The sequence below is a fragment of the Artibeus jamaicensis genome, unplaced genomic scaffold, assembly GCF_021234435.1.
Source record: "Artibeus jamaicensis isolate MK-2021 breed Jamaican fruit bat unplaced genomic scaffold, CSHL_Jam_final contig_3206, whole genome shotgun sequence".
NCBI lineage: Eukaryota > Metazoa > Chordata > Mammalia > Chiroptera > Phyllostomidae > Artibeus > Artibeus jamaicensis.
Genome location: NW_026521757.1, coordinates 1567533 through 2690145, shown reverse-complemented (window position 1 = coordinate 2690145; position 1122613 = coordinate 1567533). Strand labels below are relative to the sequence as shown.

At 36.2% G+C, this 1122613-nt stretch overlaps 4 protein-coding genes, 2 long non-coding RNA genes, 1 other non-coding gene and 2 pseudogenes across 8 annotated transcripts; 5 read left to right on the top strand and 4 right to left on the bottom strand.

Moving 5' to 3' along the window:
• Positions 1-11021: 11021 nt before the first annotated feature.
• LOC128627131 (very large A-kinase anchor protein-like) lies at positions 11022-49520 on the bottom strand. Its single transcript, XM_053663541.1, has 4 exons — positions 49455-49520; positions 38032-38609; positions 20966-21032; positions 11022-11453 (listed from the first exon to the last, which is right to left on the bottom strand). Exons 1-4 carry the CDS (start codon positions 49518-49520, stop codon positions 11022-11024), a joined length of 1143 nt encoding a protein of 380 aa, XP_053519516.1.
• A 14159-nt stretch (positions 49521-63679) lies between these two features.
• Positions 63680-63882, bottom strand: LOC119039022 (uncharacterized; annotated as a pseudogene).
• An 11235-nt stretch (positions 63883-75117) lies between these two features.
• On the bottom strand, positions 75118-131327 carry ARL6 (ADP ribosylation factor like GTPase 6). Its single transcript, XM_053663540.1, has 9 exons — positions 131071-131327; positions 129637-129694; positions 127938-128087; positions 118279-118340; positions 117751-117819; positions 112405-112499; positions 90115-90244; positions 84912-84967; positions 75118-77908 (listed from the first exon to the last, which is right to left on the bottom strand). Exons 2-9 carry the CDS (start codon positions 129652-129654, stop codon positions 77883-77885), a joined length of 606 nt encoding a protein of 201 aa, XP_053519515.1. The 5' UTR covers positions 129655-129694; positions 131071-131327; the 3' UTR covers positions 75118-77882.
• LOC119039964 (U6 spliceosomal RNA) lies at positions 114390-114500 on the top strand. The gene has a single exon (XR_005080762.2). It is a non-coding gene; the product is annotated as a U6 spliceosomal RNA (small nuclear RNA).
• A 16557-nt stretch (positions 131328-147884) lies between the features above and the next one.
• On the bottom strand, positions 147885-1059859 carry EPHA6 (EPH receptor A6). 2 transcript variants are annotated; one of them, XM_037132782.2, is made up of 19 exons: positions 1059393-1059859; positions 991418-991482; positions 905954-906617; positions 685667-685822; positions 665313-665648; positions 507395-507519; positions 465907-466069; positions 423691-423799; positions 418189-418259; positions 415031-415156; positions 374042-374227; positions 317665-317790; positions 300192-300253; positions 269990-270199; positions 187837-187986; positions 160924-161117; positions 158480-158551; positions 149539-149688; positions 147885-148404 (listed from the first exon to the last, which is right to left on the bottom strand). In XM_037132782.2, the coding sequence occupies exons 1-19, from the start codon at positions 1059775-1059777 to the stop codon at positions 148290-148292; spliced, it is 3465 nt and encodes a 1154-aa protein (XP_036988677.2). In that variant the 5' UTR covers positions 1059778-1059859; the 3' UTR covers positions 147885-148289. The 2 variants fall into 2 exon arrangements, with proteins under 2 accessions (XP_036988677.2, XP_036988678.2); XM_037132783.2 differs by lacking the exon at positions 158480-158551.
• Positions 323424-326778, top strand: LOC119039950 (ubiquitin-conjugating enzyme E2 C-like; annotated as a pseudogene).
• LOC128627129 (uncharacterized) lies at positions 402051-414012 on the top strand. The gene is made up of 3 exons (XR_008391241.1): positions 402051-402372; positions 412681-412768; positions 413768-414012. It is a non-coding gene; the product is annotated as an uncharacterized LOC128627129 (long non-coding RNA).
• Positions 477340-478314, top strand: LOC119039956 (chromatin target of PRMT1 protein-like). Its single transcript, XM_037132785.2, is given in 1 exon segment — positions 477340-478314. A coding segment is annotated over 1 exon segment (747 nt). The 5' UTR covers positions 477340-477436; the 3' UTR covers positions 478184-478314.
• LOC128627130 (uncharacterized) lies at positions 851061-866941 on the top strand. Its single transcript, XR_008391242.1, has 3 exons — positions 851061-851146; positions 863207-863260; positions 866898-866941. It is a non-coding gene; the product is annotated as an uncharacterized LOC128627130 (long non-coding RNA).
• Positions 1059860-1122613: the final 62754 nt, after the last annotated feature.

Sequence of the window (1122613 nt, the reverse complement as noted above, 5' to 3'; positions counted from 1 at the left end):
ACGGAGTAAGATGGAGCGGATACTAGCTCCTGTACTCATGGGTGAAAATCCTGGCAGATCTATGGAGAAACAGCACAATAAACCATCGGTTACCCAGAATTTATGAAATTGAAAGACCAGAGATTGTGACCAACGCTGAAACACCAGACGGCGGCAGAGCCAGCTACCGGAGCTGGGTCTCACGTGGCCCCTGTACTGCCGCCAGAGCAACAGGCCTGGGAGACGGGGCCTCAGGTACGGAAGCCGGACACTCCAAGCCCCTGTGACGGTCCTGGGAGACAGAGGAGTCAGGAACCAGAGCGGGGACACCCCTTGTGCCGATGCCATAGCTACTAGCCTGGGCAACGGAAGGGTCAGTTGCAGGAGCTGGACACCAAGGGCCCCTGTGACGCCGCCATGAGACAGGCCTGGACCCTGAGGGAGCCAGCTACGGGAGCCGGGAAGCTCAAATCCTGTGCCGCTGCCATAGCGACGGGACTGGATGCCGGGGAGTCAGGTACGGAAGCCGGGACTCTCCAAACCCCTGTGACGCAGCTGAGGAGCCAGCTACGGGAGCCGGGAAGCTCTCAAATCCTGTGCCGCTGCCATAGCGACGGGACTGGATGCCAGGGAGTCAGGTACGGAAGCCCGGACACTCCAAACCCCTGTGACGCAGCTGAGGAACCAGCTACGGGAGCTGGGAAGCTCTCAAATCCTGTGCCGCTGCCATAGCAACGGGACTGGACGTCGGGGAGTCAGGTACGGAAGCCTGGACACTCCAAACCCCTGAGACAGCCCGGGGTGGCAGAGGATTCCTCTACGGGAACTGGGAGGGTCACAACCCCTGTGCTGCTGCCATAGCAAGGGGATTGGACACTGGGGAATCAGGTACGGGAGTCCGGACTTTCTAAGCCTCTGTGCCACTACCATAGAGACAGGACTAGACGCCGGGGAGTCAGGTACGGAAACCAGGACACTCCAAGCCCCTGTGACGGCCCTGGGCGGCAGAGAGAGCCAGATACGGGAGCCAGGACATTCCCAGCCTCTGTGTCACTGCCCTAGTAACGGGCCTGGGTGCTTGAGGAGGCGGCTACTAGAGCCGGGACATTCAGCAGTGGTAGGCGACCAATGCAGAGACCAGTGCGAGGACCAGCGTGAGTGTAGGTGGAGACGAAGAACATCAAGAAACTTCAAGGAGTCTGTACCACTGAACTCACAAGGAACATACCACAGAAGTTTACACCATAAAACCAGTGTTTCAGAACAGATCAATTTTGGAAGCAGAGACTAACAAGAAGAGTCTCAAACAATGGGAAGACAAAGAAACAATCCCCAAATGAAAGAAAAAGCAGAAACTTCAGAAAGAATGTTAGATGAAATAGACGCTGATCAACTATCAGACAGTGAATTCAAAGCACTGGTTATTATGAAGTTCAAAGAGCTCAAAGAGCTCACAGTAGCCACCAGAAACTACAGGGAAATTATAATGATCTCTCTGCAAACTACAGCAACATCAAAAAGGAAATGGAAACCATCAGCAAGAGACAAGAGGAAATGAAGAATACAATTTCCGAATTGAAGTACACAGTAGAAAGTTTCCAAAGTAGAATAGATGAAGCGGAGGATAGGATTAGTGAGTTGGAGGACAGGGGTAGAAAGCATCTCACAGAAAGAGCAAGAAAATGAAAAGAGGCTCAGAAAGAATGAAGAGGGATTAAGAGAAATGCAAGACAATATGAAACGTAATAATATACGAATAATAGGAATACCAGAAGGAGAAGAAGAAGAACAAGGGATAGAAAACGTATTTGAACGAGTAATGAGAGAAAATTTTCCTAATTTGATAAGAGAAAAGTCTCACAAATCCAGGAATCACAGAGAGTCCCAATCAAGAGGAATCCAAGGAGGCCCACCTCAAGACACATCATCATCAAAATGGCAAAATTCCAAGACAAAGAGAGAATCTTAAAGGCAGCAAGGAGAAAAAAGAAATAACATACAAGGGAGCCCCAATAAGGTTAGCTACCGACTTCTCAATGGAAACACTTCAAGCAAGAAGAGAATGGCAAGAAATATTTCAAGTAATGAGAACCAGAGGCCTACAACCAAGGCTACTTTTACCCAGCAAGGCTCTCAATCAAGATAGAAGGCCAAATAAAGAGCTTCCAAGACAAAAGAAGTCTAAAAGAATATGCCTCCACCAAACCAGCTCTACAAGAAATACTAAAAAGGACTGCTTTAAGGAAAGGAAGGATAAGAGGGAGACAGAGAGGAACACAGGCACAAAAATGGCAATGAATAAGTACCTATCAACAAAACCTTAAACGTAAATGGATTAAATTCTCCAATCAAAAGACACAGAATAGCTCAATGGATAAGAAAGCATGACCCACACACTATGCTGCCTACAAGAGACTCACCTCAGGACAAAAGAACCATCACAGACTAAAAGTGAAAGGCTGGAAACAAGTTTTCCAAGCAAACGGACAAGAAAAAAAGCTGGGGTAGCATTCTCATATCAGACAAAATAGACTTCCAAAAAAAAGGCTGTAAAAGAGAGACCCAGAAGGTCATTTCATTATACTCAAGGGAAGAATCCACCAAGAAGACATTAACATTGTAAACATATATGCACCAAACATAGGGGCATCCCAAATATATCAAGAAAATCTTAGAGGACTTCAAGAAAGATATTGACAGCAACACAATCATAGTAGGGGATTTGAACACCCCACTATCAAAAATGGACAGATCTTCCAAACAAATTATCAAAAAAGATATTGTGGCATTAAACAACACCCTAGATGAAATGGACTTAACTGATATATATAGAGCCCTTCATCCCAAAGAAGCTAAATACACATTCTTTTCAAATGTACATGGAACATTCTCAAAGAGTAGACCACATGATAGGACACAAAAAGGAGCCTCAACAAATTCAAGAAAATTGAAATCATACCAAGCATCTTCTCTGACCACAAGGCACTGAAATTAGAAACCAACCCCAAAGAAAAAAACCCAAAGCACCCAAAAACATGGAGACTGAATGGTATGCTATTAAACAATGAATGGGTCAAGAATGAAATTAGGGAAGAAATCAAAACATTTCTGGAAACAAATGAAAATGATCGCACAACAACCCAAAACTTATGGGACACAGCGAAGCAGTCCTGAGAGGGAAGTTTATAGCAATACAGGCCTACCTAAAGAATATAGAAACATTTCAAACAAACAACCTAACCCTACGCCTGCAAGAACTTGAGGAACAACAACAAAGACAGCCCAGAGCAAGCAGAAGGAAGGAAATAACCAAGATTAGAGCAGAATTAAATGACATAGAAACTAAAAGCACAATTTTAAGGATCAATGAATCCAGGAGTTGGTTCTTTGAGAAGATAAACAAAATAGACAAGCCTTCAAGTAGGCTCATCAAGAAAAGAGAGAGGACACAAATAAACACAATCAGAAATGAAAAAGGAGAGATTACAACTGATACCACAGAAATAGAAGGGATTGTAAGAAATTACTATGAAGAACTGTATGCCAAGAAATTTGAAAACCTAGGGGAAATGGACACATTTCTAGAAAAATACAATCTTCCAAAACTCAGTGAAAAAGAAGCAGAAAATCTAAATTCACCAATAACAGCAAAAGAAATTGAAGCAGTAATCAAAAAACTCCCATCACACAAAAGCCCACGGACCAGATGGTTTCACAGGAGAATTCTACAAAGCATTTAAGGAAGAGCTAACCCCTATTCTCCACAGACTATTTCAAAAAAAATTCAGAAGAATGGAAAACTCAAATTCTTTTATTGAAGCCAGCATCATCTTAATTCCAAAACCAGATAGAGACACAACAAAGAAAGAAAACTTCAGGCCAATATCGCTGATGAACATAGATGCTAAAATCCTCAACAAAATATTGGCAAATCGCATCCAACAACATATCAAAAAGATCATACACCATGATCAAGTAGGATTCATCCCAGGAATGCAAGGATGGTTCAATATTCGCAAATCAGTAAATGTAATACATCATATAAACAAAAGCAAAGACAAAAATCACATGATCATATCAATAGATGCAGAAAAAGCTTTCGATAAGGTACAACACCCATTTATGATAAAAACACTCAGCAAAGTGGGAATACAAGGAGCATTTCGCAAAATAATAAAGGCCATATATGAGAGACCTACAGCCAATATCATACTCAACGGGAAAAAACTAAAAGCTTTTCCACCAAGATCAGGAACAAGACAAGGTTGTCCACTTTCACCACTTCTATTCAATATAGTATTGGAAGTTTTAGCCACAGCGATCAGGCAAGAAAAGGAAATAAAAGGCATCCAAATAGGAAAGGAGGAAACAAAACTGTCACTGTTTGCAGATGACATGATAGTGTACATGGAAAATCCTATAGACTCACCCAAAAACTCCTCAAACTAATTGATGAGTTTGGCAAAACAGCTGGTTATAAAGTCAATATCCAGAAATCAAAGGCATTTTTGTATACCAACAGTGAATCAGCAGAAGCAGAAATAAAGAGAAAAATCCCATTTGATATAGCAAAAAAGAAAAATAAAATATCTGGGAATAAACCTAACCAAGGAGGTAAAAAACCTGTATGCAGAAAACTACACAGCCCTGAAGAACGAAATCAAGGAAGACACAAACAAATGGAAACATATACCTTGTTCATGGATTGGAAGAATTAACATTATCAAAATGTCCATACTACCCAAAGCAATATACAGATTCAATGCAATACCTATTAAAGTACCAATGGCATATTTCACAGACATAGAACAAACACTTCGAAAATTTATATGGAACCATAAACGAGCTCGAATAGCAGCTGCTCTTTTGAGAAAGAAGAACAAAGTAGGGGGGATCACAATACCTGATATCAAACTGTATTACAAGGCCACTGTAATCAAAACAGCCTGGACTGGCATAAAAACAGGCACATAGACCAATGGAACAGAACAGAGAGCCCAGAAATCAACCCAACTCTCTACAGTCAATTAATATTCGACAAAGGGGGCAGTAACATAAAATGGAGTAAAGATAGCCTCTTCAACAAATGGTGTTGGGAGAACTGGACAGCTACATGCAAAAAAATGAAACTTGAGCACAGACTTACACCATACACCAAAATAAATTCAAGGTGGATAAAAGACTTAAATGTAAGTCATAACACCATTAAAGTCCTAGAGGAGAACATTGGCAAGAAAATATCAGATATTTCACGCAGCAACTTCTTTACTGATATGTCCCCTAGAGCAAGGAATGTAAAGGAAAGAATAAACAAATGGGATCTCATCAAAATAAAAAGCTTCTGCATGGCTAAAGAAAACAGTATTAAATTAGCAAGACAACCAACTGTATGTGGAAAACATATTTGCCAATGATACCTCAGACAAAGGTTGTAATCTCTAAAATATACAAAGAACTTACACGACTCACTCTAAGAAGACACCCAACCCAATTAGAAAATGGGAAAAGGACTTGAACAAACACTTCTCCAAGGAGGACATACAGAACATTCAGAGACACATGAAGAGATGTCTCAATATCATTAGCTATCAGAGAGATGCAAATTAAAACCACAATGAGATACCACTTTTACACCAGTCAGGATGGCTATCATAAACAAAGCAACAAACAACAAATGTTGGAGGGGTTGTGGGGAAACGGGGTCCTTAGTTCACTGTTGGTGGGAGTGCAGACTGGTACAACCATTATGGAAAACAGTATGGACTTTTCTCAGAAAAATAAAAATCGACCTGCCTTTTGACCCAGCAATTCCACTGCTAGGATTATATCCTAAGAATCCTAAAACATCAATATCAAAGAACCTATGCACCACAATGTTCATAGCAGCACAATTTACAATAGCCAAGAGTTGGAAGCAACCTAGGTGCCCATCAGTAAATGAATGGATCCAAAAATTGTGGTACATATACACAATGGAATTCTATGCTGCAGAGAGACAGAAGGAGCTACTACCCTTTGCAACAACATGGATGGAACTGGAAAGCATTATGCTGAGTGAAATAGGCCAGGTGCTGAAAGACAAATACCATATGATCCACCCTTAACAGGAAGCTAAACAACAAAACAAACAAGTAAGCAGAAAAAAAAAAACCCCAAAAAACAAAGACACTGAAATAGAGAACAAGGGGATAGTGACCAGAGGGGAGAAGGAAGGGAAGTTAAGGGGAAAAAAGGGGGAGGGATTTGGAGGAACAAATAAGGAAGGACGAGGGACGAGAACTAAGGGGGGGGAGGAAATGGGAGGGGAGGTGGGGAGCAAGGGGCGGGGGAGGCTGGGATGGGAAAAATAGACAAAAAACTGTACTTGAAAAATAACTAAATAAAATTTAAAAAAAAAAAAAAAAGTCACTAATGTAGCCCTAGCCAGGGAGTGGGCAACTTTCGTCAAACGCACTACAAACCGTTTTGTGCTTTCAGCAGGCGTGAAGAAGCACTACCACCGGTAATGTGTGGCGGGCCTCTGGTCACGTCAAAGTGCCGGCAGGATGGTTCTACTGTGTGGAAGGGCTGTCTGTTCCTACGTCCCAGCAAACAGTTGCAGGGGACCATGCTGTCGGGGAAGACTGACACTGTTTATGGCTCACAGGCCCCACTTGCCCGGGATGGACGGGAATGCTCACTCGCACCTGACTGCAACAGTGATCCACACTTTTAGCCCCGCTGAATATATTATACACCTTTGTCTATATTTACAATGTTAGTCATGGTTACCTCTTTGAATATAGAAATAAGTAAATTGTTCCACGCTCTGACCAAAGCTTTGAATGCTGCCACTCAAGCCATTGGGGCCATCAGTCAGGCGCCAGGACAAGTTAGAGATGCAGTGCTAGAGAACTGTGCGGCTACAGACCGCTTCCTCTTAGGACATAATCATGGACCTGAACAATTTAAAGGACCTGGCTGTTTCATCCTGACTGATAATTCACAGCTCGCAGAGCATAAGGCAAAGCAAGTAACTGAAGTGGCGTCCAATATAAGACAAAAAGAGAGATTCTTTGGTGTTGATTTGTCTAACTGAACCTCCTGGCTGCCTAGTGTTACTGGTCTTAGAGGCATTTATTACTCCCATTTGTCTCGTCTTTTTCAGTAGCACAGCTTGTTGTTGCATACAATGTGCCTTCTTCTGTGGATCTGCAGTGAAGTGCATTCCCAACCCCTACCACACTGTCCAATGCTAACGTACATGCTCAACAGCAAAATGGTTACTTCCATATGGCACTGATCTCACAGAGATAAGACAGTTTAAATTAACAGTGGGGAAGTGCTGGGGGAACTCAAAAGCTGGAAAATGTTTAGCATTAAGTTATAGTTAATAAGCTTATTAATTAATGCATCTAGACAGCCATTGTCCCAGGAACGGGGATGTATAACTGGACCCACCTGACTCCAGGAGACCCACAAGCAGTTCAACCTTTGTGTGCCGGGAGACTGCAAGCAGTCAAGATGGTATCTGAGCCTCTGAGCCACTGTGCTCCAGGGATAGATGTCCCCAGCCCAGAACACAGATAAAGAATCACCAAGCAAGAGATGAAAAGGTACTAGGAAAACTGCTGGACTGCAGCTCCTATCTGATTAACATTTTCCCTGAATTCCAAACCCCTTACCTACTTTCCTCCTGAATTCCAAACCCCTTACCTACACTTTTCTTCTCTTTACAAAAAAGTTGGCTAGAGATGAAACACAAGCCGGTCTTTAGGGATACATGACCTGTTGTCTTCTCAGATCGCCGGCCATCTGAATAAAGTGCCCAAACAGATTCAATCCTTGTCTCTACCTCGTGGCTCTGGTCGTGACAGGCAGCATGAACACAGATTTTTCTGGTTTCATTTACTGCCTAGCCATGCTCCTGGTGGGCTAGACTCCATGCTGAGAACAGTATTCTCTTTTTTTTTTTTTGCCAGCAATGGCCTAATAAAACCTTTCTTTTAAAAAGACTTGTGCCCATGGAAGTTTTTTTGTGGTTGTTTAATGACTTATTCATAAAAACCAAAGAAGAAAAAGCACAAACTTTCCATTCTACCCAATTCCCATATAACACCTTTTAAATCCTCATCATTGTGAATTCCTCTAGAACCAAAATCACCTGGAGAGGCTGTTAGAAGATTGCTGGGCCCCATCTCAGAGGGGGGAGGAGTCAGTGGGTCTGAATCAGAAAATCTGCATTGCTAATGACTCCCGGGAAGCCGATGCTGCTGACCCAGGGGCCACATTTGCAGAGTGCGGCTCCAGACAATCCCTTCAACCATTTTTTCCCTACTGGTGGCAGTTACCTACAAAGCATTTTCTATAAGACTGTCAGCTGATTCCTCAAAAGAAACCCTGCAGGCAAGAAGGGGCTGGAAAGAAGTATTCAAAGTTATGAAAGGCAAGGACCTACATCCAAGATTGCTCTATCCAGCAAAGCTATCATTTAGAATGGAAGGGCAGATAAAGTGCTTCCCAGAAGGTCAAGTTAAAGGAGTTCATCATCTCCAAGCCCTTATTATATGCAATGTTAAAGGGACTTATCTAAGGAATAAAAGATCAAAAACTATGAACAGTAAAATGACAATAAATTCACAACCACCAGCAACTGAAACTAAACAAAAACGAACTAAGCAAACAAGTAGAACAGGAACAGTATCAAAGAAGTGGAGATCATAGAGAGGGTTATCAGTGGGGAGAAGGAGAGTGGGGGGGAAAGGGACAGGGAATTGAAGCATAAACAGTAGGTACAAAACAGACAGAGGAAGGTTAAGAATAGTATAGGAAATGGAGAAGCCAAAGAACTTACATGTACGACCCATGGACGTGAAGTAAGGTGTGGGGGTGGGGTTGGGAATGCTGGTGGGAGGGGAATAAAGGTGAGAAAAAAAAGGGACAATTGTAATAGCATAATCAATAAAATACACTTAAAAAAACTAAGATATGTATTGCCCTGGCTGGGTGACTCAGCTGGTTGGAGCACCGTCTGGCACGCCAAAAAGATTGCGGGTTTGATACCCAGTTGGGTTGTATGGGAGATAACTGACTGTTGTTTCTGTCTCACATCAATGTTTCTCTCTCTCTCTCAAATCAATAACCATCCTTAGATGAAATGTTTTAAAAATAAAATAAGTAGCTTTTATTTTCTTCTCCAAATTGTTAACCAATTTCCCCATGTCTTCCTTTCTACTATAAGAATATATAACGCCATCACATTCAAGAGTCCAAATAAAAAATATACAAAATACATGTATGCAAGTATGTCTACTGTTGGGCCCAGTTATACAACCCAGTTCTTGGAAAACTGGCATTTCCCATTTAAATGTAGCACATGTGACATCAGTGCGATGTGGCCTCTAGCACACTCACACATGCGATGGGCAGGCCCCAGCACGAGGCTCCTGACAGGCCGACACCGACCTTGCTGGCTTCTCGTCCTCACGGCTGTGAGCCGGGCGGGTGCCCACCTCCTAACCTCACCTCCTAACCTATGAGGAACTGACTGAAAGCGCACATGTGACCCTTTGAAATGACGAAGATTGATGGTCCTAAATTCTCACCTAAATCTGACTATAGGATTCTTGATGACCTCTTCAAATAATAAAAAACGATTCTCAGGTACAGGTTAAATTAAAATAAAAAAATTCTTATTGGTTTTGAATGAATACTTTTGTTACACAAAATGTCTAATGGACTCCATGTTGTTATAAACATTTTGGAGGGTAGAAAATATTCCTTCTATTGCAAATTGATGCGGCCACTATGAAAAGCAGTGTGGAAGTTCCTCAGAAATTTAAAAACAGAACTACCATACAACCTACCAATCCCATGTGTCTGGGTGTTTATCTGAAGAAATCCAAAACACTAATTTGAGAAGATACATGCATCCCTATGTTCACAGCAGCATTATTTACAACAGTCAAGATATGGAAGCAGCCCAAGTGTCCCACTGATGGATGCTGGATAAAGAAGAAGTGGTTCAGATACACAATGGAGTACTACTCTCCTATAAAAGAGAAAGAAATCTTACCGTTTGCAAAAACATAGAAGAACCTAGAGGTTTTATGCTAAGTGAAATGAGTCAGAAAAAGACACATACCACAGGATCGCTTACATGTGGGATCTAAAAAACAAAACAAATAAAACAGAAACAAACTCATAGATACAGAGAGTAAACTGATGGTTGCCAGATTAGAGGGGGCTTGGGGGGTTGAGTGCAAGAGGTGAAGAAATTAAGAAATAAAAACTGGCAGTTACAAAACAATCACGGGGATGTACAGTGCAGCATAAGGAATACAGTCAATAACACTGTAATAACCATGTGCAGCGCCAGGTGGGCACTAGACTTACTGGGGTGATCACCTCATAAGATACAGAAATATCTAACCATGAAGCTCTACACTTGAAACTAATAGAATATTGGATATTAACTGTAATTGAAAAATAAAAAAAGAAAATATTCCTTCTTGCTCATGTGAGTAAAAGAAAAACAAGTCAGTGACAAGCAAAGAACACAGGCGCGGCACAGTTCTCCTTAAATCTGTGTAAGGTTTTGGTGTCTTCGAGTGGTGAAAGGTTCATGAGCCTAGTTGTATAGATAGAGTGGATTTAATTTCTCTTCTTAAGCTCTATAATTGTACTCCACGAAGAAAAGATACCGACAGAACATGAATACAACCCTTCGGGCCACATCTGTCTCCCAAATTAGGACAACGAACACACTGCCTGTCCTAACACAGGAACAATTCAGACCCGGAAAACACTCCCACTCAAGAAAGTCTTCAATTAGAGGTAAATCCTGTACTATGACAAATACTAGCACCTCAAAGGTATTGGTGTCAGCCCCTAAAATAGCTCGAAAGGCCCAAGATCACATGTATGGTACACAGAATCATGCAACTTTTTTATATACTAGTAGGAACATCCCTGAATACTTTTTCCAATCCTTTTGATTAATAGAACTAGAGATTAAAAGCTAAGTCCAAAGGCTCAAATTTTGGCTCAAGTAAATTTTAAACTCACTTTATGAAATCACTGGTTTCCTGATCGCTGTCTTGCGTTGTGTCCAAAGAAAAGGCGTCCGAGAGTTCAGTGGTGGAGTCCTGTCCATCTGTGGCAAGTGCCTGCGTTCCCGGGGAGCTGCTGGTGGTTGCCCCCTCCTCCTCCATCCCTTCCTCATGGCGGTCCCCAGCACTTGGCAAACTTTCCTCAGTTCTGTCATGGTCCTCTTTTAAAGAGGATTGCTTGGCCTCGCCCAGGGATGACTTGCCAGAGATACTGAATAAGTTACCAAGAAACTGGAAGAAGCTTTCTTTTGGCTGCCGGTCGCTTTCTCCTGTCTTGCTATCTGAGGTGGAACTGGAAAGGTCGTTTGGCTTTTTGGCATCTTCTTGCATCGGCAGAGCAGTCAGCTTCTCGGCATGGTTCCTTCTGTGCTCACTTTGGGGAATCTTTGAAAACAAAATAGCAATAACAGCGTCACCATTAAAATAACGCAGATTGGTGGATATACATGATACACTCTGTGCTAGACCCAGGGATACGTTTATGAATAAGCCTGATGGCTTTTGTTCCCCTGGGAAGTTTGCAACCTGCTGAAGGGCACAGTCCGCACACAGCCTTACAACGCTACATAGTAATGAAATGTCAGGGAGGAAGAGGCACAGCGCACCTGGGAAAACCAGCCCGTGTGGTGGTGGGGAGAGCGGAGCAGGTAACTCGGGGGATGCTTCCTAGAGGACATGACCTGTGAGGGAGGCCTAAACAGCGACTTTGTGATGCTTGTGCATCTTCCCTCCCTCTCCCCTGGCCCTTCCTCTTCCTCCCCTTCTTTCTGCTCAGTGAGGAACCAACTTCTAGGTAGTTAAATGTGAGGGACAAAATGAGAAGAGTGAAAGGTTAAGTATGGGGGCCTAAGTAAAGGAACAGATCCTGGCAAACTTTATGTGTATTTAAATTTAGCCTTTACTATTGCAAAGCTAATAGTATTTTCAAACACTTAGTACAACAGACAAATAACACCTAAACAGACTTGATCATTTCAGCATTGCATTAACTTGCACAGCTGCCACATTGTGTAAAACTGTTCTTTAAGAAGGCCAGGAAAGATAGCAACATGGCACATCAATTCAGAGGAAAACTCTTCGTGGTAAGAACAAAGCTCTGATATGCATGTTCATGCAAACCGTGCACAGCACGGGGATTCCTGCAGATATTTCTGCTTCCACGAGTGCGTTTTACCTGCCCATAACTAGGTACTAGTAAAGCAGACTGATTCACGTGTACTCTGTGTGAGGAGAGATTAAACTGCTGTGTCAGAGAACAAGCTGGCGTTCCGCCTCACGCTCTTCTCTAAACCTTCATTAGCTTCAGGCCAATGTACCAACGTGCTCTGCCTTCCAAACATGCTCACTCACCCACCTGTAAAAGGAATGTGCGCCTGACCGTATCTGTCAGATGCTATGCTCACTAGGTGCTTCCAAAAGGAAAGCTCAACTGTGACTCAGAGAAAGATCAGGACACCAAGGCTCAAACCACCTTGGGGCACGGAAGGTTCTCGTGACAAAGTTTTGCAAGAAGCTGATCTTCAGGAAGGCAAGAGGACTGTAATTATAATGTTGTTTGTTCATCTCATTCCATGTTTTAAGCCAGATTCAAAATAGTTTAAAGGAGTGCTCCACTAACTACTAATAAAATTTAGCATATGAAAGGTTCCGAAAATACATGTGTAGAACCCATTAACCCAGGAAATGAATTGTGAGCAAATGATATTTTAAGTTTTCCCACCCTGGGTGTCAGAGTAGTTTGGAGTACTCTGACACACAGCATTTTTCTGTATGTTAGGACGTTAATATAACTTGTGAGTCTCTACATTTAGAAGATGACCAGCCTTTGAGAGTCACTGAAAGCCTCACCTTTTACTGGTTGCAACTGTAACTCGATCCCACTCCTGCAGCCAGCCTTCCGCCATTCCATTCCGGAGCCCACACCCAGCGGGGCCCTCTCCTCACCCAAACCGCACAAACGCCCACTCTGAGTTTGGCAGCACCAGGTGTGCGAGGTGACACTGTGAAAATGCTCATGTGTGTGAAAGAGCCACATTTTTTTGTCCTTTACTCCCTTTCATGTCTTATCATTTCCAGCCCCAAAGTTTCCTTCCGAGTCAAATGAACTAACACTGTAACAGTAACAGAACTGTGATTTTTTTCTGTAACTAGTATACATGACAGCTCATCCTCGGTAAGCCACTTACTACAACAGCAAAGCAGGGTGGGGCAAAAGGAGGTTTACAGTTGTTCCCATGGAAAAATAATACAACGAATAATAATAAAAGTTTCATATACTCACAACTGCAAACCTACTTTTGCACAACTCTGCATTCTGAAAAAAGCTTAAGAGCTTAAGGGATTCACAGAGTCTTATCATATTGGTGCAATGGTTTAAAAAAGGGAGATTTAAGAGACAAGGAGATCACATTTTTTTGACTATCAACAAAATCTCAAGACAAATAATTTCTGTCAAAAACAGTGTTTATTTCACCACCTAAATTATTTTCACTTGATAATTCCTTTCAAAGTACAATAGACTAGTTTCTAAACTAGTTTCGCTAAATTAATAAAAGCTTTCACGTTTAATTTTTACAGTTTTTTATATATACAATAAAAAAAATCACCGGTTTCTCTTTCCCCTCAATTTTTAGCTTCTTTGCTTTTCCAGAATTCCTGTATCTTAAGTTTACTAAAGAGCACTTTTTTTTCAGTTTCCTAAAAGGTCATAGTTGCTTAGTTTTTCCTTAATAATCTTATAAGACATTTTTATAAATAATTAAAATCCACTCAGCCAGAAAACTGCATCTAAATTTAAAAACAAAAACTAGCAGAAAAGAGCACTGCTATTCCAAGTAAACACAATAACATTTTGTATTTATGTAATTAAAATTTTAAGTTTGTTCTAAACCAGCTATTTGCCCTGGGCTTACACAACACTTATATTAATTAATATCTGTTTCTTCCTGTAGAACGTGAAAGCCACAAGGGCAAGGAATTTTGTCTATTTTATGCACTGCAGTTATCTCTAGCACCTTGAAAGGCGCCTGACAATAAGAGCCAAAAATGCTCCAGTAGGTGTTGGGTCAGCACATGGAGGAATGAGGGGAATGAGGAGCATTCTCCTCGGAAAACGGGGGAAACAGTCACGGCGGCCGAGGAATCTGTGAGGACGCCCCAAGTCCCAGGTGCTGCCGGGCAGTGAGTGAGTGGCAAGGAAACAAATGGAAACAGTTGCAAGTGGAGGGGAACACTCCTGAGAGATTTTTTTAACTAATAAAAGTGAAACACGAGGTGACAATTTAAGATCCAAGACACACGAAATTGTTTTTTGTTCCTGTTTTGTGGCTCAGCTCCTATCTGGTGGAGAGGGAGGGACGCTGGCCGAGGGAGAGGATGGGCCCCGGAAGGAACAGCAGGGATGAGGAGATGAACAGACCAGCATGGTCTCTCATACTTACTCTAGTATTATACATTTTAAATTAAATTTACTGGGGTGACGTTGGTTAATGAAATGATAGGTTTCAAGTGTACAATTCTATGACACATCATCTGTATACTGCATTGTGTATCTAATATTTCTAGTAAGTATTAGCCTTGGAGAAGAACAGGGACATTTCCTCTTCCAAATAAAGTGGAAAGAAAGTGGCTGAAGCCTGAGCAATTCTGTAAGCAGAGAAGACAAGGGGGGAGGTCTGACAATCAGCCCTGACCTCAGTAAAGTGGGGAGAGGGATGACAAGCTCAAGGAGGGACTCGGGGGTGGAGGTGGGGCTCTGAGGAGACTTGGAACAGTGTTTCTGGGCAATGCAGCAATAGGCCGAGACCAGGTATACCAAACAGCAGTCAAAGTGAATGTAAACTTTAAAGTGTCCACTAATAAACAATGAACAGCAAGACACTATTCTAGGTGCTTAGCTGCAACAGTGAAAAATACACCCAAAGCCCTGCTACATTCTAGTGATATAAAAGCTGATTTGCGGGTCTGGCATCTGTTTGTCTGTCATCTCTTCCAGTAACCTCTAGCAGGTGCAGGTGCTGTGGCACGAGGAACACAGTCAAGGGATGAAGTCGAAAGAAGAGCACGTTGCGTGGAAAATAGGGAAGGGGCAGGTTACCCTGTACTGTCTCCAGCACCTGGCTTGGTCTTCTTTCCACCTCAGGCTCCACCTTCACTGTACACAGTAAGGAAGGCTGACCCCTCAAAACACCTCACCCCTGTTCCTCAACTCTAATGACCCCCAGCTCCACTGTGCCTCTCCCTGCTCCCCGGGCCCTGCGGGGCTGTCTCTGCCCAGGACGGCCCTCTGAACCTCACAGGGCAGGCATTCCCAGTGCTCACATCCCCTGCTCTTCCCAGCATCCTACCCAGTGCCCCAGGGGGACCCCCCACGCCAGCTCTGCTGCCTCTGCACAGCTCCTGTCCTTTCTTACTCGGTCCCCCTTTCAGTTCCTACAAGTGTTCTTATCTTTTCTGTCCAAACCTCAAATACGGCCAATAACCTCAAAGCCTCTTTTGTTTGTTTCTTGGTCATCCCCACCCAGAAAAATTCCAGTTTTATCTTTTCCATATAAATGAACAAGTCGTGCGTTAAAAACCCTCAGGGAAATGCACAGCTAGACAGATTCAGACTGCCAGCAATTCACAATTTACAGCCCCTGCTGGCTATCGGTCTGCGACCTTCCCCCATTCTCCAGGGCAGCTAATCCTAACCTTCCCCACATCCCTAAAACTACCCCCTCCACTGTCCACGCCCGCCCTCGTCCTATCTTATGGAGACACCCCTCGCGGTTCTGACTGCACCTCCCTCTACCTGCAGGGCAGCAGCAGCGCCCACACTCGCCCTCCTCCCCCACGGCCACTTCCCCCACCAGGTGTCACTTCACATCCCCGTGTCTTGTCGGGAATCTCAGCTCAGCATCTGCCCCTCAGTAAGCCCACCATTCCGAAGTGTGTGTCCAGACACAGCCTTCTCCTCACTCGTCACTACCAACCCTCCTAAACAGGAGTGAGCAACCCCGCCATCTTCTTTCCCGTTCCCCCCAGTCCCTCATTAAGGCCCAGCATCCTGGCCTCCTCCCCACAGTGCCGTGGCCCTGATCTGTCTCCGAGACCCTGTCCCACTTCATAATTCAGTGCACTTCTTTTTCCTGTCCTGGTCTTCTGTGTTGTGTTTACATCTTCTTATGAGATCATTTCCCAGATTTGATTAATCAGATGATTCCCAGATCTGTACTCTCTGCCCAGACTGTGTATCCAACTATCGACCAGATATCCACATCCACCTGGAACTTCAGGCTCAGTACATCCCAAATGGAGATGACCATGCTATGCCTCCGTTCTTCCATTTTCTGTAAACCGTAACGTCCCCACTTGTTAAAAAGGTCAGACAGAACGTCCATGACCCCGAGAGGACTGCCAGCAATGACCTAACTTGTTTCCTCCCTTTACTGCTACAGTCCCCCAATCTACTCTCCAGACTAAAGGCAGAGCAATCTCTTACAATTCTAATGTGGTCATCCTTGAAGGCCTTGGGCTGTGCACTGCCGTCAGGATAAAACCCGAGGTCTCTCGCATGGCATTCAGGATCCCGGTGGATCTAGCGCCTGTGTTCTCCAGTTTCATCCCCGTCACCCACTATGTTTACAGTGTCTAACGGCGTCGTCCGCACTCACTCATCCTCTCCCCTCTCCTGCCTCCTCCCCTGCCTGTCTAGGAATTGCAGTGCTATTCCTCCTGCTGACACCATTTATCTCTCGCTCTCCCTGACTGGGAAATTCCCACTAGGTTTTCCAGAGTGGAAACTGCCCACGTGTGATCTTCCCATGGACACCCCAAGTCTTTTGTCTTCCCTGTCACCGTGGGGCGAAGGCAAACAATTTCATAGGCTTCCATGTCACGAGTGGGACTACTACCTAAAATTACCAACAGTTACTAGAAGCTGGCACTTATATGTAAAAGGCAGCTGCTTACTACAGAACTCCAGTTAGCTTTCTCCCAAGACCTGTGCCCACACACAGTACTTGGCAAATTTGCCAGTAACTGAAATTCCACCACCAAGAGTTGCAATTTTCTCAATTTTGAGTAAAATATTTATTATCAGTTAATTATTACTGATATATTGAGTTAGCTACAGTTAGATGATGCTAAACTTCTAAATAAAAATCATTTTTTATTTACTTTTAGCATAATGAATTCAGTTTCTGGTGGGTTATCTGTTTAACTTCATATTGACTACAGACATATTTGCATCAACAATATTTTTCAGTAAATGGATTTTACAGAGATGAGCCATTTATCCTGCTATTGTTAAAGTAATTTTGCTTAAAAGATTATATTTTTATCACAGAATTATTTTTCCACTAAAAATTAGAACAAGCAAACAAGTTGGCTATCAGGTATTTTGCCCTAAGCGAGTCATCATTTAACATAAGGAATAAGTTATCTGTAACTTTCATGTCATGGCACACCAATGTTGTGACTGGTTCTGAGATGTCACAAATAATTTGTCACTAAAATTAGTTAGCAAGCTGAAATGTCACTCTTTAAAAATGCTGTAGAATGGAAATGAAGGTTATATATCTGTGATGTTACTTTCAATTTGTCATGTGCATGTAATTTCTGATAAAGGAATGTAGTTATATCTGTGTGCTAAATAAGGGCCCTTAACTCCAGGTGACCCGAGACAGTCATGTAGCACGTGTGTCGGAGTAGAAGTTGCTGACCTAGACGGGGAAGTGAGAGCTTCCGGACACTTCAGTCTCTCCCTGGACGCCCTCCAAGCTGCCTGCCGTCCTGGTGCTGGAGCCCGGAGGGAGGGAGACCCAGCAGATGAGTCTGTGCGGGTTCTTTAGGAGGAACTGCTTGGGGCTTCAGCAGTTTCTCCCACTGACCAATCCCTGCCGGTTTTGCAGCTGGAAGTTGTGGGGACTTCCTGGCACTGGAACTCTGGGCTGGGGGGCCTGGTGTGGGTCTGGGACTCGTCCAAGATATCTCTCCCCAAATTCTGTCCAGCACACTTGAATGTGGGACCAGCCTGTTCCTCATCTGCATCTCTCCTACCAGTCTGGATGGATGTGTGGTTTCTTTAATTCTATAGTTGTCAGACTTCCACTCAGCTGAATTTCTTATGGTCCTGAGTTTCTGTATTTTAGCTGTAATCTTGATGTGGTTGTGGGAGGAGGTGAACCATGTCTGAGTACGCCACCATCTTGACCAGATATAAGAACTGAGTTTACTCTTTCTTATAAAAAAGAAGGTTGCTGTAAAATAGTAGGTTGTGTTATGCCAGCAGCAGCCTCAAAGGGTGTTTACATCTCCCGATTGCATCATCTTGGCTTGTGCTTGATTTAATCTTATGTTTTGTGTAGTAACGTGCTGTACAGGTTTGGAGCCTCGGAGCAATCGGCCGTACCGTCCAGCCCAGGTGTGCAGCAGGCTGCACCGTGTGGGTCTCCGTAAGTGCTCCCTATGGTGTTTGCACAAAGACAAAACCGCCCAATGGCGTGCTTCGTAGAACACACCTCCTGCCATGAAGCTGCACGTGACTGTGTAGCATGTGACGTTTTAAGAACTAAAAATATCTAAATGTCTGAATATAAAGCTTCCATAGTCTCTATTTGTTTAAAAAATGCAATTAATGTTTGTAGCTGAAGTTTATAATCAAACAATCTTCAATATCTTGATTTGGTATCTCAAAGTCAAATACTCACAAAATGTGTTAGAGTATTCATTATATATATAGATCTTTTACATTTCAGACTCAAAAAAAATGTTGTACATTTTCTTCTTACCATGAAATTTGGGTTAACAAGATGGAAGTATGGCAAGAAATGTCGCATTACAGTGGAGTGCTGTTCTCAGAAAACTATTCATTAGAAGGAAAGCAGATGCATGTTTTATGACGCTTGCTAAATGCCAAAACTTAAATTGAGACTATATAAAACAAGATCATAAATATTGTTGCTAATCTTTCCCCTCAAAGTATAGGACTATTGGTATTATCAAAATATACATTGAGGCCTGGCAGCAGCAGGTCCCTGCAAAATTCCTACGAGTAGTTTCCAGCTGATAAAAGAAAAGTTACACGTGCCAAAATGCTCAGGCTACCCCAGGGAGGGTTCCACGGTGCGCTTTCTGTTAGGGGCGACCTGGGCTGCCCACGTATAAATAAACTTACAGGCCCCAAATCACAAGGAGAAACAGCATCATGACTGAGTCATATTTGCCGGGGGGACCCAGGTCCCAAACTGAAATGATCACAGGCACTCAAAACAAGGTATCAGGATTAGATAGAAAAGATTGTAGTCATGGAGGCCCAGCAACAGGACCTTCATATTATAAGGCCGGGCTGCTCTATTTCACCACCATATATATTTACCGAATCTACAAAAACGCAACTTTGTAGGTGAAATCTCTGCAGGTGGAAAGTAGCACGATTAGAAATTAAAGTCTGAAGGCCAAGTCTGAAGACTGAAGGTTTTCACAGTGAGATTAGAGCTGAAGTGGTAGACTGTCAGTTACAGGCTGAATAGAGCAACAAGTAGAGACGCAGAAGGGAGAAGGCGACAGGAAGAGGAGGAGGGTTTGGTGAAGGTCAAGGGTAGGTAGAGAGACAAGGAAGGATTAAGGTCGGGAAAGACGAGAGTTGGCAGCTACAGAAACTTCGAGGTCTGAGATCTCACAAGTAACACTTCCTGTGAAGCAATTCAAGGGCAAGGCTGTATAACAAAATTAAAAGTGAGAATCTTCAAGTAGGGCAACTCGAGACATGTAAAAACAGGAGAGGAGAGCCATCGAGTCTGTGCAGTGATAAGCCAGCAGGCTGGCTAACAACTCGGCTGCACAGGAGTCCGCGGCAGATGTTATAAAACTTGGGAGCAGGATTTTGCAGACAAACTCACAAAGGAAGGAAGGAAAATGAAGGAAGCAAGGTATCCTGATTTGTTCTTTCAATGAAGTTTTTAAAAAGCCATATACTGATTTTTCTTTCAAAAAATATTTATATTGTTTACGATGACAGGGAAGGCTGGACTAAAGACCAAAACTGCTTTATCTTGACCTTATTTAATGCGTCTGGACTTTATACAGTGTTTAAAAGTGCCCCACATCAATAATGAAGACGTCGGATGACTCCCTGGTCCTTCCACTGACCGGGCTAACTTCACTGAGATCCTTCGAAAGTACACACTTTTCCTTGATGGCCTGTCACAAATCATGTGTGAAGACAGCGACTGGGACCGAACTCTATGAACGTGGGAGAGCCACCACAACCTGACACACACCAGGCCTCATATCACCAAATAACACAAGCTCCTAATTTATAGAAAACCTCTGAGTAAAAAGAAATATTATAAGGTTTCATGATTTTTATGGGTTTTTTAACCATACTTGTCAGTAGGTATCTAGGCAGATGTACAGCTGATGCACACTTTTGAAGCAAAGAAAGCTAGTTCAACGTGAGTTGACCAAACATACCATCACATGCTAGAACATGTGAGAACATGTTATCAACTTCTACTCTCAAAGGCACTATTAGCTGTCAGTAGCACTTGAGGAAATGAAACATAAATCGAAGACCTTCCCAGAGAGAAAGAGGCTGTGGAGGTCAGGTGGCGCAGTTTATGGACAGAAAACTACGAAGTGAAGAAGTTAAATGCCTCGGCTACAGGCCGCGCAGCTGGTCAGCGGCCAGGCGGGGATGAGCCCACCACGCTGGTTCAACCTTCTCAGTTCAGCCCCTCGCCCCACTTCCACCCCAGCCCAAGGCGCGAATGTCTGATACAGCTGGGCTGGATGCCACAGTAAGTGCTCTTTCGGGAATGTGAAATGAGATGACAGAATCTAGAAAATAAGAATGAGCAGAAGAAATTAAGAGAAATATTTGCTTAATATAAAATATGAATGTAAAACTATACCTTTACTGCTTCTGATGAAAGTACATTTTCCTTTTTCTGACTTGTACTCATGGGCTCATTTTCAACACTGAAAAATAAAAACCACAGTTTCTTTTGAAATTAAAATAGAATTACTAAAACAGACAGTTCCTGTGTTTAAAGCAAAAATTGAAAGGTCCTTTATCTGCAATTCTCGAAGGATTCATATACAAATTGTTACACTAAGAATATGTTGATTTGAATCTGTACACTTAAAAAGGCATAAAAATGCTCATCCAGAAAAGATAAAGGAATCAAGTTGCATGAATTGCCCATTAAAAACAATCATAGGGATATAAAGTACAGCATTGGGAATACACTCGATACTACTGGAATAACTATGCGTGGTGCCAGATGGGGTCTAGACTTATTGGGGGATCAGCTCATAAGTTACATAAATGCCTAACCAATACATTGTACACCTAAAATATAACATTGTATGTCAACTGTAGTTGAGATTTAAAAAAAATGCTCATCCGGGCTTCAAAAATTTTTGTGAGTCTGCTGTGCGTTATATTTTCTTACACTGATCACCAGCATCACAGTAGCGAGCAGCAGTGTACAAACAACCGTCATAACCTTGGGAAGTACTGGCACTCTGCTTTTATTTCTATTAAGGCTCTCCACAGCCTGATTTTTTTTTTTTACATGCCTATGCTGAGTATTATTTGGAATATGTTTCTACACAGCAAATTTTTATAAACGCATAGGGTTGCCCAGCAAGTTCGGGGAATACTCAAAATAGATGCAGGCTCATCTAGCCCCAATGTGCCCCAGACGGCACCTTAAGAATCTGATTTTCCAGAGAGTCGACTTTAATTGTCTTGTTAGGAACACTTCCACAGATGTCCTTTCAGATGGCATGACAAACCGCTTTGCCTAGTAGGCACATATGCATTTTAGGTCTAAACATGTATATCTCTGTAAGTTATCTTGTTTCCAGACTTTCGTAATCCCAGACAAATTAAGTAGCTCCCCTGTAAAGGGCACCCTGACTGCCTCGGTACACCCGGAATGGTGTTTGGCCTCCAGGATGTTAAGAACAAGTAGGTCAGGGACACTGTAAAACTTGGTCTCGTAGGAAAGGCTGATACACAAACTAACAATACAGTTTGATACAAGTTGTAACCGCTCAATGAATAACACACTGTGGAGCACCGAGGAATCCAGAAATAGCAAAGCCCAAAGCCGTCTGCTCAGTAAAGTGCCCACAGGGGAGGTGCAAAGGCAGGGGGGGAAATAGCGAACATGGCATTTTGGGAAAGCTGCGTTCTGTTTGTTCTCCATGTGAAGTTGGAGCGCAGGGACTTGCAACAGGCAGAGGAAGTCCTGCTGGAGAGGAGACGAGACCAGAGGTTAGTGGATGCCTGACTAGGAAGAACCTGCCGGACTTGTTACAAAAGCTGACCTTTGTCCCACTAGCACTCAGGCAGGGGACCAGCACAGAGCAGGAGGATGACAGAATGTGGAAAAACACGTGGAAACACATGGAATCCGGGGACTGGTGTAGTGGGAATGTGAAGGGGGAGGTGGTGCGGGCTCAGCACAGATAAAGGCCACCCAGAGCAGACTGGATGGAGAGAGGGGACCAAATTCACGCTACTGAGATTTTCCATCCATAAAACCCAGTTCAATTACTCAGAGTCAAGAAACAAATGGTAATGATCAAAAAACAAGGAAAAGATGGCAAGATCGCGAACACCTGGAAACTATAATAGATTAACTTTTATTAAGTCTCAGACTCTCTTGCAGGAATAGATGGATTAATAAGACACAGCCATGCTGTTAAGCCTTTTAAATGTCAGTAAGAAAAGCAAGCATGTAAACCAGACAAATATATAATCTGTGTGTTCAATGTAGGGAAATTCTAAGGTTTCCCCAGGAAAAACCAGAGCCAAAGTAGAAAATAAAATAATATTGTACAATACAGAATTGTGACCTATATACCTATGAATATCTATATAGTAAGAATGTCTCAAATAGTTATTTTTAAAATAAGTTGGTTCTTATCTCTTTTTTTCTACTTTACTAGACTTATCTTTTGCCAAGGTTGTTTACAATTCAGTTTTTTAACACTAAAGGTCAATTAATACTGGTCTACCTAAGCTCAAATCAAAAAGAGCTTGGCAAAATTCATGTAAAAAGAGCATGTTATAGGGATTTGGGGCATAATTAAGAATAAGACTGCCCTTGATGATTTTATAAGTGTATTACCTAATTACAACCTATTTTGAATGACATACCTAATATCTACCTACACATACAACAAGCATTTAATTTCAGTCTCCTAGTCCCTGCTTCCAGACTTCTGAAATTCCACCTATTTAGAGCATTTATAGGGCTTTCTATTAACTTACTGCCTTAGTGAGATTGTACATGAAAAGGTGAAAATTCCTTTCCAGTACAAATGCTCTGTGGAAAGTGTAACTCCGGGACCAGGGGATTAAAGCAGAACTCAGTACTTTCCAGTAGCTGTAATTACTGCCCTGCTAAGAACACACACCAAATACCAGAAAAACACCCTTGTAAGTCAGCACATAAGTTACTTTGTATTGAGCCAACAGTTGGAGAATTTAAAACTGAAATCACCAAAAGAAGTTAATACCTGACACTTGATAAAACTTTCTGAAACTTATATATCCTGTGTTTAAGTTTCATGAATCTTATTGCTAAACCCAATTTCAAAATGTGTTGGGTTTTAAGGCAAACAACACATTTTAAAATTTTGGTTTAGTTATCAGAAGCACTGCTTCGGTGAAAGCTTTCCCCATGCCATCCCCAGACTGAGACAGTCCCTACCGAACCGGTGTCTAGCTTCTTTCAACCGCTCTGCTCCAACCCGTTCTTCCTGGGTTAATCTGACCAAAAGTCCTTCAGCAAACCTCTCTCAGGTGATAAATACAATGAAGAGTCATTAACACAGATATAGTTATTCATGATGAGGTCCACAGAACCCCTCCAGCTCTTTGGAAATGCCAAGTTCACATGCCGGCAAACCACCTTCCTCTCCTGCCCACCCTGTCCGACCCCTAACCGTGCATCATCCAGTTCTCCTTCCCTTTTCTTGTACTCCCACCACCCCTCACAGATGCATTTCTGCTCTTTAGTAAGATGGTTGGTTGTCCCTGTGTCTAACTAGAATTTGAACCCATTAAATTAAAAAACTATACCATTTATGTCTCTATCTCAGAGCCTAGCCTTGTGCCTGGCACTGTGAAGGCACTCGAGTACCATTTGCTAAATGAATAAAAAAAACTGGTATCAAACAGGTTCTCCATTTGTGCCTGCTTAATCAGAAACACTGTTACATTGAAAATGATGTAATGAACACAATATTCTTTTTTTTCTTAATGAAATGTATGAGTGTGTGTGTATAAACATGTCTCTTGAAAAAAATGTACCATCCACTCTCAATTCTGCATCACTTTCTCTAAAGGTATGAGAAGAGGAGAGATGATAGAGGAAGAAAATTATTCAACAGGAACAAGGTAATTTTCAGGTGATTTAAAAACAAAATATCAAAAATTAAAATAGAGTAGATAAAGACACTAAAAACAATGGACGTCTGCCTGGTGAAAACAAACAAACGAAAAGAGACTCAAAAGGTTTGGAGTGGTACTCTCAGACTTTTAAAAATACAAGGGAAAGAGAAATATGTTTAAATTCCAATAATCTCAAGCCATATGAAAGATGACAAGCATTTCCACTGTTCCTACAATGTAACCCCCTTTGGGACATTTCAATAGCAGTATTTTTAGAAAGCATGCATTTTACTCAAAGCAGGGGTGAGGGGCAGGATTCATAATCACACGTAGGCACAAAAAAAGACCACCTTGCATTTTTTAAAAAATAGCTCCATCTTACTTAGCTAACAGAACTTTGGAACTTAGTCCTTCAAAATATCCTAGATAAATATCAAGGTCAAAATAACACAGAAGCTCCTCAGTTTGGAAGCAACCTTATTTAGAGCTGAAAACCAGGACCCAATGTACAGCCATTCAGCATCCACCAGACACAAAATAAGCCGTGGGCCATGGAAAAGGGGCACGTTAACGTTCCAGAGGTCAATTTCCACAGAGGAGAACCCCTATCTGGTCAGTTAAGATACATTATGAGTTTTTATTAATTCTAACATGATTCCCTAAGCCCTAGCAGATAAGAAGCAGAAAATGGCACAAGTACGCAGAGTCTCACACACTCAACAGCCATGCACTGCCCCCGTTTTAGGGGCCGGCCCCGTCTTGGTGCCAGGGGTGGAGCAGGGAACACACCAGGCACAGCTGGTGCCCTCACCCCTTTGGAACCCCCGTCCGGGCACCCCACAATCACCTGGCAACTGTGTTTATAAAGCAGATTTCTGGGCCCAGTTGGCACTGATTGTCAAGAATGCCAACTGGTGTTGGGCCCAGGAATCCACATTTTTTCCTTCTTTTTTAAATCCTCACCTGAGGATATGTTTATTGAGTTTGAGAGAGAGAGGAAGGGACAGAGGAAAGGAGAGGGAGGGATGGGGGCACAGAGGGAGAAAGGGAAGGGGGTGGGGGTGGGAGCAGGGAGAGAAAGAGAAACATTGGTTGGTTGCCTCCAGCACAACCCCTGACTGGGGATCGAACCCGCATCCAAGGTATAAGCCCTGACTGGGGATCAACCCCACAACTGTTTTAGTGCACAGGATGACGCTCCAACCAAGCCAGGGCAGGAACCCACATTTTCAACAACCCACTCCTCCTTGCCTGGGTTGCTCTGATACAGGTGGCCCTCGGACCACATTTTGGATAGACGACGGTGCTGGAGCGTTCCACATGACGCTAAACCGAACAACTGGGAGTTGGATAGGGAGGAGAAGAATCTGGTCAGAAGGCTCCCCACTTAATATTTAAATGTATTAACTGCTGATACTTAAAGAGTAGATATCAATTACTTAGAAAGCTCACTCCTGTTGGAAGGCATTACCCATTTTCCAACACTGACATTTCAGAGAGCTTCCGGCCCCAGCAAAGAGCCGCTGCCCTAAAAGCACGCTGAGCATCGCAAGTACGGTGTGAGGCCAACAGGAGAAAATCCCGCTCTGCCAGAGTACACCGCAGATGGGCCTCTGCCACGGCCAGCTCCTCGTGTGGTAAGAACGCGACTTCCTAGAGGTGGGCAGAGAGCCCCGAAGGACCAGTGCACACCGGCCCTCGGAGCCGGGGGGCAGGCACAGAGAGGCAGCGTGGGGTTCTTCACTCTGCCCTCCCCCAGAACACGGCCGCCTCTTCCTCCATCTTTTCTCTCACGTGCCAATACTGGGCCACATCAGAAAAACCTGGAAATGTTAAAGAACTGAATACAGCTTCTGTAACTGCCTTCAGGGGGCCTGCCCGCTTTCTACAGACACAAGAGTCTAGGATTCCTTGCCATTCCCGGAAAGGAGGCAATCTTAGGTGCTGATGACGTCACTGGCAGTAATTCTGAGTGTCCTGAAACACACGGGCACTTCAGAGAAGGCAGTCCCTGGTTTGGGACTGCCCGACATCTAAACACTTCGGTGCACTGTCCACGGGGATTTTCCACCATTCCCGGGTGCCTCTGCTGAAGATTTCCCTCCTCTTCTTCCTCTCCATCCCACTCAGCTTGCCACTGGCCGGAATCATCTTCCCATTCCAGGCTTTCACTTCCACCACCCAGGTGTGGTCTGCAGTAGAGGAACTGGTAGTATGCGTCTCTCTCTATGGCAACGGCACTAGGCTTCCCGGCCCTGGCACATAGGTCCTCACCGCAGTGCCCACCTGACACAACTACTACTATGAAAAAGCCAGAATCTGGCTTTCCCTCGAAATGGGATCAGGTCGTACTTCGGCCCTCCAGGTGGGACTCCACTCTGAAGGACGAGGTGAAAAAACAGTATGGAACAAAAAGGGGTCTTTTACCGACCCACCCCCATTCCCACTGTCATTAGTAGCAAAATGCTTTGCAAAAACTCAGAATAGACATGTGTCTGTTTTAGGGGCAGTCCCTTAGAAACAGGTACCTTTCTGGATCTGATTTTTCAAATATGTAAGCTGAATGGTTCAGACCAGCTCTCTGCCAGATCTCAAATCCCATACGATCCTCCAATAGTAGGTTCAGTGGAAAAAGAAATGGGGAACCTGACCCTGAGGCTTTCGTGGTAAAGGAAGAGACTATGACCAAGAAACCAGCCCAGAATCAGTATTAATACCAGGGCAGCACAACAAAGGGGCAGCAACTTCTCCTGCCCCTTTACGGGCCACCTTTGGGCCTCTCCTCTCTTCCCTTAGACTCCACTCTCTCTGCCTTCCATTAGGTCGTTAAATACACGGCGGAGACTCCATGGCCACACCCTCCCCAAGGGTCTGCTCATGCCTCGAGGACCATTATACTACTTAGGGAATTTTGTTCTTAGAACCACAGCTTCACATGACAACCCTAGCATTCTCTTTCCCAGTGACATACAGCGGGTACACTATGGGTCAAGCTGGCTTTTCCACACTGGCCTGAGCTGTGTCCAGCATCTCCAACCCTGCTCCTAGGGGGGGATAAAGTCAGAGTTTGACACTGATCATTCACAAACAACCATCTGGAAAACTGTCCATTCATAAATGGTGACAGCCAGTGTTTGGGTTGTACTTGTATTTTTTTAATGACCATTAACAGAATATAAAACAGGTGGTTACAGCACTATTTCTGGGTTTCAAATTAAAAGGTAACTAAAAGCTGCAATCAAACAGCATGTATTTTAGTTCAAACATCTGGCACTGGAATTTCGGAGCTCTTTGGAGAAAAGTCGTGAGACGGGAGGAAAGGTAACAGACATCATCGTGAAGCTCTGTTGCTTTGCAGTCTTAGACTCTTCTGACAGCCCTTTCTCCATGATGTCAGCCCCTCTCCTGTAATTTAGGTGCCTTCCTTGAGGCTAATTTACTTCCTGCCCCCCACCTGACACCCCCACAACAAGACCCCTAATTACAGTTCAGCCACAGGCTACAGAGCAAGTATTTCAGTATGTGACGTATAGCTGAGCTGTCTGTGTGGCACTAGTGACTGACCTATTCTCCCGAAGTCCTCTACCTCACACCCACAGATTTTCTGAATATTTGTGACCCACACCCCACAGGAATTAATAAGTACCCTGAATCTCTTGCTGTGATGTGAACTCAAACAGTATCCTAGCTGCCTTCTAAAGCGGGCCGCTCGTTCACATCCCACGCAACCGACTGTCCTGAGGGAGGGCCACGGACAGGAGAGGCTGTGCCTTCCCAGAGGTCCCAGAGCCTGACCTGCCTCACCTCTGACCTGTAGTTCAAGTCCTTTCTGCTCTGTAAATTCTTCCAGACACTACTAAAGCCACAATCTATGTGAGTACACATGCACACCCCCCCCCATGCCCAAGTGATACTTTCAAAAAGTAACCAGTAAACGCAAGCCCCAGTCCCTGTCAGAGCCTACCCGTGCTGGCCCCTGGCTCCCCTCCCCAGGCCACCAGCATCCTCTCTCCCTCCCATCCTGTTGTTGGCCCACTCTGGCTCCTGTGCCATCACCATCCTGCCCCAGGACCTTGGAACTGGCTGTTCCCTCTGCCTGGAAAGTTCTTTCCTCATATTTGATTGGGTCCCATTCCCAAACATCATCCAGGTCTTTGCTCAGATGCTACACAACTTCCACAACCGCCCTGCTGACACCTCACTCCAGGGCACTACTCGCATCGCGTCCCATCCCTCACTCACTGTTTTACTTCAAAGCACTCTCTATATTAATTTATATACCTCGCTTATTTGCTGCCCTCTCCATTAGAACACAAACCCCATGTAAGCAAAGATACCTTTAGTTATTAAAACTAAATTCTGAAAAGTAATGACACACCTAAGATTTTTTAAAGGGTCAAATTAATATTGCGTTTATAATTTGTATAAATATATGTACTGTTGTAGAACATGTTACAGCACCATTCTTAAGTGAAAAACCAGCAACAACAAATCTCAAGGTCCTGAAGACAGCTTTAAGTCTTTGTAAAAACACGTGTACGTGTAGATACATGCACAGGAAACAATTCAAAAGAATGGTACTTGTCTATGAGTGTGCTTTTTTCTTTTGATTGTCTTACAATTTCACAATTGTTTTACAAAAGCATATAGTTACTATTAAAAAGACAAAAATACAAAGTACTATAAGTGATTTTAAAAAGCAAATAAAAAGTTTGTGGAGGAGTGCAAGCAATAAATTTAGACTAGACAAATAAGAAACAGTAATAGTTGCTATATAATGGTATATAATAGTTGCTGTATAATGGTAATGGTACATAACATACATAATGTCTGTATCATAGTCTAGGTAACATTGCCAAATAAAGGCTGTGTCTGCCCGCCCACCAGAATGAAACTGAGTGCCTCTCGGCAGGCACTGCCGGCCTAGCCTCACCCAGCGCAGCGCCCTGCCTCAGGTGGGCACCCTGGTGCTGACGGCCAAGGTGGTAAAGGACTGAGCATTTACATCTCACTTAACCTGTTCCAGTGATCAAAATGTAAAATTTAAAATAGTTCATTACTTGTTGTAAGAAGCAGGGCAGTTACAAAACATCATGATCTCCCCACTAAGGTAGGTCCACATTGGGCATACATTTTAACAGGAAGCGTACAGCAGGCGTCTCTAACACACATCTGGGGGAAAGGACGGGAAGCCGGCCTCCACGCGCGCTCGGCGGTGCCGCATTCCTGGTGCGCCTGTCATCTGCCGCTGCTGTGCGTGCGCCTGGTTCCAGAGAGCACGTGAAAGAGACTTTCCTGAAAAGCGTGCTGTAATAATGAAACCAAAACTGTATTTTACGTAAGTCTAGAGACTGGCCTTTGATTTAGTCCCCAAATGATAGCAATTATTTTGGCTGGGTTAAGTAAAGGGAAGTGGGAAAAGGTGTAAAATAGCTTAGTCCTCATCCACCATAACCAGAAGTCAATATAAACTGTCTGAAGCTTACAAATCTAAAACGAATAGTAAAGCATTCTTTAGACGCATGTGCAGAGAAATACAAGAAACAGCTCAACTGAGATTAGAACAGTTTCCTCTAAGAAGGGAGTCTCGAGAACGGGCTCCACGCCCCCCGCGTGTCTCCTCGGTACTTAGAGGGGAAGGAAGGCCAGTGCCAGGTCTGCCTCGCCCAGGGGTGCGCGGGTGTCAGAACCCAGGCTGCTCGGTGCTCACGCCGGACCCCCAGGGACAGCACAGGGCCTGGGACAAGTGGTGCTAAATGAATTCTCGGTAAACAACAGTGAGGTTTTCAATCAAATGAGCAAGCAGGATCACAAAGAGGCATTAACCAATTTCTTTATTAAAAAATTATTTTTAGAGAAAGGGGGAGGGAGTGAGAAAAGAAGGACAGAGTCGCAGATGTGGGAAACATCGGTCAGTTGCCTCCTGTACCTGTGTCCTGACCAGTCCAGGGACCTCACTGGCTACCCAGGCGTGTGCCCTGATCTGATGGTGACCCTTGGTCCTGTGGGGATAACGCCCAACCCACTGAGCAACACTGCTCAGGGTCCAGTGCATTTTCATAGATGGCTTTTTCCGTAAAACAAAAAGTTTCCCTGATCCATAACACATTCTCTTTATTTTGTACCCTATGGAGTTTTGGCTAGTCTGCTAAAGCTGGAAGCGACCTTACATGTGAGGGCCACCCTCCTCGCTTTACAGCCGCAGAGTCTGAGAGGCCTACTGACCTACCTGCCCAGAGTCCACGGTGCCACTCAAAGCAGATGACAGGTGACCTCACAAAAAACAAGATGAGCTGATATTTTTGAGGTTCTGTTTACTCCACCCAGTTTTACATTATAGACTAATAGTAAATAGACCTCATTCATACTTGCAGAAAGTACCAAAACAGTAAATCATTCTGCATACATACATAAAGGCCATGTATTTATAGTCTTAATTTTAACTTTTCAAATATGTAAGTTGAATGGTTCAGACCAGCTCTCTGCCAGATCTCAAATCCCATATGATCCTCCAATAGTAGGTTCAGTGGAAAAAGAAATGGGGAACCTGACCTTGAGGCTTTCGTGGTAAAGGAAGAGACTATGACCAAGAAACCAGCCCAGAATCAGTATTAATACCAGGGCAGCACAACAAAGGGGCAGCAACTTCTCCTGCCCCTTACTTGACAGTCACTGAGGCCACCTCTGGGCCTGTCCTCTCTTCCCTTAGACTCCACTCTCTCTGCCTTCCATTAGGTTGTTAAATACATGGCAGGGACTCCATGGCCATGCTCTCCCGAAAAAGTTCATTCTTTCTTTAGAGAATTCTTGCCAACTCAGGATCATAAATTCTCTCCCCCTCCCTCTGTTTTATACACAGATATTCACTTGGTTTTAAGCCTTTTTTTGCTCATATAGATAACTCACAATTTTTCAAGTATATAAAGGTATAAAGCAAAGTCTCCCTTCTCTTCCTCAGTCCTTCATCCTCTTCTATCTCCTCCAAATGGTTAACACAACACAAGTAACAGACATATTTCACACTCTCCCATTTTTTATATACAGGTTGGGAGCATACTATACACAATAGTTTGCATCTAAGCTTTAAAAAAAAACTTAATGTATCTTGGCAATATTTCCTTATCAGTGCATAAAAAGGCTTCCTACACATTGTGACAGCTGTGTAATAATATTCCATTACATGGATGTACTATGATTTATCAGTTAGTCTATTATGGATGAGATCTGACTTTATTTTTCACCTTTTGATTATTAAAACAACATCGCAATGACTAAACTTGTATAGGCAACTTTGGGCCTATTCGCACACCGTGGATGTCCGACAGAATTCCCACAGGGGAACCGCTGAGTCAGCGTCGGTGACTGCATGGCACAGACAGGACTCGTCCACTTTCCCTCCGAAGTGGTGCGTCAATTTCCACTCTCCCCCCGGCCACCCTAGTGTCTGAAGTCCCACTTTCCTGCATCAAACTTGTTGTGCTTATCAAAGAGCTTACATGTAGTATCTTGCTATAGTTTAACTTTGTATCTCTACTGAAGGAGACTGACCCTTTCTGGGTTTGAATATTAATTTATATATTGTATAAATACATACATTTTATTTTCCTTTCTCTCAACTGCCAGGACTATAAATTCTTTATTGCACAGAGAGAGCACTGACCCAGGCCATCTGGGCAGAGGTCCAGCTGTGCACCATTGTCTTTTATGTCCATTCAAAACCATTTTCTAAGGCCAGCCTTTTTTTTTTTAAATGGGTCTTTCCAAGTTAAGCAGAGGAAGCAGTCACATAATGCTAAAGGCTTTGAATTCAGGAAGGAGAATTTGACCCCTGATTCTGTCACAGATGCTCTGGGAGTTTGATTAGCTATTGAACTACTCCATGACTTAAATTATGTATCTGTAAAGTGGAGTAAAGATACCTCTCTTATAAGGTTGCTCTGAGGATTGAGGGAATATAAGTATAGGTTTACAGTTGTTTATAGGAAAATAATACAATAGTTAATGAACAGTAATACAAGAATAAACTCTGTGTTTTGCGTGCTCATCCCTTTTGTCATCACAAATCTGGTCAGGCAAAAAACCACCTCACTAAGCAAAAGCTGTTTCACTGTTTCCAATGAAATGCTCCCAGGGGTTAAATACTGAGGGATAGTCCTGCTGGCATAGTACCATTACTTGGCCATTCACTATTGACAACTAAATAAATATTGAGTTATTTCTGACTGCAAACTTCTAATTTGTTTCTCTATCGACATCAAGCTATCGTGTGTGGGGATCTCCCCGCACTTGGACTGTCCATTCCTGGAAGGATGTGCTTTTCTGCCTCCATCTGTAGGACTTGCTGAGCCTGCGGAGTCCAGGAGCAGCAGGCGGACAGAGGGAAAGGACTTCCACTCACCTCCTGGCACAGTGACTATCACACTGCCCTCCTGCACTGGCTCGGCGAAGCGTGCAAATCAAACTGTGCTCAGAGAAAACTTAACAATGTGGGAAGGTATTTCGAAAGCCCGGTTAAAGTTCTCGTACAGAATTTGACAGTCATGAAGCAGTGAATGTGTTCTCAACCAAACAATCTGCACACACCAAAAACATGGTCAGCTTATCCCGAGAGAACAGAGGCACGTGTTTATCTCCTCCGTTAATTATGACCTCTTTAAGGACAGTTCTGGTCATTCATTCATTTTTGTATCCCCACTGCTTAACACTATACTTCACACATGGCAAACACTCAATTTAATAAACTGAAAAGACTCATAATAAATATGACTTCTTTAACTTTTATTTCATGCTGATCCTCTCTTCAGGAAAGAACCCACATTATTTTCCCTGAGTTTAAATTTTCTTCGACCTGTGTTTTCTTGCTAACACAGTGGTGCTAGCATTTCTGGTACATCTGGGCTTCAGTGTAAATTCATGAGAATTCTAGGTAGGAAATACTTTATCTTGAGGGAATATTCTCCTCTTGCTTTACAAAATTTGCTATTACCTTTTTAATGAAAGAGAAAACACCAAAACTGTTACCATTGTTTCAATGCCGTTGAAAGTTCTGACCACGTAAATTTACTGCAGGCCGACCCGAGGCATGGGTGCAACTCTAACATGTCTGGCAAACGACTGAGTTTGTTTTCAAGGAACGCCCTCAGTGAGACACAGAACCCTCGGAGTAGCCAGCTGCCACACACCCTGTTAAACTCGAAAGAAAGATACTGCACTTGGAAAAAAAACACTCCAGTTTCAACACTCTGAAACAGCCCGCATTTCTACTCCACTGCCAGGAGTGGCTTCTGTGCTTTCCATTAACCTGCTCAAGATTCTTAGAACCTCAGCACACCACTGAGGATGTCTGGAATTTTCCAGTCGCCTTTAATTACCACAGGTATGCACTGCTGATGTGGGCCTTCAACACCACACAGGTATTTCCTGTTCAACTAAATTAGTTATTATTTTCTATCGTGCTTTCAAACTGATGAAAATAGAGTTACCATGAAAATTCAGAAAACAAAGCTCCCTTTCCTCACACAAAGCACCATCAGTGGTTGGCATTTACCTTGAAGGCCAACAGATCTCATGCACTGGGACATTACTGAGAATTTTTATGAGAATATCTCCTATACAATGAGCCATTAGCATCCTGGCATCACTCATTTAATCACCTCAGCTATGCTGACAAGCAAACACTCTCTGAACTTCAAATTGAGAGGCAAACACTATCTTAGAGACATTTAAGATCCTCCACGTTTCTAAATGCCCAAGGATGGGGTGTGTACTAGCCAAAAACCACTAATAAGTGCTTTAACACCCCGGCGACACACAGAAATTCAGTCTTCACCTGACCTAGGTAAGGGGACACCAAGATGAATGACACAGCCCCTGTCTTTGAGTCTAGTGATGCTGACTTACCTTCTATCAATAACAGTACATTGGGACACACAGTGGATCAGCCCAAAAGAATATGAGACGGGCCACAGTGCCACCCATCCTTGATCAAAGTAAAGAAAGGTCCAGTTTACTTACATACCAATGTGATTTGAAGGAGCACAGTTCAGAAGGGTGGTGGATACAATGGACTGAGAAAATGAACCAGAGCTTTTGAGCCAGGGAACCCTACGTTCTAATCTCACCCCTGACCCTTATTCCTCTCCTAGCTTTCAGTAAATCATTCTCCACTGGGACTGGCATCACTCCCCCTCCCCCCCATGTGGGTGGAGTTTGGGATTACTCCGATGACTGGAGGATGCCACTGGCAATTAATGGGCAGGGTCACAGATGCCAAAAATCTTGCCGAAGACAGGAGAGTCCAGTGCAACAAAGAACTGTTGCACCCAACATGCAGCAGTCTCCACCATTAAGAACTCCCCCGCCCTCAGTTTCCTTAATTGTCAGAATAGTGGTAAGCATACCAAGCTTCCAGGCTGAGGGTGAGGTTGAACTGAGATGCTATAAATAAAAGCACCAGTCCAGAAGTGCAGGCAGCCCGTGACAAATGCTGTTCTCACCTTCCTACTCCTCTCCTGAGTTACACACATTGTACAGAGTTCATTACAAACAGGTCTGTAATGTGTGGTATAGCAAAGAAAGAGTTGAGCACTTTCCCAAAGCAGGTAGCCTCCAAATTTCACATTTTAGCAGTACCTGTTCAACAGGCTTTTGCAAAAATTCTCTAAACTTTAAATCAAGAACCAACCACTCTGCTAGAGACCTTGACAATCCAGGTCCAATCTAACTTTCTTACCACCTTTTTCACCGCTTCTGTTACAGCCCCGAGCAGACTGTAACCACCTGCGGGCCCTGGCGCAGCACGTCAGACCTGTTTCCAATTTATCGTTATCTTCCCGTCCAAATTTTCTACCTAAAGAAACACCACCAATGCCTGTGAGGCTCCTTAAAAACCACGCCCACCACAAAGACCCCGTGTTCTCCCCCATCACTGCTAATGAGCCTGCTCCCACGTGCCATAAACACGAGTCACCATAAACACGTGCCATCACTTCTCCCCCATCACTTCTAATGAGCCTGCTCCCACGTGCCATAAACGGGGCTAAACATGACAGCAGTGATCCTCCAACTGGGAGCCATGAACTTACACTTCTCAAGTATCCTATGTAAAATCTCAACTGCAGTTCTCCTTTCTATACCGGGATGGGCAAAAGTAGGTTTATGGTTGTGAGTATGCAAAACACAGAGTTTATTCTTGTATTATTAATTATTGTATTATTTTCTACATGAACCGCTATAGACCTCCTTTTGCCAATCCCCATGTAATCTAAAATAAATGAATATAAGCACTTTCTGGATCTGGACAACTACCTAGGAGATGAGTGCTAAGACAAGCAATTGGAGTGCCTACACTGGAATTCGCATATACAAGTGCCAATGCTAACAGGCTTCTTTAATTGCTAAAGGTTAATGAGACTAGAACAGCAGCAAACTCAACACACAGATGATGTATTCATACCACATGAAGTCCAAACAACTTACAGCACACCATTGAAGTTCTACAGCCTCACCACACCAACCACCACATGTCTGAATGGACTCCTCTGCCCCTAAAATCACCAGTACAAAAGGTAAACCTGGCTCCCATTAAATTAAAAGTTTTTTACCGTCTCTAAGAGAAACAGCCAAAATACCCTTTCATTTTGAAATAAGATCACAGTGACAAATCACAATTCTGTTTCCAATCTTGTTAACACCAGGGTGTTGTGTTACTCTGACATTTGGTACCACTAAGCATTTCCATTTGTTTCATTGAACTTTCAATGAAGGCTTTGTTTGTGTTTATATCCTTGAAAAGAAAGATTTAAGCTCATTTCAAAGGTAAAACACCCACACAAAGGATTATCTGCTATCCCCATAACATCTGGCTAATTCTTAAAAAGATGAGGGCAAAATTACTGTTTGTATAAACACAATTAAAATTTTCATTGTTAAAAAGCCACAGGTGTGCCTGAGGTAATGAGCGTAGAGAAGTCGTAAGTGGACAAGAGACTAGTTAGCTGGTAGAGTGGTTAGTTCCAGAGAGATTAGATTTGAGAAGTGCCTAAAAGCCAAAATAGTGCAGAAAGGCAGGCAGGGTTTCAGGACAATTCTGATAGAAACCCGCAACTGGTCTACCTATTCCTCTCTGCCAAGACTCGAGGTTGCACCTTCTGCTGAGTCTACTTGGGATTTCTTTTAAACACTGCTTCTACATTATCAGAGATTGTCATGTTCTCCCAGTGATGGCAAGCACCTCGGGCTCTCGGCCCACACCGGTAGATCTGACATTCTGGTTGAGCTCTGTCAGACTTCACAACTATTTTTAACTACTGTGTAACTTTGCACTTTAAATTCTCCGTTAACAGTCAGGGTAATAAGAGCTGAAACTTTCCAGGAGAAGTCTACCAATTTAGTAGGAGCTTTCTTGAAAAGATTTGGTATTTGATTAACAGATGTGGGAGTTTATTAACAGATGGTAATAAAGCAAAGGTTCCACAAGTAGGGAAACGGAGGAACACAAAACCGACTAAATCAAATCACAAAACTAATACAAATGGTACCAGCTCAGTCACAATTACGGTTCTTTCCCTTCCAGTTTTCTTTGAAGCTCTCCAGCAAGTCTTTAAAATATGAAATATATAATACAGCTTTCTGAGGCCTGTCCTTCTAATCACATGGGTTACATACTCTTCTAGCACAATTTGGGGAAGGAGAGAGCTTGACACTCCCTTCTCACCAACAGTTTAAAATGGGAAGTTGTATTTACTTTTAACCTCTCTCCTTCAGGACGGTGAAAAGACCCAGGAAAGGGTTTTTTCCAATCAGACGCGTCTTAAAAAATCGATTTTTACAGCAGGTGGAGGAAGGAGAAAAGATTACAGAGAAGGGACACGTTTTCATGACTGAAATCAGGCAGTTCGAGCCCTAGTTTCTGGATTGTTTGGGAAAGGAAATGTTTCCGAAGACAGGAAAGAAAGAAAGGGGGGCAGCACCACTTAAACGTCCAGGTAATGGTAAATAAAACTAGCGAGATTTTCATACGTTGATGAAGTCTTGGAAACTCAGACTCACAATTTTTTAAAAAAACTCGTTTTTTGAGAACATTTAAATAAGCCGACAAAATAATAGCTGTGGGGTGGCGGCCCCGAGCTTCGCCTTCCCCGCACCGGGGTGCTCGGACTGCGCCCCCTCGACCGGCTGAGGGCTCGGCCCGCTCCCTACCGTTTCCCACTCCTGCCGCCGGGAAGCCGGGACTCGATTCTGCCCCGAACGTGGCGAGCAGACGCCAGCGTGGACCGGACCTACCCACGCGGGAGGGAGGTGGGGAGCACCCCGGGCTGCGGGGCCCTTGGGGGGCGCGCCCGGCCGCGAGCCGCCAGCTGCGCCCACGTCTACCAAACCCGAGAAGGGACAGATTCGGCCCAGGAACTGGGCGAGGAGGAGGAAACTTTAGCAATGGAGGAAGGAGAACAGAAAGTGGAGAGCCAAGTGCAGCCTGGCACGGGCGCGGCTCGCGGCGGGCGGGCGAGGAGCCCCGGTCCGGCGAGTCCGCACAGGGCCCCCGTCCCCGACGCCCGAGACTCCCACCTGGTAGCGCCCCGGCCCGCAGCAGCCTGCGGCTGGCTCGTCCCCTGCCTCTCCTCCTCTTCCTCTTCCTTGTCCCGGGAAGGGCTCCGGGCAGCAAAGAACCGGGAGAAGCTGTGCCAGGGGGCGCCGCCCCTCCTCCGGCCACCGGACATCTCCCTGGCACCACTGCCGGTCCCGGGCCGCCTGCGGAGAACGGGCGGGGTGGTGCTCTGCCTCCGTAGCCCAGCCTGGCACCACGGGACCCGGGGAAGGTTAGACCGACCGGGGTGGACCGCCGTTGAAGCCCGTCCAGCCGGCGGCGGCGGGAACAGTGCGAGCCCGTCGTTCTCCCCGCGCTGGGGCTCCGGGCGCTGCTCAGCGGCTCCGCCTCCCGCCCCCGCTGGCCCGCCCCGGGGAGGAGCCAGAGGCCGCAGCCCCCGCCCCCTCCCTCCTGACTGGCCTCCCCGCCTGCGGAGGCCGGCAGGGTCCACCGCCTGTGACAGCCCTAGACCCAGGAGCCGGCCACCCACAAGCTGCAGTTTAGGCTGCAGCCTATATGGCTTAGTGCTCAACTTTAACTTCCTATTACGATTTGTTTTCTAGACCCCAGTCACTGCACAGAACATAAAAGACATTTATGAACTAACATTTGTGAAAGCACCTGTTAAACTGAAGTGCCAGAGTGACCTGGGCTGTTTTACAGCTAAAAAAACAGGTCCTCCGAGTTTCCACCCGGCCTGCAATTGATGAGGTTACCCCAGGGTCCGGCCTCAGAAGTGAAGGAGCTGCCTGTCTGGGTCTGTCAATGACCTGTTTCTTATTTGGCTGGCTTACTTAATGTGTGGAGTAACTTTTTTCCCCTAAGCCAGACATGCTTTAAATTTCTCATATTTCATGTTACATGCTACTGCTATTTGAACGCGCATGCAAAAACGGACGTGATCAAAGACAAGTATGAGTCACCCTGGCTGGTGTGGCTCAGTGGACTGAGCACTGGCCTGTGAAACAAAGGGTCACCAGTTCAATTCCCAGTCAGGGCACACGCCTGGGTTGTGGGCCAGGTCCCCAGCAGGGGGCGCTCCAGAGGCAACCCCACATTGATGTTTCTCTCCCTCTCCTTCTCCCTCCTTTTCCCTCTCTAAAAATCAATAAATAAAATCTTTTTAAAAACCCAATAAGTATGATTCAAACTTCTAAGTTTCTGTTGCTGAAACAACACAGCAGTATGGTATTTTTTTTTTAGTTTTTGTGAAAAACTTCGTAAGTGCAAAAAGCTGTACCTAATTAATGTAGACAGCTTGATGAGTCTGGAGTTAAATGTATACCCGTGAAACCAGCATTACGATCTATGCTATAACCCTATTCACTACCTTAAAAAGTTTCCTCCAGCCCTCTTAGTTATTATTACATTTTGTGGTGAGAACACTTCATTTAAGATCTGCCCTCTTAGCATATCTTGAGTACACAATGCAGCACCATTAACTGTAGGTGCTGTGCTGCACGGTAGGACTCTAGGACTCAAATAGCTGAAACTTGGGACCCTTTGACTAACACCTCCCTGTTGCCTCTTCCCCTTGCCCCTGGCAACCACCGTTCCAACTCTTGCTTTCATGAACTTGACTATTTTAGGGTCATTTATATGGTACGGCATTTTATATGTGGTACCATATACATGGTACCACACAGTATTTATTCTGTGCCTGACTTATTTCACTGATGCAGTAGTATGGATTTTCTTAGGGTTTATTTTTTTTTATACTGTAGTGGCTAGTACAGAAAGCATTTTGGGCTATTCACCCTAGGGAGCTCATTTTGATTAATTTGTTTTAAAGCCAAACTACCCTTTGAAGGGTATAGAAATAAGAGAAGTGATATGGCATGCTTGTTCACTAAAGGTCTTATATAAATAAATGACTTCAAAATGAAATGTCCAATGCAGTTTTAAATTGGGACAGGAAGAAACCTTAGGGCCATCCTTCCTCTAGCTTTGGAGGATTGGAGTAGGGGAGAAGGCTGTTTGAGTAACTCCAACCTCTGGAAGCTCTCCAGGCCATTTCAGCACCAGCTGATGGCTGTTGAGCCACTCTGTTACTCCAAAGCTGCCTCCCAGAAGCCCCTGGGCTTCTACTAACTGAAACAGAGCCCAAGGCACTCACCCTAATTTGTTTTGGCTCCATCTAAATCAGTCCAGTTTCCTTCAGCTGGGTTTATCCAAAACTATCAAAACTATCTCTTGAGACTGACCACTGTGTTCTCTTGCAAATCTTGCTGCCTTCTTTGAAAGTCCGAGAAAAGGAGAACGCTAGAATAATACCCTAGAATAAGACAAGTAAATTTCCCAATTCTAACCATATTATTTTAGGGGAGAATCTCCATTAAAGGTTCAGAGAAGCCCAGGAAGCCTAGAGAACAGGAAAGCAAGGAAGAATATGAAACAATCTGTTCCCTCCAGCTAGAAGGCCCGGAGAATTATCTCCCTGAAAGAAAGTTAAATGACTGCCAGATGTGTTCCCCACTGTACTGTGACCAAACCAGTCCCTACCCTTAATGTCTGTCCATAGGGGCGATTGTTCACAAAGTCTTTCTAAGGATAAAGGTGGGTGGAAGCCGGTAAGATTTATTACTGAATTATGGTTTTAACTAATAATAACATTTCTTTAAGAATAAGAATCTCTATTAAAAATAGCTCTCAAGGAAAATGCTGTCATAGTCATATTTCTTCACTAGCCACCAGCCCTAAGTGAGAAGGTATCAGAATCACAATGTGTAAAGTCCTTCATAAAAACGTCCAAGTGTTGGTGGTGATAGTGTAAACAGTAGAAATAATGCTAATGGCCATCCAGATAGAATCCCTTCTATTAATGCTAATCCCTTCTAATATATGGTAAGCTTGTAACCATATAAGATAATATAAATGTTATTAGAGGTCCCTAAACTAAACAGTTGGGCAATATAGAACAATGATTGATATATATATATATATATATATATATATATATATTTCCTCAAAGCCACTAATTCATGAATGAAACAATGACTAATCTTCACTTTGTGGTCAAACAAAGCACTGGATTGAAGTGTAATACTTACGGTGCCCTGCATCCATTAAGGGGAACTTTGTCCATGAAAAATTAGCTTAAAGCCATAAAACAGTGACTCCTAAATTTGTTTTTACTTTTCTAATATTTTTCAGTTCCTAGATGTCATATCCTTATATTATGAACTCATAATAACATTTCTGAATACTAAGTTCTGAGACTGAACTAGGAAGTCTGTAAACATGTGGTAGTTGTGAGGATATGAGAGATGCTAATTTAGCGCAGTTGTCTTCACTCACTCAGTTATTCAGAAGACATTTAGTGAGTACCAACAGTAGAAGCGCATTTGCTGTGAAGCTGTTGGAGCTGAAGCCGCAAGGCCCCTCCCTAGCAGTCTTTTGCAAGGTGAACTCAGGAATGTGATCACATGTGCCTGTGTTTTCATGACATTTACAAAAGCAAATGTTTTAACTGAAGTTCACTAAGACCACAATTCCTTTCTACCTGGATTTTCCTCCATCACACCATTCCTAGAGTCAGTTGATACTGGAGTTATTGGGGGCATTTTGGGATCGCCTCGGGAATTTGAGTTGGGAATACATTTAGTTTGCATTTGGTGGGATATATTTATGTGGTCGTAAACTTCTCCAGAATTATTGCATAAATTCCAGTTTATCTATCGCGTAACACAGCAAACATTCCACCCAAGAGACCAGAGATCCTATTCAAAATGTAAACACACCCTAAGGCTCCTGACTCTGAAAATGTGGGCAGTGGAGGTGAAACCAGGTTGGAACTGTAGCCAAAGGTGACATGGGAAACAACTACAGGCGCCAAAAGACAAAACTGAAAGAGGAAGAACCGCTTTTAATTAACATAATTTCATAACAAGAACGTGTTCAACAGTGCAGTGTATAAAATTTTTATGATTGTAAGCACACCAAACTTTTTAATAAAAATTATGTAAGATAGAATTCATCGGATTGCTGGTTTGTAGGCACAAACCTGTGGCAGCTCCACAACAGTGAGTGTGAGTATGTGGTGTTACACATTTACATAGCTCTTCTAGACTGAATTCTTTCCATTATATGTTTAGAAGATGATAGTACAAATTATTGTCATATGAAAGTCTATCAAAGTGTATACTGCCAAAAATACAAGAAAATACCATATTATAGAGGTATGCTGGGCAGTTAATGGCCAAAAGTACTTTCTAGACTTTCTGATAGTTGTAATATTAGTCAACCTTTTAAAATTGGTAATTTACATGACTTATTTTTATTTGCTTTTGCATTTAATCTTAATTTTTAATTTTATATCATTTTTCTTTAAAGAGGGCCCCCCAAGCTGTAAAATCTTCAGATACCACAAAATGTAGTTCTGTCCCGAATGCCAGCTAGGTATCAGATACATGTGCATTCTTAGAGACACGCGGATGAGCAAGACCAAGTGCTTTCCCTCCAGGAGCACGTCTGATGGAGGAAACATGAACAAAGAGGGTGTGACATGGGACATCTTTCTAAGGGAATATGTAAGTTACATACATCTAGATATATATCGCTCTATTTCTAGATATGTGTGTGTGTATATATGTGTGTGTATATATATGTGTGTGTATATATATGTGTGTGTATATATATGTGTGTGTATATATATATCTTTCTAAGAGATCTCTCTCTCTCTCTCTCTCAAGGAGGTCTTACCTAGAGAAAGTAACTGTGAATATTCTCTATCTCCACCTTGTGCGACCATCACAACTTCCATAAAGTCTGTAATTCTATAGCTTATTTGATATGTCAGGAAACCTGAATGAAGTCCATCACATTCTAACTCCCACAGCATAGCACTATTTACCTCAAAAGTAGCAGAATGCACTGAAAGTGCTGATGCCCAAGCATTTAAACAACGATGCAAATATAGTTTAGAAATGCTAAGCTTTTTGTTCTGAGAAGTCCACCAGAGGGATAAACATTGTATATGTCTCAGAACACAGTATTTGCTGGTGGCAGGTGGCCCAGGAATATTAAGACAGCTGTCAACATCAAGGAAAGCACCAGCCCATGAAAAGTGAGCAGATGTATTGGGGCACTTCACTAGCTGACTCCTAGAATAATTGCTGTTTGTGGCCAATGAGGCAATGTCATGCTGCCCATGGCAGCAAAAAGCTATTACTGGATATAAGCGCTCAATTAGGAGATGGGGCGGAGGAGTATCCTTCACTTTCCTTTGTTTGTATAGCTCAAGTTTTTATTAAGAACCACCAGAGTGAATGAGAAAGGAGGGAAAACATGTTTGCATTTCTCATTCTGTTATGTTCTGAATATTGTGGTTCGTAATGGGAAAACGCATCCATCTTGCTGCTTCAATGAGAGCAGATGGTGAAATTTTTAAGTAATTGGTTATTCAGACTTCTTATCAGATAGAAGTTTTATTGTATTATTTGTCTGATTTATTTCTAGAACACATGGAGACTGAAGTCTTTCAAACTTCAAGATCTTTTAATGCTTTAATTAAGATGTATTTGTCTGACTCCTTTTACTTGATATGATGATGATATTTACAAAGAGAAATGAGTTCTTTATAAAAATATGACATTAACATTAACAATTACGTATTTATTTCTCAAACAGTGTAAAATTAGCAAATACCATCCACTGTATTCTAAAAAGCATAAATAGAAGAAGGATTTCTTTGGCAAACCTAAGAAACTCAGTTCCTATATTCTGTTTTCCAAATATTTTATCTAAATACACCAGGTATGTATGTGCTGTGTACATACATATGTAACATACGATTTTAAATGGATCTATTCTGTAAAGAATGATTATTTCATAAATTTCTGAACTGCACTGTTAGTGTTGATTATACATTTTATAATCTCTTTATAAAATTAAAAAAATTTTGAAACAAAGCTTTAGGGTAAAAAGATAATTGTCTTGTGAATTGGCTTTCCTTTTTCCTAATTGTGAAGGTTTGGAACATACATGTCCCAGATGCCTGAGTTTTCTTACTATGTACATGTTCTTCCTGGTTATATTTGCTACAGTTTAAAAACAAGGCATAGAAGCAGCTGTTCTTGTGAGCAAATGTTTTGATTAGAGTGAAAGCAGCTGGAAACAATACTTGCTGACATATAAGATGAACCACAGTTTTCATATGGGGACTTGACCTAATCTAAAATTAAGATTAGCATTACTTTCCTCACATGAATTTTCTTTGTATAGAAGAAAAGTCTATTCACTTTGCTTATCATCTTGGGTGAAATACTGAATATGGTGCTGAATATAAACTTGACATACTTACCTATAGAAATCTTACACACTTCATTATGAAGTAACATTATTAACACACTGTTGAAAAAAATTTATTTTAAAATACTGCTAAGTGCTTCTGGGTGAAAGAAGGTGAAGGGATTAGCCAAAGAACATACATGCATGACCTATGGACACTGACAATGTGGGGATGGCAAGGGAGAGTGGAAGCTGGGTGGAGGTGGCAAAGTGGGGGAAATTTGGGATAGCATTAGTGTCAACGATAAAAATTAAAAAATTGCTAAATGCGACTTCTGGCCAAGATGGAGGTGTAGTGCCTCCTTGCATAATCAAAAGAAGGACAACAACAAATTTAAAAACAAAAAAACAACCAGAACTTCCAGAAAATTGAACTACATGGAAGTCCGACAACCAAGGAGTTAAAGAAGAAACACTTACCTAGACTGGTAGGTGAGACAGAGGCAGACAGCTGGGCAGAGAAAACTTGTGGCAAAGCAGCTGGCTGGAAGACCAGGGATCCCACATTTGCATGCAGACAAGCCAGGAGGAACAAATGGGGAGCAAGACAGACCATGCAACCCAGAGTTCCAGTGGGGAAATAAAGCCTCACAGCTTATGATTGAAAACACCTGTGGGTGTTGAGGCAGCAGTGGGAGAAACTCCCAGCTTCACAGGAGAGTTCAATGGAGAAACCCATAGGGTCCTAGAATGTACACAAATGACCCACCTGGGAATCAGTACCAGAAGGGCCCACTTTGCTTGTGGGTAGCGGGGGAAGTGACTGAAAACCAGCGGAGAGTGGAGCAAGCAGCACTATTCTCTCTGAGGCCGCCCCAACATGCAGCACCAGAACTCAGTGAGGGGGGTTGCCCTGCCCTGGTGAAAACCTAAGACTCCGCCCCTTACTGCATAACAAATGCACTGAGACAGAACAAAAATGACCCAAATGAAAGAACAGATCAAAGCTCCAGGAAAAATACAACTAAGTGACAAAGAGATAGCCAACCTATCAGATGTACAGTTTAAAACACTGGTAATCAGGGTGCTCAAGAATTGGATGAATACGGTCGCAAATTTGAGAAAAAAATGAAGGCTATGGAAAGTGAAATAAAGAAAAATATACAAGAAACCAACACTGACGGAAAGGAAACTGGGAATCAAATCAATGATTTGGACCAGGAGTAAGAAATAAACATTCAACCAGACCAGAATGAAGAAACAAGAATTAAAAAAATGAGAAGCTTAGGAATCTCCAGGACATCTTTAAATATTCCAGTATCTGAATCATAGTGGCGCCAGAAGGAGAAGAGGAAGAGCAAGAAATTGAAAACTTATTTGAAAAAATAATGAAGGAGAACTTCCGCAATCTGGCAAAGGCAATAGACTTCCAGGAAATCCAGGAAGCTCAGAGAGTCCCAAAGAAGGTGAACCCAAGGAGGAACACATCAAGGCACATCATCATTACATTACCCAAGATTAAAGATGAAGAGGGAATCTTAAAAGCAGCAAGAGAAAAGGAGACAGTTACCGACAAAGGAGTTCCCATCAGACTATCAGCTGATTCTCAAAAGAGACCTTGCAGGCCAGAAGGGGCTGGAAAGAAGTATTCCAAGTCATGAAAGGCAAGGACCTACATCCAAGATTGCTCTAGCCAGCAAAACTTTCATTTAGAATGGAAGGACAGATAAACTGCTTCCCAGATAAGGTCAAGTTAAAGGAGTTTATCATCACCAAGCCCTTATTATATGAAATGTTAAAGGGACTTATCTAACAAAAATAAGATAAAAAATACGAACTGTAAAATGGCAACAAACTCACAACTATCAACAACTAAAACTAAAAAAAACATCCAAAACTTAGAAAATAACCAGCACAGGAACAGAACCACAGAATTGGAGATCACATGGAGGGTTATCAGTGGGGAGTGGGAGAGGGAGAGAGGGGGAAAGGTACAGAGCATAAGTAGCATAGACAGTAGGTAGAAAATAGACAGGGGAAGGGTAAGAATAGTATGGGAAATGTAGAAGCCAAAGAACTTATATGTACAACCCATGGATATGAACTCAATGGGGGTAATTTGGGTGGGAGGGGGTGTGCAGGGCAGAAGGGAATAAAGGGGAAAAATGGGACAATTGTAATAGCATAATCAATAAAATATATTTTAAAAACATCACTAAATGTAGTAACAAAAAATGCACAAGGATCTTGCAAAACCAAGTGTTACTATATGGAGGATAGTATAGGGGCTGAAATTTTGATTTTTTAGAAATGTAGCAAGTACATTTTTCGATGACCCTCCCATTTTCATTTGAAAGCTTTGTAAAAATTCATCAAGCTATAATTTAAATGGTTTTGCAAAAATATACAAAAACACCCTATATCAAATATTTTCATCAGTCTATACTAGCAACTGGATTCCTTCTTCACTCTCCTGGTCAATTCTCATTAATAAAGAAAAAAGTTACTAAGAAGTAGAACAGAAGACAAGAAGTTACAATAGGATTATTTTGAATCCATTATTAAAGTAAAAAGATAATTCTCACATGAATTTCATATTAACAATCATTCAAAAGTTTCATTTATTTCTATAGTCTATCTTCTACTTTATTTTTTGTGTGTTTTGGTTCCATAAATAAGTACCTCTAGGTAGTCAGCTTCCATTATATGTCATTCGGGTTACTTCTTATACAGGTAAATGCATTGACATAGTACTTTGAATGATCAAGTCTAGAAGACAATTATATAAATAGTTGTATTTATGAGCCTAGCAATTGTTATTAATTTTAAGTAAATTTAAAAATTAACACAACTTCCATTTGGTTTGACAGGAACTCCACTGCAGATGATCGTCATGTACATCATCAGATGAAGTGGCTGACCACACCACAGCATAGAATCTGTCCCTGTAAAACTGTCAACCTTGTGCAACCTGGAGGGAATGAAAAATAACATTCATTTAAAACCCTGCCACTTTCGTTCCAAGTCTGTCTAGCATTTAAGGACATTCCATAGGTATATCTGGTCTCTGTAGCTTAAATAGAATACAGTCTAGCTTAGGAAAAAATGTATCTTTAAATAAAATTTAATAAGCAATTACTGGCAAAACCCTACCTTTCTGGGTGAGAAAGGTAGTCAGAAACCTTTGAAATTTATACGTTCACTGAAAAGTCAATTAGTCAGTCCACACTTCAGAAAAACAAAACAATCAAGATAATGGAAAATTCTGAAATAAAATCTAGAATCTAAAGATCACTGTCTCAGTATTTATTCCTCTAGTGTTAGGGGCTCCGAATTAGATAGGAAAGTTGGTGGCAGAATATACAGGGTCCAGCACAAGTAATGACTGTTATTTACTACAAAATCATAAGCATGTAATTCTCTAACAGAACAATATCACACTCAAGCACACCATATGATGTTTTAGGTGAAATGTTCAAATTAAAACTATGCATTATTACACCCATATTATTACCCTACCAACCACACTTAAGCAGGCCTCACTTCTGCCGGACCCTGCATATCTAAAAATCAAACAAACAAATAACAATGCATCCTCCCACCCATTTGTTACACATTTATAAAAAACTTCCATGCTCTGTATTTGGTGACTGGAATACATACTGTGGGGTCATTAATAGTTCTCACAAATCACAGCTCCAGAACCCTAAATCAAAGAATTCCACGACCAATATGAACTAAAAAGCAAATTAGTGACAGCTCATAGATGGAGAGCAGGCTGACAGTTGTTGGGGGTGAGGGATTGGCCAGTGGGAGACGGAGGGATTGAGGAAAAAAGAAAGAACTTGGATAGCACTGTGGTGAATGCTGGGGGGGGAGGTGGAGGAGGCTGTAGGGGGATGAATGGCAGTGAACACTCAGTCCAGTGTACAGATGACATGTTGTTGTAGAACTGTGCACCTGACATCTGTATAATTTTGTTAACTAATGTGGCCCAAATAAATTCAATAAGAAGGAAAAAAAGGAAATTCTATGGCCACAACCAGTTAAAACAGCGACTGAGACTGATTTATATTGGGAATATCTTCACCAGTCAAAAGCAATACCGAGGCCCAGTAAGAGCACACACACTGGGCCACCACCGGACGTGCTACGTTTCCGCCTGGTTCAGTGAGGGAGTATTGCAGTAAAAGGGAGCTCTAACACTGTGAATCATCAAACACCCTGTGTGGAGACACTCAGTGGCTTTGGTATGCTAATACAAAACTTCCTTTAAGCGAACTCTTTGCTATATTCTTTAAAATAATTGCACAAGTAAAAAGCGAATGACAATAATAATTAATAAGAAATATGCAGGTAGAGAAACTGCCGCTCTGGTCCTGAAGCAACCTACATGATCTGTTTATACCTGCCAGGTACTGACCAGACAGGTTAGACTAGTAAATCAGGCTGGGGAAGTCTTACTACTAAGTATCTAATTTAGGACCAAAACCAAGTGCATACAAGAATAGAACAGTTTGACACTCTTATGCAAGTTGCCTTTCTCACAGCTGATTTCCTTACATTCATTCTAAGAGTGGTCAGGTTGGTATCAACAGCATGTGGTAAGGTCCAAAAATTCACCTGGCCCGTCTTTAGGATTAGTGGTTAAGGTGTTTCTTTCCCCGCTACAAACTGGCAGCAATACTGCATTGCCTAATATTACATCTACAAAGTTCAAGATTTCTGTGATTAAAATCGTATGTACATACTCACATTTCTCAAACTGGCTGCAATTATCAGCATACTCACAGCTGATTATTATAAGAGTGAGACAATTTCAGGCTTTCTTTTTGAAAATAAATTATTTATTGTATTCTATTCTGGTTCTTAACGTAAAGTGTCATTTGCTCTATATCACTTTTTCATGGAAAATTATTTTTCTCTAAAGATATTTTTTATTTTGAAATTACTTCATACATTGCAAAATTACAAGAGCACAAAAAACCTCTTTTATTCCATGAACTACCTGAAGGTATGTTGTTAAAATCATTGCCCATCACCCCTAAATACTTTGATGTGTAACTCTTACAAACATGACCTATTTCCTGAAATCCTAAATGACCACAATACAACCCTCAAAAGAAGAAATTAGTGTTGCTACAGCCTATCATCTTACCCTCAGACCCAATCACACTTTGCCAACGGTCCCTTTCATGCCCCGCAACAGCGAACTGATCCAGCGCTGAGTCACGTGTCGCATTTCGTTGTCACGTTTCGTCAGTCTCCTCTGTTCTGGGCAAGGTCCTCAGTCTTTTCTTGCCTTTGACAACTGTTACACTTTTGAATATGATAGGCCATCTCTTATGGAAGAGAAAAGTGGAGACATCTCTCTGACTGGGGGTATCTGGTGTTTTCTTGTGGTCACATTCAGGCTACACATTCTTGGCAAAACTCTTCCAAAATTAATGTTATGATATTCTCGTGGCTGTGGTACGTGATTTCAATTTGGACCATTACAGATGATACTTACTTGGGCCACTCAGTGAATTTCATTTTAACTCAGTGGATTTTTAAAAGCATACCTGTTTACATTTTTAAGACAGTTACTTAAGGACGGTATAATTTCCACTGTCTACTGGAATTGATATCAGTTCATGTAAAATGTAAACATTTTGTAAGCTCAGGTCCTTTCGACCCCCAGCAGTTACAGTGCAGAACCATATGTCATTTGTATTACAACTATGTAGATTCTAAAACCCATAGGAATGTGCTGTACTTTGTTGCTTTAAAAAGTCACTTTAATGACATTAAAGTAAAACTCTTTTATATTTTACCCAAATATCTGCCATTTGTCATTACTTCCTAAGAATTAATTCCCCTCTGGTATCGTTTTCCTTCAGACCGAAGAATATTTCGTATAGTAGTTCAAACCTGCCGTGAACTTTTTTCTTAGTTTTCTACCTTAAAATTGTGGACAAACAATATTCCCCAAACTTTAGAGATATTATCTTTTTCTGGCGTAGATGGGTTCTGGTAAGAAGTGCAGTCGTTCGTATCGCTGTCACTCTGTGTCTAAGGCTGACTGGGCCCCACCTGCCCCCACGCGGGATGTTTTTCAGACTGTTTTGGTTTTCCACAGTTTGCCATTATATGCCCAGGATTTTCGGTTGTTTTGTATTAATTCCATTTGGGGTTTGCTAGCTTGTTTGAATCCATAAATTATTTCTTTCACTTGATCTGGGAAGTTTTCAGCCATTATTTCTTCAAAAATTTGTTCTGCACCATTCTCTCTTCACTGTGTGGGGCTCCAGGTACATATTTAAAAATTTTTGATATTATCCCACAGGATCCTGAGGATCTATTCATGCTTTAAAAAAAATATTTCCCTTCTCCAGGTGGGAAAATTTGTATTGATCTAATTCCAGTTCATTGCTTATTTCTTCTGTCATTTTCATTCTATTATTAGCTCTATGCAGTGATTTTTAAAAGTCAGGTATTTTATTTTTCAGTTCTGCAATTTCATTTAGTTTCTTTTCCTATTTTCTATTTTTATTCTGAAAATTCATGCACCTTCATACACTATAATTGTGTGTTCCTTTGCTTCACTGAGCTGAGTTCCTACAGTTTCCTCCAAGTCCTGACCCGACCCCCCCATCGGGGTCATCTCCGCGCTGGCCTCCATTACCTTCACCCTGGAAAATGGGTGACGGTGTTCTGGTTTTCTTCCTATGTCCAGTAATTTAGGATTGTCTCCTCGATATTTTGAACGCTATGCTGTGGATACTGTGTATTCAATAAATTCTGAAGAGTGTTGTCATGTTGGTTTTGTAGGGATGTCACACTGCTTAAACTACAAATTTGGCCTTGCAGACATTAGATCAAATGTCATTTAATTATTTTAGCCTAAACCTGCTCTCAGTTTTCTGTTTGTGTGTGGTTTGGAGCTCAGCCTGAGACTGGGAAAGTTGATACCCAGAATTTTAGACTCCTGTTCCCCAGATTTCTGCTTTTCCAAACCTAGACTCCCTTCACTGTGTGAGGCTTTGGTTGTCCTCTTTTCTTCAGGCCAAAAAACCTGGCGGGTTTTCCGTCAGAGTTTTGGCCACCCTGTCCCGTGACTGTGACTGTCCTCAGGCTAAGCCTCAACATGGGAAACTCGCCCCATCCCAGAGCCTTCTTTTCAGTTTTAACTCCTCTCCAAAGTACGTGCTTCTGTTCATTCTCAAGAACCTTTAGGTAATGGGAATTTTTGTTGTTGCCCAGAGTTTAAGTTCTCTGTAGAGGGACTGATCTATTAGGAACTTGTTCCACCATAACTGAAGGATTCAGTCTAAACTTATTTCTAAAACAATGAAAAAGATCACATATTACTAGCCTAGAACCTCATAATTAGAAGCTTAAGGATGTCTTTAGGAATAGAAGTTGAATTAACAAAATTAAATATAACCTTCACTGACATTCCAATTTTATTTCTTTAACATACCCCCAAAATCTGTGTACCATGGGCAAATCATAGAATATTGGCTTTCAGTATCCAGCAAATGTGGGCCTAATGTGCACCACGCAATGTCCTTGGCACTTGGAATGCAGTGTGTGAATAAATTCCCTACACTCAAGGAGTGTATATCCCAGTGTGAAACACCAACAATGAACACACAAATACATACAACAATTTCAAGTTGTGGTAAGGTGCTATGAAGAGAAGAGAAAGGGGGTAAAAGGAGGATTTGCTGGTTTGAATACGATGGATGACAACTCTGAGGAAGTGACTTGAGTAAAATGAGAGGGCGACATGCAAGGATCCAAGGAAAGGTGTTTCAGGTAGAGAGAAGAGCAAAGGCAACGGTCTGGAGATGGGAAAGGGCCTGGCTCATCTGGTGAATGGGAAAGCGGAGTGCAGTAAGTGAGGGCAACAGTTATCGGGAAGGAGCCTAAGACAGTGATTTCTAACTACTGCACCACATGAGTTTTTTAAACCTGCAATACCTATCTGACTGTTTAGCCAGGGGCACTGACCTCTTTCCCCTTAGACAGTCAAATTAAAAAATCACAACAGCCAACACAATAGCTATAATGGTGTGAATGAAACAAATGATACTTATTTTTTAATTGTCAGATTGACAAAATACATTTTTGTGTGCTGCAGAATTTTAGTAATTAGCTTATGCATGCCATGAGGTGAAAAGGGTTGAAAATAGCTGGCTCAGTTGGTTGGATCACCATCCTGTACGCCAAAAAGTTGAAGGGTCGACTCCCAGTCCGGGCACACACCTAGGCTGCACTTTCGACCCCTGGTCAGAGCACGTACTGGAGGCGACCAATCAATGTTTCTCTCTCTCTGTCTTCCCTTCTCTCTAAAAGCAATGAACACATCTTCAGGTGAAGATTAAAAAAAGGGAGAGAGAGAGATGTAGCCAGAGCATGTTAGATAGGGACTCATGTAGACCCTTGTCGAGTTTTTGATTTATTCTCTCTGTGATAGGAAGCTATTGAGAGGTCAAAAATAGGAGAGTTATATATTTTATGTTTTATTTTTAGTTTCATAAACACTTGATTTATTTACTACCAGAGAGAGGAGAAAGAGGGGGAGAGAAACATCATTGTGCAAGAGAGACTTTGATTGAATGCTACTCACATGACCCCAGCTGGAACCTGTCCTGCAACCCAGGCATGTGCCCTGACCGAGAATAGAACCAGAGACCTTTCAGTTCATGGGCCAGCACTCAATCCACTGAGCCACACCAGCCAGGACATTATTTTTAAAATAGGAAAATGAGACTGGTTGCTGTATAGGGAGAGCACTGTTGAAGTGGAAGGGAGGCAGGGGTTCTAACTAGGAACACTAATGGAGGGGTGCGAGGTCATAACCATGTTTTATTTTGAAGCAGGATTTGCTGATGAATTTAAAGAGAGACATGAATGAAAAAAATTTTCTCTTTTTCATATTTTAATTGTTATTAATGTGATTATTGATTTATGGCACAATGGGTCATCATTTGCATTGTGTCATTTTCATTGTTTTACTTTGCTATCGATGAACACATTTTCACTCACTGATATTTTTTGGTTGGCTAAATAAACTAACACAGGTTGGTACATATAAAGGTAGAATCTTAGTACATTTATTTGCAAAGTGAATGAAATTTTGATTTTGATATGCAAGTTTTTATATTTTGGCATGCCTGTGTAACTGTGAATACTGTGTTTACTCAGTTCTCCCACTTCTCCTGACATAGTCTGCTGTAAGTTTCAGGATGGGGTTCAACCCAGGGCCATTGGTTTTTACTTAACAGCAGGAAGTGAAATTGATGATCAGCACTGTTAAAATATAGCCACCCCAGGTATCCAGAATGTGCACATATGAATCAAAAAGTACAAAGTTCAAAATTTTTTGAGACATGAACACTTTAAAACATACTTGGCATTTTCATAGAATGGATATTCCACAAAACTGTTCAGGGTATTACTTGTATTAATAAATTCTAATTTCATTCCTTGCTGCTGTGGCTCAGTTGGTTGGAGCATCATCCTGTAGCCAAGGGGTTTTGGTTAGATTCCCAGGCACATGCCTGGGCTGCAGGTTCGATCCCTGGTCAGGGCACATATGGGAGGCAACATTTTGGTGCTCCTCTCTTGCATCGATGTTTATCTCTTCCTCTCTCTCTAAAAGCAATGGAAAATGTCTTTGGGTGAAAATGAAAAATTGTAATTTCTAAGTAGAAACACTAGTATTCTTTAAAATTAATTTTGTAAAAGATTATTTTTTCAGAGAGCCCTAAATTGATCTTGATACAAACATACATCCATCTGTATTTAGATAGATATGTACACATACTAAATTGCAAAAAAACAGTAGGGGAATAAGAAATAATTCCATGCTGCTGGTACTGATCTGTTTCAAGTTCTTTGTCTAACTCCTAGCTCATTTTACCATGGCTGGTTAAGGCCCTGGAAGAATATTCCCAAACCTCCCAAACAACAATTTGTTACCTCAAAAAGCTGGTTTACAATATAGAAGCTCTTCTATTTCTTGTACTGATCATTACCTAATAACGAAATCAGGATAAAAGATAAGAGACTATGTGAATCAAAGCAAGGTACACCCCAGGCCGAGAACCTCTTTCAAAGCTATGGTAGTTGGTAGTTGTTTTTTTTTAAATCTTCACCTAAGGGGTCGGGAGAGGGGGAGAGAGAGAGAGAGAGAGACAGACATCATCTGTTGCCTCTTGCAAGTGTTCTGACCAGGTAGCGGTGCATCCTGATCTGAAATCAAAACCACAGCCCTTTGGTGCACGGGTGATGCTCAGAGTGACTGTGCCACCAGGTCAGGCAAAGCTGTACCGGTGCTCCTGTTTTGTTGTTTTCAAAGAACTAGCTTTTGGTTTCATTAATTTTCTCAATTGTGTTTTCAATTTCATTGGTTTCTGCTAAAATCTTTGTAACTTCTTTCCATGTGCTTGCTTTAGGTTTAATTTTGCTTCTTATTTCTATTTTCTTAACATAAAAGCATAGATTATTTACTTGATTTTTTTCTAATTTAATGCTATGTAGTTCTCTTTGAGTGCTGTTAGCTATACTCCACAAATTTCAATATACTACATTTTTATTTTTGTTTAGTTACAAATATTTTCTAATTTTCCTTGAATCATTGTCTTTGATCTTTGGATTATTTAGAAGTGTTTTGTTTAATTCTATATGTTTGGAAATTTTTTAATGTTAGTGATTTCTAGTCTAATTCCTTCATGATCAGAAAACATACTCTGTATGATTTCACATGTTTTAAATATATTAAGTTTTTTTATGACCTATGATATAGTCTATCTTGGTGAATATTTCACACACACTTGAAAAAAAGTACTATTTTGTTGTTGGACTGAGTGTTCTTTATGTCCTTCAGACTAGCAGGTTGGTGTTATTTTCAGTTCTTTTATAACCTTGCTAATCATCTATCAGTTCTATCAATTATTCAGAGATTAATAAAGTAGCAGTCATAATCATGGATCTATTTTTTTCAGTACTGTCAATTTTTCTCCATGTATTTCAGAGATGTTCTTCGGTAAATGCACATTTAAAATTGTGTTTTCTTAGTGGCTTGACCCTTTTATCATTATGTAATATTCATCCTTATTCCTACTATACTTTTTTGCTGTTTGCTCTGCTTGGTCTGATAGTAATATAGCCACTCCAGCTTTCTTTTGATTAGTGTTTGCATCCTAAATCTTATCCTACCTTCTTACTTACCTATATCATTATATTTGAAGTGAATCATTTGTAAATAGCATATACTTTGGTAATGCTTTTATCTATTTGATTGATTTCTTTCAATTGGTATGTTTAGACCATTTACATTAAAAAAATTATTATGCTTTGCCCTGGCTGGTGTGGCTCAGTGGATTAAGCACCGGCCTGGGGTCAATCCTCCAAAGGGTCACTGTTTGGTTCCCAGTCAGGGCACATGCCTGGGTTGCAGGCCAGGTCCCCAGTGGGGGGGCACATGAGGCAACCACACATTGATGTGTCTCTCTTTCTCTTTCTCTTTCTCCCTCCCTTCCCCTCTCTCTAAAATAAATTTAAAAATCTTAAAAAAATTATTATGCTTAAATTTTGGTCTACCATTTTGTTATGTTTTCTGTTTGTTCTCTTCATTTTTTGTTACTCTGCTTCTCCCTCTGTGCCTTTTTTTTTTGGATCATTTGAATGTATTTAGGTATTTCATTTTAACTTATCTTTTTGACTATACTTCTTTGTATAGTTTTTAAAATATGGACTTGTTTGATATTATAACAAGTATACTTTCACAGTCTACTTAGAAATTATATTTCCAATTTCAAGAATTGTGTTAGCACCATATTTGACCCTTTATTCTTTCCCTTGATTTTGTAGTTGTCTTATAAATTACATTTACATACAGTGACTCCCATAACACAATGTGTTCAACTGTCGAACACACTGTTTTTTTATACTCACCTAAGGACATTTTTTTACTGCTTTTTAGAGAGAGAAGAAGGTAGGGATAGGAAGAGAGAGAGATGACAGAGAGAGAAACATCAATGTGGAGAGCAACGATTGGCTGCCTTCTTGTACATACCCTGACTGAGGATTGAACATGCAACCTGGGTATGTCACTGGCTGGGAATTGAACCTGTGACCCTTTGACCTATGGGATGATGCTCCAACCAACCAGGGCTCAAACACATTTTAAAGAACACAAGATGTCTTTGTTTCTTTCTGGTACCATTTCTCTTCTATTTGGAGAACTTCCTCTAGCAATTCTTTTTTTTAAAAAAAGGTTTTACTTATTTTTAGAGAAAGGGAAAGGGAGGGAGAAGAGAGGGAGAGAGACATGGATGTGAGAGAGAAACATCGATTGGTTGCCTCTCACATGCCCCAACTGAGACCACCCCACAACCTCAGACGTGTGCCCTGCCTGGGATTGACCCAGCGACCTTTTGCTTGGTGGAATGACACCCACCCAACTGAGCTACATTGGTAAAGAATCCTTTAGCAATGCTTTTAGAGCTGGCTTGGTGCAATACATGCTCTTACTTTTCTTACTCTGACAGTGTCTTTATGTCACCTTTGTTCTTGAAGGATATTTTGCTGGATATATTATTCTAAGTTGACAGTACTTATTTTAAAGCACTTTATTTTTTAAATATATTTTAATTGATTATGCTATTACAGTTGTCCTGATTTTCCCTCCGTCACTGCCTTCCACTCGGTACCTCCCATTCCCTTTGGCAATCCACCCCCGCCACCCCCCTCAGGCCCCTAGTTCAGGTCCATGGGTCATACATGTAAGTTCTTTGGCTTCTCCATTTCCTATACTGTTTTTAACATCCCGTCTATTTTGTGCCTAAAAATTGTGCTTCTTAATCCCTGATTGTTTCCCCCATTCTCTTCCTTGCCCCTCTCAACTAATAATCCTCCAAATGATCTCCATAGATGTGATTTTGATTCTGTTCTGCTTGTTTGTTTAGTTTGTTTTTTAGATTCAATTGTAGATAGTTGTGAATTTATTGCCTTTTAAATGTTCATAATTTTGATCTTCTTTTTCTTAAATAAGTCTCTTAACTTTCTGTATAGTAATGGTTTGGTGATGATGAACTACTTTAGCTTTACTTTGTCTGGGAAGCACTTTATCTGCCCTTCGATTCTAAATGATAGCTTTGCTGGATAGAGTAATCTAAGTTATAGGTCCTTGTTTTTCATCACTTTGAATACTTCTCGTCAATCCCTTCTTGCCTGTAAAGTTTCTTTTGACATATCAGCTGAGAGTCTTATGGGAACTCCCCTGTAGGTAACTAACTTCTTTTCTCTTGATGCTTTTTTGATTCTCTCTTTATCTTTAATCTTTGGCACTTTAATTATGATGTGTCTTGGTGTGGTCCTCTTTGCATCCACCTTGTTTAGGACTCTCTGTGCTTGGTGGACTTGCGTGTCTATTTCCTTCACCAAATTAGAGAATTTCTTTCATTGTTTTTTCAAATAAGCTTTCAATTTCTTGCTCTTTCTCTTCTTCTTCTGGCACCTCTATGATTCAAATGTTGGTATGTTTGAAATTGTCCCAGAGGCTTCTTATCCTATCCTTGTAGTTTTGGATTCTTTTTCTTCTTCTTGTTCTGTTCGAATGTGTTTTTCTTCCTTATGTTTCGAATCATTGATTTGATTCTTGGTTTCATCCAATCCACTGCTGATTCCCTGTTAACTTTCATTTCACTTAGTGTAACCTTCATTTCTGTGTGGGTCTTTTTTATGTTTTTGAAGTACCCAATGAGTTCCTTGAGCATCCTGATAACCAGTGTTTTGAACTCTACATCTGATAGGTTGCTTGGCTTCATTTTGTTTCGGTCTTTTTCTGGAGTTTTGTTCTACTCTTTCATTTGGGCCATATTTCTTTGCCCCTCATTTTGGCAGGTTCCCCACTTCTTCCTATGTAGTAGGTAGAGCTGCTTTGACTCTCTGTGTCTTTGTGTCTTCACCCCTCCTACCCATCTGGATGAATGTGACTTCAATTCCTTGGTTGTTGGATTTCCATACAGCTCAATTTTTTGACATTTCTGGGTGACAGTTGTTTTATAATTTAGTTGTAATTTTTGTTGTGGTTGTATGAGGAGGAAAGCAATGTTTACCTACTCTTCCATCTTGACTGAAGTCTAGTGTTGAATATTAACTTAAAAGTTGGAAAATCCAATGTCCATATAATTAATTTGCAAATAAACTTTTGTAACCCATTTATAAGTTCGGAATCATGTTCTGTCAAGTCCAGGTTAATTTGATCCGAGTCCTTGCATTTGTTAATTTCTGGCTGTGGCTGTAAACTGTCATATGTACAGAGTCAGTCTGAAGTTTGGAATTTAATTTTTGAAAATATAAAATATCTTGATCTTGAGGAGCTTGTTGAGGAGTGGTCTGGGTCTGTTCACATCAAGTCTCCCAGGTGTCTTGTGTGCTGTGTGGTTCCCTGACTCCCTCAGAGCCCTGAGTCCTCCATGTCAAGGGGTTTCCTTATGCAGTGAGCTTCACCTGAGGTGGAGTCAGCAGATGGGGATAGAGGTGTGCAGCACTTTCTCCTCCCTGATTATCAAGTTCTGCTCCCCAATGGCTTCCTGAGAGACTCAGTCAACTTTGAAGACCAGTGAAATTTTGAGCCCATTTACATCACCATGAATGCAGCTCGCTGCAGCCAGGGAGATGCTTCATCTTTAAGAATTCATGATACCCATGGAATGGTTGAATCAACTATATTTCTTGGTTAGAGATTGTGTCAGTCTGGCTTGATTTTTCAAAGTGTGATCAATCCATTCCCACTTTGCTCCTACAGCTGGTTGTAGTTAGTATTCCAAAGTCTCTGAAGCACACTCCTCTGTAGGGTGTACATTCCCCTGCTGTCCCCTCTTGCATCAAGCTAACGGGAATGTTAAGATCATCTTGGCCAGTCCCTTCTTTTTTCAAGGGAAGCCACGTTCCCATTGAACAACTTAAGAAAGCTAGTTCACATAGTTTGTTTCAGCACATTTCTGTTGTTGAAAGACTAGTTGAACCATCTGCTGAGTCTTGCCAGCAGAGAATATTTGTTGGATGGTGCAAGCAATTGGGCATTCAATGAGGGGATTCCCTTCTAGTGCGGTCTGTCTTGTTCTTTGTGGTGAGGGGGTGCTCGGCTTCATGTCTGTGTTTGGATTCTATTCAATGAGCAGCTGCTGGATGTCCTGTCTGTGCTTAAAGTAGTTTAAAAAGTGGTACACCACTTTCTTCTAAATTTAATGATTTCTAATGAGAAATCAGCAGTCATTTGAATTTTTATTTTCCTATAAGTAATGTGTCATTTTCTCTAGCTGTTTTATTTTCTCTCTCTTTTAAAAAAATTATTTAAGATTACTGTATTTCCTTCCAAGAGGAACATTTTTTGTTTTTGTTTTTTTTTTTTTAGATTTCACTTACATATTTTTAGAGAGAGAGGAAGAGAAGAAGAAAGAGGAGGAGAGAAACATCAATGTGTGGTTGCTTTTCATGTGCCCCCTACTGGAAACCTGGCCTGCAACCCAGGCATATGCCCTGACTGGGAATTGAACTGGCAACCCTCTGGTTCAAAGCCCATGCTCAATCCACTGAGCTACACAAGCCAGGGCTTCCCTGGCTGCTTTCAATCTGAACTTCTGAAATCTGTAGGTTATGCCCTTCACCAAAATTGATAAGTTTTCAGCTATTACTACTTCAAATACTTTTAATTGCTTTGTGTTCCTTTCTATCCTTTTGGGGTGCTAATTACAAGAACGCAGACTTTTTGATATTGTCCCGCAAGCCCCCCAGGCTTTGTTAATTTTTTTATTCCACCTTTTTTCCTATTCAGATTGGATAATATCTATTAATATACCTTCAAGTTCAGAGTCTTTCCTCTCTCATTTTCATTCTGTAATTGAGCCCATGCTGTGAATTTTTATTCATCATTTTTTTAGTTTAAAAATTTTCATTCATTTGTTATTTCTAGTTCTATGTTGAGACTTTCTATCTCCCCATTTATCTCAAGAGTGTTCATCTTTACTCTGAGCACTTTTATAATAGCTGTTCTAAAGTTTTTATTACCTAACTCTAACATCTGTGTCATGCTGGCATCGGCATTAGCTACTTTTTCATCTCCCATGTGTTTTTCTGTTTTTTTTTGTATATTTAGTAATTTTGGACTGTATACTGAACATTTGAATATTAAGTTATGAGTGCCTGAATTTTATTTAAATTTTATGGAAATTGTTGAGAATTTTATTTTAGAGGGCAATCTGGTTGGACTCAGGCCCAAAGTTCCAACCAGTCTTGTTGTAGTTTCAATGTAATTTGTTTTTTAAAAAAACTTCAGTTTTATTTAGATCTAGCTCATGTGTATGTGCCACCCAGTAGCCAGTTTTGGATTTGGGTCATAGGTAAACTGTAATTCTGCTCTCAAATTCTGTCTGCTATTTAATGAGGGTAAGGCTAAGAATCCATAAATGACTTTATGGGCTTGCTTTGCTGATCTCTTCCCTCCCCAAACTTTACAGTTCTCTGGGTTCCCCCCTTTTTATCCTCTATTCATAGAGCTGGGGCTTTATGTACCCCACCTGACCATGTGCTTCTGTGAATGCATCCCCATCTGGGCCAAGCAGTGGGGAGACAGAACAAAAGGAAGGAGGATTTACCACATCCTTTTGGGACCACAGCGCCTTTGATTATAGCACACGATTCCCCTTCTTCAGAATTTTAGCTGTCCACGGTCTCCCCACTGCGGGCACACAACAAAATGTAGAAAAGAAGAGTGGAGTATTTCCTTACTTTCTGCTGATCATTGGGAGACTCCTTACCCACTCTAAGTGAGAATTAGAGAGTTTTTCCCAGAACTCTGCCTGCACAGATGACCAGTTCTGGGTTTTAGTCAGCCTTAAGCACAGGAAGAGGGGATGAGAAACTCGTGGCATGTGAAACTTGTCTTCTTCAATCTGCCTGTTACCTTTTCCTTCTCACAGTCCTCAGGTCCGTACACTCAAATAGCTGGTCTCTGTAGGTTTTGTAATTGGGAGATAGGGTGAAGTGTGCTTATTCCGAGTTACCCTTAACCTTACTTCAAAGGCAGCTTTTGATAAACTCATTGCCACTACGCTTACCTGAGGGTGATGTTTATGTGCTTCACAACGCTAGGACATCAGGATGTGGATAGTGCCTAGGTGGAGTTAGGAGTGTGTGGGGAATCTTTGTGTTTTCTGCTCAGTTTTGCTGTGAACTTAAAACTGTTCTAAATATAAAGTCTATTTTATCATTTTATTTAATCCTCACCCAAAGAAGACATGTTTATTGATATGAGAGAGTTGGAGAGAGAGAGAGAGAGAGAGAGAGAGAAAGAGAGAGAAACTAGAAACTGAACCTGCAACTTTTTGGTGTATGGGACAATGCTCCAACCAACTGAGCCACCTGGCCAGGGCTAAAGTTTATTTTAAAATGGAAAGAAAATGTCCTAAGTGAATGTTTCTCACACTTCAGCATATTTATTTACCATAAGTGATTGATCGAAATTTGAGAACTACTGTTGGGACATAACCTGGGTTCCCCAGAAAGCACTGCTGAAGCAGGAGGGTTCTGTGCTGTTACTTTATCAGGGAGTGAAGTTCTGGAAAAGCAGAATAAAGCAGGTTAGGAGGGAGGTGATATGAGGACATGCTATGTAGCTGTCTGCTGCTAAGTGTGACTAATTGTTAGATTCAGAGGAACCATCCCAGAAGCTATAAATAGTGAGTCTCGACTGTCCATGATTGATGGGAAGCATAGAGAAAGGGAAGAATTTATTCACTGGCTCCTGTCTCCCACTGGCCAATGGTCCCCCTGCTGGGTGATGCATGAATGGTCCTGCTGGGGAAAAGGGAGCCCAAATAGGGAAGCTCCAAAACAGGGAAGGGAAGACGTGGGGCACAACTGAGTGCTTATCATCCGGCGCTGACAAGGAGTGGCAGCGGAAACGAGATGCCGAGCCTGAGATATTCTGATGTGGTTCATAAAACACATCAAAACAGTATTTTGTTATACAAAGAACTTACACGACTCCACTCTAAGAAGACATCTAACTCAATTAAAAAATGGGCAAAGGACTTGAACAGACACCTCTCCAAGGAGGACATACAGAATATCCAGAGACACATGAAGAGATGCTCAATATCGTTAGCTATCAGAGAGATGCAAATTAAAACCACAATGAGATACCACTTTACACCAGTCAGGATGGCTATCATAAACAAAGCAACAAACAACAAATGTTGGAGAGGTTGTGGGAAAAAGGGGTCCTTAGTTCACTGTTGGTGGGATTGCAGACTGGTACAACCATTATGGAAAACAGTATGGAATTTTCTCAGAAAAATAAAAATCGACCTGCCTTTTGACCCAGCAATTCCGCTGCTAGGATTACATCCTAAGAATCCTAAAACATCAATTTCAAAGAACCTATGCACCACAATGTTCATAGCAGCACAATTTACAATAGCCAAGAGTTGGAAGCAACCTAGGTGCCCATCAGTAAATGAATGGATCAAAAAATTGTGGTACATATACACAATGGAATTCTATGCAGCAGAGAGAAAGAAGGAGCTACTACCCTTTGCAACAACATGGATGGAACTGGAAAGCATTATGCTGAGTGAAATAGGCCAGGAGTTGAAAGACAAATACCATATGATCTCACCTTTAACAGGAAGCTAAACAATAAAACAAACAAGCAAGCAGAATAAAAACCAAGACACTGAAATAGAGGACAAGGGGACAGTGACCAGAGGGAAGAGGGAAGGGAATTTAAGGGAGAAAGAGGGGGAGGGATTTAGAGGAACAAATATGAAGGACACAGGGACGAGAACTAAGGGGGGTGGAAATGGGAGGGAGGTGGGAGCACGGGGGGGGGGGCTGGGATGGGAGAAATAGACAAACAAGTGTACTTGAAAAATAACTAAATAAAATTATTTTAAAAAACAGTATTTTGAGAAGTTAAGGAATCTCTCAGATTAGTGGCTAAGTTTGAGGCACGAAACTACAAAGTACTGTCGCTACATTTTTCACCACAGCTTTCTTGTGGGTCAGGCTAGGTAGGTTCTGGCTGCCTAGGTATTCCCCACAAAATTCTTTCTAGGTGATTTCATTTGAACCACACTAAAGTGCTATCATTCAGCCACTCTGGGCCAATGGCAGTGTCATGTGGTTCGATTTAATAGAATACGTTAAGACTTTCCACAGGGAACTGTAGGAACTACTATACCTGTTTAGAAAACACTTCAGATAGAAATCAGAGTAAGATCTCAGATGGTGAGTAAATATTCACGACAAAAGTGACTAAGACAGTCACTAGTCATGAGAGGAAGATAAAGATAAATTCTTCAGTAAAGAATTATAATAGAGACTCGAACATTCAAAACACAATTGTGCCCTGGCCAGGAAGCTCAGTTGGTTAGAGCATTGTCCTGATACACCAAGACTGTGGGTTTGATCTCCAGTCAGGGCACACACCAGAAGCAACCAGTGAGTGTATCAGTAAGTGAAAAAACAAATTGATGTTTCACTCTTTAAACTGATAAGAACAGATACTACACTTGATCTTAGCCAAAAGGCCGAGAAGCGATTGATGTTTCACTCTTTAAAAAGATCAATAACTGTACCCCCCTACCCCAACTGTTGCAAAGCCATGTCAATCTCTAATGCGTTTATTTTCTGGCTTCCAGGCTGTGTCCTGGGATTACTGGAATAAACAAATGTACAATTAGTGAGACATCTACTCATCGACAGGACACAGACTTGAAAACGACCTGAGATCACGACTTTTCTGAAGGCCCCCATGAGACAGTTCTATTCCAGATGCCAGGGCCCTAACCTCTCCCACTTGATAACTATTCTTTGTAAGAAGATAAAAGATTTAGGTTCCTTCTTTATAATTAGAGAGTTTACACTTGTAGTTACACTATCAAATTATTCTTTTCTGACTGCAGTTGATTAGAGGACTACCTTAACAGATTCATATACAGTGATATTAATTTAGGCCTTTTGAAGAACAATTTGAAGTAGGACTAAAGAAAAAAGTTAAAAATGAGTTAACTGAACTATTTCAAGGTTTTCTTAGTATAAGAGACACTCTTAGTATTATGATTTAGCATTTTATTTTGAACTAACTTTAGTATGTAGATATTCTTTCTCAGTTTGCTTATGGGAAGTAGAATACATAAGTAGATATGTAAATAAACATAATAAAAATAAGGATGTAATTAAGTTAGAGTATTATATAACCTTTAAGGCTAAATGAGGTCTTCTTGCAGTGCTAGTAATTCTGATGTTATATTAAAAGGAAATATAATTGTAGGCTTTCTAAACACAGTTGTTGCTTGAATATTATTCTACTGCAGGGCAAGCCCTATTCAGAGAAAGACTGAGAGGCTGTCCACTTACCATGGAGCAGAAGCCTCAGGCTTGTCCTGATCTCTCTTTACAAAGAACTATAATCTATTCCTTGTTTCTTTCTATTTTCCAACAAGCTCTGTGATGAATATTATTTCTACTTGTTAAATGTAGAAATCTAATGAGCTGATAAATACTGCCTCATGACTATATAAAACCAATATCCCCTCATAAGCAGCTAAAATATAATTAACATTTAAAAATTGTTGGGTGTTAGATACATGACATATTAGAAAAAAGAACTTAAAATGTTTTATTTATTTATTTTTTAGAGAGCGGGGAAAAGAGGGAGAGAGGGAGAGAAATAGCAATATGTGGTTGCCTCTTGCATGCCCCCTGCTGGGGATGTGTCCTGCAACCCAGGCATGTATTGTGACTGGGCTTTGAACTAGTGACCCTTTGGTTTTCGGGCCAGCACTCAATTCACTGAGCCACACCAGCCAGGGCAGAAAAGACAACTTTAATATTAACAAGATATATGTTGATATAAGGTCTTAGAAATTTTTATTGATATAAAGTTTCTTTAAAAACCTTGCCCTGCTATCTAGAAATAAAATTATTCACAGTATGGGGGTTTCAGAATGTGGAAAGGTATAATTAGTGATATTTTGTGAAGCTACAAATTAAACTTACAAGTTAGTAAACAGTATTTAAAATACTAATAATCCAAGATCTAAAAAATGCATGAGAAATGATCAAATACAGAATAAAGTTCTAAGAAATGGCAAGAGCAGATGAAGAACTGATGTATCACATTAAAGAGTTACAAAAACCCCCCCCAAAACTGCAACAGAACAGCAAGCCTTAAAACATGGCAAGAATAATATACTCGCAAGATATATCTATAAATCTGTTCATGTAAGCCCTGGGAGGAAAGTTAGTAGTCACAAAACTGAGTAAAGTGTGAGCTTCTGATGTTAGGATGGTGCATCCTGATATCATCACACATTATTGTACTGTGCCTAAGTAGATAGAGCTTGAATGTGAAATCGGCTTTAACTCCAACTTTAGTGATTACATTTAACTGGAGTAAGCATACACCAGAGGTGGCAAACACAGACTTGTGGGCTAAATCCAGCCCTCTACCTGGTTTTATCTGGCCCTGTACCTTGTTTCTACCTGGCAGCAGCACCGAGCTCCTTGCCCCTAGATAAGGAGTAGTTACATTTACACAGTCCTAAAGTTACATTCAGCCCTTTGAAGGCAACCTTGAGGTTGAGCTGGCCCCTGGTGAAAATGAGTTTGACACCTGTCATACACCTATTTTAGTAACATTTTACTATAACATTATGGTATTTCACAAAATACTTGGGAGGACTTATGAACTTTTTCAAGACAGATGAGAAGGAGGGAGGGAGAGAGAGAGAGAGAGATTGATTTCTGGGCCTAGTCTTTTGTGGCTATATTTATTTCTCTAAGTCAAAACACAAAAATTTAGAATACTGAGGTACACCCATGAATTATTTGTAATTAAGAAAATATTTTTAGCTATAGTTTGCTCCCTGCGGTCACCTAAAATGCATATGAACAAACTGAGTGAGAAATGTTTCCACATTTTACCATATACATTTCAAGACAATCAACTAGTTATCATTTACCTCAAAATATTGGTAAAAATCATGAAAGCTGAACTCCAAGCCAGATGCATGGGGATAATCTTTGTATGATTTACTTAAAAATATTATCACATGGTTGTTTCAGATTCTGCCCCATCTGTTGATACCAATTTAAAGAAAAGGAAGAAAAAAACCTTTAGAGGGCTGAGACATCAGTCTTACTGGGGGAAAAAAGAGCATGCCTTTTCAGCCATTTCATCTTTTTTTTCATCTTTCATATGATTAAAGTGATTTCGGTTCATTCCATCCAATTTTAAAGCAGTCCATAGCTTTTTGAGATGCCTTTAGAGGTTAAGAATACAGATTCTGGAGCCAGATTGTCTAGACTCAAAATCTGGGATCCTCTGTTTATTTGCAGTATGACTGTAGGAAAGTTATTTAACCTCTCTTGCTTCACTTTCAACATTTATGACAAGTGTTGGCAGAGTTTTTATGTAAAGCACCTGACAGTAGATAACTTTAGGCTTTGTAGGCTGCATATAGTATCCACTGCTTCTCCATTTTCTTTTGGAAAGGTTTTAGACTTCTAGAAAAGATGAGGGCATAGGTAAATGTGGTACTCCCATCCTCCCACAACCACATCAAAATTAGAGCTAAACTACAGAACTACCATTCAGAAATACCTTAAATCTAGCAGAATGAAACTTCCACAACTAGGGATTTAAAGACAAGACTGGTAGGAGGGGCAGAAATGTAGAATGGGCTGGTCCCATACCCACATGTGGCAGATAAAATTGAGAGGGATATCCCCTGAGGACCGAGGGGTCCCAGTTAAACACCAGGCCTTCCAGCCCAGGGTTCCAGTGCCATAAGAGAAGCCCCATAACTTCTGGCAGTAAAAGCCAGTGTTATTGTGGCTGAATGAGACAGAAAGTTTCTGGAGTCCAAGGCAGTTCCCCTCATAGGAACTTACTTGGACACCCTCCCTCTGAGCTCCAACATGGGGGCAGCAGCTTGAAAGGCACCAGAGACAGAGAAAATGAACTGTCTGGATCAGGACAAGAGCTGGGTTGGCAGAGAGGCCATTACTCCTTTGATGAACCCTCCTTCTCCTACTACAGAGCTGGTTGGCAGGCGCTGTTACTGAGACTCCACCAATAGGGCTCACATTGTTTGATCCACCCTGGTAATTTCCTGAGCCGTGCCCTGCTCAGTTTGAGGACCCACTCAAGCTGTTTCCAGCGCTTTTTCTATACTAATACCTGTCTTGGCATGAGGTCTGCTTTCCTAAAGTCTCTCAAACAAGCAGCATTTGGCCTCAGTGAGCCCCATATGCCTAAGTGGCCCCAGGCCTGGTACTAGCAGCAGCCAGCCTTGGTTTGCATCTTTGCCTCTCCTGGGCACCTCCGAGCCCAGCACAAGTAGCAGTCATCTGCAGATCACTTTGTAGCGCATGCTGTGTGGTCCTGGGTAGGACGAAGGCAATGGCTGACCTTGACCTGCACCTTCCGGGAGGCCCCAGAGCCAGTACATCTGGTGGACAGCTTCAGACCATATTGAAGCACCACCCAATCACCTCCACAAGCAACTTTCTTAAGGGCTGGACTCAGCAAGCACCAGAGCCCTGATGAAATAAGTCCTGCTCTTGGGGGGTGGGACTGTACCTCCCTGTACAGCTGATTATTTATGGTGGTCGGTGGTTGGAGCCAATCCTTGCAGCCCATGGACCTGGGGGTCAATCCCTCGCACTGATGTGTCAATAGCAATCAAGGTTCAACTATAACTGGAGGGTGTACGAGCCCACATGGGGTAGAGGGGCATACCTGTTATGCCCCACTTGGGTGATGGGGGAGGCTGTGCGATTGGACTCTACGGGACACTTACTACAAAAAGCAACTCCACCAAACTGGAGATGTAGCAGCTCTACCTAATTCATAGAAACAAACACAGGGAAGCTGCCAAAATGAGGAGACAAAGAAACATGGCCCAAATGAAAGAACAGACCAAAACTCCCAAAAAAGAACTAAACAAAATGGAGACAAGCCATTTATTAGATGCAGAGTTCAACACACTGGTTATACAGATACTTAATGAACTTAGTGAGAACCTAAGTTGTTGTAGACCACTCTGCCTGGTTCTAGGAATTTTATCTCAACCCCTTATGGCTAAGGGTGAGGGATGACCTCTGGAATGCCAGCTGCAGAAGACAAAGCTCGTCTCTAGTAGCAAACGCTGCCTCAGTTTCCTCCCTGCCCCCAAAACTTGCTCGGAAGTCAATGACGGGTAAGACCCCTCACAGCAGGGGGGCAACCTAAGCCAGACTTGATCACTTGGGTGGCCTTCACGGAAGGACTTGGGGGGGAGGGCTGCAACAAAGAGCAATGGACTCTCGCCCCCCAGCTTTGATAAAGCCTGAGTCCCCATGTTCTCTGGAAGTGCTTTCTGGCTCTAATCCCCTTAAGTATGAATACCTGATGGGGATGGGTGCAGCTCCTTGCCTTACTAGAGCGTGTCCAGGGAACAATCTGGCACCACAAAGGCTTCCTGATAAACCTGTGAAATCTGCTCTGCTAAGAGCACTTTCATTCATATGTTAAGGGTTCGAGCAGGAAACCCTAAAACTCTGTTCCTGACAGACTCTGACTCATACCAAGCCCTCAGATTTCTTTGAAATGTTATCTACTGTTTGATCCTTGCCGACCTGTATTTCTGTGTATTACAACCCAATAAAAGCCCCTGAAGGAGTGGGTTCAACACCATTTTCCCCTGAGAAACTGGCCATTGCTCAAGGCCTTTTTCCTCTGGGAAAATGGCCACTTCTCCTCCCCAAGCAGATCACATCATGTCTCAGTCATAATTACTTTCATCCATGGCAGTCGGGGGGACTTGAGAGGAAAGTTGCCCCTACACTCAGTGGCACATACACACACACAAAACATAAAAAAGAATCATCAGTCAGAAATGAGAGATACACAAACTGAGCTGAAAAGTAATTTACAGGTAATCAATAGTAGAGTATATGAACCTGAGAGGCAAATCAGTGATCTGGAATATAAGGAAGCAAAAGATACCCAATCAAAACAGCAAACCACCCCCACTCCTCGCAAAACCCAGCCTGCCAAAATGGAGGTGTATGTAGATATACTGTGCCTCCTCGCACAACCAAAAGGATGACAAATTTAAAAACAAAAAACAACTAGAACTGCCTGAAAATCAAACTGTATGGAAATCTGACAACCAAGGATTTAAAGAAGAAACATTCACCCAGACCAGTAGGAAGGGCAGAGAGGAGTCATGGTGAGGCACTGGCTGGCGAAGCACGTGGTCACACACTTGTGTGCGAATAAACTGGGAGGAACAACTGGGAAGAGAGACAGGCCATGCAACCCAGGGTTCCAGTGAGGGGAATATAAGGCCTCAAAACCTCTGACTGAAAAAAACTGTGGGTGTTGAGGTGGTGGGAGAAACTCCTAGCCTCATAGAAGATTTCGTCGGAGACCCACAAGGTCCTACAATGTACACACCTTGGAATCAGCACCAGAAGGACCCAATTTGCAGGTGGGTAGTGGAAGAAGTGACAGAAAACCAGCTGAGCAAACGGCACTGTTCCCTCTTGGACCCCTCCCCCACATATAGTGTCACTATGCAGTGATGTGGGCTGCCCAACCCTGGCAAATACCTAAGGCTCTGCCCCTTACTACATAACAGGTGTGCTGAGAAAAAAAATTGGCCCAAATTAAAGAATAGATAGATCATAACTCCAGAAAAAATACAACTAAGCAATGAACAGACAGCCAACCTATCAGATGTACAGTTCAAACCACTGGTATTCAGGAGCTCACAGAATTGGTTTGGTATGGCTGCAAAATAGAGAAATAAGTGAAGGCTATGAAAAGTGAAATAAAGGAAAATGCACAGGGCACTAACAGTGATGTGAAGGAAACCAGACTTGAATCAATAGTCTGGAGCAGAAGGAAAAAATAATCTAAGCAGAACAGAATGAAGAAACAAGAATTCAAAAAAATGAGGAGAGGCTTAGGAACCTCCAGGATAACTTTAAACATTCCAACAGCTGAATCATAGTGGTGTCAGAAGGAGAAGAGGAAAAGCAAGAAATTGAAAATTTATTTGAAAAAATAAAGGAGAACTTCCTCAATCTGGCAAAGGAACTAGATTTACAGGAAGTCCAGGAAGCTCAGAGAGTCCCAAAGAAGTTGGGCCCAAGGAGGAACACACCAAGGCACATTATAATTATATTACCCAAGATTAAAGATAAGGAGAGAATCTTAAAAGCAACAAGAGAAAAGATAGCAACAAGATAGTTACTTACAAAGGAGTTCCCATAAGGCTGTCAGCTGATTTTTCAAAAGAAACCTTGTAGGCAAGAAGGGGCTGGAAAGTATTTGAGGTCATGAAAGGCAAAGACTTACATCCAAGATTACACTGTACAGCAAAGCTTTCACTTAGAATGGAAGGGCAGATAAAGTGCTTCCCAGATAAGGTGAAGTTCATCATCACCAAACCCTTATTATAGGAAATGTTAAAGGGACTCATCTGAGAAAAAAATGATCAAAAGTATGAACAGTAAAATGACAACAATTTCACAACTATCAACAACTGAACCTAAAAAACAAAACAAACTAAGCCAACAACTAGAACAGGAACAGAATCACAGAAACAGAGATGACATGGAGGGTTATCAGCAGGGAGGGGGAGGGGGAGCGGAGAGAAGGGGAAAAGGGACAAGGAATAAAAAGCATAAATGGTAGGTACAAAATAGGTGGAGCTTAAGAATAGTACAGAAAATGGAGAAGCCTTATATGTACAAACCATGGACATGAACTAAGGGGGAAATGCTGGTGGAAGGGGTGTACAGGGCAGAGGGGAATGAAGGGGGGATAATGGCTCAACTGTAATAGCATAATCAATAAAATATATTGAAAAAGCAAACCAAAATGAGGATAGTATAAGAAGTGTCTGAGACAATTTCAACTGTACCAACATTTGCATTATGCAGGTGCTGGAAGGAGGAGAGAGCAAGAAATTGGAAACCTATTTGAAAATATGACAAACTTCCCTAACTTGGTGAAGGAAATAGACACATTCAGGAAGTACAGAGTTCCAAAGAAGATGAATGCAAAGAGACTAGAGGCCCACACCAAGACACATCATAATTAAAATGCAAAAGATTAAAGACAAAGAAAGAATCTCAAAAGCAGCAAGGGAAAAGCAGAAAGTTACCTACAAGGGAGCACCGATAAGACTGTCAGCTGATTCCTCAACAGAACCTTTGCAGGCCAGAAGGGACTGGCAAGAAATATTAAAAATAATGAAAAGCAAGGACCTACAACCAGGATTATGCTACCTAGTGAAGCTATCATTTAGAATCAAAGGACCGATAATGAGCTTCCCAGACAAGATAAAGTTGAAGGGGTTTATCACCACCAAACCAGTATTACATGAAATGTTAAAGGGGGGGGGGGGACTTCCGCCAAGATGGAGGCATAGGTGGAGACGCCGTGCTTCCTCACACAACCAAGTTTAGAGACAACTAAATATTAGCAACAGAAAACAGCCAGAACACAGAAAATTGAACTTTTCGGAAGTCTGTTAACAACAAATTCTTCAGCCTGACCAGTAAGGGGCGAAACCAGCAGCTGGTGGATCCGGGTAGCACAGGAAAACTCGGTCAGATGGATTCAAGTGCGCGGAATCCAGGCGCAGGGTTGAACCTAGTGAGAGACCCAGCAACCGCAGGAAAACAGCGAGGGAGCAGGGATGCGGGTTGACAGTGGTCGTGGGTTGGTGCGCGGATAGACAAGCGAGGGAGTGGGCGATTGGACCGGGACCCAGAGGGTCTCCACCGCAGGTGGCAGCGGAGGGTGCCACCATTTCCCCGCTCTGACCCCACCTCCACATATAGTGTCATAACCCAGCGACTCTGAGTGGCCCAACCCTGGCGAACCACCTAAGGCTCGGCTACTCACCCAGTGGCGTGAAACAACAGAGGGGGTCGCCATTTCCTGGCTCTGACCACGCCCCCACATATAGCGTCACAATCCAGCGACCTGGGAGTCCAAGGCACCGTCTTCTCACACTTAAAGGGTGTGAACAGACCAAAAATGGCTCAAGAACTCAAAGCCCCACAGCCTATAAATCTAAGTGGTGAAGAAATAGCAAAACTCTCAGATGCACAGTTTAAAACACCGGTGATCAGGATCCTCACAGAACTGGTTGATTATAGCCACAAATTAGACAAACATATGAAGGCGAAACTAATTGAAATGAAAGGAATTGCACAGGAAACCAATAGCAATGAAAAGGAAACTGGGACTCAAATCAATGGAGTGGACCAGAAGAAAACAAATAATGGCCAAACAGAAAAGAGTCAAGAAGCAAGAATTCAAAGAAATGAGGAGAGTCTTAGGAACCTCCAGGACATCTTTAAACGCTCCAACATACGAATTATAGGGGCACCAGAAGGGGGAAAGGAACAGCCACCAGTAGAAAACTTATTTGAACAAATAATAAAGGAGAATTTCCCCAATCTGGCAAAGGAAATAGACTTCCAGGAAATTCAGGAAGCTCAGAGAGTCCCAAAGAAGTTGGACCCAAGAAGAAACACACCAAGGCACATCATAATTACATTAGCCAAGATTAAAATGAAGGCGAGAATCCTAGAAGCAGCAAGAGCTAAGGGGACAGTCACCTACAAAGGAGTTCTCATCAGACTGTCAGCTGATTTCTCAAAAGAGACCTTCCAGGCAAGAAGGGGCTGGAAAGAGGTATTCCAAGTCATGAAATCCAAAGACCTACAACCAAGATTGCTCTATCCAGCAAAACTTTCATTTAGCATGGAAGGACAGATAAAGTGCTTCTCAGATAAGATCAAATTCAAGGAGTTCATCATCACGAAGCCCTTATTATATGAAATGTTCAAGGGACTTACCTAAGAAAAAGAAGTTAAAAAAACATGAACAGTGAAAGGACAGCAAACTCACAGTTATTAATAACCACACCTAAAACAAAAGCAAACTAAAAGGACAGCTAGATCAGGAGTGGAACCATAGAAATGAAGATCTCAAGGAGGGTTAGCAACAGGGGAGTGGGAGGAGGAGAAGGGGGGAGAAGGTACAGAAAATAAGTAGCATAGACAGTAGATAGAAAATAGATGGGGGGCAAGAATAGTATGGGAAGTATAGAATCTAAAGAACTTGAGACACACGGTCATAAACTAAAGGGGGGGCAATGGTGGGGGCGGGGGGGTAGGGTGGAGGGGAATGAAGGGGGGAATAGAACTGTAATGGCATAATCAATAAAAAAATAAAAAATAATTAAAAAATGTTAAAGGGTCTTCTTTAAGAAAATGAGATGAAAAATATGAACAATGAAATGGCAATAAGTACATACCTATCAACAACTGAATCTAAAAAACACACAAACAGAACAGAAACAGACCCAGATACAGAGAACATTTTGATGGCTGCCAGGTGGTAGGGGGTCAGAATGAGTCAAAAAAGGTGCAGGGATTAAGAAATACAATTATTAACAAGCATGCCTAAAACAAAAACTAAGCAAACAACTAGAAGAGGAACAGAACCACAGAAATGGAGATCACATGGAGGGTCATCAACAGGAGTATGGGAGGAGGAGAGAGGAGGGAAAGGTACAGGGAATAAGTAGCATAGAAGGTAGGTAAAAAGAGACAGGGGGAGGGCAAGAATATTATGGGAAATGTAGAAGCTAAAGAACTTATAAGTATGACACATGGACATGAACTAAAGGGGGGAAATGTGGGTGGGAGGGGGTGTGCAAGGTGGAGGGGAATGAAGGGGGGAAAATGGGACAACTGTAATAGCATAATCAACAAAATGTATTTAAAAAAAGAAGTACAAATTTGTTGTTACAGAGTAGTCATGGAGATGTAAAGTACAGTATAGTAAACAGTCAAGAATATTCTGATAACTACATGTGGTGTTCAGATGGGTATGAGGTGGCTTTAAAAATGTAAAAATCATTAACTCAGGGGAGCACAAAAACACCTTTGTGTTGAGATAAGGTCTTGCAAATCTTGCAAAGCCTGTATTTGTAATACAGATAAGAACAGCATATACCTCATAAGGTTGTTATGAGGTTTACATAAATTAATACATACAAACCTTGGAGATACTGTGGATTCAAACCCAGACCACCACAATAAAGTCAGCTGTAATCCTTTGGTGGAGGGTCTTGCCTGCAATTTGTAAAATGTGCAACAACTATGAAGGGCAATAAAGCAAAGCACAATAAAATGAGGTATGACTGTATACAGGATGGGGAATAGTAGGTTTACAGTTGTCCATGTGTAGAGTAATGCAATAATTAATAAATAAGAATAAACTGTGCTTTGCAAACAGAGAACTGTATAGGCTTACTTTTGCCCCACCCTATGTAAAGTGCCTAGAAAATGCATGATGCATAGTAAAAGCTGTAAAAATGTTTATTACTATTATGTTCCCAACCAAATTACATGTTCAAAATACCTACCATTCCTGTATGACTTCTAGCATTACTCGGTGACTTAAAATGTGGAGAAAGATTTAATTTGTCCTTGGTTTACTAAGTTGCCAGAAAACAGTTTAGCACGCATGTTGAGAAATCCTCCAGCGTGGCACTGAAATTAAGTGATCGAAGGAAGGGTCACGGTCCTGAGGAAGTCCCTTGCAAACCCCAGCAAAAGCATCCATAAGGAGGAAGACTCAGTATGAAATGGAATAAGTTGCCCGAAACAAGTCAGTTAAATACAATAACCATTTCTTAATCATTGTATCTCTCCAAGCACAGAAATAAACAATCTACTTTTACAACATTAAGTGAAATTTTAACATTAGTTTTATTTTTAAACTAAAAAGAAGAAATAATTAGAAAGCAGAAATATGCACAAAGTCAGTTAAAATGCTATGTTTTAAATATACCAGCGTTACATGCAGGATGTCTTAGGTATTTGCAAGAATAAAGAACAATGTGGTATGCCAACAATTCCAAAGGAAAAAAAAATAACTTGAGCAATCAGGAGACAGGTCATAATTTTTAGCAGACAATCTATAAATGAAAAAGAAATATATAAAACTCAGGCCTTTTGTGATTTACAAAGCACAGGCTGAACAGGGCCACATATAAATATTTAAATGCAAAACATACAATAGGATAAGTTCTGAACATTTCATGAGCTGTTATATTGAAATGCAGAGCTTATAAATTAAGCTTGGCTACACAGTGACGTCTAAACATGAAAAAACATCTGCTTGAGCTTTATAATGCAATAAATTTTAATTGCATGACGTTAAATACAAACACAACAACCTCAGCTTATATACACTTATATGGCATCCTATGGCTACTGTTGCCCAATTTGCTTCTACATAATCTTGACATGAAATTGTAGAGTAAAAATGGATGTTTACATAATGTAAACCAGATCTGAAGATCATAAAAACAAAGGAAAAGGTACTTCTATTTTGCCTAAATATTTGCATAAGTGTGAGTTACTATAGTTTGTAGAATACTAATTAACTGAATACCAACATGAGAATTATTTTTATCGGTCAATTGTGTCCAGAGTTTAAAATGTGAAGTGATAATAGACTTAAAAGAAGTAGCAAGAAAAAAGCAGCAGTCCTTCATCTCTGACCACCTCCCATTCCAATCCTGGTCTCCCTCCACAGTGAGACACCTTTCAATCCTTTTAGCTATTTTTATGGCAGGTATCTGTCCATTTCTAATATCTGTAACACCCTTGTCTCCTGAATCATCTATTTTAAACAGATTGTTTGGTTCTGAATCCCAGCGCCACCATTCCCTAGCTCTGTGACCTTTGGCAAATTTTAAAAACATTTTTAGGCCTTAATTTTCTTGTCTAGCAACCAAATAATAGAGCCTACCACATAAAGCTACCGAGGATTAAATGATACCAAATCACATATATGATATACCTTGCTCAAAATATAGTGATTGGAGTGATAACTATTAGTATCGCTATTATTACCAAATGACGGATGAGGACTTGAATTCTCTTAATCGCCCCTTTCTGCATCTTCCTAAAATTGTTAAGGAATAACAGTTGTTGTTGTTGTTTTGGTATATCACATTCAGTGTTTTCATCATTATGTCCCTTTTATATTTGAGTCAATTCAGTTACTGAGTCTCACTTTTTATTCTCATCAAAACAATTTATAAATGGCTGGCAAGGTAGCTTAACATGCTAGATCACTGGAAGACCCTGAGTAACTCTCAATTTGCTAAATTCCAAATCAATGGGATTTCAGGACTATGAGAAAGTAAATTACAGAACTTTTACTATAGCCTTAAAAATTTTATTCAAATCTCGGAAATATACAACAACTGCAGTTACTATAACACCTTTTTATTACTCACCTTTTGCCTGTTTTTTTTTTTAAAAAGTATTTTCACAGCTAAGGATGTTTAAGATGTTACAAACCAAATATTCTACTTTTTCTTTATACGCAAAAATTTTCAGAATTGATACCACTGCTTTGTACAGTTTCCTAGTGTTTGATTTAAAATCAAAGTTTCTATTTAGAGTTCATAATTCTAAGTGGTCTTTAATTAAGTTGTGAGAATAACACAATTTCCTACTGTAGAGACCTGAGATATGTCTAAAATTCTAAAGAACATTTATGTAGCAGTTTATGTTCAGAGAAAAAAACAGTTTGGTGAGTCACAGTCTATTTTAACAGCATACTATAGCAAACTGGGGGAATTTTAAAGAAATAAGCAGTCAGTTATAATTATTAAAGAATTACACATTAATTTTTATAACCCAATCTGAAGATAAAATATTTTCACTCAGCCAATGAAATAAAATTAAATGTGATATATTAAAAGATTCTCAAATGGTCCCTCATTAAATTTTAAGTTCTCTGAGGATAAGGAATGTATCTTATTTACCTTGTATCAATCACCATTGTGTAGGATAATGCCAGACTAGTACTGGTATAGAGATGTTTAATACACACTCATTGGACAAAGAACTTCAGCATAACTTGGTCTCAGATCTACTAATGTCTCATAGTAAAACACCAACGTCGCATTAACACAGCATTATTCTTTCATCATAAACAAAGCACATTAGTTGGTATATCACATTTTGATTTACTGATGGTGATATATAGTAAAAACCTAAACACACATTAATGAACTATGGTCCCTTATAAATATTTAAAGTTCCTTTTCACTAGCACAATCATACTGCAGTCCTACTATAAACCTAATTTTTAGAAGATAACTAAAAAATAAAATACATTTAAAATATCATAATTCATGATGAGATAGTGAGATGGATTTAACTGAATAAACATTCTTACTACAATCAAGACCTTTACCAAGAAGTTGATAGTTTGGGAAGCCCTTCTGAGGATTTGTTTTCATATAATTAATGGCCAGATTAGGATATCTGTAATCCTACATTCTTATAAAGTTTATTCAGAGTCCATAAATACGAGCAGATCATAAAATGTTTTTAGATGCACCAATATCTTTACAAAAATTTAATGTATTCAGTTTGTCTTAAGATATGTTCCTTGAACTGAGAAATGCCAAGGTTTCCAAATACTATCTTTTCAAGTCTTCGCAGTCTGGATCTGATCTGGTAACAAAAACAGACAAGAAATTATCAGTCTCTACAGGGCAGAATCTATTTTTTAACATAATCTGATGCAAATCTATAAGAACACAGTAGACATCTATGTACACTTTTCAAAAAATGTAATCCATACTAGTTTTAATTTTCATGTAAGTTGTGTATGCACAGTCTATCAACTGGCTCTGTAAGTCTGTGTAAAATCAGCAGTACCTCACGTCATCATCTCCTTCCTCCTTTATAGGCAACTACTTCCAACTCCCTTTTAAGTGATTACCTCTTTATGTCTAAGTAATATCTTTTATTATTACTTATTGAAATATCAGTTCCTTACATTTAATGAGGCTTCAGCTCTCATGTACCCCCATTCTGGTCTCTGCAACCCTCAGAATGCTTTCAATACTCCTCCTTTCCTAACATAGTAATGTAGCCATTAGTAACATAATGACTCTGTGCTGTTCACAGTTGAGACATGTGGTATAATGTTTACTTTTCCTGTCTTCAACTTTATTTTGTTTTCCATGGTGTTAATTGTTCCTTATCCTCACCCCTCTCTGCTTTTTAACATACTTAATACTACTTCAGTCCCACTACTCTATATTGTTTAAGCTTTTGTAACTATGAAGCACATTACATAGCCTTATCAATTTCTCTAGAGTGCTCCATAACTCTCTAAACTGTCTCAGTTGTTTTCTATGTTTGCCCAGTTATTTTAATACAAGGTCTTTCACTGTCATTCTAGGATCTCCACTATCACTCCCTTGTGCTAGTCTACTTGTTTCATGACTCCTTATTTTTTTCTCCTTGGCTTATTCCCTTGCGTCTGAAGAGTACACCTTTCAGTATCTACCTTAGTAAAAGGTATAGAAAGTAAATTCTTGAGACTTTACATGGATGGAGATGTCTTCATTCTGCAGTCACAACACACTGATACTGGCTGAGAACACAGGTGCCAGGACTGTTCCAGGCACTGCCCAATTATGTTACAGCTTCCAAGTGTTGCTGCTGAAAAGTATGATGCTATTCTGTATCCTTATCCTTTACACAAAAACTCTTATTTTCTTCTCAAGAAATTTGTAGACTCTTCCATGGTCTTCAGTGTTGACCTTTAATAATGATGTACCTTGGTGTGAGAACACTTTCATCCACTGCACTGAGGTCTCAAGAGGCTTTTCAACTAAAAACTCATCATTCAGTTCTTGAAAATACTGTTTGATAATTTATTTGATGATTTTTCTCCCCTCTATTTTCTCTGTTCTTTCTGAAATTCCTACTATTAAGATATTGGGCCTCCTAAACCTGACCCCTTACTTTTTTATCTTTTCTTTCCAATTTTCTATTCTTTGTCTTTTTGCTCTACTTTCTGAGATTGCCTTTATTCCTTTTTTTAAATCCTCATCCAAAGATATGTTTCTTGATTTTAGAAAGACAGGAAAGGGGAGAAAGGAAGATGGGGGAGGGAGGGGAGGGAAGGGGAGAGAGAGAGAGAGAGAAAGAGAAAGAGAAAGAGAAAGAGAAAGAGAAAGAAAGACCAATTGGTTGCCTCCCTTCCATGCCCTGACTGGGGATTGAACCTGCAATCTAAGTATTGGGTTGGCCAAAATGTTCGTTCAGTTTTAAAGTAATCCATAAAAGATAAATTTTTCATTTTCACTAATAACTTCATTGAAAAATGTATCTCACTGTTTTGTTCCACTACCTTCTGCCATCTTTCATGTAGCTTCATGAGTTCATCTTCCCAAAACTTTTTATCTTTTCAAGCAAAGAACTGTTCCAGGTGCCTTTGGCAGTCTTCCAGGGAATTAAAAGTTTTCCATTAAGAGAATTTGTGTAAACCAAAATACGTGGTAATCTGAAAATGCAATGCCTGGTGGATACAGCACATGAATTGGAACTTCCCATCCAAGCGGTAACAGTTTTTCTCTGGCCATTAAACATGTGGTCTTACATTATCCTGATGGGAGATTATGCATTTTCTGTTGTCTAATTTCGGACGCTTCCTGTTGAGTGCTGGTTTCAGCTGGTCTAACTGGGAGCAGTACTGTTTGGAATTAATGTTTGGTTTTCTGGAAGGAGCTCATAATAGACAACTCCCTTCCAATCCCACATACAGAACATCATCTTCTTTGGATGAAGACCAGCCTTTAGTGTAGTTGGTGGTGGTTCATTTCACTTGCTCCATGATCTCTTCCATTCCACATTAGTAAAGTATCCACTTTTCATCACCTGTCGCAATTTATTTTAAAAATGGAATACTTTCCTTAGGTTTAAGTAGCGAATCACATGAAGAAATATGGTCAAGAAAGTTCTTTTTGCTTCACTTATGGGGAACCCAAACATCAAAGCCATTAGCATAACCAAGCTGGTGAAAAGTGATTTTCAACACTCAATTTGGATATTTTGAGTATGTTGGTTATCTCCCACATGGTATAATGTTGACTTTTCTCAATTAATGCCTCAATTTGATTGTTATCAACTTCAAGTGGTCTATCAAATGGTAGAGCAACATCCAGCAAGAAATCTCCAGCATGAAACTTCACAAACTACTTTTGACACATTTGATCAGTCACAGCACCTTCTCCATACACTGTATAAATCTTTTTGTGTTTCAGTTGCATTTTACCTTTCTTGAAATAATAAAGCATAACATGCTGAAAATGTTGCTTATTTTCTTCCCTCTTCAATGTTAAAATGCTACACAAAAATTCACCAATTTTGATAAGTTTTTTTAAATGCATGCTGATAAAACAGCTGTCACAATACAGTCTAATAACATTGTTTCAAATGAAGTTGAAGACAACTAAGTGCTACTAGAGGTATTTTATGGAAAAAACTGAATGAACCTTTTGGCCAACCCAGCACGTGCCCTGACAGGGGATTGAACTTGCAATGTTTTGGTGTACAGGATGATGCTCCAACCAACCAAGCCACCTAACCAGGGCTATTTATCTTCTTTTAACTGAGTTTTCCATGTCTAGTATTCTATTATTATTTTCCAAAAGCTCAGTTTTTGATTCTTTCTTTTTGATGCTTGTTTTTTGAAATGTTCTAAGTAAATTCCACTTTCTCTAACCTAACTTTTCCTGTTCATGTTCCATGATTCATGTTTTTGTCTTCATATGCCTGATGACCCTTTGCCACCTTCCCACATGTATGAATAAACACTGTATGGCTGATTGGAATTTTGATATGTGCGTTAGGTTTGTCAAATATGGTTTTCATTCTAGTGCCCCTAGCTGAGGAATCTCCTTGGGAATTTCTGATGTTAACACCACAAGGTCTTCTCTCTTAGGCTTCTGATTCCTCGGAAATGACTTTCTATTTCCTGCCTACTGCCAGCGTCTTCTGAAAGATGCACAAAGCAGAAACGAATGAAATATTTGGTATGAAAACTTCGGTCACTCATCATTTTCAGCTCAGAACTACTACATGCAGTTGTGCTAGTGCAGAGATAGGCTGTCTGACTCTGCAGAAGATTAACCTCTAGTCCCCTTTTGGAATAAAGATGGAAGACTTTGTCTTCTTTTCAGCCCCAACTTATCTGATTTACATTTTCACCAACATCGAGCCCTTGAGGGGATGCGCAATATAAATTAGGATGCTTTCCAGCTTTCCCCAGTGCTAGCTCAGTATTCTGCTTTCTCTGTTAAGGGAAAGGTCTTTAGGTCTGGTAAACCATTCAGCAGTCATCTGATCTGGTAAGTCATTTAACATTCATCAGATATTCAGCTTCCAAAATTTGGTTGCCATTTTTGTCACTCCTGTTCTCTTTGCCCTTGAGGGTTAATGTCTTTAAACAAAAGTCCCTTTATTCTTAGTGAGATTTGAGGAGGAGATGAAACTAAGTGTGTGTTCGATCCTTTTTCTCTGCAACAATCATATGAATAGTTTATAAGTCCTCTATTAAAATCTGAAAGTATTAACCTTTCCCATCCAAAGTGATAAAATGAGTAAGTTGCCTTTTTCACATGGGAGGATTTCTTTTTATAAATATCTTACTTCAAAGTGTCAGAGCTAGAAAACAACTTATATCTCTGTGATGATCTCCATATATTCTCGGTTGGTTTTTAAAAAAACACTTCATAATCTCCTCAGGGATTCTTGTCTTTGGGCTGCAATTCAGAGGTAATCACTGGGGCTCCTTCCAAAAAAGAATGGAATCACGGCACAAAATGTGTCATTTAATATTTTACCCCTGGACTTTCAATCTTAACTACTAAATAATAAGATTAAATTGGTTCAAGGGCCTTCTTGTTTATCATGCTAGGAAATTTCAGAATTTTGGAAGCAAAATGAAGAGATAAATCCAGAACATCTTTCAGAGTTAGATTTACATAAAAACTTATGCCTAATAAGTTAGTTATAGACACAGGCAAATCTCCTACACACTGTTACTTATTTTGTAAAATAGGTTTCTGCCTCTTTTGAAATCCAGTGAGACAGGAGCATCAAATTACAAATTACTATTACATAAGAATTATGACCAAAGGATCTCCTATTCAAACCCAGACTGATAAACTTTTTAATCTATGTACAAAGTTTCCTTCTTTATTAAATAGAGCAGTTGGTAAAAGGGTAGGTACATTTAACATTTATTGAGTGTTTTCTTATGCTAGGGATTAATACATACAGTGTTTCATTTAATCTGTACAATTCTGACGTTTTATTTTTTAATTTTACAGATGAAGAAAATAATATTCATAAGATAAAGGATGTTAATTAATAATAGTTAGTGGAATGAATACAGTAGACTCAAGGGCTCAGGTGCTTTTTAAATACTATTCCATGACACCTACATAAAACAGGGATTCAACTAACCATGCAAAGAGCTGTTGCAACAGTTATATAAAACCTGGCAACACAAGTGCACAAAAATATTTCCAACAATGTACCTTCTTTGCAAAGACTTGGAAGGGGAGATGAAAAGATAATGAATCAGAAAAGTCAGAGATACAAAAATTAGGTGACAGACAAGAGTTGGCAAATGGCACTGTGGTGATGGATTATTACTAACACCTAGTGGCCTCATTGTGACAAAATATGTACTTCCCTCCCCCTCAAAAAAAAAAAAAGGGAACAAGCTATGATGTAAAATTCAGATGACTCTCTCAACCTACTTTTTAGTGATTACTATGCTTTGAATTACTTTGGTATGAACAATTATAGGGTTTGATCCACACTATATCTTCACTGTGAGCAATAATAAGCACTTGTAAAGAAGAAATCAAGGCTGAAAATATGTTTGTCTGTAACACTCCTCTGCAACCTATGTTTTATAGGCTGTCCCTATAAAACAAAAGGAATCAGTCCCTTGACTACTTCTTTACCACAGTCTATGAAACTAAGTTGGTGTGTTCACAGAAAAATTCCAATAGTTATTCTGAGAACCACTAGAAGTTCTCAATTAAGTTTCACTTAATTATAAAATTATGACTAGGCCTGGCCAGGTGGCTCAGTTAGCTGGAGCGTTGTCTCTGTATGCCAACAGGTTGCAGGTTTGGTCTTGGTCAGGGCACACACCTAGGCTGCGGGTTTGATCCTCAGTCTGGGTGCACAGGGGAGGCAACCACTCAATGTCTCTCTCTCTTTCTCCTCCACCCGTCTCCTTCTCTCTAAAATCAATGAAAATATCCTTGGATGATGAAAAAAATTATGACTAGAATTTTCTTTGCAGTTTATGGTAAATATCATGATGACTCCATAAATACAATGGAGAAAAATTGGTAACAGTCTGTGAAATTAACTAAAATACCATATTTTACTGATAATGTATAAAAATATATTTAGTACTTTGAATCAAAGCAATATTATTTCAATGCACAGATAAACAGGCTACTCTTGCCCATACATAAATAATATTTTGGGGGTTCAAAGATCCACCATGACATACAGAGGAGGGAAAAAAACCCACATATAACTGGAATTAAAAGGACAGTGTCGAAGAATTCAGTTGATAGCCATAAGACTAAAACTTGAATTTATAATATCTTGTTATTCACCCTTGTTCAGAGCAGGAGATGCCTAATATGAATGATTCTCAGTTGTTCTCACAAATGAAAATTTCTTGGCTTGACCCTCATGGCCTGTAATAAGAACCTAATGAACTCAGTTTCATTTACTTCTGCTCCGTGTGGATATTTGTGCTTCAAGCCGTTCCTGTAACTAGCAGACAATGTAAACTTAGGAAAAATGATGTATCTCTTAAAAAAAAGATTTTATTTATTTATTTTTAGACAGAGGGGAAAGGAGGGAGAAAGACAGGGAAAGAAACTTCAATGTTGCCTCTTGTGCACTCACTACTGGGGACCTGGCCCACAACCCAGGCATGTGCCCTGACTGAGAATCAAACCTGTGACCCTTTGATTCCCAGGCTGGTGCTTAATCCACTGAGCCACATCAGCCAAGGAAGGAGAAGTGATGTATCTTTTTTTTAAATTTATAAAATGATGTATCTTAATTTATTCCTTGACATAGTAAGCATGTACTAACCTAATATAAGAATTTTGAAGAATAACAAACAGAACCAAAATATACAAAGCATCAATAAAATACCAGTATTTACAATTCTAAACATGGGTGTTAAAGGTTATATAAACATGTTATATGTAAATGAAGATATATATGGAGTAAAGCATTCTTAAAATACATGCCATGCAGACTTATTTTAAGTTATTGACAGTAAGGTCTAGAATTTGTTCCAAACTTCAAATGTGCTTCTATTACTAGCTCTCATGGAAATTTATTGCTATAAATTAAAATTATTTCTACAGTTGTCATGTAATTGTAAAAAATCAAACACTTTACTTCAATAAATTTTTTAGAAAAATGTAATAGAAGTAAATGGAGTAAGGTACTGGATACTTACTGTAGTGCATTTTCTGAAGGCAGAAATAAATGAAAACAAGGGGGAAAAGGCAGTGATAGAATAAAAAAATGTTAAAAAAAAGGAAAGACAAATGTGAATGGAAAGGAAATAAAGGCTGAAGATGAACAGTGTTTTGTGATGTACCTTGAAGCCAGTCTACACCTTCTTGCAGTCCTTCTCCTCTTATGGCATCACTAGCACTGAAACAAAGTCCGTAAGAAACACAGCCATTTCATTATATCACAGAACCACAAGAATAAACAACCACAACTTTTCCACATAGCCATTTAATATATTCTAGTAACACATTTCTGAACAAAACTGGTTAAGCGCCGAAGCTGAATGTACATGGAAAATAAAAGTCTAAGTGTTCTGGAGGAGGACATGAGAAAATTATTTCTAACTTGTACTGATTTAATTGGTATGACATTTTAAAAAGTGTATCAACAAAAGTTATTACTTTAGGAACAGTACTCAGACTGACATTAACAAAACATACTTTGAGTTATTTTTTCCAGTGGTAGAAATGTTTTAGAGTCCCCTCCTTCCTACTTTGCCCAGTGACTAAAGAGCAGTTATTTATTAGAAATATTTGACTTAGGATGTCATTTAGCCATAGATTGAGTGACTTTATTTGAAATGGAATTTGATACCTATAGGGTATAAACCTATAATTATAACTTTGGTAAACTGGTATAATAAAAAAAACCCAGGAAATTTTAGTAATAATAATTTAAGCCATTTTTCATTGGCTTAAATTTTAGTGTCTGTAACATGGGGGAATATTTTATCATTGACCTCATATGGTTACTATGAGAATTAAATATTTGAGGTATACAATTAAATAAATAAATTAAGAAAACAAATATTTGAGATATATATACACACATGCACACACACACACATTTCTATATCTATATATCTATCAGGGTCTTTTCAAGGTCTTTCTATTCTTGGGAGTAAATTTAAATCCTCACTGTGATTATTTTATAAATAATTATAATTAAGTTATATAAACTAAAACAAAATGCTAGAAATTTTTTGAGTATCAATCCTTCCCAAGACACAGTCGGATAGCTTCTCATAATATTTTACTGATCAAGTAGTCATTTCCTTTTAAAATATAATCATGTAAGAGCAACAGAATACATAATTCGATTTTCTGAATTAGGGTTCCTTTTAGTGTGTTGAAGCATGATTTTAAAATATACTAAAACAAAGTGGCCCTGCCCCGGTGAACAACCTACAGCTCTGCTCTTCACCCAGCTGCTAGTAACAGCAGAAGGGGCCGCGCCATTTCCCCACTCTGACCACGCCTCCACATACAGAGTCACAACCCAGTGACTTGGGAGTCCAAGGCTCTGCTCCTCAGACTTAACGGGCACAAACAGACTAAAAATGGCTCAAGAAGATCTCAAAGCCCCAGAGCCTATAAATCTAAGTGATGAAGAAATAGCAAAACTCTCAGACGCACAGTTTAAAACATTGGTGATCAGGATCCTCAATGAACTGGTTGATTATAGCCACAAATTAGACAAACATATGAAGACGAAACTAATTGAAATGAATGGAATTGCACAGGAAACCAATAGCGATGAAAAGGAAACTGGGACTCAAATCAATGGAGTGGACCAGAAGAAAGCAAATAATGGCCAAACAGAAAAGAGTCAAGAAGCAAGAATTCAAAAAAATGAGGAGAGGCTTAGGAACCTCCAGGACATCTTTAAATGCTCCAACATCCGAATTATAGGGGTACCAGAAGGGGGAAAGGAACAGCCACCAGTGGAAAACTTATTTGAACAAATAATAAAGGAGAACTTCCCCAATCTGGCAAAGGAAATAGACTTCCAGGAAATCCAGGAAGCTCAGAGAGTCCCAAAGAAGTTGGACCCAAGAAGAAACACACCAAGGCACATCATCATCACATTAGCCAAGATTAAAATGAAGGAGAGAATTCTAGAAGCAGCGAGAGCTAAGGGGACAGTCATCTACAAAGGAGTTCCCATCAGACTGTCAGCAGATTTCTCAAAAGAGACCTTCCAGGCAAGAAGGGGCTGGAAAGAAGTATTCCAAGTCATGAAATCCAAAGACCTACAATCAAGATTGCTCTATCCAGCAAAACTTTCATTTAGAATGGAAGGACAGATAAAGTGCTTATGAGATAAGATCAAATTCAAGGAGTTCATCATCACCAAGCTCTTATTAGATGAAATGTTCAAGGGACTTACCTAAGAAAAAGAAGATAAAAAACATGAACAGTGAAAGGACAGCAAACTCATAGTTATTAACAACCACACCTAAAACAAAAGCAAACTAAAAGGACAGCTAGATCAGGAGTGGAAACATAGGAATGAAGATCTCAAGGAGGGTTAGCAACAGGGGAGTGGGAGGAGGAGAAGGGGGGAGAAGGTACAGAAAATAAGTAGCATAGACAGTAGATAGAAAATAGATGGGGGGGCAAGAATAGTATGGGAAATATAGAATCTAAAGGACTTGAGACATATGGTCATAAACTAAAGGGGGGGAATGGTGGGGACGGGGGTTAGGGCTGAGGGGAATGAAGGGGGGGGAATAGAACAACTGTAACAGCATAATCAATAAAAAAAATTAAAAAAAAGAAATATATGAAACTAAAAAAATAAATAAATAAATAAAATATACTAAAACATATGTACTAAGTTACCTATAAGAGTTAATTTGATTCTAATCAAATCAGAAATTACTTCCAAGGAATTACTTATTAGATTATGAATATGACTTATATCTTAAAAATAAAGACAAACAGCATGGGATACACAATTATTCAAAGCAAACTATGGATTATCTGTATCAATAGCAAAACATCAGTAATTAATACTTATATCAGCAAAGATGAATATATTGATTTTATCACACCACAGTCCCGAACAAGACTACAGTATCAAGTAAGTAATATATTGGGGAAATCCTTCCCTTTTGGTGGAAGAGTCACTAACTACCCTACTAAAGGCCCTGCATCTTTTCCTACTCATTCCCAACTGTCTGAATTCTGCTTTCCTTTCAAATAAGCCATAAGACCTATAACTAAATAAAAGCCAAAGTCTTCACCATGTCCTACCAGGCCCTATGTGATATGGCCCCTGGTTATTGCTCAGTGGTCTTATGTCCTACAAATCCATCCTGGATGTCTCTGCTCCTGTCAGCCTGGACGTCTTGTTATTCCTGAAATATACCAGATATTGCACATTTTCACCCAAGAGCCTTCTCACTACCTGGCCTCTTTATTTGGAAAGGTTTTTTTTCCCCCCAAATCTTTGTGTAAACTCCTCCCTGACTTCAACTACATGTCAGAGAGGGAGTATCTCTCATTATTTCTTTTATCTAATATTATCCTATTTTATTTTTCTTCACCTTTCCAGCTGACATTTTATAGTTATCTATTTACCTGTTTTATTATCTGTCTACCTTACAAGATTTTAAATAATCAAACAACATACATATCATGTCGGGGACTGAGTCACAGCACACACAGGAAGAACAATACTGCAATAAGATCCTGAAAATAAGAGTTGACTATATGTTTAGTACACTAGTTCAAAATAAACTATAAAAGTTTCTTTTAATTTTTCAGACTATACTTCTCTATAATCTTTTGTTGCCCAGCAAATTTACTTGTACCTGTAGGAAGAGACATGCAATATTTTATCTCTACATCACTGCGCATTACCTTTACCTCTAAAACTGGAAAAGAATACATCTATTTTCAATTTTATACATGCATTAAAAATAAAAAATCTTAACAAATGAAGTTTGAAATTCACTAAGTAATTGAAACTTAGAGATGTCCAGTTTGAATTAAGAAAGCAAAATCACCAATTTAAAGAAATACTTGGCATTCTTCTGTAAGTTATACATAAAACATGAAAACTGGAAATGTAATATTTTGCATTGTCATAGCATTAGGATATTACTTTTTCTCTCACTGAAAAATATTTAGATGTCACAACTCAGTAAGTTTTTAAAATTTCAAGTGCTAATTATTTTAATTAGAGATTTTTTTCACTTGCAAAATTAACTTCCTCCTCAAAATTAGAAGTAGGACTGCATCTTTGACTAATTAGACTCATGTTTTTGAATGTATTACTTTCTATCAAACCACTCACAATACTTAATACAATGGAAAAATTAAAATTATTCTACTTTAGACATTATCAACATAGATGTGATTTACCTAAATGATGTACAGATATGCAAAGGTTCCATCTTTGGATATTTCTCTATTCAAAATCCCTCCATTCTTCACCAACAAAATACCACAGAACCTCAAATTCTAACCCAAGACTTTTCTTCTGATTCCAAAGAAGGGAGGGTTTTACTTGAGATAGATGGTGTTTCACTCCTGAGTAGGGGAGCGGGAGGCCTTGAGTACTGAGGAGCTTCCAGGGCTTTCTCAGCTCTCTTCTATTACTTTCAGCACCAAGGGCAGCTCTTCGAGTTCTTTTCTGAGCCCTACTAACTCCTTGCTTTGTATTTTCTCTGCTACAGGCCATGGATTTCTCTGCCTCTGTGTTCAGCCTTTCTCCATATATACCATCTTATAAAAAGGGGAAACCTCATAGGGTAAGGGAGTTCAACGACAGGTTGTGGTAGGCATTAAATACTAATAATGTAAAATAATTTCAGACATTATTTATGAATTCAATCTTATTAGTATGTCCAAGTAAGATTATTATTTCCATTTATATTTATTCAAATAAACAAGTATTTATTGTGAACCTACTAAGTACCATGTACTACAATTCCAGGGCTTAGAATGAAGAAAGCCTATAAAACCCCAATTTTCATGGTGCTAATGCACTAGTATAAGAAGACAAACTATAAAACAAAGGAAAAAAAGGGAAAAGGTCACATAGCAACATAAAAAGCAAAGAAAGGTAAACATGAGGCAGGGTAAGGTAATGATTGTTTTAGAGCATTATCAGGAGAGGTTCCTGAAGGTACTCAGCACAATTATTTTGGAGAATAATATAGACAAAGGGCGTAACAAGTTGAAACACCCTCAGATGGAATTGTGGTTGGCTTATTCAGTGTGTAGAAGGAAATCAGCAGGGTTGAAGTTGAGTGAGTAAGCAGGTTGTTTAATTTATTTTCTTAAAGAACTGTTTATATTTTTCAATGCCTCAAAAGATTTGAAAGGTTTTAATAGTAATATAGTCATCAACACCTGCAATGCCACATTCTATAAAATAAAATCCTTAGCTTATATCCTACCATGTTAGGTCATTTATAAAATGAACTTAGAAAATAAACACTGAAGCTTGGAGATTTTTTCAAAATGACAAAATGAAGAATAAATCTAAAACTTTACCAAATATGCCATGGCTTATCTTTGATGTTCTCTAAACACAGCAACTGAGACACTTTCACGGATGTCACTGCATCTCTAAGGTCCATTTTGTTTGCAAAGAATAAGATCGGTATTCGGCGGTGCTTAATATCTGAAAGAGAAAACAAGACTACCATCACACTTTTAGTCTTCCGGTCATTTCCCCCCAAGTCCTTAAAATCAAAATTTACTAAAATTATTTTACAGTCACTTCTTATTTCACTCACTCACTCACTCATAAACTTTTAAAGACACAGACTATCAGGCATGTGTTTGAGTGATATCACAATTTAAACAATATTTCTCCCAAGATTATCTGCTCTCTGGCTGGAACTTTAAAACAAAGACAAGTGTTTGTGGGGTGGTTCACTAAGCTGTCCCCGAGTAGTGCCTACAAAAGGTCAAATATTTTGTTTCATTTTTTTCAACACAGAGGCGGCAGACTTCAAATAGAAGCAGAAGGAAGATAAAGTGGATCTTGATTTTAGTTACAGTATTGTAAGTAGCAAACTAGATATTTTAACAATACATTTTACCTTGTTACAATGTTGAAAACATTGCTCACTATTTTGAATAAAGAATTTATTTAAATAGTTAAAACTCAGAAGACACAAAGTGGTATTCAGTAACACAGTGTCCCTCTCACCTCGGTCCCAGGCCATTCACTTGTCCTCCCTTGAAGCAGCAGCTGGTAGTATCCATGATATGGTATATTTTTAGAAATATTTTACATATTTGAAATTAATTATTATATATGATTCTTTATACAAATAGTAGAAGACCATTCTCACTTTTTAAGCCTTTTGCTTTTCACTTAATTTCATATCTTAGAGACTATCCATTATCAGTACATTAGTTTCTTCATTATTTTAACTATTGTGGAATATTCTGTCTTTTAGTATTGTATTATGTACCATAGGTTATTTACTTAGATGTAGCTGAGATATACTGCTGCAAATATTCACAACAATAAACAATGCTGTAATGAATAAACTGTAAAAAAAAATTGTCACTGGATCAGTGTGTCTGCTGGGCAGATTTGAGAAGTGGGATTGCAGGCTCAAGGGGAATGTAAATTGCAGTTCTCTCAGATGGGATTACTGACCTGCCTTCCCTTAAACAGTAAGGGAAGAGAGTAAGAAGTACTATCAGGACAACAAACTCACAACTATCAACAACTGAACCTAAAACCAAACAACTAGAACAGGAACAGAATCACAGAAATGGAGGTCACATGGAGGGTTATTGGTGGGGAGGGGGTGGGTGGAGAATGGGGGAAAAGGGACAAGGAATAAGAAGCATAAATGGTAGGTACAAAATAGACAGGGGGAGGTTAAGAACAGTATAGAAAATGGAGAAGCCAAAGAACTAATATGTCTGACCCACGGACATGAACTAAGGGGGAGAATGTGGGTGGGTGGGGGAATGTAGGACAGAGGGAAATAAAGGGGAGAAAAAAATGGAACGTCATAGTATAATTAATAAAATATACTTTAAAAAGTATAATCAGAATATGTTTACTTACACAGTTTTTATTTTATTTTATTTATTTATTTTTAGAGAGAGGGGAAGGGAGAGAGAAAGAGAGGGAGAGAAAGATCAATGTGTGGTTGCCTCTCATGAGCCCCTTACCAGGGACCTGGCCTGCAACCCAGGCATGTGCCCTGACTGGGAATCAAATTGGTGACCCTTTGGTTCATGGGCCAGTGCTCAATCCACTGAGCCACACCAGCCAGGGCACACTGTTTTGAGAAAAGTGAAGAAAAGTTCTATTCAAAAGATGTTTATAATTCCTTTGTTATAAGCTATCTTGGCATGTTATTTCCCCACTTAGCTATTAACTTTTATTTTCTAATTTATTCATAGAAATACATTAAGTAGTAAGGAAATAAGTCTTATAGCTATGATATGAAATACAAATATTTTTTTTGCTTGTCATTTGACCTTGACTGCACATGGTCCATTTTGCATTTGAAATCTTTTCATGGAGGCACAGTCATTGATTTTTTTAGGATTCTGGGGTTTGTTATAGTTAGAAAGTCCTCTTCTTGCTCCAAAATTATTTTTCAAAATCTCCCATAGTTTCTTCTATTGCTGTAACAGTGTAAATTTTATATTTAAATGTTTAGTTCATGGGGGGAAGATGGTGGCCAGGTAGGAGGAAGCAGATTCTACTCCCTTCTACACAGGAGAAAACCCTAGCCGATCTACAGAGGAAAAGAGCAGACAGCCAACAGTACCACAGCATATATGAAAATAAGAGACCAAAAATTGTAGCGGACACTGAAAAACTGGACAGTAAGGAGAGTGCTTCAGGACAGTAAGTTCCTGGGACCAGGGTGGCTGCAGTCCCAGGCTTGGTATTTGTTGGGTCTGCCACAGGGTCCTGGGGAGAGAGCCAGGGCAACTGCTCCCTCCCCTGCCAGACAAGGTTGCAGGAGCACCGGGAGAGATCTGGTTGCTTAAAGTCACAGAGAGGGGAATAAATACCAAGTGGCAAACACAAGGGGGCTGGGAGCACCCACAGAGTTTGTGGATGCTGGTTGGGGAGAGTTGAGAGTCTCCATGTGAGGGGACCTGACTCCAATAGTCACCAGTCTGGCTGGAGAACTGGGCTGAGCCAGAGGCCAGGCCACAGTACTGAGCAGCAGGCTGGAGTAGGAGGAATTTCTCAAAAAGAAAAAGTATTCCAAGTCATGAAATCCAAAGACCTACATCCAAGATTGATCTATCCAGCAAAGCTTTCATTTAGAATGGAAGGGCAGATAAAGTGCTTCTCAGATAAGATCAAATTCAAGGAGTTCATCATCACCAAGCCCTTATTATATGAAATGTTAAAGGGACTTACTTAAGAAAAAGAAGATAAAAAAGATGAGCAGTGAAAGGACAGCAAACTCACAGTTATCAACAATCACACCTAAAACAAAAACAAACTAAGAGGACAGCTAGATCAGGAGTGAACCATAGAAATGAAGATCACATAGAGGGTTAGCAACAGGGGAGTGGGAGGAGAAGGGGGGAGAAGGTACAGAAAATAAATAGCATAGACAGTAGTAGGAAATAGATGGGGGAGGGCAAGAATAGTAGAGGAAACATAGAATCTAAAGAACTTGAGATACGTGGTGATAAACTTAAGGGGGGAATGGTGGGGGAGGGGTGTGCAGGGTGGAGGGGAATAAAGGGGGGAAACAGAACTGTAATGGCATAATTAATAAGATATATTAAAAAAAAAAGTGAAACGAGAGACTGTTTGGGGAATTCTCCAGCAGCAGCACCTCTGGCTCCCCCCCACCCAGCCTGGCAGCTATCCGAGGTTGTGAGAAAAGGTTGCACGGGAGGCCCGGTGCACCGCCTTGGCACTGGGAAGGGTGCTCGCCCAAACCCCTGACACCAGGGCAGCCTGGTGGAGAGTGTACCCAAGCCCACAGAGGTAGCCTGGGGGGGAAGAACACTCTGAGGAAGACCTGGATCCCACACCCAAGGCGCCAAGGAGAGGTGCCAGGCTAGCTCTGGGGAGAGTGCCTGAAGGTGACTGAGTGCATATCAGGAAGGGAGAAAAGCCATACCAATGGCCCCTCAGTCTGCTGCAGCCAGCAAGACCAGAAAAACTGGTCTGGCCAGTTTGTAAACAACAAGAGTTTTTTTTTAAAAGTAATTTTTTATTTTTTAATTTTTAGTATTTTTTATCTTTCAATTCCTTTTCCCTCACTTTCCTTCTTTCTTGTTTTATTCCTTCTTCTTTCCCTTCCAATTTTATCTCTTCTTCCTTCCTTCTTCTGCATTTTTTTTAAATACCCACAAGTGAGACAGAAAAACCTGGAACTGTGAAAAGACCAGAGGTGGACCAAAAGAGGGGGGGCACCCCAACGGCTGAGACAGTGAGACAAATTTCACTTTGCTATTACGAGAACCTGCAAGTTATTGCATATTTGTATTATTATTTTTTCATTATTCTTACATCTTTTATTTTAATAGTATTTTCGTATTTCTCTTCTTTCTGTATAGTCTTCTCTGCTTGGCTGGTTATATTGTATCATTTGACAGATTTCCCCTGTTGTCTCATTCATAGTGTATTTGCTAGTTTACTGTCCTTCACTTCACTGTGTGCCATTAGCACACTACTTAAGGTCCTATACTCCCTATTCTTGTTATCCAGTTCACACAGATTCTGTCATATGATTGTTGCTCTAATATTATTGTAAATAATAGCTGTTCCATACAATTGTAAATGCTTCACAACACCCCTCCTGGATCTTAGCCCACTTCACAGTTTCCTGAACTCTATTACTGTACTGGTTAACTCTATTTGCTCACACACTACACCTATTTACTATCCTTTACTCTCACCTTATCTCAGAATCTGACCTCCCACAACCTCACTGCTTTCTAGATCCAACTCACAATCCTTCCCTCCCCAACAAGAGACTTATCTTCTTTTCATCCTTTCTTAAAAGTGGCTAGTCGGGTGGAAGATCACCATTAACATTATACATAGCCAAAGGATCTCCTATCTCTTCTCTACTGGCTGATACTGTAAATATCATAGAATACTCTCTTGCTGTTTTAAACTATTTTGCCTTGCCCTCCAACTGATTACAAAAAAAGAGTAGGTGAAATCTGTGAACACCAGGATACTCGCTGGAAGAGGAAACCCAACAACAAAGGAACCACCAACAGATAACAACAGAAGAAGGTGAAGGAGGGAGTGAAAGCCACAGTAACCTCAATCCAAAACCTATCTGGAAATACAACTCAATAGTCGAGAAATTACCTAGTACAAACAACTGAACAAGAGCAAGACAGAATCCTCATAACCTTGTATACTCGGAAGACCCAGCTTCAACACAACAACTGCCCTCACCAGCACAACAAAATACAAGAGGTGGTGGACAGAGTGACCCTCAGTTAACCAGCTGGTGGGAAGGATCCACTAAAGAAAGACTCAACAACAATCAAAACTCAAAGACAAACACAGAGCCAACTTAAACAACAGCCCAAGACCAGTGAGCTCAAGAGATCAAGGAGACTGCACCACTGAAACTCACAGGTATCCTACCACAGAAGTTCACACCATAAACCCAGGGAGCCAGAACAGATCGATTTAAGAAGCTGAGGCTAATAAGAAGAGTCTCACAAACAATGGGAAGACAAAGAAACAATCCCTAAATGAAAGGAAAGGAGGAAGCCTAAGAATCCTAAATGGAATAGAGGCAAGTCAACTATCAGATACTGAGTTCAAAGCAATGGTTATCAAGAAGCTCCATGAGCTCACAGCGAATTACCAGAAACTACAGGGAAACTATAAAGAACTTGCTGCAAGCTATATCAACATGAAAAAGTAAATAGAAACTAACAACAAGGGCCAAGAGGAAATGAAGAATACAATTTCTGAACTGAAGAACACAGTAGAAGGAATCAAAAGCAGGGTAGATGAAGCAGAGGATCGGATCAGCAAGTTGGAGGACAAAGTAGAAAAAAACACCCAGAAAGAGCAAGAAAAGGAAAAGAGGCTCAGAAAGAAAGAAGAGGGATTAAGAGAAATGTAAGATAATATGAAACATAATAATATCCTTACAATAGGAACACCAGAAGGAGGAGAAGAAGAGCAAGGGATAGAAAACCTATTTGAAAAAGTAATGAGGGAAAACTTCCCTAATTTGATGAGAGCAAAAGTCACACAAATCCAGGAAACACAGAGTCCCAATCAAGAGGAACCCAGAGAGGCCCACTTCAAGACACATCATCATTAAAATGGCAAAATTCCATGACAAAGAGAGAATCTTAAAGGCAGCCAGGGAGAAAAAGGAAGTAACATACATGGGAGCCCCAATAAGGTTAGCTGCTGACTTCTCAATGGAAATGCTCCAAACTAGAAAAGAATGGCAAGAAACATTCCAAGTAATGAGAACTGGAGGCCTGCAACCAAGGCTACTTTACCCAGCAAGGCTCTCAATCAAGATAGAAGGCCAAATAAGGAGCTTTTGAGACAAAAGAAGTCTAAAAGAATACACCTCCACCAAACCAGTTCTGCAAGACATGCTAAAGGGACTGATTTAAGGAGAGGAAGGAAAAGAGAGGGAGAGGAACACAGGTACAAAAATGGCAACCAGTAAGTACCTATCAATAACAACCTTAAACATAAATGGATTAAATGCTCCAATCAAAAGACATAGAATAGCTGAATGGATAAGAAAGCATGACCCACACATATACTGCCTATAAGAGACCCACCTCAGGACAAAAGACCTATACATACTGAAAGTGAAGGGCTGGAAACAATTTTTCCAAGCAAACAAACAGGGGAAAAAAAAAAGCAGGGGTAGCAATACTCATATCAGACAAAATAGTCTTCAAAAAAAGGGCCATAAAGAGAGACCCAGAAGGTAACTTCATAATACTCAAGGGAAGGATCCACCAAGAAGACATAAACATTGTAAATATATATGCACCCAACATAGGAGCACCCTATGTCGGGTGCACCCTTTATCTTTAAATACATAAAGAAAATCTTAGAGGACTTCAAGAAAGATATTGACAGCAACACAACTATAGTAGGAGATTTTAACACCCCACTGTCAAAAATGGACAAATCTTCCAAACAAAATATCAACAAAGATATTGTGGCATTGAACAATGCCCTAGATGAAATGGACTTAAGTGATATATATATCTCCTTTCATCCCAAAGGAGCTAAATACACATTCTTTTCAAATACACATAGAACATTTTCCAAGATAGACCACATGATAGGACACAAAACAACCTCAACAAATTCAAGAAAACTGGAATCATACCAAGCATTTTCTCCAACCACAAGGGATTGAAACTAGAAACCAATCCCAAAGGGAAAAGCCCAAAACACTCAAAATCATGGAGACTGAATAACATGCTATCAAACAATGAATGGATCAAAAATGAAATTCGGGAAGAAATAAAAAAGTTTCTGGAAACAAATGAAAATGAACTCACAACAACCCAACACTTATGGGACACAGTTAAGGCAGCACTGAGAGGGAAGTTTGTAGCCATACAGGCCTATCTGAAAAAGATAGAAACCTTTCAAACAAATGACCTAACCCTACACCTACAAGAACTCGAGGAACAACAACAAAGACAGCCCAGAGCAAGTAGAAGGAAGGAAATAACCAAGATCAGAGCAGAATCAAATGACATAGAGACTAAAAGTACAATTCTAAGGACCAATGAATCCAGGAGTTGGTTCTTTGAAAAGATAAACAAAATCAACAAGCCTTTAGGCAGGCTCATCAAGAAAAAACAAGAGAGGACCCAAATAAACACAATCAGAAATGAAAGAGGACAGACTACAACTAACATCACAGAAATACAAATTTTTATGAATAAGAAATTATTATGAAGAACTGTATGCCAAGAAATTTGAAAACCTAGGTGAAATGGACAAATTTCTACAAAAACATTATCTTCCAAAACTGAATGAAGAAGCAGGAAGCCTGAACAGACCAATAATAGCAGATGAAATTGAAGCAGTAATAAAAAAACTCCCATCACACAAAAGCCCTGGACTGGATGGTTTCACAGGAGAATTCCACAAAGCATTTAAGGGAAGAGCTAACCTCTATCGTTCACAGACTATTCCAAAAAAATCCAAAATGATGGGAGACCCCCAAACTCTTTTTAAGAAGCCAGCATCATCCTAATCCCCAAACCAGATAAAGACACAACAAAGAAAGAAAACTTCAGGCCAATATCGCTGGTGAACATAGATGCTAAAATTCTCAACAAAATATTGACAAACCGCATCCAACAATACATTAAAAAGATCATACAACATGACCAAGTGAAATTAATCCCAGGGATGCAAGGATGGTTCAATATTTGCAAATCAGTAAATGTAACACATCACATAAACAAAAGCAAAGAGAAAAATCACATGATCATACCAATAGATGCGAAAAAGCATTTGATAAGGTACAGCACCCATTTATGATAAAAACACTCAGCAAAGTGGGAATAAGGGGAGCATTCCTCAACATAATAAAGGTTATATATAAGAGACCTATAGCCAACATCATATTCAATAGGCAAAAACTAAAATCTTTTCCACTAAGATCAGGAACAAGACAAAGTTGTCCATTTTCACCACTTCTATTCAATATATTATTGGAAGTTTTAGCCACAGTGATTAGACAAGAAAAACAAATAAAAGGAATCCAAATTGGAAAGGAGGACACAAAACTGTAATTGTTTGCAGATGACATGATAGTGTACATAGAAAAGACTCCACCCCAAAACTGCTTGACCTAATAAATGAATTTGGCAAAACAGCAGGATACAAAGTCAATATCCAGAAATCAAAGGCATTTTTGTATACCAACAATGAAACAGCAAAAGCAGAAATCAAGAAAAAATCCCATTTGATATGGCAACAAGAAAAATAAAATACCTAGAAATAAACCTAACTAAGGAGGCAGAAGACCTGTATGCAGAAAACTACACAGACCTGAAGAAAGAAATCAATGAAGACACAAACAAATGAAAACATATACCGTGTTCATGGATCAGAAGAATTAACATCATCAAAATGTCCATGCTACTCAAAGCAATTTACAGATTCAATGCAATCCCTATTAAAGTACCAATGGCGTATTTCACAGACATAGAACAAACACTTCAAAAATTTATATGGAACCATTAATGGTGCTGAATAGCTGCTTCAATTTTGAGGAAGAAGAGCAAAGTAGGAGGGATCACAATACCTGATGCCAAACTGTATTACAAGGCCACTGTAATCAAAACAGCCTGGTACTGGCATAAAAATAGGCACATGGACCAGTGGAACAGAACAGAGAGCCCAGAAATAAACCCAAGTCTCTACGATCAATTAATATTTGACAAAGGGGCAGCAACATAAAATGGAGTAAAAATAGCCGCTTCAACAAATGGTGTTGGGAGAACTGGACAGCTATGTGCAAAAAAATGAAACTTGAGCACCAGCTTACACCATACAGCAAAATAAATTCAAGGTGGATAAAAGACTTAAATATAAGCCGTGACACCATTAAAGTCCTAGAGGAGGACATAGGCAGGAAAACCTCAGATATTTCACACAACATTTTTACTGATATGTCCCCTTGAGCAAGGGACATAAAGGAAAGGATAAAAAATAAGATCTCATCAAAACAAAAAGCTTCTGTATGGATAAAGAAAACAGTATTAAAATAAAAAGAGAACCAATTGTATGGGAAAACATATTTGCCTATGATACCTTAGACAAGGGTTTAATCTCCAAAATATATAAAGAGCTTACACGACTCCACTCTAAGAAGACAAGCAACCCAATTAAAAAATGGGCAAAAGACTTGAACAGACACTTCTCCAAGGAGGACATACAGAGGGCCCAGAGACACATGAAAAGATGCTCAGTATTACTAGCTATTAGAGAGATGCAAATTAAAACCACAATGAGACACTACTTCACACAAATCAGAATGGCTATTAACAAAGCCATTTGTTATATGGCTATATGTTTATATGGCTATAAACAAAGCAACAAACAACAAGTGTTGGAGAGGTAGGATTGCAGACCAGTACAACCACTATGGAAAACAGTATGGAATTTTCTAAGAAAACTAAAAATGGATCTGCCTTTTGACCATGCAATTCCACTGCTAGGATTATATCCAAAGAACCCTGAAACACCAATCCAAAAGAACCTATGCACCCCGATGTTCATAGTAGCACAATTTATAATAGTCAAGTGTTGGAAGCAATCTAGGTGACCATCAGTAAATGAATGGATCCAAAAACTATGGTACATTTACACAATGGAATACTATGCAGCAGGAAGAAAGGAGTTCCTACCCTTTGCAACAGCATCGATGGACCTGGAAAGCATTATGTTAAGAAAAATAAGCCAGGCAGTGGAAGACAAATACCATATGATCTCATCTTTAACAGGAACCTGAACAACAAAACAAACAAACAAGCAAAATATAACCAAAGACACTAAAATAGAGAACAGGCTGACAGTGACCAGAGGGGAGAGGGGAGGGAATTTCAGGGGAAAAGGGGAAGGATTTACAGGAACTAGTATAAAGGACACATGGACAAAAACTAAAGGGGGGTGGAAATGGGAGGGAGATGGGGAGCACTGGGGGGGTGGGCTGGCATGGTAGTAAAAGACAGAAAACTTTACATGAACAACAATTAAAATAAAATTAAAAATAAATAAAATACAGGCAATTTCATTATGATACAAATAACTGATAATGGATATTAATTTGGCATTAATAATATACAAAGTAAGTACTACATTGACATAAAATAGAGGTTACTACCTAATGATCTGGTAATTACATCAGAGGGCTTATTTATTTGTTTCTATGGAAATTTCATAATTAATTGGTATTAACATTTTTGACTTGTTACATATCTATTATTTTAAAATTTGATTTTGTAGTTACTGTGAATAAAAAATTCAAAATATATATTAAAAAATTAAATTTAAAAATATAAATGTTTAGTTCAGCTGGAATTTATCCTGGACCACAGAATGTCAGAATAGATAAAAAAGCAAGACATAACCAAATAATGTTTACAAGAAACCCACTAACAAGCTGAAGGTGAAAGGATGGAAAACATGCACACATATAAGCTTAATAAAGCATGGCTACACTACTATCGGACAAAGTAGCTTTAAAAGTTGAAGGCTATTATCAGGAAAAAAGGCAGTAATATTATAAAAGGGTCAATCAATCAAGAAGACAACATGATTTTAAGTGTATATGTATCTAATAAACAAGCTCCCAAACACATAAAGCAAAAATTGATATTAAACAGAAATACAAAGAAATCCACAATCATAGGTGGATACTTCAATATTCTTCTCTCAGAAATTGACAAATTAACAAAAAAATTAGTAAGAATGTGGGAGATGTGAACAACACTATCATCAACTGTCATTTATAGACTTCGTCACCCAACAACAGAAAAATACATATTTTATTTGATTGCAGATGGAACACTTAACAATTAGTGTTCCATCATATATTCTTGGGCCATGTATTTCAAAGGATGAAATCATAGAATGTTCTTTGATCAAGTGGAATTAAATTAAAAGTCAATAATAAAAGATACCTATAAAATTCCCAAGTATTTGGGAAATTAAAAAATATATACACTATCAAAGATTCCAAGAGTCAAAGAAGGACTCACAAAGTAAGTTAGAACATACTTGGAAACAAATAATAAAGAAAACAAAGTTATCAAAATTTGTAACATGTAGCTAAATCCTTAGAGAATGTGCATTTCGGTAAATGTTTATGTTTGAAAGGGTATAAAATCTATGATTTCCACTTCTATCTGAAAATGAGACAGTGAAATACAAGGTAAGTACAGACAGTTCATAATAAATTAAGAGCAGAAAGTTAATGACAAAAGAGAACATTTAAAGGGCCATAAGTTCTTAGAAAATTAATAAAATCAACAAACCTTTTAAAAGATTGAGCAGGCATAAAGGGAGAAAACATAAATTACCAGCATCAGGAATGAAAGAAAATATATCATACATATCTTGTGGACATTAAAAGGATAATGAGAGGATGTTATAGACAATGTTATGCCAATAAATCTGACAACTTACATACATTAATAAATTTGGTCACAAGTTACCAGAAGTGACCCGGAAACATAAAACTTTAACATTCTTTTATCATTCAAGGACTGGAATTCATAAATAATGCCTCCCACTTCTTCAACATACATACCCAATACTGACACAAATGGCTTCACTAGTATATTCTAACAGGAAGAAATAATACCAATTCCATACAAACCGAAAAATAAAAAATAAAAAGAGAAAATACTCTCCAACTTACTTTATAAAGCCTTTATAACCTTGATACAAAATCAGATGAGGACATTACAAGGAAGAAAATAAAAACCCCCAAATGGGTGAGATCAGCAGCATGTCAGCATGAGAGGATCTCCAGGTCTCTCCCCCAGAAGTTAAAAGTGGGACACTGAGGATTCAACCAAGGATTCCCTGCTCAACACGCAATCATGTCTGAGACATCATGCCTTCAGACAGCTGAAGGTCTGAAGGACTTACTTGAGCAAACAGTGGCGACAGAATGGTAGGGATGACAGAGAGAGAAGCCACAGGTAGCCAGGCACTGGCTGCAGGTCCTAGTGGTCATGATGGCAGTGAAGGGCTGGGGTGCAGTTGTCACCATACAGACAAGACTGGAGGGGCACACACTGGCTGGCTGGTACACACCTGAGGTTGAGCCCAGGGTTAGGGACAGAGAAACAGTACAAAAAAAACTCACACTGCGTTTCAACCCTCCTAGCACGGAACAAAGTGTTCTGCATGTACAGAAATTTGCCCGCCCCTATCTCTTTGTGGCCTGCCTGGCACCTTTATTCTCAATTAGACAAATGGAGAAAGGTCTAGAGAAAAAAAAGTTCCAGTGTAAGTGGTCTGTATTCATTGAAGGTAAACTCAGAAGGAAGAAAAGAACTACGAGACACAGGAATGGCTTCTTATTGCACAACCATTATTCACCCATCACCTACCCATTGCAGAACAGCCTGGTAGAAGCTGCTAGGTCAACTCAGAGCAGCCCTGCCAGCGGCTTCTGGCTATAGCACGGCGGTGTCAAGAATACAGAGACCCAAAGACTGCCGTTTCCAATACACAGGAGTGGTACCCTGAGAATGGGGTGACCAGCTGGGAAAGGGGATGCCCATCTCCTTGGGGAACATGGAACATTTCTCCAAGGGGGAAGTGGTGACACCTTCCCACAAAAATGCCAGAAGCCCCTGCAGTACAAGTAAGAGAAAATAAAACTGTGCTTCAGCGCCACCTTCTGGAAAACAAAAGAAATACCTCTACTTAATCAACCTGCTTAACAATGAAGTGTAAAAATTTTTCTTTCTATTGTTGTTCAAGTACAGTTGTCTTCGCTTTCTCTCCACCACTTTCCTCTCCCCACCCACCCCCTACTCTCAACCCTTCCCCCCTTTGGCTTAGTCCGTGTACTCTTTATACATGTTCCTTAAAGACCCTTCCCTTTCTTTCCCTTGTTATCCCCCTTCTTCTCACCCTCCCCTCTGGTTAACTTGTCAGTTTGTTCCTTATTTCAGTGTCTCTGGTTGTATTTTGTTTGTTTGTTTTGTTAATTAGATTCCACTTATAAGTGAGATCATATGGTATTTGTCTTTCACCACCTGGCTTATTTTCACTTAGCATAATGCTCTCCAATTCCATCCATGCTGTCACAAAGGGTAGGAGCTCCTTCTTTCTTTCCGCTGCATAATATTTCATTGTGTAAATGTACCATAGTTTTTTTGACCCACTCATTTACTGATGGGCACTTAGGCTGCTTTCAGCACTTGGCTATTGTAAATTGTGCTGCTATGAACATCGGGCTACATAGGCTCTTTTGAATTGGTGTTTTGGGATTTTCAGGGTATAATCCCAGCAGTGGAATTGCATGGTCAAAAGGCAGATCCATTTTTAGTTTTCTGAGGAAACTCCATACTGTTTTCCACAGTAGCTGCACCAGTCTGCATTCCCACCCACAATGCACTAGGGTTCCCTTTTCCCCACATCCTCTCCAAAGCCTATGAAAATTAGTATTTGCTTAATCCTGAAAGATGTGTATTGTATACTCGAGCTGTCAGTTTCCTAAAACACTATATTGGAGGTTTTGATTCCTTTTCCTATGTTGGTGAATAGAACAATTCAGAAAAATTGGTAATTTTTAAATCCAGGAAATAGCTATTTTCCTCTGAGTGTTTCTAGCCAACCCTAATATATTCAATTAGCAAAAAGTTTGAGTCAAGAAAAAACTTCAAAACTTCAAAAAACTTAAACATGAATGATCCACAGGCAAAGAGCAAGGTGAACAAAACTAAGAGGCAAAAGTAAGGGTAATTAAGGAAGTACCATTGTGATAAGGCTCTGGTGGCTATTTTTGGCTCCTTTTAAAATCTTCAGATTTTATCTTTTTTCCAACTCTTTAAACATTCTTTCCATGTAGAATTTTCTCGCTTTATTTTAAATATAGTGACATAAGGAGCTAGTTACTGAAACTTGTCTGCTGAAAACACCTTACTGAACTATCTGGTCAGTGCACATATATAGCTGTCTGTCTATTCTCACATGGTTTCATTACTAAGGAAGTAGACAAACAATATCCAGTGTGAAAAAGACATGCCTGGACAAATAAAAGAGAATGCTAGTCATAATGAATCATAGCCATGGGCTCATTATAAAACATTTACTCATAAAATTTTATTAGAAATTTAAAGAAAGCCTTATAATCAAGGACATACAGAAGAAACCACTTTACCACAAGATTGGTAGGAAATATAGAGGAGGGCTCCCATGGGCAGTAGCTGAAGTGCCAGAGGGATATTTCAGTGGCCAGGGGGTTCCCCCTGAGAAGTGTGGGGTCTAAACCCCAAGCTGGCCTTCCAGCCTATAGCACCAGAGCTGGAAAGGGACCTAGATAATATCCAGATTTGAAAAGCAGCGGAGTATCTATCTGCCAGGGAGAGACAGCAAGAGATGCAGACAGCCTCTTAAAGTGCTAACACATAAAATTTCCTTTGCAACCACTTACCAAAGCTGCCAAAATGGGAAGACAAAGGAATAGACCCCAAATAAAAGAATAAGAGAATTCTCCAGAAGAAGAACTGGATGAAATGGAGGCAAGCAATTTATCAGAGTCCAGAGTAATGATTATAAGCATACCCAACAGTATGAAAAAGGACATGGGAATCAGTAAGAAATAAAGAATGTAGTATCTGAAATAAATAATACACTGGAAGGAATACACAGTAGGCTATGTGAATAGGACTGAATTAGTGATTTGGAAGACAAGGTAGAAAAAACAATACCCACGCAGAGCAGCAAAAAGAAAAAGAATTAAAAAAAGAGGTGAACTCAAGAAACACCTTGGACAACAGGAAGTGCAACAATATCCACATCATGGGAATACTAGAAGGAAAAGAGAGCAAGCAAGGAATAGAGAACCTATTTGAAGAAATAATGGCCAAAAACTTCCCTAATTTGGTAGAGGAAAAATTCACACAAGTCCAGGAAGATCAGAGAGTCCCAAACAAGTTGGACTCAAATAGGGCTACACTGAGACACATCATAATTAAAATGACAAGGCTTAAAGACAAGGAGAGAATCCTAAAAGATGCAAGACAGAAGCAGGTAATTACCTACCAGGGAGCACCAATTAGATTGTCATCTGATTTCTCAGCAGAAACATTTCAGGTCAGAAGGGAGTAGCATGAAATACTTATAGTGATGAAAAGCAGGGACCTACAATCACAGCTCCTTTGCCCAGCAAGGCTATCATTTAAAATCCAAGGAGAATGAGGAGCTTCCCAGACAAGAAAAAGCTAAAGGAGTTTGTTAACACCAAATCAGTATTGCAACAAATGTTACAGGGCTTGCTTTAAGAAGAAAAAGAGAAAGAAAAAAAACAGAGAAAAACATTCTGACAATAAAATGGTACTAAATATGTAACTATCAATAATCACCCTAAATGTAAATGGCTTAAATGCTCCAACCAAAAGACATAAGGTAGCTGAATGAATAAGAAAACAAGACCCACGTATATACTGCCTCCAAGAGACAAATTTCAGATCAAAAGATACACACAGACTGAAAGTAAAGGGATGGAAAAATATATTTCATGAAAATGGAACAGAAAAAAAAGCTGGGGTAGCAGTACTTATATCCAACAAAATAGACTTTAAAACCAAGGCTACAGTAAGAGTCAAAGAAAGATTCTACATAATGATAAAGAGAAAAACCCAGCAAGAAGATATAACCCTTGGGAATACTAAGTACCTAACAGAGGAGCACCTAAATATGTGAAGCAAATCTTAATGGATATAAAGGGAAAGATTGACACAAATGCAGTCATAGTCAAAGATTTTAACAACCCATTGACCTCAATGGTTATTATCTTCCAGACAGAATATCAACAAGGAGACAGTAGCCTTAAACAACACACCAGGTCAAAAGTATTTAATCGATATTTTCAGAGCATTTCACCCCAAAGCAGCAAAATATAAATACTTTTCAAGTACACATGGAATGTTTTCTAGGATAGACTACATGTTAGGATACAAAACAAGTCTCAGTAAATTTAAGATAGAAATCATATCAAGCATCTTCTCTGACAATAATGCCATGAAACTAGAAATCAATCACAAGAAGAACATTGAAAAGCATGCAAAGACATAGAATCTAAACAACATGTTGTTAAATAATGAATGGGTCAACGATGAGATCAAGGAAGAAATCAAAAGATACCTTGAAACAAGTGAAAATGAGGACACAACAACCCAAAATCTGTGGGACATTGGGAAGCAATCTTAAGGGGGAAATTTGTATCCTCGCGGGCCTATCTCAAAAAACAAGAAAATGCTCAAATAAACAATCTAATTTCAGTTTTGAAAAACGACAAACAAAGCCCAAACTGAGTAGAAGGAAATAATAAAGATCAGAACAGAAATAAACAAAATATATTAAACAAAATATAAGTCCAAAAAATCAATACAAAAGATCAATGAATCCAAGAGCTGGTTTTAAAAAGATACACAAGATTGACAAACCTTTAACCAGACTCATCAAGAAAAGGAGAAAAGACCCCCCAAAAAATAAAACAAGAAGTGTAAGAAGATAAATAACAACTGACACTGAAGAAATGCAAAAGATTGTACGAAAATATTATGAACAATGATATTCCAACAAATGGGACAATGTGGATGAAACAGATAAATTGGTAGAAACATTCAATCTTCCAAAACTAAATCCAAATAATCAGAGAATCTGAATAGACAGATTACACCTGGTGAAATTGAAGCAGTAATCAAAAAACTCCCAACAAACATAAGCTCTAGACTGGATAGCTTCAAGGTGAATTTTACCAAATAATCTGAGAAGAACTAACACCTCTACTTCTCAAACTATTTCATAAAATTTAAGAGGTGGGAAGGCTGGCAAACTCATTTTATGAGGCCAGCATTATCCTAATTCCAAAACCAGATAAAGACACTACCAAAACAGAAAATTATAGGCCAATATCCCCGATAAACACACATGCTAAAATCCTCAACAATATATTAGCAAACCGAATATAGCAATGCATCAAAGAGATCATATATCATGATCAAGTGAAATTCATTCCAGGAATGCAAAGTTGATACAACAGTTGCAAATCAATAAATGTGATTCACCATATAAAGACAATGAAGGATAAAAACCACATGATTGTATCAATAGATGCAGAAAAAAGTATTTGATAAAATCCACCATTGATTCATGAATAGAACTCTAAACAAAGTGGGATAGAGGAAACATATATAAACATAATACAGGCCATATATGACAAATCCACTGCCAGCATCTTACCGAACAGGCAAAAACTACAAGCGTCCCCCTTAAGATTGAGAACAAGGCTGGGATGTCTGCTTTCACCCCCGTTAATTGACATAGTACTGGAAGTCTTAGCGACAGCAATCAGGCAAGAAAAGAAATAAAAGGCATCCAAATTTTTAAAGACAAAATAAAACTACCACTGTTTGCAGATGACAAGATACGGTACATAGAGAACCCAAAGATTCCAGTAAGAAACTACTGGAACTGATCAATGAATTCAGCAAAGTAGCAGGATATAAAATCAGGGTCCACAAATCAGTTGCATTTTTATATGCCAATAACATATTAACAGCAAGAAAAATTAAGAAAACAATCCCACTCACAAATGCTACAAAAAGAATACAATACCTAGAAATAAACTTAACCCTGGATGTAAAAGACCTATACTCAAAAAATTGTAAGACACTGAAGAAAGAAATTGAAGAGGATACAAATAAATGGAGGCACATAGTGTGTTCATGAATAGGAAGAATTAACATAATTAAAATGTTCATATCATCCACGACAATCTGTAGATTCAACACAATTCTATCAAGATTCCAATGACATATTTCACAGAACTTAAATATTTAAAAAATTTTATATGGAACCACAAAAGGCCCCATATAGCAACAGTGGTCCTGAGAAAGAAGAACAAAGTTGGAGGAATCATTACTTAATATCAAAATTACTATAAGCCCATAGTATGGTACTAGCATAAAAACAAGACATATAGATCAATGAAATAGAATAGACAGGGTAGAAATAAGCCCACACCTTTATTTTCAAATTATCTTTCACAGAGGAAGCAAGTACATACCACAGGCCAAAGATAGTCTATTCAATACATGGTGCTGGGAAAACTGGACAGGTATGTGCACGAAAATGAAACTAGACCACCTTCTTACAACACACACAACAATAAATCCAAAATGGGTCAAAGATTCAAATGTTAGACACAAAACCATGAAAAAACTATAGAAGAAAACATAGGCAGCAAAATCTCAGACATTACTCATAGCATTATTTTATTAGATATATCTCCCCAGGCAAAGGAAGCAAAAGAAAAAATAAACAAATTGGATTACATCAAACTAAAAAGTTTTTGTACAGCAAAGGAAATCATCAACAAAATAAAACACAACCCACAGAACCAAAGAATAAGAGAACATACTCAATGATATATCTGATAAGGGGTTAACATCCAAAATTTATAAAGAACTTACAAAACTCAACACCAAAAAAAGAACCACCCCAATAAAAAATGGATAAAAGATGTGAATAGATATTTCTCCAAACAAGACAAACAGATGGCCAATATACATATGAAAAGATCCTCAATGTCACTAACCATCAGAGAAATGTAAATTAAAACCACAACGAGTTATCATCTCACACCTGTCAGAATGGCTATCATCAATAAATCAACAGTGTGGGGAAAAGGAAAACCCTTTTGCAGTGCTGATGGGAATGCAGATTGGTGCAGCTGCTGTGGAAAGCAGTCAAAAAATTAAAAACGAATCTGCCTTTTGACCCACTGATCCCACTTCTGGGAATATATTCAAAGGATTCCAAAAACACCAATTTGAAAGAATATCAGCACCCCAATGTTGACTGCAGCACTATTTACAATAGCCAAGATATGGAAGCAGCCCAAGTGTCCATCAGTAGATGAGTGGATAAAACACCTATTGGACACTTACACAATGGAATACTACTTGGCTGGGAAAAAAAATTTTAGGCTTTGCAACTGTATGGATGGACCTGGAGAACATTACTGTGAAGTAAGCCAATCAGTCAGAGAAAGACAAATACCATATGATTTCACTCATATGTAGAATCTAAATACCAACCTACACTAACAAGGAAAATGGGGACAGACTCACAGATGGAGAGCAGGATGACAGCTAAGTAGGGGGTGGGGAGTAGAGGTTAGAGGTGGAGGGATTAAGGAACAAGGATAAAGGACTCATGGTCATGGACAATAATGTGGTGATTGCTGGGGGGGAGGGGATTACAGCAACTAAATGGTAATGGAAAAAATACATTAAAGATTAAAAAAGTGAATTGAAGAAAATGTACAGTTGTAAATCATTCTTCCTCTTTAAACAAATAGTTAGCATGAAAAAAATAAAAATATGGAAGACCTAGAACTACCAAAATAACTTTTCAAAAGCAGACTAGAGTTGGAGGATTTATCCTATCAGACTTCAATATTTATTATAAGTCTCCAGTAATCAAGGCAATGTGAAAGGACACAAAAGAGGTCAATGGTACAAAACAGAGAGTTAAGAAATAGACCTGACATATATACAGTTAAATGATATTTGACAAGGGTGAAAGTCAAGTGATTTCCAATTCAGTGCAAGAGAAAATTTTTTCAACCCATGGTATTTGGGACAATTAGATATCAGTGTGAAAAAAGGCACAAAAATGAATTCAAGATAGATCCCAGACCAAAACATAAAAGATGAAACTGTAACACTCCTAGAATAAAACATATGAGAATATCTTAGCAATTTTCAGATAGATTTATTAAAGAGTACATAGAAAACTTGTATATATATAAAAAATTATAGATGCTCAAAATTAGATACATACATTCTTCAAAACATTCTGTGAATTAGACAAGCTACAGACTGAGAAAAAAGTCTTTAAAACATATATTTAACAGAGGCTTTATATCTAGAACACATCAAGAAATCTTATATATCAATAAAATGAAAAACAACCAAATTAAACAAATGGGTAAAAGATTTAAAAGGACATTTTAAGAGAATGTACAAGATTGGCCAAGAGAACATGAGAAAGTGCTCAACATAATTAGTCACCAGGAAAATGCAAATGAAAAGCACAAAGAGATCTCAGTGCACAGCAGAAAAGCTAAAATGAAAGAAACTTTATATCAATCACTGGAGAAGATGTGGAGCAACTGAAACTCTTACACGTTGCTGCTGTTGAAATGCAAAATAATATAACCTCTTTGAAAAATAATCTGGCAGTTTCTTAACATCTATCCTATGTCTCAGCAGTATCATTCCTAGGATATTTGATATGAGAGAAATGAAAACATATCTCTACAAAAAGCCTTTTACAAAAATTTTCAAAGCAGGTTTGTGCATAATAGCCCTAAATTACAAACAGCCTAGATGTCAATAAATAGGAGACAAAATAAACTGAGGTATATTCATATATTACAAAGCAATAAAAAGGAGTGAACAAATGATACGTAAATCATGAGTGACTATCAAAAACACTACACTGAATGAAAAAATCCTATGCACAAGAATGTATGTACTTCTCCCTCCATTCATATGTAATTATAGAATAAGCAAAAATAATCTGATAATAAAAAATCCGATTAGTAGTTTCTTTGGTACCAGGTGTGGGGTTTTGATTGAAAAGGGCCTTAAGAGAATTTTCTGGGATAATGGAGTGTTCAGTTTCTTGATAGGGAGTATAGTTACATGTGCATGTGTTTGTCAAAATTACTGAAGTACAGCTTAAGTCTGAGCATTTCACTGTGTACAACTTACACTTCAATTTAAAAAAGAAATTTCATATACACTTCGGCTATGCAATAGTACATAAAGACACATGGACAAAACTTCCCTGGAAAAAATCAAGCATCCCATTATGTTTGAAGCAAATTTTGTAGGAATGATTTTATTTTATTGTCAAACATAGTAGTTTTTGAGGAGAGTGGAAAGATTAAATCAAAGGGAATACATAATAAAAAATGCATTTTTTATCTCAATACAGATAAAAATAAGGCTGGATAATTATTCCCCCAAAACATTTGAATGCACTTGAGGTTGTCAGATAAAAATACTAAAGATATTGTGGTTAAACTGCAAGAATTGTTAGAAAGCCCCATACTACTCCTGTTTTATTTCTAAACAAATCCATCTTCTTTTAAACCACCATGCTATTTTAAAAGTTTGAGCACAAAGACCACTTAAAATCTTTTTTCAGGCATGAGAAAAGGCAGAAGTGCAGAATTCCACAATATATTCTGGAACACTGCTGTGTGGAATTAAAAAAGACTATCCATCAACAGGTAAATAAAAGATATGCAATCTGGCTTAAAAGAATTTCCATCACATAGTGTTATTTGAGAATAGAATGATGCAGGAGTAGCGGTACTCAAAGCCCCACACCCTATAGAGGAGGGGCGGAAAGTAGGTTTACAGTTGTTCATATGGAAAATGATTGATAAATAATATAAGAATAAAATCTGTGTTTTGCATACTCGCAACTGTAAATCTGCTTTGTCTCACCTTGTACATACCTTTGGTGCCTATGTGTGTGTATAATATTGAGAGCAGATGTAGATATGACTAAGGCATAGATAAAAGTATGAAAAAAAACACCAACTTGCTAATACTGGCATCTTGAAAAAATTTTAAGAGTGTTCCAACAATAAATATGTAAGAAATGCTGTGATTACACATACATATACAATAAACACATGAAGATAGTAACCAAAATCATTTTAACAAGTGTCAAAGTATACAGATTTTCACTTTCTTCCTCATTTTTATTTCTATCTGCATGTTTTACTATTGACATATGTTATTTATATAACCAGAAAAAAGTGGAATTTTTATTTGGGGGGAAATAAACATCACAGACCTGAAGAATACTGCAAAAAGCTTTGCAATTAAAAAAAAAGTATGGTGTTATAGGTAAAAATGTTCTGAGTTATGCATAATGGTTTAAAATTTTAAATAAGAGATGATTGTATAGTGCGAGCCCTACTTTTTGCCAACATCAAAGAACAAAACATACCATATGAACAGACCCCAAAGGCTGATCACAGACTGATGGGCATACAAACATACCTGGATGGTTCAGAAGAGTATCAAGTTCTTCTTTGGCCACAACCATTCTTAATCTATCACTACTATCAATGACAAAAATAATGGCTTGTCCATCTCTGTATAATATAAAGAATGACAAAAATTAAAAATAAACTCACACATCTTCCCATGTTTACTATCTGTTTGCATGCCCTAACTGGTGCATTATCTCTCCACATCCTATGTCCATTTATCATTATAGGCTTTGGTGCTGTTTCTTATTAGTTCATATGAGTGATTACAATATTAACCATTACTGATATTTCATATAAAATAATTTCATTTCACTTCAGTGATAATACAGTATATTTAATGATTTAAAAGTTATTTCATAATTTAAAAAAATTACAAGTAACACCACAACCCTATAACAGACATGATAATCATTATTTTTTGGGTAAATCAATGTTGACATGCATAATCATGTATGATTATCTATAGCTATAGAAATGGAATCCTGCTGTTGTACACACTGCTTTTCTGACATGTACGTACATTTCACTGATCTTTTCTGCAGTACAGTTTGAACTACTTTTAGTGTCTCTCAAATAATTTTTACCATAACGATAGTGAGACATATATTTTATATTAATATGTAAGACATATAAGTATATGTTAATATATTTGAAATAGGTCCCCTGACACAATATTTACAAATAGTTTTTATTTTAGTCCATTTTATTTTTTTTCAGCTGATACCCAGCCAATGAACTAGTTTAAGGATTCACTTACCGACCACAGTGGTGCTTCAGAAATCACTGATTCCCTCTGCGCCCTTTCTTCTAATAGTTATAAAGTATTTCACTGCATGAATGTGTCATCAGACATTGTGTCGAACTTCTACTGTTGGACTTATTGTAGATTATTTCCAATTTTCATTATTATTGGAAACCTCCTAAATACATTTTTAAAATTTCTTGAAACTTTAAAGATCCATTCTTAGGAATAAAATTTCTAGGAATATATATAAAATTTAAAGTTTTAGATAAACAATGATAGATTGTCTTCCAGAAATGCTGTATGCATTTATATCACTATCTGCATTTTTCCTATCCACCTGTGTTATGGCTCCTATAATTTTTTCGATCTTTGTCATTGTAACAGTTATATTATTTGACCTATATTTTATTAAATGCTAGTGAAGTTCAATATCTTTTCATGTATTCATTGGACATTTACACTTTTTTTGTGAATCACTTATTCCAGTCATGAATTAAGATTTTAAAGTTCAATGTCATTAATAATCACATAACTATAAAAATAAAACAACTTTTTAGTACCGCTGTCTTGTATCACTTAAAAATGTAAATGCAGATTAGCAGAGTCACACACTACCAATGGATACAGAAACTGGTCCCACTGGAAACATCCAACCAAAGCTTTAAAAATGTTCAATCACATAAACAGTGACAAAGATTTATGCAGCCAGATGGTAACTGAAGAACTGCTTATAATCTTCAAAAACCAAAAGTAGCCGTCATATACAAATAGAGAAATGACATGGCAAATTTTGGCATAGGCATATGAAAAATGTTAGGCAGACATTAGAGTTATAGTCTTTGTATGTTTTTCCTGATTCACCTGCATCATCGAATATTAACTGAAAAAGCAGAATAAAAAACTATATATGGTATATGATTTAGAAGGTTCCTTTCTCAGTTATATAGAAAGTACATTACATATTCCAAAACACGATCTTTTTAATCTTTCAGCCTAATGCATTAAAATGCACTTAATAATAATCAGAAAAGCATAGAGATACATAAAAATAAATTTACTATTACTGTAGCCTCAATGGTAACCATCTTACCATTTAACCTACAATTTATCTATAATATTCCTGAATTCAGCAGCTTCTTCCAAAAAAATTTTGAAGGGAAGTTAAAATCAGAAAAAAAACTTGCATGTTTTAAAGTACTATTTTCTATGTACTTTTGCTTTCTGTAAAATAATTAAACTAAGTTTTAGTGCACACTCTGGCAGCACATATACTAAAACTGGAACAATACAGAGAAGATTAGCATGGCCCCTATGCATGGATAGATGACACACAAATTCATGAAGTGGGCCATATTTAAAAAGAAAAGTGTTGGACTTCTGACCAAGATGGAGGTGTAGGTGGGAACACTGTGTTTCCTGCACAACCAAAATTAAGGACAACAAAGATTTAGAAATAAAAACACAACCAGAACACACAGAAAATTGAACTGTACGAAAGTCTGACAACCATTCATCCAGACCAGTAAGAGGCGAGGAGTCAGCGGCTGGTGGAGAGGGGTCCTGGCAGGAAAAGGCAGTGGCTGGCAGACCTGGGCACACAGGTGGCGTGGGACTAGCAGACTCTGGGTGTGGGGAGGAAATCAGCAAACCCAGTGAGGTACGCAAGGCTGCTGGCTGACCATGGTCACACATTTGCACCCAGATAAACCAGGGAAAAACAGGCAGTGAGACAGACTGCGCAACCCAGGGCCCCAGTGATGGGAAATAAAGCCTAAAAGCACCGACTGAAAACACTTGTGGGGGCTGAGGTGCCAGGAGAGACTCCCAGCCTCACAGGAGAGTTTGTTGGAGAGACCCACAGGGTCCTAGAATGTACACAAGTCCACTGACCTGGGATCCAGCACTAGAAGGGCCCAATTTGCTTGTGGGAAGCAGCGGAAGGGACTGAAATACGAGTGGAGCAAGTGCCATTATTCCCTCTCTGACCCTGTCCCCAGAAACAGCATCACAACCCAGCTGGGTTGCCCCGCCCTGGTGGACACCTAAGGCTCTGCCCCTCATATATAACATGTGTGACCAGACCAAAAAATTATGGCTCCAACTGAAGAACAGATCAAAGCCCCAGAGCCAATACTTTTAAGCAACCAAGAGATAGCCAACTTATTAGATGCACAGTTCAAAACACTGGTGATCAGGATGTTCACAGAACTGGTTGATTTTGGTCTCAAATTAGATGAAAAAATGAAGGCTACACTAAGTGAAATGAAGCAAAATGCACAAGGAACCAATAGTGATAGAAAGAAAACTGGGACTCAAATCAATGGAGTGGACCAGAAGGAAGAAAGAAACAACCAAATAGAAAAGAATGAAGAAACAAGAATTCGAAAAAATGAGGAGAGGCTTAGGAACCTCCAGGACATCTTTAAATGTTTCAACATCCGAATTATAGGGGTACCAGAGGGGGAAGAGGAACAGCCACAAGTGGAAAACTTATTTGAACAAATAATAAAGGAGAACTTCCCCAATCTGGCAAAGGAAATAGACTTCCAGGAAATCCAGGAAGCTCAGAGAGTCCCAAAGAAGGTGCACCCAAGGAGGAACACACCAAGGCACATCATAATTATATTACCCAAGATTAAAATGAAGGAGAGAAGTCTAGAAGCAGTAAGATATAAGGAGACAGTCACCTACAAAGGAGTTCCCATCGGACTGTCAGCTGATTTCTCAAAAGAGACCTTACAGGCAAGAAGGGGCTGGAAAGAAGTATTCCAAGTCATGAAAGATAAGGAACTACATCCAAGATTGCTCTATCCAGCAAAGCTTTCATTTAGAATGGAAGGGCAGATAAAGTGTTTCTCAGATAAGGTCAAGTTCAAGGAGTTCATCATCACCAAGCCCTTATTATATGAAATGTTAAAGGGACTTATCTAAGAAAAAGAAGATAAAAAAGATGAACAGTGAAAGGACAGCAAACTCACAGTTATTAAGAGCCACACCTAAAATAAAAGCAGTCTAAGAGGACAATTAGATCAGGAGTGGATCCATAGAAATGGAGCTCACATGGAGGGTTAGCAACAGGGGAGTGGGAGGAGGAGAAAAGGGGAGAAAGTACAGAGAATAAGTAGCATAGATGGTAGGTAGAAAATAGACAGGGGGAGGCAAGAATAGTATGGGAAATGTACAAGCTAAAGAACTTGTGACACATGGACATGAACTAAAGTGGGAGAATGTGGGTGGGAGGCTGTGTGCCGGGTGGAGGGGAATGAAGGGGGGGAACTGGGACAACTGTAATGGCATAATCAATTAAAAAAATAAAAATAAAAATAAATAAATAAAATAAAAAGGGTTATTTTTTAAAAAGTAGGTAAAGTAAATACAATTTTTGTAAAAAGACTTTTTACCACCTAACTGGGGAAGAAATTTTAAAAATCTTACACTGAAAGCTCCAGTTTTTCTAAATAAAAGGATAAAAAAGCAGCTCATATTTCTCCAGGAAATTTAATGCACAATATCACAACATGCCACTTTTCCTTTTCCAAACTGACCCTCAAATCTGAAGCACTCTTTTCTCTCTACCTCAGAGGTCCTCTGGATCAATATACAACTTAAATAGGTCTTCAATTTATTAACATACGCATTGAAAAGAATATCTGAAACAAATTTTCTTGGTTCCTATCTGAGAAACACACTGTTCTCAAAAGTTTATTAGCAGGAAAAGATTACCCAAAATCACAATGTGATCTGGCAGTAATCACACACCATTTTACTGCTAGAGTTAAGGACAAAGGGGCATTTAGTCAAGGTACATTGTTTGTAAGTTTCAGATTCTAAAAGTGAGTTACACTGCTTTTAAATGAAGAAATATCCTAGCTATATTAGAAGTTAATTAATTCATTTTAACACCTAATGCAAACCTAGAGAGGGTATAACACATCTGGATCCTAGTAACTTGACAGCTGTTAATTTAATGTGATTAGTGAGTGCTTGACTCACCTAGGCTAAAAAATACCCTTAGAATTGCTTATAGAACAAATGGATGGATCAACTGTTATAGAGTACGGTTATTTTAACTAAATTTACTCAATAAATATTTACTGACCTATATGCTCATCATCATAGTTGTCCTTGAAGAAATCATCTGAATGAAAAATAATCCCTGCTCTTGGGGAGGAGTTCACAACCTCACTAGGAAGGCAGCTACAGCACATGACTTTAGGATACAGTGAGTGTGACTGGAGACGTGAAAGTACTGCGTGAACACTGGGACAGGGTAACTGGGTGAACAGTGAGCTTTCACAGAGGGAGGGACTTTAGTGCTAGTCTTTAAAGAATGATATATGAACCCAAGCAGCACCAAAGAATTAGGGTAGAACAGGGTGTTAAAAAAGGAGAGAACAGAATATGCAGAGGTTCAAGGTTATGAAAGACTTCATGCATATGAGAAGTAATGTGAAGTATGATGATACTTTTTTAAAAAATTAGGGCATGTGTTTAAATTATATGAAAAATAAACACTGCGACCTAGCCCATGTGATCACTTGGATTTCCAATCATTATTTGTATTACGATATACCCATCTAGTTAACCAACATTCACAAACATACTTACTTATAGTAGTGTTCCCAGAGATTTCTATATCTTCCTTGACCTGACATGTCAAACACTGTAAAAGACAAACTAGAAAAAAAAACACAAAAAGACTCATGACTATATTATAAGCTATGAACTTTGAAGTATAACTTTCACTTAAACTTTTAAATTGTTTTCAATCAAGAACACCACTCTTGAATATACAATATTCAACTCAGGCCACTTTTCAAGTACAAATGCCATAAAATAAATGTATTGAATAGAAGTAAGATTTTGTAGTGAATAATATTAAAAAAAAAACCCAAAAGATGTTCTTTGTTAGTGAGATTATCAGCATTTGTCTAAAGTCTAAATTCTAAATTCTGAAAAATAATCCAGAGGTAGTGGTACAAATATTTTAATACCTAAGAACCTCCAGGTTCTTAGGTATATGTCTGAAAAAACAAAAAGATTATTTTTTCTTACAGTAGGAGGAATGACTAGATCTAATATAATCATGTTTTACCCGCAACTTCTTAGTCACAAGTATAATGAGGTGAAAATTACCTGGATGATTTGAATTTCTCTATGCTGAATCCTATTGTTGGAACTATATCTTGAGATTGAGCCTTTAAGAGAAAAGATAAAACTTAAAAATTAGTAATTATCAGACTTCTGGTCAAGACAGAAGTGGAGGTTCTATCTTGATGGGTCCCCTCCTCACACAACCACATCAAAATTACAACTAAACTAAAGAACAACCATCACTCAAAACTGTCAGAAACTGAGTTGAATGGAACTCTGACAATCATGAAGTAAATAAACCATATCCATCCAGACTGGCAGGAGATGTGGAGATGCAGAATGGGCTGGTCCCACACCCATGTGTGGTGGATAAACATTCAGGGGGGATAATCTCGGGATATCCCAGCCCCACACCAGGCCCCCCAGCCCAAGATTCCAGTGTCAGGAAGATAAGCCCCCATAACTTGTGGCTTAAAAACCAGTAGGGTTTGAGTGGGTGAAAGGAACTACTAGAGTCACAAGCAGTGCCTCTTAAAAGGCTCACACACAGACTCACTCCCTCTGAGCTCCAGCACTGGGTTAGTAGCTTGCAAGGCACTAGTGGCATGTGGGGAGGAACTGAAGTGTTTGATATCAGGGCAAGACTGAGTGATAGTGTCACCCAGACAGAAAGGCCAGCAGAAGCCATTTTTCCTTTTCTTTTTTTTAAAAAAAAATTTTTATTTATTTATTTTTTAATTAATTTTATTTAGTTATTTTTCGAGTACAGTTTTTTTGTCTATTTCTCCCATCCCAGCCTCCCCCCCATTTTTCCTTTTCTGAGACCTCTACACACACAGCCACACAGCCACAGAGCCACAGAGCAGGCAGAAGGGAGCCACAGCTGAGATGCCATCAACCAGGCTCACACAGTCTGCTTTACCCTTGGGAATCACTGAAGCTCCGCCCCACTCAACTTACGGTCCACCCAAGCTACTAATAATGACTTTTCCATATGAATGACTGGTCTTGGTTCAAGTTTCATATCTTCCTAAATTCTCTCAAATAAGCACAATCAACCTCAGTGAGGCCCTAGCACCAGTACTTCTAGCTAAGTGGCCCCAGGCCCAGCACTAGCAGCAGCCAGGTTTGGATCACAGTACGGCTTCACCTGGGACTTGCAAGCCCAGCACAAGTAGCGGCCATCTTAAGAGTGATCTGTAGCTCATGCTGGGTGTCCTGGGTGGAACACAGGTAGGGGCTGACCTTGGCCTGCACCCCCCAGGAAAGCCCAGAGCCTGTGTACCCAGTGGATAGCTAAAGACCACGATGGAGCACCACCACCCTGCCCCAGCACAACTGATCCTCCATGGAGGGTGGAGGCTGATAGTCAGTGGTCACAACCAGTTCTTGCAGCTGACTGGCTGGGGTAAATCCCTCCCATTGACCTCCCCAGCAATCAAGACTCAACTACAAGAGAAGGGTATACTCAGCTCACATGAAAGGTGCACCTTGAGTAACCAGCTTCGGTGATAGGGGAGTCTGTGCCACTGTACCCTACAGGACACCTACTAAAATATGCCACACTACCAGGACATGGAATCACAGCAGCTCTATTTAGTACATAGAAATAAACACAGGGAGGCTGCCAAATTGAGGAGACAAAGAAACATGGTTCAAATGAAAGAACAGATCAAATCTCCAGAAAAAAGCCTAAACAAAATGGAGATGAGCAATTTATCAGATGCACAATTAAAAACATTGGTTATAAGGATGCTGAAGGACCTTAGTGAGTACCTCAATAGCATAAAACAGATCCAAGCGGAAATGAAGAATTTACTAATTGAAATAAAGAACAATTTACAGAGAATCAGCAGTAGGGTGGATGAAACTAAGATTCAAACCAATGACACAGAACATCAGGAAACAAAAAAACAACCAATCAGAACAACAAGAAGAAAAAGAAATTAAAAAAAAAAAAGATAGTGTAAGGAGCCTTCAGGACAACTTCAAGCATTCCAACATTCACATCATGAGAGTGCCAGAAGAATAGAAAGAGCAAGAAATTGCACATTTGTTTAACAAAACAATGAAAGAAAGCATCCCTAATCTGATAGGCATGCAAGTGCAGGAAGCTCAGAGACTCCCAAACAAGATGGACCCAAAGAGGCCCACTTCAAGACACATCACAGTGAAAATGCCAAAGGTTAAAGATAAAGAGAATTTTAAAAGCAGCAAGAGAAAAGAAGTTAGTTACCTACAAGGGAGTTCCCATAAGACTGCTGATTTCTCAAAAGAAACTTTCAGGCTAGAAGGAACTGACAAGAAATATTCAAAGTCATGAAAAGTGGGGACCATTAGCCAAGACTGCTCTACCCAGCCAACTTGTCATTTAGAGTCAAAGAGCAGATAAAGAGGTTCCCAGACAAGATTAACTAAAGAAGTTCATCATCACCTAACTATTATTATATGAAATGTTAAAGGAACTTATTTAAGAAAAAGAAGATTAAAACTGTGAACAATAAAATGGCAATAAACATGTACTTATCAACAAATGAATCTAAAAAACAAACTAAGCAAACAAGAAGGACAGAGAGAGAATCATGGATATGGAGAGTGTTTTGATAGTTTCCAGATGAAAAGGGGGTGGGGGGAATGGATGAAGAGATGAGGGGAGTAAGAAGTACAAATAGGTAGTTACAGAATAGCCATGGGGATGGTAAAGTACAGTTCAGGGAATGGAGTAGCCAAGAAATTACACGCATGACCCATGGACCTGAACAAAGGGGTGGGGACTGCTTGAGGGAGCGGGGGATCCTAGATGAGGGTATACAGAGAGAAAAATCAGACAACTGTAACAGCAAAATCAGTGAAATATAATTTAAAAGAAAAAAACTGTTATGATCAAAGATGACATTTTTCCTGAGCTTAAAAAAAGCATCCTGATTTTCCAAGTCTAAAATCTGTTACTAAGGAGATAGTAGGATTAGACAAAATAATAATTTTTACAGGGGTAAATTTATAGAAGTTTAAGGTTTACTAATTATGAATTTGTATAACGCGTATTAATTCACATTTTGTGTGGCTTGCTGCAAGTTAACATGGACTTAAAGTGGTTTTATAAGTCACTCTGAATTCACATGTAGGACTTTCTAATCTTTCAACACATATTTACCAAGCTCATATGTGCTATGGGCACTGTCCTCTTGCTGGCATGGTGAATCTACCCAGGCCCTGTCCCATGGAGTTTATAATCTAGAGGAGATAAACAGCAATAAAGAACTACTAAGTTATAAACAAAAACACACTTTTGGGCAGTGATAAGTGTAACAAAAGGTAACTGGAGGTTGCAAGATAATGGGTCAGGGGGTTGTTATGAGGTATGGAAAAAGGGTGCTCAGGTACTTCTCCGAAAAGCTTCTCTGAAGAGGTGACATCTGACCAAGGAGTAAATATGAAGAGGAAAAGCTATGACAAGATCTTGGCAAAGGACATCCCAGTGCAACAACCCTAAGACAGGAAGAAACTTACCTCTTGGGAAAAGAAGGCGGCCTGCATGTCCCAAGTGTATTGCCTGATGGATAGAGCTGTATGCAATGAAGTAAGGGAGGAAGGGCCTCAAAGGCCACAGTGGGGAATTCTTCGTGAAGAAACGGCAAGGGGGTAAGAGTACAGCAAGAGACTTGCTGACAAGTCCCACAGGCCAGTAATATGCCTTACACCGATGAGTTAACAAGGTGTCTCCCTACAGTTCCACCATCAAAACTGTTTCTACTTTTGAATAAGACTCATCCACATCCTGATCAAGATGCCCAGGAGTTACTCTTGACTCCTTTCTATTTTATATTCTCTGTATAACCTTTCTCTGAGCTTTACTGGTTCCCTCTTACTAACATGTCAGGCCTTATCATTTCTTGCTTTGAATTACAACAGCTTTCTAATTTCTAATATGCTACCTTAAAGAAGTTACTTAATTTCTCTAAGCCCTAGTTTTCTCTAATTTAAAACATACTATGATCCTTAACTCATAAAGCTATATGAAAATTAAATGAGCTAATGGATGCAAAATACTCAACACAGTGTCTGGCCCATAGTAAATACTCAATGAATGTTTGCTATTATAACTACTGTCACTGATGTTATTCTTGTCCACAATTTTCTCCATACTCCCACAAGTACAATTTTGAAAATCCCCCTTCAGTTCATCTTGTTGTTTTTATGTGAAAACAGGAGAGACGGAGGGCAAGTTGCTGCCTCACATCATTATGTGCACTTTGCTAGTCTATTCCTGGAAATTTAAAATTAAAATGGAAAGACAGAAGCTGAAAAGTCACTGGAGCTTGGACACTTGAATGTTAACATGCTAGTGAAAAAGCATGCTCAGAGCTGCCTTGGTTTTGTCTTTCAGAAGTTTGTTTATTCAGCTTTTTCTTCCATCTTTCAAGTGCCCAGTATTCTTCCAAAAATAGCTTTCTTTTTGTTGATGTTAGAGTTTATTTCCTGCTACCTAGATTCCTGCTGTATAGCTTAGGGCTCCTTCACTGCACCAGAAACTCTGAAATAAAGAGTCTCCTAATTTCTAAAATACCCTACTGCTTTGACTTTAAAGTTCTTCATGTGCCAATCTTGTGATAAAATAAACCATCACCTTTTATTAGGAAAAACATACCAATAGTAAAAAAGTAAGGAAGTTAAAGATTTAAGAAATCTCTGAAAATAGCAGCCTTGTTTTCACAGGATCGTAAAACGTTCATACAGCCTTTCCTAAATTGTTTAGCTTTTTCACAAACTCTTGTTTCCAGAGAAGCTCCTTTTAATTTGCTGTTTTACCTAATAGGGATAAAATTATTCAACTTCCTTTTTTCCCTTCTTACTTCTCAAGTTCGAATGGAAGACAATTAGAAAGAAGAGACTCCACAAATGAAGCAGAACAGAACAAGATAAGTCAGCTGGTGTTTCCACATTCAATTGGGATTCATTCTCCTCTAAAGAATTTCAAAAAATAGTCTCCAACATTACTCTCCCTCTGCTTTATCCAGAAGAAATGCATTTTGGTCATTCTCTAAACTGGAAAGGGGATGATGCAAAGTAAACAAAGAGTATAGGAATTATTATTGCCTAAGTGGGATAGACCACTTAGGGCTAAGACAGCCCAGGGATAGACCAACATCAAGAAAAGGAGATTTCTGAGAGAGACCCTATTTGGTTAGCTTCATTAAGTCTTAGTAAAAATGATGTGTCTGGTGCCTACCCAAAAATAAAAACAACAAAAAAAAATCAGCCATCAGTCCATTTGTCCAAAAATATATTTTAAGTACCAAGCAATATTGTACGTATTTGGGATTCAGTTTTGACCAATATAAGATCCATGATCTTATAAAATTTAAATTTAAATTTATGAAGGAAAATTTAATACACAAGTTATCTCCCATCCAAGTCACCTACAAAGGACTTCCCATCAGACTGTCAGCGGATTTCTCAAAAGAGACCTTACAGGCAAGAAGGGGCTGAAACGAGGTATTCCAAGTCATGAAATCCAAAGACCTACATCCAAGATTGATCTATCCAGCAAAGCTTTCATTAGAATGGAAGGGCAGATAAAGTGCTTCTCAGATAAGATCAAGTTCAAGGACTTCATCATCACCAAGCCCTTATTATACGAAATGTTAAAGGGACTTACCTAAGAAAGAGAAGATAAAAAACATGAACAGTGAAAGGACAGCAAACTCAGTTATTAACAACCACACCTAAAACAAAAGCAAACTAAGAGGACAGCTAGATCAGGAGTGGAAACATAGAAATGGAGATCACATGGAGGGTTAGCAACAGGGGAGTGTGAGGAGCAGAAGGGGGGAGAAGGTGCAGAGAATAAGTAGCATAGATGGTGGGGAGAAAATAGATAGGGGGGGAGGGCAAGAATAGTAGGGGAAATATAGAATCTAAAGAACTTGAGACACGTGGTCATGAACTAAAGGGGGGGAATGGTGGGGGAGGGGTGTGCAGGGTGGAGGGAAATGAAGGAGGGAAACAGACAACTGTCATTGCATAATTAATAGAATATATTTAAAAAACAACAACAACAAAAAACCAAGTTATCAACTGAATATGCAAGATAATTTCAGATTACTTTAAATGCTAAGAATATAAAACTGTATGATAGCATTTATGTTGAGAAATGAGAGAAAAAAATGAGAATTTTAGTAGAAAGGTGTTTATGGAGTGCATCTCTAAGAAAAAGCTGACACCAGATTCTTGAGAAGCGTGATCAGGTTAAAACGTGCCCCTTCTCTCCCTATTCGTCAGTTTAGAAAACATCAGCAACCTCAATTTATAAACAATAAATAAACATTAGGACAGCTTAATAGTAAAAACCAGTGTGGGTCCAGGAAGTATTTAGTTATCTAGAAACTGATTTTATCCTTAAAAATTATAAGGGACTACTTTACTATAAAATGAAATTTGCAAATTTTTAAGAGCATTTCTGATATAGCATTGTAGATTTCTACAGTTCAGTTAATTTATTAAAAATAAAGTTTCTAGGTCCATTTCTCCACCTGGAAGGACACTGGTGTTGAGGAGAATACAACGACCATGTCTTCCAGTGCTTTGACAAAGCCTCACACGAGTGGCCTTCTGGCCAAGTGTCTGGGATTTCATCTGGTGGGAGCCATCCTTGTATCCCTGGGGGCTGCAGCTTCCTATAACTTTGGTGTGGCTGAAAAAAGAAAGAAGGCATATGCAGGTTTCTGCAGAAATTATGATTCCAGGAAAGATTTCGAGATGAGGAAGCCTGGTATCTTTCAGAGTACAAAGTGATCCTGGAATGTAAAGAATTTCTCTGGGGTGAATTCTGTAGAAGGCTGTCACTGACCTGTGTTCCTGAACTATGTGTGAAACATGAATATTTGAGCTAAGGAAAAGTTTCTCTTGGTAAATAAACAATTAAGAAATTTAAAAAATAATATTTCTAATACTAAACTCACAAGAGGCTCTTCTTTGGTTCAAAGGTAGGGAGGAAGCAATTGTTTTTATCTATACCTTTGTGACAGAGGTTTTGAGGTCTTTAAGAAGTCCATTTCAAGTGGCCTCTTGGCTATTGTCACCAAGGTTTTTTTTTTTTTTTAAAGCAAAGCAACTTAGTCAGCTCTCAGGACTAGAGGCCAACTGCTGTGCGGAGAAGGGCAGTTGCTAGTTCTCTAATTCACCAGAGACAACAGAAAGACAAAGATATCGTAAAGCAATAGAAGCAATTAAAAAGCCTTAGTTATTCGTTGTGCACCCAGATTTTCCTGAGGGCTCCACCTAAACTGGTGTACGAGGCAGTGTCAATAGTTCTTCTGCAAGACCAGACTGAAACGGGAATATCAGAATCTTTCAAGATGACAAACTGAACACATGCTACTTCTTTCCTCTTTTGTCCCAAAGCTCTAGAAATGACAGAAGAAATTACAAAAGAAAATTCATAACTAAGTTAAAAATGAGCAAGTGTTTTCAAAGTACCAAACACTGTTTACAGAGAAAGCTATTCCCATACATATCAAAGATGATTCTTACAGTAATATGTGTTGGGACAGAAATCACTACACTGTTGGGGATGATAGAGGATGAGACTGTAATTTCTATTTTGTTCTTGGAAAGTTATTTCTCCCATTTGATATAGTAGGCATGGGGGATGGGGAGGAGTTGGTCCCCCCCACAGAGCTATTAACTGTGGCTCTGGTTTCAATCATTTGTATTTACTTGTAACTATTTTTACTAAAAAAATGATTTTGAGGCCAGTTGGGTATGGTTCTACCTATTTACCATATATCCATTGTTCTCTAAACTCAATTCTGGACCCCATCCAATTAGATAGGATGCTGCACCTTTGACTTACAGACCAATAAAGAAATTTCTTGTAATCACCCAGGTCAGGAGACACACACACACATTCTTCCCCAGTAAGGAAAAGAATCTGTTTTTCCCTGTTTCCATACAGAGAAAGCACTATTAGAATGATGTCCTAGTTTCTCTCTATCTCCTTGCCCAATTTATTCCTTTCTATGGGGGGAAATAAATTACTTCTCTGCTTAGTTTGTACAATAGAACTGAACCTCCTTGGTTCTGTCTGACTCTTTCTTATTTGAGAGCTATGTACTTATTGCAAGCATGTGTTCTCATCAGTTCTTAGCTATGCAGTAAACCTAGAAGAGCTGGATTTTCCAAGGAGGAAATCTTGACATTCCGACTAAAGAGAGTGTTGGGAAGTTCTCTGGCCGGACCTAAACTTTGTCTTCCAAAATCAACCTCTTCAATAAAGGTGACATTATTTGACGTCTGGCTGACTTCAGCATGTATGTTATCAACTGATTCCCAATTCAGCTGGGAGCCCTCTTAAAACGCCTATATTACCTCCCAAATCCATTTTCAGCTTCTTATCCCAGCTACTTCAAACTAATTCCCACTTAAAAATATACCAGTAGTTAGTTGTTTTTAAATGGCAAACTCATCTCTGTAGAAGAAAAGAAATAATGACATTTTCTCAATTCAGAAGCAATTTCCAACTAAATAGAAGTAAAACTGAAGCTGTTGCAAAACAAAATGGAGCAGGAAGTCATTCTGCCCAAACTGAAGCACTGTTTGGAGGCCCGGAAGTCCACCTCTAATCACCATATTAAGGAGCAACATTTCCCACTCTCTACTCATTTGGTCAGTGTGTGTACCTGTCTGCCCTATCTGTGCAGTCCATATTGCCTTTTTACTCAACATTTTTCATGAACTGATTAATGGTTTTTACCTAGATGTATTTACAACTGTGAATGTTGCCTACTCAATATTCATTTTCTCCTGCTTCCATACCATAGGACCCTTATTATTTTTGAAAGGAGTAATGTGCCCTGCTTCCAAGACCCAACCTTATTTAGAGATAGGGGTAGCCAATGAGGTATAAGTAAGAGTTATTAGTTGGAGCTTCTTGGGAAGCTCTTCAGAGAAGGCTTGTTTAGGAAGAAGGCCTATTCTTTTGTCCTGTTCTTTCATCCTCCTGTGACTTAGAATATAGATATGACAGCTAACCAAAGTGACCACATGGAGATCTTTCAGGCACTGAAAATAGCAAAGCAGAAAGTTGGGAGATAACTCAATCTCTTGTGACCATGTAGCTACTATACCTGCCTGGGAATACGAAGTTTCTTTTTTTTTTTTAGTCCAATGTTATGTGGGTTTTCTTTATATGTACTCGAACCTTGCTTTAACTGGTGTGTCGTGTGTTGAATACACTAACTTTATATATTGTATTTTTCATTTACTAAAAAATTATGCTTACATACTTATTACTAAATGACTTAAAGGTCATCTTGCTTACTACTACTGATTCAACACAGTCTTGGGAAACTGATTATTCATGGGACCTATAAAAATGATTCACCTTTCCTTTTGTTTTGTTCCTCTTGTAAAGAGAGAGCCAAAAGAAGGCAAAATGACCTGAAAGTAAACTTGGCAAATTTGTAAAGATCTTTTGAGAAAAAAAGACATTTGGGAAATATTCCAGTTTAAATAATCAAGACTTACCTATATATCTGCATAAAATATACTGCAAATTATGGCTGACTGATACTTATTACTTTAAGCTACAGTAATGTTAATAGGATTTCATAACATGTAGTTATAACAGCAACAAAATAAACTTGCATATGAACTTTCTCTAGCAGAAAATACATAGAGCATCTAACAAAGATACTTACATTTGAAGGTTTGAGTTTGTTAATGATTGTTGTTTTGCCACTATTATCCAGCCCAAGGCACAAAACATGAACCTCCTTCTTCTTCAGACCAAGCAACCCTGAAAGTCTGTCTAGTAATCCCATAATATGATTCAAATATTTACAAGCTAGCTGCAAGTCAGAAAAAAAAGTACATTACTCACAGGCACTTTAAGTTTGGAAAATATGAGCATAATATATGATAATATAAAGACACAACGATGTGAAAACCATGTCAATGTACCTTTGCATTTAGTAAACAAAGTATAAGCTGATTACCAGAAAGGAGCCTTAGCTAAAATGCAGATTGGCAGTTTATAACCCCTGGCAACACAGAATAATGCCCTTGAAATAACTGTACATTTCTCATTGTAGTTTTATAATATTTAGGAAGAAAAAGTGGTATCTACCATTTTTGATACATGAAAATATCTGCAGCCCTTTCTAGAAATCTGGAACAATGTACTGGCAATGGGGTTCACGTGGAGCCTAAGGCTGAAGCTGAGAAAGTAGAAGACAGACCAGAAAAACTGAGATTCTGGCTACACCATCTGAGCCACAGGCTAAATCTTTTCCTGAAGCCAGCCATATTGTTGTATTTTGCAAGAATATGAAGTAATAAATATTAAACTCACTGTTTTTGTTTGCTTATGTCCAGTATAGGCTGCATCAATAGAAACAGAATTCTAATATATTTATCTTAATTTTCCCTTAGTTCTTACACATGTTTATGTTGTCACTACAAATTCATTTAGAAAGAAGTTTATGTGTAATATACATACATATGTATAAACAACTTTATCAAAATAAAAATGTTAAAACTGTTATTCATCTGAAATAGCCTATTAAGTATTATCTTAAAAGAACTTTAATTAGTATACCCATAAAGAATAAGAAACTACATACTGATCCTAGATTTTAATCTAGTTTTCTTAAATATTGTTAAAGTTTATTTAACTCATTTATTTAATTCAAATGACGTGAATTGGTCATCTGTTTATCCATTCTTTCTTTAGGAAAAAAAATTCTTCCAATGCAAACTGAAAAATAAAAAAACCTCATTAGAAATTCAAAACAGAAGTATTTTAAGGTCAAATAAAATGGCTGAAGACATATTGCTCATTATGTGATAACCTATATATACCTTCTAAGGTACTGTCAAATTTAGACGTCAGGTTTCCAAATGAAACTTCCCAAAGGTGTATCCTTTAGATCTATCACTTACCGAAACATTATTATGTGGTGGGAGAAGAAAGCCCTCAACTGCTGAAGGGACTGCTACTGCAGTAGTTCTAATACACTCATGTCCTAAATATTTCCTATTACTCTTTGGACTGTCATTTTCAAAGTTCTCTAAATATTAACCTCATTTATTTGATTTATTCTCACCTCCATCTGAGGTTCCAGAAGCCTGTTATCTTACAGCTCCTTCACTATTTTTTTAATCTCACACAATCTCAGACAAGGCTATACTTTGAAGGATGTGAGGCTGCAGCAACTTAAAAGATAAAAGGCTTCGAAGACAACTGCTTTTGAAATGAGGCTGCATCATCAGCTTTGCTTAGGACCCTTGGGAGATCATTATGGATAGAAGTTTCAAAACTGAATTCTAATCATGTGCAGGGGAAAAAAGTGACCCATCTTAGCACGGGGCCTTATCGCAGAGCCACAGTTGCCTTACCCAAGGAATGGGGTTCATGTCAGGTTCTCCATTTGTCCAACTTGAATCAAGTTTTCTCCTTGTGATGAAGATTTAAATTTCATTCAGTTCATTCCTTTATATCTCAGTTTAAGATGAGCATTTCTAGAATCTACTTTAAGCTTGCCTTCTGATAACATAAAATAATTCACAGAGACAATTTTAATTCAAAGTAAATTTACTATAACTCACTGTTGTTTATTGTACTAAACTTACTGATATAAAGACACATAATTTTCCATTTCCCATACAATTTTTAATAGATTAATAAAAACATGACCACTTCTCACTTCATTCCCCTCAGGACATTTACTATAAAGCATCGATTGTCAAAAGCTTGATATTGAATATTCATTTTTCAAAGAAACTTGGGTTGCGATTTTCCATCTTTTTCATGGATTATCAAACACCCAGTGCTTGAGACATTCAATTTAAAAGAACAGTCAGTTGTTCTAAGAGATGTAGTTACATTTATTGAACTTGCTTTATAGACAACTATCATATGCTTCTATTTCTTAATAAATATACATTTCTCTAAATTTACTTTTGCTTGCATGAAAGAAGGAAAAAAAGATATGCCAAGCCACTCAACATTTATTTTATCATGCCGTAAGTGCATAGCGGGAGATACAATGCAAGTTTTCTACAGCTTCCTCCTCCCTCAGCCATCGTTCTCAACCCTGGAATTAACTACTGGATCAGTATATCTGAAGGGAGCAGGGCATCTGTATTTTAAAAAGCTACACAGTGTTTCTGATATACAGTCACTAGTAAGAACTAATGGCTTTCAGAATAAAATTCCAAGCTTTCATACACTTTTAAGGTGGTTCACATTTTGGCTCCAATCTACCTTTCCAGTTTTGCATCTTATTGTTTTCCTCTCTCTGCACACTAGTTAATCAAATTCTCTTAGCTGTTATCCAAGAAACTACTTTGTAAATGTTTACTTGTTGTCGGAAAAGTCCTGAAGAATTAGGATTTTATCCACAGTTAAGAACGTGGAAGATAAGCTGCAGAGATAGTGGTCGGGGAAAGAAAATACCAGGAGTGGTACTCTGTAAACTGTAAAAATGTGTCTAGAGTGAATTATAGTACACTAACTACCTCAATTAAACATTTTTATTCAACTTTCAGTTTTTGATTATGAAATTTCAATTACACTTCTCACGCACCGAATAACAACGCCAAAACTGTGTAGTGTTAAAAATCAAAGATTTGCCCAACCAGTTCAATGAGTTTTCTGGGATCCCTAGCGGTCACTGCATAAATCTCCTTTTCTATCTGTCACAAATTAAACTGATTACACATAATGAAAAACATGGGAAAGAGTTACCCCAAAACTGACCGGGGCAGGAGCGGGGGCGTGGGGAAGGTGAGGGGCCCCGCGGGCTGCAAAAATTGTAGGTGGGGAACTACCTGGTCTTTGAGGTTAGTTCTGTGGGCCCCGGAGCTGATGAGGGGCAGGAATGGACACGCACTCGCTCGTTACAGTCTCTCAGGATACCTGGTCCTGACCAAAGCCGCCGCCTCCACTAGTTGGGCGAACGGTAGCCCGAGTCGCAACCCACGCATCCGTCCAAGGGACGGCGACTGGGCGTGTGGCGTTCCCTTGGCAACCGAAGGTACTTCCGGTCCGGAAGCCACCCTTCCTCCGAGATCAGAGCGGGTCAGCCGCATTCGTTTTGCTTACCGGACTGTAGAGCTCCCGAAAATGTCACACGAAGGAGTATGAAAGAGGGCGGCACGGTGGCTTGGTGGACTGCAGCCTTCCCACAAATTGTTCAGTCCTAGAGGAGGATGATGGGAGTTGTAGGCGCGCGCACGGACTGCTGGGAAGCGTTTGGCCAACGCGCTGTTTTAGGGCGTTTCCCTCCTTACTTCGCCAGCGGGTTCGGTTAGAGGCTCCCTAGGGCAGCCTCTGGGGGTGGTGACCAGAGCACGGAGGAATCTCTGGGTTGTTCCCTGGCACGGGCGCGGCGTGATGACAACGACGGCAGGACACGATGGTGCTCACTGGGGCAAGATGTGTGCCGCAGTAGCCTCGCTGTCCGACACACCGAACCGACCCTCTTTCTGGGCTCTCAAGGCCTCAGACCCCAGAGTACCGGCGAAGTAAAGCTGTTAGTGTGGGTGGACAGAGGAAATCAACTCAAAAGCGTTAAGCAAATGAAGCATTAAGCATGCGGGGTATGCCGGTATCCTGGCGTCCCAGCTCTGTGATCTCCAGAGATTACACGAGGCATAATCTCCTGTGAGGGGATTACAGTCCCCAGAGTCAACAGGGCAGGTGGTCAGTAAGAAATTTATAGTCTCTTGAAAGTAGGATTTATAATAGCACATGATCCTATAATTGGAAATATTTTGACATACACGTTTTTACACATTTTTGTTACTGCTCTTCCCAATGTTGAGACTACAGATGCAATAGTTTTAAAGACCTGGGATTTTTTTTTTTTTTTTTTTTTTTTGGTCAACCTTTCAATCTTCCTAGACCCGCCAACCTCAAATCCCCAGTGCATGGTGTTCCTGAGTTAGGTGTTCTTCAGAGTTTTCATTTCTCCTCCTTGTTACCTTGTGTATGGGATTTATCCCCTCTCCAATTACATAGTGGTATGTTTACTACCCTGCCTGTTCTTTGGCCTAGTAATTAATTTGGCCTATTAAATGGAGGGTGAAAAAAGAGACTAGGAGTTTTACAAAAGTAATGATGGGTTATTTGCAGATCTTGGTCCACCAATAGATGAGTGGACAAAAAAGCTGTGGTACATTTACACAATGGAATACCATAATGCAGTCTAAAAAATAATTTAAAAAAAGGAAATCTTACCTTTTGTCACAGTATAGATGGACCTGGAGGCTATTAAGCTAGTTGAAATAAGCCAGTCAGAGGCAGATAAATACCTTATGTTCTCACTTATATGTGGAATCTAATGAACAAAATAAACTGATGAACAGAATAGAAAGGCATGGAGACCTGGAACAGAGTGATAGCTGTCAGAGGGGGAGGAGAACTGGGTGAAGGAAGGTGAAGGGAGTAGCTAAAGAACATACATGCTGAACCCATGGACACGACAATGCAGTGATGGCCAAAGGGAAGGAAGGGGTGAGAGCTGCTTGAAGGTTGGCAAGTGGTGGAGAAATGGGGGTATCTATAATAGTATCAACAATAAAAGGAAAAGAGTAATGATGGGGGAGGGGTGAATATTACATGTATGACTATGGGGTGCTTTGTCTTTTGTTACTTTCCCAAAATTTCAAATGTGGTTATTTTTACAATTAAAAAAATGTGGTTCTACCCTGGCTGGTGTAGCTCAGTGGATTGAGCACGGGCCTGCGAACAAAAGGATCGCGGTTCCATTCCCAGTCAGGGCATGTGCCTGGGTTGCAGGCCAGTTCCCAGCAGGGGACGCACAAGAGGCAATCATACATTGATATTTTTTTCCCTCTCTCCTTCTCTTTCCCTCTAAAGATAAATAAATAAAATTATTTAAAATAAATAAATTAAATAAAAAATGTGGTTCTGGGCTGCTAACTCTGTTGATAAGGCAAAAACTAACAAAAAACAAAACCTTTATATAGTTGCATATTTAAAAACTGAATTATAAATGTCCTGGGAGTAATTGAGCATGCAAATATATGTTTTCTTTCTCACCCTGTGACTTTAGGCCAATTAACACTCTATCATGCTTTCATTTCCTCACCTTCAAATAGCCACAATCTACTCAATAATCTAGAAAATGCAGTTTTTAAAATATGAACCTTTAAAAAAAGTAAGTATTTCACATGTTGAATCCCTTATTTTGATGCTTTGCCAACTGAAACAGCTCTCAAGAGTATACTCAAAGCTCAGTATAAAAATTGTTTCAACTTGATTTAAGAAGTTAGTTTGGCTCTCTTCATTTTATTATGAGATTAAGCAGCTTTAAAAATGGTATGCGATTTTCTAAATGCTATTTCAGATACCTGTATAAGGGAAGAAAGTTTCAGGTACTTTGTTACTAGTTTAAATTTCATACTGGCTTTTGGAACTGTAGTAGAATTAGAGGTAAGAGTAAAAAATGATGAATACAGCACTTTATGACAGCACTCATGACAATTTTAATGTATTTCCTTATTAGAAGCTTTCAAAGTAATATAGAAAATTCCTGATTTGTAATTTATTGGAAGTTTTTGGAGTGAATGTTGATAGTGTAAAGCGGTTTGAACAGTTAGACACTATGTTGATCGTTTGGTCATCTGCAGTTTGTAGGCAGTGGTATCTCTCCACTGAACAATTTCCTTGAATCTCACAAAACATTTTGCCCATATATAATCACTACAAAACTGTGTACCCATTGTTTATATTGATTTAGGTCAGTTTGTCTTGACCATAATGATATTATTATGAAAAATTATACCTATGATTTTATATCCAGAATTACTAATATACTAAAGAGCGTCTAGATTTAATAGACACTTAAAAATACATTATATTAAATATGCATCAATACAATATAAAAAAGTCACAAATTCAACCACCAGAACTGTAACTTTTATTTGCTAATAGATATTTTAATAAACAGGCTTACTCCATCTGTAAGACCCTGATAATGCCTCTTAGGAAATCATAGAAAAATAAAATACAATAACTAGTAATTTGTACTTTGTACAAAAATCTTATTATGTTGCTTAGCATGTAGTTTTGCTAAACACCATATTCTTTCAGCAAATAGATGACATATGTAATGCAATACACCACAATCCCTCACTGAGAGCTGAGCATTCTTTAACACTATCGACTTGTAGGTATGCCAGCACATGAACATTTACATGGAGCAGTATAATATTAGAGTCAATTTTTATAAGATGGGAACAATACCACCTTCAAGTAAGTATTGACTACTTTACTGTAATAGTAAAGTAAATAATAGGTAGGATTGCAGTGTCATTCTTACCACCCCTATACTTTGTTTATCTCTCTACCATAGTGTGATACAACAGAAAAGAGAATACAGGCTGTGTCAGGAACCTGAGTGGAAGGCAGAAATAGAAGCTCTAAATAGTGATGTAATACCAAAGAGAAAAAAATACATTGCTGCACTTCTTTATTCTCACAAACAGATCTTTCCCCTGCCCTTTGCAAGAGTAGACGGGTACAGTGCTAGGTTCATAATTAGTGATAAATAACTTTGACATGTTACAAAGAAGATTTCAAAAATCATTCTTAATTATAGGAAGGAAAAAATGTTTTCAGCTGTAGTTTTTATTCATCAAATATCACTCTATGAGGGCTTAAATGTCAACTTAGATGTTATCTAGGTATTTTGTATAAAGATACTATTTAGTATTAATAAACTTTTTAGGATTTGTACTGTAACAATTTTCTTACAACTATTTTGAATGCACTGCAGCTGTCGACATATACCATTTAATATTTAAAATGGCCATTTAAATATTAAATGTTTAATGAAATACATAATTACATGTGCATGTATATCATATTTTTGGCTATGCTAAATTAGCAAAAAAAGAAAAAAGGAGAGCAATCTTATTCCATTGTTCACAATCTAATTTTACAATAAATTCAAAGAATAAATATGCATCTATAAATTTCAACACATTGAATTACATTCAGTCTATCCAGAAATAAAGCTCCATACACAATGAAAAGATCACACTTCATTCCTACACATAGGGAGGGTACAGTAATAGAACAACCATATTGCCTATTTGTTTTTTCCTAAATGACAGATGGTATTGATGTTTTTCATGTCATGTGAAAATAAACAAAAAATATTGTTTTCATAAACAATTAGAGCCTGATTATCTTTAAAAAAAATCAGATGGGGGCTCAAACTCTCCAAAATAGTATTTTAAGAAACTGACAGCTTGAGTATACAATATAAATTGTTCAGGATTAAGCTAATTTTAATTTTCATAGGCTTTGAACTAGAACAGAATAGCTACAAAACATTTCTGCCTTTTACTCTGAAATAGGCAAAAACAAATAACAAAACATGAGAAGAATCAATGGCATTGAGAAGTCCTCACTTCATCTCGACATATGGAAGACTGTTATCAGAGTCCTTGGAAAACACAGAATTCAGTTTCAGATCTTCCAAACAAGATGTCTCAAGAGTAGTTAGTAAAAATGGCTTTAAAATATTTCATACAATAGGTCTTTTTTTGCTATGATGAATAACATACAAATATTCACTGACTATGCGTATGTAATATACATGTATATATGCCTGTGCATATATATACATACATACACATACAAATATATTCACTTTCTCCATTTCCAAATATATACACCTGTCTCCTCTAATATATACTCTCTTCCTGTCCCAGTATTGACTTTTATCTCCTCTTGGTAAAATAAAACTACTCACATAATAACATCCTTACTTTTCTACCACAAATGTATCAAACTATATACATATTACACACTTTGCTCCCATTACAAGTCTATGCATCTTATATCAAAAACTAACCTCCCTACTTAGGCTATGAATTCTAACCCTTCTCAAGGCTTTTCTATAATTATAGTCTCTCTACCGGATCATTCTTGTTAATATATAAAGATACTAAAGGCTCTTTCTCTAAAAACACGCACATGAAACCAAAACCTTGACTCCATATATCTCTCCAGCTATTGCCCTATTTTTCCTGCTTCATCTATGATAAAACTTTTTGAAATAGTTGTTTATGACACTGATTCCACCTCCTTTCTGAAAATGTCTTTCTGATAACTTCAACAGGCTTTGACTTCACTACTTCATAGAGATTGCCCTTTTCAAAATCTTAAATAACTTCCATGTTGTCAAATGCAATGGGCCATTTCTTTACTCTAATCTTGACTTCTTAAAAGCATTAAATCCAGATGACCAATCCCATCTGTTTTTTCTCTATTTCACCTTACACTTCTCATTGTCCTCTCTTGGTTTCTAATTCTTTACCTAATTTATAAGCATTGGAATGCCCTAGAACTCAATTGAGGCTTATTTCTCTGACAGTTTTTTTCCTAGGTGATTCCCAAATTTTATATACCGTGTATATACTGATGACTTATAAATATTGATGCTAAACCTGATTGGTCCTGAAACTCTCATATACAACTGTGTGCTTGATACCTCCATCTGAACATCTGACAGACATCTCGGGCTTTATGTGGGTAGAACCAAACTCTTGATTTTCCCCTCCAAACCTGCTTTTCCTGCACCAAAATGGACTCAGTTTCTTATTCTCCAAATGTAGAACATATCTTTGACTTTTCTCTCTTTATCCCTCACACCCAGGCAATTATTAGCAAGCCCTCTTTACAAACATACCCAAAATCCATCCATTTCTCTCCATGTTCTGTACTTGCACTTTAACAAAAGCCACTGTTTTTTATTTTTCTCTCTTTTTTGATTAAACTATTGCAGTAGGCTCTAAATGTTCTTTGACCCTATATAAGTTTTGTCTTTGTCAGCTCATTGACTGTGTACCAAGTACACTGTTCTCCTCAAACACTCCAAACTCCCACACATTAAACTATTCCCTCTGCTTGGAATGCTCATCCTACAGATTTCCTCATGACTGGTTTCTTTATGCTTTTCAGACAGTAGTTTAATGTCACATCCTCAGAGATTTCCCTTGACACTTAACATAAAGAAGCAATCGTCCTGCTATGTAACATTAACTTAATCATCAGCATAATACATATCACTATTTCTTTATTGTGTGTCTTCACTACTAGGAGATCATTCCATGAGACAAGGGCTTTTGCTTATCTTGGTCACCCTGTATTGTCTGTCAGTGTTTAGAACAAGACACTGATACATGATAGTGGTCAATAAGTAGTATTTAATGAATGAATGGACTTATAGATAAATATATCTCTAAAATAAATTGAGCAAAAAAGAAAAAGGACTCATGGACAAGGATGATAGTGTGGTGACTGCCAGTGGGGAGGAGGAGTGTATAAGGGGACTAAATGGTAAGGGAAAAAATACAATAGAAAATTAAAATACAATAAATCACTATGTTTGTATATATACTACTTTTAAAATTTAGGAATTATACAATTTTGACCAGCAAATAGACATTACTTCCTGTAATATTTTTGTTTGTTATATCTGTTCTTCATAGTGTAAAGAGCTTTGACTAGACAAATCATGATTTACTGTTATTGTTCTCTACAGATACCCAACTTTTTCATTTGATAGTAGAGTGATCAAGGTTGTATGTTTAAGAAAAAGAATGTTTTACCTCTTCAAAGGGATTTTTGGAAAAAATAAGCAGTTTACACAAAAATAGGATGGATTTTCACTTTTGTTTGAAGTATCCTATTTGGTGAAATTTTAAAAATTCATTGAACAGTTAGCAGTGAAAAGTAACTATAAAAATAGATGTTTACCATTTTGAATAAACAAAATCTAACGAAGGATTTCTGTTTGTATTTCCATTCATGAGAAAGTAAAAAGCTTGCTTTCTCCAGCAGACTTTATGGGATATTTGTCCAATATTTGATAAAAAAAGTAACTTCAAAGATAATAACTTCTAACCACTATGTTATGGTATTTGGCTTCAATTTCTTTGGGAATTAGAAAGTTACAAGCATTATGAGGCTGAATGGAAATATAAAAAAATAAAGTGGCTCTTAAAAAAAACACTTAAAGTAATTGAAAAGAGAAAGCAATTTCCTTGAAAGAATATAAACATTTACAGATAAGATATAGCACAAAATTAATATATTGGTACCATATTTTTTAAACATTAGAGATTATGTGTAAAATTTACATAACTGCATAAAGCATAAATTGCATCTAAAAGACTACCCTTTCAACTTAATTATTTTTATCTGCCTATTATATGCATTCACTGTTTTACATTTAATAAAGCAGAAGAAAAACTCCTAATTTTTTATGGGAGTGACAGTAATATGTCTAAAGTGCTTTGACAGTCCAATATTCAATGTATTTTGGGGGGCAAATTCTTCAATTATATATGTCTTAAAGTCAAAAGAACTAGTGGTATGGAAATATTAGTAACAATTGTGGCCATTTGGTCTATTATTAAAATTTTAAAAATATTTTTGATATTTTGGTAAGATTCCTTTTTAATTTTATACACCAATATGTTTTTAAATAATAAATTTATATCCTGCAATTATTCAAATTTTAAATAACACAATCTAGGATGGAGGGTGATTAACAAAATTATTAATAATATATAAGAAATATTAGTGGACTTATTTGTTTAGAAATTCCCATCCTCAAAATGTATTTTAGTTTCAAAGTTACCAGTAATAGTAACATAATAGGGTTTCTGTTTTTTTTTTAATGAGGTAATTTATAGTTTTAACACAAACTCCTCTTTGTATTACCGTTTCATCTTTTTCTCAATTTTAATGGAACTTGGTCTGTTTCCACATTCTGCATTTCATGTTCTGCCTCTGATTTTTAAAAAATGAGGTTATTATAGAAGGTATAACTAACATTTTTAGGAAACACAGACTGTTAAGTAACAATTATTCCTTCAAAATTCAAAATTAAGTGATTTAAATTTACACAGTATACAAAATGAAGCCCAAATATAGTTTGTGGAAAATGTCCAAAGAAATTTTTATCCTGTAGTTATTCAAATGTTCAATAATACAATCTAAGATCGAGCGTGATTAAAATGATTAATAATGTATCAGAAATAAAAGCACATATAGTAACATTTAAAATGATTTTCATATTTGTAGGACTGCTCAGTTATTGTGTCACCCTCTACCCCAAATTTTCCATTTTATGTTTTGATTTTTTTCTCTTGGAGGCCTAAAAAACTAAAATTATATCAAAACTGCATATTTGTCAAAAGAAAATTAGATTTTTGCATAGTATAGATATATTATTATAATTTTCATTAAACACATACATATGGCATTGGAAGAAACATCACATTAAAGCAAATTAAAACTTCAATGACAAACCTTGATGTACATTAAACCTTATTCTCCAAGCAGTGCAGACATTTTTAAAAAGCCCCAATCATTATCATATTGTCCATAAATTTAGTATTGTTTTAAAAATACTTTTGAAGTTATGCAGTAGCAGCTCTCGGTGGCTTTTTAAACAAGTTAGATTTAACAATGCTCATGTCAATCACATATACCAGAAACATAGCTCATTCAGTTATAAGTTAGCAAAGGAGAGGCCATTCACTGATTTTTGTCATAGAACTTGTAAAAACCACAATTTTAAGCAGATTTATTTTAAAGACAAAAATAACGTAGCATTAAGCAAAGTTTGTACAGTCAAAGAAAAACATTACAACTTTAATATTGATATTACTGGACAAATAATTCTAAAGATAGCAGAAGTTAGTACTTTGTATGAAAAAAAACTAATAGAGTTAATTATCTTCTGGCTTCTCTCTGACTGAGTTAAGATGAGTTTTAATTAAAATTTAACAATAGCAATTTCTATCTAAATGTGTACATTTCATTCTCCAAATTACTAAATGTGGAAGAGAGACTTTTATTATAAAAGCAAGAGAAGAGGACATTTTAAATGAAAAAATTTTGAAACTGTATTGTTTACTCATTTTTATGATTTAGCACTAGTCCATCTATCATGATTTTAAAAAGTTAAATGATATTGGTCTTTTAGGACAGAGGCAAATTAAGTCTGCACAGAGATGTTCACATCAATGTTGCTTGTCATGTAAGCTTACATTTAACTCATGAAATCAAGGAACCAGTGAAAACAAATTTTCAAAGTTAATAATACTTAAATATAAAATTTGAATTTATATATATGCAAATGAAGTTTCTCATGTCTTAGGAGTTTTCTTTATAATAACATATTATCTTGGAATAAAGATAGTTTTCCCTTCAATGAGGGCAAATGAGATAGAGAGTCTGATACTAACTGAACAGGAATCTTGAGACTGGGTGGTTCTCCCTTCACTGTTTTAGAGAATACCTTAAGGCCATATCTCAGTTGTTCTTATTTATTATCTGAGTTGATAACTTATTATCTTAACCCGAAAATAAGTTTATAATGACAGATTAAAGACAGCCAGAAGTTACACATCATGGAGAAACATGAATAAGAACAGAGCTTTACTTAAGCGATTTTTGCTAATTCTGATCCTTTTCTAATTTACAACTTCCAGGAAACAGTGTTGTCAATCTATACTTTTTTTCTTTCTAATATAAAGTGGAAATCTCATCTTTATATGACATTTAAGAGTTAGTTTTCATGATCAGCTGTCAGGTACTTCTTTAAAAGTAGTAGAATTCTTTAAAGATTTTTCTTTTGAAATGAAACAAATAGAAAATTCTTTCAATTAAAAGTTCTCTTTGAGATTTAATACTCTGATTAACCAGTGAAGAAATCCAAGAACTAAATTGGCTTTGTTTAGGGAAAAAAACTCTTTCAGTGGGAAAGTACAAAACCATAATAAAATGCAGGTATCATTGAGAGATACACAAAACTTTGTATTTGCCAAATTCTTTTTTAAAAGTGAATTATTTTACTAGTGCTTTACTACTCTTAGTAGTTGAAAATTTTCTCTTAATATTTTTCTTTCATTTTTAAATACAGTAATTTTGAATCAACACTGATAAGCTTAAGGCAGACTTTCAAATCTATTCTAAAATCCTGAAAGAGCAAATGCCAAGTGAACAAAACTCTCCCTTTTGAATTAAGAATAAAGAGAACCCTAGTCTTTTGATTAAGATATAAACATCCTCTTAAGCACATTTCATACAAATCTATCATTAATTTGAAATTTGATTTTAATTATTAGTTGAAAGAAAATTAGTTAGAACTACATTTTGATGACCTGTATCTTCTTCTGGATGTTTTGACATTTCCCCCATTTTATTCCAGACATAAATATCATGTTATGCCCATATAACCTAAAATTATTTTTTTCACTCTAAGAAACCTCTGAGCCCTGGCTGGCATGGCTCAGTGGATTGAGTGGCAGCCTATGAACGAAATGGTCACTGGTTCGATTCCCAGTCAGGGCACATGCCTGGGTTGTGGGCCAGGTCCCCAGCTGGTGGGGAGAGGCAACCACACATTGATGTTTCTCTCCCTGTCTTCCTCCTCTCCCCTCTAAAATAAGTAAATGAATCTTTAAAAAAAATCTTTGAAATGCCCAATACTTATCTTTTTGTTAAAGGGAACAGTAGGAGAAAGATGGATATTTACTTTTCTGTAAAAAGATGTTTTGTACCTGAATTTTACCTAGTTATATGTTAGATCTAGCCATGGGTAATCGTCTCTTTCTTTGCTAAATGTATCACATTTGAAAGAATTTTATGCAACCATTGCAGGTTCATATTTATCATTACATTTACTAAGACTAGTGAATTGGCACAGGCAAGAGATTAGTCAAGAACTATTTTTGACAAGGGGCTGATGTTTTCTAATTAGAAGCACTTTTGAGGTAGTGAACCTACACATGAACTGAAAAGTTTGCCACAGGGCAATAAAAATAAATCTGTGACTCTTGGGGAGGATGTAATTAACAAGAGAGATTGTCTTAGAGACCCTGGCAAGCATGCTGTCATCTGCCAGAGGAAGTATAAGGTGTTCTATGAAAATTTAAGGTCAAAGTTATTTCTTTTCATAGATATTACAAATGCAATTCACACTGGACAAAGTCTTATTTACTTATTTAATATATTTTTCCATGGAAAGAGCTAACATTAGTGACATGGCAATTGCAGCAAACATAGCAAGTTGGCTCCAGTCTTTATGTTTTAAGCTTAAGAATTGCTTGAAGGTCAGGACAATACAGCCAAACTCATCTTTGACATAAAATGCATGGGTGTAGGAGACACTTGGTAAACTGAACTAAATAAAGTTTATACTGCCTTTATTGAACATTATAAAGATTGAAATTTTGTTGAAAACGTTGGCTGTAAAACACAAAAGTTAGGTGTTTTAAGTACCTGGTGTTCTAATGGAAGAATACCAGTTTGACCCAGTAAACTCCTCTATCTTTTGAAATCTCCACATAAAAGCGCTGAAATATTTTTGAACTGAACATGAATGGAGTTAGATGTGGTAAGGCGGCAGCTGGTAGATGGGATTTACCACATTTGTGTGCAGATAAACCAGGAGGAACAACTGGGGAGTGAGACAAAATGCAACCCAGGGTTCCAGTGTGGGGAAATAAAGCCTCAAAAACTCTGGCCGTGAAAACCTGGGGGGACTGTGGCAGCGGGAGAAACTCCTAGTCTCACAGGAGAGTTCGTTGGAGAGGGCCACGGGATGCTGGAATGTGCACAAGCCCACCTACCTGGGATCGGCACCTGAAAGGACATAATCTGCTTGTGGGAAAGTAGGGAAGTGACTGGGAGTGGGGAAAGAGCCTAGCAAGCTAGTAAGTGGCACTGTTCCTCCTCTGACCCTCCCTCACATACAGGGCCACCACCCAGTGAAGTGGGTTGCCCTGCCATGACGAATACCTAAGGCTCTACCCCTTACAATTTAGCAGGTGTGCTGAGACAAAGGAATATGGCCCAAGTGAAAGAACAGATCAAAACTCCAGAAAAAGACCTAAGAAGCAAGGAGATAGACAACCCATCAGATGCAGAGTTCAAAACACTAGTAATCACAATGTGCACAGAAATGATTGAGTTTGGTGGCAATGAAGGAAGAAATAAAGGCTACACAAAGTGAAATAAAGGAAAATACAGAGGGAATCAACAGTGAAGGGAAGGAAACTGGGATTCAAATCAATGATTTGAAACAAAATAAAAATATCTAACTGGAACAGAATTAAGAAACAAAAATTCAACAAAATGAGGAGAGGCTGAGGGACCTCTGGGACAACTTTAAATGTTCTAACATTTAAATCATAGGGGTGCCAGAAGGAGAAGAGGAAGAGCAAGAGCAAGAAACTGAAAACTTATTTGAAGAACTAGTGAAGGAAAACTTCCCCAATCTGATGAAGGAACCAGACATGCAAGTCCATGATGCTTAGAGAGTCCCAAAGAAGTTGGATCCAAGAAGAAACACATCAAGACACATCATAATTACATTACCCAAGATTAAAGAGAAGTAGAGAATCTTAAAAGCAGCAAGAGGAAAAGAGACGGTTACCTACAAAGGAGTTCCTATAAACTATTAGCTGATTTCTCAAAAGAAACCTTATAGGAAAGAAGGAGCTAAAAAGAAGTATTGAAAGCCATGAAAGTCAAGGACCTACATTCAGGATTACTTTATCCAGCAAAGCTATCATTTAGAATGGAAGGGCAGATAAAGTGCTTCCCAGATAAGGTCAAGTTAAAGAGTTCATCATCACCAAGCCCTTATTATATGAAATGTTAAAGGGACTTATCTAACAAAAAGAAGATCAAAACTATGAACAGTAAAATGACAACAAACTCACAACTATCAACAACTGAACATAAAAAAGAACAAAAACAAAAACAAAGTAAGCAAACAAGTGGAATAGGAACAGAATCACAGAAATGGGGATCACATGGAGGGTTATCAGTGGGCAGGGGGAGGAGGGAGAATGGGGGAAAAGGTACAGAGAGTAAGAAGTATAATTGGTAGGTACAAAGTAGACAGGGGGAAGTTAAAAGTAGTATAGAAAATGGAGGAGCCAAAGAACTTATATATATGACCCATGGACATGAACTAAGTTGGGGAAGAAATGCTGAAGGGTGTGGGGGTGCAGGGCAGAGGGGGGTAAAGGGCAGAAAAAAATTGGGACAACTGTAATAGCATGATTGTAAAATATACTTAAAAAAGATGTAATATGAGCCTGTAATTTACTGGAATTTGAGGTTGAAAAAGTTATGGCAATCATACTAAAAGAAGTGCTTCATTTAATTTTAATCTCTTTGTTATATAAAGACATGTACACCAACTATGAGATGATAGTAACAGTTTTGATTCTTAAACTACTAATTTCTTTTAAATTAAGAAATTTCTTTAGCTAAAACTATAAAAAAGGATCATCATCATCCATTTGGAAATTACTTTCCAAAGCATTTAATTTCCAGTTAATGAAAAGCCAGAACTCATATGTTTTGTGAGCACAAATGCTCCCATTTGTATGGTAGGACTCAGAATGTTAAAGTATGACATTTGCAACATTCCCTTCTTCCCTCCGTCCCCAGCATCTTGGATGGAGATCTGTAAGATCCCGTTGGATGTGCTGTGCAACCTCAATTTTGCTGACAGGGTTGAGGGGTGGAGTGGCAGGAGCTGAGAAATAAAAAGAGATGGCATGGAAGAATAAAGGGAGAACAAAGGGGGCTCAGAAAGGAAGGTTTAGAAAAAATTAATAAAGGAATAGAAAAAAGATACCCAGTGTTCATGAAAATTTTGAGATAAGAGATTTAACTGACTACAGAGTAAAAATTTGGTAGGGAAAGAAATAAAAATGAATTTTTAAGGAATTGAGGTTGAGAGATAGAGAATGTAATTCATTCTTTGCCACCTCTTCGGAAGATTTTCTGTAAAGACTACTTTTCAAGGATTGGATTTGGATTTGTTTTCCACTCATGGTCTGAGACAGGCCTTAAAGCTGGAGTGGGAGTCTGTTTTGTTCACGTGATAGCTGAGTAGATTTTGAAGGGTAGCACAGAGTGAAACAAGAGAAATCATCTTGATTATGGCATGCATAACTTAACTTATCAACAGGTATAAGATAAAAGCACAAAAGTGCTATAATTCTTGATTCTTATTAAGCTAAGAACTTTGCAATTTCTGATCACTTTTGTAATTGGACGATTTACATACCTCGTCTCTCTTTTTGATTGTGCATTGTCTTTAATTTTTTTTACAGATATGCCTTGTAACTATAGATTGCAAATCAACCACCCAGAAAATAGGAAAAAAATGTTTCTTTAACTATCTGATTTTCAAAATTCAAAAAGTCCCTCAGTATAGATTAGAAAATTCAAAATGATGAGGTACATGAATATATCTGCACATGTTACTTATCAAAGATTATTACTGAAGGCTTGTGATTTATGCAAGTTGCTTATTTTGTTCCTATAATTTAGTTCTATGCTTATGCAGACTGAAGTTTTAATTGCTGAATATATATACTAGTAAATCTCAAAATATTTCATGTAAAACTTTCAAATGTACTTGGTGATTTATCTGTTAATATTTCTGGATATTTTAATACCTTTGGGATCACAGAGTCTGTCACTGATAGGCAGTAAAGAAATAGATATCCTTATTTTTTAATGTTTCATTTTAATATTGCACACATATTCCACCCTTTCTCTGACCATAAAAAGGCTAGAAATTACACTCTTAGGATTATCATGTTTATAGTTCTGAAAAATGTAAATGTAATTGTAAAGAAATTTTAAAGAGGATTTGTCATAAGAGACAAAGTGAAAAGAGAGTTTATAAAATAGACAAAGATATTAGAGAAGAAAAATAGAAGTATAAATTAGCAGATATAGGATAGAATCAGAGTTTTTTAAGAAAAAAATTTAACAGAGAACTTTAATATGGCAAACACTAAATGCTCATTCCATAGAAATTTAAATATGTCACCAAAGTATACAGATGTTGCTTATAGAGTCCTTGGAAGACCATAATTATTCTATTCCTTATTTTGCTAAATACCTTTTTTATTGTATTATAAAAATAAATATATGTGGTTAATAAATTTAATCTGTTTTACATTTCTTATTTATTTGTTATTATTTAATATATATTTGAAGAAAGGTAAATATGGACATTTTTTGTGTCCTCTAAATGTGTTCAGAGTTGTGGAGATGTGTCAAGCAATCTGCAGAGAGTCTATGAGTGACAGGACCATGCAGGCGACGGCTGGGAAATGCTACTAGCTGTTGCTGACACACTTAAAAAGTGATGGATTTCCCATTTTTTTTTTAGTATGCCTCAAGGAATACTTTAAAGACCTTTTTTAAAGCTGTACACATTTTTTTGAAATGAGAAGAATTAAGTTGTTGTAGGCAAAAATCAGGAGATAAATCAATAAATATGTGGAAAGACATGGTCTAGTAGCACAATCAACAAATCTGAAAATAAGGTTAAAAAATGAGTCTCCTTTAACAGCAAAAAAGCTACTTCCACCAAACAAATGTGATTCAGGTGGGGATTTGAGAATGTGGGTAGGCACCTTTGTCTTTGAGGTCAAATGAAAACTGATGTATTAAGTTGGCATGTTTAGACAGCCTGGCCGTTTGGTTTTTTCCTTTAACGCTTTCTCCCTCCTCTTGCACTCAGCATGGCAGTTATTTTTTGAGTTTCACAAGAAACAGCTGATTTTATAATTGGGTTTGTTCAAAATACAGCACTATTTTGATACGCTGGCTCAGCTTAGTTCACTAAAAATATATATATTTGCCTTTTCTGACAGCCTTGAGGAGGTTACGGCCATAGCACACCTTAGCTGTGTTCACGGTTTTACGTTACTGTATTATGAGCCCAGGTTAACACAACATTTATATACGCTCATGTGTTAGATCCATCTGTGTCCTCCTTGGCGTGTGCAATGGTATACCTGTCTCTTGGAAGGTTTGGAAAACAGCTCAGCACGTTCACGTAACTTATTTTATGAACAAAACAAAAATTCTTAAACTTGTAAAATGCATTCATGTCAAACAGTCAGCTAGATGTGTTTATGTTCTCAGGCCACCATACAATGATTATAAAATTCTGTTCAAATTAAATCAATTCATCTTTTTCCATTAAACCCAAAGCTATAATTTTAGATCTTTTATTCCAAGCAATTCTACTGAGAATAACTAATTTTATCAGTGCTTTGATGATTACTTTTGAAAACTTGTGAAGAAGAACCAGGGGAATAGTGATGGTTTTACTCTATAATTCACTCCGGGGCAAACTTTGGAGAAATGAACTCACTCATGGTCTCTCTAGGGGTGATCTTTACAAGGTAGTAGAGAAGTGTACTATAGTTAGTAAAAAATTAGAGGGGAAAAACCTCTAAACTACCACCTACTATGCAATATGTAGGACACTATAAAGTTTATTTTTAAAAAATTGACAAACCCAGTCTTAGAAGATTTGAAAGCACAGAATGTTTCTCCCTTCCCCTCCCTGATAACCCCCTTCTCACCAGTCACACCTGACAGGAATTCACTACATAAAGTCATTGCTCATTTCTTCAAATTTAACAACATCAGACGTCAGCAGTTAAGCCATTATAAAACAAGGTAACCATAAGACCCATAGAGTTAAATATAATTATCTGACAAATAAATATATATGTTACTTTGGAAGCTACTTGATCACAAAGCATGAAAATAAGGTCGATTATTTCTTTTTCATCTACCATTAAACTCTAAATACATCACCAAGGAAGACACACCTGGGCAAATTCCTTTGCGTTAAGTCCCTGAACACTTCCCGAATACTGTTATACAAAGTTACACATCCATGCTGAGTTATTTACCATTGTGTAGCGATAATCTGCAGTGGGCCAGGGTTTTATTTGCAGGTTATTCGGAGAGGAGCTATGAAGCATGATTTTAAAATCCAGGTTGGAAGCATAAACAAAAGGCGTGTGCCCTGTAGTCTTAACAGGAAACTGCAGTTTGTAAAGTGATGTTTGGAGAATCAGGTGAGAGGGTAGTAGAGAGGATATCTTTCATTACAGAAATGCTGAGGCACAAGACACCGGAGCTTGTAGTACTTTCATACATGAAATCCTTTCTCCTGTATGTGCATCATGTGTAAACGTAACGTCTGTATACTGCTGACTATTCGTCTCTGGTGTCCAATGAGTATGACTCCAATTCTTCTAATGTCACTGAGAGAGAGAGAGACAGAGAGAGAGAGAGAGAGAGAGAGAGAGAGAGAGAGAGAAGGACAGCAGAGGAGAGGAGAGGAGAGGAGAGGAGTGGAGAGGGAGGCAGGGAAGGAGGACGAGAGAGAATAAAGAATATGAACATTTAGATCTGGTAAGTATGAGAGAGAGGAAATAAACATTTAGGTATGGCAAATATGTACCATATCAGAATTACTTTATAAATTTGCCAAAAATTATATATCTGGTAAAATGAAAGTTTAAGCAGAAATATAAATGTACATTAAGAGTTTGTTACTTTTTTCTTCTCTCTGGTGCCAACAGACGCATCAAGTTAACCTCAACTTTAAGGTTACAAGGAACATTTCAAATTCAGGCATTTATGGAATATTCAGGCATTTATGGAATATCCAGACATTTCATAGGCCTAAGGTTATATAACTTAGGTAATTATATAAATTTTCAATAGTTTTAAAATAATATGTAGGGTAGAATGTATAATGGACTTCATTTGAGTTCTCAGAATCTTTCAATAATATAAAAAAGAATGTTATTGTATTATATCAAATTATATATTATCATTATTATTTTAAAACAGTGGCAGTTTCATATGGCTTAACCTACTGGATTTAGTATCTAATCTTTTAAGCACATCTTGAGTACTTTTATTGCACCCAGGCAAATGATAATCTTTGAGAAAGTGGGAAAATGCCTGGCCGTGATAATATAGAGAAGAAACTCTGAAATGGCATGATAATATTGTATGATTACAATGACTACATTTGATGAAGTAATAGAAATTTACTATACAATATTAGCATATGTGAGTAATAAATAATTTGCTAAGGTAAAACTATGTTATGTAACATCTATGATATGAATGAGTGTAACATGCATTTTAGAAATCATTATAAAATTTTAAATAGCTATTTACATTGAATATATTCTTTGAAAGAATAGTAGTTAAAAGTGCAATGTCCAACTTTCACTAGAACGACATTCAGAAATTGTGGGGAAGGAGGTGGAAAGGCCATGGTAGCCTTAGGAAAGGTAGTTTAAATGTGGAGCACTTGATACAGTATTTGAATTTAGAGTCTCACGGTTGGAGCATCTAAATCCAGTAATAATCCTACTTACTCGATGCTCATTCTTGAAATCAGGTCAAAAGTTGTAAAGCCTGCTGCCATAAAGTTATTCTTGTATTGCCCCATCTTTATTGAATCCAGCCAGTCACCCACTGTGACAAACAAAGGATATTCAGGAATTTCACCAGGGGATTCTGGAATTCTGCAAGAAACAAAACAAAACAAAACAGTGGAGACATTTTAAAGCCAGATGAAGCAAAAAATACCCACCTTCCTTTTTTCCTTTTATAATACTAGTTATTTATTTTATTTTTAGAGAGGGGAAAGGAGGGAGAAAGAGAGGGAGAGAAACATCAATATGTGGTTGCCTCTCATGTGCCCCCTACTGGGACCTGGCCCACAACTCAGGCATGTGTCCTGACTGGGAATTGAACTAGAGACCCCTTGGTTCCCAGGCTGGCACTCAATCCACTGAGCCACAGCAGCCAGGGCAAAATTTATATTTTTGTTTCTCAGATCTGATGCAAAGGGCATTCCAGTTAGAATAGTTTAATAGTTTTAATATAAAAATAATGTAAAGGTATTATTTTAGAAAGGATTGTGAATATATACACATATATGCAGTATATGTGTGTGGTATGTGTATATAAATGCATACACAGTGTATGCACAGAATAGTTTTGTGTATATAAATTAAAGTCAGACAGAGGAGATAAAATGGAAACTATTATTATTCTCCTTACTAAATAACATAAAAATTAATGTTAACAATCTAATGTATAGTTTTAAAAAATACTTGATAGTGAAAGTGCTTTTTATAGTAATAAGCATGTTATTAGCCTTTTAGGGTAACACATATACATATAATTTTTTTAATGATTAGATCTAGAGTCTATATTACATAGAAAGCAGTAGCAATTTTTTGTAATGATTGGTGTTTGAGTCAAATCAGCATTTTCTAAGTAATAAAATCTTTCTTATTACAAGTAAGCCGCTGAATTATTTTTATTAGAATATTTAAAGTTAATCCAACTTTCATTTACTTTGCTTTTAATTATTTATAAAGTTAAAGAATGAAAGAATCTGTAGAGACTTAACGGGAGCCACAGTTTTTAACATTCACATTTGGGGTACTTCATTATAATGTTTTACCACTCATATTTGAACTATTATAGCTTTGACTAGAAACTGATAATCCATGGGCAGATGTGATTAAACCATGTGAAATAAGAATATTTCCAATGTGCACAGAATAGCATATGCCTGCTGTGTAACCCTGGTACTGTTACGGGGACCTTTGTAACAATGTCAACCATAAAAATAAAGGAAAAAATTACAGGGATAGGAGTTAAGCTCTAAGGTCAGTGCACAAGGTAAAAACTGAAAGAGAATCTTTAACAGTCAAAATTACCCTTATAAATCTTTCAAATTACCCTCCAATGACCAGGACCTAGGCCTTTGGTAGCACAAAAGACGAAGACAGTGTGCATGGCCGTACAAGTTGTGTGTTCTGTCACTCTCAGGGATTGAAAGGTGTCCCTTGAAACTGTTCAGGACAGAGTCCCCACTAAAGGCCCAGAATTTATTTCTTTGCTTTTTCTTTGATTGCTACATTGATTTTCTTTTTTCTAAACTGGGGTCTAGTTGAAAGTAGGGATAGGGTGAAGAGAGATGATAGGCTAATTCAGGGGCTTTTGTGCTTCATAAACATATAACTGGAATTTATATAAACTCAATGCATGCATCTTGTGACTAGGCTGTGGTATGTATTGAGTCTGGTTACCCTTAGCAGTGACTTGTGTCCTTTTTACTGTTTCTCAAATCTGTGATCGTATTTCCTGTCTTAGAGGCTAAGCCACACTCTCTTCTCCTGTACTATAAAGTGCAGTGATACTTGACTGTCGACTGTTTCATTCTAAATATCAGAATGATTCATGATTTGACCCTAAACAAAGATTAGTCATGTCCAGAGGCTGAAAAACTATTATAGTATCTACCAGTAAATAATTATTGCTATTATTTCTTTATTTCCTAGAAGTGTCTACATTAATAAGTATTGGCAAATAAATAAAAGTTCTTATATAAATACAAAATAATAAATGTCTTCATGGAAAACAGAGTTAAACAAGGTTTTTACCTGTAACATTTCTCAGAGTATCCAGTGTGAATATGTAAGAGGATTCAGAATTGTTTCTGCATGATTTTCCTAAATCATCTGACCAGTTTCTACGGGGCATGGGTTTAGGGAATACTGCTGTAGTAACGTCACTAAGTTTAAATATCAAAATGTCTAGGGTATCCTCATTGCTTACTTACATAAATAAAACCACACATTTAGAAAACCTAATGTCCTATTTAAAAAAATCTAGCTCTTATATCTTTCAATAGCTTGTCAGAGAAGTTTGTTGAAATTGAACAAAATTAAAAGAATACATTTCAGTGAGTTGCCCTTCATACTCTTCAATTCTTGATGCACAGGCAGAGTCAGATGACTTCCGCTTCTCTATCTCCTGAGATGATGCCGGAATAACTCCTAAGCTTTCTCAATTTCATATAATTGGTGAGTAGAAATGTAATTTGCTAATTTTATGTCCTTAGTATAGAGATGTCATGGAAGGACGTTCTATATACTAAATGACTTAAATAGTCTATTTCTTTGTTGAATAGCATCCACTATTTGCTCCCAGAATGATTCAGTACCATAATCCCATTTCTCTCCACACGTCTTTGGCAGCCTGGTCACTCTCTTGCCCTTTATATGACTGCATTGACAGTTGATTTAGTAAGGTCAGGGACCCCTCACTGTTCACAGCCACGGTGCAACAGCTCTTCTTTCAGCTTATCACACAGTTGGAAAATGCTGCCTGGTTTCTGGCTTCAAGGGCTGGGAACCACCAGCCTCACATGAATTCTCTGGAATATTACCTAATAAACAATAAGTGCCCTTTCTTATCAGCCACATACCGTGAGAAGTCCAGTCAGCTATTTGCTGAGCACTTAGAAAATTCTGCTCTTTTGTGATTAGTGGGAGCTGCCCACCTGAGCAATGTCTTTATAGCAAAATCTGTAGCTCACATTTAAAAAAGCACATATTCTACAGAATAGAATATCTTCTATAGAATAGAAGATCAAGAGGAGGGGATAGCTTTAGGAAATTCCAAGCATAAATTATGATCAATTTAGATTAGGGGAAGGGCTGGAATATAGCTAGAATAGATAATGATACAGTTTAGATGCACTAAATACATACCTTCAATACATCTTGATATGTAAAAAAAATAGTGCTGATCCAGCCAAGACATGTTTATTCTAATGGGTTCTTCGAGTTGACAATAGTACTAGTCTTTTAATTTAGAAAGTTCTTAGATAGCTTATCAGTATGTATCAAAACTGACATTAAAAAGCAAGAAGGTTTTGGTCCTGGCCAGGTGGTTCAGTTGGTTGGATCATGGTCCCGTACACCAAAATGTTGCAGGTTTGATCCCTAGTCAGGGGACATTCCTAGGTTGAGAGTTCCACCCACGGCCACGTTTGGGAGGCAACAAATTGATATTTCTCTCCTCCTACACTTTCTCTTTCACTTCCTCTCTCTTTAAAGATCAATAAACATACTCTCAGGTGAGAATAAAAAAACTTAAAATGCAAGGTTTTTCAGACAAACAAGATAGGAAGAGAGAACTGACTGATAATTGCCAGAGGGCAGAGGTCTTGGGGGACTGAGTGAAAAAAGTTGGAAGAATTAAGAACTACAAACTGGTAGTCACGAAAGAGTCCTGGAGATGTAAAGTGCAGCATAGGGCATACGGTCAATAACATTGTTATGACTATGTGTGGGCAAGGTGGGTACTTGAAATATCAGGGAGACAATTTTGTAAAGTATATGACTGTCTAACCACTGTGGTTATACCTGAAACTAATACAAAATAATATTGAATGCAAACTGTAATTGAAAAATAAAATTTAAAAAAAAGCAAGAAGGTTTTTATCCTAAAAAATTTTCCATGTTTTATATTCATCATGTAAATATAATAGTAACAGTTCTATTACAAATAACTCAAGAAAGTAGTGTTTGAGAGAGACTATTACAAGGCAAGATCTTGTTTGAATAGGAAACCATTACATTTATTATATGCTTAAAGGCTTTTTTCCCCTTACTACTCTAACACAGCTTCTTTTTTCCTAGCCCTTCATTTATATGTGGTTAGCAGAACTGTACAGAGTCCATTCTATTTTATTCTCTTTATTTCAAATATTTATAAATATTTTGCATGCTTCAATAGTTCTCATAACTACCATCCAAATGGGTGTATACTATTCTATATGTTAATGCTTAATAATTATTAATTCCTTGAAATTAGACTCTTAGATTGCTAACAACATTCTTTTATTATAGATGATTATACAGTCTTAAAGCGTGCATCTTTTTTGCTTCAGTTGAATTACTTCCTTGGAGAAAATCCATAAGTAAGGAAAAAAATACTTTAAGAGTTAAGTTAAAAGTCTCTAATGGCAAGAGCCATATCTCACTATTTTCCTGTTTTCTGTAGGCCTTAGCACAATGCTGAAAGTACTACAGGAATTCATGAAATAAATGATGATTTAGACTTAAATATTCCTTACAGAGAAGTTTGGTCCATGACAGAATGGCTGATTCACATGGAATAATCTGTGATGTAACAGCCAGCCTATTAAAGAAAATGTGATTTACTTAACATGTTTCTTGTATTGTGAAAATGTTTGCTGTCTCTGTCTTTATAGGTTTCAGAGTGGAGGAAGAGGCAGTTACAGGTGGAGTGAGCTAGCACAGGGTTATGGGACTTAGCACCACAAAATCAGCACTGCTCTTATTCAATATCAATGCTTTCATGTGAGTTTCTCTTCTCATGACTCAGGGACTACAGCTCATACTAGTTAATCCATAAAATAATCTCCTAACATACATAGTACCCACCTAACCTTTGAAGGAAGAATTTATTTAATTGGATGAAAAACACTTTTTTTTCAGTCAATTTGAACACAAGTTAAATTAATAAAAGAATTTTGATATTCTTTTAAAATTTTATTGAAAATGCTATAAAATTCATAGAACCATGTCATATATCTTGTGACTACTTCATGCTTATGGTCAATATCTGAACTTCAACAGTATTAATTAGAAATATGAATTATTTTGGTCAGCCTTTTATTTTCAGAAAGTCATCAAGATTTTTTAATTGATATGATTATTCAATTCTCATAATAAGCTTGATAATTGGTGAAAAGTATGAAGAAATGAAATTCAAAGCAAAATTTACAGTTATAGGTGTGTTTGAACATTAGGAGAGATAGATACAGAGCCAGAAAAATAACTGTTTAAAAAGTTCCCATAATTCTGAGTACCCGGCACATGGTCTCTATGGCTAGAGTAATAGATTACTGAACCTCAAGGAGAGCCTATTTGTGTGAAGAAATAGATTTCATATCCCATGCCCACTACAATTCATTAGCAGTGGTTGTCAAAATGTGGTCTTTAGAAGAATACTGAGGCAGCATTTGGGCTCAGTGGGAAAGTGTTGTGATGATTAGTAATGTCTGCCATAATAAGGGGGGAAAAAAAAGAACCCAAAGCATATTTTGCCAACACTGGAGAAATTCAATCTACAAAAGTGCCTGAGGATGTAATTCTGGAACTATGTTCTTGACATTTTTTTCATTTCTCTACTATATTGTAGTTTCTACTTTCTTTTTTCAAGCAATGTTCTTCAAGTGGCTGAGCATTACAGGAGAATGTTAAGGGGATAGAATATAGGGACTATACATTTGCTACTTACTCCCACAAGACTAAGAGCATATACTCTATGTCCTTGTATTTGTAGTGGAACATAAAATAATGGGTTTTGTCCCACTACAAATTCTTTTTGGGATTTTAAATACCCCATTTATGAAGTTGATTAGTCCAGAGAACAATCTATCTGGAAATGTAAAAATGTACCTTCTTTCTTATAATCACATTTTTGAAACAGTGCTGTATTGGGAAAATCTTGGCATTTTGTGTGATTATATACTGTGTAGGGGAAAGAACAGGGTTTTGCAGTCAATGTATCTTGTTCAAATTCCTGATCCACTAATTATTTGCTGTGTGCCTTTGGGAAGTTAACTTCTCATATAAGGAAATGGAGGGATGGAGATAATAACAGTGAGAAATAAATGACCTAGCAGATGAAGTGCCTAGTGCAATGACTGTCACATAGTAGGTTCTCAACAAGTAACAGTAAAATTTATCATTGATAGTGTATATTAGATTTTGTATCAACATTAGTATTGGAATTAACATTAGTATGTATTATCTTGCACTAACAGTTCATGTAAATTGAATTTAGATTTTCTAATAGGTAGGAATTTCACACTTCCTGATTAATACTTAATGTTCTGTTTTCCTTCCACAAAGCTTTGCTAATCCCTTAATTCAACACTGGGTTTTGTCCAGTAGTTATTTCTCTGTCTAAAAAAACATCATTAAAAGTGTTCATTAAGGAAGTCAAACAAAACAAGTTTTCCATGAGCTGGTGTCTACAGATAACGATTTAGCAAGTGCTGATTATGTACAGTACAGGCAGCACTGAGCAGGATCTCTTCAAAATGAATGGGAAAATTTATGTCAAGCTCTTGAAAGTTACTGCCCTCTGAAGACAGCATTATAAGTGTTTTATTAACTGGATGGAGGGAGGCAATACCATCTATTTTTACAACGTTAACTCATAGTTCTCTAAAGTAGAGTTTCAGAATTAAGATACTGGTTTGAGTTTTTCCTTACCATCACGATTCACACATTACTGGAAGCCAAGTGCTTAAAAGTTCAATTAGATTTATATATAGTACTAAGAAAAGTGGTGGTTCCAGTTCCTAAAAGCTAAAACATTATAAAACTTAACTATGGTCCAATGGTTGGTGAGAATATTCCTAAGTACTTCAGCCTGAGCGGAACATGATTTTTGAGGCAAGTGACTATCAAAGACTGGTTCGTCTGGTCAAGCACTGCCTTCCTCCTTTTTTTAGCAGATGTCAAGGAGCTCATAATCTGTAAAATTCTTTGATAGTGACATTCTGGGGCTCTGGAGCAGAAATGTAGGAAAGTGTTATTTTTTTTATTACATTGCAGCACTGTCCAAAGGGCTGGCCAGTTTATTTCAACATAGTGCACTCAGAAGGCTGCAGTGTGTGGAGAAAGGGATGGGCTTGAATAGATAGGAGAATAAATGTGGGCGGGGCTGGGAAGTTAGGGCCGGGCTAAAGAACATCCATATAGCCATCAATCCACTTTGCGTTATTAAACTGCTGGACCCCAGATGTGACCCTGGAGTCTATGGGAGTATGCTTGGCTTGAGGCTGAGAGTATCTACCAAACTGATCATGAGGGTCAGGGGAGAGGGAACAGGGATGCTTCAATTGCTATGGCCAGGCAGCTATTCCTGTTACCATTCTCCACATAGCCTTGGCCTCAAGCTGGGCATTTTCTCCCATCAGCTGTGCACCATGTGATAGCTACAAATGATTCTTTGAAAGGAAGGTTATAGGGTATCATTGTAGAATAAGTTAAAGTGAAAGTAGCTTGAAATTCACACTTACTAAAGAATGACTGCCTATATTATTAAGGTACTTTTGCAAAATTATTTTTCACTATCAATTGATTTAAGGTTGTACGTATAATAGCACTACGCTCACTTATATGTCCACATACCTTGTTGAATAGGAGAGAAAGCAAGAATGTTGGGAACTGCATGGAACTCTGAATGCTCCCATGGGAGTGTGTTAGGCACAAGAATATCAGTATTATTTGGAGACGCTGCTCCAAATAATGAAAGCTGTCTCTGACCAACATTATTTCTATTGGGTGTTCTGTTTTTTGAAAGAATATATTACGGACATAAGGTTATGAAATTTCCAGTGTTAGTATACAATTATTAAGCTGTGGGTTTCCCAACCTTCCTTGTGCCCCTTTGTTACTTTCATCTCTTCCCCTTTTACTACCCTGTCAAGAGAAAGGATAAAAGCTTCTAAGGTGAATCCTTGAGAAAAAGCAATTAGAGTAAAACAAAAAACACGGGGACCTAGTGGCTGAGAGAGCTGTGTCAGTGTAAAAGTTTGCGAGAACCCTGGGAGCGTGAAGATAGTAGAGAAAAGGCAGGTGTAGGAGAGTTTAAATAAGAGTCACTATGGGTTGTACACTCAGACCCCTTTTCCAGTCTGAGAGCTGTATGGGAGCAAAGGCTGCAATTCTACACCTGGTCACATTTCCTTAATCCAGTATCACTCTGGGACAAATGCTGGGCTTTGAGACTTGGGGGATGGAGGGGCAGTGTCACAGTTTATAAGCATAAAAACAAACCAGGCATTCTTTAGCTAACATTACTGTCCTTTAATTTCCCATGTCTCTTCTCACTAAACTGTCTCAGTGAACTGTCTTTGGGAACAGGGACAGGGTGAGGGTAGCATTGGAGCTAGACGGGGAAACCGTTCAAGTTACTGTAAAAATAAGAAGGCTGATAAAGCCTTCGAGCATAATATTAAGTACCTTTCAAACTCCGGTTCCTTTTGTTTCTCAAATAAAAGTGTGTTAGGGGAAAAAGCAGTAGTATACTTCGTTTCTTTGTCAGAAACAAAGAAAACCAGTCACAAAGACTCCCATTTGGTTTCCTAGAGATGAGACTTGAGGGTTGAATTAAACTGCCAAGTGTATATAAAGCACCAACTCCTGGCCCCTGTGGGCAGTGCCTCACAGATCCTGCCATGCACTGGCTGGGGCGCTGGTCACTGCACACCCCATGAAACCTAAACCTCTGGCCCGCAGGCATGAGCCCTCAGCTCGACTTTACCTTGCGATCATGCTGACTTTTGGTATTTTCTCATCTCAGATTCCTCATCAGTATTTTCCGAATGTGATGAACAGTTACAATCTTGATAAGGCAGGGAAGAAATGGTTTTATCTGCTTTTCTTCAAAAAAGAAGGCTCTTACCTGCCTGCTTGTACAGCCATAGAACAGTTAGGGAGCTCTGCTGACGGGCACTGGCTGTGGGGTCCGTTGACCCTATACCACAACAAGAAGCCCAGAATGAATGATTTTAGTGTGCAGGTGCTAATGTTCTGCTTCATTAATGCAGACTTGCTCCATGAGCTCTTTCCACCAGCTCCTTCTCCTCAGTGTTAAAGCGTGCCTGACTCTTCCATAAACTATATAAAGGCAAAAGCTAAGAAACATTGTCTCCAACTACTTCTCTTTCTCTTCAGAGACAGGTTTCTTGAAAAAACAGTACTTTTTATTGCTTTTCCCTCTGACCTCATATTCAGTCCTCCATTGTAATCTGTCTTAAACAACTTTATTGAAAATGCTCTCGCAAAGGCTGCTAACTTGAGCACCTTGTTACTAAATTCAATGGGTATACTTCACTTTTTATTTTCCTGAAGCTTTGTGGGGCCTCAGTAATTACACTCCTTGAATCTCTCCCCCTTTTCGGTTTCCGTGATACCGCTCCTTCCCTGTTCTCCTCATCACCTGTCTGGCTCTTTTTTCTCAGTGTGCTTTGGTACCATCCTTTAGTTTACCTCTTGCATCTTTGTATTCCAGAGGGTTGTATTCTTTCCCTCTGTTAATTCGTATTCTTCTTTTTTAAAAAATACTTTATTGATTTATTTTTAGAGAGAAGGGTAGGGAGGGAGAAAAGAGGATGAGTAACATCGATTGGTTAGACTGAACATGCAACCCAGGTATGTACCCCTACTGGGAAATGAACTGGCCTTTTGCTTTGCAGGACAATGCCCAACTACCTGAAGCCACACTGGTCAGGGCTAATTTGCATTCTTTATATTCTCCATGGGTTGTCTTAACTATACTTAAAAGTTCAGGCACGATCTGTATGCTGATGATCTTCAAATTTACATCTCTAGCCCAGATATTTTCACCTGAGGTTCAACCTACAAATATAAAGGCCTGTAGGACATCTCTACATAGAAGTACCACAGGCATCTTCAAGTCAGCATGCTCAAAATGGTGTCATGTCTATTCCCAAAATTTGTCCTTCTTCCTCTCTCCCTTAGTGGTAATATCATCAACCAGCTTGTCTAAGAAAGAAACTTGACAAATGTCCTTGATTCTTTTCTCCTCTCTCCATATACTTAATCAATGACCAAGACACATTCATTTTCCTTGCCTAATAACAAATCCTTTTTTAAAAATCTCATCACCCTAACCTTATTCCCATTTCGTAAGCAGGCCCTGATCTTTTTCTTGCTTGTATTGCTGCAAATATATAATTGTCTCTGTTTCCAGTCTCTTGTTTTTTGCTCCCAGTCTATATCACCCCTAGAGTGATATTTCAGAAACACAAACGTGACCATTTCATTATCCTGTTTAAAAATCTTCTGTGGCAGCCATGGCTTTTAAAATCCAGAGGGCCTTCCATCCTCCTGCCCCACCCCCGCTTTACAGCTTCCTGTGTCCGACTGCCTCAGGGAAGATGGGCTAGAGTAATAGTTTAATCTCTGGCTATTTCGTGCTTGGCTTCACTTTACTAAGGCTGCCAATCACTGATTTAGAGGTGAACTCTGATGTGCTCTGCTGTAAGCTAAGGCCTGCTTCAAGCAGTTCCTAGAACAGCTTTTGGCCTTATTGTCACTTAAACACCTGTACTGATTTGAACCTGTGGCCTAAAGTTAAATATCCTGTTGGCCATTCCCTGCTTTGGTTATTTTTAAGTCCAATTTGGCCTAAATAAGGAAATACATTTTCAACTTAATAATATTTTAAAGGTAATAATTTCAGACACAGAAGGCAGTTTTTTTCTTCTATTCTCCTCTTCTTATAATTGCTTTTCAAAGGGAGGTGAGTAGATCTCAACTCTGCTGACTTATAAAATGGTGTGTGAGTGCCTTCATTATCCTGTCATCTGTCTTTCTCTGGTTGTAGGCATGGAAAGTAACAATAGCTGGGTGTGATCATACCAGCAGGAAACATCCTTGCTCCTGGCTGATTCACAAATTGCCCATCTTGCCTGCCATTTAAAATAGAGGGACAGAACACATATAAAATGGACAAGAAAATTAAAGGGGCTGCAGGCATGGTACACATTCTACTTATAAGAGAAAGAATCAGTAAATAAAGGATATGTAAATACCAAAGTAAATACCAAAGACCCACACAAGAAAAGTATAAAGAAATCCAGAAAGATTACACATGGAGAAAAGAAAGAAGAACTTGTTTTCTCATAGAAAAAAATCATTTTTTCTAAAATATTAATAAAATGCTTTTTCAGCTGTTAAATAAAATATAGTTTATACACAATTTTCTAAAAGGTTGGCAACTAGGTGGTTATCAAGGCAAACTTTCTCCTATCTGTTAGTCTTGTCTACAGCCTGAAAGAAATTATGATTGTCAAGGGGGAAAATCAACTTTATGCATCTTACACAAGGATGTCCTCCACCAGAGTGTGAAGGGCACTGGGATTGCGGATCAGTTTGTCAAGGAAGCTGACGATGTCAGTAAATTTTGGTCTGTGGTTTCTCTCTTTCTGCCAGCAATGGAGCATCAGCTGATGTAGAGACGCTGGACAGCCCATGGGAGCCGGAAGTCTGTAACCTTCTTCAATGGACAGAATGACCTAAATGCAAGCATACAAAGGTTATTTTCTTACTTTTGGGGACAGAGAACACATATGCTAAGTTATGATTTCTTTTTATGAATGAAATAGAAGCCAAAATATTGGTAAGCATGAAAACTACTTGTGAATTCAAATGGTGTAGACAAGAATATGTACAAAAGTTATGAGAAGAAATTGCAAATATTTCTGTAGTACCTTCTGATGTCCCTGAGAGGAAAATATGTGTTTTAAACATGTGCTATACAGAAGGCAGATTAAGTTTCATCACAATGCCAAACAATAGTGTTTGTATGATTTAGCTGGAACATCTCAAAACAATTAGGACATTAGAAAATCAGCATTTAGGGCAAGCCATGTCTGACAAATATTTTAACAAAAATGTACTTCTGCTGAAGCACTAAATTTCTAAATAATTTTTACCCTTTTACAATAAGTCACTGTGTATTCTTTTTCTAGTTATGATTTCTTTTTCCTTCTTCACTGCCTATTGAATTCCTATTTACTTATTTCTGCCTTTTCCTTAGTCTGATTCATGATTATAAGCCCTCTCATGACATCTAAGATCATTTAATCTTTGCAATGTTATTATTGCCTACTTGAAGGCCACAGAGCACCAGGAGCTTAGCCTGAGCATCCTCTGGGCCAACACTCTCCAACAGAACTGTCTGTGATGATGGGAATGTTTTCTTTGTTCAACATGCTAGTAAATATGGGGTACCTGAAATGTGGTTAGTAGGCCCAAGGGACTGAATTTTTAGGTTTAGTAAGTTTTAATTAAAATTTAAATAGGCACCTGTGGTTAGTGGCTACTCAATGACACAGTGCAGCTCTAGAGAAAGAACTCTTTATAAGAAGCCAAAGTTAAGGACAAGAAGATGATGATGGCTTTTTCTCTTTATGTATTTAGGGAATTATATTAGAGATAAGGCAAGTTATTTATTTGCTTAATATGTGACCCACCTGGGAATTTCTTAACAATGCGATTAAATTAACCTTGAATTTATGTAACTTATTTTTTTATAACATGTTCAAAAGTATTCATCTGAGCCTTTATTCTTATATTATTTCTTTTAGAAAGGCAAAGGAAAGGGTCCCCCCCATTTTTGAGATGGGAAAACTGAGGAGAAGATAAATATTTAAAGACAAACATAATACAATCTCACCCTTGTCCCCTGTTAACAACAGAAATATAAAAGTGCGGGACTTCTGGTTAAGATGGCAGTGTAGGCAGGCATGGCTCATTTCTTTGCACAATCACATGAAGATTACAACTAAAACATAGAACAAGCATCACTCAGAACCTTAGAAATCCAGTTGAATGAAAATTTGACAATGATGGAATTAAAGACACCACATCCATCAGGTTGGTAGGAGGGGTGCAGATGCGGAACAGGCTGGTCCCTCATGCACATATAGTGGGTAAAAATTCAGGAGGGATATCTCAAGAGCAAAGAGTCCCAGCCCCACACCAGGCACCCCATCCCAGGGTTCCACCGCCAGAAAGATAGGCCCCCACAACTTCTGGCTGAAAAACCCAGTAAGGATTGAGTTGGTGGAAGAAACAGCTGGAGCTCTGAGCATTTCCTTGTAAAGAACCCACACATGGACTTGCCCACTCAGGCTCACTTCCTCCGATCCCCAGCAGTGGGACAACAGCTTGAAAGGCAGTTCTCAGTGGTATACAGGGAGAAACTATGCCTTGTCTGGCATCAAGGAAAGCAGAAGACATTGTCCCTTTTCTAACACCTCCCCCCACAGAGCTGGCAAGCTGGTGCCATGTCTGAGACTCCATTAACCTGGCTAACACTGACCTGCCTGGGAGATCCTCAGAGACTCTAACCCACCCAACTAATGGGCCCACCCAAGCTGCTTTTCTGTATGAATGGTTGGTCTTGGCTCATGCTTCACAACTTCCTAAATCCTCTTAAACAAACAAGAGCTGGCTTCAGAGAGCCTCAGTCCTATCACTATCAGCAGTCAGCCTAGACTCACAGCTTGGCTTTGAGTGGAAATCTCTAAGCCCAAAACAAGTAGCAGCCATCTCATTGCTTTATAGCTCAGGAAGGGTGGTACCAGGCAAAATACAGATGGGGGCTGACCTGGGAATGCACCACTGGAAAATCCCAGGGCCAGTGCACCCAGGGGAATGTTACAGACTGTCAGAGCACCACCATCTTGCCCCTGTACAGCTGATGCTTCATGGAGGGTGGAGGTTGGTGGTAAGTGGTCATAGCCAATCCTTGCAGCTGACTGGTCTGGGTAAATCCATCCCATGATCTGTCAACAGCAACCAAGGTTCAACTACATGAGGAGGATATACTCAGCTCACAGGAAGGGCATACCTTGAGCACCCAGCCTGAGTGATACAGGAGGTTGTGCTACTAAACCCTACAGGATACCTACTATATTAGCCACACTACCAAGGCATGGAGTCAGAGTAGCTCCACATAGTAGAAACAAATGCAGGGAGGCTGACAAAATAAAGAGACAAAGAAATATGGCCCAAATGACAGAACAGATCAAAACTCCAGGAAAAGAACTTAACCAAAATGGAGTTGAGCAATCTATCAGTTGCAGAGTTGAAAATACTGGTTGTAAAGATGCTCAAGGAACTTAGTGAGGACCTCAGCAGTATAAAAAAGATCCAGTCAGAAATGAAGTTTCCAGTCTGCTCTCTAATTGAAATATAGAACAATGGTATAGAGAATCAACAGTAGAGTGGATGAAGCCAAGAATCAAATCAATGATTTGGAACACAAGGAAGAAAAAACCAATCAGAACAACAAGAAGAAAAAAGAATCCAGAGAAATAAGGAAAGTATAAACAGCCTCTGGGACAACTTCAAGAGGTCCAACATTTGTATTATATGGGTGCCAGAAGGAGAATAGAAAAAGCAAGAAATTGGAAATCTACTTGAAAAAATAATGAAAGAAAACTTCCCTAATTTGGTGAAGGGAATAGACATGCAAATCCAGGAAGCACAGAGATTCCCAAACAAGATGGATATAAAGAGGCTCACTCTAAAACCTCATAATTAAAATGCCAAAGGTTAAAGGTTAAGATTCTCTAGTCTTAAAAGCAGCAAGAGAAAATAATTTCTCTAAAGAAACTTTGCAGGCTAGAAGGGATTGGCAAGAAATATTCAAAGTCATGAAAAGCAGGGACCTATAGCCAAGATTGCTCTACCTAGCAAAGCTATCATTTAGAATTGAAAGGCAGATAAAGAGCTTCCCAGACAAGAGAAAACTAAAAGATTTCATCATCACCAAACCATTATTATATAAAATATTCAAGGGACTTACTTCAAAAAAGATTAAAGCTATGAACAATAAAATGGCAAAATATACAAATCTATCAACAATTAAATCTAAAAAAACAAAGGAAGTAAAAAAGAAAAATAGTCAAAATCATGTATAGGGAGAGCATTTTGATGCTTGCCAGATGGGAAAGCAGTTGTGTGGGAATGGGTGAAGAGGTGAGGGGACTAAGAAGTACAAATAGATAGTTACAGAATAGCCATGGGGATGTAAAGTACAATATAGGATATGGAGCAGTTAAAGAACTTTACACGTAATCCACGGATATGAACAATTGTGGGGGATTGCTTGAGGAAGTGAGGGGTCCTGAGTGGAGGGGGGCAAAGGGAGAAAATCAAGACAACTCTAATAACATAACCAATGAAATATAATTAAAAAATAAAAATACAAGTGTTAATATTGCTAACAGAAGAATATCCTTTATTGTAGCACCATGTACATATGTTCTGTAATTAAAAAACACATTTTAATCTCTTTAAAAATTGACACTATTTGACATGGCTTTAAAATATACATGATTTATACTAGAGGCAGTTTGCAAACAGGAGCTATAAAATGCCTTTAGGAACTTCTTACCTCCAAAGCTCTAGTAGTTTTATTTTATTATTATTTTATTTTATTTTTTATTTTATTTTATTATTTTATTTTATTTTATTTATTTTCTAATAGGGAATTTCTCATAATCCTATCAGTGTCTTTGTGACCAGAACACATTAGTCTACCAGGATACTAGCATTTTTCTATTTGTTTTCTACTCCATTAAGAAAAGGATTTTTTCTTATCTGTTTTCTGGCTACTTTTGCTACCAACTAGGCTTGGGTATAAGACATTTTGCAACATATTTTAGTACAACAGAATGTGTGTAAAATGCTTGTAATACATCAAAACAACAGTGGACAGTTTCTAAAGTTCTAAGAAAAATAGGATAGAATTCCATTACAGAAAGGCTTTAAAATCTCACTCTAGTCAATTTACCAGTTATTTAATTATATGTGCTTAGAATAAAACAGATGACAAGTGAGGTTATATTCTGAGAAAATAGCTGTCTTTACTGAATATCTATCATGTGCTAGGTGCTTTGAATATTTTTGTTTTTTGCTTAAAATAACAATATGGTATGTATGTATGTATGTATGTATTTATTTATTTATTGTTGTTCAACTACAGCTGTCTCCATTCTTAAACAAAAAGTTACATAGAGTGGTTAGGAAAATTGCCTAAATTTATACAATATAGGTGGCAGATATGGAATTTGAACTTAGTTCCTTTTAGCTTCCAAAATTTTCCTCTGGCCATTCTGCAGAAATGCTTTTTTAGTTTCATGATATAATACCTTCCTCTGCAATTTTATATCAACTTACACAATTATCATGCTATTTTTGGTCATAGCATCTACTAATAAAACTTTGGTTATTTTTAAAAGATTTTATTTATTCACTTTTAGAGAGAGGGGAAAGGAGGAAGAGAAACATCAATGTATGGATTCCTCTCCTGAGCCCCCTACTGGATGGAGACCTGGCCTACAACCTGGGAATTGACCAGGAATTGAACTGGCTACCCTTTGGTTTGCAGGTTGGCACTCAATCCACTGAACCAAACCAACCAGGGTAAGACTTCAGTGTTTCTATTTGGATATTAAGTTAAATATTCTGGCTAAATATATTTAGCCAGAAATAAAATAATACTTTCTGGAGTAAATAAGAAAACATGTTTACTTCTCTGGCTGAACAGATTCCTTTCTGAATGCTTCTGAGTTTTGTACACATTTTTATTATTTTATATATTGCATTCTATTGTAATTTTTCATCTGCCTTTCTTTTAAGGCTTTGTATACTTGAAAACATGGATCATTTCTCTACAATTTGCATTTTCATCATTTAGTATGGTACCTGACACATTAATAAATGTTATTGAGATTCTGAAGAGAAGATGGTGACCAAGTAGGTGGAAGCTGAGTCCACTTGCTCTTGCCCCAACTCTAATACTCAGTGGATCTTCCAACAAATAAACGGAACATTCTACAGACTTTTAGTTGATATGACGTTTAGAAGCCAAGGAGTACAGAAGATGCTTCATAACAGGCAATAAGGAGATTTTATAGGTAGAGGGAAAATACCCCATATGTGGCATTTGCAGCCACAGAGAGCTTAGTCAAAAATCACAGCTTTGTGGCTCTTTCCTAACCCAGGGCAGAGAACCCTGAAACTCGGGCTGGAAGTGGCTTGGATACATAAAGTTGGGGAGATTCGGGCTACATGCACACACAGCAAGCAACACATCTATAGCTGTACTGGGAAACACCAAACAGGAGAGTGCCAGAAAGAGAGAGAGAGAGAGAGAGATTTTATCTGCACCTGGGTTGGGCAGAAGCAGGCTGTGGCCAGCTGTGACTGTGAAAGACTTTTGGCTTTTTGGAGAGGTGATATGTGTGGAAAAGTGGACAGTGAGTTACTACTGTAGTGAGTGTGCCCAGAAAGCCTTTTTTATTTTTATTTATTTAAAAAAATTTTTAAAGATTTTATTTATTTATCTTTAGAGGGGAAGAGAAGGAGAGAAATATCAATGTATGGTTGCCTCTCGTGAGTCCCCTGCTGGGAACTGGCCTGCAACCCAGGCATGTGCCCTGACTGGGAATTGAAACGGCGACCATGTAGTTCACAGGCCTGTGCTCAATCTACTGAGCTACACCAGCCAGGGCCCCAGAAAGACTTTTTTAAAAGGAGGGCTGAAGCATGCTGGGCAGGGACCCTGCCTTGCCAGCAAAGGAAAAAGATTGAAAGCACAGTTTACTCTCACTGGGTACAGCTGGGCAGAGAGATCAGAAAGGTGCACAGCAAGGGGATTTCTTGACCACAGCCCAGTACTGTTAGCAGGCCAGGAGGCTGTGCAGGGTGGAGAGTTTGGGACTGTGTCTGCTACAAGGGCAGTCATCTGGGAACTGGATGGGCAAGAGCTGAGCACCAGGAAGAACAGAAGAATATAATGTCTGAAATGAAAAATATACTAGAAAGAATTAAAAGCAGGCTGGATGAAGGAGAGGACTGGATCAGCTGGCTGGAAGACAAATTAGAAAGAAATACCCATACAGAACAACAAAACAAAAAAAAAGAGTCAAAAGGAATGACTTTAAGGGAACTTCAGGAAACATGAGCCATAAAAACATTTGTACCATAGGAATATGAAAAGAAGAAGCAAAAGAGAAAGGGAAAAAAACTGCTGAAAAATAATGACAGAAAACTTTCTTAGCTTGGTGAGGGAAAAAAATCATGCAAGGTTCAGGAAGCACAGAGGGTGCTAACCAAGATGAACCCAAAGAGGGGTATTCCAAGAGACATCATAATTAAAATGGCCCTGACTGGGAAATTTTAAGGACAAACAGTGAATCTTAAAGGCAGTAAGAGAAAAATACTTAGTAAAATAAAAGGGAGATCTGATAAGACTAGCAGCTGATTTCTCAACAGAAACACTACAAGCCAGAAGGAATTGACATGAACTATTCCAGGTAATGAAAAGCAAGGACCTACAACCAAGATTACTCTGTCTGGCAAGGCTCTCATTTAAAATGGAAGGTGAAATAAAGAGCTTCCCAGACAAAAAAAGTCTAAAAGAGTACATTTCCACAAAGCCACATTACAAGAGAAGCTAAAGGGACTGCTGTCAAAAGGGGGAGGGAGAGAGGGGAAAAGAAAGAGAGAGAGAGAAGGAAGGAGATAGAGAGGGAGGGAGCAGGAGAGAGAGAAACACAGGTATGGAAAAATGGCAATGAATAAGTACCTATCAATAATAACCTTACATGTAAATGTATTAAATGCTCCAATCAAAAGACACAGGGTAGCTGAATGAATAAGAAAACATGACCCACTTCTATGCTGTCTACAAGAGACCCACCTTAGAACAAAAGATCTATACAGGTTGAAAGTGAAGGGATAAAAAAAATATTCTAAGAAAATGGACATGAAAAGAAAGCTATGATAGCAATATTTTATCAGACAATAAACTTTAAAACAAAGGTCATAAAAAGGGAGCAAAAAGGTCACTACATAATACTTAAAGGAGTAGTCCAACAGGAGGATATAACCCTTGTAAACATATATGCACTCAATATAGGAACACTTAAATATATAAAGAAAATCTTGGAGGACTTCAAGAAAGATATAGACAACAACTCAGTTATCATAGGGGATTTTAACACCCCGCTGTCAACAATGAACAGATCTTCCAAACAAAGAACCAATATGATATTTTGGTGACACTCTAGAATGACACTCTAGAGATCAAATGGACTTAATTGACATATATGGAACCTTTTCCCCAAAGAAGCAAAATACACATTCTTTTCAAATGCACATGGGGCATTTTAAAAGATAGACCACATGGTATGACACAAAACTAGCCTCAATGAATTCAAGAAAATTGAAATCATATCAAGCACATGTTCAGATAACAATGGATTGAAACTAGAAACTAACCTTAAGGAAAAAACTCAAAAACATTCAAATACATGGAGATTGAATAACACATTATTAAACAATGAATGAGTCAACAATGAGATCAAGGAAGAAATCAAAAGATACCAGGAAACAAATGAAAATGAACTCATAACAACCCGAAATCTATGGGACACAGTGAAGGCAGTACTGAGAAGGAAGTTCATAGCAATACAGGCCTCCCTAAAACTGAAAAATCTCAAAGAAACAACCTAACCCTACATCTGCAAGAACTAGAGGAACAACAACAGACAAAGCCCAGAATGAGTAGAAGTAAGGAAATAAGATCAGAGCAGAATCAAATGACATAGAGACTAAAAGAACAATTCAAAGGGTCGACAAATCCAGAAGCTGGTTCTTTGAAAAGATAAACAAAATTGACAAACCTTTAACCAGACTCATTAAGAAAAAAAGAGAGGAACCAAATAAATAAAATCAGAAATGAAAAAGAACAACTTACAACTAATACCACAGAAATACAAAGTATTGTAAGAAATTACTATGAACAACTATATGCCAAGACATTAGAAAACTTGGGCAAAATGGATAAATTTCTAGAAACACACAATCTTCAAAAACTGAATCAAGAAGAAGCAGAGAACCTGAATAGATTGATAACAACTACTGAGATTGAAGCAGTGATCAAAAAACACCCAGAACACAAGCCCTGGATGGAATGACTTCACAGGTTAATTTTACTGAATACTTAAGGAAGAACTAACTCTTATCCCTCTCAAACTATTTCAAACAATTGAAGAAGAGGGGAGATTCCTAAACCTTATGAGGCCAGTATCATCCTAATTCCAAAAATAAAGATACAACAACAACAACAAAACTATAGGCCAACACCTCTGATGAACAGAATGCTAAAATCCTCAACAAAATATTGGCAAACCACACCCAGCAATACATTAAAAAGATCATACATGGTAATCAACTGGGGTTCATCCCAGGGATGCACAGATAGTACATTTGCAAGTCAATGAACGTAATATACCACCTAAACAAAATTAAGAACAAAATCACATGATCATATCAATAGATGCTGAAAAAGCATTTGATAAAGTACAGCACCCATCTATGACAAAAACACTCAGCAAAGTGAGAATTGAGGGAGCATACCTCAAAGTTATAAAAGCCATATATGAGGAACCTACAGCTGACATTATAGTCAATGGGTAAAACCTAAAAGCTTTCTCCTTAACATTAGGCAGAGGACAAGGGCGTCTGCTTTCATCACTTTTACTCAGCATAGTACTGGAGTTCTAGCCACAGTGATCAGACAAAAAAAAAGTAATAAAAGGCATCCAAATTGGGAATGAAGAAGTAAAACTGTCATTACTTGCAGATGACATGATAGTGTCATAGAAAACCCTATAGTCCACCAAAAAACTACTCAACCTAATAAGTGAATTTAGCAAAACAACATATACAAAGTCAATATTCAGAAATTGATGGCATTTTTGTACACCAACAATGAAACATCAGGAAGAGAAACTAAGAAAAACTCTCATTTACTATAGCACTAAGATAAATAAAGTACCTAGGAATAAATTTACTCAAGGAGGTAAAAGACCTGTACTTGGAAAACTATAGAAAACTGAAGAAAGAAATTAAGGAAGACACAAATAAATGGAAGCATATACCCTGTTCATGGATTAGAAAATTTAACATTGTTAAAATGTCCATATGACCCAAAGAAATATATAGATTCAATGTAATTCCTAATAAAATACCAATGACAAATTTCACAGATATAGAGCAAATATTTCAAAAATTTATATGGAACCAAAAAGACCCTGAATAACTTCAGCAATCTTCAGAAAGATGGACAGAGTATGAGTGATCACAATACCCAATGTCAAACCATACTACTCAAGATGGATTGAAAGCATAGCATGATAGCAATTGAAGTCATCTATAGAGGAAATATTAAAATATTGGTGTCTCATACAGCATCGTCCAAAGTGATCTTGCCATCTCACTCTCATTTGCCTAGAGATTGAGCTGGGTGAGATTGGGGCTTGCTTTCCTGAGGCAGAGAGACTGAATCCAAACTCAGCTTCCTGTAATATTAGTGGCTCTTGCTCTTGTCCAGAGGTGTTACTGTCTCCCATTGGCTTCAAAGTCCTTGGCTGCTGGGAGCTGACCTTCCCAGACTGCTGTAAATGGTTGATGCCCAAATCCAGACTGGTTGGTGCTAAGCAGGCTATTTATTCTCATTGACAGAGTTGCTCTCATGATAGTCCTATAAGAATAGTGACAAGAGAGGGTGGCCTTTCCCCTGAAATCTTTACCCATAATGTGTTCAGTGTGTGTCTGGCTCCAGTATGCCTTTCTGTGGGAACAGTGGGAAAATCTGGGGACTCATGACTTTTTTTCTTGCTGATCTCTGGTTTTTAAGTTTTCCTCAGTTTTTAATCTTGTGACCTTGTGAAATTTGTCTTGAGCCCTAGTTATGACAGGTGTCAAACATTTAGGGTTCTACCTCATAAAAGAATAGTAATAACAATAATGATAACAGTGATAATCATAGTGACATCTAATAATTGAGTGCACTTCCAGGTGTCAGTTATAAATGATTTGTGTGTATCAACTCTTTTAATCCTCTCAATAAACTGTATGGGGTAGGTACTATTGTTATTCCCATTTTATAAACATGGAACTTAAACATTCAGAAGTTTATTTTATTTTTTCTGATTCTTTTTTCCTTTTTGTTGAATCTATTGGGGGATAATACTGGTTAATAACTTTAACCAGTATTAATAAAAATTAATAACCAGCATTGAGGTGTACAATTCTACCACACATCATCTGTATAGCGTATTATGTGTTCACCACCCAAAGTCAAGTCTCTGTCACCATTTATTCCACCTATACCCTCCTCCTTTTTCCTCCACTCCCCTACCCCAGCAATCACCACACAGTTGTCCATGTCCATGAGTTTTGCTCTCTCTCTCTCTTTTTAATTTTTTGCTCAATCCCTCTAACATTGGGAGGTTTAATTTGCCCAAGACCACACACCTGAAATTTCTGGCTTCAAAGAGAAGAGGTTCAAGCAATGTAACTCACAAAAATGGTTAAAAGATACATCTTTATAATGGATTTTTAACTTACTCATCCAAACAGATATATTAGTCACTTAAATGTGCTATTGAGCATACTGTGCATAAAGGTATAACAATGGGTAAGAACTATTTCTTACTTTAGGAGATGCATAATCTAGTGAAGGTGCCTGAGGAGTATGACTATGGTAAGTACCTTGTAGGCCAAGAAGCTATGGGAGCTTGTGGAAGGAGCACCTCACATAGCCTGTGGGAGGCTTCTCAGAGGAGGTGCGCTGAATCTTAGAGGATATACAACACATATGGAAGGCGGCATGGTCAGTTAGATGGGAGGAGAGGCGATGTGACCCAATCGGGAAATGAAAGTAGATTCATGCAGCTAGAACAGTTTTCAGAGAAAAAAAATGGTGATATTTGAGGATGCAAGGGCAAGTGAAGTTTATATTACTTGAGGTTATAAATTATTTTGAATGCTGTAAACAAACTTTTTGCAAAGGGAAAAGGGTTTTAGCAAGTAATTAGAGTTGCCTTTTGGCAGTTCACTCTGGCTGCAGAGCAGAGAATGCATTGGAGGGGGCAGGAGGCCAGGAAGGAGGCTTGCAGTGATCCAGGAGAGAGATTAGAGAGGACTTAGTGGAGACTGTCGTTGGTGCACGAGAAGTGGACTGAGTTGGCAGGCATACAGGTGTGGGGTGAGATTAGATGTAGCAGTAGAGGCAGAAAACAAGAATAATTTTTGGGTTTTTGGCTTGGTCAACTGGCAAAGACAGAGGACACGGGAGAAGCAATTTGGGGGATGGAGTGAAGATGAGTTCAATTTTCTATGAGCTTTCTAATTTCAGATTCAAGAAACATATATTATTACTTTGAGAGCTTATTGTGTGCTGAGTTCTGGGCTACACTTTTTAACGTAATTTAAGGTCTCAAAATACCTGATTGTATGAATATGGTTATGCACATTTTTATAGGTAAGAAAACCGAAGCTCGAACTGATGAACAGATTGAGTTAATATCACATAACTAGTAATTCCTGTAATTCTCTCAAGAACAGACTAGTATTACCATCTTGGTAGTGTCTGAATCATGGCAGTGGTAGAGACAATCTGATTAATTCTTGAGACACATCCCTGACCCATTCCCCTGGAATTAGATCTTAAGCCCTCTCTTACCCTCCTGCATGCTGCGTGTTTTGACTCTCAACTATTTGCTTATGACTTCCATTGCTAAAGCTCTAGCTCAGCTTTCTCTCCAAATTTCTATACCTATCACTTATACATAAAGTTGTCATAGAGGTGTTGTAGATTAATTCTGGTTAAAACTAACCCTGTTTCTCCTTTGGGATTTCTGTCCTTTGCAAAGTTTACCACAATTTTTTTTTAGTGAGATGAGGCAGTTATTTGGGCATCTGCTTTCTCTGATGCTGGTTCTACCACATTAACATATTATAAATCTGCTTTATATTTAAGCCCCTCTACAAATGACTTATTTCTCATTTTGATCACTGCAATAGCCTTAGCCTCCTAACTAGTCTTGTCTCTCCTCCTGCAATCATCCTCCAAGTACACTCACGCAATCCTACTGAAGTGAAACTGAGATTAGACTCCTCCCATGCCCGAAATTTTGCACTGGCTCGCTATGACCCTGGCTCTGTGTCTACCCCTGACTCTGTCCCCTTTACCCCTTTGGTCTGGCCACTACAGAATGCTTGCAGTTCCTCAGCTGGGGAAGCTGAGTGCCCCCTCAAACAGCAATTGTTTCTTTTTTCCATCTGTTCCCATAATTTAGGACAAGCCTTATCAAGTCAAAGAAGAGAGCTCCAATTGTCGTGGATGTGACTTACAAAAGCTATATTTTGGGGTCAGCTCCAGAAAACCTTTAGTATTTGTTTTTATCCTTGCAAACATTTCTTTTGTGAGACAGAAAATACTTTACAGGTATTTTCTGATTCCTTAATTAAGGACTGAGAGAGAGCCTGGAGCATATGGGTGCTTTGTCTAGAAGACTAATTGAGGTTTGTTGTTTTAGGATCTGAAGGGGTGATAATTAACTAGAAAGAATTTTTTTTAACACTTCACTTTTATGATAGTTGTAGGCTGTCATCTTTTGGAGAAGAGTTAAATAAGGTTATACCTTTATTTTAAAATGTAAGGCAAAAATTAAAGTGAAAAAATATGAAAATGACTGCAGTGATAATTTCCATGCAGAGGCAGAAGGAATTAGATTCTGTCAGAAGGTATTATCTAAGACCTGGCTGGCGATTCTAAATATATCGTGCTGGCTCCTTGTCATTGACACTGCAATTTTTAACAGCCTAGAATCAACATGTAGCAGACTATCCTACTCTTGCTAAATCTGATGAGTTCTCCAATTGCCTTGACAGTTTCTGAATCAAAGCAGGCAGTGTGCACTTTTATTAAACCAGGCAAACAAGGAGCAGACAGTCAATAGGAAGACACTTAAACATCCCTGAACAAAACCTTGAACAAGGATTGTTTCAGTTGTGCAGGGAATCACATTTTTATAAAACTGTCGAATATTTCAAAAAGAGCAGCACATTGAATTTAGTTATTTATACTTTCTTTTAATAGAAACTATGTCAAAATTTTAGTAAAGACTAAAATGTACTGTAGTAAATGGAATGGGAAATATTTTTATTTTTTTCTTTGTCTCTAAATATTTTTCATGGCTTTAGGGAAAACTTATAATTTTGAGTAGAAGGGGCATGGTGAAGCAAAGAGTCCCAGTGCACACTTAATTTCTGTGATAATGATTACCTGTACATTTAGGATATTAGATTTATAGTGCAGCAATTTATAGTGCAGTATTAATAAAAACACTGGTAATGCATTTTTCTTATATTTAATATAAAGATTGTGTTTACATGTGTAAAAAAAGACAGAAAAGAAGTGGTTATAAGTAAATAACATTTATGATCTTATATCTATTTTCTTATTCGATATTTTTCAAGATACAAAATTTATAATTTGGTGAAAAGCAAACAAAATGCAAGAGAAATTTCAGTGTACATTAAGAGGGGATAAAGTAGTTTCCTACATACAGACCAAAAGCACTTTTTCAGAGACTAATTTTTACTACTTAAATAATTATGGCAACCCTGACTGAGTCCTGTGACTGTTGGTTGGGTGTTGTCCTGTAAAGTGAAAGGCAGCCAGTTTGGTTCCCAGTGAGGGCACATGCCTGGGTTATGGGTTCAGTCCCTGGTCGGGGTGCATATGAGAGGCAACTGATTGATGTTTTTTTTCACATAGATGTTTCTCTCCCTCTCTCCCTTCCTTCCTTTCTCTCTAAAAACAAACAAATAATTATGGCATGGAAGCTCAAGATTTTCGTTAAACTTAAAGATAAAGTCTTTCTCAAAATTTTATACTTAAGACAGTTCTCAAACCTCATTTTAAAAAATATTCATTTATTTATTTTTAGAGAGAGGAGAATGGAAAGAAAAAGAGAGGGAGAGAAACATCAATGTGTGATTGCTTCTTGTGCACCCCTCTGCAGAGGACCTGGCCTGCAACCCAGGCATGTGCCCTTATTAGGAATTGAACCAGTGATCATTTGGTTCACAGGCCTATGCTCAGTCCATTGAGCTACACCAGCCAGGGCTTAAACCTCATTTTTTGAAGTCACAATAAAATATACAGGGCCTGTATAAAATGGAGAGTGCTTGTCCTTAGTTGGTTACTGCCTTTAAGATTGCTGCATGAGTGGACAAAATGGGAAACAATATGAAGTGTAGGACTTCATAGGTTAAAAGGTTATAGATAACATGGTTTATTATTTGGAAAATCTTTATCCTTAACAGTTAAAGTCAACCTTTTTGAGACTGATATAACTAATACCTTCAATCTAAATATGCTTCTGTGTGTAAACAGTGGGAAGAGCATTAGGGAAGGAGTCATCTGAACTGCATCAACATCCAAACTGTCACTGACAAGCTCTGTCATCGGGCAAGCCTCTGTCTCTTCATTAGTAAAGAAGAGAACTGGATTCAGTACTTGCAATAGTACATTTCAGCTCAAAAACCTATGTTTCTAGTATCATTTAAACTGAAGGCTAAATCTGCAGGATCTTCGGTAGCATCTCTAGATCTTAAAGTTCTGTAACCTTCAGATCTAGATTTGGCTTCTAAGTACAGGGAGACAAAAAATCCAGATGGAGCCAGAGTATATCCTGATAAATTGAGACCAGGAGGATTTGGGGAACCATGATATTCCTTACTATGCCAATTCTCCTCCAATAAATTATAGTTTTTGGAAATATAAAGACATGTTCCAAATCTATTTATTTAAAACATTTTTTCTTTAAGAAGACAATGTTCTTAAAACTCAGGGCCTTATTTTTCTCAAGTGCTTTTTGGGAAAAAGCCAAATATTTCTTCAATTATTATCAAAATGGTGCATCATTTTGATTTTAGAAAGATATTAGGCAACATATATAATACAGGCAATGGAAAGATATTAGGCAATGTATATAATACATTTCCTAAACCTACTAAAATATCCAAAAGCTATGCACAATATTTTATGAGTACAAAGGAAAAGGGGATTTTAAAATGTCTTCTTTGTAAATGTTCTGAAGAGCACAAAAGACAAAATAAAAATGTTAAAGCAAAAGACTGTAAATAAATTTTCCCCAAACAGAAACCAAAAGTGTAATTAGTTTTTTTATAAAAATATTGCTGGCATGTATACATTTTACAACTTTTTGGACATTTAATAAAAAATTCCCTTGAGAGTTCCAGCCAAGATGGACACTAGATAGAAACCCTTTACTTCCTTACAAAACCAAAAGGAGGATAACAACCAATCTAAAATCAATAAACAACCAGAAGTGCCAGAAAAATCAAACTCTATGGAGCTCCAACAACCAAGGAATTAAAGAAATAGTCAACCAGAACAACCAGACCTGTAAGAACCACAGCCCAGCAGACCATGTGGGCAGGGCCCGCTGAGAGAAGATGCAATGAGGCGGCAGACCCTGCCAGTGGGGCTGGCTGAATGGGAAACAGACTCAGAGGTGGCTATGGACTACAGCGGGGGTTGCCACAGTGGGAGAAACTCCCAATCTCACATGAGAGTTTATTGGAAAGGGCTGCATTGTTCCTTCTCTGGCTTCTCCCTCACAGGCAGCGCAACGCAGCACAGAGGGTTGCCTTGCCCAGTTGAATATCTACAGCCCCGCCCCTTACAACTTAACAGGTGCATCTAGACAAAAAAATGTGACCCAAATGAAAGAACAGAGCAAAACTTCAGAAAGAGCTAAGTGATGAGGAGATGGCCGACCTATCTGAAGGAGAATTTAAAGCCCTGATAATCAAAATGCTCAGAGAACTGATTGAGCTTGGTCAAAAAGTGAAAAAAATCAAATAAAAGATATTCAAAATGAAATAAAGCAAAATATTCAGGAAACCAAGAGTGACAAGAAGGAAACCAGGACTCAAATCAATGATTTGGACCAGAAGGAAGAAATAAACATCCAACCAGAACAGAATGAAGAAAGAAGAATTTTTTAAAAAATGAGGAAAGGCTGAGGAATCTCTGGGACAACCTGAAACATTCCAATATCTGGATTATAAAGGTGCCAGAAGGTGAAAAACAACAGCAAGAAATTGAAAACTTATTTGAACAAATAATGAAGAAAAATTTCCTCAATCTGGCAAAGAAAATAGAATTCCAGGATATCCAGGAATCTCAGAGAGTCCCAAAGAAGTTGGACCCAAAGAGGAATACACCAAGGCACATCATCATTAAGTTACCCAAGATTAAAGATAAAGAGAGAATCTTAAAAGCAGCAAGAGGAAAGGAGACGGTTACCTACAAAGGAGTTCCCATAAGGCTGTCATCTGATTTCTCAAAACAAACCTTGCAGGCAAGAAGGGGCTGGAAAGAAGTATTTCAAATGAAAGGCAAGGACCTACATCCAAGTTTACTCTACCCAGCAAAGCTTTTATTTAGAATAGAAGGGCAGATAAAGTGCTTCCCAGATAAGGTCAAGTTAAAGGAGTTCATCATCACCAAGCCCTTATTATATGAAATGTTAAAGGGACATATCTAAGAAAAAGAAGATCAAAACTATGAACAGTGAAATGACAACAAACTCACAACTATCAACGAATGAATCTTAAAGAAAAAATAAGCAACAAAAACAAAAACTAAGCCAACAACTAGAACAGGAACAGAACCAGAGAAATGGACATCACACGGAGAGATTTCAGGAGGGAGGGGGAGGGGAGGAATGGAGGAGAAAAGTACAGGGAAGAAGAAGCATAATTGGTAGGCATAAAATAGATGGGGAGAGGTCAAAAATGATACCGGAAACAGAGAACTCAAAGAACTTATATGTATGATCCACGGACATGAACTAAGAGGGGAAATGCTGGAAGGTTGGGAGGGTATACGGTGGAGGGAGGATAAAAGGGGAGAAATTGGGAAAACTCTAATAGCATAATCAATAAAAAATACTTAAAAGTTTCCTTGAAAATTACACTGTAGTAATAGCATATTGGTTATTGGTTTCCTCTACTTGGAACTTTATTATTTGAATTATTTACTATTACAATTGATTATATCTCATAATACCCTCTATTACTCTTGCCTCAGCAGCAGGCATGAATCACATTAGTGTAACTGGTATATGTGTAATTAAAAGACTTCTATTGCCTAGGTTCCACTAGTAGGGATTATTGAAAAAAGGGGAGAAAGAAGATCACTTCAAAAATTGCTTTTGTAGACTATAAACTCAAATAAATGCAAAAATTCTTTCTGTAATATGGAAGTTGAAATAATGGCAATGGGCCTTTAGCAATTTACTGTATCTTACACAGACCATTACACAAGGACCATTACATAATAAAGCAGAGTCAGGAAAATCTAATCAGAGACTGAAATCGGAAATGGCTGGACTCTCTGAGTCATAAAATCATACTGCATTTCTAGGTAAGTGGATTCTACACATCCACCATTCTTGGCTGAAGTAGTGACGTATAATTGAGAAAGGTTATAGAATTATGGGGACAAACAAGAAATATGGTAAGAGCTTATTTTCTTCCTCCTCAAGTTTTGAAAAAAATATAGAATCGATTCAGATAATATCAAAAGATTACTTCCAACCACTTCACCTATAAAAAATAATCTTATAGCTACATTCTATTTTTTCCAGTTAAGCTTTTGAAAGCAAATTAAAGCAAAACTCATTACTATATAAAATTTTTTGAAAAGTAAGGAATAATACAACACAAAAATATTAAGCAGCATTATGTTTCCTAGTGAATCTCAAATGAAATGCTTCTTGAAAGTGGTTCTTTTTGGTTCTTTTTGCTACAAAACTGAACTAGCTTTGCAGCATATGCTTAACCAATACTGTGCCCAGGAGGCACTTGGGTTTCAAATTGCTTCAAGGAGGATTTTTAAAAATATCATCACATTAGGGAAAAACAAAACAAAACAAAACAAAACCCAAGACTCCAGCCTTGTGTTAGATCATTAGTGTGAGCCAAGTCGCCTCTCATTTACGTGGTGGTTGTTTTTCCCCTACATTTAGCTCTATGGGGATTTGGTTATTTAATGTTGCCTGCTGCTCATATTTTGCTTGCATTTTCTTCTGTTAAGCACATTACACAGTGTAAGTTTGGAAGATCTTCAGTGCCCTTTGTATCATCTTTGGACCTTGTGTAGCTCCTAGCATTAACATGTACTCCCCTATGGAGTAAACAGCAATTATCTTGAATTTGGATGAAAATAAGCTAAAAAAAAAGGAACAAAGTGTTCAAAACAGCTAGAAGTTGTATACCTTCAATGTGCCTATGACATGTTTCTTGTAATAGGCTAAATATGTTGGTCATTAGAATCTGATTTTAAGCTACTGCTACTATTTTTAGAAATTCATAAATGTGGTACATACTATAAATTTTTAACATCAAGATACAAAATACTGCAGAAAAGATTTATAACTCCAAACAACAGTGAGTCAATCCACATTTTTTTGCTAATAGAAAACAATGAAAACACTTTTCTTGTGACAGGGTGGCATACATAATTAAAGATGCTTGATCTCATTATGCAGAACTTCTGTGGTATGGAGATGCCTTTAAAAATTAGACAGCTTAGAGAGTGAAAGCAGGCACTTTGGAGTGAGCAGGGGCCATGAACTTCATTCTATCATTAACTAGCTAGTAACTTTGGGTAAGTTACTTAAATTTTCTAGATAGCCTCAGTTCTTTCATCTAGTAATAATAGTAAAAACAGTATTTCTTTTAGAGAATTATTGTGAAGGTTAAATGATCTAATAATCTAACATACTTGGCTCATAATAAATAAGTTATTATTATCACCACTGATTAATCACTATGTACAAGGTCCTTTACATACACTATCTCTACTTTCTTCAAATCCTGCAGTTGAGTGTTTTGAATCCCATTATAGACACTATCTCAGAAAGCTTAAACTACTTGCCTGAGATTACATGGCCAGTAAATTGTGTGTGGAGCTAGTATCTGAACTCAGGTCTTTCTAGCTCTAAAGCAGTGGCTCTTAACTGGGAGTGATTTTGTACCCCATCCTTGACTGGACAATGGATGAGGACAATTTTGGTTGTCATGCCTTGGAGGGTGCTACTGGCATCTATTGGGTTGAGGCCAGAATGCTGCTAACCATCCTACAATGTACAGGACAGCCCCTCCACCTACACACACAAAGAATTATTCTGCCCAACACATCCATAGTTCTGAGGCTGAGAAACTGTCCTCTAAAGCTTTCATGATCTTTCTAATACACCTGCTGCTTCACTAGAATACAGTGATGTGCAAAGTTAATAATTTAGAGCCATTTGGGGTTTTAGGCCAAGATGAAAATGTAGGTAGATATACTTTGCTCCTTGTACAACCAAAAGAAGGACAACAACAAATTTAAAAACAAAAAATAACCAGAACTGTCAGAGAATTGAACTGTACGGATGTATGCCAACCAAGGAGTTAAAGAAGAATCATTTATGCAGACTGGTAGGAGGGGAAGAGACGGGCAGCCGGGGTGGAGAGGATTTGAGGTAAGGCAGTGGCTGGAGGACTGGGGCAGGCTGGGCAGCAGCTGGTGGACCAGGCAGTCCCACATTTGAATGCGGATAAACTGGGAGGAATGACTGGGGAGCGAGACAGAGGAGACAACCCAGGGTTCCAGTTAAGGGAAATAAAACAACAAAACCCCTGATTGTAAAAACCTGCGGGGGTTGTGGCGGTGGGAGAAACTCCCAGCCTCATAAGAGAGTTTGTTGGAGAGACCCACAGGGTCCTAGAACTTACACAAACCCAGCCACCCAGGAATCAGCACCAGAAGTGCCCAATTTGCTTGTGAATGGTGGGGGAAGTCACTGAAACCTAGCCAAGAGCCAAACAAGCAGCATTATTCCCTCTCGGACCACTCCCCAGCATACAGTGCCACAGTGCAGCAACTTGGATTGCCCCGCCTTGGAGAATATATAAGGCTACACCCCTTACTACATAACAGGCCTGCCAAGACAAAAAAATATGGCCCAAATGAAAGAACAGATCAAAGCTCCAAAGTAGAACTGAGTGGTGAAGAGATAGACAAAATATCAGATGCACAGTTCAAAACACCGGTAATCAGGATGATTACAGAAATGTTTGAGCATGGTTGCAAAATAGAGGAAGAAGTGAGGGCTACGCAAGGTGAAATAAAGGAAAATGTACAGGGAACCAACAGTGATGGGAAGGAAACCAGGACTGAAATCAATGATTTGGACCAGAGGGAAGAAATAAACATTCGACCAGAACAGAATGAAGAAACAAGAATTCACAAAAATGAGGAGAGGCTTAGGAACCTCTGGGACAACTTTAAATGTTCCAACATCCAAATCATAACGGTGCCAGAAGGAGAAGAGGAGAAACAAGAAATTAAAAATTTATTTGAAAAAATAATGAAGGAGAACTTCTCTAACCTGGCAAAGGAAATGGACTTTCAGGAAGTCCAGGACTCTCAGAGAGTCCCAAAGAAGTTGGACCCAAGGAAGCATACACCAAGGCACATCATCATTACATTACCCAAGATTAAAGAGAAGGAATCTTAAAAGCAGCAAGAGAAAAGGAGACATTACCTACAAAGGAGTTCCCATAAGGCTATTAGCTGATTTCTCAAAAGAAAACTTACAGAAGAGAAGGGGCTGGAAAGAAGTATTCCAAGTCATGAAAGGCAAGGATGTACATCTAAGTTTACTCTATCCTGCAAAGCTATAATTTAGAATGGAAGGGCAGATAAAGTGCTTCCCAGATAAGGACAAATTCAAGGAGTTCATCATCACCAAGCCCTTATTATATGAAATGTTAAAGGGACTCATCTAAGAAAAAGAAAATGATCAAAACCATGAACAATAAAATGACAACAAACTCACAAGTATCAACAACTGATCCTAAAAAACAAAGATAAAACAAACTAAGCCAACAACTAGAACAGGAACAGAACCAGAAAAATGGAGATCACATGGAGCATTATTGGGGAGGGGGAGGAGGGAGAATGGGAGAAAAGGTACAGGGAACAGGAAGCATAAATGGTAGGTACAAAATAGACAGGGGGTGGTTAATAATAGTATGGGAAATGGAGAAGCCAAAGAGCTTATATGTACAATCCATGGACGTGAACTAAGGTGGGGGAATGCTGGTGGGTGGGGGGGTGCAGGGCAGAGGGGAATAAAGGGGAGATAAAAATGGGGCAACTGTAATAGCATAATCGATAGCATATATTAAAAATACTAATTTGTGGTCATTAATACTGCAATAAGTAAAGTTGCTCTTGAAAACAGCATGCACTGAAAAAGGACAGCATACTATACCTCTGGCAACACAACTGCTTTCCTTTGGGGAATTCCTCACTCCATGTGATTTTGGGGAACTTGCCAATCACAGTGCTTCCCTGGCCTCTGAGTGCACAGGCTGGTATATCAACCCAGCTGGGCCAACCACAGTGTCCATTTCCTGGCATGATTTTGGTTCAGGGTTGAGCAGGGCCCTAACAGAGTCAGGCAGAATTCTCTGATAGTGGCACATAAATTTTCACAGGCGGATGGTCTCATTTTGCTGAGGTTTTTGAGCTGGAATGCTCAACTCTGGAGTGTAAAGGATACAGCAAAGAAGAGCTTTGCAATAGGAGAAAAATCTGAGGACAACAGATCTCCGAGGACAACAAACCCAGAAAAGCACTAAAAATCCACATGGTCCTTGAGATGGAGCACTGCTAAGCTACCTTCTTAGTCTCATGCATGAAAAAAATGTTAATTTTTACCTTCGTTTGACTTGGCTTTTTGTTGTTTATAATCAAAAGGAACCTGAATAACAGAGTATGCATGCTTTCTTGGCATATATTTTTAAAATAGCGATGCTGCATTCACACAATGTTATTTCTAGTTCAAAAAAGGTAGGAAGGCCCTGTCTGGACAGCTCAGTTGCAGTGTCATCCCAATATGCCAAAGTGGTGGGTTCAATCCCTGGTCAAGGAACATCCAAGAATCAACCAACGAATACATAAATAAGTGGAACAACAAACACCCCTCTCTCTCCCTCCTTTCCTCTCTCTCTCTCTAAAATCAACTTTAAAAAAGGTAGACAGCATGAGGTCTTTGAAGTGTGTACAATCTATTTGGTGGCAGGGGAAAGACTTGTAAATGCCAGAACTTCATCTCTTCACCTACATACTGGGCTCCTGGATAATAAGGACTGGGTTATCTAATTCTGCATCCCTAGCCGCATGCGTGCCTGGCCCAGTGACTGGCATGTGCACCTGCTGTTATGTTTCTTAGGCCTTTCATGGACTAGTCTGGTGCACTCTATTTTTCTCATTTCCTTTTTATACAATACCACTGACCTTTGGGAAACCTTATATTATTCACTAAAACAAATTCTGCAGGCTCAGAATTGTTTGTATAAAAAATGCCACAGTCTGCAGAATGGAGGGACTCTTTCATCAAAACTATGCAAAACTTCCTAAACTCATTAAAAATCATAAAGCATGTTAACATTCCATGTTTAATTAAGCCATAGCTGGGCTAAACTCATCAAACTGTAGTAAAAATATAAAATATTCAAACAGAACATAGTTGAATTTTTATTGTCTAAAACATTACTTTCCTCATTTAAAATGCACCTTGGTTGCAGAAAGTCAAACATAAAATCATACTTTGACCACAAAAATAAGAAGTGCAAGACAGGGAATAACCAGTGTTTGGGGAGGAGCATCTGGGAAAGTTTTCATTAAGCTTCCAAATGGAAATTCTGGTTATACCATCTTCACAGATATGTCGACTTCCTACATATTAAGCCAAAAAAAATTTCAACTCTTTTTATTGCAGCAGAAAAAAAAATCACAAGATTTGTAAAAGATTTTCACTCTTACTGTTTTCCTTCAGTCTTGTATTGACCTTAGCACCTCAAAGGTTTGGCTCCTTCCCATATCCCTTGCCCCCATCCCCTGAACTTGTTCTCTAAGTTTCAGATTCTTGCTTGAATATACTTTAGTAAGCACTCGAAGACCATGAAGATAGCCAGCTTAACTCCTCCCTGGTCCCTGAAAAACAACCAAGCTCTGGGTGGAGAGAGTTCAGCCTTGTGCTGTGGGCACTGGCAATCCTGCATGAATGAGAATGGGCTTAATGTTAAGAGTCTATTCCTGGCTGTAGTAGCTTCCTGGTTCCAGACATAGTCTTTGTGGCCAAATGAGGTTTAGTAGACAGAATTGCTCTCTAAATGGTCATCTTGACTATATAGCTCATCATTATCCATGGCCAGAATGGCTGGGTAAACTGCTGGGCAAGATCCAGGAAGAAATGGATGGACAAGAGTGTTTGGATTCTTGTAGGCAACAATTGACATTTGGGGTCTATGTTGGAAACCTCACATTTGAGCTTTTTCCTTCAGAGGCTGCTCTTCTAGGGGGAGAAAAAACCAAACCCTGTTTCATCTGGTATCTTCACTTGCACCTGCTCTGCTCTGTGGAAGCCCTATCTCATTCTTGGCACCTCCACAGCAATTCAGGCATGTCCTAAATTTCAGAAAAGAACACTTTGAATCACTCCTTTGCTGAGTCAAGTATGGTAACTATTTCTGCAGACATTATAAAATACTAGCATGTAATAGTCCTGTTAAAAGGGATATTACAAATCATTTAACCCAGTCCTTTTATTGTATTTATTGGTCATTAAACTTGGGTACTTTGAAAAGTTAAGTGACTTTCATGGATGCTTATCGTCTCCATAATAATGGCCACAGTCACTAAATCTGTGGTACAATGTACCCCAGGTAGTGAGGCAATAATCAGGGGCAGGAAAAAACCATAGAAGTTCTCTTTATGTTTATTTGTCTTATTCTATTATAAGAATGACTATTTATGAAGGTCTAATAAGCATGATTAATTAGGACTTTTATGGACATAAAGGAGTGAATTTGATGAATGTATTTTATAACGTATGACATACTTAAAATCAAACCGCCAGCATTTCTTATCCTGAGTTCTTGCTTTCCCCCAGAAAGCATTGATTATCCTCTCACATACTGGATCTTTTACTTATTTACATTGTTTACAGCGTGCCTCCCTCTGGCCAGAGTGTAAGTCCACGAGGGCAGGAAGTCACTGGGCCCACGTGGGGAGGCACCTGGCCTATGAAACCCAAACCACCAGGAAAGAAGCAGCTGTTCCCTCTTCTCTTCTCCTTGCCCCCGACTTATTCTAGAAGGTGATTAGCATTGTCTTCTACAATCACTGTTAAATCCCTTATTTTGTAATTTTATGGAAATCATGTTGCTTCTCTATGCCTCCTTTTCATAATCAAGTTGGACTGGGGTTGAACTTGATAATCCTCATGATCCCTTCCAGGTGTAATGTTTGTTTTTTGTTGTATCTCTAGTTCTTGAAGCAGAGAAGTCACCTAATAAATATTTTTAAATGAATACATGACTACATCAGTATAGTCGTTCTTATATATAATACACAAATATATATATATCATGAGCTGTGAATGCTCAAGAACTTTTTATTGGGCAGTGTATATTATTAGTAAAGTTTGGAGGCTTCTGAGTTAGGCAATTTTTCATTTGAAGTTTGTTAGGAAACTGGTTAAGGGGGTTAAGGCAAGGACTAAATGGGGTGCCAGTTAAGGAGTGTACTTGAAGGAAGAGCTCTTCTCTACAGTGAAGACTTGAACCCACCTGGAGGAGAAATTTTTATTTTGGAGATTTGCTTGAATAGGCTACTTTATCAGGTCAAACCAAATCAAGAGGGCAAGCATGATCTGGGGTTAGAGTGGGACAGGAGCCGTGGTGCTGAGCCCAGGGCTTCCGTTATATTGGATGACTGGTTAAGAAAAAAAAAGAGTTCCTTCTGGGACCGAAGGGTCAAGTTGCTGCCTGTGACATTCCATTTTAAGTAGCACTGGAGTGATAGTTATAAGCTGTCCCAAACAAGGCCCAGTGGCAGGGAAGAGCAATGATTTCCTTCCATTAAAATTCCCTGAAGAATAGTAGAGAGACCCTAGGCAAATGACCTGGATCCCAAGGTCTGAGTGCTGGGAGTGGAGCAGAGGTGGCTCGTTACAGGACACTCTGTTACTTCAAAGGCAGATGCCCTGCAGGACCTGGCCATGCTGGCTTTGTGCTTTGATGGTGGGCTTTGGCGAGTGATGACTGACCGGTGTGTACAACCTCAAACCTGCTGCCATGTACGTTTTTAGACCTGGCGATTTCCACAGAGTGAGGGGGCATCCACAGGACCCAGTAGGACTCAGCTTTGAAAGTAACACTCGAGGCCAGGGAGGAATAGGAACCACAGTAAGCTAACCCAAATCCAGTGTTCTCTACACTTAGCAAATTAAGAAAGGATAAACTTCGTGACTATGTTGTTCAGATACTCAGACAACTTGAAGTTGAGATGGATCAGTGAGGTGTAAGGTGTGGAGGGGTTGCTCAAGCAACTGATTAGAAAAAAAAGGAAGGAGATGTGATAGTAGTCATACTCTGGGTGTGTTCAGGGATTGTCTATAGTTACCTTGTCTTTGTTGTTAACTGTGAGCATTCAGAATCCCATCAGAGGCGATTTTTTGTTGCCATTGTCTCAGAAACCATAGATACTTTGTGGAAGGCAAGTGAATAGAATGAGTGTGAGTTCTGAGGTGAGGAAATGGGGAATTAAAGTATATTTTCAGTTCTGACAGCACACTTTTTTAGCCAAGGTACTTGCATTTTCTGACTGCTGTCTCTATCACTCGGGACAAGTTGTAGGGGTCAAATGGATGTTAACCATCTTATTCTGTAGTGTTATCTACCACCAAGGTAATTTCTATGGATATAACAGAAACAAAACAGATTGCATAAAGGGTCATGTACGTAGCTTTAAAGAGGCATACCTGATGGCATATACAGATAATACAGTGCCTGAAAGCATTCATTCCCACTAAGCAATATGTAGTCTAAATTACTTTGCTGTTTACAGTGGTATATTAAATTGCCCTAAGGATAACAGGTTAACATTACTCTTTCTTGTTTGTCCCTCGTAGGTTGAATGCAGTACAAGCACAGTTATGCTGCCTTAGAACAATGTGTGTGAACGCCTCAGAGGTGGGATGTGGATCAACTATTCACATGGCAAAGCCCATCAGCTGGACCCTGTGACACCAAATACAGTTCAGCATGAGGTTACTTAGCTCTTCAAACTCAGCCACAGGCCCCAACAACTCTCAGGAAGATAAGGCCTAACCTGAGTGAGGGCAAAAGGCACATTTCCCCCTCAGTGCCCATGTGTTCACCCTCACAACATAGCGGTGTTCAGCTGTGGGCGGCACTTACATCTTGGTTAGACATCTCCCAGTACGGTCTCTCTCCATAGGACATGACCTCCCACATGACAATGCCATAGCTCCATGCATCGCTTGCTGAGGAGAATTTTCTGTAGGCGATGGCTTCTGGGGCTGTCCACCTTATGGGTATTTTCCCACCCTGGAAAACAAATGGGAGATTTCTCAGCTGGGTCACAAGTGTATTAAAAGCAAAATGAGCCCTGGCTGGTGTAGCTCAGTGGATCGATTCCCAGACAATCGCGGTTCGATTCCCAGTCAGGGCACATGCCTGGGTTGCAGGCCAGTTCCCAGCAGGGGACACACTAGGGGCAACCATACATTGATATTTCTCTCCCTCTCCTTCCCTTCCCTTCTAAAGATAAATAAGTAAAAAATCTTCAAAAAAAAAAAAAAGCAAAATGACATTCCAATTAAATATCTTGTTAGAAAGACCTAAATACTGCATGACAGTATTGATATTTTGAGTAAAAATAAAAAGAAAACTAGAATAATGTTAATGTCGCAGAAATATTTCTCCTATAATAGTTATTCAGTGGAAACAGCTTTAATGGGGAATAAGTCACACTTCAGAAATATTTTACTTCATTCATTAGAGAAATTTATTTTCACTTTAGATTCACACAATTAAACACACCATCATGCTGTTTGAAGAAAGTTTTAGATTATAGGACATTAAAACTGAACATCACTCAACATTCATTAAATATTATATTGCATGTATAAATAATAATGATAATAAGTTCTAACTTAATTGAAGACAAATGGTTAAATATAGAACTGTGACATTCTCTACCAGTTCAATGTTTGTTAGAACCTTATTTCCTTTCCCGCTTTCATTTTCATCTGCTGTGATTACATTTATTTTAAATTAAAAAATTCTTAACATTATACAAGAGCACTTGAGAAAGATAATCTTTCTTTATAGCCTTTTTAGGCTAGTTCATATTTTTGTTCTTCAAAATTCAAGTTAACGTCAATATATTAAAGAGATTAAATGGAATGAATTTAATCTATACTATTTAGGTATTAAAGTCGGCTATTTTGTTACACTTATTTTTATCAACATTTATTACATTTTATCTCTTGAAGCACTACAAATCCCCTTTTTACTGTGATGACAAGAATAAAACAATTCATTTGTTTGATTTACAATCTTTGAAATCTTTGCAGCTCTGAACAGCAAGTTGAGGGGACGAGAGCAATCCTGGCGCCGCTAGATGGCGGAAGAGAACAACGAGCTGCTCCAGACAGAGGTCTCACACCGCCTTCACAGTAAATTATTTTGACAGTCAGAACCCAGTATAATGAAACTGTTTTAACATGGTCAGCACTTTCATCTGATACCCAGTGTGCACCAAGTCTGGTGCCAGGGGCGAGTGGGGGCTGGAAGGAAATAAAGGGTACATTCTTTGGCACTTGAGTAATTTAGATCAGACATCTTTAAAGGTGAAGCCATTAATCAAGTCATCTAAACGCCACTTATTTAGTAATCTAAACACTACTTAATTGAAGAGAAAAATAGATTAAATTGAAATAAGAAAAATTAGATTTCACCAGGCAAATGCCAACGTTAATGGAACCTTCATTTTAAAGAACTGTAGCAAAAAATTGGTAGTAGGAACCTTGGGGAAAACACCTTGAATTCAATCACCTGAATTTACAGGTGAGTAGACTGAGATGAGGGTTTAAAGATTTAGAGGTTTAGAGAGTCCTCCCCACATTAGTAAGCACATCATCTCTAGTAATTTCATCACAGTAGTATTATGGGGCATTGATAAACAGATGTAAATGCTTCAACATGAGAGAAAAGTTCAGCCAAACTAACTTCAATGTTTTAACATTGAGCATTCATAACCATTTATACAGTAGTATAGTAGAACAGTCTGAAACCTGGGGTTTTCGTCTTTGGGGCAGCACCACATTAAGACCAGAAAATAAAATTTACAAAGTTGGTAATACTAGTTTAAGAGGGTGGTGGTTGGGAAATAGATTTGCAAGGAGAGGATTCAATCTTGATCTCAAAGTAGAGCTTCCGGATAAAATATAGGCCCACAGTTAATTTTGGATTTCAGATAAATAACAAATATTATTTTTAGAATAAGTATGTCCCATGGTGAAATATGGTACATACTTATGTTCTAAATATTTCCCAAATATTTCCCGAGATGTATTTATACTAAAAAAATATTCATTGTTTATCTGAAATTCAAATTTACTGGGTGCCCTTTATTTTTATTTACTAAACCAGGCACTCTTAACACAGAGCATTACAAAATTCAGGAATGGGGACATTGTCAGTCCAACAGAACATGGAAGTAGTGTTCTGAAAAGACCAGTGTGGTCTGTGCTTGCGGAGGGACAAGGACACTCAGCCTTGTGTGGGTGCAGCAGCACTACAGCGGCCTCTGTTGCACTGCCTGTTTGTGGCCAAGGTGCCTCAGCCTTGGCTTTGCATTTGAAAGCCAAATCTGTTGATCTGATCTCAAAACAGACACAAGAACAGCAGTCTCATCTGGCATTTTTGACTCTAGATCTTTCTTTGTCTCTTCTGGCAAACAATATTGTAGAAATGTGAATTGCTAGTTTGCTGGGCTGATTTTTTGCTAAATCTTTGTGTGCTCCATTAAGACAGACTTATAAAATAGAGTTAAGGGTTATTTCATGTGCATTCACTTGTAAACTCTATCTCATATAAATAATTTACATATAAATTTATATTTCATATAATTTGATATATAAATAACTTTATCATGTTCCTCTGTAAGATTTTACTATTTTCTTCAAGGGCGAGGTATTATAGAATGTTTGATTAATAGCATTGCTATCCTCAAAATCCATATTTTGAAGCCCTGACCCCTAATGTGACTATATTTACAGATTGGGTGATTAAAAAGATAATTAAGGTTAAATGAGGTCATAAGGTAAGGCCCTAATTAAGTATGACTGGTGTCTTTATCAGAAAATAAAGTCACAACACAGGTGTGCAGGAACAGGAAAAAGGTCAAGTGAGGACACAGCAAGAAGATGGGCCAATGCATCTTTATTTGAAATTCTATTCCACTGTCATTTTGTAATAGAAAGTGTAAGCTAGAATATATCTAAAAACAAAGTATAAAAATTAGCACAGAAGTTTTAAGCAATAAGAAAAATAAAGTACCTAGGAATAAACCTAACCAAGGAGGTAAAAGACCTGTACTCAGAAAACTACACAACACTGAAGAAAGAAATTCAGGAAGACACAAACAAATGGAGGTATGTGCCATGCTCATGGATTGGAAGAATTACATCATCAAAGTGCCCATACTACCCAAAGCAATTTATAGATTCAATGCAATCCCTATTAAAGTAACAATGACATATTTCACAGATATAGAACAAACATTTCAGATATTTATATGGAACCATAAACAACCCCAAATAGCTGCAGCAATTTTGAAAAAGAAGAACAAAGCAGGAGGGATCACAATACCTGACATCAAACTGTATTACAAGGCCACTGTAATCAAAACAGCCTGGTACTGGCATAAAAACAGGCACATAGACCAATGAAACAGAACAGAGAGCCCAGAAATTAACGCAAGTCTCTATGGTCAATTAATATTTGACAAAGGGAGAAGAAGCATAAAATGGAACAAAATAGCCTCTTTAACAAATGGTGTTGGGAGATCTGGACAGCTACACGCAAAAAAATGAAACTCAATCACCAACTTATATAATACACAAAAATAAATTCAAGGTGGATAAAAGACTTAAATATAAGTCGTAGCACCATAAAAGTCCTAGAGAAAAACATTGGCAGGAAAATCTCAGACATACCACACAGCAACATCTTCATGGATATGTCCTCTAAAGCAAGGGACATAAAGGAAAAATAAACAAATGGGATCTCATCAAATTAAAAAGCTTCTGCATGGCTAAAGAAAACAGCATTAAAATGGAAAGAGAGCCAACCATTTGGGAAAACATATTTGCCACTGACACCTTGGACAAGGGCTTGATTTCCCAAATATATAAAGAACTCACATGACTATACTCCAGAAAGTCAAAAAACCCAATTAAAAATGGGCAAAAGACTTGAACAGACACTTCTCCAAGGAGGGCATACAGAGGGCCCAGAGACACATGTAAAGATGCTCAGCATCACTAGTCATCAGAGAGATGCAAATTAAACCACAATGAGATACCACTTCACACCAGTCAGAATGGCCATCATAAACAAATCAACAAATAAGCATTGGAGAGGATGTGGAGAAAAGAGAACTTTAGTGCACTGTTGGTGGGAATGCAGATTGGTGCAGCTACTGTGGAAAACAGTATGAAATTTCATTAGGAAATTTGGTTTCCTTAGGAAACTAAAAATGGATCTGCCTTTTGACCCAGCAATTTTGCTGCTGGGATTATACCCTAAGAGCTCTGAAACACCAATCCAAAAGAACCTATGCACCCCAATGTTCATAGCAGCACAATTTACAATAGTCAAGTGCTGGAAGCAACCTAAGTGCCCATCAGCAAATGAGTGGATCAAAAAACTGTGGTACATTTACACAATGGAATTCTATGCAGCAGAGAGAAAGAAGGAGCTTATACCCTTTGTGACAGCATGGATAGAACTGGAGAGCATTATGCTAAGTGAAATAAGCCAGGTGGTGAGGGACAAATACCATATGCTCTCACCTTTAACTGACATAATTAACAAAAGAAAAAAACAAACAAAATATAACCAGAGTCATTGAAATTAAGAACAATCTAACAATAGGCAGAGGGGAAGGGGGAGGTGACAGTGGGGAGAAAGGTCTTCAGAAACTACTATAAAGGACACATGGATGGAAGCAAGGAAGGGAGGTGGGTTTAGAGCGGGTGGGAGAGGGAGAAAATACAGACTACTGTAATTGAACAACAATAAAATAATTTAAATTAAAAAATTAGCACAGAAGTTTTAATATAGGAGATACAATTCTAATTAACAAAAATGCATGGTAACATGAATCTGACAGTATGCATAAACTAGAATAATTCTGAGTATACATGGGATTGACATAAGGAAGCATTCAAATCTTTTTTTCTAGCGGGGCCATATACACTGGATATAGTTTACATCTAAGTGCAAGATGAGACAGAAAGGAAGAGGTCATTAAGATTACTGCATGATCTCTATCCCTTTATTTACTTTAGAAGCACAAAGGCCTTCTTCTTCTTTTAATTTAATGTATGAACTTTGTGGCTTAATCTCTCTGCCTATTTTTGCCCATGATTTTGAATCACAGATGGAGGTAATGCATTAAGGTACTTTTTTTTTCCCCCCTCAAAGCATTAACCACCAGATGTTTGTTTCAGGTTTCAGGAATGAACAAATAGTACTTTAGATTTGAAATCACAATGATTGGAACATTTTATCTTGCTTTACCATATGCTTGTGAGAACAAAAAAAGTTACCAAGATGCTGATCAAAATGACTGAGATGTAACTCAAAAGCCTTTGCATTTACTATTGCTCCTTTACAGGGCAAGCTTCATTACTTAGGATAAAAAGAAAAAACGGGAAGTAAGCAAACTGGATCCCCACTGTAAGAGCTGTTAGCAACCCTTTTTCTTTTCTTCTCGAATAATATCCAGGGCTGGTGCCTAATAAGCAGATAATTAGGCTGTAGCAGAAAAAGTGCTGAAGAGGAAACCAGGAGCCTTGTACACCTGTAAACCTTGAGCCCCAGGAGTGGAGTTGTATTACAGGTATATTTAACTAACATCTCAGTTTTAGTGCCTAATCCTCTAATCTTTAACAGAGGACACAATCAATTGAAATATAGTAAGGTTACAGAGGCTTAGTACTGAAATCAGGTGAGAAATTCCACTGAGAAACTAGAACACACAAAGAAATCTCTTCATTTCTTACTCACTGGATGGGTACCTTAAAGGTTTGAATTGACAACAATCTACCTGCAGACTGACCTTTTCTTATTTCCTCAGTTTATCTATGTGGTACCCAAATTTCAATAATTATAAGAATTACAGTACAAGGACTTCCGCCAAGATGGAGGCATAGGTGGAGACACTGTGCCTTCTCACACAACCAAGTTTAGAGACAACTAAATATTAGCAATAGAAAACATAGTCAGAACACAGAAAATTGAACTTTTTGGAAGTCTGTTAACAACAAATTCTTCAGCCTGACCGGTAAGGGGTGAAACCAGCAGCTGGTGGGGCGGGGTTGCACAGGAAAACTCGGTCACATGGACTCAAGTGTGCGGAATCCAGGCGCAGGGTTGGACCTAGTGAGCGACCCAGTGAGCGACCGTGGGGAAACAGCGATGGAGCAGGGCTGCGGGTTGACTGTGGTCGCACATTTGTGCTCGGATAGACAAGAGAGGGAGTGGGCAATTGGACCGGGACCCAGCAGGTTCCCACGGCAAGTGGCAGCGGAGGGCACCGCCATTTCCCCGCTCTGACCCCACCTCCACATACAGCGTCATAACTCAGCGACCTGGGAGTCCAAGGCTCTGCACCTCACACTTAAAGGGCGCAAACAGACCAAAAATGGTTCAAGAAGATCTCAAAGCCCCAGAGCCTATAAATCTAAGCGATGAAGAAATAGCAAAACTCTTAGACGCACAGTTTAAAACACTGGTGATCAGGATCCTCACAGAACTGGTTGATTATAGCCACAAATTAGACAAACATATGAAGACGAAACTAATTGAAATGAATGGAATTACACAGGAAACCAATAGCAATGAAAAGGAAACTGGGACGCAAATCAATGGAGTGGACCAGAAGAAAGCAAATAATGGCCAAACAGAAAAGAGTCAGGAAGCAAGGATTCAAAAAAATGAGGAGAGTCTTAGGAACCTCCAGGACATCTTTAAAAGCTCTAACATCCGAATTATAGGGGTACCAGAAGGGGGAAAGGCACAGCCACCAGTGGAAAACTTATTTGAACAAATAATAAAGGAGAGTTTCCCCAATCTGGCAAAGGAAATAGACTTCCAGGAAATCCGGGAAGCTTAGAGAGTCCCAAAGAAGTTGGACCCAAGAAGAAACACACCAAGGCACATCATAATTACATTAGCCAAGACTAAAATGAAGGAGAGAATCCTAGAAGCAGCAAGAGCTAAGGGGACACTCACCTACAAAGGAGTTCCTATCAGACTGTCAGCGGATTTCTCAAAAGAGACCTTACAGGCAAGAAGGGGCTGGAAAGAGGTATTCCAAGTCATGAAATCTAAAGACCTACAACCAAGATTGCTCTATCCAGCAAAACTTTCATTTAGAATGGAAGGACAGATAAAGTGCTTCTCAGATAAGATCAAATTCAAGGAGTTCATCATCACCAAGCCCTTATTATATGGAATGTTAAAGGGACTTACCTAAGAAAAAGAAGATAAAAAACATGAACAGTGAAAGGACAACAAACTCACAGTTATTAACAACCACACCTAAAACAAAAGCAAACTAAAAGGACAGCTAGATCAGGAGTGGAAACATGGAAATGAAGATCTCAAGGAGGGTTAGCAACAGGGGAGTGGGAGGAGGAGAAGGGGGGAGAAGGTACAGAAAATAAGTAGCATAGACAGTAGATAGAAAATAGATGGGGGGCAAGAATAGCATGGGAAATATAGAATCTAAAGGACTTGAGACACATGGTCATAAACTAAAGGGGGGTAATGGTGGAGATGGGGAGGTAGGGTGGAGGGGAATGAAGGGGGGGAATAGAACAACTGTAACAGCATAATCAATAAAAAAATAAATTAAAAAAAAGAGAGCATAGATAAAAAATGTACTTGAAATGTAACTAAATGAAATTTATTATAAAAAAAAGAGAGCAAATAGGCAAGCCACAGAATGAGAGAGGATGCTTGTAGCACTACTGACTAACAAAAGACTTGTATTTAGAGCATATATAGAGTTCCTGCAAGTCATTAAGAAAAACAGAGACTGAGATGGGAGAAATAGACAGAAAACTGTACTTGAAAAATAACTAAATAAAATTTTTAAAAAAGGAAAAAAAGAATTACAGGACAGAAAACACACATACTATGGTTAAAGACTAAGTTGAGGAATTTCTAATGATAATTTTGAGTAAATAATATTTTCTTTATAAACTGAATATTCTAAGTAGAGCTGCAATTCTACTATATAATCCATTGTGTGAACTTGGGCAAGTCTTCACTCTGAGTCTTATATTTCAGACCGGCAAAATGATGGGGTCTGAATTAATGATCATTAAATGGTAAACAGTAATGTTTTAATATTTGCCTACAGTATCTCAGCTCCCATTAAACTGTAAGGAGAGAGGCCTTATGAGTTGACATACAGCCTGTGTGAACAGATAGCCTCATGACAGTAATGGGAGAGAAGCACACTTTTACATCCAGACCAATAATTAATGGTTATGGGAATCATCCTAAGTGGTAAGGAAGAGTTTAAAGAACTCAGTTGCTTTTTAGAAAGAAGACAACAGCATGAATAACATGAAACCTATTAGAAAGGTATGGAACCAGAACATTGACCTTTTTTTTTTTTTGAGAATTTTTATGAGTTGATTTGAATGAAACTGACAGTTGCTGTGAAAGCAAAATCTCAAGGAATTTACTTTTTAAAAAAACTCTTAATGGCTAACTATTGGTTATGTGGAAAACTCATTATATGAGGCTTACTGATGTCCAACAAAGGAGGAGTTAGTGTGCTTAAAGATCACTTTACATTATAATTCATTATCAGTCAGATTATCTGTGGCAGAGGTAGTCGGTTTTGGCAGCATTGGTGGAGTAATCAGAACTGTGCCGTCTTCTGTCTTAATTCACTACAGTTCCTGGGAATTCACAGCAAATCACAGAAAGGTCACACACACAGATGCAAGTTGTACAGACAACCCTCACTAGGCGGGTATTTTTCTTTCTCTTGAGAATTACTGATCTTGAGAAAGAAGTCCAGCTCTGAGCACTTATTTCTAGTTTGTATTCCCAAATCAACAGATTATTATATTAAAATATATAACTATATCACATTGTGTAAGCCTTTTAAAACGGAATCCCCACTCCTCTGAGAGGGATGTGTATTCTCTTTTTTTCATTGAGGTTTACTGATCTAGGCAACTCTAGTACTGTGTGAAGTTTTATCCTTTTATGAAATATGAGGATAATATCTGTCTATCCTTGAAGAAAGACTGAGGACTAAGATGGAATAAATTCATTTGGGGTCAAGAATGCTTCTCACATTTTTGGCTTCTACATAACATTTATTGAATGGATTAAATGAGATAGTACACATGAAGCACCTCTTAGTTGCCAAAACGTAGTAGGTTCTAAGAAAATGACTTGTTTGCTTAAGTTAATGTATTTAAAATTTGTGTTTTGGGGGAGTCTGTTTGGCTTGCAGCCCAGACCAGTGTCCTATTCCCTCATCTGAAGTCACCGAGCCCACCCCCTACAGTGTCCAGGCTCAGGGGTGATCTCTTCAAACAAGGGCTTTTAAGTGCCGGAGGCACCAAATCGATTCTGCTGATGGGCAAGCTTTAACTCAGTTCTTGTAATTTACCATAGATCAGAGCTTGTCCAGTTTGAGGAAAACCGTGTATCGAGGCCCACAGACTTCGGAGGCAAGCTTATCTTTCTGCCACTGTCCCACCAGTGCCCTTCCCAGACTGAAGAGATATCTCATTCCTCTTATTCTTTCATGGGTAGAATTCTGTCATCAAAGAACATTCTTTGTGGTTGGGTGTTGGCAGCCTGATTTCTGCCTACAGCTGGACCTGCCCGATGATGACGCTCTCCGGATTTCTTGCCTTTTCCTGAGAGTTTCTCTTCCGTTTGTGGGGTTGTGACACTGGATAAGTTACAAAGCTTCTCTCCTCAAAAATGCACATGTGCAAACACACACGATTTTGCATTAGCGGATGGGATTTATAGATGTCAGACCCAGACACTCCTGCTGTAAGCATACGGCCCATTTTTTGGCATAGTGTTTTAAAAATATAAGTCATTGGTTCAAATAACCAGTTTTTAGAGGATAAACACTGTAGAAATCTGTGGTAAATAGCATCATTTTAGGCCACAAACATATGAAACAAACTTCCCAACAGTTGTTTTTTGTTCTAGGTTTTTGTTCCCTTCACCAAGGAACTTTGTTTGGGAGCTCACTGATGTCTCAGGGTCTTGATTTTATGAATCCAGAGCTCGTCAGCTGTTTGCCCTTGGGCTGAGATAGGTCTGCAGTTAGGTTTCCTTTTTTTTTTAAGTGGATCTAAATGTCTTTAGACAGAGTGTCGGCTCTCCAGAGTGCCGTCACTCCACTCTACTATCTCGCGAAGTCTTTCATTAGGCACACTTGACCTATTTCCATTATCTTCCTGGCTCCTCTAGACTTTGCTGTCACCCCCCAAGCTAACTTTAATCCAGCCTCTTGTTCTGACTATGAAACAATTATCTACTTTCAAATTTATTTAGATAACATTTTTCATGAAAAATAGGGACAGATGAGAAATGACTTCAAATAAACATAAATTGCTAACTTGCTTTGTTTTCTACTCTCTAAAAAATTTTTTTAACTGTGAAAAAAATTTCTCAGTCTCTTCTTCCACTATCTACCTAAACCACACTACAGGTTTATTCATTAACAGTCTAAATGTATAAACAGCTCTGTGAATGCTATTTTTTTTTGTTCCTGTAGTAAAACAGAGCTCATAGTACTATTCAAAGCCTCAAGAATTAGAATCCTTTTACCTACTCCTTCTAAATTGCTCCTGAAAATAATTCATTGTTGTCTCTTTCTTAGTACTCAATTTCAATGAGAACAGAGGTGCTACATCATTAAGCGAATAGCGTTATTCTGGGGACATCTGTTAAATTAGATTTTCTAATCCACCCTATTGAGCAGATAAAGCAGGACAAAATGTGACTGTAATGGGTGAAAATTAAACACGTACTTTATTATGAATATTGCATTGTATCTGAGGGTACATATGTGAACACCACTGACAGTATCAGCAAGGTTTTGAAAGTGACCTATTGTTTGTTATGGTTTTATGACAACACTGTATGGTAAGGGCCCCAGGGGGTACTAGCAGAGTTAACAATACAGTTCCCGTTCTTCCAGTAACATTCTAGACAGTAACATTCTTTCTTATTTCATCTCTCTGCAGTTACTCTCTCTCAATTTTCTTTCTAATCCCATTCTGTGGAAGACTAGCTACCCTCCCTAATCCCACCTAATCCCTCCACAGTGTATTTTAATGAAGTTTTCTCAAGCTTCTCATCTACAGTTGTTTTGACAAAAACTTATGGAAATTAGCACAAAGGTAATAGTTTTAAAAATTGTACCACATAAATCATAAAAGGAAGTAAAGAACTAATTTTTTGGCCACTAATATTGAGGCATTTAATACATTAAATACAAGTTTAATATATAAAACAATAATGTAATTCTTCATATATATACCACTCGAGTATTTACAAAACATTTTTTTATCTGAATGGCCTCAGTGATGTAAACCACTGAAGAGTAAATATTTTGCTTTCTTATCAAATTTCCCTGTGAGAATAATACCAATCAAAAGCAGTGGTTAATACTTACACTACCTATTTCTACTCATAGTTGGATGCTATTTATTTGAGGAAAAACTCAGATCCTGCTGTCGGGAAAAGAGACTGCATGAAATAAGGTATGTTTTTATTCATATTTAAACTAGTATTGTTTGCAAACCCTGTTTGCAAGCAAATATTTAAATAGGATAGAGAAAGTACATAGGACTCCGGGGCATACACAGTGCTGATTCTCATAAACGAGGGTGTTTACTTAGGAGAGAGAGCATGCAATGTGGAGAGACAAAGTGGCTTTAGAGCCAAACACCTGGCTTCTAATCTCTCTTTTTTCACTAATGTGTTGTGCGAGCTTGGACAAGTTACAGATTCTCTGTAAATTGAGCAGGTTGGACTGTGTGATCTGCAGTTCATGTGAGAGCTTCATATTCCATGATTTTTTAATACGCATAATACTGTAGTAAGTTAAAGCAGAAGGGGCAACCTCCACTTCTGCCTGAGGAAACTGAAAGGGTTAGAGCTGGGCCCAGTCGCTGCCTTGCCATTCTGCCCACAGGCACTTCATACTGTGCATTAAATTAGGCTCTTCCTGACAGATCCACAGAGCTTTGATTGAACATATCTGAGGCGCAGGTCTGTTCGTGTGATGTTGGGTGTACTGTTGTGATACATCAGTTCAGAGCAGAACTGTGACCTCTAATTACCCATTGTCAGGAAGGCTAGCTCTGAGTGTAACCCCGGGGACAACAGACAAGATGACATAAATGACATCTTTAGAGGCAGTCTGTTTGGGACCAGCTACTCAAATTGATGAGCACTCAACAAGAGGAAAGGCTGAGGGAGCGTTGCTCTGCAGGAAGGACAGGGCACTGGTGCTCGTAGCCAAAGGTGGGGAAGAACCTGAGAGGAGCCTGGAAGAGCCTGGAGCTGGAAATGCCAAAAGATGTTTACGCCAAATAAACCTACTTTAAAGGTAGACTTTGGCTGGGAAAATTATTAAAATGCTAGTATTTTCAAATAAGTTTTAATACGGAGACCCCCTGATTAAAGTTGGAGCACAGTTTTCTTTACATCCTGAGGGGCTTAGCTGAGAAAATGTACAGCCAAACCTTTGTTCATTCCCTTATTTCAACATGGAATGCTGCCCTGTCAAATTTCCTTTTGCTTCTATTTTGTTCATGACTCAAGTGACTGCTCCCCTTAGGCCTGCTTATCCCACCCACTGTCTGCTTCACTCATTTGGCACGCAGTGTCATATACCTTCTATGTACTGCCATTTAGTTTTTAAAAATGTAGATGTACTGTCTTCCAGAAAGGAAATGAAAATCTTGGAGGGACTTTAATTCTTTGAGATCTACTTCACAGCATTTAGCATGGTGCTATGATATTAATAGGAATTTGATGATTATTTGCTGAGGGAATGACTGGATGAAATAAATTAGGCAAATGATGTAAAATGAAAAGCACAGTCTCAGAATCATATTGTATAACTGGAATTCAAATTTTGCTTTTAGTTCCTTCTTAGTCATCATTATGAACTTGGTTAATAAAAAGTAAAAAAGAAAGAGAAATTCCCCAGTCTGAGTTTTTAGTGCGTAACAAGCATTAACCTGAAGAGGCACTGAAGGTCACTGGTGGCATTCATTCATTCATTTATTCTTTTACAATCAAATGTTTTTTAAAACACATCTCATGTGCCAGGTGCTTGAATCACAAAGACATCCTCCTTATCCTCAGGGAGGTCATGTTGCAGTAGGAGAGACTGGTGCAAACCACGAGGCAGCACAGAGGGTACGTGTTATGGACCGCTCTGCCTGGTTCTCGGAATTGTAACTCTACCCCCTGTGGGTAAGGAGTGACCTCTGGAATGCAAGCCACAGGAGACAAAGCTTGTCTCTGGTAGCAAATGCTGCCTCAGTTTTTTCCCTGCACCCAAAGCATGATTGGAAGTCCTTGAAGGGTAAGACTCCTCAGAGGAAAGGCAACCTAGGCCAGACACGATCACTTGGGAGGCCATCATGGAAGGACTTGGGGGGGGGGCTGTGACAAAGAAAATGGACTCTCGTCCCCTGCCTTTGACAAAGCCAGAGTCCCCATGTTCTCTGGGAGAAGCACTTCCGGGCTCTAATCCCCTTAAGCCTGAATACCTGATGGGGACAGGTGCAGCTCCTTACCTTGCTAGAGTGTGTCCTGGGGAAAAATCTGGCATCACAAAGGCTTCCTGATAAACCTGTGAAATCTGCTCTGCTAAGAGTGCTTTCATTCCTATGTTAAGGGTTTGAACAGGAAACCCTAAATCTCTCTTCCTGACAAACTCTGACTCAGACTAAGTCCTCAGATTTCTTTGAAATGTTATCTACTGTTTGATACTTGCTGCCCTGTATTCCTGTGTATTACAACCCAATAAAACCCCTTGGAGGAAAGGGCTCAATGACTTTTTCCCCTGAGAAACTGGCTACTGCTCAAGGCCTTTTTCCTTTGGGAAACTGGCCACCTCTCCTCCCTGAGCAGATCATGTCTCAGTCATATTTACTCTCATCCATGGCCCATGGGGAGACTTGTGAGGAAAGTTGCCCCCACAGGTACATGCTCTAACAAAAGTCTGCAAGACTCATTTGGGCGCAAAAATGAAGGATCAGCTGTTTGCGATGGTTATGGAGAAAAGCAGAGAGGCATCAATTACGTATATGTAATGTTTTAGGTAGAATTTAACAGAAAAGTGGGAGTTCGACTAGTAAGTCAAAGAGACCAGGGCATCCTTTCAGAGAGAATTGTGTGTGCAAAGGCGCAGAAGGGTGGGAGAGCATAATGTGTCCAGGGGACTGCAAGTTGCCTGAAACTGCTGCCCATCAGAGTGAAAGGAGAAAACCAGTGGCTGTGAAGAGGGAGCCATCAGCTGTAGCCATGTCATGGAAGGCTTGATTGGCCATTTAGAGTAGAGTAGAGTAGAGTAGAGTAGAGTAGAGTAGAGTAGAGTAGAGAAGAGTAGAGTAGAGTAGAGAAGAGAAGAGTAGAGAAGAGTAGAGTAGAGTAGAGTAGAGAGGAGTAGAGAAGAGTAGAGAAGAGTAGAGTAGAGAAGAGTAGAGTAGAGTAGAGTAGAGAGGAGTAGAGTAGAGTATAGAAGAGTAGAGTAGAGTAGAGTAGAGTAGGCAATAGGCCTTCACAATGTCACAGTAAGTGGAAATGTGTGCCTAGAAAATAGAGTTTAACAATGTGGGATGTATCAATCACTCTTTTTGTATGCTAAATTATACACAGTTTGGTTTGATTTCTTAGTTTGTTTTCACCCTAATTTTGTTGTGTCTTAAAGATCTGTTTCACATAGTTAAAAAGTGGTGTAAATAGCTGCTTTAAAATTTTTTTTAAGTATAAGAGGATGACAGGGATCCTAAACCTTTCTTTTGACCTTCTGCACTAAATGTCCAATAAAACAATAAAATTACTTTTAATTTTGGCAGAATCATCTTGCAATATGTGTGTGCAATCATGCATCATACCCAACAGGTTGAAAGGTATAATTTTACTTGCATCATGTATGCACTGTTTTAGAGCAGATTTTCCAGTGAACAAGTTTTGGAAAAGCAATGCTTTTAAAATAGCTCCCAGCTCATCTTGCTCAGGCTTAAGCATATCATTTGGGTTCTGAGCCTTGTTCACTGTGGACAGCAGATGGCTCTGGAGGACATCACTGAATAGTGTAATACGACAAGATCCGAGGTACTGGGCTGCAAGTGGAATGAAGTAACGAATGATCTCTATCACCTTCAAACGGTATCACAAGCCAATGGCACTGCTTTAAATAGAAGAGGGCTTATCTCACCCTGAGGAGGGATCTTTGAAGAGATCAACGTGGATTTCTATGAGCCCTTTCCATTTTTATCTTGTATGTCTTCTGGCTCTTTCTTATTTCACTCTGTACTCTTTTCTACCTGTCCTTTTTCTGTTGTTCTTTACTGTCCTGTTTTATTTTATTCTGTTCTTGCCAACAACTATTCAATATGTGTTCAGAATATAAGTTCTCTGAGGCAGGAACTTTGTTTGCTTGGTTCCGTGCTGTCTTCTCAGAGCTTAGAAGTTAGTCTGGGCATAATAGTACTCAATTAGTATTATTTAAAGGAATGTTGGAGATATTGCATAAGGTCATGAAAGTACTTTTCATCTAATGGGTGATAACGACACATAATACATGGTGCTATGAAATACGACAGGTGCCACTGGAGGGGAGAACCAGGGAAGGCTTCCACGAGAATATGATATGCAGGCTTGCTTCTTATGGAAGATTGGAGTTAGGTGAATAAAGGTGGTGTGGGAGGATATCAGGAATGAGAGGAGGAAAGGCTGTGGTCCAGACCAAAGAAGAGCAGGTACAAAAGAGAGCGCATGACAGATTTAGAGGTACTGAGAGAAGCTGGGTGGGATTGGAGAGTAGAGTGTGAGGTGGGGGACTGAAGAGAAAGGGAGGCTGGAGAAACAAGCAGGGGGGGAGATTATGGGGGCTTTCAAGATCATGAAGGGCTTCCTAAGGCATTCAAAGAATTTGGATCTTTCCTTGTGGCATTGGGAAGCCACAGAAAGGCTTCAAGCAATGTGGTGATGAAATTAGGGGTTTTGTTTTATTTTTCAGATGACTTGGGCTGCATTGTGAATTGCTGGTGGGGGACTAGGGGACTCAGAGAGGGAAGACTAGAAGCAGAAAAATATTGCCATGTCTAGGAAGTTAGTAACATTATTTAGTAGTTCTATAATGTCACATATAACACCTGATTTTTATACATAAAACCACCTATTCAATTCCTCTGATTAGATATTTTCCATATTTCTGAGAAGAATGGAGCAACATTTACTCTGTTTAACCTGTCTAAATGGATGGTCCAAATCAATCATGTATACAAAGCAGAGGGAGAAATATTCTACAACCAATTTTGGAAAGTTCTCTTCTAAAGGACCAACATACACTATAGAAACACCATTCACATACAGTTCAAATTTATGTATTACAGCAAATCCTCTAAGGACCTGCTTATTAGACTAGAAAGATTTCTTACAATATTTAAAATGAATAATATTAAAATGTTAAGAACAATCTAGCTTTTAATATTAAGCCCATAATGGTTTTTGTATTGAATTTACAGTTTAAGTAGTTTACCTGGAAGGGAAGGACAAATGTCCAACTTCTCATTTTGTTTGTTTTGTTTTGCTTTCTCACATATATTTGTGTACTGGGAAGAAGAAAGAAAATTCACTCAGAAAGGCGCTTTTTTGGTATTGTCATTTATGAAATTCTATAGAACCAATTTTCGTTATTTTTTCCCCATCTGACAACAAATTTGCTCAGGAAAAAGGACTTCATGTGGGCTCAATGTTATACTCCAGAGAAATAAATCCAAGGTTAGTTGCTGAAGCAATACAAATCAAAAACATCATTTAGGGTTACCAAGTAAGCTTCCTCCATTATTTAAGCACAAAAGAAGATAATTTATTTGATTGTGTTTCTGACATGGTGGATTTCATCTGCCTCCTCAGTCTTACTTTTGTATTTTGCTTTGTTTTGTAGGTCACTGGTGATTTTAAAGCTAGCATCGGCTGTAAAGCTTTATGTGATGTGCAAGTTGCTATGTATTCACTTCTGCTTGTCATATTATTGCTGTAGGTAAACATCTTTCACAGCATTAAATTTGTGCTCGTATCTCCCTGGTAAACAAAACTGAACTTAAATCAGACCCCCGAGAATTCAGGAAGAAAAAAGTATCTACTGTAGAAAAATACCTGAAATGTTAAACTCAATATGCTACTTAAAAAAAAAAATCTCATTTGCAGGAAACTCTTTTCATTTCAGGAAGGCTATTCTCATATTTTTCATTTGAAACATGACCTTGGTCACCTCTAATTAGTCCCGGGTAGACATTTGCTAGCTGGCCCCAGAACCGCTGGGCCAGTTTTGCATTACGGACAGGCTCTTCCCAGATGGTCTCCCTGTGGAATTCAGAGGAACGAAAGCAGCACAAGCTGCCTGTCAGCACTGCCTCCCCAGGTGCCGGCTTCCTGCCTGACTTCTGCCAGTGCCGTCAACCTTCCACTTTCACAGGCCCTAAGATGATCCCGCCTTCCCTTTCCCAAGTGCCTCCTAAGAAGGAAAGATGAACTCTTATAATTAAGGAAAAACAGACGTTTTACATTTAGTAGAGAGAGCACTTCACGCTGTTGATGGTAAAATGAGGATGACAGCCCAATTGTACTAGACTTGGGTTTCTTTATTTAGGATATGTTGTTTGTTTCTGAAGAGAAAGTCCTAGATATTTTGGTAGTTCACTCTCCTAAATGATGAATTTTACAAGCTAAACCGTAAAAACCATGTGATTCCACCAAGCTATGGGAACTCAAGCCAGAAGAATGATATGCACACTGTCCCTTAAAAGTGTAAACAGGAAGAGAATAGGGATAAGGGAACTAGTGTTTAGTGGTCTGTATCCATAATGACAGGAAAGGCTGAAAATTCATCATTATTAAGAATTATAAGAACTATATTACATTTAAAATAAATGGAAAAATCTATTTCTAAGAGTTTCACTCTTTTCTTGATTTATAGATCAGTGTTCTTACAATTCAAATTTTGCTGAAACATGCTACAACTCCTCTTGGAATTATCATGTTTCTAAGAAAATGCAAAACTCCACACTTTTATCCCTTTTCTAAGTGTTCAACTATTTTGATCAGATTCTTAGTTTCCAAAAACTAAGTAGAGTAGAGTAAATTCCAAAAGTATTATGAAATTTAAACATTGCATCCATTTTTGTAAAATAAGACTTTCTCATTTTGTCCAATGGGAACTTTTGATAAATAATAAAAATCTTCATTAGTATTTTTTTTGTACCAAATCACTTTAGCATTAAAGGAGAAAAAGTTCTTCCCCTGTTCTAATACACTGATCTTCACAAAGGTTAAAAGATAATAAAATATCTGATAAAAATGCATAGGTTTGACCCTCAAAATCTGTGTCAGTGAAAGGGAAGTGAATATTTCTGAATGCTAAAATCTGTGTTACAATCATATTTTCATAGCAGGCTGATTTAAAGAGCTTTATATGACAGTCAAGCTATATTAGCCTTGACAGTACAACTGGGTGAAGAAGATTTAGAACTGTTTTTATATTTAATTGGAGTGTAAAGGTCAGACTGTCAAAGCAGGATACTCTTTCCAGTTGTCAGGAAGGGCTGTCTTTGAAACACTGAATTAAGATAAAGACACCTGACATTATTTTCAGCTTGCCATTCAATTTATAAATTTGGCAAAATGGCTAGGCATCTCCATACATTATTTCTATCACCTGTGATTTAAGGACTTGATTGCATCACACTTTATGGGGGGTGGAAATGGAAAAGGAAGTGAATATGAATGTCAAATAAGTATAAATCATTCGGGGTAACAATCCTGAAAGCAGGTAGTCATTATTGAACAAATTCAAATAGTAATACTAGATTTAGTAAAAAAAACCCCAAAATTACATATATATATATATATATATATATATTTATATAATACACACATAAAATGTGTAACCTGTCGTGAGAAAAATGTTAAAGTAGAAATACGTTACAGGAGACTATCAAATATACAAATTATGGAATCTTCATATTTGTTGCTAGTCTGAAATATGTATTAAATATCAGGTATAATAAACACTTGATAATTTTTTTTTGCTGAAAGAATATAGTTAACTGTCAATGTACTCTACATCAGGAAAGTAAGGAATGAAATGGCTTGTCTGGCTCTTTGCTCTCTTCCCTGTCCCCACAGCTCTCTGATCTCCCCAAGAAGAAATACTCAGCCATCGCTGGCTCAGCAAGAATCCTCTGGGGCCACCATTGCCTCCAGACTGCACAGCCCCTAAAGCTGTAAGACTCAACATTGAATTAGCTTGTGGGAATCCTTCTTGTCCATTGGGTTTTTGAGATCAATCCCTGTCCAAGTATCCCTACCTGGATACCTGTCCTACCCCTTATCTAGTATATAGGTCCCATCAGAATAAAGTGATACTAGAGTTCTTATTTCTAAAATCCATGAACTATGTCTAGCACAGATTATGTGCCTTTTTGAAGTATCACTCCTAACCTGCTACCAAATGGCCCGGACATTGTGTTCTGCCCAGCAACAGGGAAACTCTTTTCTATACCCTCTGACACACTCACCTGGCCCCTGGCTTTTGGCCTGTGATGTGGCCTATGTGAGGTTTCCTGATATTCCACTCTCTTCTACGCCTTTCCCACTCCTTCCCTGCTCTGGCCTGCCCTGTTTCACCCTCAGTGGAATGCTGTTCTAAAAACTCACATCTTGGACTTCTGGCCAAGAAAAGGTATAGAAAGATATACTGTGCCTCCCCACACAACCAAAAGAAGGATAGCAACAGATTTAAAAACAAAACAAAACAAAAAACAACCAGAACTGCCAGAAAATTGAACTGTATGGGAGTCTAACAGCCAAGGAGTTAAAGAAACATTCATCCAGACGAGTAGGAGGGGCGGAGATGGGCAGCTGGGGTGAAGAGGTTGTGCAGCAAGGTGGTGGCTGGAGGACCCGGTCAGGCAGAGCAGTGGCTGGTGAACCGAGAAAGGCGGCAACTAGTGGACCAGGCAGTCCCACATTTATCTGTGGATAAACAGGGAGGAAAACCTGGGGAGTGAGATAGACTATGCAACCCAAGGCTCCAGCGCAGGGAATAAAGCCTCAAAAGCTCTGACTGAAAAAACCCGTGGGGGCTGTGGTGGTGGGAGAAACTCCCAGCTTTACAGGAGAGTTCACTGGAGAGATCACAGGGTCCTAGAATGTACACAAACCCAGCCACCCTGGAATCAGTACCAGAAGGGCTCAATTTTCTTGTGGATAGTGGAGGAAGTGATTGAAAGGCAGCTCAGAGCAGAGAAAGTGGCACTGCTCCCTCTTGGACCCTCCCCACACGTACAGTGCCACAATGAAGCAACGTGGATTGGCCTGCCCTGGCGAATACTTAAGGCTCCACCCCTTACAACGTAACAGGCATGCAGAAACAAAAAGCTGGCCCAAATTAAAGAAAAGATCAAAGCTCCAGAAAAAATATAACTAAGTGATGAAGAGATAGCCAACCTATCAGATGCACAGTTCAAAACACTGGTAATCAGGATGCTCACAGAAATTATTGAGTATGGTTGCAAAATAGAGGAAGAAGTGAGGGCTATGCAAAGTGAGATAAAGGAAAATGTACAGGGAACCAACAGCGATGGGAAGGGAACCAGTACTCAAATCAATAATTTGGGCCAGAAGGAAGAAATAAACATTCAATGAGAACAGAATGAAGAAACAAGAATTCAGAAAACTGAGGTGAGGCTTAGGAACCTCCAGGACATTTTTAAACATTCCAACATGTGGATTACAGGGATACCAGAAGGAGAAGAGGAGGAGCAAGAAATTGAAAACTTATTTGAACAAATAATACAGGAGAACTTCCCCAATCTGGCAAAGGAAATAGACTTCCAGGAAGTCCAGGAAGCTCAGAGAGTCCCAAAGAAGGTGGACCCAAGGGAGCACACACCAAGGCACATCATCATTACATTACCCAAGATTAAAGAGAAGTAGAGAATCTTTAAAGCAGCGAGAAGAAAGGAGAGAGTTACCTACAAAGAAGTTCCCATAAGGCTATCAGCTGATTTTTCAAAAGAAACCTTATAGGCAAGAAGGAGCTGGAAAGAAGTATTGAAAATTATGAAAGGCAAGGACTTACATCCAAGAAGACTTTATCCAGCAAAGCCATCATTTAGAATGGAAAGGCAGATAAAGTGCTTCCCAGATAAGGTCAGGTTTAAGGAGTTCATCATCAACACGCCCTTAAAATATGAAATGTTAAAGGGACTTGTCTAAGAAAAATAAGATCAAAACTATGAACAGTAAAATGACAACAAACTCACAAGTATCAACAACCCAACCTAAAAAAACAAAGACAAAAAAACTAAGCCAACAGCTAGAACAGGAATAGAACCAGAGAAATGGATATCACATGGAGAGTTATCAGTGGGGAGAGGGAGAAGGGAAAATAGGAGAAAAGGTACAAAGAATAAGAAGCATAAATGGTAGGTACAAAATAGATAGGGGGAGGTTAAGAATAGTATAGGAAATGGAAAAGCCAAAGAACTTATATGTATGACCCATGGACATGAACTTAGGTGGGGGAATGATGGTGGGAGGGGAAGTGCAGGCCAGAGGGGAGTAAAGGAGGGAAAATGGGACAACTGTAATAGCATAATCAATAAAATATATTAAAAAAAGAAATAGAATGAGTTTTACAGAAAAATCCCACATCTTTTCAGAATTATATTTCTGAAAACTTATTGGTGCCTTGGATTATAATATGCAAGATGGAATATTTTATGACACTGAAGAAAATTATATATAAAATATATATTAATATATGCATATATTATATGTGTAGTATGTATGTCTGTGTATATTTCTTTTTCCTCTATACTTCTGTAGTACCAAGCTAAAATAAAGTCATTTATGTCAGGGACAAAATGGAGATGGTTAATGTAGGTACATAAAGGAAACTTAACCTAACTGTATAGGAATTTATAGCTTTTCTCAGAAATTGGCAGAGCACACCAGCCAATCACTGTGGCCAATGGCCAAGTCTGTTCACCTAGCTCTGGACTTCCTTGTTCCCCTACTCAGCTACCCTGATCTAAATCAGAAAAAAATATCAGTAGGCAATCAATCAACTGAAAAGCCAAATAAGTTCTGCATTTATCCCATAAAAATCCCTTAGTCTGTGAGCAACTCGGAACTCATTGCTCCTGTAGCCTTGAGTTTCCCGGCTTGCAGGTTGTAAGCTGTGTAATAAACTCATCTTTCTTCTTTGTTTTATCCAGTGTGCAGTTTAGTTTTTGACAGCCCTATACCCTAGATGTTGGCAGACATTAAAGGAGATAGCTCTTTCTTAGTGGCCTTGGGTTTTGATATCCTGTTCAGCTGAGCCTAAGGAGTTGATTTCTGAAAAGTAACATAAATATTAGGGAATGTGTCAGCTTCTATCAGCCTGATATGCCTCTTGGACCGTGCTGCTGTCCCTGAGGGCTCACTGGGCGCTGGCCTTGGGAATGCCGAGTTCACCTCCACTCATCCAGGTACATCAGCTTTAGGCACATAATCTGTGACGTCCACCACCTGTGGACTTGAATGATATACCACACTGAAGAATGTGAAACTTGGCATCCTTCGTGGTCATTAAAGGTGCCAGTTCACTCAGCTTGTAATCATGGGGAATTAATTCACAGCAAGGCAAACATTGGCCAATGGGGAACAGGAGACAGAGAAATCCTTCTTTCTTCACCTGAATGATTTCAAAGTGAGGTTTGCCTGTATAGCCCTTTTGGAGGAGTTCTGCGTGGCTAGTGGGCTTGTCTCTCTATCGCTGTGGCTTTTCATGGTCCCGTGAAGAAGTAGCAAGAACAGTGATACATCATGATATTTACCAACATTCTTTCTTGCCTCATTTCCATGCTCCCTCATTCTAGCTGCCCTGGTTGTATACCTCTGAAATAAAGCTTCATCATTTTAAATTCTCTTCTGAATCTCTGTTTTGTAGGGAACCGGGGCTAAGACAGTTGCCACAGAATCAACCATGCTGTCATCCCTTGAAAATTCAGGGTATTTATTCTAGTCATATGCAGTTGAAGACACAATATAGTTAGTAAAATGCTTACCTGAACATGTGTTATAGAAAATTGTGGTACAAGGGAAGTAGTGGCATAAAGTTATTAATTTTTGTGTTTTCTAGACATTTCTTTGTGATTCTGTGAGACATAGCTTATTCTTCCAGGCCTTGTGCTCCTGCTGAGCTACGTTGTAACTTCTGTGTGGGACTTGGGAATTGCACATCAGGTTCCTTTTCTCATGTCCTGTATTTTTCTATTCACTATCCCGGGCAATAAAGTGTAGAGGTTAAAAGCCCAGGTTCTCAGGTCACTCTGCTTAGACCTCGATCCTGCCTCTGTTGCTTAGGGGATTTGTGTATTTTGGACAATTTCCTTTTTTCTTTATAACTCAGTTTTCTCATCTGTAAAGTGAAGGTAATGATAATACCTTATAAGGACAATTTCTGGATTAAAGAAGGGAATGCATCTAAAATGTTTGCAATAGTGCTTTGCTCATATAGGAATAATTATTAGTATTGTTTCTTTTCATATTTCTTTTCTGCTTTATGTACTGTGAAGAATATACTAATGAGAACAATTTCTGCCATTTCCAAAGGGGACACGATATGCCATACCTGTTATATATTCTTTACTTCTACCTACAGGGACAACTGTGATATCCTTGTTATATATTCTTTATCTCCACCAAGAAGGACAGCATTATAATATAAGTTGTTAATTGTGAGTATCTGCCAGAAGTGGGAGTCAGTGAAATAGTTCTTGAGTGGATCAACCTGCCATATGCTTCTGAAATCTACTCATCTGTATACACCTGGCTGTTCCCATCTATAGTGACTAATGTTCCTTTTTTGGAATTCACATATGTCAGAATTCCCAAGAGGTAATCCTGTTCCATAACCTACCATGACACTTTTCTTACTGGCTATGTGACACTAGGTCCCCAAAACATTTTTGAGCCCCACTCTGCTCATTGAGTGATTCCTCAGACTTATTAATCCTTCATAAAGTAATTGTTGCCTGGCAATGTGCTGGGACCTGTGCACATAAAGATAAGTAAGGCACAGATCCCGTGCTCCACTTACTGATGGTTAATAAAGACAGTCGCCACCATTGGCAGACAAAGAAAATGAAGGCCAGAAGAGGCTGGAAAACTGCCCAGGGCCACATTACCAGAAAGAGTGCCAGATCTAAGGCTTGGATATAGGCTTTTGTCTTCAAACCAGTGCTCTTCCATCGTATAGTGCTGCTCTTTTGTCAAAGGTCGACAGAGTGCTGAGACTTTTTTAGAATATAGAATATTGTAAATATTCTATAAATGTAAAGAGCTCTACAGAGTACCTTCATTATATTGTAATCTTGTAACTTATTGTTTCACTGTTTTGAGTACTAAAATTTCAACTTTTAGAGGCAAAGACAAGTTGAGGTCACTTTCCCACGAGGGGCAGGAATTTCGTAGGTAACAAAGCACAGTTTTACAAAAATACCTTTATGTTAAGAGATTGTGAATGGGCTTGCTTGTCGCTGATGCTTTTTCTTCTCAAGACAATGACTGTATCTTTACTAGTAAATAGAGGAATAAAACAAACATATACAGGCTATTTTTAATGCTTCAACTTTATCTTAAAATTTTATTAATAATTTACTTCATTTAACATCCCAGTAAAAAACTAAGACCAGCACAATGGTAAAAGATAATGCTGAAAATACTCATTAAGCCTGTTTTGGGAGTGTTCTTTGGCAGTTGTAAATGGAAGCAGGGTGCGGGGCGGAGGGCTGGCAGCTCCCTGACACGTGGGACAGACTGGACACAGTGAGTGCTGGGCGCAGACAGCCAACATGCTGTTGGTCCTGACGAATATGTTAGATGCCCTGGAAATTGATCACACACCTCCAAGCCAAATTGCACACTGACAGGCTGATACCAACTTCATCACGATCCTGGAAGCACTCTAGAACAGGCCGCCCTGCTGAAATTGCACCCATAAATCAGCTGAAGTAAAACTCCTTTCATGACCCTGAAACATTTTTTGAGGTCTGGAACGCATTCATCTTTTAAGGTTTTTAGTTCTGATGAAGAGACTTACCCACTCATTCTTAGAAGCCATACGTCTTGTATTGTTGGCTCTTTGACTACAGAAAATAGCCTTTATTTTTGTAAAAGGATATTAAAGTAGGGCTCTTTATGTCTCAATTTCAGTTGAGACCCAAAAAGGCCAAGGAGAAAAAAAATAATACATAGTAAGTATCCTACATTAGAAACTGTCCTACATGATTCGAGGGTTGAAAGGGAGATTTAAACACAAAGGAACAAAAACACTGGTGTTATCGCCAGTGGCTGAGTACCCAGATCACTGAGGCAGAAGATGCTGAGATGAAAATAATTGTCTTCGGAGAAGGCGATTGTGGCATCCTTCATGTCAAATCTAGTGAGGGCCCTTGATAGTAACACTGGGAAAGTTTTTAGGTGACATTGGAATTTGGAGGAATACAAGGCACTTGCTTTGAATCTGGGCCTAGAAAACCCTAAAGGTGAGATATTGGTTATAACAGGTTTTTGACCTGTTATAATGAGAGAACACCAGTGTGTAGCTCTAAAACTGAGAGTAGTTATCTAGTGCTGATACTAAACCCACAATTCGGTGTTATAGTCCAGAGCATACACAGTAAAGCTATGGCTGCCAGGGCTTGAGTGTCTTGGCTCTCTCTCATTTCTGGGTCTTGTAACACTGGGTAAATCAATCTCTGTGTGTTTCAGTTTCTTCATTTGTAGAATTGGGATAATAATACCATCCTTTTTTTTGGGAAAAGTTTAGTAAGTTAATGCATGTAACAAAGCCTGGACCATAGTATGAACCCAGGAAAAGTTAGTTATTGTGATGATCACTATGTCAGTATCCAGCTGTGCTCTCACTGACAACAGGCAGAGGGTGTACTCCTTGTGAGTCAGATATGGATCTTGTGGAGTGGAGCCAGTTTACATTTTCCTCCCAAAGGGACTTTGTTCCAAGTCCCAAAGGTGCCAAAACAGAGGTGAACAGTTGGAAAACAGAGGGTAACAAAATGATCATAGCTCTAAAAGACACACAGTCTATCAGGAGATCTTGTAGTGACTGGGTGGGAATGGGTCAGTCCCAAAGAACCTGTGAAAGTATTCTATGATACAAAAAGTCAGTTTTAATTACCCAGTATGCTCAGATCATCAATGCCAAATCAAGAGAGTACCAGTCAAGGAGAATCTATCATGCTGTTTACCCATTATTCTCCCCATTGTCCCTCTGATTACGAATGGATCAGAGACCTTCGCTAGAAAACTGTGAGGAAGAAGAAGCACTTAGCTTTTGAGACCATTATAGAACAAGTAATGCTAACAAAATTGTTTTCTATTCACAAACCATGGTGTTCGACTTTTTAAATCTGGGTATTTGGTGTCAGACACTGTTTTTTAAAGATTTTATTATTTAGTTTTAGAGAGAAGGGAAGGAGAAAGAAAGAGAAAGAGAGAAATATCAATGTGAGAGAGAAACATAGATCTGTTGCCTCTTGCATGTCCCCAACTGGGGACCTGGCACACAACCCAGGCATGTGCCTTGACCAGGAATTGAACTGGTGGCCTTTTGGTTTGTGGGACAATTCTCAACCCACTAAGCCACACTAGCCAGGGCCTATTTTGTGGTTTTAAATATAAATAGTTACAAGAAAACTATTAGTTCATTCAATTAAGCAAGTCTCTTTTGCTGCCCAGTGTATGCAAAGTTGTGTGCAAAACAAGATGCTGTAACAACAGCAAGCAACTTATATGCTGAATATGGTACCTGTCACTGAGCTACCGTTTCCCGGTATGTCTGGGTGTTCAGTGACTTGCGACACAATGCTTACATCATTACAAAGTAGATATGGAAGGCAACCAGTGGTCTACAACAGACAGCTCCTTATAAGAAGTTCTGAGGTTTCTTAAAGATAATTAAGTAGAGCTAAATCACTGTCAAATGTGTGAATAAAGGACAAAGGATGAATTTTGGTTCATAGTTAACTATGTCCTCTCGCTACGGTAATAGTATTAAAATTGACAGTGCTTTTATAACCTCACCTTGTGGACTCATCTTTCTTTAACTTGTTTTCACTTTTAAAGGACATTTAATATACCATGCTACATGAGTTCTGGCATTAGGATATCACCAACCCTATTAATCAACTGAGTCTACTTGTGGTTTTCCACAATGGTGTCATTCTTTGAGTAATGTGAAATCAGATACTCTCTCACTGATGATGTATCTCACTAAATCACTCTCAGAGTGCTGATAACATGATGACAATAACATATTAGCATAATTTATCATCACATGTACCTTTGCTCTGGGGGTGTTTTATTGTGATGTATAATACACCAGCTGTCACTCTGGTGATGTATTACAGCAAGAATTCCTCAGGAAAAAACACATTTTGATGGAATACTATTCATATCAGATGGTACTGCCCAGGGATAAACAATTGAAAAAGTTTGACTTCATTTGCTATAGAATCCACATGAAGGTCAAAGGCACTGCAAATAGTAAAAGATAGTTTGAAGACGAAAGGTATCTATCTCTTCAATATAGACCAGTTTCTATAAGTTTAACTTTGAGTTCAAAGTAGGTTAAGGCTGATTTTTATCCCTAGTAAATACTTCATTTCCAAATCAATGCCAAAAGTTTCGGCAGCCCTGACACTATGCAATAGAAGTTTCTGCAGCCTGCGGTCCTGTTTAACGAAATGATGCTCTGAAACAAGATGTGGAGCTGGCTCGGGGCAGAAGTAAGGTGACTTCCAGTGATAGATTAAAAGTGAACGCAATATATTATAATACTTTTCCTGAAATTTGGCCCTTTGAGCTACCCCATAGAATATTACACATGAAAGGGACTCATAGATATCATCTATTATAACTGTGGCCCAGAGAGAATAAGACTTACTTTAGGTCACACAATAGTGAAAGTAGAAAAGGAACATGAACTAGGTTTTTTGATAATTGTTCCAGTGTTTGATATAAAATAATTAAAGTTAATTGTGGACCATTGGTAAATTACATAGCTAAAACAGGGTACAATGGGGATAATATACTGAGTACAAAAGAGTTCTCTATCTCGTCTTTGGGGGAGACCTTCATGCAATCAGTGTCTATTTCAGCACAACTATAACCATCCACTAGAAAAAAATGATAATTATGATAATGATGATGATTAGAATAGCTAATACTTACTGAGCACACACTGGACAATCTGATAGACATTTTGCTGAAATTATTTCATTTTGCCTTTTCAATTTGCCTGGACACTTGTCTGAGATACAGATTCCAGAAAACAATGGCCTTAAATCTACATATACTATCTTATCAACGTCATTTCTTCTTCCATACAAAACCCTTGTTCAATGGTGAAACGAAGTTCATATGTCTTTGATGCAATCAGTCTTGCTGATAATTGCACCCATGAAATCATCCTAATTAATTCTCTAAATAGTAGAAACAGTTGTTCTTCAGAAGACTAGACTTGATTTGTTTTATTTATTCTAGGTTTTTATTAAGAAAATGGTTTAAGAAGGGGAAGGGTCACTAAGGAACATGTATAAAGGCAAAGCCAAAGGTGGGTAGGATTGAGGGTAAGAGGTGGGGGTCATTGGCGGGGAAGTGATGGGCAGAAAATGGAGACAACTGTATTTGAACAACAATAAATTTTTTTTTTTTTTTACCATGTACTGGTACTGCTGGTCCAGACAGCTGAATTTCTCTGCTAACAGTTTACATGCCTCTCCCTGTTTGGCTGATGGTCTTCAGCATTTTCCCTGCTGCCTAATTAAAGTAATGGGGCGCCCACACTGGCAGGTCCTCCACATCTCCTTGTGTTCTATGCAGGGCAGAGCGCTTCATATATGCTCAGTCTTCTTTATGAATGCCTGTCTCACTGAACAAGACAGTATTTTCCTCATTTACCTTCTTTATTACTATCAGGCCATCAGGACACCTTGACAAGGGCCACTTACCAACTACACACCATTTTCTGAGTCAATACTGTAGCTGCAATGTAAGCATTCCAGGTGACCCTAAGAAATGGTAATAATATTACAGCTTTTAATAACTTAATAGATGCTCATAATGTTCTTCTTAATTCTAAAGGTCAGGTAACCATGGGTAATGGCAGAGTGCACACAAGATAATGATCTATTGGGTAATGCTATTTAATGTGTGACTTTGTGCAGAGACTGCCCACAGTCTCTTTTTAATTTGAAGAACAACAGGGCAGAAAATTGAGGTCATTGATAACTGAGCCCCCTTCGTGTGAGAATGAATAGAAAGACCTAAGGTTTCAGAGAAGTTTTCCAGCAACTTTCCACTACCATGAAAAGACGTCACTGTAAATCAAAAGCAAACAAGTCACACACAGAGATGTTTCAGTGTTTTATCCAAGGCACTGTAAATCACATGAGTTATTCAGGAAATGGCAGTGAGGTCCCATAGAACATCTGAGCTAGCTGAGGATTCAGTACTGAGGGGTCAATTGGTTTAGGAGAAGAATGGCCTTTTGGAGATTTATAGCATTTTTGGCAGGTCTACCATAAGAAGGCTTGAGTCAGAAGAACCTTGTTTTTGAAATGCTCCAAACATTACCTTAAACATTCTGATCAAATGCAGATTATTTGTAAAAGTTTGCTATATATATACCAAAGTACGTCTTAATAACCTATTACTAAAAATGCCTTATATAAGGAAGAGGGGAGTTAATTACCTTCAGTCAGAAAAACTGCATAACTGCTAAGAAAAAGAAGAGGAAAGACATGTGAAAATGATCTGTTTTAACAGAGTTGGCTATAAGAAAATAAAAAAGTCCCACGTAATAAAGAAGGTGCTGACAATGGATTTCAAATTTTAGAGTACAGATTTGCTAACTTTGGACACATGGAAACGAGTCTGTTAAAATTGTATAACCACTCCCACTATGGAAGCCTCTTTTGTACCCCCGCTACCAAATATACTCAGATCCAAGGAAAGGCTGTGGTTGTTGGGCAAAGCATTGAATGCAGCAGCCATTTTTCCAGTTCTGTGAATCTTTTCTATGACTGCTCTTCTCTGTTTTTGAGAAAAATTTACTTTCTCATAAAATAAGTTTCTATTGTTAAAAATACACATTGAGAATACCAGAAGGACCTATAAGTGGATTTTCTCCTTTTTCTGCTCTGGGTGTCATTGGTTTGTGACCTCCCAACCTAACCGTGTTCATATCAATTCACAACTATTGCCTCAGTAGATGTTTTAATGTGAGGCGATCAATAAGTTATTATATGAATTGGGTGTTAGTGTTATTAGAGCATAAAATTCAAATACATTCTTTTCTTTTAACAAAGATGTTTTACTATGTGAATATAGGTACAGTTAAGAAAGTCCAGAACTGTTCCCTCAATCATACCCACATTATTTATTGTTTGAGATAATTTATTTGGTTTTCCATGTGTAATTCAGGCAAAAAGAAACAGAGCAACGAGAAGAGAAAGTGGGCTAAGAACCTTCTGTTTTGACTTCAAAAAATCAAGCCAGGTTGCAAGGGACCCACAGTAGCCAAAACAATGATAAGAAAGAACAAAGTCAGTGGACTCGCACTAATGGATTGTAAACCTTAACCACAAAACTTCAGTAATCAAGACAGTGCAATACCGTCATAAGAATAGATATGCAGATATGTAGGAAGGCAGAGTCATTGAGTGTCCAAAAATAAATGGTCATAAATAAATATTTATGGTTCATTTAGAAAGAACGGTCAAGACAATTTAGTGAGGGAAAATAGCCTTTCAATAAATCAGATGAAGCAGCTGAATATCCGCATGCAAAAATAAATACAGATACTTATACTGCACACACAAATTCACTCAGAGAGGAAGATAGATTTAAATATTAGAGCCAAAACTTTAAAAATCTTAGAAGAAAACATAGTCGTAAATCTTTGTGACCTAAGGTTAAGCAATATTTTTTTTAAAACATGACACTAAAAGCACAAGTGATCAAAGAAAAATAAAATTGACTTCATAATAACTAAAACTTTAGTGTTTCAATTGATGCCATCAAGAAAGTGGTAAGACAGCTAAAATAATGTGAGATAATATTTGTAAATCATATATCCAAGAAGGGACATGTATCCAGAATATATGAAGAACTCATAACTCAGTAATAAAAGAACAACTTAATTTTAATAATAAGTAAAGGATCTGAGTAGACATTGTTCAAAGAAGATATATGAATGGCTAATAATGATGTTCAATATCATTAGTAATTAGAGAAATGCAAGTGAAAGTCATAATGGAATACCACTCTACCCCCACTGGAACAGCTGTCATGAGAAAGACTGACAATACAATGTTGGCTTCTAAAAAGTTCAGTGTAAATTTACCATGTGTAAGTCTACTATGACCAGCAATTTCTATTCTAGGTATGTATCCAAGAGATGTAAAAACATATGTTTACACAAAAACTTGTACACAAAAGTTTATAGCAGCGTGATCCATAATAGCCAAAAGCAGAAGAAACATGAATCCATTAGTGATGAATGGATAAACAGACCAGCAGTATATCCATGTAATGAAATATTACTTGGCAATAAAAAGGAATGAAGAATTGATACATGTTACAAAGTAGATCAAATTTGAAAACATTATGCTTAATAAGAGAAGCCAGTCACAGAAGACCACATATTGTATTATTCCATTCATATAAAATGCCAAAACTGCCATATTAAATATGAAGATAGAGAGTAGCTTCTTGGTTGTCTAGGGCTGCAGAGCAGTGGGAGGGGGCCAGTGGTAGGAAAGTTTCTTTTAGAAATGGTGAAAATGTTCTAAAATTAGGATATGGAGATTGTTGAACAACTCCGTAAATATATGAAAAGCTGAATTGTACACCTTACTTGAGAGAGCTTTGTGGTGTATAAAGTATATATCAATGAAGTTGTTAAAAACAAAAGAGCAATCCAAAGACTGGCTCACCGAGCAGCTGGAACGAGGCTCGGAGTTTCCAGCTGCTCAGCTGCAGCCCACATGGGGCTGCTGGGAGAGTCCACAGAGCTGGAGCCAGATCTGTGAAAACTCTCCTCACCTCCTGTGTAGGCCCTGAAACACCAATCGAAAAGAACCCATGCACCCCAATGTTCATAGCAGCAAAACTCACAATAGCCAAGTGTTGGAAGCAACCTAGGTGCCCATCAGTAAATGAATGGATCCAAAAACTATAGTACATGTACACAATGGAATTCTATGCAACAGAAAGAAAGAAAGAGTTCCTACTTTTTGCAATAACATGATGGAACTGGACAAAAACTAGGGGAGGTGATGGAAATGGGAGGGAGGTGAGGAGGGCTGGGGAGTGGGCTGGGATGGGAGTAAAAGACAGAAAATTGTACTTGAACACCAATTAAATTTAAAAAAAGAAAATAAAGGAAAAAATAAAAAACAAAAGCAAATGAGTAAAAACTAGCTTCCCAAAGAAAATGAATTTTTATATATGTAGCCAAAATCAAACATATTTTTCAGCCCATCATCAAATTTAAGGGAACTGGACATACATCTCTCTATGACACTGCAAGGACAAACTGTTGGCTGCACTGTATTTCCTGGGACTTAGGAATAGCTCAATGGCACAGATGTTTGAATGAACACAGACCATTTGGCCAATCTCTAATACAAATATAAAGTTTGCTTGTTATTCTGTGAAACTTCATGTGATTCTATCCATCCCCATTATGTGCAGATGGTATAATTTGGCAAAAATGCATTTACTTCACATGGTATCTATTTTTATGAGTTTAATGTGTGTAATATGCACATTGAACAATTTTGTGAGATTGTATTTTGACAGCTGTCACATGCATGTGCATTTCAAAAAAACATCAAAAGTGACGAATTTTTTGCAGCCATTTTAATATCAAAGAAAAGAAGATATGCAACATTTTCAGTGTATTATACTTTATTATTTCAAGAAAGGTAAAAACACACCTGAAATGCAAAAAAAAAAAAAGATTTGTGCAGTGTATAAAGATTGATCAAACATGTCAAAATTGGTTTGTGAAGTTTCTTGGTACTCTTGACATTTTGGGCCAAATAATTTTTTGCTGTGGGGCCGTCTTATGCCCTGGAAGATATTTAGCAGGACCCCTGGCTTCTACCCATGAGAAGCAAATAGCAGGAGATAGTCGACATACTAAAAAAATGCACATCAATAAAGTTATTAGTGAAAATAAAAATATGTCTTATTTTATGGAAAGAACTAAACAGACTTTATGGCCAACCCAGTAGAAGTAGGCCACAGCTCATTCATTACTTTTTTTAAAAAGTGATAATTTAGGGAAGTGAGTAGAAGTGCATGTTACTTTTTAAGAAGGTGATTTGGAAAGGATCTGTATTACCAGGTGGTTTCATATAAATTCCAATGAATTATGATGAAACATATATTTGACCCAAAGAGAAGGCATGAAAGATAAATAAAAGTAGAAAACTATATACCAAGTAACTGTGGAAATATACTCCTAGAAATAAAGGTAGTATTTCTTGAAGTGCACTGCAATATGTGATTAGAACTTTCCATTGGCAATTACCATACTTCATATGTGAAAAACAGGGAGTAATAATTGGAACTTATGGTAAATTGTGTTATTTGGTCACAGGCCTCCCTTTCCTCCCTGCCCTGGCCACTGATCACTGTGAATGAAGATTGTTCCCTGCCCAACTAACTCTGAGCTTGGCAGACACCCTGCTTGGCCAATGCAATATGAGTAAGGAAACATATGGCACATCCAACCAGTGCTTTAAGATGCATACATCATTCTAGCTATTACTCTGACACTCCCTTGCTCTACAACAAGAAGGACATGCTCCAGAGAGCTGGTCCTCTTGCCACCTGAATCCCAGAATGAGAAATGTGGAGCAAACCTGAACTGAACTGATATTTTGTTTATTCATTTTTTAAGTTGTTGTTCTATTATAGCTGTCCCAATTCCCCCCTGTGGCTCTCCCCTGCCCCACCCACCCCCCTGCTCCCACAGTCAATCCCCACCCTGTTGCTCATGTCAGTGAGTCATTTATACTTGTTCTTCAACTAGACCCTTGCCTTTCTTTCTTCCTTTATCTTCCTTCCCTGTCAATTTTGGTCCCCATCAGTTTGTTCTTTGTTCGCATGCCTCTGGTTCTATTTTGCTCATTTTGGTTTTTTTTTTGTTGTTCATTAGGTTCCTGTTATAGGTGAGATCATATGGTATTTCTCTTTTACTGTCTGGCTTATTTCACTTAGCATAATGCTCTCCAGTTCCATCCATGCTGTTGTGAAAGGTAGGAGTTGCTTCTTTCTTATTGCTGCATAGCATTCCATTGTGTAAATGTACTATGGGTCCTTTTTACATGTTCCTTGATTACCCTTCCCCTTCTTTCCCCCATTATCTCCCTCCCCCCTTCCCTCTAGTTACTGTCAATTTGTTCTTTATTTCCATATTTCTGGTTATATTTTGCTTACTTGTTTGTTTTGTTGATTATGTTCCACTCATAGGTGAGATCATATGGTATTTGCCTTTTATGACCTGCCTTATTTCACTTAGTATCATGCTCTCCAGGCCCATCCATACTGTCATGAAGGGTAGGAGCTCCTTCTTTCTTTCTGCTTTGTAGTATTCCATTGTATAAATGCACCACAGTTTTTTTGATCTGCTCATTTACTGATGGGCACATAGATTATTTCTAGCACTTGGTTATTGTAAATTGTGCTGCTATGAACACTGGGGTGCATAGGTTCTTTTGAATTGGTGTTTCAGGATTCTTAGGGTATAATCCCAGTAATGGAATCACTGGGTCAAAAGGTTCCATTTTTAGTTTTCTGAGGAAATTCCATACTGTTTTCCACAGTGGCTGTACCCAGTCTGCATTCCCACCAACAGTGCACTAGGGTTCCCTTTTCTCCACATCCTTGCCAGCATTTATCTGTTGATTTGTTAATGATGGCCATTCTGATGGGTGTGAGTTGCATCTCACTGTGGCTTTAATTTGCATCTTGTTGATGGCTACTGATGTTGAGCATCTTTTCATATGCTGATGGACCCTCCATATGACCTCTTTGGAGAAGTGTCTGTTCAGATCTTTTGCCCATTTTTTAATTGGAACACATGTCTTCCTGGTGTTGAGTTGTATGAGTTCTTTATATATTTTGGAGCTCAAACCCTTGTCTGAGGTATCATTGGCAAATATGTTTTCCCATATGGTTGGTTCTTTTTTCATTTTGATGAGGTTTTCTTTAGCTGTGCAGAAGATTTTTAATTTGATATAGTCCCATTTATTTATTCTTTCCTCTGTTTCCTTTGCCGTAGAGGATGTACTGGTGAAAATATTGCTGTGTGGAATATCTAAAATTTTCCTGCCTATGTTCTCCTCTAGGACTTTCATGGTATTGGAGCTTATATTTAAACCTTTTATTTATTTTTGAGTTTATTCTTGTATATGGTATAAATTGGTGGTCTGGTTTCATTTTTTTGCATGTATGATTTCAGATCTCCCAGCACCATTAATTAAAGAGGCTATTTTTACTCTATTTTATGCTTCTATCCCCTTCATCAAATATTAATTGACCATAGAGACATGGGTTTACTTCTGGATTCCCTATTTCGTTCGTTCCACTGATCTATGTGGCTGTTCTTATGCCAGTACCAGACTGCTTTAATTACAGTTTCCTTGTAGTATAGTTTGATATCAGGTATTGTGATCCCTCCTACTTTGTTCTTCTTTCTCAAGATTGCCAAGGCTACTTTGGGGTCATTTTTGGTTCCACATAAATTTTTGAAATATTTGGTCTAAATCTTTGAAATATGTCATTAGTATTTTGATAGGGATTGTACTGAATCTATATCGCTTTGGGTAGTATGGACATTTTAATGATGTTGATTCTTACAATCCATGAACATGGTATATCTTCATTTATATTTATCTTCCTTGATTTATTTCTTCAGTGTTATATAGTTTTCTGAGTATAGGTCCTTTACTTCCTTGGTTAGATTTTCTCCTAGGTATCTTATTTTCTTTGTTGTTATAGTAAATGGGATTTTCCCCCTAGTTTCTGTTCCTGTTATTTCATGTTTGGTGTACAAAAATGCTTTTGATTTCTGAATATTGACTTTGTATCCTGCTATTTTGCCAAATTCACTTATTAGGTCAAGTAGTTTTCTGGTGGAGCCTATAGGGTTTTCTATGTATACTATCATGTTGTCTGTGAATAATACAGTTTTACTTCCTCCTTTCTAATTTGGATGCCTTTTGTTTCTTTTTATTATCTGATCCCTGAGGCTAGAATTTCCAATACTGTGTTGAAAAATGTGGTGAAAGCAGCCATTTTGGTCTTGTTCCTTATCTTAAGGAGAAAGCTTTTACTTTTTGCCCATTGTGTGTGATGTTGCCTGTAGGTCTCTCATATATGGCCTTTATTATGTTGAGGTATACTTCCTCTAATCTCACTCTGCTGATTATTTTTATTATAAATGGGTGCTGTACTTTATCGAATGCTTTTTCAGTGTCTATTGATATGACCATGTGATTTTGTCTTTCCTTTTGTTTATGTGATATATTACATTTATTGATTTGTGAATATTGTACCATCCTTGCATCCCTGGGATGGATCCCACTTGATCATGGTATATGATCTTTTTAATGTATTTCTGGATACTGTTTGCCAATATTTTGTTGAGGATTTTAGCACCTATGTTTATCAGCGATATTGGACTGTAGTTTTCTCTCTTTGTTGTGTCTTTGTTTGGTTTTGGAATTAGAATAATACTGGCCCCATTAACATAGTTTGGGAGTCTTCCCTCTTCTTGAATTTTCTGGAATAGTTTGAGAAGAATAGAGGTTAGCTCTTCCCTAAATGTTTGGTAAAATTCTCCTGTGAAGCTGTCTGATCCAAGGCTTTGTGTGCCTGGAGTTTTTTGATTACTGCTTCAATTTCACTAATTGTTATTGGTCTATTCAGGCTTTCTGCTTCTTCTTGATTCAGTTTGGGAAGATTATATCTTTCCAGCAATTTGTCAATTTTGCACAGGTTGTCCAATTTCTTGGTACACTATTGTTTATAGTAATTTCTCACAATCCTTTTATTTCTGTGAAGTGACATTTTAAAGAGTTGCCACAGCTGACCTGCAGACTCATGAATGAGAAACAAAGGCCTGTAGTAAGCCACTGAGATTTGGGGGGAGGGGCTCCTTTTACACAGCATTATTACATAAATAGCTCTTTGTTTGCTTGTTTTCCCCAAACTTTTAATAATAATAATATTACTAAAAACACTGATGGTTTCAACAACAGTATAGGATCTGCTGTAAAAGAAACTATGTGGAAAGGTGTACGTCATGCCCAGAAAGGACAATACATACAAAATAACTTAAATCTGCATCCTTTCTCACAACTCCTTAGTCATTTTGAAATAGGGGATATGCCTATTATATTTCATTATATTACAGTCTGACAAATTAAAATGAAACAAAATACTTGATTCCAATTAGAACTTCTTGTAAAACACTAGCATTTTTGAATACACCATTAAAGCTACCATGTCAATGTTTTAACAAATATACAGCCACCTGTACTTCTGTCCGGAAAACTGAACACAGATTGAGATAAGACAGTAGCCAGTTGTAACAGCACAAATGTTAAGTTTGTTTTTATACTGAGGGATCTATGGCAGACTAAAATACATAAAGCACTCGAAAAGTATTTAATTGGAAAAGAAAGCAAAATAAGACCTTTGACACTAAGAATGAAGACAGGATATCATACCAGTAATTAAAGTTTGGAAAAACAACTTTTATGAGCAGGAGAGATATTTCAGGAGAGAGGACTTTCATTTGTCCTTTTCATGCACCATAAGAGACAAAGAGCCTGACACATAAATCATTGCAGGTGAAGTACAAGTAAGACTTTCTGCTGGATGGTGGTAAACAACTTTCTGAATCCTGAGAAACAGAATTTTTTCCATGACATATACCCTGAGACACAGAGTTTTTCCCATGAAATATAGTATATATATATATATATATATATAAACATATATAATATACTATATATTTAAATATAAGTATATAAATATGAGTGTTTATATTTATATAAATATATATATTTTGCTGTGACACAGGTGAATAACATATACCCTAGTGGAAATGAAGGTAGTAAGGCATTTACTAACAGATGCCAAAGAACACAGTATCTAAGATCCAGTGTTCTCAGATGGCTATAAATGCTTCTATTTTTACTACAGTTCTGAGTTATTTCAGTAAAAACACTTGAAACCTTATCCAGCCATAAAGCTATAGCACCATGTGTCGTTATAAACAAATGTGGACACAAAAGCCCGGAAAGATAGATAATGCATGTCAGCTGTAAACACATCAGTGAATGAAACCAAAGGTCTTAGGCATTAGAGAGGATGCTGATAAATTCACAGGCTGAGAGCTGTAATAAACATAACCTGGCAAATTATAGTCTGGTCCTGCCCCTATAAAATCAGGCACATGTGTAGAGTGTGAATTTCAGAAGACTTGCAGTGTATCCATCCCAATGAATATTTTATTTGTTCGTCTCATTTGTGGCTGTGATTGTGGCTTCCTTGAGGACAGAGGGTAGATCTTATTCCTGTTTATCTCTGCAATTCCTAATACTAGCCATCTGCCAGGAATGCAACACATTTTTATGAAAGAGAGGATGGTACAAGGTAGGGGAAGAAGGGCAGAAAGAAAGAAAGGTGGGAGGGAAATAATAAGAGAAGGAGGGAGAGAGGAAGAAATTAAAGGACTGAGAGGCAGGCCAGGTATTGATCATTGGCAATGAGTAGTTATAGTTGTTAGATACCCAATAAAGGACACCTTCATCTCCAGATAATTCCCTCCTGCAGTGTGTGGTAGGTGAGTTTCTCCTTTTCACTTTTGTGATTAGACTGATGTGATAGCACATCATAAATAAATAACTATATTCATTTATAATTTATTTTTTTCATTTTTTTGTTTTTCATATAATTTCTAAATGTACTTTAGAAATGTTTGTTGAATGAATAGAATGATTGAGAGATTAAGCTATCTTGCTCATTAAACTAGAAAATGTGTGGATTTTGCTTGTGTTATTTGTCATAACTTCCCAGCTAGAATACAATGCTTGGGATAAAGCAATTTGCTATTCCAGGATTTAGGAATTTACCAAATAATTTACAGCAAAGGACGTAGAAGCAAGGTGGCCAAGCTTGTGGTTTCTGGAGCCTGGATTTGAATCTGAGCCTCACATTTTATTATTTGTGCAATCTTTGACTGGTTAATTTGGTGCATGCTTCATTTTCCTATATGTGAACTAGTGATAATAGTACTTGTAGTAATGACTGATTGCTTACAAATATTTGTTCTTCTAAGTAAATGAAGAGATTGTTTTTGCTCACTTATTTGAAGTTAGGATTGGCCAAATGACTTGCTTTGGTCAATAAAATGTAAGTAAAAGTCATGGGTGTCACTTCGAATCAAAACTTTTAAAGAGTTGACATGTTATTTGTCTCCCCTTTCTGCTCGTTATGGTGACTGGAGGTATTCCAGACGGTGGAAGCTCTGTCATACTAAGTATCTAAGTGACAACTGAGTAGAGCACTATTTCTAGCTACAGAATGTGAAGAGTAAGCCAGAAATAAACCTTTATTTTATTAAAGCCAGTGCTGTATAACATTGTCCATCATGCTTGATACGGTAACTTCTTTGAATTGTTGTAAATACATTTAAAGAAGTAAACACATGCAACATCCTTAGAAAACATTCGGTAGGAGTTAATTGTTACTCTTGTTTTAGGCTGTTGCTATACTGGAACTGCATACCATTGGGTATGTTTTTGGTTGCGTAACATTGCTCACTTCTTCGTTTGACAACAGTTTTATACTACGATTATTTTATAAAGAGAATACAAAGTGTATACAAAGTGTATTTAGTCTTTCCTCTAGATTGGTTGGTCAAAATTTGGTTTTATTAATATCAGTTTAGAAAAAATTTTTTCAGCTTCATATTTTTTATGGGTGATATCATATAAATTTTTATGATGGTTGCTAAATTTGGGAAAACCTATCAACTTTCTTTTATCGGGCAAATTGGCTGTTTCCAGTACTGCTGCAGATTTGTACTCTACAGAATCAAGAATTGTTGTGATAAATTCTGTTTCCTATAATACCCATTAAAAGTGATTAAAAGGTATATGGTGCTTTAAAATTGTATACACTGCGCTAGTAAATACATTTGTGACAGGAGAGATCTTCTGTTTTGAATGAAGTTTGATAAGAACTGAATCCTCTACTTACAATTTTCCATATCTGATGATTGAAAAAGAAATTGAACAATCTAGTTTCTGTCTCCCTGCCTTTCCACCCTTGTTTCTCCTTTGCTAGTAACATTCTTCCATGACTGTAATGCATGTTCAATCACGATAATGATTCTGACCTGCGCTGTTGTATCACAGTAGTGATTGAGCATGGTGAGTAAAGGTGTATTTCTGGAGACTGTTCCTGTACCAGGTGGCTGGAAACCATTCCTACTCCAGGTGGCTTGCAATAACATCGCTGTCCATGGAAATAACTGAGGAACACATGACTATAGCCCATTGAAATACAGTCACATGTTCCCACTTCAACACTCTGATAGCTGAATTCCCCCAATGCTCATGGTCACTCTAACATTGGGAGAAACATCATGGAGGGTAACTAACTCAGAGTGGAGTCAGCAATTTTAACCAATTGCAGTTAAAACATCTTCTGCAAATTTTACAATAACAGATGATCACAACGATATGTTTCTATAGCTCTCCTTAGGGTCTTAAAAAGAACCTCAAAATTTAAGCTTTGTTAACTTCACAGTGAAGTTTTTTCTATTCTTAGGGACTAGGTATTTGTTCTCACATTCATTCTTTCATACATCCATTGATTGGAAAGTATTTACTGAACATGTAACATGCATTGCAGATACACATGTGCATAGAAACAACGCTCATTCTCAGTGAGCACACAGTGTCCTAGAGAAGTGGATAATTATCAATACATAACGAGCAATAGATCCACAGAGTAGCAGATACTTTTTAATATGTGTCCAACAAACATTCACCAAACTTTTTCTTCCTTTTGAGCAGAACTTGAAGGAGTGTTGGGTTATTCACACTGTTTCATGCCACCCATGTTCACAAAGCAGTGGGTGGAATCCTCTTCTCTTTGCCTGTGATTGATGTGGAAATGGGCATTGGCCAATGCCATACGAGCGGAAGTCAGCCCAGGGGCTTCTGGAAATACTCAGTGAGCGATTTCTCTTCTTTCTCTGAAAATAAGTCTGGATGGCACGACTACAGCTGCAGCAGTCATCTCGCAGAAGGGAACGCTCAGCTACACACCGGGGCAGTGCAGTAATAGGCACAAACGTCTGTGAGGCTTTTTGCAGTGGTGGCAGGCAGCTGACTTAACCAACCCCCAAGCTACCCTGTCCTGGGATTGACAATGCTTCAGGAAATTTAGAACTCAAAAAGAAAAATTTTAATAAGCTAGAAAACTTCAAATTAAATGGTGACAAGCTATTTCTGCCAGCTACGCTCCTCTCTGTAAAATTATAAAGTTTCGTTATTTTAATTTTAGTACAAATATGAAAAGCAATTGAATACCTCAGAGGGCAATTTGATTATCCTTTTTTATAGTTACTACATCTGCACTAATGTGTTGGGGGTGATTACGCTGTTTATTTTCTATAATTTTTCCCAATTAAGAGTTATTACCAGGAGCTATCTCTGTTGAATGAATGTGGTTGCATATATCAGAGGACATGTAGGAATGTGAGGCAGACGATTACAGAAAAGGCCTCTTTTGCAAAAAAAGATTGCATTTATTTATTTTTTAGAGACATGGTAATGGAGGAAGAAAGAGAGAGAGAGAGACGTTGATGTAAGAGAGAAACACCCACCAGTTGCATTTTGCACACGCCCCAACTAGGGACCAAGCCTGCAACCCAGGCATGTGCCCTGACTGGGAATTGAACTGGTGACCTCTCACTTTGCAGTGTGACACCCAATCAACTGAGCCACACTGGTCAGGGTAGAAAGGTCTCTTTTTTACAATGGTCAGGAATTAAAACATCCCTTGAATGCAATTAAAATGGTACACATTCACAAGAGCATGGTGTCAATAAGGGCTGAGTTCTATGACATTAGGAGTATTTAACTTAATTAAAAATTATAATTTGAAAGTATTGTAAGACCTTTTTACTTAAAGGAGAAACAGATATTTCTAAAGATTTCTGACTCAAAAATGCAGATACATCCAATAAAAATGATATCTACAAAGGGCTATAAAAAGTTTCTATAAATCTTGTAAGAATGCACTCAAAATGGAAAAGAAGATGTCCTTTGCTACATCTTTGCTCAAGATGTAGTCAGGTTACAGCCAGCTGCTGACATTTGTTACATTTCAGTTGTAACTACATGGGTCACCTCTGTGTTTATAAATACATACAGCCCAATACAAGAGAACACATTTTGTTTTGAACAATTGAGTAGTGACAGGTAAGCTGTCCATAGAGTACACAGATGTTAGGTCAAGAGGAAAATGAGCTCTTAAATAGTTTTTCAGTGTCCTTCACTGGAGAAATAACCATGGGACATGGGCATTGTGCACAGTAGGCCTCTGTGTTAGAGTTCGCACTACTGGGAAATGTATTGCCTGAACCAAACGCACCCTTTATTGAACACAGATGATTCAACCACAATGTGATAGGGAGATCATTATTTCTGCAAAAGGGTTTTCAAGATGAGCAGTGAGGAGTCATAGTCTATGGTGGAAACTGAGGTGTTACTTGCTCAACATTATAGAAGTATATGGCAGTATAAACGTATTTTGTGTTCTTCATGTCAGTAAGCACAGGGTCAATAGAAAAGGGCATGCTTTAGGTGGGATATTCACACCAACACTTCTATATATATCTTCATTAATCCCTGGGGATTATTTACTTTCCTAGAATCACCTTATTTTTAGCTTTCAAAGGTGCTTTGAAAAATGAACTACTGAGGGATCAGAATTGAGACATTTCATCACCATCTCCACACCTCTGACCTATTTAAAGGCATGATTTTTTTTTCATGTCATTCACCTTCCTCTGATAGATTAGACTTGTGAGGGTTGGCTACTGCCTCATAGCCTATCAGGTGATCCGAGACGTAGTCTATACAAGAAGAAAAGGAATAGACTTAACTTAAATTATATTAATTTAAATTATACTAGATGGGCTAACCATTACTAAGAAACAATTTGGGGGCTAAGAGTCAGTGTGTGATACTGCTCACATGTCTGACTGTCTATGAGACTGATTACTGGTTATGTTAAATGACCAGTAATATATATATATATATATATAACTGGTTATGTTATATATATATATATTATAGATAATAACTGATTATCTGTAAACTTCCAACTGCTTGGCAAATAAGTATTAAGCTGGGAAGGCTTTAGCAAACTCTATTGTTATTTGAGGCCATATAGATCAATATCTCTAAAATTACATGTGCAATACAATTATGTTACAAATGATTCAAATTATACAGAATTATACATGTAAGACATATTAGCTTCTGGTCACCCCTCTCCCAATTAGTAGTAATTGCTGAGTTTGGTATCATATTAAGTTTGTTTTAACATAACTGTGTTCTTCATTTGTAATGTAGCATTTCATTTAAAACAGATCAGAGCGTCAGATATTTAAATAATTTAAAGAAAATTTGCAAGTCACTGATTCATTTATTCAGTAACATATACAAATTTGTATAAATAGTATTATGCTCAAAATTTAAATTTACAACATGCTTTTAATTTTTTCATTTAACAATATGTTTGGGAGATCTTTCCAAGTCAATCCATGAAAATCTGCCTCATTACTCATCATTATTCAGCATTTAAATACTGCCTGCATTGTATTTCTTAGTATGAATGTATAAGTATGAATTTAAAATTCTTGTATTACAGGATATTTAATTTTTGGATTACAGGATATTTAATTTAATTACAGGATAACAATGCCGTTCTCAATACCCTGCAATAAGTCTGTTGTCATATGAAAATATTTCTGTAGAAGAAAGTCATAGTTGGCTAAAAGTTGCCAACTGGAATTTTGAGATGCTGCCAAATGCTCTTCAAAACAAGTTTATTAACTTATACTCCCACCAGCCATGTGTGGAAGTGCTTATTTCCATTTATCACTGTCAACTCCGGATGTTATAAATCTTTTTAATTTCTGCCAGTCCAATCGTTGAAAATACTGTCTTGTTATTTTAGTTTGCATTTTTCTGATCACTAATGAGGTTGAGCAGCTTTTTACGTTTACTGTCATTTGTATTTTATCTTCGGTGAATTGCTTCTTCCCCCACCCTCTTATTTTTTATTTGGCTATTTGTTTTCCTTTTTGATCCATGAAGCTAATGTCTTACCATAGTTATCTTTATCTATTTATCTTTGCTGTTTGTTAATACTGATGCTGATTCTGTATATTTTTTTATGCATGTGTGTTGTAGAGCCATTATTTAAAAAGCTTAATGGATTTTCATTGCAAAAGTAAAAATATAAAAACTTTTTACTTCCCTTTCAAAGAAAGTGCTTTTAATTTCATGTCTACTGTGGCACATTCACATAATGGAATACTACTTGGACACAAAAAAGAAGGAACCTTTTGTGACAGCATGGATGGACCTGGAGAGTATTATGCTTAGCGAAATAAGCCAGTCAGAGGAAGACAAATACTGTATGATTTCACTTATACATGGAATCTAATGAAGAAAATAAATGAAAACAAATAGAAACAGGCTCATAAATACAGACAACAGACGGGCAGCTGTCAGAGGGGAGGGTGGTTGGGGGGCTGGGTGAAAAAGGTGAAGGATTAGGTAAAACCAAGACAAACTCATGGTCACAGACAACAGTGCAGTGGTTACCAGAGGGAAAGGAGGGTGGGGGCAGGTAGAAGAGGATAGAGGGGATAAATGGTGATGGAAGGAGACTTGACTGGGCTGGTGAGCACATGATTCAGTACACAGATGGTGTATTATAGAATTGTACACCTGAAACCTATATAATTTTATTAACCAAAACATTTGGTGACTGACATAAAGAAACCATGACAATATAACTAAAGTGATGTCTTGGCAATTTTGGGTTGAATGTTTATATCTGAAATTACCAAGAAGTTGGGGAACCCAACCATTTGTCACATTTGTTGTGTGACTCATTAATTCAGCAATACTCAAGTATCTATGCTACAAACAGTAAAATATAAAAATAAGCATGTTTTAGATGCCTTCTTCAAGGAACCGAGAGTCGAACTAAGAGACAGGTATTTACACAACGATGTTGAGATCTCAGGGAACGTGGCCTGTGGCTGTGTGCACGTGTGTGGCACCTTGTGAGCCTGGCCTGCTGCAATTCTGTTTCTGCAAGGGAACTCTCCCAGAGAAAGCACAGTAAGGGGTAAGGGAGTGAGTATTATGAGCTTGACATGGCACACAGTCCTTAGACATAAGAGAACAGAGGTGAGTCTGAGTATATGTGCCCATGACTATAATTTCCTGGCCCATTTCCACCACGTCTGAGTTTTTTACTGACCCGAGCAGGAGGAAGGAGAGCTGAAAGTCAGAACTGACAGATATCTCATTAAAATTCTGAATGACATCAAAGATACAAGAAATACTTGAGAAGCTCTGTAATCAAGTAAAACTCTAATTCCCACCCGTACCCCACATCCCCACGTTTCTGAGGCAAGTCTTGGTGAGGGTCACACAGGAGCATGTAGGGAGCTGGTCACACACCCACATGACCCTGGACAGGCAAGGACTTGAGTGCAGCTTCCTTGTTCTCTTTTTAATTCACGTGCCTAAGAAAGGAATACATTCTGCTAGAAGACTTAGAGGTCAACTGCCCTACCAATTACCATAAAGTATTGTGTCCATATAAAATGTTTTTTTATTCTGAATATGTTTACTGGATGCCTGTTTATATTGGCAAAATATAAATACAGATCTTAATAAAAATACACAAAGAAAAAAAGAAAATAAATTGTCAGTACAAGGCAAGCAAAAGATTGTATGGTCCAATAACTGTGGGTCACAAAGTGTTAAAGAGAGGCCTTAATGTTGAGCCTGACAAGAGCTTTTAATAAATAAGTGCTTTAGTGAGTCAGTGACTGAGAAATATAGAACTCAAAATTACTTAGAGACAGACCCTCTGTAGGGTGTCCAGGGAAGCACTTCTCGGAGAGGGATGCGTTGGGACACTGAAGGGACTGGTACCTCTACAAACATGTTTACATTGAAGACAAGATGAAGGTAAACACTAAAATAGTTAAAGTTACTTATTCTTAGAAATATTTAAAAGCAAGTGATTGACTAGGGACTGAATTAAGCAGATAATTATATTCCAGTTAATGATTCTCTCATTAAGCAGGTGCCATATTATAGTACGTTAATCAGGCATGAGGCACTTAGCATTAGTTTTAAACAGCTTCCCACAGCCTTGTTTGTCAAGCCCACCAGTACCACAAAATGCATTTCCCATATTAAAAACAGTGATTTACTGCTTTATGCACTTTGGGGAACCACTGCACTTTGTTTACTACTACACAGAGAGCTCCATGATTATCTCACAGTTCAGAGAAACTACCAGGCTCTATTAAGCCCTCCACATTCCAAATTTCTACTGAAATGAGAAAGGGATTAAATAAATTCCAGATTAATTACTAAAATCTCAGCAGTAGTGGGGCAAGAGAAGTAAAAGCTAGGCAAAAATTTCCTTCCGTGAATTGGTAGGTACACAACATATGTTTGAAAGCAACTTAAAGGTAATTGCTAATAGAAAACTTCTAAATCACTAATGAATAATAAAGAAGCAGTTATTTTGATTAATATAGGAACATAAAATAATGTTTTGGAAATCTAAGATGGCAAAATAACACTAAGCATATCAGTTACCACAATAAATGGAGATGGTTTAAATTCTTTATTAAAAAACAGAGACTCTTAGATTGATTCTCATGTATACATAAATGTATACACTCACCTAAGTAAATGTTAGAAAGAGTTTATAAAAAATATTTTGTGTCAACCAAAAAGTAAGATCAAGGTTTGTACTATTCATATCAAGAAGAATAATAGTTACATAATTTTTTATGTAAAGTAGTCAACACTGAAATATATAAAGCAAAAAACTATTAGAGTCCTGGGAGAAATGGACAAAAATACAACCATATGAGAGATATTTACTTCTCTCAGTTTAAATGCTAAGTTTTGAGGGTCAAAGACTAATAAAGCAAAACTTAAATAACCTCCTCAGGATTTTTTACCTCCATAGCAGGAGTGAAGGGAGGTCCCAGACACCCCTAATATTCATAGTTTTACCTGTACAATCTGCCATGAGAACCACAGGACCAATCTCATTGGCAGATTAATCCTCTTGTGTCATTCATCACAGGAACGCCAGTCTCCCCAGCCACCCCTTACCTCAGTCATTCTGGTCTTCACTCTGAAAGCCTTCTACTGTGCCCTCTGAGCCTCAGATTCCATTATAAATTTCTTCTCTGATGTTTTATCTATTTCTTGTTAACTAAAATCTGAATTTTGCTTGAGAACACATGATCCTGTGTACAACTTTCACGGCATAAATGGTTTTCTAGTCTTATGTGCCATTGTTACTGGGCTGGGATAGATATTTCTCTCATCTTCCTCAAAATTTCCAACTTGGAGACTCAATTCACAAGACTTTCCACTTGCCACCCTCTTTGCTGTAGTAATTTATTAATACCCCAGACCATCCCTCCTCATTTCCTGAAGATTTTTGCTTCTGATTACAGCCCCTCTCTCCAATGCTATTCCTTTCTCAATTGTTAATTTTATTTATCAATTGTAATTCAATTCCTGGCCTCTCAGTTCCTTTAATCCTTCTTCTTCTCCATCTTACATCAATCATTTATTCTTATGATCATATCCTAGACCTCTCTGTCATCAGAACTGCACCATAATCTCAATTTCAAGCAGCCCACACTTGAATCACTTTATCTTTTTCATTCCTCCAGTAGCTTGTCTCCAATCATCCTTCAAGTTCACCAAGTCCGGGAATCCACTGGTCCTACTTTTTCCATTTCTCTTAACCCTTTCATGTCCTTATTATATCACTTAGCTTAAGTTTCATCAGTATTTTAATAATTCCCTTGAAAGCACTTCTACCCTCTTTTGTTTTGTTGAACTTGACAAGAGCCCAACCCTGCTTACTCCAAATTTAATACACACCATTGACCTTGGCTGGAGAAATTCATACCACCTTGATGACTGGCTTCATTTTAAATTCATGACCACTGACCTCAAGTGAGTCTTTAAAACCCTATTTATTTTCCTCAGCCCACATTTCCAATAGAAATATAATGAAAACCATATGCATAATTAAAAATTTTCTAGAAGGCCTACTAAAAATAGAACAAAAAGATTAAATTAACATCAATATATTTTACTTAATGCAATATACTTAAATATTATTTCAACATATAATCTATATAAAATATAAATAAGCTATTTCACTTTTTTAATCTCATTTTTTCAATCTATGAAATCTGATGCATATTTGACAAATATAGCACCTCTCAATTTGGATGCTAAACATGCAGAGAAAATGTAGAATCTATATTTAAATTTCATAAAGTTTATGATTAAGATCATAGAGTTACATACTCAAACTTTCCAAATATCCTTAAGTTTTCTAAAGAATGGAGTAACATTTATTTAAAAATCAAAATAAAATAGTCAGAATTGAATATAATTAAAAGTTCATTTCCTCAGTCACACAAATCATATTTCAGCATTCAGTAGACACCTGTGGCTAGGGGGTTGCCACACTGGATAGCAAAATACCTCAACGATTTATTTTCCTGCTGTCCTAGATGATTCTTCCACATCTTATTCTTTCTTCTTAAACTGCTTAAAACCTCCCTCAGCCTCCACTTCAGCTGATTAGATTTCCAACAAGACTGAGAAGCTAGCTGACGAGACCTTCAACAACAAACCGGCATGACCACAGTTAGACCCATGGCATCTGTTTTCTTCTCAGTATTAGAGAGACAGTTTGTACTCCTGTCTATAGCCAGTCATTCCTCTCGTGCACTACATTCTGATTTTTTCTTGTCTACTCAAGAACATAATTTCAGGAAATCTGTCCTTTCTTTTCCACATCTATTTTTGCTTCCCATAATCACATAGGCATCTTAAAAAAGGCCTATTGATCTAATTTCTCCTTCTCGTCAGTGCCCCATTTCTCTTGTTACCCTCTAGCAAATCTCCTTGAAAGAGTTATCTCTATTTCTTGGCTTCTTTCCACCCTCATCTTCCTTTAAATCCATTCCAGTCAAACGTTTGCCCCTAGTGCTTCACTGAAACTCCTCTTTTAGAGTCTCCAATGGTCTCCTTGCTGCTAAATCAAACAACCAGGTCTCAATTCCCAGCTTCCCCGATAGCGCCTTCCCCCTCGGAACACTTTCCTGTGGATCCCACTACACCACTCCTTTTCACTCTTCTTCTGCCTGTGTGCGTATTCCCTTTTGAGTGTCCTTCTCGTCTTCTTCCCAACCTTCCAGCTCAGAGTGTCCCGGGACTCTTATTCTTTGTTAAGAATCCCACCTGTTCTCATGTTTTAAATACCATTTATTCAATATATGCCAGTGACTCCCATATTTCCAGCCTGGGCCTCTTTCCTGAACTCCAGCCTTACATATGTCTTACACACCTTTCTGCCCAACATCTTCACTTAGATATCTAAATGGCACATTTGACAGAACATAGCAAAAATCAAACAATTTTTCTCCCCTGTAAATGCTCCTCCATGCATTCTTTTCTTTTAGGTTCCTATGAAGTCTTGGAATTTTCCTTTTTTTAATATCCAGTGAAGCAAGAATGTTGCTGGCTTTACCTTAAGAATACACCCAGAACTGGATCACTTGTAGAACCACCTATGATTTTTTTCATTCTTGCATACATTTTACAATATAGAAAAGGCAGTCATTCTTTTGTGTTTTAAGTTAAAAGACTACAGGCTGACATCCCTTATAACAGTAGTTTGTTTTCGATGTAAGATTCAATTTATCTACATAAGCATTCCTGAAGTTCAGTAAAAAGATCTGATGGAATAAATTAGTTTTTGTTCTTATAAGGTATATAAATACATGTTTAGAGATTACAGAGATTATGTTTCAGATAAGGTCATCGCCCTATGTACCATAAAAGAAATTTCAAAGTTATACTAATGAAGTTAGTTAGACTTTGGTCTTCTAGGGTCTAAAATAAGAGTGATGCTATGTAGATTCCTTGGGTGTCACTGTTTTTAAAAAAGATCTCATTTATTTACTTCTAGAGAAAGGGGAAGGGAGGGAGAAAGAGAGAAACATCAATGTGTGAGAGAAACATTGACTGGCTGCTTCCCACTGGGGACTCTGTGTGCAGGCCAGGCATGTGCCCTGGCTGGGAATTGAACTGGCAACCCCTCGGTTTCTGGGATGATGCCCATCCCACTGAGCCACACCAGTCGGGGCTGGATGGCACTTCCTATTGGGTCTTTGTTGCTCTTCACATCCAACACCTGCAGGTTTTGTTTAACCATAAAATGAGAATTGAGGCAGGTCTCTAATTGCTCTCTGCTGTTCTCGTTGTGAATTAAACGAATAGCAGTGTTCTGCTATTTCTTAGTTCGTCTCCTGCAATGTATATCTGATTAGGAGCAAAAGCCCCCATATGGCTGTGTATCTTGATATATTAGAATCTTCCAAGGTTCTAACTGCTCATGTAATCTCACCCCAAATTCTGATGCACACACCTTATCTCCTGGCTGAGAATTCCTGATGCAGTGAATAAAAAAAGGTTGTGCTATACCCTTCAAACTGACAAGGATGCGACAAGATGAAGGACCACTGGCTGACCAGTTTGTGGTTCCAGAGATTGCTTTAGGAGACAGCAGTGAATAATACAGTGCCTGCTTCAGTAAATGGTTTTCCTGTCTCCTTTTAATTGAATCAACCAGTTATTAGACTCCAATAACCATTTCGTAAAGTGGTTGCAATAAGCTGAAGCCATTGTACTGTACTTTTCAAGGAATTAATTCAAACTCAGTAATTAAATTTTCCCGATTCCTCTAAGTCACAAGGGCTGCAACACTAGCAGAAATCAGCTGGAGCAGGTCCGGTCTAGAGAAAACTTGTTTTCATTCTCTTTAGTTTGAAAATGCAGAATATGGGCCTATTAATTAAGAAAATGATTAGCTAGATTATCTAACTGCCTAAAAATAAAATTGTTTCTTGTAAAACAAGAAGTACCCACATATTCTTAAGAGCTGCATACTCAGTTCAGATAAAACTGAGTTGCTGAAAAGAAGTACATTGCAACTGTTCTTGCTGAAGTGTGTTACGAAGCATTAGTAAATGAGCCGGTATGAATCAATGGAGCCTTACAAAAATCCTTAGGTGAGAGGTAGGATTGAGACAATATGTGCACTTGGTTGGAAATGCGGTTCCAGGTTCTTAGAAAAGAAACATGGTGTTGTTAATACGCTCCCATTACCATTCACATAGACATTATTTCTTGGGCAATGAATCACCACCTAATCAGATAGGTTTTTATTTTTCTTGGTATAGTGTTGTGTTTAGCTTTTAAGTTTCTTTCTGCTTTTCTGCATACAAATCACTTTAAGTATAGCTAGCTCTTTCTTACAAAATGCCATCTTCCTTTAGAATAATTTTAAAAAGATTTCTGGAAAAGCTTTTATACCCTACTAATACATAAGCAATATCATGTAAATCAAGCATAAAATGTATTGTTGTTAATAGTAGATAAGTATAATTTTAAAAAATTATTGCAGAAAGCAAGAGGTGTTTTGGCAGACCAGTTGCATATGGAGCAGCCCGGTCCCAGTTCCCATGGCCTGGCCAGTCCTGCTGGGGCTGAGTCCTTTGCTCCTCGGCCACTCAGAAGTTCATCAAATCCACAGCAAAAGCTTTGGAAAAAGATGAACTTCATCAATGGGTCTGGTCTATACTCACCTATAAAACAAGATGCACTCTGATCAGGGCACTTGTCTTGAAAAAGCTTGTTTTGAGGCCCTGAAATTGTCATAAACTTGTCCTTACATGTGACCTAGCACCCCAGTTACTAGCTTTAACCTGATCCTAACTTTTCTTCTTTGAGATGGAGTTAGGCTGCTGGCAAGACATCTAATTAATACCCATCTGTATAATCCCAGAGGAGCAGTAGTGGCTAATTTAGTTTATCTGACATCAGTGAAAAGTGGATGGGAATGTGATCCATTCAAAACAATAGTTTTAACTCCCCTCCTCCCCTGACCTATGTGTGAAATTTGCAGAAATGTCCTGCTACTCCCCTTCCTCGGAAATACCAAATTGTGTCTTTTTCTTTTTCCCTTCTTTTTTCTTCACATGAGAATTATTGAAGGGATAACTCAGAAATGGGTTTTTACAGACTAAATATATGCAACTCTGACTTTAAAGAAAAGAAACAGAAATTAGTGTTGAGGAAGTGGTAAGATGATAATTAATCTTTGAAGAGATTTCTTCATTTAAAAGGAATCATTTTTAAGAAGACAGGGTTCTGTTAGCAGCCACTTTCCCCAGGGACTTTATTTACGGTTAGATGTACAGGCATTTAATTTACACAGATGGGGTCTGCACGCTTCTACTGTGAGGTCTGGGGAAGTTTTTCCCAGTGAAGTTTTCATTTCCTTCTCATGGCCCAGATTCATTTTCACTTTGGAACATGAATGCATCAAAGCTGAGGTTTCAATATAAAAAAATCCATTTCAGCAAAATCGGTTTTAAGGAAAAATATATGGTCAAGTTTTTTAAAGAGTAAGTTTCTGCTTTCACGTGAGCCTGAGAGTAGCGGCTTATGCAACGTGATGACAATGAAATAAGTCTCACCAGGAGCTGGGGGCTCATTCTACAAAGTCAGAGGTTTTTTCCACCTCTCTCCCTCTCTCCTTTTTCCCCTCCTCCATCACTCCCTTCCTCCTGCAGAGGACTTCTCCCCCCTCTCCCTTCTTCCTTCTTTCCTTTTTCTTTCCTTTTTCCTCTTTCCTTTCTGCTTTCCTTTAAAACTAAAGAGCAGCGGGCTGAGAATGCAGTAGTGCATTTCCACTTTCTTTCCTGCATTTGGCTATTTTGCCTCCATGTGACTGACCATCACCGTTTTCTCCGATAGTGCAGTTCTTCTTTTGTGTCTAAACTCCCCCTAACGACCCTCCCTAACATGTTACAAGAATTACAGTAAATAAATCCCTGTTCTTGAAAGCCAATGAAACCACCTAATTTGTAGAAATAAGAATCATTTGGAAAAAACTGGCCATAGCAAAACACTGTTCAGGAAAGATGGGCACGAAGAAAAGTGCTGGATTATCATTATCAACACAAGAAATATGCAGCAGAAAGCAGCTTCCTTTAGAGGAAGTCAGAGTATTATTTGGTAGACCTGTAAAGGGACTTTAGGTGATTTAATAGGTAAAAACCAGAACTTGAAATTGGAATTGAAAAACACTTATATAATTTGGTCCCCTTGGCCAGGAAAGCAGCAATACAATTTTGAATCTAAATTTAATTGGGATTTAACTAGATTCTTGGAAGCTTTTCCATTTTTCATCTGGAAAGCACAAAGTGCTCATCCTTTCAGGAACAGTGATGGACTGCATAATCTAATAGTGCACAGTGTATCCTAAATCAAGTTCACAGCCGCCACAGTGGGGCAGCCAGAGGTATTCCAACTAAAATGAGACTCTAAACAGCTTTGAAATGTGCATAGGGAAGGAGGCTAAACCTTTTGGATAGAAAATGGTCAAAATCATAGCTTCTATTCCTACTTTAAAAGTGTCTTTGATGTTGAAAAATCTGTGTTAGAATTTCATCTTTTGCCCCAAGACTGCTGCAGCAGTTTCTTAACAATTCCTGCTTACACAGGGTACTTTAAAACAAAAAGCATTAAATGATTTTGGCCTGAGTTTATAAAAAGTCAAAGGCATTTTAAAGTACTATCTTTCAAGCAAACAATACCAAGATTACAGTGAGGGGAATCAATATTAAAGAATAATAAGGCAATGTGTGAATTAAGTATATTATATTTGACTTCTATCAAGGACTGTGTCACTTGCATAATTCAATTTATTATGCTCTCATAAACCTATACTTTCCAACACATAGTTCTCACAAGCAACTCTGCAATCAAGCAACGATAGACTGAAGCCAGTTTTTAAGAAAGCATTACAGTGGCTAGATAAGAATTTATTTCACCTGCTACTCCCTCATGAACATGTATTGAAGTTCACAGGCCATCAGTCATTGTTCCCTTTGTCCCCTGTACGTTACCTTGTCCCTTTTGGAATGATAGAATTGAGAGAGGGGGCAGGCAATGATTGAATAGAGCAGCTATTTGTGAACTGAAACCCCATGTCTCCTAGGAAGCCACCTGTGATACAGACAGGCCAGGTTTAGAACAAACCATGTAAGTGGGGTTACTTATACTTTCATAGATGGGAAAGCTGAGATGCTGGGTGATATACTGAAACATGTATGGTCAGTGACTGAGTTGACACCGTATAGGGGTCATTCACAAAGGATTCTGAAAGAAGCTACTATAAACCCTCTGAAAGAGCCTCTACGACAATTAAACTCAGATGTTGGAGGTCCTTTACCATCCTGTAGTTTCTAGATATGATGAGTGAAACTCTCATTTGTGGAAGAACTAAGAATCCTGAGTAAACAAATAGTAGCAGTTTAATAAAAAAATGAGAGAAACTTCATGAGATCTATTCTGAAGAAAGAAACAGAAGTTTCTGTGTGATGCAGGTGGTGGTCACTCACAAAGAACCTTGGTGGACAGAGAACGTACTAGTGTGGGGTGAATGTGCTAAGTGGTAAAAGTTCATGAAGGTACTAGACATTGTTTAAATAAAAAAGGTGTATTTTAAACTACTGTTCAAAGGCATTATGAGTCCCCACATTGAGTTGTTTTTACATTACTCGAAAGTGACTGATCCAGACACTGTACGTTGCATGGCAAGACAGTTGCAGATATACAAGAATCTGCCACTGGGTAAGGAAGGTCCTAAAACTAGATATGTTTATAACCATATTACATGGCAATAACCTCCCAGGAGGCCAGAGAAAACACCACTGAAAGAAAGATGATGGAAAAGATGGCAAAGTAGGTAAGTCTTTTCCACCTGGGTACTAGTGATGGCCAAATATTCTATTTTCTCCTGTATTTGTGTGGATGTAGCTGAGAAGAAAGAGTTACCTTTGTCCCTTTACGTCTAATTTCTTCACAATTTTGGCTAAGGATACCAGTCAAAGGCATTTTCAAACCCTTTTGGAAAACATTTTTTTACTATTTATACCCAATAATCTAGCTGTATTTATGGCATTTTATATGGCTATTTTAGCAGTATATATTATACATTGTTAAGCTAATTATGAAGTATTTTATTTCTCAGTAGATGGGTAAAGTCAGTCTTTTCTGTCTTGTTCGTTTGGTGCATATTACAGCTAGCTCTTTCTTACCTACGAAAGGGATGGTCCTTTTGGGTGGAATATTTATTGCACGTAAAATCCCCCAACTACATTTCAATATGCCTAGAAAGTAGGCCTTTCATCAAACTTGCTAACCAGTTGCAACAGATGAGTGATTTGTTCCCTGGAGAAATAGCCAAAAGGCATTAAAGGGAAGGCAGAAGAAACACAGTCTGGATATCCATCAGCTAGTTAATTCACACCTGAATAATTGAGAGTGAGCTTTACATTAAATATTTATGAAGGTTCCACAATGTGCTGAGAAGTAGATGCACCAAGTAAAAAATACCAAATAAAACCATCCTGCACACAGTTTATGTTGAATATGGATCTTACTGAACACACAAAATAGAGCATGTTTTCCAATTTAGGTGTGTGTGAGAATCATGAGAAGGAATGTGTCTGTTAAAATTTGTAGATTTTTAGATGAACCTTAGAGGCGTTTCTCAAGAATCTGCATTTTTAACAATTTACCCCAGATGATTCTGAAGCAGGCAGTCTAGAGACGTCTCTTGACGAAAATATCAGGGAGAGTAGTGCTAGGAGGCACGAGAGAAGAAATCAGAGATGTACTGACCTATGGATTGAAGAAAGAGAAGAAGCCCAAAGAGAATGATTATTAGTATAAAGGAGAGCGTGGGCATAAAGAAAAAGAAAAAGGGGAGGATAGATAATAGAATAATGGTATCATAAAAGATCTTAGTGTTGTAGAGAGTTACTGTAATGTTCTGATGTCTATGCTTTACTGTAAGTTACTTACAGTTAGTGTAAGTTACACTTTAGATGTTTGAGATGTGAACAGTTATTGGGATCTCATGGCTCAGCCACAGCTCACCAGCATTGTAAAAGGAAGCCCAAACTTCAGATGAGGCTCATATAACTGACTTAGATATTTATAGTAAATTAGTACCACGACTTTAGTTATTAGCATGGTGAGTGTCAGGAAAAGGAATTGCACTGTTTAAACTGGTGGGTTGTTAATCAGTATCATGGGTGTGAGAAGTGGGTGTTCATTGGTGAAATTAGTGGCATTGAAGATACGTGGACTGGCTAAAATATTTTAGGGATAACTTCTTCCTCCTCACAGTCAGGGTACAGGAAGTGCAGAAAAGCCCATAGAGATCCTGCTGCCTGAGGGATGAATTATAATCTCTCAATAATCCCTAAATGGTTTAGACAGTGAATCTGAAAATGTCTGATCGCCCAGTCTATAATGCTAAAGGATCTTGGTTTGGGATATTATGTAAGTTTCTTTGAATGATATTTCTCTGGCACTATGTTTAGGAATCCCTTACCAGAATGGAAAGTTGGGACTTCATCGATCTTACAGAACAAATTATATGAATGTCCCGTACCTGTCTGTTAATAAATTTGTATGAAAATTGTCAATGCGTGAGGCTGAATTATTCTCATTTGCTCTAATTTTAACTTGAAGCAAGTTCCTAAGCATGTTTCCTCATTCTCAGTCACCTTAAGTGCTTTGGTTGGTACCATTATCTACTAAACAGACTTTGTTAGCTGTCATAATCCAATTAGCATAGACCAGTTCTCAACACAAATGTAAAAAAATAGAACTTTAATTTGGAGAGAAATTTGGTGAACCCTTCTTTGTGAGCTTTCTGTTGTAAGAAAATCTATAGTTTTTGTGTTCTCTCAGTATGGCAAGTGTATTCACTGTACTGATCTTTTGGTCCCACAAAGATATGAAGGGGTCAACACAGGCTTGAATAGAAGTAGCTTCCAAGGCATGCACCTTCTGCTGGGTAATTCACTTCTCTAGTCCTCCATGAAAAAGAGCAAATATGAGAAATAGGGATAGATTTTGACATTTCAGATGCTGGTCCACTGTGCTCTCTCCAATGGGCCGTGATCTCCAAAGTATTTCAGATCTTGCCAAGGGTATTCTCTATAATAGGTATTTTTCTCTTATTTTGATTGTATCAATCCATCCCTCTCCCCAAGTAATTACTGATAAAAAATAATTAAAAGCTAATCAGAAAGCTCAAGTTGTATGTTCCTCAATTTTCTCTGCTTAGATATTCTGAAGCAATCAGATGCTTTCATCATATCTGCCTAGAAAAGAAGTCACATCAGTTAATATCTTTCAAATTTATTTTTATATAGGCAGTCAGATATGAAGATGTTCAAATATTCAAATTATATGATAATTTGTTTTTCTACATTGGGAGTAAAAATTTAAATGGGAAAATTTCCCATTTAAATGGGAAAATTTTAATGGAAATGTATCTATATCTATATACCTATAGCAACATCTTTTCTGAGGTGGCATTGTATAAAACAAATTTGGAACATGTAATGTTCCAAATACCCTTCTGTGATAAATGGTAAAATTAAGTATGAGGTTATTTCAAAATAGCAAAGACTCAAATTGTGGAGCAGCAGATTAATTAAATGATAGACATTGTGCATGTTTAAGAATGTTACTCTAAAATGTCACACTTTCAATAAAAGTAAGAGATTTAGTTTGGATATTCTCTCACTTTTATAAATACACGATTTATTAGACAATGTCAGCATGCAGAGAGAAAGTGGAAGATATTTATAAATAACTTTGTATATGTTTGTCAAAACTTACCAGCTCATTATCATTTTGAGATATGATGCTTCTGATTAATAAACCAAAAAGGAATGCATGCAATCAAACTTCATATGCAAGCCAAAATAAACCCAGCATTGGAAGTCAGAAGAATGCATGAGGGAAACTAATATGATAATGTTCCAAAGCTACACTGTGTGGGAAAAAAACGTGCTTTCCTATTTAATGAAATGAGGTAGGTAAGAGAGTACTTAAAAGAGAAACTAGCTGGAACATTGCATGTGACGTCAGAACACACTCTGAAGAAAAGGGCTCAAGTGGAAAGAGAAAGGGTGATGTGTTCAGTGTTTTCAGTTGAGTTCAAGAAATATTTATTGGGTCACAAACTAAAGCCTCTTCTCCAGAAGGCTGTTTTCACTTCAAGGAAAGATAACATCTCATTGCTTCTGACTATTATGGGTTAAGCCGTGTCTCCCCAAAATTCCTATGTTGAAGTTATAATGCCAGTATATCAGAATGCAAATCTACTTGGAAATTATACTGGAGGAAGGTGGGCCTCTAACCCTGTATAGCTGGTGTCCATATGAAAAGAGGAAATTTAGACACTAAAACATTCACAAAAGGAGAATGTGGCAGAGATAGGGACAGTGTTTTCATAAGCCAAGGAACATCAAAGATTGCCAGCAAACTGCCAGGCACTAGGAGGGAGGCATGAAACATTTTCTCCCTCTTCACCCTTAGAAGGAACCAACCCTGTCCATGATCTCAGACTAGCCTCCCAACCTGTGAGATAGTAAATTCCATTGTTTAGGCCACTCACTTTGTGATACTTTGTTATGTCAGCCTTTGCTCTATTCTCAGAGCCTACAAACAGTTATTCTATTGTAAAAGTCAAGAATGCCATCAGCAGAATTTTGTCACTTAAATCATAATGTTCAAAAGCCTGGAAACAGAAATAGAAAATGGAAAAAGGTAAGTTACCCAGGACTGCTGAGGTTAAAGATGAAGGGGACAGATGATTTGAGGCATTAAGGTACACTCTTGATGTGGGTGACCACGGGATCAAGGCTGGGAAGACAAGTACGGGAAACAATGTGGGAAGGGCTGTGTGCCAGTGAGGGGCAACAGGAATTGAAAAACTGGAGAGTGACATTACCAAGATGGCGACATAGTTGGTTCCTGACTTTGCTCCCTCCTACATGAAGAACAAGCACCATGGAGGTGAGGCTGAAGTGCTCCCTGCACCACAGAGACCACGACAGGCCGCATTAGAAGGGTAACAGAAGCAGCTACAAGTTGACCATATTGCTCATCCCCAAGGCCAGCTCGGCACCACCTGGAAAGGTTTCTCCTGAGCCTTCTGTTGCTCTGGAAGGAAAACACCTGGGGTGGGGGCAGTGAGTCAGCCCCCCAACACTGTGGGAGCACCATGGGGATTGTGGAGAATCTGTGGGGTTCAACTGGAAATCTGACTGTCACTGAGGGGGAAGAGGGGCTTGCAACAAGCAGCCCACGAATTATGGCAGACCAAGTTCATGCCTGCAGTGCCCACTGACTAATCCGGGCACCCAGTACCCAGGTGGTAATCCCAACCAGTGGCTGTGCTCATCTGCAGAAACAAGTCAGGGGTGTACTCTGACCAGGGAAATAGATGGGATGTAGAGCTTCCTGATTCTGATCCTCAAATGAAAAGTTTTCCTGGCTCAATGGACAGGTTTGCTCAGGCAAGGAGACAAATCGCAGCCCCATCTGTTGTGGAGAGTATCTTCTGTCTATGTCTAACCAGAAGGGCTGGTGACAACCCCTGGAAGCAGAGTGGCCCACTGGCACTTGAGCTGAGAGGGGTGTGGGCAGAGCTTATAGTCCCCAGAGAAAAGCCAGTTGCCCTGTTTGGTCAGAAAACTTGGGTTGCAGGTGAGCTCAAACAAATTAAGACAACAAAGAGTTTTACCTGTTGTAGAACTGCTCTTGCTGTGCCTGGGTAGGGAATCTACTTTGTAGCCCTGCTGAATGCAGTATTTGTTTTTTCTGACCAAAGAACTTAACCAGGGTAAATGGGAAGCTGTGTAACCCATTCGATTAGCACTAAGCATAGTGGCACTTGAAAAGAGAGCACAGCCCATGGCTTGTCCTGTATTTAGAGCAAAACTGGTGGACTCACTTGACCAGGGAATGCAGTGCCCACTCTGGCCTGATTTGGGTCCTCAAACAATGATCTGTACAGGTGCCTGGGTCCCATCCTGCCACTCTGCCAAGGCAGGGAAGCTAATTCTTAGCTCCATCTACTACTCAATATGGTATGCAGTCCTGACCAGCTAGAAAGCCTGACCAGGGAATCCAGGCAACCGGCACAGCCCATCCTACAGCCTCACTTGCATAGGGAACCAAATCAGCAGTCCTACCCAAACCTTTTCAGGCAGTGTCACCCCCACCCAGCCCTGTTCTCAGAGCTCAGATAGTTGCCTTTCCCCCAAACAGACCATAAAAATAGGCTCCGCCTGCCCAAGGATATTACCAGCAGACACATCAAGAAACACAAACAGAGCTGACTAGTAAAGATGCACCTCTGACAAACCAAACCTGCAAAGTCTGGAAGAGGAGCCCAATTACTCAAATGTGGAGATACCAATGTAAGGAATGAAGGACCATGAAAAATCAGGTAAACATGACATCGCCCAGGGAAATTCATAAAGTTCCAATAACTGACCCCCCCAAAATGGTGATCCATGAACAAAGAATTCAGAATCCTCTTAAGTGATTATATGAAAATTATATGGAAAAGAATACATGAACGAAACAAGAAGTTTGACAAGGAAAAAGCAATAATCAAACAAACAAATATTCATATTATGGGAATTCCAGAAGGAGACAAGAAAAAGAAAGTATATTTAAAGCAATGCTGGTTGAAAACTTCCTGAACTTGAAGAGAGAAATGAACATCCAGGCTCATAAAGTGCAAAGGACCCTAAATAGTTTCAACTCAAATAGGGCTGCACTGAAACACATTAAATTGCCAAAATTCAAAGACAGAGAATGAATTCTAAGGGAAGCAAGAGGAAAAAAAGAGAAGTTACATACAAGAGAACCTTCATAAGGCAAGGAGAGCATTGGATGACATTCAAAATATTGAAAGAAAGAAACTGTCAACCAAAAATTCTGTACCCAGAGAAGGTGTCCTTCAGAAACACAGGAGGGATAAAGACTTTACTGAACAAACAAAAGCTGATGAAATTCATTACCACTATACATGACTTACAAGAAATGATGAAGTAACTTTGAGTAAATGAATGCTAATTACATCATAAAAACATAACAAGGTAGTGTAAATCACACTGTAAATGGTAAATATGTCATTATAGTTAGATTATGTAATAGGGTTATAGTAGTATATAATTTACTTATGATTGCGAAGGAAATGAAAACACTATGTTGGAAAAAAAGTATGAAGCCCCTGTTCACAGCAGCATTATTTCTGATAGTCAAGACAAGGGAACAACCTAAGTGTCCACTAGTGGATGAATAGATGGATGGATACAAAAATTAAGATATATATAAAGTACTTAGATATATCTCATACAAAATTAAATATTTTTCAGTTGAAAAAAATGAGGAATTCTTACCATTTGTGACAACATGGATGGAACCTGAAGGCATTCTGCTAAATGAAATAAGTCAAACAGAGAAAGAAAAATACAGTGTACATTCACTTCCATGTGGAATCTTAAAAAACAAAACAAAACAAAACAAAAATGAACCAAACTCATAGAGAAAGAGGTCAGGCTTGTGGATACTATAAATGGAGGGCGGGGGGATGAGGAATTAAAGGAAGGTAGTCAAAAGGTACAAAGCTCCACCTGTAAGATAAGTAAGCACTCGGGATACAATGTACAACATGATGATTATAGCTAACACCGCTCTATGTACGTGGGAAAATTAAGAGGGTAAATCCTAAGAGTAATCACAAGGAAAAAATTTCCCCCATTTTCTTTTTTTTTATGGCATCTATATGAGAATATGGATGTTAGCTGAACTGATTGTGGTAAATATTTCACAATATATGTAAGTCAAATCATCATGCTGAATGCCTTAAACTTATTGAATGATATATTCCAATAATTTTTCAATGAAACTGGAAAAAAGAATAAGGAACCTGGGGATAACGGGAACTTTGTTTTAAGAATTTCTACTCTCTTATCTCTGGTTTTAGGTACTTGTGCCCTCTTTGAAGGATAATGTGAAGACGCTAGCATCTTTTCATTATTTTTAATATGCCAATATACATCTTAATTTTAATGCAAATCATGTGGTCATCACCTTGTCAATCTTTCTGAAAATTCTTTAAAATATTATAAAATATTTCAGACACAGAAGTCACATAAAGACTAATAAAGTGATTACTCATATATCCACCATTTGTCTTTATAATGCAGCTGAGCCCCAGGGTTTCTCCTTCAGATCTCATTCTTCCCCCCTGACTCCCATCCCCTCGTACCTACTACTCTGAACTTGGTGTTTATCATTTTCATGCAGTCCTGCTTTGTATTTCTCTTCCAAAGTCATTCAGGTTAGAAACAGGAGGGTTGGAGTCTCTACAACTCCACCCCTGTCGGTTACTGGTTCAAAGCTGTCCGGAGTGGGGGAGGGATTGAATTACAAGTTGCTTTCCAGTTCTTCTTGCCTGCAGGCAAGGTGCGGGAGTAAGCACATTGGGGGCCTTTGGACTTAAAAGGGGTAGGGAGACATGAGGAATATGGAAAGCGCACTATCAATACCAGCCATATGTCCCATCATGTGGAGATGCCACACTTTACCTATTTTCTTGTTGATGGACATTTAATTCAGGTATATATTTTCAGCAGTAGATTCTAAGACTGTGCCATAGAAATAGGCATCTTTAAGCATTCCCTAAAGGTTTATTTCATGTTGCACTTTAAGAAATAATGTCCCACATAAAGTTCTCTGAGAAATCAGCTGAAGGGTGGAGAACTGTTTATTCTGGATGGTTAGAGAGGAGCTGAGCTGGGAGATGAGCTGGAAGTCCTTTGCACAGAGGCAGTTTATTTTGATGCTTTGCTCTGGATGCTGCAGGTGAGGGCTCTTTGCTGCAGTAGAGGATGGCACCTGTGTCCCAGCCTCCTATGAGACCCTCAATGAAGAAGAATCCTCCACTTCCTAAAGTTCTTCCAAGCCCTTTGTAATTTTCCATCATATACCTATTTTATCCTTGGTTATTTTGTTCTATGTTTGAAAGCATGTTTCATTTTTACTTTCATTTTTTTCTCACTTGTTTAATTAATATATATTTTTTAAGTGAGCATCAGGAGATACTTGCATAAGGAACAGGCTGATTGCTCAAGCCCAAAGCAAAAGAGGCCTAATATCCGTTTCTCTTTCCTCACCTCTCTCCTCTTTCCACTCCCTCAGCTCTTAGATTCTGAGAGGTTAAAAAGAAAGATCTCTGTCTTTTATTCAAGTTCCAGATGGTCTTTTGGACCTAACAAGAAACTCTGTGGGCTGAGTTGGCAGCCTAAATTGTACACATAAACAATGCTTTTGACATTTCGACATACACTAGGGGGAGAAGTAGTTTTCCACTCCAAAAGCAAAGTACTTTTCACAGCTCTGCCAAGGAGCAGTCTCTCAGGGCAGTGCTGCTTTTGTATGTGCAGCCGATGCACCATGTATGTACAGACTGAGGACATCCGTGAGAGGCAATGCAACTGTGTAAACCTCCAGCTTGTGCACATTTGTGTAAGCCCAGAAGAGAAATTGTGAAGAATATGATTGGGTAGGAATGCTTAAAAAGGACTCTTAAAATGAAAGAAAATCTTACAAAAACTTTAATTTTAGGATTCTTACTTGGATGTTAGAATTTCCTTTTAATGGCCTGGCTTAAGAGTCACTAACCAACATGTAACAACCACCACAGAAAACAAACTAATTTTCTTTCAAGGGAAAATTTATACTTCTCCCAGTTTTTCAGCTCTTAATTAGTTGGTTAGTATTATGGATTAAATGTCTGTATCCTCACAAAACTCACATGCTAAAGCCTTGGCCCCCAGTGTGGCAGTGTTTAGAAGTGAGATTTTGCGGGGCGATTAGGGGTACAGGAAGTCATGGGGGTGAGCTCCACAATGGGGTTGGTATTCTTATAGGAAGAAAAGAGGAGAGACTAAAGCTCCTTTCCAGCCACATAAAGACACAGTCAGAGGGTGGCTGTCCGCAAGCCAGATAGACAGTCCTCACCAAGGAACTGAAATAACAGTCCAACCAAGGTCAGATCTCCAGTTTCCAGAACTGTGAGAAATAAATTGCTGGTTTTGAAGACTCCCAGCGTATGGCAGCCCAAGGGGACTAAGCTTTTGATTGATAGAATTATCAATAGGTATTTTAGTCTGGATGTCCACAAAACTTGCTTATACTACTTAAAAATGATATAATTTGGAGCTTAAAAACCAAAGTGTTATGAACTATGATGTGTCTCAGCAACAGTGACCCATCCATCATAAACTCCAATGTCCTAAGAAATTTCCTGAGCATCTGGAGGCAGTGAAGGTACAGCTGAACAATGAATGTTAAGGTATTTCTTAAGATGCGCAAGGGGGTTAGACACACCCCCAAGTAAGCTGACTAACATCAAGGAGCACAGTCCTAAATATGATTCTTTTCTCTCTGAACTCCTTTTGATAATGTTATATGAAAAAATATTTTTTATCAATATTTTCATTTATATAAAAAGTAGAGTGCAGAAAGAGACCGGCAGTGCTCTGGCACCACACAATGAAATCGCATTTCTGGATTTCTAAAGACAGCAGGGACTTTGTATTTTCTACTTTATCGCAGGAAGCAACTCTCCTTTGAAAACAGTGAAAAAGACTGGAACTAAAGTGAACTTTGAGCAAATGTACTGATAGAAATGAGAAGACATAAAAAAGTCATTAAAAACTAAAAAAAATCATAGATTAGACCAAAATAGATGTTTTGGACACCTTTTCAAATTTTTACTGAGAAAAAAATTGGGATTTAATATTAGGATGTCACCCCGGCTAGTGTGGGTCAGTGGACTGAGAGCCCACCTGCAAACATAAGGGTTGCCAGTTTGATTCCCGATCAGGGCACACACCTGGGTTGTAGGCCAGGTCCCCAGTAGGGGGCACGTGAGAGCAACCACCAGTGCTTCTTCTCTCCCTCTCTCTCTCCCTTTCTCTCTCCCTTTCTTTCCCTCTGTCTAAAAATAAGTAAATAAAAAATCTAAAAAAAATAATATTAGGATGTAATTTTCTTGTATGCTGAGTAGACTCATGATTAATTTAATATGTAGTAGAATGTATTCTGTTTTATTTTCATAACATGGATTCAGGCTATTTTAAGTAATCCTTTTGTCATTCCAGCAAATCCAGAATTGAAGAATATTCTCCAGATACTGCCACCTACAGACACCTTTGCTGGCAGATGCGCTGTGACGGTGGCAGCTAAGATTCTGGCCCAGCACAAGCAAAATCAGGCAGGTGGTACGCCCTACAGAATGCTGTTTCATGGTACGTATTTCTGTCACATTGTGCCACATTCACCTTTCATTTATGTTTTTATTCTTGTTTGTCTATCTCTTGCAAATTGTAGCCTACTTTACTTGTCTTCAATTCTATCTTGCATTGTTTTAGGCAAGCTAAATTCAGGCTATTACAGTGAGTGACAAGGGACTTTACATCGTGGTTCTAACACCTTTCAGATTACAAAGCTCAGGTTCAGCCGTACTGCACTTCCTGTCACTGTGAATGGGGGGCTCTGCTACCATGTAGAGTGAAGAGATAGAAGGAGTTGTTTAAAAAACATTTTCATTAGAAACTGTATTGGGGGAAATGTGGCTTAGATTAGTTTTAAAAATTCAAAGTTAGAAAAATAGTAAAAATTGATACATGGTAATATTTTTAAAAATTCAGAAATCAGTGCAAAATACCAAAGGGAATATAATGAATGGTATTATATTTTAAGATTTTAATTATAATCCTTTTTTTCTGTCAATGTTTTATAACTTTTCAAGAGTAGAAATTTGAAAAAGAGGAATACTAATACTTAGTCAGAAACAGAATTCAAAAAGTCTAGCTTTGTTCCTGTGACTTCCTCATATTTACTCATTTCAGGGTAAGGAAAATGACTGTTTACAGTTTTCCATATGATCTTACCAGGTGCTCAAATGGCTTATATTTTTATGGGATATTTCCAATACTCAGATAAATTGTAAGAATGTTGGCAGGATGGGAAATTCTTACTTGAACAAATGTTGCCTAAATTCTTTGATTATATAATTTAAAGTATGATCTGTGGCAATGCAAGAAAATAATTTAGAAGTTTTATCCAACATTAATTAATGTATTACTATCCTCATATCTAAAATAAATTTAGAAAAACATATCCATAAAATAAGTACCATTTCTTTTTCAAAGTAGTGGCCACAGTTGTTATTATTTCTGGTAATTTTCCCAATACAATAGAAAATCCACTGGAGAGAAAATTTTAATATTCTTTTCAGATTTAACCCTTGCCTGCCTCTGTCTTCATAAATTAGGGATTAATCGGGTTGCTGGGTTTTTATCTCTCCTTTCCTCTTTTTATGTAGTAATTAGACATAAGCTACTAGGCCCAAATCTGTAGAATTCACTCATTGCCTTAAATCTCCTCCTAAATTCATGGTTGCTGTCTTGCCCTTAGAGACATCTTCATGGTCTCTTAAATATTCTCAGAACTGTGAGTTTCACTCAGATGCAGGAAAACAGCATTGGTGCTTACAAATGTTGGTAAAAAGTCCTCATGTTTCATTTTCTTTTCCACTTAGTTTCTCTCTGCTTCTGCATTTCACCTGATCTGTTTTGAACACACACTGCATTCTTTTACTTCAGCAGTTCCTTTTTCTGATTTTACATTGGATATATTCACTAGGATTATAGTGCTACTTATACGTTAAATTTTGAAGTGAAAACAATGACTAAGTCTTAATAAAGTCCAGTTTTGGAATCCCAATTTAAATCTCAGAAACTTCTCAGTTAAATATTAGGAAACAGTTTTCTCTGATCCTCCCTCCCTTTTCAGGAGAAAACAGTTCTGAGTTATTAAGCCTTAATAAATAACACATATGTAAAATCTTTGTCCATCAGTGCTTATTAAAATGTGCATGTTCTATCTCAGTGAACTACGAACATCGCTTTTCCTTGATTCCCAGCAACCTTTCAAGTGTCCTACCACGTTTGTTGACCACAAGGGGGTGAATGTGCACAAATGTGTCTTGGCCTTTCTTTATCACCATTTGAGGAAGATTTCATGAACGTTTTGCTTGTTTTGATTTATCATGTTTTATGTCTTTTTCCCCTAAGTATAAGGAGTGTTCCTAAGACTATTGTAGTTTTGAGTGTTGACTTTGGAGAGTGAATTTCACTTTAGAACCAGAAGAGACAGTCTAGGTTAATACTGTAGAAACGGCAATTCTATAGGCTTTTTCTATGTCCCATAAAGCATGTTGAAATTCAAGGAAAACCCAATCATTCCAAGTATCCTGAAACCCCAGGAGCTTTAGAGATATTAAATATTCAATGGCATAATTTGTATTTATTCATAATTGTTTTAACACTGAGATAAAATTCAGCCCCTGGGGCAACTAGATGACTCTGTTCTCTGTGATAAGTTGTTCCTGTTTTGGCTACAGGTTATAGTTATATCAGAGTTTAAAGTATTTTTACAAAATTGTACAGGTTTTCAACAAGTGCCCAGGGAGGGCATACATTTCTACATCAAACAATATTGGAGAAAATAATTATCACAGGTTTCTCTCTTTCTCTTTAAAGCAGATACGTTAAAAAGAAGAAACTACGAGAAGGCAGCAAAGGAAAAACTACTGAATTCATCACAACAAATTCATCACAACAGAGAAAAAAAATGAACCACAGGGCTAACAATTTTCCTCTTTATTATTAAGCATGTTTTACCCTGAAAACTATCTTCTGTGAGAAACTGAAAACAAAATACTTGGGCTACATGAAATATATATTCAAGGAATAATGTCAGAGAAGCCATGGGTTGTTGGTGTGTGGTATGTTCTCTCGTAAATGTAACCGCAACAACTCTAACTGCCCATCATCAGTGTCACTGCCCTCTCCTGCCCTCCCGCCTCCTACACTGTACTGGCAATGTTTTCCCCTGCTTGCGACTTCTGTCTCATCCAGTGATGTGTAGGCTGGAGGAGGAAATGACTGGATATGTATCTAAGGGTGCAGTAGGGCAGTTAATCAAGATGGGGCCCTTAGATAACCTGTCTTACAATCATCTGGGTATTTATTAAAAATCCAGATTTGCAGATCATGCCTTGTTACTACTCCTTCCCCTCACCCCTTACCTCCTACCTACTGAATAAAAATGATCTCTAGGTCTGGAAACTGAGATTCTGCATTTAAAATAAGTGTGTTTGGTGATTCTAATGTGTTCATCTCAATAGTGCTATAATCCATACTTTAGCTTATTATCTTAATTATCACATCATTTCTGTAGAGAGTAAACAGTTTCATTATTCTATTAAAGATGTGGAAATTAAGGCACAAGAATTTTAAATGAATGACCCATGTTTATTCACTGAATTATGGCCAAGCTAAGATTAAAATTATAACTCTAAGTTTATAACCCACTGTTTTTTTCCAGCATATTATGTTCAGGGGTGAGCAAAAGTATGTTTACAGTTGTAAGCAAAACACAGAGTTTATTCTTGTCTTCTGTATTTTTCCATATGGAAAACTGTATACCTACTTTTGCCCACCCTGTATATAATGTTTTCTCCATTACTGAATAATTCCCTACTCATCTTGGGCTATTGAAATGCTTTGATTATGAAACTCTGGGGAGGATGGGGTGGAGATGAGGATAAAATAGCTTACCCTTAGATTTGTTAGTTATTAATCTATTTAAAAATATAACTTAGTTCTGATGAATTTATCATTTTCTTTTAATAGCAATTATTTTTAAAAGCAAATGTATTTGCAACTAAAAGCCATAGCCCGAAGACTCTTCTAAAAAATAAGAAATCATAGCCTTTATTTTAAAAAAACCCTTTACATCAATAAAAAAGAAGATAATGATTCACTCTCTATCAAAAGAAGAGAATTAAGGACCAGAATGTGTTAGGACCTAAACAATGCAATAAATACAGGCAAATGTAGAAAACATTATCTTTAGGTAAAAGTCATTCAGCAGCTGCCTATTTGTGACACATATTGTACACTGATTAAGAGCACAGTTAAACAACTGAATAATGTGTGTGCTTCATATAATAACACCCTGTTCTTACTGCAGGTTTAAAGAAACAAAACGAGGTACAGTAAAACCTGTGTGTCAATGTTAATTGGAACATGTCATAATCTGAATACATGAAAAAGTGATAGATCATGGACTCATTCAGAACTGTCCTTATATATAGAGAGAGGTCTCAGGAGAGTCCGGGGGAGCCTCTTTGCAGCCACCTTTGGGGTGGTCTTCTTTTGCTTTCCTGTAATGAACAACAGCTACCATGTTTGCCCTATGAAAACGTGATTGGTAAGTACCTAGCATAAATCTACCACGGGATAGTCAGGTGGGAAAGTAAGAGTAAATGGGGGAAAAGTATTTCTTAATAAGGATGCTGGTAAATTTTTATAATGTTTGGAATTTAATTTTATGTCTTGTAAAAGCACAGTTCAGATTTTGTAGTGCTTTATCTAGCTTTCAATCTCAGGCTTGGAAAGGCGGATGACTGAGGGGCTTATTGATAAGCCCCGGGGTGGCCATGAGGGACAGGGAGTGAATTTGAAACCCTCTGGAAGAATTTGAGGGCTCTTGGAATATGGCCCAGAATTCCATTTAAAAAATCAGTAATGGTAATGTCCATTTCCTTAATCTCCTTATCTTTCATTTAAAAATAAATGTTGCCCAGTGAAATGACTTCCAGCCATGTTTTGATTAGACAAGTCACATTAAGACAATCAAACAAAGATGTTTAGTCGCTGACTAATACTGGGATGAAGACACTTCAAATACACTGGTCAGAAAGGTATCTTGGCACTTTGCCAGAAGCTACTTCTCATTCTATTTTTATAAAATATGCTATTTTTTCATATCATGAAAGTAAAATATTCATCACAGAATAATTTAAAAAGCTTGAGAAGCACAAGAAAAAACATTTTGAGATATGTTTATACTGGTAATATATATCACTGAAGACTAAGAAATCTTTTTATTTCTCAATCTTCAAAGACTTTCAGTTACTGCTACCCATAGCCTTCTGCCTGGGTGTCTGGGATGAGGGATAGAAGGGAATTTGCAGTGGGCAGTACTGGAAGAGGATTCACTTGTGGGATACACACCTTCCCTTAACATGGTCATTACTGCAATGGTTAATTGACATTGTTGTCAATGTAATAGCCGTGTGACTTGTACCTATTGCTTAATTTTGGGGGCCTCAATTTCCTTGCCTTTTTTCCTAAACACACACACACACACACACACACACACACACACACCCTGTGGAGCTATTGACCCAAGATATCCCAAGTCTCTCCACCAGTATTTCTTTTTCCTACTATCAGTTTATATTAACCTACCATCATTTCTTGTCTAGGGTGGTGCAAATGAGTCTCCTTGCTAGCGCTCTGCTTGACCCTCCACAGTTCATTCCCCACATATCAGTGAGAGGGAGCTCTTAAAAACATAAATTCTGTTCTGTCATTATCTGCTCTTTTCCACGATCCCCACATTTGTATAGAATCTGGCCCCTCATCTCCCACATTCTCCCCTATATCTCAACTTGTCAACCACCTGGTCTTTTTTCTAGTCCTAGAATATGCCAAGCTTGTCTTCATCTTATAAGCTATCTGTGCTTTTTCCCCTCACTTCAGAACATTTGGCTTCATATCATTTCTTGGCTGGCAGGTACCCTTATAATTTTCAGGTCTCATGTCAAATATCACCTCATTACAGAGGTGTTTCCTGGCCATGCTGCCCAAGGCAGCTACTCACATTTATTTATTTATTTACTAACTATATATCCAGTATTTATCACTATTTTTAGATTGGTTTTTAACCTTATTATCTTTTTGCCCAGCATACTCAATACTGTAAACTCCATGAGAAAAGCTTGTTTACTAGAATATCTTTGATGCCCAGACAGTCTGGCACACTGCAGGCACTCAGTACATATGTCGCATAAAATCTAAGATTATAATTACACATTCCATGGCATAATTATTTAATGTCTGTCTTCTTCTCAGTTTCTAAGCACTTTTATTTCCATCGTGTAACTTGTTGCCTAATGATACTAAAGAATGCATGTTAAATGAATAAATTAAGATGATTACATTCTTAAACTATATATATATATATATATATATATATATATATATATAACCTTATATAATCTCATCAGTTTGTATGACTGAGGCAATATTTTACTTAACTCCTCATTTTGTCATTTTTCTACTTATGGTATCTACTAATATGAAAGTTCTTAATATGTTGATTGTGTGTCAAAATGTTTTCAGATATAAGTCATATAAAGTCACACAATGCCCAGTTATCAGGAGCTCAAGCAAATTAGACATTTAATTAAACAAATAGCTGGACTAAGTGGCTTCTGCATTGACACAGGAGCTTAACAATTTCATCAGAGAACGAGGCTCATTTGAGCTTCCCACTTGGCCATCCCCGGCAGCATGTTTGTCTCCCTGGCTTGCTGCCTCATGACTCCGGAGATGACACGGCTCTGAGCACTATGTCCTTCCAAGACTAAATTCAAGGAGATAAAGAAAAGAAAGGGCTAGTACTAGAAAGCTCTCCATCCAAGCCTATGTCTGGTAGATCTTAACCAGAAATTTTTCCAGAAGTCACCAATCGCACTTCCCTTTATATTTAAGTGACCAAAGTTTAAAATTTAAGTGGCAAAGAGAATAGTATATATATAACTGGTTTATAGAAATCATGATTTATTATAGAAGCCATTATTTCTGGGCTGATGACAAACATCTAAATTTAAAGGTTTTATTAGTGAGGAAAAGATGACAACAGACATTGGGAAGGCAGTTAACACGGTCTGTCACAAACAGCACAAATAATTAATAACTGTTTTTAATTTATTTGCCATTGACATTAATCTCTTCACACTGGGAAAAACTTTTCCATAGTGTTTTCTTGTAATTTAGCTTGCATTTTAATATTTTTCTTTCTAGTTTTTTTATTTTCAGTGGAAAAAAGCATTTTTCTGATATCAGAGATGAAACTCACAATTTAGCATTAGCAATGATTTTGTTGCTTCAGATGGTATCTTTAAAATTCTAGGTGTAAAGTCAGCAGCTTTGTGTTCATTGTCTGACTTTGTTTCTTTTTCTGTACAAGCAAGATCGACCAATGAGCACTGTATTTTCTGCTTGCTGAACATCTGCTAATTGATCTTCCAGTAAATCAATTTAGTGTGGGTTTGCTCTGACATCACTGGGAGCAGGGAGAGTACGCTGAATTAGACAATGGCAAACACAGAAACAAAACACAGAAACAAAAGCCCTTGGTAGTTCTTGTGGTTGTTGGTTAATCATCAAGGTATATACTGAATACTCTGAGAAATGTGACTGGCATTTAATTATTGCTCATTGATTAGCATTTAGAAGGATGGTATGTATTTTGGGTATTTGTAGGTATTAAAATACTATGTATTATGTGATTTTGTGAACCATTTGTCTCAGATCCCATGCTGTAGGTATCCTTTTGTGCTCAAAGCATTTCGTAGAGTGTTTTCAGATTGTAAAACAGAATTTCCCCCCTTGTTTGTGAATACCTTGATTCATTGTTAAAAGTGCCTTGATATTTATTAAATTTGCTGCTTTCTATTGAAATTTTTCATCTCTTTTTCTTAAAATTACTTTAAAAAGATTTTATTTATTTATTTTTAGAGAGAGGGGAAGGGAGGGAGAAAGAGAGGGAAAGAAATATCAATGTGTGGATGCCTTTCACATGCTCTCTACTGGGGACCTGGCCTGAAACCCAGGTATGTGCCCTGACTGGGAATTGAACCAGCAACCCTTTGGTCCAGAGGCCTGTGCTCAATCCACTGAGCCACTTCAGCCAGGGCATCACCTCTTTATCATGCATTAAGGATTGTTTTAAACTCACTCATTGGTGGGTTGTAGTTCACAGTGGTATCAGAGAAGAAATAGATGTAATTTCACTGATAACAATATTCTTATAGTTTCAATTATTTTTTTTCTTCTGGTTTAATTATCAGCAATTAATTAAGCTTCCATTAAGTAGTATATTATTCTAGGTGCTGGAAAGCTTTAAAAAATGTAAAAGACAAACCTCATGTTCTCCAGCATTTTATACCAACCTAGAGGGATTCACAACTTTTAGAAAAGAAAATAAGCAACTACTGGTAAGTCACAAACTAAGCCTTCAGTGCTGAATAAAAATTAGATTTTCTCAGTGGTTACTTGTCTTCAGTAATGCCTTCCCAGGTCTGAGGCCTTCAGGTCCTTGTTTGAAAATGTGTGACAGAAAGACAAAGGGCTTATACCCACCTATAAAGAGTTTGTTTTTGTACATGCTTTGCACAAATGACAAATGGAGTTTTTCCCAAAGCAACTCTAGGAAGCTCACTGAGCTTCCTGATAGCCATTGCTTTGAACTCAATATCTGATAGTTGACTTGCTTCTATTTCATTTAGCATTCTTTCTGAGGCTTCCTCCTTTCCTTTCTTTTGGGGATTGTTTCATTGTCTTCCCATTGTTTGTGAGACTGTTCTTGTTAGCCTCAGCTTCTTAAATTTATCTGTTCTGACTCCCTGGGTTTATGGTGTGAACTTCTGTGGTAGGATACCTGTGAGATTCAGTGGTGCAGTCTCCTTGATCTCCTGAGCTCACTGGTCTTGGGCTGTTGTTTAAGTTGGCTCTGTGATTGTTTTTGGATTTTGATTGTTGGGTCTTTCTTTGGTGGGTCCTTCCCACCAGCTGGTTAACTGAGGGTCACTCTGTCCACCACCTCTTGTACTTTGTTGTGCTGGTGAGGGCAGGTTGTGTTGACGCTGGTTTTCCCGAGTGTAGAGGGTTTTGAGGATTCTCTCTTGCTCTTGTTCAGTTTTTTGTTCTGGGTAATTTCTCTACTACTTAGTCATATTTCCAGATAGGTTCTGGATTGAGATTTGTATGGTTTCCACTCCCTCCTTCACCTTCTTCTGTTGTTACCTGTTGGTGGTTCCTTTGTTGTTGGGTTTCCTGTTCCAGTGGGTATCCTGGTGTTCACAGCTTCCACTTACTCTTTTTTTGTGATCAGTTGGAGGGGAAAGGCAAAATGGTTTAAGACGGCAAGAGTGTATTCTATGATATTTACAGTAGCGGTTCTTGCGTAATGTTAACGGTGATCTTCAACCCGACTAGCCAGTTTTAAGAAAGGATGGAAAGAAGATAAGACTCTTGTTGGGGAGGAAAGGATTGTGAGTTGGATCTAGAAAGCAGTGAGGTTGTGGGAGGTCAGATTCTGTGGTAAGGCGAGAGTAAAGGATAGTAAATAGGTGTAGTGTGTGAGCAAATAGAGTTAGCCACTATAGTAATGGAGTTCAGGAAACTGTGAAGTGGGCTAAGATCCGGGAGGGGTGTTGTGAAGTATTTACAATTGTATGGAACAATTATTATTTGCAATAATAATGGAGCAACAATGATATGACAGAATCTATGTGAACTGGATAACAAGAGTAGGGAGTATAGGACCTTCAGCAGTGTGCTAAAGGAACACAAGCGAAGTGAAGGACAGTAAATTAGCAATACACTGTGAATGAGAGAACAGGGGAAACCTGTCAAATGATACAATATAACTAGCCAAGCAGAGAAGACTATACACAAAGAAGAGGAATACAAAAATACTATTCAAATAAAAGGTGTAAGAATACTGAAAAAATAATAATACAAATATGCAGCAACTTGCAGGTTCTTTTTAATAGCAAAGTGAAATTTGTCTCACTGTCTCAGCTGTTGGGATGCCCCCTCTTTGGGTTCAACTCTGGTCTTTTCACAGTTCCAGATTTTTTTGTCTCCCTTGTCGGTATTAAAAAAAAAAGAAGGAAGGAAGAAGAGATAACATTGGAAAGAGAGAAATAAGGAATAAAACAAAAAAGAAGGAAAGAGAGGAAAAAGGAATTAAAAGATTAAAAAATAATAAAATAATAAAAATAAAAAATAAAGAATTACTTAAAAAAATAGCCTCTTGCTGGTTTCAAACAAACCAGTTTTTCTGGTCTTGCTGGCTGCAGCAGGCTGAAGGGCGACTGCTTTTGCTTTTCTCCCTTCCTGATCCGCACTCACCCCAGGGCTAGCCAGGCGCCTCTCCCCTGGGCTTTGAGTGTGGAATCCAGCCCATCCTCAGAGCACACACTCCCTGGGGTTAGGGGTGTGGGCTCGGGGGCCTTCTGCTGAGTGCACTCTCCCTGGGTTTCGGGAGTGTGCTCGGCCAGGCTGCCTCCAGGCCCACGGGTTTGGGTGCGCACCCTTCCCAGTGGTATGGGGGTGTGCCGGGCCTTCTGTGGCCAAGTGGGGTGGGCTGGGTGGGGAGGAGGCCGGGGCTGCTGCTGCAGGAGCATTCCCCAAACAGTGTCTCTTTTTTTACTTTTTCTTTTTGAGAAATTCCTCCTACTCCAGCCTGCTGCTCAGTACAGCGGCCTGGCCTCTGGCACAGCCCAGTTCTCCAGCCAGACCAGTGACTATCAGGGTCAGAGCCCATCACTGTGCGACTCTAAACTCTCCCCAGCCGTCATCCTCCACAGACTCCGTGGGTGCTCACAGTCTCTGTGTGTTTGCCACTTAGTCTTTACTCCCCTCTCTGCGACTTCAAACACCTAGGTCCCTCCCGGTGCTGCCCAAACCTTGTTTGGCTGTGGAAGGAGCCACTGACCCGGCTGTCTCCCTAGAACCCTATGGCAGACCTGGCGGGCGCAGGGCCTGGGCCTGCAGCCACCCTGGTCCCAGGGACCTTACTGTCCTGAAGCACTTTCCTTACCATCTGGTTTTTCAATGTCCGCTACAATTTTTGGTCTCCTATCTTCCTATGTGCCAGGATACTGTTGGTTGTTTGCTCTGTTCCTCCGTAGATCAGCTACGTATTTCTCCCGTGTTTAGGGGGAAGTGGAATCTGCTCCCTCCTACCCACTGCCATATTCCCTCCTCTGAAGGTAAATCTCAATTTCTCACGTCAAATTCAAGTAGTTAAAGGCAGAATAGAGAATGAAGTAAAATAATTTTCAGCCCACTTTTGTATATGTTGAAAATACTTATTCTTCAACCTGGACAAGTCTCAAGATTTAAAAATTCATGTCAAAATGTCAAGACAGTTTATAAACACTTGAATTAGGTAAAGGAGGAAGGTTGCTCTGATCTTTTCCCGACTTAAAATGCACATGTAAATATGTCTCCCTCATGCTGCTCCATTATTTTCTATAACTACTTTCTTGTTGGGTATAAACATGCCTACTTAGACTGATAGGAGATTTGACTTTTTTTCATATTTTATGTAGAATAGAGGAGGTTAAGAGTTGGAGAATGGAGGAGGTCTTGTGAATGCAAAATAAATAGAACTAACACGTGACAGAACTATGATTATGTTGTCAATATGAGGCTCTGTATTTCAACTAAGAAAGTACCTACTGGGAATTGCTATTGTCAAATTCAAAAGCAAAATTTGCCCTGAATAATACAAAATAAACATAATTGAAAGTTACAATCAAGGAATCTTAACTTTTAGAAAATATTGTGATAAACTGATTCTTCAATTTTATTTTGATCTCATAATATATGAGGAGTTATTCATTATAATTAAAAAATCTGAACAGTAGCTCGCATTATATTTTAAGTAAAACCTATCTCTTCAAATGGATAAGCGTGAGCCAGAATACATCTTTCAATATACTTTTTAGGTAAATAAGACCTCGTTTTCCTTTTTGAGAGCAAAGAAGCTTAACATTTTAATGTAAGTTTAAGACTGGTGACTTAGCAATATTCAAAGGAGAAAGTCATCGTTCTGTCTTAGGAAATATAGCAGTTGTCCACGTAAATGTGGGGCAGATTCGGAAAAGGAAGAGATTTCTTAGCATCTGCATTACAACCAGACAGGAGATCATGTAATCAAATGAGAATAATCAAAACTCAGAAAATTTCATGCAGATTATGTTACATCACTAACTATATACATTGCTAACTGTATATGTATCATTAGGTGTGGTTCATAATCATTCAGCAATCTCCCCTGAATGCCTGGTATACTTTCATAGAATTGGCACATAAAAGCAAGGACTCATCCTCATCTAGGTCATGTTTATGAGATTTTTTTTCCCCTTCTATCTTTAGCCCACAATGCATATTTCTTAGTTTTCATGTCATTACAAGTTATGAAGTTCCCTTTGCAAAGGCTTGATATACACACATTTTAGTACAGGCTTACCAGGAAAATCTGCTACTACTCTTGCAGCCATCATGCTATTTTGGTATTTGCACATCTGTTGGTTTTATTATGCTTAACTCTATTTGGTTACTCTTGGTCCTCTTTCTGTATAGTTTATCCTTTCTCAAGATTCCCTTTATGACAAAAATTCAGACACAGGCAACAGCATGATGGCTACCACAGGGAAGGGGAGAGGGCACAGTAAAAGGTAAAGGGGGTCAAATACACGGTGATGAAAGAAGATTTGACTGAAGGTGGTGGGCACACGATGTAATATGCAAATGATGTATCAGAATTGTACATGTTAAACCTATATAATCTTATTAACCAATGTCACCCCAATAAATTTAATTTAAAAACTCTTAAAAAAAGAATCCTTTTGTTTCTGGTTATTGGCCCTCCAAGGAAAAGGGCCTTATATATAGTCACTCCACAATAAGCTGGGTTGCACACATGCTGAATGACTAGGTCTTAGATCTGAAGCGGGGTATGCAAAACACTCTTAAGCTGTAAGGAGAGATTTCAGTTTATGTGTAGTCATAAATTACATCATTTTATTTTATGCAGTGCAGTTTATAATGTAGCTAATATGTTCTTTTATATTAATGTATACACCTTCTAAATAGGGTACTAATGGACTCAGCACTTGGCAGGGTAATCTATCTTGTCACCTCTCGGTCGGGTCTGGCCACCCGGTTCCAGTGGCCATCCTGTTTATCTGCCACATGCTGACTGACCTGCTCAGTGCAATAACCTGCTCTGGATTCACACTGCTCACTCCATCTTTCCAGCCTATCTTTTAATTAACCGGTTCTTACTGCTCTTTGCTGTGGTATGTGGCTCTCTACATTGGTAAAGTCATCTTAATGAAAACGTCCATGTTGAGTACTGTTCTAAGAATTATTTTCTTGAAGATTACAAAAAATAATTTTTATCCATGATGTTTTCCTATTTTTAAAATCCTCCACAAGCCTCCCTCTCCTCCTAACCTTTCTTAAACAGAGATTGTAAAACCATTTATAAATAATGAGGAAACAGAAATTATACTTACACAGCAAGAGAAAAAAATCAAAATCATTTATGGTAAAAGATATATTCTAACAAATGCGACTTTAGAAAATGAAACCATACTTTAAAAAACATACATCAAGGGAGCTTGCTCTTTAAAGTTATTTTCATATAAATGTTTTTATAAAACAAAGAATCATTTTCAAATAAATGCACATTCTTTTGCAGTATTTTATTACTCAAGGTTTGCTTGAATTGAGATATATCTTCACTAGGTAGTTTTCTAACCATGTCATTCATTTTAACAGGACATAAAAATATTTAGTGCCTAAGTATATTTATATATAGTCCAAAAATTTTACACAGAATTTCATCAGAATGCCAGTGCTCAATCTAGCATTATGCTATGACTTTGAGACAGCGTATCTGTGACCTAAAGCCACATAGCCTTTCGGATCTATAGTAGTAATGTCCTAACAGGTCTCCTGGTAACCGGTCCTCCTGTCCTTCCTCCCTTCCACTGCCCTTCCCTCCCCTCCCCTCCCCACCCTTCTCCTCTTTTACCTTCCTTTCCTTCACCTTTCTTCATACTGTTTTTACTGATAGCTTCTAAGATGCACATGCATTTGATTTCCCTATTTAAATCAATCAATGTCTGTCTCTTAATCCCTATAGAAAAACCTTGAAGTATCACCTAACTACCTTCACAACCTGGCCCCTCCACTTCTCTTCACCCCCATCCCAAATTGTTCACATTTTCATCACTGTGACCATTCACTCTGCCAAATTTCCATACCTATTTATCTTTCTGTTTCCTGTACTCAGACCTTTCCCCCAACTCTCTGCCTAATGGAATCTCTTAATACTGTTTCAAATTTTATCTTTTTTGTGAAGACTTCTTCAGACCTGCGCACTTTTGGTACTTCCATATTTCTTTTTCAGACTGCTGGGGCAACACTTAACTCAAGGAAGCACTGTTTATCCTGACACAGGGTAAGCCTCTGAAGGGAAGAGCTCTGTCATTTTAAGAAGGGAATGTCCATGTTTGTTATAAATTCAAGTAACTGGTGTATGATGGTTTGTACCCTAGGGTCCTCTGAGCATTTAGGTATTTCTGATTTTTTAAAAAAATGTGCTTGATGACACTATTTACTATTTAATTGATACCTGTTAAATTCAGAGACATTTCTTAATTGAGACATAATGTATAGCTTTTAAGAGATACTTTTTGGAGAGTTAATGTACTGGTTACTTAATTTTATGTTTAATTCTGCAGTCAAATTTACATTAAAATAGCACTGTTCTAGGCCTCTCAGTCTCTATAATCATGTAAGACAGAGAATATCTGGAATGTATATGTCAGAACTGACCCAACCAAACATATGTATACTTTAAAATTTTGATTACTCTGTCAATTTTATTAGTTCCTTAAATTTACTTTAAGCTTCCCTTTTTAAAAAGCAGTTGAAGGATTATTTAACAAAGGATTTCAAGTACATCTATATAAGCATAGAAAGAGCCTAGTGGTTATTTCCTATTAATTATTTCCTATCTTCATTTTTTGTAGATAGTATTTGTTGCAATTTTTATAAACATATGCTTTATAATACTTGTATAACTTTAAACATTATTCTCCAAGGTTGTAAATAACATGCATAAGAAGAAAATCTTAGCTGCATTGTTTTATAACTTGAAAAGTTGCTTCAAGTTATAGTTATAAAAATAAAAGAGAAGAAAATAAAATTCTTAAGGAAAATAATTTTGACCTTTCCAATTACAAAATGGATTTAAAATACTGTTCATTTCTAAAATATACAATCTATTTTTAGACTTGATAGACTTATTTTATGAAGCTTTTTGGTCAAAGTAAAAGATCAATAGACACTATTACCTTATACATTAGACTCTGAGAGATTGACTTATTTTCATTGAAACCGTATTTCTTTGTTAGAGAAATTAATGAAAATATCATTGATTAATTAATATGGAACATTTCTGCAAAGCAAACATAGTAAGGGCATAACCTGTTTCATTCATAATATTAAACATGTACCTAATATAAAGTAATTTTTTACAGTGAAGTTTCAAAATATTCTCATAGAAATAAAATAATAGGGAACTAAATAATGGATTTGCCTCTTGTGAAGTAATGTGTAAGGCTAGAAAAAGAGAAGAGGATAAAATATCTAGAATAATTTTGCTGACTTATTTTTCATTGAATTTGACTATCAAATGAGCCAATGGTAAGAGGTTTGTTTAAAAATAACAGAATATAGTATAGTTTTATAAGTTATTAGCTTTAAGATAACAGAAGAGAGACTTTGAGACTGAACTCCTTAAAACAATCACCAAAATGATCAGTGGGATGACATAGTTTTAGGGCATTAGGAAATGCCTAAATGATATATTCTCGACTTATGTAGAGATCATATAACTTACATGTTAATTTGGTTCTAAAGTTTTAGCCTTTTATTCTGGCTCACATTTTCCCCAAGTATCATTCTAATAAAGGTTTAGAGTGTACTTATATGTCTTCAGAGGAACTTATACACATTGCTCATTTTTAAGTATGATCAGATTATTCCATAACATTTGCTGTGAGGAAAACAGATGTCATTTCATAACCACTGGCTCTTCACTGCCACTGACTTAATTGATGGCACTGTTCTTCAATGCACGGAATGCCATTTAAAGGAGATAATTACTGGATTACCAAAAATAGCTCAGGCAAAACAGATTTGTGTGAAGGCATGGACGTTATGATTATATTAAAATAGCCCTGGCTGGTGTTGCTCGGTGGACTGAGTGCTGGCCTGCAAATCAGAAGGCTGCTGGTTTGATTCCTGGGCAGGGCACAGGCCTGGGCTGTGGGCCGGGTCCCCAGTGGGGGCCACGAGAGGCAACCACACATTGATGTTTCTCTTTCTCTCTTCCTCCCTCTTTTTACTTCTCTAGAAATAATTAAATAAAAATCTTAAGAAAACCCTGATTATGTTAAAACAAAGTTCCATTATAATGGAAGAAATAAGACAGTTAAATATAAGAAGGTTTTGTTTTAATCAGGCATTCAGATAAAATAAATATTTTTCAATTAAATAACGATGTTAAAGTGGGAAAATGACAAACGAGAGCAGAAAATTAGAAAAACAAAACAGAATTACTCTAGTGATATCAAAACAACAAAAGCAAACAAACATACTATATTGGAAAGGAACAGGTAAACTTACAGTTGTTGTATAAGCAGCTTCTGGATCATCTTCCAGCACCCGGGACAGACCAAAATCAGAAACTTTGCATACTAAGTTGCTGTTGACCAATATATTCCTGGCTGCTAGATCCCGATGAACATAACCCATATCAGAAAGATACTTCATTCCTGATGCAATGCCTCGAAGCATACCGACCAACTGGATGACTGTAAAGTGGCCGTCGTGTTTCTGGAAGAGAATTCAAATTATATTGATTTATTTTAATTTAATGTGTGCATACATGCTCATGTGTGTGTGTGTGTGTTGTATTAAATAAAGTCTGTGAACCTATTTTACTGGATTCAGTGAATGTAAGCATCAAGTTTTCTGACCACTGACTATTTTCACAACAAAATGAAAGAACCTGTTTGACATTTAAAGGAAAGAAAACTCTAGCTGGAAGTGAGGAAGGATAACAAGTAAGGGATAGAAGGGAACCAACTAATTAACTTCCAGAAAAAAACATCTGCAAAAACTTTAAGAAGAGGGAAGTAAAATCAAATAAGGTAATAGCAAAGCTTATGAAGAAAACAGAATTCACTTTCCACAGTTGTGAGCGCTGAACCAGCCACACAGGTGGGCAGAAGGCCTGTAAAACCTAGGACTGGATGAAAGATGTGTGATAACTGGAAATATGGTAAAAACACGTCATTAAGGAAAAAGAAAAAATGGTTGTATAAACAAGATACAGGCTTAGGAAAGCTGCAAGAGAAAAAAAAAACACGCAAATAGGAAATAACTACATTTTCTCATTCTTTCATTATATATGGAGAGCAAATAGGAAGTTGTTGGCAAGTGACTGAAAACAGGTCTATTTTAGCTCCCAGTTGGAAAAGTTGAAATATGACCAACAGGCTGGGTGCAGCATGGGTATGTAGCAGTCGATCCCTTGAATATTTATTCCTCCAACCTTGATTTAAAAATAATAAATAATTTTTTAAAAACGTAAATGCATCCAATTGTCATCCATACAAGATGTGTACACAAATAAGACCAGATTCAAATATTACCCTAGAAATTAGAGAAAATGAAAATAAAAGAGTTTTAAGATTGAAAAATAATACAAATTGTTCTACTTAGTTATTTGGATATTGTTGTCTTTAATGAAGATACAGAGAAACAAGAAAGATTCTCAAGTTGGTTTATACATCAGGTAACATTTATTCATGAATGATATTAAAAATGAATATCTAGTAAGAGATTATAGGGCCATATTACCTTGTACAGTGTGGTAGATGCATACATAAGTATCTTAAATTCTGCAAAGTTAAGCAGTTTTCATAGATATCTGACTTAAAGCTACAGAGCATCTTAGAGACGGCGATGATTTGACTATATCACAGTGTCACAGTATCCCATACAGTGATGATTCATTGGTCGGTCAAAGGAATAAGCTTATACCACAAATGAGATACACTTTGTTTTACAATATCAACTTATCTCCCTGATAGCTCTGTGATAACATCACCCAACTGAAGTGCAGAGTAAGGAAAAGAACCCTCTCTTAAAAGAAATATTCTATGGCGAGAGTATCCATTTAGGTAGGCTCTTCTGTATAATTAATGTATAAAAGATAACTTAGCGAAGAAAATCTTTGATGTTATTAGCTCTTAATGCTTCCAATCCATCTTCTCAGACAGCGTACTATTAGATGAAATCTGCCTCTTTTATCATGTGCCCTACCTACCTCTCCTCTATTAGGAATCTCAAAGACTTTGAGTAGAATTGAAATCATAAATTCTTTTGGCCAAGAAAGGATTACACTAAGTTTAAAGAGGTCATTCTTTTACCTATTAGAAAGTGAAGTTTCTTGGTGCCACAGTGTTGTCAATGCATTATTTCTACATAGTAGGAAATGTTAATAGACCATCTTAAAACTAAGAAATGCATCCTTACCTGTACTATGAGACTAGAATAAGTCAGAGTTGTAGTGAGAATCACATACAAAACAAACAGTGGCCACTGATTTATTTTAATAATTATTATTTAATAAAACTGTTGATATTATAATTTTATGTAGTTTTTAAAAATTTTAATGAGTCAGAAAATTCACTTTTCTAAAAAATCAATTGGCAACATAAACTCTATGTCATAAGAAGAAGTAGTTATTTAACAACAGGTTGAAATTTAATTTTCTATTTATTCTGAGGGTGGTACAAAGCCCCAAGTTATTTTTAAAAACAATTTTTAGAGCAGTTTTACAGTCACAACAAAATAAAGAGTAAGAGATTTTTTGCATATGTTCTGCTCGCACACATGCATAGCTTCCCCCATTATCAACATCTCTCACCACAGTGGTACATTTGTTACAATTGAGGAACATGCACTGATACCTCATCATCACCCAGAAGTTACAACAGGCTTCATTCTTTGTGTTGAATGTTGTATGAGTTTGGACAAATTTATAATGACATGTACCCACCATTAGAGTATCATGGAGAGTATTTTCACTGCCCTCTGTGAAATCTTCTGTGTTCCACTTATTTACCCTGGAAACTCCCAACCCTGGAAACCCTTGATCTTTTTACAGTTTCCATAGTTTTACCTTTTTAGAATGTTAATAGTTGGAATTATACAATATGTATGTAGCCTTTTCAGATTGCCTTCTTTCACTTAGTAATATGCATTTAAGGTTTTTCTCACATAAACAAAAGGAAAGACAAAAATCACAGGATCATATCAATAGAGGCAGAAAACACATTTGATAAAGTACAGCACCCATGTATCATAGAAACAGTCAGCAAAGTGGGAGTAGAGGGAGCATTCCTCAACATAATAAAGGCCACATATGAGAGACCTACAGCTAACATCATACTCAATGGGCAAAAAGTAAAAACTTTCCTCTAATGTCAGGAATAAGACAAGAATGTCCTCTTCCACAATTTCTATTCAACATAGCACTGGAAGTTCTAGCCAGAAAAAGAAATGAATGGCATCCAAATTGGAAAGGAGGGAGCAAAAACTCTCATTGTTTGCAGATGACATGATAGTGTACTTAGAAAACCCTATAGACTTCTACAAAAAAACTACTTGACCTAATAAGTGAATTTGGCAAAACAGTGGGATACGAAGTCAATATTCAGAAATCGAAGGCATTTTTGTACACCAACAATGCAATGTCAGAAACAGAAATTAGGAAAAATATCCCATTTGATATAACAACAAGAAAAATAAAGTACCTATGAATAAACCTAACCAAGGAGGTAAAAGACCTGTACTTAGAAAACTATACAATACTGAAGAAATTAAGGAAGACACAGAATAAATGGAAGCTTATACTGTGCTCATGGATTGGAAGAATTAGCATCATCAAAATATCCATACTACCCAAAGCAATTTATAGATTCAATACAATCCCTATTAAAATACTAATGATATTTCACAGATATTGAGCGGACATTTCAAAAATTTACATGGAACCATAAATAACCCAAATAGCAATAGCAATTCTGAGAAAGAACAACAAAGTATGAGGGATCACAATATCTGACATTAAAATATATTACAAGGCATTGTAATCAAAACAGTCTGGTACTGGTATAAGAACAGACACATAGATCAAGGAAAAGAATAGAGAGCCCAGAAATAAACCCATGTCTCTATGGTCAATTAATATTTGACAAAGGGGACAGGAGCATAAAATGGAGTAAAAATAGCCTCTTCAACAAATGGTGTTGGGAGATCTGGACAGCTACATGCAAAAAAAATGAAACTTGACCACCAACTTACACCATAAACCAAAATAAACTCAAGATGGATAAAAGACTTAAAGATAAGTCATGATTCCATAAAAGCCCTAGAGGAGAACATAGGCAAAAAAATCTCAGATATTCCACACAGCAATATTTCCACTGATATATCCCACAGAGTAAGGGACATAAAGGAAGGAATAAACAAATGGGACTTCATCAAAATAAAAAGCTTCTGCACAGCTAAAGAAAACATCAGCAAACTGAAAAGAGAACCAACTATATGGGAAAACATATTCGCCAGTGATGCCTCAGGCAAGGGTTTGATCTCCAAAATATACGAAGAACTCACATGACTCCACTCTAGAAAGATAAAGATCCCAATTAAAAAGTGGGCAAAGGACCTGAACAGATGCTTCTCCAAGGAGGACATGCAGGGGGCCCAGAGACATATGAAAGGATGCTCAGCATCACTAGCAAATTAAAACCACACTGAGACCTGGCCAGTTTGGCCAGTGGGTTGAGGCTTGGGAACCAAAAGCATTGCTGGTTCAATTCCCAATCAGGGCACATGCCTGGGTTGTAGGCCAGGTCTCCAGTTGGGGACCTGTGAGCAGCAACAACACATTGAGTTTTTTCTCCCTCTCTTCCTCCCTTCTCCTCTCTCTAAAAATGAATAAATAAAGTCTTAAAAAAACCTACATCCGAACATACTTCACACTGGTCAGAATGTCCATCATAAATAAATCAAGAAATAATAAGTGCTGGTGAGGTTGTGGGAAAAGGGAACCCTAATACACTGTTGGTGGGAATGCAGACTGGTGTAGCCACTGTGGAAAACAGTATGGAATTTCCTCAGAAAACTAAAAATGGAACTGTCTTTTGACCCAGCAATTCCACTGCTAAGATTATATCCTAAGAACCCTGAAATACCAATCCAAAAGAACCCATGCACCCCAATATTCATAGCATCACAACTTACAATAGCCAAATGCTGGAAACAGTCTAAGTGTCCATCAGTAAATGAGTGGATCAAAAAGCTGTGGTACATTCACACAATGGAATACTATGCAGCAGAAAGAAAGGAGTTCCTACCCTTCCCCACAGCACAGATGGAAATGGTGAGCATTATGCTAAGTGAAATAAGCCAGGCAGTGAACGACAAACACCATATGATCTCACCTTTAACTAGAACCTAATCAACAAAAGAAACAAGCAAGCAAAATATAACCAGAGACATTGAAATAAAGAACAAACCGACAGTAACCAGAGAGGAGGTGGGAGGAGATAACAGAGGGCAGAAGGGGGAGGGTTGTGAAGGAACATGTATAAAGGACCCATGAATGGGGACAATGGGGGGAAGGACAGAACATGGTGGCTGGAAAATGGAGACAACTGTACTTGAACAGCAATTAAAAAAAGTTTTTCTATGTCTCCTCATGGCTTGATTGCTCATTTCTTTTTAGTGCTGAATGTGATTCATATTACATTGTCTGGATATACTAAAATTTATTTACCCATTCCTCTTCTGAAGGACATCTTGGTTGCTTCCAAGTTTTGGCAATTATAAATAAAGCTTCTATAAGCGTATGGGGTTATAATGTATTTATGGCTGTAGGCTTTATATGTGTATAAGTTTTCAATTTCTTTGGGTAAATGCCGAAGAGGGCAATAGCTGGATTGTAGGGTAAGAGAATGTTAGGTTTGTTAGAAACTGCCAATCTATCTTCCAAAGTGCCCGATCCATTTTACATTTCCACCAGCAGTGAAGGAGGGTTTCTGTTGCTCCACACCCATCCAGCATCTGGGTCAGAGTTACTGATTTTGGCCATTCTAATAAGTGCACAGTGTTGTCTCATTTTAATTTGCATTTCTCTGATGATCTATGATGTGATCATATGATGATATATGATGAAGAGGCACACATGAAGTACCTCTTTTCAGGCACTTTTTGGCCATCTGTATATCTTATTTTGTGAGGTGTCTATTAAGGTCTTTGGTTCATTTCTTAATCAAAATTTTTTTTTTTATTTTGAGTTTTAAGTGTTCTTTGGATAACTATTTTTTACTACATGTGTCTTTTGCAAATATTTTATCCGGGTCTCTGCTTTGTCTTCTCATTTTCTTCACACTGTCTTTGCAGAGGAGAAGTTTTAAATTTTAATGACATCCAACTTATTAATTCTTTCTTGAGTTGTGCCTTTGCCGTTTTATCTAAAAAGTGATTGCCATATCCAATGTCATCTAGGTTTGCTCTCATGTTATCTTCCAGAAGTTTTATGCTTTTGCCTTTTACGCTTAGGTCTATGATCCATTTTGAGTTAATTTTTGTGAAGAAAGTAAGGTTCTGTGTCTAGATTTGTTATTTTGCATGTACAAAGATATTTATTATGTTTTATATAACAGTGAACCATTTAATTACCTACATGCCATTCCAAATCAGTAGTTTCTTTACCTTTTTATTGTTGTTCAAGTGCAAATGTATAGATTCAATTTTTTACATGTGGATGTCTAATTGATCCAGCATGATTTGTTGAAAAGACAAAATTTTGCTCCATGGTATTACCTTTGCTCCTTTGTCAAAAGCCAGTTGACCATGCTTATTATCAGGTCTCCATTCTGTTCCAGTGATCTATTTGCTTATTCTTTCACCCACAGCACACTGTCTTAATTACTGCAGCTTTATAAGAAGCCTTCAAGTCATGTAGTCTCACTCCTCCAACTTTGTTCTTCTTCAGTACTGTGTCAGCCATTCTCAGTCTTTGCTTCTACACATAAACTTTACAATCAGTCTGTTGATATCCACAAAATAACTTACTGAGATTTTGATTGGGATTGCATTAAAATTATGCATCATATAGGAAGAACCAACATTTTCATAATATTGAGTCTCTCTAGCCATAAACATGGAACATCTCTCCATATATTTAGTATTTTTGTTTTATTTATCAGAGTTTTCTGGTTTTCCTAATAAACATCTTGTACATACATTGTTAGATTTTATTTCATACCTAAGTATTTCATTTCGGGGGTGCTACTATATAAATAGTATTGTGGTTTTAATTCCAAATTCCACTTGTTCATTGCTGGTATATAAAAAAGCAATTGACTTTTTATATTAACTTTGTTTCCTGCAACCTCACCATAATTGCTTATTAGTCTAGGTTTTTTTTTGTCATTTTTTTTCAGATTTTTCTATATGTCATCTGTGAATACTGACAGTTCTATTTTTTCTTTCCCAGTTGTATGCTTTCCCCTGCCCCATCCTGTCTTATAGCTTAGCTGTAGAAGACCATTCTGTGTGGCCGGGGCCCAGCCCCCAGTGGCAAACATTTACTGCAAAATAACTTCCTAAAATCCATGCTAAACCTTCCAAGGACAATTGTAACTGATTCAACCACTTTTCCCTTTTCATCTGCAAATATCCCTCTTCTGTAATGTAATTAGAGGTATTGGCTCCTTTGTTGTCTGTAAAAGGTAACCCCCTGAAGCAATCGGTGCATAGTAAATGAGGACCATCTTGTAATGTGCTGAGAAACCCAATAAAAGCTGGTCATGGGAAGGGCCAGAGCTTTTGCTCCCCTTGAGAGAAAAGCCATGCTGCCCCTTTTCCTCCTCCGGACTTGGTAGTCCGAGTGCACGTCTAGTTTCATCCATAATGACGCAGACACTGTGGGCCCATGTCCACATCAATTAGCTAGGACTTCCAGTATGACATTGAGAAGTAGTGGGAGTGGACATCCTTGCCTTGTTCCTGACTTTAGTGGGACAGCTTCATGTTTGTCACCAATAAGTATGATGTTAGCTGTAGGTTTTTTTGTAGATCGCCTCTATCAAATTTAGGAAGTTCCCCTGTATTCCTAGTTTACTGAGAGTTTTTAGTATGAATGGGTATTGGGCTTTGTCAAATGCTTTTTATATAATCAGATCATTTCTCTTTTTAGCTATTTAATACAAGTGACATTAATTGAAGTTAAAAAGTGAATTGAAGCATTAATTGAAGCAGTCTTGCATTCCAGGGTTATATCACTTGGTTGTGAGGTATAATTCTCTTATACAATATAGGCTTCGATTTACTAATGTTTTATTCAAAGTTATTTTTTAACAGCTTTATTAAGATATATACCATATAATTTATGTTTTAAAATTTTCAATTATAGTTTCATATGGCTTGCATTAGTTTCAAGTGTGCAGCTTAGTATTTAGACAATCACATACTTTATGAAGTGTTCCCTCTGATATTTCTACTACCCACCCGACACCACACACAGTTATTACAATATTATTGAGTATATTCCCTAGGCTTCACTTTACATCCCATGACTTTTTGTAAGTACTGGTCTGTACTTCTCAATCCCTTCACCTTTTTTACCCAATTTATACTTTGATAGTACATTTAATTATTTTACTGTATTCACAGAGTTGTGTAACAATCACCATAATAAATTTTAAGACCTTTTCATCATTCCTCAAAGAACCAGAATACTCATAGGCAGTCGTTCCACATTCTCCCCAAGTCCCCCCACCAGTCCTAGGCAATGATTAATCTACTTTCTATCTCTACAAATTTGGCTATTTGGGATATTTCATATAAATGGAATCATACAGTGTGGTCTTTCATGACTGTCTTTCATTTAGTATAATTTCAAGATTCATTTATGTTTTAATATGTAGCAGCAGTATTTGACTATTTTTACTGACAAGTGATATTGTATTCATTTTATTTATCTATTCATCATTTGATAGATATTTGAGTTCCATTCTTTGGTTATCATGCAAGATATTTTTTTTGTTATATATTTAACTTCCTTTGTGAGAACATTTAAGTTCTAACCTCTTAGCAAATTTTAATTATATAATAGTGTTATCAACTATATATGTTAGATCCTCAGAATTTATTCTTCTTATGACTGAATATTTGAACCTTTTAAAAAATCTCTCTCTACTTCCCCCACTCACCCCACTCAGGGCAACTACTCTTCCATTCTTTGTTTCTGAGTCCAACTTTTCTTCTTCCCTCCTTTCCTCCTTCTCCTCCTCTTCCTTCTCCTTGTCTCTTTCTGTTCATTTTTTTTTTTAGAATCAACATAGAAGTGATACCATGCAGTAATTGCTTTTCTGTTTTCCATAATGGCTGTACCAGTTCCTATTTCCACCAATAATGTACAGGGTTCCCTTTTCTCTGCATGCTCACCACCATTTTTACTGTTGTCCTTTAGATAATAGCTACCCTACAGGGGAGAGGTGATATCTCATTATGGTTTTAATTTGCATTTTCCTGATGATTAGTGGTGTTACATGTCTTTTCATCTACTGTTGTCCATTTGTATGTCTTTTATTTTTTGAAAAATTTTCTTTTCAGGTCCATTGTCCACTTAAAAAATTGAGTTGTGTTTGTTGCTCTTGAGTTATATGAGTTCCTTGTATATTTTGGGTCTTAGCTCCTTATCAAATATATGGTTTGCAAAAGTTTTTTTCCCATCCATAGGTTGCCTTTTCATTTTGTTGATCTTTTTTTTTGCTGGTAGAAGCTTTTTAATTTGTTATAATCATATTTATTTATTTTTATTTTGTTGTCTTGTTTTTGTTACCACATTCTCAAAATCATTGCTAAAACTAATGTCAAGGAGTTTATCTCATATTTTTGTCTAGGAGTTTCACAGTTTTGAGTTTTATGTTCAAGTTTTTCATTCATTTTGTGTATGGTGCAAGATAGGGATTTAGTTTCATTCTTTTGTATAATGGCTGTCCAGTGTTCCTATTACCATTTATTGAGGAGACTATTCTTTCCCTATTGTATATTTTGTGCTTCTTTTATTAAATTAATTGATTAGGTATGCATGGGTTTATTTCTAGGGTCCCTATTTTGTTCCACTGTTCTATGTGTTTGTTTTTATGCCAGTGCTATCCTGTTTTAATTATTATAGCTTTGTAATACAGTTTGAAATCAGAAAGTGTGATGCCTCCAGCTTTTAAAAATTTTTTGAGATTGTTTTGGTTATTTGGGGCCTTTTGTAATCCCGAAGAAAGTCTAGGATTAATTTTTCTGTCTCTGTAAAATATGCCATTGGAATTTTGAAAGAGATTGCGCATTGATTCTGTAGATTGCTTTTGCATAGTATGAACATTTTATGATATTAAGTCTTCTAACTCATGAGCACAGAGTATCTTTCCATTATTTGGATCCTCTTCAATGCCTTACAGTTTTTTAAAAAATATATTTTATTTATTTTTAGAGAGAGGGGAAGGGAAGGAGAAAGAGTGGGAGAGAAACATCAATGTGTGGTTGCCTCTCATGTGTCCGCTACTAGGGACCTGGTCTGCAACCCAGGCATGTGCCCTAATTAGGAATCGAACTGGAGACCCTTTGCTTCACAGGCCCGTGCTCAATCCACTGGGCTACACCAGACAGGGCAATGCCTTACAGTTTTTAGTGTAAAAATTTTCTTCTTTCTTGTGTAAATTTATTCATAAGCATTTTATTCTTTTTTGATAAAACTGTACATGACATTGTTTTCTTCATATTTCTTTCTGATAGTTTGTTAGTGTACAGAAATGCAATTGATTATTGTATATCAATTTTGTATCCTGTAAATTTAGTGACTTTATTTATTACTAACAGGCTTTTTTGGTGGAGTCTTCAGGGTTTTCTATATATAATATCATGTTATCTACACATACAGACAGTTTTACTGCTTCCTTTCTGATTAGGATACCTTTTAATTCTTTTTGTTGTTTAATTGTTCTATCTAGATCTTTCAGTATTATACTGAACAAAAGTGGTGAGAGTGGGTGTCTTTGTCTTATTCTTAATTTTAGAGGAAAAGCTTCTAGCTTATCACAGTTGAGTATGATGTTCACTGTAGGCTTGTCATTTATGTCCTTTATTTTGTTGAATATGTTCCCTCTATAGCCATATTGTGGAGTTTTTAAATCATAAATGGATATTGAATTTTGTCAATTGCCTTTTCTGCATCTATTGTGACGACTGTATGATTATAATACTTCATTTTGTTAATGTGGTGAATCATATGAATTGATCTGTGGATGTTGAACCAACTTTGTACCCCTGGAATAACTTCCACTTGACCATGGTGTATGATCCTTTTAATGTATTGCTGAATGGTTTGCTAATATTTTGTTGAGGATTTTTTCATCTATGCTCATGAGGGATACTGGCTTGTAGTTCTCATTTTTAGTATTATCCTTGTCTAGCTTTCCTACCTGGCTTTGTGAAGTAAGTTTGGGAGCATTCCCTCCTCTTCTCTTTCATGTAAGTTAACATTATTTTAACTGTTCTTATTACCGATATTTGAAAAGGCTTGTATTAATTGCTTTATTATCAGCAACATAGCAATCACAGTTCTAATAACAACAAGTAGCATTATAAAATGAGCTTTTAGTGTTTAAAATGAGCTTTTAGTGTTTAAGAAGAATGTAAACCACTTTCTCTGTTATTTCATGGGGCTATCCAATGTAGCATATTTATTATTTTCAGTTCACATGACCACAGTCTCTTCAGATTTGGCCCAGAATGTGGAAAAGGGGCTGGGCCCTCATACCCCACATCAATCAATCATTGATTCAGGCTGCCCCGTAAGAGTGTCATAGCCTTGGGTGAAGTAGCTTTCTCAATTCAAGGGCATTTTCCAGAGAGGCACTGAGGAAAGAACCACCAGCTTCCAAAATTCTAGAACCTATAGAAATAAGGGAGTTGATTCCGAGAGTTTTTCCCAAGAAAGTTCCTTCATGAAAGCCTCTAAAGAATCTGCTTCCCATGAAACATAATCTGTCTATAGACAGATATAGAAAATCTATCTATCATCTATCATCTATAGACTGTGGGCTTGATGAATGAGAAGCTCCCAAAATAGTTCTATATATTTTTTGAAACTTATATTTCAATTGTTGCCACATTATTCCTAGGAAAAAATAGCTAACATTCTTTAAACACTACAAACCAGTCACAATTATTTGCTCTTTACTGGTATTATCTCATTTAATCCTTGTAACAACCCTGTGATATGTATACATGTTGTTTTTATCTTCATATTATAGATAATCAGACTGAAGCACAACAAGATTTAATAACTTAGTACTTCTAAAGTCAGGATTTGAATCCAGGCAGTCTAATTCCAGAGCCTATATTCTTATTAACTGGAATTGTCTGAAAAAGAGTTAAACCAAACTTTGGCATAAAGACCCAGTCTAGGCTGGTTTGGGAAGCATAATTTGGCTTAATCAAGCAAGGTGTAAAAGGGCTCTGAGACTATTAATCCAAAAACAAACAAATAAGAACATTCCAGATAAACCAAAAAATGATGATTTATTTATCTATGTTTGGTTGAGAGGAACAGTCTCATTTATTCATACTTGAGTTATGGCACAAATCTATTTCTCTACCAATGATGAAACTGTCTCCTTCAAACAAAATCTATATTCTTTCTTCTAGTCCTTAACAACAGAGCCTCCTCAAATGTGGTTTAGGACATACTGGTTTTTTTGAATTTGGTGGGTGGTTAATAAAAGGTGATTGAATTAAATAGCCTTTGATACTATTTTGTAGGGCACCAGTTGCTATTGCTATATTCTTCTTATTGTGTTGTATAAAAAAGACCATTTTCTTTTCTTAAGGTTGGATATGTGTTTTTTCCCTTTTAGAGAGCAATTCTATCACAGCATCCACTATACAGCTGTGTCTTGTGTCAGCACTTGATAAATATTAATTCAAATTGAATTGAATTGTTTATGAGGGGAGGAGAAAAATGTGAAAGCACTGAGATTTAATATCTTTGGGCTTCCTACTAGAGATTAATCAAAAAGAAACTATGAATTTTTTAATGACATATGGTTATTTTCCCAGGAAGGCAGATTCAGATGAGAGAGAGTGGATGTGGCATATTTACACTGCATCTCAGAGCTCAGTACCAAGAATTCAAAGTTTGTCTTCATCCTTTCTCTTCGTTTCTCAACCTTACTGCTGATAAACCTGGTTAAACCTGGAGCTTAACCTCTAAATGACAGAGAGGATGAGGCTGATTGGAAGGTGTTTTCTGAAGGTTATATATAATGATGTCTGCAACTTTGAAAATTGCAGAACTGTACCAGACTCTCTAAGACCCTAGAGCACAGCATGCGTCAGATCTGAGCAGTCACTGGCGCGCCACATTGTCTCCACAGTAATGCAAGCTCTTGACCATGGTTGTCAAGGCTACGCCTTCTAAGTTGTGCCCCACGGACACTTTAAGCCTCTCTTCATCTATTCATCTTAGGCTGACCTCAAGTACTCAGCCTGTACTTAGGACAAATGTAGTATTTGAGTGCTATGCTGTCTTGATGTAATCACATTATTGTCTAGCAACATTGAAAAGGCATACATGTATTTTTCAACATAATAAATGTACTTAACAAATATATTCTATGAGATACAAATATCACCCTGCCACTCATTCATTTAAAACCCTTCAATGACTGAACAAAGTACAGTATTCAATACAAAGTTATGACCCTTGCTCTTGTCTCTAGTTTTATAACCTTCTTCTGATTTAATTTTTTGTGTTTACTCCATACTTACAACTATTTCATATTTAATGTACTTTATTCTTCCAGGAATACTCTTCTAGTCTTCTGTCACTGGAGGTTTTTTTTTTAATGATAAGTATTATCTCTTTTAGGAGGTTCTTGCTTAATCCCCAAGTTCTTTCTTTCAACAGTACTCTTTGAACATCTACTATAGGCCAGTTACTGCTTAAATTGCTGGAGTCAAAGTAAGAAGCAAATGGAAAGGTACCTGCTCCAGTTGTACTTACATTTAATTAGAGGCAGGGAGACAGAAAAGAAATAGGTAAAAAAATAAATGAGATACTTTCAGATAAAGAGAAACTATAAAATAAAAAATAAATAAAATGTGTATGAAAGGGAATGAATGACATGTTGGAGCCTGTGACTAGTTTTCTAGCATGTAAAAATGACTTAAGTCAGGAATGAGTTTGGCATGCTGAGGAAATGAAAGCCAATGAGGCCAGAACTTGTTGTGAGAGAGAGAGAGAGAGAGAGAGAGAGAGAGAGAGAGAGAGAGAGAAGAGGTAGGCAGAAGCAAAATGCAAAATGAGGTAGGGTCTTGTAAGTCAAGGTGAAGAGTTTGAAATCTATTCTAAAAGTAATGAGAAGTTAGAGAAGAACTTAAGCTGGGGAGTGATACATACATTCTGACTTGTGTATGGAGAATGGAAGCAGAGAGATCAATTTGGAAGCTATTAGAGTCACACAGGAGAGAGAAACTGGTGGCTTAAATGAAGTTTGAGATCTGCTGTGGGGGCCATAGCAGCAAGACCTGCAATAGACTGGATGAAGGGGGAGATGGGTCAGGAAAGTGGGGAAATAAAGATGAACCAAGTTTCTCACTTTAACGCCTTCAAAGCATCCTGTCTACACCAACATTGCCTCAAACCATGTGTGTCTGTGTCTGCCTCTCACACTGTTTTGAACATAATCTTTTTTAAACATAACATTATCTAGGGTAATGAGCATATTTTGCCTTATTCATCTTCGAAATCTCAGGGCCTAGATTGGCACTCAGGGCCTAGATTGGCACACAGTAGGTATTTGACAGATATTCACTTGATGGAATTGAATTAGATGTATTTTTCTTTTGATGGAGTGAAGTACTTCAAGCTTTTAGTCAGTAGTTAGATAATCTTGAAGTACTTTTCATGGTAAGTTAAATTTACTGTAAGAGATTCTTTTAGAAAATCATGAGTAAGTACAAAGTATTTAGTATACTTGCAACCATCTTCACTTCTGAGGGCAAGACTCTGGTTTGAATCTAATTTTGAGGACCAAATTCTTATATTTTTTTTTGCTGCAGAGTAAAGAAAAGGGGGCTAAGTGTGTCCTCTGAATTTCTGCTATATTTCTTTCTAGGTCTTCACTGGAGAGTCATAGTAAGGTGGGTCCAGCAACAGAACAGCCTTGCTCACTAGGAAGGGTCTGTGCACCACAGTATAAATCACAGCCTTCAGACTTCCTTGTTGAAAAATGTGCGCTGCTCCTTGGTATAGAGTAAATAATTGTAATGATTCAGTGGCTTGAAAATGTTAAAAATAAGCGATAACACTACACCTGGTAGATGGTAAATTACTATTCTGGAGAAAAATTAATAAAAATTGTATATCGCCATTCAACAAACATTTATACAGAATCCAATTCATTATACAGTGTCTTAGTTGCAATAAATAAATCACCTTCCAAAGATTCCTCACAAATTTGGTGCAATAAACACTATTGAATAATGACAATTAATGCTTTAAAATGAAGAATGAGAATGTTTGGTTTATATGTATGTCAAAACACTTTTTTTTTGTTTCACTAACCATGAGTTACAAACCATGGCACCAAGCTTTCAAAACAGAATGACAAAAATAGAAGGGTTTGCTGAAGCCTTGTGAAATTATTACTTCCAAATGCTGACTTGAGCTGTAAAATGGCTGAGTAGAAAATGTAACTTACTAAGCAGCTTACAAAAGATCAAGGTATATGAACAGTGGATGCTGCTTTATAAGCCTCTCATCCCCCCTAATTTTGTGTTGGCCACAGGCCTTTCAGAGAAAACTAGATGTTGTCTGCAATGTAATTGGTCTGTAAGGGGCAAAAGATGGGAATCTATTCAGAGCTACAACAACAGAGAGAAGCTAACTTCTGTGTTCCTAATCGTTTCTTAGTGCAGAAATATCCTCCCCACAGTGTCTGCTTGTTCTCACTTCTTTTTGTTTTTCTATCTGAAATGCCACTATTAAAATTTTATTCGGACCAAATTCATAGAATCAAAGGCTATGGGGAGGGGGATATGGGGTGGTTATTAACAGGAACAGTTTCAGTTAAACAAGATGGATAAGCTTTAGAGATCTGCTGGACAACACTCTACCTGTATTCAACAACACCATATCGTACACTTGAAAATTTGTCAGGAGAGTAGATATTATGTTACATGCTACTATGAGAATAAAATAAAATAAGTTATATTTGGGCTTGTAAGTACATATAAAAAGATGTAAAATATTATGAAGAGATTAAAGTCGTATTTGTGAATCACTACTAGTATAAATTAGTCTAACCTAATATCCAGCTAAGACCTATGGCAAATAAAAAAAGGAATCTTAGATTTACGCTGTAGTAAGGGTCTAGTTTACAGGTCTATGAGGTGGAAAAGGGCCTAGACAGACGAGAACATGAAGAATGGAGTGGATGCCACAGAAAAATGGCCTTTAAAAATTTTTGCTCAAGGAAGTCATGTGAGGAGAGGAAAAACATAGTTTAAAAAAATTTTTTTGAAGGAAATTCCTGGCCCCTTTTGTATTAGAAGCTACATCCTTTAGCTGTAGTCTGTGTTAAAGAGGCTTTTATCGGTTTGCCTAGGGATTTAAGCAATATCTTTAAAATACATATGTATGGGAAAATGCATTCTGAGTTCTCAACAATTGATTTATAAGTGACTTTACAGAAAACAGTCTTTGGGGAATTACTTCCATTAACTTAAGTTTAAAGTTAAAATTCAGTTTTTCTATGTTTCTAAATCAGAAAGTTGTCCATCCTATAACTTTTTAAAATGGACCTGAATTTGAAAAAAAAAAGGCTAAGGTTATTTACAGATTTGAAAAGATCAAATCATTCTTTTTATTTTTTAAAAGATTTTATTTATTTATTTTTACAGAGGGGACGGGAGGGAGACAGAGAGGGAGAGAAAAATCAGTGTGTGGTTGCCTATGATGCGCCCCTTACTGGGGACCTGTTCCGCCACCTAGGAATTTACTCTGACTGGGAATTGAACTGGCAACCCTCTGGTTTGCAGGCCAGTACTCAATCCACTGAGCCTCACCAACCAGCGTGATTCTTGTTGTAAGATAACCATTGAACAAGTAAGGGTCGATATGTCTTTTTTACTAAAGTCTTGGTTCTTGGGGCCTCCTCACCTGAAAATCTCATCATAATTTCCTATAGAATATTTACTAAACCTCTCTGGGCTTTTCTTTTGTAGTCATCATGGGTTTGGACTTAAACTTGGCAGAGTTATATTTCAGTTACAGAAGGGAGAGGCCACCAAATTTATTTTAATCATAAGGAAACTAAAAAATGTCACTTATAATATACCTAAAAATTCTAGCGAAAAAAGTAGATAGAGATTTGTGAAACATGACAGTTGGATTTCAGAATTACATGTTAAGAATTTAAAGTAAACCTGAATATAATATAGCTTGGAAAGCCTGCTACTGAATTTGATTTTTTTTTTTGCTTAGATTTGTATAAAGGTAATCTACTCCAGCTACTATGCGCTGCATTTAAATAAAGCCAAAAATAAAAATAAAAAAACCCAGCCCAACAACAACTTTTTTGTGTGGCATTTGCGGCAGGTTGTCACAGAGTGACACAGTCTTGATGAAGCGTCATTAGAGTTCATCAGAATTCCCTGTGGAAGTTTTTGCAAAATAAACTTGCTTCTAAGTCTGCATATGTATTTCATAAAATCTCTCCAGGATGGTGATTTCAATTTACAGATGTGGTTGAGAACCACTAGTTTCAAGTCTCATATTCAGTTCTATAAATTCAAAATCTCTAGTGTGGTCCAAAAGGGAATGTAGAAATAACCATAGAAGAATTTAGAGAAATGCATGGAATTTCTCTATTCATCACTATAATTACAAATTACATACCAATTTAAAAATCAATGTAAACTCCTGTACACAAAAGGAAGATCAACAAGGAAAATAAGAAAATCCCATTTTTATGGTACCAGGTGCTACAAAGGATACAACCTATTTATTGTACTAAAATGTTTAAAAAGATAAATTCGAGCTATTGAAAGTTAGTGCTGTAACTTCTAATTTAAAAACAGGAAGTTCGGCCAACCTCCGCTGGGTTCCCAGCACACCCCGCTTTCACATATTTAAGTGTGTACCGTCATTATTGGTTGTAGATTAGCATCTGGCATTACTCTGGCACAAGCATGATAAATAACAATAGTCTACACAAAGTTTCACTTTGTTTTCTGAAAATATAATTAAGGGGATGTAGTTCAACTATAACTTTTATGTTTTAAAAATAGGTATTGGTGAGTAAATGCAGCTTCACTTTTTTTTAGTGCTGAATATAAAATGAACTTAATGTAGTTTAATTTTGCTCTTGTATACCACCACAAACATAATTCCATACAACAGAATTCACAAGAAAAGTGTGCTAATAAAATATAGCTCTCATTATTAATATATAACTAGCATAAGGTAAGATGCCATCTTTACTGGATTTATAATTTGAGTACATAAATATTTAAAAGACCCCTTTAATTTTTTAAATTAATATTTGTTTTGCATTTGTTCAGGGAAACTCTTCAGATGACTCACATTGCTTTTGGTGATAAGATGCATTTATATGTATTATTTAAATACTCATATTGCTGAGGTACATCTAGATTTTTTTGAATGGTGAAAATTAAAACTATTTTTAGCCACTAGAAAAAACGGACCAGGAAGTAACACAAAAACTAATTTAAAACTCTTGGCAACATCTTCTGAAATATACTACTACTATTACTACTAATAATAAACATTATGAAGACTTTCATATATGCCAGACACTATTCTAGGTCTATTAGTGATTTAATATTATAATAACCACCATATCTGTAAGAAGTAGTTATTGACTATCATTAACCTTATTTTGTAGATAACATTTACCCTTGAATCTTCTATTTCACCTATACACTTTATCTAATCCACCAGCAAATCCTATTGGCTCTAACTTCAAAATACGACACAGAACCCACTATTTCCTTCAATCAACGGCAACTGTCTTCATCTAAGCCACGGTCAATTTCTTACGTGTATCACTGCAAAAGCCCTGTCATTCCCCTGCACTCATCTGCGCCTCCACATAGGCTGTCCTCAACACAGCAACCGGAGCACCCCTTTAAAAAGTAGATTATATTGTGTCTTTACTCCAAACCCTAAAATAGCTTCCCATCTTATTTAGAAAAGACTCAAAGTGCAGCCAAGTTTGAGAACCATTTTCTTCCAAGATTTGAATCCTTTTCTGTACCCACCAGCTCTCTCTGATTTATCTCTACCACCTTTCCCCTTAGTACATTCCTCCAGCCACCATGAGAGGGTGACTACATATTTTATCATGTTAACTGTCGAGTAAAAGGGTTACTATTAAAAACTATGAAGAGGTGACAGACACAAATCAGTACTGTCTTAGGCAACAAGCACACAGTCTTAGAGCATAAGGACTTAATTTACAGTTCGATGGGTACAAAACGCTTCTACCTCAGGGCATTGGCACTTGCTCTTCTAACTCTTTGGAACATTTTCCTCAGGTTCCACTTGCTGTGCTCCCTCGTCTTCATCTGTTCTTACACACATGTCACCTTCCATGAGGCCTTCCCTGTCCACTCAATTGAACGTTGAAACCCAGTCTCACTCCCACCTCTGCTTCCCCTGCTGTGTTTTACTCCCCTCACTGATGTGCCATGTACTTTGCTGAATTTCTTTCTTTTTCACTAGATTTTTAATTTTTATTTTGTTGACTTTTGTATGTCAAGCTCCAGAACAGCACCTGCCTTACTATATATAGTCTGTGAACATATATTTATGCAAAAAAATGAATGCATGATTACCAGCAGTTTAACATGGGGAAAGTTACCTAATTTGTTTTGCCTCAGTTTCCACATTGGTAAAATGGGATAATAATAATGTCTACCCCATAATGTCATAATAGTCACTAGGTGAGTTATTGCATGGAGTTGAAATAACGCCCGACTTATAGAAAGCACACACAAAAGTTATCTAAATTGGTTAATTAAAGATATTCATCTTTGTTTTTACTTTAGCCACTGATTCTTAGGTTCACACCAGACACAGTCATCTCTAAAACTGCTTCATTTCAGAAATCTTAAATATCAATCTAGTGCATCGGTAAGCTGGCCCTGATTTGTAGCATTTGGCAATGTCTGTCATGCAAATACTTCCATCATGACCAATTTCAGCTACTAACAGTTTAACAACCAGTTCTCCAGATTTCCAACTATTAAATAATTCTCTCTTGCAAAATGGTATAATCTGGCTCTAACAAACCATTGCCAATATACTGCTTTCTAACCACATTCTTCTTTTCTCGGTGTACTCTCACCCTCACACGCAACTACTTCCTCTTTTACATAATAAAACCTTCCAGCACATAAATTTCTATTTCTTTAAAGCCAACAGAATGGCTATCATTAATAAAGCAACAAACAAGTGCTGGCCAGGATGTGGGGAAAGGGGGGCCTCGTGCACTGTTGGTGGGGAGGCAGACTGGTGCAGCCGCTGTGGAAAGCAGTGTGGAGATGCCTCAAAAAATGAAAAATGGATGTGCCTTTTGACCCAGTGATCCCACTACTGGGAATGTGTCCAAAGGAACCTAAAACACATTTGAACGAACATAAGCACCCTTATGTTTATTGTAGTATGATTTATAATCGGCAAGATATGGAAGTACCCCAAGTATCCATCAGTAGATGAGTAGTTAAAATAGCTATGGGACATTTTCACAATGGAATACCACTCAGCTGTTAAAAAGAAGAAAAATTTACCCTTTGTGGCAGCATGGGTAGACCTGAAGAACATTATACTAAGTGAAATAAACAGTCAGAGAAAGACAAGCATTGTATGATTTCACTCATATGTGGAATGTAGTGAACAAAGTGAATCAATAAGCAAGATAGAGACAGACTCATAGATAGAGCACATGACAGCTAGTTGGGGGGAGGAGTTTGGGGGGTGGAGGGATTGAGCAAAAAGATAAAGGACTCAAGAACATGCACAACAGTGTGGTGATTGCTGGAAGGAGGGGATATAGGGGTACTAAATGGTAATGTAAAACTATAATAAAAAACAAGTTCATTATTAATTAAAAAACAAAGCCTATCAGTCTTTATTTCCTCCTTTATCTAGCCTGGATTCACCAGTTGCTTACCTGAACGAGTCTTTTGCCACAATCCCAATTCCACTTTAGTTCTCTTGTTTTTCTGTTCTACCTGCTCTATAGACAGTACCGTGTCCTGTCTCCATTCTTATATATGGGGTTGAGCATTCCTGCAAAAGCCATGGGAGCATGCACACCACTGCCAGAGCACGCTCAAGCTCTCCAGCATCAGCAGGATGTCAGCATGACTGGTTAGTGATGCTACTTTTTCCACGACCCCAGAACGGGGCTGGCATGAGTGCAGGGAGAGTGCATGTAACAAATAATAAAAATTGTTGGGTCAGCAGTCCAGAAGATCCTCTCCCGGGCCACCTAATTTGCATATCATTAAAAACCTTGGTAAAAATTTTTAGTTGTTCTTTCTAGGGCCCAGACAGAAACTGTTTTTTCAAAGTAGAACCCGCTCTTAACGATCCTGCTCTCTTCCTGATCAGCTACTTTTCTTTTTTTACTCCAGTAATTATTCTATACATTCACTTTAAACGAAAGTTTGCCCTCAAACTCCCACATATACTGTCTCCCTACTTCAGGTAGAAGTGCAATGTCATCTGGTATTACTTCCTTCAATTTAATACCTATTCCTCGTAAACCTCTCTAGATGCACAACACATGGTCCCTTCAGTCTTGGAAGATGTGGACAGCCTTCTGCTGCTCCAAGTCAGTCCTCCACCAGGGTTCTTGGCTTTGTAGCTTCCAATGTGCTAAGATGCTTTGCCTTACCAACGTGTTTCCTTTGATTCTCTATCCCTCAGTGTATAAATTGTCTGAATTTTTTTCTGTCTTAAAGGATACTATTGATTTTTCTTTTATTGTTTACTAGCGTCTGATTTCTCTCTCCTTGCCTTGCTATCTTGCTCACTTTTTTTCCCTAAAAAAGGTCTCCACCTACCACATCCTACTGATCTTTCATTCTCCCTTTGCCCTCTGTAGTCTGGCCTCTGCCTGAAATTATTAAAAATGCTCTTGTTGAGATCACCGAGGACCCCTTAAGTGATAAATCCCAAGGATGCTTTTCAGTTTCTGTCTTTTGGTTTTTCTACTGCATTTGATACAATTGCTTAATCTCCTGCCTGAAATGCTCTATTCTCGTAGGTGTGGGACTTGATGTCCTCATCTTCCTCACTGCTCCTCTCTGCCATCTCATTCTTAGCTGCCTTGGCAGGTGCCACGCTGCTGCCACCTCAGGTTGACATGCCACAGAATAACAGCCTTGCTCAATCAACTCCTTTCCTTTTTTCAACTTCTTCCTAGGAAATATCATGGTTTGGCTTCAATAACTGTTTATGTTATCGGCTCCCAGATCTTTATCTTTAGTAAGAATTTTCCCACTGAGATTCAGATTTATATTCTAATTGTGGTCTGGACATTTTTACTGCGTGTTCCATAGGCACCCCAAAAAGTAACATCACACATATTAAGCTCATCATCTTCTGTCAAATATCAGCCTCTACCCAAGTGAAGATGCTGTTCCTGGTCTGCATCTCCATTTCAGGTGGTAGCGCCAGCTTCCACACATTCTTTTTGCTTCCAAGCATCCTTTCCTGAGCATGTCTTGAGCTATGGTTTCCTTTAAAAATTTTTTATTTTATTCTTGTTTATTCTATTACAGTTGTCCCAATTTTCACCCTTTGACTTTCTCCAACCCCATGGTTTCCTTAATCTAATTTTGTTTGCATTTGTCTTTATTAATTTCTCCCTTTTTATATGTGTGATTTATGGATGACACTCCTTGCTTGCTCATGTGACTGTGCTGTGTAAATCATGTACATGCATCTTTTCTCTCATGTTGGAGGGTCAGAGGCTGCATCATGAACATAATGTATCTTCTTGAACTGAAACCTATGGCATTATATTTTTGTATAACTGAAACAAATCATATTCAACAAGTGTTATAAAATAAAGGGATAACTTTTTATGGTTGACATATGATATCTCAATTTAAAAAAATATTTTATGACTATTTTTGTAACTGATTGCTAGTTAATATTATTATAAACATGCAGGCCAGAAGACTTAGGGACAAGCAGTTGTTAGGTAAGTGTTACCGAAAGTGATTGTGAAATCCACATGTACAGTGGAGGAAAACAAACAGAAACGATAGTCAAATTTGCACCTAATTCACATTAGGAACTAAGTGCAATTGGAAAAGGTAGGAAAATCTGCACATTACTAGGGTCAGACTTTCCAGGCAGCCAGCCTGCTGTTCCATTTTATATTAAAATGAAAAGCAAACACATAGTGACATACCCACCCACACCCCTTCTCCACACGAATGCATGCACATGTGTGCACGCACACACACAATTACTCACACATACACATGTATCCACACCACTACTGCCAATATATATCTGGAAGACTGTCCATAAGAATCCAATACAGTATAAGATTTATGAATCTACTGCAATATCACAGACAGCTGCCACCACCACTGGCACTGGATTGTAATCTTGTATTTTGTTTTGCTACCACCGTTTCATATAAACCAGAAATTGAAGTGATTTTGAAGTAGTGTGGGAGGCCAAAGGGAAATCTTCTCTGCCTCCAGAAGCACAGAGTACTATTAACCAGCCATGAATGTCTTCCCTGCTACGCAATGCACTTCGCCATGTCATTCTCCTGTGTTCACAGAAGCGGCAATTACCAAATTCTACAGCAGCAGTTTGAAAAATGACTTTGCTTTTGAGAATTTATGGGATATATAAAAATATATTTACATTATATATAAATATATATCTATATGTTTACATTATATATAAATATATGTCTGAAAAATGACTTTGCTTTTGAGAATTTATGGGATATATAAAAATATATTTACATTATATATAAATATATATCTATATGTTTACATTATATATAAATATATATCTGAAAAATGACTTTGCTTTTGAGAATTTATGGGATATATAAAAATATATTTACATTATATATAAATATATCTAAATATCTAAATATATATCTATAAATATATTTACATTATATATAAATATGTATCTATTATACCTACAAATATAATGTATAAATTATATTTAATTTATATATAAATATTATATACATATTTCTGCTTGCATGGAATGTTGAGTGTCTGCTGTTGACATAAAGGTTATAAAGCACTTTGAGGTTCTGGGATAAAAGAGATGACTGTAAAGGAGTGCCAGAATATTAATGAAGGGTAAAAACAGAGTATTTGGCCCTATTCCCTACCCCCCTTTTTTAAAAATAGAAATTCTGTGTGCAGAAGGAACACATAGATGGGAGATGGCAATGGACTTATAAGAAGTACATAATAAGCAATTTAATAAAAAGATAGAATTCATACTGTATGAGAACATGGCTTTTTGAGTTGGAGATGAGTTTGGATCCTCACTCTACCACTTATAATGTGTTAGACATTATAAACTTCACAACAATCAACTAGTACATCCTTATAACATTTGTATGGGGTAAGTGATGTTAATATTTCTATTTTAGAGATGAGGTAACAGAGGCACAGAGAAGTTAGTTACTTGCCCAAGTTACAAGGTCACACAGCAGCGAGTGGTGGAGCCAAGATGAGCCCAGAAAGTATGTTAAAAGTTCTCGCAGTAGTATAATGGTGGCCACCACTAATTGAAAAGTTACTCTTGCCCAGACTCCCTGGTATCTTACATACATGGTGTCTAAGAGGTGAAACATATTGATGTTTAAATTTTAAATGATGAAGTATGTCACTTATGAATATGTAGTAGGATATTTATAGGTAAATATTTTATTTATAATATATACATTTATAGGTAAATATTTATAGGTAAATATATATATTTACCTTTTCTTTAAAATTATTTTAATTAACTCATAATTTGGCATGATAAAAAGTATATCTGAAGCTTACATTTCTCTCTTACTTTGCTTGTGGCAGTCATTTGATCCAATTTTCAGGAGCAATTTAGATTGGGTATGTGTTACATTATTTGCCATTATACTTAACTCTAGGATATAGCTGATATAAATATAAAAACCTCCTCCAAACATCATTAGGTAATAATGTATATCTGATAAAAATGAGTTTTTGGGTAAATATAATGGAAGGGCATAAGTATATCTGAATTTCAGGCACCATAGGTGATCCTGATAAATTATTCTAAAATAATTTGGCACATTTACGGGAGAAATGAATATGAACTATAAAATAATACTTTATAGCTGAGAATGGCTGTAGGAAAAACAAATAGCTCATGTCCCCAAACACCTATGGATTTCATTTTGCATTGTGTGGGGACTATTTCTTCATAATAACTTGACGATTCTGCTGAATTCAGCTTCTAACATTCTAGCTGGACATCCAGTCCAGTCACAGTGTGAATGGTCACCGCTGCTAATATTGAAAGCAGTTGCAAGAAGAGAGCATGGGGTCAAGAAAAATCAATGAAAATGAGGTCCAGAGAGAAAGGTGAGATACACACACAACTTGTCTGAAATAACATGGAGCAAAACATGAAGTGAAGAAACAATCTGGAGATGGTTTATCCTCATAAAAATGAAGGATAAAGTGACATGATACATTTCAAATAGCCAAAGTCCAGTCAGTTCGTAAGTCAGAAAAATGGCTATGTCTTTGTAGATAGATATATTTTAAAAACTACAGTGACATTCAAATATGTGATCTCTGCTGGGGATGAAAAATATTGACCCTTATGATTATTTTTCATATATTTTTACTATTAATGAACATTTTTACTGCCTATGATGGCTTTTGAAATGTTAAACATATTATAAATATATTTTAAAGTATAACTTCATGGTGCCTTCTCAGCTCTTTCTGTACCACCACAGGCATACCTCACTTTATTGCAGTTCACAGATGCTGCTTTTTGGAAATTGAAGATTTGTGACAACCCTTTGACAAGCAGGTCTATTGGCACCAGTTTTCCAATAGCATTTTCACACATCATGTCCCTGTGTCACATATTGATAATTCTTGCCATATTTCAACATTTTTATTATTTTTATATTTGTTATGGTGATCTGTGACCAGTGGTCTTTAATGTTACTGCTATAATTGTTTTGGGGTGTCATGATGGGTGAACTTAATAAATGTTATGTGTGTTCCTACTGCTCCTTCAATCAGGTAGTCCCTCATTTCTCTCTCTCTCTCTCCTCTCCCACCCTGATCTCTCTCTCTCTGTCTCTGTCCCCTTGAGCTTAGTTATATCTTTTGACACAATGATATTGAAATTAGGCCAATCACTAACCCTACAATGGCCTCTTAAGTGTTCAAGTGAAAGGAAGAGTAGCATGTCTCTCACTTTAAATCAAAAGCCAGAGATACCAAAGTTTAGTGAGGAAGGTATGTCAAAAGTAGAGAAAGGCTGAAATCTGGGCTTGTGCCAGTTATACAAGTTGTGGATGTACAGGAAAAGTTCTTGAAGAAAGTGAAAAGTGCTACTCCAGTGAACACACGAGTAATAAGAAGGTGAAACAGCTTCATTGTTGATATGAAAAAACAGTTCTAATGAACTGGACAGAAGATCGAACCAGTCCAACGTTCCCTTAAACCAAAGCCTAACACAAAGCAAAGGCTGAGAGAGGTGTGGAAGCTGCAAAAGTTTGAAGCTTTCAAAAGTTGGTTCATGCGGTTTAAGGAAAGAAGCCATCCACATAACATAAAAGGGCAAGGCGAAGTAGCAAGTGCTAATGAAGACGCTGCAGCGAGTTATCTAGAAGATCTAGCTAAGATCGTCAATGAAGGTACTAAACAACAGATTGTCAGGGTAGATGAAATAGCCTTCTACAGATCTTATAGCTACAGAGAAGTCAATGCCTGGCTTCACAGCACTAAAGGACAAGAGACTCTCTTGTTAGGGGCTAATGTGCTAGTGACTTTAGGTTGAAGGCAGTGCTCATTTGCCATGCCATAAATCCTAGAGCCCTTAAGAATTATGCTAAATCTTCCCTGCCTATGCTTTATAAATGGAAGTACGAAGCCTGGAAGACAGCACATCTGTTTACAACCTGCTTTACTGAATATTTTAAGCCTATTGTTGAGACCCGCTGCTCTGAAAAAAAAATTCTTTCAAAATATTACTGCTCCCTGACAATGTATCTGGTTACCCAAGAGCTTTGTAGATGTATAATGAGATTAATGTTTTTATGCCGGGTAACAAAACATTCATTCTTCAGCCCATGGTTCAAGGAGTCATGTCCACTTTCAAGTTTTATTATTTAAGAAATACATTTCATATGGCTATTGCTGCCATCGGTAGTGATTCCTCGGATATATCTGGGCAAAATCAATTGAAAACCTTCTGGAAAGGATCCACCATTTTAGATGCCATTAAGATCACTCATGATTCATGAGAAGACATCAGAATATCAAAATTAAAAGGAATTAGGAAGAAGTTGATTCCAACCCTTATGAATGATGTGAAGGTTTAAAACCTCAGCGGAGGAAGTAACTGTAGATGTGTTGGGACTAGAACTGGAAGTGGAGCCTGATGATATGACTGAATTGCTGCATTCCCATGATAAAACTTTAATGGCTGGGGAGTTGCTTCTAATGGATGAGCAAAAGTGTCTTCTTGACATGGAATCTACTCCTGGTGAAGATGCTGCAAAGACTGTTGAAATGATAACAAGGATTTAGAATAGTACACAAATTTAATTGATAAAGCAGCAGCAGGGTTTGAGAGGATGGACTTCAATTTTCAAACACGGTCTATGGGTAAAATGCTATCAAACAGCATTACGTGCTAGAGAAAAATTGCTTGTGAAAGGAAGAGTCGATGGATATGGCAAACTTCATCATTGTCTTATTTGAAGAAATTGCTACATCCACCCGAACCTTCAGAAACTACCATTGTGATCAGTCAGCAGCCACCAACCTTGAGGCAAGACCAGCAAAAAGATTGTGACACTGAAGGCTCAGATGATGCTTAGCACTTATTTTTAGTAATATAGCATTTTTAAATTAAGGTATGTATGTTGCTTTTGTAAACATAATGATATTGCAGAGACTTCCACTAAGATGGAGGCATAGGTGGAAGCCCTGGGCCTTCTCGCACAACCAAGTTTAAAAACAACAAAGTTTTAGCAACAAAAATGCAGCCAAACCACAGAAAATTGAACTACACGAAAGTCTGACAACAACAAACCCTTCAGCCAAACCGGTAAGAGGGGCAGAGCCAGCAGCAGAGCAGGGTCGGGCAGAAAAGATCCACTGGACCGACCTGGGCGCAAGACCCAGGCACACTGGCAGCCAAGGGTGAATCCCAGGTGTGGAGTAGTGGGTGGACCCACTGAGGGCTGACCACGGTCACACATTCAAGTGCAGATAAACCGGTGAAGGACCGAGCGGTGAGACAGACCATGCAGGCCCCAGTGGTGGGAAGTGGCAGAGGGGACTGCTATTGTCCTTCTCTGACCCCGCCCCCACATACAGAGTCACAAGCCAGTAACCTGGGTGGCCCTGACCTGGTGAACAACTAAAGCTCCACTCCTCATACGTAACAGACCAAAACATTATGGCTCAAGAAGAAATCAAAGCCCCAGAGCCCGTAACTCTAAGTGACCAAGAAATAGCCAAACTTTCAGATGCACAGTTCAAAACACTGGTGATCAGGATGCTCACAGAACTGGTTGATTTTAGTCACAAATTAGAGGAACATATGAAGGCTAAACTCATTGAAATGAAGGGAAATGCACAAGGGAACCAATAGTAATGGAAAGGAAACTGGGACTCAAATCAAAGGAGTGGACCAGAAAGAGGAAGAAAATGACTAAACAGAAAAGGATGAAGAAATAAGAATTCAGAAAAATGAGGAGAGGCTTAGGAACCTCCAGGACATCTTTAAACGCTCCAACATCCGAATTATAGGGGTACCAGAAGGGGAAGAGGAACAGCCACAAGTGGAAAACTTATTTGAATGAATAATAAAGGAGAACTTCCCCAATCTGGCAAAGGAAATAGACTTCCAGGAAATCCAGGAAGCTCAGAGAGTCCCATAGAAGTTGGACCCAAGAAGGAACACACCAAGGCACATCATAATTATATTAGCCAAGATAAAAATGATGGAGAGAATTCTAGAAGCAGCAAGAGATAAGGGGACAGTCACCTACAAAGGAGTTCCCATCGGACCGTCAGCTGATTTCTCAAAAGTGACCTTACAGGCAAGAAGGGGCTGGAAAGAAGTATTCCAAGTCATGAAATCCAAAGACCTACATCCGAGATTGCTCTATCCAGCAAAGCTTTCATTTAGAATGGAAGGACAGATAAAGTGCTTCTCAGATAAGATCAAATTCAAGGAGTTCATCATCACCAAGCCCTTATTATATGAAATGTTAAAGGGACTTACCTAAGAAAAAGAAGATAAAAAAGATGAACAGTGAAAGGGCAGCAAACTCACAGTTATTAAGAACCACACCTAAAACAAAAGCAAACTAAGAAGACAGCTAGATCAGGAGCAGAACCACAGAAATGAAAATCACATGGAGGGTTAGCAACAGGGAAGTGGGAGAAGGAGAAGGGGGGAGAAGGTACAGAAAATAAATAGCATAGAAGGTAGGTAGAAAATAGATAGGGGGAGGGCAAGAATAGTATGGGAAATATAGAATCTAAAGAACTTGAGACACATGGTCATAAACTAAAGGGGGGGAATGGTGGGGGTGGGAGGTGCAGGGTGGAGGGGAATGAAGGGAACAATAGAACAATTGTAATGGCATAATCAATAAAATATACTAAAAAAAAGAAAAAATGATATTGCACACTTAACAGACTACAGTATAGTGTAAATGTAACTTTTGTATGTATTTGGAAATAAAATAATTGTGTGATTTGCTTTATTGTGATTATTAGCTTTATTGTGATGGTCTGGAACCAAATCCACATTATCACCAAGGCATGCATGTATATAAAATAAACGATTTTGTATATATCATACATATAAGGAAAAGTCACTTTAAAAAGGACTTTACAATTTTTTGCTCTAGAAAAAAATCTCTGCTAGACTTTTATTCTTTTGCACTTTGCTTTCTGAATAGTCAGCCAAATGAACTGAAGAGGGACAAACTTGATTAAACCAGTTTTCTGATATTAATCTGAGTCATTATTGATCAATATACACAATTGAAAGAGTTCGGCATTACAGATAATGCACAAAATATACTAATGAGTTAAGTTTGAGAAGGCAAAATAAATGGCTATGTAAAGTAACAAAGTTTCATTCTAACTCATTCTTTATAACATCATTTGAAATACAAATACATTAACATGGCAAGTAAATTTATAAAAGAAAGCAATTACATTATGTGTATATTCTCCCATTTAGTAACACTTAGTAATATATCACTGTATCAGAGAAATGCACCCTAGAGAAAATGTTGCTATTCTTCATTAAAAAAAATCCCTGAATCACATTATGCAAAAATTAATTTATGATAAATGATTTAAATCTAGAACTCAAAATAGCTTATTCAAATGCCATTAGAAAAGAATACCTCACCCGCAAAAAGGAGTCCAGGGACCCGTTCTCCATGTACTCCACCACGATCATCACTGGCCGGCCTGCACAGAGAGGAGAACACAGGGTCAGAGCAACGGGAGAACCCTGCGCTGCAGCTAGAGCTTTCCAGCTGTGGCGGCTAAATTATTTGTATTTTGTTAATAGGAGTTTCATTTTCTTACGTGTTGCTACTCATTATACGCAAGTACTCATTATACACAAGCATCTCTCCATTTTTTTTATAGCATTATCTCTTTTGAGTTCATAGAAAGAACATGAATTACAATTGAATTACAAAAGAATTAAGTACATCCTTTTCTAAAGCCCTGTGATCACTTGTTTGTTTAGATTATATATTTTTTGTCCTGAGCTGTTCCTTAAAAGATCATTGACAAGCTAAAGTCAAGGTTATAACAGTTACCACAGCTTTTTTGACACTCGTGGTTTGACTTCTCCTAGTGGTGCAGCAATTATGGCTGAATTACATTAGACTGAGCATTTCTGAAATATTACTAAGGCAAAGTAGAAAAAGATAAAATCATAAATTCTCCTTAAGAAATTATAAACCATCGGTTATAGTCTGCTTTTAAGGGCTTTAAAGTAGAAAAATGTCAGTAGATTGATGAATGCTACAAAGTTGGTGGGATTTGTAATAATGCTTGATCATCTCTTTATTGGAGATATATTAAATCAAGAGAACAATAATGGCAGTACATGAAAAATAAGTAACTCTGATTTCATAGTCTAGTGGAGAAGCTAAAATCAGCAACTAAACATAATTTCTTTTCTATCGTATCTATTTGCAATTGTTACAGCTCCTAATGCACCTACTAGGTAGAATATTTGACATAAATAACTTTGATTTGCTTCAAAGTAAAGAATCTATTTGTTCTGCCCAATTTCCCAAGTTTAAAATGATAAACTCATTTCAGAGAAAGGGAAAATGTTATTTACCTGAAAATAAACATGTATGTATGACATATTTACTTTTTTACATCTTTATTTCTTGCTTCTCATTGGAATTTTTTAGCAGTTTAACCTGCACTGTGCACAGAGTTTTTCCTCGTGAGTACAAAGAAGATCTAGAAAGAAATTACATGCACCAGTCATGGAAATACTAGGTCTCATGTAATTCATGTCCCTTTTATGAACTCAAAACCTTGTGGATTACAAAGGGTGATGGCAACAAATTAGTAAATGTCTTCAAACGCTAGATTTTTACAGTTGAGTTTATGTTTTAAAGAAAGATATTCTAGAGGTTAAATGTGGTAATAAAGTTATCAATTTATCATGCATCAAATTAGAACCCAAAGAAGACATTTATTTTGTTGAATTTCTACAATGTTCCTTAAAGTCGTCAATTTCACCCAAATACAGATCAGGACCTTTATCAGAAAATATGGAGGTCAAATGAGCGGTCAGCACTATTGTAGGCAGTAACCCAGAAGATCAGGTTTTAACTCTGAAAGTTTGTTACGAACTCTTTTATTTGGCCATTGGTAACAAAGAGCTTAGGGATAGGAGCCTGATGCAAACATTTGGTTAGCATGCAGGGGAAAATGAAAGGTCATCTTAATACTTAAATATAAAAATATGAGACCAATATTCTACTTTGAAGTAAAATGAATTATAGGTGTTAAGGGAAAATGTTGGGCTACTTCAATAACTGCCTGAGTTCTCTGCCCATAGTCAAAAGTTTTCAATCTATCTTGACCGTTGTGCTAGAGAAACATATTTTTTAAAGATTTTATTTAATTAATTAATTAGTTAATTAATTAATAGAGGCAGGGGAGGGAGAGAGAAAGAGAGAGAAACATTAATGTGTGGTTGCCTCTCATCTGTCTCCTACTGGGGACCTGGCCTGAAACCCAGGTATGTGCCCTGACTGGGAATTGAACTGGGGACCCTTTGGTTCATAGGTCAGCACTCAATCCACAGAGCCACACCAGCCAGGGCAAGAAACATAGTTAGATTTTTAAAATATATTTTAAAATATTTATCCTCTCTCTAAGAATATCAGTCTCATTAGAATAAAAAAAGTATGCAAGCACTTCACTTATATTGATACATACTATTATTATCCCTATTACACAGACGAGAAAATTGAGGGATAGAAAATTAAACCACTCGCCTAAAGTCAAACCACTGGTAAGTGGGAGTGTCAGGCAGTCTGTCTCAGAATTTAAACTCTTAGTCTACATGTCAGGTACCTCACAGCCACTATTTATAGATCAAAGCTGTAAGGCCGTTAAGTCAATCCTCATCTTTCCTAACAGGCCTTATCATTTCCTGATCCGTCAGTTGTTGTTACAGCCTAGAGCTCTCCTTCAGCCTCCCCTTTTGGTATTTCCCTGCCAGGATTACCTCCCAACTTGTTCCTCTCCGTAATAATCTCGCCTAACCGCACCCCAGAATGTATACACTGCACCTGTCCCTTGAGAATCTCCCACAGTGATATTTTCTATAGTTGCATTCCCACCACGTCTTTGTCTGCACTATGAAATGTGCATGGTTCTATAGTTTTTCTTAACTTCCCATAGATGCTTTGTATCCCTGTTCCCTGGGTGTCTTGATGCCACCTCCCACACCACTGAGCCGAGCAGGTGCTGCAAAGAAACAAGCTGATTTTTCTAATCAGTTTCACAATTCCTAAAAAAAGTAACCCTGAAGTATTTCAGCAAGATTCTGATCTACATGAATACAAAGTACTTTGAAATTAGTTCTATTTATAGTTTCTTGGGAGATAGTTTCTGCAATTCTAAAATTCATTACTGACAAGTTTAATCTTCTCATTAAAGACAATAAAGGATCAAACCAAGACTCCCTAGGCTTCTTGTGAATTAGAAGCTTCACACCTGAACTCTGCATCTTTTGTATTTTGTCCAGCAGCATCAATTGAGAGCAGCTGTTACTAAACTAAGGAGTTTCTTTTTTTAAGAATATTGTTGGCATCTAACCTATAATTTGTTTCCCAGTGGTATCTGATAGGGGAGTTAGTCACACTATAAAGATTAAAAGCAACTTCACAGTTCATGATTACATTTTATAATCAAGGAAATAGATAAGTTTAAGGGAAATTATGGAAGTTAGGATGGTATTCTTTAAATACTTGATTAGGTGAGAGAATTCATTGGTAACAGTGCTGTTTTGGTCTTATTTTTTAATATGTAAAAACTATGTGTTGCACTATTGCTCTCAGAAAATGTATTTGGAGGTGATTAATGCTAATTTTTACATTTTCAAAATATTTCACTTTTCATTTTTTACAATTACTCCAAGATCCTCATCACAAGAATTAACTTAGTATCTGCATAGGACTGACATTAATGGACAAACTCTAGGATTTAAGTCTCAGAACCCACAGATTGTTTTCAGAAGCCCCATCAGTCTGACCTGAGAAATCTTCAAAAATATTTCTACAGATCACAGGCAAGAAATGATTTTCTTTGTTTTTCCCTAACTAGTCCAGAAAAGGCTATAGATATTTTATTTATTTTTAAGAGTGTATTTTGATTTTATTTTTTCTGTTACTATAAATCAAGATCTTGTAAGAAATCACACATTTATACTTTGAACACAACTGATCATAAGATCCCGTGTCATTTTTTTTCTGTTGTGAGAACAATTGTTTTCTTTAATTGGAACTTTTATGAACTATTTACTAATAAATATTACTCAAATTGGCAACTTCCCAATAATTACATAATTTAATATAGATAGTATTAAGAAAACATATGATGATAAGTACATACTTTTCTTGTGCTATTGTTAAAGCAAAAAAAAAGAAAGTAATTCTTTAAATCTTGGGGAAAATATTTTCTGAGTAAAATACTATTTTTCTTTTTTGCTTCAGTGATGATTTGTGAAAGAAGGGGATTATAGAGATTTAATATTTTCATATAAATAATGAGTTTGTGCTAGGTGTGTTGAAGTATTTTGTATCAGTTTGGCAATTTCTAATGTGCAGTCAGTAATATCAAGAATCATATAAAAATCAAAGAAGAAATAAGGAGCTTCCCAGATAAGAAAAAGATAAAGGAGTTTGCTAACACCAAACCAGTAGTGCAACAAATGTTAAAGGGCTTGCTTTAAAAAGAAGAAGAAAAAAGGAAAGAAACAAACCCAGAGGAAAATAGTCTAACAATAAAATGGCACTACATACATATCTATCAACAATCACCCTAAATGTGAATGGCTTAAATGCTACAACCAAAAGACACAGGGTAGCTGAATGGATATGAAAATAAGATCCGCATGTGTCCTGCCTCCAAGAGACACATCTTAGATTGAAAGTGACACACAGAATATAAATGAAGAAAAAAGATATTTCATGAAAATGAAAATAAAAAAAGCTGAGGTAGCAGTACTTATATCTGACAAAATAGACCTCAAATCCAAGGCTATAGTAAGAGACGAAGAAGGACATGACATAATGATAAAGGGAACAATCCAACAAGAGGATGTAACCTTAGTAAACATTTATGCACCCAACATAGGAGCATCTAAATGTGTAAAGCAAATCTTGATGAACATAAAAGGAGAGATCAATGGAAATACAGTCATAGTTGGGGATTTTAACATTCTATTGACTTGAATGGATAGATCATCCAGACAGAAAATCAACAAGGAGATAGCCTTAAATGACACACTAGATCAAGTGTATTTAGTAGATATCTTCAGAGCATTTTACCCCCAAAGAGCAGACTATACATACTTTCAAAGTGTACATGGAACATTTTCTAGGATAGACCACATGCTAGGACACAAAACAAGTCTTAGTAAATTTAAGAAGATTGAAGTCATATCAAGCATCTCTGAGACCACAATGCTATAAAACTAGAAATCAACCACAAGAAGAACAAGAACAACACGCAAAGACATGGAAGCTAAATACCATGTTATTAAGTAATGAGTGGGTCAACAAGGTCAAGGAGGAAATTAAAATATACCTTGAAACAAATGAGAATGAGGGCATAACAATCCAAAATCTGTGAGACACTGAGAAAGGAATCCTAAGAGGGAAATTCATAGCATTGCAGGCCTATCTCATGAAACAAAAAAAAGCTCAAATAAACAATCTAACTTCACACTTAAAGGAACTTGAAAAAGAACAACAAACAAAGCACCCAAAGGGAACAGAAGGAAATACTAAAGATCAGAGCAGAAATAAATGAAATAGAGTCTAAAAAATGATACAAAAGATCAATAAATCTAAGACCTGGTTATTTTTCAGTACTTTTAAGCTGGTTACTTAATATACTTCTTCCTCCTCTGTTTCTGCTGTAGACATAGTGAAGTATAGTCTCAAATAGATTTGATAATAAATGAAATAATTTTCTTACCCCTCCTTGGCATTCAAAAGATATAGGTGATATACATTTGAACAAAGCTATAGTATATTAGACATTTTCAGTCACAAGATAAGTACTAAAATGGGGGAATTATTTTCTCTTGTACTCTTGCCTGGTGATTATCAGATCATATCTCAAGCAAACTGTTAATATTTCTCCAGAAGTTTTTATTTCCTCTCACATTCCTGTTTTGATTAAAACATCACCATCCATCTAGTTACCCAGGTTTAACCTCTATTGTAATATTGTAATATTGAACTTCTCACTTTATCAAACCCCTCATGGTCTGTAAGTTATTAAGTTGTGCTCTACTATAGAAAATTATCCCTGCCCACATGCTGCCTTTGTTTTGCTCCACTTATTACAATAATCCTTTACTAGTTGTACTTGCTAGTGCACGTACAACCATTATATTGAACATTCAGAGTGATATATCAAATATGTATTTATAATGCCTACTATGCATTATTTCTGGTTTCTGGAGAAACATCCTCAATGAACACAAGATCCCTGCTGTCATGGAGGGCATAGCGGAAAGGGGGATAAACATAATGAACTGTCAATTACAACAAAAGTCTAATATCCCAATCCCCTTTAAGGGCTTTTTTAGTTATTGTGTTGTTTGCTGCAGGATTAAAGTCTAAATTGCTTGACAACTAAGTTCCTTTACAATCCTTCCTTTACCTTTGTTTCTAGTATCATCTTTTACCACCTCCTACTCCCCTAACTCCTGTTTTTCAAATTCTCTAGGTGACTTATGTCTCCTAAAGTCTGACTCTACTTGCACCTTCCTCTCTTCTTCGGAAGGCTGCCTTCCCAATATCTCCACACGGCAAACCATATACTTAAAAAAAAATGAGCACAGCTCTGATACCATCTCCATTGTCAACTCTCTCATGAATACTTCCCACTTTAGAAAGACTTGATTGTTTACTTTCTCCTCCTTTTATATCTTAATCCAATAATTTCATAACACTTCTGGTACCAAGTTGATGTTAACTGGGTAGGTGTCTGCCTCCCACTCTGAAATGCCCTCGAGGTCAGGACTTGTGCTTAACACTTCTCTGTAACTTCACCATTGAGCACACAGCTAGTCTCTAGAGCAGGCACTCAATTATATTTTTTGAATGAAATGCCAGAGGAAACACACACATAAAGGTGTTCTCTAAGAATAATTCTAGACCAAGAAAGAGATACTGAAATAACTGAATGACAAATTGATAAAGCCTAAATTATTTGCATTGTAAAATACAGTTTTGAAGAAAAAGCACATATCAAATTTCAGCTCTAATACCTTAGCTACATGAACTTGGGCATGTTATTTTAGCTCTCTCAGTTTTTGCATATATAAAATGATATATTACATACTACATATGATTTTTCAAAAGCTTAGATGAGAAAGCATACAATTAGTACTGTGTCTCGCGATAGTATGCACTTGAAAATGCTGCTGTACATTTACTTTGATTCTCTTGTGTGCTTTGTCCTTCTTGTTATATTTGTTTACTCTGCAGCAAAAAGTAGTTTTATAAAAGCGGATCATTTCCTTATTTTATTATACTGTGGTGTGGACATGAACATTCTTTTATATCCTATACCACAGTAAAAATGACTGAGTTATGTTTTATATGATAGTAAATTCCTAGTTTTAGCACTGAAATTCTCATGTCCCAGACAAACTGGGATGGTTGGTTACCTTATTCCTTGTGTACTAAGCATAGTGTAGTTAGAAGCTGTGGGATTAGAGTCAGATAGCAGGATATTGAAGACTTTTTTCACTTTGGGCAAGTGAGCTTTAATAACTCAATTATTGTCTCCCTGCCTCAGTCTCTGCATTTGTATACTATATATTTCTTATTTGTATTTTTGTATATTGCATATTATTATATAATAACAGCAGTTAGTTTAATATCTCCTTCATTGCCTGAGGTATGATATTAAATGAGATGTGTTTAAAATATAGAGAATAGTACCTGATACTAAATATTAAAGTGCACAACAACAGCTCAAAGAATGAATAAATGGGAATATTATATCCTTCTTTACTGACTAATTGTTTAGTTCTAAGCTAAAAATTGGCTTCTGAGTTAAGAAGGTTCATTATTAAACCAAGGTCAATATATTTAGGAGCTTTCCTGATGATCTTAAAGCTCATTTTAAATCCTATACATCTGAAATCAACAGGTCTGAAGTTGCTTTAATGAACAAGATGGTTTCTCCTAAGATAATCAAAACATGTATTTTATTACTATAAATAACATATTATAATATATATATATTTTAGGAACAGCTTCTATAGAAAGTGTATTTTCATTTCCATCTATCAAGCTATGTTGTATCTTCTATGCTCTGTTTACAGATTTGTACCTGTAACAACAGGTATTATGGTAAATCTGGAATTGATTTTAACCTTGCAGTTATTTGAAACTTCTAAACCTATAAAACTATGTTAATTTTGTTCTCTTGATTTCTTCATTTTGCTTTTTTAAAATTTAGAGGTTATTCCAATGTCCTTGGGGAAATGCTGAATACATTATATTATTCGGTGATAGAACAGTTGAGCAGAAATTAGGAGGAATGACCTGCATTACAAAAGCACTAGCATTTCTTCATCTGGCTCGTTCTAGAGTAAATAGAAGGAGTGAGGCTAAAGATGGGGAACACAGCTTTCCTGCCAATTCTAGGGAGCAGTGGCATGTCATCTGCAGCCATTACTTTCATCACGCTCAGTACTGTCTTTCTTTCCACTGAAAATTATCATTGGGGTGAAAAGATTTCTTCTTAATTAGGAGTGTCTCAATGACAAAGAAATTGCCAGAGATGCCTGATGTGGGAATGTGTCATCACTATAAGATACTAACCATATTGCAAAATTTTAATCACATGAATTTTTAATCACATTAAAAAATGGCTTTCCTGATTTCATATTACATTTATATTATAAGGAGCGATGGGGGAAAATGGAGACAACTATATTTGAATAACAATTAAAAAAAGATAAAAACTAAAAGTCATATAATGATAATGATCAAATTAAAGTCATTTTTTGAAATTGATTTTTGATTTTTTTGCTTTCTGATTATTATAAAAGATATAACTGATTATGCAATAATCAATAGTTTAAATACCACTAGGTGGCAATGAACAAAACATATCAGTATGTGGGGACAGGAGGTAGGTGGAGGTAGAAGAGGCTATAAGGGGGATAAATGATAATAGAAAAAATATAATAAACAATAAAATATTAAAAAATATCAGAGAATTCTCATGACTTAAAAAACTATATGATGTCTAAGTTCAAAACCAAATTAAACTGTATGTGAAATAATTTTATGCTGCCTTTGTTCATTGTATGAAAACCGTTTGTGGTAGATAATTTAAAAATAGATACTCTAATTAGTACAGATATAATAATAACTGACTTAAAAAATATGTTCCTCAATGTACTAGGCACTTTTCTAAGGGTTTTACGTGTGTTAACTCATTTAGTCCTCACATAAACCCATGTGGAGAGTATAATTACTGGTTCAATTGAGCAGATAAGGTTACCAATGTACTGAGAGTTCAAGCGACTTGTCCAGACACACAGTGTGCAATCGGCAGAGCTTGGGCTTGGAGCCAGGCAATCTGGCCTGGGTCTGAGTGCTTGGCCATGTTGTTACTCATCCGAATAATACTTGGCTCCATCTGTAATCTGGAGAACATAATGTATTACCCTAAATCTCAATGCCTTATCTTAGAAACACATCCTGGAAAGGCATGATGGACTGGCACTGTTTTGCCTTTGTTTTGTCTTTGAGAAGTTCTAGAATTTGAAAGCCCCAGAAAGCCCTCTAGTATTCTACATAAATAGGAAATATGTGCTAAGGAAGTTTGCTGAGAAGAAACTTTAGATTTTGCTTTCCTCATCTTCCAATATCAGTTGATGATAATGATTTTAAGGTTCCTTTACGAGTCAATTTATTTTTAATTATCCTTAATATTCATATAAAAGGATTAAACAGACCGAATTTTATGGGTTGAAATTTCAGGTTTAAAAGTCATACATGGGAACTTTAGGAGTAACATGTGATATATTTCTACAAAACCTCTGGGAAAGACACTGGGAAAACTACTAACATATCCCAAATGTCTTAGAAAAGAGTTCTGAAGCTTTTGGAGAAAGTAAAAATATTGTATTTTCCAGAAGTGCTTCAAATGCTCTGCTTTGCTTCTGGCTTCAAAAGTGTGTTATGGTTACAGAAATGATAAAATATTCAGCTTTTAGGTCTTTTGTATCATGCAATAATCAAAAGGAAATTAAAAAAATTAAGAACTAACCAGACAGGCCATAGTTGATGTGTCTTAACTACACAGGTTATTTATGGCGAAACTTTAATTATAATGGAGAAAATGTTTGTTAAATGAATCATACACATGATATAAATTAAACTACTAACTAGTTTCCTTTTTTTCTTCCATGAAAAATGTTATATTTTAGTCTTTTCTGAAACTCTTGTAAGGAGTATAATTTCTACTTTTTAATTCAATTTTGCTAAATACACTCCCTGTATGACCTCTGTGAACAGAACGGGGAAAAACCATGATTGTGCCATAGGGCAACTTCCACTGTGCTTCTTCTTATAAGGTAGAAGAGCGAATGCTGACAGGAGACATAATTGGAACAGGGGTGGTCTGTCCCCACCTCACTCATGTTCCTAAGTGACCCAGCAGCTCACAAGGCCACTCATGCATGCTGCCCTGTGGGAGTCAGTGTGGTTCCCCAAAGGGGACGAGGCATTTGAGTAGTTCAATTTCTTGTAATGTTTCCAATTTACGAGAAAACACATTGACACGGCAATCCCTACCAGCGCAAAGACTAAATACTGATTCTCATGGATACTCAGTTAGTTTAGAAAGCCATGTAAAGTTTTTAGAATATTTCTTTGGGAGAAAAAATACTCTTGGGTAAATCTTTTGAACGTGTTGGTAGTGTCTTTGAGTAGGACCAAAATAGACAGCCCAGTTTATAATAATAAAGCAAGATCTCTAGGGAATAGATATGTTCTCAATTGAGAATTTAAGCAGTCATATATGTAAGATCCAGATTTTTAAGATTCAAGCTTATTCAAATGATAGGAAGATAAAAGAAGCACTTGTGCTAGTCGGAAGGCGGGAAGGCGGAGTAAGGCCAAAGGCTAAGACTATTTAAAGAATGTGAAAATAGAGAAGTAAAAAGAACTAGAAAAAACTGGGAGATTACTCAAAGGCTCTTTTAAGATTTTTCATGTCTTTCTGGCAGTACAAAAAAAAAAAAAGAAATTCTCTTTGTAAATGTTGAAGACCTTGATATCAAATGCATCCTGCAGCTCTGTATTTTTTTAATGCACCGCCAGTCTTACATAAAGATGACAGTGCTCACTGTGTCAGTTAAATATAGCTTTATATATAGAACATTGACTTTTTAGGAACACAAGTTTTCTTCATTTGCAGATTCAGGGTTCCAGAAACCTTCTGAAATTGTATGCAAACATTTAGAAAGGAGTCAAGGCTGTAAGACAAAAGAAACGTTTATGTTCATAAGAAGGCATAGCTAAGGTCAAAGGCTAAAACTGCTTGGAGTCTGATAACAGAGAAGTAAAAAGAACTAGTAAAAAATCAAAAATTATTCAAAGGGTTTTAAGGTATTTTTTGTCTTTTTTCATATACATTTTTTGAGAGAAGAGAGTCTGTGTCACTTTTGGCCAAGAAAGAAAGCATAATCCATAAGGAATCTGAATTCGCGACCTATACCCCAACATTATGGCCATCTGTTCACAGGATTTCTTAAACTCATAAAACTGCAATAGATTACTGTTTTTAATAGACTGAATGTTGTCTGAAGGTTCAAATTGTACCTTCAATTTTGTAAATGTTCTCATCCTGACTTTTTTTATTCCAACTGGTATCTTCAAGTTGTCTTAAGCTTGACATTATCCCGCTAGCTCCTCTTGTGCTTGTTTTAGAAGCTATCAGTACATTCCCAGATGTGTTCTTAAATGGTGGTTTAACCCTTCATTAACAGTGTTAAAAGTATTTTAAAGGGGTTGCTTAAGGCTCTATCACTAAATACACTCACTCACATCACCTTCCTTGTGCTTCTGTGGCTGAGCCTGTTCTCTTTGTCATTTTATCAGTGACCCTCTCTTCTCCACCCCTCTTCTGAGTCCTGAAATAGAATAATCTTGGTCTTCTGCCCAGTCCGGTCCCAGAGTCCCCAATCTAGTTTCTAATCATTACAGTTCTCCAGAGTTCTCTTCTGAAGCCTGCAGCTGCACAAACTTTTGGAAAGGAGAGTTCTCTAGGGGAGAACTGCACGGATGGGCACTGAGTGGCTACTGGGGCTTGAAATCACACAAATGCAAAGAAATAAAGAAACCGGGAGTTAGAAATTCAGGTGAAGGTCTTTCTTTTTACCACAGTTTACATTTTGAATCATTTATGAAGGACTATACTTTGCAAATTTAATCCAATTTTCCTATTCCTTTTATAGTTAGCTTTTTTAAAAAAGATTTTATTTATTTATTTTTTAGAGGCAAGGGAAGGGAAAAAGAAAGAGAGGGAGAGAAACATCCATGTGTGGTTGCCTTTCATGCGTGCCCTCACTGGGGACCTGGCCTGCAACCCAGGCACGTCCCCTGACTGGGAATTGAACCAGCATCCCTTCAGTTCAGAGGCCCACACTCAATCCACTGAGCTACACCAGCCAGGGCCTTTTTTAGTTAGCTTTTGGTTTCAGTAGTACATGCAAACATTCACTCATTCACATGTGTACATCTCATTCAGGGTATTGGCAACATTCTCAATTGTAGAAATGTATAAAATATACACCTTCCAATGAAAGAAGATTTTTCCCCTAAAATTTTATTAAAAAGTAAACCACCATCTCTTATCTTTTTACATATATTCATTACAACAATATTTTGTTAAAGATAAAATATGTAAATTATCATATACACTGCAAAAATATAAAAAGAATTACTCTCCTCAGAAGAACTATAGTCAACAGAAGTTGTCTTGTCAAAAGTGATTTTCAAATGTCAAATTGTGAACTTAAAACAAAGTTATTGACTTTTTTAGAATGCCTGAACATATAAAGAATTAAAATGAGTTACTTTGATTTTTGTGCATTGCAGTTTGATTGTATTTAAAAGGTATAAACTTTTCCATATTTGATTTCCCTTGGCATATTGATTTCACACCTATTTTCCTTAACTCATTATGCATTCCTCAAAAGTCTGCCATCTAGTCTCACGTATTTGTGGTATTGCTTTTCTGCACTGAAACCGGGTAATATATTCATATCCACTAGATCCTAGAGTCTCTGGAGCTCCAACATTATTTGTCATTCCTGGCTTATTTCTAACATCTACACTATATGTCTTCTGAATAAAAAAATTACTTGACTTGATAAAAATGCATGTGATATTTTCTCTGACTCCAGATCAGATAAGATTTCACATGAACTGTAATAAAGAAAATATTGATAATCATTATCAAATTGACTTTGAAGACATTTTATTCTTGGCTCAGCATGGTAAGCTCTTTGCTATATAAATGGTCTGGATGGATTTGTTATTGGTTTGTAGAAAACTGGATTGCGAATTCATTTCTCAACTTTGCTAGTCAGGGGACAGTGATGAGACTATGAAAAGGTCTGGCTATTTGAAGTTAAGGCTCATCCAAATCTCTTTCCAAAGGGTAAAGAAATAATATTAAACTTCATTATTATATACTACGTATTTGAAAATCTCATTTTTGAATCTCAATGTGTTCATATTTCCCCTGCCGTTTGACTCAGAGTAGGTAGAGGTATTGACAAGACAATAAGGTGAAGACAACTATTCACTCCATCTTTGCTATTTACTTTGAACCTAATATGTGCCGTACAATGGAAAGGGTGTTGAAAGGTAAACATGTCAAAAGAGGTGATCTATGCACAGCACTGTACTTAAGACACAGGTAGAACTGCTGAGATGGGGGTTCAGAAGGACTGTTCCTCAGTCACCAGCCAAGACTAACCAGAAAGAAAGTCCTACAGAGATCTTCAACACTGATTTTCTTTATTCAGAATTTCCCCATTTCTAAATCCCACATCCTGCCCGTTTTCACTGATTCCTCTTTCATAAACTTCACTTATAATTGATAAAGCTTGTTAGTTTAAAGCATACATTTCAGTTTGGCCAAGAATCCAATCTATATACGCGAGTGACTTAATTTGTGAAAAGTGTTATTTTTCAGTCTCCCACAAGCAGACAGAAAAATGCAAGCTAGAATTTTGTTGATCTAAATCATACTCAACCTAGGATATTACTTTCTAACTTATCATCAGGTAATGAATATTCCTTTATATTTTATAAATAAGTTTAGTTTTTAAGACACATAGTGATATTGGATCTTATGTAAATTTAAGACACTTGTAATGTCAGGTGGTTATTGTGAAGTGACAAAGAAAACCTAATCAGTGAAATGTCCATATGTTACTTTATTATTATCATTGCATAATTTTATTTTTCACAAACTTTATTACTCTGCTTTCACTTGTGTATGTTAAGCGTGTAAAACCCTTAATAACATACAGACTTTGGGTAGAGGCAGAGTCTGTTACAAGGTGAGTCACCAGCCTAAGATCCTGTGTATAATGAGTAGTCAATGTCATGCTGAAATTCTCTACCCCACTTTGAAGTACTGTTTGACTACAGAATTAAATTAAGAAATAATTAGATATAGCAAAGAGAGAAAGCTTATCTTTTTTTAAAAGATTTTATTTATTTATCTTTAGAGGGGGAGGGAAAGAGAGAGGGAGAGAAACATCAATGTATGGTTGCCTCTCATGTGTCCCCTGCTGAGAACTGGCCTGCAACCCAGGCATGTGCCCTGACTGGGAATCGAACTGCGATCCTTTGGTTCGCAGGCCTGGGCTCAATCCACTGAGCTAGACCAGTCAGGGCAAAAGCTTATCTTTTAAGAGTATATGCCTGATAACATATTTAGAATAGGCACTTTCATTGTTTTCAAGGGGTAGAATTTGATTTCAATAGGGAAGAATACAGTGAGAAGGACGTGTATATTAAAAATATAACTTCGGTTATGTCATTCTAATTTTTCCTCTCTCTCCCCATCTCCTCTTCTCTCCACTCTTGTCCCCTCACTTTCCACCTTTTGCTCTCCCCTCTTCTCTTCTGCGATTTTCTTACTTTATTGGGTGACTACTGTATGAAAGACATTGCATTAAATTATATGGATATACTTGCTATTCAACTTTCAGCCAATTATTTCCTGGTGTTTTTCTTTATCTGAAACTAAGAATAATAAGCCTTTACTAGACATTTTTAAAAATGAGAAAGTTTATATAGAGTGGTTTCTTGGTATCTGCACTGGATTGATTCCAGTCCCTTGCCCACAACCAGGATACCAAAATCCAAGGACACAGAAGTCCCTCATAAAAAATGAGTTGCACGTGCGTATAACCGAGGTAGCACATAGGCTACAACAGGGTACGCCTACACATCATTTACATCAATTCAACACAGTGCTCAGGGAGTGGCAAATTCAAGTTTTGCTTTTTGGAACTTTCTGTGTTTTTTTTTCTTTCATCTGCAGTTGGTTGAATACATGGATGCAAAACCCCTGAATATAGAGGTTCAAATGAAAACAATATAAATAATTGACAACTGTTACATAAATACTTATTTTAGGCTTTTCTGCTTTCTGGGTCGCATGATTCAATAATTCTGATATTGAAGTTAGTGTAAAAAAAAGTTAAGTGCTGTAAAATATCACTCCTTGATAGCACAGTGTGATGTGAATGTGAAGAAACTATTATATACAAGACATCTATCTCATTTAAAACCGATTAAAATAAGTAACTGGGAACTAAATTAGGATTGTCATTAGGATAAGTTTTGTGATTCTTGAAGGATACAGCAAATGTTTTCAGGGATCCTCAAAGTACTGTGACATATAGTCAACTGGGAGAAAGCAAGTTAATTATTGCCCAGTGGACATCAACCTGTGGCCGGCTGTTTGCAGTGCCATGGTAGAGGTCAGGTGGGGACTGCTTCCTGCCCTTGAACTGCTATCCAAACCTTCCAGGGCATTGGTTCAGCTACTGCATGGCAGAGAAATATTTTAGGGTTTTTAAAAAATATGAAACAATAAAAACTCATGATTATGACTTCATTCCTTTTTACAAAAAATTATAAAGAGAATTCTTGGGAAATAAGCTATCGTTAAATGGAAGAGGATAAAAATTACCTCGGAAATCACAGCAGTCATTACTGAAAAGTAGTGGAGAAAGCATACAAGGATCACTCACAGGAGTTATATTAGCTAGGAAAAGTGAGTTAATTTCAGTTTGGGGAACAGAAACAAGCTTAGATCTATAAACATTTTATGAAGCCATTTTGTTACACCTGATTTATAGTTAAGTCATGAACACTGAACTGAGTTTTCTCTACTAAGAAAGCTGGAGGTGAATTTGGCATAAAGCCTAGAAGAATAGAATACTAGAGTGTTCTTTTAGTTCCCTCTCTGAAAAGTGATTTCTGTGTATGTGTTACAGAAATATAATACTGCTTCTATCATTCTCAGGGGCTAAAAAAACAACTTTTTTTAAAAATCAGTGATGTTGAATTGAGTAAGTCAAGTAACAATTGAACTTTCTTATGTCATTTCTGCCAAACATACCTAATTCCACAAGATCTGTCATTGAAAGTTAAGAGTTAAGCCATTAAAATCAAATAATCTATTCTTCTATTTCCAACCACTGAGATATTAATAATATATATGAAAGCTACATTTTATATTTACAACAATATCATCATCAACAACAACAACAACAACAACAAAATTCCTGTGCAACTGATCTCCTTTTCATTTCTAGGGAGAGAAGAAGTTGGCAAACACTCCTTAGATTTAAAAATGCTAATTTTCAATTCACTCAATCTTGGTCCTTACTGTGGTGGTGTGGTGCTGTTGGTCAGAGTCAGACCATGGCAGCAGTTATCCAATCACAAAACCAAATGACATCAAAGCATATTTATAGCTTGTTAACATTTTGTATGTTTGAAGTAGACAAATATAATTAAAAGGTGAAAGAACAATGTCAATGTAATGTCCAACTGTCATTGGAATCTTGGGCTTTGTTGGTATAATTTTGCTAGACATGTGCATATTGGGATTTTGTTTTCATTGGATTTCCCAGGCTTTTCACATGTTCTCAGTACACTGCCACCTGGGCCAGCCGTCCTGAATACGTTGGTGGCATCACCATAATTTGCAGTATAATTACTGATTATGATAAAAGGACAAGAATTATGGTTAAAAACCCCAAGAGTCAATATCTTAATGCTATTTTGTTAAGACATATAAAGTATAAAGTAAGTTTGCATCTTTCACATGGGAGGGAGGCACCTTGTTATTTTACAAAATGACAGAGAAAAAACAATTTGTGATTACAATAATACCATGGATAACCCATGAACTGATTTACTAAACTTTAAAATTGCATTTTAAAATGTTCCACATTCTATATTTTGTTTCTCTCATTGATAGAATATGGCTTTGGTCAGGTTGTTATTTTTAGGGAGAACAGGACATTAATTTTTTTTCTAAAATTTCTTTCAAATTTGCTACTTTTTGGCTTTTCATTAAATCATTTTTATTTTATGAAATGAAATTTTAGTTAAATCTTAACTCACCAGAAATGGAATTACTTTTTCTGTTAATAATACTCAGTTTCAAGTGATCTTTTCTGGCCAGTTCTAAGTGGCAATAGTAACTTAAGTTCATCCTTGTTTTATTCTTGAGTTACGAGTTTGGGACCTGAAGCTCCAGTTTTTATCTATGTAAAAACTCGCCCTAAAGAAGAGGCAGCACTGTGCTAGTTGGGTGTTCAGGTCACAGATGCTTCCTCCACTTCCTTGACACCATTTCAAAGCACTGGGTATCATAAATGGGATTCCTGCCTTTAAAAAAAGCCACTTGCATTTCTTTCAACAATATGGCTTAGAAATACTTATTTTTGTATTGTAGATCTATCAACTGTGACCACCGTTCTACTGCTGTATATGGTGGCAGAAAATTTCACCGGAAATACCTACCAGCAGGAATCCTGGGGGGTAGTGATCCTTCCGCTGGCACTGGATTCGGAGCCTGGATGCTGTTTAAAAACCCTGCCCTCAGGAAGCTGGGGCAAAACGTTTCCACCCCAATGGCCGGGAAGGATCCTTTTAAGAGATAAAAATTGACATTAATCAAAGTTTCCTTTCTGGAAAAGTTGTTTATCATTTCATTGGAATAGAACCTACAATCAACAAAGACATTAAGCCTTACAACAAAGTTATGAAATTAAAAGGAATGGAATGCATTTTCATCCCAAAATTTTAAAAGCAATCTAGGTTTTTTTGAAAAGTACTTTAGTTACAATTAAAGAAAGTTCAGACGCATTAGAATACTAAGATAAAATTTCTAAACATACACTTGACAAAGGCAAGGTACATTCTTAAGTTATTGATGCTTTCTGTTTGCAGAATTCATGTCCACATGAGTTACAGATATGCAGAATACAGCCCCAATAGTATCTGAAATTAATGCTGCGCTAGAAAAAACAGTGCTTTATTTTAGGTATATTAGTATTCATGCTTAAAATGAGAAAAAACTTTTATACCTTATGTAATTGCATGTTTTTGAAAAAGCAGGAAGAAAAACAACATACACTATTCTTAATCTGATACTTTTCTATTTGGGACAAGACATGAGAGTTTGCAATGGTAGAACCACATGCTTTTCCATTTTTAAGATGGCCATTGTGAAGCAAAAAAACCCACAAATCACTAGGAAATTTATCTATAAAATTATATAATGAATCATAAAATGAAGGAATGTCAGAGCACACACACAAAAAAAACTTTAGAGATCATCCAGTCAAAATAATCTCACATTATAGATCAGCAAACTGAGACCTGTAGAGGGAAAGTGATATCACATAGCTGACTTCCAGGATACATTTTTTTTCACTATAGACTAAAAGTAAATAACGAGCCACTTCCTGTTTGGGAGATTGTTCTCTGAATATAAATTAGAAACCCTGCACCTTGGGATTGTAGTAGCATTATTATTTTGGGTTTTCAATGACCTTTAAAGCCACACAAATAATTCGGAAGAAAATTTAATACATATGTAGGATTCAGGACCTGGGCAGTACTGGTAATTGATATGGTAGATATAAGTTTAAATCAAGATAATGCACTAAAAGCAAGTTACACTGATTGTTGTGAGACGAGCATCTTCTCTGGGCCCTCTGAAACCCCCTCAGGGCCAGCTGTTTTCACGGGTGCGCCTCCGAGATTTCTCCGCCCCGGCTCAGATTTAGCAAGTCCTTTTTTTTTTATTTTTTCCCCCTTCCCCTCTCCCCTATTACCCCTTCCTGTCCCAAGTCCTTTAGTTTGGGAGAGACTTGATTGTTTCTTGACACAAATTTTACACTTCGAATAAGGCACAATGTGCAGCTTCTTTGAACTTTGTCTAGGATTAAAGGGATCTGGTATGCCATACTCTATATATCTGGTTTCTATGAAGATACTTGTTACTAAAGAGAGGCCAGCATTTCTTAGATCTTCAGAGGTGTCTTTATGAAAGAGCAAAGTTACAAAGAATGTGTTAATAGGCGAGTTCTATTCATTGCACGCTGGATTAAAGACACCATTGAAAGAAAACCATGTACTACTGTGAACAAACTGGTTTTGTTGTTGATTTCATGGGGTTTAGTGAAATTGTCCAGCAGAGCTGATGTTTCTTAAACATTAAGCGGTGTAGCCAAAGTGCCAAGTCCTAAGCCAGAAATTGCTCTGGGGTAACTTTTGATGAATAGTGAAACTAATTTCTTCATTGTTACTGCATAGGGCATTTATCACTGAGCTCAAAGCTAATATGTGTTCATGCGCAATGCTTCATCACTGTCTGAGAAAATGCCCATAATGAAGGCGCAGCACTGAATACCAGGTGGAGATAATTATATCACATATTTGTACAGCATTCTTATTTACAGCTACAAAAGAAATGGTGATTTTTCAACAGGGAAAATAACTGCAGGAAATTCAAACTTTATTATATGCTGTGAAAAGCAAAAATAATCCAATTTTAGCTGATTATGGATTTATTGAAGCCAAGTAATAGGAAGCCTAGTTAAAAATACTAAATCACACAGAAAAAAAATATAACATAATTATGCACAGGAAACCAAAGGAATATAAATGTAATTATCTTAAAGGAAATTTGAGGAAAAACAAAAGCATGTAGAGCAGTGACTCTAAATAATATTAATATGCTTTATATTTGGAGATGTTTATCTGAGTTTTTTCTATTTTTGCCAACATTATTCCAAACTGTTAACTTAGAAAATACTTTTATTTTAACTCCTTGAAAGAAACTAAATACAAATATAATTTTATTGCCATAATTACATCTATTATTTTCCTTGTGGTTGTGACAGCCTGTCAGATTTAATAGCAGTTTTCATTTTCATAAAATTGCTGCATCATTTATAATGGCTTTACTATGTTTCTTTACCATGGGTTAAAAGATCTTTTATTTGCTGTGGCATATTTTCCTTAAGGAACTGTCATTTAAAAAATATCCGAAACAAATCAACATACAAATAGAGAAACTGTTGTACATTCAGTTGAGACATCATATTATGTGATAATAATGCCTTATCATTTTCTCCTTAAGGTCAGTCATGTCGATAGAGATTGTATGAAACATCACTGCTCTAAGTTTTCACATTCAATTCAATCAGGAAAACTGAAATTATTCTTTGTTATAATTCCCTTATCTCTTATTCTACAAGAAATTAAATTCACAATTTTTTTATATTTGATATGGTATACTTTGAGTTTTGGTTGCCCTATTGATTAAGTTGCTGACTCTCTTTGGCTTTTTTTTAAAAGTAATTGTGGAATTAATTAATTAATTAATTATATTGTAGCTGAAGAATAAATAATGTCTAATACTGTAGCAGGAGAAATATAATTTTTCATGAGTATTTTGTCTTTACTTACATTCAGTGGACTAATTATTTGTTAACATAAATTTTTACCTGATGAGAGTAAAAATTACAAGCCATTATAAGCTTAACATATAAGATGTGTCACTTAACACCTCTTTCCAAATCTCAGATACTGGAATTTCCAGTTTGCTAATGATCTTGACTCAGTGGGTTAAAGAGAGACCAGAATGTGACATTAGCTTTGCACTGTTTCTGATACAGAGTTACAAGATAACTGGGCATCCTGAAATTTTGTGTTACTCTGGCAATCCTACTCTGGTAAAATTTCAAACAATTACATATAGCAGATGGACAATAGACACTATTACCTACTGGTGTGAGGTAATTTGATGTGAGACATTGGCTGCATGGGCCAGGGATTTATCTGTCTTTCATTAGCTCAGTGGTTCTCAATGACCCTTAGGGAGCACTGCAAATTGTGAGTGGGAAAAGGCGTTACCTCTGTTCAGTGGGTAAGGGCCAGGATGGATGCTAAAAGCATGAGTGGTATCTGAACTGCACAAAGGAGAATTCTCTCTCAAAATGCTAGTAACACGTCCTGAGAAAAATTGTATGGGAGTAAACAATCTTAGAAAAAGTAATTGCTAGCCCATTGGTCATATCATGAGACCACAATGTGAAAAAGCAGAAGTTGATATGGCTTGTATTTTCAAATCTGCCTGGATCAGTGAATGAAGGATATTGGTTACTCACATTATGTAAAAATAATCTGGCCTGTAAACAGTTTTTAAAGAATTAAAATAAATATATTTAATACAAACTATGAAACAAAATTATTTTTTACATTTGGTATTGCAGCAATGTCCTTGAAATAACTTTACACTGGAAATTAGATATCATTTAGAATTTATGTTAAGAAGAGAAACTATGAGCTCATGTCTCAATTTTCTCATCTGTAAAGTGAAAAATTTCCTCATCTGTATAGCAACTGATCCTACCTTGTGGGACCATTTGTGAGAATTAAATGAAAGTAAATGATTATAAGTATATGACAATATTATTAAGTAGTGATAATTAAAAACATAACCCATTTAGGTGAGAAATTGAGATAAAAATTGATTAGATCTTCTAATGCAAAATGACCCTACTTATGTAAAAACACAAATCCCTAACAGAAAAAATCTCTTCTTTGAAGATGATACATATATAATTTATTTTTGATGCCAAAAGGTTTAATATGGGCAATAATATGAATCTTTAAGATACGACTCTTTCTAATTGTTAACATTAGGTTGTATTTTTGCAGATACTCATTTTGATCTATTTGAGAACAAAAAACACACAGACATATAGAAACAAACAATTTAGAACGGGGAACAAAATACAGGCACACGTGTATGTATATTAAACAGAAAGAAACTTTGGGGAGATGCCCGCACGAGGCAGAGTGCGGATGGATGATGTTCTACTGAGCTGTCCACTTCGAAGCCTGTATGGCTTTGTGAACCACTGTCACCCCAATAAATTCAATTTAAAAAATAAATAGCTATAAGTAAAATATACTCATAACACTCCTGGTAAAGGGCGCTCAAGCATTTTTATTGTTAGAAGATATGATCAAACAACTTTATTGCTTGATCATATTGTCAACATGATAAAAAAAATCGAGAGACAACATGCTTAAACAATAAAACAGTGAAAAATGCCAAAGTATTCATGAAGTAAATAATTTACTTCAAGGGCTTGAACAGTTAAGGCAGGGCCTTGAGTTCATTTGGCCCAAAGCAATGATCCTAGAAGAGCATGTTGCTCCTTACATGGTGGTCCTCAACCCTGACTATACATTAGGGAATTTGTGATAAGAGCCTGAGCAAAGACACAGAATATGGAAATTCCATGCCTTCAATGCCTAAAATGAGTCCTTTGTCAGCGACAACATGATATACAAGAATAATCCAATCTGATGTAAAAAGAGGTCACAGAAATCATTGAGGACAGTATTAAAAATGTGGATTTGTGCTGTACGACAACCAGCCAGGGCCTGAACGAGCAGCAGTTTATGTGTGTTGTGACTGTGTGCGGCCTGAGTGTCATCTGGAGTCAAGTATTGAAATAAACTAAACTTACAATCACACCCTATAGTAGTAAATTTTACAGTGTTAATATAATGTATAAAATGAATATTACCTCAAAATATTTTAATTTCTTTTATTTTATATTTTATAATAAATATGAAGCCATAATACAGCAAAACAGAAGATCCATATGAAATAAGTAAATTAATATGCATATAGTAGAGAGCTTTGGCCCCAAACGTTTACTGATGAGGGCATGTTAAAAAATTTTAAGAGCTGAGAATTGACCATGTATACATTCAGAGCAGAGAGCCTTTCTTCATTCTCTTAAGTATCCAGTATTCAGTTCTGTCTGGTACCTAGTAGCTGCTCCATGATTGTGTGGTGTCGACTAATGATGGTACCTCTGAGCCATACAGTATGAACAGCTTTATAATGCAATGAAAATATAGTCTGTTAAACCAGATGCTGTGCCAAGGACTGTTTTCCCTGAGGAATGTTCACTTCTGAACCTTCAAAGATTCTCTGCCTCTCTCTTTCTCCCTCTCTCTCCCTACCAATTTATCTATTCACCTTTCTATTAATTTCACTTGTCCTTTTTCTGTCAGGCCACATGTGCCCCATCCGCTCCTTGTGTATCTCATGTTTTCTTTCCTGTATGCCTCTCTTCTATTTTTGTTACAATAATTTGTGACTTCACACCATTCTCTCCTCCACTGAAAGAAGAAAACCATAAGCCCATCATATTTGCTTGAATGATGCTGTCTAGTTTACTATGATGGTAGAAGAAGCCTCAGACTTTATCAGTTACATCACCAGCAAAGTAGACTAATGACAACAAAAAAGAGGCATTTTCATGGAAGGCATTAAACAAAAGCATCTTTCACTTCATGGAGACCCTCATTTGGGGTCTCTTTACATAATAAGATGTAGTCTAGGAAGAATTAAGCTGCTCTGTCCAGTTTGGTAGAGAAAGTATTCCTGCCTCGTTGTGGTGTGCAAGGTGGGCCAGCTGGAAAGCTAAAATGGGCTCTTCTAACCTGATCAGAAGATGCACAGAATAGGGTTTCAATAAGCGAGTAAATAGATGAATGAAAAGTGACAAATTGCTCCTTAGGACTCTAAGGAAGTGCTCTGCTTGCACAAATGCTTCTTGGACCAATAGCCACTTTCTAGTGACTGGAAGAGAGCTAATTTTCAATGAGGCTTAGAATGTGAGAGTGAACTATTCTCCGTGTGAATAACTCACTTATTTATGCTTTAATTCATCCGTGGACTTATTCCTTTATTTAGTAAATACTGATTGAGACACTTATTTTTTAAACCTGGTACCATGATACACATTTCCAGCACAAAATATAGGACATCAAATAATGTTTGGCACTATTATTTTCAGGAAATGATTGTAACTGAGCTAAGCCAAAGACACAATTATAGAATTCTCTTCATTTCCTAAATTCCAATAAATTGAAATATGCCTACAATTAAATTGGTATTTTCCTCTCTAGCTGCCTTCACAGCCGGTATCCATGCAGAGTCTTCAGCACCAAAAGCAGGTTGAAATCATGGAGTGGCCACTCTTTTGCCACTTTAACCCCTCGGTCACTGCAATACAAGCTTCACAGCTTTCTTAGCCTGCTGTTGCTCAGTAGGTCACAAGAGAAGTACTGAAGTGAAAAGGGCAGTTTCATGGTTAAAACTTTATGAATTATTTCTTCAGTGCTAAAATTTGTTTTCAGTTTCCCCTCAGTTGTTTTTAAACTTGAAGAGGCATAATAAAATTATGGTTGCTATAAATTATTTTAAGTATAGCATTATCAAAGATAATTACAATATTTTGAAACTGATTAAGAAAATATTTACTGAAAAATACATTTTAATTTATATTTAAAATAGAGGTCTTTTGACATTTTAAAAGCAAATATTGTAAATGCCTGAGTTTCCTCAACTGGTAAAATGATCATTGTGGACTAGAACTGCCCTAGATTTCCTTTAAGCTCTAGAAGATTTTTTTACATAATTTTTATTTTATTTGTTACATTGAATTAAACCTCTATTTTCCCAAAACGTGGGTTATATCCAGTGGTTTTACCTATCTTTAGATTCAGTGGGACTTGGAATGTTAATTACCAAAAAAAGCTCCTAAATAAATCTGCAATGTGATAACATGTATGAGGTGTTTTTTTTTAATCCTCCTCACCAAGAATATACTTATTGATTTCGAGAGAGCATCTGTATGTGCCTGAACCAGGGACCAAACCTGCAACCCAGGCAAGTGCCTTGACTGGGAATTGAACACAACCTTTTGGTGTATGGGACAATGCTCCAATCACTGAGGCACACTGACCAGGGCCATCTATCAGGTGTTACAGTGAAAATGCCTAGGCTTGAGGCTAGGCAGAACTTTGAATTCTACTCTACCATTCACTAATTGATTAATCTTAGATAATTTATCTACCTACTCTGCTACTAAGTTTTTTCATTTGAAAAAATGGAAATAATAATACACATATCATGTTACTGTAATCTTTTAGGAAGGCCTATTAGTGGCTGACGGTACTGTTTAGTAAGTGAGAAATAAACGTTTCTCCGTTCCCATCTTAATTTCTTAAATTTGACCTATCATTTCATGACTCTAAGCCTCCATGACATTTCTTGTTCCTGGAAAGCCCTTCTGCTCTCTGGCTGCTGCCCAAACATGCCCAACATAACCTGGGAGAATTTGCTTTTCCCTCCTCTGTGCTCCTGTACAACCTTAGCTGCTATAATGAAGGTAGAAGACTGTTATAGGTACAGTGCTTGTTCGTTTGCAGTTTTGTGAAACCAAACTGAAAATCCTTTAGGGGCCCGTCCAGTGCCATAAATAAGTATATCAGGTTGGCCACAAAGGCATTAAGTCAAACTGAAAGATAAACATTCTGGCTAAGGAGACTGAATTCAAATAGTGTGTGGATGATGTGTTGTGGAATTGCGCACCTGAAATCTGTATAATTTTGGTAACTAGCGTCACACCAATAGATTCAATAAAAAAATAAGAGAACACCCTAGAAATAAATAAAACACCTCTTAGCTGACTTCGGCCCCTGGGCTGCCGGTTGGCGACTTTGGCTGACGCGTTTGTCTTCCCTGCCAGGTTGCGAGCCCTGAACAATGATGCAGGTCTTATTCTCCTCTGCACAGCCAATCCCAGAGCTCATGGTAGATGCTCAGGGTGATATTTACTGAGTTTAATTGAAATTAGCTTCATCTGAATAGTTCAGAGGCATTTTGACTTTAGCTGGACAAATAACAGATTGAATTTGTCAATGTTAGAACTTTTACCATGTTTACTCTAATAATATAAATATCCTATTCTCAAAACTGTGTATAATTATTAAAGTTCAATGAGATGTATGACCCTCTACTTTAAATGCTAATAAAGGATGAAAATCTAAAATTTCTGAGATTCTGGAGTCCTTTTATCTAAGAATTGGTGAAGGGGTGAACTAAACTCGAAAAACATATCCTCCCGAGATACAGTCATGTTCTCCGAGTTCCTGTGTCCCTGCCAGTGCCGCCCAGGGGGGCCTCCAGGACTGTGACCCACCTGCTGCCAGAATCACTCCCGAAGGAGCTGAGCACATGGGGCACTGGCCGCCCCCATGGGCAGAAGGTGACAGCAGGAGCTGGTGACCCTCACAATGTCTGGCAACAATAATTTCTGCCTTCCCTGAATCAGACAACCTTTTCAAATGGGTGGGGGTCCTCCATGGAGCAGCTGGCACAGTATAGGAAGACTGAGGTGTGAGCTCTCCCTAGAGCTCCCCAGTAGCTGCCTGCACCATTTCCCACAGTGAAGTGCCTCATGCCCTGCTACCCGCCCCCACCTCAGACACCCAGGGTGACATCAGCCTGGACATGCCACACGATGAGCAGTCTGCTCTGTATGAAGTCAGGACCATCCTGTCACCACCCAGAGCCTGCTCAGAGAACCTAACATCGATAGCCTGTTGAACACGCAGGGGGCTGAGCTCTGGAAAAGCCCCACCACCTTTGAGAAGTACCTTCAAGAAACCTATGCAAAGCAGGACTCCAGCCAACAACCTGAGGTGTTCAGTCTCTCTCTTGGTGCTATGTTTTTATTTTTTCCTTAGATGGTCTGTCTTGCCTTGATTTCTGTACAGGACTCTGTATTTTCAGCTGTGGTGTCATATTTGTTTGTCTATGCTTTTTTTAAAAATAAAGTCTCGGAGCCCCCGTAAGATCTATCTATCATCTATCTATCTATCTATCTATCTATCTATCTATCTATCATTTATCTATCATCATCATCTATCCACACATACATACAATGAGGGGGGACTAAAATACCCCATAATTTATTTATAAAAAATTGCATATTTATTCTTAAATGTTTAAACTTCAGTCGCCTTCAAAGTCCTCTCCATTTGATGCAATACACCTACTGAAACATTTTTTCTGTTTGAAACAGTTTTTGAACTTGTCAATTTTGATGCCTTTTAGTGCTTCTGCTGTTTTTTTGTTTCACCTCTTCCGCTTTGGCAAAATGTTTCCCTTTGAGGATTTTTTTCATCCAGGGAACCAAACAAAAAGTCATGTGGGCTGAGATCAGGTGAATCAGGTGAATCATGGCTGGGGCATAGGAGTCATGGCATTTTTGGTCAAAAACTGCTGAACACCCAGAGCAGTGTGGGCAGGTGCATTAGAAAATCACCCAGCATGAAATGGGCAAAGGTGCTGAAATAGTCTTCTAAAAAATTCACTGAAGCTGAACACAGCCTCTCACAACAACACCAGCTGGTACACTGATACCGATGGGTTCCTAGAACACTCACCTAGTGGGCCAAGCCTGTGCTATAAAGGGCCTAGCCTCTGGAAGATAATTCCATTTGGGGGGAGACCTCTTCATGTATGTATACTTTTCTTAATAAAAGAAAAGCATGTCCTTTCAACTAGGCCTCCATACAAGGCCTCGGTTGGTGGATTCTTACATAGCCTTTTCTTTCTGAGGTTAGACTCTTAAACTATATGTTCTACAAAAAATGCTTTTATACCTCAGGTGCCATGGAGTCAGCTAAGGAGCTGTTAAGTAGCATTAATCAATGTGTATATGAGCTAGATCTAGTCAGCTTCCCAGGCAAAGTACGCTATGTACTTAATATTTATGAACAATGGATTTCTCTGTCATGTTATTAAAGGGAGGTTTGTTCCTTTAACTCCCTTGGTAAGGAGGTCACGAGGCAGCCTGCCTCTGACTCTGTAATTTTCAAGGCTGCCCATGGACCAGTCAGTCCGGCCATTTGTTGCTAGCATGTCCCCTACTGTCAGGTGTATCATTGTTACTGCCTCATATAAAAGCATGACAGAGAATGCTTTGGACTTAGTTTCATTTTCAAATATCGATAGCACCCTTGGCAGTGCTATTCACAGACAAATGTGTTAATGTGTACCAAGCATTTCTCATTTAAGGCTAAGATACTTAAGTTGCTTTCAAAGTTCTGTTAGCTCTTTCAGTTCGGAGTGGTTCTCATTTGGAATCTATGTGGTGTAGATTAGATGGCAGGATAATTTGGTTTAGTAATTGCCATTTCGAAATTTGATTGGTCTTGAAAATAATTTGGGAACACAATTAGGGCTGAAAATAATTGAGAGTAGCCATCAGAGAACAAAACTAATCAAGATGCTAATGACTTTACATCAATTCTGACACCATAAACGTATGATGGGCAGGGCCCCGTGACGGTGGTGATGGTGGCGAACATGCACGCTCTTTTCCAGGTGGCCACCTTCTGCTCGGGGTGAGCATGTGGGACTCCCGTCCACGTCCCTATCAGGCATCACGAAACCGCCTTCGGCGACACCTCCCCGAGTCCTTCCTGTTCAGATCGGTTAAAAAGATTTTCAACATCTCCCTACTGTTGAGCACACACCCAAGGTAAAATGGTTTCAAAATTTTTCACTTTTACTCCAAACACAACAGAACATTCATTGCTATTTGGATCTGTTGCTCCGGCTTTCTGGCAAAAGCGAGGATGCCTCGTCTTGCCGCGACCCGTTGTGAACGCCCCGCTGGGGCGTTGCCCAGTCTGAGAGGTTTTCCTGCCCCCGCCTCCTCGGTGCTCCCTCCGCAGGCAGCAGCGCTGCCCTCGGAAGCTTCTAGGCGCTGGAGTCAGAGGGGCACAATTCCAAAACTTTGCTGAAACGCAGTTTTGTGAATGACTGTATGTACATCACTTTAACACCCTTAGCCTCAGTTTGGGTAACATGTGGACACAGTCTGTGATGAAGATAATGATTCAAGGTAGTGTCTATAAAGTGCCTGCAAAAAGTAGTCACTACCAACCTTATGTGGCTCTTTTTCCTCCTTCACTTACAATACTATCACATTTTCCTTGTAGTATAATTCTGTTCGTGACAGGTCTTACAATAAGTTCCTTGAAAGATTTCTCATTTTTGTATTTCCAACAGAACCTGGCATGTTATATTGCATAGAGGAGTCAACTGTGAAGGAAGCCTTTAAAAACAAAAATTATAATGAATGTCTATGCCTTCTTTATTCATGACAATGTTACTGATAGTTTGGATAGCAACTTTTAAGGTGAAATGATAAAATTCATACAACTGGTTTATATGTTAGTCGAAATATTATTAGAATCATAACAGTATGACATAGAAAGCCATCTGTCTAGCTCATGTCCTTAAACAGACAAATGGATGGATACTAACAACCAAGGACAGGACCTCCACACATACGCTCCTTCATTGTCTTCAGTTTTGCATACATGCTCTCTCATTTACATATTTAGGGAGATTTGAGGGCAGAGTAATCTAAACTATACAAATCCAAGAGGAAAGGGAGGCACAGAACCACAGATGATATTCTGTGAGGGGAGACACTCAAGCATTTATTCTCTGTGGACTTACTTCCTTAGATACAAGCCATCAAATCTCACTATGGCCTGCAGTAGCGATTTTCTACCAGTGTGCCGCAGGAATTTTTAAGGCATACAGTACCTGACTATTTAGTCCTGGGCACTGACCTCTTTCCCCTTAGATTGTCAAATAAATTAACCTCAGCCAGCACAACAATAGCCATCCAGTGTGGATGAATCAAAATTATACCTATTTTTTTTTCAGATCGGCAAAAAATATATTTTTGGTGTGCTGTAGAATTTTAGCAATTACTTTATTTATATCTGTCATGAGATGGAAAAGGTTGAAAATTGCTGGCCTAAAAGCAAACTAATACCAGTTTGTTGGGGTCTATTTTCAAATAAAATGGTAAGTATGTAATGAGCTTGAAAAGAGTCAGGCATTATCCAGCTTACTGTACCTTTTAATTTTTTATTGAAGCTATTACTTTTTTCCTAGGCTTGATGCCTTTTAGGCCTATATTAATCTAACTTTCTGTTCTGATCTGCGGTAATACTTATTCCTGATATTAAGGGAGAAAGTGGAAGCAGACTCAAAGAAGCCTGATTTCATTACTTTTAAGCTACATGAATTGGGCATGTCAAGAATACGTGAAATAATATCTCCCTGCCAGTCTTCCAGCTGCCTGCTGTGCCACTGTTCTCACTTCTGTCTACCATTAGGCTCTGCTTGGCAGGCCATTAGGCTGAGTTCAAAATGAGGATCCAAGTACAGCATGTCCCATGAAAATTGGGGAAGGAAACTCGTGGAGAGCTAGCAGGTGTTAACTCACTGTGGAAAAATGCTACCAAAGTGTTCTTCGGAGCTAGTTCTAAGGCAATTTCAGACCCTTGTATCATTAGATTACTGGTTCACTTAACATACATGCTTTTTATTACATTTTAAATACTGCCTTGGATGTAAATTTGGGTAGTTTGCTAAAATGTTCTGCTAGTGGTGGTAAATGATCAGTTTCTTGGATGTAGTGTCTGTGAGAAAAACGGCAGCTTCTGACATGATATATGTGGAGAGGAAAACATTTGGAAGCAGATCGAGTGCACTTTATGTCTGCGTGGGCTCTCTGGGCACCCAGCCACGTCCAAAGCTTTATTTAACAAATTAATGCCCCACAAAAAGTAGTTTATGCTTTGGACGTTAGTCTTCAGAAGAGGAACCAATAAATGTCTGGAGTTAATACATAAAAGAAGAACAGGATTACATTGAAATTAAAAAGAACATTTATATTTGCAAGTGAAAAATAACTTACATTCAATTTTATTGCTATTTAAATACACTCATTTTGTGTAGATGTGTTAATAGTTTCAGAGAAAGATGGTTGTTTATTTTTAAAGGGCCAAATAATTTCACTATATGGTCATGAATTTATCACCCAAATTTTACAGTTTCAGAGTTTAGAGAACAATGATGCATTTTTGTATATATTTGATTTATTAAAAATCTGAACAAAACAGCTCTCACTTAGCCTTTAAGGAGTGGCACAGGTGCTCGTACACGGAGCAGATCACTGGGTAGTCTTATTGTCCGAGGCAGGGGGTAAGTACCGTGTCACGTGAATCACCCTTTAGCATCAGTAAGATTGGGCCAGTGGAGAAGTGAGGTGATGAAATCACTCCCCGGAAGAAAGCTGCTCACCATGTGAGGCAGATGGGCAGATGTAGTGTGCTGGATGAGGTAATTTACTAAATGGCACCCTGGTGCCCTAGTAGTCTTAATTCACTTCAGCTGAATGAGCAGTTGGATCAAACTCAATCATGGAGAGTGACCCATTCATACTCAAAGGCATATAGATCTCAAATTGAATGCTCTTTAATTGTGTGCATATAACCCTGAAGTAACCTGGATACATGGTTGGGAAAATATCAGTGAGTGTGACCTAATTACAAAGCCCCATTTAAATTTGCTTTTCAAATCACATTTTCACAGTACCGAATGGCAGTGATCTAAGGAGATGAAGTATTTTCAGGAGAGAAAAAGCAAGTCACAATATCATTGCTTAATTGTAATCACAAACTCTGAGTTTGGAGAGAGGCCCAGAAAGTTTGCATTTAAGCATAGATGTGGCCATAATCTAGAAAATTGTATTTACAGAAAAGAAGTTCTGGCAAAGATAAACAGTGGAGTGTAGAATAAGGCTTGTCAAGAAATAAACAATGTTTGGTCATTTTTTTCTTCCTTCTGGTCCACTCCATTAATTTGAGTCCCAGTTTCCTTCCCATCACTATTGGTTTCCTGTGAATTTCCCTTCATTTCACTTAGTTTAGCCTTCATTTGTTCCTCTCATTTGTGACTAAAATCAACCAGTTCTGTGAGCATCCTGATCACCAGTGTTTTGAACTGTGCATTTGATAGGTTGGTTATCTCTTGGTCGTTTAGAAGTATTGGCTCAGAAAAGAATGAAGAAACAAGAATTCAATAAAATGAGGAGAGGCTCAGGAACCTCCAGGACATCTTTAAACATTCCAACATCCGAATTATAGAGGTACCAGAAGGGAAAGAGGAAGAGCAACAAGTGGAAAACTTATTTGAATAAATAATAAAGGAGAACTTCCCCAATCTGGCAAAGGAAATAGAATTCCAGGACATCCAGGAAGCTCAGAGAGTCCCAAAGAGCTTGGACCCAAGAAGGAACACACCAAGGCTCATCATCATTATATTAGCCAAGATTAAAATGAAGGAGAGAATCCTAGAAGCAGCAAGAGATAAGGGGACAGTCACCTACAAAGGAGTTCCCATCAGACTGTCAGCTGATTTCTCAAGAGACCTTCCAGGCAAGAAGGGGCTGGAAAGAAGTATTCCAAGTCATGAAATCCAAACATCTACATCCAAGATTGATGTATCCAGCAAAGCTTTCATTTAGAATGCAAGGCCAGATAAAGTGCTTCTCAGATGAGGTCAAATTCAAGGAGTTCATCATCACCAAGCCCTTATTATATGAAGTGTTAAAGGAACTTATCTAAGAAAAAGAAGATGAAAAAGATGAACAGTGAAAGGACAGCAAACTCACAGTTATTAAGAACTGCACCTAAAACAAAAGCAAACTAAGAGGACAGCTAGATCAGGAGCAGAACCATAGAAATGGAGATCACATGGAGGGTTAGCAACAGGGGAGTGGGAGGAGGAGAAGGGGGGAGAAGGTACAGAAAATAAGTAGCATAGATGGTAGGTAGAAAATAGACAGGAAGGAGGGCAAGAATAGTATGGGAAATGTAGAAGCTAAGGAACTTGTGACACATGGACATGAACTAAAGGGGGGAATGTGGGTAGGAGGGGTGTGCAGGGTGGAGGGGAATGAAGGGGGGAATGGGACAACTATAATGGCATAATCAATAAAATATATTTAAAAAAGAAATAAACAATGAAGAGGACACATGTCTTTTCTGGTAAATGACATATTTAGATCAAAGAAAAATGATTGCATAAAGATAAGCTTGTATATATATCATGTGTGTATGTGTGAGTATACTTACGAAGTATTGACTCACCCAACTTTTAATACGATTGCATATAACAAATGTATAAAGCTTTTTCAAACATTCAGTCTTGAATGAAACAAATGATTGTTTTCATGGGATTTTTAAATTTGATTTGTAATGTGTATTTTATGAAAAAACATGAATCTCCACTACCTGAAAATATCCTGTCTGAAACAACTTTTAAAGACTGATATGCTTACAGCATATGCTGGGTAGTCCACAAAAAGAACAACCTCAGCTCACAGTGGATGACTTAGGAGGGTCCTGAATCTCTAGCCATGATCTGACCTCATGGTGGCAGAGACTAACAGTGGAACATAAAGATGAAGACCATATTTTTCCAGCTTCCTTATGCATCCAGATGAAGCTATATGATTAAGGTCTGACCAATGCCTGTAAGGGAAAATGTCACTAAATGGAGAAAATATGACCATGTTTACCCTTTCCTCCTTATGCAGTGTGCTAAAGGTAGCCTCTCAAGAAAGCAGAATCATAAAAATATCCTATCTGCCATAGATTGCTTACCTATGGGTGTTTCATACATGGGGGAAATAATTTTTATGCATTTGATCTGATGTTATTTGGAATTTTTTGTCACTCCTGACATAATCTAGCCATAAATGGATAGATTAATTTGTCTTCTCTTAACATTCCTGGTGCTTGAACTAACTGCACCAATATCCTATGATGACTTCATCTGACCCTTTGAATTTGAAATAGCCTTCAAATTTATCATTTTGGCTATTTTGGACTATTTTACATCTCCACCATTGGACTAATTTTTAGGAGGCCAGTATCATGTGATCTTGTTCATCTCATCCCTAGATCACAGGTGGCCAACACAAAGCCTGTGTGATGAATCTGGTCCTTTTTGCCTTGTGTTATCCAGACCAGCACCTTGTTTCTACGTGGCAGCAGTGCCGAGCTCCTTGCCCCTAGTTAAGGAGTAGTTACATTTACACAGTCCTAAAATTACATCCGGCCCTTTGAAGGCAACCGTGAGGCTGATGTGGCCCCTGGTAAAAATGAGTTTGACACCCCTGCCCTAGCTGTAGCTGCTCCCTGGACTGAGTGCTTAAGGGAAAAATCCACTAAATAATTTTTGTGCAATCTACAAATTTCTTAAAACTGTATAGAAATATAGTTATGTTTAGACGAAACTCATATGCCATCAACCCCTTTTACAGAGGATGGATACCTTTTCCTTAGAAAAAAATTGACAGAAAAAAATCTTTTGAGATAGTCCTCCTATTCAAAAACCCATATTTCTTAGGATCCCAAGGATTTAAGAATCATACTTCCTATAATCCATTCCCAAACATACACACATACCCCTGTACTCTTTAAGTAAATGGACTTAACCTTTCAGCTAATTGCTAAGTTGGAAACTTGAGGGTTATTGAGACTTCTTTCTCACAATCACCTTCCTATCTTTGGGGCCATGTTGATGGCCCTATCTTTGGGCCCATCGATTCTATATAGTAAATGTTTTTCTTAGTCATTTTTCCATCATCACAGCAGATGCACCACCTTATTTAAATCCACTATTATTTTCTACTCTGTATTATTGTCACCACTTTTGAAAATTTTTTCTGTTACAATTGCCACTCAATATTCTATTAGTTTCAGGTATACAGCATTGTGGTTAGATATTATTATAAACTTATGAAGTGATCCCCCAATAAGTCTAGTACCCACCTGGCACCATACATAGTTTTTACAATATCACTGACTGTATTCCTGATGCTGTACTTTACATCCCTGTGCCTATATTGTAACTACCAGTCTGTACTTGTTATCCCTTAAACTTTTTGACCCAGCCCTCCAAACCCCCTCCCCTCTGACAACCATCAGTTTGTTCTCTAATTAGCAGGCTATCACTTTGTTGCTCCTATCTCCAGTTTAACTTCTCTCCAGTCTCTCTTATATTCAACTGGTAGAGGATTTTACCAAGATGTGAACACATTTGATTTCCCTTTTAAAACATTTCAAGGCTCCCCATTGATTTAAGAATAATGCTTACAATGTAAATTATGCTGTAATGCAAAAACATATTCTTATTAAACTTTAAACAGTTTAGAACAATGAAAATTCTTTCATCATGTATCGAATCCCAGCCCCTACTGCTATCACTGTGATGCGTGTCCTCACAGATGTTTTTGCATGCCATGTGTTTCCATACCGAGATATGAAAATAGTTTTGTTTTGTAAATTTTAAAAATAAATATTATACAAAGTATCTTACAGTTAACCTACCTTTTTATGTTTAAATTTAATTACGTGTTTTGGAGACCCTTTATAATATTGATAAACTTGCTTCTTTTTAACTGCGTCATAATATTCACTCTTAAAAATATATAATTTATCTAACCATCTTCTTCCTGGTGAGAATTTAGGGTATTATACATATATCTAGAATAGTTACACAATTGTGGGGTTTCTGATTTGAACAATATGTTCATTTTAAAATAAGGCAGACTTTCAAATAATCCACCAGAAGTCTGTGTCAATTTATGCTATCAACAGGTAAAAAAAAAATTTAATTTTGGTTTTCATTTGTATATTATTGAATACTAGTGAAACTGAATATATTTTCTGATTCTTACTGAGCATCATATTAGTTTTTATGCAAATTGGCTGTTCATATATTTGTCCTATTTTATGTAATGGGATATTTTAAAAACAATTGTAGAAATTTATCACATAAATTCCATATTAATCTTTTGTTTAATAAATATAGAGTTTTACTATCAGTTACTTTTCAACTTGTCAAACTCTCTGGCCACATCTACCAAAATTGTTTTACTACATCTTTTGCCACCAGAATAAGAAAATGCTTGTAGGTTTGTAAACCTGTTAACCTATTTCACATTTCTGTACCTTATTTTTACATGCTTTTTGTGCTAATAATATAGCATTTCCTTGTCTTTCTAACCAAGCTGTTATCATTCTTTAAGACTCTGCTTAAGTATTACTTCCTTTAGAGCTCTTCCTTTTATTCTCAGTCCTTCTTAGTAGACCCACCATGCTTACCCTGAACCTCATTCACTTATGTATCCATATCAATGGACCCAATTACTAATGCTCTACTTCTGTCAGTCTGTTGGACATATATACTCATGGACTAGAAGCTGAGCCTTATTTGTATTGGCATCATACTAGCTGCTCAATATGTGTTTGTTTTAATGACCCTATCAGTTCTGCCTTTATTATAGCTTATTAAAACTATTCCTCTGTTGGGTAATGAAACATGGATTTCTCCTAGAAGAATGCACAGTTCTTTCTCAAAGTAACTAAATAAATACTTTCTTCTAAGTTGCTTAAATTAAGGTGGGTAAAAATGACTTGGTATACATTATGTGATAGGTTAATAAATAAAATGAAAGAAATATATCATGGCTATCATTCAGGCAAGGGATCTTAGAATTGAGAAGAGCCTTAACATCTTAGACATTCTTACACTATTTTATTTGCATCTCTATGACTATGCTCTGTGGGTCAGTCTGTTTCATTGCTGGGCTTTCCTAGTTAATATATGATCGGTGCAAAATTTGCTTTCATGCAACTTCCATCTAACAGTCTGAACAGTTGCACGTGGTATATGTAGAGACCTATTATTTTTGCTTTCATTTTTCCTACATTTTTAACTGTATAAAATGCATATCTTGATCTAGCAGACACTTATTTAAAATATCACCGTCCAAATTACCTTACTTTTGGAAAAAACGTACTTTGTCAATTACCTTCAAAATGTGTTATTGGGAACTGATCCTCAGATATAGATGTGAAAGGACTCATTCACTCCTTAAAAATGGTCCTTTTCTTACATCAGTGGAACCAAAGATGTAGTTGGCTTTTTTATAATAGCTATGTCACACTGCTGGCAATTATTCAATGTGAGATCAACTAAATCCATTAGTGTTTTGTAGAGGACCAGTATTAAAGCCTTACTCTGCTTAATATAATCTAAAAGTACACTGTCTTATAATTATTCTTTTAAGTTTCTCTTGCTTGTTTTGGGCCTTGTAAGGCATACTGAATTCTTTATATACAAGGAAGAAAAAGATCAAGAATCCCATGAGTACTCTCAACCATCTCAATAGTCCCATAGTTTCCAAACCAAGTCATTGGCAGGCACAGTTATTTAACACAGACACACTTGTTACTATATAGCTATAGGAAGAAATGTCAGACAGAGAAAGACAAATGCCATATAATTTCACTTATACATGGAATATAAAAAAACAAAATAAACAAATAAAAGAGAAACAAACTCGTAGATACAGAGACCATGTTGATGGTTGCCAGATGTGAGAGTAGTTCAGGGAATATTTGAAAAAGAAAAAGCGATTAAGATGTACAAATGGCCAGGTACAAAATAGTCATGGGGATATAGTATATAGCATAAGGAATATAATCAATAATATTGTATTAGCTATGTATGGTGTTGGATGGATACTAGACCTATTGGGGGATCACTTTGTAAGTTTTATAATAATGTCTGAAAGCTATACTGCACACCTGAAACTAATGTCATACTGTATGTTTAAGATGGCAGAAGAGTAAGTGGAATCTAAGTCACCTCCTCCCAGGACCAAATGGAATTACAGCTAGATGAAAGGAAAGGTTATTCATCCTGAATAACCAACTGAACACTACTAGAGAGAAGTCTTAAAGCCAAAGATATACGGAAGAAACCACATCACTACAACAAGACTGGTAGAGTGTACGGAGGCAATGAGAGGGCTGTCTGGGCTCCCACAAGTGGTGCCTGTGTGTTGGAGGGATATTTCAGCAGCCAGCGGGGTCCCCTGAAGGGGTGTGGGTTCTAAATATCAAGTGAGTGTCCCCAGAAACTCTAGAGCACCAAACCAGGTGCAACCTGGATTACATATGGCTATGAAAAACAGTGGGGTTTCTGTCCACCAGGGAGATATGACTAGAGATGCAGAGAGCCTCTTAAAGCATCAATGCACAAAATTTCATTTGCAGCCACTTACTCAGGGCTCTGCTAGAGGGAGGGCAGAGTAGATTAGAGATGCTTGAGGAAAGACTGGGGTTAGTGGCTCTGGAGAGGGAGCTGGAGAAACAGCTGCCAGGATCTCTGGGCTGAATTCCCAATACTGCAGAAGTCATATCTCTCAGGCAGAGCGCTCCCCTCCAGGTGGCAGCAGAGGGGAAGCAATAGCCCCACCTACAGAATGCCTCTCACCTCACCCTGTGGAGCTTAAGCCAGATTGCTGAGTATGGCTGGAGGTTCTTTCAGTGATTTAGCTTAACAGCAAAAGCAGATCTCTGGGAGCATTGAGGCTTTAGCTGACCCTCCCCAAAGCCTGGTGCAAGTAAAATCCTACCCTGGTGCACAGCCTGGTTATTTCTGTACACACCAAGGCACAGTAGAGGAAACCATAAGCTGTGAATTGCTAAGAGCTCCACACAGGTTGCCCAGAGCCAGGCACAGGCAGCATCTGACATAGGTCTACACCAGAGTCTTTGCAGGTCTACCTAATACACAGAAGAAACACAAAGAGCCAGCCAAAATGAAAAGACAAATAAACAGGCCCCAAATAAAAGAACAAGAGAATCCTCTAGAGGAAGAACTAAATGAAAGGGAGGCAAGCAATCGATCAGATTTAGAGTTTAGAGTAATGATTATAAGGATACTCAACAGCATGAAAGAAGACATACAAACTATAAAAAAGGACCAGTCAGAAATAAAGAATGCAATGCCTGAAATAGTACACCAGTAGAAATAAAGAGTAGGTTAGATGAAGCAGAGGATTCATTAAGTGATTTGGAAGACAAGATAGAAAAAACAACCAAGCACAGAGGCAAAAGAGAAAAAAATTTTAAAAATAAGGAGAGCTTTAGAAACATTTGGGACAACATGAAGCATAACAACATCCACATCATGGGAATACCAGAAGGAGAAGAGACTGAACAAAGGATGGAGAATGTACTTGAAAAAATAATGACTGAAAACTTCCCTAATATGATGAAGGGAAAATGCACACAAGTCCAGGAAGCACAGAGAATCCCGAACAAGAGGGATTCAAAGAGCCACAACAAGACACATCATAATTAACACAGTAATGTTTAAAGATAAGAGGATAATTCCAAAAGTCAAAAAAGAAAAGCAGTTAATTGTCTACAAGGGAGCTCCAATTAGACTGTCACCTGATTTCTCAACAGAAACATTTCAATTCAGTCCAGAAAGGATTGGCATGAAATATTCAAGGAGATGAAAAGTGTGGACTTACAACCAAGGCTATTTTACCCAACAAAGCTATCATCTATTATTGAAGGAGAAATAAAGAGCTTCCCAGACAAGAAAAAACATAAAGGAGTCGGTTAACACCAAAACAGTACTGAAATAAATGTTAAAGGGATTGCTTTAAGAAGAGAAAGAAGAAAAATAAAAAGAAAAGCAGAAGAAAATAGTCTAACAATAAACTAGCAATACACATTATCTGTCAATAATCACTTTAGATGTAGAAGGCTTAAATGCTCCAACCAAAAGACATCAGCAGTTGAATGGATAAGAAAACAGGACCCATATATACATTGTCTCCAAAAGACTCATTTGCAATCAAAAGATACACCCAGACTAAAAGTAAAGAAATGGAAAAAGATATTTAATTCAAATGGGATGGAAAAAAAAGCTGAAGGTGCAATATTTACATCAGAAAAAATAGACGTTAAGACGAAGACTATAGTAAGAGACACAGTAGGACACTACATAATGATAAAGCGAACAATTCAACAAGACGACATAAGTGTAGTTTATATACCCAACATAGTACCACCTAAATATGTAAAGCAAATCCTGATGGTCATAAAAGGAGAGACTGACAAAGCTACAGTCATAGTAAGGAATTTTAACACTCCACTGACTTCAGTGGATAGATGTTCCAGACAGAAAATCAACAAGGAGACAGAGGCCTTCAACAACACATTAGATCAAGTGATTGATATATGCAGAGCACTTCACCCCAAAACAGTATACATACTTTTTAAGTACACGTGGAACATCCTTGTGTGGTCTATCCTTTTCTAGGATAAACCATGTGCTAACATACAAAACAAGTCTCAATACATTTAAGAAGATTGAATCACATTAAGCATCTTCTCTGACTACAACGTTATGAAACTAGAAATCAATCACAAAAACACTGAAAAATATGCAAAGACATGGAAGCTAACTACCATGTTATTAAACAATGAATGGGTCAGATTGACAAACCTTTAACCAGACTCATCAAGAAGAAAAAGGACCCAAGTAAATAAAATCAGAAATGTAAGAGGAGAAATAACGACACCAAATAAATACAAAGACTTGTAAAAAATATTATGAACATCTATATGTCAAAAATAGGACAACCTGGATGAAATGGGTTAATTCCTAGAAATACACAATCTTCCAAAACTAAATCAGGAAGGATCAGAAAGTCTGAATAGACAGATTGCAACTAATGAAATTAAAGCAGTAATGAAAAAATTCCCAAAAAACAAAAGCCCTGGACCAGATGGCTTCAAAAGTGAATTTTACCAAACAGTCTGAGAAGAACTAACTCCACTTCTCAAACTATTTCAAGAAATTCAAGAGGGAAGACTCCCAAGTTCATTTTATGAGGCCAGCATTATCCTAATTCCAAAACCAGATGAAGATACTACCAAAAAAGAAAACTATAGGCCAGCATCCCTGATGAACATAGATGCTAATATTCTCAACAAAATATTAGCAAACTGAACATAGCAATACACCAAGAACATCATACGTCACGATCAAGTGGGATTTATTCTGGAAATGCAAGGTTGGTACAACATTCTCAAATCAATGTGATACACCATGTAAACAAAATGGAGGGAAAAAACCCCACATGATTATATCCATAAATGTGAAAAAGCATTTAATTAAATCTAGCACATATTTATGATAAAAATTCTCAGGAAAATGCAGAGGGAACGTGCCTAAACATAATAAAGGCCAAAATGACAAACCCACTGCCAACATCATACTCAAGGGGCAAATATACAAGGATTCCCCTTAAGATTGGCAACATGATAGGATGTCCACTTAACTTCTCTTATTCAACACAGTACTGGAAGTCTTAGCCAGAGCAATGAGACAAGAAGAAGAAATAAAAGCCATCCAAATTGAAAAGGAAGTAAAACTGTCTTTATTTGTAGATGACAAAATAATGTACGTAGAGAACCCCAAATATTCCATCAAGAGATTAATAGAACTGATAAATGAATTCGGCAAAGTAGTAGAATATAAAATTAATATCTGGAAATCAGTTGCATTTTTATATGCTCATAACTATCAGAAAGGGAAATTAAAAAAACAATCCCATTCATGGTCACTTCAAAAACAATAAAATACCTAGGAATAACCTAAGCAAGGATGTAAAAGATGCATACTTGGAAAATTATAAGACACTGAAGAAAGAAACTGAGGAAGAAACAAATAAGTGGAGGCACATTCCATGTTCATGGACAGGAAGAATTCACATCCTTAAAATGTCCAAACTACCCAGAGCAATCTATATGTTCACCACAATTTCTATCAAGATTTCAATGACATATTTTACAGTACTAGAACAAATATTTCAAAATTTTATATGGAACTACAAAAGGCCTCACATAGAAACAGCTATCCTGAGAAAGCAGAACAAAGTTAGGGGAATCATGCTACCTAATATCAAGCTATAACTTAAGACCACAATAATCAAAATATCCTGGTACTGGCATAAAAACAGACACATAGATCAATGGAACAGAACATAGGGCCCAGAAATAAACTCATGAGTTTATATAGTCAATTAATGTTCAACAGAGGAAGCAAGCACGTTAATGGGCTAAGGGTATTTTACTCAATAAATGGTGTTGGGAAAATTGGACAGATACGAGCAGAAAAATGAAACTAGACCACCTTCTTATACCACACACAATAACAAATTCAAATGAATTAAAGACTTAAACTTGAAACCATAAATCCTAGAAGAAAACATAGGCAGTAAAATCTCAGACATCACTTATAGCAATAATTTTTTATGATATATCTCCTCAGGCAAGGAAATAAAATAAGTAAATGGAACTATATCAAACTAAAAAAGTTTTTGTAGAGCAAGGGAGATCACCAACAAAATAAAAAGACAACCCATTGAACAGGAGAACATATTCACCCATATATTTGATAAGAGGTTAATATCCAAAATTTATAAAGAACTTATAAAACTCCACACCAGAAAAAACAAACAATTCAATTAAACAATGGGCAAAGTACCTGAATAGACACTTCTCCAAAGAGGACATACAGATGGCCAATTAGACATATGAAAAGATGCTTAACATCACTAATCATCAGAAATACATATTAAAACCACCATGAGATATCACCTCATGCCTGTCAGAATGACTAGCCTCAATAAATCAATGAACAACAAGGGCTGGCAAGAATGTGGGAAAAAAGGAATTCTCATACACTGTTGGTGGGAATGAAGATTTGTAGATTTGTGCAGCCACTGTGGAAAACAGTATGGAGATAACTCAAAAAATTAGAAGTGGATCTATCTGCCTTTTAACCCAGGGACTCCACTGTTGGGAATGTATCTGCAGAAACCAAAAACCTAATTCCAAAGAACATTAGCACTCCTATGTTCAATAGCAGTATTATTTACAATCACCAAGATTTAGAAACAGCCCAAGTGTCCATCAGTAGATGAATGGGCAAAACAACTATGGGACATTTATACAATGGAATACTACTCAGTCATATAAAAGAAGAAGAATTTGTATTTTGCAATGACATGGATGGACCTGGAGAACATTGCTAAGTGATGGAGAACAATGCTAAGTGAAACAAGCCAGTCAAAGAAAAATACCATATGATTTTACTCATATGTGGAATCTAATTAACACACTGAACTAACAGGTAAAACAGAAACAGAGTCACGGAGAGCAGGCTTACAGTTATTGAGAGGGATTCAGGGGGTGGTAGGATTGGGCAAAAATCATGGACATGGACAACAGTATGTTGATAGAGGGTAATATAAGGGGGATAAATGGTAATGAAAAAAATATAGTAAAAATACTGTATGTCAACTATTTTTTGAAAAAAAATTTAAGAGTTTGGAACTATTCTTATGAAGAAATTTGATTGTTTTCTTGCCTTACACTTAACTCAGCAGTACCATATATATACTGGTATAATTTAATCTATGTGGATTTTGTTATGAAGATATGGACACAAAGTAGACTTTTACCTAACACAATAAAAGGACATGAGCTTCAGAGTCAGACAGACATGGATCAAATTTTGACTTTGCACATATAAGCAGAGTGATATTGAGCAACTCACTTAACATCTCTGAATGAAGCTCCTTATTTGTGAAGTAAGGAAAATAATAATTACTTCTGTAGTGTTTGTGAGGGCTGGTAAAACTAGATGTGAAAAATATGAAGCATAGCATCTGGCACATAGTAGCTCATTTGAACAAGCAAAGGAGAAAGATAACACACCAGGAGAGCTTGTCTCTTTTGAGCCAGCTATATAAGAACATGAAGGAATCGTGAAATAAAAAATATGTCATACATATGACTTAAAATCTGGCAACCAGAAGGCTAGGAACCATATGAGGTATCGTTTATTATGATTAACTTCTGTTACCTGCATAAGGCCTTACATCAGTGTGACTATTGTGTAAACCCAATAAGAATTAAAATAGCAGCATAAAACAGAATCAGAAAACAAAAAAGGGAGCAACTAGGAGATTAGTGTTTGAGGTGACACAGGCATTAATCAGAACCATATAGATTTTTGGTTCAAGAAAGCTTCTACTTTAGATAAATTGCCAAGATGAAAAGGATAGCGTGCATATATGCATAAAATGCTGACTGAGGAAAAATGTAAACCGGATCAAAATAACCTTCTCGTGTTGTAAACAGAAAGTGGCAGTAGCGGTGTAATGAGAAACTGCTGGTGTGCTGCACAGTGCGGTGGTGGTGCCGGCTCCCGGCTTCTCTGCCCGCAAGTTTCATTGACCTTCTACATTTCGCATTGACCTTGATGCTTATAAATGCCGCGGGGCTTGGCAATTAGTCTTTTGTGAACAGAGAATTCATTTGTTTGTAAATTCTTAACGTTTGATCTCAATTAAGAGATATTTATTGAGACCAAATGTTAAAGCTGCATTGTGCCCATAAGAACTGTTTACAAGGATGGCAAGAAAGCAGGTATTATGACTGTTGGGCTGCTGGCTACCAGTCTGAAAATTAAAAGCATTCCTTAGAATAAACATCCCTCTGTTATGTTATGTGCACCACCACCACCACCATCCAAAAGGGGATACTGAGACATCAAGTTCACAGTGAGTCAGAGTGACAGGTGAATGGGGGTCTAACGTGTCTGCATGGGGTGTGAAACGGAGGAAAAGTTACTGAGTTTCAAGGCTGACTTTCTTTTGGTCTCAGGGAAATAAGATTTATGACTTACATGTAGTTTTTGCCTTTTGAAGGTTACACAACAATAAAATAATAACAAAAATGGCACTTGAGATGTGAGTGCAGTAGCCAGGTCACTGAGAGTGACTTTTCTAAAAGCACAAGAATTCAGCTTGCAAATCAGCTTCAGAATGTATCAATTAGCTCTTAAATTTGGGAGCAATTACCTGACATTCAATTGTTTCAACAGAAGGTTTTTTAATGTTAGAATTTTTTTAAAGGAAAGTTTTTCTGATGAAGCTTCTTTGTGTCATCCCCTAAAATCCCATTTCTACTCTCTTACCTCTGGCCATTACTTCCCTTAATTTGATGATAGTAATTGGCCCCTCTGCTTCTACTCTTTCCCTGTCAGGGCTTATTGAGCTCCCAGGCCACCCTGGCAGCAATATTTTGTAACAAGTGAAGTTGCTACCTTAGCTGGCAACTTCCTACTATGACACTTATGTGTGTATAACATCTTATACAAACTTATGTTATATAAGAGTCCAGGACATATTATGTCCTGGACTCTGCCTGCCCACTTCTGTCTATCCCAGACTCTGTCTGTGAATTTAGGCTTTCAGTTTCAAACTCTTTTTTCTCCTGACTCTATGTGGACTATTTTAGGCTGACCTCCCTCTTGCTGACCCTCCAGCTCTTAACAGAATCTAAAGATAATTTCTCTGTTGCCACATCATGGCCTCTAGACTCTACAATTATTGGTAGAAGGAGACTATTTCCTTGAAGTGTGGCCTTGATTTTAACCTCTTACCTATTCTAGCAATTTTGTACACTATCCCCTTCAGGAAGAACTGTCAACTGTATTCTTTAAAACTTTCTAATCTTAACAAACTTTCTAATCTTAAATACTTTCTATGACATCTTGAGTGGGGTTAAAATATCATGGTTTAGCAGTGAAGGCTTTCCTCAGTATGGTCTAACAGTTTATATCCTTATTTCTGCGCATATAAAGGTAATGCTTAGGCAGGTTGAGGTACTCCCATCTCTAAGAGACAGGAATGTTCTTATCTTGCACCTTTGCTCCAGCTGCTTCACACGCCTGGAGTGTTTTCATTATCATCTCCTGGCCATACCCCAGGCATCCTTCAACTTCCAATACACCACTCTTTTTCTCCATCAAGTTTTCCTAACCAATCAAGTCTATGAATCCCTCACATTTGCATTTGTATCAAAACTTATTTTATTATATTTTTTATTCTACTTATTGTGGACTTAAATCATCATCTGCTGGTAGTAGCTGGGGTAAAATAAAAATTGTAGTGTGGTCCAGTAACATTGCCAATAAATCCTGCGTATTAAAGATTTTTTTTCTTATAGAACTTGATAGGTTTGATTCAGAAAAAGCCATGATGACCTACATAATCCCTCTGTGGTCCAACATCTCAGAACGGAATAAAGCCATTAAGGAGTAAAAACAAATCACAGCAAGCATTTACAAATAATATTGTTATTATCAATAAGTGGATGTATTTTTATGTGTATATTGGAAAGTGCCAGGAGCTACAGAAACACTGATTTTAATAACTTAATTTCAGAGTTTTCAATATGCAGACAAAAAAGAATTCTTCACAATTAAAAGTGTTGCCTCTAATCTTATGTTATTAAAATAATTAATTTTTTTGTAGGTTTACACTTAAATTTACACATACCACATACATATATACTACAAATTTGTGTGGACCAGGGAATTTTCTCCTTGTTTGGACTGGATTCACTTCTGCATGCTCTCCATTAAAAAAAATTAAAATAATTTTTTAAATTTTAATTATAGTTGATATACATTATTATATTAGGTTCAGGTATGCGGCCCAGTGGTTAGATATTACATAATAACTGATCATCCTGATAAATATCACACCCATCTGGCACCATGCATAGTTACTAGACTATTTTTGACTATATTCTCTATGCTGTACTTTACATCCTGACTATTCTGAAATAATCATCTGAATTTCTTAATCCTTTTACCCAATCCCCAGACCCACTCCCATCTGGCCACTGTAAAAATGTTCTCTTTATCTATGATTCTATTTTTGTTCCACTTATTTATTTTGTTTTTTTAAGTTCATTTGTTTGTAGATGTGCATTTATTATCATTTTATTGTTCATATTTTTATCTTCTTCTTAAAGAATGCCCTTTAACATTTTATATAATGTTGGTTTGGTGGTGATGAACTCCTTTAGTTTTTTCTTGTCTGGGAAGCTCTTTATCTGCCCTTTGATTCTAAATTATAGCTTTGCTGGGTAGAGTAATCTGGTTGTAGGTCTTTGCTTTTCATTACTTTTAATATTTCTTGCAACCCTCTTTAGGCCTGCAAGGTTTCTGTTGAGAAATCAGCTGACAGTCTATGAGGAGCTCCCTTATATGTTACTAACTACTTTTGTGCTGCTTTTAAGATTCCCTGTTTTTAACATTTGGCATTTCAATTATGATGTGTTTTGGTGGGGGCCTCTTTGGGTTTATCTTGGTTGGGGTCTCTCTGCACTTCTTGAACTTGTGTGTTTACTTCCTCAACCAAGGTAGGAAAGTTTTTTTTTTCATTATTTTTTCAAATAGGTTTTCAATTCCTTGCTCTCTCTCTTCTCCTTCTGGTGTCCCCATGATGTGAATGCTGGTATACTTGAAGTTTTCCCAGAGTCTTCTTATACTATCCTCATTTTATTAGATTCTGTTTTCTTTTTGCTCTTCTGATTTGGTGTGTTGTGTTTTATTATATTCCAAATATTATTTGATTCTTAATTTCATCCATTTCACTGTTGATACCCTCTAAATTATCTTTTATTTTAATTAGTGTTTCCTTTATTTCTGTTTTTTTTTTTTATGCTGATGAGGTCCTCACTAAGTGCTTTGAGCATCCTAATAACTAATGTTTTGAACTTTGCATCTAATGGATTGCTTGTCTCCATTTTGTTTAGTTCTTTTTCTGGAGTTTTGGTTTGTTCTTTCATTTGGGCCATGTTCCTTTGTCTCCTCATTTTGGCAGACCCTTCCCCAGTCGCCCAAGCTGGGTACTTAAAGTGTGTCCACTGTGTGGGCTGTGACACCTTCCTCTTGCAGTTGAGACTTGATTGCTGTTGACACCTCAATGGGAGGGATTTACCAAGGCTGATCATCTATAAGGACTGGCTGTGACCACTGACCACTGACCTCTGACCACCTTGGAGAATGAGCTGCGGAGGAGCCCACTATACAGAACAGGACTTTCTCCAGTAGGGCTCTGGTGCCTGCTGAGTCCACCCCTTGAGTGTGTTACTTGTGGAAGTGGTTTTTATATTCTTATTTAATCTTCATAATACATTCTTCATAATATATATATTCAGTTAATATTCTTAACAAGTCAATGAAGAGCTATTTTGTTTTTCAGAGAAAAACCCATCCCAAGTTTTTCAGAGAAATAAAATAACTTGACCAAAGTCACTTAAATAAGTGATCAAGAAGAGAATCCAATCAACTTGATTTTAGAGTCTATGCTTTTAACTATTGTCAATGTATACAACATCAAGTATTTATTTACTCCCAAGTAAAATACTTCATTGGGGAACAATTGGGCTCATTCAATATTTATTCTTACATTTGTTCATACATTTATTACTTTACTTTCTCATTTTGTTCATCAATTTAGCTGACATTCACTAAGCACTTATTGTGTGCCACATGTTGAGATATATCATGGAGAATCCCTGCCCTTATGAGGTACTTAGAGGACACAAACTTGCATAAAATAATATGGGCAACACTGTGTTTCAGGTGCTATGCTAAATATTTGAGTAGTAAATAAAAGGAATAAAAATAAATAATAAACAATATACTATATTTGAGTAGGGACAAAAAGATAATCATGATTCCATATGGAGGAGGGAAGTCTTGATTTGAATCTAAACAGGGAAAGAGTTTGCCACTGGGAGAGTGAAAAGAAGCATTCTGTGCAGAAGGAGCTGCTCTGGAGAGCTGGGTGCTCTCTGGGAGCTTTACATGGTTGACTAGAAGCTGGTGCATCAGGAAAATTAACAAAAATGATCCCAGGGAGGACGCAAGTGCTGGGTCAATGGTGCCTTGAACATTCTGCCAGAAAGCTTAGATTATGTCCATCAATCTGTAGGAAAACTTGGAGATTTTTAAGCAGGGGAGTAAATTACTATTTTGCATTTTATAAAGACCACTCTCACAACAGTGGCAGGTTGAACTGGAAGATAGCAAAAATGGAGGCAAGGATACAGGATCATGATTCTCTATAATTCAGGAAAAATGATGGGAGATTCAATTAAGTTAGTGATGGAGATGAAAGTGGGACATAGAAATGAGAGCAAAGAAGGTAGAAACAAGAGAGCTTGGATTAGATGTAAGGACTAAAGAAAAGGGATAATACGTAGTAACTCCTGAGTTTATGCTGGGGAGGAAATATACATGGTTTCCATTTTGGACACACTCTGAGCTGTGCATTTGATATCTAAATGCAGAAGGCAACCAGCCATTGCATATTTGTAGCTCAGGGCAGTGGTGTTGGGTTGTGACTATGAATTTGGTATTGCAGGAATGGCTATTGACATCCTCAGTAAAAAGAGGATAGAGTTGATAAACAAACACTGGGATCCATCAAAACTGAAGGTTAGAGGAAAAGGAGGACATGCAAAAGACAGAAAATAGCCAGTCAGAGAAAAAGGGAGAAAGCTGGAAGAAAAAGGTATGGAGTAAGGTGAGAGAGACTTTCTGGAAGGGAATAGGCAAAAGTGGTGAGTGTTATAAAGAGCTACCATGAGATGAGTAATACTAATCCAATGGTTGTTGAATATTGTTTTTTAAAATGTCAATAGACTTAAATATTTAATACAATATTTAGAAAACATTAAAATATTTTTCAAATTTACTTCTCCATGGCTGATTCCAGTTTGGCTGTGTTAATTTCCTAGAGATGTAATAAAGTAGCACAAACTGGGTAGCTTGAAACAACAGAAATTTATTCCCTGACAGTTCTGGGTGCTAGAAGACTGAACTCAGAGTGTGGGCAGTGTTGATTGCTCCTGAGAGCTCGGAGGGAGAATCTGGTTCCATGCTTCTCTCTTGGCTTGTAGAGGGCTGGCATCTGGTGGTGTTCCTTGACTTGTCAATATCTCACTCCAGTTTCTGCTTCCATCTTCATATGGCTGTTTTCTCTCTATGAGTCTCTGTTTTCACATAGCATTCTCCTCCCTGGCTGTCTTCTTTTTATAAGGACACCAGTCACAGTTTTTCTTTTTTATTGAATTTATAGAGACATTGGTTAATAAAATTATATAGGTCTCATGTGTATATCACCATTTTGCCCCTGATGCCCTCTTGTACCTCCCCCTCTATTTCCCTCTGGCAATTACCACACTACTGTCTGTGTCTATGACTCTTCTCTCTCTTTTTTATTTTTTGCTTAATTTCTTCACCCCCTTTATTCAGTCCCACAACCCTCCTCCCCTCTGACAGCTGCCAGCCTGTCCTCTAGGAATCTGTTTCTATTTTGTTTGTTAGTTTATTTTGTTTGTTAGATTCCACCTATGAGTGAGATCATATGGTACTTGTCTTTCTCTGACTAGGACACCAGTTGTACTAAATTAAGGCCCACCCTACTCCATTATGACCTCATCTGAACTAATTATATCTGCAACCAAATAAGGTCACATTCTGATATACTGCTGGGGTGGACATCAGTATATCTCTTTTGCAGGATGCCATTCAATCTATACATGGACACATATACATTATATTAAATATTCATAGCACTATGTAATAAAGGTATGATTAGTCCTATTTTATAGGTAATATTGACAGATTTCTTCTACTGTCTTCTATGTGAAAGATGTCCTTTAAAATTATGTAATAGAGCAGACCTGGGTTTCTTTTTGGCGCATGAGCCTTCATTTATCAAATACTTTTTCTTCATCAAATCACTCACAGAATTCCAATGATAAAAACAACTTTAACATGATTTCCATATGAAGAAAGTAGACTCATAATGGCTTGAAAAGCTTGGTCAAGGTTATATAATTATATCTTCCTGTCTTCATTCCCAATGCTCCTTCCACAACAATACAATATTAAGTGTACCAAGTGTGGTGTTATTTTAAGAATAAAAAATGAACCCAGTTGAAATTAGTGGACATCTCCTGCCTTTGCTTACTGGCAATCCATTTTCATTTGGTCTTGGAAGAGCACATTGATTTCCCTTAAAAACTAACTCTTCTCTCATTTCTTGTGGTTTCTATCTGGTAGTGGTAGGGTTTAAAACTTCCCCTTTATCCCTGTTGAGCTCCAGAGGTGAACCTATGGCACGTCAGGCCAATGAAGCTAAATTCCAAGCCTTTGTTAAAACTATTAGGGAATAAAGGGCTATTGTTTATTGGAATTAAAGTAAGTAGGGAGGTTTGTCTCAAGATAGAAGCGCTGCCATATGGCTGGAGCTCACCCCGAGAGCTCACCATTATAGAGTAAATAGAGCATAGCCAGGAGACTTAAAAACTCTATTTTTTCTTTCTTTCTTTCTTTCTTTCTTTTTTAAACTTTTATTGTTGTTCCAGTACAGTTGCCTCCATTTTTTCCCCACCACTCTTTGCACCCTAGCCATCCCCACCTCCCACCTTTGATCCCAATTCCCTTTGGTCTTGTCCATTTGTTCTTTACAGATGTTCCTGAAAACTCTTCCCCATTTCCCCCACATTATCCCTTCACACCCCCTCTTTTTTAATTAAAAACAAAACCTTAGATCCAGCTATATTGGCAGCTAAATGATACTGGATTTCGAGTTACAGGGTCAATACATTCTCTTTGGATTGAGACAATATGATTTGGATATCTATGACTGCTCACATTTTCCAAATAAACCTGGATAATCAATGTAATAAATTTACTTCAAGTCATCATGCCCCAAATTGGATTCAAGTCAATGGTATTATGTAATACTAGCATAAATAAGTTATAATATTTCGCAGAATCATTTTTTAATCCTCACCCCAAAACATTTTAAAATTGTTTGTTAGAGAGAGAAGAAGGGAGAAACATTAATGTGAGAGAGAAATGCCGATCGGTTGCATCACTCCTGTGCCTGGACCAGAGATTGAACACACAACTCAGGAGGTGCCCCAACTGGGAATCAAACCTGGTTACGGAACAACGCTCCAACCAACTCAGCCACACTGGCCAGGGCTAGCAGAATCAATTTTCAGTCTTTGGTTTCTTATTAAAATTGAGGGGGTTTGATAAGTTTAGTATGGAGATTCTCTTCCAGTATTTACTTGGTAAATTCTATGAAGGCTCTTTCTTTTTTTATGAGGTCTTCAGTAGGAAAAACTTGAAAAATTTAAAATAATAATGAATATGTGGGAATATATATTTACATTAATAATTTATAAATTATGGTATTCTATATTAATATCTAATCTATTCAATGTACATTATTATATATAGGTACTATCAGAGCTTACTGACTATGACCTCTTAGAGTCAGAATTATTTAGAAAGCAAAATAAAAAATTTCTCTTTAGAGTTTTAAATCATACATGCAGTTATTCCAATACAGATTCTTCTATCTTCAAAAGCTTTAACTATCAATCATAATGATCATCAGTAATACTAAGGCTGTTAATATTACTACAAATGCACAATTAATTTTTTCCTTTAAGCTAATTTCCTTGAATATTTGTAATCTACTTTATATATTGTAGCATCTGGTTAGTGCCAAGGGCTTCAAGGAGCTATTCTTGACTGCTCAGAATCCTTTTGATATTTATTCAATTGATTTTTTTTTATGTGCTGGTGAAATGAAATGGTCTAATTCTTTAAAAAAGAATTTTGGCAGGAAGCCCCTTAGGCTCACTTGTGGTCTTTACTACTCTCTGTAAACGGCTTCTCCCTTGGCACAGGGACTGGATATTATGAAAATCATCTCTGTGCTGATGAGAGTCACCTCTATCCTTCATTTCCTACTCTGTTTTTTGACATTGGGAATGGTATTTTTCAAGTTTTCTCTGCCTCTAAGGTACTGTATATGCCAGACATTTACTTGGAACATGCCTAAGCTTTCATTCTCTTATGACCTCTGATTATGCGCAATTGCTCTTGAAGGGTGTAATAGCTGTGGACGGCTTTTTCAGGTTTGACATTAGCCTCAGAGATCTTTGCACATTTAATAGTAAACCTCTATATTGATCAATCCAGAAAAATACTACCATTCTTTCTTTTTTTCTTGCATGTCATCCTTTATGTATGAATTATTTACCTTTGGTAAAAGAAAATGTTGGATAACATTTTTTGTCATGACCTATGTATCATGGTTTTTAAAACTCAATATGATTTGTAATTTTTTAAAACAGTTGTATTTTTTATTTTAGACAGATGGGAAGGGAGAGAAACATCCGTGTGTAGTTGCTTCTCACACTCCTCCTACTGGGGACCTGATCTGGCTTGCGACCCAGGCGTGTGCCTTGACTAGGAAACAATAGGCCACCCTTTGGTTCACAGGCCAGCACTCAATCCACTGAGGCACACCAGCCAGGGTTAATCTGCATTTTTAAAATCTATTTACTCTTTCTTTAAATGTCAGTCATGCAGGGTCCTTGTCCTGGAGGTGTTGAAAACAATTTGGAAAGAATATGCAATGTAATATATAGATGACATAATATAGAATTGTAAAGTTGAAATCTATATTATTTTATTAACCAATGTCACTTCAATAAATTTAATAAACTAAAAAGTTTGCCTTTATTGTAGCTGAACCAGTTTTATACCCCATTTATAAATATGCAATTTTTAGTGTATGTTGTGGTTATACTAATACATAGTATGTACCATCTAAAGTATATAAATTTGCCAATGTATTTACATTTTATTGTGATAAAAATTAAGTGTAATATTTTATATTATTAACATATTATTAGCACAATAAACAGATAAAAATATAAATACTTCAAAATGGTATTAAACAGCAACTAAAACATTTACCAGCTCCTGTGTCCCTTTTGCATCTAGGAGTAACTAGTTTTTACACATTTTTTATTTGTTCTTCCAAGGATTATAATAATTATAAGTAATATGGTTTTAATGTTTTTTTTGATATATCTGATTTAAAGACTCAATAACTCCCTAGGAAAATATTGACTTCTTCCTGACTTTTGTTAGTTATTGTTAGTTGTTTTTAGTTTTAATCCTACTACTGAACTCAATGCTTTTAGATAACATTTAAACTTCTATTAACTGTTCCATCAACATCTCACGATGTGAGACGAAAAGATGCTTAACGTCAGTAATCATCAGAGAAATGCAAATTGAAGCCATAATGCAATAACACCTCATGCCGGTCAGAATGGCCATGATTAATAAATCAACAAATGAGTGCTGACGAGGATGTGGAGAAAGGGGAACCCTTGTGCACTGTTGGTGGGAATGCAGACTGGTGCAGCCACTGTGGAAAGCAATATGGAGATATTTCAAAAAATTAAAAATGGATCTGCCTTTTGACACAGTGATCCCACTTCTGGAATTGATACATCTGAAGAAAGCCAAAACACTAATGCAAAAGTACATAAGCACCCCTATGTTCATAGCAATGTTACGTGCAATTGCCAAAATATGGAAGCAGCCCACATGCCCGTCAGTAGATGAATGGATAAAACAACTACGAGACGTTTACACAATGGAATACTACTTGGCCACACAAAAGAAGAAAATTTTACACTTTACTACAGAATGGATGGACCCGGAGAACATTATACTAAAGTGAAATAAACCAGTCAGAAAAAGACAAATACCACAGATTTCATGTGGGTATTTAGATTCATATGTAGAATCTAAAGACCCACTAACATGGAAAAGAGAGACAGGCTCATGGTGAGCAGGATGACAGTTATGGGGAGGTTGGGGGGTGGAGGGATCAAGCAAAAAGAAAATGGGATTAATGGACATGAACAACAGTGTGGTGATTGTGACAGGGGATAGGGGGTGTAAGGAGGATAAATGGTAATGAAAAAATGCAATAAAAATAAATAGTAAAAAACCCTTAATATGAAGGACACAGTGGTCCCTCTTCCCCTTTTCCTCTCTGCCTCCCTCCCTCTCCTCTCTCTCTCTTTCTCTATCTGTACCTGTTTATCTGTCTCTTTCTCTTTGTCTAGCATGACTGTGACTTTTCTTTCCCATTTTTTTTCCTTAAGCATGTAGCTTTGCTTTCTTTCTCTTAAGCTTTAAGCGCCCCCATCCTGCTTTGTTGGTCTTGGCAACTTACTTTCTGAGTCCACACAGCCCAGTGGGCTCACTTCTTCCACTTCTCTGACTTGCTAAATAACCTTTTGCTTGTATTTGAAAAAAAAGAAAGAAAAAAGATAAAATATTTCATGTCCCTACCTGAGCCTCCACCTTCTTAATTGTTGGCTATATAATTACTTCTAAATTTGTATAATCTCATAACTCTATTATTAATATAATTTTGTTTCTTTCTTTGCTTATAGATTGACTCTAAACATTTCATACTAATAAATAAGCATTGTAATAGTATGTCTACATAAATATTATTCTTACCAAAGTCCACTATTTTTATTCATTTGTAGAGAAGGAAGTACAATTCTATCTCTAAGCCTATACTTTGGAGAAAGTTGCAGACCTCAAGGTTAAATTAAATGAAAGCTTGATTCTTATACTCTATTTATTGGATAGATCATCCTACATTACAGTTTGCTTCATAAATGAACCAGGAAACTTTCTTGTAAATATATCTACTTTTTCTGATGTTTTTAGATAAATTGTGCTTCTATTGGATTGGCCAAAAAGTTAGTTTGTTTTTTTCCATAAGAAGGTTCTAGAAGTGCTTAATTGTCTAACTTCCTTAGACGCAATTTTGTTAGATAGTATTGTGACAACTGTCATAACAGTGTGCATTAAAAAAAACACCAAAATTGGTGAATTCTTGTGTAGTAATTTTAACATTGGAGATGGGAAAAATATATAAAACATTTTCAGTATATTATGCTTTGTTATTTCAAGAAAGGTAAAAATGCAACTGAAATTAAAAAAAAAAGATTTGTACAGTATATGAATAAGGTGCTGTGACTGATTGAATGTGTGAAAAGTAGTGACTGACTGAATGTGTGAAAGAAAAGTGGTTCATGAAGTTTTGTGCTGGAGATTTCTTGCTGGATGATGCACCATGGTCAGGTAGACCAGTTGAAGTTGATAGCAATCAATTGAGACATTGATGGAGAACGACCAACATTATACCAGGTGGAAGAGAGCTGACATATTCAAAATATCCAAAGCAATAAAGTTACTGGTGAAAATGAAAAAAATATGTCATTTATTTCATGGAAAAAGCTAAATGGACTTTAGCCAATGGCCAATGTAATATACTTGCATTTCTATAATTAATTTGACACCAAAACAGCTAAAGTGATGGTTTTTAAAATATAAATTTTTTTCTTGTTGCATATGCTACATTCTGAGCCTTTTCTATGTTTTGAAAAGAAGTTACTCAATGGATATTTTCTCAACTGGTAATGGGTAGTTGCTGAGAAATAAATTGTATGCCTGCCATATTACCAAACTCAGAGCTGTTCAATAAGATTTTCAGTGATGATGAAAATATTCTACATCTGTCCTGTCCAAACTAGTAGCCACTAGCTACGTATGGCCATTCTGAAAATGTGGCTCCTGAGACTAAGAACACAAATTTTAAATTTTATTTATAAATAATTTAAATTTAAATGTAAGTAGAAACGTATGTTTAGTAACTACTCACTAGTGACTAAGATGCTCTAGCTTCACAATCACACAAAACCATTCTTTTATCTAAAGACATTCTTTTGGTGAGTTAGGACTACTCTTCTAGTTCCATCTAATTGGTCTCAGGGCATTTTGCATAGCTATGTTTATTTGGTTTTGTGTGTGTGTATGTTTATGTACCAGTTTTAAAAAACATCCAACTCTATTTCATATTTTTTAAAAGATATCAATGATGATCTCAGAACCAGAGAGTTTCTTTCTTAATCCTTGCATGCCTTAATGATTCTTTGTTTTTGATCTTCACACTGGATAGTTTGCTGGATTATTTTTTAATGGCAACTTGTTCTTAAAATATGGATGAGGCATCTTTTCTATTCTCTCTGAAAACATGTTTTTTTTTGCTTGCTTCCTTCTTTCCTTCTTAGGTTTTCTTATGTTTCCTGAATAATTTTTATGGTCATTATTTGCATTTTCACTTGTTGTTACTTCTCTTTTGTGCCCTTGGTTTGGCACACCCGGCTGTCCATTCTTCTTCATTTCTCTGACGATGCTGACTAAGCTGTCAACTGGCAGGTCTGACTCTTAGGATGCACTCATGAACAATGAATAGGCAGGGCTACTGATGCCTGGTTCCATGTGAAAAATAAGGGAGCTCCACTCTGGGGTGGCAGCACCCACATTAGAAGCTCTATTGCTCCTCAGGTAAGTTGTTTTCCTTCTTCAGAAAGCCGTTTCCCCTTTAGCTTGGGGATGTATGCTACCACTTCCGGTGGCTCCGAATACAAGGAAAAGTGGAAATAAAGTGTAGTAGGGGGAGCAATAGCAGTTTAGTAGAAGTTTCCTCAGTCACACTCATTTCTGAGCACTTTCCTCCCTTCACTCTCTCTCCTGATTCAGAACTTCTTTGTTCCTAAAATATGAGTCTTGAAAGTTTTTCTTGTGGATTTTTTGAGCTGTATGCCCTGTCTTTCTGGTTCATGTATATTTAAAAACCATCTATTTTCTGGTTCTATTTGCACATATTCATCAAAATCTCTAGAAGTCTTTCTCATTATTCTTGATTATTCTTAATAAGTCTTAAGATTTATTTCCCTTTGTGTATTGTTATTATGATGTTAGTGGAATTTTGAATGCAACATAAAGTTAATTCAAGTTTTCATCTTGCTCTTATTAACAGTATTTGTGTGTATTATGTAATACTAATGTTACCTGTTATGTGTATTGGGAAGTACTGGTAATATTAATAGTTTGGTATATTTTACCTGATATGGAAAAATCTCTTTCATTAACCTTTTATGCTGTTTACTCAAACATTCTGAAAGTCTGCTATTCATTCATCTTTATGTATGCCATGTAACAAAGATAAATACTATTATTTCTAATATTTTAAAGATTATGGCATATATTTTGTCCTTACCTATGTGCATGTGTCACACATATATTGGTTAGTTTTACTCCCAATTTCTACAAGCCATCAATGAGTATTACAGTAAACAATTCCTTAAAAATTAAAAGTACCTAAATTATTCTACGTTGTCTCATCATTAGTATGCAGAGAAAATGTTCACTTTAATACATATATTCACATTCAATCTTTTTATATTCCTTGTAAGTCAGAGAAGTTGATCATAATACTCATTTTTATTTAATATATACCAAATATTACATATACAGGGTCAAGCAGAAGTAATGCCTGCTTGAGTGTGGTTGGTAGGATAATAATATGGGCATAATAATTTATAGTTTTAATTTGAACATTTCACCTAAAATGTCATATGGTGTGCTTGAGTGTGATATTATGTTACAGAATTACATGCTTTTAATTTTGTAATTAAAGATTTTTTTATAAAAAAGGGGCATTATTTGTTCCAGAGCCTATATATTATCCACAAATATTGAAGGACTGACTTTTTAAAAATAAAAGCCTCTTAAAGTATTATTTTACTTCCATATTTCTTTTCTAAGATACATTAATATTGCCTTATACCTGTATATGCTTGCAAATATGTACTTATGTGTATAGAAGGTAGAAGCATAGCAGAAAGCACAGGAGAGGGAAGAAAGAAGGCAAGAGACAAAACAGCCATGGCATTGGGAGACATAGGAAATAAGCAAATGTGAGGGGTAAACAGTTAATGTCTACGATTTACTGACTGACTGAATGAAAGATAGCCCAGTGGCTGGGTAGAAGGCTCACCTCTCTTTCAGAATCTAAGGTGAAGGCTATCCATGTTGAAATTGTCTTTGGGAGTCCAGTAGCTGAGTGAATGTGCTTATCCACCAGAAGAGAGAAGGTGCTGTTTCAGTTAGTTGCCTGTGGCTATGGAAAGAGCTGCCATTCCTGCTTGAGATGAATACACTTTCAATCAGCTGCAAAAGGACCTCCCATTCTAACTGCAGAATTGCATGGCCTCTTTTCCTCTATCCCCTCAATATACACCAGCAGAAAAGAAATCAGATTAATATTTTGTTATCACCAAGTTGACTACTACTCACCCTGTATCTATGCTGAGGTTACCAACCTTCTGGCATTAATAAGTAAAGTTAAGTGGAGTTGAACAAAAAAGACCAAACTGAACCAGCGCAGGTGACTCTTTGAAGACACATGTAGTTGTAGTTGATGAAACAGAAGAGTAGTTAAAAATGTGTGCTGACAATTTTTAAGGTGATACAATAAGATGTTGTGAAGGGAAAAGGAAAATGCGTTAAGGAAATGAAAATAGGAAAGGACACTATGGAAAAATCAATGCTTATTTTTAGAAATGTGGAAGAATTATCTTGAAATCACACAAAAATGAAAAACGTCAAGTGAAGATTTAATACTTAGAAAGGAGGATAATTCAGCATATATAGTGGCATATTCTGTTAGCTCCAGCAGAAACTAAGAAAAAATTGAGAAGCAATTTTCAAAGAAATAACTGAAGAAAATTACCCTCAAGTGAAGAAAAAAATGAGTTTTCAGTTTTCAAGTGTACACTGAGAGTTAAGATTAGTGAAAAGAGAACATGTTCTTGGACGTATAAGATGAAGAGACTATCTTATACATATCCAGATAGAGATAAACACATTAAAATTAGAATCCCTGGTTAATAATGAGTTGTACACTCTACTGGGAAATTAAGGACATGAACAGGCAATTTTCAGCAAAAGAAATGAAAATAGTCAATAAAGATTAAAAATGCAGCCCTGACTAGTGTGGCTCAGTTGCTTGGGCGTTGTCCCACAGAGGGAAGGGTCGCCAGTTTGACTCCTGCACAGGGCACATGCCTGGGTTGTGGGTTTGGTCCCCAGTCAGGGCACATGTGAGAGGCAACTGATGAATGTTTCTCTGTAACATTGATGTTCTTCTCTTTTTCCCTCCCTTCCCCTCTCTTTAAAAATAAATAAATAAAATCTTTGAAGATTAAAAATGCAAAATAAGTCATGTAGTCAAATATATGCAAATTGAAACATTAATGAGGTGTTTTACAACCAATTGTGTGGGCAAAAATACAAAAGATAAATAGCAGGTAAGGTTAAGAAAAAAACTCAATAGGGACTCAATCCTTTAATGTGATGCTAACTTGGTACAATATTTTGAAAAGTAATTTGCACCATCTCTTTTAAAATAATATTATATAAAAATAATACTTCTGACTTCAGAATTATACTTCTAAGAATCAATCCTATGATCATAAAAGTATGATCTGGATGTAAATTATAGTTTAGATTATAACAGGAGAAAATGGAAGCAATCAAAATGTCTATTGTTAAGTGAAAGCTTGAATAAAATATACTCATATAATTTAGGAATAAGATGAATAAAAAGAGAGAGATTTGTATGTACAATATCGTGTTGCAGCATGACTATGACCCTGCCAATATCCATTATTTTATTTTTTTCAAAATTAGATGTAATTCACATATCAGAAAATTCACCCTTTTAAATGGTTTTTAGTTTCGTGATTGTAGCATATTTACAAAGTGGAATGTGTACCCAGATTTGTTTCGATTGGGTGTGATAAGAAACACAGCTGCAAAATGACAGTCAAGAAGAAAGAATGTTTCATACTCCAAGATCTCAAGAAAACAGAAGCAGAGCACATCACACAGTCCACATGGGGAAGGAAGCACTGGGGTTGGTTGGGGGGGAAGAGGGAGGGAGGGCAAAATGTGAGTAGGAAGAGCCTTTGTTGGGGTTTAACAGGAAGAAAGGGGTGAGGCAATATAAGGAAGCTAAGCAAGTTTAGGACTGACTAGTTTAAATCATTCCAGCAGGCTTCAGGGGATTAGAGGCTGCCCCTTGTTTGCTGATGCCTGGCCCTGAGGCAGCTATGAGGTTGGTAGGTTGAAAGCACATAGGCTGTATGTGGCACAGTGGGGTCAGAGGGGAAAGAAGCACAAGAGAACATCTGAGAAGTACACAGAGTCCAAACCATTAAACACCTCGTAGGCCAAAGTAAAGATTCGATTTTTTCCCCAAGTATAGTTTGCAAAAATTTAACAACAATCACTTTGGCTGAGTGTGAAGAATAGGCTGTGGTGAGTATAAGAATCGAAGCAGGAAGAGCAGTGTATCAGGCTATTGGGTTTGTCTTTGGAAGATTTCTTTAATTCAAGTATTAGAGAGCCACCAAGTAGAAATTAACAAGTTCTCTAATGTGTTCTTTTAACTGTATTTAACCTGACCACTGTAAGCGAGGTTTACAGGATAAGGTTCAATTTGGAGAAGACAAAAGGTTGTGAGACACTTAAAAACAAAAGAAGCTACAGCTTTTTAAAATAAAAATATATAGAATATATAACTCGACAATCATTATTTTCTTATTTCTATATCAATTTTGGGACAAAGTTTAGAAACTTCTACACTAGTATTTATTGTACTAACCACCTCTAATGTTACTTACCGAGATTACTGTTTGAAGTATATTTATTTTGTCTTTCTGTGATTGACTTGATAAAGCTTCTAAACTGTAGTGTCTTTATTCAAAATGTCTCTGAATAATATGTCATTTTTTAAAAAGTAGATTTCTGATCTATTGTGACAGAGATATCTTTAACATGCAGAAATATACTCCTTATTTCGTTAAATTTACAACTAGTTTCTTCATAAGCCATCAGAGGGACTCAAACTTGATTTAGAAAGAGGTTTGCTCCATGCATACCAGCTTCCCTAAGAATCATTTTTTCTTTCAGTCTTCCTGGTTTGCTCTCAATTTCTTCATTAGTAGGAATAGCAGAACCTATAATTAGACTGAAAGGCTGGTCTCCTCAACAACTAAGAACTTCCCTGTAGCTAAAACTGGGAGACATGCCCAAGGACTGGTAGTATTATTTTAGTTATAGGGACTGTTTTCATTTGTTCCACCTTACGAAAAATGGTAATTTTAAGTTTTACATGTTGTTTAACTAAAACTTTCATCATTTGATAAATGCAGTCTTAGTTGGAAATAGTTTCTAAGTCCATTACTAATGAACTCTATGACCATTCTGGCAGGGACATTTGGAACATGAGAGTTGACATAAGGGAAACCTTTGTTTTAGTTTTAGTAAGTTTATTTAGCTAACTTGTAAGAAGTTATTACATTAATTATAAATGATCTTTTAACGGAGACTCCGTTTCTCTATTTTGGGGAAGAAACCGAGAAACCCCGTTAGGCTCACCCCGTTCCTTCCCCTTGTTAAGCAGCCCTTCACTTTGCTGAAGTTTGAGCAGCAGCCTTGTGCCTCCGACCCAGAGCTGTTTTCCCCAGGGAACATCCTGGAATTTCTAGCAATGAGATATAATCTATTTTGAAGAAATTAAATTACAGGAACTAACTAATGGAAGGCCTTTTAAAAAATACTTCCATTTCAATGTAATAAAATGCTTCAGTGACTTCATATATGAAATAGTGACAAAGTCAGAGAGATGCCATAGCTTTTTGTATTCGTGATTGATGTACCAAATACAATAGCTTGTTCCATATAATATATGGCTATACCAAAATAAAAACTGAACTTGTTTCAAGATTATCATACCATTCACGTTTAAGGAAAAGGTCAATGCATTAGTTTTGAGGCTAAGAATCCTGATAGAACCATTGCATCTGAAATAAAGAAAAGAAAAAAAATCACTGGCGTCTTGGTTGACATTTGTGATGAGTGGAAAAAAGAATAAACCCACTCACAGTAATTGATGTATCCTAATAAAAATGTCAGTAAGTTCACATCATACTGTATCTCAATCACCAGTGAACAAAGGTGTGCCTACTTTTATTTATCTGACCTACAGAACACAATAATATATTTCTTTAACCATTTCAAAACTGGGATTGAGTGTGTAACATGAGATACAGGTGAAGTAATGTGAGGATATATATGAAATGAGTTAGTTGTGGTTCTACTTTCAAGTTACTTCTGGTCTATGACAGAAAAAGACATATATGTATCTAAATAATTATAACATAATGTAGACAGTTAATATTTCAGAGGGGAAAAACACAGCTAAAAGTTATTGCTCTTCAGAGAAAGGAAAAACTGCAAAAGTACAGAGAAGCACAATTATGAGAAAAGCTGCCAATTTCAAATGAATGTGACTAACATAAAAGAATGTTAATATTTAGAATTGAACTAGAAGTCTCTGAAAATTAGGCTCCTTCTTTTTTTTTACTTCATTCTCTTTCCCCCTTCCCCTTTCCTTGCTTCCTTTTCCTCGTTTCTTGACATTTTCCTTTATCCATATGAATATACTGATATATTCACTGTGTGCTCAGCACCATGCCAGGTACCACAGTGAAAATAAACACTGTTCTCAACAGATTATAACCTCTCCAAACTCCCGCACCAATGTAATACAAGACACCATTCTTTATTTAAAGCAAACAGATTTAAAATATATATTATGTGGTGTATGTTGAGATTTGGAATTGGGGAGATTAAGGGAACAGTGAGGCAAAGCTAGAACAGAAAAGAATATTAAAACTGAGTGGAGAAAGTGGGATGGCCAGTACACTGAGTTTATAGCCCTTTATTATCAGAAAAGTAAGAACTACCATAAAACAAATGAAACTTTTCTGGAAAGATTTTGTCTGCTCCAAGTCCATGAGAGCAGCTTCAGTAACAAAATAGAAAACTAAAGCCACAAATGTATAGAGAAAGCCCATCTCCTTGCTTCTCTCAGCACAAAACCCAGCAAAATTATGGGGTCTCAAAGACCCCAGATAGATGCATAAATGGCAGGATAGCTTTGCTCTACTGAAAGGCAGTGGCTGGGATGGTGAAGCTTCTGCAAGGGCTGTGGCAGTGTGTAGGGGAGGTGGGGTCCCAACAAGGGTAGAAGACAATCTAGATGCTGCATTGCTTCAGCTAACACACTGGTGCGACTGTCCAAGATAGAGCTTAAGGGCACTGGAAAAGGTGCTGACCTTCTAATATAATGAGGTGAGGACTAAGAAAACAGTAGGCTTTTGGACCATGCATACAAATGGTGATCATAGTACAACATGCTGAGTGTAATGTAGATGTTTCACCCAGTAAAGACATTAAGAAAGTATGTTTCATATAAACTGAGTCACACCTTATAAGCAGAGTTAACAGTGATGGAGAAAGAGAAAAGGGAGGGTTTTTGAAGAACAGGGCCATATGTGATCAAATATGTAAAGTAAAAAATGGGAAATTACTAATGATTCATAGTTAACAGAATGTAAAGTAAAAGGTGGAGAGGGAGGCAGATGAGGCAGAAGGTAGGTTGTGAGCAGAAGCCAACCGTACAAAGTCTCAAATTTCTTTATTCGGCAACATGAATTTTGTCCTATGGGTGAGGGAAAGCCACTAAAGGGTGTTAAACAAAGATGGGAACTTAACAAGGATTAAAAACAGTTTTATATTCTAAAAATGCAATAAATGGTGGCAAAATGGTCTATACACAAAAACCTCACACTTTATGTCAAAATTACCCCACACTTTAAGCAAAAATCAACTCAAAATTAACTCAAAATGGACCATAGATCTATATATAAAGTATAAAACTAACAGTTCTAGAGGATGGTAGAAGAGAAAATCTTTGTGACCTTGGATTAAGTAGGTTTTAGATACCACACCAAGGAGCACAATCCATAAAAGAAAAATGTCTACAAATCATATTTCTGACAAAGGATTGTATCCAGAAAATATATTTTAAAGACTTTTAAAAGTTAACAGTAAGAAAAAAATCTAATAAAAGAAAATGAACAAAAACCTAATAAAAGAAAATGAACAAAGATATACTTCATCAAAGAAGACATATGGATAGTAGATAAGCATATGAAAAGATGATCAGAATCAACAGTCATTAGGGAAATGCAAATTAAAATAACAATGAGATACTCATATAAAACCATTAGAATGGCTGAAATATTTTTTAAATGAAAATATCAAGTATAGATGATGCAGAGCAAATGGAACTCTCATAATTATTAGTGGGAATGTAAAATTGTACATCAAATTAGAAATAAGTTTGGCAGTTTCATACAGAAACATAGGAGGGGGAGCAGGAGAATGGGGGAAGAGATGAGGGGATTAAGAAATACAAATAGGTAGTTACAGAATAGCCATAGGGATGTAAAGTACAGTATAGGAAATGGGGCAGCCAAGGAACTTATATGGATGGCCCTGGACACAAACAATGGTGGAAGGATTGCCTAAGGCAGTGGGGGCTGCTAGGCGGAACGAGGCAAAGGGGGAAAATCAGGACAATTGTAATAGCATAATCAATAAAATATAATTTAAAAAGCATACCTTCAGACAAATACCATATAATTTCACATATATGTAGAATACAATGAACAAAATAATTTAACAAGCAAAATAGAAACAAGCGTAGATTCACAGAACAAACTGACAGCTATCAGCAGGAAGGGGTTTAGGGGGTAGGGTGAAAAAGGTGAAAAGATTAAGCAAAAAAAAATATATATATATGATGCATAGACACAGACAACAGTATGGTGATAGCCAAAGGGCAAAGGGGGGTGGGAGGAGGTGGAAGTGGGCCCAGGGGGGATAAACAGAGTAAAAAAAAAAATCCTTAACTTTGGATGGTGAGTACACAATGCAGTGTGCAGATGATGTTTTGTTGAGTTGTACACTTGAAACCTGTATGGTTTTATTAACCAGTGTCATCCCAATAAAGTCAATTAAAAAAACCCAGAACAACCCGTCCTCCCAAAATACATTTACCATATGATCCAGACATTCCACACCTAGGTATTTATCTAAGATAAATGTAAATACATGTTTATGCCCAAACCTAGTATGAATGTTCATAGAAGTTTTATTAATAATTATCTAAACCAAAAACAAGCCTGATGTCTGAATGCAGAACCAAACTCTGGTGCATCCATACAAAGGAATAATACTCAACAATAACAACAAACAAGCATGAATCTCAAATGCATTCTATTAAGAGAAGGAATATAGACTCAAAAGGCTCTGTTTTATATAATTCCATTCATATAGCTCTGCCTTAAAGAAATATTCCTATTAATATAGAAAGAGGTAAATAGGAAAATCACCACTAGAATATAATGGTAATAATTGTTGCAGGTAAGATCTATTCTGAATGATAAAATTAGTGGGGAAAATTTGAGGATAAACAGGATATTTATATAGTCTCTCCCAAAATATATATGAAATACAAAAGAGAAACTGTAATTTATAATGAAGTAATCCAGACGATACTGCTCTAACTCAGTGACCCGTGTTAACACCCCCAGGAATAAGGCAGATGGACATTGTGGCCCCTGAAATAAGGCACCAGGAAGAGTGCACTCCTTTAGTGACATTCTCACCGGAATGCACACCCACACATCCAACCATGAAAAAACAATAGACACACCCCCAAAGGGGACATTTCACAAAGTAACTGATTAATACTCTTGAAAAGTGTGAAGGTCAGGAGGACAAGATCGAAGAATCCTCACAGATTGGAAGATACTAAGGAGATGAATCAAGGGAGAATGAATGCAGTTTGTATGGGAACTATATTATTTTCACTGTTTTTCTGTGTCTGAAACTATATTAAAATAAAAATTTAAGAAAAGTCACAATAACATCCTAACAAAATAAGCATTCAAATATTAATCATGTGGTCTATAAGGAGCTTGCTATATTTCCACTAATTAATTTTATGAATTTTTTAAAATTAGAAATCACATATGTGGGGGGGGGGAGGCAGAATCATTTTCAGTGATCAAGACTTCTACTGGTCTTTATCCAAAGCTACATAAGAACATCAGGAACCTGGATGAAAGTTCCTGAGTGCTGGCTAATGTCTGCCTCATCTTGCAGCCTGGTGGGAATGTTCTCATTCTGAGTGCATGGATGAAGATGCATGTTTATAATATAAAATTATCTATTACTCATCTTAAATTCAGAGTCATCAAACTTTTGACCAGAATGAATTGCATCAATAACAATTTTGAATGTATTTTTATTATTGAAAATGAGTAAGATTTTATCCTTTAGACAGCTCTATTCAGTTTTATTTAGAGGTATTAAAAGGCAACATTATGTGTGCATGAAATTGTATTCATATTCCCCTTTCTTAGTTTTTACAATTTATAGTGTTATCTTCCCAATGAGCCACTTGTTACCAGATTTTTTTAACCTGCTACTTCTTATCACACCCTACCCAATAATTATCAGGCCTATTTAGACAAGGGAGAGAATCACAGGAAGAGGCTAGTGAGAAGTAGATCCAGGGAGGTGATTAGAGTGAATGACCTTGAGAAAACCCAGTTACTTAAACACTGAAGAAACAAGAACAAATTCTTCTGACGACAGAAGTATGTGTCCTCTTGGAAAGAGGGAAGCACACTCTGGCAGAAAGAAAATTAGCCGGTGATCCCAATTAGCCCCAGTGTTGCTTGAACAGATAGGATACACAAGACCTTCTGACTATGGCATCTTGGTACTGTTTGTTAGTCACAACCGGCTCATTTTTCATTATCAATATGTATATATTATAATTCACAAAGGCAAATACTTTGTCATGAATACCCTGAGAATTCACTGAGGCTCCAGAAATTGTACAAGAATAATTTATCACTACTTTCAGTAACAGAAAATACTAAATATTAAGAAAAAAGAGAAAATATACCAAATCATGATGTCTTCTCTTTTTGCTGCCTCTCATCGTTCCTTTTCCCTTGGGTTTTACGCTCTCATTCTTTCTCTCAGTTATCAACAGTGCTTTTTGGGTGGCAGCAGCTTCTGTCATGATCTCTAGGTCCTCTTGTGTTCTCAGTGATACAGTCTTTCAAACTTTTCCTGATCAGTTTTCTTCTACACTTTTATCAGGAGCTACCCCCAGCCCTCTCTCCCCATCATCTCAGCAAGTGATCTTGCCTCTGACATCACTGGTAAGAGGGAAAGCTGGTGACTCCAGAGGCAGCTAGGCCTTCTGCGTACCAACAGTCTTTCCATATCATAGTTATCTATGTATCATTCAGGGCCAGCTTGGTCCATTTTCTTCCAGCTCCTCAAGGATTTAAATAGGAAGAGATGCAAGAGAGAAATGAGTATAAGTTTTGAGATGCTTTTGTCATTTAGTATGAATGCAACTTAGAATTCAAGAGAAGGGTGAAGAATAAAACCAGAGGAGGCAGATGCAGGAAACTGACTCACAAGGGAGCTATTTTAGTTTTCCTATTCAGTGCCAAATGCCTAATGCTTAGAAAGGTGTGCAGCACAGAGTAGATAGGGACATAAAGCATTACTTGAATTAATGAGTCACTTAAAGAATGTTAAGCATTTGGGATTTAAGTAAAAAAGCAATATAATCTAATTTGCTTTTTTTTAATCCCTTAATCTGGTTGCAGTGTCCCTCACTGTACAGTCCATGCGACCTGGCCTCCACCCTGTACTGTAATGGGCTGTCCCCTCCTGGCTGCTTCAAAAAACAGATGCTTCTCAATCCTTATCTTACTTGGCTTCTTAGGTCATTTTATTCTATTGATGTCTCCCTCATTCTTAGAAATTTTGCTCTTCCTCTTTCAGGTTCTGCCTCCGTCTTCTGCTTGCCTATTGAGATGGTTCTCCTCAGCCTCCCGGGAGACCCCATCCCAGAAGGTTGGGTCTCCACTACCCATTCGTTCCTAGGAGTTCTTAATTTGTGCCTGTAACCCAGATGTCCACCCAGGCTCCAGAGACTTCCTGGAAGTCTTTAAAGGTTCCAGGTACCTCAAAACTTACCATGTCCAATTCAGAATTCATTATTTCCCCTCCAAGTCTGTTATTTCTCCAGAGTTTCCTTTCTGTTTCCCTACTTAGGTAAATCAGACACTTGGAAGTCATCTCAAACTATCCCCATATACGGTCATTAAAGTCTCTTAATTTAACCTAAAATATCTCTTAAATATACTCCCTTCTTTTTGTTTACTTAATCTGTTTTCTCATTTTTCACTTGGATTACTATACTAGCCCCTTTATTGCTTTTTCCTGCCTCCAGTTTTTTCTTTCAACATGTACTCTGTCCTGTTATTATTTTGCTTCAGCTGTTTGGATGTTCTCCTAACACATCAATTAGGCTCTTTCTTAGCATGATTGTTTAAAACTTCTTGTTTCCTCTGCCTTGAATGCTCTCCCACCAAACCTCAGCACTGCTTGCTCTTTCACTTCACTTAGGTATTTTTTCCTCTTTACCTAAGATAACATCTATATACAGGGTGGGGGGAAAGTAAGTTTACGGTCATAATACAAGTACATAATACAATAACTAATAAATTATAATACATGAATAAGCTCTGTTTTGCGTACTCACAGCTGTAAACCTACTTTTGTCCACCCAATATTTAGACTTATTTTTTTTTGCCTCCAGTCAGCAGCAGAAGTTCTTTTTTTAATACATAATTACAAGTGACTAGAATAGTGGGCACCCAATAAACATTCGCTGAATGAATACATGAATAAATTAATGAGCAATTGTATCCGATATAGCACATGCCACGCACTGTATTGGGAAATAGTAGCTTACTTGTTTGATGTTCCCAGGGGACTGTCTGCTACGAATGAGCTTCTTGGGGTGCCAAAGCCTTCTTTTCTGTTATCTCTAGGTTTTAATCAGCAATAGTATCTAATACCTGAAGACGCTCAGTAAATGTTACTTGGAGAACACAATGAAACAAAACTCTTAACTAACCTTAGCTAGTAGGGTAGCTGAATTCCAGAAGAAAAACAACCATCTAATTTATTTAATCAGAATCAGTTTTGCAGAATACTTTACCCCCTACAAAATGATTTTGCTTACAGGAAAATTTTACCTACCCTTTCTCCTTTACAGATGCTCAGAACAAAAACCTTATTAGGAGACACGTTTTGTGCCTGCCGGAACCCCTCCGCCTTGCTCTTCCTAGATGAAGAGCCTGAAGCTGGAAGTGGGTGATTATCACTGACACAAATTTTCCTTATGAACATCTTGATTCTTTTCTTTTGGCCCAGGAATAAAATATTAAAATATTATAGATAGATTTGATTCTTATTGTTTTCTAGTCCTATATGTACTTTTTAATCCTTCATGCAGAGGAAAACATTGAAGCCTAAACATGCTGAGTGACTTGTCCACATCCTAGTAGCAGGGAATGACAACCAAGTGGAGAGGCAGGCGCCATGCTGGTGGAGTAATGCACTACGGAGTAATGACAAATAGAATGTAAACTTGGGACCAGAGAGGAAGTTGTTGCACATTTAATGTACAATGTACTTAACTGGGCTGAATGGACTCCCTGACTTCAAATCCATGAGGCATCAAAACCATCTAGAAGGGATCCACAAAGTTTGAAGTACTTTTATTTTTATTATTAGTATTTTTACTTAATTGTTGTTCAAGTACAGTTTTCTGTCTTCTACTCCCATCCCACCCCGTCCCCCCAGTGCTCCCCACCTCCCTCCCAAGTACTTTTAAAGGTTTTGAGCAGGCATAGCGCTTTGTGTTACACTTTCTGTAACATCCCATGGAGTCTTCCGGAATGTTCTGTGATGAAATGACGCTATGTTTGGGAATTTGTTTGCTGTCTTGGCTGGCTTCTATTCCTTCTTACTGAACTTAAATTTACATATTTGAGTCAGACTATCTAAATTTAGTAATAACCTTCGAATCTGGGATACAGGCACTTTATTACCTCTCCTTCTGGTTCTTCCATCATCTTTTCAAATTGCATAGCCCATTCTTCTGGAGTGTGGTGTCTGAACTGTATTTCTTCATAATTTAACCACAATTCGTGTATTTTTACAGAAGGTTAGCTGTTTCTCTTATGGCTATGTAGTTCATGAGACTAGTGTATACATCACCTGTTATGAATTGCTACTATCCATGTTGCTAATGGCTATAAGTCTCTTCTCTAACTGATGGTTTCTATTTGTTCTTGGAAAAAAAGTATTTCTAAGCATGGGATTTAGCTTGATTAATCTTTTTTTTTTATATCAGTTGTATCTTCACAGGTTAATGAAATTGTGATGTGTATCAAATAAACAGGTTTAACTTTTATCAGATACACTTTTTACATAATACAGTTTTTAATTATGTAACTTTCAAGTTTAAAATAAAAGTGATTATATGAAAAAATATGAAAGAGTAAGTTTTCCAAAGAACTTTGTGATATGTGCCTGAGGTAAAACCTATACAATAAGATAAAAGTATGCATATTAAAAACTTATAAAAGGATCTGATGAAGATTTTGATCTATGACTTTGCATTAGTTTCCTCTGAGAGTCTATGCATTTATTTCTCAGAGCCCCAGGGCACTCTACTAACACGACTGTAAAAACCTGCATTACACGTTTATCTTTGTCAGCATTATGTTCTGTGCAGTATGATAGCCCTTAGGGAGCATTAATTGCTAGCTCTCCCATAGCTACTTAAGGGCAATCCTAGAATAATTACCATGTATTTATGGGAATGAGGCATTTATTTATTTATTGCCTTTCTCCTAAAATACCATGGTACTGGAGTCAAGAAGATAACAGTATAAATATGCTCACTTATGTCTGTGGGAATTATTCCTTTCCCTATCTCCACTCTGCAACAATGCAACACCCTTATATGGAGCTCACTCTTGTAGACTAAAACTATGGTATTGCCATTCAAAAGCATATTGAATCTATCCTTTCTCAATTATTTTTTATTTTTTTATCCCCTCCACCTCTCTCTCTCTCTCTTTTGAAATGGACAAGGACCTTTACTTTGGGATCATTATAACTTTGGCTGTGTTGAGGTCACTGGTGACATTTTTGGATAAGATTGTTAGAAATGTAAAGTAATGACTGTGTTAGTTGTTTGCATGTTTATGTGAAATAAAATGAATATTTCAAACTGGCAGGCAAGTGCCACAGGCAATCTTATTAAACCTATTTAGTTGATTTAGAATAAAGAATTCCTACTACTTCATAGGGATAATAAATCTTTTTTCTTTTCATATACTTTCATGTTTTTATAACATGTAAATAAAACACATAGGAATGCATGAAAAAGTCACATAATATGATTTAGCAAAGAGAGAAAATAAATTTATGATACTTTTCAGGCTTTGAATTTATTGTTGGACACTCATTTCCAGATATTTCATGCATAAATACACATAAGAGGAATTCAGCATCATACTTAAATTGTTATTTTAAATGCTTTGCAAAGATTCATAACCCAGCTTTAAATTTATCTTTTTCTTCCACAGAGATATAAAACAAAAGAAATAACTTGAAATACTCATGCTAAATTAATAACAAGGAAGTCAGAAAGTATAAAGGAAATGATTAACATGTTTTGGTATTTTCTCTCTTTTAGATGATAATCTTTGGTAGGCATTGTGACAGAGCTAAATCTTTGTAAATTTTATATTTTAGAAGTAATTTATTCTTCTTCAGTTTGAACACCAGCCATGCTACTCACTATGAGTTAGAGGTACTTCCTAAGAAGGTTAAATAAACTGAGATTCAGTGGACACTGACACTCAGGAGAGCTGCTGGCAAAATGAAATGGCAAACTATGTGTGTAAAGTGCCTCGCATGGCGTGCCAACAGGGCCTATCAGGTAAAGTGGCTTACTGCGAGCCACATACTATTGCTAAATGCTTCATATACTTAATACAAATGTAATCCTTACAGCATTCCTATGGAGTAGAAGTTACTTTGTCCCTATTTTACAGATGTGGAGTAAAGAATAGAGGTATTAAAAAATTTACCCAAACTTACACAAATGGCTAGAGCAGCATTCTAACAGGGGTCCATCTGCTTGATTAGCCATGGTTATATAATTAACTACTCAGTGCCTTTAAACAACCATTTTATTATTTCTCATGATTTTATGGGTTGACTAAACTGAGGGGGGTGATTCTTTGTTGCACAAGACGTCAGCTGCAGAGGCAGCATCTGGTGGTGGTCAGCGAAGGGGAGCACTGTCTGAGATGGTTCATCATAAGGCCGGCACTTGGTGCTGACTCTGCTGGGAGCTCACATAGAGCTGCCAGCTGGAAAGCCTCAGTTCTCCTCCTCTTTGCAGTACTGCACATATCCTCGCCATGTGGATTAGCTTTGCTTAGCATTGACCTCTGGGTTACAGGAAGGAGTTTTGAAAGAGGACTAGTTCCAACATACAAATGAGTAAGATGCTCTCCATTGTACCACACTTGTTACTGTCTCACTGGCCAAGGCCATTCACATGGACAAACCCAGAGTCAATGGGGGAGAGAAAAACACAAGGGCATGAGTACCTGAAGGCCCCATTAAGGCAATTAAAGTAATAGCCCACTGCAACAGCTGTCCTCGATGAACTCTCTGAGCCCTCCAGACTAGCACGGCTGTCAGTAATCTGCTCCCACTGGGCAGCACGTTGGACACTGTGAGAAGGCCTTAGGTGTTTCAGACACACAGTCAATTATGCATTCGGTAAATTTTTATACCTTTTTGCTCCAAATCTCACATTAAATTTCAATTTCATATAAATGATTTTCAAAGAAATTTCAGTTTTATGAAAGAAAAATGCCTCTCAAAGTTTTCAATTGTTTTTTTGTGTTTTTTAAATGCCATTCTACATTAGGTTTTATATGTTATATTCATTAGTGAATATAATAAGAAGAAATATAGATAGGTTTTATGCCCTAGAATTACTCAAATAAAAGTGAATATATAGCAATATATTTCTTAAAAATATGATTAATTGTGGATTTAAAAAACCTTCTTTTCAAAGAAATGGCTTTCATCCCACTATTTCTATTAAAAATAGATGTCTTATTTCAGAAATTGTACTTCCATTTTTACTTTATGTCAATTAAAATAACTTAGTCATAATGGTATTTATGAAGATAGGTTCCACACAGAACCTTTTGTTTAAAAGTTTACTTCAGATAAAGCATTCCATATTTGCATATGCAATTTATTTCCACACAGAAGTATTTTACTTTAATGACCCAAAATACTTAAGGTGTTTCTTCTACTAATACTGAAAGTTAGGCAGCTTTAGAAAAAAGGAATAGCTTATACAAATGAGAGAAAAATATAAATAGCTCTTTACACTTGATTCAGTACTTCAAGTTAAATTGGCAAATGATTTATAGGTAGTAAATACCATTTCAAAGCTGTGTGGTGACCAGTGCAAACTCTGATAATGTCATAGCCTAATATCAAGACTCTGAGGAGTGATACCAGAAGATAACATTTGAATTAAATTATCCCCTTAATGGCTATAGTATTACTATTAAGCTTTTCTTTCAAAATGAAAGGAACTGAGATAAATATACAAAATAAGTAATTAAAGAAATCAGTACTTACTTTTTGTGACAACACCTTCTAGTCGAATAATATTTGGGTGGTCAAACTGACCCATGATACTAGCTTCTCTTAGAAAATCTCTTCTTTGCCGATCCATGTGGCCACCTTTCAGAGTTTTGATGGCAACTGGGATCTCCCTTTTCCCTGGTGTCTTCAAACGCCCACTGCAGACTTCTCCAAATTCTCCTTAAAATATGAATAAAAGTAGTTATTAGTTTAAAGAGAATACTTGTATTCCAGAAGAACTGAGTCGTCATACAGTACCCACTTTTTGTTTTTTAATGTAATGACTCTTAAGTGTGTCATTTTCACATGGAGATTTCTTTCTTAAAATTAAATTTGTAATGACAATATTTTTTATCAGCATCATTTATAATAAATAGCAGAATGCACGTTCATATGTTGTGCCACAGAGCTAACTTCGATAGATATTCCTGATCTGCTGAGAAATTAAGAATAGACAAATGGGGAATGTTAATGTAATTCTTTGGAAAAGCAATCACTGCATAATGTTTCCTGTTCATGTTCTCAGTACCAATATATGGGTCAATGTCTGCTCTATTCTGGGAAATCATCAGGCCTATGTAGTGGAATTGATCCTGTAGGCCATATGCCTGGTCTTCACTGACATTAAAAATAAATGCTAGGGTCATTTTGTATATGACCCTGCTGATAAGACCACAATACACTCAACTATAATAAGTAATAAAAAAGAGGGTAAATTATAAGTCACATGTTTGGAATACAAAACTAGTAAGTTCAGCAATGGCTCTATTGGACAGATTAAGTAATTGCCAAATACTTATTGTGAATTTACTACATATATATCCAGAGCTAGGGCACTGTGAATTTCAAAGAAGTGTAAGACTTGGTCTCTGTTTCGGGGGGTTTATAGTTTAGTAGGAGAGTTTGATAAACATAAATGAAATGGCTTAAGAATGTAAGAATCAATCTTTGTAAAAGCTGTATTAAATAAGAATGGTGAGGGCTGGAAGACTTCCTGGAGGAGGTGTCAGCTTTGCTAGACCCTGAATAATGGGTACAATTGGATATTCAAGAAAAGCAGAAACATTGCAGAAAGGGGTTTATGATGGGAGTGAGGGAAGTGAAGACAACGATTCAAATATCACAGTGAAAAGAATGACATGGACATAAGTCAGTAAGGATACAAGGCTGATGAGGGGGTTATTGTGAAAAAGATCAGAGGCTTTCTCAATGAAACACGTCAAATTCAATAAAGCTTAAAATTCAAGACTTTATTTAGAGCCAATACCTGCACTTACTTATGAGTATGATGCTTGACCCCCAATTTATTCATATGTACAGTAGAGAAAATAAAAGCTTTCATAATTCTATAATATCCCTTCCCTATAAGGATTTATTTTTAAAAGAGTTTGCTTATTTATTTTTAAATAGAGGGGAAGGGAGGGAGAAAGAGAAGCAGAGAAACATCAATGTGTGGATGCCTACTAGGGACCTGGACCAAAACCCAGGCATCTGTCTGACTGGGAATTGAACCAGCCACCCTTTTGTTTGCAGGCTGGCACTCAATCCACTGAAGCACACCAGCCAGGGCTTTATAAGGTTATTTGAAAGATCAAAAGTGAAAATATATGTGAAAATGCTTATAAAATGTAAAGTGGTATTCATGTGCTTTAAGTTAGATAAATCCTGGAAGAGTGAAAGGAATGAATATTAAAATATCTTCAGTTGGTCTGGCCAATAGTTTGATTCAATGCAAATTTAAATGTAGAGAATCAAATTAAATTTTTGCAGTACTGTAGATTTTGATTATATACATTTTCTTTGCACCATTTCATTGCAGTCAACTAAATGCTAGCTGGTGTGGCTCAGTGGACTGAGTGCCAGCCTACAATCTGAAAGGTCCTTGGTTTGATTCCCACTCAGGGCATGTGCCTGGGTTGTGGCAGGGGTCTCCAGATGGGGGTATGTGAGAACCAACTGACGTTTCTTTCACACACTGATCTTTTTCCACCTCTCTTTCTCCTTCCCTTCCCCTGTCTCTAAAAATAAATAAATAAAATGTTTTTAAAAATGTTGACTACACATGGAAATTAACTACTTTTTGGTGTAGATAATTTTTTTTAAGTGGAAAATAACTAGGAAGAAAGAGGCCAAAATTTTGCTTCCTAAATTATATGTAAACATGTCCATTAGAAATAGAAAGCAGTCTAATAAGAGAGTTTATTCTGTATATAGTAAACAAACAGATGAGCAAACAAAAAACACTGACTAGAATGCGGTCCCTAAGTTCAGTGAATATGGTATTTTCTCTTGGACATAAAAAAATGGCAATTGATAAATTTTTCAACAATTTTCTATTAAGGCTCTGAACCTTGAAAGAAAAGGAATGGGCATATGTTGAAGTTAATGCGCACTAAGACCCTAACAGCCATGCCTACTAAGATCTTTGAATTTCTTTTCAGATCACTCTGGCTTGTAATAAATATCTACAACAAAAAAATGTTTTTATTCTATTTTTTATATTGCCTTAATAAATCTGTTAATACATGTAAAGATTCAGCAATATTTTAAAAGTCTTCACCTGCCAGGACCCCATAATCCAAATGATTTTCTGTTAAGATTTCATAGTAATTCAAATAAACTTTTAAGTAAAATGAAATAAATAGAGAACTCTGTTAGTATTTTGTCAAGACAGGCATAGAGGTAATTTTCTTTTGCCTGAAATTCATGTATCTTATTAACACCAGCAGGTGTTTTCTTCATGTCAAGCTTTTCATGATCAAGTTGTTATCGCACATTTTCTGGCCAAGATGGAGGTGTAGGTAGAAACACTGTGCCTGCTTGCACAACCAAAAGGACAATAACAACATTAAAAACAAAAACCACCAGAACTGACAGAAAATCCAACTGCATGGAAGTCAGACAACCAAGGAGTTAAAGAGGAAACATTTATCCAGATAGGTAGGAGGGGCAGAGATAGGAATCCTGGTAGAGAAGACGCACAACAAGGTGGAAACTTCCAAACCAGGTGGTCTGCCACCAAGGTGGCAGCTGGTGGACCAGGCAGTCACACATTTACATGCAGATAAACCAGGAGAAACAGCTGGGGAGCGAGACAGATGAGAAACTCTGGGTTCTAGTGTAGGGAAATAAAGTCTCAAAATCTCTGACTGAAAAAACCTGTGGGAGTTGAGGCAGTGGGAGATACTCCCGGACTCACAGAGAGTTTCTTGGAGAGACCAACAGGGTTCCAGAACATACACAAACACACCCATTGGGAATCAGTACCAGAAGGGCCCAATTTGCTTGTGGGTAGTGGGGGAAGTGACTGAAAGCCAGTAGAGAGCTAAGCAAGCAGCCTTGTTTCCTTTCAGACCCCTACCTACAGACAGCACCATGAAGCAACAACTTGGGTTGCCCCATCCTGGCAAATACCTAAGGTTCTGCCCCTTACTATGTAACAGGCATGACAAGACAAAAATAATGGTCCAAATGAAAGAACACATCAAAGCTCCAGAGAAAATACAACTAAGCAATGAAGGGATAGCCAACCTATCAGATGCACAGTTCAAAACACTGGCAATCAGGATGCTTACAGAAATAGTTAAGTATGGTAGCAAAATATAGGAAAGAGTGAAGGCTATGAAAAGTGTCTTAAAGGAAAATTCAGAAGGAACCAACAGTGACAGGAAGGAAACCAGGACTCAAATCAATGGTTTGGACCAAAGGAAGAAATAAACACTCAACCAGAATAGGATGAAGAAAGAAGAATTCAAAAAAATGAGGAGAGGCTTAGGAACCTCTGGGACAACTTTAAATGTTTCAGCATCTAAATCATAGAGGTGCCAGAAGGAGAAAAGGAAGAGCAAGAAATTGAAAACTTATTTGAAAAAATAATGAAGGAGAACTTTCCCAATCTGGTGAAAGAAATAGACTTCCAGGCAGGCCAGGAAGCTCAGAGAATCCCACAGAAGTTGGACCCAGAGAAACATACACCAAGGCATATCGTAATTGAGTTACCCATGATTAAAGATAAGGAGAGAATCTTAAAAGCAGCAAGACAAAAGGAGAGAGTTACCTACGAAAGAGTTCCCATAAGACTATCAGATGATTTCTCAAAAGAGACCTTATAGGCACTAAGGGGCTGGGAAGAAGTATTTGAAGTCCTGAAAGGCAAGAACCTACATCCAAGATTACTCTGTCCAGCAAAGCCATCATTTAGAGTGGAAAGGCAGTAAAGTTCCTCCTAGATAAGGTCAAGTTAAAGGAGTTAATTATCATGAAGCCATTTTTATATGAAATGTTAAAGGGACTTATCTAAGGAAAAGAAGATGATCAAAACTACGAATAGAAAAGGAAGATGGAGATGGAGTAGGAGGGAGCAGATTCCACTCCCTACAGGTGGGAGAGAAACCTGGCCCATCTACGGAGGAACAGAGCAAACAGCCCACAGTACCCCAGCATATATGAAAACAAGAGGCCAAAAATTATAGTGTACGCTGAAAAACCAGACAGTAAGGAGAGTGCCTCAGGACAATGAGGTCCCAGGGACCAGCGCAGGGACTAGGACAGCTGGAGCTCCAGGCCTGGTGCTGGCACTGGGTCTACCACAGACTCCTTGGGAGTGGTGGGCCTGCCACAGAGTCCTTGGGAGAGACCTGGGTCAACTGCTCCCTCCCTCCCTGGCCAAACTGGATTTGAGCAGAACTGGGAGAGATCTGGTTGCTTGAAGTCGTAAACAGGGGAATAAGGACAAAGAGGCAAACACACAGGGGCTGTGATCACAGGCAGAGTCTGTGGTCACTGGCTTGGGAGAGTTGGGAGTTGCACAGTGATGAGCACTGACCCCGACAGTCACTAGTCTGGCTGGAGAATTGGGCTGTACAGAGGGAAAGGCTTGAGTATGAGGAATTTCTCAAAAAGAAAAACTGTTTGGGAAATTCTCCTGCAATAGCCACTTGGCCTATGGCCCTCCCAGCCAGGCAGTGATCCCGAGGTTGTGCAGAAGGCAGAGGGGAAGACCCAGCATACCCCCATAGCAGCACTGGGAAGGGACCAAGGAAGCCTGGCCCACAGAGGTAAACCTGGGGAAAGAGCCTCTGAGGAAGACCTGAATCCCACACCCAAAACACCAAGGAGAAGCACCAGACTAGCTCTAGAGAGAGTGCATGCAAGACTGACTGAGTGCAGATCAGGAAGGGTGAAAAGCCATACCAATTGCCCCTCAGCCTGCTGCAGCCAGCAAGACCAGAAAAACTGGTTTGGCCAGTTATAGGTGTGTTTTTTTTGTAATCTTTTATGTAAAATTTTTTTATTATTGTTTCATCTTTCAATACGTTTCTCATCTCTTTCCTTCTTTCCTGTTTTATTCTTTCTTCCTTTCTTTCCAATTTTACCTCTTCTTCCTCCCTTTTCCTGCTTTTTTTTTATACTCAGAAGTGAGACAAAAAAACCTGAAACTGTAAAAAGACCAGGGTTGGACCCAAAGAGGGGGCATCCAAACATTTGAGACAGTGAGACCAATTACACTTTGCTATTGCAGAGAAACTGCAAGTTACTGCATATTTGTATTATTTTTTCATTAGTCTTACATCTTTTATTTTAATGGTATTTTTGTATTCCTCTTATTTCTGTTCAGTCTTCTTTGCTGAGCTGGTTATATTGTATCATTTGACAGGTTTCCCCTGTTGTCTCATTTATAGTGTACTGCTAATTTACTGTCCTTCACTTCACCTGTGTTCCATTAGCACACCTACTCAAGGTTCTATACCCCGGGTTCTTGTTATCCAGTTCACATAGATTCTGTCATATGATTGTTGCTCTGATAGTATTGTAAATAATAGCTGTTCCATACAATTGTAAATACTTCAGAACACTCCTCCCGGATCTTAGCCCACTTCACAGTTTCCTGAACTCTATTACTATAGTGGTTAACTCTATTCTGTCACACACTACACCTATTTACTATCCTTTACTCTCACCTTACCTCAGAATCTGACCTCCCACAACCTCACTGCTTTCTAGATCCAACTCACAATCCTTCCCTCCCCAACAGAGTCTTCTGTCCATCCTTGATCAAAAGTGGCTAGTTGGGTGAAAGATCAGGGTTAACACTATACATAGCAAAATAATCTCCTATCTCTGTCTGATACTGTAAATACAATAGAATACTCTCTTGCGGTCTTAAACCATTTTGCCTTCCCCTCCATGTGATCACAAAAAAGAGTAGGTGAAATCTGTGAACACCAGGACACCCTCTGAAAGAGGAAACCCAACAACAAAGGAACCACCAACAGATAACAACAGAAGAAGGTGAAGGAGGGAGCGAAAGCCACACTAACCTCAGTCCAGGACCTATCTGGAAATACAACTAAATAGTGGAGAAACTACCCAGTACAAACAACTGAACAAGAGCAAAAGAGAATCCCCAAACCTTGTACACACAGAAGAACCAGCTTCAACACAACCTGCCCTCACCAGCACAGCAAAATATAAGAGGTGGTAGACAGAATGACTCTCAGTTAACCAGCTGGTGGGAAGGACTCACCAAAGAAAGACCCAACAACAATCAAAACTCAAAGACAAACACAGAGCCAACTTAAACAACAGCCCAAGACCAGTCAGCTCAGGAGATCCAGGAGAGTACAGCAATGAATCTCACAGGTATTCTACCACTTTATGGTATGAAGTTCATACCATAAACCCAGGGAGCCAGAATAGATCAATTTAAGAAGCTGAAGCTAACAAGAAGTGTCTCACAAACAATGGGAAGACAAAGAAACAATTCCCAAATAAAAAAAAAGGAGGAAGTCTCAGAAAGAAGGCTAAATGAAATAAAGGCAAGTCAACTATCAGGTATTGAGTTCAAAGCAATGATTATCAGGAAGCTCAATGAACTCACAATGAACTACCAAAAACCACGGGGAAACTACAATGAACTCACTGCAAACTATATCAACATGAAAAAGGAAATAGAAACTATCAACAAGGGCCAAGAGGAAATCAAGAATACAATTTCTAAACTGAAGAACATAGTGGAAGGAATCAAAAGCAGGATTGATAAAGCAGAAGATCAGATCAGTTAGCTGGAGGACAAAGTAGAAAAGAACACCCAGAAAGACCAAGAAAAGGAAAAGAGGCTCAGAAAGAATGAAGAGGGGTTAAGAGAAATGCAAGACAATATGAAATGTAATAATATCCTTATAATAGGGATATCAGAAGGAGAAGAGCAAAGGATAGAAAACCTATTAGAAAAAGTAATGATGGAAAACTTCCCTAATTTGATGAGAGAAAAAGCCACACAAATTCAGAAAACACAGAGAGTCCAATCAAGAGGAACCCAAAAAGGCCCACTTCAAGACACATCATCATTAAAATGGCAAAATTCCAAGACAAAGAGAGAATCTTAAAGGCAGCAAGGGAGAAAAAGGAAATAACATACAAGGGAGTACCAATAAAGTTAGCTACTGACTTCTCAATGGAAACGCTCCAAGCCAGAAGAGAATGGCAAGAAATATTCCAAGTAATGAGAACCAGAGGCCCGTAACCAAGGCTACTTTACCCAGCAAGGCTCACAATCAAGATAGAAGGCCAAATAAAGAGCTTCCAAGGCAAAAGAAGTCTAAAAGAATACACCTCCACCAAACCTGCTCTGCAAGAGATGATAAAGGGACTGCTTTAAGGAAAGGAAGAAAAAGAAAGACAGAGAGGAACACAGGTACAAAAATGGCAATGAATAAGTACCTATCAATAATGTTAAACATAAATGAACTAAATGCTCCAATCAAAAGACAGAATAGCTGAATGGATAAGAAAGCATGACCCACACATATGCTGCCTACAAGAGACTCCCCTCAGGACAAAAGACCTACACAGACTGAAAGTGAAGGGCTGGAAACAAATTTTCCAAGCAAATGGACAGGAAAAAAAAGTCGGGGTAGCAACACTCATATAAGACAAAACAGACTTAAAAAAAAAGAGACATAAAGAGAGACCCAGAAGGTCACTTCATAATACTCAAGGGAACAATCCACCAAGAAGACATTAACATTGTAAATATATAGGCACCCAATGTAGGAGCACCCAAATGCATAAATAAGGTCCTGGAGGACTTCAAGAAAGATATCAACAGCAACACAATTATAGTAGGGGATTTTAACACCCCACTAGCAAAAATGGACAGATCTTCCAAACAAAATATCAACAAAGACATTGTGGCATTAAACAACACCCTAGATGAAATGGACTTAACTGATATATATAGAGCCCTTCATCCCGAAGAAACTAAATACACATTCTTTTCAAATGCACATGGGACATTTTCAAAGATAGACCATGTGATAGGACACATAACAAGCCTCAACAAATTCAAGAAAATTGAAATCATACCAAGCATTTTCTCTGACCACAAGGGACTAAAACTAGAAAACAACCACAAAAGAAAAACCCTCAAACATTCAAAATCATGGACATTGAATAGCATGCTTTTAAACAACAAATGGGTCAAGAATGAAATTAGGGAAGAAATAAAAAAGTTTCTGGAAACAAATGAACCCACAATAACTGAAAACTGGTGGGACATAGCAAAGGTAGTCCTGAGAGGAAAGTTCATAGCAATACAGGCCTACCTAAAAAAGATAAAAACATTTCCAACAAACAACCTAACCCTACACCTACAAGACTTGAGGAACAACAACAAAGACAGCCCAGAGCAAGTAGAAGGAAGGAAATAACTAAGATCAGAGCAGAATTAAATGACATAGAGACTAAAAGCACAATTTAAGAATCAATGAATTCAGAAGATTTTTTTTGAAAAGATAAACAAAATCAGCAAGCCTTTAAGCAGATTCATCAAGAAAAGAAGAGAGAAGACCCAAATAAACACAATCAGAAATGAAAGAGGAGAGTTACAACTGACACCACAGAAATACAAAGGATGGTAAGAAATTACTATGAAGAACTGTATGCCAAGAAATTTGAAACCTAGGTGAAATGGACAAATTTCTAGGAAAATATAATCTTCCAAAACTTAACGAAGAAGCAGCAGAAAGCCTGACCAGACCGATAACAGCAGAAGATATTGAAGCAGTAGTAAAAAAACTCCCAACACACAAAAACCCTAAACTAGATGGTTTCAAAGGAGAATTCTACAAAGCATTTAAGGAAGACCTAACCCCTATTCTTCACAGACTATTCCAAAAAATCCAAAAAGATAGAAAACTCCCAAACTCCTTTTATGAAGCCAGCATGATCCTAATTCCAAAATCAGATAGAGACACAACAAAGAAAGAAAACTTCAAGCCAATACCACTGATGAACATAGAAGCTAAAATTCTCAACAAAATATTGGCAAATTGCATCCAACAATACATCAAAAAGCTCATACACCATGACCAAGTGGGATTTATCCCAGGGATGCAACGATGGTTCAATATTCACAAATCAGTAAATGTAATACATCACATAAACAACAGCAAAGATAAAAATCACATGATCATATCAATAAATGCGGAAAAAGCATTTGATAAAGTACAGCACCAATTTATGATAAAAACACTCAGCAAGGTGTAAATTAGGGAGCATTCCTCAACATAATAAAGGCCTTATATGAGAGACCTACAACCAACATCATATTCAATGCGCAAAAACTAAAATCTTTTCCAATAAGATAAAGAACAAAACAAGGTTGTCCACTTTCACCACTTCTATTCGATATAGTATTGGAAGTTTTAGCCACAGTGAACAGACAGGAAAAGGAAATAAAAGCCATCCAAATTGGAAAGGAGGAAACTAATTGTTTGCAGATGACATGATAGTGTACATAGAAAACCCTATAGACTCCACCCAATAACTGCTCAACCTAATAAATGAATTTGGCAAAACAGCGGGATACAAAGTCAATACACAGAAATCAAAGGCATTTTTGTATACCAAACATGAAACAACAGAAGCAGAAATCAAGAAAAAAAATCCCATTTGATATAGCAAAAAGAAAAATAAAATACCTAGGAATATCCAAGGAGGTAAAAGACCTGTATGCAGAAAACTACACAACACTGAAGAAAGACATTAAGGAAGACACAAACAAATGGAAACATTAACCATGTTCATGGATCAGAAGAATTAACATCATCAAAATGTCCATACTACCCAAAGCAATTTATAGATTCCATGCAATACCTATTAAAGTACCAATGGCATATTTCACAGACATAGAACAAACACTTCAAAAATTTATATGGAACCATAAATGACCCCAAATAGCTGCTGCAATTTTGAGAAAGAAGAGCAAAGTAGAAGGGATCACAATACCTGATACTAAACTGTATTACAAGGCCACTGTAATCAAAACAGCCTGGTTCTGGCATAAAAACAGGCACATGGATCAGTGGAACAGAACAGATAGCCCAGAAATCAACCCAAATCTGTACAGTCAATTAATATTTGACAAAGGGGGCAGCAACATAAAATGGAGTAAAGATAGCCTCTTCAACAAGTGGTGTTGGGAGAACTGGACAGCTATGTGCAAAAAAATGAAACTGGATCACCAACTTACAACATACACCAAAGCAAATTCAGGGTTGATAAAAGATTTAAATATAAGCCATGACACCATTAAAGTTCTAGTGTAGAACGTAGGCAGGAAAATCTCAGATATTTCATGCAGCAACATTTTTACCGATATGTCCCCTAGAGCAAGGGACATAAAGGAAAGAATAAACAAATGGATTTCATCAAAATAAAAAGCTTCTGCACAGCTAAAGAAAGCAGCATAAAATAAAAAGGACCAACTGTATGGGAAAACATATTTGCCAATGATACCTCAGACAAGGGTTGAATCTCAAAGATATACAAAGAACTTACATGACTCCACTCTAAGAAGACAACCAACCCAATTAAAAAATGGAAAAAGGACTTGAACAGACACTTCTCCAAGGAGGACATACAGAATACCCAGAGATACTTGAAGAGATGCTCAATATCGTTAGCTATCAGAGAGATGCAAATTAAAACCACAATGAGATACCACTTCACACTGGTCAAAATGGCCATCATAAACAAAGCAAGAAACAAGTGTTGGAGAGGTTGTGGAGAAAAGGGGACTGTAGTTCACTGTTGGTGAGATTGCAGGCTTGTTACAACCATTATGGAAAACAGTATGGAATTTCTAACAAAACTAAAAATGGATCTGCCTTTTGACCCAGCAATTCCACTGCTAGGATTATATCCTAAGAACCCTGAAACACCAATCCAAAAGAACCTATGCACCCCAATGTTCATAGCAGCACAATTTACAATAGCCAAGTGTTGGAAGCAACCTAGGTGCTCATCAGTTAATGAATGGATAAAAAAATATGGTACATTTACACAATGGAATTCTATGCAGCAGAAAGAAAGCAGGAGCTCCTGCCCTTTGCAACAGCATGGATGGAACTGGAAAGCATTATGCTGAGTGAAATAAGCCTGGCAGTGAAAGACAAATACCACATGACCTCACCTTTAATAAGAACCCAAACAACAAAACAAACAAGCAAGCAAAATATAACCAAAGACACTGAAATACAGAACAGGCTCACTGGGACCAGAGAGGAGAAGGGAGAGAATTTCAGGGGGAAAGGGGAAGGATTCACAGGAACAAGTATAAAGGACACATGGACAAAAACTACGGGGGGTGGAAATAGGAGGGAGGTGGGGAGGGCTGGGGATGGGTGAACTTGGATGGCAGTAAAAGACAAAAAACTATACTTGAACAACAATTAAAATAAATTTTAAAAAAGAAAAAAGAAAAAAAACTATAAATAGTACAATGACAACAAACTCACTATCAACAGTGGAACGTAAAACAAAAACAAACTAAACAAACAATTGGAACAGGGACAGAATCACAGAAATGGAGAAAACTTGGAGGGGGGAATGGGGGAAAGTTACATGGAATAAGAATCATAAATTGTAGGTAAAAAATAGAGAGGGGGGTTAAGAATAGAATAGGAAGTGCAGAAGCCAAAGAACTTATATGTACCATCCATGGACATTAACTAAGGTAGGAGAAAGAGGGTGGGGGGATGCAGGGCAGAGGAGAATAAAGAGAATGATGGGACAACTGTAGTAACATAATTAATAAAAATTATATATTTAAAGTTATCATTTTATTTATTTTAGTTATTGTTTTTTAATTACTTTATTTTTACTTAATCTTTATTGTATTTTCCATTACCTTTTAGATCACTTATACCCTTCTCCTCCCAGAAATCACCACACAGTTGTCCATGTCCATTAGATCTTTTTCCTTTTTGCTCAGTCCCTCGATCCCCTCATTTCTCCCCTGCACCAGCTGTCATCTGCTCTCCATCTATGAGTCTGTCCCCATTTTCCTTGTTAGTTCAGTTGGCTCATTAGATTCCACATATGAGTGAAATTATATGGTATTTGTCTTTCTCAGACTAGCTTATTTCACAGTATAATGTTCTTCAGGTCCATCCATACTGTTGCAGAGGGTAACATTTTCTTATTTTTTTATGGCCAAGTAGTATATGATGGACACTTAGGCTGGTGCCATTTCTTGGTGATAATAAATAATGCTGCAGTGAACATAGGGGTGCTTATGTTCTTTCAAATTAGTGTTTTGGGTTTCTCCCACACTTATTTTAGTAACACTAAATCTGGCTGCCACACTTAAAGATCAGATACCCCTAGTGCATTATTAAGGCAAAATCTAAAAAGTTTAGTCACAGAATGTATAAAAACCCCAACCTGTGATAGGCCTAGAAGTATCAGATATACCATGTAGAGAGGAAACAGTATTTTATATTAGGTGTATACTTTCAGATGGTGCCAAAAACTGGCCTATCATATGATTTCCCTCGTAGCAAGAGAGGATGCCCTCTATATTACCATAAGATAAATAACTTCTCAATAAGATATTTTAATGTTTATATATGCTGGTTAGCTCATCATTAATTCACTGATTATAGGAATATGGTATTAACTACTTTTTTGCTTTCCAATGCTTCGTCATTATTATTAACATAAGTAAAGCACTTTTGTAGTGGTTATCATGAGTGACATCTAAAAACTAAATATATATTATAATCTCAGCAACAAGTCTTTGAGGTGGGTACCAATATTATCCCCACTTTACTGATGAGAAAACTGAGGCACACGAGCTCAGTAACTGGTCCAGAGTGGCATAACTAGAAAGTGGAAGAACTGTAATTTGAACCTAGCTTGGCTCCAGAGTTCTTGCTTATAACCACTATTCTCTGCTGTCTGAGTGGTTTATCATTGTTAATGTTTTCAGGCTTTAGTATGCTAAATTTCCAGTTGGTAACAATGGTGTTTTTAAATCAACTATTGCATAGTGTTCAAACACATCCATTGTATTATATTATATGAAATGTTAAAGGGACTTACCTAAGAAAAAGAAGATTAAAAAGATGAACAGTGAAAGGACAGCAAACTCACAGTTATTAACAACAACACCTAAAACAAAAGCAAACTAAGAGGACAGCTAGATCAGGAGCAGAACCATAGAAACGAAGATCACATGGAGGGTTAGCAACAGGGGAGTGGGAGAGGGAGAGGGAGAAGGGGAGAGAAGGTAGAGAAAATAAGTAGCATAGACAGTAGATAGAAAATAGGGGGAGGGTAAGAATAGTAGGGGAAATATAGAATCTAAAGAACTTGAGACACATGTTCATGAACTAAAGGGGGGGGATGGTGGGGGAGAGGTGTGCAGGGTGGAGGGGACTGAAGGGGGGAACAGAACAAATGTAATGGCATAATCAATAAAATAAAAAATAAATAAATGAATAAACAACAAAAAACACATTGATTGGATATGCACAGGTAGACGGAATGATAAAATTGTATACTAGGAATCTTTTACTATAAAATGAAAACGGAGACCTAGCTCAAACATGTTGTGTATTAGATAAGTCTGCAAAAAAAAAAAAACACCAAAAACCAAAAACACTACAGTTTATCTAGTTTCAAGGAAGCAAAGAAATTTTATCTAGAATGATTAATCGTCTGCCACTGATAGATGGCTAACGTCTATCTTCCTGGATGGTGATAAAACCTTTGTGGACAAGCAATTTTATTGTATAATATTAAGAGTAATACTAAAATATCAATTAGTATTGAATTTTTTACATAAGCCAATAGAATCGAACAAAAAGTAGAAGGTAGGATGGTGGAGGCAATGAGGGACATGCCTCCCAGGTGTAATGAAGTGTTTCCTTTCTTCACACTTGCTGCTTCCCTCTCATGCGAATGCTGTCCATGCACTTTCCTCCTTTCCTCCTTCCTCCCTTGTCTCCACCCTCTATATGGATGGCCTCTTATTAGCAGAAAAGGCTAAGATTTGAGGTCTGTCCTTCAGAAAACTTTCTCTGATCAAACCACCTGATTTAGGTTCTCACTACCTCTCCAAATGAGAAAGAAAAGAATAGCAGCTCTACAGTGAGAAGGTGGCCTTGCTCTCAGAACTGGGCTATATTATTCTCCCATCAGACTTTAGAGCAACCTTAATGAGGTTATACTGAAACCATGATAGAATCAGACAGAAGAAGCCCACTGCATAATTTCACCTAAGCATGGAGAAAGGCAAGGTCACAGAGTCAAAAATACTAAACATTCTGCCCTCTCTTGGCTAAAATAAGTGACTGCTACTTCTTTACCAATTATCATCTCACCCTTCTTTCTCCAGATATGGTTAGTTAAGACGCTGTGGTTATGGCTGAATAGTATTCCATTTTGTAAATGTCCCATAATTGTTTTATCTACTCATCTCTTGATGGATGCTTGGGCTGCTTCTATATCTTGGTGATTGTGAATAATTCTGCAATAAACATAGGATTGCTTATGTTCTTTTGCATTAGAATTTTGGGTTCCTTTGGATAAATTTGCAAAAGTGAAATTGCTAGATCATAAGACAGACCCATTTTTAAATTTTTGAGGTATATCCATACTGCTTTCCACAGTGGCTGTACCAGTCTGCATTCCCACAAACAGTGCAAAAGGGTCCCCCTTTCTTTACATCCTTGCCAGCATTTGTTGTTTGTTGATTTATTGATGATAGCCATTCTGACAGACATGAGGTGATATCTCAGCTGTAAAAAAAGAAAAAAAAAATCTACCCTTTGCAACAGTATGGATGGACCTGGAGAACATTATGCTAAATGAAATAAGACAGTCAGGGAAAGACAAAAACATATGATCTCCGTAATATGTGGCATCTAATGAACAAACTGAACTAACAAGGAAAAGAGAGACAGACTAATATATAGAGAGCCAGATGACAGCTATGGGGGCACAGTCTAGGGGGTGGAGGGATTGAGCAAAAAGATAAAAGGGCTCATGGGCATGATCCACAGTGTGGTGACTGTAGGGACTTGGGGAGGCAGACAATGAAAACAAACAAACAAACAGATAGAAAAGGAATCTTAAAAAAAAAAAAAAGACACTGTGGTTAAAGTCCTAAGGTTAAGATCCAGTATTATGTGCTGCTTTGATATCTGGGGGAAACTGGGAGGGTCTCTAATGGTGTTAGCAGACTCTCCTCTCCACTCTGCCCTCAGAGATAAGATCCTCTAGCCAAACAATCCTCCTTATCAAAGGGATCAGATAACAGTTCCCCCTTTGTCCTGAGTAGTAGGTTTCACTTTCCTGCCAGCCTGTGGAAAGATTCGAACAAGCCAATCACATCCTCTGAAGGGTACAAAGGGTACTTTACCCTCTTCATACCATAAAGTTGCCTTCCTAAGCTCCTGGTTGTTCACCTAGTTGTTCACTCGGTTCCCAGGTGCAACCCTGTGTGGCCCTTTGTGGAGTCTGGTGTCCTCCTCCTCCTGGGCTGTGAATATATGTACTTAGGAAATATCTGTCGATTTCATCTGTCTACTGTAGTGAGCTGTGCATTCACCCTCCATAACCCTATGGTGGGAACCTCTCCCTCACCAACAGGGTGAATAGGAGGCAATAGAAACAGATACATAGTCACAGAATTACATCTGTCTCCTAATAGTATTTAATCTAGAGCAGACCCCCACTTCTTTAGACCCTCTCCCAAACCATGCAAGCAAAGCCCAAATCCTGTAATAGGATGTATCTAACACCTTGTTATGGACACACACTACCATTACCTATTCTGTAAGATTTTTTTGCTGAACCCAACTTTTTAAAACTATAGTGTGTGTGTTCCTGGGATCTTTGGCTTGAGAATATTAGTATAACATACAGGGTGGGGCAAGAGTATGTCTAAAATTGTATCCATTTTTTAATACAATAATGAATAAATAAATAATACAGATTAAACTATTACATGCAATCACTATAGTTGTATTACTATACAACTGTGGTTGTATTATTATTTATTCATTATTGTGTTTGAAAGTGGATACAACTGTAAACCTACTTTTCCCCCACCTTGTATTTACTTTACAACACTTGACTATTTGAAATGATCTTTGAAATTCATTTTTAATGAATTTACTCAGTCATTAATTATTTCTCCATTTCAACACTTCCTCTGACCCTGTCAACTGTCATCTAAGTCAGTGATTTACTGCTGTGTGCCATGGCACACTGCTGTGCCACAAGAATTTTTAAAACATGCAATACATGATTATTTAGTCAGGGGCACTGTCCTCTTGTCCCTTAGAGTGTCAGATAAAAAAATGACAACAGCCAATACAACAATAGCCATTCAGTGTGAATGAATCAAAATTATACCTATTTTTTTGGTTAGATAGGCAAAATATATTTTTTTGTGTGCTGCAGAATTTTAATTAATTAGTTCATGTGTGATGAGATGAAAAACATTGAAAATCACTGATTAAAGTCACAAATGCATGGGCCTTGACTATGTCTATTTTCTATTGTATCCATGGTGCTTGATACATAAGAACAATTCTTTAATATTTGTATACTCTAATATAATATGTAAAGGCAGATTAATAAACAAGAGACAGGAAAAACATATAACAGACTTTTAAATTCAGTTGTAGAGGGATATATTTTCTCTTGAGGTCTTCAGGTAATTTCCATGGTCATTAATGCTATTGGGAGGGTCACCCATGCCAATCGCCTTCACTGTCTGTCACTCAAGGATGAAATATCAGAATCCTTATGACTAATTCTTTCTGATTTCTCCCTGATACATAGCATCCTGTCTACAAATGAAAGAGAACAACATTTTTAGAGAACTTACAATCTCACATCTTTTGGAATGATATTTGAATACTTCTGATTCAACTTCACAGAAAAGATCAACATGATACAGGATCTCTCATGTTTAACAAGGCTTGTTAGCAGAAGGATTAAACGACATGAAAGAGGACAGGTTCTTAGAGGTTAGGGCTTCTGTTTCTCGCTTCAGTGCTACGCATTTTGCTTTGTAGCATTAGAGAAAGTCACATTACTTTTTCCTTCTTTAGTATCACTGTGGGTGGGTTAAATACCTACCACCCATCTATTTCTTAAGAGCTAAAGATTAATGTATAGATACATTTGCAAAGCTTTTTGAGTCTTAGGAAAGTTTCATGTAACCACTAGGTCATGTAAAAAATACTGATAGCACAAAAGATGTGCTAAATATACAATTTATTCTTCATTTCTAGGTTATTTTTATAATTGAATTTATTGGGGTGACTTTGCTTAGCAAAACCATATAGGTTTCAAGTGTACAACTCAATAACACAGCATCTGCATACTGACTCATGTGTCCATGGCCCCAAATAAGAAAATGAAACCAGACCAACTTACACCACACACAAGAATAAACTCAAAATGAATGAAAGACTTAAATGTAAGTCATGAAACCATAAAAGTCCCAGAAGAAAACATAGGCAATAGAACCTCAGACATCTCAGCAATATTTTTGGTGATATGTCCTCTGGGGCAAGGGAATCAAGTAGAAAAATGAACAAATAGGACTATATCAAACTAAAAAGCTTCTGCAGAGCAACAGAAACCATCAACCAAATGGAAAGGGAACCCACTGTTTGAAAGAACATGTTTGCCAATGACACATCTGATAAGGGTTTAGTTTCCAAAGTATGCAGAGTACTTATACAACTCAACACCAGAAAGACAGACAATCCAATTAAAAAATGGGTAAAGGACCTGAAGAGACCTTTCTAGCTTCTTTAAAGTCTATACTAGGGAGCAGGATTTCTTTAAGATCTGAGAATGAGTTGTTTTTTTTTTTCTTTCAACATTGTTACAAAAAAGATTGGTAAGGGTTTCTTCAATAAGTGAGTAACAAATATATTCATTTTCCCCCATACCACATTCCAGACATTAAATCTTCTCTTTTTTTTAAAGCAAGTTTTTATACTTTAAACATGTTCCCAAATACAAAACTGTCCTCAAAGATGTTAAAACTTTCCCTACATCTTATATCATAAAGTCCAGTATGTTACTTACAGATTGAATACTCTTATTTGTACTATTTTGACTTTTCAAACTCACTAATACTTCTACCTCCAGAACACTTTAAATTCAGTGCATCAGCCTCTACCAGATGGCTTCTCGTACCACCTGCTCTCTTGCCTTAAGGTATAGGGAATGGACCTCTCTTTAGACGAAAAATATTTGCATTTCAAAACACAGCTTGATGTTCTGTCAAAATTGATTCTCTTCTCTGCCATCAGAAGAATCACATTAGAAACAAAATACAATGAAAAAATCAGACAAACTTACTCAATGTCTCTGCACCTCAGTTTCCTTGCTTATAAAACCCAATTATCTGTTTTGCAGAGTTAAGAAATAAAAGTACCCAGCCCTTCCTGACAGCTTCTATTATTGTACCACAAAATTCCACTTTCTATTTGGCCAAACCTTCCCCCAGACTCTCCCCACACAACTGAACTTAGGAGCAGTTCAGTAGTCTGCCAGTCTCTCCTCTCTTCCCACAGTCAGTCCCTTGAGCATTCTATGCTGGATAGTAGTATTGCTAGAAATGTATGGTTCTTTTCTCAGCTATATCCCTTTTCAGTATTCATATTAGCTAGGGGAAGTGTTTTTCACTACCACCAATTACTTAACTGTCTTTAGGCTAAGTTCCAAATCTGCACTTATAGTTCAAACTTCTCTCTTGAACTCCAGATTTCCCATCTTCTGTACTAATTGGCTGGGGCTGCTGTGAAAGAATATCATTGACTGGGTGGCTTAAACGACAAAAATTTAACTTCTCACAGTTCGTAGCCTGGGAAGTCCAAGATCAAGGTGTCAACTGACTCAGTTCTAGGTGAGAGCCCTCTTCCTAACTTGCATCCAGCCAGCCACCTTGTCACTGTCCTCACGTAGCCTTTCTCTGGTGAGGCCATGGAGAGAGAGAGAGAAGGAGAAAGAGAGAGGTCTCTCTTCTTCTTCACAGAAAGCCACTCATCCTATCGGGTTAGGACCCCACCCTTACAATCTCATGTAACCCTGATTAAAACCTAGAGTCCCTCTTTCCAAATATAGCCGCATTGGGGTTATAGCTTCAGCATGTGAATTGGGTGATGGGGGACACAATTCAGTCCATTGCATCTCTTACAACCCACTCTCCCTTCTCCATACCTTAATTCATTTAGTAGCTTTGGTTGGTTGAATACTGGCTCTCCAAATGTGTCCACATTCTAATGCACATTATCTGTGAATATGTTACCTTATACAAGCATGTCTTGGAGATATTGCAGGTTCAGTTTCAAATGACTGTAATAATGCAAGTATAGGATAAAGCAAGTTGTAATCTTTTTGCAAGTGGGTCTTGCCTTCAGTTTGAAAAAAAACACAACACTTGTGAAGTGCAAAAAAGTGAAGCACAATAAAATGAGGTGTGCCTGTACAGTAAAGGGACTTTACATATGTATTGAGTTAATGATTTTGACATGTGAGTGCCCTGGACGATCCAGGTGGGTCCAATGTAATCACAAGGGTTCTTGTAAGAGGGAGGCATGAGGGACAGTCAGGGAAGGCAATGGGATGATGGAAACAGAGGTAGGAGAGAGAGAGAGAGACTCAAAGATGCCACACTGCTGGCTGTGACTATGGAGATGGGAACATGCACCGAGGAACACAAGCAGCATTTAAAAGCTAGAAAATGCAAGGAAACAGCACCTTCTCTGAAGGGCCCAGATTGAATCAGCATTGCCAGCACCCTGACTTTAATCTACTGAGGCTGAATTTTGGACTTCTGATGCCCAGAACTGTAGAAGAATTTATCTGTTGTATGTGAGTTTGTAAGCCACTAATGTGTGATAGATGGCACACAATGGCTCTGAACACAGGGCTTGGGACAGAGTGAGTTCTCTAACATTTCTGCTTTAGGCTGGGTGATAGTCTCCCTTTAAGCATAATTTCTTATTATTCTCCAATATGCCCCCTTTTCATTGTTCTAGTGACAGCACTTCTCTTATTAGTTGAGTTTCTGTTCATGTATCTCTCCCACTATGTTGTGAAAATTTGACCACAGGGATTTCATCTTAGTGTTAATCCCCACTGTCTGTCATAGTGAATCCATGGGTAACGCTTACTGAATGCATGACTGGACAGAATTCCAAACGGTAGACAGCTTTCATCAGTATTTAACTCTCTGTGTGAAGACATCCAGTTATTATTTTCAAGCTGTTCTTTGAGAGAGCAACCATGGGAGAATATCACTCACCCAGTATTTGAGAACTCTGCAGCAGCACAGATAAAATGTTACGGACTCAGGTCAGGCAATGCACTGGCCAGGCTCAGAGGGGAGGGCTTGTGTTTGGACCAGCAGGACCAAGAGAGGCTCAGCGGGCTGTTGGCTGCAGTGGCCCCAGTGGTTTCAAAATGAGAGAAAAAAGCATCTTTCCTGCTACACATAGGCAATTATTTTGATGAAAAAAACAAATGAGTGTCCTGAATCACTATAGAAAATGATATTAAACAAGTCTTTAATAGCGATAAAGACTTTGCATAACTTTAATATACTAGAGGTTTATAAATAAAACTATAATATTAGATTATTTTATCTTAAAGATAATATGCATAGAAAATCTCTAACACTTCTTTAAATTAAATCATAATTCAGATTTGTAGACATTTTAATTTGATTTTATATATTCTCAAGGGATAGTTAAAGGCAGAAGTTCTAATAGTAAACATTAAAATTTTTCTTTAATGTTAAAATGCTATTTTCACTAATGTAAACATTATTGTAAGTAAAATTTTATTCAGTTAATTTTGTCTTTCAAAAGACATATTTTTATCTTTAAAAAATTTTATGCTTTATTACCCTACTTATTCAAAAATATTATTTTTCACTGAATTTTAGATTGCAATATAAACAATTATTGTTTGTACTCCTAGGAAGAAAATACTGCTACGAGTTAAACTGGGAGTGCTATCAGTTGTAAAAAGTAACCTAAATGCAGTGATATTAAAATGAGACAATTTACTAGAGGAAAACTTGAAAGAAAAGAAATCACACATACGCTGAATAAGTAGAATGCAGTCTCATTTGGTATATGTCATTCTAATCTATTTGTTAAGCATAAAGTTTATATTTATAAAGTTATAATCATTCTATATAGTATTTTTCTGTATATATTTAATATCCTTTTATATTCAGTTACTATTATGGCATATGCAGTTTCCATACTATCACATAAAACACAAATTATTATTATTTTTAATCCTCACCAGAGGATATGTGTTAATTGATTTTAGAGAGAGAAGAAGGGAGTGGGGAGAGAGAAACATAGACTGGTTGCCCTGACCAGGGATAGAACCAGCAACGTATTTGTTTTATTAGTAATTATATCTTTTCTTTTTAAATCTGTAATGTTGTTTACATATACCTTATATCTTTCTTAATCTGTTTTGTTAGAGTTTTATAATTTTGTTAATATTTGAAGAAAGACAACATACTAAATGGGAGAAGATATTTACAAATGATGTATCTGATAAGGGGTTAATATCTAAGATGTATAAAGAACACATACAACTTAACACCAAAAAACCAAACAACGCAATTAAAAAATAGGCAAAGGACCTGAGTGAACATTTCTCCCAAGGGGACATACAGATGGCCAACAGACATATGAAAAGTTGCTCAACATCACAAATCACCAGAGAGAGGCATATTAAATCCACAGTGTGAGATCTCACCTCACACCTGTCAGAATGGCTATAATCAATAAACAATACATGACAAACACTGTTGAGGATGTACAGATAAAGGAACCATCTTAACTGTTGGTGGAGTTGTAAACTAGCCACTGAGGGAGAATAGATTAGAATAGATTAAGAATAGCTTCCTTAAGAAAATAAAAATAGAGTTGCCATATGATTGAAATACACATCCCCATGTTCACTGCAGCATTACCAGTGATACCCAAGATATGAAAGCAACCCAGATGTCCATCAGTAGATGAATGGATGAAAAAGATGTGATGCACACACATACACAGAATGTCCTATTATACAGCAATAAAAAAGAATGAAATCTTACCATTTGTCACAATATGGAAGGACCTAGAGGATATTATATTAAATGAAATAAGTCTGAAAAAGACAAATATTGTATAACTTCACTTATATGTGGGATCCAAAAAAACATAAGGGAACAAAGAAAGCAAAACAGAAGTAGAACCATAGATGTAGAGAACAAGCTGATGGTTGCTGAAGGATAGGAGGTAGGGGGTGGGAATAAATACTAAAAAAGAAGCACAAGTGGAAAACAATAAAAGTACTATTATGTATCTATACATATAGAGAGAAAATATTGTTTACTCACTGACTGGTAATTTAACTTTTAACTATGTCTATTTTCCTTGGTTTTTCACATTGTACATGTGATGAATAAATTAAAAATTTAAATTAAAAAACATTTAATTTTGTTATTTTGTTTTCTATTTTACTGGTTTTAATACTTTCTTTACTATCTCACTTCTACATTATTTGTGATTATTCTACTTCTATTTTAAAAAATAAGTTAGATGCTCAACTCATTAATTTTTAGTAGTTCTTTGTTTCTAAAATAGGCAATTTAAGGCTATGCATTTACTCTTAAAGTATTGCACTAGTTGTTTCTCATAAGTTTTAAGGTGTAGTTTTATCATTGTTATTTAGTTTGAGGGATTTTGTAGTTTATACTAAAATAATCCATGAGCTATTTATTTACATTAAAAATAATTCATGGGTAAAACAGTATGAAGCTTCCTCAAAAATTAAAAAAACAGAACTGCCTTATGGCCCAGTGATTCCACTTCTAGAAATATATCCAAAGAAACCTGAAATACTAACTCAAAAGAATATACATAAGCACATTTATGTTCATTGCAGCATTACTTACAAAAACCAAGTTATGGAAGCAACCCAAGTGCCCATCAATAGATGAGTGAATAAGGAAGCTATGATGCATAGATACAATGAAATATTACTCTTCCACAAAATAGAATGAAATTTCACCATTTGTGACAGCATCATGGGCCTAGAGTGTATTATGCTCAGTGAAATAAGTCAGAAAAAGACAAATGCCATGTGATTCGACTTACATGTGGGATCTAAAGAACGAAAAAACAAAACTGAAACAGACACATAGATACAGAGAACAGGCTGCCAGTTGCTACAGGAGACAGAGGTTGGGGGACTGCATGCGAAAGGTGAAGGGATGAAGAAGTACAAATTGATAGTTATTATAGTCACAGGGGATATAAAGTACAGCATAGGAAAAACAGTCAATAATGTCATAATAAATGTGTGGTGCCCGTTGGGTACTGGACATAGCGGAGGAGCCCTTTGTAAAGTGTATGATTGTCTAACTACTATGCTGCACACCTGAAACTGTTACAAAATAACATTGAAGGTGAAATCATAGATGGACTCCCGGCTTAGATCCACCTGTCATAGCAAAGGGATGAAAGCGAGGCATGTGCCCCCTAAAAGAGTTTGGCTATAGTTTGAAAGTTTTACTAGGAAGAGTTGACTTGTAATTCCTATAAAATATCAGAAGATTGCTGTCTAGAGAGAAAATAAATGTTTCCAGGGAAAAAATAAACTACATATTGATATTTGAGTATCTCCAACAAAGCAGACTCGTCACCCAGAGTGATGCCAACTGCAGACAGGCCTGCATTCTCACACAGAGCCTCCAGCCGGTGCCTCACTTGTGAATGTGAATGAAAAGCCAAGGATCACCAGTCATGTGAAAGAGTCCCCCAGAAAAAGAGGGGGGCAGAAAGCCACAGAAAGAAGAAAACTAAAATACACAGCAATGGTGTATGAAAAGATATTTAATCTATCAAAAAAGATCTGGATGATGAAAGAAATAAAGAAGAAAATTAGAGAGCTATCAGAAAATTAAAATGATAGTGGAAAAAATACTCAAAGTCTTGGAACATTGGTAGATACAGTTGAGGAAGTCTGCATTAAGATACAACAAATCTGCATTTACAAAGAACAAACCCAAACAATGAATATGAGTTAAAAGTTTAAATTAGTAAAACCTCAATCCAGGGGGTTCTGTAAATGACCAATAGAAATTCCAGAGGGAATTAAAAAGAACTCAGGTGAGGAAACTGCACAGAAATGATACTAAAGATGATCAAAGAGCAAACATCTCCAGACTAAGACCCTCTGCATGTGCCGCGTTAACACGCAGCTCCCAGGTGGAATCCTCCAGGCATTTCAGTGGTTAGCAGGAGTGCTGTCCACTAAGAGACAGGAGAGCAATGCCTTTATAATTCAGAGGGAAAAATAACTTTAACTTACAATTCTATGCTCAATTTATTTTAGTTATTAAAAAGACATTTTGGGAAATAAAAATACCTAGAAAATGGAATCACTCTGCAAACTTTCCACTCTTTCCATTAGAAAGCCAATGGAGGATTTTTTTCCAGGAAAATAAAGAAGGTAAATCGAGAGAGAGGAAGGTCACGGGATACAGTAAATGATGGCTTCTAATTAGTTAAGTGACCAGGAGAAAGGATGAGACCCATGCATAAGTCCGACGGAAGCAAGAGAGCAGCTGCTCACGTGGCTGTGTGGATGTACTGACGTGTCCAGAGCAGGGGGTGGCAAGCTTTCTCCATCAGCGGCCAGGTTATAAACATTTTAGGTTTGTGGAAAATTTCCACTGTGTTACAACACGTACTTCAACAGTTTTAGCACAAGAGCAGCTGTAGGTAATAAGTAGACAAATGGGTATGCCCATGTCCCCCCAAACAGGTAATCTGGTCTTTGGGCGGTAGTTTGCCAAACCTTGCTCTAGAAAAACTCAGCCGTGAATTTCCAGTGGCGTTACTGTTAGGACACCAGAAGAGCAAACCTACTGTGAAGAACTTGGCATCATTGAAAAGGGCCTACACAATTCAGCACTCAGGTCAAGAAAGGCTAAACCTTTCTCTTTTCCCAGGTTGGCAAAAAAAAAAAAAATCGGTATCTGACTACCAGGAGTTCCCATATTAGAAATCTTACCAGAGTCAACCTATTTTACAAACATCAGTATAGCACTTTGAAAATAAACTGTTTCACATTTATAATTTGATTATAAGTATAAAAATAATGCCTATATTTATTGGAACAAGATATGGATACCTAAATGTAATATTTAAGGATATAAAGGTAGCATCAGTTATGTAAGTAACGACCCTACTGAGAGGAGAGTGTCAGTTGTAAGAAAGCCAAATCTTTATCCGTGGTAACGGGATGTCAATAGATCATGTCCAATATTGAAATGGACGAAGAAGTAACCCTGGAATAAGAAAACTAACCTAGTTAAAGAGTATTTTCCCAAATGAACAGGATTTCGTGTTACGTGAGGAGTCAGGAGCAATAGTGGTATTTCCTTGCAGGCACTTCTATTTCAAAACATAATTTTAGATATGTGCAAGTCGCTTCACTTTTAAAAATTAAAATTTCAAAAGGATGGAAGAAAGAAAAGTCTTTATAACTGTGGTAGAAATATAGCATTCTCTTTTTGACCTCAGCTTTTGTGGAACCTGCTATTAAACTGGAGTAAATGCTGCCACTGTGCTCCGGTACGACAGGCGTTTTTTCCATCAGTCAGCAAGTGAACCTGAACGGGCTAATACATCAAATGTAAGACAACACAGCATTTATTGTTTTATTTCAAATTTACTTTTTAAAAATGAAACTTAGCTTTTTTCTGTTACCTCTTCTTTTTGCTATGCTGAGCTAGGTACTGGATTTTGCAGTACCTAGACTCACAACTCAACAAGGAGCTGAGCAAATCTGAACTTTGCTTGCAACTGTCTCTTTTTTCCCTTTTAATTATATTTTATTGATTATGCCACTACAGTTGTCCCAATTTTTCCCCTTTCGCCCCCCTCCATGTAGCACCCCCCACTCCCTTAGGCAATCCCTCTACCGTTGTTCATGTCCATGGTTCATGCCTTATAAATTCTTTGGCTACTCCATTTCCTATACTGTACTTTACATCCCCATGGCTATTCTGTAACTATCTATTCACACCTATTTTTTTACATTTTATTTATTTATCTTTAGAGGGGAAGGGAAGGAGAGAGGGAGAGAGGCATCAATGTATGGTTGCCTCTCATGCGTCCCCTGGTGGGAACTGGCCTGCAACCCAGGCATGTGCCCTGATTGGGAATTGAACCACGATCTTTTGGTTCACAGGCCCACACTCAATCCACTGAGCTACACCAGCCAGGGCTCTATTTGTACTTCTTAATCTCCTCACCCCATCACCCATTCCTCTGCAGTCCCTCCCATTTTTTTCGATTTAATTGTTGATAGAAATGTATTTATTGCCATTTTATTGTTCATAGTTTTGATCTCTTTTTTCTTAAATTAGTCCCTTTAACATTTCATATAATAATAGTTTGGTGATGATGAACTCCTTTAGTTTTCTCTTGTCTGGGAAGCTCTTTATCTGCTCTTTGATTCTAAATGATAGCTTTGCTGAGTAGAGGAATCTTAGCTGTAAGTCCCTGCTTTTCATGACTTTGAATATTTCTTGCCTATCCCTTCTAGCCTGTAAAGTTTCTTTTGAGAAATCAGCTGACAGCCTTTTGTGAACTCCCCTGTAATTAACTAACTTCTCTTCTCTTGCTGCTTTAAGATTCTCTTTATCTATAACCTTTGGTGTTTTAATTATGATGTGTCTTGGAGTGGCCTCTTTGCATCCATCTTGTTTGGGACAGTGTGCTTTCTGGACTTGCATGTCTATTTCCTTCACCAAATTAGGGAAGCTTTCTTTCATTATTTTTTCAAATATATTTCCAATTTCTTGCTCTTTCTCTTTTTCTTCTGCCACTCCTATGATGCTAATGTTGGAATGCTTGTTGTCCATAGGCTGCTTACACTATCTTCATTTTTTGTATTCTTTGCTCTTCTTGTTCTGATTGGTTGTTTTTTTGCTTCCTCATGTTCCAAATCATTGATTTGATTGTTGGCTTCATCCATTGTACTGTTGCTTCCCTGTAAATTGTTCTTTATTTCAATTAGTATATCTTTCATTTCCAACTGGACCTTTTTTATGTTGCTGAGGTTCTCTCTAAGTTTGTTGAGGATCCTTATAACCATTGTTTTGAACTCTGCGTTTGATAGATTGCTTATCTTCATTTTGTTTGGCTTTTCTTCTGGAGTTTTGATCTGTTTTTTCATCTGGGCCATGTTTCTTTATCTTTTCATTTTGGCAGCCTCCCTGCATTTGTTTCTGTGTATTAGGTAGAGCTGCTATGTCTTGATTGCATGGTCTAATGTAGCAAGTATCCTATAAAGTCCAGTGGCACAGCCTCCCCTATTGTCTGAGGTGGGTACTCAAGATGTGCCCTTCATGTGGGCTGAGTACACACTTCTGTTGTAGTTGAACTTTGATTGCTGTTGGCAGGTCAATTGGATGGATTTAGCCAGGCCAGTCAGCTGCAAGGACTGGCTGTGATAACTGACCGCCAATCTCTGTCCTCTGTGGAGGAACAGCTGTGTGGGGGCAGGGTGATGGTGCTCTGATGTGATCTGTAGTTTTCCGCTGGGTGCACAGGCTCTGGGGTTGCTTTGGTGTTAGAGGCCAATGTCAGCTCCAACCTGAGAGGATTTAGGAAGTTGTGAAACATGAGTGAAAAACAGCCATTCATATAGAAAAGCAGCCTGGGTGGGTCTGTACCTGGGGTGGGAAGCAGACTCAGGGGAACTTCCATGTGGGGAAAATAGTATTAGTGAGATTGATGGAGTCTTAGCTATAGAACCAGCTGCTGGCTTTGTGACTCTGTGGGGGAACCATTTAGACAAGGGATGATGGCCTCTGCTCACCTTGACGCCAGACACTCCATTTTCTACCTGTGTGCCACTGGTGACTTTCAAGCTGCTACCTTGGTGCTGGAGCCCAGAGGGAGTGAGTCTGAGTAAGTCTGCATGTGGGTTCTTTAAGAGGAACTACTTGGGACTTTTGCAGTTTCTTCTATTAAATCAATTCCTGCTGATTTTTTTTTTTTTACAGCCAGAAGTTGTGGGGACTTATATTTCTGTCTCTGGAACCCAGGTCTGTGGGCCCTGGTATGGAGTTGGGACTCCTTGCTTCCAAGATATCACTCCCAAATTTTACCCAGCACATGTGGATCTGGGAACATCTTCTTCTGCATCTGTGTCCCTCCTACCAGTCTGGATGCATGTGGTTTCTTTAATTCTGTAGTTGTCAGACTTCCATTCAACTCAATTTCTGATGGTTCTGAGTGATGGTTGTTCTATAGTTTAGTTGTAATTTTGATGTGGTTGTGCGAGGAGGCAAGACATGTCTGCCTATGCTGCCATCTTGACTGGATGCCAGAAATTTCTCAAGCAAGGCATTCCTGCTGACTTTTGAGAAGAATTCACTTTTCACTTTTCTCTTACCGTCCTGGTCATGCACATTTAGAAAATTAACATTGTATTTTTTGAATAAGCTTCCAATGGGGCATGGTTCTCTACACAGAAGTATAGGTAACAGGTAAAAATATGTTATGCAACATATCAAGAACATATTGATTTTTATCCTTTGGCAGAAGTAATTGTCATAGGTATTGATATACAATAATGTGTATACTTAGGACTAAAAACTCTCTAAAATTGAGGATTCTAATTATATTCACAAACAGAAGACGAACAAATAAAAACAACAATTAGCCAGAATTTCACTCTTGGCTTGAAAGCTACTGGATTTTTCCACATCGATATCAACATGTCAATCTTCCTCTAAATATTCCTGTGTTCTTTATTTCAGCCACTTTGGTAAGAAACTGAGACTTGTTCTATGTGCCTTGCTCTCATGAATCCGTGTATCTCACTTGTTTCTCTGCTGCCAGTCATTGCTTACCATACTTCTTCCTCCAGAGACATCAAAGTGGTCATTTTAATAGCAAACCCAACTATGTAATTCTCCTAACATTCTTCAGTTACTCTTTAGTCTGTTCAGAATGAAGCCATCTCTTGGGTTGGTGCTCCTCGGTCCCTCAATTTAACTTGCTTGCCTTCTCTCCTAGAGGCCGATGCATCATCATCCTCATGACTCCGTCACAACACTTAACCCTGGGGGTGTAGAAGGTGAAATACTCTTTCACTTCTCTCACTGCAGTTTTACACTAGGCTATAAACCTTTTAAAAACAAAATTCAGTTAATGAAGGAATAAATGTTTTTATTGTTTTTGTTAATTGTAAATTTTATGTTCATTCATGTCAAGTATTGTTTTAAGGGCTGAGGGTACTGCAGTGAATAAAAGAAACAAAGATGACAGACAATAAGAAAAACAAACAAAGAAAATATATTTCAGTTGTAATTGATGCAGAGAAAAAGTAGCATAAGGAGGGAAAGGAGTATGAGAGGAAGGTTACTACTCTTCCCAAATATTTCTTTGATAAAATAACATTGTCCTAGAGGCTGGAGGAAGTGGGGGAGCGAGAAAGGAGCTCTGGTGTTACCAAGAGCTTTGCAGTCAACTGGAACATCAAGTACAAAGATCCTGAGATGGGAATGCATTGAAGCATGTTTGACGAAGAGCAAGGAAGCCACTGTTTCCAAAAGGCAGTGAGTGAGGGAGAGGTTGTGGGAGATGACATTGAGGAGGTAGCTAGGTAGGCGAACAGGCTTCCACTTTGAATGAGTCATGAAGTGATTGGAGGGTTCATGCAGTGACATAATCTGATTTACGTTTCAGGAAATCTGGTGCTTTGTATGGAAAACATACCACACAGGCATACAAGTGGAAGAAAGGAGGCCAGGAGAGATGCTGATGGGTTGGGCCAGAGTTGTAGCTATGAAGTGAAAAAGGGTTGGATCCTGGGATGCATTTTGAAGCAGAGCTGACAGGCTCTGCTGCTGGATTGATGTGGCATATAAGAACATGCAGACCATGCTTCAAATGAGGGAAATTGAAAATCTCACCCTAAAGAATGACCTCATGACAACAGTCAATATCCAAACTAATGGTGGTCCTGCTAAGGCACTTGTTTTTGGTGGATCGATGCACTCAGAGTTAGGTAGTGACAATCCACTCTACCCTACAAATCACTGAAACTGATCAGCGACGGGGACGCAGCCTCCATGTCAGAGCTGGGAAGTGACTGCGATGAGACAGACTGACAGATGGCTGGAATGAAAGGAGCACAGCCAAATACACCTGAAATAGGTGGAGACTGTGGTCATGAAAAATGGTTTAGGAAACAGGGATTACGCGAGTGCCAGAAAAAAATAGCTTTGTGTAGAAAGTATAAATTCACAAATAAGTAGTGGTTAATAAGAGCATGGCTCTGAACTCAGACTACACTAGGGTTGAATTTAGCTTTATTATTTAGGAGCTAACCAGCTCTATTATTTACAAAGTGATTATTAATAAATAATCACTTTGATCACGTACTTTAATCTGCGTCTTAGTTTCCTTGTCTGTAAGATGGAGATGTGATTCTTAACATTGTGAGGGCTGAAAGAGACAATGTCTCTACAGCTTGGTTCAAGTATGTAAATATTTAATGACTCTGTCCTACCTACTCTAATATCAAAGGGAGACTGCCTTTCTTCATAGGATGAAGCAGAAGAGGGAACCACGGGAAAGACCCTGGCAGGAACAGGTACCTAGGTTTTCATTAAACAAGGAGCTGCATTAGACCACATGGAGAGTCCATGGGCTTCAAGCCCTAAACAATCCTTAGGAAGCACACCTTTGCGTCATGTTTTACTTACTCCACTGTGAAAGCAATAAATGAGAAGCTATCAATGATCATAAGTACTTACCTTGCTGCTGTTTCTATCTTTAAAAAAATCAACAGAAACTGGTATTTGTACTTAATTCTGAATAAAGATCTATGAAGTGTAAGCGGGTAGGAACCTGGGAAAAATGAGCATTTTCATTTAATGATACCAAACAGCCTAGGAAAAAAAAGCCCTGGCAATAATGTATATTAAACTTTAGAGTGAAGTTTTTAAAAATGTACATAGATTAGGTACAATTTCAAAATCAGAGCTACTATAGAGTAAGGGATAGGTATCTATAAAAAAATGGCCCTGGCTGATGTGGCTCAGTGGATTGACCACGGGCCTGTGAAGCAAAGAGTTGCCAGTTTGATTCCCAGTCAGGGCACATGCTTGGGTTGCAGGCCAGGTCCCCAGTGGGGGACATGTGAGAGGCAACCACACATTGATATTTCTCTCTCTCTTTCTCCCTCATTTCCCTTCTCTTTAAAAGTAAATAAATAAAATTAAAAACAAACAAAAAAATGAACAAATAAGACAGAAAAACAAAACTCATAGACATGAACAGCAGTACAGTGGTTACCAGAGGGAAAGGGGGAGAGGGGGAGGGAGCAAAAAGTAAAGGGGATGAAATGTATGGTCATGAAAAGAGATTTGATTTTGGGGTGATAGAAACAGAGTGCAATATGCAGATGATATATTATAGAATTGTACACTCGCAACCTATATAATTTTATTAACCAATGTCACCCCAATACATATAATAAAAAAGGAAGATCATAAAAATATACAGATTTCAAGCAAGGTAAACACAATGACCCCAGTGAAGAAGAAAACAAAAGAGTACACAAAATAAATGCTCTACGGGGAGCTCGGAACTCAGTCATGTTGTCGTGACTGAGACACCCAGCTAACTTGTGTGCAAAACGACTCAGGGATAAGACAGATGATGGTTACACAGGCTGATCTAAGTGAGGTGGAGAAGGACCTGAAAATTCAGCTATCAAACGTGATAAAATTTAGTAGAAATATAATTAAATAGGACTATGAGAAAAATATGGTTGGATAGCTAAATAGCAAATATGTATATAGTTTATGTAGATATATAGTGTGAGCATATAAATAAAATATAGCCTTATACTCAGCATCACAAAGTCAATTGGACAGGGGTAGACATAGGCTTAAGGGTAACTCATTTGAGAAAGGGCGCTCAGGTTACACTGTTGTGCTCCCTATGCCAACAGTGCGCAGCGGCTGTTCAAGAAGCAAATGCAAACCCATGCTGGGTTAATTGAGGCACAGCAGGAAAGGTGCTAGTCCTGTGTTTTCCACCTTGATTAGAAAATATTTGGGATATTGGGTTCAATTCTGAAAAGACTTAGAGAATAACTCAGTTCTCCATGGAATGTTATCAGAATGATGAAATATCCAGAAATCATGTCAGAAGAAAATGGTTGGAAGGTTTAGATCATTTAGACTTGAAAAGAAAGATTTATGAGGTTCACATGTTGTCTCCAAATATTTGAAGGGTCATGGTGTAGTATAGGAGAAGGATTAGGATTGCTTTGTATAAGTTCAATTTTGCAGAACAAGTATTGGTGGGTAGTGCTATAAGGTTACATCCAGTGTTACATGGAAGCACATTTTTACTTGCAAGATTCTCAATTTACTGGAACAGTTCTTAAGGGAATAGGCTGCCTAGTCAGGTAGCGAACACTTTCACAGGTGGTTTTTTGATAAAGGTTGGATGGTCACTCAGACCTATTTTATCTCATTTGCTTCTAACAACAATCATAGGGTACAAAAAGCATTTTATTTTTATTGTAATTTTTTTGCCTAATGAAAGCAAAATTCATTCCTCTTTTCTTTAATTATGTTAAAGTTTATATGTCATTAAAAACTAAGAATTCACCAAACCAAAAAGACACTCACAACTGCTAATAGCCAAGAAGCAGAGCTAGAGTTATATTTGCATAAAAAAAGGAAAAGCCTAGGCTTTGAAGAAAATTTAGATATAATAAACAGCCAGTGGCACGGAACTCTAAAATCTCTTGATATTGTCCAAAATTCCTCTTCGCAATCTCCACACCTCTAATTTTACCACTTCTCTCTCTCCCATAAGCTGCACTTCCCTCATTTTGGCATTCCTTAGCTTTCAAATGCCACCGCTATGACGCAGTCTGGGAGCTCTGGATTCTTTAAATGTCAATAGCAATTTATATGTATGTATGTATGTATGTGCGCTTATACTGCTTCTTCCTTCTCCCTCTCTTTCTATCTTTCTACTTCTTTTACCTTATATATTATACTTTCCTTGGCTCCCTTCCTAAGCCCGAGCCCCTTTACTTATAAACCACATGGTCCACAACCCACAGCAGATTACCTAATAGTCGTTCAATAAGGAATTTTATTCCATATTTTGCAAAGCAAAAATGAACTGAGGAGACAAAATAGCAAATAGATTCTTGCTCTGTTATTTATAGTAAGCTTAAAAAAACCTTATTTTGTTTTTTTACAAAACAAAGGTTGTAAAACATGACCAAAATTTCTCCCATCTCTGTATATATGCTCCTTGCCTTTTTTTATTTCTCTCGACAAGAAGTAGAAGCTATTTCTCCACTTTGTTAAATCTGAGTTGGTCTTGTGACTTGCTTTGAACAAGATAAAGTATCAGAATTACATTGTGGAAGTTCAGAGCTAAGGCTAAAAGGGGCTATCAACTCTTTCTGCCATCTGCTTAGGACCCTGCCTTAAGATGGTCATGTTTAGCCTGGTGGTAGTGAAGAGAAAAGATATGGAGCAGAGGTGAGTGGTTCCTGGTCAGACTCCCCCACCCCGCCCCTTAGACCAACCACCTCACAGCAAGGCTGTCCAGCTGAGCCACTGTTCACAGGAGTGACCCCAGATGAGACCGGAAGACAAAACCCTCCAGCTGAATGTAGCATAAGCTGTTGACTCACAAAATTGTGAGTAAACAAAATGATTATTATTTGAAGCTATTTAGTTTTGGGATGGTTTGTTATACAGCAATGGATAATCTGAAATGGCTACAAAGACAAAAGCCATTAGTTAAATAAATAGACAATTAGAGAACACAAGTACCACTTGGGAACAATCAACTAATTACCTCATGCTAGATGAACTATAGGATGACATAAGCAGATCATACATTCAGATTTATGGCCTTAATCAAATCTCACTGTTCACCACCGTAAATTCCCATAGTCTCTCAGGCAGCATTAATGAGTGTCTGGCATTATCAGATGGTCACAGAGCGTAAACAACCTTTTACTTCTCTATACAAAAGAGAAATTCAGAACTATATCCCATTTTTATCTTTCCCCCCAATTGCATTTTGAATCCCCCATCTTTATTATATTCATATTAAACTTAAAACCCCAAATGAACTTCAAGTTTGGAAAGTTCCTTTATGTGGTAGGCAGACTTCTAAGACTGCCTGCAATGATCCTGTATCCTTGTATTTGTGCCATTGCGTAGCCCCTTCCCCTCCAGTGTGATCTGGACTTAATAGCATAATTGCAGCCAATACAATATGGCAAAGGTGATGTGATCCCACTTTTAGGATTAGTTTACAACAGATTATGATTTCAATCTTGCTAGCAGACACTCTTGGTGGCTTTATGAAATAAGCTACCATATTAGAGAAGCCCACATAACAAGAATCTGAGTGTTCTCCAGCCAATTGGCAGTTAGGAGTTAAGGCTTTCAACCTTCCAGGGACCGTAGCCCCACAGCAACCATATAAACGAGCTTGCAAGTACACGCTTGCCCAGTTGGACCTTCAGATAAAACCACAGCCGTAGCTGACACCTTGACCGCAGCCTCATGAGCAACCCTGCAGGAGCTATATCATGCTTGAGTTCCTGACCCACAGAAACTGAGATAGTAGACATTCTTGTTTTTAAGTTCTAGGGTAAGTTGGTATGTAGCAAGAGAAAGCTAATATACTGTAATGTAAGGAATAAATATTATTGTTGTTGGTATGTGGGTCTTTTCCTCCTGCTTTTGGCTGTTAGACTTAAGAGAGAGAATATGTCCTTATTTTTTCTTTCTCTATAAACTGTATCCAGTCTTTTCCTGTCTCTTTGGAATGCTTTTCTGAACAAAGTGTCAAGTTTCCTTCATTCCACCAAATATTTTAGCAATACACAAATTAGAAAAAAAAGCTGAAAGAAAAAATTTTGAAAAACTAATGTTTTTGTATGTTATTAGGAAAACTCTTTATCATTACCTTGCCTGTTATATAGACTCAATACAAAAAAAATTCTCAATGTAATCTTTTCTGTAAGACTCTATATTTTGCTATATAAATGCAAAGTATAGAATAAATTCTATAATTTCAGTTCAATTTATCAAGCAAATTATTAATGTAAAGTATCACAACTACTATAATTCACACCTGTCCTCTATAAATTGGCTCTGTTAGCTTGTTATTTTGCATTTGATTTTATATTATTTTAATTTTGTTGTACTTTAACTTACACTCTATATTAGGCTTTTTGTTGATACACATATATTTATTTGTTCAACAAGTATTTACTGATAAAATTGAAACTTCATTTTTAATGAGTGATTCTAAAGTAACTCTGAAAATCACAGATGTCATTCCTAAGTTAGCCATCACTATGTGTTGTCCCCAATTCTTGCATTATCCCTACAAGATAGCTAATATTATTGTGAATTTATTACAAAATGAGCAAACCAGATCTTGAAAGTTTACTAAATTTGTGAAGGTCACAGAGGGAATTAGTAGCAAAATTATGATACAAGCCTGGGGCTGTCTGGCTTCAGACTGTGTCTTTTTGATTCATATCGTAACATCTGTGGAGAAGGGATAAAGCTCATCTTTCATTAAATCATTTAATTGAGAAACCTTTGAAATTCTGGGGTAAAAGGCATGAAGATCTTGTCAGAATCTGTAGTTGATCCTATTTACAATCTATTAACAAGACAAGAGTTTCTAAAAATAGAAAAAATAATTAATCTGGCCTCTACCATAATCCTTTAAGTTGATGGAGAACAAAATTTGTATTTCATAAAACCATCACATCTAAATATAGAGGAAATGGGCCATAAACTCATTTTTTCTTATAAAAAGTAAGTTGTGAAACCACATCTGGAATACTATCTACATTTTTCATTGTCATGTTGTAAGAAAATGTAATATGGCTATAGAAGAGTAACACAATAAAAAGACTAAGAGAAATTTTTAAAAAATAACAAAAATCTGAGGTTCTAGAACAGAGATGAGAGGTGGGCTGGGAGATGACAGGGAATCAGGAGAGGTACACAACGCAAGCATTCTGCCTGATAAGCCATCAAGGGGAACTGTGACCAGAAAAATGGCGGCAATAACAGAACCAAATATTAGGCTGAATAACTCACTGGTTTGCCACTCACTTTTATATTCTTTTTGGTGTCCTTTTGACTTTCTTTTACCTGCAAATGACTGCTGAAAAATGAACAGTTAAAACTTCCTGGGCTCCCGGGAAGTGAGGAAATATGGTGACACTAAGCCAGGAGAAGATAAGGCGGATAGTGGAGGCCATAATGAGTTTTGTATAGATAACGGGATGGAAGGAAGGGTGGGGAGATTTTATGCATTTCCATTGAGACTAGGGAATAAGGAAAGGTCAAAAATAAGGAGGGTGCCCTATGGGCTTAGAGACCCAAAAGTGAGTTTTTCAATAGAATAATGTTTCAAAATTATAGGTACTCTGCTAGGCAAGTTTTTTCTACAATGCTTTAGGTTCAGTGCTGTCCTGAAAAAGGGACAGCCTTTCAATGACCTTTCTCAGCTCATGATTAAAATGCAGTTCACCAGTTTTCTCATTATCTCAAGATATGTAGGAAATCATAATTCTACCCTAATCTGACTTGGCTCTTTTTGCCTGGGAATTTCTGTTTTTTAGTCCTCTGGCCACAGAATTTCATTTTAGGATGCAAAAAGTCAAAGGAGATAGATCATCTTGATAGTCTGCCTTGCAACAGAGCTGCTCACTTCATTTAAATGGAAATGTACATTTTTATGGAAATTCAGGCCTGTATTGATAAACAAAGATAAGCTGCCACTATTAAATAGAATAGTGATATACAGAAAAAGAAAAAATTGTCCTATAACCTAGAAAACTCATTTAACAAAACAGTAAAATTGAGAGGTAAGAAATTTTAAATATATATATATATATATATATATATAACCTAGATATAGGACAAATTAAATTTTCTAAGGATCTGTTGCATAATATTTAGATGGCTATAAATCCCAGGACAAAGTTGGATACATATGTGTTTAATAAGCATAATGACTCAATATGAAAAAAAACTAATCAGCACAGTGTCTTTATAAGTAGACATTAGCCAACTAATGCATCTTTTTCAGTTAACATGTTAAGAAGCATCTGTCATGGATTAGGTGTGATATAATTTTCCATGTTCTTAAAGTTTTAATGTGGTTATTTTGAAGTCCACTTTTCAATAATTTATTTAAAGAACATTTAATAATCATACATTTTTATCTCCCAACTAGAAACCTGGAAAAAATTCTTACATATTTCTTGGTTAAAAATCATGCAGGTCTTGAAGACCTTTCCTCTCAGCAACAAACTGTGAATCTATTGCTACTCTCAATATACTTATCAGACCTGAATATCTATTACCTGACAACGATTAAAACCTGGTCTCTTGCCTCTTCCTCCCAGCTCTCCCCTCTATCCCACCTCAGTGCAGCCCACACACCGCCAACAAAGTCCTTTCTTTTACACTTCCAGAGGGAATACGTAAAACACACAGACAGTGATGAAATGAAGTCCAGGAAGACACAGTCAAATAGGTGGGGGGAAAATAAAGGGAATGAGACAACCTCAGGAAAAGATTTACAGTAAAAAATTTGGCAAATAAGCTGTTGTGCCATTATGTCACAGACGTCACACTACTCCATTAATTCCTCTGTAGTTTGACTGAACAGTGCTTTTCCACACTGCTGCCATAGGAAGAGTGCACACATTCATGAGTTTTTTTTTCACAAGCAATTAGTTTTAGGAACACAACGTAATGAATTTAATCAACAGAGCAGCACTGGCCAGGAGCACAAAGAGGAGAGCTGTATTGTAAGAGCTTTGTTTCGTGAAACATTTTTAGTTTTATGGTTTTCCTGAAAATGAACAGTAAAAGGATGCTTGCCTATTATTTGAAAGTTGAAACAGTCAACGATGAATAGATATATAAAGAGATGCAGATGTACAGGGCTGACTACATGGTTTAGATATTGTCTTTGCCACATGCGAAGAATCCCATCACAATTTACAGAGTTTAGATGAAGCAGGGAAAATACAATATTAAAAGTCTCATGAACGGTTATTGCTTACTTTGGCAATAGCCGTTATACATTTTTTAGGGCAAAATTTATATTTTAGTTGAAAAAAACCTTCCAAAACTGAAGAAAAATTTAATTTCTTTGTTTCCACTTTAGGTATTTGATTTTGTTTCTTAATATGATTTCCGCCACCAGCGTTTAAGTTCTGCACAGAGGGCTGTGAGAGGACATGCTGCGGCTGCAGGTACGGGAGTGCGGAGCACTGCAGTGTAACGGAACGCGTCAGAGGGAGAAAGCCCAGTGCGGGGTGCGATGAAGTTACTCAACTTCATTTCTTCCCTCTTCCTCCTCTGTCTTAAGAAAACAAACCCTCAGACTAAATGAATACAATGCGATCGTTCTTTTCAATGATAACTTCAAAGCCTGCTGGCGTTCTTTATGGTCAGTAGAAGAGGATAGAGATTCTGGATGCATTACAGGTTCTTCATCTTTCTGATAATGACAGTCTCTTTTTGGCTGCAAGCATTCGGATCAAATGTAGAGGACCCTTGTGTCAGCTTTAAGAGGGAGGCCTGGCCCTAGAGGAGGTGACATGATCCACTGTGATAGGAATCAGGTGACATAGGGGACTCACCACAAGTGTCTCTGGGATTCTGGAGATAGTGCTAGTTCTCTGTGCTCCTGGGAAACATAGTCAGCTCAGTGGGAATAGTCATGCAGAGCCTGGAGCTTGGAAGGGCCCCACCCTTTGTTTAATGCTCTCTTGGCGTGATCTTACAATCCTTAATCACTTTTTAACAAGGGACTGCACATTTGCATTTTGTACTGGTCCCTGCTAATTATTTAGCTGGCCCTTCTGGTGAGAAGAGCTTTGAAAGGGACAAGGGATAATCAGCTCCCCTCTTTTGGCCTTGGCTTAGATATGATACTTGGCTGGAATGGCTATGCTTTGCTATGTTCTGCTCTGTCCAAAGTTTCACACAGATATCCTGCACCTAGAGGAGACATACACCCCCTTCAGGATCCAGTTTCTCTTCTTGGTTTAGTAATTCATTTCCTCTCCTCACTTTCAATTGCATGCATAGTTGCCTAGTTCCAGATTTTATTTCCAAATTCTCTTGCATTTGTGTGTCCACATTATTGTGTTTGGACCATTGAGATGTGAATAGACGTGTTTGCAATTTCCAGGTAATTGCCGTAAAGATAAAGGCAAAAAGACTGAACTCTTTGCTTCTTCTTACAGCCTGGAAGAGAGATGTGCTGGTGAGCCATCTCGGACTATACAGAGGAGGATGATACACTGGAGGAAGGCAGAGCAAAGAGTAGAAGCAACTCTGGTCCTTTCAGACCAGAATGAGAACTCCCCCGCCAGCATGGATCTCTCACCTTGAGTCGAGGACTTCAAAGAGAAATAAATATTCTGGGGTCTCTTTGTTATTATAATTGGCTTAGCCTCTGCCCTAAGTAATATACAGAATACATTTTTAAAGGCTGATTCACAATAAATTTATATTTATTCAGAAGAGTTGAATAATACAGTGTTGTTAGTGTGTGAACATTCTACATATGGAAAATTACTAATTTCATTAAAATGATGTAAAACTATATTGATCCTGATATCCTCAATGATTTTCGAACACTTCTGGATCTTGCAGAGCCTCAAGATCATCAATGTTAATACTAATTTAGTATATATCTATAGATGTTGGGCTTTGAGTAAATCTATAATAACCTGTGACAATCTCCTTAAGTTACATTTTAAAAAATAAATTCCTGAATTACTTTAGTTTTATTGTAATTTATCTCCATATTGAAAGAAGACTACAAGATGTTAAAAGTAACATTTCTGAATTTTTCTCATTGTTTGGAACCTGAATTAAAACACTTAAAATACTTAAAAAAAACAGCACTGTTAGAATGTACCCGGACCTGGAGGACCTAAGCCACTGCCTATGCTGGAACAAAGAGGGTGCGCATCACCAGCTAAATACTGGGCCACGAGATTCCCAGAAGCAACTGAGGCACAACTGGGCGCCCTGCTGGAAACCAGTTGAATCTTCACTGCCTGCCCTCTCCTTCCTCGAGCTTTTCCCAGAGGCAAGGCCCACAAATCTTCCAGACTTTGTGTCCCAAATCAGCCATCCCTGATCAGAGGACATTGTCTTACAAAACACCTATGCTCAGGACACGTAGGGCAGATCAGCAGGGTGACGCACCCTCCCCGGGGGGTCTGCTACACACCCTTCTACCCTTCCCCTTTCTGCTGTCCTCTGCCTGGACGCAGCCTATCTGATCGCAGTGCCCCACCTCAAATAAAAGCCCTTAATTGGACCTTTTTGGCTCCCTATCCTTTCCTAGCCACGTTGGCTGCCTAACAAACATAACTTCTGATTTCTTAAAAATTTTCAATGACTAAAACGGCTAAGATTTAAAGTATTTTATTGATAAACCAGTTAAACCATTAAGGAATCATATTGTCAAAAGCGTAGCTTTTACAGTTAGTTACCTGCCCCAATGACTCTCTCAATGCGAATCCTTGAGGGATCAATCTCCTTGGCAAATTCATGAACTGCTAGGGATGGGTCCTCATATGCATCTGGATCTATGTAAGTTTTAATTCCTGGAAAGCGTACTGCAACAAAATAAAAGACTGGTTCAGTTTAAGAGCTTTTTTTTTTGTAATCACACATCTTGTGAACAGTGACTATCTAAAGGGAGGAGTCACACTGAAGAACTCACTCTTGTTAATTACTTAAATTCAATTCGTTTTTCTTTTTCTGTCCCTCCCAGTCTGCCCCAAGTCCATTAAAGCTTTGAGTACTTGAAATAAAATATTTTATTTACTGTTAATGTAAAATGACCTGGTGGTGTAATAGAAAGTAAACTGACGGTTTCTAAAAGCACATTTTTATTATATTTCTGTAAAAGTCTAATCAGCTCACTTACCTACTGACAGCCCATACATTTCACATCTGATCTAGCTCAGGGCGTGGGGGAAAGGAGGCATGAACCTGCCCCCACCCACTTCTCACACCACCTCTGCTGCAAAGGTGTTATTAATGTCCACCCAGGATCTTTTTACTCTAACACCCTAGGTTTTCCTGAACTTATGCCTGGGTCTTTTGGTTTCTCCCCCTCCAGACACTCTTAGGCAGTAAAGAACAGACCCCATGGCACAGTGTCAGAAGACGAGAACAAATAATAGCCTTTTTCTTGTGTTCTTATAGTTGTTTCCATGGCCAGGAAGAATAAAAGGTTCTGAGAAGGATCACCTGTCTATCCTGGAAGGAAGGGTAGGAATCAAAGGCACAAATCTGGTCATTGGCTATGTAGCTGTTACTGTTTCTCTGGTGGGGGGCAGTTAAGGTAGGCATGGGGGGGCTTGAATAGAGTGGTTGCATATTCATTTGCAACTTCCTCAGTATCAGAAGAAGCCACAGACTGCCTGTGGTTATTCCTCTATTTCGCTCATTGGTTTGTGTTTTCCACATTAGATTTCTAGTTCCAGAAGGACAGGAGATGGGGTTTTTTTATACATCTTTGTATATTGCCAAATTATTTTTGTATGGTTTTATAGGTAATAAGCACATACGAACCTTTTGGCCTTTGCATAGATATGATATTAAATATAAATTATTATTAAATATGAATTAGTAAGGATTGAAAGATCAATGCAAATTTGTGGCATAGTGGATAATATTTGATTTCGTTGTTTGTTAGATTTTGAAAGCCATATAATACTCTGAGGTACGCGTTGTCTAGGTTTCCTCAGAAACATACCCTTTCAAGAAAAATCTCAAAAGCAAAGATAATAAAATAAGTTTAGAAGAGGTAAGGCAGAAATGCCCATTTTTAGCGATAGTTTGTTTCCTGAGTTCTATTCCTGCTGCCTTCTTTTATTACTTTTTGCCTGTCTTCTAGTACTGGATATGCACCCATGAGAAGAGTAGTACTTCTCAAAACAGCACCAGGGCTTCTGAAATGCTATGCTTTTTTTTACTTCACAAGTTTTGGATTGGAGGAAAGAACAGATCATCTATACCTCTTGTTTATAGTTTATATGACTTTTGTAATTTAGTAGGAGTTGTGATTTCAATTTAAATACTATAAATGCAAATTCAGTGGCTACTACTAGATGATCAACAGTATCTAACTGATAATATTACTTTAGGCGCAGATAACAGGTATTATTTAGTAACTAATACATGGTTTTAACAATTCAACCAGTCAATTATTTAAGGTGGTACACATTTCTAAGGAATAAACTGAGTAGTTAATATCACTTTTTTTACTTATAAACACAGTATATATAGTAAAGGAAAAAAAACCCCACCAAACTTAGTTCTAATATTGACTCTCTGGTTACTCACTGAACTTATTTAAGTCTTTTTAAAACATTGGTTTATCTTTCGTCCATCTCAATCCTGCCTCAGGTAATTTTCATTGCTTCTTGCTGGGCCCACCTGGTTTAGTTTATGCAAAACTGCTAGTTGGGAAGGAGATCATAAATACTTCAGGAGCATCTCTTTCTTCTGCATTTCAGTTCTAAATGTCCTGCAGTGAATCTTAAGGTTACTCAGCATAAGCTATCTGTCCAGGTGTTTGGATCCTGGTTTCCGCATCTGTTCACAGCATTTGCAGATCATTCCATGCCTGGTATCAGCCATCTCTTACCTGCCAGTGCAGTGGGCCTCAAACTAACTGCACAAAAGAACCTGGGATGGTTTGCTAAAAATGCATATGTCTTGGCCCTACCCTGGACCTTCTGAATCAGAACTTGGTGAAGATGGAATATTCTAATGCTGATGATCCTTAGACCACTCTGTGAGGATCATGTGAGCCTTAGAAATAGTCCTAAATTATCCCTCTAGTTTGTAATTTCCTCGCTTATATCCCTTCCTTCCCCTGGATGGTGATACAGTTTTAAAAGTCCATTATTCATTTGGCTCAATATGAAGCAGAAGATGAGCTTAAATAGTTAAACAGCTTGCCTCACATATTACCTCTACACTGTGGTTAATTAGAGAACATTCCTTTCTTGTTAATTCAGCATCTCACTACAGAGGAATTGCCTTGACAGAGTAGTTTGCCACTTGGAGGTGGAGGTGAAGGTGGGCGTTGAGGAGGGGAGGGCGGCAATTATCAAACCAACTCTAGTGGTAATTATAGCTTGCTTGGGAGGAGATCCTGCAAATGGATATAACCTTGTAGTCAGCTCAAGGATTTCATACATATTCTAAGAGTTAAGGAGCTGATTTTCTTTTTTAGTGTTAATGAACTGCAAATTGATTTGTTATATGTTTAAATGACAGGTCCTACAAGAAGGAATAACAATTCCATAATATTTCTGGGGCTAATGCTCCACTAAATAAAACCAACTCACGTGCTGGGGACATTGTGAATGGTAAATAACTAGAATACAATCAGTCATCTTGTATTTTTAGCATATTCAGTCTGTCACATTTTTCAGCAAGCAGAATTAGGAGAAAAGCAGTATCATTTAATGAGAAGCAGGTGCAGTTTCCCCTAACAAACCTGGAAACCAGATGAAAAGTTGGAGGTAAATTTTGTGGCTTTCTTAACTCACTGATCCAAGTTTATAGGGAACTCTTGAATTGCTGGGAACAATATAAAATAATGGGAGAAAGTCACTTCACTACTTACAGTGGCCATTCTGTAAGTGGTTTCGCCTCTTCTCTTCTGACTTCATTTTTGCCTTTATGTACCACTGGCACCTTTTAAAAAAGTAAACAGAATCTTATTTTTAGAATATGCTGGATAGAACCAAAGGCAAATAAAATACATATCACTCAAGGGTCCTTTCAAGAACACCTTTATAAAATGTGAAAATACCCCGCAGGTTTTTTTTAATATGTATCGAACTTAGTCCTAGATAAAAATAAAATACTCCCAAGTGGACTGATTGATCCAAAGGATGGGAATCTTAGAGAATATTTTATAATCAGCAATAAACATCACGTCTTTCCTTATATGATTTCTCATAGCTAGAGTAGTAAAACAAGTTAAAAGTCAAAATGAATAAATGTTTGTGAGTCAGAATATTAGACATTCAGGCAACTATCTTCCAGTTAGACTGCTAAATGGTATAATTTTTTTTAATGTCAGAAACTTGGAGGAGGCCTGCTCTGCTCGCTCTCAGGATGACCTGCCCTGATGAACAGAAGCAGCTGCTTATCTCCCACGACTCCCTGAACATGAATAAATTCATCAACATCCGTCTGACATGACTGTTCCCCCAATTGCTAATTCCAACTGGTTGAACAGAATACATCTGTGGCACATAGTCTGTTCCTCAAAAGTGAATGTTGCTTCAAATCCTGTGGCAAGCTCAATATTTACTCAAAAATTTCTTATAGTTTTCATAGAATAATTCCAATAAATGCTTCCCTACCAAAGCGCTTAAGAGATATTTAAAAATGAATTATTTTCATCTTATGCAATCAAAATAATTTCCCTTAGCATGTACAATGTTTCTGGTGTCATATAAACTGGAAGCATAAAAATTGGGAGTTAATAATTTAGGATAAACTTTTCTTCACTGTTCAATTTTCTATGTCGTTTTCAAATTCTGCTTCAGGAAAAGATAACATTTGAGCCCATCTGTCAAGTTCATTAGGCCAAACTTACATAACCTTCAAGGATTGCAAAGTATTCTCTTCAGTTTGTTGTATTTATGTAGGGCAATATTTTGTTTTTTAAAATAATTTCATTTATTTGACAGTGACCAGAGGGGAGAGGGAAGGGAATTTAAGGGGGAAAGCGGGGAGGGATTTGGAGGAACAAATAGGAAGGACACAGGGATGAGAACTAAGGGGGGTGGAAAAGGGAGGGAGGTGGGGAGCACGGGGCAGGGGGGGGTGCTGGGAGGGAAGAAATAGATAAAAAACTACTCGAAAAATAACTAAATAAAATTATTTAATCAAAAAAAAGATTTTTGATTACAGTTTACAGTCAATATCGTTTTGTATTGTTTTAGGTGTACAGCCTAGTGGTTTGCCAATCATACACTTTATAGAGTGTCCGCCTGACAGTTCCAATAGCCAACAGATACCATACATAGTTATTACAATATTAATGACTCTATTTCCTATGCTGTAGTTTACATCTCTGTGACTATTTTGTACTTCTCAATCCTTTCACATTTGCACTCGGTTCCCCAGCCCCCTACCCTTTGGCAACCATCAGTCTGTTCTCTGTATCTGTGAGTCTGTTTCTGTTTTGTTTGTTCATTTACATTGTTCTATGGATTTCACATATATGTGAAATCATGTGCAGTTTGTCCTTCTCTGACTGACTTATTCCACTTAGCATAATAACTTATAGGTCCATTCATGCTGTCACGAATGGGAGGATTTCTTTTTAATAGCCAAGTAATATTTTGTTGACTATATGAACCACAGATTTTTTATGCACTTATCTACTAATAGACACTTGGGTAGCTTTCATATCTTGGAGATTGTAAATAATCCTGCAATGAACGTAGGGGTGCATATATTATTTCAAATTAGTTTTTGGGCTTCCTTTGGATACCTATCCAGAAGTGGAATTCCTAGGTCATAAGGCCGTTCCATTTTTATTTCTTTTGAGGAATCTCCATACTATTTTCCACAATGACTGTGCCATTTTGCATTTCCACCAACAGTTCACAAGGGTTCCCTTTTCCCCACATCCTTGCCAGTGCTTGTTTTTGATTTATTAATGATAAATAGCCATCCTGACAGGTGTGCAGTGATATCTCATCATGCTTTTAATTTGCATTTTTCTGAGGATTAGTGACTTTGAGCATCTCTTCATATATACTGGCCATCTGTATATCCTTTTTGGAGAAGTGTCTATTTAGGTTCTTTGCCTGTTTTTTATTTGGATTGTTTTTTGGGGGGTGGTGTTGAATTGTAAGAGTTCTTTATAAATTTTGCATATTAACGCCTTATCAAATATGTCATTGGTGAACATGATGTTCCATTCAGTGGATTGTCTTTTCTTTTTGTAGACAATTTCCTTTGGTGTGCAAAAACTTTTTAGTTTGATGTAGTCCCATTTGTTTATTTGTTCTTTTGTTTCCCTTGCCCAAGGAGATATACCAGAAAAAATATTTCTAAGAGAAGCATCTGAAGTTTTCCTTTCTATGTTTACTTGTAGGATTTTTATGGTATTGAGCTTTACACATAAGTCCTAAATGCAGTTTAAGTTTATTCTTGTATGTGGTGCAAGAAGGTGGTCTAGCTTCATTTTTGCACCTGTGCAATTTCCCTAACTCCATTTATTGAATAGACTGTCTTTACACCATTGTACATTCTGGCCTCCTTTGTCAAATATTAATTGACCAAATAGGTGTGGGTTTATTTCTGGACTCTCTGTTCCATTCCATTGATCTATATGCCTGTTTTTATGCCAAAGGCAATATTTTCTGATATGTTAATAAAATACTTTCCAATATATGTATGTGCTATTTATATCATTTGCTGAAATATTATATGCTCCATGAGAAAATAAAACCTTAACTCCTATTTTACAAATACATGTAAATATAATTAAAAATTTAAAAATATATATCCAAGCTTGCCATAGATTGAATTACAATTCAAAATGTCATTGAAATCAATTTCCATTATGAGTTAGAATCATTTTTTAAATTGGGGGTAAATGACACTGTTGTTTAAATAAAATGATACTTAAAAAAATACCCCAAAGTTTTTCAAAGAAACTTTCAAATAAGAAAATAGGAATCTTTCTGAATCAAATTAACCATCATGTCCTAATTATCACAATCTAGTTAACAATATAATTTGTGTCTTCGGAGTTAAGATCACCTTCTAGGAATTCATTTTACTTTAATAATGGGATACTATTTCTAGGCTCCAAACTGATTGTCTTTAAATTATGTGCTCTGTGAAAAATAGAGTATTATCAAGATATTAATGCCTCCATATTTATAATGCACATGCAGTACTTGTGTTATAAATGACAATGAAAATAGAGTTTTATTCTTCTACTTTTTTTCTAGTAACATTTATCAAACATGTAACAACCCATAAAACATTGGTATTTTGATTATTTAAATCTCACCAGTTTGACATAGTGACTTTACATGCACCGAAATGCTATTATTTTCCCTTCCTTCCTTTCTTCACAGTTGCCACATTCACCACTGGCACTTCTTCCCCTTTCCTAGCCATTGTTGTCTTTTAGTCCCTCTTCTTGCAAGAAAGAACTAGATAGGGTCAGAGAAATTCTAACTTTAAATAAATAAGGAAACAAACTTAGGACTCATTCACTAGGATATGTGGGGTTTCATTTATTTATTTTTAATTTTTTAATAACCAGTTGTCCTCTAGACTTAGCTCGTGATTAAGAATTTTGCTATTTATAGGTTGTAGTATTGAATATTTTGCTTTCTACCCAATGGTTAGCTGGTTTAGAGACACCCAAATTTGCCTTCTGCCCACTGTACAAGATGCTTCTGTTGAGGTGTGATGATGGCCAGAGGCTGTCGGAGGGTAGCGGTTGGCACAGAGGGAGAGACAGGAGAGTGCTGGAAGGCGGTACCCGATGGCGGTGCCATGGAATGCCCACACTGGTACTTTTATTGGATGACCTTATAATGATTCCTACATGCTCCCATATGTGTGTGTATAAATTGGGGATAAATGACATTGCTGTTACATGTAGTTATAGCTAGTATTCTTTTATCAGCTAATTGGACCCCAGCACAGCAGTAATTCTGAGACACCATTACTTACAAGAGACATACTATATCTGTGTGTATACATGAAAATTTTAAGTTAACATAGAATGAATGTGCCCCTTTTATAGTTCATTTCATAAAGAAGTCACCATTGCAACTTTAGCACATTGGACTCTTCATGTCTTTCTTTGATCCTTGGTAAGTTCTCTAAAAGTAGGCTTGTTACAATTAAATTGGGTACACTCTTGATAGGTGGTAATTGCATTTTGTCAGGTAAGTGCCTTCTAAGTACTGTCAGTTTATTGATCTCTAACCTTCATCTGCTGTCAAAAGTATAGATAACAATTTTAATATATGCGTATCCTCTGCCATTTTAAATAAATTTTAATAAATTATGTATATAAGTAGAATTTAAAAAATAAACAACACAAAGGTGGTTTCTAGTTCACTGAACTACTGCCCCTCAGTGTAGTTATTTGTTACTTCTGCTCACTATGAAATATTAAGGCACTCCAGTACAGGATACGTTAGCTGCAGACAGCATGGATGTGCACTGTTTGACTGAAATTCTTAATATAGATTTAAGTCGTGACATTGGTATTTTTTAGGATGTATATTTCAGATTATTGGGAAAACTCTTGAGGTGTTCCTTTGTTTCCCTATTGATAATCCAGAAGGAATATTCCACCTCTTGTAGGAATGAAAATGTGATGATGTGATGATGTTCACAATTTCTGACAAAAGTCTGGGCCTAAAACCAAGGGTTCAATAAGAAGTAACATTTATTCTTTTAAATAATTTTATACTTACAATCTTCACTCATATCTCTTGTGTTGTCAGTATCTAGCAACAATACAGAGAGTGAATGAACATAAAATGTATGAAATCTAAGGTTTAGACAGGTGAAGCTAGTCAGCCAGTCAGGATCAAAGTCTAGGTCTTTTGCAATGCTAAATGTATTGTTACTTTAAATTTTCATCCATATTACTCTAAATTTAATAAATATTGGATGTAAAATATCAATTAATATAATTCCAATATAGATCCTTTTAATATTTAATAGATTAAAATAACACATATATATAACATGAAGTTTGCAAAGAATTTTCATATAAATAGTTTGATCTCTCTGTTAAATTTTCTTTAAATCCCTTTCATGGTACACTTTGGTTGTAGTAAAGGAAAAAATGAGAATTAACTTATTATGGTAAGTACAAATCTATCATTCACACTTTTTTCAGTGTTCTTATCAAGTCTCTCGTTGCTTCATTTCAGGGACCTGTTGATACAGAGAACTAGTCAGGGTGGTTCTGGTATCTTAAAGTTTGCTCTCAGAGTGAATCTTCCCTGATCCCTTTTTCTCACAGGTGTGCTTTGTTCTGTTTAAAAACATTTGGGAAAAGGTGCATTAAAAATGGTTGTTCTCATATCTTGGAAATAATCTGGTATACGTCCGTTACCTCCCGGTGATTAAGAAGAACAAAGTAAGAATGACGAGGAGAGTGAATCCCCCAACAGCCGCGGTGGCTATCACGAGAATCTGCCCCTGCTCCGCCGCCATGTCAGAAGCTGAAACACAGATACAAGATTAAAATTTCCCTGGGTGACATTTCGTTACCAAAATTACTTTATCACTTAATATATGCTTGCAAGTATGGTACTGACTACCAAAAAGCCCAGCATATTTACCCATTATTGAGCACACAGGATGCAAGCCCAAAATATGGGCTGAAGATTATTAAAGTCATAATCCACAGCATAACCCTTTTTTCCTTTTTACAAAAATGCCAATCAAGTAAAGAGTTCTTAGTATTCCACTTGTTAAGATTAAATATGTGTTGAACATTTTAATTTTTCAAATAAATCAGTAGATGGATTAATGGGTTCATTTATATAATTGCTAATTTATTTCCTTGAATACTGACCAAGAAACCAGGCTTTACACACAGTTTTGGTGCCTGTTCCACAAAGTAGAAAAACTATGGTATAATTTGTTTTAAAAACGACCATCTCATAAACTTGAAATCTATATAATCCTATTAACCAATGTCAAATGAATAAAAATTTTTATTTTTTTTAAAGATTTAATTTTATTATTTTTAGATAGAGGGGAAGGGAGGGAGATAGAGAGGGAGAGAAACATCAATGTGTGGTTGCCTCTTGTGTGCCCCCTACTGGGGACCTGACCTGCAAGACAGGCATGTGCCCTGACTGGGAATCACACCAGTGACCCTTTGGTTCATAGGCCTGTGCTCAACTTACTGAGCTACACTAGCTGGGGCTCTAATAAATTTTTAAAAGTGAAGGAGAACAAAGATTTTCTCGGATAAAAAAAGAATGATAGTCTTTATATTTAATGTTGCTTAATTCAAATTTACTATTAAAAATTCCACCTCCACAGCACAAGGAATTACATGCTAGTACTCAGATGTTTGACTGGCAGTAATTAAGAAAATGATATTTTAAAGCTTCCTTTATTGATGAAAAAACTATATAACATATGGCAACAACATATCGTTTCTCTCATTGACAAAATCATATCTTAAAACTGTACTGCGTCCTCCAGTCAAGATGGCAATGTACACAGACATAGCTCAACTTTTTGCACAACCACATTAAAATTATAACTAGAATACAGAACAACCATCACTTAAAACTGTCAGAAATTGATCAAATGGAAGTCTGACAACTACAGAATTAAAAAAAAAAACCACATCCATCCAGACTGGTAGGAGGAGCGCAGACACAGAACAGGCTGGTCTCACACCCATGTGTGATGGATAAAAATTCTGCAGGAATATCACAAGAGTGAGGACTTCCAGCCCCATACCAGGCTCCCAAGCCCAGTGTTCCAATGACGGGAAGGTAAGTCCCCACAAGTTCTGGCTGCAAAAACCAGTGGAGATTGAGTGAGTGGAAGAAACTTCTGGAGCTCCAAGCAGTTCCTCTTAAAGAACACAAGCATGGACTCACTAAGACTCACTCCCTCTGAGCTCCAGCACTAGGGTAGCAGCTTAAAAGTCACCAGTGGTATATAGGGAGGAACTGAAGTGTCTGGCTTCAAGGTGACCAGACACCATTGTCCCTTTTCTAACACCTCTCGCCACAGAGCTGGCAAGTTGGTGCCATATCTGCGACTCCATCAACCTGGCTAACACTGTTTGACCTGCCTTGGAGATAGGCAGACACTGCCTCACCCAACTTAAGGGCTCACCCAAACTGCTTTTCCATAAGAATGGCTGCTTTTCCTGCTTCACAACTTCCTAAATCCTATCAAACAAGCAACAGCTGGTTTCAGTGAGCCTCAGGCCCAGCACTAGCAAAAACCAGCCTAGAATCACAGCTTGTTTTTGCCTAGGGATCTCCAAGCCCAGCACAAGTACCAGCCATCTCAGACTGGTTTATAGCTGATGCAGGGTGGCCCTGGACAAAACACAGGTGGGGGCTGACCTTGCCTTGCACCACCTGGGAAATCCCAGGGCCGGTGCACCCAGTGGACAGCTACAGACCACACTGGAGCACCACCACTCTGCCCCTACACAGCTGATTCTCATGGAGGGTAGAGATTGGTGGTCAGTAGTCACAGCCAGTCCTTGCAGGTGACTGGCCTATGTAAACCCCTCCCATTGATCTGCCAATAGCAATCAAGGCTCAGGAGGGTACACTCAGCTCACACAAAGGGTGTACCTCAAATATCCAGCTTGAGTGATAGGGGAGGCAGTGCCATTGGACCCTACAGGATACCTACTATGTTAGGCCACATTACCAAGACATGGAGTCAAAGCAGGTCTACTTAATACAAACACAGGGATGCTGCCAAAATGAGGAGACAAAGAAACATGGACCAAATGAAAGAATAGATCAAAACACTGGGAAAAAAGCTAAATGGAGATATGCAGTCTATCAGATACAGAGTTCAAAACACTGGTTATAAGGATGCTCAAGGAAATTAGGGAGGACCTCAACAGCATTAAAAAAAAGCCAGTCAGAAATGAAGGATATAATAATTGAAATAAAAAACAATTAACAGGGAAAAAAGAGTACAGTAAGTAGAGTGGATGAAGCTTAGAATCAAATCAATGATTTGGAACAGAAGGAAAAAAAGTCACTAATTAGAACACCAAGAAGAAAAAGAATCTAAAAAAAAAAGATGAGGATAGTATAAGCAACCTATGGGACAACTTCAAGTGTTCCAACATTCACATCATAGGGATGACAGAAGGAGAAGAGAAAGATGAAGAAATTGGAAACCTATTTTAAAAATAATGAAAGAAAACTTCCCCAATTTGGTGAAGGAAATAGGCATGGAAGTTCAGGAAGCTCAGGGAGTCCCTAATGAGATGGATGCAGAGTCCCAATCCAAGACTCATCATGATTAAAATGCCAAAGTTTAAAGATAAAGAGGGAATGTTAAAAGTAGCAAGAGAAAATAAATTAGTTACATAGAGGGGAGTTCCCATAGGGCTATCACCTGATTTCTCAAAAGAAACTCTGTAGGCTAGACAGAATTGGCAAGAAATATTCAGAGTCATGAAAAGCAGGGACCTACAACCAAGATTGCCCTACCCAGCAAAGTTATCATTCAGTACTGAAGGTCAGTTAAAGAATTTCCCAGACAAGAGAAAACTAAAGGAGTTCATTATCACCAAACAATTATTATATGAAATGTTAAAGGGACTAATTTAAGAAAAAGAAGACTAAAATTATGAACAAAATGGCAAAAAATACATATCTATCAACAATTGAATGTAAGAAACAAACTAAGCAAACAAGAAGAACAGAGACAGAATCATGAATACGAAAAACATTTTAGTGGTTGCCAGGTGGGGGGTGGGTGGGGAAGAATGGGCGGAGAGGCAAGGGGATACAGAAGTATAAATATGTAGTTATAGAAGAGCTATGGGGATTTAAAGTATGGTATAGGAAATGAAGTAAAATGCAAAGAACTTAAATGCATGACCCATGGACGTGAACAATGGTGGGGGTCTAGCCAGAGGGAGTGAGGGGTGCTGAGTAGAGGGTGACAAAGGAGGAAAAATCAGGGCAACTGTAATAGCATAATCAATAAAATATAATTTTAAAAAACTGTCTAGGCTGCATGTTTCACTAACCTTTTTGAAACCTTTAAAATATATTAATTCAGAGTAACCAGAGGACTTCCACCAAGATGGGGGCATAGGTGGAAACATTGTGCCTTCTCACACAACCAAGTTTAAAAACAACAAAGTTTTAGCAACAAAAACGCAGCCAAACCACAGAAAATTGAATTATACAGAAGTCTGACGACAATGAACCCTTCAGCCAAACTGGTAAGAGGGGCAGAGTCAGCAGCAGAGCAGGGTTGGGCAGGAAAGATCTACCGGACCCACCCAGGCACGAGACCCAGGCACGCAGGCAACCATGGGCGGATCCCAGGTGTGGAGTAGCAGACCCACTGAGGGCTGGCCATGGTCACACATTCGCATGCAGATAAACCGGTGAAGGAGCAAGCAGTGAGATGGACTGGACCTCGAAGGCCCCAGCAGCGGGAAGCAGCAGAGGGGACCGCTATTGTCTTTCTCTGACCCCGCCCCCACATACAGCTTACAAACCAGCGACCTGGGTGGCCCCACCCTGGTGAACATCTACGGCTCCGCTCCTCATACATAACAGGCGAGAACAGACCAAAAATGGCTCAAGAAGAACTCAAAGCCCCAGAGCCCATAACTCTAAGTGACCAAGAAACAGCCAAACTTGCAGATGCATAGTTCAAAACACTGGTGATCAGGATGCTTACAAAACTGGCTGATTTTAGTCAAAATGAGAGAAACATATGAAGGCTAAACTAATTGAAATGAAGGGAAATGCATAAGGGAACCAACAGTAATGGAAAGGAAACTGAGACCCAAATCAAGGGCGTGGACCAGAAGGAAGAAAAAAATGACCAAACAGAAAAGGATGAAGAAACAAGAATTCAGAAAAATGAGGAGAGGCTTAGGAACCTCCAGGACATCTTTAAATGTTCCAAGATTCGAATTATAGGGGTACCAGAAGGGGAAGAGGAACAGCCACCAGTGGAAAACTTATTTGAACAAATAATAAACAAGAACTTCCCCAATCTGGTAAAGGAAATAGACTTCCAGGAAATTCAGCAGGCTCAGAGAGTCCCAAAGAAGTTGGACCCAAGGAGGAACACACCAAGGCACATCATCATTATGTTACCCAAGATTAAAATGAAGGAGAGAATCCTAGAAGCAGCAAGAGATAAGGGGACAGTTACCTACGAAGGAGTTCCCATCAGACTGTCAGTGGATTTCTCAAAAGAGACCTTACAGGCAAGAAGGGGCTGGAAAGAAGTATTCCAAGTCATGAAATCCAAAGACCTACAACCAAGATTGATCTATCCAGCAAAACTTTCATTTAGAATGGAAGGACAAATAAACTGCTTCTCAGATAAGACTAAATTCAAGGACTTCATCATCACCAAGCCCTTATTATATGAAATGTTAAAGGGATTTACCTAAGAAAAAGAAGATAAAAAAGATGAACAGTGAAAGGACAGCAAACTCACAGTTATTAAGAACCACACCTAAAACAAAAGCAAACTAAGAGGACAGCTAGATCAGGAGTGGAACCATAGAAATGAAGATCACATGGAGGATTAGCTATAGGAGAATGGGAGGAGGAGAAGGGGGGAGAAGGTACAGAAAATAAGTAGCATAGATGGTAGGTGGAAGATAGGGGCGAGGGCAAGAATAGTAGGGAAAATATAGAATCTAAAGAACTTGAGACACGAGGTCATAAACTAAAGGGGGGGAATGGTGGGGGAGGGGTATGCAGGATGGAGGGGAATGAAGGGGGGAATAGAACAAATGTAATGGCATAATCAATAAAATATATTTTAAAAAATAATAAAATATACTAATTCAATTAGTTCATTAGCACTCCTCTGTATTACTGAAGGTTTAGTTAGATATGATTTTTATGGGATAGCATATGGGCAATTGCTTAACAACAGTGGTAAGAAAACTGAAGCCCAGAGAAGTTAAAGAACGTGCCTAAACTCACACATGATTTTTATCAGAATTCAGGCTTCTAGATTGTTTCATTTTTCCTTTCAATGCTATCAACTCACAGCAGTAATTCAGTTAATTGTCAATGTTCTAAAATGTTAATTCAATCAGTCCCCTTAATGTCCTTTAGCTTGAATAAAGGTTGATTTTTATTTTGATCACCATAAAAATTCATTAATCTAACCAGTTATATGCAGGAAATTAAAGCAAAGAAAGAATATAACTGACAAGCAAACCACTTAATGCTCTACCATATTAATTTATTAAATTTGAGTACTTTAAGGCTTTCACAAAAGTAGCTCTTTTTCTGGGAATCAAGTATGCAAATTTATATCCAGGGTATTAACTTCCTCATAAAAATGACATATCTACTAGAGAATATCTGAACCATAATGTTATTTTTGAGTCAGTAAGATACCAGTCACAGCATTTAAAATGCCTGTGAGGAAATATAAATGTAAATAAAAACAAAAGTCATTTATGTTCGGTTTTCAGTAAGAAATGTATGGATTTAGATTTTAGTCACTATGATTTACTCAAGATATTTTCAGTCAATTTACTTCAATATTGAGTTTTCAATCTGTACAGACACAAGTTAAATAGTTGCATCTTATCTGATATATAATATAGTAAATTTTTTTATTAGGTCCTGACTGAATTTTCTAATCTCCAAATAGCATTGATATCATGGAAATTAATGTTTGCTCTAAAATGTCACATTTTCTCATTGAAAATTATTGAATAACAAATTGTAAGAAATAGATGTTATAGAAAACAACATTAACTTTTTGAAGATAAAGAAAATGGCATTTAAAAAGCATACATTATTTACTTAGCAACTGCTGCATTTGTGAAATATTTGATATAGTTAAAGAGTTTTAAACCTGGACCATATATTCTCGTGGTAGCTAGGTAACAAGTAAATTATTAAGACCATGTATTCAAAGTTCAGATGGAGGAGAAGATAAGTAACTGGATGCCTTTTGAAAATCAGATTACCTTGTTATAAAAATTATGTTGTTTTACTTAAATAATAGCTTGGTAAACTGCTCATTTTACCGATATATCTTCTTTTTCACTCTTGTGATTACATATTTTTGAACTGTGCTTTAGTTAAAATTTTAATTAGATGACAAAATATTAAGTTGTGTTATTTTGAAAAATATGTAGTCCAATCTAATTTCTTAAACCTCTATGCTAGGAATTCTAAATCCTAATCTCCTTTGTAGAGAATAATAATATAGGTACATGTCATTTGAAAATAAGAATGTATAATGTGATGCATTATTATGCTCTGAGTGAAAAGCTATGAATGATAGGCTGATTATGAAAACATCATCATCAACAACAGCCACTATTTATTTAATAGAAAACTATCCTCTAGCACTATGCTTAGTGCTTCAAATTCATTACCAGATTTATCTGCACAATAGTCTTAATAGGTAGGCTCTATTATTATTATTCCTAGTTTAAATGGTTATACATATTACTTGCCTAGAGTCATACTTCTTATATGCAGGAAAGCTGGCAATCCAACCCTGCTTTGTCAGGTGCCAAGCCCATACTATTTACAATACATTATACCACCATTTTCACTAATGGAACAGCTAACTGATCCAGCTCTCTTTTTGTGTGTCCTGCAGCAATCACAGCCTTGCTTGGCCTTGGTTTCCTGTCTATAAAATACAAATTTTGAATGAAATATCCTTGTCACAATCTTTCAGAGCAATTTTACTGTGATATTGTGCCACAGATCTGCTACTTGATACTGAGTTCTGTCCAAAACATCCACTCAGATGACTGGTCCACACTAAATGGCCCTTAATATACGGTTATATTTGGTCCTATCCAGAATGTCCATGGAGACATTTGTTCATAATTAATTAGATGATACATTTAACTTGTTAAAATTTTGTTTACATTACTTTTTATGATTCACATTCTAAGACTGGATGTTTCGGACAGGACCAAATATCAAGGCACATTTGGCATGGACCAAATATGCTCAAGGACTGAATTTCAAGGACTTTTGGCATGGACTCAAGGTCTCTGTGGACGTTTACATAGGGCCAACAATGTTTTGGTGTGAACCAATGTCTCTGCAGATGTTTTGGGCAGGACCAACTGTTCTGAAAGAATGTTATATATTGAGCTACAATTAAATATAGAGAAGAATCAGATTTTCCATGTGGAAATAAGAGGAGCATTCAGGACCAGCTATGTCTCAATAGACATAATTTCTGCCTTCTTGTCATATTGGTGTTGGTCAGTCACAGATCTCTATCTTTATCTCATGATAAAGTCCAAAGCCCTTAATTTTTATAACAAGGCTCTATACAGTGGCTATAGTATATACCTCCAGATTCATCTCTTATCATTCTCTAACCATGCTGAATTTTTCCAGTTCTTCGAATGCCAAATTTGCTCTTATGGTGAATTCCTATTCAATCATCCTACTGAACACCACCTCATTTGTGAAGCTTTTTTCCAGTTGTTTGGTTTGGGTTAGGTCCCCAGTCATGTATTCCTACAGACTGTTGTATTATTTCTACCAATAAATTTGGATCATGTTTTTTGAAATTACTATTTGTGTAATCTATCTTGTCAGTTATGGAATTTACTCACTGTAGTATCTTTAGCAAGTTGAATAATGGCATCCCCTCTCTTAGTGTAATTAAGTTGAGAATATCAATCATCCTGGATTTACTGGGTAGGCCAAATCTAAAGATAAGTGTCCCACAAGGAACAGAAGAAGAGAAGATGAAGGGAAGTTCATGTGAAGATACAGGCAGAGACTGCAGTTATGTAGCTACAAGCCAAGCAATGCCTGGAGCCTCCAGAAGCTGGAAAAGGCAAGAAGGATTCTCTCCTAGAGTGTTAGGAGAAAGTGTGCTTCTGGCCTTCAGAACTGTAAGAATAAATTTTTGTCATTTTAAGCCATGAAGTGTATGGTAATTTGTTATAGGAGCCCTAAGGTACTAATATAATATAGTAGTATCTTAATAAACTTTTGTTCGAGTAAATTAATTGAATAATTGTTTATATTGGATGATTCTGGTAAGAAGAGCTCAGATTAACCTATGGGGAATCTGTATCCTCACCTTCTACTTGACATTACAGAAGATTTACCCTGAAGGTAACTATGTTATGCATGTGAAGTAAGTCTACCCAACATAATTTTAATCAGAAGAATCCAATTATTCTGTATGCTTGAAGATAATGCTTCCCAGAAGGCAGCAGCTACTAAAAAGTACAGACTTCTACATTTAATCAGATTGAGTAGATTAAGTTTAGAATGTGCATGTAAGGTTAAGAACTTCTTAGTTCATTCAACAAATGTTTACTGAGCACCCATTACATGGCAGGCACTGAGACAGACGCTGGGTGTACCACAAGGATCAACAAAGACTGTTCCTGCTGTTCTGGATTTACAGTTCACTGTGGGAGACAGATGGTGAACAAATAATCACAACTGTAAGAACTGTTACAAAGGGAATTTTAGGGTGCCCTGGAAGGGAATAAGCAGCCCTTGGCAGTGAGTCAGCAGGGCAGGAACCTAGAAATATAATGTATTGGCAGGATGAGGAGGAGCAGTGCAGGGAGGAAGAGCAGGAGGGGGTAGCTGTTCCTTGCTTAGAGGCCTCAAAGACTTGATTAATTTAAAAGGCATATTTAGACAAATAAACCACAAAGTTATCTACCAAATGGATTCTATAAATATACAGTATAGCTACAAATTCCTCTGTCACGAAAACTTGTTTGTTAGCACCATGTATTCATTTTTAAATCCTGAAAATATCATTTGTAATTTGTTTTGTAGGATAAAATGTATACTATAATTTACTCACATTAAGTTACACCATAGAGAGCAAACCTTGCTTGTAAAAAAAAAAAGAAATAAAATCTGTATTGAGAAAAGAAATGTACTTGTGACTAGTAGATTGAAAATGTCCTTTTGTTTAAGGGAATGAGGTTGTAATCTTAGAAAAATATAAGTATATTAAAATGATATATTTCATTGTATGGATTTGGAAAGAAGTACACTCCCTTGAGTGGAAGCAATTTCCAAAAAGAGCTGCGAACTTGCTACTAAACAAAGACATAGCACCTAGTCAATGCTTTGCATAAGTCAGAGTGACATGAGGTTCACTTCGTCTTTTCTATTTGAAGAGAAAAAAAGTGAAGTTGTTTACTTGGATCCCAAATACTTAAAAAAAATAAAAAATAGATTTAATACTTTCAGAAAAGTTTGAGGAAAAAAGCATTTTGATTATTTTTAACCAAAGAAGTTTCTTATATGGAAGCATAAGATGTTGTCCCTATGTAATCAAGATTATTTTAGTTTATACATAGTTATATTTCAATCTGTTATTTGTATCCTGTGTCATTTTCTGTGGACTAGCTTCTTAAAGTTAGCACTTTTCTCTTGTGAACATCTTTTTAAAGTAATTGAAGATGGCAGTTACATGATTTTTTGGGGGGGCAGAATAAAGTATTTCTCAAAATGCTGTCCAGTGAATAAACAGTGCACATTTGCTTCATATTCATATGTTATATTTATGATTCCCAATTATGGGAATCATAAATATAAAAATTTCAAATGATATTATCTCATCATTTCTCCAAAGTGATTTTTTAAATCACAGAAGAAATCTCAACAAAGTGATGGAATGACAATGCTCAGTAAATTAAATTAATCTTAAGGTGTTTGACCAGCAATACAGGAAATCCTTAGCATTTTTTTCTTCAGGACAAAAAAATTCCCTCTCAGGTCATCTATTGTATTCAGGAATGGTGTAACCCTATGAAAGAAACTCCTATAAAAAGACATCATGATATATAATGGAGACTAATCGATCTGTAAAATCTCAGCACATAGATATGGTAATGTAGACATAAAAGTATAAGATATGAATGAAAGCTGAGAAAACGTTTGTCCTAGATGAGCATAATCTTGTGAGTTTGTAGATAATGATATTTTTTTGGCTACTTGGGCTTGAAAAGTGACATCTTCATTGATTTTACCTTTCCCTACAGCCCCACTGTCAGAGTCAAATCTTTATCACGTCTTATATTATCTTGTGACTAGCATAGACAGAGCCTCATTTCAGGTATTGGCCTCATATGAATAGGTTAGTTTTATAATTTTCTACTAGACTGCCTGTCTACAACATGTCTTCCTGACCCATCCCACATCATATGGCCAGAGTAATACTCTTTAGAATAATAAACTAGAGTGTTCAGAGCCTTCCCCATTGCCTGGAGGGTAACGGCATCCCATTGCAGGGGCACGCCGTTCTTACAGACGTCCAGGACCAAAGCCTCATGCAATTCTCTCCTTTGCCTTCAGGTTGATTATGAACCTTGTCATTCTTAAATTTTAAGTGTTTCTTAGATTCAACCCCATTTTATCCTATCCCCACAGCTACTTCGCTATTTTTTTTTAGTTCCAATGCTCATCTTATTATATGCATTTCAATTCAATTATGTGGAATGCAATGGAGCAATGGTATATTCAGTAATGTTAATGCTTAAAATTGCTCTAGTTACATAAATGATCCTTACACATTTATATATTGGCATTTAATTTATTCAGAGATAAGTTAATAAAAATAGAGTGGGCAAAAATTTTTATTCATATATCTCTGCCTAGGATTTGAATGAAGTAGGTATTTAAAGGAAGCAGTATTGTCATGGCATAGTATTAACATTATTCTTTTACTTGCCTTCAATATTTGATGTCATCTATGAAAAGGGAAAATACTTCTAAGATTGGTGTGGGTTGTGGAGGGAGGATAGCAAAAGATTCACTGTTCTACTCAGTAAGCCAGGTCCTGAAATCTCAGATGGATGGAACAAACCCTCTGGGATCATTTCTGTTGAAGCAGAGACCCTAAGGTTGGGCTATACTTTTTCAGGAAGTGATGTCACAGCTGTGCTTTCCAGCACCACCCTGCCACCTTTCCAGAAACAATGCAATACAGTGCATCAAACTGTGACTACCTTGGGACACGGAAGATTTCAAGATTCACTCTTCTTGATGGCTTTAATGTACTTGTCAGATAAAAATGCCAAATGACACAGTGATAATTGGAAAATGTAAGTCTCATACAACCTGACAGAGAGGCAGAAGCATAGGCAAGTAGTGTACCATGATGAAACTCTTCTTGTTTCTCTTCTTTTAAAGAGATTCTTGTGTGCCTTAAGAAACAGTCAAAATGCCTTGCTACACATAGGCTTCATGTGACAAATATTGAAAAACGAGGGAAAATGACTGAGGCATTTAAACACCTGGAACTATTGTTAACACGCTAAATGTCAAGTATTTAATTTCTAATTGTCCATATTTCATATCATTACTGGCAGTTGAGATAGGCCTTTGATAACATTTTTTGCAGTTGAACAACTTATGTCTTTATATATACATATTTAATTTTTTTAAAAGATTCAGTATAGAATAGAATTTTCTTACAAATTTCACAAATTCCCTGGATTGTTGACCTAGAAGCAATGGTATTCAAATTCAAATTCAAATTCAAATGTGAATATTATTAAACATGTCCCATATTAATAAGGGGTATTTGTATATTGGTGGGCATATATAACTGAGATTATAGCTTCTTAATATAACCATTAGAATGACAGTTATCATTAGAACGATGGTTATATTAAGACTGTATCGGCATTAGAAATTACAAATTTTGTAAGGCATATAAACTCAAAGATTTATTTAGAATCTTTTTAAATAAAAAACATTTAAAGAAAACAATCCTGATAGAAAACATACATTGATGATTTAGAAGTTCTAGGAAATTTCTTGAGGAAATTCTCATTTATCAATTCATTATTCATTCAAAAACAACACAAATTTCAATCACTTAGAATGTACTAAACACTGTGATTTGGGATTGGGGGGAAAAAGAAAACTAAAGCATGGTTTCCTTTCCTGACTTTATTAAAGGAAATAGGTAAGTAAACTTTAATTATAATATAGTAAAATTGTTTCTAAAAATAAAGGTATGTGTGAAGGTGATGTGGGATAACATCCAGAGAAAGATAGGAAGGGAGGTTTATAAAAGGTGATTATTAAGCTAAATCTGGAATGGTTAAAATTAATTTGCAAGTCACTAAGGTGATGAGTATGTACAGGGACTTTCCAGTTGGAAGAAATTTCACAAATATGAAAACACAAAACCACACACCATTTTTAGCAGCTGTTTGTACACACTTTGAGATGTCTGAGACATAGATCAATAAGCAGAATAGGAAGTTGGATTGAAAGACAAGGGAGGAATCATGAAAATTGAAAGTGACATGAGTCAGCATGCTTTTTTTTTCAAGTTACTGTTCATATTCAGGTTCAAGAGTAGAGTAGATGGAGATGTGAGTTTACTCAGAATTTTAATTTTCACTGGAGATATAAACTCTTGTAAACACTTGGGGAGAACCTGTCTGAAGGTCCACTCAACAAAGAAGAAAGCAGAACAGACACAGAAATTATCGAGAACATGGCTGGAGAGCCTGGATTTGGCCTGAATCTTACACCACTCTCAACTTGCAGTTTATACACAGCAATAAAGTCCATTTTTCATTAAACTAGTTGGGTTTTTGTCACTTGAAATTGAGACTGTTATTTAGTATAATGAATCAGGGAGGAAAGACTTTGACTATTTATTCATATTCATACCTTAATATAAGGGAAAGAGAGAGTCTTAATATTGACAAACTAGGTACCAATAACTTGCCATTGCTTATTATGTTGCTTAAGCTGTTTCTGTCTCAATTTACTATTAATTTTTTTATGTTAAACATGGCCTTCGGAATCTGTTTTCCCCTACGACTGAATGGATGGATTGGAAGGAAAAGGTGAGAGGAGGTGGAGAGAGGTGACCTTTATAAAACCTTTTGTTAAACAAAACTAGCAAATGCTCTGCTTGGAGAAATTCCTTTCTTTTTTCTTTAATAGAATAATAAGTTCTAGGGAAAATCAGACCTATCTCATATTTAATATATCTCATACTGATTTAATTAAAACTGCATGGATGTAAAAACAAACAAACTAAAAATAAAAACAAATGAACAGACATTTCTGGAAAATTTTGCAGGACAGCAAAAAAAATCAGGTTATGAAAGAATCTGCCTAATTTAAACCTATTGATACAGGGTGCAGCCAGGGGGGCCCCCAAGAAAAAGATTTGGAATGGTGTCCAGAATTCAAAGTGTATAGGAATATTGGAGAGACATATAAGATGTCCTCACACCTCCCCCCAGGGGGAAGAAACGAATGAAGCCAGGCCATTGAGAACTGTTTTGCATAGCAACAGTTTTGGATCTAACCTCTGGAATGGTTATTTAACATATCTATAACCTTTAACTGGTTTCATAGATATGTTAAATAGCAGTGGCCAAGTTTGGAGCTAGGGAGAAGGGAGTAGTTGGGACTCAGGAGGATGTAACTAAGGTCTGCACTCCTGAGTGAGAAGGGCTTGGACTCAGAATGTAACGAGGGGCTGCGCTCCTGAGTGAAAGGCCTGTGAGAGAGCTTGGAAAAGATGGGCTCCGGGACATGAGGGGATAGCTGCCCAGGTGAAAGGGAAAACCATGCAGCTTTGCCAGAATGGAGATCCCTGCAGCCAGGTGAAGAAGAAAGCCACATGCTTTTGGTGGAGTGCGGACTCCTGCAGCTTTGGTAGAAGAGGCCCACGTGGCTTTGGGGTGCCCCCTTTGGCTGCATGGCCTGAAAAGCAACAGAGACTTTGAGTGGAACTGGGTACAAAGGACTCTTGCCAGTGGACCATGAGAGGGTACCACAGTACTTTGGATTAACTAGAGAGAGATCCTGCCTGCACAGTGACACAGCTGACGGTGCCAACGGCCTGCAACAGACGTGTGCTCTTTTCCTGATTTACGATACCTGGAGTTGGGACAGTGGGAGAAGGGAGTGCTGTGTGGGTGTAGGTGTACAACCTGAAGGACTTTGATATTTTAGTGGAGGCATTAGGCCTGAATAGCATTAAATAAACATTTTGTTTCCTTTTCACAAATCTCTGACTTTAAGAGATGTCTTTCCAATTGGCGGCGGACAGAAGAGCCCAGTAGATTTTAGTATTTTGTTTTGGGGGGGGGGCCCCTGTTGTATAGCAGTTTTGGGCATCCCTAGGTGGGCCAAATATTGTATTGCCCCTCCCTAGGACCGCTGGTTCGGTAACACTATCTAATTATAAACTTACTACCACCAAATCTGGAGTTAAATAAATCCATGTGCAAGACCTTTACTTAATTTCCGCAGTTAATGATGAAGCAGATTTGAGGCTACAGTTGCTCCTTCAATGGCTTCAGTGAAAGTAGCGACAGAAGCGCAGGCACCCAACCATGGTGGGAATGAGCAGGGGCAATTGTTCTGAGCTCTGTGGACCCAAGCTCAGAGCCCTGGTTATTTAGATCCCAGACATCTAACAGAGACTGCTGGTCCTTACGCCCAAACTAATTCAACCATCCCCTGAAAGTAAGTTGTAAGAGAAGTTTTTGGATCACTGTTTAAAACTGCTTGAAGTGTGTTCTGAATAACACCAAACTATATGGGTAGACGAAATTAGGTTTACAGTTGTGAGTACCACTGTGCCATTCTGTTGAGTTAATAAGGCTACTGTAATAATCATAACTTGCATGTACTTTTCCATAGAAACAACTATAAACTTACTTTTGTTCTGGAAAGGTTCAAAGAGAGCCTACTCTTTTTAAAAGGAGTCAAATCTACAGTCCCACAAAACTATGGCCATATCAATTTTCTGAGCACTCCTTCAATTATTTATGTTAGCTTTCCTTTAAATCACGTGTGAGGTCTCCAAGTTAAATATTTTATATTAGAAGTAATAGGGTTTTAGGAACAGTATTTATGCTATTACTTACCACTATTTTTTTCAAGAAAATAAGATTGTTTTGCATGTTGATCTCTCACTAAGTTTTGACTCTAAAGTGAGGCCTCATATTATGATCCTGATAATATGCAGGTAAATACCCCTTTAAAAATAAGCTAAATAAAGGGGAAAACTTCCTGACACATCCATTACCAATTTCATGTAATATAAAGCAGTGGTGTTTTATGTATTCATCTTTTAAATTAATCTCTGTCACATGATACTGATTATAGACAAACTAGGTATGTGCCATCTTGATAGATAGAAAGATAAGCCTTATCCTATATGCTGATGATTGGGTTTAATTTTCAACAGCTCGAATTGATTTCTGCATACAAATAATTTTGCCATCCTACTGCAGCCAGAAAAAACTATGCATTATCAGCTTTATCAAAACTAAAATCATTTTCTCGGAGACAAAAGGCAATTGATCAGCACTCTACAAGACAACCTATTCTGTTTTGTGCAAGTACAATACTTTTTCCCATAGCTTATCCTGGAAAACGCGTTGCAGAACTCTGCAGCTCAATATAACTTTTTTCCATGGGCGAAATACTCCTCAGGTATCTTTTTGATGATTTGGAACACCTGCTCTGGAAACTCTCTGGGGCACGACTATCTTTTTCACACTGAATCCTGGGGCGTGGATCTCTGCACTTTCAGTCTGGAGTACTCCTAACTGTGAGAGCAGATACAAATCTGCGGCCTAAGGACAACCTCCTCTTTGCCTGCAGCCTGTTACAGTGCAAACATGGGGAGGTTTTATTTTTGCATCAGCAAAATATTGGTTGGGCATCTTGCCTTCAGCAGCAGAAAGATTTCTGTGTCTCTTCACCTTATTTTAAAAGTATTTGTATCACCTGTCAATATGAAAATAGAGAATTCACATTCTAAGCTTTAAAGACTAACCTCAAAATTCTCAGTAAGCATCTCCTAGGAAATCTAATTAGTCCTGTCTTTGAAACTGTCTCTGCCCTCAGAGCAGGGCCTTGGAAGACAAAGTTCTCTCTTCTCTGGCTCCCAGTCATATTAATTGGGTTACGGATGGAGACCTGATTCAAACTGGTCCAACCACATTCATTTTTTCAGGAGCCTGCAATAAGGATACAGAGTCATTTTGAAGGTTTCTGTGCATGAGTGAAATGAGGGAGAAATGTGAAGTTGCAAGCTGTGGGGCAGATAGATATCCTTTCCTAAATGAACACAGATGCAGGTAAAACTAATCTTTGAAGAGACAAACAGGAATGAGTGGCTGTGTTGACCAAGAAAAGGGCTGGCTGCCTTTCATTCTGAGAGCCTTCCAGTCTCTCATTTTAGTCCTCTTTTGGAAGCCTATGTTCATCATACACGCTCCCACTGCAGCCCTGTCTGGGAAATTCTTGTATTTCTTTTTGTTTAACTTAGCTTATAAAATATTTATATCTGCAAGTAAAGGGACTCAGGGCATTCTAATTTTCAGTTCCTGACCAAGGGACAAAATATTTAGAAAAGAAATTTGAAGGGTGATTCTTTTCATTCACTTCCTAGTTATATTTTCTTTTGAAGTCTTTATGCATGTGATGTACTCAGTAGCCTTCCTTTCTCCCTCCTCTCACTCCCATCATGGAAAAATCATCTTTAATCAGTGACGCTTTATCTTTGCTTTATCACTTTCTCTTGTGTCTCCTTTTATCAAAAGCTGTGATCAGAAAACGCCATATGAAACAAACACATTTAAGCAATTGTTGAAGAACTCTGCTTGAGGCCGTTACCCTCAGTGCCCTCTGTCCTGCAGCATCTGTGCTTCATATCACGACTGCCGACCACCTCTCCACCCTTGGGCGCTGCCAGAGGTCTCAGAGGCAGCGTGGTGCACATGTGGCACATGTCAGTAATAATTACCAAATGAGACTGTGCAGTCTTCTGTGTATGGACTAATTTTCTACTTCTAGTTCTAATTTATTGAACATTTTGTATATGTGTTTTAGATAGCCTCAAATATCTTTTGGAAAAAGAGATAAAAGTAAAAATCAACATCCCTCTAGTTACTCAAGCTTTCTGAGAAAGCATCCCTATATGAATTTAAATATGTTAATATACATGTGGGAAAAGTCATGCCAGTTACTTCTTAAAACATTCTTTCTTCCTAGACCATGAAATGTGACTAGACTTGTAATACTCTATTTCTAGTGTGTGATATTAGTGACTTCGATTAGTTATATATATGTTTGGGTGTGTTCTACTAAACATAATTCTTGATTAAACAATTTTGTATGATTAACAAAACATGTAAGAGATGTCACTTATATCTCTTTTAAAGACACAAAAATTTCTAAATTCCATATGCTTACTAGATCAGCTAATTCAAGTGATAAGTTTTCTTTTCTTCTGACAATGGATGGGCATATATCTAGCTTTGAGTAGCGTATTTTTTCAGACTATAAGACACACCCCCCAAATTTGGGAGGAAAATGGGGGTGGGTCTTATAGTCTGAATGTAGCTTACCTGGCTTCCTGTGGGGGGGGTGGAGCAGGGCCACAGGTTATTAAATATTTTACCACATTTTTTGCTTCAAAATTTCTTTTCCTATTTTGCTCCTCTAAAACCAAGGTGCATCTTATAGTCCTAAAAATCTGGTAAGTTTTTCTATATAGCTTTGTTCTGTAGACTGACAAAAAGTATTTTTCTAATTGTTATGTTCCAAACTGAGCTTTGCTATTCTTTTTCTGTTCTGATCTCCCAATTTCTACAGTATAAGCTATTGGAAGTCTTAAGCTAAGGCTGCTTATGAGACTTCCTTAACTATCATCCCATGATGATATGTTATCAAATGGGATACTACATCTCTCCTTACTTATGTAAGTCCCTGGGACTTGGAGGTCCCAGAGGTCAGTGATCAATGTGAAGGGAATCAGTTTCCTTCTTCAGCCAGTCAGTTTCTTGTTTATTCACTCTTTACTTTTCTTTCCAGTAACGTATTTCACCCTCCATCCTAAGCTGTAAAAACACTGGGGAAAACGGTGACATGGACACAGCTTCATGTACAGAAGTTTTTTTAAAAAATAAAAACATTAAATTTATCTTACCTTCTTCTATTAGTAAGAATCTCAAGGGTAGTGTAGTGTCTGATCATGAATGCTATGGTTTTAAAACCCTTAAAAATATTGATGAATTCAACCAAGAAACAATTGTAAAGGCATGTAACTTTAAAAATATGTGCTCACTGGGTATCTTAACTGCATGTTTTTGTTTAGTGCAATTTTAAATCTGTCATCCCAGAGGACATTTAAACAGGAAGAGAAAGAGAAAATGATAGAAAGGCAGCTATCTAGTTATAAAAAGGTTCATGAAGCTCCTAAGATGGATAAATACAAACAGAGAGAAATGAGTCTCTACTGGACAAGAATTAACTGTCAGGGATTTGGAATGATTCAGAAGGACTTTTGAGCTGCAGTACTGAGCATGAAAGAAAACGGAGAATGATGAAAGGCAATCAGAAACCCCAGGCTTTTTGCTGTGTTCCCACTTGGTGCTCTTTTCGTCTGCTGAGCAACTTGGATTAATTTGTAAAAGAACAGAGTAGCCCTTTGCTGGTCATTATGTGAGATAAAAATGTGATTTTATAAAGGCTCAAAAATTCTCTGTATCTGCTCTATAATTTAAAAAAGTAAAATACTTCCTCAAACAAGATAGTCTGTGCTTATTATTTATAGAAGAGCATAACAATCACCTATTTTGAGCCAAAATACAAATTTCAATATACAGCTAGCTTTAGTTTTCTTTGGATGGCTTATTTCTTTGCAAATCAGTGAAATAGTTATTTATTTAATTTTTTAAAAATTTATGGTGGAATGGATAGACATACATCTTGTCATTTTTACTTAGACACTGAAGGGAATGCCAAAGAGGGTACCATAAAAAAAGGTTTCTAGACAGAACTACGTATTTTTTTGCCTTACTTTTTTCTTCCTTCTTTATGGAGATGAGTGGCAGCTGATTCACAGCATATTGGACTAAATGAAGGAGTCCCCCTCAGGAGGGGGACTCTACAAGGACAAGTACTTTTAGATTGCTTACCATACCATGTGAAGTTCTTGATACTTCACATGTTTTAACCTTTTTAATTTTCACAGCGATCATATGAGATAGTAATATTATTACCTCTACTTTGTAGATGGCAAAACTGAGGCTCAGAGAGGTTAATTAACTTGTCATGGTTGTGCAGACAGAAGTGACAGAACCAGAATTTAAGTACAGAGAGTCTATGCCAGCGTTGGAGTTTGTAACCGCTCTGCAGTATTGTCTGTTGGCACTGAGACCTTTAATGACTTAAGTATTTAAAGAAAAGTGGCTGAACCCATAACAACTTAATTAGCACAGAAACGGGGCGGGGCAGTGGTTCTGGGTCCACAGGATGATGTCGCTGTGAGGGGACAGATGGAGGTGCCTGACTTGCCTACTGTGCTGGTCTCAGAAGGTCCAGAGTGGAGCTTCCTTGGCTGAATCCAGTTCTTCAGTGCTTAAGCCTTGGGAGGCCAGCTCATCTTGGGGAGTCCTACTCATCCTTATACATCACCTATAAAAATTAAACAAAAACTAACACCAAGACTAGCCAACTAGTCTCAAAGGTAAGCTTATGCACATGAAGAATAAAAGTCAAAGTAAAGAATCGGGGAGTGACTTGATTGTCATAGTAGGGTCTCTACATGCAAGAAGATAATAAAGAATACTGTTTTGTTTTCTAAATCAGTTTTGAAGTTGTATAATGGAATGTTAGGATTGAAAATAAATACCAATATCAGTATTAACAATCAACATTTTTAAGCTCTAACCACATGAGCACTGGATACTCTGCTTAGTACTTTATATGCACTGAGTCATTGCACATGTATAAGAACGCCAGAAAGTGGATGGTATTTTTGTCCTCATTTTTCCGGATGTGGGAACTGAGGCACAGAGTACTTAACTGCCCTGTCCAAAGTCTAATACCAAGGAAGTGATAGAGTCAAGATCTAAATCCAGGGTTAAGCCCAAAGCTGCAGTTTTTAACCAAAATTCTTCTTCACTAGTTCCTAGCAGTCTATTTAACTATGGAGCAACTGCCAAATTGAACTGCATGAATCAGCTGACATCATGAAAAACTTCCTTGTTCTTTTGCTTATTTATATTCTCCCTTTTCTTCAAGGCCAAGTTTAAGGCCCTCCTCCATGAAGGTTTTGCTTGCTGCCCAGCTCGCAGTAATAATTAGGATTTAGTGATAGTTAACCTATAATGATCACATTAGGAGTCGGGCACTCCCTCTCCTCCTTCTCAGCTCTACACTGCTCCAAAGCACCCCTGCCATCTATCCCAGATGGGGTTTTGTGGCACACACGTTCTGCAAGGAGTTTTGCATGCAGCAGGTTTACTGATGATTGATCTTAGTGTGGACAGGAGGGGAAGTGAGAGAAGCAGATATGAAAAAATGGAGCAATTCAACTGTGATATGGTAGCTCCAAAACCTCAGCAGACATCAGGGAATTGTGACCTGAGAGGGCCCTTTTGAACTGTCCTGAATGAAACGAGGGGACTAACCTTTTTTTTTTTTTAATTTTTTTAATTTATCTTTTTAGAAGGGAAGGGAAGGAGAGGAGAGAAACATCAATGTATGGTTGCTTCTGGTGCATCCCCTGCTGGGAACTGGCCCCTGCTGGGAGCTGGCCTGCAACCCAGGCATGTGCCCTGACAGGGAATTGAACCGCAATCTTTTGGTTCGCAGTCCCATGCTCAATCCACTGAGCTACACCAGCCAGGGCGGGGACTAACCTTTTTAACTCACCTTGACCAGTGTTGGATTCTGTCTGCCTCTAGGGAGTGGGGATGACTCTGAAGTATGCAGCTTCTTTTTGACCAAGAAATGTCTGAAAAGGGATTCAGCTATGAGCCTTACCTGAACGAGAGATTTAGATATCATACCATAGCCATGTATCACCTGAGATTCTAAATATTTGCATTATTGTCTTTCTCCCCTCTAGAACATATGATCTCTAGAATATGAAGAATCTTTGTCTGTTTCTGCTATAGCCATAGCATGTAGAATAGCACTTGATACACAGCACAGAGTTAGTTCTCAAAAATATTTGTTAAATGAATCAGTATACAAACAAATGAATAAATATCTAATTTTCTGATGAGAACACCAAAGTCTAAACAGATGAAGTGACTTTCTTTAGGTCTTAGAACAGAGGGAATGGCAGAATTGGTCTGGTCCAAGTCCTGAATCACTTCACTAGGAAATTTTCCATCTTTAGGGCAATGGAAGATAATTTAGCACATTTTGTTTATTTTGTTGATGACAAATTAAATGTCTAGAGTGAAGAATCCTCATAAGACAAAATAGCAATTGCATTGCCTGATTGAATGTGTCATTTCACCTTTGCCAATCAGAAGATACAACTAAGTAACCTAACCTGAGACAGGTCTGTGGCACCTTTGTGTGGCATAGTAGTCTTGCTGTCGAACTTTGCTTTGTTAACATATCACCTCTACTTCTACGATATCTAGACTCATGAAGTTTCCCAGATAACTTAATTTTGAGGACTTTTAAAACTGACCGATTTCTGTTGAAGATTTGACGTGAGATGGCTTAGCTCTAAATTTCTCAGGAGGCTCTGTGAGCAGGTTATTTTTACTGTGTTGAAAGTCCAGAGACCAAATATGAACTGTCAAAGAGAAATATGCAGGCTTACATTCTGGCAGAGAGCAAGCATGTGTCAGAATTTAATTCCCAAGGTTCTAGCACCTTTGGTAGGTGAATTCTTAAGGCTAAAATTGTCTCCAGGGAATTTGGAAGTTATGACAGCAATAGGTGTGACAATGAAAAAGATATTTGCAAAGTTTTATTTTCAGTGTGAATAAAATGAAGGTGAGGACATAATTAGATGTGTTAGCAGTGGTTCCAGTGCAGTCAGTTACGGGAAACTCACTCTGACTGCTTGCCTGTCACCAAAACTACAGATAACTGGAAGAAGGAAAAAAACTTAAAAAAAAAGAGAGAAGGTTTTAGTTTCCATAACAAGATAAAGAATGGTCTTGCATGGCCCCTGCCCACGACTCGGCTCCTTATCTTGAATTTGATGAACCCAGATGATCACCCCCATTGCTTCTTACCCCTACTGACCTCTGTCCTCTCTAATGAAGCTGCTGGTTCTCTAACTATAGTGTGCACCGATAACTTGGACGGCTTTGTGAAAACAGTGCTGGGTCCCCCTCAATTTAGTAGGTCTAGGGTGGGGTCTGTTAAATTTTGTATTTGTAATGTGTTGCTGATGGTTCTGGTTTGGGTCCCACATTTAGAGAACCAAGAATCTTGCCATACCGAAATTCCTTCAGTTACTAGAAAGTTCTGTACACTCTTTCATCTCTGCACCTGCACCCATGCACTCATGAGAGAACCAAAGCTTTCCAATATGCTTACCCCACTCCTCACCTTACCCTGCATCTCCCTTGTTTTCATGGCCAACTTTTATTTAACTTTAAAGTCTCTTTTAACATATTACTACTTCTTTTTGAAAGCTTTCCTTGATGCTAGTGTGGTTGGGTTTTTCTCCTTGTGTTCCCTGATACATTACACATAACCCTTTATTGTAATCTTGTTTAATTTTCTGAACCTCTCACTAGCTTTTGTGAAAGCAGGGAATAACTTTATCCTTTCCACCTTTGAGTCTGCAGTGCCTACTTCTGTATCTGACCCATCCACTAATATTTTTGGATTGAGTTAAGGATTAAACAAACCCTTGAACATTCTTCTGCTTGCTTTTGCTTTTGCTTCCTTTCAAGTGTCCTTCACTTTCTCATTATGTCAAATTTCATAACAAACTTTATATTAAATTTAGAAATAGATTCTGTTCATATCCAGGGATAACAACTTAATGCAACAATGTTCAAAACATTACCAATTTCATTTCTTCATCTCAGAATGAGAACAGGAAGTGTATATGCATCCAGAATACATGTATTATGTATATGTATGTGTATATACATATATATGTATGTTAAATTCAGTAAGTAATATTTCATGTTTACTGTTTATAAAAATGCTAAAATTAATGTCAAAGAAAACATTCAGTCTCCTCTGGCTTTGTATGCAGCAAATAATAACTTTAATTTAAAAATAACTAGTACAAGAGCGTTTTTTGAAGGATGCTCAGTTTTTCAAAAGTATAAGGGATATAAAATTGAGTCTGCTGTGAGTCAGCTGTTACACCTGGTGGCGTGGCTGCCACGCCTGCCTTTGCCTATCTGCACAGCACAGTGACCGGCCCACGCATGTCACACTCTGGTTTGTGCACACACAGCTAAATTTTTAAAAGGGCTGCTGCTATTTTTGCCAAGAATTCTTGTTACTCAATTTAAATTCACTGAAATGCTATTCCCTTGAAAAAGAAAAGTGTAACACAACTCAATTCTTCTGTTTCTTAATTCATCACACAGGTCTCCGTAGAGTTGGCTGGATTTATCTTACAAAGATCTGTCTATTCAGCATTGTGAGTTCACAGTGAGATACAGGAAAAACAGTCATTGAATTGGGTCAATACAATTTTTAAACATGGTATATTAGATAATATAAACTTGTTTTATCTCATACTGGTATGGTGCAAATAAAAAATTCAAACTATGTCTATGGCTTTTACATAGGCAGATAATATTTAGTATTTACATGTATTATATAAAATACTTTTCACCTGACTTGGGCATTTTGACAACACTTTCATTGAATCCTCAAATTTTTAAGCTCTGAAAAATAACGGAGTCCCATGTGGATAGAATTCAACTGGGAAATATGATATAAAGCTATAAAAGGAGCCAGGACTCTGAGCTCTGTCATCCTGGCAGTCTGTAACTTTACAAAGGACAACTTTGTCAGGCATCATTGTTTTTAACCTTTTTCTCAAGAATCTATGTATCTCCAGTAACCAGTATTACTCTATAACTAGCTGGAACTTCCCTCATACTTTAAGACATTCTTTCAGAAGTAATCACTGACCAACACAATACTCCTAATCCCGTCCTGAGTTTAGTACATGATCATGCAACAGATGAAAGTGAGACGTTAACCACAATTAAGAATCATTCCAGCAGTTACAGAGAGGCTTCATATGATTATATGTATATAATCTAATATATGTGATTATATATTAGATTAGGTTTTCTTCACTTTGGCCTTGATGATTCTTTAATAAGTAAATATGATATTTAAGAAAACACTTTAGGGATCCAAGATGGTGGGGGACTGAGTGAAAGTTACATTAATTTCCTCCCAGGACCAGTCTGGAATTACAACTAAATTGTGGAGCAATCAATCATCTAGAATAAACAACTAAATAATAGCAGGAGAGAAGCCTTATAACCATGGACAGACAGAAGAAATAGAATCAGCACAACGTGACTGATAGGGAGTTGAAAGAGACACAAGAAGGCTGGCTGGCTTCCCACAGGTGGCAGTACTGGAGGGATATTTAAGTGGCTGGTTGAATCTCCCTGAGAAGTGTGGTGTCTAAACCTCGAGATGGGCTCCCCAGCCTATAGCCCCACAGCCCAAAAAGTACACACATACCATCCAGCTGTAAAAAGTGGCAGGGTCTCTCTCTCTGCCAGAGACAGATAGCTGAAGATGCAAAGAGCCATTTAAGAGGCCAACATAAATTTTCATATGCAGCCACTTATCCTGAGCTCTGGCTAAGGGTGGGGGCAGGGTGGACTAGAGACACCTGAGGAGAGACTGGGGGCAGTGGCTTTGGGGAGAAAACTGAGAGAGCAGCTGCCAGGATCCGCGTCCTGAGTTATCCCCCACTGTAGGAGCCATCTTGCTCAGGCAGATCACTACTCCTCTATGCCTCAGCCTGGGGGGACACAATAGCCCACCCCCTAGGAGGGACTCTGCCTCGCCCTGTGGTGATTAAGTCTGACTGCTGAGTGCAGAGTGAGAAGATTGATAACTAAAGGAGTCAGCCCCAGGTGGTAGATCTCTGAAGTCTCCAACAGGCTGCCTAAGGCCAGACTGGGATACCATCTGACATCGCCAAAGGCAGATCCAGAAAGAAAAAACAGTGGTAAATACTAGATGCTAATGAGAAGAAATCCATCATTGTCTTCTCCTTGATTTGCAATATTTCCTTTCCTGCATAGCTTACTTTTATGTATGTGTGTATGTACGAATGTATTTATTTATTTCTACTGTTGTTCAAGTACAGTTGTCTCCAATTTCACCCCATCATGTCCCCCCACCCCACTCATCCCTGACTCCCACCTTCCAACCTATCCCTTTGGCTTTGTGCATATGTCCTTCATACATGTTCCTTGATGGCCTTTCCCCTTTTATCCCCTATTATTCTTTTCTCTGGTTACTATCAGATTGTTCTTAATTTCAATGTCTCTGGTTATATTTACCTTGCTTGTTTGTTTTGTTGATTAGGTTCCACTTATAGGCAAAATCATATGATATTCATCCCTCACTGCCTGGCTTATTTCACTTAACATAATGCTCTCTGGTTCCATCCATGCTGTTGCAAAGGATAAGAGCTCCTTCTTTTTTTCTACTGTGTAGTAGTATTCCATTGTGTAAATGCACCATAGTTTTTTGATCCATTCATTTATTGAAGGGCACTTAGGTTGCTTCCAGCACTTGGCTATTATAAATTGTGCTGCTATGAACATTGGGGTGCATAGGTTCTTTTGAATTGGTGTTTCAGGATTCTTAAGGTATAATCCCAGCAGTGGAATTGCCAGGTCAAAGGAATTTCTGTTTTTAGTTTCTGAGGGAATTCCATACTGTTTTCCACAGTGGCTGCACCAGTCTGCAATCCCTCCAACAATGCACTAGGGTTGATTTTCTTCACAACCTCTCCAACACTTGTTTGTTGATTTGTTTATGATGGCCTTTCTGATCAGTGTGAAGTGATATCTCATTGTGGTTTTACTTTGCATCTCTCTGATGGCTAGTGATGCTGAGCATCTTTTCATGTCTCTGGGACCTCCATATGTTCTTCTTGGAGAAGTGCCTGTTCAGGTCCTTTGCCCATTTTTTAAATTGGGTTGTTTATCTTCTTGGAGTGGAGTCATATGAGTTCTTTATATACTTTGGAGATCAAATCCTTGTCCAAGGTATCATTGGCAAATATTTTTTTCCATATGGTTGATCTCTTTTCATTTTAATGCTGTTTTCTTTAGCTATGCAGAAACTTTTTATTTTGATGAGGTTCCATTTGTCTATTTTTTCCTTTATGTCCTTTGCTCTAGGGGACATATGGATGGAAATACTGCTGCATGGAATATCTGAGATATTCCTACTGATGTGCTCTTCTAGGACTTTTATGTTGTCACAACTGTCACAACTTATATTTAAATCTGGAAAAAAATAGCTGGGGTAGCAATACTTATATCAGACAAAATGGACTTCAAAACAAAAGCCTTAGATCTCCATAGCTTTTTAACATTCATTTCTTGCCCTTAGAATTTGTGCACAGTCACTAGATTTTATATTATAGTTTATTTCAATTCTCATATTTTGATCCTTCCTTCTTTACTCCATTTATGTTCTTCTTTCCTTTTATTATTTTTACTTTAAATTTTATTTCCTCTTCTGCTACAACATGTTTCCATTCTGCCCTCTTACTATTTCTCCCCTGTCTAGCCTCTCAAAACCAATTTTCCTGTCTATAGTCATCTCATATTCTTTTCCCCTGTTCTTAAAATACCTGATTCTCTCTCCACCTTTAGCGATCTTTGCTTGTTGGTTGTGGATAGGGTACCTGTTGCATTTTTTCAACTTTTTTTAAATTTATTTATTTTTAGAGAGGGAAGGGGGAAAAGGGGGAGAGAAACAGTGTGGTCTAACTGTCTCTGTTACGGGCGTTTTCAACTTTATCTCTAGATATTCTCTATTCTTGTATTTCAAATATGAAATTTTTACATCCCCCCTCCTACTCTATTCTGCCTTCATCCTGCTCATCCTTTTTTCATTTTAAATTTTAACTTTTCCCTGTCTTAGTCTGATTTTTCTTTATTATTTTTCTTTCATCCTGCCCTTTCTGTTTTTAATCTCAAATTTTAATTCTCTCTCTCTTAGCCTTAGTTTTTATTCCTTTTAGTGTTCCCTCTCTCTCTATCATCTCAAAATAACTTCCCTTTCTTCTAGACATCTCTTAAGCTTTTCTTTCTTTTTTTCCATCATATTCTCATCCTACTTATATTTATCTCCGCTCATTTGTTGTTGAGAGTGTTTTGGTGAATTATTCTCTCCAATTTGTTTCCTATTTAAAAATATTTATTTATTTTTTCCTTTTTCTTTCTTTCTCTTACATTATTTTCTATTTAAACTTAATACTATAGGCTTCCTTTTCTTACCCCATTCTGTCTTCTTGATTCCTTTTTTAATTTATAATGTAAATTTTACTTTTTCTTTTTGCATTACTCTGAATCCCTGCTCTTATTAGTGCTCTACCCTATATCTTCTCAAAATCATTTTTATTTTATTTAATTGTCTCATATTCACTTCTCCTTCCTTATAATACTCTTAATCTCCTTTACACCTTTATTAATACTGGTTAAGTGCCCACTGATGGAGGGACTGTGGGTGGGAAATACTTCTGCAGGCATGGGTTTGTTTCCTGGAATATGTTGTTGTTGGGGAAGCACATGCACAACAGCATACAAGACATGGTGTGTAGAGAGATCCTCAATCAACCAGCTGGAGGGAGAGACCCACCAAAGAATGAACCAACAACAATAAAAATTAATTATATCTAGAGAGCCAACATAAAGAGCTTAAAGGGAATCCCGAGAGCATGAAGTTCAGGAGATCAAGGAGACTGTACCAGTGAATCCCACAGGTCCTCTTCCACAGAAGTTCAAACTGCAAAGGCAGGGAGACAACTTGAGAAGGAGAAATAAACAAGAAGGGTCTCCCCTTAAATGGGGAGACAAAGAAACCACCCCCAAATGAAAGGAAAGGAGGATACCCAGAAGTGCTAAATTAAGTAGAGGCATGTAAACAATCAGACATGAGTGTAAAACAATGGTTATAAGGAAGTTCAAGGAACACAGTGAGGATTACAAAGAACTACAGGGAAACTATAAGGAACTTATTGTGAACTATATCAGCATATGAACTATATGAGCATGGACAAGGACAAAGAAATTATCAGTAAGAGCCAGGATAAATGAAGGAGACAATTTCTTAATTGAAGAACACAGTAGAAGGTATTAAAAGCAGGCTAGATGAAGCACAGGGTTGAATCAGTGAGCTGGAGGACAAGGCAGAAAAAACTCCCAGGAAGAGCAAGAAAAGGAAAAAAGACTCAAAGGGAATAAAGATGGGTTAAGGAACTACAGGACAACATGAAACATAATAATATCCATATAATAGGGATACCAGAAGGAGAAGAAGAGGAGCAAGGGGTAGAAAACCTGTTTGAAAAAGTAATCATGGAAAACTTCCCTAATTTGATGAGAGAAAAAGTCATTCAAATCCAGGAAGCACAGAGGGGTCCAAATAAGAGGGACCCAAGGAGGCATAAAAAAATGGCAAAATTCAAAGACAAAGAGAGAATCTTAAGGTCAGCAAAGAGAGAAACAGATAGTAACATACAATGGAGCTCCAATAAGACTAGCAGCTCATTTCTCAACAGAAACACTACAAGTCAGAAGGTAATGGCAAGAAATATTCCAAGTAATAAAAAGGAAAGGTCTGCAACAAAGACTACTCTACCCAGCAAGGCTCTCATTTAAAATGGAAGATGAACTAAGGAGTTTTCCCAATAGAGGAAGGCTAAAATAATACCCCTCCCCAAACAAGCATTGCAACATGCTAAAGGGAATGCTTTAATAAGATGAAAAAAAAAAAGAAGTGAGAAAGAGAGGAATACAGGTACAAAGTGGAAAAATGGCAATGAATAATTACCTGTAAATAATAAACTTATATATAAGTGGATTAAATGCTTCAATCAAAGGCACAGAATAGCTAAGAGGATGAGAAAATATAACCTGCACATATGCTGCCTACAAGAGACCCACCTAAGAACCAAAGACCTACACAGACCGAAAGTGAAGGTTTGGAAGAAAATATTCTGTGCAAATGGACAGGAATAAAAGCCAGGGTTGCAATACTTATATCAAACAAAAATAAGTTTCAACACAAAGGCCATAAAAAGAGATACAAAGGAATACTTCATAATATTCAAGGGTAGAATCTGTCAAGAAGACATAAACATTGTAAACATATATGCACCCAACATAAGAACACCCAAATATATAAGAAAAATCTTGGAGGACTTCAAGAAAGATATAGACAGCAACACATTTACAGAAGGGTATTTTAACACCCCACTGTCAACAATGGATAGATCTTCTAAACAAAGAATCAATAAGGATATTTTGGCACTGAATGATGCACTAGAACAAGTGGATTTAATTGATATATACGGAAACTTTCAAAGTTTGCAAACCCCAAAGTTGCAAAGTACACATTCTTTTCAAATGCATTTTCAAAGATAGACCAAATGATAGAAGACAAAGCAAACCTCAGCAAATTTGAGAAAACTGAAATCATATCAAGCATTTTCTCAAAGCACAATAGGTTGAAACTAGAAACTACCCTCAAGGAAAAAACTGCAAACAGTCAAATTCATGAAAACTGAATAATATGTTATTGTAAAACGAATGGGTAAACAATGAGATCAATGAAGAAATAAAAAAAGTTTCTGGAAACAAATGAAAATGAACACACAACAGTCTAAAACCAATGGAACACAGTGAAGGCAGTCCTGAGAGGGAAGTTCATAGCCATACAGGTCTACCTGAAACAGGTAGAAACATTTAAAGTAAACAACCTAACCCTACATCTGCAAGAACTGGAGGAACAACAACAAAGCCCAGAGTGAGTAGAATGAAAGAAATAATCAAGATCACAGCAGAATTCAATGACATAGAGACTAAAAGAACAATTCAAAAGGTCAATAAATCCAGGACCTGATTTTTTAAAAAGAAAAACAAAATTGATAAGCCCTTAGCTAGACTCATCAAGAAAAAAAAGAGAGAGGAACCAAATAAAATCTTAAATAAAGGAGAAGTTAAGTCTAACACCACTGAAATACAAAGGATTATAAGAAGGTACTACAAAAAACTATATGCCAAAGAATTTGAAAACCTGGGTGAAATGGACAAATTTCTAGAAACATATGGTCTTCCAAAACTGAGTGAAAAATAAGAAGAAAGCCTGAACAGACCAATAACAGCTGGTGAAATTGAAGCAGTAATAAAAAAAAACTTGTAAGACACAAAAGCCCCAGGATTGGATGATTTCAGAGGAGAATTTTATAAAACATTTAAGGAAGAGAAAACCCCTACCCTTCTCAAACTATTCCAACAATCCAAGAAAAGGGAAGACTCCCAAACTCTTTATGAAGCCAGCATCATCCTAACCTGAAAACCGGATAAAGACATAACAAAGAAAGAAAACTACAGGCCAATATCACTGATGAACATAGAAGTTAATTTCCTCAACAAAATGCTAGCAAACAGCATCCAGCAATACATTAAAAAGATCATACACCATTATCAAGTGGGGTTAATCCCAGGGATGCAAGGATGGTACAATACTTGCAAATCAATAAACATAATACATCACATAAACAAAAGGAAAGACAAAAATCACATGATTATATTGATAGACACCGAAAATGCATTTGATAAAGTACAGTACCCATTTATGATACATGCACTAAGCAAAGTGGGAGTAGAGGGAACATATCTCAACATAATAAAGGTAATATATAAGAAACCTACAGCCGACATCACACTCAACACCCAAATACTAAAAGCTTTTCCCCTAAGATCAGGAGCAAGACAAGGGTGTCTGCTTTCACCACTTCTATTCAACATAATATTAGAAGTTTTAGCCACAGCCATCAGATAAGAAAAGGAAATAAAAGGCATCCAAATTGGAAATGTGGCAGTACAACCATCATTATTTGCAGATGATATGATAGTGTACAAAAAAATTCTAAAAAACTACATGACCTAATAAGTGAATTTGGCAAAACAGCAGGATTCAAAGTAAATATTCAGAAATCAAAAGCATTTTTGTATACCAAAAATAAAATATCAGAAACAGCAATTGGGGAAAAAGTCCCATTTGATATACAGCAACAAGAAAAATAAAGTACCTACAAATAAACCTAACTAATGAGGTAAAAGACCTGTACTCAGAAAACTATACAACACTGAAGAAAGAAATTAAGGAAGACATAAATAAAGGGAAGTATACACTGTGTTTGTGGACTGGAAAAATTAACACATTAAAATTTCCATACTACCCAAAGCAATTTATAGATTCAATGCAATCACTAGTAAAATATCAATGACATATTTCGCAGATGTAGAACAAACATTTCAGAAATGTATATGGAACCATAAATGACCCTGAATAGCCGCAGCAATTTTAAGAAAGAAAACAAAGTAGTATGGATGACAATACCTGATATCAAACTATATTACAAAGCCACTGTAATCAAAACAATTTAGTAGTGGCATAAGAACAGACATATAGATCAATGGAACAAAACAGAGAGCCCAGAAATAATCCATGTCTCTATGATCAATTAATATTTGACAAAGGGGGCAGGAACATAAAATAAAATAAAAATAGCCTCTTCAACAAATGGTGGTGGGAGATCTGGACAGCTACGTGCAAAAAAAATTGAAACCAGAGCACCAACTTAAACCATACACAAACATAAACTCCAGATGGATAAAAAACTTAAACAGAAGTCATTATACCAAAAAGTCCTAGAGGAGAACATAGGCAGAAAAATTTCAGATATTCCACGCAGCAATATTTGCACTGATATGTCCCCTAGAGCAAAGGATATAAAGGAAAGAATAAACAAATGGGATGACATCAAATTAAAAAGCTTCTGCACAGCTAAAGAAAACATCAGCAGAATGAAAAGAGCGCTAACTGTATGGGACAATATATTTGCCAATGATACCTTGGAGAAGGGTTTGATCTTCAGACTATATAGAGAACTCACATAACTCCACATCCCAGGAAGACAAACAACCCAATTAAAAAATGGGCAAAGGACCTGAAGAAACAATTCTCTAAGCAGGACATACGGAGGGCCTAGAGACATATGAAAGGAGGCTCAGCATAACTAGCCATCAGAGAGATGCCAATTAATACCACAACGAAATATCACTTTGCATAGGTCAGAATCACCATCATAACCAAATCAACAAACAAGTGCTGTCGAGGTTGTGGAGAAAAGGGAACCTTACTGTACTGTTCTTTGCATTCCTTAGTGGGAATGCAAACTAATGCAGCCACTGCGGAAAACAGTATAGAATTCCCTCAGAAAATTGAAAATGGAACTGTCTTTTGACTCAGCAATTCCACTGCTGGGATTATATCCTAAGAATCCTGAAATACCAATTCAGAAAAAGCTACCATTCTTATGTTTATAGCAGGATTATTTATAATAGCCAAGTGCTGGAAACAGTCTAAATGTCCATCAGTAAATGAGTGGATCAAAAAACTGTGTACACAATGGAATACTATGCAGCAGTAGGAAAGAAGATACTCCTACCCTTCCTGACAGCATGGATGGAACTAGAGAGCATTATGCTAAGTGAATCAAGCCAGGAGGTAAAAGACAAATACCGTGTGATCTCACATACAAGTGGAATCGAATCAAGAAAACAAACGAGTGAGCAAAACAGAACCAGAGACCTGGTAATAAAGAGCACACCGACAGTGACCAGAGGAGAGAGAGGAGGGTGATAACAGAGAAAGAAGGGGAAGGATCAAGTGAAGGGACATGTGTAAGGTCCCATGGACAAGGGCAATAGTGGGGGAGGATTGAATGTTGGAGAGGGGAGTTGGTAGGGCCAGGGAGATCAATGGGGGAATAATGGGGACAACTGTAATTGAACAAAAGTAAAACAATTGAAAAAGAAAAGAGCCTCTATAAGTTATAAATCAATAAAGTTGATTCATGTTGTCTTAAGAACAGCTCTAAATCTTCAAGTACTATTATAGATAAAGAGAATAGTTTTCACTAAATTTGGAGCAATTTGAAATGTCTAAGGAACACTTTTGTTCTCTAAAAGTATTCAAGGTTGTAAAGTCAAAGGCCTTGACAGAAAAATTCAGGCAATTTATATGATGTCTGGTAAAAAAATCCACCTCATCTCAAATCAGGTCAATTTAAAATTACACTTTGAGAATGACATAAATAAAGAATTCTTATTTCTTTAATAAGAGTGCCTAGTGTGGTTTAGTGGTTAAGTTTCTTGAGGACAAAGAACATAATTTATTATCTTTGTTTCTTTTTCTCCAGCTCTAGTGAGGTATATACTATTAATAAATAATAAATATTTATATTTGTGGTATGCAACATGTTTTGATATTAATATATATGGTGAAATGATGACCACACTCAAACTAATTAACACATCCATAACCTCACATAGTTATTGTGTGCGTGTATGAGTGTGGTGAAAACATTTGAGATCTCCTCTCATAGCAAATTTCAAGTATACAATACAGTATTAAATGTAGTCACCATAAATGAATCTTTGTACCCTTTGACCAGTGTTCACCATTTTGTTATTAATATGTGCACCAAATAAACAAATAAAAGAAAGGTACTGAAGTATGTAGGTAGAATAATAACATACATGTAATTTGTTTGAACTAACAGACATATATTCATTGAATATTTATCATTCAACATTAATGCATTAATATTCATTGATTGCCTTCCCTTTGTCAGACACATGAAAACAACATAGGAGGCACAAAAATAAATAAGAAATGATCCTGATCACAAAAAAAAATTGGCCCTCCAAAACCTCCAATTAAGTGATATTGGCTTATATCCCAAAGAAACCATATTTTTGTATATGTTGCTGTATATAACTGACATCAAGTAAACACAATTATATTCTGTTTTAAGAAATAGATACACTGATGTTTGTTAGTTTCCTATTAGATTTGAGCCAAATTATACATTGTACATTGAGGTGCACATTTTATAAATCTAAATACCTGTTAATAGTTAATGATTTTCTTCACAGCTCATTTAGCAAAGTTATGACCTTTCATATTTTTCATATTAAGGCCTTCAGTCTGTTTTACAGTACGTAAATCTGGTTCCCATCATTTAAATCTTTATCTGATACAGGTAAAACTGCAGCAACATATCTTTTTCTTGTCAATGCAAAAAAGGTAAACTTCCACTATCTATGCAAATAGTTACTCTTCATTAAGTTCCTGCACATGTAAAGCAATCAGATTAAGTGCATTATTTTGCCCCTTTAGAGTTATATTTAGTCTAATGTGTGTGCATTAATCCAGAAATCAGCATTAAAACACACATAGCTTTTTGAACATGATGTAGGGTGATTTACAAATAATTATAGTCTTCTAAAAATCTGTGTATATTTGACCACCCATTGTTTTAAGAAGAGATATAATTTTGTTATGGGAGGGTAGAGACTTGGAGGTAAGAATAAAAATTAATCATGTAGACAATTAGAATTGTTTACAATTAGAATCATGTAGATAATTATTCAACATGGTCATTACTCGAAGTATGAATAAGTTGAATAAGAAAAGTAAGAACAATGAATGGGTAGAGCATTAGTATGAAAAGGGCCTAATGGCACAATGTTCTATTTCAATATTTATTAGCTGTGGGAAACTGGTGTGTTTCTAAACATCTTTGTGCTTCAGTTTTTGGATCCATAGAATGGGCATGGTAATAGTACCCACTTCAAAAGTAAAGTACCTTATAGCCATAAAGATCAGAGATTGAATCATAATTAGAATTCAACAAATATTATCTATTATCATAAAATTTCAATGTTAGAAATTATATTAAACTTCTATTACGACCTCCTAAACAAAAGCAAGGATTTTTCCTTTCTGACATGCTGAATAAGTATCCAACCAACTTAAGTTTAAATTGTTATTATAAGGGGTCTTCATTAGTTCATAAAGTAGGCTAATTTGTGTTCAAACAATGTAACTTCTAGAAAATTCTTTTCTACTGATGTTTGCATTTAGATGGCTCTGGATACCGGCATTAAAAGTGTGCTATTGATTGGAGAATATTTCAAATTAAAGTCTTATTTCTGAAATTCATCCTCCTCTAGGTAGACTCATAAATATGAAATCTGCCTCCTGCATGATTAATTAACTTTTTATTACTCTACCAGGGCCAGCTGGACCTCTTCCAGCTTCATGCTTCACCTTTAATAATCATCCCCAAATTTTTGGCTGCTGTTAAGAATGATTTAGCTAATTTTATCCTAATTAATTGAAGCAGATTGTGTGCCTTTCAATCAATAGGCTGGGTCAAACATAATTGATATTTTTTAAAAAGTTTAAGAAGGAAAATATGTTAACAACAAAAAAGTCATTAAACCTAAAATTCCCCCAAATTTTAGAACTGATGCTTAATTTGTAATTAAAATTGCACATGTCATGTTTCTACATGAATCTAGCCAGTTACAGCTTGTTACCCAAAACAAAGGAAGCAACATTGCTCATCTGTGGCAAATAAAAATATTTCATTATTACTTTTTAGACTGGGAGGCAACATGCTATTTCTTCATAATTTAGTCTTTTGAAAACTATATGTCCTACATTTATTTAATTAAATGCTTATTAAAAACTAATTATGTACAAGAAATCTTTTGAGACACAAAGATGAATAGAATATAGTTTTTGACCTCAAAAAGCTAACAGCTTAGTAAAAAACTAAGCCCTTGAACAGTAAAACATTATAGAAAGTCTGAGGAAAGAGTGATGATCTCTTGCTGGACTGGTCAGAACACTTCAGGAAGGACAGCATGCTAGACGGCCTACCCATTTGGGATTTGATAGGTTTCTGAATATGCCAGCTGGAAGTCATAAAAGAAGTTTAAAAGTAAAGATTAAGAATTTTTTTTTGTATAAAGCATCCATACATTTTCCCAGAGTATATGCTAACTAGAGAGAAATAAGACAGGAATGATGTTCATTTGGATTAGACTAAAGGAACACTGGGATATCTGTTCCAAAATTCACATTTTATTCAGTAGAAATAAACCAATGAAGTGTACAAAGTAGAGTATAAGAAAATTAGTCAAATGGAGACATAAGGGATAGATTCAGGAAGAGGAACTACAGAAACAATTTTGCTTCTTAATTTTTAGGATTATTTCCCATCTATCAATTGTCAAAATTAATCAAATTGCTTAAATATGAAACTATCCTAAAAATAGCTAAATATTATGAGTGTTTTTAAAATAATTAAGTGATTAAATGCATTTATTTATATCTATATAACTTTAAAATTTTTAAAAAATATTTTATTTATTTATTTTTAGAGAGGGAGAAAAAGAGAGAGAGAAACATCAATGCATGGTTGCCTCTCACATGGCCTCCACTGGGGACCTGGCCCACAACCCAGGCACATGCCCTGACTGGGAATCGAACTTGAAACCCTTTGGTTCACAGCCCATGCTCAATCTACTGAACTATGCCAGCCAGGGCTATATAACTTTTTTGTATAAATGTATAAGACATGGCATAGGTTCTATTTTGAAATATTGTGATTCAATAATTTACAGTTTGGTTACTTGACATTGATCATGATGATTTTTGTGTGGTTATTTACTTTACATGATATATAGTCCATAGTTACTACTTTTAGCCAATAATACATTTTATCTATCTACTTATTTATTTTTAAAATCATTTTTTAAATATTTTATTTGTTTTTAGAAAGGAGAAAGGAGGGAGAAAGAGAGGAAGAGAAACATCAATGTGTGGTTGCCTCTCATGTGCCCCCTACTGGTGACCTGGCCCACAACCCGGGCATGTGCCCTGAAAGGGAAGCAACTGGCAACCCTTTGGTTTGCAGGTGGGCACTCCATTCATTGAGCCACACCAGCCAGGGCCAATACTACATTTTAAAATGTTGACAGATGTGGCTTTTGTGCTTTGAAATGCTTTCTTGTAGCCCATAGGTGAAAACCTAAATTTACATGTTGTTAAAATTTAAGGTGTAATTAATCTTTTTACAGAAAAGAAAAGCATTGCTTATATGCTAGTGACATATTTTTTTCAGGGTCATCTGGATAACCATTAGGCAATGGAAGACGTAAATTGCTAATTATTATGTATAAAATTTCTGTCTTCTTTAAAAAATTGTCTTCAAGCTATATATTCTCCTTCCTTTTGATAGCTTTACAAGTTCTTTTCTAGTATTTAAGTAAAATGTTCAAGTTGGCTACAACTTAACAGTATATATTTTATTTGGGTTTTAAAAATACACACATAAATTATTTTTCTCTTATTCTAAAATACATTTGCAATTAGATAAATCTGGTGGTATTTTAAGTAAGAACAAATGTTTGACTTCCTTATTTTTAAATTATTTGTATTACTTTTTAAAAATGTGGGGTATAATTTTAATAAATCATTAAAATTAAATCAAATATATTTTAAGTACTTTATAAGGATATGAATGTTATTATTGGTTAGGTAGATAAATTTTTAATTTTAATTCTCATCTTTTTCTTTATTGAAAAGAAGTACATTTTCTACAGAAAATAAGGACATAAATAACAAATGTGAGACCATTAAAATTTCTTATTGTTTCATCCACATAGGCCAAAAAGATCTGCATTTAATGTGTATATGTATGTATGTGCTTGATACTTGGTGGCATTTTATTTTAATTCTGAGAAAATTCTTATATTAGAAAGCTTCTAAGTACCACATATCTTCCATCTTTCAAGAAGATACACTTAGGATATTTATATATTCTTATTCTCTTACTACTGATTCTGTAGTTTACAGTAATTTTGATAAATTTCTTCGAAGAAGGTGAGAGAATCAATAACAATACCTAATAAAAAGGTCAGTACTTAATAAGCACTCAAAGAATGCTGTTAGTGAACATGATATTTAGCTATACACAAGGGCAGTTTGAGCTCAGTGGAAAAATGAAAAATCAGCATTAAAACACAAAAAGAAAGTCTTTTGTGACTATATCTAAGTGAATATCTACCTATGTATCTATATTTGTCCATTATCTATCTATCTCTCATCTATCTATCTACATGCCTATGTATCTATCTGTATTTATCTCCATGTATATTTACAAAACAAGGTTGTTCTATAGACTTAGGGAGAAAGGAAACCATTAGCTCAAATTAAAGTGGCTCTTTTAATAATGTTAGCTGTCACAGTTAGTAACCTTTACATTTGTTAGTCAGTTTCCACTAGCATATTCTGACTCTGGAAAAAATTCCAACCACTGATTTGAAACAGCAAGAAAGGTCACCATGATTGTTACTCAGATCACTAGGTTTGTAGAGCACAAGTGGTTAACAACATTATACATTTGAAAGAAAATTATTTCATATTATTTTCTTACTTGTTATTACCAAATTGAAAGTTGAGACAAGGTGAATAGGTATGGCTAGGAGAATTAAATGGTAAACTACTTAAGTGGTGAAAACAAATACCCTATGATCTCACATATAAATGGAACCTAATTAGCAAAACAAAGCAAGCAAAACATAACCAGAGACAATGAAATGAAGAACTGACAGTAACCAGAGGGGAGGGGGAGAGGGATAATGGGGAAATATGGGGAAGTGTTGTCAAGGAACATGTGTAAAGGAGTCCCGGACAAAGCCAAAGGAGGGGTAGGATCGAGTATGGAGGGTGGGGGGTGGGGAAGAGTAGTGGGAGGAAGATGGGGACAACTGTAGCTGAACAACAATTAAAAAAAATAAAATAGGGAAAATGAATAAAAATAAATAAAAATTTGAAGCAGGTCATTAAATGAGAGAGTGCCTAATCTCCTTAACTCACACCCCATCTCTATGCATCTATATAGTTAGTTAATTAGACAGAATACACATGAGAAAGCATAATAATAAAGTTGACATTACAATAGTTTAGACACTACTTGAAAAACAAAAGCTACAAAAATTTAAAGATGAGCTAGAGGGTATGGAGGGAAAAAGACTGATGTTGAGATTGGGATTCATATCATTATATTCCTGAATTTATAGTAAACCTATCTATATCCTACTATGACATTATTCATTGAAATTCTCTTCTGGATATAAACAGCATACTTGGAAAATGCAATTTAAAGCTAACCAGATAAAAAATGATCCTTTAAATGACTTTCCCTTAGGCTATAAATTGACTTGGGAGCCATTCTATGTACCCAAACTCCAAGTTTAGACAAACATTTTTCAGATTCTTCTCACTTTGTCTCTTCCAGGGTCTAATAAAAGTCACTTTCATGGCATTTACTAATCAGTAATTCAGAACATGGTTTTTACTAGGTGGTTTCTAGAGCCTGCTGCTGACATTATCAGATGGTTATGAGGTTGTAATCCTGCACCTTGACTGATTGGTTATTGTATTTTGGTAAAGCTACTTAAGTTTCTAAAAACAGATATAATCTTGTCAGAATTAAAATGATAATTTGTGTAAATTGCTCGTATAGTCTTACACCTGTTATTGGTCACATTACTCCCTATTCAAAATCCTCCTGTGGCTCCTCAGTGTCTTCATAACCCAATTTTCCCTAATGTGGCTGGAAGAGCATGTTGATTTGGCCTCCTATAACTCTCCACCTTTAGCTCCCACATTTTACCTTCCATATCTCCTCCCTGTAACCACACCAGATTATTAATTTTTCATGCTGTCTCAGGCATGAGTGCTTTTGCTATTCCTTCACTACTCCCCTTTCAAGAATGAGCCCTGATTTCTCATCTTCCAGAAACTGTTTGTGCTGAACCACGGCCTCTTCTTTACGCTGTCACAGCTCCTTTTACATATCTTTATGGTAGTACACATCATTCTATATTGCATTTTTAACTCAAATTTTCATTTTCCTTCCACAAATATGGGCCATAAATTATGTAGAGGTAATAGCTCTTATTATTGTTGTTATCCCTAGAACCTCAGTCAAGTATGGCATGTATTAAGAGTCCTCTAAATTTTCTGCTAAATGAATAAATATTATGCTGGGTCATTGGCGAATATGGGACTTTTCTGCTAAGGAATTTCAAAATATCTTTTTTATATATAACATCTGAGCATAGTTGAAACTTAGAGTTAAAACCAAATCAAATTTTTCGTATTTAGATCAGAACTTATTATTTTCTTATTAGACTAGATTACCTTGTCCAGAAGTCTCAGACGAACACAAATGACTTACCTAGATTTAGCCCTACGAGTGTCCCTGAGAATGCATTTCTAAAATAATACTCAAAATGCCATACCTTGAAGAAAGTGGGTGAATTTCTATATATGTGAAATAAAGGAAGAGAGCTGAGGTACAGGGATGCAACGAGTAAACAGACCCTTAGAACAATGATGTGACTTCCCCCTGGAGCAGACTCCCCTGCTTCCTTGCCTTTGCACCTAGCCCAAGTCTCAACAAAGAATTTCTTATGGATCAATATTGTTCATCCGCACGAAAATAACAAAACATCTGTTCTATCACTTTGAGGAAGTGACAAACTAGACAAAAAGTGTGGCCTACTTAGTGGTTTTATCATTAGCCTTATTAATAATTCAAGGGAAAAGACTTGGCAAGACAACAGAGCAGCTCAGAGAACAGAAAACAGCCCTCGAATTCTAGCTTAGCTTCTCACCAGCTGCACGAATCTACACAAAGGGCTCAACTTCTCTAGGTTTTTGTTTTCTCACGAGTAAAATTAGGAAAGTAATACTTGTCTCACTGAATGATGAAAGGCTTAAATGAGATAATACATGTAAATACTTCATATCATTTTTGGTATTTATTAGAAGCTCAATAAATGGTGGCTATTACTGCCATTATTCATAAAAGTTTTATAATAAATTTTCTATTCTTGAATTCTTATAGAATCATAGGTATTTTATCAATGATGGAAATATGATTTTATTATGATTAGATATTTAGACATTTTCTAATCAGGAACATTGCAAGAGCCACCCATATTATCCTTACAATGAGAGCAGTAATATGAATCAGAAAGCTAAAAAAATAATTCAATGGTAGAGCTGGGTTTAGAATGAATAAGACATTTCAAGGCTGTAATTACATGATGTTGAAATACCTCACTCCCTTCATCTCCCATTCTGGTTTTCAATGTGTTGAAGCTATGAAATTAATTTGAGTTACTAATTAATTTTAATTTCTAATTAATTTGAGTAAGCTTGTACACCTATATTTAAACTTATAATATGCATTTCAGTGGAATCTGTCTCCTGACCATTGTTTTTATTGATGAAACTGAGATAATAAGCCAGAGCTGCATAATTTTGAACTAACTGCTAAAGTCATTTGCTCATGGCTTTATTCTCTTCCAGTTTTCATTAGTATCATACTATGATGCCAGCAGTGGTGAACAATTATGCTAGCACCACCCACTGAGACTCTGTGTTATAATGTAAATGATGAATTCTGCATAAGAGACATATTTGGGCCATATTACAATTGTGGTAATGCAAGGCATTTCATGGAAATACTTAATGATAACACTAAATTATTAACTACTATGACTGTATGAATGGAACCCTGTTTGATAAGATTACTAAAAATTTGGGACATTAGATTTGTAACTATTGGAATGGCACTAAATTAACACCTTGCTTTGTGTCCTTGTGTGAAAACTTACTTTCATCTCCTGTTTCAAATTCAAACTTCTGACTGTAGCCACTGTATCCTGTTGTAGTCCTCACTCGGATATGAAATATGTACTTGGTGGCTGGCTTGAGACCTGTGATGATGACACTGGGGGCCTTGGACCTTGTGGAGGAATAGGTGAGCTGCTCATGTTCCTGGGGACAGAAAGGAAGAAAATGGAAACGAAGCAGAGTTATTCTACTTTTTCCTACAGACTTTCCAAACTTAAGCTGAGAAATTATGCCCATAATATCAAAAGTATAGATTAAAAGGAGATATAAGCAAGGTTTTTCATAATTTATCATTTAGTTATTTTATCATTAGGGTGCAAATGATAATGGTCTTGATTTGGAAATTGAAGGTGGTTAATCTTGTATGAACTGCATTGTATTTTTGGTGATTTGGATTTTTGATCCCGCTCTGAGTAATGGTGTTGGTGTAAGAGCATGTTTGCACAGAATGGTGGCTGCATCTTGAGTAAAATGCACACATCAGATCAGACCACACCAGCAGGGAGCAAGGAGCAAAGGCGGGAAAGTGGAAGTACCAGCTACTCACTCCTACCCGCGGGTAGTGCCAAAATGCCTGTGCTATCCATGGGTAGACTTGTGGGTGAAAGGAACAATAAATTAATTGGTTTTTAAAGTTGGAAATCTTATCCTGGATTAATTGCTTGGTTCAGGAACTCAGTGATTTTCCAGTAGTAACAACTCAAGTTTAGTCAAGTGAAAACATCTAATGATAAAAATTTGAGAGAGAATTGATCCTGTCTCAGATAACACAGTTTATTCTTAAAGATGTACAAGTTACGCAGTGATTGTGAGGTAGATTTAAAAATAGTGTGCTCACGAAGGAGCATCAAAGACTTACCATACATACCTTTGGAATCAGACCGAGAACTGGAGGTTGGGCTCCCAGTCGCCTACAGTTAACTGCCAAAGGATCTCTCCTCACTAACAAAAAGTGCATTTGCTGCAGCTACCTGAATGACTTAGTCTGTCAAGGTTTTTTAAGTGGGCTACCACCTCAGAACAGGGTGTTGTATTTTACTCGTGCATATGAGTGACTGTAAACACGCTGGTGGTGGGGCAAATTAGATTTAACATTTTTTTTTGGTAAAGTCTTATTGTTCAGTAACTTTATGATGATATTTTAATAGGGTCTCTGAAAAAAATTGTATTTGTGTGAACAACTTTTCTAAATTCATAGGCCAAATTAGGCCATACAGTCCTTAGGTTAATTATCCACTATTTTTAAATGACAAATCTAGTGGTAGAGATGCAGTGATGGAAGTGACTTGCAAGGTTATTAAATGAATCATTCATTTAATGCTTAAATTCTACCTATAATATTCCCATCAAGATTTAGCCTTTGCTAAAGGCTAGCCTTGCAAGATTTGCTAAATCTTGTTCAGGAGATCTTCCACACTAGCAAATGAAATTATAAAAGCCTACACATATGTAGAATGTATCAAACTGAATTTATTACCTTATGATGCTTTAAGATTTAGAGCTATGAAAGTTATTTCCCTTAAGCTATTGTTGAAAAAAATTCTTATCTTAAAGATCATTTTAAAACTTGATGGCCTTATTTGTCAGAATTTTATATGCTACATGGTTATTGTGTTTCTAGCTAAGAAATTGAATTTGCATCTATAAATCCAATAGTAGAATTATTTATTAAACAGGAATATTAAGCTCATATTAAAGAAAATATGAGTTTATAACAGCAAATGTTATTATTATTATAAATGCTAAACCTATTTTTTTCTTATTTACTTTAGAATTTTTGTTTATTTTTATTTATGCTGTTACAGTTCCCACTTTTTCTCCCTTTCCCCACGTCCAGTCAGCCCAGCTGTCTCCCCTCCCAACACTGATCCCCTCTCCCAACATCGACCCAACACTGTGTCCCTGAGTTGTGCGCAAATTTTCTTTGGTGAATACCTTCACCACCTTTTATCCCGTTTTGTGTACCCACCCCCCTCTCCACCCCCTGCCTCACTCCACACTGGCTGCTGCCAGTTTGTTTCATGGATCTAAGCTTCAGTTTCTATTTTGAATAACAGCACATTTTAAATAAAGAAGACAAAACAGACAAACTTCAACTTATATTTATCTCTAGGTAGTTTTGAGATTAGAAAGTAAATAAATATCCACCTAGCACAAAGTCCAAGGAAATAAAATCTATAAAAATGCAATGGCAAGAATCATCTAATAGATGTTGCTCTCTAGCATCAAGGCCTTTATAGTTAGGGGTTGACACCCACATTGTGAGGGAAAATGTCCACTAGTTGAAGGGATGATATTGTTTCTGGTAGAAATTTACAAAACCTTTTGGATTCTTCAGTCTCACACACAAAACAAGAATATTCCACCTTTCACAGAATTTCCTGTAACATAAGAGTTTGGTGTATTCTAAGTGCTGTTTCACAATATGAAATGGTGATTGAGAGAAGAATTTCAGAGCCTTGCAAAAACAATTCAGTTTTACCCTCAAAGAGAGGAGATACAGATTCAAAAATTTACTTTTAGAATGGTCCCATAATAATGATCTATTGTGCCTTTTTGCTTGACCAAAACATAGCTGAATAGTAATTTCTTACTCGGTAAAGTTACCGGGAGTAAAGGACAACTTTTGCAAATAGGCTTCTGCGTTTCTGCTGTTAGGCCCAAAAGTGGATCCATAGCTGCATCCTCGGAATGAAAATCCTCAAGTGGAAGTGTGCCCACCTGGTTCCTGAGCTAAATCACAGTAGTGTCGTGGCCCTGTCTTACCTTGCCACCTCTGAGCGTGCTGAGGAGGAGGAGCAGACAGCGTAGCAGCCCTCTGTTCTCCTGGTGTGTCCAGGCTCTTGGGAAACCAAATTAACACCGATCCATGATAAGCCTAAGCACTCTTGTCCCAGAATTTTGGCTAATTGCTTTGCTGATGATACATCAACTCTAGTTCAATGTAGCTGTCACCAGATAGAGAACATGCTTTGCTGCAGAGCCACCTAGATCTCTTTATTCCTCTGGCGGGCTGAATTCTGAACATGCTTGAATAGGATGTGCAAGTCTTTCTGGAGCTTGTGTTATAATTGAATAGTACTTACATCTTCAACTTTGCTGGGTAATACATTCTACTGTTTATGAAACTATCTCATATGTTTTTCATTTCTGCTGAATCCATAGTAAAATTCTCTTCTCATTCTCAATATTACTTCTTTTATATTTTTTCCTTACAAAGATTTTCAGAAATTTGGATCAATTTTTGGCTTTGTTTATCTCTCTAATTTTTATTTGTTTTCTACTACATTTATTTATTTATAAAGATTTCATTTATTTTTAGAGAGAGGGCAAAGGAGGGAGAAAGAGAGGGAGAGAAACATCAATTTGTGGTTGCCTCTTGCACACCCCCTACTGGGGACCTGGCCTGCAACCCAGACATGTTCCCTGACTGGGAATCCAACCAGGGACCCTTTGGTTCCCAGGCCCAGGCTCAATCCACTGAGCCACACCAGCCAGGGCATCTACTACTTTTAGTATCTGCCCTTACTATAAGTTATTTTATTTCTTCTTTTTACTCTGTTTTTTGTTAATTGTGTTGTCTTCTAACTTCTTGTGTTTCATGCCTACCTCATACATTTTTAGTACAGTGGACTCTTGAACAACATGAATTTGAATTGTGCAGGTCCACTTATGCTCCCTTTTTCTTTCAATAAGTATACAGTGGGCTCTTATATTGTTTTTTGCATCCATTGATTCAACCAACTGTGGATGGAACACAGTATTTTCCACCTGTAGTTGGGAACCCTTGGAGTCAGAGGGCCTACAGAATGTATTGTTTTATAGCATTTTGTATAAGTGACTTGAGCAATGGTGGGTTTTGGTATCCATGGGGTCCTGGAACCAATCCCCAGTAGATACCAAGGAACAACTATAGTTAAGTTTTAGGACAGTCAAAATATACACACAAAATATACATATGAATGTTCTTTTGTCCAAGAGTCAGTACTTCAAACCCCATATTATTCAAGGGTCAACTGTATATTTTTTCAAATGTATAATTTAAGTCTACAAATTTTGAAATACTGTACTATTTATTGATCTACAAGTTCTTATATTATCAATAATTTCTAAGAATTTATTAATTTATAAAAATCTATGGTTTTTAAATATTTTATGGCAGGTCTAGGATTATTATTTGTACAGGTTTATGGGTCAAGACAGGTGTCAGGCAGTAAATAAGTGGCATACAGTGAAGCTCCAAAGCCATAACCTTATGGGGTAGGGTAGAGTCCTACCCCATAACCCTATGGTGTGCAAAACACACTAGACTGGGTAGAACAGTGGGTGCTCATTGCTGAGAGCACTGATGATCTGCATTAATGCTTGTTGGCTGAAAGTGAAACAGCTTATATTATATCTCCTTAGATAAATGCAGATAATAGTGCTAACTGTGAGAGAAACATTTAGTAACAACATATTTTATTGTTATGTATATTATTTTCTAAAATAAATATATATACAGTTCCTATTTTTTATATTTGTATCCACTTATTTTAAAAAATAGTTCATAACCAAACAGCCTGAACATAGGGCATTGTCAAACAGAGACACACGTATCATTGCCTAGAGGTGTTTACTTTTTCTTTCGGTTCTTTTCCTGTGGGCAGATCCTTCAGCTTAATTTCATTGCTCCTTCCCAGTGACAAAAATCAAGGCTTTTCTGGGAGTCTAATCTTGCTGTCACATTGACCCTTTTGTTTACCTAAAATTCTGAATCTAACGATTGCTTTATCTCTAAAAGTGTCAACTCTTCATAGTAACTAAAAGAGATGCTGTTACTACAATTTGAAACTCTAACTTAATGAAAGGAAAGGCTCCGGTGCCCAGTCATTATGGCTGTTTTTTTCTGCAATGAGAGGCGATGTGGCAATATCAAAAGAGAGCAGGATGGAGAGAATTCTCATTTCGAATTCTCCTGTCTTGCTCTTCATCTTGGTTCTGGTTCTACTATGTACCTTGCTAAGTCACCTTGAAGACTTTTATTTACTCATATATAAAATTCATTTATTCCACCCACATTCGTTGAATGTTTACTATGTGTAAGATTCTAGGGCACTCCAGTAGATTTAGCTTACATAACCACCAAAGTTCTACCTAAGCAATTAAATTCTATATTCTTTTATGTGAGGAATACAAGTCCCATCTCCTCTGCTGTGAGTCCTTCTCATCATTCCTCATCTCACTCTCTTGAGCTTACCACTCCCAGATGTGGAAGGACATTCAATAGATCCAGAGGAATTTCTGTAAGGTGTTAACTCTGTTTTATATGTTCGATTTTAAATTATTGGATTACATGTGCAATTAAAATTATGTTGTAAGCTTTTTTCTACACCATATATATTTAAAGACACTATCAATATAAGGTAATAATGCTAATTTATGTGATGCTTTACAATATGTGAGGTGCTTACACATTATTTAGTAATATTCATAATATAATCTTGTGAAGCAAAAAGAAAATGTGATATATTTACTCTTACTTAGCATATGCTGAAACTGGTCCAAGGAAGAGTAAATTATTTACCAGAGGAAGTCACATGACTAATCAGTGGCTTCCATTCACGTTGCCCTTTTTCACTGTACCTAATTTAGGAAGGTTTGTCCAGGGTAGATGTGCATATACATTTGACTTTGAGTCAAGGTAATCTATTTCATATTTTGTGTTCTCGGCCATCTGATTGCTAGAAATAACTTTAAATTTAAGATAGCCTGTGAATCAGATGGTAATGATTTGATAGTATTAAAATACATTTATATAATACTTCTTCAATGGCAGAGATAATTTTTTACTTATTAATTTTGAAGTATATTTTATTGATTATGCTATTATAGTTGTCCCATGTTTTATCTCTTTATCCCTCCTCTGCCCTGCACCCTTGTACCTTTTATCACTCCCCACCCCCCTTAGTTCACGTACACAGGTTGCACACATAAGTTCTTTGGGGGAGTGCTTACTTGCCATCTATATGTCTTCTTGGGTGAGGCATCTATTCAGGCAGTGGTGTGAAACTCATTTTTACTGGGGGCCACATCAGCCCCATGGTTGCCTTCAAGGGGCTGAATGTAATTTCAGCTCCTTAACAGTTAAGGAGTAATTATATTTATAGAGTCCTAAAATTATTTTGGCCCTTTGAAGACAACCACAAAGCTGATGTGGCCCCCAGTAAAAATGAGTTTGACACCCTGTGTTAAGGCCTTTGGTCCATTTTTTAATTAGGTTGTTTATTTTCTTATTTAGTGCTCTGCATATATTTTGTTTAACAGTTCTTTCTCAGATGCATCTTTTAAAAATGCTTTCTCCTAGTCTGTGGCTTTTTTATTCTCTTGACTGTCATTTTTTAGAGCAGAAGTTTTTCATTTTAATGAAGTTTAATTTATCAATTTTTTTCTTTCATATATCCCATTTTCTGTGTTGTATATAAATTGTTGTATCTAAAAATGTGTGAATTTATCATCAACAGATCCAAAATCACCTAGATATTTTCCTACATTGTATTCTCAGAGGTTTATAGTTTCGGATTTTACACTTAGATCTATGATCCATGTATTAATTTTATGAAAGATGTAAGGTTTGTGTTAGAGTCTTTATTTTTTGCATGTGGATGTACAGCTTTCCTGTACAATTTGTTGGAAAAAACACCCCATCCTTTAAATTTAATCTTAATTAAATTGCATTTGCCTCTTAAAAAACAAACAAAATAGCAACAAGAAAAAAAACAACTTGCTGGTCCAAGTAGGAGCACAAATTGGGAGGGCTTCCAGCTCACACTGACTCTCCTGTGTCCAGATCTAAGTAACAGCACCATCAGGGAAGATGGGGCTGTTCCCAATAAAGCTGATTGCTCAGAGAGAGAAACAAGCAAGAAAGATTATGAATTTCTTCTGCAATGAGCGTGAATCCACATGAAGAGATACAGAAAGAGAAACTGCACTGAGGTTGAATAAACTCATCTTTTCTGGTTGTTGTTTTCTGAATCTGGGATCTGCTCTGCCTTGGATTCTATGTTTTGATATCCTTAAATAATATCAGAGTTGGACCCTGTGGCTAGTAACTGAGAGAATTGCTTTCTTTCCTCATGTTCACTTAAGTATACAGGTGGAGTTTCTAATTTGGGGAGAAAAGGGTTAAGAAACTAGTTTGTAGATTGTTGTAAGCTATTGGGTGAGGTGTTCTGAAATATTTTTCTTAGGTAAAAATTAGCTGCTCTCATGACAAAATGTCAAATTATGCATATATAAGAAAAATGTAGAAGTAGATACTCTAAGTATATGACCGCTTTCTGACTACACTTTTGGAGAAGTGTCATTTAGTACACTATGGCTATAATTTACTACAATCAACTCTTGATTATCCTCCATAATCCAAAATAGGAGATAACCCTAAATCACTTTGAAATAAATTCATGACTTTTTTAAACATTCCTTCTGATGTGTATTTTGTTTCCCTTAAAATGAAAATTAAATGCATTCCTCAAATATTAAATGTTGAACAACAGTAAGAAGATGGCAGTAAAGTACCCCTGATGGAAGGGGATTATTCATCTGGAATTAAGCAGTCATAACTGATTTTCAGGAAACAGACAACATATATGTGGATAATTAACTGCTTGAAAGAGTGGGAAAATGGTTAAATGATTACAGTGTGAACTTTAGAAAATATTGGTGCTAGGATAATATCAATAAAATCCTAATTTTAATCTGTGAAAACTGAGAAAGTTACACCATCTCAAAGGGAAAGACTTATTGTAAGAAAATGGCAAAATAATATGTAAAATGTTTATAGGTTCCAGCATGTATGCAAGAGAATATTTCTTTCTTTTAGGAGGCTTTTTTAATAGGTGGTACATTTAATCCAGGGCAATGATAGGTGTGTGCCTTAAAGTAATTCTGCAGATGCTGTGAGAAGTCTTTTAAAAAAATGTTGTATGTCTTTGCTTTCCTGTTAACTTCTATATTCCCACTGCTTAATGTAGTGTGGCTAGCATATTGTATGCTCTCATAATCTATTATTAGTAAAATGACTGAATAAAAATACTAATGAATTAATTGCTCTTTAAGTTTTGTTTAAGCAATTTAAATTAGTTTGCACTATTAATGACAGTTCACATGAGAGATGAGAAAAACTGTTTTGTTGGCTTTTAGTACTTTTGGAATCAAAATGCAGTAATATTTTGTAAGTATATCTGGTCTGTTTTCTTAGGAACATTGTGGGGAAAAGCCAAGATTTTACTTGCCAAAAATTCTTTACAAACAGTATACTTAAAAACCCCCCTCATTTGTACTGAAATATCTTGTAATACATATATCTTAATATTTATTCAGTTTTTACTTTCCCATCTGTCTTTGTATAACCTACCTTGGTATAGACAGGATATAGATTTTTCTTCTAAAAGATTTTATTTATTTATTTATTTTTAAAGAGAGGGGAGGGAGAAGCAGAGGGAGAGAAACAGCATGTACAGGAGATACTTTGATTGGTGGCCTCCAGCACACCTCTAACTGGGGACCTGGCTTGTAACCCAGGCATGTGCCCTGACTGGAAATTGAACCAGCAACCTCTTGGTTTGCAGGACGGTGCTCAACCCACTGAGCCACACCAGCCAGGACTCTTCTGGGCTTTATTGTTCTATATTTATGATGGCATTAAGCAACAATTAAATGTTTAAAGTTCGATACATGTCAATGAAGAAAGCACCATCACCCCAAAATTCTTTAATGTTTTTCTTTTAAAAAAAAATATTTATTTATTTATCTTTAGAGGGGAAGGGAAGGAGAGAGGGAAACATCAATGTATGGTTGCCTCTAGTGCGCCCCTGCTGGGAACTGGCCTGCAGGGAACTGGCTTGCAACCCAGGCATGTGCCCTGACTGGGAATTGAACCACAATCCTCTGGTTCACAGACCTGCGCTCAATCCACTGAGCTTAATGTTTTTCTTAAAAGTGTATCATAAGAGTTATAAATTTGGTGACAATAGTAACATATAGACAGAAAAGAAGAAAATGTATATAAGATGGTAAAACACTTAAAGAATTTCTATTTGTTAGAATATTGAGAATGAATAAATGATCTAAAAAGGAGATTTTTTTACATCAGTTGAATTCTTATATATCAATAATGAAGTATCCAAAAGAGAAATAAAGAAAACACACAATGAGATACCACCTCATACAGTTCACAAGGGCCATGATTAACAAATCAACAAACAATTGCTGTCAAGGATGCGGAGAAAAGGGAACCCTAATACACTGTTGGTGGAAATGCAGACTGATGCTGCCATGGTGAAAAACAATATGGAGTTTCCTCAAAAAACTAAAAATGGAACTGGCTTTTGACCCCATGATTCCACATACTCTGAGAATTCTGAAACACCAGTTCAAAAGTACCTGTGTACACCTATTTTCATAGCAGCAGTATTTACAATAGCCAAGGGCTAGAAACAGCCCAAGTGCCCATCAGTAAATGAGTGGTTCAAAATACTGTGGTACATTTACACAATGGAATACTATGGAGCAGAAAGAAAGAAGGAACTCCTATCCTTTGAGACAGCATGGATGGAACTAGAGAGCATTATGCTAAGTGAAATAAGCCAGGAGGTGAAAGACAAATACCATATGATCTCATCTATAATAGTAACCTAATGAACAAAACAAAGAAATGAGAAAAATAGAACCAGAGGCATGGAAATAAGGAACAAACTGATAGTGACCTGAGGGAAAGGGGGTGGGGGATAAGGGAAGAAAGATGGGGAAGGACCTAGTTAAAGAACAAGTGTAAATGACCCATGGACGTGGACAACAGGCCAGGAGTGACTGTGGGAAAGAGGGGTAGGGAGGGACGGTGAGAGCAATGAAAGAAAATTGGGACAACTGTAATAGAACAATAAAAAATTTGCAAAATGTTAAAAAAAACAATTCCATTTACAATTGCATTAGAAAATAAAATATCTAGGAATAAACTTAACTAAAAAAGTAAAACACCTGTACTGAGAAGACTGTAAGACATTCAAGAAATACATTGAAGAAGATACAAATAAATGGAAGCATACCTAGTACCCATGGATAAGAAGAATTAATATTGTTAAAAATTTCCATATTACTCAAAGCAATCTATAGATTCCGTGTAATCCCTATCAAATACCAAAGCATTTTTACAGAACTAGAACAAATTATCCTAAAGTTTACATGGGACTACAAAAGACTCCAATAGCCAAAACAATCTTTAAAAAGAACAAAGCTGGAGGTGTCATGCTACTTGATATCAAACAGTACTACAAAGCTATAGTAATCAATAGCAGGGGACTCACATAAAAACAGACACATAGATTTATGGAACAAAATAAAGAACATAGAAATAAATATACACCTATGTGGTCAATTATGCTATGACAAATACAGTCTCTCAATAAATGGTGTTGGGTAAACTGGACAGACCCATGCAAAAGAAAGAAACTAGATCACTTTCTTATATCCTATACAAGAATAAACTATAAAAGTCCTAGAAACCATAAAAGTCCTAGAAAAAAACATAGGTGGTAAACTCTCTGATATTACTCTTACCAAGATATATGTATTTTTTATATGTTTGTTCAAAAAAGAAAAAATAAGCAAATTGGCCTACAAAAATATATATATAAGGAATTCATTCAACTTAACATCAACCCCCTCAAAATCTGGTTAAAAATGAGAATATATGAATATACATTTCTCCAAAGAGGACATGCAGATGGCCAATAGACATGTGAAAAGATGCCCAACATCACTAATCATAAGGGAAGTGCAAATTAAAACCACAATGAGATATCACCTCACACCTGTGGGGTGATGGCCATCACTAACAAATCAACAAACAACAAATGCTGGTGAGGATGTGGAGAGAAGGAAACCCTTTAGTATTGTTGATGGGAATACAGACTAGTGGAGCCACCGTAGAAAACAGTATGAAGGTTCCTCAAAAAATTAAAACTAGAACTACTTTATGACCTAGCATTTCTACTTCTGGGTATTCATCTGAAGAAATCCAAAACACCAATTTGAAAAGACAGACATACCTCTATGTTCATAGCAGCATTATTTCCAAGAGCCAAGATATGGAAGCAACCTAAGTGTTTGTCAACAGATGGCTGGATAAAGAAGTACTACATATATACAATGGAGTGCCTGGGATAAAGAAGTACTACATGGAGATTTTTGTGTGGGCACCAAGCGGTAGTGGCTGTGGTGACACAGAGGAAAGACAGGAAAGGGCAGGCCAGGCGAGCAGGTGGACCAGTTGACCGGACTGCCAGCCAAAAGCAACGAACTAACCTAGCAGTCCACCGTTCACACATCTCGCCAACCGCCAAACAAGTACCCCCGAGCCCCTCCACCATCAACTCAGGTTCGGCCGCCTTCTGGCCCGCCTTCCGCAGCAGTCGTGGCAGCCCCGGGAGGAGCACCGGCTCCTTTTCCTTCGATCCTCGGGATTTGAAGATGGCTGCACAGTCTGCGCCGAAAGTTGTGCTAAAAAGCACCACCAAGATGTCTCTAAATGAGCGCTTTACTAATATGCTGAAGAACAAACAGCCGATGCCAGTGAATATTCGGGCTTCGATGCAGCAACAACAGCAGCTAGCCGGTGCCAGAAACAGAAGACTGGCCCAGCAGGTGGAGAACAGACCCTTTGTCCGGGCAGCATTAAAAATTAAGCAGAGCTTAAAGCAGCGCCTGGGTAAGAGTAACATCCAGGCACAGCTAGGCCGACCCATAGGGGCCCTGGCCGGGGGAGCAATCGGAGGACGAGGCCTGCCCATAATCCAGAGAGGCTTGCCCAGAGGAGGACTATGTGGGGGACGCGCCACAAGAGCCCTACTTAGGGGCGGGATGTCGCTCCAAGGTCAAAACCTGCTCCGAGGTGGACAAGCCATAGCTCCCCGAATGGGCTTAAGAAGAGGTGGTGTTCGAGGTCGTGGAGGTCCTGGGAGAGGGGCCCTAGGCTGTGGAGCTATGGGTCGTGGCGGAATTGGTGGTAGAGGCCCGAGTATGATAGGTCGGGGAAGAGGGAGCTTTGGAGACAGAGGCCGAGGCCATGGATGAGGGAGAGGTGCCCTTTCTCGCCCTGTGCTGACCAAGGAGCAGCTGGACGACCAATTGGATGCATACAAGTTGAAAACAAAAGGACACCTGGATGCCGAGTTGGATGCCTACATGGCACAGACAGATACAGAAACTAGTGACTGAAGCCTGCCTGCCCTCCTGTGAGAGACTCTTGTTAAAGTTAACACGTCTGTAAATAACCTTGAGATAACAGATGAGAAGCAACCTACCTGATTGATGCTGGGAGGACCTATCAGAATAGACTATGGACTTAACTTGCCACCAGTTTGTGCATTTAGTGTGTTCCTTTTACTTTTTTAATACTATATTGTATGAAACCTTTTTTTCCTCTGGAAAAAAAAAGTACTACATAGAAAAATAGTAAAATGCCATTTGTGACAACATGGATGGACCTAGAGGATATTGTACTTAGTGAAATATGTCAGAGAAAGACAAATGCCATATGATTTCAGTTATATGTGGATCTAGATAGCAAAATAAATAAACAAACCAAACAGAAACAAACTCATAGATACAGAGAACATCTTGATTATTGCCAGATTGGAGCAGGGGTGGTAAAGGAGTGAGTAGAAAGGGGAAGGGATTAAGAAGTATAGATTGGTAGTCACAAAATAGTCATGGAAATGTAAAATATAGCAGAGGGGATCTAGTCAGTGTTGTTATAATAGCTATGTGTGTATCAGATTGGTACCAGACTTACTGGGGCAATACTTAGTAAGTTATTTAAATGTTTAGTTTCTATGCTTACACTGACAGTAATATAATATTGTATGTTAAATGTAATTAAAATTTTTTTTAGAAAAGGAAAGATAATCCTACCACAGTGAAGATGTCTCTGCTCTTTGGCCCTGGTCACAAATGTTGCCCATTTTAAATATTCACAGTTTGCACTTGAAAGTTTGTGGTGCCAGTAATGGATGCTTTTTCTTTGGACAGGCAGAAATCTCCTTATTTTCAAGTTTGGATAATTTTATTTGTATAATTCTAATTTATTTGTAATAAATATATTGGCACAGATCAATGCATGGTCCAGATTCAAAGAAAAACAAAACTTTGTGAAATTTTTTTTCTTCTAAAATTTACTAATTTATTTTTATTTGAAAAACTTATGTATTTGTACTAGACTGACACTATTTCTGAAATGAATTTATACTGTGTTAAATACTGTGTGCAAGTTCTTGAATTAAGAAAAAAATCAGAGCAGAGCATCTGAATAGAAACTTTTCTGAGGAAGGCATGTGGATGGCCAAGAGATGTATGAAAGGATGCTCAACATCACTACTTACAAGGGAAACACAAATCAAAACACACTAAGATATCACCTCTCACCTGTTAGAATGGCTATTATCACTATGACAAGAAATAACAAATGTTGGAGAGGATGTGGAGACAATGGAACTCCTACACTGCTGGCCAGAATGTAAATTGGTGCAGCCACTAAGGAAAAGAGCATGAAGGTTACTCAAAAAATTTAGAATAGAGCTACCATATAACCCATCAATCCCTCTTCTATCTACCTGAAAAAACTTGAAAATACTTATGTATAAAGATATATGTACCTCATGTTCATTCAGCATTATTCGCATTAGCCAAGACATGGTAACAACTTAAGTGTCCTTTGATGATTGATTAGATAAGAAATATGATATATATGTGTATATATATAGTGAATATTCACAATAGAATACCACTGAGACATAAAAATGATGAAATATAGCTATTTGCAAGAACAGGAAAATCTACATTTCTTTTTTTGCTTTACTTTTAGAAATTAACCATTTTTACTTTATATTTCCATATATAATTATTTAAATTGACTTTTAACTTTTAGAATCATCTACATATTCAAAATTAATAAATTTGCTTTGGCTCAATACTGAAAAATTATCTTTAAATTAGTATAAATTAGAAGCAAAGCACATAATGTAATATTTTAAAGGTCTAAAACAAAGTAGAATGGCAAATTAAACATGGCTGTAGATTCTTTTATACTCCTCTCATTGAAAAGTCAGGTTTCTGCTCCCTCCCCTTGATCTGGTCTAGCCTGTAACTGGATTTGACCTACAAAGTGGGCTAGATGTGAAGAGCTGACAAGACTGGTCCAGCCTGTGAGAAAACTGGCAGTTTCCACTTTGTCTTCAAGCTCTGCATTGCAATCTAAGAAGTGAAATGAGCCTGAGACTGTCAAGTTATGTGGAAGCCCAAGGTAGTCAACTGGAGTAGCTTTGGAGAGAGAGGCAAGAGAGGAAGGGGAAGAAAGAGAGAGAGTGAGAGGATGATGTACTGTCAGTCACCAAGTGTTCCTATCCTAGTTGTTTTCTGTCATCCCAGCTGAAGTTCCAGAAATTGTGGAACAGGGGTTAGCTGCCTCTGCTTTGTTTGGTTCAAATACCTGATCTATGGATCTATGAGATATAATACTTATAAATTATGATTTTTAAGCCATTTGGGGGGTAATTTGTTATGCAGTAATAGGTACTTGAAACAAGTAATTGAACATTAATCTGCCATTCATCATCCCCAATCTATTACAAAATAATTTATCCTACTTTTTGTCACTAGATTGGCGCATGGAATTTTGAAGAGTCTGTTTTAACACATAAAACTTAATCAACTTAAACATCCCAATTATCCGATACTTTGGAAGGATTTTAACATTTTTAGCCTGAAATGACAGTTTAAATTAGTCAAAACAAGTCATTTGAAAGTATAACTGGAACATAATATGGCTAAACATTTTTTAATGTTAACACTGATAGTACACAGTGTGTTGCAGGCTCTATAGATACTCCTGATACCCAGAAAATTCTTCAAAGCACACTGTAAAGTAAGTCTTAAAGATGACAAAACTGAGGTATAGAGAGGTCAAATAAGTTGCCCAATGTCACCCAATAAATTAGTGGTAGAGCTGGGATTTGATTCCAGAGAATTTAGCTCTAGATTCTGAGCTGTTATTTGTCATAGTATATAGCTTCCTATATCAAGTATTGCATGAAATACAGTTACATGTCGTTAAGAACTTTATATATTGTTAGATTTTTTATATTCCCTTTTTATTACTACATTGACAGAGATGGAAAAAGTTAATGTAGATTTTATATAACATAAATATGACAACTTTAATTGTGGTATAAGACACTCTGAAATTCAAAGTACTTAGTCTAACGAAGATTTAAACAGATTATATTTTGTTACTATTTCATGGGATATTGAGTATTTATCAAATACCACTGATATGAAGAATCTTATCTACCTTTTCTTTTTACAATATAAGAGCAAAGGCTCATTAAGAAGAATAAATGGTTATTTCTTCTATAACAACAATTAAATTGTGTGTCTAAGTTCATCTATGAAGGCAAACTAGGAAGAATGAGACAAGTCATTTGCTTTCATTTGCACTTTCAATTTTTCTATCATCGTGAGTTTGGGAGACCAAAAAACTTAAGAGCTTTCCAAGGCTTTACATTGAAATTACTGATTCTAATACAGTTTCAACAGGGCCTTCTATATTTACTGATAAACTAAGTGACCTTTCTAATTAAAGCACTGGATTGGAATTTGAAGAAGCCTGTTTTCTGTGACTCACAAGACTGATGAATATAAGCATGTCTTAATCATAATATTACTAAGTTACAGCATCCTCATATTAAAAAATGGACACAAACACCTCCACTTTATCCATCTCACAATATTGTTGTGTTGGATCAAATGTGATTTCTAAACTGAAACATCCTTTTCAGATGTAAGATAGAATGGTTATTGTTGCTGTTGATGTTTTTAAATACATGTCCATGTAGTTTGTGAAAATGTCTCTCAGAGTGAGACGTAACATTTTAATAATGAACTATACTGCAAGTGGAAGTTGTATCATTAATTAGATAATTATATTATATAGTTTATAATTAAGTTGGTTATTTAGTAAAGTAACTACCCAGGACCACAGGAAATTTCATTTTCTAATTCCATGTCAGGAAAATTAATAGGATAAATCAGCCAAATGCCCAGTCGCCTAAAGCCTCAGGTGATTAAGTGTGCAGTTGAGATCCATATGTGAGAGTAACACCAATGTCCAGAGATTTCTTCAGATGACAGATTCTCCTTTAGGGTCAGTTACGTGGTCCCCAAACAGTTACTTGTACCTAATGGCATGATCAGTTAACTAGTCATTAGCACAGCCTTCATAGGTACAATGAGACCATACCGAGATTAAAAATACTGATTTGTAATAATCCTTGAATGTAACATGTTTCTGGAGTCAAGAGAGACTATACTCCAGTCAGCTAACTCTGTTTGCCATACTGTAGATGAACATTAATAAAATACCTTCATTGCTATGCTAATTGAACTAATCAACAATTGATCTAAGTTCTCAGAAAAACTATGTGGTAATCTTTTAAGGATATAAACTTGTTAAACATGCTAGGATAAAAATATTAGGATGCATAATTCACTAAATAAGAGGAAAATTACCATGGAGTTGTTGATAATGGCAGTTGTAGTAGGTATACATATTCGAGTGTACCTAATTAGATAGGACAGAAATATTACATCCATCCACCTGCTGTGATTGATGAAATCACGAGAATCAAGGGACATATGGAAATAATGATCACACTGATTGCCTTCCTTAAATGTCCTTGTGTGAAATAGAAGGATCAAACATAGGTTTTGGGAGCAATTTTCCTTTGCCAACTGAAGTTTAGCCAAAAACAGTTAATTTATTTTGCATTCAACCATGAAGAACTGCAGAATTCTTCCTCAGCTAAAACTATATATTTTTTCATTATAGGTGTATGAGTTTCTATTACTAAAGGTTTGAAGAGAATCTAAATTAATTCTAATATTTTTACTTTTCAATCATTCTATGGAAATGTTGAGATTTCTAATAGTATTTGGGTCATTGGTTCTAATTAAAATGTACTTATATAAATAAGATAATAAGCTTGTCTTTTTCAAAATATATAAACTGAGAAAACATAATTTTAAGAACAAAAAATCTAAACACAAATAGTATAAAAATTACCAGGAAAGTTAAACTTAAAAATAAACAACTTTTGAAATATTAGAACCCTTATAATCATCAAATTATTTTCTAATTATCCATTGATATACTCAAGTAAATAGCCTCTTGTTTATTTCCTCTAAGAAAATCAGATCACTATGGATTCTACAAGGTCACTACAAATACATGATATTAAAACACAGCCAAATTCTGTAGCAACATAAATGTTTTTATGAGCAGCAGGTGTATTCTTTGAGAGACTGTGAAGCTCTTAACAGCTCAGTAAGGAGTACATAATAATAGGCTGTTGAGTCAGCCTCCCCTACAAGAGTACTGAGGAAGGACATTTTGAAACCATTAAAACAAATGTATTTAAAAAAGTACTCAATATGAATGGTTTATGAAGAAAGGTTCATTCAAACTTCATCTCATTAAAGTAATAAATTTAGTCATCTTGATTTAAATATGCCCATCCAAAAGAATTATTTGATTACTCTGAATAAAAATCAAATCATAATTTTGAAACCAAATATGTGCTAGCTTGAAGTACTTGAAAATAAATTCTGAGTTAGATTATTTTTGCAAGTTCCAGGATTTGAGGCTTATTACACAAAAATCTGTATTACCTACCCTAAGTACTTAAGAGTTTAATAAGCCTATTTCAATGAATGAATGAATGAATGATTTCCTAAGATATTTTATATGTTGTTGACATTTTACTTGCTTACCTGGGCAAAATTATTTGTGATTTGATACCCATGAAGTTACTTCTAGTTACATGATTCAAAGTGAGACAGACTCTGCTTTTATTAGTTTATTGGAATATTTTGCTTTGTAGTTGCCACACACATTAAATCATTTAAATTTTTCTTTAAATTTAAAAAGAATGAGGCTATTAAAATATTTTTGGTTCTATGTTAATTGTGAGGCATATGATATTTTGTGATATGCAATAAGCAATAACTACTATGTCCATTTTTCATGTTTGAAGTCAGATTGTTACAATTATTTGATTTATATATAAAAGTTTGTAATATTATAATAAGATTATAAAATAGAACAAAACATGTTTACTAGTTTTTCTTCCTTAGAGTTTTTGGTTTAAATTCATGCTTCAATGAAAATAAAGTTGGCAAACAACATAGCAAAAGTATTAATTTGTTTTTATCCTCACTCCAGAATATATTTTTCATTGCCTCTATTAGAGACAGAAGAAGGGAGAGAGAAAAACATCATTTGGTAGGAGAAACATTAATTGGTTGCTTCCTGTATGTGCCTGGACTGGGGATCTCAAGCTCCTGGACCAGAGATCAAACGTGCAGCCTAGGTATGTGCTTCGATCAAGAATCACTGCGACCTTTCAGTTGTGGGATGACAGTCCAACCAACTGCACCACACCAGCCAGGAGAGCAAAGGTATTTAATAACAAAAATTATAGCAATTCACTTTGGCATTGAGGATTATTTTTCCATAGCTCTCATACTGAAAGCAAAGAACAAAGGATTCAGAAGGAAAAGGGATACATATATCATTTTAAAATATTTTCCTACTATAAAGTTATGAATGAACTAAAACAAATAAACATTTATGTTTTTATAATTTTCTCATTTGGTAGCAATAAAGTTTGGCTTGGAGGTGAGAAGGGGGGGGGAAATTGGGGACAACAGTACTGGCCTAAACAATAAAAAATAAAGAAAACCTGCCCCCAGCATTTCCCAGACTTTTCTATGCAATATTATTTCTGAGAAATTTGTATCATTATGACAAAAAAAGAAGCTTATGAATATGTAGGAGTATATATGTTTGGGTCTTCTGGGTAGCTGATTCCAAAATGATGCCAAAAGTGAAGATATTTATGTAAAGAAATCCCTGTGCAGATAGAATGGAAAAGGAAGCAGAGACTTTTTGGACCTCAACACACAATACAGGTCTGACTCTTGAGAAGAAGAAAAAAGACTGGGTAGAAAGTAGCCCTCTGATGATGCAATTCTGAAAGCCTTGGCCAGGTATTTGGGTGTCCCAGTGAGAACATTGTCCATTATAAGAGTTCTGCATTCCTTAAGAAAGGCCTGGAATAGACTGATGGCTGTCAGAGGGGAGAGAGGTTGGGGGGCTTGATGAAAGAAGGTAAAGGGACTAAGCAAAACAGTAGATGTGTGTGTGTGTGTGTGTGTGTGTTTGTATATGGAGAGGTATATATCTATATACCTCTCTCACTCTCTTATATATATGCATGTATATAACACATAGGCACAGACAATAGTATGGGGATAGCGAGAGGGAAAGTGGTGGGAGTAGGTAGAAGTGGGGGGTGGTGAAGGAGATGGGAAGAGACTTTGCTTGGAGTAATGGAAACCTGTTGCAGTGTACAGATGGTGTTTTTCTGAGTTGTACACTTGAAACCTGTATGGTTTCGTGAATCAATTTCACCTTAATAAATTCAACAAAAAAAGAAAGACCTGGCTCTAGTACATGGGGTTCAGAAGGAATGGGGCTTTGATGTGAATGCTGCAATGGATCCTAAAAGTGACATATCGATTTTAGAATCAGTTTGTCAGTTTCTACATAAAGACCTGCTGCAATTTTTATTAGAATGCATTGAGTCTACATATCATTTGGGGGAGAAATCACCTCTTTATAATAGTCTCTCTTATCCATGGATGTGAATTCTCTATTTATTTAAGAGCTTAACATATTCTATAAAGTTTTAAAGCTATTTTGCATAAATTAAAAGATAGTTTCAATTTACTCCCAAATCCTTTAGATTATGTTGCTATTCTAAATGTATTTTCTTTGAAAATTGTATTTTCTGTTTGCTGCTGGTGTGCAGAAATACAATTGAATTTTTATAACCAGCCACCTTGCTCTAATCATTATTTCAAAAGCTTGCATATAAATTGGGTGAGAATTTCTATGTATGGAGTCATACCATCTAGGAAAATGTGTGTTTTTTTTATAGGTCATAAAATTTCATTTTATAATTATATTGTAATCTAATCCAAATGGTTACATTCTACACTATCAGGAGAAGCAATAATAATAGACATTTTCATGTAGTTTCTGTTTTTAGGAGATTTAGTTTAATATTTCCTTACTAGAAAGGATATTTGCTTGATTTAAATTACTGTAAGGAAGTAATCTCATGTTCCTGGTTTTCTAAGAATTATTCTAATAAATATATCTTAGTGCACCTTTTCTACATCTATGAGAGTGTTCTCCTTTAATCTGCTAACAGTAAATTTCATTTATAAATTAACTACTATTAAAATTGCTCAACATTTCTGAAAGAAATCTAATTAGTCATTTTTTTCTTTTTACAATCTGCTGTAATAGTTGACTAATATTTAACTTAGGATTTTTAGTTGATGTTTCTGAGTGAGATTGACTCTAGTTATTATTCTGATGCTGTTCTATTTCAGTTAGGTGGTTATCCCAGCCATAAAGGAGGCCTTTCAGAGAATTACCTCTTTTTTTTTCAGTTCTCAAAAAGTCTTTGCATGTGTTTGAAATAACATGTTCCTTGAAAATTTGGTAAAACAACTTCTAAAACTACCTAAACTCTTAGAACAATATTCATTCATTCATTCATTCATCCATCTACGCTTGCCTGAGGATATGCTTACTGATTTTAAAGAGAGGGGAAGACAGGGAAAAAGAGAAGGAGAGAAATATCAATGTGAAAGAAAAATATCAATCTGTTGCCTCATGTACACACCTGAACCAATCACCGAACCTGCAAGAAGTCTATCTTTTCAGGAGTTCTTTTATGATGGGTCTTTTGGTGACAAACTAAAAAAAAATCTTTGAATGTTTTTATTTACCCTTGTTTGTAGACGACTTTGGGTTAACAAATGTTTGCTATCAAAATTTGAATGTAATAAACTTCAATTTTCTGCTTTCTATTGTTCTAAAAGATGTTTTAATTCTGTCATTCCTTTGTCAGTGATCTCTTGTACATGTTTAGCTGTAAAATTGTCACCTTTATCTCTTTTATATTCTGCAGTTCTACTATAAAGTTTCTAGATACGATTTCTTATTTTTCCTATTTAGGGTATGTTATACTTTGTGATTTCACTGGTGCTAGAAAATTCATAGTCATTATTCATGTAAGTATTATATGCTCTCCATTCCTTCTGTATTTTTCTTTTATAGAATTCAGCTCAGTTTATATTAGATTTTGTTATTTATCTTCCACATTTCTTTCTTATTCCTCTTTTATATTTTCCTTTTTTTTGACTCATCATACTGAAATTCTGGGCAGTATTTTCAAGTTACTAAATGCCTCTTATTATTATTATTTATCATATTTGTATATATAAATATATAAGAATATGGTTGTTTAATCTATTGGTTGATTTTTAATCTATTGGTTGATTTTTCCTCATTTCCTACAAAATGAAAAATTGTATTTTTTCATTTTAGGTCCTTTCCCCCCACTTTTGTGATTGTGTTGGTTATTTTTTAAACACTTTATATATAACTGTTCTATGTGTGATTCTTTAACACATGCAGTCTCTGAGATTCTAAATCTGTTGCTGATTGTTTCCGCTGACTCGTTTATATCTTGCTTTTTCCTGTGCTTGCTGTTCTTTGATTGTGATATTATTGTGTGATCATAATCGGTGATGTCTTTGAGTCCTAAATTTTGAAAGCTTCTCTACCAAGAGGATTTTCTTATACATCTATCAATAGCCAGAGCTTGCTGCTAGAATGGTGCCACTAAAAGTTAAGAAAATATTTCAAATTAGTATTTTGGAAAATAAATTTAGGAATCAAATATACTATTATTATGACTGCACATATTTTAAAGAAAGACATTTATAAACATCTATCTTGATTTGAGCATTAGAAAAATAAAATCAGTGAATGGGAGGTATAAAATTAATTTGTTTCTAAATGATGAATTGGGAAAAGTCATTCAAATTTAAAATAGTATTAATGAAAAACATGAAGATATTCTACAATCATGAAAGTCAAAATTTTAATTAGAATTAATTATATCTTAAGCATTCTTAACCAAATATACTGAAATAGTATATATTTAAGCAAATTTATTATTTAAAATTTTAAATATTATCTTTAATGTAAATGTGTTGATGCTCAAGAGATATTTGGTAAATGAGGAGAGAAAAGAAGGAAGGGTGGTCGGGGAGGCAAGGACAGATGGAGGGAGGGTGGATGAATTGGCTTTCTCCTGCATACACATTCACCCTCTTTCTCCCTTACTATATACTGGAGCTGTAGGAAACTGCCTCTTCTTTGAACTTCCTCTGTCTTGGGTTTTCACACGAGTATTCCCTTTGCCTGGAATGCTCTCGTTTTCCTGTTTTGCCACAGTGGTTAGTATTAAATATCTCCCCATTGTGAGTTAGTACCTAAGCAAAGATGAAAATATTATATCTCTTTTTATTTAAAGTGATATCTATAAAGGACTTTTATTATAAAATTCATTTAACTTCCAATTCTATTGTAATTTTAAATTGCAAAGAAATTTTTTATTTAATTTTCAGGGGACAGTATGGTGATAAGGAAAGAATTGTAGATTTGCTGTCAGCTAGGTAGCAAAAATGTGCAGCTCAGAACCTGGCATATAATGCGTATTTGATATACTTTGGTTTATTCCTTCTTTCCCTTCCTGTCTTTGTAAATATTTTACTTTTTCCTATAGTGAAACAAACTATTAATACAAGGTAAGGTTAATTTGTGAGAATAAAAAGGAATAAATATGATAGAACTCTGTATTCTGCAAATTATAGTTCTTGGGCTGAAAATTAGATTAAAAATTTCTAGCAATTAAAAGAAATTGAGAAATATATTTTATTTTGATAACAAGCTATATAATATTAAAGTCAGAAAATTAGAGTTTTCACCAAACAATAGTTCAATAAGAAAACACAAATGCTTTTAAAAATAAAGTCTATTGAATAGAGGAGCAGATAATAATTTTAAACAATGTTTTTGGAGGCAGAATACAAGTATATTAATGATTTCAATTGACTGGGGTAATTTTTTCAAGACACTTAGATAATGTGTTGCAGACACTTTGTTTTTGGACATATAATTTAACAAAGGTAGAGAAATCAGAGACTGTACATGAATGTGTTTGAAATGTCCATTTTGCGATCTGCTACAAATAAATCCTCAAATGAATTTCCTGTAAGTCCCAGATCTCATTCAATTCAAAGACCACTTCTTTAATAAGGGCCTCTAATAGAATCAAGAAAAATATGACCTATCAACAGAATTTCAAAAATCTGGTAGGATGAATATGTATATACACATGCACATATAATATTTATATCATATATTTAATATATATTAAAATGTATACAGATCATTTGTCATAAAAACATACAATTGAAACCTATATAGTCTTATTAACCAATGTTACCCCAATTAATTTAATTGAAAAAATATATTTTTATCAAGTTGTTGATCACTACACAGAACCAGTTTAAATTTGTTTTGGCTTTTCCACAAATTCATATCTTAACTTCAATATGTATTATGGCCTGAGATCATTTATACACTTTTATATAGTTTGTCTTCATTTCTAATTTTGCCTTCAGCTGTATTTTCTCCCAGAAAGCTTTACAAGCTTCAAACTGTCAAAGGAATAGATAAGACAGAATTATAAAACACCACTCACATCTGGAGACTAATATTGGATGATGATAATGGGACACATCCACTCATGTTAAGAGAAGTACAATGTGATAAATGAAAAACAAAGGAATTGATAAAAGCAGAGGCTCAAGCCAAGTTTGCTTGCCTTAGAGTACAGATAACTCCTCCTAATGACTATTTTAAATTTTTTAACTAGAATTTTTCAATGGTAGCAACATAATCATACAATGTCTGCTTTATGTTTCGAACATCAGTGTTTACATGGCAAACAGTGTTAAGTGGAGAGAATTCTGAGTTGCCTTTTTAGAGCAAAGCCACCTGGATTATTCTGCTTTTCCCAGATTACCCCTTCTGTTCTAGGATAAAGACAATAAGAAAATGTTCTTCGGGCCATTTTAATGACACACAAAAGCTTAGAAACCCCCTGTAAATAATTGAAGGCAACCATTAACGTTATAGCCAACCAGTCTCTAATGGACAGGTCATGAGGGACAAAGCACAGAACCTCTCTGAAAAGTCCAAAGAACATTTAGTGGTTTATAATTGATTTTTCTGTGCAGATTTCCTTTTTTCAAATTGTAATTATATCAGTGCCATTAATAATGGCTGTTGCAAGGGGCCTTGCTTTACTGTCCAAAGCAAAAATTGTATTGGTCAGAGAAGTCTCATAATTATTTCTACTTATTTGAAGCAGAATACGGACTTAGTATTTTCCCCCTCATTTAAGCGTCTAAGACATTTAAGCCTTTCCCTGAGGAGTCAGGATAATAATAACAGAGCTGGGAAATGAAGCAGTTTACTACACATTGCTTACTATGCGGGAATAAGATAAAGGAGTTTTGCTGTAATAGTTTAACTCTTAAACCACTTTTGTAGTAATTATTTTTTTCTAAATTTAAAAGGTTTGATGCATTTCTTGAGGATGTTTTTTTCTAAATTTCTTTTCTCAAAGAAATTTCTTTTTAAAGAGAGGTTCTTATTAACAATTAGAAAGATGAGCCAGAATTTCCAGCCAGGATGGAGGCATAGGTAGACACACTGTGCCTCCTCACACAACCAAAATTAAGGACAACAAAAATTTAGAAACAAAAAAACAACCAGAACTGACAAAAAAATTGAGCTGTACGGAAGTCCAACAACCATTCATCCAGACCGGTAAGAAGGGTAGAGTCTGTGGCTGGCTGGGAGGAGTCTGTGGCTGGCTGGCAAGAAAAAGCAGTGGCTGGTGGAACCAGGCACATAGGCAGTGGTTGGCAGACCCCAGGCACATAGGGTGGCAACAAGCAGACCCAGTGAGGCATACAAGGTGACTGGCTGATCGCAGTCACACGTTCGTGCACAGATAAACCAGGTGAAAATGGGCAGTGAGACAGATCACCTAACCCAGGACCCCAGTGATGGGAAATAAAGCCTAAAAGCACCAATTGAAACCACTTGTGGGGGGTGAGGTGCTGGGAGAGACTCCCAGCCTCACAGGAGAGTTCGCTGGAGGGATCCACAGGGTCCTAGAATGTACACAAGCCCACCCACCTGAGAACCAGCACCAGAAGGGCCCAATTTGCTTGTGGCAAGTGGCAGAAGAGACTGAAATCCGAGAGAGAGCAGAGCAAGTGCCATTGTTCCCTCTCTGACCCTGCCCCCACATACAGCATCACAACCTAGCCACTGCATTGCCCCACCCTGGTGAACACTTAAGGCTCTGCCCCTCATATGTAACAGGTGCAAACAGACCAAAAAAAAAAAAAAGACTCAAAAGGAAGAACAGATCAAAGCCCCAAAGCCAATACATCTAAGAGACCAAGAGATAGCCAACCTGTCAGATGCACAGTTCAAAACACTGGTGATCAGGATGCTCACAGACTGGTTAATTTTAGCTACAAATTAGAGGAACATATGAAAGCTACACTAAGTGAAATGAAGGAAAATGCACAGAGAACCAATAGTAATGGGAAGAAAACTGGGACTCAAATCAAGGGAGTGGACCAGAAGAAACAACTGAACAGAAAAAAATGAAGAAATAAGAATTCAACAAAATGAGGAGAGGCTTAGGAACCTCCAGGACATTTTTAAACACTGCAACATCCAAATTATAGGGGTACCAGAAGGGGAAGAGAAAGAGCAACAAGTGGAAAACTTATTTGAACAAATAATAAAGGAGAACTTCCCTGTTCTGGCAAAGGAAATAGACTTCCAGGAAGTCCAGGAAGCTCAGAGAGTCCCAAAGAAGTTGGACCCCAGGAGGTACACACCAAGGCACATTATAATTACATTAGTCAAGATTAAAATGAAGGAGAGAATTCTAGAAGCAGCAAGAAATAAGGGGACAGTCACCTACAAAGGAGTTCCCATCACACTGCCAGCTGATTTCTCAAAAGAGACCTTACAGGCAAGAAGGGGCTGGAGAGAAGTATTCCAAGTCATGAAAAGCAAGGACCTATACCCAAGATTACTCTATCCAGTGAAACTTTCATTTAGAATGGAAGAACAGATAAAGCACTTAACAGATAAGGTCAAGTTCAAGGAGTGTAGGGGCGACTTTTCCCCAAGTCCCCTGTCCACCACGGATGAAAGTAAACACTACCAAGACATGATCTGCTTGGGGAGGAGAGGTGACGGATCCCTCAAAAGGGAAGGGCCAGGAGTGGTGGCCAGTTTCTCAGAGGAAGAAGGCTTTGAGCCCCTTCCTCCAGGGGCTTTTATTGGGTTGTAATTCACAGGAACACAGGTGGTAAGGATCAAACAGTAGATACATTTCAAAGAAATCTGACAGCTTAGTCTGACTCAGAGTCTATCAGGAAGGGAGTTTTGCAGAAACTTTAGGGTTTCCTGCTCAGACCCTTAACATATGAGTGAAAGCACTCTTAGCAGAGCAGATTTCACAGGTTTTTGAGGAATTCTTTGTGATGCCAGCTTTTCCCCCTGGGATCTGCTCTGGCAAGGCAAGGAGCTGCACCCCTCCCCATCAGGTATTCAAGCTTAAGTAGGTTAGAGCTAGGAAGCACTTTTCCCAGAGGACATGGGGACTCAGGCTATCACATAGCTAGGGGGCAAGGGTCCATTGCTCAGTCTTTGTTGCGTACCCCTGAGTCCTTCCATGATGGCCTCCCACGTGTTGGAGTCTGACTTAGTTTGCACCCCGCTGTGAGAGGTCTTACCCGTCTCTGAATTCTGACCATGTTTTGGGGGCAGGGAGGAAACTGGGGCAGCATTTGCTACCAGAGACAAGCTTTGTCTCCTGTGGCTCCCATTCCAGAGGTCACTCACTCATTCTTAACCATGGGGGGGGGGTAGAGTTACAATTCCTGAAACCATGCAGAGTGGTCCACAACAAAGGAGTTCATCATCACCAAGCCCTTATTATATGAAATGTTAAAGGGACTTATCTAAGAAAAAGAAGATAAAAAAAGATGAACAGTGAAAGGACAGCAAACTCACAGTTATTAACAACCACGCCTAAAACAAAAGCAAACTAAGCAAACAACTAGAACAGGAACAGAACCACAGAAATGAAGATCACATGGAGGGTTAGCAACAGGGGAGTGGAAGGAGGAGAGAGAGGGAAAAGGTACAGAGAATAAGTAGCATAGATGGTAGGTAGAAAATAGACAGGGGGAGGGCAAGAATAGTATGGGAAATGTAGAAGCTAAAGAACTTATGACACATGGACATGAATGAACTAAAGGGGGGAATGTAGGTGAGAGGGGGTGTGCAGGGTGGAGGGGAATAAAGAGGGGGAATGGGACAGCTGTGATAGCATAATCAATAAAATATATATTTTTTAAAAAGATGAGCCAAATAGCAGAATGCAGAGGATTGGTTGAAGCAGGAAAATGCCTTTATTAAGATATTTATTTGAATATATTAGGTAATCCAAATCCAAATTTCTTGGAAAATGGCCTCGCTTGATTTAATTTTGTACACATACACACACACACACACACACACAGAAATTCATGGTACTTTCTCTGGTAAAATTTTCCATACTTGAGTTGATCTATTAATCTTTATAGTGACTTCTTATACAACTATATGGCAAGCAATGTTTGTTTTTATACTTTTAGTAATTTTGACTTAGAAAAATTTCAAATATTTTATTTTTTAATAACCTTATTTACAAAGTATTAATTTTTTTCTATCTATCTTTACTGCCTAGAAGTGATTACATACAGAGATATTTTGGTTGTTTGCAAGGGTGGATTTATCCTTTCATAAAGCCAAGGAATTGTGCTCTCACAGGATCTGGTCTACTTTAACTAAAAAAATATTTTAAGGTCTTGCAAGAGTCAAAGCAACATAAATCCTTGGATATGGCTGAATATAAGGTCAAAGGTATAAGTTTTTCTGTTTAACCTTTGAAATAAAAAGTATGCATGTATTACTTATTTGGAAATGTAGGTTTTTAAATTTACTTTTATTTTATAAACAAAAATAACAATATAGGTTATTTAAATGATAGGACTGAGTTATTTGGGGAAAAAGAGATGTTATGTGTATAAAGTTAAGGTTCATATGTTGAATTTTGGACACCACAGTCCATCTTCCAGAGAAATTCTGAAAAATGAATTGTCCATATCACTGAACTATCTAGAGTATTTTTATAAGACCATGGGCATTTCAGAATAGGTATATAGCATTTCTTCACAGATTTTCTGATGAAGTCAAACTGAAGTATCACAGGTTCTTCCAACACTGTGAGATATTGTGGCCACCTTCTAAGATTGACCCTCATGATCCCCACCCCTTCTAGTAATAACACTGTTATACAGTCCCCTCCCATATTACACCAGGGTTGGTCTGTGTGACCCATAGAATATTACTGAAGTGAGAGCAACTTCTAAGCTTATATTATAAAAGACACTGCCTTTTTGGTTTTAAATGTGTAGTCTCTTTCAGATGTGATAAGGCCCCTGTGATGAGAAGCTGAATCTTCCTGCCAATAGTCATGAATGAGCTTGAAATAGGATTTTTCAACCTTAGTTAAGCCTTCAGCTGACCGTAGCCCACAACATGGGGTTGCCTGACTGCAACACATTCATTTTTTAAGCTGTTAAATTTTGGGGTAACTCATTATACAGCAATGAAAAATGAGTATAGTGAACTTGTAGATTAGTATATTTTACTATAAGGTTAGCTTATTAAATAACATTTTCCAAATGGTGGTGCTTACTAAGAAGAGGTAATAGAGAATATTAGAAGAAAACAGACACATATATTGTGGTCTTTGCCAATATCACATGTCGCAGATACTCTGTTCTCTAGCTTCCTAATATATACCATAGAGTTAGCTTAAATTGCTCTAATGACCATTCATATTTTTAAATTGTAGAATTCTAAGAGGGTTCTCATGCTTTCAGTGTGGGAATCCCTTTGTAAATGAATACTTTATTCACCACAGTATTGCTACTTTTTTATAGATTTCTATTGCATGAATGATTAAGAGAGAGAAAGAAAAGGCTGCTATTGCAGAGATAGTAAATGAGGGGAAGGGAATGTTTGACTAATATATATCCTCTGCATAATCTACTTTGGCTTTTTAAGAAGTATGAAGAAAGTCAAAGAGGAAAAAAGAACCATGAAGGAAGACATGAAAAGATGGGCACAGTAGAGTAATTTATCCCAACTAATACAATAATAAAATCTGCCAAAATAAGTAGTAGACCATCATGCTTCATGAGCAGTTCCCATAGTATAAAGAACTTACCCTAAACAGAGGGGCGAGAATCCTGGATCAAAGAATATATTGCGTGTGTCAACATATCTCATACGTACTTAGAAAGTCCAATGATAATGAAATTATTTTTCATGTTTATGATCACACTACTAGACATTTGTATATAATCTGTCTTTTACTTAATGTCAAATGTTTTTCAATATATAAATTACAAAATTCATATTTAAAAAAATCAATTGTGATTTCCAAATTAAAATATTATCACATTCTTATGTTAAAACTTTTTCCCTGACAATAAAATAATACTGTGGAATGGTATCAGTTGGTTAATATTAATGTGGATGGTAGTTTTTAAATGTAAGAACTGGTTCTTTTCTGTAGTTTATACACCAGTTACTATCTTTACACCTGTTTTATTACCACATGATCTATAGAGCAGAATAATCCTTTGGATGATTGGGTTTGTGGTTTCAGTACAATGCCACTTTGTGTGAGTAACAAAAATTTAGAGGACCTTCACTATGGGAACTGGAGCCTTATTAAAACACAAACTGGTCCCAATACTAAAACTGATTTTGATATTAGTAGGTTATATCTATTGAATGCTTACTCTTTCTAAGTAGTAACGTGAAATAAATGACTTGCATTTAAAAGTCTTGTTTAAGCTATTCCTCATTCTAGCTCATGCAGCTGTCATTTCTCTCCTAACAGATTAGGAAAATAAGAACAAAACTAGCTATAGATGGTCACGCATCTAAATAGTGTGAAAGCTTGAATTCTAACCCAGACCTGTCAAAATTCACTATGACTTAGATCGAGTATTAGTTTCTTGATTCTCAAGAATCTGAGGATATAATAAGAATACTTATTATAAATCCTTATTATAATCTGTATTATAAAAGAATATAATAAGGTTATTCTCAATTTGGTTGATGGAATTTGAAGCATTGTTTATGGTCTAAAAGAGACAGAGGTGATAGTAGCACTATGTTTTATTTTAATTGCTTTGTGATTTTAAATCATAGTACTATTTTCTCATGTGTAAAAACAGTGGACTAATGAGTCACCAAAAATTCAATAAGAAACAGAAGAAAAATGAAATGAGCAACTGTCTAGTCATTCTTAATGTTTCATCAATATCTAAGTATCTTTTTATTAGTTTCTTGTTAAATTGCTGGTTGGAAGTTAAAATTGGTGATTAAGAAGCAGGTAGGTGTCTCTCAATTAGTTAGCAGCTAATTAACTTGCCTTAAAATAAATTAATTCAGGTAAAGTGCACTCAGTAAATATGAGTATTTTTTTCATAATCAAAATTTAGGTATCAACGCCAAGATTTTGTTTTCTACCTTCATTCAAAACTGCAAAAGTAGGGTCAAGAATTAGAAATGTGCAAACATTTTAGCTTCCAACTCATTTTTTATTTCTCTAATTTTTTTTCAGCAGAATCAGACCAAGGCCTTTCAGGAAGGGCTCTGTGGCTCCAAAAGGGCAGGTGCCCTAACTCTGGACACCACCCTGCAGGCCTCGATGTCAGACTTGCCCTCCGGCTGGAAGAGCAGTGGCAAAACCACGTCAGGCACAGGGGCACAGAGCAGCTCACATAGTTCTAAAGGAAATTGTTAATAAAAGATTGAATTTTCTTTATAATATTACAATATTTTGAAATCTCTGGGGCCTAATAAAAGCTGTGCTTACAAACAAACTGTTTAAAAACACGTACACACCTTTCGCAAAAGTACTTATTGGAGTGAACTATTTTCAAAAAGGAAACCCCACTAAATTCCTGATTGGCTACCAAGGAAAGTTGCTACTCTGCTGTGCTCCCTATTGGCCCCCATCTCCTTTATTAGCATTTCCCGAGGAATCCCTGAAAGCAGATGGAGGCAAACGATACATTCTGTAAAGTGCCACCTCTACTCTTTTTGAAATCTCTCAAGATAACATCACGTGACTTTTCATATAATTACAGGCTTAAAAATCCTCAGAAAAAATAAGTGTATTTTTTTAAAATTAAATTTGTTGTTCAAGTACAGTTTTCTGTCTTTTACTCCCATCCCAGCCCACCCCCTATCGCCCCCCCACCTCCCTCCCATTTCCGCCCCCCTTAGTTCTTGTCCATGTGTTCTTTATACTTATTCCTCCAAATCCCTCCCCCTTTTTCCCCTTAAATTCCCTCCCCTCTCCCCTCTGGTCACTGTCCCCCTGTTCTCTATTTCAGTGTCTTTGTTTTTATTTTGTTTGCTTGTTTGTTTTATTGTTTAGCTTCCTGTTCAAGGTGAGATCATATCGTATTTGTCTTTCAACACCTGGCCTATTTCATTTAGCATAATGCTTTCCAGTTCCATCCATGCTATTGCAAAGGGTAGGAGCTCCTTCTTTCTTTCTGCTGCATAGAATTCCATTGTGTATATGTACCACAATTTTTTGATCCATTCATTTACTGCTGGGCACCTAGGTTGCTTCCAACTCTTGGCCATTGTGAATTGTGATGCTATGAACATTGGTGTGCATAGGTTCTTTTGGATTGGTGTTTCAGGGTTCTTAGGATATAATCCTAGCAGTAGAATTGCTGGGTCAACAAGCATATTCATTTTTAGTTTTCTTAGAAAATTCCATACTGTTTCTCATAGTGGTTGTACCAGTCTGCAATCCCACCAACAGTGAACTAGGGTCCCCTTTTCTCCACAACCTCTCCAACACTTGTTTGTTTCTTTTTTTATGATGGCCATTCTGACCAGTGTAAAGTGGTACCTCATTGTGGTTTTAATTTGCATCTCTCTGATAGCTAGTGATATTGCGCATCTTTTCATGTGTTTCTGGATCCTCTCTATGTCCTCCTTGGAGAAGTATCTGTTCAAGTCCTTTGCCCATATTTTAAATGTGAGTTCTTTGTATATTTTGGAGAATAAACCTTTGTCTGAGGTATCATTGGCAAATATGTTTTCCCATACAGTTGGTTCTCTTTTTATTTTAATACTGTTTTCTTTAGCTGTGCAGAAGCTTTTTATTTTGATGAGATCCCATTTGTTTATTCTTTCCTTTATGTCCCTTGCTCTAGGGGACATATCGGTAAAAATGTTGCTGCGTGAAATATCTGAGATTTTCCTGCCAATGTTCTTCTCTAGGATTTTAATGGTGTCATGGCTTATATTTAAGTCTTTTATCCACCTTGAATTTATTTTGGTGTATGGTGTAAGTTTGTGCTCAAGTTTCATTTTTTTTGCATGTAGTTGTCCAGTTCTCCCAACACCATTTGTTGAAGAGGCTAGAAATAAGTGTATTTTCATTCAATTTATAGATTTTCTCATTAAGTGCTGGGTGAAGGAGAGTAACAGTAGAGTAGCAGAAGAGAAAAAATAAATGAATTGTTAATTATGTTTGTACTTCTAGCCCCAAATGGTAATTGTTTAAAATAGGCAAAAATATGTTTTTTTTAATTTAATTTTTATTGTATTTTCCCCCATTACCATTTAGTCCCCTTCTAGTCCCTTCTCTCCAACAATCACCACACTGTGTTTTTAACTATATTTGAAATGAGCAAATCTTACATTTATCCCTCAGGAGTATGACTCATTCAACACTTTAATAAGGCCAGTGATCAAGGGGAAAACTTGCTAAGGATTGGAAGGCATAATCTACTTACTTTTAGCTTGAAATTTATATTAGAAAATCTGACAATATTTACCTACAGGGATTATATAATAGTAGTATTTACTCTTTCATCATTTTAAAATAAAAGGATGTCTGATTTGTAAATGTTTGGCTTTCAAAAGTAGCAATATTATATTCACATTTTCCACTAATGAAAAAATACATTTTTGAAGGCTTACTGAATGCAGTCTAAATTGATGGCAGTGTTACATTTGAGTAATTGGTGCCTGCCTGTCTGCGGGATTTTTGTTTCTCTGATTTTCACCAGACTAGATCATAAATTTAGAGAAAGTCTGAATTTGTGTCCTTGTTACTCCCTAGAATACATTTTCTGAAAGAATGAAAACATAATAGAAAAATACAAATGCTGCATACTCCCTGACTACACTGGTTCTTGGTGGGCAGTATTCCAAATACTTTACCGAGAATGGTTTCTGGTATTAATTCTCACCACCTCCCACTACTTAAAGGAAAGTTGTGGTCTTCTAATAATTTGATATTGTGGATTCTATATCCTCTAAGTCATATGTTACAATGTATTACTTCTCCCCTCCAAACAATAATTTTTAAGAGAAAGTGAAAATTGATTTAATTAATCGTTTAAAAATAGCTTTATGTTTTTCTCTTTTTTTAGAAATGCAAAATTTCATTATAGGGTACATAGATTTGGAAATCTATGTTGAAATTAATTACTCTTGGAAATTAACTTACTCTTTCAACTTGAGGTTTTCATGTATTTTCTGAAATTCTTTTATATTTCATATTTTTATTAGAAATAGCAGATCTATCATTCCTTGATTACTCTTACTGGATTGTTTCCTATGACTTTGCATAGCAAGGCAAGATGTAATAAAAATATTGTGTTTCTGCAATCATATAATCTCAAGACTGGAAAACAACTCAGTTTATTCACTGCTTCAAAAAAACAGATAAAAACATGGAATTCAAGGAAGTGATGAGGAAGCAATTTAAGAAAGGTATGACAAGGAAAGTGAAAGTAACTGATTACAACGTTAGGATATGAAATTGAATTAAAATGTGGAATTTATAGCTGATTGAAATAGAGGTGGCACAAGTGTAATTAGGTGCAGCCTTACACAGCACCTCAGGGCTAAAATTTCACTCCTGGTGACTGCATGTCACCAAAAGAACCCCTGGCCACCTGAACATGTGGAGAAGGGGTTGTTTTATTGTTCTTGGAAACCAGAATGTACACTTTGATACTCACTATGTTTATAATCTTAATTTTGTTCTATAAATTTAGGCATATTCTAAAGTTTTAAATGAAGTATATGTAGAATACTTGGTTCTACCAACTTATTTTTTCCTTTTTTAGATGTAGCAAACTTTGACATACTAAATCCAGCTTCTGTAATTTTAACAAATCTATTTTTAAAAATCAAACAAAAGTTAGTATAACTCCTTTGAAATAGGACATACACAGTATTTGCTCTATACTTGTAATTTTCATGCGGACCCTATGCTTGATGCAATGCGGTTAAGTATTTTCTAAATGTCTTTCTACTTGAATACGTTCAGTCCACATAGGTCTGTTGTTGGTGCAGTACTGGCACCGGCCCCAGGCTTGCTGCCGGAGAAGCTCTGCTCCAGGCACCAATGTAACTGAGCAGGTCAGGCTGCTGGTGCTAAGAAAACTGATAAGCTAGGGTCAGATGCTCATGTAAAGAAAAGAAAGTATTTTATTTTCAGGTGTCAGCCACCTGTAAGATGGGAGACCCATGTTGCAAAGCCTATCTCCTGGGACGATGGGGGACTTGCATCTCAAAGCCCATCTCACATCTCAGTGCAGGCAGAGGTATTTTATAAGGAGGGAGAGGGGAATAGGCCAAAGATCAGGGAGGGGCTGAACAGTTCTCTACATGCAGATGAGTGCAGTCCATTTTGACAAGGCAAGTGATGGTCCAGTGGGCATCCTCCTGGTTTACTCATCTTGGCTTTTCATATCAGTCAGGCTCCATGGGTGAAGGTCAGCAAATCTCCCAAAGCTGGAATGCCTGAAGGTTGGTGTCTGTATCTTTTGAAGTTAGTTCATAGGATCCTTACACAAACATGCTGTTTATCTACAAGCTACTTATTAGTCAGAGTCAGCACTTACAGAAACAATGTCAAAAGAACCATGGGGTGGGTGACAATTCCCCACTGTTACACCATGAAGACTGCCTGGTGCACAAGCCAGACAGGCTTCTACCTGATGGTGTTTGCTGTGCAAGATGGAAATTGCTTATGAGATCTGCATACAGAAAGTTTGTACCAGGAAATTCCTCTGCTCTCCATTTTCTATCAGGTAATTTTGTTTTAATTAATACCAAATGCTCATGTCCAATTTCTCTATGTTGGACATTGCAACAAATAAGAATTATGAGAAGTAAGAAAAACTCCAAATTTTATTTAACAGCTCAGGAATTTGCTGATTCCATTAGAAGCACTCAATTGTATCTGAATCTGACTCATTCTTTTATTACTGCATTTTGATTCGGATTAATAATTTAAGTTCTAATGCCATAAAAGTGATGAAATACGGGTAAATGATACTTATAAAGATGGCGCAGTATTTAAGACCATGAGTATGTTTAGAGAGTTGTGGTTATTTTACCTCTATTCACACTTGATAAAGTGAGGCAATGAAGAAGCAGGGCTTTCAGAGACCTACAGTTCAAAGACTGGTCTTTGGAGCAGTGCTGGCATTCCTTGTGCTTGTTCCCAATGTGGATCCCATCCCATCCTCCCCCCCCCGCCGTTAACCCACGCCCAGTCAACTGAATCGTAATCTGCATTCCAACAAGATCTCCATGTGATCCAGGTGGTCCACATGCCCCTTCCTCAACCACACTTTTCTTAGTTCCTCTCTAATAAGCACGCTTAGGTTTACATGCAGGCTTACTTTTAGGTTACAAAATGTTCAAGTCAGATAGTAATAGGGGAAGGAAAATGCAGGGAATGAATGAAAGAGATACGTTTTTGTACCTAAATAGTAGATGGAAGTAAGAGTAGCATTCCTGGGAAATGAAGAGAAAATTCTCCATTGGGCAAAACCTAAGTGAAGGAAATAGAGTTGGCCCTCTGTATCTGTGGGTTCTGCATACTCAGACTCAAACAACCGCAGATCAAAAATAATTGAAAAAAGCTAGATTGTCGCTCACATGTACTATGTGTCTTTAGGCCTATGAATGTTGTATCTGTACTAAAAGTCTACAGATTTTTTTCCTGTCATTATTCCCTAAGCTACACAGTATAACAACTATTTCAAATGCATTTACATTGTATTAGGCATTATAAGTAATCAAGAAATAATTTGAAGTGTAAGGGAGGTTGTACATAGGATATATACAAATACAACACCATTTTATATATGTGATTTCAGCATTCAAGGGTTTTGGTTCATATCTGAGGGGGTTCCTGAAACCAATCCCCTTAGGATAATCTGGGGCCACTGTATAACAAAAGAAAATGAGGACTTTATATTGACCATTTTATAAGCAAAGATGTTTTTCTTTCTTCAATTATTTCTATAATAACTGTGTCACATATTTTGAATCAAATAAACATGCAGGTTTACTAGTTATATGTCTTTAGAACAATGAGTGACCTCATTGAATTATTATCTGGTGAAAACTATTTTGAAAAAGTAGAATAACACAGGAATGAAGTTTGGAGAAGGAGACTTACTGTGCAATGCTTGATTTTGAGAAGTATGTGCCTTTTATAAAGGATGTCATGAATTCCACCTTCCTCACAAGAAATGACTTCAAATCATCCCTGAATGATGAAAATATTTCCCATGATGACAAGCTTACCATGAATCTCTTCCCCTTTTTAACAACACACGGTTCTCATGACATGAAATTTTTATGTAATACCTTATTCTATAATCAGTGAACTAGGTGCAACGAGAGCAGACTGTATCCATTCAGTATTTTATACAGATAATTATCGACCATCTGGATATAAGAATGCTTTCTTTGTCATGAGTTTTCTTGAACAAAATCTAAAAACTGCTGACTGTGATGAGAATTAACAAGAGGACTTTAAGAAAAAGACTTTACCAGTCAGTGTCTTTAAATACTGGATATAAGAATAATGAAGTGTTATGAGGGATTCATGTTTCAAAATGAGCTACCAGTTGGTAATTAGTGGAGCGTACAACACCCTGGTGAGACAGGTATGTTTTATTGCTGACATTTTACAGATGCAAAGTGGGCAGTAGAGACTAATGAAGTGTTTGGCCTCAGGGAATCTAAAAACCAGCATCAGCAGAAAAGCACTGACTTTTCAGAGAAGTCCAGTTGCCATGTAAGGAGCAAGGCCAGTGTTAGCAAACACTTACTTGCTGTGTGATTTTGGCAAAGTTACTTGGTTTCCTTACTTTGTTCATCTACAAAATGGAAGAGTAACAGCATTTATTTCAAAAGGGTTGCAGGATGGAATTAATCAATGTGAATGACTTTAAAAAGTACCTGATGTATAGTTGGCCAACTACTGTCAATGAATTATTGGATATGAGTCTTTCAGAGCATTTGGGGACTTAAAAGTGGACAAAGGAAATCCCTGCCCTCATGAGCTTACTTTCTAGTTATCAACAGACCATTCTCAGCTGAGGGACAGCCCTGTAGTGCCCTTATGAGCAGGTAGAAATAGGAAGTCCTGGAGGTTTTCTTTCTTTTCTTTTTTTGAGTTCTAGGGGTAAGTTCACAGTGGCTGATGACTTTTGTCAATTTCCTGTGAATGAGTTCTTAACAAAAAGGAACTTTACTAATTTCTCTTGAAAGAAAACAGCTGTGTTAGGCAATGATTGCAGGTTGGGTGACAAAAGCAACAAAAAATGATCTCCCTTCTTCAGGGCTCATAAAAGAGTGGAGTAAGATGCACAAATCAGTAACTCTAATTAAGGTTATTTTGAGATATATAAATATAAAAAAAAAAAACAAAGAAGCAAGAGGAGTGCCATGGTGGGGAAGGAGAGCAAAAATTCAGAATGTGAACAGAAAGGGTAAAGAGACGGGAAGAGTAGAAACAAGAGAAGGCTATGTTTGATATTTGATGGAATTTTTGATATTTAAAAAAAAGATTTTATTTACTTATTTTTAGAGAGGGGCAGGGAGGGTGAAAGAGAGGGAGCGAGACATTAGTGTGTGGTTGCCTCTCATGCACTCCCTGCTGGGGACCTGGCCTGCAACCCAGGCATGTGCCCTGACTGGGAATCCTACCTGCAAACTTTCCATTCACAGGTGGGTGTGCAATCCACTGAGCCGCACCAGCCAGGGCAAATTTTTGATATTTTGTAAGTGTAGTAGGGTTTGCAACATTCTGAAGGTGGCGACTGAAGGGCTGAGAGCAGATGTCTTAGTTCTGTTAAAATAACCTTCTAGGCCCAAGATAGCGATGTGCCTACCTGAGTGCCATGTCAGCAAACCAAACTTAGACAACTCTCGTGTCCCTGTAAAAAATGCTCTGCCAGACCCAAACCGCAGCGTATCCAGTCAGCCAGTCCCTGAAAGCCAAGCCAGCTCTGAGCTCTGTACTTTCTTGTTCCTTCTCATCCCAAACAAGATTACTATGTGGCCCCAGCCAATAAGATATTTTCTGTTTTTCTCTCTCCTGTTCTTTTCTGTTGATCCTATCAGAGTACATAAGCTCAGCTTCTTTGTTTCCATAATGTGAACTCCGAGATGTGATTTAGATTGCAGAGCTCCCCTTAGTCACTCTGAGTTTGATTGGCATCTTCCTTCCCAGTCCTGCTGCCTCCATTCCCTTAGCAGTTCTCCTGAGAGTTACCTTAGTCACTTGTATGCAGATTGCTGTCTCAGGGTCTACTTTTGGGCAACTCCATCTAAGACAACTACCAAAGCTATTTAGGGTCCATCCATTAAACCATCTATTCATATTTATCTACACTGCTACCTCCCTCTGTCTTTATTCACTCACCTTTGTTCTGCATCCCACTCTACCTCGATAAGCAACACTTGAAAGAGCATATTGTATATACACTATTCCTAAAGAAATGTTATAGTTCTTTATACTCATATAATCATACACAAATATACACATATGGAAGAATATCTGTGCTCCAAAAATGGGATCATTTGCATTTACACAGTGGGGCAAAAGCAGGGTTACAGTTGTTCATGTGGGAAAATAATACAATAATTAATAAATAATAATACAAGAATTAACTGTCTTTCTTATTGAGTGATATTTAGGTTCCTAATAAAGAAGGAAATTATTTATAACTAAGAATGCTATTGTAATTTGCCCTAGTTATAAGCTTTATAGAAATTTTTTCTTGGGAGAAGAAATGGTATTATAAATGATGACAGGTAAAATGTATGGTTAGAATTTGAAGTCATAGTTGGGAAAAGTTTTAATGCTGTCAGTCATCTATGCTCTCTCTGAAAGGTTTATATTCTAACATCTTCGGTTGCCTGTACATTATGTATTTATGTATAAAAAGATAATATATTTTATTTAGCTTTTACACAATTCCCGTGCTATTGTGTTCTGATTTTGTATTATGTGCTAACATTTCCCTAATGCTCACTTAAATAATATTTAATACTGATTTAGTGTGCTTTTCATCTTCAAGTAAGTTTATAATTAACTTTTACAACATATTAGAAGATATTAGATATCTTCATTTCCATTTTGTAAGTGTAAAGTCCGAGACAGAGAGAAATTAATTGACTTTTTTTTCTTGGCCATAAACATAACAAGAGTCAGTGTCAAAACATGAATTAGAAATCTTTGACTTTCAATTCTATGTTTAATCCATTAGCATTAGATCGCTGCCATTTTCTTTAGAATAAACTTCTTCAAAATATTATTTGTTCCATAATTAAAACATAAATATTATGTCAATCACCATCTTTCATATTTTACTTACTAATTTCTAAAATTTTGACTGGATGAATGTGGTTCCCTTTCTTATAGAATCTGTATAATTTGTCCTTATTTGGAAAATTGCAAGTTATCTTCATATTCAAACATGATACAGATATGACTATAAAATAAGAGCAATTTGCTGTTTAGGAAATATAACCTTTATAAAACACAGAGAAATATTTTCATCCTCTGAAAGTTGCTTATATGTATGTGTGAATCGCTTTTTAATAATTAGAATTTGTGAATAGATGAAGATCTATTAAATTAGAGAACAAAACACATGTGTATTGTTGGACAGCTACACAGAGTAACATTTGAAAGAGTAGAGCAAGGAGATGTCTAAACACATGCTGGCCTGGCTAATGTGCAGAATCTCTAATCGAATTTAAAGTCAGTAAACTCCTCCTGTCTTACACTATGAGTTTATCCATGTGAATTAATAATAATGACAGTTTTCATTGACCACATAATGCTGAAATTACTAGAATGTCAAAATGGATTCAGCCGTTCTTCTGAGTTACTCCCTTTTTCAAACTTATATTTGCTCAGAAGCAATAGAATAGAAAAATACTTGGTTCTTTTCTTGGTCCTATATTTTTTTAGAGAAGACCTTAATTTATTTATGATATTTTTTTGCTTCTGGTAAGACACAGAAATGCAAGTTCTTTCTTATTGTAGTATACCATCGAATATTATATATAATTTTTACATTTAATTTTAAAATTTAATGTTCTCCTTATGAATATTCTAGAATAGTATTAGCACAATGAGACTATCAAACTTGAACATGTGGTCTGCTGCAATATCTGTAGCAGCACCACCATAATGATAAGGAATAATGAAGGGGAGCATAAAGAAAGAGTGTGAAAATAATAAAAGTAAGTAAGTATAAAATTCATGGAAATGTAGTAATTGAGAACATTTGTAAATGGCAAAAATGGAAATTAAGGTTAGCAGTTGATTTATTAACCAGATTTATCTTGCTTGCTTCTTATAAATAAAACAGCTGACACAAATGTAGAGAAAAATTTGAAATGACCAGCTATTTCTATTTATTCATTAAGTTATCCTTGTAAGTTATAATAGAGTCGAACTTTGAATTCATTGGCAAGGAATATGACCACACATAGTCTTTTTAGATTATAGTAATTCCGTTTCACCCTTTCTTCCAAAGTGAATTTAGAAATAATGTTATATCAGCAAAACTGTAACTACTTCTTTTTATATAGTGAAACTCCTAGAGCAAGTCGTGAAAGAAATAAACATTTTATATCTTCTGTGTTAATCTGACACAAAACAAGACAAATTAATTAAGAAATTATATCCACAATAGTAAATCAGAGAGTACTCAAAGGCACAGTAGGCATGAGGTCAGGCCAAAGAATGAGTTTTAAGGTAGGATAACAGAATAATAACATGCTCAGTGTATATATATATTCATATATATGTATATGTCACTTTTTAGGAGGATCCAAACAAGACCTACTTTCTCGTAGTACTTGATCTCGTAGTCTAGTGTGGCTCCATTGGAAAAAGCAGGTGCTTGCCATGATAGGGCAATGCTATTTTGGGATGCCCAGTCCTTCCTCACTGTACCTATCAGGGAAGGTGCTGAAATAAAAGAAAAGAACTAAGAATTAATTGGCAGGAATCATATTCCATAATCCTTTCTTTAATATTTTGTCTTCCAAAAAATATAATTCTTGCTGAGGAGGACATCACGTGTAGTATCAGATTAACAAGGTAGGCTTAGTATCTACTCTATTCGATATAAATAAAGCATTAAAATATATTTTAAAATACTACTAGGGAACTTAGGAAATTTCCATGTAGTCCATGAATAAGGGCCAGAACTCATCATCTTTGTTTTTTTTAGAAAGGGCCATTTTTCTTTAAACTGACTTTGGTTTTGACATGAAGTATAATACACTTGGCTCCTATATTTTACCAAATCTAAATCTTCTATAGCCAAATCTTCTGCAATTTTATACATGGTCACTTACACACTTTTCTTTCTCTTTAAGACTTAAGACTTCATAAAGTCTTAGTACTTTATAAAGTTTATGTCACAAACTTTTTAACTATAGTATATTGCTTATCAATGCAAGTATTTTGTCCTTTGTATGGCTTCAGTTGCATTTGAATAAAATGGAAATGTTTGACTTCTGAAGTTTATTTTCAGAATCATGTCATTTTTCCTTATATAACATTGTTTTAACATCAAAATTTACCTGGAATGTATATAGTGTAAATTCATTTCTATAACAAAATATTTTTCACTTTAAGTTTTCAAAATTTTAAAACAGTAGTTTTTTACTTAGATGTTAAGACTCAAAAAAAAAAAAAAAAAAAAAAGAGAGAGAGACCAGCAAGATGGCAGAGGAGTGAATGGAAGCCACACTAACCTCCTCCCAGGAACAATCTGGAATTACAACTAAATTGTGAAGAAATCACACAGAAAAAACAACTGAACAATAGCAAGAGAGAAGCCTTAGAACCTTGGACAGACAGAAGAATCATCTTTAGCACAACCTAACTGGTAAGTAGTATAGTGGAGACTCCAGAGGTCTGGCTGTGTGCCCACAGGCACCAGTTCTGGAGGGATATTTAAGCAAACAATTGGGTCCCCCTGAGAAGTGTTGCATCTAAACCCTAACTGGGATCCATAACCCAAAGCACCAGAGCCCCTCAAAGCACACAGATAACAACTGGTGGTGAAAAGCAACAGGGTTGCTCTCTGCCACAGAAGGATAACTAGAGATATGAAGAGCTATTTAAAGGACCAACGTACAAATTTTCATTTGCTACCACTCACCCTGGGCTCCAGCAAAGGTGGGGGCAGAGTGGGCTAGAGACACCAGAGAAGAGACTGGAGATGGAAGCTTTGGAATAGAACTGAGACAGCAGCCTCCAGGATCCTGGGACTGAGTCATCCCACATATGCAGCAGCCATCCTGCTCAGGTAGACCTCTCCCCTCTGAGCAGCAGCAGCCTGAGGGGAAACAATAGCCCCAACCCCAGGAGGGATTCTGTCCTGCCCTACGGGCCTGAAGCCTGGCAGCTGAGTTTGGAGCAATTAGATAAACAACTGAAGGAGACGGCCACAGACAGTACATCCCTGGGTCAAGATCTGACATCACCGGAGGCAGATCCAGAAAGAAGAAACAGTGGTAAATATTAGAGGCTACCAAGTCGAAATCAACTATGGTCTTCTCCATGATTAGTGATATTTTATTTCCTGCATAGCTTTTTAACATTCATTTCTTATCCAGCAAGTCTGTGCATATTAAGTCACTAGATTTTATACTATAGTTTATTTCTCTGTTTTCTTATCATAGGCTTAAACTCTTTATACCCTTATTAATACTGGCTCCTTTGCTATTGATATTGCCATTGCAGAGAGGAGTTATTTTTGCAGTTGTGAATTTGTTTCCTGGGTTTTGTGGTCTGGTTCTGGCAGTGCCTGCACAACAGTGTACAAGACATTGGTGGGTTGAGTGACCCTCAGTCAACCAGCTGGAGGGAAAGACCCACCAAAGAAAGACTCAACAACAATCAAAAACCAGTTACATCCAGAGAACCAACATAAATGCATAAAGGGCATCCCAAGAGCATGAAGTCCAGGAGATCAGAGACTGCACCACTGAATCTCACAGGTCTCCTACCATAGAAGTTCACACCACAAAGTCGGGAAGTCAAAGAGATCAATTTAAAAAGCAGAAGCAAACAAGAAGAATCTCACACATAATTGGAAGATAAATAAATAATCCCCAAAGGAGAATAATGGAGGAATCCTCAGAAAAATGCTAAATGAAATAGAGGCAAGTCAACTATCAGATACTGAGTTCAAAACAATGGTTATAAGGAAGCTCAACGAGCTAAGCGCAAATTACCAAAAACTACAGGGAAGCTATGAGGACTTACTGAAAACTATATCAACATGGAAAAGGATGTAGAAATTACCAACAAGAGCTAAGAGAAAATGAAGGATAGAATTTCTGAATTGAAGAACACAGTAGAAGAAATCAAATGCAGGCTCGATGAAACAGAGGATTGAATCAGTGAGCTGGAGGACAAGGTAGAAAAAACTCCCAGAAAGAGCAAGAAAAGGAAAAAAGACTCAAAAAGAATGATGAGGAGTTAAGGGAATTGCAGGACAATATGAAACATAATAATATTTATATAACAGGAATAGCAGAAGGAGAAGAGGAGCAATGAATAGAAGACATGTTTGAAAAACTAATGATGGAAAACATCCCTAATTTGATGAGAGAAAAAGTCACTCAAATCCAGGAAGCACAGAGGGTTCCAAACAAAAGGGACTGAAGGAGGCCCACTTCAAGACACATCATAATTAAAACAGCAAAATTCAAGGACAGGGAGAATCTTAAGGGCAGCAAGGGAGAAACAGGAAATAACATAAAAGGGAGCCCTGATAAGGCTGGCAGCTGACTTCTCAACAGAAACACTCCAAGCCAGAAGGGAATTGCAAAAAAATACCCCAAGTAATGAAAAGCAAAGGCCTGCAACCGAGACTACGCTATCCAGCAAGGCTCTCACTCAAAATGCAAGGTGATATAATGAGTTTCCCAGACTAAAGAATAGAAAAAGAAGGCTAAAATAATACACTTCCACCAAACCAGCACTGCAAGATATGCTAAAGGGAGTGCTTTAAGGAGATGAAGAAAAAGAGTGAGACAGAGAGGAACACAGGTACAAAGGTGAAAAATGAATAAGTACCTATTGGTAATAACCTTAAATGAAAATGGATGAAATACTCTGATGAAAAGACATGGGGTAGTTAAATGGATACAAAAACAGGACCCACACATATGCTCCCTACAAGAGATCCACCTTAGAACAAAAGACCTACACAGACTGAAAGTGAAAGGTTGGAAAAAATATTCCAAGCAAATGGACAGGAAAAAAAGCCAAAGTAGCAATACTTATCTCAGACAAAATAGAGTTCAAAACAAAGGCCATAAAAAGAGACAGAGAAGGACACTTTATAATCCTACAGGGAAGAATCTATCAAGAAAAAATAAACGTTATAAACATATATGCACCCAACATAGGAGCAACCAAAATATAAGGAAAATCTTGGAGAACTTTAAGAAAGATATAGACAGCAACACACTTATATTAGGGAGTTTTAACACTCCACTGTCAAAAAAGGATAGATCTTTCAAACAAACAATCAACAAGGATACTGTGGCATTGAACAATGTTTTAGATCAAATGGACTTAAATGACATATATCAGACTTTTCATTCCAAAGAAGCAAAATACACATTCTTTTCAAATGCACATGGAATGTTTTCAAAGATATTCCACATGATAGGACACAAAATAAACCTCAACAAATTCAAGAAAATTGAGGGGACTTCTGGCCAAGACAGAGGCAAAAGGTAACACACATTGCCTCCTCACACAACCAAAAGAAGGACAGCAACCAATTTCAAACCAAAAAATAACAAAACTGCCATAAAACTGAACTGCACAGCAGTTGAACAACCAAGGAGTTAGAGAAGAAACATTCATTCAGATAGGTAGGAGGGGCAGAGATGGGCAGCCAGGGTAAAGGGGACACATGGCAAGGCTATGGTTGGAGGGCCAGGCAGGCAAAGCAGAAGCTGGTGCAGTGAGGGGTCCCACATTTGCATGCAGATAATTGTGAAGAACAAGTGGGCAGTGAGACAGACCACACAACCCAGGGATTCAATGCAGGGAAATAAAACCTCAAAACTTCTGGCAGTAAAAACCTGTGGGGGTTGTGGTAATGAGAGAAGATCCCAACCTCACAGGAGAGTTCCTTGGAGAGGCCCACAGGTTCCTAGAACATATACAAACCCACTCACCTGGAATCAGCAACACAAGGGCCCAATTTGCTTGTGGGTATTAGAGAAAGTGACTGAAAGCTAACTGAGAGCCAAGCAAGTGGCATTGTTCCCTGTTGGACCTTTCCCTGACATATATCAACACAATACCGATACATTGGCAGTAACCTAGATCACCACAACCTGGTGAATACCTATGTCTCCACTGGTTACTACATAACAGGCATGCCAAGACAAAAATTATGGCTTTAATGAAAGAACAGATCAAAGCTCCAAAAATAGAACTAAGTGATGAAGAGATAGCCAACCTATAAGATGCAGAGTTCAAAACACTGGTAATCAGGATGCTTACAGAAATGGTTGAGTATGGTCACAAAATGAAGGAAAAAGGGAAGGCTATAAAAAGTGAAATAAAGGAAAATGCACAGGGAACCAACAGTGACAGGAAGGAAACTGAAAATCAAATCAATAGTTTGGACCAGACGGAAGAAAAAAACATTTAACCAGAAGAGAATGAAAAAACAAGTATTTGACAACAACAACAAAAAGAAAGGCTTAGGAACCTCTGGGACAACTTTAAATGTTCCAGTTTTGGAGACTGCCCTGCCTGGTTTCAGAAGCTGTAATCTCCCATAACTAAGGCTGAGTAAAGGACCTTGGGGCCATAAGTCACTTAGGAGACAAAGCTTATGTTCCTTGTGTGGATACCACATCTGCCCCCTTTCTTTTCACTCTGCTTGGCCCTGGGTGGATGCCTGGTTAGCCAATGACAGGTAAGATTCCTCAAAAAAGAACAGCCTAAGAGAGGCACAGTAACAAACAGGCCCTCAGGGAAGGACTTGAGGAGCTATAGAAAAAGGGGATGATGGACCCTCACTCCTCAGCTTTGACATAGCCTGAGTCCTCATTCTGTCTGCAAGAAGTCTCCTAATCCCTTGGTTGCCTTACTTCCCCTGCCTGACCTAAGCCTGAAACAATGCTGGGGGTGGGTGTGGCCCAATGCTGGAAAGGGTGGGTTCCCTAGGGCAATCTGGCCTAAGAAAGAATGCATAAAATCCTATGAAACCCACTTTGCTAATACCCTCAATTTAAATGATAAGGGTCCAAGCAGGAAGTGATTTTGTTTCCCAAAGTTTTATGGCCCTTTAACTATCTGATCTTGACTCATAATAAGCCCTCAGAGTTATCTGAATGTTATCTATTGTTTAATCATTTCTGCCTGACCATGATTGAGGAGCTTTACATATACACCCTGTATTCCTGTGCAAACTGAACCCAATAAAAGCCTGTCAAGGCAAGGGTCGAGGTGCTGTCCTCTTGAGAGAGTGGCTGTGCCGTCCCTTTTCCTCCACAGGACTTGGTAGTCTGTGTGGATTTGTCTCATGCCTCATCCACAATGCCTCGGACCCCAGGAGCTGGGATCTGTATCATTCCAACATCCAATTCATAGGGGTACCAGAAGGAGAAGAAGAAGAGCAGGAAATGGAAAATTTATTTGAAAAAAGAATGAAGGAAAATTTCTCTAATGTGGCAAAGGAAACAGACTTCCGGGAAGCCCAGGAAAGTCAGAAAGTCCCAAAGAGGTTCGACCCAAGAAAGCACACACCAAGGCACATCATCATAAAGTTACCCATGATTAAAGAGGAGAGAATCTTAAAAACAGTAAGAGAAAAGGAGACAGTTACCTACAAAGGAATTCCCATAAGACTATCAGCTGACTTCTCAAAAGAAACTTCACAGGCAAGAAGGGGCTGGAAAGAAGTATTCCAAGTCATGAAAAGCAAGGACCTACATCCAAGATTACTCTGTTCAGCATAGCTATCATTTAGAATGGAAGGACAGATAAAGTGCTTCCCAGGTAAGGTCAAGTTAAAGGAGTTCATCATCACCAAGTCCTTATTACATGATATGTTAAAGGGACTTATGAAGAAAATGAAGATGATCAAATTATGAACAGTATGATGATAACAAAGTTACAATTATCAACAACCTAAAAAAACTAAAACAAAACCTAAAATAAACTAAGCCAACAACTAGAACAGGAACAGAACCAGAGAAATGAAGATCACACGGAGGGTTATCAGTGGGGATGGGGAAGAGAGAGAATTGGGGAAAGGGTACAGGGAATAAGAAGCATAAACAGTAGATACAAAATAGACAGGGGGAGGTTAAGAATAGCATAAGAAATAGAGAAAACAAAGAACTTGTATGTATGACCCATAGATACACATGAACTAAGGTAGGGATATGGTAGGAGGGTGGTTCTGGGCTGAGGGGAAAGGAGGAGGAAAGTGGAACAACTGTAATAGCATAATCAATAAAATATATTTAAATAACAAATTCAAGAAAATTGAAATTATATCAAACATTTTTTCAGACCAGAAGGTCTGAAACTAGAAAAGGTCTGAAACTAGTTTCATTTTTCTGAAACTAGAAACCAACTTCAAGAAAAAAAACTCAAAAACACTAAAAATTTGTAGAGATTGAATACCATTCTAGTAAATAATGAATGGGTTAAATGAGATCAAAGAAGAAATAAAAAAGTCTCTGGAAACAAATGAAAATGAATACACAGTGGTCTAAAATTTATGGGACACAGAAAAGGCAGTCCTGAGAGGGAATTTCACAGTGATACAGGCCTACTTAAAAAAGATAGAAACATTTAAAATAAACTACCTAACCCTACACCTACAAGAACTAGAGGAACAATGACAAAGCCCAAAGTGAGTAGAAGGAAGAAAATAACCATGATCAGAGCAGAATTAAATGACATAGAGGCTAAAAGAACAATTCAAAAGATCAATAATTCCAGGAGCTGGTTCTTTGAAAAAATAAACAAAATTGACAAGCCTTTAGGCAGATTCATCAAGAAAAAAAGAGAGATGCACAAAATAAACAAAATCATAAATGAAAGAGAAGTTATAACTGATGACAGAGAAATACAAAGGATTGTAAGAAATTACTACAAAGAACTATATGCCAAAAAATGGACAACCTTGGTCAAATGGACACATTTTTAGAAAAATATAATATTCCAAAACTGATTCAAGAAGAAGCAGAATGCCTGAACAGACTGATAATAGCTGGTGAGGTTGAAGCAGTAATCAGAAAATTCTTAGAACACAAAAGCCCCAGACTGGATGATTTCACAGGAGAATTTTATAAAATGTTTAAGGAAGAGCTAACTCCTATCCTTCACCGACTATTCCAAAAAATCCAAGAAAAGTGCAGACTCATAAACTCTTTTTATGAAGCCAGCATCATCCTAATCCCCAAATGAGATAAAGACATGACAAAGAAAGAAAACTACAGGCTAATATTGCTGATGAACATAGATGCTAAAATCCTCAACAAAATATTGGCAAATGGCATACAGTAATTAAGAAGATCATACACAATGATCAAGTGGGATTCATCTCAGGAATGCAAGGATGGTACAACACTTAAAAATCCATATGTAATACATCAGATAAATAAAAGGAATGACAAAATCACATGATCAAATCAATATATGCAGAAAAAGCATTTGATAAGGTACAGCGCCCATTTATGAAAAACACAGTAAAGTGGAAGTAAGGGGAGGATACCTCAACATCGTAAAGGCCATACATGAGAAACCTACAGCCAACATCATACTCAACCAGCAAAAACTAAAAGCTTTCCCATGAAGATCAGTAACTAGACAAGAATGTCTGCTTTTACCACTTTTATTCATCTAGTATTAGAAGTCCTAGCCACAGTGATCACACAAGAAAAAGAAATATATGGCATTCAAATTGGAAAGGAGGAAGCAAAACTGTCATACTCTGCAGATTACATGATAATGTACATAGAATATCCTATAGAATCCACCAAAGAACTACTCGACCTAGTAAGTGAATTTGGCAAAACAGCAGGACAGAAAGTCAATATTCAGAAATAGGAGGCATTTTTGTACATCAACAACAAAATATTGGAAACAGAAATCAAGAAAAAAAAATCCCATTTGCAATAGCAACAACAATAAAAAGTACCTAGAAATAAATTTAACCAAGGAGGTAAGAAACCTGTACTCACAAAACTACAGAACACTGAAGAAAGAATTTAAGGAAGACACAAATAAATGGATGCATATACTGTGTTCATGGATTGGAAGAATTAACATCATCAAAATGTCCATACTACCCAAAGCAAGTTATAGATTCAATGCAATCCTTATTAAAATATCAATGACATATTTCACAGATATAGAACAAACACTTAAAAACGTATATAGAACCATAAACAACCCCAAATAGCCTCAGCAATTTTGAGAAAGGAGAACAAAGTAGGAGGGATCAAAATATCTGATATCAAACTATATTACAAGGCCATAGTAATCAAAACAGTCTGGTACTGGCATAAGAACAGACACAGATCAATGGAACAGAGTAGAGAGCCCAGATATAAATCCAAGTTTTTATGGTCAATTAATATTCAACAAAGGGGGAAGAAGCATAAAATGGAGTAAAAGTAGCCTCTTCAACAAATGGCTTTGGGGGACTTCTGGTGAAGATGGAGGCATAGATGGAAATACTGTGACTCCTTGCACAACCCAAATTAAGACTTAGAAATAACAACAAAGACTTAGAAACAAAAATAAAACCAGAACAGACAGAACACTGAACTGTACAGAAGTCTGACAACTATTCATCCAGACTAGTAAGAGGGATGAAGTTGGCAGCCGGCAGAGAGGGGTCGCTGCAGGAAAAGGCGGTGGCTGGCAGAACTGAGCCCACAGGCAGCATGGGGCTAGCAGACCCCAGGCACAGGGAGGAAATGAGCGGACCCAGTGAGGCATGCAAGGCGGTTGGCTGACCCTGGTCACATATTCACACGCAGATAAGACAGGTGAAAATAGGCAGTGAGACAGACCTCGCAAACCAGGGCCCAGCGCCAGGAAATAAAGCCTAAAAGCACTGATTGAAAAAGTGCTGGGAGAGACTCCCAGCCTCACAGGAAAATTTATTGGAGAGACCCACAGGGTCCTAGAATGTACACAAGTCCGCCCACCCAGGAACCAGCATCAGAACGGCCCAATTTGCTTGTAGGAAACAGCAGAAGGGACCAAAATCCAAGAGAGAGCAGAGCAACCACCACTGTGCCCTCTCTGAACCTGCCCCCACATACAGCTGTCACAACTCCGCCACTGGGTTGCCCTGCCCTGGTAAACACCTAACGCTCCACCCTTCATACATAACAGGCATGACCTGACCAAAAAATTATGGCTCAAAGAGAAGAACAAATCAAAGCCCCAGAGCCAATACTTTTAAGTGACCAAGAGATAACCAACTTAACAGATACACAGTTCAAAACACTGGTGGTCAAGATGCTCACAGAACTGGTTGATTTTGGTTGCAAATTAGATAAAAAAATGAAAGCTACACTAAGTGAAATGAAGGAAAATGCACAGGGAACCAATAGTGGTGGAAAGAAAACTGAGACTCAAATCAATGGAGTGGACCAGAAGGAAGAAAGAAACAACCAAACAGAAAATAATGAAGAAACAAGAATTGGAAAAAATTAGGAGAGGCTTAGGAACCTCCAGGACATCTTTAAATATTCCAACATCCAAATTATAGGGGTACCCGATGGGGAAGAGGAAGAGCAACAAGTGGAAAACTTATTTGAACAAATAATAAGGAGAACTTCCCCAATCTGGCAAAGGAAATAGACTTCCAGGAAATCCAGAAAGCTCAGAGACTCTCAAAGAAGGTGGACCCAAGGAGAAACACACCAAGGCACATCATAATTACATTAGCCAAAATTAAAATGAAGGAGAGAATTCTAGAAGCAGCAAGAGATAAGGGGACAGTCACCTACAAAGACGTTCCCATCAGACTGTCGGCTGACTTCTCCAAAGAGACCTTACAAGCAAGAAGGGGCTGGAAAGAAGTATTCCAAGTCATGAAATGCAAAGACCTACAACCAAGATTACTCTATCCAGCAAAGCTATCACTTAGAATAGAAGAGCAGATAAAGCACTCTCAGATAATGTTGAGTTAAAGGAGTTCATCATCACCAAGCCCTTATTCTATGAAATGTTAAAGGGACTTATCTAAGAAAAAAGAAGATAAAAATATGAACAGTGAAAGGACAGCAAACACAGTTATTAACAAGCACACCTAAAACAAAAGCAAACTAAGCAATCAACTAGAACAGGAACAGAACCAAAGAAATAGAGGTCACATGGAGGGTTAGCAACAGGGGAGTGGGAGGAGGAGAGGGGGAGAGAAGGTACAGAGAATAAGTAGCATAGAGGGTAGGTAGAAAATAGACAGGGGGAGGGCAAGAATAGTATGGGAAATATGGAAGCTAAAGAACTTATGACACATGGACATGAACTAAAGGGGGGGAATGTGGGTGGGGGGTGTGCAGGGTGGAGGGGAATGAAAGCAGGGAAATGGAACAACTATAATGGTATAATCAATAAAACATATTATAAAAAAAGAAGGAAAAACAAATGGTTTTAGGAGATCTGGACAGCTACATGCAAAAAAAAAAAAAAAAAAAAAGAAAGAAAAGAAACTCAACCACTAAGTTCCACACCATATCCAAAAATAAACTCAAGATGACTAAAAGACTTAAATAAAAGTTACGACACCATAAAAGTCCTAGAGGAGAATCTCAAATATTCCACATAGCAATATTCTCACTGATATATCCCCTAGAGCAAGGACTATAAAGGAAAGAATAAACAAATGTGACTTCATCATAATAAAAAGCTTCTGCATGGCCGAAAGAAAACATCAGCAACATGAAAAGGGAAACGAAGTCATGGTAAAATATATGTGCAAATGATACTTTGGACAAGGTTTTGATCTCCAAACTATATAAAGAACTCACATGACTCCATTCCAGGAATACAAACAACCTAATTAAAAAATGGTCAAAGGACCTGAACAGACACTTCTCCAAGCAGGACATACAGAGGGCCCAGAGTCAAATGAAAGGATGCTCAGCATCACTAGCTATCAGAGAGATACCAGTTAAAACCACAATAAGATACTAACTACTTCACAGTGGTCAGAATGGCCATCATAACCAAATCAACAACTGGTGAGGTTGTGGAGAAAAGGGAACCCTAGTACACTGTTGGTGGGAATGCAAACTGGTGAAGCCAGTATGGAAAACAGTGTGGAATTTCCTTGGAAAACTAAAAGTGGAACTGGCTTTTGACCTGGCAATTCCATTGCTGGGATGATACCATAAGAATACTGAAACACCAATTCAAAAGAACCTATGCACCCCAATGTTCAGAGCAGCACAATTTACAATAGCCAAGTGCTGGAAGCCACCTAAGTGCCAATCAGTAAATGTGTGGATAAAAAAACTGGAAAATTTACACAATGGAATGCTCCAAAGCAGAAAGAACAAAGGAACTCCGACCCTATGCGACAGCATGGATGGAACTGGAGAGCATTATGCTTAGTGAAACATGCCAGGTATCAAAAGATGAATACCATATGATCTCATCAATAAGTAGAACCTAATGAACAAAACAAACAAGCAAGCAAAACATAACCAGGAGCACTGAAATAAAGATCAAACTGTCAGTAACTGGAGGCGAGGGGTGAGAGGGATACAGGAGAAAAAGGGGAAGGGTGATCAAAAAACATGTGTAAAGGACACATGGACAAAGCCAAAGAGGGTAAGATATTGGGTGAGAGGTGGGTACTAATGGGAAGAAAAGGAAGACAACTGTACTTGAACAAAAATAAAAAAGAGAAAAAAACAAGCTTGAAATATAACTAACTTTAGTTTAACAAAACACAACTATTTTATATTCACATCCAAAAACATGAATAACTAAAACTGTTATTTGTTCTAAAAATTCAGTCAACATCAAAATTAATTAAAAGTTGAGAAACAATTGTTCCCAAAGAAAAATATCAGCATTAGTAAGAGTAAACAAAGCACACAAAATTTAATATTAAATTTTTGAAGTGGTATAAAAAATGTTAGATATTGTTCAAATAGCAAAAAAACAAATAAACATGCCTAAACAATTTAAAAAACTTGTGAAAGAGTAATACAAATTAAATACACTGAGATACTATTCCTTATCTATCAGACTGGCAGAAAATCCAAAAATTTGACACAAGGATCACTTTGAAAAGGCTGTGGTGGTAAAGGAGTTTAATACGTTGTTGGCGGGAATTCAAAATGCTAGAGCTCTTACAAAGAGAAATTCATCAATTTAAGGCAAATTGTATAGTCCTTTGTATTTTGGCTTTTAAAAAAATCTTATCCCAAATATACATTGCACAGATATGAAGAGACATATTTACAACACTACTCACTGAGAATTGTTCATAATGACAAGAAACAATTTAAAGTTCTACCAATATAAGACTGGTTGAAAAAAATATGATATATCCACCAGAGAATTATGATGTTTTGAAAAGAAATGGTGACTATCTATAAATACTACAATGGCATTATTTCAGGATATATTTTTAAGTGACAAAGCTAAGGTAGAGAAAAATGTATAAAATATAAGGAGAAAGCTATGAATAAAAAATAGTAACAATGGTTAGCCTAGGGCATGAGAGGAAATAAGACAGACACCACAGGGTTAAAAGCCAACATCTTAGAATATACCTTCCTTTGAAGATTTATTTTGGAATCTTGTAAATATTTTAAAATATTAGAAAACAAATTAACATTTAAAAAGGCAATCTAAAAAAAACTAGAAGAAAAATAAAAGAAAACTGTGAATATTGATTTGGAGGTATACACTCCAAGAGGAACTAATTAGTTACTTTAAAACACAATAACTCAACATACATCTCAATGGCATAAATTTTAAAGATAAAAAAACCTGCAAAAATTATTAAATTGTTTTTAGTTAGGATATTGTTAATGGTAGTATTGGTATTATAATTCTAAACCTGTGTGGGTATATTAAGGGATAAAGTAAATGAATAATTAGGTTAGTGTTATTGAGAACTAGAAATTTTCTTTCCTCCTAGGGAGAAAGGAAATATAGATGTCCATTTAATAAAGTATGTAAAAACCTTACAACAGTAGACTCAAATTAGAAGTATCATTTATGAACTCATGCTATCTTTTTAATTCATTTTCAAAAATCCATTCAAGTGAACCAATCACTGGTGAGAATAGAATTTGAAAAAAAAACAGATTCTCTATGATTATGGTAAATATAATTTAAATTTCCTTCCTTCCTTCCTTCCTTCCTTCCTTCCTTCCTTCCTTCCTTCCTTCCTTCCTTCCTTCCTTCCTTCCTTCCTTCCCTCCCTCCCTCCCTCCCTCCCTCCCTTCCTTCCTTTCTCTCTCTCTTTCTTTCTATTGTATATTTTTTCCATTATCATTTAGTCCCTTTATACTCCCATCACCCCCAGCAGTCAACACACTGTTGTCCATGTCCAAGAGCCCTTCTTCCTTTTTGCTCAGTCTCTCCTCCCCCTAACCTCCCCCCACCCTTAGCTGTCATCCTGCTCTCCATCTATGAGTCTGTCTTTATTTTCCTTGTTAATTCAATTTGTTTATTAAAATTCTAAGAAAAACTCAAGTATTAAGTTTTGTATTTCATGTCTGAGTGTTGCCTTTGAATCTTAGGGATTATATATATGTATATATATATACACACACGCATATATATATATATTTTTTAAGATTTTATTTATTTATCTTCAGAGGGGAAGGGAAGGAGAGAGGGAGAGAAACATCAATGTATGGTTGCCTTTTGTGTGTCCCCTGCTGGGAACTGGCCTGCAGGGAACCAGCCTGCATCCCAGGCATGTGCCCGGACTGGGAATCGAACTGCGATTGTCTGGTTCGCAGGCCCGTGCTCAATCCACTGAGCCATACCAGCCAGGGCAAATATATTTTTAAATTTGTGTGAATGACAAGTTTGGTTCTCCTAAGAAAATGAGTACTTTAGAAACTATATTTAAAACTCTTTGCAGATGTTCAACGAAAGCGTTACTGTTGGACTAAAACATACTCTTCTTAAACATGAGTGATAGTTATATAAATTGTGAAGAAATGAAAAAACTTTGTGCTGTAAGCTGAAATAGGTATGGATAGTGTAGTAAATAAGAAAAAGTGCTCAAATAATTCACTATGTAGTTGAGTCACATTCACTACAATTAGACTGCCTTTAATACATTTATCCCTGTTAGAAATTGCATTAATGTGTTTGAATTATAGTGTAATACTGTATTAAATGGTGCATTATGGAAAAATTAAGACAAACTAATCATACAAATTATAAGTTGATTTAAGTATATTAATTCATTACAATTTTTGAAAATGTCTTTTTTATATGTATACAGTCTTATGGTTAATTTTCAGTTTAAGATACAATGTCATAAAGCAATATTACCAGTATACCACATTTTGCCTCATAATTATTTAGGACTGAAGGTCAATTAATATAATCCTTGTAAAACATATAAGAAATTCAATGATAGCAGCAGAATATTAGGATAACTATGGGTTCAAATATAGGTTCTATCTTTTCTATTTCCAATTCTCCAATGGTCAATTAATTGTGTAGGCACATCAGTTAAGGTTTTTTTTTTAAGATTTTATTTATTTATCTCTAGAGGGGAAGGGAAGGAGAGAGGGTGAGAAATGTCAGTGTATGGTTGCTTCTCATGCATCCCCTGCTGGGAACTAGCCTGCAACCCGGGCATGTGCCCTGACTGGGAATCGAACCACTGTTGTTTGGTTCCCAGGCCTGCATCACCTAAGTTTTATGAGTTATTTTCTATACATCTATAAAATAGAATTGAAGAAATCTATTCCCTAACTATGTAGATTACACATAGACTTTAGGTCCCAAGAGCTATGTAAACCCTAAAAAATATCTTCCTTTTTCCACAGGTAAAAATCCTTATTTCACGTAGCTGTAAAATATACATAATTTGTATAGTTCTATTTTTTAACCATATCTTATAATCACAGTCCATATTTTTTATAGTCTCTATAATTATTACTTTAATGAATAAAATATTCAATTATGTTGATACTTTATCAAAGTCTTTCATTTAATATTGGCTGTTAAAGTTTCCACTATTGTCCTGTTAGTGTTCCCACAGGTTATGGACAAATTATTTTATTTTGTTAAGCATTTTGTAAAGAAAATAGCTTCAATTAACTTGGATTTTCTGAGCCATAGCATATATTAATTATGTTTCTTTTGAAAACAGCTGTGTGTATCAATACACAGTAGGCACACATTGAAAATAATTATTGAATTAAAGCAGAGGATGTGGGAAACAATTTATATGTCAATATACACCCCAAAGTTTGCTTTTTCTATTTTCAAAGGCCAACACTATACAAATGATCATTTTAAAACAAGTCTTCAATATACAAACATCAAGATTTGTTCTGATTATGTTAAATAAATGTTTTCTTAATAACCCATGTTTATATAACATCTAAATTTGGTATACTTTGACAATACTGTAGTACTTATGAATGTAAAGCAAAAAGTACATTTATTCCTCCACAAAAGAAAAACTAATTATAGAACACAGAAGAACAACTATTGATATTTACTTGTGATTCTAAAAAGTTAAAGAGGTACAGAAATAGGCAGGGGAATAACACCTTCCGGAGTGTGTCACATCAGAGGCTCACTGGAAGCCCTGGCAATGTTTCCTGACTACACTTATGTATTCAGTAGACTTTTCAGAGGAATTACTTATCTGATATATGTGCTTTCTCAGGCCTTCAAAATCTTAGCTTTGACCTTCAAAGTAAATGATTGTTGAGTAGATTACCACATTCTTCAAAATGGTTTTAAGCAAAACTTTCTGATTATTATATTTTCTGAATCTCCAATAGTTTACCAAACACTATCCAGAAAGTGAAAAGAAAAGCATATCATGGAATTAGTTAACAAAAGATATGTTATTTAATCTAGATGAGCATTATTTTCATATGTGAAGATACCCAAAGAAATATTAAATTATTCTATTTTGCTACTAATTCATCTATATAGGATGGTCTCTATCTTATTTTTTGGCTTATATCTATTTTTTTAGGTTTTAAAATTGTTTTATTTTTAATTGTATTTTATTTATCATGCTATTACAGTTGTCCTGATTTTTCTCCCTTTGCTCCCCTCCACCCAGTACCCTCCGCCCCACAGGCAGTCCTCACACCATTGTTCCTGTCCATGGGTCATATACATAAGTTCTTTGGCTACTCCATTTCCTGTACTGTACTTTACATCCCCATGGCTATTCCTTAAATGCCTATTTGTACTTCTTAATCCCCTCACCTCTTCACCCATTTCCCACAACCCCCTTCCATATGGCAACCCATCAAAATGCTCTCTGTATCCATGATTCTGTCTCTGTTCTTGTTTGCTTGGTTTGTTTTTTTAGATACAGTTTTTGATATGCATTTTTTGCCATTTTATTGTTCATAGTTTTGATTTTCTTTTTTTTAAATAAGCTTATTTAACATTTCATATAGAAATGGTGTTGTGATGATGAACTCCTTTAGTTTTTTCTTGTCTGGGGAGCTCTTTATCTGCCCTTCAGTTCTAAATGATAGCTTTGCTGGGTAGAGCAATCTTGGCTATAGGTCCCTGTTTTTCATGACTTTGAATATTTCTTTCCAACCCCTTCTGGCCTGCAAAGTTTCTTTAGAGTAATCATTTTCTCTTGACGTTTTTAAGATTTTCTGTTTATCTTTAACATTTGGCATTTTAATTATGATTTGTCTTGGTGTGGGCCTCTTTACATCCATGTTGTTTGGGACTCTCTGTGCTTCCTGGACTTGTATGTCTATTTCCTTCACCAAATTAGGAAAGTTTTCCTCCATTATTTTTTCAAATAGATTTCCAATTTCTTGCTCTTTCTTTCCTCCTTCTGGCAACCCTATGATGTGAATGTTGGACCTCTTAAAGTTGTTGAAGAGGCTGCTTATATTACCCTTTAAAAATTTTTTTCTTCTTGTTGTTCTAATTGGTTCTTTTTTGCTTCTTTATGTCCCATATCATTGATTCAATTTTTTGCTTCATCCTCTGTATTGTTGTTTCACTGTAAATTGTTCTTTTTTTTGTTGTTTCCTAATTTTGGCTGCCTCCCTGTGTTTGTTTCTATGTATTAGGTAGAGCTGCTTTCACACCATGTCTTGGTTGCATGGCCTAATGTAATAGGTGTCTTGTAGGGTCCAGTGGCACAGCCTCCTCTTTCACCCAAGCTGGGCACTTGAGATGCACCCTCTGTGTGGGCTGAATACACCTTGTTGTAGTTGAGCTTTGGTTGTGGTTGGCAGGTCAATGAAAGGGATTTAACCAGGCCAGTCAGCAGCAAGGACTGGCTGTGACCACTGACCACCAACCTTCCCACTCTGTGGAGGATCAGCTATTCAGGGCCAGGGTGGTGGTGCTTTGACATTGTCTGTAGCTGTCCACTGGATGTGTTGGCCCAGGGGTTTCCAGGTGGTATAGGTAGGTCAGTCCCACCTGTGTTTTGCCTGGGGCTACCCTGCCTGAGTTATAAAGCAATATAAGATGGCTGCTACTTGTGCTGGGCTTGGAGATTCCCAAATGAAGCCAAGCTGTGAATCTAGACTGACTGCTGCTAGTGCAGGGCCTTTGGTTCACTGAGGCCAGCTGTTGCTTGTTTGATAGAATTTAGGAAGTTATGAAGCATGAACCAAGACCAACCATTCATATGGAAAAGCAGCTTGGGTGGGGCTTGAATAGGGTAGGGTGGAGTCTCTGGGAATCTCCAGGGCAAGACAGTGTTAGCCAGGTTGATGATCAGATGTGACACCAGCTTGCTGGCTCAGTCTGGATGGATGTGGTTTCTTTGATTCTGTAGTCATCAGACTTCCATTCAACTTGATTTCTGATGGTTCTAAGTGATGATTGTTCTACATTTTAGTTATAATTTTGTGGTTGTGCAAAGAGGTGATCCATGTCTGCCTATGCCACCATCTTGACCAGAAGTCCAATTGTCTTCATTTTGAAGATGAATAAGCTAAAGCTCAGAGGAGTCAACAAGAGTGATAAGATACGTAGATTTTATATTCTTAATATCAAACAGTAACACATTCAAATACCTTGGGCTTATTATAAATGTCTTATTTTGAGAATGTAATCAATTTTTAATACATTTTTAAAATTTTAATTATTGTTCAGTACAGTTTTCTGCCCTTTACCCCCACCCCCTCAGCCCTCCCCTTCTTCCTCCCATCTCCACCCCACCTTGTTATTGTCCATGTGTCCTTCATATTAGTTCCTGCAAATCCTTTTCCCCTTCCCCTGAAATTCTCTCCCCTCTCCCTTCTGGTCACTGTCAGCCTCTTCTCAATTTTAGTGTCTTTGGTTATATTTTGCTTGTTTGATTGTTTTGTTGTTTAGGTTCCTGTTAAAGGTGAGATCATGTGGTATTTGTCTTTCACTACATGGCTTATTTCACTCAGCATAATGCTTTCCAGTTCTATCCATTCTGTCACAAAGGGTAGGAGCTCATTCTTTCTGCCGCATAGAATTCCATTGTGTAAATGTACCATAGTTTTTGGATCCATTCATTTACTGCTGGGCACCTAGGTTGCTTCCAACTCTTGGCTATTGTGCATTGTGCTTCTGTGAATATTGGTGTGCATAGGTTCTTTTGAATTGGTGTTTCAGGGTTCTTAGGGTAAAATCCTAGCAGTGGAATTGCTGGGTTAAAATAATCAAGAGTTTTCATTGGGCCATAATGAAGTGTTTTCCTGAATATCTATCAAATACTACTAATAATCATATATTGAATATGTGGGCATATTAATGTTTATATATTAGGTTATGTGTATGTGTGTGAGTGCATGTTTTGGGATAAGAAAGAGAGAAACTAAAGAAAGAATGAAAGAAAACTCATGCACATGTTTTTGCGACAATGAAAACCTCAACAGTGAATCTTAAATAATAGAATATTAGTATTAAGGTAAACCTTTTAAGCCATGTAATATGTTTCTCTCGGCAATGCAGAAAATCCCTCAACACTTCCCGATAGCTGATTATGCACTTTTTGCTTCAGCAGTTGCCCTGAAGAGTATATTTCACAAGGCTATACATTTCTTTTTGAAAAATCTGTAATTGTTAAAAAGTTCTCACATGAAATTATTATTTTCTTCCTGCAACTTCTACCTCATTCCTAGTTCTGACCTTTAGCATAAATAAAATTAACTCTTCCACTTTGCTCATTTATCATTCTCTTTCTTCTCTTTTTTATTTTATTCTTCCCATGCCTCTTTCTTTTTTCCTCTTTTCTTTCTTCATATTCTTTTTTAGTGCTTTTTCCTGTCTCTTTTATTTATCCTTTTCATGCCTTTTTTACCCTGTGCCTCTTGTCAGAAATCTGTGTGTGTGTGTGTGTGTGTGTGTGTGTGTGGTTTTAGAAGAAACAAAATCAACAACATGATGAAATGTAATTAAAGAACAGTAGTATAATAAATAAATGAGACCAGGAAGTACAAATCTGAATAGACTTTCAGACGGCGTGGTTTTCCTCTTTTCTTGAGTAATGAATCAATGGGAAAAACTGCAAAGTGAGAACATGTAGTAACATTTCATTCTATAGATGTTAAGGAAAGAGAAAAGCTATAATCAATAACATAATTTTAATTGTGAAATTTTGTAAATGTGGTATTTATGTGAGTTGGGATTTTTAAACCTGAGGCCATACTTCAAAATACTTGTGATCTGTGCCTTATTTTTGGAAATGTTCATTAAATATATAGTGCTTTGGATAGTATAGTATATCCTAAACTATTTGCCACATGTGCTTTTCATTTGATGTGCTTTTTCCTCCTATAATCAGGGATAATGGTAATAACATGGTTATTTACTTTTCCCATGTGGTTAAAACCTGGTTATAAATTTGAAATATATATTTGATACTTATGTACAGATTTAGTACTTTATTTCTTTCTAATTTCTGTCTTTTTTGCATTTGAGAATAAGACTGTGGTATGTTAAACCATATGACCACTGTGACAGTGGGAATAATGGCCCCCAAATATGTACACATTGTAATCCCCAGAACCTGTGAATGTTATTCTACAGTAAAAGTGATTAGGGAGTTTTTAAATTAAAGATTTTGAAATGGGGGATTAACCTGGATTATCCAGCTGGGCCCAATGTAATCACAGGTGTCCTTGTAAGAGGGAGGCAGGAAGAAAGTTTGCTGGAGAGAGGACTGTGAGCCAAGGTGTGCAGAAGCTGGAAAAGGGAAGAGATCGATTTTCCCCAGAGCTTCCAGAAGAAACAAGCCTCCTGTCACCTTTATTTAGCTCTGTAAGACTGATTTTGGTCTTCTGACACTTAGAACTGTAAGATAATAAACGTGTTGTTTTTGAGGCAAAAGTTTGTGGTAATTTGTTATAATAGCAATAGTTAACTTACAGCAATTCAACTGATTTGTCTTTAACCACCTTAATTTTGGGTATTTGAACAACAACAAAAAAGTTGGAAAAAAAAGAAAGCCATGCATAGTAAAAAAAAAATTGGATACATTTATGGTTTAGCAGGGTAAGTGGGTAAGTTTTAAAAAATAAAGTTCTAAAGCAATGTTAAAAACATCCATTGAATTACATAAGTTGGGTGGTGGGCACTCAATGCAATGTATAGATCATGTACCATAGAAAAGTACACTTGAAACCACTATGATATTATTGTATTAACCAATATCACCCCAATAAGTTCAATTTAAAAATTACATAACTCATTTGATATATTTATTGCTTCTAAAACATACTCATTCTGTACATTTAAAAATATTTTAAATACTGGCCCTACAGATTTTTCTTATTTAATCTACAATCTGTCAGGCTTTGCTCTTTTCTGCCTTTCTGATGATATCACCTTAAGTTGTAAGTAATATAGAACTATTTTTTCAGCCTTTCCTCAGAGTTAATGTTATTTTGTTTTTTAAAAGGCTTTAGCTTTGAATTTTAAGCATGTTTCTGAAGGAAATATTAACACTGGGCAACACAAGGCTTTCTTACTTTATTTCCCCTTGCAATGCCAATGTGATGCAGGCAGGTAGCTTGACAAGACATGAGAGAAAAATGTGTGGAAATATTTGCACAGAAAACTATCACGACTTGTGGAGACTACAGTAAAAAATTACTTTATTCACGATGAGTCAAAATGACACAGTACCATCAGCATTTAATTCTAAATAGTAAGACCTGAAGCATTATCTTTAATGTTCTTTTCAGCATAATCATGCCTTTTGATTTTTATTTTATTAGTCTTGTGACTGGATGATTTAATGTGCTCACTGTTGAGCTTGTCTTTAGGCTGCTGTTTTCAGTAATTTATACCATATACCTCTGCTGACGATTATATCATTCCAGAGGTACTTGAGAAACTATTTATGTGACAGATACTATAAAATGCAATTTCTTTGAAATGTGAGGGGGGAAAGTATCCTCAAATTAGACCAGTCTAAGATTCTGCTGACCTTATTATTGTCTGTCAAACCGCAGTAAAAAATATGTTGTATCAGTATTTTCTAGGAATTTAACACAATATTCACCAAAATCTCAGAAAGCTGGCCTGGCCCTGATAAAAGATCCCTTCTCATTGTAACTTCAAAAAATTACCTTATTCATGTCATCTCATTATATTAAAACCAAAACTATTATTTTCTGGAGGTCCACCTAGGCAAAAATACTATTATTTGAATTGTAGAATTATATAAATTATACACGAAAATTATATAAATAGACTTTAAAAATAACATCCTAGTTTATCTCTATACAGTTTGGGCCTCAATTCATCAAATAGTTTGCATCTCATTCTAGGAATAGAATAGATGAGGCAACTTAAATACTATTTCCAAAAAAAAAAAGAAAAAATTCTATTACAATGACCAGAAAGTCATTTTTAAGCAAATGTCTAAAATCATCTTAAATAATATCGAAAAAAACAGCAAAGCAATAAAGCTTGCAAAAACACAAATCTTTGAAACAATATAATAAAGGGATAAAGTTTTATGCATAATTTTTACTGCTTCATTAAAAAAACTTTGGACATTTGAATCTATATACCACATCTCAATAAAGCTTTTAAAGAAATGATGTAGATATACAGGAACAGGGAAATAAGCATAACACTTAAATTGACAAAACAAGTTGCAAAATAACATGCATGCTATGATTTAAATATTTTATAAATAGAAAAAGTCCCAAATTGTATAAATAAGTTGTGTAACTATCAAGACTATGTTGTAAGATGTAGGAACAGATTATTAATAAATGATGATTCAGTTTCTTTACCTAATATTAATTCAGCAATACTTAAAAAGGTCATTTATAATACACCCACCACAAGGATGATCCTTTTCCTGAGGATTATGAGAGCAAAGAGAAACAGTCCCTGTTTGGGACTAAAAATTCCTTCAAGTTGACCAAGAAACACTTTTTGAATTTGTTCTGGTTGCAAACTACTTAGACATCAAAAGTTTGCTTGATGTTACATGCAAGATTGTTTCGCCTTGATATGAACAAGGAGAAAATTCTTGAGGAGATTCCCAAGACCTCCAATATCAACGATGACTTTACTGAAGAAGTGGATGCCCAAGTATGTTAAGGGAAGCATTGGTGGAAATAGAACTAAAATGTTCCTGACACTTCCAAATACTAATTGCACTGTTTTATTCATAACTGTTTATATTAGACAAACTGTAGACAAATGCAACAGCAAATCTATTGTATTAGCAGAATATTGCCCTCACTACATATGTAGTTTGAGTACAGGTTCCAAACTTACAACTAAATTTTTTTTAGTATGATAAAAAGTCTCAATTTTCTTTGCTCTGAATGAAACTAAATTGTGGATTCTCTGTTAAGTACATGTGTGTATGTGTATATATAGTGTTCATTTTATATATTTTTGGAATAGCATTAAGCTATTAAGAATGATTTACTATGCTAGCCTAAACTAGATGCAACAAAAACAAACCAGAAATAAATCTAATAATTGACCAATAGTTAGTGATTTTTAATTACATTAACAAATAATTATATTATTCACAATTTAAAGAAATATGATTTTATTTCAAAGAGCCTAACTAACATGGTTCCCAGATTTTGAAGATTTCTTCAAAATGTAATTCAAAATGGTAATAAATTTTAAACCTAAATATAAACTTATTTATAAGCTAAGACCATAAAGTAATACATGTGGCATATGGAAGAGTCACTAAACTTTCATCTTGCACTATATTTTTGTCACCCTTGAATTTCTGTTATGATACAAAATTGCAGAGAAAGCTAAAAGTTGATTAACTTTAAAATACTATTTCAAATCAAGAATATAAAAAATTAGCCTTTAAGCATTGTGAATTTGCTTATTTAATGTCTCAGAAAGGTAAAAAGATGTCCTTTTCAAAACTCTTGGGCCCTAGGGAGCATAAACAAACAAAATATCAGTCACATTTTGAGACTGTGAAAAAATCCCATGAATAACCTTGAAAATTATAGAAGAGAGAGTCACATTTAAGTATTTTAATTCATAATATAAGATAAATGGGCAGTAATTATCATTTTTCCCTTAAGACAGAACTTGGAGTAGCTTATAACTTCTTTCATCACTTCAATTGAATTTATTTCGATGTTGGAGCTCCTCAAACATTTATTGTCTATTTTTCATGACATCTAGCAATGACTGCCTTGGTCTTAAGTTCTTGCTATTATTTTTATAGAATATATACTAGAAAGAAAACCTACAAAATGGGTGAATATTTCTCAATACAGCTAATGAGAGATTAATAGCCAAAATTTATAAACAACTTATAAAACTCAACACCAAAAAACACAAACAACCCAATGAAAAAATGGGCAAAACATCTGAATGGACACTTGCCTGAGGGTGATATAAGATGACCAATAAACATATGAAAAGATGTTTAATGTCACCAATTATCAGAAAAATGCAAATTAAAATCATGATGAGATATCTGACACCTGTCAGAATGCCTATCATCAATAAATCAACAAAAAGCAAGTGTTGGTGAGGATGTGGGAAAGGGGAACCCTTTCCACTGTTGGTGGGAATGCAGGTTTATGCATCCAGTGTGGAAAGCAGTACGAAGATACCATAAAAATTAAAAATGTATCTGCCTTTTGTTTTGGCAATCCCACTTCTGGGAATATATCTGAAGGAACCCAAAACACTAATTCAAAAGAACATACACACCTCTATGTTCATTGCAGTGTTATTTACAATTGCCAAGATTTGAAAGCAGCATAAGTAGATGACTGCATAAAACAGCTATGGTACATTTATACAATGGAATACTACCAGGCTGTGAAAAAGAAGAAAAAAATTTTCTTTTGCAACAGTATGGCTGGACCTGGAACATATTATACTAAGTGAAATAAGCCAGTCAGAGAAAGATAAATACCATATGGTTTTACTCATATGTAGAATCTAATGAACAAATTGTACTAACAAAGAAAATAAGGACAGACTCATAGATGGAGAGCACTTTGGGGAGTGATAGAGTGAAAAGGAGAAAGGACTCATGGGCATGGACAACAGTGTGGCGATGGCACAATATAAGTGGACTAAATGGTAATAGAAAAAATATAATAAATATTAAATTTAAAAAGAATATGTAATGATAATGTACTTAACTTTTCAACTTCATATGCTCTTTTACATTCATTAAATCACCTAACATACACTGTAACTTTGTAGGTACAGTTATTCTGATTTTTTTTCTACTTCTATTCAACCTAGTATTGGAGTTCTAGCCTCAGGAATCAGACAAGAAAAAGAAATTGGAAAGGAGAAAGCAAAACTGTCATTCTTTGCAGATGACATGATAGTATATATAGAAAACCCTATAGACTCAACCAAAAAAAACTACGTGGCCTAATAAGTGAATTTGTTAAAACAGTGGGATATGAAGTTAATATTCAGAAATTGAAGGCATTTTTGTATACTAACACTAAAATATCAGAAACAGAAATCAGGGGAAAAAATCCCATTTCCTATAGCAACAAGAAAAACAAAGTATCTAGGCATAAACCTAAACAAGGAGGGAAAAGACTTGTACTCAGAAAACTACACAACACTGAAAAAATTAAGGAAGACACAAACGAATGGAAGCATGTGCCATGTTCATAGATTGGAGAAATTAACATCATCAAATTTTCTATACTACCCAAAGCAATTTATAGATTAAATGGTATCCCTATTAAAATACCAATGACATATTTCACTGATATAAAACAAACATTTCGAAAATTTATGGAACCATAAATGACCCCAAATAGCCACAATTTTGAGAAAGGAGAGCAAAGTAGGAGGGATCACAATACCTGATATCAAAATGTATTACAAGGCCACTGTAATCAAAACAGACTGGTACTGGCATTAGAACAGACACATAGACCAATGGAACAGAATAGAGAGTCCAGAAATAAACCCATGTCTCCATGGACAATTATTATTTGACAAAGGAGGCAGAAGCATAAAATGGAGTGAAAATAACCTCTTCAACAAATAGTGTTGGGAGATCTGGACAGCTACATGCAAAAAAATGAAACTCAACTACCAACTTACACGATACACAAAAATAAACTCACGATGGAGAAAAACAAATGTAAGTCATGACACCATAAAAGTCCTAGAGAAGAACATTGGCAGAAAAATCTCAGATATTCCACACAGCAATATTTTCACTGATATGTTCCCTAGCACAAGGGACATAAAGGAAAGAATAAAGTTATTCTGATTTTAAAAGTGATGAAATAGTATCAGCCTGAATTTACAGTTATGTAGAAGGTAAGGGCCAGACTGCAGACTTCCAGACTGAGCCTAACACTTACGGACTGCCCCCCTCCTCCAGTGACTGTGGCACATCTCAATATCTGTTCCTCCCATAGGACATAGAACAGTGCCACACAAACACATTAGAAATTTTCATGTAAATTGTTTATTCAAAATTTGTTTAAATCTTATTTCAAGGCATATCAGACAATTGTCTTGTCTCTGTGGTTTTGTTTGGTAAACCCATTATGACAGCATATGAGTACTGTCCAATTGATTCACTCATATACTCCATGATTACAACCATGATTTGATGAGACTAGAAGAAATGAATGTTTAATATTTAGTGATATAATAATAATAATAAATCAGAAATTTGGAGAGATTATTGCCAAGTGATGACATTAAACATATCGTATTGTTGCAAATATACATTATGCTATTATTTAATTGTGTAATATTAAAATTCTTCTAGGGTTATTTTCTTAAATTTTCAATATTTTTATTATTTAACCGTCTCATTTAAAAAGTATTTGGATTGAGAAATAAAATCAAACAAAAAATACTCTGAGTTATTTGATTATTGAGAGTTCTTCAAATTTGCCTTTTCATGAATTCTAAAGCATTTCCGTCATCCATACACCTATGCTATCCCATTAGCTGTACTATTGCTTTCCCCAGCCAATACCTCTTGATCAATAAAAGTCTGCTGGATTCCATAGGTTTTGTAGGATTCTATGTTTTCTGTATAACCTAGCTGCAAAATGTTCTAAAATTTGTGTTTTAGGTATTTTTATCTGTTAGTTTTTTGGAAGTGAAAGCTATATTTATAATTGTGTGTGAGTGTGTGTGTTTCCAGAAAGCACAGAAAGGGAGAGAGTACTCATACTGCTGGCTCCTCAAGAGAATGTTGAATGATCCTGTCACACTGATTCAGGAGGAAGCAAGTGTATTCCTGCCAATTTACCAGAAATGGGATTGTAAAACTGCTTTTGTTTTCTCTTCAAAGAACTAATGCAATTCAGCAGCAGATTCACTGGCATTGTTTCTGGTTAAGCCAAGAGGAATAAATCTTGATTCTTCCTTGATAGAGGTTGTTTTTGCATAGGACAAGTAGCCAGGTGCTCCCACAGCTGCCTTGAAACATTCATGGCTTCCTGAGGATATGGGTGATTTTGTTCTCATCATTGATCAAATAGCAGAGTAAATCATTGTCATAAAATAACACCTGGCTGGGCCCTGCGTTTCCCTCTCATTTTCTCTAGTTAGTAATTATTGCTTACAAATCACTGACTACATGCAGAGAAGGAGCTTGTGTTTTCTCATATTGGCTGCTAGCTCATAATTTCTACTTCATGTTCTCATAGTAGCTTCAAAGGCATTCAGCGCATATGGTATAATCCCCCCCCCCCCCAATTTTTGTGACTACTTTGTAAATAAACCAAATAGCATTGCTCCATATTTATTGAAGAAGTTAATAGGATTACAAAGATTTTTTAACTAAAAAAATCTAAATATTATTCCTAATGTATAATGCAAATCTTTTCCACATTTTTATGCTCCATTTAAGATGCATAATGCAGAAGAAAGATGGCAGCTAGGTAAGAGGGAGCAGATTCCACTTCTCCCTACACACAAGAGAAAAACCTGGCTGATCTGTGGAGGAACAGAGCAGACAGCTAACAGTACCACAGCATATATGAAAATAGAAAATCACAAATTATAGTGGACATTGAAAAACCAGACAGTAAGGAGAGTGCTTCAGGACAATAAGGGCCCAGGGATTAGTATGAGGATCAGGAAGGCTGAAGCCTCAGGCGCAGCGCCCACTCTTGGGAGAGAGCTGGGTTGGTGATCCCCCTCTGGCCAAGCAGTGTTTGAACAGCACTGGTAGAGACCTGGTTGGTTGCTTGAAGTCACAGAGAGGAGAGTAAGGACCAAGTAGCAAACACAGGGGGCTTTGAGTAGCCACATATAGCCCTGGGAATAGTGTGTGCCTGAGCCTGTGTGACCAGAGGTGGCCTTGCCAGGTGTGCACACCTGCAACCCCAGGGGAGAGAGCTTTGTGGAATGCCTGGAGCCCACACTTGTGGACCTGGAGAGAGTGCATGCTCCTCACGAGGCCGGGAGCCCACACCCAGGGCCCTGAGGAGAGGTGCCAGGCTAGCTCTGGCGAGTGTGTGACCAGCCCTGGGGAAAGTGCCTGTGAGGCTGACTGAGTGATGGACAGGAAGGGAGAAGAGCAATACAGTTGCAAAACCAGAAAAACTGGGTTGGCCAGTTTGAAACCAGCAAGAGAGGCGCTTTTTTTTTGTTTTTTGTTTGATTTTTATCATTTTTTCTTCTAATTCCTTCTTCTCCTCTTTCCTTCTTTCTTCTTTTATTCCTTCTTTTTTTCTTTTTAATTTTGTCTCTTCTTCCTTCCTTAGTCTGCCTTTTTTTTTTAAATACCCAAAAGTGAGACAAAAAAAAAAAACCCTGGAACTGTGTGAAAAGACCAGAGCTGCACCCAAAGAGGGTGCATTCCAACAGCTGAGACAGTGAGACAAATTTCACTTTGCTGTTACAGAGAACCTGCAAGATATTGCATATTTGTATTATTTTTCATTAATCTTACATCTTTTATGTTAATAGTATTTTTGTGTTCCTCTTCTTTCTGTATAGTCTTCTGTGCTTGGCTGGTTATATTGTATCATTTGACAGGTTTCCCTGTTCTCTCATTCATAGTGTATTTGCTAATTTACTGTCCTTCACTTCATCTGTGTTCCATTAGCACACTACTCAAGGTCCAATACTCCATATTCTTGTCATCTAGATCTCATAGATTTGGTCATATGATTGTTGCGCTAACACTAGTGTAAATTATAGCTGTTCCATATAATTGTAAGTACTAACCAAAACCCCTCCCAGATCTTAGCCATGTCACGGTTTCCGGAACTCTATTACTGTAGTGGTTAACTCTATTCTCTCACACACCACACCTATTTACTATCCTTTACTCTCACCTTACCTCAGAATCTGACCTCCCACAACCTCACTGCTTTCTAGATCCAACTCACAATCCTTCCCTCCCCAACAAAAGTCTTACCTTCTTTCCATTCTTTCTAAAAAAGTGGGTAGTTGGGTGGAAAATCATGATTAACACTATACATAGCCAAAGGATCTCCTATCTCTTCTCTACTGACTGCTACTGTAAATAGCATAGATCACACTCTTGCTGTCTTAAAACATTTTCCCTTCCCCTACAACTGATCACAAAAAAGAGTAGGTGGAAGCTGTGAAAACCACGATACCCCAAGGAGACTGCACCACTGAATCTCACAGGTATTCTACCACAGAAGTTCACACCACAAACTCAGAGAGCCAGAACACATCAATTTAAGAATCTGAGTCTAACAAGAAGAGTCTCACAAACAATAGGAAGACAAAGAAACAGTCCCCAAGTGAAAGAAAAGGAGGAAGCCTCAGAAAAAATGCTAAATTAAATAGAGACACCTCAACTATGAGATATTGAGTTCAAAGCACTGGTTATCAGGAATCTCAAGGAGCTCACAATGAGCTACCAGAAAATATGGAGAAACTACAATGAACTCACTGCAAATTATATCAATATGAAAAAGGAAATAGAAACTATCAACAAGGGCCAAGAGGAAATTAAGAATACAATTTCTGAACTGAAGAACATAGTGGAAGGAATCAAAAGCAGGATTAATAAAACAGATAATTGGATCAGCAAGCTGGAGGACAAAGTAGAAAAAAACACCTAGAAAGAGCAAGAGAAGGAAAAGAGGCTCAGAAAGAATGAAGAGGGGTTAAGAGAAATGCAAGACAATATGAACTGTAATAATATCCTTATAATAGGGATACCAGAAGGAGAAGAAGAAAAGCAAGGGATAGAAAACCCATTTGAAAAAGTAATGATGGAAAACTTCCCTAATTTGATGAGAGAAAAAGTCACACAAATCCAGGAAACACAGAATGTCCCAATCAAGAGGAACCCAAAGAGACCCACTTCAAGACATATCATCATTAAAATGGCAAAATTCCAAGACAAAGAGAGGATCTTAAAGGCAGCAAGGGAGAAATAGGAAGTAACATACAAAGGAGCCCCAATAAGTTTAGCTACTGACTTCTCAACGGAAATGCTCCAAGCCAGAAGAGAATGGCAAGAAACGTTCCAAGTAATGAGAACCAGAGGCCTGCAACCAAGGCTACTTTACACAGCAAGGCTCTCAATCCAGATAGAAGGCCAAATAAGGAACTTCCAAGACAAAGAAGTCTAAAAGAATACACCTTTACCAAACCAGCTCTTCAAGACATGCTGAAGGTACTGCTGTAAGGAAAGGAAGAAAAAGAGAGAGACAGAGAGGAACACAGGTACAAAAATGGCAATGAATAAGTACCTATCAATAATAACGTTAAACATAAATGAACTAAATGCTCCAATCAAAAGACATAGAATAGCTGAATGGATATGAAAGCATGACCCACACATATGCTACCTACAAGAGACCCACCTTAGGACAAAAGACCTACACAGACTGAAAGTGAAGGGCTGGAAACAAATTTTCCATGCAAACAGACAGGAAAAACAAATCTGGGGTAGCAATGCTCATATTAGACAAAACAGACTTCAAAAAAAGGGACATAAAGAGAGACCCAGAAGGCCACTTCATAATACTCAAGGGAAGAATCCACCAAGAAGAAATAAACATTGTAAATATATAGGTACTCAATGTCAGAGCACCCAAATAAAGAAAATTATGGAGGACTTCAAGAAAGATATTGACAGAAACTCAATTATAGTAGGGAGTTTTAATACCCCACTGTCAAAAATGGACAGGTCTTCCAAACAAAATATCAACAAAGATATTGTGGCATTGAACAATGCCCTAGACAAAATGGACTAAACTAATATATTTATATAGAGCCCTTCATCCCAAAGAAGATAAATACACATTCTTTTCAAATGCACATGGGACAGCTTCAAAGACAGACTACGTGATAGGACACAAAACAAGCCTCAACAAATTCAAGAAAATTAAACTCATACCAAACATTTTCTTTGACCACAGGAACTGAAACTAGAAACAAACCCCAAAAGAAAAAACCCAAACATTCAAAATCATGGACATTGAATAGCGTGCTATTAAACAAAAAATGGGTCAAGAATGAAATTAGGGAAGAAATAAAAAAGTTTCTTGAAACAAATGGAAATGAACATGCAACAATTCAAAACTTATTGGACACAGTGAAGGCAGTCCTGAGAGGGAAGTTCATAGTGATACAGATCTACCTAAAGAAGATAGAAACATTTCCAACAAACAACCTAACCCTACACCTACAAGAACTCAAGGAATAACAACAAAGATAGCCCAGAGCAGGTAGAAGGAAAGAAATAACCAAGATCAGAGCAGAATTAAATGACACAGAGATGAAAAGCACAATTCTATGGATGAATGAATCCAGCAGCTGGTTCTTTGAAAAGATAAACAAAATGGACAAGCCTTTAAACAGGCTCATCAGGAAAAGAGGAGAGAGGACACAAATAAACACAATCAGAAATGAAAGAGGAGAGATTACAACTGAAACCACAGAAATACAAATAATTGTAAGAAATTACTATGAAGAACTGTATGCCAAGAAATTTGAAAACCTAGGTGAAATGGAAAATTTTCTAGAAAAATATAATCTACCAAAACTGAATGAAGAAGAAGCAGGAAGCCTGAATAGACCAATAACAGCAGAAGAAATTGAAGCAGTAATCAAAGTACTCGTGACACACAAAAGCCCTGGATAAGACGGTTTCACAGGAGAATTCTACAAAGCATGTAAGGAGGAGGTAACCCCTATCCTTCACAGCCTATTCCAAAAAATTCAAAATGATGGAAGACTCCCAAACTATTTTTATGAAGCCAGCATCATCCTAATCCCAAAACCAGATAGAGACACAACAAAGAAAGAAAACTTCAGGCCAATATCGCTTATGAACATAGATGCTAAAATTCTCAACAAAATATTGACAAATTGCATCCAATAATACATTAAAATGATCATATACCATGACCAAGTGGGATTCATCTCAGGGATGCAAGGATGGTTCAACATTTGCAAATAAACAAAAGCAAAGGCAAAAAACACATGATCATATCAATGGATGTGGAAAAAGCATTTGATAAGGTACAGCACCCATTTATGATAAAAACACTCAGCAAAGTGGGAATAGAGGGAACATTCCTCAACATAATAAAGGCCATATATAAGAGACCTACAGCCAACATCATACTCAATGGGCAAAAACTAAAAGCTTTTCCACTAAGATCAGGAGCAAGACAGGGTTGTCCACTTTCACCACTTCTGTTTAATATAATATTGGAAGTTTTAGCCACAGCAATTAGACAGGAAAAGGAAATAAAAGGCATCCAAATCATAAAGGAGGAAACAAAACTGTTGTTTGCAGATGACATGATAGTGTACATAGAAAATTCTATAGACTCCATCCCCAAAATGCTCAACCTAATAAATGAATTTGGCAAAACAGTGGGATACAAAGTCAATATCCAGAAATTAAAGGCACTTTTGTATATCAACAATGAAACAGCAGAAGCAAAAATCCAGAAAAAAAATCCCATTTGATATAGCAAAAAGAAAAATAAAATATTGAGGAATAAACCTAACCAAATAAGTAAAAGACCTGTATGTAGAAAACTACACAACACTGAAGAAAGAAATCAAGGAAGACACAAATGAATAGAAACATATACCATGTTCATGGATCAGAAAGATTAACATCATCAAAATGTCCATACTACCCAAAGCAACTTACAGATTCAATGCAATACCTATTAAAGTACCAATGTCATATTTCACAGACATAGAACAAACACTTCAAAAATTTATATGGAACCATAAAAAACCCTGAATAGCTACTGCAATTCTGAGAAAGAAGAGCAAAGTAGGAGGGATCACAATACCTGACACCAAACTGTATTACAAGGCCACTGCAATCAAAACAGCCTGGTAGTGGCATAAAAACAGACACATGGACCAGTGGAACAGAACAGAGAGCCCAGAAATAAACCCAAGTCTCTACAGTCAATATTTGACAAAGGTGGCAGCAACATAAAATGAAATATAAACAACCTCTTCAACAAATGGTGTTGGGAGAACTGGACAGCTATATACAAAAAAAAAATGAAACTCAATCACCAACGTACACCATACACAAAAATAAAGTCAAGGTGGATAAAAGACAAATATAAGCTATAACATCATTAAATTCCTAGAGGAGAACATAGGCAGGAAAATCTCAGATATTTCATGCAGCAACATTTTTACTGATATGTCCCTTAGAGCAAGGGACATAAAGGAAAGAATAAACAAATGGGATCTCATCAAAATAAAAAGCTTCTGCACAGCTAAAGAAAACAGTATTAAAGTAAAAAGAGAACCAACTGTATGGGAAAACATATTTGCCAATGATACCTCAGACAAAGGTTTAATCTCCAAAATATACAAAGAACTTACAGGACTCCACTCTAAGAAGACAAGCAACCCAATTAAAAAGTGGGCAAAGGACATGAACAGACACTTCTCCAAGGAGGACATAGAGAGGATCCAGAAACACATGAAAAAATGCTCAATATCACTAGCTATCAGATGGAAATTAAAACCACAATGAGGTACCACTTTACACTGGTCAGAATGACCATCATAAACAAAGCAACAAACAAGTGTTGGAGAGGTTGTGGAGAAAAGGGGACCCTAATCCATTGTTGGTGGGATTGCAGACTGGTACAACCATTATGGAAAACAGTATGGAATTTTCTAAGAAAACTAAAAATGTATTTGCCTTTTGACTCAGCAATTCCACTGTTAGGATTATACCCTAAGAACCCTGAAACACTAATCCAAAAGAACCTATGCACCCCAATGTTCATAGCAGCACAATTTACAGTAGCCAAGAGCTGGAAGCAACCTAGATGACCATCAGTAGATGAATGAATCAAAAAATTATGGTACATATACACAATGGAATTCTATGCAGCAGAAAGAGAGAATGAGCTCCTACCCTTTGCAACAGCATGGATGGAACTGGAAAGCATTATGCTGAGTGAAATAAGCCAGGTGTTGAAAGACAAATACCATATGATCTTACCTTTAACAGGAAGCTAAACAACAAAATAAACAAGCAAGCAAAATAAAAACAAAGACACTGAAATAGATAACAGGAGGACAGTGACCAGAGGGGAGAGGGGAGGGAATTTCAGGGGAAAAGGGGAAGGGTTTACAGGAACAAGTATAAAAGACAAATGGACAAAAACTGGGGCGGGGGGAAGTTGGAATGAGAGGGAGAGGGGAGATCTGGGTGGGTGGGCTGGGATGGGAGTAAAAAACAGAAAACTGTACTTGTCAACAATTAAAATAAAAAATTTAAGTGTACAATGCTATACTAATTTTGTTTTTTTTCCCTTAAATTCTCTTTCGAAGGAAAAAGAATAAGGATCAAACTCAAAAATTTAGTCTGTACATTTACAACAAGGTGAGTTTGTGCAACCAAGTACTATTTATTTTCTTAGCATTAATTTATAATTAATTATACAGCAGACATGAAAATCTGTAAAATATAATGTTAATTTCAAAAACTAAATATTACAATTCAGAAACATGTAATTTCTGAATATTCAACTTACATTAGATTAGTGTAAGGAAAGTGACTGAAAAACAAGGAAACAGATGTCACATTGCAATGCTGACATTTAGCTGACATACTCTAGTGTGGTAATATCAGTGGTTCACAGCCAACACTCTCCTGTCTGTTTATCGTCCATGCCATAACAATTTTAAGCCTTTTGAGTGTTATTCTGAATATATGTACTACTGTCATTAATAATTTTAGAATTATTTCATTTACTGTATTTCTTATCAAGGTCTTCCCCTTTGCCATAAGAGATTAATTTCAATTGATGGGCAGATTTTTTGGTTCTGTATATATTAATTTGTGTATATTTGTCTTTGTAGCCTTAGATATATATTGCTAGTCCAGGAAAATATCAAAATTCAAAATTTGAAGTACAGTTTCTATTGAATGCATATTGCTTTTGTATCTTCATAAAGTCAAAAAATCTTAACACAAATCATTGTAAGTCAGGGACCACCTGTACTATAGAAGGTGATATATACATTTCCTCAACTTAATTGGTCAAAGAATCATGTTTTTTGAAAATTCTATCATAGGACTCTGTTGTATATCATAGAAATACTCTGGGGACTTCTGATCTAGAAGAGAAGTCCAGGAAAGTCAAACATTGATTTAAATTGCTACACTTTCTTGCAATTCTCCAAATTAGCATATATACATAAGTCTCATGTCATTGACTGGTACCTAATTAATTGAACACACTAAGCTAGAAATCATGTCAATTTACTAGAATTTAATTTTAAGCACACATATTTTCAATGAACAATTTTGATATAAGTCTTGCATTTTACTTGTTTTAATTTTTTTAAGCAATTGTTAACCAGTATGAATAATTCCCTTCTTCCATGTTTCTGGGGTATCTCATACACGTCAGAGAGTTTTGGCAGAAGATATATATAATTTCCACAACAGCAGCACAATAATTTTTTTTGTCTGGGACACATGATATAAATGTCTATACTAAAATTAAATCTTTATATGACTTGATAGAGATAAATCATTGTAAGAAATATGAATTATTCCATACTTTATTCCCTACATTTACATATTTAGTCTTGATTAATCTTTCAATACCATAAAGTAAACTACTATTTCTGGGTCAGACCATTAGTGCATTACTAATGCACTTGGTCTGGGTGCAGACCAAGTACATTACTGATTAAATGCATCAGTGGTATCCTATGATAACAAAAACTTAATGTGGCACTTTTCCTTTGTGCCAGATAATACAGGGCATGAATATATGGCTTCTTATTTACTTTAATTGCTCCCATTTTCTGAATACACCTCAGCAGCAATAAAACTGTCATTCTTCTCAAGGAATACAAAAAGTAAGGCTAGAAGCACAAATACTAAAATTGACCCAGATTGAATCTAAAGTATATTTGGCTGAAAATTACCCAATTCACGTTTCTCTGTTTTGTTGTCATGATATTAGTAACTGTAGTGTATTTGATTTTGTCCTCATAAAGTTTTTTTTTTAAAATAAGTAAATCACTGATCCATCTTTGTATGAGCCATCAGGTGGTTGACTATGACTAGCACAGATCCCTAAAGTTAAAAGTGCTTTAGTTACTTGAAAGAGCCCATCAATTGAGCACTACTGAGTTGGCCCAAGTCAGGGCAATGCTAATTGCTTTGACAAATTTCCTGCTGGGAAATTGATCTTCAAAGATTTCTTAATGCCTTTATTTAAATCCATTTACTTCATCTTAAAACTTCAAAGTCTCTCTTTCTATTAATTATCACATATACTAGAAAACACAAAGAACAAAATGCTATGTTTTATTCATCTAAGCAGAGCATCTAAACACTAAGTTATAGCAAAGATGGGAACTTATTGAAGCAAAGGTCATCCTCTGTCAAGACTATAAAAGGCTTTTCTTCTAGTAGAGAATTCATGAATATTTTATCTGAACATTTCCATGAACTTGTAAAAACTATGTTTCTTGGCATTTACTGAGGATGTCAAAATCAGTTACTGTAATTTAAATCTTTTGCTAATATGCTTATCAGATTTTCATTTAAAACATGCTCATCATGTTTATAGTAGTGTATTGAAAACATACATTTCTAAATACTTAACATTATTGACATTTATATTACATAAAATCAGAACTACTTTCTCTTATTTTAAACACACGTTTTTGTTCTAATATAAATCTGAGGGTCTAATGGAAAAATAACAATAAAAAATGAGCGACTTTCATCTCTTTATCTCAATGCAAACCAAATGTCTTTATAAATGCTTCCAATGTTTGGGTTTAGTGCTAAGCAGTCTTCTGGATCCAAAATGGTGTAGGGATCTTAGATTGGGCAGCCAGAAAATAACCACAGCTCACAACCTACTAAACTTTAATTTAATTAAGCATGATTATTTAGAATATGTCTAACAATTCTAAGTCTTAACAAAATGTTGCATTTGTGTATAATATACACATGAGCAATATCACTAAATCTGTTAATATTATCAGTTGCTCAATAATAGAAAAAGGATAAAAAATGTACTTGAAAAGTAACTAAATAAAATTTAATAAAAAATAATAGGAAGAGTTTTTGAGTATTCATATGATCGTTCTCATGAGCAAGACATAGGAATCAAATGAAAGAAGGATGTCTGTGTCTTTAATTTTTTCAGTCAAACATTCATTTTCTATGTGATCTGAGGCCTCATTAATAGGGGTGTATAATGTAGGAATTTAAGAAGTCAAATATGGAGTTAGACTTCCATATTTGAATGGACTTTGAATTCTGGCTCAGGAGCTTAATTAACTCTTGGAAATTCACTTATTTTTTCTATACCTCACTTTTCATCAATCAGATGAGAATATTAATAGCACCTACTTAATAGAGTTGTGGGACTTTAGGGAGATAATCTGTACAAAGTGACTAGCTCAGTGCTTAGAGTATAATAGGCATCAATAATATTGATAAAATAATAAATATTGATAACATTTCATTATTATGCTAACTAATGATACCAGATACTTTATATCACAGTTATGTTTTGAGAAAAAAATGTTGTATATTTCATTTACCTCAAAACTTTCAGCTATATTTTTCATTAGAAAATTTGTTTTATTTATTTTAATTTGACAAATATAAGCTTACTAAAATATGTATATTACAGGAGGATTGAAAAGCCTTGAAAATTAATAGAATTCATGTCATATTAAGCCAATACAGTGTAAAATAATTAGCAGAGGTTGGAAAAAAGTTTCACAGTCTTGAAAAGACAACTGACTAGACTGAAGAGAAATAGCATTTCTGTGAAGAGAAGGTTGTCTTTTATAATCATGAGTAAAATAAAACTATGCCTAAATAAAGCTAACAAATTACAGGTAGTAATTTTTGAAATTGCAAAAGGTTATAAAACAGATGTTGCTTTAATGATGGGAGATTTCAGACAGTGCATTTAAACAGCAAATTAAAAAAATTTTGCTATGACCATATTACTAAGATGAATATTTTGCTATGTAAATAAAACTAAATTATTCCTTTTTTGTGGATTCCTAGGGAAGTTATCCTTTGAAAATATTTTATGAATAGCCCATTTGAATTTTTATTATTGATTCACTTCATAGTTGAAAAGTCAAGTACTATTTCCTATACATGTATATAGGCAGCTATTGAATATCTCAGAATCTTCATTTTCTTTGCGTAAGAAACTCAGCTTATCTGGGCATAAAAGTCTGAATCATGATACTTCTCCATCAATACCATCAATAGCTTAGAAGGTCCAGGGTGTCTTTCAGGCAGATTGTGACTCTCCCTAACTTGTGAGCACACAACTATTACTTTTATCATATATTGTTTTTCTGATGTGTTTCATTAGCACCTATTTCTCATTTCATATCCAACTGTTTTGTTCACTTTGTGCATTCTTTCTCCATGAGATCAAAACACATCCTTTTGAAAATCATTACATTTCTAGTTTTTACAATCCAAAAATTCTCAGAAATCCAAACTTTCTTCTGATCTTCTATAATATGTTCTCTTCCTTGGTTCTGAAGTGTTTTTAATTGGTCACACGATAGCTTTTGTTGTTGTTGCTATATTACTGTTAATTATCTTTCAAATGAAGGAAATCTCTCCAGTCTGTGCTTTGGCAACATAGTACAGAAGAATCATCTTTATTTGTTCACTTTTGTCCATGTGGGGCCTGGTGTCATCTACTTTGACCCAGGGCTGAACAAAAGGCAGAAGTGCCTGGATTTTCAGATGATAGAATCTAGACAATTTTTATCAAATGTAATTCTTCTAAATATTCCCCTATACTCATTACCTGAGTCTTTGGCAGCCTGATAATATGGGAAGCCATCACTACAATTGAATACTGAATATTTTTATTATCAGCAAGAGAGTCCTGCTGCATATTCATTTCTCCTCCACTATGGTGCCTAGACAACCATTGATCTTTATCTCATTATGTTAGTTTCATTTCTTTTAACTTGATGTAAATGAATCATACAGCATGTAATGTTTGTTTTGTATGGATTATTTTCAGCATATAAATGGGTATTCATTCATGTTGGCATATGTATTTGTAGTTTGTTCTTTTTAGCTACTAAGTAGTATTCCATTGTTAAAATTTTCAAGCATTAATTTTATATTTATAGTAACAGTTCAAACATGTAAAAACAGTTTATTTATTAACATGATTCTTAAATTTTCTTAGGAAATTAAGCAGAGAAATACTACCTAGAATATGCACTGATCATCTTTTTCTTTTTAATAAAACATATATGCCCTTAATTCTTTACAAAGTTAGATGAAACTAATTTGTTTTATGGCTTAAATTAATAAAATGAGAAGAATATATATATATATATTCCATAAATTTTACTTAATGGTTTTTGCCACCAGAGTTCCCTCCTCTTTCTCACCCTGCCTCAGGAGTTGACAGGAATCGAATGTAGTCAAGTTTTCATTTAGCTATGGTTTAACACTAATAATTAGTTCTTCTCTCTAGTATTTTCTCAGTGATGTGAAAGAGACTAAGCTTAAATCAGAACAACAGAAATTGAGGGGGGTAGTTTAATCATGAATTCAGACAATTTTTCCCCCGAAATACCCTCCCTTTATTATGCAATAAGAAAAACAGTCTATGTAACAGCATGATCAATGTGTCTAGAAAACATAGTAACTATTTTTGAAACTTACAAGCAGTCAGGTTTTGTTAGGTGGGAGTAAAAGATGCCTTTTACTTTGTAGAGAAACAGAAAAAATAGAGACTAAAGAGGGTGGTATAGTAAAAAAAAAATTCGTGCATTCACTATTGTGTATTCAGTGCCTGCATGGGCTTAAACAGCAAGTGCTCAATAAATACTTGTCTTATAAAAAGCATGTTATATGAGTGTTGACAAAACCATGCAAAGTTTCAAAAGCCAGAAAATAAGAAGTTATAAATATGATTAGAGAACAGGGCTAAATATTTAAATCCAGTAGTAAAAAGTATGGAAAAAAGTAGTAGATGTAAGCATATTGTTAACATGAAGGAGGAGTAGCCTCAAGGAGAACATTCAGAAAACCATGACAGTAATCCAGGCTTGAGGCAACGGGGGCCTGGGAAATAGTGGTAATAAGAAACACCAAAAAATAGATGGTGAATTTGGTAAGAGTGAGTATCTTAAAGGTGAAAGAAGCAAAAGGGTCGGAGAGAAAATGTTTTGCATTTGGATGACTGGATGAACTAAGATAGCACTTACAATGTGGAAAGCTAGAAGCAGGAGTCAATTTGGAAATAGGAATGGAGAATGTATGAAGTTTGGAACTTTGTCTTAACTTGAGTCCTTTACAATACAAAAGTAGCCTAGACTGTAGAAAGTATTAAGACTTGTTGGAGCTTAAATAGCTATTACTTCACTACGTAAAGAAAAATAAAATTGGGGAATATATTTTGGTCTCTGAAAAAGGTTTGAAAAGTTTTACTTCTAGTGAAAACCCAAAGTCATGGATCTAATAATAAAACAAAACCTTTAAAACAAAGGAATTTTCTTTTGTTTTAAGAATTATGTATGCAATAAATGCTTCATATATCTTTGATAATTTTATATAGCATAGACAACTGATATATTGGAAAAAAACAGGCAAAATAATTTTTTAGAGAATAAAATCTTTGTTATCCAGGGTATAAAATAAGATAGCTGTACGGCTTCTAAAATTGACTATAATATATGAAGTCTTAGTGATAAAAGCACGATAGTAATAAAAGGTAAGTTCAGAATCAAATGGCATTTTTAAAAAATGATCATCTCTGCCTTTCAAATCACATTACATTATCTCAAAAGCAGTATTTCTTGTTACTGGCACTACTTCCTAAAAGGTTGAATAGTTACTGACTTTGTGGCTCATGAATTCAAATAACAAGCCATTCTTGGATCAATTTTCTTACTTGAAAAGTAAATGACTTGTGAAATAATATTCTTATTTTACCTTATCTTTTAAAATGACTTACTTTTCTTATTAACAAAGAAATAGATTTGATCACAGTAGCTGGGAACTTACACATTTTTAACTACTTGGCTTGGAAAAGAGTAATATTATCAGCTTATTCTTACAGTCTGTTGTGATTGATATTTTATGACTAAGGTTCCATCTAAGGCTGAATTTCAGAAATGTGAGATCATAGACATGGTACATTTTTAAAACTGCAAAAAGAATGAGTAACTATCTGCCATCCAAAATGTTTTTTCTTAATTTTGTTATAGACATTTACTATACAAACATATATTTTAAAAAGAATGAAAATATACTTTCACTCCAAATTACATTTTATAAATAGGAATTACTAACAAAAAGTGGAGGGACGAACTTTTACAATGTAAATCACAAAACTGTTCTAAAAGAGAATTACAAGTGCAAGCCTTCTGTTTATTCTGAAATGTCATACACTCAAATAGAAAAGTACAAAAATGTAATTAATTGATATCCATATGCCAGCACCTAGTTTTAACATATAGGAACATTTGAAGGACTTGGCTTTCCATCTGCTTCTGTGTAATTAAAAAAAACAAACAACTTTTCAGATAAATGAGTATTTTTTGTAACCACTGTAATCAAATTCTCTTGTTTTTTAAAGCCCAAAAGTAATCATTAACCTGAAGTTGGAATGTATCTTTTTCATCAGTTTTCATATATTTCATAGGAATATATATAAATGCATAATATAATATTATTTGTGATATGTAACAATTCTACATATTGTGCTATATATTATATATTATATTATATAGTATGAAATGTATTGTAGTATAGGGTAATATAGTATTGTTTGGAGTGTTTTTAAAATATTAATTAAAATGAATTATTTTGTGTGATTATGTCTTTAAATGAATGTTTCATTTTCTAAAGTTCTAAATTTATTTAAGATATTGTATATTGTATATACATTTGGTTTTGGTTCATTCACTTTAACTACTGTATAACATTGGGTTGGCCAAAGAGTTCATTTGTTTTTTTCTGTAAAATACATGACATATTTTTTATTTCCACCAATAGCTTTATTGGTTTGGATATGTTGAGTATGTAGACTATCTCCCACATGGTATAACATTGATTGTTTTCAATTAATATCTCAATTTGATCGTTCTCAACTTCAACGGGTCTACCCGACTGTGGGCCATCATCCAGGAAGAAATCTTCAGCATGAAACTTCACAAACCACATTTGATACATTTGATCAATCACAGCACCTTCTTCATACACTGCACAAATCTTTTTTCTTTTTGCATTTTCTTCCATCTTCAATATTAAAATGGCTACACAAAATTCATCAATTTTAATAAGTTTTTCTTAAACACATGCTGATATAATAGTTGTCATGATACGATCTAACAAAATTGTTTTGAATAAAGTTGAAGACAACTAAGCACTACTAAAGCCATCATATGAAAAAATACTAAATGAACTTTTTGGCCCACTCAATATTTCATTGCATGATATACCACAAGTTAATTACTTATTCCTTTTTTTTTTGCTTTTTCTTTTTTTATAGTTATTTATTTATTTATTAAGAAGTATTGTTATTATAGTTGTCCCCATTTTCTCCAATTACTCTCCCCTGCCCTATCCATCCCCTCCTACTTCCCACATTGAATCCTTCCCCTGCATTGTCTTTGTCCATTGGTCCATATGTTCCTTTACTTATTCCTTTATTGGTACAAATATAGGTCCTTTTCAAATTATTGCTTTTGAAATCAATACTGCATTGAATATCTCTGCCCACATCTCCCTGGGCACACATTTGAAAATTTGTTTTAATAATGAATCTAAAAGTAAAACTGCTGGATTATAGAAAGTATACATACATCTTCACATTATATTTCTCTCCAGAATGATTGTACCAATTGATATGCTCCCCAACAATGTATGATAGTTTCCCTTTACCTTCATCCTTCTTATTTTATGAAGTAAATTTAAAAATGGGCATAAGTTTAAACATACAGTACCTTTAACATAAAACATATTAGCTAAAATACTATGCTAAATTTGGTATTTTTAATGAAAAGGCTTTAGGACTCGTAGATCTCTCAAATAATTGTGGATCTTCTTGCATGGATTAAACATATTTAGCTGCAGTAAAATTCAGCTATTGACAGGGACAAGCTCTTCTCCACCCTCACTCATCATCCGAGAAATAGAAGGCATTGACTTCTCTAGTGCCTAAGAGAGGAAGCAAATCAGATTATTGCCTTACATCCCAGCTTCATCTCTCATCAGCTACATAATCTTCCAAAACTTACTCTCTGAACTTCATATTCTTTTCCAAAAAATGGCAACTGGAATTGCAGCCCTACAATATTGCTTTAAAGATATAAATCAGATAACATTTTTTAATACACAAAGCACAATACTTAGCACAGAATGTTAGAAAATGCTCATTTGTCATCCTGTATGGAGTTAGAAAAACTGTTGTGTCAAAGCTAATAATATTATATATAAAAGGTTTAACATGTAATAGCCACTATGTATTTCCTTCTCTCACTTATATTCCATAGCCTGTAAACTAATAATACCATGATATTATTCAGCATATAATAAATATTGTCTAGCAAGAACCCCCCAAAATATACTTTCACCTTACATGGTATGCAAATTACAAAGTACAGCTAACTTGCTAGATCTATGCATAATATAGCACCACTATAAGAGAGACAGAGAGAAAAGTATCAGACAAATGCGTTGGGTCTATACTTTTCCCCTGTTATACTATGAGTTGTTTGGGGTCCAGAACTTCCTCTTATTCATACTTATATTTCTAAAATTGGTACATAGCATTCTTATATGAATAACAAATGCAAACGATTAGTAATATTTCTTCTTGTGCTAATTTTCAGGAACACTGAGAATTTTTTAAAATTTTATGTATTTATTTATCTTTAGAGGGGAAGGGAAGGAGAGAGGGAGAGAAATATTAATGTATGGTTGCCTCTCATGTGTCCCCTGCTGGGAACTGGCCTGCAACCCAGGCATGTGCCCTGACTGGGAATCGAACTGTGATCCTTTGGTTCGCAGGCCCATGCTCAATCCACTGAGCTACACCAGCCAGGGCATAATTTTATGATGGAAATTATTCCTGGACAGAATCAAGTCATCTTCTTCACAAATACAAGCAATAAACCCTCTATTCATGTACCAGTCAGTTATCATAGTAGTGAGTTAGAAGTTCCAAATCTCAATTTGATTAGCTTCCTACCATACCAGTTGCAAATGCCATATGGATGAAATGGGAGTGATAGAGAGCAAATAAGAGAGGGAAAGGATCACTCTAATGCTTTGCTGTCAATTCTACATCAAGTTATTTGTTTCTTATGGTTAGACACTGTGGGGACTAAAATGTTACATATGGCTCCTGCTTTCATGAATCTATTAATTATCCTTATGAAGGGTATAGAATATTGAAAAACTTGATTTTTTTCAACTGGTGGCTTATTATATATTGGGTTGGCCAAAAGTCCATTTACTTTTTTTTGCATGCGATGGCTATAGTAGTACTTAGTTGTCTTTAACTTCACTCAAAACAATTTTGTTAGATTGTATCACGACAGCTATCATATCAGTGTGCATTTAAAAAAACTTATCAAAATTCGTGCATTTTTGTGTAGCTATTTTAATATTGAAGATGGAAGAAAATACACATTTTTATGTATTATGCTTCATATTTCAAAAAAGGTAAAAATGCAACTGAAATGCAAAAAGAGATTTGTTCAATGTATGGAGAAGGTGCTGTGACTGATCAAATATGCCAAAAGTGGTTTGCAAAGTTTCTTTACATTTTAGCCAATTAATTCTCTCCTGTGGGGTTGTTTATGCATTGAAAGATGTTAGCAGCACCCCTGGCCACTACCCACTAGAAGCCAATAGTGGGAGATAGCCAACATGGTCAAAATACCCAAAACAATAGAGTTATTGGTGAAAATGAAAAATGTCTTATTTACAGAAAAAACTAAATAGACATTTCAGCCAACCCAATATAAACTGACTGAAAATGAAAGTAAATACTCTAAACATTGTAAATAATTGGAGCTGCAACTCTAGATATTATATACAACCTACAAAATATAAGAAATGTATGGATTAGGAAGATGGCAGTTGAGTAGCTGGAAGCTGTGCCCTCTTGCTTGTGTCCCCAGCATTGATTTTCAACTAATCTTCCAACAAATTACCTGAATAATCAATGGAATCTTGGCTGAAATGAACTGTTGAAACCAAGGAGTACAGGTGAGGTACTGTATCACTCACACCTGTACAATAGCATACAAGACATGGTGTGTCTCTCAGTCAGCTATCTGGATGGAAGAACCCACCAAAGAATAATCCAATGACAACCAAAACCCAGTTATAACAAAGCCCACATAAATGTCATACAGGGCATCCCAAAAGCATCCAGCTCAGGAGACAAAGGAGGCTGCACCACTGAGTCCTATAGGTCTCCTACCACAGAAGGCCATCCCATGAAGACAGAGAGTCAAAGGAAATCAATGTAATATTTAGAAACAAACAAAAAAGAGTCACCTAAAATGGGAAGCCAAAGAAACAAACCCCAATAAAAAAGAAAGGAGGAACCCCCAGAAAAAGTGCTAAATAAAACTGAGGTGAGCAATCTATCTGACATAGTGTTAAAAATAAGGGTTATAGATGCTCGAGGAGCTCAGTGAGAATTACAAGGAACTCTATGGGACCTACAAGGAACTTAGTGGGAACTATATCAGCACGAGCAATGACATAAAAACTAGGAATAAGAGCCAAGGGGAAATAGAGAATACAGTATCTGAAATGAAGTATACACTAGAAGGAATTAAAAGCAGGCTAGATGAAACAGAGGATCAAATCAGTGAGTTAGAAGACAAGGTAGAAAAAAATCACACAGAGGAACAAAATGAAAAAAGACTCAGAAAGAATGAAGATAGTTTAAGGGAGCTGCAGGACAACATGAAACATAATAATATTTGCATCATAGGGATATCAGAAGGAAAGGAAAAGGAGCAAGGTATAGAAAACCTGTTTGAAAAAATAATGGGAGAAAAATTTCCTAACTTGGTGAGGGAAGAAGTCATGCATGTTCAGGCAGCACAGAGGGCCCCAATCAATATAAACCCATGGAAGTCCACTCCAAGACACATCATACTTATCATGGCAAAAGTTAAAAACAAAGAGAGATTCTTAAAGACAGCAAGAAACAGCTAGTGACATATAAGGGAGCTCCAATAAGGCTATCAGTAGATTTCTCAATAAAACACCACAAGCCAGAGGGAATGGCAAGACATTCCAAGTAATGAAAAGCAAAGGCCTGCAACCAAGACTACTCTATCCAGCAAAGCTCTCATTTAAAATGGTAGGCAAATGAAAGAGCTTCGCAGGAAAAAAAAGGTTAAAATGGTATATCTCCACCAAATGAGCACTACAAGGGATGCTAAAAAGACTGCTTTAAGTAGATGAAGAAAAAGAGAGGGAGAGAAACACAAATACAAATGAAAATAATTACCTATTAATATTAAGTTTACAAATAAATGGATAAGTGCTCTAATGAAAAGGCATAGGATATCCAAAAGGATAAGAAAACAGGATCTACATATATGTTGTGTACAACAGACTCACCTCAGAACAAAAGATTAACACATAATGAAAGTGAGGGGATAGAAAAAAATACTCCAACCAAATGGACATGAAAAAAAAAAGTCTGGGGTAGCAATACTTATATCAGATGAAATAGACTTCAAAACAAAGGCCATAACAAGAGACAAAAAAGGTCATTGCATAATATTTAAGAGAACAGTTCATCAAGAGGATTTAACATTTGTAAACATATATGTACCCAACATAGGAGCATTTAAATATTAGGAAAACCTTGGAGGATTTAAAGAAAGATATGGACAGCGACACAGTCATTGTATGGAATTTTAACACCCCACTGTCAACAATGGATGGATCTTCCAAACAAAGAATCAGCAAGGAGATAGCAGCACTAAATGATACTCTCCATATCAATTGGACTTAATTTATATATATATATAATATTACACACCAAAGAAGCAAAATATACATTCTTTTGAAATGTACATGAAACATTTTCAAAAACAAGCCATATTGTAGGACATAAAACATGCCTCAACAAATTGAAGAAAACTGAAATCATAACAGCATCTTCTCAGATCACAATGGCTTGAAACTAGAAACCAACGTCAAGTAAAACAACCTAAAACATTCAACTACATGTAAACTGAATAACACGTTACTAAATAGTGAATGGGTTAACAAGGAGATCAAGAAATAAACCAAAAAATATCTGGAAACAAATGAAAATGAAAACACAAAAGCCCCAAACACATGTGAGGCACAGTGAAGGGAATCCTGAGAGAGAAGTTTGTAGCAATACAGGCCTACTCAAATAAGATAGAAAAATCTTAAAATAATAACATAACCCTACATTTAAAAGAACTAGAGGTACAACAAACAAAGCTGAGCATGAGTAGAAGGAAGGAAATAATCTAGGTCAGAGCAGAATTAAATGACATAGAGACTAAAAACCAATTCAAAGGAACAATGAATCCAAGAGCTGGTTCTTAGAAAAGATAAACAAAATTGACAAACATTTAGCCAGGCTCATCAAGAAAATGAGAGAGAGGACCCAAATATATAAAATAAGAGATGAAAGAGGGAAGGTTACAACTAATACCCCAGAAAAACAAAGGATTGTAAGAAATTACTATGAACAACTTTATATGCCCCAAAATTGGATAACAGGGGGAAAAGAATAAACTTTTAGAAACATACAATCTTCCAAAACTGAATCAAGAAGAGGTAAAAGACTGAATAAACTGATAACAACTAGTGACACTGAAGCAGTAATAAAAAATTTCAGTCACAAAAATTACCTTGACGGATGGCTTCACAGGTGAAGCCAATTTTACCAAACATTTAAAGAAGAACTAACTTCTATCCTTCTAAAACTATTTCAAAATATTTGAGAAGAGGGAAGACTCTCAAACTCATTTTATGAGGCCAGAATTATCCTGATTCCAGAATCAAGTAAAGTTGTAACAAAAAGAAAAAACTACAGGCCAATATCTCTGATGAACATAGGTGCTAAAATCCTTAACAAAATATTGGCAATCCAGATCTAGTAACACATTAAAGAGATCACATACCATGGTCAAGTGGGATTCATCTTAGGGAGGCAAAGATGGTAAAATAATCATAAATCAATAAATGAAATACATCACATACACAAAAGGAAAGACAAAAACCATATGATCATATAAATAGATACAAAAATAGCATTTGATAAAATATAGCACACATTTATGATAAAAACACTCAGCAAAGTGGGTGCAAAGGGAGCACATGTCAATATAATAAAGGCCATATACAAGAAACCTGCAGCCAACATCATACTCAATGGGCAAAAACTAAAAGCTTTCTCCTTAAGATCAGGAACAAGACAAAGGTGTCCATTTTTATCACTCTTACTCGATTTGGTACTGGAAGGTCTAACCACAGTTATCAGAAAAGAAAAAGAAATAAAAGGCATCCCACAGGGTCTTGGAGGGTGCACAGGCCCACACAACTGGGAACCAACACCAGAAGGGCCAAGTTTGCTTGCAGAAAGCAGCAGAAGGGACCACAATCTGAGAGAGAGTGGAACAAATGCCATTGCCCCTCTCTGACTCTGCCCCCACATACAGCATCACAACACAGCCACTGGGTCACCTTGCCCTGGTGAACATCTAAGGCTCTGTCCCTCATATATAACAGGTGCAAACAGACCAAAACATTATGGCTCAAGAACAGCTCAAAGCCCCAGAACCAATCATTCTAAGTGACCAAGAGATAGCCAATCACTCAGATACACAGTTTGAAACACTGGTGATAAGGATGCTCACAGAACTGGTTGATTTTAGTCACAAATTAGAGGACCAAATGCAGGCTAAAGTCAATGAAATGAAGGGAAATGCACAGGAAACCAACAGTGATCGAACAGAAACTGGGACTCAAACCAAGAGAATGGACCAGAAGGAAGAAAAAATGACCCAACAGAAAAGGATGAAAAAACAAGAATTCAAAAAAATGAGGAGAGGCTTAGGATCCTCCAGGATATCTTTAAACATTGCAACATCCAAATTATAGGGGTACCAGAAGGGGAAGAGGAAGAGCAACAAGTGGAAAACTTATTTGAACAAATAATTAAGGAGAACTTCCCCAATCTGGCAAAGGAAATAGACTTCCAGGAAACCCAGGAAGCTCAGAGTCCCAAAGAAGTTGGACCCAAGGAGGAAAACACCAAGGCACATCATCATTATATTAGCCAAGATTAAAATGAAGGAGAGAATTCTAGAAGCAGCAAGAGATAAGGGGACAGTCACCTACAAAGGAGTTCCCATCAGACTGTCAGCGGATTTTTCCAAAGAGACCTTACAGGCAAGAAGGGGCTGGAAAGAAGTATTCCAAGTCATGAAATCCAAGATTGCTCTATCTGGCAAAGCTTTCATTTAAAATGGAAGGGCAGATAAAGTGCTTCTCAGATAAGATCAAATTCAAGGAGTTCATCATCACCAAGCCCTTATTATATAAAATGTTAAAGGGACTTACCTAAGAAAAAGAAGATAAAAAGATGAACAGTGAAAGGACAGCAAACTCACAGTTATTAACAACCACAGCTAAAACAAAAGCATTCTAAGAGGACAGCTAGATCAGAAGCAGAACCATAGAAATGGAGATCACATGGAGGGTTAGCAACAGGGGAGTGGGAGGAGGAGAAGGCGGGAGAAGGTACAGAAAATAAGTAGCATAAACAGTAGGTAGAAAATAGACAGGGGGAGGGCAAGAATAGTATGGGAAAATAGAATCTAAAGAACTTGTGACACATGGACATAAACTAAAGGGGGGGAATGGTGGGGGAGGGGTATGTAGGGTGAAGGGGAATGAAGGGGGGAAATAGGACAACTGTAATAGCATAATCAATAAAATATATTTTAAAAAAGAAATAAAAGGCATCACTTGTATGGAAGAAGTAAAATTGTCATTATTTGCAGATGGTATGATAGTGTAAAAAGAAAACCCTATAGCCTCTACCAAAAAACTACTCAGGCTAACAAATGAATTTGGCAAAACAGTGGAATACAAAGTCAACATTTAGTAATTGGTGGCATTTTTGTACAGCAACAATGAACTATCAGAAAGAGAATATAGGAAAAAATCTCATTTACTATAGCAACAAGAAAAATAAAGTACCTATTAATAAACTTAACCAAGGAGGGAAAAGCCCTATATTCTGAAAACGATAGAACAGTGAAGAAAGAGATTAAGGAAGGTACAAATAAATGGAAGCATATACTGTATTCATGGATTGGAAGATTTTAATATCATTAAAATGTTGATCCCACCCAAACCAATCTGTAGATTCAACTCAATTCCTATTAAGGTACAAATGACATTTTCACAGGTCTAGAACAAATTTTTCAAAAATTTATATGGAACCAAAGATGACCCCAAATAGCCTCAGCAACATTGAGAAAGAAGAATAAAGTAGGAGGGATCACAATATCTGATATCCAATTATACAACAAGGCCACGGGCATCAAAACAGTCTGGTACCAGCATAAGAATAGTCACAGAGATCAAAGGAACAGAATAGAGAGCCCAGAAACAAACCCATGTCTTTATGGTCAATTAATATTTGACAAAGGGGACAGGAGCATACAATAGAATAAAAATAGCCTCTTCAATAAACTGTGTTGGGAGAACTGGACTGGTATATGCAAAAATATGAAATCAGACCACCAACTTACACCATACACAAGAATAAACTCAAGATGGATAAAAGACTAAAAATATAAGTATGTTTTCCTAGAGTAGAACATAGGCAGTACAATTTCAGATATCCTACATAGCAATACTTTTGCTGATATATCTCCTAGGGCAAGGGAAATAAAGGAAAAAATAAACAAATGGGACCATATCAAATTAAAAATCTTCTGCATGACTAAGGAAACCATCATTAAAATAAAAGAGGAACTGATCATATGGGAGAAACATATTTATCAATGATACAGTACACAAGGGTTTAATCTCCAAAATTTATAAAGAACTATATGACTGAACACAAGACAAACAATTTAAAAATGGGCAAAGGACCTGAACAGACACTTCTCCAAGGAGGACATATACAGATGGCCCACAGGCATATGAAAATATGCTCAACATCACTAATTGTCAGAAGGATGCAAATTAAAACCACAATGACACTAGCCGCTTAGGCCAGGTTGGTCTTTATCTGATGGTCCTCAGTCTCTTCCACAACAGTAATTGGAACCACCATTCACCCAGTCACTACAGTTGGAAACTTGAGAGTCAACCATGACTCCACCATTTTCCTTGATTGCACATATCAAAACCATAGACAACCAGTCTTGTTACCTCAACTTTCAAAATATGTCCTGACTTTACTCACTTTACTGGATCTTCACGGCCACCACGCCAGTTCAAGCCACCTTTATGTCTTCACTAAACTAAAGAAAAAACTCTTGTGACTTTTTTCCTTTCACTCTTGACCCCTTCCAATCTTTGTGTCTAATGGAAAAGAGTAACTAAAAGAAAGAGTCCTAAAGACGCTGCCTGGAGAGGAGCAGTCACCTGCCAGCCGGGAACACAGCTTGCCAGAAACAACCTTGCAGGAAGTGAGCCAGGGAAATAAACACCAGGCCTGCACTCCTCCTGGCTCTCCTAACAGTTCCTTAGGGGAACAGTTCTGAGCATGTGGCCCGGGTTTCGCTGATTTAGAAAATTAACTTACTGTATATACTTTAAAGATGAGTTCACACACACACACACAAGATGTTAATCATTCGCACTTTAGTAATAATGTTTTATAATTTTGTATATGTAATGCAGTAGTTTACAAAGCCCTTTCATTTTTATTATCTCATGTATGGCCTCATAAAAGAACCCAGGTTAAGAGCATGGGTCCTGGGTTAATCAGCTGTGTGACTTTGGACAAGTTTCTAATTTATGGGACATCATTATTTATCTGTTAAAAAGGGAATAGTGATTCTATTTTTTTATGGGGGGATTATGAGCATTCAATGAAATAAATACATTTAAAGCACTCAGAATAGTACATAGCAGGTGGTAAGGGCTTAGCAAATGCCAGCTTTTATTTTCACAGGGGCAGAATGAAGTTTGATGAACTCATGGGATTTAAGGCCTCTGGTGATAGCACATGGCACAAGTTTTCTTACAAAAATGCTTTTCATATTCTACATAGTTATATAATCATGGTCTATTTAGTTTTTCCAAACACACGCGTTTTGCTGGCTTTGCTCACTATCATGTCCAGTTATTGCTTATCACTGCATTGTAGTGAGGGGGAGAAAAGGTGTGTTTCATGTGGTGTGCTTTAATTCCAGTCAGATATTAGTTACTCTATTAACAATAAACTTACTCAGAATTAGCATTTTCATGCATGTGAATATAACCACAGTGACTTCTTCATTAGTTATCTAAATGATTCAATCTAATGCTTCATTTTAAAAGAGGACCCTTTAAGCATCCAATAACTGGGAAATTTCACACCGTTGCCTAGAGGACTTGCTCAGTACATGGATGTGAGCACTGGGAAGGCTGCCTGGGGCACAGCAGGTGAACTAATTAATAGAAGTGCTCCACCTAATATACTGCTTTTATTGATATATGGGAGAATAAGCCGCCTAGAACACTGAAAGCCAGGAAAACGGAAATACCTAGAGTTAGATGAAAATGTAGAGAAAAATCAATGTCACACTGCGGAGGTTCTGCAGTTAGAAAGGCCTTAATTCAATGTGGCATTTCGATATAAGCCAAAACAACAATACCATACTGACTTCTCCCAGGCCGATTTAGAAAGAGCCTGCTGAAGTTCCGGTATCTTCCATAGCTGTTCTGAGGGAGAAATGCTGATGGTGGAAAGGTAGGTTTTGTATCCAGATTGTAGCAAATGAGAGTTTTAGTCCATTGAGTGAATGAATCTGACTCCCCACAAAAAGTGAGATTCTTTGTTATATTACAAAACATAGTGTTCGAAAAATAAAGCAAACTGAAACCCCTCACTTGAGGGTGATTATAAAAGAAAAGACCTGTCCTGTGTAGGGGTGGGAACACAACCAACCACAACCAAACAAAGCCCAAACAACCTTTTCTTCCAATTCAGCCATGGACTCTTTCTACGAAAACCATAGAAATATAAGGAGAGAACTTGTGTCCATCACTAGAAACAAAAGAATAAAAAATGTCTATTGAAATGTCTTCATAATTTTTCTATCATAATATTTTAAATGTTTGTTCATAGCTACAGAGGTGTTTAGAAGAAATAAAATAGAACATTATAGAATCCGAGGCTCACTTAGGGCTGAGATGTCAATCACTTTGGAATATACTTCAAATAAAGCAGTGATTTTGAACCTTTTTCATCTGACAGCACCCATAAACTAATTACTAGAATTCTGTAGCACACCAAAAAATATATAATATTTTTTACCGATCTGACAAGAAAATAGGTATAATTTTGGTTCACTCACACTGGATGGCTATTACTGTGCTGCCTGTTGTCATTTTTTTTAATTTGACAGTCTAAGCAAAAGGAGATCAGTGTCCCTGAGTAAATAGCCAGGTATTGTTTCAAAAATCCTTATGACACACCAGTGTGCCCGTTATGGCACCCAGGTTGAAAATAACTGAAGTAAAGAAATGTCTTTAAAATATCTCTAAGTAAACTCAATATCTTACTGTAGGCATTCTAAATAAATACTAAACAAGTTTCAGTTATATACAGGGGAGGGCAAATGTAGGTTTACAGTTGTTCCTATGGTAAATAATACTATAATTAATAAATAATACAAGAATAAATGTGTTCCATGTATTCATAACTGTAAACCTCCTTTTGCCCAAATATGTACATGTGATTTAAATTATGTATTTTAAAGCAGTTATCTATTTTATGTTCCTTAATACCTTTATCACCTGCCTAAATGTATTAGTTTTTACATAAATGATAATGTATATGATCATGTGATTTTTATCTTTTGTTTATGTGGTGTATTAAATTTATTGATTTGTGAGTATGGTACCATCCTTATATCCCTGAGATGAATCCCACTTGGTCATGGTGTATGATCTTTTTAATGTATTGTTGGATGCCATTTGACAATATTTGTTGAGGATTTTAGCTTCTATGTTCATCAGTGATATTGGCTTGCAGTTTTCTTTCTTCATTGTGTCTTTATTTGGTTTTGGGATTAGAATGATGCTGGCCTCATTAAAAGAGTTTGGGTGACTTCCCTCTTCTTGGATTTTTTGGAATTTTCCAAGAATGGTAGGGGTTAGCTTTTCTTTAAATGCTTTATAAAATTCTCCTGTGAAACAGTATGGTCCAGGGCTTTTGTGTGCTGGGAATTTTTTTTATTACTGCTTTAATTTCACTAGCTTTTCATCAATCTCTTCAGCCTTTCTGCCTCTCCTTGATTCAGTCTGGGAAGATTATATGTTTTTAGAAATTTGTCCATTTCACCCAGGTTTCCAAATTTCTTGGCATATAGTTTTTCATAGTAATTTCTTATAATCTTTTGTATTTCTGTGGTATCAATTGTAATTTCTCCTCTTTCATTTCTGATTTTATTTATTTGGGTCCACTCCCTCTTTTTCTTGATGACTCTGGTTAAAGCCTTCTCAATTTTCTTTATTTTTTCAAAGAATCAGCTCCTGGAATTATTGGTCCTTTGAAGTGTTCTTTTAGTATCTATGCCATTTAATTCTGTTCTGATCTTGATTATTTCCTTCATTCTGCTCGCTTCTGGGCTTTGTTGCTGTTCCTCTAGTTCTTGTAGATGTCAGGTAATTTGCTTTTTAAAATATTTATGTTTAGATGTCACTCTTCTGAGAGAATTTGTGGATCTTACTAGAATAGATTAGGTTTCCCCTAAGTCTGTCCCTGCAGAATCTTGTAGTATCTTGAACATACCACACCTGTTAAAAACATATGTCCTTCAATGGAATTTAGACAGTGTGTAGCATATGCAAATTAATATCCCTAGAATTAGCTAATTTCTTGGTAAGTAGTAACTGCTTAATAAATATTTGGTAACATAAAGTACTGATATTTCATGTTTTTCAATATAAAATGTACAATTTTATTATTTTTAAAACAAAATATTACTTTTCAAATCAATGTAGAATAGATATATCTAAATCTGATTTTTATAAATATATTATATGTATCAAGTTGTTAGTAACAGAGCTGTAGATCCCAAGATATTGGTAATATCCTGTTTTGTTATAAGATATAATTTTCTTTTTTTTCTGTGTATTTAGTGGAGCCCTTTAAAACCTAAATATGTCACCTTTTTTTAAAGCCTATGGAAACCTGAAAGAAGGTATTTTCTTGGATTAGAAAAGTTGCTCATGATAGTTTAAGAAGGATACCCTAAATTAAAATCTTCAACTTGTGCTTCGTTAATTGTTTGAAGTGATTTTCAAGAAATTAGTCCAATTAATTTCAAAGGTAAACACCAAGCAAATTCCAAAATAAATTATAAGCCTTTTTGATTTTTCTAATGGCACAATTGATCAGTTGTCAGTATAAATCAATATCTATAAATACGGCAGGACTTTTGCCCACTATGGAAGCATAGGTAGATACACTTTGCCTCCTTGCACAACCAAAAGAAAGACAACAACAGATTTAAAAACAAAAATGACCAGAACTGCCAGAAAATTGAACTATATGGAAGTCTGAAAAACAAGGAGTTAAAGAAGAAACATTCATTCAGACTGGTAGGAGGGGCAGAGATAGGCAGGCATCCAGGTCAGAGAAGATGCCTGAAAAGACTGAGGCTGGAGGGGCAGATGGGCAAGGTACTGACTGGTAGATTGGGGCAAGCAAGCTTGCAGCTGGTGGACCAGGCAGTCCCACATTTGCATGCAGATAAACCAGGAGAAACAAAGAGCAAGACTGACCATACTACCCAGGGTTCCAGCATGGGAAATAAAGGCTTAAAACCTCTGGTGGTAAAAATCTGTGGGGGTTGTGGTGGTAGGAAAAAGTTCCAGTCTCACAGCAGAGCTGTTGGAGAGATTCACAGCGTCCTAGAATGTACACAAACTCACATACCCAGGAATAAGCACCAGAAGGGCCCAATTTGCTTGTAGGTAGTTGGGGAAGTGACTGAAAGTCAGTAGAGAGCCCAGCAAGCAGCACTGTTCCCTCTCTGACTCCTCTCCCACATACAGCACCATAATGCAGTAACCTTCTTACCAAGCCCTGGTTAATACATATGACTCCACCTCATACTATGTAACAGGTGAGCCAACAAAAAAAAATGGCCCAAATGAAAGAACAGATCAAAGCTCCACAAAAAATACAACTAAGTGACAAAGAGATAGCCAATGTATCAGATGCACAGTTCAAAATACTGGTAATCAGGATGCTCACAGAAATGGTTGAGTGTGGTCGAAAAATAGAGGCAAAAGTGAAGGTTATGCAAAGTGAAATACAGAAAAATGTATAGGGAACCAAAAGTGATTGGAAGGAAACCAGGACTCCAATCAATGATTTGAACCAGAAGAAAGAAATAAAAATCCAACCAGAACAGAATGAAGTTATAAGAATTCCATAAACTGAGGGCAGGCTTAGGAACCTCTGGGACAACTTTAAATATTCCAACATCTGAATCATAGGGGTTCCAGAAAAAGAAGAGGAAGAGCAAGAAATAGAAAACTTATTTGAAAACATAATGGAGGAGAACTTTCCCAATCTAGCAAAGGAAACAGACTTCCAGACAATCCAAGAAGCTCAGAGACTCCCAAAGAAATTGGACCTGAGGAAGCACACACCAAGGTACACCAAACTACATTGTCCAAGATTAAAGATAAGGAAAGAATCTTAAAAGCATCAAGAGAAAAGGGGACAGTTACCTATGAAGGACTTCCCATAAGACTATCAGCTGATTTCTCAAAAGAAACCTTGCAGGCAAGAAAGGGCTGGAAGTAATTATTCAGTCATGAAAGGCAAGAACCTACATCTAAGAGTACTCTGTTCAGCAAAGTTATCATTTAGAATGGGAGGGCAGATAAAGTGCTTCCTAGATAAGATGAACTTAAAGGAGTTCATCATTACTAAGCACTTATTATTACTTTTTTTAATGGCAACTCTTTTTAAAATTTAATTGTTGTTCACGTACAGTTTTCTGTCTTTTACTCCCAATCCAGCCCACCCCCCAGTGCTCCCCACCTCCCTCCCATTTCTGCCCCCCTTAGTTGTTGTCCATGTGTCCTTTATACTAATTCCTATAAATTCTTCCCCTTTTCCCCTTGAAATTCCTTTCCCTCTCCCCTCTGGTCACTGTCCACCTGTTCTCTATTTCAGTGTCTTTAGTTATATTTTGCTTGCTTGTTTGTTTTGTTGTTTAGCTTCCTGTTAAAGGTGAGATCATATGGTATTTGTCTTTCAACACCTGGTTTATTTCACTCAGCATAATGCTTTCCATTTTCATCCATGCTACTAGGGCAGAGGTAGGAGCTCCTTCTTTCTTTCTGCTGCATAAAATTCCATTGTGTATATGTACCATAGTTTTTTGATCCATTCATTAACTGATGGGCACCTAGGTTGCTTCCAACTCTTGGCTGAAAAGCACAATTCTAAGGATCAATGAATCCAGGAGTTGTTTTTTTGAAAACATAAACAAAATAGACAAGCCTTTAAGCAGGCTCATCAAGAAAAGGAGAAGACCCAAATAAACACAATCAGAAATGAAAGAGGAAAGATTACAACTGACACCACAGAAATACAAAGGATTGTAAGAAATTACTGTGAAGAACTGTATACCACAAAATTTGAAAACTTAGGTGAAACGGACAAATTTCTAGAAAAATATAATCTACAAAAACTAAATGAAGAAGAAGCAGAAAGCCTGAATAGACCAATAAACAGCAAATGAAATTGAAGCAGTAATCAAAAATCTCCTGATGCACAAAAGCCCTGGACCAGATGGTTTCACAGGAGAATTATACAAAATATTTAAGGAAGAGCTAACACCTATTCTTCACAGACTATTTCAAAAAATCTAAAATAATGGAAGACTCCCAAAGTCTTTTTATGAAGCCAACATCATCCTAATCCCCAAACCAGATAAAAATGCAACAAAGAAAAAAATTTCAGGCCAATATCACTGATGAACATAGATGCTAAAATCCTCAACAAAATATTGGCAAACCGCATCCTACAATACATTAAAAAGATCATACACCATGACCAAGTGGGATGAATCCCACTTGATCATGGTGTATGCAAGGATGGTTCAATATTCACAAGTCAGTAAATGTAATACATCATATAAACAAAAGCAAAAAGAAAAATCACATGATCATATCAATAGATAAGCACTTACTATATGATATGTTAAAGGGACCTATCCAAGAAAAAGATGACCAAAACTATGAACAGTAAAATGATAATAAAGTCACAATTACCAACAACAACTGAACCTAAAAAAACTAAAACTAAAATGAACTAAGCAAACAACTAGAACAGGAACAGAACCAGAGAAATGGCAATCACAGGGAGGGTTATCAGTGGGAAGGGTGAGGGGGGAGAATGGGGGAAAAAGTACAGGGAATAAGAAGTATAAAAGTAGGTGCAAAATAGACAGAGGGAGGTTAAGAATAGTATGGGAAAGAGAAGCCAAGGACTTATATGTGTGACCCATGGAAATGAATTAAGGGGGGAAATTGAACAACTATAATAGCATAATCAATAAAATATATTAAAAAAGAAAAAGGCTAATATTCTATCATAAATATATATACTACATTTTGAATATTCATTCATCTGTTGGTAGGCATTCCATTGCTTCTACCTCTTGGCTATTGTAAATAATGCTGCGTTGAACATTGCTGTATAAATACTGGTTTGAGTCCCTGCTTTCAATTGTTTTGCATATACAAGTTCTGTCTATTAGTTATACAGACATGTAATGTGAAAAATAGGGATATTTATTTAAAAAGATAAAAGATGCAAGAAACATTGTACATAGGACAATGACACCTCAGTCCCCTCCTACCTTGTGACCTCACACAATTCTCCCAATTGCCATCAGATGCCCCATCCTATTTTCCTCAATCTCACCAATGGTCTGAAATCTTTTTCCTTTCAAAGGTGGTTTTAGTTTTAGGAAAAACCAAAAGTCACTGGGCACAAAATCTGGGCTGGAGGGGGCTAAATTGCCTGGGTGATTTGATGATTTGCCAAAAATCTCTGCCCAAGACATGATGCATGAGTAGGCATGTTGTTGTGATGAAGCTGCCAATCATCAATTGCCTATAACTGCAGCCTTCTAAATCATCAGAATAGTTTCTCAGGAGTAATGTTCAAGCTTAACAAAATTTGATGCAGATTCTTTGCTCTACTCACTCAGTCATTTTGAATGCAATGACCACACAGTACACATGCTCAACATTTACCACCCCTCACTGACCAGTACAGTGGAGCTGTCATTGTTCATGCATGTGCATTCCAGTCCACTCTTCTTGGCTGCCAGGTTACAGCAATGTCGAACAAACTATCTTCATTATATTAATGATGGCTGGAGTTTTTCTAGACAGACATCATATATTTAGAAGGGGAATTGCTGTACTATAAAGTAATTTTATTTTTAATTTTTAGAAAACTTCCATACTGCTTCCATAGCTAATTCAGGGCTTAAAAAAAAAGTAAAATGTGTCTAAATTAAAAAAAAAGGTACACTTACTGTGGATTGTAGAATTCCATGCTAAAAGAGCCTTAAGGTTAATTATATCCTACTTCTGATATCCAGGCCAATGGTTGTCCCACATGCCAATACTTCAATTTGATGCTTAAAATGTTACAATTTTAGAAGAAGATATAAGCATGGATACCTACAGCAATAATTTATTTCTGTCTTTGTAGTATCTGAGACTTATAAAATATATAATGCAGAGACAATATGGGTATTTATGGCTTTTGATATGTTCTACTAAGAAACCTGGCACCAGTTTAAGCACTACAGTTGTTCACAGAGAATCTACCTTAGCATTAACATCTGTGAATTTCTTCCTATAGTAAATAATTATATTCACATAAAAGGTAAAAGCTACAAACTATAACCACAGTGAATTCTCCTTGAATCTTATAAATATATAATTAAATCACTTCAATTTCAAATGCATGTGTTTTTTTTCCTCAGAAAAATTACAACACTTCTAATGAACTTTCACACATCTTTCTACTTTACTAACCAGACCTAAGCACCTTCACAGATTGGACCATCTGATTAAAATGAAACTGACACCTTGACTTGGAGGCTTGCAGACTTCAATAGACTTTCCTTCAAGTTAATTAATGTGTGAATGCCTGACTGTGGATTCAATTAAACCATAGGGTTCTTGTTGCTGTACTTTTCAAGAAATAGCATGAAACAGGATATACCCATATTTTTTAAGAATCCTAGATACAACTCCTTTAAATGAAATTAACATGATATAGTAAGGTTACAAAACTAAAGGTTTTCCTTTATCAGAAATAGTAAATCAGAAATAGTAAATCAGAAATAGTAAAAATGAAATCTTGTCTTATTAACCCATAAGCATAATATTCAAATGGTATTCTCACATTACTATTTGGCTTTAAAATATGTGAATAAATATTGAATATAAAATGATAATTGAATGTTATAAAAAACCTGAACTTTCTCATTTTCTGAATTTTAATTATAAATGTTTCATGTAAAGAGTTTTATTTGTAATAACAAAGACTTTTGAGTTATAATGTATTGTGATTTTATCATAGGTATACGTTATAAAGAAATTATTTAAAAATACATGGGAGTATGTTCAAAAATAGATGTGCTGATTGGCAATACTGAATAATAAAACTATACACATCAATCTCTAACAAATTCAATTGTAAGTTATCCAGAACCATTAATTTCTGTGAAAATAAGACACACCTAAATCTCCAGGGAATTTGCTGTCATTGCACATTGATGTATTCTACTTGTATTAACATCACAGTTCCTGCCAAATTGTACTTACATGATAATTGCATGTACTTATTTATCTCCTTTAACAAACTGTACACTACATGAAACTAGTGCATGTCATTGGCATTTATTGCTCTCTCTTTCATGCCTAAGACTTTGGGGACTCTTAGATGTTCAAGAAATATTTTATGAATGAATAAAAACATATTTTTAGATAAAGTGCTTGATTTCCTTTAGGCCACAGGTGGCAAACACAAGGCCTGCAGGCCAAATCCAGCCCTCCACCTTGTTTTATCTGGCCGGGCAACTTGTTTCTACCCTGCGGCACCAAGCTCTTGCTTAAGTGTTAAGGAGTAGTTACATTTATACAGTCCTAAAGTTACATTTGGCTCTTTGAAGGGAACTGTGAGGCTGATGTGGTCCCTGGTGAAAATGAGTTTGACACCAGTGCTAGGCCCACTGCTTAATTTCTTTCAAACATGGTGTAACAACTTAAAAAAAAAACTGTTTGTGGGTACCCATTTTAAACTGCATCACTGACATTAAATTTCTGTTGCTATTCATGGTAACTGTTTCTTTACTTGGCATTCTGCACAGCTCTGAAGTTTACCCTTAGTGTTAAAAAGAATTGATCATTTGATCGCTTTTGCAAAAGACTCAAGCTGCTAGACAAAGATTACTTTGGGGATGCTGTTAGAACCTAGCAGGTGAAAAAAGTAAAACTATTTATTTAAACTCTCCTCTTACTGACAGTTACAGCAACTCTAGGGTGCACATTAATGAGGCAGGCTTAGTTTGTGTCACCAGATGATGCACACCTATGAAATTTTTGTGCTGTTCACACAAAAAAGAACGAGGCTTCTACTAGATGTATAACAACAAAACAAGCCTTGCTCCCTGTTGGATGGAAGACCCAGCACAGTGCATCACAATGACAGTATTGGGAAAGCAACTCCAAAGGGCACTTCTTATTGACAGAAGGGAGCTGAGTAACATCTTCTACAGAGACACTTTCCTCAGTGAGTTTCGTAGAGCTAATGGGGCCTCATAAATAAGCACACACACAAGCATTTTAGTGTGGTCACTAGCTAAGTAGTTACAGCATGCATAAAAGGAGACAGTAAAAACTGACGTGCAAATTAAATGTTTTCATTTGCTTATTTCATTACTTTTCTCCTATACTATAAATTATACCATCTGATATTATGTCCTATATTGCTGATTCCCCTGATCTCATTTAGAGTTAACGTATATTATTTTTCAAGTAAATTTTATTTTCTCAAGTTACATGAACCAAATACAGTTTGAGGTAAGTAAAGCAGAGCAAAATTCTTGTGGTCAGAATCTTTTTAGATTCACAATGTGAGACAAAAACATATGGCTTCATCTCTTTCCAATCACACACAAATACAAATAACACACACATTTTTCTAAATATGTCACAAAATGTCTGACCAAGTTTCTTGACAATATTTGAAAAACATTTTAAAACTGCAGATAGTGTAGAACCCTGTGCATACTGTTTTCTCCTACACATAGATATGTTAAGCAGATAAGATTATCAACAACTAAAAATAAGACAGTAAATATACTGTAATGAAAATTATGTGAATATGGTATTTCTCTCTCTCAAAACACTGCATTATACTCACTGTTGTTCTTGTGACAATGTGAAATGATAAATAACTCCACCCAGAGATGAGAGTGAATGACAGGCATTGTGATGTACTCAGGTGACTACTGACCACTGGCTTTGTCCTCATTCTTCGGTATTTGCATATCCAGGCCCCTGCTAACTGCTTAATTTTTCACTACTGCTCCATTTCAATTAAGTTGTTAAATGTTACTGGAATAACACTTCATAATATCTCCTTGTTATCTCTTTAATGCTTATTAGATCGTAAGTGACAATACCTGTTCCATTCATGATTTAGGTAATTTGTGTTTTCTCTCACTCATGCTCTGTTCACGAGTGGGGAGGAGTGCATTGATTTTGTATGCTTTTTCAAAGAATCAGCTTTGGATTTTTAAATTTTTTGTGAGTCTGTTTTCTATTTTATTGGTTGCTGCCTTTTGTGTTTATTGTTCTTTTTTTTTGTACTTGCATTGGTTTTATTTTGATCATTTTTTCCTACCTTAACTTTAAGTTATTGGTTTAGACACTTCATCTTTTATACTTATAGGCATTTAAAACTCCATATTTCCCTCTAAGCAGTGCTTTAGTTGCATTTCACAAATTTTGGTTTGAGGTTTATTCAATTTCAAATATTTTTAAATCCCCTTGGTATTTATTCTTTGGATTATTTAAAGTATATTTCATAATTTCCACATAATTTTTCTGAGTATCTTATTGTTATTAATGTCTAGGTTAGTCCCAGTTTAGTCAGAGAATATCTACTACATTATTTCAATCCACTTATATGTACTGACACATGTTTTACAGCCCAGGACAAGGACATGACTTACTTTCTCCTGCGGTCCCAAGATTTTCCTATTTATTTATGTATTTATTTACTTATTTATTTTTACATAGCTTGAAAATGATGTGCCAAGTTTGAACTGTCTTTGAGCTTATTTGGCTGGGGATTTGTGGATCATCTTTAACTTTTAAATTAATGTTTTTTTTCATCAAATTTGGATAGTTATTAGCCTTTCTTTTTCCCACTTATTTTTTAGACTCAGCAATATACCATTTCATAGATCCTGAAGCATCAGTTTTTTTTAAATCTTTAAAAAATATCTGTTCTTCGGATTGGAATAACACATATTAATCTATTTTCAAGTTCACTAACTCTTCTGTCATTTCAAAATGGGCTAGAAAGCTCATTCAGTGAATTATTTAATTCATACATTTTATTTTTCTGTCTTATAATTTCTTTGTGCTCCTTTACATCCTTGAACATAGGTATAGTAGCTTTAAAATGCTTAATCTGTTAATTTCAAAAATCTGAGTCATTTGGGATGTACCCATTAATTGTATTTTTTTTATTGATTTCCCAGAGAAAGAGAGAGGCATCAATTTGTTGTTCCACTTACTTATGCATTCATTGGTTGATTCTTGTATGTGCCCTGACTGGGTGTTGAACTCACAACTTCGGTGTATCAGGATGATGCTGTACCTAACTGAACAACCCAGCCAGGGCCCATTAATTGCGTTTTCTTTTGAGTTTGAGCTACATTAAGCTATTTTTTCTTATAACAAGTAATTCTGAATTATATTCTGGGCATCGTGAATAATACATTCTCAGACTATTCTGTTACATTCCTTTTTTTCTTTTTTGGAAGTAGATTACTTGGCTGAACTCATATTGCAAAGGCTTTCCTTTGTGGTGGGTATCATTTGAAACCTCAGGACAGTTCTTTTAGCCTTATTATGGCTGTTTGGTATCTGCTCCAGATCCATGCAGTTTGGAGACCAGTCAGAGATTAGGGTGGAGTCTATACACAGAATATAAGGCTTCCCCTGTGTGTTAGTCCCCTTTCTGGCATTTCTCAGTTCTCACTTTCCAGTTGGTATGGTTGCTCTATACTCTGTGTTCTAGTTCCACATGATAATACTACTGAGGGTTTTCTCTCCCAGTTTAGGCGCCCAGAATGACACAGTCAAGGGAATGATCTCAACCAAAAACTGTAAAAATGGGAATTTGTCTTGTTCAATTCTCTTCCTCTGTTGTTAACCGTCCCCAGTATATGTGCCCTTTCAGTAGATCTCCAGAGATTTCAGATAGTGTTTTTTAAAAATATTATATACAGAGTTTATAGTTGGTATCTCTAGAACAATTCATCAAATACATGCTACTCAAGTATTAAACAGAGGCAGAGTTCTTACTACTAATTTAAAATTCACATTATTAATGAACATTTTCTTCTATTCATTTACTGATCCATTCATTCATTTATTTCTTAATTCAATAAACAGTGTTTTAAAAGAAAATAAGCATTCTCATAAATGTGTGAAATATTAAATAAGACGGACACTACAAAAATTGTAGCATATTAAAAATTTTAGAGCAATTAAATTGAACTGTTTAGTGTCTGGCCAACAGACTCTCACCATTGTCTTGATGAGTCCAGCACAGAATTCAAGATCTTCGTGTTGGTTTATGTACTTTGTTCTTAACAATCTTGTTTTTGTAATGTATGTCACATATAGTTTCAGTAATACTGGGGCCATGTTTATTACTAAGCATTTTTTCAAATGAGATGATATGCTTGTAACTGATTATGAACAAATATAAGAGATAACAATTACACAGTATTGTGGTGATAAATATTGACTCCCGACTTCCATTCCCCTGCATCCCTTAGCCCTGACTTATCAACATCATGGACAAGAAAAGGGTTTCCTTCTACCACGTACAGATTAACACTCTTTTCAACAAGAACTAAGCCGATTTGTATTATACATACTCATCTTCTAGTGATTTTCAGTTACTTACTAATCCCCAAACAGCTATGCATATTACTTCAAATTAGAGATCTCACTCTATTTTTTATTTTAAACTCATCAAAATAGGTTACTTTATTTGTTATTCAGAGCTGAATCATTTAAGAAATTGAAGAAATAGTTTAATAGCTTGGTTTTCGTTAATAATTTCCTTCACTGTACATCTTTTCAAAAAATTAAAGTATAATAAAACGTAATATTTTGATTTTTTTCTCAAATTGACAAGAGTTACAATCTGGGATTGCTAATGATTTTCTACTTTAAGAAATAAAAGAAGGCATAATGAAAAGTAGAATTTTTTAGTTGAAAAACCACATTGCTCAGAACTTAGAATTTATTTGGCATGTTTAGTTGCTATTTTATAAGCATTAAATAAACCTGATCCAGGTCACCTCTGCTTTGAAAGTTTGCCACAGTCTATTTTTAAAATTTGAAATTATTGTATAAGATCTATGTTAGCATTCCAAATATCCACTGTACTAACATCCTTAGATTAAAAAATTGCACTTTGGCATGAACAGAAGGATACACTGTTCATGCCAAACAAATAGCCACATTGCCACTGTTCATGCCAATGTTCATAGCTACATTTTTTGTCCCAGTAAAATAACTATAAATAATAAAGTGTGTTCATTTATAGAGCCTGAGGATGGTATATTTAATGGTACTAACAATACAATGAATGAATGATAAATTGAAGACTGAACAGGCTTGGCAGAAGCAGAACAAGGTCATTTAGGAAGGTCCATATATACCAGGTTGGAATTCTGACATTAGTTTCATCCCACAGGTTATCACTGACTTCCTACTGCTAACATTGCCTAATCGGAACCTGTCAACAAGAATGGAGAGATCTGATATTTTTATGACCTTTCAGCTATGTTAAACCATGGAAACAATGCAAGGGAAATAATAGGGAGCTTGATATGGCATAGACTGAAACATTTTCTAATGACATGTGTTAAAAAATGAATGGCATGGCTTGGAGGTTAAGAAGTTCTATATCATGCAAGTGTTCAAGCTGAAGTGTACCATTTGAAGAGGCTTTTAATGAAACATGATGGAAATTAGACTACATGTATGATGAGGTATCTCCTAAGGTGTCTTTAATATATAACCACTGTATACGAAGATACTATTTTCATAAAACATTAAAATAAATTATTTTAATTTCTTTTTTCATTTCTATACTATTTTTCTCAGGGTTACCATATATACTGCATTAAATTTATCACACTTTGTTTTATTGGGGTTCACAGATGTTACGTTTTTTACAAATTGAAGCTCTGTGGCATCCCCATGCTGAGCAAATGTATTAGTGTGATCTATCCACTAGCATTGGCCCACTTTGTGTCCATCCTATATTGGTAATTCTCACAATATATCAAAAACTTCCCTTAGTATATTTGTTATGGTGAATCTGTGGTCAGTGATGTTTGATGTTAGTATTGTATTGTTTTTGAGTGCCATGAACTACACCCGTATAAAATAGTGAACTTAAACAACAAATGTGTGTGTTCTAACTGCACCACTGATTAGCTATTCCCCATCTCTCTTCATTTCCTCAGGCCTCATTATTTCCTGAGACACAACAATATTGAAATTAGGCCAATTAATAATAAGCCCACACTGACTTTTAAGTGTTGTGAAAGGAAAAGTCACTTATCTCTCATATTAAATCCAAAGTTAGAAATAATTAGGCTTATAGTGAGGAAGGCTTGTTGAAAGCCAAGATAAACTGAAAGCTAGGAATTTTGCAAAAATCAGTCATCCGCTTTCTGAGTACAAAGCAAAAGTTCTTGAAGGAAATCAAAAGGCTACTTTAGTGAACACAACAAATAAAAAAGTGAAACCGCTTTATCACTGATACGGAGGAAGTTTCAGTGGTCTATACAGAAGATAAAAACAGCCACAATATTCCCTTAAAGAAAATCCTAGTCCAGAGCGAGACCCTAATTTTCTTCAATTCTATGAAGGCTCAGAGAGGTGAGGAAGCTGCAGAAAAATATTTGAAGCTAGCAGCTTGGTCCATGAGATTTAAGGAAAGAAGTCACTTCCACACCATAAAAGTGCAAAGTGAAGCAGCAAGTGCTGATGTAGAAGCTGCAGTAAGTTATCCATATCTAGCTATGATAATAAAGGTGGCCACACTAAACCAAAGATGTAATATGTAGATGAAGCAGCTTTTTACTAGAAAAAGATGCCTCCTAGGACTTTCATAGCTAGAGAGAAGTCAATGCCTGTCTTCACAGCATCGGAGGACAGGCTCACTCTCTGGTTAGAGGCTAATGTGCTAGTGACTTTAAGTTGAAATCAATCCTCATTTACCATGCTTCAAAATCTAGGACCCTTAAGAATTACTTTGTCTGCTCTGCTTGTGCTCTATAAATGGAATAACAAAGCTTGAGTGACAGCACATCTGTGTACAACACGCTTTTCCGAGTATTTTAAGCCTACTGTTAAGACTTATTGCTCAGAAAAAAGATTCCTTTCAAAATATTGCACTTGGTCATGCAAGAGCTCTGATAAAGATGTACAAGGAGAGTAATGTTCTTTTAATGTCTGCTAACACAACATCTATTCTGCAGCCTGTGGATCAAGTCATTTAGATTTTCAAGTCTTATTATTCAAGAACTACATTTCAGAAACTACCATTGATGATTATTGTTATGGATCTGGGAAAAGTCAATTAAAAAACCTGGAAAGGATTCACCATTATACACTCCATTAAGATCATTTACAATTCATAGAAAGAGGTCAACATAACGACATTAATTGGAATTTGGAAGAAGTAGACTTCAACCCTCACAAATGAACTTTGAGGGTTCAAGACTTAAGTGGTAGGAGTAATGGCAGATATGGTGGAACTAGCATGGGATCTAGAACCAGAAGTCAGAAATGGAGTCTGAAGATGTGATTGAATTGCGAGAATCTCAAAATAAAACTTCAACAGATGAGGAGTCGCTTATTATGAATAAGCAAAAAGTGATTTCTAGAGAAGAAATCTACTTCTGGTGAAGATTTTGTAAGGATTGTTGAAGTTATTACAGTGGCATTTAGCTAGAAAAGGGGAGCAAAGGGAACTGGACATTGAGTTCAATAAAATGGTTGATCAGCCAGAAAACTACAGCTTCTTACTCCAGGGGACTACAGAATTTCTCCAAGGTTATTAACTCCAAGGTTATTTCTCCTCCACCTGACTGGTAGGAGCAGGGGAGACAGGCATATGTATAACAGAAGTAAAAAATGCCACAGGGGATGAGAGAGGTCTATTAGACTAACCTGGGGAAAGAAGAGATTGGATGGGGAGTGAACCCACTCAAAGTGTGCAAAATTGGGAAGTTGATGGGTCACTGTGAGAAATCACCCAGTTTGTCCCACACCAACGCTAGTATAATCCCAGGGGAACAAAGAAGCTATCTCTTTTGCTCTACCTGCTGATGTACGCATCCATTTGTTCATGTTCTCTCTTGCCCAGAATCACACAACCATGTGTGTCTAGCAGCTACTGGGCTTGCAGCAGATGGTGTTGGCCTCAAAAGAACTAAAAGGCTCTCTCTTGCTTGGGTGACCTGCACTCATCTTGTGCTCTCACATGACCTCTCTCCATGGCCATACAGCCTGGGCAGCCACGTGGCCCGTGGCCATGCAACTCCACACGCAAGCTCCAGAAGTGAGCCTGAAATGGATTACAGCTGGAAACACATGTTAAGCTAGCTGGAAGCTGGACCAGACTATACTTTGATATGATGCATAAAGTTGAGCAGCAGCCTTCATCCTGGCCATACTAAAGATAAGATTGGCCTTTTTGCATGGCAACGCAGACAGAGATGGGACATTGGGAAGTCCTTTTAATTTTACATCATCAATAAACCTTTCCACAGAGCCACATCCTCCCATGCAGGTCTCGGGAAATTCTTTTCGTTTAGACACCTCAAAAGTCCCATGTTTGCTGGTAACAAAATGACAACAAAACATTTAGAATATTACACAAACTTAGTTGATAAAGCACTGGCATATTTTTAGAGGCTTGACTTGAATTTTGAAAGAAGTTTAGAGACTTCTGCCAAGATGGAGGCATAGGTGGAAGCACTGTACCTTCTCACACAACCAAGTTAAAAAAAAACAAAGTTTTAGCAACAAAAATACAGCCAAACCACAGAAAATTGAACTACACGGAAGTCTGACAATAACGAACCTTTCAGCCAAACCAGTAAGAGGGGCAGAGTCAGCAGCAGAGCGGGGTCGGGCAGGAAAGATCCACCAGACCAACCTGGGCGCGTGACCCAGGTGCGCCAGCAGCCATGGGTGGATCCCAGGTGTGGCGAAGTGGGTGGACCCACTGAGGGTGTAAGGTGGTGGACCCACTGAGGGCTGATCGTGGTTATCCATTTGCATGCAGATAAACCTGTGAAGGAGCTAGCAGTGAGACGGACTGCACAGGCCCCAGCAGCAGGAAGCAGCAGAGGAAACCGCTATTGTCCCTCTCTGACCCTGCCCCCACATAGAATGTCACAAACCAGCGACCTGGGTAGCCCCACCCTGGTGAACACGTAAGGCTTTGCTCCTCATATGTAACAGGCATGAACAGATCAAAACATGGCTCAAGAACAACTCAGTGCCCCAGAGCCGATAAATCTAAATGATGAAAAAATAGCCAAACTTTCAGATGCACAGTTCAAAACACTGGTGATCAGGATGCTCACAGAACTGGTTGATTTTAGTCACAAATTAGAGGAACATATGAAGGCTAAACTAATTGAAAGGAAGAGAAATACACAGGAAACCAATAGTGATGGAAAAGAAACTGGGACTCAAATCAAAGGAGTGGACCAGAAGGAAGGAAAAAAATGACCCAACAGAAAAAGATGAAGAAACAAGAATTCAAAAACATGAGGAGAGACTTAGGAACCTCCAGGACATCTATAAATGTTCCAACATCCGAAATATAGGGGTACCAAAAGGGGAAGAGAAACAGCCACAAGTGGAAAATTTATTTTGGACAAATAATTAAGGAGAACTTCCCCAATCTGGCAAAGGAAATAGACTTCCAGGAAATCCAGAAAGCTCAGAGAGTCCCAAAGAAGTTGGACCCAAGAAGGAACACACCAAGGCACATCATCATTACATTAGCCAAGATTCAAATGAAGGAGAGAATTCTAGAAGCAGCAAGAGATAAGGGGACAGTCACCTACAAAGGAGTTCCCATCAGACTGTCAGTGGATTTCTCCAAAGAGACCTTACAGGCAAGAAGGGGCTGGAAAGAAGTATTCCAAGTCATGAAATCCAAAGACCTACATCCAAGATTGCTCTATCTGGCAAAGCTTTCATTTAAAATGGAAGGGCAGATAAAGTGCTTCTCAGATAAGATCAAATTCAAGGACTTCATCATCACCAAGCCCTTATTATATGAAATGTTAAAGGGACTTAGCTAACAAAAAGAAGATAAAAAAGATGAATGATGAAAGGACAGCAAACTCACAGTTATTAACAACCACACCTAAAACAAAAGCAAACTAAGAGGACAGCTAGATCAGGAGCAGAACCATAGAAATGAAGATCACATGGAGGGTTAGCAACAGGGGAGTGGGAGGAGGAGAAGGGGGGAGAAGGTACAGAAAATAAGTAGCATAGACAGTAGATAGAAAATAGATGGGGGGCAAGAATAGTAGGGGAAATATAGAATCTAAAGAACTTGAGACACATGGTCATACACTAAAGGGGGGAATGGTGAGGGAGGGGGTATTCAGGGTGGAGGGGAATGAAGGGGGGAAATAGGACAACTGTAATAGTATAATCAATAAAATATATTTTAAAAAATAAATAAAATGTTAAAAAAGAAAGAAGTTTAACTGTACATAAATACTATCAAATAGCATTGCATGCTACAGAGAATTTGTGAAGAATCAATTGATGTGGCATACTTCATTATTATCTGATTATAAGAAACTGCCACAGCCACCCCAACTTTTTTATCAACCACCAATCTAATCAATCAGAAGCCATCAAAATCAAGGCAAGATTCTTCACTAGCATAAAATATTATTACACATCAAAGGCTCAGGTGATGATTAGTATTTTTTGGCCATCAGCATTTTAAAATTAAGATATGTATATTGTTTTTTGGACATAATGCTTTTGCACACTTAATAGACTATAGAATAGTATCAGTATAATTTTATATGCACTTGGAAACAAAATTTTTGTGTGAGTCACCTTCTGCAATGTTTGCTCTATTGCTGTGGTTTGGAACTGAAGCCAAATGCTTCTGTGGTATCCTTGCATTTGTAAAGTAATCTAAAAATCAACTACTTAAGAAAAAAGTTAATATAACAAATGCTTTGGATAGGTCTTTTACATTATTTTGCATTTTGTTAACCTGTAGTAACTTACCTAATTATGCCTTAAACAATAAAAACCTATATACATCTTCCTAGCATTTTTCAGTAGTTCAGATGTCTTCAGAGGCCTAGGGACTTATATCCTTTTGCTTCATCATTCTCACTGTGAAGACTTATTTGAGTCAGACTTTTTTGCTTCAGAGTAATAAAACTGCTGCTAACATCCTAGTTATCCCATCTTCTCTCAGTAGTATCCAACGCTGTAAGAGTGAAAGTGAAAAAGCAAAGCTCTTTCCTCGATGCTATGTCTTTTCAGTGAAAAATTTCCCCAATGCAGCCCAAACATTACCTTGACATAACATCAGTGAGAACTGTGTCATATGGCTGCTCTTAGACAAAAACTGACAAAGGAGGACAGAATTACCATGATTAGCTCAGACTGTTGTGTCTCAGTTGGGAGTGGCACTGCTCCCTAAGGCGTATTCATAAACCTCTGGGATTTTAAAAAAATAGTCACTGTGCCTGGACCATTAAGCCGAGCTTGAATTGTGAAAGCCAAAAATAGTAAACATAATGCTATCTGCAGAAAGCTCTGTTCTATAAGACTTTCTGCTTCAAAAGTCTCATTGAAAGAACTAATTTTGGCAAAAATGACAACTCCCCTTGGGGATGGGCACATTTTTCTCTGAGCAAAATTGCATTTATGATGGTAAGAAAAAAGGATGTGTTGCGGCAGGCAGGCATGTGTGTCTGCCACAGTTTTTGTGCTTTCTCTCAGTGACTCTTTCCTTTATCTTAATAAAACTCTAAAACCACAAAGGGAATGCATGTGTAAAAATAGAAATACTTTGTGGAAGATATTATATATGTAACTTTGACTCACTGTTGTCTTGCAGTGTGCTCTACATTTCTGCCTCAATAAGTATTAGTTGATAATATTGACAATGGTTCTAAATTGAAGAGAAAAATAAGTATATATTATATAAGTATTTATTCAACTTATAAGTGAATAAAAAAGGTAATAAATCCCACAGGTTGAGTGACTGAGGGTAACCTCACTGGGTGATCAGATCACAAATTCCTAACTGGGCAGGTCAGGGTGGGCCGTCACCCCCCCAGGCCTATAAAAGGTTTATTTTTTGCCTTAAGGAATCCTTGTCCATTGTTCTTGTGCATCTAAGTCAACACTCCTTTAAAACACCAAGAGTATTTCAGGGTTCTTAGGATATAATCCCAGCAGCAAAATTGCTGGGTTGACAGGCAGTTCCATTTTTAGTTTTCTGAGGAAATTCCATTCTGTTTTCCACTGTGGCTGCACCAGTCTGCATTCCCACCAACAGTCACTAGTGTTCCCTTTTCTCTGCATCCACTCCAACACTTGTTCGTTGATTTGTTTATGATGGCCATTCTGATCGGTGTGAAGTGGTACCTCATTGTGGTTTTAATTTGCATCTCTCTGATAGCTAATGATATTGAGCATCTTTTCATTTGTCTCTGGGCCCTCTCTATGTCCTTCTTGGAGAAGTAATGGAACTGGAGAGCATTATGCTGAGTGAAATAAGCCAGCTGGTGAGTGACAAATACCATATGATCTCACCTTTAACTGGAACCTAATCGACAAAACAAACAAGCAAACAAAATATAACCAGAGACACTGAAATTAAGAACAATCTCACGGTAACCAGATGGGAGGTGGGAGGGGATAATGGGGGGAAGGGAGAAGGGTTTTCAGGAACAATTATAAAGGACACATGGGCAAAACCAAGCAGGGGTGGAAGCAAGGGAGAAAGGTGGGGATGGCTGGGGTGAGGGAGTAGTGGTGGGGATTAAATGCAGAAAACTGCAATTGAACAATAATAAAATAATTTTTAAAAAGAAAAAAAATTAAAACATCGAGAGTAATCAATCCTCTTTTACAAAGTCTTGGGAGTATAACCAACCTCAAGGGTGCACATAATCTTGTTAACTGTCTTATAATCCAGTCATAGATATTTCCCTGTTTTACCTTCTCCCACCTTCATATAATCTTCCTTATTCAACCTCCTTAATTCCAAATGTATAAAAAGAACTGTGAAACTGTCATTTTCTAGAGCAGCTGGAGTCTTGTTTCCCAGCATGTTGACAGTTCGGTTCAATAAACTCTTCAAATATTCTCTACAGGTTTGAATCTTTCTTATACAGATACTGGTGATTACAAAGCATTACTTACACACTTGGATTTAGCTTTTTTACAAAAGCTTTATTGTGAGCCTTAACTTTGATTTTATCATTTTTTATAAGGGAGCTTTGAAATCTTTACAAATTAAAATCCTGATCAAAGATAAGTATAAGGGTAATATTCCTCATTTTTATAAGAGCAACATGGAATTCTGATATAAAATAAATTAGAGAGGTATCTTAATAATGAAGGAAAACTTACACCAAGATCAATGTTAAGACTACATGAAGCATTAGTAGAAAATGTTCCACAGACACTTCTCTAAAGAGGACATACAGAATATCCAGAGACACATGAAGAGATGCTCAATATCGTTAGCTATCAGAAAGATGCAAATTAAAACCACAATGAGATACCACTTTACACCAGTCAGGATGGCTATAATAGACAAAGCAACAAACAACAAATGTTGGAGAGGGTGTGGGGAAAAGGGGACCTTAGTTCACTGTTGGTGGGATTGCAGACTGGTACAACCATTATGGAAAACAGTATGGAATTTTCTCAGAAAAATAAAAATTGACCTGCCTTTTGACCCAGCAATTCCACTGCTAGGATTATACCCCAAGAATCCTAAAACATCAATTTCAAAGAACCTATGCACCACAATGTTCGTAGCAGCACAATTTACAATAGCCAAGAGTTGGAAGCAACCTAGGTGCCCATCAGTAAACGAATGGATCAAAAAATGGTGGTACATATACACAATGGAATTCTATGCAGCAGAGAGAAAGAAGGAACTACTACCTTTTGCAACAACATGGATGGAACTGGAAAGCATTATGCTGAGTGAAATAGGCCAGGCATTGAAGGACAAATACCATATGATCTCACCTTTGACAGGAAGCTAAAGGATAAAACAAACAAGCAAACAGAATAAAAACAAAGACACTGAAATAGAGAACAAGTGGGCAGCAACCAGAGGGGAGAGGGAAGGGAACTTAAGGGGAAAAAGGGGGAGGGTTTTTGAGGAACAAGTATGAAAGACACAGAGATGAGGACTTGCGGGGGGGGAGACCGGGCGGGGGGGTGGGGTGGGATGGGAGAAATAGATAAAAAAAAATGTACTTGAAAAGTAACTAAATAAAATTTAATATTAAAAAAAATGTTCCAATATTCAAATAAGTACTAAATAAATGTTAGGATATATGAACTTCTGTTATAGGCAGTATAAAAGCATTATTGTAAGAAAAGTACCAGAAAAAGCTACAGAGATGTTTAACTCATTTGTTAAGGTATTTTAATTATTTCTGATATTTTTTCACTTAGTAAATTTTATTACTACTGTAATGAAACCTGAAAAAAACTGACAGGTTAACTGTTTCATTCCTATAAATACTACTTCCTTATCTATCAAAAAAAAAACCCCTACAATTACTCATACCATCGCACCCAAATTTTGTATGCTCCTAGACTCTCCAACTCTATGACTTATCTTATGGTAAACTTAATGGATGTATCTTTGATTGGGGCATGGTGAAAACCCTCCCTGGTTTAATATATTTAATATTTTATTTCAATTTTTATATGATTTAATAAATTTCATTTATGTAACTACCTTTGTGCTCACCTAGCCCAGTTATGTAGTTAGTTGCCTAATATGTGCTCTTTGAGAATAATAATGATAAATTACCTTTTCAAGTATAATAACACTTAAGTAACCTGAAAAAGTTACTACCTAATAAAAAATATCCACTCTACTTCACATGAGGAATCAAGCCTATTTTTAAATAACTTGTAAGAAAATAATATTAAATCTAGAAAGATCTGGTGTTTATTTCTGCCAGGTTTTAATATACATTCACATTTACGTGGTCTTAAACTTTGAGGTTAGGCAGAAAAATTATTTATAGAATCAAGTAATTAGACCAGAGTCAGTATATGGGTATCATAATCAACTGAATTTACAATAAATAGCAGGGAAATATTTATTATCAGACATATGTTTCAAGAATACAGGATTTTATAAACAATATTTGTTGTATGACATTCTGTTCATTATAAGGACTCACATATTATTCTGTTCTACATTGCCATTTTACACTATTTTACTCTTTAATATTAGCATAGGAAGAATGTATATAAAACTATCTTCTTTTATATACAAACACAAAAATAGGATTGCTCAAAAATATTTCTCAGTGCATTAAACAAAAGACAGCAGTTTTGTTGGTTCCGCAAAATTTCAGAAATTCAGGTAAGACCGTAGACTGATTATCTGCATATGTTTATAACTTGAATCTTCTCTAACTAAAAATAGTTGTCATGATATATGGCTCTCAAAAAGATTCAATTTTTAATTCAATTTTTAAATGTGAAAAATGCACTTGACATAGAAATTCATTTCTGTAATACTAAAGTTTATGGGCAGAGTATATTTAATTGATAAAATATTTTATAAAGGCCTGCAGATTTTAGCAAGGAAGTTGCCAAACCACTAGCAAAGGAAATGGCCAACACTGACTTATTTAACAAGGGCTATCTTCCCCTCCAAACACTTGCTTCTGGAATGGGAACTTAATAGAGGCAGCCTCAAACTTTCCATTGGTACCTCTGAGTAATTTCATATACTGTATTACTCTTCCCAGAATTATTGTGTGAATGTATAAATTGTTTTCCCTGAACCCAAAATAAAAATTCCAAAATGTTCATTGCATGACTTTATTTATTAAATTTATTTAGTAAATATTTTTGTATATTTACCTTATAGTAGGCACTGGAGATGTAATAATGAGAAACAGACAGTTCTTATCCTAGGGGAGATTATACATTTTATTCTATAAGACAAAGCTTAGTATCAAATGATAACTAACATATCTATTTCTCCTTTCTTTCCCTAGCATTTGACATCCCTATAGTAAATAATCCAGAATTTATATCCTGCTTAGGTTTCAGACACTTACTCCAAACTTACCATCTGGCAGACAAAATCCAATCCTTTTCTTTTTCCTTCCTCTCTTTCCTCTCCTTCTTCCTCTTTTCTCCTTTCTTCTCCTCCCCCTTCCAACTTTCTTCTCTCTCTCTCTCTCCCTCTCTCATAGACCCCATGATAACCTTTCCAAGGTCTATATAACATCATTAGCCATTAGGAAATACAAAGTAAAACCATAACTAAATACCATTACACACCTGTTAGCATAGTTGAAATTAAAAAGGCAAACAATAACAAGTGTTGACAGTGATGAGAAGATACTAGAACTTTCCTAGACTGCTAATGAGAGTGCAAAATGATAAAGCCACTCTTTAAAACAACTGGGAAATTTCTTAAAAAGGTAAACACTCATTTACCATAAGATCCAGCAATTCCACTTATAGGTATTTATTTACATAAGTGAATTGAGAACTTATGCACAAACATTATATTTCAGTTTTTTATTATTCATGTTATTTTCCATATTGTTAATAATATTATTAAAATAGCCTGATAATGGCAGAAAATGCAAATGTCTACTAACTATAGAATGAATAAACAAGTTATGGAAAATTTATTTAATGGAATACTACTCTAAAGAAGAAGAAATAAGCTACTAGTACATGTAACAACATGGATGAATTTTAAAGGCATTATAGACAGACTTAAGAGGTTACACACTGTGAAACTCCATCTGTATAACATTCTGGAAAAGGCAAAATCATAGAGACAGAAATCAAAACACAGGCTTGCCAAGGCTCGGGTCGGGGTAGAAGGCTGACTGCAACGGGGCATGAGAGAACTTGTTTAAGTTGGCAGTAATGTTTTGTGTCTTGGTTGTGGTAGAGGCCATACAATTATATACATTTGTTTGTCAAGACTCAACAAACTATATGATTTAAAAGGATGAGTTTTACCGTAGGCAAATTATACCTTAATTTGTACTTTAATTTTAAAAACAGCTATCGGATATAAGATTTATTTTTAAAGGCACACATAAACTACTTCTGCTCTGAGTTCTGATTCTGTTAATACAGGGCTCTATGGATTAGAAAGTAAGAGAAAGAAAATGACTTCTCTGCTTTTTTGCCTCGAATTATAGAGAAATTTTTGGAAAGTGCCACAGTCACCTTTGTAGCCATTCTTCTTCGTTTATTTATTTCTCTTTATATGCTGCTGTTCCTCTCTCTAGCTTCTAAAACTCTTGGAACATTTCCGCTCCAACAGGTGTCATCTATGTATGTGTGTATTTCTTGTCCTGCAATGTTTCTTTCTTAACAATTACCTGCTGTCTCACCCTCTCCTTAAACGTAAATCTCTGTCAGTAAATTTTTCTCAGCAATGTATATAGTGACATGAATTTTATTGAATTAATACAAATACATGAAGGTGTGAAACAGGGAGATAATTTGGAGGAAAGCACGTATATTTTAAAATTAACCTTTAACTGCTGTCATCAATGCAAGTCAAAGCAATAGAAGTATATATATATATATATATATATAACCATATATATATAACCATATATATACATATATGGTTGCATATATAATGTTAAATATATATTAACTTTAACGTTAATTAAAATCAGGCAGTGGGAGAGAAAGCGATCATCTTCTTGTTTGAGAGCACAGCACCATAGTGTGATGAGAGCCTCCAGCTGTCGAGCCAGCTCTTCCAAGCTGTTTTCTCTTCTGTCAGGCCTTTCTTATCCCTTTAATTTTAAATGCACCAAACCTCTTAAAGTTCCAAATTGCTTTTATAACAGATGCTGTTCTCAATGTTGATGGTCACCTTCACACAGATATTTTCTCCTTTTTCCTTGCTAACAAAGTGAGATTATATTCACTCCTTGGGTGTTCAGGTGCTAAGAGGATGTTGGGTCCCCTCTGCAGTCCTGGCAATTTTATTTTCCTCGCTACTGAATGATTAATTGAAGAGAAGTTAACTTGGGGCTTCCGGGAAAGATCTTCCTCCCAATTTAAAAGGGACATGACTAAGATGTTATGGACTGAAACATGTCGCCCACGTATTCACATTAATGAATCCCAGTGTGACTATATTTGGAGGCAGAGCCTCTGATGAGGATATAAAGGTTAAACAAGGTCATAAGGGCAACAAGATCACAAGGTCTTAATCCAACAGAGCCAGTGTCCTCAGAAGAAGAGACCAGACTCTTCACACGAGCATGAAGGAAATGCCACGGGAGAGGGCGATGAGAAGTTGGCTGTCAACAAGCTCAGGAGAGAGTTCGCATCAGAAACCGAATTTACCAGCACTTTGATCATGGACTTCTAACCTCCAAAACTGTGTGAAAATAAATGTCTGTTGTTTAAGTCACCTAGTCTGTGGTATTTTGTTATGGCAGCCCTTGGAGACTAATACATAAAAGAAACACCAACTTTCTCTTTCCAGACTTGGACATGGCTGTGTGAAAAGGTGATGTCTGGAACTTCCACAGTTATCTTGACTTTATGAAGGAACCAGTCGGAGGGCCAAAGCTGACAGGTTGAGGATATCAGTTGGAGAGAAAGAATCTGAGTCTTTGATGATTTCACAAACTTCTGCATAAACCAAATCTCCCTCTCCCCACACATCCAAGTTGTCACTTAGTCGGATTGCTACCTGCTTGTATACCCACTGGCAGAGCTCCGACCATGGCGACAGAGACTCCAATGATGGGAGGGTGTGGGGGAGCCACAGGACTGTTTACAGACACACAAAGGCCTTTGGTCAGGAACTGCCTGAATAATGATTTTTACTGCTGGAAAATTCTTCAGTATTTAACCTAAATACTTCATACTACATTTTTTGGAATACGAGTCTTATCTTTGGTAGCCCTTTTCCTTAATTGAGTATAAATATCCATCTCATAAATTTTTAATCTATTTTAAAATTTAATTTTGGAAAAAAATATTCATGTTATCACTATTTCACACAGACCCTAAACCCTGTGACAAGCCAGCTGGCTCCAACCCAGCCTGTAACTCTCCTCTCCACAAGAGGTTTGGTTCTTAAACAGCTCAATGGGAGCTAAGCTACCAGAGCTCCATGCTATTGTATGCCCTTCATGGCATCAGTGAAGGCATTCTGCCCATCTTGCTCTCCTTGCTGCTCAGTTCAGGATGTGGGCTGCTTCTGTCAGGCAAGTTCATGTGCAATGGGATGCCCAGGGGCAAGTCGTGAGCTGCTATTTACCTCTGCATTATTTGTTTCTTTTACTGTTTTGTGGCCTGGGCTCATAGCAATACAAGTTTGATTTTTGTCCTAGGCCCTATGAAAAGCCTTTGTTATATCTTTTAATCATTGCAATTATTCTAAGGTAGGTATTAAGGTCTTCGTTTAACAGAGATATGAAGTAACTTGTCTGAGGTCATCAAGAGAATAAGCGGCAGAATTAGGACCTAAACTCTGATCAGCCTTACCTCAAAGGCTGTATTATTAAATATTTCGATCTATTGATGTGGTGAAATATTACATGATAGAGGGATACTCTGATACTATCCTTTTATCTCCAGGATAAAGTAAAAGGGACCTTAAAGGAGAGAATAGGAAAGAGTGAAGAGGAGATGGAGGCCTAAGGAGTCAGAGCGAACATTAGGCTAATGCAGTCTTTGATGATCTATGTGTTGGACTTTGTAGGGGGTTCTAGTGAGAAAGCATGCTGGGATCTCAGAGAGGTTTCTATTCTTTGTATCTGCTTAGTATACCTGCTCCCATTCTTCCTATTTATTGTAGCACACTCTAGCTTCCTCCATGTGATTCTGATAGGATTACCCATCGAATCAACCTGTTGCTTTAATTAAGTGAATGGTCTAAGAGTGGATATGTTAACCAAGTCAGGTGAACCACAGATCATTAATTCACTGAAGACAGTGTGAGGTCAGCCCTCTCCAGTCTGAGATTATTAAGCAGAAATGATTAAAGACTGTATCAATAGAGAGCCACACTTCCAACTTCTTAGAAAGGGCCTGTATGCAATAGCAGAGAATGGGTGGAGAAAGAGACAGCCATAGATTGAGAGATAATCATAGTGGCAATGGAGCTCTTGGTTCCAGTTCCTGAGATACTCAGAAAAGACTTGTTCCTTGTGAGTTTTTTTTATTATATAAAATGTCTCAGTACCTTTCTGTTAAGTCTCACCTAACTTTTTTTTGTACTTCTGTCACTTACACCAAAAATGATACTGACTATAGTAGACTTCAGGGGCTGAGTAATACAGCTAACGCTATAGTTTCCAAAGTAATAATGAAAAAGTTACAACCTGGACAAGTAACAAAATGTCAGGTATTTGCTTGTATGTTTGCAAAGCTTCTAGAGTTTCTAGGTTGTATTGATACTCGGAGCTATATCATGTAAATGTACATGCATGTAATGTATAATGTAAAGCTATAATGAAATTGACAGCATATTAGTTTCTGAAATTCAGAGAATGATTCATATGAGTTGAAATAAAAGCCTAGTGTCCTCAGGGCAAGGCCATAGATGAACAGGGTTGGTGTTCAAGCTAAGGCTATACAGGTGCACAAGACCAAATAAAGAAAGATTTAGTCATGCGGTCTTAGTAGATATTCAGAGAGAGGTTATGGAAAGCATTTCAGAGAAACCACTGGTGTCAAGCAATTCATCTTAGGCACGATAAATAGCAGATTTGTGACAGAAAAAAAAACAGTGCATGGCTTCATTCATCAAGCTTTAATTGCATAGCTATTGTAATCAGCAATTGTGGTGATACGCAGGTTTAGCTCTGACTGACGTAAGATCTGACCTGAGATAGAGATGTAAAATTGTATAATGTGGCCAGGCTATGTGGGCAGAGGGTCTTAGAGGATAGGCATTCAAAGACTAATAGACTTGTTTGTAGAGGGGAAAAAACCCACAACTACTATCTGAGATTTCCTCACACTACCATGGTTCTTGTCTCTCCACTGAACTCCAAACTCATATATCCATTTTCACTTGGAAATCTGGGAGTCATCCCAGATTCAGCATGGCCAAAATAAAACCATTCCTCTGCCAGTCCTCCCTTTCTCAGCAAATGGCTAGACCATCCACCCACTCAGTTGTTCTAGTCAAATATCTGTGTGTCATCCTTGATGCCTCTTTCAGTTTGATCCCCTGATCCCTTATCCAATTCACTGAGTCCTCTAAGTTCTTAGATTGTTAAACTATCCCTGGCAGAGGGCTATATTCATACATAAGAAACTGAACCCTCTAGGAGTAATTTGATAAATTCTCACAATATAGACTGTGATATACATACTGGTTTAATAACTAAACCTTCTAATTTTGTTTTATTTTAACAAAACTCACCTCTTTGAATGTTGTGCTTCTTGTGCATATTTGACTGAAATTGATACAGCTGTCAGGGCCGACAGACTCTTTACCAGTTCAAGAGTAGTAAAAATGGAGCATTCCTGAAAGTTAACTTTATCTCTTTCTACCATAGATGGAAAACATTCACAACACAAATATTGAACAAATGCCAATAATGTGTTTGTGGCAATAAATGCTGTTTTCTCATATATCTTTGGGGTTAGGGTTTTTGGAAATATCTCCTGGATAAACCCTGACACAGTAAAAGTAGAATCATTTTATTTCTCTTTATTCTCTTAGTTTAGTGAAGTGGAAAGAAAGGTAAAAAATGAGGATGATTAAGAAGAGAAACAGAATGATTTAATAAGTGGGTCAGGCCAATTAAAGTTTAGCACTCTCAACAATAATGAGAGTCTGGGACTAATGAAAACAAAATTAAGGTCATGTAGGTCTTTGCATATGTCATTAATTATTTAAAAATATTCCTTTGTAATCATCAGTGACTTTGAATAAATTCCAAATTTGCTTTATCATAAGTCAGAAATCAGGTACATCACCTGGAGGTAGGAGTAGAGCATTACAATTTGCCTATATCATCCTCTGCAATGTCCATAAAATCCATCAATTCACAATTTGAAACATGCATAATATGGGTCTCTCTCTTTGTGTTTTGCAAAAGTTTTAAAGTATTGAAATATTCTGGCATTTTTAAGGTATTACACAGAATAAAGAAAGAATATTATATAATGAGAAATCTTGTTAAGTGTCCATTTTCACTACTTCCATTTTCCCCATAGTGTTATGTTCTCTTACAATAATTGTCAAACTTAGTTGCACCCTAGATAATTCAGGCAATATAAGCACCAATCTATTTCCTGGGCCTGAGTTAAATATGTGGGGCTTGCCTCTTGAGTATGTACCAATGAGGAATAAAATGGTCTTTCATGCATGAATTTCCCTACTTGTAAGTGGTATTATTTCATGTAGATCATGTAAGAGATTTCTGAGACAATGAGCTTTCTCAGACAAAAAAAAATGCAATAGAATATAATTCCTGGATCTCTTTCTTTAGTACTAAATACTAAAAAAAAACTTTTGAAAGCACTTCTGATACAATAGACAGAAGAAATAAAAATACTGCTTCTCTCCCCCAAAGAGATGTAGTAGCCTGTCTGACCTCTGTTAGAATGAAATAACTATAGAGGCATATATAACTCCTATATTAAATATAGGTCTAAAATCCAATAAGTATAAAATGTAAGACATGTTTCTTAGTACCACCATTTTCTTCATATAAATTAATGATTAAAAACAAAACTTGGAGACATATAAAACACTACATCAACAACAGCAGGATACTTCTTATTCAAGCACTGTGCCACCAAGCAGTCTGTTATGACTGAACTGTGTTGCCCTGATATTCATATGTTGAAAGCTGAACTGTCAGTGGGTGGTGTATGAGACAGGGTCTTTGGGGGCTAGTTAGGGTTTTATGGGGTCATGAGGATGAAGTCCTCATGATGCGATTAATACCCTTATAAGAAGATATTAGATCTCTCTCTCTTCTTCTCTGTTTCTCAATGATACAGTGAGAAGGCAGTAATCTACAGGCCAGAAAGAGAACTTTGACCAAGAACTAAAGCTGTTGGACTCCTTAGCTTCCAGAACTGTGAGAAATAGATGTGTGTTATTTAAGTCACCCAGTCTATGGTATTTTGTTATGCCAATCCAAGCTGACTAATACATTCCATAGACCATTCACCAAAAATAGACTATTACCATTGGCCATAAAATAGACCCCTACAGACTTCCGCCAAGATGGAGGCATAGGTGGAAACACTCTGCCTTCTCTCACAACCAAGTTTAAAAACAACAAAGTTTCAGCAACAAAAACACAACCAAACCACAGAAAATTGAACTATATGGAAGTCTGACAAGAACAAACCCTTCAGCCAAACTGGTAAGAGGGGCAGAGCCAGCAGCAGAGAGGGGTGGGGCAGGAAAGATCCACCAGGCCAATCCGGCTCATGATCCAGGCTGGCAGGCAGTGGGCGGATCCCAGGTATGGAGTAGCAGCAGGCGGACCCACTGAGGTCTGACCCAGGTCAAACATTCACCTGCAGATAACCGGCGAAGGAGCGAGCAGTGAGATTGAGACAGACCACACAGGCCCCAGTGGCAGGAAGCAGCAGAGGGGACCGCTACTGTCCCTCTCTGACCACGCTCCCACATACAGCAATCACAAACCAGTGACCTGGGTGGCCCCACCCTGGTGAACACCTAAGGCTTTGCTCCTCATACCTAACAGGCATGAACAGAGCAAAACATTATGGCTCCAGAAGAACAGCTCAAAGTCCCAGAGCCAATAACTCTAAGCAACCAAAAAAATAGCCAAACTTTCACATGCACAGTTCAAAACACTGGTAATCAGGATGTTCACAGAACTGGTTGATTTTAGTCACAAATTAGAAGAACATATGAAGGCTAAACTAATTGAAATGAAGGGAAATGCACAGGAAACCAATAGTAATGGAAAGGAAACTGGGACTCAAATCAAGGGAGTAGACCAGAAGGAAGAAAAAAATGACCAAACAGAAAAGGATGAAGAAACAAGAATTCAAAAAAATGAGGAGAGGCTTAGAAACCTCCAGGACATCTTTAAACATTGCAATATCCAAATTATAGGGGTCCCAGAAGGGGAAGAGGAACAGACACGAGTGGAAAACTTATTTGGACAAATAATTAAGGAGAACTTCCCCAATCTGGCAAAGGAAATAGACTTCCAGGAAATCCAGGAAGCTCAGAGAGTCCCAAAGAAGTTGGACCCAAGAAGGAACACACCAAGGCATATCATCATTACATTAGCCAAGATTCAAATGAAGGAGAGAATTCTAAAAGCAGCAAGAGATAAGGGGACTGTCACCTACAAAGGAGTTCCCATCAGACTGTCAGTGGATTTCTCCAAAGAGACCTTACAGGCAAGAAGGGGCTGGAAAGAAGTATTCCAAGTCATGAAATCCAAAGACCTACATCCAAGATTGCTCTATCCAGCAAAGCTTTCATTTAGAATGGAAGGACAGATAAAGTGCTTCTCAGATAAGACCGAATTCAAGGACTTCATCATCACCAAGCCCTTATTATATGAAATGTTAAAGAGACTTACCTAAGAAAAAGAAGATAAAAAAAATGAACATTGAAAGGACAGCAAACTCACAGTTATTAAGAACCACACCTAAAACAAAAGCAAACTAAGAGGACAGCTATATCAGGAGCAGAACCATAGAAATGAATATCACATGGAGGGTTAGGTACAGGGTAGTGGGAGAAGGAGAAGGGGGGAGAAGGTACAGAAAATAAGTAGCATAGATGGTAGGTAGAAAATAGATAGGGGAGAGGGCAAGAATAGTAGGGGAAATATAGAATCTAAAGAACTTGAGACACGTGGTCATAAACTAAAGGGGGGAATGGTGGTGGAGGGGGTGTGCAGGGTGGAGGGGAATGAAGGGGGAAATAGAACAACTGTAATGGCAATAAAATATTTTTAAAAATAGACCCTACAAATTTAAAAGAACTGAAATGATATAAAGTGTGTTCTCTAATCATATTGAAATCTAACAAGGAATCAATAAAATAAAAATAAAAAATTGTAAAAGACATGGGAATTAACACACTTCTAAATCATCTCAAAGGAAATTAAAATATGCATAGAATTGAGTGGAAACAAAAAAACAACATGTCAACATATTTGGGATACAGCTAAAGCAGTGATGAGAGGGTTGTTTATAGAATGGAAACAGTTATAAATGAGTGAAGATTAAAAAAACATTTTAAATTTTAACCTCAAGAAACTACAAAAGAAGAGCAAAATAAACACAAAGCAAGAAGAAGAAAATGGAAATACAAAGCAGAAATCAAATAAATGAATTGTAAATAGAAAAAACAATAGAGAAAAAGAATTAAGCAAAACTCTGGTTCTTTGAAAAAAGAAAATAAAATTATGAATGCAACAGCTTAGAAAAAATGAACCAATTTTTCAAAGACAACAAATTCCCAAACTCAGCCAAGATGAGGTAGACAATATGAATAGCCTTAATTAAGTGGACTGAATTCATAAATTAAAATCTCCCTAAAAGAATTTTCAGGGCTCAGATGGTATAACTGAGGAATTGTATGAAAAATTAAACTAACAATAATTTTACACAAACTCTTCCAGACAAATTTCTTCTTTCAGAAGAAAAGGGACTACTTCGCAATGCAATTTACGAGATCGATTACCCTAATAGCAAAACCATGCAAAAAATAAAAATAAAAAGAATCCAATATCTCTGATGAACTTAAATGCAAAAATCCTCAATATGTTACCAGCAAATGTATAAAAATAATTATACACCATGACCAAATGGGATTTATTTCATGTATGTATACTGATTAAATATTTGAAAATCCATCAAAATAATCTACTATCGACAAGCTAAAGAATAAAAATCATATCATCAACCAACAAAAATAGCATTTCCCAAACTCAATGCCCACTTATGATAAAAACATTGAGCAAGATAGAAATAGAGAGTATTTACCTCTACATGACAACGATCATATATTAAAAAATGTAGGTAACTTTATCCTTAATGGTGAAAAATTGAATATTTTCACCCATGGTCAGAAACAAAGCAAGGATGTCTATAGTCATCACTCTTATTCAACATAGTAGTAGACATTCTGCCACTTCGATAAAGTAAGAAAAAAGGGACAAAAAACATGCAGAGTGGAAAGGAAGAAATAAAATTATTTCTGGCTACAAATATTATGATTGTCCTCAGAGAAAACCCTGAAAAAGTACCAAAACCTATAAGTGAGTTCATCATGATCGTAGGTTACAGCATTAACACAAAAATCAATTTCATATCTATATACTAACAAACATAGAAGACAAAATAAAAAATTCAATACCAATTATAATTTTTCCAAATAGAATAAAACAGTAACATTTACATTTAATAATACCTGTACAGGATCTCTATGTTGAACATTATAGAGTGTTGAAAAATATAAATCAAATTAAACCTAAATAAATGGAGAGATATACTCTGTTCATGGACAGGAAGACTCAACATGGTAAAAATATCAATTTTCCATAAATTAACCTATAGGATTCCTGTAATTCCTGTCAAAATCCCAGAAAACTTTTTGGATGACATAGACAAACTTTTAAAAAAATTATATGGAAAGATACTCTAGAGTAGCTGAAACAGTCTTGAAAAAGAAGAATAAAGACAGTGGAAACATTCTACCTGATACTAAGGCTTACTCTGTAGCTATAGTAATTAAGATAGTGTGTGATACTGGAGAAAATGTAGATATAGAAATATGTAAAACAGAATAGAGAATCCAGAAATATAACTGTACAAGTGTGATCTAGTTTGTTTTGACAAAGATTCAAAATTAATCCAATGGAGGAAGTATATATTATATTTAATAAATGACACTGGAACAAGTGGAAATCCATAGGCAAAAAGAAAAAAATGAACTTCAACATAATTCTCATATCAACTCAAAGTGAATTACAGACAACCTACATGCAAATTTAATAAAGTGTAAGCAAGACAAAAAGTTTAGGAGAGAAGCATAAGAGCAAATATTTAGGATGGAGGGCTCAGCAATGAATTATCAGATTTGACACCAAAGTATGATTTAAAAAAACTGATAAATTATACCTCCAAGAAATTAAAACCATTTGCTCCATGAAAACCCATGCCATGTGGATGAAAAGACAAGCTACAGATTGGGAGAAAATATTTGCAAATTGCATATATGCTAAAATAGTGTTTAGAATGTACAAAGATCTTTGAAAACTCAACAGTAAAAAAAAAAGAAACAAATTAGAAAGTGGGAAAAGGACATCAAAAATGTTTCATTAAAAAGGACATATAGACAGCAAATAGGCACAGGCAACAACGTTCAGCATTATTAGTTGTTAGGAGTTTGCCCATTTAAACTATGAGCTATAGCTGCGCACCTAAGGTAATGGCTAAAATAAAAAATCGTGATGGCATCAAACCCAAGATGTAGAGAAAATGGATCACTAATATTTTGCCTGTGGGAAAGTAAAATGATACAAGCACTCTAAAACTCAATTTGGCACTTTCTTATACACCTAAATATACAATTAGCATAGGTCCTTGCAATTCCACTCTGGGCATTTATCCCAGAGAAATGGAAACTTATGTTTCCATGAATCCTATACATGAATGTCCTTTTTAGTTTTAAGAGTAATAGCTAAAAAATGGAATTATCCAAGATATTCTTTAATAGATGAATGGTTAAACAAACTGAGATACATATACCATATAATACTATTCAGGAATAAAAAGGATACAGTATTGATAAAACTTGGATAGACCTTCAGGATGAAGTATGTGGAATGATAAAGTCAGTTTCAGAAGGTTATATACTGTAATATTGCATTTATGTAGCATATATTTTAATCTTTTCCAGTTACATAGTATTTTTAATTGACACAACTTTAGAAATGTTAGAGAGATGACTATTTGTCAGAGGAAATGGGGTGCTGAGGGCAGCAAAAGTGATTATTGTGGTATAAGTGCTATTTGATATCCTGGTAGATGATTGGGTAAAGGAAATGTGGAGCACACATACAATGGAAGACTGTTCAGACATAATAAAGGATGAACTATTGCCATTAGCAACAACATAAATGGATTTTGGAGAGTATTATGCTAAGTAAGCTAAGTTGGACGGAAAAGACAAGAATCGTATGGTTTTACTTATATGTGGGATATAAAACAAAAAGCAATAAACAAATAAACTCATAGATACACAAACCTACACAGCTGATAAAACTTTTACATAATTAACATGTATAAATATACTCCCCAAAGAGGACAATTAAAAGTGGAAAGAGCTGAATAAAATTACAAAATTGGTAATTATATCTATGTTGATATATTAGTTGTGATACTGTACAATAGTTCTGCAAAATGTTTGCATTGAATAGGAAACTGGACAAAATATGCAATGAGTATATAAGGAACTCCCTATGTTATTTCTTACAACTGCATTTGAATCTACAATCATTTCAATAAAAAAAAAATCTATTGAGAGATCCAAGATGGCAGAGGAGTAAGTGGAAGCTACACTGTCCTCCTCCGAAAACCAATCTGGAATTAAAACTAAATTTAGAGATATCATCCAGAATAACCAATTGAACACTAGCTGGAGAAAAGCCTTATAACCAGGGACAGACAGAAGAAACCACTTCACCACAACGTAACTGGCAGGGAGCAGGGAGGAGGATCTAGAGGGTTAGAATTAGAAAATGGGAAAAGGACATCAAAAATGTTTGATGAAGTTCCAGAGGGATATTTCAGCAGCCAGGGGGTTCCCCTTGAGAAGGGGTCTGAATCCCAAGCTGAGCTCCCCAGCCTGTAACACCAGAGTCAGAAAGGAACCCAGATAACATCCATCCATAAAAAGCAGCAGGGTTTCTGTCTGCCAGGGAGACATGGCTGGAGATGCAGAGCCTCTTATAGGGACAATACACAAAATTTCACTTGTAGCCACTCACCCTGGGCTCTGGCAGAGGGAACAGAGTGGATTATAAATCCTCAAGGAGGGTCTGGCGCTGGAGGCTCTCAGGAGAGAAATGAAGGAACAGACACCAGGATCCCTAGGCTGAGTCAGAAGCCATCTTTTTCAGGCAGAGCACTCCTCTCCAAGTGGCATCAGCTTGAGGGGAAACAAGAACCCTACCATCAGGAATTACTCTGCCGCAACCTGTGGTGCTTAAGGCAGATTACTGATCACAGCTTGATTATATTAAGAACTGATAGGCTTAAAGACTGATTGGTTTAACATCTAGGGTGGAAAATACAAGGAGCAGCATAGCAGCATACAAGGAGAACTTCCCCAATCTGGTGAGGGAAATAGACTTCTGGGAGGTCCAGGAAACCCAGAGAGTCCCAAAGAATTTGGAGCCAAAGAGGAACACACCAATGCACATCATCATTAAGTTACTCAAGACTAAAGACAAAGAATCTTAAAAGCGGCAAGAGGAAAGGAAAGAATTACCTATAAAGGAGTGCCCATAAGACTGTCAGCTGATTTCTCAAAAGAAACCTTACAGGCAAGAAGGGACCGGAAAGAAATATTTGAAGTCATGGAAAGCAAGGACCTACATCCAAGAAGACTCTATCCAGCAAAACTATCATTTAGAATGGAAGGGCAGATAAAGTGCTTCCCATATAAGGTCAAGTGAAAGGAGTTCATCACCAAGCCCTTATTGTATGAAATGTTAAAGGGACTTATCTAAGAAAAAGAAGATCAAAACAATGAACAGTAAAATGACAACAAACTCACAACTATCAACAAATGAACCTAAAAAATAAAAGAAAAACAACAAATACAAAAATCTAAGCAAACAACCAGAACAGGAACAGAATAAGAGAAATGGACATCACCTGGAGGGTTTTCAGTGGGGAGGAGGAGGTGAGGAATAGGTGGTAAAAGGTACAGGGAAGAAAAAGCATAATTGGTAGGCATTAAAAAGATGAGGAGAGATAAAAAATGGTACAGGAAATAGAGAACTCAAACAACTTATATGTACAACCCATGGACATGAACTAAGGGAAGGATGCTGGAGGGTTGGGGGGTACAGGGTGGAGGGGGAATAGAGGGGGAATAGAGGGGGAAAATTGGGAAAATGAAATAGCATAATCAATAAAATATACTTAAAAAATAAAATAAGGAGCTTCCCAGACAAAAGAAGTCTAAAAGAATACACCTCCACTCACCCAGCACTGTAAGATATGCTAAAGGGACTGCTTTAAGAAGAGGAAGAGTGAGAGAGAAAGAGAGGAACACAGGCACAAAAGGGGTAAAATGCCAATGAATAAGTACATATCAATAATAACCTTAAAGGCAAATGGATGGATTAAATGCTCCAATCAAAAGACACAAGACAGCTAAATGGATAAGGAAATGTGGTCCATATATATGCTGCCTACAAAGGACCCATTTCAGAACAAAAGACCTATACAGACTTAAAGTGAAGTGTTTGAAAAAATATTCCAAGCAAATGAACAAAAAAAAGAGGCTGGGGTAGCAATACTTATATCAGACAAAACAGACTTCAAAACAAAGGCCATAGAAAGAGATACAGAAGGTGACTTCATAATACTCAAGGGAAGAATCCATCTTCCCTTGAAGAAGACATGAATATTGTAAACATATATACACCCAACATAGGGGCACCATAATATTAAAAGAAAATCCTGGAGGACTTCAAGAAAGATATAAAAAACACAATTATAGTAGGGGATTTTAACTCCCCACTGTCAATGATAGGTAGATCTTCCAAACAAAATATCAACAAGACTATTGTGGAATTGAATGACACACTAGACCAAATAGACTTAACTGATATATATATATATATGATCAGATGATATATATATATATATATATGATTATATATATATATATAGTCCCAAAGAAGCAAAAATACACATTCTCTTCAAATGCACATGGAATATTTTCAAAAATAGGCCACATGATAGGACACAAAACAAGCCTCAACAAATTCAAGAAAACTGAAATCATATCAAGCATTTTCTTAGACCACCAAGGATTGAAACTAGAAACCAATCTCAAGGAAAAAATTAAAAAATATTCAAACTCATGGAGACAGAATAATATGTTATTAAACAATGAATAGGTGAATGATGAAATCAAGGAAGAAATAAACAAATTTCTGGGAACAAATGAAAATGAACATGCAACAGTCCAAAACCTTTGGGACACAGCGAAGGCAGTCCTGAAAGAGAAGTTCATAGTGATACAGGCCTACCTAAAAAAGATAGAAACATTTCAAATAAACAACCTAACACTACAGCTACAAGAACTGGAGGAACAACAACAAAGACAGCCCAGAGCAAGTAGAAGAAAGGAAATAATCAAGATCAAAAGAGAATTAAATGACATAGAGACTAAAAGAACAATTCAAAGGGTCAATAAATCCAGGAAATGGTTCTTTGAAAAGATAAACAAACTCGACAAGCCTTTAAGCATTCATAAAGAAAGAAAAAGAGAGGAGCCAAATAAATAAAAGTCAGAAATGAAGTAGGAGAGGTTATGATAGATACCACAGAAATACAAAGGATTGTAAGAAATTACTATGAGGAACTATATGGCAAGAAATTTGAAAACCTGGGTGAAATGGGCAAATTATTAGAAAAATATAATCTCCCAGAACTGAATGAAGAAGAAACAGAAAGCCTGAATGGATTGACAACATCTGGTGAAATTGCAGCAGTAATAAAAAAACTCCTGTCACCCAAAAGCCCTTAAATGTTTTGTAAAAGGAGAATTTTACCAAATATTTAAGGAAGAGCTAACCCCTATCCTCCACAGATTAGTTTAAAAAATCCAAGAAGATGGAACACTACCAAACTCTTTTTATGAAGCCAGCATCATCCGAATCCCTAAACTGGACAAAGACACAACGAAGAAGGTAAACTAGAGGCTAATATTGATAATGAACATAGATGTTAAAATCCTCAACAAAATTTTGGCAAACTCCATTCCTATACATCAAAAAGATCATACACCATGATCAAGTGGGATTCATTCCAGGGATGCAGAATGGTTATCATAAACTAATCAACAAACAACAAGTGCTGGTGAGGATGTGGAGAAAGGGAAAACCTTTTTGCACTGTTGGTGGGACTGCAGACTCGTGCAGCCACTGTGGAAAGCAGTGTGGAGTTACCTCAAAAAATTTAAAAATGGATCTGCCTTTTGACTCAGTGATGCCATTTCTGAGAATATATCAGAAGGAATCCAAAACACTAATTTGAAAGAACACAAGCACCTCTACGTTCATTGCAGCATTATTTACATTGGCCAAGAATGGGAGCTGCCCAAGTGTCCATCAATAGATAGGTGGATAAAACAGCTATGGCACATTTACACAATGGAATTCTATTTGGCCGTAAAAATAAAAAAAATTTTCCCTTTGCAACATTATGGATGGATCTAGAGAACATTACGCTGAGTGAAATAAACCAGTCAGAGAGAGACAAATGCCACATGCTTTCACTTATATGTGAAATCTAATGAGCAAGTCGAACTAATAAGCAAAACAGAGACAGACTCATAGATGAAGAGCAGATGACAGCTAGTGGGGAGGGTGTTAGGGTGTGGAGGGACTGAGAAAAAGGAAGAAGGACTCATGGACATGGACAACAGTGTGGTGATTGCTGTGGGGAGGCGGGTATAAGGGAACTAAATGATAATGGAAAAATATAAAAAACATTAAATTAAAATATATCAATTGAAAATATAAACCAACATTACTCTTCTCAGTAAATATTATTTTGTTTTGGAGAATATTATTAGGTTTTTAAAAGGTGTTATTTATGTTATCGAGTAATGAACTTACTGTTATTATTAAATGGACTAATAAGTATTTTACAAATAATCTTGGAAATGTTGATTTATCATTTCCTTCCTTCTCTGTTTATACTAAGACATACTACATATAAATATGAAAGTTATTTATATGTAGTTTCATGTTCACAAAACAAAAGGAAAATACCTTTTACTAAAAACAGAATCTTATGTGAATATGTACACAGTAAACCTTAAAGTGTATTTCAAAGAAGGCAATTACTGAATTATTTTTCTAGGATGGTTTAGAAGAATTGCACTCAAGAAAACTAATATACAGATTTACAGTTAGTAATTATATAAAATAGACAAAGATTGGTTGCATTAAGACATATTTTATATTTTATAATGTAACTAACACTTATTAGTTTAGCAGTGAACTTCCTGTTTCATAAAAAATGTACTGTAATTTAAAAATGACAACAAAAATGTTCTAGCTCAACCTTCCTCATAAAGCAATATCTGGTAGTCTCAATGGTAACAGTATTATTCACAGTATTTGGAAGACTGATCTCTCCACTGGCCACTGAGAAGCTACTCTCTATAAGAGAAATTATTGGTATAAGTCCTTGTCTGAATTCATAAAACTCTGATACACAACATTGTGCTAAGGAGCATCAGTGGCTTGGTTAGGCCATTTTATTGCATATGAAGACATTTCGCAAAATTAATTTCATAGTACCTGCAATGAAGCAAATCATATTTCTCAGGAATCTCATTAGACTTCCAGTGCTTTCTAGCACAATTACAGCAGATCAACAGTTTGTTTAAAATTATTTTGTCCTTTGCTGTGGAAAGTTTTTCTGTTTCACAATGTGTGCTTCCAGTTTCTGCCAATACTGTTTGCTTGACTAAAGACTGAAATTTCTTCAAACAATTCCACCTGAAGTTATAATAGTTTATGCTTCTCAAGTTCTAAGTGGTTTCTAAGAAAGTACCTTTATTCACTTTTCCTCAAACATGGGCTGTGGGCAGTTAAATCTCTGCAGATGGGGTAATTTTCCTCTCTTGGTTAGATTATTTTTCTGGTTACTTATTTTCCCCTCAATGGTCACTACTGAGCTACCTAGAGCCATTTACTCAGGATAAAAATGAAAGACTTATATTGTTTAATGTGATATGCTGAATATAAGAAAAAAGGATGGCTGACTTACAGTGTCAAAGACAGTGTACTCTAAGTGTTGTATACAATTCTGTAAAAAGATACTAGCAGCAGCTGCCTTTTCCTGTCTGTATATTAAATAAAACTCAGTCATTGGACACAGTTATAACTGAAGGAAATTTCATGTGAATACTTCTAGATTATAATATGTCTAGTTAGCCATCTAGAATTTTCTAAGATTGACATTATTCTGAATATACTGACTAGGGTAAAACAACTTTCAGTATTTCACTTTCAGCTCTTATGAGTAACAGTCTTTCTCATATAGTATATTGTACATGCAATACGTACAATGCATTTTATACACATTTGTACCACACTGCTTGAATCTCTTATATTTCAGTGATCCCTATCGCTTGGATTATTCAGTGGTAAAGAAGAATGTTTTGCAATTTAAAACAGGATATACTAAGATTTTTAATAAGCAGAGTTGAGGAAAGAAGAAATTCCTGGAAGCTTAAAATTTCTATTAAATATAATAGAATAAGAACTGTTCTTATTCTATTATATTTAATAGAAATTTTAAGCTAAGAAATTTGATTAGCAGACATCAAATTTTTTTTCAGTTGCTACAATTCCTTAGTTCTATTCAGATTTCAACATTTCCATAAAATATTGCTCAGTATTTTCTCTGGGCTTTGAAACTACCTGATTTTCTCCCTATGGTATTATTGGGTGAAAGAAAGATTTGCTTTCCAGTTTTATTTTGCTTACAGTAATAAATACCATTTACATTTTTCAATTTTATCAGACTTCTTAAAGTATTTTTTAATGTGTGGATTTGAATATAAAATGAAATACTTGCTTTTGATTAAATATGGAATTAAACACTTACTTAGATTTCGAGAGGTTTCTCTTCCATAGAGTACAAAAGATTTTAAATATATCACAAGTTCATGGGTATTTTTTAAAAATGAAATCTCATGGTTTAGAAATAGATCTGGGCACTGATGTACATAAACATGACCGTCTGACACACTAAACCAATGTGTTTTTTCTTCCCAACATTCTTCCATTCCTCATTGTCAAGTATATATATGTTATTTTAAACATAACTAACATCCATGTGTTAATGTGTTTCAACTTTTATACTTAAATATTTTTCAGCTCACATAAGCGCATACCTTTTTCATACCTTGTATTTTATTTTTTTAATAAAAAATTTATTTATTTATTTTTAGAAAGTGGGATAGGGAGGGAGAAAGAGAGGGAGAGAAACATTGATGTACAACACTTAAAACATTACATTAATTCACAGATCTTAAAAATATATAGTCAAGCAAAATGAGATTTTGCATACTTTCACTTTTTCCCTTAATTTTATTTCATTAATTGTATTTTAGTGTGTATATGGATTATCTCAGTTTGAGGTTGCTTTTTTTTAGAAAGGGAAAGTGCAGGGTAAAGAGATTGAGTTCTTCATTAGCAAATGGAATCAGGAGGTTAAATCTTCATGGGTGGGACCTGGAAACAGGGCTGGCTTCAAGCACATGCAACCTGTGCATTCTGTCAAATCCTTAGCAGGCTCTTGCACTTAATGTTTGCTCTCATTGAAATTCTTAACAATTTTGAACAAAGGCCTCCACATTTTCATTTTGCACTGAGCTTTGCAAATTATGTAGCTAGTTCTCTCTGGATATTTGATTTTTACATGATGTTGACCAGTTTGAAATTAGTCTATAGTACCACAGATAATTTGTTGCCTCTTCTTCCTATTTTTACACTAAAAAAAAAATCAATCTATTTATCCATAAATTATTTACTATTCAATTGAAGTCCTCAGTTTATTTATTTTTTTAAAAATTTTTTAAAAGATTTTATTTATTTATCTTTTTTAGAGGGAAAGGGAAGGAGAGAGGGAGAGAAACATCAATGTATGGTTGCTTTTTGTGCGTCCCCTGCTGGGAATTGGCCTGCAACCCAGGAATGTGCCCTGACTGGGAATCGAACTGCGATTGTCTGGTTTGCAGGCCCATGCTCAATCCACTGAGCTACACCAGCCAGGTTCAGTTTATTTTTTAACATGCTGCAAATGTCGTTTTACAAAAGCTATATGAGCAGGAGAGGCGCATATTTTCAGATATTTTTGTCACAGACTTCATGAAAACCCTTTAAAACTCTATTGGGGAAAGCAACATGAAGAAACTAGTTAAAAAATTTGACAAAACAAAACATTTATATGATAATGCTGCATTAAAATATTGATTTCTCACTGCATCCTGAGTAACTGGTATTTGGAAAAATATTAGTGCCCCACTGCCTTCCCCACAGAAACTGTATCGAGTTAACAATTGTGCTGATCATATTCAGGAAGTCCTCAAATTAAAAGTATTCAAGGCTTTAATGTTTTAAAACCCAGTTAAGAAATTATTGACATCTAAAACCCAAAGTGACAACCTAATTCACTTCTCAGGAGGGAAAAAAGAGCAACCAAAAATCCTCTGGCAAATAAGTGGGATAACTTGATGCCAAATCATTTAACATTGATGAATCCAGCCTACTGCCTCAAATAGATAAGTAGGTGAAGCACTTCTAAGATGCTCTCCCCAAACAATAAAAGCATACCCTTAAACCTGACATTTCCACAGTGATGAATCTTAGATGAAATCATATGAAATGTCAAAATAAAGACAGAAAAAAATCAATAGTCGTGCAGATGAAGCTATGTAAGGTCAATAGTTTCATAATATTTGTGACAGGCCACCCATGTTTTTTTGTGTGACAATATTTTTTAATGTGCAATATCTCCAAAGCACTGAAAATTAATTTTTGAGATGGAATTACCTCTTGACAAGGTTATAATTAAATTCATACTTTTTTTCCCTGAGAACACAGAATGATGTGATAAATAAGCTGCCCCTTCAAGGTCAGAAATCTGTTAGGTTTCTAAGTCCAGAAAAAGAAAAGCAGTCCTTGGGTCCAAAGGAGTGTCATTCCGCTCTCTCTTTCCCAATTCTCGGCTACGTGCTGTCGGCTGTATCCTCTCCTCAACTTCCCACAGGCATATGTACTTGGAAATGTAAGCTAGGGGGGAGTTATGGAGTTGAAAATAAAAATACACACTTTGGGTGAGGAGACCTCTTCTCTCCCAATTTTTGAAAAAGAAAGGGAAGTGTGATGGCCTGTTTTGCTCCTGATATCGCTTTGCTTATTGTCTCCCTTAAGAATTCAAACTTTTGCTGCACTCCAGAGATGGCAGAATAAACTGGCCAACAGAAAGATGATTATTAATTTAGTATATTTTAGATACCATATTATATTTCTTCATGATTTTCCTCTTAACTTTCTAACAATATGTTAAGGCTTTATGACAAAGAAAGGAGACTATAAATCTATTCTTTTATTTTTACTTTAATGCATTTGTTTAATATTATAGTAGGGTGTCATGGAGTATAGAAATCATTAAAAATGCCCCATTCTTAGATAATCTAGAGGTTTAGTTTACTAATGAAATGTGTTACAGTAAATGTTTCCATATCCTCTGACCTAAAATAAGATAAATTTTTATTTTCTGAGAGTATTTAATAAGATTATAAACCCATGGCAATTTCGAAACAAAATGTTGATGATGGAGAAGGAGAAATAGAAAAGGAAAAGGGTAGGAGGGAGAACTAAACAGACCATTTATTCTTAGTTTTAAAGAAAGATTTAAAATGAGATTTTGTATAAATGGATTGATATTCCAGAGTCATCAGAAGTTTTCAAGTAATTCACTGCGGGAATATCCAAACAACCCCTAACATCAGGACATAGCTAGTGGAGTCGCATTTTTTATTTTCTGTTTAAAAGTTTTAATTGATTTTTTAAATTTTACCCATAGTTTGTCTTTAAACTGAATCAGAATATAGAAATACTTAGATAATATTAAGAACAAATCCATAGACTTCATATATAAAGTCTTTTCCTGTTTTAAAAAAGTGAGATGGGGAAACTTCCGCCAAGATGGAGGTGTAAGTGGAAACCCTGTGCCTTCTCGCACAACCAAGTTAAAAACAACACAGTTTTAGTAACAAAAACGCACCCAAACCACAGAAAACTGAACTATATGGACGTCTGACAACAACAAACCTTTCAGCCAGATACAGCCAGACCAGTAAGAGAGGTGAAGCCAGCAGCAGAGCAGGGTCGGGCAGGAAAGCTCCACTAGACTGACCCGGGTGCACGACCCAGCGAGCAGGCAGCTGTGGGTGGATCCCAGGTGTAGAGTAGCAGCAGGTGGATCCACTGAGGGCTGACTGAGGTCACACATCCGCGTGCAGATAAACCACCTAAGGAGAGAGCAGTGAGACGGACCCCACAGGCCCCAGCAGCGGGAAGCAGCAGAGGAAACCGCTATTGTTCCTCTCTGATGCCGCCCTCACATACAGCGTCACAAACCATCGACCTGGGTGGCCCCGCCCTGGTGAATACCTAACGCTCTGCTCCTCATACCTAACAGGCGTGAACAGAGCAAAACATTATGGCTCAAGAAGAAATCAAAGCCCCAGAACCCATGACAAAGAAATTGCCAAACTTTCAGATGCACAGTTCAAAACCCTGGTGATCAGGATGCTCACAGAACTGGTTGATTTTAGTCACAAATTAGAGGAACATATGAAGGCTAAACTCATTGAAATGAAGGGAAACACACAGGAAACCAATAGTGATGGAAAGGAAACTGGGACTCAAATCAAAGGAGTGGACCAGAAGGAGGAAAAAATGACCCAACAGAAAAGGATGAAGAAACAAGAATTCAAAAAAATGAGAGGCTTAGGAACCTCCAGGACATCTTTAAACACTCCAACATCCAAATTATAGGGGTACCAGAAGGGGAAGAAGAACAGCCACGAGTGGAAAATTTATTTGAACAAATAATAAAGGAGAACTTCCCCAATCTGGCAAAGGAAATTGACTTCCAGGAAATCCAGGAAGCTCAGAGAGTCCCAAAGAAGGTGGACCCAAGAAGGAACACACCAAGGCACATCATCATTATATTAGCCAAGATTCAAATGAAGGAGAGAATTCTAGAAGCAGCAAGAAATAAGGGGACAGTCACCTACAAAGGAGTTCCCATCAGACTGTCAGTGGATTTCTCCAAAGAGACCTTACAGGCAAGAAGGGGCTGGAAAGAGGTATTCCAAGTCATGAAAAGCAAGAAGGACCTACATCCAACCAAGATTGCTCTAGCCAGCAAAGCTTTCATTTAGAATGGAAGGACAGATAAAGTGCTTCTCAGATAAGACCAAATTCAAGGAGTTCATCATCACCAAGCCCTTATTATATGAAATGTTAAAGGGACTTACCTAAGAAAAAGAAGATAAAAAAATGAACATTGAAAGGACAGCAAACTCACAGTTATTAAGAACCACACCTAAAACAAAAGCAAACTAAGAGGACAGCTAGATCAGGAGCAGAACCATAGAAATGAATATCACATGGAGGGTTAGGTACAGGGGAGTGGGAGAAGGAGAAGGGGGGAGAAGGTACAGAAAGTACATAGATGGTAGGTAGAAAATAGATAGGGGGAGGGCAAGAATAGTAGGGGAAATATAGAATCTAAAGAACTTGAGACACATGGTCATAAACTAAAGGGGGGAATGGTGGTGGAGGGGGTGTGCAGGGTGGAGGGGAATGAAGGGGGCGGAATAGAACAACTGTAATGGCATAATCAATATAATATATTTTAAAAATAAAAAAGTGAAATGGTATGTATATGTTTTTGATTTCATATTTGAAAGGAAGGAAAATCTCATGGAAATGCTGAAAGGTTCTGGAATACTGAAGTGGTTAAATAATAAAAATTAAAAGTTATTTAAAAATTTTATAATGTAAAATATAGAATTTTATTTAAATTTTAAATTCCTTTTTAACTGAAATTTTATTTGTGAAGAATTAAGAGCCATTCTCTTTTGTTTTCCACACAGGATGCGACTAGATGAATGGTTTTAAATTAGAGCAAAAGTTAGATCGGTTACACACTGGAAATCTCTGTAATGATACATGCACAACTGATACTAAGAATTTCTCTGTTAATAAATCTAAATATATTAGTTGTATGAATTCTTTGTGTACTTTGGATATTAACTCCTTGTTTGAGCTATTGTTTGCAAATAACATCTATTCAGTTGGTTGCCTGTTGCTTTTTAATCCCATTCATTTATTTTTGCCTTTACTTTCCTTGCCTTTTGGGGTCAAATTCATAAAATGTTCTCTATGGTGAATGTCCATAAGCTTAGTACCTATGTATTCTCCTATGTACTTTATTGTTTCAGATCTTATATTTAGGTCTTTGATCCATTTTGAATTAATTCTTATATAAACAATTCAATTAAAAAATGTGTGGAAGACCTTCTCCCAAGAAGGTCTCCCCAAAAGTAACAGATACTTCTCCCAAGAAGACATGCAAACAGTCATTAAATATATAAAAAGATGCTCAACTTCACTAACTTTAGGAAAATGCAAATGAAAACTACAATGAGATACTACCTCACATGCGTAAGAGTGACAATTATCAGCTAGACAGGTAATAACAAATGTTGGAGAGGTTGTGGAGAAAAGGAAACCCTCATTCATTGCTGGTGGGAGTGCAAACTGGCACAGCCACTGTGGAAAACTGTGGTGGTTCCTCAAAAAACTAAAAATAGAGTTGCCATATGACCCAGCTATCCCTCTCCTGGGTATCTTCCTGAAAAACTAAAAAAAATGTATTCATGGAAATATGTGCACCCCTATGTTCATTGCAGTGTAACTCAAGGTGGCCAAGACATGGAGACAACCAAAGTGTCCTTTGAAAGAGGACTGGATAAAAGAGATATAGCATATAAATACAAAAGGGTTTCTTATGGTTGAAAAGCTGAAATATTGCCATTTGTGACAACATGAATGGACCTTGAGAATATTTTCTAAGTGAAATAAGTCAGAGAAAGCTAAGAACTGTTGGGAACTACTCTGCCTGGTTTCAGGAGTTGTAACTGCCCCCCATGGCTAAGGGTGAGTGAGCGACCTCCAGAATGCGAGCCACTAAGGAGACAAAGCTTGTCCCCTGCTCCCAACGCTTGGTCGGTTAGTCTATGACAGGTATGATCCCTCAGAGGGGGGGAACCTAAGCCAGACACAATCACTTGGGAGGCCATCACAGAAGGACCTGGGGGGCTGTAACAAAGAGGGAGTGATGGACCCTCTCCCCCTGGCTATTCTGACATAGCCTGAGTCCCCATTTCCATCTGGGAGGAGCGCTTCCTGGCTGTAATCCATTTAAGCCTAAAAACCTATGATGGGGAAGGCAGTGCAGCCCTGTGCTGGAAAGGGCAGGTTCCCTGGGTGATCAGGCCTAAGAAAGAATATGTAAAATCCTGTGCAGGATGCAGGAAACAAATGCAGAACCTGCTTTGTTTAGAATGCTCTCATTTAAATGATAAGGGTCCAAGCAAGAAGTTTGTTCCTCAAAGTTTTATGGCTCTTTAGCTATCTGACCCTGACTGAGAATAAGCCCTCATAGTTCTTTGAATGGTCTCTATTGTTTGATCCTTACCTGTATTCTTGTGCAAACAAACCCAAGAAAAGCTCCTTGAGGAAGGGGCTCTTGGACTTTCTCCTTTGAGGGATTGGCCACCTTTCCTCCCCAAGCAGATCATGTCTTGGTAGTTTCACTTCCACCTGTGGTGGACAGGGGGACTTTGCAGGCAAAGTTGCCCCCACAAAGAACCATATGATTTCATTCATATGTGGAATATAAAACTGACATTCACAGACATAGACGACAGTATGGTGGTTACCAGAGGGAAGGGGGTGGGGGTGGTAGAGTGTAAAAGTGGTCAAATATGGGGTGACAGAGATGATCTGACTTTGGGTGGTGGGCACACAATGCAACATACAGATCACACGCATCATACTGATATGCACTTGAAAGCTATTAACCAGTGTCATTCCAATAGATTTAATAAAAAAAAAAGAACCTAAATATAAAGGAATAGACTAACATCAACTTTTAATCATTTAGTTTTGGATGGATGGTCACCAGAGCTGAATTCCAACTAGAACTAAGATGTTAGAGAATACTTTATTTTCAAATGAACTAAGGTTTAGGAGAGCTCAGTTATGTAATTGGTATCTACCTCTAAATTACTAATTTTAAGTAACTCCTTTATATAGTCTAGGATTAATTTTCCTCATCAATGAAATTGAATAATAACGCCTTCTAGTTAGTTTGTTGGAGCCCTTTCAATGCCATGTCCCTGTCCTCGTATATTTGTTGTCTTTACATTTTGAGTTTTAAAACCATTCGGGACTTCAACATTATAATGCCCCATGGAGCCTGTGATTCCTTTATAGGTTTATGTGTTTCCCTAAAACAGACCTTAGCTCCCGATGATACTAAACTCTCAGCCATGTATGCATACACTGGGACCTGGAACTCTGGCTCTTGTGTCTCTTGCATATAAGAGGAGATAATTTTCAGAATTTTCCACAAGTCTTTAAGTCTGATAATTGGCAAACCAAATGTGATCCCTTGCTCCCCTTTCTATGTATATTATAACCAACAGTTCTTTTCCAGTTTGTATGTGCTTTGATCCTTGGGGTTCTGTATTGCACGTACCTCGTCATGCCTTTCCTCCTGTTGTGATGGGAAGGCTCACCCCCATGCAGCTCTCGGAACCACCAGGGATGAAGTGGTTTCTATGACTAATTATCTCTTCTCCCACAGCCACCTTGCCTCTGTTTGTTCTATTCTTCAGCTGAATGCCAGACACCGTACATTTGGAATAGCTAGGATTATTAGAAATTTAGTTTTATTGAGGGCATAAGTTATAAAAAATTAACTCCAATATAATGATGAGAATAAAAAGGTCAGAGTTATGAGTTTGTAAAAGAATGTAGTATGAGTTCAAATTCAAGGAGTGATTGACTCTAAGAAAAATGAACTGTAAAATAACTTTTTTTTTTTTTGCAATCAGGACTTTTATTGGGGATTTATTTTAAAAATTTTATTGTTTATGCTGCTGTAGCTGTTCCAGCTTGTTCTCCTGTTTCTTACTTCCACCTAGCCCCACTCTCTCCTCTCCAAGTCAATCTTCATATTGTTGTAAAATGAGTTTTAGGAAAGTTTTGTTACTCTATTATCATGATTATTCTAATTTTGTCATAAAATTAACAGTAAGTACATTTTTGATAGTGTATGTTAAAACACCCATGTTGTTGTGTTAGTAGGAGGGCAGATTAGAATTAGCTTAGAGTTAGGTGGTATTTCTTGTAATTGAGTGTGAGGGGCACCCCCAAAGAACTGGAATTATCTTCTGCAGTGTGGGCCCCTTGTAGTACAGGCTTCTCTTGCTAGTAACCCATCTGTATCACTCTATCAGCCAGCACTGTTGTGAGAGGCTGTGCAGGCTTTAGTGAATTTTTTTAAGGCTTTCAATGTGTTTGCCTATTTCATGATGGGTGATGTACGAGCAACACCTGCCCACACCGTGCTGAGTGTGCAGCCGTTGTTGACCAAAAATGCCATGATCCCCATGCCCCATCCTCCCCATTCACCCAATATTGCCCCAAGCAACTTTTTTGTTTGTTTCTCTGATGAAAAAAGTCCTCAAAGGGAAATGTTTTGCCAATGTGGAAGAGGTGAAACAAAAAAGCAGTAAAAGGTATCAAAACTAATGAGTTCAAAAACTTTGAGCAATGAAGTCTCAATATGTGTATTGCATCAAATGGAGAGTACTTTGAAGGTGACTGAAGTTGAAACTTGTAAAATAAATACACAACTTTTTTAAATAAATAAATTCTATTTGGAGGGCTCTGCCCTGGTATTTTGTATTTCGTATCATTGAAATTTTAGAAGCACTGGGTAAAGAGTGCTACAAAACTGATCATCTCCAGAAATTCTCAAAAGCAGCTTCAGGGCCCTGGCCAGGTGGCTCAGTTCATGGCTCAGTGGCTCAGTTTGAAGTGTTGTTCTGCACACCAAAAGGTTGTGGGTTCGAACCCTGGTTGGGGTGAGTACGGAAGGCAATCTATGAATGTTTCTCTCTTACATCGATGTTTCTCTGTCTCTCTGTCTCCCTTTTTCTTTCTTTAAAATCAACATATCCTTGGGTGAGGATTTTTTAAAAAAGGAGCTTCAGGGATTTTGTTGGTCTCTTTGGGAAGATAAACTTCCTGTACTAAAAAGTCGCCTCTAAGAACTATTCTAGTTTACAATTTCTATGCATTGCCTTTTTAGGCATTTTAACTTTGTGTTATGTTAAATTAGTTAAAAATTAATGAGTAAAATAGTTAAAATCTACAGGTGAAAACAGTCTGTTTAGAGTTTATCTAGTGTATCTCCTGCATTTTATAGACAAAACAAGTGAGGTCTAGAAAGTTTCCTCTAATTATCCAGGATCACACAAACAAAATAACAACATCTGTGCTTTCTTTGTCTTTTGGCATCCATGAAGAATCTTTTTTAATTGTAAACATTTTTAATTCAATTAAAGCCTTCCTGAAAATGTCCCAAAAACATCTGTGTAATTTCCATTTTCCTATCTCTCTCCAATTTTTATCATAATGCTACTTGGGAAATAAAACTAGAAACAAAGTTGATTCCATAGTAGAGCTGACATTTTAGTTGAAAATGTGGAAAATGCTAATACAGGTAAAGAAATATGAATCTAAAGATCATTGGCATAAATACACTAGGCTATTCCAATATCTATACACCTGAATCTGAATAATAAACTATATTTTAAAGAATCAGGGAACAGATCATAACACTACACTTTTAAGGAAACATAGAATATATAACATATGGCACTTTAAAAAATGCAACAATCTCTGGAAAGAGACTTAAGTGTAAGTTTTTCCTTCTAGCTAGACAATATTATTTATTTTCTCCTGATTGGTGTTACGAAGGTTGGGGGCATAATGCAAAGCATATGAGTGCATCTGAGCAGAGAATGTTTTTATATAAGACTTTTTTAATGTTATAAAATAAAACTTTTCAATATGATTTTATTTTTAATTCAGAAAACCTATAGCCCTGGCTGGTGTAGCTCAGTGGATTGAGCGCGGGCTGTGAACCAAAGGGTCTCTAGTTCGATTCCCAGTCAGGACACATGCCTAGGTTGCAGGCCAGGTCCCCCCAGTGGGGGCCACATGAGGGGCAACCACACATTGATGTTTCTCTAACTCTTTCTCCTTCCCTTCCCCTCTTTCTAAAAATAAGTAAATAAAATCTTAAAAAAAAGAAAACCTATAATTATTTTGGCTCAATTATGATATAATTCTGCATTTGTCTGTTTTGGTTCATGTAAAACAGTTATCTAAAGAAAGGCTGCTTAATATTTTCCATATCTGGAGGAAAAGTAGTCAATGAAACTTAGTCATTGTAATTTTAAATAATTTTACAACACTTATAAAATACAATTCAATAATTTAGAATTCTAAAAGATGTTTGAAAATCATTAATTATATACAACCAATTAGGTATATATTTAAGCAAGAAAATTTCCATAAAGTTTCTTAAGGTAGATTCAGTTCTAATAAGTCTGAGTTTAATGATATGTAGTCTTATAGAATAGCATTATGATTCAGTTTGCTTTAAAATTTTATACAGACTTACAGAAAGATACAAATAACAATGGAAAGAACAAGGATGTTAGATAGAAAGGCCTGAGTTCAATACTGGCTCTTGTACTTTTCAGTGTATGAACCTCAAGTTTTCTGATCTGTGAAATGGGAGCAACAAAGACCTCACAGGGTTGTTGAGAGATTAAGCAATATAATAGCTGCTAAAATTTTTTACTCTCTAAACCATTCTACACATATGACATTATACAAATCATAAAATTTCAGTAATGTTAACCTCTCTGCCACTTTCAAATTAACTTTTAAGAAATGCCACATACAAATAAAGTTAATTACATGATATTTAAGTTATATATCTATTATATTTCACTTTTTAAAATTCCACTTCTTCTCCCTGGCTCCTCCCCTTTCCTTTTATAGGCAAGTTTTTGGACAGAGTGGAGAGCACTTATTCCTACTTCCTCTACAGAGACCAGTGAAGGTATATAAAAGTCATCTCGTTTGGGCAGGGCAAGAAATTGAAGTATGTAGTTATTTCTTATAATACCATGACAGTATAACATGCAATTAATAAACTCCATAGGCATTTGTTGTGCCAATTTTTCCCTGACCCTTATTTTGTTTATATAAACTTTGCATCCTGTGGCCCTTATGTTGATGATCTGAAAAAAATGAAGTGGCAATGAATATTGTGCTATATAGCTTGGTGTTAATTACTTTGACATATATTATTTTGTAAAAAAACACCTGAATCTATAGGTTTTATTCAAAACATCTGCAGAAGATCACTGGAATTATAGTTAATCTGTTGTTATCTGTAATCTCCTACAGAGAGAAAGAATTCTTCTTGGGAGAATACAGAAGACAATCAGTTTGATCCGTACTGATTTCTCTCTTTCTTTTGTGGTAGGTATGCATCCAGACATCACACATATTTTGCCTTTCAAAATAATGGTTTTAGTCATCATAGGATGCTTTGAATATATGAGATAATTTTCTGTAAGTATCCAGTGAAATAGCTCCTGACAAAAAGGCAATTAGTGAAAATGATTTAAATTTTTTTATGTATATGTGATACTGGTTATCAGTTTATGCCAGTAAGTTTTAGTTAGGGTTCCACACTTGTCACATTCGTCATCTAGTTTTAACCATCTTCTAAATTAACTTTGTTTTCCCTCCCACTTCCAACACGAACTTAATGTGTACTTATTTTTTTCTTCTACTCAGTTTCTTCTTTCTCTCCAACTTGTAACAAACACTTGAGATTTATTATCCTCTTACTTATAAAAATAAGTTTTCTTTTTTTTAAAAAGATTTTATTTATTTATTTATCTTTAGAGCAGAAGAGAAGGAGAGAGGGAGAGAAACATCAATGTATGGTTGCCTTTCCTGCGTCCCCTTCTGGGAATTGGCCTGCAGGGAACCCGCCTGCAACCCTGGCATGTGCCCTGACCGGGAATCGAACCGCGACTGTCTGGTTCACAGGCCTGCGCTCAATCAACTGAGCTATACCAGCCAGGGCCAAAAAATAAGTTTTCTTTAAAATTAAAAAAATTTTTTATTGTATTTTTTCATTACCATTTATTTCCCTATATCTTTTTCCACCTCCACCCATACCCCTCCCCCAAATCACACTTTTGTCAGTGTCTCTGAGTTTTTCTCTCTCTTTTTTCTTTTGCCTGAATTCTCCACTCCCCAACCACCCCACTTCGAACCTTCAGCCTGCTCTCTATGAGTCTGTCTCATTTTGCTTGTTACTATGTCAGTCTATCTTTGTCTTGTATTTCAGCTTGTAATTCATCCTGAATATTTTCAGTGGATGTGAGTGATCTCAGTTACTCAGCTTTTGAATACTGAACCAAGCAGTGCAGCTCAGCATGAATTAAAGATCCACTACTGGAAACATAAGTCACTAGTTTCCAGTCATTCAAGATTTGCTATGAAATTGTTCTCTACCAATGAATTCTAAAATTCTCCTGCTTCTATGCACAGTCCTGGCTAAACAGAAAGAGAAATGATGTTATAAAAAAGACCTGTTTAAATGACTGAGAATTAGAGAAAACAAACTATTAGATATCAAAATGGAATGTTATCATACACAAATATACATTAAATTGAGAGTTTTCACTGTGCATCATACAATATATTTGGAATATTATAAAGATGAATATTAAAAGTACAAAAGAAGAGAAGTTCATAGAACTGTGAACTGTGTGTGTGTAAGGTTTTAGATACTTTTAAATTTATATTTGCATGTGGAAAATTCTAAATAAATGGTACTCTTCAGCAGCAGATGAGAATGGTTAGGAAGGCATTATATTCAACTAGAAACCTGAAGTTGGTTATTATAGGTATTGAAATAGAAGAACTGGAATCATAATGTAGATAATGACTTGGAAAACAAGAAGGAGCATTTATGTAAAGTACAACACATTTTGAATATAGAGAGAAATAATACCACTCTGAACCATATCAAATCATGTTTTTGAAAGCATATTATAGGTCTTCCACTATTAGCTAGATACAGAAAGTCCAAAAAGACCATTACTCCCACTGTAATAATGAGAAAATACAAGGTAAAATCATTCAAATATGTATTTAATATGTATTTATGGTCATTAAGGTTTGGTAGGTCATAAAGAAGTCCAAATAAACTAAATTCCAAAAGGAAACAAGCTCTTTCATGATGTGTAAGAATCAGTGGCCTTTTCTATCCTGAGGGTAACTTAGCTAGTTTTCATGGTCAGTGGAAAAACAAACTTGCCACAGAGAGAGAAACTTTTTTTTTTGACAATGAAGAAAATTTGTGTTTTCCAGTGGAGAAAATAGACAAAATTTTAAAAGTCATATATTAGCTGGCATGCCTTACATTAAATTTTGAAGAATGTTATAAACCAAGCTAGATTTTCTTGCTTGTTAATTGCCTCATGAAACTTTTTGCTGAGTGAAAACAAAGAGGTTCCCTAGTCATGCAGTGCTCAGATGCCAAAATCCTACTGAGGGAGTGCTGGAGTCCCCCCTAAAATTTATGAAACCATAGATGGGTTCAAACTAACTAAAAATGTAACCAAGCCCCCACCAGTTTAAATATTAAAAAGACCAATGAGTTAGCCCCTGACCCTGGCTGTCAGAGAAAAAAAAAGTCCATTGAAGAATAAATTCAAAATAATGCTTTACATACAATTTTTCTTTTAAATTATAGTTTATAGATTATGCTACTAGAGTTGTACCCATTTTTCCTCCTTTGCCACCCCCCCAAAGACCCCCTCCCTACTTTCTCAGGCAATTTCTACCCTTTTGTTCATGTCCATGGGTCATAAGTATGAGTTCTTTGGCTACTCCATTTCTTGTTCTGTAATTTACATCTCAATGGCTATCCTGTAAGTACCAATTTGTACTTCTTAATCCCCTCATGTCTTCACCCATTCCCCCAAACTCCAATCCCATCTGGCAACCATCAAAATGGTCTCTGCATCCCTGATTTTGTCTCTGTTCTTCTTGTATGATTAGTTTGTTTTTTAGACTCACTTGTTCATAAGTATATGTTTATTGCCATTTTAGTGTTCATAGTTTTGATCTTCTTTTTCTTAAGTAAGTCTCTTTAACATTTCATATAATAATGGTTTGGTATGATGAATTCCTTTAGGTTTTTCTTGTCTGGGAAGCTCTTTATCTGCTCTTTGTTTGCTAGGTAGAATAATCTTGGCTGTTGGTTCCTGCTTTACATGACTTTGAATATTTCTTGCCAATCTCATCTAGCCTGCAAAGTTGCTTTTGAGAAATCAGCTGACAGTCTTATGAGAATTCCCCTGTAGGTAACTAATTTATTTTTTACTTGCTGCTTTTCAGATTCTCTCCTTATCTTTAACCTTTGGCATTTTAACCATGATGTGTCTTTGTATGAGCCTATTTGCAAGCATCTTGTTTGGGACTCTCTGTGTTTCCTAGACTTGCATGTCTATTTCCTTCACCAAATTATGGAAGTTTTCTTTTATTACTTTTTCAAATAGATTACCAATTTTTGGCTTTTTCTTTTCTCCTTCTGACACCCCTTCGATGCAAATGCTGGATCTTTTGAAGTTGTCCCAGAGGCTGCTTATACTATCCTCAATTTTGGGGTTTTAAAAAAATATATATTTTATTGATTATGATATTGCAGTTGTCCCATTTCCCTCCTCTCTGCACACCCCCTCCCACCCACATTCCCCCACTTTAGTTCATATCCATGGGAAATAAGTTTTTTGGCTTCTACATTTCCCACACTACTCTTGCCCTTTCCCTGTCTATTTTCTACCTACTGTCTATGCTACTTATTTTCTGTACGTTTTCCCCCTCTCTCCTCCTCCCCCTCCCCTGTTGCTAACCCTCCATGTGATTTCCATTTCTGTGGTTCTGTTCCTGTTCTAGTTGTTTGCTTAGTTTGTTTTTCTTTTTGTTTTAGGTGTGGTTGTTAATAACTGTGAGTTTGCTGTGAACAGTTTTTTACTGTTCATATTTTTTATCTTTTTTTTCTTAGATACGTTTCTTAAACACTTCATATAATAAGGGCTTGGTGATGATGAACTCCTTTAACTCAACCTTATCTGAGAAGCACTTTATCTGCCCTTCCATTCTAAATGAAAGCTTTGCTGGATAGACCAATCTTGGATGTAGGTCTTTGGTTTTCATGACTTGGAATACTTCTTTCCAGCCCCTTCTTGCCTGTAAGGTCTCTTTAGAGAAATCAGCTGACAGTCTGATGGGAACTCCTTTGTAGGTGACTGTCCCTTTATCTCTTGCTGCTTCTAGGATTCTCTCCTTCATTTGAATCTTGGCTAATGTAATTATACCTTGTGTATTGTGCCTTGGTGTGTTCCTCCTTGGGTCCAACTTCTTTGGGACTCTCTGAGCTTCCTGGACTTCCTGGAAGTCTATTTCCTTTCCAGATTAAGGAAGTTCTCCTGTATTATTTGTTCAAATAAGTTTTCCACTTCTTGCTCTTTTTCTTCCCTGTCTGGTACCCCTATAATTGGGATGTTGGAACATTTAAAGATGTCCTGGAGGTTCCTGAGCCTCTCCTCATTTTTTCAAATTCTTGTTTCTTCATTCTTTTCTGTTTGGTCATTTTTTTCTTCCTTCTGGTCCACTCCATTGATTTGAGTCCCAGTTTTCTCCCCATCACTATTGGTTCCCTGTGCATTTTCCTTTATTTCACTTAGTGTAGCCTTCATTTTTTTCATTTAATTCGTGACCAAAATCAACCAGTTCTGTGAGCATCCTGATCACCAGTCCTTTGAACTGTGCATCTGATAGGTTGGCTATCTCTTGGTAGCTTAGATGTAGTGGCTCTGGGGCTTTGATTTGTTCTGTTTGAGCCATAAGTTTTTAGTCAGGTCATGCCTGCTATGTAGTGAGGGGCAGAGCCTTAGGTGTTCACCAGGGCAGGGCAACCCAGTCACTGGGTTGTGATGCTGTATGTGGGGTCAGGGTCGGAGAGGGAGCAATAGTGCTTGCTCCACTCTCTCTTGGATTTCAGTCCCTTCTGCCACTTCCCACAAATTGGGCCCTTCTGGCACTAGTTCCTTGGTGAGTGGGCTTGTGTACATTCTAGGACCCTGTGGGTCTCTCCAACAAACTCTGCTGTGAGACTGGGAGTCTCTCCTGGCACCTCAACCCCCACAAGTATTTTCAACTGATGCTTTTAGATTTTATTTCCCAGCGCTAGGGCCCTGGGTTTTGCAGTCTTTATCACTGCCCATTTTACCCTGGTTTATCTGTGTGTGAATGTGTGACCACAGGTCAGCCAGCTGCCTTGCATTTATCATTGGGTCTGCTCATTGCCCCCTCATTCCTGGGGTCTACCAGCCACTGCCCGCATGCCTGGGGTCTGCTAATCACCGCCTGTGTGCCCAGGTCGCCAACCACTGCTTTTTCCTGCTGCGACCCCTCTCTGCTGGCCACCGACTCCGCCCTTTTTATGGGTCTGGTTGAATGGTTGTTGGACTTCCATACAGTTCAATTTTATGTCAGTTCTGGTTGTTTTTATGTTTCTAAATTTTTGTTGTCCTTAATTTTGGTTGTGTGAGGAGGTACAGTGTGTGTACCTACGCCTCCATCTTGGCCAGAAGTCAATTTTTTGGATACTTTTTTCTTTTTGTGGCTCTGATTGGTTGTTGTTTGTTTCTTTATTTTCCATATCATTGCTTTGATTCTTGGCTTCATCCATTCTACTGTTAATTCCCTGTAAATTGTTCTTTATTTTTATCAGTCTATGCTTCATTTCTGCCCAGGTTTTTTTTTTTTTTTTTTTTTAATGCTATTGAGGTCCTCACTAAGTTTCTTGAGAATCCTTATTGTTCTGAATTGTGCATCTGATAAATTGCTCATCTTCATTTTGTTTAGCTCTTTTTCTGGAGTTTTGATCTGCTCTTTCATTTGGGCCATGTTTCTGTCTCCTTATTTGGCAGCCTCCCTGTTTTTGTCTCTATGTATTAGGTAGAGCTGCCATAACTCCCTGTCTTGGCAGTGTGTCCTTATGTAGTAGGTGCCCTGTAGGGTCCAGTGGCACAGCCTCCCCTATCACCCAAAATGGATACTTGAGGTGCACCCTCTATGTGGGCTGCGTACACCTTCCTCTTGTAGTTCAGTCTTGATTCCTGTTGGCAAATCAATGGGAGGAATTTAGCCAGGTCAGTCAGCTGGAAGGACTGACTGTGATCACTAAGCACCAGCCTCCACCCTCTGTGGAAGATCAGCTGTTCAGGGGCAGTGTGGTGGTGTTCTGATGTGGTCTGTAGCTTTTCACTGGGAGTACAGGCTCTGGGATTTCCTGGGTGGTACAAGCCACGGTCAGCCACCACCTATGTTCCATCCAGAGCCACCCAACAAGAAATAAAAAGCAATCTGTAGATGGATACTACTTGTATTGGGCTTGGAGGTTTCCAGATGTAGCCAAATTGTGATCCAAAGCTTGCTGCTGGTTCTGGGCCTGGGGTCACTTAGCCACAAGTATGAGGGGTGGGAGCTTGCTGAGGCTGGTTGTTGCCTGTTTGAGAGGATTTAGGAAGATGTGAAGCCTGAGCTGAGACCAGCCATTTACATGGAGAAGCCACTGTTAACAGCTTGGGTGGGCTGTAGGTTGGGTGGGGCAGAGTCCCAGGGATTCCCCAGATGGAATAAGCTGTGCAAGCCAGGTTGATGGAGTCTGAAATATAGCACCTGCCTGCCGTTCTGTGGCTCTGTGTTCCTTTTCTGAAGACTCAGAAAAGGAACGATTGCCTCTGCCTGCCTTTCTGTCTGGGAGAAAGCTGTCTCCCAGATCTTGCCCCTATGCCAGACACTTTATTTCCTTCCCATATGCCCCTGGAGCCTTTCATGCTACTACCCTGGTGCTGGAGCTCAAAGGGAGTGAGTCTGAGTAAGTCTGGGTGTAGTTGTGTTAAGAGGAACTGTCTGGGACTCCAGAAGCCCTCTATTTCACTCAGCCACTATCCCTGCTGGTTTTTACAGCCAGAAGTTATAAGGCTGATCTTTTTGGCACTGAACCCTGGCTTGGGGGGGTCTGGTGCTGGGCTGGACTTCCTTACTCCTGAGATATCCCTCCTGAATTTCTGTGCACCACACGTGGCTGTGGGACCAGCCCACTCTGTATCTCCACGTCTCCACGTCTCCTACTCATCTGGATGGTTGTGGTTTCTTTAGTTCCTCAGTTTTCAGACTTCCATTCAACTCAATTTCTGATAGTTCTGAATGATGGTTGTTCTGTAGTTTAGTTCTAATTTGTTGAGGTTATACAAGAAGATGAGCCATGTTTACCTATGCCTCCATCTTGACCTGTTTTGCATACAATTTAAAATGACAAAATGTGAAAAGTGGGAGAAAGAAACCAATAATCAAGAGAAAAATGAATCAATAGAAGCAAGTCACAGATGTTTCACACATTCAAGGTTTCAGACAAATGTTTAAAAAGAGCTAATAGAAATATATAAGGAAATCAGAAAGAAAATATATTAAAATAAATATATTATTTAAATAAATATTAATATTATTAAAATAAATATATTATAAATATATTAAAATATTTAGATGCAAATAATGAGAGAGAGAGCCAAGTGGAAATCCTAGAACAAAAATTGTAATTTATAAAATAAAAATTTATTGGATCTGAAAGTAGATTGGACACAGAAAAAGAAAGGATAGTGGAATTAAAGACAGATCACAGAAATTATCAAAACCTCAGCACATAGTGAAGATGACAATAATGATGATGACTATATTCAGGAAAGAGCATTTGAGATGTTTGGAGTGACATCACCTACTTTAATGTAAAGTGTAACCAAGCTAAATAAGAGATAGAAGAGAGAATTGGGCAGAAAGAATATCAGAGACAATAGTAAAATATTTTCAAAATTTATGAAAAATTAACCTACAAATCCAAGAAGTTGGCAATTCCTAAGTAGGATCGCATACTTAAGCATAATCTTACTCAAGTTGCTGAAAAGCATTGACAAAGAGAAACTGCCTAACAGAGCCAACATATCACCAACAAAGGAAACAATAATGACTTTATTTCAGAAAATAGTGAAGATAGAAAGCCATAGAATGATATATTCAAAATATTGAAAGGAAAAAGGCCATAGAATTATACAACTAGGAAACTCTTGTTTTCAAATGAAGATGAAGCAAAACATTTTCAGATGAAATAAGGTTGAGCTTGCCAGCAATAGGCATGCACTGTCAGAACAGGAAGTGCCTTGAGCTGACAGGAAGTAATTGCACATGGAAACCCAGGTCTTTAGAAAAGAATCAAGATCTCTGGAAAATGTAAATACAGGGATAAATATCAAACCATTATATTCTTTACTTTAAAATATGCTTTACTTTACTTTCTACTTAATATTTTTGGATGCTGGTTGACCACAATGAACTGAAACTACAAAAAGTGAAACCACAAACAAGGTGGGACTCGAGTATATTTCCTGCTGCACCCCGTGATGCTTGTCATTCAGTGAGCATTCAGTTAATGGTATGACTACACAAGTGAATGAACAAATAAAGTGGGATGTTCTGAAACTACTATTACTTCTCCTAATTGGAGATGGGAAATGATCAAAATAATAAATCTTTATGTATACATATGAAGTTTTCATCACAGATGGATCTCAACGAATGCTTTAGAAATGATGGGATTACTTTAAGTGAGAGTTTTCTTAAAAAGCTAGCCCTGGCTGGTGTAGCTCAGTGGATTGAGCGTGGGCCTGTGAACCAGAGTATCGTGGTTCGATTCCCAGTCAGGGCACGTGTCTAGGTTGCAGGCCAGTTTCCAACGGGGGGCACATGAGAGGCAACCGTACATTGTTTCTCTCCCTTTCTCCTTCCCTTCCCCTCTAAAGATGGATGAATAAAATCTTATTTTTTTAAAGAAAGGTAATATATTATATTTTCCAAAGTAAAATACAACTAATAAGTAAATTTTAAGTATATTCTAAATATTTAGTTCTACATTTAATTCAATATTATTAAGATATGCTTTAAAATTTATAATTGCCATTAATGTCAATTTAGTCTATAAATGTTTACAAAAAAAAGTACAGATACAGAGTTACACTGATAATGCTTAAAAATGTTTGACTTGTGTTTTCTGTATATTTTGTTCTGAAATACTATACCAAATATATGCACATCCTGAGGAATTACAGAAGATCTGGATAAAAACGGAGACTTTGGGATACAACACAAACTTGAAAAATCATTTTATAACTTACTGTTTCATCAGCTTAGGCTACCATAACAAAATACCACAGACTGGTGGCTTAAGCAACAGAAAATTGTTTTCTCATAGCACCAAGATTAGGGTGTGTATAAGGCTGATTTCCCCCTACACCTCTTTCCTTGGCTGGCAATAGTCCCTTCCTCATGGTGTCCTCACATGGACTCTCTGCGCAGCCACTCCTGCTGGCTCTTCCCTTCTAATAAGGACACCAGTGCTATTAAATCAGCACCCCGTCCTGTGATATCATCTAATCACATTTCTGAAAGTCCTACTTCTAAATACAGTGACAGTGGAAGTTAAAGTTTCAACCTATGCATTTTGGGAGCACACAATTCAACCCGTAACACTTTCCATGAGAAAGATCGAGATTGTACTGGTTTTTATTTGGGAAAAGTGAATATTCTTCCTACAGAGAAAGAAGCACTGATCCCACTAGGAGAGGACTGTCTGGTACTAGGTAACAGAAAATATCCCTGAGAGAAATCTGTGACAATGTCAGGCAGTCAAGGTTGAGGGCACTATTCGAACTTGCTAGCAAAATATTTTTAAAGGACTATTTGTAAACATTCTATCATTATGTTTTGCAGATATAGTATAATCTTAGGAAGCTTATGTGATGACTGTCTATGTATCAAGTCAGTATGCAAATCGAATTGATGACATTGGTTGTAATGTTGGTAGTGCATAGTTAAGACAGGATTTAATTCATTTGGAAGAGGATTAAAATTGTGAATTCTGGCCCTGGCTGGTGTAGCTCAGTGGATTGAGCATGGGCCTGCGAACCAGAGTATCACGGTTCAATTCCCAGTCAGGGCACATGCCTGGGTTGCAGGCCAGTTCCCAGCAGGGGACACACGAGAGGCAACCATACATTGATATTTCTCTCCCTCTCTCCTTCCCTTCCCCTCTAAAGATAAATCAATAAAATCTAAAAAAAAATTGTGAATTCTGGACCAGAGTGGATTTTTAGAGCTTTGAGAATTTCAAAATTATATGAGAAGTTTACGTAAACAAAGAACACTATATAATATTTCTCTCATTAGTCCTAAGGTTCTTTGGCTGCAAAGCATATGCTAGGACCCCATATGAGGTGGAATCAGATAGCCGAATGACAATATTCAGACCTACTCGTTTAGTACTTTTTGGAAGTAAATTACATCATGTCACTCATGTGGTAGCAAGGAAGAGGCAATGGACCAATCTAGAAAGCATGAGAGGTTAAAAAACAAAGCCCACTTTTTGGTACTTTTGAACATTATTTTCACAAATTTAAAATTCAAATATGTCTCTTAACAACTATTATTTGTTATAATGATTTTTCACCCAAATTACACAAAAAATATACTTTCAAATGGAAGAATAAAATCATTGAAGGTAGTGAGATTCATCTTTAGTGACAGAAAAAGTACCCTAAGTTTAACTGTAAGGGCAGCTATAAAAGAAGAAAAAGCAAGGAAATTTAAAGATGAACTAGAATTTCCTGGACTTGCAAAGTAGACACTAAATACATGTCTCAGTTCCCTCAGAGATCAAATGATAGCCAAGATGGAAAAACTTGTGTATTCTAAATGATGGAATCTGACATTCACAACTTCTATGATAAAAACAGCCCACTTAGACATTCTCACCATCATTTTCTTCATCATAATTAACTCTGACAGCAACTCTCTGAGGAATATCCAATTGTCCCCAGTTCCCTGAGGTGCACATTGGTTTTTACAGGTTACATACTAATTGGTGGTAAGGTTAAAATGTGATTATAGGGCACCTGACTCCCTTCCACTGTACGGAATTTCATGGGCTGAGACCTATGAAGATTCTGGAGTTTAAATGGGCCTCAATTTCTAGAAAAGTGGGTGGGGTCAAGGAAAACACTATTCAAATGAGTAAACAAAAAGGAGTACTAAAGCCATAGTTCCTAAAATACTTGGATATAAGTAGATGTTTGTAAAATAGAATGCACAGTTAGGAATACGCTGGGAAAGAGTTAACTGGAGTTCTGCCCCTAGAATCAATTCATAAAATATATTTCTTATCCCAATGTGATATAATTATCAGGCAACTGTCATTAAGATTTTATTTATAGTATAAAGTGAGGGTAATAAAATCAATATATTAGGTAACGGAAAATTGACCTGAAAGCTTGAAGATAAAATTTCTCTAAAAGAATAAGATTTTGAAAAATGTAGGTGAGATGAGTCATTTGTGAAAATAATTAACTTTTAAAAACACTTACTATGTAATTGGAAGACCACATTTTGGAAGGGATCCTAAAATTCTGGGCAATAAGTAGCTATTAGAGAGCATAATATTAATGTGCCTAGCTAGAGCTGTAGCTCATTCCATTCCTAGCCTCCAGAATTTTTAGTTATGTTTTTCAATTATACTTTACATTCAGTATTACTTTGTATTAGTTTCAGGTATAGTATAGTGGTTAGACAACCATATACTTTACAAAGGGCTCCCCCTGATATTTCCAGTACCCACCTGGCACCACACATAGTTATCAAAATATTACTGACTATAATTCTTATGCTGTACTTTAAAACCCTGTGACTATATTTCGTAACCACCAATTTGTACTTAATTCCTTCACTTCTTTTTCCCAGTCCTTCAACCCCATTCTTTCTGGGTATCATTACCCAGTTCACTGTATCTATGAATCTGTTTCAATTTTGTTTGTTTATTTTGTTTTTTAGATGCCACTCATAAGCAAAATTATATGGTATTTCTCTTTCTCTGACTGATGTATTTCATTAGCATAATACCCTTTTAGGTCCATCCATGCTGTTGCAAATGGTAAGATTTAGTTCTTTTTAAGGCTAAGAAAAATTCATATGTACCACAGCTTTTTAATCCAGTTATCTATTGATGGACACTTGGGTTGCTTCCATATCTTGATTATTGTAAATAATGCTGCCATGAATGTGGGGGTGTAATTTTTTACTGGTACATTTTTGTGATTCAAAATTCAAAGAAAATGAGTTCATACTCTGAAAAATTTCTTGCTTGCTTGTTTCTCAGTGATCCAGCATTTTAGGCAGGTTCACCAAGAAGCAGGCAAATAGAAAAGGACTCTCTCCAGCATGTGATTAATTGAGAGGGATTCTGAAGGCAAGAGGTAGAGCACAGGAAGTGAGAGTGGAAGGAGAAGGAAGCCAGTGCCAGATTTGTTAGCACCATGCTACTGAGGTTCGCTGGCCATGATACCACTGGAACCTTTGGGAGATGGTGTAGAACAAATTTCAGGGTCCGCCCACCCTCTGGGGAAGAACCTGAGAATGTCATCTCTTAGCTTCCATTTGCCCTTGCTGGAGGCTGCTTCCAGGATGTTAATGCCCTAGCAGTGCCTAGCTTGCCCTAAGGAAAGGCCTGGAGAAAAACATCCTCAGGGAGAGAATCCTCAGGTAATTTCAGGTGATATCAAGGGAACCAAAAAAGAAAAAAAAAGCGAGTGCCAACAGATACAGACAGGGCCCTTATTCCCTTATTGAAGCTGGTGACACTATTTTTCTTCTTTAGACAGACAGTGTTCTAAGCTTTTGTGAATGTGAGTGTCTCTCTGCCTATACCCTTCCCATAAGCATATAGATGCACACAAATGCAAAATACCATTTCCTCACTGGCTCTTTTATGCAAATAGTCTCTCCTTTGTACACAAATGGTAGCATGCTCTACACACTGTTCCATAACTTACTTTTTCACTTAATAATATACCTTGTATATCTTTCCAAATCAGTTTCAAGGGTATCCTCATTTTTAATTTACACCCAAACAGTATCCCATTATCCGGGTCATAATTTGTTTAAGTATTCACAGGCTTGCAGTTTGTTTCCAATCTCTTCTATTACAAACAATGCTGGCTGAATAATTTTATAAACTGTATTTCAAATAGGTGTGTCAGTATATCTTTGGAATAAATTCCTAAAAGTGGAACTGCTATGTCAAAGGAATATAAGGCATGTGTGTATATGATGTATTGTGTAGAGATAGAAGGTCAAATTTCCCTCCAGCTTGAAACTCTACCAAGTCTTAATGCCATCAGCAATGCATAAATGTCTGTTTATTTTCTTTTTGATTCTTAAAATCTTTTCAGATTTTAGAAAAATGTTAGCATTTTTATTTTGATTCATATTATGTGTATGTTTTACATATATACATATATAAACATATGTAGGCCTATATATCACTACTGATCTATATGTTTCTTTTTATATGTATCATCTATATATTAGTACATCTTTGCCTTTAAACTTTGCTTGTGGTGGCTTGCGTCATGTAGAAATTTTAAATTCCTATTTTTCAAGGCTATCAGTATATTTTTTGGATTTTAATTTAATGTTATAATAAGAAAAGGCACTGCTTTGTATAAGGCTTAAAATATTTTATTTTTATTATTTATTTATTTTTTAGGCTTAAAATACTTATTTCTCAATTTCTTATAGTACAATAATGCTTTTATTAAAAAATTTAAACCAGGAAATATGTGATAATGGATCCAAATTAATTTTTTGCAGATGGTTTTACCATTACCTCAACACATAAATACACAATTAATTTTATACCAATTGATATAAATGGCCATTTTTATCACACATGAAATTTTCATACATGTGGCTTGGTTTTGATTATTGTTTATTCCATTAATCTTTCTAATTCTTTGTGTACTTATAAGTAGTAAGACTTTAAGATATGTTTTAACATTGAATATAGATATTCTTTCCTCATTACTTAAAAATTTTTTTCCTGTATGTTTTTATTTTTTTCCATTGGAAGTTTGACAATGGTAATTTTATTAAGTCTGCGGTAAAGTTTTACATTAGCATGCAGAGAATAGGTATCCTTCTGACACAATTTTCAGAGAAAAAAGATTAATACCTTTAAAAAAAGATTAAAAGGTATATACCTTGAGCATCTAAAAGTGTTTTAATAAGGATCTTTCAATTTTCTTTTTAAGTTTATTAACTGGTAATTTACATCTCTCTTTTCATCTATTTATGTAGTAATTTTTACTATTGTAAAAGGGCTCTTTCTTCTCCCATTATACCACTTGTCTGTTGTTTGTAAATGTGTAAATGCATTAATTTCTCTACATTAGTTTTTTTATTTGGTCACCTCACCAAATTTCCTCTTTGTTTATAGTACAATAAAAATCCTTATTCAGAATAGATGCTAAATTTCATCAAATACCTTTTCAGCATTTATGGAAACAAACAGTTTTTTTCTCCTAAGATTTGTGACTTTTAAAAGAAGAGCAACAGAGGTCACAATAGGAGGTCGCATAAGAGAGTTATTCAACAGACACAGGAGTTTGTAGGGTCTTGTACACTGTAGTTTTTTCTTTTTTAATCACAGTAATTTTATTCCCTAAAGAAGTTTGACAATTATTTAATTCTATTTTCTCCAATATAATACACACACATACAGGAGTTGGCAAAAGTAGGTTTACAGTTGTTTGTAGGGAAAATATATAATATTTAATATATAAGCATAAACTATTTTGCATACTCATAACTGTTTTATATATTTACATATGTAATTATTTTAGTCAGGGTTTTCTAGAGAAACACAACCAATATGATGCAGATTGGTTCTGTCTCTAACAGAAGAATGAGATTTGTTTTAAGGAATTGTCTCACATAATCTGGGGGCTAGAAAGTCTGAAATTGGTAGATCAGGTTGGCAGGCTAGATGTTCAGAAAAGAGTTGATGTTGATGTTGCAGTTTTGGGGAGAAATCCTTATTCTTTAAGATATTTCAGCTTTGCTCTTAAAGCTTTTGGCTGATTAGATAAGGCCCATCAACATTATGAAGGGTTATCAGCTTTACTCAAAATTATTGACTTAAATCTTCACTACACCTAAAAATACCTTCATAGCAATATATAGATTAGTGTTTGATCAAACAACTGAATGCCATAATGTAGCCAAGGTGATACCTAAGGCTCTACCTCTTACAACATAACAGGTGCCCTGAGACAAAGAATTATGGCCTAATGGAAAGAACAGATCAAAACTCCAAAAAAAGAACTAAGCAATGAAGAGATAGGCAACCTATCAGATGCAGAACTCAAAACATTGGTAATCAGGATGCTCACAGAAATGGTTGAGTATGGTCACAAAATGGAGTAAAGATTGAAGGCTATGCAAAGTGAAATGAAGCAAAATGTACAGGGAACCAACAGTGAAGGGAAGGAGAACGGGACTCAAATAAACTATTTGGAACAAAAGGAAGAAATAAACATTCAACTGGAACAGAAAGAAGAAACAAGAATTTTTAAAAAATGAGGAGAGGCTTAGGAACCTTTGGGACAACTTTAAATACTCCAACATCTGAATCATAGGGATCCCAGAAGGAGAAGAGGAAGAGCAAGAAATTGAAGACTTACTTGAAAAAATAATGAAAGAAAACTTCCCCAATCTGGTGAAGAAAATAGACTTCCAGGAAGTCCAGGAAACTCAGAGAGCTGATGTCTCTGAAGTTTATCTTTAAAAGATGAATTTTGTTTTGTGTTTTAGATCTCAACTATGTGGCCAGATCAATGACTACCAGTAGTGGTTTACCAGGTGGTGATATCCTACAGGTCAGACAAGTTTTAAACTGACACATACCCAAAAATTCCCCTAAGCTATACCTAGTACCATTTCACATTAAATCATACACATGTTAAAATAAAATATGGTGATTATGGAATTAATGTATATCAAGCACTATAATTATTGCTCTGCTTTTCAAGTGAAAGATTTGATATGTCTGTCAAATATCTGTCTTGACATATCTTTATTGGGAAGAGATAGAAATGCCCTTGGGGATTTGTTTCTCCCAATTCAATAAGAACTGTACTGAGTCACTATCATAACAGTAGGGTGAAATCTGGGATAGCCACTGTTTTTCACATCATGTTATTTAGTCCTTCTTCTCCATGAACTGGCACTTCAGAAATGAGTGCCCACTTAGTATATGGAATCAGCAGTCACAAGTTTGGAAGGAAAAGCTGATTTCAGTAAAGGAGTAGAGGTACTAACTGGAGCATACAATTAAACTTGATAAACAAAAAGAATGGGAGTGGAGATGCAAAATAGCACATGTGGGTAAAGAAAAGAACAAAAAATATGTGTAAAAATTTAAAGGGAGGTTTTCTCAGATAATTAAAGATTATAAGAGAAACAAGTATTCTCAAACTGTTCTTAAATAAGACTGTTTATTCTTGCAAAACGGGGAGAAAATTTTAAAGCTTTCTCTATTTAAAAGTAACAAAAGGACAGATTTTAAAAGCTAGTACAAAAATAAATAATACGTAATTTGAGACAAAGTATTGACTACTTTTATGCAAAGTAGGTGTACAATGTCATGACTAGGCATTACATTGATTTCTTTAAATTGTAGGGATATTCATTTTTGGCATACAGATTTATTCATTCAAACATGCAGCATCTGTTGAATGCTAGTCATTATGCTAAGTGACAGATAACAAACAAGTATAAAACAGTTCTCAAAAGAATATTTTTTAAGATTAGAAGTACAGGATTATGAGATGAAGGAATCTATTACATTTATAAATAAAGACTATAGTTTTAAATATAATGTTAAACTGGAGACAACTAAATTTGCTTTAGTTTCTGTCTCTGGTTGATTGTTTAGAGTGAAAACTGATGCTTTACCTCTTTTAAAAGTTCCTCTTAGTCTCAAAAAATTTATTTATCATAATAATGTGTTCAAATGTTTCTACCTAATAGTAATTTCAATGACTATTTTTTAATATATGAAGCTTAAATTGCTTAACCATACAGAACATATAATAAGCTTTTTGAGAACATTACATTCTATTATTCCCTTTGGCAATTTATTCATAATTAAGAATTAATTTTTAAAAAATGAAAGCAAATGTAAGATAAAGATTGATATAATTATCCAATGAATATTTGCCATAATTTATAAGATATTTTTTCCTATTTGTCTTAATGTGTATAAAAAACAAAATATAGATGATTTTAAATCCTGTATTCAAAATATTAATGTATAAGACTAAAATATTTTCAAAATTAATTTGATTTATTTTTTTACAGAATGTAGACTGACTTATTGGTATGCTTTTTTCTCATTATTATTATTATTTGTTGACTTGAAAATTCATATTCCAAGTTAATAACAGGCAATAATGTGGAAAATACTGATAAAAACATTTTGGTTGCTGTAGTATGTCATAATATATTTTTTAATTAAAATTAATCTTCCATTAGCACCCTTTTTTATATTACTGACATTAAGTGTGTTTGCTGAAATCATCAGTTTTCAATGTTACTGTTGTAAAAAACCTTCATAAGAAAACAAGCTTATGTGGACACAGTAAATATCATAAGAAATGTCATTTTAGTATGTTGAATCTTTGAACTGCTATAGGTTTTGAACATCCCTTGGCTGTTATGGTATAGAATCATATACTGCCCCGAAACATCTATTTGATCACACACTAAGCTCTTATGTATGCCATTTATAAAAAAATTTGGTAATATCTTCTAAGATTTTCTGCTTTATTCATAATATATTTTAAATAGTTTTGAAAGAAAATCTACAAACACTAAAGATTTCAAGCTTAATTTAAAAGTGTAAAATTAAAAATAAATTATCTTTTTCTTTTACTTATGTTCTTAATTTATGACATTTTGTATTATGCTCATTTTGGGGAGGAGTTGGCATATTAAATGTTGTCAATAATTTGTGAAAAAGTTTCTAATTCTACTTTCAAAGCTTGAATCAATATTGAATCTTTCCTGGAGATTTAAAAGGATTCTTTAACATACGTATTTTTTTACTCCTTTGAATTTTAAAAGATTAAGTAATATTGAAAAATTTTGCATTTCTGCATGAAGCAAATATTCCATTTACAATAGTAGCACTGATATTCATAAGCATTATTCATCTAATTATTTTATGCCATTTTTGTAAGTTCTTGTGTAATCCTGGCTTGGCTCAATGAGTTTGGAAGTTTTTCTTTCTTCCATATGCTCCATAAATTCTCTTTGTTCTTAAATATGTGAAAAAGTCCAACTCTAACACTGCTCAGGTTTTGGCAAAAATCCTCAGTTTCATCCACGTTTATTTACAGTTTTTAATTTTCTTTTCTTTAAAAAAGGTATTTGGTTTTCCTGGAAAATCATAAATTCATCCAAATTTTCCAGTATGATACATATAATTATTATGATGTATTCTGTTAGTGATAAATTATAATACTTCTTTTTCTGTTTATTTCCTCAATTTTATTTTGTTATTTTTAGTGTTTCTCCTCTGTTACTGAGGAGAAAACTCACTTGCAACTTATTGGACCTTTTTCTTCTTCAATATAAGTCATAAAATATTTTTTCTTTTTCAAATGTATTGTTTTTTGTCCTTATTAATTCCTTATTTATGTATATTTTTGTTCATTTTTTCTGGCTATTTGAGTAAAATGCTCTTAATTTTCACTTGCTCCTTCCCTCAGGTTATGCATCTTGGTTATGCATTTGTTTGAATACATGAGATACTAAAATCTCAACATTAAGAAGTGATTGGGAATTCTTGAATCCAAAGCACATATCAACTCATCCTTGATTGGTGATGACAATTTTGTTCACTTTGTTGAGGTACTGTTGTTTTATCCATTTCATAGTTACAACTTTCACCTTTTAAGTAATAACTAATTTGGGGAAATACTTTTTGTAGATGAGAAAATATTTTGTTCCTTCATAGCACAGAAAAAGAAGTATTATAGCACAGAAAAAGAAGTATTATAATTTATCACTAACAGAATACATCATAATAATTATATGTATCATACTGGAAAATTTGGATGAATTTATGATTTTCCAGGACAACCAAATACCTTTTTTAAAGAAAAGAAAATTAAAAACTGTAATCACTCCTATCCCCCAGATTTTATTTATTGATAATTCATGGCTGGATATACTTTCTCAGTCCTTCATAGAAGACATTATGCTGTATGAGTCTACAGTTCTCATTTTCTTTACTTACTTATCTACTTGTTTATTTGTTTACTTTACTGCAACAAATAAACCACAAAACAAGCTATAGATTCAATGATTTTTAGTGTGTTCAATAAGTAACATCTATTACTGATTTTAATTTTTTGATGATCAAATCGGTCCTACAATTGGCAAGTGCAGTATGTACCTGTGCCTACTTCTGTTCTTTGTTTTCTAGTTATAAGTTCTGTAGTCATTCTATTCTGGAAAAGTAGTATAATTGTTACAGGCAAAAAACTAAGTTGGAGCTACAATTTACACAGGCTATTTATACACAAACTTTCAATTAGTGAACCTGAATTCAACAAAGCTTGTAAAAGTGTTATAAGAGAGAATAAGTGCTACAGCATAAAAAGAAGGAATGCTGAGACAGTCTCTTTTTGGCAAGCATTGTATTACAGTGAAATTTTTGGAAGCGGTCTTTTGTAGTTAAGTACATTTGGTTGTGTTTGGCTGCAAGAATATGAACAAGCAAGCTTGGGAATAATTCAAATGAGGAAGGATTGTTCTGTGTTAGAGGTGAGGGTTTTCTGTGGCTGTACACTTACTAGAACAAGTGGGAGTTGATGGGATTCTTTTCTATGCAAACTGTCATAATGGGCCTTGTGGGAATGGCTGCCATGTCCGACAATATCTCAGAACAATAACTTACACCCAGTTTCCATATTCATCAGTTGTGTGATCCAGGTCAAGTAATTATGTTGTGTTTCTTAGGCTGATTTCCTATATCCTTTCTTTACCCACCCATGCCCTGTCAGATGCCCTAGGAAGTTGACCATTGAGAGCTACAACACTTCAGTTACCTTTGATTTCTGGTGAGTCTGACCTATGAGAAGCATACATGAAGGGCAAGATCACTGGGAATGGGGAGGGAACCCCAAATTGGCAATGAGAGAGCCTACCTTCCTTTGAGAAGGGAGGGTTTGGGAAGTGCTGGAGGTAGCAGGATTGAAGCTACAGCCGGCATGTGATAGATTTCCATACCCTTGGGTAAGGATAAAAAAACTACAATGGCTCATGACACAGCAGGAAGAAGCTTGCACAGAGTACGTATGAGCCAGAAAGGTCACAGCACATGTGTACTGTGGAGGTTAACATGGTGATAGGAGAAGGTTCACGCAGCCAGGCTAGTAAGCTGTTTGGACAGAGGGAAAGACCCTCCTGCTGGCTTCTGGCATGCATAGGATTTCAGGCAGGATTTTTAAATGGAGGATGGGTAGAAACTCGAATTTTTCCAGTCTGGCTCCCCTCACCTGCCTGGTTAGTATGAGCATATCCAGGCTGGTGGGCCCTGGAGACTACGTGGTCTCCCAGTGTTCCTGGTCCCCGCCCAGTGGAAGAACTGGTGGTAGCGTGGCTGACTGGAACTGTGCTGTGTAGTCCTGCTGGGCTGGGTGCATTAATGCACCAGTGAGCCAATGGCTGAAAAGACAGGGTGCAGGCACTGAGCTGGCAGGCAGCATGCAGAAGGAAAGGCATCTCACAACAAGTAGGACTCTGGTGATTGTGGTGAGTGTGCAGACTTCAGAAAGACACTTGAACCCAGACTGTGACTGGGGACCAGCTAAGCTGCTTGGATGATTCTGCTGCACCACTTCTCAAAGAATGGTATTTTTAAATGGAAGAAGGAACTCTGGTCACAGCCTAGGACTGGTCTGGCCTGGCAAAGAATGGCAGAGTTTTTTTTTTTCATTCAGGGATTTTAAAGAAAATGGGCTTTAAGGCAGAGCCTGCCACTCTTTCAAAATTATGTCATTTTAGAGTAAATGGCCCCTTTCCTTTTTCACCAAACCTCTGTTCTGCCTCTGGAGTTTGCCTGTTGGGTGGCAGGCAGTTGAACCCCAGTTGCTGTTCAGAAACATTATAGCACCTATGTTGTAGTTCCAATAATCTGCAGAACCACAGTTCTTTCCCCTTTCTCCTTTAGGCTTCCAAAGGCAATAATTCCCTGCTATGCTAATGTCTCAGACACACCAGCCTTGCCCCTTCATTAACCTGGACTATCCTTCTATAAACGGTTTTTTCATTAAATTCTTTTTAACTAAGCCCCATTAAGTGTATCACCTGGTACTTGCCAGAACCCTTGAGTGTGTTATGCACCATTGAGTTGGCTCCAATTCCAGGTGACCGTATAATGAGTGACATCCACAAAGTCTTGTCTGCAATAGCTCTGCTCAGTTCCTGTAGACTTATGCCTACAGCTTCTTTCCTAGTCACTCCATCTCAGATGTGGTCTTCTTTTCCTTCTGCCTTCCATTTTCCCAGTGTTATTGTCTTTTCTGAAGAACCCTGCATTCTCATGATGTACCTGAAGTAACACAGCTTTGGTTTCATTATTCTCACTTCCAACTATGTTTCAGGCTTAATTTTCTCTAGGACCTACTTGTTCATTTTTCTGGTGGCTCAGAGGATGTGCAGAGCTCTTCTCCAACACCGTATTTCAAATACATCATTTTTCCCATTAGCCTTCTTCACTGTCCACTTTCACATCTGCTCATAGTAATTGGGAATACAAGGGTGTAGATGATCTTAGCCTTGGTCTCTAATGATACATCTGCTCTTGGTGATCTTTCCTAATTCTTTTATTGCTGTCCCTCTGAGTATCAGCCTTCTCTTGAATTCTTGGCTGCATTCTCTACTTGAATTAATATGAACCAAGATAAGCAAAATATTAAACAATTTAAATATTTCCATTGTCTATGTTAAAATTGTGCATTTCTTCTGTAGTCATGATTTTTGTCTTCTGGACATTCAGATGCAGCCCTGCTTTAGCACTTTCTCCATCACTTTCGTAAGAAGTCATTATGTGCATACCCTAAGTTATTGATTATTTCCACCAATTTTGGTCCTACTTCTTCTGAGTCTAGTTCACTTTTTCATGATTTGTTCTGTGCACAGATTAAACAAATAAGGAGATAAAATGCACCCTGACAGCTTTGTCTGTAGGAAATCATTCTGGCTCTCCACAGTCTGTCCTTACAGTGACTTCCTGTCCACAATGCAGGTTATTTAAGAGCTCCCCTGTGTCACAATTTGTTTACCTGTGAAATGAGGAAAACTGTTACTATATTCAGGAAGGTGTAAAGATTATATGTCTTAATATAAGTAAAGCTGTTGGAACAGTACCTGGCCCATGGATGCAATGAGTAAATCTAACTCATAATGATGATGATGTTGATAATGCTGTTATTATTAGAACCTCAACTTACTTCATTTTCCTTATAATTTGAGTCCCTTCAGGCTTCTTTTGTCTGGGTATTCTATGTATTTTCTATAGTGTGGAATGAAAATGATTGGAATCAGAATTAGAGACTGATTGGAGCAACAGGCACACTTGGTTAAGGAGACTGATAATTTGCCTTCCTTTAGAAATATAAAAAAATGTTTAAATTTACTCATAGAAAGAGAAATGCAAGTAAAAATAATGCACATTAAAATTGGATGCATCCTTCTGTTTGGCATATATGCTTCATTTTCCCCAAGAGAAGTTGTAAGTTAATTGTATTTAAATGGATACTTCTAATAAAGCAGTGACCTTAAAACATGCACATTTTGAATTAATGACTACAATTTAGATTGCATCTTTATGAACTGAAAACAAAACTCTTCTTCTCTCTTGCTTTTTTTATGAACCCTTTCTAGAGTTACATGTTAACACCTTTTTTCCTGCACACCTCATTTTCCTTAGGAGACCTTTTTTCATTACTATACGGTATTCTTGGAGTAGTTTGTCAAATGCCTTCCACTCCACTGCCAAACTGAAGTATGGGGCACATTATAGAAATGTCAGGGTCTTAATTTTGTTTATTTGAAATCCAGCAGTAGTGACAAAGAACAAAAAGGGTTGGGTTGAGTTATTTCAACAATAATGCCTGGATGAACACCTGATTTTCTAGATCCTAGAGTGCTTTAATTCCTAATTTCCTAGATCTATAGTTTGATTTTTTAAAATTTCTGTAATATCCTTATGGAAACTTAAGTTAATCAAAGCCATTTTATTTTGTCTACAAACAACCCTGATAAAACAAGTTTACTTAATTTTAAAATAGTACAGAAATCACCAAGTACCTGAATTGTGTAGGTAAAAATATACTGACGAAACACAAAATTCCTATAGTATTCAGAGGAGTAATTGCCAAATCTGGACTATATTATCTGTCAATTATATTGCTTCATACAAGGAAACAGAATCAAATTACTTGGCTTATAGAAAATGTTTACTATACTCATAGTTAATTATCAAAAATCTAACTCAAGATTCTACCTTCAAGAATGATTCCCAGAAATGTATTGGTGTGGCAACTTTCTCTCATGTTTGTCACAGTATGAAATTTATAATCTTATGAAGAGATATATAAGAAACTTTATATATTACAATTGCTTAATATATATTCTTATGAATATATATTTGATAGACCTCAACTATATAGAAATGTTAAGATTATTAATGCATAAGGTCCCCAAAATCATATACATGTTAGGAGAGACAGTAGGGATAATATAGTTTAACCTCTTGATTTTATAAATATAGAGTAAAAGCCCCCCAAGTGAAGTGCCTTCAGGAAGGTCATACAGATGGCAGAGTAAAGGCTGCAGTCAAGATATCAGTGAATCTCATTATGTTTATTGTGTTTCAACATGTGTTTACTTGCTAATTCTGTGTGTATATGTGTGTATTAAGATTCCTCTGGGATGCTCAAGGAACTGACAGATAATTACAAGGAAATAAATGAGAACTATAACAGTATGAAAAAGGAAATAAAAACTATAAATAAAAACCAGAAAGAAATGAACAATAAAATTTCAGAAATAAAAAAACTCACTAGAAGGAATTACAAGCAGGCTGGGTGAAGCAGAGGACCGAATTAGTAAGCTAAAAGACAAGGGTGGAAGAAACACCCAGATAGAGCAGTTACACAAAAGAAGTCTCAAAAAATATGAAGACAGCTTAAGGGAACTCCAAGATAATGTGAAGTGAAATAACATTTGAATCATAGGAATACCACAAGGAGAAGAAAAGAAACAAGGGATAGAAACCATGTTTGAAAAAAATAATGACAGAAAACTTTCTGAACCTGGAAACAGAAAAAAACATGCAAGTTCAGGCAGCACAGAGGGTCCCAATCAAGAGGAACCCAAAGATGCCAACTCCGAGACATATAATTAAAATACCAAGTAATAAATACAAAGAGAGAATCTTAAAAGCAGCAAGGGAGAAACAAGAAGTAACCTATAAAGGGGCTCTTATAAGGCTAGCAGCTGATTTCTCAACAGAAACACTCCAATCTTGGAGAGAATAGCAATAAATATACCAAGTAATTAAAAAACAAAGGTCTGCAACCAAGACTTCTCTACCCTGCGAAGCTCTCAATTAAAATGTAGGAGTTTCCCAGACAAAAGAAGGCTGAAAGAACACATCTCCACCAAACCAGCCCTACAAAATTTACTAAAGGGTCTACTATAAGAAGAGAAAGGAAAGAAGTGAAAGAAAAAGGAACATAGGTACAAACGTGGGGGAAAATTAGTAAATACCTATCAATAACCTTAAATGTTAATAGATTAAATGCTTCAATAAAAAGACATAGGGTACCTGAATGGATAAGAAATCATGGTCCACACATATGCTGCCTACAAGAGACCCACCTCAGGACAAAAGACCTACACAGACTAAAAGTGAAGGGCTGGAAACAAATATTCCAAGCAAATGGACAGAAAAGAAAAACCAGGACAGCCATATTCACATCAGACAAAATAAACCTCAATACAAAAGCCATAAAAAGAGACCCAGAAGGACACTTCATAATACTCAAGGGAAGAATCCACCAACATAAACATTATAAACATATATGCACCCAACATAGGAGCACCCAAATACATAAGGAAAATCTTCAAGGACTTCAAGAAAAATATAGACAGCAACAAAATTATAGTAGGGGATTTTAACACCTCACTGTCAAAAATGGAGAGATCATCCAAACAAAATATCAACAAAGATATTGCAACATTAAACAATATCCTAAATCAAATGGACTTAACTGATATATAGAGAGCCTTTCATTCCCTAAAAGCAAAATGCACATTCTTTTCAAATGCACATGGAACATTTTCAAAGATAGACCACATGACAGGACACAAAATAAGCCTCAACAAATTCAAGAAAACTGAGATCATATCAAGCATTTTCTTAGACCACCAGGGATTGAAACTAGAAATCAACCTGAAGGAAAAAATTCAAAAATATTCAAACTCATGAAGACTGAATAGCATGCTATTCAACAATGAATGAGTTAATAATGAAATCAAGGAAGAAATAAAAGTTTCTGGAAACAAAAGAAAATGAACATACAATAGTCCAAAACCTCTGGGACACAGTGAAGGCAGTCCTGAGAGGGAAGTTCATAGTGATACTGGCCAACATGAAAAAGATAGAAACATTTCAAACAACCTAACCCTATAGCTATGAGAACTGGAGGAACAGCAACAAAGACAGCCCAGAGCAAGTAGAAGGAAGGAAATAACTAAGATTAGAGCAGAAATAAATGACATAGAGACTAAGAGCACAACTCTAAGGATCAATGAATCCAGGTGCTGTTTTTTCTTTTAAAGATAAACAAAATCAGCAAGCCTTTAAGCAGGCTCATCAAGAAAAAAAGAGAGAGGACCTAAATAAATGCAATCAGAAATGAAAGAGGAGAGATAACAACTGATACCACAGAAATAGAAGGGATTGTAAGAAATTGCTATGAAGAACTATATGCCAAGAAATTTGAAAACCTAGGTGAAATGAACACATTTCTAGAAAAGCATAAATCTTCCAAAACTGAATGAAAATGTAGCAGAAAGCCTTAATAGACCAACAACAGCTGGCAAAATTGAAGCAGTAATAAAAAAACTCTCAACACACAAAAGCCCTGAACCAGACGGTTTCACAGGAGAATTCTACAAAGCATTTAAGGAAGAGCTAATGCCTATCTGTCATAGACTATTCCAAAACATCCAAGAAAAGAGATAACTCCCAAACTCTTTTTCTGAAGCTAGCATCATCCTAATCCCCAAACCAGGTAAAGACATAAGAAAGAAAACTTTAGGCCAATATTGCTGATGAACATAGACGCTAAAATCCTCAACAAAGTACTGGCAAAACAGATCCAGAAATACATTAAAAAGATCATACACCATGATCAAGTGGGATTAATCCCAGGGATGCAAGGATGGTACAATATTCATAAATCAATGAATGTAATACATCACATAAACAATAGAAAAGACAAAAATAATATAATCATATAAATAGATATGGAAAAAGCATTGGATAAAGTATAGCACTATTTATGATTAAAGTACTCAGCAAAGTGGAAATAGAGGGAGCATTCCTCAACACAATAAGGGCCATATATGAGAGACCTACAGCCAACATTATACTCAATGGGCAAGAACTTAAAGCTTTCCAATTAAGATTAGGAACAAGACAAGGGTGTCCACTTTCACCACTTCTATTCAACATACTATTGGAAGTCCTAGCCACGTCAATCAAACAAGAAAAAATAAATAAAAGGCATCCACATTGGAGAGGAGGAAGCAAAACTCATTGTTTGCATATGACATGATAGTGTACATACAGAATCTTATAGACTCCATCCAAAAACTGCCCAACCTAATAAATGAATTTGGGAAAACAGCAAGATGCAAAGTCAATAATCAGAAATCGAATGCACTTTTGTATACCAACAATGAAATATCAGAAACAGAAATGAGGAAAAAAATCCCATTTGATACAGCAATGAGAAAAATATAATACCTAGGAATAAATTTATCTAAGCAGGTAAAAGACCTGTGCTCTGAAAACTACAGAACACTAAAGAAAGAAATTAAGGGAGACACAAACAAATGGAAACATGTACCATGTTCATGGATTGGAAGAATTAACATCATCAAAATGTCCATACTACCCAAAGCAATTTATAGATTTAATGCAATACATATTAAAGTACCAATGCCATATTTCACAGACATAGAACAAACACTTCAAAAACTTATATGGAACCATAAATGACCCCGAATAGCTGCTGCAATTTTGAGAAAGAAGAGAAAAGTAGGAGGGATGACAATACCTGATACCAAACTGTATTGCAAGGCCACTGTAATTAGAACAGTTGGTACTGGCATAAGAACAGACACATAGACCAATGGAGCAGAACACAGAGCCCAGAAATAAACCCAAGACTCTATAATCAATTAATATTCAACAAAGGGGGCAGCAGCATATAATAGAGCAAAAATAGCCTCTTCAGAAAATGGTGTTGGGAGAGCTGGACAACTATATGCAAAAAAATGAAACTTGATCACCAACTTACAGCATAACAAAAATAAATTCAAGGTGGATAAAAGACTTAAATATAAGTTGTGACACTGTAAAAGTCTTTCAGGAGAACATAGGCAGGAAAATCTCAGATACTCGATGCAGCAATATTTTCACTGATACGTCCCCTAGAGCAAGGGACATAAAGGAAAGAATAAACAAATGTGTCCTCATCAAATTAAAAAGCTTCAGTATGACAAAAGAAAAGAGAACCAACTGTATGAGAAAACATATTTGCTAATGATACCTCAGACATGGGTTTAATCTACAATATATATAAAGAACTCACATGACTCTACTCTAGGAAGACAACCCAATTAAAAATAGACAAAGGACTGAACAGACACTTCTCCAAGGAAGACATACAGAGGTTCCAGAGACATATGAAAAGATGCTCAACATCACTAGCCATCAGAGAGATGTAAATTAAAACCACAATGAGGTATCATCTGAGACCAGTCAGAATGGCCATCATAAAGAAATCAACAAACAACAAGTGCTGGAGAGGATGTGGAGAAAGGAGGACTCTAGTGCATTGTTGGTAGGGATGCAGACTGGTGAAGCCACTGTGGAAAACGGTATGGAATTTCCTCAGAAAACTAAAAATGGAACTGCCTTTTGACCCAGCAATTCCATTGCTGGTATTATATCCTAAGAATCCCAAAACACCAGTTTGAAAGAACCTATGCACCCCAATATTCATAGCAGCACAATTTACAATAGCCAAGTGCTGGAAGCCACCTAACTGCCTGTCAGTAAATGAATGGATCAAAATACTGTGGTATATTTACACAATGGAATACTACCCAGCAGAAAGAAAGAAGGGGCTCCTATCCTTTGCTTTAGCATGGAGGGAACTGGAGAGCACTATGCTAAGTGAAATAAGCCAGGTGGTGAGGAACAGATACCATATGATCTCACTTTTAACTGGAACCTAATCAACAAAACAAAGAAACAAGCAAAATGTAACCAGAGACATTGAAAATAAGAACAAACAGACAGTTACCAGAGGGGAGATGGGAGGGGATAATGGGGAGAAAGGGTGAAAGGTTTTCAGGCACAACTATAAAGGACAATGGACAAAACCAAGGGGGGGTTGGAATCAGGGGAGAGAGGTGGGCATGGCTGGGGTGGGGGGGGAAAGGCAGACAAATGTACTTGAATAACAATAAAATTTTTAAAATGGAAATAAAAGATTCCTTTGGTTTGCTAAATAACCAAGACAATAATGTTATTTGAGCACTTAAACATGCTAAGAATTGTTCTTAAATTTTATTTTATTTTATTTTTAATTACGGATTGGACATTAAAATATTTATTAGAGGCAAAAAAATCCTGAAATTTCATTGCACATCAAAGGGGAAAAGTACACTGCTTACTTACACCTCATGATCTTGTGTGTGCTGGAACTCTGTATTTGAAGGTTGGACAGTTGGTTATCTGACTATCCTTTCAGCCATTTCATCCACAGTATAGATCTGGCTGGGCTCAAGGAAACCATGTCTATAGAAAAATAGTTTAATACTTTATAATATACAGCTCTCAGAAAATCCCTTTATTAACTTTAAAGTTAAATTAAAGTGCCATATAAACTTTAAATTATATTTTCAGGCATTCTTTTAGTAAAAATTACAGAATTGCCCATATATGCTAAATTATCAATTAAAGGGTCACTTTTTGTCTTGGACATATATTTATGTCTAATGTTGTATGATAAAATTACTAGTCCTAAATTCAAAGTAGTGCTATCTTTTCATACAAAAGGCATAATATTTAATATGATGAAAAAACTAGCATCCAGTGGGTCTAAACTTTGATCTTAATTTTCACTATATTTGCTTCAAAGAAACTTATGAGAAATGAAAGTAAGAGAGGGAATGCAATTAATGCTTGATGAACATCCTTTAAGAAGTGGCCACTGATGTTTCTGTTACACAGGAAAAACTGAAAATATATAGGACACTAATTATGGATGAATTTAAATTGTATAAAATTTTACTGTCTAAATTATGACTAACTCTGTAGAACTTTGCTATTTTTAAAAACTTTTCAAGAAATTTAAAGACAGAAGGCACACATTAGATTAAAAAATGGGCAGAGTACCTGAATAAACATTTCTCCAAAGAGGACATACAGATGGCCAACAGACACATGAAGATGGGCAACATCACTAATCATTAGGGAAGTGTAAATCAAAACCACAGTGGGAGATCACCACCTACCTTTCCAAGTGGCTACCATCAATGAATTACCAAATCACAAGTGTTTTAGAAGACTTGAAGAAAAAGAACCCTCATGCACTGTTGGGGGGATTATAAATTGGTACAGACACTACAGAAAACAATATGGAGTGTCCTAAAATAAGTTAAAAATAGAACTAACATATGATCCAGCAATTCAACTTCTGGGTATTTATCCAAGGAAATCTAAAACACTAATTTGAGCCCTGGCTGATGTAGCACAGTGGATTGAACATGGACTGCGAACCAATGGGTTGCTGGTTCAATTCCCAGTCAGGACTCGTGCCTGGGTTGTAGGCCGGGTCCCCAATATGGGCTGCATGACAGGCAACCACACATTGATATTCCTTTCTCTCTCTTTTGCCTTCTCTCTCCCTCTCTCTGAAAATGAATAGATAAAATCTTTAAAAAGAAAATACTAATTTGAAACAGGTATGCTCACCTGTGTTTGCTGCAGTATTATCTACAATAGGCAGATATGGAAACATTCTAGGTGTCTATTGCTAGACAATGAAAGAGGGAAGTCTTATCTATGGGTATATTAGCCATAAAAAGAATAAAACCTTGCCATTTGTGACAACATGGTTGGGCCTAGAGGATATTATGCTAAGTGAAATAAGTCAGACAGAGAAAGACTAATACTGTGTGATTTCACTTCTGCGTGAAATCTAAAAAACAAAGTAAATGAACAAATAAAACAGAAGGAAACTCATTGATAAAGAGAACAAACTAATGACTGCCAGAGGGGAGAGGAATGAGGGTATAGGTGAAAACGGATGAAAGGGGTTTAGAAGTACAAACTGCAAGGTATAATAATAATCAATGAGATGTAAAGTTTAGTATAGGGAATGTAGTCAATAATAATGTAATAATTATATATGGTGCCATGGGTACTAGATGTATCCTGGTGTTCACTCTGTAAGATAAATGTCTTACCACTATGTTGTATACCAGAAACTAATATAACATCGTTATACCAACTATTATTGAAAAATAAAGTTTAAAAAAGAAAACACTTCTAAGGGAATTTAGAACATAAGGCACATAGAATGCAGTAAAATATTTAGTATGTAATAAATTTTATTTATTTTAATACACACAGGGGAGAAATCACAGATTTGGTGAGAAAGGTTGCACACTTAGAAATGTGTCCATACAAAAGCTCATTCATTCTATTCCATCAGTGTATCAAACTATTTACACCTAGCTGTGACTGGCACAGTCCATGTTGGTGCCTGCTGTACTGGCACTCTTATAAATACTTCTTTTATTTCAGAAATGTCCCAGTGTGCATGTAAATTACATTGGTCAGTTTAGTCTTTGATCACCCATCATCTGGCTGTCACGCTCCACTTGTCCCAAGCGAGGAGGGTAAAGAGAGCTTGACTTTCCAAATGTGAGATGTGCTCTGGAAGGACTGTGTATGTCTTTTCAACCTTCAGTGGCCCTGTACTTGGGCACTGGTACGGTCTGGGGAAATTTAATCATTACAAATAGACTATTTTTGTACTCTGGGAATTTAGGGAATGACCTGCAGGATCTCTGTTGTGCAATGATATTTACTGTATGTGTTTGTAATATTGTGCAGTTGTCTACGACTGCAGAAGTTTAAAACAAAGCCATTCTGAGTCTGCACTGGAGACATTCTTTATGAATTTTGCACTGGAGAATATTGTGAAGACTGTCTAAACTTGGCAACTCTGCTACTGCATTCAAATAATTAGGCAAACTGAAGAAACAGTCAGTCTTGACACATTTTCACCTTGTTTTGGCTGAAGTAAGTTGACCTAATTCGGTTATGCTATGAAACTTTGAATGCATCTCTGTCATAAAGGCAGAATGGAGTTGCTTAAAAAATTGTGTTGGCTACAGCAAATCTGACTTAATAGTAGAAAATATCTTTTCTTATAGCACGAAAAGTTGCAAATGCGATAATATACCCTATAGCAAGCCAAGATGACACATATTAATTTTTGTGCTAACATGCTTTAAGCACAGAAAAAAGTCTTGGGTGAATAAAATGATCTCTTAACCTGCATAGGAAAAAATGATAAGAGAAACCCCTGAAGGAGATTTTTTAGCAACATATTCTTGGCCCTCTCGTTTTTTAAAAAGTATTCTGGAGCTGGAGAAGTAAAAACAGTATTAGCAGATTTGTAAGACTCAACAGGAAAAAGTATTTCTGCAAGATATTTTCATTATTTTTCTAATTATTTTTAGAGTAGTTTTGTTTTCTCTAAGTGTGAAGTCATTCCAATTATTGAAACTTTTAAATTCTATAATTATTTTTAGCCTTTACTGAAAATTACACTTTCATAGACAATGACTAAACAATCCAAACAAACTATAAAAGAACAATAAAGTATATTCCATGTGTATTTAATACTGGGTTGTGAAATTAGCAGTGAATTTAAAGATCTACCAACTTTAAAATCTGAGCGTTTTAATTATAAAAGACATTTACAGAAATAATAAAAAACAATTTATAAAATAATTATTTTATAAATTTTATCAGGTGATTTATAATTAATACCCTTAGTTTATTTAGTCCACTATTATTTGAATCACATGAATAAATATCTGCCATTTCTTTCCTTTACATTTTTAAAGAATTTTTTTCAGTATCAGTTTATATTTAATATGATTTTGTAATAGTTTCAGGTGCACAGGATAGTGGTGAGACAATCATGTATTTTACAAAGTGTCCTCCTGATATTTCCAGTACAAGCTGGTACCATATATACTTTTCACAATATTATTGACAATATTTCCTATGCTGTACTTTACATCCCCATGACTATTTTGTAATGACCAATTTGTATTTCTTAATCCTTTCACCTCTTTCACCCAGTCGTGTAAGCCCCCTCCCCTACGGCTATCATTAGTCTGTTCTCTGTATCCATGAGTCCAGTTCAACTCACATTATTTCCCATGACCAGCAAACCATGGGAAACCATGGGAAATTTGCTGGTTATGGTTTGCTAAAAGCTTTTTCTTTCTCAATGAAAAGGGACAGGTAGGGCTATTATTGCCATTTCCTTGTACATCCATTACTCTGACTTGAAAACAGATACCCTGCCTGGGTGTACAGATGGAATATTTTTAATCCTGAGGCTAGAAACCAACACTTTTTGTATGACAGAGAAGAAAAATGGTCCTAAAGCCATGGATTATCACTGAACAGCTTAACCAGCTCCAGCAAGACTCAGTTCTTGTTACATGAGAAAAATAAATTCCTTTTTGTTTAAGGAATACAATCAGATTTTCTGTTTCTTTTAGCCAAATGCATTTCCCCCCAAACTTTTGAGGCAAATCCTTTCCCTCCTTTTTTATTGAATTTATGGAGATGATATTGGTAAACAAAACTATACATATTTCTTAACTGGTAGAATTATTTATTCATCTTTATTCTCTTCATTTTCAGACATAATTCTCTGGGAGCCTCTCTACTGCTCAGAAAACAAAGACAAGTAATGAATATTTATCCTACTTAAAAGAGTAAAGAGGAACACTTACAAAAGTGTTTCTCGAGCCTAGAATTCTCTAAATTTAACCTTACCTCACTGCGATCATATGTTTGGCAATTTTTTAGACTTAAATATCTTTATGTTCTTCCATTTGGGTCAAGAGAAAAAAAGAGGAACAAAATTTCCTGAGCCAAAAATAAAAAGTGATAGTAAATATAAGTACGAGTGTATTTTTTTCATTTATTCTTTCACTAATTTAGTCAGTCATCCAACATTGATCTCTTAAGTCACACATACTATATTTCAGGAAAGATGTGGTAAATGATATTTTTGTGATATTTCCTTCCTTCCTTTCTATTGATCTTAAACTGTTATTCTAATAAGAGCTAGACTCAGATAGGCATTATTAAAGTAAATCTATATTGGATTACAATTCTCCATTTTAGTCAGCACAAGTGTCTCAGACCACAAAGGACCAATCATCTGTGGTCAGAAAAGAAAAACATTAAGCAAGTCTCACCTACATAGAGCTTAGAGAAAAAAATAACAAAAGGGAAAAGAGGAAAAATACAGATTTATTTATTGTGAAGCCCTGGCTAGTGTGGCTCAGTTGGTTGAAGCATCACCCCATAAACAGAAAGGACAAAGTTTCAATTCTGTGTCAGAGCACGAGTCTAGGTTACGGGTCTGTCCCAGTAGGGGCATGTGCAAGAGGCAAACTGATCAATGTTTGTCACTCACATCAATGTTTTTCTCCCTCCCTCTTTCCCTGTCCCTCTCTCTAAAATCAATAAGAATGTCCTCAGGTGGTGATATAAACAAACAAACAAACAAACAAATTAGTGGAATTGTTTGTTATTTAATACTTGTTCATACCAATGGTATGTTCACAGGTATAAGAATCCACAGCCACAATTTGAATAAGCAAACAAACACACACAACAAAAAACATACTCAACTAATTTTTAAGAAGCAGATTGAACTCATATTTCAACATTAAAATAATAAATTTTTCTTGTTACAATACATTAGCTACAGATCTCAAAGTTTTGGCTCTTGTTCTATTTTCATGACAATACTTCTTTATTCCTATTTACTTCTAATGGAGAGTGAAGTATCAACTGACCTTTACATAAATGACTTTATCTATATGGAACTCATTGAATTTTCTGGTGAAAGACTTATATACATGCCTACATTAAAAAAAGCCAAATATAAAAATTTTAATCCTTACTCTTCTTTGTATTATATTAGTACCACATTTGGAGCTCATTCTTACTAGTTTTCTAAGGGCTTCTGTAGTTCCTCAAGACTAGGTTAAGAGTCAAATCAGTTCAATGTTATAGTCCTCATACTGTACCATCTCTGCAGGCTTTTGCCATTAGTTCTTGTACAGAGTTTACAGAGTTCTTAAGCAACAAATAAAACAGAAGCTGAACAGCTGGAATAAGCTGTATTTGTTACTGGTAGTGAAATCGCCACAAAACCTGGTTTTATTTTTATAAAAATATGAAATCTCTGTAAATAATAGTTGTATAGAAATAATTCCTTTTAGTTTGAATAATAGCATTTTACATATTTCCATTAAATTATTTTAGTTCGTTTTGCTTATCCTGAAATGGATCCTGATATTGGAGGAACTGAAGAAATATAAAATGTGACCATTCCACAGGCTAGTTGAGAGGTTATTTTTAAGTAGTACTAAAATTTATTTAATTCACCTAATTTTAACTATGTGCATGCATTTACATAAAAACTGACCATAATTTCATTTTTGTATTAGTTAATATTACCTATGCTTCACACTATTTTATGAAAATGAAAGCCTTAAATACCCTTATGTCCCTTTAAAGCCTTTCTTAAATAAAATTACTAGCTACCTCTTTCAAAATGTTTACTTCTAAATGACGATCATTGTAGGCCTTTGGAGAATCTTTCCTTTTTCTTTTTTCAAATTTGAAGTTATAGGCATATTAAGGAAAACCATCCAGTTACTTTATCTGAGAACATAAAGCTTTATCATCTAGGACAGGGGTTGGTAAGCTGTGACCCATGGGCAGAATCCACTCCAACACCTGTTTGTTTGTTTTTTAAAGATTTTATTTATTTACCTTTAGAGGAGAAGGGAAGGAGAGAGGAAGAGAAATATCAATATATGGTTGCCTCTCATGTGTCCCCTGCTGGGAAGTGGCCTGCTGGGAACCCAGGCATGTGCCCTGACTGGGAATCAAACCGCGATCCTTTGTTTAGCAGGCCTGCCCTCAATCCACTGAGCTACACCAGCCAGGGCTCCAACACTTGGTTTTATAAATAAAGTTTTATTAGTCATGCTCTTTATGTGTTATCTAGGGTTACTTTCCTGTTACAAGGCCAGAACTCAGTAGTCTGACAGAGAATATATGGCCCACAGGGCTGAAAATATGTACTATCTGGACCTTTATAGAAAAAAGTTAGATTGTAGGAGGATATGTGAACAGATTTGTAATATATATATATATATATATAATAATCATATTTTTAATTTGGAATAAATATTGAAAACTGTCGTGTTGATATCATGAAAGAGTTTTGGTACAGAAAACTATAATAATGCTGCAGTTTACTCGAATTTATGTCCAGAATTAGAATGAGCAGCAGGAACTGCAGATGTTGTTTCATGTCTACCAGATTACATTCTCCTCTCTAGCAACACACCCCTCATCTTACATTTTTCTTCTTTTAACTTTGCATGTCACATTTATACCAAAAGTTATAACTTTATAACCAAAAAAATAGAAAACTTTGATATAATCATGAAAAATTCTATCACTTAAAGATATTATTATTCTACATCTTTTATAAGATGTATATTAATAAACAAATTTAAATGGTTAAATTCCTTATTGACATTATTTTCTGGGTTTCATAATTGTTTTATATCTTTATTTACTTTAGTTATTACAAATAAATGTAGTACTCTGAATGTATGCTTTAAAAACCTTATTTAATGAAGTGCAATAAAAATTTAACTTAAAAATGCATTCTTTTATTTAATCATGTATTCCTTAATTCAATAAGTATTTATAAATACCTCCTAGGTAGTAGGCATTGTACTAGGCCTTGAGGATACAGTAATGAATTGGATTTACTTCTACTGAAAAAGAAGGAAACACTTAGACTGGCTGTGACAATGCCTTTAAACACTTGTGCTTTAAAATAATTTTGACATGTCTTACAGTTCTCCAGAAACACACCCACAAGCCATGCTCCTAGTAGAGGTATGCTCATTACTAAATATAAATTGATTCTGCTGGCAGTTAAAATCTGCTTTTAAAACAAAGTGCTGATTATACAAAGTATTTTAATAATTGACTGGAGTTAATATGTCAAAATAAGAAAGATATCTAAATTGTGAATATTAGTTTTCCTATAAAATTTTATATCAATTCTAATTTATGGATGAATTTTAGACTATTTAGCCAGAAAGTAGTGAGTAAATTATCATGACATGTAACTTTCAGGAAATAGTCAGTTATTCATCCATTCATCTGCTCAATAAACATGCGCTGGGCACCTCATACGAGCCAGGTTCTTCTGTAGGCTTTGGGAATACAGCCAATAAACATGAGAGAAGTTTTTGCCTACATGGAGCTCACATTAAAGTTGGTGGGAGACAGACCAGCAGTTGAGTAAAATTGGAAATGGTGATAAGTGTTATGACAAAAGGAAGGCAGGAAATGGAGTTGGGAGTGCTGGAGATGAAAAATTATAATGTTAAATAAAGTATCCATGGAAGTTTTTTTGTGGCAACATATAATCCTAACAAAAATCTGACGTAATGAAAGGAGAGGCCATGAGGCAGGAATGTGCCTGGGGTTTTAGGGCAACAGCAAAAGACTAGAACGGCTGGGTGGTGTTGGGGAGTTTTATTAAGCATGTTTCTTTCAGAATTGACAAAATACATGCATGTGTAGAGGCATATCAGAGAATATATGCACTTCACATTTGAACCATTTCTTTTTAAAATATATCTTTCAATTTTTTCCCTAAAGTTTATAAAATGTGCCATATGATTATTAACAAATAGCAAAATGATTTGTTTCAAGATTAAGATAAAACATTTTGAATAATATATAAACATCTACTTTTTAAGGAAAGAAGGATAATTTTGAGTTTCAGGATCCTACTTTAATTCATGGTTTTCTATTTAGTTGAGATAATCATGGTGAGAGGCTATAAAGCTCATGAACTTCAAGGATAATGCAAAAGCCACCTGGAGTCTATAAATTTACTGTGGTGGCTCACCACAGTTTCTACAGAGTCAGCTAAAAAGATAACAATTTTTTGTTTAATCTAACTTCAGATAAAAAAATATTTTCAATTTTCAATAGGGAGGTAGAGAAACAAAAATCCCAGTATGAATAACTTGGGACTAAATAACTAGAGTTTTATAACTACTGCTGATCTTTCCAGGCCCAGGTTTCAAAAGTCATGCGTCCTAACCTAGACTGCCTGGCACAAATTCTGGGTTGTCCATGTTTTAACTGGGTGATGCTGACACTCTCCTGTGTGTCAGCTTCTACCTCTGGAAAACACTTATAATAATACCCTATTGTGTTGATTTAATTTATGATTTTATGCAAGTGCTAGAAATGGCAACTGACACAGTAAGCAACTTGTAACTTTATCACATTAAGTGAAGGTTGAGTTATATCATCCTAAAATCCACTTATACTCCAAAGAACATATTTGTTCTTGAAACATTTCCTCAAACAACATGAAAAATCATTAGGTCAAGTAAGAAGTCACTTAGAGAAGAATTTGCTGTCCAATAAATGCCTAAAGACAATAAGGGCCACGGAGGGTGAAGTGTGGATACAGAAAAATAAATGAAGGACTAGTTAAAAATGTTGTGATTTATAAAGCCTTTGAGTTTCTCAGGTTACGTTCATTTTAGGGTAATATTACTTTAAGTTCCTTTCAGCACTTTTGCTATGAGAAGAGTTGACAGGCATTCTAATTTCTGGTCAGCAGACGTAGAGGTAAATGTATCTGAGCCTTCCTCTCCTTCACCCACCACGTAGGAACCAAAATTCTGATGCATCTGTGAATTCACTTCCTGTCTTTAGACCAGTAGAGCTATTCTCAGAAAAAGACCCCTTTTGGTCTACCTGGACTCATCCAACCAGTTTCATAATACATCCCCCCCTTTTTTTTTTACCTCAACAAATCATTATTTGTACCTCTTTATTTTCTAATATTTCCTCAGGGTATTCTGTTAAGGTAAGACACAGCTTTATGATGTTCTTTCCAACCAACATCAGATTATTTGTTTCAAGATAGTAATTAACTTCCTGCTTAATTTGTCACACTTAATTTGAAATTAGGCATGTAAGGCTATTAAAACTGTGGTTGTGGTGCTTGCAGCTGGCCGAGGCAGTTGCCACTGGCAGGCTTGATTTATCACTCTTCATTTAAATTCCTGTGCCAATGATTTTAGTTCCTAAATGCTGTGACTGGCATTTATGGATTTCGACATCAAAGTGAAAATAAGCTACAGTTAAGAACTCCACCGCTCAGATCAATGAAAAACGGTTTTAAAACTGAACACCCAGCAGTTAAATCCTAGAGGCTTGACCAGAAAGTGTTCAGTGCTCAGAGATGTTGCTGTGGGAAGCTTGAATGGTTGTTTATAAATCACTATAAAAATATACATCTTGTAACAGTGTCATGTAAATTTGCTACCAGATGGCAATTATTTTCACTAAGCCTGTTTCCTTCCTTAAAAGAACCCCCCTTCTAATAGTAAGCTTCTCTCTCTGGCAAATCTCATCTTTGATATTCAAATGTATTTATCCAGCATTGCTTATATTCAAGGAAGCAGAATATAATACTGTTACTAAAACCCAGTGCATACTACTGCATGCAAAATTATCCCCTAAATTAAATGAATATGATTCTGCAGCTTTCTTACCAAAGACTGACTGTGGTGTAAACCTTGATTCAGTGAAGATTTCTTCAGATACATGAAAAATTAGGCTTTTTTATAACTCTGTCAGAAACTGTGAGAATTCGTTCCTCCTGAGTGGCTTCATAATCTCAATGCTCAACCCTCCTTGTATGGCCATTCCAAATGCTATTCTTCATTTAGAGTAAAGCTCCTCCAGGAAGTATTCCAACTCAACTATAAACACTAAATGTAGGAATAAGCTTCCTTTTATACTTTGCTAGCCATTTTAAGTCTTCTAACTTTGTCTCCTCAATTAGAGTAAGTAAAGCCTTTGAGGAAGACACATTAACTTCTTCCCTTCTTATCTATTCTGTAATGAAACATAGGACTGATCTCACATATGGCTTATTAAATGTTTGCTCATTCGTTTATTTTAAAAATTTACTGAGCAGCTACTTTATACATAATACTGTTCAAGGCTATGGAGACAGAGTCAACCGACCATTAAAATACAGTGAAAAAGTTCAGACTCATGAAGTTTAAATTTCATTTTTGGAAGACGGAATTATATTTGGAATTTATTACAAAATGAAATTAAGTGATGAAATAAATAACACAGCCAAATAACTTATAAGAAAGTGACTTAGGAACAATCTCAAGAAATAAACATAGAATCAAAATGATAAATGAAAGTAAAAAGAAGTAAGTTTGAAAGTGACAGAGAGCTGAGTATGATAAAATGGAAGGACACAATCTTATTGTTTTGCTCAGTGAAAATTGTTTCTACTTTATATCATCAGATGTTTAATGTAATACATTTTTATTCTTTCTTACTGAAAATAAAAAAAGATATAAATTGGAATATGTGAGGAAATATTACTGAGATACTTCTGCTTTACCTTCTAAAAATGAATGTACAACTCGAGGTCACTGTGTCAAATTTTCAAAAATACCTCAACATATTACAGCATAGAATCTAAAGTAGTTTCTATATTCATGGATAGTTACAATACATTTTAGGAGGAGATATATTTTTTAAAATTGAACTTACTGGAGTGACATTGGTAATAGAGGTGTCAAAAAGAGTATTTTATATCTCTAAATCAGGGGTGTCATAGTCATTTTCACTAGGGGCCACATCAGCCTTGTGGTTGCCTTCAAAGGCCTGAAAGTAATTTTAGGACTGTATAAATGTAACTACTCCTTAACTAGGGACAAGGATCTCAGCACGGCTGCCACATAGAAACAAGGTGAAGGGCTGGATTTGGCTCAAGTGGGGCCTTGTGTTTGGCACCTGTGCCCTAAACTGTTATTTTCTTATTTTTATTAGATCAAGTCTGAAATTCTAAAGAAAACTGACTTTAATTATGAAAAAACTGTGTGCATAGAATGTTCATCATGTTAATGCTATTACTGAATATTAGAATGCTCATGTTATCTAGTGTAATCTACTCATTTTGCAAATTAATAATTTTGAGGCCCAGCAGAAATATCAGATAACTTGTCTGAATTTACATAGCTGGATTGTAGCAGTTTAGGGACTAGAATTCAGAGTTGATCAGATTCTGACTAGCTGTTTTCTCTCTGTATATGACTAAACTACTGGATATTTCAAGAGGAAAAAAAAAGAATAGCATTAAGAGCTATAAATTCATGAGTGTGCAGATGGTAAATAGCAGACAACAATGTATGCAGGATATGAAAGTTTGGGCCCTAGAGATCCATAAAACATAATGGACAATAATCTCTCCTGTATATTTTCAGGGCATTCCTGCTTAGGTTTACACAACTGAACACTATGCCTTCTGTAGGTTATTACAGGACGATGAGTGTATATATAGAATGCTAACTGTTGATGTCCTCAGTAATCACTTTATTACTAAAGGACAACAGTATCATGGCTTTAAAACTTTTTAAAAGAATCACATGGAGTATAAAAGAAGTTTGCCTGAGTGTGTGGGTGTGCATGGGTGTGGAAGGTCTATGTATGTATGTACGTATATGCACACACTTAATTCAAAAGTTTATTTATTAAATATTTCATGCATAGATTTTATATGAAAGTTGCTATGTTTGGCTGTTTGGCCATGGGATATAAACATTTACCAAAAATCCAATAGATACAAGGAGACTTGACTTGGCGTGATAAATACACAGTACAATACACAGAGGATATTGTGTAGATGAGTACACCTGAAACCTATAAAATTTTATTAATGAATGTCACCCCAATAAATTCAATAAAAAATCCAATAGAAAAAAAAACTAACATACAATTGAAATGTAGAACATGGTAAATGCTGTGACAGGTAAAAGTAAAAACTAAAAAACGATAATCAAGGCCAGATCAGGAAGGACTTTACAAGTCACTTTAGAGAAATAACCAACAATAATCCTACCACACATGAATGTGTCAACATTTGAAAAGCTTGCTATTCATTTTCTTATGATTATATGTGCTCAGGAATTACTTATATAATTGGTTGATGGTGTATAAAGAGTTTCCAATACTATGGCACTTACAGTATTGGTAGCGTTACTTTCATTCATTAGTCTTAACATTCTGTCTTATAGACATAATACATTTTACTTATTATTTATTCTTGGTCATTTAGGACATTAACACATTTCCTTATTATAAATAATATCTTTATATATATAGAGAGTTGTTCTATATGTCTTACATTTCTCAGATATTAACATATAGTAGTGAACTTAAAGAGTATAATAATGTTACGGTGCTGAATACATATTACCATATAAACTTGTAATTATTACTGCAGTGGTATGAGAGTTTTGACCAAATAACACCCTAAGCATTACCATTTACCAAAAAGAACACTACAAGACACAAAAAACAAGTGCAATTTGAATAGAAATAGTGTTTTAATTTCTTCTTTTAATTAAGTATTCTTTAATACTTAAAACAGTATTAAAATGGTGTTTTAATTTCAATTTCATTTTTAGCAAGTGAAGATTTTTCTGAATGCATATTAAACAATTGCATTTCTTCTGAGAATTGACAGGTCTTGTTTTTTGCCCATTTTTATTATGGTTTATTTATCACAAGTATTTTTCCCAGTTTACCACTTATTTTCATCTTACTTACAATAACTGAAGTATGAAATTTCCATTAAACTGATCTGTCCTTTGCTTTGTAATTCATTTTTTAATTTTTCCATTCACATTTAGTTATTATTTACCTACATTTAATTTATAATTTTACATTTAATCATTTGGAATTTATTTTAAGGTATTTTCTTCATTAAGGATAACCTAAAATATTTAAATAATAATTTCCTCAACCAGTTTTATTCAATGATGTATAATTTTCCCATTGATTTTAGGTGTATTTTCACCCTACATTAAATATCTTTGCATATTAAGAACTTTTTTCAAGGCTGTTTCTTTTGCTCCTTTGATTAGAAAGTATTTTTGTCTCTGCCTTGGAAAAACAAAGAAATACCTGAAATGTGAGTTAATTATTCATTAGTCGATTTTGATTAAATATAGTTTTTTGTGTTTTAAGGGGATATTCTTAGATGAGAATCCATTTTTAAATGTCTTATGCAAACAGAACAGCAGCCCTCTGTTTGCACTTATATAATACCATTATCCTGGCAACAAATGACAAACAAAGATGTACATGTTTAATATACAAACAGAGTGCACTAAATTTTTGGAAAGTATGATGTAAACCTCTTGCTATAGTTTCCTAAGGAAACTTTTATACAGAAAGTTAAGCAAAATTTCAGTGAAGAAATAAAATCGTGAGAAAAGCAATTAGTTCTCTAAAAGTGAGAATTTGGAAATAAAGGGCTTTTTATGCAAAATACAGTATAGCAATGCCATTTATTTTGTAAAATGTTTCCATAGCTGGCTCGATGTATGTGACTTTGCAATTGCATGGCTCCCTGACCCTGCTTAGGGTTCAATGTTCAGCTACGGCCATCTTGAAGTTCTTAATAATTTTATCTTTGAACTCATGTATCCAAGTGAAGTCTGATGGGACAATTAAGCATACACTATGAACTTAAAGCCTCAGCTCTTGGCAAGGTCCCGCCTCTGGCCACCTCCCCACATTCCTGGGATGTGTCTTCCCTGGAGCTGCCCTGCTCCACCCCTCATTGCTGCCACCTTCCCCCTGGGGAAGATGACTGGATTTACCTCTGAGGGGGGAGGATCACATTCCTGGGTTGGCTCCTGTCTCCAGTGGGAATCTGAACATGTGCATAGGAAGGGGCTAGGTTAGCCCTGAGGAGTAGAGAAGTGTGAGGGTGTCTCTGTGTGTGCTGGCTGTTTCTGTTCTGCAGAGGCCATGTTTTAGAAAGAGCAAGTTTCTCACCCACCACCTGCAAGTAGGCAACAGTTTCCAGTTAGGAGGTTTAAAGACGATTGGGACTCCCTTCCACTGTGGGTTTGAAGGCCTCCAAGACCTGGGGGTAACTTCATTCTTCCTACAAGTGTCCTAGGGCTCTGGCAGTGCTCCCTGGCTGACTCAGTGCTTGGGGGACAAGCTTTCTTCCTCTTCTACCCTCTCTGGCCTGACTTACATTCCTCTGTTCTGGTTTTCTTGAGACACCTTGGGGGCTGGGGATAGAGTGGAGCTTGGATTACAGAAAAAGAACTGTGCAATTTTCATAACTCTGAGTATGAGTTATGCTCTTAATTTATATTTAAAAGTAGCATTAAGCAATATAAAGATGAATGTTAAAGGTTATGCTAATGATTTGAAATCTTGTTTTTCTTTACTTGGAAGGACATTTAAATGGCAATTAAAAAGCATAATGACAAGTTGAGAGAGAAATTACAGAAGGAAAAGCTTGATACTTTAGTACCTTTCATGGCTCTTTTCTCCTGCTTTTTGAACAAAGGTTTCTGCAGTTTTATTTTTCACTGGGCTTCACATATTATGTAGCTGGAACTGACTGCTTAAAAATCTAAACCAAACAGAAAAGTGTTGAGGAATACATGAGAGAAGAAAAAAGCTATTTAATCTAAATATGCTATATAAAATTTATCTGATTAAAATGTAGCAGTTAGTTTCAATGTTTATAAATTTCACTTTTCTGTAAATGTGAAGACATTTCACATTTTAATTTCTAACACAATAATCTGTCAACATTGAAAAACTTTTACCCTTATTCTTATACATTTTTTTCAACTCATTAATATTTAGAGTAAAAGAGGCTTTCAGAAAATATTTTCTAAAACCCTAGTGTTTAATAGTAACCACATCAGAATCAGTTACCCAAATCAGTCTATTTATTTTATTGGCAGAATTTAGTTAATGAAATTAATTTGGCTTCTATTTTCAAAACAAAGAATGACAATGAAAATAGGCAAATAATTTCCTAGACATTTGCCTAACTATAAGGTAAAGCCTTACATCATTTGATATAGAATAGGCAAAGTATGTTAATCTACACTTATTTTCACTGCTAACCAGGTTTATTTTTACAGGATTTAAAATACTTAATAAATAATCTCTATTATTATTTTTCAATTTGTATGAATGACATTAAAATTGTTGATGTAGTAGTAGAGGCATCAGACACATAATATTATTATTTTTACTAAAGAAAATACTCAGTCATTTTCCTGCAAAAATGTAAAAATGAGAATTCTTTAGAGAGACAGCTGACGACTTTAAAGACCAATTGCTTAAATTCATTTTTAGTATTAAAGAAATTTCTCTAACAATGTCTGATCAACAAGAAAAGTATGATTGCTATTAAAGGATGGCTTAATATTTTTTAGATTTTATTTATTTATTTTTCAGAGAGGGAACAGAAGGGAAAGGAGAGGGAGAGAAACATCAATGTGTGGTCTGGACCTGGCCAACAACCCAGGCATGTGCCCTAGACAAAGAATTGAATGCTCTGATTCACAGACCGGCACTCAACCACTGAGCCACACCAGCCAGAGCAGAATGTCTTAATATTGATTAAAATCTTTTGTTGCAAATTCTATAAATATAGCACCAGTGGATTTTAGTGAGCATGAAGCTTAGCACATGCTAAAAAACAAATATGCAGTAATTATTTTCTCATTACCTTCTAGACAAAGTCCTGGTTAAATATAAAGGCTTTGCCCTTTTTATTCTCACTGCCTGGAATAGTCTTATTTCACATAATCACAGTTTTCTCTTTCCTTTATGATCTGCTCAAGTATTATGTTATCAATATAGGTGTTTTTGGTTTTCCTATGTAAAAATGCCAGTATCCCTGTTACTTCCAAATATCTTACTTGGCTTAGTTCCGCATAGGACATATCATTATTCAACACTAAAATATAACGTCCATGAAGACAGGTACCCTGTTATTCAGTTTCTCATTTGTTGCTATAACCCTAGCACATAGAAAAGTTCTGGACAGATAGTAAATAATAAGTATTTTTGAATGAGTTAATAAATGAATGAGTAAAAAATTAACTCAAACCATCTCCAATTTCTGTTAATGTAATCAACAGAAATATATTGTTACAGACAATGTAAGTAGTGGATATTCTTAGTCAATTACTGTATCATTCCTGCTATCAAGAAGCTTACATAGAAGCTTGGTCAGGAGAGCAAACTATTACAAAATGAGATTAGGGTGCAGTGAGGGCGAAACATGCGTGCTCTTGTACATAACTGACTGGGAGCAGTTCAGTACCTGTACTTGGCCAAGAGCTGAGCCACTGACTAACCTCAGTGAATTCACTGATGAGGACTAAGGGACTTTGCTATATCATTCGTTTACTCAAAAGATGCATGCCACAAAATGACACCAGACTTGGAAGTAATTTCACGTTTCTCAGGAATAAAAACGAAGCTTACAATCATCCAAAGTCTATTATAATTTAATATTTGAATGAACCATAAAGATTTTTTAGTTATGATTAACTGGACTGACGTTTTGATTATGTTTTGAAAATAAAATATTCAGTACACCTCTCAGAAAAGCAACACTTTTCTTGAGGACACAGGAAAATTTGACACTTCAATGTAGGGTATCTATAGTTTTTGAATATGTAATTTCTTATATTTAAGAGACATAAAAATACAAATAGCACAGCATATCTGTTACTTTAAGTTATCTGGTTATTGTCTTTCAACATATCATGCCATTGGCTTATAGTCAGTGTATTTTGTTAAGCATTTAAAACTTTTATATATATTCCTCACTCTGAATAGACTTGCATAGATTAAAAACAATAGGATATTTGCTGTCAAAATTTTGAAAACACAGTGAGGACCTTAAGAGATATCCAGACATAAAATACATTAAAATTCAGATATAAAAACAAATGAATGTTTACAGTGCCCCTAATTGCCTCCTCTAGCAACGTACAAAATGTTGGCATTTGATATAGACTGTATTTCTTAAAGGCAGTAAACTATAAATTAAATGGACATCTCAAATTTATAAATATATAAATTTATTGATTTAAATCAATTTTCAATGTCAGCTCAATTAATTTATGGGCAAATACATGAAATATGCAATCAGAATGTGGGCCTAAGGCCACACCTATACAGAATAGTTGCCCAATGGCAGAGATAGGAGTGTCGAATGTGTATTTTAAGAAGCCAATAGATTGGACAAGCTGCTTTTGACAATAATTGCTTTAAAGACCCTGCAGCAAATACCAGCAGAGTTGGTTTGAAATTTAGCATGTCTTTCATTTTGAACATGGTCCCTAAAGGTTTTTGCACATGTCACAGTATCTACAAACGCAATTTGTTTCAGGTTGAATTTCCGTGATTAACATTCTCCTGCACTGTTTTGACCAGAAAAGTCCCTTTCACCGAACCACACAACTTAGTGTTCCTATCAGGAAATGAAGATTAAAATAAAATGTTTTCTAGGTGTTGCTTTCTTGTTTTGCTCTCTAAATGAAACACCTTTAAGGACTATGTAAATAAACTATGAAAATAGAAGGTTACAAATATAGCTCTTAGGGATTACAGAAGTCAGTTAATTAAGGTTTATTGCAAAGATTTCTAATTATGAGAGGCGTAGTCTTAAATCTATAATCTTACTTATCCAACTGGCATCAGAATAATCAAGGAATGTTTCACATAACTACAGCTAAGTGGTTCTAAGTCATTTGGAAATTTTTTAAACATTTGTTTAATTGTAAACAGCAAACAGTTAAGTCAAGGTTGTTTAATGTGGTTTCCTTAACATTTCTTAACTATGAGAAAAGATTACAGGAAAGAAGAGGCAATTCAGCACAAAATTCTTCTTTATCTGCATGTTCCACACCGTACGTGCACAGAGCAGTAAAAGTATAATTAATATAACAATTTATATCTTTTGGTCTCTGATATTTTATTTCCTTACTCACAAAAGAGTCATTTCATTAACAATATTATTACGATGATGATTTTCTTTACCTTACTTGTGGCTCTAATAATATATCAGCATTTTCTGATAAATGCTGATTGTCTAATTTGCCTTGGACAATTTGCAGATGCACCCACTCATTTCTCCAATTTTTAGGTTAAATCTCCAGTTCCTTCCTCAAATCCTTCTGTGACTCTGTAACAGACAAACTATTTAACATATGCTCTTGATACATTACTCATCAGTGTATAATTCCTCAACTGCTCAACCTTTTCTTCATTCCTTCTACTCAGAATTCTTTCTTGTTTCCCAATCTCATTTTGCCTGGTCACATTCTAGTCATCTCTCAGGAGAGAACTTAATTTAAACGGTGTTTCCTCAGGAAGGGCAGCCCTCATCTTCCAGACCTGGAGAGTACATGATGTTAGGGCATCCAGAGCTTCTCCGCTTTGTAGGACTTAACTCCAGTACTGATTACATACTTGTCAAGTAACCTGTGTACAATCTGCCTCCCCACCAGAATGTAAGGTTTATAAGGGCTCACTCACCATTGTTCATACATTGAATAAATTAAAGGTTTATGAGTAGCACATATTGCTTGTACACTTTATTGCAAAAACAATAATATGTAACCTATAGATAATGAAACAAATAAATTACTGTGGTCCCTTCAGTCCAATGAAACTGCAACATGTTATCAGATAACATTGGAAATTTGCCTCTCAGGCACTTTGAAGAGTATTTCCGAAGGTACCCAAGCGAAATGATCAGAAATCCCTCCGTCTGTCTGCAGCAGTGAAAGTATCATCTTTTCAAGGTGGTCAGTACAATGACAGCTGAGATCTGGTTCTTGGACATTCCAGTTTCTAAAAGATTCTTCTTTACCCAGCACCAGGATCTGACCCCTTTTGATATGAAAAGAGTGACTCTATGTCCATAGAGGAGGTATTTCATAATGTTACCCCTGCTTGGAGTATTTTCATTTTTAAAGATGTGAATCTCTAGTGTCAGAATTTCAGGCACAAGGAGAGAGGGGCGTCTTGGTGTCTCTAAAAATGATGACATGATGATAGTCACTCATGCATGTAAGGCTGGTCATAATATTTTATTAAGTATACATGTAGCATATTTTAGTTCGGTTTGGGACCTTTATATATTTTCCAAATAAAATTTAAATATATAGATTTATTACTAATCATATCTGAAAAGGTCAAATTAAATTAGCAATAATTGTTTCTTCAACAAAGATAAACCTATTAGGCAAGATTCCTTAATGATATTACCCATCCAAAATATATAGTCTTGATCTATGGGTACTATATCTTATTCCATGCTTAATATATCTTCAGTCCTTATATCAACACTGTTAATGAATTCTCTCATTCTATCCTTTTGCTAAGGAGAAAAGTAGATTAAATAAATTTCTAATCCTAGAGTGAAAGACTACCATATGTATGTATGAAATTATGAAGCATATTAACACATATATTTTATAGAGATTTTTAGTAGATAGTAGCAAAAATGCCTTAGAAATAATCTGCTAACAAAATACAAAGATGGTGATTGTGTAATACTATTTGTGTTTTCTTTATTTATTAGATGCATTGCTGAAGACATCAGCAAAGTGAACTTACGTGTAACATTTTGAATAAAAGTCACATCAATTTCAAATACATTTCAGTAGAATATTAAAGTTTTCTCCCTGCACATTTTACAGGTTTAGCAATGTTTTTAACTTTGTATTTTCCAATAATTATAGATTCACAGAAATTTGCAAAAAAATGTATAGTGAGGTTCCATGTATCCTTTACCCAACCCTTCCCAGTGTTAACTACCTGCATAACTGTAGTAGAATATCAAAACCAGGAAACTGGCATTGATAAAATCCATACAGGACTCCTGTATTCGTGTATGTGTGTGCAATTTATCACCTATGGAGCTTCATGTAACTACCACCACAAGTAAGAAACAACCGTATTACTATTACAAAGCTTCCTCCTGCTACCCATTCACAGCCAAATCTCTCTATCCCTAGTCCCTACTCCCTGGTCACCACTAATCCATTCTCCATATTTATTATTGTGTTACTTCAAGAATGTTATACAAGTGAATCATACAGTATGTCAACATTTAAAATTGGCATTCACACTCACCATTGTGCCCATAGAGTTAATCCAAGAGCTTGTATTAATTGCTCTTTTTTATTGCCTAGTTCTATTCCAACACTTTCAATATACTTTTATTTAAACTGTCATTAATGTCACTTTTGGTGTATGTTATGGACTTTTATCTTTACAAATGTGTTTCATACATGTTCATGTACTTTTATTACATAAGATAATCATTGTGTATTCACATAATTTATGAGCACTTCTTGAAGAGAGTTTTTAAAGTCTCCAGAGCTTTGCCTGTATCATGCTCTGCAATAAATTATGTTATGGAAGAATTAAAGAGAATATATACTTATAAAATGCCATAGGAATATTCATACCTAATTATGTTGTAGCAAAAATCAATAGCATTATAAAGGGAATATTTAACTGAAAGAAATTGGATTTTTTTTTAAAAGGCAGTTTAGTCACTTTTTCCAAACTGTACCTAAACGATAGCACTGGGACATATTCCTGGATCATGGTTAAGTATGCTGAGTAAATCTTTTCACAATACAGACATGAGTTATAATGAACATAAATTCTACTTTTTTTTGTTATGGACAAAATGGCAGCATAAGTCATTTCTTAATTTGAATTCATTTAACAACATCTCATTTATGTCTAATACTTACTGGTAAGCAACATGAGTTGACTCATTAAGATAATTTTGTATATGGCTATATAAAAAACATAAACTCACAGAAAACAGAGAGAAGCATTGTATGTAATTAACCAAACTACTAAAAAGTGATATCGAAAACATCTTTACCTTAGGAAACAACCAGGAAATAAATGCTGTAATGTATAGAGTATACAATTATACATCAGTAAAGATAAGCCTATGAAAAGTATTATGTATCAAAGGGGAATTATGGGTCTGTTTTGAAAAAACAGCGGTAGAACTTACCGTCTTGATCTGTGGTCACTGTAATAGCTGTGAATGGCTTGGGAGAAAAACTCAACTCAGAAACTCCATTCACGGCTTCTATTTCAAAGGTGTAATTCACATGAGACACAAAGTCAAGAACTATCACGGAACTGTTGACCAGGCCCGTGTGCCTCGGGATGAAGCGGAGTCCTCCACCACAGTCCTCGCACTGGCTGGTGTCTGAGCCACACTTCTTACAGATCACACTGTACGTGAGGTCTTTTCTCCCTCCCGTGTCACTTGGTGGGCTCCATTCCAAAATAAGGGCCGTTTCATTGATGTTAAAAACCACATTCCTAGGAGCTGATGGTGGCCCTAGAGAAAAGCAATTAAAAAACAAATGTACATGTATAGGACAATAAAATTATGGTGCCAACTTGAAAACTTCATCAATAAATACTTGTTGGTCTATTATATTAGTTTGAGCTCTTTCTTCTGATTGGAACGATAAAAAATACACATGATTAAAAACATCTGACAAAGTCCAGTAAGAAAGGAGTCCTTAGGGGTGAAGATAGTCTATAATCTAACTTTTTGATATATGAATTTCAATATTTAACATAAGAAGCTGTAGACCTCCAAGAGATATGGTAATTACCCTCTTTTAAATTTGGTGAGGGAAAATATTTACTAATCAAACATCATTTTAAATTATGTTATAGTTTTAATTACATCTTAATAATTACTTCACCATTTTTAAAATTTGAAAAAATAATATCATACATGTGTTATAACAATATGTGTATATTATTATTATATGAATATATATGTGTATACATTCTGTTGTGTTTAGTTTTTCTGGCTTCATACTATACTTGGTATACAGATAAAACTACCATTAATTACCTTCAACAATCCCTGTATCCATTTCTTACAGGTTGAAAATAAATGGCCACAGCCCTGGCAGGTATGGCTTGGTTGGTTGGGCCTAATCCTGCAAATCTGAAGGTTGTGGGTTTGGTTCCTGGTCAGGGCATGTGCCTGGGCTGTGGGTTTTGTACACACGAAGATGTCTATGAAAGGCAACCAATCAATGTTGCTCTCTCACATCAGTGTTTTTATCCCTCTTTCTCCCTCCCTTCCCTTCTCTCTAAAATCAATAAATAAGTCTTTGGGTGAGGATTAGAAATAAAATAAAATAAAATAAAATAAAATAAAATAAAATAAAATAAAATAAAATAAAATAAAATAAAATAAAAACATAACATAAGATAAAACGAAATAAATTTAGGGTGAATAGACAGGTTAGGAAAAGAGGAAGAGAAAAGGAAACTGGAAACATGAGGAAGGTTTTTATTAGGGCCTTGCTAATTTCATGGGATAAAAGCATTATTTGAAAAATGTAAAATGTACATAAAATATGGTGACTAGCCTTTTATGTAGGCTAACTCTGTTAAGCACAGGTGTCTTTTTAAAAGATGATGGAGAGCCCTGGCTGGTACAGCTCAGTGGATTGGGTGTGGGCCTGGCAACCAGAGGATTGCTGGTTCTATTCCAGCTCAGGGTACGTGCCTGGGTTGCAGGCTAGGTCCTGGTATGGGATGATTGACAGGCAACTACACATTGATGTTTCTCTCCCTCTCTTTTTCCTTCCCTTCCTTTCTTTCCAAAAATAAATAAATAAAACCATAAAAAAAACTCTTAAAAAAAGCTGATAAGGAGACCCACACGATCCTCATATTTGTTGCCAAGACTGCATTAACCAAGTGGGTCACAGGAGTTGATGAGCATATTCCTACAGCATTCTCTGAAAACTGGTTTTCCATACGATCCCACCACACAGAATACTTGAACGCTTTAACTATTCCAGTCTTTTTAAAAAATTGTGTCAATGATCTTTCATACATGTCTGAGTTCTTCAAACTTCAGTTTGATATAAGTATTGAACAAATATTAATTGAAAGTCTCCTGGTTGCCAGCAACTGCACTATGTATTGTATGTGAAATAAAGCATCTTTCCTGGAAGAGACTATGCTCATAATACATACTCTGAAAATAATTCACTACATAAATAGCTAATGAAATATCATTTCTGTTCACTTTTAGAAGGCTTACATGTATTTATAAATCTGTAGCAACTTTTAAAATTTATGCTCCTAAGAAAATTTGCTTAGAAGGTGGGAAAGAATTTCTCTGCAACATTTTCTCCTCATAAAAAAGTAGTTTTAATATAAGCTTCTTCTGGATTATACTCATTCATTCACTGAATAAACTTTTTAATGACTTTCATGTGTGCCAGATAGTCTGCAAGGTCTTGGATTTATAGTGTGAATATGATAGATATTTCTGCTTTTTTGCTATTTAATTTTAGTTGAATGGCTAGATAAACTCACACATAAACAGAATAATAAAAATATTGACTTTTTCTGTCTGACTTATTTCTCTTAGCATGATATTCTCAAGATCTATCCATATCACAAGTGGCAGTGTTTCACTTTTTCTTATAGCTGAGTAGTGTTCTATTTTATATATATACCACATCTTTATCCATTCGTCTGTGCAAGGATACTTTAATTGTTTCCATTTCTTGGCCATGATGAAGCAATGTTTTTTTAAGAAGAGCATTCTGGCTGCTGGGTAGGGAATGGTCTGCATGAAGACAGGGGACCCCTTAGTGAGATCTGTTTATGTGGTGTCAGAGTAGCTGAACATTAGTCATAAATCTACATGACCGTATCTTGGATTTGAGATATTAAGTAATGTTATGATATACTTTCCTTTTTCTTCTTGCTGCATCCCGAAATTAGCAATCAAAAGAATAGGGTCCTTAGCTATCTCTATTATATCACCTAAAGGTAGACCTAGAAATGAAATGGTTAGTTTTTTTTAAAAGGTTTCTGCGTATGTTGCTTTATGCCATTTCACATTCCAGAGAGTTGCAGGAATGTCTGAGTTCAGAAAGGAAGATGTGGAAGGGATTACACACTAGAGCACAGGGACAAGTGTAGCTTCTCCTAGACTTATGCCTGGCAGATAAAGATACATTATCATTACTGTAATAATGTCTTCCTACAGAATGACATATTAATATTATTGCTCTTTTGTCTTATTTATAATGGAAACCATGAATTATTATTCACTTATATTTCCATGAATAGGAGAATGCTATCAATTACGTTATGGGTGTCTGCAAGTATATAACTGTCCGCTTGGAGATACTTAAAAGGAAAAGAAAGGCAGACACCCTTCTTACTCAAGGGCTCTCATATCAATTTGCATGACAATTAAATAGCTTTTTAATTGCTGTTAAATTATGCCAGCTAAACTGTGATTTCATGCAAATATTAAGCTGTAATGGCATGCAGTGAATCATTTACTAAGATTTAAAACTTGGAACAAAGAGAGACAATTAATTCTAATCCTCAGATTCAACTAAATTATGTGTCACTGGGCTTTTATTAATGTGGCCTGATTGCTTTGTTATCATTTATAAACTATACAAAGATTATGTGACACATTGAGGGGAAAATCCCCTAGGACCAATAACCCTTTTGGAGACATCTGTATTGAAAATTCTCAGGGATTTCCTTCTGTTGATTTTGTATTTCTCTAAAGAAAACAAATAAATCACATGGAAGAAAACAATCTCCACACTTTTATCTCCAGACTGACTTGATAGGAAAAGGGTAATTATTCTGATTGGCAAATAGCTGTTTTCCAAGCTCATCATATAATAAACCTTACATAAAAACTACTATTTTATCTCTATTAGTATATTAGAAAATATATTTTCAATCATTTTCCTTTTTTTTTTGCTTCAATTTAGATTTCCCCCAGTATACTTTTAAAGAATGAAGGAGTAGCGCTCTAATAGTGAAGTAATGAGAAGATTGTCTCTTTCTTTCCCTGAAAAGAATTTGGGCCTGTAGCTTCCACCTTCCTCTTAGATTAGAAGGCAGATGGACTATGCTTTTGTTTTGTTTTATTTCATTTTAAGTATTTTTCCATGTAAAATGTTTTTAAACAGATGGGTCATTCCTAAACTATGCCCTGTGCAATACCTTTAGTCCCCTGGGATATTACACAAAATAAATGAGCTCAGTGATCAAATTAAGATTCCTCTGGTAGGTTCATGCTGTAACAAAAGTAAAACAATTTGCTTCAATTTGATGAAGCCACCATTTTCCAAACTTTTGCTCATAGAATCTTTTTCTTCAAGAAACATCTGGAGAGACAGGGACTTCCGCCAAGATGGAGGCACAGGTGGATATCCGTGCCTTCTCACACAACCAAGTTTAGAGACAACTAAATATTAGCAACAGAAAACACAGTCAGAACACAGAAAATTGAACTTTTTGGAAGTCTGTTAACAACAAATTCTTCAGTCTGACCGGTAAGGGGCGAAACCAGCAGCTGGTGGAGCAGGGTTGCGCAGGAAAACTCGGTCAGACGGACTCAGGTGCGCGGAATCCAGGCGCAGGGTTGGACCTAGTGAGCGACCAAGCGAGCGACCACGGGGAAACAGCGAGGGAGCAGGGCTGCGAGTTGACTGTGGTCGCGCATTTGTGCGCGGATAGACAAGCGAGGGAGTGGGTGACTGGACGGAGACCCAGCGGTCCCCGCTGCAAGCGTCAGGGAGGGCACCGCCATTTCCCTGCTCTGACCACGCCCCCACATATAGCGTCACAACCCAGCGACCTGGGAGTCCAAGGCTCCGTTCCTCACACTTAAAGGGCCAGAACACACCAAAAATGGCTCAAGAAGATCTCAAAGCCTCAGAGCCTATAAATCTAAGCGATGAAGAAATAGCAAAATTCTCAGACGCACAGTTTAAAACACTGGTGATCAGGATCCTCACTGAACTGGTTGATTATAGCCACAAATTAGACAAATATATGAAGGCGAAACTAATTGAAATGAATGGAATTGCACAGGAAACCAATAGCAATGAAAAGGAAACTGGGACTCAAATCAATGGAGTGGACCAGAAGAAAGCAAATAATGGCCAAACAGAAAAGAGTCAAGAAGCAAGAATTCAAAGAAATGAGGAGAGTCTTAGGAACCTCCAGGACATCTTTAAACGCTCCAACATCCAAATTATAGGGGTACCAGAAGGGGGAAAGGAACAGCCACCAGTGGAAAACTTATTTGAACAAATAATAAAGGAGAATTTCCCCAATCTGGCAAAGAAAATAGACTTCCAGGATATCCAGGAAGCTCAGAGAGTCCCAAAGAAGGTGGACCCAAGACGGAACACACCAAGGCACATCATAATTGCATTAGCCAAAATTAAAATGAAGGAGAGAATTCTAGAAGCAGCAAGAGCTAAGGGGACAGTCACCTACAAAGGAGTCCCCATCAGACTGTCAGCAGATTTCTCAAAAGAGACCTTCCAGGCAAGAAGGGGCTGGAAAGAGGTATTCCAAGTCATGAAATCCAAAGACCTACAACCAAGATTGCTCTATCCAGCAAAACTTTAATTTAGAATGGAAGGACAGATAAAGTGCTTCTCAGATAAGATCAAATTCAAGGAGTTCATCATCACCAAGCCCTTATTATATGAAATGTTAAAGGGACTTATCTAAGAAAAAGAAGTTAAAGAAACATGAACAGTGAAAGGACAACAAACTCGCAGTTATTAACAACCACACCTAAAGCAAAAGTAAACTAGAAGGACAGCTAGATCAGGAGTGGAAACATAGAAATGAAGATCTCAAGGAGGGTTAGCAACAGGGGAGTGGGAGGAGGAGAAGGGGGGAGAAGGTACAGAAAATAAATAGCATAGACAGTAGATAGAAAATAGATGGGGGGGCAAGAATAGCATGGGAAATATAGAATCTAAAGAACTTGAGACACATGGTCATAAACTAAAGGGGGGGTAATGGTGGGGATGGGGGGGTAGGGTGGAGGGGAATGAAGGGGGGAATAGAACAACTGTAACAGCATAATCAATCAAAAAATTTAAAAAAAAAGAAGCATCTGGAGAAATACTAGCATTCTGCACAACACCCTTAAGTAAAGGCTGACACAAAGGAAGAGTAAACTTAAGGGTCATATTTCACCAACTTGCTGTACCAGTTGCTGTATATTTATATCTCATGTTCATAATTACAAAAATGTTTTAACTCATAAACAAACAAGGTCCTTTTTATGTTGACAGGAGAGTGACTATTTGCCCATTAACTCTATATCTAACTGTAGTTTCCAAATACATTTTTTAACTTTAAGAACAATAAAATTTTGGTTCAAATAACTGAGGACATCAAGTCATAAAAGGCTATTGCCTATTAAGCTAAATTTTACCAGTTTTTAAGTTACTACTTGGCAATAATTTAAATATATTTTGTTAATTTAACAGACAATGATATGGGGATTGAGAGAAGGAAGAGGGTGATGTGAGGTGAAGGTGGGAGAAAGGAACAAAAGCAGGAACAACTGAAATAGCATAAACAATTAAAAAATTAATGACTACCAAGAAGGCAGCAGTACACTTTTTAATAAAAAGCAGATTTATATCTGTGAGTTTACAAATGAGAGAAGTAGTTCTATGTTAATGTATGTCAGAGAGAACATGAAAAAATTTTAGATCATCTAGAGATGCTTAGGTAAATGCTTGTGCAAATGAGTAAATTGTATAAGTAATTAAAGAAAGATAAATGCATAGAGAAAAAGAAAAAGGACATAGTTAGACTGAGATAATGTACTAAAAATATAAGTTGTCAGATCTGCATATAAACACAATTTAAAACTCTAAAAGTCATGTCATTCTTTGTATCATCACTATTAATATAAATTTTACCTATATTGTTAATTTAATGTCTTTTCCTTTTAAATTATATTTTATTGATTATGCTATTACAGTTGTCCCAATTTTCCCCCTTTCCTTCCCTCCACTCAGCCTTCCCATCACTCTTTCAGGAATCCCCACACCATTGTCCATGGCTCATGCATATGTGTTCTTTGGCTACTTGTATTTCCTACGCCATTCTTTATATCTCCATGACTATTTTGTAACTACCAAGTTGTACTTTAAAAATTTTTTTTTCTAAATTTATTTTTTAGAGAGGGGGAAGAGAGGCAGAAAGACAGGGAGAGAAACATCAATGTGTGAGAGATACATTGATCAGTTGCCTCTTGCACACCCCAAGTGGGGACAGAGCCCACAACCCAGGTATGTGCCCTGACTGGGGATTGAACCCGTGAAACTTAAGTTCACAGGCCTGTGCACAATCCACTGAGCCACACCAGTCAGGTTCCAATTTGTACTTCTTACTCTCTTTATCTTTTTCATTTCTTCTCCTGTCCCCCAACAAACATGAAAATGTTCTATGCCCTGGCTGGTGTAGCTGAGTGGACTGAGCATGGGCCTGTGAACTAAAGGGTCACGGTTTGATTCCTCGTCAGGGCACCTGCCTGGGTTACAGGCCAGTTCCCAGCAGGGGACGCATGAGAGGCAACCATACATTGATATTTCTCTCCCTCTCTCCTTCCCTTTCCCTCTAAAGATAAATAAATAAAAATCTTTTAAAAAAAGAAAATGTTCTCTGTATCTATGATTCTGTTTCTTTTCTACTTATTTATTTTGTTTTTTAGATAAATTATTGATAAATATGTATTTGTTGCCATTTATTGGTCTTTTTTTATCTTCTTCTTAATCTTAAAGAAGACCCTTTAACGTTTCATATAATGCTGGTGTGGTGGTGATGTACTACTCCTTTAGCTTTTTCTTGTCTGGGAAGCTTTTTATCTGTCCTTCAATTATAAATGATAGCTGTGGTGGGTAGAGCAATCTTGATTGTAGGCCTTTATTTTTATCAATTTGAATATTTCTAGCTAATCTCTTCCAGACTGCAACATTTCTTTTGAGAAATAAGCTGACAGTCTTATGCAGGATCCCTTATAGGTAACTAACTGCTTTTTTCTTGCTGCTTTTAAGATTCTGTCTTTGTTTAACCTTGGGCATTTTAATTATGATGTATCTTGGGTTGCGCCTCTTCAGTTTAATCTTATTTGGGACTCTCTGTGCTTCCCTGACTTGTATGTCTATTACCTTCATCAATTAGGGAAGTTTTTGGTCATTTTCTCAAATAGGTTTCCCAGTTCTTGCTCTCTTTATTCTCCTTCTGGCACCCTCATGATGTGAATGTTGGTATGCTTGAAGTGATCCCAGAGGCTCCTTATACTATCCTCATTTTTTGGATTCTTTTTTCTTGTTGCTATTCTGATTGGGTATTTTTTGCTTCCTCATATTCCAAATCACTGATTAAATTTTCTGCTTCATCCACTCTACTATTGATTCCTGTAAATTGTTCTTTATTTCAATAACTATATCCTTCATTTATGATTTTTAATGCCTTCCATGTCCTTTTTTATGTTGTTGAAGTTCTCACTAAGTTCACTGAGCCTCCTTATAACCAGTGTTTTGAACTTTGCATCTAGTAGTTTTCTTGTTTCCATTTTGTTTAGTTCTTTTTCTGGAGTTTGGTTCTCTTCATTCATATGAAGGATGTTTGTCTCCTCATTTTGGCAGCCTCCTTGAATTTGTCTCTATGTGTTAGGTAGAGCTGCTTTGACTCTGTGTCTTGGTCACATGGCTTAATGTAATAGGTGTTCTGTAGGGTCCAATGGCACAGCTTCCCCTATTACCCAAGCTGAGTACTTGAGGTATGCCCACTGTGTGGGCTGTGTACACTGTCCTCTTGTAGTTAAGCCTTTATTGCTCTTAGCACATCCAAGGTCAGCATCTTGGATGAACCTTGGTTGGAACACAAGGTTAGCACCAACTGTGTTCTGTCCAGGGTCACATGGATAAGCTACAAAGTGATCTGATTATTGCTGGTACTTGTGCTGGGCTTGGAGGTGCCCAGGTGAGGCCACACTGTGAATCAAGGCTGGCTGTTTCTAATGCCAGGCTAGGGGCAACTTAGTGAGCAGTATGGGGCTTACTGATGCTAGATGTCACTTGTTTGTGGTAATTTAAAAAAATCTGAAGCATTAGCCAAGATATGCCATTCATATGGAAAAGCCAGTAGGAACAGCTTGGGCAGGAGCCTCAGCCAATCAGCAGGGTGGGGCAAACAGTGTGACCGAGGTTGATGGAGTCTCAGATATGCCTGCCCACACTATGTCTCTGTGGGGGGATGGCTCAGGAAAGGAAGAGTGTCCTCTACTAGCACTTCTGTCTGTGACAAAACTGCCCTCCACTTCTCACCATGATGCCAGACAATTCAGCTCCTCCCCATATGTCTATAGTGCCTTTAAATCTACTACCCCCACACTGTGGCTCACAGGGAATGAGTCTGAGTAAAGGAACTTCCAATGAGTCCTGCAATTTCTATCTTCCATAGTCCCAATGCCCCTGGTTTTTCTTCCTGGCACTGAAAACTTAGGTGGGGGGGGTGGGCTGGTATGTGGCTGGGACCCTGCTCCTGAGATATCCCTCCTGATTTTTATCCACCACATGTCGAGTGGGACTGGCCCATTCTGTATCTCTGCCCCTCCTACCTATCATGATGTAGTTTCTTCTTTAACTCTGTAGTTGCAGGACTTCCACTGAGCTAAATTTCTGATGGTTGTTCTACAGTTTAGTTATCATTTTGATGTTGTTGTGCAAGGAGGTCAGCTGTGTTTTCCTGCACTGTCATCTTGACCTCTCCCTCTGCTAGCCTTTCTATATAATTTGAAGAATATATTTAATATAATTTTGTATTCTTCTTCTCTAAATTAATTTGTGCTCTGTTTATAAATTTTATTCATAAAATGTTTGTATATTTGGAAGTGAATGACAAGTAATCAAAAAAACTGGGGCTTCAACATCACCACCGGGAAGAAGAAATTAAATCAATTTATTCAGACAAACAAATGAGGCCGAGATAAGTACTATAATTATGTCAAGGTCATGTACTACTTTAGTGGTATAATACTTAAGGCTTTTATATTTAGATTTTTTAGCTCTACCACACTGCATTCATCCTAGAGACAGAAAAGATCTGATAAATAAATACAAAAAGTACTTTATAGTGCTTTGTTTAGAAAGTATTGTCAAATACAAACTTTATAAACATACAAAGCAGTGAGCAATTTATTGCCTTGTTACAACAGATTCCTTTTATAACATTATCTTAGAGGTTTTAAAATAATTTTAAAATCAAAAGACAACTCACTGAGTGGAAGAACATATTTGACAATACATCTGACAAGGGCTTAATATCCAAAATTATAAAGAACTTATAAAGCTCAACACCAAAAAACAAACAATCCAATTTAAAGATGGGCAATAGACCTGAACAGACACTTTTCCCAAGAGGACATACAGATGGCCAATAGACATATGAAAAGATGCTCAATGCCACTAATCATCAGAGAAATGCAAATTAAAGCCATAATGAGATATCACCTCACACCAGTCAGAATGACTATCATCAATAAATCAACAAACAGGTGTTGGTGAGGATGTGGAGAAAGGGGGACCCTAGTGCATTGTTGGTGGGAATGCAAATTGGTGCAGCCACTGTAAAAAGCAGTGTGGAGATGCCTCAAAAAATTAAAAATAGAACTGCCTTGTTCCACTTATGGGAATTTATCCCCAAAAACCTCAAAACGGTAATTTGAAAAAAAATATTGGCAGCCCTATGTTCATTGCAGTATTTACAGTAGCCAAGATTTAGGAGCAGCCTGAGTCCATCAGTAGTTGGACATTGCTATGTTTTACACACTGGAATACTACTTGGACATTAAAAAAAAGGAAATTCTACCTTTTATAAAAGCATGGATGGACCTGGAGAGTATTATGCTAAGTGAAATAAGCCAGTTAGAAAAAGACAAATATCATATGATTTCACTCCTATGTGGAATCTAATGAACAAACTGAACTAATAAGCAAGGTAGTGACAGACTCATAGATGGAGAGCAGGATGACAGGTGTCAGCCGGTGGTGGGGGTGGGGCTGAGTGGGGTTGGAGGAATTCAGCAAAAAAAAGAGAAAATTAATAAACTCAATCTTGTCTATAATTGTCTTCATAACCAGGCCAATCCCTTAGCCTCATGTTCCTTGTTGCTACATCTCAATATCATTGCACACGCTGTTTCCCTACCTCCTTTTGCTTTCTGGAAAATTCCTACTCATCCTTCATAGTGTGATTTAGGTGTTACCTCTTTTGTAACACCCCCTTTTGTTCTCAAGAAGAATTAACCACTTTCGTATCTTGTAAGCATTCAGAAATACAATCAACCTTTTTAAGCACTCATTTTTCCCCTAAGAGTATTGCTTTATACATTATGTGATTTATTTCATTCAAATATCACAATAAATCTGTCTATAAAGTAGCAATTGGTATCCCTATCTTATAGAAGAGATGGCTGATGCTTACCAAATGTACATGTTACACTGAAATGTTTGCATTCATGTACACAAATCTACCATGGTCCAGCTTGATCCAAAGGCAACATGTACTTTTAACTAAGGGAATGAATAATTCTATTCATTGGCATAGTATTGTGTATAGTACAGTAATACAAAGGAATGGTATTGTGGAGTACTTCAAGAATTATTTTTCTCATAGTGCAAAATTTGACAAATATCAGAGAGAAAAGTTCAAGATTGTAATCTTTGCAAGAGCCTAATTCACATGACTTGAAAATCACTTGAGAAGTGGAAGTAAACATTTTTGTTACCATGACTGAGATTAACTAATAAAGACTTGTAACAAAATGGGTAACCACCTATTTATCTATCCACTGGGAAGCAATAAAAAACCTCAAAATACAGTTCTGTGGATACTCAAAACCTTGAAAAGTAAACTTTTTAGCTTCAAATGTTCCTGCTATAGAGAATGGATGTAATTTTATGTTTGGAAAATTCCAAAATAATAGTATCAGCCATCCTTATCAATGCAGACAAAACCCCCAAAGAGACCCAGATTCTTATTTGTAAGAATTACAGAAATGTATTATAGCGGCACAGATTAGGAGTTAAAAGGCAAAACCATGTGTATGATAAAAAGCACACTAAAATACAAACAAAATAATGTGTCTTTTGAATTAAAAATAATTGTTTCCATAATACTATGAAAAAAGAGAAATAATACACACATATAGCCCTTTCTGTGTTTGCATAAAACGTGTATTAGAAACAGAAAAGAGAAACATGAAGAAATTAAGCACTGCTGTGATTTGGGAGAGAAAAGCGAAACAATAAGTGAAGAAATAAAAGCAAATCAATAAAACTTTGTCCAAATGTGGGTCTAATTAATAACCTTGTGGGGCTAATTATGAATGCTCTCTTTCCAGTTATGGATGCTTATTGGCAATTGGTCTGTTGTGAACCAGTAGATGGTACTGAATGGTACAATTCTCTATGGAGGGCAGGAATAAATTCACCCTGGAAGCAAGTAGTAACTCAATTCTCCAGCATCAGCAGAAGGAGCACTTAGTATCTCTTCCTATAGAAGAATCTCTCCCAGGAGATTTGGTAAAAGAACCTCCACTGAAATAAAAATTAAAGTATTTGTGCTCAGGAAACTCCATGAAGCTCAGTGACACCTTACATGAATGATCCATATTGGGGAAACAGGGATTCATTACATACAGTTATCTATTCTGTAAGTAAAGGTAATTTTAATGTTAAAAATATAACCAATGCAATACATAGGGTGAATATTTAGAGTTATTTTCTATCAAAAGACAAGTCTAGAATATAACACAACCTGCTAGAAGTAACAAATCCCTCTTTACAACTTTTACCTTGGCCTTTGTAAAATCGTGGCTGCTATGCTGTGTTTGCAATCAGCTAAGGAACAGATCATTGCACTTTTGTGTTTCAATTGTGAGATGGAAAAGCAAGAAGGTAGGATGGTGTTCTCCATGCCAAACTTGCTTAAGACAGAGAGGGAAAGAACTGCCTAAGAGATAGGGAGAAAAGGAAGAGATAGCAAGCAGAGAAGGGGAGCCTGAATTTGGGCATCCTGTGCCCACCCGGAAGGGGGATTCCTGAGCAGGACAGCTGGAAAGAAGAGCATCTCTCCTGCTGCATCTCAGCACACTATTTGTTCTACTCAAAATAACAGCGATAGAATAATGATTTTCTCAAGTGGCCAATTATTTCAGCAACAAGGAAGCCATGTTTTACAATGTTAGACAAAAGAAAATTAAACTTTTAAACTTTCATTCCAATCACTGTTGCTGTAGGCCAAATATGAACATACAAAGGCATGATATTTACCTTGTGCTAAGAATAAAATTTGAATACTGTTTTCACACGTATTCCACACGTATTTCACACATATTTCACACCAAGGTACTTGGTAAGATATTCAGGTGACCAAAAAAAATATCAAGGGCATTAGAATTATCTATATCTGATATACATTTTATTTTTTGAACTTTTCTTAGTAGGTAACACAAATGTTTGTTGCATATATTAATCTTCCAGCACCTGTTTAGTAGCTTTAAAAAATCCTGCTCATTTAAACACATAAGAAACATCAAAGGAAAAATTCTATAAACGTAGAATTACATTTTTCTAACATTTCATTCATCTGTATATTAGACCCTAACTTCCTTTCTCTTGAACTTTTCATGCTTTCTGCTTTTCCTGCTTGAAAAGCACTTTCTTAGTAACTTTTATTTTCCTTTGTTTCTTTAACCTCAATGAGTAATTTCCCTTTTGGCCTGGAAAAGTCTTAGACAATTATTTTGATAACAGACTTCTTGGCAGGCAGTGTTTCCTGCGCTCTGGGCTGCTCTCAGAGGCAGTCTTAATTGAACAAGACTTGATATTGTGGAGTGTTCGCCCCCATCCTTAGTTTAAAGCATAAAACATATAGTAATGAGTCACCTGAGAAATAAACTTAAGTTAATAAAGTAGATTGAGGAACTAGAAAAAAAGATTTCAGTATTTCATTTTAAATGACTTTTTCATCATAATTTATTTATATACTTTGCAGTTTATGCAAAAAATACCCAGTAAATTTTTAAAAATTCAAGAAAGCTCAAACTTGGAATTATGCCGCTGGTATATCAGGACTGATTGAGAGACCCTAATGTAGTTAAAATTGGAAAGAGAGAGAGAGACAGACCAGGGGTGGATTTTCTATGTCTTGGAATTGATTCTTACAATTTTGGGTTTTGAAAAACTTTATGCAGAAGAGGTAGAAATATAGTCCAGGTTTTATTTGTGTTTAGTAATAATACTTTGTAATATTTGGGATATATGGAAGGATGAAAGACAAGGAAGGGGACTTGCTGAGATATTATTAAATTAGTCCAAGGGATAGTTGAAGGTCTTAACTAAAAGGATGGAGCCAGGAACTGACAGGAAAGAATGAATTGAAGAAATGCTGAGGTAGAATGGGTAGGACTCTGGCCACTTGAACACATTGAGATTGAGGCAGATCTCTAGGTCTAAACTTTCTGGATTGGACAAGGTAGATAAGAATTCACCAGGGTAAGAAAACAAGTTGGGGTATATGAGCAGTTTGTGGTAGAATGAAATAAAATTGGCTTTTACAGGGTGAAATTGAAATTATTAGTTTATTTGTTCATTAAATATTTGCTTAGGGCCTAGTATCTGACTATTTGGTGCAAAAGACAGTAAAGTAAGAACTTTCATGACTCCATGGCCCTTGCAATCTAGTGTAGGTTGGAGGACAATAAACAAGGAATCAATTATACAAATAATCTGATCTTTTCAAATAGTGATATAACTTATAAAAAGTACAACATGTGACATAAAAAGAGTAACTGGGGGGATTCTGTTTTTGAATGGGTGGTCAAGAAATGCCTATCTTAAGAGTTGATATTTGAGCCTGAATGGCAAAAAGAAAACAGCCATGGGCAGACCTAGGGGACATTTCAAGTAGAAGAAACCTTCTGGCTCTAAGGATAAGAACAATGTCAACATCTTGAAAGTCCATGAGTTTAATAACCGTGGGGAGTATGGTACGGTAGTAGCTTAGAGATACAGGCAGGCTTCTATAGGACAAATAGGCTGTCAGATCCCTAATTTGTTTGCTAGAACACTTTGAACCATAGCAGAGGAGACTGGCATAAGAATATAATATAGGCATCATCTATTTACAGGTGCTGTTTGAAGCCATGAGAATGGGAACACATGAAAACACAGAAAGAAAGGCAAAGAAAAAAATGTGAGAAAAATAAATATTTAGTGGGTGAACCAAAGAAGAGAAACTATCAATGGCAACAAACACAATGGTAAGAAAATTAAGAGAGTGAATGGGAGATTGCAATATCTCAGACTGAAACGGAACAGACAGCTTTAAGAAAAAGGGAGTAATCAAAAGAATTAAATGTCATGAATAACAGGGCAAAATGTTTCTAATGCAAAATGGGAAATAAGATCATTGGTGAATTTTTCTTATACAGTTTACATGAAGTGGTGAGCAAATAACTGAATGCAGTAGAATAAAAATTAAATTAAAAGTAAAGTAGCCAGAGCCAATGAAAACTGTGTTCATAGGGTGTTTGTTTTGGAAGAGAAGTTTGAGTATACTTTTAGGCCCTGAACAAGAAGTTAGTGAAAACAAAATGTTGAAAGAGTAAATTAATGATAATAGCCAGGCCAGCGGAGGTATAAAGGACCAGATTACACCACCGCCACCAACAACACAATTGTTCAAAGGATTAGCTCTGAATAAGGAACATCTTTTGTCCCCCCAACTGTAGTCATCTGAAATACCTAAAAACCCTTAGGTAGACCCCTCATCAGAAAACAATATATAGATGCAAAATAAGCATATGAAAAGACACTCCAAATCACATGGAATGCAAATTAAAACAACAACAAGATGCCACTGCACACCTATTAGAAATGGTCAAAATCCAGAACATTGACAACACCAAATGCTGGCATGGTTATAGGGCAAAAGGAACTCTCATTCATTGTTGATGAGAATGCAAAATAGTGATTTGGTGGTTTCTTATATAATTAAATATATTCTTACCATAAGATCCAGCAGTCACAGTTCTTGAGATTTACTCAAAGGAATTGAAACCTTACGCTCACATGAAAACTTATACGTTCATATTTGCAGCTTATTCATAATTGCCAAAACTGGAAAGCAGCCAAGCTGTCCTTCAGTAATTAAATGGATATATGAGCTGTTGTACATCAAAACAATGGAATATTATTCAACACTTAAAAACAACCTATCCAGTAATAAAAAGACATGGAAGAATCTTAAATGAATATTACTGAGTGAAAGAAGCCAATTTAAAAGGGCTACATACTGTATTATTCCAACTGTATGTCTTTCTGAAAAAGGCAAAAGGATGGAGACAGTAAAAAGATAAGTGTTTGCCAAGGGTTGGTAGGAGGGAAGAATGAATAGATAGGGCACAGAATTTGGGGCAGTGAAAATATTCTGTATGATACTATACTGATAGACACATGTCATTAAACATTTGTCCAAATCCATAGAATGTACAGCACCAAGGTTGGCCCCTAAACTATGAACTTCAGGTGATTGTGGGGTCAGCATGGGTCCATCAGTTGTAACCAATGTATCATTCTGGTGGGGGATGTTGATAATGAGGAAGGCCATGCAAGTCTGATGTAGGAGGGTATGTGGAAAATCTCTATACTGTCTCTTAATTTTGTTGTGAACCTAAAACTGCTCTACAAGAGTTAACATATTAAAAATATTTACTTAAATTATGTATATGTCTTGAGATTATGAAATAAAAAATCTATCTCTGTAGTGAAAACCCAAAGAAATGATAAAACTGTTAAAAATGTTACATATTTATTTTTGTTCAATTACAATTTATATTCAGTATTATTCTGTATTAGTTTCCAATATACAGCAAACTAGTTAGAAAATTATATACTTTACAGAGTGGTTCCCCTGCTGCTTCAATACCCAACAGGCCTTATATATATTTATAATGATATTACTGACTATATTCCCTATGCTGTAATCTACATCTTGGTGACTATTCTGTAATAAGCAATTTGGACAGTTTAATTTCTTCACCTTTTTCATCCATGCCCCAACCCCCTTCACCTTTGACACCTGTCAATCTGCTCTCTCTATCTAATGAGTCTGTTTCTATTTTTTTATTTTGTACATTAGAACTTTTAATGATGACATGAATTCTTGTACCAGAAACCTAAGGGTTGTTGTTGGCACTAAGAAGCAGGCAATGACTTCTTTGCATACTTAACATCAATCATATCATTTATATAATCATGTACCATAGGTCTATGAACTCTTTCCTTACTATTCCATTTATCAGCCAAAAGTTCTGGTTAGTCATTTCCAATATTTTAGTTCTTCATTTTCTTTTAAACTCATAGATTCAAAATCTCCCCATCCCTGAAACTAAGAGGAAGATAAAACACCTCATTTTAAATTCCTGGAAGATTCTCTGAAAGCACAGTTTTAAATGCTTACACCAGAAAGTTTACCTGACCTAAATTCTGACCATTAGATAATACACTATTGGAATAAAGGCATTAAAGAATGGCTAATTCACAAATACATGATCTAGAAGGTAAAAGAGCTTTCACATATTAAGATTTGACTATTATATATGGTTAATGAAAGACAGGAAAGTTTGACTACTTGTTTGAATCATTGCTTCAAAAATTCTGTGTCTTGGCAAACTTACCCTGGTGGTCCTCTAAGGAGGACCAGGGTCTAATTGTCTAATTATTCAATTACCTCCTGACTTCTCTTCCCCCATAATCTAATTTAATCTTTATGAGCCATGATGCTTTGGGGTTTATGGTCCTTGCCTTTTCTGAATATATTTTATGTTGAATATATTTTATTTAGACACTTGAAGTGTCTCTCATCTAATCAGAGTGTAACTCAAAAACTTTACTGATATCAGATAGGCATAGAGGTACAGGACTTAATATATTTTGTTAGAGTATCTTAAAAACTCAGGACACTGTATTTTTCCAGTTTGTAGGAATGCAGATGATAAAAGCTGTTAGCCCATAATAATAATATAACAGAAATACTAACATCAAAAATTATTTTAAGCCCTGGCTGGTGTAGCTCAGTGGATTGAGTGCAGGCCTATGAACCAAAGGGTTACCAGTTCAATTCCCAGTCAGGGCACATGCCTGGGTGGTGGTCCAGGTAGATCCCCAGTGGGGTCCACATGAGAGGCAACCATACATTGATGTTTTTCTTCCTCTCTTCCTCCCTCCCTTCCCCTCTCTCTACAAATAAATAAATACAATCTTAAAAAATAATTTTAAAATAAATGGTAAGAGAACAGTTTTTTGTATTAAACATTTATGTAGCACCTTCTATATGCTATGTATTGTTCTTAGCATTTTCCCTCAACTTATTCAATCATTATAACCAAAGAATGAGGTAGGTACTGTTATTATCACCACAAATGGTACAACTGAGGCTAAGAGAGGTTAAATAATTTGTCCAAAGTTATACAGCTAGTAAGCACCAAAACCAAGATTCATATTTAGATAATTTGATTCTAAAAGATGGCAAGTTACTAAAACACTATGCTAAGTCTTTGCTACAAGAAGAAGAAGAAGTCCTTGGGGAAATAGTAGAAGCCTTGAGAGGAGAGCCTCCTGGGACTGGACTAGAGAGAAATGACAAAAGCTTTCACCTTTGCCCATGGGTTCTCTCTTTTAATGTGTGATGGCAACACAGAATGTTGTTCCCTGTCTAAAGCACAGCACAACAATGACCAGGACTTAACTTTTTTTTGACTTGCACTTAGTATAGCTATGGCAGGCAAGCATTTTAAAAACATAATTGATAATAGCAAGCATAAAAGAAGAATTTTTTAAAAGGGGAAAAATGTAAAAAACCCCAAACATTAAGCCTGTAAGTACACAGATCTGATTCAACAATAACTGACTGGTTTCCCAGGTTCCTAGACCTTGTTGCATTCCACGTTTACTTCCTTAAGGAGTCTCTCACTCTAAAGAACTCTATGCTTTGCCAACTACCTATGCTGCTACCTCACTAAAAGGTCATATTGATAAGACCCAATATATTCCTTCAACTTGTCAAGTGTTTCTTTATGACCTGAGAAAATAAAAGGAGGATATTTTCCTCTATCACTCTCCTAGGAAGCCCCATTCGGTTTCTGATGTATGATTTGAGGAGTACTTGCCTGGCAGGACTGTAGTCATTCGAAACTCCAGGATCTAAGCTGCAGTACATGTCCACAACATAATATAATGATGCACAGCAACTGTGCAAGAAGGATTACCTTTGCATAGTAATCGCAGGCTCTTCCTGTCCAAAACTACTTCCATATCATTTGAGAAATCATATTTAGAATTTTCTTTTTCCTATTTATAAGCTTAAAATGTTTTTTCCTAGGGAAAAAATATCTAGGTAGTAATTTAACAGGCTACAAATTTCTGAATGAAGTTGTCTCTCAGCATTTACAACCCAAAGCAAAACTTACTTCTACTAATGAAGGTATATTTTTATTAAATGTGTTCATAAAAATATTTTATATTGAAGTCTATAGTAACACAGTCTAAGAACTGTATGAGTTCTTAGATTTGGGACATCCCCATTGTCTCAAAGGAATGTGTGGCATTATATTATTTTAATCTATTTTGCCATTAGGGAATTATTACATAAGATAAGCAATATTTCTGGCACCAATTCATCAAAAGAATGGGCGAATTTTCACTGTAACACCTTATTCACGTATTTAAGAAGATTTTTATAGCTATCTGAAAGGTGACATTTTACTTTTGCCTAGCCTAGCATTGTATTAATACATTCACTTTTATTTTTTAAATGTACAGATATTTCACAATATTTTTATCATAGAAGGGTACAAATAATTTAGTTATCAGTGCATGCATTGAAATGACCTTAAGATTTAGATTTAATATTCTATTGGTCCCAACCTCCAAACCTAGAGAGAGTGAGGGATGAAATTTGAACAAATTCAAAAATAACTTCCTTTAAAAACCGTGTCAAAGAAACTTTTCTGCATAACAATAGTACAACGGCTACTGTTCCGTCTGGAAGTTTCCCCACAATGGTAAACTTGATGTTTGTAATTTGAAGTGCCTAAAAATGGTCAAGAGTTAAAGCAAAGAAGAGAACTTTTGCTGATAAATTCTCAGGTAGCTTTAAACTACTTTAATTTCCTAAGGACCAATTATGGTTAGAGAAAATTTACAGGTCTTCAAATCAGTGTTGGTATTTGCATGTCAAGGGTCAATGTAAATTTTGAGGAATAAACACATTCTTTGCAAGCAGCTGAAAACTGCTGAGAACAAAATGAACTTTTTCCTTGATGGTTATCAAAGAAATTAACATTAATAGTACAGGATTTTGTATATCTACATTAAAAAATTAGAATGAAGAGGTCAAAAGGGTCTGAAATAGGGTTTCCAAATGCAAAATTTATAGACTTACTAGTACATGCCATAGAAGGTGGGTCTTTTTCAGCTCGGAAGTAACCCTTTTCACACTGACAGACCGAAGTTGCTTCCATGTAGGTTAAACTGTGTGGAGGGCATTTAGAACATTTTGTGTTCCCAGCAAATGCTTTATAGAATCCTGGTCTGCAAGCTGCAAAAACAAGAAAAAAGTTTCTGTTATCCCTAGAGGTCTTTTATTTGCACCTGTACAATGCATTTTAATTTAAACACACTTTGAATCAGAGTTCAGTGTTATGCACACACAGAAAATCAATATATGTTAATATTAATTAATTAAATTAGTTATTCAAAATCAGTAACACAATAGTGACTTCACATTTTACTTAGGGTTGCTAATTCGAAAAGGCACACCTGAAACACACACATACAAAATGGCATTGCTTAACGAAATGGGGGTGTCCATTAGCGACAGAAAAGAATCATTTTGTGTAGTCCCAATAGATGGCATTAAATAACATTGAATCACACTGCTAAAAATGTATTTGTGTTCCATTTCTTCCTTAGTCCATCTGAGTACTCAAGGAGAAAATCCAAGTGTGATGCTAGGATATCTTTAATACTTTTCTTAAGGGGTAAATAACTATTTTTAAACAAAATGGGGGCTGACCTTATGTTTAGAGACCTTAGCAAGCAAGATCCAGCTTACTTGTTACATTGATTTATTTTTAATTATTTCTATTGTTATGATGAATGATTGATGACCCTGAGAAAAATATAGCGCCAAGATAATGGTTAATCAAGCCCAAATTTAAAACCAGAGTCTAGCGGACATTGTGCTGACCTGAGCTCCTTGCCTTCTGAGTAGGCCCTTGTAAGAGTTCCTAGGGTCAAAATTCTACCAATAGAATTCTACCAAGTTTGAGAGTTTCCCCATCTACCCAGAGCTATGCAGCTATAGCCTCATTTGCATTTCAACAACCAATCAGAATGGCTTCATTCTGACCAATCAGGATGCTGCTATTTGGACCAATCAAAATATGATGATTTGGAGTTCTCATTTGTATAGAAATGGACTAATCAAGGAAAGGTCTGGGAACCTCTCTGTAAGTCAGTCTCCTCTCTGTCTCTGTGAGCACACTTTCAGTTCCCATTGAAGACTGTTTCCTTGGCAGAAGATGTAACACTGGGGTGGAGCTGTCTTGCCTGGGATGAACTGTGGCATGGAAGCTGTGACACTGGAGGCTCCCTGCCTGGGCCACGTCACCCAAACTCTTCCACAGCTGTGCTGTTCCACATCCACGTGGTTAAACAATTGCAGTGTTTCACAGCCATGATGTTTCACAACTGATCTGCTTTCACTTTATAAAGTATCCTCATTCACTGAACCCCAAATCTGGGAATCCTCTTGGTGTTGAATTAATTGGCAGTGATAACTTTTTCTTCATATAATTTTTCTATTTATTATATTGAAATAAATTTACTTTAAAATTTTGACCTGGCTGGTGTAGCTCAGTGCATTGAGCACAGGCCTGCGAACCAGAGGATCGAGGTTCGATTCCCAGTCAGGTCATATTCCTGGGTTGCAAACCAGTTCCCTGCAGGCCAGTCCCCAGCAGGGGATGCACAAAAGGCAACCATACATTGATATTTCTCTCCCTCTCTCCTTCCCTTCCCCTCTAAAGATAAGTAAATAAAATCTTTAAAAATATAATAAAAAGTTTTTTGAATTACTTAAAAGTAGGTAGACAAATATTTAGTGACTAAGGTATGCATGCTATATACATATGGCAAAAATCATGAAAATGGAATGCAAATAAGTAAATTCTCACAAAAAGTCATGAAAATGTAAATGAGCAAAGTTATGTGATGAAAAGGTTTATTGAACCCGATTTTCTCTTTGCTTAAATCTGTGCCGTCATTTTCGGTGTACATCTTTACAGGAATGAAGACCTAGGAGGAGGGTCCAATGCTTGGCGTGCACCCAGGGTCCTGAACGGTAAAGGGTTAGTTTCCGGTCTTAAAGAAACCACTTTTGACCATTTCCTAAATTAACACTGTTATACAAAATTAAAATAATTTTTCAGTGACATTATATTAAAATGTTTTAACAAACTATCTATTTTAAACCAATATTTTTCACAAAATACTATAATTAAAAATATACAAAACCCAAATTTATGCATAAATTTATCATTATGCAATGATAAATTTGTGCATAAGGCTTCTGCTTATGTTTTTAGGACAGAAAAAACAATTGCCATTAATTTTTTGAAGTAAAGTTAATTCCTACCAGAATGAGTCCCAACAAAATATCTTTCTCTAGGTTCACATATTGATGAATATTTGTACAAATCTAAATTAATGCAATTCTTATTGATACTGGTAGTATATCTGCACCAGGCATGCACACAAACACACACATATGTGTTGTAATTGTGTTACCTTTAATAGTTTGTTATTTGCTTTTATAAAATGCTTTAATAATTTAAGAGAAGTAAAATTATCAATACTACACAGTAAAATTATCATTAAATGATTGGCTGTTCAATATATATGAAGCTATGAGTAGTGGTACATAAATAACAACACAGTCTCTTCTCTAAGGTGACAATAAATTAATTAATACTATAATGGCTAATCAAGAAAAACACTATTATCAAAATATTTCTCTGGGCCACAGATTGCCCCTCTGACTGAGGCTTCACAGGGCAGGTCTGCTCCACCACGGATGCGATTACCCCAACAGGGTAGGTGGGGTTGGCACATGGGGTCAGTGCACCCTCACCGTGGCCTCTGGAATTCACATCAGTGCCAGTGGTGGGCTTCTCCACAGCTGGGGCTGGCCTTGCTGGTCCAGGAGCCTCTGGCCCCTGACTCAGCCAGTGCAGGTGATGGATCAGGCTATGGTCACTTGGTGGGAACCAACTGCACAGAGCCCAACCTCAGGCCGGGCAGGGTTAACGGATGGTAATGTTGGGGAGGGAGGGGAGTAAGGAAGGGAGAGGGGAGCGGCAGGGACAGTACAAAATAAGAACAACAAAATAACCTTGAATATATAAGATTAAACAGAGCAAAGGTCAGGGGGATAGGGAATAAGAAAAAGAAGCTTCCCAGCATTTAGGAGCCAGATTTTTTCTTCCTACCCCAAACTCTTTCCTCTGGAACAGGCATGAAGGACTCAGAGTTCTACTGGCAGTATTTTTTTTTTTGCCTCTGCACTCACTTAGATATTAAAAAAAATAAAAATTCAAGAAGTAGCCCTTCTCCTAGAGAAATTGGGCAAAGAGCTCTTATCTGCTTGTTAATCATTTTGGGATTTTTGTGGGAATATTGTGTTGGAAGGACCTCCACACTCAAAGTGCAATTCCCTGGACCAGCGACATTGGCATCTCATGTTGGAAGAGCAGTCTCGGGCCCTCCAGATGGATTGAATCAGAATCCACAGCTACACAAGATTCCCAGGGGGCTGCATGTGCATTCTATTTGGAGAGCTCTGTCTGCATTACTGGTTTTTAATTCTGGCTGCATGTTGGAATCACCTAAAGTTGTGGGTTGACTTACAGTGTTTTTAAATAAAAAAAGAAAAGTACATATTTCTCTAAACCTGTCAAAATGCAGAGTATATAAATAATATATAATCACCCCATTAACATTTTCTTAAATGAAATATTTTTTAGAAAATATTTAATTTCTAAATGTAATCTTGTGACAATAGTTACAAGACACTGTATCATAAGCTATTCAATGAATCAATTTATATATATTTTGTCAGTAAAATCATTATATTCTTCTTAGTCATACAGTTCAAAATAACTGAATATATTTCATAATATATTGGGTTGGCCAAAAAGTTCATTTGGATTTTTCTGTAAGATAGTTCTAGTAGTACTTAGCTGTTGTTAAATTTATTTGGAACAATTTTGTTAGATTGTATTGTGACAGCTGTCACGTTAATGTGCATTAAAAAAAAAGACATCAAAATTGGTGAATTTTTGTGTAGACACTTCAATATTGAAGATAAAAGAAAATAAACAACATTTTTGGCATATTATGGTTTTATTTCAAGAAAGGTAAAAACACAACTGAAACATACAAAAAAAGATTTGTGCACTGTATGGAGAAGGTGCTGTGACTGACTGAATGTGTCAAAAGTGGCTTACGAAATTTTGTGCTAGAGATTTCTTGCTAGATGATGCTCCATAGGTAGACCAATTGAAGTTGATAGCAATGAAATCAAGACATTAATTGAGAACAATAAATGTTATAGCATGCAGGAGATAGCCAACATACTAAAAATATAATGTTATTTTGATTAATGTTATTGGTGAAAATGAAAAATGTGTCTTTTATTTTGCAGAACAAACTAAATGGACTTTATGGCCAACCCAACACATTTGTAACACTTCACTAAAAAATTTAAAATGCTGAACTTAAATATAAATTTAAATAATATATTTAATCTATTATAATATTTAGAAATATATCAATCAGTTTATAGAGAATATGTACTTTAAAAGGGGAACTTGTATCTGTATATTCCAATGTTACTTTAAATATAATTTAAATATTATCATAAAGGTCTTTCGGGTCACTTTTTGAAAAAGGACATTTTAAAAAATAAATTTATTAGGACTATGAATGTTATAGAACTACACTAAATGTTCAGTGAAGACAAATACTGTATGATCTCACTTATATGTGGAATCTAATTAACAAACAAACAAAAACCAAGGAACTCACGGAAAAAGATCAGATTTGTGGTTGCCAGAAGGAAGGGTGGGGTGAAAGAGTATTGGCACAAGGGGGTCAAAAGGTACAAACTTCCAGTTATAAAATAAGTGATTACTAGGGATGCAATGTACAACATGACGAAGTTAACACTGCTATCCGATACATAGGAAAGTTGTTGAGAGAGTAGGTCCTGCGAGTTCTTACAAAATAATTTTTTCTTTTTTTAACTGCATCTGTATGATATTATGAATGTTAACTACACCTATTGTGGTAATCATTTCACAATATATGTAAATCAAACCATCATGCTGTACACCTTAAAACTTATACAGGAATGTATGTGAATTATTTCTCAATAAAACTAGAACAAAACAAAAAATAAAGATTTACTCTAAGTTCAGATAAAAATTTTATTAGACATATAAACAAAAACTATACACATTTTGTTTCTTTTCTGTTATCAGCCATTCAAATCTCATCCATAATCATTTGGCATGGGAAGTAGCCTCGTAGCTTAGTTTTGTGCAGCAAAGCACTGTAATCTTTTATTCATTTTCTTTGTTAACTAAAACAAAAATTTAAATGATTTTTATCTAAAGAGTTTTTCACTAATTCATCATTTCTTTCAAAATCATCTTAAAATGCTTAGGATATCTCTTAAACACTTTAGAATAGCTTAGTGATATTCAAACTCTTCTTGAAAACAGCCTTATAACTGGTCTCTCAGCATTCATTTTTGAGCGTTTTAATATATTCTGGGGACAGAGTAATCTTCTAAACCTGCTCTGTCCAATATTAATATAAAGTGAGCCATGTATTCATAATTTTATTGTAGTAGCCACATTAAAAACTAAAAAGAAACAGGTGAAATTGATTTTACGCATATGTTTTAATTTAACCCAAGGAATCCATAATATTGTCATTTTAATATATAAGCACACTTTTGAAATATTTTACATTATTTGATTTTTGGAGGTTTTTTTTTGTATAAAATATTTGGACTCCCATAAGTATTTTACACTAATGGCACATTCCAGTTTGAACTTGCCACATTTAAAGTGCTTAATAACCTTATGTGGCTACCCCACAGAATAGTCCAATTTTCAAACACATAAATTTGTTCATTACATACTCTTGTTTGAAAAACTTTGATGAATTCTCATCATGTTTATGGTTACAGTTTAAAATATTACCTTTAGAATACCTGGTGTTATAAATTCACGGTTTTGCCCTGCCTGCAGTTCCGTCCACATCAGATGAAACTGCTCCCTTCTCATACTTCCTCTGTTATGGTTTTGCCTGCCTACACTTTATTCTCAACCCACCAGTCAATGATATCCTTAGAATATGCATCGGATCATGTTACTACAGGGCTCAGAACCTTCCAGTGGCTTTCCATTCTCCTAGGGTAAAGCCAATTGCCTTGTTAAATGCCTACAAGGCATTGCAAAATGTTATTCCCCACCCATTCCCTGTGATCCTGCTGCTTTCATCTTTTGCCTCTTTCTTCCTCAGGTACTCTGCTCTCACCGCACTGGCCTAGTTTAGAACCTGAGACACCCAAAGCCTGCTCTTGCCTCTGGGACTTCAGCATCTGCTCTTACCCAGCTGTCTGCATGGTTTTTGCTCTTTCCCTTTCATCAAATCTTTTTTTTTTTAACCTTACCCTATTAATGAAGTCCTCCCAGATTGGTTTCCCTTTTCTAAATTGGAACTTCCACCAGATTTAACTACAGTATTCCACACTACCCTTCCCTCTTTTTTCTGTCCTGTACCACTGCAATCATCTCAGGTCTGCCTGCCTCTGCTCAAACCTACTCCTCAGTCATTGTGTAGATAGATGGCATCTTTGATTTTGATTATTGGCCTGCAGAGTCTTTAATATATGCTATCTGGCCCTTTATAGAAAAAGTTTGCTAACACCTTCCCTCTAGAATAAATTCCAAACTCAGTTTAGCATTTAAATTATTTCACAGTGGAGGTTACATCTATTTTTCCAAACTCACCTTCCATTTATACAGAAATTTCAGACTTTTTATCACTTTCCACATATACCATACTATTTTCAACAGATTTATTGAGATGGAGTTGGTGTGCAAAATCTGCACAAAAGTGTACAATTTGATAAGTTTTGGAATATGAATACAACTGTAAAAACTTTACCACAATTAGGATGGTGATCATATCCATTAACCCCAAAAGTTTTCTTGTGCCCCTTTATTTTACCTTTTTAATTATTATATTTTAAATGTTTTCCATGTTAATACATACCTGTGTCTTGCCTTTTTAAAAATTTAAACTGACATTCACTGCTTTTAAATTTGCAGGTTTAGACTATTTACATTTAATATTACTACTAATATGGTGAGGTTTAAGTCCTTGTGCTACTTGTTTTCTATTTGTCTCATCTGTTCTTTATTCTATTCTCTTATTTTTTCCTTCTTTTAGAATAACTGCATGCTTTTAATGACTTCATTTTATCTTTTTTATTGGTTTATTCACTTACTAGGAAAACTCAGGTGGACGCTCATGAGAACCTCTGCAGCTCTCTGGAGTTCTCTTTCAGAGCAGCCCTCTACTCTCTGACATGATGTCGTGTGAAATCTAGCTGTCCTGGACTGACTACATGGACTCTTGTACGTGTCTTCTCCGTGCACGCAGGGAGTCTGCTGGGCTCTGTCAGGGCCCCTCCTCTCTGCAGCATGGTCTGGCACCTCTCGGGACACTAACTTAGGACAACTATTTCCTCCTTTACTTACACCTCTCTGTGATCTCTGTCCTATATTACCTGATGTTTTATGTGTTAAAAATTATTTTTTTATGTATCTTGCATGGATTTTCTTTATTTCAGGCAGCAGGTATTACTATAGCTTGGTCACAAGTGAAAACCAGGCTACTTTAGTCACCTTAATAAAATAATTCTTATTTTTCTAATTGTCTTTATATTTCATTTCCTTCTATAAGGTCCAACTCCTATTTACTACACGTAGTTTCTTAAAGACACACTTAAAAACCGTATTTCAAAGTACAGTGTGATACTATTGCCACCTACCAGAATGCCTAAGGTGAAAAAAAGATACAAAACTAACTTTGGTGAGGATATGGGGTGATATGCACTCTTATACGTTGCTGGAGAAATAGCCCTGGTGCCACTGCTTTGGAGAACTATTTGGTAGTACCTACTATAGATGAACACAGATATAGCTTCTGTTTTTTTAATTATTACATTTTCCATTACCATTTAACCCACTTATACCTCCTCTCCCTACAATCACCACACCATTGTCCATGTCCATGAGTCCTTTTTCTTTTCTGATATATCTTCTTACACAGCAATTCCACTCCTTGGTATGTACAAAACAGAATAGCACAAAGTGAAAGCAGCTTCTCTCCCAGAACCAAGTGCCATTGCTTAAGTGACGTATCACTCCTCCATTGGATTTTCATTTTCTACAATTTCATTGACATGAAAACCTTTCTCACCTGATATATTTTCTTCTCCCTTCGCCTTTTGCTTTGTCATTGTTAGTGTAAATCTTTTATATTCCCTGTTCCTTTTGGTGAAGTGTTCTGAGTTAATGAAAGTAAATGGATATGTTTAATCAACTATGTTTAAGAAGTTTACACTTTCCTAAATATCTAATCATATAATTGGTGTCAGTATATCCAGTTGAAAAAAATCAAATTACAAGCAAGTTATTTGTTATGAAGTATTTATGAAATGATTTCCCGATTTTCTGTTGCCATGTAGCAACTGATAAAAGTAGCAAGAATGCTAAAATAAATACAATGTAATTTGATAATAGTGGATCTATAAAATGCAAAATGTATATTTTCATAGCATTACATAATAAATAAAGTTAAAACAGTTTTCTATTTTAAAACAATGTTTATGTGATTGCTTAAATAACAAAAGAAATATATATAATATAAAGGTAAAAGGTATAATATACCTCTGTTTCTACTCTGTTCATTAGTTTATTTTGTTCATTAGATTCCACATATAAGTGAGATCATATAGCATTTGACTTACTATATAGCATTGGCTTATTTCACTTAGCATAATTTTATTTTGGTTAGGTAAAGAGGTTTTATTTTTTTTACTATGTGACATTTTGACTATTAACATAAAATAAAAGGGAATATATACCAGCAAACCCAGATGAGTTGCCATTAACCAGCATAAAGTAGACCTAGCAAATCTTAGTTTTATCTTCTACCACCTTTTCTCATTTATAGATTCATAATTCATATGATAAAGAGAATTAGCAAAGAGCACATTCATTCAAGAGGTAGACAAGTGTTGAGGACAGGGCATTACTTGGAATACAAAGTCAAAAACGCTTTAGCAATCTGAGGTTGGTGACAGGCAGAGTCAAAATTCAAAAGCTGTTCCCAGTTTTAGAGTAAGGTAGGTGTTTTTGTTCTGGAGTTAAGATAAGGCATGAAAACAAAAAGGTTTATATTAGTAGTTTGTGAAATGAGATGACATTTTTATTTTCAATACTGTTTTGAATATAATCTGGTAAAATTCTGGCACAAATGAAAGCTAACCATTTTTTTCTATAAGTACGTATCACATTTTAAGTGTTCCAACATTCATCTTCTAATACAATATGTATTTAATTTGGTGCTCTCAGGTATATTTTAGTCAACCAAACTTAAGCCTATATTAATATTACTTTCTTAATATTTAGCACTGCTTTAAGATATATGCTGGTTGAATTTGTCTTCATATTTTAAAGTATACCAAATTAGGATGCTATTTTAACTTTTTGTCTCGTAATCAGAGATTCTTATATCACTATTTTTCTAGACATACTGTAATAACAGTTTTGAACCTTTTGTTTCAATTTTTCTTTCTTGCACACTCTAAGAGTAAATTTATTTTGAAGAATAAGCAAACCATTCCCATAGAGTATACACTGAGCAATTCAGTGTAAGATATATTAGTAGTAATAGCTACAGAAAACCACTTATAAATATTGAGCAATCAGAATGAGCCAAAAACTGTGCAAGGCACTTTGCATACAATTTTTAGTTATTTTTATAAAAATTACTTATAAATAATAATAAAGAATGTGGTCTTTGGAATTGGATTGCATGACTTTTAGTTCTGTTTCTGTGTTTTCCTAACTGTCATTTGAGGCAACTTATGTTTCTGTACATCACTTTTCTCATCTGTAAAATGGGAATAAATTATAACACCTAAGTGAAATGTTGCTGTGAGGATTTAATTAATTAATATGTGTAAAATGATCAGGAGAGTGCCTAGCATACTACTGGTTAGCTGGAAACTAAAATTAAGAGATATTAAGTTGCTATACCAGATTTTTTTTCCCAAAAGGGCCTCAAAACAATATCTCCCATCAGACATGTGCTTCTGATAATGCTTCACAGATACTCTTTCCATGATGAGTTCAGGTTTGTGTTCCCAACTCTTGAATCTGGGTGTACTTGTAACTACAGTGAGTCTATATGACTTCCTAGGTTAGGTCATAAAAGGTGACTGAGCTTCTGCCTGCTTATTTTGGGAAGTTTATTTTTAAAAGGTAGCCACCATAGCCAAAGGAAGACCAAGCAGCCAGGGAGAGGCCCGTGTGGAGAACACTGACCCTCGGCCCACAGCTCTGGCTGAGCTCCTGGCTATCATCCAGTGCCACCTGCCAGCCGGGTGAATAAACTGCCTGGAAAGTCAGTACTCCGGGCCCCAGGGGAGCCACACTTCATGTAGCATTAGCTACATGAAGCAGATGAGCTGCCTTTGCTGAACCTTGAACAAACTACAGATTTATAAGCAAAATAAATTACTATTGTTTTTCTAAGTCATTAATTTGGGGGGTGGTTTCTTATGCAGCACTGAGTACACAGAACACCTGCTTGAAGTCACATGCAGGAGAGCCAAAAGTTAAGGCCTCTATGTTCATTCTAATCTATAATCTGAGTTCTCATCATAAAGTACATTGGTTACCCATTGTTTCTGGAACAACAGGACTACATTGTCACCTAGAGCAATGAGGAGTAAACCACAGGTTTTAAAGGCCAATTGGTGATGGTGTTTGGATAATAAATGTTGTAATAAAAAGAACTCTTTTGTAGGATTTAATTAACAGATATGACTTTAAATAATAATTTTATGTTCTCTTAGACACTTTTTTTATAAAAAGCAAAACAAATTGAGCTTTATTTCCACCATTAGAAATAAAAATAAAACACAACCTTCATTTAATAAAAGATGATTTATGTGACCACCTCACTTCACAGAAAAAGCAAGACATTTTATCTTTCAACCTAGAACTAAAGAATAGACGCATCATAAAGTGGTTTATATGCATGACTTGCACATTTTCTCGTCACTGTTCAAAGTCTCATGTACTTTGACATCTCAGAGAAGTCTGACAACCATGTCTTCTACTGGCTTAGCAACAAACTCACAATGCATTCTTCAATCTGACAACTGTGAATGTCCTGCTGTCATCTATTTGTGGCATTCCTGTAGCTGAATACAGCAGAAAACTAATGTAAAAATTATTGAATTATACAACATAAAATTCCTACTAGCAAGAAAAGCATACATTTCTTTTTATAAATGTATGAAGCATAATTGATATAGTAATAAAATGTATTGTCTACTACAAATTGGTGTTTTTCAAATATTATTTGATTTGTGAAATCAATGGTGTAGATATTAATATCTTCATTTCACAGAGATGAAATATGAACAAGCCAGGATTTGAAGCCAGGTCTCTCTGATTCTTTAGGCCAACACCTTGTCGTTATATGAATATATACATATATATCCAAACATGCACATGTACACATATATGCATATGTATACATATATATTAGAATAAAACTTAGCAAAATATTCACCATCTGCTTTCTTAAAAATTATAAAGATAAAATAATATACTGTAATTTACAATTTCTAAACTTTTTTCTTTGAAACTATCTATTTCTCTATAAGTATGCAGGTATATCTCTTCCTCTTATCCATAGAAGCTTGAAATGATGACTTGTATCATTGGTTGAAGTGTGACTAGATGTTTCCTATGTATTTCCACCATTAGAGCCCTCTATTTTATAGTTAAACTATAGTACTTGAATATCATAATGATACTTTGAGTTTTACCTTTTTCCAGTATAAAAATTAATGTTTGTACACTAAATAACAACTAATGAATAGTAGTTTATTTACTATCTTTCTATTAATATTTTAATTGTTTTCCAAAACCTTGATTTATATTTCACTGGAATGTTCTATAAATATTGAAGTAAACTGGAATGACATCTTCTGTCCAGTACAAGCACAGTGCCTGCATTGTACCAGCGTAGTTCGGATGTGAGATGCTCGTGGAGGACAAAGGCACACGCAGAGTTCAACTGTTGTGTGCAGCAGTAACAGGCACTCAAAAGGCTATGCAGGTTTTACAGATGCGATGCGTCTGGTCAGTCTCTTGACTGGGCTCATACCAAGTTCCACACATGTAGAGCCATTTCCTTTAGTAATGCTGTTGGCCTGAGCCTGAATTTCCCAGTGACTATTTTACATCTAGGTAGATCATTTGTAAGCTGGTGCTCAGATAATCCAATTTTCATGGCAACTAGGAGTTCTTTGAAAAAACCAGGTATTCACGAACACATAATAACCTGAAAACCCTGGAACCACAGAGGCATGTTCTACTGCAATGCTTTAAATCCCATTAATCAGAAGCTCCGCATATACAAAATTTTGTGAAAATTTTTGTGTATACTTTTTGTGTAAACATATTCATATGTATTGTGTAAAGATTTTAAAACTAGTGGGGCAATTCTTAGCAGACCTTCCTTTATATTCTATTGCAATATTTGTATATCAGATTCTTTTAAATTGGAAAATTAGATACTAAGATAAAATATGCTATTGGACCGAAACAATTACATTATCAACATACATCAATTTGTTTTTCTTTCCTCTCTATTCCTCGTGCACATGCCTCCATTTTCACAGGTAGAAGTACTGGATCACTTTGTGGTGGCTTAAATTCCTTCACTACCACAACAGGACCTGAGCACTTGTGGGAGGAAAATATCTCTGTGTTAAAGGTCTCTAAGACACTGCTCAGTACATTTCAGGTCCTTAATACATATTTATTAAGGGAATAAAAGTGAATTAGTGGTGTCTGATATTCTTTGACTTACAAAACCAAAAGTTTTATATTTAGTAAGTATCACTGTATTATAAACACTCTGATACAGTTTCTTTAAGGGGGCAAACGCACTTTCAAAAGGCACCTGGAATCAACATAACACTTTTCTATATTATCAAAGCAAGAGCATATTCAAGCATTGACTATTAATCCTAAATTGTAACATACACTTTTATTTTGAGGTTGCAATTTTAGAATTTCTGTCTCAAATTGCCATACTGATGAATAAATTCAGCTCCATGTTTGACTGCATATTTTAGTTTGAACACACATGTAATTGTTCTTTGTTGCATCTTAACAAACTGGAGTAGTAATATAAAAATAATGGTGCTATTGCAAAAACCGCTCAGCTGATACTGCATTTTCAAGTACAATAACCTTTGATTATTCTCAAGTGAAACAACTTTGGTGAAAGTATAATGGACTGCAGTTACTATTCACTCAGCATATAATAGAGAAGTCAAGGGTACAGGTTGTATAAGACCCAGTCCCAGAAGAGGTAATGAGTATACACCTCAGGTTATGTGATAATATTAGACACTATGTGATTAAATGCCTCATGAATGGAACAGACAGCAAATGCCTGGGGTTTCAAGAAGAAAAATATTATTATGGGATGGAGTAGCTAAAGTCAGCCTAGAGGTGTTACATTTTCTGTGAGAAGGTAGAAGGGGAAGAATAATCAGAAATTAAAAAAGATGTTCAAATGAAAATGAGTATCACAAGTTCCTAAACACAGAGAGGAAACTTACATAAGATGAAGAACTGACAGTGGAGAGAGAAAGTGGTTAATGAGGAATGGTTATCAAAGTTCTTACAAGCCAACTTAAAGAATTTTATAGTATTTACATTAAAGCACAGAGAAGTGTCTGCACAAAAAAACACAAGTTTATTTAAACTGAAGTCTTCTGACAGTGTACTGAGTTTATTAAATAGTATGAGATAAAGAAGGGAGGAGACCAGATGAAAGACCAAGACGATCCTAAGAAAAAAATATTTAACAGCTAAATGGGGGTGGGAGTGGGGAAAAGAGGAAAAAGTGACATTGTGAAGAGAAATTATTCTAAAAGTAGTATGGACAAAGAACAAGGTGTATATTAAATGAAGTTTAAACATGCTTGTTAAATATATTTAATATACTAAATTTACTCTATGTTTATGGATAGAATTTGGGCTTTTAAAAATTTATTTATTTTAATTATTGTTCAAGTACAGTTTTCTGCTTTTCACTTGAATCCCAGACCATCCCCCCAGTGCTCCCCACCTCCCTCCCATTTCCACCTCTTAGTTTTTGTCCATGTGTCCTTTATACTTGTTCCTGTAAATCCTTTCCCTTTTCCCCTGAAATTCCCTCTCCTCTCCCCTCTGGTCCCTGTCAGCCTGTTCTGTATTTTAGTGTCTTTGGTTATATTTTGCTTGCTTGTTTGTTTTGTTGTTTAGCTTCCTGTTAAAGGTGAGATCATATAGTATTTGTCTTTCAACACCTGGCTTATTTCACTCAGCATAATGCTTTCCAGTTCCAGCCATGCTGTTACAAAGGGTAGGAGCTCTTTCTTTCTTTCTGCTGCATAGAATTCTATTGTGTAAATGTACCATAGTTTTTGGATCCATTCATGAATTTAGGCTTTTGACATAGGAATATTAAATCCAATTGGTTGAAATACAGGGTCCAGCACAAATAAAACCCCTTTATTACAAAATCATAAGCATTTCATTCTGTAAATAACAATATCACACTCAATCACATCATGTGACGTTTTAGGTGAAATGTTCATATTGCTGTCCATCTGGTGCAAGATATTCACGTAGCCTTCCACACACGTTCAAGCAAGCCTTACTTCTGCTGGACCCTGTATACTGTTTGCCTTAGGTAAGTTATTTAACCCCTGCAAGTATAAATTTACTTATCTGTTAAGTGGAGATAACAATAGACCTACCTGTTGGGCTGATGTACAATATAATTTATGTAATGTGTTTAGATGGTGCTTAGCTCATTATAAACAATTGATAAAAGCTAGACCCACAGGTTTTAAGGTTGATCTGCCCACAAAAGTTTACAATGCCAAGAAAGAAATTCTGTACCCAAACTAATCAGGCAAACAGCTACACTGGCTAACAAATACAGTCACGTGCTGCCTGACTAACGCTGTCCTGGTCAACAAACCACATACAGGATATGACAGTGGGCCTCTCCAACAAACTCTCCTGTGAGGCAGGGGCTTTCTCCCGCCACCTCAACTGCCACAGGTTTTTGCAGCCAGAGGTTTTGAGGTTTTATTTCCCCATGCCTGTACTCCGGGTTGCGGGTTTGTCTTGTTCCCCAGTTTTTGCTCCTGGCTCATCTGCAGGCAAATGTGGGGTATACTGGTGTTCCAGCCACTGCCTCGCCCACCTGCTACCACTGCTGGTTTACCACCAGCTACCACTTTGCCGTGCATCCTCTCCACCCCAGCTACCTGTCTCTACCCCTCCTACCAGTCTAGATTGATGTTCTTTTAACTCCTTGGTTGTCGGACTTTCATGTAGTTTGATTTTCTGTCTGTTATGGTTTTTTGTGTTTCCAAATTGGTTGTTATCCTTTTGGTTTTGTGAGGAAGTGAAGCATACCTACCTTCACCAGCATCTTAGCCTGAACTCCCTTTCTAATTTCACTATTTCTTAAACAGTGTTGCCTTTCACATGAATGAAATTTATTCTTTATGAAGTTCTAGACTATTTCCAAGGTTTAAAATATTCTGACATTTAGTGAAAAAAAAAAAAAAAAACCCTATTTAGAATACCCAGTTGTATGCACATTTATCACCCATCTCTCACCCATCAGTTTTCCAAAGCAAAAGATTTCTAGGGATAATGAAATCTTTAAGCTATTATTGATTATAGAGTTAATCTTACATAGCACTTCTTCTTTATAAAGGAGGAGACAGAAATTACAAAGACAAAGCTCCTTCCTCAAAATTATACCTTGGGATAGAAACAGAGTGGGATTTAGAAGTCCAGCCTTCTTATTCTCTGGACTGGCATTTTTCCTCCATACCAGAATCTTTCCACAGACCTCTATCCCTCAAACATTTCATTGGTCTTTTCTAGACCTTTCTCTAATCTCTTTCCTTCTCCTTGAAGTAACATAATCAAAGCCACTTGTAGTATTTCTAGAGCAGAGACACTGTGATTTTGTTCAAAATTGGCTGTGACACTTTGTTTTGTGTCAACTTCTCCACTGTTACCAATAATCCATATAAACATCAAAAGTCTTATGTGGTCTCTTAACTTTGCTTCCAGCAGGCAGATCAGCACATCATTCCTGTTGCTCTAACTCTGAAAGAGATGCTAAATGTGTCCCTTTATCTCCATCTCCATTGCTAACACAAGTACACATGACCATCATATTTTGCCTGAATTATTCCAATGGCTGTTTCCACTTTGCACCCACCACCTTACAACATAGTTTTGACATTATATTCTGAGTGATCTTTTCAAAATGCAAGGCAGCATTTAACGGTAGAGACAAGAGCAAAGTATCTGAACTGCTTAATCCCTCTCATTGCTAGAATTACAGTTTGAATAAAATCCAACTTCCTTATATAGCCTTTAGGGAAGATCTGGCCCCTGTCTACCTTTCAAATTCCTCTCTTCCACCCTCATTGTATTTTATTATACAGGCCTTCTTGCTGCTTCTGTAATATATCAAAAATATTTGTGTGTTAGGACTGATCCTCTAACCTGTCTCTATCACATCGTGTGCTCTTATTATCTGCATAATATTACTGCAATTTGAACTGAATTGTTCATTTATTACTTTATTTTTTATTGTTATTCTCAAGAGCAGGAAACATCATTCTTGTTTATGACTTATCTCTTGTGCCTAGAACACAAGTTAGCAATGGGCATTCGCTCAGTATTTGTTGACTGAGAGGATATAACTCTTATGGTCAATGTAGATTCAAGTATCTTCCAGCTCAATTATCAGTAAATTGTTATCACTGTTCACCAGAGAAGATGTATTCCTTAATATTTTTTCTCCAACATACCCACAGGATACCCCTACCAGAACTCTGACCTCAAATTCTTTCACAGTGTTCTCAATCAATATTCTTTCATAGTGTTCTCAACCAATGTCAACAATTCTCTCTTAGTTCTACTATAAATATCATCTTTGTCCCCAGGAAGAGAGCCTACTTTTGACTCTCATAATGAAATTTCTTGCATGAAGAATATATATGAGTTGTATCTGATGGGTAATATTTATATATGCTTCTAGCCTTTCAGTATTTTCCCCAACTTTATAAAATGCAATTTTCTCCATTATTCTGTCCTCTCCTTGAGGCATCTTCTTTTGCTCCGGTGGAACCCTCAGATGTAAAAGTACATTGTCATCATGTTTGGTTATGTGTACCCATTAGAGTGTCTAGCTAGATATCTTGTCAATAGGTAATAAGCAATAAAAAATTATGAGGCAGCGATGAAGATTCTGATCCCTAGGTGCCCATGTACCGGGATGAGTTCAGGCGGTGGGAAGTGTGAGGCTGATGTGCTGCTGCACATACAGCCACTTTCTTAATTACAGCTGGGAGCCACATTTAGCTTCACTCAATATGTATTATTGCCTTTCAGATGAGAACACTGAGGCTGTGCAGTGCAATGAAAGATGCTAAGCCTAATTATAATATCTTATTACTATAAAAATATAACTCTGTCCTTTAAGTTAAAAAAAGAGTAATTAAATGACTGTAAGAAGCTTAATATTTGCTTTCTGGGGGTTTCCTTTCAAGTGTATCTCCTGATTAACTAATGATATTTTTAGATATGTTTATTCTCTTTTAATGATAAATAATGTCCCAATGGTTGTATGTTTTATTTTCTCTAGGAGATAATAGGCTGATGTGAATTAGGGGACTTGCATAAACAGCATGGAAGATAAAAGTACCCCAAGTAAGAATTCAAGTTTTTGTAACAACTAGTCATAGATTTTCTGCTTCAGGGAACTTTTAATTTTTTCAGTACTAATTGCATCTATGAGAAAGAACCTAAATATTTAATAAAACATTTAAGACTGAAGGAACAAACAGACCCAGTGCTAATCAAAGGACTCCCTGAGACAATTCGTCAGAGTTGTCATTTTTATAGCTGTGTTTAATGAGTAAGCTACTTCAGTGATTTGAGTTGCAACTTTAGAGAACTGACAAGACTTACTGCTTGATAATTTATTGCAGGGAATAAAAGTTTCATTTACTGAATTCTATATAATATATTTTGATATTTTTGGACACAGTCATGTTGAAATGCAGTATAACTGTCCAATTGATAAATTAGTTTGTGTTTGCTCGGTTATTAAAAAATAGATAAAAATCACAAACTGAGCAATTAGACATGTTTTCCTCTATTTCCTAAGATATAATTTGATTATAATTCATGTGTAATTTCTGGACCAAAGTACCTTAGGCTTTTTTCCAAATATTTCCAACTTAAATCAGCAAATATACTTAGGCTTACTTAAAAATAAAATGTACAGAACTGTAAGACTTTAACATCTGCCCTATAAATACCTCCAGCAGACAATCAAACCTATGTCCACACTGAACTAGGTATTAGATATTTATGAATATGTCTATTTCAACCATGAGATTGCAGACTTTTTGAATGCCGAGTGTATGCCATATTCATATTTTGCATCTCTTATACCTAACATAGGGCCTCCTACATGGTCTGCTGAGCACTAGTAAGCTTTCAATAAATATCTATTAAATTAAATTGAATGAGAGGACTGAGAAATTATGCTAAGCATCTGGGTAATGGAGACTGTCAGTCAGTGTGTAACTAAGCAGTGCAGTTAAAAATGCTGAATGTGCATGCTTGCACTGCTGGACTGAAAGCACCACAGGGCAGAAATATATAATTCACCTGGCACTTAATATGTATCAGGCATGCAGTGAAATATCAGATGTACACTATCTCATTCAATCAATCACAGCCAATTCATAAGCTAGGAAGGACTTATCTCATTACAATATATACAAGAAGCCTGAGGCAATACAGTGTGATATTTAAGACCTCATGAATTCTGCTTTCATATTTGAGTTTGAAACCTGGTTTTGCTAATTATAACTTCTCTGGAGAGATGACCCAGTTAGAAGCCTAAAGGGTAATTGGAAAATATTGCTTAAAATGTAAAACACAACATTTTTGACATTGCTATTGTATTTCTATTATTCTTCCTATATGTGAGTGTTTAGTACTTAAGATCTTTCACAATCTGGTCCTGGGAAGCTCTCATAACATCTCGCCTATTGTATCAATCCACATGGACACACAAAACTACTTTTTCTTTCCCAGACAGGCTCTGTACTCTCCAGATCTTTACCAATGCTGCTCTTTTAACTAGAAAATTCCATTTGAGGTTAAGCTCAAACCAGTTTTTTTTGAGATTGAGATTTTTTTTGAGGCAATTGCTTGATGCCATTGTTTTCCATGATTTATTTGTATCAAGTAATCTGTGCATTAATTTGTGATCATCCCCAGCCCTCCATACTAGGTAACTAATTCACGAGGTCAAAGGCAATGAACAGATTTATATTTATATTTTTACATTATAAAGTATATATCAATATCTGAAATTAAAATTAAAGAACTAATATAATTCCACAGAGGTTAAGACTGCCTAAATTGGCAAAGCTGATTAGAACTCAAATTATCTTGCTTTAAATGCAACCCAGAAGCATATTAGAACCACAAGAAAAATTTTGAAAAGTACTGATGCCCTGGACACACCGCAGGCTGATTAAAACAGAATCTCTGTGGTTGGGGTAGCGCATACTCACAATGTTTTCAAGGCTATCCCAACCTACAGCCAGGACTGTCAAGTACCATGATGTGAAATATGTGTTCCCTGTAAAGCCATTCCTACACTTATGAATAAACCCCCCCAAAATAATACCCAGATAATTTGCCTTGTTTAATGTAACCCTTGTTCCCATCATATTCCATCCTATGAAAAGACAGCCATAGCTTCCAGCTTTGGCTGGAAAGGTTTAAAAATAATCAGAACCAAATTCATGATTATGTTATTCTTTTCAGATGAGATGCTTACCACTGGCTAAGGCAGAACAGGAACTGGAGGAATTCTCTTCACTATCTCTATCTTTATCCTGGTCTCATACATGTCTGTACCAACAATGCTACTGCTTCAGGACTCTGGGTATTCTGCTTTGCTGGTGAATTCTGTGGTCCACACACTATAATTATGCAAACTTCTTTGTGAAACAAGAGCACTAAACTTGCTTGGTCAACTGGGGAGAAAGGGAGCAGTGAATAAATTCCAGACCTTTATGAATCAGTCACCATCCAAGTGGAAGAAAATTATATGTGCAGAAATATCAACTTTCAAGCCAGTAAAAACAATTTTGTTTCCCTGATTTTGATTTCACCTTAAATAAAACATGTTCAAACACTGGCACTTTCAATGTTAAGTCTTTGCTTTAATGACTTTTCATTATAAGTGGATTTAATTACTTTTGTTATAAGTGCCCATTTCAATCATTGAGCAAAGGAAGGAAATAATAGATAATCTCCATTCTATTAACTTTTGTTTTTATCCTAATGTAAACCCTGGCTTTGACTCCTTCAACCAAATGAAATTCTCAAGAATTAAAAAGGCCAAAGCAAAATGCTCAGTAGTTTTAATGTATCCTTTTAAGTCATCTGTGATGCTGCTAAATGGTCCAGAATGCTATTTATGTCATATCCTGTGCAGACTTGGCAACAGTCTGGAGCCAGGAGCATGATGTCCTGTAGTTACTGGACTAGAATTCAGAAGCTGGACTTTAAAATAGCAAGCAGATGAGAACTAAGAGCAGAGCTGAATCCAGAATCAAAGGTATATTACATACCAATAGAATGTAAACTCAGAGTGGGGGGTGAGGGGGGTCAGGGGGTGGTATGAATCCTTACATCTCCAGTGATGTTTTCAGATACTAGGATACCTTCAAGGTACATCTTACTAAAGAGTTGCCTCATTTCACTTTGGATAGCAATCAAATCCTTTGGAAGCTTTTTAAAAATAGTATTTCATTTATTTTTTTTTACAGAGAGGGGAAGAGAGGGAGAGAAACATCAATGTGTGGTTGCCTCTCGTGTGCCCTGGACTGGGACCTGACCTGGGTTGCAACTGAGGCATGTGCCTTGATTGGGAATTGAAGCAGCGATCCTTTCATTTGCAAGCCCACATTCAATCCACTGAGATACATCGGCCAGGGCCTCCTTTGTAAACTTTTCTAAGAAGCTGAGGTAGAATAAAAAGGCAACATTGTTATCTTAATTGTTTTTTTTCAGATGTTAACTCTTAAATAAGACTACCGTATAATTTGTTTATTTGGAAAGTGAAGGGGGTCTAATAGGGTCTGGGGGCAATGAGATAAAGTGAAGATGGTATATAATGATGTTTTCAAGCCAGCTACCAGCATAGAGGACAGAAGTTTGATCCAACTGTGGAAACCATGAGAGTATGTACCTTAGAATTATCCAACATAAGTAGTGAGGAAGGTGGGGTGTTTATTTACCAGTTCTCATCAGTCATTCATTAGGGCTAATTCCGGGGCACTTCTCATACCACAGGGTGTCCATAAAGTCTGAAAACATACAATATTATTTATTATTTATATTTCCAGACTTTATAGACATCCTCTGGGACAATTTCTGCCATCATACTCAGTGAAATGCAATGTCATAGTATTATGGTGGCAGATAACTATCACTACTGATGTTTCTTACGTGTTCTTAATATGTTCTTAAAAGTCATCCATGCTGATATATGCAGATGTAGTTTATTCATTGCAATTGATATTTAGAATCTCATTATATGAAAATACTATAATTTATCCATTTCTTTATTGATAACAATTTAAGTTGTTTAAAACTATTCAGTTTTAAAAATAATGCTGTGATAAACCTGCTTTCACATGCTTTCAGGTATACAGGTAGGACAATTTTATTAAAAAATGTGAAACTTCTGGATTAAAGACAACATATTCTTCAGATGTACTAGATGTTACCAAATTCCACTCCAAAGTGATTAAAACAATTTACAGTTTTAAGAGCAGTGAATGGATGTTTCTGTGTTCCCACACCTTCCAACATACTTGGCATAATCAACATTTTGGATTTTTATGAATCAGATATGTGTGAAATGGGAACTGACAGTAAATAATAAACATGTCAGATAGATCATAGAGTCTAGAGATATAGGTATAGGCTTTAATTAATGGGGGGAGGGGGAAGGGTTTTCAGGAACATGTATAAAGGACACATGGACAAAACCAAAGAGGGGTAGGATTGAGGGTGGGAGGTGGGGATGGCTGGGGTGGTGGGAGAGGTGGGGAGAAAATGGAGACAACTGTACTTGAACAACGATAAAAAAATTAAAATAAAATAGAAATCTTTAGAAAAGTTTAAATTGTTTTGGTTGTCACAGAGTTAATAATCAAAGATTAAGAAAGTATGGTAGTTATATTTTGAAGGCTAGCCTATAAAGCAGTTCCAGGAGAAATGTTTAAGAGTACACTTTCTTGTGAGAATAGAAAAATACAGCTAGTTAAGCACAACACAACGATAGCTTAAACAATGGCAATATAAACATGGCAGGCGGCAGCTGGCCTTGGTGAACCCTGAAACTTTTGCTGATTGGCCACAAACTCAGCACTGGAGCTGAGTGTGAATTTATATTAGTGTGATGAACACCTCTCTTTCTAACCTGGTGACTCAGAGAACCCATCTCATGCAACTTGCATACCACCAGAGGCTCTTTCAGTGACTGAACCCAATAGGCAGGTGGCAAGTGGAGGCAAATCTTGGGATATGTTGGGTCTTTTGCTGACCTGCTCCATGGCTCAGTGTTGGTGGAAGACAGATTTGTTGAGCAGATTGGCCCCTCCCATATACACCCAGGCACAGCAGAAGTAGCCATACACTGTGTGCCACTTTTGTAGCTTCAAAGAGAAAGCCCTGGGTCATTCACAGGCAGCTCCTGACACTGACCTGTACCAGAGGCCCTCACAGGAGGCCCCGGAACCAACACACTGGTAGTAGGTTCAGACCATATCAGAGTATGACCCAATTAGCAACAACAGTGGCGCACTCAAAGAAAGATCTGAGCAGCACCTGACCCTGCTGGGGAAAATTCTGATTTGTGGGGTCAGCCCTCACAGAGCAACTTATATATTGTGGCCAAGGTTGATCTACATAATCAGCCAGCCAGAAAGTCAACCTCACACACAGACAGGGCAACAGCAATCAAGACTCAAGTATATCAGGAGGCTTCATATAATCCACACTAGAATAATTTCCTGAGCGCCTAGCCCAATTGATCAAGGAGACTGCACTGCTGCGCCCAACAAGACATCTGTGGATACTTACATAAGACCACCATACCAATGCATAGCAGATCTACTTAACACACAGACATAAATACAGAGAAGCAGCCAAAAGTGGGAGGCAAAGAAACATGCCCCAAATGGAAGAAATTCCCAGAAAAATAACTAAACAAAACAGAGGCAAGCAATATACCAGACACATAGTTTAAAACAAGGATGATAAGAATGCTCAAGGAACTTAGGGGAAGAACACATGAAGTCACTGAGAAATTAGAGACAGTAAACATAAAAAAATGACATAAAATCATATAAAAGGACCAGTCAGAAATTAGGAATACAGTAACTAAAGTGAAGAATATACTTAATCAACAGCAGGCTACATAAGGCAGAGGATCAAATCAGTGATTTGGAGGACAAGACAGCAGAAAACGCTCCATCAGAGCAGAAAAAATGAGCATTTTAAGGGATCTCTGGGATAGCATCAAGTGTGACAACATCTGCATCACAGGGGTAGCAGAAGTAAAAGAGAGAGGAAGGCTGAGAACATATTTGAACAATCAATACTGAAAACCTCTCCAGCCTGGTGAAGCAAAAAGACACAAAAAAGCAGGAAATGCAAAGAGTCCCAAACAAGATGAAATGGGAAAGGTTAAGGCAAAAGAGATACTCTTAAAACAAACAAGAGAAAGTTACCTACAAGGGAGCTCCTGTTAAACTGTTAGCTGTTTTTTCAATAAAAACACTTCAGGTCAGAAGAAATTTGCAAAAATATTCAGTGTGATAAAAAGCTAGGACATACAACTGAGACTAATTTACCCAGCAAGCTTATTATTTAAAATTGAAGGAGAAATACAGAGTTTCCCAGGTAAGAAAAAGCTAAAGGAGTTTATTATCAGCAAACCAGTATTTTAAGAAATGTTAAAAGCACTCCTTTAAAAAGGAGAAAGAAATATAAGAGGAACATTGTTAAAAAAATCAAGTGGAAAAATATATACCTATCAATGATTACTTCAAATGCATATTATTAAATGCTCAAATAAAAAGGACTTGGATAAGAAAACAAGACCTGCATATAAGGGATCCACCTCAGAAAGAAAAAAACAAACAAACAAAAACAAAACCCCACAGATTTAAAGTAAAAGATGGAAAAAATATCTTATGCAAACTAAAACAAAAACTGGGGTAACAATACTTATTATCAGACAAACTAGACTTTAAAACAAAGACTATAACAATAAACAAATAAGGTCATAATTCCTGTAATGATAAAGGGATCAAACAGAAGACAATGACCCTTGTAAACATTTATGCACCAAACACACATAAATATATAAAGCAAATCTGATGGACATAAGGTAGATATCAGCAGTAATATAGTTATAGTAGGGGATTTTAACACCCCATTGACATCAATGGATAGATCTTCCACACAGAAAATTAACAAGAAAACAGTGGCCTTAAATGATTCACTAGACCAGATGGATTTAATTGATATCTTCAGAGAATTTTACCCTAAAGAAGCAGAATATACATTTTTTCCACTGCACATGGAACATTTTCTAGGATAGACCACATATTAGGACACAAATAAGCCTCAATCAATTTAAGAAGATTAAAATCATATCAAGCATCTTCTTTGATCCTAATGGTATGAAACTAAGATGACAATTACAAGAAAAAAAAAACTGAAGCCCCACCAAAAGAAATGGAGGCTAAATAACACATCACTAAACAACAAATGGGTTGACAATGAGATCAAAAGAAATAAAAAGATACCTTGAAACAAATAAAAATAAAAACACAACAACCCCAAATCTATGGAGACACAGCGAAAAAAGTCCTAAGAGAGAAACTCATAGCATTGCATGCCTACCTCAAGAAACAAAAATGTCTCAAATAACCAAATTAAGTAGCAAGTAGAAATAAGAAAATAATAAAGATTGGAACAAAAATAATTAAAACAGACAAGGGATAGTGACTAGAGGGGAGAAGGAAGGGAAGTTAAGGTGAAAATGGGGGAGGGATTTGGAGGAACAAATAGGAAGGACACAGGGACGAGAACTAAGGGGGGTGGAAATGGGAGGGAGGTGGGGAGCAAGGGGCAGGGGAGGCTGGGATGGGAAAAATAGACAAAAAACTGTACTTGAAAAATAACTAAATAAAATTTAAAAAAAAGAATGTTTAATTATATTAAAAAAAAAAAACCCAGAATCTAAAAAGCTATTAAAAAGATGAGTCGAACCAGAATTGGGTCCTGTTAAAAAATAAACAAGATTGATAAACCTCTGGGTTTTGTTTGTTGTTTGGGCTTTGACTGATAAAAAATAAACAAGAAGAGACTGTTTTTCACTCCATTGTATGTTTGTGCTCCTTTGTCAAATGTTAATTAATCATAGAAACATGGGTTTATTTTTGGACTCTTTATTCTGTTCCATTGATCTACATTATAGGGAACTTATCTGCGTGGTATGGCAATTGTAGCCCAGCCCTATCAGAAAACTGACAGGCTCGAGTTGGCACAAAGGAAGCCAAACCCACAGATTGGTCTTCCCATGGGGAATCAGGCCTGCATTGTACCTAGGCTGCTATGAGGCTTGCTTTTGCTAAAACTCCCTCACCCTGGATTGAGGTAGAAAATGTTTACTGAGTATCTTTAAAATGGCTTCCTAAAGTCTGTGCTAAACCTCCCAAATATGGAGTGTAACCAGTTCAATCACTTTTCCTCTTTGTTTGTGACATCCTTCTCTTTGAAGTAATTAGCAACATTCCTTTGTTATCTGTAAAAGGTAATCACCTACAGAGAACCTGTGAGTAAATGAAGACCATCCTCAATGTAATTTACCCAGAAAAGCAATAAAAGCCTGTCCAGGCAGGGGTTGGGGCCCTCTCTCTCACTTAGAGAGTGGTCATGCCGCCCTTTTTCTCCACAGGACTTCTTAGTCCATGTGAATTTGTGCATTGCAGCTGTAACACACGGACCCTGAGGGCTGGAGTCTGCATCACTGTGTCTGTTCTCATGCCAGTACCAGACTGTATCAATTACAGTGGCCCTGTAGTATAGTTTAAATAAGGTGTTGTGATCTCTCCAATTTTGTTCTTTTTTCTCAGGATTGCTGAGGCTATTCAGAGTCTTTTGTGGTTCCATATAAATTTTTGGAATATTTTTTCTAGATCTGTGAAATATCCCATTGGTATTTTAATAGGAATTGTGCTGAATCTATAGATCGTTCTGGGTAGTATCAACAGTTTAATGATGTTTATTCTCCCAATCCATAAATGTGGTACATGTTTCCATTTATCTGTATCTTCCTCAATTTCTTTCTTCAGTGTTCTATAGTTCTCTAAGTACAGGTCTTTTACCTCCTTGATTAAATTTATTCATAGGTACTTTATTTTTCATGTTGCTACAGTAAATGGAATTTTTTCTTAGTTTCTCTTTTAGATAATTCATTGCTGATGTACAAGAATGCCATCAATTTCTGAATACTGACTTTGTATCCTGCTACTTTGGCAAATTCACTTACTAGGTCAAGTAGTTTTCTGGTGGTGCCTATATGGTTTTCTATGTGTACTATCAGGTCATCTATGAATAATGACAGTTTTACCTCCTCTTTTCTAATTTGGATACCTTTTGTTTCTTCTTCTCTGATTGCTATTACTAGGACTTTCAGTGCTATTTTGAATAAGAGTGGTGAAAGTGAGCACCTTTGTCTTGTTCCTGATCTTAAGGAAACGTTTTTAGATTTTGCCAATTGAGGATGATGTTGGCAGTAGGTTTTTTTGTATATGGCCTTTATTATGTTGAAGTACTCCCTCTAATTACACTTTCCTGAGTGATTTTATCATAAATGGGTGCTGGATTTTGTCAAATACTTTCTCAGCAACTGTGGATATTGCCATGTGATTTTTGTCTTTCAATTTGATAATGTGATGTATTGTGTTTATTGATTTGCAAATGTTGTACCATTCTTGCATCACTGGGATAACTCTCACTTGAGTGTGGCATATGATCCGTTTAATGTATTGTTGGATCTGGATTGGCAATATTTTGTTGAGGAATTTAGCATCTATGTTCATTAGAGATATTGGCCTGTAGTTTACTTTCTTTGTTGTGTGTTTATCTGGTTTTGGATTTAGGATAATACTGGCCTCATAAAAAGAGTTTGGGTCTTTGCTCTTCTTGAACTTTTTGAAATAGTTTGAGAATAATAGGTGTTAATTCTTTCTTGAATGTTTGGTAAAATTCACCTGAAAAGCCATTTGGTCCAGAGCTTTTGTGCAGGGGACCAGTTTGTTTAAGTCTGGCAAATGTGACTCAGCTCTGTATGGAAAACCTACAGAAGCAAAGTGGTGGGCAGGAGCCAGACCTTGAAACCGAGTTTTCCCATGGGAGTCAAGCCTAGAAAATGCATACAGACTGTTATGGCTTGCTGTTGCTAAAACTCCATCACCCTGGTCTAAAGCAACAAATGTACATTGTTTATCCTCAAGGTAACTTCCAAAGCCTGTGTGAGCTCTTCCAAGGACAGAGCTAATCAGCTCATTGCCATTCCCCTCTGCATGTTATTTTCATTTTCTTGATTGTACTTAAAATGTAGACAATAATATTTTATGTAATAGATAATAAATCTTTCTCTGATGTAAGACCCCAGGAAAACAATAAAAGCCTGTCTAGGCAAGGGTCAGGGTGCTCCCCTCTTGAGGGAGTGGCCGAGGCACCATAGACACTCTCCCCTTGAGAGAGTAGCCCTGCTGTTCCCTGTTTCTCCACAGGATGGTTGTTGCCTGTGCATCCATTCTTACCATCAGCCACAACAGGCAGACTCCGCTGGACAGGGTCCGCCACATCTGGTGCCCAGGAACAGGGACACAAAGGCTATCAGCCACATATCAGGAGGGTTTTTTAAAAAATTATTGCTCCAATTTCACTAGTCGTTATAGGTCTGTTCAGGCCTTCTGCTTCATTTTAGGAGACTGTATGTTCCAGGAATTTGTCCATTTCATCTAGTTTGTCCAGTTCCTTGGCATATAGTAGTTTATAGCAATTTCTTACAATACTTTGGATTTCTGTGGTATTGGTTGTTACTTGTCTTTCATTTCTGACTTTATCTATTTGGGCCCTCTATTTTTTCTTTATGATAATTTTGGTTAAAGGTTTGTTAATTTTGTTTATCTTTTCTAAGAACCAGCTCCTGGATTAATTGATCCTTTGGATTTTTTTTTAGTCTCTATGTCACCTAATTGTGCTCTGATATTCATTATTTCCTTCCTTCTACTCATTCTTGGTTTTGTTTGTTGTTTTTCCTCTAGTTCATGGAGACATAAGGTTAGGTCGTTTATTTGAGATTTTTCTATCTTTTTTAGGTGGGTCTGTATTGCTACGATCTTCCTTCTCAGGACTGCTTTCACTGTATCTCAGAGGTTTGGGTTATTGTGAGTTAACTTTCATTTATTTCCAGAAACTTTTTTATTTCTTTCATGATCTCATTGTTAAATCATTCACTATTTGAAACATGTTATTCAGACTCCATGTATTTGAATGTTTTTCTTTTTTTTTTCCTTGAGGTTGAATTCTAGTTTCAAGCCATTGTAATCCAAGATGTTTATTATGATTTGAATTTTCTTGAATTTGTTGAGGCTTGTTTTGTGTCCTCCCATGTGGTCTATCATTGAAAATGATCCATGTGCATTTGAAAAGACTGTACACTTTCCTTCTTTAGGGTGAAATTTCTGTAAATATAAATTAAGTCCACTTGATCTACAGTGCTGCTCAATGCTGCAATACCCTTGTCGATTCTTGGTTTGGAAGATCTATCCATCATTGACAGTGGGATGTTAAATCCCCCTATGATGACTCTGTTGCTGTCGATCTCTTTCTTCCTTCAAGGTTTTCCCTATGTATTTAGGTTCTCCTATGTTGGGTATACATATATGTTTACAAGGGCGATATCCTTTTGTTGGGCTAACATACTCTCTTAAGTATGTAGTGACCTTCTTTGTCTCTTGTTATGGCCTTTATTTTGAAGTCTGTTTTGTCTGGTTTAAGTATTGCTACCGCAGCTTTTTTTTCATGTCTGTTTGCTTGGAATATTTTTTTTATATCCCTTCACTTTCATCTTGTGTAGATCTTTTGTTTGAGGTGCGTGTCTTGTAGACAGCGTATATGCTGATTTTGTTTTCTTACCAACTCAGCTACCCTAGGCCTCTTGATTGGAGCATTTAATCCATTTACATTTAAGGGTATTATTGATAGGTACTTATTCATTGCCATTTTTCCACATCTCTCTCTCTCTTTCTCTGTCTATCTCTCTCTTCCGTTTAGAGCAGTCCCTTTGGCATCTCTTGCAGTGCTGGCTTGGTGCAGGTGTACTCTTTTAACATTCTTTTGCCTGAGAAAATCTTTTTACCCTCCAGTTTTAGTGAGATCTTTGCTTGATATAGTAGTCAGGGTTGCAGGTCCTTGCTTTTCTTTACTTGGAATATTTGTTTCCAGTCCCTTCTGGCTTGCAATATTTCTGTTGAGAAATTAGCTGATAGCCTTATCATGTTATTAGCTGTTTATTCCTTTCTCCAGAGATGCCCTTTTTCAGTCTACGTGGGCCCTCTTATTCTTGGGCTTGGATTATTGATGTCTCATTCATTGGTGGGTTCTCCCCTGCAGCTGGCTGACTGAGTCACAACCCTACCACATCTTGTACACTTTTGTATGTGTGCTGACAGAACAAAGCAAAACTAACCAGAAAACCAAAACTAGGTCTGCAAAAATGCCCCCCTACCACATCATCAATATTAATATCAAGTGAACAAAGATTAGTAGAGGTGGAAAGAGATTAAGATTATAAAACAGGGCAAAGATTATGATACAATCAAAGAAGAGAAAAGTGATTTTGAGAGGGAAGAGAAATAACAAGAAGAGGATAGAAACAAGGCAAAGAAAGGAAGAAAAAGAATTTAAAATGTAAGTAAAAGAGGGAAGGGCAATGGCAAAATGGAGTAAGATGAGGGAAGAATATGAGGTTTGAAATGAAATAAAATAAATAGTAAACCTGTAGGAACAAAATAGAAGCAAAGCCACAACAAGGTCAATAACAGCAACAGATTAACAAAGGTTAATAAAGGTGCAAAGAGAATAAGACTATTTGAGGAAAGAGGAAAGAGAATATCAGATGTGTAGAGTAAAGAAATATGATTTTGAGAGGATAGAGGAAGGAGACATAATGAAATTAATGAATAGAATCCAGGCTTAGAAAGAGAAAAAATAAATTTAAAAAAAAAAGAAAAAAAGCAAGGGAAGGAGGAAAGCAAAATGGAATAAAATGGGGGAGAGTAACCTATAATATTGGAAATTAAAAAATAGTAAACAAATAGGGATAAAATTGAAGAAAACATCAATAAGTGCAATATCCATGCCAAACAAGCAACAACGAACAAAGTTGGAAAAAATAAGAATAGTATAAGAAAGAGAAAAAGCATGTGAGCTGACTAAATGAAAGAAAAATGATTTTGAGAGGATAGAGGAAGGAGAAATAGTAAAAGAGAGAAATAGGAACAAGTCATATAACGGGAGAAAATACAATTTAAAACAAAAATAAGAAAAGGGGGAAGAAGACAAAATGTAGTAAGACAAGAGAAGGGTACAATGTGGGATTTGAAATAAAGATAAAATAAAACATATAAAATATAAAGAAGAATAAAAAACCAAAAATAGTGAATTAGAATACAACTAAAATACAAGCAGAATGTTAAAAGGCTTTGCAAGAAAAAAAAGTAATACAAATTCTGAAAAAGAATGAGGTGGAACCCATCTCAGCAGAGTTTGGTGTTTGCCTTCTGTCTTCTCCTTTTGGACCCTCCTCTAGCTTTCTGTCAGCTCAGGGTCCAGGGGTTTGTCCTCCAACTTCTGGCTGCACTGTACGTACCACCTTCACATGCCCATAGAGGTGGCTTCTGTTGCTATCAGCAGAGTGAGACCCCTGGGTCTCTTCTGGAGGCACTGGTCAGTCTTCTGGGGCAACTATAGATGTGTTCCCACTGCCCCTGCACCACCAGTCTTGGTCTGTCCCAGCTTATTTCCAATAATGTATAGTGTTTAATGAATGAGTTGTCTGTTTCAAGGAAGGGGCCAATCTTTGTAAGTGGATCAGCTCTTTCCTTCTCGGTGCTGATGGCAGCTCTGTGTGTGAACAGAGTCTGGGTGGAGCACTGATTCCCTCTTGCTGTACCGATTTCTTATCTCCCCACCTTGCTGGCCTCAGTGAAATAGGGCCCTGAAAACCAGTATATTTTATGTCCCTGACAGAAGAACAAAATGGGCCCTTCTGGCATTTCTTTTTCTGTCTTTCTCCTGCAGATATACTCCCTGGGGGGGGGGGTTCTTGAGCCCATCTGGCCTGCTCTGCAGAACTTCCCTGTTGAATTCAGTGCTGGTGATTCTGCAGGAGATGAGGGCTGGGTACATCCTTTCCTGGAAGAAACCACTGTTTCTCATCTCCATCCAAGGGAAACGTTTTGGGTGGCAAAGGCTGATAAACTAACTCAAGGGGTAGGCTAGCACACACTTTATTAAAATCTTTGAGGTGATCAATTTGGCACTCAGTCATTTTAGTTAGACAAAAAGCCTGATAAGGTCTAGTTACTGGCAGTTAATTTGAGAGAAAGGCATTGTCTCAATAAGATTTATTATTTTAGAACATGGAACTGATTAGAGTTTAACAATTAAGTTTTTGAAGCTGTGAGCTATACTACCATGAAAGCTACTAGTGTATATTACAAGAGTTAAGAACTTAAAACCAACCATTAGGCCCGAAAGTCTACACGTAGGAAGCAGGCTGCCAGGTCTGCTTAGCTCCCAAGGAAGGATATACTGTAAAGTACCTGCTTGCAGACGTGGTAAAGGAGGTCTCAGGAAAGGAAGGACCTCCCAAGAGATAAAACCATGGGCCATGGAATAGTAGAGTAGGAAGTTAATTCCAGGGTGCAGACCTAAGGAGCAAAGGTGATCCCTTACTTTTTTTTTTAAATTTTTTATTGATTATGCTGTTACAGTTGTTCTATTCCCCCTTTCATTCCCCTCCACCCTACCCCCCCATCCCCACCATTACCCCCCTTTAGTTTATGACCATGTGTCTCAAGTCCTTTAGATTCTATATTTCCCATGCTATTCTTGCCCCCACCCTTCTATTTTCTATCTACTGTCTATGCTACTTATTTTCTATACCTTCTCCCCTCTTCTCCTCCTCCCACTCCCCTGTTGCTAACCCTCCTTGACATCTTCATTTCTATGTTTCCACTCCTGATCTAGCTGTCCTTTTAGTTTGCTTTCGTTTTAGGTGTGGTTGTTAATAACTGTGAGTTTGTTGTCCTTTCACTGTTCATGTTTCTTTAACTTCTTTTTCTTAGATAAGTCCCTTTAACATTTCATATAATAAGGGCTTGGTGATGATGAACTCCTTGAATTTGATCTTCTCTGAGAAGCACTTTATCTGCCCTTCCATTCTAAATGAAAGTTTTGCTGGATAGAGCAATCTTGGATGTAGGTCTTTGGATTTCATGACTTGGAATACCTCTTTCCAGCCCCTTCTTGCCTGTAAGGTCTCTTTTGAGAAATCTGCTGACAGTCTGATGGGGACTCCTTTGTAGGTGACTGTCCCCTTAGCTCTTGCTGCTTCTAGGATTCTCTCCTTCATTTTAATTTTGGCTAATGTAATGATGATGTGCCTTGGTGTGTTCCTTCTTGGGTCCAAATTCTTTGGTACTCTCCGATCCCTTACTTTTGAAAACATAACACATTGTGTTAATTGCCATTTCTTTAAAATAAACCTTGTCGAGAGAGTTCAACTTCAGAGTGATCATCACAGAAAGAAATGTTTTTGTAAGAATGTATGGTGACAGATGCTAACTTAATTTATTGTGATCATTTTACAATATATACAAATATTAAATCATTATGTTGTATACCTGAAACTAATATGTTATTTCAATTATTCACAAATATTAAAAAACTTGATAACCTATTTTTCCTGATAATGATAATCTTAAGATGTTTTATGAAAAGGGTTTTAGCAAGTAGTTTGTAAAATGAAGTACCATGGCAAAGACATATATGTTATTCCAAAATAATGATACAGAAAAGTTTTTAGGTATCTACTTTTATAATTCTACAACTACTTTTAAAAATCTTTAAACAATGAGGCCATTATATTATTTTGAGAAAAACAACTGATTCAATTTAAACTGTAACAGAGAACTAAGCAAATCCTGCTATTCAACTGCTGAAGGCATGCCAGCTGCCGCAGATCCCATTGATTGCTTTAGACATCCATTGGTTAATTTAATAAGAAAAGAGATTTGGAGTACAAACACATTCACAATGCTGACGTAAGAGGATCTTACCAGATGTTAGGGCCAGAAAAATCACACACATCCATGTGTGTGCACACACACACAATCAACATTAACATCTTAAAATCCTTTATATTTTTACTATTTAATATAACATTAGAAATTACTTTCAATTTAAAGAAAAGACATTGAGAAAGTAAATTTTTATCCAGAATAACCTGCCTATATTTACATGAATTCACAAAGAATATGAATAACTTTAATGAAATGACCCTTTGCTTTTGCCTCAGAAATACACAGCTGACAGGCTTTAGAGTATTGACATTACACTGATTTAATTCATAAAACAAAGCCAGGCATAAAATACAGCTGGACAATAGCATAATTTAATGTAATTTCATTTTTGTCTAATCTATTACAATGGTCTGATTGTAAATAAAATCGTACTAATTACTACAGCCCTGACAAGTGTGGCTCGGTTGGTTGGTCACTGTTCCACAAAACAAAGGTTCATGTGACAAGGGCACATGCCTTGGTTGTGGGTTCCAAGCCCAGGCTGGGCATGTGGAAAAGGCAATGTATCAATGTTCTCTTTCACATTGATGTTTCTTTTCCTCTCTTTCTCCCTTCTTTCTCCTCTCTCTAAAGATAAGTAAATAAAATCTTTTTAAAAACTGAGTTGGGGTCATGGGAGGAGCAGCAGTGGCCTGGCAGTCCAGGTCTGCAAAGGTTCTGGGCACGCTGCGGCCCTCAGGCACCGGGCATGCACCTGCCCTGCTGCCAGGAGGCCCAAGAGGAAGGTCAGCTCCACCAAGGGGGTGGAGAAAGAGGAGCCCAGGAGAAGATCGGCGAGGCTGTCAGATAAACCTGCTCCTGCCAAAGTGGAAACCAAGCCAGAAAAGGCAGCAGGAAAAGACAAATTTGCAGACAAAAATGTGCAAATGAAAGGGAAAAGGAGAGCAAAGGGAAAACAGGCTGTAAGTGGCTAACCAGGAACTGAAAGGTCTACCTGTGGAAAACAGAGAAGCTAAAGAGGAGGAGTGCCCAGACCCGGATGAAGCAGGAGGAAAGAAGCCAAGTTTGATTAATGCCATACATAATATCTTATCAGTGGTCCCTGCCTCCCTTCTTGTACAATTTAGAGAAATATTTTTACCAACTATCTTGTAAATGCAAGTTTTTTTAGAGCTCTAGAAACATTTTTAAGAAGGAGGGAATTCCACCTCATCCCATTTTTTAAAAGTGTAAATGACTCTTTTAAAAGGGATGAAATAATTTGCTGGTCAATTTATGCTCTTCCTCTTCTCATTTTTTGTTACACCAGAAGATAGTGGGATATTGAATATGGGAGATTGTCTTGGCTGTCAGCTTAACATTCCATAGATGGGGGTATTTTTTATATCCTATAACACAAAGCACACTAAATGGCAATTTAGAGTCGGTCATGCATTTACTACGTCCTGAACATTTTAAACTAATTCTATTTTCATATTTTTGGTAAAATCATTTCCTAAAGAAAACCACTCCTTGATCTTGGCTCTCCCTGTCAAAATTCTGGCATTCTGTAACAGCTTTGCTGTGGTAGTCCAATTTTCCTAGTGACTTTGTTAATGTGCTGTGAGAGATGGAAAATTCAATTATGTAGTATATATAATATTAAATTGTGAATTAGTTGGACTTTGATGTAGTAGCATGCCGACATTTGCAGATATTGGTACTTGACACTTTATTAAGAAAATTAGTCTCCAAATTTTAAGACAGAAAGTCATTGGAATAACTTTAGAAAAGAATCACAACTATATGACTTTATATATTTGGTACATATGTTAAGAATTGTGTACAGATTGAAATGTCTGTGTACTTATCCTCAAAACAACCAATAAAACCTAATAAAATCATACTAATTATTTAAAATATATATTTCATTGATTATGCTATTACAGTTGCCCCATATTTTTCCTCTTTATCCCCCTCCATTCTGAACACCCCCATCAAATTCGCCCACCTTAGTTCATGTCCATGGGCCCCACATATCAGTTCTTTGGCTTCTACATTTTCCATACTATTCTTAACCTGCCCCTGTCTATTTTGTACCTACCATTTATGCCTCTTATTCCCTGGACCTTTTCCCCCATGTTCCCCCCACAGCCTCCCCACTGATAACATTCCATGTGATCTCCATTTCTGTGATTCTGTTCCTGTTCTAATTGTTTGCTTAGTTTGTTTTTGTTTTGGGGTTTTGTTGATAGTTGTGAGCTTGTAGTCATTTTACTGCTCATAGTTTTGATCATCTTCTTTTTCTTACATAAGTCCCTTTAACATTTCATATAATAAGGGCTGGGTGATGATGAACTCCTTTAACTTGACATTATCTGGGAAGCACTTTATCTGCCCTCCCATTTTAAATGATAGCTTTGCTGGATAGAGTAATTTTGGATGTAGGTCCTTGCCTTTCATGACTTTGAATACTTCTTTTTTAGCCCCTTCTTGCCTGCAAGGTTTCTTTTGAGAAATCAGCTGATAGTCTTATGGGAACTCATTTGTAGGTAACTGTCCTCTTTTCTCTTGCTGCTTTTAAGATTCTCTCCTTATCTTTAATCTTGAGTAATGTAATGATGATGTGCTTTGGTGTGTGTTTCCTTGGGTCCAACTTCTTTGGGACTCTCTGAGCTTCCTGGACTTCTGGAAGTATATTTCCTTTGCCAGATTGGGAAAGTTCTCCTGCATTATGTTTTCAGTTCTTGCTCTTCCTCTTCTCCTTCTGGCAGCCCTATGGTTTGGATATTGGAACATTTAAAGTTGTCCTGGAGGTAGGTTCCTAAGCCACTCCTCATTTATTTTGAATTCTTGTTTCTTCTTTCTGTTCTGGTTGAATGTTTATTTCTTCCTTCTGGTCCAAATCATTGACTGGAGTCCTGGTTTCTTTTCTTCACTGTTGGTTCCCTGTACATTTTCCTTTATTTCACTTTTCATAGCCTTCACTTTTTCCTCTATTTTGTGATCATACTCAACCATTTTTGTGAGCATCCTGATTACCAGTGTTTTGAACTCTGCATCTGATATGTTGGCTATCTCTTCATTGCTTAGTTCTATTTCTGGAGCTTTGATATGTTTCTTCATTTGGGCCATATTTTTTTTGTCTCTGTGTGCCTGTAATGTATTAAGAGGAAGAGCCTTAGATATTTGCCAGGGTAGGGCAACCCACATTGCTGTGTTGTGACACTGTATGTGGAGGAGGGATCCAAGAAGGGACATGTCACTTGCTTGGCTCTTGGCTGGCTTTCAGTCACTTTCCCTGCTACCCACAAGTAAATTGGGCCCTTCTGGTGCTGATTCCCCAGTAGGTGGGTTTGTGTGTGTTCTAGAACACTGTGGGTCTCTTTAACAAACTTACATGTGAGGTAGGGAGTTTCTCCTACTGCTGCAACCCCAACAGATTTTTACAGTCAGTGGTTTTGAGGTTTTATTTCTCTGTGCTGAAAACCTTGGTTGCGAGAGTTCTGCCTACTTCCCCAGTTGTTCCTACTGGTTTATTTGCATACAAATGTGGGACCTCCTGGTCTGCCAGTCACCTTGCCTGCCTGGTCCTCCAGCCGCCACCTCGCCATGTCCCCTCCACCCTGGCTGCCCCCCTTTGCCCCTCCTACCAGTATGGATGAATGTTTCTTCTTTAACTATTTTGTTGGCAGATTTCCATACAGTTTGATTTTCTGGCAGTTCTGGTTGTTTTATGTTTTTTAATTTGTTGGTGACTTTTTGGTTGTGCAAAGAGGCAAAGTATATCTACCTATGCATCCATCTTGGATGGACAAATCATACTAATTACTTATGTTAAGACTTTTATTCCAGTTTTAGGTATTCAGAAATATTCTGTAGTTATTAACTCATCACTTTTCATAGCATTGAAATAAAAGTGATGAATAAAAACATCTATATTTATACATAAGTGAAAAATCAATATAAACTTTGTGATTGTAATAACAAAGAAAATTTATGTTCACTGCAGAAATTGTGATGAGTATAGATAAGCAAAAAGTTGTCCTCAGTCAGGCTGAAGCAAATATTTTTGCTAATAATATATTGTACATCCTTGAAACATTTTTCTACATATACACAGTAATTTTATGTGTGTGTGTGTGTGTGCGTGCATGTGTGTATACACACTCTATTACAAACCATTATTTTCATTGAATAAAACATGAACATCTTTCTGTGTTAGGTGGATTTCTACATAATCATTTAAATGGTTGTATAGCATTTTAATTTGTATGATGTAGAGTAATTTAATTAGCTATCTCCTTTTATTACACTTTAAGTGATTTCTATTTTCTTATAGTTTTAATAATAAGATAATTTTGTTGGAAAATACCTAATGCTCCTTCAGAATTAGTTCCTTAGGATAAATTTCTAATGAGACTGTTGAGAATGGAAATCACTGAACGCTGTTTCAATATATTGCTGAATTGCTAGCAGAAAGGTGTTATTGATTCCAGTAGTTTTATAGGAATGAAATTGGCAAGAAATGGTTTTCTTTCCAATTACTCTCTGAGTATTAACATTTTTACATTACTTAACAATTCTTAATTTAAATATATATATATTATTGTTTTAATTTGTATTTGATTTCTTCTGATTTTTCTAAGGTTATGAAATTTTATTTGATTTTTACTTAAACCTTAGACAAAGAAATACAGTGATATTAAAAATTACATGGACTCTACTGGATTATACCTTCTCTTCTGAAAATGAGGATAACATACTACTCAGGTCACATATAAGAATTAGAAAGATAGGTATGAAAACCCTTTATGAATTTCAACTTCAAAATTTTATTAAGTGAAATTAAGACAATTAAAAGGGATGAATGCTATCACTTTCAGTTGAGTCTAAAAAACAAGATAATCCTTTTCAAATAATGTTGAAAACATGTAAAACCTGAGTGAAGAAAAAAATAAAACAGAGTCAACATATATGTTTTTCTTTCATAGAAAACTAAGGGGGAAATTAGCCATGTTTGAACCTTTTTAATATAAATATTTGTTTTTATTATCTGTGGCTATAGCGTCACAGCAGCCACCCAGGTTTTAGCAAAACAAAGGTTGTGACCTTGTGTTTATCATTCACATTATTCAAGCTTCCTTATTTAAAACATATTAAATTGGATCCACAGTATTTTATATATATAAACTATGGAAAATCATATATTTTTGAAATATCAATGAAGAAAATGTCAACTCTCTTAAAGGTATTTTCTTCTAGAATGGACTTCCTAGATACACTTTCTTTTGCACAAAATCAACAAGGCTGGTGATAGTAGACTGATTTATTTACATTTCTGACAAGACTAAGATACATTTAGCTCAAATACATTAATATTCCATAACAGTAGAGAAAACTTGACATGTGAACAATAAAAATGTATAGATTCTAAACAGCCAATTGGTAATGAATTTATTAAAATTATCAATATAAAATTGATAACTCTGTGTATTTCTTAAATTTATTTTCAATACTGTTTCCCTTTATATAGGCAAGTCTATAATATGAAATCATAATGATGACTTTTGAGGGAAAAAATCAATATTAGGAGGAAATTTCAGAAACAATTATTTGTCTCAGGAAAATGTTAAACTATTGTTCACTGAAAACATATGAGAAACATATATTAATGCTATTTGGTTGTAGACAATATAAGCCAATGTAGCAAAATGAAATAAATAAATGTAGGGTGCAATGTTTTGAACAATCACTTGGACAGTCCTATCCAAAAGGATAGGGGCCAGGGCACTTCCTTGGGGACCTTATGGCAAAAATTTGTGGCCCTTCTCTCTGGTGTATGGCCTCCAGCATGATTCACCTTCAACAACCCTTGGCTGTCTTATTCCCATTTCAAGTTTCAGTTCAAAGAAGATGGGTTCTAACTGACCCAGGTGTGCTTGCCCCTGGAGAGCCACTGTGCAATGAATCCATCCAAACAGAAGTGACACTTAAGAGAGAAAGATTGGGATTGCTTAAATAGATTTGGTGTCCATGCCTAAAATCTAGCTTTTCTATTTGCCTTCTTTAGGAAGAGTCAACAAGTGTGTGTCTGCTATTGATAGTTCAAAGTCACTCTCTGATATCATGGCATATTTTGAGACTAGACTCCAAATAATCTGGTTAAAAGTAATCCTTAATTCATTACAATGTAATGTCTTCTTGGTTTGTCCACAGTGGATTTACTAGATACACATGTATTTAATAACGTTTTCCACATTTGTCTGAATCATGGGAAATTTTTTGATGAACAAAAATTTAGCCCTGGCTGGTGTAGCTCAGTGGATTGAGCGCGGGCCTGCGAACCAGACAATCGCGGTTCGATTCCCAGTCAGGGCACATGCCAGGGTTGCAGGCAGGTTCCCTGCAGGCCAGTTCCCAGTAGGGGACGCACGAAAGGCAACCATACATTGATGTTTCTCTCCCTCTCTCCTTCCCTTCCCCTCTAAAGATAAATAATTAAAATCTTTAAAAAAAAATTTATACTAATACTTTTAGCTCACTGTTTTGGACTAAATTGTGTTCTCCCAAAATGCAAATATTGAAGCCCTAATCCCCAACACCTCAGAATGTAACTATTTAGAGACAGGAACTTTAAAGAGATGATAAAGCTAAAATGAGGCCTTAAGGGTGAGCTCTAATCCAATCCGACTGATGTCTTTCTAACAGGAGATCAGGATACACAGAAAGACACCATGGTTACCCACAGGGGAAAGGCTGTGAGAGGACACACTAGAAGGCAGTCGTCTGTCAGACAAGGAGAGAGGTCTCAGAAGAAACCAAATCTGCAAACACCTTGATCTGGGGTTTCTGGCCCCCAGGACTGTGATTAAATAAATTTCTGTTTTAAAACCACCCAGTATATGATACTTAGTTATAGTGGCCCTACCAAACTAATACGCTCATGTTTGTTTAAATATCAGAGAATATTTTACAACACTGAATATAAACCCCAGTTTCTTCCTGAACATGCTAATGTATCACTTTTTAAAATCCTCAGCTGAGGATATGTTTATTGAGTTTGGAAAGAGGAAGGGAGGGGGAGAGAAAGAGAGAAATAAGGGGAGGGGGAGGAGAGAGAGAGAGACAGAGAGAGAGAGAAACATCCATCGGTTGCCACCTGTACATGCCCCAAGTGGAGATCCAACCTGCAGCCTAGGTAAATGCCCTGACTGGCCATTGAACCCACAACCTTTTGGTGTACAGGACAATGCTCCAACCAACTGAGCCACCCAGCTAGGGCTAGCATGTCACTTTTGACATTTAAGTTTTAATACATTTTAAAAGCAGCTTATGACATTATATGTCTACATTTATTACCACTAGTAGGTTATTTAACTTCTCAAAATTTAACTCTTGATCTAGACAAAACCTCTTTAAAACATTTTGAAACATTCTCAATATATTTATACAGCATATGGCATGAGAAGTAATAGAAAATGACAATATATAGCAAGTTAGACAATATTAAATCATATTCTATGGAAATCTGTCAGCTTATGAAATGATTTGGTTGTTGCTGACCATGAATCACTTTTCAGATCATCAGTTACTCAAGGTCAAAGCCATGAACAGCATGCTATTTTCTCAGTAAAAATGTAAATATTCTTGATTCCCTAAAACTACAATAGTTTGGTTGTGCTGTTTAACTGGTCATTTGAGCAGTAGGACAGTAGACTGATGATGCTGTTATTCAAAGGAAGTCAGCTGAGCTATTGACAGACAGTACAACAGTAAGTACATCTGTAAGTTTTAGAGCAATTTCTTTATTTCAGGATGTGACACTTTTGGAATGTTATGATCAAAGCAGATACACACAAAGCTACAGTGATAAATATTCATGAGTCAGAAGCAGCACTTAAAAATGAATCTAATTCAGTTTAATAAGAAAACTATTTGGCATTCTGTCTAACAATATGACTGATTTTTATTAGCTTAAAGCTGTGTCTCAGCAATTGTTCTTTCCTCCTTGTATTATAAGGACTACTCAGGGATTTTTAGAATGAGTAAGAATCACAGTGCAATTAGATAGTTTTGTTGAAGCTATCTATTCCTGAAATAGTTGCAAGGATGAGGGGTTTCAGGATTCCGGACAGGAAAGTAAGTATGGAGCTGGTTGTCTTGCTCATTTATTCATTCATTGAACAATATTTGTTAAGAGACTTCTCTGTTCCAAAAGCTGCACAAAGCTCCACAGAGATATAAAACAGCTAATATATAGTTCCTACTCCTGCATATTTCACATTCTTAGGCCTTATATTCCACTGAGCTCACTGCTCTGTCAAACCATTGTCTTACAGAAAACTTTAAAAAGAACAGTCTATACACGCCATGTTCATGCCAGTGTCCACCACCTTCTAGAACACTGCAACCTGGACTCCAGGCCTACCATTTCACATACTTAAGTGTTTCCATAAAGAAGTTACCAATGCCTTTCTCAGTTCTCCACTTCAATGTTGATTTGGGCGGTGTTGAAAGTGCTTCCTTCTTAATATTTCTGCTTTGACTTATATGACAGTACAGGTTTCTTCTGTAACCACTCCTTTATTTTAATCTATAGTCCCCAAAGGTTTCTTCTTGTCCATATACCTTTTTTCTTCTTTTTAAATTGTTGTTCAAGTACAGTTGTCTCCATTGACCCCCTCCACTCTACCCCTCTCCACCTACCCACACCTCCCACCCTCGATTCTACCCATCTTTGGCTTTGTCCATGTGTTCTTTATACATATTCCTTGATGACCCTTCCCTTTTTCTCCTGTTATCCCCTCTGATTACAGTTAGTTTCTCCTTTATTTCAATGTCTCTAGTTATATTTTGCTTGTGAGTTTGTTTTACTGATTAGGTTCCACTTACAGGGAGAGATCATATGGTATTTGTCTTTCACCTGCTGACTTACTTCACTGAGCATAATGCTTTCCAGATCCATCCTTGCTGTCTCTCATCCAGAGTCACTTCCTCAGGGTTTCCACTGTTTCAGTCTCTCACAGATTACACAGCAGCCTTATTACAAATTATCTTCTGACTATCTTACTTGATGGGTATTTAAACTCATTATGTCCTGAACTGAAGTGATCATTTTTCCTTTTACTCGCTAATTGCATGCATGCCTGTCTAGCTATATCTATTCTTCTTCTGTAATTCTGGTGACAGAATGACAATTCTCTCAGTCACTAATGCCTGGATCTTGGAATTAGCTATAGCTCCAAATTAACTCAGACACCATATCAAACCAATTCCAAGACCCATCAGCTCTATCTTTGGAGTATCTTTTGTAATATCTTTCACTCCATTCTTATTGTTTCTGTCTTCATTATCTCTTACTTCTTATGAACATAAGAAGTAAGACTGGATTCCTGGCCACCTTTTTCTCTCCCCAATTTTTCCCACCAGAATCACTCTCCTACATATTAATCTTCCACATATTTATCATGACTGACAAAAATTTAAGCTTTAGCTACTTGTTTCATTTTCATTCATTAGCTGGGAGATTTCTAGACCTTTGAAATAAATGTCTATGCTTACTTAATTTTTGTTTTGTTCAAGTACAGTTGTCTCCATTTTCACCACACTATGCCTTCCCAATGTTCATAGCAGCACAATTTACAATAGCCAAGTGCTGGAAGCAACCTAAGTGCCCATCAGCAAATGAGTGGATCAAAAAACTGTGGTATATTTACACTAAGTACTTAATTTTTTAACATTCATTCATTCAGAAACATGGATATAACATGTTTGGTCTCCATAACCTGTGAAATTAATTGTCTTCCATCTCTCATAAAACCGCAGTTGATACTAACCTGCTATTTTCTAGTATCTTTTTCTCTAGCTAAGACATAATTCTACCCTGATAAGTTTATACAACTAATAGTGTTTTTTTCTGATAATTGCATTATTCTCAAGAATAAAACAAGCAGCAGACTCTCAGGCCCTCCAATCAGTAATGTGTTAGAATGTTTATGTGTCACTTCCTGGAACTTCTTTCTCTGACCTGGTCCCATCTCTCTCATGCTCTTTCAGCACAAGCCTTTATGTTAGCAGCTTTATCCATGATTGTAGCTACAATAGGGCTCATTCATGCAGATTATATGTGAGGTTTTAAAAGAAGTTTCATAAGGGAAGACTCTCATTCTATATCATATGGATTTTTTGATTCAATTGTGAGTACAAATGAAGTAGCATTAATGGTAACACTTTTTACTTACTTATTAACTATAACCATAAAATTGTTCCCCTTCCCAACCCATCACATATAGAACTGGTTTGTTCTGGAAGTTTCTAAGGCTATTCTGCAAGTGCACATAACACCTACATTTTTTTTCTATTTTGGCTTTTTTACAGCCTTCTTGTTTATGTATACATTCTGCATTGCATACAAAACCTATTTTAGTTAAATACGTATTGAGTTAAAATCTCTACAAACTTTGTTTTTGGTATGGGAAAGTGAATTCATTTACTTGCATTAAAGGTCTAAGTTGAGGCTAAATGATGGACAGAGGGAGGAAGCGTATATCTACATGGCTGCAGTTTAAGAAGCACTAGTATCTGAATATGTATCTGTGGACTTACACTAACTTGACAGTGATTCCATACACCAACAAAAGAGAGGGAATGAGGAGAATAAGTCTGTCAAAGAGAGGCTATAATGAGCATCTAAAGAAGTGTAGAGTGAAATAGTATTATACATATAAGGTATCAATGATATTTAAATGAGATATAGAGAGAAAGAGGGTAAAGGGAGAGAATAGGGAGAGTTAAAGGCACATTATTTAAATACTGAAGGTAATTTTATTAGTCATGGCCCTTAATGAATATGTATTCTAGATTGAACATGAAATAGAAAAGAATCTGCTATTGTAGTCATGTGTCTTACTGGACCTAACCTACTACCAGAATTACAGCAAATGTAATTCTGCACTGCATATGACTGGAGCACTTGAAGATGAGCACCTGACCCTGGCCACTAAACACCAGCAAACAATGCCATTCTAAGCTAAAATGAAGAAACAACCATCTGTTTCAGTGGGTGAGGAAAGCCTGATTGTGTTGGATGCATTTGGAGAATGTAAGGCAGAATCAATTTGGTACATAAATGTTGTTATTTGTAATAAACTAACACCAACGTAAGATGCCACCATGAACACTAGAAAAAAAAAAAAGAATGCTTTATAATAAAGAACAGCAGAGTTTAAATCCTTCATGAGAATGATAAGGTGGATGTCAGAATTTCCAAACACAACATTTTGAGTCACAGTAAAAATAATTTGATAATTATTTTACAATGACTTTATACCAATTGATATTTACAATCCTGCTAGCAACAATATAAAAAGAATTATTTTAATACTGTATGTCATCCTGTGGAAAAGATGGTGTTAATAGATTTTATATATAATACTTTAAAATGAAATCTAAAAAAGATTTTCATGACTAAACCTATCCAAAATGAAATTATTTTGTAATCTACAACTATTATTTAATATTGCTGTTTCTGAAATCAAGGAGAGATAAACTCTAAAATCTTAATTTGTGTAGTAATAAGTATTTAAAGATTCGCAACACTAAAATTGATGCTGTAGAATTAATGATGAAAGTTCTGAGCTAGCTTTGACCTCAATTTATGATAAATCTCAAAACTTATTCTGCATTAGAATTAATTATTAATAATACTGATAATTTTAAACAGATTATCCACTAATATGATGAATAAATTAAACTTTCTTCATAAAGAACATCTCAATGAGTGCCATTCTTTAAAGTCTGGTAACATAAAAGATAACAAAAGTAATAATTTATGACACCTTATAACTTAAATCACAGATAGTTATCAGCTGGCTAGCTTCATTATTAATATTCAGAATTTTGACCTTCAAAATTAATGACATCTACGTCAATTCTCTAGTTTATTTGGATAGGGACTTTTTAAGAATAAAATTTTAAAAATATGAATATCCATACCCCAATATACAGTAGTTTTTTTTTTTTTTTTTAATTAAGACTGGGAGGAAGATGGTGGCAAGATAGGTGGGGGCAGAGTCCACTTTCGCCTGCTCATGGGTTGAAACACCTGGCCAATCTTCTGAGGAACAGAGCAAACAGCCAACAGTACCCCAGTACATATGAAGACTGGAGACCAAAAATTGTAGAGGACACTGAAACATCAGACGGTAAGGAGAGTAAGGTCAATATTGTCCTTATTTCAGGACAATAAGGTCCCTGGGTCCAGCATGGGGACCAGGATGGCTGCAATCCCAGGTCAGGTACCTGTGGGGTCTGCCACAGGGTTCTTAAGAGAGAGCCAGGTAAACAGCTCCCTCCTGGGCCAAACGAGGTTTGAGCAGCAATGGGAGAGACCTGGTTGCCTGAAGTCACGAAGTCACAGGGGGAGGGGGTGGATAAGGACTAAGCAGCAAAGACACAGGGGCTGTGTGCACTGGCCGAGACTGTGGACGCAGGCTGGGGAGAGTTGGGCTGTGATAGACTCTGACACGGATAGTTCCCGGTCTGGTTAAAGAGGTGGGCAGTGTAAGAGGCTGGGCCCTTGTATGGAGCAGCAGGCTTGAGCAGGAGGGATTTTTCAAAAAGAAAAAGTGATTGTAGACTGGTACAACCATTATGGAAAACAGTATGGAATTTTCTCAGAAAAATAAAAATTGACCTGCCTTTTGACCCAGCAATTCCACTGCTAGGATTATACCCCAAGAATCCTAAAACATCAATTTCAAAGAACCTATGCACCACAATGTTCATAGCAGCACAATTTACAATAGCCAAGAGTTGGAAGCAACCTAGGTGCCCATCAGTAAATGAATGGATCCAAAAATTGTGGTACATATACACCATGGAATTTTATGCAGCAGAGAGAAAGAAGGAGCTACTACCTTTTGCAACAACATGGATGGAACTGGAAAGCATTATGCTGAGTGAAATAGGCCAGGCATTGAAGGACAAATACCATATGATCTCACCTTTGACAGGAAGCTAAAGAATAAAACAAACAAGCAAACAGAATAAAAACAAAGACGCTGAAATAGAGAACAAGTGGGCAGCGACCAGAGGGGAGAGGGAAGGGAACTTAAGGGGAAAAAGGGGGAGGGATTTTGAGGAACAAGTATGAAAGACACAGAGATGAGGACTGGGGGTGGGGGGGGAATGGGAGGGAGGGGGGAGACCGGGCGGGGGGGGGGGAAGGGAAAAAAATGTACTTGAAAAGTAACTAAATAAAATTAAAATAAATAAATAAATAAAAAATAAAATTAAAAAAAAAAAAAGAAAAAGTGAAAAAAGAGACACTCACCAGCTGTTTGGGGAATTTTCCTGCAGCAGCCCTGGCCTCCTGCTCCCCTAACCCGGACCAGCAGCGTGGTGCTCCCACAGTGGCTTGAAAGGCTCTGTCTTATACCTGAAGCCCAGGGGAGAGAGCGCATCTGACCCTGAGGGACTGGTGGCTGCCTGTCCTGATCCAGTAGCGAGGCCAAGTGCTCATGCCCACAGCACCGGGAGGGAGCGCACCTGACCCTGGCAAGACCAGGGTCTGCCTGTCCCATACTCACAGGCCTCATATGGAGCGCAACTGACCCCACCACCCAAAGGGACCTCGCACCCAACCCAACCCCTGCACTTCCGGGGAAACAGCCGAGGAAGTGCACACCAACATCCACAGTGGTAGCCATGGTGGCACCCCTACCCTGCAGGGCTGACTGGCTAACAGGAAGGCAGAGACTCCTGAGCAGAGGAGAACTGCAGGGCTCAGGGAGTCAGCAATCCTCAGAAAGACTTCAGGCTAGTTTGCCCCCCTTCTGAAGGGGTGCTAAGAGTCCCTGGCATCTAGGACAGCAAAGAGCAGGAAGGCGGTGTGTGAATTGCCCCTAACTGATGCACCTTAAGGACAGTGCAACTGGTGGACTAAAGGCCTAGGCTGGGCATAAAAGGGCACTGGGGACCCCTCAGGGAACTGAGGAACTGCGCTGGAGGCTGGGTAAGTGTGACTCAGGAAGGGAGAAAAGCGAAACCAATTCCCCCAGCCTGCTGCAGCCAGGAAGACCAGCAGAACTGGCTTGGTGGGTTTGAAGCCAGCAGGAGGCACTTTTTTTTTAAGTAATGTTTTTCTTTTAACAACTTCTTCCTTTCTTTCCTTCTTTCTTTTTTTTTTTATTCCTTCTTCGTTTCTTTCCCTTTATATCTATTCTTCCTTTCCTCTTCTTCTTTGTTTTATTGTTTTCAATTCCCACAAGTGAGAAAATAAAACCGGGAGCTGTAAAAAGACCACAGTTGGACCCAAAGATGGGTCATCTTAAGAACTGAAACAGTGATACAAATTTTACTTTGCTAGTCCAGAGAACTTGCAAGTTATAGTATATTTGTATTATTTTCATTATTGTTACATCTTTTGTTTTATTAGTACTTTTGTATTTCTCTTCTTTCTGTTTAGTCTTCTTCACTTGGCTTGTTAAATTGCATAATTTCACTGGCTTCCTTTGTTCTCTTTCATAGCATATTTTTAATTTATCATCTTTCACTTCACTTGTGTTCCATTATCACATTACTCTAGGTTCTATACTTCCTATTCTTATTAACCGGATCACATAGATTCTGTCATATAATTGTTGCTCCATTATTATTGTAAATAATTGCTGTTCCATATTATTGTAAATACTACACAGTACCCCTCCCAGATCTTAGCCCACTTCAGTTCCCTGAACTTTATTACTGTTGTGGTTAACTCTATTCTCCCACACACTACACCTATTTACCATCCTTTACTCTCACTTGTGAGAGTCATAATCTGACCTCCCACAAGCTCACTGCTTTCTAGATCCAATTCACAATTCTCCTCTTCCCCAACAAGAATCTTATTTTCTCTCTACACTTTCTAAAAAGTGGCTAGCTGGGTGAAATATCATGATTAACACTATAATATCCAAAAAACTCCTGTCCCTTCTCTATGGGTTGGTACTTTAAATATCATAGAATATACTCCTGCTGTTTTAAACCACTTTTCATTCCCCCTACAACTGATCACAAAAAAGAGTAGGTAGAAGCTGTGAACACTAGGATACCCACTGGAAGAGAAAACCTAACAAAAAGGAACCACCAACAGATAAGAACAGAAGGTAGGAGGGAGTAAAGCCACACTAACCTCACCCTAGGACTGATCTGTAAATACAATTAAATGGTAGAGAAATTTCCCAGAAAAAAACAACTGAACAATAGCAAGAGAGAAGCCTCAAAATCTTGTACACTTGGGAGAACCAAGTTCAGCACAACCTGCCCACACCTGCACGATAGAATACAAGACGTGGTGGATGGAGTAACACTTAGTTAACCAGCTGGAGGGAAGGACCTGCCAAAGAAAGACCCAACAACAATCAAAACCCAAAGACAATCACAAAGCCAACTTAAACGAAGGCCTAAGATGAGCAAGCTCAGGAGATCAAGAAGACTGCACCACTGAATCTCACAGGTCTTCTACCATAGAAGTTCACACCATAAACCCAGGGAGTCATAATAGATCAATTTAAAAAGCGGAGGCCAACAAGAAGAGTCTCACAAACAATGGGAAGACAAAGTAACAATCCCCAAATAAGAGGGAAGGAAGAAGTCTCAGAAAGAATGCTAAATGAAATACAGGCAGATCAACTATCAGATATTGAGTTCAAAGCAATGGTTGTCAGGAAGCTCAATGAGCTCACAATGAACTACCAAAAACCACAGGGAAACTACAATGAACTCACTGCAAATTATATCAACATGAAAAAGGAAATAGAAACAATCAACAAGGGTGAAGAGGAAATGAAGAATACAATTTCTGAACTGAAGAACACAGTGGAAGGAATCAAAAGCAGGCTCAGTGAAGCAGAAGATTGGATCAGTGAGTTGGAGGACAAGATAGAAAAACACACCCAGAATGAGCAAGAAAAGGAAGAGGCTCAAAAAGAATGAAGAGGGGTTAAGGAAAATGCAGGACAATGTGAAACAGAATAATATCCGTATAATAGGGATACTAGAAGGATAAAAAGAAGAGCAAGGGATAGAAAACGTGTTTGAAAAAGTAATGATGGAAAACTTCCCTAATTTGATGAGAGAAAAAGTCACACAAATCCAGGAAACACAGAGAGTCCCAATCAAGAGGAACCCAAAGAGGCCCACTTCAAGACACATCATCATTAAAATGGCAAAATTCCAAGATAAAAAGAAAATCTTAAATGCAGCAAGAGAGAAACAGAAAGTAACATTCAAGAGAGCCCCCATAACACTGACAGCTGACTTCTCAATGGAAATGCTCCAAGCCAGAAGGGAATAGCAAGAAATATTCCAAGTGATGAGAACCAGAGGCCTGCATTCAAGACTACTTTATCCAGCTAGACTCTCAATTAAAATGGAAGGCCAAATAAGGAGCTTCCCAGACAAAGGAAGCCTCACAGAATATACCTCCTGCAAACCAGCTCTGCAAGAGATGCTGTAGTGTTGGCTTTAAGAACAAGAAGAAAAACAGTGAAAGAGAGGGGAACATAGGTATGAAAAATGGCAATGAATAAGTACCTATCAATAATAACCTTAAACATAAATGGATTCAATGCTCCAATCAAAGACATAGAATACCTGAATGGATAAGAAAGCATGACCCATATATATGCTGCCTACAAGAGACCCACCTCAGGTCAAAATACCTACACACTCTGAAAATAAAGGGCTGGAAACAAATTTTCCAAGCAAATGGACAGGAAAAAAAAGCCGGGGTAGCAATACTCATATCAGACAAAACAGACTTCAAAAAAAAAGGGCCATAAAGAGATACCCAGATGTTCACTTCATAATACTCATGGGAAGAATCTACCAAGAAGACATAAACATTGCAAATATATATGCACCCAATGTAGGAGCACCCAAATACATAAAGAAAATCTTAGAGAGCTTCAAAAAAGATATTGACAGCAACACAATTATAGTAGGAGATTTTAACACCCCACTGTCAAAAATGGACAGATCTTCCAAACAAAATGTCATCAAAGATATTGTGGCATTGAACAAAGCCCTAGATGAAATTAATTTAACTGATATATATGGAGCCCTTCATCCCAAAGAAACAAAATAACACATTCTTTTCAAATGCACATGGAACATTTTCAAAGATAGACCACATAATAGGACACAAAACAAGCCTCAATAAATTGAAGAAAATTGAAATCATATGAAGTGTTTTCTCCTACCAAAAGGGACTGAAACTAGAAACCAAGCTCAAAGAAAAAACCCCCAGAACACTCAAACTCATGGAGATTGAATAGCATGCTATTAAACAATGAATGGGTCAAGAATGAGATTAAGGAAGAAATAAACAATTTTTGGAAATAAATGAAAATGAAGTCATAACAATCCAAAACTTATGGGACACAGCGAAGGCAGTCCTGAGAGGGAACTTCATAGCAATACAGGTCTACCTAAAGAAGGTAGAAACATTTCCAACAAACAACCTAACCCTATGCCTAAAAGAGCTGGAGGAACAACAAAGAGCCAAGAGCAAGTAGAAGGAAGGAAATAACAAGATCAGAGCAAAATTAAATGACATAGAGACTAAAAGCCCAATTCTGAGAATAAATAAACCCAGTAGCTGGTTCTTTTAAAAGATAAACAAAATAGACAAGCCTTTAAGCAGGCTCATCAAGAAAAAGAGAGAGGACCCAAATAAACACAATCAGAAATGAAAGAGGAGAGATTACAACTAATACCACAGGAATACAAAGGATTGTAAGAAATTACTATGAGGAACTGTATGCCAAGAAATTTGAATACCTAGGTGTATTGGACAAATTTCTAGAAAACTACAATCTTCTAAAACTCAATGAAGAGGAAGCAGAAAGCCTGAACAGACCAATAACACCTGATGAAATTGAAGCAGTAATCAAAAGCTTCCAACACACAAAAGCCCTGGACCAGATGGTTTCACAAGAGAATTTTACAAAGCATTTAAGAGAGAGCTAACCTCCATCATCCACAGATTATTCCACAAAACTCAAGAAAATAAAAGACTCCCAAACTCTTTTTATGAAGCCAGCATCATCCTAATCCCAAAACCAGATAAAGACATCACAAAGAAAGAAAACTTCAGGCCAATATCACTGATTAACACAAATGCTAAAATCCTCAAACAAATATTGGCAAACTGCATCCAACAATACATTAAAAAGATCATACACCAGGACCAAGTGGGATTCATATCAGGGATGCAAATATGGCACATTACTTGCAAGTCAATAAACATAATACACCACATAAACAAAACAAATGACAGAAATTACATAATTATATCAATAGATGTGAGGGAAAAGCATTTGATAAGGTACAACACCCATTATGATAAAAACACTCTGAAAAGTGGGAATAGAGGGAGCATTTCTGAACATAATAAAGGCCATATATGAGAGACCTACACCCAACATCATACTTAATGGACAAAAACTTAGAGCTTTCCCACTAAAATCAGGAACAAGACATAGATGCCTGCTTTTACCATGCCTAGCCAGCATAGTACTGGAAATCCTCACCACAGCAATCAGACAAGGAAAAGAAATAAAAGGCACCCAAATTGGAAATGAGAAAGTAAAACTGTCATTGTTTGCAGAAGACAGGATAGTGTACATAGAAAATCCCATAGACTCCATCACAAAACTATTTGACTTGATAAATGAATTTGGCAAAACAGCAAGTGACAAAGTTAATTTTCAGAAGTCAAAGGCATTTTTTTTGTATACCAGCAATAAAATATCAGAAACAGAAATTTGGGAAAAAACATCCCATTTGATATAGCAACAAGAAAAATAAAGTGCCTAGGAATAAACCTAACCAAGGAGGTGAAAGAATTGTACTCAGAAAACTATACAACACTGAAGAAAAAAATTAAGGAAGACACAAACAAATGGAAGCATGTACCATGCTCATGGACTGGAAGAATTAGCATCATCAAAATGACCATACTACTATCCACAGCAATTTATAGATTCAATGCAATCCCTATTAAAGTACCAATGATATATTTTGCAGATATAGAACAAACATTTCAGAAATTTATATGGAACCATAAATGACCCCCATAAATTTTGAGAAAGAAGAGTAAGGTAGGAAGGATCACAATACCTGATATCAAACTGTACTACAAGACCACTGTAATCAAAATAGCCTGGTACTAGCATTAGAACAGACATATAGACCAATGGAACAGAACAGAGAGCCCAGAGATAAATCCAAGTCTCTTCAGTCAATTAATATTCCAGAAGGGGTCAGCAGCATAAAATGGAATAAAAATAGCCTCTTCAATAAATGGTGTTGGGAGAGCTGGACAGTAACATGCAAAAAAATGAAACTTTATTATTAACTTACACCATACACAAAAATAAATTCAAGGTGGATAAAGATTTAAATATAAGTTGTGACACCATAAAAGTCCTAGAGGAAAACATCGGCAGGAAAATCTCAGATATTCCACAGAGCAACATCTTCATTGATATGTCCCCTAAACAAGGGACATAAAGGAAAGAATAAACAAATATGACCTTATCAAATTAGAAAGCTTCTGCATGGCTAAAGAAACAGCATTAAAATAAAAAGAGAACCAACTGTATGTGAAAATATACAGAACCAATGACACCTCAGACAAGTGTTTGAGCTAACAAAATATATAAAGAACTCACATGACTCCACTAAAGGAAGACAAAAAAACAATTAAAAAATGGACAAAGGACCTGAACACACACTTCTCCAAGCAGGACATGTACAGAGGGCCCAGAGACACATGAAAAGATGCTCAGCATCACTAGTCATCAGAGAGATGCAAATTAAAACCACAATGAGATACCACTTTATCCTGGTTAGAATGGTTATCATAAACAAATTAACAAACAAGTGTTGGAGAGGGTGTGGAGAAAAGGGAACCCTAGTGCACTGTCGGTGGGAATGCAGACTGGTGCAGCCATTGTGGAGAACAGTATGGAATTTCCTCAGAAAACTAAAAACGGAACTGCCTTTTGACCCAGCAATTCTACTGCTGGGATTATATTCTAAGAATCCCGAAACACTAATTCAAAAGAACCTATGCACCCCAATGTTCTTAGCAGCACAATTTATAATAATCAAATGCTGGAAGCAACCTAAGTACCCATCAGTAAATGAGTGGATCAAAAAACCATGGTACATTTACACAATGGAATTCTGCCCAGCAGAGAGAAAGAAGGAGCTCCTACCCTTTGTTACAGCATGAATGGAACCAGAGAGCCTTATGCTGAGTGAAACTAGCCAGGCAGTGAATGACAAATACCACATGATCTCACTTTTAAGTGGAACATAATCAACAAAAGAAAAAAGCAAACAAAATATAACCAGAAACATTGAAATTAAGAACAATCTAACAACAGCCAGAGGGGAGGGGGGAGGAGATGGGAGGGTAGAGTTTTGAGGAACTACTATAAAGGACACATGGACAAAACCAAGGCAGTGGGTAGAAGCAAGGGAGAGAGGTGGGTATGGCTGGGGTGGGGAGGATTGGTGGGGAGAAAATGCAGACAACTCTAATTGAACAACAACAAAGTAATTAAAAAAATAAGACTGTATAGGAAGGCTACAAAAATAAAAAGTTAATCTGAGTGACATAGAAAACCTGTAAATCTCCTAATTTATTCATATGAATGGTGCTTCTGGTAGATTGTATTACTATTCTCCAAAATTCCTTCTTCTATCTTGTGAGAAGATTATATATTCATGCCTTGGTGAATTGCAGTCATGTGAATTACTTTGTCCAACAAAATATAAGCAAAAGTTCCTCTTATGTATGAGTAGAAGCTTTAGGAGCATGGATGTGCTTTGGTATACACTTTCTTTCCTTGCTTTCATCACTACCAGAAATTCCTAATATTCAGAAATATTAGGAATTTCTGAATATTCATAATATTCAGCCTAGGACCTGGCCTAAAGGTTACTTGCAGCAGAGGAGCAGCTGATCAACAGTGTTCACTATCGTGAGCAAGAAAAAAATGCTTTTTTATGGTAATTCATTCCTATTTAGGGGCCAATGACTACTGCCAGATTAGGGGCCCTGTTCTTGGGTACAAGGGGCCCAGGGACTTAAGCAGTCTGCAGCCTGCACGACTGTGCACAGCTGCCCCGGCACTGCATTCCAATTCAGTATTCTTCAAAAAATTGTTTAAAAACGATGGTTTGATTTAAAAATATCTGCCAAATCTAAACAAATATGGACTTTTTAATCATTAGAGGACACTTTTAATTTCTATCCTAATTTGACTTTCCAATCTGATATGATAAATGATCTTCTTAGAATATATAAGATCACAGGCAGGGTTTTTTCCACTCAGAGAAACCAATATTCACAATTTTGTCTCTTTGTTAAAAAATAATGTTTTCAGCTTTTCTACAATAACTGCAAAGGGTAAAAGCATAGATGTTTTGTGAATCATCAGGTGTTTTTTAAATTTTAAAGGTATTCTATAAAGCAACGCATTATTTAGTGTGTGTAAGTATTCAGGACCGTTCAGGACTAAGAGCCACACATCCACTGTCCTTCACTGTAGCACTTATATATTTGCACATAATAACAGCAGATGGTATTACTAAGTGCTTATTCCATTAAATTTAAAACTTCCTTTGGGAAAGTAATTGCTTTCTACAATAACACTATCACCTATATTCAATATTAAAGAAACATAGAGGTCCCTTAAAAGGCAGGCTTGATCTAAATAGGAGAGATAATTTCTCATATTTTCATAGGTGTGCAGAAATCTACTCATGGACTTGCCTTTTCAATTGAAACCAAATGTATACTTGTCAGACTGCATTGTAAACTTGCTCTGTATAGACACACTGCAATTTGCAATTTTTATGAAATATATAAAATACAATTTTAAAGAAATCATTAATCAGCGAAAGATAATACCATTTCAACTTCCAATATGAAGCTCCTTACTACTACTTTCTAAGTAATTTGTTCCACACAATTGTGCTCATTGAAGCCAGTAAAAGCTTCATTCCCTTCTGCAGAAAACTTAACAGGCAGGATCATAATGATCCCAGGCAATAACAATCATTTCTAGTCTTTCTCACTTCACTCCACACATCCTGACTTGACTCTGATCATTACCAGCCTCAGACGTGTTTCATTTACCCTTAGAGCCAGACATTGTAAATTTGTTTGCTCTGATTTTCATTGCCCCATGATCATCATGCAACCTGTAACTGACCAAACACCCATAATCAATGACTTAAATTTTAAAAATGCTTACTACATACCTTGTAAATTCAAAGTATTATGTATATCCTGCAGAGGATACACTATGGGGGATAATTTATAAAAATACGTGTAACTCGATGGTGGAAATATTATATACACTATAAATCCCTGAAGGCTTTAGGCAAACTCTTCTGATATTTCAGAGAAAAGGAAGATTATATTTAGCTGGGGAATCAAGAGACATTTGAACAGATCTTAATGTATAGATGTTCTCTCCAAGAAAGGGAATACTGGTCAGAAATAAGAAAGCAATAGACGTAATAGAACAAAGAGATACAAATGCAAAAATAAAGACACTGTTTAAAAAATAAAATGGCCAGTTTTGCCATAGTTCTGAGTTGTGGACCACTCTGCCTGGTTTCAGGAATTGTAACTCTACCCCCTGTGGCTAAGGATGAGTGAGTGACCTTTGGAATTTGAGCTGCAGGAGACAAGGCTTGCCTCTGGTAGCAAATGCTGCCTCAGTTTCCTCCCTGCCCCCAAAGCATGGCTGGAAGTCCTTGATGGGTAAGACCCCTCAGAGGGGCAACCTAGGCCAGACACTATCACTTGGGAGGCCATCATAGAAAAACTTGGGGGGGGGGGGCTGCAACAAAGAACAATGGACTCCCAGCTCCCTGCACCCCCCATTGGCTGTGACATAGCCTGAGTCCCCAAGTCCTCTGAGAGATGCGCTTCCTGGTTCTAATCTCCTTAAGCCTGAATACCTGATGGGGAGGGGTGCAGTGCCTTGCTAGAGCATGTCCTGGGGAAAAATCTGGCATCACAGACTTGCTGATAAACCTGTGAAATCTGCTCTGCTAAGAGTGCTTTCTTTCATATGTTAAGGGTTCGAGCAGGAAACCCTAAAACTCTGTTCCTGACAGACTCTGACTCAGACTAAGCCCTCAGATTTCTTTGAATGCTATCTATTATTTGATCCTTATCTGTATTCTTGTGCAAACAAACCCAATAAAAGCCCCTGGAGGAGGGGGCTCAACACCTTTTTCCCCTGAGAAACTGGCCACTGCTCAAGGCCTTTTTCCTCTGGGAAAATGACCCCCTCTCCTCCCCAAGCAGATCACATCATGTCTCAGTCATGTTTACTTTCATCTGTGGCACATGGCGGGGGGACTTGTGAGGAAAGTCGTCCCCACAGTTCTGCATATTCAGGACAGCAGTGACACACATATATTTGAGAAGCTGAGCTGAGACCATAGTGTGGAGGGTCTTACATGTTAAGGTCTGGATTTCACATTGAACTTAACTGGTAGTGTTGTGAAATAAAAACTAATGCTAAGAGACTGCTCTTCTACGATTCCATTGGTCTCAGAGTGGATTGGATGCAGAAGTGACCAAAGAAAGAAAGGTGTATTACATAAAAGTTCCAGGAAGAGTTAATCCTTGAATAAGATGGCTGTAATAGGAATAACATTCTGTGGGTGGCATCATGAAAGCAAAGCTAACAGGATCTGACAAGTGATTGGTTATCAGAGGAGAGAGAGTAAGGGTGGAGTTAATTACTTAATCATACAGAAAAAACTATCTCCCCAAATTGCCTCTGACTGCCAGGAACCATACATGCCATATATCCTCACATAATACCAAATGTTCAGTAGTTCCAATTTTTAATTGTAAATAATATTTAAACCAAGCCTGCACTTGTTATATAATGTTAAGGGAAATAATAACACTAAAAAGTAAGAGAGGAGAATAAATTACACAAGGAAGATAGTTCAAACTTACAGAAATCTAACAGTTTGCACAGGATACATTTAGAAATGAAATCATCCAAAACAACAACAATGATAATGCTTAGTTTTTATTACATTATTTTTATTAATGCACGTAGACTAAATTTAGTGCTGTGACAGAATATGGCAGAATAGTAATTTATTAAAAAATTATTGGGTAAAAATTTTACCTTTTGCAACAGCATGGATGGGCCTGGAGAACATTCCGCTAAGTGAAATAAGCCAGGCAGAGAAAGACAAACACCGTACGATTTCATTCATATGTGGAATCTAATGGACAAACTGAACTAACAATCAAAGTAGAGACAGAACATAGAGAGCAAACTGTCAGTTCTGGCAGTGGTAGGGCAGTTAGGGGTGGAGGGATTGATAAAAAAAAAAGAGAAAGAATTCATGGACATGGACAACAGTGTGGTGATTGCAGTGGGTAGGGGTAGAAGACGATATGGGGAGATAAATGGTAATAGGATTAATACAATTAAAATAATAATCATAAATTTTTTAAATATTGGGTAGTTCATAGAATTTTTGTGATTAGAGACCTGGATTCCAAGATTACATCCAAAACCATGGCACAGAACCTCTTCTGACCTTCCAACTAGATATGGACACTAGATGCCACCTTCTGAAACAAGCCACCAGCACCAGCAACGTGGATCATAGGACACTGCCAATAAAATTGCCGCTTCTGCTCTCTCTGGAAATCAGATGTAGCTGCCATAGTTGCTAGCAGTTATCAGCAGAAGGAATATTGATAATTTTTACTGGCCAATCTCATTTGCTCACCTACATCAGGCCATGCCCTAGCTGAAAGGAAGCTCTGGGGAGCAACAACCTGGCATTTCAACTACTATATGGAACAGGGCTTACCATCTTACCAACAAGATGCCTCAGGTGTTGGTTGGCCCCAAAAGATGCTAGCTAAAATATCGTTAATAGACACATTTCAATGTTTTAAAATAAGTATATGAAGTTATGTTATTCTCATTAATGTTCTAAGTGGCAGAATTCAGATCAAATGATAGATATTTTAAAAGATAAAAACATTTATTTATTTGAATTTCAATGATATTTGGTCAAAAAAGACGTTTAACTTGATATGTTAAATATCAGTGTTAGGTTAGAACTACCATGAAAATAAGGCATATTTTGAGTGATGCGTTTTAAGAGAAATATTAAATTCAAAAATAGGGTAGGTATCAATTATTATATTACATTCAAAATTTGTATTAAACCGTATGACATATTATTTATAATGAAAATAATGACAAAAATACAGTGACAAGCTTGAATTACCATAAAATGTATAGTTCCTGAAATGAGATTGATAAGAAGTACTAGTTATGTGAACCACTACTAACTCCTAAGTTTATGTCTAAAATGGCCATCTGTGGGCACATATAGGCACAGGAGATGATTTCATTAGATTCAAAGATCACTCTATTTGAAGTAGTAAGAAAGCATTCATTGTCTATGGCACTATCTATCAGTGAAGATATACAAAATATCTCCACTGGAAACTCCTAATCCAGCACTTCATAAGAAACAAAAATCTAGTGGTTGTGTTTATGGTACTTTGAACATTTTAGACAAGCTAGCAAATATAAAGATATTGGCTAGTTGCTCCTATTGTTTTAGGACAAAAATAGAAAAGAAAAAGACCACAGGGATTCAAATTTCTAGCTCACGGGCCACCTAAATGACCTGAAAGCTTCTATGTATGCCTTGGGCACTGTCTCCTCTACCTGCAGGCCTGAGGTTGCTGAAAATCAAATGCAGAATCTGGTCTTGTGACTGACTGAATTACAGTGCAGGTTAAACGCCCGGCTTTGATGGGCATTTACTGTTAAAGCAAGGGCATTGATTGAAAAGACCTTGATAAAGCTGGGGACATGGAGCCTCCAAATTCGGATGAGTTCTATTTGCTGTAGAAGAGGCCTCCCCGCCCTCATCAGGAGTATCCTTTCCACGCCTATTTGAAAGGATTAATCCTGCACTGCTTGAGGAAACTATAATAGCCTCCCCGCAGGCAGCTGCTGTATGAAACAATGCTGGCTCCTCAGGACCCATCCTCAAGGCCCCTCTTTTTTTCTACACCTTTTAACTCTATTCAGATCCCAGAGGGCCCTCAAGGTGGTACTGACGAGGAGGTGTGTTTCACTCCAAAAGAACTACTTGAGTTAACTAATTTATACGAACAGAAATCTGGGGAACATCTATAGGAATGGATATTAAGAGTTTGACTGACTATCTTGGCTAATGTGGCTTAGTTGGTTGGGTGTCTTCCTCCAAATCAAAACGTTGCTAGTTAGATTCCCTCTCAGCTTGGGTTGCTGGTTTGGTCCCTGGTCACGGTGCCCGTGAGAGACAACTGATCAATGTTTCTCTCACATGGATGTTTCTCTACCTTTCTCCTTCCCTTCCTCTCTCTCTAAAAATAAATAAATAAAATCTTAAAAAAACAGTTTGACTTCCTAAGCAGAGATTCTGAATTTAATATTAACACTTGGGAAATTGCAAAAGGGTCTAACAGTTTGTTTGATTGGTTAGCTGAAACATAGACTAACAGGTGGCCCTCAGTGAGCATGCTGTAAATGCTGGACTTGCCTTGGTTTAACGTAGAGGAAGGTCTTCAAGGGCTTAGGATTACCAGAATGTTGAAGGAGATTTGTCATTTAAGACTTGCCTGCACTGAGAGGGTCTGGAAGATGTAGCTCCTTCATCGTAAATATAAGCAATAAATTCTGAGGGGATCTCCAACATCCTCCAACATCCTTTGAAATGCTCGATGATCTCTGCTCTGTTGGCCAAACCTCACAGTGGTGATGGCAGTCACTGAACTGGGAAACATAAATGTAATGGAAGTAATTGGATCTTTGGTGGTAGGGGCCAAGTGGTGGCACTCAACCCCCAAGAGAAGGTGGGAGTAGTTACCATAATGGACTGCAGAGTTAAAGCAGCAATTAGAATAGTGGGGCCCACAGAGACCTAAGCTGATCGTGATGTTCCTAGAAAGGAAACAGATAGGAAGACTACTAGATTCTTACTTAATATATAAGCAAAAAAGTTCTTGGTCAAATGAACAAAAGAATAACCTGACCAGAAAAATATGTTAAAAAAAGAGCTATGGCCCCTCAATCAATTCTTAAATTTGAGCCAGTTTACAGACTCAAAAACCCTTGAATGAAGGGGAGGCCAGATGCCCTTGAGGAAGGGTTTTGGTTCATTGCCAAAAGTTTGTTATTTATCTTTCTCCCATACCTTTTCCAAGGAACATACAGCCTTTTATCAGAATAACTGCACTGAGGAAACAGAAATAATTCAATCTTTAGGGGACTACTGGACATTGACAATGAATTGAAATTAATTGAGTCTCAAAACATTACTGTGGTTCACCCATCAGAACAGGTTATGGAGGTCAGATGATCAGTGCTCTGGTCCATCTCTCTGTGAGCTCAGTGGGTGCTCAAACACATTCTTTGATCATTTCTCCAGTTCTGGAATGCATAATTGGGACAAATAAACTTAGCAGCTGGTCAAATACCCACAATGGTTATTTGACCTATAGAGTGAAGACTATAACAGTGGAAAAGGTCAAATGGAAGCCACCGAACTGCCTCTACTTAGAAAAATATTAAACGAAGCGTAATACTGCATTCCTGGAGGGACTGCAGAGAGTAGCACCACAATTAAAGACTTGAAAGACTCCGGAGTGGTGATTCCTACTACATCCCCATTCAATTCTCCTAATTTAGCCTGCATAGAAAACAGATGGGTCTTGGAGAAGACAGTGGATTAGCCTAAATTTACCCAGGTGATAATTCCAATTGCTGCTGCTATGCTAGATGTAGTTTCATTGCCAGAACAAATTAATATATCCCCTGGTACCTGGTATGCCAAATGTCCTTTTTCTCCATCTGTCAAGAAGGGCCGCTAGAAGAATTAGCTCGCAGCTGGAAGGGCCAGTAAAACAGCATCATAATTTAGTTTTCAGTAATCTTGATAGTATTTTCCTTTCATGAGATATCACACTGGTTCATTTCATTGATGACATTATGTGAATTGGACCTAGTGAGCAAGATGTTGTGACTAAACTTATTGGTAAGGCATTTGCATATCAGAAGATAGAAAATAAATGTGATAAAATTTTAGGGGCCTTCTACCTCAGTGACATTCCTAGGGATCAAGGCTGTCGTGGGGCAAGTTAAGAAATTCACTTTTAAGTAATGGTAAACTCTTGCATCTGGTCCCACATACGATAGAAAAAAGGCAGTCTATGTAGTGGAGTTTTTTTTGTTTTTGGAAGCAATATATTCCTGATTTGGGTGTGTTGCTCCAGCCCACTTGCCAAATAACCCAAAAGTGATAGTTTTGAGTAGAGCCCAAAACAAGAAAAAGCACAAGTCCAGGCTACCCTGTGCAAGTGACGCTGCCACTTGGGCCATGCGATCTAGTAATTCCAACAGTGCTTGAAGTGTCAGTGGTGGAGAAGGATGCTGTTTGGAGCCTCTGGTAGGCTCAGCGCAGGCCTTCAGGATTTGACAGCAACTCCTTCCATCCCCTGTGAAAAACTACGCCCTTTTCGAGGAAAAGCTCTTGGACTGTTACTAGGCCTTATTACAGACTGAATGCTTAACTATGGGCCACTGTGTTACCTTGTGATCATAAAATGGGTGCTGACACACCAAGTCATAAACTTGGGCATGCACAAGAGTTCGTGCCAGGGCCTAAATGTACAAATTACCTGAAGAAGTGACCCAAATGCCAATGGTTCCCACTCCTGATGCACTGCCTTCTCTCTCAGCCTACACCTATAACCCAGCAGAGCTCCCTACAATCAATTGACAGAAGAAGGTAAGAGACTCAAGCCTGGTTTTCAGATATGTCTGCATAATATGCAAGTACCATCCCCGAATGGGCAGCTGTATTACTACAGGCCGTTTCTGGGACATCCCTAAAGGACAGTGGTGAAGGATAAATTCCCGAAGGACAATGCCATTGGGAAGAACTTCTAGAAGTGTGTCTTCTTTTTCATTTTGCTTGAAAGGAGTAAGGGGCAAATGTGTGATTCACAGGCTGTGGCCCATGTTTTGGCTGGATAGTCAGGAACTTGAAGGTACGTACTGGAAAACTGGCGATAAGGAAATTTGGGAAGAGTTATGCTGACAGACTTCTCTGAGTGGAAAAAATGTGAATATATTCACATTTCATGTGAATGCACACCAAAGGGTGACCTCAGCAATGGGGAATTTTAAAAATCAAGGGCATAGGATTATCCATTCTGTGTATACCAGTCGGCCTCTTTCCCCTGACACTTGTGCCATTGCCCAATGGGCTTATAAACACAGTGGTCATGGTGGCAAAGATGGAGGTTGTGCATGGGCTGAGCAGCACAGACTTCCCCTCACCAACGCTGCACTGACTAGCACCACTGCCAGCAGCAAAGACCAACACCGAGTTATAATGCCATTCCCCGAGGTGATTAGCAAGCAACCTGGTAGCAGGTTGATTACATTGGACAGCTTCCATCATGGAAAGGGAGGCATTTTGTTCTTACTGGAGTACACACTCTGGGGGTATGGATTAGTCTTCTCTGAACACAACGATTCTGCCAAAAGTACCATCTGCAGACTTACAGAATGCTTTTTCACAATTATAGCATTCCACAAAGCATTGCTTCTGATGAATGAACTCATTTCACAGCAAAAGTATTATGTCAATAACTCATACTCATGAAACTTACTGATCTTACCATATTCCCCACCATGCTGAAGCAGCTGGATTGACAAACAGTGGAATGGCCTTTGGGAAATTCAGTCATAGAGCCAGCTAGATGGCAGCACCTTGCAGGGCTAAGGCAAGACTCTCCAGTACAGTGTATGTGCTGCGATTTGGCATCCAGTATTTGGTGCTGTTTCTCCCAAAGGTAGACATGAGTGGTGCCACCTATTACTATCCCTAGTGACTCACTAGCAAAAGGTTGGTTTTCTGTTCCCATGATCTAATGCTCTGCTAGTGTAGAGATCTTACTTCTAAAGGGAAGAATGCTTCCACCTGAAGAAAACATTGTGATTCCATTGATCTGAAAGTTAAGACAATGGCACAGCCACTTTGGGCTCAGGACTCTGAATATCAAGACAAACAAAGGGAGTTACTGTTCAGCTGGTTGACTGATCCTGATTACCAGGAGAAATTGGACACTGTTTCACAAAGGAGGTGGGGAAGAATAGTTTGCTACACAGAAAATCCTTTAGTGTGTCTTCTAGTATTATCATGCTTTGTGATTAACAGCGATGGAAAACTACCACAACAGAATCCAGGAATATTAGTAACTCAGACCCTTCAGAAAGGAAGGGATGGGTCACTCCACCGGGTAAAGTGCCATGACCAATTTAGGTGCTTGCAGAAAGCAAAGGTTATACAGAATAAGTAGTGAAAAATACCAGAATAAGTGTGAAGGCAGTTAAAAATACCACCTCTCACCATGTGACCAGTTACAGAAATAAGGACTGTAGTTGTCATGAGTATTTACTCATTTTATTTTATTATAATTATGTATTTGTGTATAGCAAATATCTTTGTTTTCTTTTCTCTTATTCTGTCATCATATACCATGAAATACATTAATTTTTACATATTTATATTTAAAATACAAGATATCAAGGAGAGGAGTATTATCACTCAAGACTGTACTTCCTATATTATGGAAGGAGTAGTGTGTTTTGGATGTATTCAGGATGTTATATGGAACTGTGACCCAGTATTGTCTTTATTCAGAGATAAAGTATAATGTAAGAAACTACTTATTGGTGCCAACTTGAGAAGGCATAAAACTGTGGTGGTTAATTTTATGTTTCACCTTGACTGGGCTATGAGGTACCTAGTCATTTAGCCCAACATTACTCTGGGTGTGTCTGTGAGGGTGTTTCTGGACAAGTTAAGATTTGAATCAGTTGACTGCATAAAACAGATTGCCCTCCCTAATATGGGTGGGACTCATCTAATCAACTGAAGATCTGAATAGAACGAAAAGGCTGAGTAAGAAGGCACTCCTTCTCCCTTGCTACTTGAAATGGGACATTGGTCTTTTCTGGCCTTTGGACTCAGACTAAAATATTGGCTTTTCTTGGGTCATGAGCCTTTTGGCTTTCAGACTGAACTTACACCATTGGCACTCATGGTTTTCAAGGCTCTGAACTCAGACACCGTATCATTAGCTCTCCAACATCTCAAGCTTGCTGATTGCAGACCTTGGGACATCTCAGACTTCATAAGAACATGAACCAATTCCTTGTAATAAGTTAATTTGTCTCTTTCCCTATTTATCTACCTATCTAATCTATAATACATATATTCTATTGGTTCTATATCTTTACAGAAACTAGACTAATACAGGAAGTATACTGAACATAAATTTAGGAAACTCAGAGATTGTAATACATAAATATTAGTATGTATTGCTAAATAAAATAATATTTAAGGTGTGCAGGGCCACTTTTAGGAAATTATACTAAAAGAAAATGAAACAACAACCATAGAAAAAAACCTCTGGACACTCACTTCACACCTACCCATAGTGCTTTAAATAGATATTATCTAAAAAAAAATAAGTTTGTAAATTTCCAATATTCACAAGCTTTAGTAATTTCCTAATATTTAGGGTGATACATAAAGTTACACTGAATAAGGCTGCAGAAATTATTGAACACTTTGAATCTTAATCTTTTCTCTATAAATTATAAGGTTACATACATCATGGATGCCAAGTCATTTAGACCAATTGCAATGACATGACATTGTATACTTAAAAAATAAACTCTATTCTTCCTCAATATAAAACTGTACTTCTTACACGAGAATGGGGTAACTCTAAAAGTTGCTACACTAAATATTAAGTGCATGGTTAGTAATTTCCTTATCATTTTCATTTAAGTAAGTTTTTCACCTTTAACCAAAAAAGAGTACATATCAAATGCATGTATAAGAATAGGACTATGTTTTAAAACATTGGAATGTCAACAAGTAATGGTCCAACTTAGTTCCTTTCTCAAATAAAAAAAAGTATTAAACTGGCATTAATAACAGGTAAAAGTAAAATAAGCAATGTCTTAAATTGTAAAAAGTGCAGATGACCTCTTTTCTTTCACATAACTTAGAATATCTAGAACAAAACATTTATGTTAATCCCAGAGTAACTAAAAACTATATGGAAGCAAATTTGACTGTGTCATAAGTGCATATAGTTTTAGTTATGGTATACATTTACTAATAAATAACTTTCATTAATATTTAATTATACCTCTGACACTCTGTTCTAAAATATTAGACCACACACTAATCAAGGTTGTTTTAAAATGGCATAAACAACTCTGTTCATCAAAGTAAATAATTACAGACAATACACTGCATGTTTATATTCATTTGCTTAATTGATATTGATTTTATTCCATTACATTTTGGAAGAAAATTTTGTTAAGTAGAGCTGACTTTTGAGAGATATGTATGTTATGGGGGTACCAACTCCCTGTGCAGTGAAAAATATGAACATGAGTTTTCACTCCTCAAAAATTTAATTATAGTTTGTCTCCCTGAATCAACAGATTTCCTAACCAACCACTGAAAATATTTTTTAAAAATCTGAATAAAAGTGAACCTGGGCAGTTCAAATCTGTGTCATTCAAGGATCAACTGTACATTCATTTGTAGCAAAAATGTTAAGAATTAGTCTTCATCATGGAGTCTGCTTTAGCTGTGCCGTTTCCTGCACAAGGCCCCCTTCCTCCAGCATGCTGATCAGAATTTTCTCAAACTCATGTTCAATGAAAAGAAATTTAGTTACTGCAGTCTTAACATTAATACTGCCTTGACTCTGATCAATACTATGTACATTTCCCAAGCTTGTTCTTCTATATCTAGCCACAGAGCTGAGAAAATAACCTCACATTTGTATTACAGTATGTGGTAGGCAGAATAAGGGCATCCTAAAGATGTTGATGGGATGCCCTTCAACATCTTTAGGAAAAATCCAAGGAATCCAAGGAAAAATCCTTGGAACCTGTGACTATGTTACACTACATAGTATAAGGAACTTTGAAGATATAAGTAAGGTTATGGACATTAAGATGTATAAAATAACTGGATTATCCATCCATCTGGATGGGCCTGATCTAATCGCATGAGTCCTTAAAAGTAGGACACTTTCTCTAATTAGAAGCAGAAGAGAGACTGGAGTAGGAAACAAGTCGAGGAAGGGAGAGACAGAGAGCACCCAGAAATGGGCAGGAAATGACATGATGTTGCTGGCTGTGAGACGTGAGAACCCACATTTAAGGATCCCAGAGTCCCCTAGGAACTAAGGGCAGGCAGCAGCTGACACTTCTCAGGTTAATGGAACTTTAGTCCTACAATCATAAGGAACTAACCACTGCCAACACCATGAATGAATTTGAAATGAGACTCAATAAAACTCTCCCCAATGAGACTCAAGCCAGACAACACTGGTTTCAGCCTTATTAAACCCAGAACATAGAAACCAGCCAAGTCAACCTGGGTGTCAGATATAAAAACAATATGAGATTAAAATTTGTGTTGTTTTAAACTTGTAAACTTGTGATACTTTATGACAGCAACATTTTAAAAGTTAGCAATTTTCATATTTGTAATGAAGTTTATTTATAATCTTATGCCCTCTTTTTAATGTGTAAAATGGGTATTGGAGAAATGAAATGACGTCTAGAAGATTCTGTACAGCATACTGAAAAAAATCCCACCCAGGTCTTTTAGCTTTAGTTTAAATTCTTTAACTATAATGAAACTAACTAACTAAATAAATAAATAAAAAGAGAAGACAGCATTGTTAATGCAGAGCAACATTAGAAGTTGTAGTTTTCTTTATTCTCAATAGTGTCTTTCTTGACATGTTAAAGAAAACTTTACTTCTTATTCTATTTTTAAGATTAGAAAGAACTTTAATCTTATAATTTTTCTTTAGCTATTATAAAAAACATAATATTGAAGTCTCGAAGTACTGAAATTTCCTAGAAAAGATATAGAACAGTGAAACATGGCATACTGCCTATTTTAATTATAGCCTATAAAGAACTAGATTGGTTTTCCTTGTATAGCCATTTAATTTACAGATTCAAATATGGTCTAATAATGTGAATAAATAATGCATATTTTAGTTCAATTGCTTAATTAATTCAAATGGTTTTGGCATCTTTCATCACATGTGGTGTTAATATTATGTCTCTTGAATTGCCAGCCTAGAGAACACACATTAGAGATTGTTCTTGAAGGCATAGGCAGCCTTTTCAAAAAAAAAAAAAGTGAGTTAATTTTTATATAATTTGATCAAACATATGCATAATGGTAATCAATGCAAAGTATAAATGCTATTACTTTATTTAACAAAAAATAAGAAAATATAACGAAACAAAGATACGTAGAAAAAAATGAAAATTAAAACTTTGTTTTTATTGTTCAGAGAACTGGAATTAGCATATTTTCCTAGTGTGATAATTTAGATGAATCAGTGTTCTGATAGTTTTCATCAGGGCTTAAATAATTTTGGAGGTGGATTTTGGTACCTTTTGTTTTAACTGCACCTTGATGAATTTAATAATATAATACATATCCTAAGTTGAAAAATAATCCCTGTTCAAATGTATATTATTCTTCTAAAAGCAAACATGACTTCTGTAAGAGAATACAAGCATTGTACTTTCAGTATTTTCACAATAAAGTACAAAAATTATATTTCAATGTTTTCAAGTATTTAATAAGTAAATAAGTTTAAATCATGGTTTAAAATAATTTTTCATTCTGTGTTTTGATTAATTTTATGAATTGTATTAGAAGAAATAAAAGTGGTAGAACTTTTGGAGATACCATACTAATATTTACTGGGTTAAGTTTGTGAACATTTTTTAAGTATATTTTATTGATTATGCTATTACATTTTTACATATTACATATTGCCCCATTTATTTCTTCCCTTTATCCCCCTCCATCCTGCACTTCCCCTCCTTCCAGCATTCCCCATCCTGCTTAGTTCATGTCCATGGGCCGCACATAAGCTCTTCGGCTTCTCCATTTCCCATACTATTCTTAACCTCCCCCTGTCTATTTTGTACCTATCACTTATGCTTCTTATTCCCTGTACATTTTCTCCCATTCTTCCCCTCACAACCCCCACTGATAATCCTCCATGTAATCTCCATTTCTGTGATTCTGTTCCTGTTTTAGTTGTTTGCTTAGTTTGTTTTTGTGCCTAGGTTCAATTATTGATAGTTGTGATTTGTAGTCATTTCATTGTTCATAGTTTTGAGCATCTTCTTTTTCTTAGATAAGTCCTTTTAACATTTCATATAATAAAAGGTTGGTGATGAGACACTCCTTTAACTTGACCTTATCTGGGAAGCACTTTATCTGCCCTTCCATTCTAAATGATAGCTTTGCTGGATAGAGTAATCTTGAATGTAGGTCCTTGCCTTTCATGACTTTCAATACTTCTTTCCAGCTCCTTCTCTACTATTAGGTTTCTTTTGAGGAATCAGCTGATAGTCTTATGGGAACTCCTTTGTAGGTAACTGTCTCCTTTTCTTCTGTTGCTTTTAAAATTCTCCCCTTATCTTTAATTTTGGGTAATGTAATTATGATGTGCCTGGGTGTGTTTCTTCTTGGATCCAACTTCTTTTGGTCTCTCTGAGTGTTCCTGACTTGCGTGTCTAGTTCTTTCACCAGATTGGGGAAGTTCTCCTTCATTATATTTTTAAAATAAGTTTTCAGTTTCTTGCTCCTCTCTTCTCCTGGCATTCCTATGATTCAGATGTTTGAACGTTTAAAATTTTACTAAAGGTTCCTAAGCATCTTCTCATTTTTCTTGTTTCTTCATTCTGTTCTGGTGGAATGTTTACTTCTTCCTTCTGCTCTAAACCATTGATTGGAGTCCTGGTTTCCTTCCCTTCACTTTTGGTTCCCTGTACATTTTCCTTTATTTCACTTTGCATGGCCTTTACTCTTTCCTCTCTTTTGTGTTCATACTCAACCATTTGTGTGAGCATCCTGCTTACCAGTGGTTTGAACTCTGCATCTAATAGATTAGCTATCTCCTCCTCGCTTAGTACTTTTTCTGGAGTTTTGATTGTTCTTTCATTAGAGCCATATTTATTTGTCTCAGCACACCCCTTACATTATAAGGGGTAGAGCTTTAGGTATTCACCAGAATGGGGCAACGCACTTCACTGCATTGTGATGTTGTATGTGGGGGAAGGGTCAGAGAGCGAACAATGCCACTTGCTGGGCTCTTGCCCAGCTTTCTGTCACTTCCCCTGCTATCCACAAGTAAATTGGGCCCTTCTGGTGCTGATTCCTGGGTGGGTGGGTTTGTGTACATTCTAGGGCCCTGTGGGTCTCTCTAACAAACTCTCTTGTGAGGCTGGGATTTTCTCCCACTGCTGCAACCCTAACAAGTTTTTACAGCCAAAGGTTTTGAGCCTTTAGTTTCCCATGCTGGAACCCTTGGTTGCATGGTCTGTCTCACTCTCCATTTATTCCTCCCAGGTTATCTGCATGCAAATGTGGACTACCTGGTCCATCAGCTGCCACTTCACCTGCCTGGTCTGCCACCTTGCAGTGATTCCTCTCTGCCCAGTGATTCCTCTCTGCCCTTTCAGTGATGGCCTCTCTGGCCATCTCTGCCCCTCCTACCAGTCTAGATGAATGTTTCTTTCTTTTTTAACTCCTTGGTTGTTGGACTTCCATACAGTTTGAGTTTCTGGAAGTTCCGGTTGTTTTTATTTTTAAATTTGTTGTTGTCTTTCTTTTGGTTCTGTGAGGAAGCACTTCACCTTTGCTTGAAGTCCATTCCACTGGTTATGTTTGCCAACATTTTTAAAGACCATCATTATTTACCAGAGTTGATCTTATTAGAATTTTTGGTGCAGTCAAAATTTAATTTTGGTCATGTGTAGCATGTTCTCATTTTTAGAACATTTCACGCAGTATGATAAAATTCTGCATGTCACAAATATGCAGAATGCAGAATTTTGCAAATTCTTCATATTCTGCAAATATGCAGAATTTTCATATCTAAAATTTAGAAATGAAATATCACTGGAATTTTATTAGATGTTAATTCTTCCCAGAAATTTTAAGGAAAAAACACTTTAGACAACTGTGATTTTTCTTCCTTTGAACTATATTACTGAGATTTGTACTCAACAATGATCAAATGCCAATTATGCTTAAAAGTTTGGTGCTATCTAGGTAACTTATTTAAAAATGTACATTTTACATACTTTTTAAAAGCGATACATGTTGTGTTCAGAAAACTTTTTAAAGGCACCACTTTGTTTTAATATTAATAACACTATTTTGAAAATACAATGTCAAATGGTGGCAATGAGTAATTGTATAATATTGAGTGAAACCAAAGGGACGGATTATTTTATTTTTGTGGTTAAACTATTTATATAATAATAATTTTATTGTCCATAATTATATTTCTGATCAATTATATAATATCTGTCAAGCATTCTGAAGGAAAGCTATGATATATGAAAGCTACATGTTGCTTCTGATCTCACCAGAAATTACTCTTCATTGGAAAAGCTGTATAAAAGAGGGGAAACACACACAAAAAACAGACTTTTCTTCTGGAGGGCAGGCCCTTGAAGTAAATTTTTCCCTCCTTATTGAGTGTTCTAGGAACCTACCTGTGTCAGTGTATCAGCTAATGGTGTGAGAGGCTGCATTTAGTTTCAATGAATTTTTTGAAGACTCTTTCAGTATGTTGTCCATTTCATGGTGGATGATTTATGAGCACACCTGCCCACACTGCTCTGAGAGTTCAGCAGTTTTTCACCAAAAACTGTATGACCCTAAGCCCCACCCTCCCTATATTCACCTGATTTCACCCCAAGCAACTTTGTTTTTTGCTTACCCAGTATTAAAAAGTATTTGTGAATGTGGGAGAGGTGAAACAATAACAAAAAATGGCAGAAACACAAAAAGGCACAGAAATTGATGAGTTCAAAAACTATTTGGAGCAGTGGAAAAAATGTCTCAATAGGTGTAGTACATCAAACAGAGAATATAGTAAAGGTGACGGAAGTTTCAACACGTAAGAATAAATACACAATTGTTTTAGAAATAAATTCCACTTTTTTTGGTTCTCCCCTTGTATAATGGGTATTTAAAATAGCTATTGACTTATCAGGGTTACAACTACACACTACGTTAATTAAACACAATCCTTTTTGTATCAGAGTTCTTTAGGTTAAAGTTTCATGAGGTATTTAACAGAGGTAAAAAGTTTCATTAGGTATTTAACAGAGGTGACATTGGTGTGCGCATTGAGACTCTTAGATTAATTATTAGGGTTAATGTACTATTTTCACTGGTAGCATCATAATACAAGGCATTTATATAAGACAATTTGTCGGAGACCCTGAAGAGAACACTGTCCAAGCATGGTTTTTGATCTCACTCCCAGTATGCCCCCCCTTGGTCTCACCTGAGGAGAAAAAGACACTGAGTCAGCTTCATTACTTACTGCCTTATACCTGTTATGCAGCCAAACTGAAGTAAAGGAGAACAGATATTGAGAAGATATTGAAACGCTGATTAAAGTAATATGAAAAGTCTACTTTTATTATTGTATAACATATATTGTCTTTCCTTAATCACAACCAGAGACAACAACATTGTAATTTTGCTCTCTTACACATTTTTACTGTTAGTTCTACAATATTTCAAATTTTATGTTCAAGTATTTAAATTTACTTATTAAAATATTTCATGCATGCTTCTCTTCAAGAATAAATAAATGAATGAGTTCATATTTTAGGCATTGGTTTTACTATAATCAACTATTTTATGTAATTCATTTTTATTGTAAAATGTTAAAAAGATTTAGAGAGCTGCTGAGAGCTGTTTTAATATTAAATGTTATCTCCATCTACTAATATAAACTCCATTATTACTTTCCTTCTCCCAAAAACCTTGGGAGAAAGAACCCTGAACACTGTTAGTATAACTCTTCTTTGCTTCTCTTGTCAACAATTTTAGTAAAACATTCAAGATTATTTATGTCCCCAGGCAAGTTATTTAATCTCTCTAGACTTTAATTTCCCTGGTCACATTACAGGTTGAAATAATAATACAATCTATCTATTGAAGTTACTGCATGTAAAGAATTTATCATAATGCCTGACAAATAAGCACTCAGTAATTTTTATTATTATTAAAACACTAAATATGATAGTATAATATAGCATATTATTATGTTGTTATAAAAACTTAGTGGTGATTAATAATAATATAAATTAATTATGGTATATTAATATAAATTATAGTAATTTTAATAACTGCTACAGCATTGTGTTTATTACATTGATTAAAATGAAAATTAATTATTTCATTTTTAGCATAAAACTTTTCATGCAATGATTTTCTGTATTTGTTTCAGATTACTTTTTACTTGTCAGCAGCTCTGAAGATTCTCAGTAAGCCAAAAGTCCTAGTTACAATATTTATCGAGTTCTTTTTTTAAAAGATTTTATTTATTTATCTTTAGAGAAGAAGGGAAGGAGAGAGGGAGAGAAATATCAATGTATGGTTGCCTCTCATGCGTCCCCTGCTGGGAACTGGCCTGCAACCCAGGCATGTGCCCTGACTGGGAATTGAACCGTGATACTCTGGTTCACAGGCCCCCACTCAATCCACTGAGCTACACCAGCCAGGGCTATCAAGTTCTTAAATAGAAGCCAATAAGGCCCAGACAGTGCTAAACTCAGACCAGTAAGCTTTATGCTTCGTGTGTGCTAGTGCTCAGATGGTCGGGTCTAAAGGAAGAAAGTCAATCTATCAGTTGCATTTGGCTGGCAGATGATGGTGGTTAGAGAAAAATTTTTGGTTTGACTTGAGAGGCTTTGGATATTTCTCATATTTAAATTTTGTCTCTTATTCATTCAAATTTTATTGAGTATCTACTAAGCATAAGGCACTGTAAGGCATAACAGATATATTGGATTTTATAATACCTTAAGTAGTCATCATCTGGCATGAGATAAAGGAGTGAATCTAATGACTACAGAGTAAGTGGATGTTATATAAAAGGAGACAACAAACAATCACTTTTAAGTAGAACTTAAAGAACTTATAAAGAAATTTTAGTTTTTAAAAGGGCTATAGCTAATAAATAGATGGAGGTCCAGAAACACAGTACTTTAGGTACAAAGGCTTTGGGTTTGACAATCATAGGACCTTTTTGGGGGCTCAATCCAGTCTGCTGAAGCACAGGTTCTTTGATGATTATAGCGTAAGACAGGGAAGGAACACTAAGCCAATACTGGCGAGTTCCACCTTAAAGCACTGCTTGGGTCCCTAAGCAAATGGGGGTGGGTTGCATCTCTAGCTTGCCCACCATTTGTCTCAGGTGTCTAAAAGATAGGTAGTGAAGGCTTTAAATTTTTTTAAAAAGATTTTAGCTATTTAGCCCTGGCTGGTGTAGCTCAGTGGATTGAGCACAGGTCTGTGAACCAAAGAATCATGGTTTGACTCCCAGTCAGGCAGGGCACATGCCTGGGTTGCAGGCCAGTTCCCAGCAGGGGACACACGAGAGGCAACCATACATTGATATTTCTCTCCCTCTCTCCTTCCCTTCCCCTCTAAAGATAAATAAATAAAATCTTAAAAAAAGATTTTAGCTACTTAATTTTAGAGAGGGGCAGGGAGGTAGAAAGACAGGCAGAGAAACAAACATCACTGCATGGTTGCCTCTTATGTGTCCTGAACCAGGGACCTGGCCTGCAACCCAGGCATGTGCCCTGACTGGAAATTGAACCAGTGACTCTTTGGTTTGCAGATGGGTACCCAATCCACTGAGCCATACCTGCCAGGGCTCATTTTATTTTTATATACACTTAAAAATAATTATATATATTTAAGTGTATATAAATAAATATGTGTGGACATATATATTCACATATATAGGAATGTGTTATGTAATTTAATAAAATTCTGGAATCTGTTTTCTAGACACATTTTTAAACGTTTCTAAAAATTTAAACATTTCTAAAGATTGACTACCTTTTAATATTAGGCTTATGTTATCTAAAAATAGTATGTATTTAAAATGATTATAAATTTGACTATTTTATAATCATCACAGGCTAATTCTTCATTATTTCTATTTTAAGTAATTTTACTCTTACTTATTTCTCAAAAATCATGGTAAACTTAAGGGATTTCATACTTTGAAGTCTTTATACAGATGATTCTCGAGTTTCCTAATTAGAAATATTAACTATTTTATAGCCCTAACAATCCTACTTATTGGAACTATAATACCAGCTGCCTAACAAAGCATTGTAGACATCTTCCCACAAAAAATGAGAAGGTAAAATCCACCACACTGATTTAATTATTTCTTTTTAAGAATCCATAGCTACAATAGAGACAAACTGACTAGTGATAGACTCTAGCTGGTCCAATGGTGTGAAAGGCAAATTTACACATCATTATCACTAATAAAATGCTTATTGTATACCTACTATGTGAAACCTGTACACAGAGGATTATCAAGCATCTTTCCTAGTCATGTGGTTTAGGACCCAGTCAAAGCCATTTTTAGCCTTGGAGTTTCAGATTGACCTGGGCAAGCCATGAACATCAAAATCCGCTAGGTAGTCAGCATGAGAAAATATGTTCTCATTGCTTCCCCTTAGCACTGTAACCTGGCGACAGTTCTTCTTTCAGTCATGGGCCAGGGGAAGCAAGCCAAAAAATCTTGTCATCTTCTAAATTCACAGCATGAGGGTATAACATTTCTTTAAGACTTCTTTTTTTTTTTTTATTCCTGTCTCCTACTGCCACAGTGTGTCAAAGTCACTGCAGGAGATAAAAATAAAAAGAATCATCAAAGAAATCCATGCACAGAATTTCCCTTTAAGAGTTTTCAGCAGGAGGAGGAAAAAAAAGTGGCTCCACTGACATTTGCCTTCAGCAGAACATTAATAAAAGGGAAAAAACAAATGTATGCTTGCCCACCCCTCAAATATGTCTCCTGATAACAGAAATTTGAATGTTTCGTTCTTGTGATAGATGAAAAGACCAACTGCTTAAACATATTTTGCTATGAGCAATTTTAAAAATGTAAAAATTAAAAATGACCCATAATATTCAGGTAGAAAAAGTGGGTATAAATTTACATTGATTTCAAGGTCAGAGTTTTATATAAAAATTTGACAGAAACATTTAAAATGTTTTAAATTTTTCATATAAAACAGATAAGTAACACTGTAGTTTATGATCATGAAAGCATTGATATCACTTCAATTGAAAATCAATTTTATAGCAAGTAGCATATAATAAAAGAACATTTGCATTTTAACATTATAACTTTCTACTGAGTTTTGAAAAAACTCTCAATTCTAAAGAATTTGAAGAATACTTAAAATTTGAATTTAAAGAATACTTTTATTGTAAGTATTTACTGAGTGCACATACTGTTTAGAAAAATATGTATACTGTACTATGTTAACAATTAACTTATTTGTTAAGTTGTAATTGTACTTTTGAAAAATAGACTTTTGGGGGAATAATTTTACATTTATAGAAAAGTTGTAAAATTAATATGAAGAATTAATGATCATATACCCCTTGTCTGGTTTCCTGCATTGTTAATAGCTTATAGAATATCACCATAGTATATTTGTTAAAAATAAGAAATGTACATTAAAGTGTTACTATTAAATAAGTTATAAACTTTATTTGGATTCCACAAATTTTCCAGGATCTGATCTCAGGGCCCACATTGCACTGGGTTGTCATGTCACCCTGATCTCTGATATAGAAATGAAAGATGCTATTTCTTTCCTCAGAGAGGAGGACATAGTAAAGAAAGAGGAAAAGTCAAGCAAACATAAAATTGTCATAGAGAACTTGGTGGACTGAGTGGGAGGGAGTTAATGTCAGAGATGCTCCTAGCTCACAATGCCACAAAAGGCAGATATCCCTGATTGTAAAATGATTAAATATGTTCAACTATATTTTGTTATCTTTATAAATATTATCTGTACTTTACCAGAAAGACATGTACAAAATATCTGCTCAGGCAGAAGAGGGAATATCCAAAGTTAAGTTTTTTAGAATGAACTGGGTTTCCTCAGAAGAAGTGAGCAAAAGGGGATTCAGGCAAAGGAAGCAAGTGCTTAGTGTGGCTGGAGCCTAGGCTAACATGTTGAAAACGTTTTTTGGGATTTTATTTAACTGAGAAAGGAAAATTCGGAGAGGACCATTTCCTCTACTGATTTTAAGTAAGCACACATGCACAAGGGTAAGATTTGTTTCTTAAAATATACTGCATTGTTTTTTATTAAATAAGTAATTTAAATCACTCTACATTGCACATTTTTTCTTTTCATTTTTTTAAAACTTCTTTACATTGTAGAAAGAATATTCTTTCAACAGTGTGGAGAGTGAATTCGAGGGAAAAGAAACTAGAAGCAAGAAATAATTAAGCAGAAAACTTAGTATAATCAAGACAAAATAATGATGCTATAAACTAGGGATAGAAAAGCTTTTAAAGGTAGACTCTGTAGGACATGCACACAATTGAACATGGAAAACAAGAGAATAAGAAGAAAAGAAGATATCACTTTTGAATTTTTATTTAGTTGATATGGTGACTACTAGTGTGACCTGCCTAAGATGGAGAATATAAAAGGCAAGGAGTCAGGGGAGAGGGAGACGTGAAAATATTTCAGTTTTGAACAGTGGCTTGAGATGCCTGAGTTTGAGAATATAATGCAGAGATACCCAATAGACTGGTGATTATTAGAAATGAAGCTAAGGAAAGAGATGGGCTGGGGATACAGTTTGGGAGACATTACCATACAGATAGTAATAGAAATAATAAAACTAGATGATATCCTCCAGCAGCATATAGAATGAGAAAAAAAAGGCTATTGTTGGGACTCTCAGAAAACACCCATACTTAATGCATGAGGCAAAGGATACGAAGAAAGAATAGCAAGCAAGAGTAGACAAAAAATTGTTTATCACAGAAACAACAATGAAGGCTTAACATTCAAAAACAGAGATTCAAAAAGCAGAGAACGATCAACATTGCCAAAGCTATAAGTAGGCCGGTTAATGTAGGTAAATTATTCTAAAATAATTTTCCATAGGATGTCTATATTGGTGTAATTTTTTAAAAGATTTTATTTATTTTTAGGCAGAGGGGAAGGGAGGAAGAAAGAGAGAGGGAGAGAAACATCAATGTGTGGCTGCCTTTCATGCACCCATACTGGGGACCTGTGCTCTGATCTGGGAATCAATCAGGCAACCCTTTGGTTTGCAGGCTGGCACTCAATCCACTGAGCTACACCAGCCAGGACTACATTGGTTTAATTTTAAAAGAGCAATTAAACAATATACTAATTTATATTTTAAACTGAATATTTTGAAATAAATTTGCTAATATAGTTTAACAAATCAATTTAAAATTCTGTAAAAAGTTTGTGGCAAAACCTGAGTTTCACTCTCTGTGCAGCCGTCTCCTCTCTGAAATTCTATTCTGCAATCTCTAGCCATATTGACATCCCTGCACTCATGGCTCTATCCCCTCAACTCAGGGACATTTCACCAGGTTCTGCCTGGGCTCTTTTTCCTTATACTTCAGCCTTGAAACTTTCTGCAGGAAATAATCGAGGACAATGATTTTTGACTTGAATGAAGAACCTCGTTATCTTATTCTCATCATGATTATATCAGGTCACTTCTTCATTTCTCAAGGACAGACATCACTGGTAATAACTGTGTGGACCACCACTGAAGGCAGTTCAAAGTGGTGGCATAGAAAGATCCCTGAACTCCCACAGGCACAAAAATTTACAGCTACGTACGAATAATTTCCTCCAAAAAGACCTGAACCTCCACAGACAAAAGATCAAAGAACCACACTGAAATGATTAGAAGTGGAAGAGACTTGGTCTCACTGAAAGTCCTATCCCAGAAAGATAGACCTACAACAGGGAAGGATCTCAAAAAAGTATGTAAGTGTTAACACCCCATTTATAACAATGGATAGCTCATCCAGAGAAACAAAAAGGAAACACTGACCTTAAATAATACATTAGATCAGGTGGAAAAAATATGTATATATACATTTGAATATATATGTATATATACACTCACACACACACACACACACACACACATACCCCAAAGCATCAGAATACACACTCTTCTCCTCAAGTGCACATGGAATATTCTCCAGGATGAATCACATGTTAAGTCATAAAATGAAACTCAATAAATTAAAAAAACTGAAATGATATAAGTATGTTTTCCAATCATGATGGAGTGAAATCAGAAATCAATTACAAAAAGAAAACTGAAAAAATACACGAAAATTGAAAAATTAACATGCTACTAAAAAACCAATGTATCATCAGAGAAATCAAAAGGGAAATAAAAAATACCTAGAGATATAGTAAAATAAAAATATGACAAAAATTTATGGGGTGCAACAAAAGTGGTTCTAAGAAAGGAATTCATAGCAGTAGATGCTTACCTTAAAACAAAAAATAAAAAATAAAAAAACTAACTTTATACCTAAGGAAACTAGAAAAAGAAAAAATGAAGCCTAAAATTAGTAGAAGAAAGGAAATTTACCAGCAAATTGGACAATGTAGAAAAAAATGGGTAAATATTTATAAATATGAAGTCTTCCAAAACTGAATAATGAAGTTAAAAAAAATCTGAATAGACCAATAACTAGTAAGGAGATTAATTCAGTAATCAAAAAACTCCCAACACACTAACATTCAGGACCAGTCATCATCACTAGTGAAGTTTACCATACATTCAAAGAAGATCAAATTCTCCCAAAATTAAACAGGGGGATAGGGGAAACATGGAAACTAGTTTTTATGAGGCCAGCATTATCCTGATATCCAAACCAGATATAGACAACAAGAACATGAAAACAAAACAAAACAAAAAAAAACAAAGAAGAAAAAATGAATAAAAAGAAGAAAGGGAGGAAGGAAGGAAGGAAGGGAATTACAGGCTAATATCACTGATGAACACAGATGAAAAAATCCTCCACAAAATATAAGTAAATCAAAATCTGCAATACTTTAAAAGGATCACATACCACATTCAAGTGGGATTTATCCCAAGGATGCAGGAATGGCTCAACAGCTGCAAATCAATGTTGTACACGAGATCAACATAAAGAAGGATAAAAATCATATGATCATCTCAGTAGAAGCAGAGAAAGCATTTGATAAAATTTAACATCTACTATGATAAAAAACTCTCAACAAAACAAAATGGGTATAGAAGAAACATAGCTCTCTATAACAAAGGTCATTTTTAACAAACCCATAGTTATTATCATACTTAATGATAAAAAGCTGAAAGATTTTCCTCTAAGAATAGAAATAAGACAAGGATGCCCAATCTCCCTACTTTTTTATTCATCATAGTATTGGAAGCCCTAGCCAAGAAATTAGGTAAGAAAAAGGAGTAAAGGTATCCAAATTAAAAGGAAGAAGTAAAACTGTCACTATTTGCAGATGACAATGCTATGTATACAGATGACTCCACACACAAAAAAGTTAGTACTAATAAATGAATCAGTACAACAGGAGAATACAAGGGTAATATGGAAAAATCTGTTGCATTTCTACACACAAATAACAAACTATCAGAAAGAAATTAAGAATATATTCCTATTTACAATTGCATCAAAAAGAATAAATACTATACATAAATTTACTCAGGAGAAAAAAATTTATACATTTACTGTAATACATTGATGAAAGAAATTGAAAAAAGACATAAGTAAAGGGAAAGATTATCTGTGCTCATGGATTAAAAGAATTAATATTCTTAAAATACCTATATACCCCCCAAAATCCACAGATTCAGTGTAATTCCTCTGAAAATTCCAATGGCATTCTCGACAGAAAACAAATAGTTCTAAAATTTGTAGGGAACAGTAAAAGACCCTGAACAGCCAAAGCAATTTTGATAAAGAAAAGAAAGCTGGAGGTTAGCATACACCTTGATTTCAAACTATATTATAAAACCATAGCAATCAAACAGTAAGGTACTGGCATAAAAGCCAGACACATAGATTTATGGAATAGAATAGTCCAGAAATAAACACAAATATGTCAATTAATTTAGAACAAAAAAAGCAAGAATATACAAAAGGGGGAAGTACAGTCTATTCAATAAATGGTGTTGGGGAAACTGGACAGCTACATATATGAAAGACTGAAACTGGATCACTGTCTTATACCATATACAAAACTTAACTCAAAATGGATTAAAGACTTGATTGTAAGATTTAAAACCATAAAACACTGTCACATATCACAGTAAGCTCCTTGACATGGGTCCTAACAATGTTGTGTTTCCAGGATCTGGATCTAAAAGCAAGGGCAACAAAAGCAAAAATAAACTAATGGGACTATCTCAGATTAAAAAGCTTCTGCACAGAAAAGGCGACCATTAACAGATCAAAATGCAACTACTGAATAAAAGATATTTGCAAATTATATATCTGATAAGAAATCAATATCCAAAATATAAGAAAATTATACATAACTCAATAATAAAAAAATCCATTTATAAATGGGAAGAGGATCTGATTAGACATTTTTCCAGACAGGACATACAGACTGCCAACATACACATGAAAAGTGATCATCCTCAATAATTATCGGAGAAATGCAAATTAAAATATAATGAAATATCACTTTACCTCCGTCAATATGGCTATTATAAAAAATTCAACAAACAACAAGTACAGAGTACTTATACAGAAAAGGAAACCCTTGTTCACTGTTGAAAGTATTAGTTAGTGCGCCCAATGTGAAAAACAGTATGGAGAACTCTCAAAAATTAAAAATAGAACTACCATATGATCCAGTAAATCCACCTCTGGATATTTATCCAAAGAAAACAAAAACATGAATTTGAAAAGATATACATACCCCTATGTTATTATGTTCATTGCAGCGTTATTTACCAGCTGAGAGATGAATGTATTGTAAATGTTCACTGATGGATGAATGGAGAAAGAAGATGTGACACACAGAGAGACACACACACAATGCAATGCTATTCAGACAAAAAGAATAAAACCTTGCCCTGGCTGGTGTAGCTCAGTGGATTGAGGGCAGGCTTGCTAAGCAAAGGATCGCGGTTTGATTCCCAGTCAGGGCACATGCCTGGGTTCCCAGCAGGCCACTTCCCAGCAGGGGACACATGACAGGCAACCATATATTGATATTTCTCTCCCTCTCTCCTCCTCTTCCCCTCTAAAGATAAATTAAAAAAATCTTCAAAAAAAGAATAAAATCTTGCCATTTGTGACAACATAGGTGTACCTTGAGAGTATTATGCTAAGTAAAATAAGTTAGAGTAAAAAAAATCACACAATTATAGGAGAAATTGAAAAAACAAACAAACAAAAAAAAAACCCACAAGTAAAATAAATAGTTTCAGAGAACGGACTGGTGGTTGCTAGAGCAGAGGAAGGTTTGAGGAGGGCAAACTAAATGAAGGGAAACAGGAGGCACAACTGCCGGTTATAAAATACGTGTGTTAAGGGATGTAACATACAGCATGGGGAGTAGAGTCAGCAATGCTGAATTAACTTTGTGTGGTAACAGCTGGGAACTAGACTTATTGTGGTAATCATTTCACAATATGTACACATGTCAAATAACTTTTGTATGTGTGAAATATTATATAATAGAGTAGATGTTAATTATACTTCAATTTAAAAAATTGTGGACCTCATCATTTCCAGGAAATGATACTGGCATAAAATATTCTGTTAATTAATTTTAACAAAGAGTTTCATTCTTTGGTAAAAAACATGAAAACTAATACAAAGTAATTTTTGAGACTTCACCATTTAACACTGTTCTATTGTATACTCTACAGCAGTGTTTCAAACATACTAGAAAAACTTTCCTTTGCTAAACCAGATAAAATGAATTTTACAGCCAATATATTCCTGAAATTGTTGGAAAGTGCTCAACTCATTATATAATGCATTTTCTATTCTTTTAACCACATTGTACCCTTGCAATGTGGGTAAATGCACTGCTTTGTAAAGATATATGTGGTCTATTCAGAAAAAGACCAACTACTGTTAATATAACCAGAACAGTTTGCACAATGTTGGTGTAACCGGACAGTCAAGGAGAGTGGACTGGAATGTGCATGTGCGAACAATGATGACTTCACTGTATTAGTCAGTGGGGGTGGTAGACGACATTGAGTGAGCATGTGCACTGTGTGGCTGTCACATTCACAATGACTGAGCGAGAAGAACAATGAATCTGCTTCAAATTTTGCATTAAGCTTGAACATTCCTCCACGGAAACTATGTGGATGATTCAGAAGGCCTCAGCTATGGGCAGCTGGTGATTGGCAGTTTCATCACAACAACACACCCCTCATGTATCATGTTTCCTCCCACGCAGAGTTTTTTGGCAAAATATCAAATCACCCACCTTACTCAGACCTCCTATAGCTCAGATTTGGTGCCTTCCATAAAACATTATGAAATTTCATCTCAGTATGTCTACATGTATACTTATTATGCTTACTATAAATTGAGCTTCCTGAATCTGTTGATTTGTACTTTTATAAATTATAGAAAATATTTAGTTCTTTATGCCTTGAAATATTTTTAATTACTACACTTTCTACTTCTGGAACATTATATAGTTATATAGTATAAGTTCTCATTTCACTCTATATGTTTTTATATTTTTCATTTACTTATCTGTGTTGCATTATGAGAAATTTATTCCAATTTATCTCCCAGTTCACTTTGTACTCATCTTTTTATGCTATTTAACCTATCAAGATTTTATTTTACTTCTATTTTTTGTTTTTAAAAGTTTTTATATTGTCTCATTTTGGCAGTCTCTACCTTGCTTTTAAAAATACATTTATCTTTTAGTTCTTTAGATATTCTAAAATATAGGTCACTGCACATCTAAGTTTGTTTGAATTTTGTTTCCGTTGACTTATAATTGCTTACTTCCATGAATGTTCAGTATTTTTAGTTTAGGAGGTCACATTTCATTGAGAGTGATTTGCCATAATCCTAAAGCCATAATAGGGATGCTTTCCTAGAGAGAAAAGCAGAAAATATTTTTTAGGGAGTACTACCAAATTGAGATCATTTTAATCCCCTTGGAGCATTCCTGCTTCAGTATAGAAATTTCATGTCTAGACCTGCTGCCTTGCTAGCATTCCAGGGTATGATGCAGGCCTGACATTAGCTTTGGTCTCAAGACAACCCTATTTAATGCTTACCACTCACAACTTTCTGCTATAATTTCAGTTTCCTTGCATGCAAACTGAACTTTTACTTTCTAACACACCTAGCAATACAGTAAAACTTACTTTTTTGCATTTATTCCGAGGTCTAGTTGAAGTTTATCCAGAAGTTTCCTCAGCACATCTACTTACCCATAGAAAGTTGTGAGCCCCCTTTTTTACATCTTGCTACAGAAGATAAGCTTTGTGGACTCTGAGAAAGAAGATACCTACTAAGGTGTCTACTTAGTAAGGTACCTACTAAGAAGGGCTCCTGGTAGTTAACTGAACTCAAATTTTAAAAACAGAGCCCAGCAGCCATTTTTATATAGGGTACACACGAATGACACTTCAGTAAGAAGTCTGCACTGAGCTTCCTGCCTCCTTTCCTAAACTACCTGCCTTCACTGAGTGTCTGCCATTTGAACCAGCCCTTACAAAGGAGTTCCTGCAATCCTGTTTCAACCAATAGGACTGGAACTTTCTCCATCCAATCACAGCTATGCAACTGTATTCCCCCCTGTCCCCCCACCCCCCATCAGTGTCTCCACCGACCCATCAGAGCAACTCCATTCTGACTCATCATAACAGTGTCTTTTGGACCAATCAACTTGTGAGATTTGGAGTCCTCATTTGCGTGAGGACCAACCACACAGGGACTATGTAAAAGTCAGCTCCTCTCTGGCTTGGAGAGGGCACCTTCCATTTCTACAGAAGACTAAAGACTGGGTCATGTGCTATTAGCCCTGTACAATCTCAGGTCATAGCTGAGACATTCTGAATGGGAATTTGCATTTTTAACAAGATTCCTAGTTGACTTGCATGCATTCTAGCATACCTTACAATACTTCTTTAATATTTAAGAATTAATGAATAGAAATTAAAGTTCGGGTGGACTTTCTCTAATATATTTTTAGTAATTAGTGTCTACTTTCAATGTCTTATCCTACATGTGTCAGTAAAGTTTTTAAAGTAGAAATGTTTTTTCATATTTTCAGATAGACATGGTTTAAAGAGAAATGACAGGAGCTGGGTGCTGATTATAATCAGTAACATTGGGGTTTGTATAACTAGGAAGTTCAACTGGATCTGATATATAGGCCTGCATAGGTCAAATGATTTTTCTCAACTTCATACAGCTTGTTACTTTCTGAAAAAGCTAAATTCTTTTTAAGTCAGCATTGTACCCCTGTGTCATATCCTCCTGCATGCTGGGCTGAATGATTCAATAGTCCTTTCAAGTTTTTAAGTGTTTTCTAGTTATTACCTTTCTGTTTTCACTGTCTGTTGACTTTAGGGATTACAGAAGTACTGTACTTATTTTACACTCAAATTCTTATGAAACACAAAAAACAAAATCTAGATTCATTTTTTTCCCATTTCTTTTCATTTTATTTTGTATATAGTTCAAAAATGTATCTTTGGACAAACTAAGCCCACTTCATATGAGATTAAAATAAATTATATTTGATTTTGGTAACAAAAGTCAAAAGACTGACATATTTGTTTTTATCTCAAACACAATGTTGTAATGCTAAGCTCTGTGAAAAGTGAGTAAACACAGTATCATTCAATTCTTTTTTCCTTAGCTGTGGTTAAACATTTAAAATTGGAGTTTTAGCCCTCGCTGATGAGGCTGAGTGGAGAGAGCACCAGCCTGCAAAACAAAAGGTCCCGGGTTGGGGATGTGCCAGAGGCAACCAATCAATGTTTCTCGCCCTCTCTTTCTTCCTCTCTGTCCCTCTCTCTGAAAATAAATACATAAAATCTTAGAAAAATTAAAATTGGCATTTCATGAAATAATAAATTTAAATATTAAAATTTATATATTTGTGCTCAGTTATGTTGAAAACTTTACAATACATATTTCTAAAATCAAATAAATGGACTATGATTATTTATTAGTACTATCTGAAATTTCTTCATTTATTCTGGTGGTAGCCTACTTCTTGATTTCTTTTTATTTAATTGAATAGATGCAAAAATCAGTAAATTTAATTTTTTTTCACTTTTTCATGCCATCAATGCATTTTTGTTATAACACAGTGATCTGTTCCCTAACTTGGGATATATTTATTAATTCAACATTTTTAACATAAAACATAAGCATAAGAGTTAATATGGGAATAATTGTAATAATAGATGATTCTTCTTGGTTAAATGCTTTGAAATAAAATCCAATGTTAAGATCTTGCAAATATTTTCTCTTCTTTCAAAATAGATGATAGTTGATCTCTCTCAGTCTCTCACAATTCTTAAATTTGGAACATACCAGCATCCCTAGAACAATTACTTCCTAAATTCTTAAGTGTGAGACACAGATATCAATATTTTCACAGACTTCTTGTATGATTCTAATACTTATCTAGAGTTAGATACTAGTAGTTAATCATTCAACTGTCAAAAAACAATTGTCTGAATAAAAATATCAAAGAAATAATCTAAATATATTTCTTTAGAAATATTGTACTGAAAAAGTTGTGTTTTCTTATGTTGATAACACAACTCACTCAGTGGGAGACCCTCATTTGAATAACTATATATAATCCATATGAAATAGAAATGTTATATCAAGTCACCCTTCATTTGTTTTTAAGTGATAAATGATTCAGCATTTTCTGCAATATGTTATATTTATGTGGGTTCTTTTTTTTAAATTTCATAAAAATAAACAAAGATAAAAGCAATATTCTGTGGCTTAAATGTGAGGCTACTTTTCTAAAATCACCCTCTGAGCCACTGATAGAATTGTACATACCACACTCAGTATCGTTAATCTACTGTACCATTAACAGGTTGAATTACATTGATAAGTTTAAAAGGATAAAATTTAGAATTCCCTTTTGGGAACAAATTAGCCTCATTATTAGAGAAGATATTTTTGAGCTCTTTGATCTCCTGGGTGGTATTCTCATCATTTTTATGTTGTTAAAATATCAATTATTAATATTAAAATTTTAGTACAAGTTCTTAAAAAGGAATACCATTGTGCCATTCCAAGAATAGAAAACATAGAAATTTAATTTTGGACTTCCCAGCCTGTATATTCAGACATATTTTACAAATCACAATATGATTTATGTTTGAAAATTAGAATTAGACATAGGCATATTTCCTGATAATTTTAACTCTATCTCCTAACAAACCGAATGAAGCACTTATAGCATCTTCATAGTCATTCTAAATGTGTTTAATTGTATTTTTTTCTTATAAATGTTTGATATTTTTTTCATGGAAAATGAAAGGTAAAGCAGACATGAGCAAATAACATTTAAAAAACACAGTCATAACAATCTTATATCAATTCATTCTTCCATATTTGAAAATGCTCTAAATATGTGAAAGAAACTTATCATTTAAGATTTGAACAATTCTGTCTTTCTCTGGCTGGTTTATGCATCTCTGCTGTGGCAAAGGGTAAGAGTTCCTTCTGTTTTATGGTTGAGTATAATTCCATTGTGTAAATGTACCACAGCTTTTTTATTCACTCATCCACTGATAACACAGGCTGCTTCCATATCTTGGCTATTGTAAATAATGCTGCAATAAACACAGAGATGCATTTATTCTTTTAAATTAGTGTTTCAGGTTTGTTTGGATAAATTCCCAAAAGTGGCATCACTGAGTTAAAAGGCAGATTCATTTTTAATTTTCTGAGGTATCTCCTCATTGCTTTCCACAGTGGCTGCTCCAATCTGCATTCCCACCATGAGGTTCCCTTTTCTCTGTATCCTCGCCAACACTTGTTTGTTGATTTATTTATGATAGCCATTCTGACAGGTGTGAGATGGTATCTCATTCATATGTGGAATCTAATAAACAAAATGAACTAACAAGCAAAATAGAGACAGACTCATAGATAGAGAGCAGATGACAGCTGTTGTGGGGGAGATTGGGGGTCTTGCGGGGTGAAAGAATTGAGTAAAAAAAAAGAAAAAACTCTTGGATACAGACAGTAATGTGGTGACTGCTGCGAGGGTAAGGGGGGAGGCGGAAGAAGGTATGGGGGGATGAATGGTGATGGACAGAGACTTCACTTGGGGTGGTAAAAACACAATACGGTACATGGATGTGTGTCGTAGAACTGTGCACCTGAAACCTGTGTAATTTTGTTAATTAATGTCACCTCGATAAATTCAGTAAAAAGGAAAAAAATTGAACAACTTCGTCAAACACTGATTCCACCAAACATACCTGACTTACTTAATCCAGTATTCTAGGCACAACACAAATCACTTTTCTCTTTATCCACCTCTGTGTAGGTCACAGTAGCTGGCTGCTCACTCACACCGGATATCATGCCTCTACAATCTATGTCCACTAAGAGAAATCTCAACATTTACCAATCACTGGGGACCCTAAGGAAACCAGTTATCTTCTATTACCCATTCTGTCACCGTTTACAGACTTATCTAATATTCTATTTTAACGTTGTATATATAATTTTACAATACCATTATGCTAAAAAAACAAAAGGGGAAATTGTTGCCTTAAGTGGTTAGAGAGTAATATCCTCAAGGGCAAATAACATTTTCTCTATTGTATGTATTTATATCTACTGAATTTAGTAGTAGCAAGCGTAGCTCTGGGAGAAAGGATACACTGATTACTCTTTGTAAATTTACTTAAGGTATTCATTTATCTACTTCTCTACATGATGATGTTCCCCTCAGTTCCACACTCTCCAGCTGATGTTCCATATTTTATAACTGCCCCTTTGCTTAGTGTATTGTCACCTGGCTAAGGGTAAAGCAATCTGATAAACTAACATATTAGGGATTGTAGAATAAATCTGATAACAGATTAATATGTGAAGCTCTGCAAGGTGTGCTACAAATTTAGAGAATATTTTTCTATTATGCCATTTCAGTCAGAGAAATAATCAGGTAAAAAAATAGTTTTGAGGAAGAAAATGTTATTAACTCCTTAAATATTATCATGAAGGAAGCCATGTACCTTGCCAAGTACAGGACCTATTTATATAGGTGTGTAGTAAGATACTAAAGAAGAAAATAGGTTGAGAAAATTGCTTAACTGTTTTTCATCTCCCATAACCTGGGATTTTTCCTAAAATCAAACAATAAAAATTTGAAAAGATCTTAAAGATAGTATTTGATATGTGGCACCTAAATAAATCCTAAGTACCTCTTGTGGAAAGTGCTGTATAATGTGCACCTTAAAACCTGAAACAGTCCCTGACTCGCAGCAAGTGCTCATCAATTTTTTATGATTTAGTAAATACCTGCATTGTTTCAAGAATGGATAAGTGCTGTGTAATGCGAAGGCTCTGATTATTCAATGAACTCTATACCTGATATATATATATATATATATATATATATATATATATACACACACACACACACATATGCATATATATATGTATACACACACATATATACATATATATGTATATATATCCTTTTTTACTATCAAACTAATGATTTGAGGTCCAGCTACTTTGACTAGTACAGTAGCATTCACAGATTTTTCACACATGGGTAATGTTTCATCATTTCAGTGCCATATAACTTAAAGGTTTTAACACAAATTTGCCAAATCTTTTTTTTAATTTGATGAAAGATGTACCAGTTTAGTTTAACATGGAAAGTCCTTTAGATTATGGTAAAAACCACCAGAGGCTGTTCACTTCCAGAGACTGATTTGCTGACACAAAACCTGTATATTAATATATAATATTCACTCTGAATACATGACAGCACAGTGAGAGGAGAATATATGTTACTCCATATGCCCTGACTGAAGTGAGAACTTTTCTGATCCATTATCTGTTTGCAGCCAATATCCTAGAAGATTTCCTAGCTAATACATCATGCATCTGGTTGTGTCATTTTTAGCTTTCCATTTGCAAATAAGGTTACGTATACATGACTGTCCTCTCTTGGAAGAAGGAAGAGAGAAGTTTTCTTTGTTAAATACTGTGCAAAAATATATATAAAATAAGATTCACAGATTTTCCCAATATTTTACTTTTATTTGTCAATTTACTGTGGATTCTGGCACCAACAATTTAATATTACAATTATTTTATACTTAATATAGTTGTAGCCCAACTTTAATCAGTATTATGACTAAGAAATATTCTAAGGAAGCTGGATCTATTTTTATTTTTCATACAGTTCTTTGGGGATATTCAGAAGTGTGCATTATCTTTTTTCTCTCATTTGTCTATTCATCCATTCCTATATAAACCTAGATATATGTTACGACTTTTATTTATATTTTTAAAACCACATACATACTACTACTGCATCCATATAATAGAGACTTCTGTATATTTAACTTTATACATATATAAAAAGCAAGGCATACATTTGGGAATTAGTTTGCATAATACTCCTTTCCTAAACAGTAGTTCTTTTGCTCCTCTGCTGTGGTAATTGTAATTTTCCAGTGCAGTATCAGGGTTTTAACAGGTGTAAATCAACTGCACTATTGATTTTTCTCCATGGAATGGTAGAAGAGTTAACTACTGAATAATTAAAGATCATTTTGTGCAAATTAAGTGGCATAGAGATGGCTATAATAAAATCATACAACAAACTTCTGCAGAAATACATCTTCTAAAAAAAAACCCTTAGCCCTGTCATTAGGAAAATAAAAGTTTCATTTTAACCACAGCAAATCACAGAGAGTGTAAATGAAATACTTTTCACTTTTAATTGTTAGAACTAGGAAAGCACATAATGACTAGAATAGATATAGTTTTATTAGAAGCACTGCATAGTCATAGCATAATTTATACTGTTACTTCTTAATGTTTCCCTAATGCCAGAAAAATCAATATGCATATTAACATGAGAATAACTAAAGAAGTTGTCAAACTGAAATGATATGTCAACATAAAAACAAACAGATAAATTAGATAAATATGAGTGAAAATTCTGTAAATCATACTGTAAAGCCTGTTTAAGATAATGGGTGTATTTTAACTGGTATTGAAAGATGACAAAAATGGTATTCCAGACAGTCAGAAAATTTGAGTCAACTCGAAACACCTGTATAATCAACTGGGCCAAACAGATGTCAAGAAACTAAAGAAGTTTATAGGATTTTATAAAAATTATATATGAATTATGCCCAAACTAATTTACAATAAAAAATTGCATATAACTATCCATATGTATAAGAATTAGGAATGTGTTTTGACAGATGGTAACTACTTAACAAATTAAACAAAAAAAAAGCCTTGAGACCTTAAGAGGACGTAGGAAGGGCATACAGAACACTGCAGACGTACGCATAACCCAAAAGAGAAAATAACAAAGGTTGGTTCAGGAAATGAGTAATAGTTGCTATGTAGCACCAACTATCATCACCGCCACCCAGGAAAAAACAAAATAATTTCATTAATAAAATACACTTTGACAGACACCAAATGATACATACTTTGATCAGGTAACAGACCTCAAAATGCCATTATAGTTTTACTGAACATAATCAATGCATAATTTACCACCGTCCCTTTGCATACAGCACACACTAAGGAAGTGATTTCTGAATGGTTATAGGTGATTCCAATGAGGACATAAACATTCTGATAGTAAAAGAAAGGAAAATGTAAAAATATCTAAATAAAAATATACATTTTTCAATGTTTGGGGTTTAGACTGTTTCTACATCCAATAAGCTAATTTTCAAGTAATATAACACAACAGAGGGGAATAGAAGCAGATTAATTTATAGACTATCCCTCTCATGATAATTATAAAATGGTACTTTTATCCCTTTCATGATAATTATAAAATGGTTTTTATTTTATACTTATCATTGTTTTATTTCTTGTTTTCCAATTAGATCTAAGTTTTTTTTGTTGTTGTTGCTTTTTCCAGTGCCACCTCCTATTGGCTCATCTTCTTTTTTTTAAATATTTTATTTATTTATTTTTAGAGAGAGGGGAAGGGAAGGAGAAAGAGTGGGAGAGAAACATCAACGTGTGGTTGCCTCTCATGTGTCCTCTACTGGGGACCTGGCCTGCAACCTAGGCATGTGCCCTGACTGGGAATTGAACTGGTGACCTTTATGCTTCACAGGTCCGTGCTCAATCCACTGAGCTACACCAGCCAGGGCTCATCCTCTTCTTTATACTCTAACTGAAATGAATTTCCATAAACCAATACTGATCATTTAAACACCAGCAGAACTGAATTTATAAACTAGTTTCAGGTTTGATGGATTTAATTTGGTTATACTGCATTGCTTTGAATAATCTTTTGACAAAAAGGAGGGCTCCTAATTTCCACTGCTTTTTAGTACAGAGTACAAAGCAAAACACATGTAACACCTGCAAGAACTTAGCAGTTGTACTGAAGTGTAATGGGAAAGATCTGTCATCTTTTGGTGTGGCGAATTGACAGAGATTCTGCACTTCACCAAACTCTACTCATGCTCCTCTGAACTCTTCTTCTCCACTAGTTCCTACTTTTGGGCCTTCTTGGTCCTCTCTGCATTGGTCAGTTTTAGCCTGAATCCTGCTAAGCGGCTGTAATTAGAGTCCCCCCTCCTCAAGATCTGATCATCTTTGATATCTGATTGTGCCCCTTATCTTTCACCATTCCCCAGGTGAAATCTGATCACTTTGGCCTTCCATCACAAGAATCTTGGTAGGTTGAAATGGAGGGTCTTTATGACTTTGATTAAATTTAGTTTTAAATCCTAACTCCAGAAATCATATACCTATATTCGTCAGAGACCTAGCCTTTCACTAAATAATCAGCAACCCTCAAGGCAGCACAAGACAGTAGCCCAGACCTGACTAATGGTCTCACTGTCTGGACCTCTGACAGGCTAAAGATAACATTTTGATCTACATCATGTCTCAGTTCCTGGGCTCTAAGGTGGAATGACCCCCTCCTACTCCATGACTTTTCTGTGAAACTGGACAGAGGAATGCTGGAAAGAACATCACAGTTGTATTCAAGACCTAAAGAAATGATTCAACCAACCTCCAACCAATCAGCTTTCATCACAATCCCAACCCTCTAACTCACACTGTCTTTAAGATTTTGCTCTGTGTAATATGTAACCTACATGCCCTCAAGGAGTTTGGATTTTGAGCATTAGCTTCCCACTATCCTGGGTAGCACCATTCATATTATAATAGCCAATCTTTCTCCACTGTAATTTTCAAAGCTTGGTGTTTGGCTCTGCTAGCAGCAGGTGGACTAATTCTTTCCGTTTGGTAATAAGGTCAGTTTAGCCAGAGTCCTCCCATCTCGGTGTCCTCTTTGTAATGTTCGTCCACTGAACCCTCAGTGCTTGTCCCCTGCCTGCTCCTGGGCTATCAGTTCCCACTTTTCTTTGCATACTTGTACTGATTTGGCCAAAAAGTCTTTTTAGTTTTCTCTGTAAAAAAAAAGATACATTTTTCATTTTCCCCAATAACTTTATTGATTTGGATATTTTGAGTATGTTGGCTATCTCCCACATGGTGTAATATTTATTGTTCTCAATCAATGTCTTGATTTGATCACTATAAACTTCAGCTAGTCTACCCAACCATGAAGCATTGTCCAGTGAGACATCTCTAGCACAAAACTACTGCTAACCACTTTTGACATGTTCTATCATGTCACAGCACCTTCTCCATACACTGAACAAATCTTCTTATGGCATTTCAGTAGCATTTTTACCTTTCTTGAAATAATAAAACATAATATGCTAAAAATATTGCATATTTTCTTCTGTCTTCAATATTAAAATGACTACACAAAAATTCATTGATTTTTTAATGCACGATGATATGACAGCTATCACCATACAATCTAACAAAATTGTTTCAAATGAAGTTGAAGACAACTAAGCACTACTAGAACCATCTTATGGAAAAAAACCCACAAATGAATGTTTTGGCCAACCCAGTAGTTGAGCCTGATTTCTCTTTCCTACCATTAAACCCCATTGTAGCAGCCCCCACCATACCTATCACAACAGTCCCTTTGAATAAAGTCTGACTCGCCATCTTGAATAAGTGGCATAAATAATTTTTCTTTAACAGTACCTAAATTCCCAGGAGAAGGCTGTTTAGTAGTGATGTAGTAATAAATCGTCTTACTAGGTAGGTCTCTATGTAATTATTTGGAGGTAGTTTTGTGGAGTTGTAACATCATTTGTGCTACATAAATGCCCCAAATCAAGCAATCTTGAATTAATTTTATCTTTTTATTTTGCTTGTTTTCAGAATGAAAGAGCTCTTCAGGAAGGCAGAAAAATTACAGTTTTCCTCTGCACTCAGGGAAATGCTGGGATCCTCACCCCTGGAATGAACATCACTGGGCCATGCTGCCAGCAGCCAGTGAGTGCTGTGATGTGGATTCAGACAACAGAATGACAATGCCTGGCCATTAGAATCAGGTGGGGGTAATAACTTAAGTGGACATCAGAACTAAATCAATAAATCTCAAGCCTGGGTCAAGGAAAAGAATTGCAGTGCCTTTTTTAAATTTTAAGAGGTAAGCAATATACTGTGGAAGCTGAAGAAAAGTTGTCTTCTAAAGTAGTAGGAAATCTCCTACCTGCACCAAAATAGGTTTTTATCACATAATCACAGCCTTACGATGCAAGCCTGCTTGCCATTTGATCTGGAATAAGTTGCATTTTATAATCCATTCACTAAACCAAAGCACGGTGGGATGTGCAACTCTGAAGCCTTCAGTTTTCTACAAAAATGAACTGTCAACAGCCTTTACTTATATCCTCATTATGACTGAAATGAATACTCTAAGACAATCAGAAAGTATTTATAACTGGGTTTGAAATTCAGTGAAATAGGGGTATGTGAGTGTATGTGTGAGATTATTTACTAGAGCAGGGGGCGTCAAACTCATTTTTACCAGGGCCCATAGCACCCTCAAGGAGGTTGCCTTCAAAGGGCCGAATGTAATTTTAGGACTGAATAAATGTAACTACTCCTCAACTAGGGGCAAGGAGCTCTACATTTGGCCCCATCCTAGACTATTTGATGGGCAGTTTGTGATTTCATCATTAACCAAAATTTAACTGCTTTAACTATTTAAATAATATTGTCTGCAAAGGTTTGTTTATCCACGGATGAAAACTACAGGCTCCAAATGGATTCACTTCTGCTAAACCATGTCACCAAACCCATGTCACTTCTGCTAAACCATATCACCAAACCCCTTAATGCCTAACCTAACTGCAGTCAGACCCTTCCTCAGAAATGTAATCTTAGACCAGTCAATTCAGAATTTCTAGGCCAGCACTACTGAGATTATCTTCTTGATAGAACCCTTTCACTGCCAAAAGGAAGGTGACCTTGCCGAAAATAATCCTTTCTTTTGTTTATGATTCCCTTGTTCCACTCCCTCTCTCCCTTTAAAAGCCAGTCTTTTACCTGCAGCTCTTTGGAGCTCCTTTAAATTTGTTGTATAGGATGCTGCCCAATCCACTGATAATTGAATAAAGCCAATTTGATCTACAAAGTTACTCAGTTGAATTTTGTTTTTTAACAGCACATAATTATAAGGGCCTTATGGTCATTCTTAAATTTCCCTTGGGAGAAGAAAAAAATAATCTGGTACTTATCTTACATTTAAAGTAATTAAGATACCAATAAATAACCTGTCTTAAATCCTTACATGCTGGAACACAAAGTATAAGCTCCATGTTGCCTTCCAATGAATACCTGCCTATATTCTCGTATTAGTGTAAAAAACATATAAGGTCATGTACTTAAAATTTAAGTATATGTAATCTTAAATTTTAAGTATATGTAATCTTAAATTTTCTAGAAATATATCTACTTATATGGTTAGTAGAACATTTCAATTGCATACTAGTATAACTGAAAAAAAAAGCCTTGTTGAGTTGAGTTGGCTGCCTCTGTAGGAATCCCTACCTGTTCTGTGCTTTATGCAGTATGGCAGAAGCAATCAACAGAAGCATGTTACAATATACTTGTATATCCAAACGAATATTTTTCTCATCTAAAGGTTAACACTTGCCCTAATATATTATTAAATGTTAAGTCCAAGGAGGAAGATAATATTCTTTTCTGGTGGCACTTTAAAAAATAAATACAAAACAAGCAAGACATTGGTTCTTCTGTCTTTCAATCTGACAGCCCAAAGGCATGCCCTTTTCCAATAGTTCTTCACCACATCCTGCATTTCTCTAAGGCCTAAGCAATATCGCTGGACTTCTAATGAGGTAAAAGCCTTTCTTTGGCACTTAGGGGTTCGAGCTGCTCCCAATTAAGATTTGTAAAGCCTTAAAAAGTGGGTTGTTCACTGTGTTTTAGTAAAGATGCCTCCAGCAAGTCAAAAAATAGACCTGTAACTTTTCAGGCCCCTTGCTGACATTTGAAATCCAACCTTAAAATTTCTGAGGTCAGTAAAGACAGGCGGAAGCAGGACCTGCAGTATTCCTGGGCTTTAGTAACTCGTGGGTTAAGTACATAATTTTTTATATAGCTTGCCAAGATCAACTGAATTTTCTCAGTACCACAGGATTTTACATATTATCTAAATTCAGAAGCTGAATTGGAAAAGAATGGAACAGGAAGAAGGGAAAGTTGGGGCCTCCCGTTAAAATAATGCTCAAGAATGATTCTTTTAAAGAAAATATTTGCCAAGATATTTATAAATACTAGTCTAAAAGACATTAGAGGAAGCAGTGTGAAAACAAGACTAGGAAAAATCCAGAAAGGCAATCCAGGTTAGCATCTATCGTCCTTAACTTACCTTCCTTCCTTTCCTTCCTTCCTTCCTTCCTTCCTTCCTTCCTTCCTTCCTTCCTTCCTTCCTTCCTTCCTTCCTTCCTTCCTTCCTTCCTTCCTTCCTTCCTTCCTCCCTCCCTCCCTCCCTCCCTCCCTTCTCCTTCCTTCCTTCCTTCCTTCCTTCCTTCCTTCCTCCCTCCCTCCATCCCTCCCTCCCTTCTTTCCTTCCTTCCGTCTGTCCTTCCAATCAGGTCAACTCTCTGACTAATCAAATATAACTTCTTATGCTTGTGATGGTAAAAACTGGCCACACATCTATATTGAAAAAACATAGAGTTCCTAATAAAATATCTCTCTTAAGATGCTACCTTTATCCTCTGTACTCTGTTATCCACCAAATTTCCTTTTGGTGATGATCAGATTAACAATGAAATGCATATAAAAAAACATCTCACCATGGTGTCAACAAATTGTCATTTTTAGTTGGGACCAAATCTAAATTATATTAGGTCAATAAAGAAGCATAGAGACTTAAATGTGAACACATAAGAAATTTCTCAGGAATAGTGCCCTGGCTAGTGTGGCTCAGTGGATTGAGCACCAGCCTGCAAACTAAAGGATCACCAGGTCAATTCCCAGTCAGGGCACATGCCTGGGTTGCAGGCCAAGTCCTAGGTTGGCAACCCACGCAGTGATGTTTCTCTGCCTTACTTACTCCCTCCCTTCCCCATTCTCTAAAAATAAATAAAATAAAATCTTTTTAACTTTTTCATGAATATTATGAATTACCATCCTCAGTTTCATTATCTTCCACTTAAATTGATTAGAATTATGGCTATTAGTGAATTATTTGGGATGCTCCCTTTCTAAGGCTATTTTGGTCAAGACGTGTGGGTGGGGGTTTGAAGGGTGCTAAGTGAATATAAAATAAATATGGAGTTCATTAGAAGGCTATAAAAGCATTTCACAGAATTAAAGCAAGAATTTAGAGCTAGGAACCTGTCAGCCATCCAGGGTACCACTCTGCTTGTCTCTCTCTCTCTCTCTCTCTCTCTCTGGCAGTGTATATGGCTAAATGTGCAACCACCACCCGCTCTCAGGGAAGGGGGTGCTCTGACCTGGCACACGTGCCAGATTTCATGGTGTAACTACACTACCACGGTGTACCTCGAATTACCAATTGAAGGCAACTTGCCTTCAAAAATTACCCAAAACTGAGCCATTGGTTTCTGGAGAATGGAATAAACTATCTTCAGTACACTATTGCTTTAGGCCACAGTGTGTACTGACCCTTTCTCTCCACACATCTAGTCTATCCTCTGATTCTCTGGAGATTACCATTATGCCTATGCCTGAAAATGATTTTCCCATTTTGACATGGGTTAACATTTTAATAACTACATTCCTGATGCTAATTTTTCGAGGGGGCATCTTACTGGCTTAGCCTATACCTCATATATTGCTAAATTTAAGGAAAGAAGAGGTGTTGATGGCAATAAACTTCAGCATTATGTAGCCAAAATTTGGATGCTGCTTAAGGCAGACTGAACTCCTTTTTTGGAATACTATTATACAAGGAGAAAAAGAAAGATGAGAAACCAGGGTACTATATACATGGATAATTAGCCATGGAAAAGCATATTATGGCAGCCCATGTGACTTTTTAAATACATTACTAAATTTTTAAAGAGTAGAATGTTCCATTGCAACCCAAATATTAGCACAACTAACGGTACCAGTAATATATGCTATTATTTTACATTATCAAAAATTGTAAATTTGTACCTTTATAATTTTAACTCACCCTTGCTTATAATAAAGTGATAATCATATGCATTAGCATTCTCTTTGATATCAATCTTAAAAACGGCACAGATTATAGTTATTTCTAAATCAGATAAAATATTCTGGAAAAATCTACATGTATATAACAGTAATAGTTTGTAAACAAATAGCTATAAATAAGAAGGTGTTATATTTTTTTCAAATACGACAACATCAAATAACATCACCATCCCTTTTATTTTTATAAATAGTAGAATTTACTTTATCAATATATCATATCTATATACTTATATACTTTATACATATATACCTATATTTTATATTTTAATCATATAATTTTATTACAGACTTCCTATTTTCATAGACTTGTATATAAAGAATTTCATGCAATTAACATTTTTCATAAGTGGATTTTAAAACTATTGGTGATAAAAACATCTTCTAACTTGATAATACAATCACTTACAAACAATCTTTCAGCTTTTTATTATTGCTAGGTATCCAGTAATAAGATGCTACCTATAAGGTAATAATAAATCACTCAATTTCTCTGATTCCAGGGGAATTTTATCAGCCTAAGATATTTGTATTGTTTTCTTCCTTCCCACTAAAATACAGTTTGTTTTGTAAAAGGACTAATATTCAGTAGAAAAATTGGAACACATAAAATGAATAGATTTCTAGGCTTACTAAACAAACATGATGTATAACAGCAAATAATTCTGACATCCATTAAAACAATATAATTTTTTTAATGTGTAAATTCTATTGAAGTCCATAGGTACTTTATTTTATAACTCTGTGCAGAGCGATGATATTGTTAAGTATACAAAATGCATGCCGATTACTCCTGTAAGCACAAAGCTTAGTCACATGAGAGGAGCAATCAGGAATAGCTAAAATGAGAGGGGAGCGATGTGAAGTTTCTACTCACTGTGTTAGGGGCTTTTTAAAATGAGATATCATGACTTCGTGTAAATTTTATAATAATTTGTAGTTATAACCTAAGTCTTATATTATCAGATATGCTAATTATTTCAATTGATATTGAAGACACATCTGTAAACAGGTCTAGTTAGTGGCCACATAATATGTTTCTCATTGAATAAATAAATGATTAATGAGGAAATACAAAGCAACATCTATAAGCATCAAGTGATTATAAATTCAATGGAAATGCATAGAAAATATTTAATGTATGGCACCTAGGCACCAGAGAGTTTGAGAAGCAGAGAAGGCTGATGAGTCAATGCCCTTTGGTATATCTGTCCAGCATTATTTTAGAGCTGGAACATCACTCTGCTTTAGAGAAAGTAAAAAAATGGGGCACTGCCAGGAAAAGTCACCCTGTCCTAGACTATAGCCCTTCGCTAGCATAATCCTTTCAGTGAAAACTGAGTCTTGCTTTAACTGGAGTCCTCTTGTGAAGACAATTCTAGAGCCTTATGTTGCTATGTGAACCTCTGCCTTTGTGCAAGGTCTCCCTGACGTGTTTACAATAGCACCCAGCCAAATGGCCAAGTCAGGGGCAGGGAGGACCAGTTTGTTTTGGGTCCTGGAGCTGTCCAACATGTTCACTGGATCCATCTGCAGACAGGAATGTGTACCAGAATGCCATGCAAGCTACAGGTGGCCCAATCTTTGAATTCACCTTTCCCCAATAGACATAAAAATAATCCTGCCAGCTGTATATAGGATTATGCCTACGGAGAATTCTTGTAAAGAAATCTTCATCTCAACAAATTCCCAGCAGCACTTTAGTGCTACTCCTCGATTAGCATGTTGGGTAACTGCTTAACAGGCCACTGTGAAAAATCCAGCTCATGAGTATGCATTTGTAAATCTGTTTGGAGAAAGGGCACATAACTTTTGATCATATTCACTAAGGTGCTAATAACTCAAAATAATTGGAAACTATTTTCTTATAGTTGTGAATTTGGGTGATATCATCCAGTCTCATTCTAAAATGGTAAGACGGAAATGGGTATAGCTCCCATTTCAAAGAAGTTGATTATATTGAAAAGAATATGGACATTGAACTAACTCTCTTTTCTCTCAACAGTTAAGTGATCTTGGCAGGACACAACATTTCTGAATTTGTTTTCTCATTTATAAAATTCTAAACTAAAAAACATTTAAGAAGAGGTATTTATCATCTTAATTTAGATTAATTCTATCTTCTATATACTAAATTTTATTTAGAAGCCAATGTTTATTTTTATTTTTATTACAAAACTATTTGGGCCAATATAATATGGTATGTTTGTATTTACTTTTAAATTTTTTTCTGTTTTTTCCATCACCCTTTAGTGCCCTTATACCCCCTTGCCCACTGCATCACTACTCTGCTGTCCATGTCCGCGAGTCATTTTTCCTTTTTGCTTGATCCAGCCAAGCCCGAATGAACCCCCTTCCCCAGAGCTGCCAGCCTGCTCTCTGACTCTGTCTCTATTTTGCACGTTAGTTCAGTTTGTACATTAGATTCCACACAGGAGTGAAGTCACACAGCATGTGTCTTTTTACATTTACCTTTCAATAGATCATGAATTCCGAAAACCTCTTTGGTTCATAATAGGAAACACTAATAATTATAGTCACATATCCCACCAGACCATAGAGTCATGGTATTATGAGCTAGAAAACAACATTATTTTAAACACATTTGATTTTTTTTAGGTTAGTTGAAGGATAAATTATAGGGTAAAATTCAATACCTAGGAACTGTTTTCTTTTAATGTAACATGAAAACACATAACAGTGTTTTAGTAAACAACCATTGTTTTTAACCAAAATATATCACTTTTAAAATCTATTACTCATATTAGTAGTTGCCTAAAATATTCAAGTCAGTTCCCTATCATTTTGTCTGTTTAAATTGTATGGGCAACTACTAATTTTTGTGCAGCTGCACTTTTCCAATCATGCAAAGTTGAGTGACTGAACAGGACAAGCAATGTCCACAAGAATTTTCTAAACTTTTCTTTTACAAAAACCATTAACAATGAACATTTACAACACTCACCTGTAACCAGTTTTTAAGAAAAAATTACTGATTCTAGAATATTAAAAACTGGTAAGATTTATTTTAAACATATGCAAGTTAAAATTAAAACAGATGACTTATTAAAGCCCTGATTTTTAAAAAAAATATTTATTTTTAGAGAGAGGTGAAGGGAAGAAAAAAGAGAAGAAGAAAAACATCAGTGGGTGGTTGCCTTTCTTGTTTCCCCCACTGGGGACTTGGCCTGCAACCCAGGCACATGTCTGCGTGGGAATCAAACCAGCGACCTTTTGTTTCTCAGGCTGGCACTCAATCCACTGAGCCACACCAGTCAAGGCTAAAGCACTGATTTTTAAAAAATGCAAGAACCATCTAAACTCATATTTTGCTTATCAGTAGAAAAAATAATTTTTGAATCAAAAAGAGATATCAACTAGATAGACAAAAAAGGAATTTGAACTCCAAATTGGTAAGGGATCTTAAACAGATATCTAACTAATCTAATTTAGTATATTTTCTTTTTTTAAAAGATTTTATTTATTTATATTTAGTGAGAGAGGAAGGGAGGGGGAAAGAGAGGGAAAGAAACATCAATGTGTGGTTGCCTCTCATATGGCCCCTGCTAGGACCTGGCCCAAAAGCCAGGCATGTGCCCTGACTAGGAATTGAACTGGTGACCTTTTGGTTCCCAGACCTTGCTCAATCCACTGAGCTATACCAGCTGGGGCTGTTTTCTTCTTTAAGAAGTTTATTTATTGATTTGGGAGAGAAAGAGGAAAGAAGAGAGAGAATGGAAGGAGGGAGGAGAAAGAGAGAGACAGAGATTTGTTGTTCCATTTATTTATGCATTCATTGGTTGATTCTTATTAAAACCTTACCAGGGAATATCAGGATAATGCTCTAACTAACTGGCCAGAGCTAGTTCAAGGTGTCTTACACAAACTAATTACATCCCAGTGCTACCTGGAGACTTCCATGTGAGTCAAAAATTTTATTAATAACCTTTTGGGAATAATGAGACTGGGACAACAAGGCTGCAAACATTAGAAGTGAGCAAATGAGTTTCAGCCTACAGAAGGGAGAAAGGGGTTCATTTATTAAACTGGCTTTATGTTGACCCTGTCAGGGTATTTAACCCATGGCCTATGGACTGCCTGCAGCCCAGGATAGCTGTAAACACAGCCCAACACAAAATTGTATATTTACTTAAAACATTACGAGATTGTTTTGTTACAAATGTGTGGTTCAAGACAACTCTTTTTCTTCCAGTGTGGTGTACGGATGCCAAAAGGGTGGATACTCCTGCATGGAATGGATAAGAGATTCTGCAGAGGAGAGGTGGCAAACATGGGTATACCATAAAATACTGGACAGGTGAAACAATACTCCCCACCTCTTAAGGCAGAGTCAAGTACTGAAATAACACAAAAATATGGGAAACTATGTAGATAGGTTCATTCTGTTCTTTTCCTATTCTGAAGTTTAGACAACTTCATTCATGTAGACAAAGCAAAAATACTTCCCTTTCTCCATTTAGAAAGATCACTCAGACTTTTCCTGTTTTTTTCCCCAATCTTTTCCCATTTCATTTCATTTCTTTGCAGCTATTGGATTTCTCTCTAAAATTGAGCCCTGAAGTTGGTACACTGTTTCTGCAGTTTTGACTTCTCATGTTTTGTAAAGACTGTGATCTGGCACAGCCTTTATTATGCCTGTGCTTGCCTGGTCTTCCTGAAGATGGTGCCACCAATCACTAGCCCACTAATTGATGGCCCTGACTGACCTGTGCCCAGAGAAGGGAACGGGTACAATCATTTCATGTATTTTGGCAAGGAATTTGCTAGTTTACTCTATGATAACTTTGTAGGTAACATGCACCTTGAGAAATGTGTTACATACTGTTAAGGAAAGATAGATTGGAAATAGGTGCAAGAATGAAGTGGGTGCAATTATCAAATTCACAAGGGACAAATCTGGGATCTAGCCAACACGCTGGCTAACTTAATAAAATTCTATAAGTTTGCTTAGCAAGCTGGAGCCGTGGAAAGATTCTAACATGAAGTATTAAAGCATTGATAATGTAAAAAAGAGGGAAAGAAAAAAGGGATGCATATAATGGTGATATGAAAACTAAAAGTTCTTGTACAAAAATGACTTAGAACTTTTCTTGACAGCTCCCTGTGAATACAGAGGACAAGGAGAATGCCAAAAAAGCTAATACAATTTTTGTGTTACTTAGTAGTATCTAGAAAACTTGCGATGATAGTAATGATCTACCAGAAACCATAAGAAGTCAGACAAGAAAATGGACATGTACTAAATGACTAAGATGTTATATGGAAATATTTTAGACATTTTAAAATTTAAGTCTCACAACCTCTATGAGACATTTGTTTCTAGTACCATTTTATAGTACAGAAAATTGAATGTTACAGAAGTTAAGCAATTTTTTTAGGATCACAGGTACTAAAGCTTGAAAATAATGCATTAAGCCATATTTGTGTAATCTAAATCATATGGATTTTACACTACACAAATGGAACCAGGTCTCAAAGCAAAAATAAATGTACCAAGGAAATGGAAGCCACTTTCTCCCTAAATCAGAAAAGGAACTAATGTGGTAAGACTAGGCAAGGAAAGATTTATGTTAGACAAGATCTTTATATTGAGACACTCCGAAAAATAGGGAATTACAGTGTCCGGGAGGTTCAGCGCAGGCTGAGTGAATACTTGTTAAATGTACTGCACACATCAGGCAGGTGATTGGACCAGGTCGTTTTTAAGGTTTATCAATTAAAAGAATTTCTGACTCTACAATATTTATAATTGCAAGGATTCCAAAAGTGAAATAGGAAACTTAAGTATGAGAAGAGAAGATCAACAATATTCCAGTGTATGCCTTTGCAGCATGCATAGTGAAGCTATACTATGCATTCTGAGTCGGAAGTTACCAGGAACTCTGAAATAGGCTTGAAAAAGCAGAAGACTTTGAAATAATCTTTGTGTATAAAATTGCTGCAGGCCAAGACAAGACAGCTACAGAGTAGGTGGAAGCTTCTCCCACTTGCTCCTCACCCCAAACCAGATTTATAGCAAATTACAGAGCAATCAGTCTGAACAACCAACTGAAGTCTAGCTGATATGAAATATTGTAGCCAAAGAATAAGAAGCCACACAGAGACTGGTAAGAGGGCAGAGACAGGGAAAGGGATAGCCTCTGCAGGCATGTGCAGCAGCAGCTGAAGAGGCTGGAGGGATACCATGGCTGCAGAACTCCCTCTCTATAGGGGCATGACGTCACAACCCCATGAAAGGGTCCCCAACTGAGAGCAACAGAGAGATGGGAAGAGGTGTATTCACAGAATCTGGTGGTGGGGATCGGTGGGAATTCACTCTGCCTGGGAGACTCAGAGCACACCCTCCCAGCTACGAGCACTCCTGTAATTACAGCACCAGCCTGGGGAGTTCATGGTCTGGACTCTGCCTGCTGGAGAGGCCATGCTGCCACACTCAGGTCCTGTGGAAGGGGCTGCTGGCTATAACCAGCAGTGACTTTAAGGGGACATCTATTTTCTGGGGAGGCTCGTGGCAGAGACCTAGATAGTGACTAAACTGTGTGGCTTAGGAAAGAGGATCAGTCTCCCCCATCTAAGCACACAGCCAGTGCCCCACACACTTATTGAGCCACTTGGCCTGTGCAGCACTGCTGAGGTTAGAGGTGCAGGGGAGCTGTGCAGGGCTGGGACTTTCGGCCTTGTCCTGCTGGCTTCAGCAGTGCCAAGCTGGGGCTTTTGGCCTTGAGCTGCTAGGTTCAGAGCCCTCATGGAGGGGGGGAGTTCAGCCCTGTCCTGCTTGGTTTGCAAGTTCACCCGGGAGCTGCACAGAACTAGGATTTTCACACTGTGTCTCCCAGGAAGGCTTCTGTCTAGGAGCCAGATGAGCAAGGACCTCAGGGAGCCTCAGTCCTTTTACAGAACTGCCCAGTTCTATGGAGGAAGAAGCTGACTCTCTTACACAGATTGGCCCCTCCCAGGTACAAACAGGTTCAGGAGACACAGAGATAAACAGTGAACAGCATGGTAGCTACAACAGGTGGCTCAAGGCCAGTTACATGCAGAACAACCTGTATCTGAATCCCATCCAAGTGGACCCAGAACCAACACAATCCGTGGTGGGCTTCAGACCACATCCGAGCTTGACCCATCTAGCCACACAACTATACTCAAAGGGGGATTCTAGCCACACAACTATACTCAAAGGGGAATTCTGGCAGGCTCCAGACCACATTGGGAACAATAGTGCCTCTGGGGGTAACCCTTGCATCTCATACAGTGATCAAGGTTTAACCTTATAGTCAATCAGTGTGAAGTGTTAACTCTCCCCATGAAAGGGCCAACAGCATTCAAGACTCAACTACAAGAAGGGTGTGCACATAACCCACAACAAATATTGTGGGGACACATTGTTCAGGTGATCTGGAAGTGCCACTGAGCCCAAGAAACTATTTTCATCATAAAACCACCATAACAAGGTTGGGAGTCATAGAAGATCTACCTAACACCCACACACAAAATGACTAGATTAAAAAAATGTCCCAGATAAGAGAACAAGAGAAATCCCCAGAAAAATAATGAAAAAAAAAAAGAATGAAATGGAAGCAATCAAAATACCAGCTGTAGAGTTTTAAAAATTGGTTATAAGGATGCTCAAGAACTTTAGGGAAGGAATGGAGGATCTCAGTGAATACTTTAAAAAGACATAGTGTTAAAAGGGACATAGAAATGATTAAAAAAACTAGTCAGAAATGAAGAATATAATAACTGAAATGAAGAATACACTAGAAGGAATCAATAGCAGGTTAGATGAAGCAGGGTATCTAATAGTGAATTAAAGAACAGGATAACAGGAGATACACAAGGAGAGCATGAAAACAAAAACAGAATTAAGAGAAATGAGGAAAGTCTAATATTCCATGCAAATGGGAACTAAAAAAAACTCTTGTGTAGCAATACCTGTATCTGACAAAATAAAGTTCAAACAAAGGGCATAAAAAGAGACAAAGAAGGTAAGTCCATAATACTAAAGGGATCAATCCAACAAGTGAATATAATCCTTCGAAACATTTATACACCCAATAGAGGAGAACCTAAACATATTTAAAAACCTTGGTGGACTTTAAGGAAGAAATCAATAGCAATACATTCCACTGTCATCAATGGATAGATCTACAAGGAAAAAAATCAATAAGGAAACAGTGACCTTAAATGACACACTAGATGGGATGGATGTAATCATATTTAAAGAACATTTAATCCCAAAGCAGCAGAATATACATTCTGAAATGCACATGGGACATTCTTAAAGACAGACTGTGTGTTAGGACACAAAATAAGTCTTAAGAAATTCAAGAAGATTAAAATCGTATCAAGCACTGTCTCAGATCATAACAGCATGAAACTAGAAATCAACTACAATTTAAAAAAATTTTTAAAAGCCTCCAAAACATTCAAACACATTCAAATACATAGAGGTTAAATAGCATGTTATTAAACAATGAATGGAATATCAATGAGATCAAGGAAGAAATAAAAAATTACCTGGAAACAAGTGAAAATGAGCACAGAACAACCGAAAATCTATGAGAAACAGGATAAGCAGCCCTGAGAGGGAAGTTCATAGCTATATAGCCCTACCTCGAGAAGCAAGTAAAATCTCAAATAAACACTTAAAGAATGAGAAAAACAATAACAAACAAGGCCCAAAGTAGAAGAAAGGAAATAATAAAGATCAGAGCAGAAATAAATGACTTAGAGATGAAGAAAAACAATATAACAGCTAGTTCTGAAAAAATAAACAAGAGTGAAAGACTTTTGAACAGACTCATCAAGAAAAAATGTGAGAGGACCCAAATAAATAAAATCAGAAATGAAAGAAGAGAAGTAACAACTGACACAGAAGAAATACAAAGGATTGTAAGAAAATACTATGAACAACTATATGTCAACATATTGGACAATCTGGAAGAAATGGACAAATTCATAGAAACATACAACCTTTCAAACTGAATCAGAAAGAATCAGAAAACCTGAATAAAGGGATTACAACCAATAAAACTGAAGCAGTAATCAAAAACCCCCCACCAAACAAAAGTCCTGGACTGATGGCTTTATAGGTGAATTTTATCAAACATTCAAAGAAGAACTAACATCAATCCTTCTCAAACTATCACAAAAAATTCAAGGGGAGAGAAGACTTTCAAGCTCTTTTTACAAGGCCAGCATTATCCTAAATCCAAAAGCAGATAAAGACAGCATGAAGAAAATAAATTACAGACCAAAATCCCTGACGAACATAGATACTAGAACCTTCAACAAAATATTAGCAAACCAGACCTACCAATACATTAAAAAGATCATACACTATGATCAAGTGGAATTTTTCTTGAGGATGTATAGTTGGTACAATATTTGAAAATCAATAAATGTGACACTTTACATAAATGAAATGAAAGATGAAAATCATATGATCATATCAATAAATGTAGAAAAAGCATTTGATAAAATCCAGCACCCATCTGTGATAAGAACTCTCAGCAAAGTAGGAATAGAGAGATCATACCTCAACACAACAGAGGCCATATATAACAAAGCCACAGCCAAGTAAGCCACAGCTTACTCAGTGGGCAAAAACTAGAGGCATACCCCTTAAGATTAGGAAGAAGACAGGGCTTTCTGCTGTCACCACTCTTGTTCAGCATAGCATTGGAAGTCTGAGCCACAGTGATCAGACAAGAAGAAGAAATAAAAGGCATACAAATTGGAAAGGGGAAAGTAAAACTGCCATTATTTGTAGATGGCATGTTATTATTCAGAAAACCCTAAGACTCCAATATAAAACTACTAGCTCTAATAAATGAATTCAGTAAGTAGCAGGATACAAAATTAATATTCAGAAATTAATGACATTTTTATATGTCAATAATGTACTAAGAAAAGAGAAACTAAGAAAACAATCTCATTTACAATTGCAACAACAACAATAACAACAATAAAAATAAGGTACCTAGGAATAAATTTAACCAAGGAGTTTAAAAGACCTGTACTTGGGAACTATAGGACACTGAAGAAAAAGCTGAGGAAGATACAATTAAGTGGAAGCACATACTGTGTTCATGGACTGGAAGAACTGAAATCATTAAAAGGTCCAGACTACCCAAAGCGATCTATAGATTCAACAAAATTACTATAAAATATCAATGGAATATTTCAAAGATCTGAAACAAACATTCACAAAGACCCCAAATAGTCTCAGCAATCTTGAGAAAGAAGAAAAAAGTTAGAGATACAATAATACCTCATATCAAACTATACTACAATGATATTGTAATCAAAACAGCCTGGTACTAGCACAAGAACAGGCATATAGGTCAATGGAACACTACAGAGCTCAGAAACAAACCCATGCCTTTATGGTTAGTTAATATTTGAGAAAGTGAACAAGAGCATACAATGCAGTAAAGACAGTTTCTTCAATGAATGGTGTTAGAAAATCGACAGGTACATGCAAAATAATGAAACCAGATAACCAACTTATATAATATACAAGAATAAACTCAAAATGGATAAAATTTAAATTTAAGTCATAAAACCATAAAAATCATAGAAGAAAATATAGACAGTAAAATCTTGGACATTATTTCTTGTAGCAATATTTTTTTCTGTTATATCTCCTTGCGTATGGGAAACAAAGGAAAAAAATAAGCAAATGGGACTATAAATTAAAAGCTCTGCACAGCAAAAGAAACCATATATAAAATGAAAAAGAAACTCATTTTCCAATGCTACATCTGATAAGGGGTTAATTTGTAAAATATATAAAGAACTTATACAACTCAACACCAGGATGACAAATAATCCAATTAAAATCTGGGCAAAGGACCTGAATAGACATTTCTCCAAAGAGGTCATACAAATGACAACGGACATATGAAAAAATGCTCAAAGTCACTAATCATCAGAGAGATGCAAATTAAAAATTACAATCAGATATCACCTCACACTTGTTTGAATGGCTACCATTAACAAATCAACAAACAACAAGTGTTGGCAAGGATGTGGAGAAAAGGGAACTCTTTTGCACTGTTGGTGGGAATGCAGACTGGTGCAGGCACTGTTGAAAACACTATGAAGTTTCTTCAAAAATTATAAATGGAACTGCCTTTTGATCCAGCAATCCCACTTCTGGGTATATACTCAAAGAATTCCTAAACACCAGTTCAAAACATATGCACCCCTATGTCCCACAGTGTTATTTACAATGGCCAGCACCTGGAAACACTACACAGCAGCAAAAAAAAAAAAAAAAAAAAAAAAAAAAGGAACTCTTACCATTTGTTTGTGATGGCAAAGATGGAACTGGAGATTATTAGGTTAAGTGAAGTAAGCTAGTCAGAGAAACAAATACCATATGATCTCACTTATTTGTGGAATCTAATGAGTAAAATAAACTGATGAACAAAATAGGAACTGAGGCATGGATAGGTAGAGAATGGAAGCCATCAGAGGGGAGATTGAAGGGGGAGACCATGAAAAAGGTGAAAGGATACAGACAACAGTGTGATAATAGCCTGAGGGAAGATGAGGGCAAGGGCTGGGTAGAGGTGGGCAAATGGGGAGAATTAGGACATCTGTAACAGTGTACAGTAAATCTGAAAAAATGATGTGAACTGGTAACTTAAAATAATTAATCCAGTAAAAATTTTTAATGGTTTTATTGAGTTAGTGAACTTGAACTCTTAGTATCCTAATTATTTGATATAGATTTGAAATCAAAATGAAGTTTAAAAATAGGTAATACTCCATTCACTTGGAAATTTATGAGACATTCCTATGCTCTAGCATTGTGCTAAATAAGAAAGGAGATGAACATAACATTAAATAATACATAGTTCATTGTATTTGAAGAACTACCAAATGTAGAAAATATATTTTGGTGCTTTTTAAACAATAAACTAATTATGTTGTACATTTCATCTAACATTTGTTTATCTTTGTGATCGAATTAATTTCTATCATAAGAAATCTTGTGAGATTTCGACATGTATGTTTGCAAAAACATGATCCTCTAATATAAAATATTTAAAATTAGCTAGTATCCTAAAATTAAATACATGCAAATAATTTGTTTCCTAATTTTTCCCTTTCTCTCTATATGGTCTCACTGTAGAAGAAAGTCTGGTATGAGAAGAAAGGAAGAAGAAAGTTCTAGTGCTGACTCACCTTGGGGCTGAAAAATAAACTTCATATAATTGGTCATCTTTTAAAACTAAACTATTATATACTGTGATTCTTTTTTAGGGAGCTAGTTAATAAGGTGTTTCTGTATAAAAGTGCCTTTTATATGTAGTTATTTGATACATTTAGATAAGATACAATGACAGTGCCCCTCAAATATCCTAAACTCCCACATCCTGAAAGTTCTTTTCATTCTATAACAAAATAAGATAGTACTTAGGACAAAATGTTAAATAAGTGCATCAATGATTTCAACTACAGAAAGGGACAGGTGCTTGCAAAGAATATGAGTCCTCAATCAACTCAACTCTTTTCCTGCTTCCCCCCCTCTTCTCCTTCTCTAGCTTTCAGTATTATTATTCATTTCAATGATTTCACTGCTGCCTACATACTTCTGAGGATGAGTTACAGAGGCAAATTTCCAACTTCCTTTGGTTGTGTCAGCTGCATAAATGATGACAACATTTAGAAAGTGAATGAATATGTCCTGCCACTCTCAGTTCCTTCTCCTGTGTACCTTGTATGAATTACTCCTTCATTATGTACTCATTCATTCAAGCTAGAAGCTCCAGTAACTCTCCACCTCTTCTTTCCTACATTTTCTTTGTCTGTTGGCAATAAATATCTTTGATAGTTTTCCTTGTCTGCATTTATAGTTCCACAATTTCATTCCTCAATTATATAAATTGCATCCCATTTAGACTTCCACTGATAATCTGCCCTATATATAAAACCAAAACTTCCTTTCTGAGATAAAATATGATTTTAAATCCTCCTCTTTCACCAAACTACACAAAACAAGAAATCTATTAAAAAGAAGGTAAAATTATTTTAAGGCTCTTTACTAGCTGACTTTAATTTTGGTCCTTGTCACATTCTACTACCTGTCATACAGCGTTTTTTACAGTTACAGCTGAAGTATTTTTCTTCCACACTCACCATGCAGATCAGAAAGCAGGCCTGTCTGTCAAGCATCAGCTCAAATATGACTTACTTCATTCCCTTTATTTCCACTAAATCTTTTGCCGAGAATTAGTTCTGTTTCCAGCGCTCCCAACAGCACTGTTCCCAGGACCAGAGAGCAGTTACTCAATTATATTAGATCAACTTATATATAAGTATTTTTTACCACATATTTGAGGATTTTGAGAGAAAAAAATATGTCTTTTCATCTTCGAATCCCCTAGGAATTCCAAAATGGTTTTGAATAAATAAATGGAGTCATGGCTACAAAGGGGTTTTTTTTCCTCTCTATATGATCTTAATTAATAAAGAAAATTACAAAAAGCTAGTTATAAGAATATTAAATATATATAAATGGGACAATATAGGAGCCTAGAGATGATCATTTATTCATATTTACCAAAAAATTGAAAATAAAATTATACCAAACCTGGAATTATCAGAAAAATTCTCTGAAATTGTGATATAATAAAAGATGATGATCTAAGCATATGCTTTTATAGGTAATAAGATTTTTTTTGTGGTATAATAAGGAGAAGAGACATTTAAAATTAATTCAGCCATATATATATATATCTATATATATACATACATATATATATATAATTCAGTTGCATTTGCTGATGAAGTTAAAAATCTTTAAACATAAGATATTGTCTATACCAATTTATAAAATAGTTATTTGTTATTAAATATTGTTGATATGTCAAGTTTTTCTAAATGTGGTTCAGGTTTACAAAATATCTGATTGGAGGTATAGAGGAGGGGCCTTGTTCATCAAGAAGCTCCTCTGTGATAATACTACTTTTGCTACATCCAGTTTTTACTTTTATATTCTGAATGAATAGCATAATTGCAGCAATGTTCTGATAGAGGTAGTAATCACCTCCTCATGGTGATCAGGAACTGTCCATCTGTCTCAACATACCTCAAGCTGAACCAGTAATATTTCTGCAGTATTCTAGAGCACAGAGAGAATGTCTAGATTTAATGTGTAAATAAAATAAAAAGTGATTAACTATATTATCATATCTCTCATGACTTTGATATGCGTAAAACACAGTCTTTAATTTTCTTTATAGGTGAATTATGAAGAACAAGTCTATGGGGCATTTTTCCCACTAACTTCTTTTTATTTCCTTTTTCTTTTTTCTTTTTTTATTGTTGTTCAAGTACAGTTTTCTGCCATTTCCCCCCACCACATTTCCCCACATCCCAGCCCTCCCCACCTCCCTCCCCTGTCTCCACCCCACTCTGTTATTGTCCATGTGTCCTCTATAATTGTTCCTTCAAACCCTTTGCCCTTTTCTCCTGAAATTCCGTCCCCTCTACCCACTGGTCACTGTCAGCCTGTTCTCTCCTTTTTAAAAGATTCAACTCTGTGTGCAGACAGTACAAAATACAATTAGAATAGCCTCTGCCTTTAAGGTAACCACATCTCATAGTTACAAATCTAGCTCATACAAATTAGAAAAGATATAATAAGCCCTGGCCCTGTGGGTCAGCTGGTTGGAGCATTGTCCCATACACCAGAAGTGTGGGTTGAATACCCAGTCAGGGCACAAGCCTAGGTTGGGAGTTTGATCCCCGGTGGAGGCACTATGGAATGCGATGAACTGATGTCCATATCGTTGGATGAGGATTTTTCAAAAAGAAAAAGAATAATAAAAGGCAAATGAAAGAAATGTCACAACAGAAATACTGATGAAATACTAAGAGGGCTGTGGGGAGGGAGGGGGGAGACAAGGGGAGAGACAGACAGACAGACAGACACTGACTGGTATTACTTCCATGTGGAAAAGAAAAAAAATAGTAGGACACATGTTTTTTGTAGGCACTAAAGTATGCCCTCCAGATTTCCTTTTGTGGGCTGAGGCTTTCATTATATCAGCTGTCAGCTGCACAGAGTGCTGGCTGCTGATGGAACACCTCTGAGTACCTCCTTGGAACCATTATCAAGAAAAGGGGAGCTGTTTACCCAAGGTGGAGCCTGCTAACATTGGTGAATTGTTGGTGAGGAAGATCAAGGGGATCCTCTTGCCTCAATTAGAAGCAAGTTTCAATGGCCATTTTAGCTCAGAGCACTCTGTGGAGTTGGGTGAAGCCTCTTTTGCTACTGAATCTCAATTCATCAACTTCTGCCTCTGCCCAGTCACACCTCCCTCAGTTCCTTACAGGTATTGTTCTCTAGAGGTCGCCCCAGGAAGTGTTCTGAATGCTAATGCTGCTTCAGTTTCCATCCTAAGGAATCTGACCTAACAAAGGACCAATAAAAATCAAAACAATGATTATACTGGTAGTTTTCAGAGTGCAATAACTTCGAAATATAACCATTCTAGACAATTGTTATCTCTTAGCTGAGCCTGAGGGAATTGGGAGGAGTGAGGGCCTGACCTGTGGTGAAGACACCGCATGAGGCTATTTGTGGAGTCACTGAAAGCAAGTCAAGTGTGCTAGACATTAGACCAGTGAGCTAGAAAAATGAGGTGTTGAACTCTGAGTTTCACAAACAGGACTGGAGAGAGAGGAAAATAATGATTTTCATGTGAATCATCAAGAGAATATGGAGGCGGTGCTGTTGATTGGGAGGGAAATAGTGTTATTAATTCTAAAATGAAAACTTCACACCAAGGGAAAAAACCCTGAAAGGGGTATGCATTTAAGAAGTCCAAGTAAGAATATTAGATCCACACCTGAATCCTCTGAATGAAGACATATGAAATAGTACTTGGGAGAAAGGTCTAAAATGTATAGTAAAGTATCAGATGAAGCTAGAAGAAACTCCTCCATGGTGTATTGTTTCACCCAGAAAGTTAGATTATGTTTATTAAGCTTTGCATATAAATTTAACTTAATTATGCACTTAGAGGGCAGAAACTATTATCACCACTGAATCAATAAAATTCTCAAATCCTAAATGAACTCTGGAGAAACAGCACTTAGCTTTTCTCCCCCTTTTTAAAGACCCCAAATCTGATTAGTGTCCCCAAATGTGATAAGTCTCATAGGCCTAAATATTGTACAAGTAATCACTAGACGTAACAAACTTATTTCTTTAATACTCTTTTAATTGCAAATGACATCATGCAAGCCAAAGTGGAATTGAATTTAGTCAGAGTATTAAGGAAATCCTGAATAGTTGTGCTACTTTAATAAGGAACAGCTTTTGCATAATCAGTATCCTGGGCTAGTATTTTAAAAGTTTCAAAATAAAGACATGCCAACACATAAAACCTCAAAATACCACTTATACACAACCAAATGAAGAATAGGAAAACACAGAGATTAATATTTGCACTTTGTTATTCATATAAGCCATAATGAATACCACAAATTTATAAGGCACATACTATAAAGTGAAATACTAGTGTGAGGATTTTAAGTTTCAGGTAGCAATGCTAAAACATGAACCGAAAATGCAGTTAGGCACTCTTATGATCTTCTTGGAGATGGGCAAGAATATTACAGTTAATGATAAAATATAAAATGGAAACAGTAATATTAATGATATTTCTCATTTTACTTTGAAAATGAGTCAGACTATAGCACATTTAAAATACTGAACCTGGGCTGTAACCTTTCAGGTAGGCATGAGACCCTTCTTTAAGTGGCAATCTACTTAGAGCTTCAATTCCCCTGCTTGTCAATCAGATGAATGTGGAAGAGCAAGATCTCACTTACAACACTATGTTCCAAGCAGTTCTGCCCTTCAGGGATAAATTTATGCAAATATCATGGAGCTTTACTAAGAGATAAGTGCATATTGCATGAACGAAGAGAAGTAACAAACATGATAAAAAACGAAGGATCTTGGGAAAACTGTAAATTGAGAGGAAATATGTTACAATAATATAAATAAGACCTTTCATTATGTATCTAACCAGAAAAGCAATTACAATTTTGTTTCTAGGGAAAAGTATAATTTTAATGATTCATTTAAATGATGGTGACCTGCCCACCCAGAAACTGTTTTTCCTTCCTTCCAATTTATCTCTAGATGAAAATATGCATTACATATTGCCATACAGCGGTCACTCTCTACTTGGCAGGGAAATTGAAGCAATGATAGCACATATTGCTTATTATGCTAAAAGTTGAAAACAAGTACTTAACTAGGTACATGTCAAATACAATAAAAAAAACTCACAACAAATGAATGTTATACTAATCTATCTCAAAAACCTTAATTAAAAGACTATATAACATGCAAATAAGAAATTCATGAATAAAAATTAATTTTTCACATGAAAATTTCACATTTGCAAATTAATTATTTTTGCTGCTGAACATAATCTCCAATTCTATATACGAAGAAAACCTCTAGGTCTATAATTCAGAGTCTTTAATCCCTGGCTGAGTTTGAGGAATTTTCACAAAAAATTGCAGAAGCTCACTAGGTGGTATCATTTTCATATGTAAAGCTCTCTCCAAACCTCATCTAAGTATCTCCTATCAGAAACTTTATAGGAAAAAAAAGAAAGTTTCTAGGAAAAATATTGCTTTCTCACTAGCATACAAACTCTTTGTCTAAATAGAAATATATATAATAAACATATGTTTTGACATGTTACCTGCAAATTAAGACAATTCTGTTCAATCTCAGTAACAATTTGAGTAAGTCACACTTGGAATTCTTATGTCCTCTTCTGCAAAATGAAGGGCTCACACTGGTGATGCACCATTTCTGGGTTTCTAAGTTACATCCACAACAATGATAATAATGAGTGAAATCTGGAACAGTGTGGTTTGCCATGGAAAATAGTTTGTGAAAAGAAAGTGAATCAGACACAATGACAGAATACAGTTGAGTTTTATTACTGACTACTGTTTAGCTGTGTAACTGTGGGCAATTATCTGACATTTCTCTAAATGAGTTTCTCTAAATTACCATCATGGAGGTACTACCATTATCATGTCTTTGTTGTCTGTGTCCATCACCCATAGCATCTGCAATATCTTAGTCACTTTATATAGTAATATAATTTCATATTTTTTCAGTAGATAGTATTAACTTAAAATGCAATGAATATGTAAAGTATCTATCTCATATAAGTGAAGATTAAAATAAAAAGTTAGATTAAAAAAGTAAAGATTAAAATAAAATAAGAGTACTCTCTTATTTCTCCAAGAAGTGAGAAATGTAACAGATAATATTTTAGTGTTCCTTAACACCTACTCGAGTTTTATTTTCTATTGGTCTAAAGTATGTTTCTCAACGTAATGCCTCCCCTGTACTCCAGTCCTTTCAGTGCCAATGATTATTTTGGTTGAAATTGTCAGGTTAACATATGATCATCTCTGAACTTACCACAACTATCATAAATGATTTGAACAATTACAACTTTTTGTCTGTCTTCACTCCACCATAAGATTCACAATGTAGGAGCATTTGTCCATCCAGCTTACCGCTTTAAGCATTTGTCACAGTGCCCTGCCCTTGCTCAACTGATATTCTGAATAAAGGAATGCTACACACTGTCTTGACATACCATCTCCAAGGTCTCGGCATCTCATGATTTTGCTCCTTGCTTCCTTCTTTAGCACACACACACACACACACACACACACACACACACACACAACTCTGCACTTTATAGAGGCTAAAAGGAGTAACAGCTCTTAGCATCTTCACCTTTTTGCTGCAAGTGATAAAGTTACTGACTTCCAATGCTCTTTAAAATTTTAGTTGAAAGTGTTCAGGAAGCTGTATAAAGGCCTAACACTGCTCTCCTCTTCCTGCAAGGGTAACTTTATTCCGTTTAGCTCCACTGAGCTGAACTAGACCCATGGGAGATAGTTCCATTCTATACCAAAACTAAGTTTATAAATCTAGGCCAGACTCTCTTAAGCCTAAACAGCCTTCATCCTAAATTTGAGCCATGCATGTCTGTAAGGATCTAGACTGGAAGAGGTCCACTTACATGTTTGATCAGTCAGCCTTCCCTGGGAAAAATACTCTGAAATAAAAGCAATCATTGCAGAATTTTGATGAAACTGGAATTTAAAAATCATGCATTCCTTCAACAAATACAATCTAAATCAAGTACATCATCCTTCTTGCTCTCAATTACCTTATACTCTCATAGAAAAAGGTTGACAATAAATCAACAGTAATGAAGGAGCATACCAAGTGCAATAGGATAAAGAGGTGGTGATGAGTGTAGCCTGTCATTGCCACTCTAGCTGCCCTGTGCTCAGTCCTGGGAATGCTATAATTGCCACTGGAATGGCTACTATATTTGATGTCCACCAGAACCTTGGGCATCAATACTGGAAGCCAGAGCAAGAAAAAAGAATGTTTATTGACCATTATGTTGCAGACACACAGAAGAGAGTTATCATTCATGTAAACCCTTGAGAATTTCCAGAAATAAATGGATATTTGTAGAAGTCAAGGTCCCAAAGAGGGTAAGAGTAGCACCAGAAAGTCACTGCTTTTTAAAGTTTACCTTGTCCACCCATTCTTGGGATAGCTTGGAGGATACAGATTCAGAGCAAAACAGTTCAAAAATAAGTCAGCCTATCTTACAGAATGGTAAATTCTCTGCCTCTATCATCTCAAGCAGTAACTTCTGCCAACAGTAAATGGAATGGAAGGTAGGCTTATTGAAAAATATTCCCTTTAACTCTTCAATATAATTCTATAATACCATTTAATGTGGCATTACACAGATACTTTGAGCCAAGCATTGTTATTTTCCTATGTACTCATACACTATCTTTCTTTCTCCATGATGTGGCCATATAATCAACACAACAACATCATTCAAAAAAAGCTCCAAGCGTTCGCCCAGCAAATGGCAAAGGTCAGCCATTTGGAAGGAGAGCTCAGACAAGTGTGCCACACTGGAGACCATGTGTGAAGCTCTGTGTGTCCAGCCAGAGGCTACTACTTTGGAAGAAGAACAAACCCATAAAGATGGTGAATGCTGACAGCTTTCTGAGGGAGTCATCTCTTAGTGACAGCCACCAAGAGAAGGCTCAGAAGCCACCATTCTGGCTACAATGAGAAATTTGTTTTTCACAGTTCTGTCTTGGCAAAAACAAACAAACACACTTGTGCCAGACCCAAAGGCAGTGAGTCCAGCCACCATCATGGGTCCAGCTTTGGTGTCCTCAACACATGGCAAATTAATGCCACCTTAGCCCTGTACAGTTCATTAAACATTTGATTTTCAATCCCCCCAAATAGGCGTATAGGGTTTACTAATGCAATAAAGGTTGTGCCATTTCCTTAAGCCCTTTCAATGCCATTTATTGTTCAATCCCATACCAGAATTAGAATGAATGAAATCTGCAAAATATCAATGATTCATGCTGACTAAGCTATTTTAGTATCCATTGATTGGTTTTAAATGGGAACACTTGCTACCCAGTTGGTTTAACTATTGATAATAACCAGCATATTGTTTTCATGTGTTCTTTTTCCTACTGAGCTCTTCACTGCCCACAACACTCCTTTCCTGTGACTTCCTGTGGTGGGTAACACCATGGTAGCTTTTACCTAGCATGCAATTTACTTAGGTTTGCGCTGTATGATACAGAAAGTACTAGCTAGAATTACAAAGGTTTTTGAGACAAGAAAAGGTATCCTGCTATGCTGTGAATGAGGCCAAACACATAAGAAAAAGTTAGGTCTCTTATGTACAATAACAGTTCTGGCACTTAGAAAAGTATCACGTAGTTTTATTTGAAAATCTGAGAATATAAGCTTTAAAATAAAACGTTTAAAATAAACAACATGTAATTTCACTTTAAAAGAAATGACAAGCTAGCAACTAAAATGAGATCCCTAGGCAAAAGAACTTAAAATCTATTAGAGAGAAAAATAGAGAAAAACTAATGAGGGACACCAAAAGATAACATTCATTAAGTAATAAATAATGTAATATATGCTTTATTTTCCTAATCTTTCAGAATCAAGAAAATCCTCATGGAAGGCACGGACCTAAAATGGGCTCATTAAAATTGGAGATGTAGATTCCAGAACAGAAACAGCATAATAAAAGCATGCAAACAAAGGTTAGAACAATTTTATAAGGAACAGACACAAGATTCAGCCAGTTATAAAGAACTATCCTTATGAAAGCAAGAGAGAGAAAATAGACTAAGCTTATAAAAAACCTTTTAGTAAAAGTAGAGAAATATAGATTTGATTCAGGAGGAAATAGGAAAACAACACAGTTTTCAACAAAAAAATCAAATGAGAAAAGGTGTGTATGGCAAAAGTGTAAACTGACAGTGTCATCCAAGGTAACCTGATTATGAAACAGGATGGGAATGAAAGCTGGGACCCCAGGTAGAAAACTAGTCTGAGAAGCCCAGATGAACCTGTGTGAGCAGTTCTTATTACCGTTAACATACTGCACTTTCAGGAGGAATTTTCCCAATATAAAATATATCTCAATGAAAATGTCATTTAATTGTCAATACTCATTACATGAAATATTATACACACATATATACATACACACATACATATACAAATACATATATACACATACAGAGCCTGAACACCAGTATGGTATGAAGCTAGGGCCTTCACTCATTGAGCCATTCACTAAACCTTTGAGTACCTAGAATAAGGAAGGAGCTTGGTAGATTTGAAGAGAGAAAAGATGGTGACTTTTCTTTACCTGTTTTCTTCGGTAACCCCACCCATACCTAGTGAAACTGAAATACTCACCCCTTTCCATCACCACAGCTTTGATGACTTATCAAGTCTCCTTCTACTGTTGAAATGGTGGAATCTAACTGCTTACACCCTTTTGCATTATCATAATTGGATCCTCATCATTTCTCCCCAGGAAATAATAAAACTTCTTCCTTTACCGTCTCCATACTTTTAATCTCACCTCTTTTCAATCCATTATTCACACTGCCACAAAAAGATTTCTACAACAAACATCTAATTCCTTCTTAAAGCTACCCATAATTCTCTGTATCATATAAAATGAAGCTTTAATTTCTCAGCAAGTACATAAGGCCCTACCCAATGTGGCTCCCATTTATCACTGTGGCCTTGTCCACAATAGCTTTCCCCAGCTCCTTGCTTGCATTGCAGCCCCGCAGTTCACCTTTCACATCTTTATGACCTTACCTTGAATTCTCTCACCATCGTTCAGTACCTGGAGAAATGCTTCTGGTAGCTGAAGGAAAGGCCAAATGTGACCTCCTCTTATGAAACCTTCCCCAGCTTCCCCAGGAAGTTATACTTGCTCTCTGCTTCCAAATATAGGGTATGTTTTCTTTACTATAGAACTTTTAATGTAACTTTATATTATGGATGTACCAGTTTTTCTCCATATTTCAGCAGTTATTCCTTTCACAACAGAGACCATGTCTCAGTGCTTAGAATGGAAGTCCTAAAATACTTTTTAAATAAGCAAATGACTCTGTCCTGTAAAAATTGTGGAAGTCATAGATTTATTTTTGACAGGTTTATTGAGGTATAATTTACGTATCATAATGTTCACCCAATGAACTGTATGATTCAATATTTAATAGTTTTTAGTGTATCTACAGAGTTGTGGAACCATCACCATAATCTAATTTTAGAACATTACCATCATCCAAAAAACACATCTCGTATGCATTAGCAACAACTCGCTGTTTTCCTCTTACTCCTACCCTACAAAAACACTAACCTACTTTCTGTGGCTATAGATTTGACCATCCTGGACACTTCATATAAATGGGATTATACAAAAAATAGTCTATTATAATGGGATTCTTTCACTATGCATATTGGTTTTGAGGTTCACTCATGTTTTTGCATATTATCAGTTCTTCATTCCTTTTGTACTGAATAACATGCCACAGCATGAACAGACCACATTTTGTTTATCCTTTCATCAGTGGATAATCAATTCATTTGTTTCCACTTTCTGGCTCTTATGAATAATGTTGCTATACACATTATTTTTTTGAATCCTCACCTGAGGGTATGTTTTCATTGATTTCAGAGAGGGGGGAAGAGGGAGAGAGTGGGGGAGGGCAGCGAGGGGGGAGAGAGAGGGAGAGAGACTGAGGGATACATCCATGTGAGAGAGAAACATTGATTAGTTGCCTTCCTGTAAGTGACCGTACCAGGAATTGAACCCACAACCTTTTGGTGTACAGGGACAACGCTCTAATCTAGTCACCCCGCTGGGTCACTATATATATTTGTATACAGGTTTGTGTGTGGATATGTGTTTTAATAACTTCTCTTGGGTAGTTGCCTAGGAGAGGAATTGCTGTGTCATACAGTGACCCTATTTTGACAAAACTACCAAACTGTTTATTTTGAGAACAAGAAATAAATTCATGTAATTCAAAATTCAATAGAAATAAAAGGTCCATAATGAAAATGCCCCCTTTTATCCATGCTTGTGTGTCACCCAATTCCTCTTCCACGAGTCAACACAAGTTAGCAATAATCCCTGTGGATATTCTTTATGAAAGTAAAAGCATATGGGAACTCTTTTAGCTCATATGTTACATTAATTTGTAGAAGTCTATGTACTGTTATGCTACTTACATTCCTGTAAATAATATATCTTAAATATTGTTTCATATCAAGGCACATAATCTTTCTCATTTTTATAGTTAAGTTTTATTTATTGCATGGATGCACTAATTTCTTACTGAGGGATATGTAGCTTTATGTTGAAATATTTGAGTGTTATAAGCAATGCTATAATTAGTAACTTTGTACATGTATTATTTCATATCTGTATGAGTGAAGATAAGGAATAATTATCTGGGAATGACATGTATGTAAAAATATTTACTTATACTTTCAAAATACAGGGTCTGGTACAAATAACATCCTTTTTATTACAAAATATTTTATCATAAAATCATAAGCATATAATTCTACAACATAACATCCCACTCAATGACACCATATGACATTTTAGGTGAAATGTTCCAATTAAAACCATAAATTATTACACCTATATTGTTACCCTACCAACCACACTCAAGCAGGCGTTACTTCTGCTGGACCTTGTATATTGCAAAATAACCCTCATTAAAGCTATACCACTTAAAACCCCACTATCAGTGCAGGATGGCACCGTTACCAAACATTTCATTTTCTGCCAAAGTAAGAAGTAAAAATTCATTTAAATACAGAGTTCACTTATATATTTACCTACCAATTGTTTTATGTATCAGTTTCTTTCTTTAATTGCTGATTGTATTAAATTTCCTATATTTTATCTATTCATATTTTTTGCCTATATTTCTATTAGATTTGAGAAACTGTGAGTATTTGAGAAACTGGTCTTTGTTTATGGAACAAGCATCTTTTTTTCCCCAGTTTTTTTGCTTGCTTTTGCTTACAGTAGTTTTAGACTTCATAGATTTTTAAAAATTTGCATGTCATCAAATTTATTTTTTTTATAGCTCCTGGGTTATATTAATTTCAGAAAGCCTTCCACAATCTGAAATTACTAAAAAAATAAAGCTTTTCCTTGATTTCTTATATTTCTTTTGCAACTTATTTTTAAAAGTTAAAAAAATGTTTTTAAAAATAAAAATTTACTTTTATTTTACCATTTATACCGCCTGTATTTTCCCTAGTGTAGGGTGTGATAAGCCAATAGAACTTTATTTTTAAGTGGCTACCCAGCAGTACTAGCCATTTATTAAAAATTGCACCTTTTCCTTACTTTATGAAATACTGCCCTTTTAATGTACTAAATTCATGTGCATGTGTGAAGTTTGAATAGAAAGTAATTTATTGTTTTAGCAAAATGAATCTCTCTACAGATTTCAAAGTCAGACAACAAATGTCTTACTTTGGCATCTTACTTGGAGGATATTTTTTTAAAGGTAGGAGTTATATCTGAAGGTGAAAAAACTATAGAATAAGGAGAATTACAAGTAATAATTTCTAAAATACATAAATATTTCAATCCCAACAGAAAAGTGGAAAATAATAAGTAATTCTGGCATATCACCTTGAGAATGTTAAGAGCAATCACTCAAAATTTCTTGCACTAAAGGTAACATATCCAGAACATGTACCTCTGTTCATTTCAGTAAATTTCCTGGTTCTTTCTTACTAAATCCATTCTTTCCCATGGCACAACTGAACAGCGTGCTGCCTCTGGAATTGGCTTGCTTGGGTAAATCTCAGCATTATTACTGAAGAGCTATGTGATCTGGGCAAATTAGCTAGACGCTCTGACTTTGTTTCCCATCACTAAAATCAGACTGTGGACATAAATAGGACAATGTATATAATAGGGTCCCAGAGTCCCTTGATACCTAGGAAGCACTTAAAGAATGAGTGTTGTCATTAGTGTTTCTCTGTGTCATTTTGTCTGGGTGATAATCAGAAAGAAACCTAGAGTATCTCATAAAAAATACTGATCTCTTTACTCTTACTTGTGTTCACCAAAATTGCTTAGAGAATGTTATGCTACTACTATTCACCAGATGATTGTCTGTCTGAATCTTTTATTCTGTTATGACTGGAGACATGAGATTGAACTTGGAGGTAAAAAATATCTTTTATTTTTTTGTTTTGTCTTGCCAGTTCTTACTGTATTCATAGTATACAGGAGTTGATTTGACCAATACAATAATGTTTCCATAAACTGTATCCTATAGTGAATTTTAACCTGGCACCTACAAATATATGCATATACACTGTGAGACTCCTTTGTTCTTAATTTTCTCCAACTTCAATATTTTGCTAATCTCAGATATATTAGTCAAGGTAGACCAATAGCTACAACAGGGAACCACTTAATTTCATTGGTTTAATACAGGTTTATTTCTCACTTACTTCACTGTGATGTAGTCAGTAGAGGGACTCCACTCCATATGATCAATCAAGGAGCTAAACTATTTCTATCTTATCCTTCTCCATAGCCTAGAGGCCTTGTGTTCTCCACTGGATTTCCCTCATTAGAGTGTCAGAAAAAAGATGAGAGGCAGCTACACACATAAAATTGTAGGTCATCCAATGGGCTAGGACTGAAAATGGGATATATCTTTTTAAGCTACAAAGGATGTTGGGAAATTTCATTCAGGTGGGTTGCAAAAGAAAAAAATGGGGGATTAGATGAACGCTCAGTACCGTTTCTGACAAAATACACTAATTAGTAGGAAATACTAAGATATAGCTAATGCTTTCATAAGTAAACATGCTTACAAAAATTTTTATAAAATATTTGTGACTATCAAAGCACAAATTGCATGTAATATTAAACAGATTCCTGACAAAATCAGTTCTTAATATTAACGACAAACAAGTATTTAACATTTAGATGATAAAATAAGGCATTCCTTCCCTGGCTGATGTGGCTCAGTGGACTGAGTACTGGCCTGTGAACCAAAGGGTCACTGGTATGACTCCCAGTCAGGGCACATGCCTGGGTTGCTGGTCAGGTCCCCAAATGGGGGCACATGAGTGGCAACCACACGTTGATGCTTCTCTTCCTCTCTCCCTCCCTTCCCCTCTCTCTGTAAGTACATAAATACATACATACATACATCAAATCTTTAATAAAAAGTATTCCCTTATTAGAAATTAGATAAGTTGATCAGAAAGAATGTTTATATTTGTTTATATTTTATGGTTCACAGAGCATGATGGGAAAGTTGTGGATCAGTTGGCTGAAAATAGATACCCCAAATATGATTAACAATAAGGAAGCTTAAAGAAAATTAATGATTATACATGTTGACTTTTAGCTTCAATTCATTGGAATAATTACCTCACATTAACATATCAACAAGCTGACAATCAACAGTCTAAAGTCTCAGGTCACTGATTGCTTCTACAAATGTTAAAAAAATTTATTACACTGCCTTCTGCAAAATTTCTGTCCATATTGTTACATGCTTAATTGCACAGAATCTCAAATTCTTACTGCATGTGTTTTCTCAGTGTTAATTTTATCATCATGTTAATGAGAATATAATAGAACTGTACTCTGATTGTAATGCTGACAGCAGAAGCCACCAATTCGTTAGCAATCATCAAACAGCAGCAAACACATTCATCAATAATGGACAGAACAGCACAACAATTATATCTCTATAGTCCTGATAGATTATACTGTTATAAACTATGATGTAGTTTCAGATACCTTCTTCCTTTTGTAGACTTTTTAAAAATTTAAATTATTTTTATTGTTGTGTAATTACAATTGTCTGTATTCCCCTTCCCCCCTTTTGTAGACTTATAACAAAAAATACTAGCTTTTCCCAGCTTACTGACTTCTTTACCATAAAGGCCCCAGAAAGTCTTAAAGGCCCCACTACTTTTATATTATAACTTAGGCAAAGATATTTCACATAATATACCATGACAATGCGACATCAACTGATTCGTATTTAAAATCTATCTATACCACTCTATTTTAATTTATCATGACAAACTTTTCCTGGAATTGTTGTTTTATGCATAAATTGCATTGCTTACCCAGGCTTAATGTATAAGAAAGGTAATACTGGGTTGGCCAAAAAGGTTTTTTTTTTTTCCTGTAAGATGGCTCCAGTAGAGCTTAATTGTCTTGAATGTCATTCAAAACAATTTTGTTAGTCTGTATTGTGACATCTGTCATATCAGCAAGCATTTAAAAAATCAAAATGGATGTCTTTTTGTGTAGCCATTTTAATATTGAAGATGGAAGCAAAGAAGCAACATTTTTGACACATTCTTTTTTAATTTCAAGAAAAATAAAAATGCAACTGAAACACAAAAAGTTATTTGTGCAGTGTATGGAAAAGATGCTGTGACTGATTGAGCATGGAAAAAAAGGTTTGCGAAATTTCTTGGTTCTATTGACATTTTGGCCAAATGATTCTTTGCTGTGGGGCTGTCTTAGTCATTGAAAGATGTTCAGCAGCACCCCTTCGCTTCTATCCAATGGAAGCCAATAGCAGGAGATAGCCAGCATACTCAAAATATCCAAACCAATAAAGTTATTAGCGAAAATAAAAATGTCTTTTATTTTACAGAAAGAATCATACAGGCATTTTGTCCAACCCAATATTATTGTCTCCTAATCTCATGACTTGAGTTATATAAGGTCAAATTCCTAAACTTAAGATTTATTTTGTAGTTTTCACAAAACTTTAATTTGATAGGAAAAACGTGGCACTTTTAATGGCCAGAAAACAAACTATAGCAATGATGTAAATCTTTGTTTCAGACATTTACATTATTCTTCATATAATTTCTTAAAAACATATTTTTTCTTTATAATTTTGATCTTATACGTTTTCTCTTTTATTATTTGTTATTTTTATATATCACTTAATATTCTTTATGGAACACAAGCATAACTTTAAATACTCAATAGTTTTATTTTTAAAAATTCTTATAGCTTCTTAAGCTACAATTCTTTTTCTCATAATATAAAAATATAACTGCTTTAATGAGAAACACTGAACTGTCTGAAAATCAAATTTTTCTGTGGGAATTTCAATTTCATTTAAAGGTGATTTATGACTACACATATTCCTGGGGAGCTACAGTGAAGAAAAACATTAGGAGATGTGAAAATTTAATTTTGCTTTACCTACGATTTAAAAAGTTGGTTAACAAATGATAAAGGCTTGATTTGAGTATAAAAGCAAAAGTTTATCCTTATATAAAATTACTTACTCACCTTCGGTTTTCAATTTTCAATTAAGATTGACATTTTTATTATTAAAACACTTCTGATTATTCAAAACTTTAAAAAATTAAGAATTGTATTAAAAAAGGCTAACACTCACCAATTATTGTTGTTTTCTATTAAAAAATACCTAAATATGTTGGGTATTTTACATGTCTCACTGAGAATTTAAATGCCTTGGTTTAATAACCCATGACAGACTGAATTCTCCTTTTTCAGTTTTATTCAGTGGTTTAGAAAAATCATAAGGCATGAGGTGAAGTCCATGCACTCTCAATGCTTGGTAAATTTCATTATTAATCATTGCCCTTCAACATGTTTATTTACTATTATAAAGTGCTCATAGATTCAAAATAAGCATATATGTGTGTAAATATAGATATTAACACACTCATATATGTGTTAATATATATACAATAACATTGAAATTACTCTAAATACAGTTTTGCCATAAGAACTCAATAATCAAGTATAGGATATAGTTATATCTCCTTAGGTTAAATATATACCAGGTCCAGCACAGATAACACCCTTTTTTAACTGTAAAATCTTTTGTTACAAAATCATAAGCATGTAATTCTGTAACATAACAATACCACACTCAAGTACACCATATAAAATTTTGGGTGAAATATTCACCTAAAATTATAAGTCATACTAAAATGATAAGTTATTACACTCACATTATTACTCTATCGACCACACTCAAGCAGGTATTATTTCTGCTGGACCCTGTATAAACAAACATACATTTTGCAAATATATTTTCCTCCACATAGTCAAATACATATAAAGTTAATTTTTTAAACCGAAGTTAGAAATAACAGAAATTAGCCCATTTTTGCAGCTCAAAAATGTCATAATCACTCTATAATAAGTTTCATATTAAGTCTTCAGTTCTCAGTTGGTGACCAGGTATTGGGCTTAAAAAAATTCCCTGATGGTCACAGGTGTTTTGGTTGTAAGACTATAATAGATGAGTAAGAAACTGAGAAGTGGGGAAAGTGTTGCCCCAATGCTATCTAATATATTTTATTACTAAGAATTAAGTTTGGTTTAGTTTGATAGAAAGTTAACAGGATTTACACAATTTAGAAGTTTATATCTCTCTCACGGAAAAATACAGATGTAGGCAGTTTATAGCTGATAAAGTACCTCTGCAGTTTCCTGCAAGCAGGCTTTCGGCTTTCTTATCTGAGTTCCTAGGATGCCACCCCCAGTTGATGGCTTCCAATGTAGCACTAGCAATCACATTCACATTCCAGGCATTAGGGAAGAAGAGAGAACAAGGAGGCAGAGGTTCTCAAAGTGCAGCCCTAGGACTAGCAGCATCAGCATCACCTAGGAACTTGTTAGAAATGCAAATTCTCATGCGCCTCTCCAGACTCACTAAATCTATACTCTGGAATGGTACTAAGCTGTTTATTTTTTAACAAGCCCCTCAAATGATGCTGATATACACTTAAGTTGGAAGACCATTGCTCAAAGCACATCACTTTCCCTCAAATTTTCACCTGGTCACACATAGCTGAAAAGGAGATGAAGAAATGTAGTTACATTGTAAACGGCAACAAACACTGCTAACCAGGGATTCCATTAGTCTACTCGGAGTTGGGATGATGGAAACACTATCAGCCTGGCCACAGCATTTCATAAAGGAAGGCTGGGGCGGGAGCCCACAACTACAGAAAGCAGGATGGAGTCCCTCTCCTCTGCCCCCCCATAAAACATTCTACTTCTGTTTGGGAAATGTTTTTAATTAAAAAGAGGGCTATTTTGGGGGGTATTTATTGATTTTAATGGCAGCCCATTCTCTTATTCAATTTGTAAATCATATACTAATCATAAGGAATAGAGATTATTTTCGTCCTGATTTTAAAGACAATAAAACTGAGACTCCCAAATTACAGATTTCTTATTCAGAAACTCAACACCTGGCTAGTAGGAAGAGTCAAACGTAGAAACCAGGTTCCTTAACTAAAAGTCATTTATCCTTCACAGTATGTCACATTTATTTATTCTTAACATTTCAAAACTTTAACATTTTCGTTTTACTGTTTCCTGAAATATATTTCCTAAAAATCTTCTTCATGAAAATACTGACAACTTTTAAAATGTATAGGCTAAAATAATAATTTATGTAGTGAGACTAAAGGAACTTTACAATTATACTACTAATCAGAATGAGACACACTTGACATTTTCCTATATTTCTTGTTTATATTTCAATCATTGAGACATAAAAGAAATAACCGGATTTTGATAACTGAGAATGCTAATAACTCAAGATAAAGAGCTGCCTGGAAATATTATTTCTAAACTTTGATTTGAAGTTAAACCATGCCATCTTTCAGAAACCAGAACAATTTACATGAAATTGTTGCTTATTGTTCTTTCATTTAAAAATAGGAAATAGTCGTTAGACAAGAACTATACTTAGAATGAGAAGTGATTAATAGTTTACCTTTTATAACTTGATAAAAATATTCAATGCTATTCAAGTCACGGACTCTTTTAACATTTTAGATTAGTGACAGAGTTCTAATAGAACGGTCTTAGAATTTGTTCTAACATTTTAGAATTTCCATGTGAAAAATTAAAAAAGTGCTAAGTTTACAAATATAGAGTTGAATATAACATTGTGGTATAGTATAGAGTTAACAGAAACCATATCTTTTAAAACAGAATAACAGAAAGTTTACTAAAAGGCCAAATCATTCTGATGCTGCATAGTACTCTTCATATTCTGAGTAGGGTAGGTTTTTTTAATGCAGCAAGAGTAAGCAGCAGGAATGATGATCTAGCCATGACTTAGGCAAGCCCAGAGGAAACACCTTTGCTCATAATATGCCTTGTCTGAAGTTAATGAACCAAAAAGAGCTACTTTTAACCCCAGAAACATAGCTATTTTTCTTTTCTGAGAGAGCCCCTAGTCATAAAAAGGAAGCATTTGATATTACTACTCCTGTAGAAAAGAATGCACATAAAATAAAGGCATATACAAATAGTTGTAATTTTATAGAATTATGAGATTTAATTATCATTCATAATAAATGGGATAGAAATATTACATCACTAAACAAAGGAAGGGATAAGTGTACTTACATATATAGAGAACAGAGCACATGATTATGGTAATTGTAGCATGTATCACATATTGAAAATTCATATTATGCTGACCATATGTCAAATACTTTATGTACATTATCTTATTCCATCTTCATTATCTATATGTCAAGGATATTATTACCTTTTTTAATCAGGAATCAAAATGATAAAAATTCAGTTTTTAAAGTCACAGTTAGTTCAGCAAAATGGCTAGATATCCACTCACAATTTGTACTTGCTTTTTCAAAATGTAGAGGGGCAGCTGAGAAGTAGCTGTACAACCAGGGATTGTATTTCTCAGGCCTCTTTTATGCACATAGGGTTGCTGATTGAGTCTCGCCATTAAATAAAGTTGATTTTGTCTCTTACAGGTCAAGATATTTACTAAGTTAGGCCTTCTCCATGTTCTCTGACCTCATCCACCAAGTAGATGAGGAAGGCTTGGAGGCACTAGAAAAAGACTGGAATTAAGAAATGGCACGGGCTTTGTCCCTGTGTCATTTGGTGGAGGATAGCTGCTTTACATTTCTATAGCATTAAGCCACAGACATTTTTTTTTTTGCCACAGTACAGCTCTCATATAGCCAGTTGGTGATGCAACAGGAAAAGAACCTAAGTTCATCTGACTCTAAGACCCATGTGGCCCTTTTCTGGCCACCTGATGTTCCCAAACGGGTCTCAATATTATAATGTGGTTACTTCCATTGAGGAGTCATGCTTCACACTGAACAGAGCACCAATGGCATTAGGAATCAGCTTTTTATATAGCCAGAGAAGAAAATGTTAGTTGCTTATCAAAGTAAAGATGATGATGATGATGACAAAAATAATAGACATGTTGAGTAAATTGACCCAGAAAACTTTGTTGCCATACTCTATCAAATTTAGTGGAAAAAAAAAAGACCCCACAATCTGTGTTCAAGGAGACTCAAGCACAACATTTTTGCTCAGGTCTAAGTTTTCTTTTCCAGGAAAATTTACGGAGGCTGTGTATTTGGAGGTTAGGGAATGCTGTCCACATACTGATGGAACTGAGTATTGATGTTTAGTCTATAACCTTGTATGTTGCCATCATGCACATTCCAGCAATATCCCCATCACTAAGCACAATAAAATCAGGGTTTACACATACATTTTTAAGCTAAAGAAAGAGTAAATGTGGTAAGGATTTGTAATACCTAAGTTATGACTTTCCAGGGAAAATGTTCCATTTATTATTTACTTAGTTATATGTGTGGGTGATGAGATTTCAAATTAAAAGAGAACTTATTAACCAAATAATGCATTAAAATGAAAAACCAGCCCCGGCTGACATACCTCAGTGGATTGAGCGCGGGCTGTGAACCAAAGGTTTGATGCCCAGTCAGGGCACATGACTGGGTTGCGGGTCATTTCCCAGCAGGGGACCCATGAGAGGCAACCATACATTGATGTTTCTCTATTTCCCTCCCTTCCCCTTCCTAAAAATAAATAAATAAAAATTTGAAAAAAAAAATAAAATGAAAAACCTTTTTAATTGCAAATATTCCTGAACTTCAAATTCCCTATTATAGTGGTTTTCAACCCAACAGAATCAACTGAGCCTTGTTTTCTCCCAAGTACACCACACCATTAACTCAGAAGCTATGGAGATGGAACCTAGGCATTTCTCTTTCTTAAAAGTTTACATTTCCTTTTCATAATGTACCTTTTTCATCATTATGAAATGTACATTTCATAATGTACATTTTTCATCATTATGAAAAATGATGCTAAGACAACTGGGCTGGGAGCCATTTTGACAGAAATAATAATAAATAACCCATACAATTATAATACTGATATAATAATAAATAGCTAAAATTTGATGAATGTATAGTGGGTACACAATACAAAGAATATGGCCTTTCATTGCTGTTAATCTTCAAAATTATTATTTAACATTGATATTAGCCTAATCTTACAGAATAAAAAACTGCAGGTTAAAGAGATTGAACATATTAACCAAGGCCATAAAGTCCTTAAATGGGGACTCCTACATTCAACCTCTCTCTCTCGGATACAGAGCCTATGCTTTTATACCACTGTTTGGAGTTCTTCTGTGATAGAAAACAAATAATTGTACTCTTTCTCACACTGTCTAATTTGCTTAGATTCTTATGACAAGAATGGCTTGAATATATTGTCACATGTTATCACAGCTACTAACCACCTCTTTCCTTATACTGTGATACCCAACAGGAGAAAAAGGATGTGAATTTACACTGGGATCTACAAGAAAATATATACAATGTTAAAATGTATAATTCCATACAAAAGAAATCTACACTTTTTCTACTTAAAAAAAATTCAAAGTGTTTCACGGCATTCATTGTAAAATATCCTGGTCAAAAAAACGTAATCAAAAGGCAAAAGTATTAGTAAGTTATTTCATTTTAAAATAAATGAGCTTGTTTCAACTAAACTAAGATAAATTCTTGATTCATTTTTGGGCATACGGAGAGTATAGTGATTTTGTGAAAAAGGTCCTTGATGTCTTTTTATTAGGATGCAAGATATGAATAGCAATTACAATAATTAAATATAATTATGTTAAATAATTAGTGCTTAAATTATCAATTGCAGTACTCTATTCAGCAATTAAATGCATACACAATTTCGATATAATTTATATTGCTCTATTCATCATTCAGGAAGTGGCAAAAATAATCTCCCTATGTATTTTCAATTAAACTAGCATTGAATCAGTTCTAGATCTGTTTTTAAAGCTAGATAGGACATAAAACTTATGAATTGCTGAACTTTCTAAGTGATTCTGGTTTGATGGGTTTACCATATGCTCTGAAAAAATCACTTCTGCACTTCTAGAGATTCCTATAGTGCAGCTGGTCCTGCTGTGGATCCTATAAATGATGACAGAAGATTTCTATTATTGCTCACATATCGTGGGGTTCAAAGCTACTGAGATTCAGATCCACAGAACAGCTCTGGATAATTCTGATTTCAATGTTTGAGTAGCTCCCTTAGAAAATAATACACAGGAGTAGAAAATGACAGGCTTCTGAGACACCAGAATTCTCCCCATTTTGTGAGGAACATCAAAGGGGAGACCTATTTTGCATATGTTTCAAATGACTGACATTCCATCATTAGAAACATCACTGGACAAAAATTCTTGGAGAAAAATAAGCCCATAAAACATTGACTCAGGAAATACTTTAATTTGTAAAAATTAAGTTACTTCATTAATAGTTAGAAAAGTGGACTGTGAAAAGATCATATAATATTCAGCATCTCATTAACAGGTTTAAGATATATTAATCAATTTTTAGCAATAATTTTTAAATTGTTTTTCAGACCCATAAAAGTCAGAGCTTACATTTGGCTAGTAGTCACTAGTACATGTTACAGGTTGTTCAAGTCTCTACTAATTGGTACATACCTGGTGACCAAACTTCCTCAGTGACCACAGTACTACACTGCTCTCAATCCTGGTTTCCCTTGTCCTAACCTCTCCCAAAATCTGTTAAATAACCCTGGAATAGAAGAGGATGCTAAGGATTCTTCTCTTTTCCTAAGGCCATCATATATTTAGTGCTTTATCAGTTATGAAGCATATTGAATGTGCCCTTGAGAAGATGCTGTGCTACACCACAAGCAATCATTTTCTTAAACTTTCTTAGTGTCTGGGGTATCACAGGTAGAAGTTGCTTTTAGCTAGGACCTTTTCCATGTGGCATGTTGGGCAGACCAAGTGTTGGTAAAATGAGCTGGTGGTTAGCGTTTGGGGGAATCCAGGGATACTGACCATGGGAGGAGATATTAGGGGCTGATAATCGGAGCAAAAAGGAATGAAGGAAACCAGTGGTCTCCTCACAAGCAGGCACTGAGATCTAAGGTGGAGAATGATCGACTGGACAGGAGGAACAAAGGAAGTTAGAAGTAAAGTAGATGCAGAGAGGAAAAAAAATCGAAAACGAAGTGTGTTCCAGGAAATCTGTGTCATCAAACAGAGAAATATGAGAAACAAGCCTGACAGAAATGAAGCATGAAAGCACATACTAGCAATACAGCTGGAATTGAGGCATGCATCTCCGGAGACATGACAGGGCAGACGGAACAGCTATTTGTATTTAAGAGCAGAGACAGAGGGAGTCCCAAGAAGGCCTACTGACCTTCTCCCATGCATAATGCTTGCTCAGTATTTGCTGCAAAAGCTGATAAGGTCAATCGTCCAGGAAGTTACAGTGACTGAAATTCCAGCATGGACTTTAGAATCTCATTAACTTCAACTCAAATCCCAGGGCTTCCACTTATTAACTCTATGACCTTAGCAAGTGACGTATCCTTTCTGAAAATGTTTCCTCAACTGAAGATGTTTTAATGGGAAATGAGGTCACAGCCATTTTTAATTTCTTTTGGCTGGTTGGCATTCAATAGAAGCTGTGCTGATAATGATTGCATTGAGTAAGACTTCATCAGCAGAGTTTCTGATACCTTCCCAGTTAAAAACTCTTCCCCAGTCTGAGGGAATGGACAGGGGTGAGTAGCTACTCATTACTATTATTTAGGTTGAAGTTTTAACTGAGGAAGCTGTTAACATACTTCACTTTAATATACAGACCCTTGCAATGAGCAGAAACTTCTTCTACATTACTCAGGTGAAAAATAAATTAAATATTTTAGTTTCCTATTTTCTTTTTCTTAAATATATTTTATTGATTATGCTATTACAATTGTCCCATTTCTTTCTCCTCTTTATTTCCCTCTGCCTTGCACCCCCATCCCACCAGCATTCCCCTACCTTAGTCATGTCCACAGGTCATACATGTAAGTTCTTTGGCTTCTACATTCTTTCCCATACTATTCTTTCCCCTGTTTTGTACCTACCATTTATTCTTCTTATTCCCTGTACCTTCCCCCCATTTCCTCTCATTCCTTTCCCCATTGATACCCCCCCATATGATATCCATTTCTGTGATTCTATTCTTTTCTACTTGTTTGCTTTAGGTTCAGTTGTTGGTAGCTGTGAGTTTGTAGTAATTTTATTGTTTGTAGTTTTGATCTTCTTTTTCTTAGATAAGTTCCTTTAACATCTCATATAATAAGGGCTTGGTGATGAGGAGGAACTCCTTTAACTTGACCTTACATGAGAAGCACTTTATCTGCCCTTCCATTCTAAATGATAGCTTTGCTGGATAGAGTCATCTTGGATGTAGGTCCTTGCCTCTCATGACTTGGAATGCTTCTTTTCAGCCCCTTCTTGCCTGCAAGGTTTCTTTTGAGAAATCAGCTGATAGTCTGATGGGAAGTCCTTTGTAGGTAACTATCTCCTATTCTCTTGCTGCTTTTAAGATTTTCTCCTCTTTAATCTTGAGTAATATAATTATGATGTGCCTTGGTGTGTGCTTCCTTGGGTCCAACTTCTTTGGGACTCTCTGAGCTTCTGAACTTCCTGGAAGTCTATTTCCTTTGCCAGATTGGGGAAATTCTCTGTTATGTTTTTAAATAAGTTTTCAACTTCTTGCTTTTCCTCTTCTCCTTCTGTTACCCCTATGATTTGGATGTTGGAACGTTCAGACTTGTCCTGGAGGTTCCTAAGCCTCTCCTCATTTTTTTGAATTCTAGGGTTTTTTTTTTTTCTCTTCTGGTTGAACATTTATTTCTTCCTTTTGGTCCAAATCATTGATTGGAGTCCTGGTTTCCTTCCCATCACTGTTGGTTCCCTGTACATTTTCCTTTATTTCACTTTGTATAGCCTTCACTTCTGCCACTATTTTGTGACCATACTCAACCATTTCTGTAAGCATCCTGATTACTAGTGTTTTGATTTCTGCATCTGATATGTTGGCTATCTCTTCATTGCTTAGTTCTATTTTTGGAGCTTTGATCTGTTCTTTCATATGGCTATACTTTTTTGTCTTAGTGTACCTGTTACATTTTAACAGGCAGAATCACAGGTATTCGCCAGGGCGGAGCAACCCAATTCTCTGCAGTGTGGCTCTGTATGAGGGGTAGGGGTATGAGAGGGAACAATGCTACTTGCTTGGCTCTCATCCAGCTTTCAGTCACTTCCCTCATTACTCACAAGCAAATTGGGCCCTTCTGGTGCTGATTCCCAGATGAATGGGTTTGGGTACATTCTAGGACTCTGTGGGTATCCCCAGTGAATTCTCCTGTAAGGCTGGGAGTTTATTCCTGCACTGCACTCTTCACACATTTTTACAGTCAGAGGTTTTGAGGCTTTATTTCCAAGTGCTGGAACCCTGTGTTGTGAGGTCTGTCTCATTCCCAAGTTATTCTTCCCGGTTTATCCACATGCAAATGTGGGATCACCCAGTCCACCAGCCACCAGCTTTACTGGTCCACCAGCTGGTGGCTTGCCCACCCTGGTCCTCTTGCCTCCACCTTGCTGCAAGAACTCTCTGCCCCTCCTATTGGTCTGGATGAATGTTTGTTCTTTAACTTCTTGGTTGTTGGACTTCCATACAGTTTGAGTTTCTGGCAGTTCTGATTATTTTTTGTTTTTAAATTTGTTGTCCTTCTTTTGGTTGTGTGAGGAAGCAAAGTGTACCTACCTATGCCTCCATCCTGGCCAGCAGTCTAGTTTCTTATTTTCTAAATCAATTAAATCTAGCTCAGAATGCCTCACTGGCAGCCTCTTTTTCCTTTTTTTAAAGTTATAAGGTGTCTCTGGCTTCTTACACAGTCCAGAAATCTAGGGAAAAGAGATCACCTTTCAGTTCAACTGAAATTCTCAGCATGCAAGCCTCTTTCATCCGATCATCATGCCCAGTCCCCCACACTAAATCAGTCCATGGAACCTTTGACAAGCTGCTGAATTTAAGATTCAGTCTTCACAAATACACCCTCATCAAAAATATCTCCATCAAATTCCTTCAACTAATATACAAAGCCTGTCCAGAAAGTATCCAGCCACACAAATGGAAAAATAGAGACATTTTAAAAAAGAGACACAAGGTGTAAGAAACAAAGCACACAGGACAATTATGCCCCAGTCCCCTTCCCCTTCAAAGTGGGCACCTTGGGACCTCACACAGTTCTCCTATCAGCTCCAAATCTCTATAAGCTACCCCACTGTATTTTTTTAAAGATTTTATTTATTTATCTTTAGAGAGGAAGGGAAGGAGAGAAACATCAATGTGTGGTTGACTCTTGTGAGTCCCCTGCTGGGAACCGGCATGCAACCCAGGCATGTGCCCTGACTGGGAATTGAACCATTATCGTCTGGTTCACAGGCCCCCGCTCAATCCACTGAGCTATGCCAGCCAGGGCCCACTGTATTTTTTTGAACCTCATCGATAGTCTGAAATCTCTTTCCTTTTAAAGGTGATTTTAGTTTTGGGAAAAGCCAGAAGTCACAGGGTACCAAATCTGGGATGTAGAAGGGCTGAATCACCTGAGATTTTTTTTGCCAAAAAACTGCATAAAACATGATTGGGCACATTATGGTTGGGCACATTGTTGTGATGAAGCTGTCAATCATCAGTTGCCCATAGCTATGGCTTTCTGAATCATCCAAATAGTTTCTGTGGAGGAATGTTTAAGCTTAATGCAAAATTTGATACAGATTCATTGCTCTATTCACTCAGTCATTTTGAATGTGACAGCCACATAGTATACATGTTCAGTCAATGGTATCTACTGCCCCCACTGACTAGTACAGTGAAGTCATTCTTGTTCAGACTTGTGCATTCTAGTCCACTTTCCTTGGCTGCCAGGTTACATTGATATTGTGCAAACCATTCTCATTATATAAATATTGGCTCACCTTTTTCTAGATAGACCTCATAGATTAGTACATTCCTTAGTATCTGTTGCAGTATGGAAGAATGGAGGAGATCCCATGCACAGAAACTACTATCCTCAATTTCTAAAAACCTACCTCAACTATTCAGCTTAATTACTCTCTTAAGCCTTTTAAGTCCTTTTCTTTCCTGAGTTTACGCATTCCTAAAAAGAGCCACTTAATTTTTCTCTGGCAAGGGCAGTGCCTGGGTAAAAGGCAAGGCTTCTTTGTGACATGCCCACAATTTAAAAAAAAACATAAATCTGTTTATCTAGGATAATATTCAACATACTTTCAGTGATTCCAAAGTCATGATTCCTGTTTCTTCAGTAATAATTGCATAGTATTTAATTGCTCTGAAAAGTGTTGTAGACTGCTCTGCCTGATTTTAGGAATTGTATCTCTACCCCTTGTGGCTAAGGGCAGTGACAACCTTTGGAATGCCAGCTGCAGGAGACAAAGCTTGTCTCTGGTAGTAAACACTGCCTCAGTTCCTCTCCCTGCCCCCAAAGCTTGGTTGGAAGTCAATGATGGGTAAGACTCCTCACAATGGGGGGCAACCTAAGCCAGACTTGATCACGTTGAAGTCCTTCATGGAAGGACTCGGGGGGGCTGCAACAAAGGGCAATGAACTCTCACTGCCCTCCCCCCCAGCTATGACAAAGCCCGAATCCCCATGTTCTCTGGGAGAAGCTCTTCCTGGCTCTAATCCTCTTAAGCCTGAATACCTGTTGGGGAGGGTGCAGCTCCTTGCCTTGCTAGAGCGTGTCCTGGGGAAAAATCTGGCATCACAAAGACTTGCTGATAAACCTGTGAAATCTGCTCTGCTAAGAGTGCTTTCATTCATATGTTAAGGGTCCGAGAGGAAATGAGTATGTCTCCCAAAGTTTCTGCAACTCTCTTCCTGACAGACACTGACTCAGACTCTGAAGCCCTCAGATATCTTTGTAATGTTATCTACTGTTTGATCCTTGCTGCCCTGTATTTCGGTGTATTACAACCCAATGAAAGGCTATGGAAGAGGGCACTCAGGGCCTTTTTCTTCTCGGAGGAACTGGCTGCTGCTGGCCTTTGTCTCCCCTGAGAAACTGGCCACAGCCCACTCTTCCCTCCCCAAACAGATCTCAGCATGTCTCGGCCATATTTATTCATTTACGTGTGTCCGTGGCAGTGGGGGGGACTCACAAAGAAGACACCCTCACAGAAAAGAATTTTAATAATATGCAATTTGATGACTGGCTAATATTAAAACTGTTTAAAAGCTATAAATTATAGGTTTTATATACTTTAAATACAACAATTAATAATTCATCAAAATGTACTTATAAGAATTTAAAATATTTATCCTTGTACATGATTTTTTAATGTTTTTAAAAGATTTTATTTATTTATCTTTAGAGGGGAAGGGAAGGAGAGATGGAGAGAAATATCAATGTATGGTTGCCTCTTGTGCATCCCCTGCTGGGAACTGGCCTGCAATCCAGGCATGTGCCCTGACTGGGAATTGAACCATGATCCTCTGGTTCACAGGCCTACACTCAATCCACTGAGCTACACTAGCCAGGGCCATGTACATAATTTTTTATTCTTCTCTATGGTCTAAATGTTTGAAAGATTGCTAAGTGGATATTTAAATCTTTAGGATTTGAAATATTGAATTGTAAAATGTAACCAACAATTGATAAAAAATAACCACCAATGTATGTATGTATGTATGTACTATATACATACATAAGTATGTACAAGGAGGGGTTCCAAAACATAAAAAAATATGTATATATTTATTCTTACATGTTTAAACTTCAGTCACCTTCAACATACTCTCCATTTGATATATTATACCTGTTGAGACATTTCTGCCACTGCTTAAAACAGTTTTTTAAACTCACTCATTTTGATGTCTTTTAGTGCTTTTGCCATTTTTTGTTTCACCTTTTCCATGCCAGCAAAACACTTCCCTTTGAGGGATTTTTTCATCTGGGAAAACAAAATAAAGTAGCTCTGGGAAAAATCAGGTGAACAGAGTGGGTGGGGTGTGAGGGTCATGGTGTTTTTGGTCAAAAACTGCTGAATACTCAATGTAGTGTGGGCAGGTGTGGTTGTAAATCACCTATCATGAAATGAACAAATTCACAGAAAGCGTCTTCAGAAAAAAAATCTCATTGATACTGAATGCAGCCTCTCACAACAATGCCAGCTGGTACACTGAAATAGATAGGTTCCTAGAACACACACCTAGTGGGGAAAGCCTGTACTACAAGAGGCCCACCCTCCAGAAAATAATTCCGTTTTGGGGTTGGTCTCCCCTCGTGTATGTATGCGCGCGCGTGCGTGCGTGTGTGTGTGTGTGTGTGTGTATAGTCTGTCCAGAAAAAGTTGAGTATTGTTAATTTAATGAGAATGGTTTGCATGATATTGGTGTAAACTGGCAATCTTGAGAGTGGACTGGAATGTATATGTGTGAACAATGACTTCACTATACTAGTCAGTGAGGGCAGTGGACGCTATTGAGCTTACTGTGTGGCTGTCACATTCAAAATAACTGAGTGGGTAGAGCAATGAATCTGCATAAAATTTTGCATTAAGCTTGAACATTCCTCTGGGGAGCCTATTGTGATGATTCAGGAGGCTGCAGCTATGGGCAGCTGGTGACAGGCAGCTTCATCACAACAACACACCCACTCATGCATCATGTTTTGTGCAGAGATTTTGGTGAAATATCAAGTCATCCAGGTGCCCCAGCTCCTGTATTGTCAGATTTGGCACCATGTAACTTCTGACTTTTCCCAAAACTAAAATTACCTTTAAAAGGGAAGAGATTTCATACCATCAGGAAATGACATTCAGGAAAATACACTGGAGCAGCTGATGGCTACTGGGAGAACTGTGTGAGGTCCCAAGGTGCCTACTTTGAAAGGGACTAAGGCAACATTGTCCTGTGTACAGTGTTTCTTGTATCTTGTATCTTCTTCAATAAACATCTCAATTTTTCATAGCATATGGCTGGATACTTTCTGGACAGATCCCATATATTTATATTTATGTTTCTTGGTAAGCCCATGTAACTTATTGCCCTTTCCATTTTCTAAGTGTATCACTGAAGATAGCAAGAAAATAACATTAATATTGTAAAATGTTATTAGAAACTTGATATACTACACATAAATATATTTAATAGTTATATTTCTTTAAATATATTTTTAAATCAATATATTTTAAATTAATTTTTAGGAAATATAATACAAGTAAACTATAATTTGAGAAATATGTTTTTTGGCACATCTAAATTACAGTTAAATTTAAATACTAAAGGATATGACCCCTTTGTTACACACAAATTTGAGAACAATGTTATTCCTTAAGATTTTATTATAATCACTACAAACTGATTTTGCATTAATCTAATAATTTCCAGAGAATGTTAAAATAATTTCAATTTATAATGTCATCATATACATGAATAGTTCTCAAATGGGAATTTTATCTCATCAATTTCGAAGAGAGAACAGAACTTCCTGATATATTTTATTGATATGAGAGAAATATACTCATGTCTGAAAATATGATTAACTAAAAAAAATGAAAAGTATTTTAAGTAGAAAAAAATAAAAATCAAGTCAAAGCCTACAATAAATAATAAAGTATCAATGACGCAGAAACAATGACTCCAGTCACACAGTAACATTTAACTTACGTTATTACTCTATTTTGACTGAGTTTGCATAGCAATTATTTTAATAATATTCTCATGGTCTATAAATAAAATGAAAATCTGAGAAATGCATTATATTGGGTTATAAACAAGCTACTGTGATGTCTGATTCATGAAAAGCACATGTCAGAGAGCACTGGATACTCTCCGGGACCCTCAAAGCAACTTGCTTCAGGTCATATCCAGCTGTTTCATCAGAGAATCACTGTGCATGAGCATGTTGGTCAATATACATCACTTTATGCTTGTAGCAAAGTTCCTTCAGGTTTGATGTACATTTTATGACTCGGTTTGTCTAAGTTCTTAAATTCCATCACTCAAACTAGAAATTTCTGAGAGCAAAAGAGAGTTGACAAGCACAGGACATGTATTTCCTAAAGCTGAGTATGTGGAATGATACTGAAATATAGAATTAACTTTCATATTTTAATAATACATAGCAATCGTGTAAATTATTTTCTGGTGAAAGAAATATTTCTTTATAAAATTTTAATTTACTTGGTCATTTCATGCTTTGTTTGGGGCTAGTTATAAATTGTCATTTGCAGTCATTTCAAAGTAGAACATTTTGAAAAAACTATGTTTCTGTGATCGTAAACTATTTTAATAGTTAACTAGCACTATTCATAGAACTTTAAAATGCTGTATTTATATGTAATTACTCAAACCATGAAATGCACTGAATATGATTATTGCCTTTTAAAATGTGGCAAAATACCTAACATACATATCAATATGAATATCATATATTTTTAATCCTCACCCAAGGGTATGTTTTTAATTGATTTTAGACAGTGGCTGGGGGGAGGGAGAGGGGAGAGAGAGGCTGAGAGAGAGACAGAGAGCAAACTGAACTGCCTCCTGTACGTGCCCTGACCAAACCCATAACCTAGGTATGTGCCCTGACCCACTATTGAACCCACAAACTTTTGGTGCACAGGATGCTACTCCAACCAACCAAACAGCTGGGGCAAATATTACCTTTATTCTTAAATGAGCAAAAAATTCAAATTGACAAAAGCAATTTAGATAAAAAATATCATATATGTTATATACCATAATAAAATTTTCTGCTGCTCTTTTTGATTACATATAATTTAGGCCTCTTACAAGTACCCTCACTTCCCCTTCTCTATACCAACTAACATAATTCCCATGTTTTGCCTTAAAGTTGCAGACTATATTAATAGGTAGAGATGTGATGTAGTAGATCTATCATAGATCTATCATAGATCTAGAGTTTCTTATTTTGACTGTAACTTTAAGTCATATGTGGTGTGGGACGCCATATGCAAAAGAGAAAGCGGACCCTCCTTGTACAAGAAAGAACAGAGGACAGGCTAAATAGAAGAGGGCACTTGGCTCAACTAGGCTGCAGGCAGTCATAGAGCTTTTGATGCCAGAGTTAACCTGAGGCCTGTAATGGAAGACCCATATGCTGTGAGCAAAACAAACATTGCAGCAGGCTCCTGAACCTAAACAAAAATTCACAGTTAGTTTCAGCGCAGATTGGATCCATGACAGTAGGAAAATATAAAGTTAGATTAAGAAAGTTTGGTAACAGTTGACATTCGGCAATAAGTTGCCCCTCATAGTGGGTAAACTATGTTTTCTGAATTTTTTTCTACACTGTCAATGGTAATTCATATAAAAATAAAGTATTTTAAATTACTTTATTATTAATAAAGACATACTTTTCTATTTGTTGTCTAAATAACTAACTGAATACTTCTAAATTATTCCAATCAGTTATTATTATTAACCCACAATTCTCAATTAGTCGCAGTTCCTTTATTAATTTCTAGAGCTTCTATAACAAAGCACCACAAACTGAGTGGCTTAAATAATGGAAATATATTGTCTCAGAGTTCCAGAGATGAGAATTCCAAAATACAGGGTGTCTGGAGGAATTGTTCCTCTGGGTTGTGAGGTAGAATCTGTTCCATGCCTCCCTTCTAGCTCCTTGGCTCACAGATGTGTCCCCCTCTGTCTTCACAATGTCTTCCCTTTATGCTTGTCTGCCTCGGCGTCTAGATCTCTCTCTCTTTAACGAGAACACGTGCCATATTAGATTAAGGCTGACCCTAATGACCTCGTCTTAACTTGATCATTTGCAAAGACACAATTTCCAAATAAGGTCACAGATACTGGGGACTAGGACCTCATCATTTCCATAGTGTACACAATTTGGCCCAGAACAGTTCCTACAAGCCAGAAGAAAAAGATGAACTGTTATAAATAACATTGTTTACTCCAATTATTTTTATCATAGGAGTAGAGAGGGTTAGGGAGTGAAATAGTAGCAGTGAAAATAGTAGTAGCAGAGTGAAGAAGTAATAGTGGTATATATGTAAAGTTTAGAAAGAATGGCCTGAAGTTGTTACAAATCTCAGTACCAACTCCAGGAAAGTCTCCCCATCTTGTTAGAATCACTGTATAGAGTGAATCTAGTGGGAGATACCTTTTTCTAGTGGGAGATAACTAAATTGAATGATGGGGCACTTTGGAGAAAATAATCACCATAATCACCCTTTAAAATCTAAACTACCAAAGTTAATTCTTTCAATAGATAGAACATCTCATAGGGTCTTGTCACACTAGTTAAATTGTGTCACTTACGTATTTCATTAATTCTATCATTTGAAAGACAATTTTAATATCATACTGAGTGTAACAGGCACTGATAAGTCACATGGATACAAACATTCATTGATCATCTTCTCTCCCCTCAACAAAATTAAAGCTACCTAAAACACCTCTTTTCCTATTAACAATGGTAACTTTGAACAGTAGTTCTCAAACTGTTTTTCACTTTGACACACATACAAGATACTACGAGCATGCACAAAACATTCCCAAGGATGTATACAACGTATTTTCAAAATGCCAAAATTTTTTAGGGCAAAAACTCTACAAAATCATCACCACACTAACACGCTCTGAGAAATGCCAGTTCCTTATGGTGCCTCTTCTTCTCTCACACAGGAATATACAAGTAACATCACAGAGACAGTGCTGTTAGTTCTCCAATATTTTATAAGAAAAATACTCATAAACCTCAATCACTTGTTATTAGCACTATACCACTTTTAATGTGTCTCACAAATAAGTAGACAAACCAGTACATCAAGAGGTTAAGGTTGAGTTTGTCTGGTTCAGAGAATACAAGTGCTATTGGTGGCCCCCATGGCCTCCCAACTCACATTCCCCCAATTCCAAACCTTCTTTCCTGACATGGCAGTTCTGATTTAGAAAAATGCTTTGTGATATGAATGCATTTAGCCAAGTACAATGCCAGCTATAAAACACAGAATACATGTTATTTAATCTGCCTCAATCATCAGTTAAGCAATATTTATTTAGTTTTATGTCCAGGCATTCAACATCTGCTTTCCTAGAATTATATGGCAGTCAAGGCACGTATACAATAAACAAACAAGCAAATGAATGACAAAGATAATCTTGGCTAAGGATAAAAGCTCTCTGGAAAATCAAGGGATACAATCAAGTAAGTAGTGGGGTGGTAGGGGAGCTCTTTTAGATCAGACAGTCAAGGAAGGTTTTTCTGACCTGTGGTCTGAGAAAAGAATGAAAATCTCTCATGCTACATCTATGACAGAACATTCCAGGAAGGGAAAAGAGCAAAAGCAAGACCAAGACCATACCTGAAAGAGCTATAAGGAGGATGCTGGAGAACAGGCCACATTTCTTAAAAACATCATCATCATCATTATTACTATACTATATAGAGAATATATTATAGCCCTGGCTGGTGTGGCTCAGTGGATTGAGACAAACCAAAGGGTCACTGGTTGAATTCCCAGGGCACATGCCTGGGTTGCAGGCCAGGTCCCCAGTAGGGATCACATGAGAGGCAACCACACATTGATGTTCCTCTCCCTCTTTTTCTCCCTCCCTTCCCCTCTCTTTAAAAATAAATGGGTAAAATCTTAAAAAAAAAGAAAACAGATTATAGTGTGTGCTTTCTTTTCTCTTTTTCCTATTATTTAATTACCCATTGCTTTATAACATTTAATAATAACCTGAAGCACATCCTATTGGTAATTGCTTTAATGTTAGAATGTTCTAACATTAGAATTAGAAATTTCTAATTCTAAGAATAAGCAATTTAAGCAGATAGAAAGAAAATGGTATGGGAAAGGATTGGCAGACTTATAAAGTTGCTACTCTTTGGAAAAAAAGTCATATATTTCTCAATCAAAATATGAAAACACTTAAAGTTAGTTTGTATACAATACTTTATGCAATAATTAAGAGAATCTCATTTGAGTGACTTTCTAAATATATTGCTGAATTAAAATGTCTCAGTCAATGATACTTAAAATGATACTTTTTAACCACCTTATGTGTTCATTTGAATAACCCCATGGTAGTATCCTAAAGAACCAAGCCCGCATTGTTATATTTTATTATATTCTTTCATAAGCTGAAGTCCATGTTTTCTTCAGAGTATAATGTCAAGGTACCAACATTACACAATTGGCTAAAGCACATTGCCATGAGGTTTAAAAAGATTTTTATAAGTTATCGTATCTGTGGAAATCTTATTAACAGGAGATTGTGAACACTACATTTCAATCAATGTTTCTGAATAGAGTTGGGGTATTTTTTTCCTCAACATAAAAGACAAAGACAGATAGGCAAAAACATTTTGTTATTTTTAAAAATCTCACTTTTACTGTCCTCAAAAAACCAAGTGGCATTCTGAACTTCAACCTGCAATGTGATCAAGATGCAGCTTGCATAATCAATTGTGTTGTAAAATAATCAATTGTGCTGTAAAAAATGTACGCTTGGTATTTATTTTTAAAAATCAGCTTCATATATCAAAAAGATGTGTTTCAATCCCTTCCTAAATTTACTCCAAAATGCAGTGCATCAACAGTATTACATTTATTCCTCAATTCTGAATGTTGTTTTCACATAATTCATAGAGTCTCCAGATTACTTTGCATTACATAATCTCTCGAAGTAGAATTAAGGATAGGGCAGACATATAACTTATGTAATAAAATGAATTTAAAAATATATAAAATAAATCATAGTTGTCTAGTAGTGGTGAAAATGAAGGAAATGTGTTTTATGTCATTTAATATTTATGTAGTAAATATAAATTATAGGCTGTATGGAGTTCCAAAAAAAGCAATTTAAAAACCATATTTTAAAACTCATTCTTTCAAAAAAATTTGAGTATACTTTATTGATTATGCTAGTACCATGTTCCCAATTTTCCCCCTTTGCTCCTTCTACCCAGTACTCCCCTGCCCTCCAGCAGTGCCCCCCTAGTTCATGTCCCTGGGTCATGCATGTAAGTTCTTTGTCTTCTTCATTTCCTATGCTATTCTTAACATGCCCCTGTCTATTTTGTTCCTGCATTTATGCTTCCTAATCCCTGTATAATTACCACATTTTCCTCTTTCCCCCTCCCAGCTAATAACTCTCCAAATGATCTCTATACCTACAATTCTGTTCCGGGGTTCAGGTTGTTTGCTTAGATTTTTTTTTTAAATTCAGTTGTTGATAGTTGTCAATTTGTTGCCTTTTTAACGTTCATGGTTTAGACCTTCTTCTTCTTACATGAGTCCTTTTAACATTCCATGTAATAATAGTTTGGTGATGATGAACTCCTTTAGCTTTAAATCTTTACCTTTAAAGATTTTAAGAAACCTTTACATAGATTATTTCCTAATGAATACTTAGAGCAGCTTTCTAAGTTTCTAGAAGTAAATGTCTCCCAACTTCAGAAAAGCTATCATTTTTTTCTGACTTTTAATGACATCAAAATAACTACTTGGCAATACCTGCTCTAGAGCTTCAGTAAAAAATATGGCTGGCTGACTGTATTTATATTATACACATATTATATATATGTATGTATATGTGCATGAATATATATAATATATATGTGTAAATATATGTATGTACACACACACACACTTACTCCTGAAAACTCTGATTCCTTTATTTTTAGGTAAGAAATATTTCTTTTCACATAGTATCCATAGTGTGAATACATATACCCATGTCCTGGGTACTTCTGGTAAAGGCTTTTATTTTTCTCTAGCTGATTGGTTATTCTATTCTTAGAACTGGATTTAAACATTCATTCAGCTCCTTTTTTTATTGTTGTTCAAATACAGTTGTCTCCATTTCCCCACCCCCCCACCCCACCCCAGCCATCCTGACCTCCCACTCTCAACCCTATCCCCCTTTGGCTTTGTCCATGGGTCCTTCATACGTGTTCCTTGATGACCCTTCCCCTTCTTATCTGTGTTATCCCCTTTCACCTCCTCTCTGATTGCTGCCAGTTTGTTCTTTATTTCAATGTCTCTATTTGTATTTTTCTTGCTTGTTTTTTTTGTTAATTAGGTTTCACTTATAGGTGAGACCATATGGTATTTGTCTTTCATGGCTTAGCTTATGCATACTGCTCTCCAGTTCCATCCATGCTCTTGCTAAGGGTAGGAGCTCCTACTTCAGCTCCTTTCTGTAAGCCTCTATTATCATTATTCTGCTTCCTGACACATCACAGACCTCTCTTAGTTTTCCTGGATACACCTCTTAAATTATCCACAATATCATACTTTTGAAACTTCCTACTGTTTGAGGAGAGGTGCATAAACTTCCTTTCACATTAGACACTTCTGCGTATATTCTGGATCCTGCTCCACCCCTCTTCTGTCCCTTGTGGTGTCTTTTTTCTTTTGGCATTTTAATTTGCTATTTTTTCCACTGGCTTTGACCCATCACTCATAAAATAACTTAAGTATACTTTTTCCATCATTAAACAAACTTTCTTTTTATCTGTGATTCCTTTTTGAGCTAACTCCACTTTTTTTTTGACACATTTCGGAAATCAGCTTTTTGATTTTTACACCTACTGTCCTCACTGTAGAAACAGTTGTCTCAAAGACTGATCTATTTGGCCTACACTGTTAGTGTCTTCTTCCCCATTCCCAGGGTACCCGAAGCAAGAATTGGGAATGTTGAATCCTCTCTACTCTTGCAGCGTCTACCAACTATTACCTTCTCTTGATTTGCTTATACACTTGGCTGGGGTTTTCTTACATTCTCTCTATGGCTCTCTCTTCTCTCCCATCTTTGCTTCTCTTTTGTATGTATTTCCTGAGTATCTCAGTCTTCATCATTTCTTCAGCAATTATCTAGAACTAAATGACTTCAAACTTTGAAGAATAAATGACTTATACTTTGTTTATAGATTTTTTTAGCATCAGATCCAAATGTCCAGCTATCATTTATTAACCGTAATCTTTATAACTCTTACTTTATATTAGAACAAAATAAAAAACATTAGTTTCCCCCTCCTGATTCACAAGTTGCTTAGATCATGGACTGCGTCTTATTCGTATTTGTATTCCTAACACAAAACAACCTAATGCATGTCAAATACTGAATAAATATTTAAACAAATTTAATATTCAAAAGATTATATAATGTAAATTCATGATGTTCATGTAAATTCATGAATAAAATGGTCACAGGGATTATTCCCATCCTGGAAAGGGAGAGTGTAAGACTTCATCACACTACTCAGAAAGGCACACAACTTAAAACTCACGAATTGTACATTTCTGAAATTTTCCACTTAATATTTTTGAACCATGGTTGACCATTTATAGAAAGCAAAACTGTGGTTAAGGGGGGAGAGAACACTGTAAACACTTAAAATTTACCATTGCTTACTGAAAGTAAATGAGGGTAAAAAAGTTAAGAACTCCAAAATGGAAAATGTACTACAAAGATGAAACATGTCTTCAGTCTAGAGTCAAGAGAATTGCATATTGCTAAATGCCATTTGCTGTTAAACACAAAGGGAAACTTTCCCTCTTGGCCTATTAAACTGTTATCTCTGTTCTATATTATCCACCCTTTCAGATCAATTTGCATTACCCAGTGATGACTTTTTCTTCTTCTTAATCTCTGGGTGAATCTCACCTGACATGGCACTGATGTGGTTACACTTTGGGAAACATTTAGAGCTTAGATGTGGAAAAATCTGACTTCTGAATTAGCTTCATCAAAATAAAAACTAAAAACATATACTTGTAAGTAATCTATATCCTGAAACCTCTTTAGTCTCTAAATAGCTGACTGGATATTTGATGTGCTGAGAAGACCCCAGTGAGGCAGTTTACTGAAAAATATAGAAGGTTGTGGCCACAGACATCTGTTTTGATAAGATAAACCTATGTACTTCTCTTGGGTCTTATCAACAGAAACTCATCCCATTTGGAACACTACTATATCTTCTGTAGTACTCCCCTGGAAATATTTTATGAAATCCTTCTGTTTCTTCAGATTCCTAAAACCTAGAAATCCCAGTGCTTATAGTAGTCTCTTTTATAATTGAAGTCAAATATATATTTGGACCAATAGTCTGTACGTTTTTTCCACAAAACAATAGACACATTTTTCTGTGTGTGTGTATTTAACTTTACCCACTGTGCTTCTTTTTAAAAATTTTTTATTGTAGTTTTTCCTATTATCATTTAGTCCCCTTATATTGCCCCTTCCCATCCACACTGCTGTGCATGTCCATGAGTCCTTTTTTCATCTCCATCAACAACTTCATTCATTTGGATATTTTGAGTATGTTGGCTATCTCCTGTGCAATAGAATGTTGATTGTTCTCAATATCTTGATTTGATCACTATCAACTTAAACTGGTCTACTCAACTGTGAGCATCGTACAAGAAATCTCTAGCACAAAACTTTGCAAGTCACTTTTGATATATTTGATCAATCATAGCACATTCTCCATACACTGAACAAATCTTCTATTGTTGTTTCAATTGCATTTTTACATTTCTTGAAATAATAAATCACAATATGCTGAAAATCTCTTCCATCTTCAACATTAAATGGCTACACAAAAATTCACCAATTTTGATAAGTTATTTTAAATGCATGCTGATACTGTATTGCAAGCTGTTGAAATACACTCTAACAATATTGTTCCAATTGAAGTTAAAGACAACTAAGCACTACTAGAGCCATCGTACTGAAAAAAAAAAAAAAACAAACCACACACATGAACTTTTTTGCCAACCCAAAATTAAAAATTAAATAAGATATAAAATGTTCATCTATACACCAAATAAACTCATTTAATGTGACAATAAAGGTACCTATATCGCACTTTGAGAAGTTTGGTCTTAGGACATATTACTGATAGGTAACACAGCCTTGAAATACTGTATTTTCCCAATATTCACTATCAGAAGCTAATCAGCTTGACATCAGAAACTGAGTTTATATGTTTTTAAATTTATTTCCTTACAAACAGTGGATACTTAATAAGTTAACTATCAAATAAACATGGCATAAGCCCCTTGAGTTCCACAGAGTCAAATTTTCTTTGAAGAGTAAGCATATCTCATTTTGAGATTATTTTATTTCTAAATAAAAGGCATCTAACATTTATTTAAATAAAAGTCATGTATGCAAAAGAAAATCCCTCTGCCTTGATTTGGTAACATGCATATTTCATGGGCTCTACTTTGAACATTTAACCAAGAGATTTGATGTGATTATTTCAGTAACAATTCAATTAGAAATGTCAACTATGTTCAGCATTTAAAAATTAGTAGCTAAATCCTTTAAATATCAGAAAATACTTTGTCCTGGCTTAAAATAATTTTATAGCTCTACGAATCTCCTTGTGCACTCTTTGCATATTTAAATCATTCTGTATAATGCACTCCGTGTAAAGGCCCCTTAGCACAGCTCTAGGCAATAATTTTCACACCAGATATATAATTTTGATTGGCAATAAATCTTATAAACTCAAATATATTTTACCTAAATTATGAGAAGATATAATTTGAGTAGGTTTACCAGAAAACAACATTGAGAAATATGGATAATTGAATCAAGCCTCTTCTCCTTTCCATTGATTTGCTTTTGGGAGAAAGAATTAAAAGAGGAATCCTGAAGTAACAATCGTGGCAAACAAATGTGGCTGGAGGAGAGGGGGCTGTGCAGTGCTGGGGGCATCCCTGACCGTAGTAATTACGGCAACTCTGAGGCCCGGGCTGCAGCAGAAAAAACACCTGATGCGGAATTTTAAAAATAATTAGGAAAACCCTTGACCAGCATTACTTGTTGATATAAGAAGCACTCCAGACTTAAATGAGATAAATGAAGATATCATTATCTCTGAATGGCACTGAGAAAAACAGAAACTTTTCTGTCCATTTTTAACAAGATCGTCTTAGAAAAATCTATAGTGATTTGTTCAATTACCCAGTTGAGAAATATTTATTGCTGATGTTTCACTGGCAGTTATTTCCTTATACCTTTTCATCTTTTCCTGGGTTTCCTTCCCCATTTCCCCTTACTATAAAAATACAGGGTCCAGCAGAAGTAAGGCCTGTTTGAGTATGGTTGGTAGGGTAATAATATGGGTATAATAATTTATAGTTTTAATTTGAACATTTCACCTAAAATGTCATATGGTGTGCTTGAGTGGGATATTGTTATGTTATAGAACTGTATGCTTATGATTTTCTAATAAAATATTTTATAGTAAAAAGGGGTGTTATTTGTGTTGGACTCTATATCCTGGCAGTACGATTTCCATTTTACACTGATCATATATGGTTCTCTGAACACGCTTTCCAAATCTACTGGCATCCAGAAACAGAACTGACCCTCCCTTGGAGCTCGTTGAGTTACTCAGGGTTTCTCTGAGGTAAAACAAAAACAAAGGGAAGTTACCTCTGGGACAAAAGTGTTATGTTAGTGTAGGTGGATAGTTAGGTATTAGCAAAACAGAAGGGAGCTAAACTGGCTAAGCCACAGCTTAACAGACACCCCTAAAGACAGACACCTTCTCCACCAGAAGGATATTAATCTCCCAACACGCAGGAAAGACGGCTTTCCAATCTCTCCAGGAAACAACTTGCCTAGTCATCCCGATTATAGGGTGTGGGGAGGGATAAGCAGGAAGGGGGGGGATTCCTTTGCCGGGTGCATGTGCAGTAGGAGCCAGATGACAAGACAGAACTTTGAGGCAGGTTGCAGTAGGAGCCAAAATGTTGACCGTAAAGGGGAGGAGTCTAGCCTGGGAAAATCTTGTAAAAGGCTCTAACAGAATAGTCAGGGCATGGCACTGCAGAAGACGAAGGAAAGGGATGGATACGGGCAGGTCCCAGCACAGCAACGTCCCGGGAAGAACCAGGAAAGGGGTTGGATAGTTGAAAGACAGCCTGCTTGTTCCCCAAACCAAGAAAATTTTATGCAGGGTTAGCAAGGACCCCAGGGCAGCTGCTGCTAGAGCCTGCCTGCTGTCTACATTCCTGAGGGTACATTCTTTCTTTTCACCCCAATAAATCTTGCCACTGCACTTAAACTTCTCCCACGTGTGAGTCCTTGAAATTGTTTTCTCTCAACTTTGCAAGAGCCCATTTTCTTCAGCAACAAAAGTAGGGAACTCTGTTTTATAAGTACTTGGATTCGATATTTACTGTGGCGGTGTCATCTTCCTGCGGCTTTCCAGTTCAAGGTTGTTTCTCTTCCCCACTCTGAATTTCTTTCTTGATTTTAGTCCTATTGCTGAAAAGGCAAATTACCTAATTCTTATTCCTGTCCAACTCCTGCTCCACATCTGTGATATTATGATTTATAAAAAGGAATATATATTAGTCTTCATCTTGTTTCTGGCACACAGCTCCTAAAACCCTTAGAATTTCCCAAGTGATGAGGGCAACAAAAGTGTCTTTTGTTATGTTAATGAGGTGGCTCTTAGAAAGCACCTAGAGACAGGGGTTGGCGACCAGTGGGGCAAACCGTGTAATTAGGGGTCGGAGTTTGCAGCACCACAATGATCTCCAGAGAAGGGATATGGGCTGGAGACTGGGTTCAATCACCAGTAGCCAATGAATCACTCAGTCATGCCTGTGTAATGAAGCCTTCGTAAAAATCCTAAAGGACTGGGTTCCCAGAGATGCCAGGGTGGTGAACGCCTGGAGTTTCGGGGAGAGTGGCTCACCTACAGAGGGCAGGGAAGCGCCCGGGTCTTTCCCCATAACTTGCCCAGTGCATCTTTCATGGAGCTGTTCCCGTATCCTTTTATTATAAACCAGTAATCTGGTAAGTAAAATGTTTCTCTGGGTTGGGAACAGTGTCAGAATAGACTTCTGTAGGACACAGAAGTGGTGTCCAAAGGTTGCTTAGTGATGTGGAAAATCCCCACACATGCATTGGAATCGATACAGAACCATTTAATACCCAATTTCTGTCCACCTCCAGGGGTCACCTCCACCTGTTCTGGAATACACAGTCCACATCTGATTCCTGTCACCTCAGTTCTTGGTGTTTGTGTCATAGAAGAAAACCTCAGATACTTCTTCTTCACTAATTTACTAATGTCTGTTACCAAGATTCTGCAATTTTTCTTTCCACTAAAATCTCTAATCCACCCAAATCACCATTATCTGTTTCTCAATTCCAGGGTTCATTTTTCTGAGTTTACTAGCATGGTTTTTGGACTGTTAGCTGATTTTCTCTATTAATGCAGGGTAGTAATTAACTAATCGTTCTGAATATGTCACCTTTTGTTAAGAGAAAATTTGTGAACAAAAGAAAAAATGATTGGCCTTCATATAGGGGTTATCATAAAATAGCTTTACTTAATTCTAAAAGACCAGAACAATTTTTATTAATTAAATATAATTTCTTTCAATAATATCAAATATTCATTTCATAAAATTATATGCTTTATATATATGCCATAATCATTAGCTTCCCTAAATTATAAACCACAGAATGTAATAATGTGCTTAATTAAGATAATTAATTTAGGTATTACTATTGACTCCATACTGATTATTTTACTTCAATTTTCTTGTCTATAATAGGAGGATAACATGTAATAGAGGATTAGATGATATAATGAAAGAAGTAGATTTAATGTTTTGAACATAGAAAGTGTTAGAAAATATTAACTCTTATTTTTACTGTATAAACATTTGTCTAAGGGTACTTGAGAAATAAATCTCAATAATTATGAATATTTAATCAATCTATTCTTAATTATTTTTAGTTACATGTATAATGAATCTGGTGCTGTTATTTATAAAACATAAAACCCTCAACAATCAAATTTTTATAGTTAAAATGTGAGCCAATTTATGATGACCTAACTATACAGTTCTCAGGAATGCATGTAATTGAACAGTGAGATCTTCCTGTGTCCCCACACAGAGACACTCTTGATGAGGAGGTATCTGAAATAATCATTCATTTTAATCACTAAAACCCTATACTAGTCAACCATCTTGCAGAAATAGCAGTATGTGTTACACTTACCAAATCCTAAAATAATTATCTTCTCCAAGGGATGGGATTGTCCTAAAGTGCCTAAGGTTTGGTTCAATTGAAAGTATATGGAATGCATTGAGCGCGGGCCTGCGAACCAGACAATCGCGGTTCAATTCCCATTCGGGGCACATTGCCTGGGTTGCAGACCAGTTCCCTGCAGGCCAGTTCCCAGCAGGGGACACACAAAAGGCAACCATACATTGATGTTTCTCTCCCTCTCTCCTTCCCTTCCCCTCTAAAGATAAATAAATAAAATATTTTTAAAAAAACAACAAAAAAAGAAAGTATATGGAATGCAAAAGAAATAAATGTGTTTTCCTCCGATATGGCTGGTTTTACTTTACATAGACCATTATTGTAAAGATAAGTTGTTTCAGAGAAAAAAACATGTGATTCCCAGATGCTGGGTTCAATGACTCTGAAAATCAGACACACGAGAGTGTTCACTCGCTTGCCTCTCTTCTAGGACCCCTTTTCTTACTGCGATAGCCATGAAAACAATGGTTTTCTTATTCTCCATTTGCCTCGTTTTTATATATTAACTTAAGGATTTTTCTCTATCTCCAATTCTTAGTGTTTGATCTAAAGACTCCACTGCTTGGCTGGAGATAATGCCCACTCCTCTTATTCTGGATCTCCCCAGTTAGGGAATGAAAACTTCAAGCTCTGGAGGTTAGATATCAGAAAGACACTTTCTCTCTAGCATTATTCTGAAGTTTCTGTGTTTTTGATAAATCATTTCAAATGTGAAAATATAAAAACGATTTTACTGGTGTAGTCACTAAGATTTGCCTAAGATAACTTTAACTCCAGAGACGAAGTAAGTGCTCAGCCACTCTTCCAACATACTTCCTCAGGCACGTTTTCATTTTCCTCTGCACTGCAGATGCAGCACTCCACCACAGCTGGGTCCAGGTCCAAGCAAGTCTCCTTTTACAAAGGCAGCAGCACCACAGATCTGTGTAGACATTTTTCCTCTTCTGTGAAGGTGCACAGCACAAGAGGCCAGGAACCAACATGAACTAATGAGACTTGTAAGCACAAACATCCCCAAATTGAGGCAGAAGTTCCAGCTGGGGGACCATTCCTCTCCCTTTGTGGCAGGGCATCTGCTACTATTAGGGAATAGTGAGGAAACAAAGGGTTTGTAAAAATGTCTAAATGGGAGAAGGGGCTTTTACCCATCGGTACAAAAGAATGTCAAATTTAGGAGATAACAAATTTAGGGTAATTTAATAGCTAAATCGTCTTAACTAGTAGTGGAGTAGACACTACAAACATGTAGGCTGGGATAAAAGGTGTAAATTGTGATTAACCCAGGCATGGTGAGTTATGCAGTAGCTGAAATAGATTTAAGGTAGTTCTGGCATACTGCACTATCTACATCAGCGATGACATCAGTCATTATGAGATAAATAACATTTCCAGGTATTTGTGTTAAGTACTGATTTGACTTTTTTCAAAATAATTGATGTACTGGAAATGTGGTATTCTAATTGTGATAATATTAATGTCTTGTGTTAGGAGGTGTTAATAATACTAGAACAAATATATTTTAAGAATATATTTTATGTTGCACAGAAAATTAAATTTGTAAACTATACTACCATATTTTATTACGCCATATCAAAACTTTTCCAAGTTAAAAATGCAAACCTGACTATTCTAGGGTGCTCTACTTCTAACCTTTACTATATTTTTAAGTACTACAATTTTCATTATTGTCATCCCTTAAGAAAGATATTATTTTTATTTAAAAATAAAGCAATCAAACAAGTCCTAAAGGGAAAATGTGAAAATGCTATTTAATATAATTATAGTCTTTAAAAAACTGCATGTGATTTGTGATTAGAAAAAAATCACTTTCAAGTATTTTATAAGAAAATAGATGCCCGTAGGGCAGTTTTTCCCTAACATTACATTTTATCTGACAACTCGTTCTGTTTTCTTAATGTCTCTTACCATACTTAAGCACGCAGCTGTTCATTTTAGTGTCAGTTGGCAAAACCTTGTGTATTTCCAGGTGAATCTAATTTCTGAAAGATTATAAACCTTTCTAAAAATTAATGACCCAGGCAAAAGTCCTCCTATAAACAAACTATTTCTACTCATGAATCTTAATTAGTAGGTTTCTAAGCTAAGATTCTCCAGGTTCTCTATGGATGAAAAGTATCCTTTTACTCTTAGCAACTACATCATAATTTATTTGCAACAGTCCCAGGACTTAAATAAGGTTGGCTATACACAGACTGCTTCAGTATATTTCTAAAACTGTAACGTGAACAAGAATCACTTGGGAAATTTGTTCAAAATGCGTATCTGCAGTCTACATCCTTAGAAGTTCAGGGTCAGTAGGTTTTTTCTAGAACACAGGAACCTGTATTTTTAATACGCGATCCAGATCATTCTCTTGAAGGTTACCCCTGGAGTATATCTCTGCTTTGGTGGTCTTTAAGACTTAGTCTGCAACATTTTGTAGGAAAAAAGTAAGTTAAATGTATTGCCTAGTTATCGTTCAACTACTTAGAATCACATGAGTATACATGGTTTGGATCCAGTTTTAAAAAAAACAGTTAAACAGAATCATTCTCATTATTTCTCAAAAAGGGAAAAAATCTTAAAGTAACAAAAATGGAAAATGGTGGAAGGTCACGGAAAGTAAAGGTCTCATTATCCCTGGAGTTGTTTATAAAAAAAGAAAAAGAAAATGTATCCACAATAATTACTTAGTTAATGTGTATAACTACTACTTCTGTGAAAGCTGGAAACTTAAATACACACAAAACATAGAATAAACACGTAGATACATGAATAGATCCTTACAAAGACTAAAATATCTGTCTTGAATAAATCACATAGAAACTAAAGTGAAAATCTGCCATATAAAATAGGCTAAAAAAGTTATGAGAAAGATTTCATTTTTCTAAGAGGACTGTTCTTTCATTCTGTTGATAATTGTTACATTCAAGATGTTTCTCAAAATAAAATACAAATATTTTACTCTCATTTTGGTACATAATGATATAACTACTTGTACAATGAACATTTTATTCTTCCCCTTACTTAAACTTATTTAAGTTATTTAAATCTGGCTCTGGCTGGTGTGGCTCAGTGGATTGAGCACCAGACTGCGAAGGGTCGCTAGTTCGATTCCCAGTCAGGGCACATGCCTGGGTTGTGGGCCAGGTCCCTGGTGGGGGGCATGAGAGAGGCAACCACACATTGATGTTTCTCTTCCTCTCTTTCTCCCTCCTTTCCCCACTCTCTAAAAATAAATAAATAAAATCTTTAAAAAGTCTGTTTTGTAATTGTTTTGTCATATTTTATACCATTTTGCAAAGATGCACTTAAATCATTTTAAGAGGAAAAGAAATGAAAGTGGAATAGAAATGCTGTTTTCTTGTAAGCTAAACAAACATTCTTTTCTCTATACTAATACTTATTTTCCATAGCCTCATAACAATTACGTGTTTGTGAAAAACAGAGGGCATCAGGAAGCCTGGTGTGAGTCATTCATGTGAGAAATCACTTCAAAGTAATATTAAATGTGTAGGCCTGGATGCAGTGTCTCTTTTCAGAGATTTATCTAGTTTAGTTAATCTGATTTGGGCTGTCAAATGGTTATGTCAGAAACTGCTGTTTTTCTATGCTGCTTTTTTTCCATCTGTTGGCTGTCTTGAATGTTCTCATCTCATCTGTACGGTGAGCCCCATGGGAGCTGATTACCACCTAACCATGAAAATTACAAAAGGAAGCCAGTGGCCAGTAGGGTGTGACAGAAAGGACACTGGATTTGAAGTTCCAGCCCAACCAATGCCACCTAGGCTGGGTGAAACTAAGGGCAGATCAAAGTTTTATTTACTCTGAAAATATAATATAAGGAGGAATCCTTTATAAATACCAGGGCCTGGGAAGGGACCCATGAGAATGAAGGACCCTGAAACCTAATCTTTGTTAGCTACATAGTAAATCTAAGTCTGCCTCTGGAGAGATGCTCATAATTCTCTAGTCTGACAAATGTAAAATGAAAGGCACAATGTCTGCCTAACTAACCCACATTACCGGATTAGTGTAAGGGGTCTATGTAAATAACATATGGAAGTGCACTGAGCATCTTGCAAATCAAGTTGTACAGGAAATAATAACTCAGCATTAAGGCGGACTGCTGCTGGTGCCCTGAACCCAGGCTGCTTGCAACATGCTCACTCTTGGACAGCCTTTCCCTGTTGGTCTGTCTCTTGGTCCCATGGTTTCCCTGGATATCAGCATTGCTTAACTGCCTTATGAGTTTTAGTTTAGTCAATTTAGTAATCGTTTATTAAGTGCCTACTGTGGTAAAGAAACTAACCCCTACCCTCTCCTTTAAGTCCAATTCTGGCCTACTCATTGGTTCTACCTTAGTGCTGGCATATGTTCCTATTCAAGAGCATTCCCTTCTTCCTGGTCCCATAGCTCTGCTGAAATTCTGCTTCCTACCCTAGTCCTAGCATGCCCCAGGGTTACCCACATGTCTGCGCTACACAGAACACCTGCCCTTAACATAACACTCCACTCTTAACTCTTGTTTTGTGCCCTACACCCTTACTTCCCATTTATTCCCTGAGATAATATCAGTTTCAAAATATTTGAGTTAAAATGGCTACATTATAAAAGATCTTTATTACTTCACTCAGATCTTTACTACTTCATTTCCTATATAAATTTCATAACAGATTATCTGCTTTGAACTTTTCCAGTCTCATCAACCTTTTTCTGGTAGGAGATAGGTATCTTATTTGTGGCCATATGGTCTCTGTTATGACTCTCATTTCTGTCATGGTAGTGCAAGCAAATGAGCCAGATAGGAGAGGGGTTAGGGAGATGGGTGAAAAATGGGAAGGGATTAAGATGTTATAAAAACAGTCACAAGGCTATAAAGTACAGCATAGGGAATATGCTCCATAATATTGGCAGTAACTATGTATGGTGCTGGGTGGGTACTAGACTTACTGGGGTGATCACTTTTTAAGTTATATAAATGTCTAATCACTGTTATACACCTCAAACTAATATAGTATTGCATGTCAACTACATGTAAAAAATAAATAATAATTGTATTGCAATATAACCATATTTATGGTCACTTACATGTAAAATTTGTATAATTTTCCCATGCCATGAAATATCCTCTTTAAATTTTTCCCAACCATTAAAAATGTAAGGAATCACTTTTGGCTTGGTAAGTCACCAACCCTTTCTCTAAACTAGCTTGCACACTGCTGCCGGGTGCACCTTCGGAAAACACTCCTTTCACTGTTACCAGGGATTCTGGGTTCCTTAAACTCCAGGCTCTCCCCCTTATCATTTACCCAGCATCAGTTAAAGTAGACCTTTTGTACTGGACAGTTTTTTCCAGCTTTTGTTCTGATTTACTCTTATTTCTCTTGCAAACTGTGCCCTTCCTGACTGCTGTCCTTGAAACTCTTTTTATACTTTATGGCCTTACCATACCTCTGGAATATGGGCTTGGCACCTTTCCTTCATTCCTCCTATTTAACCCACTTCCACCCCCACCACAAGCCACAGTGTGTCTTTGGTTCGATGGAGGTCGGCCTCCCCGGACAGAGATAAAGTTGTAACGAAGGTGATCTGAGGTGTTAAGACTTGTTTACGGTATACTCAGGTGGCCCTCCTGGGTTTACTTAAGTCCTCGTGGTGGAAACAAGATGGATGATGTGACTTCCTTACTTAAAATCTTCCATAATCTTCCACTATCCATCTTCAAATAAAATCCAAACTCCACAGTCATTCAAGCAGCTTTGTAATGATTCCTGACACGTTTCTGGTTTTGCCCCATAATCAATTTAATTAGATTTATATGAAACCAAAATACGCTTTTGCTTTCCCATATATTCAGTGTGTGCTCCACCATTTCGTTATTCCCTTAGTCCAGAAGTATCAGACAGTAATCACATTCCAGACATTGTTAAGGCAACTACAAAGACATTTATACCTGGCTGGTGTAGTTCAGTGGATTGAGCACAGGCCTGCAAGTCAGAGTTGCCAGTTTGATTCCCAGAAGGGGCACATGCTTGGGTTGCGGGCTGGGTTGTCAGTAGGGGGCACTTGAGGCAACCACACACTGATGCTTCTCTCCCTCTCCTTCTCCTTCCCTTACCCTCTCTCTAAAAACAAATACAACATTTAAAAAAAGTTTATAGCACACACTGTTCCTTCAAGGAGCCTATATACTAGTGTGGACAGAGCAAAAATTTTAAAAAATCTTTGATCACTGTTATAACAAGAATATTAGTTCATAGGGTAGGGAGGGAGGGAAAATATCTTGTAAAAGGTGACATTTGAGCTATAAATCAAATATGGTAAACATTTATCCTATAAGAGGTTGGAGGAAGGGTTTCCAAGGCAGTGTTAAATATGTGCGGCATAGTTCAAACATGAGAGCCGTGTGGCTGGGGCACATGTGCGCGAGCTACACTATTACAAGCATGCACTATAGAGATAGACCCCGACTTCGCCATTTCCTAGCACTGTGGCCTTAGCCGAGTCACTTTAGTTCTGTTTCTCATCTATAAAATGGGAATAATAACAGCATTTTACCTCATAAGCTTTTCACGAGGATTAAGGCAATTAATACTTGGCACATAATAACAAAAATAAACAATAACAAAACAAATGTGGACTGTCACCATTATTTTGATTATCATCATCATAGTCATTTTGGAGTCTGAAAGTAGTTCCCTATGGCTAGTGGATAGAGTACAGACGTCTGAGATTGTGAATGGCTTTATAAACAGGTTATAACATTTGGAATAGATCATCTGCTATGCTGGCCTTTGTAATCCCAATGCCCAGGCTGCAATCTTGAACAATATGAGACTAAGTGGTAAGACTAAGCAAGACCTAAGTAAAGCTTTCCAACTAACTCCATGGTGAAGGCAAGATTGAGAACCACTATCTGAATTAAACAACTTCACTGGATTCAGAATAATTGGAAGTGATCTTCCAATATTTGTTTAGTACTGTAGTACTTACCAAATATTTGGGGATGTCTATCTAATATTTGATGAGCTTTAAAAATAAAGATTCCTAAGTCTCATCCCAGAGTTTTTGTTTTTTCATGGCTTTAGATTGAACAGAGTCAATGAATCTTTTTTATTTTTTATTTTTAAATATATTTTATTGATTATGCCATTACAGTTGTCTGATTCCCCCCTTCATTCCCCTCCACCCTGCACACCCACTCCCATTTCCCCCCTTTCATTTATGTCCACGTGTCTCAAGTTCTTTAGATTCTATATTTCCCCTACTATTCTTACCCTCCCCCCTATCTATTTTCTACCTACTGTCTATGCTACTTATTTTCTGTACCTTTTCCCCCCTTCTCCTCCTCCCACTCCCCTGTTGCTAACCTTCCATGTGATCTTCATTTCTAACAACCACACCTAAAACAAAAGCAATCTAAGAGGACAGCTAGATCAGGAGCAGAACCATAGAAATGAATCTTTATTTTTAAAAAGTATTCTAGGTTATTCAAATGGAGGCGACATGCATATCAGACTTCCCATAATGCTGTATGTCACTCATATGACACAAAGCATATAGTGCCTTGTATTATAATTACTATGTAGATTTTTAATATGTCATACAGAATAGCCATTTCTAGAGGACAGGGACTAGGCCTTCAGCACCAAAAAACCTGGGCCACACATAAACAAGTGAACTATAGCTTTTAAAAAACATATTTAATAAGTATTATTATTCAATTTATTAGAGAACCAAAGGCAGCTCTCTGGTGACACATTCCAAACTGTATATGTCCCAGTGGTGGTTTTTAAGATATTTTGTCAGCAGAAATAAAGTTATTCAGACTATTTAGTAATAAATGAAAGAGTGATACATAGCTTATTAATTATTTCACAGATTGCCGCCAGCAGGGTACTGCCATTCTCAATTTCCACAATTCTCTAAGGGTTCTGACGAGCCTGTCTGAAATAGTATCACAGGACATGTTTCCTGGATACACCTATTCTTTCTGACAAGATCCATATTTTCAATCAATAGAAAACTCATTCAAAAGGATTCTTCCTACCAGGGCTAAGCAAATTTAAGTTCTATACTAGTACATAAATTTATTGGTGAATTCCAAGGTTATGCTGAGGATCACATTTTTAAGTCTACTTTATTCCTAAAAAAGTCAGGCCGAAATACAGAATGCTGATGCCTCGGTGGTAAAGTTCTGTGCGTGAGGAGTGCCCAGTGAATGAGCAGCAATATTTTCATTTCTCGGGTCTAAGACAGTGACAAGTTATAAATAGACAAATAAACAGAAGAAGCATCATACAAAGCGGCAGCTATCACAGGTAATCTTTGTGTTCAGAATCGTTAAGTACCAGACTCAAAGTCATATATTGCCAGAATTGGAGAATAATATAGATAGAGATCATTAACTCTAATTTCTTTATTCCTACCTAAATATCCGCTTTAAAAAAATCCCTCTAACATGGGCCCCTCCATGTTAGCTAAATTGTAATTTTTAATGCTTCTCAGAGCAAAACACTCTACTTTTGGGAAATATATGCTTCCTGGTATATGACTGAAATTTTATTAAATCTAAGTATTTTGGATTTTATACTTTCCTCTGGCCCTACTACCAGCTATGCCTTTTAACCTTCTGACACATCTCCCTGCCTAGGTCACAGATAGCCCAAGAACAGATAAATCACTGAGTCTAGCTACTCAATGATCCGTGAGTTACTTCTGGCATATTTGCTTTTCACCTTTTGCTGCAAATCCTCTTGCTAAGTAAAATCTTTTGGAAATGATATTTGCTTTTGTACCCAGAGTCTCTCTCTTTCTGGTCTCGTTTGGTTTTAACACTGATTTGGAGGGTTCTCATACAAACCTCTTGGTAATGCTCTGACTCAAACCTGACCTAGGCTGAGTCCGGTGCCCTGGCTTACTGGTCAAGGAGAGAGGGATTGACAGAAGAAAATACCCAATTTGTCTCCTGACGGTTCAAATGACTTGAAGACAGTTATTCTTATTTCCCCCTCATGCTCTCCTTTTAATTTCTTTGAAATTTCAAGGTGTTTCTTTGTTTTGTTTGTTTTTTTACTAAGCACATTTTACAAATAATTTCTGCACTCACCAGTAAGCTCTGGGTTCAGATTACTTCTAAATCTAGATGAATAAATCCACTTAAAAGCACTATTTACACTTAATATTCATCTTGACCCAACACCCACATTACTATTTTTACAACAAATCTGGTGTTCTTCTAATTGTATCAGTTGTATCCATCTACTAACAGTTACATTTTCTCCAACTTAAATTTCCAGGATAATGTTTCACTGCTCCCAGGTGCATATTCCAGTAACCTCTTAATTGGTCTCCTAATTTGTAATTTATTTCCTTCAATTTATTTTCAACACAAGAGCCAGAGTGACCCTGTTAATACACAAGATCACAACACTTCTCTGATCAAAGCTACCAATGATTCCTCTCTCCCACTGACTAAAAACCAAAGCCCTTTTATAGTTTTGGCCTTACTCCAGTACTGCCCTGACCATGTCCCTCGTTCAGTCAGCCTCTAAGACCCACCGGCCCCATGTTCTCCCCACACCCTTCTGCCTCAGGGCACTTGTTCTCGCCACCCCTTTTACCAGGAACACCGCCTGCAAGATCCTTCTGGGTAAGACTGCTTCCCTCACCTCCTTCATGACTTCAGTCAAACATCACATACACAGTGAGGCCTTTATCACCTTATATTAAGTTGCACATCCCCTGTCTCACCACACTACCATTCCGTCTTGCAGGGAAAATGAAGTCAGTCTGGCTTCCTTACCCAGATGTATAGGCAACTAACGGATGCAGTTTCCCATAACCTTGAGAATGGGCCTGATAAACTGTTCCCATGGCCTTGAGTGGGCTCTCATGAGCAGAATCTTGCTGTATTACGCAATACTCTTACATCCTGCCAGCTTTGTCTGTATTTAGTATATAAGGAGGTAGGGTCTTCCCCCTGGAGAAATGCTGGAGGACAGGTGACATGCAGAGACACACAGTGACATACGGGGGCACGTGCAGCTTGTGGTACACTTGGATTGCCCACTCTTGAATAAAGGTATGTCCAGCATCCTTAACAGCTCCGTGAATATTTTTCTGTGTACCTGAATCCTGTGAACCTGTCTGGCCTTTTCAGGTCCCAACACGCCTCTTCATGGCTTTGTGTCTCTGTATAGCATTTATTTTCTACCTTGTTATACAACATATTTGCTTTTTTGTTCCTTCACTGTCTTTCCTCAGTAGAAACAAGCTCTTTGAGAGCAGTAATTTTTGCCATACTTTGATCACTGTTTTATGTTCGATTTCTGCCAATCAGTAACTATTTGCCAGATGAATGAATTCTCCGTGTACAAATATTAGAGTTCTAATGATTTGACCCCCATAGTTTTTCTCCCATCAGTCCCACCCATCACTAATGTCACAGCTCAAAATCACATTGCATTTTACTAGAAATCTTGTCTTCCTCATACGGTATATCCTACATGCTACTGCAAGAGTAATGTTTATGTTCAATTTACTTGCCTTGCCATTGTTTAACAAAGCCCTAACTATAGGACACAGCTTTAGGATTCTTTTAACTTGATCCCTAGATGTCATATTCAAGCTATTTGTGAATGTCTCACAGATTGTCACCTCTATGTGTTTGTCCCCATGCAGTTTCCTCCACTTGCAATAGCTCTCACTTCAGTCCCTGGTTATGAAACCTCTTTCAATCAAGCCACTACTCAGTTATTACATCCTTACTGTTTGATTCTCCCAGCTAAAAATAATTTTCTCCTTTCAACAGATTTGGTCACAGCACAACTAAATCTGCTTGTCTTAGCTTTCCTATTAATTTATAATCTCTTTATCTAGATCAGCAATTTTCAACTTTTTTCATCTAGGCACATATAAACTAATTGCTAACACTGTAACACATCAAAAAATATTTTTTAGATCTGATAAAAATAGGTATAATTTTTTATTTATTCACACTGGACAGCTGTTGTATTGGCTATTGTCATTTTTTTATTTGACAATCTAAGGGAAAAGAGGTTAGTGCCAATACTAAATCATCAGGTATTCCATGTTTTAAAAATTCTTGAGGCACATCAGCTGAAAAATCACTGACCTAGATTGTCAAAATAAATTATCACCTTTGGTAGTATTATGTTTGTTATATTAAATTATTTATAAGTTCCATATTTGCATTCATTTTGATTTTATCAAAACACATTTTAGATCTTTATAAACTGTATTGATCAAGCTAAAACATGATATTTCTATGAATAAAGTTGTGTAACATACATTAGACAATGCAATTAAAGCAGTCATTGATCCCTTACTCAACAGTCCTGGACCTTTATTATTTCTTCATTTGTCTACAACGCTGTTGTGAATGACTGCCAAATGTCTTGCTGAAACTGACACTCACTATAGCATTTCTCCACCTATTCCTTCAGAAGGAAAATTAGGTTCCCTTGCTTGATAAGCCTTGCTCTTAGTGAACTTATATTCCCAATGATCACTACTTCTTTCCTTCTGACTAAAGTTATGCAAGATAATTATTTAATAACCCATCCTACTATTTTACAGGTACTAATTCAATTCTAGTAGTGTGCAGAGCAGATTTAATTTTTAAAAATAATCTGTACAAAATTTCCCATCTCTAGACTTCAGGCACATGCTATGTGCTACAAATCTCTTCAATTAGAATACAGATAGTATTTTCACTTTTATAATGGTTTCTTATATTCTTAGATAATTTTATATATTGATTAAAACATTATGTACAATATTTTTATTTATAGTTTACTTTGATGGATTTTGTTAAGAAATCCCTATGTATTTTATTATACTACACACAAATTTAAATCCAGGTTGGTAGAAACTTAATATAAAACCTGTCAAACCTTTAAGAGAATATACAGAGTGTTTATGATGATAAGGCCCATATGGATTTCTTAAACAAGAGCAATTTAAAATTTAAATCAAAAGTTTGAACTGAAATTACTCATTCAGGTAAATTATATACCAGTTTGTCAATATTCATGGTATAGATGTACATATTTTGATAAGTGAAAGTTCTCATTAATGAGTATAGAATAGTTATTCAATTGGGTTCTATTTTTTGACCTTCAATAAAGTTTTATAATTATTTTCTAGAATTTTTGCAGGTCTGGTTTTATCTTTTCCTAAAACTCCCCTATCATTTTGATAATATTATAAATGAAATCTTCCTCTCAATTATGATTTCAAATTGCTTCTTGTTGGTAGATAAACATTTTACTGGCTTTGTAAACTGATTGTGTTCAATGATGCTGCTGAGTCTTTTATTGATTTGTATACATATACTGATCTATTTTCTTTACAGATAACATTTCTGAATAATAGCAATCTATTTCTTCATTTCCATTCATTTTACTGATTTTTCAGAGAGATAAACAGAGAAGGGGGAGAGGAAGAGACAGATGGAAGAGGGAGAGAGACATCAATATGTTGTTCCAGTTTTTTATGACTTCATTGATCGTTTCTTGTACGTACCCTAACCAGAGGTCAAACCTGCCTCTCTGGTATAACAGGACAACACTCTAACCAACTGAGCTACCTGGTCAGGATTTCATTTCCATTCTTAATTTTTTATCCTGCAGTAAGGGCATCTAGCAAAAATGCTGAAGGAAATAATAACAGTGAGTATCTTGTCAAGTCTCTCACTTCATCTAGAGTTTCACAGTGTTTTTGATTTAAAATTTTTTCTTTGTGTTAAGAACATTTCATTATATTACTATTACACCAACAGTCTTTACCGTGAATAGATGTTGAATCTTATCAAAGACTGAGAATCTTATCAAATCTTATCCTGTATCTGCTGAGATGATCATACTTCTCCTTTAACCTTCTAAGGCAATGAATTACATTAAAAGATTTTATGGTGAAATATCCTTGAATATAAGAAATAAAACCAAGCAGGTCATGAGTATTACCCTTTACACATTGTTGAACTTAGTCTTCTATTTTCTGGTCTGTAATATCTTTGTTCAAATATGACAATTGCTTGATTTTTTTTATACTACCCTTGTGTAGATTTGGTATTAAGGTTATATTAGATTTTTTAAAAATTTATTTATTTATATATTAAAAATTTTTTTATATTAGATTTTTAAGTTAGAAAAATACCTTTCACTTTTTAATAATGGAGGAATTTGCATAAAATAGAAATTTGCTGTTTCTTGAAGACTTTAATGCTTTCCAGAAAATACACTATGGTTCTCTAGACCATTTATTTCCAGACTCCTGGAATATCTATTTTTCATACTGTCTATGTTTTATCTCCAATATCACTGCCTCCCATCACTCCCAGTTACCTTCTTATTTTATTGTGTAAATGAAGTCATTCGAAAAACATTATCCACAAACTTCCACCATTACAAATTCCCATATATCTACATCTCTATATCAGCGTAAGGAAAGGAGTGCCAAATATTGCCGACAAACACTTGGCTATTCTACCATTACAACTATTCAAAAAATATATACTACTGTTCAAAACATATTGTAATGGGACTAGGTTCTTTATTAAGAAAACAATGAAACTGGCATTTTAGAATAGATTTACCTAGTTTTCTGTTACTTATGATAATATTATTTTGAACATTTAACTACCTTTATTTTTACTAAGAAGAAAAATCAAGGAGAGCAAAAAAAAACCAAACTGGTTAAAGCAGATTAGTGCCTCACACCCTTTATAAGACTGTGTCAGATAAAAGTTCACTGTGATTTTTTTCTCTATCCTATTTATAATAATTCATGATTTTGTGACATTCAAACCCTTCTTAATCATATTGTAATTAGCTTTGCATGTAGGCATCTGCCAGGAAAATAATCTTGATTGAACTCTAAAAGGGTATGAAATATCAGTGTCAGATATTTTCTTTAAAATGGTACATTTGAGAAACAAATTCTACATTTTCAACTGGACATTACTGAATTTCATCTTCACTACATGATGTTACAGATATAACTTTAGATATTGCATTAAATCTTTAAAATAGCATAATTTATTAAAACATTTGCATCCAAATTTAGCTGTGGAATATATTAAATGCCATCGATACAATATTAGATATAAAAATATACCAATAACTTCATGAATTAACTTCAACATATTCAAACTAGATAAAAGTTTTCATAATAAAGAATTCTTCTATAAGTTTATTCACATGAAAAAGTTCATTTCTCAAGAATTTATAAAGGCTTACTAATTTGTATTTGCATTAGACAAAGTTCTTGGTGTTTGCCTTAACACATATGCTTTTATTTACAAAAAAAAAAGTCAGGGGAGCAAACATTTTGTAGCTTATTCAATTTTTTCATTATATTTACTTTATCCCAGGGGTGTCAAACTCATTTTCATTGGGGGTCACATCAGCTTCACTGTTGCCTTCAAAGGGCTGAATGTAATTTTAGGACTGTGTAAATGTAACTGCTCCTTAACACTTAAGCAAGAGCTTGGTGCTGCCTCAGGGTAGAAACAAGGTGCCGGCCGGAAAAAACAAGGTGGAGGGCGGGATTTGACCCACAGGCCTTGTGCTTGCCACCTTTGCTCTATGCCTAAACTCTAAGATATAGTCCAAAAATTATTTGAAAGTCAAAAGCCAATTAAATCTGTGCATCGGAAAGAAACCAAGAGATTTCTATAGTTTTCTCTTTTCTTCCCTTCTTTTCCCTCTTCTCTTCCTCCCTTCCCTTTCCTTTTTCCTTCCTTCCTCCTTTTTCCTTGTTTGTCCTTTTCTTCCTTCTTTTATTAAGCATTTAAATAAGCATTTTCATGTTAGATTGGGTTATAAAGAACTGTGTTAGTGAGAAGGACGTTGCCAGTGAAGTCTAAGAATACCTAAAGAAATTCATGCTATATCATTTCCCATATATTTCACCTTGGGGAAACTATAGAATAATTGTAAATATCTCTTCTACTTTGCTCATGAAAAAATGGTTTTGAGGCAATGAACCTTACATAATTTAGAGGATTAAATTTAATCGTATATGTAAAAGCACAAGGCAACACACTTAGCATATGGACGTTGATTAATCAAAAGTTAATTTCATTTTTTCTGAGTGAGTGGGTGACTAATAAAGTAATAATTATATTCAATCTGAAAGTTTTAAGACTGTGATATGAGCAAAATACTAAAGAAACACAGAAGGGATAACTAAATCTGCAAAACATAGGTTATGTATATCTGGCTGAATTCTAAAAGATAATTTGGACTTTGCCAAATGAAGAAAGCCTCGGCAGGTATTCCACATGTAGAAAGTAACATTTGCAAATATTTGGAGTTTAAAACTATATTGAATGTATAAAGATTATGTGTGGCTATAAGGTAGGATGCCTTGGAGAAGTAGGGAGAGATGATACAGAGAAACGGTCTGTGAAAAATCACTAATGTCACACTAAACTGAATGTTGTATCTAGACCAGGGCAGACCTTGGGCAATCACCTCTAGCAACTAATGGACAGGTTAACTCCAGTGTGCTGAACAGATATATTTTCTTTGTGTTCCAGGATATAAAAAAAAACCTGAAAACATCTATATAAATAACAAAGATACTGAATCGGGTTTTATACTAGCTACGTTTGAGATGCTTCTCGTGTTGACATTGGAAGAAAGCAATGGACATTGAGAAGTCAGACAAGTGAGAGTCATGAGTAAAGGTGTGAGGGCGGAAGGAGCATTACATTGTAGTTCCTTTGTACAAGGTCAGTTAGGGCTCTTGGTTTTTGCTGAAGAGTATCAGCGTGAAAAATCCCTATGTTCTTGGAAAGATCTCCTAGGGTTCCTTGTACAGAGAATGGCCCGCTTATGTTTTATGAGTGTCTATTATATTCCCCTTCAGAGGATGAGAGTGTCCCTCAGGGACATATGGCTGAACAAAGTTCCAAAGGGGAAAGCAGGCAACTCTGGTTTAAGTGTACACAGCTGACTCTACCTGCCAAATGAGAGTTGGCCTGTCTGTGGAGCTGAAATATTATACTTCCCTCTGGACCTAACACATGACCGAAGCCTGAGCTATCTTGTGTTAACCTTTTTTACTCCAATAAATTCCATTAAAAAAAGGATAAAAGTCTAGTCCGCTCTACCTAAAAAAATGGTATAGGATTAATAAAAAAGGTATAAAATGCAAGGCCAAAGCTGCAGTCATGTGAGATGGTGATCGCAGCAGGAAGTTGGTTCCCTTGCCACTCTTCTATTACAGCTCCCTGTCTGTGTCCTACTCTGTGCTCTGAGAGCTCATCCACTAAGATCGAGCTGGCAGGGAGCTACACAGCTAGGCCAAGTCATCATACCAAGTCCTAGACTGTTATAGAGGATGTGGGTAGTGAGGGATGGTCAAGATTTTAGTTTGGTCTGATTGTACACAAGGTGGTATGTGTGATCTTATTGCTTGTTATTTGGATGTTGATGAGTATAAGACTTTCTAGTTAGAGCATACTCTGAAATTTAAAAAGTCCGTAGTGCTTCCTGCTGAGTAACCTCATCTGCTTGAAAGCAGGGGAGTTCTTTAATGGCTGGAACCAAGGATGGATCTGCAGGGAGTGAGGGCAAGCACCTAGCATTGGGTTTCCAGTCCAACAGAAAGTTAGGAGACATGGAGAGTTAGATAAAAATGTGCAGATTGGGAACAGACTGTCACAGAAAATGGCGTCCTTTTCCGGGAGGTTTGTGTCTGGGTTATAAACAGTGCATTATTTTCCCAGATGATACAGTTCACTTTATATCATTACAAATATGCCACTTGAAAGGAACAGCCAGGGCTTCCAGGAGTAATGTCCAACAGACTGAACATTCTCAGTTACATTTGCAATGTCCCCCCTGCCCCCCTGGAATCAAATCAGAGACACGAGAATTGGCAAGAAACTGGAAGGGTGCCTGATTTCAAGAAGTTAATGGTCAAATGGCAACTATAATAATTTTAAAAAGAGGTATGAATGTAATATGTAGGAATGCATAGGAGCAAAGATGAAGTCAGCCCCATAGTGGTTGAAGTAACATATTTGAGCATTTTTACCTACGAATAAGAATTCTTGGTACAGAGAAAAAAAATAAAGACAGTGTGGTAATTCATTGCAACCTTTTGAAAACAAGCAAAAATAGAAACAAAAAGTAATTAGAGGAGGAGGCAAAGAAAAGGAGAAAGTTCTATGAATAAAAGTTATTAGAATTCTTAATAAACAGATACCTTGGTATTATTTTCCTTTAGAAAAGGTCAGCATTAAATCCTAAACATCACAGGTACAATATGCTTAGCAATGGTATGTAAAATTTTGAATCTGTGAGTATACATAAAATACAGGTAAGACTGAGAAAACAAATGGTTCATTTTCCCACTCCATTGTAAACAGTAACTGCGTCACTTCTCTGGTGTTATTGATGGTGAAATAAATGATCTCTGAAGGATTCAACAGAGTCTAAGAATTAAGTTATTTTATTCCTGGAATCATAACCAGGGAAAACAAAAATCCTTGGATCATTATAGCTATGTTAAAATCAATTAGGATTGATCAGAGAAAGAGAGTTGAAATAATAATACAGAAAACACCTGAAGGAGTTCAACTTCCCAAAACATGAAGAATTCAGAATAAACTTTTCTATCCCTAAGAGCAAAGGCCACGTAAACTGACAATGACTTGCATGCCTTAATCAAGATCTATCATCTTTTGTTTCTTACTTTAACATCTGAATTTGATATAAAAATCTCAGATATAATAAAATTGTTTTATGTTTTAAGGACTTTAAAATTAAAAGTCCTTATCAGAACTCCCATTGTATGGTGAATATATTTTAATTAGTATCTCCCATGCTCTTTGAGACCTAGGACTCGAATGGATAGTATCTGAGAATTTTTAAGAATAAAGGCACTCTGAACTGAGGATGCTTAACTCCTCCATTTCCAAGTGAACATCAAGAAGTCGGTGCTAATAAATGCACATATTTGCAATAAACAGCATTATCACCATCATCATTACCATCACTGACCACAGATGTGGTTCTCATTTAACCACCATCCTTGTTAATGGAGTCTACAGGAAGTCTCAAACAACTGGTTGCTAGATCAAGTTTTGGGTTGTTTTGTTCTTTTTGTCTTTTCTGAGTCATGTTTCCTTTTCATTGTCTTCTGCAGTTTTCTTGAATTTAGTAGCGTGAAGGTCAAAGGGGTCACTGAGACTGTAATTTGCTCAGTATCTAATTATATTTTTTAAAAGATTTATTTAATTATTTATCTTTAAAGAGGAAGGGAGGGGGGAGAGAAACATTAATGTATGGTTGCCTCTTGTGCCTCCCCTGCTGGGAACTGGCCAGCAACCCAGTTATGTGCCCTGACTGGGAATCAAACCGCAATCTTTTGGTTCACAGGCCCCTGCTCAATCCGCTGAGCTACACCAGCCAGGGCAAGTATCTAATTATATTAAAAGGACATAATGCCTAATGACTGACTTCAAATTGTTCCCTGGTTGCAACAAAACAACCAGGATCAAAAGCTGCAAACTTGCAAGCAGCTGCCACTTTTTCTCTTAACTGTACTATGGGCTACATATAAATTTTATACAAACATGCATTTTAAAGCCACCTCATTTCTTTAAAATATTTGAAACTAAAAATAAAATGCTCAAAATTCATAACTTTTAAAAATCAAGCAAAAATATATACTCCCATAATATTCTATCTCCTAGTTAAAAATAGTTTTCATGATGCTCATAATCCATTTTAACTAATTCCTTCTCTTCCTTCACATAATTATTTTCCTATTGATATTATCTTTTCTTCTTAACTCCCATTTATTCTTCAATCTGTTCCACCAGTTGAGTCTCTACCACTCCCAAACTTTTACTATAAGGTCATCTGATTGAATCCGCTCAGTTACACATTCCAATGGAATACTGATTCACAATCGGCTTTTAATTGGCCTTTTGCAGCATTAGATATAGTTGAACATGTTTGAGTTTTGTCTACCTTCCCATTTTAGTGGCAGCATTCTCTCTATTTTTCTCTCCTTTACTAACTCTTCCTTTCTAGTGTTGCTAAAACTTTCCAATCACTAACTGAAGTATTGAGCGCACTCTAGGCCATCTTCTCTTTTTCTATACTGTCCCTGAGTACATCCATTCCAAGATTTTATGTTTTTACCTATCTCTATGTTTTGGACTATTAGATAAATATGTCCAGTGCTTGTAGACTGTTACATGAAACTCTGCATCTCTATTTTAATGTCTCACAACAGTTTCATGTTTTACATGGTCACAATTAACTTCCCTTTCTCCCAAAATCAGTTTTTCACCACCTTGTGGCATCATATCCTGTATCTCTCCTATTTTTCTCCTTTTACCTAACATCCAATCTACTTGTAAACTCTACTTTCCACCCCTGATCTACCACATTTACTCATCTGCAAATACTATCAGAAATATACCTTTTCTTTCCTGCTACTTAGCTTGTCCTACCCAATATGATCTCTCATCCAGTCTAACTGGCTTCCCTGCTTCTTTTCTTGCCACTTAAAATCCACCAAGCTTTTATCAAGTAATATTGCTCCCTATCTCTCATCATTTAGAATTCTGTAGTGCTTTCTCACTGCATGAAGAGTGAAATCCAGATTCCTCAGCATGGCATATAATTGTGTGATCTTACCTTTTCTCACTGCTGCCATTCCTTACTAAACTCCTGACACACTGGTATTCTCTTGCAAAATATCCTGTGTAAAGACCTGCTCACATGATGATATTCTCTCTGCTAATTTAGCAGCCCCTTCATAGTTTTAGATTTCGGACAAACCATCAATTGATCAAGAAAGTCTTGCCTGACTCCTAAAGGTTTAGACCTGTACTTATTCCCTATTTCCTGTTTTGAAACTTCATAGTGATTTCCAAGAGTTACTGCAATTTTCACATGTTATGTGTGTTTGTGGGGCAGGGAGAGAGTATATGTGTGTATAACTCCTTCATGGAGATATAAGGTCTTTGAATTAGAGACCATGCCTGTCTTAATTATTATTTTGTTCTTAGTAACTAGTATACTTCAATATACAGGGTCCAGCAGAAGTAACAGCTGCTTAATTGTGGTTAATAGGGTAATAATATGGATGTAATAATGTTTAGTTTTAATTTGAACATTTCACCTAAAATGTCATATGGTGTGCTTCAGTGTGGTAGTGTTATGTTACAGAATTGCATACTTACAATTTTGTAATAAAAGAGTTGGTAATAAATCATGGGCATTATTTGTGCCAGGCCCTGCATATTGTTAAGAACTCCACCATTTACTTTGATAAATGCAGTTTTTAATTTGTTTTAGTTTTGATTTTTATGAACAAATGTAAGAGTTTTACCTATTAAAGAGATCTCAGTATTGAAGGTATTTTGTAAAACCTCCTCACAGTCTACCATGTTATCTCACCAAACTTAGCAAAAACCAAAACCAAAATCCCTGTTTCCCCTGACATTACTGAAAAGCATTTCCTTTTACTTGGTTAGAACTTTTTTACAAAAACAGACTAAGTCTAGAATTCAGACACATGTGGTATATAGTGAATGTCTTTTCAAGAGATGTGAAAGATTCGGCATAGGACAGTGGAAGAAGCTATGCAAGGATGCAGTTTCAGAGTCAAGGCTTATCTGAATCCCACAGGGAACATGAATTAAACCAGAGGTTTTTTGCCTTTTGAAACCACATGTCAATCCATGAGTGGCTGTGGGCTTCTCCTGACGCTGGCAGCCCAGCCAAGGGCAGGAAGGTGGCCGCTGTGACCCATTAAGCAGCCAACAGCATTTGAGGGATAGGTGAGCTCAGTGAGTGGGATAGAAGCCCTTATGCTTTTTCACTTAAACAATTACTTAATACGATTATTAACTCTATTTTATGATGATGAAATTAAATGTGAAAATTAAGAGACTACTTCAGCACTCACAGGTTGCTGTCTAGATTGGAACCCAGGACTTGCACTCTAAAATTAAGACTTTTCTCCACTGAATCCTGCTTTATAGATGCAAAGGGAATCTTATAGAAATAAAGGAATTCCAAGTAAGGGGACAGAAACAATGACTTAATTGCTGATGATATCCTTTTAAATTAGGCAAGAAAATCATGAGAACAATTAAAATATAAAAACACTCATGATTCAGTTTTTAATAATGATTTTGTTCTCATCATGAAGAGAACCACCATATTAAGAAGAAAGATAATACTATTTAGTGCCTATTTGTTGTTTACTGCATGCCTACTATAATCATGCTGATATCTTTGAAGGCATTTTCATATTTAATACCATGTATAGCCTTATTGGGTAGATACTATTATTATTCCCATAGAACAGATGAAAAAGTAAGCCACAGAATTTTTGTCTTGTTCAAGGTCGTAAACCAAGAAGTGGTATGTTTCATTAGCCTGATACTAGATTGTGTGTTAACTAAGAATATTCCTGGCAAAGTGAATTGCTGTACCTAATTCTATACATAACAAAATAATTCTATTTCTAGGAAAAAAACCTTATGAGAGAAACAGAGCCAAAATACTCAGAAAATGATAGAAATTAATAATATAATTGATACTTTATTTCAAAACACACTAATTATTAAAATACATGTATTTTACTATAACAAAGTTCAAATATATATAACACTTGACTAAAAAAAGAGAAAAAATGTGACTCTAAAACTAGAAATCTTTAACAAATGAAGAAACATCCATCTTTACAGAAAGAAAATTGAAAATCTAAAAAAAATATTTTAGAATATGAAATATGCTACAAAGTTTCTCTATTTTGAAGGCTAAATTCCCAATGAATTATAGAGAAGATTTTTTATCATTACAGTACAATCTACTTCTTTAAATAAATCTATTATTTTTAAAATGGAATCTTAGGGGTTACTATCACCAGATTTCTAGATACATGAGCAAATATTAAGTAAGAATCAAGGAACAAGTAATTCTTTGAATACTAGAAGAGGCATAGCATTGTTTGAAATAAACTTGGGGAGACTACTAAGAAAGAGAAAGATGATAAAAGGGCAACATATAAAAAGTCCTAGCAGCTATAAAAGTTATGTACCACTAAAGCATACTTCTCAACTATGTATTCTACACAGGAAAGAAATTTTATCTGCAAAGCATCCTGCTGAGAGACTTGAAATGCTGAAAAGGTAAGGTGCTTGCTTTAGCATGAGAAAAATGAAAAGAAGAGAAAGTTCGGGGTAGGGTGGGGGGAACAACCTAGGAGTGTTAAGGCAAAATAATAGTGAAAATTGTTGAACTGTTTGTGTTCTTGTTTGAGGGAAAATTGGAGTGCTTTTGACCTACAGGATTATCATAAAGATTTTATTTCTCTCGTTTCTCAAGCTATTCTGCAGACACTCTGTCTTAATTGAGAACAAAACAAAGAGAGGTAGTAAAAATAGAGAATACAATTTACATTTTCTCTTAAGTGTTCTCAGACGTCTGGCATTATATTCTGAAAATATAATTGTATGTGAAAATATGGCTGTAATTTCATCTCTTTCAAAAGAATTTTTAACACTCACACAGTACAATGGTCAAGGGAATTTTCAAACTGCATTTTCAGAAACTGTTAGTTGCTCTCAAGTCCCCACAAAGTTCAGAGTAAAGTACAAACAGATCTCTACATCTGTTTTATTATTATAGTTCTATGAACAATTTAATTTGGAGCCTAAAGTCAGTACGTATGTGTGAATATGCATATTTTATTTAGTCGACTGCTTATACTACTTTGAAAATAACTGGTGTAGGTAATCTACTAAAAATAATAGCTAAATGTGGAAGATTTTCAGCAATTAAGCAAAGGAGAAGCCAAAAAAGCCATCTGCTCAGATGCAACTGAATTGTAAATGTTTTAAATAATAATTTATTGCTGGAGATGATGTTAAGCAAGGGATAAAGCCTTCAAAAGAACACATTTGCTAAGCAGAAATTAAAAGAGATTCTAATGGAAACTGAAATTTTTATTTAGAAAATTGAATAAACCATTCACATTATACTAAATAGTGTTTTCATGGACAAAGAATAAGTTTATATACTAAGTCTATAAAAAATGAAAATATTGAAGTTGTAAAAGTTTATGGCTATGGCACTGATTACTACAAAGACTGTAAAACTCTCCTTCAGGAACAGAAGCAGGTTTAGTTTGCTGTATCTGTTCACATTAAAATCTCCTTAAAGGTCAGAAAGTACAGAACTCATTACTAAGATCAGATGATTTTTTAATACAAACATGAAATTATAACTCAGAAATAGGTATTTAAATTTTTAACAGTTGGACCAATTTGATTATTATCAGTTGAAAAAAGAATGTTCAAATTAAAATTTAAGAAAGTGTTCTGTTGCCGTAGCTGGTGTGGCTTAGTGGATTGAGCACTGACCTATGAACTAGAGGGTCTCTGGTTTGATTCCCAGTCAGGGCACGAGTCTGGGTTGCAGGCCTGGTCCCCAGTAGGGGACACATGAGAGGCAACCACACATTGATGTTTCTTTCTTTCTTTTTCTCCCTCCTCTCCTCTCTGTCTAAAAATAAATAAATAAAATCCTTTTTAAAACAAAGTATTCTGTTTCTGTCCATATAGAGGGATTAGGCTGTAGACTTACAATACAATCATATTTTGTGATATAGAGGGACAGAATCGTGGTCAATAATAAGTTTAAAAATGAGTTAGATAACAACTAAGGTAAATCACCTAAAATCCAACTCAGAGTTTAAGTTCATTATGCTTAGAAAATAATTTGACTTATAAAACCACAACAGATACATGCATTTAAAAATTATTTTAGATGTAATTTCAAAAAATATATTTCATAATCTTGGGGGACGGCTTGGCATAACAGCATTTTTTTTTTCATTCTTGGAATTATGTGGCTTTGATTTGGGGCCATTTTCCACTGTGGTTCTATTGAAGTACACTAGTCCTATGTCACTGTGGTAAAAATAAACTATGTTTAACGTTATGATACTTTTTCAGCCAAGCACCACATATGACTATTACCTTTTTTTGTTAAAATTAGAACATTGTTGTTTGCTTACCAGTAATCTTTAAATAATTTGTTTTAAATATTAATTCTAGAATTTTTTAAAAGATCTGTGATATATGTGATGATAAATTCAGGATGTTACTTCACTGCTTATTTTTGGTCACAGACTGACAACCGTTTTTTCCATATCATTAAAGTTATGTTGCAATTTTTCCTACATTTAATTTGTCCCATATAATTATCTACAAGTTTTCTGCAACTTAGAATGTTTTGATTAATATCAGCGAATACTTAGAATACTTCAACTACAATCCTTGTGATTAAATATGAAACTTTAATAAGACAATGCATATGGTAAAGATTAAATCATCATCTTCTAAGGCCAATTCACTGCACACTTTCTGAAAATACTGTCTCCACCAGCCTCCTCATACATCTTGCTCAGGATTTTCCGTGTTCCTTGGTGAAGGCACTGCCACATTTCTAAGAATCCCTTAATTTTTTTCTGAAGTTTCTTAGTCTCTTCTACCCTGCATAACTTCTGTAAAAGGGGAAAGCTAATAATTACTGTTCATCAGTAGTCTGTAGCTCTTTGGTTTTTGAACTGGCCACATCAACCTTTTTAAATTACACACACACCAATTCCATCAATAATTTACATACACACCAATTATATAATTTAAAAATATGGAAAAACTCCCATAATATTCTCATCATAACAAATAATATACAAAATTCTTATGAAGTCTTAGTTTATGTAATTGTATATTCTTCTATTCCTTACATTTTAGCATAACCATAATATTTCATTTAGTGGATACTTTTATAAATTATTTCTTGACTATTAGATATATAGTTTGCTTACAATTCCTCACTAAAGTAAACTTATCACAGTAAATCATGAGGTAATAATTAGGAACTACCCATAAGTTGTAAGAAGTAGCCAAACTCACTGAAAAGATATTAGATGCTCTGAATGGGGAAGGAAGAACTTGAAGGGATGAGAAGAGGGAGAAAATATGTGGAAGAAGTTATAGAAGTAGTAGGGGTATCAGCTCTGTTTCATGGCTCTAACTCTGGATGATGATAAGATATCAAAGGGATGACTATGCAGGGTGCCAAATCAGGCAGTTTCTAGGCAGAGGGTGCCTCGTTCTCTCCAAAGATGGCCTTGCACAGAGGATGGCAGAAAAGTAGCAGACCCCTGAATGGTACAGCTTGGAATATAGTCCAGCACAAACCAATGGTAGATGAATTGAGGAGCATCTCTGAACCATATGTATTGAGTTAGGTCCTAGCAACCAACTTGACATAACTGGGTGAAGTCAGTAATATTGACTCAGATTGAATGCTTGCCTTTTCAATGAAAATGTGTTTCAAGAATATGTTTAGTTTGATTTGAGGAAAACAGAAAATGAAATATGTATTGCATAGCTGAATATCTATCTAAGATTCACCACTACTAAATAATCTCTTTAAAAAGAAGATATTTTTGTACTCCTACATCACTTATCTTTTTGGATTATCTCATTGACATTTTTGTGCTAGTGAAATTGATGTGTTAAAGAGTAAGGGCATTTTTAATGACCCTGGAAATGTATTACCAAATTCCCTATCCAAAAGTCTGACCAATTAATACTGCCACAGTCATTACATTTACTAGATTTAAATGACTTAAATTTAGTTTTTTTATGTTGTCGTTTTATCCATTCATTAAAAAACTGTGCTTCCATATTTTTCTATGTCATTTACTTTGGAACTAGTGAACTATTGTCTTTTGTTCTTTTCTTTAAAAATCAGACCATCAGCTGATTTCTCAAAAGAGACCTTACAGGCAAGAAGGGGCAGAAAAGAAGTATTCCAAGTCATGAAAGTCAAGGACCTACATTAAGATTGCTCTATCCAGCAAAGGTTTCATTTAGAATGGAAGGGCAGATAAAGAATTCAGACACAAGATGTCAGAGGAGTAAATGGAAGCTGCACAAACCTCTTCCTAAGACCAAACTGGAATTACAACTAAATTATAAAAAAATCTTCATGAATAACCAACTGAACACTAGCTGGAGAGAAGCCTTATAACCATGGAGAGAGAAAGAAACCACATCACCAGAATAAAACTGGTATGGACTCCAGAGCAGATGGGAGAGGGCTGGTTGGGCTCCCACAGCAGCAGTTGAAGATTGGAAGGAATATTATATTGGCCAGGGTGAGGGGAGGTTCCCTATGAAAAGTGTGGGCTCCTCAACCTACACAACCAGTTCCAGGAAAGGAATTCAAATAACATGTAGCTGTGGCCCTGGCTGGCCCTGGGGGCATGTGAAAGGCAACCACATACTGATGTTTCTCTCCTTCCCTTTCTCCCTCCTTTTCCCTCTCTCTAAAAAAATAAATAAAATCTTAAAAGGAAAAAAAAATACAGCTGTGAAAAGCAGTAGGGTTTCTGTCCAGCAGGGAGAGGCGGCTGGAGATCCAGAGGGCCTCTTAAAGGGCCAACACACAAAACTCCATTTGCAAACACTTACCCTGGGCTCCGGCAGAGGGAGGGTAGAGTGGACTAGAGACACATGAAGACAGTATAGGAGTCGGGGCTCTGGGGAGAGAACTAGGAACTGCCACCAGGATCCTTATGTTGAGTCTTTGCCCATACTGCAGCAGCCATATTCTCAGGCAGAGCACTCCTCTCCAAGTGGCATCAGCCTGAGGAGAAGCAATAGCCCTGCCCACAGGATTCACTCCTACCCCACAGGTGTACAGGTTAACCTGGACTGCTGAGTACAGCTGGAGGTTGTTATCTCAGTGATTAAGTTATAACAAGTATGGCAGATCTCTGGGAGCTCTGAGACTTTAACTAACTCTCCCTCAGGCCTGGGCTGGTAAAAAGCCAGCCATGGTGTACAAACTGGTTCTTTCTGTACACACGTAGACCCAGCAGACAAAGCCACAAGCTGTGGATCTGAGAACTGCAACAGGTTGCCCGGGGCCAGTCTGAAGCAGTGTTTGATATAGGTTTACACCAGAGTCTTTGTAGAGCCACCTAATACAAAGAAACAAATACAAAGAAGCAGCTCAAATGGGGAGACATAAAAAGAGATCCCAAGTGAAAGAACAAGATAACTCTTCAGAAGAAAAGCTAGATGAAATGGAAGAAAGCAATTTAACAGATAGTTTAGAGAAATGATTATAAGGATACCCAACAATATAAAAAAAGACATACTGATAGAAACCATAAAAAATGACCAGTCAGAAATAAAGAAAGCAATGTGTGAAATAAAAAAATACACTGGAAGAAATAAACAGTAGGTTAGATGAAGCAGTTCAGATAAGTGATTTGGTAGATAAGATAGGAAAAAACACCCAAGAACAGCACCAAAAAGAAAAAATATATATTAAAAAATGAGGAGAGCTTAAGAAACACTTTGGACAACATGAAGCACAACACATCTGCATAAAAGGAATACCAGAAGGGGAAGAGAGTGGACAAGGGATAAAGAACCTATTTGAAGAAATAATGACTGCAAACTTCCCTAATCTGGTGAAGGAAAAAGACACACAAGCCCAGGAAGCTCGGAGAGTACCAAACAAGTTGGACCCAAAGAGGCCTACACCAAGACACACCATCATTAAAATGGCAAGGCCTAAAGACAAGGTTCCTAAAAGCCACAAAAAAGCAGATAGTGACATACGAGCGAGCACCAATAAACCTGTCATCTGATTTCCAACAGAAACATATTAAGACAGAAGTGAGTGGCATTAAATCTTCAAGGTGATGAAAATCCAGGACCTACAACCAAGGCTACTTTACCCAGCAAGGCTACCATTTAAAATTGAAGGAGAAAAAAGGAGCTTCCAAGATATAAAAAAGCTAAAGGAGTTTGTTAACACCAAGCCAGTACTGCAACAATGCTCAAGGGCTTGCTTTAAGAAGAAGAGGAAGAAAAAGAAAAGGAAAAAAAACAGAGGAAACAATACATTTTATTGTATTGTTTAACAAACATTTATTTGTTAACAATAACATTTATTGTCTAACAATAAATGACACTAAACACATATCTATCAATAATCATCTTAAATATAAAATGGCTACAATTCTCCAACTAAAAGACACAGGGTAGTTGAATGAATATAAAATAAGACCAGTATAAGATGCACTTTGCCTCCTAGAACAATCAAAAGAAGGTCAACAACAAATTTAAAAACAAAAACTAATCAGAACTGCCAGAAAACTGAACTTTATGGAAGTCCAACAGCCAAGGAGTTAAAGAACAAACATTCACTTATACTGGTAGGAGGGGCGGAGAGGCAGCCAGGGCAGAAAGGACATGCAGCAATGTGGTAGATGGAGAACTGGGCAGATGAGGTAGTGACTGGAGGACCAAGTGGTCCCACATTTGCATACAGATAAACCAGGAGGAATAGCTGGGAAGAGAGAGAGAACACACAACCCAGGTTTCCAGTGGGGCAGGGGGGATGAAACCTCAAAACCCCTGGCTATAAAAACCTGTGGGGGCTCTGAAGGCAGGGGAAACTTTCAGCCTCACAGGACAGTTGGTTGGAGAGGGCCATAGGTCCTAGAATGCACACAAACCCACCCACCATGAAATCAGTACCAGAAGGGCCCAATTTGCTTGTGAGTAGCAGAGAAAGTGACTGAAAGCTGGCGGACAGCCAGTTAAGCTGCATTGTTTCATCTCTGACTCCTCCCCCACATATAGCACCACACCACAGAGAAGTGGGTTGCCCCAGCCTGGCAAATACTTAAGGGTCTGCCTCTTATAACATAACAGGTGCACCAATACAAAGAAATATAGGCAAAATGAAAAAACAGATCAAAACTCCAAAAAATAGAACTAAAGCAACGAAGAGATAGCCAATCTATCAGATGCAGAAATCAAAACACTGGTAATCAGGATTGTTGGTAATCAGGCTGCTCACAGGAATGGTTGAGAATTGTCGCAAAGCAGTTAAAAGGAAAGGCTTTGCAAAGTGAAATAAAGAAAAATATACAGGGAACCAACAGTGAAGGGAAACCTGGACTCAAATCAATGATTTGGAACAATAGGAAGAAATAAACATTCAGCTGGAACAGAAAGAAGAAACAAGTATTCAAAAAAATGAGGAGAGGCTTAGGAACCTCTAGGACAAGTTTAAATGTTCCAACATCTGAATCACAGTGGTGCCAGAAGGAGAAGAGGAAGAGCAAGAAATTGAAAATTTATTTGAAAACATAATGAAGGAGAACTTCCCTAACCTGGCAAAGGAAATAGGCTTTCAGAAAGTCCAGGAAGCTCAGAGGGTTCCAAAGAAGTTGGATCCAAGGAAGCACATACCAAGGCACATCATAATTATATTACTCCAGATTAAAGATAAGGAGAGAATCTTAAAAGCAGCAAGAGGAAAAGAGAAAGTTACCTACAAAGAATTTCCCATAAGACTATCAGCTGATTTCTCAAAACAAACCTTATAGGCAAGAAGGAACTGGAAAGAAGTATTGAAAATCATGAAAGGCAAGGACCTCCATCCAAGATTACTCTCTCCAGCAAAGCTATCATTTATAATAGAAGGGCAGATAAAGCGCTTCCTAGATAAATAAGGTCAAGTTAGAGGAGTTCATTGCACCAAGCCCTTATTATATGAAATCTTAAAGAAATTTATCTAAGAAAAAGATGATGATCAAAACTGTGAACAGTAAAATGACAATAAACACAATTATTAACAACTGAACCTAAAGCAAAAACAAAAACAAACTAAGCAAACAACTAGAACAGGAACAGAATCACAGAAATGGAGATCACATGGAGGGTTATCAGTGGGGAGGTTGGGGGGGAATAGGGAAAATGGTACAGGGAATAAACATAAATGATAGGTATAAAATACACAGGGGGAGGTTAAGAATAGTATAGTAAATGGAGAAGCCAAAGAAGCTATATGTAGGACACATAGATACGAGCTAAGGGGTGTGGAAACACTTGTGGGAGGGGATTCAGGGCAGAGGGGAATAAAGAGAGAAAAAATGAGGCAACTGTAATAGTATAATCAATAAAATACACTTAAAAAAGAAGCAAGACCCATATATATGCTATGTGCAAGACACCCACCTCAGATGGAAAGATATACACAGAGTATAAGTAAAGGATAGAAAAAGATATTCCTTGCAAATGGAAAGGAAAAGAAAGCTGGGACAGCAGTACTTACCTCCAAAAAGCCAAAGCTGTAAGAGATAAAGAAGAACAGTACATAACAATAAAGGGGACAATGCAAGAAGAGGATATAACTCTAGTGAACATTTAGCACCCAACATAGGAGCGTCTAAACATGTAAAGCTAATCTTGTTGGACATAAAGGGAGAGATCAACAGAAATACAATCATAAAAGGGGATTTTTAACACCCATTGACTTCAATGGATAGATCTTCCAGACAGGAAAGCAACAAGGAGACAGCAGCCTTAAATGACACACTAGATCATACAGATTTAATTGATATCTTCAGAGCATTTTACCCCAAAGCAGCAGAGTATATATACTTTTCAAGTACACGTGGAACATTTTCTAAGATAGAACACATAATAGGACACAAAACATGTCTCAGTAAATTTAACAAGATTGAAATCATATCAAGCATATTCTCTAAAGACAATTCTAAATTGTTTTCTAAAACTAGAAACAATCAGAATAAGAATACTGAAAAGTACACAAAGACATGGAAGCTAAATAACATGTTATCAAACAATGAATGGGTCAACGATCAATGGGTCAAGATCAAGGAAGAAATCAAAACATACACTGAAACAAATGAAAATGAGGATGCAACAATTCAAAATCTGTGGGACACTGGGAAAGCAATCCTGAGAGCTGGATTCACAGTATTACAGGCCTATCTCAAGAAACACAAATAAGCTCAAATAAACAATCTAACTTCACATGTAAATGAACTTGAAAAAGAACAATAAACAAAGCCCAAATTGAGTAGAAGGAGGAAAACATTATCATCAGAGCAGAAATAAATAAAATAAAGTAAAAAAAAACAATAAAAAAGATCAATGAATCCCAGAGCTAGGTCTTTGAAAAGGTAAACAGGATTGACAAACCTTTAACTAGACACCTCAAAAAAAAAAAAAAAAAAGAGAGAGAAAGGACACAAATAAATAAAATCAGAATTGACATCAAAGAAATACAAAAGGTGGTAAGAAAATATTATGAACAACTATATGCCAACAAATTGGACAACCTGGACAAAATGGATAAATTCGTAGAAACATACAATCTTCCAAAATGAAAACAGAATCAGACCATCTGAATAGCTAGATAACACCTAATGAAATGGAAGCAGTAATCAAAAAGCTCCTAACAAATAAGAGCCCTGGTCCAGATATCTTCACAAATGAATTTTACCAAACATTCTCAGACAAAAAAACACCTCTCTTCTTCAAACTATTCCAAACATTCAAGAGCAGGGAGGCTGCCAAACCCATTTTATAAGCCAGCATTATCCTAATTCCAAAATCTGATAAAAACACTACAAAAAAAAAAAAGAAAATATAGGACAATATCCCTGATGAACACATGCTAAAATCCTCCAAAAATATTAGGAAACTGAATACAGCAATGCATCAAAAAGATCAAACACTATGATCAAGTGGGATTTATTCCAGGCATGCAAGGTTGGTACAAAAATCTCAATCAATAAATGTGATTCACCACATAAATAAAATGAATGAAAACCACATGATCATATCAATAGATGCAGAAAAAGCATTTCATAAAATCAAGCACCCATTTAGGATAAAAACTCAGCAAAGTGGGAATAGAAAGAACATGTCTAAACATAGTGAAAACCATATCCATTGCCAGTATCATATGCAACAGGTGAAAACTACAAGCATTCCCCTTAAGATTGGAAAAAGGACATGGATGTCCATTTTCATGAGTTATTCAACATAGTACTGTTAGTCCTAGCCATAGCAATCAGACAAGAAGAAGAAATAAAAGGCATCCAAATTGAAATGGAAGTAGTAAAAACTGTCTTTATTTGCAGATGACTGTAAAACCGTACAGAGAGAACCCCAAAAATTCCATTAAGAAACTGCTGGTAACTGGTAAATGAATCCAGCAAATAATGGGATATAAAATTAACATCCAGAAATCAGTTGCTTTTTATATGCCAATAACTAACAAAAAGGGAAATTAAGAAAACAATTCTATTCACAATTGCTTCAAAAAGAATAAAATACCTAGGAACAAATCTAAACAAGGATGTAAGAGATCTATACTTGGAAAATTATAAGACTCTGAAGAAAGAAACTAAAGAAGATTCAAATAAATGGGAGCACATATTGTGTTCATGGATTGGAACAATTAACATCATTAAGATGTTCGTATTAATCAAAGCATTCTATAGATCCAACACAATTCCTATCAAGAGTTTAATGACATATTTCAAAGAAGTAGAACAAATATTGCAAGAAATTATATGGATCCACAAAAGGCCCCACATAGCAACAGCAATCCTGAGAAAGAAGTGCAAAGTTGAGGGAATCATACTATCTAATAAGAAACTATATTATCAGGCCCTAGTAATCAAAACAGCATAGTTGTGTGAAAAAAACAACACGCAGATCAGTGGAACAGAATAGAGAGCCCAGAAATAAGCCTACAGCTTTATTATCAATTAATATTCCACAGAAGAAGCAACCACATACAATGGGCTAAAGATAGTTTATTCAATAAATGGTGTTGGGAAAATTGGACAGATGCATGCAGAAAAATGAAAGTTGACCATGTTTTTATACCACACGCAAGAGTAAATTCAAAATGGATTTAGACTTAAATGTTAGACCTGAAACAATAAAAATCATAGAAGAAATTATAGGCAGCAAAATCTTGGACATTGCTTGTAGCAATATTTTATCACATATATCTCCCTAGGCAAATAAAACAAAAGAAACAATAAACAGGACTATGTCAAACTAAGATCTTCAGAAAGAAAATCATCAACAAATAAAAAAGATATCCCACAGAATGGGAGAATGTATTCACCAATACATCTGATATCCAAAATTTATAAAGAACTTACAAAACTCAACACCAAAAAAAAAAAAAAGAAAGCAAAGCAATCCAATTAAAAATGGGTAAAGGACCTGAATGGACACTTCTCCAAAGTGGAAATACAGATGGCCAATAGACATATAAAAAGATGCTCAATGTCACTAATCACCAGAGAAATGCAAATTAAAATCACAATGAGATGCCGTCTCACACTTGTGAGAATGGCTATCATCAATAAATCAAGAAAAAACAAGTGCTGGCTGAAAGGTTTTCTTAGGCTCTGCCGAGAAAGAAATGCCAATCAGCCACAAAGTTAGGCAGTATAGAACTTTATTGGGGTTTGCGCACCCAGCGAGCTTCTCCAGTCCGCAGTGGGGCCAGGGAAGTCATGCCCAAACAGGGAATGTGGTTTTATCTTGGTGGGCTTTCTTCGCGGGAGCTGGGGATTGGTCCCCCCTTTGAACAAAGCGGCAATATATCATTGGTGGTTCTCCTCGGGCTCAGGTTGCTATGCGGATATCCATTTTGGCAAAGTCTGCCCTTTCAGCTCTCTGGTTTGACATCAGCCGTCTTTTCCAGGTTGTAGTTCAGCTGCCATTTTGTCCTACCCCACCCATCCTGATACTGGTGAGGATGTGGAGGAAGGTGAACCCTTTTGCACTGTTGGTGGGAATGCAGATTGGTGCAGCCACTGTGGAAAACAGTATGGAGACATCTCAAAAAATTAAAAGTGCATCTGCCTTTTGACCCAGTGATTCCACTTCTGGGAATATACCTGAAGGAGTCAAAAACACTAATTTGAAAGAACATAAGCTTCTGTATGTTCATTGCAGTGCTATTTACAAAACCAAGATATGGAAGCAGCCCCAGTATCTATCAGTAGAGGAGTGGATAAAACAACTATGGGACATTTACATAATGGAATACTACTTGGCCATGAAAAAGCAGAAAATTTTACCTTTTGCAACAGCATGGGTGGACCTGGGAACATTATGCTAAGTGAAATAAGCTAGTCAGAGAAAGACAAATACCATATGATTTCACTTGTATGTAGAATCTAATGAACAAACTGAAGTAACAAGCAAAATAGAGTCAGACTAGTAGCAATCGGGAAGACAACTAAGGTGAGGTAGTTAGAGGTGGAGGCATTGAGCAAAAAGGAAAAAAGGACTCATAGACATGGGCAATAGTGTGGTGATTGCAGGGGTGGGGGTATATGGGGATTAATTGTTAATGGACAAATACAGTAAAAATCTTCAAAAAGGAATTAATTAAAATAAATAAATTAAATGACTATAGAAATCCACAAATTTACTCAGGATACAAATGCAGCAATTTATTTATTTTTGTCTATATACAGTAACTAATTACTAAATCAGTCTTCAGGTTTCTCCTCTGTATCAAAATAAAGCCATTCCTTCAATCATTCTTCCATGGGTCAAGCAAGCATTATCAATCTTACCCTCCATTCCAATTCTAAATTATTTTTTAAAAATTTCCACTTTTAGAGTACAAAAATAAAACTTCTTGGAATTCTGAAATGATGCCAACGATGTTTACAATGTTAGATCACAGCAAAGAAAATTTAGCCACTGACAATTATAGTGGGAATTCTAGATATCCAATTCTACTCTGGAGACCAGGATATAGGAATGAAGAGTAAATATGAAGAAAGAAAAATTATGTCTGCATTGCCTATCACTCTTTATTAAGAACCATTAGAAACAGAAGTGGGTCATCAGCAAGGTATTTTATTAAAACCACATAACTGTAGTTACGGCCACAAATGGATACTAATAAAAATACTTTCTCTAAAGGCAGTATACCTCTGGGACAGAAGCTATTTCCTCACAGTTTCAAGGGGAACTGAGATTATTATAGAGCTTTAATAGGTTGGGTTTTGGTACATTAAACAAGAAACTGAGTTCACATATTTTCAGACAGAGGTTTTATTAACCTATTAATATTTATTCATGCTAATTCTTAACAGAATTCTATTAAGACCAGTATTTAGGCAGCACCTTCACTTGTAAGAAGGAGGTAAAAGTTTCTCTGCCCAGTTTCAAACCACTAATTAATCTCTCTCTCTCTTTTTAAAATCAACTCTCTTTAGTTCCAACTCATTCAATATCTTTCTCACTCTCTCACCTTCTTCCCTGGTAGGTTTTTATAGTATTTTTTTAATTAAAAGCTTAAAAAATTTTTTGAATAAGCATAGCACCTAACATAATGCATGCTTGTAAGGTCAGAGGTGCCATGCTAACTCCTCTATGGAAATTATCTTCTCTAATCTTCACAAACACCTTTGACACAGGTACGGCTTTTTCTGATTTTGTAGTTGTTGTCATGGGTGGCTTGGAACTCAGCTCTGACTTCAGAGCCTGCATCCCTCATCCCTAAACAATACTGCCTCCTCTTACAATTACACCCATAAAGGCAGCATTTCCAGTTAAATCATAGTCAACTCCTTACAAAGAGGTATTGTTATACAAAAAAAAAAATCCACTTTCCGGTGATTTCGGAAACCAGAAAGCTTGACGTTAAATAGTGGTTTTTGTTTTTTTAAGATAATTTTTCAAGTAAAACAAATTGAAATCAAGAGTCACTTAACTGAAATGGGAAGAAAAGATAGGAAGCAATTAGTGAGTAGCTTTGTAAATGTTATCTCTTTGCTGGCAGAGCCAGTTTTATTCAATGCGGTTCACTGAAGAGGAGAGTTGAATGAATCTGGTAAGTTTCTTGAATTTTGAAAATTTGGACTAGATTTTTTATGTATTTTACATTCTAAGTTTCAGATCCTCAAAAGGAAATGAACAAACATCCATGTGTTCATTTCATGCTTTGTTGACTCTGCATGTTTGAGAATATAAAATGCTTATTTTTAGACTTTCTTTCAGATCAATTATAAATACAACATGTCAGGATATGTGAGTGAATTCTAAAGCTCAAAAATAAGTGGAACATAATCAACAAAACAAACAAGCAAGTAAAATAATAACCAGAAACACTGAAATAAAGAACAAACTAACAGTAACCAGAAGAGAGCAGGGAGAGGGATAATGGGGGAAAGCAGGAGAAGAGCCATCAAAGAACATCTGTGAAGGACACATGGACAAAGCCAAAGTGGATAGTGTTCAAGGGTGGGAGGCAGGGATGAATGGGGTGAGGGGCTGTGGTGGGGGGGAAATGGAGACAACTGTACTTGAACAACATAAAAAGTTAAAATGTTGACTTATTCATAATATTTACAGTTTAGAGTCATAAAAATGGCAATGTTCTTTAAATGACATCAAGGCAAGCTATAATAAAGACCTGATAATCACACCTTCCCACTCTTTCCCACAACTGGAATCGATACTTTATTTTGGTTCTAACAGTTTCAATAAAGTAATTATTTAAACACATGAAAAAATCTGTGTACTTTGCCATTTTAAAAAACCAGTATGTATATAAAAAAATAGGGTGTCTTTCAATCTGCATTTTCCCGTACTATATTTCAGTAGAACAAGAATAGCAGAGTATTTTAATATCATGGAGTATGTTTATTTATATTAGGACTTTAATATACAAATTTATGTTCTACAAGAATAAGAAATGAACTAACTACTAGGTAGTCTCATAAGAAAATTCCTCTAACAGAGAGAGAAAGAGCAAGAAATAGAAGAGAGAGACTGTGAATTCTGAGTGGTATAAGCTTTAACATTTTACTTTTCTATGTAATCTACTCAAATGCAAAATATTGCCTCCATTACAAGGTATCAAAAATCAATTTCAGGGTATGAAGTGTAAGTCCTTCAAGAGATTCATTCTGCTAATCCTACAGATGATTCTTTATTCAGTCTGATATTTGTCTTTATGAATAATTGAATTTTATACCTGCTTAGCAGAGAAAAGGAGATATTTCTCTATTTGAAGATTTTTACCTAAGTGAATATAAATAGACAATAACTTTAAAATAAACACAATGAAATATTGTATTTACTTCTAAAAGTTATATAACACAAGATTGAAAATCTATTTTTCCTGACTATATTTTTAGTGTTATTTGTTTATGTTTAATATTTCACCTAGTAATTATATACAGTACTAGTAAATATATAAATATATAAAATCATAACATAACAAACAGATTTTAAAAGGCAAATTATAAAGATAAAATAAGTAATAGAGAAAAGTCCTTGAAATCTAAATAGTGTTCTGGTTGAAAGTAGTCCTCATGAGAAATTTAAATTTGAAAAAAATAGGTATAGCTGGGTCAAAAGGCAGGTCAATTTTTATTTTTCTGAGAAAATTCCATACTGTTTTCCATAATGATTGTACCAGTCTGCATCCCACCAACAGTGAACTAAGGACCCCTTTTCAAATAGACAAAAAACTGCACTTGAAAAATAACTAAATAAAATTTTAAAAATAAAAAAATAAAAATTATATGCAATATAATATACAAAATAAATGCTACTTAATCTTTAAAAAATAATAAGAAATAAAAAATAAATAAAATAGATATATTTTTGGAAAAGATAGGTATAAAGACAAAACAAAATTATAGTATAAATTAAAACTTTAAAATATTAAATTGCAAATTAGAAATCTAAAAGTTGGGAAAAGTATGAAAATATTTATATCAGGACTTTAATATGGAAATTTATGTAATGTATCTTTCAAAGTAAGAGTTGAATGGCTAATGACAAATAAAAATTTTTTAAATTATAAAAAATAAAAAAATTAAGCCCTGGCTGGTGTAGCTCAGTGGATTGAGCACGGGCCTGCGAACCAGACAATCGCGGTTCAATTCCCAGTCAGGGCACGTGCCTGGGTTGCAGACCAGTTCCCTGCAGGCCAATTCCCAGCAGGGGACGCATGAAAGGCAACCATACACTGATGTTTCTCTCCCTCTCTCCTTCCCTTCCCTTCTAAAGATAAATAAATAAAATCTTAAAAAAAAATAAATAAATTATAATTTCCATTTTAGGTAAAATATATATGATAAAGCACATTATGTTATAAATGCAACTACAATTAAATGTTGAGTGGAAATTTTCCCACAACCAGAAATTTCAACAAAGACCCAACTTGAATTGAATAAATTGCTAGGAATCTATACCCTTAATTCATAAACTTTAGTAGCCAGAGCCAGCTAACTCAAGAAATAGTTTATCAGGATTCACCATTTTCAATGCTCCTGGTCATCTTAGCAATGATGATGGAAGATATTGGTGTTCTGGGGTAATTTAAATGAGGTAGTAAAAAAAAATCCCAAAATTTAAGGTTGCCTAAAGTGTCCCCTCCAATTTATTAAATCAAATATACTGTCTCATCTAAAAAGTTAGAGATATTAGATACATGAATAATTTAATGCTACCAAGGCATGAAAATAATGACCACAATAGTGTTGTGCTGAGATAGGAAGGTCTTGTGAGTAGATGTCCTTCTTTTCTTTGGTGAAGCAAGAATACGAATTTTCCTTGGGAAGGATGCACAGGAATAAGGCTCCTGGGCTTGAACTGACCTGCTAATATCTACTCGGACAAGTCACCTCAAGAAGAAAAGCACTGTAATGGCAGACTTTGGGGGGTTTTAGTGAAGAATAAAGGCTTAGAATAAATGAAGGTGAATCTCGATCTGCTTCTTCTGTGATCTGAGACATGGGACGCCAATTACATACTTCTCAGAGGCCAGCACACAGGCACTGCATTGGAAGGGCACAGACGTTGGGAGGCCAGCTACACAGAGAATATCTGAAGTTGAGTGTCACCTGAGTAGTAGCAACAACCAAGAAAAAAACTTCAATTTCATTGAGTCCTGTAAGAAGACATTTGTCCCCTGTTGTCACATCACAGATGGAGCTGGCATCTAGAATTCAGAGCGACAAGAGCTATCTACAAGCCCTTCCACACCACAGTGTTCTTGAAGCATAGGAGCTGTTAGCACAGATGGTGAGTATAGAAAAGCTTTGAGTGAAATCCTAGATTGAAATTTAAAAAATAAATAATAGAATAAACTAATAACCGAAGTGGTTGAAAAGTTATGGCATTGGTCCAAGAAAAAGTCATGGAAATTGCTCGCAATTGAGGAAAAAGGGAGAATCGAGAAAGAAAAAGTTGTGGAATTGCTCGCAATTGAGAGAAGTGCTGTCATAACATGAGGCAATTACTGGGAAAAATAAAACAAATCACAGCAGTTTGTAACTCATCAGTTAGTCAGTTACTTCATTCAGTAATACACCTAGAATAACATTGGTTTCTATCTTTCTGTATAACACCACAAATAATGAGGCTCAGCTATATACACAAACCTCTAAAAAATGGCAGGCACATGCTATGTATTGTTAAAGTGTGAGGCATACCCAGAAATAACTATGGCTCATAAACCAGAATGCTGGGAGACGGTATTCATTCAACAAATGGGTTTTAAATGCCTCATATCTGCCAAGCACAGTTCTGGTTATGGTGATCTTGCTGCTGAGTGAACCAAGTTAGACATGTCCCTAGTCCTGTAGTTTCATTAACTAGGGCTAAACTAGTTAAGGAAGAACTCTCTGAAGAAGATTTCTTACTGAAAATAAGACTTGAAAAGGGAAAAGGCATCATCCATGTGACAATATAAGTAGTAAGGGAGGGAGAGAAGGTGTTGTAGACTGAATTGTGTCCCCCAGGTTAACCCCAATATGACTGTGCTTGGAAGTAGGTCCTTTAAGGAGGTTACTAAGGTTAAATGAGATCCTAAGGGCGAGGCCTTATACATTAGTACTAGTGTCCTTGCAAGAAGATGAAGGGACACCAGAAGTGTGTGTGGCCATATCAGGATATCGCAAGAAGGTCACCATCTACAAGCCAGAAAAGGAGGTCTTGCCAGAAACCAATTCTGCTCACACACCTTGATCTCGGACTTTAGCCTCTAGAACTGTAAGAAAATAAATTTCTGTTGTTTGAGCTGTCAAATCTGTGGAAATTTATTATAGCAGCCCTAGCAGACTAGTACAGAAGGAAGGATATTTAAGACAGAGGAAAAGAGTAATGCAAAGGCCCTAAAGAAGGAAGCAGCTTGTAGAGCTCTAAAAACTAATGTGATGTGAGTAGGAGTGTAGTCCACATGAAATGGGGAAAATACAGCAGAAAAAGTTGCAGAGGCAGGCAACGGCTACATCATGGGACATGGTAGGCCTCCTCGGCCATGACCATGAATTAGAATTTTATTTTGAAGCTAATATGAAGCCAAGAAAAAACAAAGACAAGACCAGCTGCTTTTAGGAAAATGGACTGTTGGAGTTCAAATGTGGAAATGTTAGGCTATTCCAGTACAGACTTAATCTATGAGGTTGATCAAGAATAGATTTAGGGTAAGTTTTGAAAGTAGGATCTATGAAATTTCTTATGATTTAATGAGTGGTAAAAGGGTGAGTTAATTCACTTTGCCTACTGTGGCTGCAAGTGTCCTCATTTGAACAGTCAAGTAGGGAACACAAGATTTAGATATTTATACTAAAGGCTCTTTTTTTTTTTTTTACAACTTGTGATTCATTAAAATGAAAAAAAGCTTTACTGACAATCTAATTGCCCTTATATATTCAATTATATAAGGGCAATTTTTTAAAAAGCCCTAAAGGATGTCTTTACACTTATATCAGATCCCATTCTGCAAGTATCTTTTACCCACGTGGCTAGGAGTTACTGTATTGGACCAGTGTTAGTTAGTCTGTTTGTGAAACCCCTCCCGTGTACCCCACAGAACTTTTACTCCATGAGCCTAGATAACAGAATTTGCATTTATCTCTTTAGGACACCTATGGATGATCATAATAACATAATTCTTAAGTTTCTATCCTTGTTTGCATTGATAGTTATAGCTTTGTCTTGACATCCTGCATTTTCTTGACCCTTTACCCATGTTCCATCAGACTTGGGTACCAGCAGGCCCATTTCAGGTTCTTGTAGACTGGACTGCCTGAGAAATGATGTATTTTCTAGCTTGGCCAGGGTTCCACAGTGTTATCCTGCCATTTTGATGTAATGACCAGATCTGTTAAATGCTTTTTTGTATGTATTACTCATATCTGATTATTGGCAGTGGATTCAGCTATACCTGTGTTTTTTACTCCTAGTATTTATTTTGGGTTTTGCTGGGTAATCTGATCTAGCCTGGACTTGGCAGGATGACTGATTCAACCTGTATATCTGACTGGATTGGCTCCTCATTATAGTCTGGGCTTGGCCTGCTCCAGCAAATACCAGGGAAGCTCTTCTGATGGTATTGGCAAGGGTACAAGAGAACAAACAAAAACCAAACTGGGCTGCTTGATGCCCAGGCTCAGAACTGGCAACTGTAACTTGGGCTCTTATTCTATTAGCCAAAAAGAAAATCATATAGCTGAGGCCAAAGTCAATGAGTCTGGAAAAGCACTTGCCCTTTAGTAGGAAGAACTACAAAGTCCTAAGTAAAGAGCTTGAATACAACAAGAAGTGAAGAATTGGGGTCTGTAATTCGATATGTCACACCTACATTCAAATATCGTACCGCTTTTCACCCTTCACTAACTATACAGTTTGAAACAAGTGCATAATCATGACAAATAAACATATTTATTAGGAAAAATAAAAATGTAATAAATACATATATCTACATAATCTATCTCTATATCTGTATCTGTATATCCATATCTATCTCCTTATCTGTCTCTTTATATCTATATACCTATATATCTATACCTACATTTATCAAAAACTGAAGAGAAGATTGATTAATAAAAAAAGAAAAAAACTCGGAGATCTGCAGAGAGCTCCCCTAAGTACTTAGTTGAGGGATGATCAACAGCACAACATGTAAAGAAATAATCCAACCTCCAGGTACAAATGGCTTCATTAGTGAATTATAGCAAACATCCAAACATTTATACACACACACACACACACACACATACACACACACATGCCTATTCTGGACAAAAACTTCCAAAATACTGAAAAGTAGGAAATACGATTCATTGCATTCTATGAGCTATTACTATGATATGGAAACAATAAAGAGATATTATAGGAAGAGAAAATGATGAGTTAATAGGTTCGATGGATGGAAAAACCTGCTAAAATTCTATGGAAGTTAATGCAGCCATATTTCTAAAGGATATTAAATCATGATCAAGAGGGTGTTTATCCCAGGAATGCAACTAACATATTGAACGGTGAAACATTGAATGCTTTCACTCTGAGATGGGGAACAAGGCAAGAATACCTATTCTTACTATTTCTATTCAGCATTGTGCTAGAGGATTCAGAGATTGAAACAACAAAATTAAAAAAAAATCCAGTTTGGAAGGGAAGCAAACTTTTATTACTCATAGATGACATAGAAGTATGAGACAAAAATCTCTATGCACTTTATAAAAACTTTCAAAATGAATAAGTGAGTTTAGGAAGGTTGCAAGATGCAAGATTATATAAATATATATAATTTGTATTTTTATATATCAAAATACAAATACTATAATTGGAAACCAAAATTAACAAAAAAGTGTATACTAGAGCAGAAATATCAAACTCATTTTCACCAGAGTCCACATTAGCCTTGTGGTTGCCTTGAAAGGATCTAATGTAATGTTAGGACTGTATAAATGTAACTACTCCTTAATTGTTAAGTGAGAGCTGGGTGCTGCTGCTGGGTGGAAACAAGGTGCCGGGCCGGGTGAAACAAAGTAGAGGACCGGATTCGGCCCACGGGCCTTGTGTTCGCCACTTGTGTACTAGAGTATCAAAATATAAAATGCTTTGGAATAAATCTTACAAACTATTTGGAATAGTTTGGGAATTAAGGTGATGCATGGAGAGATAAAATATGCTGTTAGGATGTCATTTTTTCCAAAACTGATTTTTAGATTTATTTAATCTCAATTAAAATCCAAATAGGTATTTTTTGTAGGAATTGACAAATTGATTCCAAAATTATTATGGAAATACAAAATACCTACAGTAACTAACACAAAATTGAAAAAAAGAACAAAGTTAGAAGAGTTACACTTCCTGATTTAAGGTTTATTATACAGCTACATTAATCAAGATGTTGCATAGGTATAAAAGTAGACATATAGGTCAAAGGAATAAAATAGTTTAAAAATAAACAAAAAACATAATTCTATTTATACTTCCTACCACTTAAAAAACTTTTACTCAAAATAAATGCTAGATCTAATATAAAATCTAAAATTATAAAGTTTCTAGAACAAAGCATAAGGAAAAAACATTGTGAGTTTTGAGTTAGGGAAAAAAAGAAAAGGAACTATTTTTAAAAAGAACCAATAACTTAGATTTCATTATAGGAATTTCTGTTCTTTGGAAGATCATGTTAAGAGAATAAAAAGGCAAGACGCAGAATGAGGAAAAATATGTTCAAGTCACATATTTGATTAGAAAATTTGTTTTGAGAATATTAAAGGAACTCTCTAATCTCAATCATACATAAACAAATAACCCAATGGGCAAAAAGATTTAAACATCCCCTTTACCAAAGAGGACAAAAGAGCACATGAAAAGATGCTCAGTAGCATTAATCACAGGGAAAATGAGAATTAAAACCGTAAGATACCACTGCACAGCTTCAGAATGCTTAAAGTTAAAAAAAATAATGACTATATAAAGTGGCGGTAGGGATATGAAGACACTGAAATTCTACACAACCAGTGAAACTGTAAAATGAATAGATTTCTTTGGAAAACAAGTTGACATTTTCTAGAAAAATGTAAATATACATCCATCATGTGACTTAACAATTTCATTCACAGTATTTACTGAAAAAAATAAAAGAACATGACCAATTAAAGAACCACACATAAATGTTCTTAGCAACTTTGCTTGTAACAGGCATATACAGAAAATTCTCAAAATGTGTATTAATAATCAAAATGTCTATTAACAAATGAATGGATAAACAACTTGTGGTATATGCAAATGATGTCCTAATACTCATCAAAAAAGTAGTGATTGTAAGTACATGGATAAATGTCAAAATAATTATGATAAATTAAAGAAGTCAAAAGAGTGCATACAGTATGATCCATGTAATATTAAAATTCTAGAAAATATGAACTAAAATATAAACATCCCCTTTGGTAAAGGGGATGTTTAAATATAATATTAGTGATACATTAGACTAGTGATTGGTTACAGAAAGAACAACAAGAGAGAAATTACGAAGCAGCATCAAGAAACATTTTATATGATAAATAATTCACCATCTTGATTATGCTGATGGTTTCTTGGCAATATACAAATAGCAAAACTCAGCAAATTACACTCTTTAAAAGTACAGTTTATTTTATGCCATTATACTTAATTAAGTCTTATTATATTTATCTTTTGAGTTTAACTTTACACATTTTAAAGTAAACAAAGCTTTTATAATGTAAATAAAAAACTCCTACTAGAACTTTAAAGAACTGAATTTATTGGGATGACATTGGTTCACAAAACCACGCCATAGTTTCAAGTGTTCAACTCAACAGAACATCATCTGCATCCTATCCCCACCACCCCAAGCAAAGTCTTTCTGTTTCCATTTATTATTGTAACTTTTTATATCCTGTTTATGTCTTTTCTAAAAGTGGAATATTCCATTTAATAAGGTAATAATCTCTCTAAAGCAAAGAGTTTATTTCCATGAAAACTCAAGCAATTCTTAATGGCAATATATTTTATATGGATCTAAAACTGAATGAAATGCCACAAAAGGGAAATCATTCAAAATGATCAAAATAAAAAGTTCTAAAATATAGTTAATATCATAGGAAAAATTTTAAAGTATAGATCTGTTAAAAATGTTGATTCTCAGAGAAATAGCTTTGGACCAAAGTTGCCAAAAATTCATATTTCTTCAATTAAAGTAAGAGGAGTTGATTTTATTGTTGAATGACACATTAATTGTTTAAAATAATAATTGAGCAGCTTGCACAATTTGATTTTCATAGAAAGCGCTATCTGAATATAAAAAGTTTCAAATATAAATAGTAGTGTGGCAAGTAAAGAAAATGGCAGAAAAAATTATTCAACCAGTAGCCATAATTAAGACCACCATTTAAATGGCTTTCTATACACATAGAATAAAAAATATTATTATAAAATTTTACAGTACAAAATTGAATTTAATCCTAATTCATTACAATTATACTTCTTTTTTCTTGGTGGATATGTATTTTCTCCAGTAATGGACTGTATTTCTTACGTGAACAATCACAGGCAGGAAACTTCTCAACCAACCAACACCTACACACACTGCTTTAAAAAGACACAAATCTTCAGTGTTTATTCATTCACTACTTTGGGACTTTTCTTCTATATTTTAAGATAAATCAAGGTGTTATTTTTGGGGGCAGGAGGAATAATAGTTAAGCTGCAAGATACTCAAGTAGTGCCTATATTCCAAAGAAAGGCAATCCTCAAAGCCATTCTAAAATTGAATGCTTTTACACTGGATTTTTAAAAATGTGTTCTCTTAATTCAAAATGTCACTTCTGACAGATCAGTGAAAATTTTCAGTTTCTAATTTAAAAATATTACCTATATCTGTTAGCCAAATGAGCCTGGTAATGCTCTCTCAGTAACTGGGGGCCACGTGAAGGTTCGGGGCAGCTGCACCTCCTGGACGTGGGCCGTGCTCTCTAGGACTATCCTTGACAGCAGCATCCAACCCTCCCTTCCATCCCCAAGGTTTCATTTTAACACATTCTTTTTGATATTATGTGCTCTCGGCCTTTCACAAACACATCTTATTTTTATTAATTATATATATATATATATTTCCTTTTGAAAGTATAATTGTTACAACTTGAAAATGAGAACAACCCTGACTTTTTTTTTGCTTTTACAACACTTACACTTTTATTCAAAAACCATCTTTATTTTGGCATTTAAGATGGCCCAGGCAGAAAACAAACAAAAGACATAGTAATGGTCCAGACAGACCCTGATGGTGCTCCTGTATGAAGAAATGGTACCAGCTATAATTGAAACCCTGTCAGATCTTCTGGAAAAGCATAGAGATGTGTGTGGGACAAGTTCCACTGCTGTTTTCAGGTCATGTTTTGTTGCAGAGCTACAAACATTGTTTTAAGTTTTCACCACTGCATTAATTTTTCCAATGTAATGTATGTTACCCTATTTCTCTTATAATATGTAAGGTTTTCTACAAAACTTTTGATGTACAATGTCACTTTTCTTTTTAATGCCTAACTTTAACTCATGATTTTCTATGAAAAAGGAGTTTGGCTGACCAACCAAACTGAATGATTTAGCAGTTACTTTCTTCTCCAATAATAAATTTTTGTCAATAATCTTCAGTTGAGTTTATTTATCCATGGAGGCTTCATCTGACCTACTAATGAATTAGGCATCATTTTAATTAGAATTGACACCTTCATTATACTCATGAGGATTAGATTGATAGACAGACAGATAGATAGATAGATAAACAGACAGACATAGATATATGTGAAATGCTGGCCATCTGGAAAAAAGTCAAGCTGTCATAGCAAAATTAAGATGCCTCTCATGAAACACCTCTACTCCATGGTCATCAGACAGTAAATCAATAAACATGTATTGTTATTATCCTGAGGGAAATTCTCTCAAAAAAGCATTGCTGTCTCTGTTAGAAATTCTTACACACTTTGATCATCATCCCTTTGAAAAGTAATATTCACTTAAAGAGACATTTCACATTCAAAGTTAGACTTTCTTCTATATTTCATTAGTAGATATGAGAATTACATATATTTTCCATTTAGCAGTCAAACCATTACATTGTATAAGTAGCACTAATATCCATGGTTCAAACATCATTGTCCCTTCTTGTAAAGTATAATCCTCAAATACTTTAGTATTATTCATTATTTTCCTTAAAAACAATGTTTTATTATAGTTATCATTTTTCATAAACATCTTAGTTTGTATCCCACATGTCAGAAATTTTTGGTATAACTTTGCCTTAGGCTTCATTTTATTGCAATGAGAAATTCTCTGTGTTTTTTTTCTTGCCCCACATAGATCCCTAAACTAAGGCACAATGGAGGCCAATTACCTACGTTTTAAAGAAAGATGCCTTCATAGTGAAGGTAACTCCTCTGGGGCTTAGTAATAAATGGTAGTGCTAGTCCTACACACAAATCATTATTGCTCTCCTCTCCCCAATCTCAATCACTATAAAGTAAGACCCATTGTATTAAGTGAAGCATCTAGTTTCCCCACTAGTTAGTGGTCTCTATTTCACCATAGGGTAAACTATTTCATGTCATTTAGTCTATTTTTTTTCTTTCTACTTGTACCACTGAAAAATATTTCTCTTTCAAAGTAAATTCTACATGTTTTAAATATTTTCTCTTGAATATATTTTAACATTTTCCAGGACTGTTGAGCATCTTTACTGTTTTTTTTTCAAATAATCTTCTATATGTCATTTCAGTTGTTATTTCATATAAAATATAAATCATTTTTGCTATGTTCAAAGTGGCAAACACATTAAGAATTTTGGATGTGATGTGCTTATAATTTTAAATTAACATTTATATCTTTCAAATATTTGAATTTCTTTTTTTTTTAAAGAGAGAGAGAAACATGTATGTGTGGTTGCCTCTCACGTGCCCCCTGCTGGGGACCTGGCCTACAACCCAGGCTTATGCTCTGACTAGGAATCAAACCAGTGACCCTTTGGTTCCCAGGCCTGCACTAAATCCACTGAGCCACACCAGCCAGGGCATATTTAAACTTCTCATCAGTGAACACAGTGTATATATCTAAGTATTCTACTCTTCTTTATATCACTCAAAACAAATTTGTAATTCATTGCAATATATCAAATTTCCTATGTCACAAATTTAATAAAAATATTTAATATACATTTTACCATGTATAATGTGTACCTTTGGCCCAAATTTTTCAGAGGAACATAAAAATGTGCATTATGCATTAGTATAATGATTATATACCCTGGGTATAATAATTTCATGTGTAATGCAAAATATGATAATTCAACATTAAAGTAATAATCCATCAAAACCAAATAACTTTATTTCATTGAATTGAAAAGGAGTCATCTAAGGAAATGTATTATTATAAGATCTTATCAAGAGGTATATGGAAAAGTTTTGCACCACCTGGGAAATGCCAGAGCCTGCACACCCAGTGGACAGCTGCAGACCAAGTCGGAGTACCACCACTGCACCCCACACAGCTGATCCTTCCCTGAGGGTGGAAGTTAATGGTCAGTGGTCACAGCCAGTCCTTGCAGCTGACTGGCCTGGGTAAATCCCTCCCATTGGCCTGCCAACAACAATCAAGGATGAACTATAAGAGGAGGGTATACTTAGCCCACACAAAGAGAACACCTTGAGTACCCAGCTTGGGTGATGGGGGAGGCTGTGCCACTGGACTCCACAGGACACCTACTGCATTAGGCCATGCAACCAAGACAGGAAATCATGGGAGCTTGACCTAATTCATAGAAACAAATACAGGGAGGCTGACAAAATGAGAAGACAAAGACATATGGTCCAAATGAAAGAACAGATCAGAATCCCAGAAAAAGAACTAGACAAAATGGAGACAAGCAATCTACCAAACACAGTTCAAAACACTGGTCATAAGTATGGTCAGGTAACTTAGTAAAGACCTCAAAAGCATAAAACAGATCCATTCAGAAACAAAGGATAAACTAATTGAAGTAAAGAACAATTTACAGGGAAACAAAAGTAGAGTGGATGAAGCTGAGAATCAAATCAATGACTTGGAACATAAGGAACCAAGAAACAACAAATCAAAATAATAAGAAGTAAAAGAATTAAAAAAAAAACAAGGATAGTATAAGCAGCCTGTGGGACAACTTCCAGCATTCCAACATTTGTATCACAGGGGTGCCAGAAGTAGAAAAGAAAGAGCAAGAAATTGGAAATCTGTTTGAAAAAATAGTGAAAGAAAACTTCCCTAATTTTTGAAGGAAATAGACATGCAAGTCCAGGAAGCAGAGTGTCCCAAACAAGATGGATCCAAAGAAGCCCACTCCAAGACACATCATAATTAAAGTGCCAAAGGTTAAAGATAAAGAGAGAATCTTAAAAGCAGCAAGAAAAAAGAAGTTAGTTACCTCCAGGGGAGTTCCCATAAGACTGTCAGCTGATTTCCCAAAAGTGTTGTAGGCAAGGAAAGAATGGCAAGAAATATTCAAAGTCATTAAAAGCAGGAATCTATTGTCAAGACTGCTCTATCTAGCAAAGATATTACTTAGAATTGAAGGGAGGATAAAGAGCTTCTGAGACAAGAAAAAGCTAAATGAGTTCATCATCACCAAACCATTATTACATGAAATGTTAAAACAACTTATTTAAGAAAAAGTAGAAGATCAAAACGACGAACAATAAAATGGCAATAAATACATATGTATCAATATTTGAATCTACAAAAACAAACTAAGCAAACAAGAACAGAGACAGAATCATAGATACAGAGAGCATTTTGATGGTTGCCATGAGTGAAGAATTGAGAGGATTAAGAAGTACAAATAGCCATTGGGATATACGGTACAGAAAAGGGAGTAGCCAAAGAACTTATATGTGAGACTCATGGATATGAACATTGGTGTGGAGATTGCCTAATGGAGGAGGGGCTGCTGGGTGATGTGAGGCAAAGGAGGAAAAACTGGGACTACTGTACTAGCATAATGAATAAAATATAATTAAAAATAAATTTTATGGTCAACTTAATAGATGCCAGAAAAATTTTGAAAACAAATAGCAGCCATATGAATACAAACATATAAGTAATGTATGTTATTTATTTTATAGAATTGTGAAAGTAACATAATTAAGTATAATATTTCATATGTGTGAAAAATTAGTTCCCATTTAGCAAGATTGCTAAATATATGTAAATATACCTACTATTATTAAGAAGAATATGCTCTTAGTAATAATGCAATTAGTATATTAATAGAGAACATTTAGAAAAGTTCTCATCTAATCCATAGCTATTGCCTTTTCACAATTTTACCAATTAAACTTCAGTAAATTTTATTTAAAAATATTTAACTGGTTAACATATAGATAAAAAACATAGGATTTTTCATTGTGGTTGGGTGAAAAATAACCCATCAAAACAAGAACAAAAATAAAAAAAGAAATGAGAGTATTTGTCATTTTAAGAAAAAGGCAAAAAATACAGTGATTCTATATAAAAATTATATACAAGATATTGGTTGTTTATCTCTGTCCAACAGAACAGGGTTTGCATCTTTTGAGTGCTTTTCATGACTTTTTATAGCAGTCACTTTTGATACTGTCAAATAATGGAAATAAATCATGCCTTTTCTTTGCTACTGTAAAAGATAAAACAGAGTATGTATTTTTTTGTTCTCAACGTTCCCATCAATTTTGGTGCTGCATGCTTCTAGTCCTCATATAGAGTAACTGGCAACTGAAAATCTTCATCTCTGTAAATTTATCACTACTCTATAACTCCCTGTAAAACTGAGATTATAATTTTCAGTAACACTATATTGCTTATTTTTTGGAACTTATTCTAAAAACAGATGTTTGTTCTAAGTTCAGACTGAAAATAGTAACTGGTTATCAAAGTTTATTTTAGATACAGAATCATAATGGGGAACAATTTATAATACTAAAATTTTCCATTGTTTAGTATTATATGGTGAAAGAGAAAAAATCAAGTAAAGAAAAGAAACCTCACAAAAAGACCAGGTGCTTAATTGAGGGCACCAGTATTTCTTTAATTTTTATTATGTTATTACTCCAAAGAACTAAAAAATATTAAGAACGTCCCCTGATAGCATCATAATGTGTATTTGAGTTTATCATGACATCCCAGGTCATCATAGTAACTATCATTATGAATGAAATCAAGAATTCCTTTCTCACAAAAGATAGTAAGAAATCTTTAAGAAAAACATGTTAAGTGACATTTATATCTGAAATTCTCTTCTCCCCTGTTTTACCCACTCCTTTCTCTAAATCAAGTTTAACTCTTGTTTTTTCTTTTGATGCCTATTTTCTTTAGAACTATGTTGTCCTTTAAAATATACTTCATTAGAGGTTAAATATGTGAAATACTAAAAATAAAAATTATTACATTTTTGTTCACATGGGTGTGTATAGTCATTCACTCTTCTGTTTTTCCAATGTTAGCTCTGCCTATATAATAAAATCCTTACAATGTGAAATTATACCCAAATTTTAAGATGTACAGTATCATAATTTTACTATTTATTGTTGTTATGATGCTTAGAATAAGATTCAATCTGAATTATGTACAGATTTACTAAAACAATATTTTCTTATTATATTGCATTTATATAAAATTAAAATGAGATCATTTTCTTCTTTGGTAAAAATTTTGCCATTATATTTTAAATATAATACCTTCTATGTGGAAGGTTTATCTTGAAAGTTCGTTTTTGCTATTTGTGGATGTTATATGAAATAATCACACCTCCTTCAAAATAATTGATTCCTGTTTATTTCCATATATAGAAAATAGGGTTAGAATTTATAGCAATAACTTTTCTTTGAATTTTAATTTAATATTATTAGTTCGATTTATATTTGATTTGACATAATACTGCTGCCACTTATCTCTTGATCAAAAAAATTCCATTTGTATTGGACAAAGTTTAATATTAACAGTTATGCTAAAACACTTTTCCGTTATGAATTAAATAATTAAATAAGTGTGGTGATTGTATGTAAAATTTGTATTTCACTTCTATCACAAAGCTTTTAGAAGATGTGGTTTTTTTTTTAAGATTTTATTTATTTATCTTTAGAGGGGAAGGGAAGGAGAGAGGGAGAGAAACATCAATGTATGGTTGCCTTTCATGCGTCCCCTGCTGGGAATTGGCCTGCAGGGAACTGGTCTGCAACCCAGGCATGTGCCCTGACTGGGAATCGAACAGAAGATGTGTTTTGATGTAGTGGCCAGTTGTTTATTTTTCTTTTGTTTCCCTTGTGACAGTGTGGATGGACCTGGAAAACATTATGCTAAGTGAAATAAGCCAGAAAGAGAAAGACAAGTACCACAGGATTTCACTTATATCTCGAATCTAATGAACAAAATAAACTAACAGAGACAGACTCATGGATACAGAGAACAGACTGACAGCTGTCACAAAGGAAGGGGTTGGGGGTTGGGTGAGAAGGGTGAAAGAATTAGACAAAGGGAAAAAAAGAAAGATTCCTGGACACAGACAACAGTATGGTGATTGTCCAAGGGAAGCAGGGCAGAAGGACATGGAAGAGGATAAAGGGGAGATAGATAGTGATGGAAGGAGACTTGACTTGTGGAGGTAAACACACAATACAATATACAGACTATATATCGTAGAATTGTGAACAAAATAAACTGACAAGATTGAAACAGAGCATGGGCACATGGAACAGTGATGGCTGTCAGAAGAGAGAGGTGAGTGGGCACTGGATGAAGGTGAAAGAATTAGCCAATGTAGGGAACCACGTCTCATGGTGTGGAAATGTAGCTCAGCACTCACGTGGAAAACCAGTGTGGAGCGAGTGGAACTCCAGACCATGCCCACCAGAGGTTTTCCCGTGGGGAATCAGGCCTGCATTGTACCTAGACTGCTATGAGACTTGCTTATGCTAAAACTCCCTCACCCTGAAGTGAGGCAAAAAGAGCCTACTGCAACTTCTTAAAATCTGAGCTAAACCTCCTAAGTATGGAGTCTGACCTGTTCAACCACTTTTCCCCTAGGTCTGCAACATCCTTCTCTTTGAAGTAATTAGCACTATTTTTTCCTTTGTTATCTGTAAAAGGTAATCCCCTGTACTGAACCTGTGCATAGTAAATGAGGACTGCCCTGCGTGTAATGTACTGAGAAATACAATAAAAGCCTGTCCAGGCAGAGGGCGAGAGGGCCCGAGGCCTCTCTCTCTTTCAGAGGGTGGCCATGCCATCCCTTTTTCTCCACAGGACTTCTGTTCTCCATGTGCATTTGTTCACAAGCAGCCACAACATACACGGATCCTGCAGGCCAGGATCTGCCACAAGCCAAAGAACATATGTGAACAACTCATAGTGTGGTGATGGCCAGAGGGAAGGGAACCCCCGGTATGGCAGATGAGGGGCGTTAGAGAAAAAGGGAGGAAATAGGAACATTTGAAATAGTGTCAACAATTTAAAAAGTATATAAATTTAAAAAAGAATTGCATGCCTGAAACCTATATAATTTTATTAACCAATGTCACACCAATAAATTCAATTAAAAACCAATTATGTAACCACAAAAAAAGAAAAAAAAACGCTTTACATGCTTTCCTTCTACAAATGAAAAATGGATGATTAGTTTTCTAATTCTCTGTGTAAAGGAAAGTCCTCAATAATCAGGAGTGCCTTGGATTCTAATGTAAATAGAAAGTGAAGTTTGACATTTAAAGGCTCTAGAATTTAAGAATAAATTTATTCTAGAATAAATTTTATGCATGTGTGTGTGTGTGTGTGTGTGTGTGTGTGTGTGTGTATCTCCAAAATAAAAATCCAAACTTAACAGTCAGGGGGCAGGTGATGTATCAAACTGTAAAAGAAGACTGAACTGATGAAAACTTGTACTATACAACAGAAATAACACTCTTGGTAAAATATTATGTGCAGTAACTTGGAACGTAATTTGTGTCAACTACTACTTGATACATTTGTGAAGATATTTTCAGAAACAAATGAGCTCAGGCAATAATTGGCTGGCTTGAAGGTTAGAAGGAAAAGGAGCAGGAGAGTATAGAACTTTAAAGATTTTATGATGGGGAAAAAGAAGAGATGATTTCTTCTCCATAAAACAGACAAAACAAACAAAAAATCTTGAGCACCAAACATAGATTAAGTCATCCTAATTACTCAGCCCTATGTCTAAGATATCCCAACCCTAACATCTGAAATGATCTCAAGTCAGTTGCCACTAAGTTGAGACAGGCGTATGAATATAGAGGCAAGTAGGTAAATTAATAAATAAAACACACTTGAAAATTATGTTAAAAACAGCTTTGTGTGTGGACTTCTGTATGTAGTTTCTGGTACATAGAAATGAAAAAATACATTAAAAGGCTGCTATAATTTTTAGGAAATCTCATTGCCTATAAATCATGAGTCTGATTTAAAAGAGACCAAAGCTATGAGATGATACTTAAGCCCCCAAAATAGATGAGCATGAAGCAAGTATGAAAGCTGTTTGGCCACAAACAATTACAGAAACTGCCAGGACAAAAAAAGAAGCCAGCAGGTAGAGCCCAGGGCCATTGAGAACAATGAATAAGGGCATGTCACTGAATCAGTGTCCTGATCATTTGAAGTTTTTACTAATGACCACATTGTTCCCATTATTCTTCTTTCTTATTGGAAGTGCTCAATCTATTTTGTCCATTGCTTTAAACACATTTTGGGTTAGGGATAGATATCTTATCATTTAATTTTGGGGTTATCAGAAGACATATTTGAAACTGGTAGAGAAAACTTTGAATTATCGGATATGAAAAGATAACTATGTACGTGTTATGGGGGAAGTGGCAGACTCTTGTATAAATATCTACACAAAATGTTGGCTTCCTCTTCCAGGATAGAGAATTATTGCTAGAGCAACTACTGAGCCAGCAATTCAACAACAACCCACCCCTCTTTGCAGCTTGATGTTGTGATGGAACCAGCTCTTACTGCTCATATGTGAAAGAAAATATCTTTTAAGGCATTTCCTCCAATTACTTTTACAATCTCTGAAAAGGACACAGAAAACTACAAAGTGTCTAAGAGAGAGTTGTTCACTGAATGAGAGAAGTCTGGATTCCTGAATCTCTGGAAATTCTGTAAACCAGGAATACCAATGTAAATTTTTTGATAAATTCATTAGGGCTTTTAAGTTTGGTTTATAGGAGCATATTTTATGCAATTACAGAATCTCCAACTTAAAATATATTTGCCAGTAATACCTTGGACTAGGTTTTGATCTCCAAATTATATAAAGAACTCACATAACTCCACACCAGGAAGACAATCTAATAAAAAAATGTGGGCAAAGGACCTGAACAGACACCTCTCCAAGGAGGATGTAAACAAGGCCCAGAGACCTATGAAAGGATGCTCAACATCACTAACAATCAGAAAAATGCAAATTAAAACCACACTGAGATACCACTTCATATTGGTGAGAACGGCCATCATAAACAAATACACAACAAGTGCTGGTGAAGTAGAGAAAAGGGAGCCCTAGGACACTGTCGGTGGGAATTCAGACTGAGGCAGCAGCCACTATGGAAAACAGTATGGAATTTCCTCAGGAAACTGAAAATGGAACTGCCTTTTGAGCTGGCAGTTCCACTGCTGGGATTATACCATAAGACTCCTGAAACACCAATTCAAAGGAACCTATGCACCCCAGTGTTCACAGCAGCACAATTTATTAAGTGCCCATCGGTAAATGAGCGAATCAAAAAATTGTGGTACATTTACACAATGGAATACTACTTAGTATTTTGACATCAGAGAGTGTAATATCTCTGGCTTTGGTTTTTTTCCTCAGGATTGCTTTGTCTACTCAAAGTCTTTTGTACTTCCATACAAATTTAGAAATTTCTGGTTTTATATCTGTGAAAATTACCATTGGTATTTTGATAGAAACTGAACTGAATATGTAGATTGCTTTGGGTAGTGTGAATGTTTTAAAAATGTTAATTCTTCCAGTCTATGAGCATGGAATGTCTTTCCATTTCTTTGTATCTTCAATTTCTTTCAATACATCAGTTTTTAGTGTGCAGGTGTTCACTTAACTATATTCCTAGGTTGATTTTTTTTGTTGTGATTGTAAATGAGGTTGTTATCTTATTGTTTCTTCTTGATTTTTTTTAGTGTGTACAAAAACAACAGATTTTTGTATATTTATATTGTACCCTGAAACTTTACTGTATTTGTTTATTATTTCTAATAGTTCTTACTGGAATCTTTATAAGTTTTCTATGTATAAAATAACATCATCTGAAAATAGCAATAGCTTTCTTCTTTCTTCCCAACTTGTATACCTTTATATTTCTTTTTTTAAAAGATTTTGTTTATTTATCTTTAGAGGGGAAGGGAAGGAAAGAAGGAGAGGAGGTGAGAAAAGCAATGTATGGTTGCCTCTCCTGGGTCCCCTGCTGGGAACTGACCCAGGCATGTGCCCTGACTGGGAATCGAACCGTGGTTGTTTGGTCCGCAGGCCCACACTCAATCCACTGAGCTACACCAGCCAGGGCTCTAGTTATTGCTTGATTGCTTTATCTAGGATTTCCCACACTATGTTAAATAATGATGAGAGGGGGCATCCTATCTTGTTCCTGATCTTAGAGAAAAGGCTTTCAGTTTTTCATATATTAATCTGATACTGGTTGTGCATTTCATATATATCCTTTATTATGTTGAAACACTTTCCTTCTATACTCATTTTATCAAGAGCATTTTATCACACATGGATATTGAATACTGTGAAATGCTTTTTCTGCATCTATTGAAACGTTCATGCAAGTTTTATCCTTCATTTTCTTAATATGGAGCAGCACATTGATTGATCTGTGGATGTTGAACCATCTCTGCACTTCTGGAACAAATGCAGCTTGACCAAAGTATTTGATCCTTTTAATGTTTTGTTGTATTTAGTTTGCCAATATTTTGCTGAGAATTTTAGCTTTTATGTTCATCAGAGATACTGGCTTGCAATTTGTTTTTCTGTGTCATTCTTGTCTGGTTTAGGTATCAGGGTAAATGTTGGCCTCACAAAATGAATTAGGAACCATTTTTACTCTTAATTTTTGGGGGAAGATTTTGAGAAGTAATATTTGGTAGAATTAACCAGTAAAACCCTCTGGACTTATATTTTGGGGAGGTTATTAATTATGTTTCAATTTCCTTACTAGTGGTCAGTCTATTGATATTTTCTGTTTTCTCTATGAATCAGTCTTAAAAATTTCTATCGTTCTAAGAATCTGTACATTTCCTCTAAATTTTCTAATCTGTCGGTGGATGAATAGCTGTCTATAGTATAGTTTCTTATGATACTTTGTATTTCTGTGGTATTGTTGTAACTTCTCTTTCTTACCCAATTTTACTTATTTGAGCCTTCTCCCTTTTTTCCTTAGTGAGTCGAGCTAAAAGTTTGTCAATTTTGTTTATCTTTTCAGAGAACTAGCTTAGTTCCACTGATGTTTTCTATTGTATTTTTACTCTCTATTTCACTTATTCTTGCTTTGATTTTTATCCATTTCCTCCTTCTACTGACTTTACTTATTCTTCTTTTTATCATTCCTTTAGATGTCAGGTCAGATTGTTTACTAAAGCTTTTTCTTATTTTATGAAGTAGGCCTGTATTGTTTATAAAAACGTCCCTCAAACACTGCTTTAGCTACATCCCAAAGATGGAGGTAAGCTGTATTTCTGTTGGAGCCCAGGAGGCATGTGAGGGGTCGAGGATAGAGTCCTGCACCGCAGGCGTGGTGTCTGGGCCTGGTTTCCGGCCTCGGGGCTGTCCTGGGTTGTGACTGCTTTCTGACCCCTTGAGAAACTAGCTGCCTCTCCTTACCCATCAACTCATATCTTTGGCCTGTGCGTCATGTACCCAGAAGGTATGTTAGCCTGAGAACATCCTGACTCTAAGGGAAGAGATAAACTTTGTAGGTCAAGGAAGTGAGCTACGTGCCAGAAGGCTTCTCCTTTGTCCTCTATGTACTCAAGATTGTATTTAAGCCTGAAGACTGCACAATAAACTTGCCTTATGCCAGCAGAGCATTTGGTCCTCTCCTTTATTCAGTCCCTCGCTCAGTCTCACGACCACCCTTGCTGCAGCAGGCTGCAGCATATTTCCATTTTCACTTCTCTCCAAGTATTTTTATTTCTTCTTTGATTTCCTTGTAGACTCAATAGTTGTTAGTGGCATGTTATTTAATCTATGTGTGTGTGATTTTTCTAATTTTCTTATTACAGTTTATTTCTAATTACATTGTGTTGTGTTTAGAAAAGTTAGTTGATATGATTTCAATCTTGTCAAATTTTTTGATACTTTTTTTTACCAACATAGAATGTAATCTTGAAATTGTTCCATACATACTTGAGAAGAATTTGTATTTTGTTGCTTTTGGATGAAATGTTCTGTATATATTCATTAAGTTCATACGGTTTAATGTATCATTTAAGGCCACTATTTTCTTAACTTCATGTCTGTATGATCTATCCATTGATGTAAGTGGCTATTAAAGTCCCCTAGTATTATTGAATTGCTGTCAATTTCTCCCTTTAGAGCTGTTAATGGTAGCCTTATAGATTTTTGTTTTCCCATGTTGGGTACATAAATATGGATAAATGTTATATCTTCTTGATGGACTGTACCCTTTATTGTTATGTAGTGTTCATCTGTGTCTGGTTACCTTTTTGGCTTGAAGTCTGCTTTGTTTGCTATAAGCATGGCTTCACCCACTTTCTTTTGACTATTGTTTGCTTGGAATATAATCTTCTACCCCTTTCATTAATGTGAAATTTAGTGCTGAGGTTAAAATATTTTTTAAAATATCAGAGATAAGGAGGATAATATTGAAGGTGTCCAACAAATATCTAAAGTATTCTAGAAGTAGAAAACAGAAAAATATAACAATGCACACACGCTTTCTCAAGTTTAAAACACAAAATACAAAATACAAAAAAATAACAGTTGCAGAATAATATAACTGAGTACCCAACATAGGGAATCTACAGATAATCTCCCAAGTAACTACATGAGACTATTGGAAGAGTATTATTAACAATTAATTATTACAAATAGAAAAATGATACTTTCAGAATGTTTAGGAAAATAATAGTTACCTAGTATCTTATACCCAAATAAAAAACCACTAAAGAGGGAGAGAAAATAAATATATTTTTTGATATCTACTACATAAAGAACTTAAACACTTATAAAACATTGACAAAGATCTACCCAGGCATATACTTCAGCAAAAAAAATACTGAACCCAGAAGAAATGAGATAATGATAGAAAACTTATCAAATATAAAAACTGTTACTATATCTTGGTACATCTAAAGAAAATTAAAGTTCTAGATAATATTCTCAAGAATATTCACAAGAAAGGTGCCAATTTCTTGCAGGTGTCATGGTATGTCATGTTTGGAAAGAGAACAGAAATGCTGAAAAACTTTCTTCCTTCTTATAAATATATGTGTTAAGAAAAGATTTTAAAAATAGGTGTAGCCTATATAGAAATATGATTTATAAGACACAAGCCAGCAGAGAATAAGAACAAAAATAGAAGCTAAAATTTGGTTAAAATCAATTACTAAAAATAATTATTTCAAACCAGTTTATGTCCTAATCTATTTTAAAATAATGACAAAAATAATATAATTATTTAACTTGACTCTGTTTTGCTTGGAAATAATACCTTCTATTTGTAGACTACTCCTCCAAGACTCTTGATTTCATATTCTTTTCAAGCAGAATGAAAGTCTAGAGAATTGCTTCATGAAAAAGCAGCTTTATTTGGAATTTAAGGTTATATTGTAAGAGTTCATACTTAGTTTGTGAAAAACCTTCAGAAAGTAAAAATACTATTTGGGCCAATAAGTCTGCCCTTTTTTCTGATCCCAATTTCACCTTTCAGGTTTTCATCATATCCTCACAGCCCCTTATTTAAAGCTAGCAAATTCTGGTGTCTCAGAATTTCTTAATGCTCACTGCTTCCACTGTCACTTCTGATAACATGATTAGACAGAAGATCATAAACACAAAGAATAAATGTTTCTTAACTGTAACAGATGACAGAACCATGAAAGCTTAAAATAACAACACTCTTCAGGAGATCAAATTGATAGCGATGTCACCAAAGGCCTTGAATAACCCCATTCATCTCTGTGAACTATAATACAATGGTCTCAGAATTGCCACCATCTTTTCCCCCTGAATTTTAAAGCAGCACTGGAGAAAAAAAGAAGTAAATACAAACATGTGCTTAGAAAAAGGAAAAGTTTTTAAAAATTTTCAATGTTCAGAACTTTAATTTCCATAGCCAAGTGTTATTTTCTTGAACTGTATCATGTGATACTTAGGGGGTTAAAGAATGTATCCTTGACTTATATAGATAGATATAGATATACCTATAGATATAGATATATGTAGGTATATCTATATCTGTATGTAGGTGTAGATATAGGTATAGGTGTAGATATTGATATATAGTCTGCTATTAGGTCTAAAATCCTAAACCTTAACTAATATCTCTAAGTACAGATGCCATTGCTTTAATCACATTTATTCCAAATTACTATCCAAGAGGAGTTTATTAGGGATTCATGTCACTTCAACACTCCCAAATAAACAAAAATTACATTCAATATTGCATGTTAATTATTTCCAATTATTTCTTCCAATTATTTGTCCCATAGTATTAAAATGTTATTAAATATATGAAATGAAAGACTATTTGAAATAAAAGACTATTTGATGATATGAATCAATGTTATTTTTTAATTCAAAGCCTTAGTGAAGTAAATTAAGATAAAAAGTCTGTAAATCAATCTGCCTAAGTATGATAGTTTTAATTATGAAAGTATTAAATAAAATAAAAATAGCTATGTAAAATAAGTTGAGATTTGAGCCAAAAAAATATACTGTTTACTATGTAATAGAATAACCTAAATTATTGTGCTTGATTTTCAATTTTAGCATGTCTGTTTAATATAATTTTTATATCTAATTAAATTTTACTTATAGCAAGGACAAGAGTGTTTCTCTCTTTTGTAATTCTAAAATTTGAAATAGATATACTTTAACAATATTATAGAGAAGGAAATAACATGTTCAACATTCAGTAGTACAACTTTTAAGGTTAAATATAACAAATTATTTCAATTAAAACAAATATACATCATTAATTTGATATTAATAGTCTGGGTAAATATAAATTTACTCTATTTTAAACAAGCTTATTGTGTTTTTGTTGCACAGCAGACACTGTCAAATCCATTCAAATAAATTATAAAATCCCCTAAAACTTTATAATTTTTTTCTGTTTAGCATTTCTAAAAGCAGAGATCCAGATAAATCTGTCTAATTCCCCATCATTCTTCATACCCCAAATTTCAGGGTGGATGTGCAGATGTTGTTCTAGCAGTGTCCATATCAGATTCCAGAAACTGAACATAGGGCTAAGGGCCTAATGTTAATGACCAGTAACTCAGGGGTTCTCTCTACTGTTTGGCAGGCAGGAAAGCATCAAGGTATGGGCCTGAATGCTTGGAATGAGGAAATTAAAGAGAAATAAAGGAAGAAGTGAGGAAGGGGAAAAGGAAGGAAAGTACAAAATGAAAACACACAAAGACCAGGTTGAGAAAAATCAAGGCTTTAGTCCTCAGTCTAGTACTAGTTACTAAGTGGCCCCAGGCAATAACATTCTATTTTTGGTAACTTACCATTCTAATTCATAAAATAAGAAATACAAATATTTTCTAAAGCTTTCTAAATCTAAAACACTATGACCCTTCCTGAAGAAAACATTCCTATTTCAAGGAATGAGAAGAAGCCAAGCACACCACAGGCATATCAATATTGTCTATCTTAACTCATAAAAGCCTAGTAATCAGGGCCTTGTGAACATTCACATCAATAAATATTGTACCTTTTATTACACCCATGGTTTTTAAATACAACTCTTTCATCTGACAGCCCTGGTGAAACACACACACACACACCATTAGTACAAATTACAGTGCAGAGGAGAGAGGGATTAACTATGTGAAGACCTACTTATACGACATTCATGCTAGACTTTAAAGGATAAAAAAAGCAGGAGATATGAAACATGCATGGATTGTTCATAAAAATATAGAAAACGAATTTATAAAAATTAGAACAAGATTTGCAAAAATTAGAATAGAACAAGGTCAAATTGTAAAGCCCTTTGAATGGTATAGAGAATAACTATGTTTAATGGTTATCCCAGAAAGAAAGAAAAATTAGAATAATTTCCTAAAGTGAAACTCATTAAAATTATTATCAGGATTTACACAGTAAGCAACCTTAGGGCCTCAAATATTCTACATATGAGAGAAGCCATATGTAGAATGAAGGACCACTCAGCTAAGCCTAGTTTGTATTTCCAGATTGTAAGTAAATAATCTGTGTAAGACAAGGAGTGCTGCTATAGCAGAGAAACTAAACATATGGCAGTTGCTTTGGTACTAAACAGGCTGTAAATGCTGGAATGAGTGGAGGATGGGAGAATAGAAGAGAAGTAAAACAACTGCTATTGGAGATAAAGGGTCATGCTGTCTGTAATAATTTGGAAAATAGAAAAAATACTTCATAATGTTGTGGATCAAATTAAGAACATTTCTCAGCTGTTGAAAGTGGCAACTAGCACACAGGCATTTCCATCCAGTAAATGGACTGACTCAGAGGGCAAAGCGATGAAATTACGAGCCACAGATAACCACTCCTAGGGAGCAGACTCGATCAAAGAACATTCCCTGCTCTACAGAGATGGATCTTTACAACATCTACACAAATTTCAGAATCCGAACAAAACAGTGTTTGCTGCATACCTGCCTTTAGATATTAGAGACTCTTTTCCAATGATCTTGTCTTTGTCCCATGTGTGTTGTGTGTGTGGGGGGGAACAATACATTTCATTTTGGTTCTCAGTTCTCCAGGTCAGGGTGAGCTTTAGCTTTGCTCACACCTGGAATTGATTTCAACGATGCTCTCTGGACTTAAACACAATGCCATGTAGGGTAAGTCTTTGGGAGGCTGTGGGTTTTTGTGCATGAAGGAGAAACGTTGATCATGAGAAACTAGAGAGTGAACTGTAGTATACCACCACATTGGTTGCTCACTGTAAACATACTTCCAGGTATTCATCCCTGTGCAGTCCCCTCATTTACTAACTTACTACTTGGCCATGTGACAATCTGTTTCTTAAAGCCAGCCACGGTACTGTAACAAAGGTTGGACTAGATTTTTAAATGAGAGGCCATCTAGAGAAAGGCCCTTGAAGATGAGAGGTCACCTCGAACATCACAACTCCCATCAAGCTCCCAGCTGGAAACAGCTGCAGGAGTGACCTCTGTTTAATCTGCATTAAGCAATAGAGATACTCTGCTGAATCCTGAGAAATAATGAATCATTTAGCTTTATACTAATAAGTGCTGGGCTGTATTGTCTCAATAGTAATAGATAACTGAAACACATACTTAATATTTATCTCTACCAACTACCAAAGCAATGAACAGATAGCAGGTTATTCCCAAATTTCAGTAACTTAAATAATATAATTTTTCAGAGCAGAGCAGATTAAACAGACTAACAGAACAGACTAAAAGAAAATCATGTATATCTATGGTGTCATATTACTACTCCAGGTACAGTTTATTCATATAAATTCCAATTAATCTGACATTTAGATTATATGTATATGTGAGTTAGAGATTTGGTTGTGAGATAACTTGTTGATAGATGGCAATAGGATAAAAGACAAAAAACATTGTCAGAGGATGGAAATGGGCAATCCAAAACAAAGTGTCAAGAGCGCACATTTTATCTACTATTTCTGCAATCAAATAAATCATAATCAAGGTAACAAGCTATAAAAACAGATGAATCTAGGAGTAGCTCTGGATAAGCTGATAATGATTATCATTTGTTCAAAATCAACTTTGCCCAACAATAGAAGGAATTTTAAGGCATGTAATAAGAACGTAATCACACAGAACAAACATACTAAGTAAAAGCCATCTAGCCATCAGCAATTACCATTCCCTGTAATTCTGTGGTCAATGCTATGAAAAATTACCAATATTTAATAACTAATCACATAAATCATATTATAAAACTATTCTTTAAATATTTTTAAACTTTTTATATCAATTAATGTCCAGCTTCTCCAATTTTAAAATATGGTGAAACTACATGGATAGTATGTCTAATATGTTTATCCAAAGCTCTTACTATCTTCTTAATCTCATTGAACAGTTACTTATACATATGAATTTTTCTTTAGAATATTTTTCAATGTAAAATATTTTATAAAGTTCCCCTACCTTTAGGGGAACTTATTGTGCAACTTATTTTTGTTTCATTATATTTTATGAGTGAAGGATAAAAATTTTCTTTCTTTCTATTCTATTGATAAACTTCAATAGAATATTTTAATTTTTAAATATTGGAGGGAATTGGCTCATACTTCACAAAAATATACTGCAGACCTTTTATGCAAATATTAATTTTTTTTCAAATGGCTAACATAATCATTATTGGAGGCACTAGTGAACTTTTCAAAAACCAAGTGTTTTGTAAATATATAAAATCTTTAAATATTCATGCATATTACCCATAACGCTTATGTACATAAAAGTATGTTTTTCTTATTTACTCTCACCCTTTTTAATGAGTATGAATATAGAAAAAGGTCAATAAATTCAATACAGTGCTATAGAAAATAAACATAAATAATTTACTTTTGAGAGGAAAAAACCTCTACTTTGTTACTATTTACCAATGAATAATTGCATTTATATATTTCTGTTTTGATTATAATTCCTAAATCCAATCAATTCATATAGATTATCTTTACCATGGATATATAAAAATTGTAAATGTATAATTTATTAGATTAATAAGCCTTCATAACATAATTCACATAAAGAAAATCATTTTATATTAAAAACGCTAGGTGTTATATTAATCATAACAATGTAAAAGGTCCTGTTCTTAAGTTAAAAAAATCATTTAAATGTTTAATACATTATTTGAATGTTCCTTACCGTGGCAAGAACCCTCAATTTCTTCATATCCAGTGCTACAGATGCACCTTCCAAGAGGAACCAGCCAATCCCCATCCGCTCCACAATACAGTTTTGGAGTGTCACGCTCTTCTGCACTCTTCACACAAGCACCCCTGACTTCCACCAAAGAGGAAGAGTCCACCCTTGGGATGGTGTCAGGGAATACAGCCAAGTTGCGAACAGTGAAGGGGCACTTTTTGTAGAAAACACGGACGGAGACCAGGGCAATGCATGCTCCAATGTCTTGAAAAGCCAGATAAAATCCTTTCTTGTCTATAGGCCCCACCTCACGAATTTCAGTGTTGAGTTTGAGGATACGATCACCCAAATCCATCTGGGTAAAACTTTCATCTGCAGCAATTGTATCGATCTTTGTATATTGGCTTGGCTTGAATTTAATTCCATGGGACTCATCTGATTCCACATAATACAGATTAAAGGTTTCTTTGCAAGTCCCTGAGACCCAAGGGATGCTGTTACAATCCCTCAGTGTGAACTTCATCTCCACATAAATTTTCTGAGCTGCATCTCGGGAGATCCAGTTTGTACGAAGCCAATTGTTTTGGTTAGGCTCCATTACATTGCACACCTGGTATGTGTGAATGGGCCTATTATGTTCATCCATTTCAGTAATGGCATCCCACTGCAAAAAAATAATAATAACAGTTAAATGTTTATAAAAGTACAGTGGTTACACATAAATGATTGCTCCTCAAATTTTCAAAATTTAAAAAAGGACATGAATAAAAAGGATGCAAATGAAGGTAGTCAAAGCATTTATTAATGCAGCAGGATTTTCACCATGAAAATACTCCTCTTTGGTTAGGAGTATAGGTTTTGGACATACCAGCTGTTCTGGTGAATCCTAATTTCCTGTATATTAGATGCATGACCAAGAGCTACTAAATTTAAGCTCTGGTTTTCTTAAATGTAAAATGTACCTGGTTTCATAGGGTTGTTGTGAGGCATGAATTAGTTAATACTTGTAAAGCACTTTAAATAATTCCTGGTGTACTATAGGAATGTAATATGGGAGTCAAGATGGAAAACATGGCATGGATTCTCACACAATCACACCAAAAATTACAACTAAACTACAAAACAAATATCACCCCAAATGTCAGAACATCAAGCTATATGGAGGCCCAACAACCAAGGAATTAAAAAAGTCACATTCTTCCAGATTGACAGGGGGCACGTAGATGCAGAGATGTACAGAGACACGGAGACATGGAGATGTGGAGCTGGTGGTCCTAAACCACATGTGGTGGATACAAATCAGGAGGGACATCTCGGGAGTGAGGAATCCCAGCCCCACACCAGACAACCCAACCCAGTTTCCAGTGCTAGGAAGATAAGTGCCCATAAGTTCTGTCTGTAAGAACCGCTGGGGGTTAGGGTGGCAGAAGAAACTGGGATTCTCAGGAGCCTCCTCTTAAAGGGCCAACAACAGACTTAGGACTTAACAGACTCACTTCCTCTGGGCCCAGCACTGGAGCAGCAGCTATAAGGGCAACAATGGAATATGGGGAGAAACTGAAAGGGGCATCAGGGCGAGTGCCAAAGGACAGCTTGCTTCTGGACAAAACTCTAGAGGTATGGTAGTGGCATTAACCCCTTTCTGAGCCTTCCCTCACACAGAGCCACTGAGTGGCAACACCATATTGGAGACTCCATCAACCTGGTTCACATAGGTTGTCCCACCCTGGTCATTAACTAAGGCTCTGCTCCTCCCAGCTTATGTGTGCGCTTTTCTACAATAGTCCACTTCTACTACGAAGGGACTCAAAAGCAGATCTACCTAATATATATAAACAAACACAGAAAGGCTGCCACACCGAGGAGACAAAGAAATATGGCCCCGATGAAAGAACAGAACAAAATGCCAGAAAATGAACTAAACTACTGGAGATAAGCAATCCATCCGATGCAGAGTCCAAAACACTAATTATTAGGATGCTCAAGGAACTCATCAGGTATTGCAACAGCATAACAAAGACCCAGGAAGAAATGAAGGTTACACTAAGTGAAATAAAAAACAATTTACAGGGAAACAATGGTAGGCTTAGATGAAGCCAAGACTCAAGAATCAAATAAATGATTTGGAAGACAAGGAAGAAAAAACACTCAATCAGAACATCAAGAAGAAAAAAAATTAAAAAAAACAAGGATGGGTAAAGAGCATCTGGAACAACTTCAAATGCACATTCATTCAAATCATAGGGGTGCCAGAAGAAAAAGAGAAAGAGCAAGAAACTGAAAACTTATTTGAAAAAAATAATGAAAGAAAACTTCCTTAATTTGCTAAAGGAAATAGACCTGCAAGTCCAAGAAGCACAGAGAGTTTCAAATAAGATAGACCCAAAGAGAACCATACCGAGATACATCATTAAAGTACCAAAGGTTAAAGATAAAGAGAAAATCTTAAAAGCAGCCCCCTCCCCCCAAAAGCAGATAGTTACCTAAAAGAAACTTTGCAGGCTAGAAGGGACTGGAAAAAAGTATTCCAAGTGATGATAATCAAGGACCTACAATCTAGATTACTCTACCAAGCAGGGCTATCATTTAGAATCAAAGGACAAATCGGTGTATGCAAAATAGACATGGGGATGTTAAGAACAGTATAAGAAATGGAGGAGCCAAAGAACTTACATACATGACCCATGGGACGTGGACTAAGGTGGGAATTGCTGGGGGGAAAGGGGGGGTACTGGGTGGAGGGGGACAAAGGGGGAAAATTGGGACAAATATAATAGCATAATTAATGAAATATATTAAAAAATGAAAAACTCCAGATGTCTTCACTGTTGAACTTTTCCACATATTTAGGAAGGAAAAAAATAATCATACCCAAAATCTTTCTGAACACAGAGGAGGGAATACTTACCAATTTATTGTTACTTTAAAAAAATCCTTACTCAAGGATATATTTATTGATTTTAGAGAGAGAGGGAGAAGGAGAAAAACATCAGCTTCAAAGAGAAATACTCATCAGTTGCTTCCTGTATGCACTCCAAATGGGATCAAACCTGCAACCTAGCTATGTGCCCTGATTGGGAATCGAACCCATAACCTTTTGGTGTTCGAATTTATTTTACAACCAAATTTATTTTACAAGGCCAGAATAACCTTAACATAAACATTTGATAAAGATATCGGAGAAAAGAAGATTATAAATTGATATCCTTCATGAAGATAGAGGCAAAAATCTGATTACTCTTTGATGCAGCAATATCATTTCTAGGAGTTTGTTCAAAAGAAGCATTCTTGAAATTGTACAAAGATTAACTACAGGATATCTAGTATAGTAATATTTTTAACTGTCAACATTGGAAACAACTTAAATGTCCCCAAAGCGTGACCAGTTAAATAAATACAGTATCTTTATGATAGAATATGTAGCTATTAAAGTATAATAGAAATGTGCATTGAAAAAGAAAAACTCACTATATTTTAAGCACTTTGACTTTATTCTAAGCTGGATCACTGTAATATTTTACTTCTGTGTGTTTACATACAAGTATTCTGCCATTTATTTGAATAAAAAACCTTATTTATCTTTTTAAAAAAATTAATAAAAAATTTTGAGTACCTTGAAATTGTTAGTATCAGTATTTATCTAGAATAATGCATAATTCTATAATATAAATTTATATGTAATTATATTTTATTTATAACAGTAGTTGTAATTTTCAAAAAAATCATTCTGGTAACTTTATAGGCAGTTTGGGAAAACAGGCTATCATAGTTTCTCATTACTGTTAAAGTTGTGTGGAAATAATAAACTACTTTTATGGTGAATAAGTGTTTAATTTTTTGATATTATAATTTAGTTATTTATAATAAAATTATTTCATGCATTCTGCTTGCAGTTTCTCATTTTAATTGACTGTAAGAGTCATTTATCAAGGCTCGTTGAGTTTCAATTAGTATAGCTCCGAAAGGAGTGGCTACTTTCTTCAGTCCACAAGACTGTTAGCACACTCAGTACTTCCAATTATCTACCGTAAATTTTCACAAACAAAAGGTTTATATTATCTACAAAAGAATTAAAAATAATCTGCATCTTAAATTTTCATTTGGAAGGTGCTTGCTTGAAATTCAGAATATTTTCCAGAAGTAACAGTGAGTTTCTGTGAAAAGAATTTCAAGTATACACTCATTGTCAGGGATGATCCGATAATCTCACAGAGACTCATGTAAAAGTTACCCTTCTAAATACTTTTCATCCTAGTGCATCATGGGCCTTAGTAAGAGTTCAAAGGATAGCAATGCTTATGAATGCTGGTGGTTTCAGAGGTTTGGTGAAGAGGGAGGGGTGTGAACTTTGAAGGATTTTAAGATTCAATAAGGCAGAAGGGGAAGAGTAAACAGAAATTAATGTGTAACATTAACTTACAAGCATATTCTCTTTTGCCATTTTAATCCCGTACAACATACATATATACAGTGGGTATAAGTTTTTGTCCCTCTTTAAAACAAGCAAACATATAATTTATTCCCTGCTCTGAAATATTTATATGTACATAAATCTGGTAATTGTAGAAATCACACGATGGAAATATGTATCAAACCAGACATTAATTCTGCTATAAAGTCAGTAATTCAGTCAGCTCCATGCTTTTACATAATAGGCACTAAACCCAAAATACTCTGACTTCTCGAGCTCATTTAAAAAAAGCATATTTTATGTAGTTATTAAAATAAAATACCAATACATAAAAAAATTAGCAATATACCTAATGTGGAAAATAGCACAGTAAATCAAAAATAAATCACACATGCTACACAGAGAAAGATATCTTGCAAACTATATCTGTTCTCATTGCCTGGATGAGTAGAATAGGAAGCTCTTTCTGTCTCACATTTTATAAGCCCTTTCTTTAAATAAAGGAGTAGATAGGAGAATTACAAACTGCTGGACGGAAAAATTTTCCTGCTCAATCAGAAGTTATGGTTAAGCAACAATTAGTTATACAACAAAGGGTTCTTTCTTTAAAAGAAGCTTCAAGGGCATCTTAGATGTAATTATTCCCAAGGGCAACTATTTACATACTGAATTTATACTTGTCAAAGCTTTTTCAAATGTTTATTCCTTTGGTCATCATCAGTCCAATTAAAAGCAGAATACATAATTTCTGTTTCACATTACTGATATAAAAAATCTAATACCTAGGAATTGAAGTAATTGCCTTGTAAGGCATAGACCAGGCCTTCTAACTTTATTTTCTGTTTTATTTTCTGTTTTTCTGGACAACTTGCTGTCCTGGGAGAGACTGCACCTTCCAGGACTAGCTAATTCTTAGAGACAGCAAAGGGCACTGGGCCTAGAAATATCTTCCATATGTAAAAGGGCCAATCCTGAGTCTACAGCACCGATCACAATCTTCCTAACTCTTACGTACAAAACCAATTATTTCCTCTGCCCTAAATGATCCCAGAGCCCTACCCATCAACAAGAGACCACCCCAAGAACCATATCCAACATTTAGATTATTAGAACAAACACCTACATGAGTTATGAGACATTCTTCCTGGTGACCTTTTGAAAGACAATGTATTCTCGTTTAACCAAAAGTTTTCTATTCATCACAGGTAATTCATGCATACACACCTCAAAAAGGACTTCAGTCCTCACAGGACAGAAGAAGCCCTCTGCTCTACTTATTCGAGCCATAAGAGATATAGTCTACTCTGCGGAAGCATTAAGTAAGGAGGCCATTAGTCTGAGATGGCTCTAATGCCCTGGGAGCCTATGAAAGCAAACTGAAATCTAAGCTTTAGTAAATTCCTGTACATTCTGATAAGCTCAAGAAATCAAAACCTAAGAACAAGATCACAAATAGTCAACCAGACTTTCCCAAATTAAGCAAGTGCTTAAGCAATAGCCAATGAAATTATTTCCTTGCTTGGCTTGCATGTCTGCACTATAAATCCCTTCCTCTGGCTCCTGTTGGTAGAGTGGCCCTAACAACTCTTGGTTTGATGCTGCCTGATTCAAACTGATGTTGGCTCAATAAACTTAAAATTTTTAATATGCCGCAGGTTATCTTTTAGTATATGTATAATTTGAATTTTGCTTCACTGATATTATTTATCAGTGAATTGTTTTATATATTAGTATTTATCTTATATTAAAATATAGAAATTCAAGTAAACAACATGAGACAAAAGAGTTGGAACAGTTCATGTTTGGTTCCTATCATGTAAAAGGAAGCGGGGGACAGAACGGACCAACTGTTTTAACAGTAGAATTAATGACAGGTTTATTATTTCATCATATTTCCTACAATTGCAAGGTTTATGTAAATCTGAACATTTCAAACTGGAGAATAAGTTTATGTGTGTTATTGTTTTAAACAGGGGCAGGAACTTTTATCCCCTGGAAAACACTTGGCACAGGACTAAAGTTGCCAAAAGTGTGTGTATACAGCTTAATGCTTTGAGCACCTACCAATATTTCTCCACTGAACAGATTACTTAGGCAGTCCCCTTTAATGTGAATGTTCACTAGAAGTGATAGGAAATATAAAGAACACCGAAATGTTACCTAATCCATTTATGCCTAAGAGTTCTCTAAAAACCCATCCCCAACCACAAACGGTGAGTTTTCATTTTTGTTTTTTTTTTCATAGCAAGTTAAATAAAGTAAGCCAAATAGCTTCTTTTGGGGCATAAAGAGCTAGAACAATACAATTCCTAAAGTGGCAAATATAGTGAAATCAGATAGCTTTCCTTCCTCGAAGAACAATAAAAAGGTAATCTAGCCAGGAATATTAAGATAAATTGCTGGTAAATTGACCCAAACACCCAAGGTTCTTACATATATCTCTCAAATTTATACCTTTTTCCTTTGAAAATCTTTAGAATTCAATGGAAGTGTAAACATTTATTTCAAAAATTAATTTAGAAATTTAAAAATAAAAGTAGACAGTTTGTTTCTCAAAAATAAACCAGGCAGTGAAAGACAAATACCATATGGTCTCACCTATAAGTGGAACCTAAGCAACACAACAAAGAAGAAGCAAAAAATAACCAGAGACATCGCACTAAAGAACAAACTGACAGTCACCAGAGGGGAGGGGGGAGGAGGATAACAGGAGAAATAAATGGGAGGATCCTCAAGGGACATCTATAATAGACACATGGAAAAAGCCAAAGGGGGGTAAGATTGAGGGTGGGAGGTGGGGATGGATGGGGTGGGGTTTAATGGTGTAGAAGGGAAATGGAGACACTGTACTTGTACAACAATAAAAAATAATTTAAGAATTACAAATAAATAAAAAAGACTTGATGGAAAGCTAATTGTAATTTCAAATGAGGGTGATAAATCCTGATTCCTTATTCAAATTTGGGCCATAGCTTAAGAAAATTTGTAGAAAAAGAAAAGAGCTATTACCCTCATGCTTACATACGCAACTCTGTACCTCCAGTGAGAAAAAGGAGAGGATAAAAGCATGCCCTAGATACCTTAGGATCCTAAGAAGCTGCAAAGCTAGTCTGATTTAAGGAAAACATCACTGAAAATCAATGTTAAATATGCTGATATTATGAACTAGAGAAGGAAGTACTCTAATCACATTAAATAATGAAACAGCTATAGAAAAATATTTTGGTTTCTAGCTTTACCTCTGCTTCCTAAGTATATAAATACTTATTTATAAGTATGTGGAATTGCTTTCCACTCTTCCCTTTTCTCTGCCTGCCCTTTAAAAAAATCACACGTAATACCATTATGCACTATAATAGTAAAATCACTTGTCTCAAATTTATTTCTGCCCCCATTTGTAACAGATCCAAGCAATAATATAAAAGTGACATAAATAGGAGGTAAAATATTTTTTCTTGATTTATTTATTTAAAATGTGTTTATGATAATGGGGAAATACATAAAAATAGACTATAACAAAAGATCATTTAAGAGAGAGAATATAAAAAACCAAATGCCTTGTTAAATTCACTAGTATTATATTGGTAGATGCTTATTTAATAAAGCAATCAGCCAATTATTATTCAGATTTTTTATAAAAGTAAAAGATAATTTCAAGATGGAGTAAAATAAAGAAGCAACAACAAAATTATGTGATTACATAAGCAATAATTCCTATTTAGGTTCCCTGTATAACTTGTTACCAAGTGCTTTGAAGTAAATGGCAGTACCTAATTATTCCTCAACCTAAACTAAATTTAAATAAGAAAGGGAGGCAGGCAAGAGGAAAAACTCTTAACTTTATTCCCAGAATGAAAAAAAAAAAAAAAAAAGAAGAACTGAGAATGAAAGAGAAGTCTTCATCTGGTAAAATGACACATATCTGATCTTTTTCAAACTCTTACCTTCCATAATGCAAATAAACGAAAGTTGTTGAATCTATACAAGCATCTCATTATGTAATGCTGTAGTGGCTTAATTTTTAAATTACAACCCTCTAATATTCTCCACCAAATAAAAGCTTAGTATAAGTGCTTCTTATTCTAATGTGATATTTTCCTCAGAACCACTTAAATATTCATTTTGAGTAAATATACTGACATAAACTTAGAAAATTAACACCCTGTATTCTGCTGCTAGCCATGTAGTTAATAACATAAATCTGTTTTTGCAGCAGAAAAGTGAAGTCTTTGCATTTAAATGATAACTAGTTTCAAAGAATAAAACGAGAAGCAAAATGCATCATGTGCAGATACACTTCTATTTCACTTTGGGCAAACATAAAACTTTTTTACGAGCACTAAAAAGATTTATTAGAAAAAGTATGAACTCAATGGCATGTTTGGAAGACAACTACTGAGACAGTAAATTTTATAAATAAATCTATTGCTTTTGGTACAATTATCCTACTAAGATCAAAATATTACAGAAGAATTTCTACTAAGAAGTAATTATTCTTCCCATTAAAAATTATCACAATATATTTATGAACATTAAATTTTTTTTCCTGTGACTAGTTTAATTTTTTTATTGTTACTCAGTACAGTTTTCTCCATTTCCCTCCCATTGCTTAAATAGAATCTATCTTTTGAATATCCAAAATCCTTAGTTGGTATAAAAAGTTAAGATTTTCACTTAAACAATGATTAAGATGCTGCTAATTTCATCTCTGAATAGGATTCCACAATAAATATGTGATAAATATTTATCTTAATTATTATGTCTTATGTTGAACAACATATGAATATCATGCTAGGTGCTACATTACTTCACAAATATAGAAAGCATATAAAAAGTCTCATAGAGCACATTTAATTTAATTTTTGTATGGTAGAGAAAATAAAGCATGCTATCCTTGATTTATGGATAAGGTAACTTACTTAAACAAAAGAATTAACTTGAGTTTACAAAGAACACAGAATCAATACCACAATTATCTGAAAAGCTCTATTGGCCCATGAGGCTTTAAACTAAAATAAATTTAAGAAGCATGTTATCCCCATGAGGGCAGGGACTTGGTTGCGTTCACTTCTATATCCTCAGTACCAGGGCGATACAATACTAGAATCACAATAGGTTCCTAGTATTTGTTGAACATAGACATTAATAATAGAAGGTTTAAATTCTAACTACAACAATTCTGAATGCTTCCACTAATGGGAGACTTACTACTTCTTAAATCTGGATTCTAAACATCACATATTATTGAGAGAGATACAGTCTTTGGACAATGTCTTAAACTAAACATCCCATTTTAGGGATTTCATAACAACTTAGCTGAACATAGAAATATCAGATGGCTGAAATGAAGACTGCAACATCAAATGAGTTAGTCAGGATTATGCTGGTGCACATTTTAGATAAGGATGAAAACTCAGGTTTAGAACTGCAGGTTCATTCATTCCCCTCCACCACCCCTGAATGTTTTCAAGATAGAGGAAGGAGTAGACAAAAATGCTATCAAGAAATGTGTCTGTTCAAATAAGTGTTCCACTCGTGGGTGTTCCTCTTCCCCTTCTGGTACCCCTATAATTTGGATGTTGAAACGTTTAAAGATGTCCTGGAGGTTCCTAAGCCTCTCCTCATTTTTTTGAATTCTTGTTTCTTCGTCCTTTTCTGTTTGGTCATTTTTTTCCTCTTTCTGTTCCACTCCTTTGATTTGAGTCCCAGTTTCCTTTCCATCACTATTGGTTTCCTGTGCATTTCCATTCATTTCAATTAGTTTAACCTTCATATATTCCTCTAATTTGTAACTATAATCAACCAGTTCTGTGAGCATCCTGATCACCAGCGTTTTGAACTGTGCATCTGGAAGTTTGGCTATTTCTTCATCATTTAGATTTATGGGCTCTGGGGCTCTGAGTTGTTCTTGAACCATGTTTTGATCTGTTCGTGCCTGTTACGTATGAGGAGAGGTGCCTTGGTGTTTACCGGAACACTTATTTGAACAAATAATAAAGGAGAATTTCCCCAGTCTGGCAAAGGAAAAAGACTTCCAGGAAATCCAGAAAGCTCAGAGAGTCCCAAAGAAGTTGGACCCAAGAAGGAACATACCAAGGCACATCATAATTACATTAGCCAAGATTAAAATGAAAGAGAGAATTCTAGAAGCAGCAAGAGATAAGGGGACAGTCACCTACAAAGGAGTGCCCATCAGACTGTCAGTGGATTTCTCAAAAGAGACCTTACAGGCAAGAAGGGGCTGAAACGAGGTATTCCAAGTCATGAAAACCAAAGACCTACAACCAAGATTGCTCTATCCAGCAAAGTTTTCATTTATAATGGAAGGACAGATAAAGTGCTTCTCAGATAAGACCAAATTCAAGGAGTTCATCATCACCAAGTCCTTATTATATGAAATGTTAAAGGGACTTATCGAAGAAAAAGAAGTTAAAGAAACATTAACAGTGAAAGGACAACAAACTCACAGTTATTAACAACCACACCTAAAACAAAAGCAAACTAAGAGGACAGCTAGATCAGGAGTAAATCATAGAAATGAAGATTACATGGAGGGTTAGCAATAGGGGAGTGGGAGAAGGAGAAGGGGGGAGAAGGTACAGAAAATAAGTAGCATAGACAGTAGATAGAAAATAGGGGGGAGGGTAAGAATAGTAGGGGAAATGTAGAATCTAAAGAACTTGAGACATGTGTTCATGAACTAAAAGGGGGAGAATAGTGGGGGAGGGGTGTACAGGGTGGAGGGGAACAGAGGAGGGGAAACAGAACAAATGTAATGGCATAATCAATAAAAAAAAGTTAAGAAAATAAAAAAAAAAGAAATGTGTCTGCATTAGAAAAAAGAGTCAACTGGTCAGTTGATGTAATATCCAGAAGGCTTAGAAGGTATCCTTTAATAGAGAACTTAAATATATAAAAAATGCTGCTTACTGATCCAGTCAGATTATCTATCTTTGTGTTAATTAATAATAAAGTCTGTAGCTCCTTGTACTTTAACTAAAAGGTATAATATTTAAGTATATTAAATTATGAATTGTAAGCCTTACAAAGTGTGAAATAAATGAATATTTGAACTGTACATGTTGATGCATGTTTGGAGAAGAAACCCCTCAGAGTGTGATGTTCTACACACATTAGAGAAGAAAATGACTGTTGAAGGAAGGAGGATTGCCACTAAAATGCTGCTGAAAGATCCAGTGTAATATAGACATCCACTACCTACTAGATTTGATTAAAAAAAGGGTTATGGCAGCTATGAGAAGAAAAGGTTTGGTAGAGTGCCAATGTGAGCAGAAGAACAATCTTCATGAAGAAAACTGGAAAAGAATGCTTTCTTATTGTAAACATGTAATGTGTAAAATAAATTTGTTGAGATTCTTCCAAGCTAAGATGATGATTGTGTACAGATATTCTTAGTTTATGGTCTGGCTCATGAATGTTATTTCATACTTCACAAGCACTATTTTGGCTTGGTTTTTCCAAATACATTAGACCTATACAGTTCAATTAAAATTCTAACTCTACCCAGCACTACAATTCCATAGGAATGGCTGATGGTAGGTCAAAATGTGCTTGACATCAGATTCCTACATGTGCAACTATACCCAATGATTGTCAGCAATTCCAATGGCTTCTAGGTTTTGTCTGCATTAATTGACTTAAAGGTATAAATTACACATGATACATATGAATGTCTGACTTATGTAAAGTAGCTATAGGTTACAATAATTAATTTTGTCTGGCATATTTGTACTTAATGATTCTTAAACACAGCAGTAAGAAAATTGTAAAAACACAGGCACTATTCTTTTCAAATAAATCTGTGGAACTGATTTATAATTAATAAAAATTATTTTAGAATATCAAATTAGGAGTAGGTGGTTAAAAGGGAAATTTCATATTACTGACCTAAATTGAGAATTTTTCCTTACACACATCCAATTCCTAATTTCACAAATTATTATTTATCTATATTACAGTTTGCATCTATTATATGCTTCCAGAAGAATGCGTAAAAGAACAGCATGCCTTTAAATAGGATCTGGCACAGTTATTACTGTGCCAAAAGTCAGACAGTGTAATAAACTTACCCTATTATTTCTAACAACATTTACAAAAGTTTATTCTCAGGAAAAACAAAACAAAACAACATAATATCCAAAGCTAACTAAATAACAATAGTTAGTAATTTTTCTTCTTTCAAGCTTCAAGGAAAAAAGAACATCCTTGGATAGTACATATTATATTAACAGAATAATAAACTAAAATTGCTATGAGCATAGTAATAAAAACATCATGATGCATTCCATAGAGCTTTAAGGTCATGATGAGAACATAAATCTTTCAGCTCTAAAGTGCATTATACAGAACAAATGAACTTAGGCTTTTATAGTTAGGTGCTTTGAAACAGAAAAATTATTAGATATTAATTATCATGTATGCTTAATTAATCCAATGTTCTTAAGATAGAAAAATATGAGGGTGTTATAGATAAATATTTATGAAATACTTTATATGAAGATATTCTGAAAATAAATGGAACAATTATGCCTTTGTGTATGTGTTTGTTTACAATATTTTTTCTATAAATTTTACAATTCATAATCCAATAAGCAAATTATCACACATTTCCTAATAGCTAAAAATTAAAAGGACACAGAAGTAAGCTAAGTGCTACATATATCTGAATAGGTATGGTTCCATAATTAAGAAGCTTACTTTCAAAGTCATTATCTCTAGCATATACTTAAAGTATCCACATATATATTTAGAGTGATAATTTAAGCTAAATGCAACAGCTTATAAATTAATAGAAATAAATCAATGAATGTATATGTCTGAACAAGTGAAATTTAAAGCAGAATATACCAAAAATGTAAAAAATAAGTTATAAGAGGAGAAGAAAAATGTAAAGCATATACATAGAAGGTATATAATAGATCCTGACAGAAGACCAAATATATATCTAAGTTACCAAATAATTATTGTTAAATATACATTTTTAAAATATGAATTATCACAGATTTTACAAGAAACATACTCCAACTGCAACCCACATAATTAGCTGTAGATCCACTCTCTTTGTTCTAAATTTTCTTCAAGCACATAAAATTCATCCCTTTTTCTATTCATGTTGTTTAGTCCCATTCTGTCTCCTATTTCCAAACTTGAATTTAACAATAAAAAAATTACTTAGGAAAAGGATCTTCCAATAATTAAAACATACACTTACACACACTCACAACATAACTGTACGCATTTGTATGTGGCTAATAAGACTAAAAATGAAAACAGAATAATCTCAAACAGTGAAGAATAGAAGAACTTCCTAGAAAAATTACTGGCTCATGAAGCCCACTAATCATGAAAGACTTGGCAATATATTTAAGATTTCTAAGAATGTACAGAAGCCACTGACCTAGTAATTCCACCTTGAGAGTTTTATCAAGATACTGTTTAAAAAATAATTCAGTAATAGCAAAATGATAGAATGTAATCTAGTCATTAAAATTAATTTTAAAATATTTATAGCATGAAAACATAAAGATCAGTGGAACAGAATAGAGAGGCACGAAATAAACTCACACCTATGTGTTCAATTATATGTGACAAAGGAGGCAATACTGAATAGATACATGCTAAAAATGAAAGTAGACTACTTCCTTACACCATACCCAAGAGTAAACTTAAAATGGATTAATGATTTAAGTGTAAGACCTGAAAACATAAATCTAGAAGAAAACATAGGCAGTAAACTGACATGGCTCTTAGTAGTATTTTTTGAATATATATCTTCAAGCAAGAGAAACTAAATAAATAAATAGACAAATGGGATTACATAGTTTTCCCATGTAAAAATAGGATAATAAGATTTGCACAGAAAAGGAAATCATCAACAAAATGAAAAGATAACCTACTTAATTGGAGTAGATACTCACTAATGACACATCTGATATTCACAAAGGATTGATATTCAAAATACATAAGGAACTCATATACCTTAACATAAAAAAAACAAACAATCCAACTAAGAAATGGGCAGAGGACCTGAATAAACATTTCTGCAAACAGGATATACAGATGGCCAACAGACATACCAAAATTGTCCAGTGTCACTAATCATTGAAGAAATGCAAATAGAAAGAAAATATTACCCACCCCTATCAGAATGGCTATCGTCAATAAACCAACAAACAAGTATTGGCAAGATGTGGAGAAGAGGGAACTGTCATGCTTATTGGTGGGATTGCAAATTGGTGCAGCCAGTATGGAAAACAGCATGGGGGTTCCTCAAAAACTTAAAAATAGAATTTCCATACCACCCAGGCATCCCACTTCTGGGTATTTATCTGAAGAAATCCAGAACACTAATATGAAAAAGTATATGCTCCCTTTGTTTATTGCAACATTATTTACAATAGCCAAGATATTATCTAAACATTCATTGATAGCCAATTGAGAAAAGAAGTGGTATATATATATATATATATATATATATATATATATATATATAGTGGAATATGACTTGGCCATAAAAAAGAATGAAATCTTACCATTTGAGATAACATGGATGAACTCAGAAGATATTATGCTAAATGAAATAAACCAGAGAATGAAAAATACTATATAATTTCATTTTTATGTGGAATCTAAAGAACAAAAATAGGAGGGAGCTACATTAAAAATCTGATTCCTTCTAATCTTGGCAAATTAGGAAAAAGGGTTCTAATATCTTAGAGATATGACCATATTTATCCAATACTAGAGGTTTGTATATACTAATTACACAGAGGTTATTTTCCACTTTATATGAACGTGTGTAAGAGAGGTAACAGTTTAAACCACAATATTTCTCTACTTCATACATCAGCAAATCTTGCTACTTTTGTGTAAGAAATAGAAGAAAACAGAAAGAACTGTTTAATAAAATGGTGAGTGCTTTTTTGAAAATAATCTTAGATTATGTTTCTTAGAGGTAAAGAAATACCTAAGCATGTCTGACAATCTGCTGCACCCTACAGCAGCTCTTTTACTGGATTTGTTGACATAAGCTGTGAATACTGGTAAGGAATTCCTCCAAAAGAAAGAAAATAGTCAACCTACAGTTGACCCAGTAGCAAAATCCTCAACATTGGAAAGTTGAAAAGAAAAGAGTATTTTTTTTTAGTGTAAATCCCTTAAACAGATGAGGGGGTTAACATTAGTGTGAGTGATACCAAATTATCCTAATTTGAATTTGCCTATAGATGTTATATGTAGAGATGACAAATTAGTGCAGCTATTATAGATTAGTGTTAAGGTATGAAAACATTCTCTCTTAGTTTTTTGCTGTTTTGTTTCCAAGTGGATTTCAGCATATTTCTAAAAGTGCTCCTCAGTACTTCCTCCTTTTTTCAATTTTTTTTCTTTACACATCAAAATTTTCTCCCTGTCTTTCACAAACCACTACTGGGAATGGCAAATTACTAAGTGGGATTAGTAATCCATGTCCAAGAGGCACATGTAGGTGACTGAACAAGTGTAGTAGACTAGGAAATGAAGGTGTGAACCATGCTTCCTCTCTACATAAAGCTTCTTCTGCTAGAATGAGGCAAATTTGCTTTAGCTAAAATAAGATATTTAAACTGAAAGGTGAAGGTAAAAAAAATCTGTACATTTTCACAATGCAACACAGAAAGTAACCTTGGGCATATTTGCCTGCATTCTAAGGTCCCAATTCTTCTGAAAATGGAATCTCTTTTTTATTTGACATATTACTGCTGACATATGCTTAGAGTGCTATCCTACGTTGTGAAACCTTCTAAAAGTGGCTTTAGTAATTAGGACCCAGCACAGGTCCTGACAGAACTGGAAATAGGAGGACAATCATCTTGTTACATTCTGCCTCCATTGCCCTACCCGATTCTATCTCTGTTCTACAATCTAGCATATATACCAATTTAGTGCAACTCTTTTGTATAGGAGATAATCAAATCAAAAAACGTATTTCCTTGAATGGCATTCAATGCTTTGCATGGTCTGATATTGATTAACTTCTATCTCACTGCTTTCCCGTGTCATGTGCTATCACTACTCTTCCATGTCTTCCGGCCTTTCACTATGCTGTAAAGTCAACTCTGTGCACAAGGCCTGTTTTTTCATTCCCCCAAACTGCAGGAGGCTTTTCTGTCTGTGTACACTCTAGATTGGAAGTGCTGAGGAATTAATATCCCTAGAGGAAAAACCCTCAACAAATAACTCGTGGAATTTAGTGTGTGACATATGTTTGGGAATTAAGCTCCACTTATCCATGGTATTAGCTAGCTTAATAAAGCACCCTTTACTGCTGCCATCCCTTTTTGTTTCGCTTTTCCTCATTCCGTGCTCCCTGCATCTCCCAAATGAACTACCTGAACTCAAATTCTTGCCTCACCACCAGCTTACAAAGAAAGTGCAACTATGACAGTTGGTACAAAAAAATGATTCTATCAATCAATTATCCCAGTAACTGATTACTCACTGGCCAAATGGCAACAAGGATTCTCTACTACTGCCAGTAAGTACAGTAGTGATAACTCCGGGCATTCTGAAGTATCTCAATTATTAATATTCTTACCTGTGGTGAGCTGGGATATACAAAGTAAATGGGTTGCATTGGTTTATGTAATTATCTCAAGATTTGAGAGAATAATACTGTAGGAAGAAAAGTAATAATTAGGATAATGGTTATTGTTAAATGCCATCAGTGCACTGAAGGAAGAAAAATGACATACTCAATTCAACTAATACCTAATCAGGGAATGGAGTGAAATAAAAGGCTTCTTAAAAATAAATAATAGCATTTGTAGAAACATTAGTCTTCTGCATCCAAAAGGCAGTAGAGATGCAAGTCAAGCACAGAACCTGACTATACAAGGAACCAAACTGCAAAGGTTAATTCACAGCCTTATTATATCTCTTACATTAAAGTCAAGCATGGATTGGGGAGGAAATAAGACAGAATAGATACGGTTAGATACATTTGAGAACTTTAATCTCCAGAGCTCCCTAAAATCTATAGGCCTGTAGAAATGCCTCATGCACCATTGCTAGAGGAAAACAACCCCCTTTTGTTTAGAGAATATTCACTGGCCTCACTTCAGATACCTACCAAGATGAAACCTGCCCCTTCATGATCTCCCTTTCCAATTCTTTCAAGTCTTCCAGGCCAGTAACTATAGTTCATTCTCAATATAATCCAACTGTGGAATATTCTCTCTTCATTGGAAGGAAAGTGATTACAGATCAAAAGAACTGCAGGCCCAGGCTGATATGTACAGGCAGGAATTAAGAAATCATGCTTGGGAATGAATTTCAAGACTATTGAATATGAGGCCAGATAAAGACAGTTTGTTGATATGAGGACACTCACTACAACCCAGAATTTAATGTCACCTCAAGCCAGTCATTATATATCATTAGGATGCTTCTTTAAAATACATTGGAGAAATGCAAATAGAAAGAAAATATTACCCCACCCCTGTCAGAATGGCTATCGTCAATAAACCAACAGACAAGTATTGGCAAGATGTGGAGAAGAGAGAACTGTCATGCTTATTGGTGGGATTGCAAATTGGTGCAGCCAGTATGGAAAACAGCATGAGGGTTCCTCAAAAACTTAAAAATAGAATTTCCATACCACCCAGCCATCCCACTTCTGGGTATTTATCTGAAGAAATCCAGAATGCTAATATGAAAAGATATATGCTCCCTTTGTTTATTGCAACATTATTTACAATAGCCAAGATATTATCTAAACATTCATTGATAGCCAATTGAGAAAAGAAGTGGTGTGTGTATATATATATATATAGTGGAATATGACTTGGCCATAAAAAAGAATGAAATCTTACCATTTGAGATAACATGGATGAACTCAGAAGATATGCTAAATGAAATAAGCCAGAGAATGAAAAATACCATATAATTTCATTTTTATGTGGAATCTAAAGAACAAAAATAGGAGGGAGCCATATTAAAAAGTTTGATTCCTTCTAATCTTGGCAAATTGGGAAACAAGGTTGTAATATCTTGGAGATATGACCATATTTTATCCAATACTAGAGGTTTGTATATACTAATTACACAGAAGTTATTTTCCACTTTATATGAACGTGTGTAAGAGAGGTAACAGTTTAAACCACAATATTTGGTTTAAACTGGGTTGGTAGAAGCATGATAATGACCTAGAGTAAAAGAAGTAGAAATACTTGTACAAAATTTGATGAAGGCTGAAAGTCTAGAGAGGTAGGCATGTCAGATTAGATTTATTAAAGAACACTGAAGAACCCACCTGCTGCCTGTATTCCTGGGATGGCGCTGAAGACAAACCATTCACAAAAGCAAAAAGGAATGTGCTAATGAAAACAGCCCCATCTTGAAAACTCAGCCATGGTTATCCTTTACAGACCAGATCTGAAGGAAAAATTTGGGGTCTGGATATGAAGATGGTTCACTAGTTTCAGTAGAAATGATGTGATTTTGGCATGGCAGAGGCCAAATGGCAACACTTAACTGTAAGAGGGAAGGTGGATGCAGTTGTTCTAAGTGGCAAAATGGGCAGCCAAGACTGAATGACACACAGGGATCTATGGCACTGGCTAACAGATTTTGATGTATCCAGAACTGAGACAGGTAAGAGACCAATGAGGGTACTGCTGGATCTACAAAACCAAAGATAAGACCAGGTGACATCAAAGCTAATATCATCTCTGACAATGAAGTCATTATTCTGCACCAGTTTCTATACTGCATCCCCTTAAGTCCACAAGTGAAAAGCAGGTTAAGTTCCTTTGAGGAAGGTATACATAATGCAGAGGCACAAGTGCTGAGGAATTAACACAACCCAAAGCAGTCCTTATGCAAAGAACCCCAGGGGACTGATTCACAAATACAACGGCACATGTGGTCTGGAGGCGTGGGTAAAAACTCCGAGGCACCTCTCAAAGACTTTTTTTGCACTTGAACCATCTTCTCAATCTCTGTTTATGTTTAGGTTTCAGGTTCTCTGTAAACCATGCTATTGTAAAGATGAAATAATATTTTAGGCTTTCTCGTTCCTTCCTCTTGTCTACCTATGCCTATCATTGTACTATGCCTACCCTAGTACATCTTTACCATCCAAATTCTAGTCACACTTCAGAAACTTTTCATATGCCACCAATTAAATAAAGCTTCTTTAATCTCCTTAAGTAGAGCTTTTCCCCCATTTCATGAGCAATACTGAAGAACACGTAATATTTGGGACAACAATAAACTTACATACAAAAGAATGAATGGATCCCTTTCTTGTATTCTTCATAGACTTAAATGTAAGAACTAAAGCTATAAAAATCTTAAAGAAAGTATATATTACTTGGACTTCAACATTTAAAAGAAACTTTTGTGCTGAAAATAATATGAAGAAAGTGTTAACCAAGAATGAGTGAAATTCTTTGTAAATCATATATCTGATAAGGGAGTTGTATCTAGTGTAAAGATCCCTTCCAACTAGATGACAAAAACACAAATAAATCAATTTTAAAAATGTGCAAAGGATTGAATAGATATATCTCCAACAAAAACAGACAAATGGCTAATAAGCACCAGAAAAGCTCTCAAATCATTAACCATCAGGGAAACACAAATCAAAACCCAAAGGAGAAACCACCACACACCCACTAGGATGGCTATTAACAAATGAACAGACAATAATCAATGCTGGTGAAAATGTAGAGAAACAAACTCCCACACATTGCTGGTGGGAATGTAAAGTGGCATAGCTGCTTTAGAAAACACTTTGACAATTTTTCAAAGTGTTAAGCATAGATTTACCATGTGACCCAGAAATTTTATTTCTCTGTACATACTAAAAAAAGTCAAAACATACTTCCATACAAAAACTTGTAAATGAATGTTTATAGCAGCATTATTATACTAACCTAAAATGGAAACATCCTGAATATCCACCAAAGGATGAATAAATCAAAAACTTTATACTCATATAGTTGAATAGCATTTGATGATAAAAAGTAAGCAATAAATGCTAAATGGATAAGATGAATAAATGCTACAAAATGGATGAATCCGGGAGATATGAGGCAAATAAAAGAAGCTGGTCACAAAACACTACTTATGTTGTGCCTAGTGCAGGAAGTTGCGGGAAGGTGGGTTGGGGGTTGGGGTGCAATTGCTAATGGGAACAGGGTTTTTAACATATTCTAAACCTTTTGCTGATGACTGCACAGCTCTGTGAATATACCAAAATCATCGACGTGCATACTTTAAACATGTAAATTTTATAATATGTGGATTAGTATCTTTATTAATTAAAGAATATTTATTAATAAATGTTAAATAATAACATCCATCCCTCTCTTTGTTGTACATGATATCTGTATTATTTAAAATCATCCAGCTTCAAATTGAACAATCTCAAAGAAAAAGGTAGAATAGACTGGTTTCTATCATGCCTCAGAAAATAAAGGGAGTTTGTTTATGAGAAGAATGAGTTCCAAAATTCCAATGTTATCAGTCCTATTCTCTTTATTGGCTTTTTTTTACCTTACAGTGTATGGAGTTGGCTCATATACAGGTAAACATGACTACATGCAACTCAGATTTTAAGTGCTTATAACTTTTTCTTGTTCAATTTATAGTTTGCGTTATATAAGCTTCTTTTCAAATTCTAACTCTACAGTTTACAAGATATGTTATCAGAGAGATATATTTTGATCTTTATGCCTTCATCAATGAAATAAAAGAACTAATCTCACAGTTTATTTCAACCATTTAATGAGATAACAAATTTAAAATATATAGCATAATATCTAATATTCAGTATATATTAAAAATATAGGTTCCTAACCTACAGGAAAATCATCCAGGTTAGTGAAGAAAGGTCAGCCCATAATGTGATGGTCAGGAACTATTTGACCAATTGTAGAACAATCAGATATTTCTTTTAAGAAATTTAAACAAAGAAACATGAGATTCAGGGTGAGATGTGGGTGGGAGAACCAGTAAGCATATGGGGCTAAATCGGAAAGTTTATTATACAGAATGATATAAAGACCATTTGTAAAGGAACTAGGTACTGGGAAAACATAAAGTCATGACTTATTTCCACTACCACTTGATCTCAATCAGTCTGATGATTTTACATATCTTCATGCCAATAATTTCCAAATGTGTATCTAGATTCCTGGCCACTCCACTGAATTCCAAACTCATATAGACAACAGCTTTTTTGATCTATTAGATGTCTAACAGGCATCATAAAACATGGCTAAAACAACTTTTGATTCTATCCTTCCACACTTCTGCTCCTCTGTTACTCTGTTCTGCGTTAGTAAACACAACCACAATCTACCAGGTAGTCAAGGAAAAAGTCTCGGAGTGACCATTCCTTTTTCCTCTGATATCTGACACACAATTCAATAGCTGGTCCTATTAGCTTTACTTTCAAATATATCCAGCATACGTCAATCTTTCTCCAACTGCTAAGTTGTTGTCAACAACTTAGTTCCTCTCTGACTGATATCACTCCAACTGCTATGTGACTAGTCTCCCTACTATAACTCTTGGCCCCTCACAATCCATTTAGTAATCACAGTGGAGCAAAAGTGGCCCATTTGAAAGTTGCTAGGGGAGTACATCTTAAAAGTGCTCATCACAATGAAAAAACTTTTTAACTATATGAGGTAATGGATATTAAGTAGATTTATTGTGGAAGTCATTCTGCAGTACATACATATATCAAGGCATTACATTGTGTGCCTTAAACTAATAGTGTTATATCTTAGTTGCACCTCAATAAAACTGAGGGGTGGGGAATGCAAGTAAGGCAATTATTGGGAAAGACTCAGCAATATATGGAGACTATGAATTTTAGTGACAAAAATAACAAATATGTACTTCATGTTAATGGCCCATTATTATCCATCTCTCTCCCCACCAAATATGTACAGTGAGAATGCCATGCAAAAGGCTGGCAGAATAAAATTTAAGTCATTCAATAAATACCATTACCAATATTATTAAATAATGGATTAATATTATTATAGTATTTATTGAATGAGTAGTACCATTGTGCTAAAAGTATACATGCAACATCATCTTTAGTCCTCACAAAAAATCCTGAGGTAGGTAATATTATGATCTACATTTCTAAAAGGAGACTGAATCTGACAAAGTGAATCATATAGCCTCAAGTCAAAAAACAGTAAATAGCAGAACTGGAAAACAAAACCTTAAAGGAGATATGATAGTACACCATAGGGAAAAAAACCCAGTATCCAATGAGTAATGAGGTCACATTATTAGAGAACAATAGAGTACAGACCTATCAACTCCCACTGCTGAGATTTCAGAGACACTTGATCTGGTTGCAATGAGTCATAACTTTATCACTTTTTCTATATTTGTGGTCTAATAGTTCGGTTTTTGACAGGGGAAATCCCATGCATGTGCATCATTAGTGGTCTCTAAGTTAAACATAAATAAACAGAACTAAATTATTTCTCCAGCCTCTTTATTTTACTTAATGAGAATTGCAAAGTAACTTGGCTATATACTTCTAAGCATTCCATTATTTTCACATCACTCAGTATTGTGTTGACAGGATTTAACAAGTGTTTGAAATTCAACGACTTCTATTATTCTTTTCAGATACAAGGTTCTTAGGTCTTTGATAGGTTCCCAGTCACATATTCTTTACATTGTGCAATAGGAGAGTTTCATTAAAAATAAGTAAAATATGATTCTACATGCATGAAGAGATTTCCAGATATTAGAGGCCCATTTTGTAGCTTTAATTGGTTCAAATTTTCAAAATTAAATTGAAAAACAGTGTGTGTAATATGGCAACATTCTTAACCATCCAACATATCAACACTTTTTTGTAGCTTTTTTTATTCTCTAAATACTTAACTCCATAGATTCATCTCTGTTTTGAGTCTTGTTTTGACCTACCAATGCCACTGCACAAGTGGTGTTATCTAAATTCCTTTCAATGACTCCTTATTAATATTCACTTATTTTCCAAATCATTCTGAACACTATTCTTATTTTGTTCAGTACTAACAGCCAAGTCCATCAGTATTTTACGTCATCCAATTTTTATTGAATTCTATTTCTGTATTAGAATTAGTTAAAAGGAAGTGAAAAATCACCTACAACTCATTCTCCATCAATCAGTAACCTGGTCAGATTCTAATATTTTTTGATCTGATGTGCACCTATAAACAAGTGTTTTTTTTTTTAAATTTTTGAATTAATAATTAAGTGCAACAGACACAATAATCTAACACCAAGGCTATAAGGCACACACCAAAGTACCATACACAGCAACAGGAAACAAACAGCATAGCAGAAGGCTCCACAGCATTGCTTCTACGTGTCCCTCATGCTGAGAACTTGGAATATCACAAAGTCAATGAGGCAATCAGGGACAATCTCATTTCAGGGAACCCATCAGCTCTGAAGCCCCTTGAGCTTTTATCCCCAGCTCCAATTCTCTGGCTTATCAATACTAGTTGACTATTACCCAATACATCATCTTAAAATTTAGATATAGTTCTTAAATTCAATAAAACTGGCTAGATTCTCAGCTGTCTTGGATTTTTTATACTCCTATAACCTCCTTAAATTTGTGGTATAAAGAGGCATGTCTGAAAATACACAAAAGATCACTAATCAGACATTAGAACTTCCCTTGTACCATGAATTTATAATACAAAATGTCTTTAGGTAACTAAATTTTATTAAATTTTAATTACATTTTAAATACTTGACCTTTTTATTTAAAGTTGATTGATTTAGATTTCTGCATAGCAAAAAAAATCATCAACCAAATAAGACAATCCACAGAATGGGAGAACATATTTGCCAATACATCTGATAAGGGGTTAATATTAAAAAATTTTAAGGTACTTACAAAACTTAACACCAAAAAAACCAAACGACCCAATAAAAATGGGTAAAGGTCCTGAATAGACACCTCTCCAAAGAGGAAAGACAGATGGCCAATAGAAAAATGAAGAGCTCCTCAACACTACTAATTGTCAAAGAAATACAAATTAAAACCACAGTGAGATACCATCTCACAACCGACAGAATGGCTATCATCAATAAAGCAACAGACAACAAGTGCTGGTGAGGATGTGGAGAGGAACCCTTTTGCACTGTTGTTGGGAATGCAGACTGGTGCAGTGACTGTGGAAAGTAGTATGAAGGAATGTCAAAAAATTAAAAATGAAACTGCCTTTTGACCCAGTGATCCCATTTCTGGTAATATATCTGAAGGAATTCAAAATGCTAATTCAAAAGAACATAAGCACCCCTATGTTCATGGCAGCATTATTTACAATTGATAAGATATGGAAACAGCCCAAGTGTCTGTCAGTATATGAATGGATAAAACAACTATGGGACCTTTACACAGTGAAATTCTACTTGACTGTATAAAAAGAAGAAATTTTTACCCTTTGCAACAGTATGGATGGACCTGGAGAGCATTATGCTAAATTAAATAATCCAGTCAGAGAAAGACAAATACCACATGATTTCGCTCATATGTAGAATTTGATGAAAAAACTGATCCAACAAGCAAAATATAGATAGACTCACAGATGGAGAGCAGGTGACAGCTAGTGGAGGAGAGGGTAAGGGAGTGGAGAGATTGAGCAAAAAGAAAAAAGGTCTCATGGATATGAACAACAGTGTGGTGATTGCTGGGGGGAGGGGAGTGTAATGGGACTAAATGACAATGGAAAACAATATAATAAAGGTTAAATTAAAAAATAAATAAAATATCTAATATATCTTCTAACTTTCAGAAAAACAAAGTAACATCATTAAGATTTGCTACATCTTCCTATAGCATAAAGAATGTACTGATCCATAAGTTTTGAAATATATTCTAAGTTATCCCAAATTACACCAAGGGCAGACATAAACTGTAACATGATATAGATTGAGTAGTCAAAACAAATTTTAGTTTCTTTTATATCGTAGTTGACAAACAATAATAAAAAGTTTCCTTGATCACTTATAGGACATGCAAAGCATGTAAAGTGTATATGAAAGCAATGGATCTTTGAAACAGTTCAATTTTAAATGAGTATGTCTATGTTCTTTAGTGACAGGGAGATTCAGAAATGGTAGCTGAGCAGAAGGAAGGTGAGCCCACTTGTTTGTGACCCCCAGCATGAATTTTCTGACTGGGCAATTTTTGGCTGATCCTCTGACAAGTGACCTGAACAATCAACAGAATCTCAGCTGACATTAAATTTGAAGCCAAAGAATACAGAGGATGCTTTGCATGATCTGGTAAGAGATTTTGTAAGTTGAGGGGGAAATGCCCTGGGCAAGGCAGCTGCAGCATAGGGAAGAAAAGACAAAAAACAGCTTAGTGGCCCCCTTCCCTGCAGAGTAGGGCCCTGGTCCCATGCAGGGAAACCACCAGCTCTAAGTGGGAAAGACTTGGAAGGATATACAGAGTCTGGAAGACTTAGGCTATACACATACACAGTGAGCAGCCCATCCATAACTACTGTGCCAAATGGGAGAGTTCCAGAGACAAACTCTATCTCCTAAAACTGTCAGAGGCACTGGCAGTCTGTGGACAGCCCTGACAAAGAGGGACTTTATGCTTTTGGGGGGAGCTGGAGCATGCAGAGAACTGGCCTAGGGCTCTGTGCTGCGGTGTTGGGGGACACATAGAGACTCTTAAAAGAGGAGCTAGGCGAGATGTGGCAGGGACCTTGTGATCACATGTGCTTGCAGCAGTTCTGCCAACAAAGAAACCAGAGTGAAAGCGCAGTTTGATACCACTGAGTACAGCTGCACAGAAAGAACAGAAAGTGTCGTGTTGAAGGGACTGTGCAACCTGACCCAGCACTGCTGGTGAGCAGGTGGCTGTGCAGAGTGGGGAGTTCAGGCCTGAGTCTCCTGCGAAAGCGGCAGGCTGGGGACTGGATGGCCAGGACCTGAACACCTGAGATTCATTTGGCCAGGAACGTCCCCTCACAGGCAGGTGTCCCCAACCCCCCACCTGCAAGACTGCAGGCTCTGCAGATCTTTGAGCCCAGGCTCAGCAGGCGCCTGCTCAGCGTATATCTGCAGAGGAAAGTAGAAGCTCTGAAAGGGCCATTTCTGTACTTCTATCAGATACCGTCAACTATGTCAGTTCCCAAGGCCCTGATCCACTGAAACCAGGAGAGAGGTTAGAGGCTGGCACAACAAGGAGTGTTCAGGGCCCCTCCCAGCCTCAGCTCTTACACAGAGCTGCCATCAGAGCCAAGCAGGAAAGAGCCGTCCTGTTCAGACAGATTGGCCCCTCGCAGGAAATGGACAGCTAATTCATCAGACACTATACATTATCAGAAATAATCTGGGACAAACTGAGATGTGTGGTAGAGGGCAGGGCAAGAAAACACTTCTACTGTCTTCTCTGAAGACTGAACAGCATCTCCTGGGGGTGGGGTGACCCAGGGATTCCACCTTCCCAGTCACACCAGAGGGAGGTGGAGGTGGTACTGGCAGTGATCTTGGACATTGGCTGAACCATTCCTGGGCCCTGTGCTGACGGAAAGCTGGCAGGGTAGAGCAGTAGGGATGAGCCAAGCTTGAAGGAGACAGCCATAGGCTGTGGATTGCTTGTGGTCGCAAACAGGCTGCCGAGGGCAAGACTAGGATACCATCTGACTTTATCAGAGGTGGATCCAGAAAGAGGACAGAGGCAAACACTAGACTCCACTGAGATGAATTCCACTATGTCTTCTGCATTATTTCAGTTATTTTTCTTCTGCAAAGATTTTTAAACATTTTTTCTTTTTCTTCAAGCTTGTTCCTATTATTTCATTATTTTTTAATTTTAGTGTATTTCAAATCTCATATTTTACTCCTCCTTTCTCATACTCCATTTTTCCTTCTTCCTTTCTCTTTTTACTTTTGTTTTAAATTTTATTTTTCCCCTTTCTATGCCTTGTTTCTACTCTGCAATCTTACTATTTCTTCTCCCTCCAGCCTCTCAAAAACATTTTTTGCCATTAGTCATCTCACATTCTTTTTCCCTTCCTTATAATATTCTTATTCTTTCTCCACCTTTATTAATCTTTGCTCATTGGTTGTTGATATGAAGGTTGTTGTTGCATTTCTTTAATTTTATTCCTAGAGGTTCACTATTTTTGTATGTCAAATCCCAAATTTTACTGTTCCCCTCTTATACTACATTTTGCTTTTTTACCCGCCCTTTTATTTTTTCATTTTAAATTTTATTTTTCCCACTTTTAACCTGTTTTATAGTTCTTGCTCTTATTGTTTGTTCTCCCTCTATCCACTCAAAATCACTTTTTACTTCCTTTAGATATCTCACAACCTTTTCTTTTCTTCTTCTTATTCCCTTTCCACCTTTATTAATCATTGCTCATTTGTTGTCCATATTGCTGTGGTTAATGTTTTTCTTCAATTGTGTTACTATTTTTCACTCTTTTTAAACCTCATGTTATATCGTTCCCTTTCCTGACTACATTTTTGTCTTCTTCCTTCCCTTTTTTATTTATGATGTAAATTTCACTTTCTTCCTTTATTTTTCTTGTGTCCATTCCCTACTTTGACTATTTATCCTCCCTGTGCCCTCTCAAAATCAGTTTTCTTTCCATTAGTCATTTTGTATTCATTTTTCCTTTCTCATAATCATCCTAACCTCCTTCCAACTTTATTAATATTTTCTCATTTGTTCTGTATAGTGTGGTTATGGATCAAGGTTATTTTGGGGGGTGAGTTTTGTTTCCTAGGTTTTTTTTTGTTGTTGTTCTGGCAGCACCTATATATACAACAGCATGCAAGACATAGTGGGTGGTGCGACTTTCAATCAGCCAGTCAAAGAAAAGAACCCACCAAAGTATGATACAACAACAACCAAAACCAAATTAAAACAAGAGAGCCCACATAAATGGCATCCCAAGGGCACTGAGCTCAGCATAACGTAAACTGCACCACTGAGTCTTACTGGTCTCCTACTACAGGAGGCCACCCCATGAGGACAGAGAGCCAAAGCAGATCAATCTAATATGCAGAAACAAACAAACCAAAAGAGTCACCTAAAATGGGAAGACAAAGAAACAACCCCCAGACAAAGAAAGGTAAGGAGGAATGCCCAGAAAGAGTGCTAAATGAAATTGAGGCAAGCAATTTATCAGACATAGTATTCAAAATAATGGTTTATAAAATGCTCAAAGAGCTCAGTGAGAACTGAAAGGAGCTCTATGGGAGCTACACGGAACTCAGTGGGAACTATATCAGCATGTGAAAGGACATAAAAACTATGAATAAGAGCCAGGAGGAAATGAAGAATACAATATCTGAGATGAACAATAGAAGGAAATGAAACTCTAGATGGAATTAAAAAGCAGATTAGATGAAGCAGAGGATCAAATCAGTGAGTTAGAGGACAAGGTAGAAAAAAATACTTAGAGTAACAAAATGAAAAAAGACTGAAAAAGAACAAAAACAGTTTAGAGAGCTTCAGGACAAAATGAAACATAGTAATATTCACATTATAGAGATACCAGAAGGAGAAGAAAAGGAGCTGTTTGAAAACCTTTACTTTCAAACAGGTTCAAAAACCTCTTTGAAAAACTAAAGGCAGAAAACTTTCCTAACCTGGTGAGGGAAAAAGTTATTCATGTTCAGGAAGCACAGAGAGGCCCAATCCAATATACATCATGATTAAAATGGCAAAACTTAAACACAAAGAGAGAAACATAGATGCAGGAAGGGAGAAACAGCTAGTATATACAAGGGAGCACCAATAAGGCTATCAGCCAATTTCTCAAACACTATAAGCCAGAAGAGAATGACAGTAAGTATTCCAAGTAATGAAAAGGAAAGGCATGAAACCAAGACTACTCTACAAAGCAGGGCTCTCATTTAAAATGGAAGGCAAAACAAGGAATTTCTGAAAAAAAAAAAAAAAAAAAAAAAAAAGGCTAAAGAGCACATACCCATGAAACCAGCACTGTAAGAGCTGCCAAAGAACTGCTATGAGAATGTGGAGAAAGAGAAGGGGGTGGGAACACAGGTACAAAGGGGAAAATTGCAATGAATAAGTATCTATAAATAATAACTTTAAATGTACATGGACTAAATGCCATCAGAGAGATGCAAATTAAAACCACAATGAGATACCACTTTACACTGGTCAGAATGGCCATCATAAACAAAGTAACAAACAACAAGTGTTGGAGAGGTTGTGGGGAAAAGGGACCCTAGTTCACTGTTGATGGGATTGCAGACTGGTACAACCACTATGAAAAACAGTATGGAATTTTCTAAGAAAACTAAAAATGGAACTGCCTTTTGACACAGTTATTCCATTGCTGAGAATGTTCCCTAAGAATCCTAAATCACCAATTTAAAATAGCTCTCGGCTATTGTAAACAGTGCTGCTATGAACTATTTACAAGAGTCAAGAGCTGGAAGCAGCCTTAGTGCCCATCAGTAAATGAGTGGATAAAAAATTATGGTACATTTATAGCATGGAATACTACACAGCAGAAAGAAAGAAGGACTTCCTACCTTTTGCACCAGCATGGATGGAACTGGAAAATATTATGCTAAGTGAAATAAGCCATAGACAAATACCATATGATTTCACCTACAACAGGAATCTAATGAACAAGATAAACTGAGCAAAATAGAACCAGAATCATGGAAACATGGAGCAGACTGATAGTGACCAGAGGGGTTGTGTGAGGGGGATAGTGGTGGAAACAGGGAAGGTACTAGTCAAAGAACACATGAATTACCCATGGACATGGACAAGAGTGTGAGGATTGATTGTGAAAGCGGGGGGGGGGGGTTCCAGGCAGAGGAGGGCAAAAAAAGAAAATTGGGACAATTGTAACAAAATAATAGTAAAAAAGTAAAAAAATACTTGAATATTAAAAGAGACTTGATTATTAAAGTAATTAATATTACTTAAATAAGTGCAAGAATATTTGCACTTTGGTTTTATTTACCAAAGTGCAAATAAAATCCCAATTTTTGCTTTATTTTATAATGATTGGGGAAAATAATCCAAAACATGCAGATTTTCATTTTCTTTAAGTTCCATAAAGAATTTTACTGAGAGAATATTGATTTATTACAGTTTTGCCATATCTCCTTTTCTCCACATACATTTTGGGGTTTTATAATATTTCCTGTGCAATAGAACCATAATGGTTGTAATGATTGTTAATTTGCCTTCCTTCACTTTTCTGTGGCTTTTAGTACATATTTAAAGTTCTTGGATTTAATGTATTCATTTTATTGGTCAACATAGATTTACATAATATTCAGTTTTTTACTATAGAAATAAATTCATAATTATATTTTTGTGCTGCACCAAATGCTTCCCATTTATTTTATTTTTACCTAACTCTCAACAAAATCTAGAAAGGTAAGTGATATTATTTCACTTGTTTTATAGAATAGGAAACTAAATATGGAATTGTTAAGTGTTCTAACCAAAGTCATACAAGCCTATATTTTTATTTTTCAGGCTAGGAATATATGCTACTTTTATTGGAATAAGTTGATACCTCCATAACTCCAGTATATGGCTAACACAACTTTTATTAGCCTTGGTCATTTCTAGTTGCTCATTCAATTTGTCCAGATAAGCAATTCAGTGAATACAGAGTATGTGGAAACTACTCTACTGCAGAATACCCATTATCTCTGGGGCTTGGTACTGAACATGACAAGTCTATAAAGGCAAATAGACTATTGGGGGAGGCTACATATGGAATCAGAAATTCTACCTAGGAGTCTATTTTATGAATCCAGGGGAATATGATGGTATCATGGACTAGAATGATGGCAAAAATGATGTTAAAAGACAATCAAATTCTGAATATATATAATTTACTTTTTATTGTATTTTTCCATTACCATGTAGTGCCCTTGTATGCCCTCTCCCCCCACAATCACCACACTGTTGCCCATGTCCATGAGTCCTTTTTCCTTTTTGCTCAATCTCTTCATCTCCTCACCTCACCCTCCTCCCAACAGCTGTCATAAATTTGCTGTTGAATCAATTATAAAATTTGAGAAAACATGAAGTAAGAAATAACTCCAAATTTCTAGTCTATAGTTCCTGGGATGCTACAATTTCCATTTTGTGAAACCATTATGACTAGTCCAGGCACTGGTTACAGTGAGTTGAGGAGTTCAGACTTGGACATATTATACAAATGCCTGATAGACAACCATGTTAAACAGGTACAATTCTAGATAAACCAACCTACACTCAAAGGAGAAGTTCAAGTTGGAATATCAATTCAGGATTCATTAACATATTTCAAGTCTTGAAACTTATCAAGACCATATGTAGAATAGATGGCAATACCTATAAGAGTCAAATTATTGATCCCCAGGGAAGAACTCAGCCAAGGAAATGCAACAGGTAAGAGAAAAAACTAAATAAATTAATGCTATAGAAGCCAAGGGAAAAATTGTTTCAAAAAAGAGGTAGTTAGTATATGTGTTAATTACTGCTAATAAATCAAGTAAGGTAAAGGTCAAAAATCAAGTTCTGATTTTGACAAGGTGAGTGTGACTCTGACAATATGTTATTTCGACACTGAGAGGTGATCTTGAGTTGTTTTGATGGAGCAGTGGGCCAAAGTCTAACAGGTGTGGTTTTCTGAGAGAAAACAGTACAGACAGCTCTTCGTGGACAGGTAATAGAGACAACATACAGATAACTTACCATGAAATTTTATAGAAAAATGTGTAGTAGTTACAAAGAGATAAATGTTGCAGCAATTTATATACTATGAATATGAAACAAGTGATGATGCATTGGAATAGCACTATTAATATCAGAGAATATATGTTATAATTGCATTATTCATCTTTGTTATATTTCAAAGATAATTTCCCAAATTGTAAATTAATTTCATCTCCTTTATTTTCACTTAGTAGATAATTTTTAGTTTCTTCTCCAGAATAATACAAGCAGCTAGTACAACTTTCGCCTACAAGTTTTAAAACTTCTGTGTGCATCTGTGTATACACATAAACACATACAAATAGATATATACACATATCTGTTTGTGTGCCTCTACATATATATTTATACATTTACATGCACATATATACATGTAGATATAAATATAATTTCTATTATGAGACAAGGTTAGAGGTTTGAACTAAATTATTTCTCAGTCACTGGACTGCTTCTAAGGGACCATAACCCTTTCTGACAGTCTCTTTTGAGATCTGCTTAATTCATTGGAAGCAGGTATTTGTAGCAGTATTACTTATCTACCCCTGTCACTATGAACTCATGAAGCTAATTTACATATGACTCTTTTTTCTTCACTGAAAAAAAAATTTGGTTGACACAATAATTCTAACAGGTTAATAAATTGTTTTTTCTCTACCTCAATTTATTAGAAAAGTTTGTTCCTTATTCCATTGTCCCCTTACAAGTTATTGCCTCATTTCTGTTCTGTTTTGCTAATACATAACACACTATACAGAATAGAGCAGCCAAATTTGTCTCATAAAAATAAAAAACTACATTATTATTCACTTTACATGTAAATAGGGCCAATGACTAGAAATTTAATCTCACTGATGTGATACAAAATGTAAAGAAAACTCTTGAGATTAAAATACACTTTAGATCACCATTCTTGTTCTGTCCAAATCAGCACTGTCTTAGACTAGTGATTTTCAAACAGTGTACTGCGAAAATTTTTAAAACATTCAATATCAGACCAGGCCACTGACCTCTTTTCCCTTAGACTATCAAATAAAAAAATAATAACAGCCAATATAAAAATAGCCATCTAATGTGAATTAATTAAAATTGTATGTATTTTTCTCAGATCAGCAAAAAATACGTATAATTTGATGTGATGCAGAATTTTAGTAATTAGTTTATGTGTGCCATGAGATGAAAAATATTGAAATCACTGTCTTACACTATTAAGAAAAGAGAATAGCCACATATGGCAGTGTTTTACAGTTTCCAGGCAGATGAACTGATAAATGCTTTTGAATTAATATAAAATGTTGGAACACATAGCCTATTTTCAAACATATTTCACTTAAGTGTGTTTGTGAATAAAATACATTTTAGGCCAAGTATTTGTTTAGGTGAAATATTTCTTCATTTAGTTCTACCAACAAACTTTCTAAGTAATTACTATTTAAAAATTAACTTATTAGACCTCATAAGAGATAGGAACATAGCATTATGCTAAGTAAAATAAGCCAGGCGGTGAAAGACAAATACCATATGATCTCAACTATAAGTGGAATCTAATCAACAAAACAAACAAACAAACCAAATATCATCAGAAACATTGAAGTAAAGAAGAAACTGACAGTAACCAGAGAGGAGGGGGGAGGGGATAACAGGAGAAAGAAGGGGAAGGGTCAGCAAGGAACATGTATGAAGGACCCATGGACAAAGCCAAACGGGAGTAGGATTGAGGGTGGGAGGTGGGCATGGGGAGTGTGGTGGGGGGAAATGGAGACAACTGTACCTGAACAACAATAAAAAATGAGACAGGAACAAAAATAGTATATTAAGATATAATCATTTCTCTCAGGTAGTTTACAATTTAGTGCTAGTGAAAGAATAATGAAACATAGTCCCTTGAAACAATAATAAAATACAAGCAAATGTACTAAAAGCTATAAATCTAGTATAGATCACTTTGTATTCTTCTGTTAAAAAATTAGCAAGAGAATTATAAACAGAGAAATATCCCAAACTGTAGAAGTACCACACTTTAAGTTGATATATAGACATATATACTATTTCAACATTAGTTTTTATACCCTACTTTTGTATAGCTATTACCTCAGAATAACAACATGTTTGGGGTTCATCACCTATTGCTTTTCTTAGATGTTTTCTTTAAATTAAATTCATTTATTATTTCTTTAATTATGTTCCTATAGTCAAGGTCAAAATTTTTTTAGTTATTTATGCCTATATACTTTGATTATTGCTAAACAATTATATATTTAAAAAGTCTCAACTGTGTTTTTTAAAAATATCTTATAATTATATGCAGAATTACTATCACCCTTCTTTATTGCAATGCATTTCAATATTCTGGGTGGCTATTCATTATATTTTCAAAATATATGTAATCTGAAATTTAAGTTTTACCATTAGTCTGAGAGAATAAAGGACCTTTTAAGGTCATTTTGCTAACTCACTGACCTGTATCTTCAGAGTCTTCCTAGATATAAAGAATTGACAACATCATATAGATACTGATTATTTTCAACTTTCACTTAAAGTTAAGATCAGTAACATATATTTTCTTGAGTTTGAAGTATAAAGAGGAGCATTATAGGAACTATCTACTGCCATTTATGTAGTATACACAGAAGACCTTTAAAAAGTTGATAAATTTTTTAATAGAAATTTAATAGCATACTGTCATTATAATGGATTAACAATAGCTTGATATTTTTAAGCTTGTATATATACATGCAAAACCATGACACATTAATCAGGTAATTTTGCAAGATTGAAAGCCATTAAATTTCAAAGATATTTTTGAGAAACCAGATGTATGTCATTAATATTTTTTAAACAACAATTAATAAATAAATGTTAAGTTCAAAGTAAAAGTATGAATTTTTAAAAATACTTAACTCTGGGGCCTAAAAAAGACAATTTGCCATAGAAAAATAATCTTTCTACTTAAAAATGTTATTAATGAATATGTTGTTTTCCTAAAAACTTTTCCAACCTGGCTCCTATGGAGCTGCAGCATGTACATCCAGAGGAGAAGTAACATCAGGGTCTGGTGAGGCGGTCTCTTCAGTGCCTTCTTGAATTTTCCCCCCTTTTAGCAGTGTTGAAAATAGCTCTGGAAAAGCATAGGAAAGCTATATCAAATTTTCCTTAGGAGGTTTTTTTTCCATACTGTTTTAGCAGTGTTGCAGGGTGAAGGTGTTATATGATGACATTATGTATTCATTTTCACTAAAGAGTCCTCGTGTAAAATTAATAATGTTTTCAAGATAAATATAATTATATTTTATTAAGTCAGATCAGGCTATATTTGAAAATATGCATGTGTGAGTTAGATCAGAAGCACCATTAAATCTACACATACATAAAAATTATTTCTGAGGAAAACCATACTATTTATGATCGTATCTTTTATACAAAATGAAATTGATGCTTTGGAACTATCTAGGACTTTTGATATGATTTATAAATTGAATTTTCAAAATTAATAAAATATTGTATGATCTTATGCAGTTTGTAAACTATGAAATGCATTATTTAACAATGATGAAGAATTATTTACATGTGTACTACATAGAATTATTTTACATATACATGTCATATATAATAGTTATATATACATAGAAATATATGTGTGTATGTATATTTATCATGAATGAAAATATCACTAATATCATTTCTAGTGATTTGAATTAAAAGGATGATTGTACATTGGCAAAAATATATGATCCTTAATTTTTTCAAATGATCAGTGTAATTAATTAAAACAAAAAATATGTTTTGACTTGATTTCTCCTCATTATTGACTATATGACATGTAGTAAAACTAGTAATGACTTATTCACAGTTGTTTTCTAAAATCCAAAAAACGTTATGAGTTTTTTCAGGTTTAGTGACAATAGCATCAAAACTTAGGTTGCTAAAACAGTAAACACTAAGTGCTCTCAGTGTTACTGAATTATTTAAACTTGTACATTTTGGGTGGACATCAAAGAACCAATATTATTTTAAATCTGTATTACAATCAAAAGTGGATATAAATTATAAATGATATCACCACTCTTTATCATGCTAGTTATAAAAACAAGTAATAAAAAAGACTTAAGTTTTATAATGCTAGGAGCAAATCTAATACTTAGAGCTATCAGATATAAAGGACTTTTCTAACACATATTTTGATATTTAGGATTTATATTCCTTTATGAAAAAGACATTTGAGTTATGTGATTCTTTTAAATACTTAATTCATTAATACTCATTTCAATTTTATTTGCCTGCCTAATTGCCCATTCTTAAATTCACAACTTTAAACTGCACTAATATTTGAAAATGCTTTAAAATAATACTGTGAATTAATTTTTACAAATATTCATATACTGAATTACCATGTTACTACGATATAGTTGTACATACAGTAAAATTTAGTTACTCAATGTGTAGTTTGCAAGTTCTGGCCAAGATGGAGGCATAGGTAGAATCTCTTCACTTCCTCGTACAACCAAAAGAAGGATAATAACCAATTTATATATTTATTTATTATGTTTATTAATTTAATTTAATTTTTTATTGTTTAAATACAGTTGTCTCTATTTTCCCTTTGCCACTTCTCCCCATCCCACCCATTCCTACCTCCCACCCTTCATCCTACCTGCCTTTGGCTTTGTCCATGTGTCCTTCATATATGTTCCTTGATGACCAATTTAAAACCAAGAACAACCAGAACTGCCAGAAAATTAAACTACACGGAAGTCCCACAACCAAGGAATTAAAAAACTGGTAAGACTGGTTAGAGAACTGGTTAAAGAACTTCATTCATCTAGGCTTGTAGTGGAGATGGCAGCTGGGGTGGAGAGGACTGCCAGCAAGGCAGTGAACTGATGGGTGAGGCGGGGGCTGGCTGACCATTTGATCCCACACTTGCATAAGGATAAGCCAGGAGGAACAACTGGGGGGGGGTGCAAAACAGACCACAAAACCAGGGTTTCAGTGTGTGAAACTAAATACTCAAAACCTCTGGCTATAAAACCCTCTTGGGGTTGGGGCTATGGGAGAAACTCCCAGGCTCACAGGAGAATCCTTTGGAGAGACGTATGGGATCCTAGAATGTACACAAACCCACCCACCTGAGAATCAGCACCTGAAAGGGCATAATCCACTTGAGGGAAGCAAGGGAAGTGATGGAAAGTGGGGTGAGATCCAGCAAGAGGCATTATTCCTTCTCTGACTCCTCCCTGACATACAGAGCCACAATGCAGCAAAGTGCGTTGCCCTGCCCTGGCCAATATCTAGGCTGCACACTCTGCAATGTAACAGGTGTGCCTAGAGAAAGAAATATGGCCTAAATGAAAGAACAGATCAAAACTCCAGAAAAAGAACTAAGCAATGAGGAGATAGACAACCTATCAGTTGCAGAGTTCAAAACACTGGTAATCAGGATGCTCACAGAAATCATTGATTTCATGCCCAAAATGAAGGAAGAAATGAAGGCTATACAAAGTGAAATAAAGCAAAATATACATGGAGCCAACAGTGAAAGGAAGGAAACCAGGACTAAAATCAGTTATTTGGAACAAAAGGAAGAAATAAACATCCAACAGGAACAGAATGAAGAAATAAGAATTCAAAAAGTGAGAAGAGGCTTAGGTACCTCCCAGACAACTTTAAATGTTCTGACATTTGAATCATAGGGGTACCAGAAGGAGAAGAAGACAACCAAGGAATTTAAAACTTATTTGAAGAAATAATGAAGGAAAACTTCTCCAATTTAGTTAAGGAAATAGACTTCCAAGAAGTTCAGGAAGCTCAGAGTCCCAAAGATATTAGATCCAAGAAGAAACACACCACAACACATTACAATTAAATTACCCAAGATTTTAGTTAAGGAGAGAATATTAAAAGCAGCAAGAGGAAAGGAGAGAGGTACCTGCAAGTGAGTTCCCATAAGACCATCAGGTGTTTCTTGAAGAAAACCTACAGGCAAGAAGGGGCTGGAAAGAAGTATTTGAACTCATGAAAGGTAAGGACTTATATCCAAGATTACTGTATCCAGCAAAGCTATCATTTAGAATTGAAGGGCAGACAAAATGCTTGCCAAATAAAGTCAAGTTAAAGGAGTTCATCATCATCAAGCCCTTATTATATGAAATGTTAAAGGGACTTATCTAAGAAATAAAAGGAGATCAAAAACTCTGAACAATAAAATGACAACAAACTCAAAACTATCAACAACTAAACCTAAAAAATAAAAACGAAAATGAGCTAAGCAAACAACTAGAATTGGAACAGAATCACAGAAATGGGGATCACATGGAGGGTTATCAGTGGGGAGGGAGAGCAGGGAGAATGGAGGAAAAGGTACAGAGAATAAGAAGCATAAATTGTAGGTACAAAATAGACAGTGGGAGGTTAATAATAGTATAGAAATTGAAGAAACCAAAGAACTAATATGTACAACCCGTGGACATGAACTAAGAGGGTGGGGATGCTGAAGAGAAGGAGGGTGCTGGGGGGAGGGGGATAACAGGGAGAAAAAAATTGAACAACTATAGTAACATAACTAATAAAATCTACTTTAAAAATATGTGGTTTGCTTTAATGAAACACAAAATAAGTTGAAGTATTCATTTCTGCCTGACAACATTTTAAGTGTTAGTATTAGATTTTAGTTTCAAAAAAGACTGTTGCAAGAAACTAACTGGGATATTTTCAGCTTCTGATAATGTTAGAGCAGCTTATATTGGACTAAGTCTTCTTCCAATAGTAAAAATAAGCTCTGGTGGAAGGGAGTGATGAGGAAGTTGCAGGAGAGTTAAGGGAGGCAGAAACTAAAGGAGATAAGATCCTTGAAAGAAACCTACCATATTAATAGAGTTTCTACATTTCAGATACGTCATCTACACTGAAGGTACCTCTTGGTCTATGATGGTATAGCGGGTAGGCTGGCTGGAAGGAGAGAGAAAGAGCTCAAGTAGAAATCTGCTGTTTTATTTATTTATATCAAAGGCTGGGCTTTTTGTCTTTCAGAGCCGCTAGAAATTGGGTGTGCAGTTGTGGGGAGCCAAAGAAAGGGGGAATCCAAAAGCTGCACATGCAGACTCCTCAAACCTTAGCTAATTCAAACTGCTTTTGCTCTGAGCATAGAAAAATGGATCCCAGAGGAATAGAGCTGAAAGTCTGAAAGAGTTTAGTAGGGATTTTAGTAGCTGCCCACTTCAAGAGAAGTAAGTTGCAGTTCAAGTCCCAGGAAACAGAGAGGTTTTTATGAACACTTGTGTTCACTGAAATACTAGAAAAGACATACCTTAGAAATAAAGATCTTGTCTCCAGAATAAGGGGTTTTCTCTACAATTAAGTACAAATCCATAATAGCCTTAAATAGCTGTATCACAGCCTAAAACCAGGTCTACAAAGAAAAAATCAGTGTGATCTGTGAGTAATGTAACTCATGCTAGAAGAAAACTCAACAAGTTTTAGAGGAGAATTAAATATCTGGAGTCACTGAAATAAGTTCTCCATAATATCCAGTGTACAATAAAAAATTTACTAAGTGTGAAGAAATAGAAAAAATGTCACCTAGTATTAAGAGAAAAATCTGTCAGTTTAAACAAAACATACAAACCAGATGTTGAAATCATTGGAGCAGACTTAAAAATACTTATGATAAGCCTGTTAAAGAATATATAAGAAAAGGTGAGTATAATGAACAAAGGTATAAAAATGTCAGGAGAGATACAAAAAATGAAAAACAAAATGCAGGAACTAAGAAGAAATTATGGAATTCAACAATGCAATATCTGAAATAAAAATTCATTGTATGAGATTAAAGATATATCAAACAAAACAAAAAAATGAATCAGTAAACCTGAAGAAGTTAATATAAATTATCTACATAAAAGTATATAGACAGAAAAGAAAGATTTCAAAACAGAAAGAGAATAGAATCTCAAAGATCTGAAGGCCAGTATGAAAGTATCTCACATATACATTTTCAAAGTCCCAAATGAAGAAGAGAGAGAGATTAGGGCAGAAATGGTATATTTTAAAATGATCAGAAATACTATATTGAAAAATGATGATAAAAATTTTCTAAATTTCATGACAGAGAAACCCACAGACTCAGAATATTCAGCAAATTTCAACATGATAAACAACCCTAATTCTTCTTTTAAAAATTCTGAATTTGGTTGATTTTAATTACTGACATCATTTGTTACAGACAAACCAAAAACTAATGAACTAATTATTTGGTAAATTGTAATAAAAGTGGTAAAGTTGTTGAGAATAATAGTTTGTATTCTTTCTTGGTACATTACCAAGAGCATTAGATTCTGGAAAATATCAGAGATTTGAACTATTTGAAAGTCTAACATATAAATGGAATTATACACTGTGTTCATGATTGGAAGAATTAACATCATCAAAATGTCCATACTACAGAAAGCAATTTGTAGATTCAATGCAGTCCCAATTAAAATACCAATGACATATTTCACAGATTTAGAACAAACATTTCAAAACTGTATATGAAACCACAAACCACCCTAAATGGCCACAGCAATTTTGAGAAAGAAGAACAAAGTAGGAAGGATCAAAATATCTGATATAGAATTATATTACCAGCCACTCAAATCAAAACAGTCTGGTACTAGCATAAGAACAAACACATAGACCAATGAAAAAGAATAGAGAGCCCAGAAATAGACCCAAGTCTGTATGGTCAATTAGTATTGACAAAGGGGACAAAAGGATAAAATGGAATAAAATAGCCTCTTCAACAAATGGCGTTGGGAGGTCTGGACAGGTATATGCAAAAAAAAAAAAAAAGAAAGAAAGAAACTTGACCACCAACTTACACAATACACACAAATAAACTCAAGGTAGATAAAAGAATTAAATATGTCATGAACCATAAAAGTCCTAGAGCAGAACACAGGCAGGAAAATTTCAGATATTCCACGCAGCAATATTTTTACTGCTATGTCCTCTAAAGCAAGGGACATAAAGGAAAGAATAAACAAATGGGACTTCACCAAAACAAAAAGCTTCTGCAGGGCTAAAGAAAACACCAGCAAGATGAGAAGAGAACTAACTGTATGTGAAAATATATTTGCCAATGATATCTCAGACAAGGGTTTGATCTCTGAAATACATAAATAACTCACTTGACTCCATTCCAGGAAGACAAATAAGCCAATTATAAAATGGTCAAAGGACCTAAAAAGATACTGCTCCAAGGAAGACACATAGAAGGCCCACAGACATATGAAAGGATGCTCAGCATCACTAGTCATCAGAGAGCTGCAAATTAAAACCATAATGAGATACCACTTCACATTAGTTGAAATGGCCTTTAAAACAAATCCATAAACAATAAGTGCTGGTGAGGTTGTGGAGAAAAGGGAACCCGTAGTGCACTGTTGGTGGGAATGGGGACTGGTACAGCCACTATGGAAAACAGTATGGAATTTCCTCAAAAAACTAAAAATGGAACTGCCTTTTGACCAAGCAATTGCAGTCTTGGGATTATACCATAAGAGTCCTGAAACACCAATTCAAAAGAACCTATGCACCCCAATGTTCATAGCAGCACAATGTATAATAGCCAAGTGCTAGAAGCCACCTAAGTGCCCATCAGTAAATGAGTGAATCAAAAAACTGGGGTGGGACATTTACACAATGGAACACTACATAGCAGAAAGAAAGCAGCAGCTCCCACCATTTGCTACAGCATGGATGGAGTGGAGAGCACTAGGCTAAGTGAAATAAGCCAGGTGGAAGACAAATACTGTATGATCTCACCTGTAAGTGGAACCTAATCAAGAAAACCAACAAGGAAACAAAGATATAACCAGAGACATTGAAATAAAGAAGAAACTGACAATAACCAGAGGTGAGGGGGAGTGGGATAACAGGGGAAAGGGGAAGGGTGGTCAAGGAACATATACGTCGTATAAAGGATCCATGGACAAGGACAATGGGGGCAAGGATTGAGGGTGGGAGGTATAGGAGAATAGAAAGGGGAAAATGGAAATAATAGTACTTGAACAATAATAAAAAATTACTACATCACTTCAACTCACTTGAGTCTTTTTCATCAATTGCTATATTTTCTCATAAAATGCTACAGTAATGAAGCCATTTCTCATAAATAATGACAACTGTTGTTGGGTTCTTTCCTGTTGTATCGCAGGAAGGTCATCACAGGATATTTACGGTAGACCAAAGTAGAAACAAGTTTCAATACTCTCTTCCTTGGGTGACTCCTCAATCCACTACTAGCTGTTTCATTTATTTAACTTTCCTCCAATTTCAATTTAAAATTTATAGTTATACACTTAGAGTATATCCCTATAATTCAATACCACATTCTTCTCTTCCAACAACCATTCATGTCTTATAAACTGTGTTGAATTTTCATAATGATATGCGACTTGATCCTGAATCTTTCCTGTTTTCTCACTTCTTTTTTTTTGTTGTTGTTCAATTACAATTGTCCCAATTCTTCCTCGCTGCTTGTTTTCTCACTTCTTGCAAGGTGCTAATGAAACTACAAATACAGTAGTATTTTGTTATAACTAATTTAATTTGGAGAAATTGGAAAATTGAAATAGAGCTAGGGAAATCATAATAAGCTAGACTATTTGCCATATAGATATTTGTCAGTGGCAAAGTGTGCAATCTAAAAATATTTAAAAATTCAACTAAAGGAATTTAACAATATACAGATAACAAAGACAAGTCTGCAATTTTATTTATTTATTTAAAAAATTTTTTATCATTACTTGAGGACATTTTTTTTCATTGCCTTCAGAGAGAGAGAAGCATGGATACGAGACAGAAACATCAATTGGTTTCTTCCTGTACATGCCTGGACTAGGGACCATGTGTACCCAGAATGGGAATTGAACCCTCTACCTAGGCATGTGCCCTGACCAGTAATCTAACACGAAACCTTTCAGTTATGGGACAACGCTCCAACTGAGCCACACTGGTCAGGCCCAGTCTGTAACTTTAAAAACACAGAATTCCAATAATTAAATATATAATTGGTAGAAGACATATGTACTAAGGCGATTTAATTCCTTTCTAAGTACTGCAGATTAATTCTGTTCAAGATTCATCATTTTTTCATTATTTTTAATTCATATGATTCAAGTAATATGATATATGCTAAATACTACAAAAATGATTGTTTTTATTAGCTTTTGATAAAGTAATAAAATGCAAAAAGTAGGAAGAATAATTGATGTGTATTTTACAATAGTTTTTAAAATGTTTTGTAAATCCCCCCAAAATAGTAAAAGATACACACAGTAATATGTAAAGTTGGATGAGTTGCATCATTTAGACTTAATTATAAATATTATATATTTTATCATTTTAATTATAGTGTAAATTTCACATATCATAACATTTTAAGTAGTTTAATCAGCATCTTTGAAATATGCTGTTTCCTACTAACTGTAATACCATTATCATGCCTGATAAAATTGACACTGATTCCTTCATATTATCTAAAATTGTAGTTTATTTTCAAATTTACCTATATAATCGAGGTCTACATCTTCCATTTGCTTATAACTCTCTTTTTTTAATCTAAAAATTATTTTTCCCCAAATATTTTAACTAGTGATTTTAACATACTTTAACAATATTTGCTAAACTAAATATTCCATTTAGTTTTAGAAAATGATGATTTTCTAATTTTATCATTCCTTCTTCATATAGGAAGCATTTTTCTGAAATGAAAACATGTCCCCGAAAACATACACAGTAAAATGTAAATATATATTAAAATATGCCACAGACCCACAATAATAAAAATATATATAGTAAGTCCTCCTTAAATAATGAAATTGCAAAGGAAATGTCTACATATCAACAGAAGGGTAGTATATCTAAATGAAAATATGCTTGCAGGTTTATTTGTTTTTGCAAATAGAGCTTAATTTACCAAAGAAAGTTTGACACTAGATTTACAAACTCCTGGTGTTTGGTACTAAATAGGCATTCATGTAATATGTCGTGAATCAAATAAGTAAAGTCATGTTTTCATTTTCTTTAATATTTTATCCTACTTTCTCTACACTGAAGGGGATCTTTATCATTTATCAGATAGGTAGATGAGATTATACCCTTAAATCCCTTATACCTTTCATTATTTTTTAATAAATTTTTCTACCAAGGGATTAACCAGAGAACACATGTGGATAATACAGAGACACAGACAGCAGTGTTACGATGACCAAAGGGGAGAGGGAGACATTAAGGGAGAGGAGGTGGGCAGTAGGAGAGAGAATGGGAACATCTGTAATAGTGTAAACAAGACAATAAACTAAAGAATAATTTGATGTAACTTTAAAATTTAAATGTAAGTATCTTTTGATGTAGAGAGATGTCATTAACAAAGAAAATTCATGTAAACATTAAAGTATTTTGGTAAATTTTTAAAATACTTTCCTCTACCAGCCATTTATCATGATCAGAAGCAAAATATAAAATAGACTTCTGCTTTTTCCTTGTTTCCTGAACTTAATCTGTAATGAAAATATTTTGAGTAGATTTTAAGAAATCTCTCCCTACTTCCAGATAATTATTTATCTATTATTTTTGTTTCCGAAAAGCTTGATGGTCTTAGTTTTTATATATGCTATTACTTAGAAAATTATTTTTAATGATTTGAATGAAATTACTGCAAAATTGTCAAAGGAAAACTTCACAAATTACATACAGATGTACACTCAGAAATGTACTATGATTTTTATGTTCTCTTTTCTTCTATGATAGAATACTTGTATTAAAAAGTATAAAAAATGAACAAATATCTCTCTCTACTTATTAGCACAAAGAGCTCACAGCAAAGTAATTTGATAAGTGAAGAAATATTAAGGAAATTATTATTAGAGATGAACATGCATTTTTACTTTTGCTAAAAGCACTGGGTTTTTCATCTATGAAACTTTAAATAATGCCCTATACCTAAAAATTATTACAGCCAGTTATAATCCCTGCCTTAGTAAACTAAAGAAAAATGGTTTCTCTTATTGAAATAGACATCAATATAAAAATTTTCTAATGCTAAATTAAATAAAGTACCTAAATGAGTCAATTTTAAGGAAGAGTCATTCTTTATAGATGATATTAATGTGCTTTTATAAATTTCTATGGAATCTATTACCCCATCAGAAACTTTAATTGAATTCTTCCTAAAACTTCTTTTATTTTGTTTTATGTACAGATATGTAAATTTAAACTTTGCTTTCAAACCTGAATCTATGAGCTTTTAGCATTCTCCAAAAGCTTCTTTGATTTTGAAATTCATGATATTTCTTCATATTCTCCCTAGTATGTACAGTAGTATTCTAATGAATTATATAATTTTTTACTGTTAATAGCAATGTAAAAAAAATAGAACACATCATTAAAACTTATAGAGTAGGCATTTTTCAATTATATACATTATAAATGGCTATATTCTATTGTCCAATTTTATTTGTAAATAATGTAATACAGTGAATAAGAGAAAACAGATTTAGCTTTATGTTAACTACAAAATTTACCTGCTTATATTAAAAAATTGTGAAATGAATATTTTATTAATGTTGAATTTCCTCACTTATGTATTTGATTTACTTTAAAAATTATTTCAAGCCCTAGGTGGTGTGGCTAAGTGGATTGAGTGCAGGCCTGCAAAGCAAGGGGTCACTGGTTCGATTCCCAGTGAAGGCACATACGTAGGCTGTGGGCCAGGTGCCCCTGGGGCACATGAGGGACAACCACACATTGATATTTCTCTCCCTCTCTTTCTCTCTAAGAATAAATAAATGAAATCTTAAAAAAATAATTCAAGGCACATTAAATTCACTATGCAGTATTTAAAAAAAGAAACCTCTCTGTCCTCTTAGGAACTTGTTTATGAGTCAGAAACTTAAGTGCGTAAGAAGAACATGAAATCCAGTAGTGAGTCAAAACTCATATATTACACTTCAAATTACTAAATAGCTTTTTAGTCATCCCTCATTATAAGCTGGAATCAAAAATGTTTTTAAAAAACAAATAAGTATTACTAAGTGACTATACAATTAGAGAGTTGTAAAATAGATTGAAGTGAACTATCTCTGAAAAATGCTAAATAATTCTGAAAGCACCATTTAAAAAAATCAAGATAATTTATACTTAAATACTCTATAAAATAATTACTTTTTAAAGATTTCAAAATAGTTAACTTCTACTTTTCCTGACAGAAACTTAATAATATCTGAATAAAACTAATAATAAGCAATTTAAAAGTTTCACAGCCATAAATATATTTTCATAACAGGTTATAACTAAAATTGTATGCATGATTCTCTCCCCATCTGATTAATTAGTTCAAACACTAACCTTGTGATGTATGAAATGCTCTGTTTCAAAAAATTTAATATGTAAATTTAATATGTAATTTTGCCCAGTTGGAAAATTATAGCATTAGTTACCTTTTCCCTTCAAGATCTATTTTAACCTCTAGCATATGCATAAATTTATTATACTTATCTATATATCACAATATGGTGTGTTCCAGTCGCTATTCATTGCAAGTCTGAAGCCTGACAGAGTCATCAGAACAATTTAGTAGGTAATGACTGTGGAGATGGGGGGAGGAGAATAGAAGTAAGAAGAGAATAGGGTGAGGGTGGAAGGGAAACAGGGAAATGGAGAGGAGGAGGGGGAAGAAGCAACCAAAAAAAAAAGTAAAATAGAAAATAGGATAAGTATTATGTTGGGAACTGCCCTGCCTGGTTTCAGGAGCTGTAAACTCCCCATGGCTAAGGCTGAGTGAGCAACCTTCAAATCATAAGCCACTAAGGAGACAAAGCTTATCTCCCTGGCAGGAGCGCCACTTCTGCTCCTTTTTTTCCTAACTGGCCCCCAATGCTTGATCAGTTAGCCACTGATGGGTAAGATTCCCCAAGGGGGGAACAACCTAAGACAGGCATGATCACATGGAGGCCCCAGGAAAGGACTTGGGGGGCTAGAGAGAAAGGGGTGATGGACCCTCACCCCTCAGCTTTGATGAAGCCTGACACCCCTGAGTCTGAGAGAAGTCTCCAAAAATTCCTTGGCTATCTGCCTCCTCTGCCTGACTTAAGCCTGAAACAATGACAGAGGGTGGTACAGCCCTGTGCTGGAAAGTGCAGGCTCCCTGGGTGATCAGGCCTGAGAAAGGATATGTAAAATCCTGTGAAACCTGCTTTGTTTAGAATGCTCTTAGTTAAATGATAAAGGCCTGAGCAGGAAATGAGTCTGTTTCCCAACATTTTGTAGCCTTTTAGCTGATAGACTCTGACTCAGAAGAAGCTCTAATAGTTCTTTGTATGCTATCTACTGTTTGATCCTTACTGCCTGACAATGATTAATGATCTGTACCTGTATTCCTGTGCAGATTAAACCCAATAAAAGCCTGTCTAGGCAAGGGTCAGCACGTTTGCCCCTTGAGAGGGTGGCCAAGCCACTCTGAGGTTCTTCCCCCAACCCTGTGAGGGAGTCACCTTGCAGTCCCTTTTCCTCCACAGGACTAAGTAGTCTGTGTGAATTTGTCTCATATCTCATCCATGACACTGCAGACACCATGAGCTGGTGCACATGTCAGTATTATTTTCTTGATTTTCTAAAAATAGGTTTGTATGTGTAATGGGTTGCAATGTAAAAAAGATTGTCGTGATTCACAAATAACAAACTTCCATATATTTGGAAAATATACGAAGCATAAGACTATACAAGTACATTAACAAAACATAATGATTTCTCATTTTGCAAATCTTTTTAAGTTATTCAAACTAGATCTTTGCAATTTGTATTTCTTGGATATTCAGCATTCTGAACTCACTGAACCCCTGTTCTGAAGACATATAATAATAACAATGATTTCCTCTGGTAGTAGTGTCTTTTAATCAAAAGTATCCAATTTAGTTACTACCATTTAAGGACAGGTCTTACAATCTGCTACTCATTGCTCATTTCATACCGGAGTCCATATCCCTTCTGCCCTTCCTGTGGTTCACTGTTTCTCCATGGTACCTTCAAAACTCCTAAGTACATTTTTCCCCCTCACATCTTCACTAAGAATGGTAAAATCTTTATTAACCTATCAAGTAATGGCAACAATAGTATGTCGCTAATACCAAAAGTAGTAAAGATGATGTAAAAAAAAAGAAGTAGCCTAAAAGAGGATTCCAATTACTCTCCATTTACAATTATGAAAATTATCAATTATGCTTATATTCCTGTCTTTTATACTAATTCAAAAACCACAGTTTTATCTCTGGTTAGAAATGTATTTATAGACAATCAATGTGGGTCAGTTCCCTAAGGCTCAGTTCTAAAGCTTCTAAATCAAAAAGTAAATTTAATTATGCTTTTTAGGTAACCCTGGAACTAAGAAGTTCAAATATGTCAAAATCATTCCTTACATGTCCCCAAATATAGATAGGGTCTATTCTCTGTCTTCTCTTTCTTTAGGATTTAAATATTTCATAACATTTCCAGGACTCAATTAATAGTATTTAAACAACAAATTATAAAAAGGATGATACATATTTAAAACCACATTGAAATACAAAGCATCTATAAAATTTTAATTTATTGAAGGCCTGCATTTTACCATTTGTATCTTAAAATCACACAAACCTATCACACCCATATAATTAGAGGTTTCTCTTATTTTCCAAATTCTTTTTTTTATCTGTAAAACTAGGACAAAACAGCACAGATTTCATAGGGTTTCTTCCCAGAAGTGGATTAGTGCTGAGAATAGTGTCTTTAACACTTTTAAGTGTGTGCTATCACTATTATTACTACTACTGCTGCTGCAATTGCTACAATTACCGACATCATGCGAGGAGGCTACGGCAGGATGAAAGGAAGAACAAGAAAAAAAGAATAAACATCTTTATTTAAATACTGACTCCTTGAAAGAAAAGTGCTGGTATTATGGAATATATTTTCTTATACTGTATATACTTTACCAATAAAGTATATAAAGTATATATAAAGTATATAATTTAGTATACTTTATTGATAAAGTATATTAAAGTATATATAAAGTACATACTTTATCAATAAAGTATATAAAGTACATACTTATATACTTTATTATCACAAAAACTTCTTTAAAAATAAATTTCCTTATTTTTAAAATGAAAATCACAATAAATGACAGAATTTTTGTGATAATTAAATTTCATAATATATGTGAAGTAGTAGGCACACCGTTTTTAGTAGTAGGTGTTCCTGGAATCATTCCTCTTGTCATTTCTCATTTCAGTCAAATAATAACAATTTAACCATTCTATGCATTAAGCCAGTACCAGTAATTCCATATCTCCCATTAGGGAACAATGATTTTTTTCAGGTATAAATGTAATGGATTAACTTAAATTACATTAGGCACCACTTATAAAAATATTCCTCTTAAAGTAATGAAAATATAAGCAATTAACACATTAATCAAAGAATGTATAATTTCAAAACAAGATCAAGAAAGTTATTTGTGTATGTGACATTTTCCTTAAATTTTAACTGTTAGCTGACAGTTTATTTTAACTTCCTTTTCCCTTACTTCCCTTTAAAGAAGACATATCATATTCTTTACAGTGATTTTAGTTTTTTAAAAGCCCTTGCCTTGATATGCTCAAATTTAACAAACTTTCAGATTCAGTTCATAGTTCCCATATTTAATATTTAAATACTGAAAAAATTATTTAATTGAATTATCTACCTAAAGACTTTGTTTCTTCTTAACACCAATGTTTTATTAATTTGCATACATAAGTTTGCTGAGTTAAAATTTACTTTTTTTATCTCACAGCTTTTTCACAATCTAACAAAATAATTTAGATGGACTTCTTCAACATGCTTTTAATTTCTATGTCAATAAAAGAAAATCTGTGGAAAAACCAAAGTAGATAATTTTAGGTTTTGCATAAATCTTCATATTTTCCTTGAAAACAAGAAGAGTCTTTCAACTATCTTTCCTTTCTGAATAATACCTTATATACTTTTATAAGAGTTTCTCTGTTAAACTCTATCATGATGTCATTTAACTCTACCAAAGGTCATGAAGTAATTTCTTCATATTCTACATAAATTTAACTGAGCTGGGCTTCTGGAACTCCTTTTCAAACTACAAATGGTGACTTTAAGAGCTGAAATTAACTTTGTCAGAAATTTTGTCCTTGTAATATTTGCTTTGGAAGCCAAAATGCTAAATAGATCCCTTTGAATTCAGGGACTTTTACCAGTGAATCTGTGGTTGTTCAGAACTAGCTACCACCCTTTGCAACAGCATGGATGGAACTGGAAAGCATTATGCTGAGTGAAATAAGCCAGGTGGTGAAAGACAAATACCATATGATCTCACCTTTAACAGGAAGCTAAACAACAAAACAAACAAGCAAGCAAAATAAAAACAAAGACACTGAAATAGAAAACAGGGGAACAGCGACCAGAGGGGAGAGGGGAGGGAATTTAAGGGGAGAAAGGGGAGGGATTTAGAGGAACAAGTATAAAGGACACATGGACAACAACTAAGGGGGGTGGAAATGGGAGGGAGGTGGGGAGCACTGGGGGGGTGGGCTGGGATGGGAGTAAAAAACAGAAAATTGTACTTGAACAACAATTAAATTTAAAAATTTTTAAAAACTGTTTTTAAAAAGTACTAGCTTTAACAGTAAACTTACTCAAGTTATATACAAAGCCACCTCTTACCAGATTATAGATTCATTTAAGTGACACACTATAATTTTCTTACATTTAATTGCCCACTTTTTATTAAAAACATATAAAGCATATCAAAAGTCATAAGTGATAATATAAAACAGGCAAGAATTTTCCCAGCACAATGTTTGAACAAATGTTAAATCTTGATTTTATTAATTTCATATCTTTTGCTTCTAAAAGTAGTATTTTATAAATACCACTAAAGGTCACATCCTCTGCTCCATTCCACGGCTATGCTCAAAGATAACTGCAGTCTTAAAGTTGGTGTGCATTTTACATAGTTTCCTACATATAACCATGATTTTTCTATTGAAATAGCATTCTTAAGAAGTTAAAGCTCCAACACTTAAAAAATGACCATATTTTTCATTAAAGTGAGATTAACTTGAAAAAGAATAAAATAGGGTTTTAGTGTCTTTGAATAAAAAATTTAATTGGAATGAATAGAAATAATATCTACTTTCTGACCTATAAACACAAAAATATAAGCTTTAAATATAATAACTCATTCCTGATATTTTCATTTTAAATTTAATTTTTTATTTATTTTCTAAACAGCTTTACAGAGGTATAACTGAGATACAAAAAACTGCACTTACAATACGATGACTTCGGATATATGCATTCACCCACAAAAACTATCACCACAATCAAGGTAATAGACAATGATATTTAAATTTTTATAATTATAATACATACTTATTAAATAGAAAATTTTGAAAATTGTGGCTAAATAAATAACATTTCTAACCATATGTGTTAAAGGTGTATAAGGCTAGCCTTTTCCTATAGCAGTCATTAGCATTTTCCCCCACTAAACACAACTTGATTTTCAGAAATACAGTTAAAAATTTAATTACATTTTAAGCAAAAATATCAAAGTAAAATAATTCACAAGCTATTCTGAAGCACAAAATCTTGTAAATGCAATGGAAATGTCTTATAATTTAAAGAAAAAATAATGGTCTTTCAATCAAGAATAAATATTGTGCTCCTGTTATGGATTAGGAATTCTGCAGAGAGTGGTAAACTAACTTCAAAATGTTTACATTGGTTTGAGAAAACAGATAATAAACAAGTGTTATGGAGAAAAGAATAGACAATAAATGATAAAGAATGATGAATTCAGGAGGTTATTTTAGACAGTTTGGGTGACATTTGAGCAAAGGGCTGAATGATGTACGAAAGAGCCATGTGAAAAATTGAGCAAGGAACATTTAACACAGAAAAAAAGAGCAAGTTGAAAGGCAAGCTCAAGAAGTTGCAAGATGGTAAGTATGGCTGGAGCAGAATGAATAACAAATCGAGTGGGAGATAATGGGGCTGGAGAGGCAGGGTGGGCCTGGTCATGTGGAAGCTTGCAAAATATATCGAGTCCCTTGAATTTTGCTCTAAGAGTGAAAAATGTTATTGGAGGTTTTGAGCAAAACAGTGATACAATGTAATTTTTAAAGGGTCACTATGACTGTTATGGAGAGAACAAGGCAATAAATAGAAAGAAGAGAGACCAATTATTAGGCTACTGCCAGGCCAGGACTAAGATGGTAGTGATGAAGATGCTAGTAACTGTTCAAAGTGAAGCTATATATTAATGGTAGAGAAGATTCAAAGCTGACTACTAAGGTTGTTGCCTAAACAATTAGGAAGATTATGGCTCCAATTTATGGAAACTAGGAAAATGGGGAAATAGGTTTTGGTGGGTGACAGGAACCAATAATCCTTATGGGATGGAGTTTTGAGTTTGCAATTAGCAATCTAAGTGGTGATGTCAGTTAGAGAGTTAGATACAAAAGCCTGACATTAATAGGGAACATTAGAGAAAAAAATAAACACTGCTAAATTAATGTTATGTGAGTCATCAACTAGATGGCATCACCCATCATTACTAGAATACAAAAGGCTGATAAATTAGGAGAATACGCGGAGTACAAAAACCTGGAATTCAACTGAAGATAGTATTTATAAACCAGAGGTGTGGGGCAGCAACCAACTCTATCAAATCTGCCTGAGAAAAACGAATAAAATGACAATAGGCCAAAACAGCTGTAACATGAATTTACTGATTTTAAGAGTTGATAAAAGCAGTTTCAATGGAAAAATAATGTGAGCCAAAATAAAAATGGACTCTGGCTACACACCATAGAGAAGGTGAAGGAATGAAACATGGCCAACTGTCAAAGAAAGATTGTTTTAAACACGAGAGATACATTGTTAGAAATGTTTGAGCACATGGAGAAACTTTTATCTATGTAAATTAATTTCTCCTTTCTGGTCTTCTTTTCTTCCTTTTGTCTTTTTTTCTCTCCCTCCCTCATTCCTTCTTCCTCTCTTCTATCGCTTCCTAGAAAATGGATCAGGATTTTGCAAGCAATCTGCCAATTTACGGTGATGCCCTTCTGTGCAAGAAATGTTGAACCACAGGAACAATTAAAACAATTAATTGATTACTACTAATTGAATGGCTATGCCCAAATGGTACTGATTTAAAAATGAATTAACAGATTGCTTTGTTGTTAAAAAATGTAACCATAACACAATGCCCTATCCAGTCCTGTATGCCACTTTCATTAATAATTTCTATGACTATACTGCAGGCACACTTAGCACATTTATAAACAATGCAAAACTTAGGAAGACATATCTTAGCTCAGTATTGAGCTAAGGCATTTAGAATTATCCTGAGATGGATTGGTGATCCTCAGAAATTAACTATTTATGGGAGTGTGCAAGCATAAATAGCTACTCACAGACACCAGACAGAAGGGAGGAAGCTTAGATTTTATCTAGACCAACTCTCATACTGTATGAATAAAGAAACAGGTGCACAGAAACACAGAGGACCTAGCTCAAGGTCACCTAGCTCACAAATTCAGCAGCAGAATTCACAAATTCAGAATCAACATTCACAAATCCCATCCAGAGCTGCCCATTAATAAAGTTGAGGATCTAGGCCACAATAGTCCAGTTTTTCACATAACATAACTGATGAGTTATGTAGTTCACTGAATTTGTCATGTCTTTCAACTTCATTTATTCATTTATTCAAAAAACATATTTGAGCACCTTCAACCTAAAAGGTACTGTGAAGGATTATGAAGAATATTAATATATTTCAAATATATTAAGGTTATTTTCTCTTTAGTTTCAACATTATAAATTAATATACACAGAAAGTATTATAACAGTGTTATAATCAGTTGCCTCATAGCCTTCTGGAAAAAAGTAAAATATAATTAATTTGATAAATGAAACCATAGATATATATAGATAGATAGATAGAGATATAGCTATTTTATTACACGTGTACAGATGTTACACAGTCAGTTTAATATCTCCTATGGATGTTAGCCATTCTTAAATGCCAATGAGAGGGAGATAGCAGAAAAGAATAAAAATAAAACAAGTACTGACAGATATTTGTGAAACAAAATTCCTATTATATTTTTTTCATGCCAAATTTTCCTGGTACTTAACTTTAAATACTAATTAAAATATTATGAATCTATTAGACTACAAGGCATTAAAATAAGTTATTGATTTTTTTACTAATTATCTTAGAGATATACCCAAATAATCCTCATCTACAGGAATTATATTAATTTCAGAACTAATTTTTTAGAAAGTTAATATGACACTTAGCTCTGTCCTGAAAAATATCTCCAAACTATTTAATGTTCTTAATATCAGGATAGAACAAAACAACCAGTTAACAAACATTTAAAAAAATATCATATGTGCCATCAAAAGTCTATCTGTCTACACCTTTCTGTATCTTTTGCTAAAACCTTAAGGAATGTATTGCTCACTATTGAATCAATATAAAGCAAAGAAACTTTGGTGCCTATTCTTTATCTTTCTCAGCTGCTTTGATCACTTTACAAATCTCTGAAACTTTATTTCTGGCTCATGGTGACTAACATTGACAAAGCCATACCATTAAAACCAGATTAAGATGACCCTTTCATCTCATAGTGCCTCCAAATAAACTCAAATAGCTTTTGCTTTCAAAGTTATCAACAGTTTACAAGTTGATAACTTTGTAAACTGAACACAGAAACAAAAATTTTGTTTGTAAAATTTTCAAAAGATCTCAACACTTCTCTTCCTTAATAGCAAACCTCTCATAATCAACCAACCCTCCCACCCAGCTGTCCCTAGATTCCATTGCACTTCACTGACTGGCTCCATACAATTAATAATATCTTGGGATATAAAATAAAATTGATAAAATCTAAACAGAAAAAAATGAAGACCTCATAAAAATAATAAGCTCTGCAAGTACAAAAATATGAGAAATATGCAAGATAAAATTCCATCTTATTTTTTTAAAAAGCTATACAAGTCAGCGCTTCTTTTTGCTATCTCCTGTCATTGATGATAGAATACGGAAATTCTCTAATGAAACAGCCGAAACATTTTTGCATTGTTATCCAGTTTATTCCTGTATTTATTGAAAAATATAAATTGTTAATTAAATAAATAAATAAGGCTAAACTGGCCTTTTCACTGGAATTATATACACACATGTAATATGGACTCAGATGGGAAAGCGAAAAAAAAAACCTGTTTGTTTGAATGACACTGAACTTTGACATTTTCCCAAGGCCGCATATCTCAAGATATACTGTAAATTAGTTTGCTAAATTACACTAAATGTATGACTGTGGAGAGGGACCACTGGATGTTCTAAAATCAATCATAAAACAATCATTACTTTCATAAAGTCAAAAACATGAAATACCCCTGTATCTTTTCTAGAACCTGATATCTTTATTGAATATTAAAGATAGTAAAACTTAAAAATATCAATGCAAACAAAAGATACATATAAAAGATGCGATATCAATGCAAATAACATGAGAAAATAAGGCAAAATTATAAAACAACAATAGAAAGTAAATATCAAAATAATTTCCCTTGTTATCAACAATAAGGTCAAGAAATAGCTATAAGATACCATAACCTAATAAATATTATTTATAATTTTTCCATCATCGTAATGAACAAATATTTGAAAAAATCAACAGCAATAAAAGCAAACACTTGTAAGTAGGGTATATAATAAAATTTATCACAGTCTGTTGAACATAACATACATAATAAATATTAATAGGAAATAAGGTAAAACATTTAAGCGGTCAATCTTAAAATATTCACATCCAAGATACTAGAGTAAAATTTTCCAGAAGATGCTAAATACATTTTAATGAATAATATATAATAGAAATCAATGGCAAGCACGCTATTTATATGTTATTATTCTTTTTTATTTATAAAATTTCTACAGAATTTTTAAATTGGCATAGTTTTCCACAATATTTTATCAAGAGTAGGACAAGTGGGAGAAAGCCATCTTTTATAAATACAAATAAGGGGCCTATTTATCCATTAATAGCTCAGTTTCATATATAACCAATTCCTACCTCCTTCACTACCTACCACTTCCACTGGAATCATTTGTCTGGAACCTCAGTACCTTAGGCCGAATTATCTTAGCCCTGCTGAACCTTGTGTTCTTTCTTATATCTCCATTCTTGTCCATGTCCTGGTTTCCCCTGTTTACTTCCAGTGACCCAAATTTTGCATTACCTTTCCATACTCTAAACTTCCTTGAAAAAAAAAAGGGTATTCTGAAAACTCTTTACCTCCTAACTCAATGATTGCCCTAAGCCAACTAACTACTCTAAGATTTTGCAGCTGCTATGCATTCTATGGACCACAAGAAGCAAAATAGAAAACTAAGACAATGATCAAATGATGTAACTGGAAATTACAGACAAAGGTACAGGGACACAAAGGTATTTTAAAGAAATATATGGCATGGCACAAGGGCACATGACATATCTAGAATAGATGTGATATGAGTTCTCTCATTAGTAGAGTGTTCAAGATGCTCAGTGGGTCAATAAGCAATATAAGAGGGTCTTAACACATCTGGAGCATGTGTTAGAGCATGAGAACAGTTGCAAGACTAAAGGAACTGAGAACCAGGGAAGAGAAAAGCCTGGGCTTAAGTGAAACTTACCAAAGACGGCTGACACTTGACCCACTTCACATACATTTTTGGTGTCAGAACACAGTGGAAATCTGAGACTGCAGGATCTGCAGAAATAAAAGTAAAGGCAGAGAGAGAGAGAGAGAGAGAGAGAGAGAGAGAGAGAAAGGAGTAGGGGATTGCAAAATTATCTGCCTGCCACCTCTCTCTCTTGCAGCTATGCTCTTCTTGGTAAATAAAATCTGGATAATTTGGTGTTTTTAAAAAAGCAAAGAGAAAGAAAAAAATAACATTCTTGGAAATTCACTGGATTCTCAATAATTTTTTCAATATGATCTGTCCTCAGCAGACTTATCATGTTCGTATTTTATGTTACTTTGAATTTTGAGCTACTAACGTATGTGCGTGTAGACATGTATGCATGCACATACATACTCCTACAGGAGTTAGGGATCTACCAACAAAGGTATTCCAATTAAAAAACTTAAAATATGAAATTTTGCATTGTATAGGTATTACATGATAAAATTTATTGCTCTTAGAGGCTAAAAATTTACTCTATTTTAAAGATCCACTGATGGCATTTTAAAATAAATTTTTCTTGTCTGTCATCTATAGAGATTGCCATTCTTGATGATTCCTATAGTAGAAAAACTCATTGTGAATAAAGAATAGTCTTTTTCATATGCAACAAACTTTATAAGTTTTTCTATAAGTGACAAAACACATGAGATATTTACAACCAGATATATTTACCATTCTAGAATCATGTGCCATAAAATTGTAAAATATTCAGTTTGGTTTAAATAACAATAACAATTTAATTTTATATTTATTTTCTTTGTAGAAATTTATAATAATATTCCACATGATTTTGTTTTAATATGCATTTTGATATTTCATTAGATGAATTCAGGCTGCTGGATGATTAAGCAGTGTCATGGACTGACTGATGGCATGCTCAGACTAACAATTCTGCACATTAAAAATGCAATAAAAAGTCAAACACAACAACATCCTAGGTCCTATTTAAAATAATTTACAGATAACTTAAAAATGAAATATCTCTATACAATTATTCACAAAAGAGGAAAGAAAAACCTTGGAGTTTTTAATACACCATAAAACACCTATGATTTAGTGAAACCGTATTTGTAGTATCATAAATATTTTGGATTAATACACTTTGAATTGTAAAGTAACTTTTCTTTGTTCTCTTACAAATATTTAAAAACTAATCAATTAACTTCATCAAGTACATGTCAAACAACTTTTGCATTCCCTAGGCAGGATTATCACAAATGGTAATACTAGGAAAGAATAGTTTTATAGTTTGTGCTATGTACTTCCTTCTCAATGTGTACAGTGCTATCATCATGACAATACTAGTTTTAATGCTCTTTTGTCCGTTTTATTGTCTGTTTATAATTTTAATTTGACAAGGAAAATACTATCATTTTTATTTCCTTGAGAGCTAATTTTATTTGGCAGAAGCTTTATGCATGTGATCATGCTGTACAACAAATTTAGAAGCACTGTCAATGCTACAATGCTGACAAATATGTACAAATTTGTGTGGGACCTTTTGAACACAGTATCTCAGAGAGAATTCCATAGACTATCTGGGTCAATTGCATTAATTGCTACTAATGCAGGAGGGAGGGAGATGAAAACTCTGTCCTCAATTCCTACTACTTTTGCCCTCGTACTCTTTGCACTTAGCTGTGCTGGCTCGCACATTGTCAGAGCTTGAAAGGCTTCTCGGGTCATACTTCCCCAAGAACACTCTTCCCTCTGATACCCTCATGACTCACCATCTATTTTATTATTTTATAGTTTTATTCAAATATGACTTTTAGCAGCAAGACCTCCCCCAGTTTCAGCACCATTTCACCATTGGCCTGTCACTCTCTTATCATTTATTTCTTCTTAGTGCTTGTGAGCACTTTATATTATAGTAATTTATGTATGTGATTATTTTTTCTCTCTCTGCTAAAATATAAGCACCACAGAGGCAGAAACTTTGTGTGCTTGGTTCACTTCTGAGTCCTTAGTTAAAATATATCTAGCACATAGAGAATGTTCAGTATATACTTGTTGATTTAAAGAATACAATTAACACATGTAGCAGCAATTTCCCAGAATCCATGGCTGCCTGTCAATGAAAGGCACTGATGGGAGATTAAAGCAGGAGGAGAAAAGGTATTTTTGTTCCCCTGTCTTGCTTGTGGCTCTGGCAGCAGAAGCAGGGGTAGTTTCAGCAGTCTTAGTAGCACAGCCTCACTGGCTCTGTGTCCAGGCAATGCAGCAGCAGCAATGGAAATAAGGACTCTAGCAACAGCCAAGAGCTTCAGCTGGACTGTGGGCCCCAGGATTTCCACAACATCAGTTGGTGTGTGATTCCTGGCTTGCTGAAAAAATGGTCAGTCAGTGATTTCAACAGCAGAAGTGGCCTCAGCAGCACTTGATCATGGAGCTCTGGATAAGCACTTTCTTTTTGCCCCTCCAACCTAGGGGCCACAGTAGTTTCCTGAAGTTACTGGTCTTTATGTATATTTAATTCCCCCTTTTCCTCCTCTGGTCCTTCTTACACATTGTAAGCAATTTCTTATTTAAATTCATCTGTTTGGGTTATCTAAGAAGGTTTTTGCTTTCCTACGAGACACAACTGAACCACTGCTTCAGAAAAATAACTTTCTGCCAAGTATCTGCTCAATTAAATAGCCAGTGTGCCCATCCTTCCTAATGCAGCAATCCCACAAAATGCTAAATAATTACAACAGATCTCCACTGTCCAAACTCTTCCATGTGCTTTCCCATCTTTTCACTGTCCTTCTTACTGGCACCATGTTGCTCTGATATATTACATTAGCAATAAGTTTTGAAACACTTGCATAGTCATCTCACTCTATGCAGTAACCATAGTGATGTCTTTAAGTCCTTATAATTTACTTGTAAGTACAACGATATCCAACATTTCTTTTGGTACTATGTAACTTGCATAATAATAGATGCTTGGCAGAATTGATAAATTAATGCACAAGTAGTGTGCAAATAGTTTAAGTTCAAATAGTTTAAGCTACAACTATTTCTATGACTTCTTGGAAGGTAATCAGTGGTCATTTGAAAACTCTTAAAAATCCTAATTTTCTCTGTAGAATTTTAGCTATAAAATGAAGCCTTTGTCTTCCTTGCTGTCCTTGGCAAGAAGAAGTTTGAAACATCACCCTCTGTCTTTTTTTCCTAAGGACGGAGACACCATTCTAATCCATTTGGCAACACAGGAAGGCTGTTGTTCCTTAAGTGGGGATTTCAGTTATAAATCATGTAGTTTTATTTTTATTCTCTTATGAAAACCAAATTTTAATAATTCCATCACTTTTCAGAAGCCCAAGTATTTTCTTTTATTTTAAAAACATAAAAATAAATACACCATGTATAATTCTACCATTTTTAAAATAAAAGAATATGAAGTATAAAAAAATGTCATCTTCTCCCAGAGTTCTCTCAATCCCATCCTGAATCCAGGAGAAAATCGAATGACTACAGTGTAATTACCTAGAAGTCACACACCAAATACTTTTCTATGACTGTATGTATATTCTGCACACATATATGCTCCCAGTAATTTTTCTAGGTATTTTTCAGGGTTAAAAATAACATTGTATTACACATATAGACAATGAAATGTTCTTTTTAAATAATATATACATTTCGACTGTCTCACAAGCCTGCTCACATATATCTACCTACTTTATTCTTCTCTGACAGCCAGTTTATATACTGTTTCCTCATTAGCATACTCAAATATTTAAGCCTGCTGTAACTCCCATGAATATACTCGATTAACCTAAGGTGGCCATTGCCAAGAGCTTCAGAATCTCCTGGCTGATGGGAGTCTCATGTATTAATGAAAACTCTGTTGTTTTACAGAAAACCTCATTCTCCATGGGCTTTGGCTTCTAATTTCTGGCCTCTAGATCAAATGTCACAATGGATGCAATAGAAATGATATTAGTTCTTTTCTATTCCCAGTCAAATGTGTAGTTAGAATTGATACTATTCACCACTTCTTATTTAGCCAGGCAGTCAAATTTATCTTCACCTGTGGCTTATTATATTAATGCATTTTGGGTAAAAGATTCAGAGTTTGGCAATCCATGGATATTCCAGTTTTTCCATTTTGTTTATACAAATATTACAGGTTTTGCATAATAGCTAAAGGACTCAGTAATGATGCCATTAATCACTTGCTATTTCAAATGTTTCCTCATGTCCTCCTTCTTATAAGGAGAAATTCTTTGAAATCAGTCTTTGAAGGGGGATTACTGACAGAGATGAATGGGATGTTTAACTGCACTGGCACATGCCAGAGTCTATTCCTGTGGCAAAACACTCCATGTAAAGCTTCTTATTCAACAACATTCTGTAGCTTATAAAGAACTTCCAAAACCAACATCTCTTTCCATGCTTGTTGTCACAGAAATATACTCCATTCCTCAAAAGCCTCCTGTCCTTCCTCCTTTCTTATAATCTTATGTTCATGATTTTCACTATCTTCTTTTCTCATCAATTTTTATCATTCTTTGCTTTTTCTTATGAACACTGAAAACACATCTCTGAATCATGTATCTTTCCATATGTCCTCTATTATAAACGAGACTCATCAGATGAACTTTCTATAACTGAATTTGCAGTTATTTAAAATTGGAAATCCTAGGAAGGAAAGTCTGATTCTTTGCAAAAAAAAATGTATCATCAGAATTAATAGAACTTTTTCTTAAAAAAAATAAGCCTCCATTCAGGATATTTTTAATGACATTCTGATGACACTCAATATTTTATTTCATTTGTAGTAATCTAAGCACCTGGTATAAAAAAAGACACGCACAAAAATATTTAATTTCTTGCATGTGAAATTTTAAACAGATGGTAACTTTTATATTTTACTTGTAGTTTGTATCTTCTGTGGGATTATATAAGCAGACAATACCAATTTGCACAATCATAGCACTGAGTTAGTGCCTTCCTCTTTCCTAGGGCAATAACTACAAAATATTAACCATGACTTAGAGAATCTATGGCTAGTTATTACATTTCACTATGTTGAGAGGAACAATTATTCCAATTACAGATGAAGAGATCAGTAGATGGATAATAGCTAGCAGAATTAAATGCCTGTTTACATCTATTATTCCAGGATAATTATAATAGTGTTCACTTAGTTTTCAATAGGAACCACTTTGAATAACAATTTATTGTAATTGCCATTGATTTATAGTACAAAACAGACCAAAGCCTGATAGTAAGAGGCATCTACAAGATCACTAAAAGTTAATTTTAAATGATTGCATGCTTCTATCATTTCGGAAATATTTCAAGATTTATTTAGGGGCTGTTAGAGGCCATATCTAAATTCTGAATTAAGATTATTTACTAAAATTAGAAAAATATACATGCAAATATTCCAAATATCTTTGTTTCTATTATTCTGTTGTACATAACATTTTTTTCTGATTTCAGTAAAGACAGCATCCTCTGTGACAAAAGAACTGCTTATAATGAAAGAGTAAAAGTCATAAGACACAGAGAACTTATTTTACCAGTGCATAGACACCAAATATTTTTTACTAATGCTTATGTATTTAACTCTCCTTAGTTTTCCAACAACTCCTTGATAAGAATGAGTTTATTCGGAATGTCCAATATTAACCTTGCAGAAAGACACAGAAATTCAACAAAACTATTGACTTATATTGAATCAGCCTACATATTTAACTGTAACTTCCTTTTCTTTGAATCATGAGCATCTTTTTAGACCATTATGAAAATTAACATGCTGTTATGAAGTAAGTTGAGTAGTTTTCCCCCCAAATTTCATGTTCAGCCAGAACCAGCAAATGTGAGCTCATTTTGAAATAGTGTCTTTGCAGATATAATCAAGTTAAGATGACATCATAATGAATTAGGGTAGATGCTAAATGCAATGATCAATGTCCTTGTAAGAAAGCCCATGTGAAGAGACAGGCACACAGACAAAGAGGTACATGTAAAGATAAAAGTAGAAAGTGGAGTAATAAAGCTACAACCCAAGGATTCCAGGGATTGCTGGCAAACACCAGACTCTTGAAACAAGCAAGGAAATATTCTTTTCAAGATGACAGCAATGAACATATGTATCAAAATTGATTTTAAAAACCAAAATAAGTGAAGAAGAAGAAGAGAAACAGACTCATAGATACAGAGAACATTTTGATGGTTGCCAAATGGAAGAGTTCCTGGAGGGATGAGTGGTAAAGGTGAAGGGATTAAGAAGTGCAAATTAGTAAATAGTAGCAGAACAGTCACAGGGGGTGAAGTACAGCATAGGGAATACAGTTAATGATACTGCAATAACAATGCACAGTGTCACATGGGTACAAGATTTATTGGGATGAGCACTTAGTAAGTTATATAATGTGTACAATCACTAGGTTGTACACCTGAAACTAATATAATAATGTATGTCAACTATAATTTTTAAAAATTATTTAAAGTAAAAAAAAAGATTATTCAGAGAAGCTTAGTATTGTTAGCACCTTAATTTCAGACTTCTTGCCTCCACAACTGTGAATGAATAAATTCTTATTGTTTTAAACTAACCAGTTTGTGAAAACTTGTCACTGCAAGCCTGAGAAGCTAATAGATGATATAATGTATAATATTATACATAACAATTCCTGATCAGGTTGTATTATTAACTGGTTGCAATCGGTTACTGAAATTATATAAAAATTATATTTCTTATATTTGCACATAAAGATTCATTGCTTGTACACATTATTTCAGTAGTTTATAAATAGAAAATCACTGGGAATAGAAAAACCCTTTGAACTGTTGAGTTGTTACTCTGGCTCTGCAAATGAAATAAGTAGTGGTGAGAGTGAGAAAATGATGCCCAGTAGGTACTGCTGAGGTTATAAAGTTATCCTTCTCCATTGTTCGTGCTACGATAGATTTATTCTATAAGCTAGGTTTTACCCACTTCAGTATAAATCCGTGTCTTATTCTTTTTTTTATTTAATCATTTTTCAAGTACAGTTTTCTGTCTATTTCTCCCATCCCAGCCCACCCCGCCCTGTGCTCCCCACCTCCCTCCCATTTCCACCCCCCTTAGTTATTGTCCCTGTGTCCTTTATACTTGTTCCTCTAAATCCCTCCCCTTTTTCCCCTTAAATTCCCCCTCCTCTCCCCTGTGGTCACTGTCCCCCTGTAGACAAATACCATATGATCTCACCTTTAACAGGAAGCTGAACAACAAAACAAACAAGCAAGCAAAATAAATCTGTGTCTTATTCTTAATATGATTCCCCAAAACGATATTTAAGTCACATAACAAATAGTAAAACATACGTAGGCAGAGATTGTTGTTTTAATATTAAAATACACTGGTACTTTGGTACTTGTTAATTTATTCTGACAAGTGGTGACCAAGAGACAATTGATATTTTCTCTTGCAAGGTGGCATCCTAACTCACACAGGTTCTAGCAAGTGGGACAAGAAGTGAGCAAAAGCCAAGTGCCAAACCAATTTTATCTCATCAAAATGCAAGGAGTACCAGGTTTGAGAATTTCTGAAACTGAGTACTAAGGTATGACTGTAGTTTGGATAATAAATATAAAATGATAACATGTAATGTCCACACTTTGTTCCTAGGCATTGTCTTAATTAAGGGTTAAATTTCAATTGTATATCATTCATAAATGTTTTCCTTGTTTTGCAATATTTACTTCAAAACAGGTAACTGAAACAGCACCGATTTCTTAAAACCCAAGTAATGTAAAACATTGTAAAAATCAATACTTTTCCTTTGTATTCATTTTTAGGTTTGAAGTCTTAAGGTTTTAGGATTTAATTATTATGTATTGAGGGATAAAACACTCTACCCCAAGAACCGTCTAGCACGGAGGGGCAGCATCCTTCTCCTGTACTACACCTTCCATCAGCCAAAGGAGAAATGACCAAATCTGGTCTACCGAGATGGCAAAATTGCAATGAAAATTTCTGTTACATCATTGACATCGTCAGTCAGCATACTCACAAAACATTTTGAATTTTGAAATCATTTTGGAAAAATTCTTACATAAAGGACACTTTAAGTTTATTTAGTACCCCTCCCCATTGATTCTGCTGTCTCTCTATATTGTGGCCAATTAGAATATCTGATTACTTGTTCAGGGACAAAAATACACATTAGTGCCATACAGAAGAAATAGGCGGAAGAAAAGCATATTTTGAGGACAGTCTGTACAGTAGACTGCATTTCTAAATAGAGATGGAATCTCTGAACAGAAGAATCACCACGGGGCTGAGAGTACATAAAGAGGCATTTATATTTGAGTTAATATCCTCTCTGCTTTGTAAATGTAAACCTAAAGAACCAGAAGCACAGGATAGCTTGCCCTCTGCCTTTATCCATTCTGGTCTGGTGCTAGCATCTACCAAGATCTACTTGAAAGTAAATTACATAATGAGTAAGTTGCTGCTGTGAGGAATTTGTTCTACTGATACACACAATGCAAGATCATGCTTGGCATCCAGAACCTCCATAAAGAGGGACAGACTGTGTGTATATGCATGTGTGTTTACTTAAAGGTTAGTTTAAAACAAATAAAATAATAAAATTGGCATTTATCACGTAATGCAATTTTTTTTATATACAAAAACTTTGTTACCAATGTACTGGTATTTAGAGAGAACTTATTAGGAAATGACAAAATAAATTTCTAAAAATCATACTTTTTTTTTACAATAAAACTGCAGCAAGTAATTGCATGTGATATTTTTCCTGAACTGTAATATATGATACTAGAGAAAATAGCTATTTTAATTTTATGGTGGTTTTCAATTGACTAACATAACAAAGGGCAAAAGAACTGTTCATACTTCTTAAACAATATAATCTCCATGCCTTTAAAAAAGGGCTGGTTATAAAATTTTAAATAGGTGGCTTTTACTTACAAACTATTGAACCTTAATAGAGAAATGAAAAATTAACAACAATTAGCAGGTATATAAAAAGTCCTTTATCCTACAGGTTAGTGATGAGTGTTTATGTCATGTATGTTTAAGATGTCATGATCCCTTGCTTTGATAGTTCATCTCTGTTCAACATAGAGAAATGGTAAAGTGTAAAACTAAAAAAAATCAATATTACATAGCCAGGATGAAACACAAAATGAGAACACCTTCGAACAAAAACTGAACATAAGTGCAAAGCAATGAAAACAGGTGAAGATGAAGCCACAGACTTGCTGACGCCTTGGTCTGAAAGCAAGTATTGGTGCCTTGTACACAGTAGTTTTAATTCTTAGGGCTGTGTCAATAACCGAAATCATTTGCATGAGACTGAAGACAGGATACTGAAGACTGCTTGAAAGCTGACTTTTCAAACCATTTCAACACATGAAAGGGAGATAAAAACCAACAAATGTGGTTGCTGAGCTTTCTGCAGGCCTAGTTTAGCAACAAAGACCTGAACCAAACTGAAGAAATCTGACCGTAGGGAAGTGAGCCAAGAAAATCAACGGCGACAAAGTAAACATTGATTAAAATAATTTCACGATAAAGTTTGAAAAAATTTATAAGTATATTTAAGATATAAATGATATAAATGATGGAATGATTTCCATTATATAAAAAGAGTAAAAATAAAAGTGGTAGAAGACAAAACAGAATAATATGAAGTAAAAGAAGAAGAGAGCTAAAAGAAACAGCCAGAAATTATATACATGTAATTTTTCTAATTTTCGGACCGTAAGACACACCTAGGTTTTAGAGGAGAAAAATAGGAAAAAATTTTTTGAAGCAAAAAAATGTGGTAAAAAAGTGTGTCTTGTAGTCTGAAAATATGGTATATATTCACACATGGTTTAATTGGTATGTAATCAGTAGATAGGCAAAACATAAACTGGTAAAAAATGACTAACACATTGAAATATATGAATATACATTGGAATATATTGTTGATAATTTATCCTGATTAACTCTACATGGAGGGAAAGAATTTAAAATTGTGAGTGAGCTTCTGGGAAATATAGGGAATAGATTGAAACATTCCAATATTTTTTTATGATAGAAGAAAACAGTACATGAGAAGACAATAGTTGTGAATTTTTCTTTAGGAATAAAAACATGAGTCCTCAAATCAAAAGTGAATTCTGAGGGAGCTTGTCAGGAACTTTTAGTCAGAACAGGTAAATTCTGTGCTCATCTCCCACAACTATGACTAATTACAAATTATAGCTTAGGTGAAAAGGATCCCTATACCAGAGCTCCTGGAAGCCCCATTGAGACTGGTAGGAGGGGTGCAGACGTGAAACAAGCTGGCTACACACTCACATTTGGCAGTTATGAATTTTTGGAAGGGATGTCTGGCCTGCTGCGGTTGCTCCTGAAGAGTGACAGGTCCTGGCCTCACCAGGCTCCTCAGCCCAGGGCACCAGCGCCAGGGAAAAAAGTTCCCACAGCATCTGATATTGAAAATCAGCAGAGATTCCATCCAGGTGAGACACAGGGCTTCTGGAGTCCCAGGTGTTCCTCACAAAGGGCCTTCACACAGATTTACTTGCTGAGGACTCATTTGCTCTCAGCTGGTGATTCACCGAGAACCTACCCAGACCAATTCAAGCACAGAGCAGCCTCTTTCAGCAGCTGTTACTCAGAAGCCGCTGGCCTCCACCAGAGCTGTAGACTTCCCTAAAATTTCTGATAGGCCTATAAATCCCAAACAAGTAGCATCTGCCTCGGCATGCCTTCTTGTACCTCTTGCTAAGTGATCCCCAGCCTGGCACTAGTGGCAGCCGGTCTCAGGTCACAGCATATTCTACCTCAGGCACCTCAAAACCCAAGCACAGGCAGCTACCAACTGCAGATCACTTTGTAGCTCCAACCCTGTGACCCTGGGCAGGACACAGGAGACAGCTGAGCTAGGTCTCTAGTGAAGCCCTTTCAAAGAGGCTCCACAACCAACACACCTAGTGGCTGGTGCAAAGGATGGAGACACATTTTTTCCATATCCGATTGACCCTAAAACCATTTATTGAAGATTATATTTTACCCATATTATTGCAATGTCACCTTGTTGTAAACCATGTGATATAATACATGGTGCATCTACTGTTACATTATCTGGTCTGTAGCATTGGTCACTTTGGCTAACCTTGCACCAATATCATACCATGTTAATTACTACATGTTATAAATAATTTTGCAGTGTAAATAACTCAATATATTGTTGCTCTTCTTCCAGTTTTTATTAGCTTTTCATTGAACTTGTACAAAATTTTGGAATTGGCTTATTGATTTTCACAGACACATGAAAGAAAAATCAAATAGACAATAAGAAGTGTTGGTGAGGGTGTGGGAGAGTCAGAACTGTCATACATTGCTGCTGTGAATGAAAATGCTTTAGCCACTGTGGAAAAGAAAGTAGTTTGGCAATTCTACACAAAGTTAGACATAGAATTACACATGACCTTCAGTTATATCATTAAGTATATACCTAAAAGAACCGAGAACATGTATGCCCCCCAAAATACAAGCATGTGTATAGTAGCACTATTAACAGTAATTAAAAGGTGAAGAGACTCTTAATGTTCATCATTGCCTTAGTAGCCTATGCATACAATGAAATATTATTCACCCCTAAAAAGGAATAAATTATTGGGTACAAGCTACAACATTCATAAAACTCAGAAACATACAAAATGAAAGAAGCCAGACATGAAAGGTCATACATTGTAATTATTTCATTTGTGAAATATCCAGAATAGGTAAATCCATAGAGACAGAAAGCAGATTGCTCCTGGTCAGGGGCTAGTGGGAAGAGGGAAAGAAGAGAAATTGCTTAATGAAACTGGGGTTCCTTTTGAGGTGATGAAAATTTGGAACTAGAAGTGGTGTTGCACAATATCATAAATGTACTGTCATTGTCTTTAGTTTAAAATAGTTATTTTATGTTATATTAACTTCACCGTACTTTTCATTTAAAATAAAAGAAAAAGAAGCATGAAGTGAAATATTTATTGTATTGAATTCATTGAATCTGTAAAGTATTTTGCGAGAATTCATTAACATGCAGTAGTGATTTGCCCAATCCAGGAACATGCATACTTTCCATTTCTCTAAGTCTTTATTTTTTTCTAAATGCTTCTGAAGGGCGGAGGGGAAACTCCTAACTGCTACAAGTACTCACTTTAGACTATTTCAAGAGTGAGAATAATATTATTTTGTGTTTGAATTATTAAACATTTGTTTTTTTTGTAATGCAGTTAATATTATCAGAAATACCAGAATGACTATACAATTATCATATAAACAAGGACACTTTTAAAAATGGAAAAGGCACAATTTAATAATTATTCTAGGATGATGAATAAAACAGGTCTGTTACAGACAAACCAGGCTTATAATCATCTAAATAATATAGAATTTATAAGTAGAAACAATAAAAATAACTGTACAAAAGAATGAAAATAACTGCATGATATTCCATTCTTTTAACTGTAAGATTTATAATATGGTTGTTTCTTAAGAGTGATTCTCAAAAGAAAATATAAAGAAATCCCTTCTAATGTGCATTAGAAAGCACTGCATTTAAGGTAAGCATATAATTTGACAAACTAAATAACATCATTAAATGGAGCTATCTAAATCAACAATGCAGATTTAATTTTACCTCTCCAAATGTGGTATGCAGAATGCATAAACATTCAAAGGATAAAATACATATATGCATATGTGTGTGTATTTTTAAATCCAAGTTTCATGCTTTTGCTTGAAAGATATAAATTTTATTAATATATTTTGATATACATTGCAACTAATAATAGAGGAGATGAGGACTAAGTTATGCATTATGTTTATGATCACAACAGGTTTGTTAAAATAAAGCAGTCAAAACATTTTAAGAACCTATTTTGCTTGTTATGGTACATTAGTTCAAAATACTAATTACATGTGACATGTATCCAAAAACCTATTTAACATTTAATGTTGGCCTATGCTTTTTGAAAACTTGACTAGTTAGTATGAATTCTCTAAACTTTGCAGTCCATCTATCTACCATCAAAACCCCGTATGTTCTACTTTATATTTTCATCTTAATAATGAGGTTTAGAATTAATAACCATCTAGGGTTAATATGTCCCAGATGTGGTTCAGATCATCAACCATTTTCAACCAGTCATTAATTTCCTTAATTCTTTGAAATCATATCTTGATTGGCATTGCTTAAATATCGTATAAACTCTCTTATAGCCATTTCATTTCATAGGTAAATATCTTTCCCAATTATCTTTCACCTTAAGTTTTGGTGACACACTGAAAATGAGAAAATGAATAGGATTGTCTAAAATACAGTAACAAGAGTAAATGAATAAACTTTTATACCTGTACTCAAACCCAATGCTAAATAAGAACACTTCAATTTTCACAGCCTTAGTTTTTTTTCACAGCTGATTCTATCTAAAGTTAATACTAGCTATTCCAGCTCCAATCGGAGTTGCAAAATACAGCCTCTACCCAGTATCTAAAATAATTTGTTATTTGTACAGCTATTTAGCTATTCAACCAACTTATATTAAATATCTGTAGATAATTTAAAACACAATCATGGTAACCTGAAGAAGAAATGATGAGGAACCAAACAGATGCAATGGTGACAGAGAATGAGTTTAAAAGGCTTTAGGAGTCCTGTCTGTTGTTGCTCAGTGGATTGAGCATGGGCCTGTGAACCAGAGGATTGTGGTTCAATTACCAGTCAGGGCATATGCCTGGGTTGCAGGCCAGTTCCCAGCAGGGGACACACAAGAGGCAACCTTAGAAATTGATATTTCTCTCCCTCTTTCCTTCCCTTCCCCTCTAAGATAAATAAATTAAAAAATTTTAAAAGCTTTAGGAAGTATAATTAATAAGAATTGGTCATGTGATATGAGAAAGTCAATTAAAATACAAGTAAATTTATATAAATATCAGGTTTATAATGTTTCATTTAGCTAAGTATTTTACTAATAATCCCTTAGGGTTTCATGAGATGATGTAGCATTTGTATGTGCTTGCTTTGGGTTTCTTTTTTTAAGTATATTTTGTTGACTATGCTTTTACAGTTGTCCCATTTTTTTCTCCCCTATATTCCCCTCTGTTCTGCACTCCTTGTTCCACCAGCATTTCCCCACCTTAGTTCAAGTCAGTGGGTCGTACATGTAAGTCCTTTGGCTTCTCCATTTTCTATACTGTTCTTAACCTCCTCCTGTCTATTTTGTACCTACCATTTCTGCTTCTAATTCCCTATACCTTATCTCCCCAAGCCCTCCATGTGATCTCCATTTTTGTGATTCTGTCCCTCTTCTAGTTGTTTGCTTTGTTTGTTTGTTTTTTAAGTTCAGTTGTTGATAGTTGTGAGTTTGTTGTCATTTTACTGTTCATAGTTTTACCTTCTTTTTCTTAAATAAGTCCCTTTAACATTTCATATCATAAGGGCTTGGTGATGATGAACTCCTTAACTTGACCTTATTTGGGAGGTACTTTATCTGCCCTTCCATTCTAAATGAAAGCTTTGCAGGACAGAGCAATCTTGGATGTAAGTCTTTGCCTTTCAGGATTTGGAATACTTCTTTCCAACCCCTTCTTGCCTGTAAGGTTTCTTTTGAGAAATCAGCTCATAGTCTTATGGGAACTCCTTTGTAGGTAACTCCTTTCCTCTTGCTGCTTTTAAGATTTTCTCCTTATCTTAAATCTTGGGTAATATAATTATGATGTGCCTGGGAGTGTGCTTCCTTGAGTCCAACTTCTTTGGGACTCTCTGAGCTTCCTGGACTTCCTAGAAGTCTATTTCCTTCATCAGGTTGGGGAAGTTTTCCTTCATTGTTTGTTTGAATAAGTTTTCAATTTCTTGCTTTTCCTCTTCTTCTTCTGGCACCCCTGTGATTCAGATGTTGGGATGTTTAAAGTTGTCCCAGAGGTTCCTCAGGCTCTCCTTATTTTTTTGAATTCGTTTCTTCATTCTGTTTTGGTGGAATGTTTCTTTCTTCCTTCTGGTCCACACCGTTGATTTGAGTCCTGGTTTCCTTCCCTGTTGGTTCCCTGTATCTTTTTTTACTTTGTTTCACTTTGTATAGCCTTCATTTCTTTCTTTATTTTGTGACCATACTCAACCATTTCTGTGAGCATCCTTATTACCAGTGTTTTGAACTCTGCATCTGATATTTGGCTATCTCCTCCTAGCTTAGTTTTGATATATTCTTTCATTTTGACCATATTTCTTTGTATAGGCATACCTGGTACATCACAAGGGGTGCTGATTCCTGGGTGGGTGTGTTTGTGTATATTCTAGGACCCTGTGGGTCTCTCCAGAGAACTCTCCTATAAGTCTGGGACTTTCTCCCATCACCACAATCCCCACAGATTTTTATAGCCAGAGGTTTTGAGGCTTTCTTTTCCCATGCTGGAATCCTGGGCTGCAAAGTCTGCCTCACTTTCCAGTTGTTCCTTCCAGTTTATCCACACACAAATGTGGGACCACCAGCTGCTGCCTCAACTGTCTGGTCCTCCAGCTACTATCTTGTCACATATTCTTCTCCTTCCCTAACTGCCCATCTCCACCCCTCCTACCAGTCTGTATGAATGTTTCTTCTTTAACTCCTTGGTTGTCAGACTTCTATACAGTTTGACTTTCTGGCAGTTCAGGTTGATTTTTGTTTTTAAATTTGTTACTGTCCTTCTTTTGGCTGTATGAGGAGGCAAAATATATCTACCTACACCTTCATATTGGCCAGGACTCTTGCTTTGGGTTTTGATGTAGACTCTTTCATTATAAATACTTGGAATGACTCTTGCTAAAACAATTAGAACTTTCTAATATATCCAAAATTTAAGCTTAGATTATATAATATGGGAGTTCACTTTAAAAGAACTGAAGCTTCTCCTAGAAGTGGGTTCATAAGTAACAATAAATATTTTAAAAATAATAATAAAGAGAATAAAGAAAAACTGTATTATGTAAATCAAGGGTAACTGGCTAAAGAAAACCCATACCTTTAAAAAATATATACTTGTAAGAAGATACCCTCAAGACTATACATGAAGAACAGCAGAGATATTGGGAAAATGAATTGCATACATATTTTTCCGCTGCTCAGAAAATAGAAAACTAATTACATATTCACAGGTATCAGTAAATTGTTCACCTCTGATTTTCTAAATCATTGTTATTTGCTTTCACTTTCTTTTCCTCACCATAGAATTAACTTCATTATTATTGATTACATGTTCTTTCAACTGGTGAAAGATAGGGCAGCCATTTATTTATTTATTTAGCAGAGGATTCTCCACAGAAAGGAATATTTTAAGAGAGTGTAGAGAGAACTGCCACAAATCAAAGTTGCTCAGGTATTAAATTATTAAATATTAAAAAATTTATGGATGCTAATAAACTATGCATATTCATTTACCTATTTTTCTTCCTTGTCTGCATTTGCAGGGAGCATTTAGAAATGTGTGAGTTGATTAAAAGAAAGCCTGTTACTCTGGATAATTCATGTTCCTGTATTCTCCTTAAGAAAACTGTATCTTCCATGGCTTTTTATATTTTCTCATGTGTCTCAAAGTAGTACCAGTGTTTCACTAACTTCTGTTATTTTTTTTTCTATCATCATCATCATATCCATCATTGGGAGGTTTACAATCTGCCATCAACATCATCATCAGGTTTACAAACTGCAACATCATTTTCAAGGTGGTGGTGGTGGTGATGATGATGATGATGTTTACAATTTGCCTTTACAATTTGGTGGCTCAAGTTAAGTGAACTCATTTTAAAAATACCTAAGAACTGGATCTGGAGATTCAGCAGCAGCCTGGGAAGCTCTAGATGTAAGACAACTATCCCAATCTTTCCTTTTCTCATAACTTTGTCTCTGCATGAGCTTGTATTTCTCATACTACTAATTAACCAGATGTCCCTTAACTGCTGTGGGTTTTTAAAAAATTTCTGCTCTCTTAGAACTTTTATTTGCACAAGACTGATTTTTCACAGCCTCTTTGCTCTAATCCTCTTCCATGTATCTTTCAGTATATCTTTTTGGCAAGGGTTTCTGATAGCTACTTTTCCTTGGCTCTTAAAGTGGGAATCCTGACTTCCTAAAGAGGTATCTCGCTGGATTAGCCATTTATGAAAATCAAGTGTGAGAAGTGACAGACAGCTGTTAAGGCAATTAACTGGATATCTTTCAATCAGGCATCACGTCTGTCCTAATAATATATGGTTGAAAAGTCAGGCGTTGTGACACTAACCATAACAGATATCGCCCAACAAAGCACTAAACACTTTATACTACTCTGACTAAATGTGAAACCCAGCTTGTTACTCCAACCTGATTTTCTTTTGAAACTAGAGCTGGCATGTTAAGTTATTTTTTTTACTATACTTTACAGTTCAGCAATTTCCATTTCTGTGGGAACCGAGGAAGCAGCCTGTCCTGAAGACCCAAGGACTTCAGCTGATAGGAAACCAAATGGCCAACTCAGGGATGCTGACCATAAAGATTTCTATCAAGGCCTAGGGGAAGATGTCCTGCATGTCTACAGTCCCCACCCCCTTTGCAGAACAAAGACTTCTTTGTTCTGCTTTATCTCTCCTTCATGATAAAAACCCCAGCCTGCCCTGAGATTTTAATATGGACTTTGGGATAAGTGTCCGCCCATCTTCTCTGGTGAATAAACCGTCTTCTTGAGTAAAGCACTTTCCTTCCCAGCACCTTTCTCACAGTTTGGCTTTCCTTGTAGAAGGTAGCCAAATCTTTGTTTGGTTAAGAATTGGAGGCACTCTAACATTTCTAATACACTTATTTGTATAAGGTCATTTTGTGGGGGATTGGACTGCTGCATATTATACACATAATTACCTTATAGGCAGTAACAGACACATATAAAGACATAGTTATTAAAAACGAAGGACAAAGAATTAAATCCAGAAGGAACACGGTAAAGAAATATTTATTTTCTAAGAGAAAAATATCAAAACAATCTAAACATGCACCAATTATTCTTATGCCACTGACTAAACAACAGTGCTTGATAATTAACGATCCTCAGTGTGGGATATCCATTGGTCTTTAAAGGTGAATTAATGTTTTCAGCACTTTTTAGTAACTACATACTTTTTACACAAAATCTGTCATTCTAACAACTTTGTAAGTTCACTAAAATGCATGTGAATGTTATAGCTTATTTTACACTCTCACCATATCAGTAAGAATGTTGAATATCGAGCCCTGGTTAAGGGTACACTGAATGGCTGAAATTCTGGGCTTTGGGACTGAGATGACCCTGGTTTTAAAACCAGGTCTTTCAGATAATGTCACCACAAACTTGGACAGGTTATGGAACTTTTATCAGGTTTCATTTTCCATTTGTAAAATGGTGCTAATAATATACCATCAAATAGATATTATTAGGATTAAATGAAAAAGCATGTAAAATGCTTAAGTACAATTCTTATTACAGACCCATGACACATTCATAATTTGAATATTTTGAGGAGGAAATTTGCATTAGGTCTCCTGTAAAGCCAAGATATACATTTGGAACTAAATTTTCAAGAGCTCCTGGGAGTGGCACAGTCTACTACTCAACCTGCATACCACAGGAAAGCTGTGGTATTTATTCCTTTATGTATTTGAAAGAATAGTAGCAATAATGTCATGTAAAGCAAAGCATAAAAGCTTGATTAATTTTTACATTAAATAGACTTGAAAATAGAGCCAACTGTTACTGATAGTGATTGAAGGGAATAAAAAGCAAAAAATTCAGAGAGTTAATCACATAAAAGCAGAAGAGTAAGAAAAATTAAATAAAATCATAACTTATGAAACTTTGGCAATATTTCAGCCAACTATATAATGTCTAGGACAGTTGAACATGGAAAAAACAAAAAAAAGAAAAAACAAGCACACTTTGAAATATGCCAGAGCATTTTGTTCTTAAAAAGGCTTGCCTTCAGGAGAAACTATTTTATCAGAGCATAATCTATCTATTTGAAGGAAAAAAAACACCCAAGACTCTAGCCTTTCATGTAGGAGGAGGGAAACCCCCAACTTCAGCACCTTCTGGCTACCTTGTCCCACCTAATGGTTCAAAGGCCAGGGACACAGGCTCACCAACAGACTGAGACTTAATCATAGAATAACAGAATACTTACCGTCCCCTCGCATGTTACCGCTACATTTACTAAAGGCCAGTTTATCACAGTTCCTTTACCCAGAAGTTATTTCTACCTTACTATAAAAAATTACAAGGTGTACTAAAAGACAAAACAAAACAATAATAACAACAACAAAAACACTGAAACACTGAAAAGACAAGTATCAGAATCAAAGTCAGCTATGGAAGGGATGTTGGAATTACCAGATAGAACAAACACCATATACTGTCACCTATGGAACCTAATGAACAAGATAAACTGATGAACAAAATAGGACCAGAAGCAGGAATCACTGGAACACACTGGCAGATCTCAGAGTGGGGCCATGGGGGGACATGGAACAGATTAGCCAGAGAGTATATACGCGCAGTCTGGGGACAAAGACAATATGGTGACGGCGGGGGGGCAGGGACTGGGTGGAGTGGAGCAAAGGGACAGGAATGGGGAACATCTGTGATAGTGTCAACAATAACATAAGTAATTAAAAACTAACAATCCTATGATTACTATGCTAACAGCTTTAATGGATAAAGTAGACAACATGTAAGAACAGATGGACAACATAAGCACAGAGATAGAAATCCTCAGAAAGAATAAAAAACAAATGCTAGAATTGAATGTAACAGAAATGAAGAATGACTTTGATGGACTCCTTAATAGGTGGCATGATTGAGGAAGAATCTGAGTTTCTAAATATAACAATAGAAACTTCCAAAACTGAAAGCTGTTTCTTTGAAATGTGAAATAATATGATGGAAATTAACATGATGGATATTGAGAAAAATACCACATAGTTTGTGAAGTTTGTATGAATAAAAACTGTTTAGATATCAGTTATGAAAATAACTAAAACAATACATTTTAACAGAAATTATCACTAGAGTTTTTATTTTCAGAATTCAAACACATACATGTAATTTTGAACAATTCCAGTGTACTCCAAAATGAATTAAATGCAATACTGAAGTCTGCAACCAGGATATTGGTTTTACTATATTGTTACCAGACTGAAGGGGTCTGTTTGTATCAAAGCCCAATAAGACACAAACAAGAGCTGGCAGCCAAGGCAGTAAGAATTAAGGAGATGGTGCCATGCCTGGAGTCACAGGCAGCTTATGCTCAAGAGCTGGCTCCCTGGTGGCTTCCAGGGGATGGATCATACAGGGAAAAATCATTAATCATAGTGATTATTAATAGAGTTAGGACTGTGGCCTCTACTGATTGGTTGGGTCTGGGGGTTGGGGATAATTGATCATTGCACTTAGTCCTGATGCTTAGCCACGCGCTTAGTCCATGGAGCTATTCTGTCCAATTTCTAAAAGACTGGTTCTGTGGGATCATTCTGCTTTCCTGGGTCCAGAGCTATAGCACAACTGAGGCCATGATATTATGTTTAGTTTGACTGCAAACTCTGTCTCAATGATCAACAGACCCAGGGTCCTGATCCTAAGACTACTGGATGCTTCCTAGAACATCACTGTCTTGAGGGGCTAATGCTTAAGCGAGAAAGAGGAAGGTGGCTTGGTCGAGGTGTGGTTACAATATGAAATATAGAAATTATAATACAACAATAGAAATTAATTATTAATAGATACTCCATTGCCTATCATAAATACAATCTATTTGATTTTTCAATTTTGGAACAATGACATTAAAAAAATGATAGGCTCTAATTTATGTAATAAAATATCTTTCTACTAGGTTAACTTATAATATAGGTCTCATAAAAATTATTAGTTTTTTATTATGAAGATCACTTAGTAATTATTATAACATATAAAATTTTAATAATTAAGTAATTAGTAATTAAGTACACAAAGTACACTGACAACTTTTATTTACAGGTGAATGACTAGTATACTTATTTTCCTAGATACCTCAGGGTAGATTTCCTAATTCCAATTCACTATGTTTAACAAATAAAATCACATATCTTATATGATTTTGCATTATTCAAACCATAATGATCATATAAGTCACAGCATGCAAAATATACCTATAATATGCTATTAAAACCAATATCTCACACCTGAGAAACACAGTTTTCCAAACTCTAATTGTCATGATTAATAAAAAACTGCAATTAATATCCAATAACACTATTTTTCCTACTAACATTCAGTTTTCTCTTAATTTTTTATTAAAGTGTACTTCACTGTTGAAAAGAAAGCTTGACTTTGAATATTGGCATGCCCATATATATGTCTACTATGGCTTTGTAGCAAAGACCTGATCTACCACATACACATTAAAGATGAGCTTTGGCCCTGGTTGGTGTGGCTCAGTGGACTGATTGCCAAACTGCAAATCAAAGGGTTGCTGGTTCCATTCCCAGTCAGGGCACATGCCCAAGTTGTGGGTCAGGTCCCCAGTAGGGGGCATTCGAGAGGCAACCGCACATTGATGTTTCTCTCCCTCTTTTTCTCCCTCCCTTTCCTTCTCTTTAAAAAAATAAATAAAATTATAAAAAAAAGATCTTTGAAGACTTAGCCACGTCTTAATTGCCAAAAGAAAAAAGTGAAAAAATAACTGAGATAAGTAAATCTTTCATTTTCTTGCTAAAAAAACATTGCTATAAATAAAAAATAAATGGTGAAAATCTTTCAGGTGAGTTGATGGGGCACATACAAATCATGTTATTTCCATCAACATTAAGTATATGTAATTTTAGGTATAAATCAAATAATACAAAATTATTGTTATGAAATGCTATGTTTTAACTGTCAGGTTTTATTCAGGTATAAATACCTTTAAAAACTAGTATGAGGCTAGGTCACTCATCTTTTTAATTACAGTATCAAAATTAGAAAGCCACACCACTGTTACATTTTCAGAATTATCAAATATATTTACTAAACCTCAAAGGCAACAGTATGAGTTTTTAATCATGAAATAAAGTTTTTTTATTTTTCTGGTTAGTAACTTTTTAATAGAGTTAATATTGAGCCAAGATACCCCATTATGACATACCCCCTGCTCTGCAGTACTGACTAGGGCAGCTCTGTAATGAGATTAAGGGTTTTTTAATATAAGATTTAACTACAGGCCCTCTTATTGTAACTGTATTTTCCTCTTTCATCTACAATGTTATATATTGACCAAAAATAAATTGAATAAATAAAAATAGCAGGAGGAATGGAGAAAGCATGAAAGTTAATGTTTCAAGAAAATTTATATAATTTCCTTGCATACATTTTCAGACTATAAGGAAAAACACAGGAGATACATAATTTTTAATTTCTTCCTTTGTACCAAGTTACTATATGAGCAGTATCTTCCATGTTTCTTTTTTTCTCTTTAGCATTAGATTGGCATAAGTTCTTAAAAACTAGCTGTCTCATTCCCAGATTTTCAAAATTGAAATAGGTCCTTCAGTTTTTTTGCAGAGTAAGTGTTAACCAGTTATCTGTTATTTGTAGCAAATAAAAATCTAGGGCATATGCTTGTACTTAGTGTTTGTAAAATGTTTCTTTAGTATGCACTTAAACATCTATAGTGCTATGCAAAAACATTCATTCATGCAGCATTCTTTCACTGATCATGGAACTCTTAGCTACTCTGCTAGATCATCATAATTTTTAATTTTGTATGTTGACAAAGGATGGAAGGGGCACTTATAGAATAAATTTCTTAAGAGTTTTGAATTATGTAGATATAAAAATCTTGACATTAGATAGTACGAGCAGAGTGTTAAGAATTATGACCCAAATTTTCTGATGCATTACTTCTTTTCTATAACTAATCTTCAACCTCTGTACAAACATAATTATTCAATTTCACTCAGTTCTCAGTATGTCAATATAGTCATACATCGTATAATATCATTTTGGTCCACAATGGACCACATATATACCACAGTAGTCACATAAGATCATAATGGAGCTGAGTTTTATTTAAGAAATGGAAGGGTATGTGGTTCAGAGAAAATTTTTTTCTCCATCAGGAGCAGTATCTATGGGGCTTGACAATAGATTACCTCTCACTCACAGCACCCCAATTTTGAGTGCATAGATTACATCCCAATCAGTCAGCCACAGACCTGTTTGAGTAGAGGAGTCTCTCTGCCTAAGCACTACATAGTCAGGGGGCGAAACAGCCCTCCCAGACCTAGCTTGATGGTCTTCAGAGTACATTGCTAATTTCTTTGTTGAGGACCTAAGCTCCTGTACAAGGACACAGGTCTACAGGGGGTACCTTAACATGTATTAAATGCCACTGACACTTTAGTAAGAGCTTTCTGTGGTAGCGTAGAGCCAGCCAACCTGTCCCTATACTTTGGAAATATTTTTAGGTTGTAGTGATGTAAAGCACAGACAAGTTTTATTTTTTTCTATCAATACAATGCCAAAGAGAGCCCTTCATGCCAGTTGATGTAATCAAAAACAAATTTCTAAACTAAAAACATTGAGTCAGTTCTATACCTTCTTTATGAGAAATTCCTTTTTATATTTTATATAAGCCTCTTTTTTATTAACACCAGAAAGTTTCATAACCTGAGCACTGCTCCAACATGCAATAGCCAAAACCACATTGCTGTGACAATTTCCTATGTTCCTTTATCTCTCCATCTTGATTTCTTATTCCTATCCATCCTCAGGCCACCTTTTACTCCCTCCCGACAAAAATTACTGCAGTAATGTATGCGTCACTCAGCCAATGTCTCCTTGATATTTTCAATCAATTCAGCCCACATCCCTGTTCATGGAGCATTACTGACCCTACTTCTGACCCTGTTGGAAGGAAGCTGGGGGAGGGCTTGTGGGCCAGTCTTTATAAAATCTACAGTAGTGTAGGTCTTCACAGTCACTCAGCATTGACCCATCCTGACCAGCTACCAGTCCTGGAAGCTCATTTTATGGTAAGTGCCCTGTACAGAAAAACATTTTCAACCTTTCATAGCATATTTCACAGTCTCTTTCCCACATTAGGTATGTTTAGATACACAAATACTACTTACCATTGTGTTACAACTGCCCACAGTATGCAGTGCAGTAATACGGTGTACAGGTTTGTAGCTAGCACCAAACAGGCTACACAATGTAGCCTAGGTGTGTGGTAGGCTGTAATGCCTGTTTGTGTATGTGTATTCTATGATGTTCACACAGAACAAAACTGCCTAACTACGCATTTCTCAGAACGTATCCCCACTGTTCAGTGCATATGACTATATTTTCAACACCCTTTCCTTTTACTTCCAAGGGTCTATATTACTGCTTTTAACAAACAAAAAAAAAGACTACAATAATTTTTGTTTGTTTTAGCAAATCCAGAAAGTGTTTACTTTTATTGTACTTATTTATTGGCACTGAGATATATACTATCTCAATCAATTAATCATTTAAATTCCAAGTTTTCCACAATATGACATGGATCACAGTCTGACTTTCCAGCACCTCCCTCCATTCCAGCCACACAAATGAGTCTCGACATCCTTGAAACTTAATGTACACGTTAAAAAACCCTGTGCTTTTCTTCAAGCCACTCACTTTGCAAAAAAAAGGGGATTTTTATCCTCTCTTTCAGCCCACATTCTTTCACTTACTGAAAAGAGTTGACATGTTACATCCTTCTACCAATTTTCCCTGAGCAGAATTAATCCCTGTCTTTACTATTCTTTCACAAAATATTATTCAAAACTACCTGAAGACACTTTCTTTGGGCTTATAATTGTGTAGAATCCTCTTTACACACAAGACTCTTAGGATGGAAGAACACTTGGCACAAAGAGAATAAAATAGACATTTGTTAAACTGAATTCTGGACACCGATTAAAATAAAGTATATTTTCAAAGTTGGCACAAATAAGTTTTCCAGTAAGCATTTCACGAAATAAATTTATTTTCCTTTTCTGTTTGCTAGCCTAAAGAGTCGACTATTTATCTTTGCTAACTGAAGGTGCTCACCTCCTATTCAAATAACCGTTAAGGGTTTTGTTCCCAGGTACATAGTGAATACCTACTCCTGTAACTATCAGCATGACACTACTGGTGAAATGGCTATTTTTAATTTAAAAACATGAAATCATTATTAACTCACTTCTGTTTTATATAGTACATTATATAATTTCAAAAACATGTTAGTTCAATTCTTTCTCAAATGAAAATTTCATCAGTTAAAAATTTGTAGCAAATATTTTATTCAGAGACATACAGATATACTTTATCATGTATGTATACAGATATACTTATATCATGATTTGTCAGTCATGAAATTGACAAATAAATATATCATACAGTTGTCTTTTCTAACCATGAAATATTTGTAAAAACAAATGAATTAGTGTCTTTGAAAAAAGGGCAACTTTAGTTAGAATGGCCATTCAAATTAGCATGGCTCAATAAGCCTGAGAACCTGAAAAATATGCAATTTTAAATAGATATAATTACAACTTTAATATACATAAATAAATGTTGGTTTAAATGTTATAAACTTTTCAACAGTCTCCATACATTTTAATTTTTTATCTGTATTTTATTTTTTCAGTATTAAGACATTTTAATTTTAATTGTTCAAGTATAGTTTTCTGCCTTTTACCCTCACCCATCCTAGCCCACCTCCCAGCCCTCCCCACCTCCCTCCCATTTCTACCCCCCTTGTTATTGTCCATGTGTAGATTTTAATTTTTTAACCAGTATCAATGTCTAGATGATTTCCATATTTGTATTTGGCAGCTTCTTTTTCAGTTCTTCATCATTACTGACTACTTACATCATTGTTTTAACCTATAAATAGCATTAACTAAAACTCCATTAATGTCAGTAATCTATCCTCTTCATTAAAAGAAAAAAATAGGTTGTATATATATTTTTTAAACTTATGTGATATATTTTAAAGTATGTTCATGTGTGCCCATTTTCAAGTATCCCTACTGCTGACACCAGCCATTTATACATTATTATTTTGGGGACAATCTAAAAGTAATACAGCTTGATCCAACATCAATATTCTGAGGTAATTGAGTATTTGGTTTACTTTTCAACATCTAAATCTATGTGTTATTTTTCCTTCTATAGTCTACATATTGGCCTTTATCTTTATGTGCTGGAATCTTAGACAAAATAAAAAGCACCCAGCTGTGAAATGACCACCCATGAGCGTTAAGATTAGGATACGTTTGGCTTAGAATTTTCACTGTACTACTTCCTGGCACTGTGGCCTTGTAAAAGTTATTTAATGTATCTGAGTCTTTATTTCCACATCTTTCAATAGGGGAAAAAAACTGTACTTGATTTGTATGACTGATGTGACTAATGTGCTTTGAACAAAACATTGCATATGGTGAATGCTCAATAAATTTTAACCATCTTTTTCCTTTTCCTCTTTATTCAATCATATTTCTTTTCTACTCTATTCTCCCTCCCCTCTTCTTTCTCTCTTGTGAATCCTTGGCCGGTGTTCAAAATGCACATCTCAGTCTAGCAGTTTATTTATCGAGGGGAGAAAAGTAACCTATATCAATTACATAAATATCACACATAAGTAATTGGCCTTTCATGAAGTTTCCAATGTTCCTCTGTCAGCCATGATACAGACATAGGCTTCAGAGTCAGAAATAGCTCATTTTGAACTATAGGCCATTGCTCACTGTAGGGTCATTGTGAAAATAAAAATGTAAAATTCTTAGTTGAGTGTCTGGCAAATATAAAACTATGAAGAAAGACTCACTTTTTTGGACAGTTCTGCCCTTTCTCTCTGTAACTAATAAACTAGAAGTAGTAAAAATTCCCCATTTTGTAATAGCTATGATGAAGTCATCACAAGAATGACAGCAGTGACTCTGTAAGTCCTTGTGTGTCCTGGGCACCAGTTTGCCCAGAAATGCAGCCTGATGGAGCCAACCCCAATCAGAGCAGGGGTATATTCCTGTTCCTCCTATGATTCTTTGGTGTGACTATAGGAAAACAAGATAATAGTACCTCTGATATTTTTGTCTCTTCTTTTCAGAAAATAAAAAAGTACAGCTTATAATTTATTTGTAAATTCTTATAAGTTGCTCTGTATAGCACTTATATAGAGATGTGTATTATCTCTGCATTTTCTCTAAGAAGTTTCACTTCCTGCTTGATAACTGTGATAAATGTGACATACTTGATACAAGCAACAAATATTGATGTTTATTTTAATGTAAAGGAGACAATGAAGTAAAGCATAATCTTAATTTGAGAGATATTTCTCATAAATGATTTAATTGTTTTCTTATATGAAAAGGAAATTTTCATCTAAAAACAAAACCAGTCTATGAAGCAAACAAACAAAATAAATCAGCCTATTAAACAAAAACAGGAAGATTGAACTCTTTATAGAAATTTTTAAATGAAAGTGCATGCTTAATGAATAATTATTGAGTAATTGTTGATATAAAAAGTCAAATTCAAACAACAACACTAGAATAATTCCAAAAAATTAAACCTGTTGAGTTAACTTCTTTCTTTAGATTTCAATTTGTAGATGTCATGGAAGCAATGTAAATACATCAAGAAAGTGATAAATGAGAAAAATGTAACTTCTAAGGAAAAAAGAAAGCTAACCTAACTATATCTAAAAACAGTCGACTACCTTCATTATTCAAGATGTCATTTAAATAGACAAAAAACAAAGTAAAAAGCTTTACAAAATACCCTTTTATTTTAGGTTGAAATAAAACGTAGCAATGTATTACAATGTAAAAATAATGCAAAATACATTGAAACATAAAATATCAAGTATATAATAATAGCTAAAATAATGTCAGTGCCTGAAAAACTGTACTTTGTAAATTATACATACTTATAAGCCTTTTAAGAGCAACTACTCCCAGATAAAAAGCCTAATAATAATGTATCTTTTTGCCAACTTCAAGAAACACATACTGCCTTAGAAGACTCATAGTTCCCAATAAAAAAACAAACTGTTAATATCATATGTGTGAAATCCACTTATGATAATCTAAAATTTGTTTATGCATAAATACTGAGGTTCCAAATTTAATAACATATGCACAGAAATGTGTCTGAAACATACCCATAGAAATTTATTTCTAAAGAAATTATTTATATGAGATATTCTAATATTACTCTGTATAAACACTGTATTAAAGAACAGTTACTAATTTAGAAGAAAGGAAAGATGTTTTATGTATTTCCATTGATTTACATTCTAACTGTAATTTAATATTTTCTATGGGATTTAAGCTATACATTACAATACATACTACATAGAGCCAATAATCCACCATTACTTTGTAGTATAACAAATCCTAAACACATAACAAGGATGGCAATTTTAAAAAGATATTCAAACTTACCCCATTTAATGGATATGTTTTCCATCCGAGCTCTCCCAGCACAGTTGTTGTATCAAGCAACACAACTGGAATTACATAAATAAAAAACTTGCATAAATATCTCAATTGATGAGAAAATATATCAGTCATTCAACTACCCTCACTATTATTCATTGCATTAGCTTTAATAATTCACATTACTTTAAAGTATTTGTATATACTAAATATTAATACAGGGGTGGGCAAAAGTAGGTTTATAGTAGGTTTATTTACTATACTTAAGAAAAAATATAGCAAATAAACTACAAGAATGTGTAAATAACCCTGGTTGGTGTGGCTCAGTGGATTCAGTGCTGGCCTGCAAATCAAGGGGTCGCTGGTTCGATTCCCAGCCAGGGCACATGCCTGGGTTGTGGGCCAGGTCTCCAGTAGGGGACACATGAGAGGCAACCACACATTGATGTTTCTCTCTCATTCTTTCTCCCTCTCTTTTCCTCTCTCAAAGTAAATAAATAAAATCTTTAAAAAGAAAAAAGAATGTTTAAATAATGAAGGCCTGCAATGTGAACACTTACAAAATTGTACCTAAGTGCACTGTGCCATTGTGCCATTCTGTTGAGTTAATAAAGCTATTGTAATCATTGTAACCTGCATGTCTTTTTCCATGTCAACTGTAAACCTACTTTTGCCAACCCCTATATATGATATATAATGATAAAATGCATCAGGCAGTTATAAGTTAATTTTAAACTATGTGTTTAACAATACTAAATGAAACATAACTGTATAACAAAGTTATTTTAATAGCTATCTTCTAAAATTGATAAAATAACCACCTTTGTTTCCCTGCCTTCCTTTTCATATATGGTCTGTTTACACCACATTAAAGAAAGAAAAAGTGCATCAAAGCAGGGTTCTCTGTTTTTTTTTCTGTGTAATTAAATGTACTTATATATTATTGGCAAACAACTCATGAATAAGTCTGGAATCTTTATAACATAGATTACATTGTTATTATATATGCCAGGTAGTATACTTACTACTGAAGGAGGCAAAAACAAAAATAAAAACAACACATCATTTTCTTGACCAAAAGTAACTCATCATCTGGTAGGAAAGGCAGACATGTAAACAAACAATTAGAACATATTCTGTTAAATTAAAAAATAAAAGACTATATAATAGCCTCTCAATTAAGTTAGGCTAAGGCTGGCAAGGCCTGTCTGGGAGGGTTTCACAAAGGGGTTGCTATTCGCGCAGAGACTTCATTAGATGTGACAAGAATCAAGTATTTGTTTTTCTTTTCGAATACCTTCTGCAAAGTGACGAAGCTATAACTCAGTTCTCAGTTGCTGGAGTGGGGACTAGGAGTGGGAGATATTTGGGGGGAAGTAGAAGGGTACAAATGAGGATGGAAAGCAACATAGATCAATTCTGGAAGGATATTTGTGGTGTTTACAGCAGGTAATGCTTAGTTCCCACGATTTAGCAGATCTTTATTTTTAAGTCTTACTACTTCCAAGTCCCCCAGATACCAGTAAGGCCACGGAGCACACTTTGAGAAACAATGTTTTGTTAGCTTTATCTAGTTGAGAAAGTGTGTTTTTTTAAAATTTGTAGTTTAAAATATGCCTTTAGAAGTATGTTACTTGGCATCTGCTGCTCAGTATATACTGTAAGAAATCTGTAAGTTTTCCTATTCGAATCACTGTGATACATTCGACTGATTTTTAAATATAAAACTATGTTTAAATTTCTAGGATAAGTACTAATCATTAACAATATTCTTTCAGTACTGTTAAAATCTATTCACTAAACATTTATAACTGAGCTACAATTCCTTAATTAATTTTTATTTTTATTGTGGAAAATTCTCAAACACACATTAACATGTATAGAAAATATTACATTGGACCCACATGTACTCACCACTCAGTTTTAATAATTACCAAAATATGGAAAATTTTATTTCATGCTATCTATTCTACTACTGTAAGATTTATTTGAATAAAATTACAGTTATCATATCATTTCATATGTAAAAATTGCAGTATATATTTCTTCCATATTTATTTTGCTATGACTACAATATCTCAATCCATTGTTATAAATAGTAATCCTTAATGTCATCAAATATCTAGTCAGTATTTAATATTTCTATTGTTTCAATTTCATTTAACAGGAAGTCAGTATCTAATAAATACTATATATTACAGTGAGTGGATATTCCTTTTTGGTTTTAGTTAATAGCTTTTCTTATTATCTTTTGTCAGCTTTACTGAGGCATGATGTACTTAGAGTTCACCCATTTTAAATGTATATTTTTCTATGAATTGTGACAAACCCCCATATCCATGTAACCAACTCCACAATCAAGCTATAGGATATTTCCATCACCCTTAAAATTTCCCTTGTGATCCTTTATAGTGAATCCCTTCTCCATCAGCCCATGGCAACCACTCATCTAATTTCTGTCCCAATGGTCTGCCTTTCCCAAAATGTCATATGAATGAAATCACTTTGAGCTGAGGTGCTTTCACATTAGCATAATGTGTTTGAGATTCATCTATGTTGTTGTATGCATCAATAGTAAGTTCCTTTTTATTGCTGAAAAGTATTTCATTGTACAGAACTCCCTAGTTGATAGACATGTAGGCTATTTTCAATTGGGGCATTATAAATAGCACTATAACATTTCATTTACAGAATCTGATAGGAACCTATGTTTTCATATCTCCGTAAGTAGAAATTACAGGGTTATACAAGGAATGCTTACATTTTTTCCTAAGCATATCATTGAAAAGTGTTTCCACATTCCCTGTGTTTTCTTTAAATTAATAGATATATTAGTGGCTTGATCTGATTCAGGTTCCATTTCTTTTTATATTTCATAAGATTACTTCATTGGTGGCATTTAATAGTTCTTGTACCATAAAACAGAGAAGATATTAATGTCCACTTGGATCATGTAAAATGGACTGGGGAACCAGCATGCATGCATAGGCTTCAACTTGCCAAAAATAATTTGATCAGCCCTGGCTGGTATAGCTCAGTGGATTGAGTGTGGACTGTGAAGCAAAGGGTCACCGGTTCAATTCCCAGTCAGGGCACATGCCTAGGTTGCAGGCCAGGTCCCCAGTGGGGGGCATGTGAGAGGCAACCACTTACTGATGTTTCTCTCCCTCTCTTTCTCCTTTCCTTCCCCTTTCTCTAAAAATAAATGGATAAATTATTTAAAAAATAATTTGACCATATACAAGGTTTATGACTGTAAGGGATTGAAATATTTCAAATACACTTAAATGCATGCATTCATAATGATCAAATATACCAACTGATAACTTTTGCAGCATACTTGGAAGCCATTGTTTTAAAAACTGGTAAACAATCTGAAAAGAATTAAAAATATTATTTTTCTTTTTCTATATGAACTTCTTTTAAATATGGAAATAGTTAATAAAAGGACACTTCTGATATTGAAATATTTCAGGTAATAAATGAAGAAGGAAAGACCAGATTAGCCTACACCATTTTCTATTCCTTATAAATTAATATATCTAGACTGCTAACCTCCGTTACATAATGATAACAGCAGACATAAGGGGCTAAAACGTTTTAAAGGCTTTCTTTATAGATTCATATAGTTCATATCAACAAATAATGCTAAAAAGCTTGAAAGTAACAGACAGTACAATAAGGGTGATTTATAAACATATATCATATATTCATACAGATGTACACATTTTAGTCTATCCAGAAAAAGTTCAGCTAGTGTTACTATAATGAGAACAATTTGCATGATATCCACATAACCTGGCAGCCAAGAAGAGTGAACTGGAATGTATATGTGTAAACAGTGATGACTTCACTGTACTAGTCAGTGGTGGTGGTAGATGCCATTGAGTAGCATGTATACTGTGAAAATGACTTAGCAGGTAGAACAATGAATCAGCATCAAATTTGGCATTAAGCTTGAACATTTTTCATGGAAAATATTGGGATGATTCAGAAGGATTTCAGGGATGATGCAATTAGGGCACCACAATTAAAGTGTGGCACAAATGCTTCAAAGATGGTTGAGAATTGTTGAAAGTGATCTACATTCTGGAAGGCCCCAAAAAAGCAGAACACCTGAAAATGTTGAATGCATATGGGCTGCAATAACAAAGATTGGTGACTGACAGTGTGAGAACTAGAAACTAATACGGGGATTCAGAAAACTAATGTGTCTGAGATTGTGGTGCAGGATCTTGGCATGAAATATGTTGTGGCAAAATACATTCTGCAGCTTCTGCTGTCAGAGCAGAATGAACATCATGCTGTAGTTTCTAATAATGCTGGTAGAACTGTGTGACGTCCCCAGGTGCTTACTTTGAAGGGCACTGAGGCATTATCGACCATTGTTTCCTGTATCTTGTATCTTCTTCAAGAAATGTCTCTATTGTTCATATTACATGGTTGGATACTTTCTAGACAAATTTTGTACACACAAATAGAAAAGTATACAAAGACATACACAAACACGCAAGATTATATTTTCTGGCATTTGTGTTCATTCACTGTTATCAGTCTGAAATATTAGAGAAAAAAGCTGAAGATATCATAATAAACATTCAAAACTGTAAGCTTATCTAATTATCACATGAGTAAATACCAAATGGTATTTACTATTGAAAAGAAATAAGAGGAATGTAACACCATTATCTACTTTGGGGGGCTCAATAGCTTAATGTTACTCATCTAGCACATTTATGTGTTTGAAATAAATCATTATTTCCATAGCCCATTGGTAAAATAATGATACTAATTAATAATCAATATAGGAAGAACCTTTTATATTTTTTCTTCAATAATATCCACATTATCCTATATAATTTTTTAATACTCACAGATGAGAAGATGAGAGAACTAAGTCTAAGGAGGTTAACTTTTTCCCTAGAGATTGCTATGTAATAGATTTGATGGGGAATATTTGTAATAGTGGCAACAATAAATTTTAAAAAATAATAAAACTTAAACCTTTTTGTAAAGTGTTGTTTTCTTCCTACCTTTTCAAGTTTGAATATAAAACTTTGTTATTTGTTTTCTTATTTTTATAGATGCAGAGAACTATCATAATTTCCCAATTCCAAATCTTCATCAGTTTATATCCTAGTTTTCACATTAATGGTTTCTACAGAAAATTTATCATTACTTTCTACAAATCATGCCATTTAATTTAAGGGGTTTCATGGAGTAGAGTGTTCAAAAAATCTGTAATATGAATTGAAGTATACCAACAGATTTTTTTTAATTATGGCAAATTAATTCATTGAGTAGTTGATATAATTATTTTTTCTAAAACATATTTAGGCTGTTCGGTTCTCAATATTTATAATTTGTAAACTGTAAAGTATACTTATTTCAAAACAAATAAAAAGGAAAATATGCATTCCTACAGCACTGTAGACCCTCTGGAAGAATTTCTTTTTTAGTAGTTTGAGAAACAAAATGTACATAATGCTTTATTTTCCTCATTAAACTGCAAAAATACCTTTTAAAAATGTTTAAGAACAGTAAAGTTTCAAATCTGCATTCCAGACAAGTGAATTTTACATTGATATTAAAATGAAACCGAGGGTTTCGAGATTTTTAATACCATCATATGTGATAAATGTTTGAATCTTATTATTTGTTTCATGTATAAAACCCCCAGAAATTCAGGTTTTTCACGCACACTAATTGCATTAAACCCAGAAAGGTGAGAGCTCCTCCTGCTGGTTTCAAACAAGAGTTATCTAGTCCCTACCAGAGAGCAAAATATTATAAACCAAAGGAGGAAAAAAGATTTATAATATAATGGCATTAACTTCAATAAAACACCAAAGTTTTATGTTTTTTATTTAATGGCATGGTTTTAAATATAGCAAGATTAACACTTATTTAAAGAGTATATATGAAAATATATATATTCACATAACTGAAAAATTTAATCAACCAAAACTACATTGTGTGTGTGTGTGTATAGATAGATAGAGATACAGATATATAAATTTAAAAAGAGTCTACTTGAATGTCATCCTGTTTAGGTCCTCCTTTAAAGTGACATTCAGGTAACCACATTAACTAGTAGAGTTTTGATGTAATTGCATATTTTGATCAACAAAAATCAAAGCTTTTACTTCCAGATCTGTAGACAATGATATATCTCCCCTCACACAGAGTTAGAATCAATATTTAATTACTAAAAAATCAAACATATATTGCTTAAATAAAAGGAGGATTATTACATTTATGTATTACATGTCCCCCTTTGTATTTGTATTATTTTTAAGGCAACATTTTCCAAAATAGTTCACTCTTTAAAAATAATTAAACTACTTTTACCTAGAAACTGAGATCAATACTTGTCCATTAGGTGTACTGGGTTGGCCAAAAAGTTCGTTTAGTTTCTTCCATAAAATAAAAGATACATTTTCTGTTTTCAACAATAACTTTATTGATTTTAATATTTTGAGTATGTTGGCTATCTCTTGCTTTTGGCTTGTAGTGGGTAGAGGCCAGGGTTGCTGCTAAACATCTTTCAATGCATAAGACACCCCCATAGCAAAAAATTATTTGGCCAAAATGTCAATAGTGCCAAGAAACTTTGCAAACCACTTTTGACACTATCAGTCACAGCACGTTCTCCATACACTGAACAAATCTTTTTTTGCACTTCAACCTTTCTTGAAATAAGCATAATATGCTAAAAATATTGTATGTTTTCATCCATCTTCAATATTAAAATGGCTGCACAAAAATTCACCAATTTTGTTAAATGTTTTTTTTAAAATGCACACTGATAGGACAGTTGGCACAATACCATTACAAAAGTTGTTTCTAGTAAATTTAAAGACAACTAAACACTACTAGAGCCGTTGTACTGAAAAAAAAAAAACTAAATGAACTTTTTGGCTAACCCATGCTTATTCCATTTTTGTAAAGGTTTTATTTCTGTTGTTGCTGATTTTTAATATAGGCATTGTTCATAACTAGTATTTTTACCCCATGAGAGTTTGGAAATCCCATTTGAAAGACAAGGTAATATGAACATAGTGATGTTAAACAGATTTCTCTAAACTAAAAAATTAAATCAAATCTAGAACTTTTGAGCTCGTGCCCTTCAGTTTTCTACTCAACTAGGAAACATCTTTTTCAGAAAGCATGTTCAAACTTCTGCCCCTGTCTCTTTCATAATTCTTTCTTAGATTCCAGTAAAAGACATTTTTTCTTCTCATGCAAAGCCACTATTTTTTTAAGTAAAAGTTTTAATATAAGATTACCAAATCTAAGGATAAAGCCAAATAATCTTTTCTATCTGTTTAAACTCTGTGTAATTGAAACTAATGGAAAAATAATGCAGGTCCTGAGTGAACTAAGTTAATTTATAAATGAAAGTGCTGAAAAATAGCCAACATACTCACAAAATCCAAATCATTAAAGCTATTGGTGAAAATGGAAAATGTGTCTTTTATTTTATGGAAGAAACTAAAAAGGAATGCACACCATTCCTTTTCAGTTATGATGGGGGTAGAAGCAATAATGATCAGAAATTATTTTCCTTCACTGTTACCTTAAAAAGAGCAATAAGGCAAAACAAATTAATCTAACTTTGCTATTTAGAAGGCAAGATGTCCCATAAACTAAGAACTGCCACTGAAAACCTCATCCAAATACTGAAGGATTAACAACTGATTAAAATAAAACTAGTAATGTTCATTCTTCCACACTTTTCTATTTTGCTCTAAGAACTCTGTGGCTCTCCTTATTTGACACAGCTTTATTTATTTCAGCCTCAAAATCATTTCTAAAGTCTGCAGTTAGGAAAGTTGACCACAGAGACCTAAGGGGAACTCAGATGTGGATCACAATGTCACAATATTATCAGAAGTAAGCATTTTTCTAATCTAAGATTAGTCATCAGAAATAAAAAAATCAAGTAAAAACATTAATTACCTTGTCAAAATTTTGAGAAAAATACATACAAACTTTGAAAGGACAATATTCTCCTTTTGTCCATTGAAATTATGGTCAAATCAAGGTACAATTATCAATATTACTTTCATTTAAAAATTAGTTCTGCCAACATAATATGAGCTAGTTCTCAAGGTCAATGAGCTGTGTGTATGTGTGTATTGAATAAAATGAATAAATGGAATAGAGTGAATGAAAAGTAGCCACGACAAGAAACTCATATCTTAGAAAAAACATTCTTAAGCAACTTTTGACAAAAGCAGTGAATACTTAATGGGAAGGCAGGCACTGGATGAAATTTAAAAGGCCATTGTGCTTAGTTTGTAGTGGAGAAGGTCAAAAGGCTATTCACATACAATCTCTCTGAAATGTGGGTAAGGGACAAAGTGGTCTTTAGGAAAAATAAAATCAAAGTAGGCACTTGTTTTAACAAGGAACAGACTGTAAGAAGACAAACATTTTTCTGTACATTTTGGAGTCCTCTTCTCTGCTCCACTCTGGCCGCAACTCTTTCATCAAGGAATGTCTTCAGGTTACCTGCTGTCAGTCTAGACTATGTGTATCTATCCTCATCTCTAATAGTGCACAGTGTTCAAATCATCCCTTCTTATCTGCCGTCCCACTGAAAGCATCCATCAAATTCAGAAAACACCTTAACTAAAATTCCACCTATATGTGCTCATGGATAGTCACTTCTTATTTTTTCTTGCATTAACTTGCATTTATCCAAGTTAAATTGGAATTACAACACCCTTCAGGTGACAGTGACTTGGGACTCTTTCTTACCATATCTAAAATCACACCACATAATCAATTCTTCACAGAAATATACTGAAAGAAATGTGTAAAACTTCAAATTTTATGTCCAAAGCAATTACTCCTTGTTTTAGATGATACTTTTTTCTATTTAATTCCTTTTTTTTTTCAACATGGCTCTAGTATAATGTGTTTGTATGAACTTGGCCATATCATAATTCTTATTCTACCAATTATTTGGAGTTGCTCTGCCTAAACAGAGTAATCTCTGTCTTAACAATTATCCCATTCTTGCTTTTTAAATTTCTGGTCTTGCTAGCCATTCTTCCAGGGTAGCATTGCTTAGTATATAATAATAAAAATAATAAGTGAAAGTTTGCTTATTGTATTATGTGTAATGATATTATCCTCTTTGCCTTTGGAGTTGCTCTTGTTAATTGATACACTAAAAAGTCTTTAAAAGAGATCTAAGGACAATGTTATATTTCTTAGACCTCCACCACTCCTTCTCTCCAACTGATTCCAGAAATATTAACCATACTCTAGCTCTTTTGGTCTCTAAAAATGATAGATTCAAATTGTCAATACTGAAGACTTTTCTGTGAAGCAATTAACTAAACTGTTCATAAACACTTATATTTCATAGTCAGCTGCCTATACAACACAGTTGTCAGGTAATGAAACTTATCTGTTCTCGCAATAATGTACATACTGAGGAGATGTTACAAAAAAGAATATTTTAAATAAAAATGTAATTTTCTATGTCTTTTACAATAATTTCAACATTCTTGAATGTCTAAAGAATGTGTTGTCTTCTGAATTGCTAAACTAAATGGTACTAAAGATTTTGGTAAGTAGAATTGCATGTGGAACTAGAGTAGTCTATAAGGAGAGTAATGGGAAGAAAAAATGTGAAGACAAAATATTAAGGCAACCAGTTGTATCACTTACACATTAAATAGCTTTTAATGTAATTATTTGATAAAGTTATAAGAAATATGCAGGACAACTTCCTACTGGAAGAAATTACAGAGCTATTGACAGAGTGAACATAATGCCTCTGAGATTTAGAGGCACATGAACTGGAAGACAGCTGATATTTGTAGCATATTTCTATACTGCAAAAGAGTCAGGAGAAGGGGTGATTCATAAATGAAACATTTACAAATGTGACCCATGCCAAGAGCAGAATGGCTTCAGTATGTAGAAAAGAATGACAGACGGATGCTTTATTGTTGGTCAAAAAAAACCCCAGAAAAACAAAACAAAAAATAGGCATTATCATCACTACCCTGTAGGGAAAACAAGTCATTAAATGCTATTGTCAAAGTGTTTTTCACCAGGATTTTGTGCAATAAAGTAAATGCAATAGAAATTATAATGACATTTTATCATTTAGAAAAATAATGAATATTTTATCCAACATGGTTTCCCAAGTATAATTAAGCATTAAGAAAGCAGATGCACTTCAGTCAAGATGGTGCCACAAGTAAACACAGTTCAAGTCATTGCACAACCACATCAAGACTGCAACTAAACTATAGAACAACCATCATTCAGAACCATTATAAATCAAGCTAAAGGGTGGTACTACAACTATGGAATTAAAGAAGAAACCACATCCAGATCAGTAGGAGGGGTAGAGATATGGAACAGGCTGGTCCCATACCCACATGTAGCTGCTAAAAATTGGGAGGAATATCTCAACAGTGAAGGGTACCAGCCCCATACTGGAAAATAATAGCCCTCAGGGTACCAGCCCTCAGGAAAATAATACTCCATAACTTATTGCTGGAAAAAAACCCCAGCAGGTATTGAGGTTGTAGAAGACAGAAACTTCTGGAATCATAGTCAGTTCCTCTTAAAGGGCCCATGCACAGATTTATTCAAACTCACTCCCTCTGAGCTCCACTGAAGATTGAAAAGCATCAGGGACATACAGGTAGGAACTGAATTGTCCAGCACCATGGCAAGAGCAGGAAGGGTTGCTTTCTCCCAGACAGAAGTGCTAGTAGAGGTCCAGACAGAAATTGTTCCTTTTCTGAGCCCTTATCCCATAGAGTCACAGAGCTGGGAGACAGGGTCCATATCTGAGACCCCATCAACTTGATTTACACTGTTCACGCCACCCTGGTGATTCCCTAAAGCCCTGGCCTACCCAGCTTTCAGACCCAATCAAGCTGTTTCTAGTGGTTTTTCCATACAAATGGTTTGTCTTGATCCATGCTTTAGATTTTCCTAAATTCTCTCAAACAAGCAGCATCTAGCTTCAGTGAGCTCTGTAACTCTCACTAAGTTGCCTCAGGCCCAGTACTAGCAGAAGCTGGCTTAGGTCCACAGGTTAGCCTTGCCTGGGCACTTCCAAGCCCAGGACAAGTAGCAGCTATCTGCAGAAAGCTTTGTAGATAATGCTGTGTGACCTGTACAGAATACAGGTGGTAGCTGACCTTGGATGTGCCATGCAATAAAGGCTCAACTACAAAAGAAGGATGCACACAGCACACATACTGGGCACAACTTGATTATACAACTTAGTTAATAGGGGAGGTTGTTCCACTGAACTCTATAGAACACCTACTACATTAGGCCACTCTGTCAAGCCTAGGATCAATAGCAGCTCTACCTATGCATAGAAACAAACACAAGGGGGATACAAAAATGAAGAGACAAAGACACACGGCCAAACTAAAAAACAAACTAAAACTCCAAAACAAGAACTAAATAAATGGAGCCAAGCAATGTACTAGATGTAGAGTTCAAAATGCTGGTTATAAGATGCTCAATGAACTTAGAGAGAACATCAATAGTATAAGAAAGATCCAGTCAGAAATGAAGGAGACACAAATTGAAAGAACAATTTACAGAAAATTAATAACAGACTTGATGAAACCAAGAATCAAATCAACTATTTGGAGGATAAGGAAGCAAAAAAACACCCAATCAGAACAGCAAGAAGAAAAAAGAATCCAAAAAATGAGAATAGTGTAAGGAGCCTCTGGGACAACTTCAAGCATACTGACATTTACATCATGGGGGTACTGGAAGGAGAAGACAGAAAATAAACAATGAAATTCTATGCAGCAGAAAGAAAGAAGGAACTACTACCCTTTGCAACAACGTGGATGGAACTGGAAAGCATAATGCTGAGTGAAATAAGCCAGGGGTTGAAAGACAAATATCATATGATCTCACATTTAATGGGAAGCTAAACAACAAAACAGACAAGCAAGCAAAATAAAAACAAATACACTGAAATAGAGAACAAGGGGACAGTGACCAGAGGGGAGAGGGAAGGAAATTTAAGGGGGAAAAGGGGAGGGATTTAGAGGAACAAGTATGAAGGACACAAGGACAAGAACTAAGGGGGGTGGAAATGGGAGGGAGGTGGGAGCACGGGGCGGGGTGGGCTGGAATGGGAGAAATAGACAGAAAACTGTACTTGAAAAATAAGTAAATAAAAATTTAAAAACAAACAAAAAAAGAAAAGAAGAAATTGTCAATGTTTTGGAAAAAAATGACAGAAAACTTCCCTAACTTGGTGAAAAAAAAAAGACATACAAGTCCAGGAAATTCAGAGAATCCCTAACAAGATGAACTCAAACATGCCCACACCAAGACACATCATAATTAAAGTTCAGAGTTCAAAGGTTAAAGATAAAGAGAGAATCTTAAGAGCAGCAAAAGAAAAGCAGTTAGTTACCCACAAGAGAGCTCTTATAAGACTGTTAACTGATTTGTCAAAAGAAATTTTGCAGGCCGGAAGAGACTGGCAAGAAATATTCAAAATGATGAAAAGCAAGAATCCACAGCAGGGGTGTCAAACATATTTTCACCACGGGCCACATTAACCTCGTGGTTGCCTTCAAAAGGGTCAAATGTAATTTTAGGATTGTATAAATGTAACTACTCCTTAACAGTTAAGTGACAGCTGAGCTGCTGCTGAGTGGAAACAAGGTGCTGGGCCAGATGATAAAACAAGGCGGAGGGCCAGATTCTGCCTACGGGCCTTGTCTTTGCCACCTGTGACCTACAGTGACTGCTATACAAAGCTATCATTTAGAACTGAAGGACAGATGAAAAACTTCTCAGACAAGAAAAAGCTAAGGGAGTTCATCCCCACCAAACCAGTATTATATAAAATGTTGAAGGTTCTCCTGGGAGAAGGAGGAGGAGAGAGGAGGAGGAGGAAGGAGGAAAAAAGAAGAAGGGGAAGAAGGAGGAGAAAAAGGAGAGGGAGAAGAAGGACAAAAATATGAACAATAAATGGCAATAAGCACATTCTATCAACAATTGAATCTCAAATACAGACTAAACAAACAAGCATAACAAAAAAATCATAGATACAGGGAACATTTTGATGTTTGCTAGATTGAAGGGGTGTTGGAGATTGGTAAAAATGGTGAAGGGATTAAGAAATACAAATTGAGAGTTACAGAACAGTCATGGGGATGTAAAGTACAACATAGGGAATAAAGTATATATGCATGGCCCATAAATATGGATAATAGCATGGGGATTGCCTGTGGACAGCAAGCAATACCCATAAATATAAATAACAGTGTGGGGAGCTGGGTGGTATGGGGCAAAAAAGGAAAACTTCAGACAACTATAGTAGTATAAACAATAAAATATAATTAAAAAAAAGAAAACAGATGCAGGTTTCCATGAAGACATTGATCATTTTTAATTAATTGATTACCCCAAACTGGATTATTACCCAAATGGATTATTATAAGAAATGTAAAATGTTGAGAAACTCTTTTCATGAAGTTATCAGGATTCAAATTCCATCCTGAGCTTTCATGGCTGAGAAGCTCAATTTTTGTTCTTCCATGGAAAAGTAAATATGGGTTCTTTAAACTACTAAATTTGTGGTTATTTGTTACAACAGCAACACATAACTAGTCCGCTGAGCTTTTTGAATCATCTTTAAATCTATCATTTTTTTCTGTTTTCTACTTATTCCACCTTTCAACTGGACTAGATCCCGTGGTCTGGTTCCTCTTATTTAATGCAGTTTCATTGATGTGCCTGAAATACAAACCTGATTTTTCCATTTTCTGTTCAAAATTCCTCAGTGGTTCCCCATATCACTTATAAAATTCTCCCAAAATATCTGTTACAAATGTACACTTATTTCTTCATAATGTATATATTAAACATTGTATCAGGTTCTGAGTATAAGGTGAATCAAAATAAACACAATCCCAACTTTAAAAATAATTACAATCTAAGATTTAAAAAAAAGAAAATATAAAATATATAACTATATATTATGAGAATTGCCATAGATCTAATTTAAATTCCAGACTCACAGAGAGTCTCTAAGAAGGGAGTTAAGATTAGATAGAGTTGAATTATTTTCTATAGTCCTTTAGACTCCTGATGTGAACTATAAAGTAATGAATTGGGGAATACATGAAATAAGACATTAATTATTTATTTTTAACCCAGTATTACCCTTACATTTTTGGCTCTAAAACCTCTTTCCCATTGAATGTGTACTAACATTTTATGGCAAAATGTTCAAGAAAACACAGTATGACATTTTTTCTGTTGTTGTTCAAATACAGATGTCTCCATTTTCACCACACCTCAGTCCTCCACCCCACCCATCCCTGCCTCCTACCTACGGACCTACCCCCTTTGGCTTCGTCCATGTGTCATTTATACATGATCTTTGATGGACCTTCCCCTATCCCCCCCATTATTCTTTTACCCTCTCCCCTCTGTTTACTATCAGTTTGTTCTTTAATTAAATGCTTCTGGTTATATTTTGCTAATTAGGTTCCACTTATAGGTGAGATCATTTGGCATTTGTCTTTCACTGCCTGGTTTATTTCATAGTATAATGCCCTCCAGTTCCATCCATGTTGTTGAGAAGGGTTGGAGATCCTTCTTTCTTTCTGCTGTGCTGGAAGCAACCTAAATGCCCTCCAGTAAATGAGTGGATAAAAAAAATCTATATAACATTTATACAATATGACAATTGTTGTTTAACAATGTATATTCTGAGCTCCTTTCCATTGCACACAAGACACTTCTGGGTTGGTTCCATTTCCTGTCCTATTTCTTCCTCTTCATCTGCAATACCCCATTGATGCCCTATATTACTCTGATATGCTGATAATCTTCAAGCTCACCTTGTCCTTTCACCTCTCCACATTGCAGATCATTCCTTCTGTGTGGAATGCTCTCATGCTGCTGTTCTTGCAAGAAGACTCCTGATCAACACTTATGGCTGAGCCAAAATATGATTTCTTATAGAACACACCCCGGTTTACCCATGATAGAAGCAGATGCTTTTACTCTTATGCCCCAATGAAATGTGCACATACTTCACTAACAGTAATTGCTTTATTTTACCACAATATATGTATGTATTTATTTGTATTTCTTGGAGTAACTGCTCTTCCATAGACTCTAAATTCCTTGAAGGCCAGAACTGTGTATAGTAATACCTACACTCTCCACAAAGACTAAATATTTAAAATGAAAATCAACATGTGAGAAATTTGGAATAACTAGATAGATTTAACTCTACAGTTAACAAACAGCTCAAAATGTCAATAAAAACAAATAACCCAGACCACAAAAACAAAAATATAGTATACCTTCAGTAGCTTCAAAATACTGAGAAGAGTACATCGGAGAGGGGGAATTTCAGATCTTCTTATTATAAATTCATTGTTCCAAAAAAAGTAGATAATAAAACTTTTCTGCTTTTTATCACATTGTGTCAAGAGGAGTTACTAGAGCAGAATTAAAGGACTGTCATAGCCAATATAATAAACCTGAAATCCTGATCATATGTAGAAGAAAAAAGAGAAAAAAGACTATTGAAGTAAAATCATAACATTTCAGGAGCTTGATGTACTTAAGCAGAAATTTCAATGGGAGTGTAGGAAGGAAGATTTTATATATATAATAAATTACTTTTGAAATAGGCATATTGTTTCATGTTAGTTTTATAGACACATACAACCATTTAGTTATAAATAAATTTATATGTATAACTATAGTTTTATATATAATATATAAATATATGAAATCTGAAAGAATACACTCAAATGTATGGGAAAAGTTACCTATGAACAAGAAGAATCATTACCCAGAATAAAATAAAGTCAGTGCTCTAGACAAAGAAAATAGTCAATGTATCATGGTCCCTGAAATTGGAGAATGGCTTAGAAAAGGAACATTAGGTGGTATTAAAAACACACTTAAAAAGATCTACACAAGTGTCTACAATATCTTTGAAGTTAAATAGAGGGATCCTACTGTTTGAATACTTTTATCTTGAAGTGACCAGAATGATACCTCTTATGGAGCCCCTATTTGTTTAGGTTTTCATATAAATTAAAACTTTTAGTAAGGTTATTTTTATTAGAGACCAGATATACTAAAACCTTAAAAAAGTAAGTTAGAATATTAGTAAATCTCTACACCTACTATTGCTCTAGGACATAGTTATAAATTTTGGTGACATGACTTTGTGCCTTAAAGGAGCAAACTGTGAATAAAGGGAAGTATGGAAGCCTCACTGGAGTAAATATTTCACATCATTACAGAGAAAAGGGTCCTCTCCTTTCTAAGAGCCAAATTGATAATAATGAGCAAGATATAGGTTACTCTAACGATAGCATCAATGACAATGATCTCATACACAATATATAATAAAGGTAATGATACCCTGGTCATCTTATTTACAAAGAAATGGTTACATATTAAAACAGTTTAAACCTAAAGGAATTCCACAAAGCAACTGTAAGAGAAATCTGTTCGATGAATAATTCTAAGGCCCATCTCAGATAAGCAATCCACTGATGTGAGAAACACCAAACAGACACAGTCATTTGCCTCCTCATCATCGCCTCTGTCAACTGTCTATTGAGTACCTAGTAAACCAAGAACTGTGCAAGCTACTCAAGTAAAAATGGAATGAAGGGGAACAAATTCATGGAAAACAAACCATTTCATATTAGGAAGGCCTTATGGAGATGAATAAGATACTTCAAAAATATGATCTCACCTTTAACAGGAAGCTAAACAACAAAACAAACAAGTAAGCAGGAAAAAAAAAACCCAAAAAACAAAGACACTGAAATAGAGAACAAGGGGATAGTGACCAGAGGGGAGAAGGAAGGGAAGTTAAGGGGAAAAAGGGGGAGGGATTTGGAGGAACAAATAGGAAGGACACAGGGACGAGAACTAAGGGGGGGGGGGGAATGGGAGGGAGGTGGGGGAGCAAGAGGCAGGGGAGGCTGGGATGGGAAAAATAGACAAAAAACTGTACTTGAAAAATAACTAAATAAAATTAAAAAAAAAAAAAGAAAGAGGAAAAATATCCCACTATATCATGTAAAGAGAAAAAAAAAAAAAAAAGAAAGTAATATACTACACCATAAAATAGGGTGGCTAAGAATATTGAGGAAACTGACACAAAATAGTAAAACTTAACCACTTAAAGAAACCACTTTGAGTTTATCCTATCCAAAAGATTAATCTTTATTAAACGCCCTCTTAATATAGCATTGGACCATTGTTGATAAGAGCTAGAATTTCTGTTTGTTTCTAAAAGATTAATAGTGCAATTGGCTAGGTAAACTCCAAACTCTCACACTATAATGAAGTGTTTGTACCATACCACAATAAATGATGATAAAACTAAGCTAAAATATTAAGTCAAATTTTTTAAAAAACTAAGGCTGTTTTTACTAATTTTTCTCTTGAAGATAGTGCTTTTCCAGTATTATCTAAATTCAACAAAAACTCTAGGCAAATCTCAAGTGACTAACATATCCCTAGACACGCTTATGCTTCCGTGTCCCTAGAGGATCTTGACATACATGTCTCAAGCCTTCTTTCTAAACACTCTAACCTAGAGCTTCAGCACATATGACATATTGAATATATTTCAAATTCTTTAAAACATCAAACTCTGAGCCTTCTCACAAACTAACATTGTCTCATCTTGGTGACTACCAACTCACTGTTGGCCTCAGTTTCCATGACATTTCTTGTTGGAAGTCTCTTACATCTTTTTTCATAACAGTGGGCAAGTGTCATATTTGAAGGAGTCTCCTTAAACTAATTCACATTCCATAACCAAAAGGCATGACTTTACTGTAACTATCCAATCATTTATCTCCTAGAAGAGACTAAGTTTCATAAGTTTAGGGACTTCAGTCAGATTGTTTACCAAGTCTTTTCTAGTATCTTAGCAAAATAACATATCAGAAGGCTATTGTAATAGTCCAAATAAATGATGGTAGCCATGGCATAAAAAAATTCTCCCAACCAATCAAAGCCACAGTGACCTCCTTCTCCTCTAAGCATACTTAGCATGTCCGACTAATATTTGCTTCATATTAAAAACTTACCACATGCCAGGAATATTATTTATAGATAATTTCATACTACAGATAAGGAATAAAGTGCCTAGAAATATTAAAAGCCTTATTAAAAATCACTTATGTAGTTAGTGTTACAACCATATTAAAATCTGTATTTTTCAAGAGTATAGTGCTTTTTCTATTACCCCCTGCAATTTTTTTTCCATAACTAGTATTCATACTTTCAAAGTGAGTCAAAATATGTATCTCTTCTCTAACTACATCACATAGCTGTTAAGGGCATATTTGATTATATTAAGTGATGATTACATTGAAAGAATTGTACTTAGTTTTATTTATATTTATTTATTCATTTATTTTTATTTGATTTTAATTCTCTGCCACCCTCCCTTCAGAAAAATTTCTGCGAGTGACTTTTATCATCCTTCGAAAAATTTCAGGCAGGTAACATTATTTTGTTATGTCTTTTTAGTCATAGCATGGTTCATTTCAAAAATTTTTAATATTCGGTTCAAGAAAATAACCAAAACTCAAAGTTCATACAACTTTGAACTTCTCCATCAATTTGATTTTGCCTAAAGTCTGGAAGCTTGCAGTATGGAAGGTGTATATATTCAGTTCTCCTCATAATCTTTCATTCACTGAATATTATTTCTTCCTCACCAGTATCAAACACAGTGATTAAGTGGAGAGGAGTACAGTTTTCTATGACTGGTTCAGTTTTGATCTGATTTTGGCAATGCCCTTTCTAAAACATTCCAGGACAGTTCCTTTCATAATGGCCCACATCCTAGTATGAAAGTACACACATTTGGCCCTATGCATTATTTCATGGCGTTCCCTCCTGATGCAGCTCTATCTCTATCTCTGCTCTTCTACCTTGGGCCACCCAGTTGCAGACTCTCCTACCACCCTTAATGCTCCCCAAATAATGAACACAGACTAACCTCTGACTTGTCCCTTTACTATCTCCTGCACTAAAGCATCCCTTCCCCAGCCCGAAATGCAATTCCTTCCAGTCTCTCCAAATTTAATAACTTATACTAGTTGAAACTGGCCATCTCTAATGGTGGAAAGATAGTTTTTAAAAAACTTTTAACTATGAGTTGCAGAGGAAATGGTATAGTAATTCACTTTAAGATATGTAGATATTGGTACCCATATATTGTTCTTGACTTTAACATTTCAGCTTAATTTACAAGTCTCATTTTCATATCCTGTATGGTAATATAATGATATTATTAACTAACATTTGTTGAACAATTCCTGTAATTCAAACTCTTAGCTAAGCATGCTCTACATGCATTATCTTATTTGCTATTTATTTCAAACTTATTATTTTTAAAGTCCCTATGACTACCTCCACATTATCAGTTAAGAAAGCAAAGTCCTGCCCTAACCAGTGTGGCTCATTTGTTTGGGTACTGTCCCCAAGTGAAAGGCAGCCAGTCCAATTCCCAGTCAGGGCACATGCCTGGGTTGTAGGTTCGATCTTGGTCAGGAAAGTAAGAGAGGCAACCAATGGATGTTTCTCTTTCACACCAATGTTTCTCACCCTTTCTTTTCCCCTCCTGTTCCATCTCTTTAAAATAAAATATTTAAAAAAATTACTGCACTGTCTCCTTTAAAAAAAAAGAAAGCAAAGTTCTTAAGATATAAAGAAACCAAATATACTCCAGACACCAGAGCTTATGATAAGAGGCACAATCATTTGAACTTAATACCAGTTTTACAACCAAAACACCTAACCATTATGTGAGGCTTTTCTGATCTTGTAAAAAAAAAAAAAGAACAGGAAAGTTTAACGGAGAAACTGAGCAGCGTGCAGTACAAGAAGAGTAAAAGAAAGAAAATGATTTCTACAATGTGAGATTTTAGAAGAATCCTGCGCTTTCTTTGTTTCTCATTTAAAGGATTCAATAAGCAGCTATAAAAAATTAGCTCAGCAAGACATAAAAGTTTACATGGCTCTTTTCCTTAAATCAGACAAGTAAAATAATTTCCTTAATGTTTGTTTTGAATTGTAGAAATAAAAAATCATGAAACTTGATTTTAAATTTAATGGATTTTATAAAGAGACCCACTTTACTGCCCAATCTCCCACAGTAGGACATGAATAAATTCCCATTGAGAGTCAAATACATTTCTACATAACAAAAAATATTTAAGCCTGCAGTTTTCAAGCATTTACATTTGAATTCTATACTGCTTCATACCCAATCTGAGCAACTGGGCCAACATAATGAAAAAAAATCTTATGATCGAAGGCTATTGACATTTGTATTTAGTTCACAATTTCTGAATTAAACCTGCTGGGAAACTTCATGTCTTATTTATTTCATGTCTTATTTATGGCTTTGAAGGCTGTTCAAGAAGACAGCTCTATCTTTTGATAAGCATGTATTTCCTCCTATAAAATATTTATTAAAAAAAACTTTTCTGGGAAAAGCTATTACTGCGTGTTGTGTAGATCAGAAAAAATTATAGTATGTCACTCATGAATGTCTGGACCCCAACATTTCCTTATGAGTTTAGACTGGATTACTAATCTTAAATGTTTTTTAAAAGAAATAAAAATATATAGCTATTCAAATGAACTAAGAATAAGGGAAACAAATACAACCTGTTCTGGCATAAAATATATCTTTTTTCTAAAGGATGTAAGCATGACTAATTTATCCCATCTCAACTAATTTTTTAACTTGAAACAGTAATTTGGAATTATATAGCATGACAAAGTATGTCAATCAAGTTTTCAAATTAAACTTTTAAAGTATGAAAGTTTAAATATTTTATAATAATGTGGTTATTAACAGTTCTCATAATCTTTATTATAATTTATTTTGGGTAACCTTTATAAAAATTTGGACATGACCAAATTTCTATTAAAAGAGAAATATAAAAAAAATTAAACTCAATCGAGTATCATTATCACTTGTTTAGAATTTGAATACATATTAATAACGTCATTATAAAGAAAAAGTATATAAAAACTAATAGTAAAATTTAACATAAGTTTAATGAAGTATATGTATACAAAACAATGTATACTCATATTCATGTAAACCTAAAGTCATCTTGAAGTTAGTTTTAAAATTGCAAGCCCATGTGGAATAAACAAATATATTTTCTACTGTTAATTGTGCTCTAAATTTTGCTTTGCTCATAAAAACTGTAAGTATTATATAACATAGTTCAACAAAATTCCCCATATTTTTCAGTATATTTTATTGATTATTGTAATTGTCCCATTTTTATTCCCCTTTATCCCCCTCTGTTCTGCACCCTCCCTCCCACCAGCATTCCCCCACCTTAGTTCATGTCCATGGGTCATACATGTAAGTTTTCTGGCTTCTCCATCTCCTGTACTATTCTTAACCTCCCCCTGTCTATTTTGTACCTACCATTTTTGCTACTTATTCCCTGTACCTTTTCCACCATTATCCCCTCTCTCCCTCCCGCTGATAATCCTCCATTTGATCTCCATTTCTGTGATTCTGTTCCTGTTGTAGTTGTTTGCTTAGTTTGTTTTTAGGTTTAGTTACTCATAGTTTTTAGTTTTTTTCATTTTACTGTTAATAGTTTTGATCTTTTTCTTAGATAAGTCCCCTTAACATTTCATGTAATAAGGACTTGGTAATGAGGAACTCCTTTAACTTGACCTGATCTGGGAAACCCTTTATCACTTTATCTGCCCTTCCATTCTAAATAATAGCTTTGCTGGATAGAGTGATATTGGATGTAGGACCCAGCTTTTCATGACTTTGAGTACTTCCTTTCAGCTCCTTCTTGCCTACAAGGTTTCTTGTGAGAAATCAGCTGAGAGTCTTATGGGCACTCCTTTGTAGGTAATTCTCCTCTTTTCTTGCTTTCAAGATTTCTCTTTATCTTTAATCTTGGGTAAGTTAATTATGATGTGCCTTGGTGTGTTCCTTCTTGGATCCAACTTCTTTAGGACTCTCTGAGATTCCTGGACTTCTATGTCTATTTCCTTTGCCAAATTGGGGAACTTTGATTTCTTTTTCTGTTCTTTTAAAGATTTTATTTATTTTTAGAGAGGGAAAGAGAGGAAGAGAAACATCAATGTGTGGTTGCCTCTCATGCACTCCCTACTAGGTACCTGACCCACATCCCAGGCATATGCCCTACCTGGTAATCAAACCGGCAACCCTTGGTTCACAGGCCAGCACTCAATCCACTGAGCCACATCAGCCAGATAAAATGCCACAGAAATCAATGTATTATGTCATAGAATATCACAATTCACACAAACACATTCCTTAACCTACAACCTACTAAAGATACACAGATATGTCCTACGTTCCCATTCTTAGTAACTCAAATCAAGTGATGAGATAATAAATTAGTTTTTTGTGCGTAAAAATTAGAAATTCACGGTTAGAATTTACTGATTGCTATGGAGTTGTTGAGGCAGGCAAAACAGAGAAGTAAGACAAAAAAGATCCTCAGTAATCTATTGAATGCAATCATTAAGACATTTGGACCAACACCAGTAGGAAGGCATTATCAAAGTTAGAGATGTGAGGGGTTTATTTTGATTTCGAACCAAATAGTAAATTGTTTGTATTATATCACATGAGCTATACTGTTGAAAGTTTACTGGGCACAGTGTCACCTAATTAATGTCCTTTTAAGTCCCCACCTTGAATTCTGGCAGATTGATTTTATCTGAAGAAATATAGCTTACATTGTTTACATGCGGCCATTTAATTAGACTATCTAAAGAGGAAAATCCATCAAAATCTGGAAATATTATCATAAAAGCTCTTTTCTTAAAGTCATTCTTTCATCACTTTTAAAATTTCACCCAATTCAAAAATGTTTTTCTTGTCTCCGTAATACAATAGATTCTGTGCCAAGTACTGGGCAGATTGTAGTGAACAAGACAAATATACCTTCAAGGAATATACAGCGTATTTTATTTTGTCTGTACGTGTTCAAAGAGGGCCTTAATTAGTCTATTTATGCCTCTTTAAATTATTTGGTCTCACAGATACCAGATGTATTGGGATCAGCATCCCTTAGAATATAATTATGCATGCTGGATCCGTCTTGGTTTACTTTTTATTTCTGCTGGTATCATCCTTTGTTATTATGCAGCTTGATCTTTCTTACATTCCCCACCCCTTTCCTCCAAGCAGTATATTACATTTTTCTCTCACTCTTTCATAGGTAAAGTTCTGTTACAATGATCAGATATATCCCACAATTGCTAACAGAAATTACTCATTTTTATTTATTCCTCATGAGATGATACAGTACTTTCATATTTCATAACAATTTTATTATTCTTTAATAAAAACTGTGCCACAACTCTGGCTAAACACAATTTAGATATTTCAAAAATTATACCTTGAAAAAAATAAACAAACCACTAACAGCAAATTGGTTTTCAGTACAGCAAGAATTCAGGCTTTATATAAAGATTCTTAGGATCATGCAAAATCACTACATTCTTAACATTTTTAACCCTTTAAGTAAAAACTATTTTACAAATATTCTAGTCCTCTTCTAGACACAGTTTTATTATGCCTAGGTACACTCCATTTGTAACCTCATATATGCTTCATTACATTTGAAATCTATAAGATAAAGCAGATAAAGCAAGACTTTTATCTATGGGAAGTACAAACAGTGAAATGTCACAGCATGATTATAGACAGTAGCATATATCCAGAGGCTAGACTCAATTTAAATATGAATAACTGAAAAGGGCAAAGGAATAATGTATGACATACATTTTTGTATCCAGTCATGGGTCAGGCTAAGTTTAACTATAGATATTCAGGGCTGACAACAAACACTGGCTGAGGATCCAGTTTATAGAAAAGGAAGGTCAAACACTGATCTCTCATCACTATACCAAATTGCAATTTGGTCTCTGGAAAAGGACAGAGAAGCCTAGAGATTAGGATGAATATGAGATTAACATAATATCAGAATCTGTGTGGCTGAGTTAAAAACTGCTGAAAAATTTCTATTCAGTCAAGATTATTTCTAAACTTTTAGCCTGAAAGTGAAGTGTACCCATATGTGGAACTCAAATGGGTTCATGTTTAGGAAAGAAAGATATACTGGTAAATAAACAGTTTTAATATATTTTGTACATTTTTATATAAGTATAAATATATTTTAAAATTTCCTCTAAGCAATATTGTTTTCTTTAATAAAAAAAACTATAAAGTGGAAAATAGAAGAAAAAATTCCTATCATATTTAAATACTGTTATGGTTAGAATAAACATCTTTATCACAGTGTCATATATAAAGGCTATTCCATGGTACATTCAAAGTAATAGTTCATATGCCCTCAATGTAGCCCAATTTTTTCTGGCTGTCAATCCAAGTGATAATTATACTCAAACATCCCTTGTTAATCATTCTAACACAACCCCTTTACTCTTAAAACTAACATCCAAATATTCCTTGTTAGATAAACAAACAAGTCCATGATTCCTGCAGGCTAAAATCCAACTTCATTACTATCCTTTCTACCTATTCATTGCTATTTCACTCATAAGATTGCCTCACGAAATTGACAATCACTCTTTTTCTACCTAACCTAAATCCAATTTTGTTAAAGAAAAAGTTCTACGCATTTAACAACATCTGAAGACACCTTTGGTCATCACAATGGGGAAGAGGGTGCCAGGGACACTGCTAAACATCCAATAATGCAAAAGATAGTTCCCACCACACACGACTATGCAGCTTAAAGAGAATATTCCTCCCAAGTGTGTGAGAACATCAGCTCCACTGGCTCCCCTAACAAGGCCATTCTTAAACCCAAAATATTTCAGTGGTATCTTCAGTACTAATTATCATTCTCCCCTGAAGTTTCTAGTGCTCTATGAGGATTTCAGTTAGTAAAGGTGGATTTCAAATGATTGATTTTAAAAAGAGAGTCTTCCAAAGGGAAAAAAAGTTCTACAAATAATTTAGATCTAAATTTTTAAGAGTATTATTTACATGAACATCTTTCAAACAACATACATCATACAGATATTCATATCTTCTCATATTCAGCCATCAAGTCTCAAATGTTTTCATTAATATTCATTTCTAGCTGGAAAGTAAGCCTTGAGTATTTATTTTTGCATAATTTAAAAGAAAAAAACTTCAGTACATAGATGAAATAATGGCAACAGCTTGATCAAAATATGTTTCTAATTCAACCTCTCCATGCTCTATTCATGGAAGCATATAAAAATTATATTAACAAAAATATAAGAGCAGTGACAATCCTGGGTGCTGACAGCTCTATTAGGTTGAAAATGGCAGAGGAAGTATACCGTCTTCCACAAAAGAAATCCTACAGATAGGTACTGGCTGGTGTGGCTCAGTGGACCGAGCACTGGCCTGGTAACCAAACGGTCCCCAGTTTGATTCTCAGTCAGAGCACATGCCTGGGTTGTGGGACAAGTGCCCAGTAAGGGGCACACAAGAGGCAACCACACATTGATGTTTCTCTTCTCTTTTTCCCTCCTTCTCCTCTCTCTAAAAATAAACATATAAAATCTTTTTTTTTAAAGAAAGAAATCCTATAGAAAGATGGAGATGCTTCATCAAAGCTGATTATGAGTTCCGTTATGATGAAAGCACGTTTATCTGTTTTTAATGGGGTTCTAATACATAGGATCATCTTAAATTTTCTGACCCCACCAAATTTAAAGACGTTGAATTGAAAACTATAGCTAGAAGAAAAGCCAACATAGATACTTAAAAAACATCTATATGCCAAAAGTTTACAATAATATGTGTGTGTGTGCATATACACAGTTAAAATGTAGTGGAAGTTAGGGAGGGCAGTTATATTTTGCAGGAACCCTACCCTCTCTGACACAATCATCTGTAGAGAAGCTACATTACCTTTTTTGGTTTCTTTATAGTAGAAGACAGCTCTAATTCCTGTCCTCCCAGAATGATTACCAGAATACAGAAGGCCAGGGACAGGGTGCCTATACCTATTCTTGGTTTAGTAGTCACAGTCTTGCTTCTTGATGGTATGAACCTAATTCCCACTGAGGCCTGGGATAGGGTTCCTCGTTTTCTGGTGTGACACTGACAACACTTTTCTCTCATGCTTTAAGGTTTTCAGAGACGACATTTTTGTGACTATGACCTCAGACCTAGAATAGTGACCTTGCCTGAATCACTTCTTTTTGGGTAATTTCAGGATAGATGGGAGGCTGCCTCATAAGGGAGAAATCTAAAAGAGAGCAGATATTTGGCTTCTTGTCTGCTGTATTGTAGGCACCATGACCTAAGAGTGCTCCATGGGATGTTCCAGCTCAAGATTTTAAAAACTGACTGAGTTATGGTAAGAAGCACAGACAAAATTAATTTTGGTAGTAGTGGTGGCAAAGATATCAACTTCAGTGTTCTCACAGCACTGTGCCAGCATCTGAAACTAAACCTTTCTCATTGAGAAATGCAAATTAATACATTATGATACTTTTACCTCATGTAATAGATCAAAAGGTTTGACATACATACTGTTGTTAAGTATTTCCAAATGTACTGGGTATGTTGTAGAAAAGAAATTCTAAAAGTTGAATGGGCTACACTGTGGTCTTGGAGGAAAGCTCTACTCCTGGCAATAACTCAGAAACCAAGGCTGAATGAGAAGCCACCAATTGGGTCAATGCTGGTCATCATGCGAAAGGGTAAAATAAGCCTCTATAGAGTATTACTTTGGCACTAAATGTAACATACACATCACTTTTGATCTAAACTCATTAGATAGAACTAGCCACATGGCCCCATCCAACCCAAAGGTGGCTAGTTAATGTAATTCTACTATGTGCTTGGAAAACAGCAGGAACTCCTGTACAAAAGGTCTTAATTTACCATAATTTTTGTTTTTAATTTTAGAGCTTTGATAGATTTGCTTGAAAACTTTGAAACAAAACTTAATATTTGTTAATTCAGTATTTGGTAACTCAATTGCTATAACAAGGCTAAGTACAACTGTTCCTATCTTGCCCCAAGACACTATCCAATAAGCAGGGTTCAGTATGTCCTTTATTTTGAACTGGCACTGTTTCTGCCCTCCCCAGTATTCCACCTTCACACTTCATAAAGGCTGACAATCTGAGTTAAGAAGAGAAATCAAACTACTATCCTATACACAGGTAACAAGTAAGCCAGCAAGGAATTTATGGCCCTATTAGTCTCTGTACCATCAATTCTACTCTCTTTGTTCTCTGATCAGATCTCTAAAATATTATCAACACTTGCTCACTACAATAGGTCCAATGTTCAGAATAGCAAAGGCACTTTTTTAAATTTCCTGTTAGAGCAGTTTGGACCACTGACACACTTATTAATAAAGATGAAAATAACAGAACCTTTGTGGAGTCTCCCTATACTGTGTTAGGTCAAGAGAAAAGAAATAATTCTGAATAGCTCAACAGTAGAGTAATAACAGATGTTCTCTCCACAATGAGAGTGTGTATTTTGCCAACAAATTTAATTTTCTCCCTCCATCATATAGAACATGAGATGGATAGCAGTGTGAGAAATAATTATCACCAACTCATTTCCTGTGAAATTAGTGAAATTCTGTGAATTTATACTGTGAAATTCTGACAATATTTTTTGTATAGTTTTCAGTCCTGAAGCTGTTTATTTTCATTTAGAAATGACAAGGCTTAACCCATAACACTTGTTGGGAAAATCAATAAAAAGTGTATCTTAAAGTTTCAGTGTGTTGTAGAGGTTCTAGTATTCATTTGCCAATAATTGCTAAGCGATTGTGGACAAGTCATTTAATATTTGTTGGTCTCATTTCACTTGGATCAAAACTACAGAGCTTTGCTAGCAATCTCTGACTTTCCATCTACCTCTAAATCTCCACCTTACATTCCAATTACCTAAATAAATAAATACAAATTTAAATAATACAGGAGGACAAATGTCCAAAAATTCCACTTTTTATATTTTTAAAAATGTAACACTTGGTCCATCAAGAAACCTGTATAAAGGACACATGGATAAAGCCAAAGCAGGTAGGTTTGAGGGCAGGAGGAGAGAATGGGTAGGGCGGGGGGCCACAGTGGGGTGAAAATGAAGACAACTGTACTTGAACAACAATTAAAAAGGTACCACTTGGAAGTAAACAAAATTTTATTTATCATTTTAATATTAAAGTGTTTAAATTGAGTAAAAATACTTTGACTCAGAAAGAAAACACTAATAAAAATATAAACCTTTTCCCAACTAGTACTTTTATATTGTAGAAAATAAAACACATAACAGAAATAAGATATAAATAAATCACATATTTGGGGATATAGAGGCAAAAGTATACTATAATAGTTGATTGAAGGTAGTTTATCCTTAAGTCTGTGCGAGGTCAACAAATTATTTGCGACATAGGTCAAAAACTCTTATTTCGTCTTTTAATTTTACCTTTTTCTTTCTCTTTTCTCAGTTTTTTGAGGTATAATTAACAAACAAAATTGTAAAGTATGTAAGTTGCACATCCTGATAATTTGATACAGGTATATGCTGTGAAATGATTCCTCCCATCTAGTTAATTAGCATATCCATCGCTTCATATATCTATCTTTTGTATGTGTGTGTGAAAACATCTAAGTTCTGCTCTCTTCACAAAATTCAATCATACAATTCCATGTTATCCACTATAGTCACCATGTTATTTATTAGATCCTCAAACCCAATTCACCTTATGGCTGAAAATGTACACCCTCTTATTAACCTCTCCCTGTTTGTCCCAATCCCCTGACCTGACAACCACTTTCCTTCACTCTTTTCTGTAAGTTTGACTTTTTAAAAACTCCATCTATACGTGATACAATGCTGTATTTTCTTTCTCTGTCTGGCTTATTTCTTAGCATAATGTCTTCAAGGTACATCCATATTGTTGCAAACAACAGGATTTCCCTGTGTCTCAAGGCTGAATAATATTTCTCTTTTTTTTGTCTCTGTGTACATTTGTATTGCATTTTCTTTATCTAGCTCCTGACAAACACTTAGATTGTTTCCACACCTTGGCTTTTATAAATCATAACACAATGAACAATGGAATGCAGATATCTTTGATATCCTGTTTTCATTTCTTTTGTATATATACCCAGAAATGGGATTGCTGAATCATTGGTTGTTCTATGTTCAATTTTTTGAGGAATCTCCATATTGAGTGCACCAATGTACAATCCCACAAAGAGTGAACGACAGTTACCTTTTCTTTACATCCTTGCTAACACTTATATCTTGTCTTCTTTATTGTAGCCATTCTAACAGGTATAAGGTAATAGCTCATTACAGTTTCCAGTTGCATTATACTCATGATTAGTGACGTACAGCATTTTTCATGTATCCATTGGCCATTTATTTATATGCCTTTTTTGGAAAAATGTTTATTCAGTTTCTCTGCTAATTTTTAAATAGGCTTTGTTCATTTGTATTTGCTATTTGAATATATATATTCAAAATATATAACAAACTCATACAACTTATCAAATATATGATTTGCATATATTTTTTCTATTGTGTAGTTTTATTTTCATTTTTGTTGATGGTTTTCTTTGCTATTCAGAGCTTTTTAGTTCAATGTAATACCATTTATTTGCATTTGCTTTTGTTTACTTTGCTTTTTGTGTCAAATTCAACAACCCATCCCAAGAATGATGTCAAATAGCTTGTCCCTGAAAAAAGGTTCCGAGATGGAAGAGGAGTGAGCAGAAGTTATACAAACCTCATGCCAGGAATGATCTGGAATTACATCTAACTTGTGGAGAAATCACCTGGAACAAACAACTGAACAATAACAAGAGAAGCCTTAATAACTTTGGACAGAAAGAAGAATCAACTTCAGCACAACTTTATGGTAAGGAGTGTGGTAGAGACTTGAGAAGGCTGGCTGGGCACCCACAGGTGGCAGTGCCAGAGGGATAATTAAGTGCCCAGTTGGATTCCTCTAAAAAAGCGGGGTCTAAACCCTAAGCTGGGATCCCCAGCCTAGAGCATGAGAACCCCAAAAGTACACAGATAGCATCCCACTTCGAAAAGTTGCTCTCTGCCAGAGATGAACAGTTGGAGATGAAAAGAGTCATTTAAAGAGCCAACGTGTACATTTTCATTTGCAGTCACTTACCCTCGGCTCTGGCAAAGAGGGTAGGCAGAGTGGACTAGAGATGCTTAGGAGAGACTGAGGATAGAAGCTTAGGCGGTAGAACTGAGAGAGTAGCTTCCAGGATCCCACTGCTGAGTCATCCCCCATACTGCAGCAGCCATCTTGTTCAGACAGAGCACTATTCTATGAGTGGCAGCAGCCTGAGGAGGAACATTTGTCCCAACCCCAGGAGGTATTCTTCCCCATCCTGTGGTGCTTAAGCCTCACTGCTGAGTGCAGAGTGACTGGATTCACAACTGAAGGAGATAGCCACAGGCAGTAAATCCCTGGTAGTCTGAAACAGGCTGCCTAAGACCAGAGGGGATTACCATCTGACATTACCAGAGGCAGATCCAGAAAGAAAGAACAGTGGTAAATACTAGATGCTACTGAAACAACATCTACCATGCTCTTCTCCATGATTTGCAATATTTTATTTTCCTGCATAGCTTTTTAACATTCACTTCTTCTGCTTCAACTTTGTGGATATTAAGTCACCAGATTTTATACTATAGCTTATTTCAATACACATATTTGCCCCTCCTCTTATCCCATTTTACTTCTTCTTTCCTCTTATTATTTTCATTTTAAATTTTGTTTTCTCTCTTGCTACAACTTGTTTCCACTCCATACCCTTACTATTTCTTCCCTGTCCAGTCTATCAAAACCAATTCTCTTGTCAATGGTCATCTCACATTCTTTTTCCTGTTCTTAAAATACCCATGTTCTCTCTCCACCTTTAGCCATCTTTGCTCATTGCTCATGGCTAGGGTAGTTGTTGTTGCATTTTTAAATTTTATCTCTAGATCTTCACTAGTTTTGTATTTCAAATCTCGAATTTTACTGTTATCCTCTCCTACTCTTTTTTTTATCTTAAAGTTAAATTTTGCCCTGTATTAGCCTGTTTTTTTCTCTTTTATTCTGCCCTTTATTTCCCCTGATTTTTTCCTTTCTCTTCTCATCTCAAATTATATATTTTTTTCTGCATTAGCCTGGCTTTTGTTCCTCACTGTTAGTATTCTCTCTCCCTCTATCATCTCAATATCACTTCCCTATCCTCCAGACCCAGACATCTATTAAGCTTTCCTTTCTTTTTTCCTCTTCTTTTTCCCATCCCACCTATATTAATTTTAGCTCATTTTGTTGTTGATTATGCTGTGGTGGATATTTCTCTTCCATTGGGTTACTATTTTTGTATTATTTGTTCACTTTTTTCCTTTTTCTTTTTCTCTCTCACTTTATTTTCTTTTCTTTGAATTTCTATTTAAATGTAATACTATACACTTCCCCTCTCTTACTTCATTCCACCTTTTTCATTCCTTTTTATTTAGATGTAAATTTTACTTTCTCTCTTTACATTGCTCCCATTCCCTACTTTTATTAGTGCTTCTATCTCTAACCTCTCAAAATCATTTTTCTTTCAGTAGGTCACCTCACATTCACTCTCCTTTCTTATAATAGTCTTAATCTCTTTACACCCTTATTAATACTTATTCATTTGCTATTAATAGTGAGATTACAGATGGGAGTTATTTTTCTGGGCATGGGTTTGTTTCCTGGGCTTTGTGGTTTGCTCTGGCAGCACCTGCACAACAGCATAGAAGACATGGTGGGTGGAGTGACACTCAGTGAACAAACTGGAGGGAAGGATCCAACAGAGAATGACCCAACAACAATCAAAACCCAATTACATCCAGACAACCAACATAAATGGCATTAAGAGAATCCCAAAAGCATCAGGTTCAGGAGATCAAGGGCACTGCACCACTGAATCCCACATGTCTCCTACTACAGAAGTTGACACAACAAAGACAGGGCGTCAAAACAGATCATTCAAGAAGCAGAGGCAAACAAGAATATTCCCCAAAATGAGAATACAAAGAAACAACCCCAATTGAAAGGAAAAGAGGAATTCCCAGAGAGAGTGCTAAATGAAATTGAGGCAAGTAGTTCAAAACAATAGTTATAAGAAAGCTCAATGAGCTCAGTGAAAATTACAAAAAAGTTAGAGGGAAACTACATAGAAGTTACTGTAAATAACATTAGCATGAAAAAATGAAAAAAAGGACATGGAAACAATCAACAAGAGCCAGGAGGAAATGAAAACTATAATTTCTGCAATAAAAAACACAGCAGAAGGCATCAAAAGCAGGCAGGATGAAACAAAGGACTGTATCAGTGAGCTAGAGTACAAGGTAGAAAAAAACCCCAGAAAGAGCAAAGAAGGAAAAAGTACTCAAAAAGAACAAAGAGAGTTTAAGGGAAATGTAGGACAATATAAAGCATAACAGCATATGTATAACACGTATACCAGAAGGAGAAAAGGAGCAAGAGATAGAAAAACATCTTCAAAAAATTAATGATGGAAAACTTCCCTAATTTCATGAGAGAAAAAGCCAAACAAGTGCAGGAAGTACAGAGGGTCCTAATCAAGAGGAACCCAAAGAGGCCCACTACAAAATACATCATAATTAAAATGGTAAAACTCAAAGACAAAGAGAGAATCTTAAAGGCAGTAGAGAAAAACAGCTAGTAAGACACAACGGAGCTCCCACAAGGCTAGAGTCTGACTTCTCAACAGAAACACTACAAGCCAGAAGAAAATGGCAAGAAATATTCCAAGTAATGAAAAGCAAAGGCCTGCAACGAAGGCTATTCTACCCAGCATGGCTATCAATTACAATGGAAGGTTGTGGGGGCAACTTTCCTCGCAAGTCTCCCCGAGTGCTACAGATGGAGAGTAATCATGACCAAGATATGATGTGATCTGCTTAGGGAGGAGAGGTGGCTAGCTTCTCAGAAGAAAAGGTCGCAGTTTCTCCGAGGAGAAAAAGGCCTGGAGCTCCCTCCTCTAGGGCCTTTTATTGGGTTGTAATACACAGGAATTCAAGGCAGCAAGGATCAAACAGTAGATAAGATTTCAAAGAAATCTGAGGGCTTACTATGAGTCAGAGTCTGTCAGGAACAGAGTTTTAGGGTTTCCTGCTCAAACCCTTAACATATGAATGAAAGCACTTTTAGCCCAGCAGATTTCACAAGTTTATCAAGAAGTCTTTGTGATGCCCTATTTTTCCCCAGGACATGCTCTAGCAAGGCAAGGAGCTACTCCTCTCCCCATCAGGTATCCAGGTTAAGGGGATTAGAGCCAGGAAGTGCTTCTTCCAGAGAACATGGGGACTTGGGCTCCGTCAAAGCTGGGGAGGGGGGCGAGAGTCCATTGCTCTTTGTTGCAGCCCCGAGTCCTTCCATGAAGGCCTCCTATGTGATAGAGTCTGGCTTAGGTTGTCCCTCCCCCCCCCCCCGTGAGGGGTCTTACCTGCCATATACTTCCGACCAAGCTTTAGGGGCAGGGAGAGGAAACTGAGGCAGCATTTGATACCAGAGACAAGCTTTGTCTCCTGCAGCGTGCAGACCCAAAGGTTGTCCCTCGCCCTTAGCCACAAGGGGTCAAGATATACTTCCTAGAACCTGGCAGAGCGGTCTACAACACAAGGTGAAATAAGGAGTTTCCCAGGCAAAAGGAGGCTAAAAGAATACACATCCACCAAACCAGCATTGCAAGATATGAGAAAGGGACTGCTTTAAGAAGATGAAGAAAAAGGGTGAGAGAGAGAGGAACACATTAAAAAGGGGGGAAATGGCACTGAATAAGTTGCTATTCTAGGTTGGTGTTTAATATAACCTTAAATGTAAATGGATTGAATACTCCAATCAAAAGATATAGGATAGCTGAATGGATAAGAAAATATGAACTGCACATATGCTGCCCACAAAAGACCCCCCTCAAAACCAAAGACATAAACAGACTGAAAGTAAAGGGCTGGAGAAAAATATTCCAAGCAAATGGACACGAAATAAAAGATAGTGTAGCAATACTTACATCAGATAAAATACACTTCAAAACAAAGGCTATAACAAGATACACAGGATACTTCATAATACTCAAGGAAAGAATCCATCAAGAAATCATTAACATTGTAAGCATATATGCACCCAACATAGGATCATCCAAATATATAAGGAATATTTTGGAGGACTTCAAGAAAGATATACACAGCAACACACTTACTATAGGGAATTTTAGCATCCCACTATAAACAATGGATAGATCTTCCAAACAAAATATCAACATACATATCAAAGTATACACACATACACACACACATATATACACATTATATATACATACATATACAACTTTTCATCAAAATAAGAAAAATGCACATTCTTTTCAAATGCACATGGAACACTTTCACAGATAGACCGTATGATAGGACACAAAACAAGCCTCAACAAATTTGAAACAATGGAAATCATATGAAGCATTTTTTTGGACTACAAGGGCTTGAAACTAGATACGAATCTCCAGGAAAAAACTAGAAAACATTCAAATTCATGGAGACTAAATAGATGCTATTGAACAATGAATGGGTTAATAGTAAGACAAAGTAAAAAATCAAAAAGGTTGTGGAAACACATGAGAATGAACACAACACAGCTGAAAATCTACAGCACACAGAAACGGCAGTTTAGAGAGGGAAGTTCATAGCAACACAAGCCTATCTAAAATTTTTTTTTAATAAAAATTAAATTTCTTTTTTTAAAATCTATTTAGGGGGATTTGGGGGGGGTTGGGGGGGGGTTTGAAAAAAAAAAAAAAAAAAAAAAAAAAAAAAAAAAAAGATTTTTTTTTTTTTTTTTTTTTTTCTACCACATATATTCCAAACATTTATAAAAATTTTTTTTTTAATGGTAATTAAAAATTGGAGGTAGAAGAGGGGAAGGCTTTTTCTTTTAAAAAGTGGATGGAACTGGCTTTGTGTGAAGAAGAAGGTAAGACAATTACTTTACTTACTTTAAGAAGAAAACTAAAGATAAAAAAAAAAAAAAAAAAAAAATAAAAAAAAAAAAGGAAAAAGGGGGGGGGGGAAAGGGGGGGGGGGGGGGGGTTGGGGGGGAGATAGAAACATTTCAAATAAAAAACCTAATGCTACATCTAACAGGAATTAGAAAAGGACAATAAAATGAAACCCAGAATAAGGAGAACAAGAACAAGAAGGAACGAAATGTTTAAGATCAGAGCAGAATTAAATGACATAGAGACTAAAAGAACAATTCAATGGGTCAATACATCCAGGAGTTGGTTCTTTGAAAAGATAAACAAAATTGACAAGCCTTTAAGCAATTCATCAAGAAAAAAAATGAGGACTCAAATAACAAAATCACAAATGAAAGAGGAGAGATTACAATTGATACCACAGAGATAAAAAGGACTGTAAGAAATTATTACGAACAACTATACGCCAAGAAATTTGAAAACCTGAGTGAAATGGACAAATATCTAGAAAAATATAATCTCCCAAAACTGAATCAAGAAGTAGCAGAATGATTGAACAGACTGATAACAGCCAGTGAAATTGAAGTAGTAATCAAAAAACTCCTGGCAAACAGTAGCCCTGGATTGGATGGTTTCACAGGAGAATTTCACAGAAGGATGGGGAAGCTAATCCCTATCCTTCTCAAATTATTCCAAAAATTCGAAGAAGAGGAAAGACTTCCAACTCTTTTTAAGAGGCCAGCATCACCTTAATCCCCAACCTAAATAAAGACACACAACAGAGAAAGAAAACTACAGGCCAATATCACTGATGAACATAGATTCTAAAATCCTCAAAAGAATACTGGCAAAGCTCATCCAGCAATATGTTAAAAAGATCATACACCATAATCAAGTGGGATTCATCCCAGGGATGCAAGCATGGTACAATATTCACAAATCAATAAATATAATATATCACATAAACAAAAGGAAAGACAAAAACCACATGACTTATATCAATAGATGTGGAAAAAGCATTTGACAAGGTACAACACCCATTCATGATAAAAACACTCAGCAAAGTGGGAGCAGAGGGAGCATTCCTCAACATAATAAAGGTCATATATGAGAAACCTATACCAACATCATACTCAATGGGCAAAAACTAAAAGCTTTCCCACTAAGATCAGGAACAAGACAAGGTTGTCCACTCTCATCACTTCTACTCAATAAAATATTGGAAGTTCTAGCCACAATGATCAGACAAGAAAAAGAAATAAAAAGCATATAAGTTGGAAAGGAGGAAGTAAAACTGTCATTGTTTGAGATGATGTGATAGAAAACCCAAGACTGCCAAAACAACTACTTTACCTAATTAACAAATTTGGCAAAACAGCAGGATACAGAAATCAATATTCAGAAATAAAAGGCATTTTATCCACCATCAATAAAATATCAAAAATAGAAATCAGGGGAAAAATCCTATTTGCTATAGCAACAAGAAAAATAAAGTACCTAGGAATAAACCTAACCAAGGAGGTAAAGGATCTGTACTCAGAAAACTACACAACGCTGAAGAAAGAAATTATGGAAAACACAAATAAATGGAAGCATATATTATGTACATGGATTGGAAAAATTGACATCATCAAAATGTCCATACTACCCACAGAGATTTATAGATTCAATGCAATCCTTATTAAAATACCAATAACATATTTCACAGATATAGAATAAATATTTCAAAAATTATATGAAAACACAAATGACCCTGAATAGCCACAGCAATTTTGAGAAAGAAGAAAAAAGTAGGAGAGATCACAATACCTGACATTAAACTATAGTATAAGGCCACAGTAATCAAAACAGTCTGGTACCAGCATAAGAACATACACATAGACCAATGGAACAGAATACAGAGCCCAGAAATAAACCCAAGTTTCTATGGTTAATTAATATTCGACAAAGAGGGTAGAAGTATAAAATGGAGTAAAAATTTCCTCTTCAACAAATGGTATTGGGAGATCTGGATAGCTACATGCAAAAAAATGAAACTCAATCACCAACTTACACCATACACAAAAATAAATTCAAGGTGGAAAAAGACTTAAATATAAGTCATGGTACCATAGAGGAAAACATAGGCAGAAAATCTCAGATATTCCATGCTGCAATATTTTCACTGATAGGTCCCCTAATGCAATAGATATTAAGAAAAGAATAAAGACATCAAACTACATCAAATTAAAAAGCTTGCTAAAGAAAACATCAGTAAAATGAAAGGGACCCAACCATATAGGAAAATATATTTTCCAATGATACCTCAGACAGTGGTTTGATCTCCAGAATATATAAAGAACACGTACAACTCCACTCCAGGAAGACAAACAATCCAATTAAAAAATGGGCAAAACCTGGCTGTGTAGTTCAGTGGATTGAGCATGGGCCTGCAAACCAAAAGATCACGGTTCAATTCCCCATCAGGGCACATGACTGTGTTACAGGCCAGTTCCCAGCAGGGGATGCACCAAAAGCAACCATATATTGATATTTCTCTCCTTCTCTCCTTCCCTTCCCTTCTAAAGATAAATAAATAAATTTTTTAAAAAAATGGGCAGAGAACCTGAGCAGACACTTCTCCAAGAAGGACATACAAGTGCTCAGAGACCTATGAAAGGATACTCAACATCACTAGCCATCAGATTCAAATTAAAACCACAATGAGATACCGCTTCACACCAGTCAAAATGGCCATCATAACCAAATCAAGCACTGATAAGGTTGTAGAGAAAAGGGAACCATAGGACACTGCTGGTGGGAATGCAGACTTGTGCAGCCACTGAGGAAAACAGTATGGAATTTCCTCAGAACACTAAAAAATGAGAATTTCCTAATAAAACTAAAAGTGGGACTGCTTTTTGAGCTGGCAATTCCATTGCTGGGATTATACTCTAAGACTCCTGAAACACCAATTCAAAAGAACCTATGTACCCCCAATGTTCATAGCAGCACAATTTACAATAGCCAAGAGCTGGAAACAGCCTAAGTGCCCACCTATAGATGAGTAAATAAAAAAACTGGGGTGGGACAATTTATACAATGGAATACTATGCAGCAGAAAGAAGGAACTCCTACCTTTTGTGACAGCATTGATGGAACTGAAGAGTATTATCCTAAGTGAAATAAGGCAGGTGATGAAAGAAGAATATTATGGGATCTGACCTATCAGTGGAACCTAATCAGCAAAAGAAACAAGCAAGCAAAATAGAACCAGAGATATGGAAAGAGTGAACTGACAGAAGGAAAGTGGGAGGAGGACATCGGGGGAAAGAATGGGAAGGTTCAAGTCAGGGAACACGTACAAAGGACAGATGGACAAAGGACATATGGACAAACACAATGGGGTAGATTGAATGTGGGTGGTGGTGGGGGGTAGGCTGGCAAAGGAGAGTAATGGGGGAAAATGGGGAGAACTGTAATTCAACATTAATAGAAAAAAAAAGAAGCTTATACCCTTTACCTTCTTTTAGGAGTTTTATGGTCACAGATCTTATATTTAAGGTTTTAATCCATTTAGAATTATGTGGTATAAAATAGTATTATACTTTCACTCATTTGCATGCAGTTGTCCAATTTTCCACTCATTTATGGGAGAAACTTTACTTCTACCATTGTGATATTCTTTGCTTTTTTTATAAATTAATTAACCACATATGAATGCATTTATTTCTGGGCTCTAGATTCTGTCCCATTAATCCATGTTTATTTTTATGCCAGTACCATATTTTGATTAATATAGCTTCATAATATAGTTTGGTATCAGAAAGTGTGATGCCTCCAGATTTATTCTTTTTATTTCCTCAAGATTGTTTTGGCTAGTGAGGATATTTTGTAGTTCTGTACGAATTTTCACATTTTTTCTATTTCTCTGAATAATGCCTTTGGAATTTTGACAGGGATTAAACTGAATCTGTACATTGCTTTGGGTAGTATGAAAATTTTAAAAGTATGGTATCTTCCAACCCACAAGTATGAAATATCCTTCCTTTGTTATGTTCTTCTATTTTTTCAACAATGTCTTACAGTATTCAATGTACAGATCTTTCACCTCCTTGGTTAGGTTTATTGCTAGATATTTTATTGTTTTGATGCAATTTTAAATTGGATTGTTTTTTCAATGTCTCTCTGATAGCTTGTTGTTCATGTACAGAAACAAAACTGACTTTTTTGTATTGATTTTATAACCTAAAATGTTATTTAACTCATTTATTAGTAGTAACAGTTTTTAAAATTTTCTGGTGGAGTATCCAGCTTTCTCTATGTATACCATCTACAATTTTACTTTTTTCTTTCCAATTTGGGTACATTTGGAAAGAAATGTACAGCCTAATTGCTCTGGCTAATACTTCCAGTACTACACTGAATAAAAGTGGTGAACAAATATTCTAGTCTTGTTTCTTATCTCAGAAGAAGAGATTTCAGCTTTTCTCCATTGATTAGATGTTGGCCATGGTCTTGTCATATATGGCCTTTACGATATTGAGGTAAATTCCATCTATACTCAGTTTATTGAGTTTTTATCATGAATGGATGTGAATCTTATCAAATGCTTTTGCTGCATTTTGAGATGATCATATAATTTCTATCCTTCATTTTGGCAATGTGGGGTATCTCATTGATTGACTTCTTGATGTAAACAATCATTACATTATAGATAAATCCCACTTGATCATGGTGTATGATCCCTTTAATAGATTATTGAATTCAATTTGTTAATATTTTGTTGAACATATCTATACCTATGTTAATCAGATGTATCAACTTGTGATTTTCTTTTTTCATAGTGTCTTTGTCTGGTTTTGGTATGAAGGTAATGCTGGCCTAATAAAATTAGTTTGCAAGTGTACTCTGTTCACATTTTCTATTTCTTTATGACTTTCTTGGTTATTATTGCATTTTTATATAAAATATTTTGTGATTTTCCAGTTATCCTTGTTATTAATTTCTAGTTAAATTCTACTGTGGTCTAAGTAGACATTGTAAGATTTCTATTCTTTTAAATGTGTTGAGGTGTGTTTTATGGCTCAGAATTGGGTCTATATTGGTGAATGTCCTTCATGAGCTTGAGAAGAAAGCATAAACTGTTATTCAATGAAATACCTTATCGAACTCTATTATATCCAGTTCACTGACAGTTTTGTTGAGTTCAACTATATTTTTACTGGTTTTCTGACTGCTGAATTTGTCCATTTCTGGTAGAGAGGTGTGAAGTCTAAAACTATGTGAGTCATCTATTTCCCTTGGCAGCTCCATCAAGTTTTGCCTTTCAAAGTTTGCTCTGTTGTTAGGCACATACACGTTAAGAATTGTTATGTTTCTTACAGAATTGGTCCTTTTATTATTATGTAAGCCCTTCTTTATCCCTAGTAACTATCTTTGCTGTGAAGTCTGTTATGTTGGGAATTAATCTAGCTACTCATGTAGCTCGATGCTTCCTTCTTTGATGCTTTTCCTTACTTTACATAGATTCCACTTTATGACATTGTATTTTTTTCTCTCCAAAGATACTATTTTAAAACTTCTTGGAAAGCAGGTCCACTGTCAACATTTCCTCATTTTTTGTTTGTGAGAATGTCTTTCTCATTCACCTTTGTAGAAAAACTTCACAGGGTATATGATTCTAGGTTGGTGTTTTTGTCTAAACACTTTATAAATAATTCACTCCACTCTTCTTGCTTACATGTTTCTCAGAAGAAGGCAAATATAATTCTTGTCTTTGTTTCTTTACACGTATGAGGTTTTTTAATCTGGTTGTTTTAAGGGAATTTTTCTTTGATCTTCTTTAGTACAAAAAATGTGCCTAAGTGTTGTTTTGGTGCTGCTGCTGTTGTTGGGCATTTATGCTGTGTGGTGTTCTTCACATTTCCTAGGTTTCTGATGAAATTCTCAAATAATATTGCCTCAAATATTCATTCTGTTCCTTTTTATTCTAGTTTTCCCATTATGTGCATGCTGAACCTTTTGTAGATATTCTACAGTCTTTTGAGTATTCTCTTCTTTTTATTCTTTCAGTATTTATTCTCTTTGTTTTTTTATGATTCCAATGATATATATTGTAGCCCAGAGGTTCTTTCTTCATCCACATCTAATCTAATGATAAGTCCATCAAAGACACTCTTATTTCCTTTATGGAATTTTTTTATCTCTAGCATTCTTTTTTTGTTTCATTATTAGGATTTCAATCTCTCTGCTTACATTGTCCAACTCTTCTTGCATAGTAGTCAAAGCTGCTTTAAATTGCTGTTCTGATCATTTCAATATCCCTGCCATGTCTGGTTCTAATTCTTGACCTTCAAACTGTGATGTTTGCTTTCTAGTATTCCTTGTGATTTTTTTCATGATAGCTGGACATCATGTACCAAGCACTGGATCCTTTATGAGTCTGCTCTGGGAAGCAGTGGCTCCCTATTTTGTCTGACCCCCAACCATGGGGTACCCTCCGTCCCCTCCTCTCTTACAAAAGAGTTGATTTTTCCATTCTTTTCATGTTTTTACTAATTCTTAAGACCAAGTGGAGAGTTATAAGATTCTTATATTTTGAACTAAATGGCTTATTTTATTCCAAGGTAAGATTTTGTTATTAATTTCATTATTTTCTGCTTTTGAAGCACTAGTGAAAAGCTTTAAATCAGCAAGTAGTATCATTAAAAAAAGAAACATAGGTTATATAATTATTGTGTATTAGGAGTAGAAATAGAGAAATAACTAGAGTATCAGCTTCAATATTATGGAAAAATGCAGTCGGTATGCTTTATATTAACTTTAACATGGTATGGGTAAGGAAGAAATATGTGAATGTGCTGTTCACAAAATAACGCACTTTTTGGATATTTATCAATAAATCATTAATAAACATATTAGCATATTAACCTGAGAGGTACTGAGTTATCATTAACTATGTTTTTTATTCTAAAATATCCTTATAAAATATAACTCTTCATTAATGAAAATATAATTTTCTGTTCATTAAATTCTCAACAATAACTAAAAATAATTTTGGATCCCTATCTGATGTGGCTTAGTGGATTGAGTGCCAGCCTGTGAACCAAAGGTCACTGGTCCGATTCCCAGGCAGGGCACATGCCTGGGTTGCAGGTCAGGTTCCTAGGTCGGGGTGTGCAAGAGTCAACCAATCAATGTTTCTCTCACACATCAATCTCACTCTTCCTCTCTTTCTCTTTCTTTTCCTTTCTCTCTAAAAATAAATAAATAAAATCTTTAAAAAACAGTGTTGGAGTCATTCTGATAGATAACAAAAGCTAACTACTAACATCAATTATCCTTTATTTACTGAGGTCCTATTACATATTAAGTGAAGTCTTAATAAGAATAAGATGCTCTAAAATCATTTAAAATATATTTATAAAGGTAGAAATGTATTGAACATAGTATAAACATTTCTTTCAATAGTCCCTAGTATGATTTTGCTGTGCAGCCAGGGTTAAAAACCTCTGGATTTTCATTGTAAAGTACAAAACACTCAGCGTGGCATTCAAGGCTCTTCAAATCCTCACCTTCTATTTTTCTTCCTTCATTCCTACCTCACTCTTCCTGACAGTCTCTTCCTCTTCCTACCTATTCACTACCTTCCCCGAGTGCTATCATATGTGGTCTTCATGTCTTCATATTTACTATTACCTTTGTATGAAATGATTCGTAATCACTAGTCACCTGATGAATAATGACAATATTTCAACGCTGAACTCAAGCTTCACTTTGTACAGAAAGCCTTTCTTGATGACCCTTCCCCTTCTTTCCTCCTTTATCCCCCTCTCCACTCCCTTTGTGTTATGTCAGAAATAAGGTACCCATGGCAGCCCTGGCTGGTGTAGCTCAGTGGACTGAGCACAGGTCTGTGAACCAGAGGATCATGGTTTGATTCCCAGTCAGGGCATGTGCCTGGGTTGCAGGCCAGTCCCCTGCAGGCCAGTTCCCAGCAGGGGCCACAATAGAGGCAACTATACATTGATGTTTCTCTCCCTCTCTCCTTCCCCTATAAAGATAAAGAAATAAAATCTTTAAAAAAAAAGAAATAAGGTACCCATGGAAAAAGCCAAAGGGTGGTAAGATTGAGGGTAGGAGGTGGGGGTGGGTGGGGCAAAAATGAAGACCACTGTGCTTAAACAACAATTTTTTTAAAAGTCTTTCTTGATGCCTGAATGTAGATATGACTATCTCTTCCTTTGAAGTCTTTGGTAACTGTACATATTTCTATCACCACACCTACAACAGCTGTTGCTGCCTACTTGACTATCTCTTATTTGACAGTAAATTTATAAAGAACTGTTTATTCATATTTTTACCCTTAATACCATGCCACTAATCATGTATTTAATGAATGTTGGTTACGCTACATCAAAAAGTAGAAACCTAGGTTTGATCTCAAAATCTACAGATAACCTACTCAAACTCTCTATGATTTACTTTCTTCAGATGTTCAACTGGAATAAATAATATGACTTACTTCCTAGTTCAGATATTAGGACTGAGTGAAACAATGCACTAACGTACTTAAACAGAATAATTCAATTAATGTTATTATATTACTGTGGTTGTTATTTTATGGGCAGGTAGTAAATTCTTAAAATTAAATTGGTGTTATTTTTGCTATTTTACAAATGGTTGAAGCCAGGCTAAGATATTAAGCCATTTTCTCAAAAACGTATTCTTTTTTATTAAATATTTTATTGTTATTACAATTGTCCCAAGTTTAGCCCTTTGCCTTCCTCTGCCAAGCCCACTGCCTGCTCCCACAGTCATTCCCCAACCCATTGTCTATATCCATGGGTCATTCATGCATGTCCCTCAACCAGTCCTTTCCCCTTTTTTCTGCCCTTAAACCCCTAACTTCTCACCTCTCTGGTCACTGTCAGTCCATTCTTTATTTCCATGACTCTGGTTTTATTTTGCTCCATGACTTGTTTTGTTGATTAGGTTCCAATTATAGGTGAGATCATTTGGTATTTGTCATTCACCACCTGGCTTATTTCACTTATCATAATTCTCTCCAGTTCCATCCATGCTGTCATGAACGGTAGGAGTTCCTTCTTTCTTTCTGGTGCCTAGTATTCTGTTGTGTAAATGTACCACAGTCTTTTGATCCACTCATTTATTGGTGGGCGCTTAGGCTCTTTCCAGCACTTGGCTATTGTAAATAATGCTACTATGAACATAGGGATTCATAAGTTCTTTTGAATTGAAGTTTTGGGATTCTTTTTTTTTTTAATATTATTTTATTTAGTTACTTTTCAAGTACATTGTTTTTTTCATCTATTTCTCCCATCCCACCATACCCCCCCGCCCGGTCTCCCCCCTCCCTCCCATTCCCCCCCCCCCCCCAGTCCTCATCTCTGTGTCTTTCATACTTGTTCCTCAAAATCCCTCCCCCTTTTTCCCCTTAAGTTCCCTTCCCTCTCCCCTCTGGTGGCTGCCCACTTGTTCTCTATTTCAGTGTCTTTGTTTTTATTCTGTTTGCTTGTTTGTTTTATTCTTTAGCTTCCTGTCAAAGGTGAGATCATATGGTATTTGTCCTTCAATGCCTGGCCTATTTCACTCAGCATAATGCTTTCCAGTTCCATCCATGTTGTTGCAAAAGGTAGTAGCTCCTTCTTTCTCTGTGCTGCATAGAATTCCATGGTGTATATGTACCACAATTTTTGGATCCATTCATTTACTGATGGGCACCTAGGTTGCTTCCAACTCTTGGCTATTGTAAATTGTGCTGCTATGAACATTGTGGTGCATAGGTTCCTTGAAATTGATGTTTTAGGATTCTTGGGGTATAATCCTAGCAGTGGAATTGCTGGGTCAAAAGGCAGGTCAATTTTTATTTTTCTGAGAAAATTCCATACTGTTTTCCATAATGGTTGTACCAGTCTACAATCCCACCTACAGTGAACTAAGGTCCCCTTTTCCCCACACCCTCTCCAACATTTGTTGTTTGTTGCTTTGTCTATTATAGCCATCCTGACTGGTGTAAAGTGGTATCTCATTGTGGTTTTAATTTGCATCTCTCTGATAGCTAACGATATTGAGCACCTCTTCATGTGTCTCTGGATATTCTGTATGTCCTCTTTGGAGAAGTGTTTGTTCAAGTCCTTTTCCCATTTTTTAATTGGGTTCGATGTCTTCCTAGAGTGGAGTCGTGTAAGTTCTTTGTATATTTTGGAGATTAAACCTTTGTCTGAAGTATCATTGGCAAATATGTTTTCCCATACAGTTGGTTGTCTTTTTAATTTAATACTGTTTTCTTTAGCCATGCATAAGCTTTTTATTATGATGAGATCCCATTTGTTTATTCTTTCCTTTATATTCCTTGCTCTAGGGGACATATCCGTAAAAATGTTGCTGCGTGGAATATCTGAGATTTTCTTGCCAATGTTCTCCTCTAGGACTTTAATGGTGTCATGGCTTATATTTAAGTCCTTTATCCACCTTGAATTTATGGATTAAATGCTCCAATCAAAAGACACAGAATAGCTCAATGGATAAGAAAGCGTGACCCACACATATGCTGCCTACAAGAGACCCACCTCAGGACAAAAGACCATCACAGACTAAAACTGAAAGGCTGGAAACAAGTTTTCCAAGCAAACGGACAAGAAAAAAAAAAGCTGGGGTAGCAATTCTCATATCAGACAAAATAGACTTAAAAAAAAAGGCCATAAAGAGAGACCCAGAAGGTCACTTCATTATACTCAAGGGAAGAATCCACCAAGAAGACATTAACATTGTAAACATAAATGCACCAAACATAGGGGCACCAAAATATATAAGGAAAATCTTAGAGGAATTCAAGAAAGATATAGACAGCAACACAATTATAGTGGGGGATTTTAACACCCCACTATCAAAAATGGACAGATCTTCCAAACAAAATATCAACAAAGACATTGTGGCATTAAACAACACCCTTGATGAAATGGACCTAACTGATATATACAGAGCTCTTCACCCCAAAGAAGCTAAATACACATTCTTTTCAAATGCACATGGGACATTCTCAAAGATAGACCACATGATAGGACACAAAACAAGCCTCAACAAATTCAAGAATATTGAAATCATACCAAGCATTTTCTCTGACCATAAGGGACTGAAACTGGAAACCAACCCCAAAGGAAAAAACCCAAAACACCCAAAATCATGGAGACTGAACGGTATGCTATTAAACAATGAATGGGTCAAGAATGAAATTAGGGAAGAAATCAAAAAGTTTCTGGAAACAAATGAAAATGATCTCACAACAACCCAAAACTTATGGGATACAGCCAAGGCAGTCCTGAGAGGGAAGTTTATAGCAATACAGGCCTACCTAAAGAAAACAGAAACATTTCAAACAAATGACCTTACTCTACGCCTGCAAGAACTCGAGGAACAACAACAAAAACAGCCCAAAGCAAGTAGAAGGAAGGAAATAACTAAGATCAGAGCAGAACTAAATGACATAGAGATTAAAAGTACAATTCTAAAGATCAATGAATCCAGGAGTTGGTTCTTTGAAAAAATAAACAAAATAGACAAGCCTTAAAGTCCTAGAGGGATTCTTAAGATATATTCCCAGCAGTGGAATCACTGGGTCAAAAGGCAGTTCCATTTTTAGTTTTTTAAGGAAATTCCACACTGTTTTCCACAGTGGCTACACCAGTCTGCATTCCCACCAACACTGGGTTTTCCTTTTCTCCACATCCTTGCCAGCACCTGTTGTTTGTTAATTTATAATAATGATGTTAATTTACAGAATGATAGCCATTCTGACAGGTATGGGGTGATATCTCATTGTGGTTTTAATTTGTATCCCTCTGATGGCTAGTGATGTTGAGCATTCTTTCATATGTTTATGGGCAATCTGTATGTCCTCCTTGGAGAAGTGTCTATTCAGGTCCTTTGCCCATTTTTTAACTGGAATGTTTGACTTCCTGGTGTTGAGTCCTATGAGTTCTTTATATATTTTAGAGATCAAAGCCTTGTACAATGTATAATTGGCAAATATGTTACCCATACGGTTGGTTTCCTTCAAAAACTTATTCTTAATAAAGCATATGACAGGAATTCAGTCCCAAGGCTAGTTGATTATGCAGCTCTCAATAGGGTAAAACTTGAAGAAATATAAGAAGATATAAATCAAGAACCTTACTGATGAAACTTTAATAGTAAAGTATACTTGATTTATAAACTACCACTTCCTCTATTGAATCCAAGCAAAAAACTCCTTTTAATTCATCTTTAGTTACCTGATAGAGTTGGAAGGGAAAACAAGTTCTGGGCAGCTGGGCTTTTATCTCTCTATTGTTGGTACTTCAGAGCAAAACTGACATTTTGAACTTTTAATTACTGCTTCAAATATCTCAAAACTGAGGCATCAATATACCCTCTAAGGACTTCCTACTTGCTTCTAACTCTCCCTTTTCATTCTGTCTTTCTTTGCATTTAATTGTGAACAGAAAAAACTAAGTTATGCATGATTCTTTCTTTATTCCACAGCTGTCTGTTTTAATTAGAAAAATCTATGGGCCATGCAGAATTTCTCCACTATAGTCTTTGTGTGATAAAAATTCTATTTTTATTTTATGTTTTTCCTATTAATTCACCAGTATTTAAAACCTAGATTTACACAAAAGTTATGATCTATGAAAACGGAGATATTTTAAAAGTCATCAAACAGAAGCAGCAGAGATCTTCCAAAGTACTTTTTTCTTTCTGTACAGATTCATTAAGGAAGACATATTTTTGATATTTAAATAAACTTAATCTATACAAATTTATAATTTATGGTTAAACTCTCAGATGTTTTTATCCAACTATATTTAGTCATAGTTATTCTGTCTTTCTTTTGTTGTTGTCAGTTATGAAGGGAAGTAATACTTTAGGCTCCTTTCTCGTACAACATCCTTGCAAAAAGGCACTTGAAGCTTCAGAAAAAAGTTGTAATGCTGTTACCAGTTTTAGTGCAGCATTAATAAAAAGTTATTACCTCTCCTAGTGTAGACTAGCTTTTTTAGCCTAGATCTTTAATATTCTAAGGGATAATGCATTTATTCAATTCTCTTATCTTTAGGGAGACAACATAATGAGTTAAGAATGCTTTGAAGACATAAAGTCTACATCCAAATCCTTACTTGATGTTTTAGTTTCTTTGGTCTGTTATAACAAAAGATCACAACTGGGTGCCTTAGAATAACAGATATTTATTACCTCATAGTTCTAAGGGCTGGAAGTCTGAGAGATAGATGTCAGCAGGGATGATTCCTTCTGTAAGGGAAAATCTGCTTCACACCTGTTTCCTAGCATCTGGTGGTTTGTTGAAAATCTATGGCGTTCCTTGTATTGTGAATGCATAACTCTAATATCTGCCTCATTTTCACATAGCATTGTCCCGGGGACACAATTGAACCCATAAGACTCTGTAACTAATAATATCTTTTAACACTGTACCAGAATATTAGTGTTGTTAAATTACTTAACCAATTTCATGTTCCAATGCCGTTCACTTATAAAATAAAGATGATAATGGTAATATTTACTTTAGAAGTTGTGAGGATTACATAATTGAACACAATGCTGAAGTACCTAGGATGGTGCCTGGAAAGCACTAAAAAACTGAAGATTTTTTGCCATTGCATTTGGGCAGCTATTCTGGAAAATGGAACCTAAAAAAGTAATTGTTTTAAGATGCAACATTGGTAATCTTAAAATCCAAGTCCTTAAAATGTTAGTTACTGGACATTTTAATTGTATAAGGCTTTGAAGCACATCAATTTTCTTCCTTAGCTTAGAAATCACTTCACTTTTAAAAGCATAATAATTGTATATGGAAGTTGGATCAATATTGAACACAATATTTTGGGTTACAAATTTTCTCATGTTAACCAGGCAAATGGGACTAACCAGAATATTGTACAATGTATTGAATGCACTGAAATTTTGGACACAGAATAAGCCACTTGCTAGAAGTCAAATTTCTTGTAAAGAGATTAGAAGTTTGGGGCACTTATATCTTTCCTTGTCTTCTGTCCTGGAAGATAAGAGTTTTATTGTAACAAGAAATGTTTCAAATTATGTTTGACTAAAAAAAATACATGCTATCATTTTGGGGATGTTGGCTTCATGACATTATTATAATATGCCTACTAAATTAGGCATATTATATGTGCAGTGCCTGCACACTGATGATTAATTCCTGGTGCCTACATCCCAAGTGTTGCCCAGATTCCCATCTCTTAGAAATCTTTCTGCTTATTTTAGCTAGTTTTAATTCCCATTGCTTATAAAGAAAGAAATAGAATGGCTGCAGATGGGGAATCTCTTAAGTTAAGGCTTCTCAAACTATCTTCATCTAAATTATGCAGAGTGCTTCTTTAAAATGAACAGTTCTAAGGAAGATATCTGAAGAAACATGAAACACTTATTTGAAAGACTATATGCACTGCTACATTCACTGCAGTGTTATTTACAATAGCCAAGATTTGGAAGCAGCCCAAGTGTCCATCAGTGTGTAAAACCTATGATACATTTACACAATGGAATACTACTTGGCTGTAAAAAAAAAGAAGGAAATTTTACTTTTTTGCAACAGCATGGGTAGACCTGTATAGTACTGTGATAAGTGAAATAAGCCAGTCAAAGAAAGATAAATACCATATGATTTCACTTAGATGTGGATTCATTGATACAGAAAACAGATTGATGAAGGGAGGGGTATTAGGGGAATAGGTGAAAAAGGTGAAGGCATTAAGGAAAAAAAAACCCTCATAGATACACATACACAAAATAAAGTGAAGAGTTCCAAACACTATCTTAAACACACTATCTGACTCATTGGTAGTGGGATTAGCAAATTGTTAATCTAAACAAAATCTGCAGAAATTCTTATAGACACCAAGACTTGATAATTGCTATGCTAGATGGAAATTGAGGAAACATAAAAAGTAGCCCACATAAAGAAGGGTCAGGGGCTGATGACTCAAACTGTATAACTTCTCATTAAATACTTAAATTGTCATTATTGCTTATTAATCCAGACTGCTTATAAAGTACCTAGTACAGTTTAAACATATCAGGAAAAAAAGTCAACAAACATTATAAACAGAGTAGCAAAAGCAGAAAATAAAGACATTTATAGCCTCAAAAATTATATATAAAAAGAATATGAGAATAAAAATATTAGTATTACTTGAAGTCATGAGTATTGACTTGTAATAAAGTAGTTGTACAGTCCAGAAAACAAATTCTTCTTTACAAATCTTTTTTCCAAATGATTCTTCTACTCTTTTAAAACAGATTATCATTATTTATAGGAAAATGGATTGTATTTTTAAATTTTCAAGATATTAAATATCTTTGCATGTTTAGTAATCTAGGAGGTATATAAATTTATCTTTCCCTTTTAAAAAATACAACCATCCAACAAGGTTAAGACCTGCCTTATTTTTCCATTGTGGTTGTAATTTGTCTATCAGCTTTGCCAAGTAACTTAATGTTCCTATAAATTCTATTAGTAAAATAAAGGCAGTAATTTATGCTTCTTACTTGCTTTAGAGAGATGACATAAAAAAGATAAAACAATAGAATCCATATATAAAGTTGAAAAGCATTTGTTTTTTTCCTAGTATGTCAAATCCTCCATTAACTGGAGATACATGTTTACATGTACATTAATGGGAGAGACTGCTGAGTGTAAAACATGTTCAAGTTTTTCCTTTTTAAGCACAAAGATGCTATCTACTTATTTTGAATTTAAATTAGAACTTATTTTCCTAGTAACTACACGTTCAAAGTTGACCAGATATATAGTAGAAAAATAAAAATGTATACATGTCTGAAATTTATAGTTCTTTTAATTATAGCACTGAAGTGAGATACGTGGAATTATGTGAACCGCTGTACACTAGCACAAAAAACAACTTGTGAGTTTATAGGGCAAACAGCATAGTGATTCAGATTCCGTGTTTGTCTCTCTGTGCGTATATACATATAGTAGTGGGTATAAAGTCAGAGGGGAAATACTGTTAGAAGGTATTAAGAGTTACAATAATAGGTAAGTGAGCTATTTTTTTAAATTTTTGAGCAAAATTCAATAATGCAAGCTTTACAAAATTTCAAATATATTCTATTTCCAATGCATTACAGTTGTAAGTATTTAATAAAAAACTTTAATCACTAAATTGGAATGTTGAAAAGAGGAACAAGAATCAAATGTTACCTCTTTCCTCATGAGATTGGAAGATAGCTCCTGTACTACTACATAGTGCCATACACTCAGTTTTAAGAAATACACATTAGTTGTTAAATACCAGAATGATTAAAAATTATCAGTAGTTTCCAAAACAGGAGAGGAAGCAAATGAATGACAACACCTCTTTTCCTCTGAGTACTTCTAAAGAACACAAACTCCTGATTCAGCTATTTCTAGTACAATTTCGTTGGGAAGAAAGCATCATACAGTGCTTGGGAGCAAATTACTGACAGAAAATAAACTGTCTGGACTAAAATAAAATGATTGTGTTCGATTGTATTCCTTTCTATATCATGTGGGCTTAATTTCTCCTTTCTAAGTTTGCCAAAAGTGAAAAGCAAGGGTCCCATTCCTCCCTCCAGTATAATCTAAAGAGAGGAACTTGTAAAACTTTTAAGCAAAAGTATTCTTGATAAACAGATTACACACATTAACCTAAAATAAAGTGGCCTGCACGCCCCAGTGTGCTTTCCTTTACAATCATTACAGAGTTGGGCTGGAATAGCTCCCAACCTCCAGAATTCAGCCAATAAATAAAATCTGAGTCTGAAGCTTTGTTTATGACATGACACAGGGTCTATTTCTGGACCCCTGCAACTCCAACCTCTTTGTAGAGTCATTATTTTTAAAAATTTCTCCAAATCTTAAAATGTGATTCAAATATATATTACACCTTGTTCCTGTGCTAGTAATAGCATATGATCAAAACCCTCTGATGGCTGAAAATCTGGGCGAAGGTGAAGTCAGCTTTTGGATGGATATCAGGCACAAAGAGAGTCAAGGACTGGGGGATGTCACCGCAAAATATTCTGGAAAGTTCAGTTTGACAGAGCTATAAATGTACTGGGGTATGAGATAGTGTTTATCATCTACGACAAAGTAGACAAAGGTAGACAGAGCCCTATTCCTTCACTTTGCTAAGATGCTCCCCACCCCCCATTTTCACTTTGGATAGAAACTATGGCCAAACTTCTTATTTTCTGAGCTCATTTTAGGAAGAAACACTGGCCAAGCTATTCTATGCATTCATATAAGTGAAGGTGAAGCAAGTGTGTTTAAAGCATATGTAACAGGATTCCACAGTGTTAAAATGATCTCTTCCCCTTCTGCACCTCTAAAATCCACTTGTACATTTGACAGGTGTTTCCTGATAAGAGAAAGACCATACACATGTAGGTGACTATGTTTCTTTTTCTCTTTAATTCTTTACTCTCTGGAAATTCCGTGGGATAGTATTAATATATTAGGTAGATCCACATTACCTGCTCTGAAGATTAGGAACTCATCTTAAGAATTCCTGACTCAGCTGCTGTTTAAACGCTTTATAACACAGAGCGAAGTCTATGAAGAACTTCACTTACTTAAGAGCTATACTTACATCTTTGGGAATTTTTTTTTGTTAGAGGAGTGGGTAATCTAACTGGTTTTCCTTCCTCAGGGAATTTTTACTACTGTTTTCTATGTTCTTATTCTCCTGGAGTATAACAGACCTTGATAAGTTTTAGAGGTTATGATTGTGAGTGGGGCAGAGGTTAGCATCTCAGTTATATAAGCTACTCAAAATAGAACAATTATCACCATCATTTCCAAACTGTTCTCTTGGATCCCAAAAATCTCCATCAGACTTTTTCTCTTGCAAGCCTCTTTTCCTTGTTCTTCTATCATCTCTCTCAAGTTCTTTCTCAGTAGCAAAACAAGTTTTTCTTCTCTCTGGTAACAGGAACTTGGGACTCTTGTTAATGCCATATGCATGCCCTCATTCAAGAAACTTTTTCAAATATAGGAAGTTATTTTTCTAAGATTTTCTATTTGGGGCATTTGCTTTGATTTCAATTCTTCAGTTTTAAAAAGAAAACTGAGATGAAAATCTCTGTATATAAATCTTGGCCTGTCTTTATCCATTTCCCTAGAATTTAAATTTATGAAAGCAGAATTAATGGGTTCAAGTGTATGAGTATTTTTCAACATTCTGCTTAATTGCTTTCTAGAATATTTTACATCTTTGAAAGAAATATTTGTTGTCATAGCATCCTCTGAGGCATGATATATTAATCTGAAGCCTAGCATTTCTAGAAAATACAGTTAAATTGGATGTGCAAAGATTCTAACACATAAAAAAATAAAACAACCCAAGGAAAAGATCAATAGACATTATTCCATAAAATTGTAAACTCCTTCAAAAATATTAAGTGTTGAGAAATGAAAGCTGGGGAAGTAATCTTTCTTGCTCTCAGCTAGAGATTCAGCCTACTTCTTAATCAAGTTCTTAACCCCTTTCAACTACTTTCTAGCTTTGCCACCTGAGAAGCTGTGTAGAGTTAGACAATATTATAAGACTATATATGTGTGTGAGGATTCAAGATAAAGTCATACCTGCAGTAAAGCTACAAGCGCCTGCTTTTTTGTGAGTTCCTTTCCAAATAGTAAACATTCTCCTCTTTTCCACCTATAACTAGGTATGTATCAGCCATCCTTGTTCACATAAACATTAAATAAGTAATTGGGATGATAGAAATTTTAATTTGAAGGTAAGAAACACCACTTCAAAAGGTGTTCTATAATTCTATTTATTGTAATTCCACAACTGACCTTACAGCAGGGTGTTTATCATCAGTAGAGGAGTGTTAGAGTGACTAGGGAAATTTTATTTTCCAACAGTTTATTGGTGGATGTGTGCATGAGCATGAGACTCCAGAAGTAAATCTCAAGAGGGGGGAAAACAGTGAGTGGGAAAATTTGGAGGGTTAAGTCAATATGATATCCAAACAGTAATAAACATGTAAAAGACAACTTGGGGAAAATACTTGGGATTAACATAACATGTGTATATAAAGGAATATATAAATAGTTATAAGAAAAGCGAAAAGTCATAATTATTCCAATTTAAGACTAAAGGATATAAGTTAAAAATATCCAATTCTTATAAAATATGCCCTTCTTTTGTACTGTAATGAATTAAAGGCAAACTTTAAAATCAGAAGCTGAAAGAAACTGCACTAAATTAGATAATCCTGGACTTGAACAGTAAATATATGGCAAATATGTTAGAGAGAAAGTTAGTGGTTTTATCCCTCAGTGTTATAGGTACCATATAAGCTTCCTAAATCTGGTGTCACATCAGAATAAGAACTTCCAACCAAGCTAGTGGTGCATTTGGAGAATAGGACCCACATCATAATAAGTACTGTGTGTCAATGAAGGGGTGAATAGAAAATCAACCTAGTGATGTGTGGCAACAAGTCACTTTCTGAGAGCCTTGGCAATCAACTGTTGTGGAAGAAAATACTTGAAAGACTTATGATATACAGTCTGGCATAGGATTAAAATAACTTTAATGACATCGCAATAAACAACCATATTCTAGATATTATATAATGATTGAAGGACAACTATATTAATACATTCATAATATATTTTATTAAGATATTTATTTTTATAAGTTAGAAATATGGCCTACATTAGGGTATTATAATAATGATAACAATAACAACAACAAACCTAGGTGCAGGCAAAGAGATGAGCAATCTATTAGTTTACTGGCAGATCTATAATTTTTTCATGTAATAAACAATTAAAGTCTAATTTATCAAAATATCTGTAATTATTTCAATTAATTTTTAAAATACATATATTAGAGGAAGGATGAGAGCTATAAAATGATGATTTGAAAATAAGAATATTATTGTAATTTAGAAACTAAATTGATAGTGTTCAGTGTTTTTTGACATTCTTAATTCACAAATTTAAATGTCAACCGCTAATCACAGGTAATCTGCTACTGATTTTTTTTCTGTTTAAAAATACAATTTCTGGAAGTAATTTCTATCTCTATGCACTTCTACAAGCTTATTTGTTAAACATATAATACAGGACCTATCAAATAGTATTGTACCTAATTTTCCCAGGTAAATATTAGAGAATATCAGCAATTTCTTCTTATGAAACACTGCTAAAACAAGCATTTAATAGATTTAGAAAAGAGAGAATAAAAATGAACCAGAACTAACATGCTAGAAGATGATGAGACCTATGGAAATATTTTTAAACTCTAACGTATAATGTAAACCATATAGGTATTGCCAATTTTACCTTCATCTAAAAGGAAAAATCAGCAGACAAAACATATCAACCATTAAAATTTAGATTTTGAGTTATCATAGTTTTAAAAGAAGCCACCATCATTAAACGTAATATTTCTTGAACAATATGATAAAAGTGAGGGTGAAGGAGGGGAACAAATGGTGATGGAAAGACACATGAGTTTGGGTGGGGAACACACAATACGATATACAGATATTGTGTTAAAGAATCACATATCTTAAAACTATGTAATTTTACTTACCAATGTCACTCCAATAAATTCAACAAAAAATAAGATTTTTAAAAAGGACATGAAAAAAGTTTTAATGAAAAAGCCAAGTATACCCCTTCCTCAAGTTTTATGTTTACTTTTAATTTTTTTATTTTTTAAAAGATTTTATTTATTTATCTTTAGAGGGCAAGGGAAGGAGAAAGGGAGAGAAATATCAATGTATGGTTGCCTCTAGTGCATCCCCAACCTAGGACCTGGCCTGCAACCCAGGCATGTGCCCTGACTGGGAATCAAACCACAATCCTTTAGTTTGCAGACCTGCACTCAATCCACTGAGCTACACCAGCCAGGGCAAAAGTTTTATGTTTAATCTAAGACATTATTCACTTGGATAGTTATTTTTTTATTTATATGCAGAATAGGTTTCAATCTTTAGATGCAGAATAACTAATTTAAAGTAATTTTAAAATTGAGGTTTCTGCAGGTGTCATTAAGTTTAATTATCTTATTACTTTTATATATTAATGATGATATATCCTAACAAATGTGAGATTAATTTTGATTTCCCATGAGTAACTCATGCTTTTTAGTTGTTTGTAAAATTGTATATTATTTCCCATAATTTTACCTTTGCTATAGCAGTAGTGTTTAACTGTTCTGCATATCCCTTCTATATTTCATAACATTGTCCTAAGGTTGGGAATGGGGTGGATGAGCAGATCTTATTTCATTTCTGGAAGTCACATAAAGTCATAGCCAATACATAGAATGAACATTTATTCTTAGTGTCTCCATATATTAATTCATAGATCCTTGAGAATAGTACTTTTATCTTTTCATCTCTATAAGCGATAGTTCATAAATGTGAACTTATTTATGAAATAGCTAAATCTATATTGCTTTGATATATAAATTAACATTTAATTATTCATTAACATATAAATAGTCTCATTAGTTGAAAATAAGGTTCTCAGAAATTCCAGAGAGTGGTCTGTGTTTTTATTTCCTGTGCCAAGCATAGTGAAAAAACAAAGCAGATATAAATAGATTTCATTTAAAAATTGGATAAGTATACATTTACTATTTATGTAGCTTGAGAATGCTAGGAAATTGTATATGAATAAACCAAACAAATTAAAAACCAAAGTGTTTATATATAGATGATAAACATGAAAATGAAAAACAAAAAACCAAAGGTCACTATAGCTACATTGAAATTTTAAAAAGTATGAGAACTTTATAACAGAAAGAGGCTAACAAATTTAATTAGATTTAAACATTCAGTAACATTTTTAGTTAAAAAATGTCACTTAGCTTTAAAAAGCATATTAAACCTTAAAATACTAACCTTTAAAATTAATTCTTAAATTTAATTCTGCTTTACTGGGTAAAAGGGGCTCTTGAATAATCTAAAACACAATTCATACATTCATAGATATATAGATTTCTGGCCATAAAATAGTGAATATTATAAAGGCATTTATACATGTATTTTTATTAAGCAACTACCAAATTGTTATTTTAATAACCTAGGTGATCTATAGTTTTTCTCCTCTACAAATGAAGTCATTATACTATAACACTTTAAGATATTAAGTTATTATACTACAGGTATGTTTTTATCCTAACACAGCATCATGAATGTAACAATAAAATTAAAGCATCTTAATGTTTTACTTTAGACCATGCTAAGCAATATGCTAAAGCAATAATATACACTACTGAAATTTTTTGTTTCCTTTTGTGATTAAATTTGAGATCTCTTTCTGATTGCTCCCTGATTAAATTGAGCATATAAAATAGCCAAGGTAACAGTGACCTTTCCTCATTAAATATTCTAGTATTCAAAAATTCTCCTGACTATTACACTCTGTTTTTTTGTTTGTTTTGTTCAGGTATTATACTAACTGTTAACAACTGGATTAAATTACAGATTTTAATTTTAGAAATTAACAGAACTCTTATGATTTTGTTCGATGCTCTCTACTAGTTTGATCAGCTATTTCCCATCGCACTTAATGGCAACTACTAATCATGTTCAGTTGCATTCACGAGATAAATATTACCTGAGTATACTCTAAATTCAGAGGTGGAGAAAGAGTGGGAGGAAATTTCAGATTTTTTTTTTTTTTTTAAGTTTGAGCTAAGATTTGTTGTCAGTGGACATTTCTGTACCTGCAGAGATTAAGGGATCTGACCGATAGTACTGTTCGATATATAGAACAAGACTCATGAACCAAATAGATTCACTTTTACAATAGTACCACAATTCAGCTTTCTACCTATCCTTATTTTTCTTTCATTTTGATAGCTTTATAGATATTTCTTTATACTTAAAATAAATTCAGAGTTCTGATACTACGAATAACTTATTTATTGGCCTTTACATAGTTTAATTCACTAATTAAATACTTTATTTTATTATCTTTAGCATTATTAAAATATTATAGCAGCACAAGAAAAAATTTTCTGTCTTTAAAAGTAAAAATAAAAGTGATTTTGCTCTGGCTGGTATAGCTCAGTGGATTGAGCACGGGCCTGTGAACCAGACAATCGCGGTTCGATTCCCAGTCAGGGCACATGCCAGGGTGCAGGCAGGTTCCCTGCAGGCCAGTTCCCAGCAGGGGACGCACGAAAGGCAACCATACATTGATGTTTCTCTCCCTCTCTCCTTCCCTTCTCCTCTAAAGATAAATAAATAAAATATTTTTAAATGATTTTAAGCTATAATTCAACTCAAATTTGGAGACAATCATTTCAATTAATTTTAGATAATTCTTAATTAGAATACATACTAATATAGTGCCTTTTTATGTCCTAGTATACAAAATATTACTCTTTATTAATTTGCTTTAAATATGCCTGTTATAACCACCACAGGTAGAAAAATTTCCATACATTGACTTTTTAGGATGGTAAGTGCTTTACTTTATTTTAGATATTGTACTACAAATATCACCATGTTTTTCTCTGCAATGCTCATGTATCACAAAATGTAAGTATCATAATATACTATAGTCAACCTGAAAGAATCATTCTCTACTGTTATTAGTAAATTAAATAAATTAAATGTAAATATTTATACATTTTTATTAGTTCTAGATATGTACAAAGATACTTTACAAGAGCAAAATAATTAGCTATTTCTACCTACTAAATATTAAGTTTCCAAGGAGATGTTATTTTGAATCTCCTATGATAAAAAATAAGCATGGAAACAGACACACAGACCAAGGAACGGAACTGAGAGCCCAGAAATAAAATTACACGTACATACATTTTTTTCTCCAATAATTTTTGACAAAGGAGCCAAGAACATACCATGGAGGAAAAAAGTTTCTTCAATAAATGGTGCTGGGAAAATTGGAAAGCCACATGCAAAAGCATGAAACTAGACTGCTATTTGCCCTCATATAAAAAATTAATTCAAAATGGATCAAGACTTATATATAACACTTGAAACAATAAAGTACATAGAAAAAAACATAGGTACTAAACTTATAGAACACAGTCTTAGAGAAGATTTTACAAATTTGACCACAAAGCAAGGGAGGTAAAGGCAAAAATAAATGAATGGGACTATATCAGACTAAAAAGTTTCTGCAAAGCAAAAGAAACTGCCAACAAAACAAAAAGGAAACCAACCGAATGGGAGAAGATATTTGCAAACAAGAGCTCCGACAAGGGGTTAACATCCAAAATATATAAAGAACTCATACAAGTCAACATCAAACAAACTCCAATTAAAAAATTGGTCAAGGACCTAACAGACACATCTCCCAAGAAGACATACAAATGGCCCACAGATATATGAAAAGATGTTCAACTTCACTAGCTATTAGGGAAATGCAAATCAAATCTACCGTCTCCACCAAATGAGATATCATCTCCACCAATTAGAATGTATATTAACAAGACAAGTAATAACAAGTGTTGGAGAGGTGGTGGAAAAAAAAGGAACCCTCCTTCATTGCACTTGGGAATGTAAACTGGTACAGCCACTATGGAAAACATAGTATAAAGGTTCCTCAAAGAATTAATAGAGTTACCATAGGACATAGCACCCCTCTTCTGGTTGCCTACCCGAAAAAAAACTGAAACAATTTATTTGCAAGAACATATACATCCCTATGTTCAATGAAGCATTATTCATGGTGGCCAAGCCATGGAAACAACAAGTTCCCTTTGGTAGATGACTGGATGAAGATGTAATACATATATACAATGGAATATTACTCAACCACAAGAAACTATGAAATACTGCCATTTGCAAACATATGGATAGACCTTAATATCATGCTAAGCAAAATAAGCCAGGCAAAAAAGTTAACAAGCATGATTTCACTATGTGGGATACAAAACTGAAAGCAAATGAACAAAGAAGAAAAACAAATAAAAACTCATGGACGGATAGCAATATGTCAGTTACCAGTGGGAAGGGGGCTGAAGGAATAGTAAAGGATAAAGGGGGTCAAATATATAGTGATGGAAAGTGATTTGACTTTGCATGGTGGACACACAACACAATATACAGATCATGTATCATGGAAATACACAGTTGAAACCTATATAATCTTATTAACCAATGTCAGCCCAGTAAATTTAATAAAGACAGAAAAAATAACCCTAAAAAAGTTAAGCATGACTTTTACTCCTAAAACTATGAAATAAAATAGGAGGGAAAGCAACCTGTTTTCAGTCATATCCACTAAGTATAGGTCATCAGACAGGCCAATGGCCAGAGAACTCAACAGTATCCTAGGAAAGTAGCTGAATGTGTTTTTCTGGAAATGTACTAAAAATACACACTTTCACCACAATTCTCACTTTGAAGCTCAGTCAAGAGCTTCAAAGGTATGTTTAGTAGTATTTGATACTGGAAACTTATACCTTTAATATGAATTACTGTTTTTAATAATTAACATACCTTAAATAAATAAATCAGAATAAGCCAGTCTAATATTCTTTAAACAAAAACTCCACATATCAGTCCATGGAATGCCACTCATATGTGAAATTTTTGTCTGCTATACATGAATGTTTTTAAAATACGTATTTATGTTTTCTGTTCATGTAATTAAATAGAATGTATACCCACATATGTAGAAAACTAATATGAGAAAACTCAGTTTTACAAATAAAACACATATAATGGTTGACAGTGTTTATTTACTTCTCTTCCACATAATCTAATTTACTATAAAAGTGTTCATCTTACAAAAATCAAGTAATTAGAGAGTTAAGGTCAGTCACTCAAAGGCATATAACATCAACAGAGCAGGCTGAGTTTCTAAAGAACAGAGACTGTTCTTTAGATGATGATAATCATCTACAATGATGATAATCATCACTGTAGCCTAAGAACACAAGGAAGATGCTTAACATGTGATTTTTGAGGGACTTATTTTACTCTGAGATAAAATATAGTGAAATAGTAGATATTACTTTCTAATACATGTCACATGCTTTATATTATGAGGGTTGATCACCAGTTCTGTTATATATTATAATGTTTAACAAATGTGCTTTTAAAGTTTTCTCATTGATTTTAGAACTAATTTTTTAAAAAACAAAGTTCTCTTGTCAGATCTGGAAGGAGACTGGAAACTCTTCACTGTATCTTATATTCTGGGAGGGAAAGTTCTTTTAATATATAGCTGGGACACTTCCTATTAAATAGGCCTTCAATAAATACCTGTTAAAAGAATGGTTTCATTAGTTTTAGAATATTATTGAAAACTAAAATTGTATATCCCATAAGATATAATATTTATCAAAGAGAATAACTATAAAATATTTTCCAGAACATTCTAAGTACTAAACCGTAAGATTTACTGTTTAAATACATATTTAAAAATATTTGGAAATGTTTAAATAAAGCATCTCCAAAGTGTGAAATTTCTAAATATACACCAAGTATATATGACTGTTGTTTAAGTTAGGACTATACTCTTCTATATATTCATTCCTATAGTACTATTAAAGAAAACTCTAAGTAATGAATAATTTAACTGATTGGGAAAATTTTTTAAATTACATGCAATTTACAATTATTTCATGAAAAACCAAATGGTTTCTTCCCTTGTTCTTGTTATCAAAAGTATCATCTATTCCAAAATCTCATTTTCTGGGTCTCTTAGATGTTTCTTTTCATTTAAACAAATGCTGAAGGAAAAAAAAGGAGACTAATAGAAAATGTCTGAAAAATATACCTATTTTATATCTAGTATAATCTAGATTTCATTTGCTTTCAGTAACAGTAATATGACCATAACAGAAATGAATGAAACTGGCACATGAGCCAAACTTCCAAATACTGCTCTTTTTGGCTAAAAACTAGAAGAATCCTGCTGGATTACTACATTGCTTTGTGAAGTTGTCCCCACCTGTTTGTGCCATTACTGACTCTGAAAGAAATCTAACTATACATAAAAAGTTATCAAGTGAGAAATGCATTAAAAATTACATTTTTTCATCTAATAAATATATATTATGTACAAGAGTTTGAAATAGCAAAACTATACTATGAAGATTCTATTGTATTTCAAACCATAGTCTCAGCCAAATAAAGTGGAAAATGGGTAACTCATGCCATACCTCCTATGCCCTATCTATTACCAATAATTATATAATAAAGTCATTTTTATAGGGAGTAATGGAAATTTTATTAGGGCCCCATTAAATAAGTTAAATGTTGAATATCTACATTTATTTTTCTGTAAAGATAAGATGGTTCCATAAATTATACCTCCAAAATATATCTTGAGTCCATCTTCTCTTTATCTCTACTACTCTAGGCCAACTCACCATAACCTCTCTCCTGGGCAACCTCAACAGACTCCTAATTCTACCCTTTACCATCTTCTAATTTCTTTGCTCACCAGCCATAAAGCTCTTAAAATAAAAATTGGTTAAAATCTCTCAGAAGCTTCACATTTTACTTAAATATTAAAATACAACTCCATACTACGGCTTATTTTCTTCTCTGTGGGACATGATTCCTGACTATCTTGCATAACTGACATACTACTCTCCCTTGTTCAATAAGCTCCAGTCTCACTGAACTCAGTCCTTCAAATGTATCAAGCTCACTTCCCTTCAAGATCACTGCCCAGGCAGTTCCCTCTACCTGCAATGCACTTCTGCCCATTCTGTACAATTAGCTCTTTTTGTTCCCTGAGAATGTAACTTAAATGTCGCCACCCCAGATAGGTCTTTCCAGCCATCACACTTAAAATAGCAGGTCTCTCCTGTTATTCTCCATCTCAATGCCTTTATTGTTTCCTCCATAAAATATCTAAGAGCTTTTATCATTTTATTTTACCTAATGTTTTTTGGTCAGGCCCCCTTGCTAGAAATAGATACCATGTGGGCATGGACAATGTTTGCCTTGCTTATCTCTTTTTCCCCATCATTCAAATATTGAATTCCAGAAAACAATACTTAATAAAATTAGGCAAAAGAAGAACTAATATAATTCCCATCTTTAAAGAAATAATGTCAGTTTAGTGAAATTGCAAGTTGATCGGAATGCTGATGTAGTACATATACTGCACACCTTAAATAATACAATCGTTATTAAAAATACTGTAGATGTATAAATTTAGTTTGATTATATGATTGACAATGTACACTGGATAAAGTAAACCCATTTTGATTACTTAACTATATGTATCGATTTCCACCATATTTATACTCTCAAGAAATGCTGAATCAAGAACATAGTGAAAAAACTTCTATTACTCTAGAGGTTTGTTGATGTAGAAGTGTAAGACAGGATCTATTCTTTCACCATTTGGGACAGATGGACCATCTAGTTACAAGTACTCGTATATGTGAAGTGAGAAAGGGTATGATTGAGATATGATGCCCATGACAGGGAAAGAGGATTGGTAGAAGGAAATAGAAGAAATCTATGATGCCTTTGGTAGTTAAGTAGTTTACACTTGTAATGATGAAGAAACAAAGAATTCTACTCTAATATTTTCTTAATATTTAACTTTTTAACATAAACTAACACAAATTATTTATTTAAAAGTTTAAAACCTAAAAACAGTAGAAAGGTGTTATTTAACCATTCATTTTGTCTTATACCATTAAATATATATATTTTTCCCTCTTAGGAAAATCCAAATGTTTTATTCATGTTCCTTTCAGTGTGAAGAAGGGATCTTTAAATAACACTGCATAATTATTTTGCAAGAAAATGTCTTCAGATACAGTCATATCCCAAACCCAGGGCAAACAACACTTAGATGATCAATGCATATTAAAGACATTTTATCTTTCCACTTCAAATACTAATCATAACAACTAATTACACAATGACATTTCAATTTATAAGTGTATGATAAAATTACATCCCAGGTTGCTTTTATATTTATGGTTACAGGAAGGCATATGATTATAATCTCCTGTACCTTTACAACTATGAATAGTTTATCCCCGAGAATGAATTTTATCTAAGTTAAATTCTTTTAGAATTGTTATTTTTAAATCACCCAGTTTTCCTTATTTAACAACATTTTTAATATATTCAGGAGTGGTCAGTTTTGAACTTTCTAAAAAAAATTCAATTCCTTTTGTTCTATTACCATTAGAATATTCAGTTCTATTATTTGTGAACAATACTTACAACAGTTCAACTAATTTTAGGCTACAGATTTTATTAAGCAAGTATATTTCTGCTCAGGTATGTTCACCTATATCTATATACAACCTAATTTACACTCGCTTTGGCCTAAATAATAAATTCAATGAAACTAACAAGTCAGACTACTGTTTTGCTTATTTCACTTGTCACTGAATTCCCTGGGAACAGGGGAGTGGGGGAGATAAATTTACACAATCTTGGTAGTAAACTGAACTCACTAGATTCTTGCATCCAAGCCATATTTTGATTTAATGAATTACTTTAGTACCTGATTGATGATTTTTGGAAAATGAGCCATACCCTGAGATTTGCATCAACTCTTTCAGGCTGTACACTACTATTTGCTAAACTAATCTTTGAATAAATAAACTCCTGGTGGCTACTAACTGCTATAATTAATAAATATGGTTATTTACATATGAAACAAGATTTTGTTTTATAGTCACCTAAGTGTCGGTACATGTATAAATGTTTATAGACATTAAGAAGACAAAATTTGTTATTTTAAAATAAAAATCACCAACACCTACTAAATACTGTTGTCTTAAATACAGGGTAAATTATTAAGAATAAGAGAAATATGAATACAAATCATGTTTTCACTTACTAAACAGATGAATGATCCGGAAAGCAACTCTACCTTCTAATCAATTCAAGGAGGTTGGGTAATAGGAAGAGAGTCAAATTGATTTATTTTCTCTTTATAGTGCAGTTTCACAGCCAGTTAAAAGACAAGAGAAAAGATTGCTTCCTATAGTGAAGTTACTCTTAGCAACATGTTAAGCACCATGTTAAAAATGAGCTAGTTCATTTTTTTGTCATTATCATTATTTTACCCATTCTAAGTCTGAAAAACTAGAAGGCAGGAAGAAGGTGAGTCCATTCATTTTAACCATAAAGAGTTTTATATAATTTGGTCAAAATGGATAAAAAGCACTAAATTTTTTACTTTGTTAATATCTTTAATCAGAAGGCAAGTAATACAAAAATAAAATTTTAGCATTCATAAAATTACAAATTAAAAAAGTAAAGCATGAATTCCATTAGCTCTTAAGATGAAAAGTTACTAAGAAAATGAACATCATTTACTTGACATTAACTGCTAACCATATTACTGATATTCATAATGTATACTAGAAATCTAATTTATACTTCACATTAATCTTTCTATATTATATATATAATATAATTCTGTAATGCCAATGTTTAAAAATTGGTAAGATATATTTTGATTAATGTTATCTATAAAACTACAAATTAATAAAATATGCCCAAAGAACTTATAAGAATAACATTTTTAAGTTTGATATTTTATTAGCTATTAGTGTGATCACTTTAGTATTTGAAAGTTATTCCAGGGTATAATAAGGCATAATTTCTAAACACTGTGACTTAGGTTGTAACAGCACATTATAAGCAACCATTTATGTCTAATGAAACAATCAGGGCAAACTTTCTCTTTAATTCTCTTTTGAAGAACTCTAAATTTTATCCAACTTACACTGTAGGTATTATTTTAGCCAAGTGTAATCTTATGCATAGCCTGTGTTTTTACTGTATTAACAGAAATTCAAATTAAGAGTTTTAGTAGACTATCTTTAATGATGGGTAAACATTACCCAATGATGAGTATCCTACATGACAGATGGGTAAACTGAGTAATGCCCATTCACTAACATTAAGTTAAGCTAATTAATAAAAAATAGCCATGAATTATATACACTTGGTAAACATTTTAGATAAAATGTGTTTAAAATGATGCAAAAGTAATCAAAATAGATAAACAAAAATTACTGGAAGAGGTTAACAAGTAACTCTTCTAGGTCCTTAATTTAACAAGAATTCCTGAAAGGTCATACTTCAACACCTGACAGATTTTGGTAGAATGGCACTTGTGTTATTTGCAGATTCGGATATATATTATATTTATGTTAGTATCCTCAAGGGCCTAAGGTGGTTCCTGGTGTCCTATAGGCGCTTAATGAATAAATAAATGTTGATTGAGGGAAACTACAGCATGGGAAAAACTTTTAGATAATTCTAATGCATTTGACTCCCCAAGTACACATCTCTATTAGTAGCTGTAGTTACTAACATAGAGTACAATATAAACATCTGACTTTCCAATAATTAAAAACAGTTTTCTTAAAATATAAAAAGATAAAATAAATAATTATGTTATTTTTAACAATGTTTTTCACACAAGTAGATTAAGTTACAAGTAGATTAAGTTAACTACCCCTTCAATGTTGAATGTCCATATCTCTTACAAACAAATGAGGGGTGTGTGTGCAGGTATACACTGTCATAGGCCAGAGGAGAGTATGGCATTATAATGGGACACTTATTATTTGACACATCTTCAAAGCCATGATGATCGTGTATGATTCCCAAATTGCATCTGCAATTGCAATCTGGCAGAAATAAAAAAAGAAACATTTAGGAAAACATGCCAAAAATACAAAGTGTATGAAAACAAATGAATGTTGATTCTGAATATTTCTAAATAAAATTAAATGGTCGTAGAGGTTTTATTTGCCTTCTCTCTTAATCTTCTCACCGTCACAAAAAAAGTGCACACTCTTATGTCATCTGGCCTCCATTTTTATATCTGCAAATTATCCTGAGGCCTAATTTGTTAAATAGTGACTGTAACTGAAGTTTTGTAGTTGAAGTCTTTAGAAAAGTGTGACATAACAGGGGACATATTGGTGGTCATCACATTGCCAGTGAGAGCACTCAGCCAAATACATGCTGGAAAACTTTTACGGTTGTTTGCTGCTTATGCTAAGAGGACTTAGATCTCGCAGGTGATATTTGTTATAGATCTTTAAACAATCGTAGCAGAAATCCAATGAGATGTATTTCATAAAAGCTGTTTGAACAGAAGGAAATGTTCAGACATTCTAAGTGCTTTCCATTTGACAAACCTGACTTTCACTTTCCACACACTATTCACCTTCATTTTTAACACTTTACCTACAGAAACAGTCTTCCTCCAAAAATATCTAACAGAGACTGGACTTTAGGAATAGGATATTCACAACTTGGATATTCACACTTAATGCTTATTTCCCTCCACCTGCTCTGCGCACAATGAAGAGAGAAACCACAAGCACAGATATCTAGTCTAGCAAATGATTCAAACATGTCTGGATGGGTCATGGGGACTGGCTGCAGCGAGGCAAGGGCGGCAGAGTTACTGGAGGCAAAGGGTAGCATCTGGTCACAGGATAGAGCGGAAGCGATCTGCTTTCCTGAAGGCGTGTGAGAGACCCTACACGTAACCCAGCCAGGAGAGACTGCCAAGAGCCAAAAGTCTCCATTAAGCATGTGTCAGGAAGACCGGCCTCCTGTAGAGGCAGCGCAGCAAAGAGTGGTCCCGCTGCCGCCAGTGGTGGGACTCAACTATTGCTGAGGCTCACGCATCCCTCTAAAGACATTGCGAAACAGTAGGGACCGCAGCTGGTGGGGTCGCAGGTCCGAGGCAATGTGGACCACCCGCCAGGTGAGGGGGGCATCCTGGACCCCCTCGTGGGGCAAGCCCGGAGAAGACAATCTCCGAAGTTACCTGCAGGAAGCGACCAGTGCACCGGTCCTCTTACCATCCACCTCCTCCCACTCCCTCCTGCTTCTTCCCTCGGTCCCTTACCTTGATTGTTGGAGACGTGACTGCAGTCTCCCTGCCAAACTGTCAGCAGAGGCAAGAAGAAACCTAATTGCAAAAGAAATTCCCGGACTTCGCAGCCCCCCATGGCTCTCCCCGGCTCTCCTCTTCTCCCCCTAAAAGATAAGTAGCAGCAGCGCAGCCAGGTGTTTTGTGTAGGGTAGAGACCCTGGTCCACCTCTTCTTCCTCCTCCTCCTCTTCCTCCTCCACCCGGCCCGCAGGGGGTGTCCCGAGGCGCCCCCCGCGCGAGGCCCCGAGGGCAGGGCAGGAAGGTCCAGGCTGCCCAGGTGCAGGCTCAGCTGCTTCGGAGGAGGACGCTGCCTGCGGCGCCAGGGAACTCCTGGCGGCTGCAGGGGAACGGAATTGCATCCACCACCGTGTCCCGCTCGCGCGAGGACTATTCACTTGGTCCTGGGAGAGCGCGCGCGCAGGAAGGAGCCAGGGCTGTGGTTTGGGGGAGGGGAGCGAGGGGCGGGGGAGGGCGCCACGCGGCGCGGCTGGGGAAGGACGGCCAGGTGCGGCGGCCGGAGCGCCTCTCCAGACCGAAGTGGGCACTTGCTGAGCCAAGAGCTGGGGCGGCGCAGCCGCTGTGAGACTAGGCTGGGGCCGCGGGAACTTTCCTCCGGCCAGTGCGGGGAGAGCCGAGCTAGTGACGCGGGGCGTCGAGTGGTCCGAGCCACCTATCGAACTGCGTCCTCGGCCCCCCGTCGGTGTGGCGACGGCAGTGGCTCGCACCGCTGAGATTTCCAACTCGGCTGCATCTGCGCAGCGCCTTGGCCGCCGCTTTCTGGGCGTTTCTGAGGCCCCTCTCAGTCCCCCAAGCACTTTGCTCCCCGTTTCGCAGCAGCCGCGCCCAGCAATTTGGGCTAGTCAGCCCCTGACACCACCTCCCCCAGATTTCTCCACATCTCCGCCGCTGGAGGGGGTGAGCGCCCCGGCCAAGCTCTCCCAGTCCGGGGCGAGCTGGGTGGCGGCGGACCAGCCGGACGGCTCCTCAGCGTGGGTTGTCCAAACTTGCCCACCGCTGCGAGAGCCTCCGCTTTGTGGCCTCCTTCGCTGCCTCAAGTCCTAGGAAAGCAAAGGCAGTGAGCCAGCAGCGGAGGACGGTCACTTCAGGCTGAATGTGGTCGGGTGCCTGGCACCGGCTTCCCTGAGGTCTTCGCGTCGCTGCGCGGCGGGAACTGCGCGATGGAGGTCACGAGCATTGTAGCCGCCGTGGGGGCTGGGATTCCGGGGGCCGGGAGCGTCCGCGGCGTGGCGGCGTCCGACCGCGCGCTCCGAGCAGCCCCAGGGCTGAGCGGCGCGTGGCCACTTCCACGGCGGCACCCAGTTCGTGGCGGACTGGTCGCTCTCGCGCGTGAACCGTCCTCTCGCGGCACCCACTCCCTCCCGGCGCTCCGAGGAGTAGGTCAGGAGCCCGGGCACTGGTTACTCGGTGGAGCCAGGCGGCCCTCGTGCCGGGGCCGGGCAGCACGTGGGAATAACAAGGAGAGGGGCTCCGCGTCCCTGGCGCTGACACTCGCCCGGCGGCCGGTGCGGGCGCAGGAGGCGGGGCGGGAGTCCGGGGCGCTGCCGAGCTCCGCCAAGCTTGGCGCTCTGCTGGCAGCCGCGGCTCAGATGCTGTCAGTTCGGCGCTAGAGGGGGTTAGTCGACAACAAAAATGCCTTCACTGTTCGCAGGTGGGGCAGCTCCTCGGGCGGGAACCTAAGGGAAAGAGGAATGCTCTCCAGCTAAACATAACGCGTTAAGGGTGCACGGAGGAGCCCACATTGCTAGTGTGGGGACTTCTCTAATACGTTATTCGCTGTTATTGCCACCCTTATTTTCTTTCTGGAAGGAACTTAGGTCCTCCTCGAAACTCACCAGAATGTTTTGAAAAAAAATATGTATGCAATGGAGAAACGTGAACGGAGAAGAGAAAGCGGTAGTGTTACAAAGGGTAGAAGATATGGTCAAAGAGGGCAGAGGGCACGGGAGGGAGACGGCCCAGTGGCACCAGCTGGGAGAGTGGTGGATGAAGGAGCCGAGGGTCCGTGTTCCACGCTTAGAGAATCCCCAAAAGAAGGGGGCCTCCCCTTAGATGTTTTCTGACTTGGATGTTTGTGTCACATTCTACAGTTGAAGGGGTTTCAGTTGGAGGCAAAGGGATGCAAAAGATGCCCTACGTCTAATTCAGCTGCATGGAGAGAAATGTGAAATGCAAGTGATCTTGAGAATGTGAAGAAGGTTTTTAATTGGTGACTGTACTTCCACTCCTATTAGGAATTCATACGCTGCTTTGCCTCTCTAAAGGTGTCCACGCCAATTTAAATGTGTGCAAATCACTTCTGAAAAAATAAACTAGTATGGATTTATATGTTGGTACTTTAATAAGTAAAATCTGATTTTGCTACTTATTTTACCACTCTTACTGATATTGACTGACCACCATGGGCATTTGTAAACTGAATTTATAACTTACAAACTAAAATTAAAGGGCTAAAGTACAGTATAAATCATTATGTCTAAGTTATGTTCTTAAAAGTTTAATGATTTATTATACTGTTTTGGCTGAAAATTATCTTTTTATGTACTGTACTGTCAAAGAATATATTTTCATGACCTTTTTATAATTAAATTTGAATTTTAAATGTTGACCTACAGTGAATAGTTTTATAGACTTCATTAACAACTTATTAAGAGAAAAATTGTGTCCAAAGAGGACACCTCTTATAAATTATAAAATACACTATATTCTTGTAAACTGAGGAAACATATATACTATTATCTTAGAATGATACTATTACCTTAGAAATGTAAACCATGCTAATCTAGTACTAAACTTCTCATTTTTTAAAATTAACTAGACTTGCAAGGAGATTTTTTAAATGGAAAAAAATTCCTAGAGTAAAAATAATATCAAAATTTTAAATTCTGATACTTTGCTTGAGTATAACATTTTGGAGAATAGAATATAAACAACACAAATAAGCTTATTTTTAAATTAGGCTAGAGGGGAATGGTTCTAACAGATGGATGGAAGGAAGGAAGGGAAGGAAGGGAAGGGAGGAAGGAAGGAAGGAAATGGAAGGGGGAGGGGCAGGAAGGAGGGAAGGAGGGGGGGGGGGAGGGAAGGAAGGAAGGAAGGAAGGAAGGAAGGAAGGAAGGAAGGAAGGAAGGAAGGAAGGAAGGAAGGAAGGAAACGGAAGGGGGAGGGAAGGAAGGAAGGAAGGAAGGAAGGAAGGAAGGAAGGAAGGAAGGAAGGAAGGAAGGAAGGAAACGGAAGGGGGAGGGGAGGGAAGGAAGGAAGGAAGGAAGGAAGGAAGGAAGGAAGGAAGGAAGGAAGGAAGGAAGGAAACGGAAGGGGGAGGGGAGGGAAGAGAAGGAGAAGGGAAAGAAGAAAGGAAGAAAAGGAGAAAAAAAGTACATAAAAGCTAAGGTTCATTTCCAGGACTCACACTTAGTTACAAATCATGGTACAATGTGTGAAACCAACTATTCAGAGTAACAAAAACAGCTTGATTAAACTGGATTTCTATCATCTCCTCTAACTACATTTCACCTAAATTCACAATTTTGGTTTAAATAAGTCAGAATCAATTATGGTATATTACTTTTAACTGGTTGAATAATTGATACTCATATTTTGGTTTGAGTTTTCCAGAAAAGAATAATTATGACATTTTCCCCAGTAATAAACATGCTTCATATGTTTAGGTATTGTCTATTACATTATCTAGAAGATCATATCCTCAAGTGAAAACTCAAAGAGGATGAACTGAAATGTAATTATCATGACCTTTGACTATAAGAAGATTCCATGGGTGTAACATGATTATCAATTTCAAAATGTGATTGTAAACAGAATTACCATAACCATTTGACTATTTGTGTTGTTAGTTATATACATATGTATTTATATACACACATATATACAGTGTACATATGTGTATTAATTTTAAAATATTTGTTGATCTCTTTTCACACACTCAGTTATCTTCATTCAGAGAAGAGTTAATGGTGATATGAGTAAAATAATTTGTTTTGAAAAGCTAACTTTTTATTTTAAATATTGTCATGGATATCTTATGTTAGCCAAAAGCAATGGCACTTAATAGAAATGTACTTCCTTTTCCTTTCTAGCAGTGTTGATGTATTTGCTGACATGTGACAGTTTCAAAATTACAAGCCACTCAATGAAGCAGATGCAATATTCATGTGGATTTATCTGCACTTGTCTGTTTAAATCATATCCATATTCAGAAAAGCATTCCTGTCTCATTTTTCAATACCATATTGTTCACAATTCTTTTGTGTTCTTTCATATCATTGGTCTGGATTCCAGTAAGAATAATTACATTTTTGTTAAATAGAATATATGGCACAAAAATTAGTCTAAGCTTTCACTTATAGTAGAAATAGTGGTATTCACAAATACTATTTGCTTTTTAATATGATAAAGGAGGAAAGACTTAATATGCAATTAATTCCTTTCAGAAAAAAAGGATTATAACATTTAATACTCATCATGTTTAAAGTTTAAGAAAGTATTAAGTATTTTATTCTGATAGAAGAGTAAGTTATTGCATTTATATCTGTAATTTTCATTGTCTAAGGTCAAGGTAGAAGCAACATAAATAAAAAGAATGTTAATCCACAAGTGTGTCAAAGCATCAGTCTTAAAATATTAGTTTAATAGTTTCAATACAATTGTCTAAGTCTTTTTGTTAATATAAAATTTAGAGATATGCCACAAACAATATTATTGTTACCATGTCATTAACTTTAATATATAAATTAATTAAAAGATTAAACTGTATGTTTTAGCCTGTGAACGGCTAAAGTAAAAAAAAGCCACAAAGATATAGTTAATTTGAGGCCCTTTGCTTTAAGAAAATATGTAATTAGGAGAAAAACACACACTTTAGAATTTTTTGATTCTAAATGATATTAAGATGTTAATATTTTTGTGAAAGAAATTAAAAATAGCACTGGCTATTTCACTGTATTGTTAGCACATCAAATCTTAAAAACTCACAGAAAAAAATAAACTTGAAACTACATTAAATAAACTATGATTTGTTCTGCTGTGATACTGCATTTTCTCTTGTGTTATGCTCTTTTATGGTAAAAGAAAAATATATGTATATGTCATATACATATCATTTATAGAAATAACATATATGAATGTGTGCATTTGTAATTAAATGAAAACATTCTTTCTAGTACTTCTCTAATTCAGTAACTATTTACCAAGTGAGACTTCCATGTGCATTGGTACTGAGCATTATGAACAATGTACAAAGATTATTATATTTAGTTCCTAATGATCAGAAATTCATGTTATATTGAAGGGCACAGATATGAATTATTCCAATACAACTCATTCTATACTATCCTCTAATAAAGTTCCAAATTATTATAGTTATATAAGAGGAAAGGAATCATACTCTTTCCCTCTTAGATGTAGATATCTATAGTTACTACTTTTGCTTAAGTTAAACTTACTCTTAGTTTAGATTGATTGTCCTCTGAATACTAGTGCATGAACTTTTACTAACATCAAATGCAATACTAATGTTATGTATGTAGCCAAATAATACAACTAGATGAAACTAAATTGGATTTTTAAGAATGAAATTTACTTAATGTCTCTGTGATATCAGTTATCTATAAAAAGTATTTTAACCTAAATTATAAAGAGAAATTTTAAGTGATGTATTTAAATTTATTTAAATTTTACTAGGAACATATTATTTAGTTTATTCTTCATGCCCCAGAATAACCAGCCCTGTCAAAACAGTTTTTTCAGTCAATCATAATAAATATCATTGAAGTGCATACTTTAAAATTCAAACAGTAAACGATGAATGATAGAGGAAAAGCTATCTTAAAAAACTCTTTATGTATTAAAATATGCATGATTATTTCCATAATAAATAAAATAACACTGTAACAAGGCTACTGCTATTAATTTCTATTCAAATAGCAAATTAGTCTGTCAAAAAAACTTAGTATTTTGTCTTGTTGATTATTATAACTGCATGCCTGCTTCAGGAAATGGTAAAGATGGGGTTTTCAATAAAAATACTTGAATATTTCAAATACTTAAATATAAATGTGTTAATAATATTTGTATTAATAACCATTGTCAACTAAATGTTTTAATTACTTTGATAAAAATGCAAAACATGTTCTTTTTTACTACAATCAAATCAGAGATAAAGTATCAGAAGAATAAAAGTGATTTCTTAATGCATCTATTAAGTTGGATTTTATGGGTAAAGTTTTTATAAAAGTGTACTTTAATATTTCACTTTAGTTTCAAATCAAGAGCTATGCTTGCATTTTTTAAGTTCTATATTTTTGTGTATATTAAACTTGATAAAAAATGAACAATCCTGAGTGATGCTCATTATATTTCTAAGTGACCTATAGCAACCTAATAAAAACATAATGTGCCTCATATTTACCCTTTATGTCAGGAGTTCTATATTATTTTAATCACAGTGTGTTTCCTAACTATGGCTATTAAATTTTTTTCACGTAACAGAAACATTTCTGAATATCATCTTATAATTATTAGATGATTTAAAATTCTATAACTTAGTTATACCAATTATTTAACAATTACCATGATTCTTCATATTCTTGACTAACTGACTCACACATCCAGTCTTCCCAAAGACCTTGAAATGTCTTTAAAGAGCAGTGAATATTAATGCCCTGGCTAGTGTAGCTCAGTGGATTGAGCATGGGCCTGTGAACCAGAGTATCGCGGTTCGATTCCCAGTCAGGACACATGCCTGGGTTGCAGGCCAGTTCCCAGCAGGGGATGCACGAGAGGCAACCATATATTGATATTTCTCTCCCTCTATCCTTCCCTTCCCGTCTAAAGATAAATAAATAAAATCTTAAAATAAAAGAGCAGTGAATATTTTTTTACATCTCTACAAAAATATGTGCTAATAATTTACTTATAACAATTACTTATCAATTATTACTTAAATAATCCAATAAATAATTATTTTTATAATTGTGCATATAAATAATTATATTTCTAAATTGTGTATATTTAAAATAATTATAATATATATTATATATTATAATTATACAAAATATATTGTTTAAATATAAAATAAACTATATTTGTAAGTTATAAAACAATTATTGTATACATTTATAAATATATCTTTTTGGTAAAATTTACCATCTTTATTACATTTCCATAAATGATTATTTAATAATACATAAACTGTAAAAGTAATATCTAGTTATTCTTTTTCTGTTTACTAAAGATAAAATAAATAATTCATAATTTTATATATGGATAACACATATTTACACATATGTTGAACCTGTTCTTAGTTGCTGTGAAAATAGTTTTTTACTACTCAGGGAACTAAATCCCTCTATAGACCCCATGTGAGATTCCTCTAGTATTTCAGTGATAAATTCTACTTCTGGTCCTTGTTATTGGAAATATACTTACATTCATATCATTTGGAATTCTATTGTAATATCTCTGATATTTTTTAGGTAGAAATAAAATTTAAATTAAAAAATTAAAACAAATACTACATTGACTTAGATTAATATTGTCAGCTACTATTCCTGATTTATTTCCTCCTGACTTATTTTGCATCAAGGATTGAAATATATAAGAAATGTGAAGTTTTTATGTATACAAGTTTCACGCTTGTTTTTCAGTATTTTTATTCAATGGAAAAAAATCCCTTACTCATTGAGAATATGTACAACTTTTGGATAAAATATTAAGGTTATATGTGATTTATCCTAAACAAATTCTATACATTAATGGTAATAGAACTAATGCCTAATAGAACTTACTGCAATTTTATGGATGTTCTCCATCTGTTCTGTCCAATAGCGTAGCCACTAGTCACATCCACACGTAGCTTTTGTGTATTTGAGTGTGTCTAGTGTGACCAAGGAACTGAACTTTTAGCTTCTGTTAACTTTAATAAATTTAAATTTAAGTAGCTATATGTGGCTTTGGCTATCACAATGGATAGTACTATATTATATATATATATATATATATATATATATATATATATATATATATATATATATATATAGTTTTATTTTCAATGCTTCCATATTGATCATTGGGGAAAATAAGAAAGGGATTTGAAAATCATGTAAACATCCAATGCACACAGTACAACCTTTTACATAAACAGCTATACTTACTACAGAAATTCTGTCACACACAGTGATGTTTATCACAAACAAAAATGAAACTCACTTTGAACAATAACTCTGCTACTTCAGGTGTTTACACTGTCTTCCAAGCTAAGTCTGATATGATGTGGGTTTTGTATATTACATTCAGTTGGTTAGAAGACATTAAATGTAGTCCCTGAAAGAAACTCCTAATACTGAAAATTATTTCGGTTATGAATAAATAGCATTACTTGCCTAATATGTCTAATCTTTGATGCTACCATTTTAAAAAATGATTTGCCATCAACTTTGCTATGCCACTATGTCTGTTACACTCCCCTGGTTCCACAAAATTAGTGACCTGAGGGACTCAACTAACAGTAGTGAAGATTCCATAACTAATATTCTTATCCAGAGATTTGTTAAACAAGCGGGAGTTTCTTTCATTTACATGCTAGTGTTTGTCCTAGTTGCTTGTTTTGTTTTGTTTTCATTTTTCACTTTTTAAAATTGCTGTCAGGATCCCATTTTCATGACAGTAGATTTTTAAAAAGATTTTATTTATTTATCTTTAGAGGGGAAGGGAAGGAGAGAGGAAGAGAAATACCAATGTATGGTTGCTTCCCCTGCTGGGAACTGGCCTGCAGCCCAGGCATGTGCCCTGACTGGGAGTCAAACCGCTGTTGTTTGGATCACAGGCTCACGCTCAGTCCACTGAGCCACACCACCAAGGGCTCATGATAGTAGATTTTTTAAAATATATGTGTTCACAGGAAAACTGGAGAATCTGTCCACCATTGTTTCATTTACTTAATTCCAAAGTTTGTCACTTTGTGGTATCCTTCTATAGCTTTGCTATAAGCACCAAAGTAGAGAAAAGAAAGAAAAAAGAAAATCCAATAAAAATGTCATTATCTCTTAAACAAATCTTGAAATATTATAAAGTAAAAGGTATTAATTTTTATATAGCCCAACAAACAGTTTTATAGCATTTACTATGTGTCACTCTTCCTCATACAAATATTAATTTCAGGTAATAAAAGTTCTCATTATAGATAGAAATTCAATTAATCCTCAACACTCTCATGTAGTTGTGATTATTTTTCCGATTTTATAAATTAGAAAGCTCAAGTACGGAACTTGCCCACTGTAACCCAGCCAGCAGGTGATAAAACAGGGACCAGAACCCAGACAGTCTAGACCCCAAAGATGGGCTGTTTCTGGCCTGCCTCTCTTGTAATCACCGAAAGTTAACCCCAGTATATACAAGTACGCACATACAGAGTTGCATATGTCTGTGGTTCCAGGCAAAATTTAACTAATTCTATAAAATTAAGCTCAAGTAATGGAATTTTTAAAATTTTTTAAATTTTTATTGTTTTTCCATTACCATTTCGTCCCCTCAGCTCCCCCCCTGCAATCACCACACTGTTGCCTGTGTCCCTGAGTTCTTTTTCCTTTTTGCTCAATCCTGCCACTCCCTAACCTTCCCCCATTCGCTGCCATCCTGTTTTCTATTTATGAGTCTTTTTTTCACTGATTGATTTTAGAAAGAGAAGGGAAGGGAGAAAGAGAAACATTGATTTGTTGTTCCACTTAATTTCTAAATTTGTAATAGTTCATTTTTACTGTATTTTTTCCATTACCAGTTATCCCCCTTCCTACCTCTCCTTACCCCCTGCAATCACCACACTGTTTGTCCATATTCCACTTACACGAGTATATGCACTCATTGGTTGCTTCTTGTACGTGCCCTGACCCAGGATTGAACCCACAACTTTGGTGTCTCAGGACAACATGTTGACCAACTGAGCTACCCCGCCAGGGCAAGTCATGGAATATTTTTAGTGAATCTACTTCCCAAATGTGACTCAGTTTCTGAATAACCTCATGCTTATTCTCATGGCCCACCATTTACTCATTTGTGACTCTTGCAAGATACTTTTTCACTTTTCTCCTAAATTTTTTCTCTTGGATAGCACCTGCCTTCTAATACTACTAATTCATATTTATTCAGCTATTATGTTTTGCATTGCATGTGGAAGGAGATTAAAGCGATGAGCAAAACAGACAAAAGTATGCTCACACAAAACTTACATTTTTATATTTAATATATATTAAATGCTTATCTTGTGTCTCATAATGGTTCTAAATTAATTATACAAGTTAGGTCATTTAATATTCATAGCCCTGTGAGGGAGGTACTCTTTTGTCCCCATTTTAACAAATGATGAAAACAAAACATATAAATTATATGCTACTAAGGGACAGGGCAATGGTTGTTACATTTTAAAAAGTGCTCTGTCTGTTCTTTGTAATGCAGGCAGGAATATAACCAGAGAGAAGAAAAAGGAGTTTAGGGTGGTAATTCTGGAGTGACATAATAGTGTTTTTTCTTACAGGGGTGATAGAGAGAAAGAAGCGGATAGATTTTTCCATACATTTCGAAAGTAGAAAGTACAGGACTTCCTAATAATTTGGATCTTGTTAGTGAATAGAAATGGCTCAGGTGTCTAAATAAGCAGATAAAAAGAACACCTATTCAACCATAAACTTAGTTATTGAAGAAGATTTTGAATCAATGTTTCCAGCTTCTGCACCATATATTTTCAGAAGGAAAAGTCATTCTTTGCTGTCTAAAATTATACCTAGGTTCTGTCTCCATTCTTCTTCAAGAAAATCAGCTCAAATTATTGTGAATATTTAAAATAAAAATGCATTGTTTGTTATTCTATATTTTAAACTATAAGAGGTATAATAAATTTGGTAATTTAAGAATTAGCATGTAGCCTTACTTTTATAAGTTAGAAAAATTAAATTGAGCCTTATATAAATTAGTCATGTCATACAAGATTTATCAGAACATTCACTATGTATAGTATTATGTTTGTTGTGGCTCAACATAAACTCTCTTACTAAAATAATTATTGTTTCCAAAGCCAGTTCTGAGTTTGTTATGTATTTATCAATTAAACAGACTAAGTAATCTACATTCACTGCATTTAACACTGTGCCAAAATTGAGGTACTCAAATCCTCATTGAAAAATTTCCCAGATCTTCAGCCAGAGGAAAAAAAAGTATTATATGAAATGCTAAAACGCTGTGTGAGTATAGACTTTTTCATGAATGTACTAGATGTGACTAAGAATATTTTTTTAAAAGAAAAACCTCAAGGATGAAGTATCTATGAGTGTATTACCCCCTTGAAGTTATGAAAATGGTAACATATTTATGCCAAAAACCTAAAGGACATTTAAGTAAATTAATATCTTATTACAAATTTAGAACATATTTTTAAGTTACTCTCTTAAATTTATTTATTTATTTATTTCATTGTTGTTCAAGTACAGTTGTCTCCATTTTCACCCCACCACTGTCCCCCACCCCCTTCCTCACCTCCCACCCTTTAACCTATTTTACTTGGCTTTGTCTATTGGTCCTTTATACATGTTCGTAGCTGGCCCTTTCCGTGTTTTCCCCCATTATCCCCCTCCCCCCTGGTTACTGTCAATTTGTTCTTTATTTCAATGTCTCTGGTTGTATTTTGCTTGCTTGCTTCTTTGTTTTGTTTAGGTTCCACCTACAGGTGAGATCATATGGTATTTGTCTTTCACAGCCTGCCTTATTTCACTTAGGATAATGCTCTCTCGACTCATCCATGCTGTTCTGAAGAGTAGGAGTTTCTTCTTTCTTTCTGCAGCATAGTATTCTATTGTGTAAATGTACCCCAGTTTTTTGATCCACTCACTTACTGATGGGCACTTGACTATTATAAATTAGGCTGCTATGAACATTGGGGTGAATGGGTTCTTATGAATTGATGTTTTAGAATTTTTAGGGTACAATCGCAGCAGTGGAATTGCTGGGTCTAAAGGAAGTTTCATTTTTAATTTTTTGAGGAAATTGCATACTGTTTTCCACAGTGGCTACACCAGTCTGCATTCCCACAAACAGGGTACTAGGGTTCCCTTTTCTCCACAACGTCTCCAACATTTGTTGTTTGTTGATTTGTTTATGATGGCCATTCTCACTGGTGTGAAGTGATATATCATTGTGGTTTTAATTTGCATCTCTCTGATGGCTAGTGATCCTGAGCATCCTTTCATATGTCTCTGGGCCCTCTGTATGTCCTCCTTAGAGAAGTGTCTGCTCAGGTCCCTTGCCCAATTTTTACTTGGATTGTTTATCTTCCTGGAGTGGCATCATGTGTGTTTTTTATAAATTCTGGAGATCAATCCCTTCTCCAAGGTATCATTGCCAAAGATATTTTCACATACAGCTGGCTCCCTTTTCATTTTGCTGATATTGTCTCTAGCCATGCAGAAGCTTTTTAATTTGGTATATTCCCATTTGTTTATTCTTTCCATTATGTCCCTTGTTCTAGGGGACTTATCAGTGAAAATATTGCTTCATGAAATATCTGAGATTTTCCTGCCTATGTTCTCCTCTAGGACTTTTATGGTGTCATGACTTATACGTAAGTCTTTTATCCACTTAGAATTTACTTTTATGTATGATGTAAGTTGGTGTTCAAGTTTCATTTTTCGCATGTCACTATCCAGATCTCCCAACATCATTTGTTGAAGAGGTTACTTTTGGTCCATTTTATGCTTCTGCCTCCTTTGTCAAATATTAATTGACCATAGAGATGGGTTTATTTCTAGGCTCTGTATTCTGTTCCATTGATGTATGTGTTTGTACTTATGCCAGTGCCAGACCAGTTTGATCTGAATGGCCTTGTAATACAGTTTGATATCAGGTATTGTGATCCTTCCTACTTTGTTCTTCTTTCTCAAAATTGCTGCTGTGGCTATTTGGAGTGGTTTACTGTTACAAATAAATTTTTGAAATGTTTGTTCTATATCCATGAAATATGTCATTGGTATTTTAATAGAGATTTAGCTGAATCTATAAATTGCTTTGGGTAGTATGGATATTTTGATGATGTTAATTCCTCCAATCCACAAACACAGTATATGCTTCCATTTATTTGTGTCTTCCTTAATTTCTTTCTTCAGCGTTGTGTAGTTTTCCGAGTATAGGTCTTTCACCTCCTTGGTTAGGTTTATTCCAAGGTACTTTATTTTCCTTGTTGCTATAGCAAATGGGATTTTTTCTCATTCTGATATTTCATTGATGGTGTATAAAATGCCTTTGATTTCGGAATATTGACTCTGAATCCTGTTGTTTTGCCAAATTTGTGTATTAGGTTGAGTATTTTGTTGGTGGATTCTATAGGGTTTTCTATGTACACTATCATATAATCTGCAAACAGTGACAGTTTTACTTTCTCCTTTCCCATCTAGATGCCTTTTATTTCTGCTTCTTGTCTCATAGCTGTGGCTATGACTTCCAATACTATGTTGAACAGAAGTGGTGAAAGCAGAAATCCTTGTCTTGTTCTTGATCTTATTGGGAAAGCTTTTGGCTTTTGCCCACTGAGTATGATGTTGGCTGTAGGTTTCTAGCATATGGGCTTTATCATGTTGAGAAATGCTCCCTCTACTCCCACTTTGCTGAGTGTTTTTATCATAAATGGGTATTGTACCTCATTAAATACTTTTGCTACATCTTTGATATGATCATGTAATTTTTGTCTTTCCTTTTGTTTATATGATGTATTATGTTTATTGAGTTGTAAATATTGTGCCATCCTTGCATCCCTGGGATGAATCCCACTTGGTCATGGTGCATGATCTTTTTAATGTACTGCTGGATTCAGTTTGCCAATATTTTGTTGAGAATTTTAGCATCTGTATTCATCAGCGATATTGGCCTGTAGTTTTCTTTCTTTGTTGTGTCTTTATCTGGTTTTAGGATGAGGATGATGCTGGCTTTGTAAAGATTGTGGGAGTCTTCCTACTTCTTGGATATTTTGGAATAGTCTATGGAAGATAGGGGTTAGCTCTTCCTTAAATGCTTTGTGGAATTCTCCTGTGGAACCATCTGGACTAGGGCTTTTGTGTGCCAGGAGTTTTTGATTACTGCTTCAATTTCATCAGCTGTTATTGGTCTGTTCAGGCTTTCTGCTTCTTCATTCAGGTTTGGGAGATTATATTTTTCCAGAAATTTGTCCATTTCACCCAGCTTTTCAAATTTTTTGGCATACAGTTGTTTGTAGTAATTGCTTATAATCCTTCGTATCTCTGTGGTATCTCAGAGGAGGAGAAGTTGTAATCTCTTTCATTTCTGATTGTGTTTATTTGGGTCCTCTTGCTTTTTACCTTGATGAGTCCGCTTAAAGACTAGTTGATTTTGTTTATCTTTTCAAAGAACCAGCTCCTGGATATATTGATCCTCAGAATTGTTCTTTTATTCTCTGTCATTTAATTCTACTCTGATCTTGGTTATTTCCTTCCTTCTACTAATTCTGGGCTTTGTTTGTTGTTAATCCTCCAGCTCTTGAAGTTGTAGGGTTAAGTTGTTTATTTGTAATGTTTCTATCCTTTTAGGTAGGCCTGTATCACTATGAACTTCCCTCTCAGGGCTGCCTTCACTGTGTCTCCTAAGTTTTGGACTGTTGTTTGTTCATTTTCATTTGTTTCTGGAAACTTTTTGATTTCTTCCTTGATTTCATTATTAAGGCATTCATTGTTTAATAGCATGCTATTCATTCTTTATGAATTTGAGTGTCTTTGATTTTTTCCTTGAGATTGGTATCAAGTTTCAGGCCTTTGTGGTCTGAGAAAATGCTTGATATAATTTCAGTTTTCTTGAATTTGTGGAGGGTGGCTTTGTGTCCTCTTATGTAGTCTTATCTTTAAAAATGTTTCATGTGCATTTGAAAAGAATGTATCATTTGCTTCTTTGGGGTAAAATGTTCTATATACATATCGGTTATGATATGTATATAGAAAAAAAGATAGTCCATTTGATTTAGGGCATTGTTCGATGCTGCAATACCCTTGTTGGCACTTTGTTTGGAAGATCTATCCATTTTTTATAGTGGAGTGTTAAAATTCCGTAGTATATGTGTGTTGCTTTCTGTATCCTCCTGGATTTCCTTATATATTTGGGTGCTTCTATGTTGTGTGCATATATGTTTACATTGTTTATGTCTCCTTGAAGAATTCTTCCCTTGAATATTATGAAGTGTCCTTCAGTGCGTTTTTATGGCTTTTGCTTTGAAGTCTATTTTGTCAGCTATAAGCAGCGTTATACCAGCTTTTTCTTCCTGTCAATTTGCTTGGAATATTTTTCCCAACCCTTCACTTTCAGTCTGTGTCGGTCTTTTTTCTGACATGGGTCTCTTGTAAGCAGTGTATGTGTGGGTCATATTTTCTTATCCATTCACCTACCCCAAGACTTTTGATTGGAGCATTTAATCCATTAACATTTAAGGTTATTATTGATAGGTACTAATTCATTTTCCCTCTTTTTACTTGTGTTCCTCTCACTCTTTTCCTTCCTTTTCTCAGTGCAGTCCTTTCAGCATATCTTGCAGTGCTAGTATGGTGGAGGTGCATTATTTCAGCCTTGTTTGCTCTGAGAAAATCCTTATTTCACCTTCCATTTTAATTGAGAGCCTCACTGAGTAGAGTAGTGTTGGTTGCAGGCCTTTGCTTTTCATTACTTGGAATGTTTTTTTTGCCATTTTCTCTTGGCCTCTAGTGTGTCTGTTGAGAAATCAGCTGGTAGCCTTAATGGAGCTCCCTTTTATGTTACTTTGTTTCTCCCTTGCTGCTTTTAGATTCTCTCTTTGTCTTTAAGACTTGGCATTTTAATTATGATGTGTCTTAGAGTAGGCCTCTTTTGGTTCATCTTGATTGGGACCCTCTGTGCTTCCTAAACTTAAGTGGCTTTCCCCTCTCCAGGTTTGGGAAATTTTCTGTCATTATTTTTTCAAACAGAGTTTCTATCCCTTGTTCCTTTTCTTCTCATTCTGGTATCCCTATGATTTGAATGTTGTCGCATTTCATGTTTTCTTGTAGTTCCCTTAAACTATGTTCATATTTTTGAGACTTTTCTCATGCAGCTGCCCTACCTGGATGTTTCTTTCTATCTTGTCTTTCAGCTCACTAATTCCATCCTCTGCTTTATCCCGCCTGCTCATAATTCCTTCTAGTGTGTTTTTTATTTATGAGATTTTATTGTTCATTTCTTTCTGGTTTTTGTTTACACTTTCTGTTTCCTTTTCCATACTATTGTAGTTCTCACTCAGTTCCTTGTAGTTGTCTGTGAGTTCCTTTAGCATCTTTATAACCATTCTTTTGAATTCGATATCTGATTGTTTGGTTACCTCCATTTCATTTAGTTCTTTTACTAGGGATCCTTCGATTCTTTTTGATTGCAGGTTTCTTTCTCTGTCTCCCCATTTTAGGTGACTCCTTTTGTCTGCTCTGTGATTCCCAGTGCTCTGTTTTGCTAGCTCTCTTTGCAGGGTAAACTTCTATGGTATTGGTCTATGGGATTCAGTTGTGTGGACTCTTTGATCTCTTTGTCTGGATGTTCTAGGGTTGCCCTTTCTCCTGTTTTTGTGGGCTTTCTTGTTGTACTTGGGATTTACCTGTTGGTGGTCCCTTAGTTGGTGGGTTCCTTCCTCCAGTGGGTTTACTGGTGTTCACAACTCCCACCTTCTCTTGTATATGATCAGGGGCAGGAAGAAAGTGAAATGGAGTAGACAGCAGGAGAGTATTCTATGGAATTTAAAGTACCAACATGCAGAGAACAGATAGGAGATCCTTTGGAAAAGTACAGCAATAACCATGATATTTCACCCAACTAGCCACTTGTATAAAAGTTGAAAAAGAGATAAGACTTTTATTAGAGGGGAGAAAGAATGTGAGATGAATCCAGAAAACAGAGCCCTTGTGTGAGGTTAGTTGGTGAGATACAGTGAGAGTAAGAGATAGAAACTAGGCATAATGTGCAAGGGAATAAAGTTACCCATGAGAGTAATACAGCTCAGGAAGAAATTGAAATGGGCCAAGATCAGGGAGGAGTCCTGCATAGGATTTATAATAATATGGAACAACAATTTACAGTAATATAGGAATAACAATAATATGACAAGAAACATGTGATCTGAATAAAAAGAATAGAAAGTAGACAGAAATCTGTACTTGAACAACAATTAAAATACATTAAATATAAAAAAAGAAAGTAAAAGACCAAGAGTTTTAATTAAAACATATATATTTTGTTTAGTAACCATTATTAAGTCTTTTATATTTTATGTATGTTATACCTAAAACTTTTTAATTATAGCATTACAAAAATATTATTTGTTGAAACATTAGTGATTATATCCATAGAAAATAAAATAAGCCTCAAGGATTAATACAGTTTAATGGTCTGGATTGGGTTAAATAAAAAATTTCTCTCGGACTCCATTAATTTTAGGGCATGATTCTATGCATTACTTTGCCAAATGATTTTAATATACAATTTTTTGATTTACTAATTGTTTATTTGTGTTTCAAATTATTAGGTTATTTTTTCTTTGTTGATGAAAATTGACTTCTTTAAGTCATTAGCAAAAATTACTAGCACTGGCTCTGACTGGTATGGCTCAGTGGATTGAGTGATGGCCTATGAACCAAAGGCTCTCTGGTTCGATTCTCAAGTAGGACACATGCCTGGGTTACAGGCCAGGTCCCAGCTGGGGGCAACCAAGAGGCAACCACACACTGATGTTTCTCTTCCTGTCTTTCTCCCTCCCGTCCCCCCTGTAAAAATAATAAATAAACAAATCTTTTTTAAAAAAGAAGAATTAGCACTGATTTATTTCTGGGATAGAAAACCAATTGTTAAACTAGACTTTTTAAAATATTTTAGTCATATTTTAGTATTTAAATAGAATCACAATATTTTTATTTGACGTAAGATACTTTTTTTTCTGCAGTCCATTATTGATTTATTTCTTTAAAAAGAACATATGGGATATAAACTTAGACCTTTCTTTTGAAACAAAGTTATTATACTTTATCTTTGGTATTCTTCTATATAAATTTTTCACCTGTTTTGTTTTTTTATGTCTATCAATTTTTCTTTCATATTTTTTATTTGCTCAAATTTCAGGTAACTTTTTGACAATTTATTATTTAAAATATTAGAAATTTTAATTTCCAAAGTGCTTTATTATAATGATTACTTCATTTCAATAATAATTCAGCTTTTTGTTTGCTTGTTTATACACCATTATTTTCTTTAATAGCTGAGTCAAACTTCTGGATTTGAATAGCAGAAAATTGGTTTCTAACTGAGTTAACCAGAAAAGAAAAATGATACTCATTGGCTGTTTGGTCATATGGACAATTTTGTTAAAACAAATCACCAGTACTGCAAGGATACAGAATTCTCATTGTTCACATTTCTACCTCTAATACTAGGGGATAGGTTCATCCCTATGAGAACCATATACATTGAAAATACTAGAGGGTAGGTCTCAAAGAAGGAAAAAAAATGCTGCATACACAAGAAAAGTTCATTGCAAGGATAACTATTTTACTGCACTATTTTAAAATATTTCTATTCTCCAAAGTCAGCGTTTTTGTTTATTTAATTAACCTATTATTTTTAGAGGGGGCATGTAGAAGTATAGATTCATTTCCTAAAAAGAGTGTTTTTTCTGCTTTACATTCATATTTTTAAATGAAGGACTGGGTTAGTTAATAAAACTAGCTAATGTGTATATACTGTTATATTATAACTCTCTTTGCTGATCAGGTCTCTCTTCTGCATTGGAAAGGTGGCTGAGGATGACTGAAAGGCTGCCTATATTAAGAGTCAGTTAGGCTATTCAAGCTTCAATCCATCCTCATGCCAGAATAATGAATTCTTTACTCTGAAGGAAATAAAAACCATTTTAGGAGCCCGTGCTCTCTCCAGAAATGGAGTTCTATTTCCTTGGTGGTTGGCCCCTCTGTTTGTTCTGGATTATACACTGTTGTTGGTTACTCTGGAGGTATGACACAGCCCGTGTTCAGAACACCCACAGGAAGAACACCACTCATCTCTGGCCCAGACTTCTGTGGATGCTTTGTACTGGATAGAACAAATGTTAAAATTGGTGTTTTGATGGTGAGCAGATACTACGATACAGCTAAAATTACGATGTGCATTTACAATGAAATTTAACATGAATTCACTCTATGTCCCTGGTTTAGAGTTTAGAAAGGAAGGTTTATGAAGAAACTTCTGTAAAAATATCTGTCTTCTTGCAAAGATAAAATAGTGGTACAAGTTGGGAGAGATCCATCAGGCCATTTCAAACTCAGAATATACTGGTGCATGTAGAAGACAGAAAGGCTACCTCCAGACACAGAGGGCTGGCATATGACTCACTGCTGATAGTCCAGTTTTTATTGCCTGAGCCTTAGTGGTGTACAAAATCATTTTATTATACCCATGGACTCAATGGGACAGCAATTCAGACAGGGAACAGCAGGGAACAGTGTTAGTTTCTGATTCACAATATCTAAGGCCTCAGCACAGAGGCTGTGAGTGACTCAAGGTACTTTTCCTCACAGATCCGGCAGTTGGTGTTGGCTGGCACCTCAGCTTAGACTGTCAATCAGAACTTCTAATACTTGCCCCTTCCATGCGGTCCAGGCTTCTTCAGAGAATATAGGCCCCACGTCTCAATGGGAGGAATATTAACATCACATTGTACGAAGAGAATGTGTGAAGAAAAATCTCGTGGCCATTTTGAAAAATACAACCTGTTGTGCCAGAGAAATCTGAATAGTCTGTGAAAATAAAACAGAGATGCCTGCAGTGGGAGCAGCCTGGACTTCAATTTGTTGGACAGGGAATGAGGAGGACATATGAAAATGAATACTCCCTAAGGTCATTTTGAATTCAGTCTCATACTTTAATAGATGGAGTAACTCCAGCAACAAAAATCAGGAGGTATGTCATCAGGGAAACAAAAATTAGAACAACAATGCCATACTATTACACACCTATTTAAATTGCCAAAATCCAAAACAAGAGTTGTTGTTAGGGATTGGGAAGCAGGGAGGGATGAACAGATGAACACAGTGGATATTGGGGCAGTGAAAATACTTTCTATGATACTAGAATGATGAATACATGCTGTTATACATTTGTGTAAACTTCTAGAATATATAGCACCAACCGTGATCCCTAATGTAAACTTGGAGGATACTGATGTATAAATGTAGGTCCATTCATTGTAACAAGTACACTGTGGTAGGGAACACTGATAATTGGGGAGGCTATGCATATTTGGGGGGCAGGAATATATGGGAACTCTCTGAACCTTCCCATGAACTTTGTTATGAACTTAATACTTCTCTTTTAAAAATTCTTAAAAGAAAACAAATAGGAGACAAGCACTACGTTTGTTGAGAATATGGAATGCATCATAAGGATCCTATTGGAATAGAGATGTATCTTCTCAGTTCAAAGGAAGTGAATGAATAAGATCATCAGGAATGAAAATATCTGAAAAAAATATCATATGTTTATTGATTTTAGAGAGTGAGGAAGGGGGCGAGAAATAAAGAAACACTGATTAGCCCCATATGTGCCCCAACTGGGGATCAAACCCACAAGTTTTGGTGTACAGACAACACTCCAGTCGGCTGAGACACACTGAGCAGGGCAATATTTGAAAAGTTTAAAATATCAGCTTATGAGAAAGAAACACAAAGTCAGTGCTACACCCTTGCCAGAAGCAGAAGCAGAGAAGCCACACAGTCCAAGTACACATTTTCCTAGCCCCTGGTAGACCAAACCACTGCTAGAGTGGAAAGCCTTGAATATGAAAACTACAGATCAACTGTATCATTGGAGCTAAAAGCAGGTATTCTCCTTCAGGGTTTAATGTAGGAGTAGAGGTGGAGGAGGAGAGAAATGTTTTGAGAAATCATACTCTTGAATTAATTTATGTCTAATTAGTATTTTGATGGATATTCTGCATTTTAAATTGAGTCTATAATTATGAGGTTAAGTTACTATTGATTTTCTAAAACAGAATACTTGTAAGGCATGCCCACACTTATATCTGGGGCTGGAGAAGATTTCCTTCTCTGCTGGAAAAAAAAAGGGGACAAGAGGAAATCAAAACAGATTTTCATGTAGGTGATATCCTATGAATCACATATGTAATAGACCAGCTTTATCTAGCTTACTTTGTTCCTGTCCTTCTGTCAGTCATTCAGAAATCCATCTATATTTCTATTCAGTTAATGACCTGCTTCTAGTACTGCTGTGAAATTGCTTTTATTCTTTACTACTAGCAAGCATAGAAAACATGCATCCTCAGATGAACCTTAATTCCAGGCAAAGAAATACCCAGAGTTGACTAGTAGAGAAATATATTGAGCTTCGGACTTTTCAGACATTTTTGTTCTAAGTTGTTGTAACTTCTCTCTCAGAAATAGGATTACTTCAGTGACCAGAGGGGAAAGGGGAGGGAATTTCAGGGAGAAAAGGGGAAGGATTTACAGGAACTAGTATAAAGAACACATGGACAACAACTAAGGGGGGTGGAAATGGGAGGGAGGTGGGGAGCACTGGGGGGGTGGGTTGGGATTGGAGTAAAAGACAGAAAACTGTACTTGAACAACAATTAAATTTAAAAAAAAGAAATAGGATTACTTCTCTCATCCTGCTGATTTTCTATTGAAATCTTTACCTCACCATAACCTCCCAAATTAGATAATGGCTTGTAGGACAACAGTAACATTCCGAGTGATAACTGGTTCACATATATTTAAGATATCATTTTTTACCAGAATTGATTTAGGAAATATGAAGTGAACGTTGATATTCTCTGACACTTCCAACTGAGGTTACATGACCTATGCAATATTGTTCAGAGTCACAGGTACACAGGTGTAACATTACCCTGTTGAAGAACTGGAACAGTATTTCTCAGGTGGTAACTTGACAATAGAAGTATTAGAAGCTTATCCAAAGCAATCTAAAAGTTATCACTTCTGGGGATTCACTCAACCAGTTTACAAAATGAAACTTCTTGACTGCTGAAGCGAGTAGTTTGGCATCTGTAAAAATGTTTTGAACTTAGTAGAAAGAAAAAAATGCCTGTCAATATTATACAAATAAAACAATCAGATAAAATATTAACTAAGTACTCCATAAATTAGTAGTAATTGCAGTGTTAACTTGCATTTTAAGGATAGATAAATTCAAAAATTAAGAAGAGGGAAGGTGTTAGCATGAACAAGTGAGAATATGTGTAAATGTGTGAGACAAACATATGCTCACAAATACAAGCATGTTGAAAATATTCCTGAAGAAGAATTCAAATAAGATTGCTTATCAAAAATAAAAAATAAATAAAACATTTTCTTATAGGGATATTTATTCTGCTATTAACAATAACTGCTAAGACCCTTGGACCCAAATAATGTATACCATAAAATATTGTAATTTTCCACCAATATTTGACAGATAAAAACATTAATGCGAATGGCAGATCTTCAAGATAGCTAGGCAAAGGAAGTATTGGCGTGACTGAAAGTATGACTGCTCGCTGGGGAGCTGTATAAAATTAGGGTGGGGTTGTTCTTAAAACACGGCCAGGCCCTTCTTTTATACACTTACATGCTCTTTCCAAAGCCATCTCTGTAGACATATGAAGACTTTACTATGGATACAAAGTCGGTTAATTTTGTAGATGGGTCTTGTGACCCATCTTTCATGTCAGCATTTGGAAATGCATGTAGATGCACAGAAGGCCATGAGTATACAAAAAAGAGACTTCAGATGACATTTAAGGTGACTGACACTTTGACTAAAACTAAAGTCCAGGATTGTGTCCACTCCTGTCACTGAGTTATGCTAAATGAGTCAGAACACACCTGCAGGTAGCAGATTACAAAAAATAAAAACACTAATGTGTCAAAAACTCTCTGGGATATACAACATGATTATACTTCATAGTATTTCTAGCTTTATACCAGAGAATGCATGCTAATAAAATTAGCAAAATAGAATAAATTAAAAAACATATTTTCAAAAAGGGATCTTCATTTATATGTTTTAATATCTGTGTATATAGAATATATGCTTAATATATCTTTTTCCCTTTATATATGTATGTCCATTATTAATTACCTTGACAATCTTGTAATTTAAAATAACTGGTCAATAATGAAAATGCAAAAAGCTAGTTAAGAAAAATATAATGACAAACAAAAAATTTAATGATTGATTTCTGTTTCATGTACATTGTATAAAGAAAGCAGTGTTGAGGTTCTTTTATTAAAAAATGCAAATCTTCTTTGTTTTATTTTTACAAAGGCTGAAGAAATAACTAACAATTGAGCCAAGTATTTAACCTGGCATACAGAAAATTTCTAGAATCTGGAGGAAATATTGAAACAAGAAAACAGATGGCAGGGTTACAGAAAAGAGTAAGTAAACTAAACTTGTTTCACATTGATGTGATGTAAGGACAGGGAAACTTGCAGACCATCAAACAAATTTAGAAGGCCTGCCCTTCAACTTCCCCCACACTGACTGGAACTGATTTCACTGTGTTCCCATAATTTTTCATTACCGATCCCCTGCACAGTTTTTAACCATTTTATATTTAATTCCCACAAGAACTTAGTGTTCTCATGTGACTTTGCTTCACTTTCTGATGCTTCTCATGGGGATGAGAGCAGCAGAAGCAGCAGATGCTGGATAAATGGTTTCCCATGCAGATTAGATTCTTTTGTAATTAAATTACACCCTTTCTCTATTCTCTTCAAAATCATCATAAACAAGTTTCATTCTCTTGCAGTTATACTCTTTAAAGGAAAAGTAATCAGCATGTAATAATTAATTGTTTTTTTAATTTAAAGTGTAAATCCCTTTTTACTATTTTTCTAGAGCAAAACTTGTGGGTGAGGATGCATCTAAATCACAAATTTACACACTTGAACAGATCCAAAATTACTTATGGAAGAATGTTTTCATGAGATATGTCCCCTGAAATCCATTTCATTCAATCAGAAGATAGTGTTCATCTACACAAGAACACTGGTGGGGCAATTTTTGGTACATAATATCCAAAGATGGGTGCTCTCAGTTACCTCCTCACATCCAAAGGTAGAGTTAATTCCCCATTCTCTTGAATCTAGACTGGTCATGGTAACTTGTTTGAATGATTAGAATCCAGTGGAAGTGATACCTGCAACATCTGAGGTTAGGTCATAAGAAGCATTTCAGTTTTTGCCTGGGCCTCTTTCAATGCTTGGGATTCTGCCTCTGGGAACATAGCCTACCAAGCTATATGAAACTCAAGCTACATGGAGAGACTATTGTGGGTGCTGGTCAACAGCTCCAGCATTGATCCCAGCTAATAGTTAGCATCAACTGCCAGTCATGTGAGTGAGCCATATCGGTTGTTTAGCCAGCTGATCTGGCAGAAGATTCCAACCTCAGCTGCAAGAAAGATACTGAGAAAAAAAATGCCCAGTTGAGTCCCATTGGCTCATAGAACCACAGATACTAATGAGTAATAACCATAGTTAAAATTATTGTTTCAAGAATCTGAAAAGTAATAATGAATTGTTTCAAATCATAAATTTGTTAGCAGTTTGTCACACAGCAACAGAAACAATTATCATGAGATTTTTTTTTGTATCTAAGGCAGGTGATTTTTCCTCCAAGCACTAACAAACATATAAAATTGAGGTAGTTTTTTTTTTTTTGGTCAAACAAACATTACATATATGGCAGGTTTAGCCTTATCAACAGTAAGCAGATGATGCTATTTTTCCAGTTTTACAAATCATAGGCACGAACACACAAAGTTATGTTTTTCAGTTTACAAGTATTTTAGGAAGAAACTAAATTATATTCATTCATAAATTATTTCTCCTCATGAATCAAGAACCCATATTGGGCTAGATATCAGTAAGGTTGCTAGTATGGAGGCCTGAGCTGTTAGCATTTAGGTCTTAAAACACCAGTCTATTTTAGGGAACATAGCAAAAGAGGCAAGAGTGCTTCTCATTGTTTTTTAAGTGTCTGACAAAATAAACTTGTTCACATTTATACCTTAAAATACTCCTATGCCACTTTCTTTGAAAAAAGATCCATGTTCTGCTGCATTATAAACATTTTATTTGAATTCAAGGCTATGTTTATTTATCAGAAAAATGGCCAAGAGAACAATATTGGTGAGGTTTTTTTGACTCTGCATTCTTTCAAATTTTATATCTAAATTTTGAGAAAAGTAAATGTTAAAATCTTCAAATTTTTTATCTTCTTTCTTCCTCCTTCATTTGTTTTCTTCTCTTCCTATTTTCATTCCTCATTTAAAAATTTGTCACCATCTTTTGGAAAGATAACTAAAACAAAATACTAGGATGTAAGTTATGTGGTTTCTAATCTAAATTCTGCAAGTGACTAGATATGTATGTAATCTTGCTTAAATTACTCACAATCTTGAGGCCTAAATTAATCTCCTTGAAATTTTCAGGGATTAAAATAGATTATCTTTCTAACCTTTGCTGCTATAAATTACACAACTCAGAAATATGTGCAAAAATAAAGCACTTACAAGTAAACATCAAAAGCTAATTTAGAAAAGATTGAAAAATGTATCAGGCACTTAGTATGTTACTTACAATAATGAACTAAAGTTAAAATGGAAAGGCAATTACTTTAGGCTATCTAGTTCTCATAATACAATGAAAGAAAACATAAAATTTCTCTGTGGAAATAATGTACTTCTCTTCATTGACTTCTAGAGAAATAAATACGATTACCATGTATAAGGGACACTGGATAACATAATTGAAGCTGTATTCAGTTACAGTATTAAGTGAACCATCTCTGTACTTTCATAGCACAAAGGATATACTGCAACCCATGCATATGACAACTTGTATATTTACTTATTTTTATAATTTATGTGTTGATTTGTATAAGCTGAAGTTTATTAGAAGCATCTGACTTCGACATTTTATTCCCATATCCTACACAGTGTGTGGGACACTCCATATGCTGTCAACAAGTTTTTGTAGAATAAGGAGGTTCAGAATGAATTTTTGAATGTGTATTCCTTATATAAAAAATAAAAGCTATGAAAACCATATAATGAAGTTACAATTTAGGAAAGGTATGTATAGCTGAGATACAGGCATCCAAGTAGGCAAGGAGGAAGTATAACTGTTATTGTTTGCAGATGACATGATAGCATACATAGAAAACCCTACAGATTCCACCAAAAACCTACTTGATCTAATTAGTGATATTGACAAAAAAGTGGGGTACAGAGTCAATATTGAGAAATTGAGGGCACTTTTGTACAACAACAATGAAATATAAGAAGCAGAAATGAGGAAAAATCCCATTTGCTAGCAACAAGAAAAATAAAGTACCTAGGAATAAACCTAAGAATTATACCCAGAAAACTATATAACACTGAAAAAAGGAATTAAGGAAGACACAAATAAATGGATACATATACTGTGTTCATGGATTGGAAGAATTAACATCATCAAAATGTCCATACTACCCAAAGCAATTTATAGATTCAGTGCAATCAATCCCTATTAAAATGCCAATGATATATTTCACAGATATAGAACAAACATTTCAAAAATTTATATGGAACTATAAACCACCCTGAATAGCTGCAGCAATTTTGAGAAGGAACAAAGTAGGAGGGATCACAATACCTGATATCAAACTATATTACAAGGCCCCTGTAATTAAAACAGTCTGGTACTGGCATAAGTACAAACACATAGACCAATAGAATAGAATAGAGAGCTTAGAAATAAATCCATGTCTCTACAGCCAATTAGTATTTAACAAAGGGGGCAGAAGCACAAAATATAGTAAAAATAGCCATTTCAACAAATGGAGTTAGGAGATTTGGACAGCTATATGCAGAAAAATTAAACTCAACCACCAACTTACACCATACACGAAAGTAAAGTAAGATGATAATAGACTTAAATGTAAGTTTTGACACCATAAGAGTACTAGGGGAGAACATATGCAGGAAAATTTCAGATATTTCACGCAACAACATTTTCACCAATATGTCCCCTAAGGCAAAAAATATAAAGGAAAAATAAACAAATGGGACCTCATCAAACTAAAAAGCTTCTTTATGACTAAAGAAAACATAAGCAAAATGAAAAGGGAGCCAGCTGTATGTGAAAATATATTTGCCAATGATACCTCAGACAAGGGTTTGATCTTCAAAATATGTAAAGAACTCACATGACTCCACACCAGGAAGACAAACAACCTAATTTAAAAATGGGCATAGGACCTGAGCAGACACTTCTCTAAGGAAGACATACAGAGGGCCCAGAGACATACGAAAGGATGCTCAGCATCACTAGCCATCAGGGAGATGCTAATTAAAACCACAATGATATACCACTTCACACCAGTGACAGTGGCCATCATAAACAAATCAACAAACAGCAGGTGCTAGCAGGGTTGTGGAGTACATTGTTGGTGGGAATGCAGACTGGTGTAGCCACTGTGGAAAACAGTATAGAATTTCCTTGGAAAACTAAAAATGGAACTGACTTTTGACCCATCAATTCTATTGCTGGGATTATATCATACAAATTTTAAAACGCAAATTCAAAAGAACCTGTGCACTCCAATGTTCATAGCAACACTATTTACAATAGCTGAGTGCTAAAAACAGCCTGAGTGACCATCCATAAATGAGTGGATAAAAAAACTGGGGTACATTTACACAATGGAATACTATACAGCAGGAAGAAAGAAGAAACTCCTACCCTTCACAACAGTATGGATAGAACCGAAGAGCATTATGCTAAGTAAAATAAGCCAGGTGGTGAAAGACAAATACCATATGATCTCACCTATATGTGGAACCTAATTAACAAAACAACAAGTGAGCAAAAGAGAACCAGAGACATGGAAATGTAGAACACACTGACAATACCCAGAGTGGAGTAAGAAGGGGGATTACAGGGGAAGCAAGGGGAAGGATCAAGTCGAGGAACACATATAAAGGACCCATGGACAAAGATGACAGGGGAGGGAGGACTGAATGTGGGAGGTGGTGGGTGGGTAGGGCAGGGAAGAGTAATGGGGAGAAATGGGGACAACTGATATCAAAACAACACTTTTTAAAAGAGAAAAAATTTAAAAATTAGCAAACTAATTTAAAACACACTACACTGCAATAAAAGCAGGTTAGTCAAATGATTACAATTATTTTTAAAAGTGCTAAATCAAGCATAAATTCAATGTACAATTGCTTACGCTAAACTTAGAAATAGAATTGCTCACTCTTGCAAGGCTTATATGCACAAAGTATATATGTAATACTTATATGAAATAAACCTGCTTTTTAAAAAACATGTATAGAGGACCAATGGACAAACATAATGGCGTGGGAGTATTGAACATGTGAGTTGGGTGGTGGGTAGGGCAGGGGAGAGTAATGGGGAGATATTGTTGTAACTGAACAATAATACAAAATCTAATAAAAATTAAAAATTATAAAAGTTTGTTAAGTATGACTCAAAATAAGATTCAGGTGGTAGAGTTAATGTCTTACCATGTCAATCTAAGAGTCTGACATATATTATCTCTCAAATGGAGACCTGTCTTATTCCTTATAATGTTGAATCAGAAGAGTCTTGGGGAAGAATTTTTCCCAGAACATAATTCTTAAGCACTTAAACAAAGAGTGGATTATGATAAATTTGGATCAGAAGCAGAAAATTAAGATTGGGGGTCATCAACTGACCACATCATTTTAAACTGACTTCCATAAAAAAACCTAACTATGATAAGATCTACAAAACATGATTCTCCCACCTCCAGATACTGAAAGGGCTGATACACAAGTGAAATTATTCAATATGTTAAGATTAAGGATTTTGACAAAATTTAGCTATGATATTGATGATGCTATGTATTTCAATAGTGCTTAACTAATTCTGTCAGCTGTTTTTAAGGGAGAAATATTATAGAGCAATGTGATCTTCCAATTCTTGATTTCCTATGGCATAGCATTGGTAGAATTCTGACATTTCAGTTTTTATAAATTATTTTTAGCTAATGGATTCTTGGATTATGGATACAAAGTTTAGAAGCTGCCAAATTGGTTCTAGACATCTGCTAGCTTTTTGTGCTCATTAGTGGAGTAAACAACCCTCTTCTATGTAACAAGTATAGAATACATAACTAGACAAACTTGTCAGCAAGTTTCTTCAGGCTTGGGAAGAAAATGTCCTGATATTTAAACCAAATATTTCAAAGTTTGACTTTTAATAATGGAAATTAGTGTAATCGCCTTTATTCTTGTTTCCAAATGCCCAAAGGTTGGTTATAAATAAGATGTTACATTTCATACATATAAAAGTTAATATTATAACTCTGAATTATTGTAAACCAAGCTTGCAAAAGCATGAATGAAGTTTAGATGGTCACATTTTCCACTCTGGTTTCATCATTATTCTGCATTTTGAGAAAGAAATGTAAGGGTTGGCAAGCAAAGTGAAAAAATAAAGTAAATAAAATAAAATCCTTAGGATTGTAAAATGTAATTTTTGGTTCTGAATCTTTCCATTATATGGTTCCACAGTGATTTCTTACTAATATTACAGATCTAGGTCAGTCTAAACTCATAAAAATCATGATTTAGAAAATTGGTTCCTAGAGTGGAGGAAAATATGGAGTCTTCATGATGCATGGAAAAAGAGTTAAATGAATGACACACACACAAATGAAGTAAATGGTGGTTGTTTGTGAATGGTGGGATTTGGACTGGGTAGTGAGCATCAACAGACTGGGATGCCAAAGGGAGAAGATTTTTAGGTAAATTCCAAAGAGTTAAGAAAGTTTATACTGCCAATTATGTTAGTTCTTCAATTTTCATTGAGAAAAGTATTTACCATTTTCTGGGTAATCAAGTGAAAGATGAACAGAACAGAATAGTCCTGTAAATTGTGGAGTTTGGGTAGTTAAAATATTGTCAACAAAAATAAAAGTGTTCAAGATTAAAATGAAAATCTATCAAATTATTCAGTTAGTTTTTTTCCTCTAGAGATTACCTAAGTCGATTCTAGTGTTATGTTATTTGCTTGTATAAGATTCCATAAAATAGTCTCAGATATCATGTTCAATTGAATCTAAGACTTCAGATCTTTCTATTTGGGGAAGTAGAAGTGTAAGTTAGGAAGAGTAATTTCCAAAAGGCTTCTAGCATTCTTGTCAGTGCCTGGCTATTAAAGGTGGCTATAATATTTGCTACTCTAAGGAAGTAAATATGTATCTTATCCCACAACCTAGGGTACAATAAATATATTGTATTCTTATAACTCGATTTTAATTTCAGGCTTTACTTTGTAAGAAACATTATCTCATTATTTATTTAAGGGTTCCTCACATTCCTTTCTGAAGGTCATGGCTCTATCTGTAAAAAGATTTTGTTATTAGCAGCTGTAGTGGTGGCGGTGGTGTTAGGGACATCGAATCTCAGTGTTGCAGTTAGGGACGTCGAGTCTCATTGTTGCTGTTCACATCATCCTCTGTGGCTACCGTCTTCGTCTTGTATTTTTCTAAATTATCTATCCATTCTGGTTTAGCTAATGCATTCCTTACCGTCTTCTAAAGACCCTATTATGTATGGTAACTTTCTGAACTATGTCCATGTTACTTCTGGGTACAAGAAATTATTCTTCTTTGGGTCCATTCTGGGACATGAAAAATTCCACAAAGATGTCTAAGGTAACATTCCATATCTCTCTTTTCAGTAGAGTACTTCCAGCATTTTAGTTCTCTAGCTAGGCTACAAATATGATAGCTTGATAGTTTGTATAGCTGTTTCACTGCCCCAAACTGGCCAGTGAAGAGGGTGGGTACAGGGTGAAATCCTTGGCAGTTTATTGTCAAAGCTTTTTGTCTGGTTGACTTGAACACAAGCCCACAGTGTCCACAGCATTATGGATGAGATAAGATACATTCACATGGACTACCAAGTCCTGTGGAGGAAAAGGGATGGTCTGGCCACTCTCTCAAGAGGAGAGTTCCATGTGTCCTTGCCTTGACAGGACTTTATTGGGTTTAATTTGCACAGGAATACAGGTAAAGCTCATTAGTCACTGTCAGGCAGTAAGGATCAAACAATACATAGCATACATAGAACTATGAGGGTTTATTCTGAGTCAGCTAAAGGGCTACAAAACTTTGGGAAACAAACTCATTTCCTGCTCAGATCCTTATCACTTAATTGAAAACATTCTAAACAAAGCAGGTTTCACAGGATTTTATATATTCTTTCTTAGGCCTGATCACCCAGGGAACCTGCCCTTCCCAGCACAGGGCTGCACCACCTTCTGTCATTGTTTCAGGCTTAAATCAGGCAGGGGAAGTAAGGCAGCCAAGAGATTAGGAGACTTCTCACTGACAGAATGAGGACTCAGGCTACATCAAAGCAAAGGGGTCAGGGTCCCCTTTTGGGGGCTAGAGCCCCCCAAGTCTTTCCCTGGGGCCTCCCCATATTGTGCCTATCTTAGGTCATTCCCCCTTTGGGAAATTTTACCTGTCACTGGCTAACCAATCAAGCACTGGGGGCCAGTTATGGATGAAGTGAAAGGAGCAGAAGCTGCGCTCCTGCCAGGGAGATAAGCTTTGTCTCCTTAGTGGCTTATGGTCTGAAGGTCACTCACCCAGCCTTAGCCATGGGGGGTGAGGTGGGGTGGAGGTTACAGCTACTAAAACCAGGCAGGGTAGTTCTCAACACCTGATATAGGGAAAAGGTAATTTTTATTATACAGAAAATCATCATGTTTTCCTTAATATATGGTTCTTTCAATTTAATATGAAGATAGCATATAGTAGGAATGATTTTTGAGAAAGAGAGAGGAAAGAAGAGTGAGAAACATCGATTTGTGATTTGTTGTTCTACTCATTCATGCATTTATTGTTTGATTTTCATATGTTCTCTGACCAGGGATCAAACCCACAACCCTGGCACATTGAAACTATGCTCTAATTCAGCAGTACCCAACTTTTGGGCACCAGGGACTGGTTTCATGGCAGACAATTTTTCCATGAACTGTGGTGGAGGTTGGGGGCAGAGGCAGAACTCAGGAAATAACAAAAGTGGCCCAAGTGGCCACAGTTGGAGAAGAGGGAGGTTGGGGACCCCTGCTCTAATCAATTGAGCTATCTGGCCAGGGTGATGAGAATCTCCTTGAATGTTTAAATCAACTCAGCAAGTACTGCCATCTTTTGGAGAGCATTGCAGTTTTAATATATTAAGATTTCTGATCCATGAACACAAGATAGCTTCCCATATAATTACATCCCTTTACATTTTTTCAACAATGTTTTGTATAATTACATCCCTTTACATTTTTCAACAATGTTTTGTATTATTTAGAATATAAGTTTTTACTTCATTCATGAAATTTATTATCATAGATTTTCTTCTTTTTTATAAAATAAAGGAAGGTGTGAAGGTTATACAAAGTGAAATAGAGAAAATTACACAAGGAAACAACAGTGAAAGGAAGGAAAGCAGGATTCAAATCAACAATTTGCAATAAAAGAAAGAAACATACATGCAACTGGAACAGAATGGAGAATCAAAAATTAAAAAAAAATTTTTTTTGAAGCTTAGGAAACTTTGGGATAACTTTAAATATTTCAACATCCATATCATAGGGGTGCCAGAAGGAAATGAGAAAGAGCAAGATTTGAAAAATTATTTTAAAAATAATGAAAAAAGATTCCCCCAATCTTGTGAAGGAAATAGACATACAAGTCCAGGAAGCTCAGAGAATCCCAAACAAGTTGGACCCAAAGAGGGCCACACCAAGACACATCATAATTAAATTGCAAAAGATTAAAAATAAGGAGAGAATCTTAAAAGCAGCAAGAGGAAAGGAGAGATTAGGAATCCCTGTAAAACTATCAGCTGATTTCTCTAAAGGAGAAAAGGAGTTCCCATAAAAAAGGAGTTCCCATAAAACTATCAGCTGAAAGGAGTTCCCATAAAACTATCAGCTGATTTCTCTAAAGAAACTTTACAGGCTTCTAGAAGAGGCTGGAAAAAAGTGTTCAAAGTCATGAAAGGCAAAGACCTACATCCAAGATGACTCTACCCAGCAAAGCTATCATTTAGAATGGAAGGCAGATAAAGTGCTTCCCAGATAAGGTCAAGTTAAGAAGTTCATCATCACCAAGCCCTTATATGAAATGTTAAGGGGACTTATCTAAGAAAAAGAAGATTAAAACTATGAACAGTAAAATGGCAATAAATTCACAACTATCAACAAAAGAACCTAAAACAAAAACAAAAACATACTAAGGAAACAACTAGAACAGGAACAGAATCACAGAAATGGAGATCACATGGAGGGTTATCAGCAGGGAGAGGGAGGGGGAGAATGGAGGTAAAAGTACAGGGAATAAGAAGCATAAATAAATAGTAGGTACAAAATAGACAGGGGGAGGTGAAGAATAGTACAGGAAATAGAGAAGCCAGAGAACTTATATGTATGACCCATGGACAGGAACTAAAGCAGGGGGGAATGTTGGAGGGAATGGGGATACTTGACTGAGAGGGGAGAAAGGGGAGAAAGAAATGGGAGAACTGTAATAGCATAACCAATAAAATATACTAAAAAAAGGAAGCATTCAGTCTTTCAACATTAATATAATGTAGCTATGGAATTTTTTTAATTAGTTGATATATGGTAATTCATATTATTAACTCATACTCCTTTTTATTTCTTTATTAATGTCCTTTTTTATTTCTGCTTTTAGTAATCTGAGTATTGTCATCTTTTGAGGAATATTGCAGTTTTACCATACTAAGTCTTCTGATCCATGAACATGAGATATTTGTTCTTCTTCTTTCACTTAACATATTTCTTTCTAGGCCTATCCATGTTGTTGCAAATGACAATAGTTAATTCTTTTTTTTTTTTATGGCAAAAGGTAAAAGAAGCAACCTGATTTTGTCTTACAGCTTGTCTAAAATGGCCACCCAGGTGGTCTGAGGGATGACAGCTGAAAGAGCCTGGAGTAACAATGCTGAAAGTCCAGAGGAGAAGGTACGAATTTTCTGCAAACAGCCAGAGAAGGTGTACTTCAGATCAAAGATAGCTTAGGGGAACGACCTCCCAAAATACAGGATCTCTATGCCCTACATTCTCCATGCCCATGAAAATGCCCTCTTTAAACATCTGGGAAAATGTCAGCTTTAAACATCTGTCCCATCGGAGACAGTCTACATCATCTCTCTTCCAGTCAAATGAGAATGTGAGTAGCAGGTTTTGGGGTTTAGCTTTTGGAGTTTTTTTTAAATTTTCATCCTCAGAATGGATAAACAATCAGCATCGCAAGGGTAGATTTAATTAGGTAGTAATGTGGAAATACTAGACTTAAAAAATTTTGTTTTTTATTGTCTGAAAGAAGTGCCTGATTTGAAGCATGCTGGTAACAATTAGCAATGGACAAATATTAGATTTGTTTTTATAAGCACATATTAAAATATTAAACAGATCTAGCAGTGTGAATACTATAATATAGCATGGTTATAATTCAGACATTATATCTTAATACAATTGAAATAAAGTAGAATTATCATTTTAAATTTTTAAGTTTTTTCCTGGAAAAATGGGGGAGAAATCCCAAAATGGGGTTCCCCAGTTTTCCATACAACTATGCTTCTTTGTGGTGGCCTATTAGATTAAAAACAAAGATTATGGTAAAAAATCCTATTATAATAAATTTTGTATATTTTCTATCCTGACATGGAATGATATTGCTTACTATCTAGTATCCCTTATATAATTTCAATAGAAATCAGAGTATAAATAGTCATCATGCATAAAATAAGCTATATGGTTAAATTTAAAACTTTATTTGAAAATGAAGCAAGGTATTTATCAATTTACCTTTCAATAAGACATTATCTGGTTAAGAAAAAAAAATGTGGGAGAGAGTGAGAGAAAGCTAATTTAATTACATCGGAATTCTAGAGATTTTAAAAAACACTTTTGACCTATTCACCTCCTTACAGCTTAGTATTGCCCTTCTACTCCTCATTTTAGAATGTGCTGTCAGTTTTTTCTGGTTGCATGTCAGTCTTTCTCTTCATTTTAAACAGTTTTATTTTAACTAGAAGTGTGTAGTTAAAAAAATATTTCTTAGATAAACCTGTGTTTGAAATGCTTGCTTTGTCACTAATTATATACATGATATTTACTGAGTTTTTTAATTTTCTTTAACATAGAAATGATAAATATTTTATAAGCTCACTGGTTATCAAATTAAATGAATTAATGGATAAAACACCTAACACAGATTACTTGTGAAGAATTACTTCCCCCTGCCTCATATCACACTGTCCCTTTTACTTTGGAAAATGTGACCTCCTTATTTATCAACTTTAAAATTAATTTAACTGAAGGAATAAATATATATCACATATCAGAGTAAATATTAAAACAAATAAATGGCTGATAGTATTATTATTTCTGAATATGAATTTTATTAATAAATATCGAAATATCCTAAGGCATCTCTAAACACTAAAAATAATGTTACCATTATTTATATTGCAAATTTCACCTCAGATGCCACTAGAGGGACTTGTATTATCAGAAGTGTCTTTCAGAAGCATCATTACCAATTTTACTGGGAAAATATATTAAAGTAAAAATTCCAGGTAATGATTTTTAGATTTAAAATTTCAGCATTTTATGAAAAATAAAAACTATTGTTCTGTAATGACTCACTTTTGTAGACTTTATTTCAAAATAATTATTATTTCATGTACTATTAAGAATTACTATATTTTGCACTTAATTTTAAGTCATCAAAAGTAATGTGTTAAGAAACAATCCTTCAGTAATTTGTATGGTAAAAGACCTATTGTTTAAAAGGGGACTCTTAAGTTTTTTTGGTAGATTTGCCTTATTTTGTCATTTTGAAAGTACTGTAGTCTCAATATAAACTCTTCAACTCTGTCCATAATTGGTTACATAATGACTAAATCAGTGGTTCTGTGAAGATTATATTTATTTCATAAACTTTGCAGCAATATTTTTATATCAAGTGCTATTCAATAAATACATTTCATATTTATTAAGCTTCTATCACACTGAAGGAACTTAGCTCTAGATGGACACAAAGATGAAAAGCTACATAAGGCATGGCCCATATGATCAGAACAAATTATAATTTCCTACATAGGTTTATTTCATAGGATACCAAAAAGAAAGAGATGACATACTCAATTTAAGACAAATTAATGGTTAAGTCACAAAGGTCCTTTTCAGAAAAACTAGTGGGCCTAATATATAAAATCCTCAGGGTGAGTAACTCAGGACTTTAGTGAAAGGAGGAAGCAATTATGGGAAAGACAGAGTACTATGGAGGGGACTATCTGGAGAGAAGCAGTGATCTTTGGTCAAGAAATACAACCAGCCTAAAATGGCCTCCCTTGGAGGAAACCAAGAGGATAAATTCTTCTCTTACCTTTTTTTTTTCTGTCCTTATTGGCCAGAATTCGCCATTATGCAGCAAATTGACAGAACAGCCTTCAGGGAAGAGCTGTGGGTAGACAAGGTTGGAGAGTAAATCTGCAGGGACAAAAGGAATATATTCAGCAAAGGAATCAAGACTAAACTGCTGTACAAAACAACATTTTGAATTTCAAGTATAGGTGTAATAACTTTCTGTGGGAGTTTATAGAAAGAGTGACTATGCATTTAAAATATTCAGGAAAACCGGAAGGAAGAATATGGCATTACATGAGATATAACTGAATGATAAAGCATAAACAGTTAAAAATAAAGTGAAGTGATACAAAGGAGTTTGCTTAGCTAAAGAAAATCTTAAAATTCAAAAACATTTTGGCTTATTTACATGTATTTGCAAAAAAAGTTGCGTGTGTGTATGATGTGTTTTACTTTTCAATGTAGTCAAAAAGGAAAAAAATTAAAATAACTTTATTATTGGGTGCCTAATTTTCTGATAATTTCTTTTCCAGTTTATGTGTTTGAGTAGCCAGTTAAACAGAGAAAGGATATTAAAATAAAGTAGGGTGGAGACAAGAGGGTGGAGACAAGAATGGAGAATGGAGATAAAAAGAATGAGTACACAAGAAAAACTAGAGAGTGGCCTTGCACAGGACAATGGTAGTAATGTCACAGGACCCTGAACTCCCTGTACTTGGACACACTGGAGTGACATTTCGGAACATCTAAGACCAGGGAAAGTCCTATAAGCTGCAGGAGTGGAGGGCCAATGTATCATGTACAAAATGATAAAACAGAGATTAACATATTTTGTACCAACAATACCAGATGCTGGAAGACAAAGAAACTATGTTTTTAAAATGCTGTGGGAAAATAACCTGCAACTTTGTACTCTATACTCAGTCAAACTGTCATAGCACCTACATGAAGAGCATTTGATTTCCCTTTTAAACTTTATTTTGTATTAATTTTATCATAGTAATATAATCTTATTTAAAATGTCAAATGTCATTAAAGTCTAACAATGGAAGCAACAGTAAAAACAAACTATTCCTCAGTTACCCTTTCCTACCATGTCCCATTACCAAGAGGCATATAACTCAATACTTTAAGGAATTTCTCATAATATGTACCTCCATACATTTGTGTTATGAATATAACATGTATAAGTGAGGGGAAGAGAGAAGACAAAATAGGCACACATTTCAGCTCATTGAGCAACCATTTAGTGTCTTTCTTGCTTCATGCCAAAATTTCCACATATATCTATTGCCTAGAACTTGGTCACATTCCTCTTGCATCTGTAAGGCATGGCAGAAAATGTCATGTTTTATTTGGACATGTTGTTGCTATGAATAAAATTAAATTCCTAGTACTAGGAAGAAAAATAAAATGGGTATTGGGTAGTTACTAACAGTTTCTGCTGCATATTTTTCTAGATTTGGCAATTAAAATGCTTTTATTCCTTTTCCAGTTTTTGTAGCTTCAAGGTCCTGGATTTTGTTGAAATCAAGTTTTAGGGCTTCCTCACAATTTGTCTCCTTTCCTTTATGACCCCTTCTTTTATAGCACTTTTATAATTTCTTAATCATAGTGACATTATCCAACTAGAGTATTTACATATGTTGAAATTCATTACTTACTATCTTTCTTCAAAATAATCCTCATTTTTTAACAATGTCTTAGTTCTGATTTGTCATTTGGTTATTGTATTTTCATAATTATTTTCCTCATATGGGTGATATATACTCAGAATCATTTATTTCTTAAAATGTCATTCCTTTTCCCTGACAGGTGAACAGTGTCTTCAATCTAACTCCTTTGATCTCAGTGGATTATATTTCATTTATTGCTAAGTTTTAATAGTATACATGAGTCAGATATATGTCAGTCTCTTTCCTTTAAAAGTTATTTGCTCTTTTACAAGCTTATAAAATTTTATATTTACTGTTGGAATTCTAAATTTTCACTGAGATGTATCTAGGAAATGACCTTTTTTATTAATACTTCCCAGGATCTAGGAAGCCTTGTCAATCTTCAGGCACAAATCTTTCTTCAAATAACACTTCTTAATTTATTTAAATATTAGCTCTCCTCTATAACTTATTTCTTATTTTAAATTGCAGGATTCTTTATACACATGAAAATTCTCTTGTCTATTCCCTCAGTAACTCATTTTTTCATTAATGGTATATCCATTGTTTATACTTTTGTACATATTTTATATTTAATTCATTAGTCAAATTTACTTTCAACCATAACTATTCTTAAAGTGGAAACTAAAAAGTTTAACTATTAAAAAGTTACATCAAAAAATCTATCTTTGTTGTTTTACCATAAGTTGTTTTATATTTGATATCCTTGACACATTTTATTACCACATTTGTCTCATCTGACATTTTGATTAGTTCCAGTTCTTGTGAGATGCTCTTCTTTGTTTCCACCTCTGTTTTTACTTTCTCAAGGTTTTATTTGCTTATTTATATTTTCAAATACAGTAACATCACTGGCAATAATCATCCCTACTAGCTTATATAAACTACCACAGGACTGGGAAACAACTCACCCTGCAGGGCCGCTGCATTCATAATCCTCTATGTTTTTTTAAGCAAGGTTGCAAGGTTGATGCAGCCTTTCCCTTAAGGTACTCAGAATCTCAGGGCTCGATCTAGATCTCAAGGTCAACTGAACTGTTCTATATTGTTTGAGGCTTATCTTGACCTCTGATATACATCCATTCATTTTATTTCTAGTAAGAAACTTTATTTTTTATTGTTGTGTTTGTTTTTATAAATAGAAAATCAATTTTTCCTACTTTTTAGTCTAAATAGTTAGAAAGAAAAAGACCCCACACTAACCTAGGGAAGGGTATGTGACTGAAACCATAATTATCAGTATTTTCTATTCCTGGTACCTCTACTGATTGACTCATAAAATGGTCATTCAGCTGACTACAGTGTATTTAGGCACAAGGCATTTATAAAATGAGAAATATTTTCTCCACTGGGTTTATATTTGAAAGGAAAGATCTAGAATGGCTGGAAGTGTTCTTCATACCATACACAGTTTATAAGTAAATGCTGAGAAAAACAGCTGAGAAATGGGTACACTTTGTTTGGGTACCTGAGAAATAGGTGTTTGAGCCTGTGTTACATCTGAAGTTTTCAGTTATGGGAGACAAATGTTTCTTTGTTTGCAGATGTCCTTGAGAACACCTCTGGTTGACCTGCAAGGGGGGTGTGGGCAATCAGAGGCTCCTTACCCCCTCTCCTGTCCTTGCAATGTTTCATTCCCACCATCAGAGACACTTTCAAAGATACAACTCTAAGAGAATAAGCTGTAGTTGAGACCATCTGGATGGTATACATTAATGAACCTAGGTAAGGCCTCTGTATAAACTTTCAAGATTCTGGTGTATAGTGTAGAGATCTTGTCTTGTGGATGCCCAAGACAAGCCTCATATAAGTCCCCTGCTTATGAAAACTGCTACCTATCTACCTTGAGAGCCTACCTGCCTCTTTCTTTGATCTCTCCTGGCCCTCCGCGTATGTAGTCCAGGTTATGAATCAACACTCTTTTACTAAGGAGTATGAAAAGTGATTTTTGAAAAGTCATAAATAATGAATACTCACAATCTAAGAAAACTTCTATAACTCAAACCTTTTTAACTTCTGTAAGTCAAGAGATAAAACATTACCATTATCTTATAAGCTCCTTGTATCCTTCCTTTCAATCAATCAGTAACATCCAAGGGTAACCACTGTTCTACAATCTAACAGTGTGGATTAGTTTTACTATTTTTTAATTTTATGTGAATTGAATGCATATGATTTTTTTGGTCTGGATTCTTTGGCTCAATATTTTATTTCTGAGATCCATTAATATTGTCACATGTACTTAGAGTTTATTTGTGTTGATATTCTGGATTCCATTGTGTGAATATACCACAATTTTCTTGGTTTTCTGCTGATAAGCATTTGTGTAGTTTCTTTTGGAAGCTATTATTTGTAGAAATGTTCTGAACATACAGAAAGTTTTTTTTCAGTGAACATGTATATACGTTTTGTTGGGCGCATAACTAGGCATGTGATTACCAAGTCAAAAGACAGGCTTATTTAGTAGACGCTGACAATTTTGTATAATGGTTATAACAATTCACACTCTTAGAGACTCCCAGTCAAGATGGTGGTATAGGTAAATGTGGTATTCGAATCCTTCCAAAATCACATAAAAATTACAACTAAAGTACAGAACAACCATCATTCAGAAGTGCCTGAAATCTTGCTACATGGAAGTCCTACAACTAGCTAATTAAAGAAGAAATCACATTGAGATGGTAGGACAGAATGAGATGGAGAATGGACTGGCCCACACCTACATAAGAAAGATAAAAATCAGGAGGGATACCTCAGCTGTGGAGATACCCCCTGGGGAGCATGAGTTATCAGCCCTATACCAGGTCTTCCAGCACAAGGTTCCAGGGCCAGGAAGAAAAATCCCCACAACTCTGGTTGTAAAAACCAACAGGGACTGTGGCTACGTGAGACGGAGGACTTCTGGAGTCCAAGGCAGTTCCTCTTACAGGGCCCACACCTAGACTTACTCAAACTTACTCCCTCTGAGCTCCCTGCACTGAGAAGCTCCTTGAAAGAAACCAAAGACTTATGGGAAAGAACTGAATTTTATAGTATCATGGTGAGAGCTGGGAGGGGAACAGCTTTCCGCAAAACACAATTGCTGGCAGAGTCCATTGCTCATTTTATGAGCCCTCCCCCAACAAAGCCAGAAAGCAGGTATCATACATGAGACTCCATCAGTGTGGCTTATACTGTTCCCCCTGCCCTGGTAGTTTTTTGAGACCCTGCTCCATCCAACTTGCAGGCCAATCCAAGCCATTTCGAGTGGCTTATCCATGCAAATGGCTTTGTCTTGCCTCATGTTTCAGACTTTTAAAAAATGTCTCCAACAAGTGACATCTGGCCTTTGCATGTCCCATACTTCTTTCTAAGTGGCTCAGGCCTGGCACTAAAAACAGCCAGTCTTGGTTCACAGTTTGGCCTCTCCTGAGTGCCTCCAAGTCCGGCATAACAGCCATCTGCAGACTGCTCTTTAGCTTGTGGGTGTGACCCCAGTCAGGGTACAGGTGGTGGTTGACCTTGCACCTCCCTGTAGACCCCAGAGTCAGTGCACTGAGTTAAAAGCTTCAGACAAATACCAATTTACAAATCTACCACCTCCATGAGTGACATGCTCAAGGACAGATTTGGAAAGCATCAAAGCCACACTGAAGCAAGTCTTATTTTGCTGGATGGGCTCCTGCACAACAGCATCTCTGTTATAATTGCAGTCTGACCTTACAATTGATTGGCCTGGGAGTCAGCCCCTCCCAGTGACACCAATAACCATCAAGGCTTAACTACAATGGACCAGTGTACACAGCCCATATAAAGGTAACACCTGGAGCACCCAGCCCACATGACTGAGAAGTCTGAACCACTGGGCCTTACAGGACACCTTTTACTAAGTGGGAGACATAGCAGTTCTACTTAATACGTAGGAAGAGATATAGGGAAGCAGCCAAAACATGGAGACAAAGAAACAGGTCCCAAATGAAAGAAAAACCTGGAAAAGGACATAGAAACAATAAAAAAGAACTACTCATAAATGAAGATTATACTAACTGAAATGAGAATAATTTATAGGAAATCAACTGTAGAGTAAATGAAACCAAGAATCAAATCAGTAATTTGGAATATTAGAAAGCAAAAAAATACCCAATCAGAACTGAAAAAATAAACCAGAAGATTGAAGATAGTGGACAACTATCAAGGAGCCTCTGGGACAACTTCAAAAATACCAACCTTTGCATCATGAGGGTGTGTCAGAAGGAGAAGAGAGGGAGCAAGAAATGGGAAGGACACTCAACTAGTCTTTACATCTTGGCCATTGTTAATAATGCTGCAGTGAACACAGGGGTGCATATACGTGTGGTCTGTCCAGAAAAAGTTCAGCCATTGTTAACATAGCGAGAATGGTTCACACAACATTAATGTAACCTGGTAGCCAAGGATGGTGGACTGGAATGTGCATGTGTGAACAATGATGACTTCACTGTACTAGTCAGTGGGGGTGGTAGATGCTTTTGAGTGAGCATGTGTACTGTCTGCTGATTGCTTTCAAAATGAGTGAGTGAATAGAGCAATGAATCCACAACACGTTTTGTGTTAAGCTTGAACATTGCTCCACAGAAACTGTTCAGATGATTCAGAAGGCTTTCAGGAATGATGCAATGAGAGCAGTGCAAATAAAAGTGTGGCACAAATGCTTCATAGATGATCTAAAGTCTGTTGAAAGCAATCCACATATGTAAAGCTTACAACAAGCAGAACACCTGAGAATGTGGAATATGCAATCAACAGGTTGCAATCAACAAAGATCGGAAACTGACAGTGCAAGAACTAGAAGCTGATCTGGGGATTCCAAAAACTACTGTGTCTGAGATTTTAATTCAAGATATTGCCACAAGATATTGGTGTTGTGGCAAAATTCATTCTGTGGCTTCTGCTACTAGAACATCATACTGAAGGAACACCATGCTGCAGTGGGGAGAACTGTGTGAGGTCCCAAGGTGCCTACTTTGAAGAGGACTGAGGTGTCATCGTCCTACCTACAATGTTTCCTGTACCTTGTATCTTCTTCAATAAATGTCTGTTTTTTATAGCCCATGGCTGGATACTTTCTGGACAGTTCTCCTATAGTAGTTCCCTCTTATCTGCTGGATGGAAGGAGGATATGTCCTAAGATCCCTCCAGTGGATGCTCAAAACTGCAGATAGCACTGTTAGGTAGGACAGATAGCAAATAAAGGCAGGGAGCAGGAGGCATAAATGTCCCACCCACTGACTCAGCAGTCCTTGAAATTCTATGTATCTTTTCCATTATCTAGGAAAGAAAAACCCTTGAAACTGTGCTTTCATCTCAAGGCCTGAAAGGACCCAGAGTGCCTAAAGAAAGAAGCTCATTAATACCTTTGGGTGTTCACGATTCCCTGACCCCCCACTCTCCTCCCATTCTGGAAAGCTGGCACCACCTTTAACTGTCAATCAATATGTAACTTCTTACCCCTCACTCCTCATCCCTCCAAATATATAAGTACTGAGGATAAAGGACTCGGGGCTGTGGTGAGCTTGGTACTCTTGGCTCCTTGGCCAACTAGCCAGGCCACCCGACTTTAGGCCACCTGGTCTCTGGCCATGTGTGCTCTTGCCACCCCAGCCCTCACAACCTCTGCACTTGCCACCCCAGCCTTTGGCTGCCCTTATCCTGCTTCACCCTGCACTTAAGTCTTTCAGCTCTCCACCCCCACTTTAACAAGACCCATTCTCTTCTATAAGAACAGATTGCCAAAAAACCCTGCACACTAACAGACTTGCTGATTTCTAATTCTTTACTTGCATTGGTAAGAAGAATGGAGTTTCTGGGAGTTTTTCCCATAACAGTACCAAACCCTATGAATACTGTTTTCTCCTATGCATACATACTTATGATAAAGATTAACTTATAAATTAAGCACAGGAAGAGATTAACAATAATAACTAATAACAAAATAGAACAATTATAACAATATACTATAATAAAGTTATGTGAATGTGCTCTCTCTCTCTCTCTGAAAATACCTAATTGTACTGTACTCCCTTTTCACTTAAAGGAAACACTTTATAGCTCCTCTTTGGCATATCTGGATTTCCAGAATTGCTATTCTTGCATTTTGGAGTAATTTTTAAGTAAAATAAAAGTTCCTTGAAAACAAACACTGTGATACAGTGACAGTCAATCTGATGACAGATACTAAGTGACTCAGGGGCAGTGGGACCAGGAGCACACACGGCATGGCTATTCTGGACAAATGGATGACTCACTTCGCACGAGGGAGGCCCAAGATTTCATCATGCTACTCAAAATGACACGCAATTTAAAGCTTAGTAATTGTTAATTTCTGAAATTTTCCATTTAATCTTTTAAGACCACAGTTGACCACAGGTAACTAAAACTGTGAAAAGTGAAACTGTAAATAAATGTGGACTGTAAGTTGTCTCTTGCCTTTTAAAATCAATTAGTATGCCAATTAGTATGTTTCATATGACAAGTCACAGAAAACAAGACTGAGATTACAGGCCCAGATAACTAGAAAGTCCAGGGAGGGCTCTTACCTCAGGTAAGGCTTGATTCAGACTCAAACATGTGACCAGACTTCAGTTTCTCTCTAATTCTTGGCTCTGTTTTTTTTTCAGGTTTGTTCCATTTTCAAACAGTATTTTCTTGTCCTGGCATCAAAAAGTGGACACTTCAGGACTGTATCCTCTTTCCCACACAGTGAAAGTCCATTCCAGTGATTTCCTCAAAAGAAAGACATTTTTTCTTCTAGAAGCACCAGTTAAGGGTCTTATTGGTTGCATTTAGTGATCTGCTAATAAGCTGAAGTCACTTAGATAACTCACTCCCACTCCTCTGTGGAGCTGAAGGTGCGGACAATTTGTCAGACCTGGTGGCTGACAATCCAGGAGTGTGAACTTTGGACAACAGGAAATTAGAACATCAAGGACAGATGTGAGAGAAGCAGATGTCAGGGGAAAACCAACAACTGTCTATTGTAGCAATTCCTTGCATTTTTAATTTAACAGTTAAAAATGAAATTAATGGAAAACCATTTTTTAAAATATGCTTTTATACTCCTAGCAAGAGTTTCCAATTCAATTTAATACTTGTTGTTTACTAAAAATATCTTTTAAAATATTCAAGGTGAATTAATATTTCAGACTAAAGTGTCAGAAAACTAAAACTCAGCACTTCAAAATATATATTCTATGTGCATTTATAGAATGATTATCATACTGGCATTCAAACATAAGGGTGGTGCCCTTGTAAGTTTCTTAGGAATCTTGATTTCCCATATTTTAATACACATAAGATAAGCCAGCATAAATACACCAAAATTATATCTAGACAAATCTAACAAAAAGTATGCTAGGTATCAAAATGATTGGGTATATTCTCCAACTTCTCATTGGAAAAAATTATAGATAGTTATAATAAAAATATTAATGTTCAAGATTATTCTTTTTTAAAATATAGTGATAGGAGGAATAGGAGAAAGGTAAGAAAACATTGATTGAGTGTTATTGTCTTCCAGGTCCTGTAATATATAATGTGACATGCAAATTCATATGGAGCTCATTATACTTTCACCCCAGCTCTTTGGAAGTTCATATGATTATTTCTGTTCTATGGCTGGAAAATTATATCTCAGTGAGTTATGCAGTCAGCTAAGATGAACAAAACTAGATAGCTTTACAATAAACATTTAAAGGTAACTCTGTGGAAAATCGAGGTTCATTTAAGTTCTATTCAATTGATCATTCATTCATTCACTTATTAATTTTTGGTTGGTTAGTTATTTGGTCAGAATATAAAACAAGTTAGAAAAATGGTTGCTGAACTCTCATTCCTTTGTAATATATTGTAGATGAAAATTAATTTTATATGATTAGTGCTTCCTATAAACAATGTATATGGATGTTGTGCTCAAGATTTAGACACATTAGTTTGGGAAATATTAAATAAGATCACCATACTCTTGGGAGAAAATATGAAATGGTTTATGCTAATTTAGTGGCTCAGTTTCTGAAGTAAAATTATTTTGCAACAGTCTGCTCTTGTAACAATATTGGTCCATGACAAGCCATTCCCTAACTCAGAAGATTTGAATAATAATTATTTAATTTTACATGCACTGGGTTGTGATATGGTTGCAGCTTATCTGATCTAGGCTTGTGCAGCTCAGCTCTGTGCTGTGAATGGGGTTCAGATCTGTTTTATGTGTTATCTAATTCCAGTGGGACCAATACTACCTGGGGCACACACAAGAGAGGTGAATGAAAGCACTTAATGCCTCTTAAGGATCTTAAGGAACAGGATCACAAGTCTTGGCTCATTAGAGAGTATCTGCTACTCCTTGATCGGAGTTAAAGCGAAAGCTTCACATTAAGTGGATACCCTGAATAATGATGCTTAAGTTTTTCATGTGTTGCCTCCTACTGTACAATTCTTCCAGCTCAATAACTAGGTTAAATTTCTGTAAAGCCTAAATTGAGGGGTACTGTCCTTGCTGCTAAAAGACATTGTTCAATGAAACAGCTACTGATCTGGCTAATACATACTTAACATATGACGGAATATACCTTATGGATACTGGACCAGAAAAAAAAGAACATATAGGTGGCTAAGAAAGAGACTTTTTATGTGAGGGTACCCTTCCACAAAGCTGGCAAAGAAATGTGTTTTCTATTTATATGCTGCTGGCTTTTGAAAATGGATGATCAAAAATTTAAATTAAAGAATAAAAAGAAGGCAGCTTATAGTTAAGTAGGAGGAATTACTAGAACTTCCTTGGTAGTATATTATAGAAAGGCTCAAAAGGTTCAGAAAAGCAGACATGTTAGATAGAAGTGACAAAATTATATCAGATGAGAGAATATGCCATTTGACTTCATTTCTGGAGCAGACCCAGGAAATACTCCCCTCACTAAAACAACAAAGAATGAGTGAATAAAGGGACGACCTGAATTGTTGAGTGGCTTAGTGGTATATGTCTTCTATATTCCCAAGTTGGTAATAGAAAATGCTGCTATGGAGCTGATCTCTCCATTGTCTGTGAATAATAGGTATACAGAATATAGCAGAGGCCAGGTGGCAGCACTTAATTCAGTGGCAAGGTGAACATAATTGCAAAATGGACTGTAAGACCTTGTCAGTAGCTAATAGGCCACAGTGTTCCTAAACACAAGATAGATGAACACTAAGGAATTATATTACTTGACTTATACAACCCAAAGTCATCAAGAATAAGGAAGCAGAGTAGGCAAAACATCATAACGAAAAATCACAGTTTTTGTTTTCACATCTGAGTCAGTTCTCAGACATAAAGCCCACTGATTGAAAGGAAAGCCATAACAATTGAGTCTGACGCCTGAAATACCACATAAATGTATTCAGTAGCTGTTACCTAATGCTTTACCAAATGGGCTTAAACATATTAATAAGAAAACCATACAGTGGGGAAAGGGAAATCCCAATGTAATTTTAGGGCCTTCCAATACTGAATGTTAGCTGGCATTGACACCAGAGAATGCAAAATGCTCTTGTGAACCTGAGGTTGTACAAAGGCCAGATGGTAAATGGTAACTATCTAGGTCTAATAAGGCATAGATCAACATTGTGGCCATTTCCCCTGTTCCTGAGTACAAAGTCAAGCTGGATACAATTATTGCCTGGCGGAATACTTGTACTGGTTCTCTTCCTCGTGGAATGAGAGTCATGTAGAAGGAAAGTCCAACAGAAAGCATCTGACCTGTTGCCAATGGACAAGAGTAAATAAGAAAATGTATTTCAATCTAAATAGAATCATAAAAATATATGATTCAAAAATATAAACAATGCCAGGGCTACCCTCATTTATTTAAAGAAGGCAGTCTTCATAAAAATTTTGATTCAGGATGCTGGGAAGATTGCGACGGAGTAAGATGGAGCTGATACTAGCTCCTGTACTCATGGGTGAAAATCCTGGCAGATCTATAGAGAAACAGCACAATAAACCATCGGTTACCCAGCATTTATGAAATTAAAAGACCAGAGATTGTGACCGACGCTGAAACACCAGACGGTGGCAGAGTCAGCTACTGGAGCTGGGTCTCACGCGGCCTCTGTGCTGCCGCCAGAGCAACAGGACTGGGAGCCGGGGAGTCAGGTATGGGAGCCGGATACTCCAAGCCCCTGTGACGGTCCTGGGAGACAGAGGAGTCAGGAACCGAATCGGGGACATTCTCGGCCCTTGTGCCGATGCCATAGCTACCAGCCTGGGCAACAGAAGAGTCAGTTGCAGGAGCTGGGACACCAAAGGCCCCTGTGATGCCACCATAGAGACAGGCCTGGGCCCTGAGGAGCCAGCTACGGGAGGAGCCGGGACGTTTGCAGATCCTGGGACTGGACGCCAGGGAGTCAGGTAGGGAAGCCGGGACTCTCCAAACCCCTGAGACGGCCCTGGGTGGCAGAGGAGCCCTCTACGGGAACTGGGACGTTCTCAGCCCCTGTGCCGCTGCCATAGCGACGGGACTGGACACTGGGGAATCAGGTACAGGAGTTGGGACATTCTAAGCCTCTGTGCCACTGCCATAGAGACCAGACTAGACGCCGGGGAGTCAGGTACGGAAACCGGGACACTCCAAACCCCTGTGACGGCCCTGGGTGGCAGAGAGAGCCAGATACGGGAGCCGGGACATTCCCAGCCTCTGTGCCGCTGCCATAGTAACGGGCCTGGGTGCTGGAGGAGGTGGCTACTAGAGCCGGGACATTCAGCAGTGGTAGGCGACCAAGGCAGGGACCAGCACAGCACGAGGACCGGCGTGAGTATAGGTGGGGACGGAGAACATCAAGAAACTTCAAGGAGTCTGCACCACTGAACTTCACAAGGATCATACCTCAGAATTTTACACCATAAAACCAGGGTTTCAGAACAGAAAAAAGAAAAAAAAAAAAAAAAAAAAAAAATAAAAAAAAAAAGAACCCAAAAAAAAAAAAAAAAGGGAGAGGGTAGGGGGGATTTGAGGGTGAGTGGATTAGGGATGTTTTATTTAAATTTTAATTTAATGGTTTTGGAATCTAAAAATAAATAAGAAATATATAATAAAAATATAAAAATTACAAAAAAAAAAAAAAAAAAAAAAGAAGGGGAAAAAAGGGAAAAAAGGGGGTTGAAGAAAAAAGAGAGGGGAAAAAAAAAAAAAAAGGGGGGGGGGGAGGGGGGGGGGGGGGGGGGGGGGGGAGGGGGGGAAGAAAAGATATTAATGGGGGGGGGGGAAAAGGGTAGGTGAGGGAGGATTAAATTAATTTACAAAAAAAAAAGAAAACAGCAGCCAAAAGGAAACATAAAAACATAAAGGAAAAAAAATAAGAAGATGACAAATAAATAATAAAGAGGGAAAGAGAAAAAAAGAAACAAAAGGGGACCAAGTTCTTTTCTGGAACACTAAGAAGAAAAGAACCGCCAAGGTACTACCCAGCTATTCAAGATAGATGGCCAAAGAAAGAGCGGGGGTTTTTCCAAGACAAAGGAAGCCTAAAAGAATACGCTTCCACCAAACCAGCTCTACAAGAAATACTAAAAGGACTGCTTTAAGGGAAGGAAGGATAAGAGGGAGACAGAGAGGAACACAGGTACAAAAATGGCAATGAATAAGTACCTATCAATAATAACCTTAAACGTAAATGGATTAAATGCTCCAATCAAAAGACACAGAATAGCTCAATGGATAAGAAAGCGTGACCCACACATATGCTGCCTACAAGAGACCCACCTCAGGACAAAAGACCATCACAGACTAAAAGTGAAAGGCTGGAAACAAGTTTTCCAAGCAAACGGACAAGAAAAAAAAAGCTGGGGTAGCAATTCTCATATCAGACAAAATAGACTTCAAAAAAAAGGCCATAAAGAGAGACCCAGAAGGTCACTTCATTATACTCAAGGGAAGAATCCACCAAGAAGACATTAACATTGTAAACATAAATGCACCAAACATAGGGGCACCCAAATATATCAAGAAAATCTTAGAGGACTTCAAGAAAGATATTGACAGCAACACAATTATAGTAGGGGATTTGAACACCCCACTATCAAAAATGGACAGATCTTCCAAACAAATTATCAACAAAGATATTGTGGCATTAAACAACACCCTAGATGAAATGGACTTAACTGATATATATAGAGCCCTTCATCCCAAAGAAGCTAAATACACATTCTTTTCAAATGCACATGGAACATTTTCAAAGATAGACCACATGATAGGACACAAAAGGAGCCTCAAAAAATTCAAGAAAATTGAAATCATACCAAGCATCTTCTCTGACCACAAGGGACTGAAATTAGAAATCAACCCCAAAGAAAAAACCCAAAGCACCCAAAAACATGGAGACTGAATGGTATGCTATTAAACAATGAATGGGTCAAGAATGAAATTAGGGAAGAAATCAAAACGTTTCTGGAAACAAATGAAAATGATCTCACAACAACCCAAAACTTATGGGACACAGCGAAGGCAGTCCTGAGAGGGAAGTTTATAGCAATACAGGCCTACCTAAAGAAGACAGAAACATTTCAAACAAACAACCTAACCCTACGCCTACAAGAACTCGAGGAACAACAACAAAGACAGCCCAGAGCAAACAGAAGGAAGGAAATAACCAAGATTAGAGCAGAATTAAGTGACATAGAAACTAAAAGCACAATTTTAAGGATCAATGAATCCAGGAGTTGGTTCTTTGAGAAGATAAAAAAATAGACAAGCCTTTAAGTAGACTCATCAAGAAAAGAAGAGAGAGGACAAAAATAAACACAATCAGAAATGAAAAAGGAGAGATTACAACTGATACCACAGAAATAGAAGGGATTGTAAGAAATTACTATGAAGAACTGTATGCCAAGAAATTTGAAAACCTAGGGGAAATGGACACATTTCTAGAAAAATACAATCCTCCAAAACTCAGTGAAAAAGAAGCAGAAAATCTAAATACACCAATAACAGCAAAAGAAATGGAAGCAGGAATCAAAAAACTCCCATCACACAAAACCCCAGACCAGATAGGTTCACAGGAGAATTGTACAAAGCATTCAAGGAATAGCTAACCCATATTCTCCACAGACTATTCCAAAAAATCCAGAAGGATGGAAAACTCCCAAGTTCTTTTTATGAAGCCAGCATCATCTTAATTCCAAAACCAGATAGAGACACAATAAAGAAAGAGAACTTCAGGCCAATATCGATGATGAACATAGATGCTAAAATCCTCAACAAAATATTGGCAAATCGCATCCAACAATATATCAAAAAGATCATACACAACGATCAAGAGGGATTCATCCCAGGGATGCAAGGATGGTTCAATATTCACAAATCAGTAAATGTAATACATCACATAAACAAAAGCAAAGACAAAAATCACATGATCATATCAATAGATGCGGAAAAAGCTTTCGATAAGGTACAACACCCATTTATGATAAAAACACTCAGCAAAGTGGGAATACAGGGAGCATTTCTCAAAATAATAAAGGCCATATATGAGAGACCTACAGCCAATATCATACTCAATGGGAAAAAACTAAAAGCTTTTCCACTAAGATCAGGAACAAGACAAGGTTGTCCACTTTCACCACTTCTATTCAATATAGTATTGGAAGTTTTAGCCACAGCGCTCAGGCAAGAAAAGGAAATAAAAGGCATCCAAATAGGAAAGGAGGAAGCAAAAGTGTCACTGTTTGCAGATGACATGATAGTGTACATGGAAAATCCTATAGACTCTACCCAAAAACTGCTCGAACTAATTAATGAATTTGGCAAAACAGCTGGTTACAAAGTCAATATCCAGAAATCAAAGGCATTTTTGTATACCAACAGTGAATCAGCAGAAGCAGAAATAAAGAAAAAAATCCCATTCGATATAGCAAAAAGAAAAATAAAATATCTGGGAATAAACCTAACTAAGGAGGTAAAAAAGCTGTATGCAGAAAACTACACAGCCCTGAAGAATGAAATCAAGGAAGACACAAACAAATGGAAACATATACCTTGTTCATGGATTGGAAGAATTAACATCATCAAAATGTCCATACTACCCAAAGCAATATACAGATTCAATGCAATACCTATTAAAGTACCAATGGCATATTTCACAGACATAGAACAAACACTTCAAAAATTTATATGGAACCATAAATGAGCCCGAATAGCAGCTGCTCTTTTGAGAAAGAAGAACAAAGTAGGGGGGATCACAATACCTGATATCACACTGTATTACCAGGCCACTGTAATCAAAACAGCCTGGTACTGGCATAAAAACAGGCACATAGACCAATGGAACAGAACAGAGAGCCCAGAAATCAACCCAACTCTGTACAGTCAATTAATATTCGACAAAGGGGGCAGTAACATAAAATGGAGTAAAGATAGCCTCTTCAACAAATGGTGTTGGGAGAACTGGACAGCTACGTGCAAAAAAATGAAACTTGAGCACAGACTTACACTATACACCAAAATAAATTCAAGGTGGATAAAAGACTTAAATGTAAGTCGTGACACCATTAAAGTCCTAGAGGAGAACATTGGCAAGAAAATCTCAGATATTTCACGCAGCAACTTCTTTACTGATATGTCCCCTACAGCAAGGAATGTAAAGGAAAGAATAAACAAATGGGATCTCATCAAAATAAAAAGCTTCTGCGTGGCTAAAGAAAACAGTATTAAATTAGCAAGACAACCAACTGTATGGGAAAACATATTTGCCAATGATACCTCAGACAAAGGTTTAATCTCCAAAATATACAAAGAACTTACACGACTCCACTCTAAGAAGACACCCAACCCAATTAAAAAATGGGAAAAGGACTTGAACAAACACTTCTCCAAGGAGGACATACAGAACATACAGAGACACATGAAGAGATGCTCAATATCATTAGCTATCAGAGAGATGCAAATTAAAACCACAATGAGATACCACTTTACACCAGTCAGGATGGCTATCATAAACAAAGCAACAAACAACAAATGTTGGAGAGGTTGTGGGGAAAAGGGGACCTTAGTTCACTGTTGGTGGGATTGCAGACTGGTACAACCATTATGGAAAACAGTATGGAATTTTCTCAGAAAAATAAAAATGGACCTGCCTTTTGACCCAGCAATTCCACTGCTGGGATTATATCCTAAGAATCCTAAAACATCAATATCAAAGAACCTATGCACCACAATGTTCATAGCAGCACAATTTACAATAGCCAAGAGTTGGAAGCAACCTAGGTGCCCATCAGTAAATGAATGGATCCAAAAATTGTGGTACATATACACAATGGAATTCTATGCTGCAGAGAGAAAGAAGGAGCTACTACCTTTTGCAACAACATGGATGGAAATGGAAAGCATTATGCTGAGTGAAATAGGCCAGGTGCTGAAAGACAAATACCATATGATCTCACCTTTAACAGGAAGCTAAACAACAAAACAAACAAGCAAGCAGAAAAAAAAAAAACAAAGACACTGAAATAGAGAACAAGGGGATAGTGACCAGAGGGGAGAAGGAAGGGAAGTTAAGGGGAAAAAGGGGGAGGGATTTGGAGGAACAAATAGGAAGGACACAGGGACGAGAACTAAGGGGGGGTGGAAATGGGAGGGAGGTGGGGAGCAAGGGGCGGGGGAGGCTGGGATGGGAAAAATAGACAAAAAACTGTACTTGAAAAATAACTAAATAAAATTAAAAAAAAATTTGGTTCACTGTTGTGACTCCTGAAAAAAATCACAAGGACCATGGCTGCTAATGATAGACTATCAAAAACTGAACCAAGTGTTGTGCAATTATGGTCTTTGCGGGGAGGTAGTGCCTTCACTAGAACAAACCAACGTAGTCTCTGCTACTTGGTTTGCCTTGTTAATCTAGGAAATGAGGTTGTTTTTTTGAACCCATTAAAGAAGGAGGACCCCATGCAGTTTACATTTATAACTAACACACAACTCTAAGACTATGCTACTCTCTTGCTCTTTAGCATAGTAGGCACAATACACATAGAATGGATTTAAACTATCTTGACATTCTAGAGAACATCACGCAGGTTTACCATATCAATGACAGCATTTTAACCAGACTTATAGAGCAGGAAGTGGCAGGTATGTCACGGGCATGCCAAAATGGAGACATAAACACTAAACAGTTTCCAGGGTTTGACACTTTAGTAATTTTTTTAGAGGTCAATTATAAGGGCATGCCAAGACATACTATATGTGCCATCTGGAGTTCAGTTTCATGCTACTACTCGGCTGAGTTTTGCTGTTGGCTTTATTCTACTCCTTTCATCTTATTCTCTGTGTCTAAGACTGTAGGAAAAACTGCTATATGGGCATTTTTCTTAATAGAGGTGGGAAGTTAATCCCCCAAGAGATGAACAAAAGTAATCTGTGCCTCATAAAACCTAAGACTGAACATGAAACGCTCTCAAACTTCACCTACAATCCATTAAACAAAGCAAGTCATATGAATAAACAAAGTATCATTACATCAAAGTACACTTCTTCAATGAAAGGTGAAGGGAGGGAACAAATATTTGCTACACAATTTATGCCACAGCTTCCAATATAAAGAATTACATTTCATATATTTATGTGCATTTTGGGGTAGCATATACCACTCTGGAGAATACTGCTCTGACCTATTCATTAGGTAATTAAAAAAAATACCAGTTTTCAATGGGGCCCAGAGCAAGAAAGATATATGTGGCAAATTTAAGTAGTTTATGAGCCATGGAAGCTGACTGAGTCTATGTAGGTAGAGATGCTATGTGGAGTCTCTGGCCAGCTCCAAAAGAAGAAGTATAAGTTTCTGGAGCAAGGATATTTCATTTGCAACAAAGAATTATTCACTATTCCTAAAGCCATGTTTGTTCTATTACATTGTCTTCATAGAGATCGGGTACCTGAATGTGGGATGTACTATGATACGTTATCAGCTCCACCAAGTCATAAGTTTAGTGGCACAGAAGCAATACACTATGTGATAGTAATTGTACACCAAGTTGAAAGATGAATAAATCCAGTTTGCACAAGAAATTACACTAACAGAGAGTCTAGATCCAATGTTATACACACCTATTGCACCAATGCATCTTTCTCAATTCATACCATAGACATTGTAGGACCTTCCCTCTAGCCATGAGATTACCAGAGTAAACAAATATACCAACAAACTCCAGCTGGTTCGTGGTTGGGATTATATGTTGTTGGTGTTACATTTGTTGAAGGATGACAATGAATTTTCATTGCATTATAAAGCCAGTCAGTTAGTCCCTAACTATAGTAATTAGGAGAAATCCTTCTATGTGGGGCAGCTTTCAGCATGCTACCTGGTCATCAATTTTTTTTTAAAAAGGGAGAAGCAGTTGGTAATAAAGATTGTCAGATTTGGGGCAGTAATAATTATCTTGGCTGGTTGGTAAGGGGCCTGGAATGAGTATGATTAAAAGCTTAAAGAAAGTGTTGAGAAGAAGTATATTACTGAAACTCTGGGAGAGCATGAGAGTGTACATATTTGTGCATCCAGTCAATGCCTACTAGGAAACACCTACTGGAAGGAAAGGAACCAAACAAGATGATGAATAAGAAAGCTTATCTAGTGTATGTGGGACAGTTTCTGTCTTTGGACACCTGATGTTGGGGGTACAGGTAAAGGCCACAAATGGGTCCAGTTGCATGGGATCCCTCTCACCAAGAATGGTTTATCTGTTGCTGGTGATGAATGTTAACACTGTAAATATCAGAGACAGAAGCTAATTTTTCACTGTGGTACAAACATTTAAGGGGATCATTAAGTCATACTGTGGCAAGCTGATTACTGTACAACTCATATACCAAAAGGGAGCAGCATTTTATATTTACTGTAATCAGTACATATTTCCAATGTGGTTTCCCTTTCCTGCCTGCTTCATTGGCCAGGATCGATATCTAAAAGTTCATAAGATGTCTTATTTATCCTAAGGGAACTTGTGTAACACCACCTCAGAACAAGGAATTAATTCTACAGCGAAGACTTACAAAAGTGGGATCCAATAATCAACAATGCACCTCACTATCATCACTTAGAATATGCAAACATGAGAAAGTTAAAACTGTACTTTTATTTTTGTATTTTTTACCTTCACCCAAGGACATGTTGTTATTTTTATTATTTTTTTAAAAATATATTTTATTATGTCACTACAGTTGTTCTATTTCCCCCTTCATTCCCCTCCACCCTGCACACCCCTCCCCCACCATTCCCCCCCCTTTAGTTTATGACCACTTGTCTCAAGTTCTTTAGATTCTATATTCCCCCTATTATTCTTGCCCTCCCCCCTACTTTCTACCTACCATCTATGCTACTTATTTTCTGTACCTTCTTCCCCCTTCTCTTCCTCTCACTCCCCTGTTGCTAACCTTCCATGTGATCTTTATTTCTGTGGTTCTGCTCCTGATATAGCTGTCCTTTTAGTTTGCTTTTGTTTTAGGCGTTGTTCTTAATAACTGTAGTTTGTTGTCCTTTCACTGTTTATCTTTTTTATCTTCTTTTTCTTAGGTAAGTCCCTTTAACATTTCATATAGTAAGGGCTTGGTGATGATGAACTCCTTGAATTTGATCTTATCTGAGAAGCACTTTATCTGTCCTTCCATTCTAAATGAAAGCTTTGCTGGGTAGAGCAATCTTGGTTGTAGGTCTTTGGTTTTCATGACTTGGAATACCTCTTTCCAGCCCCTTCTTGCCTGTAAGGTCTCTTTTGAGAAATCAGCTGACAGTCTGATGGGAACTCCTTTGTAGGTGACTGTCCCCTTAGCTCTCGCTGCTTCTAGAATTCTCTCCTTCATTTTAATCTTGGCTAATATAATGATGATGTGCCTTGGTGTGTTCCTTCTTGGGTCCAACTTCTTTGGGACTCTCTGAGCTTCCTGGATTTCCTGGAAGTCTATTTTCTTTGCCAGATTGGGGAAATTCTCCTTTATTATTTGTTCAAATAAGTTTTCCACTGGTGGCTGTTCCTCTTCCCCTATAATTTGGATGTTGGAGCATTTAAAGATGTCCTGGAGGTTCCTAAGCCTCTCCTCACTTTTTTGAATTCTTGTTTCTTCATCCTTTTCTGTTTGGTCATTTTTTTCTTCTTTCCGATCCACTCCTTTGATTTGAGTCCCAGTTTCCTTTCCATTACTATTGGTTTCCTGTGCATTTCCATTCATTTCAATTAGTTTAGACTTCATATGTTCCTCTAATTTGTGACTATAATCAACCAGTCTGTGAGCACCCTGATCACCAGTGTTTTGAACTGTGCATCTGAAAGTTTGGCTATTTCTTCATCGCTTAGATTTATCGGCTCAGGGGCTCTGAGTTGTTCTTGAGCCATGTTTTGACCTGTTCATGCCTGTTAAGTATGAGGAGCGGAGCCTTAGGTGTTCACCAGGGCAGGGACACCCAGGTCTCTGGTTTGTGATGCTGTATGTGGGGGCGGGGTCAGAGAGGGACAATGGGACAATGGCGATCCCCTCTGCTACTTTCCGCCACTGGGGCCTGCATGGTCTGTCTCACTGCTTTACTCCTTCACCGGTTTATCTGGGCTCGACTGTGTGACTTTGGTCAGCCCTCAGTGGGTCCACCCACTTCTCCACACCTGGGATGCATGCCCGGGTCAGTCTGGTGGATCTTTCCTGCCCAACCCTGCTCTGCTGCTGGCTCTGCCCCTCTTACTGGTTTGGCTGAAGGGTTCGTTGTTGTCAGACTTCTGTGTAGTTCAGTTTTGTGTGGCTTGGCTGTGTTTTTATTGCTAAAACTTTGTTGTTTTTAAACTTGGTTGTGTGAGAAGGTGCAGTGCTTCCACCTATGCCTCCATCTTGGTGGAAGTCCCATGTTGTTATTTTTAAAAGCGGGTGAGAAGAAAGAGAGGGAGATAAAGACTGATGTGAGAAACATCAACTAGTTGCTTCTTGTATGCACCTCAACTGGGCACTGAACCGAATCCACAACTTAGGCATGCGCCTTGACCAGGAGTCAAACACACAAACTTTTGGTTTATAGGATGATGCTCTAACCAACTGAGCCACACTGGCCAGGAAAAAAATGGTACTTTTAAAGTTGCAGCTAGAGTTCCAGGTAGGGCATGATACCCTATAGATTTAAAATGTAAGTCTTCAGGATGTAGTATATACTTAGAACTAACAGCCATTATATGGTTTTATATTCTTGATAGATAGAATTTGGGACTAATGGTCTTCCTTGTTCTTAGAAGAGTAGAAAAAAGACACCACACTCAGGAATAAATGCTCAGGATTTGGGTCTTAACCTTTAAAGTAGACTAGAATATTATTCAATCCAGATCTATGAGGAAGGATAGTTACTTCAGATCCAAAACATAGATGACGAAGAATTGATGATAGCTATTAATAATAATGCCAATAAAAATAATTTACTAGTAAGATCTAGAAGGTATGGTAACAATAGCATTGCCGGCATTATAAAATTTGTTAAGTGGAGGGAGCAGGCATGTAAATGTAATTGAGTACTGGTTACTTTACCAGTTGTGTAATCCCTCTGGGCAAATAACTATTTCTGAGTGTTAGTTTCTTTTTTATTTATTATTTTTGTCAGAAAAGAAGAAAATATCTCCAATTCTTTTGTGATTATTTTCAGTATTAAATTTGTGCTTAGACAGTACTTAGCATAGTATCTGTCTTACAATAGGCATTCAGTTATTGTATGTATGTATATATGTATCATCCTCATTTTTGTTATTTTTGGAGCAGTGATGCACTGCCTTATGAAAGAATATTGAAATTATTTTTAAAGGAGTGAACAGTAGTAAAATATTCTATAGAATTCTAGTAGTTATTCATGAAGATTTGGTGATATTCAACTTAAAACTTTTAGCTTTAAAAAATTTATAAGCTGTTTCTCTCTACTCTGAGTTGTTATTGTGGTCACATTTTACAGACAAGTATTTGTATTTGGATAATTGGCAATTCCAATTAAAAAATATTTTTTGAAACAAGTCTGCCCTCTCCTTTCTTAATGACCCACAGTTATATGAACATAGTAGTTAGATTGCCAAGCAATATATATGGCCTAGAAATTTTGACATTGCGTTCTACTTTCTTCGGTATAATGTTGAACTAATATTATTACTCACATAGAAAATGTAGAACTTTGATTGAATAGGTACTTTAATACAGGGTAGAATTGTGGACATCATTTCTGATAAAGTATACTTCAAAATGATTATTTATATTGATATAAATTCACATGTAGCCTATAAAAACACATGCATTGTTATTGTATTTAAGACATGTGTTATGGTAATGGTAAGTAATGGTATTTGGTGGTTGGTTAGAAAAATGGACTGTCTGCCCTAATAGTGTTTGTATAAATTGCATACCATTCATGAAAATCAAAAGCAATTTTTCAGTAAAAATATGCAGAATAACACATTAGAACATGTTATAATTTTAAACATTCCCTTTAAACTGACCCTTTAGTGTTGTTCAGTGAATTCAAAATAAAAACATAGGCTTATAAGCTTGAAGAGGCAGAACCTGGGTGAAATTTTTCAGGATTTCAGCAAATATTGACCATTAGCAAGTTTTCCCAACCTAAAAATTTCATTATGACTATTTGTTGGGTAACCCTGGACATGGACTCGCCACAACCTCAGAGAACAGGTGGCTGACTATCCAACAGCCATGAGGAATGAGAAAAAAAACAGTCTGTATCTGAATGTCCCAGCCACCTCAAGACTCCTGTGTTTATCACAAAAATATAGAATTTTCATACACTGCTCATCCACAGCCCCATGAGAAGTACTAAGGCTGGAGGCTGGATGCAGTCTTTCTCGCAGTGGTCTGCTGCTGTTGGTGCACTTCCCTGTAAAGTGAGTGTTAAAGGGCATGTCCATTTGCTGGTCCTCTGAGTGTGTTCTTCAGAGTATCAAAAACACAAGTGCACCTTCCACACTATTCAAGACATTTTTATAAAGCTATATAATTATTAGAGCAGCATGTGAAAGAAATGTCCCAAGGAATAACAGTCTCTTAATAATTCATAATTCTATGTGCTTGTATCACTGAGTTCCTGTATGAGAATTAAAGAAACAAATTCTGTGTGAATTAAGCAAAAAATTATTGAAGGGATATCAAGTAGCTCAAGGAATCAACAGAGAGGCAAGAGAATTAGGCTTGGAAAACTACCAGGATCTGAGAATCTAGTTAGCACAAAAACAGCCAAGTAATATTGTGCTTTGGATTCCTGTCTAGGCAATCGATATTGTTGAACTCACAACTTCACTCTGACTGGATTACCTCCACAACCATCAAATTAAGTTACTCTGTGACTATTACTTTTTATTTTATGCGTTACTTATTCAATATGTAAATTCCCAAGTTTATGGAAGTGGCATAGTCATGCTCTGGCTGTCACAGAGTGGGAACACATTGCTGAATAAATTTATAGAGCTATTAGATCCTTCCAAGACATGGGCTGAGATTGAAGGTAAATGATGTAAATGACATATTTCAGATGCATCAGGAAAGAGGATTTTACCATCCAAATAATTCCCAAAAGTTGGCATTATGTTCTGGATGATACCCTATTATATACATCTAGAACTGTCTTCTTGATGCTAGAGACCATTTGTGTTAGCGGCACACAGCAGCTGGTTATCTTCATTAGCTCCGACATTGTGAATGGGTCACTTATCTGGAGTTGAGACAAAATTTGTCTTAGTAACTAATAACACTATTGTGGTGCTCATATTAATTTATAAGTCAGTATTAAATCATATGTAAATATTCATATAATTCTTCTGATAAGAGGTAAGTATTGTAATAATGATATACATGTAGATTTATATTAATCAAATACTTTACAAGGGGACTGACTTATATAAAAGTTACTAGGATATTTAAAGCTTGCGCATTTAGAAATATAGAATGTGTTCTGTCCCTAATTAATAAGGATAAGTACCCCACAACTCTGTAATATAATGGGCCCAGATCAAACACACGGAGCAATAATCCCATTAGCTACTAATAATTCCATAAAGCTACTAACTGAGCCCAAGGCTATCATATATGGTTGTGCAGTTTGTCAACAGCACAAAGGCATCTGGCTGAGGGAAGTAACAAAGGCTGACACCTAGACTACTGCTTGTCAAGTGTGTCCCTCTGGTGAACATTCATCCACTCCAAGGTAAAATGTATTAAAGGCATTCCAGGGTGCTATATGTACCAGGAGTTAATTCATAACTTGGGTCCCTTTCAAGATGTGAAATAATTTTATCGGGATTGTTGCTGGACAAATCAACGTCAGGATTTCTTCCCTCTTTGCATAGTTTTGAGGTTGATAGAAAATCCAAGGTAAAAATGTCATCCTAAGAGAATTTTTTGGTATTTAGCAAGAGTTCTCCCAAAGTTGATCCTTTCCAAATGAGATGTTGATAAAATGATATTGATTTATGTAAATGAAAACATTTATGTGACCCCTGGAGAGGCTTTTCATTTATCACCTCTGCTCCAGGATATTGGGACTAATTTTTTCCCGTTCTTGAATTTCTTAAAAACAAAGTAACAATTCCAAACCTACCAAAAAAAGAGAGAGAGATTGTTTTTTAATGAAAATAACTTTGTTTGAGCACTAACGACTTAGCATTACCAGTTAATATATAGTTTCAGTTTTTTGTTGGCCTTGTTCGCAGCCCTGAAGTATAAAGTTTTTTGTTCTGTTAGCATTGCTTTACAGCTTTCTGTGGCCTGATATCTGGCCTTTTTAGTAGAATCAAGAAATGAATGGTTTCCTAATTTTAAATTGAAACCCAGAACCATAATCTCAATTCCTGGTGACTCCAATATTCTTTTGAAAATTAAAGGCTGCCATCCAGATGATTTTCAAAATTAGGTATATTTCCTCTTAAAAATCTTAGTAGGCAAAGAGGGTAGTCATGGTGAAATCATCTGTTGCCTGACTTTCATGAAGGGGAAAATATTGATGTAACACACAAGTGTAGGAGATAAGTAAAGATTGTAAGACAAAAGTACTTATGAAACAGTTATGAGTTTTACTTTCTGCTGGGACATCTGACAAATATTTGTTATTTTTGTCACTTGTGAACCAGGCAGTATTATTATTACTATTGTTGTTAGTATTATTATTGCCAGGGTAAAAATGCCATGCAATGACTCTGTATGTGGGGGGAGAGTTTTAAGCATTTGAAATGTGACTTATAGAACACTTGAACAAGAAACCATCTTGTTAAAACAAAAAACTTTCTCTTATGTTAGAGTGGCAATTATGCTAATAAATCTTTTAATTTTAGCAGTAACATGAGGTAAAATAGTAAATTTGGAATTCAAAATGTCTAACTCAGAGGGATGCATTCACAGAGGCATTATAAATAAACACAAATATAGATATTTGGGGGAGACAGCCTTCTATGAAAGCAAACTGTGAATATCTCTAAGTGGAAATGAATATCTTTGCTCATGCAATTGTCACAGATTTTCAAATTTATTGTGCACACATAAACTGACTTGGAGAATTCAAAGAACATGAGATCAAAGATTTTGACCTCTTAGAACTTGCAATCTAGAACAGACTATTAAAGTGGATAGTAGAAGCAGATGTAGGAATAATTCAAGCTGTAGAAAAAATAATAGCATATTAGCAGAAATATGTTTTCTATTATACCACAGTTGGTTTTTACATTGACTATTTTAACTATATAACATTTGCATATTTATATAAAGGTATAAACACTTGATGTATGCATACTAATTTTTGCCAAAAATAACTAGGAAAATAATTTTTCTCTACAACTATGCAAACCTGTTTATTTTTGGTTTTATTTTGAAATTTTTAATACAAAAAGTTTCATTAAACAAAGATCACATTTATTTTTTTCAATAAAGGTCAACAGTACATGGTTAAGTTGTAAAGAG

Excerpts from the sequence above, each read along its gene's own strand:
- EPHA6 (XM_037132782.2), bottom strand. The coding sequence starts at position 1,059,777 with ATGCAATTCCGTTCCCCTGCAGCCGCCAGGAGTTCCCTGGCGCCGCAG. Across the intron at positions 507,520-665,312 it reads AGTGACCACAGATCAAGACG|CACCTTCCCTGATAGGTACA; the intron begins GTAAGTTCTACC and ends CTTTTATTTCAG. Across the intron at positions 161,118-187,836 it reads GGGAGATGTCTAACCAAGAT|GTCATTCTGTCCATTGAAGA; the intron begins GTAAGTGCCGCC and ends GCTTGCATTTAG.
- ARL6 (XM_053663540.1), bottom strand. Across the intron at positions 90,245-112,404 it reads TACTCTTCTGAACCATCCAG|ATATTAAGCACCGCCGAATA; the intron begins GTATGTTTGTAT and ends TTTCTCTTTCAG. Across the intron at positions 84,968-90,114 it reads GATAAGCCATGGCATATTTG|TGCTAGTGATGCCATAAGAG; the intron begins GTAAAGTTTTAG and ends ACTTTGTTTCAG.
- LOC128627131 (XM_053663541.1), bottom strand. The coding sequence starts at position 49,520 with ATGCGACACGTGACTCAGCGCTGGATCAGTTCGCTGTTGCGGGGCATG. Across the intron at positions 38,610-49,454 it reads TGAAAGGGACCGTTGGCAAA|AAAACAAATCGTAATAGGAA; the intron begins GTGTGATTGGGT and ends ACTGGGGTCTAG. Across the intron at positions 11,454-20,965 it reads TTTCATCAGAAGCAGTAAAG|ATTCCCCAAAGTGAGCACAG; the intron begins GTATAGTTTTAC and ends TTGTTTTCAAAG.